Consider the following 1,153,433-nt stretch of genomic DNA (forward strand, 5'->3'; position numbering starts at 1 on the left):
AAGAATAAGCGAACACTAGTGGATAAAATCATGATCATCACAATAAAATTTGACTGGTGTCGGGTCCAAAAATCGAACTCACATCACAATGAATCCGATGGCAAATAACGAGACAGAGCCCGTTTTGGAATCCAAACAAAAAGAATTAAACACAACTCAAGGAGCATATTAAAAAAATATGTACACATATTTTAAAAACAAAGTATAAACAATATACGCATGCAACTGGCTGTATAACGTGTAAGAAATATTGTGTGACAAAGAAAATCCATGGTCTGCCTTGGAGTTCGAACCGATGATCACCAAGATGCCATCGACAAACAGGTCTCTAAAAACTCCCTATCTCAATTATTCATAAGGTCAACAAATCAATAATAATACTGGCGTTCCAGTTATTTAATTATAGAAATAAACATGAACGAGTCAAAAGAATCCTTTAAATGTAATTGGGTTTATGCGAAGCCCCCAGCATTCAGTCTTAGTGGACAGGCTTGAACAATAATATTGGCAGTGACCCTACTCACAAGGGATGTGCTAATTCACCCTTTCTAAAATCATAAACCATACAACGTCTAACCACACCTAAAATGGTCGGCAGCAGAATACTTCTTGTCAACAACTTAAGGCTAGTCCAATCGTCTCCCTGAAAATACATCATGGTGAATAATATCATTTCAACTGATATCCTCATATCATACTCCAAAGCTCCACTGACTTATTCACTGCCCCGTTACAATTCTTTAATTCAATATCAGGCCACTGTTCATTTTTTCAATTTCACATCCATGGACTTAGAATGTTTAGGTTCACATCCATCCGACTACATAGAATATCTCAGCCTAGGTTTTCCTACAGTTTGAACTCAGACAAAAATCAAATATGTATTTAAACGTATCCATAACTTCATTTTCATTTTCAATACAGAAAAGCAAATACTTTACATAAAAGGAAAACATTTATCTAAAATGGGAGGGCATTTGTTCGTAGTCCAGGCTTGTCACAAGTTGCGCATATAATTAATACAGCCATCTACATGTTCTATCATGCAAAATTACATTAAAACAAGAGTGCCTTCCTATCTTCATGATTATTATGCCGATAGTGGCATTTAGAAGACACTGTCACCATGCATTACCAAAATAGGCTTGAATATTCCATAAAATAAAATATACATATCACGGTTTGAAATCATCTATAATACAAATCCACATTATTCTCACCTAATCTAAAGCACTCTCAGACTTACTGATATTTTTCCACTAAATCACGAACATGCATTACATTAAAATTATATTTTTCAGGCCCGAAGTTTTAGCCCATATAATAGAATTCCATTTCCCATCTAGATGAATATATAAACAATATGAAAACCACTCACAAGTTCTCTCTCTCTAATTTAAGAATACATGAAATTTACATTACTAGCCTAATTTATGTGATCTACATATTGCATAACCGTGCATTTATTTAGATAAAAATTTATATTTTCTGTACTTATCATCATGTCGTGAAATCCATGGTCGGGCCCAGGAAAAGGCCCTTATCGTCGCTTAGCCTCTCATGGCGCTGACGTGGATCACAGGTTCGAATCCACTTCTACCCTTGCTGAGCACGTTCATAATCCCACGGTCCTCTTCTTCACTGTAACAACTCTAATGACGTTGAAATAAGTTGCGTCACTCAAAACACAATTTTTCAAAACTGTAACACAGTTCTCGTGGTCACGTTATTTAAATACATTCAGTACTATAACTTGGACAATGTTTCTCACACTGCGTATTTGCAAAATGTATATTATCACTCCCAAATACAGGTAAGGGCGGAACATCAGCGGACCGTGAGTCTGCCTTCAATCTTTCGCGTCAAGTGGATATTGTGTCATCATGGCTGCCCCTTTTATAACATTACCCCTACACACACAATAGACGGCGGTCAGTCCCCACCACATTTTTTAAATTAGTTCTTCTACGTGTTGTATGACATCGGTAATGTGCTCAAATGTGTGACTCAGACTCGTAAGTACACTTGTTATGGGCGGAACACGCATCGATCGGCGGTTTATTTAAAATTTATTATCAAAATGATGCCTTTACGGGGATTCCCCGTGCGGAGTCTGCGTACTTAGTTGGCGTGGGTACGCTACTAGTGGTTATATAATCAGATGGCAGCGTATTTTTCCACATGTTAACATTTTATAACCAACTCGAATTTTGGCAGAAGTCTATTATGAAAACATATGACATGCCGAAGTTTCCCTTGCTAACTGTTATGCATATCTCGAAATCTTACCATAGAAATCAAGCTTTCACGTTGGCATTGCCGTATTTCGGCCATTTTTAGTGGGCGGAGTTATTAGTGTTTATTTTCCTTCCTTGTCATTTTTCATAGCTCACTCTCTATCTGGGGATTCCTCCAGTTATGACGGATTCGTGTTTACCAAGTTAGAGGCGTTGTGCAAAAAGGTGCAACCTAATGTAATATGTACAAGGGAGATTAACAAAAGTTTTCACCGCCTAAAACCATTATTAAATAAATAAAAATAAATATGCCCCGTCACAATATGGATATTCCGTCCATCAGAACAATTCTCATTGTGATAATTTTCGTATGCTGACGTGCGAAGGAAAATTAACCTTAAGCACATTATACTGTAAGAGTGCGTAAATCAGCCGTGCAAACATACATTCCTACAGTACTGTAAGGTTCATTTTTCTTTACGCGTAAACATAGCAAAATGAACACACGAATATTGTTCTTATGGACCAGATATCCATATGTGGCTGGGAGGTGTGACCAGTCTTAAGGAAAAGAATGGATACGAAGAGCATTGGGAATTGTGCCCTTTTTCCCTAACAGCGTCGTATTATCTGAATCCCCACCACCCTCCTGTTGAGTCAACTGGCGGCAGCATGGCACTAAGTGTGAACTTCAACACAGCAATTTATATTATATGAGAAAGTGCTAAAATATATTGTTTTATGGAATCATTAAGAATATATAGACCGGGCGAGTTGGTCGTGCCGTTAGGGGCGCGCGGCTGTGAGGTTGCATCCGGGAGAGTGTGGGTTCGAATCCCACTGTCGAAAGCCCTGAAGATGGTTTTCCGTATTTTCCCATTTTCACACCAGGCAAATGCTGGGGCGGTACCTTAATTAAGGCTACGGCCGCTTCCTTCCAGCTCCTAGGTCTTTCCTATCTCATCGTCGCCATGAAACCTACCTATATCGGTGCGACGTAACGCCACTAGCAAAAAAGAATATGTAGAATCCCTACAATTATATAAAAAATATGTGAAAGGAACAGCACTTATAATAACCCTAACTAAGTGGCTTGTGAACATATGACTTTTGCGATTATTTAAATAGCAAGGAATAAAATATGTAATTACATAGAAACCCCACCTCTACTTATGATCATGTTCTTTTTGTTTCTAGTGGGTTTAACGACACAGTAACTTTGACAATTAACAGGGCCGGTAGGGTAGAAAAGGGGAAGAGCAGAGATGAAACAGAGCGTGGCATTATTTAAGGCACAGCTTCAGCATTTTTCTGGTGTGAAAATGGGAAACCATGCAAAACCATATTATGGGCTTCGAATGTTGGGGTTCGAAGCAGCCATCTCCCAAATACAAGATCATAGTTACAGAGCCTATAAAACACAACCAACTCGTTTGGAGCTCGTGATAAAAATAACAGTCACGTAAACACCAAAGGCTTCTTTACTTTAATTTCGCAAAGAAATTTGTTACTTTTATGTACTTTCACGCCTCAAATCGGTAGACTTTTGAAACGCTTATACGTCACATAACCTTGTGTTAATTTCTCATCAGTTGCTCGGCTATAGGATTTGATTCTCCTGGTTGTTAATGTCACATATAACATCGAAATGCTCTCTGTCTGTTATCTGGTGATTAATGGAGTGTGGCCGCCGGAGAGGTCTGGAGTAGGTCTTTGGAGTTGACGCCTATAGGTGACCTCCGCATCTGTGAGAATGTGGCCCTACCTATGATGAATTATAATTCTGAAGACAGCACACACACCAATTAAAGTCCAAGTTCCCGACCCGGCCTGGGACCTTGGAGCCATGGAGCTGGAATGCTATCTGATGAGTAACGGAGACATTGCGAAACTGTGATATTGTCTTTCAGTCTGTTGACGGGAAATCTAATGAAGACGCGAGTGATTACTTCTACACGAAATTTCGGAACTATTATAGACATATGCAAGTAAATTATTATACTGTCTAACTTTCTAGGGTTGAGGAGCTGGTCCTCTGACCCCAACTTGGCACATTCGATCGTGGCTCAGTCCGATGGTATTTGAAGGTGCTCGAATACGTCAGCGTCGTGTCGGTAGATTTACTGGAACGTAAAAGAACTCATAAGGGAATTAATTCCGGCACATGGGCGTATCCGAAAAACACTAAAGGTATTTCGTAGGACGTAAAAACAAATAGCATTATTATTGTCTAAATCACTGCTATATTTCACATATCATAACAAAGCTGTAAAATTTATACTGAATGCCCTTTCATGTGCTAACAGTTTTAAGAGATGCTACAGTACCCTTTTCACCCGGAAAGTGGGTAATTTAACGCTGTAGGTAATCTACTGGCACACGTTCTCTGCACCAAATTCCATTATACGTCAACCGACTGCACCAGGACTCGATATCACAGCCATGAACAACTATGGTACTCAGACTTTCTTATCATAGGGTAGATCTACAAATGGTGGTGCATTTAATTTTGCCAGACACTTTGACATGCGTTAGAAGGCTTTGTACGGCCACGATCTTGGTAAAAAAAAAAAAAAGAGATTGCCCTGCCCCTCATCAGAAAATTAATGTCCTTCATTTTCCAGGATACATCAGTCCGGTTCTTTGGATGAATGATCATTGTATTGGCCTTCGAATCAGAATTTCGTGAATTCAATTCCTAGCCGAGTAGGGATATTGCCTGCATTTTGTTTATTTTTCTAGCTCCGATAGGATTGGTTAGTGTTTGTATTAATGCAAATCCCCTTATTTACACACTAGCAAGATACCCGTGCTTCGCTACGGTATTATTCTGAAATTTATAATTGAATGCTTAACGTTTTATATGTAATCCGCCGAAATTCGCGATCTGACTCGTTTTCTGAGAGATTACGGCAAAGTTCCTCCCATTTCCATTTTTCAATCATTTTGTCCAGCAATCGACTTCGTACTTCCCGGGCTAAGTCCAGGTATTTCACCCGGTCATTTGGATCCCTAAATCTTTGCCACCTTTTCCTGTAAGCATTTTTAATATTGATAAAATCCTTGAGGAGTTCCGACATGGTGTCGTCTTCGGTGCCTTGGCGGTATTTAACCTGTGGCCGGACGGCATTCGTAGTCATTACCCGACCAGGACCCGTTTCCAGCGCGGTCCGCACATATTGATGACGGTCCAGAAAATCATTATTATTAATAGGGTGGGTGATATTAGTTGATTTTTAATTATTTATTATTATTATTATTATTATTATTATTATTATTATTATTATTGTTATTATTATTATTATTATTATTATTATTATTATTATTATTATTATTATTATTATTATTATTATTATTATTATTATTATTATTATTATTATTGATGTTCTGGACCCCCCAGCAAGATGCAAGACCGCTACATGGCGTTAAATTACATCTGCTGTCATTGTCATTGCTGATAATGTGACCAGCACCACTGTCGCGCATAGGCAAGTGAGCGGGATTTCTATCCATACGAATGATATACTTCTATGCATTACTGATCTTATTACAGAGGTGAACAATTGCACGGTCATTATTATTCCTATCGTTTATTTCAAATGTGTTTAAATTTTTATTTATATGCTAGGAGAATCGACTGTAATCTAACTTGAAGTTCCCCAAAGGAAAAGATGGCTCTTGAAAACGGACCCAGGAAAGATTAAAAATGATCGGTTTATGATCAGAATAAGTACATTATGAATAGTAAAATCAATTGGTCTCAACGTACTTTTTCAACCCACCGCCGTTAATTTGATTTAAACCCCCCCCCCGCTACCCAAGAATAAAGAAGGCGTGTTTCTTCATGTTTAAAGGAGATTCCAAATACCAATGTTAACGCCTGTTGTTACCTTCAGATTTGAGATATGAGTATCCCCATAAAAATAATTCACTTTCTTTCACACTCCCCCCCCCAAGTGAACTTTCCGGCAAAAAATACTTGTTTCTTTAATAGTAAAGGATCTTCTAAATACCAATTATCACGTCTGTAACTTCTACAGTTTTTGAGATATGTGTCCTCATAAGGGGAATTCAACTCTTTTTCACCCCCGCCTCCCAAGATGTTCCCCCCGGCCCGAAAACGCGTTTTTTTTGTTTTTAAAAGAGATACAAATAACAATTTTTACGTCTGTAACAACTTTAGTTACTATTAGATGTACGTATCCACATACAATTAATTCAATTAATTTTCAATTCTTTCACTTTTGCCCCCTTCATTGGATTTTCCGAGAATACTTTTAAAGCAGATTCCAAATACCAATGTTCACGTCTGCAAAATCTTTCGTTTTTAGATAATATTATCTTCATACAAATTTTTCAACTAATTTTTTAATTCCCCCCCCCCTTAAGTGGATTTCCGAAAACAAAAACTACGTATTTCTTTATTTTTAAAGGAGATTTCAAATGCCAAATTTTACGTTAGTAACAGCTAGAGTTTTTGAGATATACAGTAGAAATGCTCATTTTAAAATCGAACCCCTGTTTAGTTCCCCTTAAATGGAGTTTCCAAAATAAAATCGCGTATGTTTCTTTACTTTTGGAGAAGATTCCAGTACCAATTTTTACGTCTGTAACATTTTAAGTTTCTGAGATATACTGTAGATATAATCTTTCTAAAAATTCACCCCAATTTCTCACTCCTGTTTAATTCCCATTCATTGGATTTTCCCAAAACCAAGAAATACGTGTTTCTTTATTTTTAAAGGAGATCCCGAATACCAATTTTCAGGTCTGTGACTTTTTCAGTTTCTCAGATATAGGTATCACCATTAAAGGCATCCAACTCCTCTTTCACTCCTCCTATTGGGATTTTCTTTGCCACCTAGAAGGCCTAAGGTGAAACGAAACGTCCAAATTGACAAGCAGACAGTCTGACAACATTTAATTTGAATGCCTGCATGGTAACGGGGGCCATACGATTATTATTATTATTATTATTATTATTATTATTATTATTATTATTATTATTATTATTATTATTATTATTATTATTATTATTATTATTATTATTATTATTATCGGACTTGTGGTGTAGCGGTAGAGTGCCGGAGGCCCTGGGTTCAATTCTCGGCCAGGTCAGGGATTTTTACCTAGACCTGAGCGCTGGTTCGAGGTCCACTCAGCATACGTGATTAGAACTGAGGAGCTATTATCCGACGGTGAGATAGCGGCCCCGGGCTAGGAAGCCAAGAATAACGGCCTAGAGGATTCGTCGTGCTGACCACACGACACCTCGTAATCTGTAGGCCTTCGGGCTAAGCAGCGTTCGCTTGACAGTCCAAGGCCTGCCAAGGGCTGTAGTGCCATGGGGTTTTATTATTATTATTATTATTATTATTATTATTATTATTATTATTATTATTATTATTATTATTATTGTATACTCCGCCGTATAAGTTTAGCGTCAGAAAGGGAATACGGTCGTAAAAATTGGCCACATCCACATAATGAGAGGCAGATCACACGCACACTGTCCACACGACGATGTTGGAGAAGCGGCGAAGAAAGAAAGAAAGAAAGAAAGAAAGAAAGGAGGAAGGAAGGAATAATAATGGTATTGGTTTTACGGCCCATTAGCTACCTTGAAATTTATCGGAGACATTTGGAGATAGCTTTTTCTCCAGTAGGAGTTACTTTACGTGCCGATAAATCTATGGACAAGAAGCTGGCGTATTTGAGCATCTTCAAATGTTATCGGACTGGGTCGGAATCGAACCCACCAACTTGGCTGCAGTAAGCCCACGATTTTACCGTCTAAGGCACATTGTCCGGCAAAGAAGAAAGAAACGCACAATTGACTAGGATACATTAACGTAATATTCGTTTTAGATTCTCCTTGTTACATAATGAAAACCGCACAGTTCAAGCTCTTACAATTCCACAAGCAATAAAGAGTCTTTAATTTCTACTTTCCTGTTATATTCCAGATAATCGTAATGGATAGAGATAAAGTAGAGAAAAGATGTTAAACGTCTCATCTTGCTAACCCGTATGGCTTTAGCCAATTGTACTTGTCATTTCACTTCACTCAACCGCTACGCTTGTGAATCGTGGGGTGGGAAAGGGATCCGTTTACATATCAATGTGGAGAAGACAAGTTGGCTACGCATATCATCGTTGAAATGGAGTGGATTTTGACAATAGGCTTGTCAGAAGCATACGCGTCCAACACGAGGCGACGCGACGCGACGTGGGGGTGGCGGTAGTATTAGAGAGGGGCAGAGACGCCCGCACTAGAGCTGAATCGTCAACAGGACGGAACAGAAGAGAATAGAAATGCCACGTCCCGTGTGAGGTGCCACTATACCTGCTATTCTCACCTTTATTTATAGAAATAGCGACAAGAATTAAGTTTAGAATCCGCTCTCTCTCTCTCTCTCTCTCTCTAGCTTTCTTTCTTTCTTTCTACCCAATACATATTGCACTGTCGTGGAGTACTGAGTACGGTGAGTACACTGCACACACAGTACTCTGTACTCTACGGCAGTACAACGTAGGTGAGGCATTCTCTATAAAATGACAGAAAGTTGTTATTGTTTCATCTGCGTTGTCAGACGAGCGTGACAATATCAGTGCCGCGATGAGACTAAGAGTCAATGTTCAGCTTTTGAAAGCTGGGCAGCGATAACATTTGGAGAAATGACCTCTCTAAGTGTTTTCCTCACTTGCTAGTATACTTTGCCAGATATTCCACTAAGCAAGTCCTGTAACATGCAGTATGCAGGACCTATCAATCACGTGAAGTAAAAAGGAGACAGTATCTGTTATTTGTCTGTAAATCGGTAAATTAATAATTGAAATTCAGCCGTTTTAGAGCATTTTCCCGGTAATATAAGATGATTCAAGAAATGATTTCAATATTCAGCAAACGTCGTATAAATCTCTATGTAATGCTGCTGTATTCGCAATGTTAAGTTATTAGTAAGACATTGTAACGCCCAACGTACGGTACTCTAAATCGTAGTGGTGACGTACTGCAAATATTGTAAGTTATCTTTGAATTTGTTCGAGGTTGTGTTTGCAACACTACTTGTAGTAGCATATTTTGTAGATTTTCAGTGAGTATCCAACTGGCGTGGTACTTATTTTTGCTAGTGGCTTTACGTCGCACCGACACGGACAGGTCTTATAGCGACGATGGGATAGGAAAGGGCTACGAGTTGGAAGGAAGCGTCCATGGCCTTAATTAAGGTTAAGTCCCGGCATCTGCCTAGTGTGAAAATGGGAAACCATTGGAAACCATCTTCAGGGCTGCCGAGAGTGGGATTCGAACCCACTATCTCCCGGATGCAAGCTCACAGCCGCGCGCTCCTAACCGCACGGCCAACTCACTCGGTGCGTGATACTTACGTTGCACGTTGCACCCGCTCACCCTCTGAGTCCCAGGCTAGCATTAATCTCAGGGGTGTCCGGTTCATTTTAAACATCTAAATAAAAATCTAACTATAGATATAGGCGCAAAAATAAACACAGGGATGAACGGGGCATGAAAATTACGGCAGGGGAAGGCTCAATAATAAACACGAATAAAAGGACTCCACGATAGGACTGGGAAGTAACACTTTAAAGTTATCTTGGGCATCATAGTTAAGTACAATAAAAAGAGTATGAGAATGGTTTCCTTTGGAAACAAATGCCATAAGGAGCAGCTTAACATTTGGCGCAATTAAGTCATATACAGTTTAACGATACACTGATTTGACCGGAGAATAAAATACAAGATTCTTGCTCTACCGCAAATGATGTGGATAAATTTTACAGTACCAATCCTGTAATTAAAACAACAAAACACATGGGGTTCATTCCACCTTACTTGGTGTGAAATGCTGGAGCTGGCACCATCATCTGTCCCCTTTGGGATCGAACCAGCGTTTGTATGAGTGGGTGGTTCCAATGGACGACCCTTTCGGATTCGAGAGCCAGAGAATTAAATACATTTTACTGTCGGCTTCTCGGTCCGTTCGACGAAGTACCTTCGACAAATGTGTAGGCTATTTACATTTCCCAAGGCCGGCATCTTGGTTTGGATAATGTTACTATGATTAGGCGGGAATTAATATGCGGAAGTACCCTATGATTCGTCCAGCTCATGTTATGCCATAGTGAACTCGTCATTACACAGATTACCTCAATATATTTATTATTGTCGGGCTCGAACACCTGGTTTGGGAAGATCAAACTCCTCACTTATATAACGAGGGACTTAACGGAAAATACTTTACTGCCATGCGCTCCCTGCTCTCAGGCTAATACAAACAAACGGGTCTAATAATCATTATTATTATTATTATTATTATTATTATTATTATTATTATTATTATGGTTACTACTACTGGTGTAGAGTGTTAAAATGTTATTATTATTATTATTATTATTATTATTATTATTATTATTATTATTATTATTATTATTATTATTATTATTATTATTGGTCCCATTTAAATTCATTTAATCTGCCATGATTAATCGTTACCCCTTACGGTCATTTATGCGGACTATCAACTTTTCTATTCTCTGGGGCCGTAGTACTTGCAATAACTACGCTTGCAGCCCATCCTTCTCGTACGTACTATAACGGGGTGCGATCCCTGCTTTCTCAGTGACTCAGTCTTACTCTGCCCACACCTCGCGGGCTGCTAATTCCATTTTTCAGTACCCTGACACTAATATTCTCTGTGTTTATCGTATTATAAATATCCCCAATACGGAATTCCTTCTTTCCTCATAACTCAGAGTAATATTATTCAACTATTATTCACAGAGTTAACGACTGATTTATATCACATCGACGACATAGTATGATATATTTATTCATTAACTGCATGTTCTTCATAACTTCCCCCCTCCACACTTGATCTGTTTTCTGAGGTTAGTCTCCACAAATAATCGTAGGGGTGTAACTTTACATTGTCATAATTTTTGACAATCGTGTGTATGTAATTATTAGGCCTACGCGGTCCCAAACCAATAATTGCACAATAAACTTTTGACCATTATTTATAATTCATTAGACCGGCGATTTGAACAATAAGTTTATACCATTATTTAGCATTTATTATAACCGGCGGCAGGATTCTTACTCACAATTACACAAATTTAATTAACACAGATTTTGAACCCAATTAGAAATGTTAGTATGTCATTAGCGATTCCCATTTATCCTAGCATTTTGTCCATTTAAGTTTAACACTGTTTATATTTGAATATCGTATTTTCCGTCCCGACAATTCAATCCCTTTATAATCACCAGCAAAACTCGGCATCATGAATTATTATTATTATATCATGACCTTTCCAACAAGTACCTACTAATAAATAAACCCCCAAAAAATAAAACACTGGCATTTCATGTGAGAGGATTTCCTATAGAACACGATCAAATTTCACAATACTTGTCATCAAGTGACTGATAGAAAATAAGCAAACTATGGATCAGTACAAACAACTACACAATTGCTTGAATATCGAGAAAAGCTCGAATTAACTAACACTATAATATATGGATGAATTAAAATACTAAACCCACACCTAATGTAGACTATTTACAACAAACATACTACTGGAATCTGAACCCATTATTTACGTTACAAATTTTAACTCCATCCGTCCATCCTAAATTGATAATGGTCTCGGGAAGCGATCCATTTGTTACATGAAGTAACCACATCTGAATGACACTTTTTCCCTTCTAATCACGATAGTATTCCCAAATAATTCACAAGCCCATTTCGGCCCCCATTCTTCTACTCTTGCGTGTTGGCTGGTTTCAGGTCACATATACACCTTACACTGAGGCGTTCAGCCATTACAAACACTGGTCTAATATTTAAAACTTTTACATGGAAAATGTTCTTAACACATCGCTACATTGAGGCGTTCAGCCATTATAAACGCTAGTCTAATATTTAACCCTCATGTATGGAAAACTCTCTTAACATATGATTACACTCTGGTGCCCAAGACCCAAATTTGAATAACACTGGTTATTCCCGCACAAAAGACTGGGACACGTACGACTTAGTGTCGAAAATATCGCCCGGCGCGTTTCACAAATACCGATACGGTGCGTCCGAAATTTTATCAAGCCGCCTAGTTCATTCCGCTCTTGATGTGTTCGTTGTTCCGGCGCTCATTGTGCCTCATATCACAGTCCTACAATACAGGCTCAAATCACTGACTAATAACGTTTACTATAGCTTGTACTGAATATTTATCGCACTGCTTGCTATTTCATGCACTCAACGTTAGTTAAAGAAATACTGTTCAGCACTATATGATAGCTACCCATCTGCCTGAATTCGCGTTTTAAATAGCAGTCAGCTCAGATCGTAACAGGATCTGGCTGGATTTAAAGTTCACTCGAACTCGGGGTGACTGGGACACGACTACTTCCTTCCGAATAAGAATGGGACGTCACTTCGCCCAATGTCAGAATACGATTGAGAGTATGATTTGCTCCTTTCATTCGTATTTATGGATGGAAGGCCTCACCGCGGGGTCAACTGACGTCACGCCTTGGAAAGAGGGGGTAGTTTTCCTAAATTGGCAATTGCGATCCGAGTAGAAGGTTGTAATTGATACCAATTAATCCACTCGTATGGAACATACACGTGGTTTAATATGATCTAATAACGATCGTAGATCTCAGAGATATTAGCGGATCTCGCTCCTCCACATTTCGCGGGCTAAACCGCGTCCGTCATAGCGTGATCCCTTCGAGGCCAATAGCGTTCGAGATGACCCAGTTCCGAGAATGGTATTCTTCAATTTATTAAACTTATAACTCATTCCTTTATGCACATTTAAAAATTCCTTGATTTAATTTACGTAATTGCAATATTTAATTAATAATTAGTTACAGAATTGATGTTTCAATTCATTTCTGTCAAGCTGGTATCCCTGGGTGGCTATATGATTTTTGTGATTGGGCGAAGGCGAACGGTTAACTCGAATCTTCCCCCGTGACAACATAATGACATTTTCGCTCTGAGGCGCTGGGATCTCCGGCTTACAGCTTCCGAAAATTTCTGACGTATGAAAAAATTTGCCGGACCAGGAATATATATCGCTGCAACTTGCATGTTGTAACTATGCCTCTGTCTTTTTGCTGTCCTTTCTCTTCACGTACGAGGCCCACTGGGTTATCCAAATCTTCCTGTCGGCACGCTAATGGGCCCCCGGTGGTAGTCGAACCTGGCCATTGTGACAGAATAATTCTTCTGGCGCCATTTCGTCGCGCAGCCGATTTGTACACCTCTACACTTCCTTCAACCTGAATATTGTTCACTGACTTTTTCCATTTCAATATGTGTAACTGTTCTTCTGATATCAAATCATGATTAATTTATGGGTTATGCCACTCGTGTACAATATGTTAGGAAATATTTTAAGATTTTTTCCGTAAACTTCGTACACATTCCTATGCGATTGCTTCTAGTTATTATGTTACACTACTCGTAAGTTATTCTGCAGAAATATGCGCTGTATTTTCATTTGTTTCTTTAGTGTAACTTTTTTATTTTTAGTTTTGATCATGAAAGTTATGGTTTTGACATAATTTCATTCATGTTGCTTTCACATTGTATATGTATTCTCATAAAATGGGTCAGGTGGTTTACATACATATATACATACCTACATACAGACATACATACATTGTATGTTTTCTCTTGTTTTGTCATCATGTGATTTACACTTCAATTTAATTTTGTAGTGATGCAACTGTAAGCCGGTATTTCTATCCCGACATCATCCAATTGAAATGTGTAATGTTTTCATATAGAAATAATCATTCTACCCGTTCATATGGCTCATTCCGGACATGATACACACCTCTCCTGGGCGTGGCTTGATCGAATGGATATCGGATAGACCTCCAAGATCTCTCTCTTCTTACCGAAGACAAAATTTATCAGGCATATATATGGTCCCGTGCCTTAGTTACATGCTTAGTGCTTTTCCATAACCAAATATATGTTTCTCTTGCTGTATGGATGCATGCTTGTGTGGTTAAGTACCTGAAACCTCAGATAGATGTTGTTAGTAACGAGCCATATATCTTATACACAGATTCGCGATTATTTCACGTTTAAACACACCTTGGTCTTCGTAACGCAATTTTCCAACGAAAATCAACCCTATGTACAATTTAAAAATCACTTGTAACATATAGCTTGTGACAGAAATATGACTAAGGTTCCTCATATGATTCAAATGAGTAATTTAGCCACTTGTAACTCCAAGATTCTTGTTAACTAGCAATTCTCATCATTCTCAGGCGTGCTCTCCTCTTGAATGCCAGCAGCATGTGCGTACCTATGCAACGTCAAAACAAGATGTGTGTCGTAGAACTTGCCGCCAACACAATAATGTTACGATATTCGGGTTCGACACTGCTTGTATTCCCTTAACAGCTCTCCTGCTTGACAAATAATATAATTTTTCTATAATCTTTCTCCAGACTTCTAGTCTTTATGCGTTGTCTGATATTATTTAATAGTGCTCTAAACCATTAATTTTACGTTCTGATTTTAAATTTACAGAACAGCCAACAAATGTACGTCATCGAAGTTGGCACTATACAGCGTGAAGCGTAATTCGCGCACTCGGGCGTCGCAGCGCGACTCCTCACATGCCAGCAATAAAAAAATGTCTCTTACAAAATTTCGTCTTGCGAGTATATCCGGCAGGACAACGACGTTGAAGAGTAGCAATCTGGCAACACTGTAACCACATGTAGGGTAACTACCTCTGTCAGCAGACATTAGTCGTACTGTACAGTTGGTCAAGTGGGTAGAGTTTTTGGTTGGCATGCAGGAGGTCGATGGTTCGATCCTGGGTTGAGGCGCATTTTTTATTTGCTAATTTCCAACTGACATTACCTATTGTAATACAGTAAGACACCGTTTCTGAGGTCACATGTATCCTACATTTACAACATTTTGTAACGCTGAAACAACGTAGCGTAACGTAAGGCCCTAACGAAATGTAATGGACCTGAACGAGGCAAGAATAATATAGTTGGTACTAATCTATAGGACCATTGGAGGAGGGTACAAAGAAGGGTACAAAGAAAACAGGTTTCACATCTAGTAAATGAGTGGTGCGAATAAATTCACGCCCACGACGTGGAAAGGGCGCCATTCAAAGCTGACCAATGAAAACAATTGTTCGTCCATTTCTAGGGTCGTAGTATGTAAGAGCAAATGGTTTCTAGAGGACCCGCTGCAATCGCTGTTGACGATTAAGATGCCAGATAGCATACCACCTGGACTACATTCACGAAATAAAAAACATAAGCCTCAACCCAGGATCGACCACTCGACCATCTGCATGCTAACCCAAAACTCTATCCACTGCACCAACTGTACAGTACGACTAACTTCTGCTGACAGGGGCAGTTACCCTACATGTGCTTACAGTGTTGCCAGATTGCTACTCTTCTACGTCGTTTTTCTGCCGGATATACTCGCAAGACGAAATTTTGTAAGAGACATTTTTTTTATTGCTGGCATGTGAGAAGTCGCGCTGCGACGCCCGAGTGCGTGAATTACGCTTCACCCTGTATAGTTCAATCAGCGATTTATTTAACGAGATACCTTGCTCTAGCATAATATTAATAGATTCTTCTTTACTTAAATTTGCTTTCGAATAATATAATTCAGTTTCTATAATGAACGTGCTCGTTCTTCGAAATATACCATGGGTTAACTTAAATTTAGACTGTCAATTAATTACGTCCAGTCATACACGTCAGCTGTGGTGTATTATACTTGAGGCCCCTCCCACTCTGATCATGTGCTCTTTGGTTAGCATAACATTAGTGGTTCTCTGTTCACCTTTTCAATTATAAAAGTATGATGCTACAGTACTTCTGCTTTATGTTCCACCAATTTTAACATCCAATATCCTCACAGATAAATAGAAAGGTCACAATAATATTAATAACAATAGCAAATCTACAGCAATACTACGCGAGTACTAAACACCTTAATGGATACTCATGTACCAGAATTTTTCCCAGAAACTGTGTATACAAAACATTGACGGGTTGCATAGCTTTTAGTTGCATTCGGGAGAACGTGAGTTCAAACTTCACCATCATCATTTGTGAAGATCGCTCCCCGTTGTTGACTATTTTCACACCAGACAGATCCTCAAATTCTACCTTAATGAAAGCCGTGGACGCCCTTTCCCATCCCTAGCCCTCTCCTATCCTATCGTCGCATGAAGATGTACGCATAAACTGGATTCGGTGGTGGGGGTCACGTGAGGCGAATGGTGGAGTATAGGTTACCTAGGAGAGTAATGGACTCTGGTTTGGAGGGTATAGCAAGCAAAAAGGGACCAAGAATGCGATGGTTAGACTTAGTTTCTAACGATTTAATGATAAGAGGTATAGAACTAAACGAGGCCACAGTAGTAGTTACAAATAGAGGATTGTAGCGGTGTTTATTAAATTCAGATGCTTGCAGACCGAACACTGAAAGGCATAACGGTCTATATTGAAGATGTATGTGTGTATGTATGTTTTTTGCTCACGCTATACTTTTCATTTATTGAGCTCTGTGTTTAATAATAATAATAATAATAATAATAATAATAATAATAATAATAATAATAATAATAATAATAATAATAATAATAATATATAGTACACCTTTATTTCTTCTATAGCTTTACAGATTTCTCCTTCCAGCTTATAATAGAAGAAATGTATAACAAAAAAATTAAAAAGGTATATAAATGTGAAGCCTGGAGTGAATCAGCGTGTCTGGTCATCCAACTCTAGTCTCTTAAGCCACGACCTAGATCAATGCATGACCCCGTCCTTTAATTATGTTTCACTGATTCTCGACAAGGCTGAATGTTCTTTGCACTGACCTGCGTCACTGTCATGCGCAGATCTATGTCGTTATCTAAGACCGTCCACTCATTCAGCCCACCTCCCTCCCGTATGCTAGCTGAGCCTCAGTGCCCAATATATCTCACTGAATCATACCTTATTTAACCGGAACCCAGAACATCGAACAACAACACAGAACAGAACATGACAAGCACACTGCACTCACTCCCTCTTACTCTACGTTTACCTACTATCCAACACCCACACACACTACGTATAGACTATATTGACCCCGAACCCAAAAATATCTAACAACACAATACAAAAAAACCTACATACACTACCATTTAACATAATTTCATCATTGCACTAATACAACTACAGTACTCACAGACGATAACTTCTCTGTGAAACACTTCAGTATCCACTTTTTATTCATAATTTCATCACTGCATTTAGATAGAAATTTAGATTACCTACCCTTTTCCACTCTTCTACTACCTATCCAATAATTTTCTGTTCATTACCAGGTCGCTTTAACAATTTCCACTGTCTCTCACTCAGTATTTTCCCTCTCACACTTTACGTCTCTTTATATATTGATAACAAATGCAGATCTTCCCTCACTTCACCACACAGTATACATAGCGTAGTGTCATTTTTCCGAATCCAACCCTTGTTCTGGTATAAACCCAACATCTACCATAATAAACCTCTTCTCGCAGGTCTGTCTAAATTACTAATACTTAACCTCATCACTTGGCTTATCCTATTAAATATACTTAGGGTGGCTCTCCTCCCACATTCCTCCATCTGATTTTGCATTGGATATCCTGTACACTATTTATAATAATTCTCTGAAATCCTCTCCCTTTTTTATCCTGATCCTGCTACCATATGTACCCTAGCCCCGAACGTTCCACATTCGTTTTAACCTTCACCAACTAGCTCTCTCCATACATACATTAAAGCTGTTGCTGATAAGCAGATGGTACCTCTCTTTAATCTCATCCAGTAACTCTGTACTATCTTCACAATTTTCAGTTCCATACCCTCCCCACAATTTACTGTCGCACCAGCGTTAGCTGTGCACTCGGAAAGCCGCATCAACGTCTTACTAAATGTTCTAGTTATGTGATTTAGAGTATCGCTTTCCGTCTCCAAACCCCACAATTCATCCCCGTAGAGTACTCTACTTAGCACCAATGATTTGTACACAATCCTTTATATGCTATAATTTATTCCCGGACATTTTTTCTCCAAAATCTTGATTACTGAAAAGCAGCCAACCCTTCCATTTCGCCCTCTTGATATGATTATCCCATCCCCCTTTTATCCCCCTTTTTGTTCATAAGAACCCCCAGATATTCCAACTTTACTGCCTCTTCTAGCATCTCACCCTGAACCACTCATTTCCTCCTTTCCTTTCTCGATCTGTTCTTCGCCCTACCATCACCTTCGTCTTATTGCAGTTTATTTTCAGCTACCACTTACTCGCATACTCTGAGACCGCATTTAAACTTCTTTGTAAACGCCACACTCTTAGAGCCATTAATTAGACATCGTCAGTGAAAATCAGTCCTGGGATTTCTCAATCGCCCAAAACCGGGCAAGCTCATTCATTCCCCCTCAATGTCCTAGCAAAATATCATTTATAAATAATAAGAATCGAATCGGTGATAGTTTACAACTCTGCTTCAAGCCAATCTTATATTCAACCAGGTCGCTTACTATACCTTCCTCGAGTTTAATACAACAGTAAACTTTATCATATATGGCCCAAATAGCTCGGATTATATTTAATGAAACCCCCACCCTTCCTAATTATGAAACTAACGCACTTCTACTCACTGTGTGAAATGTTATTTCGAAATAAATGGCAGCTATATGTACTTTACCTCTTTCCATATTCAGACATTTCTCAAAGATCATATTAACTATCATTATATTATCTGAAGTCCTTCTGCCCTCTCCAAAACCATCCCGGAAAATTGACAATCTACCAGTGTTCATCCCAGTTCCTCAGACTGTTCGCTAATATACCCTTATAAATCTTGCTCAAAGTGTCCAATAAGGTTATACCTCTGTAATTACTCGGAAGATTTCTCTCTCCTTTCTTCTTGTAGACTGGACATACAATCTCAATTTGCCACTCCTTTGGAAACCAACCACTTTCGAAAATCTTGTAGTACAACTTTACTATGCCATCCATCATCTGTCTATATTTCCATATTTCTTTCCAAAATTAGTTATGAATTCCACTTTTTCCTCCTGCTGACCTGGTCATCAGTTTCCCTATCACTTCCATTACCTCCTCTTTTGATATCTCTTTATCCAACTCGTGAGTCCGTACATCTACCTCCCTCTTATTAACCTTCTCCCCTTCTTTCTATCCACCTATCCCTCCATCCTAATAATTTGCGAAAGTACTCCACCAATAAATCATAGTCAATTTTCGGTTTGTCACTCCTGTTCCCCCGCGCGTTAAAAATATTCACTCTCTCCCACACTATTTCAGGTTGCTTCATTCTACAGTTCCTATATATCGCTTCTGCTTGCTCCGTCCGTCATAATTTCTTTCTCTCTGCAATTTTATCCTTATATTATTTCCTTAATCTATAAAATTATTCCCTTTTCACCCCCTCCGTGCTTTCTATAATATTTTATAGCCCTCATGACAACTTTCCTCATTTCCTTGCACTCTTTATTATGCCACCCGTCTTCCCCTACCTTCTTTCTTTTCTTAAATTTAGTTGTCTCAGCTACCCTCTTTATTGTATATTCAATGAAGTCCACCGCCCTATTCACATTATCCTCACTTAAAGCTACCTCTCACTTTATAATTTGTAAGTCATATTCTATAAGAGTGACTAATTACAACATTACTTCCCCTGTCCGACTCGTTGTCTGAATGGTCAGCCGGATCGAGGATTTTAACCTTCATTGGTTAATTCCAATGACTCGGGGGCTGGGTGTTTGTGCTGCCCGCAACATCCCTGCAACTCACACACCACACATAACACTATCCTCCACCACAATTACACGCAGTTACCTACATATGGCAGATGCTGCCCACCCTCATCGGAGGGTCTGCCTTACAAGGGCTGCACCCGGCTAGAAATAACCACACGAAATTTTTCCCCCTGACCACTTATATTTAATATACCTTCTACCCTTATCTATGCCCCTTATTTTACCTCCTTCCTCTTCCTCTGTCTCTGTCTTTTTCCCAGCTTAACATGTACCGGGCATGATGGGATTAAATCCAGTCCCCCATTTCCAGCCTATTTATTCTACCCAACATGTCCTCCGAACCAACTATCAGGTCAATAACACTCCCCCCTGAGATGTAATGTAGGCCAGTTTCCCTCCGCTATGCCCATCCCACCAACCATTCAAAATATACAGTTTACCTGACGCATATAATTCTAGCAATTTTTTACCCATAACTATTCCTCTCTTTATCTTCACAGCGCCTCACTCCCCTCATCATCATCCCACAGTCTGCCCCACTCTCGGCAGCCCTGAAGATGGTTTTCCGTGGTTTCCCATTTTCACACCAGGCAAATGCCAAGGATGTACCTTAATTCAGGCCACGGCCGCTTCCTTCCAATTCCTAGGCCTTTCCTGTCCCATCGTCACCATAAGACAAATCTGTGTCGGTGCAACTTAAAGCAAATAGAAAAAAAATATATCATTCGCGTTCTGCGAACCCTTAGGATGATTAAACAGGAAAGCCAAGCATACCTCCTTCTCTCTCTTTCCGTCTCCCCATATTAAACTTGATCCAAACCACCACATCTTTCATCTCATTTTCAGTGTCATCAATTAATTCGCTAATTACTTCCTTTATTAAAACCACTATATCCCCTGGATTCCGACTCTTCATTCCCTCGTTCCTTTTTGTTATATTTGTTACTACAAATTTCTCCACGATAATATCTTCCCTATTTCTAATCACGTATCTAACAGGGCCACAATATCGAAACTCTCTACTAATTTTATCACTTACTCGTTCACCATCTTACTTAACAAGACTTCAGTATTTACAAAACCTATCTTCCAATATAGTAATATGATTTCCTCTCCTGTTTCATCCCTACCTACGTTATTTTATCACCTTCTGCCCTATCACTTGATTTACTTCTTGTTATTATCGTCCTCTCCCTCTCCACTTTCATTCCACCTTTTTAGGCATTTTAGGATACACTTTATCTGTCTTTTCCTCCTTACTTTTATTTTTCAGTCCCCACAGATCTTTTGAAATCAAACTTCTTCCTCTACCTAATACCTAGCTTCTTTCCCTTTCTTCTCGCTCTCCCTCTCCTCTTCCACGTACCTGCACGCTGCAGAGAACACTCGCCGATTCATAACTTTCTCCTACCGCTAGTGATTGCTGACCTCTTGTATTCACACTTGCACTCTCCTGGGCATTGTCCTCTCCCGTGCTGCCACCTCTTGCCTCGTCATGGCCATCCGTTCGCTCTGCGACCTTCCTTTCACCTTGTCGCATCACCAGACACCCTTCCTGTTTATGCTTTTCATCTATTACTTGTAACTTAGCCACTGACCACGTTCTAGTCCATCTTCCATTCCCCACCACCAGTTGTTGGCCATTGATGTATGCTCTCAGTCCTTTACTCGTGGCTATCTCCGGGTGCTTCTTTAAAATTATAACGTTTTTTACTTCCTTCACACCCCATCTCTTTTCACCCACACTTTCTCACCCTGTAAATTCCCTGTGTTTCTCACCACATGACAGGCCCTGAAGGTGGATAATAACTCGGCCTTTATTGACCTATGCTCTACCACTTTTCTTGCCCTTTCCACATCGTCAATGTCCACTTTACTGAAAATCATTTTATTTTGAATGAGATCCAACACCTTATATACTAAATCCACTTTATTTTCTATCGCTCCTTCTAGAACACCATAAATATTATACTTCCTCGTACGTTAATGACTACTAATTGCTTCATCTCTCTTCATTTTGGTCAACTCCTCCACCAAATGCTTCACCTACTTCCACAGCAGCACTATTTCTTCCGCATTACTTCCCATCTTAGACGTTGTCTCACCCATTTTTTCTTGTATCCACCTTTTCATGTCATATATCTCCTTCGACTGTTCCCTTATCATTTCCTTAACTTGGTCCATTTGACAAGCCTCGTTATCCACCTCCTTAATCGCTTCAATTCCAACCCAACCGATGGCACCACCTGAACCAGGATCTGGATTCATTTCCACGCCCCCAATGGTTAACAGAACTGCCACCACTGTTGCCACTAGTGCCTTTTCTATCATACTTTCCATATCACCCTTGCTCTCCGTTCTCCTTATCACTTCATACTAATCTGCCATCTTCCAATTACTGCTCGATATTTTTCAATGGAAATGCCAATGTCTCGACACTAACCGCTCAGCACATCCGTTGTCTCTGCTTGCTTAAGCTCGACTGGTGATAATAATAATCAAAATAATAATAATGATAATAATAACAATAATAATACTGGGCGAGTTGGCGGTGCGGTTATGGGCGCGCGGCTGTGAGCTTGCATCCGGGAGATAGTGGGTTCGAATCTCACTGTCGGCAGCCCTGAAGATGGTTTTCCGTGGTTTCCCATTTTCACACCAGGCAAATGCTCGGGCTGTACCTGAAATAAGGCCACGGCCACTTCCCTCCAACTCCTAGTCCTTTCCTATTCCAACGTCACCGTAAGACTTATCTATGTCAGTGCGTCGTAAAGCCACTAACAAAACAATCACAGATATATCACAGATACGTTACTGTTAAGCTATTTGAATTGTATGCTAAATACTATTGCATAACATCTAGGACACTGGCCATATTACAGTATAACTTTCACTCTGTCGTAGCCATGAACTACATCGTCTTCTCTTTTTCTTTCAGGTGAGTGATGCTTCCCTTTACCTCGCTGGTCTGCTGGTGTGAACAGAATAAGGTATGATATTTAACCAATTTTTGGATGTACGGAACGTGTTATGTGCCATACTTGCACCGTACAAAATTAAAGAAACTGCCACTGGCGAGGACGTAACAAACAACCGCATTAGTAACATGATATATCCAGAAGTGAACTTAAGTGTAATCGTATCATTAGCCGGAATAATCGTCGTTCCTATAATTACATTTATTGATACCAGGGGGAGTGCAGTGATTCTGAACACCAACTTGAAGGCTAACAGGACTTTACTCAAGCATAATTATATAAACCCTTGCTATTACGGATAGTCTAAACTGGTCTCTTTTTAATAAATAATATACAGTACTTAGGTATCTTCTGTACGGCTTATACAGTTAAACATCAAAAAAGAAAAAGAAAACTTTGGTAACATTAATCAATGTTCACTTGAATACTTTATATAGTAATATATTTTCTATAATTAATTCTCACAGCTCCACATAAAAATTAGATCCGAATATTGTTGTTGTAGTCTATATTCAGGAAGAACGTCTATTTAAATTCCTGAAGGTAATGCAAACGTGCTTACCACGACTTAGTTCGGTTTTCATACTTCTTCTAATGAATAACCTTTCAATAGTTGCCTTGGGAATGATATACTAGATGCATTCAAGTGCTTATTTATTAACTTGTCTGGGAATGATATACTAGATGCATTCAAGTGAATATTTATTAACTTGTCTAAATCGTAGTTTGATGAACTTGTGCAAATCAGCACCAATACATGACTAGCCTTAATTATATTTTGTTTCGCTTCATATAGTATGTATCTATATAGGAAATTACAGAATTAAACCTGACCTCTCTCTGGATATTTCAGCTATAACCTAGTGAACCAGGAAGGCCAAGGTACGAGAAGAAACAAGTTACCGTACTGGACCACGCAAAGAAATAACGTTGAACAAAATAATATCCTTCCTGACGAAAGATCAAAGAACGTGCTCAAAGCACGGTACTTTAACCCCGTATAAGTCGTTGAGAGTGAGCGCGCAGTCAACAGCTCCTTATGCAGTATGAATTAAAATACAACCCTCTCAAGTTTCTTTCAAAGTAACGAAGGGCAAAATTTAATATAAACGTATTTGCCCGAGACCACAGCGTTCAGCCATCAATCTGTCAGGTTACACTAAGATTTTGTGCAATGGATTAGTCCAGTTTCTAAGATTACATGATGTTGCAGATAAAACTAAAGCTGAATCGTGAATAGAATGCTACATCACAGGGGGAGCTTCCACTTGCATGAAAATTCTAAATAATAATAATAATAATAATAATAATAATAATAATGTTATTTTGCTTTACGTCCCACTAATTACGTTAACGGTTTTCGGAGACGCAGAGGTGTCAGACTTTAGTCCCGCAGGAGTTCTTTCACATGCCAGTAAATCTACCGACATGATGCTGACGTATTTGAGCACCTTCAAATACCACCGGATTGAGCCAGGATCGAACTGCCACGTTGGGGTCAGAAGGCAAGCGCCTCAACAGTCTGAGTCACTCATCTTGGCAATTCTAAATTTTCTAACTTACATAAAAACAAACAAAAGAAACATATCCATGGCATATACTGACCCTTCTACCACGACTGCTGCCCTCCCGTATGGCTTGCCTTCTCTACCTGTATCCACTGCCTATCTTATCAAACAGAATTTCCGATTGATCTGTGGAGACCAAGTGAACTCCGTTCCAACACTCAGTTGACACGCCAGGAATTCAACACCAGGTCTCCGGGTCAAAGCCAGATATATTATCCCATTACCATGGAGATGGCCGTACCCGCCTAGCTAACTATTATAAAGGACCAAGTAGTTTATACGCTCCTTGAGAACCTGGTTTAATAACATTCTTTTCAAAAATGGACAAATGCTAACAGGTACAGTTTCTGGAATATAGTTTCATTTCCTTGCTGGAATATTTTTCACTTTATAGGAGAAAAATGATGTTTGATTCAATACGTATTCTAAAATTCCATTCTATGACGCAAATAAAAGAAGATCGAAAATGTCCTTTTTAATTAACTGTATTTTATTGTTAAAACTTAGGATGTTTTGTAAAACTGTAAATTTTTGACAAATTATGGTAACCGTTTGCGGGGTATTTTTATTGAAAGTATCATTCTAATAGCACTTGCACATTTCATATCATCTGATCATATCTCCGACATATAACATTTCTTCCCTGATGTTGAACCGTCATAATGATTGCAAGCTTTATATCTAGTATAGTTTGAGTTCCTCGTAAATAGTCCATTTTCTGATTTTATTGTTGCTATATTTCTCCATTGTTTTCTTCCTCGAAGAACAGCACACACGATACTGGTGTACTGTAATATGGATTTTCATCCGTCATGATTATTCCTTCGCTGATCACGCTCATAACGCAAGAGTTCAGCAGCTCAACAGATAGATTACTGTAGCGTGTTTTGCACCCTCTGTTATGGGTTGTTTACATTCCCTAATAGCCGCCAAGAATGACTAGCTACACTTGATTCATGTTTCAATAAGATGGGCAGAAAACGACTGCATCATTGCACCAACGATTTCGCCTTCGTTACACTGAAGGTCGAAGTTGCACCAAAGAAACATTGAAGATTTACATAACAAATGCATGCATATGTTTCGTATTGCAGAATTCTTAAGAATTTGAAGTCGAATGACGACCACAGTTATCGATATTCTATAAAACGAATATCAGAAAAAGATTTCTGGACACTGAATTATATAGAATTCATTCTCGTCGATACGTGCAAATGTGGAACTTAAATAGAAAAAGAATAAAGGTCCTCCTATTTTTTCCTATAACATCAAAAAATCAAGTAAGTAGCTGTTAGAAGGTAAGCATTAATATAATTATGTACGGAAAAATATGCTAATTGTGCAGTAATTATTTCGATGAATTCTGGAGCATCGATTGTAAGAGGGCACGTGGAATGTATTAACACTACGACAGCCGTGATCACGTAAAACTACAAGTTTGTTGGCTTACTTTAGAAATATTTTATATATTCCAAGACGTTCAGACACTCGGCAATGACGTTCATGTTAATGTTCTGCAACACCAGTGAAAGGATGTTTATTTTACCTGACCGACTTAAGTGATCCAGTTATTGTTTGCTAATCCTCCCTCAGATCAGTGTCATTTCAGGGTGTTTAAATACGACAGTAAAATCCTGCCGGATAAAATTCTAACATTGCGGTGTTTCTTAAAATTGACTGAATAATAATAATAATAATAATAATAATAATAATAATAATAATAATAATAATAATAATAATAATAATAATAATAACTTCCCATCTCAAAAGCTACTTTTAGAGTTTCTGGAGGTGGTGAAATGCAGGAAACTTTCAAATATAGGTGTCCATGCCGTTAAATCTGCCAACACCATTTTGACGAAATTGAGTACCTTCAAGTACCATAGGACAAAATAATCGTAAATATGACCATAAAACCTCTAGTAACCCACAGCAGAGGTCTAAAAGGCAAAGAGAGAAGAACAGAGAGCGTTATGCCTACGAGGTAGCCCAATATCATTTCTATAATCAGAGGCGGAGAATTGATCGCAAAATTTTGAACAAAACTAATAAGGCCCATTCTTGTAAAATCCCAATAACTACGATTTCGGATCATTTTGAAAAGACTTTTGGTACCAAAAGTAACAATTATCCTCTATCTCTTATGGAAAAAGCACTGACTTACCTGCTGATATTAGTAATTCAGTAGATTATGTCCATAAGGCATTACACAGCATTAAAGTTGACACCTCACCAGGCCCAGATGATATTGCAGTTCGTGTATTACGGCACCTCAAGGCTGCTAAATTTCTGACGTTACTCATCAACACGATGCTTCATTTCTCCTACGTACCTTCAGAACTCAAAATGGCCAGAACAATTTTTAATACCTAAGGGTGGAGACATTAATGATAATAAAGAATGGAGACCTATAACCATATATTCGGTGATTAGGAGAATAACTGAACGAGTACTAGATATGAGACTGCGTTTATATGTCACACTAAGTCCTCACCAGCGTGGCTTCGTACCATTACCTGGTACTCATGTCAACGCTTCCCTGGTTAATTGTTGCCTCCAGGATGCGAAACGCAACAAAAAGGATTGTCATTTTTTAGATGTCACAAAAGCATTTGACTCTATTGGACATGAACATATCAAACGATCTCTTCGACAATCTGAAATTCCTCCTAACTTATGTAGGTTAATTGAAGCATTTCTTAAAAAGAACACAGTTCTAGTGGAAGCTGATCATATGAAATCAAAATCCATCGAAATTAAGTGTGGCGAGCTCAAGGGTCCCCTATCTCACCACTGCTGTTCAATTTAGCAATCAATACTATAATACAAAATCTCACTGACCATGACATATCCCAACGATATGGCTAAATTTTATCTGATGATCTACCGCCGTTATCCTCAGTTGCTTTCGCAGATGACCTAGTCATACTCAGCAAAACCGAAAATGATGCTACTACCTTGTTAAATTTACATATTCAACCTCTTAAAAGCAAATCTATAATCTTGAAGAAAGGAAAATTAACTGAAGGAAACGTCACTACAGTCGAAGGATCAATAATCCCATCGATACAAACAAACAATGAACGAATTAAGTATTTACGAATTGACTTCAACAAAGAAATCTTTCTTGACAGACATAAAATAATAAGCACAATAACTTGTGACTTAAATAACCTGGTAAAGACAAAACTTCTAAAACCAGAGCAAAAGATCAAGATTATTAACGAGTTTGTTTGGCCGGGTTTGATCTATCGTCTACAATGCGCCCCTCCGACAAAACTATCAAACACTTTTCTTAAAGATTTGGACAAAATTATAAGAAGTTCTGTAAAAGAAATAATGGTGCTGCCTTATGATACTCGAAATTCGATGCTGTATAGTACCAGAAAGGTCAGAGGGATGGGAATATTTTGCGCAGAATAAGAAGCTAATATACAGCATTACAATATTTGTAATCACTTACTCCATGTTCAGGACGTTCACCTACCATACGTAAGGAAGTTACCTGAAGAACAAGATATGGCATTCCACAGACTTGACATAAAAGGAAAGTCTCCCCCAAAGATTGACCGAAGAAAACTACGGGAAATTATGAGTAATCGATCCTTTTTAGTCGTGGTGTCAGCTACCACATAAAGGAAAAGGAGTAGTGTTATATTCAGACTGCCCGAAAGCAAACTCCTGGATGACTCATATATCACCTCTGTCCTCCTCTGAATACATGAATGCAGTGAAGATGACATGCAACCTCACCGCAGTCAGGTCGGTTCCCGGTAGGTCATTCAACACAACCCGTTGCCGCCAAAATGGCTGCAACGAGACAGAAACCCTCGGACATGTGCTGGGATTCTGCCGGAGCACTGAACTAATGCGCAACCACCGCCACCACCGTGTAAGATCGTCGATTGCTCAAGACTTGAGACAGCGTAGATGGGAGGTGCACGAGGAGGTTCACTGATGACTCTAATCGGAGGGCGGACATCGTAGCCATCAACAGGGAGGACATTAAAGCGATGGTCTTAGATCCCACCATTCGCTTTGAAAGGGACCTGGGTCAGGCTCGGGATGTGGACCTAGAAAAGCAAGCTATTTATGTTCCGTGCTTGCCTTATATTTCATCTAAGTATAAAATACCTATCGATCGGTGGATTGTCAGACATCGAACTTCCTACAAAACTTGAAAGTTCCATTCTGCGAGTTAGAAAAAATAGTAATACAAATACTGAGGGACTCTCTGCAAATAATTCACTTCCATCTGTATCTGAGAACGTGACTGACATTTCTCCCCCCTCTAACCCTGGGAAAATAGAAGATAAAAGCTTCAACTATTAAATTTTCATTTCTTGATATTTTTAAACTCCATTGAATTTGAAACTGTATTCCGGATCCAAATGGTCACCCTCGTTGGAGGACGGATGATTTATTTCTTTAATAAATCTCTCTCTCTCTCTCTCTCTCTCTCTCTCTCTCTCTCTCTCTCTCTCTCGGTATTGAACCCAGAAACTTGCATAATATTAATACAAGTAATTATACTGCTGGCTGATACTGCCTACCTGTAGATCTACTATATCAGGGAATTTGTTATATGAAATGCAATTTTTGCTACACTACATGCTGTACGAAAAACTTTATTGGTACCTGCATGCTCTTTACTGAGTTGTTGACCTATAAGATGTAATTCTTGCTTCTCTGCAAGATAAACTTTATCTGAGATGTTTACCTTGACTTTTTATGATTAAAATATTTTCTTCCCCTTTCTTGCTTCCATAATACGTAACCTCAGTGTTGTCCATTCTTTTAAAATATAAAATATAAAGCTTTGATTCTCTTTCACCATCCAGAACAGTTTCCAGTCCCTTTGAACAACCATACAACAAATTTTCTGAACTTCAATAACTAGCCAATGGTACACATTCCAGAAGTTTTCTGATTGTTGAGCAGTCCAGTATTTCGCTTACAGGTAGAACTACTACTGGGATATGAACTTAAATCACAATAACCACGTGGCCATCAATTCTAACTTCTTCTTTTGTGAGTAGATTCTCCAAATTCCTGGATAAAGTCGTCTTTATCTTCATGAAATAGACATTCGCTGTTTATTAACGTTAACTTTGTATATCTATATATAAAATAAGAGTTTTGTCTGTACATTGCTCAGAATTGGAAAAGTGTGGTATTTCTGTATCGGTCATGTCCACAGTAACGAGGGAATGCATTTTTTCTTTTCTGTAATTTCTGTCTGTCTGTCTGTCTGTCTGTCTGTCTGTCTGTCTGTCTGTCTGTCTGTCTGTCTGTCTGTCTGTCTGTCTGTCTGTCTGTCTGTCTGTCTGTCTGTCTGTCTGTCTGTCTGTCTGTACATGCATCGCGAGAAAACGGCTGAAGAGAATTTAATGAAAATCTGAATGTAAAGTCGGGAGAGGAACCACTAAAATTTAGGCTATACATTATTTTATTCACGCTTAAATTTCCGACCATTTATGTCGTATACATTTTTACCGTACCGGCTATGATAACACAGATATTCATGAATTTGATTCTTTGTTGCTAAGTCCATATCAACGCCGAGCCACGTGAAAATGTAATAACAGCATTTAATGAAAATCGGCATATAGAGTCAGAGAATAATAAACTACAGTCTAAGCTATAAACAATTTTATTCATCCTGGATGAAATTGTAGTTTTGGGGAGGCGCCTAAAATGAAATTTTTAAATACCTACGTCGATAGAAATCTTCCGTGCTGCCGTTTCGCGTGTAATCATAATTAATTGCATCGCCGACCCTCGGAGGGAGACGGTGTCATAAGAAGAAGAGTCTGTATGTCATTGGTCCTATCGAAAAGTATTACATAACAAAAGTTACAGATAATACAATTTCCAATCATTTATATTTTATTCAGTTTTACCGTACCGACTATGATAAGAGTGGTATTTCATAGTCGGAAGAAAACTAAATGTGAAGGCCTACAATATCGAGAGCGCATAACATTGATCAACAATAACATTACACTGACCATTGTTTGTTGTGATGTTCTTTGTCTCTTATGTTGCCTCTCAACTCCGATAGATGTGATTACTGTTGCGTACGGAGTATAACAGCCTGACTGAATATTGGCGAGAAATAGCCGGGGAGTTAGAAAACTTTCTTCTTCAGCAAGCCATTCCTCTGGTTCATACATTTTCTGAAGCAGCTGGTACGTAACACACTGGTTCATCATAGTATTCCAGCTATTCGATCCCTACTCTGACGCACTGTTTCGAATGAGCAGTGTGCATACTTAAGGAAGAGGCTCACGTAGTAGTAGTAGTAGTAGTAGTAGTAGTAGTAGTAGTAGTACATGGGTCGACGCCCTGAACAAATAGCATTTAAAAACAATAAACATGTAGCAGTATGGTCTGGCCTAGAATAACAATTTAGGCCTATTCCAAATTATAGCACCACGATTCACTAAATAACTCAAAATTCAACCCTGAAAAGAGCCGTCCTTAAGGAAAGCTTATTTCTCTTCACTTTTATTAAATTCTACATTCATTTTATTCCAAATTAGCAGTGAAGTGAGAGTTTCTCTTCTGGCTTGGAGGAAAAATTTGCCTCCGTCAGATAGATATTTTCGCCGCCAGTGTACTGAATTGATATTTTCCGACTCATTGGGTACTCCTAGGAAACTGATCAGTAAAGGGGCAAATTTTTTGCCCTGGGAGTCTTCACTATTCGACCCTCTCCCCGCCGAAAAAAGACGAAGAGTGTTCACGGGTCACGACTGTCTGCGGCTTGGTCATTCCAGCTCTGGAACGTTGGACTGTTAGATCGGCTGCGTAGTCCTCTTCGTTAAAAGTGAGAAAATGTGTGGTGGTTCATTTGAACGAGTATTTCATATGAAAGCATTGCTTTAAATCGCGCCATTCCTACTGATGTCATTGTAATCTATTTTCATTTCACTTGGGAAAACTACTAAGACAGTCTTTCTGAGGATGTAAAAAGGCAGGTGTAAAGTGACTGTCTACCATTATAATGATAACACCCCAACCTGATTGTGATTTATTATATGCAAACGGGTCTACCATTACAGTGACAATTCCCTAACTCAGTCTTCGTATGAGAAAAGATGTTTGGTGACTTCCCGGTCATGTTTCTGTGATAACGTTAAGAGCTATTCATTTTAATACAATTTTGCTCACAACGTGTACACTACCTAACCTAGAATTCTGTATACAATATAGAATTCCGTAGCGAAGCACGGGTACATCAGCTAGTACTTTATAAACTTGATCAAGACTCAAAACTTACAGAAACAAAAACCGACCCACCGAGCGAGTTGGCCGTGCGGTTAGGGGCACGCAGCTGTGTGCTTACATTCGGGAGACAGTGGATTTGAACCCAACTGTCGGCAGTCCTAAGATGGTTTTCCGTGGTTTCCCATTTTCCCACCATTCAAATTTTGTGGCTGTACCTTAACTAAGGCCACGGCCGCTTCCTTCCAACTCCTAGCTCTTTCCTCTCCCATCGTCGCCATACGACCTATCTGTGCCGGTGCGACGTAAAGCCAATTAAAAAACATCGACCCAAGCGCGATCAAGGAATAAAACAAGAAAGAAAGAAAGAAAGAAAGAAAGAAAGAAACGATACTCCTGAAAACGGCTAGTAATTTTTACTGTTAATTTAAAAATTAAATATTTTGTCACATTTAGAAATTTGAAGTGGGTAATATTCAATACCACACATTCCAGAGACTGATGAAGCAGTGTAAGTAGAAATACAGCTGGCAGTAGTAATTTGATACGGAGTTTCTTCACTGTTGACCTTGGAAATACTGTGGGAGATTTTAAACATTGAAATGTTATAAAACTAAGAAACTTCAGTCAATTTAAAGGGGAATAGCTTTCAGACTGCGTTCTGTCTTTCCAGATAGGTTTCAGGCTCCGTTCCGGTGCGTTCCGGCACCACTGCAATCCTGATTATAGACAACTAATTAATTCGTTAATTCATAATTATAAAACTTCCTGGTATTAGATAATACTGAGATCCGAATTCTTCAACCGATTTGACAACTAAATGAAAACACATCTGATGTGTTTAAAAAACTAATATATGCTTCGATGGTTTCCATTCCTGGATTATCATTTATTTTTAAAATAGTATTTAAATGCTATTGGACAATGATGTATACTTTGAAACAGGACTGAGTTGCAGAGATGGTAGATCTTTGGCTTCCTGAGCCCCAGTTGGTTGCCTCGATCCTGGTTTAGTCCAGGAGTATTTGAAATTGGCATCAGCCTCGTGTCTGTAGATTTACTGGCAAGTAAGAGGTAGATATCCTGCGGGACAGAATTCGGCAACTGTACCTCACCGAAATCCGTAAATGTAGTTAGTGTGTGTGTGTAAATTCAGTACATAATTATATATCGAGCAAGTTGGCTACGCAAATCGATTCACATAGCTGTGAGCTTAAATTCGGGAGACGTTACGGACCCCATTCTTTGCAGCCCTGAAGATGGATTTCCGAAGACACCCATTTTTACAGTGTGTAAAAGCTCGGGATGTTCCCTAATTCAGGTCACGGTCTTTTCTTTCCCAGCCCTAAACATGACCTGTCCCATCCCATGGTCGCCATAAGACTCTGTGTTTCGGTACGACGTAAAAAAATATAGTAACAAGAAAAAAGGAAATTAAATAAAATAATAATACTTTCGTGTGGCTATTTATAGCCGACTGCAGCCCTTGTAAGGCAGACCCTCCGATGAGTGTGGGCGGCATCTGTAATAGGTAGGTAACTGCGTGATATTGTCGTGGAGGATAGTGTTATGTGTGGTGTGTGAGTTTCAGGGATGTTGCCCCCGAGCCATTGGAATTAACCAATGAAGGTTAAAATCCCCGACCCGGCCGGGAATCGAACCCGAGACCCTCTGAACCGAAGGACAGTATGCTAACCATTAAGCCAACGATTTCGGACACTAAATGAAATTATAAATGATAACGGGTATGCTACACAGTGATTCCCTTTATAAGTGTAAATTCTGAATGTGTTATGGGTTGAAATACTTGTGGACTAAAATTCTCAATGTAGAAATGAGGCTTTTAGTGAATTAATGCTGTATGATACCGAAGTGAATCCACCTTCAGGGAATCGACGTCAGGAGCTCAGGGCTGGAGTGCAGCTGTCATTTTGTACTGTTTTCGTTTCTGTAAATGCTATTATGTAGAAGATTGTATCCTGCATCTGCATTCATTCCGTAATGAAATATAAAGACACAATATACATATAACTAGAAGTGCTGGCTGCACATTTTACGGGAAACTTTAGTATGCATAACGTTAAATGTCGAAGTTGCTGCAAAGGGTAAGGGAAAAATTTATTCATGATTCTCTTGTAGCATAAACCGCGAGCAATGTAAGCTGCCTGAGGTTCACTTTTATTGGAAATTGGCAGTGGCTACGGGAGCGATATTTGTAACGCTGATTCTGTCCCGAGGCTCGAGACTCGTGTGGCCTGGTCTCAGCCCAATTGACTTCTACCTTGAGGGCCGTATATCTCTGCGAGACGCTAGATGTTCATCACCATCTCCCCCTTCTTATGCTTCCCTCACGCACACGCTGACGCAGACTCGGGATAGCGAACACTACCTTGTAGCAATAAAAACATTTATAGCAGTGTCGTAAAGGTTTACCATCCACGTCGTATGCGCTCGTATGCTGTACATATTCTGACACTAAATCGAAAGCTATTCACCTTAGGAATCGCTTCTTTAGTGCTCTATTAGCAACGCATATGAAGAAATTCGTTCTAAGTTAAGATACGATCTTTGCTTTAACAATTTCGATGCAAATACTATCACTAGAGTATCTATAAAATGTTAGAATGTGATAGAATTGAAGCATACCAAGTTCCTTCCTTTTATTTACGATCTAACTGATGATAAAGTCATAGTGTGCATTTAATGCTCAATCAACATTTCAGTTCGTATACAGAATCTCACAATAAAGTACAACACAGTTATGGACCATATTAAATAACCATAAATTAAATAAGCTTACATAACGTCCGTTTCTCATTATTCTTATAAATGTAACTTCTCATTTCAGACGGATCCTTGTGAAGTATTACATCGTCTGACGTACAGTATGTATGAGGCTGTAAAATCGGGATTTGGACTCTAAAATATTTTTGTCATCATCACCGTACATCATAATAAGATCGACAGGGTAAGTGAGACGTACCAATATATCGCCGCATTATTCGGCTAACCCATAGATCTAAGCCAGGCACCTTCTGGCCATTTTGACCTGAGTTCGATCAACAGCTTAACTACTTTAGAGTCTAGAATGGATTGTACTCAGTCTCGGGACAGACTAAACTGAACAGAATATTGAAACCCTGTAGAAATGTAGAAATGTTTTCTATAGTCTCTCACTTTAATTTCGGATGAATGCCAGTATATCAACTATTATGTCTACATCTTATCCGTAACCTTCAAATTAAATTCTCAGCTCGTTCGAGGGTTTTTATCCTGAATCGAAGGCTGGACCTTTACTCATTCAATCTTGTGAAACTAACTGAGCTGGCATCGTTGAGGACATTTCTTCAAGAGTCAGTACAAGATTTCCCGCAAGCTTCTTCAAATGGGACTTAGTAGATTTTATGCCGTCCCCCCCAACCAGCCCACCAAAATGAGGGGCATGGGGTGGAATAAAATGCCACTGCATTCCACATTGAGATGCGAAGTCGTCCACTTTCCTCTGACGTACTTGAGATGTGATGAGGGTGTGGAAGCTCCCGTAGCTCGTTCCTTCCTCCCACGAATGTACATCCGTTGTCACTGTATACATTCCGGCAGATACCTCGACGCGATGAAAATCCACGCAGAGCAGCTAGGAACGCATCAGTAGACAGGTCAGAGACAAGTTCAAGATGGATCGCCTTGGTCGGCATACATACAAATAGAGCAATACAATATTTTACCTTTATTTTGCTCTTACGGGTCTCTTGCTTAATGTAGAGTTGACCCACATAGTCAACCCCACAGTTCAAACATTGTCTGTTGGGTTCTACCCTGTGGTGTGGGAGTTGGCGCATGAGTATAGTTGATGTACTTGCCTTCAACTTGTAGCAGGGGAGGCACATGTGCGTTATATTCCTGATGGCAGACTTACCATTAAGTGTCCAATAGAGTTGTCTAATGGTTGCAAGCAAAAACTGGGTCCAGCATGCGAAATTCGCATGTGCTCGCATTTTACTAACAAACTAGTCACATGATGTTTAGGTGGTAGGATGATGGAATGTTTCTGGCTGTACGGTGCTTGAGATTATTCCAATTTGCTGCCCACCCTAAGCATCTGGTTTGTATCTACAAAGGGATGAAGAGGCTTCAGCTTACTGTATTTTGCGATTGGTCTGCCATGTCGCAGATCTTGAAATTCCTGACCATATTCTCGTCCTTAGGCAGTACGGATGATCTTGTGCGATGCCTCTTAAAGTTCGACTACATTCAGACCTCCCACCTGTCTCCTGGAAGCAGGAAGTCTGAGGTTCATCTACGTCAGTATTGTGCCCTTTTCAAGGCATGTGTGGCGGTACACCTCCTGCTCGACTGTTGCTCCGGCTGCTCCTGTAAATAAAGACATTTAAATATACGTACCGCTCACGTAGACTCCATCTCCTGGTCGTGGTATCGTCCCTCAGCTTTCCTCGATTTGGTCGGGCCACACAAAATGAGGGGTGAGGAAGTAAAATGTCGGCGGGTCAACTAACTACAAATAACGGTACCCAAAAGACTGATTTGAAATTAAATGAACAAAGATTTATTAACAAAATTGGCAAAAAAGGAAAACAAGCAGAAATTAAAATGAATCGAAATAAAATGGAATGAAATTAATGAAAGTGACAAAGTAATAAAACTCAATTATATTAAAAATCAAAATCTATCTTTAATAAACCTGACTGAAGGTCACAAATTGAAATAACAATCATCACCATCGAACTAATGACTGCAATGTCCATTGACACTCAAATAAAACGAACCAATAGTCCGCCAAGACTTGCCATACACAGAAAATATCCCATGACTTACATTTGAACTGTAAATTCAACTAAATGTGAATTTCTAAATTATTAATTGATTGATTAAATAATCAAATACTCCCAAACAAAAAAATGGGTATCTTAAATTTATGGTTACAACTCCTAATTTACTTGCCAATTTCTCACTGTAATATCAATGTTTTGTGAACAAATTAAATGAAAAGACAAGAAAATCCATGAACACTTCCCGTTCTGCCGAATAATATCTCATTAAAATTCATAGACTTCGCCACACAAAAATAACTGGTGGCTATACCTAGGAAATTATCAAGAACACAATATTTATCTTGAAGACATCAATTCTATATCATTATCTACCTCCTGTGATAGTTCTGGACATTCTAAGCAAAAATGAATTAGGCCAAGTGCCTCAGTTATTACGCTTATCAAATGAAATCGCCTCTTCACAATATTAATTTACTTTACACTGCCGCTGTCTACACTTGTACTGAGAAATAACCCAACTGCGTTGTTCTACCGTTAATGGAGGAAGATTTCATCTTAGTTATATATTTGGCGGCGTTTATTACATAACCTTTTACCAGAGGTCGATTCATTTGCATAATTACTTAGTAGTGGTTGTGTCCAATTTCATTTGTTTGTTTGTTTGTTTGTTACGTTGCCTTCATGTCTGCGTAAAGAACTTGTTTCATTTTGATTCTGACGATGAATAACACGTGGTCCCATTAACTTAATACTTAAAATTAGTATTGACACAAATATACACAGTACTGGAGAAACAAATGCTCCAAACAAAGGAAGAAATCAAATGCAAAAATAACCTAACTACTCCCACATTTAAATCAAACAAATACAAATCAGATTCACGTACCTTCGGCCTCTACACTATAAAGGGAAAGAGTAGAAAAATAACAAAATTCTAAAAAATAACGTGATCACTGCCTATCAAATTAACCAAAAACAACTCGGAAGTTTAGTAATGCAAAACATCGCTATCAAAATAAACCTCAGCTACAACTGAGTTGAATTTGGCGGCAATCCCAAATCATAAGACGTAAATGTCTGAAACCGATATTCTCGAATTTGAATAAATGAGAAATATGCGTCATCAATATCACAAATTAGCTTTCAAAATGTATACATTGCAAGCTCGCTCCGTTTCATGGCTCCACTCGGCCTATTACTAGAATATCTCCGAGTGTTATGTCACCCCTGGAAAAATATTCGCGTATTTAAATCTTCCGCCTATAGTTATCACATATACTGTCGTATATTTAACTCTATCATTCAAATTGATTATCATTCAACTCTCATATTTATTTCATTACTCTCAACGTATTTATCTCATTACTCTCAACGTAGCATTTATCACATTTGTCAACAAAGCCCTGCTCATTTATCACGCAGGCTCAATAACTTCACCAATTCATCGTGTCGCCCTCATGTTCATAAATACGACATCATTATATGACATGGTCCACAAGACTCTATTTTCCATTTCACCATTATTATTATTATTATTATTATTATTATTATTATTATTATTATTATTATCAGGGACATTACTGTATTTTTATACTCGATTACTTCGATCTTTCATTTCATATTCACAAGCTGCCATGAATTTGAGAGCCGGCTGGCGACGATTCCTATTTATAAAATTGAACATCATAAACAAGATTGCCTGCCATACTCAACTGTCGAGAACTCGAAATCGCGTACCCACAAAAAATGAATATCGTGCATCTAACATCTTAAACCACCAAAACAAAGGAAAGAAAATCCAAATCTGGATATCAAACTGTGATCACATAATATAACAATAAATCAGATACGCGGTAAATTCGCATCAGCTGAAAATAAAAATAACTCGGCAACATCCACACAAATAAAAAATATATTATTATTATTATATTATTATTATCATCATTATTATTATGATAATGAGACGTGAAAATACCTTGTGCAAGAAACACCTACTGTAAAGTAAAATATATATTTTATACGTTAATCACACGAAACTCCTGTCCAAAATGACTCCAACAAGATTAACGAGAAACTCCAAAGAAATATGATTATTATTTAATGATTATTATGATTTTACTGACACCCTGACATTTACATCCCGAATCGTTGGATGTAATTGCCGTGGTCTCACTCCTAAAAAGAATTAAGCTCCCTTGGGTACGTGAATTTTTATATATACAAGGATACCTGGTATAACAGACCTAAAATTGACCAAGAATTATTCATGTCGTCCTCAATTACATATCACATAAATACAACATGCTCTTTACCTTTATGTGCCGGCAGGTGGGTTGCATCCTCGCCAGCCTCCCTTACATGGTCTTAATCCATCATGATCATCTTGCTGGGAATATATAACACTTCGCACACACGATTCGGACCCATATTACTTTACGTAGCACTCGTAAGATTTTCCGAAGCACACGCACAATCTTGACGTTAACACTTAAATATAATTTACACAGTATACACGGAATTAGCATCCATTGTGTTGGCGTTCATTGTCAGGAACAAGTCACCTGGCTCGTTGATGTCCTTCCCACTAGGTCTGCAAAGCTAGCCGCTTTCGTTGTTTGAACAAGGGATTAAAATGTTATTCAACTTTCTTGGAAATAGAAAGTGTACCTCTATCACTTCTCCCGTTACATTCCACTGGTAAACAAAGTCTCTTCCTCTACAATAGCACGAATAGTGCTTGGTTTGAATGTCACAAATGAAATAGTAATATTTTATCCAATGTGCAATTTAATTGCAAAGTTTTCCTGATCAGTCACAGAGTAAAATTATATGGAATGATATTGTCCTACATAATGTAATGCCTTCTTCGCTCAGTTACTAGTGTGTGAGTTATGTGAGCTAGAAACTGCTGCGAAATTAAATGTTCAGAACGGTCCCATAGTTCAGTCAGTGTTCTCCGTGCGGCTTACCACATTAAATGTTCATTATAAAACATTCTAGGAAATAAAATCCTCAACATTTTGACTGTATAAATTTCAGTCAACGTTTTCTACGACCTGATGTCCTAATATTATCAGAGTTCTCCTAAATGTTCGTCAGCTGATTTAACTCATGAATCTCACTATGCGATGATTAAAATATGAGTAGCCGGTTCACATACCATCACCCTGCGCTGCACTTGAAGACTTGACTGTAGACTCGGAAATTGCAACTAAGACTGAGAGATTGGCAAAGTGTAGCCACTAGTTTTGTAAATTTGAGAAGCTCCGCCTCCCACGTAGTTCCACTGGAGGGGTGTGGCGTAGTGATACGACACCTTGGATTAAGTTTTTAATTGCCCGTAGATTTAATATTCAGTAGCTTGATTCTGACGATTTCTAAATTTGGTGCGAATCATCTGCTGCACTCCGCTATCCGAAATGATCGTTCAATTATTTATAAATTAAAATGCGTCATAGGGCCTATTTACTTTGGCACCCTGGCATTTTCCCGCCATGACAGTCATCGTCATGGATGAAACCATTCTTCCACACACTACTGATAACTTATTATTTATAGAATAATTAATCACCTATTCGAATAAATAAATTTCCAAATATTATTTCCAGATTAGGACACGATATTTTGCTACCTCTCTCGTCACCAAATCACGAAATTCTGGATAAATATTCCCGCTGGAACAAGGCAGTTGAATTTAGGAATTTCTGATTGGCTAAAATCTTGCCGCTTGCCTTGGCTTGGGTGAAACCATCTTCTGTCAAGGGGTGACAGGTATTCGTTCTGTCCTTGTCGCACAATTTAGGTGCGCCGCATTCCTTTCTGCTGTTTCCCGTGAGAAAACTGTAGAAAGTTCCTTATTTTGCGGTATCATCAACATTTATTAGAGAAAGCTTTTAGCCACCCTGTTTCCTGTACGTGATTTTAAGGAGTTTCTGGGGATATTTTTCCCTCTTGTGAGGTCTCAGCCTCGAACTCTGTGAAACTGCTGACTCTTCCTTGCTATTTGCAGTATTCACATGTATGATTTTTAATAATTTAATTAATGCCTTCCTTTAGGCTAATCGGCTTATGGGTGCAGTATGAAGGTCATATTTTTGACCAGCCGTAGCCAAGAAGAGAAGCGGTGGGTAAGTCTTCAAGCAAATGACTGACAAGAAGTAAGCAAAGAGTTGGTTTCCGTTGCTGTGGTACATCAGTGAATTCGGGAGTTTTCGTCATTTCGCTGAGAGGCCAGGCTCACTGTGGCTGGTAGAGCCAGGATGGCCCCGTCCACCATAACTAGTTGTCTCGAAAAAAATGTGGTTCAGTCCCCCTCCAAATGGTGTCATATGGATTGTCATGTGACATCCGATGGTTCCATTGTTCCATAGATGACAGTTATTGAATTTCAGACACTTGGTTTCCACGATGCGGGCTCTCCTGCAATCCAAGCTAGTACTATAGTAGAATCTGCCCAATGGTAGTTTCGTTCAGTTTTTAGGTTATGTGCAGTTCCAATTTCATTCATTTATTTTGCAATGAGTAATGCACTGATTGTTTAAGTCTAGGGAGGAAAAACCTTCTTCTGTGGTGCTATTCTGGATTTGGAGCATAACAGCATTACTGTTACATTATCCTTAACATCTATACTCCGTAGGTATACAGTTGCTCCAAAGGCATTTTCTGAAAGGTCAGAGAATCCGTGTAACTCATATCGTTTAATTTCCCCGTCTCCCGTCACACTTCGGGTGATGTGAATGTCATTAAGTGATAGCAAATGTGCCTGAAGCTGTTTCCAAGTACTTAATAGCTCAGGCGGCAAGCTCTGATCCAAGTCCACTTTCGCTTGCCACAAGTGCTGCAAGAACATTTTACACCTTATTTTTACTGGATCTAAGAGCCCCCAAAGGATCGAAAATGGATGAATTGCAGGATAAAACAATGCGTTTTATCCAGGATGTGATCATGTGGTGTGACTGGTAGATACATACTGGAAGATGTCCTTTAGAGGATGCATAATAGTCCCTAGGACTTGATTGTACTCTCTCCTTGTCTTCCAGAATCCAGGGGAATTCTGATTCTTGGTATTCAAGAGTTATGTGCTCTAGAAGACTGGAATGGTTAGCACTTCATTTACAAAGAGGAAAGCCTGCGCTGCTGAGTAGTTCGAACAGCTCTTGTTCCAGACTGAGTGCATCTACAATGGTATCTGCTCCACGCAGAACATCATAAAAATAGAAGTCTCTTCGTAGTGTCTCCGACGCTCTTGGATATCGCAGTGCATCATGGCAAGATGTACCAGGCATCTAGTGGCTAAGATAGGTGCTGCTGTTGTACCACAAGTAATAGTGGAAAGTCAATAAATCTCGATAGATTCATTCGGAGATGAACGCTTTCCAGTGCGTTGCAGATCCTGGTCATCAGTATGAACTAGAATTTTGCCTGTACATTTTTATAACATCTGCAGTGAATGCATACTTGTGTGTTCTAAATCGCAAGATGATATAATACAAGTCTCCTTGCACCGAAGTTCCAACCATCAAGATACCGTTCAGTGAGTAGTTACTAGTAGTTTTAGCAGAAGCGTTGAAGATGATTCTGACATTAGTGATATTGCTGGACTGCTTGATTACAGCATGATGAGGCAGGTAATATGCTTGCTTGTTGGCTTGATTTGTCACAAGTTCCCTTTGATGAAGATCAGCATGTTCTCTCATGAACTTGACACAGTCCTTCTTCAAGTCTGATTGGCGATGTAACAGCTGTTAAGTTTGATTGAGACAACGAGTGGCGTATTTAAATGAATCCCCAAGTTCCTCATGATGTGGTTTAAAATCAGTCTTACAACATATCTTCCGATTCTATCCCTAGTAGTGTTGCTCACAAAGTGTTCTTCGCACTGACTTTCTTCCTTAGAACGCGTGGGAGACATCTTTACTTCCTCTTGTTGCCATAACCTTTTGACCTGTGTGTGCAGTTAGTTGCTGCGAACAATACAAGACTTTACTTTCCTGCTGGTAGACTTTAGAATGTGTGGTGGTATCTTGCCTGATAAGATTCCGCAACAGGGCTGAAGACCAAAGAGTTCTGAACGACTGGGATGCACTCTGGGTTTCACCGCTGGAACTACTGCTGCGGGTCTGGATTACTACTTGGAGCTTCTACCAATTGCTGTACTATTCCTTGGGACCTCCATGAACTGTGTTAACAAGACTGTTTTTGGCCGGCACTGTAGTTAAGACGGCTGCAACACACGCTTCAATCTCGAATTTTAAAATTTATGATAACTGTATTACAACTCAGTGTTTCAGTTAGAAAATGGTTGTAAATTATACAACGTAGAAACGGCACGTTAATTGAATCCACTCGTTTTTACTTTACTGCGCAGTAGTAACTCATGGGTGGTTGTAGGCTTCGCGGCAAAACGAACACATTCGTACTTTACACCAATATAAACAAATGTAAATAAAATGTAATCACTAATAAATGCGCAGATTATATGAGATATAATTTCGCCACTGAAACAAATCGGGCACTGGAGGACCAAAGTGTTCGGTCTCGTGTTCAGATTGATTATATTCATGTCACACGAGGCCCAACTCTTCCCACAGTTCGCAACATGTACGTCATTTATACAACTAAGTGCGAAGGGTGGGCCAAAGTAATGTACATTTCATAACTAATTTATGCACTAAACTGATTACACTGTACATAGAGCGTTGTGGTCCATGTTGTAGCACACTGTCACGAACAACCTCAACACTAGTCTACGAGACGCTAGTACAAGGCTCGTAACTCACTGACGCCAGTGAAACCCGTCACCTAGTCTCCCCTTCCACTGAAGATGTATCTGTTTGATAAGTGCTGCCCTCTGAGGGACGAACGTACGGCAACAGTCATCACATAAAATCATTGCATACGAAGGGAAATAAGCCCACAATCAAACATCGCCATAACTCGGAAAATGAGGGAATGTAAATACTAAAACCAAGAATTAATTAATTTAAGTTATTGGATATGATAAGAAATCAATTGCGCAATAAAGCAATAAAAGAGTTTGCAAACTCTTTAAAAAAAAAAAAACAGAAGCACCAGAGAAATCACCAGTTCCCATTCGGAAAAACAGAAGGCACTCCCTATCAAGAAAGGTGAGTGTGGCCGCAAACAATCAGAACAAAGGAGAAAAATAAAAAGGCTGAGGATTACTAAGCAAAAACGAAAGGAAGGAAGAAACATGACATTAAATATGACAAACGTGTGATAATAACCATTAACTTCGGGTTTCACGTACAATTGTTTTACATGTTGAGATATATTTAAATCATAATTATTACGTTGTAATTCTTTCATGTCTGTTGATGTTATGAACATTCTAATATCCGTATTAGAGTCTTAATTCTTAAGGCACACTCCTACATTTACCTCGAGAATATTTAGCGACCGAGCTCGATAGCTGCAGTCGCTTAAGTGCGACCAGTATCCAGTATTCGGGAGATCGTGGGTTCGAACCACACTGTCGGCAGCCCTGAAGATGGTTTTCCGTGGTTTCCCATTTTCACACCAGGCAAATGCTGGGGCTGTACCTTAATTAAGGCCACGGCCGCTTCCTTCCAACTCCTAGCCCCTTCCTGCCCCAACGTCGCCATAAGACCTATCTGTGTCGGTGCGACGTAAAGCAAATAACAAACAAACAATATTTAGCGAAAGGAGAAGGAATCCCAGAATCGTATGAAAGCAAATACAGAACAGAAATAATAGAAACCAATAAAACGTATTCTCAAATAACTGAATTCCATAACTCATAGAAATAATAAACCACCATGATCTCTCAGTTAAGAAAAGGTAAACATAACCTTCAGGAAAACCCACATACTGAAAACATTAATAATAAATCAACAAAGGAATAAAAGTAAGTAATCAGAAGTCAAGAAAGGGGTTAAAATTAGTGAAAACAATTTAGCGATAGTTCCTATGCCAAATATGAGATACGATACACGCAAAACAAACATTCCGTCGGCTGGGCTGAGTTGCTCAGAGGGTTGATGCGCTGGCCTTCCGACTGTAACTTGGCACGGTTGATCCAGGCTCAGTCAAGTGGTATTTGAATGTGTTCAAGTACGTCAGCCTCGTGTTGATAGATTTACTGGCACGTAAAAGGACTCCTGCGGGAAAAAATTCCTGCACCATGGCGTTTCCGAAAACCGTAAAAGTAGTTGGTGGGACGTAGTCAATAACATTAACATTCCGTCGGGATAATTGTATCACATGTTTCAAAAATACTATCAAAATAATTAATGCTATTTCATTACAATTTATATTTATACAACTTGAACTTATTTTATCTTCTTTAATTTTAAAAATATAATTTCCCGCAATTGGTAAATGTCGAAAGTATTCCCAATTATTTTCATATCAGACGAAAAACGTCCGTAAATAACACGTAATCATGCCAAAATTTCAAATTTTTCACGGACGCTTGATAACTACTATTACTTTAGAAGAATTTTGACCAGCCAGGAACTTCACAGTTTGTAGAGGCACATTCTCGGTAAAGCGTCGGTCTTCACAAGTCAGACAAAATGTATTGCAATAATTCTTTGCTTACAGAACTGTATGTTGAATCAATGTTAATAGCACGTGGGCAGGGACTGCTTAATCCTAACTTAACGAAGTCATCCTCGCTAAGTAAGGCCCAAGTATAATACACAGGAAACGGTGTGAAGAGGAAAATAAACTACGTCACGCCTTGCCTTATTCAAGGCGGTTTTATTCGGTAGATTGGACCTCTCCATGTCTTCTTAAATCCGGGCTCAAGAGAGCCTCCGCTATATTTGCGCATTTTCTTCGACAATCGCACAACGAATCTCAGCCGACGCTTTCAAAATCTGCTCAGAAATGCGTATATGCAAAACATTTGACGAACAGGTCTGCACTCGGCGAAGACGTTGCTCGGAAATTCTCAATTTTCAACTGTTTCTCACGGGCATTATTGCGTGACAATAAATGTTCTGATTCATAAATAATTAGTTTTATATGACACTAATATGAATGTTCGTCAGACCATGTCCACACAACGAACTTCATGATAGCGCTAGTGTATTAAATTACACGTTAACTTTCTTTCCCCTTCATTAGGGTAACATTCAAAATCCTTGACAGGTTATAAATCCTCCTTAAATAATGAAAGTTGACAACAATTTCTATGTCCATAAGGATTAGTTCCAAAATAATTATCATGTCAGAGGTGCAACAGGTACATTCACTAACAACGGACAAAGGATCACTGAGCGAGCTAGCCGTGCGGTTGTGGTAGTGTAGCTGTGAACTTGAATTAGGGAGATGGTGGGTTTGGATCCTATCGTTAGCAGGCCTGAAGATGGTTTCCCGTGCTTTCCCCTTTTCACACCAGGGAAACTCTGGGACTGTACCTTAATTAAGGCCACGGACGCTATCTTCTCAATCCTAGATCTTTCCTCTCCTTCTGTCGCCGAACCCTCCGATGTGTTAGTGCGCCTTTAAACCTCTGGCAAACAAAAAAGATGACGGATCAAATATTAAACTTGTGACGTTGCTGGAATAAGAACAATCGGATGACCACGAACGTGAAAATAATGATGACGGGAATGATGCCTTACATGTTACTTAGGATCAAAGTGAATATTCGGAACTACTATTTCAGAGTGAACATTGTAAGAGTAAAATTCAGGAAGGAACAGCAAAGGGAATTTCATACTCAGAACGTCCAAGACACATAGTTAGCTGTAAATTATGTACTGAATGAACCCGCAGTCACTTAAATCTACAACGTGGTCGAGGAACGTACGTGAAAAATTGCGTTTTCCGACAGTAAGATGTGTGCTGCAGGCAATGAAACTGCGGAAACGCATGCTTGACTATGCTACTAGATGGCATCCAACGGTTGACATACAGTGATTCAGCTTTTGGTAGTACTCAAGCCGTGTTGGACTGGCAATAATAATATATTTACTTCCATCAACGGATACTTCGATTGTAAACACGCTAACGCCAGCTCGTGTTAGCTACCAAACAATTGGAAGGGGAACAGGTAAGTATTCGCGATATGTATCGAATGTGACTACACTGTATTTTGGAGATATCGAAACTAAACACATCGTTATCTGTAAGCCTTGTGAATGCAAAGATGACTAGACAAGAACAGTTACGTGACAATGATATCTTCTTAGTACGAATGTTCCTCGACTTAGATATTACGCAATACTTTCTCAGGAGGAAGCTGAACGTGTTAAGCAACATTTGATCAAGACACTGACACATGTGGAAATGGAATCATCACACACTACCACTGCTAGTGACATTTATCCAACCGGCATTTACCATACACACTCTGATGTTGAGAGCATGCTGAAAGATTTAGAAAGAGAAAATAAAACCTCACCCTTCCACCAGTCTGGTCGACTATCAAGCCAAGCTCTGGAATTTCTGCGAAATTCCTTCTTTAACATTTCGGATTTTTTTTTAGTGTTTGTTTTCCGACTCTGCTCGGGATGGCTATTATCACTAGTGTGACTTATGCTCGTGAACTTGTTTTCTAGAATCTCTCTCTTAGGTAACGTATATTCTAATGCATGAATTCAATCGTCAGTAAAGTATTTATTTACTATTACATTTGCCCCCTGCCTTTACCGGTAATGTAAACTTTACATATCGGTACGGAAATACCGGTTTTAAACGTATTTTACTTGTAATAATAACGGTTTCCGCAATTACGGTCATATACGGATGCAGGTATGTTGCAAAATCGGTATTCCATCCAAACCTACATTATTCCGGTATTCAGTCCCTGTTATTAGCCTGACATATGCTTAACGGTCAAGGAGTACGCTATATGTTCTTGTTTATCTTCAAAAATATGTTTTAATATCAACGATAATTCGATGTATTAATACATACAGGTCTCAAACGATCAATAGCTGCAAAAGAGGTTTCACGTACACTAATGCTAGTTTAATGTTTCGAGGCAATATTCGGAATTCCTTATCCAAGTGAATGCAAAAACTATTCAATGTACAGAAGTTCCCATTCTTCGATCTGCTGTAAGTACCCTGTCCTTACTGAAAGGAATAGACTTAGTAAAAAATATGGTTAGAATCTCAAAGAAATCAACAGTGGTGGGCTGGATGAATTCACCTCATTCGCTTACAATATACGAACATAATAGTATTTAAGACAGTTCAAAATATAAGATACCTGTGATAATACATTCTTGAAGGATAACCCCCACGACAACCCTCCGGTAATCCAGCGCCTCCCAAAGTTATCTATTGTAATGATAAGTTAGTCGCATAGCATTACTACTATCGTGGAAATGAAGTTTCTTATTATTTTATCAGATTCTTAAGTATGTCCTTGAACGTAAGAGTGTCAATGCTCCAGTCTCGTATTGAAGAGCTGTCACGCAGAGGGCTTTGAAAATATCTCTTGTGCCTTCCAGCACCAAGACGTTGTTTGCATTCCTGACGAGCTGGCATTCCGTGGTCACAAGTATACAGCAGAACATGGCACAGATATTATTGGAGTTTTAATTATTGCACAGACCATGCCATCCTGTTACCTACTTGCTGGAAAAGTGAACATGTTTAATAATTTGTTAGATTAACAGACCTTTCGCAAGCCTTTGTGTGAATATTTAACGTATTAACCATAACCATGGTGCTATTCTCTCTGTTGATTATAGAAGTTTCTTACTTTCTGCACAACGGAAGCGTGGTGCTCCACCGGCTGCGTAATTTCCTGGAGTAACCTACACGTACTTGAGTACGAAGTATGTGACCAACCTATTTCAAATTCACTAAATTGAACATATTGCTACCTTGCGCACTCAAATTATTGCCTCAGCAATCAATTGTAAACAGTCACTGACTACTTGAGCTGAACGCAGTTACTCAGACAGTAAAAGCGTATTAGCCATAACGATGGTAACCTTCTCTATTTCACTTACTTAAAAACCCAACGGTTTTCCGGCCTCTCAATTGGAAGTGAAATTCCGTCTCAACTATAGATCCGAGGCTTGTTAAAAGCACGCAAAGTATGCTCGATAATCGTACTGTATGTGAAGCTGGTAGCTGGCCCTTTTTATATTTCAATCTAGTCTACTTTCAACTCTACCAGTTTAGGAACCGTTGTTGCCTTTGGGAGTCCTAGTCATCTGATCACAACGACACCGACTTGCAGCAAGTCCGAGATGCTTGCTCTTGTTACATAGTAACTGGTATTCCAGGTCTCAGAACCATCGGTTAAACATCATAGGGCGTCGCCTATGGTTCAAGAACTAGGGCGCAGAGTAGTTTTCTACAGAAGAGAAAGCAGAAGGAGGCTTCTCTGATCAGAAGTTAGCCAGACCCAGCACCATAGGGTTCAGGTCACGGCGTTGAACAGGCTAGCCCAGCACATCCACTTGATTTTTTACGAACAACAGTGCAGTTGTCCTTGCTTAGCGGACAGAAGAATTATCGTGCTGACACGGAATAAGTCAGATTCGAAATTGTTGCCACGGAGTGGTAAATATGCTATTGTTGAAGAATGTTTCCATAAACATCTTTGTTCATTGTGCCATAGACCAGAGCTAATGGTCCGAACCAAAGGCAGAAATATTAGTCCCAGACCATCACACCACCTCTACTGAATTTCACCGTCACCAAAACACACTCAGGTAAAAGGTAAAAATACCATTCGCTAGGCATCCGCTGGGTCCACATGCGCCCATGTTGTTTGTACCACTCTAAGCGATGTTGCACTTCCGTTCGTGTGATCAGCGGCTTCCGGGCAGCAGCACAACTCCGAAAGCCGAGTCCTATCGACGGATTATTCTGTCACTGACCTGTTCAAGCTGTAGTGGAATTAATCTCTGCATACAAACAGGACCATAAGATCGAACAGGCCGGATATTGTCCTTATTGACAATCATCTCGGGAAGACTGATCTGCTGGATATGACGGACCCTTCAGATCACAATGTCCACGTGGCCTATGTCCAGAAGATTGCAAAGCAAACTGACCTTGCAGCATAAGTTCGAAAATGTGGGAAATGGACCTGGCAACAGCGAGGTCTTTAGTCATCTCCACCGCAAGACTTCTGCACAATAAGCTGCAACAACATATGCAGGATCTGGATATTACAAATTCATTTCCACAAATTCAGAAGGCTGTAATTCTGATCAAGTGTCACCTGAGAAGAACCTTCCCATCCCACCAGTGGAGAGAGGGAAAACTTGACAACAGTCCATCCATTGATTAGTGAACAGCCACGGCAAATTAAATGTGAATAATAATAATAATAATAATAATAATAATAATAATAATAATAATAATAATAATAATAATAATAATAATAATAATAATAACCAACGCACCAAATTTAGCCCTTTCTGGCTACTTGACATGTTTCCCTCTTCAGTTGTGTGATTCTCCTCTTTGCCTTACTTTTTGTCTTCTTGTTTTGGTAAATTTGGTACGTTTAATAACATTCGAACAGCACCCAGCTTCAACCGGTTTCCTAGAACAATAGATACGTCATTCCTTCAAAATGAACACTACGTGTTATGCAGTTCTTATTTAAATATAATATCTTAGTTTTAAACAAATTCTCTCTTCTGCAGTATATGGTCCATTTCTTTGCACTGGAAAAAAGTATAATTTACGGTGTTATAATTAGGCCTAACGCTAATATGAACTGAACAGAAATGTTCGATTTAGAGTATTTTTAGTGATAAATTTTTAAACAATGAACTTACTTTATTTGCGATTGCTCGCCTTTCTTTAAGTTGAAAAAATACATTTATTTTAGAATTGTTTTGGTAATATGGTACTGAACACCATCAAGCGTTCTCTCTTGTTCCCTTAAAACACACATTGTCAAGCGTGAAAAAGTATAATTATATACAAATATAATATTCGAAATATATAAAACAAGTGTTCACTTGAAGGTACATAATACAGCTGTTTAACAATTTTCAAGTAAAAGCTCAAGAGGTATAACAGATGTGTTTACGCGAAGCCAGGTATTACAGCAATTTACTAATTGTCAGTATGGTGGTTATCAATCACGCATGCAGGAATTTGGTTAGAAAGAAGTTTATTTTATGTGTACGTTCTATTCTGCGTCTAGGATGCGTTGCAGGAACTCACACTAGGAACCGCAGGATATTCGCTAGGTATCCGCTGGGTCCACATGCGCCCATGTTGTTTGTACCACTCTAAGCGTTGTTGCACTTCCGTTCGTGTGATCAGCGGCTTCCGGGCAGCAGCACAACTCTGAAAGCCGAGTCCTATCGAAGGATTATTCTGTCACTGACCTGTTCAAGCTCTACTGGAATTAATCTCTGCATACAGACAGGGCCATAAGACCAAACAGGCCGGATATTGTCCTTATTGACAAACATCTCGGGAAGACTGATCTGCTGGATGTTTCTTTCTCTTATTTACAGAGCGGATAAGGTCACCGAAAGTACTCTCTCAACATTTGTGTGTAGTGTTTAAATGTTCGGGGTAAAACCGCTCTCATGGTATATTGACGAGTTTGAAACTTGCGAACTCTCAATTGTCTTATTGTTGAACATACTTAACCACTGGTTTATTAAAGTGAACCGAACTCTCTCCAGCCGGATGGCATACAGATATTTGAGTGCCATGTGGTCAGCAGCTTGGCGTTTTCGAGCGGGTCCGCTGCCTCTTTAGCCAGACAGTTTGATCTCACGCCTCTAAGTGAGAACCATTTCAATCCTCAGTCCAGGTTTAAAACCTTTGGTCGAGACAGAAATCGAACCCGAAGAAATCGAAACAAACGCCTTGAAAAATTATAACTATTTATAAATGTAACAAGCCTCCGTGGCTCAGGCGGCAACGCGTCGGCCTCTCACCACTGGGTTCCGTGGCTCAAATCCCAGTCACTCCATTTGAGATTTGTGCTGGACAATGCGGAGGCGGGAAGGGTTTTTCTCCGGGTACTCCGGTTTTCCCTGTCATCTTTCATTCCAGCAACACTCACCAATATAATTTCATTTCATCTGTCAGTTATTTATCATTGTCCCAGAGAAGTGCGACAGGCCTCGGCAGCCGGCACAATTCCTATCCTCGCTGCAAGATGGGAGCTTCATTCATTCCACCCCTGACCCGCTCACTGGCTGGAAAACATGTTGTAGGTTTTCATATAAATGTAATATTCGAAATGTATAAAAAAAGTGTTCATTTGAAGGTGCATAATACACATTACTGAATGTGGTTTCTTCATTTAAGTTGCTTGAGAACTGGTCAGCTGCCTTGTGGACTTAGTGCGAGTGAAATCTCTCTGATGACATTTTGTAATACTCGTAAGAGATTTTGGTAATTAACTTAGGCTATGATTTGTTAGGAAGTGCCTTAATCTGCAGGATTAGGTACCATTCCGGAGTTTATCGGTAGATGAGAGGAAAAGTCATGAAAAATGAATTCTAGAACGGCTAATAGTGACATTTTACCTACTTCTCCTTCTAACTGTGTTTTCACAGCTTATTTCACTCCACTTTAAGTCCTGTCACCAATTTGAGATTCCTGGCTAAGCGTGCAGGAAGCTTCTTTAGCAACATTTAGACAAAGGTTTATGTGAATACGGGTATACATTTCGTAATTAAAATGGAAAAAGTATATTCTAATAATAATAATAATAATAAAAATAATAATAATAATAATAATAATAATAATAATGCCGTCTGGCCTAGTGCAGGTTTTGTCAAGTTATACGTCTTATTAGGCGAACTGCATATCTGTGACAATGGGGCTTTACTTAAGATTATTTATAATGCTAAAGCAATAACAAACACCCAACACCAGAGCTAGAAGAATTAACCAGTTAAGGTTAAAATCCCTGTCCCGGCCGGTAATCGAACTCGCTGACCATTTAGCCATACAGCCGGATTCCAGAAATTTTTATCTACCCACATTTAATACAATATGGAAACTCTTACTTAATATTCACTAACGAGATTAAGATTCAGTTTGGTGATGAATTCAGATGCTTTTAGAAAATTGAAAAATGAAATAATTATGTAGGAGAAATGAATATACAAAGGAGACGACGGTATACTGTTGAAAGGATAGGGGAAATTCAGAAATAGAATGATTCGTAACGTCAAAATATCATTGTTTACGTTTAAAGAAATAACGTTGTTGAACTGAGTCTATGACACTGCACAAATAAAGATGATCTCCACACTGGCTATGAATGTGAAGGCCCTTCGGATGGAAGATAATTGCGTCCACGACCTCTAAATTCAGCACTTAGTTGGGGAGACTGGTAAGCTGTACGCCCGGCCGTTTTTGCTCCCAGTAATTTCTGGCGTAAACTGGGTTAACCAGGCCCACGTTGCTCTTTAGAAATGGAGGCCTCGTTTATAAATATTTCAAATTCCGGCCGAACAATCGAATCCACGTACCTTCGAGTGGACGGAGCACGGGTTTATTGTGTCCGCTATGCATTTCCGTACATGGCTCCTACAGTAAAAAAGGTTTAACAAGGCCAAGAAACTTGAATATTCTTAAAAAATGTTGTATTTATGGCTACATAAGCTTTATTTCCTCCAAATAATGATAATAATAATAATAATAATAATAATAATAATAATAATAATAATAATAAATGTTTTACCGTCTACTTTATTCCAGTGTGATCTATGAAACCCCGAGAGCAAATATCGTGTTCGAGAGGAGTTTTTTTAATTCACGTACAAATTAATATGATACAAAATGTTCACTGTTAATCAGGCACAAATAGCAACTTTCCATGCCGAGATTCCATCCTGCAACCTGCATCACGGAAAGCAACACACTAAGCGTCTAACTGCATTATCAAATCGGTTTTTGCAATCAAATAATTCATGTACTATGGATATTTTTCAGTGTGTGAAAGACACCCGCAAAACTTTGAGGACATGAGTCGAAGACACCCGGATATCTAGACAAATGACATTAGATAACACTCAGGGAAGTCCCTCATCCACCCGTCTCGTGGTCGAGGTCTCGGGATTGATTCTTGTGCTTGAATGCTTCACCGTGATTGAAATTCAGCACAGCCCGTTCCGGAAATATTGGGAGCTTCGGTGTAGCCTCCCCTACCAAACCGAGCCATATGCGTTTCTCTCACGCGCTATGGATAAAAGGCAGCTTATTTCAGCTCCAGCACCCTGCTCTGCCTGCTTCAATTTTTGTCCGTTTTATTCATTTCTTACCGCTCAATACTAGCTTGCCTGGAATAGTAAAGATTCCACTAGCATTGTTATTGTAAAGTTAGAATATTAATGAGTTGATGAAAAAGTCCATTAAGTGATATGTAAAAAGTTGTTATTTTGAGACAGCAGACGTTACAGAGCTTTTCCTTTGGAGGAAACATTTCTTCTTCGTTTTCGATATCACATGGTAAGAGCGCACTATTTACGGATTGAAAATTTCCACATATGTTCAAATTAAATAGTAGTACAAATTTTATTATCATGATAAACTTATTGTGCCAGTGGAAAAACTTAAAATAAATTTTAGTCTCCGGAAAATTAAATACATCACAATAAAAGTTTGGAAATCACAGGTTCCAACCAGTGATTCGGAAATCAAGTTCCTATCATAGTCCTGACGTTACTAACACCTGTAAAAATGCTCCTGGGCATAAGCGAGCTAGTATTGAGCAAGAACAAAGCGTTTACACAAAAGAAAACAAGAACGCTGTCTCCAGTCTGTTCATTGTCTTCATCCATTCATAGGTAGTGTAAATAAGGCTATATAATATGTATTGGGTACGCAACATATACTAACAGTATTGTAACATTTAAGGTGCCGGGCTGAATGGCTCAAACGGTTGAGGCGCTGGCCTTCTGACCCCAACTTAAAAGGTTCGATCCTGGCTCAGTCCGGTGGTATTTGAAGGTGCTAAAGTACGTCACCTCACCTAACTCGGGATCAACCAACACACCTGAAATTTTTCGGCTGGAGTGCCCTCACCTCTAACTGCAACTCAGTCAGCCCAAAAAAGCATAAATAGGCAGACGCCTAGTTGGCTGTCGCCTCCCCAGAACACCATGTATTCCTGTCTCATCACACGTGTGGTCACCACCGTCACGGAACACTTCATCTTGACCCAACTTCGCAAGTCCAGCTACCGAGTCGACGATGTGCGCAGACTCATGGATAGAAAAAACTTCCCGGCCTTCAACGCAGGTCCTCGCGTATCTACGCGACGGAGACGATACAGCAGTCCTGGAAGCCTGCGGAGCGAAGATCGACAACAGACAATATGCAGTGGTGCCAACTCCAGAATATATTCTGCATCAAATGTTCAATAACCCCAATACCCTTCCCACAGTTACTAAATATCAACCTAACACAATCCAGCAGCCCCCAACGCCCCCCACCGCCATTTCGCTCACACCAACTACTACTACTACTACTACTACTACTACTACTGCTGCTGCTGCTGCTGCTGCTGCTGCTGCTGCTACTACCATCACTACCTCGGCCTATACTTCTATCATCACTACCACGACCACCCATCTCTCCCCTATAATGTCAATACCCATTACCTCCCTAAACTCCTCACCACCTAGTCCTCAGCAACCCCGTGTCAACCAAACAGATGCAACCAGCGCAGCGCACCCAGCCTCACAAGGAGATGCAACCACCGCAACACCAGCACCCCAGCAGCCACCAGTGCCGAGTTCTGTCATTCGGGGTATCGACCCAGCCATAACACCAAGAGACATCCTGGAAGAACTCCAAACAGCAGGCGTCCCAGTCCTCCGAGCATATCGCATCTACAACAGGAACGGCCCGACATTCATGGAACGGATTCAACTCCCCTCCGAAGAAGAAGCACAACATCTCATAACCACCGGCGTCCGAATTCACAGCCAGCACTCTCGCTCCCCACCCCAAACTATGCGCTCCCCACCCAACAACCCTCACCGTCGCCCCCGGCTACCCCCACCACCCACCACACCACCGCAAGCCATGCACGTGCCCATTCCCCAAACTAGCTTCACCCTACCACCCCTCCCAATACTAGACCTTCTCCGTCTTCTAGTCACATCCATCACCAACATTACAACAACCCTCCACTTCCTTACATCCCAACTCTACCCCAGTATCCCTTACTAAACCAGCCCGTCTCACCGGCAAACTGTACCAACACTGTATGTATTTGTAAACTGTATTGTAAACCCTATATATGTAACTCAATATATGTAACTCATGTAAAATTCTCAATAAAAAGCACGAGATCAGAGCTACACCCCTTAGCCAAGAGGCCAAACCTTCACCACAACCCCGAAACACATCACCGTTTCCCCTTATCCAACTCCTACAAATCCTCCAAACCCGCCAAATCTCCTGGCCAGAGAGAAGGCGTTAACTTCTAGGTGGCCCGTTCCTCCCCTTCGGGGAGGGGAATGAAAACTTCCCCTTGGTCAAGTACGTTAGCCTAGTGTCGGTAGATTTACTAGCACGTAAAAGTTCTTCAGCGGGACAACATTCCGGCAACTCGGCGTACCCAAAAACCGCATAGTACACTTGCCTAACACATGCCACTTCCTCGTGCGACTGCACTGGAACAAATTCATTGTCTTCATCCATTCATATGTAGTGTAAATAGGATTGCATTCCATGTATTTCTGAAATGGAAGGTGCTATTGATTTGCTTTTTCCACAGAAATGAAGTGTAACTGAGGGTTCATAACTTTACCTGATACACAGATTATAATTATGAGGGTATGAAAGGATGAAAAACGTACACATAATTTAAAAAAACGAAGAGAACACTTTGCCTTCATGATTGCTAAAAGAAAGCTACACAACGGATCATTTTGGAATTGAACTTGAAATAGGAATTCGAAGCAAACGTCTAACTCTGTAAGAACGAATTAAAAGTTAAATATAATATAATTCAGCCACACAGCAGGAGGCATGCCCCGCTTATGTTATTCCAGTGGTCATCAACGTCAAGTTTTCTCAATGTGCCAAACACAGAATTGATATTTTTCTGCAGAATGGAACACGGTTTATTACTCATGCCGTTTCCATTTTTACCGTAACGTGTCCCTTGTATACTGAATTGCAACTTCAGCATTGTAATGACTCCATATTCTATACCTATCATGAATGTGTATCATATGTACACAAGGTGAATCACCTAAAACATGCAATCCAAGTATTTCTGAAATGGAAGGTAATATTGATGTGTTTTTTTTTTTTACAGGAATGAAGTGTAACTGAGGGCTCATAACGGTAGCCCATACACAGATTTTAAGCATTCTACTCATTATAAAACAACCTGTGGCTTTTTTTTTACAGCCGGTCTAGACACTTGAGCCACGTACGGTTAACTCTCATGACTCGCGAACTTGCTTCTTTTGTGTGTCCCAGTACATATCTCTTCATATACACCCAACACAACACAGCAAACGTTCATTATAGAAACATGCAATAGCGAACATATCCGTCTACATAGGGTTCACCTCAGGTATGGCATTTGACTGTAAATATGGGCTTAATTCACAATGGTGCCCACCACAGACTATTGGCGATTCTTTATTTATCCATGAATTGAACAGCTTTCGTTCTTTTAGAGGAAAAGTGAAATGGATATTTTAACATTCGGTGTAAATAAAATACTATATCCTATTCTAGGAGCTAAATGCGTAAACGTTTCAGAGGAATGCATGTTTAAAGTTGGATTTCAAATGAATGCAATCATGGAAGTACAATATTTGAAGGTGCGTGAGCTAACCTTAAATCAAGTCACGCCTTGACACGTAAGTCGTTATAAGTTTCATTGCACATCCCATAGGTACGCTGCTTGCTAAATCTCAGTATTCTGCTTATTAAACGGGTCTCGAAATAACTAACTTATCTCGATTCTGCTCATCCAGAAAGAACATTTATGAATACCAGACAAACTTTAAATGTTCATAATTGAATACAATTTTAACCTAGATGACTGCTAGCAGATTTAGTAGTTAACATATTGAAAACAAACCAAAAATGTTCACAATTGAATAAAATTAAAACCTAGACCACTGCTAGAGAATCGATTTATTTGTTAAAAATTTGAAAAATGAGGGTGTGAGAGGATGAAATATGTATTATATAATTATTTAAGAAACGAAGAGAACTTTTTACCTTCATGATTGCTTAAGGAAAGCTATACAACGGATCATTTTGGAATTGAACTTGGATTATGAACGAACAAAGCACATAATATGGCACGAAAAAATTGGAATTATTAAATGTTTCTTTGCTCATCGATTTTACTTAACATAAACACAATATACATTTTAATATGCGTATATTGCAGTTCTTTATAAACCATGACTCTGTTACCACCCATAACATAAGTTATATGAGGAGATCTATATAAGACAACTTTCCCTTTCTGACCACCACCTAAATATTTTCTCACAGTTATTTCTCTTACGGTGCTCTCTTCTTTGAATCATAACCCTCATTAGAATCTTGTCAGATGGACTTTCATCCAAAGTTAGCAACGTCGTACATTATATAAGAACACATTATGACCTCGTGACTAGTTTATTTCAAATTAAACTTAGCAAAGTGTATTCATGATAATTGATTTTCACATTAATTTGTACAAGAAACCCGTGCAAGTCCTTTCGAAATTCTTTCATTTTTATTATTATTTGTTTTATGAACATCACGCGTATATTATGTACAAATTTTCGTCATATGGATCATCATACCAAGACTGCAGAGATGTAATATTTAGCGTACTTGACTGTGAATCAGTCGTTTAGTTTTATTTTACTTCAATACATTTTACCCACGTTTGACATGAGATTTTGGCTATCGTGGCAAAGTATTGCAGAGCACGCGAATATAGTTTCACTGTGAGTGGGATGCGTTGAAATCATTGCACAGCTACAAACTACTTTTACCATAGCTGCAAGTTTTCGAAATATTTTCAGCTATAAATAATTCCTCATCGGTGAGAGATATAGTTCCCTATTTTCATCATTATATGTGGTAGCATATTTTACGGTATTGGGACTTCCTGAATAATGCACTTGGTTTTTCATAAGACTCCTGTAATTATGGTCTGGATATTCGAATCCTTGCACAGCTAACAGACTGTCCTTTCACTTTTCGACACATCAAGGTACTCCGCATCGGACCGAACTTTCCTATAGCCGGCGTTTCTTAAAAACAGTGCTCTTGAAGTAATAATGCAGTAGTCGTAAACTCTTAATCTAAAAGTTTTAACTCCTATAGAATGGGTAAACATTTTCTCCTCAGTTACTTTTATTACGAAGCTTCATATTTATGAACACACTCGTCTCCTATGCCCTATATTGTACGAATACTTACTTAGGGAACTTTCAAATCCAATTCTACCCGTTGCAGTAGCAATTTGGCTTGATCCAAATGGTTATAAAAGATACATTTCCAACAATTAGCGGCCGGCACTTATTTTATAAATAACTTTTGTCTCTGTGATCAACAACAATTATGCCATTTTTCCAAGTTATCATTATTCTCTACCCATTTTTGTAACCGTTCTTGAGTTGTTATTTAGGTAATAGATATATGGTGTAAAGAAAAGCTATACCTAAAACTTTTGGGATGTTAGAAAGAGTATTTGCCACAATATGACACAACTGTCATCGTCATGTTATTCTCCAGATGGACAAAAGTTAATGCTTTCCGTTTTGTTTAACGTCACGCGCGTGGCGAGTTTTTGAAAACACATTTGGCACACGGATGACTTAGAGATAAACAACCATAACACTGCTGCCTGTGTTAATGACGCACAGCGAGTGTTTTCAGACATCAGCTTACATATTTTGGACGTTGACTTTCACGCAGGCAAAGAATATACACAATGGTGTAAAAGAGTAGGTGTTCGATATGTCCACCATTTCCATGCAGACATGATTCACAGCTACGAATCGATTATATCTGAACACGTGCAAACGCATGCGGGTCCTCCCATACGGATTCCTTGTCAGCAAGAATTAAGTTGGCGGAGCTTATACTCCGTGTCGATTTCACTTGTATGCACTAGACCCTTGAAATGGCCCCGTAGTTAAAAGTACAGGGGATTTAAATCAGGATATTGAAGAACTGGTCACATAATTGGTCCAGTGTGGCCAATCAAATGGCGTGTCGGTCGAAATATTCTCTTACACTGCTGCTCACATGAGGTGGTACACCACCATTAAGAAACCACATGTTCATATGAATTTGCAACTGTACGTTCTCAAGACATGCCGGTGGCCCAGTGTGGCCTATCAAACGGCGTGTAAATATTCTGTCGAAATATTCCCTTCCACTGCCGCTCACATGAGGTGGTGCGCCACCATGAAGAAACCATGTTCATGCGAATTTGCAACTGTACATTCTCAAGACATGCCGGTGGTCCATTGTGGCCTATCAAACGGCGTGAAAATGTACGGTGGTAGTATTCCTTTACACTACTGCTCACAAGAGGTGGTGCACCACCATGAAGAAACCACATGTTCATGCGAATTTGCAACTGTACATTCCCAAGACATGCCGGTGGTTCATATCTGAGGAATGTTGGTAATTTGCATCTATCAGACGCCTGGGTAATGTGCGGGGACCAGTTAAAGAATCAACAACAATAACAGCCCACAAATTCACTGTAAATTGCCGCTGAAGGTGTCCCTGCCGAATCTTACGTGACTTAAGCACAGCCCGTGTATGGGTATTATAGAGATTTAACTCTTCATTCCTCGTGAAACGGGCTTCGTCTGTGGAAGGGGAACAGTGGCTTTTGTGCCAGTTCGTTTAGAATGCATGTACAGAATTCCCGACTTTGTGGAAAATTATCGTCTTACAGGCACTGTACACATCGTATATGATAAGGTGGCAGGCCCTCTTCACACAGGATTGAACGCACAATTCCGTGGGTGGCACAAACTTCGGGCGCAGAACTTCGCGTGCTTCTCGTCGGGTGCCGTTCAGTTATATCCAAAATGTCGATTTCTACTGTTAACACTTGCCGCGATCTTTGCCGACTACAGGACGGTAAAACACTACCAGTTCGTACACTCTCTGGTACACAGCAACACACGTTTGCCTACTGGGTGTGGAGTGGTCAAGATATCCTTCTCTGTACAAATGGACGGCAGCTTCTGAATTACGATGTGCTTCACTATAATTAAGAAGCACATCCCCTTACTCGTGAGTAGAAAACTTATTTGTCAGCTGCTGTCGTATTGCACATATATTCCACTGTCAGACCACGTTATCAGCCTATCAGTAAGTAGTCCATTTGCTTATTGTGATTCTCTTTACTACTCCGACCTTCAATCCAGGTGTATTGTGTTTTCGTAATAGGTCGCTTGACCATGCTACTGGAGTGGTTCACAACATACAGAAGTAAGCCACCGTAATTCTGCTCTTGTTCTTACCGATGTTATTGCCATCCATAAGTAGTATTGTTTTACAACGTCATGCCTGTACCAGCACAGTACCTACAGTATGCCCAAAAAGTAAAATTGGTTTTCACGTGTGCCTTGCACGTATGATCGCAGCACAACATAATCTTTCTCCTTGAACTGATTTATGTTTTAGAATGAATTTAAATGATTGACGTACTTTTCGGACTCCTCGTGATATATTTCATCATTTTCACTGGACTCAACAATTAGGTTACCCTGATTTTCTTTAGCCAGCATGGCCAGATTTGTGCTTATTTGAAATACACAGAAGCACGTAAATCCAAATTTGTATTTACTAAAACTTCCGTGTGATTCGTTAAAAGGAACAAGTTATCCTGTTTTCAAGTTTTGTTGAACGTATAATTTATCATCTTCAAGATAATTAAATCGTCAAGTGGAGGAACAACTAGCCTGTAAATCATGGTGCAGTTCTACTGGAACTCTTAATACCTACTTCGAGAATTCGGAAGAACACTTTTGTTAGTGTGAAAAAAATAGGCTACATTAATAGAACTCATTTCATTCGTAATCCACAATTTATCCTCGTGGTATGTTAGCTAACTTCATCCAGGTGAATGTTGTATATTTATTCAATATTTTATTGTGTAAATGGTAGTTTAGATTTTCCCACCGGGCGAGTTGGCCGTGCGGTTAGATGCGCACTGCTGTGAGCTTGCATCGGGGAGATAAAGGGTTCGAACCCCACTGTCGACAGTCCTGAAGATGTTTTTGTGGCTTCCCATGTTCACACAAGGCAAATGCTGGGGCTGTACCATAATTAAGCCCACGGTCGCTTCCTTCCCATTCCTGGGTCTTTCCTGTCCCATCGTCGCCATAATACCTAACTGTGTTGGTGAGACGTAAAGCAAATTGCCAAAAATATCCCATTGTCTTCACTCGCTCAATAAACAGTTAACTATCCTCAATAACACGTTTTCAGGTATGGGTGAGGTAAGGTGTTGTATACAAGGAACTTAGTATACGGTGACAAAACATAAACTTTATAGTTTCAATGATTTGATACAATATATATATATATGAAATAAAACTGAATTCTTCTTGAAACTTTTTTGAATGCACGCAGTTAATGTTGAAATTAAATCTTAAATTGAATATCTGTTGCATATGTACAATTATACAATACGAGAGTTCCATATACACTTAGTTCTATGTTGAGGAGATAGTCTGTTTCACTAATAAATTGTCCTGATATTCAAAAACTACCTTCTGTGAAATTACAAGCGTAACTTGTAGAGAGAGGAAGAATGCTGGTACTAGGTTTATACTTGCAAGGAACTTGCATTAATTTATTCAAATAGCAGAATGCTAAGGTGGACGTCGGAGCACTGGTGAGGACTAAAGGGAGTAGCAGAATGCTACACTCGGGGCTCGACGTGGCTACGGGGATCAGGATAATGAGGCAATGTTCAGAGGTGAAACCTCACGGCCAGCAATACCTGTTCAAAACACGTTTTTAAGAGGAATGCCTCCGTGTCTGACTTGCGGTGTGGTATGGTCGTCGAACATTGGGGTAGTCCTGGAGAGGCTCGGAACGAAGCTCCTTATATATCGCTGGCTGACGTCATCGGTGAGCGTGCCAGACGCAGTAAAGACACCTCGTAGCTGCTAGAAACTTCGGTGCTGCGGCGGGCTGCGGAGCTTGTAGGCGCAGAGCTTGCGATGCGGAGGACACACACAACACCCTCCCCTCCTAATTACGCCGGTACGGTGCGAAGCGGCGACGGCGCTGGCGGCGGCAGCGATGCGGGGCTGGAGAGTCGTCCGGGTCAGTTGTGTTGTCCGGAGCCTGGGCTGGGCGAAGGAGCGTAGAATTCTCCTGAAAAGAACCCATGGTGATTAAATGGTCCAGAGCTCTTTCTGCAATAGATATGTTAGGCAGGACAAGTGAATCAACAGAAGGAGATGGACGATAGCGGAGGCGGATCTGGTCTTGGTGGTGGATGATGCGTTTCTCTGCGGTCTGGATGTCGTAGAGACGATGGCCCAAAGTACGGCAGATGATACCAGGTGTCCAAGGAGGATTGGACTGGAAAGTCCGGACATAGACCTTGTCGTAAACGTAGAACTTAGGCTGTGAGCGCTGCGGCTAGGCAGGAAGAGGCTGCAACAAAGAAAGCAAAGTACGATGAGGGCGTCCATGAAGCTTGTGGGCTGGAGTGAGGTTGTCGGAACCAGGCATAGTCCTATATCGTCCTAGGAGTTGTAGTAATGCTTAATCTTTACTCAAACCTGAAGATACAGCTTTCTTCATGCTTTTCTTGAATGTTTGTACAAAACGTTCAGCTTCACCATTAGACTGTGGGTGAAAAGGCGATGCTATAATATGCCGAGTGCCATTATGTGTACAGAAGTTCTGGAAGTGAGTGGCAGTAAATTGGGGACCATTGTCGGAGATGAGCACTTGAGGTGAACCTTCAGTAGTTAAAATCTTCTGAAGTGCACGAATGGTAGCTTCTGTAGTAGTAGAATGCATTTCTACGACGTAAGGAAAGTTGGATAGAGAATCTATCACTATGAGCCACATAGAGTTGAGAAAAGGTCCAGCGAAGTCTATGTGTACTCGTTCCCATGGAGAAGTAGCAGGAGGCCATGGAGCTAGGTCAGATGACGGTGCGTTTTGATGTATCTGACATGGGTCACAGTGGCGGATGAGTCGCTCAACGTCGGCGTCAATACCGGGCCAATAGCAGTGTTGACGGGCGAGTTGCTTGGTGCGTGATATTCCCCAATGACCTTCACGTAATAAGTCGAGAACTTGTCTGCGTAGACTAAGTGGGATAACCACTCGGTAGTGGGTGCCAGTTTCCAATAGTATTACACTGGCTCGAGTCGTGAGACGATGCTGTAGACGATGATAAGGTGCAAGGCTGGTAGGAAGCTTGGTTTGAAGAGGCCAACCGTTGAGGATATAAGTACGTACTGTAGCTAGTGTATTATCCTTATCAGTCGCTTTGGCGATGCAAGTAGCATCAATGGGAAAACTGGAGACTCTGTCTTCAAGTTCTATGTCTAACTGAAGACATGTAGATTCTTGAGAATCGAAAGTAGTATCAGGACCTACAGGTAAGCGAGAGAGAGTATCAGCATTACAATGCTGGGATGTGCTACGATAGACTATCTGATAGGAGTAGTCAGACAGAAATATGGACCATCTTTGCAGTTTCCGTTGAGAATGTTCAGGGATCTTTTTACCAGGGTGGAATAAGTGAACAAGAGGCTTGTGATCAATAATGATGAGGAAATGGTTGCCGTAGAGGTACTCGTTGAAACGGCGAATACCAAATATAAAGCTTCTTTCTCGATTTGCGAGTAGTGACGTTGATGCTCGTTGAGTGTCTTCGAAGCGAAGGCTATAGGATGTTCTTATCCGTGACGATACTTCTGGGAGAGAACGGCGCCGAGTCCATAATCAGACGCGTCCGTGGCGAGAGTGAAGTGCTTACCGGGCTGAAAATGAGTCAGCTTGACAGCGTAGACTAGGGCCTTGTTGATAGTCTGCCAGGCTTGTTGACATTGCTGAGACCAATGAAATTTAGCACCTTTCTTGCGTAAGGCATTCAGAGGAGCGGCTACTGAAGCGAAGCATGGAATGAACTTGCTATAATAGTTCGCTTTGCCTGTGAATGATTGAAGCTGCTTAATGTTCTGCGGTGCGGGCATGTTGACAATGGCAGAGACGTTCCGTTCGCTAGGTCGAATACCATTCTTATCAAGGATATGACCTAGGTAGTGAACGTGAGGTTGAAAGAACGTACATTTAGCGAGATTCGCTCGGAGGCCATTTTCCTTCAATTTGATGAGGATTAGGTGCAGATTATGCAGGTGCTCTTGATGATCTTTGCCAGTTACAAGAATGTCATCAAGGTAGTTAGCACAACCGGGAATAGAGGCAGTAAGCTGTGCTAAATAGCGCTGGAAATTCGCAGCGGAGGAAGAGACACCGAAAGGTAGGCGCTGGAGCTGGAGAAGTCCAAGAGGGGTATTCAGCGTGAGACACTGCTTGGATTCTTCGTCTAAAAGTAGCTGCAGATAGGCTTCTTTGAGATCAACTTTGGAGAAGAACTGTCCACCGGCTAAACGGCGAAATAAGTCCTGAGGACGGGGAATTGGAGAAACGTCGGTTTCAACCTGAGCGTTGATAGTGGAGCGAAAATCACCACAAATGCGAATTTTGCCATTAGGTTTCTTAACTACGACGAGTGGAGTAGCCCATTTACTGGAATTGACGGGAACAACTATACCGTCTGCTATCCATCTCTGTAACTCTTGAGTAACTTGGTCCTGAAGTGCAAGTGGGACTGGACATGCTTTGAAAAAGCGAGGCTTGGCTCCTGATTTCAGCTGGATATGAGCTGTGTAGTCTTTGGCTGTGCCTTATGTAGAGTCGAAGACTTCTGGAAATTGTTCTAGGAGATCGGTGACATCAGAGGTAGGCTGTAAGGCTGAGACTACATTGACGTCATGAATTTGGAAACCGAATAAATTGAATAGATCCATGCCTAGAATATTAGAGGCAATGTAGTTATTGACTACGAGCAAGGTAACGACCTTATGAATATCCTTATAGCTGGCAGGAATAGTGATTTGGCCCTTAATGTCAATTTTCTTCTTGTTAAACGTAACAAGTTGGACTCCAGCAGGAGAGAAAGACGGTGATCCCAAGTTGTGGTACGTAGCAAGGTTGATGATTTAGACAGGTGATCCAGTATCTAATTGAAAATTAGTAGTCTGATCGGGGAAAGAGATCGGAATAATGATCTTGCTAGAATTTCTAGTAGGAAGAATAAGATTAATCTGATCCACTTCCATGTCTTGGCGTGTCTTCGTACTAGGTTTCTTTGCCGGGAGAGTACTGGCAGGGCGGGACGTACTTTTACAGACAGTCTTGATGTGTCCTACTTTGTGAAATCGATCACATGTGGCTTTGAAGTAACAGCAGTCACGACGTTCGTGATGCTTAAAACATCCTCTGCAGGAAGGCAGGAGCTGAGGAGTGTTGGGAGAATTGTACTTCTTCGTAGAAGAGCGAGAAGGAACCTGTCGGGCACGCTTGGAAGGTAGCGAGCTGACTTTGCGGATCGAAGGAACAAAAGGCGTCCTGGCCGTATGAGATACGTGAGCGACTTCATGTTTCGTAGCTATTTCAGCTGCAGTCTTGGTAGTCATCTCATACCGGGCGAGTTGGCCGTGCGCGTAGAGGCGCGCGGCTGTGAGCTTGCATCCGGGAGATAGTAGGTTCGAATCCCACTGTCGGCAGCCCTGAAAATGGTTTTCCGTGGTTTCCCATTTTCACACCAGGCAAATGCTGGGGCTGTACCTTAATTAAGGCCACGGCCGCTTCCTTCCAACTCCTAGGCCTATCCTATCCCATCGTCGCCATAAGACCTATCTGTGTCGGTGCGACGTAAAGCCCCTAGCAAAAAAAAGTCATCTCATAGACTGTGGCAATACGCTGTATTTCTTAAAAAGAAGGATTACTACTCTTTACAGCGTCGAAACGGACCTTGTCGTGGGGAGTATGGAGAATAACCATGTCCCTAATGAGTGAGTCTGTGTAAGGCGTGTTACAACCATCCTTGGAACAAGTAAATTTAAAACTCTTGGCGAGACCTCGTAATTCCGCAATCCATTCAGTGTGAGTCTGTTGCGGTTTCATCCTACATTGAAAAAACTTGTAGCGAGCTGCTTCGATATGAGGATCTTTAGCATAATTCTCAGTGATACGAGGGAGGAGCTGTGTAAAGGGAACATCTGATATCTGCTATTCTGGGCTTAATTTCTGGAGGGGTTCGCAGGTAGGATCTCCTACGGAACTGAGAAAAAAGCTTGTTGCCGCTTGTCGTCCGTGATGGAGTGACAGATGAAGTGCTGTTGAAGTCTGACTAAGTACACTGACCATTCTTCTTTTTCCGGGTCGAACGTAGAAAATTGAGGAACGGCGGTCGGCTGTGTAGATGCAGAGAGGGCTTGGATTGCTGTAAGCAGTGTTGTCTGCTGTTGCTGCATGAATTGTTGCTGCTGTTGTTGCAAAGCCTGCAGTATAGCCGCTAACTGTTCTGTAGTAGCCATGATGAGTTGATGACAGATGAGATAGGGAGCACAATTTGCGAGACAGCGTGTAAGTAGACCAGCTGGGAGCTTGACCTTCAATCGCTCGCCTGTGAGTGAGAGAGAAAGAGAGCTTGGCGCAGCGAGAATGCACTGTAGGGACAGGTGCTCGTGTATGAGGCGTGAAATGATAGTCTGCTGTCTGTAGTTCTAACGGGGCGAACACTGGGAAGAATTGCACTGCACAAATGCGAAATGCTGGCGTAGCGAACTTGTTTCCCGTAGCGAGACTGGTGATATGGCGAAACCACGAATAAAGTGTTCCTCGTTGTCAAGTTTGTTGAATTGGCGGGACCTACCATGAAGTATTCCTCGTCGCCAATTTTCTTAAATTGTCGGGACTGACACGTGACTTTACCTCGTCGCCAATTTTGTTGTGTTGTATACAAGGAACTTGATATACGGTGAGAAAACATAAAGTTTATTGTTTCAATGATTTGATACAATATATATAAGAAATAAAACTGAATTATTCTTGAAACTTGTTTGAATGCACGCAGTTAATGTTGAAATTAAATCTTAAATTAAAGGTCTGTTGCATATGTACAATTATACAATACGAGAGTTCTATATAAACTTAGTTCTATCTTGAGGAGTTAGTCTGTTTCACTAATAAATTGTCCTGCTAGTCAAAAACTTGCAAGGAACTTGCATTAATTTATTCAAATAGCAGAATGCTAAGGTGGACGTCGGAGCACTGATGAGGACTAAAGGGAGTAGCATAATGCTACACTCGGGGCTCGACGTGGCTACGAGGATCAGGATAATGAGGCAATGTTCAGAGGTGATACCTCACGGCCAGCAATTTGTCCACCTGTTCAAAACACGTTTTAAGAGGAATGCCTCCGTGTCTGACTTGCGGTGTGGTATGGTCGTCGAACATTGGGGTAGTCCTGGAGAGACTCGGAACGAAGCTCCTTATATATCGCTGGCTGACGTCATCGGTGAGCGTGCCAGGGGCAGTAAAGACACATCGTAGCTGCTAGTAACTTCGGTGCTGCTGCGAGTTTCGGAGCTTGTAGGCGCAGAGCTTGCGATGCGGAGGACACGCACAACATAAGGCATACCACCAGAGGTGGTTTCTTCAGTCATCGAACACGACAGAGAACTGTTAACTTTCGCCGAGCTGAGTGACTCAGCAGTTGAAGCGCTGGCCTTCTGCCCACAACTTGGCAGGTTCGATCCTGACTCAGTCCGGTGGTATATAGATGTGTTCAAATACGCCAGCCTCGTGACGGTAGATCTACTGGCATATAAAAATATATTCCGGCTCCCGGCGTCTCCGAAAACCGTAAAAATAGAGGCACGTAAAACAACAATATTATTATTACTATTACTGTTAACTCCACGAATTATTATTTTACTTTTGGATTTATGTTTAATTTAATATTTAATTGTTGGGACCGATGACTTACATGTTAGGCTCCTATAATCATCATCATCACCAAGCTTAATTGTTTAATTTCTTGGTGCTCAAAATTTAATTTATATTTTGGCTGATTACAGGACTAAATAAGACTAATGTATTTTACGTAATTGTGCAGTTCTCGTTATATGTAGTATGAAGCCTGGATACAGTTCATTGCCCGAATGTGTGAGTGTGGTAAACATTGGAGGAGAATCCTACTTGCAATTTTATTGTTGAATAATTTATCGTACGTTTTTGTCGGCTATTAAGAATTACCGTCCAGTGTAGCATAGCGCTTTTGAAATCTAAATGGTCTTATTTGATAAGTACAATTCTTCACAAATTGTTGAGGCACGCGATAGGAGTGCTGGCCAGGCTCCTTTCGAATACGTCGGAAATTTAAAAAATGGAGATTGCACCTAGAATGATCTGTAAGCGAAATATTTCTCTGGTCTGTAAAATGAGAGGAGCTAGGGAGTGACACTTAGTTTTGAGTCAATTCTAGGGGAGTCCGAGGCAGTCACAAGACAATAATAATAATAATGTTATTTGCTTTACGTCCCACTAACTACTTTTTAAGGTCTTCGGAGACGCCGAGGTGCCGGAATTTAGTCCCGCAGGAGTTCTTTAACGTGCCAGTAAATCTACCGACACGGGGCTGTCGTATTTGAGCACCTTCAAATACCACCGGACTGAGCCAGGATCGAACCTGCCAAGTTGGGGTTAGAAGGCCAGCGCCTTAACCGTCTGAGCCACTCAGCCCGGCAGTCACAAGACAGTCCGCCAGTCCTGAGCGAGACATTCGTGAGTGAGTCAGTTAGGCGGCTACGTGGAGTTCAGTGTGACGTGTTAGTTGTGAACTGCTTGCGGATTACGCTGTACTGTGAGAGGTCGTGTTGAGTTTCGATGCGTCGGAGGGCTTCGCGATCGACCAAGTTCGTGGGTACAAATTGCATAAAGTGTAATACGCAAACGCGAGTGTACTTGTAAAATAACTGTGAATAGTAATTTAATAAATGTGGTCGATATTAAAACAAACTATTTTTCTGAGTAGCCACATTAGTTTTAAGGACTCGGACAACCCGCAACACTACCGTAATTCAACTTCTACACTAACTCAGATCATTATTAAGTTGGATCAACTACAGGCTAGAGGCGAATGTGAACCTCAGTTACTCGATCTCTAGCAATGCATGCGATACTTTCGAAATGAGTGATCCTATCACTGTGGTGTTGATTCCATGAAGAACCGAAAGTCTCAAGGTTTGAAATCACAAACTTTTAAGCTTGTCTGAAAATCTTTCTCAAGTTCTTTCAGCCGGATCCTGCGACCTCAAATAAGAATATCCACTTTTACTTGGTTCACCTTCGGATTAACCAACAATTCAGAAGTGCAGGATGCTGGTCCGTCAGTCAGTAACAAGACATGCAAACGTGCGACTTGTCCATTACTTTCAAGGTAAAAGATATTGTCAGAAACCTTAGACTGTTCACTAATGAGTATATAATTAGAAATCCTTTTTATCTCAAGAAAATTTACCTCTTCCCTAATTGGTATCATTTCTTCCTTCACCTCATATTAATTATGTACTAAATTCTGGTGCCTTCCATTCAACCTCGAGAGCGACTCTCCTCTACATATATTTTTTGTCGTGTCATGAATAATGCGTCTCATTAATCAGAGGGAAATTCCCTCCCTTTTAGAGAAAAGCATCAATGGCAGTGTTAGAGTCGATATAATTCTCAAGCTTCGCTCAACTGTTCAGGCACAGTCTCGGTGCTCTATTGTAATGTAAGCGTCGCATCCTCATTGTTTGGTGCTATTTGGAATTTTAACAGCTTAATGGTAAACCAGATACACAGAATAATTAACATATACGGTATTCGAACATTATATGTAGAGTATGGTAATGGGGAGGGGTGTAAGTCCCGAGATAACCAACTTCGAACAACTAGAGCCATAATATGACAACACAAAAATTTTGTGTTTGGTACAGTTCATAATGCATACTTGAGCAACTGAAATATTGAGTATGAATTTTAATACTCTTGTTAATCTTTTTTGTCACGCGTATGTTTACATTCTATTGTAAATCAGTAAGTTTGGTTTCATATGAAAAAAACCATTAAAGCTACTACGTCAGGTTTCCAAAATTTCTGCATTTTTTCACACCAGCGTTCATTGCCGTGGACACTTGTGAGAAACAGGTAACTGTGACTTTTCTTTTCGTTCTTTGTCCTGTGTGCTAAGTTATTGCTCGAATCCTGGAACACTCCACTGGAATGTAAGGTAGCTTAAATGCGAGACATTCATGTTACACAAACGAATCGGCCTTCAGTTACCAGATAGTTTATTAGCAGTTAATAGAACACTAATCCCATAATGAATTGCGTATTATTATTATTATTATTATTATTATTATTATTATTATTATTATTATTATTATTATTATTATTATTATTATTATTATTATTACAGCCTTGGTCAGTACGAGAGATATATTGGATTAATGGCGACAGTTTTTTAACCAAAGTCTTATTGGCTTTCCAGATGATATTATTAAATTTTCTCTCTGGAATCAACAAAAAATGATATCGCTTTGTAGTGATACCTAAAAGCGCCAGGTAAATTTGTTCATGAGAAACACATTCTGAACTCAGGTCAACCTCAACCAGGTGCAGTGATGGTCCCTGTGGATCACTTACCGTCATGCCAAATCATTGATACAGCGAATTACACTTGTTTGAATTTAAGGGGAATTATTGTACTCTCGGTAGTAATAGTATTTCTCCAGAAATGTTGATGTATCGCGAGGTTTTGATGTATATTATCGTGAAGTGCTATGGTACGATTCCACTGGCTGCGGAAAAGGGTAACATGTAGCATGCGGCTGGCAATAGATGTTGCTATTTGTAGCATGCGGCTTGTTATCAGTGAAGCAGAATATATGTGGTGTGGTACATGTGTTGCCGGGTGTAGCATTCGTCACTTGTGGAGATGTGTCGCCAGCTATAAACGTTATTCCGTCAGCGCAACAGTTTCCCACCCGAATTTGACTGGATAGGATGTCGTTGCAGACTACTGCGACAGCTGCGTCGGCCCCGGTGGTGGAAACCAGAATTTTTCGTTCGATCGAATCAAGTACAGCATGAACTATTTGAGAAGTTGATGACTGACTACAAAGCGCATTTCAGAAATTTTGCATGGATGATGCGGGAAGATTTAGAATTTTTGTTAAAGAAGCTTGGACCGCTGAATGCGAAGTCCGATACCAATTTATGTGAAGTAATAACACCAAAAGTTAGACTGTTGCTTACCCTTTGATTTTTGGCTTCTGGTAACTGATGTACTTGTTTCGAGTTTCTGAACATAGCATCTCACGAATCATCCCGGTGGCGTGCATGGCTCTAATAAATGTCTTGAAAGACTTCGTATAGGTAAGTAAATGTAAGATAATTAAGAATTTTGCAGTTTTCAGTTTGTAATAATCAGCGCCCTAAATTTCGTTAACTCTGTCTCAAAATGTGTAAATTCGTGAAAAGTAGTGATGGACAAAAATATATACTTCCTAGCCCACTAGCAACTTGCAGCGTGAAATAATTCTTCAATTTACCACCCATCTTCGGTGACATTCTAAACCGAAATGTCAGAGATTTTACGATGATACAACGTAACCCTAGTTTACGTTAACACACCGATGAAATATATTTTGGAGAATCACAAAATATAGAAACCATTAACTGGATACGTGCGGAATTTGGAGCATACCTGGTGACTTGAGGTGTGCGAGACTCGTGACAAATAGAGCACACTAAGGAACATTTGCAATGTTGTAAAAACAATATAATTACGTTATCTGATTCAGAATTTAATATTCTTTCACATTTATAATATATGTAGGACCTAATAACGCAAAAATTAAATATATGTATACATGTCTTACAGTGTGTAGACATCCTCTTAAATTTCACGTTGGGGCGATGACATTCGATGTTAGGCCCCTTTAAACAACAAGCAAGCAGCAAACAAATTTCACGTTGCCCGTTGTCATCACTTAAATTATACAAATACACCGCAATCACCATAAATCACTTTTCGCTGATTCTCTAAAATCCAAATAAGAAGAAAATAATAAGCGTAAAAGGAAGTAGTCATATAAATGAGAAAATGCAACGCACTTTGGAACTTTTCATTCCGCCACTGAAGTTCACTGAAGGTCACATAAACAACAGCTCTCTCCAATTTAATTAAATAAGCCTAGATTATATTTATTTGGGAGTCTAGGAGGCCTCACGTCGCAAGTTAAAGATTGAAACAAATTATAAAAGGACCACAAAACAAAATGAGGAGAATCTGAACACCAAAAACAAATACATTTATAACAACCCATAATATTCTGGAGCAACTGAGTATTTTATTCAATATCTTAATTTATAAAACCATCATTTAACTTTAAAGCTGTGGAAGATGAAGTAAATCCGCGAAGTCGGTACTGTTATGGCCACACTGTGACTGAAAGCTTGTTCTCATCGGTGGGTGATCCTCTGATTAGCTATGATCCAAAGAACAAGAAAATAATAATCATAAAAGAAAGTAATCATATAAATGAGAACCTGCAACATGAGCGTACAGATGTAAAGGAAGACTGGAATATAGAATTAGATGTAGTTAAGGGTGACCCCTAACAACTATTATATGAGGTTTGGGTATCGCTAACATTTCTAGTGCAGCTTGGAGACTGAAAATCGTAATTGACAATTGAGGTTTCAAATAAGAATAAGTTGTTAAAGCTGTGTATTGCTAGAACCTGTGCCCTTGGCGAAACATTTTCAGCTCATTTGCCACATATTCTGCATAGACTGCGAGCTCAATTCTCGTTATGGAAGACGTCGAAATACTATAGGCTTCTGTAGGGTTCTTCGACACTTTCCTCTTGCAAATCACATTTTCCCTTCTTGCACTTTGCGCGATTCTAGTCTCAATGCCCAATTTCCTCAGCAGGACCCTGTTTATTCTCCATGTTTTCCAAAATCTGATTTGTTGGATTTTCCACTGTGATTTCTGCAGTCTGAAGTTGCAACCCTGAGTAAATCTTCATTTTCCAAAGTCTCCTCCTCCAATATAGAATAACAGATCATTTTACATTGATTATAAAGAGGTATTACGTAGAAATTTACTCTATGTAACATTTAAAAGATATCTTCACTAATAAAAAAATTATTGTCCTCGGGTTCCAAACAAACAAAATGACTGGAAAAGAGTGTCATACGATTTTGATACTTCAGGGAATTATCCTCACTGCATTGGCACATGTGATGGGTAACATATACTTGTGAAGTGCCCGGAAGGAAGTGGTAGAGATTTTTTTAATTATAAGGGAAGTTTCAGCATCGTGCTGATGGCAGTAGCAACATATTGCTTCCTGTACGCTGTATTGGATGTCATGGAGCGAGTTTGGACTGCGAAGTATTCCGGGAATCTGACCTTTACAAGCACGTATCTGAAAATACATTTTCTCTCTACACTTCACAACATTTTCCAGGAAGGGAAATACCATCGCCTTAAGTTCTTGTGGTGGATGATGTGTTTCCGTTACAAAAGGACATTATGGAACCATACGCTAGTTAATACGACAACGGCTCACCCTAATGAATCTACAATTACAGACGTTCACGTGCTTGCAGAGTAGTAGAAAACTGCTTCGAATTGCTGGCAAGCGTTGTCCGTGTATTTAAACAGACCATGGAGATTGGTGTGAAAAATGCAGTGACTGTAAGCACCACATGCATTTATTTGCGCAACTTTCTCAGAAAACGCCCTACTGCAAGATCCCTTCATTCGCATCCGGGGACATTTGACACTGACACCCAAAATGCTAATATCATTCCAGGATCGTGGCGTAAAGTGGCCCAGCCTTATGCAGGCATGGAGCCTCTGAGAAACAAACCACGTCGGAATTCTCAAGAGGTGAAACAATTACGGATGAGTTTATGGAACACTTTAAGTCAGATGAAGGCCGTGTACCATGGCGCGATCGGTACTCTTAGAGGTACTGGAAGTTTCCGAATCTTTTTGGACACTGGAATTTAATCATAAACATTGTTTCTATTAAAGTGTATTAGTTTAATAGAATATCCTAACCCTGTTCTGATTACTTTACAAAGTCGTAGTCACCTCGAACCAAGTTGAAGGGGAACTGGAGAGGGGAACGCGCTCTCTATCCCCGAATTACAGTTACAGATTTTATGAAATTTTTACAATAGCCAAACGGAAATTTATATTTTAGAAAAGGGTAGTTACCTAGTTAGAAATTCGGACCTTCCCCTCGGATAAGTTGCGGAGGCAGCTACAGAAAACTAAGTCTGGTGGTTATTACCTGGCTGATGTTCTGCCTGCCGAAGAAAGTGGCGTCCCGACTCCTGCCTTAACACACACACACACACACACACACACACACACACACACACACACACACACACACACACACACACACTCAGAAAAACGGCGATCAATGATACAAGGAAACTAGAAAAGCAGCAACTTATATACCCTCAGGGAAGGTTCGAGAGGATTCTGGACTAATCCGTACACACCCTCTCAATTTTTATTGGTTAATACAAAATGAACAAGAAATGCGGGATTGGTTGAAAATTAATTACAAAAAATCGTGATTGGCCAGATTCAAAACTGGCGGAATGAAAAAGAAATGTTGCCAACCCAAAAATAATTGGACATTGATTCAGTTAAGAAAATCTAGAAATACAAAACTTCTTTAAATTACAAGTTCTTCCACCTTGCACCAGGGTGCTTGACCTCCATTTTTGTAATGCCATATATGTAGAAAAGTTCAAACTTCTTGAAGTAAACAATCACAAAGCAAATAAGTACAGTCAGTTTAGGTAAATTCACAATAACACAATTACTTAATACTTCGGTAGTGACATCTTCTGATTAAAGTTCCAACTTTATGTAGTAGAAGTTTCACATTTCTTGGATAGATATAGTTCATTAAGGCGCTTGTTTTGAATGTGCGGTGTTGAGGTGTACCTACCGGTACAGCAACTATGAAAAACTTATCCCAGTGATTAAGAAAAAGAATGTGATGAAACAGTGATCGAAGACTTTGTGTACTTTGAGTAGCAGTGAATAGACTTCTAAACAAAAAGTGTGTTAACAGTTTGCAAACGAGTGCCGTTTTTTGTTATCCTGTTAAACGATATATTTACGAGAAATCCATAGGGATGGGAATGTCATACGATACTGATGCGTAGAATAACACAGTAATATTAGAAGTAGTTGTTGTTGTTCACTAAATTATATCTCATTGTTACCTTTAATTAATTTAATTTATAGTGCAACTGTTGCCAGGATTAATAGCCAGAAATCAGGCATTGAGTAAATTGCAATCATAAGCTGTTAACTTATTTTATTTATTAAAGGTAAACCGTGGCTTAATGTCAGCTCACACGACGCTCTTCATTGTTACCTGGCATTGAAGTAGTTTTACTGGGAGCATCGATGCGAAGGAGAAAGGTTAGTAGACTATACCCGAAGCACATTTTTCCATTCAATGGAGAACCACCACTAGTTTTCATTTTCTGAGTTCTTTAGTGCTCTCGGTGGAATGCTGAACGCAAATGTTTTATTATCTTCCTCAGTACCTGGACACAGCAGTCATATTTTCCTGAGAGCTGTTTCAACGTATCCATATTAATGCTATTGTTTGTATCGTCTCCCAAAGTTATATTCCACAATTCCGCAGCTGCGGTAAACCTCAGTTGAACTCATAGGTTTTTCAATAGCCCATTCCATCTCTTTGGACGGAAATTGTACCACCGATGTACACACTGTCGAATCCCGGGCGACACTGTTCAACAAGCATATTTTTTAGGCATGCGGCACCAGAGAGAGTTCGACAGGTCGCACACGACCGCACACTTCATGTCACGCCGTGATTCAGTTGAAAGTCGGCTGCAGCATGCGTCATTGTCGCATGTTTCATGTTGACTCAGTGGAATCCCACCTTTATGTGCAATAAGTAGTGTCGATGGATGGAGATCAAAGGTCTTGTCAAAGAACAGACAGCAGAATTTGAAACGTGGATAAATGACTGAATGTCGAAAATTCCACCGGTAGATCATGTAACTAACACAGGGATATTCCATCATGCCGAGAAATCATAAGAAGTCTTGAACTTAGCAAAACACGGAAAGTTAGACTATTTCAGTCGCATCTTTCGAATTGACATATAAAGCCTGTTGAAACCGACTCTATGGAACGTGAACCTGAGTGCAGAAGATTATCTTGGTCGCTGAACCTCCAATTGTAGTTAGACATCGACGATACGGGAAGCCCAAAATAGGAAAATGTACTCCACGTTGGTCGCCAACATTTTGTGAAAACATAAAACAGGTAGATTCTGAATATACTGTACGTCTATTTTTAGAATAGTTTCCCCTCCTTTCAAATAAGACACCCTGTTGTGATTCCTCCTATGTCTGACGTTGCAAAATTAGTCATTCTCTGAGTGTATTGTGCAATAAAAAGAATTAGGACAATATTGAGCTTGGGTGATGGGCTCTCTCCTTCCTAGCATGAGTAACACGAGTGTATCTATGTAAGAAGAACGATGCTACACATCCCATCTCCTGTGGAACCACCACGTCTTTGACTTGGCTTCCTAAGAAATTTTAGTTTTGAGTTACGACCTCTGAATGGATTTACTACGAAGTAGTAGTAGTAACATGGAGTATGTACAAATAATAATAGAAGGATTGAATGCGTCTTACAAACCTTTCTGCACAGTAACTTTTCTATGTGATGTTACAATCCATGCTAGTAATATGAAGTATGTAGATGTGCATTATGGTATATCACCGATGACGCCTCACATTTGTTATCACCGTAAATCTAACAAATACGCTTTACACAAAACTTAGCCTTTTCCCTGAACCATTTCTGGACTTCAGAACTAATGAGGTTTTCGATCCTTGGAAGTCGTTCATTAAAGACCATTTTCTTTTCCTGCAAGGATTTGACCGGAGCCTACCTGACAAGGAACTTTAATCCTGGTTTTTATTTCAGTCTTTGAAATGTGAGTACGTTTGTGAAAGGTGCTTTAATTGTATAATATAAATTACTATGCATTCTACATCCGTTTAAGGTTCTCACGTTTCTTCGCGCGATATTTAGTTTTATAGACTTTCTTGAGTTTCCCTTAATTCAAAGGAATGCAACACAATTAATTTCCGTCGGCATTCCATCTGTTTTTACGCTCAGAGTATGCGATACCGATTCTTCTTCAGAGAAAAAACTGCTCACTTTTTATTGCTGAACTTCTTTCAAGTCTTTATCCAACAATACCGAGTTACTTGGCTAAGCGGTACGAGTGGGGTTTCTACCGTCAGCTGAGTAGTTTGGAATCAGGAAAATCCCGAGGTTACGTCGTAATTAGTCACGGACGCTGTTTTCCATATCTTAACTGTTTGCAGAATAGCTATCAAGGTTAACGTGTCATGATTATTCTAACACTCACAGCAGTGGATCAGACGGTAAAGCTATAGCTTTCTGAGTCCATGTAGTTGGGTTGGATCCAGGCTTAGTCCGGCGGTATTTGAAGGTACTAAAATCCGTCAGTCTCATGTCGGTAGATTTAAGCCGGTAAAGGAACTCCTACGGTGCAAATTTGTGGCTGCATGACGTTTCTAAAAATCATGAACGTATGTAGTTAGGCATAAAAGGAGTAATATTATTGAATTACTAACGAGGAAGGTGTCTTTAGCATTAACATCCGTCTTACTGGTAATAGCTTTCTACTAGTATTGCAATTTTTATATCGTAGGCTCTGTACCTGATCATTCATGTTCATTGGCAAAACTTAGTAGAATCACGCGACTCTCCCTACACCTTCGTGTTGTATTATGAACTAACGCAAAATATAATTTAACACGTCTACGGGTATTAAACCAACTCGCAAAGTAATGTGTAAGTCATTATCCAATATGTCTGCATATACGCATGAATGTGACAAGTACGATATACCCTTACGGAAATGCCTGAAACATGCTTTCTATAGTACTGAATTGTTGCACCTCAATTGCCACCTTTAATGAGATGATTTTAATTTTTCATACTCTGCAAAATATCTGGAGAAATTTCTGTATATCATGAACACAGACTTGGAGAAATAATACGAGATGAAAATAAATAAATTGATAAATTGGAACAAAAGTAATGGAATGCAATCCAATGAAATCGGGCGATGAAGGAAATATTAGATTAGGAAATAATCTTAAAAGATTTAGGTCAATAACTTTACTTAGGAAGTTTAATATACACTGACTGACAGAGCAAATGCAACACCAAGGAGGAGTGGTTCGAAAGGGATGAAAGTTGGGGAAAAAACAGAGTCGGCACGGAAGAATAATTGAGGTTTATTTCTAACCGATATGCAGGTTACACAATGCGCACGGCATCGACTCAGTAGGATGTAGGACCACCGCGAGCGGCGATGCACGCAGAAACACGTCGAGCTACAGAGTCAATAAGAGTGCGGATGGTGTCCTGAGGGATGGTTCTCCATTCTCGGTCAACCATTTGCCACAGTTGGTCGTCCGTACGAGGCTGGGGCAGAGTTTGCAAACGGCGTCCAATGAGATCCCACACGTCTTCGATTGGTGAGAGATCCGGAGAGTACGCTGGCCACGGAAGCATCTGTACACCTCGTAGAGCCTGTTGGGAGATGCGAGCAGTGTGTGGGCGGGCATTATCCTGCTGAAACAGAGAATTGGGCAGCCCCTGAAGGTACGGGAGTGCCATCGGCCGCAGCACATGCTGCACGTAGCGGTGGGCATTTAACGTGCCTTGAATACGCACTAGAGGTGACGTGGAATCATACGCAATAGCGCCCCAAACCATGATGCCGCGTTGTCTAGCGGTAGGGCGCTCCACAGTTACTGCCGGATTTGACCTTTCTCCACGCCGACGCCACACTCGTCTGTGGTGACTATCACTGACAGAACAGAAGCGTGACTCATCGGAGAACACGACGTTCCGCCATTCCCTCATCCAAGTCGCTCTAGCCCGGCACCATGCCAGGCGTGCACGTCTATGCTGTGGAGTCAATGGTAGTCTTCTGAGCGGGCCTCCTTCAACCAATCGACGGGAAATTGTTCTGGTCGATATTGGAACAGCCAGGGTGTCTTGCACATGCTGAAGAATGGCGGTTGACGTGGCGTGCGGGGCTGCCACCGCTTGGCGGCGGATGCGCCGATCCACGCGTGCTGACGTCACTCGGGCTGCGCCTGGACCCCTCGCAGGTGCCACATGTCCCTGCGCCAACCATCTTCGCCACAGGCGCTGCACCGTGGACACATCCCTATGGGTATCGGCTGCGATTTGACGAAGCGACCAACCTGCCCTTCTCAGCCCGATCACCATACCCCTCGTAAAGTCGTCTGTCTGCTGGAAATGCCTCCGTTGACGGCGGCCTGGCATTCTTTGCTATACACGTGTCCTGTGGCACATGACAACACGTTCTACAATGACTGTCGGCTGAGAAATCACGGTACGAAGTGGGCCATTCGCCAACACCGTGTCCCATTTATCGTTCGCTACGTGCGCAGCACAGCGGCGCATTTCACATCATGAGCATACCTCAGTGACGTCAGTCTACCCTGCAATTGGCAAAAAGTTCTGACCACTCCTTCTTGGTGTTGCATTTGCTCTGTCAGTCAGTGTATACCGATGGAGGAAGTAAGTAGGTTATGAAGTACGGACTAGTATAAGCAAGGAAAGCCTTTCTTCAGGAAATAAATCTTCACTTCAAACCCAGGTAGCCTATGCGAGTAAATGGACAGTAATTATTTTAAACTGAATATAAGTTTTGAAATGTGGTGTTACGGATGAATGCTGAAGGTTTGATGGTTAGATTTGAGCACAAATAACTATATACTGCATCAAACACTATTGTAAGATCTAGACTGATGAAATTCAACTTGGGACAACCAGGAGTTGTTCAGATAATTTTCGATGGAAGTGTATCATTATAAGAACGATAGACGTAGATCAGTGCATTAATATGGTAGATTATAGGACACGTGAGTCGTAGGAACTGTGCAGAAATGAAAATAATAGCACTTAATTTTATAATAAAGTTATTGTTTTCACTTCCCACTAACTATTTTTGAAGGTTTTCGGATGCACAGAATGTAATATTCGATGGCATGTGGCCTCCGAATTAAAGTAGGTGAAATGTTGAAGTATGTAAGGCTTCGAAAACATGGACTATGCTGCGATAAGATCATTCATCTCGACACTAACAGCTCGCAGTTATTGGCTTTTAAAACACACGACACAATCTCTGCTTGTTGTTTAAAGGGGCCTAACATCTAAGGTCATCGGCCCCATATCTATAGCATTAAGGCTGTAGTGAATGGCCGGATCTATATCCATTATATGCCTGCTGCAAATGAGACTGTTAGACGTCGTCACACCTGGTGATGACCAATCTTCATTCCATTGACGAATCGATCTACAAATATATCTGATACGTCATTTAACACATTAAAAGTCCATAATTCTTGATGACTAACTTATCCGTTAAAAATAGCGTACCAAGCATAGCCGGAAGGCACGCGCTGTTCTCTCTCACTAATATATGACAAAAATCAGCTCATTTCGTAACCATGCTTTGATGGCCTGTGGATTCTGACAACATATTATTGACATCTTGTTGTAATATAAATATGTTACAAGTAAATTTTTTCTTGGTAAAGTACCGAGCACACTTATTATAAAACTCGCGTACACCAACTCGTGCTTTGTCCCGGATAAATGCGTCTAATCGTGTTATTAACGAAAAGTTTTCATCACAGTGGAAAATTCGGATGCACTCTTTGATGTTATATTCAATTATAACCTGTCGACAATGCCATTTTATTAAATGTTTAGAAATTAAAGCGATTAATTTGTTTATGGCACTGTCTTAAATTCCTCATAATAATATTGACATCCGAAGTGAAATATTTCGTTTCTGATAGCCACGTTTCCGTCTTCCATCAGACTTGACGAGAATTGAGATATTTTTCTGGAATGTTGTAGAGGGCGATGCACATTAGTGCGGTGCTCTGATGTCGGCGTTCTCCTTCGAAATATCTCGGTGATCGTGTGTTCCTTGATCTAGGCTGAGCGGCATTTTTGGGTTGTCACGGAGCCATCGTAAACTACCACCGGTTAATGCCAATGCCCTGGGCTGACAGGAAATGATCTATATCTGACAATTTGTGATACGCCTCGTCGAAGAAAATCTATAGTATTGTTTGAATCAATGTTGAGCATTGTGTCTAGACGGGAAGGGTACTGAGACTCGACTTCATCTGCCCAGTGAAGGAAAATGCCCGTCAGGCCCATTGCGAGTTGTATAAAGTTATCTAATTCTGTGTTCTTAAAGATGAAGTTCACCGTACCAACACCAATGGCAGCAGGAATTGCATTGATGATATTACGAGCCATAGCTGCTATCGGAGATGAAGCATCAGGTTGTGACTGCCTTTTTATGCAATGCACTGCATTAGTTCATTATACCAGTGCAGCTTCCTATGCATGACTCTGCGTTGTTCAGGGAGAAATCTTGTAACAGTTCTTCCTAGTTCACTGCACGTTATGGACCGGTCCGTTTCTATAGAACATTAAAGATCTAGCGCACTACCTAAAATCCCCCTCGCGAACTTCGACAGCCCAGACACGTCAGCAATGCCCCAGCAGCGAGTTGGCTTCCCGTCGTCAATGGTGTCGATTTAGTTAACTGGAGAGATTACGAGGTGACATATGGTCAGCGCGACGAATCCTCTTGGTCGTTATTCTTGTTTTTCCAGTCCAGGAACAACATCTTACCGCCAGATAGTCCCTTGACTGTTTTGACATGGGCTGAGTGGACCACATACCAGCCTTCAAATCCAGGGAAAAAGTAAATAAAAAAGGGAACTTCACCTATTTAAAATTTCCTGCTACGGCATTTACCTGTAGAGGACGGAGATAAATTGGTGGTGACCATTGCTGAAACATAAAAGTGACTATGGCATAAGGAGTGGGCAGGTGAGAGAGAGGTTGAAGAATGCGATATCTCCTAAAATGTGTGATATACTTGCGTGTGTTTACATCGTACGTTGCCGTTATTTATCAGTTTTGTATGCATATAGAACTCTTTTTTTAACGTAGTGCACTTGTGATAATAATATTAGTCCCTAGGGTGATATCTAACCACTCACCCTTCTTTACTAGTAATACGTGTACTCTTCAAGATAGTAATACAGTGAGTGGATCTTCTGTGCCAGAGGCAGTAAATAGTTGCTTGCCTACCTGTACGACTTGACGCATGCGATGTGTGCAGGTACAGTGGAGATAAGATTAAAGAAGATAGCTCCCTGCGTTTCTCACAGTTCGTAACAGAATGTTGTGGAGGTAGTTTAGGGCAGTATTAACCGTGAAATATAGTGCTCTAAATATGTGTCTCGTCACATAATGGGAGAGGCGGTTGCTAACAATTTTTATAAAGAGAGGAAGACAGACACATTGCGAATATTATCAAATTATGCCTGATTTGCGTCGACACCCAGAAACATTCGAAAAGTAATTAGGAATGTATATTGTAACTTTCAATTGCATACTTCAGGTGGAGGCGCCATTGACTGAGCATGAATGGAGTGATTTTTTCAATCAGCAATCAGCCTAGTCTGTGTCGGGCTTTTGTTGTGCCAAGACAAGTGCTGCACTGCTAGATGGCTTGCCCGTGATCAACATAATGGCATCCTCAGACTTACTGTTTGGGTTTCGAGATCGGGTTCGTTTCCTCTCATATTAGACAACTCCTCAGTTTGTCTCATAAGGCCAATAAACTGTATTTCAACTCTCAGTCCAAAACTGAATTTCTTGAACTGACCGCTAATTGAACCCGGTGCTTCTGGGTATGATGCGGCGTGCTACCCGCACACTACGGGACTGACGTCTTGAGAAAGAATCGAGTCGAGGCAGGCCGATGAGAGAGGGAAAGACCTGAAATCACAGGTACACTGCTAGTTTCGTTTGAACATTCCTTTACCACAGCTCAGTGCTCTGTGCGAAACTATTTGCACACCTATCCTTCACAGATCCACTACATCCACTGAGATTGCTTTACGTGGCTTTTTAATTCCCTACTCAACGTATAGCTGACACACCTCTAGTGTCGAAGATCCACTATATTCCTAATCTTAGCCGTCTCATCAAAAAAGTGGACTTTCTTGATTATTGCTATGGGCGTAAAGCACTTAACCAGTGAGTATATGAAATGAATAAATAAATAATGTTATTTGGTTTACGTCCCACTAACTTTTACTAACTTTTCGGGAGATAGTAGGTTCGAACCCCACTGTCGGCAGCCCTGAAAATGGTTTTCCGTGGTTTCCCATTTTCACACCAGGCAAATGTTGGGGCTGTACCTTAATTAAGGCCACGGCCGCTTCCTTCCCACTCCTAGCCCTTTCCTGTCCCATCGTCGCCATAAGACCTATCTGTGTCGGTGCGACGTAAAACAACTAGCAAAAAAAATACCAACTTTTACGGTTTTCGGAGGCGCCAATGTGCAGGAATTTAGTCGTGCAGGAGTTCTTTTACGCGCTACTAAATCTACCGACACGAGACTGAGGTATTTGAGCACCTTCAAATATCACCGGAGTGATCCAGGATCGAACCTAGAGTATATAAAACACGCTCAATTATTAACATAAAAAGTCACAGTTGTTAAAAACTGATCGAGTAGGAAATGTTTCTAGCTGGTGACTCGAAGTATAATCGCAGGAAAATCATAATTAGGGATTATGGAACCCTCTTTACGAGATAGCACTGCGTGAATTGCCTGGTACTGGTTTCATTGGCGTAGTTTTTACCACTCATTTCTTCTTCTTGGTCAGGAGGAACGTATTAATGTCAGACTTCTTGTGCATAGAGCACCTATGTGAACGGATTACTGTATGTCCTTCTCAATGGAAAAAAAAATGATGTTCGATTATTAATCTTATCTTGAAAATTCCTCCAAAATTGTTTATGGTACCTTGTTTCCTGAGTATCAGCACTCAAGGAAATCTATACTCCAATTCGTGATGAGAGCAGTAGCAATCATTAATTGCTGGTTCCAAGCTTGTATATGGGTATGTATATAGTATAATGGACACTATTGACACAGGGATGTATGTGAGCAAACATATCGTACCCTCGATCAATAACTCACACATTATAAATCTAATGGACGTCGCCAATTATTCCCATGAATAATCGCAATGGCTTCGGGCTTTCAGAGTGCTCCGCTTAAAGCCGGAACTCATATGAAAGATTACCTTACGGTTAGAAGCACCTAGCTGATAATTACTAAAGCCATTGGTGGTGGAGTGATCAAACATAGGGAATTTGAATATTTACGTTGAAATATAGGGGACTAGCAATTGCCCGCGGCTTCGCTCGCGTGGATTTCGTAATGTGATCAAAGTAATCGTTCCTCGGCATTGTACTAAGACATTATCTGAAAATTCTTAAAGTATAAAAACTCACCCAAAAATTGCGTTCCATTTACCCCAGAAATTATTTGTAGACAATGTTGTGGTATTACCTTTTGGGGCAAGGCGACCATGCGACATAGAACTGTACATGTGAGAAACAGTCTTTTCTCAAGTCGAAAAAATAAATACATGTTTCTTTATTTTTAAAGGTGATTACGAATACCCATTTTGACGTCTGTGACATCTTTAGTTTCTAAGATATAAGTATCCTCATAAAAAGAATTCACCTTTTTCACTTCCTTTCACACTCCCCCCACCCCTTGAGTGAATTTCCGGTTAAAATACTTGCCTTTTTAATTGTAAAGGATCTCCTAAATACCCGTTATCACGACTTTACATCCCCAGTTTTTTATATATGTGTCCATATAAAAGGAATTCAACTGCTTTTCACCCCCGCCCCAAAATGATTTCGCCCAAAAACGCTTTTTTCTTTGTTTTTAAAGGAGATCCAAATATCAATCTTTAGGTATGTAACAACTTAAGTTTTTATTAGATGTAAATTTCCTCATACAATTAATTCAATTAATTTTTCAATTTTTCATCTTCCCCCGCCCCCCTTAATTAGATTTTCCGAGAATACATATTTTGTTTAATTTTAGAACAGATTTCAAATACCAGTTTTCACGTCTGCAAAATCTTCGTTTTTGAGATAATAGTATCCGCATACAAATAATTCAACGAATTTCTCAATTTCCCTCCTCCCTTTAGGTGGAATTCAGAAAAAAATACGTATTCCTTTATTTTTAAAGGAAATTGCAAATACCAAATTTCACGTCGGTAACATCTTCAGCTTTTGAGATTATCCTAAATTAAATAATTCAATCTTCACTTTTAACCCCCCCCCCCCAAGTGGGTTTTCCAAAAACAAAAAGATACGTTTCTTTATTTTCAACAGAGATAAAAAGTACTATTTTTCACTTTGGTAACATGTTAAGTTTTTGAGATATACTGTAGAATTGCTCATTTTTAAATTTCACCCCCTTTTTAGTTCCCCTTAATTGGAGTTTCCAAAAACAAATCACCTATGTTTCTTTACATTTACACGAGATTCCAAATAGTAATTTTTAAGTCTGTAACATTTTACGTTTGAGATATACTGTAGACATAGTCTTTCTAAAAATTCACCCCAATTTGTCACTCCTGTTTACCCCATTAATTAGATTTTCCAAAATAAAATAAAAATATGTTTTTTATTTTCAAAGGAGATCCCAAATACCAATTTTCAGGTCTGTACGTATTATCTTCCGTTTTTGAGATATAAGTATCCTTATTTAAGGTATTCAACCCACTTTTCACCCTTTTTCACCCCTCCTACTGGGATTTCCCGAAAACAGACAATACGTGTCTCTTTATTTTTAAAGGATATTCTAAATACCAATTTTTACATCTATAAACTTCAAGAGTTTTGGGATATAGATACACTCATTTTAAAAATTCACCCCATTTTCACCCCCAATTACTTGGATTTTCCAGAAACAAAAAGTACGTGTTTATTTTTAAAGGAGATCCCAAACACTAATTTTCAGGTCTGTAATATCTTCAGTTTCTGAGATATAAGTATCCTCATTAAAGCCATTCAACCCCTTTTTTTAACCCCATTTCATCCCTCCTATTGGGATTTTCCGAAAATAAAACATACATTTTTCTTTATTTTTAATGAAGATTCTAAATACCAATTTTCACATCGTAAACTTTCGAAGTTTTGAAATATAGATGCACTCATTTTAAAAATTCATCCCCCTTTTCACTCTCCCATTACCTGGATTTTCCAAAAACAAAAAACTACGTGTTTCTTTTTTTAAGAGATAAAAAAGTACCAATTTTTATGTCTGTAATAACTTCAGTTTCTGAGATATAAGTACCGGTATCCTGATTAAAGGCATTCAACCCCTTTTTCACACTTTTAACCCCTCCTATTGGTATTTTCCGAAGACAAAAAATACAGTTTTCTTTATTTTTAATGAAGATTCTAAATACCAATTTTTACATGTGTAAACTTTTTAAAGTTTTGACATATAGATACGTCGATTTTAAAATTTCACCCCCATTTTCACCCCCTTAGCGACGGTATATCCAAAAATCCTCCCGTATGGAGCACCTACATGTTAATATGAATATATCCCCAAAGTTTCATTTCTCTGTGTCCAGTGGTTTTGGCTCTGCGATGATGAATCTGTCATTCAGTCAGGACAAGTTATTTTATATATAAGCTATAGATGATGGTTACAATTTTTAGCGTAGTTTTCCTTTTTTTATGCTCATCTCAGCAAAATATTGAGATGTGTTGCTGCACATAAGCCTAAGGGCTAATAGCAACATAATCAATTGACCTTTGTACTTTTTGTTTATTAAATTGTCGGAAAACCTGTTTAGTCTTCGTGTCCGTACAGGTGTAAACTTTAAGTAGCACAACGTACCCGTTACTCACAACCGATTGTTGGTGATGACGCTGACTTCTGTTTATACACTTTGTTGACATTTTCAAATGAATTACTGAAAGCTATCAAGAACCAGCCAACCACACAACAGATCGTCGCTTTGCTGGTGGGAGGGAATTATTAAGTAACTAAATGATTGGTTTCATGCTAGACCAACCACAGCATGTACATGTGTCTAGTGTGTGAAATGTCGGGACCTACCACGAACCAACCAAACACCCAGCCAAAAAGCGTTCGGCCGGCGTGTGCACTGGAACGCGATCTGGATGTAAAATCCTAAGTTCATGGTGAACCATTAGAGTTATTGAGATAACGCTTATGACCTTTCATCTAGAAATGTTTATTTTAAATAAACATATTTTGTGTTAGAACCAAATATTTGCACATCATATTTGCTTTTAGCTGATAAAGCATACTCTAGTTTAGTAAGTGTATATTAACGGCCACCATTTTGAAACGGTAAGTTGTTGAAAAATCAGAATAAGCCTGTGTTTGAGTAAAATATCTAAGATATATCCCTACCAAACTTCTTCTCCTTTTGATTTGTAGTTTTAGTGTGATTAAACTGTGACGCGATTTTTTTGTTAACTATTTCTCAGTTAGTATCTTTTCAGGTCAATATTTTAAACATAATTCTTTAATTACGTGACAGTTACCTCTGAGAATGTTTGCGTAATGTTTCATGAAATTCCGTTAATTGGTTTGGAAGTGATTTCGTTGAAGGCAGAAAGACGTCATTCTATTTTTATATAGAGAGATTATCAGGAATAACAGGCGTGGGACTGGGAATAATATGGCCATATTTTATATGATGAGTACCAATTCTGCGTTTACATGGAGCTGTAGTGGGGTTACCGTATATTAATATGCCTAGGACGGTTGAGAGCGGGTTCAAAAATTACTCCTCTTCCCGCATGTGTTACAGAGACTGAGTTCACACCGTTCAAAGTGCCCAAAGGAGTGTCAGAATGCCAAGTGGAAAGACACTCGCCTAACCCTTAGGCCACGATGGAGGATGGATGCGTATTTCAAGAGTAGTGGACCTGAAGGTGCTGGCCGGTAACTGCCCTGTTTGAGACAAGACTGAGTGTAATTCCGCTAGTTCATCGGATGTTACCACGGTTACCGTCGGTTTTACTAAGCAAGGGCCATTACCTTTTTGAAACAAATAATTTATGAATTGTCCTCATGAGCACGACAGCTCCCTACATCGAACCATTTCAGATAATAATAATAATAATAATAATAATAATAATAATAATAATAATAATAATAATAATAATAATAATAATAATAATTTCGTGTGGGTATTTCTAGCCGGGTGCAGTATCTGCCATGTGTAGGTAACTGCGTATTATTGTGGTGGAGGATAGTAATATGTTTGGTGTGTGAGTTGCAGGGATGTTGGGGACAGCACAAACACCCAGTCCCCGAGCCAAGGGAATTAACCATTTAAGGTTAAAATCTCGGACCCGGCCTGGTATCGAACCCGGGACCCATGTGACCAAAGGCCAGCACGCTAACCGTTTAGCCATGGAGCCGGACACCATTTCAGATACATAAACTAGTCATATATTAGAACCCACGTGATAAGACTTATGTAGCTGGAATTTCATTTGGGAGATGATACCTTCCACCACCACGGTCAATAGTTACAAAACTGATTGTCTATGCTTTTCCATTTTAACACCAGAAAAATTATCGGGTTATACCTTAATTATGGTTATGTACGGTACTTCCCTACTCCTAGGCCTTAAAATCACAGCATCGCAGGCATCCCTCATTTATTTGTGCGACATCAAACAGATAGCAAGTGAATACAATTTATACAGTTTTGTAGTTGATCTGAATGTAATACCAGCACCCTCGGGGATAGTAGCCTGTCCGTAAGTTAATAAGTGAAAATAATGAATCAGTTGGCAGCTGTGGATCACCATTTTGTTTCGAGAAAGAGTTATACTGTAGTACAGAAATGGTTTAGAATGTAGCTTGATCCTTCAAGTTTGGAAGCTGCAAAACCGTTTCGAGACGAAGTGAGTTTGTCAAGCTTACTGTAAATGTTGACATGAGCCATAGGAATCCGTAGCTCTTAACGCTTACAATTAATAATAATAATAATAATAATAATAATAATAATAATAATAATAATAATAATAATGTTAGTAATTTCACGTCCCACTAGCTACTTTTACGGTTTCCGGAGAAACTGCGGTGCAGAAATGTTGCCCCTCCCCAGGAGTTCCTTAAGTTCCAGTAAATCTACAGATAAGAAACGGCGGAATTGAGCATCTTCAAATAACTTTGGACTGAGCCAGGATCGACCCCGCCATATTGGGGTCAGAAAGCCAGTCCTCGATCCTTTGAGCCACTAAGCCTGGCTGCTTGGAATTGTTAATATTATCGAATGTCGGGTAATCTCTTGGAATGCAATATGAATGGTGCGTATAATACACAATCTCTAAGAGAGGGTTTGATATAAAATGACCATCAAAATAAAAGAGTAATAATTATTTACAATGACTGTCGAACATATGAGGGTCGAGAACAGGACATGAGCCCAAGCCGGTAACATAAGAGTCAATCATCACGCCTAGAGTGATACGTTCATTTATAACGTGATTAAAACACTTTACACTGTAACTAACATGCAAGTTATGGTGGGAAATTTATCTCGGTTATCCCGGGATTTAAGGCATATAGCGCGTAATTTTAATCAATTGAATGTCATACTAATGGAACAAACCTCTATAATATGTACAGTACAAAAATGATCAAAGTTTGCGATTCTCGATTGTGGTAGCCCCCTTGTTATATAGAGTGCTCATCAGTCGGTATGAATCTACTCATGCCATCGAGAAATGATCCAGGGACTCCAGGTTAGACATGTTATAAATTGTCTTATAAAAAATGTTTAAACTCCATTCACTATCACAGTACGAATGAGATGTTACATAACTGTTCACTTTGTCAATTGTATTAGACTGACTTGATAACTTTGACATTTTCACAGTTAACTAAACGGCATGGCTTCTAATAACCGGATAACTACTAGTGTGTTAGGATAAAGGGAAATACAGTTATGTTTTATGAAAAGAACTCTCGCCCACATTTCACATCTGCAGCATGACTCGAAAGAACAGGAAAACCTAGCGAATCGGCAGTGTGGTTATGGTCGCGTAGCTGTGACATCACAATTCGGGAGATAGTGGATTCTAATACCACCGTCTGCAGTCTTGAAGACGCATCATTTTGGCAACACTTGGTGGGTGAAAATAACATGGGAAACGCTGCTCACAACATCTTGTTATTTCGTAATCATGGGACATTCGAGTGGTGGCATCGTGCCCTTGAGGTCATGGCATATTACACATATAGTGGTGTGGAGGCCACGCGTAGAGAATTTCAGCGTTATATCTATATCCTACGGCATGATCGTGTTCAACCAGGAGACGCAATTAACACACGCCCTGTTTTCCACAGCATTTTGGCGGCACTGGTTTGCAAACAAGATGAAGGAACGGTACGCAGAGTACGAATATCGATGTCAGCTGTATAACAGTTGTTATTTCAAACATTGCACAGCCCTCAAGATCGCCTGAACTTTTCCTGTTGGATCACATTTACGGCGAGAATATCGTGCTCGACCCGCTTCGAAAGCAGAACTGAAAGCAATTTACGTGAGAAAATCAACAGGATTCTTGTTGAAATGCTACGTTGAATCATGCACATTGCATCTAAATGCTGCAGGAATGCCTGAGAAGAGAAGTAGTGATCAATCTGATGTTATTCTTCGAGAAAGAAATTATCGGTATTGTACCAGGAAGGCATAGGCCCTGGCACATATAACTTATAAATTTATATTTTTTAGCATACAATTCCGTTCCGATGCATGAACAGCTGTGTGAGAGGATGTTCTCGTACCTGCTGCACTCCACGAGGGAGAACGCAAGTCAAGCAAGGTCAAGTGATGTCACCGCCGCCTGCAGCTTACTTCCCCTACAGAAGTTTTACGGCTATTTTTATGAACTTTTTAATGCCTGAACCGATTAATACGAGACCAACACTGAATTGTAGCTAATGTTCTGGAAGTAAAATCCTGCAAATATGAAGTCAATCCGTCCAGTGGTTTCCGAAATATGACAATTTAAATTTGGGAGGAATACTCGTCCCTTCATCACCTGATTTCGAGCGCTGCTCGCCACACCTGTGTATATAGGCCACTGGGCCAAGGCCATAACCAGTCCCGTGTACAGAGTCCTGTGTGCACAGTGTGTGCGATAAGTATACTCCGTCGCGATTCGCGAGGACATAATCGTGGCCGTACCCGAACGTTGTTGAAATAGTAAAAGAACGTCGTACCGTACGTAAAGTTTCCGCCGCGCCACGACGACGGTAAGATTCTAGACATTTCTCAAGGTGAATTATCGTAATATAATACTTGTAAATTCATTAAAAGAGTAAAGCTCTGATTTGAAGTGAGAATTGAAGTGTCCAGTATTTTACGGACTAGTACACGACATCGTGGACTTTACTAATTTCACATATTTATAAAACTGTGACAATATCCTAAAATCATTACGTGTGGTAAACTGAAATCATAATTTAAGACCACTTCAATCAGTCTAAGACATATATTTTTTACAATAATATATCAGTGAACTGTGTATAACTTTATTTACTCCACATTCGTCCCATAACAGGGCAAGAATTAACTATTTTCCTTGTGCACTTTCTCGATCTTTCGATCACCACTGTGAGAAACCCAGTTCACATTAAAGACTTTTTACAATACTATTAAATAGTACAGACTAGTGTGGTGTAAATACAACCATAAAATCACCTTAATTTGTGAATGATCTTTGTTTATAGACTGTGATAGAGACTGTTACAAATCACATTTTCAAGTGCCCATGGACTGTGTTCACCACTTTACAATCATATTTTCGACATAATTAGTGACGATTATGAACTGTGTTACATCTCAAACCCATGAACTGTGTATATAAGAACTGTGTTTTCTGCAGCATGGACTGTGAATGTTAATTCAACACCTTAAAATCAGTGTAAGAATATAACTGTGCATTACGACGGTGTGTAGTATTAATATCCGTGATATTTGTGAACTCAATAGTGCCAATTGAACTTTCAGTGTTCCGACATTACCGCAAGAACAACGGAAATCTTGGCAAAAGTACTACGAGATCCTGCTACATCAAACGTCGCTTCCAACGAGGGGTTTACATGGTTACTTCAGTTATGGTACCCATCGGGGGATGTCGACGTGGGAGATAGATGTGGTATCTTCACTGAACATCGCCGGTGCTGAGTTAGAGCCTTCGCCCGCACTCCGCGGAATGTTCCAGACATCAAGTCATCAACTCCAACATTTGTAAGCAGATATTCTCGTATTCTCAGTGATTAATCGCAACTGACTGACTTTTACAAAGCGCTTAATTTAGTACAGTGCTCTTACAAGTGCTTTGTGGGGATATCAATTCATAATTTTATCGTCATTTAAAAGATATTCATATTTTGTTATAAATTCATTTTCAAAGTTATTAATTAATTTAATTCACATTACCTAGATGAACTTTAGGATTTTCAAGTGCTTTACTAATTGCATTTTTTTATTCAAACGAACTGAGAGACATTCAGCAAGAGACCAAAGATCTTATTAATTTATCAAACTTTCCATGACAAGTGTGTGTTCATTTTTGTGGTTTAAAAATTAGAAAGACTGTAGGTCAGCACCATAAATAATGAACCGATCCCAGGTGCAAAGTGATATTTTGTGTTTACATTTAAATTAGAAAGACTGTAGGTTGTTCATGTTCTATGGAAGAATAATTATTATTTTGATATTCTCAAGCAGACAGACGTCAAGAAGATCACAACATAAATCTTTTATTTCACATTTTTGGCAAATATTAACTACAAATTTGAATTTTCCATTCCGACCGCAAGGTGATATGTCTGTGGATATTCTTAATAAATTTTACAAAGAAAAAAAGAATTACCATCTATTATTCGCCCTGCGATACTATCCGTCTCTGTACCTGCTCCAAAATTCACCGAACACTACCTGAGACCTTTCCCATGCTCAAACCCCACAATCATTTCCCGGTACAGTATGACATTCAGCGTGACATATTGTGTACTATTTTCCGGCATAAATACATGTTTGTAAAGTACATATTCTCTTCCCCTGACCTTCGTTCGACAGTTTTTCTTTCTTTTGATACATCTTGTAACTTTTAATGTCGTATACTATACCTCAGCTGTTAATTCTCCTATCAATATCTCTCCTTAGTGCTGGACTTCACGGCTTAATACCAATACGGTTCATTATTTAATAAAAGTTACAAGAATGATGGACATGGGAAACAGATGGCCATGTTAGAAAGTAAAACAAAAATAATATTACTAGAACTTCGCAGAATTAGCAGGACGATAACTGTAAGTAAAAGAATACGAATAAATAAAGATGACGAGAAACATTGTTATGCCGAGAAACAATGAAAGAAGTATATCTCTTAAGAGTCTGTCTGGAGACAGAATATCTAGTATCTGCAGAACTAAGAGAAAATTAAAATAGAAAGAGAGAGATAATTTCACGCAGATGTCAAACTAGTAAAGAAAGAGTGAGTCGCACGGGTAAAGACACACCAAAATTAATTTTGTAATAAGAAACATACGCCAAAATATAAGTGGACAGAAAATAAGCATTAGGTATATTGTAAATGAGAAAGGGTAGAATGCATATTTATCATGGAATATATAGCAGTGTTTAATGTCGAAGGCCTTAAAAATTATTATGGATATATGAAGCACTACTGATATCATTTATAGTAAGTTAATAGGCATGAATAATTGTAATACGGATTATTATAGAAGTTATATTTCAAAAATAATTTTTGTTTCGGTTCCTGGTGATCTGAAGCTGAGGGTGAAGGTATTTATGAAAAGTGGCTTTTCTCCTTCATTGTTCTCTTATGTTCAGAGAGTTCCTGTAGACTGGCCTACTTGTTCACTCGAGTATTCGTAGCGTGAGTTGTAACCCGGCACGGTTTAGTAGAGAAGACTAACTGCGACATGTAGTGCTGCTCGGTACGACAGAGTTCGACGTGCTATGCGACACGTTGCAACATCTCTGGTACCGATCATTTTTTCTACAAATATTTTCCTTTCACAGCAGGGCACGATGCTAAGCTTGCAGTGTTACACTACTTAATGAGAACGATGAGGCTTCCGGCAAAATTTTACACAGTATAATGGTTTATGTGGAGACCCATCCTCCACCTACTACAGCAAGCCGTATTTTAACAACATTTCGTGCTAAACTTCTAGGGCCTCATAGGTTGAATGTGACGTGTTCGTCCGAGTTTGACTGTCGTACATTTTGTATTGGTAACTGTCCTCAACCTTACCATTCCGTTCTTACTCATATATTGAACAGATGATGAAGGAAATCGAAGACAAAATAATATGGAAGAAAGAAATCAAAACTCTGGAACTGGTCGATTATATAGTCATTTTATCGCAGTATATAAAAGATCTGGAGAAGTTGTCAAACGTATGGACACAGTCTTAATAAACGGTTGGCCTGGGTCGATGACCTCGATGTTAGACCCCTTTAAACAACAAGCATCATCATCATCAATAAACGGTTGATACATCTAAAGCAAAAGTAATTAAATGCAGTCAAATGAAGTCACGCGGTATGAGAAATGAAATACGTAGATGAATATTACTTGTTTGGACAGTAGAATAGCAAGTGCTTGATGAAGTGAGAAGGGCGTAAAATATAGGCAAACTTCAAAGCAACGAAGGCTTTTCGTGACAAAAACTTCCGTTCATCTCAATACATACATGCACTTTAGAAACATGAGCTATTACTTTAATATTTTTGCAGTACCTGACGTAGGATCTTATTATTAGTGACAATGCTACGATCTTTCGCCTGCTGAAGAATACTCTGCTGTATATATTCGAGTAAAAGCCACAGAGTCTGAATAGTTGTTCGTTGTCCTGGTATCTGAGTACGTCAGCAGTGACACTGGGCTTCATCAGCGCACTGGTCGCTAAAATTAATTAGCTAGCTTACATAAATAGAGGAAAGATATTATTGGCATGTTTTGGCCATTTCCAAATCGTGCAGGAATTTAATTACGCTGGGTACTGCAGCACAACGCTGTGGAAATTGATTTGGAAATGTGCACATTATAGTGGATTGGGGAATTATTATGTATTGTGTTATCGATTGTAATACCGTTCTTTCAAATTATTCAGCTTATGTGCACATTATATAGTGATCGCGTGATAACCGTGTGACATTACCATTTTCTTCTAAACCAAATGCCTGAGATTCGAATCCCGACCGATATATGTGCATTTCTGTGGTTCAGATTCCACGTAAAACTGGAGTACCTCTCGCTAAGTTCGTCATATCATGTCACTGTCAGCTTCTTTCGTTTAATTTATCTTCCCATTTTTCTTCCACTCTATTCCACTGTACGCTGCACCGTGTGCAATTTCCCCGATCTAGTTAGACAAAGCTCATTCTTCGACCTCTTGACTTGGACCTAAATTCGTACTGACTTATGTTCTTGACTATACATACACATACAATGATCAAGCATTTAATATCACTTGCAGGTCTGTTAACAAGGCTAACTTCGCTACGACTGAAGAACGACAGCAAGCGAGCGAATCAGTCGGTGTTTGTTTATGCTATCTAGCCACAACAAATAGCTGGTGGAGACTTAAAAATCTGGCTCCGTGGCTAAATGGTTAGCGTGCTAGCCTTTGGCCACAGGGGTCCCAGGTTCGATTCCCGGCAGTGTCGGGAAATTTAACCATAATTGGTTAATTGACACGGGGACTGGGTAAATGTGTCGTCTTCATCATCATTTTATCCTCATCACGTCGCGCAGGTCGCCTGCGGGAGTCAAATCAAAAGATCTGCACCTGGCGAGCCGAAGTCCTCGGACACATTCCGGCACTAAAAGCCATACGCCATTCCATTTCAAGACTTAAAAATCATGCCTCGCAACAATACTTCTACAGTTAAGAATATAATTCAGTACACATTTCGGCCCTGGTTAAGAAACAGAAAAATGATATTTGTCCAACTAGGTCGGGAAAACTGCACATCCTGCACGCGAGGTATCGTGTGTGTGTGATCTATGATGCATATGTAACTTGGCCTAATTTAACGGCTCGATACCATCTCTGACGCCAACCATTTGTGAAAAGATGTGTTCGCCGTTACGTTGAACGTGTAGTGTGTTTTGTTTATATGAAAGGACATGTATTGAGACAAACGCAAATGTCCATCCTCCGAACGAGAGGAATTAACCAAACGCGACGAAAATTTACGAACATGACGAGAGTAGAGCATAGGCCCTCTGAACTGAAGGCTAATGCTCTGACCGCGGGGCCACAGAGCTCCCTTCCTTTCCCATTACGCGGTATAAGGAATGTATCTTATTAAAACAGCTCTTTCTTGTATAGTATTACTGATGTGAAGATATTGAAGAATTTGTTTCTCTCACAAAATATATCACTTATAGATTAGATAAACTGATAAGATTGAAGAGTAGCAGATCCTGTAGAGAGACAGATTGTGCTAATGTCTCTTGAATTTGACAAACAATCCTTTCAATTGCTTCCTTCATTTGTGTTGATCTTTTGACAATATTACGCTTTTAGTTGTCATCAGACTACTAAAATGAGCAAATGTACCTTATTTTCTTCCATACTGATGTGTATGTACAGATAATAAGATCAAATAAAACGGAACAATATCCTCCGCAATATTTGCATCCGGAGAAAAAAGACGAGGTGTCTGCTATTGTTCAATGTAAAATGAATAACTTTATTTTTTTAAAAATTCCGTGTGGCTATTTGTAGTCTGGTTCAGCTCTTGTGCCGGCCACGTATTGTAGGGGTAGCGTTCCTGCCTCTTACCCGGAGGACCCGGGTTCGATTCGCGGCCAGGTGAGGGATTTTTACCTGGATCTGAGGGCTGGTTCGAGGTCCACTCTGCCAAGAATAACGGCCGAGAGGATTCGTCGTGCTGACCACTCGACACCTCGTAACCTGCAGGCCTTCGGGATGAGCAACGGTCGCTTCGTAGGTCAACGCCCTTCGAGGGCTGTAGTGCCATGGGTTCTTTCTGAGGGCTGGTTCGAGGTCCACTCAGCCTACGTGATTGGAATTGAGGAGATATGTGACGGTGAGGTAGCGGCCCCGGTCTAGAAAGCCAAGAATAACGGGAGAGAATTCGTCGTGCTGACCACACAGAACCTCGAAATCTGCAGGCCTTCGGACTGAACAGCGGTCTCATGTTAGGCAAAGGCCCTTCAGGGCTGTAGTGCCAAGGGGTTAGGTTTTATGCAGTTCTTACAAGGCAGACCCTCCGACGAGAGTGGATGGCATATGCCGTGTGTCGAGAAACTGAGTCGTATTGTAGCGGAGGATAATGTTGTGTGTCGTGAATTAGTTGCGGGGATGTTGGGGGCAGTACAAACACCCAGCCTCCGAGCCCGGGGAATTAACCATTTGCGGTTAAATTCACCGACCCGACCAGGAATCAAACAAGGGGCCCTCTGAACCGAAGGTGACTACGCTGTCTATTCAGCCAAGGTGCCGGACTAGTCACTTTATAACTCACCTAAAGACAGAAAAGGGATATAGGATGGGACGACATATCATACATATGTTACGCAAACGGCACAGTGTTATCTTAAAATTATTATTATTATTATTATTATTATTATTATTATTATTATTATTATTATTATTATTATTATTATTATTATTATTATTATTATTATTATTATTATTACCACACTAAGTGGCGGGTCCAAACCCGGCTCAGTCCAGTGATGTTTGAAGGTGCTAAAATACGCCAACCACGTGTCAGTAGACATACCACCGCATGACAGAAAACCTGCTGGACAAAATCCTGGTATCTCTGAATCTCCAAAACCGTAAAAGAAGTTAGGGGAATAGAAAGGGTATGACTGAAAATCAAAGGAAGGCTTCGAAATTGTATTTAACTGGCGGTGAAGCAGTAGACCTGATTTGAAATTAATGTCCTCGTCCCGACGTGCGGGAGCTCTATTCTGTCACATTCCAATTGGAGGTGAGCTACATATAATTGTTTAACTGCATATCAACACTCCTGCCAATCTTAAATTTCTGACACTACCGGGAATCAAACCCTTCCGCGATGATGACAACTAACAAGACTAACCACTACACTAAGGAGATAGGCAATTAATCAGACCACGTGAAAGACAAATTGATGCATTAAGAAGACTAGAGAAAGTTTGCGAGAGCGGACTAATTCCCAATCCTAGAGTAATGCATTCTTACGCACGTAGGTGTGTCAGATCACTGGGACTTTGAGAGGTTGTGCACACCGAGGGTGCCGAGGAATCTGGAACACTGATAAAAGTCATGTCTTTGTATTAAATTTCTCTGCTCATACAAGGAGATGAGTCCGTGAGTAATAGATGATGTGACATGGATGTTGCACATGATTCTTACAGTGAATCAACACTCCCTAGAGTAATAATTTCGTGTGGCTATTTCTAGCCGAGTGCAGCCCTTGTAAGGCAGACCCTCCGATGAGGGTGGGCGGCATCTGACATGCGTAGGGAACTGCGTGGTATTGTGGTGGAGGATAGTGTTATGTGTGGTGTGTGAGTTACAGAGATGTTGGGAACAGCACAAACATCCAGCCCCCGGGCCATTGGAATTAACCAATGAAGGTTAAAATCCCCGACCCGGCCAGGAATCGAACCCGGGACCCTCTGAACCGAAGGCCAGTACGCTGACCATTCAGCCAACGAGTCGGACACTCCTTAGAGTGAAGGAGAATGAATCATTTCATCTCGTACGATTATGTACAAAGACTCTTAAAGAAACTGAACGCATGACTTTAAATAAGAATCATTGCTTGTTTATTTTTAGTATTCTATTTCTTCATATCTTCCCTTAAGGAACAATACCACGTATGTGACAATGCTCTTCCTATCCATTTTCATTATGTTCCTTAACACCGGTCACGCCTCCCAGCCATATATGTATTTATGTATTCCATGACAACAATTTTCGTTATGTTCATTTTTCTATACTGTTGTCTAAAGGAAAATGAACCTTACCGTACCTTGGCATGCAGTATTTGCGCACTCCTACAATAGAATGTACTTAAGGTTAATTTTCTTTTACACATCGGTATAGGAAAATGAGCACAACGAATATTGTTCTGATCGACTGCATATCCATATGTGGCTGAGCGGCGTGACCAGTCTTAAGGAACATAATGCATACGAAGAGCATTGCCAGATACACGGTATTGTTGCTTAAGGGACGATATGAATGTCTGTTGGCACACAGACACTAAAGCGTACGGCCTCCTATTTAGCGGGGAACAAACTAATAATTTGCAATATGTATATTCCATGAAGTTATTTGCAGTTCCTATTTCTTGGTGACTAGCGTTTACAAGAGGATAACGATGAAACTGAATCCATGAACATGCTTTTCTCGTAAAAAAATAGTATTACTCTTCGAAAAGCAATAGAACTCATTACTGTTATCTATACGCGGCAAAATGATTGGAGTATCAGGGGTGCAATGCAATAATAAAGTTATAGAATGTTGTTTATAGTATCACACCAACACACCACCTGAAAATGGAAATTCAAGCGTTTTCTTTCAGTATATAACGCAAACACATACTAATAGTGAAAAGTTACCATTTTTGGGTTTATTAAAATGAAAGTCGTCCTTCCTTCACTCTACCTTTGTACTGTGTTTGGCGTCCTCTGGTATGGTTCAGGTCTCTCACAGGCTGAGGCATGATTGCCATCAGTAAAATGACGTCATATTGTGTAACAAGGTGCCATTCCACCTGGGCAACGCTATTGAGGTCTTAGAGAGTCTCTGGATGTTGTGGACGATCAAACCAGCCATTTTCAACCTGTTCCATGTATGTTCAATGCAGTTCATACCCGATGAATTAACACGTCTCTCCCATGAAGTTCCTTACCGATGCACCTCGATCATGGCAATCACTGTCGTCAAAGAAAATTAATTCAGCACCTTTTCATCCCTAATGGGTTGCACAAATGTTCGAACAATTTCACCTGTATACCGCTGGGCAGTTAACGTCCCACTAATTGGTATCAAAGTTGTACATAATCTCGGCCCAAAATATTACACCATCACCTCCAAATCCATCCAGCTCTTGAACATGCTGGTACTTTCCGCCGTGTCCTTTACGTTTCCGCACCCTTTGTAGTCGTCTACCTGGCGTAAGCGATATCCGTGTTTTACCTGTAAACATGAAATTACGCCATCCAACCGCACCCCAATTAAGATATTTGGTGGCCCATATTCTCCTCACGCCACGATGACAATTCTGTACTAGGTTACGTCGAATTGGTGGAAATGGCCTTAATTGGACAGCTTGAAACCGATTTCATACAGTTTGTTCAGATACATGGACTCCGATTAACCTCAAGAAGTATCTCGCAATTACAGAGCAATCGAATTTGGTCACCTCTGGAGTGTTACGTAAATATACCAACTTGGCGTGTAGTTGTCACTCTCGGTCGACCTTCCTTCGGCCTCTCGGTCACATCACTTTTCTCACGGGAGTTTTACGACTTTTTTGACACTGCCCGTTGGGTATACCCTATCAGTCGCGTTACTGCTGCTTGTGTATGTCAACCCTGTACCAATGTTACAATTCCAGCTCAACCAAAGTAGAAAATAAGTATTGCATATAAAACATAAACAGTAGCTGAAGCTCATACTAGACAGTATACGCCACTACCAAGCTCAACACGGACCGTAGGCAGGGACATCTGCTGTAACTGTAAACAAGCAATTGAATTACTTGTGTGTAACAGTGTTCTTTACCTCATAAGAACAGGACCTTACCCGCCATACCACATCACGTGCCTAATCCCACAATATTCCAAACATTTCTTGGGGTGTTTGTGTAAGGAAATGAATTACAGTAGCTCGTAGAATCCAATACACAAAAATTTACGTGTTTTCAAATTTTTCTTCAAACTATAAATCATAACTAATTGGCTTTTTCCCTCTGGACACGCTTTCTTCGCTCAGTGTTCCTAAAGGATCCTCTGGATAAATAATGAGTGTTATTCCACCCTTTTTGCATTAAAATTATACTTCTCTTGGTACTTCTGGTCATCCTATCAAGATATCTACCGCCTTTCTCATGACTGAGGATCATTGGAAGACAGGCGTTGGGCTCAAAGGCACCTTTAGTCGTTAACTTTGGCCTGGTAATTGATAATGAGCCTGTGCAAGCATCAGAGTTTGAACCACCGACTCATGAAATATAGAACTCTTCAGGTTTAACGTAATAAGTGTAGTAATCGTTGAATTCGACATATTCTGAATGGCAGCTTGAGTTGTCTTTTTTGAGAATTATTCGTTATTCTCTGGAAATAGAGATCACTTGTTCAGAAGTAGAGAGAGTTTCACGATTCACTTCAAGAGATTTGTTGGTGCGACAAAAACGGATTGCATTTCTCAGTTCTTTTTTATGTAATGTTTCCTTTCAGAGAACTAAATCAGAAAGAGTTATACAAATAGAAACTTCTCTGAAAGGAAAATTACGCGTGTGGTCCATTGACGAATATACTGATACCAGAGCGTCATAGAAACTGCTGTTAAGTTTACGAATGGTATGAATGATACAGTAATAGCACCGTCGGTGGATGTCGTTGTCTTACAGAACATGTAAGTAATGTAACCGCAGTCTTTCGCATATTACTTCTAAATGCACTAAAAGTCAATAGGGTAGACTACAATCCATTACAGTCCAGTAGGTGACTAATGATGGTTTATTTCGTCGTCCAGTTTCAAAATGAGAATTTCTGTGTAAATAATAAAATCAGGAAGTGAGAAATGCACTTTTTATTGTCTTGCGCGATGAAGATTAAACTTAAGAATTAAGGTCCAATTTAGGGTTAAATTCTGAGTTCTGTGAAACTTTGATCCATAATGTCATATGTAAAGTGAATAATTCTATTCGGATATACCGAGGTTTTTCAACTATATTTTGAATATACCTAGGTTTGCTTCAGTGTGAAGGGCAGGGATGGGCATTTGGTTTTGAAGTAAAGGTTTAAACTCAAATTAGGAGCCAAGGAGACCGAAATTTGTTTATAAATATTTATTTAGACTTTACAGTACATTGTGTTACCTGTATTACGGCTAGTAACCTTGAACTCTGACTGTTTTATGAACTCCAAATGACTCGTTCATTGTCCGGATTTTTCAAACAATCACATCACTTCACTTCAATTCACAGGTGCAGCTCTGTGTATTCATCCGGTATTTCAAAGTCTGCATTGCCACCATCATCTCCATTTACATTTTCCTGTTCTTCCACTCGGTGCTTGTCAAATGTAAGGAAATCGTTTTCCCTCCAGTTTTAACGAAATTATTTCTGCAACATTGAAACAATATGCTTCACCTTGGCAGCTTTTAGTGGTTTACCAATATCAAGCGTTTGATCATTTAAGTTGTTGTAATACTTTCCCTGGTAACATATACCATTTCCTTGTTCGGTATTGATGCTGAAGGTGTAGTGAACCTCTTCCTTTACCATGGCATTACTTAACTTGGCCTTTGAATAAGGATTCTTTTAGCAGGGGAAAATATATAGTGTCACTTTCTTGGTTATTTGACTGCCTGTCAAAATGTCCCTTTCCAATCTGCATTTCTGAAACGTAATTCTCTGCTATTCTGGCTGAAAATGTCAAAGTGCTTTTGAGGATCAGTGGTACTGTCATTCTTCCTTACAACCTTTTCTATTATCCCAAATGCACAGTCAGGAGGATTGTAAGAATGACCGACAAATGGGAAAGTTAGCTGCATTTTCTTTATATCAGCAGGAGATTTCTGAGTGGTTCAGTAAGACCACATCTCATACATTGCCTGATTCTTATTTTAGCCTCCCCAACCATCAGACATTAGACGCATGGGCGAAGACCATCCAAATTACTGTTCAGCAATGCATGATACACATATGACATCATTTTATTCGAGCTCTTTGGAAATTCTGCTTCTGTCCACGCATAGAGAGACACGTTTTCTACTGTCTGGTAATCTTTAGACGTTCCCCTACATAGAGTGAAGTTGTAAACGTACATCTGCCGGCTATATTATACAGCTTGTTCGATTACTTCGAGAAGAAACATATTTTTGTTTTACATCTTGCTTTACATCGTACCGATGCAGATAGGTCTTATGGCGACGATGGATTGGTAAGGGCTAGGAGTTGGAATGAAGTGACCGTGGTATTAATTAAGGTACAGCCCCAGCATTTTATTGGTATGAAAATGGGAAAAGACGCAAAACCCCATTCAGGGCTGTGGACAGTGGTGTTAGAACCACCTATCTCCCGAATGCAATCTGATAGCTACGTGACACAAATCACGCAGCCACTTGCTCGGCAAGCTTTCCTTTGGATAGTCAAATGATACCATTCGCACATTTTCTTCGCTTTCTTCAACAGGCTGTAAATTGTTTTTGCATTTGCCTGATGCACTTTTAACTGTGTGACTAAAAGTGACTTATTATCTAAGTCTTTATATAGCTTGATTTGCTCCCGCAGATGAACAGTAGTCAGTGGCGGGAATTCCGAAATTAATATTAAGGTTATTCACAAAAATGAATGTTAGGAACTCACATTTCACTTTGAAATCATCCGTGCACTTTCTATTGTACATCATTCAAAGCTTGTTGGGAAAGTGCTGTCTAGTGATAATTCCACACAACAGGAGTGTGATTTTAAAGCCTTCAGATCCTCGGTGAATGATTTGACATTCTCCCTTCTACTTCAAAATGTAATTGCCATGCGATTATCACGACAATTCTCTTTTACAGTTTCGATGTTTATTTTACATGCATACTCATTCAATTCTATCAGCTGATATTCCTCAAATTCCCTTCAAACACTTCGGACAGACTTTAAACTTTGCCAGATGTGGTGAGTAACACGTAAATGCATCACAGCTGCTTCTTCTCTGGGGAGTTTGCACCATTGTCTGGCGCAAAATGTGGCTGTCTTCTTAAACTTTGTCAGGTTGTTCATAGAAAACCTGATTAGTCCTACTTATATGTTGTGCTGTCAACTCCCTGCACTTGAATGTTTAGGATCATGTAGTGTGATTATGACAATCATGAGCTAAATACCTGAAATATAAACCGGAAATAAACCGTAAATTCAATCGTATCAGAGTCCTTGATGGTACGTGTAAGCTAGTGCATCAATTTAATCGCATTGATTTAACCGTTTCATTGTTGTGTAGAATGCAACACTCAAAACAACAGAAATTAATCTCATTCGTTTGACAACATTTCGCTTCCACTCGGCAGGCTTTGCACGTTTCTTTCTCCGTTTATCCTTCGTGACCTCAACGCCACCGCTTGTGACTGGATCCATTTCCATCATTATCGTTGAAGTATTGAATTAAAAAAAGCATATAAACTGATGTAGTTCTAAGTCATATAAATAGCTGGTGACCCCTTACACCATCCTTAAACAAATTAGAGGCTTGTTCAGCACCTATAAAGGTAAACAGGAGATACATTCACAACAAGGAATAAATAGTAAATAATAATTTTCTGTGAGTGCAGAGAAGATTACATTCACAACGAGAATAAAATATAGAAAAATTGGGGGAAAGGAATAACGTAGTTTTGAAACAATATTTTGATACCTTAACGTAACTTACTCATGGATATGCTCTGTTGTGATTCAAGACTGTGTGTTGTATATGCCAAGTTTTGCATCAATAATGAACGTGGATATGTGGACTTTTGCGGCAGTACGACATAATTCAATTTAAATTTAAATGGCAGAGACAAAGTTTATTCATCAGCTTTTCTCTGCCATTCGATGTAGGACTTATTTACCTACAAAATGACCTCATAAATAGAAATGTTGTTGTTGGTGGACTTTCTCAGTTTTGCAACTGGACGACTCAGAAAACTTATATCCTTCAATAATGCAAATACACTGACTGACAGTGACAATGCAACACCAAGGAGGAGTGGTTCGAAAGGGATGAAAGTTGGGGAAAAAACAGAGACGGCACGGATGAATAATTGATGTTTATTTCAAACCGATATGCAGGTTACACAATGCGCACGGCATCGACTCAGTAGGATGTAGGACCACCGCGAGCGGCGATGCACGCAGAAACACGTCGAGGTACAGAGTCAATAAGAGTGCGGATGGTGTCCTGAGGGATGGTTCTCCATTGTCTGTCAACCATTTGCCACAGTTGGTCGTCCGTACGAGGCTGGGGCAGAGTTTGCAAACGGCGTCCAATGAGATCCCACACGTGTTCGATTGGTGAGAGATCCGGAGAGTACGCTGGCCACGGAAGCATCTGTACACCTCGTAGAGCCTGTTGGGAGATGCGAGCAGTGTGTGGGCGGGCATTATCCTGCTGAAACAGAGCATTGGGCAGCCCCTGAAGGTACGGGAGTGCCACCGGCCGCAGCACATGCTGCACGTAGCGGTGGGCATTTAACGTGCCTTGAATACGCACTAGAGGTGACGTGGAATCATACGCAATAGCGCCCCAAACCAAGATGCCGCGTTGTCTAGCGGTAGGGCGCTCCACAGTTACTGCCGGATTTGACCTTTCTCCACACCGACGCCACACTCGTCTGCGGTGACTATCACTGACAGAACAGAAGCGTGACTCATCGGAGAACACGACGTTCCGCCATTCCCTCATCCAAGTCGCTCTAGCCCGGCACCATGCCAGGCGTGCACGTCTATGCTGTGGAGTCAATGGTAGTCTTCTGAGCGGACGCCGGGAGTGCAGGCCTCCTTCAACCAATCGACGGGAAATTGTTCTGGTCGATATTGGAACAGCCAGGGTGTCTTGCACATGCTGAAGAATGGCGGTTGACGTGGCGTGCGGGGCTGCCACCGCTTGGCGGCGGATGCGCCGATCCTCGCGTGCTGACGTCACTCGGGCTGCGCCTGGCCCACGCACGTGCCACATGTCCCTGCGCCAACCATCTTCGCCACAGGCACTGCACCGTGGACACATCCCTATGGGTATCGGCTGCGATTTGGCGAAGCGACCAACCTGCCCTTCTCAGCCCGGTCACCATACCCCTCGTAAAGTCGTCTGTCTGCTGGAAATGCCTCCGTTGACGGCGGCCTGGCATTCTTAGCTATACACGTGTCCTGTGGCACACGACAACACGTTCTACAATGACTGTCGGCTGAGAAATCACGGTACGAAGTGGGCCATTCGCCAACGCCGTGTCCCATTTATCGTTCGCTACGTGCGCAGCACAGCGGCGCATTTCACATCATGAGCATACCTCAGTGACGTCAGTCTACCCTGCAATTGGCATAAAGTTCTGACCACTCCTTCTTGGTGTTGCATTTGCTCTGTCAGTCAGTGTATGTAATGTACCGTACAAACTGAAGGTTCGCTTGAATTAAAACGTAGATTAGGCCGGTTGCTTTGCTTTGTTGAAGTTTCTGTAATGATAGTTTCACGGAGATGCGAGTTATTTATTCTCACAGTCCCCATGTAGCACAGTGAAGTGGCTGCGCCCACCTTCTGTTTGCTTCACGTTTTGATGTTTACCACTTCTCCCTGAGATGGATGGTGGTACGGTATTTGAGGTTCCATCAGGCATCAACACGAGTCCCCTCTCTTTTCACAACCGGGCTAGACACCGACTATGGTGGAGTTTTATCAGACCGGTTGGTGCTAAATCCCGTTCGTAGTTCATAATACAAAGTAGCTAGTAGTGCCCGATGTACACACCGTATTGTACTCGACAGGGACATGAAGCAAGGACTACGGATTGAGATAACACGCATTTAATTGTCTGGAAGCAAGTACGCGGGAACTCGAAGCGTGGAACGCCAAGCGTGAAGTTAGGTTGTGTCGCCTGCAAGCTGGGCGAGGGAACCCCAGTATGTAAAGAGGAAAGAGGTTATCCCGACCACAAGTCGTTTGTGAGGAGGAGAGGTACAACTTAACACAGTCGTAATCTCGAAATCATCTTTAACTTCATTCGTGATATCAAGGAAATTAATTATTTTAATATTATTGCATTGTACAGGGATCCAAAGTAGCTGTTCGACATCAGTAAATTTTATCAGGGTTTGTGACGTCTTTTATGGCGACAGTTTCCTACAAAAGAAGGAATATGTAGTTATATAAGAGTGGAAGATTACAAGGGCAATGTATTTAGTGTCTCGACAGCAACTCGACAACGGGGAAGTCCCTTGAGTAAGTTGAAAATGAGGGAAGATATTAAATTATTGTGCGATCCGATTTCGTCCGGGCGAGTCTTAACCGTGTTATAAGATCACCGGTCACCTAATTATCGCATTATTGCGCCTCTAATACCCCGTGAATAGAGCGTATGGAAATTTTGAGAGGGGGAATCTTCCTAGCTGATACAAGAAGCGGGAAGTGTTACTCTATAGCATTCTTCGCTTTTATCTCGTGAGAGACAGACGTGTGTCAGTCCCGGGCTACAGTTTCCTTTGTGTGCGCACTTTTAATGTAGAGAATAGTTGAAATGATTTCATTCAATTGGTGTATGCGAAGAACTGATACTGCTAAAATTATCGTGTTCGTTCGGGTTATTTGACATTCTTTTAGAGCACGCACTTGAACTTATTATTATTATTATTATTATTATTATTATTATTATTATTATTATTATTATTATTATTATTATTATTATTATTATTATTATTATTATTACCTTCATCATCCAAACTAAAGAAGGGACTATTGAAACCAGTATAATAATTCATATAGTGAGCAGCGATACAGGGGTTGACACCAAGACGTGTCGCTAGTAAGCCAACTGTGCGTGTTTACTTAATAACCCTGTACTGGTATTTCTGATCAGGGGACATTGGATCAAAAATCGGATCGTAAAGTGCATGTTTAAAGCAGACTTGCGTAACGGGCTTAACTGTGTTGTGTGCCGTAGTTACCGAAGTAGATTCTAGTGACAAGGTTTATGGAGTTTCATCCTAGAAGTTCCAGTTCGCACATAATCATTATGGTGGTCTACCTGGAGGCGACGGAGGAGTAAACTGAACAATGGATTTCCCGGAGTTACCCAAGGTGTCATGGAGAATGTGGCTGAGTACATCCATTTTATCAGCATGACACATATAATAAAGGAATTTCCATTTAAAGTTCATTAATTTGTAAATTATAATTGATAAGATCTCTTTCGTTTAAAATGTAAATGTGCTAAATTAAGGGCACAGTGTTCAGTTATTATTAAGTCTGAATGTATTAGATTTCTTAAATACGGGAGGACGTGTTTTTGGATTTATTCTTTTATTTTATTCTCTGGAATTTTCTCAGATTAGTTTTTCGTAGTTTGACATTGTGTGAAACGGTGAGTGTTTCCATGAGAATGTTCATTTAAGAGGATTGGTACTCAACCAGTTGAAACATCATGCATGCGAGTTATATTTAATGTAGTCTAATCATCCCGGATGGAGGGAGTGCTGTAGTCAATCTTCGGAAATCCGGACCCTCCCCCACCCCCATTGAATAATAGATAGATCCTTGTTTCTTTGGATTTTGCAGGTGACCACACATTTGTGTTTATCTGTGTAGTAATGATTAATTCCGTATTTGTCAAGAATTAGTTGTAAAGACGTATTTGGATTATCACGTAGGAGTGGTAACATACTGGCCGAAGACCGAGATTTTAGACCGCTTTTAAATTACAAACAACAAGGTGGTATTTTGTTACCGTATATTTTGTTCCCTTTTTGGTTAACATTTGCCGTGTTATGTGAGAGCTGAAGGGAAAAACCATGTCATCAGCTGAAAAGGAGTTAGTCAATGATGACAGAAGGTATTGAAACCGAAACTTCTGGTGTGAAACATAATCCATGTGGTGGATCGATGGATATAATCGTCAATCACGAACGAATGCTTTTTGGGGCTATTGAGAGTTACCTTGTGTTAGTATCAGTAATGCTTTCCTATTCGGGAAATACATAATTATATTAATTTGGTTGTACAGAAACAATAACGCTTGAACATTATTTGCGAGTTTGGCAGGTTCTGTGTCTGGACACGAAGGCATTCTTGGGTAAAACAAAGGGATGATCAACTTCCTGTAAGAATCCAAGTGAAATGGAGGTCTATGTAAATAGAAAGGAAAGGAAAAAGTATTCAGAGTAAAAGGATATTACAACTTATCCCAGAAAAAAAAAAACAAGTGGAAGGGGAAAGTAAGGTGGGAGGGAAGAGTGGTATGGAGACTGCTTCAAGAGAACTCGTTTGGCAATGGTCTGTTCGTATCAAGTTATATTAACTATAATGAGACTGTCAAGGTGAGGCGTTTAATGTGTACTTGGTTCACCGGGAACGATGTGGTTTCGATTCATCGGTAGGAAATCGAAAATTTAGCAGCGGGGCTTCCACCTGCGGAGAGGCACTTGGCCCTCAGATTCACTCAACCTACAAAAGCAATGAGTACTAGGTTAATTCCTGGGGACACGGGCGGTCGCGGATAGAACTAATTACTCTTTCTTTTGTTACTAGGGGATTTACGTCGCACCGACATAGATAGGTTTTATGGCGACGACGGGATAGGATAGGCCTAGGCGTTGGAAGGAATCGGCCGTGGTCTTAATTAAGGTACAGCCCCAGCATTTGCCTGGTGTGAAAATGGGAAACCATCTTCAGGGCTGCCGACAGTGGGGATGGAACCTACTATCTCCCGAATACTGGACTAATTACTCTATCCCACTTAGAACCCGGTTGTGGATTGTAGAATCCTTTACCTTCAACTCCTCCAACGGTCTTCATTGCCTGTACGGAGATGGCTCTGATTCTTCTTTTCCATTAAGTATTACGCCTTAAATGAAGATCACTTTCACTTCTACTGTTAAATTTGCAATCTATGACGAAATATGGCGAATGTTCTGGAATATTGACAATTTGACTTGACGGGCATAAGTATTGTAACTCAGAGGCATTTGCCGCCAGAATGTCAAATTGAACTCTCGGGAATTTTGTGTTTATATTTGCTCTGCTTTTCAAACGTTAATATATTGTAGGTGAAATATGTCATTACAGTACGCGAAAACTGATCAGCGTCGACTTACCTAGGAATGCATCTCTTTAGTCTGTTACAGAATAAATAATACTGTAAGTTATTGTTCGAAGTATGAACTTGAGACACCATGGATAATAGCTCATAAACTTACTGTTGTGTGTATGAAGAAACTGTTAAAAATGTGGAGCGTGGCAATCGACACATTTGAGCTCCCTGAAATTCCTCTACCTTCAGTCGAGAATGAATATGTGACCTTGGAAACAGAAGGACGATGACTGACCAGTTATGCTAGTAAGCTTGGTTTTTACTTTTAATTGTGGTATTTTACCAATTTGATCAGTACAGTGAATGTAAAACCTGCAATTGTTAGTAAAATTTGTAATGTGTCCATGGCAACCATGGCAGAAAGCTCAAATAGTAAGAGTACTGGCTTTATGAGCCAAAGTCTGAGGGTTCGAACCCATCTCAGTCCTGTAATTGATGGTGCTCATTTATGTCAGGAGATTAACTAGGACATGAATGATCTGCTTTAGCAGAAAATTCCGGCAACTCGGTATCTCCGAAATCCGACAAGTTAGTTATTCAGACATAAGAGAAAATTATTATTATTATTGTTATTATTATTAATAATAATAATAATAATAATAATAACAATAATAATATTCAAACATACTGAGAAGGTACTAGCGTAAGGGCCTTTGGAAAGGAAGTTGGCAGAGGAAAAGCGAAGGTGGATCGAAAGTGTTTAACATCAGTGTATCATCTGTAATTCATATTTAAAGAACTCAGCAAGAAAACTTTACAAAATTTACAAACTTGACAAAGTTTGCAAAGAGCAAGCATTGGTCTAAAGACAAGTAAGTTAAAATTCAATAAAGTTCCCAAACGAAAATTCTCCAACTGGAAAACTGATTACAAATAACAAAGTTAATTCTGAATATAATATTCAACATAGTTGATGTTCAGTCGAAAATATTTTCACCTCTCTTACTTAAATCATATAGAAAATGAAGAGAGAAAGTGCATAATGGCCAAACCAAGAACAAGGTTTAAGTAAAATGGCGATGCTGGTGTTGAGAGCAAGGGTGTGTACTGCGTTACGAGCCCGGCACCTATACACACAGAGATCATTACATGTCCATTCACTGCCAGAATCATCAACCTTTCACTCAACATACACTCAAGACTTACTCTCCGATGCTCGCCGCCCAGCAGCCTTGGGTTCGAGAAGAACCTCAGAACAAACACGTAACTTGCCTGAAAAATAAAGGAAAAATTAAAGAGAAACACTGAAGGCAGCCAGCCACCAAGACTAAATTTGTGAAGGGAAGGGGAAGGAACGGGGATGGGGGTGTACAACCAATACGAAAACAGAAAAAGTAGCAATCAATAATATTACAGAATATATCATTGTGCAGGTGTACTTCAAGTGTCTGTTTAATGTTTTTGAGATATAGAAAATATTCAAGAGGTTATATCTTGCGATGTGATGTTTTGAATTACCAACATTCAATGGCAATACCTACGTAGATATTTATTTCCATTTCCACCTCAAGGCCCTGTCGTCTCAAGCGTACCGTCTGTAAGCCCGTCTGAATTAATTAAAAGTCGCCACAATCCACTCGTCCAAGCTATGCATGAGGCCTCTTAAGTTGGCAACATTAACTACGGAGACTCGTCATTACTTCCAAGTTCTTTCACTTTCTTCTTCAGCCCTCCAAGTCTTTCGGTCTCTTTGAAGCACCTTTCTCTATCACATGACCTCATCGCGGAAGCCGATGGAAAGCATGAACTAACGTAATCATGACTGTTTTCTCGTCATTTCGAAGACCTTCCTTTTATTGCTCTCGTCTGTTTCTCAAAATCCTCATTTTCCATTAGGCTGAAGAAGGAGATGCCTCCTGTACAGCGGAGATAGTCTGCAAAGAGAGCGATGTAAATTAATTTGGTCGGCGAATTCAATTCCTTGTAATAATTTGCGTCGATCGGGACTGCAAACACTCTGAGCTAACGCCTTTGCGACTTGATATTTCTGACTATCTTTCATCCCTGCTAAAACACATTCTAAATGCTTGATGTAGTCAGCCCACTTCAGAGTTGTTATTCTTACCTGAAAGTCATACAAATGTTTACCGTCCCACTGACACGTAATAGTTTGCGTTGGCTTTAAGAATTAGGATACAGAACAGCACTTGCCAATAAGATAATGTAAAACCATTTAAAACTTTTTTCAGGCCTGTTGATGGTGGCTTCTAAACCACCACCTCCCCATTCCAAGCCTAAAAATTAGTATACCGTAGGCTTCTCCTATCTAGCGTCATCAAAAAACTACCTGAATTCGCGTGAAGTTAAGCAGGTATGATATAATTACGAAAAGAATAAAACCCTCGCCCTGTTTCCAGTCATTCGACCGAGTCAAGAATGGAATGAATGAAGCCCCACCTAGCGGCAAGGATAAGAATTGTGCCGGTTGCCGAAGCCTGTCGCACTCCTCTGGGGCAATAATTAATGACTGACAGCTTAAATGAAATGATGCTGCAATGAATGACGACAGAAAACCTGGAATACTCGGAGAAAAACCTGTCCCGCCTCCACTTTGTCCAGCACAAATTTCACATGGATTAACCAGGATTTGAAACACGGAACCCAGTGGCGAGAGGCTGGCGCGCCGCCGCCTTAGCGACGGAGGCTCTAATAATAATAATAATAATAATAATAATAATAATAATAATAATAATAATAATAATAATAATAATAATAATAATGTTGCAGAAATATCAACATAATTCATGTAGGGTACGATCGTTCTAAATGATTTAGGACTGTTAAATATCAGATTACATAATGAATATCAATGTTCCTCTGATTACTTACTGTACCCTTGAAGCCTACATATTGGGCACCAACTGCTTACCCCAGTGTCGTAAACGGGAATACCCTGGTGATATTTCGAAAATTAAAAATTAATGGGCAAAGAAGGATAAAGAGAAAAAAATATGAATGAGAGCCCTTTGCAAATTACGTTTAGTGAAGTATTTGGCAGCACGACATTAAATAAAGCACTATTATATATAAATAATTGCAAAAATCGCAGAGGCAATAGACATGAAAGTCAAAATAATACATCCACTCGGATATTGAATAATTGTGTTACATCTTCCAAGTCTAATTATTCATTTGGGCACAAATGCATCACTTATGTCAATATGTTAAAATCGGTTTTATTTTAATCTCATTTCCACTCATTAATTCTTTAACACAACAAAACAAAATCTTGACCTAAAAAGAAATTCATCGGGTGGCTTACGGTTTATTTACATTACTTTAAAAATACATTCTCACTGTTTGTTCACAAAAAATTTACCGGCATATATCATTACAAATCATTACAGTTCGTTTGCCCTCTTATTTGGTTTAATTATTGAAATTATTAACATTATTTTTCCGAAATATAATTGACCTGTGTTATCTTTTTAAAATTAAATCATCATTTAGCCAAATCATTCCTGGGATTTAGTAATGCGAACTGAACACGGACTGAAGGAGTATATCTGATTTAATTCACTGCCATGAGTAGATCTAACTAAAAATTCAATCATATAAACCAACAACAACTAGCTGTCTAATAACTCTATTCCACCAACAAGTAAATCTACGTTAAATAAACCCACCAATAATAAACTCTTAGCGAATGGCCTTACATGACATAAAATAAAATAAAATCCTTGAAAAATGTATAACTACACTGGCTTTACTGCAGTGGGAATGAAGCCCGTGCCTCCATGACATGGCAACCACATGGAACTGAGACCACATATCAAAAATAAGACAATCGCAAAACAGAATTTGTGTTGTCACATATACATACAAGAGATATAAACCACACATGTAAGCAAATACATCCCTGATGACAACCATCAGTGAAAACCAAATACAGTGACCCAGTCGAGGATCCAAGCAATGTCACTCAAGACATCAAATTACAGCATACCTTAAACGTCCTGAATTGTAACAAAAAAATTATGTTCACATGACGTTAATTAAATAAACTTGTGCTGTGCTCCTACTTAGTCAATTGAAAGTGTTTATGAAAATTACGTATATAATATCCTTTAATGACCCTATCTCAACATGTCATGGTCCTTCACAGTCAGACACGGTCGCGAGGGAGTAAACATTTATCTTTCAACACTCTCTTGACATTACACACATGGCTGTATTTTCTGGCCAGTTTCATAACAAGGCAAGTACACTGACAGAGCAAATGCAACACCAAGAAGGAGTGGTCAGAACTTTATGCCAATTGCAGGGTAGACTGACGTCACTGAGGTATGCTCATGATGTGAAATGCGCCGCTGTGCTGCGCACGTAGCGAACGATAAATGGGACACGGCGTTGGCGAATGGCCCACTTCGTACCGTGATTTCTCAGCCGACAGTCATTGTAGAACGTGTTGTCGTGTGCCACAGGGCACGTGTATAGCTAAGAATGCCAGGCCGCCGTCAACGGAGGCATTTCCAGCAGACAGACGACTTTACGAGGGGTATGGTGATCGGGCTGAGAAGGGCAGGTTGGTCGCTCCGTCAAATCGCAGCCGATACCCATAGGGATGTGTCCACGGTGCAGCGCCTGTGGCGAAGATGGTTGGCGCAGGGACATGTGGCACGTGCGAGGGGTCCAGGCGCAGCCCGAGTGACGTCAGCACGCGACGATCGGCGCATCCGCCGCCAAGCGGTGGCAGCCCCGCACGCCACGTCAACCGCCATTCTTCAGCATGTGCAATATCGACCAGAACAATTTCCCGTCGATTGGTTGAAGGAGGTCTGCACTCCCGGCGTCCGCTCAGAAGACTACCATTGACTCCACAGCATAGACGTGCACGCCTGGCATGGTGCCGGGCTAGAGCGACTTGGATGAGGGAATGGCGGAACGTCGTGTTCTCCGATGAGTCACGCTTCTGTTCTGTCAGTGATAGTCACCGCAGACGAGTGTGGCGTCGGCGTGGAGAAAGGTCAAATCCGGCAGTAACTGTGGAGCGCCCTACCGCTAGACAACGCGGCATCATGGTTTGGGGCGCTATTGCGTATGATTCCACGTCACCTCTAGCGCGTATTCAAGGCACGTTAAATGCCCACCGCTACGTGCAGCATGTGCTGCGGCCGGTGGCACTCCCGTACCTTCAGGGGCTGCCCAATGCTCTGTTTCAGCAGGATAATGCCCGCCCACACACTGCTCGCATCTCCCAACAGGTTCTACGAGGTGTACAGATGCTTCCGTGGCCAGCGTACTCTCCGGATCTCTCAGCAATCGAACACGTGTGGGATCTCATTGGACGCCGTTTGCAAACTCTGCCCCAGCCTCGTACGGACGACCAACTGTGGCAAATGGTTGACAGAGAATGGAGAACCATCCCTCAGGACACCATCCGCACTCTTATTGACTCTGTACCTCGACGTGTTTCTGCGTGCATCGCCGCTCGCGGTGGTCCTACATCCTACTGAGTCGATGCCGTGCGCATTGTGTAACCTGCATATCGGTTTGAAATAAACATCAATTATTCGTCCGTGCCGTCTCTGTTTTTTCCCCAACTTTCATCCCTTTCGGACCACTCTTTCTTGGTGTTGCATTTGCTCTGTCAGTCAGTGTACATAGGCTACTAATTCTATCTTCAGAATACCTTCTAACTTTAGGCCTATCTCTGGCTCTCTATCAACTTCTGGTTCAATATGTCACCAAGATTAACATAATATTCACCGGGCGAGTTGGCCGTGCGCGTAGAGGCGCTCGGCTGTGAACTTGCATCCGGGAGATAGTAGGTTTGAATCCCACTATCGGCAGCCCTGAAGATGGTTTTCCGTGGTTTCCCATTTTCACACCAGGCAAATGCTGGGGCTGTACCTTAATTAAGGCCACGGCCGCTTCCTTCCAACTCCTAGGCCTTACCTCTCCCATCGTCGCCATAAGACCTATCTGTGTCAAAAACCATACTATTCCTCATATCACCATAATCTGAAATACACAATTTCTTGCCTCTATTGTATATGTCTCATAGTATCGTGCTCCTCATTTATTTGTCTTCCTTTAATATTACTGTTTTGCTATTTGAAATAACACTCCTGTCTTACACGTCTCTAAATAAATTACATAAATAATCGTCGCAGCATGAATTACCTCACAGCACAGATATTTATCTCAACCAAAATCAAATCATCTGTTCACGTTACGAAGATTCTAAATATAAGCTGTAATAGTCGTTGATGGTTACTAGTACGAGTCCGCAGCACAACACTGAAGGGTTTTCTCGAAGAAGAAAGTCCACACGCAACATGCCAATACATTAACATGCCCATGCAAACTACTTTAATTGTATATAATGCCATTTAATCTTTATATACCATTACACTAACACACGCTGATATTTAATTAACAAAGACGATTGTTTCTAATAGACGCTCGGAGCATACTTTGAATATAAAACTAACATCATTACTCTGGATCCATTTACACAAAATCAAACATCCCCAAGGTATTAGTACCATAAAATAACTTATTCTAACCCAACTGACCCTTGCTACATAATTAATTCAAACAAAGTCAAACGTTACATGCAATAACCAACTACATACAAATTTACATGACAACCAGCTGTTACTGTTCATAGATTAAATTAAATCAAATGTACTCACCCTTGTCCACGTCGTTCCATGATTCAGCAATGCACCAATTTAGGCCATTAGGTGAGACCAATGATGCCACGCTTACACTATCATGACACTGGAACTGCTACAATCCTTAGTTCTTCTCCATGGTCAGATTCCGATGTACACTGTCCCGAAACGACACGATTCACGAAACGGTCTTGCAGTTCGCATCTCTCACAAGACGAAATACACTGAGCATAGGGGAAAAAGGCAATAACAATTATCACTCAGCACAGATAAATAAAAATGTAATGATCCCTTTCGCGATTCCGTCTGCGTACTAGTTGAGTCCTGTAGTCTATTTATCTCCAGAATCTGATAGTTAATGTTAGTTCAAACAATTAAGATATGCTTACAAGTTCTAAATTAATTAACGACTTTGTTGCTTATCAAATTTCACTTTGCTCACTAAACAAGTTGCTTACTATTTCACACAGCTATTTTCGTATCAGTTTATAAAATCATCAACCATTAATATTTCCTCTATGGGAAAATCCCTGTGGATAAATTTCATTTCCCCAATATTACAGTCATTATCTCTGCCTACAGAAAAGCTCAGTGCACTAACTCCATGTTTTCAGACGGCGCTCGTAAAACGCGACCGACCCGTTCAGTTCAAACCACCAGAGTGATATCCGGTTATCGCATAGCGTCACCCGCCACTTGCGTACTTCCTGATATATATATATCAGGGCTTCCCCTTTATATTTCACCAAATTCCTACCTCTAATTATTATATCTTTCAACTTCGCAAGTAGCCAGTATATCTTAATTTATATATGATTATAAGTGCCTTATTTGAATTTTATAATCCTTTCTTCCTTCATTTGCAGTGTTCTTGTTTTCATACTACTGCTGTATTTCCGACATGTCATTTTCACGCTGAACTGTTCTTCGTGGGTTCAAATTTTCCGCCGGTAGATATCTTTAGCTCCGTCTCATATCGTTCCCAAGCTTCTTTTCCTACTGAACGGAAAGTTCCAGCGACCTATATCAAGCCCAACTAGTCTATCTAGTGCGGCCTTGCCTGTATGTTGCAATATACGCCAATCCTTTATACGTGTGGCTCTGGAGTCATAATTCGTCTTGACGGATTTCTGTACACATCCTGTTCCAATACAAACTATTCTACACATATCTTATTTTCGTGACATCTTATTTATTTGTCAATGACATTGAAACCAATTCGGTTCATTACAGTGCATTTACACATAAAATTTTACTGTAAATAATTTTAAGATGGGAGCCCCCGTGGCTCAGACGGCACCGCGTCGGCCTCTCAACGCTGGATACCGTGGTTCAAATCCCGGTGAATGCTAGACAAAGCGGAGGCGGGACAGGTTTTTCTCCGGTTACTCCGGTTTTCCCTGAAATCTTTCATTCCAGCAACACTCTCCATTATCATTCCATATCATTTATCAGTCATTAATAAATCACCTTGGGAGTGGCGACCCCATTGTAATAACTGCCTATATATGTTTCATTCATTACATCCCTGACCCGGTCAATGACTGGAAAACAGGTTGTAGGTTTTCATTTCATTCTTCAATTTTAAGATGAATTCCTCACTTCTCGTGCACGAATATATCCTCCTGTACTTCTTGTCTGTCATGTCACGGTATAGTAGAATAACTTCAAATGTTAGTATCATGGCGATATTGCTCGTTGCAGAAGTTCTTAAACACTGTTATCTCCGCTAATATAAGCACGTGTTTCAGGTAAGCGTTTTAATATTAGATAGCATCGCTGCCTATGTCTGAATAATTATCGCGAACATCGGCTGAGTATTGGATATGTTTTGTTATTGGCTCGAGCAGGGAAAGGAAGTAAAGTGGAGTAACAAAGAGAAAGGAATTCAGAGTATAAAAGCAATTCAGTTAACTTACCTCACTCGATGTGGTTATTTTAGTGAAATCCATTGTAACCAATATCGATCGCAGAAACAGCGACAAAAATGAATAAGAAAATTGTTGGTTATTTTTCTGAACTCACTGAATTGCATACGTCAACTAAGAGTGTATGTTGAAGGATGGTATTACTACGTTGCTAATAATCAGTGAAATTATATGAGATGAACTTTATACCGTCAAATACTTTTGATTACCAACAATTATTACTACAATTTTTCGCATAATCAACCAACGTCTCTAATAAACTGTAGGGTATTAGAGACCGGTAATTTGTAAGAATGTTATACATACTGGGCTGTAACCAAACAAGTGAAAAACTTATAGGAAATTGATATGTATGTATGTTGGGTATTCAGCCCGAAGGCTGGTTTGATCTTCCACAACTCCGTCAAAAGCTGTCATAAATAGCCTAGGCGTCACTGAAGAGGCGTACTGGGGAAATTAGGAGTAAGGTAGTTTCCTGCTGCTTTACTCACCGAGCCAGAAGTTGCTATTACATATCAGTCTGCCAAGCCCACTGAAATGCACACACCAACCGACCCTATGAGCGATATTTTCACACCATTATTAACAGGGACTGGCTGCATAAGGAATGGTATTACTATCATCACCCATACCTCAGTCACTTTCATATTGTCAAAGCCAAGGTTGAGACTGAAACAGGTCAATGAAAGTAAAACATGTATTCTAGCCCATGCCAGACGACATAGTATACTGCAACTACTACATCTCGCCAGCAAAGGCATAGGAAATTGATAGTGACCGTAAAAATAATATACAAGGTACGTTTGAATTTAAGATCAATTTATCTTCGTTTCTGGCTACAGTCATTGTTTGTGGTATAATTTCCACATTATATGACTTTGCTTTTGTGAAATCTTCAACAAAGGTGTCCGAAACGGCCATCGTGAGCGATAATACAGTATTCTAATTCTAATCGTAGCATCATCGCCTGATTATACTCTGCCACATTTCAGGGGTCAGCCGTACCTTCTTACATCATTCTTCAAAACAGTCAAAATCGATCAAAATCAAGCAATCACCAATGTTCTACATTTAGGGCTATCACCCGTATGGCAAATTTCCTATCAGTTGTTTACCTAGTCATTTCTTAAATAATTTCAAAGAAGCTGGACATTTATCGAATAACTCCCTTGGTAAATTACTCCAATTCCTTACTCCTCTTCCTATAAACGAATGTTTGCCCCAATCTTTCCTCTTGAATTCCAACATTATCTTCATATTATGATCGTTTCTACTTTTAAAATCACACCTCAACCTTATTCGTGTACCGAAAAATTTCTACTTCATCAACAGATCTTGCATACGTAATGATCTTTAAATTATCCTATAAGTAGAATCCAATGGATTGAGATCAGTAGAACAAGATGGCCAGCATGTTATTACCCGGGTTGTGTTCATTTGTTTGGAAATCGTTTATTTAAAATCACACTGACAGCAAGATCAAAATGAGGTGGTGCCATATCATGCATGAACCACTTACGGTGAAGTATGTTTAGTGGAACATATTTAAATAAACCATTTAAATTGCTTTTAAAACTCAGACAACCTAAGTTCTTAGTGAAGCTATTTTTCCACCCAACAAAGAGTTTCATATCATGTTAAAAAGAACTTGTGTCCAGAATGAACATTTTCTCTCTAGTATACTCTTGACTGATTGAGCACAATTAATAAGGAACGAGGAACAGAACAGTAACAGTAATCCTTCATGGGCAGAAGAAACTCCCCACGCAGTTTTTTCAGGGAACTAACAGCCGCTCAGCATTGATGTTTGGTCTGGAGTAATTGGCGTCACATTGATCGATACTTTCATTTTACGACTAACGTTGGCAAACATTTTATTAACAACTAGCTGATGTACCCGTGCTTCGATACGGAATTCTACATTGTATACGAAATTATGAAACTCTGAAATACCACTCATCATAGTCGGTACGGTAAAACTGAATTAAACATAAATTATCGGAAATTGTATTCTCTGAGCTTTTGTTATGTAGTACTTTACGATAGGACCAAAAGCATAGATACAAGTATTTAAAAATTAAATTTTAGGCGCCTTCCCCTAAACAGGGTGAATAGCTTAGACTGTAGTTTCGTATTCCTCGACACCGATTTTCATTAAATTCTGTTAACCCATTTTCTCGTGGCTCGGTGTCGATATGGACTTAGCAACAAAAATATAAATTCATGAATATCTGTTATCATAGCCTGTACTGTAAAAATGTTTAAGACATAAATGGTCGGAAATTTAATTCTATATCAAATTCTATATAACTTTGGTTATGTATTGTGACCGTTCATCACATCGTCGGGACTATATTATGGAATTCTACCGCTCAAATATGCCGTTTTCCGCGCTCTCATACGTTAATTAGCGCCCAAGTTAGCGCACGTTCATCCCCCACGGGACACGAGTGGCGAGCGGTCAGCCCCACGCACCAAACTCTCTTTGCGCGTAATTACTACAACGAGTCAAATTTCCGCCTCCGGGCATAAGCTCTCTCAGTCTGGCGCGACAGAGAAAGAAAGACTCCAGTAGTAAAGTAGGTCATAGACACTGTGCCCAACCTTGGCAAATATCACTCTTTCCCTCCTTTTCCCGCGGAAACACCACTACCATTGACCTGTCTTCAATTGTTTTCAGGAGGGAAATTAACATAACTCGCATACTACAAGGCAGATTTTCTTGACTAAAGGTTCATTAAGAGCGGCGAATTTTACAGTAAATTTTGACACCAAGAAGTCCCCTACAAGATTCTAATGGGATAATTTACGCAGTTTACGTGTTTGTGTGTTGTGTCTCACTGATCCGTGACTGCGTACGATTCTTTCGGTGTGCCATGGCTCACTGTATGTCTCGCTGCAGGGGAGGCTCGGCTCTCCGCCAGTGCCCAGTGTGCCGATAAGGAGCTGTGTGTATCTTGTGTCTCACTGAGCCGTGCTTGCATACGATTCTTTCGGTGTGCCATGATTCACTGTCTCGTTGCAGCGGAAGCTCGGCTCCCCGCCAACGTCCAGTGTCCCGCTAGTGTGCCGTGAGTGCGCCACTCAGCACTGTCCGCTGGGAGTAAGTTGAATCGTGTGCCGTGAGCTCGCCGTCCTGTGAATCGATACACTGCTTCGAATTATGCATTCAGTAGCCAACACTATCCAGTAGGAGCTAAGGGAAGCTTGTCAAGTTAGTCAAATGATGACTCATTTTCTGAATTTGAATCATATACCCTACTCATAACTCGATCCACGGCTGTCTTAGTCACAGACTAATGACGAAATTACTGCACTACTACACTTATCCTATCATCATCATCATCATCATGATAGTTTTAGCGGTCTCAAATATATAATATTTACGTATTCTCCATTACCGGGCGAGTTGACCGTGCGGTTAGGGGGTGCAGCTGTGAGCTGTGAGCTTACATCCGGGAGGTAGTGGGTTCGAACCCAATTGTCGGCATCCCTCAAGATGGTTTTCCGTGGTTTCCCATTTTCATACCTGGCAAATGCTGGGACTGTATCTTAATTAAGGCCATGGTCGCTTTCTTCCCATTCCTAACCCATTCTTATCCCATCGTCGCCATAAGACCTATCTGTGTCGTGCGCGACGTAAACAACTAGCAAAAAGAAAATTCTCCATCGTTATATACCTTCATAAATTTCTTGCGATTTGTGAACCTCAGTTATTATTATTATTATTATTATTATTATTATTATTATTATTATTATTATTATTATTATTATTATTATTATTATTATTATTTTAATAATAATAGTAATTGCCATGTGGATAACATTGCACTGACTCTTGTAGGTTTTAGGAAAATGAGGATTGGAAAGAGCTAGGACGGGAAAAATAATGGACATGACACTATCGTAGTTAAGGTACAACCCCAGCAATTGAATGTAGTGGAATTTTTTTCTGGCTAGGGGCTTTACGTCGCACCGACACAGATAGGTCTTATGGCGAGTGGAAATAATAAAACACGGAATAACATTACGTGGGCTGCCGGCCGTAAGATTCTAACCACTACCTCCTAAATAACAGCGTACAACTGCGCAGCGCATCTTATTTCACGTACTGTAGTTGAATCATTCAGTCCTGAATTAATAAGAGTCAAATTTTAGAATTCTTCTGTTCCGGGTAACACTTCATGATTCATTCTGTAGTAATACAATATATATTTGTTCGTTTCTGTATCACATTATTCTGTTCAAAACATTGCATTTAAGAAATACCGATCTTCTGCGTAATACTCTATATTCATCAACGCTGACAACTTAGCCTTCCGAGTGACAAATTAACGGTGGCAAGTAATTTTGTCATGTACCCTTCCTTAAATATATTATCCGTTTGACTTGGGGAACTAAAAATAAAGCAAAGCAAAGTCATTTCCGTAGAGGCCATGAAGGCCCTTGGAGGGTTGGAAGGTAAAGGCTTCACTATCCGTAACCCCTGCACCTGATGGGGTAGAGAGGTTAATTCAACGCCCGGCCACCTTTGCCCCCTGAAATTAACCTGGTACTCATTTTTGGTGTAGGCTGAGTGAAACTCAGGGCCATGTACACCTCCGAAAGTGGAAATCTCGTTTCTTAAATTTTACGACTTCCTGACGGGGATTCGAATCCACGTCCTTGCGGGCGAACCGAGCACGCCTTTACCACCTCGGCCAGGCAGCCTCTGAACTATAGGCTGTCGGATTTTTGCCGCGTGGTGCTTCTTCTGCAGTCAAGGTGGTCAAGAAAATATAACAGATGAATGAGCTGTGCGTATTTTTTCTTGAATATATGCAACTTCCTACGAATGAAATGTGCATTAGTCGTATATTATGCAATATCGAAATTGATAGAAACGCTTTTTTCACAGTATTTTATAATCTATGGCATGCAAATGCTGTACAGCAGATGTGATAGCTTCCTCCTCTTAATCTGTTTACCCTCCAGGGTTGGTTTTTCCATCGGACTCTGCGAGGGATCCCACCTCTACCGCCTCAAGGGCAGTGTCCTGGAGCTTCAGACTGTGGATCGGGGGATACAACCGGGGAGGATGACCAGTACCATGCCCAGGCTGAAGAGGGGCCTTGTGGGGGGATGGGAAGAACGACTGCGCTACCAGGCATTTTGAGCACTTGCTTCATTAATCAGCTCATTACCGAGTGAGTGGCTGTGTGGTTTGAGTCAAGTAGCTGTCAGATTACATTCGGGAGAGAATGAGTTTGAACTCTACCGTTGGCATCACTGAAGATGGCTTTCGATAGTTTCCGATTTTCACGCCAAGCAACGTTAATGAAAGCCACGGCCGCTTCTTTCGCATTCCTAGCCTTTTCCTACCCCATCGTCGCCATAAGACTTATGTATGTCGGTGCAACTTAAAGCAAATTATAAAAACAAAATTAAAGAAGCAACGAAATGATTCAGAATCCCATCACGGCTACCGCTGTAAGAGCTTCTTACCGTAAACAGCCAATTTTTTGGCCTACCCATCATGCAAACTTTAGTGGAGTACGTCGAATGTGAAATGTGATCGTAACGTTTATTGGTCTCCGTTATTGTAGCCACATGGGATTGAAATAAATGCATAAACTATTCAGCCAGTACAGGGTTTGAACCTCCTAACACAGAACACGCCATGGTCACGGAGAAGTCTGCAACACTTCTCCCGGTATCGTAACATTTCAGTGTCAACCTAGTTCCCGGTCAACACTGTGCGCTTCTTTGCAATCATTTGTCAGCCACGAATACATGTATAGCAAACCTTGGACCTGCACAAGAATTTATCATCGGGCGACAGGGGAGATGTTTTCATGTTAGGTTACACACTGCTGGTTACACTGATGTATAGATAGCGGGGCGACTGGTTTAGAGCTGGTACGTCCTTAACATACACGTCACCCATTCGTCACTAATGCAAAAGAACAAATGACTTTTATTAATCAATGTTACAACTTATTTTGAACACATGCTAAATTGACAAATGCCCCTTTATGAGGGTTCGAGGTTCATATTCTCAGTTACGTTACTAATACTGGACATTTCAGATTGAAGATCATTTGGTAACAACGATCACGAGGGTGGCTCTTTGTAAATAATCTGTAGAAATAGTTCTATTTTCAAGTCGACTGACATAAAAATCCCACTCATTCAAATTTTGTCTGGAAAGTTCAACACTTTTTTCTTGCTTATTCTTACTTAATGCAAATTTCTTTAATTAAAATTAGTATTCATATACTCTGAGCGTCTTAGCGATGCAATGCCGTTACTTGATATTTTGAGGTACTTCAAATTTTGTACGAATCGGTGATGTGATAAATTATGACTATTTTATTAGAAACAACACACGAAAATGATCGTAGAATAGTCCTAAAGGTTTTCCTCGAACTTTACGGGAAGATGTTTTAAAATAACTGTTATGCTCTTCAGCCTTCCGAAACTAACTTTGAGTAAATATCATTTCTATATATTTGCCTGGGATATCGTTATTGTGATATTTTTGTCTGTTAGCTAATAACTCTCTATGTAGGTACCGCACATAATACTGAATTAATTTTTGTTGGTTTCTGTTATACTTCCTGTTCATGTTGTTCTCTACGAGGAAATAAAAAGCAATGGTAACGCTCTACTGACATTGTTATGCAGTTAGTTTTAATTACTTTACCCGAAAATTTCAAGTATATTTCAGGTGTTTCAATCTGCATGAATTTTAGGTTCAATCATGTTCATAGTCACCAATTTAATTATCACGTCACCATCTCTACCTCTTTGTTTTACCACCTTGTTGTTTATCACCGGTTGTTGTAGAGACATTTTCAATTAAATATATTTAGATTTATTCGTTTAGTGAATAATGCAGGGAAAATAGAAATTTAACATCGTTTTTGCCCACTGTATAAACAGATTCATTAAATGAGCTTGAAGAATAAATGAAATTGCTATTATAGTGGTCAATTCCCTGGGTGTTGAGTTGTACCAACTGTTTGCTCTATAATTAGGAGAATTAGTTGGAAGAGGTAGGTCCGTCGAGGGACCAATATTTGATCAAATCCCTCTCCAGTAGCCTCTCGGATCAATGACCAGGGAAGCCTCAGTCGGAGTCGGGCTATGTTCAAGGAAATTGCCTGCATCCGCTATTTGCTTCCACTTACCTTGGGGCCCTTTGATACTCACTGGTCCGTCCCTTTGTCTCAGATCACAAAGAGGAGCAATGATAATGGGAAACTGATATCCTTGCCATATATGGCCCAGAGAGACAGCCTAGCTGCTCGATTCGTAAAGTTCCATCTTTCAGAGGATACATTCCTGCCTGTCGTAGTTCTCGTAACATAATGACTGTTGCGAAATTGCTTACGGGAGATGAATCTTATTTTCCTACGTAAACGTCAATAGTACCTGATAAATAAGTGCATTTAAATATATGATTGAAGTGAAAGTCCCAAATTTATCACCGAGATGTAAGTAGAATTAATATAAACTGTATTATATTCGAAGGTGAAAATGTGTTTATTCAATTTGTATGTTTAAAAATGATTAGCGAGTTTTAACAGTCAGAATTCAATACAATATAAAATTCCCCCATCAGAGTGCCCTATCTCTTGAGATACTCTGGCTGATTCTACTAAAATCATCCCCCCTCTCTCTCTCTCTTTCACGGTTCATGGCGTCGAATATTGTAGTCACGTCCTAGTTCGTGGACCGTGGACAGCGGCTGAATGGGCTAGTAAGTGGTCCTGCGAGTCGGCATATCAGTTGCTACGGAATGGGAGTGGACATCTCGGACATATTCTGAGTCATGGCACTCCTTGTGCTCAGGCGGCTAGGACTACACAATCCATCGTGATCCCTAACTAGTTAGCGGAAAGATCATCAGTTGCACTATGTGTAAGTAGGGGGCATCCTGCTTCACGAATTTACCGAGCTCAGAACATTTTTAACAAGCCACGGACCTATGGGAGTAACGGAGTCCAACTTCCATTTGACAGGTGAGGGATTCCTAGGAAATAACTTGGCGAACGATATACAATTCGATGGGTATCTATAAATATTAATGGGGCTTATGCAAGGAAGAAAGTAGAACTGGTTGAGTCAGCAAAGAGGATGCATCTGGATGTGCTAGGAGTAAGTTATATGCGTGTAAGGGGAGATAATGAGGAAGAGATAGGAGATCATAAAGTGTACTTGACGTGTGTTAAAAAGAGAATGGAAGAGTGTGGAGTAGGGCTGTTCATAAGTAATACTATCGTACCCAACATAGTTTCTGTTAGGCACGTAAATTAGCGAATAATATAATTATAATTTCGTGTGGCTAGTGCAGCCATTGTAAGGCAGGCCCTTCGATGACGGTGGGTGGCATCTGCCATGTGGAGGTAACCGCGTGTTGCGGTATTGTGGTGGAGGATAGTGTTATCTGTGGTGTGTGAGTTGCAGGGATGTTGGGGACAGCACATATACCCAGCCCTCAGGCCATTGGAATTAGCCAATGAAGGTTAAAATGCCCGACACGGCCGGGAATTAAACCCGGGAACTTCTGAACCGAAGGCCAGTACGCTGACCATTCAGCCAACGAGTCGGAAAATTAATGAATGATGTGGGTGGATTTGGCAGTTGCAGGAATAAGGACGAGAATTGTTCCAGTTTATTCACCAGGTGAGGGTGCAGACGAGAATGAAGACGGCAAGTTTTATGGAGCATTGAGTGACATCTTAGTCAAGAACATATCAGATGTAAGGCTTTTCAGGCGTTTGCTCTATTAACCAGCGTTTCGTCTCAGGTCGGACACTAGACTCGTCAGAGTGGGATGTTTCAGACCCTACCCACTGACGCTGGGTGTATGCAGGTGAGCTTATCAGAAGTCTATATATGAGGTACAGTCTGATAACTGCATACGGGAGATAAATCTCCACAATGGAATTATTGCCCGCCTAGCAATTCCGAATGGAAAATTCTAAATTCCCATGGAGGGAATTAGATATTTTTCACCAATAGAGCATCTCAATAACATATCAGATATAAGGCTTTTCAGTCAAGGTCAACATCAAGAACAGGACAGTGCTAATGGGCGATTTCAATGCGAGAGTTGGAAAGAGTACTGAAAGTTACGATAATGTGATTGGAGAATGTGGGGAAGATATGGAAGATAATAGGAATGGGAAGCGTTTGCTGGACTTCAGTGCTAGTATGGGTTTAGCAGATACGAATACATTCTTCAAGCATAAGGCTATTCACCGCTACACATGCGAAGGTAGGGGTAACAGATCCATAATAGGCTATATCTTAACCAACTTCGGATTCAGGAAGTCTGTTAGGAATGTACGGGTTTTCCGGTGATGTTTCGATGATGCAGACCACTATGTGATCGGTAGTGAACTAAGTAACTCTAGGTCTAGGACGACAAAGCGAAATCTGTCTGCAAACGAATAAGGGTAGAAAATCATCCAGGACGAGGAAATTAGACAGAAGTTCATGAATATGTTTAGTGAGAAGTTCCGAACAGTGGACAGGCGTTTCAGTGTTTGGTAGAAAGAGAATATGTGGCATAGAAGGAGCTTGTAGTAGAAACGTCAAGTGAATGCCTAGGAACAACTGTATGTAAAGATAGGATAAAGCGAACATCTTGGTGGAATTATGAAGTGAGAGCAGCCGGTAAACGTAAAAAGGCTTATCACAAATGGCTCAAACAAGGGCAGACAAAAACAGGAAATTGTACGTAGATGAAGGAAGCCGAGGGAAACAAATAGTTGTTGAATCCAAAAATAAGATGTGGGAAGATTTCGGTAATAAACTGGGAAGGCTAGGTTAAGCAGCAGGGAAACTTTTCTGGACAGTAATAATGAATCATAAAATGGGAGAGAAAAAGGAAATGAAAAGTGTTTTGGGTAATTCAGGTGGACTCATAATAGATCCCAGGGAATGACTGGACAGCTGGAGGGAATATTTTGAAAATCTTCTCAACGCAAAAGTAATTCTTTCTGGTGGAGTCGCGAACAACCGAGCTCATGGGGAGGAGGAAAATGATGTTGGTAAAATTACGCTTGAGGAAGTGGAAAGGATGGTAAAGAAACTTCATTGTCATAAAGCAGCAGGAATAGATTAAATTAGACCTGAAATGGTGAAGTATAGTGGGAAGGCAGGGATAAAATGGCTTCATAGTTTAATAAGATTAGCATGGAGTGTTGGTGGGGCAATTTCAGATTGGACAAAAGCAGTAACTGCACCTGTCTATAAGCAAGGGAACAGGAAGAATTGCAACAACTATCAAGGTATCTCATTGTTTAGTATACCAGGCAAAGTATTCACTGGCATCTTGGAAGGGAGGGTGCGATCAGAGGTTGAGAGGAAGTAGTATGAAAACCAATGTGGTTTCAGACCACAAAGGGGCTGTCAAGATAAGATTTTCAGTATGCGTAGGTTAATTGAAGAATGCTACGATAGGAATGGACAGTTATGTTTATGTTTCGTAGAACTAGAGAAAGCATATGACAGGGTACCGAAGGAAAGGATATTCGCCATACTGGGGGGCTGTGAGATTATTAAAATCAATCAAGGGCACTTATGTTGGCAATTGGGATGTAGTGAGAATTCACGGCAGAATGAGTTCTTGGTTCAGGGTACTTACAGGGTTTAGACAAGGCTGTAATATTTCACTTTTGGTTGTTCGTAGTTTACATGGATCAACTACTAAAAGTGGCAGGGAGGGATTCAGTTAGGCGAAAATGTACTAAGCAGTCTGGACCATGCTGACGACTTTGTCTTAATGGAAGATTGTGCCAAAATCCTGCAGACTAATATCTTGGAACTTGAAAATAGGTGCAATGAGTATGGTATGAAAATTAGCCTTTGGAAGACGAAATTGATGTCAGTAGGTATGGAATCCAAGAGAACTGAATGTCAGATTGGTGGTACAAAGCTGGGACCGGTAGATAATTTCAAGCATTTAGGTTGTGTGTTCTCCCAGAATGTTAACATAGTAAGTGAGATTGAATCAATGTACAGTAAAACAGTGATTTCGCAGTTGAGATGAACAATATGCTGTAAGAAGGAAGTCAGCTCCCGGCCGAAATGATCTTTACATCGGTCTGTTTTCAGATTAACTTTTCCTTAGGGGAATGAAAGCTGGGCGGACTCAGGATACATTATTCATAAGTTATAAGTAACAGATATGAAAGTGGCTAGAATGATTGCTGGTACAAACATGTGTTAACAATGGAAGGAGGGTACTCGGAATGAGGAGATAAAGGCTAAGTTAGTAATGAACTCAATGGATGAAGCTGTACGCATGAACCAGCTTCGGTGATGGGGCCACGTGAAGCGAACTGGGAAGGATAGGTTAATTAAGGGAATAATGGGCTCTTATATGGAGGGTAAGAAAAGTAGATGGAGGCGGAGACCCAGTTTCTAGCGATTTAAAATAAGAGGTATAGAACTAAATGTGGAGCCTCCGTGGATTAGACGGCAGCGCGTCGGCCTCTCACTACCTCTCATTTAATACTCTCACTGTTGTTGATTTAAAGGAAACACAACGAAGTTAACTATCTCTATAACCCAATATTATATCGCCAAGGTTTAAATATATCGCTCTATTAGGCAAAGAAAATTTATGACCAGTTCAAATATGATCAGCAATCATTAACATAAATGCTAAAAGAACCACGTGGCAAACAAATGACAGAATAATTTGCAAGATTGATCATCCATCATAACATAGATACAAGATGTGAGAAAGATGGCAGAGTCATCTGATATGCACCAATGAAAACCCAGCGCTCCACAATATCGATAGGCTCAGTCACTATCTACTCAACAAGTTGCCGTAGTCAAATCCAAGTAAGATTTTCGAAACCGAAAGCCACGTCTCAGTGGCTAAAATTTCTTGTAAAACTGAAGCCCCATGCACTTGTAAACGAACATACTCGCAGGTAACCTACGTATAATGATTACATTTACCAAGCTTCATAGCTGCAGTCGCTTACATGCGGCCGGTATCGAGTAATCGGGAGATAGTGGGTTAGAACTCCACTGTCGGCAGCCTTGAATATGGTATTCCGTGGTTTCGCATTTTCGCACCATGCAAATGCTGGGCTGCGGTACTATGAGCTGGGTAGCTGTAAGTTTGCAGTCGGGAGATGGTAGTTTCCAAACCAACCGTCAAAACGCCTGAAGATGGTTTTCCGCGTTTTCCCACATCACTTAAGACCACGGCCACATCCTTCCCACTCCTAGTACTTTCCTGTCCCATTGCCGCCGCCATAAAACCTGCCTGTGTCGGTGGGACGTAAAGCAACTTGTACAATAAAATGTATCTACTGAACATGTATTATTTTGGCTTTCGATAGGGACGGGTGTCTTGGAACTTCAGACTTTCCCACGTAGACGTAGAGAAATAGGAAAATACGCTCACTGTGAATTGCTAGCAAAGTTAAACTCGGTCCAGAATATAATTACTGACCTAAATCTTTCCAGATATATTTTGTATTGTGTCTCAGTGTACTCGGTGCATTGTTTGAGTTTTCTTCTTTTATTGCTAGTAGTTCAACGTCGTACTAACTCACGATACGTTTCCGGCGACGATAGCATAGAGTGGGACAGGGTTGGGAATCGGTATGGAGCGGCTGTGGTCTTAGTTAAGGTACGATCCAAGGATTCGCCTGGTGTGAAAATAGGAAACAACGGAAAACCATATTAAGGGCTGTTGATATTTGAGTTTGAGCTCACATCCTTCTGAATGCAAGCTTCCAGCTACGTGGTCCATACTACGCAGCCGACTCGCTCAGTTTGTAGTTCCTAATCGACTGAATATTTTACTACAGTTAAAGTACGTACTATTAGACCTTAAAACACTGTACATATTTTGTAAAACAAGTATTAAATAGGACGGCAGTGCTTCATGTACTCCGATGATTGGGAACTATATTCTAAAAATGTGACTGTACACTTTAATCTTCTTTCCCATGGCACTTGCTTCACTTCAGGGAACATTTATAGAGTTTCTACAATGGAGTCGGATAGCAGAACTTCGTTACAATCTCTATGCCACTGCTGAAATATCTCTGTTAGAACCGAATGGCATCCATTTCGACACGACCGTAATGACGCAGTTACAATCGATAATGATCTCATCTAATTGCTTTCCCATTGTTCACACCTGTGACTCCGTTGTAGGTTGCACTTCCAGTGGTTCTAATTATAATGAAATGTTAATAAAGTGGAGTTCTCTTACGTTCTCTGGCTCGTGTTTTAATAACGAACGAACACTCCTTTATTCAATCATCAAAGAGAAGAACAAAGAATGCTGGGGTACAGCTTTGACAGAATATAGGAGTGGAAATATCAGTAGTGGATTATTGATCCTTTTAAACAGATATGGAATCCCTAACAAACCCCTGCTGATGTTTGTTAATTCATAGCTTTTAAACACTGCTTTCTGCGTTTCTAAAATTAATTTCCCAGTAACTCTAAATGCTAGAAGTGTTTAGCATGAGATTTGGCTGCGGTACAATGAGTGGGTAGCTGTAATTTTGAAGTCGGGAGATGGTAGTTTTCATCCAACCGTCAACATGCCTGAAAATGGTTTTCCGCGTTTTCCAATTTTCACACTATTATATACCTTCGTTTAGGACATGGCTGCTTTCTTCATAGTCCAAGATCTATCCTATCCTATCGCCGGTGAAAGCCTTTCTGAGTTAGAGCGACTTTAACTCGCCAGTATAAACGAAATAATTATTGTTTCTAAAGTAGGCATCTTGCTAAGTCAAAACCGGGTGACGCGCCGCATATATATATATATATATATATATATATATATTAAACGCGTGTATGTTTTTAATAATGGGTTGATATTGAAAACGTTTTGCAGAAAGGAAAGAACGACATGTGTGCTTGATCATTTAACAGTTAGTTTACTGTATAAAACATACTTAGGACCATTATGATCCAAGGAATGGAAGGATGGGTAACGGGAAAGTTGCCGCAAGAACAGGTGATACTCCAGTCACCCGGGAGGGAAGACGCAACGAGGTAGAAATGACAGACTGTTCATAGAAATAAACACTTTTATAACATCTAGTGTGGAGAATATGTACGAAACATTTGCTAAATATGTTACGTACTGTTATATTATTTAATATAAATTCAACAAATAATTCAATTAAAATTAAACTTAACGATCGTAAATTTCACCAATACTTTTTGTTAATTACCATTTTTGTGCACTTTGGACCTTCCACAATCACCATACGTATCTTCATAAATTGTACATGCCTCATGTAGCCAATGTTTTCAAACTGTATACTGGGAACCATATGCAATCCAGTAAAACGTTCTTCATGCGATCGGGTGTAAACTGGCTAAAAAGCTAAAAAGCGGAAGACAACCAAATACGTCTCAGGTAAAACGACATGTTCAATATTTTAACATTTTAATTGAAATATTGCATACAAAATATTGCCAATGCTACAAGTACTCAGTACCGTATTTCGTTTCACAACACTATAGTCACTGTCAAATGGGACCGTGTTTTTTTAGGAAGCTAAAATCCTTTGACCTAGTGCAAGTATATATATTTACCGAGCTCGATAGCTGCAGTCGCTTAAGTGCGGCCAGTATCCAGTATTCGGGAGATAGTAGGTTCGAACCCCACTGTCGGCAGCCCTGAAAATGGTTTTCCGTGGTTTCCCATTTTCACACCCGGCAAATGCTGGGACTGTACCTTAATTAAGGCCACGGCCGCTTCCTTCCCACTCCTAGCCCTTCCCTGTCCCATCGTCGCCATAAGACCTATCTGTGCCGGTGCGACGTAAAGCAACTAGCAGAAAATATATTTAACGCAGTGAAATTTTCCAAGGATTGCAATGCATTGGCAGTTTAAGATAACGCGACACAATACAGCAGCATGGGTGAACAATTCATAGCACCCTCTCGACACCAAAAACGCTTCCCATAGAACGCAAACCATAGACTTATTAATACCATAGCTCTTCTACGCTTAAATCTTACGAGAAAGGCAACTCATTAATCGTAATCTGTGCACGAACCCGAATATTAAATAATAACAATTTCTACACAACTTAAATGTGAATTTACACACATTAGACACAATCAGAGAACCAATATATCGCCATAACTGGCGTCGCTGCAATGATAACTTGTCGCATGAGAACTGTTTCGGCTAATCCGTTTTTTTCATCCCCTGTGGCACCGACACGATTTTCTATATCATACAAGGCAAGAATTTCTGAAGTAAGTCTAACACTGAGTTAGATCACACAGACACTTCAGTACACCAAGGATAACATACAACTGTCAAGCAAAATGTTCTCGAGCTAGGGAATAGGAAGGTGAGTATGAGAGAAGGGTAACAACAGCTTCCAGTATGCGGGATTCGGGTATAATATTCAGGTACATTTTATAGGTTTTACATTTGATAATACAGGGACCTGTTATATGCGGGATAGCGCGATATCAGCGATTAACTTTGATTTGGTACCATTTTCCCTCCTATCCTAGTATGTGCTAATCTATTCATCTGTACATATCGATGTGTTAGCCGCCATTATTATTGTTACAACCTGTTCCTTCCTTCAAAACCAACTGAACAGTTCCTTGGTTTCTTTAAAACTTGTCTATTTTATCGTACAGTTTTGCCTAATTGCTTTTATTTCTTCAACATAATAAGTACTGTACATGTGATTAAATTTGCCATCTCACGTGCAATATTCTTCTCTGTGACCTCGTTTCTTCCTTTCTGGGCCTGTTGCTACCAAAGTTTCACTTCCAAATACACACATCAATGGATGCGTTGAGTGTGTAACTGTTCGCTCTCCTCATCAAGACACTTGGAGAGACGAACGTTATTACCTTGGGACACATGAATATCAAATAAACTATATGTGGCTTGCCCGCAAATTGCCACGCTAATAGAAACAATTAACATTCCATGGTTTCCCATTTCTCTATGTGATGTATGGGCGCCAGCGTTACAGTTTTAAACAAAACTGTAAAGCAAAATTTATATTTACTAGCATAGAGACTTATACTTAAATCACAGGGGTAGGATTTTAAATAATTAACCATTAAGTATCGTTTGAGAAAGAAAATTAACGCAATATAAAATACAAATGAATTTATTATACAAAAAATGAGATGAATCAAAAAAGTTCCTTAAAGCGTGGAGGGATTTAGAATTTACGTCACTCAAATTACTATTGCTTGCTTTATCTAATTGAAGCTCACCAATTGCAGTTTCCGTTGAAGTCATCTAGTTTCCGTGGTTACTCGTTCTCTTCTTCTCGATGTAGAATTGACTCCATGGACATCCTTCCTTCTCTGATGTGGTACGGGCTATCTGGACTAGCACTCCCTAATTGCCTAGTCTTTAAATTAGACATTGGCCCTATACTTGTAAAATCTGATCAGCGTTGATCGTATGAGGAGAAAATTCAGAGATATGAATTTTTCCATGTTAGTAGAAATCTCAATCCAACTGAGCTATACTATTTATACGGTACAGACTTGTACCAAATTCCATGGACTTGAACTAAATATAGTTCTTCGTCCAGAATATTTACTGAATATAACACAAGCCGTAAGCTTGTTTCGTCTCACGCAGATCCGATAACATAACCGCAGCTGAGTAAAGTGTTGAAGCGACAACACACTGTACAAAAATAACTATGTCTCGGAGGGACCACACACTGTATCAAAATCAATAACGTCGTTCAAAGTAGATGTTCACAGTAGAAGTTCTAATAGTAGTTAGGTTCTCAGCAGAAGTATCGATGTGAGTGAGTATCCGTGACTCCGTGTTAGATAATATCACCGGGCTCTCCCCACTCTTGGTAGCAGCTCAATCTCAGATCTCTATATAACGAAGCATCTGATTCGTAGATCGCATTACCACCTCCCTCTTCTTTCTTCTTGACAAGACCAGAAGGCGTGGCGATAATGTAGTCTGCTGGTATGCAAGCCTCGCGCGCGGGTCGCTGTTTACTGCCTTGGCTCATGAGTTTAACCCAATGACTCATGTAATTTTCCCCCGCTATAAGAATAACCTTTTCCGTATACACAAGTATGAGATGAAATGACAACAACTATGTCTCAACATATTGACCATATTTACAGTACACAATGAATTCCTATTATACCTACTAAAATAATTTAAATAATAAATGATGTTATAACTATATAATATGATTCCTTGTTTACAAATGATTGACGTAGAATAAATATGTTATTACGAATAATTGCCGATGGCGGATAAACTTGATATCGAGTGATATCGCGTAAAATGATAGTATATTAAATTAGTCTGGCTGGAGAAGCCTGGACGGTTACAAGTGTATTTATTCTGTTAATAAAAGAGTTCCTTGCTTCGGCTGTTGTACATTTATTTTCCTCATTACTTCTGTCATCATTAGTTACTTTCTAGGTATGTAGCAATATTCATACATTTCCTTTATTCCTGCTTTTTGAAACCTGACAATTCCAGTATTACCATTACGGACCATTTTCCATAACATCCAATTGCCTTATTGTTTTTCTTTCATCTTGTCTTCCATCTCATAGGCTGTCCATATATTTTCGTAACTCCCTGGAGTGTGCACGAACTCAAATAAATGACAATACTTTCAAAACAATTCTTGGAGTACTTATTTATTCCTTCATTCTGTCCTTTCAATTTCTTCATGTACTAGGCTTGTAGATATATAATATTTCACCAACATCTCAGCCTCAGGAATGTGATGTCTTTCACTATCACACTGTCGGCTCTCGGAAGAATTGTTTTCTAGGAATTCCCCTTAAATTCAAGGCGAAAGTCGAGACGCTTCCTAAGTTACAACCACGCCCACTTACTTCCCAGTCTTATCTCCACTTTATTCACATGTTAATCACAAATTGTCTTACTGAAAATTGAACCGACTTCTCACACAGTAGGTAGACGGAATGTTGACCCCAGGATACAGATTAGCACCACAAGCATTATCAAGAATACTGCATATATGTAGATGCACAACACCCACACAGCCTGTGTGGATAAGGAACTAAGCTTGTTGGATACTAGGGACTCGACGCTCAGGGACCAGCCAGCACTGTACATTAGGTTACTCTCCCTTCTAATGCATCTTCACTTTAACTAATTACTAATTCGCCTCTTTGAGATTTTGTTATATAAATAGTAAAACAGAGCGTTCGACGTTCTTGCCTCGAACTGCCTGCGCTAAGTAAAATTGATTAAGACTGCAGCGTCTTTGTAGTCGTAGAGACACGATGATGACTTCCATGATATTAATGATGGTCCAGAAGAGCATAGGATAGGCGGACTTAATTCAGTATACTTTCAGACTGAAAGAAATTTATATATCCCTCTATAAATGTAATCTACATTTAAAATGTGTGGGCCTAAGACAGGTGAGCAGAACTGTGATGCGTTTGGTCGTGTCAGAAGTCAAACTCATAAATATTTCGTGGTCATCAATGTTTGTGCATTCCACTAGCGATATCTGAAAATAATTATTTCCATGGTATTACCAAAGATACTGTTGTTCGTAGAGAGATAACCTGCTCGTGTGAGTATGGAATTGTATAAGTACGTTCCAATTTCTTGAACAACTGTTTATTCTGACAGGAGAGTGAGGAAATAACTCCTGCTTCATGGGGTAAGGGTGGTTTTCATTACGACTTTGTAATTGACTTTCTCAGCTCTGCTTTATCATGTACTGCCTATTGCAAGTTTTTAATTGAATGGGGATTGTTTGGTTTAGATATGTAACTCAACGAAAGTAACTGATTACTTGTATTAGAAGTGAATATCCTATCATGAATATTTATCATTTCCATTTCTCTGCTGCCACCGAGCTCCAGAGCTCGCTCCTTATTCAAATAGAGAACATGAGAGCGTTGCGGCTGGCTTATGTTCTCGTACGTGGACCGTAATTGCAGAATCGGTTTAGACGCTCGTCCCGACAATCGAGAATGCCATTTGCTGTCCCGAGGGCACACAGCCTGTTAAATCTTCCACGTTATGTCAAACAAATCTGTTAAAATTTCATACAGATTATTTTCCGTAATATCCACAATACGTTTCTTAGGTGATTCCCCAGGGAATTAATCTTTTAAGTCCAATAATTCTGTATGAAGCCAGATCTGTCTTTTATACGACACATCCTCTTGTTAATGGAGTTTATTGGATAATTACCTACTTAGACCCGAATAATTTCCGGTATATAGAACAGTGAATTTCCTTAGGATGAAATTTGTCAACTAAAACACACTGGTATACAATTAGAACTAACTTTCGAAATAAATAATTCTTACGAGTTTCATCACATGCACAATTTGATGTACAAGTTTTTCCAACATCTCTGAAATTATTGTAGCAATTACTAGGTAAATAGCTGATAGGGAATCTGCCATCTGCGTGACTGCCGTGCAGCCCTATATACAGATCGGTGCTGATTGATTGATTGATTGATTGATTGATTGATTGATTGATTGATTGATTGATTGATTGATTGATTGATTGATTGACTGACTGATTGATTGATTGATTGATTGATTGATTGATTGATTGATTGATTGATTGATTGATTGATTGATTGATTGATTGATTGATTGATTGATTGATTGATTGATTGATTGATTGATTGATTGATTGAGTCTACGGGTGTTATTTCCCCTTTCTTCAACCCTTTACGACTGTCTGTTGTATACAATAAGTAAATTATATCCAAATTAGTGGTGTGAAGTGTCCAAGAAAATACCTGGCTAACTCAAGATCATTTAATTTGTGAGGAGACCAATTTTGTAGTTTGAAACGATATGATATCTTCAACTTTCATGGTTAATTACTGGATATTTTTCAGTTGATTATACAATACATATGAACAATATGTTAATCTATATATATAAAATAGCTTGTCCTGACTGACTGACTGATTCATCATCGCCGAGCCAAAACTACTGGACATAATGAAATGAAATTTTGGGGATACATTCATATTAAGATGTAGGTGCTCGCTAAGAGAGGATTTTTGGATATTCCTTCGCTAAGGGGGTGAAAAGGGGGTGAAATTTTAAAATGAGTGTATCTATATCTCAAAACTTTAAAAGTTTACAGATGTAAAAATTGGTATTTAGAATCTTCTTTTAAAATAAGGAAACACATGTATTTTTTTGTTTTCAGAAAATCCCAATAGAACGGGTGAAAAAGGGTGAAAAAGGGGTTGAATGCCTTTAATCAGGATACCGATACTTACATCTCATAAACTGAAGGTATTACATACCTGGAAATTGGTACTTTTGATCTCTTTTAAAAATAAAGAAACACGTATTTTTTTTTGGAAAATCCAATTAATGAGAGGGTGAGAAGGGGGGTGAATTTTAAAAATGAGTATCAATATCTCAAAACTTTTAAAGTTTACACATGTAAAAATTGGTATTTAGAATCTTCATTAAAAATAAAGAAACACGTATTTTTTGTTTTCGGAAAATCCCAATGGGAGGGGTGGAAAGGGGGTGAAAAAAGAGTTGAATGCATTTAATGAGGATACCTATATCTCAGAAATTGAAGATATTACAGACCTGAAAATTGGTGTTTTGGATCTCCTTTAAAAATAAAGTAACACGTATTTTTTTGTTTTTGGAAAATCCAGTTAATGGGGGGTGAAAAGGGGGGTGAATTTTTAAAATGAGTGTATATTGTAACGGTTCAAATCCCGTTACAAGATGATATCTGTATTTTTATTATTGTATGATTTTATCTGTATTTTATTATTATTATTATTATTATTATTATTATTATTATTATTATTATTATTATTATTATGTCCGTATTATTATGTTATCTGTGATATTGTTACTATTATTGTAATTATCCGTTTTATTCAATTCGATTTTGCAATTGCCTGTTGCTTGCAAGATTGTACTTAGATTTATGCATATATACGTATGTGTAGAATAACACTCAATACCTGTACAGTGAGAATTGTTGTATATATCAGAGATTGGAAGTGACGTTGTTATATTGCTATACCACTGGCGATTCTGCCAAGTCATCGCCACTTCATGGCTACGGCATAGTATTTATTTAGATATGCGCTCAGAGAGTCGGCCGCTCCGGGCTATGTCACCACAGTGTGTAATATTTGCCGCGTTGTGGGAGTATGTCATTGTTATTTCTGAAGATTACGTAGCTGTGTCATCCAACGTCTATATAAGGTGGGTGCATATTGTAGCGTCAGTCATTAGTTATACGGATGCAGTACAGTGAAGAAGTCTACTAGATCAAGAGGCCTTAGTTGGTCAGTGAACGAGTGTGAACGAGAGATGGTGAAGACTCAGTGAGCCATTAATTATTGGTCATTGAGAGAGTGAGACCAAAAGGTTGGTCGCTCACTCAGTTGAAGACACGGACGCAAGGGCTTACCATGAAGTCAGAGAGGGCAACCCTGGACCTGCCAAGAGGTAATACCATATTGACTTACAAAGAAGTCAGATGATATGGAGAAGAAGCAGTCACAAGGATGTATCACCAAGTTAGGCGTGACACATCTACAGTAAACACCAGATCAATGGATTACGTCGTAATTACACTCAAAGTGTTGAAGGTACAGTCAAGTGAATCAGCGAGGGAAATATTTCGTATAAATTGTTAAATGTCCGGTCAAGAAGAATTCAAATTCATGCGTAGTTTCTTTCAGTTGCAATGTCATAATTTCATATTCTCATCTGTTTTATCGCAACAAGACTCACTGTTTTTTTGATATATTATTTAAAGAATATATATTGTTCTATCAAACGAATTTATAGTTTCATTTCATTGACAGTAAAATATCTTAAACTCAAAATTAATGGGAAAACCGAACGCCAATCTCCTTTTCCCGGAACTTATATGGTATGTTGTCAAAAGTAAGCTTATTACCCCACACCCTAGAGATGGTCAAGAGTCTCATTATATTATTGCTGCACTGAGTGGCAGCTGGCGCCCTTCAAATAACGTATGTGTAGTAAGCAGGTAACAAGTAAGTGTGAGTACAAGGTCCGACGAGTGTGTATTTTATTTAATGAATATTAATTTTCATAATTTCCATTTTAAATGCAGATATTCATATTTTCAGGTTAAAATGCAGTTTTATAATATATGTGTTTCAAAAGTTAGTCAGACAGTTAAGAAAATTATCAAGTGTCGACGCAACGTGGGCCTCGAATAAATTCAGAATCTGTTCTGAATGACAGCATATCATAGGTTCATTTGGGAAGAGTATGCACATTTAAGCCAACGGAATTATTACCGGTAAATTTCAGGACTATAATTTTGTGATATATATTTGTATTTTGGGGATATGTCAAGGGATTTGAAGAGGGAAATTAATTTGAGATCGCGTACTATCACTAGTGAACCAAAGATGGACAAGGAAGACAATAACAAGTCATGTGAGGACGAGGTCATTGCTTCTGCGGACATCCAAGGTGAAATTCAGAGTAGGGAACAGGTGAATACGATGGAACCTTCTGAGGAAATTCAGGAAAGTGCAGAAATTGAGAAGCACACAGAAACTCAGAAGGAAGTCCCAGGGGGGATGAACCAAGATCAATTTTCCTTACTGATGGCCACAATAATTAGTAGTAATGAAAGTCAGAAAAGAATGGAGGAAAAGATTGATACTAATAATGAAAATTTTAATAAACATATTAACTCTGTGAGTAGAAAAATGGATCAATTAATTAGCAGCAATAACCAAAATTGTAATGTGATCATTAGTAATATAGATACTAAGATATTAGAGATAAATAATCAAACATCTAAGTTAGAAAGTAAGTCAAATGAAAAGTGTGTTGACCTTAGGGAAGAAATGGAGTCGAGTCGGAGCGAGCTTCATACTCAAATTGAGCATGTCAAAGGAACTTGTACAGAGAATATCAAGGAGTTAAGTAATAAGATTTATAGTAATCGGGAAGAAATTCATGAGGTAGTCGAGAAGAGATTGGACAAGATTTGCAATGCAGTTGGGGGAAGAGATGGGGGAACAGATTAGTAGAAATGAGCAAGTTGAAAGCAAACTTGTGAAGGTCACTGAACTACGGAACGAACAGGAAACGCTATCACAGCAGGTAAGAGAAAGAGAGGAAGAATTGAAGGAAGAAGTGATAATAGTGGAGGAGAATGCTGAGAGAGCAGCGGAAGAAGAAGAAGAAGAAGTTGTGAACTGCCAGGGAGTGATACGGCAGAAAGGTACAGGTGAGACGGCGAAAGAAGTGGTAATAGCGAGTGGTTTGTGCAGTAGGGATCGTGATTTAACCAGGTTTTCTGGAAAACAATTTAATTCTATAGAATTTGTAAAAGTAGTTGAGAAAAGATTTGCAAGTAAGTTGAGGAATAATGTTATTGAATGGGAATACGTGGTGGAAATCTTGTCGAATGTTTTTATCGGTGAAAGTAAAATATGGTTTCGAGTGTACTGGAATAATGTGTCTAATTTAGGAGAGATTAAAGGCAAATTCATTGATAGGCTTTGGAAAGAATGTGTGCAAGGGCGCGCGAGAGAGAGAGAGCGCATGATGTCTAGGGAAAGTAATATTGTAGAGAGAAGGGGGAACATGTTAGCCGTGTATCAGAGGAGAGGGGGTGATCATGATCAGCAGAGGATTAATAGTTGTGTTGATAGTGATAGTGGTCAGAAGAGTAACGAGAGAGAATCGGAAGATGGGAGGCGTATGGATTTCAGTTGTGAGAGAGAGGATCAGAAGAGCAATCAGAGAGAATCGGAAGATGGGAGGCGTATGGATTTGAGTTATGAGAGAGAAGGTCAGAAGAGTAATCAGAGAGAATCGGAGGATGGGAGGCGTACGGGTTTGAGTTATCAGAGAGACTATGATAGTCTTAATATGAATGTTATCCAGGTGTCGTTATCGAGTCAGAGTATTTCAGATTCACAGGGAATCGGGTAGGTTAAGTGGACAGGCTGAAGGTATAAGATGAACAGGTATGTATTATAAGTAGTTATGTAGTGAAAGTAAATTTATGAGTAGTGTGATTGTGACCTAAGTAATGTTAAGTGAGATATTTAAGTAATGACATAGTCATAGGTAATGAAGTAACTAATAGTAGTAGTAAGCTAGACGTAAGAAGTGTTCTGTTAAGTGATGTAAGTACTTATAATACTGAGAATATGATGTAAGTAGTGAGATAGTAACTCCGATGATGGAAATTGTGAGATGAAGAAGGTAAGTGAGTCAAAGTGAGTAAATAAAATGATAGCGGTACCGATCATAGGTAAAGATAATTGTAAGTTTCAGACATGCCTTGTTGTACCAGAACTTGTGTATTCAGTTCTTTTAGGAGCTGACTTGGTTGCAAATCATGTAAGTAGAGTAGACTTTAATTTAGGTAGTGTGTGTTTGTTCTGGGAGTAATCTAGCAAAGAAGTACGTGTTAATTATGATGGTCTGAGGTAAGTGTGTTGGTGACGTGTGTTCTTTGAATATATGAAAGGTAAGTGAAGTTGTTACTAGTGAGAGGAAATGTTTTGTTGGGTGTGTTACGTGCCTGTACGACCAGTATCCGAGGGATAGTCGGTATGAGGCAGTGACGTGAGGTAATTTGGGTGAATTACAGGAGGAGTAATTGTGTTCGATGTTAGATAAGCATCGAAATGTATTTATTGGGAAGTGAGGAAGAACACGTATATGAACATAGATTTGTAGTACAAGACCATTCATCATTTGTGGGAGGTAAGTACCCCATTCAACTTAAAAATGCTAGTGACGTTTAAGAACGGATAAACATTATGCTGGATTACGGAATAATTGAACCATCTTGTAGCCACAGCATTGATTCTTTAATTATTGTTGCCAAGAAGGATGTGATCTATTGAGATATGTAAGTTAATAAGGGCAAAATTGATTCAGTTTGAGTGACAGAGTGCTACTCAGAGTTCCATTTCATCATCTGCAGAGGAGGGAAATATGTCTAAATTCTTTCTTTTGTATCAGGGGTATTTCACTATTGTGAACCGTATCGGGAAGTGTGCATATTCCATAAAAGTTCAGGAAGGGAAGATTGTCGGTACTTACAACATTAAGAACTTAAAGAAGTATTTCACGTGAGATTTGTTGAGATAATAGTAAGATGATTAAATTTTGTGAGAAACTGGCAAAATAAAACTAACATCTGCGATATGCCTGTGAATCAAGTGTCGTATTGGTGTATTGGAAGAAAAAGTGCTACATTGTCATGTTCTGTGTGACAAAACGGAGAACAGGACATTGGACAGTTAACTGCGATAACAATATGCGAGAAAAGTTCTCATATAAGTGATATTTCACAAAAAGTTTTGATATGTTAAAAAAAAGAAGAATGTAGTGTAATCATTTATAATTATTTGTATGTGTAAAATTGAGTGCTGTACTCTTGGGATTTGTATGAGAGAAAAAGAGAATGGGACACTGAACAGTTATCTACGATGACAATGTGCGAGAAAAATTCTCATATATGTGATGTACACTGACTGACAGAGCAAATGCAACACCAAGAAGGAGTGGTTCGAAAGGGATGAAAGTTGGGGAAAAAACAGAGTCGGCACGGAAAAATAATTGATGTTTATTTCAAACCGATATGCAGGTTACACAATGCGCACGGCATCGACTCAGTAGGATGTAGGACCACCGCGAGTGGCGATGCACGCAGAAACACGTCGAGGTACAGAGTCAATAAGAGTGCGGATGGTGTCCTGAGGGATGGTTCTCCATTCTCTGTCAACCATTTGCCACAGTTGGTCGTCCGTACGAGGCTGGGGCAGAGTTTGCAAACGGCGTCCAATGAGATCCCCCACGTGTTCGATTGGTGATACATCCGGAGAGTACGCTGGCCACGGAAGCATCTGTACACCTCGTAGAGCCTGTTGGGAGATGCGAGCAGTGTGTGGGCGGGCATTATCCTGCTGAAACAGAGCATTGGGCAGCCCCTGAAGGTACGGGAGTGCCACCGGCCGCAGCACATGCTGCATGTAGCGGTGGGCATTTAACGTGCCTTGAATACACACTAGAGGTGACGTGGAATCATACGCAATAGCGCCCCAAACCATGATGCCGCGTTGTCTAGCGGTAGGGCGCTCCACAGTTACTGCCGGATTTGACCTTTCTCCACGCCGACGCCACACTCGTCTGCGGTGACTATCACTGACAGAACAGAAGCGTGACTCATCGGAGAACACGACGTTCCGCCATTCCCTCATCCAAGTCGCTCTAGCCCGGCACCATGCCAGGCGTGCATGTCTATGCTGTGGAGTCAATGGTAGTCTTCTGAGCGGACGCCGGGGGTGCAGGCCTCCTTCAACCAATCGACGGGAAATTGTTCTGGTCGATATTGGAACAGCCAGGGTGTCTTGCACATGCTGAAGAATGGCGGTTGACGTGGCGTGCGGGGCTGCCACCGCTTGGCGGCGGATGCGTCGATCCTCGCGTGCTGACGTCACTCGGGCTGCGCCTGGACCCCTCGCACGTGCCACATGTCCCTGCGCCAACCATCTTCGCCACAGGCGCTGCACCGTGGACACATCCCTATGGGTATCGGCTGCGATTTCACGAAGCGACCAACCTGCCCTTCTCAGCCCGATCACCATACCCCTCGTAAAGTCGTCTGTCTGCTGGAAATGCTTCCGTTGACGGCGGCCTGGCATTCTTAGCTATACACGTGTCCTGTGGCACACGACAACACGTTCTACAATGACTGTCGGCTGAGAAATCACGGTACGAAGTGGGCCATTTGCCAACGCCGTGTCCCATTTATCGTTGCTACGTGCGCAGCACAGCGGCGCATTTCACATCATGAGCATACCTCAATGACGTCAGTCTACCCTGCAATTGGCATAAAGTTCTGACCACTCCTTCTTGGTGTTGCATTTGCTCTGTCAGTCAGTGTATTATAAAATGTATGGATGCTGAAAAAGAAAATTATTGTTGTATACTCATTTCAAGTGTTTATATGTGTCATTGTTATATATATAATTTTGTTCATAAATCAATCGATTCTTTGTTCTTCGATTTATTTATGAGGGAGGCGAATTGTTACGGTTCAAATCCCGTTACAAGATGATATCTGTATTTTTATTATTGTATGATTTTATCTGTATTTTATTATTATTATTATTATTATTTATATTATTATTATTATTATTATGTCAGTATTATTATTATTTTATCTGTGATACTGTTACTATTATTGTAATTATTCGTTTTATTCAATTCGATTTTGCAATTGCCTGTTGCTTGCAAGATTGTACTTAGATTTATGCATATATACGTATGTGTAGAATAACACTCAATACCTGTACAGTGAGAATTGTTGTATATATCAGAGATTGGAAGTGACGTTGTTATATTGCTATACCACTGGCGATTCTGCCAAGTCATCGCCACTTCATGGCTACGGTATCGCATTTATTTAGATATGCGCTCAGAGAGTCGGCCGCTCCGGGCTATGTCACCACAGTGTGTAATATTTGCCGCGTTGTGGGAGTATGTCATTGTTATTTCTGGAGATTACGTAGCTGTGTCATCCAACGTCTATATAAGGTGGGTGCATATTGTAGCGTCAGTCATTAGTTATACGGATGCAGTACAGTGAAGAAGTCTACTAGATCAAGAGGCCTTAGTTGGTCAGTGAACGAGTGTGAACGAGAGATGGTGAAGACTCAGTGAGCCATTAATTATTGGTCATTGAGAGAGTGAGACCAAAATGTTGGTCGCTCACTCAGTTGAAGACACGGACGCAAGGGCTTACCATGAAGTCAGAGAGGGCAACCCTGGACCTGCCAAGAGGTAATACCATATTGACTTACAAAGAAGTCAGATGATATGGAGAAGAAGCAGTCACAAGGATGTATCACCAAGTTAGGCGTGACACATCTACAGTAAACACCAGATCAATGGATTACGTCGTAATTACACTCAAAGTGTTGAAGGTACAGTCAAGTGAATCAGTGAGGGAAATATTTCGTATAAATTGTTAAATGTCCGGTCAAGAAGAATTCAAATTCATGCCTAGTTTCTTTCAGTTGCAATGTCATAATTTCATATTCTCATCTGTTTTATCGCAACAAGACTCACTATTTTTTTGATATATTATTTAAAGAATATATATTGTTCTATCAAACGAATTTATAGTTTCATTTCATTGACAGTAAAACATCTTAAACTCAAAATTAATGGGGAAACCGAACGCCAATCTGCTTCTCCCAGAACTTATATGGTATGTTGTCAAAAGTAAGCTTATTACCCCACACCCTAGAGATGGTCAAGAGTCTCATTATATTATTGCTGCACTGAGTGGCAGCTGGCGCCCTTCAAATAACGTATGTATAAGTAAGCAGGTAACAAGTAAGTGTGAGTACAAGGTCCGACGAGTGTGTATTTTATTTAATGAATATTAATTTTCATAATTTCCATTTTAAATGCAGATATTCATATTTTCAGGTTAAAATGCAGTTTTATAATATATGTGTTTCAAAAGTTAGTCAGACAGTTAAGAAAAGTATCAAAATATACAAGTTAAAATTTTAAAAGTTTACAGATGTGAAAATTGGTATTGTGAAGCTCCTTTAAAAATAAAGAAACACGTATTTTTGTTTTCGGAAAATCCCAACAGGCGGGGTAAAAAGGGGTTTAATGTGTGTAATGAGGATATTTAAATCTCAGAAACTGAACATATTACAGATTTGAAAACTGGTCTTTGCAATCTCCTTTAAAAAGAAAGGAGCTCATGTTTTATTGTTTTTGGAAAATCCAATTAATGGGGGGGTGAAAAGGTGATGAACTTTTAAAATGAGTGTATCTATATCTCAAAACTTTTAAAGTTTATAGATGTAAAAATTGGTATTTAGAACCTCCTTCAAAAATAAAGAAACAGGTTATATTTGTTTTCGGAAAATCCCAATAGGAAGCGTGGAAAAGGGTGAAAAAGTGGTTGACTGCCTTTAATGAGGCTACTTATATTTCAGAACCTGAAGATATTACAGACCTGAAAATTGGTATTTGGGATCTACTTTAAAAATAAAGAAACAGGTATTTTTTGTTTTTTGGAAAATCCATATAATGGGGGGGGGTGCAAGAAAGTTTGAAATTTTGAAATGAGTGTGTTTATATCTTAAAACTTTAAAAGTTTACAGATGACAAAAATTGGTATTTAGAATCTCCTTTAAAAATAAAGGAACACGTATTTTTTTTTTCTGTAAATCCTAATCGGAGGGGTTTAAAAGGGTGAATAATGCGTTGAATGCCTTTAATGAGGATAAATATATCTCAGAAACTGAAGATATTACAGAACTGAAAATTTGTATATGGGATCTCCTTTAAAAATAAGAAACATTTTTTTTTGAAAAACCAATTAATGGCAGTAAAACAGGAGTGACAAATTGGGGTGAATTTTTTGAAGGACTATATCTACAGAATATCTGAGAAACGTAAAATGTTACAGACGTAAAAGTGGGTATTTGGAATCTCCTGTAAATGTAAAGAAATATAGGTGATTTGTTTTTGGAAACTCCAGTTAAGGGGAACTAAAAAGGGGTGAAATTTTAAAATGAGAATTTCTACAGCATATCTAAAAAAACATAACATGTTACAGAAGTGAAAAATGGTATTTTTATCTCTATTAAAAATAAAGAAAAGTGTATTTTTAGTTTTCGGAAATACCACTTGGGTGGAAGAGGGGGGGGGGGTAAAATTGACTGAAAATGTTTTTGAATTCTTTTAACTAGGCTACTTACATCTCAAACATGAAGATGTTACAGACGTGAAATTTCTTATTTGGAATCTGCTTTAAAAGTAAAGAAACACGTATTCTCGGAAAATCCAATGAAGGGGGGGGGGGAGAATTGAGAAATTAATTGACTTAATTGTAGGAAAGTACATACATCTAATAAAAACTAAAGTTGTTACGGACGTGAAAATTGGTATTTGGATCTCCTTTATAAACAAAGAAAAACGCGCTTTGGGGGGAACCATCTTGGGGGCGGGAGTGAGGAGGACACACAAATCAAAACCTGAAGAAGTTAGAGTCGTGATAATTGGTATTTATAAGATCCTTTACTCTTAAAGAAACACGAATTTTTTGCCGAAAAATTCATTTGGGGGGGGGGGAGTGAAAAGAAGTGAAGAAAGTGAATTATTTTTATGTGGATATTTACATCTCAAAACTGAAGGTAACAGACGTGCATATTGTTGTTTCGAATCTCCTTTAAACATAAAGAAACACGCCTTCTTTTAATTTTTTTTGGGGGGGTGGGGTAAATAAACTTAACGGCGGTGGGGTGTAAAAGGAGGTGAGACCAATTGATTTTACTGTTCATAATGTACTTATAAGGAGCCTCCGTTGCTCAGGCCACAGTGCGCCGGCCTCTCACAGCTGGGTTCCGTGGTTCAAATCCCGGTCAATCCATGTGACATTCGTGCTGGACAAAACGGAGGTGGGACAGGTTTTTCTTCGGATACTCCGGTTTTCCCTGTCATCATTCATTCCAGCAACACTGTCGAATATTTCATTTCATTTCTCATTCATCGATCATTGCCCCAGAGGATTGCGACAGGCTTCGGCAGGCGGCACAATTCCTATTGTCGCCGCTAGATGTTGGCTTTATTCATTCCATACCTGACCCTGTCGAATGACTGAAAACAGGCTGTATATTTTCGATGTACTTATTCTGATCATAAACCGATCATTTTTAATCTTTCCTGGGTTCGTTTACAAGGGCCATGTTTTCCTTCGGAGAACGTTCTTAGATTACAGTAGATTCGCCTGGCATATAAATAAAAAATTAAACACATTTGAAATAAACGATAGGAATGAGATTGACCTTCAAATTGTTCACCTCTATAATAAGGTCAATAATACACGGAAGTATGTCATTCGTATCGCCAGAAATCTCGCACACTTGCCTACGCGCGACAATGGTGCCGGTCACATTGTCGCCAATGACAATGGCAGCAAATTTAATTTACCGCCAAGTAGCGGTCTTCATCTTGCTGTGGGGTCCAGAACATCTATATTATTATTATTATTATTATTATTATTATTATTATTATTATTATTATTATTATTATTATTATTATTATTATTATTATTATTATTATTATTATTATTATTATTATTATTATTAATAATAATAATAATAATAATAATAATAATGTTCTGGACCGTCGTCAAATGTGCAGACCGCGCTGGAAACGGGTCCTGGACGGGTAATGACTGAGAATGCAGTCCAGCCGCGGGTTCAGTACCGCCAAGGCACCCAACAGGACACCACGCCGGATCATCTCAAGGTTTTGATCCATATTAAAAATCCATATTAAAAATTCTTATAGGAAAAGATGTCAAAGATATAGGGACCCAACTGACCGGGTGGAATACCTGGACCTAGCCCGGGAAGTACGAAATCGATTGCTGGAAAGAAAGATTGAAAAATGGGAGGAAACTTGCCGTAATCTATTAGAAAACGAGTCAGATCGCGAATTTTAGCGGATTCTCTCAGATAACCAGTCAGATCGCGAATTTCGGCGGATTATATATAAAACAATAAGAATTCAATTATAAATTTCAGTATAATACCGTAGCGAAGCACGGGTATCTTGCTAGTGGAATAATAATTTATTGACTTTGTCAGCAACTTTCAGAATGAACAGGTTGCTAGAGTGATATAGATCTATTGCACATATAGATATAGGCCTACCATTTAGGGGGAAAATTATATGATTACGTCATGACATCAATCAGGTCCGTATAAATGAGATCGGAGTATGCTCACAGATCGTCGAATCGCAGCGGTGACAATTTTATTGACCCTTTTCACAGGCAGCTGAAACTCTTTCCAGAATATAATCTAATAATGAAATCCATGACTTCATAAATACTTCATACTATCCAGAGAACACTAAGTGAACTAACATTACACTTAGATTGTTAACTTCATGGAGCTACAAGGTAGAAAAAATCATGAATATCCATAACAGCATACGCGCATACAGATTATTGCATCGTTAGATTGTCCGCCACAAAATTACTTCGGATGTTGAAGTACTAGAAATTGGAATTATATATACTATGAAAATTGAAAATGACTTGTCTGAGCTATAGGTCATGAAACATAAACAGTAAAATGATTTAAACGAGGGAACAATATTTATGTCAAAATATCGACATTGGAGGAAGTGATCTTACCCGTGTTACGTGCCAGCCCCGTGGTAGCTCATTTCGGTACTTGCAGGAACGGGCTAGCGACTCACACGACTTGGGATCTCCCAGCCGGCTTGTAGGGTGGGGCCGGCCTTTCCGTGTATTGTTATAAAAAGGGCGGCTAGCCGCGGACAGTCAGTCAGTGTTGGACTCCGTGTGAGAGTCAGTGTGCCGTGTTCGCTGGCTGGGCTGAGGGTGACAGAGGTGTTGGCTGTCACCGGTGTCCACCGAGGTCTGAATCAAGAGCTGTTGTTGTGGTGTCGGAGAGACCAGTGTGTAGGTGGAGACGACAGAATGGAAGACTGTACTGGGTGTTCGTGTATTTCTGCGTGAGTCAGCGAGGGAAGCCGCTATCGCGAGTGTGAAGGTAAATGGACCTGTGTTAATATTCGCTGTTGTGAGTATCCTCCTATTGTTGATCTGGTTAGTTGTTCACTGCATGTGACTCTGTGAATTACTGGACTGTCTGTGGAATCGAACCAACGAACAGTCATCGTGTGTTGTTTATCCAGTGGCACAGTGTTCAAATCCAGCCGTCTACACACAACTACTGTACGAGTTGACTGGACTTGGGGAAGTGAAACTAAGGATTATAGCCGTCCCCAGGTAATTCCAACCTGGCGGGACTCCCCGGTGTGTGTACAGAAGAGAGACTTGTAAATATACAGTAATTAGTAAGTATGGCCATTCAGAGCTGGTTAGAATTGTGTGTGTGTATGTATGTGTGTGTGTGTGTGTGTGTGTGTGTGTGTGTGTGTGCATTTATTAGGTCATACTGAAATAAATTAGAGTAATGAAACAGATGCTGTTTTATTCGTAACACTGGACATCTACTTGACGCATGGACCCATGAACATGGCTAGCTGGTTTCTCTTATGAACGTCGGGGTTTAGTTGATTTATCCATTGGACGTCAAATTTCAAACGACTGTGGATAAATGAATTCACTTGTTTTTAACACTTTTTTGTGTTGTTTTGCTGTTGTTAACGGTGAAAACTCCTTTGATTTTTGAGGGTTAACTGATCTTTCCTCAGGATTCTTCATGTGTAATAGATTATTTTCCTATTAATATTTACAAACTCATGACTAGAGACGAGAATTATAGGCACTGAAAACAGTTAAAATAGGCAGGCATAAAGGCTCTTACATTAGCAAAAATAGGCAGGGGGATGCCACTCTTTTCCAACTCGATGATTGCTCCCGGCAGCTTGCTGAAATTTGAAGATGCTCCTGTTTATCCAGGAGGATATTATCTCCCACCATTTCAGTGCATAGATCCGAAGTAAATTGTTGTTGGTCTCTGTTCATAGTGGACAGGTAGAAAGACTGCGTTGGTGCAGCTTTCTATACTCATGTCAGATGCATCGCAGAATTTCTATGTTGATGTATATGGTATTTTCTTTCAATTTGGTCGGAAAATTAATAAAATTTATTTAAGTTACAATGTTCCTATGTCTTAAATTTCTACAGTTGGGCTAATAGGCAATAATGCTTAGTATATATCATGCATTTGTTTAATAAAAAGACTATTAGAGATGATGTTTCCATAAGTAAAAAACTTTAAAGTAGGAACAAGGGAATTCATAATTTACATGGAAATAAATCATAAAAGATTTTTCATTTACAATTTGTCAGTATCGTGTTGAGTTCACCGGGTGAAAAAAAATATATATGACGTGAAACGATACCTGAGTAGCGTAGAGGAGAGATCCTTCCTTTATGCTTGCTAGGGACCCATCAAGCTGTCCCTAGTAGTATTCTTATATAGATGAATTAAAACGGAGGCACTATCAATCTCAGATTTGTCAACATTTTATTTGTTGCTATTCGCCGGATTTTTTCATCAGGGTCGGCTGTCATGAAGACTATTTTCTATTACCTGCAATAGATCCTGCTTCATGTGTGCCCACAAGACTGCCACAATCATTGAAAAAATAGAAATTCCCTTAATTTGAAATTGTCGTAGCATGCGCACATAACATATTTTGTCACAATTTAGCAAGACTCTAACGGAAGCTACAGGCTTGTTGGCAACTTACGGCCTTAACCCGGGAGCTTTCGCCCCTCAGACTCTCTTTGCTTGCCTACCAGCACAACGGTTACTAACCGGACCTCACGAATCCAGACCAGCGGTCTTTTCACTGGCCTGGTCTTGTAAAGATAGTCTTGGTAGCCTTGTAAAACACGCGATGACATCGTCCGAGCCGTGCCATGTTGTATGTCAAGCCTCTGTTAGATCATCCTAGCCGCGCCACATTGGATCTGCAACCTACTGTATGTTTCGCAAAGGCTTAGTGGAAGCGTAATAGAGTTCACTAGAGCCTACACATAACGCTGCTGAAAGTTACTCACAGATTTTAAGAAAATGTATTTCAGTGGTAAATCTCTATTTTCACAGGAAATGAATGACAGTTCAAAATAATTTAATTTTCATCCACTCTGTGACTAACTTCTCGTTCAGTAATTAAATAATTATTTACATTTTTGCTATATAAATTATTAAAAGTTGACGACTAACACATCATTCCAACAAAATAACTTGCCACAATACATAAGTTAATAGGCCTGTGAATGCTACAATGAAATGCGATCGTAGTTCTAATCACGGAAAAGCTAAAAGGAACAACTGAACTTACCTCCTTAGAGCAAGCTTGGCGGAATAATACCCTTCCATCCGTAGTGAAATTGGGATCTCCTGTGATCCATTGCTTCAGCCATTAGGACATCTCCGGGCATTACCGCAGACACATTCCTTCTTCTTCATAATAAATCACAACACGTTATGAAGATAAAATATACGCGTACAACAGTTCGCATCGAGGGGGAGGTATAGGTGATATGCATTGTGCAACATACTTTGATGTTGATTGGTTCTCGCATATGTCTTAGGCGGTTGGAGAGTCTGCACTCTTCCAGGTCACATTGTTTCTGTTTTTCCTGGTGGAAATTTCCCAAGAACTATTTCTGGTGACTTCCTAGAATTCCAATTTTTGATCGTGGGGTAAACAGATATTGAGAAATGAGAGGATAATTCTGTCGAGCACACTAGCTACAATACAATGCATTGGAAGAAAACCGGCTTCTTTAAAATACAGTCAAAAGGCATCAAATAGGCAATTATACTAAAAACTGGCACAGACCCCTGAAATAGGCTTTTATAGGCACAATAAAACCAACGAAATCTAGCTAAAATACCCTAAAATGGATTTATACCTCAAAAGCCTACGTTTGATACGCTTCTTCTCCTCTTTAACCAAGTCACAGTATAGGGGGTGAATCAAACGCCCCTAATCTTTCGGATTTAGGCAACGCGCAGTTTATAACCGAATGTGGAAACATCTTCCCCTCATCTGATAATAGGTTATTGTGTAGGTCAGAACACAATCTCCAGCCGGCGCGGCCCAACCTGGCTCAAATCTTCAAGTAAACGGCCTGATGCGTCGCTAGCACAGGCGCTTTCCGGGAACAAACCGGATGTGGCCGGATCTCACCGATTCGGGTTCAGGGAAATATTTACGGTTCGTCCGAACAGTGACGTAACTTACTAGAAAAAATGGACAAAAATAATTTCAGAGGCCTTCGTATCATTTATTGAAGGACAATTTTATAATGAACTAGCAGTTACCGGCGACTTCGCTCGCGTGAATTTCGTAATTTCAAAAAAGTAATCGTTTCTCGGCGTTGTACAAAGACATGATCTGAAAATTCCTCAAGTATAAAAACTCACCCAAAATTGAGTTTCATTCACCCCAGAAATTATTTGTAAACCACGTTTATGATATTACCTTCTGGGGCTAAGACGACCATGAGACATAGAACTGTACATGTGAGAAACAGTCTACTCGCAAGTCGAAAAAAATACATTTTTCTTTATTTTTAAAGGAGATTCCAAATACCTATTCCCACATTTGTGACACCTTCGATTTTTGAGATATACGTAAGTATCCCCATAAAAATTATCCAACCCCTTGATCAGTCCTTCCCCCACCCCAACCCCATCTAAGTGTATTTTCCCTAAACAAAAACACGTGTTTCTTTATTTTTAAAGGAGATTCCAAATACCAATGTTTACATCTGTAACATCTTCAGTTTTTAAGATATAAGTATCCTCATAAAAAACAATTCAACTACGTGAGTTGTACCATTTAATTTGCTTTATGATGTCAAAACTACACCAAATTTCAGTGCACACATATAAATTAAAGGAATTACCGCGATTCTGCCGGCTTAAAAGGGATAACTTGCTTAAAGCATCCCAGTGTCATCAGCAATCACAAACAGATATCCGAGCTGAAATTATGTTAACAACTTTCGGAAACGACCAGAATAGATTTGCAAATCAATCAGCGGCGTAAACTGGAGACAATAAAACATAACTGGTTGATAAAACAGAGTAGAAGAATGATCCAACGACTGAGTGACGTAATGTATCTTGCAAGACATAAACTTTCTTTCAGAGCGCATGCGGAAGATAAAATTTCCTTAAATCGTGGAAATTACATAGAAATCATAACACTGCTGAGCACATACGACGGCACAGTGGCAAATCATTCGCAGAAAGCAACAGTGCTCACAGATCTTTCACATCAAATACAAAATTATTTAATTTGCGGAGTAGTCAATGTGTTATTGACCGAAATAAAGAAAGAAATATCACAGTCTCCATTCGTGGCGATTATTATTGATGAAACTACTGATATTTCTGCCCATTACCAACTTGCAACTGTTATTAGGTACACGTCTGCTGATGGAGATATTCAGGAGCGACTTTTTGAATTTACCGACGTAATCGCAGTTCTCCTGCTCTTGTACAGTAGATCACGTGTTCCACATAATGGACGAGTTCAACATTGGTTTAAACTAGTCGAATAATGTTACGATGGAACCGTAGTGATGTCAGGAGACCTCAGTGGTTTACAGAAAAGAGTGAAAGACAAATATCCCTACGCTATATTCATACATTGTTTTGCTCACACACTGAACCTTGTCCTTACACAGATAAATTATAATATAAAGAAATGTAAAATATTCTTCATGACTCTAAATAGCTTGGCTTCTTTTTTTTCTAATTCGACGAAGAGAACTGCTGCATTAGATAAATAAGTCAAGAGACGATTTCTTAAATTGTGTCCAACACGATGGAATTACAATGGAAGACTTGTAGAAACAGTTCCTGAACAAAAAGAAGAATTGGTTCAGTTGTTCGAGAATGTCCTTGATAATTCAGATCAATGGTATAGTTAAACGTATCACGAAGCTCGAGGTTTTAACAGTGTTTTCTGTGAATTCGGGTTCAATTTCATTTTATTAGTTTTCAGCGAGATATTTTACTTAACAGATTCTCTCTTTGAAATTGTTCAAACGAAATCACTGGATGTAAATTTCTGTATTGCCAAAGTAGAGGAAACAAAGAGTACCATTCGAGAAAAAGGAATAAATTTCAAAGAGTATGGAACAAATGTCTAGGTAGCTACGAGCTGTCAAGGAAGAGGCAACGTCAGAATGAAACCTGCGACATAAATTGGCACTACTGTCGCATATATTGCGAGATATATGACTATATATATATATATATATATATATATATATATATATATATATATATATTGCACCCGTCATGCCGGGCTCAGCTCGGCCGGTGAGCGAGGATCTCCAGGGGGTAGATCGTTCGCTTATCGGCTGTGCGAAATTTTTAAAGTGCAGGGATAGATGATGAACTAGTGGCAAATGAGAGAAAGCTAAATAGGTTTTACACATTTATTACAACTACTGCTCTTCTTAAACTTTACAATAATTTACAAAATCTAGGGATTTTGTTTATATGATTTGTCTTCTTTTATGTCGTAATCACATAGACACTTCATCGATAAACGGAATAGCAAATGCCTGAATCTGTAAAGATAATATTTATATTTTTAGTTGGAAATTAATTAAATAATTAATAATAATTAATCTGAGATGATCTCTCCCATTGATAATTTAATAACTTGAAAATAAACTTCCTTCCTCCAAGGATTTAACTTTAACCAAGTTTGAAAATGATCATTTTCATTCCTCTTTGAAAATTAAATAAAAATTTTCTCCTATGAAATTATGGTTAAATCGTCTTTCTTGACCTTTAAATTAATTAATAAACTCTATTTTATAATTATTTAGTAGTTGATTTTCACATAATAGCTTAGAACTTGACATCATGTCAACCTACATTTATCCATTAATTGAAATAATTAATTAAGTAACTCTTACAATTTTGATTTTGTGAGTTCAATCCACTGACATGGCCTATACTTATTTATGTGTATTCGTTAGATAAGATCCTATTCTTTCTTAAAAACGAATAAAATTCACTAAAGGTTTAAATTCAATCAAATGGTGAACCACTAAAGTTGGCGTAAAATAGGCCAAAAATTCACGAAACAACGAAGAGCATCATCACAAATATGGATTGAAAAATTACATTAAGCAAAATACAGACAAATCACACACACTACACTCACACAAAGATACACGGAAATATTATATACATATTTACATGAACGCTAGCCCTTGATTATTAATTTTCATGTTTAGTCAAAGTTAGGAAAAATATTCTCATGATGACACTATCGTGGCGACCTCCTCTCATCAACTTGAAATGTGATAGAGCAACGGTTATCACTTTATTAAAGAACTCAGTTATACGACGATGTTCAGGCAAAAATTTACGAACAAAAATCATCCAAAAATCATCGACAAAATTGCTTAAACACAGGTCAGAATTAACATTCCGCGCACGCGGTTCATGAGCTGCGATATTTATTTTTACTTCTCCACCATTATTGTGACTCTCGATTAATCTGCACTCACAACGAAGAAATTACGTCAAGTAACATATTTTCTTCTTAAATTGACTCAATAATGGATGCACAGCTCGTCTGCTGAATTCAATAATATCCATCTACCAGTCAACTAATTATCACAGCACAGCAAATATATAAAAAATTGTATCGGTCAGATACTGCCATTTCCCAGGCCTAAATTAACAAAAATGAGCGCACATCAACCATATTCAATAATAAATAATATTATGCTCATGACCTTAGGTATTCTTTTACGCGATAATTGAGTTAATTTATTTTTATTATTATTATTATTATTATCATCCCTGGCCGCGCAAGATCATATATGCGGAAGCTACTGCACAATAATATTTCAGATGACCCTATTGCACTCAAAATTCAACCATACGTCGCATAATTGAGGAAAGAACTCTGACATAATAGAATCCACAAAATTACTGTCCCATTTGATCTCAATTTAAGTCTAAAAATATTCAAATAGTCCTAGTTTAACGTTGAGGTCATTTTACTTTTATTTCTCCTGCCACAATGAACTCGGGACAGTTGAAACACTTCTCGATGACATTCACTCAAACAAAGTAATAGGTTCAAAATACTCACACATCCTTAAACTACCTTCACCAAGAAAGAAGAGGTGGAAAAATTCTAACTAATAGAAAATTTTCTAAACAAATAAGTAGAGGCTATATCATTACAATTACATTTACAGATAGAAAGAAAGAATAACAATGTTTAAATATTACTTGGTGGTGACTGTCGGTTGTAGAATTCGGGCTGATGACCTAGTGCATTACCACATTACGCACCATCGATCCTGGTCACGCCCGTTTGGACTCCCTTACATTTTACTCGTACATTGAGGACATGCTGGCGCGCTGGAAATCACACCATTCACCTCGTAAGAAGACAGGCATCCTGACTTGAACTCGAACCAGTGATCTCTTCTGTGGAAGTTCTTGTGAAAGCTGAAACTGAAAAGTACGTCTGAGACAAGTCCAAAACACACACCGGTGTTTGATAAGATGGAAAAATAACTTATCTTTTAATATCTGGTGAATTGTAAGTGGAATCCGTAAACATCTGAACTGCTGTTGCAACAAGTTGTAGGCTCTGAATAAGACGATGTTCCCCAGTAAGCGAAGTGCGTCTTCTCCCGTCCGTAGTTGAAGCTAGAGTAATTCTCCACACGTCGCGTTCAGAGGTAGAAATTTCCAAGTAAAGTTTCCTTAGGAAAATCCATAATTCACCGTCTTAAGACAGGGGTGCGTCTTTTCCTTATAAGCGATTGGTTAATTTATTAACTTCGCACCAAATTAATCGCTTGATTGGCTGCCATAGTCAGACGTCATGCACCTTCACTAATATCGATCGAGCACTTGACACACATTCTGCCTGGTCACGTGGCATTCACGGCTGATTTGAAGGTTATTTGGCTAGCAGTATCTGCTCTCTCCCCTCGTTCGCCCTTGGTTGGAATTCCCGTACACCTGGTGTCTAGCTCAGCCGACTCGATGTGTTAAAACTCCCTTCCTGGTTCACGAAATAATGTTCCAACACACAGTAGAAATAAAATATTTTCCAATAAATGATTTTTACCACTTTTGAAGGGGACAATATATATATATATATATACCCAAGCAGTCGATAAATTAACATTTTTGCAGTTAGTTGATCAAAAGAACACGAAGAAAAGATTTCATGATGCAGCATTCTGTTCTTTGAAATAAAGTTACGGTCAGCATTTTGGCTTCGACCGTCTCAAAATCGAGCTCAGCGTAACTTATTCCTCCGATGAGTATCTTACGACGGGAGTTCTAAAACATTTGTTTTAATTAAAAAGTAGTGGATTTTCATCTTCTGAACTGTTTAATTTATATGCGTTGATTTCAACTATTCCAGTGTCCAGTGCTAGTGCCGAACGTTCATTTTCGGCACTTTGGAGAATCCACGTATATTTCAGAAACACACAGGGACAACAAGGACTCTCTAACTTGTCTGTACTGTCGATTGAGAGGACGTTACTAAAATTGAAGTCATCAAAGAATGAAGAAGAGTTCTACAGCCTTGTCATAGAAGAATTCGTCAAGAAGGAGAGGCTGATGGAATTAGCTTTCAAATAGCACAAGACAATGTGAGTTATTATATTTATTTTACTGTATATATCTTCTTAGCTTATGATATATGCTTCCCTTACTGTAAAAGTCACGCGCCGCCACAGCTATCTATAACACATATAACGCTATAATATTCCTGTGAAAATGCACACTCTTTGTACAGGTATATTTTAGTGTTATATGTGTTATAAGTAGTGACTTCGATTGAAAAGCTTTAAAGTTACAGTAACTGAGACGACACAAAAAATGATGGCTTTCTTCTTAACAAACATCAAACTCGGAAGCAAAGGTGTCTTTGAACCTATACAATCCATTTGAAAACTTTCCACCTGACAGGAGGTATTATGATTTGAGTACTAAAAATATGTACATTACGTTTGATTAGACTCTGACTGGAAAGATTACGGCCATTACGCTCCCTCTTCTATCTAACTGGATGGTACAAGTTTCCAAAATATAACGTTTCAAAGTACGAGTTTCATGTAATACAAATGAAACACCTCACAAGTACTACACAACACAATGTTAATAATAATAACAATAACAATAATAATAATAATAATAATAATAATAATAAACACAAAACACCATGGTACAACAGCACTGAAGGTCCTTGACCTATCAAGCGATCCTTCCTTAGCCCGTAGGCCTGCAGATCACGAGGTGCGCCTGGTCAGCGTAACGAATTATCGCAGTATACCTTATGAAGTAGTGCCACCTAGGCAGCCGATTACGATATTCCGATTGTGTTCCAATCGAGCAACGAAAACGGTATTCCACCAAACCAGAACTACGGCTGAGGGAATATTTTAATTTTGTCCAGTGATGCTGAGTACGACAGCGGAGATCTTTAACATGCCCATTACAATGACACGGGGTGCCGGGATGTTTTACTATTGTTCAAAACTCACCTAACCTCAGTGGGGATCGAGCCCGCAAAATTAGGATCATGGGTCGGGTATCACACCACTGCTCCACCAAGGCTGCTATTCTATGTTGTAAATGAAGGCACACCAACTTTGTACTGTAGGAGTAGCGTGGCTGGCGGTTTGAAGCAACCCAGTTTTGGACGGAAAGCTGGAACAGAATTTGCTCAGCCTCCTGAGTTCAACTAAGGTGTTGAGTGATATAGAAAACAGCAGATTCAATAACTAAACCCCAGAATTTCGACTATGAAAATTTTAGCGCTGAACATGTGACACCGCAATACCTTCAGACTATCGGGTTGGGTAGCAGGCATTTTGGCAGGCCAAGGTGAATGGACTGTATGTACCGCGGATTCTGAAGAGGACTGATGCGTGTGCTGCCTCAAATTTATATGTAACTGCATGGCGAGGGGAGTGCGTCAAGCCATATGAATACAAAATATCAAAAGTCAAACTTCGCATGGAATTGTTTTCTACTGTGGTGGAAATTAAGGAAGTGACTAAATTTGAACTGTATCTTCCAATAACTTGTGACCGTCACGTTGTTAGTTTTCTGCATTTCAATGTTCATTTGGAAATACTTCGAGGTATAAAATTATTCACAATTGCTCGCTGCCAATAAACGTGTCCCTTTCTGTGATCATAATAACATACTGTGCGCTAACAAAACTGCAAAACAAATTACTTTATGAGCCCATGAAATCGCTATTAATGCGACTATTTAATTTCATTATAATATACGCACGTTCATTTATTAACGAATTTATGAGATTACATTATCGGAAATTTGTTGCGCGCTGCTGCCCATATGTGGAGTAATCTAGCCACCCTCTCCATTGCAGACTGCTGCCCCAATATTGGGTGTTGGCAGCATATCTCCATGGCAGGCATGACAGTGATTAGATAATTTTTACAAACCACTGGTCTGTGCCTGAAAACAAACATAGAAAACAATTCAGCACGATTCAGAAAATGTCGACATCATTCCAGGAGGAAATTTCATTTTCTGAACAAAAGAAGAATGACTATTGTTCAGTTTTCCAGCCATCAGTATATCTTTTAAGAATAATACATCCTAGATTTCATTAATTGTTCATACCTCATTGAACAGTAATGTTATACGTATAACCTCTCTTCACTTACAGATTTTAATAGATGCCTTCAAGTTGCAAATTTTCACCGCAGGGTTTTCTTGATGATATGGAATTGTCGCATTACAACCTCCTTAAATCACACCATTCCCGACCAGGATCTAACCTGCTGTATCGGGAGCAAATGAACAGGAACTCTTCCTCGTGCACTTGAACGACGATGACAAGACTACAGTCAAGGTTATTGGATTTAGGAATTGATGACCATAAGCGATATATTTTACCTTCTGTTCCCCCAACAGTTTCTAGCTTAACCACCTACAACGATCATTATCTACTAATGCGAAGAAAGAGAGTGGAATAACTGCACGGCATTGACAATAAGACGCAACACTGTTGACTGTAGGCAACATTTAACAAGAGCCAAGTGACATGTTTCCATCTCCATCTGGTTCGTGGGACAAGAAGTGGATAACAGGTAGAGAGGCAATGCAGCACGTTATGACGTGTACATTTTAGGAGTGGGGCGAGATCTGAAGCTATGATAAGCAGGTACGTTCATTACTGGTATTCGCCTGATGCACGCATTAGGGATCTCCAACATGCTACTAAACATTGTTCCCACAGGGTAAAGAGGTAAGGTAAGGGTGTATTCTGCCCGAAGGCAGGTCCGAATCTCCGCAGAGGTGTGCCTGAGCCGGAGTTTACGTTCGGTAGGGTGGCCAGTTGCTTTTCGCTCCTCCATTCCCTTACCCCCCACCCAACAACAGCCCGTAGCAACCCATCCAAATCTTGACCACACCCAATGTTACTTAACTGCGGAGATCTCACGGGATGCGGTGTTTCAACACGGCTACGGCCGTTGCACAGGGTAAAGAAGTCGGGGTAAAATGGAGAAAGTTTAAGAATTAGACTACGGATCGGGGAAGCCGGGGAAGACTTTAAAAATAGCCCAAAAGTCAGAGAAATACAAAAAATAAACAGTATCCTTCTCCGAGGAGGCGTTGTCTAACCTTCACTAGACAGTGAACTACAATTCTGAAATACTACCCAATACGCCTGCTGACAGTGTTAAGTAAAGCTAACTAAATCATCCCCAGTGATACTCTGTATCGCGCACCTCTTTACTGACATCGTATATTTTAGTCTGAAACACTTGAAGTTAACAACATGCATGGGGGTACTGGAATACTGTCCAGGCAATCCCTATACCATATGACGCAGTTACCGTTGAGGTAACCATTTCCTGGGAGGGAGGAAAAATCGTATGAGAAATGATACTTCTCTCAAACAATCTGCGAAAGAGAAGATCAGTAGCAGAACTGCAACGAAAATACCTTGTCTTTTTTTTTTTTTTACAATTTGCTTTACGTCGCACCGATACAGATAGGCTTTACGGTGACGATGGGTTAAAAAAGCCCTAGGAGTGGGGAAACCACGGAAATCCACCTTCAGGGCTGCCGACAGTGGGGTTCGAACCCACTATCTCCCGGGTGAAAGCTCACAGCTGCGCGCCACTAATCATACGGCCAACTCACCCCATCCTTGTTAGAATTAAAAGCGTATGTACAACGCTCACAGTAACAGCAATGTTGGCCCTGCTAAAGATGATGGTAAACCACAAAGACAGATCTGTATGTGAAGAAGTGGGACACGATATACAGTACGTTTTGCATGTAGTAGTCATTTGTCCAAACCTTGTCCCGTTTCCCTACGGGGTCGAGTATGAGGTGAGATGAATTTGTCGTGGCGGTTTTTTATGACCGGATGCCCTTCCTGACGTCAACCTCATCAGAGGAGTTAATGAGAGATGAAATGAATGACGTGATATATGATAGTAGGGAGAGGGTGAAACCCGGTGCCGGCACATAGCCTACTCCTGTCGAATAGCACCAAGGGGTCTGCTCAAGGCTTAAGGTCCCCATCCGACGGACGAATCACCATCAACAGCGTCATATGCCCTCACTCCATATGAGCACTGCGGAGAGGTTTGGAATTTAATCCAGGCTTTTGGCACGCAATCTAGTGATTAGAAATTGTATACCACCACCTCCCCTACCCTGCCGGCCAACATTCTGATGGTGAAAATGTTTTCGACCAACGGGACTCGAACCGGCTAACCTCGGTGTTAGACCGTTTTTAGACTTCAGCGCCTGAACGATCATGGCCACCAGGCGGGCTGTTTTGCATGCAGTAGTGACGTGAGTTATTGAACTGTGTGCCACACTGGATGAGTCTCGAATAAAGTTTGTGATATACACTTCGAGCTCATGTGGTCCCTCTTCGCTGCAGCCTGCAAACGAAACAGCACATATCCCACTACCCTGTTTTCTTTTTTTTGCTAGGGGCTTTACGTCGCACCGACACAGATAGGTCTTATGGCGACGATGGGATAGGAAAGGCCTAGGAGTTGGAAGGAAGCGGCCATGGCCTTAATTTTCCTGGTGTGAAAATGGGAAACCACGGAAAACTATCTTCAGGGCTGCCGATAGTGGGATTCGAACCTACTATCTTCCGGATGCAAGCTCACAACTACGCGCCTCTACGCGCACGGCCAACTCGCCCGGTACTACCCTGTTTAGCATTGATAGTGTAAGTATAGAACCTCGTCCTAGCAAGTGGGATCTTTGAGTCAACAAGAAGGTTTCCTACTTTTTCCTCCGGTAATGACTCATGAAACCTTTGAAAGTACTGTTAAACTAATCTGAAAAGTCTCATCGAAGTCCCACCAACGAAGATACCGTGGCCGACCCAGCTAAGCTGGGGGTTACTGAGCAGGCACCTGGAGCCAGAGTTTACAGGCGGTAGGGTGGCTAGTTCCTTTCCGCTTCTCCTCTATCCAACAATATGTGAGCTACACGTATAACTACCGAGTTCGATAGCTGCAGTCGCTTTAGTGCGGCCAGTATCCAGTATTCGGGAGATAGTAGGTTCGAATCCCACTGTCGGCAGCCCTGAAAATGGTTTTCCGTGGTTTCCCCTTTTCACACGAGGCAAATGCTGGGGCTGTACCTTAATTAAGGCCACGGCCGCTTCCTTCCCACTACTAGCCCTTCCCTGTCCCATCGTCGCCATAAGACCTATCTGTGTCGGTGCGACGTAAAGCAACTAGCAAAAAAAAAAAAAACATATAACTTGTGAACACGCCCAATGTTGCTTAACTTCACGATCTCACGGAATCTGGTGTTTCAACATGGTACGCCGGTGGTATTGATTAACACTAAATAAGGCCTAGGCGCCATTAGAACAGTACGTGACCAACTTACCTCCCTTCAGACAGAGGAGTTCAAAAAAGAAGGTAGATAGTGTTACCTGGTAAGCAGCGTAGTGGTGTTTTGTAATGAAGAGAGCGAGGCGACAGTCAAAGGCCTTTTATGGATATTATCTAAGAGGCCGATGCCGTAAACTTTCAGTCTGCTAGCTTGATGCTTGAACCTAATTTGTAATTCTAATTATCCTCTGCAAAAATTGTGTACGATGTTTATTGTGCTGTAAACCGTATAAAGACTTCTTGGATATTCTGAAGAGCAACATTTTACCATGGTGACGTATTTCATTCTTCTCGATTGACCGGCGGGCGCAAAACTTCCAGACAAGTATCCATTGACCCGCGGGGACGAAAAGTCGATTTTTTCCTACAGTCGTTTCGCAATCAGCAGGTCTATTCTCATCCCGGCTGTTCGTGAGTCCCCAAAGGAAGTAGTTTAAGGTAGATACGTCACAATACGAGATGATGTTAGGAGAGTCAACGCTGGAAATTCAATTGGAATTTCAGAATGCCTCAGCATAGATGTCGGCTGGAAGAATAATATGTAGTAACGTTATTGTACTTCAGAAATCTAGTATTATTATTATTATTATTATTATTATTGTCTCCTCAACTGTGGTTGGCGTTAGGAAGGGTATCCGACCGTAAAAACATGGCATATAATTTCGTCCCACCTCATCCCCAACCATGTATCACGAAACGGTACTGAGAAATATAAACACATTGAATGAAAGTGAGTTAGGCAGTGGAGATCGTGCAGTTGTAAGCTTGCATTTGGGAGATGTTGGGTTCGAGCCCTATAATTATCAATACCGAAGATGATTTTCCATTTTCACACCGGGTTAATACTGTGACTCGGCCACTACCTTTCCTGTCCTGGACTTTTTCAATCACATCGTTGCTGTAAATTAATGTGTGACGTAAAACACGCACCGAAGAAATGTCGGATGTGAAAGCTTCACTAGTCTCACCATTCGTTATGAAGTCTGTTTTATGACATCGCTGATAAGGGCGGTTGGCATGGCAAATTTCTACGGGATTGACGACTCAAACTGTCAATTTATGTCTGTGATGGCGGATGGCCTCCGGAAAGGCCTGGTGCAGGTCTTTCTAGTTGACGCCAACGGGCGAACTGCACATCTGGATATGGTGATAATGATGATGATGATGATTATGATGATGATGCAAGAGGGTGAAACCCGAATTCGGCGCATCGGTTACTCCCATCGAAAAACGCCAAGCTGTCCGCACTAGGCTTAACGGCACCAGAATTAGCGTCTTAAGAATTGAATCCAGGCTTTCGGAACGCAATCTATTAATTAGAGATTATACACCACCACCTCTCCTGCCCTCTCAGCCAAGTGTGAAATAGTCATTGTTTTTATACTCGACCAGAGTCGAACCAGCCAATCATGATCTCAGATCATAAGGACTTGACGTCTCAACGTTCAGTCACCACATGGGCATAAAGGCTCCATGGGTATATGGTTAGCGTGCTGGTCTTTGGTCACAGGAGTCCCGGGTTCGATTATCGCCAGGGTCGGGAATTTTAACCATCATTGGTTAATTTCGCTGGCAAGGGGACTGGGAGTATGTGTTGTCTTCATGATCACTTCATCCTCATCACGACGCGCAGGTCGCGTACGGGCATCAGATCAAAAGACCTGCACCTGGCGAGCCGAACATGTCCTCGGATATTCCCGGCACTAAAAGCCATAAGCCATTTCATTTTTTTACCTCAGTTCATTCCAGTGACTCATTAATCCCAAGGTTTTATCATTGATGTCCTTACCACATACGAAGGCGAAACTTTTGATAGTCCGTGCTACCTTTGATATAACATTCAACACACTATATCTCGTTCACTACTTGAAATGAGATATAATGGGATAGGTTTAAATTTAAGAGAACATGTCTTTTGAATCTGATTTTGTGAAAAACATTGAACATACCGCGAATACAATCATGCCTCCTGTGAAGTGATTTTACTGTAACTGCATCGCACTATAGTTTCAATTTTAGCCCCATTACATTCATAGCATTACCAAACTGGGCTTGGTGCATTCAGATTGCTTTCTTGAGTCTTCACTTACAGTTACCTTTAGTCTTCTGGACACGTGCAGCAAAGCACCAAATATGAATAGATACTTTATGATCAAACTCTCACTTTTTGTGTCCAAGATTATTGAATCCGTAGTTAATTGGCTCTTGTCCTGAGTGATGAACAACGCGAACAGTACTACCTCCTTCTTCTTCTTAATCTCTTTACCCTGCAGGGTCGGCTTTTCCTTAGGACTCAGCGAGGGATCCCACTTCTACCGCCTCAAGGGCAGTGTCCTGGAGCTTCAGACTGTGGGTGGGTGACCAGTACCTCGCCCAGGCGGCCTCGCCTGCTATGCTGAACAGGGGCGGACTAACAATACTACCACGAAGAGAAATTACGTTATTCCACTGGTTGGTGTACTCACTTCTGAAAGGATACCCTATGTGAATTCCTTCAATTGTATTACGCCGTTGGGTAATTACCTAATTGCGTTCTGTCGCACTGAAATATTTTTTCAAAATTTTTACGTTTTTTGTACTTGAAAAGGCGGGTGTGTAAATATCGGCTATTATTAAATGTCAGATTTATTTATAATCCTTACATGTTCGTAATTTTTTGGATTAAAGGAACCCAACAACATTTTATTGTGAGTCCAACAATCATTTCTACTGTAAAGACGAACGACATTTCCTTATTGTAATCATGCGATCGTGTTTTTTATAATATGATTAAAATTTTGGTTAACATGTAAGTGAAACTGTGTCGATCGAGAAGTAAATTAAATTTAAGAAATAATTTTTCTCAGAGATACATTTTTAAGATTAGAGAAAGCTCTATTATTCTTTCAACATTGCTAATTTATGTTACTTCACTCAGATAATTATTTTGCTTACATAACGTTCAGCTGAACTGAATTATCTCAGATAATTTAATATGATTAAATAAATGTTTCAGTAAATTTGAGATCAGTGAGGTTTCATCGTCGATAAATTCGTCGAACATTGAACAAGATGATTTGAATTTATGGCTTATGATAATGAGTGAGTGTAAAATTAAAAATTAACATTTCAAGCAAGTTCAATGTTGATAACACACTATGAAGGTAGTGTTAAATACTGGAAATACCTAAGTTAGGTCTGAATCTGTATATAATGATGCTGGATTTAGAAAGTTAAGCTAGTAATATTTCTTGTCATATTTTCTTTCCAACGAATTGCTTGTTATACTCTTGTTGTTGTTGTTTTTGTTGTTTTTGTAGGGTAATTATGGTTTAACTTCACTTTATTATTACTTGTAATATTAAGCTAGTAGTAAGCTCAACCCATAGCATTGTAAGTCGTAGTATTAAGCACTGGAAATACCTAAGTTTTGTATGCAATTGTTTACGATGATGCTGGGTTTAGAATGTTAAACTAGTAGTATTTCTTGTAATATTTTCTTTTCATGGAACTGCTTGTTGTACTCTTGTTGTTGTTGTTGTTGTTGTTGTTGGGTAATTATGTTTACTTTATTATTATACTACTGTAAGTATACATTGCTACCTGCATATTTCCCATTTGCGATGTATTTGTTAATATTAATTAAAACTACTCTATATGGTTGCACCAGGTTAATGAAGGTAAACTCAATCACCAATCTATTTGAGAAAAGCAGTGTGAAACAAAAGCAATAACTGAACATAGAAGGTCGAAATACACGCACTGCTTCAGATACATCAATACTCACAGAGCGTACTGAAAGGGAGGAATATTTTACGGCTACACTGCGAACTGTAGAATCTTTGAAATCACATTCAAGACACTATGGTGACTGCACTGGTCTCAACTAGGTATATTCCCAGAATATGGATTGTTTCTTCAACCGAAGCGTATTTTTGTGGCAATATTCAACTAAATGTAATAGCATCTCTTCATAACCGCCTGTTTCTGAAGTTACACTGTATAAAATGAAAGGGCACTGACCTTCAATCATCTGAGAGCCTAGGACCATATCTTAAATCACTTTACGTTACATTGGCAAGCAATTTGAATATACCTACCTCTCTGTCTTGTCTGGAATTGTTAATGAAAATTAGTTTAGGCAGGGTGTGAAATAATACATCGTTGTGACGTAATACAGGCTTGCTGTCAAATAATGTGACACGGGTCTTTAGTAGTGTGACCTTGCTCGGTTCAAAATAACCCGTAATTTTGTCTTTTGATATTAGAGCTTAATGCAGTGGCACTTACACTAATTAAGCTGATGATGAGCTGTTAATTACCAGACTGACTCAGACACCAAAGGTAGAATAGAACACAGAGTTTATGGAGGAGAAATGAAGGGCGAGGTGGTCGTACACCTTCCTAGTGGATGGCGGAGTAAATATAAAAAGGTGTGACTCTTTCACAGCCTAGTTTGTATAAAGTAAAACTCTCTTGCTGTCTGTGGAAAGAAAAATATCAACTGATTTTATGTTCATCAATATCTTAAGCCAGCATTGTGGATGTGTGTTCAGATCCTGTACTTCAGTGGTACGAGTAAAATTTACGATCACATTTCAGAACTTAGCTACTTCAAACGTAAACCGCACTCCAACTCACGTTAAGTTAGTACCTATTGAAGACTCCAGTGACTGTTGACACTGCTTTCAGTGGCACCTTGTGGTCTATCCAAATGGGTGTCCAACATTTCTCAATCACGTTCTCTCTCCTCCTCTCTTTTCCACATACACAAGTGCTCACTTAAACAGAATAGCAGGCTTACACTTCCATCAGCCGTTGACACTCCCTATCTCTACATCTAACGGTTTAGATCGCATGACGATGAATTAAGTCCATCCTGCGGTCCTTTTTCATGGAAAATTTGTCTATTACCAGAAACGAAGGAGACAAGCAAGTGAGCAAGTAACGGGCGGCAAAGACTCGGCACCTTGACACACCTTTTACTGAACTAGCCTGGACTAGCAAGTGCGAGAAATTAGAATGTGCAGGAAGTGCTGCAGCCTGGTGGCGAAAATCCTTCGGACTGTGTGGAAGTTTCCTACACCACTCACTGCAACTCGCAAATGCACATGCGCAGAACCTATTCCAATTTGTAGTCTTGTTCCCAACTGCTCCTTTCCCAGCTCCCCGCTAGCAGTTTTGGTTCCACTAACACACAGGAACCCTCGCATGAACCTGATATTGCAATTCTGCCTGGAGGCAGCGTGTTCGTGAAAGGTGACATTAGCAGCAGGGGCAGACGAGCTAATTGAAAACCTTTTCTTGATCGGAAACTAGTATTTTACTTAATGCTTTTTACTTTAAAATAAATGTCATGCATATTAACCTATTTGGATGCGAACTTGCGAGTATGCGAATAGCCAGGAACCACAACGTTTTAATTACTGCCTGCATATCAGTACTTGATAAGCCGATCAAACTGATGTTGTTGACCCACGGGGAATTCCTCAAACTTAGAAAACAGGATTATTCTTAGCAAGGGAATAGGAAGGCAAGCTGAAACTGTTGATGAATCATTTATCCGACATTGCGAGAAATAGTATGCTGCGACATGACTCGATATGACATGCACAAGAACTATGGATTTCAGTACTACGAATAAAAATGTGAAGTATATTTTTAAAAACATGAATTAATTATTGCCAAGTTTCAGAAGGTCTACTACGATTTATCGAGTCTAGACTTGTAAAAGAGTGCAAGCTAACATTGAAAATATGGAATCCCTTGTTCTCAATACAAATTTTACGAGATAGCAAAAATTTATTGGACTGAGTGGCCCAGATGGGAGAGCGCGAACTCTCTAATCCAAGGTTGACGCGTTCAAACCCGGCCAATTCTAGTGTTATCTGAAGATTGTGGCTATTCCAACCACTACTCTTATACCTCCATCTCCTTCACACCATATACATAACATTTGTTTGAGCGCCAGTTGCTTTTTAAATAAAAACAACAAAATTTGGTAGAGCATACCTCTTATATCAATTATCTCAAGGCGTGAGGTGATAAACTCACATATTTGGCAATATACAGGGATATGGATCAGGACAATATTAAATTACTGTTGCATTTCCACAATTGAGGATTGTACATGGAACTGGAATCACTTATTATAATTAAAATAAAACTGAGTTTATGACTCTAATTTACGTCACAATGAACAAGCATTAACGTCTTTTAATTTAACAAAAAAATATATCTAGTGAGATTTGCGGTAATATGAAAAAGAAAATTTAATCTAAACAAAAAAAGCTATTGGCATGAACTTGAAGTGAGATGTGATATCGCGGATGATTACATTCTTCTTCATGTTATGAATGCATAACATGTCTGATGCTTTAATTACCTGATGTCTGCATACACCGCTGTTGAACTTGAAATTCCAGGGAAAACCTATGAGCTGAAGTCGGGAGCCGTCTGCTATTATCTTCTTATATAACAAGGAGTTGGCCTACATACCATGTACGCGTGTAGGGAGCTCCAATGTAATTACGTCCACTCAATATATTATAAGAAATTGGAAAATATTATTGAAACATCTTGTGAAGTCCTTCCTCACAAGAAGATGATGTTTCTTTATCAGCATAGTACCCGTCTCTGCTCGGATACAACCACCACTTGTAGACCACCTCGATTATTACTTCTTCAAACACAACTCTTAGCTCTGACCATCACTCTAAGACCACTTCTTCCATTAGATACATCTGACTGATAAATATGATCTGATAGATATGATACCTCTCACCACCGTTGCCTCGACTTTTATAACCTCGCGATGACGACTCATCTCCCTACTCTCTGTTCATCCCTTCCAGCTCAACATGCAGTAGCTGGCGAATACTGACACTTGATCGCAATCACGTGCCCACGCACTGATGTCATCAGTCATGTGTCGTATAAGCGTACCCAAGCGGATTACAGTGACTAGGCGGCATGAGTCCCCGGAAAACCTACTTGCACATAACATTCTCAGTTAAACATAGCCTCGATTGCAAAATACTCTGCCAACACATCTGCCTAGAGTTACAAGCCACAGAATGACTATATCAAACCAACAAATCTCACTTACTAATATACAGCATAATTACAAACATATTCATTTAACCTATGATTAAATACAATAATATGCGTGATACCTAATTTTTACAGTCTAAATGATGAGAAACAGAATATAAAATCTAATGAATCGGGTTAATAATGATAATAATGATAATAATAATAATAATAATAATAATAATAATAATAATAATAATAATAATAATAATAATAATAAATACTGAATGGAATCTGTAACCCTGTTGTACGGTTACAGAACGCCTCCCTCATTAAATAATCGATGAAATGAATCGATTGATTCATGAAATATATACATAATCACCTGAAAGCGAGTACACCATAGATACTTGTATAAAAATGCCCTTTACAAATTGGGTACATGTTATCATCCATCTGGATGTTCGTTGTTACACATATAAAACATTGATCAATTATCATTTTCACTTTGATTATACAGTATTATTTATATACAGATTACATTTCTTTCTCACTTCTGTCGTTTCAAACGTTCATTTAGTGTCCAAAAGTAATTCTCGAAGACACTTCATTATATACACTGTCTCCAAGCACTGGAGTTTATTGCACTGCCGTGCTTCACTTAATATCACAACACACGCTAATTTCACTGAAGTCCTGTTCGCAATGCCAGCTTCATAGAACATGGTGAATTAACATAATAATGAAAATTAGTCAACAAACTCGCATTATTTATTTCTTAAGATGTCTTATATTGTATGTGCCTACGATATTTCCTTCCTTGTCTTCTAATGAATAAGCACATTTCCCAATCCGTTTCACTACGGTGAAGTATCTCTGATATAACACAAAAACTTAGAAAATTGACCAGCTTCTGCTGATGACGGGAGTGGCACTCTGAGTAAAACCTTATCACCAAGTTCAAATTCATCCAATATAATCCTACAAAAGTTATCATGCACAATCTTACCGTGTTACCCTTCTTAGGTACAATAACAAGTGGATTCAAATTAGGACTACATGATGGCTCAATTATATTATAATCTAGCATAATGTCAATCTGTTCTTCAACTGCGCTTGCGTATTTCAACGGAATAGAATATTTCGGTCCTACAAAAGTTGAGTTATCAAGAACATTAAATTTGTGTTCGTAAAGATGTGTTCTACCAGGCCGATCACTAAAAACATCACAATGTGATATCAACAATTCACACAATTCATCCTTCTGACTCTCCGCTAAATTACATTTCTCCACTGTCTCATACAATTCATCTCTAGAATCTCTATGTATAGACACATGGCAGACATCAATATTTTTCCTAATATTAGGAATTTCACAAGGCCCTTCCGTACTAGAACACACTTTATTCGCACAAATTTCTAACAAAACATCATATGGTAACCTGACTTCCCTGCTACTCTTTCCCCAAATAAGATTGACACTACACAGATCAAAATTTAATTTAGCCTTGTGACACGTTAACCAGTCAGTACCTAAAATAATGGCATAAACTAAATTAGGCACAACTAGGCATGGTTGGAAAATACATTCTCCACTTATGCTGATGGGGACAGCTATGTGTTTATTCACCCTTTGAGACTTGTTTCCAACAGCTGTTACGATGAACGTATTCCTCACTGGAATTTCCGCTACATCATAATTCTCTCTCAAAACTTCCTCATACAGCTTGGAATTTACACATGACTTCTCACTACCAGAGTCCGACAAAATCTTAAATTTTCTGCCGCATATCAGCAGTTCAATCGTCGGTGTAACAGTCACACTACTTAAATTATCCTCATTACATAAAATAAGATCACTTAACAAATCTTGCCTTATATCTAAATTTAAATTACACTTATAAAATTTATTGTCTACGATTAAGTCGTCACTTAAAACATTTGAATTATTGCTACTTAGGTCACAATCATGTTCACTTACAACTATAGGCTGGTCGACATTAACATACTTATCTACCTTATACGTGAACTCACCATTTACGGACTGTCTCAGTGACCTGTTTATACAGTCCGTTGCGCGTTTAAATTACTTGGTTCGGTTACGACTTGTTGGTTACACACCTCAGTCGGCCTCCCTGTTGCCTATTTCCTCTAGCGTTATTATTATTATTATTATTATTATTATTATTATTATTATTATTATTATTATTATTATTATTATTATTATGGCCTGGATTCTCCCGCCTCCCAGCTTCTGGTTGATTTCCATAATCACGCCTCCCAGTCCTGAAATGTTCCGAACTATTTTGATAATTTCTCTCCCTGTGGAAATTATTATTAGGTCTCTCCTGATATTCTCTTCTGTAGTTACGATTATTCATAGGCCTGTCCTGATTATTAGATTGGTTACCCCTTCCTTCTACATTCCTATTTAGTGTCCTACTATTATTCAAGCTACTACCTAAAGCATCAAAACTTTCCAACAAAATCTCCATTTCCTTAATAGTCTCCACTTTTTGCATACAAACAGCTTCTCTTATTCTATCGGGGTAGTGCTTAGCCATAAGTCTAACTATATCAGCCTCAGGTCCAATACATTCTAAATTTCTCCACACCAAAACATGAGCCAAAAAATATTCTGTCATTATAACACCCCCGTTAGAATTACACCTGCCAAACATTACTCTCTCTCTCTCTCTCTCTCTCTCTCTACTCTGAACACCTTCACTCCAAAATTTAGCTATGAATTTTTCCTTAAATTCAGTTAGACTAGACATCGAGCTTCTATATACCTGAAACCAAGACTTAGTCTCTCCTACGAAAGCATTAGATAAGATCTCCAATACAGTTTCCCAGCTAATAATATTGTCTCTTAATTGAACAGCAAATTTCTTCTCTACTACTCTCATAAATTCCATCGGGTTAAATTCTTTCCCAGAAAACTTAGGTATATCATGATCTCTAGTGATTAAACCATTATTTACAATTATCTCACGTACATTCTTACTATCACGCACTTCTTGCTGGAGTACTCTCTGGCAACTCAGAAATTTTTATTCCACTGTTTCCTCAGACTTTTCTTGAAATTTTCTTAATTCTTCCAACTTTTTTTCCGATTCTCTCACCTTCTATGATAATGATTTTTGTTCACTCTCTAGATCACCTACTTCTCCAAGTTTTCTTTCCACATGTTCTACCCTACTAATACATTTCCTAGTTTCTTGCCCCACTGTATTGGTTATCTTTTCAAACCTTTCTTCTACTAACTCATTGATTTCTCCTTTATTAGACTCGATCTTGGCGCCTAATTCATCAATCTGTTTGATGCATGTCTCACTAATTTGCTCTATTTCCATATGGAGATTGCTCCGACCCAATTCCATCTCAGCTCTGATGTCACTACACTCCCTATTTTTTTTTTTTTTTGCTAAGGGCTTTACGTCGCACCGACACAGATAGGTCTTATGGCGACGATGGGATAGGAAAGGCCTAGGAGTTGGAAGGAAGCGGCCGTGGCCTTAATTAAGGTACAGCCCCAGCATTTGCCTGGTGTGAAAATGGGAAACCACGGAAAACCATCTTCAGGGCTGCCGATAGTGGGATACGAACCTACTATCTCCCGGATGCAAGCTCACAGCCGCGCGCCTCTACGCGCACGGCCAACTCGCCCGGTACACTCCCTATTTACCTTACTTTCTAAATTATTAATTTGCTTACTTATTTATAACACCTTATGATCTATCTTATTACTAACATCATCGATCTTCTTATTAATACTATTTATGACATTACTCTGAGCTTCAGTTTTCCCACTCATAATATTATTCTGAGATTCAATTTTCTCACTAATGACCGCTTCAATTTTTTCGCTCATAATATTATTCTGAGATTCAATTTTCTCACTAATGACCGTTTCAATTTTCTCACTCAAAATATTATTCTGAGATTCAATTTTCTCACTAATGACCGTTTCAATTTTCTCACTCATAATATTATTCTGAGATTAAATTTTCTCACTAATGGCATTATTCTGCTCAGTCATTTTGGACATCAGCAAATTAAATAAACCCAGGTCAATCACCCCTTTACTTTGATCTTGCGTGACAGCGTTTTCCTCACTTTCTACTATTTCTGACTTTCAGCAGGTCCCAACTTAGTCACCAACTTCCTATTTATGTTAGCACCTTGGTTTTCCTTGGACACAATAACCTCAGCCTCATCACCTGACTGCATATTGCTATCCTTGTCCATCTTCGGCTTCCTAGTAATTTTTCACGATCTCAAAGCTATTTCCCCTTGCAATTCCTTTGACATTCCTAACATTACTCGGTGAATTTAACATGTGCGTACTCATTAAAAGAACTGATCCATGTATATTGCCATTCAGAAACACTTTTTCTGAACCTTTCGAGTCCCACGTTGCTGGCGACACGTTGTGGCTACTCCAACCACTACTCTTATACCTCCATCTCCTTCACACCATATACATAACATTTGTTTGAGCGCCAGTTGCTTTTTAAATAAAAACAACAAAATTTGGTAGAGCATACCTCTTATATCAATTATCTCAAGGCGTGAGGTGATAAACTCACATATTTGGCAATATACAGGGATATGGATCAGGACAATATTAAATTACTGTTGCATTTCCACAATTGAGGATTGTACATGGAACTGGAATCACTTATTATAATTAAAATAAAACTGAGTTTATGACTCTAATTTACGTCACAATGAACAAGCATTAACGTCTTTTAATTTAACAAAAAAATATATCTAGTGAGATTTGCGGTAATATGAAAAAGAAAATTTAATCTAAACAAAAAAAGCTATTGGCATGAACTTGAAGTGAGATGTGATATCGCGGATGTTATGAATGCATAACATGTCTGATGCTTTAATTACCTGATGTCTGCATACACCGCTGTTGAACTTGAAATTCCAGGGAAAACCTATGAGCTGAAGTCGGGAGCCGTCTGCTGTTATCTTCTTATATAACAAGGAGTTGGCCTACATACAATGTACGCGTGTAGGGAGCTCCAATGTAATTACGTCCACTCAATATATTATAAGAAATTGGAAAATATTATTGAAACATCTTGTGAAGTCCTTCCTCACAAGAAGATGATGTTTCTTTATCAGCATAGTACCCGTCTCTGCTCGGATACAACCACCACTTGTAGACCACCTCGATTATTACTTCTTCAAACAAAACTCTTAGCTCTGACCATCACTCTAAGACCACTTCTTCCATTAGATACATCTGACTGATACATATGATCTGATAGATATGATACCTCTCACCAACGTTGCCTCGACTTTTATAACCTCGCGATGACGACTCATCTCCCTACTCTCTGTTCATCCCTTCCAGCTCAACATGCAGTAGCTGGCGAATACTGACACTTGATCGCAATCACGTGCCCACGCACTGATGTCATCAGTCATGTGTCGTATAAGCGTACCCAAGCGGATTACAGTGACTAGGCGGCATGAGTCCCCGGAAAACCTACTTGCACATAACATTCTCAGTTAAACATAGCCTCGATTGCAAAATACTCTGCCAACACATCTGCCTAGAGTTACAAGCCACAGAATGACTATATCAAACCAACAAATCTCACTTACTAATATACAGCATAATTACAAACATATTCATTTAACCTATGATTAAATACAATAATATGCGTGATACCTAATTATTACAGTCTAAATTATGAGAAACAGAATATAAAATCTAATGAATCGGGTTAGTAATGATAATAATAATAATAATAATAATAATAATAATAGTAATAATAATAATAATAATAATAATAATAATAATAATAAATACTGAATGGAATCTGTAACCCTGTTATACGGTTACAAGATATTCAGATACACTAGCCTTGTGTTGCCAGATCTACTGACCTCTGAAAGACCTTCTGCGGAATCACAGTGTGTCTGGAAACCGTTAAATGAGTTAGTGTGTCGTCAAGCCAATAACAAAAGAAACTTGAGTCATCCCTTCCTAAAGGGTTGTGCCTTGATTGCAAACAGTCCAGATTGCGAACAAAGCAAACACCGTCCAGATTCCGAACAAGAGATTAGTGTTAACGCGAGGTACATAAACCAGATACAATTTTCAAAACAGTCTCCTATGTCATTTTTGTTCTAGTAGTATTAACATTAACTGGTACATTGGGATGTTTTAGATAACCTAACCATATTTAAAAAATTCTTATTGAAAATGTTTAATAATTTAGTTTGAGGTAATCTTACCATTTAGAAGATTATCTTCTTTAATGTATAACATAACTAGAGGGGTAGTTCTTTATGGTGGATTAGTGAGAGTTGTATTATTATTATTATTATTATTATTATTATTATTATTATTATTATTATTATTATTATTATTATTATTATTATTATTATTATTTGTCAATGGCTTTACGTTGCACCGACACAGATATGTCTTATGGCGACGATGATATAGGAAAGGCCTAGGAGTTGGAAGGAAGCGGCAGTGGCCATAATTAAGGTACAGCCTCAGCATTTACCTGGTGTGAAAATTGGAAACCACGGAAAACTATCTTCACGGCTGCCGACAATGGGATTCCGGATGGAAGTTCAGAGTCGCGCGCCCCTAACCGCACGACCAACTCGCCCGGTATTATTATTATGGCAATGAAAGAAATGAGTGGTTGCATCGACAAGGCATTAGCCTTTAGAGTATTGATTATTATTATTATTATTATTATTATTATTATTATTATTATTATTATTATTATTATTATTATTATTATTATTATTATTATTATTATTATTATTATTCAAGTGAAATAGTCAGTTTATTTTGAAACAAGTGGGTTTTCTCTTACACGCTGTTAACTTTTTTTGTGTATTACCCAGTATTCCAGTTGTGTGTACCAGAACTTGGTGTACCAACTGAAGGTTAATTTTTCGGTGTCGTCCCGATTGCGAACAGTCTTGATTGCGGACAAAAAATAGCTCGTTCCAGGGTTTTCCCATTTCAGTTGCGTCTTTATTGTGGACAGTCTCGATTTCGGACTCACCATTAGTATCGATGTGCCTATTTCCTACAGATAAGCCTTCGTAAAAATAAAGTATCCATATTGTACTTTTGTTACTAATGCAATTGCGTAAAGGTTCATTGTTAGCGCTAACCGGGATTGCGTGCTTTTTTTAGCACCTCGCTTATTTTCGAGGTAGGCCTGACGGGTAGCTCCGCACATGAAGTTAATGACACGGTGTCGGAAGACCCACGGACTCCATGAACCCGCACGGTTAACCGTACTCGGCCTTTATATAATGAAGACCTAGTCCCATTATTAGCTGCTTGTTTCGCTTTGTCAGAATAAAAGTTTGCACCTTTTAAGAAGTTTGTCGTTCTTACTCCGAATTATTTACACATTCATTTAGGCTTATAATTATATCTCATCAGTAAGATGGTTCCTTGCTTGTATAAAGGGGCCACTCTATAATATTCGTCATAATTTTACATACATACTGTTATAATACACTCTTATTTCCAACGTACGTGTTTTTTGAACGAACGACACTTACACTTGCAAATGACATTACGTCCAAAAACCTTTCCAAGTTGCCATCCTCATTGCACAGTACTTCCTCGCGCTTCGATCAATTATTTCGTCCAGTTTACAGTACTTTATTTTTCTTTTAGTTCCTTACAAATGTAAGTCCATCCGCATAACTGAATGATCTGAATTCTCTGCTTCTAGCTTTAGACAGGTGATGAGATCTCTTATTCTTGGGTGAGGTCTTCTAATTTTATTATTGATTTTGTAGTTCCACCCTTCAGTGGCATTGTTTGTTCTGTGTTTAACGTTAAAACAGTTCCACATCGCCAGCGGGATAGGCTCATTCAGCAGCCATTGCTCAACAAAATAGTCGAAGAATTCTGTTAATTTCACATCCGGTGGAGCTTGACTGTAAATTAGAATCCATCCACACTACATCTTCAGGCTTCAGGAAAGCAAGTGCAGCGAATTTTCTTACACTTCGTCTGATTTCTTCGTTTTCCTTGTAACGAGTCGTCATTCCTATTTTCTGAACCTTCCTCCACAGACATTGCGTGAAATGAAAAAAAAAAAAAACGTCCGTGAACCTCAGATTGAAGAAATGTTTCTCTTAGAGCAAAAAATAGCACCAGTCTTAAAGACTACTGTGAATATCTCCAGTTTTCATTCTGGAACAACCTGCACAATGTTTTCGAGCATCCAAATATATGTTCTTTTTTTTCTATTTTTTGTCAGGAAGAAGTGCAAATACAATAGGAGTGATGTTAGTTTCACTTTCACTACTCCTCAGGTCCACATGTATCATGTAGGCCTACAGTTGGAAGAAATGGCTGCTTACAGTCTTAAATGTACTGTCAACTAAAAACAATGTTTTTTCTCGCAACAGCTCCTTAGCTAAAGGACTGGCGAAAATTAGAAAATTAACATTCTGTCATCTGTGACGTCATCTGAAAGAAGAAAGCACTTTCCGTCAAACATTTTCAACAATTCTTCACTGAGGAATATTTCTGACGCTAACTTCGGTTATTTCTGCCTTCCATGGTACACTGAATGTTTAATACAGTATTTGAAAACTGAGGAATGTGTGTTACAACTTCATATCTTTTATTATGCATATTTTGAAATTCTTCAGAATAAATCGGAAGTAGGCCTATAGAAGAACTGGGCTCTTCACTAGACCGTTTCTTTGCACGAAATATTGCTTGTTTTACATCCAGTTGAAACTCGTCAGGTATGCAATCATGATTTACAATTCTCACGAATTTATTACCTCAAATAAGTAAGCAAATAAATGAAATGGAAATGGCGTATGGCTTTTTTTTTGCTAGGGGCTGTACGTCGCACCGACACAGATAGGTCTTATGGCGACGATGGGATAGGAAAGGCCTAGGAGTTGGAAGGAAGCGGCCGTGACCTTAATGAAGGCCCCAGCATTTGCCTGGTGTGAAAATGGGAAACCACGGAAAACCATTTTCAGGGCTGCCGATAGTGGGATTCGAACCTACTATCTCCCGGATGCAAGCTCACAGCCGCGCGCCTCTACGCGCACGGCCAACTCGCCCGGTCGTATGGCTTTCAGTGCCGGGAGTGTCCGAGTACAAGTTTGGCTCGCCAGATGCAGCAAATAAATAATAATTGTAATTGAATATTAATAATTCGAATAAGAATAAGAAACATTGTTTTTTATTAATTACTTATTATTATTTATTGTTATTTATTATTTGTTACTTAAAAATTATTTTTTTCTAATAAATAAAACCAAATTAAACTAAAACCTTTTCTACACGCTTCATGACGCGTAAAGAGAGACTTTAAGTTTGTCAATATGGAAAAAATGAAATTGGATCACAAAGAGTTAATATACTGTACTTTAATATATTTGCAGCTAATGTTTAAATGAATTAGAGTTGAAACTTAATAGAGAGGTATACATATTAAAATTATTAAAAGCTGTTAAGAATAAGTTCCGTTACATACCTTCAGTAAATAATTTTCCTTTGCACTTCATTTTCTCCTTCAAACAAATTCATGTGGTAACACAATTCTTACTGCTTCTAAACTGTCTGTAACTATAACCATGCAATAAGTCACATGGCTTACCTTCCTCCGTCTCAATAAATTCCATAATAGCACAACGATTAATGAGCAGAAACAAGCAAAAGAACTAAAACCTCAACACAGTGGAAGAGCTAACGTTCTGTACGACAACTAGAGCAGAACTTGATTGGTAAGACGGGTGGAAGAGGGATGGAAAACCCTGGAACGAGCTGGTACTCTTTCCAAATATTTTGTGTCCGCAATCGAAACTGTTAATGAGGTGTCCGCAATCGACACTGTCCGTAATCAACACAGCACCAATTTTTCTGCAGCCCGCCAAATTAGAATTTTGTTCATATCCAAGTCAACATTTTTTGTCAAGCGGGTTGGGCAACTTGGTTTTTTCCACTTGTTCGCTATCTGGACTCATTAATGTGTGTCACACCCAAATCATCCCCTTCAGGTACCCACTTGTTCGCAAACTGGACTGTTCGCAATCAGGACGACACCTCCTAAAGCTGCTCTGTGCAGCTAGTTTGCAGGGAAATATCTTGAGAACGACGCTGTAGTGACAGTTCTAGTCATACATTTACCTAAACAAATTATTGGATTGTCTCCAGGAGTAAGTAACGATATGGGAAATCTTTCTGATGGATTGTTTAATATTCAATCAATCAATCAATCAATCAATCAATCAATCAATCAATCAATCAATCAATCAATCAATCAATCAATCAATCAATCAATCAATCAATCAATCAATCATATGCATTTAGGGCTGTCGCCCAGCTGGCAGATTCACTATCACTTGTTTACCTAGCTTTTTCTTAAACATTTGCAAAGAACTTGGAAATTTATCGAACATTATACTTGATAATTTACTCCAATCCCTCAATCCTCGTCCTATAAATGATTATTTGACCCAGTTTGTCCTCTTGAGTTCCAACACCATCCTCATATTATGATCTTTCCTACTTTTGAAATCTCCACTCAAGCTTATTCATCTACTTACGTCATTCCATGCCAAATCTCCACTGACAGCTCGAAACACATCACGTGGTCGAGCATCTCGTCTCCTTATTCTCAAGTCTTCCGAAGCCAAGGATTGCAGTATTTTCGTAACACTATTCCTTTGTCGGAAATCACCTAGAACAGATCGTGCTGCATTCCTTAGAATTGTTTCCAGCTCTCGATTCGGACAAGCTTTTGTGGTTATGTGGGGTGGCATCAGTATTGATGGCCGTGCGGATCTTGTCGGCGTCCGTGGTAATCTTATCGCTGCGGGGTGCATCGAGCAGATACTACTACAGCACGTGCTGGTTACTGCATACGGTGTTGGCCCTGAATTCGTACTCATGCACGACTATGCCAGGGCTCATGTAGCGCGCATCACCAGAGCTGTTTTGCTACCAGAGTTGTAATGGCTAGCAGTGAGTCCCGACATTAATCACATCGAGCATGTGTGGGATAAGATTGACAGAAGTGTTCGTGGGCGTCCTGTTCCAACACAAAGACTCTCCAAGACCTCCAACAGGCTCTCATTGAAGAATGGGACCTGATACCGCAACGTGACCTCCGTCGACTTGTACGGAGCTTGCTACGTAGGTGCCAAGCTGCGATAAATGCTCGTGGAGGACACACACCATACTGAAGATCTTCAACTGTGATAAAAATCCACCCTTGAGGACTGTTGTAACTTTGTTCCCCCCCCCCCCCTATGTGGACATTTCCTTTCGTATTCTGAAAATGAACGCGAGTCTATCGATGTTACTTTGTATACTTCAACAGTAAAGAATAAAGGCTTAGTTGGTAAAACACCTGGGTGTGTGGTATTGTTTTGTGGAGCATGGCATACGTTCAAAAACATATTCCCCTAAATTTTTTGAACTGTGTATGTTGAATAATGTTAGATATTTTCATCACCAGTTTGTGAATATCGTCAAAATTGAAGAGGGTATTGGCCGTGCAGAATATTTTAACCCCAACGAACTGAGAAGGTAGTGAAAGGATTCTTATTGTGACAGCTGGAAGATTCTCTATGAAAAAGAGTCAGTAGGTACGTCTTGTAGAATAATCAATGTGAATGCGTAACTCTGAGAATGTTTCAAGTAAAGTAAACTCGTGTCCTCATCCCGAGGTGGTGCAGCTCTTTTCAGGCTCACCCCCAATGAAGGTAAGCTGCATGTACCATTTCAACCATATACCAGCCCCTCTGCCATTCTTAAATAATTGGAAGTACCGGGAATCGAACCCGAGCCTCTGAGGACGGCAGCTAATACCACTTACCGTTACGCTACGGAGGCGCACATGTTTCAAGTATATCGGGAGGAATCGAATGCTATATGGAACTCAACTATGTTGGAATACCTAGCTCATCGGTTTAGTAGCCTAGTTCGTAAGGAGCTCACCCTTTACGCTCAAGGTTGTATGATCAAATCCAGGTGCAGTCAATTGGCACTCGAGTCCTCGTAATAACGATTAAATGGTATAACAACAGTGTGAAGAGATTTATTTCCTGCGCTTTATTTTATGTTATTTAAATTCACCTGAAAATGGTGCATGTCCCATGCAAACATAATTATTTAGAACGACTTCTATATTTCATTCCAAAGTTCAATATATGCCTAACTTGGAATAAAAGATAATGTTTAGATTTTTCCGAGTCAAGTGAATGTAACTCTGGCAGAAACATCCTACACGGACGGGATCGTCTTTTGAAAGTTAGGCAGTGGGGCCTGCCAAGTCCGAGTGCAATGCCTGCTGACGTGTGATGTTATTATTACTGGTATTTCTTCAGGTCTGGGCGAAATATACAGCATATAATTCCATATGAATCAAATGCGCCTTTTTAATTGAATACATACAACTTTTGAGGAATGGAATGTAATGTCGTTCGTTCGTAATCTCCAGGGTCGGTTTTTCCCTCGGACTCAGCGAGGGATCCCACCACTACCGCCTCAAGGGCAGTGTCCTGGAGCTTCAGACTCTGGGTCTTGGGATACAACTGGGGAGGATGACCAGTACCTCGCCCAGGCGCCCTCACCTGCTATGCTGAACAGGGGCCTTGTTGGGGATGGGAAGTGTGGAAGGGATAGACAAGGGTGAGGGAAGGAAGCGGCCGTGGTCTAAAGTGAGGTACCATCCCGGCATTTGCCTGGTAGAGAAGTGGGGAAACCATGGAAAACCACTTTCAGGATGGCTGAGGAGGGAATCGAACCTCCCTCTACTCAGTTGACCTCCCGACGCCTAGTGGGCCCCGTTCCAGCCCTCGTACCACTTTTCAAATTTCGTGGAAGAGCCGGGAATCGAACTCGGGCCTCGGGGGGTGGCAGCTAATCACACTAACCACTACACCACAGAGGCGGGAATGTAATATCACTCAGTGTTAACTTACAGCAGTCCGCCTCTTCACTGAATAGTCAGCTTAGTGCTCTTCGGTTCATAGTACCACGGGTTCGATTCCCAGCCGGGTAGGAGATTATAACCTTAAATGGTTACTTTCCTTGGCTCGGGTACTGGGTGCAGTGCTGTCCGCAACATCCGTGCAACTCATGCACCATACAGAATACTAGCCTCCACCACTACAGCCCGCAGTTTCCTATACACGGTAGATGTCGCCCACCCTCGCCGGGGGGTCTGTCGTTCAAAGGCTACACCCGGCTAGAAATAGCCGCACAAAATTATGTATATTATCTTACACGAAATGTATGTACACATAGCCTGATATAGGCTTGATACAGGCAGTAAGTGTGGCCCATCTTATATCTAGAGCGGAGTTCACTTCTCTAAACTTATTTATGAGATTGTAAGATGTTCCTGAGTCGCTGACTATCTTTACAAACATATAAAACTGCATTAATATTGATAATCTGAATATCTGCATTTAAAATGGAAATGATGAAAATTAGCATTCATTATATAAAATACACACTCGTCGAACCCTGTACTCACACTTACTTGTTACCTGCTTACTTACACATACGTTATTTGAAGGGCGCCAGCTGTCACTCAGTACAGCAATAATAGAATGAGACTCTTGACTATCTCTAGGGTGTGGGGTAATAAGCTTACTTTTGACAACATACCATATAAGTTCTGGGAAAAGGAGATTGGCGTTCGGTTTCCCCATTAATTTTGAGGTTAAGATATTTTACTTTCAATGAAATGAAACTATGAATTCGTTTGATAGAACAATATATATTCTTTAAATAATATATCAAAAAATAGTGAGTCTTGTTGCGATAAAACAGATGAGAATATGAAATTATGACATTGCAATTGAAAGAAACTAAGCATGAATTTGAATTCTTCTTGACCGGACATTTAACAATTTATACGAAATATTTCCCTCACTGATTCACTTAACTGTACCTTCAGCACTTTTAGTGTAATTACGACGTATTCCTTTGATCTGGTATTTACTGTAGATGTGTCACGCCTAACTTGGTGATACATCCTTGTGACTGCTTCTTCTCCATCTCATCTGACTTCTTTGTAAGTCAATATGGTATGACCTCTTGGCAGGTCCAGGGTTGCCCTCTCTGACTCCTTGGTAAGCCTTGCGTCCGCGTCTTCCACTAAGTGACGGACCAACCATTTGGTCTCACTCTCTCAATGACCAATAATGGCTCACTGAGTCTTCACCATCTCTCGTTCACTGGCCAACTAAGGCCTCTTGATCTAGTAGACTACTTCACTGTACTGCATCCGTATAAGTAATGACTGACGCTACAATGTGCATCCACCTTATATAGAAGTTGGTTGACACAACTACGTAATCTCCAGAAATAACAATGACATACTCCCACCTACGCGACAGATATTACATACAGTGGTGAAATAGCCCCGCGGCTATGACACCGTGCGCGCATATTCTAAATAAATACAATGACGTAGCCATGGCGCGGCGATGACTTGGCAGAATCGCCATATCTTGCACAAGGTACCAACGTCACATCCCATCTGATATATACAACAATTCTCACTGTACAGGTATTGAGTGTTATACTACACATACGTATATATGCATACATCTAAGTGCAATCTTGCAAGCAACAGGCAATTGCAAAATTGAATAAAACGGATAATTACAATAATAGTAACAATATCACAGATAAAATAATAATAATACTGACATAATAATAATAATAATAATAATAATAATAATAATAATAATAATAATAATAATAATAATAATAATAATAATACAGATAAAATCATACAATAATAAAAATACAGATATCACCTTGTAACGGGATTTGAACCGTTACAATTCGCCTCCCTCATAAATAAATCGAAGAACAAAGAATCGATTGATTTATGAACAACATAATATATATATATATATATATAACACTGACACATGTAAACACTTTAAATGAGTATACAACAATAATTTTCTTTTTCAGCATCCATACATTTTATAATACATCACATATGAGAATTTTTCTCGCACATTGCCATCGTAGATAACTGTTCAGTGTCCCATTCTCTTTTTCTCTCATACAAATCACAAGAGTACAGCACTCAATTTAACACATACAAATAATTTTAAATGATTACACTACATTCTTCTTTTTTTTAACATATCAAAATATTTTGTGAAAATTCACTTAAATGAGAACTTTTCTCGCATATTGTTATCGTAGATAACTGTCCAATGTCCTGTTCTCCGTTTTTTGTCACACAGTACATGACAATGTAGCACTTATTCTTCCAATACACCAATACGACACTTGGTTCACACGCCAATCGCAGATGTTAGTTTTATTTTGCCAGTTTCTTACAAAATTAATCATATTATTACCTCAACAAATCTCACGTGAAGTACTTCTTTACATTATACTATAAATACCGACAATATCCCCTTCCTGATCTTTTAAGGAATATGCACACTTCCCGATACGGTTCACAATAGTGAAATACCCCTGATACAAAAATATAACTTCAACATATTTCCCGCCTCTGCAGATGATGAAATGGAACTCTGAGTAGCACTCTGTCACTCAAACTGAATCAATTTTGCCCTTATTAACTTACATATCTCAATAAATCACATCCTTCTTGGCAACAATAATTAAAGGTTCAATACCATAGCTACAAGATGGTTCAATTATTCCGTAATCCAGCATAATGTTCATTTGTTCTAAGACTTCACTAGCATTTTTAAGTTGAATGGGGTACTTACCTCCCACAAACGATCAATGGTCATTTACTACAAATTTATGTTCATATACGTGTTCTTACTCACTTACCACTAAATACCTCTCGATGCTTACCTAACATCGAACAAAATTACTCCTCCTGTAATTTACTCAAATTACCTCACGTCACTGCCTCATACCGACTATCCCTCGGATACTGGTCGTACAGGCACGTAACACACCCAACAAAACATTTCCTCTCACTAGGAACAACTTCACTTACCTCTCATATATTTCAAAGAACACACGTCACCAACACACTTACCTCAGACCATCATAATTCACACGTACTTCTTTGCTAGTTTCCTCCCAGAACAAACACACACTACCTAAATTAAAGTCTACTCTACTTCCATGATTTGCAACCAAGTCAGCTCCTAAAACAACTGAATACACAAGTTTTGGTACAACAAGGCGTGGCTGAAACTTACAATTATCTTCAATTATGATTGGTACCGCTATCATTTTATTTACTCACTGTGACTTACCCAACGGCTGTTATAAGATCTGATAGTACCTTCACTTACCTTCTTCATATCACAATTTCCATCATCGGAGTTATTCCCTCACTACTTACATCACATTCTCGGCATTACAAGTACTTACATCACTTACCAGAACACTTCTTACGTCTAACTTACTGCTACCATTAATTACATCATTATCTACGACTACGTCATTACTTAAATATCTCATTTAACACTACGTAGGTCACAATCACACTGTACTCTTAAATCTATTTTTACTACATAACTACTTATACTAAATACCTGTTCATTTTCTACCTTCAGCCTGTCCACTTACCGGTAACTTACCCGATTCCCTGTGAATCTGAAATACTCTGGCTTGATAACGACACCTTGATAACCTTCATATTATGACTATTATAATCCCTCTGATAACTCAAATCCGTACGCCTCCCATCTTCCGATTCTCTCTGATTACTCCTCTGACCTTCTCTCTCATAACTCAAATACATACGCCTCCCATCTTCCGATTCTCTCAGATTACTCTTCTGACCTTCTCTCTCATAACTCAAATACATACGCCTCCCATCTTCCATTTCTCTCTGATTACTCTTCCGACCACTATCACCATCAACACAACTATTAATCCTCTGCGGATCATGATCACCCCCTCTCCTCTGATACACGGCTAACATTTTCCCCCTTCTCTCTACAATATTACTTTCTCCAGACATCATGCGCTCTCTCTCGCGCGCGCGCCCTTGCACACATTCCTTCCAAAGCGTATCAATGAACTCTTCAAACTCTCCTAAATTAGACATATTATTCCAGTATACTCGAAACCATATTCTACTTTCACCGATAAAAACATTAGACAAGGTCTCTAACACGTATTCCCATTCGATAATATTATCCCTCAACTTATTTGCAAATCTTTTCTCAACTACTTTTACAAATTCTACAGAACTGAACTGTTTTCCAGAAAACCCAGTTAAATCACGATCCCTACTGAACAAACCACTCACTACTATTACCTCACCCGCCGACTTACCTCTACCTTTCTGCCCTATCACTCCCTGGCAACTCGAAATTTCTTCTTCTTCTTCCGCTGCTCTCTCAGCATTCTCTTCACTATTAACACGTCATCCTGCAATTCTTCCTCTCTCTCTCTCACCTGCTGTGATAACGATTCCTGTTCGTTCCGTAGTTCAGCGACCTCCACAAGTTTGCTTTCAATTTGTTCAATTCTACTAATCTGTTCCCTCGTATCTTCCCTAACTGCATTGTAAATTTTGTCCAATCTTTTCTCGACTACCTCATGAATTTCTTCCCGATTACTAGAAATCTTATTACTTAACTCTTTGATATTCTCTGTACAAGTTCCTTTGACATGCTCAATTTGCGTATGAAAACCGCTCCGACTCAACTCCATTTCTTCTCTAAGGTCAACACACTCTTTGTTTAACTTATTTTCTAACTTGCATATTTGACTAGTTACCTCTACTATCTTAGTATCTATTTTATAATTTAGTGATTCACTTAGAGCATCTATTTTCTCATTGATCACATTAAAATTTTCGTTACAACTACCAATCATTTCCTCCATTTTACTACTTATGGAGTCAATCTGTTTATTACAATTTTCATTATTAGTACAAATTAATTCTTTCATCTCTTCCTTACTATTTTCGTTACTACTAATTACTTGTTCCATTTTATTACTTAGAGAGTTAATCTGTTTATTACAATTTTCATTACTACTATCAATTAATTCTTTCATCTCTTTCTTATTATTTTCACTCATCTTTTCCATTCGTTTATTACTATTTTCGTTACTATTACTAATTAATTCTTTCATCTCTTTCATCTCTTTCTTACTATTTTCGTTACTACAAATTACTTGTTCCTTGAGCCCGGTCATTTGGGCCAACAGCAAATTTAGAATATCTTGGTTCATCCCCCCCACGATCTCCTTTTGAGTTTCAGTGTGCTTCTCAATTTCTGCACTTTCCTGAATTTCCTCAGAATTTTCCATCGTATTCACCTGCTGCCTACTCTGAATTTCACTTTGGATGTCCGCAGAAGCAATGACCTCGTCCTCACATGACTTGTTATTGTCTTCCTTGTCCATCTTTGGTTCACTAGTGATAGTACGCGATCTCAAATTAATTTCCCTCTTCAAATCCCTTGACATATCCCCAAAATACAAATATATATCACAAAGTTACACTCCTAACATTTACCGATAATAATTCCGTTGGCTTAAATTGTGCATACTCCTCCCAGAATGAACCTATGATATGCTGTCATTCAGAACAAGTTCTGAATTTCTTCGTGCACCACGTTGCGGGGCCAAATTGTAAGATGTTCCTGAGTCGCTGACTATCTTTACAAACATATAAAACTGCATTAATATTGATAATCTGAATATCTGCATTTAAAATGGAAATGATGAAAATTAGCATTCATTATATAAAATACACACTCGTCGAACCCTGTACTCACACTTACTTGTTACCTGCTTACTTACACATACGTTATTTGAAGGGCGCCAGCTGTCACTCAGTACAGCAATAATAGAATGAGACTCTTGACTATCTCTAGTGTGTGGGGTAATAAGCTTACTTTTGACAACATACCATATAAGTTCTGGGAAAAGGAGATTGGCGTTCGGTTTCCCCATTAATTTTGAGGTTAAGATATTTTACTTTCAATGAAATGAAACTATGAATTCGTTTGATAGAACAATATATATTCTTTAAATAATATATCAAAAAATAGTGAGTCTTGTTGCGATAAAACAGATGAGAATATGAAATTATGACATTGCAATTGAAAGAAACTAAGCATGAATTTGAATTCTTCTTGACCGGACATTTAACAATTTATACGAAATATTTCCCTCACTGATTCACTTAACTGTACCTTCAACACTTTTAGTGTAATTACGACGTATTCCTTTGATCTGGTATTTACTGTAGATGTGTCACGCCTAACTTGGTGATACATCCTTGTGACTGCTTCTTCTCCATCTCATCTGACTTCTTTGTAAGTCAATATGGTATGACCTCTTGGCAGGTCCAGGGTTGCCCTCTCTGATTCCTTGGTAAGCCTTGCGTCCGCGTCTTCCACTAAGTGACGGACCAACCATTTGGTCTCACTCTCTCAATGACCAATAATGGCTCACTGAGTCTTCACCATCTCTCGTTCACTGGCCAACTAAGGCCTCTTGATCTAGTAGACTACTTCACTGTACTGCATCCGTATAAGTAATGACTGACGCTACAATGTGCATCCACCTTATATAGAAGTTGGTTGACACAACTACGTAATCTCCAGAAATAACAATGACATACTCCCACCTACGCGACAGATATTACATACAGTGGTGAAATAGCCCCGCGGCTATGACACCGTGCGCGCATATTCTAAATAAATACAATGACGTAGCCATGGCGCGGCGATGACTTGGCAGAATCGCCATATCTTGCACAAGGTACCAACGTCACATCCCATCTGATATATACAACAATTCTCACTGTACAGGTATTGAGTGTTATACTACACATACGTATATATGCATACATCTAAGTGCAATCTTGCAAGCAACAGGCAATTGCAAAATTGAATAAAACGGATAATTACAATAATAGTAACAATATCACAGATAAAATAATAATAATACTGACATAATAATAATAATAATAATAATAATAATAATAATAATAATAATAATAATAATAATAATAATAATAATAATAATAATAATAATACAGATAAAATCATACAATAATAAAAATACAGATATCACCTTGTAACGGGATTTGAACCCTTACAAGATATTGCTGTACAGTACAAATTATACTCATCCCAGTAGCTGTCGCTAGGGAATTGCCGTATCTGATCTGCCCAAGAGGCCATTTCATTTTGAGAGTAAAAGAGAGTCGCGTTATCACAGATGACGTGATATGTTGGGACCTATTACGTACATGTCAATTCACAACAATTTTGTACAGTCTCGTCGCATCAAAATTGATAAAAAGACTTTTTTCCTAATTATGGTTTAAACTGTGGCACGTAAAAGATACTCACCAGACGTGGTTGCGCAAGTCATGTAATTACTATTGTGAGAACATTCAATAAAAGCATAAAAGTGGGTCTTAAGGCTTTAACGTACTAGCAAATTTTCGAGGTGAGAACTTCCTTCTCCTAGTGATTACAGTTACAATGCGCAAAGCTGCATGCTTCTAATGGATGCGTGGAATCATGCAAGGTAGCTGAGACTTCCGACCCTCTTTCACTCGTGCTTTTCTTTTTTATTTCGTACTATAGAAAGCAGTCCGCCTCTGTGGTGTAGTGGTTAGTGTGATTGGCCGCCACCCCCGGAGGCCCGGGTTCCTTTCGTGGCTCTGCCACGAAATTTGAAAAGTGGTACGAGGGCTGGAACGGGGTCCACTCAGCTTCGGGAGGTCAACTGAGTAAAGGTGGGTTCGATTCCCTCCTCAGCCTCCTGGAAGTGGTTTTCCTTGGTTTCCCACTTCTCTTCCAGGAAAATGCCTGTATGGTACCTAACTAAAGGCTACGGTCACTTCCTTCCCTCTTCCTTGTCCATCCCTTCCAAACTTCCCATCCCCCCACAAGGCCCCTGTTCAGCATGGCAGGTGAGGCCGCCTGGGCAAGGTAGTGGTCATCCTCCCCAGTTGTACCGATCGACCCAAGGTCAGAAGCTCCAGGACACAGCCGTTGAGGCAATAGAAGTGGGATCCCTCGCTGAGTCCGAGGGAAAACCCGAACCTGGAGGGTAAACAGATAAACAAGAAGAAGTCTATAGAAGGCATCCTTTTTGAAGATTTGAATTTTGTCTCAAATATTTTTAACGAAGTATAAAAGATAAAGTATACATCTATATATATAAAATAAGAGTTTTGTCTGTACATTGCTCAGAATTTGAAAAAAAATGGTATTTCTGTATCGGTCATGTCCTCAGTAACAAGAAAATGCATTTTTTACCTTTCCGTAATTTCTGTCTGTCTGTCTATCTGTCTGCATGTATGTACACGCATCGCGAGAAAACGGCTGAAGAGAATTTAATGAAAATCGGAATGTAAAGTCGGGTGATGAACCGCTACAATCTGGCTATAAATTATTTTAATCACGCTGAGTGAAATGGTAGTTTAGGGGAAAGCCTGAAATTTAATTCTCAAATATTTGTTATTAGTGGTCATGTCTTAATGAAAATCGCTAGACAAAGATGGGAAATAAGTCGCTACAATATAGGCTATACACGCTGAGAAAAATGGTAGTTTAGGGGATGACCTAAAATGTAATTGTCAAATTTTATTTCATTATTGGTCGTATCTTCACGAAAATTGGTATCCGAAGTCGGAGAATAGGCCGCTATAATATAGGCTATCAATAATGTTATTCAGACTGAATGAAATGGTAGTTTAGGGGAAGGCCTGAAAAGTAATCTATATATATGAAATAAGAGTTTTGTCCGTACATTGCTCAGAATTTGAAGAGAATGGTATTTCTGTATCAGTCATGTCCACAGTAACAACGAAATGCATTTTTACTTTTCCGTAATTTCTGTCTGTCTGTATGTATGTATGATTGTACACGCATCAATAGAAAACGGCTGAAGAGATTTTAATGAAAATCGGTATGTAGTCGGGTGATGAACCACTACAAGCTCGGCTATAAATTATTTTATTCACCCTGAATGAAATGGTAGTTTATTGGAAGGCCTGAAATGTAATTCTCAAATAAGTTATTTATGGTATTAGTGGTCGTATCGATAAATTTATATATATAAAATAAGAGTTTTGTCTGTACATTACTCAGAATTGGAAAAGAATGGTATATCGGTATCGGTCATGTCCACAGTAACCACGAAATGCATTTTTTACTTTCCCGTAATTTCTGTCTGTCTGTATGTATGTATGTATGTATGTATGTATGTATGTATACGCATCACGATAAAACGGCTGAAGAGAATGTAATGAAAATCGGTATGTAATGTTGGGTGATGAACCACTGCAATCTAGGCTAGAAATTATGTTATTCACGCTGAGTGAAATGGTAGCTTAGGGGAAGGTCTGAAATGTAATTCTCAAATAAGTTATTTATGTTATTAGTGGTCTTATCGACACTACATAACTAACATAACTTTAGTTATGTCGTAAGTTAGTAGTAGTTATGTAAGAAGTTATTAAATTTCCGATCACTTATGTCTTATACATTGTTACGAACCGCATATAATCGGAGATATTCATGAATTTGGATTTTTGTTGCTAAGTCGAAATCAGCGCCGAGTCACGAGAAAATGGGTAAACAGAATTTAGTGAAAATCGGTATGTAAGGTCTGAGAATAAGGAACTACAGTCTACGATATAAATAATTTTGTAAGACACCCTAATATCACAGAGTCGAAAGAAAACAAATGTGAAGGCCTGCAATATAGAAAGCTCATAAACTTTATCAACAATAACATTACATTGACCATTGTTTGTTGTGATGTGCTTTTTGTCTTCTGTTTCCTCTCATCCCCGATAGATAGGATTACTGCAGCGTACTGAGGTTTTTTTTAAAATTTGCTTGAAGTCGCACCGACACAGGTAGGTCTTGTGGCGACGATGGGATAGGAAATGAATAGTGGTGTGAAGGAAGCGGCCTTGGCTTTAAGGTACAGCCTGGTGTAACTGGTGTGAAAAAGGGAAACCACGGAATACCATCTCTTTTTTTTTTTTTTTGCTTAACGTCGCACCGACACAGATATGTCTTATGGCGACGATGGGATAGGATAGGAAGGGTCTAGAAAGTTGAGGGAAGCGGCCTTGGCTTTAATTAAGGTACAGTCCCGGCATTTGCCTGGTGTGAAAATTGGATACCACGGAAAACCATCGTCAGGGTTGCCGACAGTGGGGCTCGAAGCCACTATCTCCCGAATACCGTCTTCAGGGTTGCCGGCAGTGGGGTTCGGATACACTATCTCCCGGATGCAAGCTCACAGCCCCGCGCCCCTAACTACACGGCCAACTCGCCTGGTCGGACCGACTGTAACAGCCTGCCTGTATATTGGTGGGAAGTAGCTGAGGTGTAAGATAACTTTCTTCTTTAGCATGCCATTCCTCTGGTTCATACATTTTCTGATATATCTGGTACGTAACACAATGGTTCATCATAGTATTCAAGCTCTACAATCCCTACTCTGAGCCACTGATTGGAATGAGTAGTGTGCATATTTAAAGGAATACTGACAGAGGAGTGTTCACGGCAGTCTGCGACCTGCTTATTCCAGCTCTGGAACTTAGGACTCTTAGATCGGCACCGTAGTACTGTTCGTTGAAAGTGAGAAAGTGTGCGGTTTTTCACTTGATCGAATATTTTATATGATAAAATTGCTTTCAATCGCTACATTCCTACTGACGTTTTTGTAAAGACCTATGTTGAATTCAGTTAGGAAAACCACCAAGTCAGTCTTTCTGAGAATCCCGTAGCGAAGCACGGGCACATCAGCTAGTAATAAATATATCTAAGTCATCGCCAACTATGGACAAACGCATTATGTACACCTTCGTCAATATTATGCTGGACTCATTAAACCAAGTAATTATGTGCGAATGGATGTGAGGGAGGGAGAGAGCAACGGAGGCATGATTTGTCAAAACACTGTGTTCCTTACAGGAAGACAAACCTGCACTTTGGAGCCCTGTTTTAGGCAACTACAATTTGGATGATGAGCTCGTGTCCATGATAATACTCTGTAGGAAAGCAAGATGGAATGCGTGGGAGGCACAACGCTTATACCAGGAACGATTTTCTGGATAAAGACTACCAACTGTGGATACGTACCGCAGGGTCGATAAATATCTGAGTGAAATGATAGCCGTCTAATAAGATCCATCTCTTCGTGGTGCTCCACTAACGTCTGATGATGATATTATGCTGTGCATTATGCGATTCAGAACAACGTGCATACGAGGCATTTTGAGTACTTGTTTCGTTAATCAGATGACTGTGGTCAAGGAATCGCTTGTTCATACACAAACCCATCGCACCTCGGGCTGTAAGATCTGGTTCCTTGTTTCCAGTGCACACAAGCCGTTCAAAGACTACCCAACGCACGAAAACAGTAGAGTATCGGATTTGAACCTCCCAACACAAAATTCAACACTGCCCTTTAACAAATACAGCCACGAAGAAATCTGTTGTGTTCGTTCTTATACGGCAACATTGCATTGTATAACCATGTTTCTGATTAGCGTTGCTTGTACACGCATAGCATGTTTCTACGTGAGCTGTAAATAACTTAGTGACAACGTAGTCCAGACACTGGCAGGAGATCGGACATGTGGAAACAGGATATGGGGGCGGTCAGGCGGTGCTGTTGACGATGTTTAGTGTAACTGTAGCGACACGTTTAAACACCTTATTGGTATGAAAATGAAAAGGTATTTCACCCTTCTATTCCCTGCCCTTTTCTCCCAACATAACCTTTTGCTGAATACAGTAATGTTTTTTCTGCTGGAGAAGCCCATTTGCTCATTTCATCCTTGTGACGCCACTTGATATGATCCCACAAATTTGATATGCCAACACACGTCACGTATATACAGCCGCAAAATTTGCAATTTGCTAATTTTTATCATCAGACGGTTTTCGTGGGATTTGTAATACAAATTTCTGTAAATATTTCTTTAAATTCCTTTAAATATTATAAAAATATAAATACCATCTAGAATTAGGATCGAATATCAAACTACCGAGCTCGATAGCTGCAGTCGCTTAAGTGTGGCCAGCATCCAGTATTCGGGGGAAGGTGGGTTCCATCTCCACTGTTGTGGGGATGGTTTTCCGTGGTTTCCCCATTTTCACACCAGGCAAATCCTGGGACTGCACCTTGATCAAGGCCACGGACGCTTCCTTCCTACTCCTAGCCCATTCCTCTCCCATCGTCGCCATAAGATCTATCTGTGTACGTGCGACGTAAAGCAACTTGTAAAAATATCATTTTTTTGCTATTGGCTCTACGTAGCACCGACACAGATAGGTCTTATGGCGACGATGGGACAGGAAAGGGCTAGGACTGTGAAGGAATCGGCTGTGGCCTTAATTAAGGTACAGCCCCAGCATTTGCCTGGTGTGAAAATGGGAAACCGGCTGCCGACAGTGGGGTTCGAACCACCTATCTCCCGAATACTGGATACTGGCTGCACTTAAGCGACTGCAGCTATCGAGCTCGGTTAAAAAATATAAAACTAACACCACAACCATTATTTAATATACTTTACATAACCAAAAATCAGGTCAAGCGGAGGACGTACAGACGCAAATTTGATAAGCAATGATTAAAAACAAGTACATTACTCTTAAACATGTGTCGTGCACTACACTGTGCTCTCATCCTTCGCAAGTACTTGCAGTTGTAAGCGCCGGGGTTCGGTGGTGCATTCTGCCGCTACATGCGGATTACTCATCGGTATTACTCGCTCCGCTCCCAGCTCTAAAGTGGTGTGCATTTGATGGGCATCCATTTGGGAGTGTTGTTGCTGTGCGGAGTTTTAGTGAATCGTGTCGATTTCACCGTTCTAAAGCAGATGATCAGTGTTCGTGGAAATCGAAGTTGCCCGTGGAAAGAATGCATCGGAATGTTATCGAGGATTACGTGAAGCCTTTGTCAAGAATGCATTACCGTATAGGACGGTTGCATGATGGATCAAGGCGTTTCGTGCCGGTCGGAATGAGACTGCGGATTTGCATCGCACAGGTCGGTCGTCCATTCCTCAAGATCAGATTGACATCGGGAGTGTTCTCGTTTCCGTAGACCATCGATGGACTGTCCGAGAGTTATCCGTAGAGTTTGGTCTCAATCATCAAACGGTGTAGCACATACTGACGAAATGTCTTAACGTGAGGAAAATTGCGTCTCGTTGGGTTCAACATCAACTAGCTGACGTACAGAAATGTCACCGCTATGCACTGGCTGGCATCCACCTGGACAGATACCGCAAGGAAGGGGACCCAATTTTGCACCGTATTGTCGCCATTGATGAGATGTGAGCATGAGCCTACGAGCAAAGCGTCAGTCGAATGAATCGCATCATCGACTTTCACCATGTCTACAGAAGTTTTGACAGGAACCCAGTACGGTAAATTTTATGCTGACTGTGGTATATGACTACGAGTGTCTTATTCTTACACATACTGTGCCTGAGATAAAAATCTTCAACAGTTGGCCGATTTCTGGAGTGAAAACTGCGCACGGCTATGCAGCGCAAACGCCTACGTTTATTGTGTGACGATTGCCCTATCGTGTTGCATAACCGCGCAAGTTGTCATGTCGCAAACAATGTCAATCTCTTACTGCAACGGTGGCATTGGGATGTCTTGGAACAACTGGCGTACTCACTAGACATGAGTCCTTCTGACTTCAACCTGTTTCCGATGTTGAAGGAGCCCCTTCCGAGGCTACCGATTTCCTGACGTGGTATCTGTACTCCGCTCAGTAGGGCGCTCCGTCGCTGTCATCAAAAGAGGACGCCTTGCCAACGGTCCCCAATGGACTCCTGACATTGGGTAAAAGGTAACAGAATTTGCGGGTGACTACATTGAAGGAATGTAGTGCAACTGTACTTGTTAGTTCATTAAATGCTGTATTATATCGGTATTGCCACTACTTTATTTACAGCCCTCGTATGTGGTCATTTATTATTACCTTGTTATTCCTAGTCGCCCAGCAAGGAATACACGCATTTCAAGCCACGTACGCACACACGAACTTGTTGTCAAACGACAGAAGAAATGTTTCCACTTTATTTTATGAACTGCGAGTTGAGTAAATCGGAAGATGTAGGGACAACTGATTCAGCCGGTATAATAAACAGGAAGCATGAAGGTTTATTGTATTTTAAAATTTAGTTTTCAAATTAAGGTGAGATAAGACAAGAATACAATAAATCAATAAAACCCTTGAAAACGAATTTCAAGCGATAAAACACAAATAAACACAATAAGTATGAAGTGCCAATAGAAGGAAGTAAACTAAAACTACAGCCTGAAAATTAGGTGATCAGAAGGCATCCTATACAGGAGAGAGAATCTTCAAAATTGCAATACAAGCAATTGAAGACAAATGATAACAAATTAATTAAACCTAAGAAATATTTCCAAGTCGAGAACTTAAGTTCCTAAACACAAAAAGAATTGTTTATATTTAGTATACACACGTAGAAAATATGTCACCTAGAGAAGAGGAAGAACGTAAACCTAATTTAGGGTTGGAGCATCCTCACTTAAACAGAGGCTATTCTTATACACTGGCGGAACATTAAATCTCAGCACCAAGAAGGAGTTGTGCTAGTTAAATGAAATTTGGGAGTCGTCTTTGCACCTCGGAAACTTGGCGCCTTTTCAAATTTACACGCTTGCCGACGAAGTGTCGTGCTAGGAGAACCACTATGACCTTGAAAAGCAAGTTTGTTTAAAATACGCGCAGTACACTTTGTGAGCGATAGTCATCGTCTGGAGTTGACGTTGAGGCATGAGTCGAATATGCCTTTAAGGAGACGAAGAAGGCAGTATCATCAGCTTATTGAATTTGAAAGTGGCCGTGTAATAGGGCTACGAGAGGGAGGGTGTTCCTTCCGCGATATTTCAGAAAGACTTGACAGGAATGAATCCACAGTGCATCGGTATTCGCAACAATGGTCACGGGTAGGCACTATCTCAAGAAGATCACATTCGGCCACACATGGAGCACTACGGGGATGGTAGACCGCCGTATTCGCCGCACGATTGTGATGGATCACACTGCGTCTGCAGCAGCCATTAGAGGTTCAGTTGGCTCCTGTCTGACACAGTGAACTGTAACAAATACCACTAATTCCGAATCACTGCCATCTGCGACTTTCGTGATGTCAAGGTAGAGCTCATTGAAGGGAGTAATGATGATCTGTTGTGTCCTTAGATGGCAGTCGTTTCTGTTTTGGTTCCAGTGATGGTCATAGTTTGGTAGGAAGGAGGGCAGTTGAGCACTTGGAACCAAGCTATCTGCGACGTCGGCACACAGGATCTACACCAGGAGTTTTGGTCTGGGGACCAATTCCTTCTGACAGCAGGAGCACTCTCATCTTATTCCAAGAACCTTGACAGCAGATGTGTACGTCAGATTGGTGATTGAACCGGTTGTGCTGCCATTCTTTCGCAGTATTCAACGGGGTGTTTTCCAACAGCATAACACTCGTTCTGTTGTTCTGCAGATTGCCGACCATTTGCCGCGGACTGCGAGATCATCAGAACTTTCGCCCTTTGAGCATGTATGGATCATTATGGGACGAAAAATTCAGCGTCATCCAATACCAGCATTAAGCGTTGCTGAATTTGACTAGCCAAGTAAAGCAAGTGTGGAACTCTATCCCACAAGTAAAGCAGGTGTGGAACTCTATCCTACAAAATGACATACGGCACCTGTATGACACAATGCGTGCAAGTTTGCATGCTTGCATTCAATATCGGGGTGACTACAGTGGTTATTATTGTACCACAAAATCACATGTCTTCTCGCGCATACTTGAACATGTGACCTGGAATCTTTAATCAAATAAATATGTTAACTAGACAATAACATGCTTAGCCTAAATTGCATTGCACTAAACTCAAGTATTCTTTCTTTTTTTTTGCTATTTGCTTTACGTCGCACCGACACAGATAGGTTTTTTATGGCGACGATGGGATAGGAAAAGCCTAGGAAGTGGAAGGAAGCGGCTGTGCCCTTAATGAAGGTACAGCCCCGGCATTTCCCTGGTGTGAAAATGGGAAACCACGGAAAACCATCTTCAGGGCCGCCGAGAGTGGGGCTTTACCCACTATCTCCCGATTACTGGATACTGGCCGCACTTAAGCGACTGCAGCTATCAAGCTCGGTCAAGTATTCTTTGTGTTGGGATTTCACTTTTCTCCAATGTATTATAGAACAACCAATCACAACATCCAATATAATTTTAATTAAATTTAGAACCCCGCTTAACCAAACTTCGCTTAACGGGAACCCGGCTTAACCAAAATGCTCTGGCAAAATTGTATTTTAATATTTTGTTTGTATCCTCTCGTCCTTAGCTATCGATATTAGTGATTCTCTTGCTATGTGTGCTGAGAGCTACTAGGCAAACCCTATTTTTATTTTATGACTTATGCCAGAATGCACGTGCAGTATAAAACAAAACAGTTTCTTACCCTCTAGTTTGTTGCATGATACATTTTTACTTGAACAAGCAGGAATTATTATTACAGCATTACTGTATTATTATCATTATCATCATTATTACTACTGTATTATCCGTCATGAAGATTATGCAGACGACTCCGACCTTGACAGCAGCAGTTCTGAGAACCGAGTTATATTAGATGATGGATTTAATGCATTGGAGGTAAGATTGATTTAGAATTTTTTCTAAAATACAGTACGACACGCTTTAATTACAGTAATGTCCGGCTCCATGGCTAAGTGGTTAGCGTGCTGGCCCTTGCTCACAGGGGACCCGGGTTCGATTCCCGGCACGGTCGGGAATTTTAACCTCAAGTGGTGAATTTCGCTGGCACGGGGGCTGGGTGTATGTGTCGTCTTCATCATCATTTCCTCTTCATCCCGACGCGCAGGTCACCTACGGGTTTCAAATCAAAAGACCTGCACATGGCGAGCCGAACTTGTCCTCGGACACTCCCGGCACTAAAAGCCATACGCCATTTCATTTCATTACAGTAATGTAATAAAATTACTGTATACAGTATTCAGTAGTGACAAAACAATTGTTTAATTATTTCAGATTGCTTGCGCTTTGTTGAACAAAGCGATTAATCTACACCAGCTGATGTAATGTTGAATAAACGGTGGCGCGACGAAGCTGCACGACAGCGCTGCACAAAGAAAATTCAGAAGAAACTCACTCATTTTTTACAATGAGTGACGTTATGTAAACATTTTTGTGTTAATATACAGTATGCACCTTCGCTTAACAGAGTTTATGCATTTTTATTCCGACATTTAACTTCCGAAAATATTTACCATGTGTCATCTGAAAAAGCGCGTCTTTCTAAGTGGCTCCGCCCCCTTTATTTCGGATAAGCGGGGTTCTACTGCATTTTCAAATTAAATACAAAGGTAAGGGCATTCAAGAAAAATACACTGATTATAACAGCACATATAACCTTCCGGTATGTAAATGCTTTTTGCGCTGGTCCAATACTACAGAGTAGCAGAAAAATCACAGTGCTGACAATGATTGCCTTAATAAATTCAGACGTAGGAGATTTCGAGGTTAAAACATCATCATCCAGCAAAAAGGAAACAGGGTATTCTCACGACATACATCACGAGAGTGAAACGAATGTGCGAACCATCAATATTATTCAGGAGGATGTGAACACACTCAGTGGCGTTTAAGGGAAATGGTTACAATGAAGTACAAGTTCATAGAGCGCAGCATCCCATACGGACGACTAAGCAAACTTCACAGAATGATGAAGTGAAGAGAAATACCTACCGTTTTTAGATCCATAACACCACAGACCGAGCTGCCAATATCTTCCTCAAGCACACTATTGTATTGTATTGTATTGTATTTATTAGTGAACAAAACAGGCGTTCAGCCCCGAATACATGTTCACAATAATAATAATAAATAACAAATAAAATTAATAAGAATAGTCCAACCTGAGCCACCCCTCTCCCCTATATACTAAATAACATCAAATGAAATAAACAATCCGTCCCGGTTTTATACCAGAACCAACTCCATCTACATCAATTCACAACAGCCTGGTCAATGTTTACATTCTACTGCTGGTGTTACAACTCCATGCTTGTTATCACTCTCACGTACGCAGCCTTCTTACTTCAGCATTTTCATCACCTCTATTGTTCCCTGACCTACTCCAGCATAAGCTGCAACCGCAGCATTACCAGGTTGCATTCCAAACCAGCCATTACATGATTGCATACCAACCCGGCCATCCTATTCCGTCATTGCGTTCCAATCAACCATGCCGCAACTTTTACCAATCTGCGTTAACATTGCTTCATTTCATTTCATTCCGTCATAACACCCATAATAAAATTACCTCTCATCTCCAGAAATTTCGACAATGAATAACAAATACCAATCACGCCTCCAAAAATTTTGGCCAGCAATACTCCAACACCCATTTTAGCAATACCACACCAACCCTACCTCATATACCACCTCTACTTCTTCTACAAATACACTCACCTTCTGCCATCCACCATCTTATACCACCACTTCTCCAACACCACATTTCAACCCTATAACATATCATAATTTAATACTTCATACCAGCTCTACTCCTTCCACAAATACACTCACCTTCTGCCATCCACCATCTTATACCACCACTTCTCCCACACCACATTTCCACCCTATAACATATCATAACTTGCATTTACCATACACTCATACTCATCCTACCCGTCATAATTACCTACTGAAGACTCCATCTTCTACCGAACCAAAATTTACAAATAGCCGAGTTACATTACTACATCTCCATACCTTTCCAACACCACATTTCAACATATACCACCTCTACTTCCAACACCACATTTCAGCCCTAACACGCACTCGTCTGCCATCACTTGTAACGTTCCAGACGTTACAGTGTGATTATGTTAATTTTATTATGTGTAATTAATTCAGGAAGTTAACGTCATGATATTTATTTTGGTATGTAATTGTATTATAATTCATGTTTAATCATTTGCTCACTATCATTTCATTATTTTGTAACTACGACTTGTAAACGAGGGCTGAATATCCTAATATTCACTTAGATTCTTGCGACAGTTGGTTAAAATTAACTTGCAGTAGATTTCAGTTATCTTGCCACATCACCGAGGAAGTTGGAAGGACAGATTTAGACACCAAGTTCTGAGAAATGCGAGCACGTGTTCACGCGTCCTAACGTAAGCTACCGTATTTCGACCAGAATTATTCGAACTGATCAACGCCTATATTTTCAAAGGAGCGTCATGTTGCCATGGATACTGAGTGAAAGGACGAATAGAAGAACAGTTGATATCATGATTTTGGCCCGTCAACTCTAATATCTGGAGTGGGGAGAGACGTGTCATCTGATTGGACCACGTGTAAGCGACCTGTAATTAGCGCGAGAGAAGGTTATAAAAGAGCGTGTTGGAGCTCGTGGCATCACTTATTCATTCTTATTCGCTCTCTACATTATTCTACGATCTTCTACGAGGCTTCTACTTGATTTTCTACTTGATTCTGCGTCTCGATACTTAGAAATTCTGAATGAGGGGTGTATAGCCACTCTCATGAGGAAGTACGTACAGCACGGCTACAAGACCGGTTTGAACCAGTCTAAGTCAATAGATAGTTTTAATCTAGATAGAAATGAAACTTCAGAGAACATTATCAGTAAAGTTGGAAGGATTCTTAATTGAGTATCCTCTCCATATAACCCAAGGTGGTTCTTCTAACTGTGACATAGGGCTTATCTCCAATCTATGGGATAAAGCATAATAGGGAGTGTTAGTTTTGAAGTCATCTTCCAATTAGTGGTGGGTGCAATTTGTAAGGCAGGAATGGTACTGAGCTGCAGATGAAGAGATACCCAAGACGACCGTTGATGTTCCCGCTACAAGGATGGAAGCTTTCCAAGGACCAGCAGAACAAGACGACATGGTGAGCAAGCGAGTTAAAGATATTGCAAGTTTTCGCGAAGTAGAGTCATTCAATTTTTTTTGTTAAATTCATTTTCGATGTTAAATTCAGTTCTCGTTAAACCGTCGTCATTTATATTAAATATAATAAATAGTATTTTTCTAGTTTACTTTAATCAATTTGCCTTAATTAGCCTTTTGATTTCTAATTCTCCTGCTTAATGATTAGTGTACTATCACCTCACCCCTGTGATAAGAGTCTGTCCAAGCTTGATTATAAATTTTATCTTTAAGTCCTCAACTTAAAGATTGGCGCCCTTTGCTTGCTTGGTTGCATTTCTCATTTGATGATTGTTCTCCGAGAGGGGAAGTCACATAAATGCCGCTCCAACGTGTGGCGAGAAAATCATTAAGTACGGAGCAGTTAATAACAGTAACAATATCAGAATTCGTATTGTGGGCAAAATTTGGATATCCACGTTTCATTAAGAGTGTTTGATTGTGGGAAGGGTCATGGCTGATCAGACGAAAGAAGAGAGGATGTTGCGCAGTGGACGGGCGATAAAAGGCAATAATGTATTGAGTTCAGAGGAAGAGTTGTGTAGTCTTGTAGAGGAAATTGAAGATAGAAGTGTAAGTAGTATGGAGAGTGAAGGCAAACAGAAAGAAGTCAGTATGGAGTCAGATGATAGTAGGATGGGGGGCGAAGCGGAAGTCAACACTAACAATGAAAGTAATAATAATGATCAGTTAATGGGAATGATGCAGTTAATGTTAAGTAAGATAGAGGACAGTAAAACTGAAATAAAAAATGAATTGGAACAAACTAAATCTGAGCTTAAAAATGAATTGGAACAAATTAAAACAGATGTAGAACAAACTAACACTAAAATTGAGAATATTAAATGTGAACTTAAAGAACAGTTAGAGCAAACTAAAGCTGAATTAAGTAGGGAGATGAGGGAAAATAAGGAGGAAGCGAATCGGAGAATGGACGAACACAGTAGGCAGTTACGCGATCTGGTGGTAAAAAATGAACATTTTAATAAGCGATTAGAGGACCAGGAAAGTGAATATGTACGGCAAGGGAAAAAGGTAGAAGAAAAGTTTGCGGAACAGAGAAGTGAATTCCTGGAATTAATGGGGAAGGAAAACAACTCTACTAGGGAGGAAGTAATGAGGCAGGTCACTAGTATTGATAAGAGAGTTGAGACTCAAAGAGGGGAAATACGGATATTTAAAGACCACGTCCAACAAGAGATTGACACGGTAAGGCTTAGAATAGAAGATGAGACCCGGGCAAGTGAAGAAAGGTTTGCGATAGCTGAAGAGAATAAGATTGAAATTAGGACATTAAAAGAGAAGCAGGTTCATTTGGAGAGCGAAATTGATAGGAGAGACAAAGAGGTAGAATGCCGGATGGAGAGAGCAGAAAATAAGTTAAAACAGGTGGCAAAGGATAAACAGGTTTTCACGGGAAGGCAATGTCTAGGAAATAGCTACATTAGGGAAATTGAACTACCTAAATTTAATGGGAAACAAACAAACCCGCTAGATTTCCTTAAGATGATAGAGAAACGGTTTGAAAAGCGTCTAGAGGAAGGGTCTATGGACTGGGAAGACGTTATGGAAAATATTGACCATGCTTTTGTAGGAGAAACTCGGTCTTGGTTCATGGTATATAGGCAGACGATGACGAACCTGAAAGAATTCAGAAATAAATTTAGAGAGAAATTCTGGAATGAAGCGATACAAGCTAGGGAGAGAGAAAGGGTGGTATTTGGGAGGTACAAACAGCATGAGGGAGTTACTATGACCGAGTACTTCCTGGCACATATCATGATTTGTCAGAACTTAGATGGTATAACCGAAGGGTCTGATGTAGTAAGACTACTTTTAAGACATTTTCCGGACAGGGTGAGAGAAGCGGCCTGTATGCAAAAAGTTGGAACTATTCAGGAGATGGAGAACCTACTAGGCAGTTTTGATGCTTTAGGTAACCTTAGGAGTAGAACGGAGAATATTCAGAACTTTAGTCATCACAACGGAATGAGACATAACGGTAGTACACAGAATCACGAAACTCGCAATCAGTTCAGACCTCAGCAGAACAGCAGGAGCGGAGCATCTGAATATAGGACAGGAAATTCCCAACGGAGGCCAGAGCAATGTACTAATGAGTCCAACGTCAATACACAAAGGGAACCTTTAAACTAACGAGAGGCTGTAATGTTAGGTCAGAATTCCAGCCTAGTAAGAAGGTAGCGAAGTGTCTTGCCATGAAAGTGTTACTATATGACCTCGATGTTAGAGACGATTTGTTGTATGAACCCGAGCAGAATAATGGAGATTCAAGTAATAAAGTAGTCGATCCCGTGGTTAAATTGAAAGTTTGGGGGGCGTGGGTTAAAGTTTTGATTGATTCTGGTAGCCAAATATCATGTATTAGTTCTCAGTGGTATGAGTCATTAGTGAAACAGGGTATTCAGTTGGAGGAAATGCCTGTTAAGTCTACTTTCATCATTACGGCTGTTGGAAAGAGGTCTAAGCAAATTTGTAAACAAGTAGCTGTCCCGATCAGTATTAATAATTTTATTAGCGTTCAGATATGTTTGGTAATTCCGCATTTGATATTTGATCTTATCTTGGGATCTGACTGGTTAACGTTAAAATTGGCTCAGTTAAATTACAATGATCTAGTGCTAAATTTGAGGTGGAATAATGAGGATATTAAGGTCAAGTTTGAGGAGGAAATTCAGAGGAAAACGGAAGTTAGTACAGTGTGGAGAATGAAAGAGGTTTCTAAAGTAAATGAAGAGGCTAGTGAGGGCCTGAAGTTGTGTCAGTTGTGGATTCATGAGGATAAAATATGTGGCTTGAAAGAAGCCGTAAGTAGAAATGAGTTGAATGAAGTCCAGAAGGACAAGTTATTTGAAGTGTTATGTGAACACGTGGAGATTTTCTCCGAGAAACCTGGTGTTACCCATCTGTATGAACATTCTTTTTCTGTGCTGGATAAGACTCCATTCAGCGGACCGCGATATCCGATACCACACAAATATGCAAAAGCCGTAGAGGATCAAATTCAAGCTATGTTAGCAGACGATGTGATTGAGTTATCAAACAGTCAATATGTTAATCCCTTAATTGTTGTGCCTAAGTCTGATGGATCAATACGTTTGTGTATTGATGGCAGGGAGATGAACCGACGTATTGGTGCTGATCAGTTGAGATCACAAACCATTGAAGAGTTGATACAGAATTTTCAGGGTAAGAGTTGGTTTTCTACGTTAGATCTTAGGAGTAGTTTTTGGCAGATACCTTTGAGATCAGAAGACAGGCCTCTTACTGCTTTCAGCTATAAGCATAGTTTGTACCAATTTAGGCGTGTTCCTTTTGGGACCCGTACGAGTTCGGCCGCTTTAATTCGCGCACTAAGTATTGCCTTGGGAGATGATACTGGAGATTATGCTACTATTTATATCGATGATTTGGTTATAGGATCTAGTACCTTTGAAGAGCACTTGGACCACTTGGAGAGGGTTTTTTCTAAATTAGAGTATGCTGAATTTTACGTCCGACTGGCACGGGAGAACCTGATTAAATCTGGAGATAAACGTAAAAGGCAACAGAAACGTAAGGTACTTGATAACTTTGAGGTAGGTGATATGGTTTTGGTGAGAGTTCCCATGTTGTCAAACAGTGAGGATAAGGTAACGAAGAAATTTTTTCTTTTATATCAAGGCCCGTATAAAGTACATAGAAAACTTGGACCCTGTGCTTACAAGTTAGCGGATGGCGAGAGCGTAATGAATGGTTCATATAACATTAGTAGTTTAAGGAGATACCTGTCGTATGAGGTGGCTGAACCGGATTGTGAGATATAGGTCAGTAACTCGGGGAAGTTGCTACTTGTTATGTCAGACTACGAGCGGTATGTGTTTACGTCTCAATTGTGGTGGTATTTCCTAGTTGTGTTTGTAAACAAGGGAGATGTTTGTGTGACGGTAGATTTACGGTCGTTCATTAACGATAGATCATTTGTTTTACGTATGTGAGGCCATGAAATTTTATATATATTTGTTTTCTGAGATGTTACATAAGGCTAATTAAAGCTGACGACGGCAAATAAGTAATTTTCCCGTAGGTGCATTTCTAACTTGCAATAATTTTACCGTGAGCTTAAATCACGTGTGTATTTGTGTGAAGTGTCTTACATCATGCTTCAAGATAAGGCTGAAACATTCGAAAGAGTGATAAAAGTGTAAATTATTTGTATCATATGTTTTCCATTTTTTAATGTAAAAGATTGGAAGAGAACGTGTTACTGCTATCTAGCAAAGCATGTCGGAAAGAGGGAGAGTAAAAAGACAAATAGACACTCGGCAGAGTTTGTAATCTGAATTGTATATATTATGTTATATTCTCTAGGATAATCTTGTTTTTTTTTTACAAAAGTGAAAAGTTGCTTATGATGGGCATAATTTAGCATCTAAACCTCAAGATGAACTGAAATAACAGACAGTCGCAATGGGAAGCAGTCTAAGAGAGATATGGAAAGAGTGAGATATAATTAATTGGATGAAAATAATGTCGCTCGTTATGGGCAGGTAATAGAGGTATTTCAAGTCAATGTGGGAGTAAGTGTGTGAGTTCTCAACTCATGTGATATTTGTTAAGAACTCATGGGGGCGTATGTAACGTTCCAGACGTTACAGTGTGATTATGTTAATTTTATTATGTGTAATTAATTCAGGAAGTTAACGTCATGATATTTATTTTGGTATGTAATTGTATTATAATTCATGTTTAATCATTTGCTCACTATCATTTCATTATTTTGTAACTACGACTTGTAAACGAGGGCTGAATATCCTAATATTCACTTAGATTCTTGCGACAGTTGGTTAAAATTAACTTGCAGTAGATTTCAGTTATCTTGCCACATCACCGAGGAAGTTGGAAGGACAGATTTAGACACCAAGTTCTGAGAAATGCGAGCACGTGTTCACGCGTCCTAACGTAAGCTACCGTATTTCGACCAGAATTATTCGAACTGATCAACGCCTATATTTTCAAAGGAGCGTCATGTTGCCATGGATACTGAGTGAAAGGACGAATAGAAGAACAGTTGATATCATGATTTTGGCCCGTCAACTCTAATATCTGGAGTGGGGAGAGACGTGTCATCTGATTGGACCACGTGTAAGCGACCTGTAATTAGCGCGAGAGAAGGTTATAAAAGAGCGTGTTGGAGCTCGTGGCATCACTTATTCATTCTTATTCGCTCTCTACATTATTCTACGATCTTCTACGAGGCTTCTACTTGATTTTCTACTTGATTCTGCGTCTCGATACTTAGAAATTCTGAATGAGGGGTGTATAGCCACTCTCATGAGGAAGTACGTACAGCACGGCTACAAGACCGGTTTGAACCAGTCTAAGTCAATAGATAGTTTTAATCTAGATAGAAATGAAACTTCAGAGAACATTATCAGTAAAGTTGGAAGGATTCTTAATTGAGTATCCTCTCCATATAACCCAAGGTGGTTCTTCTAACTGTGACATAGGGCTTATCTCCAATCTATGGGATAAAGCATAATAGGGAGTGTTAGTTTTGAAGTCATCTTCCAATTAGTGGTGGGTGCAATTTGTAAGGCAGGAATGGTACTGAGCTGCAGATGAAGAGATACCCAAGACGACCGTTGATGTTCCCGCTACAAGGATGGAAGCTTTCCAAGGACCAGCAGAACAAGACGACATGGTGAGCAAGCGAGTTAAAGATATTGCAAGTTTTCGCGAAGTAGAGTCATTCAATTTTTTTTGTTAAATTCATTTTCGATGTTAAATTCAGTTCTCGTTAAACCGTCGTCATTTATATTAAATATAATAAATAGTATTTTTCTAGTTTACTTTAATCAATTTGCCTTAATTAGCCTTTTGATTTCTAATTCTCCTGCTTAATGATTAGTGTACTATCACCTCACCCCTGTGATAAGAGTCTGTCCAAGCTTGATTATAAATTTTATCTTTAAGTCCTCAACTTAAAGATTGGCGCCCTTTGCTTGCTTGGTTGCATTTCTCATTTGATGATTGTTCTCCGAGAGGGGAAGTCACACACTCAGCATTTATACCAGTCACCAATACAATACAAAATGTTAATAAACTCACCTGTTTCCAGCTCCAAAAATTAAATAGCCATCAACACCACATTTCAACCCTATAACATATCATACTAAGCCTTCAATACTTCCAACACCACACTTCAGCATACCAGCTCTACTCCTTCCACAAATACACTTACCTTCTGCCTTCCACCATCTTATACCACCACTTCTCCAACACCACATTTCAACCCTATAACATATCATAACTACATCTCCATACCTTTCCAACACCACATTTCAACATATACCACTTCTACTTCCAACACCACAATCCAGCCCTAACACACACTCATCTGCCATCACTCAGCATTTATACCAGACACCAATACAATCTCAGTACCACCATCTCTACTTCTTCTACAAATACACTCACCTTCTGCCATCCACCATCTTATACCACCACTTCTCCAACACCACATTTCAACCCTATAACATATCATAATTTGCTCAATTTGCCATACACTCATACTCATCCTAATATCCATCATAATTACCTACCAAAAACTCCATCTTCCCCCAAACCAAAATTTACAAATAGCCAAATTACAACACTTATCCAACACCACATTTACCATCACTCCTCCAGCTCCAAATATCAACAAACTGTCATCCACCATCTTATACCACCACTTCTCCAACACCACATTTCAACCCTATAACATATCATAACTACATCTCCATACCTTTCCAACACCACATTTCAACATATACCACCTCTACTTCCAACACCTCAATTCAGCCCTAACACACACTCATCTGCCATCACTTAGCATTTATACCCTACACCAATGCAATCTCAGTACCACCATCTCTACTTCTTCTACAAATATATCTTCTATCTCTCCCTGCCCTCAAGCACACTATAAAAACCATTTTTGAAACCGTCAAAATATTGGTCACAGTTTAGTTAAAAGCAAGGATGAAATATCCCCACTGTTACAAACTGGGTTGTACGAAATTCCCTGTGCTTGCTTTCTTGCTTGCTTGCTTGATCTGGAGTACAGGGCATCGACGAACTTCCACTACGTGACTCTGCCATGCACCATAGCTGTGATCACAGGTCCGGTCGTCCCTCACTTCTCAATGCCTTCTACCTCCACACTAACTTCTCCTCCACCTGTTCTTCGGTCTGCCCATTTATCTTGTGCCTTGCGGGTTGCTTGTTTGGCAATGTTGTTCGTATCGCGTCACAGCATGCTCCAAATCTAACTCCACTTACTTTGACTCACCTTGATGTCGATGGGTGTCTTTTAAGTTCTGCTCAACAGCTCTTCGTTTGAGATGACTTGCGGCTATCATATCCTCAGGATGTTCCTCAGACTCCTGTTCACAAGCGTCTGAATGGTATTGGTCAGTTGTTTTTAGACTTCCAAGTTTCGCAAACATAGAGCAAGAGAGACTTGATATTCGTGTTGAAGATGCGCAGTTTGGTGTTGGTGTTTAGCTCTCTAGATCTCCATATCGGCCTCAGCATCGAAAAAGCACCTTTAGCAATGTTGATTATATTTCTAATATCCTCCAGAGTTTCCCCAACCTTCGGTGGCAAGGTATACATTGGCCATTCATGCCGGTCCATTGGTACTTGTATTATGGAATACCAAAGATATATTCCTCTCAACCAGCCAGACACGTCAACAACAGCTAAGCACGTGCTATCATCGGGTCTTGATGTTGTTTCCAAATATTTTTGAGTTTTTGTCCACACAAACCACTATAGGTCTAGGATCGTACGGGAAGCTGAGGAAATACGTAAACAAAACATCCTGATAATTTCAACATGGACACTGGCTCTCAGCAAAACACTACGTGGTTGCAAGCAATGGAAGATATACGTAGATAGTTCTCTTCCCTGTCCTTCACTGTCGGTATTTCATTCGCAAAGAGCGTACAATTAATTCAATAGGCATTTATATACAGGATCTACAAAAACGCTGTATAAAAATTTAACGAAACATGTAATAATTAGGTAAATTTCGGAATTCAGTAAATTTTTAAAAATAATAATATTTGATACTTAGCCCAAAACTTACAAATGACATAAATCATGTAATTTTAAAGCAATTATACTATGATAGTTACGCAAATTTTGACTCTTGACACTTAATAAGAGGTCGCCGGGTTTAGCTGGGACAATGGCCAGGTCACCACTTCCAGAACTATATATAACACTGTGAGCTCTCCAGCAACAATGCTTCATATCAAATTTCTATCTTGCATCACAACTCTGTAAATTTCCGCTTTGAGTTATGACATTTACACACACGCATTACAGATCTAGTTAGTAACGATGTGCTACTACTCTACTAACAATATTCCGTGCATGCTCTGAATTACAAATGTATTCCATTTGCACATAATTATAAATACATTGCGCAAGGTTTCAAATATCGAGTAATGGACCTGAACGTGTTGTAGTTTCCACGGTAGCAGGGAAATTAGAATATCACATCTCTTTCCCTCCAGGACAATTTTTAACGATCACAATTGTAATGGGGATTTGAAATGGCTTCTTATTGGTTCAGTGTACGACTGACTTGATGTAATGCTCACGACATCCTGAAAGTATAGAGGTTAGTGAGAGGATATTTACTCAGCAGCAGGATTAATTACAAGCTTATTTCAAAATCTGTGCTTCATTACGGATATGTAGAAAGATTTGCATAAATATTAGGAGTAAGGAATTTGAAATCTCCTATAATGCATGCTACTCTCGTTATAGAACCGAAGTTTAGAAAGAACCAGAGAAATTTCGTTAGACAGTAGTTCGGGGTCTAAGTGCATAGAAATTCACACTTCTAAGTCGGGCTGTGCAACACAGGTGAAGGAGATGATCTTCTAAGAAGATCATCACGACGAATGGGTGGTACTTAGCCGATATGTTTCGAAGATAATTCTTCTTTACTTTTATGCTTTGTTAAAATCTCGATTCAGTAGAAAATTTACGATTCGAAAACGTGTTGTGTTTTGTTGTATTGTATTGTATTGTATTGTGTTCTTTTCCGAACAGAAAGGTCGCCACATGAATGAATTATGGCCAGCGGATTCATTTAAAACATGAAAGCAAGTTTAATTTATGAGTATTGTACCGCATGTAGCATCCCACAGAAAACGGAAAACAAAAAAAGAGCGCTTGATTTTGTGTAACTTCTTCGCAGGTAAACATTTCTTTACCCGTATATAGATAACTTTTGTTGTTGGTATTACCAAGGTTTGTGTTTACGTGGGAGGAGAACCCAATTTTGAAAATAATTAAAATTATGTCCAATACAATATGAAATGCGAGGATTATACAATACTATGAGCTCAATTCTTTGAGTAACAACACGTACACGTTCATATCTTCACCGGAGTGACATATTATCAAGAAAGTGTTTCATGAATATTGAAACGAGGATAATAAATTGTAATTTACTTCTTCAACGACTTCGCGTTTAACAACATAGTACTGCACATTAATGCCGTTTTCTGATATGCAAATAAACAGCAAGGACTGTGACTACAATATCCTTAAACTAAACTATTGGAACTAATGTTTTAAGGGCATTTAAGTGAAATGGCACCCTATTCGTGGGTCCTGATGTTTGTCACCTGTATTTAATTACCAGGGAAATTATTTTAGTGTCGATTTTGCAACGTTGATAAGGATATACTGTTCTAAAATGGACAATTCCTCTTATTTCCTTTGTTCGAAACAGTATAATTGTTTAACGAACCATCCTCGAATTTTAAAGGCCACGGTACAACAAGAATGTTACCAGAAAAATGCCAAGGTCCCTGCGCTATTTATGAGGATGTGACGACATTTATGTTCAAAACAGAATGCAGCACAACATTATATTATACGACACAATAAAACAAAACTAAATTTACGAATAATCATATCAACTTAACTGTCCGGCTCCATGGCTAAATGGTTAGCGTGCTGGCCTTTGGTCCAGAGTGTCCCGGGTTCGATTCCCGGCCGGTACGAGGCTTTTACCTTCATTGTTTAATTCCGATAGCTCGGGGGCTGGGTGTGTGTGTGCCGTATTCATCATTAGGATTCATCATAGGTAGTAGGGCCCCATCCTCATGGACGTGCGGGTCGCATATACGGCGTCAACCCAAAAGACCTGCACCAGGCCTCATCGGAGGCCACACGGCATAAACATATTTAACTGGAAAAAATTATATTTATTCGTAACTGAAATATGATTATATTATAAACAAATATATATTCCGGTATTGGAATTACGTAAAACTAACTTTCAAAACTAATTAACAGTTATTATTTCTGAGAAAAAGCACTCTGTCTGCATATTCTGATCGCTTGCGAACACATTTTTAATTTTTTATTTGTGTGGGAAACCAAAACAGCGAGAAGCCGAATTAGAGAGTTCCGCAATGAAAAATATATTTACAGTGGAGTAGCACAATACAAACATAAAAAAATAAGTGGAAAACAATGAGAAAATAACATCTGATGATAAAAATAGAGGAAAAATTAAAAACTAACAAAATAACAGTAGAGACACAACAATTAACAACAAAACATAAAGACAAAAGGAACTATGAGGAAAATTAAAGATTGAATGTAAAACGAAGAGAAGAACTTATAGCTAGGCACAGTCAGATAAATACAGATATAACGCATAAGTACTGTATAGTACATTAAAAATACATTATGTACAAAATAGGGGACAGCAATGAGGATAGAAAAAAGGTATATGAACAAAATGAACTAGGTTAAGTTAAAGAAGAATCGATTTAAGGAGCCATAGGAAGAAAGAACATCCAAGTTCCTGTCAGAAGATAAAGAGTTGAGGAAGGTTGGTAAGCCGATAAATAACATTCCTTGAACGAGACGGAGGCGGGAATATGGAATATGAAGGGCGGAATAATCCTGCTTTTGCGAGTTGGAAAATTTAAGGGAAAGAAGGATGCAGGTTCAGGAGAACGAAATAAACCGTTAACAGCCTTATATAGGAATCTAAGGTCGGCTACTTTCCTGCGACTAGATAACTAGCGAATGCTTAACTTATCCCGTATCTGATTACTATTCAAGTTCCGACAATCAGAAATTCTGGTTCTAACAATGGCACAGAAGAATGAATGCACGCGGTCAATGTGATTCAGATTAGTGGGTGAAGAGGTAGACCAAATGGGAGAAGCGAATTCAATAATCGGTAGGATGCAAGATACATAGTTGGCTCGGGGGTCGTGGATATCGGTGATGTCAGAAAATCTATACTACAAACCGAGAAGTGACATTGCTCGTGAGGTTATCTTTACAATTTACTGTCAGACAACACTCCTAGGTCATTTTGTTCTGTTAGAATTGGGAACGGGTCAACTAGGAGGGAGTATTTACTAAGAATAAGAGATTTACGAAGCGTGATCGAAAAAGAGGAACACTCTGTAGGATCAAGCTTAAGACGCCATGTGGAGCACCATTCAGAGAGTGAGTTAAGCCCAATCTGTAAGGAGTTTACGTCTGATAAACAATCGATTTGTTTGAATATTTTACAGTCATCTGCAAATAGTAGAATTTCACAAGAAACTTAGAATATAGTATTAATGAGATGGTCAATAAACAAGACAAAAAGAAGAAGACCTAGGACACTGCCCTGTCGGACGCCAGAATGTACCATGAGAAGAGTCGAATTGAACCCATCAAGAACCACACGCTGAGTTCTGGTATTGATGAAGCTCTGCAGGAAAATTAGGAAGCGACCATGGATATTAAAAAGTTCTGAGAGTTTATAGGAAAGAAGTGCGTGGTCTAAGGTATCAAAAACATATGCAATATCAGTGTAGCACACGCCCAGCTGAGAAACGGCATTAAGAGCAGATGTTGCATGATGGAGAAGAACATCCAGATTAGTTAGACAGGAGCTATCAGGAAGAAAACCATGCTGTTGGGACGATATATGAGAATATAAGAAAGAATACGCTGGTGGATAATCTTTTCACAGATGAGTGACAGGGTGGGTAATATAGAAATCACGCGATAGTTTCTGACATCAGATCTCCTTCGACTTTCAAAAACCAGAGTGATGTTAGGGATTTTCCAGTCGTCAGGAAAGTAGCCTGGATGACATTGGATTACTAGAATCGCAAACGGAACAGCTAGCTTTGCTACAGCTGTGTTCATTTTCCTACGTCTCGGGACTCCGGCACTGCCATATTCGAACTGCATAGTATTTGGCTCAAAATGAGGGCAAATGTGTAAGTTGAAATAAGTAGGTAGTACGTTCCTTTGAAGTGAAACAATATCACTTTTCTGTCTGTGAAAGACGATCGAATTTTAGAATAATTGTCGTTTTAACCTTCTGCACTATAACACAACACAAAATCACAAACATTACTCTGCGATGTGAGGCCGTACATCCCGCCTCCTATGCGATGCTATCAACGTCAGCGATTCGGACATATGGTATCTCGCTGTTCGATTCAGTCTGTATGTGGTACATGTGAACGAGTAGCTCACGGCGCAGAGGAGTGCACAACCCACTACAAGTGCACTAACTGCTCCGGTTTTCATTCTCCTCGGGATTGGAACTGTCCGACATATCTGAGTGAGAAGAAGATCCAGGAGATCAAGACCCTGGATGGTCTTTCCTACCAGGAAGCGCGCCGAAAGTTTAATTCTACGAATACACCTGCCCATACACTCGATTATAGCATGATAGCTCAGAGTCCTCGAGGTTCGTCATTTACAACATCGTCACCTGTGTTGATCGCTGCGCGCAAGGCGACTGTTGCTGCTCCCAGCAACGTCGCAAAGAGTAAAAGCTCGAAGGGGGTCCACCCCACCTTCGACCAACCAGAAGTCTGTGCCGGCTGGTAATTCCCAGCCGGCACAGCAAGAGGGGAAGGCTAAGTCTCCCCTCCCTGAGAGGTCGGCGAAAGCCGTGCCCCAGCTGGGGGAGGCGGCATCGTCGACCAGGGCTGGGAAACCATCTCCCAGTCCATCTATACCAGAAAAGAAGAAGAAGGCGGCGAAGAAGAGCGCCCTGGCTGAGCGCTCTCGCACTTCCTCTGCGAAGGAGAGGTCATGCCCCCCATCTGGGGGGTATTAGTCTGCGCCAGGAGGTACTCCTGCTCTCGAACCTGCGCGCTCTCCTCGTAGGGGACTTGCTCGCCCCCGAAAGGCGTCGAAGTTCTGGGTGGCATCCCCACCGTCTGTTGATGACAGGATGGATGTCACGTTGTCCTCTACACCTACGGATGTAGATGTTGATAGTGAGTAGGCTTGTGAGCATTTTGTCGCTGATAATCCAACACTCCTTTTATAGTCCACACAATGGCACTGTTACAGTGGAATTGTAACGGTTATGGCAGGCATCTTGCTGAATTACGTTAGCTCATTAGTGAGTACGCAGCGAGTATAGTCTGTATTCAGGAGAACAACTTCAGACCTGGTCATCATGTGGTCTTGAGAAATTTCAGACTATACTCGACACCGGGCTTCCGGTGGCGTTGGCATTTTTGTACGTTTTGATACCTACAGCGAATAGGTTCTATTAAGAACCCCGCTGGAGGCTGTAGCTGCTCGCGTTCCGCTGCCTGTCATAGCAACAGTGTGTAATGTTTATTTTCCACCAGGCAGCATCTTAACATAAATGATGTCGTTGATCTTATAGATCAGCTTCCACCTCCCTTCCTCTTATTGGTAGATTTTAACGCCCATCACCCCATATGGGGCTCTGAGACGCCATGCGCCCAGTGAAGAGAGCTGGAAACATTAGTAACAGAGCTGGATTTATGTATTTTAAACACACGGGAACCAAATCACTTTAGTGTACGTTACGGCACATATTCTCGCATAGACGTAAGTCTATGCAGCCGAACGTTGGTTCCACTGTTTCGGTGGAATACACAGATCATATCTGTGACAGTGACTATTTTCGCATCATCCTTACTTTGTTGAAACATGAATCCGTCGAGGCTCGCCCTCGAAGGATTCTTAAACATGCTGATTGGCCAAAGTACTCATCACTAGCTGTCTTTAATGACGATATCAGGTGGACCGTCGGCGAGGAAATAACTTACGTCGCCCAAGTTATTCTTGCGGCTGCTGAGGAGTACATTCCGCTCTTCTCTGGGACTCCTCGCCGAAAACTCGTTCCTTGGTGGAACGATGAAATAGCAGCAGCCATCAAAGAACGCCGTCGCGCTCATAAGCGTTACCGTAGACAGCCTACTGTGGCCAACTTTGTAACTTTTAAGAAACTCCGCGCTAAGGCGCGAGTTCTTATTCGGCAAAGTAAGGAGGCTCCATGGGAGAGATATGTGTCGTCTACGACGTCACATACTCCATCATCTCAAGTGTGGACTAAGCTTCGACGGATTACGGGTATCCAAGGATCATCTCCTCTACCGGAAATTTCCATTGTAGGCTGTATCGCCACTGACCCTCTCGCGATTGCTAACCATCTAGCTAGTGATTTCGCAGATGTATCTGGTTCCGGGAATTGCCATCCTGAATTCCTCGTTCTGAAGCGGGAGGAAGAACGTCATCACCTTAGTTTTGCCACCCAGAGGACTACAATGTGCCCTTTACGGAGTGGGAACTCCGCAGCGCCTTATCGCTTTGCAAGGACACGTCTCCTGGACCGGACAACATCCATAACCAGATGTTGAAACACCTTAGTGATGATAGTCTACTATATCTCCTTCGTGTGTTCAACCGAATCTGGATAGAGGGTGATTTTCCGTCTCAGTGGCGAGAGGGCATAGTCATTCCTGTCCTCAAGCCTGACAAAGATCCTAAGTATGCAGAAAGTTACAGACCGATTTGTCTTACAAACTGCCTCTGTAAGCTATTTGAGAGGATGTTAAATCGCCGACTCGTGTGGTGTCTGGAGAAACAAGGACTCTTGTCCGAGTACCAATGTGGTTTTCGAGCCGCACGATCCACCACTGACCACTTGGTACGCCTGAAAAGCTCTATCCAGGATGCGTTTCTCCGCAAACGGCACTTGGTAGCTGTTTTCTTTGACTTAAGAGAAGACCTACGACACCACATGGTGATATGGTATCCTTTCAGTCCTGCATCAATGGAGATTCCGAGGTAACTTGCCTTTATTTATTGCGAATGTTTTGTCCCTCCGTCTATTCCGTGTCCGAGTAGGGAGGACATATTCGCAATACCACGTTCCGGAAAATGGAGTCGCACAGGGATCGGTCCTTAGAGTCACTCTGTTCGCTATTGCCGTAAACGGTGGTTTCGCCGCTGCTGGTCCAGCAGTAATACCGTCGCTAAATGTGGATTATTTTGCTCTGCACTATATCTCGTGCATTATGGCAGTCGCAGAGCGACAATTACAGAAAGCTATTAGGAGGGTGGAGCAGTGGATCTTAGAACATGGCTTTTAGTTTTCTGCCGCAAAGACCTGTGTTGTCCACTTTTGTCGTCAAAGTACTCTTCACCCCCATCCTGAGCTTTATTTAGGAAATGTCGTTCTTCCAGTGGTTGACACTTACCGATTTCTTGGGCTCCTTTTTGATAGTAAATTATCGTGGGAGCAGCTAAAAGTGCAATGCATCAAGAGGCTTAATCTGTTGAAATTTCTTAGCAGCACTAATTGGGGAGCGGATCGCACGGTGCTCCTACGATTCTATAGGGCACATATTTTATCCCGGTTAGACAACGGCAGTGCAGCATATGGCTCAGCAAGACCAAGTGTCCTTTCCAAGCTGAACAGCATCCACCACAGCGGGGTTCGGTTGGCGACGGGAGATTTTCGAACAAGCCCCATAGCTAGCCTGCTCGCTGAGTCTGGTGTGCCGCCTTTACATCTGAGGCGCCAGCAAGTGCTTCTTACCTATGCTGCTAATTTGCGACAGATGCCACTTCATCCAAGCTATCCTTGCGTGTTCAACAATGTCAACCGTTTGCTGTACGCTGCTTGTCCTCGAGCAACGCGGCCGGTTGAAATACGCTTGGATAGCAGTTACAGATTGTTTGATTTACCTTCGGTTCCTTGCCTTGTCAGACAACCAAGTAGGATACCTTCCTGGGTCGTTCGACGACCTGAAATTATCCTGGATCTGCACACCGGCCCGAAGGAAAATACGGACCCTTCGATTTATCGGAGGCTCTTCCTGTCCGTTGTTGGCCGCTATCCAGGTTCAGTCGTCGTCTACACAGATAGTTTAAGGACAGATACGAAGGTGGGTTGTGCGTTCGTTGTCGACAATGGTAGGTTTCTTTATCCTCTCCCGGAAACCTGTAGTATGTACACAGCAGAGCTCTATGCTATCTGTGGAGCTCTGCGGTACACACTGTACAATGAGCGCCGACACTTTCTTGTGTGTACTGACTCCTTGAGTTCGCTTCAGTCTATTGATACCTGTTTCCCTCGGCACCCTCTGGTGCAGCGGATCCAGGACCTGCTGGCCGGGTGTTTGGATGCCGGCACCAGAATCACGTTTCTGTGGCTCCCAAGCCACATGGGCATAGAGGGAAACGAGTTAGCAGATCAGGCTGCCAAGGAGGCAGTTACACTGCCCCCGTTGCCTTTCAAGGTTCCAGCATGTGATATTCGCTCTCAGCTGGAACATCTGGTTATGTCCCATTGGGAGATGGAGTGGCAGGCCATTCCACTTCCCAATAAGCTGAGAGCGATGAAAGGAACAACGAAGGTATGGAGGACTCCCCTTCGGGCTTCGCGGAGGGAGCCCGTGGTATTATGTCGTCTTCGGATCGGCCACGGTATCGTGACTCACTCGCATCTTTTGAAAGGAGAACCCCCTCCGGTATGTACCTGCGGCGACTATCTTACCGTGGTACACATCCTTACGGAGTGTATGGACCTGGTCGATATTCGCCGTAGTCTTAACCTCCCGAGTACCATCTCCCTTATCTTGCGAGATGACGAGCAGTCAGCAGACCACGTCATCCGCTTTATGAGGGATAGTGGTCTGTTTTATCCTGTCTAATGATGTCCTTTGTCCTCGTGTATTTGTGTCAATTGCGCTTTTATCCCATTGACTTCATTTTAGTTTGTGTTGCGTATTTTAATGAGTTATTTTAACGTCTAATATAAATTATGTATATATATCTGCACTACCAGGCAATGCCTTATTCCTTTTCTCCCTGTATTTTCTCTTATTTTATTAGAAAATAAGGCATTGCGGATTAGATCTACTGCTGTTTTAATCTCATACTCATTTTCTCATCACCATTTTTTTAACTCTTGTCAGTGGATAATTTTAAAATTTTAAATATAATGTATCATGTCCATCTCGTTCCATTAGGGGCCGATGACCTTCGATGTTAGGCCCCTTAAAACAACAAGCATCATCATCTTCATCATCATCATCATCATCATAATTAAGGTATGGCCGAGCATTTGCCTGGTGTGAAAACGTGAAACCGCTGAAAGCCATTTTTAGGTTTGCCGAATAACCGACTATACCGAGCGAGTTGGCCATGCGGTCAGGACCGCACAGCTGTGAGCATGAATTTGGGAGATAGTGGGTTCGAATCGAACCGTCCGCAATCCTGAAGGTATTTTTCCATGATTTCCCATGTTCACACCATGCAAATGCTGGGGCTGTACCTTAATTAAGGCCACGACCACTACATTCCAAATCCCAGCACTAGCCCTTTCCCATCCTAACGTCGTCGAAAACATTCCGGGTATTGGTGCGACGTTAAACAAGTAGCAAAAACAAAAACAAAAACAAACAAAAAATGCAAGAACCCACTAACTCCCGAATGAAAGGAGAAAGAATCATCTGAAGAAGGATGTTCTTCAGTGCCAGTGATATTTTCAAGAAGAAAAAGCTTTTGTTTTAGCTTCGGATAGAAAAAAATCATTCTGTAATTACTAGAATAATGCAAAATACAGGCCTGTTCCCATGAATTTTGTTTAACGTTGTTAATTTCTTTGTGCATTACGTGATCCCATTGTACGCTTACATACTTAAGAACTAATGGTATTGCTCTTCTTCTCCTTCCGATTATTATGATTATTATTATTATTATTATTATTATTATTATTATTATTATTATTATTATTATTATTATTATTATTATTAAATGTGTTGAAAATGTTAGCATGTAAATGTTCTTGTTTTTACAAGTAGTTTTACGTCGCACCGACACAGATAGGTCTTATGGCGGTTAGGGACACATTAATTAATTTACAGCCTGGGGGTGAAAACGGAAAACCACGGAAAACCATCTTCAGGGCTGCCAGCAGTGGGGTTCGAATCCACTATCTCCCGAATACTGGATACTGGCCTCACATAAGGGACTTTAGCTATCGAGCTCTGTAGTATGTAAATGATCTATGTCCATACATCGTGTATGAACCTACATAAGTACTATAAGAACGCGTTACCAATGTTTGTTGCTGTAATGGGACTCCTAGACGACAACAGTCATTACACATCATTACAGCAGTAATATCATATTACCTCACTTGATATACACTCCACACCGTTTCCCTACACCCAGCAGTCTCGTCATTCCGAGAAGATTATTCTCCCCTACGGGTACGGCTTGCGTGAGATTAAACGCGTTTTAGGTTGCCGGCTTTGCCGTGAGACGTTAGTGACATTTCACCAGTAACATGCAAGTTAAAATACCCCGAGGAGCCATCGGGTCTGCGTGGATTTCATTACTGATAGAATACAATTCTGAATACGGTCTCAAATCTGTTATTGCTGAGCCTTTGTAAACCACAAACTCTGATCCCTTTGTCCAGTATTACTAATTATAGCTAGTTCAGTTCCATGAAACTCTGCCAAAGGACTGATTGTTCTCCAGCTGTAAGGGTATTAGAGCACTCCTACGTGAATTAAAAGGAATCTAACTCGATTGTATAATCAAGGATTTGGTTGGCACCAACAGTCAAATTATATATATCAGCTCAGTAATAGGGCTCTTAACGAAGTTAATCTTTCCAACAAGTAGGAAATGGCAAATGTGTGTCAGAAAAATGTGGAGGGTGTAGAAAACATCATATAGTTTTGTTAACGGCAGTTTTAAACCAGGATTTTAAGTTCTAATGATTACATGAATGGATAATCCATCTATGTAGACTTTATTATTGAGAGCATTTATCCATTTATTGGTCACTGAGTGTTACTAAATAAACTAATTAATAGCTCGGTGGCACACGTGTATTCTTGAATTAAATAACGACGTACCTGCAAATTTGGAGTGCACGGCTATTTGACAAGTAATTTCCTTCCGATAAAAGCTGATAATGTTTTTTTTCGAATACAGCTATTTATGATGAAATAAAACCAACATATTCTCCTTCGTCACGACACCACCTAAATCCTCTACCCTTGACAGGGCATTGTGGAGTTCATGTTTTAACTTTCCTGATTTTTCCCCTTCAAGTCTGGCTGTCTGTCGCTAAAAGGGTAGCCTCATGGAAATATTTCCCTACCAGAGGCTGCAGCTGCTGCACTCATCCGATTGAATATTCTCGCAGTCTCTTGCCATTAAACTTTCCCTCCATCACAAGCTTCTCTACGGTGCCTATTCTGCAGGCAATGTGTCCGAAATACTGTAGGTAAGCCTGGTTTATCGACTCAAGATGTCCAGTTTGGATGCCTAGTTCTTCCAGCACGAGCATATTAGTTCAGTGTTTATTCCAAACAATTCGGATGACTCATCTCTAAGCTGTCCATTTTCCTCTTATCTGCTTGTTTGATTGCTCAGGTCTCAGCTACATAGTGGCAACAGTGGGGGATATGAGGGAATGAGCTAGTCGCAGTTTTGTGTTCTTTGTAACTGATCGGTCTTTCCATATCCTGCCAAGCTTTCTGGTGGCTGCCCTGGCCATATGCGTTCTTCTCTTGATTTTACCGGAGTACCTTCCTGTATTAGAAATCATGGATCCCAAGTAGACAGATTTCTGAAAGACTATCATCAGCCTTCAACGATAGGAAATGGCTGGTAAAATAGCCGTGCACCGCAAATTTGTGGGTACGTCTTTATCTCCCTTACACAGAGTTTTTATCTTTCTCTCTGTCGACATTCATCATGTTTGTCTTAATTCTATTCATTTCCTGGCCATATTATGTGCTTATAAACATAATATTTTACACGAGGACCTATATCGCCTGTGCAGTAGCTCCAAAAATCAACATGTCGTCAGCGTACCTAAGGTTGGTGATCCTCCTACAACACATCCCCCGACAGAAATACCTCTTTCCCAGTCCTCGAGCATTTTTCTTCTCTTATACTAGATATTGAAGAGGATGGGTGAGAGAATGCAGACCAAGCTTATACCTCCTTCAGCATTTGAAGTTTACGGATATTGCTTGGTTGACCCAGACAGCCGCTGTCTTGTAATAAAGACTCAGCACAAGTAGCACCAATGCTGTGAAACCCCTCATTTCTAGGAAAGCGGTCCAAAGAGGTGCCCATTTCATCGAATCAAATGCCTTGGTGTAGTCAACGAAGCACAGAAGTGTCGCAAACTTGCATTTTTTGGCATTTTCCACAATCTACCGGACATTCAGAACTCGCACCAGGGGTCCCTTTCCACTTGATGCAACCATATTGCTTTTCAGCTCTTTCAGGAAGTTGAAAGTTTTAAATCCGAATGTGAACGACATGGAGAAGATTTGTGCTCGCAGGAAGGCTTACTACAGCTATAACTTAAATGACGTCGGTAACTTTTGGAACAACGAGCATCGTAGTGTACTCTAGTACAACTCTACAAATATGTTTCTTTCCTTTGTAAGCGTCCGGCTGAGAACCCCAAACGGCAGAGAACTCAAGTTGGTGGATTCGATCTCAGCTTCGTCGGATAGTACTTGAATGTGAAAATGGGAAACAAAAAAAACATCTTCAGTGCTACCGACGGTGGAATTCTAACCCACAATCTCCCAAATACAAGCTCACAGCTACGTGACCCAAACCACATGGACAACTCGTTCTATCATTCTAAGAAATTCTGACTCGTCGTTCATAAGTAAAACGTCCGAATTCTTCTGTCGTAGCTTAGATTATACAACTTGGTTAGGAACTGCTGGAATAGAAATTTATGACATTTGTGGCATATTTGTGTAAAACAGAAAAACATTTCACAATTTACCACCCTAGATTTTTTAGTAGAAAATGATCTCGGCATTAATTTTTATTGTGCGATGACAGCCTATGTTCGCATCTTGAAACTCTGAAGTCACAACTTGAACATCATCTTCCTACTACTTACTTTTCATGGACTCCAGATGCTTTCCACTGTGATATTGAAAATATCATTTTTTTATTAAATGCAAATGAACAGTTAATTTCTTATCATCCAATCATGATATGGATTTTGAATACTGTTGTAACTTATACATATTAATGGACATAATGAAACAGAAACCTCGTGATCGTTCACTTGTGATACATGTTAGCTATAGATATGAAAGTGTGAGTGTGCTAGGCTTAGTAGATCAAGCGGTAGAGCACTGGCTTTCTTAGCTCAAGTTGACGGGTTCGACCCCGGATGGATCAGGTGGTATTTGCAGGTGCTCATATACATCAGCCTCGTTTCAATAAAGACACTGGCACATTAAAGCATGCTTGAGGGACACAATTCCGTCACCTCGGCGTGTCTGAAAATCGTAAAAGTAATTACTGGTATGTAAAATCAATAATATTATTATTGGACAGTGTGTGTTTGCAAATGAGAACAAGTGATTCCATCACAATATAGTAAAATGCTATAATTTGAAGTTGCATTTTTCTTAATCCTTTCTTTGTTTCAAGATACATTATACAGTATGTAGAAAGACGGCATGGTTAAAAGAGCATCATAGAAGGATGAACGAAGGGTACCAAATAATGCCGCTTGTACTAATCATAAATATTACATAGAATATTAAACGGTTTTTTTCCAGTTAACACTGGCAGTAGCAAATCCGTATTAAAACTCTCCCCCTGCTCACTTCATAAGGGAATCGATGGAAATATTTTCCATTCTCCTGACACATTTGTTAATCACAGCCCATTTGTGAATAAATGAATGCTACGCCATAAACACGCCTGATAAAGCATTATCTAGAGTCTGTTCCATTTATTATATCTTCGGTATAATTATTTATATACCCAACGGGAATGATTACTCACCATTAAAGACAAATTTACATAAACAGGTTACATGTTACATTTGACTGATTGTACTCGTAGAATTTATGTCGGGGTATTGTTGTTATATTAAAAATGACACTGTCTCCTACTGTCATCTATGGAAGATTCATGTACAGCTGAAGTCACAGGCATGGGACTCGAACATACTGCCGTATTGCACCCAAATTGCTTAGGCAAGTAGCACAGTATTTATAAGAAAGATATAGCCTTTATAAAATGAAAATAGAAATGGCATTTAGTTTAATAATAATAATAATGCTATTTGTTTTACGTCCCACTAACTACTTTTTAAGGTCTTCGGAGACGCCGAGGTGCCGGAATTTAGTCCCGCAGGAGTTCTATTACGTGCCAGTAAATCTACCGACACGGGGCTGTCGTATTTGAGCACCTTCAAATACCACCGGACTGAGCCAGGATCGAACCTGCCAAGTTGGGGTTAGAAGGCCAGCGCCTTAACCGTCTGAGCCACTCAGCCCGGCGCATTTAGTTTAATGATTACAGATATTTTCATTAAGTATCCTCTTGTTATAAAAATATTCAAGTTATTTAGGTTTTTTCAATCGTGAAAATACCATTGTTCCTCCTTAGTGTGGCACTGGGCTCATCAGTTGTGTAGCCATACCTCTCCAAAACGCTGCCTGCTAATGAGACACCACTGCAAGTGACAACGCACTAGGCGAAATATGTAACTTCCCTTATATAAATGCCTGCATTTTACTTTCATATCAAAAATTAAGTTTCCCCCTGATGGTCCGGCAATGGTGCCTTAACAGCGTCATATTGATCGCAGTGGCTGAAACTGATTCCCTTCTGGGAATTTAATTTTGATAACCTATTGTTGCAGATGTTAAATGGCCCCTTTCTTCCCCTTTCTCTAATAATAATAATAATAATAATAATACTAATACTACTACTACTAATAATAATATTAATAATAATAATAATAATAATAATAATAATAATAATAATAATAATAATACGTTATTAATATAACATTACATTTAGAGGGGTAAAGCTAATAATCTTCCTACTCTCATATGAGAGTGCCGGGCGAGTTTGCCGTGCGGTTAGGGGAGTGCAGCTGTCAGCTTGCATCCAGGAGATAGTGGGTTCGAACCCCACTGTTGGTAGCCCTGAAGATGATATTCCGTGGTTTCCCATTTTCACACCAGGCAAATACTGAGACTGTTCCTTAATTAAGGCCGCGGCCGCGACCATCCCACTCCTAGGCCTTCCCTATCCCATCGTCGCCGTAAGACCTATCTATATCGTTATGACATGGAGCAAATTGCAATAAAATAAAAAAATAAAGAAAAAGAGAGATGCGAGAGTAACAGCAAAGCCTGAAGTGAGCGGAGAGGACCTACGACATAATATCAGTGATTTAACTTACGGCATTTACGGAATGCAGAATTCTCTATTTTGTATGAACGTACTCCTCTACTTATTTTAGCCTAGTGGAAATACTTTAGGACCCTGTTGCAGATGTTGCCATCAAATATGTTTTGCTGAAGCTACCTATAAAATGTTTCGTTTTTATGCAGGATATTCAGCCCGAAGGCTCATTTGATCCTCAACATCTCCGCCATCAGCTGTCATGGACGTCCTAGGCGTCACTGAAGAAGCATTCTAGGAAAATGAAGAATGAGGTAGTTGCCCTTTGCTTTCCTCACCGAGTTAGACGTTGCTATTACGCATCAGTCTGTCAAGGCCACTGAGATATACTGACCAACAGACCCCATGAGTGACATTTTCACACCATTCATAACAGGGACTGACTGCAAAAAGAATAACATTGCTCATACCTCGGTTACATTCATATCACCAAAGCCAAGGATGCGACTGAGGCTGGTCAAAAATGATCTAGCTCATACCAGAAGACAATGTGCACTGTGCACACTAGGTTTCGCCAGCAGAAGCACCTTTACGAGTAACTACGAGCTACACCCATAGTTGGATAATCACTCTTCACCTTCATTTTTCAATTTCCAAATCTGGAGCAGAGGACGGTAGTAGTTATCGAGAACGAAAGCCCGTTTATCGCGCCCCGTGCAGTACTTTGACAATAAATATTCCATGTTTTGCAAAGTATATGAAGATAATTATTATCGATGAAATTAGTAATGTTAAGAATGTTTTTGGCTTTACGTCCTACGAACTACTTCTTCTGTTTCGGGAGACGCCGCAGTGACGGAATGTAGTCCCGCAGGATTTCTTTTACGTGCCAGTAAATGTATCGACACGAAGCTGAGTATTTGAGCACCTTCAAATACCACCGGACTGAGCCAGGATCGAACCTGCCATGTTGGGGTCAGAAGGCCAGCGCCTCAACCGTCTATGCTACTCAGCCCGGCCGAAGAAATTCGAAGATCTATATTACCTGAATAATCGTTTTATTAAGTCTACTGGCACTGAATATGCAGTTTTGAAAATCCTGGCGTCAATATATGCAAACTATTATTCTTACATTAAACTGCTTCGAAGCTCTTATGATCGCGGCCATTATAGCATGATCTCTGATACTGTGTGGGTTAGAATCATACTTTTTAAATTTAAAATACTTCCCCAATTCAAATATTGACGTTTTGTATTACTCTCCTCATAGGTTCGCACTTCCTAATTCTAAAAACTATCACTTAAATATTCTACATTCATCAATAAGGCTACCATAGCAAAACATATGTGTGTCTGTTAAATCTACAGCCTGGAGCAGGTTAAATCTCCCAATACCACCATCAAAGGTACAGATCATGACGAGAAGTGATGTAGTCTGTAATTGCTTTCCTAATTGTTTCAGAAATGGTTCTGCAGCACGACCAGCGTTATAGGTAGCGCCTTTTATAGCATCCAGACGTACTAGTTGTACTCCGAATGTCTTATTTACCACAACAGCTTCAATACTATCACAACCACAAATAAGACTGGTTCTGAGGGTGTTTAGGGGTTGTAGTAAGGATGTAAAGGAGAGGGCATATAAGTTTCTGGTAAGACTCCAACTAGAGTATGGTTCCAATGTATGGAACCTCACCAGGATTACTTGATTCAAGAACTGGAAAAATCCAAAGAAAAGCAGTTCTATTCGTTCTGGGTGATTTCCGACACAAGATTAGCGTTACAAAACTGCAGCAAAATTTTATCTGAGAAGACTTGGGAGAAAGAATACGAGCTGCTCGACAAAGTGGTATGATGCGAGCTATCAACGGACAGATGGCGTGGAAAGACATTAGTAGACGAATAAGCTTTTGTGGTAGAAAGTAGGAAAGTTCACAATATGAAGATAATGTTGGAATTCAAGGGGACAAATTGGGGCACATATTCCTTTATAGGAAGGGGAATTAGTGATTTGAGTAACTTACCAAGGGAGAAGTTTAATAAATTTCCATTTTCTTTGAAATCATTTAAGAAAAGGCTAGGAAGACAACAGATAGGGAATCTGCCACCTGGGCGACTGCCCCAATGCAGATCAGTATTGATTGATTCATTGATTGATTGATTGATTGATTGATTGATTGATTGATTGATAGATAGATATATATATTGATTGATTGATTGATTGATTGATTGATTGATTGATTGATTGATTGATTGATCAGAGGAATGAAAAATGACGTCATAGCTTGACTTCATGGTGACGTTTCTGTAGCATCACCTTTACAATTCACAAATCACAGTTCAATTTTAAGAGGTTTGGTAGCAAAGGAGTAATTATCTACGTATGTACGTACCAATTTTCTGTGCACGTTGTAATAGAAGAGATCGTAAATAAGCCAAATGGGAATCATTTTCGTTATTTCATAATTCGAATGAAGCGTTTCAGTGGTAAGAATTCCCTGACCTCAAGTGATAATACAGTATGTGCATGTAGTCTTTCAGCAATGTGACCGTAATCAATAACGTGAAGGACTAGAAGTCTTAACAACCCGTTCGTTTCCATAAAACAGAAATTTTGATTGAAATCATTATTTCGCGTTCAGTTATTGGTATGTAAGGTATTCATCTGCGTTGTGAATGTATTTGTAAAATTCATAAGACTGATAATCCAGGTGGGAATGAGCATATATTTTTAAATACCTGTCTTATGTTTTGCTGAAAACTCTCTATATATCACATAGTAAGTTCACATGTACATTAAAATTATAACATGAATCAGGATGTCTTTCTGAAATTTGATATTTTGACAAATCGTGATTGATCTCTCGAAGGAAGTCGGAAAAAATAAATTAACTGTCAGGTACAGATGATGTAACTCCATTCATCATCAGTTATACTCGTATGGACTTATGTCTGACTTTCTGATAAGAAACAGGTAATGATAAGGGGGAAGAAAGATGAAAGACAGGAAGTGTGCCAACTTTATTGGACGTCGAGGATGGAGCTTTGAGTAGACGCCATGCATTCGAGCGAACATGTGATAGTGGATTCATTTCACGTGATTGGAAAAGTTCCTTTGCCAGAAACTTTGAAAAGGACCTTGAAGTAACGTGTGGTTTCTAGTTAGAAAAGGGTGGGAATGATCCGGCAGCACAAGATTAAAAGTTAATACGTTCCGAATGGAGGTTCGTAAACTGGGCTGTATATTTGTAAGCGAGTGCGCAAATACATACATGGAAGCGTAGTGAGGCATATCCGGTTTTAGATGGTGTAGAGTTGCATACTATGCTTGTTCTTTTACTATGAGGAAATTAAAGTGTTCTATTGAAAGTGAAAACTTCGGCTCAAGAGGAATGAAGAAATACAAAATTTTGGACACACCTAAACCTATGATAAAGAACATATTCCCGAAAAACGATGATTCCAGTATAAATATTTCAATATTAATTGTACTAGTATGAACACCATTTTATGGCGTAACTGGTATATGTGTTTGATTGACTGTGCAGTTGGTGGTGTGCCGTAAATCTACCTCCATCGACAATCTCTATCCATTTAACAGGTGAAAAGTTATATGTTGCCTAACGGAAACACTGTGCAATAGAGGGTTATTATATAACAGGATGATTACCTGTAATCTTACTCGACCTGGCTACAAAATAATTCTTCAGATAAAATCCCTTGGCTGAATGGTCAGAGGTCCCTAAGTTCGATTTCCAGTTTTGCCGGTGATTTTAACTGTATATGGTTAAAACCCTTGGCTCAGGGATTGGGTTTTTATGTTCGTCTTAATAAAATTCTCTTTATCTGCATACAACACACCAAACTACCAACTACTATAGTAACTAGCAATAGTGAATGTATCCGTCCCACTGATCTCTATGCATGGATGGCTGGTAGCTTGGGTAGCAGTGAGCCGAAAAGAGGATGACTGACGTAGTAAGATGGCAGCGAGCGCACGGTGCAGTAGACCACGAGGAGCGCGCTTGCTTTTTTTAATGCTTAGTTCAGTGACGCCAGATCTCCTGATTGTAGTTCCACGGGTGTTCTGTGCTGTTTAATTGCAATACCCCACACGTTTACAAAGGAATTAAGATGAAATACATCAACGCAAAATCGCTAGTTTAGATATTTCACTCGCTAAATTGAAACCACATGTTACTTCTGCATGTTAGTAAAATATAAACAAGCAAGGGAGCCACGCTTTTACCATTACGATTAACAAAAATACGAATTCCTAAATGTAAACATTACAAATACATAATGTATTTAAACTATCAAAGTATACACGTGTAGCAGATATAATCTGAGTACTATATGGGAGAGGTACAGCATTCTCTCCGTCAGTTCAAATTACAATATTTCCTAACATAACGTAATTGTATTGATTACGTAGTAATCATGTGTCTGTCAGCATGCCGAAGTGTACTTCTACGGCAAATACGCCACGAAATACTTGAATATCCAGCGAAAAACACACAGTAAACTATCATTATGCCGTTACAGGAGAAGTGGGTGTGGTTCTGGGCTTTTAAGTGTCCCGCGGACTCATATTAAATGGCTTCTACAAGTTTTAAACAAGTCGGAATTACTAAAATAAAAACATTTTCTGAAAGAGGAAGAATAGGGCTATTTTTATATGAATAAAAAGGAAAACCGAGTATTTGGCTCCTTAAGAATGCATAATTTCGTGGCATACATGTATAAAATTTACAGCAATTTTTCCAGAAACTGTTTTTCACTCGTATTGTATTACCGATCGCTAGTTGCATGTATTTAGCACCTAAGTTAACATTTGTCGGCCGTTATTATACACTCATTTTTAATGCTATCCCGGAGATTTACTGACTTTGGATTTACGTGTCGGTGTTTCCAATGTCCTTATGCTTTGAATGAACATATCCCCATGTTTTAATAATTCCAATGCGCCATTAACTGCGATTTAAAATTGATTATATTATCATTGCTTCCCCATAAGGAGAGCTCTAGGATGGGTACACCAACATGACGGACCGCGCGCTCAACTTGGCGTACTTTCTCCTGCAGCGGAGAGCTGCCATCAGCGGTCCATGTATGGAGATCAGTGATCCGTCCACATGGAATTGTCGTCAGAGAAGACATCCGGATGTAAAAATCTACATACAGTGAATTGCCGACCCCTATAACGTAGGAAATAAGGCCAAGAAGTGGAAGAAGAAGAAGAACAATAAGTAGAAGAGGAGGGAGAGGAGAAAATATAGCAAATCTACCAATGTTATCTATACATGGACGAATGAGATCTTATCCTTTACAAGGTGAGTGAAACTAGTATTTGATTGTTCGGGTTACTTTCGTTTCATCCTGTCGCTTACATATTGGTCGCCTATAATCATCAAAGGAGTTGATAGCCGAACTTAATATTTATTTTAATTTTATTTTGCGAACTGTTGGCCAATTTACAGGCAACATGCTTGAAGAGAAATATTGTGTTATATGAGATGATGCAACGACTGATTCCTGACTCATCATGTCCGATTTTCCTTCAAAATATGAAAATAGGAGATAGGCCTATCCGCGACTCACCACATGAGCAAGAAACCGATGAGAAAATATGACCTTATTGAATTCAGAGACCGGGTGAGTTGGCCGTGCGGTTAGAGGCGCGCGGCTGTGAGCTTATATCCGGGAAATAGTGGGTTCGAATCCCACTGTCGGCAGCCCTTAAGATGGTTTTCCGTGGTTTCCCATTTTCACACCAGGAAATTAAGGCCACGGCTGCTTCCTTTCAACTCCAAGGCTTTTCCTGTCCCATTGTCGCCATAAGACCTATCTGTGTCGGTGCGACGTAAAGCCACGAGCAAAATTAAATTCAGAGAAAATGAACCAAATGAAGTTAATATTATCCTGTCAGAAATTTTCTGTAACACATTCTCATCAGATATATTTTTTATCTGGAGAATATATTGTGTTGCTCATTTACATATAAATACATTTTTACAATTGCAGTAGTAGTTTTCTTTTCAAAAACTTGCAAAAAATTGCTTTCATGAGGACGCTTGTCTTTGGACAATGGTGTCACTGAGATATATTAAGAGATTTTAATATAATAATAATAATAATAATAATAATAATAATAATAATAATAATAATAATAATAATAATAATAATAATAATAACAATAATAATAATAATCATAATAATAATCATAATAATAATAATCATAATCATAATTAAACATTACAGTACCGTAACTTCTTTCTTTCTTTATTCGAATCAGAAGTGCAATATAATAACACTACATTTAAAAGAAACAAACTATATACACAAGTAAAAGGTCTTCAACAATATATACATACAGTTGTCACACCTATTCGGCCCAAAATTTGGCCACTTCAAGGGTATTTGAATTGGCCAGCACCAAGTCTTCCATTGTGCAGTTTGATGGACACAGGGGGCAGCATAGCAGGTGTTCGGTTGTCTGAAGTTCACCACAGTCACAAAAGGCCGTATCGATGGGGAAGTTCCATTTTTGTAGATTCGCTCTGGTTCTACCCACTCCAGATCTAAGTCTGTTTAAGGACCTCGATGTCAACCAGTCCTGAGTATGTCTGAGAGGCAGCACTTCCCGTGATTCCATCCATTTCAAGAGGCCAGGGTTCTTTTGTTTCCATTTGGTAATCCTGACTTTGTCCGATGTGTTCTGAAGGTGTTAAAAACGCTGGTTGGTATCCAAAGAGTGGATGTGAAGGCACTAAATTTGTTTTAAGCCTTTCGTTATTAGTAGCAACCTCTCTCCTGACATCACAAGGAGCAATACCCGCAAGGTAATTGATTTTCTAGAGAGGAGTTGGCTTCAGGACAGCAGTAATTAATTATTCTACAACTTTCATTGAGTGCCACATCAATCTGTTTTGCGTGGGCAGATTTGTACCACGCTGGACAGGCATATTCACCGGCGGAGTAACATAAGGCTAGTGCAGTAGTTCTAACAGTTTGTGGGTGTGTGCCCTAAGTAGATCCAACAAGTTTTCTAAGTAGTGTGTTCCTGGAAGAGACCTTTCGATTTACATTCATACAGTGCACCTTGAAGGTGAGACTGCGATCGAGAGTGACGCCCAAGTATTTGGGATGGAAGCAGTGTTCTAGCATAGCTCCGTTCCATGTCACCGTAATCAAACCTGAGGCAGGGGAAACTCTAACGTTTCATAAAAAGGGCGAGTTGAAAAAAGAAGAGCGAAAAATTATGAGAAAAATTTAGGACCAAGACACACGGAAGAAGGGTACCGCCTCCAAACCCGGAAATCCAGAGAAAAATTATCTAATATTGCGGCAGACCTCAGGAAAAAAAGGCTAAAATTTTATGGACATGTTAAGAGGCTTCCAGAAATCATACTAACCCACCAAGTCCTTGAAAGAGTTGATAAACTGAAGAAATTTCTTTGGATACAACAAACAAAAGCGGACATGAAGAACGCATAAATTCAACCTGAAGAAATTCTGAATTGAAATATATAGAGAAAGAAAATAGACATGTGGTAAGTTGCTCCAGAAAATGAAGTACCAAAATGAGCAGATACCAATTGGACGGAAGAAAGGAAGAGGATCTTCATTCAACAGATGAAAGCATTCTTGATCCTCCGCAAACGAAATCATAAATAAAGCTTCGTGTGTTCTGAAAGGGACCATTCACGCATAATAATAATAATAATAATAATAATAATAATAATAATAATAATAATAATAATAATAATAATAACAGATTTACTGCCCACTAACCATTGTTAGGGTCGTGCAGCTCTGAGATTGCTTTCGGGAGATAGTTGGTTTAAATCCGACTATCGGCAGACCTGCAGATGGTTTTCCCATTTTCACCTTAATTAAGGCCACGGCCGGTACCTTCCCGATCCTAGCCGTTTCCCATCCCTCCGTGGCCGAATACGTTCGATGTGTTGGTGGGACGTTAAATGAGTTGCTAAAAGTCCCTTGTTATGGTTTTCAGAGACGCCAAGGTGCCGTAATTTTGTCCCGCAAGTTATCGTTTACGTTGTGGTAAATCTACTGACACGAGCCTGACATATTAAGCACCTTCAAATAACACCGCACTGAACCGAGATCTAACCCTCCATATTGAGCTCTGCCGTCTGAGCTTCTCAGCTCGGCCAACAGGTTCTACTTAAAATATTTCTAAGAACTCCACTCTTGTTCATAGGTGCCCGCACTGCGAAAAACTTCAGGATAAAAACTCTTTATATGTGACCTATAGTTCACTGTATTTACCATATAAATAGTCCACGTCCACAGTGCAGTGATTGGCGCTATTAGCTACCGTACTTCGATTGCCAGGCCTACCAGAGAATTGAAATTGAAAAAGGACAGATAAAGTACCCCGCGAAGTTCTGTAGGGACTTGTAAAGAGTGTGCAACTTCGTGTAATGTGAAGCCACTAATTTAACTTGCTTATAATGTACAGATACAATAGTAAATCTATGTGAGTAAATTATGAAACATAGGCCTAATACCATTCATTTCTATGTTGGTTTTCTGACACTTCCCCGTGACCAATTTTGTGATCGAGGGCAGAAGTTCCTTTCGAATATCCAGTGATCTATAGTCAACCTAAGTGTGATCCTCTCTCAAACCGTTTTTCGACATAATGAAATTAAAGATAAGTTGGTTAAAATGCTCGACCATATGTGAATATGTTAGAGAATCCCTATGAAATCAAAATTCTTTAACTCTGTAGTTTTTAGGGTGTTTCAATGCGATAACTCCAATGTATTGAATTCCAGCACGTCAGGGAACTCCTGCAGCGCAAGAAATAGCCTATAACAATTACAACTATTCATATGCTTCTTATTAAACTGCTCATTGTCTCCTTCTCTCGTTCTATTGTTTATCATTTTGCTGTGTGTGACTGTTCGATGCTCGGAGAATGATCGTGTGAGTTTACAGTTATAATATGTTTAATTTCATAGACTTTGTTATGTATGAATGAAAGCTTCTAATTTGTTAATGAGTTCACTACATAATTCGCAGTCCAATTATATCGTGTTTATCCCCTTTCCACTGCGAAGGTTCATCTACCGTAATTATTTTACGTTTCAAAACACAAAATGAGTGGTTTGATTTGTTTTTCTAGCTGTAATTTTCTTTATTTGTATTTTAATACCTCACTTAACTCGTCTAGAATAAGTCGAGACTGAACGTCCGTCGAAGAACGAGACGGTGTACTGTGCGCGCGAGTTTTGTTGTGAGCTGATTTACAGGGAATTCGGTCAGCGAAGGGAGATGAATGTCGTTTGTGCATTCATTTTCACGGTATTGCCAACGAAAGAGGGTGAAACAATTGGTGAAATGTGGGTCGGTCGAGGTCAATCTGAAAAATATTTACTTCATACGTACATGTGCGCTTAATAGATGTAGGTTAAATGAAGAGCAAAAATAAAGAAATGAAAAGAAACAGAAGTATGGCATTGCGCTTTGTCTCACGTAGCTGTCAGCTTGCATTCTGGTGATAGTAGGTTCTAACCCCACTGTCGGCAGCCCTGCAGATGGTTACCGCGGTTTCCCGTTTTCAAACCAGGAAAATGCTTGGACTGTACCTTAATTAAGGTCACAGCCGCTTCCTTCCCACTCAGAGCCTTTTCCTATTCCATCGTCACATGTCTGTGTCGGTGAGACGTAACGCCAATTGTAAATAATAAAAAATGAAGGCATATTTAAAGAAGAACTGTACTGTACATATTCGTGGTTCTCCCGAAAAACGTTTACAGTACCGTGTCAAAAATATGCGTAGGGAATTATAATTCTACGCTATATTATTTTGTCACGTACAAAGACAATAATATACTAGCAGACTTAAATGTTAGACATATACAGAGTCAATCAGTTTTGGGGAATCTTCTGCTATGATGTTATATTTTATGTTGTTGACGAAAATGAAGCATTTGTTCCAACAAAACAGTCTTGTAATTCATGAATCACTGATTTTTAATGGAACAAGCATGCTGCTTGCACGTCTCACTGAACATGTAAGATATTGAAAAGATTGTTACTAGTCAGTAATGGGAAATATTGTCAGTAATTATTGTAACACATGATAGTGCTGCTCAATCGCTATTACAGTATTTTCTAAGATTATGAGAATCATTTGTATGAAACGCAAAAACTGGTTTGATTCACCTGACAATGCTAATGCTTTTTAATCGTCCAAGTAGCAGCTCGTTCTATATACTTGCTGAGTGGTAGAGTCAATTGTCCGTTCTCCTTTTCAAGTCAAAGCATTCTGCCACTTTATCCATTATTTTTCTATTTTTGCTGTGCGTGATTTGCAAGTACCTTTCCAAGCAGGAGTTTGGAGCTACTGATGTATATATGATGCGGTTGGTGTTGTTTCAGCCATAGTGATTATCCAATTATCACATGAAATAACGTAGATAAAACAAGCTATTAACGCCAGAACACAACGCACTAACATAGAAAGCATGACAAGACTGAGAGCTTTGTAGTAAAACCGTGAGGTGTCGAGGTGGTCAAAGCGCACTTCACATTCAGTATTGCATACGATGTTGACCGAATATTACTGAGTGACCGCTAGGGAACCAAGAACTCAAGAAAATCTGTACGGAAAGTATCAGCACAGCGCGGTACCTTCCACCCTCGCAGGAGGGTTTTGTTTTACAATGGCTGATGCAGCTTTGATAGCCTGACTATTTTTTTTTTTGCTATTTGCTTTACGTCGCACCGACACAGATATGTCTTATGGCGACAACGGGATAGGAAAGGCCTAGGAATGGGAAGGAAGCGGCCGTGGCCTTAATTAAGGTACAGCCCCGGCATTTGCCTGGTGTGAAAATGGGAAACCGCGGAAAACCATCTTCATGGCTGCCGACAGTGGGGCTCGAACCCACTATCTCCCGATTACTGGATACTGGCCTGACTAAATTATTATTATTATTATTATTATTATTATTATTATTATTATTAATGTTTTCAATTAAATTGATCGTGAGGTCCTCCGATAAGTTGTCGATTCAGAGACAGAAAGTACTGTTAGAAAAAGTCATATTTTGAAAGTTACCTCCCCACACACTGGCAACATAATATTCAAGGTCGATGACCTAAATGTTAGGCCCTTTTAAACAACAAGCATCATCAACAAGTGTAATATTCACAATATATACAGTAGCTGACACGAGTTATTCTGCGATAGCATGGCCAATTTATATTTCCCTGTCCTCTATGCCAGCTTGTTGAATGCTAGCCAGACGTTGGTTGTTGTTTTTCATGTCTCCTTAAGAAGACAACGTTATTTTTTAACGTTTTGATAAAATCATAAAGATCCATGAAACATATTACGTCACATTGTCTATGATTCGTGTTTAACTTTCTTGTAAGAATATCTTAAGTGATTGGAACTTCGATGTACAATGTAAGCCTCACTAATTGATTATTTTTGTCAAAGTGACGGTAAAGGACTTTATCATCATACTGCATCATACTAACAGTTCAAGTATGTTTCTTAAAAGCAGGAGCGATAGGTAGACCTTCATATCCATTATCTCCATTCTCCACCATAGATAGTGGAAGAGCAGATCAAGACCAAAAGTATAACAATCATTACCAAGTTAGTTTGGAATGTTCGTGAACATCTGTAGAGTTTCCGTCGTCCAGGATTGGCGATCGCGTTCTTTCTTTGCTGCAGAGTTAAGTTGCCCTGCATATTCCCACATATATAGCCTATCAACAATTCCCGGCACTAGTGCATGAAGATATGATACATAATGAACAATTTTATTCATGATCACCAGGGTAGAATTTTATAACGTGCCATCTTTTAATTGGTTTACAACGGACATTGATATCTTTTACAGTAATCCAGATCATATTTTCTCTTATTATTTAGGCCATCTTTGTCATTTTTTGCTATTTTGTAGTTTTAGGTCTTTTTTCTAAAATTATACGTCATTATTTTGTCATTTTATGGAATTTATTAGATTGTTTTATACTTTTTGCATTATATTCTTAAATGTTTGAAGATTCTGAAATATCTACGCGTGTGGTATTTTACATTATCGCAACTTTGGGTGAGGATGAATACGAAGATTTGAGAATCTTCACAATTCTTTGTCAATCTGGGGACTTAAAAATGTTGTTCACCACTTATTTAATTGAAATGTCCACATTTTAGTAGAGGCACATCTAACTGGAGAAGTCTTCCTCGTGAACAGTCGAGATTTTCTTCTGAAGACTCGGAGCAATTTTCTCTGCGAAACGTAAAGAATTTCACCTTGTTTTCTTCATATTGCAAAAGCCCAAGAGATTATCATCGCTGCCGGGACAAAACCTCCTATGTGAAATATTTTAGTTTAGAACTTTGGCCGGTAAGGTTCTGTCGTCTAAGGTGCAATATTGTGTGAAAATCGTCAAGGCATTTTCGCTCTTCATAATGTATGTGCTGCGGGGTCAGTATATCTCCAAACATATTATCACATAGGAGGTTTTGCCCAGGCAACGACGTTATTTTAACGTCTATGAAATAAATACCGTATATTGTATGCTAACTAGATTAGTACACTGATTCTACAATTTAATTTAAATTGTGTCATGTTTTGAAGTTTTCGAATCATTTTACTGGATTTTGCCGTCATTTTATAGATCATGTTTTGAATATTTTTAGATCATGTAGACTTGCAGAATGCTTGACATTCATTCATAAATAGAAAAGAATCGTTACATTCGCTAGATATCCAGTTATTACCATGAATACGTAAAAGGAAATTAGTATCACTAATTTCTTTTTATTTGCTAGTGATTCAACGTCGCATTTACATACAGATTCCCTGCGATACAAGGATAAGAAAGGGCAAGGATTGGAAAGGTAGTGGCCGTGGGCTTGGTTAAGATGTGTCTGGTGTCAAAATATGAAACCATCTTCCGGGTGACCGAACAAGGTGGCCAGATGGTTAGGGTCGCTTAGCTGTGAGCTTGTATTCGGGAGATGGTGGGTTCAAATCCTACCGTCGGCTGCCCTGCAGATGATTTCCCATAGTTTCCATTTTCACAACAGACAAATGCTGGTGCTGTTCCTTAATTCAGGCCACGGCTGCTACCTCCCAATCTATCCCTCTCCCATCCCACCATGGCCGAAAACCTCCGATGTGTTAATGTGACTTTGAACCACTATCAAAAGAAAAAGGAAGAAAAACATCTTCAGTGCTGCAGATACAGGAATTGTAGCCTACTATCTCTCACATATAAGCAACAGCTAAATGACACAAACCGCGCAGCCAACTCCCTCGGATTCATTATTTCTTTTATTCTCACATTGAAAGAATTGTTCCAGTGCATCCTCAGTAGTAACACGCCAAAATAACTATACCCAGGCCTACAAACACTATCATAATACAAATGATTTGGTTTCACTCTCACTCTAAAAAGAGCAAGTGACTGATTATTAAATTCATCCCTAGACATAAAATGTACCGTCTAAAATATGTGTTTATATAAAATATTATTGTTTACATTAACATCCCCACACACAGGCTGCTGTAGACTGTTAGCAAGTGTGCTCCATGTTCATTCGATGATATTTCTAATGAAATTTCCGTCCAGTTAAATTAAGCACTTGCTTATATTTACTAGGTTAGCGGCTGTGTACGGTAAAATTACACTAATTAATCTTCCTCTACTTTACACCTCTCTTCGCAGTACGCTAATTACATCCTATGTGAGAGCGGTTACTCTTCGGCAGATACGTAGATTATTCACTTCAGAGGTACATTCCGGTTGGCTAAAAGAATCACGATGGTCAATGTACCTATTCCGAAGTGACTGATAGACATCTCATACGTTACTTATCTTTGAGAAAATTACTAATGACGTATGAGGAACCTACTCCAAACGGAGGTCAGAAAATGACAATATTACTGGCATCGTTCATAGCGCAACACAACGTACAGTAAACTCTTCTCCAAAGGAGAACGATGGAAATATTTACTTTTCGGTGCTGTGGAAAACATTTGCTTCAGAGTAGAAAGGTATGAGTTTTGTTTCACAAAATGGTCATTGTCAGAGGTCAAAATATTATCAAAGCACTTGCTTCGCGAACGGGGAATAAAGAACAAGTCACTACAATGATTACAGAAGCTCCCTCTATTTAATTCGAAGGCAAACCATATTGGCGTGTTAAACCATTCACGTGGTGATAACATGTGTGTATTTTAGTAGTTGCTGCACGCATGATTGTTCTGAACGAGTGCTCTTTTGATTTAGAATTGAGTGAACCTTCGTGTTTAGGTCCAGGGACTCGTTCTTCTTCGCTGATGTTTCGCTCCACTCGAAGGTTGAATTTCCAGCGTTCCTTTCTGGACAAAGTTTCCTACGAGCGGCTAATACTGCGCATGCAAACTTCATGTTCCATTTCGCTTTCAGCGATATCAACAACATTGTGGTTTCGCAAACTACGACTGGAATAGGCCTTTCGTCGGTAAATTAGAATGAAATATTCCTCGACTTCGCTCCATAAGAGGATATCTATCATGTAATATTTATAAATTGTTGATCTGATCATGGGATGATCGTTCCGAAGTAGGCCATAGAATCCCCCATTTGCTGCCTTGAGTGCTTAACCCTTTCCCGCCCGCATTTTTACTCCGCTTATCCCCAGGTTTCAACCTATTATTTAGCAAAAACTGAAACAGACCGTATTGTTTCAGAAAAAGTTAAAAACAGTAAAAACTATTATTCACAATGAATTCAAATTTCCAATAATATTAGAAAATATACCATCACATCCATTTCTCTGTTTATTGAGTCATAATGTGTCCCCCCCCCCTCCTCGTGATACTCGACACAGAGACAGTCTGCATTTGTCACAATTCCCATGTTGTCTGAATCCCTCAAAACCAATAATCACGTGATTTTGGAAGTGGAATGATGCCCATGTATATAAGATTTTATTTCATCTGGGCAAGGGTCTTCCCATTCTGTTTTTATCTTACCGGAATGCGACTGTTTGGAGGCTGCATTGTTATATGCGCAATAGGCTATGTCACTGAATAGTTTTTCTCCTCCTAACATACGTAAAAACAATCTCTTTCCCCTAATACTCTTTCCGAACTATGCGCAGGTTCAACATCATTTAATCATTCGGAGTAACGAAACGTAATATTTGTGTTACCTGAATTGCCGTGGCATTGCCATCGGGTCCGATTTATCGATATTAGTTTTCATTCATATCACTGTTATCACTAAAATAATCTTCGTTGATACATTATTCACTCATCAAAAATCACCTGCACCCCTACTCAAGGATTCTGTGTCACTGTTTCCTCCATATTCAGCTCAGTTTCAACATACGCGATATTCAATCCCGCCATGATTACGGACGAAATAGCTGATCCGCGCTCGCGGAAGTTCAAGACCGTTGCCTAGGCAACGTCAAGACAGATTATCTCTCTTCCTTTATTCCCTAAGACTTGTAGATTGCACTGCGTGTTCATAAATGCCTTATAAAAACTTCACTGATGAGAAAAATAAAACTATCGCACAGATCGCAGACGAATGCAGATAATGCAGCCGGGCGCTTTCGGGCGCTAAGGACCGGAAGGCTAAATGAACAGTCGGGCGCTTTCGGGCGCTAAGGGCCGGAAAGGGTTTCACTAGGTATCTAGTGAAGCATCGTATTTTCCCCCTTGATAGGGTTGTACAATGATCTGCATTGTGAAATCCTTCTTACGTTTCTCATTTTATTCTTTCGCGATGGATTTCTGTTCACCTCAAAGGAGATACTGCCATGAATTCAGTAGAGTTCAGCTCAGTGAGGGAGAAAATGAATCTAAATGGTAGAGTTGAAGGGTAAAACTTCAGTAGTATCTGATAGCCTCTAAAGTTCAACATAAAAACTTCGGTAATAACTAATTCATCACTTGCGAGTGGGCAAGTGCGTTTTTCAAGGACTGGTCTAACTTCATATACATATTATACAGCTCTGTGTGGAAGCCCTGCTTCCGTGACAGAGATTTGTAGTAATTTTGAAAGATGGTATACGAAACGAAACATGACTTACCAATCAGAAAAAAACTCGAAGGAAGTAATTCTACATTAAACTAGTGTGTTGACATAACAATCCATGACTTTTTGCTCCAGTTATTCGTAACATCTCGATCACCTACTTTGTGTTGTATAAAACATACTACGGTATATGATGGAGGGATTCTTTTCGGAAGCGATCCAAGTTCTCAATGATTCTTTCAAGATAAGTGGAAATGCGGAAAATGCCCTTGCCTGAATCGTCAGTGTATTTGCCTTTGTTTTATATGGCCCCGGGTTCGATCCCGGGCCGGCCCGGGGATTTTTAACATTTTTCTTTTCATGTGGCTGTTTCTAGCCGAGTGCAGCCCTTGTAAGGCAGACCCTCCAATGAGGGTGGGCGGCATCTGCCATGTGTAGGTAAGTGCGTATTATTGTGGTGGAGGACAGTGTTATGTGTGGTGTGTGAGTTGCAGGGTTGTTGCGGACAGCACAAACGCCCAGCCCTCGAGCCATTGGAATTAACCAATGAAGGTTAAAATCCGCAACTCGGCCGGGAATCGAAGCCGGGACCCTCTAAACCGAAGGCCAGTACGCTGACCATTCAGTCAACGAGTCGGACGGGGCTTTTAACTGCGCTTGGTTAATTCCTTTGGCTTGGGGACTGCATGCTATGTTCACCTTAATACACTCTTCTTCGTTTACATGCAACACACCACACTACAAACCGCCATAGAAACACACAATAGTGAATGCATTCCTCACATTGGAGTGGCCGAGATGATTCGTCGTGTTGACCACACGACACCTCATAATCTGAAGGCCTTCGGACTGGGCAGTGGCGGCTTGGTAGGCGAAGGTACTTCGGGGCCGTTGCGCCATGGGGTTTTACTGCTGTGAATGTACTTGACATTTTTACACAGAAAGTTCTTTTCCTATGTCCCTTTGTGATCATATGTCGGATATATTTCGACATCACGGACTATTTCGACCCAAATTTATCCTAAGAACACGATGTGTTAACGGCAGTATGTAAGTTATTATTTCTTTTAGTTAATCCTGAACATCACGTCCATAAGGAACAGTTTTTCCTGTCAGAACGAGAAGCCGCTGAATAAAACACTATACTTCAAATGGCCACAGGCCCAGAAGATGAATAGAATCTGCGTTGACTGTAGTAACAGAGTAAAGTAAGACGAGGAGCAAGCCGCCACTTCTGCAAAATATTTTCAATGGAACAAGTCTTCAATAGAGTGATTTGATTTAGGATGTGTAATGTATTGGTAATAAATGTGAATTGGAGTAGCATATCTATAAATTCTGCAATTCCATCATTCGCGTAGTCGTGTGAAGTAGCCATTCCCAAACTTTCCTGCAAATATCCCTCGCCCAAATGAGTCATTCTAAAATATTCTCAGAAGTACTTTCATTTCAGAAATATAGATTATAGGAATTCAAAATTCACATTAGTGTAGTAACTAATTTGAAAGGAAAGTAAGATGTTTGGCTATAACAAGTACGTACACAATCATACGTCTTCAAAATGTAAATGAGCTTCATGAAATTCAAAGTGCCGGCCTAAAGAACAGTTTAAATAAACATGTATCTGATCGATTGAATTAATTAATGCCACTCATATTAACTTGTCCGAAAATGTTTAAAATATTGCCTCTAAGAACTGAAACCTTTCTTTATACGCAGACAATCAGACACAAAACTAGAAGAGACATGTTGGGAGAATGGGCAGAAGAGTAGTGATACAAACCCACTTGTCCACCACCAGTACTGGGCGTCCGAGTAAAAGCTTGACTGAGACTGTCACATATCGCATTTTTTATACTTTGCTCGAGAATGATGGATTAAAGTATTAATTCGAATTCGTTTAACTCTCAACAACTAATTTTATTTTATTCTTCATCTCAAAAGAACACAGAACATCAGTAGGATTGATCACAAGCTTTAAAGTTCTACGCAGGTTACTATTATGTCAGTGTCTCTATTTATCAAGTCGTATATTCGTATATTCCAATTTTCTTCTGAGTACAGTATATTCACCGTCTTCCCCTTGTAAATCTCTCACGCCTCCATTCTAACCATAGTTTCGGAACCACTAATATATTTTCTTTCAGTTAGAGATTAGAATAAGAACTTTTGACCACATGGATGTTGTGATCCCACTGAGAGCAGAGCTGATGTATACGTAATAATATAGAGTAAATAATAATCTACACAATAATACATTACACTTTTGTAACACAGTCATTCACTCATCCAGTCATACAAATTAGTTACCTACATTCAGCAGGCAGCCTCGACAAGCAGTCTTACATTTAACTAATGAGGTGGTATTTCTGACGCTGACAGGCAGGGAATTCCGAAGTCTAGATCCCGTCACAACAAAAGAATTTTTAAGGTTCGATGAACAGGAATAGAAAAAGAGGAACCAGAGAGGGTATTACTGCTGTGAAAGGGAGACAAATACTTAAGCTGGGATGAAATGTATAGTGGTCTGCCTTCAAAAAACAGTCGGTATATCTGTATATGATACGTTCGTCGTTTAGCAGGATTCAGCCATGAAATAGTGTGATAGTATGGGGTGACATGTGTATCATAACCCAAACTCTAAATAAATCTAAGGCAAAACTTAAGTGCTCGTTGAAGTTTCAAAGTCTGCTCTTTTGTAGCGTCTACAAGAGTGACGACACTTTAGTCAAGGATGGGAAGCACAATTTATTGTATGACTTTGACTCTCACATTACAAGGCAAAATATTGCTGTTTCTAGTATCGAAAATATATTTGTACATGCACTATTAATATTTTCTGGCCAATTTAAAGTTTCGTTCATTGTCACTCCAAGATTTCTCACAGTTTGGCTGAATGGAATTGACTAATCGGATTGGGTCACGTAGCTATGAACTTTCATTCGGCAGATGGTGGGTTCAAACCCCATTTTCTACAGGTCTGAAGATTGTTTTCCATGATTTCCTACTTTCACACCAGCCAAATGCTGGGGCTGTATGTAGTTAAAGTCACGGTCAATACCTTCCTTATCCTAGCCCTGTCATATGCTATCGTCGATATAAGGCATCTCTGTGTCCGTAGGACGTGAAGCAAATAGCAATTATAATTATATTCAGGGTATTACCAAACATCCGGTAAGTAGACGGTGGATAGTACACCCCAAAGCAACAAAAAAGCCTCGATGATCTGCTCTGCCTGCGTGGGAAATGAACTGCCACTGCCGTCACCCGGTCTGATACTCTTCGAAAACGACCTCCTGTTGAAAGTATGTAACGCTGATTCACAACTGCAAGAACCAGACCGTTAAATACAATATCTCGTAGGCCTACTGCACGCAACAAATAATTTCATAAGTGGCCTGTCTAATACGATGAGTTGAGTTAAATGGTCCGACTTTAAAATGAAACAAGATCGAAGTCTTATGGTGAGTAAAGTTTGAAATTGGCTAGACAAAAATTAAAACTAAGTTTCGAAACTTATAATATTAATGTCTGGAATACTATCCCTATCTTTGATAGATCCGACGAGATGAAGAACCTACATCTTACTTCCGAATTTTAAGATCTGTTTTGATGTGTTCTGGGGCCACATTCCTACTGCCGACCTCGCTTAAAAAGTAAGTCCGCCACTTCAGATTCTGACTGAAAATCGGGCCTTTAACCTGGCGTAAAGCTTTGTGGATTTACGTCGGAAATATCTTGGAATAAAGATGAAAATCAACAGGGCTTCCCTATATTTATTCTGTAACGATTTTGAAAAACCGGGTAACTGACAATGCACATCCTAACCATTATTTTTCTTAAGACTGGTCACACCTCTCAGCCACGTACGGATATGCAGTCCATCAGAACATTTGTACTTGTGTTCATATTCCTAATGCGACGTGTACAGGAGAATGAACCGTACATACCTTGTAGCATAGGACTGCTGTAGAAATTTATGCACGATTCCCTCCTACAGTATGATGCATGAAATGTTCATTTTCTTGTACACATAGGCATAGGAATATGAACACAAGGAAAATTGTTCTGATGGACTGCATATCCGTGCGTGGCTGAGAGGCGTAACCAGTCGTAAGGAAAATAATGGTTAGGAGGTGCGTTGACAGATACCCGGTATTTCACAATCGTTACAGTATTAGTTCTGCCACCCCGTCCAGGATTTTTTATAATGCACCATTGACAAACTCGTCAATTTCCACACATGGAAATATTAACCTAAGAATCAGTGCCAACTGGCGTGGAAAGATCCGGCCATCATGAATATGGCACTTAAAATATTGTGATGGCATGATTGTAACAGGTAAACTCTATGGCTTCGTCGCACTATTTTCTGTCTATCTAAGACCCCGTCATCCTGTTGCTTGAATTGGCGCGTGTTCACAGGGATTCTCCTTCTGTTCAAGAAGTTAAACGTGAGAAAAATATACTCTTCATTCCTTGAACTTTCCTACTTCTAATATCCAGCAAGGGCCGAACTGTACGTGGGAATGGATCGGATCGTCACCTGGCTTCCCAGCTTCGCGACCACCAAAGTAATTAAAATCTCTCTATCTCTCCCTCGGCATTAAAGGTTATAGGTTCAGTACCAATTCTACTGTTTTAAAATTTCTTAAAACACTTTATGACAAAAACGAGATTTTGACAGCACGGAGAGAATCTGATTAATCTATAAACCTACTTTACTGTCAGGTAGGCTACAATATATTAATAGAGGCTGCGTGGTTGAGGCGCTAAAGGTAAGGCTTCCTCAGTTAACCCGCAAAGACCGATTCCCTGTAAGGAAATCGAAATATTTATGAAACGATATTTCCATTTCCGGGGTGTACATGGCCCCGATAATCACTCGGCTTACTCAAAAATAAATGTACAGGAGGTAAATCCTTTACCATCCACCCCCTGCAATGACCTTCATGACCTGCAAGGAGAAAATTTTGGTTTTACAGTAAATGAATGTATCGAAGTATTGATGTTTTAGTATTCCTTCATCTTTTATAATTTAAGCTAAAATATTATGTAGTATGAAATCATTGTCATTTATATGTAGACGTGCATGTTATGAATGTAATATTTTTTAACATCGTTACGGCTTCATAGGACCATGTTTATTTAGGTTTCCATCATATTTACGTATCCTTTCCCACATGTCCTTCAATTTCTTAATGTGAGCATTTCTTCCGTCCTCTGACCAGGGAAGTCGTTTTCCTGGTTTGATCTCATCTTCAGGTACCCTCCAATCCTGGATTTTTTATTTATAGGTGTTTCTATCTAGGACAGGGCCTCTCAGGGTGCATGCGCCAGTGCACTGCCGGCGCAAGGTGCAGGAGACGACTTCATGAAGTTGACCAAAGTGCAAACTCCTGCTCCTCTTTCCCTACACCCGTCTCACACGTTCGCCCTGTCTCCGCCTTCTTCACCTTCCCCACTGATTCTCCCCTCACTGCGAAATGTTTATATGCGGTGAGCGGACACACACTGTTGTATGGGACAATGTTACCGGTGTTAAAATACCCTTCTTTCAATTTGGTTTGAGCAGACAACTTATCTTCTCTAGTTCTTCTTTTCCTTTTCTTAGCAATTATACCAGTAGTGTCTGGCTGACAGCAATTCTGAGAGCGTACTTCAAATTACAATCCTAAATACTCGCACGCAATCTAGCTTTCGTACAAGTCAAAACAGAAAAGTAACCTTTCACATATGCATGTGGAACCAAACATTGAAATAAACTTAGCTGCTTCTCGATGCAGCGTAGGAAAATGTTCCTTCAACAAATTCTCGTAGAATACGAGCAAGGCCTTTGTATTGAAAAATAGATGTTTTTGGTGATCACGTAATTATTGTCCCACATGTTAAGTAATTGACATTATCGCCACGACTGAGAAAAAATACGAAAGTACCCCGTTCGACTGAAATGGATTTTCGGAAGTCGTTTGCTTTCTTCGAAACATGTTGCTCCATTATTATTGTGTTGATTTGCGCTTATCTATTTCACTGATAAACAAGCCGTCTATCACCGAACGCTTCGTCGCTCTCAGCACACTACACCATCCGAGTCAAGCCAAGTTGAGCCGAGTCGGACCGATGCACAGTGCACAGAGCTTCTGCGCCTCGGTTTGCACGCGTGAGATTTTGGGCGTTTGGGAGGCCCTTATCTAGGACATCTTGTTCCGTTTTTCCCGCTCAGCCTCAAATCATGAACCACTCCTTGGTGTCATCTGAGTTTACCTTTGAGATTCCAAACTTGTGTTAGGATCTATTTCGTCAGTCTGCTGTCAGGCATACGGAACACATGGCCGAAGAAAGTCAGCCTCCTTTTGCTGATAACGTCCGTTACTTTGCCTAACTTGTTACGGAATTCTTCATTCTTTATGGGCTTCCATGTTTCTTCCTTTTTAATGCGTCCTAAGACCTTTCTCCCTATCCTTCGTTCTAGTTTCTCCAGTTCTCGTTGTGAGATTTTATTTCTCAAGTCTAGTGTTTCTGATTCGTATAAAACTTCTGGTCTTACAACTGACTAGTAGTGTCGGATCTTAGCTCCCCACGAGAATATCTCAAGATTCTTTATATATGCTGCCTTCATTTTCATTAATATTTATTAGTGAAAACGAGTAAATTGCCGGATTTCCGTTCAGAATCACTCGTTTTGTAATGTTGTGGGCAGGCTATATGACAATTGGAGGCGCTCAAAGTTATTCGGATGACTCCATTGATCATCCTACTAAGTTTCATTGCAATCAGTGCGAACGGTTCTCTTGTTGGTAGTACGTGGCGGCAGTGTAACGTGACTTCGTACCGACCGCAACGAACACAGAGACGAAGTGAAGTGGAAGGAATGTGGAGCGCACTTGAGCGCGCGGTGCGTTTGTGTAAATCACTACGGACTCTGTAAACATATTATTCTAATGTACAGTGCGTAATATTGGCTAGTTGTGCAGCCCGGCTCTTTGGCTGATTAGTAAGCGTACATTCCTTCTATTTAGAGAGCGCCGGGTTCGATTTCCGGCCGCTTAGAGGTTTTAATTTTTCCGGGTTAGTTCTACTGGTTCGGAGACTAGGTGTCTGTGTTCGTATTAATAAAGATCTTCATTTACTAACAACACATCCCACAATAAACACGCAGTACTCTAACACTTCCCTCCACGTAGGGTCGGTGCCAGGAGAGGCATCCGGACATAAATCTGGGCTTATTCCATACAAAGTACCTACCCCAGGAAACTGGGAAAAGGTCAGGAAGAATAATATTGGGATTTTATGGCCATTGTCTGATTTGTATGACGAACGCGTAAATTTATTTAATGTAATTAACTTACATGTAATTGTCTAATCCTCGAAAGGGTAGGCGCGATAGTTGAGTGATAAAGTAACTGTCTTCTCATCGAGGCAGTCATCGTTAAAATGTCGGCCAACATATGAGAGATTTTTGAAATGAAATTTGACATCAGTTTGTTTCCAAAAATGGATATTTTTTGGCAATGATAGAGATGTCAAGAGACACGCAAACCTAAAAGCTTTCTTTAATCCTCAAAATATTGTAGAGCATAAGATACAAGTGACATTTGACAAGCAAAATCATCGCTGTGCAATTGATTATTCCTTGTTACTACACTCTGACATATTTTGAAGGAGACATGTCACAAGACTACTTCACCAAAGTCAGTTATAATATGATGGTTGTGTTGCGTGATCAATTGGGAGAACGGAAAATTTTATTTGCTGCGCACTCCTCCTGCCACTGTACATTGTTTGATATCATTGGGACCATTGACTCGTGACTCCTTTTTTATCTGGAGAATTTAGAGAAGAGGAACGGCGAATGTTGCTGACATAGAAGACCAGAGCGTGTGCAAATGACATAAAAACTGTTTCGGCGAAATCAGTGGTTCAGGCGTCAGAGCGCTGTCCTTAGCCCAAATATTTGGGTTCGATTATAAATTTGTTCGTTGGTATTTACTTCAGCCTCATGTCAGTATATTTATACGTGTAAGTAAATGAACCCTTGGAGGAAACTTTTTCATATCGGGGTAATCGAAAAACAGTGAAAGAAGTTAGTGGGACGCAAAACTTTTAACATTATTATTAATCAATCAATCAATCAATCAATCAATCAATCAATCAATCAATCAATCAATCAATCAATCAATCAATCAATCAATCAATCAATCAATCAATCAATCAATCAATCAATCAATCAATCAATCAATCAATCAATCAATCAATCAATCAATCAATCAATCAATCAATCAATCAATCCTGATCTGCATTTAGGGCAGTCACTCTGGTAGCAGATTCCCTATCCGTTGTTTTCCTAGCCCTTTCTTAAATGAATTCAAAGAAATTGGGAATATATTAAACATCTCCCTTGGTAAGTTATTCCAATCCCTAACTCCCCTTGCTATAAATGAATATTTGTCCCAGTTGTTCCTCTTGAATTCCAACTTTATCTCCATATAGTGATATTTCCTACTTTTAATGACACCACTTAAACTTATTCGTATACCGTCATTCCACACCATATCTCCGCCGACAGCTAGGAAAATACCACTTATTCGAGCAGCTCGCCTTCTTTCTCCCAGTTCTTCAGAGCCCAAATTCTGCAACATTCGCGTAACGCTATTCTTTTGTCGGAAATCACCCAGAACGAATCGAGCTGCTTTTCTTTGGATTTTTTCCAGTTCTTGAATCAAGTATACCTGGTGAGGTCCCATACACTGGAATCATACTCTAGTTGGGGTCTTACCAGAGACTTATATGCCCCCTCCTTTACATCCTTACTACAACCCCTAAACACCCTCATAACCATGTGCAAAATCCTGTATCTTTTATTTACAATGCCAATTATGTGATTAACCCTTACATTAAAACCTAGATACTTACAGTGATCCCCATTAGGAACTCTCACCGCATCAACGCAGTAATAAAAACTGAGAGGACTTTTCCTACTTGTGAAACTCACAACCTGACTTATAACCCCGTTTATCATCATACCACTGCCTGCTGCCCTTCTCACAACATTATCGAGGACATGTTGCAGTTGCTCACAATCTTGTAACTTATTTATTACTCGATATAGAATAACATCATCCGCAAACCTCTGATTCCACTTCTTTACTCATATCATTTATAGGTATAAGAAAATATTAAGGTCCAATAATACTGCTTTGAGGTATTCCCCTCTTAATTACTACAGGTCAGATAAAGCTTCGCCTAATCTAATTATCTGGGATCTATTTTCTAAAAATATAGCAACCCATTCAGGCACCCTTTTGTCTAGTCCATTTGCACTCATTTTTACCATTAGTCCCCATGATCGACCCTATCAAATGCTTTATACAGGTCAATCCCTATACAGTCCATTTGACCTCCTGAATCCAAGATATCTGCTATATCTTGCTGGAATCCTACAAGTTGAGCTTCAGTGGAATAACCTTTCCTAAAACCGAAATGCCTTATATCGAATATAATCAGAAAGAATGCCTTCCAAAAGCTTACATGCAACACATGTCAAACTTGCTGGCCTGACATAATCAGTTTTATGTCTATCACTCTTTCGTTTATATACACGGTCTACTATAGCAACTCTCCATTCATTTGGTATAGTTCCTTCAACCAAACAATAATCAAATAAGTACTACTTCTTTAGCACTGGACATTATTCTTGTAACCAACAATCTTTGCATACTGCTGACTGAATACTTCTGCCTTTTGAAGATCCTCACATACAAACTCTCCTTGTTCATTAATATTCTTGGAATGTTCTTCTTGGAACCTGTTTCTGCCTTAAAACCCCTATACATACACTTCCATTTTTCATTGAAATGTCGATGATTGCCAATTATACTTGCCATCACGTTATCCTTAGCTGCCTTATATACTAAATTCAATTTCCTAGTAAGTTCCTTCAATTTCTCTTTACTTCCACAGCCGCTTCTAACTCTATTTCTTTCCAATGTGCACATCGTTCTCAGTCTCCTTATTTCTCTATTATAATAAGGTGGGTCTTTACCATTCCTTACCACCTTTAAAGGTACAAACCTGTTTTCACATTCCTCAACAATTGCATTAAACCCATCCAAAGTCTGTTTACATTTTTATTTACCGTTTTCCACCGATCATAGTTACTTTCTAAAAACTGCCTAATGCCTGCTTTATCAGCCATATGGTACTGCCTAATAGTCCTAAATTTTAGACCTTCCTTTCTATCATATTTGTTTTTACTGCGACAAAAAGAGCTTCATGATCACTAAAACCATCTATTACTTCGGTTTCTCTATAGAGCTCATCTGCTTTTACCAGCACAACGTCCAGGATATTTTTCCCTCTTGTTGGTTCCATCACATTCTGAATCAGCTGTCCTTCCTATATTAGCTCATTTGCTGTTTGTTGGTCATGCTTCCTGTCGTTCGCATTTCCTTCCCAATTGACCTTTGGTAAATTCAGATCTATCCCTACAATCACATTCCTTTCCATGTCGTTTCCCACATAGCTCATTATCTTATCAAGTAATTCTGAATCCGTGTCAGCGCTACCCTTTCCCGGTCTGTACACTCCAAAGATATCAAGTTGTCTATTATCATTAGAAATGACCCTTACACCTAGAATTTCATGTTTGTCTAGGAAAATGGCTCAAATAAGACCTGTTTCTCTTCTCTGCTGATGAAATAGGGGAATGTAAAGGAGAAATATTGTTTTCCTGGATTCCGGTATTCGACCTTCCCCTAGTTTTTGCTTTCTTCTCCGGGTTAAAATTCCGTCAGCCGTCTGACTGCCTCTGCAGTGAGGAATTTCGACGCTGGCTCAACCCTATGCAGGCCTGAATTACAGCCTTTCACATACATGTCATGTGATTGTATACAACTCGAATTTCTTCCCCGTAACGTCGTAAGAGTGACTGCGCGGTATGCAAGTTTTACTGAATATGAAAATAAGAACTGCTGTGAATACGCTGGGTGCAGAATTAAATTCACAGTCCAATAGTGAGCATATTTCCAGTCATATATAGTCTATATATTATCTGACCGTTTTAATAACACAGGGGATATTAATGACAGGTTATTTTACATTTGTTGTCACAGATATAAATTAATTTTTTTCAACTTCATACGAGAGTAGAGACTACATTTATGTATTTGATTTTCACGTCCCATTTGAGAATTACAATGGAATACATAGATTGTATCTCCAGTCTACTGTGATTTACAAAAAATATATATCGGATTATTCTGATAAACAACCACCACGCCTGCACATGGCTCGTTGTCGGGCTTCATTGTGCATTATTCTTGTAATACTGATAAAAGTTATGTTAATCTGGTAATTATTTCTAATGTTAATTAAAATAAGGACCATATTTTTTTCCTTTTCTCTGTCTGGATGTTTAACGTCGCAGTAATACATCGAAGGCTTTCGACGATGCAAGTATGGGAAAGGCTAGGATTGGTAAGGTAGCGACCGTGGCCGTAACTAAGGTAAAGCCCCAGAATTCAATCCACACCTGTTACTAAGGATTCAGTTTCTGGTGGGGAAGATTCTTGGCTCAATCTCAAGCTATTTTCTGTTTTACCCGCAATGAGAAGCTCAGGCGGTCGAAGTGATTTGCGCAAATTGACGGTTTCTCTTGCGATTCAGTCGAATGCTCATATATGCCAGCCTACTGTCAGAATATTTAGAGAGTCGGCTCAGACGGTTGTGGCGCTGGCCTTCTGACCCCAACTTGCAGGATCGATGTTTGCTCAGTCCGGTGGTATTTGAAGGTGCTCAAATACGTCAACCTCGTGTCGGTAGATTTACTGGCACGTAAGTGAACTAATGCGAGACTGAATTCCGGCACCTCGGTGTCTACGAAAAGCGGAAAAAGTAGTTAGTGAGACGTAAAGCCAATAACATTAATAGAATATGTAGTAAAAAAAACTCCTGCGGAGCAAAATTCCTGCACCTCGGCACTCAGAAAACCGTTAAAGTAGTTAGTGTGATATTAAGCCAATTACGTTACATTATTATTATTATTATTATTATTATTATTAGTAGTAGTAGTAGTAGTAGTAGTAGTAGTAGTAGTAGTAGTAGTAGTAGTATTAACGTAATTAAATGACTACACAGGTTAGGATTGTCTTAAATATAATGTTATTGTCTTAACGTCCCACTAACCACTTTTACGGTTTTTGGAGACGTCGAGGTGCCGGAATTTAGTCCCGCAGGAGTTCTTTTACGTGCCAGTGAATCTACCGACACGAGGCTGGCGTATCTGAGCACCTTCAAATACCACCGGACTGAGCCGGGATCGAACCTGCCAAGTTGGATTCAGAAGGCCAACGCCTCAACCGTCTGAGCCACTCAGCGCGGCAGGATTATCTTGAAATCAATAGAGCAACGTATCCTCGCAACCTCCACCATGTTAAAAGTGTGTGTTGCAAGGAACGGATTTCGTCTTCAACTCAGTTTCGATTGTCATAAACCTTCCCCTTAATTTTTTTCCGAATTATATTAATTTACATGAATGGATATTAAATTCGTAGAAGTAGGTTCAGGAGAGTTTATATGTCCGAACGGAAAACATATTCATTTCGTTGTACACTCGCTTCGGAAATTATATGTTCACACACTTGCAGAAAACCGTGGCAAAAGCAATTTTTAATATGAGATCGTGTCGTTCATATTGAACATCAGCGGGCGTGTTGGCCGTGTGGTTAGGGGCGCTCAGTTGTGGGATTGCATCAGGGAGATAATGGGTTCGAACCTCACAGTCGGCAGCCATGAAGACGGTTTTCCGTATTTTCCCATTTTCACACCAGGAAAATGCTGGGGCTGTACCTTAATTAAGGCCACGGCCGCTTCCTTCCCATTCGTACGACCTATCTGTGTCGGTGCGATATAAAGCGAAGAGTAATACTGAACATCGGCCAGCAGCTAACGACAAAGCGACGTGTGTTCACAGGATTCGAACGGCGTGATCGCTAGGATCATTGGCATCATAGGGTTTCTGCCAATCTTGCAACTTACCATCAGTCGGAAGAACTTGTATCTTGGCTCATTGGAACCGATGATGCATTCTAAACAAATATAATTTACAGTATACCTTCTGGAGTTATGGAAGCATTGAGTATCAATCATATCACGGTATCACGTGTGCATCGCAAACACACTGTTGAAGGTACTGCGATGCACCATAGACATCGCAGTGGTATGATCGTATGATCTTGCCCGTCGAATCAGAGCAACAGTGTCTCAATCCATAAATATTTTCAATGACGAAACTACCAGCCGCATGTCTTGCAGAACGATCCAGTGCTTCTCAGCTTCTCTGTGTCATGAGGAAAGAAGACCCACTGAATTTCCATTTTAATAGTACGACACGGGGCACACAGCCTCATCCGAGCTTGTGAAGTCGCTAAAGGTACTCTGGACGATTGGAGACATGTACCCAGTAGTATGCTCCAATGAGCCAAGATACTAGTTTCTTCGGACTGATGGTAGGGTGCAAGATTGGCACAAACCGTATAAGGACAAAGATCCTAGGTGTCACCAAGTTCCTGTACTGACTGGTGGTGTTTCCGAACTGAAAATAAAATAAAATAAAGTAAAATAAAATAAAATAAAATAAAATAAAATAAAATAAAATAAAATAAAATAAAAATAATAATAATTATTATTATTAATAGCGTTACATTCTAACCTTTTCAATGGTGTTCAGAGTCACCGAGGTACTGGAATGTTGTCTCTGAGGAGTTACGTCCTGTAAGTCAAACCGACACGAGGCTAGCGTGTTTCAGCACCTCTGAATGCTGCGTGACTGAGCCGGTATTGAACTTGCCAACTTGAGCTGAGAAGGCCAGCTCTCTACCTCCCACACTGCTCAGCCCGTCCCGTACTGCTCTGTGGTGTGCCCTTATGGCGTAAGATTGGTCTACTATATATCAAACCACGTCTTTGAATGATGGCCGTTACATACTCTGTAGAGAGACCAGTTATGATCTTTCATGTATTTCATATTTCTTGACAATGATTCGATATTCTAACAGGATAATGTATATTCGAGGGCTGGCTCCAGGAACTTTTTAATAGTTCTAGCACTTACACCCGATATTAACCCAACAATTATTTATGGCACGGGGTGAGGAGTCCACCTCTGTGGTGTAGTGGTTAGCGTGATTAGCTGCCACTCCCGGAGGCCCGGGTTCGATTCCCGGCTCTGCCACGAAATTTGAAAAGTGGTATGAGGGCTGGAACGGGGTCCACTCAGCCTCGGGAGGTCAAGTGAGTGGAGAGGGGTTCGATTCCCACCTCAGCCATCCTGGAAGTGGTTTTCCGTGGTTTCCCACTTCTCCTCCAGGCGAATGCCGGGATGGTACTCAACATACGGCCACGGCCGCTTCCTTCCCTCTTCCTTGCCTATCCCTTCCAATTTTCCCATCCCTCCATTAGGCCCCTGTTCAGCATAGCAGGTGAGGCCGCCTGGGCGAGGTACTGGTCATTCTCCCCAGTTGTATCCCCCGACCAAGAGTCTGAAGCTCCGGGACACTGCCCTTGAGGTGGTAGAGGTGAGATCCCTCGCTGTGTCCGAGGGAAAAGCCGAACCTGGAGGGTAAACAGATGATGATGACGGGGTGAGGAAGTCGGTTCGCATTTGGAAATACCCGAGTGTTGAAATGGTGATTGCAAAAAAGAACATATTCCAAAAAATCGAAAATTTAACTGAGATAGCTATTTTCTTCCTGATGCCAAGGCCCATCAATTGCGTTGAAATGAGTACATATTCCAATGCAGTGGAGAGTGTTTTCAGTGACCGGTAATTTTCACTGAGTGGAACAAGGGGCTCATTCCTGAAATAAGTCCCCTTTTCAACTCAACGCTGTGCCAGCTGTCAGCGCAAGTCAGTCTTGTGGTACGAAGTAATAATGGGTGATTGTTGATAATAATAATAGTAATAAAAATAATCGTATGACCTCAGCTATCGTGTGCAGACATTTCAATTTGACGCCGTCTGGCTGTCTGCTCGTCAATTACGACGTTCCGTTTTACTCTAGGCACACTGGATGGCAGACCGTGTAAACCGAAACTCTCTTAGGCGTATATGGCTGAGATTTAATTAATTTTGTCGAATAAACACCAAATGCGTCACTAGAGATCTTTTACATGCCGACATCGTACCACATTGAGTGTCGAATGGACTTTTCTCCGCCCTTCAAATATCTGTCTACCTCGGCCGGGTTTGAACCCGCTATCTTGGGATCCGAACGCCAACACTCCACCACTGATCCACAGAGGCAGCTAGTGTTGATAAGAATGTTAACACACTGTTCCGAGTGTTATTATCCGTACACAGTATTTTGTATTTTCATACTTAATCTTGAGACCAGCAACATAATGCTTCCTTCAAGCAAGGGGTATGATGGAAATGTAATTATGTAGCACTTGTTTTCGTATTTTCTAGTAATATATTATTTCAGGTGCCTATTAAGGCCAGCAAGATTAGTGATCTTTAAAAGCTTGTCAAGTATATCTTTATTTATTTATTTATTTATTTATTTATTTATTTATTTATTTATTTATTTATTTATTTATTTATTTATTTATTTATTTCTTAATCTGTTTACCCTCCAGGGTTGATTTTCCCTCGGACACAGAGAGAGATCCAACCTCTACAGCCTCAAGGCCATTGTCCTGGAACGTGAGGCGTTTCAGTCGAGGGATGAAAATGGGGAGGAGGGCCAGTACCTCTCCCAGGCGGCCTCATCTACTGTGCTGAACAGGGGCCTTGCGGGGGGGGGGAGGGAAGATCCGAAGGGATGGGCAAGGAAGAATGAAGGAAGCGGCTGTGGCCTTAAGTTAGGTATATTCCCGGCTTTTACCTGGAGGAGAAGTGGGGAACCACGGAAAAACATTTCGAGGATGGCTGAGGTGGGAATCGTACCCCTCTCCACTCACTTGACTTCCCGAGGCTGAGTGGACCCCGTTCCAGCCCTCGTCCCACTTTTCAAATTTTTCGGCAGAGCCGGGAATCGAAGCCGGGCCTTCTGGTGTGGCAGCTAATAACACTAACCACTACACCACAGAGGCGGACTATCAAGTATATCCCAGACCATTACATACATCTCTATGAGGAGCTTCACACTTGGCCAACGGCAGGAACTGATGACCAGGACATTAAATAACTATGAAACAAATAATGGTGGGCGTATTGTTGTGTAATCATGTGTTACTGCTCAATAGACTTTTGATATTGCGAGTGTATTATACATTATCTTCCTCTACAACAATCTTTCTCAAATTTGAGTGTAAAAAGGGACATATTCCTTTACATAATAAATTGTATAACTTGATAACCGTACCGGTACGTAATATGATTTCCATACTTTGTTGTTGAATATGCACATACATATTGTACAAATGCCTAATAGTAACTTTTTTGATCAAACCTCTCCTTTAACTACAAAATCGTTTTTCCTTTCTCCTGAAAAGTAACGATTTTGGAATGTGTACCTTTTCAACTCACCGATGTAATTGTGAGACGAAATACAGAGGTCTTAAGTCTCCTTACGGTATCCGTGACATGTCGACATGTTGTATTTTTTTAAATTGAAGGGTCCTTATATATCGTGGGAGCAGTATCCCTTGTCAGAGGCATATCAGCGTACGTGATATTCCGGTACGAAGGTTAAGACGTTTAGAATTATATTTCAGTTATGGAATATAACAACGTTTGAACAAATGATATAAATACTTCCAGTGATTTTCTGTTAACATTTTAACATTTTTCGTTTTAACATCTCAAACCTAAACTGTGGTTCACCCGCTCCCTCGATGTCTGAAATGTTGTGTGCTTTGAACCCCGTTCAAAGACCAAAGGATGGCCGCTGAATGATAAGAGAGAAATAAAACGGGAAACCATCTATTTCTTTACATAGACACCTTACTTCCAGGAATGTATTCAAATAAAATAATGCATGAATACTATATGCATCAATTTTACTTTGTGTTAAACTTACGAAACTGTCTACGTTACGTTGCTCTCAGGTTCCTACCAAACGTTCAGTTATGTTATTACGTGGAAGAAAGGAATAGTTATTACAATATATACAGGGTGAATAAGCCGTCTTTGTTTCTTCAGATTTTTGCAACGCGTAGTTTCAAACCAAAATTGGTAACATCTCCTCCTGTTATCTGATAATAAGTTCATGTCAAGGTACATGTATTTTGTGTTGACAAACCAGCATTATGGAGGTAATACTAAATGACTGTCTAGAACGTGCTATGCATATAAAAGTACTACCGTGTGTTGATCAAAAACTGGGTTGACACTGAAATCTTATCGTGTAAGGGAGGGCCTCTCAGGGTGCTTGGGCCCGGTATATGCTCTGTGCATGGTGCAAAAGACGACTTCGCTTGGTTGACCAGAGTGCAGAAACCCACTCCTCGATTTGGAGCAATAGCGCCATCTCTCTCTTTCTCCACCCCTGTCTCCCTCTTCCTGACTTGATCCGTAGCATTCCAAGTCCGAGTCGAGTTGAGCCGAGTTGAACCGAGCTTAGCCGAGTAGCCCAGAGACGAAGCAATGGTCCGAGCCCAGCCGAGCGGGACCGATGCACTGTGCACAGGAACTCTGCACCGCTGTCTGCACGCGTGAGATTTTGGGCGTTTGAGAGGCCCTGGTGTAAGGATACCTACAGCAGACTTCTACCTGGCCGCGGTGCTTAACGGCCGACGGTGTAAAGTAATTTTTGTTTTAACCCCAATACTCAAAACTGTTCGTAACTTCCTTTCTTTTTCCTTTTTCACAATCTGCTTTACATCGCACCGGCACAGATAGGTTTTATGGCGATGTTCGGATAGAAAAGGACTAGGAGTGTGATTGACCGTTGCCTTAATTAAGGTACATCCCTAGCATTTGCTTGGAGTGAAAATGGGAAACCACGGAAAACCATATTCAATCAATCAATCAATCAATCAATCAATCAATCAATCAATCAATCAATACTGATCTGCATTTAGGGCAGTCGCCCAGGTGGCAGATTCCCTATCTGTTGCTTTCCTAGCCTTTTCCTAAATGATTTCAAAGAAATTGGAAATTTATTGAACGTCTCCCTTGGTAAGTTATTCCAATCCCTAACTCCCCTTCCTATAAATGAATATTTGCCCCAGTTTGTCCTCTTGAATTCCAACTTTATCTTCATATTGTGATCTTTCCTTCATTTATAAACGCCATTCAAACTTATTCGTCTACTAATGTCATTCCACGCCAACTTTCCGCTGACAGCTCGGAACATACCACTTAGTCGAGCAGCTCTTCTTCTTTCTCTCAATTCTTCCCAACCCAAACATTGCAACATTTTTGTAACGCTCCTGGGCTGCTGAAAGTGGGGTTCGCACCCAATGTCATCCGAATGCAAGCTGATAGTTACACAACCCAAGTCACACAGCCACTTGTTCTGTCCGTTAGTAATTATGATGTCATATCACATTCGACGTTCTCTACTATGCCTGTGAGATAGCCTTTACAAGGCCTGATTATAATGGAACCATCTATTGCAGCCGGAGGTGCGATAAGATTGAGGATGATTCCTTGACAGACAGTGGGCTAATTCTTTCTTTCTTAATCTGTTTACCCTCCAGGGTTGGTTTTCTCTCGGACTCAGTGAGGGATCCAACCTCTACCGCCACAAGGGCAGTGTCCTGGAGTGTGAGACATTGGGTCGGGGATACAAATGGGGAGGATGACAAGTACCTCGCGCAGGCGGCCTCACCTGCTATGCTGCACTGGGGCCTTGCGGGGGGATGGGAAGATTGGAAGGGATAGACAAGGAAGAGGGAAGGAAGCTACCGTGGCCTTAAGTCATCCCGGCATTTTCCTGGAGGAGAAGTGGGAAACCACGGAAAACCACTTCCGGGGTGGCTGAGTTGGGAATCGAACTCACCTCTACTCAGTTGACCTCCCGAGGCTGAGTGGACCCCATTCCAGCCCTCGTACCACTTTTCAAATTTCGTGGCAGAGCCGGGAATCGAACCCGGGTCTCTGGGGCTGGCAGCTAATCACACTAACCACTACACCACAGAGGCAGACTTTTATAGTAATATTACATTTTAAAAAAAAGGAAATTTGACTCTGCACTCATAAAATGTTACAATGATTTCAAGATGAATCTCACCACCATACGGTTTCTTCATTGTACGAGGAAATTTATTTGGAGCTATATGTACAACATTTCTCTTACTGTATTTCACTTTCTGACACGGAAATATTTACTTGCACTTAAACATCCTATTGAAGTATTTTTTAAAAGCTCGTACACCTCCTTGTCTCGGTGTGATCATTTGTTCAAACATTATTGGTAAAGTACCCCATTTATTGTAGTAATACGACGAAGTTAATCGGAATTAGATTAACGAGATGGCTGTAGTAAGCTAAGGAAAATTTAGCTGTTAATTTTAGGAGAATTATCTGTACTTCATTCAAAGGATCAGTTGCCTCGCTGAGTGCTGATGTTAAATGGCATTTGAAAAGGTATATACACCGTTCTTTTATCAGGTGTTTATCTACCACCTCCTGAATTCTATGGATGTTAAAAAGCTCAGTAGCTAATGAACTTGTTAGTCAAGCGAGGGAACTTGATTAAATTCAAAACAAAATTATATAAAGTTATAAAATTGTAAATGTAGGTTGGTTGATCAGAGGGAATCTCGAATAAAGCCGCAGTAATTACTGCAAATTGCTTCCATGAAGGCTGCTTTAACTGGTTGGTCTCCCATGCTGTTAAATGTGGAGTGGCATTACTGCCTCTCCTAATTATGTAAATGCGAATGCATATACGGAATAAATTCATCACCAGTGGTTAAGGTAAGCTTCACTTACAATAATACCACAGATATTATTGATCCTTTTGCTGGTTTGCTGCTTTTAAAAACAATTTCCAACGTGCACCAACCGTATGCATAAGTTTTTGCCGGTTTTTGTGGTAAAGAGAAAACGTAATTTTCAAGGAAAATTCATTTTTGTTTATTCAAAATATTGGCCATCGGCACCTAGACACATCTTTCACAAAAGTTATGAGTACCATGCTAGAAAAACTGCTTGTGTTTTGCGGCAAACCATTCGTCAAGCCATTTTCCAACTTCCTCGAAATTGCTGAAGTGCTGCTTTGCCACCACGGGCTCCATTGATACGAAGAGGTGATTGCCCGATAGCGCCATATCAGGGATATACGGCGGGTGAGGAAAGATGTCCCATCCAAGTGATTTCAAGATGTCTTTCACAGGTTTTGCTGTGTGAGACGGCCCATTGTCGTGTAATATACTCACTTTGCCATGTCTTCTGTCCCATTCTGGTCATCTTTCGATCAATGCTTGATTTAAATTAATCATTTTTTTGGTGATAGCATTTTGCATTAACTGTTTCGCCGGGATTCAAGTGTTCATAATACAGAATACCGCTCTGGTCCCACCAGACACAAAGCATGGCCTTCTTGGTTTTGAAGGACCAGCTTCGCCAGGTGACAACCACGATTTTGTACGCTTCGAGTTTTTAAAATAAATCCATTTTTCGTGACAATTCTGTACAGAAATGATGATCTTTCGTGGCGTTGAAGCAGCATGTCACAAGTGACTTTCCATTTGCCGTTCATTCAAATCGTGTGGGACCCATTGACGGAGTTTATTGATCTTCCCCATTGCTCGTAAACGTCTGCTGATTGTTCCTTGTGACACATTTAATGCTTGTACCAACTGCTACTGAGTTTGAGTTGGGTTATCATCCAGTAACGCCTGCAATTGCTCGTCGTCGCACTTCTGTGGTCACATTGAAATCACTACGTGTAAATCGTCGAAACCATGTCTCACATGATCTAATCGATGGAGAGTGTTCACCATATGTTTCCACCAGCAAGCATTTTTCGTTTGATTGAATAAGAAAAGCAATGCGTGCCGCAAATATTTTCACACACAAACGTCGACATGATCACTGAACGATACAACACGGACGCTAGTGTTTAGAGGACTCAACTTGTGTGTGTTGGTAGGTTAATGTCAGACGAACAATGTGACCTATGTGTCAAATTCATACACTGCGTACTGTTTGCTGTTCTCTTTGTGAAACCGGAAAAAAATACTCATACATCTGGTAAACGAACTTCGAATTGAGACCTTTCACTCACCGATTTGTTATTGAGGCTCAATAATCAAGTTGAATTTAGTATGTCCTTAAGATATTTTTCCCTCACTTCTAATGTAAGTAAGCCAACGATAATAAAGGAATGCTGTTTGTTATACAGAAAACGGGGTTGTTTGACAATTTGTAAAATGTAAATTGAGACTAGAATACTACCTGAATTCGACATGCTCCTGAAGTGACTATACTGTACACTGAATGGTCAAAAGTCACGGACAGACACTGAATGTGATGTTAAGAACGAGTTGCTCCTCCGCGAGCCCTCAAAATGTCAGCAGTGTGGCGAGGCATAGACTCTACAAGGTGTTGGAATCACTATGTAGGGATCTGGACCCACGCATCTTGCACTGCTACCCATAACTGATCTTGTTTATTTGGTGCGGGGATCATGAAGCATACACCAGCATCGACAGCATCCAATACATGCTGGATAGGATTAAAATTGCAGGATCCGGAGATCCAACCCATGGTCGTAACTTCACTGGAGTGCTCCTCCGACCATTTGCGTGCCACCGCAGGGCGCTGACATGGCGCATTGTCCTGTTGAAGTATGGCATCTCCATCAGGGCACTCTAGGGCCAAGACGGGATGCAGATGGTCTGAAGGAATGTCCACATAACAAGCACCTGTCAGCGTTTCCTGCTGTCAGACAATGGGATCCAATTGCGAACATTAGAACGTCGCCCACACCATAACTCAGCCACTTCCGGCATGGACACAACCTTGTTAACACGCAAGATCCATAGCTTCATGGGGCATACTCCAAAATCTCACGCGACTATCAGCTCGATACAATAAGAACCGGGATTCATTGACACATACCACATGCCGCCACTGTTCCAGTGTCCATTGCCGATGTTCGCGGGCTCATGCACGTCGTTAAGCTCTGTGGGAGGTGTCAGCAAAGGGACAGAAGTTGATCGTCGGCTGGTGAAGCTATGCGGTGAAGTTTCCTGCTTACAGTCCTGGTAGAAATTGGTTCGTGGCTCCCAACTTTCAACTGGGCAGTGATCGGACTCACTGTAGCCCGTCGAGCGCCCAGTACGGTTCTGCGGAGGCGACGTGATGTCCGTTCGTAAACACCTGTGGTCTTCGCGTGTGGCAGCTTAAGCGGAAGGTAACATTCTCTCTGTGATGTTGAAGATCAATTTTCGACACTGTTGACTTCGGACATCCGAATTCACGTGTAATCTCCGCAATACTATGACCCATGCGTCCTGTACCGATGATCATCCCACTTTCAAATTCAGTTAAGTCGCGACGTGTTTCCATCTTCACGACACTGGTGTCTGTGTCAGACTTCTCAGGTACGCCGCATTTAGCCGCAACGCTCAGGGGTCATGCACGGCACATTTTCTCATTGGAGAACCCTTCCAGTGAATCTTGGCCACTCACTGTATATCAGCTACATGCACAATGGCGTTCATCAGTAGCTGACTGTGATTCTTGAACCTCCAACTAGAGTTGCTTTCCAGTCTGACAAATCTCCCGTCAGAACTACGCTACGACATAAACGTTGTTAAAGGCGGCCACGGTTGTCTTTCACCCTCTTTTTGCTACGATCGTAGCTCTTTATGATGCGAGCCCGAAGGTATGCCCTCTCACCACGGCAGTCGTAAAACGACAGTGAGTGGAGGTTGATGCCAAGTTACGACTAGTCGTCCCAGAAAAATCTGTCCCTCATTGACTCAACTCAGTAATATCATCCTATGTCAATGTACTCACATGTTCATTTTAGTGGCAGTAAAAAGTCGTCAAATGAAAAATGTAGTCCCAATGGACATTCCTTCACAGATAATAATGGAGTTGAATGATATTTTTTTTTGGCTAGTTGTTTTACGTCGCACCGACACAGATAGGTCTTACGGCGACGATGGGACAGGAAAGGGATAGGAGTGGGAAGGAAGCGGCCGTGGCCTTAATTAAGGTACAGCCACAGCATTTGCCTGGTGTGAAAATGGGAAACCACGGAAAACCATTTTCAGGGCTGCCGACAGTGGGGTTTGAACCTACTATCTCCCGAATACTGGATACTGGCCGCACTTAAGCTACTGCAGCTATCGAGCTCGGTTGAATGAATTTATTTGCCTTCAATATATATTGAACCCATCAGCGGCATAATCCAAGGACCTTTGATCAAGACTAGTCATCTAAGTTGCAGACGTAACGCTATTTTGAGAAGGGAAATTTTTAAATCAATAACTATCAACATCACGACAAGAGATAAAAACAACCCTTTAAATTTTATTATAGAATCTTTCTGTAGCTATGATCTGTTGCGCAATTTTTTCTTTCTCGAGCAGCAAGTTCGCAGGAGATTGAAGATTGTGGCGTCACAGATGGGGCCGAGTCGGTAAACCACCGGAATGGAATGTAGGAGAAGTTACCCGCACCTCATGCTGTAACCGAGTGGGGCAGGTAAACTTTTTCGAATCGGAATATGGGAGCATCTTTAAAGCAGCATGACCCTCTTGATTATCTACGCCCTAGGAATTAATAAAATTCATATTCCAGCATTGCTTTTGGATCCAGAAGAGCTGGTTATATTGGAGCATTTATTTAGAGTGCGTGGTGTCTTTTCTGTTAATAATTTACTGATAGCGAAGTAATACTTGGTTATATAACCATGTAAGAGTACTGGCAGCCATCTAGCTTACCTCTTCACACCTCATCGACACGGGGATTCACCCAAGGCGGGGACAAATCGAGGAGAGATACTTATTAATGACGAGAGATCTCACGATCGGATTTCGCACGAATATATCTCTTTTACATCAGGTGAATACTGGTCACTTAATTATCGCACTATTTTACCTCTGTTAAGCCGTGAACAGATCATATGCGAGTATTGAGAGGGGGTAGCCTCTTAGTTGTTAAAAAGGATGCAGAAGCGTCCGCCCAGACGCTCTTATCTTTCTTTTCGTGAGGGGCGGACGTATGCCGGGTGAGCTCCTAGTGTCCTCTTTTTCAGTGAACTGTTGTTTGATAATAGCTAATAAACTGACTAATTCAAGTGAATTGTACACTGTATTAATGTACGCGACTTTAATACATGAGTGATAAAACCGTGTCGAGTTTTAGAACACTTTAAGGAACTCGTAACCTTTTTATTATTATTATTATTACTGTTCAACGCTTACCCGTGGTAACTGCGGGAACGCGTGGTAGTAAATGAACTGTTCCAGTAAAGATACAGGGTAATACAGTGTTGAGTCGTGGATTCCCTTGGGCTGAGCCGTGGATTCCCTTGTGCGAGCCGTATCGCAATACCTTGCATCAATATTCTTTGATTCGGGACTTGGTAATCAAAGAACGCGTCGGGTCGTGCGCGGTGAAGCTGACGTGCGTAACGTGTATTAAACTTGTGCGTATTATGTGCTTAGATCACTGAAGAGTCGTCACCAGCCAAGGACAATGGAGTTTCAACTCAGCAGTCAATAGGTGAAATCAGCGACCGTCACAGTGCTAATGGATTGGCACTAAACCTCGAGATGGACTACCTATGCTGATGAAAGTGTCTCGAGTAATTTCATTTTTGGATACGGGAATTATTCTGCGTAAAACTGTAGCTATTAATGTTAGAGATTCAATTTTATGTAAACGTAAATGTCCCGAAGCAGAGCACAGTGTCGTTCCTTTGTAGCAAGTCTGAGTGGCTTTAATTGTAAATATGGGAAAATTTATTTATGGGAAATGGAATTTTATTTCCCATATTATTTGGAGAGTTTACGGTTCATTATTGTTTTATAAGATCAATAAGATTCTAGGTTTGATAATGTAGGAAGTTGGTATTGGACCGGCGTATTTAGTTATGTGTGCGTAATGATATTATGCTAGGAAAAGTTATTTGAGAAGAGATAGAATAATTCGCGCCTGGAGCGGGAAAAGTAACATGTGCCATGTTGGTAGCATGATATACATAGAGCAGATCTAAAGGCTTGCTCTTAGTAGTGCCTCCAGGGCCAGAACTTAAAGGCGGCCCATCTCCACCCGTTGCATAGAGGAACAATTTGTACGGCGCGCCTTGTGAGCTGGTCTCGTGCGAATGTTGTGAGCACGTATCGGAAGTGGTACAGCGATTGACAAACAATGATATGTGGTTTAGCCGTGTGTCGACAACGGCTCGTTAATGTCAGAGGCTGGCGGAGGCTGTCGCACATTGTTCGGAAGGATCGCGGCGCTACAGTTCGAGAAATCGCCAACAAGTAAAACGTTTATGTTTAGGCCAAGTTTTTCCAGTACATGGTTCATCGAACACTGCTACGCATGGGTCCACGGAGTCGGCGGTCCAGTTATACCCCAATGCTGACTTCATTCCACCGAAGGCAGCACACGAGGTGGGCACAAACTCATCGCTACTGGATTGTGAATGATAGGAAAAAGTCACCTGGTCCGATGAATCCAAATTCCTGGGCCATCACGTCGACAGCTGAGCGCGTACGCCGTTTTCATCGACGTCTATGACGCGTGTTTGCACGGTCGTATGGATTCATGCTACCGGAGGAGTTGTGATGACCTGGATGATAATTTCATGGGACAAACTGGGCTTCATTATTCCGGTACACCAATCCCCAACACCTATCAAATATATGGAGGTCGTTGGGAACCAAGTCCATCCGTTCATGTCAACAGCGTCCTTTGTTGATGAACCTGATAGTGAATCTGCTCCAATGCTATGGCCCCCAAATACCCCTGGTATGAACCATATTGAACATTTTTGCTTCGACTTGGAGAAGCGTCTTTGTACTACATCACCAGCGCCCTGTCATTTATTTCATCTGGAAGATTTTCTGTTGTGCTTCTGGCCCCAGATACCCCAGGATATCCTCCGCCACCTCGTTGATTCTTTGACTCAACGAGTAATCACGATTCTGCGGGCAAAAGTGGTCCTACATCGTATTAGGTAGGTAGTCGTAATGTAATGGCCCATCGGCGTATATTCTTTCATTATTAGTTTGGGATTACCTCTTTGAGATGTAGTTAATCTACGACGGCCCATCACTAAGGGCAGAGTTCACCAAAATATTTTGCTTCTCAAATGTAACCATAGATACGTTACCCAATAATCGCCTGGCATTTGGCTAATCTGTCACGAATTGTCGTGGGACAACTTCGTAATGTGGGACGAGTTATCGCGGTTCAGATGTACTGGACGGAATGTCGCAACACTGTGTGAATAATAACTGCATGCTTCAGTTTCATGCCATAAAGAGATGATGATCTGTTTTTGATAATAATAATAATAATAATAATAATAATAATAATAATAATAATGCAGAATAGAAAATTATATTTACGTTTGTTATTATTGAAATTAATAAAATAATTTGTTATAATTAGACTCATCACATAGAAGAGTTCAGCATTTAATTTTGTGTTTTGTTTATCCATGCTAAAATGAATGAGTATTTTTTATTATAGTTATTCTTTAATACAACACATGCTCTCATACCAATATTCTTAAATATCTTGTAATTTATCTCCTTAGCCTATGATTGTTTTTATTGAATAAAAACATGGAAGAGTGTAAAGTTCTACATTCCGACGTAGTCATGCGGTCGGCCTGTTGTGTTCAGTCTCTATTGGTTGAACCTATTATTGTTGCGCAATCTGCCGTGGACTTTCACGCTTGCACTCCATGTACTCTAGTTGCATTGAGCTTGCCCAAACTGAATTTCATTGTGGAAGGTGAGCAGATTATGACTGAACGAAGTACATTTTTTTACAAAAATGATTGAAGGCTATGTACTGTATGTCTTACTCCTTGGTCTCGTTTCTTGATGCGGGGTTGGAGATGAGAGGAGGTGAAATTGTATGGCATATTTTTATGGCTGGCTACCTTTTCTGACGCCAACCTCACTTGAGTTTGTGAAGATGAAATGAATGATGGTGAATGAAACTGAGTAAGGAGGTAGAAGTAATCGGCTGTGACTTATGAATATGAACTATTCCGGCATCTGCCTAGATGAGAAAATGAGAAAATACAGAAAACCATTCTCAGGAAAGCTGGCGGAGGTGTTCGAACCCACTCGTCTCGCGTATGCTGATCTTGGCTCCATAACCGTTGCGCGTTAACACGCGTGGCCAATCCGCTCGGTTTTCTTGCAAATTATTTAAGAACTGTAATATTTATAGTAAAATGTTTTTGAAATATTAAGGGAAATAAGTAAAAAACGGATGGCGCAACAGCCCCGAAGGGCCATGGCTTACCAAGCTATCGCTGCACAGCCTGAAGGCCTGCAGATTACGAGGTGTCGTGTAGTCAGCATGACGGATCCTTTCGGCCGTTATTCTTAGCTTTCTAGACCGGGGCCGCCGCTGTGTGGACCTCGAACATGCCCTCAGATGCAGGTAAAAATCCCTGACCTGGACGGGAATCGAACCCGAAGCCTCCGTGTAAGAGACACGCACGCCATCCTTACACCGCGGGGCCGGCGAGGGAAATAAGTAGTACAAGTGATATAAAAGGAAGTCCTGGTTTGTATAAAATGGATGTTGAAGGAATGACCAATACAGGCAGTTTTGTGAATTTGTTAGCATGCGGGATCGGCTCTCATTACACAAGAGGATCTTACATATCCCAACGTCTTGAAAGAACTGTGAGGCATGAAATTCACAAGTAAGCGCAGGCGCAAGGGAGAGAAAAATTGACGAATCGGGTAGTACGAGAAAGAGAGAGAGAGACCTTTGGAAATCGTCATTAGCATGACGTAATGATCAAGATTTGGTGTGACCCCAGATATGATTTAGAAGTAGTAATTGTAACATCCCACCCACGTTGCCGGGGTTTCGCATTGCCACGATCTTTATTGCACTGCTGTTGGTAACACTATTGATTAATCATAATATGAACTATTAGAAAGGTGTATTTATCTAATGAACATTCCATATTCCGCTATTCCGACTGCAATTCGTTCGGGGTGGTAGACGAGCTTCCCTGTTAATTTTAACAAAGGAAACGATTCACTTTTGTTTTGTGGTTGAAGAAGTAAAGTTAGATCAAGATGACGAATACTGCATTATTTCGCCGTCATTCCTGTATTTTCGACATTATCACTGCAGTCATTAGCGCATTTATCATAGTGTAAAATAACTTTCTTATTCCCTTGACGGCACAAAGGAGCGTTCGGTTCGTTGAACTCAGCGTGTGTGCTTTCGTCCAGTTTTATCAATGGCATTCACAATTGCGTCTAATGTTATTGTTCGATCATTCCGCGCTTTGTATGTCACGGTTGTCCGAACATCTCTAAATTCACGGCACCATTTCTGCAATAGCTAGACGGACATCACTTACTCTCTGACACGGACAGATTCCTCCTGTGAATGTTGAAAGTTTCCGTGCTTTGTTCACAAAAAATTTGATCACAGTACTTATTAATTAATATTATTGCACTTCATCTTGCCGTGACCATTCATCCAGTAACTTCACCATTTTCTGACAGTCGCTGTGCCAAGGGTCTGGTATATGGACTTAAGTACCTATGCGCAATCTATCTGTATGTTTAAAAACTATTGTATACTTAAGTTGATGTGAGCTCCATCCGTTTGTTTCTGAGCAATAAAGCAGGAAATGTAGTTTCTTTTGACTTAGACTCAGTCTTAATAACCTTCACCGTGATGTAATAGGTTGTTCCTGCCTCCAGCACAGGTTCTGACGGAAGGGTTGAAGGCGTCAATATTGGTCGAGTTAAACGCGAGTAGATAAACTGGTCATTAACAATGTCAGTGTGATGCGAAAGTCAATAACAGACAATTAATAGCCACATTGAACCTCGCCTCACGCACGTCATTAATCTCGGATGGTGAAGCAGTCTTACCCAGCTGTTTGATTTGCTGAACATTCATTCATTAGTAACTTCGTTATATTACAGGGACCGTGAACGAGGGGAAATTGTTCGGGAAAGGAATCGTATTGGAGTTTTGTATTGGGAAAAACTACCAATTACTTAAGTCGTTCTTTCTTTCTAATATACTCGACTACCACATGTCATACAATCTCTAGCCTTTGAATATGCACTTAGTGCCTGTTACAACATCGTTCAGTAATTGAATAAATGACTAGATAAGTAGCGTGTGTTCCAATTTCAGAATGTACGAGAATCTTAAGTACATTGAATTTGTTCTTTGCAGCTATGAGCTTAGCGGCTAATGAAACATGCGTCCTTGTTCTAATTCCAGTAATTAACATTTTATGAATTAATTAATTAATTAAATACAAAATTACATGAATAATTTTCCTTTCTTATTAACTGTGTTATTCTTTCTACATTACACAAACAAATGTTATACGTTTGTTTCTCTGTTTTTTTTTTTTTTTTTGAGACACCGAGGTTCCGAAACTTTGTCCCGCAGGAATTTACTACGCGCCAGTATATCTACCGAAGTGAGGCTGGCTTATCCGAACACCATTAAATATCACTGGACTGAGATGGGGTTCGGGCTGATATTTATATTTTCTTAATTGGGCTTGTATGAATAGGTACATTTTTTTTTTTTTTTTGCTAGGGGCTTTACGTCGCACCGACACAGATAGGTCTTATGGCGACGATGGGATAGGAAAGGCCTAGGAGTTGGAAGGAAGCGGCCGTGGCCTTAATTAAGGTACAGCCCCAGCATTTGCCTGGTGTGAAAATGGGAAACCACGGAAAACCATCTTCAGGGCTGCCGATAGTGGGATTCGAACCTACTATCTCCCGGATGCAAGCTCACAGCCGCGCGCCTCTACGCGCACGGCCAACTCGCCCGGTGAATAGGTACAAAGGTATAAACTGACTTTATGCATACATTAACAATATGCATACATTTTAGAGTTATTTTGAGTCGTTATTAACTGGAAACGAACGTACATGATGTAATAATAATAATAATAATAATAATAATAATAATAATAATAATAATAATAATAATAATGTTATTAACGACTTTTACGGTGTTTTGGAGACGCCGAGATGCCGGAAGTTTGTCCCACAGGAATTCTTTTACGTGCCAGTAAATTTGTGACACGAGGCTGACGTATTTAGGCACCTTCAAATGCCACCGGAGTAAGTAATAATCGAACCTGCAAATTTTCGCTCAGAAGGCCAGCGCTCTACCGTCTGAGCTACTCAACACATCTTTTCAGTACTGGCAATATATTGAGTAGATGTCCGGCTCCACGGCTAAATGGTTAGCGTGCTGGCCTTTGGTCACAGGAGTCCCGGGTTCGATTCCCGGCAGGTCGGGAATTTTAACCTTAATTGGTTAATTTCGCTGGCACGGGGACTGGGTGTATGTGTCGTCTTCATCATCATTTCATCCTCATCACGACGCGCAGGTCACCTACGGGTGTCAAATCGAAAGACCTGCATCTGGCGAGCCGAACTTCTTCTCGGACACTCCCGGCACTAAAAGCCATACGCCATTTCCATTTCATTGAATAGATAAGAGCAAAATCATAACCATCTCCAACAAGGCCAATATGGTATATGGAGGACAAGAAGGCAAAGCTGCGGTCGCTTAATTGCGGCCAGTATCCAGTATTCGGGAGATAGTAGGTTCGAACCCCACTGTCGGCAGCCCTGAAAATGGTTTTCCGTGGTTTCCCATTTTCACACCAGGCAAATGCTGGGGCTGTGCCTTAATTAAGGCCACGGCCGCTTCCTTCCCACTCCTAGCCCTTTCCTGTCCCATCGTCGCCGTAAGACCTATCTGTGTCGGTGCGACGTAAAACAACTAGCAAAAAAAAAAAAAAAAAAGAAGGCAAAGACGTCCACTAGCCGTAACCTCTGTACGCAGTGGGATGGTGTGTTTAACTCACTGGTCGGCCGCCTTTGACTCTGTGAGTCAAGTTGGAACTATTTTTCGTGCAGGTTCAATGAAGTTCAGAGGCGAGTTCCTCCGCGGAAACGGAATTCCGGTTTCTACACCTTTCTACTTCCTGGCGAGGAAAAAACCCGCGTTCATTTGGGTGAACTATTTCACCTATGGGGCTTCCAAATGAATAGGTAGGAAGGTACAAACTAAATGTTTGCATTCACAAAATAACTGTTCGAATTTTATAATTTTCGATTGTTTTCTTAAATTGAAAACAAATTTACCTGATATTTCTCTTTTATTGGGATTTTATGAGTATTAAAGTACAAGCTATATTTGTGTATTGACTGGAAGCAGTGTTGTACAAAATAATCTTTACGTTCTTCAGTATGTCACTCACTGAACCATGAAATAAATGCTTCTCGTTGAGATTTTTTCTTCCTTCTACACGAGCTGCCTATATTAGTTATCCTGATATCTAGCGACATGTGTATATACAACAAATGACAATGACATCAACGAGTCAGGCCCTAGTTGCATCAAACACTTGTTTATGGCTTCTCGAGTTCTTGGTGTAAAATTAACGTAACTATAAACCATAAACCTTTCAGGAGAGAGAAATTCAAGGCTAGTAGAGATCAGACTGCCACGTTCCCGAAAGCCCTATTGAAAGAAAATTACAATACTGTGTGACGTCACTGCCAGCCAATCTCTGTGCGGCAGAGCAGGAACTTGCCGCGATTATAAAGGCGACGGAAACATTTAGTGACAGCCGATTATGTCACTGTGATAATTATTGTTATGAATGAATAAACCAGAATTGATAGATACAGGCTAAAGGAATGTAAAATAATTACATTTGAATGGTTACAGTTTTTTTATCCCAGAATTATTTAAAATTATAAATGTAATGGCAGCTCTAGAAGTCTTATATATAATAACAGTGTATTGTTGATTTATAGAGGTCGGGTCATAAGTAATTTAACAATTTATTTTTTAGAACAAGTGATAAACTGTGAAAAATTCATAATTACTTACCGCACAACAATAAAATAGGAAAAGAAGCTTCGAAAGTAAAAAGGAATAACGGACAGTTGCCTCACGAACAGCTAGGTATAGCACAGTTTTTTCTATAGATTAGAACACGCCTAGTTCTGTAGGAAAAAATTGAGAAATTACGAGCTCCTAATTAATACCGAGCGGAGTGGCTGAGCGTGTTAACGCGCTACGGCTTTGTAGCCAAACTCCGTATTCGGGACACGCGTGGGTTCGAACCCCACCGTTGGCTCTCCTGAGAATGGTTTCCTATGGTTTCCTATTTTCACTTCCAGATAAATGCCGGGAGAGTTCCTATTCATAGGATACAGATGATTCCTTTCACTTCCTTACTCAATTCCATTCATCATCATTCATTCCAACTTCATTAGCTGCTCAACTGCAATTAGCGTCAGGAAGGGCATCCGTCCGTAAACATGCCAAATACATTCATCTCAGACCATGTATCAAGAAAGGGAACTAAGGGTGCGGGAAAAACATGAGCTCTAAATGAATATGTTTATTGTTTGAGAATGGATATTTCTGTTAACCTGCTCAGGAACTTAATCTAAGAGCTCTTTTTCTCAATCTTTGGACAATTTATTATGAGTTTCTGAATATTCTTTTAATTAACGTTGCCACCATTTCTAGAATTATGAACGGCTACTTTTTGTGAGGTTCTTCAATTATACAATTCCCTGTAACCGATCATCCAACTTTTACAATTATAATTACATCATTTATTAAGTTCTGCATATTTTCGCATGAAAATCAACAAAAAAGGCCACCTATTACGCAAGAAGTCTCAGAGCCTTCATTGCTCACACACACGTATGTGGTTCGATGACTTAATTCCTTTGATGATCATATCCAGTTGCACTTCTTACTTTCATCTTGTTAAACAACTTCTTTTATATATTTAGCAATAAACTGGCAACAGTCAAAAACCTTAAAACACCTTTCGGAATTCCACGGTTCATTTCCAGTGAGAATGCCGGCTTTTGTAGCGTAGACAGTCCTGAAAAACGAATGTTCATTTTATTTTTGACAACAAAAATGAATGTTTGCTGATGTACGGCATTTCAGATAAACTGTTTTTGATACTTACATTTAATTTTCTTCTTCTCATTCAGAAGATGTTCTTCGAAGTTCGATGAAAACTGAGCTAAGTACTTCCAAAATTTCCTTGAACATTCTGGTTTAGTCAATTTTTCATGTTTTAGTTTAGGAATCTCCACGTTCTGTTGATTTCCCTTCTATCGCGAATTGATTGTTTTGCCGATCTCAGAGACACTTTACCCTAAGCTGTAATTGTTATGTACCCGCTCTTGCCCACATACGTGTGACGATATGTGACGTGATGGGTCACTTTAAGTTTAATATAAATAAATACTCGCTCATTTCTCCCTCCACAAAAAATATCACATGGGCGCCAGCCTTCAGGCCTACGCCTTGAAAAGGATAGTTGATAAGTAATAATCATACACTAGTGTCCAAAAGCATAAGTTACGAGTAAGCAGGGAAACAGGAAATAGGCCGCAAATCGCACGACATATGCACCTACCAACCTTACGTGTTCGCTCTGTATAGGAAAGGAGTGTTCCCTGCTTTCACTAGCGGCGTAACCACAAGTTAAACACATCCAGTGCCTGCGCCCCATATTCCCTCAGTCGTGTTTGCCCTGTTATACTGTGCGGAGTGTAGCCTCGTGGTGAACGTGACAACGTAATGGCACAACGGCACCATTTGGACTCCGTTTTACAGGGTAGAATACTCGGCCGCTTGGAAGCAGGGCAGACACCGACCGAAGTCGCCGTATCCTTGAATGTGCCACAAAGTGTCATTTCCAGGATTTGGAGACGATTTCGAGACACAGGAGGTATTAGTCGTAGGCCAGTACGAGGTCGACCAAGGTAAACCACCCCACAGCATGATCGATATCTGGCCTTAACCACCTGACAAAGTCGGTTTGCACCTGCAAGACAATTGTCGGTGGAGCTTGCAGCCGTCTCAGAGGTTGCCGTTTCCCGGCATACTGTGTACCGGAGGCTCAGAACAGCAGGGCTGTTTGCCCGACGTCCAGCGGTGTGCGTCCCGCTCACTCCAGCACAGAGACTGGCCCGTTTACTGTGGGGTCGTCAACATCGAAACTGGACCATGACTGAATGAAGGCATGTGCTCTTCACAGATGAATCCCGCTTCAGCTTGCAGAACGATTCCCGTCGCTCATTAATCTGTAGAAAACCGTGTAGCCGGGACCTGTACATCTTCATGGGTGGTCCGAGGAACACTTTTAACGCTCCGAGATACAAGGAAGAGGTACTGAGACCACATGTTCGACTATTCAGAGGTACGGTTGGTCCAGAATTCCTCTTAATGGACGCTAATGCCCGACCGCACTGTGCTGCTCTGGTGGCTGGGGAAGTCACTCATCGCATGGAGTGGCCAGCGAGGTCTTCGGATCTGAATCCTATAGAACATGCTTGGGATGCATTGGGGAGGCGAATTGCATCAGGTCAGCCTCCACAAAACATCCTCCAAGACCTTCGCATTGTCCTTTCTTAGGAATGAGATCGACTGCCACAAGAGCTCTTGGACCATCTCTGCGAAGCATGTGTGGCCGTTAGGGGTAACCATACACCCTATTAACCGCATATTTTGTTGTGGATGACATTGACATGTTTGGTTAGTTGTTGTCAAAGGTGTACCTTAGCTATGAGATCCTTTGTGACCCTGTTTTCTTGGACAGGTTATGTTACATATGGCGTGTGAGTCAGCTTCCGTTTGTTCAGCAATCCGTCTGGCGGTATGGCCTCGTTTAGTGATTATGCTTAACTATTGGACACTAGTGTGATAATAGGTAATTAGACTCAAAATACTCCCAGAGCTGGGGTGACAGATCACTAACCATTAAGTACACACTATGAAACTAATGATCATTAATAAGAACTTTTGAAAGTACCAATTAAAGTAACTATTTATTAGGATGATAAACGTAAGGGCGTATTTACGAAAACTGAATTTACGGAAACAAAAGAAATATTGAATGTAATAAAATTTAATAAAGATAACTGTTACGCGGGGGCTTGCAGTAATTTATGCCATTAGGTCACAATTTGCAGATTCAGGTGTCTGGACAGGTTCGATGATATAGAAGCAGTTTGATGATCCTCTCGTTCTGGAGTGGTCATCTGTAGTAGGTACTAGTCCTATTTCTGACTAGTGCATTGCCTACTAATTAGACAAGAGCTTTCCTCACTTTAACATTTCCTATAATACTAATTATATAATGTGGAATGAGTCCCGATTTAAATATCAAAACTACCTAAGGTTACGTTCATGGAGAGGACACAATTGTAATCTTCCGTATTACAGAATTCTAGCGTAACTTAATATATGACAAAGATATCTCCTGTTCTAGACAAGTCAAAACCGGTCTCTCGTTGACTTTGTCTCTCGTCATTGAGATAACTAGGTCTCTATGAGAGTAACATTGAGTAGTGCTCTACTCAGATGCGAAGTGAACTAAATTAAGACCTTCAGACGTTCAGACCTCCTCCGATGTAAAGACATTCCGATGTCAAGATGCTCTCGAAGCGAAGATGTTCAGCTGTTAAGAATTTTTCCCAAGTAAGGACGTTCTCTTGCAATTGTCATTGATGTATATAGACTCCAAAATCTCCCTCTATCTACCATATCACATGGCCCAGTAAGATCTGATGTTCTATCCCTTCTTCTGTCCATCGCTGTATATCCACCATCTGGTTTCGGAACGTTCATTCACATAGGTTGAAATTTCGCGGGCTATCTCAGCGTCATGTAGCGAACTTTGAAAAGTAGGAGTTAACAAGTTATAACCGTCTCTTCAGAATATGGCGAGGGCTAGGCAATCTTGCAATCTAGAAGAAATCCTTTTGCTAGTAAAGGGCTAAAATTTGCATGGCGCGACCGGTCGCCTGACCTCGGGCTACTGGAAATTTACTGCAAGCTATCAATATGGGTAATGTTGTAATATCTTACTCAAGAATCAGCTCGTTCAGAATTCGTTATTGCCGTGATACAAAGAAATGAGATGATAATGTGAAATGGATAAATAAAAATCCTATATATAAGCAGTTTGTCTTGAGCAACCGAACAGTGAAGTCGCGTAGTGCAGTGCGTGCCGTGAACATGGTCGGTATTGAGCAGTACCGGGCCGCGATTGGGAAATGGCAGGTGAAGCAGAGGAAGGAGACCAAGAATGGACGGGCGTTAAGAAAAGAAGGAGTAAAAATGGGTGAAGCGGTGCTGGTAGTGACAGTGATAGCGGTGCTGCTGGTTATTGTGGGGGAAGGGGGTGGAATTAAACCCAGGCCCAAACACCAGTGGAAAATTCAGCATGGAAGACTTAGCAGCACTTAAGGTGGTAGTGAGTGAAGTAATACAGGAAAAGTGTCAATGGGTTAAGGTACAGGAAATAAAGGACAGGATGGAGGAGCAGAGAAAGGAGATAGGGAACCTGAAGAAATGGCTAGAAAAGAAGACTGAGGAATCGAACAGGAGAGTGGGCAACAATGAGAAGGAATTAGAGTTATTAAGAGGGAAAGTGAAACATCTGGAAGAGGAGGTGATAATGATGAAGAGAGAAGCGTAGGGGTATAGGCGGTAGAGAATGAGGAAAGCCATATTTATATATGGTGTGGAAGAAGGCGAGAAGGAAGGCAAGATTGATCTGATATCCAAGGTGGTAGAGGTCATACGGGATGGGATGAAGATAAACTTCAGTGAAGTGGACATAAACGATGTGGAGAGAGTGGGAAAAATTAAACTACGGAGGCCAATTAGGGTAAAAAAATTATCAACCCTAATGGCAAAAATTGTGATAAGAAACGGTAACAATTTACAGGGCCAGAAAGTAGGGGTGAAAGGTGGCATGGGAAAGGAAGGAAGTGAGAATATGAAGATTCTGAACAGACACCTGTGGAGAGCGAGACATCAGGGGCTAAAGGCCCAAATAAGAGGTCAGAGGTTGGTGGTGACAAACGGAAGATGGGTTAGCGAGCACTCAGTGGCGAAGCTGAACGAGATGGACGAACGCGTTCCGAAGGAGAACAGATGACAAGGCAAGATGGAAGGAAGAAAGAAGTAATAACGAGGAGTCGAGCCGAGGAAGGAGAGGAGATCAACTCAGGTGAGAATGGACAGTGCAGTGTGGATACAGAGGATCAGAACAGTGAAGGGGTGAGTGAGGGTGAGCAGCAAGAAACGGCGAGAGCAGAGTGCAGTGGTTTAGTGAGCAAGAAAGGACATGAGAAGACTGATCGACAGGAAGGTAAAGCAGTTATGAGCAAAGGAAGTAGTAGGAGTTTAAAAGACCATTGGGGTAAAGTATGTAAAGGGATGGACGATACGGAGGGCATGGAATGGAATAGTTTGGCAAAAAAGGAGGAATGGAGATAGGGGATGAGGGGGCGAGAACTACAAGGAGTAAGATTAGAGGAGGAAACTTAGAAGGGAGGGAGTTAAAGTGATAAGTATATTTGAAAATAGGATGTCTGAATATTGAGGGACTAATAAGCAAATTAGGAAATAAGAAAGTTCGGGAAGTAATAGAAATTCTCAATGTTGTGGCACTCTTGGAGACATGGCTGGAAACAGGGAGGGAGATCTCATGGAAGGGGTTTGTGTTTAAATATAAATATAGAAGGAAGGAGAGTACTAAGGGACGCACACCAGGAGGGATGATAGTACTAATTAGGGAAGAAATTAGTGAACTGGTGGACCGAGCTCGATAGCTGCAGTCGCTTAAGTGCGGCCAGTATCCAGTAATCGGGAGATAGTGGGTTCGAGCCCCACTGTCGGCAGCCCTGAAGATGGTTTTCCGTGGTTTCCCATTTTCACACCAGGCAAATGCGGGGCTGTACCTTAATTAAGGCCACGGTCGCTTCCTTCCCATTCTAGGCCTTTCCTATCCCATCATCGACAAAAGGCATATCTGTGTCGGTGCGACGTAAAGCAAAATAGCAAAAAAATGTGAACTGGTGGAGGATGTAGAGACAAATATGAAAGAAACCATATGGTTGAGATTGAATGTGGGAGGGGTAGATGGAAGGGTGAAGAAAATAAATCTGGCGTTCGTATATTGCCATCCTACTAGTTCAGCATATGCAAATAAGCATCATTCTGAAGAGCTATTGGTGGATATTAGTATGATAAGAGAGAAGTTTGCAGGAGAAGAGGATATGTTGTTATTCGGAGATTGGAATGCGAGAATAGGGGAGCAGAGCTCAGTATATAGTAGGGAGGATGGAAGGTGTATGTTGAAAAGTGGAAGTAGTGAGGATAAAATTATAAAAAGTTATTGGGGGGAGCTCCTGGAGATGTTCGCTGCGGGAAATTTTGGATATTCTGAATGGATGGATGGAGGGTGACAGTACGGGGAAATTGACCTATGTTACCGAGAAGGGAGGTAGTGTGATAGATATGGCTTAAGCTCGGAAGGAGTGTTGGAGGATATTGTAAGGATGGAAGTAGGAGACTGGATTGCATCACACCATTTCCCAGTGTGGGTTATGTTGAAAAGAGGGGAAGAGAAGCATACAAGGAAGGAAGCTGAGAAGAAGGATAAACAAGGGAGTGGATATAACAAGTATAAATGGTCAGAGAAAGTGGGACGTGGTGGGATAGGGTAGCATTAGAGGAATTACAATTTCTGAAATATGGTTGGGAAGGTGCGTTAGTGGGAATAATATTGATAAAGCCTTGGAATTGCTGCTACATCCAACAAAGAAGAAAGCACAGAAAATAGAATGTAGAAGGAGGAAAAAGAAAAAGGGTCAAGAATGGTTTAATAGAGAGTGTGAAGTAATACGTAGGAGGGTGCTGGGTGCGTTAGGACAGTATAGAAAGAAAGGTGGGAGTGCGGAGGGGGAGGTTTTCTGTAAGTTGAGGACGGAGTATAAAAATAAAATTTGTGAGGTAAAGAAAGGCGTGGTTAGAGGAACAAACTGAAGCCATAAATAAAGATTGTAAGACTAACAGTATTGAAAAAGTATGGGAAAGGAGTAATAGAATAATTAAGGGTGGAAGGAGTAAAGAGAGAATGAGCATTGAGGAAGTTCAGTGCATGAGGTATTTTGGCGAATTACTCGGGGATAAGGGGAAAGAACGGTGTAGAGGGACGGGTGGCAGTCAATGGGAAAGTAGGGCCGTCACCGAAAACAGTTTACAACTTGGTAGAAGGTTGAAAAACATGCTGCACATCGGTGAACAACGGAACCAGTTCTAGAAGGAATGTGATAGTGTCAACACCAGCCAACATGACCCGGGACGAACAAGCCATCCAAGGAAACAAATGCATCACATTTATGGAAATGGAGGCAGCCACGGGAATTAGCCGAAACACCCTGCAGCGGATCGTGCACGGCCATTTACAGTTGGGGAAGTTGTCATCCACGTGGGTGCCTAGACTCTTGTCTGCAGACTAAAAGAAGAGGCGTGTGGAAGTGCGCAGAGAACTTTGCTACGCCATAATTAAGATCCAGTCGACTTTATGGCTAGCCTTGTGACTGATGATGAGACACGGTTCCATTACCATGAGCCACAAACGAAACAACAATTGATGCAATGGAAGCATAGGAGCAGTCCACCGCCAAAGAAATGTCGAACAGTGCCATCAGTTGGCAAGCGAATGGCGACAGTGTTCTGGGACACAAAGGACATCATACTCATTGACTGGCTGGAATTTCGGGCCACGATTAACAGTGCAGCATATGTGGCAACCCTTAAGCGCTTACGTCGTGCCATTCAAACTAAGAGGCCAAGAAAATGGGCTAATGGTGTGCTTCTGCAGCATGACAATGCCCGGTCGTACGCTAGCCGTGAGACCACCGCTGCCATTGATCAAATGGGATTCACGGTGCTGCCACACACACGATACACTCCCGACTTGGCACCAAGTGATTATCACCTGTTCGGGAACACGAAGAAACCTCTGCGTGGTCGCCGTTCGGCGGATTTTGCAGAACTGGACACAGCTGTCAAGGCATGGCTACGCAGAACTCCGAAGGAATGGTTTCAGGAAGGTCTCAAGAGACTGGAACATCGATGGCAAAAGTGCATACAGTTACAAGGAGATTATGTTGAGAAGGTGGACGTAAAAACTGATGTGTAATGTACTTCAGTTGGGTAGAAAAAATAAAGTGTAAAACAATATATTACGCCCTTCGTATTATACACTTCAATTATTATTATTATTATTATTATTATTATTATTATTATTATTATTATTATTATTATTATTATTATTATGATTATTATTGCCACACACATTTCCGTACTGATTTGTAACCTAATGTTAGTTTATCTGTCCTTAGTAGTATTTATTTGTAGAATTACTGTATATAACCTCTTTTTACATTTTTAAATGTTATTGTTTAAAGTATTAAGTGTAAGAGATGGTCGCGATCCCTATCTTCGCCACAAATGTAAGCCAGGAATAAATAAATAAATAAATAAATAAATAAATAAATAAATAAATAAATAAATAAATAAATAAATAAATAAATAAATAAATAAATAAATACTACTTATAATGATGTAGGCCTATCCATATGCTTAGTGTGAAAATGGAAAACCATGCAAAACCGTCAACAAGGCTAAGACTCGTCATCTAATCTGATATTAAAAACAGTATTCTTGATCTCCCCCTCAATTTCTTACCCTTTATTGCTGAGTTCATTATTTCCCCAGGACCCAAGGTAACCTAAGTAACTTCGTTCACCTCATGTGACTCCATAGCTTAAGCCGTTTCGTGGAAAGTCGCGTCATCTATATATATAAAATAACTTGTCCTGACTGACTGACTGACTGACTGACTGACTGACTGACTGACTGACTGACTGACTGACTGACTGACTGACTGATTCATCACCGCCGAGCCGAAACTGCTGGACATAGAGAAATGAAATTTTTTGGATGCATTCATATTAACATGTAGGTGCTCGCTAAGGCAGGATTTTGGATATTCCGTCGCTAAGGGGGTGAAAACGGGGTTAATTTTTAAAATGAGAATATCTATATCTCAAAAACTTAAAGGTTTAGAGTAATTAAAATTGACATTTGGAATCACCTTTAAAAATAAAGAAACACGTATTTTTTGTTTTCGGAAAATCCCATGAAGCGGGTGAAAGGGGGGGTGGAAGTGGTTGAACACCTTATATGAGGAGACTTATATCTCGAAAACTGAAGATGTTATAGTCATAACAAATTAAATTTGGAACCTCCTTTAAAAATAATGAAACGCGTATTTTTTTGTTTTTGGAAAATCCAAATAATGAGGTTGAAAAGGGGGGAAGGTGAATTTGTAAAATGAGTGTATCAATATCTCGAAACTGTAAAAGTTTTCAGAAGTAGAAATTGGTATTTAGAATCTTCTTTCAAGAAAAAGAAACACGTATTTTTTTGTTTTCGGAAAATCCCAATATTAGGGGTGAAAAGGAGTGAAAAATGGGTCGAATGCCTTTAATGAGGATACTTATATCTCAGAAACTGAAGATATTACAGACCTGAAAAAAGGTGTTTGGGATTTCCTTTAAAAGTAAAGAAACATTTAATTTTTTTTTTTTGAAAATCCAAATAGTGGAGAGTTGAATGGGTGGTGACTTTTTAAAATGAGTGTGTCTATATCTCAAAACTTTCAAAGTTTACAGATGTAATATTTGGTACTTAGAATCTACTTTCAAAATGAAGAAACACGTATTTTTTGTTTTCTTTAAATCCCAATAGGAAGTGTGAATAAATGGTTGAATGTGTTTAATGAGGATACTTAGATCTCAGAACTGAAGATATTACAGACCAGACAGTTAGTATAGGGAATCTCCTTAAAAAATACAGAAACATTATTTTTTTTTGTTTTTCGAAAATCAAGTGAATGGAGGTCAAACAGGAGTGACAAATTAGGGCGAATTTTTAGAAAGACTATATCTACAGTCGTCAAAATGTGCGGACCGTGCTGGAAACGGGTCCTGGACGGGTAATGACTACGATTGTAGTCCGGCCGCCGGTTCAGTACCGCCAAGGCACCTAAGACGACACCACGCCGGATCTCCTCAAGGATTTTATTCACATTAAAAATGCCTACAGGAAAACATGGCAAAGATTTAGGGACCCAACTGACCGGGTTGAATACCTGGACCTAGCCCGGGAAGTATGAAATCGATTGCTGGAACAAAGATTGAAAAATAGGAGGAATGTTGCCGTAATCTCTCAGAAAACGAGTCAGATCGCGAATATCGGCGGGTTATATATGAAACGATAAGCATTCAATTATAAATTTCAGTATAATACCGTAGCGCAGCACGGGTATCTTGCTAGTATTTAATATAAACCTCTACTATGGAACGCAAGTTGGTAGCAGCATCGCTCTAGAAACGAGAACGACCTTAGGTGTTAGTAAAAAGGCTTTCGATCCATCAGATGTTTTTGATTTTTTTAAAGTACTGACTTTCGGTCTTATTCGACCATACTGCCAGCCAATATTTTGTATTTTCCATTATATAATTTTACATGATGAAACAAACTTATACACCGTTCCAATGTTAAAGACGATACAAGCACCCACTTCTCGAGCCAGAGTAATTAAAAATTTAAGTTTAAAACCCCCGGATCCAGTCGGGTGTCGAACGCGTGGCCCCTTGAACTATAGGTCAGCTCGCTAACCATTTAGCCATGGAGCCGTACAATCAGATGTATTTTGCCTGCAGAGCTGAGGTAATATACAACCTCTGCCTTGGGTTTTCTGCACATACTTCTGTACAAAGACGCTATTGGGATATTTAAATTTGTGAATTTTGTGGGCGTATTTTTGAACCAAAATGTGAAGGCTTTGGAAACATTTTACAATATTGAACTTCTTGAAGACAATATTGTAAATGTACTGATGTCTGCGTTATTTAGTCATGATGACGACTGTTTGAAAAGTACCGGGTAGAGTAGGCTTCAGCAGAGCGGCTAGTTGTGATTAGACTTCGGGAGGCGGAGGGGCCGGTCCCAACCATCGGCTGTTCTGAGAATGATTTTGCATGGTTCTCCATTCTCCTGCACCAAGGCGAATGTCGTGACAGTTGCTTTATAGCCACGGCCACACCTTCTCCGTAAATCACGTCACCAGCATCAATCTCCTTGGCCTGAGAGACGGCGTAACCGTCTAGCAGGCCCGGGGTACACTGTCCGGGTACGGAATGAAAACTTTTATCTAACCCCCACTTGGAAATGAATGAACGTGACAACGTCGCTTTTCGTGTGGAGCGGGAGCTTGGTGCTCATAATACTCATACGAATAAAACAGCATAGGTTTCAATACTCTCATTTATTTCAGGCTGATCCAATACATGCACACACCCATATATATAATTTTATTCATCCATGAATGACTACACTCACTAATTTATGTCTGTTCACAAGTCTCTCTTCTTCTTACAAAGGAGGTAGTCCGGCCTGTTGGTATTACCTGGGATCGGCTATAATCCGTGTTTTCATTTCTCTAATTCCAGTTAGCCCGTACAGCAGCTGGGACCAGAGTGGTGGGTTTGAATACAGTGCTATTGGCTACACAACACGCGATGACTATTCCTTTATTCGACTCCAGGGATTTATACAGTCACATGCAGTGAACAACTAAGCAGCAACAGCTCAACATTGCTAAACAGTGGGACAGTAGGCTACTCACAAAACGACCATTAGCGCTGTTCCAATTTCACTCACGTTAGTTCCTTCCCTCGCTGACTCACGGTGATTCCCAGTCCACAGAAATACACACACACACACACACACACACACAGTACTCTCAGGCACATAGTCCTCCATTACGTACGACGCCTCCAGTCCAGCTACCCACTGTACACTTCGACACACCAACAACCACAACTCCTTCAGACCTTGGTGGGACACTGGTGACAGCCAGCGCCTCTCTAGCCCTCAGCCCAGCCACCAAACACCAACACACTGGCTCTCACACTGACTCTACCACGGAATCCAACACTGACTCCGAGTCCATCACCATCACTGACTCACTGTACGCGTCTAACCTCCTTTTCTATAGCCCGGGTGATGTGTACCAGAATATTCGCGATGTGGCTAGGGGCAGAACATTTTTGTTGCATCTCCAAGAAAGTCACTGGTAAACCAGACGACGTGAACAATACACGGAAAGACCGGCCCCGTCCTCCAGGCCGGCTGGGAGGTCCCTGGTTGTCTGACTCACTAGCCGCAGGAAGTACCGGAAGTGTCTACCACAGGGCTGGCACAAAGCGAGCGAGTGGATAATTCTTCGAACGTTCAGGCTATACATTATAGCCGTGCATTGAGTGAGTCTGAGCCTTTTCCGTCTCTACTTCGACTATCCAGTTCGCTTGATCAGAGAACGAGCAGACAGACTCAAAAATGAACGACTCTGAACAGAACAGACTCGAACCAGACTCATTGCTGGTCATTAAAAGTGGGCTTTATTTGAACAGTGAGCTGTGTGTGCCAACCTGAACACCAAACACGATAACAGGTTCGGTATACCAGTCCATTGAATTCTTCAGTCACTCGGTGGCTGAACAAACTGCAAGTTGTTGCCATTTTTCTGCTTCACGTGTGCGCATTATGAGTGTTACTGTATATGCAGTTGCTGTACAAGGATGATGTTTTGAGAAACAATGCATGTGGCAAGAGTGTACCAATGAGTGAGTCACGTGAACTTCCGTGCTTCCAAGCTGCTCGATCTGCCCAGAGTCGTTTCTACTCATGATGATGATCAGACAGTTCAATAGACTCATTTGTTTAGTGAAGTTGAGTGTCATTTAAAGTTTGGTTCTTCCAAACTCGTTGAAAAGAGTGTTCGAGCAGGAAGCTCTAGAGCGAGTTTAGATTGAGAGAGACCCGTTTCTTGAAAAATGAGTTTGAGCGAATCTATACGTTGTTTGGCATAGATCTACTACACACATGAAGGAAACAAGAACAGAAACGTAGGGTACCACTGAATTCTTTCGTGACCTATTATCGCATCATTCCGAATGCCCTTCTGCCTATACTCCTACTGGTTTGTACAAGCTGGTATTCCTCCTTTTGCTGGTTGCTTTACGTCACACCGACACAGATAGGTCTTATGGCGACGATGGGACAGGAAAAGCCTAGGAGTTGGAAGGAAGCGGCCGTGGCCTTCATTAAGGTATAGCCCAAGCATTTGCCTGGTGTAAAAATGGGAAACCACGGAAAGGCATTCCTCCTAAATTGATGCCTGTTACCTACAGGTTATAAATAATGTGTCCCGATTCCACCTAGATTTCGCTGCCGTCCAGCATAGTCGACCTGAAATCTGACATGATATAGGGGAGTTTCGTCTGCAAACTCACTTCCCTCTAACAAGATAGCGTTTATCACTACAGCAAGTTCATTACATAATCCTTCATAATGTTACTTACTATACTTCTGTCTTGAAAGAATACAGACATTTTTTAGATTCTTTTCGAGTTTCAAACTCCCTATTCGGAATTAGATCCTTAAGGCTTTTTTGCCGACCGACATCACTTAAAATGCTAAATACATGCTACATTTCCTTCCAGCTTCCCGATATTATATTTTAAGCTTTTAATATAGTCTCCCATTAAAACTCAAGTCATCAGTATAGGCGAAACTGTTCACTATATTTTCTTGTAACTGAATTCATGAAGGTGGATGATAACGCTTTGCCTAACCGCTGTAATTACCTAGGGTCAAGAACTCACAATTCGATTCAGAAAGTAAGACTCATTCACTGAACTACGCGAAACAGCACGTAGAGTAACTTAATCGAAATGCCATTTTCAGGTGACTGTCCTACTGCTACACAACAAATATTACACAATTTATCGTCGGTCTAGATCTTGCTGCGAGAAGTTAGAAATCTGATACTGGCAGGTGGCACTGAGTATATTGTCGTAAACAGTTTACCATGATAAAACGTGAAACATCCTTAAGTTTTCAAGTTATTTACGAATTACGTTTCATGAATTCACCAGCGTATCGCCCCACTGTGGTAGCGGGCTCGTCAGTTGGATTGGTACACCTTTTGAAGACAATGGTGGCTAGTATGTCGCTGATGTACCACAGCAAACCTTCGATGTAGGATAATGCAATCACAGTATATTAGGAGAGATATTTACAACCAATTGTGTAATTTCCCCTATTGAAATAACATTTTTGATTAATATAATTGCGCATCCTATTAGCGAACATTCCACAGACCTAATTACGTTTTCATTTAGCGAAACCTTATTTTAAAAGCGACGAATGTCTAGTATAATGTTTACTTTGCTCAGCGAATATCATTAATCATTTTGATATAGGTTGCGTGTTAACCTTGTCCACGTCTTCCAATGATCTGAGGTGCAATTATGTACCTAGGCGTCTTAATAGCGCTTATGAAGCAAGGAAAGGGGAGAAAATCAGGTGCAATTAGTGTTCTCTTTTACGATTTTTGGAAAGAGTTAAGTACCATACAAACAATCATATTTTGGGAAAAATAAAAAAAATACTTAACAAAGTTTGTAATGGTAGGAAAATCGCACAGATGTTGGCAAGAAGGAGTAATATGTCCCATATACAACAGGAAGGGAGAGAGATCCAATACAAATAATTATAGGGGCACATGCTTAGCAGGATTTACACTAAGATATAAAAAACAAAAACAGAGGGCGGGTGCTTACCTTGTACTCTCGGTGTACAAGCCCGGATTCAGGAAAGGAATGATTTAAGACAATATATTTGTCATTAAAACAATAATGTATAAGTATCTAAATAGAAAAGGTGGTACATTACATGTTACAAATATCGATCTGCACAAACCTTTCGATTCTGTCAGCAGACGGGCAGTCTCTGTGAGGCTGGCTAGGATAGGGTTATCAAATAAAATGGTTACTGCCGTATAACAGTATTCAAATGTTATATGCATGATTAAAGTAAAATAAGACTTAACGATACGTGAGATTAATTCAAATTCTGGTCTAAACTAAAGCATGTGCAAACCGTCACCAGCATTGTTCATAATGTTCATTAACAATATTTTGGATAATGAAGGGAAGGAGAATATGACAACCCATGGTCTTAACCACAAATTAATTCCTGGACTGGTTTCCGCTCTTTCTCTCCTTTATGTTCGCTCTAAAATAAACTGGAATGAAACGCAGCGTCACAAGGCTGCAGAATATTGCAGAAAATGGAGATTAAAAATTAAAATATTGTAAACAAAAATAACAGTATGTAAAAAGGGATGAGAATTAAATGAAAATTAAAGGTAGCGGTTAAAAAGCGTAAACTTAGTAGTAGCCAATAAAATGGAATGTTTATGAATAGCATCTAATGGTTAGTTTAATGAAAACATTAGAGGAGCAGAAATGAAGGGACTCTCAGCTGTATCTAATACGAGATGTTTGGGTAGGAAGGTGGCAAATGCTGAATATAAGCTACATAAGAATTTTCCACACTCACTTGTAAAATCCAGAGCATTGTTGAGGCAAAAGTATGGGCCATTGAAGAAGGTAATAAATAATTAGATGAAACAGGTAAATGCAAAATAATAATGGGTCTACCAGAATGTAGAGATAATATTGAAGTTAGAATTATATGTGAAGATGTCAGTATACAAACACATATAGCAGCAAAGGCAATAAAATATTGGTTGGGATTAAGAAGAGGAAGAAGAGGGGGTATTGAATTTAGATTTCCAACATCAGATAAAACAGTTAAAATATGTTTGCTGGCTAAGAAAAAGTAAAAAAAGGAATGCTAAACATAATAGGAATGTCAGACAGTTGGGATAAAGAGATTCAGAACGAAGATAAGAAGATGTATAAGGAAATAACTATTAGAGGGAAAAGATATTGAGAAGCAGATGATCATGTTAGAATTTTTATAATTCTGAGAAATCATCCAAAAGTTTTCACTTAAGAAAGAAAAGCTTACTAACACAGAGGTAAGGGGTATGGTCTGGTGGCTAATTGTATATGAAAGAATATGGTTCAAGGATGACTAAAATCGTTGTTTATTTTGTGGATAAAGAATAGAAGAGGCCCATGTAATGAGAGTATGTAGGGAGACCGATTCACTTAGGGTTAAATATCTGGGTAATGAATATAAAGCAAACATAGAAAGAGAGCAGGAATTCCACAAAAATTTAAAATTATCAAATAAAGCGTGTATTGCAGTGTAAAGAACTTGAACATCTTTCTGCACTTTTAAGAAAATGTGACAAAGGAAAATAGAAGAAAACAAAACAAGCACCAACTTAACCAACGATTGGTAAGATACAATATGGTTGTCCTAGAATGTATAACAGTTTATAACATCTTGTACGAAGAGTAAAACGAGGGTAATAATTTGTAAAAGGGGCAATAAATAGGCCTACAATTCGGTTTAAGTATACTTTAATGTAGAATTAAACAAAATATTTGTAACAACGAAAATAAATGCATGTAATTAAGTATAGAAGATTGTAATAATGGAATACTCACTTCCCAGATTCAGGTGACCTGGAACTAATACGTAGGGTATGGGAGTATTTTATTCTGTAACGTTTTATTCTATTCTACCTAGACTTCGTATGGCTAATTTTATTTTCGTTCACGTTCAATTCCATGCCTTACGAAAAAAAGTAAGATTAATACACTCTCGTAACATTAACTAAAGAGGAAAAAGGAAGAGGCTCTATCTCTCAAAGAATGAATTTATAGGCCAGATGGGGTAAATGATCATGCAACACTAAAGCTATGAATATCATGTTCATTGCACATCTTATGACTTACTGTATCTGGTGGAGCCATCATGGTCGGCAAGAAGCTGCTAGATGGCACGGCTTTAAAATGGTTCAGGTGGTTCTGAGAATTTGATGAATTTCACCTGCAATAGATAGGTCGTTCTCTGGTTATTCCGATTGTCTTAGTCATGGAAAAAACTGTTCAATGGGGGAGAGATCCGGTGTATGTGCGCATCATGTTGGTCATCTAAAATGTTCATGTACGGTATCACAACTTCATATTTTCCTCCTGGTAAATGATATTAGGCAAGACAGTAGACTCTGTCTCTTCAGAGAATTAATGTTTTCTGGTGAACGTACCAGGAATACGAACTAGAAATGAATAACTCTTCGAATTGTAACGCCATACATTGGACCATTATGGCGATGCATAAGATAGCGGTCACGCACTCCGTTACAACTACAGCGCTGTACATTGCACGCTGAATATTTACAGTATCTACGTACGTAAAATACACTGACTGACAGTGCAAATGCAACACCAAGAAGGAGTGGTCAGAACTTTATGCCAATTGCAGGGTAGACTGACGTCACTGAGGTATGCGCATGATGTGAAATGCGCCGCTGTGCTGCGCACGTAGCGAACGATAAATGGGACACGGCGTTGGCGAATGGCCCACTTCGTACCGTGATTTCTCAGCCGACAGTCATTGTAGAACGTGTTGTCGTGTGCCACAGGACACGTGTATAGCTAAGAATGCCAGGCCGCCGTCAACAGAGGCATTTCCAGCAGACAGACGACTTTACGAGGGGTATGGTGATCGGGCTGAGAAGGGCAGGTTGGTCGCTTCGTCATATCGCATCCGATACCCATAGGGATGTGTCCCCGGTGCAGCGCCTGTGGCGAAGATGGTTGGCGCAGGGACATGTGGCACGTGCGAGGGGTCCAGGCGCAGCCCGAGTGACGTCAGCACGCGAGGATCGGCGCATCCGCCGCCACGCGGTGGCAGCCCCGCACGCCACGTCAACCGCCATTCTTCAGCATGTGCAAGACACCCTGGCTGTTCCAATATCGACCAGAACAATTTCCCGTCGATTGGTTGAAGGAGGCCTGCACTCCCGGCGTCCGCTCAGAAGACTACCATTGACTCCACAGCATAGACGTGCACGCCTGGCATGGTGCCGGGCTAGAGCGACTTGGATGAGGGAATGGCGGAACGTCGTGTTCTCCGATGAGTCACGCTTCTGTTCTGTCAGTGATAGTCACCGCAGACGAGTGTGGCGTCGGCGTGGAGAGAGGTCAAATCCGGCAGTAACTGTGGAGCGCCCTACCGCTAGACAACGCGGCATCATGGTTTGGGGCGCTATTGCGTATGATTCCACGTCACCTCTAGTGCGTATTCAAGGCACGTTAAATGCCCATCGCTACGTGCAGCATGTGCTGCGGCCGGTGGCACTCCCGTACCTTCAGGAGCTGCCCAATGCTCTGTTTCAGCAGGATAATGCCCGCCCACACACTGCTCACATCTCCCAACAGGCTCTACGAGGTGTACAGATGCTTCCGTGGCCAGCATACTCTCCGGATCTCTCACCAATCGAACACGTGTGGGATCTCATTGGACGCCGTTTGCAAACTCTGCCCCAGCCTCGTACGGACGACCAACTGTGGCAAATGGTTGACAGAGAATGGAGAACCATCCCTCAGGACACCATCCGCACTCTTATTGACTCTGTACCTCGACGTGTTCCTGCGTGCATCGCCGCTCGCGGTGGTCCTACATCCTACTGAGTCGATGCCGTGCGCATTGTGTAACCTGCATATCGGTTTGAAATAAACATCAATTATTCGTCCGTGCCGTCTCTGTTTTTTCCCCAACTTTCATCCCTTTCGAACCACTCCTTCTTGGTGTTGCATTTGCTCTGTCAGTCAGTGTATATGTCCCCTCGTTCGGTGATATGTCGGAACGTTGTAATTATTCACTTAAGTGAGTTATTTCTCCCATTGTTCCAACAGTTCGAAATGTTTATCACTCTGGCCGCATTCCGTCTATACAGGCTGTCTCATTGTTTCATGGATATACAGCGTATACTGACAATACACACTGTGCATAGTTCGGAACTACAGCACTCCGGTGGATAATCCATTGACAGAAGTAAACGCGGGGCTCAAAATCCGTTGGTCCCAGTGTTTGCACACGTTCTTTATGATAGCGGTGTAATACCTGTTCCGCCAGTACTCTGCACATTTTATCCTTCGAAGTGTGCGTTTCACAGGAAAGTTGACGGTTGCTTATTGCTGGGTGTACACCTGCTTGCGCCGTTGCAGTACATACATTGAGACTGCCGCAACAGCCATATCGGTGGCCACCAATAACGATTATCTGTCAACGTATGGGCGGAGATTGTCCAAGATCACGTAATTGGACCTTATTTGCTGCATCCCCGTTCGACTGCTCCACGTTACCTGGTGTTCCTGCGTGATGGGCTGCCACAGATCATAGAGACTGTACCCCTTGTTGTCCGCGAAAGGACGTGATTTGAACATGACGGTACACCAGCCCACTTCGATGTTAATGCCCACGAGCACCTGAACCACACGTACCCTCATCGTTGGATTGGAAGGGGAAGTCCTGTCCCATGGCCAGCGCGATCACCGGATCTCACACCTTTGGGGTTACATCAGGTCGTTGGTGAATGAAAACCGTAGAAACGGATGAAGACCTGCATGCTAGGGTCCAAACTGCCTATCTCCTGGTACAAGCAGACACCAGGGATCTTTGAGAGAGAGAGTGTAAATACTTCATGCACCGTTGCCATGCAAGAATTGAGACTGGCGGTAGTCACTTTGAACAATTACTTTGAGATCCGTCGATGTTATGTGGTGTACGCTGTGTATGTCCATAACATAATAAATATACGTTTACCGGGCGAGCTGGCCGTGCGCGTAGAGGCGCGCGGCTGTGAGCTTGCATCCGGGAGATAGTGGGTGGGTTCGAACCCCACTGTCGGCAGCCCTGAAGATGGTTTTCCGTGGTTTAATTAATTTAATTAAGGCCACGGCCGCTTCCTTCCAACTCCTAGGCCTTTCCTATCCCATCGTCGCCATAAGACCTATCTGTGTCGGCGCGACGTAAAGCCCCTAGCAAAAAAATACGTTTCCGACCATTGGTTCGCTATCTCAAAATAATCGGTTTTGGATCACCTGTTTCAATTTGACCCAAAATGTTTGAGACACTCTGTATGTAGGCCACCAATGTCTTGGAACTCTTGGAATCGAAGTCGAAATCCTGCTGGTAATTCTTCGACGGGCCGTCTGTTACCTCGGACGCTGAAGGCACTTCCCTGGTATAAAATTTCTCTGGGTCAGAAGGCGAGATATAGCTCACATGATTTTTGTTGCTATTTTCTTTACGTCGCACCGACACAGATAGGTCTTATGGCGTCGATGGGACAGGAGAGTTCTAGGCATGGGAAGTAAGTGTCCGTGGCTTTAATTAAGGTACAGCCCCAGCATTTGCCTGGTGTGAAAATGGGAAACCACGGAAAGCCATCTTCAGGGCTGCCGACAGTGGGGTTCGAACCCACCCACAATCTCCCGGATGCGAGCTCACAGCTGCGCGCTCCTAACCGCACGGCCAACTCGCCCGGTGCTCGCATGATTCATAGCTGTGGTGCACCACTAGTCATGTCAATGTTCCATCACGATCTACGCATTCTGTACATGTTATTTCGATACTATATTTTGAAAGAATAGATATAAATTAAAATGTTTTCCTATCGTTCTGATCAGGAAAATAATTCGTCCGAAAAACTCATCATAGTGAGACGTTTTCAAATTATCGGAAATGTTATATCCTTCACAGTACCTTCAATACATTTATATTTACCGGCTTTCTTTAATGTAAATTTAGAACTAGTTTCCGTTATCGCTTCGCCTCATATAGGATAACCTGCGATGTGCAATTTTAAAAATCACGGGGGATCAATAGCGAAGTAGTAGGGAACAAGAAGGTGGCGGTGGCTAGCTGGCAAGGAGCCACCATGTCGAGCTCACACATTCACAAAGGAAATTATAGCTCTCCGCGTGCTTTCACACAGGAACAAAGATTTAGGGGACATAGGAGCTTGGGAGCACTAGAAATGGCTCACTGTTGTCCTGCCTATTATAGAGGTGAGCCGACGAGGGGAAAACTACGGGATTCTTCCAGTATCAAGTGTTTTCATCCTTTGTGTTGAGATACCAATTGTATTTTCCTTCGTGTTGGATTTTCACAAATCATCCCGCTATTGTGAATTGAATTGCTACTAAAGGAAGAGAATACAGTCTAAATTCCTCCTTGACAATTTGTGGTAACAGTAACAATCGGGCTGGACATATCTACACGATGGCCAGTCCCAACATTTCGCACAATACTGAGTAATGCTGCAATATAAACGGTAATCCGTGGTGATAGTGAAGAAATCGTTTTCGGTACGCTGTGGAAAGTTTACAAGACCATGAGTAAGTGTAATAATTTAGTAACCTACAAGCATTTTGCACGGAAGGTGTGAAGTTTCCTACCTTCTCCTTCTTTTGTACAGTCACGCAAAGAAAGGAATGAGTGCATGGTATTGAATGATCTCCTTGTAGGTACACATTTTTCAGAAACAATGGAACGTATTGATATAATGTTTCTTGTGGGCATCCGGACGGTTTGAATCTACATGAGAGGTGAATTATATTTTGATAATAATCAAAATTACATCTAATAATATATTGAATGCGAGGAACATGCATCACTATGCATTCATTCGGCTTGTGGGAAACCCACATATTCCCCTTCTTCAGCCGCTTTTCCCATACCCTGGTGGGGTCGGGCATGTAGGTTTGGCACAGCTTTGCGGCAGGATGCCATTCGTGATACTAGTACTATATGGGGGGATGTATTCACTACTAGGTATTTCTGCGGTGGTTGGTAATATGGTTTCCTGTGTGTATATGAGGAGGTATGTATTGACAAAAACGCAAACACTTAGTCCCTCAGGTAGACGAGTTAACGAGATGAGGACAAAATCACCGACCTGCCCGGGAATCGAATCCGGGAAAATCTGAAATGATGGCCTCAATCCTGCCCATTTAGGTAAGGAGTCAAACCTTCTGTATAATTGCATTGTTTAATGCCTGTGTTCTGAATGCTTTTAACGACTTCTGTCACGCGCATTTAACAGTATATGAACGTATTAAAATAACTGAGACTGATCCATAGGATTATCTCCATTTAGGGATAGATTTTAAGAGTTGAGACGGTGATATGCTTAGCTATACGATTCTTTATACGGCACGAAACGAATAGAAAAACAGGTTTTTCTGTGATATTGCCATAGACAATGCATGGGTACGGACGGTGGCAGGGTGCATTTTCCTTGAAATTTGAGCACTTGTAACGATGATCCCAGTTGACATGTGTCGAAGACAGCAGGAGATATGCTGTGAACAAAGCTGACGTACTAGAAGCACCACTACGTCGCCCTTTTCGAGTATCGTAACATACCACGATGTTGACTCTTTTCACTAAGAGTACGTTAATTATTATTGCTTGTATTTATCAACCAAAGTAACAATCTTTTTATCTTTGGAGGGATGGAATGCAATCGCTCTGCAGTAGAGGGGCAGAGTGGGTAGCTCTGCGCCAAGCTGCCCTTGTCATCCAGGAAGTAACCAGTGCTCATTTTTTGGTATAGGCTGATTTGACCTCAGGACAGTGAGCCACTCCAGGAGAGAAAACATCGTTTATAAATGTTTGACTTCTTTTTTGCTAGTGGCTTTACGTCGCACCGACACAGATAGGTCTTATGGCAACGATGCGATAGGAAAAGGCCTAGGAGTTTGAAGGAAGCGACCGTGGCCTTAATTAAGGTACAGTCCCAGCAATTTGCCTGGTTTGAAAATGGGAAACCACGGAAAACCATCTTCAGACCTGCCGACAGTGGGATTCAAACCCACTAGCTCCTGGATGCAAGCTCACAGCCGCGCACCCCTAACCGCACGGCCTACTCCCTCGGTAAGTTTGACTTCATGACAAGGAAACGATCCCATATCTTTCAGGGTGAATCAAGCACTCCTTTGCTTCTCGGCAAGGCATAAGTTACCCTTCTCCGATACCAAACCGGTAAAGTAATATGTCATATTTAATAATCACTGTTTATACTATTTCCACATAGCAGTCAAATATTGATCTCTGGTGTTGCTATGCTGCTTGAAACATTCTAAACTTCTCTCGGTGTTATGAAACAAGTATCTTCGTGCTTAAAAGGTACAATTCGACATATTCCTCATCCGCTAGGGAATATTTGTAGAAAATCCAGGAGTCAAAGTTTCATGAAAATATCTACCTCCTGTTATAAAATTATTTGTAAGAAGCCAGTTTGAAAAGAAGTATTTAAGCGCATTTATTCGCATATGGAATTTGAAGCCTGAATTATGCTGTTTGCTCAAGAAATGTGTATTGGCTTTTGAAAGAAAAGAACCACGGTTCAGGTTTAGAAACCTCTAAACAGTGGGGCGCCTTTTTATGTCCTCGTATTATGTTAGCTTGTGCATTAAATCCTCCTCGACATAAAGTCTGTTTGCTATACGCAAACTCTTGGCACATTTAAGGCCCTCAGATTAGTTGTTCGGAATAACCTTCTCAGAATCAATTAATTTAATGTTATAAGTGAGAGAGATACAATTCCCATTCACGTAACGCATGCATTGGTATGCCATCTTTGTATTCAGAACACGTTCCATGGTTAACAAACGGATTGCCACTTGCTGTTCATTGTTCATTAGTTGAACAATGACTGCACTCCACATTAGGATGGAGTACTAAACAAAAGTAGACAGTTAGTGTTCATATTTTTTCAACGTAGAAATGAACATTTTGTCTGCTATTGCCATGCTGCTTCAAACATTCGAAATTTCACTTAAAGACTCTAATAGGAGTATTATAAAAATACAAAGATTTTAATCTTTGTTATGCGGCATAATTGCAACGACAATATCAGAGACCTTACAATTTCGAAGTAAGAGTTTGGTTTCTTGGCTGAAGGAACCAATTGAGAAGTGGAAATGGAAAACGACCTAAGTGCCAAAAGGTACCTAGTGTAGAAATACAGACAAAACGATTGCTGTCAAGAATATGGCACTTACGTTGTCCTCCATTTCCCTCTGCTGGCACGTGACGTTTTTCAGGTCGTTACGAAACACATTAATGAATTACGTATCATTCTGTTTTAGAACGTACTCAGTACATTTAAGAACATTTTATTGAGTGGTATATGTATATATTCATCACATTTTATCTCTCATGCATTGTGATGTAAGCCTACATACGATGTAACGTGAAAAGGGTAAACAAATGACACATTTCTAGTTAAGTTTTACGATTGTGCACGTTTCGTAACTGAACGACACACCAAGTATCTTTCCTATACAGCATAGAACATGTTAAAAAACACTGTAATCATACAATACGTGCAGGACGTGTGCGTATGAATGTTATACTGTACATGGTTATGAACACACGTTTTCTTCTCGACACAGCTACGATATTAACCTCTATATTTTACAACTAAGTAGTCACAGAGCACCAGCAGATCCTTCTACTTTCCTGCACTGATATGATGATGCTTCTCCACACGGGGAAGCTGTGATGGTGGAGGAAGCCACCACATTTTCTTTGTTTTCTTAGATATCTTGTAAAACATCCAATCACTATCGATTGACATTCTGATATGTATTACTTTAGGGTGTCGGTTACTCGAGGCTTTACTGAGCTGCAGCTTGGTAGTAGTGATGTACTCGTTGGCCAGAGCTCCAAAGTCAAACCAATCATCATTACCCATTTTAACTATCTTGAATGTTTTTTTTTTTTCTTGCGGACTTAATAACGGCCTCTAGCTCATCTGGGATCATGGCTTTCATTACCCATTTCCTTTTATCAAAGAGACCGAAGTCCCTGTCACATGTAATGAAACTATGTCCGGACACTAACAATTTTAAATCAGTAGTATCAAAATGGTTTTAGCAACTAAATAAATGAATGTAATTATCATCATCCTGTTTTTGTTTAGTGATGCGCAATTGTCACACCATATAACAACGTTTCGCTTGTTTGTATACCCGGACGTCATCACTTTGAATAAACAAGATGATATTTCACTATCCCCTCGACCTCCCTTCCTTCATCCCACAAGCACATTAAACTTCCATTGGTGCCTGAATACTGTATATATACATTGATTATAGCAAGCTAGTTGTCGTGAGTAAAACATATTGGAATGCGTGAGGGTCGGAACAAACAGAACCTGTTGCCTATTCATACTCACTGTGCTGGTACTACTGGTGGGTAACTGAGAATCACAGATATCACATTTCATAAGTGTTTGTGTTTTCTCCGCTCACTCTACACGTGGCTGTCGATCACTGTTGGCTTTACGTCGTTCCGACTCTGGAGACGTGGCTTTCATAGCGGCCTACAGCTTGTCACAACGCTGGCAAGTGTGTTCTGGGTTTAGAAATGGAGAATGTCTTAAAATCGGTCTTTTAAGACTCCGCAATGGTATTTGTATGTCACCTTATTGTCTGGATGCTTTTCTTTGAACGCAGTAAACATCCGGTGGTAACTTAAATCCAGACTTAGATATTCTTTCTGCGGTTTCTTCCTACCGTCATGACTGAATTCTCGGGGTAAGGAATTTATATGGTTTTACAACATATCCATCATTTGTGGTGAACTTAAACTTATGCCTGTTTGAGCCTTTAATTTTCCCCCTTCCGTCTTCATAAACCGTATTACCTTCCTTTTCCTTTTCTTGAAGTGTACGAAGCCGCCGCAAATGTGTCCTCGAACGTCTTACTGCACACGTGCACATGCTCACCTCTTCCGTTAGGGACACTGTAGCACACTGTTACTTGCCTCTTACTTTCTGACGGATTGTTGTATATTCCGTGTCGTCTTCTGTTTAAGTTCACAAGTTCCAGTCTATTTAAAAGTTATGGACCTTGCTCATTTTCGCCCAAAGTGTAGAACTGGGTGAACAGACTCTCCCTGTATTCGCGTACTCTTACAAGCATATTTACACTTACATGTAAGTTGTTCTGATGGCGCTTTCTTGCCAGGAATCTCACGACCTGTAGATGTTGTATAAGGTTTACCAGTGGTACGTTTCTCCTTACGCTCTTTGTTTATCTTGATTTGTAAACATTCCGAGACGTATAAGGTTCCATGTCAGTTCATCTGCATTACCCACACACACAATGTAGTAACGTGTCACACAATCACTATAACAGAACTGGCTAATAGAATGTAATGCTGTGCGAGCTGCGCCACTACATACATTGACGACCGGACCTCCCTAGACACTTGCATCACTCTACAGGCCACGGTCACTGTCACTAGTGTCTGCTCGAAATGCTGAACTTATCTGTCTACCGTGCATGGAACGAATATAAATGTTCCTGATACATGAATCCTTTTCAGAGGGATCACCACAACACACAGACTCATGTCGTAACAAAAACCTCAAAATGACATTTGCGGCACTTACGTCGTTATCCATTTCCACTCTTCAATTAACGAATTCTCCGGAATATTTGCAGAAAATCCAATAAGCAACGTTACTGGCCTCCGGTTTAGATGGCCACACATTCGATTTCCGACCGGGCTGAGAATTTTAATGTTGTCTGGTTAATTCGAACGGATTTTCTATTAATACATTTGGTTTCATCTACATACAGCACACCACACCACCAACGAACACAGAAACATACCATAGTGAATACAACCCTCCAAATGGGCTGGCATCATGAAGGCATCCGTTCGTAAAACTGGGTCGAATACACATTAAACATCGACCGCAGTCAATTGGAAAAACGTTAGGAAGAGGATACTCTCAATTTAATGTACGTTGTACATCCAAACAGAGGGATCAGCTTCATAGAAAAATTCTAATACCCGATAATGCTGACAAGTTTTCCTGAAACTATAATTTGTAAGTGTATACTGTTACACCTTGAAAGACACATGGTCAGTGGTTCATAATATTTGTTTTTCTTTTGTGTTTTTATTATAATCTATTTAATGTCATAAAAATTTCCCAGTGTGTCAGACACAACAATTTCAAATGCAAATTAAAACACTATAAGCATACCTGTAAAAATCACATATTATATACTGTAACCGTTCAATACCATAATAATAGGCACGTCATGAAGCCCAACAAGTAACATATACCGTTTTTCGCAGAATTCTACGATATATTTACTCGTAATAAGCATTTTACGCCCGGTTTGGGATACGAGCGACGCTGTGCTAGCTAGAGGGGTGAAACTCTAATTACTTGTACCGAGGGAAAAAGCTCCTAGTACAGCAAAATCTTGAAATTACGCCCCCCTCTCTCTCTCTCTCTCTCCCTCTCTCTCTCTCTCTCCAGCTAGCGAGAAAGAAACAGCACGCCAAACTAAAAGACCGCCTAGGTCAGGAGGCGGACTTAAATTTACAGGATTTTAACTCGAGAACTGGATATTACCAGCGATTTCCCTGTATATTCATGGATGCCAACTCACAATTTCCGCACGACAAGTAATAATAATAATAATAATAATAATAATAATAATAATAATAATAATAATAATAATAATAATAATAATAATAATAATAATAATAATAAATGTTGGTTCAAGCCTTAGAAAATCACAAGTACTCATTGAAATCAGCATAATTTAAAATATTTAATAATGTAATATTATGTATTACTTAACTAGGTAACTTATTAGTAATGACGCACATTAGCTGGATGTGTGGTGATAGGAAACATCTGTCCTCGCGTTTATCTAGAGAGAGATAGTGGAGTCCCCACCTCGTACTATTCCGCGCGTTGAAATCCAAGAGAAAGCATATGAGATTGCCAGAGATTCAGCGATGCGATTTACATGAAAATATAGCAGTAAAAGGAAGTCAAGATCTACAAAATGAATATTCACATAACCCTGAGGGATCATTATCAACAGAGCGATTTTTGTCCTGTAGGCGGAGCTTACACATTCCATAGTCGATGAGCCGGATCTCCTATGAAAGAAGAGCAGGCCAGCCCTTAGTATTCATTCTTTACTCATTCATTACTCAGACTCAGTCATTCATTGTGAACCAGTGTTGCTCATTCGGCGTGATTCAGTGCTACTCAATAATACTCTGTGTTATTCAGTGTTCTAAATAACTGTGTTAGACAGAGGTATATTCCATGTTGACTGATACACGTTTATAATATAATCACGTTTTTTTGTGTAAAATAATAATTGTGGTGTGTGGACATATGCGATTCTAATCTCAATATATATTAAGGGGATGCAGACTAGTAAAGTCAGTATCGGCTCACATTTATAATTTCAAAGAACGGGTAAAATTCCAATAATCGTCAAGACGTAGTGTGTTATTGACTATATAATACCAATAATTATTATGCCGTGATTAAGACATGTGCAGTAATAGGAGATGTTTATGCTAACCAGTAAAAGTTGTTAGATTAACCAGGGAGTGCTATCTAAGTTAACAAGTGACGCTCACGTAGGAATAAATAAGGGTTAGAATTGTGCCGTTGTTTAACAAAGGGGAATTTCGTAGTGACCTTCGGAGACTGCAACCGCTACTCGGGTAGTCCATTTGAGCCTATGAGTGGGTCTAGCCACATTATGTTATTTCAAGGCATATAGACAGTGCTACAACAACCACCCATTTGTCCACATGTGTGTTAGTGCTCGTCGAATCCAGGACTCTACCAGAACGCGCCAGTGTGCCTGCATTATTGGATTACACTCTACGAGAACACGCCAGTGTGCCTGCATTATTTCAATCAGGGACCATCCAGATATTCCAACAGTAGGATATTGCTGATCAAGACACCATGGACGCAACACCCAAGAAGATGAATCTAGGACTATCTGCTAACGAGGGACCAGTGATGGAGGCTTAAATACCTACGGGTACCCTCTGCTGACAGCGCGGTTATACGCAGTAATGATAAGTACATCCCATGATACTTTCTAAGCATGAAAATCATAAGGGTCGCATTAAAACTTTGGAAATATAGACATTTCCAGCATGCAATTTGATAATATGTAGGTGACGCAATATGCGTGTTTCTCTGGGGTACAGTTTCTTTATTAGTTCGAATTTATTTATGTTCCTTCTGTGATTATGGGTTAATCACGAATTTATTCCGTGGATTTTTGCATGAATTAGTGTTTAAGGCCCCAAAATGTTTTATGTTTGGGTAAAGCATTCGTAAGGGTGAAAATGATAATTCAGCAGACTTCATAATTCATTCCAAATGTAATTAGTTGATTGGTCTTCGCAATTTTACAAAGATTTATTATTCAAATGCTTCACGACTTTAATGCATGGTTAAAGCTATTCCCCTTTTTGTCTTAAGGATGTGGACAACTGGAAGAAGGAGATGGTGGCTCGAGGTGTAAGCATAGATCTACATAGCTACGCGGGTGATCGTTATGCTAATTAAATTACCTGTCGAATTAGGATCTTCTTTGTAAATAACGTGGATATGTGATACATGTGTGTGAAGTGAAGAGGGAAACGGTAGATGTGGAAATGCTTAAGATGACATATTAAGAATGTGATAATAATAATAATAGTAATGATGGGGAATGGCCCCATTATGATATGTTTGAAGCACTGAGATAAAATTATATTGTAGGTATTCGTAAATGATTATTTTCCTGGAGAAAAGTGAGAGAATTGAAAATGAGAATTACGTCTGGGAACGAAGTTAAAGTTAGTATTCTCCCAGCTTACGAGGATAGGCTATTCTTAGAGAAAGATTTATGGCCTTCAAGAGGACGGGAACGCCGGGCCTAGGCAATTAGTCCCTTTTGCCTGTCAATGCTAACAAAGATTCACACAAGATTTTTCCCTCAATTTCGCGCTGTATTAAACATTCATGTGTCAATAACTTGTACTATCAACGTTATATTCTCCGATAGGTGAAGTAATCCTCCCAATTTTATATTCAAATGAGATCGGAATAGGGATTTCAGGGCACACCTCGAAGTCAATCTAACAAGGTTCGATACCCGCTTGGTATCGACGTCCTTGGATCAACATCATGAGATCTATAAAAGGGTCCCAGTTTCAGAAGGCATTAAAGTGTGTGAATTATATTTTTTGTTGATGTATTTACAGGTGATCGCCTCATTCCTCATGTGTTTATATTCATGTATTATATCATAGTATGGTGATTTATGGTATTTACAGGAAACCCACGTTGTATATGTCCGCTTATAAAATAATAGAATAAAATAGTGCCCCGGAGAAATACGTATATGCGATAATATGATGTGTAATTAATAATATGAAGTAGATGTTATTAGCGGCAAGTAACGACGTGATTTTCATGACTGGGTAAATCGAATACATTTGACGAAATATCTTAATACTACGATTTGCCAAATATTATTGGTTTTCACATGGGAATGCCGTCTTTTGATTTTTGTATAATTTATGTGTCGTTAGGTATTAATATAACGGATACCTGTGGGTACCGATATTAGGCAAATGGACAGATCCCTATTGATTGATAAGTGCAAGATATATGTGTACAGCGTTAATAAGCTGATTTGGGAATGCCAAAATGATATTCAGAAGTGTTAAAGACTGACAATGATATTTAACGGCATTTCCTATAAAATTATTTTTTATGTGTAATAATATGGCATTCTCTCGTGTGCATCGATTTCTCATGTGACTCTATCAGTTATTAGAATTATGTTTTGAATTGGGAACAAAACATTCTTCTTATTCAGATATAGTGTATTCCTCTTATATTATAGAGCACCCTACTTTCAATATACTTAGATTAAGTGCCCACTTTACTTTCGACAAGACCATTGACCCGTATGCTCTTGAGCCGTTGTGCCAGTTGAAAGTAAGGAGGATGGGACTTCGCTGCACGTGATTGATTTTCGTAGTTCCTCATCCAGAATATTTCCATCCAAACATTAATTTGTGAAACAAAAATTTTATATTCAGCACTCTGTCGACCCCGGGACAGTTGCAGTACAAAGAATGGCATGTTCCGTTCTACAAGAACATCTTCAGATTGTCCGACTCGTTGGATGAATTGTCAGCGTACTGGCCTTTGTTTTAGAGGGTCCCGGGTTCGACTCCCGGCAGCGTCGAGGCTTTTAACCTTCATTGGTTAATTCCAGTGGCCCGGGGCCTAGGTGTTTGTGCTGTCCCCAACATCCCTGAAACTCACACCACACCACACATAACACTATCCTCCACCACAATAACACGCAGTTACAAACACATGGCACATGCCGCCCACTCTCATCGGAGGGTCTGCCTTACAAGGGCTGCACTCGGCTAGAAATAGCCACACGAAAAAATTAATCTTCAGATTTTATCAAATCAATTAAGTTATGTACATATATATGTAGTATAGTTTACGTGATATGGAGTTAGGTGATAATATAAACCATATGTCAGCAAAAAATGATTGTATGGGAAACAACGAACACCGTACAATGAAATATGCTGTACTTATCTACATAGCGAAAACATCAAAAAGCAGCTAATCACTGGTGTTGAAGTAGCTTGCGAAAAAAATTCCCACTCCACAAAGGGAAGTGATTAAGAACGCAGCCCTAAACATAATCAAAATTGAAAATTCCACCAAACAACCGAATTGTTCCACTTAATACTCGGCATTAAAACAATAACGAACAAATGAAAAGAACGACAACATAATCGTCACAAAAGTGGATAAAGGGAACACGACAGCTGTAATGAAAAAAGACGAGTACACAGAAAAAGCAGTAGAATTCTTCAACAACAACGGGATTCAGGAACTATAACGTGACCCTACAAGAAAATTTCAAAACGCAATTAAAGAAGCTACTAAGAAAACAGATTTTATTTTCTCAAAACAATATAACATTACCGTCAAGAACCTCAAACTCCCCACACTTGGAGCCCTCCCCAAAATACACCAAAGCACGTGTCCCATTATACCTACAGTACATTTTTAAGATGCTCCAAGTTAAAAATTAAGCTAACATCTCGTCCGAATTCTAAAAGAGAAAATCACGCTTAAAGAAGATAGATCAATCAAAAACAGCCCAGAACTAACTACAGAACTAAATAAACTGAAACGAATAGAGAGCACACGAATGATGTCCTTTGACATCCCCAACATGTACACCAATATTATAATAGAAGAATCCAAAACCTACTTAGAGGAAACACGCCTCCACAAGAAACCAAGGAAATTAATAGCCTTCTTAGAACAATGATAAACCAAAATCGATTTGCATTCAATGACAAAATGTATCGTCAGAACGAAGGGTTAGCCATGGGCTCACCATTGTCAGGTATAATAGCAAACATCTTAAACAACTTCGAAAACACCTTCTAAAACGGCGAGAATTACAATGGAATTTTAAACTGGAGCATATTCGTAGACGATGTAATTTGCATATATGATAATGGCATCATTAATGCATACCAGTTACTAAACACACTAAATTATTTGCACACGTCTATCAGGTTCACGATGGAACCAGAAACTGACAAGAAAACAAACTATTTAAACATCACAATCGGTAGGAATGGTAACAATTTGTCTTACAAAGTATACAGGAAGCCCACTCAGACGTCACACATTATTGACAACGTGTAAAACCACCCCACACACGCATAAAATAGCAGATCTGAACACAGTGGTACACAGAGCTATTTCCTTAACTATGAGCACAACAGATTTCAATGATGAGATAAAAATGATTCAACAAATAGCGAAAGAAAACAACCACCCTCCGAGCACAGTAGATAAACTATTAAATAAATATAAGCAAAATGCCCGGAAAACCACCACGCCTGATAAGGAAAGATGCGTAGTTATCAACTACGTAAGCAAGAACATATAAAACGTAGGTAATATTTTCAAAATGAAAGGTCTAAAAGTTGCTTTTAGAACGAACAACACACTACAGAGACACATCAGCAAGTACAACCGAAACGAAAGACCCTCTCACCAAGTCAGATGTATATGAACTCAGATGCCAAGAACTGCAATGCCACATACATAGGACAAACAAAACGCAATTTCCAAACAACATACAAAGAACAAAAAAAAAGTGATCAGATATAATCTGCATTCAACCTTCGGAGACCTCATATACGACAGTTCACACCATTTCACAGACATCAACACGGGTCTAAACATCTTACACTTCGAAAATAACAATAAATCTTTGAATATTAAGGAAGCCATCGAAATTTACATCGCGAAAAAGGATAACGAAAACAACCTGAAAGAACATGTATATTAAAAAACTTCCCCCTATTCACCATACTTAATTAACATCTGGACAACATTTTCACTTATTCATTAGCGCTTAATGAAGCCCACACGTAGAAATATGTTGAGGAACAATTTATTTCCGTATTACAATTCATTGTCTGCAACTCTACATTTGCCTAGCACTTTAATCATTGGAGAAACACATATGAATAGAACAGTGTACCACACGAAGTGTTAGAAATGCTCCCTGTTAGCGTTGATACGTGCATCAATCCGCCATCGCAGTGAATACCCGATGCGCTGTTATGCCGATTCCGGTTGCGACTTCGTAATCGCTGATCGAATAACTGACATGCCCTAAGTTGAAAGCATGTTCTGCTTCAATGTCCCATACTTCGTGGGTAGGTACTGATCTCTCACGTACTGTTCTGCGTTCCCGTATGAAGGGATGCATTGTCTCAAACATAATGTCTGTGAGTTAGGCGTCTGTTCAGAAATGGACGCCGTTTTTCCCTTATGCCTTCCAGACCATGCCCACAACACAAACAGTGTCAGTGTGTCTCCCGTTTGTGAACCCCGTCATCGTTCTCTACGTTCCGAGTGACACTTGGAACTTGTGGTCTGGGCTGGTGTACAGCACAGCCAGGTTGTTAAAGTTTATGTTTCCTTTTTCTGGCGGTACTTTCGCGCTAGGGTGAGGAAAGTTCGAGCACTGTGAAGGTAGCTTGTACAGTATTCAACTTCGAATAAAGGAAAGCAAGCTTGTAGTTTTACGTGACTCTTGATATCGTGTTCATAGTCACTGACCTCTAGTTTTGCATGGAATCCGATCCAAATGAACATGAATTTTCCTTTTAAGTTTTGTACAAATTTGGCCGGGGTTTGAACCGCGGCTGCTTTGGTGAGAAGCCAGCGATGACGTCACTCGGCCATCACACTACTTCAATATTCAAAAATACTTACATCGCTTGCTCGAGGCAAGGCAACATGATGCGCATTCTCTTCAAAATTTCTTAAACTGTTATTAGCAGACAGTGGTATTGTCTCATAATTTTGGCTTACTGTCCTCGTAATCGTCACCCTGTCATCACCTAGACGAGGGACTCACCCTGATACGGTGTACAATAAATGCCGTCTAATCATCACTGGTCGTGTTAAAGGAGATTAACACAGTTAAAACTAAGATAAGAACCACCCATCTAAACTGCACATTTCATACAGACTCAAATGGGGTAAGCAACGTATTGTGTTAGAAAAGGTCTGAATCAGAAATAACCGTAGGAATGACCCCCATGACGTATTAAATCACTGATATGTTGTCAAACCCACAATTACAGAGCGTATTTTATGGATTTTGAACCATTATCAGGTCATAAAATATTCATCACGTAGTTTTTCATCAGAATCCATCGAGTGACCCTGGATTTCCCCCTAACAATCTCTGGAGTGGACGTCCTTGTTTGCTTATATTCGTATTCATATTCTAGTCTGTCATATTCGTCCTGGACGAATTTCAGGGAATATTCATTTTAATAAATGTGTGTGTTCAGGAAACGGGGCTCTAACCTCTTAGTTGATCTTGACACATTCTCTGGCTTGAAGCATGAGCATGATGTTAACCATTCAGTCTCAATACTGATTGTTACGAGCATGAACTTTTGTATTATTTTCCACAGCTTCATCTTAGTTCAAAATTTTTTAAGGGGCTTGCATATGCCCATGCTCAAATTCGCTTCTATTGCTTGTAATTTAGGACTTGGACTATCAGGACCTTGCAGTAAGACAATAAATGAACAGCTGCTTGCAAGAATGGTCGAAGATTTACTAAGTAATAAATTTTAAATTCCTTGGAATTTATGAGTAAATACTTGTTATTTAACGGTATAAAATACAATTATAATTAAAATGAATTTAATAATTATATTTTACATAGCATATTCATAAATGATAAAAAACTGGCAGTACCGCTTGTAATTGAATCTTGTACATAACTCTCAAAATATCAATGAAATTAATATTTCCTTCACTTTGTCACTAAATATGTGTCCTTTAAGAAGATTTAATTTCATTAAAGTAATTTAGACGGGAAAGAGTTACGGGAACCTGTCATACGATTACATCGTATATAGTATTCTATGGATGAAAGACAAGGTGAGAGAGTCACTCTGTGAATCCAAACCATGGGTACTTATCTGATGCGCTAAAATTTCTTACATGGGATTAAACTCCCATGGCTTCAGATATGATGTGCCGTATGGGCAACTGGCTTGTTTCTGCTATTCGTCATGCTTCTGCAGGTGCGCGTTCTGTGGCAAGAACACACTGACAGATGATAACTCACGAGAGCAATGGAGGCAGAATAACATGGGAAATCACTTGGACACTACGCTCTAACTTCGTATTGAACTGGATAAGAGAATTTTTTCCTCTCGAAGTACTAAAAAAGGAATAAAAGGACGACATTTTTTAATTTCGTTTGAAAGCTTGCACAGTGTTTTTGGAGAGCACAATACTCTATGATGGAAATAAATTCCACATATTACGGCGGTGTCTGCAGCATTTGAGCCTCCAACTAAACGAATTAGATGAACTAAAAGAAGGTTTAAAAATGTACATATTGTGAGCAAAATATACCAGAGAAATACAATGGGCTATGAAGATAAAGCTTTTCCTGAAATGGCAGATACTACCAACACTGGCGCATGCTAATATTTGCCAGCGGCAATTTTATAGAGGTGCACGTTCCCACGTGAAGCCTCGAAGCAATCATATGCGTGCAGGTGATCGTGTCTGTTTGCTCTTTGTTCACTTTTTTTAGCACTTGTAATTTCATTATTTATAAATTAATTTAAATGTAGTCATAAAAGTCTGCGTGTGAATGTGCTTCAAACATTTTTGTACACAACCGTGGGGCTATTGACTGGCAGTGAGAAAGGAGACTCGGAATAAATTACCTCTCATGTATACTTTACATGCTCCTTTACGGAAAGGTGAGAATTTTTTTAGCAAGTCAATCATAATTCTGAAAAGATATAATTAAGATGTCATGCGGGCCGATGACCTTCGATGTTAGGCCCCTTAAAACAACAAGCATCATCATCATCAAGATGTCATGAGTTATTCAGTGACTTTTGTTTCAAACCGAGGGACCAGCACTGTTCCTGTTTGAACGATATTATTTCCTTTAACTTCCATAAATGTGCAGGATTTTCAAATTAAAACACTGTCGGCCACTCAGACCTACTAGTGAGTTCCCGGTCAACACAGTGATTACCTGCCGCTAAGTGGGCTGAGTGCTTATTAATAAACTACAGTCTGTACCGGAGGCCACTCAAATTGTCGACCGGGAGGAGCTCACTCAATAAGAGATCTCTGTGACCGGCAGCGTTTTAATTTGAAAGCTCTGTATAGTGGGGTTTCAACTGTGGTCTAAACGAAGTAACTTTTCAAGCCGTTTAGCATAGTTCGATTCTCAAACCTGCTACGAATTTAACGCTATCTGAAGACCTTGAAATGAAGTTCAATCAGCTTCAAGAAATCAGCAGCTTGTAGAAGTGGGTTCCAGTCTACATTTTGGTCGTGCTAGAAATGTTTCTTCCATTCCAACTGAAAGCGAGTGCTGAGATATGAGTTACAATTTAAACTAACGCCACTCCTCTCCGAGGCCTAGCCTCAATTAAAATACACACCAGTACAAATACTACGTTTACGTAAGTCATACTGCATTTATATTTCCGGCGCTATCGACCTGTGGAACAACAACTTTAACAGCATTTTGAAGGCGGGAGACTTTGCAATCTCAGACCACAAGTGAAGATAAGGTCGGTGTATTGTCACTGTGTATTCCTCTTCTTCTTCATCGCATTCTCCAAAATTTACTGGGGCCGGTACTTGGTGTGGATTTTACCCAGTTTTACGGCTGTATGCCCTTCCTAACACCAGCCCTATGTGACGAAGTGTATTCTCTAAAATGTGTTTATATGGTATGTTGTATTTAGACGAAGGAATGTTTATGAATACGAACACAAACACCCACACCTCAAGTCAGATGAATTTGCAGTTAAAATCCTTAGTCCGGCCGTGAATCGAACCCAGGGCACCCTGTACCGAAGACTGGAACGCTGATCACTCAGCAAAGAGGTCAGACAATAGAAAACTAAAAGATATGAAAAGGGAATCAGCAGTAAGAATTGACAAAGGGACATCGATTATTGGCACAGCCTTCTTTGTCTACAAGCTGAATTGCTGTGAATATTTGTTTTTTTATAATCGCATTGTGCTTGAAACACATTTTCACCTAAGATCCTTTCGGAAAGAACAAAGCTGACCTAGGCCACACCTGAGCTCAATCGGTAGAGCATCTGAGATGAAACACATACAATGAAATATAACTAATAATGTCCTAAGTACAAACATATCTCATGTAGTAACATACCACATAGCGGTTTGCTTTCAACTAGTAGTGTATAACCATCATCATATATACAAATATAATATTACTGATTTTACTCCTAACTGTTTCTATGGGCTTGGGAAACGCCAGGTGTTCAGAAAATTTTCCGTCCAAGAGAGGTAGATAAGTGTAGTGACCCGAGACTGGTGTATTTCACAACCTTCAAATATCAATGAAATAAGCCGGGAACTTCCGTTAAGAAACCCAGCTTTCTACAATCTGAACCACTCAGCCTGGCCATCATTCTTTCTCCAGAGGCTACACTTAATATAAATGGCTGAGAAACATGGCTAAGTTGTCATTTAGAAATGTCGTTTCATTAGATGAAATGACTATGCATAATATTCATTCAGGGAGTGAATGGCCCCGGTATTACCTGCTGAGTCCAACGGTACCTCCTCTTGCTCTTTCTCGGAGAACCTTTCTCTTTCAAAGTATTCCATGTCCTACCGAGCAAGTGGCCCACGTAGTTTGAGTCACGTAGCTGTGAAGTTGCATTCGGGAGATATTGGGTTCGAACCCCATTGTTGGCGGTCCTGCAAATCTTTCTCGCGGGTTCCATTTACAAACCAAGCAAATGCTGGGGCTATTTCTTAATTAAAACCACAGCCGCTTCTTTCCCATTCCTGGCTCTGTCCTATCCCGTCGTGGGCATATGACCAGCCAGTATCGGTGTGACCTAAAACAAATATTAGGAGAAAAAAGAAAGGAAACCATCTCATGTCTGACAGATTGGGAATAGAGAGGGTCTCTAAAACGTGGCCGTGGTTCTTATCTTGTTCACAGTAAATGCATGTGGCCGCGTCTCAGTGGTTCTAATTCCTCATATCTTCTGTCTGTAGGTAGATCAGTTGCTGTTTAATTTAATTTAAATATTTAATTCATAATTCTAGGTTTGCGCGGTTATCAAGAAACATTTAGAATAAATAAAGTCTGCCCTGTGTATATTTAACTAGGTAATCAGAGCTGCACTAATAGAAAGTGTGGCTGGAAGTGAGCTGTAAAATATCCCGTCTTACGTCTACGTCAGACAACGGAAACATCACTTCTATGGTGGGCATTATTGGGATATTAAACTACGTTCCTACTCAGTAAGGTTACAGTCACAAGCAATCTTAATAATAATGGGAGCCCCACTAATTACTTTCACGATTTCGGAGACGCTATGTTTTGTGCAACAGGAGTTATTTTAGATGCTGGTAAATCTGCCTACACAGAGCTGGCGTATTTGAGCACATTCAAACACAGTCCTAAGGAAAGACATAGTCTAACTAAAGTTTTGAAATTTTAATGGTGAGATCGTACATTTATGAATTTTTGTGTCACATCTAGAAAGTCACTAGTGCATTCTTTACAAATCTACAGCTTTGTTATTATCGTCGACTTGGATTTATTGCAAAACGGATGCATTACATTACTTACTGATTAAATATCTTTAAGAAAGAATATGAAGAGTGTTATTCAGTCTGACCATATAATTATTCCCTTGCATGTAAATTGTGACACACCTATTTGGTACAGCCGGGCTGAGTACAGTAGCTCAGACAGTAGAACAATTGCCTTCTGACCTCAAGTTGACTGGTTCGACTACGGCTCAGTCCGGTGGTATTTCAAGGTGATCAAATACGCCAGCTTCGTGTTGGTAGATTTACTGGCGCAGAAAATGCCCCCTACGAGACAACATTTCGGCACCTCAGCGTCTCCGAAAACCGTAAAACGTAGTTAGCGGTTCGTAAAATCAATAGTATCATATTATTATTATTATTATTATTATTATTGTTGTTGTTGTTGTTATTGTTAGTAGGTAGTAGTAGTAGTAGTAGTAGTAGTAGTAGTATATACCCCTTCTTCCGGTAAAATTTCCCAAATTGCTCTCCTCTCTCGAAATTGTCTTAATTTATGATTTAGTCTACCCAACTTACCTTACACATTCTTCTGCAACACCACATTTCAGAATAGATTTATTCTCTTCTTCCACCAGTAAATTGTCCACATTCCATTTCCATACAAAGTCATGATCCAAACAATCACCTTTTATGAATAATTAAAAAAAAAATTTCTCTCGTCAAATTATGTAATTCAAACATAACTCCCTTAAACTCGTGGCAGATACAGGGGCGAAAAGGTAATTCTAAATGCTAGTGGAGGATGGGAGACATTCCTTTGGGTATGAGCTAAGCGAGAAAGAATACGTTAATCTTTCAACAATGATAAATATGTTATCACGATAAAATGTATCATGTGTTTTAGCTTACATATGATGTATTTTAACGAATTATGTACGGAACGTCGTCAGAATCAACACGTATATCTGGACCAACTCCAGCCGTTGTGTAATATTAAGTACGTGAATATATAATAGCTAAAAGGCTTCAACTGCCGTGTTTCTGTTATATTGCCCTTCCTGGTGCAAGTAATTTATTTTGGTAAGTCCATATCTTTCCCCATATGGCCTTGCAATATGACGTGCAGTAGCAAATGTAGAATAAATTGCCGCATCACAGCTTTGATATCCCGGGTGTAAAATTAACCACAAACACAAACAGATTGTTATTGACTGTGTACAGGTGCTTTTGATAGCAACAAAATTGGACACCACGAATATATGTAAGCTAGAGCCTTTAAATTCTGTGTATATGTGAGAGGGCTGTGCATGTCTGACGTGCACATCAATTACGGAGAAGTACGTTCGTATATAGGCCTACATGAAATGCTGATCAAAGGTGAAACGAATGAATTTCGTCTTTTTCTGGTGTGATTTTGAGTAGGTCTTTCTTCACTTCAGGCCACCTTGTGCGCTATCGAGTTCGATCACGGCCGAGGTCGACACACAATTTGAGAGATTTTAAATGGGAAAATTCTATGTCGTTGCCTTTCGGAAGATTAGATAACTCATGTGGAACAAAGCACCAGCACACACCATGGCAATTGAACGAAATAGCATTTTTGACGATGAGCTCAATAGCAACCACTACTGCTGCTGCTGCTGCTGCTGCTGTTAAACGTATCGGTCTGCATTTATACTTTTGAGAGCTTTAGCTTTCTGAGCTAACGTTGGCGGGTTGGAAGTCACTCTCAGACTGGTGGCATGCGAAGGTGCATAATAACGCCAACCTCATGTATGTACTGGCGCGTCAAAGAAGAACTGCCAGACAAACTTCTGGCACCTCGGCGTCTCCAGAAACCGTACGAGTAGTTTGTGGGCCGTAAGGTGAAACTGGTATTAATCTTGATTTCATTGTTGTTGTTGTTTTTGTTGTTATTGCCATCATCATGCTACATCTGACCAATGATCATTAACAAAGGACATCAGTGTAATATTCTCTGTTTTTAGTAAAGTAATATAGGAAATCAAGGATAGAAACTAATTGGTACTGGACCTTATATAATGTCTTATTCTCACTGTGAGGATAACGGATACGATCGATTCAGGCCTGTGAGAACCATTAAGGAGTATGTGGTTTGTTCACAAATGGTGACATTGATGGAGATGAGATCATACACGAGAACATGCTAAGGAAGCAGTTGTCTTCTTCCCAATAGTCAACTGTTACAGCACACGTTCGTTATGTTTTAATATACCTTATGTTCTTAGTTGACTAGCTAAATTGGTTTAAAGTGGAAAGGTGGACCATTCAAGAACCCAAGACTCGAATCCCAGGGGAATGATTTTCACCAATTATTCCGTGGCTCAGTCGGCAGCGTGCCGGCCTCTCACCGCTGAATTCCGTGGTTCAAATTCCGGTCATTCGATGTGAAATTTGTGCTGGACAAAACGGAGCTGGAACAGGTTTTTCTCCGGGTACTCTGGTTTTCCCTGCCATCTTTAATTCCCGGTACTGTCAGAAATTTGAGAATGGCAGGAGGGCTGGTATGTGGTTAAAATGGTACATGCAGCTCACCTCCAATGGGGGTGTGCCTGAAAAGAGCTGCACCTCGGGATGGGGATTCAATTTATCTGTCAGTCATTAATCATTGCCCCACAGGACTGTGACAGGCTTCAGCAGGCGGCACAATTCCTATCCTCGCCGCTATATGGGGGCTTCATTCATTCCATTCCAGGCCCGGTCGAATGACTGGAAACAGGCTGTGGATTATCATATAAAATACTGATTTTGTTCAAACATCAAGCACCAGCCCATAATCGTGTACCTCAATCTTATATCCATTGTCACCGAGTGCGCTAGCTACACGATACAAATTTTGAAGCTGTAAGTTTGCGTTACACAATGTCAGAAGCCTTGAAAGTATTGTCTTCGGATTCCCGTATTTACACGAGGCAAATATCGGAGCTATACCGTCCAGATCTTTGGCTGAATGGTCAGCGTACTGGTTTTCAGTTAAGAGGGCCCGGGGTTCGATTCCCGTCCTGTTAACAGATTTTAACATGGTATTGATAACTCCTCTGCCTCGGAGGGAGGGTGTTGTCGATCATCTTAAAACACTTCTGTGCATAAAATACCACAGTCTCGATCGCCACAGAAATATGCGGGACCCTCTGATCCGAAGGGCATTAAGCTGACCATTCAGCCAAGGAGTCAAACATAGTATCTGAAACAATGTCTTGAAGATTATAAAGAATGTTGTCGACATAAGTCTTTAAATAATTTCAGAAAATTAACCCTGAAAATTTTCAATGAATTTAGTATTTATTGTGCTAGCCGGTATAGCTGCGAAAGATCAATAACCACATTTGATATAATTTGTATAGGTAGTTATTAAGTCCGCCTCTGTGGTGTAGTGGTTAGTGTGATTAGCTGCCACCCCCGGAGGTTCGGGTTCGATTCCCGGCTCTGCCACGAAATTTGAAGAGTGGTACGAGGGCTGGAACGGGGTCCACTCAGCCTCGGGAGGTCAACTGAGTAGAGGTGGGTTCGATTCCCACCTCGGCCATTCTGGAAGTGGTTTTCCGTGGTTTCCAACTTCTTCTCCAGGCAAAATGCCGGGATGGTACCTAACTTAAGGCCACGGTCGCTTCCTTCCCTCTTCCTTGCCTGTCCCATCCAATCTTCCCATCCCTCCACACGGCCCCTGTTCAGCTTAGCAGGTGAGGCCGCCTGGGCGAGGTACTGGTCATCCTTCACTGTTGTATCCCCCGACCCAGAGTCTGAAGCTCCGGGACACTGACCTTGAGGCGGTAGAGGTGGGATCCCTCGCTGAGTCCGAGGGAAAAACCGACCCTGGAGTGTAAACAGATTGAGAAGAAGAACAAGAATTATTAAGATTTTTAAAATCACCTGCATTATTTCGTAAACAAACATATGCACATTCCTTGAGGATAAAACATTTGTACAAATCCTATAACTTCTAGTAAATATAAAATACATCATTTGGGTGAGTCTTCTGCACGTCACTTTGGTAAGTCATGAGAAACAAAAGAAAAAGTTTTTAAGGTAGATTGAATTGCATACGGGGAAGTTGGGAATGGATTCGTCAACCTAATGACCATTTGACCAGGAGAGGTGAATGAATTTTCAGATTATATTATGGAAGCTTACATAGCGTAAGACTGTAGTTTTCCCCCTCCCCCCTCCCCCCATGATTCGGCTGCACCATCCTCTGAAAGGTGATCTCGCGGCGGTTTTAAAGACAATTTCATTTTTCGCATCCTCATATATACAACGTGGAATGTTAGGATGAATATGACGTTGATGAATTGATCCCTATAGAACAGATCAAATTTCAGCGATATAATTATGAGACAAAATAAAATTTTCCACTCTTTAACACTGTTTTATGTGGACGCAGTCTTTCAATCGCAATTTTTTTAGCCATACCTGCATACTAGTTTCTATGGAATAGGAGTGGGCGTCTCGAACATATTTTGAGTTATGACCCTGCTTGTGCTCAGGCGGCTGGGACTATAAAATACATCGGTGGTCCCTCACCCGTTGGAGAGGAGATTCTCACTGGAACTCTATGTAAGTAGGTTAGCATCCTGATTCACAGAAATTACCGAAATCAGAATATTTTAAGCAAGCCTCAGACCTACGAGAGTATCGGAGTCCCATTCGAGAGGCGGGGGACTCCATGGAAACAGACTGGCGAACGAAATGGATTTCGATGTGGAGCTGTCAATACTCGTAGAGCGTATGGAAGAACGATAGAAAGAAGAAAGAAGGAAAGAAAGTAGAACTGGCAGAGCCAGCAGACAGGATGCGTCTGTATGTGTTGGGGATTGAAGTATCAGGATAAGGGGAAATAACGAGGAAGAGACAGGAGGTTAAAAAACTGCTCTCAACTGTTGTTAAAAACGGAAGGGCAGAGTTTAGTGTAGGACTGTTCATCAGAAAAATTACCGCACGCACCATAGTTAATAATAGTCATGTAAATGAGCGAATGATATGTGTGATGTGTGTAGATTTAGCAGTTTGAGGTATTAGGACGAGAATTGTTTCAGTATACTCAATATATGAGGGTGAAGATGAGGATTAAGTTGACAAATTTATGAAGCGCTGAGTTACATCGTAGTCAGAATCGGTAGCGAGGGTAGGATACGGCTCAAGGGCGATTTCAATGTGAGAGAATGTGAACAGAACTGAAGGACATGAGAAGGTGATGAGTGAATGTGGAGAAGATATGGAAACTAATGGGATTGGGAAGCGATTAATGGACTTATGCGATAGTATGGGGTTAGCAGTTACGAAACACAAGGCTATCGACCGCTGTACAGGGACTCTACCATAATCGACTTTGCTTTCAGGAAATCTGTTGGGAATGTATGGATAGTCCGAAGATTTTTGATGATACAGGCCACTATCTTATCTGTAGTGAACTTAGTACGATACCTCTTGTCCTAGGAAAGAGAAAGTGCAATCTATCTGCAGTCCAATAAGTGTAAAGAATTTTCAAGTCGAGAAAATTAAACAGAGATATATGGATATGATTGGTGAAAAGTTCGAAAGAGTATACTAAAAGCCGGTTCATCATCATCATCATAATCATCATTGGCTCGATAGTCCATTGAGGGCCTTGGCCTTCCTCAGAAGTTTCTGTCAGGCTGCCATTGTTTTTGGTTCCTCTTCAGTAATCGAGACTCCAGAGGTTTCCCAAGGCCTTACAAGCATTTGGACAGAAACATCCTTTTCTGGATTTCATCACTAACATTATTTTTACAATTGATCGTTGACCACAGTTCTGACGTACACTTTCCTCCCACCTCAGATGTATTCCTCCAAATTCTGTGGATCCTTCTGGCAAAGTATTAAATATCTTATTCATCACTCTTTTGGCATTCGCACGATTTTTATGTACAGCCCACACTAGCATCTTGATTCTGATGACCTGAACGTTGTCATATACATTAAATAGCCTGATAATCTCATGGTTCATCGTCTATTCCACACTCCAATTTATTCTACTGGCCTATAAAATGCATCTCAAAATTCTTCTCTCGAAGATAGAAAGATGTCTTTCATCAGATTTTGACAGAGGCTACGTTTCAGAAACATATGGTAGTGCAAATCTCACTAAGACCTTGAAGATCATTGTTTTTGTTTTCCTCTTCAATAATAGAGACTTCAGATATTTCATAAGGCCTTACAAGCATTTGGACAAAAATATCCTTTTCTGGATTCCATCACTAACATTATTTTAAAAATTGATATTTGACCCCAAGTGGCTGAAACCACGTACAAATTCAAACATGTATGAGCTTACCTTTATATATAAAATAACATGTCCTGACTGACTGACTGACTGACTGACTGACTGACTGGCTGACTGGCTGACTGACTGACTGACTGACTGACTGACTGACTGATCATCGCCGAGTCAAAACTACTGGAGATAAAGAAAGGAAATTTTGAGGATACATTTATATTAGAGTGTAGGTGGTCACTAAGGAAGGATTTTCGGGTATTCCGTCGCTAAAGCGGTGAAAAGGGAGGTGAAAATTTTAAATGAGGATATCTCAAAATCTTAAAATTTTAGATACGTAAAAATTGGTATTTGGAATCTCCTTCAAAAATAAACACGTGTTGTTTTGTTTTCGCAAAATCCCATTAAGGAGGGTGAAGAAGGGAGAAAATTGGTTGAATAACTTGAAGATAGACTACTCATATCTCAAAAACTGAAAATGTTACAGTCATGAAGATTGGTATTTGGAATCTCCTTTAATAATAAAGAAACACGCATTTTTTTAAAAAATAATCCAATGAATAGGGCGTGGACGGGAATGACAAACGGGGCGGAATTAAAAAAAATATATATCCAGGCCTACAATATATCTCAGACACTTGACAGTTGAAATATGGTACTTGGAATCTCCTCTAAAATAGAAGAAACATAGATAATTTGTTTTCGGAACACGCACTTAAGGGAAAGTGGAAAAGGGGGTGAATTTTTAAAATGGGTATATCTACAAAACATTTCAAAAACTTAACATGTTAAAGATGTCAATATTGGTATTTTAATTTTTTTTAAATAAAGACATGTATTTTTTGTTTTCGGAAGAACCCATGTAAGGGGGGGGGGGGTAAAATGACAGAAAAGTGGGTTGAATTTTTATTAGGATAGTGATATCACAATAACCGAAGATGTTACGGACGTGAAAATTTGGTATTTTATTTCTTAAAAAATAAAGAAATACGTACGTTTTTCTCGGAAAATCCACTTAAAGGGGGCGAAGGAATTGAAAAATTAGTTGAATTATTTTTATGAGGATGCTAATAACTCAAAAACTAAAGATGTTGCAGAAGTGAAAATTGGTATTTGGAATCTCGTTTACAAATAAAGAAACACGGATTGTTTTGTTTTCGGAAAATCCACTTAAATGGGTGAATGAATTGAAGAATTAATTTAATTATTTGTATGAGGGTACTTATATTTAAAAATCTAAAGATATCTAAAGAATCACGCATTTTGGGGGGAAAATCAACTTGGGCGGGGGGAGGAGATGTATTATCTTTATAAGGATAAATATATCTCAAAACTGAAGGTACCGGGCGAGTTGGCCGTGCGCGTAGAGGCGCGCGGCTGTGAGCTTGCATCCGGGAGATAGTAGGTTCGAATCCCACTATCGGCAGCCCTGAAAATGGTTTTCCGTGGTTTCCCATTTTCACACCAGGCAAATGCTGGGGCTGTACCTTAATTAAGGCCACGGCCGCTTCCTTCCAACTCCTAGGCCGTTCCTATCCCATCGTCGCCATAAGACCTATCTGTGTCGGCGCGACGTAAAGCCCCTAGCAAAAAAAAAAAAAAAAAAAATGAAGGTGTTAGAGTCCTGATAAATAGTATTTGGAAGATCCTTTATAAATAAATAAAGAAACGCGTATTATTTTGGTTTTCGGAAAATTTACTTAAGTGGGGAATGAGAAAGGAAGGAAAAAAAGTTGAATTCTTTTTATAGTGAAACTTATATCTCAAAAACTGAAGGTTACACACGTGAAAATTGGCATTTGGAATCTCCTTTAAAAATAAAGGAACACGTATTTGCGCGGGGGGTGGGGTGGGGTGGGGATATGAAGGCAACGGGCGGGGATGGGGTGAAAAAGGAATGGTATTTGTTTATGAGGATACTTATATCTCAAAAACTAAAGATGTTACAAACGTGAAAATTGGCATTTGAAATCTCCTTTAAAAATAAAGGAAACACGTTTAGTATGGTGATCACATTAACGGGCGAGTATGGGGGCAGCTGAGAAAGGAGTTGAATTCCTTTGATGAGCATACTTACATCTCAATAACGTAATATGTTACAGACATGAAAATTTGAATTTGGAATCTTCTTTCAAAGTAAAGAAATACCTGTCCTTTTGTCTTCGGAAAGACCACCTACGGGAGGAGGGCGTGAATGAATTGAAACATTAGTTGATTTCTTTGTATGAGGATACTTATAACTCAAAACTAACGATGCTACAGACGTGAAAATTGGTATTCAGAATCCCCGTTAAAAATAAAAAACCGAGGTTTTTTGTTTTTGTAAAATCGGGGTCTGAAAATAAGTAAAGAAGGAGTTGAATTCCGTGCATGAGGATACTCATTACTTAAAAACTGAAACTGTCACAGACGTGATAGTTGGTATTTTGAATTTCCTTTAAAAATAAAGTAACACGTAAGTCCACTTAAGACGGGAGGGGTGGTAAGAAGTGAAGAAGAATGTGAATTTTTTATGAGAATACTTATATCTCAAAAACTGGAGGTGTTAGAGACGTATAGACGTGTAAACTGGTATTTGGAATGTCCTTTAAAAATACTGAAACACGTATGTTTTTGCTTTGGGAAAATCCATTTAAGGAGTTGAAATGAATTGTAGAAGCTGGTGAATTTTTAAAATTGTTATGGGTGTATCTACAGTATATGTCAAGAACTTAACATGTTAGAGACAAGAAACTTGGTAGTTGGAAAGTCCTTTAAAATACAGTAACAGGTACCTTTTTATTTTCGGAAAAGGCACTTAATGGCGGTGAAAGGAAGTTGAAAGGCGAGTTGAATGTTTTTTATGAGAATACTTATATCTCAAAAAATGAAAATATTACAGACATGGTGATTGGTAACTGAAGTCTCCTTTAAAAATAAAGAAACGTGTATTTTTTCGACTTGATATAGGACTGTTTCTCACATGTAGGCTACATTTTTGTGTCGCATAGTCGCCTTAGCCCCAAAAAGCAATACCTCAAACGTGATTTACAAAGGGTTTCTGGGGTAAATGAAACTCTATTTCTCGGTGAGTTTTTATACTATGGGGACTTTCAGATAATGTCTTAGTACAGTGCCGAGGAATGATTACATTTATCAAATTCCGAAATCGACGCGAGCGAAACCGCGCGTAACTGCTAGTTTATACATATGTATCCTTCTTTACCATTTTTCTTCATAACAGGCACGTGCTTGGCCTTATCTTCATCGATATGCAGATTCATATTTTCTGCTACATTTTCCAGGTTAGTAGAGGACTCTTTCATAGCTCTTAGTGTTCTTGCTGCCGGGCTGAGTGGCTCAGACGGTTTAGGTGCTAGCCTTCTGACCCCGATTTGGCAGGTTCGATCCTGACTCAGACCGGTGGTACTTGAAGGTGCTCAAATATGTCAGCCTTGTGCTAGTACATTTACTGAAACGTAAAAGAACTCCTGCGAGAAAAAAATCTGGCATTCAGCAATTCTGAAAACTGTCCATAAGTAGTTAGTGGGAAGTAAAACAATTATTATTATCATTATTATTATTATTATTATTATTATTATTATTATTATTATTAGTAGTAGTAGTAGTTGTGTTATTGCGATAATATAAATGTCATCCGTTGCACTAAAATCTGGACTGATTTAAAGATAGTGCCGCTCATGCTAATGCCAGAATCTCGAGTCACCTTCTCTAACGCAGTATTCAACAAAAGACAGGCCATTGAATCTCCTTGTATAACTTAGTTCGTAGTTGTTACAGTGTTTGATGACATATATCGAATCTTCCATGGTAGCTTTTACTAATGAAATCAGTTTTTGAGTAATGTGCTCCTGTCTTGCTATATACAGACAACCTCTGTCAATACTGTCATTTGCCGATTGGAAATCAATGAGCAGGATAATGCATATCAATACCATATTCGATGCACTTCTCAAACATCTGGTGCATCGTAAAAATTTCATCGACAGTTCGTCTGCCTTGTCGAAATCCACATAGGTATTCCCCAATGCGACCTTCAGCAAAGCCTGTTAAACAGAATGGACGGGCGAGTTGGCCGTGCGTTTAGGAGCGCGCAGTTGTGAACTCGGATCCGGGAGATAGTGGGTTCAAAGCCCACTGTCGGCAGCCCTGAAAATGGTTTTCCATACTATCCCATTTTCACACCAGGCAAATGCTGGGGCTGTACCTTAATTAAGGCCACGGCCGATACTTTCCCATTCCTAGGCCTTTCCTGTCCCATCATCGCCATAAGACCTATCTGCGTCGGTGCGACGTAAAGCAACTAGCAGAGTGGTCGAGACTATTTTATGGGGAATGCACAGTAAACTAATTCCCCTGTAATTGCATCATATCCTGTCATCACTTCTTTGTGTGAATTCGACATATAATGCTCAAGTTCCATTTATCAGGTAATTCCTCAGCAATCCATATCTTTATCATTAGGTTTTGAAGGAGTTTAGTATACTCTGGTACTGCATGTTATAAAAGTTCTGACTTGATGATGTTCATTCCTGGAGCTTAGTTGATTTTCATGTTCGTAATAGCAAAACGTACTTCATAAATGGTTGGCACGCACACTTGGAATTAAGTTCCCAGTCTGTCTGATTTTCTGCGATGACCATCCTTCCTTGATTATCAGGTATTTTTCCATTCAGTAGTTCGTTAAAATGTTGAACCCACCTGCCAGGTATCGCTTAATCGCTTAATCACTGCTCAAGTTTATGCCATCTTTATCTCTACACAGAGTTGTTCGTGGCTGGAAATCTTTCTGACTAATTTCTGATAAAGAGCCTTTGTTTCATTGGAGCCTTTCAGATGTTCTGATTCCACGAGTTCTCTTCTCACATTCTCAGCTGTATACTGGACAGGAACCCTATCCCATCATCGCCATAAGACCTATCTGTGTCGGTAGGACGTAAAGCAACTAGTAAAAAAGGAAAATAATTCAGTTATTGGGATGAAATGTACTATGTTCATGAATACCGACTCTTGGTGGGAATAAAATAACGAATTACAAGTGACAGAATGTCAGTTCCGATATTACCAGCTGTGACACATAGTACAAGTAATGGTCAGAGATATCGGCCGTTAAGGAATAAACGAGCGTCATAAAAACCACGCCCATACGCTACTGCCTTGTAACAAAATTGAACGGACATGGTACAGTAAACTGCTGCATGAAAGCCATTTGGTCGGTGGAAAATGAAAGTATATGGGCATCACTGATGAAGCATACATGTCCAGTTCCTTGGCTTCTTGATTTAATAATATGCGTCACAGGCTTCGGTTCAGAGGGCTCTGGGTTTAATTCTTGGCTGGGTAGGGAGACAGCAAATTTTCCTAAATGAGTCTAGATTGCATGTGCAATAGAACGTGAAGTTGATATGTCAATAGAGTCAACTCTATCTGCTTCCATGTTATTAGGTAAAATCTACGGCAAGCTTGAGATAAATCTTAAGCGGCAATATCATTTGTTAATACTTGAAAGGCGAACACAGGGTTATTACATTGCATTAAACTGGATTTGAACCCGGATTTGAACTATGGCCACCCAGGCCAAAAGTGAATGACGAAGTTACACAGCCGTCATGCCTACGAAATGAAACCACTCCTTCCTCTCTTTGGTCTCGCTCTGATATGTTGAGGACGAACTACACTACTTCTAACATAAGACGAATGAAATATAATGTTAAACTGAAGCTACTGCCTTTGCCTTCACTGAAATCGTCATCTATAGATTTTCTGTGAAGGGGAAGAATGGAAAAATATTGGCTTATGTGAAATTATCTTAGACATTCTTAGTGAGAGTAGCGGTTCAGTGCTGTAACCAGAATAAAGGAGAATCATTATATCCAATATCTTCACCTAGTGGGATTAAACATATGCAGTTAAACTTGCCTAATCCGTCCGGGAATTGAACCCGAGACCCTCCGAACCCAAAGCCGTGAAAGTAACAATTCAGCCAAGAATACTGTCTCCAGGATCAGTAACTATAATCTATTTATAGAAATATTCTTTTAGAAGTGTTTAGAAGTAAACGTACCAAGCTCATATTAAATCAAATCCTCATAATGTGTTCGTAGAAAAACACATTATTCGCCGTGGGTTACATATTATCATCTCTGGGGCAAAAGTTGCCAGGCGTAGAATTTCTTGCTAGTGGCTTTACATCGCACCGACACAGATGGGTCTTATGGCGACGATGGGATAGGAAAAGCCTAGGAGTTGGAAGGAAGTGGCTGTGGCTTTAATTAATGTGCGGCCCCAGCATTTTCCTGGTGTGAAATTGGGAAACCACGAAAAACCATCTTCAGGGTTGATGGCACTGGGATTCAAACCCACTATCTCCCTGATGCAAGCTCACAGCCGCGAGCTCCTAACCGCACGGCGAACTCGCCCGGTAGGCGTAGAATTAAGCACTATATCTCACTTAGTGTTGAAAATACGAACACTCCTTCCACTCCTCCATGACCTATGGATATGTCTTTGCTTTTTTCTTATTGCATGTAGTTCAATTTGCATTCCCTTTAATATAATGGCTCACTGAGTATACACATATAGCGTGTGGGGAACGTCCGTTGTAGTTACAGAATTTCGAGTCACGTTTGAGAAACGAAAATAACCGTGAATTTCAGTGAATTGAGGCAAATTAACCTTCTCTCTGCTTACTTTCGTCTGACCTGAAGTTTTATATGTCATAAAAGACGGTAATTGATGAATCTCGTCCAAGTCCATGTCTCTTGAACAGAGACTGCTCTACTTTTGATAAGAGTGAATCATGTTCTCGTAAAATGGAAATGGCGTAAGGGAGATTATATTACTCTTAAATTAAATTGACCGAGCAGGTGGCCGTGTGGTTTTAGTCACGTAGCTATCAGCTTGCATTCGGAAGATAGGCTAGTAGGTTCGAACCCCACTGTCGGCAACCTTCAAGATGGTTTTTCATGGTTTCCAATTTTCACAACAGGAAAATGCTGGGCTCCTACCTTAATTAAGGCCGCGGTCGTTTCTTTTCGACTCCTAGCGCTTTCCTATCCCATCATCGCCATAAGACCTACCTGTGACGGCTTGACGTGAAGCAAATTCTAAAAAAGGTTAAGTTGAAAATACAAGATTTCCTAAGGAATGCAATGAAAGAGGGCAATCATACAATAACCAACACTTAGCTAATATGATGTGTGGCGACGGGAAGAATAATTCAGTATAGACTTGTGTCTTGTGATATATAAAAATGAAGTTAGTTGCTTTAAGTCCCGCTAACTACCTTTACGGTATTCGGAGACGCCGAGTTGCCGGAATTCAGTACCTCAGGAGGTCTCTTACGTGCCAGTAAATCTACCGACACGAGTCATGTATTTGAGCAGTTTCAAATACTGCAGGCTGAGCCAGGATCGAACCTGCCAATTTGCGGTCGGAAGGCCAGCGCCTCAACGTCTGAGCTATTCAGCCCGGCACTTGTGATAGACTAATGGTACGAGTTCGTTTACAGCTTGATAGTGACAACTTAGACCAGAGCGAGTTTCGTTCACGAGTACCTCGTCAGAATTGGGCAAGGGCTGGTTCACTGGTTCTTGTATTGAGCGGAGCGCACGGTGGTCAATCCTTCAGTCACTGCATGTAAGGTTCTGAATAACGACTTAGTGCTAGCTCATTAATCCCAATAGTAGAACTGGAAGAAATTGTGGTTCTCTTCACTGCGGTCTCAGTACATTGATTGTTGTAATTCTGTATCCACATTGTGTCGTGATGGCATTCTCACATCCATCCTGCGTGGGGAACATTTTCACAATGCTAGTGTCCTGCCAATATTCTACTCACAATCTGTCAGGATGCTGGAATGTTGTGGGTCCCTTGTATGGAGGGGCGGGGATTTATAGCTTGGGTGGTAAATATATGCTCGGTTTATCTGAAATAACGTGGGTTTGATTGTCAGGAGAAAATCGACAAATTTCGGGATGAGAATTCCACTTCCAGGGAGGTGTATGGGCCTGGGCCTCACTCAGTTTACATCAACGTGAGTACCGGTTAATTCCTCGGACCAAGGATGGCATCGGACTGACCACTATATACCACTTAGTACCGAGATTACGGATAGTGGAAGCTTTTACCTTTTGCTCCTCAAAGAAGAGGGATGACATATGAAGGGAAAAAGTAGATGATTACCTAGACATTGACGTACATCCTTTTAGTGGAGTCTCTTTCCTGAGAGTATTCGAAAGTATTTCTGGGCTCCCATCCCGATCAAGATTTTCATTTAATACGCTGATTTTGAACTCGTCCACTAACCAGCAGTACCTGAGTACAATAACTATGTCTAGTATTCCTCAACGTGGAAGATCCCAGGCAAGTGATCTACTCCAATAGGGTTACTATATTCTGTTTTACCTAGAAAGGTGGAAGTCATAATTCAATGCTTCACTACCAACATATCGCGAGCTCTCTCTCTAAGCTGATAAAGTTGTGCTCGGTTGACCCAAAAGAAGGAAGGTACTCGTCAGGATATTCATAAATTTAGAAAAGAGATTACAGTGTCGGAGGACCTGTACCACTAAATCGGTAGATCATCATCAGTGCATTCAAGATCTTGTTCAAACGCACATCGCCCTAATAGAAGAAACTCATAATATCCTACCGCTAATAACTGCACTAAACGACCACCGATCCGAAGATATTGCAGACCGCTTCTCGGCACTTGACATCATCCCCGCACCAGTAGCCTTCCATCCATCGGACACATACCCAGTTCACAAGCCAGGAGACTTCCTTGAAGTGGGAGAAGAAGACGACTTGGAATACACAGATATAGAAGAAGAAGAAACAACGGAGGAAGGGCCCACATACAGTGAATGCGGCTCCCGAACCACATCTCAAACAATTGAACAAGAAATCCAAACTGATCCTTGTTTCCGAACCATACCTCAAACTGCGGGAAAAGAAATCCAAACTGATCCACCAACTGAACCCACAGAACTTCCAGGTAATTCTCATACCCCTACTACATCTCCACCACCTCCACCAACCAAGACTCGAACCCGTACCGTACCAAAGAAGCCTCAACCTCAATCACTACTCATTATGTGCTTCAACTGTTTGCAGTTGAACCATTCAGCTGCAAGTTGCAAAAACCAAACCCGTTGTAACCGTAGTGGTGAACATCACCACCACTCAATCTGTCCAGTTCCCCGTGACCAGCCCAAATGTGCAAACTGCAGCGGCTAGCATGCCGCCTCTTACCCGGCCTTCTCTTTCTTTTAAAAAGCTATTAAAGCCCACCACATAGCCAGAAAACATCTCCGACAACAACAACCAACAAATCGCTCTACCGAAGTCTCACATCAAGGCCACCACCACATCTCAAATATACCCTCACTCCTGGATCTCAGTATAAACCCTTATCCTACAAACAACCAAAGCCACACATCACAACCCAACCTCAACACACAACTTCTCAGAAATCTCCTTCTCCTACTAACCAATATTACATAAACCAAGTATCCCCCCACCTAGCAATACTGCATGCCCTAACACCCCACGTCGCATCCCACACCACATCACGAGCACCTCCCTAAATACTGACAACCTCTTTACCGAAGTCTCAAATCAAAGCCACCACCACATCTCAATCGATCCATTTCTCCTGTCCTATCCTTCGAAATACTGGAATTTTACCAACAAAACAAAACGTCCACGCACTTAGGGCCTCACATCAAATTGAGGTAAAGGACCAAGTAGCTCGAGGATCTCAAACAAACCCACAGCAGTCGCAACGCGAGGTCAGGTTCAGGTGCATGTCTGTGCTTTCTGATTTCCACCTTGCAAAATGACGGGGTTGTACATTTATAAAGGCCACGCTGTTAACGCCCTGCCCCTAGCCTTCTCCTCTCCCAGCGTCGACGAAAACGTAGCTGGGTTACTTCGGCGTCGAACTGTTAGCAGAATGAAGGCAAGTACTTATGCACCATTTTCAAGATGGCCCATCCAGAGACGCTGTAGCAACAATGTATAAAGAAAATTATTTACATAATGACTTAGCATTTAAGAAATACGGAAGGATATTCAATGTGGAAAGATGATACTCACACAGGCACGGTACGCGTCGTTTGTCTACGAGGTTCGTACAATTTTTCATCAATTATTTTGCTATTCATTCCGTAATTTTTCAGAAATAAATGACTGAGCCTACATTGCCGTCATTTACAATATTTATTGCCATTTTACCCTTTAAAATGTCCGACTCGTTGGGTGGATGGTCAGCGTACTGGCCTTCGGTTCAGAGGGTCCCGGGTTCGATTCCCGGCCGGGTCTGGGATTTTAACCTTAATTGGTTAATTTCACATAACACTACCCTCCACCACAATAACACGCAGTTAGCTACATATGGCAGATGCCGCCCACCCTCATCGGAGGGTCTGCCTTACATGGGCTGCACTCGGCTAGAAATAGCCACACGAAATTATATATATATATACCCTTTAAATTAGTCCTCAAGTCTTAATGCCTTGACCATGAAGCCCATGGCTCTAGGTTTCATTTATACGTAGTTCCAGCCACCCGTTCACTTAAGGGCTGAATGAAACTCTGCAGCTTGTCGAATCCGAAGTGTGGCTTAGTCCTCAAGCTTGCTCAGTGCTAAAGTTTAGAAATTCCGCACCCCCACGCAAAGATTGTGAGTTAAATCCATCTATAAGAACGGATTGTTGTTATTTCCTTGCTCTGGCAGTAGTTACTTTCCATTTCTCCTTTATTGAACAATACATATGAAGGCTTCTATTGTTGTCATATACTTATTCTTTCTAGCTTGCAGTTTTCTTACATTATGCCGATGTGACGAAGGTCTATTACCTCGGCGTCGAATAACAACTCAACACTGCCGGCAAGGCGCATAGTGACAACATGTGTCGCTAGTCCGACTCGTTGGGTGAACGATCAGCGTATTGGCCTTCGGTTCAGAGGGTCCCGGGTTCGATTCCCGGCCGGGCCTGGGATTTTAACCTTAATTGGTTAATTTCAATGGCACGGGGGCTGGGTGTATGTGTTGTCTTCATCATCATTTCATCCTCATCAAGACGCGCAGGTCGCCTACGGGAGTCAAATAGAAAGACCTGCACCTGGCGAGCCGAACGCGTCCTGGGATATCCCGGCACTAAAAGCCATACGACATTTCATTTCATGTGTCGCTCTTCAGCCTCTCATAGCATACCCGTTAGAAACTCCAATTTCATCTCGGAAATAATATTACGATATACAAAATTTGAAGAACGATCAAAACTGTATACTGATCGTCGTCTTGTAATTTTTATGGATCAGAGAAAGACGGAATAAACTTGTCAGTTCCTTACAGCAGCGATTTTCTGCTTCCTGACACGGTGCAAGCTAACTTCGAATGAAAACGAGCAGAATGACTCAGAAATGTGTTCATTTTGCATAACATCATATTATTCTCGGGCATATACCTGCGACCACTGGAAAGGTCAATGGTCGAGAATTTGGCTACTCTTGCTTTGCTACGAAAATAAATTATCTGAGTTGATCATTTGCAAAACCGGTCATGTGTATGTAAACAGAAAGGGAACATAGAAGTGAAAGGCATTTTCCAGGTCTTACAATGCAGATAAATATGTGATTCTTCCTCCGCTGCATTTCCTACACTATGGTGATATGGAGTGTGCGAACTACGTTGCACATGTGGATTATCTTCTGTTTGCCCTTCCTGACACCAAACCTAGGAGGAGGTACTATTGCGGGTTTCTGTGGTGATTTGTACTGTGGTGCGTTCTGTAAATATGGATAATATTGGAGCAAACTCAGACATTCAGTCCCTGAATCAGGGGAATTGACCAGACGCGACTGAAATCAACAAACTGACCGGGAATCGAACCTGGGACCCTCTGAACCGAAGGCCTCAATAGTGGCCATTCATCCAATGAGCCGGACACAGATCAATGCACTATGTGCACAATGTGATTCCTCTTGAAAATCTTGAAAAATCTTCATAAAGTGTTTTTTGAAATAAAATGGTAATATGCACAAATCTATCTCAAAGGGAAATGTATCAAAATAATGGATTTGTTTAAACATTTGACACATTTTGCAGCTGTAGGAGGGTTATTGATACCTGAGACTGAGAACAATGACTTATTCAAATAGGTTGATGAGAAACTGTAACCAGACAGTGATATAATGCATGAAGTAAAAACTGAAAAGTATTGTATTCAATTTATTTATATTTTACTATCTTTATTAATATAAATTTATTACATTTCATATTTACATTCACACAACAATGAACACTAACAAATACATGAATACCATTTCTTTGTATGAGCTAAGTTTGTATGGCCTATGGTCCCCACTGTAAAATTAAGACAATGGTAATAACTGATTCTTGGAACACATTAAGCCAGGCTGAGTGGCTCAGATGGTTGAGGCGCTAGTGTTCTGGTCCAAACTTGGCAGGTTCGATCTGGCTCAGTCCGGTGGTATTTGGAGGTGCTCAAATATGTCAGCCTACTGTCGGTATATTTACTGACACGTTAAGAATTCCTGCATGACAACATTTCGGCACCTCGACGTCTCCGAAAATCGTCAGAAGTAGCTAGTGGAACTTAAAAACAGTACTATTATCATTTTTATTTATTTATTTATTTATTTATTTATTTATTTATTTATTTATTTATTTATTTATTTATTTATTTATTTATTTATTTATTTATTTATTTATTTAGTTACAAATTTACTTTATGTCGCACCGACACAGATAGGTCTTACGGCGACGACGGGATAGGAAAGGGCTAGGGGTGGGAAGGAAGCTACCTTGGCCTTAATTAAGGTACAGCCCCAGCATTTGCCGGATATAAAAGTGGGAAATCAAAGAAAACCATTTTCAGGGCTGCCAACAGTGTGGTTCGAACCTGCTATCTACCGGATGGAAGCTCATAGCTGCGCGCCACTAACATAATAATAATAATAATAATAATAATAATAATAATAATAATAATAATAATAATAATAATAACTGTACCGGGCGGTACACCTCCACTCCGCTAATTTAAAATGTGCGCCAGTTGAAACTCCTCTGCTGGAGGAAGTCTGAACTTTATCTACGCTATTAATTCTCTACTTTCTCAGAAGATGTCACCACGTGGAAAATTTTGAGTTTTTGAACTGTGTCATTTTTGATGTGGTTTTGTTTCGCTTGAAGTAAGAAGTGTGAACTTTCTCTTCTAGAGGACACTACTGAAGATCAACAATAGTGCAACCTAGTGCGGAGTCAAAGAACTATTTTGTTGGAGAAATTTTTATTTCAAATGTTTGTTCTTTGCTAAATTTTTTTCAGTCTTTGGTTAAGTTGGCAATATTAACCCCTTCTTTCCCCTTGTTTTAAATCTAGCCTATCCCGAATTTCTTAAATTAATTTTCCACCAATTATGTGTTTCTTCTTAGTATTGTGTAGGGGGTTTATTGATCTACCAATAAAATCATCGCGGGAGGGTGTTTTCATTCCCCTAACGCCTAGAACCTTCTGCGAGAGTATTTAAACTGCTGATTTTAGGGTCTCCGGGCCACTTCTGTTCCATCTTTCAGTGTATAAAGTACATAGCATGAGGCGGGAAGCGCCTCTTTCCTCGGCAGCGGTCATCAATAAGGTAATGGCCGATTAATAAATTCTTTCTTTGCTAGCTCAGCAGTTTAACTCTCGGGGCGGGTGCGAAGCGTTCCTCCATGTAACCTTTTCCTAAAATGTAACGATCTTTTCTTCTATTCTCTTTTAAGCGGCATATTGGGATAGAGAGTGCTAACCCTCTCGAGCTCCCACTCACATTGTCTTGAGGTGAACTTATTTTCTTAACCTATTCTTCGTTAATGTAAAACAAATTGCTCTTTTCTAAAGTCACCTCGGTAGTATGGGATTAGCCCTTGCATTAGTGGCCTAGAGCCAGATTAGGGTTTTAAAAACAAGTGTATTAGGAGTGCAAGATCGCCTCCTCTCAAATTGTTATTTTAGAGGTCATGTAATTGCCCATTTTTATTTAATAGACCTCAGTAGGTTGGGTATTTTACCCCTGTGTCTATGTCCAGTGAGGACAACTTGAAGGTGGAGTTTGGTGTGGCCTGGGAGAGGCTTAAATTTTGAGAGCGAGTGGCTCTTTTGAAAATTGAGTGTTGTATGCCTCGTGCAGGCTTTTCTGTGTAATTTGGAGCAAGGGCTCCTAGGTATGAATGGGGTTTTCTGCCCCTCTGTTAAAACTCGTGTTTGGGGTAAAACTGAGCTGATTGCCCAAGCAGTGTAAAATCAGGGCGCGAAGCCCAGTTCCTGTAAATATTGTAACTACCCTTTTTGATTTGCTACTTTGTACCTGCCATGCTTGTTATTTCTTTGTTTTTGAAAAGAAAATATAACCTTGTTAAATTTTAAATTAATTTTGCTTTCGTAGCTGGGGACCTATTCACACCCGCACCTTCTTTCACCTCTACCTACCACGGAAAACTTCGTAACAATAATAATAATAATAATAATAATAATAATAATAATGATAATAATAATAATAATAATAATAACGTGGTCCTTAGTTGGCCGAAACGAAACAAGAATAATAATAATAATAATAATATTTTATATTATATTATATTATATTTTGTATTATTATTATTATTATTATTATTATTATGTAACACAGTAATATGCATGTTAAGGATATCTGGAAGACATAATACTTTTTGCATCTGTACCTATCTTGGAAAGTGTTTCTACCGTGGACAGAGAACGTGCTGCTAAGTTATTCGTTGTATCGTTGATGGAGGAGATAATAAGGACCAACAAATCTTAAAAAGGAAATGTGGTAGATATTACACGTTTTGAAAAGTGGGCTACTCGTATGTTCTTCACAAGTGATAAGGAACACTATAAAGCATAAACCGAGTGACTTAGCTACACTGATCGAACCATGTAATTGTAGGGCTTCATTCGTGAGGCAGAGCTTTAGAGACATACTGTCAACATCCGTAAATACGGGTTCGTGCTTTCTCTTTTTCTCACCTGGAAAATTCTGTATGTACCTTTATGAAGGCAACGGCCGCTACTTTTCTGGTCCTAGTACTTTCCTATCCCCTCGTCACCGATAACCAATACAATTTAGTGTTACATTAACCAGCCAGAATACATGAAGAAAATGAGAAAACTGGTCACTGTCCGCTAAGACAAACAAGTGTTTCCTAACGAATACAATTCTTTGACGAGGGTTAGATCTCGTGCATATAGTAATACTTCTGGAGATCAAAAATCAGAATATTGCGGTAGTTTTGTTTATATTTAGAAGTATGTGATATTAGGCTCGTTCACTTAATCGACCGTAGTGGCACAGCTTGTTAGTCATTGACCTTCTGTTACGAAGATAGCTACTTCGGTTCCGGTTATGCTTAGTGTTACTGGATGGTGTTCAAATGCGATAAATTCCACTTGTTTGCTTCTACCATATTCAAGAACTTCGACACCCCGACGTTCGTTCAGATAATTAGTAGTTAAAAAAGGTATTCACATACACTTACTTCTTTCAAGTGGTGACGTTTGGGCACATAACTCTCTTTTAATCTCAAAAACTACATCAAAACATCTCTTTTTACAAGTATTATCTGCAGATGAATTAACTTACAATCTAACAGTGTTGCGTTACACTGTTCATTCATACAGTTCTGCTCACACTCTCACACTCTGCCATGCATAAAATAGTTTAAATAGTACACATCGACCAATATCAATATATATGTTAATATAAGTGATCAAGCGGTCTTCTTTACACACACGCGTCACTCACATGCTCCCAACCAAGAAAACGTTTCTTTTCGAAAATCGCATATACATGGATCGGAAATTGATCCTTGACATCATAAGGAAATTTTACCGTCATCGAGCCTCGAGGCCAGGTTTCCTTAATACATGTACAGTTGTAGTGTCTGCACTTCTGAAGGCAGACTGATAAATTAATCGTCGAATTGGACCTATAAAAGAGGCATAGTTTCAAAATTATCTGAGAAATAGAACGAAACGAAGAAATAATTCCAATTAAATGTTGACATTTGTTAAAGTACGGTAATGTGTTTACATTTACGCTTGTACTGAGTAGTACTTGGTCACAAACACCTGTATTAATTATGTATTGATTTCAAAAATACTATGAATAACATTTTCTTCTAAGGCACTGCAGAGGAATAACAGTTTCAAATCTGACTTTTACTTCAACCGAAAAATAAACTACATGGGTTGGAATATTAATTGTCGCAGACCTAAATGTCTAATTTTACACATGCAAGAAAAATTCTTGTTTCAACATGTTGCTACCATTCTATGAAGTCATCAGTGCTTTGTGATACCCGCTGTCAACGAAAAGGAAGTCTAGTATGTAGACAGCAGCATCTGTACGGTTGATCATTTCAATAAAATGGTCTACTGTTCAAGGAATGTTCTGTATCGAAGTGCGCAAAAGTGTATTCTTCATTATAGCAATCAAGTCAATTCCCAAGGCTTTAAAACGGTTGTGGTAAAGTATATAGTAGATCACTTCTTAGCTGCATAGTATGAACAAATTAACCATAGCTCCCCTGATATGTGCCAGAATACTGCCTCTCGAACTGATGGGGATTCTCCTTCACAGGTAGTCACAGACCGTGTTCCACAATGTAATCTTCACCGATCATATTCCATGACAACGCTAGAGTTCATGTCGCACAAACTATGGCTGACTTACTCAATCGGTGGAACTTAACAATGCCCTGACTCACCTGTTTTAAAACCATTTGACAGTGGTTTTATCTGTAAGGAGAAGCAACCACTTCGCAACATTTCATTCAGAATTATTCCGAGAATTATTCATGCGTAGACCACACAGATGAATGGTTTCTTAGACGAATTAACTTTCCTATGGCTTTAGCATTGTTAAGAAATGTTATGCTGCGTTGTATTTTACTGTTTGTTCAAGATATGCTATTGGTTTTACGTTCGACTAATACATTTTTTATGGTCCTTGGAGACGCCGAGGTGCCGGAAGTTTGTCCCACACGAGTTATTTTACTTGCCATCAAATCTACGGACACGTTTGCTCAAGAACTAATGTTAAGATTCTTGTCTCCAATGCTAATACGTGGCTGAAGGTGGACAGCACGAATGTTGTTACGAATCTTGTGGAAAATACAGGATGGTCATATCCTCTATGGAAAAAAGCAAGGAAGTGATTCGGGAAGTAGTAAGGAAGATAAAATAGCCAAGGTATATATTCACTATCGTTTTTGTATTACAGCTGAATGCTGCTAAGACAGAAATTGCGCATCCAGGCCAGCATCTGAAGATGCAAATACAACTGTCAGTAACACTCATAACAAACGCAATTAAAGGTAAGTGTGAATATTGGCTGTAAACAAGAACTTGACGTACTGAAAACTGCGGAAGACCATTGATGGATGCGCGTCCTGTAAAAGGGTCTATGCTGGCTCAGCTGAGAAACAATGTCACAGCAGTTGCTCGAAGTGACTTCGTGGGCACGGTATAAGCAACACAGGACGATACGCATTCGCTTTCAACTTTGATAAACTGTAATTAATTAATAGTAATATATTAGAACATACTTCTTTGTTTACTAACATCGCCCCATTCACCATCCTGCGTTTTGCCGCAGACGAGATACCCTAAATATTTGCTATCCTTCCTTCTCTAGTGACTATCTTAAGCTGATTTTGTGGTAAGTCTTCAAAGTTACTATATCTTCCCTGTCAGCACTACAACAAACTTGACGTAATAATGAATACTCTATCCCTGCATTCTCGGACACAGTAATTTGTCGTGTTCGATTGTCACCTGTTGATATATTGTGACATACAGTTGGTAGGCTACCACTCATGGGCACTTTATTACAGATAGGCATTAAATGTTGTGAAAATGAGCAAGCATTAAATCTGTCCTGTGTTACATTCAAATATTGCGTATTCGGTAGATTTACAACACGAGCATTATGGTATTAACGATCCTTTACCTGGCAATAGCTATGTAATGTATATGAGTGTATGAAGTGCCGCGGCATCTGTTTTACCTTAATAAAATACATCCTGTTCGCATGGTCGTCTTTCCATATTAATCGTGTAACTCCCCGTCTGCTTGCATGGAAGGACTTGATTTGGAATTTTGATGAGTGCCTAAATTAATCACCGAGAATTCCCAACACATTTCCTGTTTTTCCTCTATACAAATTGATTGCGAATTGTTGATATCTTTCAAGGCTGACCGGCCGAGTTGGCCGTGTGGTTAGGGGCGCACAGCTGTGAGCTTGCATTCCGGAGAAAGTGGGTTCGAACCCCACTGTCGGCAGCCCTGAAGATGGTTTTCCATGGTTTCACATTTTCACACCAAGGAAATGCTAGGTCTGTACCTTAATTCAGGCCACAGCAGCTTCCTTCCCGCTCCTAGTCCTTTCCTATCTCATCGTTGCCGTAAGACCTATCTGTGTTGGTGCGATGTAAAGCAACCTGTAAAATAAAATTCTTCATACCTGTAAATGAACGGCTGAGATTTCTCACATCAGGGACGTATCTTATTAGGTGACTAGTAATATATGACAGCAAGTCAGAAAGTAGTTTTATCTCATCCTGAACTGTTAGAAGATGACATACACTTGCTACAACATGAGGATCTGCAGGCGCATTTGTCCCCGCTGTTAAGTTTTGTACAGCTGTTTTGACAGTCCAGCACGACCTAGCCGCAGTGCGTATGTGTGTGTATGTTTAGTCCTCAGCCCTAAGGCTGGTTAGATCCTCAACAGCTCAGCCGTCAGCTGTCATAGATGGCCTAGGCATCACTGAACAGGCGTACAAGGGAAATGAGGAGTGAGGTAGTTCCCTGCTGCTTTCCTCATCGAGTCAGAAGTTGCTATTATTTATCAGTCTGCCAAGCCCACTGAAATGCATGCATCAACCGACCCTATGCAACATTTTCACACCATTCATAGCAGGGACTGGCTGCATAAGGACTGGCATAAGGACCTTAGTCACTTTCACTCTGTCAAGGCCAAGGGTAAGACTGAGACTGGTCACTGAAAGTAACAAAATTGCTCTAGCCTATACTAGAAGACATAGTGCACTGTAAACACTAGGTCCCATTAGCAAAGGCATCTAGCCGCAGTCACAGTAATAAAAAAGGTGAAATGAAATAGCCATGTCAGTGCCGAGAGTGTCCGAGGACAAGTTCGGGTCGCCAGATGCAGGTCTTTTGGTTTGACGCCTGTAGTCGACCTGCGTACCGTGATGAGGATGAAACGATGATGTAGACGACACATACTACCAGCCCCATGTCAGCGAAATTAACCAATTATGGTTAAAATGCCCGACCATGTCGGAAAACGAACCCGGGATCCCTGTAACCAAACGTCATGGAGCCGGACCGAAATACAAGGTGAGAAGGCGGTGTTGTATGGGTGGTCTATAAAGTTACTCCGAGATTGATTTTCAGACAGTGAACGTTTCTTAGTATATATCTGTGAAGTTCTTCCGTCTGTCGAAACTGTTTCAGTATAACATCAATTTGTACTGAATTAGTTTCGACAGTCTTAAGAACATCACAGTTTTAAATTTACTGAGTCGAAATTGAAGAAAAGTGGCTTCTATTTTAACAGACAGTACACAAAATGTACACATGACTGTTCCGTGATTATTTTTTCTCCGTTATTCGATCGTCTATGAATTCAAAAACTATTTTCACGTTACTGAAATGAATATGACATTCGCTCAATAAACACATGAGCCGTGGATATTAATTTTGGAGCAATACAGCAAAAAACTACGTCGCATTTAACTTACCTACGTACCACCTAAACGATCATCAGATTTCATTTTCATTATCTCTGAGCTTCTGAATTTTTATGGCGGGTTCCCTAGATGGTGACGCCCTAACTCACGTCAGGAGATGTGTAGCGGTGATTTGAAGTGTGGTGAAGGTGAGAGGGGAGCCGCCGTGGCCTATAAAAGGAACTGTAACGATACTTGCCTTTGTGAGGAGAATTGGAAGCCACGGAAAACCATCTTCAAGGCTGCCAACAGTGGGGTTCGAACCCACTATCCCCCCAATGCAAGCTCACAGCTGCGCGCCATAACCGCACGACCAACTCGCTCGGTGCTGCAACTGATCGGTGATTTTGTATTTTACTTGCAGTACTGTATATATGAAATGCATTTACACTGTATACAAGCATATTCACTTACAGAACACATGTATTTTTAAGGCGGCTCTCTCCATCGTGAAGGAATTGCATCTTAACTCAGACGGAAAGCGACCGATACTGTATTTACGCTCATGCTTTGCTCCTTCTTTCTCAACTCAGTTCATCCTTTCTTGATTTATGCAGTCTTCAGATTGTCGATATATGTGAACTGAAGAGAAATTACGATAATAGTATAAGTCCGGCTGCTTGGCTGATTGGTCAACGTACTGGCCTTTGGTTCAGAGAACCTCGGCTTCAATTCCCGGACAGGAAAGTGATTTCATGTGTCTATGTTTAATTCCTCTGGCTGGGGGTACTGAGTTAAGACACACAACACACCACACCAACAACCACCATACAAACACGCAATAGTGAAAACATCCCTCCGTGTAGTGTTAGTGTTAGGAATACAATACGATCGTAAAACCGGCCCAAATCCAGCTAAAATAAAAATAACTTGGCGAAAAGTCCAGTAAGTAGAAGAAGAAGAAGTAGAAGAAGAAGAAGTGTTGAACGACTTCAATTGAACCAAAGCCATGGCACGGAGCACATTTGTGGAAATAATTCAGCATATAATTCTGGTAATATTTAGCACTCACGATGTTGAACCATATTTGTCATCTTGGAATCACTTACGAAATATAACACGTAAAAACAAAAACCAATAATAAGACGAATCATTTTAAATGCGGCTGCTGACCAACAAGCGACTGGTTGTATTTAATACGTGGGAAAACTTCGAAAACATGGTCACCGTTACAATTGCAACAACCCTCCACGTTGGGTAATGATCGCTTGCTTTTGCGACTAGGGTATCAGCCATATGCTAGAGAATTCAGCGCGACAACTAAAATTGATTGACCTATCCAAAGCGATGAAGACGACATCTGTATATTGGTTGACTTTTTCCAAGTGGTGAAGGTGGCATCCGGAAATTCTCTAGTGTACTGGTGTGGCGTTGAAGTGAAGGGTGTCGATATCCCCATTCCGAAGCATGTCTTCAAAATTGATCTACGTTTATGGATTAGAAGGCCGGTCCCGTGGTGTAGGGGTAGCGTGCCTGCCTCTTACCCGGAGGCCCCGGATTCGATTCCCGGCCAGGTCAGGGATTTTTACCTAGACCCGAGGGCTGGCTCGAGGTCCACTCAGCCTACGTGATTAGAATTGAGGAGCTATCTGACTGTGGGGTAGCGGCCCCAGTCTCGAAAGTCAAGAATAACGGCCGAGGGGATTCTTCGTGCTGACCACACGGTACCTCGTAATCTGCAGGCCTTCGGGCTGATCAGCGGACCCTTGGTAGGCCAAGGCCCTTCAATGGTTATAGTGCCATGGAGAGCGTTATGGATTAGAATTGAGGTTGCCCGTGGCAAGAATGCATCAGTGTGTTGTCGAGGATTACGTGAAGCCTGAGGCATGAATTCATTGCCGTATAGCAGGTTGTCATGTCGCAAACACTGTCAAATTCTTATTGCAACGGTGGCATTGGCAGGTCTTGGAACATCCTCCGTACTCACCAGACATGAGTCCTCGTGACTTAGACTTGTTTCCGAAGATGAAGGAACCCCTCCGACGCCACCGATTTTCTGACGTTGCGTCTGTACTTGCGCAGTAGGGCGCTCCGTCGCAGTCATCAACAGAGAACAACTTGCCAACGTCCACAAGGGCTTCCCGAAATTTCGCACAAGGTAAAAGACGTTGCTAGCTACTACGCTAAACGAATGTAATGCAAAAAAAATTGTACTTGTTAGTTCATTAAATGTTGCGTTCCATCAATATTGCCACCTCTTTATTTGCAACCCTCGTAAAACCAGAATTCTACGATGCCTGATACAATAAAAGTCCCATTTAAATAGTTTTAGAACTTCTGGATGTGATGTAATTTTACCAAATATTTTCGATTTCCGTCACCGTCATCTGCACGGTGCACGACGAAGAATTTTAAATAATTTTCCACTTGCCTAGTAAAATGCCAGACAAAGGAGTGCTTTGAAATCTCAGGCATATGACGTGCTAAATAACTCGCAGAAGTCGAGTGGGAAAATGTTGAAGTAATTGCTTATTCGTAATAGGAGCTGTTAGCTCATGACAGAGTTATTAAAACAAGATCGTGTCTGAGGCATCACAAGCGCAAGGAGACGTGAACAAGTTGTAATGAGAGCGAGGAGACTGGGCATGATCCTGTAATTTAAGTACATAAATACTTTGCTGTCAGCAACTTGTGCGAATTCATAACAAACAAGAACAGTCCAGCTGGAATTACGCCACTATCATGGAATATAGGAATATATCCTATAATTTAGACCCGTTTTGTAGAGTTTAATCTGCCGTATGGAATCGGGGATTTGAATACCTGTTCTTAATTCTATCATGTGTTCCAACCAGGAGTTACCCGTATGTTGTTAAGAAAACAGTGTTGTAATTTATCGTTGTTTTATGTCATGAGGTATTCATCCCAATCCTACAACAAAATATCACTAAAATATCACTGATTTTCAGTGTATACATTCACAAGTACGGTAGGATGATGATCAAATGGATTCTAAACAACATCAATCATTTTGGTGTTTAATGTCCTTATATCTTTGAAATAATATAATAGCCGTGAAGATTTTTGGCTGAATGGGAAGCATCAAAGCCTTCAGTTGAGAGGGTACGCACTTTCATTCGTGGCTGGGACAAGATTCTTATTCGCGTCTGCCTAACTCCTTTAGCTGGGGTACTGGGTGTTCGTAGTAGCCTCAATGCCCTTCTCTATGCACACACACACATCACACTACATCACCAACCATTACAGAAAGACGCAACAGTAAAATACAGCCCTCCAAATAGGGTTGGCGTCCGGTAGGGAATCCTGCCGTAAAAGATCTAGTCTCCGAGCCAGAGGAATGAACGATATGCAGTCATAATCTACGTTCAGGCCGGAAATCAATCTCAGGTCCCCCTGAACCGAAGATCATTACTCTGACCATTCAACCAAGGAGCCAAATAATTAGTTTGAAAGTTTAATGAGATATAATTTAAATCCTTAATGCAGAAACGAGATTAACATTAATATTATTAAACAAAAATACAATTAGGCTGCCCCTAAAATGACTTCAGCATAACCTGAAAACTGATGATGAACAGCGATGCCAAAGACGGAAGGGGTGAAAGGAAAGTGCAAGGCCATATTGTGTAGAATGCCACGTGACAATTCATATTATTCACAAACCATTGGACGTACAGTTTTACGTGGTATTCTATCCACTGAAGCGTGACGTTCTGTGGGAACTTGATTTGGATTCAAAACACGACCGCCTTTGTGAGAAGCTAGTGGTAGAGTTAGTAGCTGTTAGACACGTGAAATAGTTGAATTAAAGGGAACACAAAATCAATGATGAGATATGTCGTGATATAGGCAGAAGAAGTGAGAGAGAGAGTTGAGTTTTTTCCAAGTGTTTTAACATCGAACTAACACATCGAAGGTTTTCGGCAACTCAAGGATGGGAAAGAGCTATGATTGTGAAGGTAGCGGCCGTGGCCTTAATTAAGGTGTGAAAATGGGAAACCACGGAAAACCATTTACGGGGCTATCTACGGTGGGATTTGAATCCACCCTCTCCCGAATGGAAACTCATAGCTACGCAACCCTAACTGCACGGCCAATTCGCTCGGTAATTGAATTGTTGCTGTTAAATCGAATATCCGAATAGATTGACCGATGCATTTACAATGATCTCAAAAACCCAGACGAAATCGTCATTTGCCTGAAAATATTTTAGCTGCTACCTTCCTCTTCACCGAGTTACATGGTAGAGCCACTTATGTCCTCCGTGAGTCTCATAAATCGACCATGAAGACTGGATATAAAACAATACCTTATTTGTGTTTTATAATTCGTACTTTACACGTGGTTGAAAGATTTATTTGCCTAGATAGTTGAAAATTATCGATATTTCTTAATATATGCGGAAGACGAATTCATACAGGGATGACTTTTGGGGCAACCTAGAACTTGTCACCCCTTTTTACAGAGAATTATTCGAACAATCGTAAAAGTGTTGTAGGCCAGGTCTGCACAACGTGATTGGCTTTGAGGGCCAAACCCAGCTCAGACCACTTCGGATTCTTAAAATTAGACAAGTCCGTTGTAGCTGAACTGAAGTAAGTTTGTTAGTACGTATACAGTAAATGCTAATTAATATGAATGTTTAATCTCTTTGTAAAAAACTTAATTTCTATTTTAAGGCTTCTTCACTACTGAGGACTCCCAATAACTTTGCTGCTTTTATTTGCATTCCACTTGTATCCAGCTTTCCAAAGTTAGGATGTTTGTTTTCAAAATAACTTCGCAGTTTGTATTCCTTCGGTACAATGATAGATTCCCGGCAAACAATGCACACTCTTTTGTCCTTTAACAATGTAAATGTTCTTTTTGTCCACTCAGGGTTAAATGCACGATATTCCGAATACATTTTACGCTTTTTACTGAAGTTCATTGTGTATAGAACCACGATATTAATTTCAATAGTGTAATCATGTAAAACTCGCAATTAATCAGATTAAGGTAACAGCTCCTGGTATTTAGTGTACTGTTCCAGAAACAACTAACCACAGAACAGCCAATGCAGGTCAACTTTGTGTAATACGATTCATTCTCATTCGCGGACATCAAGCCGGCCGTGATCACGGAGATATAACTTTGAATTTCCCGACAACGACACTGTCTTTAATAAAACCTCGACGCGATCGAAATCATTTATTATTAAATACGACAGTGGAATCATTTAAAATGCAATTTACTGTCGATTAGAAAGAAGTATAACTGTAACCTTAATCGAATGAACGTAAACAAACAGAGTCTTGGTAAAACTTTAAATACCAAGATCAGTAGCTGCAGTCGCTCAAGTCCAGCCAGTATCCAGTATTCGGGGGATAGTGGGTTCGAACCCCACTATCGGCAGCCCTGAAGATGGTTTTCCGTGGTTTTACATTTTCACACCAGGCAAATGCTGGAGCTGTACTTTAATTAAGGCCACGGCCGCTTCCTTCCCACTCCTAGCCCTTTCCTGTCCCATCGTCGCCATAAGACCTATGTGTGTCGGTGCGCAAAAAATAGTCAACGTTGGGAAATAGCTGTATAATTTAATTCCCACTTACAATTAAATAATTTCAATAAAGCAGAAGCACCACACAGTGGTGTATTTACAGCCGAAATCTGGCCAAAAATCACATTTCTGGAAGTGATCACTGCCATAATTGAAAGGGTCCTTCGGATACTTAATAATTTGAGAAAACTCATGCTGCTCTGTACTGCATCCTCCATGTAAACTTAAGGAGTTCCACTATGTGTAAATTTATCAGCCGTTGTTAATGCACATGTCTCTACTCGGCGCTCCCTGCTGTTGCATTCATTCGATAGTGAATTAGTGTTATTCTTTAGTTCAGATGAATGTTGTAAATTATGTATAATCATCAGCCAGTTATGTACACAAATTGAAGGCAATTCCTATAAAAATAAATCGTTCTGCTTAATGAGTAGTTCTATACATAATGCTCTCTTGTAAGATACTCTATAAACTCTGAATGGATTATTTTCACTTCAGGTTCCATCCTCTTGTTTTCGTTTGTAGCTGTAAACTAAGGAAGCTCTATGATGTAATAATGACAGAATTTATTCTCCAAATACCGCCTACGAATGTTATATGAATTATTTTTCCTGTCCGTTCATCACGTTGTAAAGGTGAACTTGTGCATATATTAGGTTTCTATGAAATAACTTTTATATTATAGGGTCATCTGGAGTCATATCAATGACAGGAAAAAATTCCCACGATTAAAAAAGAATGTAGTGAAAATTATATAATCAAAAAATAAGTTATTTGAAAATTGCCTAATGTGCAGTGAAAAACTTTCCGTAAGAGAAGCCTTAAGATATCAAACCCGATTTTTCCTACATAAAATCGCAAGTGAAAGCAGCTCACAAGCCAGACCTTGTCTTCTTAAAAATAAAAGCAGTTGGGGTCAATCTGCACTTGAGATAACTTTAGTTAGATCCCTTCGCGTGGGTCAGCCATCAAATATATTTACAGTATCAAGCAAACGAAGGAAAAAGCGAAGGACACAAATTTCCGGAAGAGGAGGGCATAGAAGTATTAGCCACCCATACGAAGTTGCGAGTGGATGGGAAAGATGATGCTGCCAAAGTGGTAAAAATCGATAATAAGCTTCAAAATGTAGATACGCTTCTTCCAGCAGTCTAAACGTTAAAGAGAGAACACAGATAACACCCATAAAGGTTTTGTCAATATTTTTATGCAGATCTTTCAAGAAGACAGTTCGATATCACTGAACCACTTAAAAACACTATACTCCTGCTAAAGCAATTTGCGAAAAAGCAAGAGAGAAAATAAAGGTATCCTCATCAACTTATCTATTAGTCATGAAATTAACTTGAAATATTTAGTAAATGATACTACTACATGATTAATGTAACATTTGAAATAATTAGTAAAAATTATGAGCCATGAAGACAGATATTCATTTAGCAGGCTCAGTGTTAGTGAAAGTGTGAAAACGTCGATTCCGAGGCAAACATATTTCAAAGTTCTTTTATACCACTACTATTAACTTGTGGTACAAATAACAGAAGGACTGTCCGTCAAACACGACGTGCCGTCTTCTCCTCGGTATTTCAGGCTAATTAGGATCAGATTTGTTCAAGCATCAGTGGGCATCACAAGTGAAGGGATTCATTATGTGCTAAGTAAGGTTGAGCCAACCCTCGGTCTCCGAGTGTATATTTCATGGACTTGAATTCTTAGAACGTATGTTAAATGCACATTCTATAATCTTTCTGCATGTTCTTTTCTTCAATTTCTCATTCTATACGCCAGAGGGTATCAAGAACCCCACCTCGCTATTCTTTATCTTTGACTTTGTATTCCTTGAGAGTAGTGCTCGTTTCCGAGACTGGTACATGGAGGCGTTCAATTGTCGAGTAGCCTTTTTGTGCTGCTTCATCACCTTTTGCCGTTTTAATTATTATACTTTGCGGCAAGCACCAAAACGTGTACGTTTGCTGCCTTCTTTTTTATATTTTGGGTTATATATGTAAAGTCACATAATTTTTTTCGGTCTCTTCCTAGCATTTTATAGATTTGTGCGTGAAGTTTCATGACTATCGTGGGTGTTTTGATGGACCGTTTATTAGTAATCTAATTTCACTTCCTTGTCTTTGTTTATTTAAGCCGTTGCACCGGGGAAGTAATTTCTGCCATTATCTTCTTGGTCTAGCTTTGAGTAATTATTTTATGATGTGTTCGGTTTAGCTCGGAACCTCTCCTGGTAGTAGGACTACCTATGGTTCATTATTGCTCTGTTCATTGTCCTTGTTGCACTAGAGATTAGTTATATGTAAAACTGCTCCCATACGTCATTTACACTGTAATGTTATATCAGTGGAGCCACTGTTGAAGGTAGTAATCGTTTCATGTGCTCTTTCATCATTTTCACTATTTTGGTTCCTGCACATTAAAATTTCGTGGTCAAGTTGTCTCAAGTTTCTTTGGAACATTTATGCCGAAAGTGCCTTGTGACACTTAAACAGACCTTGCTGGTTAAGCTGCGACGGATTGTTTAGCTGAGTATAGAGCTATGTACAGACTGTAACACAACAAGCTGTAGTTTTCTCCCGTCTACGATATATTGTTAACATTGCATAATGAAATTGGCTTTGGTCAGTTTTCCAAACATGTCATTTGTCTACACTCCACAATTTTATAAATCTGTTCACTTTCTCCATTCTTTTGTCTTCTGAAATATTTTATCTTTTTCTATGTCGTTACGTGTGTCGAATTTAGCAATATGCTTCGGTAAACGGCCGTATTCAGCCTTTACATTATAGATAAAAGTAATCGAAGTTTTGAAATTTTCCGAGCCAACCATTTAAAAATCTTCTAGTGTCAACATTCGTCGATCTCAATTGTGAACTGTAGATCTATATGCCCTTGATCAAACAAATTGGAAAAAATGACATGCTCTTTCAAAGTTTATAAGTGTGACGTGTTTCCTTTGAAGTGAGCACTTTCTCGTCATTTTATAAATCACGCATTTAAAATTAACTTGCAATTTGATTTGCTTATAATGGACTTAGGGCGTCTAATTAATTTTCAATAAGAGTTGAAGCCACGATTGTAATAATTTTCGCCGGGCTGAGTGGCTCAGACGGTGGAAGCGCTGGCCATCTGACCCCTACAATGCAGGTTCAATCCTGGCTCTGTCCGGTGGTATTTGAAGGTGCTCAAATGCGTGAGCTTCGTGTCAGTAGCTTTACTGGCATGTAAAAGAACTCCAGCGAGACAAAATTCCGGCATCTCGGCGTTTCAGAAAGACCGTACTAGCAGGTTGTGGGACATAAAACAAATAATATAATAATAATGTTCATAAATGTTCTCCAGTAAGCTGTCGTCAATACCATCTATCTTATACACTGCTTCTCGACATTTTAGGTGGAGATAGTCCGTACTCACTTTGACTTATCGGTTCCTGTTACTCTGGAGATGAAATCCTTGTACTGATCGAAGAGCCACACTCAGATGCAGGCTATATCTCTCCTTCAAACTCAGTACATCCATACCGCGTAACGTCGAGCATTTTTGCGTCATAGACATTTCATTTATGCATTATTATATTATACTAGCAGTTACCCGTGGCTTCGCTCGCGTGGATTTCGTCATCTGATAAACGTAATCGTTCCTCGGTACAGTACTAAGAAATTATCAGAAAATCCCTGAAGAATTGAGTTTCATTTACCCCAGAAAGTCCTTGTACACCACGTTTGTTCTATTGCCTTTTGGGGTTAAGATGCGACTCAGAACTGTAGATGTGAGAAATAGTCTTCTCTCAAGTCAAAAAATTGCTTAAAAAAAGATATTCAAAATACCTATTTCCACGAGAGTACATATTCAGTTTTTGAGATAAAAGTATCACAATAAAAAGAATTCAACCCCTTTATCAGTCCTACCCCACCCTCATTCCACCTAAGCAGATTTTACGAAAACAAAAAAATACAACTTTATTTTTAAATGAGATTCCAAATACCAATTTTCACGTCTGTAAAATCTTCAATTTTTGAGATATCAGCATCCTAATAAAACGAATTCCACTCGCTTTACAGTCCTTTTTGCCCCGTCTCTTAAGTGTTTTTTCGGAAACAGAAATATGTGGTTCTTTATTTTCAAAAGAGATTAAAAATACCAATTTTTGACATATTAAGTTTTTGAAAGGTGCTGTCGATACGCTCATTTTAAAAATTCATCCCCTTTTCCAGTTCCCCTTAAGCGAATTTTCCGAAAACAAATTACCTGTGTTTCTTTACTTTCACAGGACATTCCAAATACCAATTTTCACGTGTGTAAAAATGTTACCTATCTGAGAAATACTGTAGATATATATATAATATTTTTTAAAGAACTCACCCCCTTTGCAATACAGTTCACCCCTATAAAATTGATTTTCCAAAATTTTACAAAATGTGTTTATTTTCAAAGAAGATTCCAGATACCAATTTTCACGTCTGTAACATCTTCAGTTTTTAAGATATACGTATCCTTGTAAAGAGTATTCAACCTCTTTTTAAACTCTTTTTACTGCACCCCCTTAAAAGGAATTTCAGGAAGCAAAAATATTCGTGTTTACTTATTTTTAAAGGAGATTCCAATTACTATTGTTCACGTCCTTAAACTGTTAAGTTTTTGAGATACAGATACTCATTCTAAAAATTCGCTCCCCTGTTCACCCCATTAGCGACGGAATATCCAAAAATCCTCCCTTAGCATGCACCTACATCGTAATATAAATTTAACACCCAAAATTTTGTTACTTTATGTCCAGTTTTAAGTTTTAAGAAACACATCATAATCTTCACATACTGTTGGGTAGGTAACCCGCTGGTCAGACTTGTCTTGCGGTTTGCTTATCTTCGCCTATTTTCGTTTTCATACTTCTCATCCCCAGTGCTGAAATACCAATCAGGTGTCGTTCAAACCACTTCATAATCCCTCTCAGATGTTATAAGAACAAACTGTGAAAATTTCAGCGAAATCGATCCAGTAGTTTATGAGTCTATTAACGTCAAATATACCAACATCCAATCTATATATATATAAAGTAGCTTGTCCTTACTGACTGACTGATTCATCATCGCCGAGCTTAAACTACTGGACATAAAGAGAAGAAATTTTGGGGATATATTCATATTATGACGTAGGTGCTCGCTAAGAGAGGATTTTTGGATATTCCTTCGATAAGGGGGTGAAAACGGGAGTGAAATTTTAAAATGAGTTGCTCTATATCTCAAAACTTTAAAAGTTTACAGATGTAAAAATTGGTATTTAGAATCTTCTTTAAAAATAAGGAAACACGTATTTTTTTGTTTTCAGAAAATCCCAATAGGAGGGGTGAAAAAGGGTGAAAATGGGGAAAAATGGGTTGAATGCCTTTAATCAGGATACCGGTACCTATATCTCAGAAACTGAAGATATTACAGACCTGAAAATTGGTACTTTTGACCTCTTTTAAAATAAAGAAACACGTATTTTTTTGTTTTTGGAAAATCCAATTAATGGGAGGGTGAAAAGGGGGTGAATTTTTAAAATGAGTGAATCTATATCTCCAAACCTTTAAAGTTTGCAGAAGTAAAAATTGGTATTTAGAACCTTCATTAAAAATAAAGGAACACGTATTTTTTTGTTTTCGGAAAATCGCAATAGGAGGAGTGAAAAGGGGCTAAAAAGTGGTTGAATGCCTTTAATGAGGCTACTTATATATCAGAAACTGAAGATATTACAGACCTGAAAATTGGTGTTTGGGATCTCCGTTAAAAATAAAGAAACACGTATTTTTTTGTTTCTGGAAAATCCAATTTAGGGGGGGGGTGAAAAGGGAGTAATATTTTAAAATGAGTGTATCTATCTCAAAATGTTTAAAGGTTATATATGTGAAAATTGGTATTTAGAATCTCCTTTAAAAATAAATAAACACACGTATTTTTTCGTTTTTGGAAAATCCAAATATTGGGGGGTAAAAAGGGGGTGGGTAAATTTTTTAAAATGAGTGTGTATACATCTTAAAACTTTAAAATTTACAGATGTAAAAATTGGTAGTTAGAATGTCCTCTAAAAATAAAGGAAAACGTATTTTTTGTTTCCTGTAAATCCCAATAGGAGGGGTGTAAAAGGGTGAAAAATGGGTTGAATGCCTTTAATGAGGATACATATATCTCAGAAACGAAAGATATTACAGAACTGAAAATTTGTATATGGGATCTCCTCTAAAAATAAAGAAACACGTATTTTTTAGTTTTGGAAAATCCAATTAATGGCGGTTAAACAGGAGTGACAAATTGGGTGAATTTTTGAAAGACTATATCTACAGAATATCTTGGAAACGTTGAATGTTACAGACGTAAAAAGTGGGTGTATGTAATCTCCTGTAAATCTAAAGAAACATAGGTGATTTGTGTTTGGAAACTCCACTTAAGGGGAACTCAAAAGGGGTGAAATTTTAAAATGAGAATTTTTACAGTTTATCTCAAAAACTTAACATGTTACAGAAGTGAAAAATGGTTTTTTATCTCTATTAAACATAAAGAAACGTGTATTTTTAGCTTTCGGAAATACCACTTGGGTGGAGGGGGGGGGGTAAAAGTGACTGAAAATAGTGTTGAATTCTTTTAATTAGGCTACTGATATCTCAAAAATGAAGATGTTACAGACGTGAAATTTGATATTTGCAATCTGCTTTAAAAATAAAGAAACACGTATTCTCGGAAAATCCAATGAAGGGGGGGGGGGTGAAAGAATTCAAAAAATTAATTGAATTAATTGAATGAGAATACATACATCTAATAAAAACTAAAGTTGTTACAGACGTGAAAATTCGTATTTGGATCTCCTTTAAAAACAAAGAAAAACGCGTTTTGGGGGGAAACCATCTTGGAGGGCGGGAGTGTAAAGGAGTTGAATTCCTTTCATGAGGACACATAAATCAAAAACTGAAGAAGTTAGAGTCGTGAAAATTGGTATTTAGAAGATCCTTTACTATTAAAGAAACAAGAATATTTTGCGGGAAAATTCACTTAGGGGGGGGGGGGTAGTGTGAAATGAAGTGAAAAAAGTAAATTATTTTTATGGGGATACTTATATCTCAAAACTGAAGGTAATAGACGTGAACATTGGTGTTTGAAATCTTCTTTAAACATAAGAAACAAGCCTTCTTTTAATTTTTTTGCGGGGGGGGGGGTGCCGGTAAATAAACTTAACGGCGGTGGGGTGTAGAAGGAGGTGAGACCAATTTATTTTACTGTTCTTAATGTACTTATAAGGATCCTCGGCAGCGCGCCGGCCTCTCACAGCTGGGTTCCGTGGTTCAAATCCCGTTCACTCCATGTGACATTCGTGCTGGACAAAACGGTGGCGGGACAGGTTTTTCTCCGGATACTCCGGTTTTCCTGTCATCATCCATTCCAGCAACACATAATAATAATAATAATAATAATAATAATAATAATAACAATAATAATAATAATAATAATGTTCCGGACCGTCGTCAAATGTGCGGACCGCGCTGGAAACGGCTCCTGGACGGGTAATGACTAAGAATGCAGTCCGGCCGCGGGTTCAGTGCCTTCTCGGCACCCAATATGACACCACGCCGGATCTCCTGAAGGATTTTATCCATATTAAAAATGATTATAGGAAAAGATGGCAAAGATTTACGGACCCAACTGACCGGGAGGAATACCTGAGCCTAGCCCGGGAAGTACGAAATCGATTGCTGGAAAAGAAGATTGAAAAATGGGAGGAAACATGCCGTAATCTAATAGAAAACGAGTCAGATCGGAAATTTTGGTGGGTTCTCGCAGAAAACGAGTCAGACCGCGAATTTAGGCGGATTATATATCTAAAACAATAAGCATTCAATTATAAATTTCAGTATAATACCGTAGCGAAGCACGGGTATCTTGCTAGTTTTATATATAATATTACATTTTCGCGAGCTGCATATACTCGACTGCGATTGCATTTCCATATTCACCAGGTCGGAGCTTTGTCTTTACTATTATGACGACATCAATTGTATTTATTATCCTCATGACGCCGCTGTACACACTTTATACTGTAATCCGCAACCGAACACTCCAGGAGACGCACTCGTACTGCAGCAATACTTGCGAGTGCATGTACGTCTCGCCGTAGTCTAATGGTGCTAGCAGGCCACTGCTGAATTTTGCATGGAAAAGTCACAGATCACTAGTTTTGTAATGGACGACCTATATTCTAACCCTGTTTTTGTGAGGTTCAGAGCGTTCGACGTCGTGGATCCCTTATTAGAAAATACCTTCTCCTCTCTTCCCTGATGTCATGTCAGTTGTATGCCTAACCATTGCGATCATCCAAAGTGAATTTCTTTTCATCACTGAAGATCTCTCTATGTGTTACCGTCTTAAGGGGATGCTTCTCTTTTCTTGTATTTCAAAATGTTGTTCTTACGTACCTTCCTGTATGATGTAAAAGTGTGGACACGGATAGTGCGGTCTTGTGAGAGCGTTGTCCCAGCGTTGTTACACCAAGACTGATTTTCCAAATAACTTGTCTTTTTCTGCCTAACTCTTCTTTCCTTTTCCACAACGTTTTTAGTCTTCATGAAATTGTTTATCACAGTAGGAAATCTGCCAGTTCTCCTAACTAATTTTCCAGAAGAAACGCCCTCTTCTTTGTTGGCTGTAACCTATTCCTTCTCTAAGTAGGTAAATTGTAACTTTCAATCCTTTCTACTTTACCGTATAACTTACACACACACACACACACACACACACACACACACACACACACACACACACACACACACACACATAATGCATAAGGTAGTTCACGCTGTAGCTGATTGTGAGGAAGCACTGACAATTGAAAGAGCACCAATAGGCGGCAATGTAAGTACGTACATTCTGTTCATGAATTTCAGGAATAACAAGCAGTCGATCATGGATACTGCATGTCTTTTAAATTTAATGTGTTCCTCCTTTCATTGCATAACGTGTTTGATGGTAGGTTTCATTATTGCACCAGGACACCACATGACAATATGCTACTCACCTCAATAACTGAATTGCGTTATGATAAAAAACGGACTTGTTTGTCTATATGGAATTTATATGTATTTTGTTTTTAAAGAAATTACCCTGTAGGCAGAGCTGAAACAACATCGACTGAATAGCAACGAGAATAAATCCTACGCTAGTCTATATAGACAGCGAAAGTAAAAATTGATAATGAATAGAGTAAGTGTTATTGATTACATGTTTATAAAAATCTACATTTCTTCTAATCTCAACTTGTGAGGTGCGGTTATACAGACCGTGGGAAACTTTCAAGTTTTACTTCCTCTCCTTTGGCTCCCGCCTTTTATTCCATCTACCTTGCTAGCGTGTAAACTTAAGTCACTGAACAGCTCAATATGGCTCTAGCTTTTGATGCGCGTGGTTGGTTGGGTGGTGATATTTCCGAACGGTATCATAGACCGCACCTCAATGTTTACGTTCCATATTGACCGTACAGGCGGGAGGGGGACCTTCTCGACTAACTCGAGTAGGAGACTGGATTTGAAAGCACTGCAAAGTCATTGCTTGAACAGGATACAAGTGATATTGAAGCTGACCGTAATGCAGATTTCTTCATTACAAATAGTGACAATAGTTAAAAAAGTATTTTTAAGTGGTATCAGTGATGGCACGAAAGGGAAAGAAGAAGAAAATGAGGGTGCAGTTGGCGAGGATAGGATGCAAGAGACACTACGAAGAAGAAAACGAAAGAAAAATATAAATGGTCACGTGAAGAGAATCAAGACAGAAAAGCATATCATAGTGATTCACTTACCTGGGTTAAAATGTCGAGCATGTACAGTATATATTGGAAACCGAGCCGATCCTGATGAGGTATGGAAGCTCGGAAGCTCCTAGTTACTGATGATACGATACAGGATATACTGGTGTGAACGAATGTAAAACTGACAGAAGTTCAAAGACGCTACGTGCACCAATATGCGAGACAAGGACATAATCGGATTGAGAGCATTTAGAGTCTCTCCGCACTAGGGCACTGGTGACGCGGTGAATGTGGCGAACACTTCTGGGTCAATGGTGTCAAACACTCCCATTATTGCCAACTGATTAGTTTGTGAGATGGACTCGAGCGAGGAGGTTCTATTGTTGTTGGTGTCCTTAAGTAGGAGAAGGAGGAGGAGTACACGTATATTCTCTGTTATATGATCGTGTGGATAAAGCACTGTTTTACTATCTAGATGATGATCTGAGGCAAGAAGATTGGAAATTTTGTCAGTACTAATGTATTTCTGAAACTTCATTTGGTGAACTACTTGAAAATGTGAAAGGAAACATCACAGGAATTGACATGATAGAAAGGGGAGCTGTCCCAGCAGAACGGAAACTTGCCTTAAGGTAACAGAAGTGCTACGTGAACATTTGAGGTACTGCACCTAAATAGCAATGTTTCATTTAAAGTTATTTTCTGTGATTTTATCTGTGATGTCTATTATTCAGTGAATTACATTCTGGTAATGTTTACGAACCAAATATGTGCCTTAGACATTTTTATGGCAGTTAAAAATGTGAGTTCAACACTTTCTTTCTTTCTTAATCTGCTTACCCTCCATGGTCAGCTTTTCCCTCGGACTCAGCGAGGGATTCCAGCTCTACCGCCTCAAGGGCAGTGTAGTGGAGCTTCAGCCTCTTGGTCGGGGGATACAGCTGGGGAGGATGACCAGTACCTCGCCCAGGCAGCCTCACCAGGGGCCTTGCGGGGGGATGGAGAGATGGGAAGGGATAGCCAAGGAAGAGGGAAGGAGGCAGCCGTGGCCTTAAGTTAGGTACCATCCCGGCATTTGCCTGGAAGAGAAGTGGGAAACCACGGAAAACCACTTCCAGGATGGCTGAGGTAGGAATCGAACCCACATCTACTCAGTTGACCTCCAGAGGCTGAGTGGACCCCGTTCCAGCCCTCGTACCACTTTTCAAATTTCGTTGCAGAGCCGGGAATCGAATTCGGGCCTCCGGGGGTGGCAGCCAATCACACTAACCACTACACCACAGAGGCGGACGAATCTCAAGTCATTGCTAGAAGTAAGGGTGTGCCACTGTGCCCGGTTTTACGTCCCATGAAGAAATGACCGCACTGTTGGCAGCTTTGCAGTGACCAGAGTTCTGGTGTGAACACTCTAGTTCATACATACGTGCCTCTAGTGGTATCTGCAGTGACCCTGGCCGTCACATATAGCGAGGGTGAGACACTGTCTTATCATTGTGCCTAGACTACGCAATGCAGTGCCCCGATGTGTAAATTCCCAATAAACAAATGTATCTCTACCAGTGACGATGAAAACTGGTGACCGTCTTCGGTGTCATAGTATGAAAAAGCTCTTATAGAGCTCCTGTTCTTTCCTGCGGCAACGCGGCACTGTTCGCTGGAGATGAATCTGGGGACATATGTTTAATATCCTGCTTCGAATGGTACGATTTGACAATCCTGCTACTACGGAAGACCATAAACATTTTTTCGAGTGATTTAACGTCCCACTAACACATCGAAGGTTTTCGGCGATACAAGGATGGGAAAGGGCTGGGGTTGGGAACGTAGCAGCCGTGGCCGTAATTGAGGTACATTTGCCTTGCTTGACAATGGAAAACCACGAGAGAACATCGTCAGAACTTCCGAAGGTGGGATTTAAACCCGCCACTACCCGAATGCAAGCTCACAGCTATGTGACCCTAACCTCACGGCCAACTCGCTCGTTCGTAGAGGAAATGGTCCAGCAGCCGCCATCCCAGGACTGTTTGAGATGATCGTGGATAACTGTAGAGCTGTAGGCCTATACACTATAGGAACAATTTGCTTTACGTCGCACCGACACAGATATGTCTTACGGCGACGGTGGGATAGGAAAGGACTAGGAATTGGAAGGAAGCGGCCTTAATTAATGTACAGCCCGGCATATGTCTGGTGTGAAAATGGGAAACCACGGAAATACATTTTCAGGGCTGCAGACAGTGGGGCTCGAACCCACTATCTCCCGATTACTGGATACTGGCCGCACTTAAACGACTGCAGCTATCGAGCTCGGTACTAAAGGAACTGCTGCCTGTGTAGACGAGATATTGCTCCATTTTCACGTTCGATGTAACGAACCCATAATTCTACGATGAAAAATAATCCAGATATTTACTTCAGCTACAAATGACTTCTTTGAGAGTAGCCATGTTTTTATTTAAAGAGTCTTGCTTTCTCGTGGGAACAGAACCAGCCGTGACAAGCGAGCCTCCATATCGTGAAATGCCGGAACACTTTGGTCGACATCGAGTACTGACTAATTTATCAATTTTGGTAAATCCTTCATAACGAGAGATTTTGGCGATATGGTAAACCCAGGAATAAAGTATCTAAATTATAAGAAACATTACACGAAGATAGAACCCCCAGGGTGAATTTAGATGTAATTAACCCTGGAGGAAAGTTAGCGTCATACTCGCGGATTTGCGACACGTGTCGAGGTCATTTCTGAAGAAAGATCGCCAAATTACATATCAGAAATAAATTCATTACGCCCGTTGCAAGTATGGGAAAAATATAAAATTAACACCATAATGAATTTTAAGTTTGGCTGAATTTGTGGAATAAATTTCAAGAAAATTGTCCAGGGGATGTGGAATTAGCAGACTGCATCACCAAGCTTCATGGTGAGGGTGGCGTCCTCTCAGAGGGTATAACAGAAATCTCCTCCACCTACTTTCATTCATCCAATCTGAAGGTCTGGATGGTGAAACCCACGTCGCTCGTCTGCAAGAAAGTGCGGAGTTTAGTTCTCAAAATGACTTGTTATACATTCGTGTCAATGGTTCAAGTAGAGTATTAAATGTAAGGTGATAGAAATTTTCCTGAGCTTCCGCCGACGAAAACTGTAAAGGCCTAGATATCTGATTAAAATACGCAGTTGATTTCTCTCCGTATTACAATTGAGTGTGTTTGATATTGTTAAAGGGAATTCTGGAGTCTAGCCAGTGAGGTCTGATTTTGTTATCTATTGAAACACCTGGCCAGCATTAGGGTGGACTAAAGCAGGGTCTTGGGCTCGTTGCATGTTAAAAAGCGAAGAAAGTGTGTCATTTGCGGTGTTAATTGATAGCGAGTGTAAAATCTGTGTATTTTAAGTTATATATATATATAAGAAGATGATGTCTATTGTACCATGAACGGCTAAATACGAGGGCAGCTGGCTAAATGTGGCCGCAATCTCCAGGATGAGTACTATTACAGGTCTGTGTCTATATTTTGTATTAATGTTGTAGAATAGAGTTTGTTTGTCCCAATAAAATTTGCAGTGCGTGTGTCGAATTAATATTTAATAATGACCAAGCGAATGTGTTATATATCTGGTCGTGGTGTGAAACTCTTCAGGGCAGAAAAATTCACGTCGAGAAACTGTAAAAATGCGAAGTTTAAATAATATGTTAAAATTATTTGAGATATTGTTCAAACTGGAAAGTTAGGAAGGTGATAACGATAATGTATCGTGGTGAATGCCCTAATTTAGAATATCGTATGAGTTCAGAAAATGTTTGTCAAAAATAATAATTATTATTATTACCACAGGATACATTTTTTAATGTTATAAGTGTTTTTAACAGATATGTTGAGTAAGATTTGCGTTCGTCTCGAAATCCAGTGAAGTCTGAAAGTTAGATTTATTAGTGGGAAGGTAATTTTTGTGACACCGTGTATGTCGGTGATACAGGAAATCACAATGTGTTATTCTATTCTTGAGGTCCGAAAGTTGTAGTAAAAATAAATGAATAGATACTTACAAAATTGTTCGTCACTGGGGTATTGAGGTTTGAAAAGGTTTTGAAACAGGAAAAAATGGATTGTGACGAAATTATATGTTGAGAGAATAGTTGTGTAGATGTTGAAGGCATAGAAAGCCTGTATTTCATGAGTAATGCCGCCGTGATAGGCGATGGAGGTGAATATTTGAGACAGGCTCTATTTGTCGATGGCGAAGAATTTTTGAGACAGGGTGTATATTAAATGTGATATTTCTGAGGCAGGCTGTATTGAGATTCCGTTAGTAATCCGGAAAAGATGACCGGGTGAAGGTTGGTTCGAAATGAGTGCTTTGTGACGCACATTATGATTTCAAGTCAAGATCTCCCAGTGAAAAGCAATTTCTGTAGACGGTTGTAGCTTTTGGCAGTTAAGTCCAAATGACGGTATATGTGAATTCAGCATAGTGAATAATAGTATGCGATATCAAGGATAGAAGAGCATTCTGAATACACGGTTGGTGTTATTTGACTGTTATGGCAAATTTCCATTCAGTATATTTCATATATTACGAGACGATAAAATATCATTAATTCGGAAATCTCGTGGGACGAGATATTGGACGTTATTACAGCGATAGTTTGGCTGTGTATATTCATTGATTTCGCTTCACTGGATAGTTTATGGATATGAATGTTTGGAATAGTGAGATGGTAGGCGATTTTGGGCCTCACTCTAGAATTAGTGTGGATTTTTGCGATGGTAATGATTACTGTTTTGGCGATATTCACGGAATGTTAGACGTGTGTTGAAATTCATTATTATTTTCCAAACTTCATTGCGTATGTCGAGATCGTGTTTGAGTTGTGGGTTGTTTGCCACGCGTTATTTATTTTCAATTTCACGTTTTATTGACAAGATAGGGACATACTTGCATCTTCAAAGTTGTGTTCAGTCTGTGGAAAGATTCGTTTCATTGTGTGCTATAGTTTCGACAAGGTTTCCAACTTAATATCAAAGAGTGTGTTTGAAGTTACGATTTCGCCTGACATTCTAGAGGATGCATAGACTTCCCAGTTTCCGTTCGGTGATAGATTTAGGACGTTACACATTAACATAGGAGTATATGAATTTATTTACGGACTTAATTGTTTTGTCGTTCATAAGTCCGATTGCTTTGTTAATGTGCGTGTTGACACTTAGCTTATCAATGTGAGACATGAGTTACGAATGCGGGTTCCATTCTTCAGCTGGGAATAGATTTTATTTTCAATATTTCGTTCTTTCGTTTTTATAAGAGTTGATTGTGGTCGAACAATAACTTTGTGGTTAGTTTGTTGGGACAGACAATAAGTAGATGGATCTGTAATGGTAGTCGCAGTTGTAAAGGAAAGAATTCCCTAGATTGTTTTGGTATTTTGATTTTATGTTACCATGTGGACTTTTAATTTTATTAAACTTAACGTAATCGTTTATAACCTGAAAGTTGGTTTATAAGAATATTTTTCAAGTGATTTACACATTTTTTTCTTTAACTTCAGTGTTTGGCATTTCCTCTAAATGCATGATGAATGAGTTTTTCCTGCATTTCGCAGTTTTGTTCCTTCAGAACGCCGTAATGTAAGATCCTCTCGGATCGAGTTGTTGTTGGTTCCTTTTGAACAGCTGTTTGGGTGAAGCACGTTTCAGCATCGGGATTATTCTATAACTTAAGGGTGTCACGAGATGACAATACATGATATAATTTTATTTTTAATTATGACTGCTGCTGTTAACTTGCAGTGAACACCATGCTTTCCAGCAGTATTTCGCAACCTATCCAAAGCAACTGTTAGTCAATCTGGTTCAATTAAGGGTCCATTCGGCGGGTGTTCCCATATCCGACAGGGTATTTGACTGGGGGATAACCTTAATTAAATGTAAATCTGGAATTCTACCTGTTGAAGGTCAGATTTTCCACGGATCGTGTGGATCAATTCTCAGTTATCGTTTGGATCAATAGGTGCCAGATTTTCAGGTCTTCTTTTCATTTTTCTAGTTTTTGCTGTCCACTAATCTGTGATATTTCTACTTTTCTCCGAAGAATGTTCTTCGATAATTGTAGCAAATAAAACTCACGCAATGCAATGTGACTGCGTTTGAAACATTAAATAATGTTTTTTGATGCATGATTTTTATAACAAAAGGTTTTTCCTACATTTTGATAATTCAATAAAAGTTAGTAAGCACATATTTGCTCCTCATATCAAGTAGTTAGGCTCTCTTCTGAACCCCATCGTTTGGTCAAGATCGTGACCAAAATATTCCCGCTACGACCCCACGATTTAAGAGTTCGATATTGCTCTACTGCAGCAGCTGTGGCCGACCAACGATGGAATGGTAAGTTCAAGGGTTCAGTAAGTTGAAGGTGTATGTGCCGAATAAACTCGCCAAGTATGGAGAAGAACTCAAATGCCTCGTACGTGCTAGTGACAGGCATTTCATTGATGGCTATGTTTACGTTGGGAAGAATATTCAGATGGGGGTACGCTTTCAGCTCAAGATAAACATTTCTCCACGCCCTCCCAAGCTGTTTTACATCTGAAAAAGCACATTCAGCTAACTAACCGGAACGTCATCAAATATAACGTTTCACGTCCATGGAACTGAGAGGGAGAGGACTAGCCTATATGGCAACTGTGCGAGAGAATAGATAGAAGATAAATTCTGAAGGATTTCCTTACAAACAAGTCTAGAGAAATTGATTTTTCCCTACTGGGTTTCATTAAGAACTTGACTTTAGTCTCAAAATGCCATAAAAGAGCAAAGCAGTAGTGTTAGTTTCCAAAATGCATCACGAAAAATCCTTTGCGGAAGTGATATGAGGGGCGTAAGTTAATAAATACTTCAATCTCACTAAAGGAGGAGTCGACTCAGTAGATGGAAATTGCGCCGATTATCGCAGTAGTCACCGGTAGGATTGCCACGTGTCCCGTATTATACGGGATTTGAAGGTCTAAAGTACCGTCCCGTTTTAGCAACGTGCGACACAGCCTATTTTTCATATTTAAACAGCTCACTTCTGCCATGGTTAAAATTATCTATTTACAGTAGCATTTACCGATCCTGCACTTCAATTCATAGTTCTTTATCTGGCGATTCTGCACAATGATCGAAGCGTGAGCGAGCAAACGGCCCAAGCGCTGGACACAACAGCGAGACTCAGAGGCATCTGGTTTATGTCAACGCAACAATTAACGGAACCCCATATTCGTTCATTTTCAAATCCTTTTTAGCAAAGTTGTTAAAGCTGGCAATTTGTATTGTGCTGAGTTGGTTTGAGAGAAAGAAAGGTCATGCCAGTGTTGTTATAATGTGTGACTTCCCGATAGCAACGAAGAAAAGACTTTCCATTTATTTGAAAAATGGGAAGATCGGAATAACTCGATTGCACTCCGTTGACAATAATTATTTCAAGGCATGATGTTTATTTACTTGTAACCGTATTTTTTCAAATGAATATGGAGGTAGAAGTGACTTAAAGCAACACGTTTCGACTGCACTACATAAAAGATTCGTTAGGTAAATAAACACGGCCTCTAAAATAACAAAATTCATGTTTAAAAGGGAAATAATGACGATAGTGTCAATGCAACTGAATTAGCATTCCGCTACCACAATGTTGACATACTCTAAGGTATAATAGTGTGTCGTGACCTGTCCCTTATTGGCATTTCAAAAACCCGGCATCCCTAGTCACTGGACAAGAAGATATTCAGCCGTTGATTTTTACAGGACACTGGATGTAAGTGGTATAAATGCATATATCCTACAATGACAAGCCAGAAATAAGCAGGCTGGATTTTCTGAAGAATCATGCACGACGACTTGTAAAACCGCAGCTAGAAAGACAAGTCACAAATCTGCAGACAAACCTAGAAGTAAGAGCTTGCATAGGAAGATTGCTCGGAGTAAAAGAATAAATGCCCCGCACAGAAGACGAAATAACTGAGAAAGGTAAAATCTGTTCACTTTGTGATCCACGACAGAAGAGGAAAAGCGAATTACTTTTGCTATCTATGCAATATACCAGTCTGTCTAAAGTGTACTAAAAAGGTGTATAATACTTGCGCGCATGAACATGTCTAAAGAACAAACCAAGTATTTTACTTTAAAATATTGTAAAGGATGCAATTTACCTTGATTAACTGTTTCCTGAATATTAATTGTATATTGATATTTTGTGAAGGTTCCTTTTTCAAATTAATTAAAACTTATGATCAGTGAAAAGCTTCTGCCGTTGTCTATTATGAGCGAAAGTAAAGATAATAGACGTATTCTTTGATTTTATGAAATATTTGCATTTTATAACCCGTGTTAGATAAATGGAAGTACCAATGCGAGCAATTTTAAGTTAATCATTTTGATTACGTGTGTCTGTATGTAACAGATACATCTGCAGTCTCTGTCATCTCACCTCTCAGTTTACGTCTCAAGAAATACCACCTCACGAGTTAAGGGTTAAACATTCAAAACATAAATGATAGTGCAACTAATTTTAATCCAAAATATCCAATGAAATATGTTTTTTCAATATTTTTTTGCTACTACACCTTTGTTTGATGGGGTAAAATAGAAAATAAACAATATTAGGGGCTGAATGCGGCCCGTGGGCCGTAAGTTGCGCCAGTCTGTATTGTAGGCATTCAATAAAGAGAAAGTAGCATCAAAAAGGTTTGAGTGGTATGGACGACTGGAAAAGAATCAGTCCACCGACATTTTCATAAATATTCCGAGTTGATGAATAATATAAGCCAGTAACGTTCAAAAGCAAATCCTCTACCAAATATTTTCAGAAGCCGCAGTGTGTGTGGTGTGTTTGCGGATGGTGAATTGTAAAATTTGGAGAAAGAAAGATGATGTGGGAGTGCGAGTGACTAATTTAACATGGGCAGTGATTGAAGCAGTGTAATTTTCTCTGGTAATTACCGAGAACAGTCCGCATTACAGCTTGACAGGCTTGCACGGCGATCGAGTTCCTGTGTCACGTTGTAATAGACGTTTAGTTGCGTACGAATGAGCTGTTCATGTGAAATGTGTGACTCCTGCCATGTAAAATGCTATTCTTTGACTCCTGTTCTATACTCTGTGGTCACAGATAGTTCTGTGAATTTTGTGATTTGTGAATTGTAATTACTCAATACCGGAAATTCTTCTGCTTTATACTAGTGGGATACTACGAGTATATCACTCTTGTGAGTATTGATAAAGCCTTTGTGTCATTCACGGTTATCAGATGCTTTGTATCACATGTTAGCGGATTTTTCACGAAAGCTACGGTTTGCTAAGCAGGCCGCATTTGGATTCCCGTCTGACCGCGCGAGTTGATTGCGTGGATCCGTCCGTGCAGCTGTTAGTTTGCATTCGGGAGATGGTGAATTCAAATATCACTGTCGTCATCCCTGAAAATATTTTTGCGTGGTTTCCCATTTTGATAAGAAGCAAATGCTTGTGCTGTACCTTAACTAAGGTCACGGTTGCTTCCTTCCCCGTCTAGCACTGCCCCATCACATCGTCGCACAGGACCTGTCTATGTCGAAGTGACGTAAAGCTAATAAGAAAAATATATGGAATCCACTCCAGTGCATCTGAGCATTTTTAAAATGACTTATCACGTTGCTGTGATTCGAATTTCACGTTAAACTGAGGTCCCATGCCTAAGATCACGATACCAACAGAGAAACGTAAAGCTCTGAGCTAGCTTGCTTGAATGCTACGCTACATAAACAATAGTCATGGTGATGGATTGCCTTGTTCCATTCCTTATTGTATATGTTTCGAGTTATCCTAAATTCAGTTTCAGGTATCCATCGAGATCTATTATTCCACCCGGACGGCAGGGGTTCGTTTCTGGTTGCCACGAAGGATTTATATCCCGGTAAAGGCTTAGAATGGGTAAGAATCATTCATGGAAACAGCTAAGATGAGGAGGAAAAAGGCAGCATGTTGCCTGAGAGAGACAGATTCCCCAAGCCTAGGCCCCAATATGTTACAAATACACACATCTACAACCACACAGCCCTCGCATGCCCTGAGTGCATACTGGGGGCCGTTGGACAGGAAGCCCAATTTCGATAAAATGCCTCCTTATCGCAAGGGGCCTGGCATGAGGTTTGTTCAATTCCGTGAAGAATATCTAGGAGCGGATTGATTCAGGAGATAGGTTGCTCGGTCTCACATTCTTTCGTACCAGGCGAGTTGGCCGTGCGGTTAGGGGCGCGTAGCTGTTTAGCTTGCATCCGGGGGATAGTGGGTTTGAACCACACTGTCGGCAGCCCTGAAGATGGTTTTCCATGGTTTTCCAATTTCACAACAGGCAAATGCTGGGGCTGTTCGTCAATTGAGACCACGGTCGCTTCATTCCTACACCTCGACATTTCCTATCCCATCGTCGCCATAAGACCTATCTGTGTCGGTGCGACGTAAAGTCAATTGTAAAAGAAAATTCGTAATTTTTCATGGTGTATGCGATTTGGTCTGAACATATTTTATATTGTGCGGCTAGGAATGTAAAGGATTTCAGTCCGAATGTAGAAGAAACCATTATTCAAGGGATAGGGATTAATTTTAATGTTTCACTATGAGTGTCTGTGAAAAAATTGAATATTAGGGGGCATAATAGACGACTGGCATCGACGTTGGATTCTAATTAAGACGGACATGGATATAATCCCGACCAAGGCAAATGATATTTTTAAACATGAAATGTCACGTTTTTATGGTTTGGAATTCGCAAAACTGTAAGTCCCTGGCTTATGATCACGATATATAATAATACGTTAAAATTGTTTTGCATATTTTTGCAAAGAAACGATTGAAGGCCTCCTACATACCAGGACCTAATCGATGATGACTTCCACAGAAACAACCACGTTATATGTGAAACATCTGAAAATGTTGGACGTGTTTTATCTCTTTACTTGGAATGAAAGAGCAAAAATATAAGGTAATATTCACGGTGTTATGCATTATTAAGTATTGTTTCTGTGTTAATTTTGTAATATGTTGGTAGTTTCTGAACTGCAAGAAGGTATAATAAAGAATTTATGCTCGCAAAATTACTCTTGTCTTTTTTGCATTCTGCGAAGTGAATACATTGTTTGCTTGTTACGAAGCAGGAACATTAACTTCGTATTTTATTTTCGTAAATAAGCAGGCAATATTTTTAAATTAATTTTCAAGCAGACATTAATTATAATTAATAAAATTTAAAGCAGTTGGCTTCCTTTCTTTAGTATGGAAATAATTCGTTTTTATGGTAACGTGCTGCTCGAGAGTGGATCTCATCCTATATACTGTACAACGATGTGCTGTTCAGACGAATATTACATTAAAAATTGCTGTATTGTCCGCCTCCATGGCTAAATCACAGGGGTCCCGTGTTCGATTCCCGGCAGGTTCAAGAATTTTAACCATAATTGGTTAAATGCCCTGGCACGGGGAATGGGTGTACGTGTCGTCTTCATCATCATCAAAAGACCTTGCGAGCCCAAGTCCTGGGACACATCACGGCACTAAAAGCCATACGCCACTTCATTTTCACTGCTGTATTAATCATTATCTAAAAACAAATCTTGTGGCTATTGCTAGCCTGGTGCAGCCCTTACAAGGCAGACACTGCGGTGAGGGTGGGCGGCATTTGCCGTGTACGGGAAACTCCGTGTTATTGTAATGGAGGATAGTGTTGTGAGTGGTGTGTGAGTTGCAGGGACGTTGGGGGCATTACAAATAACTAGTCTCCGAGCCAGGGGAAATAACCATTTAAGGATAGAATCTCCTACCCAGCCGGGAATCGGAACCGGGGCTCTCTGAACCGAAGGTGACTACGCTGACTGTAGGTAAATATTAGTTTTCTTCCTAACATAATCAGAAAATTGGAAACATCGAGTTCAGCTTTCGCTCACGCTCATACCAAGGTGGGGAAATCATTCAAAAATAAGGAGGATACGGTATTTAATATGAATGTTCCTTTAGTATTCTTCAAAGACTTGTTTTAGAAGGGAAAGGTGATCCATTTCCAAAGGATGAAAATACTATAACCCTTTCCCTCTTGAACACTTTCTTTGTTGAATATTTCCTTTACGTTCTTTGAATGGTTACAAGGTATGGAAATTACTTGGTGTTTTGTTTTAACAAGTTGCTTTACGTCGCACTGACACAGATAGGTCTTATGCCGACGTTTTGATAGGAAGAGGCTAGGAGTTTAAAGGAAGCATTTTTTTCTGCTATTGGCTTTACGTCACACCTACACAAGTAGATCTTATGGCGACGATGGGATAGGTAAGGACCAGGAGTTGGAAGGAAGCAGCTATGACCTTAATTAGGATACAGCCCCAGCATTTGCCTGGTGTGAAAATGGGAAACCACGGAAATCCATCTTCAGGGCTGCAGACAGTGGGGCTAAAACCCACCATCTCCCGGATGCAAGCTTACAGCTGCGCGCCCCGAAACGCACGAACAACACACCCGGTAAAATAAATTTTAAAATTGTTTATGCCATGAGTGTTCTAGAAAGGTACTAGCACAAAATGGGAGGTTAGGTGTTTATTGAACTAGAGTTCTCATTATTTTACACAAAAGAACGATAAATGTAAACTAATTTAAGTAGTTCCTAACCAATTCGTTGGAAAGTGAATACCATATAATGACTTCAGATTATACAGCTGACAACTTTTAACATAATCGAAGCAATTATATGAAAAATATTCAGTCAGATAGTCCATTTGATCCGTTTCTAGAAGGCCAGTACTCAACATCACATACTTGTGTGAACGTTTCCTTGGAGAAACACAGGTGGATATTATACCTTACACGACTAGTTTTGATTGCACTTTTGCATCGACGAGCCCTATGTTTGACACATACTGGCCTGCTAAAGCAACATATTGATTAGAAACACACTCTGTTAGACTCACCTAATCTAATCATTACCGTCCGGGTTGACTAGGCAAAAAAATACACTTAAGGATGCCAAATTGTTTCAAACTTGTGGTGATTTGGTGAGAAAGTTATAAATATTGAAAGGTAAAATGCACCTAAGTACACTTGCAGACAAAGAAATTGAGCATTCGCTGGAAGGTAGAAAGGTATGGTTGCCCACAACACGTACAGGTGGGACGATAGGACATGAAACTTTCCATTTCGTTGTCTTTATACGGCCACAGCACATGGCTGTTACGTCTCTTCCACGAACCTACTACTGTACGTTGGCGTGGCAGGGGAAAAGGTGATTCTGCCACGTGGCGCCCCCCATATGGCAGAGAGGGGGGTCCTAACCGGCTTTCCGCGGGCTTGAGCGAAATGAAATAGCTCTCGCGGACCAGATACAAAAGCCCCTGTGGGTGCGGGACGCAGACGAAGAATACACCCACGTTATCCCCTGCCTGTCGTAAGAGGCGATTATGAAGGGCGACCAAAGGGTGATGGAATCAGAACCATGAGAATACTTGTAATTAGTACCATCACGCGGGAAACACCACGGGTAGCCTTTACTTGCGAGTAGTAGCACTATTGTCTTATTATTAATCATGTACAGTCGTATCAGCACACACTTTTTAAGACAACCTGTTTTCGGACACTAAGGTCCATCATCAGTGTTAGAATTGAAATTGAATTCCACATGAGTGTGTCGTAAAAATTAGTTAAAATGAGTTTAAAATGTACCCTTGTTGACATTAACTGTAAAATAAGAAAAGAAAAAGAAATGTAAAAGTATGCAAATAATACATATAAATTTAAAATAATGTTGTAAAAGGTATGAACATACCATAGGAAAGGCTGGCTTTTCCTCGTGCTCAAGCTGTTGGTCGAGTACTAACAAACGTTCAGCTTTAAGTACGGAAACGAGCTGCAAGCACATGATGCTACGTCACCTCAAGGTTACGGTAGAAGCACTTAATGTTACGTCAACTCAAGATTGTAAACAAAATGTTGCTTGCGACTGTTTCATTTAAAATTTTATCTGGATCCCTTGTCTGCGCCAAAAATATCTCAATGTTTTCACGCATATTTAACTCAAATCCATAATTACCCTTAAAAATTAATTTCATGTCCCTTTCGTCCCCAAAAACTGTGGTTATTTTTATAAATCTGTTCCGCAATAGCTGAATATCTGTTGTAATTTATTGCCTTGAAATGTTCTTGAAATCTTTGATTTACGTTTCGTCCAGTTCTTCCTATATAAAACATTTTACAGTCGTCACAAGTGAGCCTATATACTCCCGAATTTGTATATATATCTTTTTAATTGATACTGTGTGCATTATATATATATATATATATATGTTCTGATATTTTATATCTAGTTATAAATGCTGTTTTGAGATGAAATTTCTTAAATATATTCGCGATTTTAAAAACTGGATTTCCAAAATACGTAAATGTTACGAACTGACTACGTTCAGATATTGTCTTTCTTTTCTCATGGCTTTTCTTTTTCCGTTTTCTTTCTTACGTGTAATATTGTCCATCATTTCTGGGTTGTAGCCATTTGCTTTAGCAATTTGTTTTATTATTCTAATTTATTTAATTTTGTTTTCATTACTTAGGGGGAGTTTTAATAATCTATTGATATAGCTGTTGTAAGCTGCTTGTTTGTGAGTTCCTGGGTGGTTGGAGTTTTTGTTGATGGTGATCAATGGACTGTACGGTTTTCCTAAAAATATCGAAATCTATCCTATTGTTGGTTTTTGTTAATGTGAGGTCCAATAAATTTAACTCCTTATCGTTTACTTTCTCCATAGTGACTTTGATGTTGCTGTCAAGCAAACTTGAACAACCCAGATGCGTTTCGGGATTAATGAGGTCTCCATTTAGGAATACTACCGTATCTTCAACATAATGGACCAATAACTTTATTTCTTTCTTATATACGTCCCAGATGGTTTTCTCAAGGTTATTTAATTAAATATTGGCTAAGAAACCTGATAGTGAACCCCCCATGGGTAAACCTGTGATTTGCTGGTAGTACATACCATTGAAAGTAAAGTAATTATTTTCTAATATTAGAGTTAATAAATTTATCGTTTCATTAATTTCTATGTGACTTAATCTGTCCTGACTCTTTAAGTTTTCTTCTGTTAAGTCTCTTTGATAGGAATGTTAGAATACATGTTTGCCACATCATATGATACCATTGTAGTTTCCTCGTTTATTTTAGTTGATTGCATTTTCGAAATTGCTTCCAAAGAATTCGACACTGAATTGCTGTTTTCTAATTTGATGTGTTTTCGTACATGTTTAATTAAAAATTTAGATAGTTGAAATTTATGGCTGTTTCGAAAATTAATCATGGGTCTAACAGGGTAATTCTCTTTGTTAATTTTTGGGAGAGACTTTAAATTTGGGCATCTTGGGTTCATCGGGATTAATTTTTGTTTATCTTTTCGTTGATTATAAACTGTGTGTCCTTCAGGTTTTCTTTTATTTTTGTGTTTAAATTCCTGGTTGGATCCTTCTTTATTTGCTTTATGTTGTTTGTTTCTCTGAAATCAATTGTTTTTTGGATCTAGTCGTCTTTATTTATGATAACTGTGACGTTGCACTTATCTGCTTTAGTTACAATCAAGTTATTATATTTGATTTTAGATTTTAGTTATTCGTTTTTAGTGTGTACTACTTTCCTTGTTTCCTTTCATTGGTTTGTTTTTTATGTTTTCAATTTAATTTGCTACTAAGTGCCTTACAGTTTCCTCTTTATTGTCAGGGACTTTTTGGATATCTAATTCAGTCTCTGTTATTAGTTGTTTTAGTGTGGCATTATTAAGGTCTTGTTTAAGATTGTGTTTGTGACATAGTTTTAATAGGTTGGTTTCATTTTGGGTTAAAGGTGTGTCCGATATATTGACAACAGGTTCACAAAATTTATGTTTAAGTAAATCATTAAAATTATTACATATGTATTTATTCTTAAAAATACTTAATTTGTTTTGAGTTGTTTTCTTTTTTTCACAAGTCTAATTCTTATGTATTCTTGAATGTATGTTGTAAGACATGTCCATTCCAGTTTGTTTTGTGTGTGTTCATAAGTTGAAGCAGTGCTACACTCGGCTAGAAATAGCCACACGAAAAAAATGTTGAAGCTGAAGGTGAAACGCTTCTTCATTTAACTGATCCTTCTTTGCATGTAGGCTTATGATTTCACTTTTTAACCACGTTTTCCGTGCTATTTTAACGTCGCGTTGACAGGATACTGATGATTTGTTGATTTTCAGATTAAGAAAATTAGGTGTTAAGTTATGCTTTAAGCATTCGTGGTTGAACTTAATGTCCTCATTGATGGTTAATATTTTCAATTTTGTGTTCCTAAATTTATAGGCTTTCAATGTTTCTCGGCCAATGAATGACGAATTATAATCATTATAAAACATCAAAGCCATTTCTTATTAACAGTGGTGATTTAATTATTTTATTATAATCATATACAGTCGTATCAGCACACTCTAATAATAATAATAATAATAATAATAATAATAATAATAATAATAATAATAATAATAATAATAAAATAACTACATCAGTACTGTTAATAAGAAATGGCTTTGATATTTTATAATGATTATAGTACCACTATGTTAGGTATACCCCAGTCTAGGAAGCCAAGAATAACGGCCGCGAGGATTCGCCGTGCTGACCACACGACACCTCGTAATCTGCAGGCCTTCGGGCTGAGCAGCGGTCGCTTGGTAAGCCAAGGCCCTTCAAGGGCTGTAGTGCCATGGGGTTTGGGTTTTTGGTATGTTAGGTATACAAAACGTTTGTGATTAATAGCATCAGAGTGTGGATCTGGACGGGTTTTACAGTACCCTTGATTAGTACCACTACATGCGGAACACCACGGGCTTATGTTGCCTGTAATTAGTATCATTATGTGAGAAACACCACGGGTCTGGGCGTTGCCTGTGATTAGTACCACTGTATGGGCGACTCCGTCGGTCTGCGTTGCCTGTGATTAGTACCCACTATGTGAGGAACACTACGGGATAGTACGAGTCCCTGTGATTAGTACACCTATGTGAGGAGCACCATAGGTTGGCGTTGCCTGGAAGTGGCGCCGCAATGCGAGAAACAACATAGGTCAGCGTTACATGTGCGTATTACATTACCTGTGAGTAGTACCATAATGTGTGGAATACCGCGAGTCTAAGCTACTTTTGATTAGTACCGCAACTTAACAAATACCATGGTTCTACTTTACTAGCGATATGTACCATCATGAGGAGCCGATGAGCTGAAATTTGGATCCCTTCAGACAACAAGCATAATCGATTCAGTATTGTGCTTCAGGAGCAGTCCCTTGATCAGTAATACTATTGTTGTACGATAGTTTTTGAGAATATGGGGCATTGCGGGTCGGATCCACTGATTGTTTTAAATTCATATTCATCCATTCATTCTTCGTAATCACGTTTTGAATTCTGGTCATTGGATGATTTTAAACTTTTAAATTGTCATTACATTTCCTCTCTCACACCAGGCAAATGCTGGGGCTGTACCTTAATTCAGGCCACTGCCGCTTCCTTCCCACTCCCAGCCCTTCCCTGTCCCATCATCGCCATAAGACCTATCTGTGTCGGTGCGACGTAAAGCAATTAGCAAAAAAGAACCATTTCCTCTCATTTCGTGCCATTAGGGGCCGATGACCTAGATGTTAGGTCCCTTTAAACAACACGCATCTTCATCATCATCATGTTACGTCTCTTGGCATGGAACATAATATATCCATCAGTCGTCGCATTAGTTGTAATGTATGCACCTCATTTTGTCCAGTGTACGCTTTGTCAGCCAAGGCAATAGCAGTGCGTGCTAAATCGTGAGTTCTGCCTCTGCTGTCAATATTTTGAGTCTCACTATGGTAAAGTAATTTTATATTACATTTATTCTTACAGTTAACTTACAGCCTGTGACAATAAAGTTCGATGAATAGTCCTGTACTATCAACATAGGTGAACAATGCATGACTGTGACCTTACTGTGCTTCGAAATAATCCCCTCCCATAACTATGCACTGCTGAGATCGGCGATACATGTCCTGGAAACTTTGCAAGAAGGCTTGGTTTAGGATGGTTTTCAAAAGCCTCGTCACATTTCGTTGGATGTCAGGAATATCGTGAAATCTCTTTCCTTTCAAAGCGAGTTTGAAGCGTGATTTTTCGGCTCTGACCTTTTTCTGACGAGGGAATCCCGGAGAATGTCATTCCATGCTTTGCCATTTCGTTTCAGGGTCGTACCTGAGACACCACGCTTCATCCTCAGTGACAATACAGTTCAAGAAATTTGGTGTCGCATCCGCCGTTTCGACAAAATCCTGTGAAGCCTCTAAACGTGCCTCCTTCTGATCGTCAGTCAAGTGATGTGGCACAAGACGAGAACACGTTTTCCTCTTCCCTAACTCCTGGGTAACGACGTGTTGCTCGAATTCACGGTTAATCTGCAGTTCATCCTCTATCATGCGCACAGATAATCGCCAATCGTTTGTGATTAATGTCTTCACCTTCTCCATGTTTTCGTCTCTGACGGCGGTCGCCGGTCTTCCGCTACGGGGGTTGTCAGAAACACTTTCCTGGCCTCTTCGAAAACGGGCGAACCACTCGTGCACACACTTCAAGGACAGTGCTTGATCGTCATAAACATGTACCAGCATCGCATGCGTTTCTTTCGGTGTCTTGCCAAGCTTCAAACAAAACTGTACGTTGATCTCTTGGCCGTCCATGTTCTTGTTCGCAGTTCAGAACCAACGCACTAAATACGCATTGTGTCATACAGGTCTTACACGGCACACACACGATACTCAACTGAACAACGTTGAGAGCAGGTGGTAAAGACCTGCTGCTATGCAGGTGCAGCGTTGTGTGTCGCCAGTGTTTACGGATCGACCGTTCTGACTTCATTCACCGAACTTTATTGTCGCAGGTTGTGTATGGAGAGCCACGTACATTTCTTCGTTTTATCAAGCCATTTTTCATAGTGAGTGGGCTGATTTGTGGCCCTTAATGTGGTGGCACTGCCATTGTGCACTACCTTTTCCAGGTATGTGGCCGTGGCATACAATACCGCAGAAGCTTGCGTATTACCGTAACATTCCACGGCGTCACAGACCGCACTGACAACATTCCATAGAGCATCGTTCGTATTGGCGTGGGATTGAGCCAGGTCTCCAACATTACTCACTTTGTCTCGGTCCACACGTCCTCGATGGAATTCATGATGGCCCCACAAGGCGACCAGCTGGTAAGCTTGGCCTGACTTTGCCCTGTGATCCATTCTTAAACTAATCGAGCCGTGTAGAGCGGAGACAGGTCTTGCTGACACTGTATAAAACCGGCAGGATGAAGCACCCGCAAAGAAGGGCCATCATATTCTCTAAAACGTGTACATATTTCCCGGCGGGAGACATTATTCGATTCTGGTCAACATTCCTATCCCACGAGAGCTCATTCAATTACAGCACGCAACAGGAACGCAGCCAGAGCACCAATGCTCGGCTACGTATGCTGGATTGTGTCGGGTGCCGAAAGTGTGAAACGCGCGTACCGGCCCTCCGTTCGCCGAGGGAGACGTGCTCTCTTCGGGGAATATTGCATTCAACCAGTGACGTGACTCTTTGTGCTCGGCAAACGCGAGGTGATACATCCTCTGCTCAACAGTGAGTTTTAATTTATTAGACGCACGCCGGGATTTCAACCCCGGCTCCTTCAGGTGTCTCAAGGCCACGCTCGACCTGTGGGGAATGGGTTCAAATGGGCCTCAGCGGTTAAGTGATCTTGATTTTCCGGGTCCGAATCCTCTGAGTATCGAACTAGAAAACACATCATAATCGTTGCATGTGACAAAGTTCGTCACTGTTCAGTTGGACTAAGGATTTTTGGCGTACTCACATTCTATTGTACAGATACGAAAATAGAAGAACGTTTTTCCAAAATCAATATTATACTCTCCGACTTGCAGAGAAGATGTACAAAATACATTCTGTGTATATACAGTTATACGGTACTAGGTAAAATACACTGGCGGAAAAATATCTAAACACATGGGTTGTGCTAGATTAACGAAGTTGGTAGGCGTGTTTATAAATCTGAAAGATGAAGTTGATTCAAATTTCCCACAAATCGCATTAGCCTGGCAAGCGCTAGGACGTTGCGTAACAGGTTTGCTTTAAGTAAGGACTGTACTGTGTGAGAGCGTTATTTACCTATGAGATTGGACGGAATGACTGTGAGTGGGTCAAGAATGCCTTTAGGACGACGAAGAGGCCAGTATCAACAGCTCACTGAGGTTGAACGAGGCTGTACAATAGGTATACGTGAAAGTGGAATTTTCTTCAGCGCTATTGCGGAACGATTTGGTAGAAATGTCTCTACTGTGCACGCGTGCTCGCAGCAGTGGTCACCAGAAGGCACGCTCTCAAGAAGACCGGACTCCGGACGTCCCCGTGGCACCACCGAGGGGGACGACCGCCGTATTCGGCGTACTGCTGTGGCGCAGCGGACTGCGTCTGCAGCAGCAATTCGAGCGGCAGTTGGCACCATAGTAACGCAAGGAACTGTTCGAAATCGTTTACTTGAATGACAACCCCGAGCCAGACGCCCTGCGGCGTGCATTCCACTTAACCCAAACTACCGCCGTCTGCGAATTCAGTGGTGTGAAGCGAGAGCTCATTGAAGGATGGAGTGGAGGTCCGTTGTGTTTTCCGATGAAAGCCGGTTTGCCTTGGTGCAATTGAAGGTCGTGTGTTGGTTAGAAGGAAGCCAGGTGAGCGCCTGCATTCCACCTGTCTGCGGCGTCGACACACTGCTCTGCTCTGGGAGGCAATTTCCTATGACAGCAGGACCACTCTCCTAGTTATCCCACGCACCCTGACTGCAGATATGTTCGTCCGTCTGGTGATTCGACTTGTTATGCTGCCATTCGTGAACAGCATTCGTGAGGCTGTTTTCCAACAGGATAATGCACGCCTCCATGCCGCTGTTGTAACCCAACGTGCTCTACAGAGTGTCGACATGTGGCCTTTGCCTGCTCGATCCCCCGATATGGTCCTAATCGAGCACGTATGGGACATCATTGGATGACTACTCCAGCGTCATCCACAACCGGCTTTAACCATTCCTGTATTGAACGACCAAGTGCAACAGGCATGGAACTCCATCCCATAAGCTGACAACCGCACTTGTACGACACAATGCGTGCACGTTTTCATGCCTGCATTCAAGAGTCAGGCGATTACACCGGTTAATAATGGACCAGCATGGCACGTTTGCGATGGCTTTCCTCGCGCGTATATTAACCTGTAGTATAGTACCTTTAATCAATAAAATATATTTCCTCAAAAAATACATTGCAGAAATTTTTGTGTTCTACATTCCTTATTTCATGGTGTTTGGATATTTTTCGCCAATGTAACATTCACAAAAAATGTCAGATATTATTATTATTATTTTTGCTACTTGCTTTACGTCGCACCGACACAGATAGGTCTTATGGCGGCGATGCGACAGGGAATGGCTAGGAGTGGGAAGGAAGCGGCCGTGGCCTTAATTAAGGTACAGCCCCAGCATTTGCCTGGTGTGAAAATGGGAAACCACGGAAAACTATTTTCAGAGCTGCTGACAGTGGGGTTCGAACCTACTATCTCCCGAATACTGGATACTGGCCGCACTTAAGCGACTGCAGCTACAGATATTATTTAAAGTAAAAGTAAAATATTTGGAGTCTAATGGGGCACTTGCATTACTACTAAGCCAATAAATCAAACAATGACATTTTATGTTCTAGTTTATGTTGTAATTTGCTGGGTCTTGTCCAGAGTACAGAAACATTTTATATATACTTTTACAATCTGCTTTACGTCGCACCGACGCAGATAGGTCTGATGGGGACGATGGGATAGGAGATGACTAGGAGTGGGAAAGAAGTGACCATGGCCTTAATTAAGGTACAGCACCAGTAATTACATCGTGTAAAAATTGGAAACCACTGATAACCTCCTCCTGAGCAGCCAACAGTGGGATTCGAACCTACTATTTCTCGAATGCAAACAGATGGCTACCTAACCCAAACCATACAGTCACTTGCTCGGTGGTACATAATTAAATTAATTACATATTTTCGTAACAATAATGAAGGTTAGGATGAATTTCTTGGTTTCCTTTCATTCATGCTGCCTGAAGCATGGTATGGCTGGTGGTATAAGCCGAGGGGCAAATGAAGCTATTACATTATTTAGATGAAGTGTGGAAGCGGCCGATTTTACGCTACTTTAGAGAAGGTAGTCAGTTAGTTTCGTCAGTTTTGTTGAGAGTACAAGCTGACTGTACCTCCAGGGCACATGGGTACGGTCGGGTTCCGCAGAACTTTACATACTCCTTCAAACTGGCGTAGAGGTGGTATTGTTGGTAGCTGGTCAGGAAAGTAAGAAATTTACACAGAACATTTCCTTTCCAACATCGATACTAATTCCTTGAGTTTCTCTCGAATAAGTCAAGTTCTACATAAAATACGTGATACAATGCTATTTCTAAGTAAGTGTTTCCTGAAGGGTAATTGATGGGCGGAGCAGACGCTAACAAAAATTCCAATCACTTATACGTGTCAATTAAGCTGGGTATGATGTACTTACTTCTGTTGTTTATGGTGTATTATTACCAAGTATCAACTGAAGTATGTAAGGTGTATGCGAGATAGGTGCAAATAACCTCGCGGTAGGCAGGGATGAATGTCCACAGGTCGTGATTTATGTTTTTAATTTAGCGAATTATTTGTCCGAGGGAAGAATATGAATGAGAGTGCGATGTTTGTGAGGTACGGTACACAGTAGCTTCATTTTCCCCTCGGTTTATACCACCAGCCATACCATGCTTCAGGCAACATGCATGCGTCATGTGTAGGAAGCTGTTTTAATGGGAGTAGGTATTCCCTATACCACCAATGTTATGTATGTATGTTTAGTCCTCAGCCGAAAGGCTGGTTGGATCCTCAACAGCTCCGCCATCAGCTGTCACAGATGGCCTAGGCATCACTGAAGAGGCGTACTAGGGAAATGAGGAGTGAGGTAGTTTCCCGTTGCTTTCCTCACCGAGCCAGAAGCTGCTATTACATATCAGTCTGCCAAGCCCACTGAAATGCATGCAACAACCGGCCCTATGAGCAACATTTTCACACCATTCATAACAGGGACTGGCTGCATAAGGAATGGCATTACTAGCATCACTCATACCTCAGTCACTTTCATTTTGTCAAAGCCAAGGATGAGACAGAGACAGATCTATGAAAGTAACAATATTGCTCTAGCCCATACCAGAAGACATAGTGCACTGTAAACACTACGTCCTGCCAGCAAAGGCATCCACCAATGTTAAATTTGCATATTTTAGGTACGCTCATTAGCAAAACTACTAACGCAATCAACTAATTTTCGCCTCTTATTGTGCTGGACTTTAGGTGCATGTTAAATATATTTTCAGAACTGTATTGCAATAACATTTTTATTGATTTTTTCGTTTAGTCAATTTTACGACGGAATTTTTCCAAATCTTGATTTATTCTGTGGTCCAGCTTCGAAGTTAGAGATTATTTTTCTAAATATGCTGCACGTTATTAGGATGGTCCCTGGTCTAAATACAGTGCGTCCGCAAACTCACTTCGCAGTGAGCGCAGCGAGCTCGATCTACTAGCGGGAATATTTATGTTGGTACCGATACCGTGCGCAGCGAGGAGACGGCGTTGAATACGCTAGGGGCTAAAGTCATGTTGGGAGGTGGGACTCAACATTATTACAATTCATACAGTAAGCAAAAAGTACTGTACTCACGACTATCACAGTAGGTGCTGGAAGTGTTTTCCTCATTCTTGAAGCCATAGTTCAAACCGTCTACATTTATTTGCGACTTTTACCAATGTTTCACAATGCTTACACAAGAACTAGAAAAGAGCGGAACTTAAAACATCAACGCACCCTATTCTACCCCCCTCCCTCCCCAGTAACTCTACTCGAACGTCAACACTGAACACGTGTGGACGATAATGGTGCCAACCTAACTTTTCCCGCTAGTAGATCGAGCTCGCTGCGGAGTGAGTTTGCGGACGAGCCTTCTGTCTGCAATGGTTTTGAAGATGAGCGTACCTAAAATTTGAAAATATCGAACTGAGAAAACCAGCTCTAAAGTTTAAGTGCATCACTGCAGTGCAGTTGTACCCATCACTTCACTGCGGCAGGACGTATTATGCATGCGTAAGAAGCAATCCCGTGGACATCGCTGCACTACAGCCCTGCACACAACTTCACTGAGTCTTCAGGACGTATGCAAGAATAAGTTGTATGAACACGTTCTAAGTACAAGAATCGAACGCTTTCACACCGGAAAATATTGTAATGAATGTCAACAAAGCCTTAAGTTGTTCATCGTTAAATATTACCTGAGCTACAATTTTCAACTTAATTTGTTTTATTTTTGAAATAGTGCATTATTTTGACGTCATATGTATTCAGAGCCCTACCAATAACTCCCAAACATCCTCTACTTTACTACGAGTACATCATCATACTATTAGTCCTTCAATCCAACGAAGCGAACTAAATTCAAATTTAAACAGGTGGCGATTATGTACTAGTAAGGATGCAGAACATATCCAAATATGATCCAATATGTCAGCAGAATATGCTTGACATTATTTACATTTTAGCTGCGTTCACTATGGTCTTGTGGAAACGTATGTTGATGAATAAAATGATTCTACATTTATCTTGCAATCAGCTGAAGTTTGAAACCTGAGTCATTTCTTTGATATTACTCATCTGAAAAAAATAGACTATTTAGGGTCATGTGAACATAAATATATTGGTTTCTATAGCTGTTATTTTCATTTTAAAATGCCACTTGAGAGTCAAATCTTCAGCTAATCATTTCAACTTTGCGTCTTATTAACAAATTTAAAGGCTCAAAAACTTCCTTACTGAGGCTACTTTGTCGACTAGTTTGTGTGTAATTGGAACTCAGGTTTGTGGATTTTCATTATATAGGATGGCTCCTGGAAGCGTAGCCTCCTTGTTTAGTGGCGAGCACCGTGATTAATGTTCTATCACTACCCTTGCCTCTAATTACCCCTACAACTAGTGTTATAGTCCACACTGCAATTTCAAGAGCTCTGTACATCAGTAATAGGATAGTACGCTGACCTAACACATGTGCTCAAAGGAGATTTTGGCGTTCGTGCAGCATGTTGTAAAAATGACATACTCAGCGAAAGCGCGAAATAAGTTTGTATCATGCTATTACAAATTCAATGAAGTGTATTGAATCATTGAATTTATCCTCATTCTAATACGATATACTAATCGATAGAAAATAATAATAATAATAATAATAATAATAATAATAATAATAATAATAATAATAATAATAATAATAATAATAATAATAATAATAATAATACTCACTGGATTAATATTTCTTCCGTAATTTTTGAGAGACGCCAGGTTGACTAAATTTTGTTTTAAAGTGTCACTATTTATCAATCAACTGATTCATGTCTCACTCATACCTATTTAAATGTTAACTGACTCTGCTGGGACTGAACACTTCAACTCTGAATACAGCAGACGAGGACGCCTAATCAACAGTTACCCACCCAAAAAAGAACGCAGGAGAAATACAGATTATCAAGTGGTTGACTCCAAGGAAATATTAACATTACGGCTAGAATTTGCCTTTTGCTTTCAAAGTAAATTCCCTTCGATTAATGGTCGGTACTGATGGTCAAGCAATAGGCTGAGGATATCGTCGTGATGACTACGTGGCACTCCATTCTATGTAGGCATACTGGCTGGGCAGCAGTCTTCCTTGCCAGCTGAAGTTCTCAAAACCTGTATATGCTATGGGTTTTTATTAGTCAACCTGTCAATATCGTGATATTGATGTGTTCTAGATGGAAATTTTATGATGATAACGTACATTTTATGGGATTTTATACCTAGCTATTATACATTATGGACGTTTTATGGACAGGAACGTCTAAACAATATCTGTCTACTACGAGTATAAGTACATTCGAAGGGAATTCACGCTAAACAAAGGGAAGTAATCTACATAATTAGTATGATTAGTATAATTAGTATGATCCTCTAATTGCCATCCTACTAGTAATACTGATCGCATATAGCCAAACCAATCGCCTTTTACGTCAGACAGACTTCATACGCCATTAGTGCGTAGTTTCCACAGCCGTGGGCGGTGAGGATTCTTCATGTTTTTGGCATTCAAGTCGTACTTCCCTGGAGGTCTCGTCATTAGCTTGACTATAATGAAATGGAAGATAAAATAGCAATGAAGTGATTGTTCCAAATTCGAAAGGAAATTGAACATTTATTTCAATAAAGTAGTTCAATAATATTTTAAGCAGTGAGCTGACATTTAACAAATTGCGAATGCATCTTGGCGTTACAACCGGGAAAGTCCTGTCATGGTTTGTAAAGGATGATCACCACAGGTGCTGAACCAAAATTAAACTGATCCACTCAGCTTCCTTTTGGAAGGGAGAATTACGAATAAATATCGTCCTCCAGCATAATATTTGATCACACACACTGTCTAGAAGTTATACGGAATAATTTCCAGTGAAATTCTGGGGAGTATCTGTTCAAATGTTGCTATTTCCACTCCCAAAAGAATAAATAATTTTTTCGTCCACATGCTTTTTCAGTGGTTGGATATTATCGATTGCCGTGAGCAATCCAGACCAGGAAGATGTAATTCCTTAAATGTTGTACCAAACCCGATCATGGATATGTTAAATATGCCATTTATTTTACGTTCCATGCGCTTTTCCCAGAAATTCTTGAAGATGGAAATTGCACCTTTTGAACAGACATTCCTCTTATATATGAAGACTTAAAAAGGTGGACAAATAACATATTAACCGAGCAAGTTGGCTACGTATTTCGAGGCATATATCTTAGCTTTAATTCGGAAGGTAGGGGGTTTGAACTCCACTGTCAGCATCCTTGAAAACGGTTTGAATTGGCTTCCCATTTTCATACCAGGAAAATGCTGAGACTATACCCTTATTAAGTCCACGGATGTTTCATTTACAGTATTAGCCCTGTCCTATCTCGTCGTCACCATAAGGCCTGTCTGAGTCAATGCCACGTAAAGCAAGTAGAATAAAAATTTCCATTGTAATGTCCAATCCATATACATAATTACGGGGACTGATTGAATTATGTTTATGTATCACCTGAAATTAGTAAAGGATTTAATAAATTAGTTTGTTAAGTGAAGGACTTATAGCTCATAATCTCAAGAGTATTATTTACTTTCAGGGCTGTACATTTGCAGTCGAGGACAATGAAATTGTGAGATCAAACAATAAAAGGAAGATTTTCACATAAGTTAAATTTAGCTAAACTGTCTCTAGTGTTAGGCCCGTTCTATTCAGTCCCCATAAAACAATATGTTATGTAAAGGCAAGTGTTCAGCAAATATTTTGGTTCACAGTTGTTATTTCGTTTCGGTGTTTTCCAAATTCGTACGTTCCTCATCGCTAGATGTTACACTCTGGGCTTGTGTCAATGTCATACACCTGTCAATGTCACAAGTTCCGTACGCCTGTTATGCTTTGTGACCCTCTCGGACTGATTCCGATGGTTCCGTCAACTTCCGCTTCGAACGCCAGCGCTGTACCGCGATCGGGGGTCCATCTGGTGACGAATGAACGTACCTTTTCCACTTCTATTATAACGTGTAAATTCAAAGCTCATTGTTTGATAAGCCTTTCTCATGGACAGACGAGATTTTCTTCCGATGACGCAGAGCACAGTTCTCTGTGAAACGTAAAGAATGTCACCTTATTTTCTTGACACGGCATTGGCCCAAAATCCTATATCATGTCTATAAGTACGGGCCATGAAAGCATCAATGGCATAATAACAATTTATTTATTTATTTATTTATTTATTTATTTATTTATTTATTTATTTATTTATTTATTTATTTATTTATTTATTTATTTATTTATTTATTTATTTATTTATTTATTTATTTATTTATTTATTTATTTATTTACAATTGGTGAAGATAGGTCTCTCAGCCCTCAAATACACTTAAAAACACCCTTGAATACAGTCCTGATTAAATAAATATGGTGATAATTATGATTGTATTAACAGTAGTGGAGAAAGGCTTTTAACATTCAGCCTGTAGTTAAAAATCAGGATACGGCCGATGACCTTCGATGTTAGGCCCCTTAAAACAACAAGCATCAGAAGCAAGCAAAATCAGGATATGCGGTATCTCAACTTACAGACTAAAACATAGTTCTGTACGTATCTCGATTACTGAGGGTAATATTGGGGATACTACCGGTAATACAAACAAATAACTTAGAACAAAACATGCACATTTCGTAGCAGAGTGATTCTGTGCGTGACTTAGTGTATCGTATTAAAATTACGTTCTTAAGGAAATACTTAAACACTGCGTCATTCATTCTCATATTCACCCATGCATTCACACAACCTGGATACGCTATTACGAGTAAATCCCGGGAGGATCGTTTAAACGAACTTAACTCTCAGTGGAAAGGAATTTCATAGCCTATCAGCAGACACAAAATATGAACGATTGTACACTGATGTACGACTTACAGGTATAGCAGGCGAAGAGCTGGATCCGGTGTAATGATGTTGAGTGCAGGAAAGGTAGTTACGATCTGAGGAAAGATTCCGCGGCGTTGCTTCAATCAAAAGTTGGAAAATTTGTATAATAGTGTGTAAATATCTACTGTAATTTCCCAAATCTTTAACCAGCCGAGTGTTTCATACTAGGGAGTGATATGAGATATATACTTAAATTGAAAAAATAAAATGGATTCAAGATTTCCTTGCCCTTTTCAGATGTTCTATTTGTACCTAAGTAGTACCAAATAATTCTACGTGAGTATGAGCGTCTGAGCTAACATTGTGGAAGAAGCGACTGTTGAATTTGAGAGGGTGAAGCGAAGCGTATACTCTCCTGCAAGTATCAGTTATTTGTTCATTCCATTAGTTATAATGGCTCTAAGGATTTTCACATGAAGAGGTCTTTACTTCAGAACAGCTACAGTCTTTGACTGATTTAACCTTGTGTCATAAGAGGATTAATTAAAATTAAGTTTTTACTGGTACGGGAGTAGATTAGGTTTATACTGTTATTCATTTTTTGAACGGTGTTAAAAAATTTAATTTTGAAGCGGCTATAGATTTGTAGGTCCTGCATAGAGGTTGTGTACGCCATTAGCGAAACCATTAATAATAATTTTGTGTGGCTATTTGGATCCGGGTGCAGACCTTGAAAGGCAGACCCTCCGATGAAGGTGGGCGGTATCTGCCATGTATAAGTAACTGCGTGTTGTAGTGGTAGAGGAGAGTGTTATGTATGTTGTGTGAGTTGCAGGGATGTAGGGGGACAGCACAAACACCCAGCCCCCGAGCCAGTGGAATTAACCAATGAAGTTTAAAATCCTCGACCCGGCCGGGAATCGAACCCGGGACCCTCTGAACGGAAGGCCAGTACGCTGTCCATTCAACCAACAAGTCGGATAGCGATACCATAATGATAATGCATAAAGATGAGGGATCTAGGTACAGAAACCTTTCGGACGCCTGTAATTTTACCTTTTATCCTGATGATTTATCATTCTATAATAATAATAATAATAATAATAATAATAATATATGTTACTAGTTCTACGTCACAGTAACCACTTTTACGATCTTCAGAGACGTCGATGGGCCGGAAATGTCGTTCCACTGGATACATTTTACGTTCCGGTAAATATACGTATGCGAGGCTGAGCCTGACACAACCCGCCTTGAGCTCAGGAATAAAGCGCACTACCACCTGAGTCACTCATCCTGGATACGTATTTTTCGCGAAACTTTTCGAGATACTTCGGCTCCCTAGTGCTGAATCGGTGGACCTCGGTTACCTTCGAGATTCGTATTGGAAACCTCTGACACAAAAATATATGAATCGATTACACATCGCCGTGAGACATCTAGCGATATAAATTTAACAAGTTAAATACTGTGATGAATATCAAAGTACATCACAGGAATAACCTAGAACTCCTACACGGAAACGACGGTTTAGAAAATGCATGTCGATCCATCATACTATCGATTTAATTCAGATTTCATTTCCGTTCAGTTGGCAGTATTACCGGAATCGTTGTAGCTTCCTCGTTACTCCTCACGCCCATGAAATTAAGAGTCACTAAAAGTTTAGCGGATAGTATAATTGCTGACACGAAAAGTGAGCGCGCTGAAATATCATAAGTCCAACTATACATCGATGAGCATTGTCACATGTGACCATAATGTCGTTGCTTCTAATGCGATACTCAATGAAACATTACTCGTAATATAGAAGTCGACAGCATAACTGGAGAATGAACGAATGTGGGAAGCAATTACGTAGCGCCGTTTCCTGTAAACGAACTTAAATACGAGTGAGGTAGAAGGGAACCAGCAGATTAATAGATGTGTTATCCGTGCCTAATCGTGAACCGCCGAAGCCCAGTTGGTACAGATTCCCGTTCACAGAGGGAAAGCAGATAGTCTGAATCCGATTAGGAAGTTCTTTCATTCACTCCGCCGGCTTCAACAGCAGACAAAACAATCCGATTGCAATATGTACGCACCACGCTTATTACACACAGCTAGGTCATTCTACCAGCAACTATGGTACACCCAACGACCTCACATCCGTGAGTGGGTAGTTGTTCTCGTTGAACAAGGAAATTACAACCGCAGCAGAGGCTGGATGACAGAGTACAGCGACGCGTTGGATAAGACGTTTTCGAGAATCAAAAGACATAAATCAACATGCTGGCTGGGGTTCGTGGCGAGCCTCGAACCAGGAATAGGACGTTCGCTTTATCGCTGAGGCCCATTCGACCCGTTCATGAACGTCGTGCAGCTACACTACAGTAGGTCACGCGTTTCCCCAGCAGTTGGAGGGTGCCCTTGAGACGCCTGAATTAGGCAGGGTTACAATCATGGTGAGCGTCTAGGAAACAAAAGCTCAGTGTTGAGCAAGGGTTATACCTCCTTGCGTTTGTCGAGGACAACGTGTCACGTGACTTTTAGAATACAATATTCAGCGACAAGAGCATATATCCCTGGGTGGAAGATTGATCAGTACGCGTGTTTCGCCCTTTCGGTACCCGACACATACGTGGCCAAGCATCGGCGCTCTGGCCGTGTATCTCTTGCGTGTTGGGTTTCAATGAGCTCTCGTGGGATAAGGAATGTTGCACAGAATCGAGCAACGCATCATGACTGGACAACATGTACACATTCAGGAGAATATTACGGTCCCTTCCATGCAGGTGCTTCATTCCGACGGTGTTATACAATTTCAGCAGGACCTATCTCCGATCCACATAGTCCATTAGCTCAGAAATGGTTCACAAGGTAACGTTAGGTCGAGCTTATCGACTGGCCTCCGTATGGGACAAACATGAATCCCATTGAGAACGTGTGGGCTGAAGCAAAGAGAGTAATGTTGGAGACCTGGCCCAATCTCGCGCCTAATACGAACGCTCTATGGGATGTTATCAGTGCGGCCTGTGGTCAGGCGGCAGGTGACGACGCTACGGATACTTCTCTCCTAATCGATTCCAGCCTGAAAGAGGTCGTGTACAACGGCGGTGCGTGGTCAAATTACTGAAAGGAACACCCATTGACCTTTTCCAGGGCCACAAATAAATCCACTCATGGTCAATAATGACATGGAAGATGGAGAGTTCCGTTACCCGAAGTCTGTGTAGGAATAAAAATATTTTAGTCTATCGAGACTTCAGCTCTTGAAACCAGAGCTGAGCGACATCAATTCAGTTTTCGAAGTGTTAATTTTCATATTATACCGTTTTAAGCCAGTTCACTAGGGGATAATTTTCTGGAGTCAAGTACATGAACCTCTAAACTTGAAGCCAATACTTTAATAAGAGGTGGAGAGCGCACGCTATCTGTTTTTAAAAACACGCGTAAACTTCGGTAGTTTAATATTTCCATTCACTGGTATCTGTCTGTGAATTTGCATTCAGTTTATTGAAGTAGAGATACGAACTGCACAAATACAACCATGTGTATTATTGTTTGCATGAATAACAAAACTTACTGTTAGAAACATTATATAGTATTTTATACTAACAAATATACTAAAAATTTAGAGAAAAATGCACGTGCTCTGTTTTCAAACTGGTTTACCTACAAGTCGGGGTTCAGACTGGGGGACTGCTGGAGTCAAGTCAGTCATGTGACAGAATAGTTGACGCAAAAGTTGATGGCTCGGCAAAAAGTCACAACTTGACTGTTCTGACCTAATCATACGCGGAAAGTTAAAGGAAAGTCGATTTGCTTCAAGTGCTTGATCCTGTAAACTATCCTTGTGTGAATTAGGCTTTACCATCTATTACTCTGAACAGGTATGGGAGTTATATTCCCCTATGGTCGTAACCTCTCTGGCCTCTGAGGTAATACACTTAGCTACCGAGGAGACTAGGTATCAGTTCTAAGATGTTCACAAGGAAATCCCGTGACAAGCTATATTGATTTTTCTCAATACTCATGTGATCCTTTCTGAGTCGAGATCAATGTACATTAGGTGAAGACAATTATGACTGCTCGTCTTCAAACTAAATTTACCTCACCGGGCAAGTTGGCCGTGCGATTAGGGGCGCACAACTGTGAGCTTGCATCCTGGTGATAATGGGTTCGGACCCCATTGTCGGAAGCCCTGACGATGGTTTTCCGTGGTTTCCCATTTTCACACCAGGCAAATGCTTGGACTCTACCTTAATTAAAGCGACGGCCGCTTCCTTCCCATTCCTAAGCCTTTCCTATCCCATCGTCGCCACAAGAGCTATCTGTGTCGGTGCGACGTAAAGCAAATAGAAAAAAAAACTCAGAAGCTGTTCACACCATGTTAAAATCAATGTAACTGTTTACAAAGGACTGACCTAAGATACGTACAAGGGAACACTTCTGATCATGTTATCTTGCGAAGTGACTTCAAGTTAAAACTCATGTAAATGGAAGATTAATTTATTTGGAGAAGGCTTGACCACTCGCAAAACATACGCCATACCTGTTATCACGAGACCTAAGTTAACATACATCCCCTGATAACATGAATCCCTCTCTCGTAGACCTTGACCTTGGTCACGCTTTCTGATGGTAAAACAGAGCATTGAAATCTAGCTCGAGGCTCACAGCATAGATTCAAGTCCTACCTGTTAGACGGACTGTATATTGGAGGACCTGAAGGATAAATCACATTGTAAACTAAATTTTGTGGTTGGTTGCTTTTCTTGGTAAGATCCTGGGACTACAGCTGCGGTCGAAACCCGAGGGACAGTAGAAACAAGAAACATAACTTGGGCACATACCTAGTCATTTCCAAGGAATGATTTTTTATATCTTGTCGCCATAAAACCTAAAACGACTCTGAAGTGAATCTTTTGTAGTTGAATGTTAAGTAGCGTGATTCATCCAAAAGGACGGTTATTCATAAAAATGCTGCATCACTGGCATCTTTGTGTAATAACATTTGAAAAAAATTTCCCCTACCATCGAAGTCATATTACCAAGCCTGCAATGTAACTGCAGATGGTGCTGATGAAATTTATTTTTAAGTAATACTCGCATAACAGGTGATCGGCTGATGTTGGTTTGTTCTACATCGCTCAAGAAAAGAATCAGTGCGTGGTATTGTACATTCCCCACATTTAATATTTAATCAGACTTAATTTTAACTATTATCAAAATATAATTCACCTCCCATATAGATACAAACCCTGTGGATGTCCATAACAAACATTATATCTGTAGTTTGAAATGTTTCTGAGAAAAATGCACCGACGTGGAACTTACACAATACCATGCGCTAATTCTCATTTTTTCTAGCGACTTGACAAGCGTCTCTGTACCAGTAAATATGAGGGGTATTCTAGGTAGCGACTAAGAGAATATTCCCGTCAAGACCAGACGTTATAGGAGTATTCCTAATAAGAGATATCCTTGCAAACGCCCAATTTCAATACAAATGTCCTTGAAAGCTCCGAAAATTATTGGCTCTCGGTTTCCTTCTCTCATCAAATCGTTTGTAATATTGACGCTGCAACTGTAAAGACTTCTGTCGTATATCTCTGTGGATGAATAACATACTGGAAGTATTCGTCAATGGAATACGTCGCGAATGTAGAATAGAAAAGCAATGATGTTCACCTAACACCCGTCAAGTACAGTTTATAATCTCCTATCTCTTCCTCCTAACACTTCCAGATGCAACATTTGCTGATTCAACCAGTTCTACTTTCTTTCCTCAATAAGCCCCATTAATATTGATAGCTTCCTATCGAATTCTATTTCGTTCGCCAAGTTGTTTCCAAGGAGTCCCTGGCCTGCCAAATGGTAGTGGGACTTCGTTACCCCTATAGGTCCGAGGCTTGCTTAAAATGTTTTGATCGTTTTCGGTGAAAATTCTGTAAATCAGGATGCTGCCCTTACTTACAAATAGTCCAAGTGAGGATCTCTACTCTAAGGGGTTAGCGACCACCGGTGGATTGCATAGTTATAGCCGCCTAGGAGCAAGGAAGGCCATAACACAGAATATGTACGAGGTGCCTACTCCCATTGTATAGCAACGGGTGTCCAGACTCTCAGGACCGCTGACTAGGTTTCTCGGTCTTACTCATGGTTCACGAAGTAGGACGTGACTACAGCCATGATGCGACGTAAAACAGACATATATGAAAAGAAATCGAAACCTTACTAACAGTATTGTCCAATAGAATTCCTCTCCATTTCGACCTTGCCGCCTTCAATTCCACGGCGGGTAATACACCACGCAAGCAGATCAAACAAGTGGCACATTTTATTCATTAAATTTCATAGAATGCGAGAGTTGTTGCTCGTAGTAATTCCTAGTAAATTTAACTCTCTATAATTGCTTGAATCATTTATGTTCATTTTCTATATATCATTATAGTAAAGGGGGAATATGATTCAAACATTTTCCTCGCATACTTCAGAATTTGTGTAACTACTGATCGTATAATGCATTGAAGAACACTCTATATTCACGTATTACATGCGACATCTGTACGTAAGAAGAAGGTGATGGCATTGTGATGAATTTGTCTGTATGTGATTACAAGTGTCTTTAGGTGCCCCAGATGTAAACCACATATTCCCTAAAAGTGCAAAATATCGTCCATGTTAAAAGTGGAAGAGGTTATGTTCACAAAAGTCGTGAAATTATGATCATCATCATCATCATCATCATCATCATCATCACCATAATCGTCGTCATCATTATCAACAACAACAACAACAACAAAGATAATGCTTGTCTGATTCCATATTTGCAATCTTTGAATTATCTTCACACTGTAAGCGCCGAAATGTGAGAGATATAATCATATAAATTCCAAGTTGTAAAATTCCAAGAGGACGACGGCGAGATGAGTAGGTCAGAATCCCGTTTGCCTATACACTAATATTTCTTAAATTTTTCAACAAAATTATGCATCTCGATGGCTTACTTCTAAAAAGTCGTATGCCCCAGTGCTTTTCCTACCCATCATATTACTTAAGACTGATCACGCCTCCCAGCCACATATTTACATGCTGTTCATCAGAATAATTTTCTTTGTGTTCATTTTCCTGTGCTAATGCGTAAAGGAAAACAGACCTTACCATACCGTATTGTAGGGATGTTGTTTGCAAGCGAATTTACGCACTCTTACAGTATATTGTATTTAAGGTTAATTTTCCTTTACAAATAACCATAGGAAAATGAACACAACGAAAATTGTTCTGATGGGCTGCATTTACATATGTGGCTGAGAGGCGTGACCCGTCTTAAGGAATACAAAGGATAGGAAGTGCATTGAGACATACGTGGTTTTAGAAGCAAGCCATTGATATGCCATGTAATATATAAACTGCAATAAATGCTTTCCTGTTTTATGTAGACTGTGGACCATTTTGGATTCAATAGGGGAAAGGATTGCATCATGCCTCAGTCTCAAGATCATGAAGCCAAAAACATTTAAAATATAATTTTATTTTTTAGCTGATAAGCACGTTACTGTGGATGTGGTGGTACGGTCTCTGCTTAATGTACCGGTGTTACCGGCTTTTACTACGTATCTCAACAGCGATGTGTTATAGGCAATAAAGCATTGGGGCCAACGAACTTTGTGGGACGTGTGCCAACTATAAGATGATTTGAACCGTTATAACGATGAAGTTTAAAAACATTCCGGATTATTTATGTGAAATATGGCCACATTAACGATCAGGATATCAGGAAGTACAGCCATTATTTTTTGCTCTATACGTGCTACAATTAAGTAAATAGTGGTCATCAAACATTCAGCACTCGCTGCACCTTTGTTAGAAAACGACTTGATATCTCCATTTCATTACCTACCTTCCGTGGTAAGCACCCAGCCATTCTCAGCGATTACCTTATCTACGTGGCTGGGTGCGTGTGTTCTGAAAATGAAAGAAACTACATACGGTGGCTTCACCTGAAAATAAACCTTACGTGTTAATTGGGTAATGTTGTTAAAATTTTGTGTTGCGAACTATGCCCTCTGGTTCGGGCTAGAACAAATGTGTTATTTTCATTGACTATCTCAGTCTCATCCTTGGCTTAGAAAATATGAAAATGACTCAGGTATGATGAATACCACTAATTCCGTTCCTTAAGTAGCCGGTCCCTGTTATGGGTGGTGTGAAAATGTCGCTCACAGAGTTGGTTGGTGCGTGCGTATCCGTGGACTTGGCAGATTGACATGCAATAGCATCATGTCTCGCTCGGTGAAGAAAGCAATGGGAAAATACCTCACTCCTCATTTCCCTAGTATGCCTCTTCAGTAATGCCTAAGCCATGTATTGCAGTTGCTGATGGAGCTGTTGAGGATCCGACCAACCTATGGGCTGAGTACTCAATACGCACATAATATTGTCGGAGAAATACTGACATTCTGTATGGCATATACACGATGAGAATCCTCCGATACATCTTACCAAAAGGTGGAACCATCTCCTTACAGGCCAGGAAGGTCCCTGAAGGAGTGGACGGTAAATGTTTATGCTAATATTTTAGGTAAGGTATGGAAGCGGTGCCCACCGGAGCTGTCCTGAGGCTTAGCTGGGTGAAAGAAGCAAGCACGGCTTAATAAATTATTTTCTAAACAATTTAGGTTTTCCAAGAAATTCTTCATAGAATTACGAGAAAAATTAGTTTCCATACTAACTTATTATGAAGATGTATAAATAAAACAGAGCGCCACTTACTTTATAATCCAATGTAATCCAATAATTTTACCAGAATATATTAAATTTATCTCCAACGGTGGCCATATGTACACCGCACCTGTCTGAAAGAAATCATTGATGAAGGGGCCGGTGCTGAAAGAATTTCTCTTGCTATCAAATGCAAACTTTTATAACTCACCTTCAGTGATTTTTCACTTATTTTGACATTATGACCGTAAGAATAATGTTGTTAGTCACTAGCCTTAAAATTGTTATTCCAAATCATCACCATCATAATCATCATCATCATCACCATCATCAACAACAACAACATCATCGCCATCATTAAGCCTATCATTATAAGACAAAAAGCAATAAAATGATCCAAATTTAGAAGTAGACCTACAGTGAGATAGATCTTACCTCGCCTAACAATGAGATTCTGATTCTGGTTCCCAACCATATTTGCAACTTTCTCTCCTTCGATTGAATGATTCGCAGCGGAATGTTTGCATTTATAGTGGCACTCTAGATTATATTTATGACACTACCACATATCGAATATTTCGACCCTTCAAACATCTTTTAAATAAATGCTTTCTTCCCAATCTATATCCAGTGTTAAATTTCCTGAGTCTCTACTTTCGCACCAGTGGGCTGCGTCTGTGTTCTTTATTGCAGGGTTAAAGGAATTTGAACCTATCACTTACTTCACTTCAACCTCAAAACTCTAATGCGCAATCGCAACAGTATGCTCTACTCCCACGCCGTGTTAATACAGATCCTTTATACAATAGTGTTATTTACATAATCTGTGTACAGTTCTTACAAGCGAGGTCTCACCAAATCTTTGTCAGTTACACGGGAGATTACACTCAGAGAGAGGGTTTTATCTCGCAGCCGTCCTCGGAGTAAAATAGTGCTGCTCTGCCCGAATCATCTCGCGAAGCTAATGAGCTCTCAGCTTGTTATTAATGAATACAATGTAACACAAGGTCTAGTACCCTAAACGAATAAACTCTGCCAAACATAGTTTCACAATCAGCTAGCTAACCCCCTGTTTCCAAGATAGCGGCTTGGTATTTAAAAATTCAACTCATTATCGTTGGCTTTCGGCACCTTGGTGTCTCCAAAAATACCGTAAGACTAGTTATGGAGATAGAAAACATTACTATTATTATTATTATAAATGAGGTAGTCTTTATATGTTATTGGGAAACACAACTGGGTGACCATGCCTTTTTTACCATTGATAAGAAGAAAAATGAAAGAATATTGACCTCTAGCAGAATGAGGTCATCAGCAAAGGAAAGGGAAGTGCCCAAAGTGTGTGAAGATGATAATTTTTTTGGCCACGCAAACCTATCCCCTTCGGAGTTGGAAGAGAACAACCTTTCACAAAGGCTACTTGAATAGGAAATATATAATGTTAGGAGCCTTGCTCAAGTGAAAAATATGCCACACTCATCTTGGCTTGCTATGGTCGCCAATCCACGCTCTCAACAGAGCGCATTTAGTGTATCTGACTCCACAGATAGGGCTAAAGACATTGCCTGACTATTTGTGAGTTTGAGGGATAACTGCGTCTCACAGTTTATGTAATCCTGCCAGGACTGATATAGCATGGTAATTGCTGTGTTCCCTGGGGTAATACTGCAACATCATTGTGAATTAGTTCACTTCTAGTATGGAAACGCAGGCATGCATTTCTAAGTAGCTAGGGACTGATTTTCACAGCAGATCACGCCTGACATGACATCTCAATCAGTGTACACTGCATGAGAATAAGCAGTGATGATGTCGACCGAAGGAAATTGGAAATTAGTAGTTTTTAGGTGAGTAGGTCTGAGTGGTTCATATGGTAGAGAGCTGTATATCTGATCCTAAGTTTGCCTCTCAAATCGTAGATTAGACCGATGGTAATTAAAGATGCCTAAATAAGCCAGTCATAAATATGTCAATAGATAACAGACAGGTAAACAAACTTCTTCAGGACAATATTTCCTGAATCTAACTGTCTGTGGAAAGAATGAACATAATAACTACGACGTAAAACTATCATCTTATTATTATTATTATTATTATTACTATTATACAATTTTGCTTTACGTCGTACCGACACAGACAGGTCTCATGACGACGATGGGATAGGACATGGCTTGGAGTGGGAAAGAAGCGACCGTAGCCTTGCTTAAAGTACAGCCTCAGCATTTGCATGGTGTGAAAGCGGGAAACCATGGGAAACCGTCTTCAGGGCTGACGACAGTGGGTTTTGAATACACTATCTCCCGAATTCAAGCTGACAGCTACGTGATTATTATTATTATTATTATTATTATTATTATTATTATTATTATTATTATTATTATTATTATTATTATTATTTGTTCAGTGGGAATGTTCTGAAGGAAGTTATGTTTAAGAAGTTCTCGGTAACTAAGGTTTATATCACCATAGAGAAGGCTGTTGATTTCGGCGACCCAAACCCCACACATGGAACATCAGCAATACCAAAATACGCCAGAGTGCCGGAATTATGCCTCAGAAATTGATTCCCTAACGTGACATGAAATAAACTGTTACAGGTTTCCAACTTTTAGATACTCATCAATGCCAATCGAGGCAGCCCTGAAGCTGGTTTTCCGTAGTTTCCAATTTTCACAGCAGGCAAATACTGGGGCTGAACCTTAATTAAGGCCACGGTCCCTTCCTTCGCACTCCTAGCCCTCTTCTATCGCATCATCACCATAAGACTTACCTGTGTCCGTGCGACGTAAAGCAAATCGTAAAAGAAAGAAGCGAATCGAAGGAACCGTTGTTCTATCAGGCAATCTTGACCATGGAGCAAGTCTCTAATCAAATACACTGCTCAGTCAGTCCGTAGACAATAACAACAGTTCATATTTTTCATACATGCATCTACCCACACGTACACATTCACACACGCGCGCGCCCGCAAAATAATATAGCATAACACTTTTCAGCCCTTATTGCCGGCTTGATGTAATTACATCCCCATTTAATTAATTTGCAAGAACTAAGGTGTGAATAAGGGTTAGACGATGTTGTATGAAGGCTCATAGTGAAGTGTAACTGTCAGGAGTGAGGCAAGAAGGGGGAAGACAGGAATTGGCACTGTGTCCGCTTGAAACATTTCAAGTTAAGAACATTGAACGCTGTTCAGATAAACCCGGCACCACATGACGCAACCTATGTTAAGTAAGGAAATGGGCAGACAATTCAGACTACTTGAAGAAAAATACAAACACTCGAGAGTTCGCAGTTATTAGTGCATGTGAGTTTTAAAAGGGCCGTTGGTTGTGGCGAGCAGAGATGTTCAGTAGCCACAATCAAAATGGGGGGGAAGCACGACCATAAGAGAACTACTGGAAGTGCAGCATCTCAACATAATTAAAACAAGAACATGTGCGGAGGTCAGATCAACTGCAGTGTTTGTATTGCCTACAGGAGATGATAGTCCATATACTGTAGCATTTGTGAAAATGGGACACGATGAACGCATTAGTGACATGGATGTGTGAAACAACACTTACGCCTGGCTCGTATGACCCTTTTGTTTGCAGCCTATAAATGGGACAGCATCTCGTCGCTTAAGGAACAAAACCGACTATCCAAAAATGATCTTCCTAACCATTCTAAGATTGGTCACGCCTCTCAGACCATATGGACATGCAGTCCATCAGAACATATTTCGTACCGGGCGAGTTGGTCGTGCGCGTAGAGGCGCGCGGCTGTGAGCTTGCATCCGGGAGATAGTAGGTTCGAATCCCACTATCGGCAGCCCTGAAAATGGTTTTCCGTGGTTTCCCATTTTCACACCAGGCAAATGCTGGGGCTGTACCTTAATTAAGGCCACGGCCGCTTCCTTCCAACTCCTAGGCCTTTCCTATCCCATCGTCGCCATAAGACCTATCTGTGTCGGTGCGACGTAAAGCCCATAGCAAAAAAAAACATATTTCGTACCGAGCTCGATAGCTGCAGTCGCTTAAGTGCGGCCAGTATCTAGTTATCGGGAGATAGTGGGTTCGAGCCCCACTGTCGGCAGCCCTGAAGATGGTTTTCCGTGGTTTCCCATTTTCACATCAGGCAAATGCCGGGTCTGTACCTTAATGAAGGCCACGGCCGCTTCCTTCCACTTCCTAGGCCTTTCCTATCCCGTCGTCGCCATAAGACCTATCTGTGTCGGTGCGAAGTAAAGCAAATAGCAAAAAAAAAAAAAAAAAAAACTATTTCGTTGTGTTCGTTTTCGTATGCTTGTGTATAAAGAAAAATGAACCTTACATTCAGTATACTGTGGGAGTGCATAAGTACGTCATACATGTTCATGTGTTTTATGAATGTGTTCTACATAGTGTATGTTAAATTATTCTCGCGATTCACTGTAAACTCTGGAAACTTTGTAAGATCACCCTGTTTTATAGCATGGGAATTGCAGGTTAAAAGATCCACTGTTTACTGCAAAGTTCGTTTACTTGTAACGGTCCCCTTTGTTTTATATTCCGTTTTAATGTATGTAATTTAAGTCTAGGCAGATTCTTATTTCTGTTCCTTGTAATTGTTAATGGTGTGAGCCTTTTTTACGCAAGGTAAAACCTAAAATTGTCTCAGTTAATTGCAAGTCCATTTTGTTGTATTTTTTTTAAAATTACTGATGTTATATTCGTGCTGTCCGCTCTTGACGGTTCGTTATTCAGCTCTCTTCTCTTGATATTTTGAAATAATGTGTTTAGAATTAGTATTTCCCAGAGGATTTTGATCTGTTGTAGATGTTTATATTATTTCTCCGCATCTCTATCCACATAAGCACGATATACTTTCTTTTCAGCTCAAACTTTAGGAATGTTTAACTTCTCGATTATTTCGCATAGTTCTGCTATACTAATTATGTTGTCCTTGATTTGCCCAATTTATGTGTATTCTATCATGTATTTTTTAAATATATAAACTTCCTCATTTCATCCCATTTTCATTGCTCTATCTACTAGTTACAAATTTAAAAAGAGCACCAATGCTCCCTTCACTACATACACAAAGAGGGCGAGCGTCTTTGCTCTACGCACCTACTTCCTAAGACACTATCCTCCAAAATTACAAGTTCCAGGCCTATGAAGGCACCTACCTATATTTAACAGAACCAAACAGTAGACAGTCTCTTATATGCTCAACAGGCTGATTTGCTTTAAAACGAAATAAATAAAGTTGAAAGTGTTATGCACGTACAGAAAATTGAGAATTATTATTATTGGGAGAAAGATCATCTCTCAGAAAATACGTTAATGATCTTGAGGACTCGGATTCTGAAACTGACGATGATAATTTCCACTTTTGTGATGATATATCAGATGCAGATTTATAAATGACTTACGCAAACAGATGCTTACATTGTAAATAGTAACTATTATACAGTACTGTATATACATTGTACGTAAAATTCTAGATTTACAAAATACGAAAAAGAAACAATAAAAATAAAATAAAAAACATTTTTAAAACTGTCGTTGGAGGTTCAAATCCCTCGTGTGAAAATATCATAGGAAATGTAATTATGCGCCAAGTTAATTAGAAACATTCGCTAATGTAACACGTAAGCGCTAGAATATCAGTGAACACGTTCAGGCTTGCGCTAACTGGCCTTATCTGTTAGTTGTACTACCCCTAGTGAAAGCAAGACGATTTCACCCCGGAGAGCCTATCGCTCGCCTTCAAATAAAATATGTATATAAAATACAGAAATAACTGTACGTTTTTGGTATACAACAATTTCAAACAAAAATCTTCAGACCTTTCTGACGAACTCAAACTCGATTTCGGAAGACCACCCAGTATCAAACGGACAGCCTTCTGCATAAAGAATAACAACTTTGTTTTACTAAAGTGTGTAAAGTAATTAAACTTCAAAAATATATTTTAATAGACATTCCATCATCAACCTAAATTTCATGAAAATCAAACGGTGCGTTTTCATATAATGGTACTACAAATTTGTTGTTTTCAAAAAACGGGCAAGAAAATAGGTACTTCTTGCATTCCACCTAATATAACCTTCACACGAAACATCATTAAATGATGCAAATACCACCAAAGAACATTAAGTAAAATAATCTTTACGATGGTATGATTATATTTTAGATTGGTGGACTGATTCATATTTCATGAGCGTTTAAACTTGACCCCACATACTTTCTGCGCCAACAGTAGTCACCGAAGTATAGGGACTGATACAATTAATGCTATAGTATTACGATCTGCTGGAATATTATCACAGTATTTTTCACTTGATTTCTTCTTATCGCACAATACAGGAAACTTTTGGAATTCTTTGAACGATTTATTAATGGTTCTTCCATCTTTCTTTCCAGGTGAGTACTCGGAACGAGGAAACAGATTTTGAGAGAACTGGATGAATTAGCCGGATAGTCAACAGTCACACGACGCCACGCCGTAAGTCATCGCAACATTTATCTGAAGTGTCTCTTTAATATTTTTCGACTACTGAAATGAGTCTCCACAGTACGTGGTCAAGTTACATATTTAGTTTGTGATAACTGTGCTTCCATTTCCTCATAAACCCAACATACCATACTTTACCCCGTAATTTTGATATATTCTCATTTCCAACGATGATCGACTTTCATAACTCATGAATTGAATGTTTCCATACAAACTTCTGCAAATTTCGTACACTATGTGAACTTATTCTAGCGGATTAACTCACTCTGAGAATGACTGTGGGTCCGCCCCTGAGATCTGGATATTACGAAGATGGCTGGCTGCTTGTTTAGCCAGGTTAAATTCCCGACTCTGCCAGGGATTAGAACGTTCATGATGTTACATTTCTTTCTTTTTTCTAATACACCTTGTAACAGTTACTTACAAAATATCAGTCAATCATCATAGATCTGCATATTGGGCTATCGACCAGGTGGCAGATTCCCTACCAATTATGTACCTAATTTTTCTTGAATGACTTCAAGAAACTAGGAAATTTATCATATATGTCCCTTGATAAATTATTCCAATAACTAATTCCTATTCCTATAAAAGAATATTCTCACCAATTTGTCCTCTTGCATTCCAATATTATCTTCATATTATGTTCTTCTCTACCTTTAAAAGCTTATTCGTCTACTAATGTCATTTTACGCCATCTCTCCACAGACAGCTCGGAATATACCGCTTAGTCCAGCAGTAGTTCTGCTTACCGCCAAGTCTTCCCAGCTCAAAGAAGATAATATTTTCGTTCGTAACACTACTAGTTTGTCGGAAATTACCCAGAACAAACCGTGGTCCTTTCATTTGTATCTTTTCCGGTTCTTGTATCAGGTAATCCTGGGTTTTTTCCATACTATGGAACCTTAACCTAATATTGGGGTGTTACCTGAGACATTATACCCTCTTTCCTTTACATCCTCTATACAACCCCTAAATACCCTAAAACCATATGAAGAGAACTGCAACCTTTATTTACAGGTGATAGTGGTGGCGATTATTGTTTTAAGGCTACTAGGCACCCATCCTCTCTTTATTTACAGGCTTGTTTATGTGATTACACCACGTTAAATATTACCTTATATTAAGACCTAAGTACTTAGAGTGATCCCCGTGAGGCACTTCACCCCGTCAGCATAGTAATTAAGATGACTTTTCCTCGTGATGAGACGTAAAACCTGACTTTCCGTCTCGTTTACCATCATAGCATTGTCTGCTCTCCATTTTATAGCATAGCTGAGGTCCTTTTGAAGCTTGTAAGTTATTTATTACTTTATAGAGTATAACATCATCCGAAAAAAGCCTTATCTGTAATTCCAGTTATTTACTAATCCTATCATTTATATAAGGAAACGTAAAGTTTCAATGAAACTGCCTTTGTTGGACCTCCCTTTTTATAGTTACAGGATCAGATGCTTCACCTACACTAATACTGTATTTTCTATACATTTAGCCACTCGTTCAACCTCTATTTTATCTAGTCCAATAAAACTCATTTTTGTCAGCAGTCTCCCATTATCTACCATATCAAAATCCTTGGATAAGTCAATAGCAATACTCTCCATTTGACTTCCTGAATCTAAATGATCTGATATAACTTGCTAGAATCCTACAACTTGAGCCTCACTGGAATAACCTTTCCGACACTCGAAATACCTTCTAGCAAACCAGTTAGTTATTTCGCAAATGCGTCTAATATAATCAACCAGGAATAAACAGTAATAATAATAATAATAATAATAATAATAATAATAATAATAATAATAATAATAATAATAATAATAATAATAATAATAATAATAAACGAAAACACATTGTGCAACATTCCCGAAACGAATATCCTACCAAGCCACCACTGCCCAGCACGATGTCCTCCAGATTGCGGTGTGTCGTATGGTAGACATAACGAATCCTCTCTACCGTTATTCTTGGCTTTCTAGAACGTGGCCGATATCTCACCACCAGGTAGCTCCTCAGTCGTAATCACGTAGGCTGAGTGGACCTTGAGCCATCCCTCAGATCCAGGTAAAGATTCCTTACCTCGTCAGGAACATAACCCGGGTCCTCCACGTAAGAGACAGATACAGCAACCCTACACCGTGGTGCCAGGCATGCACACGAACGTCTCACTGTAAAATTGCAATATTCAATGAGTTTCTTAATTTCAGTGTTCTCGGAGAGATGTTCATTAATTCACTCCAGCTGCCACCGAAAAGTCTGTTTGACATACCTCTACACAGTGCGTCATGGTATGTTCTGCCATCCACTGACTCGTAATAGGAAGTCTAATATTCCTCATTTATACAACGGTGCCTTTGTTCGAACATGGCAGATCCTGGTTCAGAAGGCAGGTTGGTCATCTGACTTCCCTAAATAGCCATTTCCTCTTCTGGCTTAACAACAATATATACTCGTAGATTGAACACGAGAGAGGCTAATGTAGACAACATATTTTTGATTTGTCACATTCATGTGATTGGTATTTCACGTGAGAATGGAAATCATGATCACGATGAAAACAGCCCTGTAAAACTACATGGCATGCTTGTCTTGTTACCATAACGTCTCCAAAAATATAGATTCCGTATTATTCAGTATCTGATAGCAAAGTTGCTTGATTTGAACAAGGTGTAGTAGTATTAACCCGTCCGGAAAAAAATTGTATGAAACCTTATATGGCCTTGAGCAATTCCATTTTTAAAATTTTAACTATGTTTAAACACACCATTACAGATCTCACAGCCTTACACGGATATCACACTCATGGAGCTGTTGACCACTGCGAACCTAGCGTCTTACTTAAAGCAACAGTACTGTACGTAATTTCTTAATGCAAATGTTTAGATTATTCTCTTCCACTTCCTTAATTACTGTTTTTTCATAGGAATATTCTATAAAATACTTGGTATTTGTAGCTAGTGTGTTGTCCAAGCTGATTGGTGGGAAATTATAATATTGAAGGGGAAATTTAGTTAAAGGATGTTTTAAAGTAGTTGTATAAGTGCTCCGTACTTGGACATATATGTTGTAAAGGGGAATATATAATTCACCACATGAGTTTTGTACATCTTTCTATAAAAGTAATGATTTCGATGCTACTTCGCTTCTGATTTGTTAAAAAATTTCAAATGTACTCTCGGCTACAAACGACTTCTGACAAGAGTTGTTTGTATAGCATTAATTGTTGTTATTATTATGATCCACGTTATGCGTTTAAGGAAAATTGTTGCCCTGGAACATTTTCGTGGAGACAGTGTGGAGCAACATAGGAGCAGCACTCACTGAAATGGTCGCGTAACACTCCTCGGACACGGATTCGAATCAAATACCTTTCAAATCCGAACTCTTGCCATAATGCTGAAAATAATAATAATAATAATAATAATAATAATAATAATAATAATAATAATAATAATAATAATAATAATAATAATAGTACAGTAGTTGATAGCAAAGTTGCTAGATTTGAACAAGGCGTCATGTGCATAATGCTATTCGTCCATATACGACAAGAATGCTTTCTGTCTACTATCCGTCAGCGACTTCTACTAGGTCAATAATCATGTTGTTAGTTTTAAATTAAAGATACGTGTTTATGCATTCCACAACACCACGTTACATAAATCAATCAATCAATCCAATCAATCAATCAATCAATCAATCACCACTGATCTGCATTTAGGGCAGTCGCTGAGGTGGCAGATTCCCTATCTGTTGTTTGCCTGGCCTTTTCTTAAATAATTACAAAGAATTTGGATATTAAATGAACATATTCCGTGGTAAATTATTCCAATCCCTAACTCCTCCTGCTAAACGAATAATTGTCTCTTGAATTCCTATTTATCCTCATATTTTCCGGCTCCATTACTAAATGGTTAGCGTGCTGACCTTTGGTCACAGGGGTCCCGGGTTCGATTCCCGGCAGGGTCGGGAATTTTAACCATAATTGGTTAATTCCCCTGGCACGGGAACTTGGTGTATGTGCCATCTTCATCATCATTTCATCCTCATCACGAAGCGCAAGTCGCCTACGGGAGTCATATCAAAAGACTTGCACCTGACCTCTACGGAGGCTACACCCCATTAATATTATTAATCTTCATATTGTGATCTTTCCCACTTTTACAAACACCACTCAAGCTTACTCGTCTATTAATGTCATTCCACACCATCTGTCAGCTAATAGCACGGAACAAACCACTTAGTCGAGCAGCTCGTCTCCTTCTCCCAAGTTTTCCCAGTGCAAACATTCCGACATTTTTGTATGCCACTCTTTTGGTGGAAATCTCTCAGAACAAATCGAGCTGCTTTACATAGGATTTTTCCAGTTCTCGAATCAAATAAACCTAAGGAGGGTCCTATACCCTGAAAACATACTCTAGTTAGGGTATTACCAGAAGCTTATATGCCGTCTCCTTTACATCTTTTATTTACAATCCCGTTTATGTGATTGTCCCAATGAAGATCTTTCCTTATATTAACACCTACTGTAGGTACTAACAGTGATCCACATATGGAACGTTCAGCCCATCAGCACAGTAATATAATAACTAAGAGTACTTTTCTTATTAGCGAAGCAGACAACCTGACTTTTAACCACATTTATCATTACACCATTGCCTGCTCTCCATCTAACAACATGTTTTGCAGTTCCTCACGAACATGTAACATATATTTAATCCATACAGTAAACATCATCCGCAAAAAGACTCACCTATAATTCCATTTCATTACTCATATCATTCATATACAATGACTGACAGAGCAAATGCAACACCAAGAACGAGTGGTCAGAACTTTATGCCAATTGCAGGGTAGACTGACGTCACTGAGGTATGCTCATGATGAGAAATGCGCCGCTGTGCTGAGCACGTAGCGAACGATAAATGGGACACGGCGTTGGCGAATGGCCCACTTCGTACCGTGATTTCTCAGCCGACAGTCATTGTAGAACGTGTTGTCGTGTGCCACAGCACACGTGTATAGCTAAGAATGCCAGGCCGCCGTCAACGGAGGCATTTCCAGCAGACAGACGACTTTACGAGGGGTATGGTGATCGGGCTGAGAAGGGCAGGTTGGTCGCTTCGTCAAATCGCAGCCGATACCCATAGGGATGTGTCCACGGTGCAGCGCCTGTGGCGAAGATGGTTGGCGCAGGGACATGTGGCACGTGCGAGGGGTCCAGGCGCAGCCCGAGTGACGTCAGCACGCGAGGATCGGCGCATCCGCCGCCAAGCGGTGGCAGCCCCGCACGCCACGTCAACCGCCATTCTTCAGCATGTGCAAGACACCCTGGCTGTTCCAATATCGACCAGAACAATTTCCCGTCGATTGGTTGAAGGAGGCCTGCACTCCCGGCATCCGCTCAGAAGACTACCATTGACTCCACAGCATAGACGTGCACGCCTGGCATGGTGCCGGGCTAGAGCGACTTGGATGAGGGAATGGCGGAACGTCGTGTTCTCCGATGAGTCACGCTTCTGTTCTGTCAGTGATAGTCACCGCAGACGCGTGTGGCGTCGGCGTGGAGAAAGGTCAAATCCGGCCGTAACTGTGGAGCGCCCTACCGCTAGACAACGCGGCATCGTGGTTTGGGGTGCTATTGCGTATGATTCCACGTCACCTCTAGTGCGTATTCAAGGCACGTTAAATGCCCACCGCTACGTGCAGCATGTGCTGCGGCCCGTGGCACTCCCGTACCTTCAGGGGCTGCCCAATGCTTTGTTTCAGCAGGATAATGCCCGCCCACACACTGCTCGCATCTCCCAACAGGCTCTACGAGGTGTACAGATGCTTCCGTGGCCAGCGTACTCTCCGGATCTCTCACCAATCGAACACGTGTGGGATCTCATTGGGCGCCGTTTGCGAACTCTGCCCCAGCCTCGTACGGACGACCAACTGTGGCAAATGGTTGACAGAGAATGGAGAACCATCCCTCAGGAAACCATCCGCACTCTTATTGACTCTGTACCTCGACGTGTTTCTGCGTGCATCGCCGCTCGCGGTGGTCCTACATCCTACTGAGTCGATGCCGTGCGCATTGTGTAACCTGCATATCGGTTTGAAATAAACATCAATTATTCGTCCGTGCCGTCTCTGTTTTTTCCCCAACTTTCATCCCTTTCGAACCACTCCTCCTTGGTGTTGCATTTGCTCTGTCAGTCAATGTATATAAGAAGACATAAAGACTTGAAGACTTTCCCTCTTAATTATTACAGAATCACATAATTCTTCATCTTTTCTAACTCTCTGCGTTCTATTTCCTAGTAATAAAGCTACCCATTCACTCACTGTTTTGTCTAGTGCAACTGCATTCAATTTCGCAAGTAGTCTCACATGATCTATCCTATCAAGTCCCTTAGATAGGTTAATGGCGTTACAGTACATCTGTCCTTCTGAATCTAAGGTAGCTGCTATATCTTGCTGGTCTCCTACAAGTTCAGCATCAGTGAAGTCACCTTTCCTGAACCGCAACACCCTGCTATCAAACCAGTTATTAATTTCGCAAACATGTCTAATATAATCAGAGAGAATGCTTTCCCAAAGCTTACATGCAACACATGCCAAACTGACTGGTCTGTAATTTTCGACATTCTGTTTATCATCCTTTCCTTTATACACAGGGATTACAATAGCAACTCGTTCATTTGGTATAGCTTCATCATGCAAACAATAATCAAATAAGTACCTCAGATATGGTACTATATCCCAACGCATTGTCTTTAGTATATCCGTAGAAATCTTATCAATTCCAGCTACATTTCTAGTTTTCAACATTTGTATCTTATTGTAAATGTCTTTTTTATCGTAGGTGAATTTCAATACTTCGTTAGTATCAGTCACCTCCTCTACCTGGACATTATCCTCGTAACCAACAACCTTTGCATACTGCTGACTGCATACTTCTGCCTTCTGTAGGTCCTCACATACACACTACCACTTGTTCATTAATGATTTCTGGAGTGTCCTCCTTAGAACCTGTGCCTATAGATACCCTTATATTTTTCACTAAAATTTGTATGACTGCCAGTTATGCTTGTCATCACGTTATTCTTAATGACTTCTTTACTAGATTCAATTTCATAGCAAGTTCCTTTTCTCCTTAAGGGAGTTTTTCATTATTCGGCGAAGATTCCTCTGGGGTTCACAAAGCAGGTTTAGTAGCATTGAATCAGTTCCAATATCTGACAACAGATGGTACTATTACAGTTACATTCTAGTACGTGTTCAAAGATATTAGCGTTGATGTAAAACTCTAGACACTGGGAGACTTCAGATTTTAGACAGCAGTTGCATGTTCTTTTCATGGCCAGCTTCAGTGTTGCTGAGTAGAGATTTTTCTCCACTGTTACTCTCTGACTTGCCCTAGAATTGAGTTTGCAATTCTATCACCGTTTAATAGCCCACAGTTTACACTCTACAACGATTGATTGTTGGCAAATAATTCCTACATTGTTGTTATTATAAAATTTTCACTCCCCTTCGTTGTGGTTATTTCGGGATATTGCATTGTTCTGAATGGTGATAGAAAGATAGATAACTTGTTTTATTTTCACTTCTTCGTATTCGTGTTCATTACCATTTTGTAACCATGAAACGCCGGATTATCCCATTTGTCGCTGATGGCAGCTGTTTACTTCGGTCTGTATCACATTATTTATCCAGTACTCAGGAGCGTCATCGTGAAATGCGTTTCAGGTTGTTCAGACAGTAGAAACTGCATGGAAATATTAAGAAGATATTGTTGTAGGTGACCCATCCTGTATAATGGGCGTTAGTAATACAGCTGAATAGGAAAATTTGTTATCTCTAGGCGGTGATAATGCTGGCCATGTTAAATTACATTGTACTGGACTGTTATTCTCAGATTTTTTATTCAGTGTGTACAAAGTTGATGGTAACGTAAGTTTTTACTACGTTACTGGAAACAATATTTACAACCTACTTCCTTCCTGAAGATGTTTATACCAGGTATTGCAATGTTTTGGTGTGCCATTCCAATATTTTATTACGTTCACCACATATCGTAGTAAAATGTACTGTTCAAAAACCCTAAGAGGAAAAGTACACCATTTGGCTGCAGGAAAAGTGCAGCGCTACACCTAGCATTCAAAAGGCGGCAGAATTGTGTCAGTTTAACTGCCATATCCAACACTATGCATAATGCTGTGCAGGACATAGCGGCCACGGGACTGGAGGCTAATGATGAGATTTTACGTGCCACATCCAACACTATGCCGGGCTGAGTGCCTCAGACGATTGGGGCGCTGGCCTTCTCTCCCCAATTTGGCAAGTTCGATCCTGGCTCAGTCCGGTAGTACTTGAAGGTGCTCAAATACATTAGCCTCGTGTCAGCACATTTAGTGGCACTTAAAATAACCCCTGCGGAACAAATTCCTGGCACCTCGGTGCCTCCGAAAACCGTAAAGCAGCAGTTAGTGGGACGTAAAAATATTATTATTATTATTATTATTATTATTATTATTATTATTATTATTATTATTATTATTATTATTATTATTATTATTATTATTATTATGCTGTGCAAGATATAGCACCTAGGGGAGTGTAGGGTGATGCTGAAAAATGGAGAAAGTGTGGAGGAAAAGGAAACTTCGGCGGATAAATTACCAAAGTCAACAGCCATTTCAAATTCAATGTAAATGTTCTTTTTTCGAGTACAACACCTGAAATAAATTCCTTCACTATCAGGTATGTGAGTAATAGTAAATGAAGTTACTGCTCTGTGCTGCACTTCTCAGCTGAAAAATCTTTGTCTGGCTATTTTGGTCTATACTGTTCGAGAAGAAAATTGAAATTGTCTGAGAGTCGTTTGTCTTATGACTTAGGGAATAATGAACACTCCAAAAAAAATCAAGGATAACATTCGTCAGTATAATAACGTACTGTTATTTGTCTCATTTGGAGCAAATATAAAATTTACCTCATGCCATTGTCCTTACTGCTTTAAAATTCAAGGCCAATTACTGCACCTATATCATTATTTCGCAGCAAGGGTACAGTACATCATTACATTTCATGTTCGTACCGTCAAAATGCAAGAAAACATTCCTTGGGAAGTTATATGTTTTAGATCTTTCCGAAGCTAACCAACTCCGATTTGTAGGCCTAAATGCTTCTTAAGGGGATATATTCTTCAAAGAATACACCAGATCTTAAGTCACTGTAACCCTTGCATTCGGTCATACAAAGTTATGCATTGAAAGATACGTGAGAAACAAGGAATGGCTTCCAGACAAAATCGTGCGCCGGCACATTTAGTGATGATGCGCTTCTATCAAGAAACTTAAGGCAGATCCCCGGAGATATTATTTTCCTCCGTTTTCCGAGGTGGAGGCTGTTTTTGAGACATCCGATGGTGCTCCACCCTCTCATGGATACACTGTCGTTTATGCTAAACAGGTTGGTCTTAGGAATATGGATTTTGACAGTATGAATTGCGACCACATGTTATATGTACTTATTTGGCGACGTGGAGAGATAGGATGGGATATTGCAATGCCAGCTGGAGGAGAACGGAAAACTAAAATCCACCTGAATATCACTATGAGAGAATATATTTCATACAGACTTCAAGCCAGGGGTCATTCACCAACAGGTGATTTTAATCCTATTATTTATTGTTGCTGGGAAATTAACGCAACAATTGTTCGTTGATTACTAGTGTCACATTGAAGGCGACAGGCTGAAATTTGTCCGACTGGTTTAGTGGACGCACTGCATGTGAGAGTTTTAAACGAGACATAAGGGTCAGGCATATGGTTATATCACCTACTCCTTTCAAGGGAAGCCCTCGAAAAATGTTGCACAATTACCAGGATGCAATGGCAATGGTAAGAAAATTTGGGAAGACAGATACTTTCTTAACATTTACTTCCATTATGGCCTTAAAGTACTTACAGTATAAATTCACATGAAACTACCAACAAAAGGCTCGATTTCACCGCCCGTAAATTCCACAAAAACTGGATGAACTGTGACGTTTAAAAAGCCAAAAGCAAATATTTGTTGAAATACGAACGTTTTTGTGTTCTGTTGAATTTTAAGAGATTTTTGGCCCATACACTTTTGTTGCTGTGCTTTTTTTATTTATTTTGTTACATTTGGCTTTACGTCGCATGGACACAGATCTTACGGAGATAATGGGATAGGAAACGACTACGAGATGGAAAGCAGTGGCCATGACCTTACTTAAGGTACAGTCCCATCGTTTGCCTGGTGTGAAAATGGAAAACCACTAAAAGCCATCTTCAGGGCTGCCGACAGGGGCAATGCAATGCTGTCTCTTAAAGACAATTCTAACTTCAGCGACATCTTAGATATTGACAGACTCATTTCTGCGGAAATACCCGATCCAAGTGATACTACCTTATACAATGTTGTGAAGTCTCATACGGTACATGGTTCTTGCGGTTACCTCTGTCACAATTGTATTTGTATGCCAGACGGAAAGTGTATAAAAGATTTCCCAAAGGATTTCATTGCCGTAGCAAAGTTTAATGTAAACGGCTACCTTATTTATGGAATGCGGGACAATGGCAGAACTATTTAAAACGCGTTCATAGTAATAATATGAAACTTGACAATCGTTTCATAGTGCCTTATAATAATTTTGTTTTAATGTAATTTCAAACTCATATTAATATGGGCATTTGAGAAAGTGTTAAGAATATAAAATATAGCAACAAATATGTTTACAAAGGGTATGACCACGCCAATGTGCAAATAAAAACCGAAGAGGCTTACTTAATAATGATGAAATATCTACGCTTCCGAACACTCGATATGTAAGTCCGAGTTAAGCTGCTTTTAGAATATTTTTCTATCCTATGCACGAACAATTTCATATTGTAGTTCGCTTACCTGTTCATTTACAAGATGAATAACAGGTGTATTTTCGTAATGACAATGGCGCTGAAACTTTACTTCGTGCGGAGTTGAAAAGCATATAACTGATTGCATGGCTTAATTGAAATAAGAATCCAGCGACAAGAAGTCGCTACATTTATCCAGAAACGCCAGCACATTATGTTTGGGAAAGTAATAAATGCGACTGGAAAAATAATGGGTAGAATATTTAACGTTTCTCTAGAGGAATCAGATAAATATTTCCTTCGCTTGCTGTTACTTCACGTAGTAAGTGCCGTCTGTTCTGAAGATATAAGGACAGTCAAAAGCGTTCTACATTCAAGGAAGCAGCAATGGAAGGTTAGTTAATTCAGGACGATGCTGAATGGCATCTTTAACTACGCGAAGCGTCAATTTTTCAAATGACATGTCAATTGAGGCAATTATTTTCCTTCATTTTTGTATTACAACACCACCCAATTCATTTGAATTATGGGTTACTTTCCCTTAGTGAAGGTTACCTACGTCTTTACATCCAGCAAACGACTTATCTACTGACTCTTCGTGTACCAATGTCTCATACAAAAATGGATTTGGATTTGGAAGTGACACCAGTGGCATGAACTGGAATTGCTGCCATGCTGTTATCCAATAGCCGTACGGTACACAGTAGATATAAGTTGCCGCTGAAATTGCATGAAGCTTCTGTCTCAGATTAAAAAAAGGAACCCACACAGTAATGCAACATATGACATCAGGTAAACAAGACTGATTATATGGGATGAAGCACCATTGGCTAATGTGCATGCACCGACGTTCGTTAACAGACTTTTGAAAGACATCATGGGTAATTCCACCATTTGTAATGAAAATGAAAACCTACAACCTGTTTTCCAGTTATTGACCGGGTCAGGGATGGGATGAATGAAGCAGATATAGGCTGTTAGTACGATGGGGTCGCCACTCACAAAGTGATTATTAATGAATGATAGATGCTATGAAATGAGAATGGAGAGTGTTGCTGGAATGAAAGATGACAGGGAAAACCGGAGTACCCGGAGAAAAACCTGTCCCGCCTCCGCTTTGTCCAGCACAAATCTCACATGGAGTGAGATTTGAACCACGGTATCCAGCGGTGAGAGGCCGACGCGCTGCCGTCTGAGCCACGGAGGCTCTTTCCACCATTTGTAGATGGACAGTAATGGTTCAGGTGAAGATCTTAGATAGATTTTGCCTGTTGTTCCGTGTGCTTCCATACAGGCTATTTTTCAGAACTACGTTAAGTTTTCCACTCCTTGCTCAGAATTCAAAGTATTTAATCTGTTATATACATGCGAGAAAGACCAGAAGGATTAGACTTCGCTGGTATTTTTGGCGAAAATTATTCATGTAAATTATCCTTCAGTGACTCATGTATTCATCATCATCATCATCATCATCATCTCTTTACCCTCCAGGTTCGGCTTTTCCCTCGGACTCAGCGAGGGATCCCACCTCTACCGCCTCAAGGGCAGTGTCCTGGAGCTTCAGACTCTTGGTCGGTGGATACAACTTGGGAGTATGACCAGTACCTCGCCCAGGCGGCCTCACCTGCTATGGTGAACATGGGCATTGTAGGGGGATGGGAAGATTGGAAAGGATAGGCAAGGATGAGGAAAGGAAGCGGCCGTGGCCTTAAGTTAGGTACCATCCCGGCATTCGCCTGGAGGAGAAGTGGGAAACCACGGAAAACCACTTCCAGGATGGCTGAGGTGGGAATCGAACCCACCTCTACTCAGTTGACCTCCCGAGGCTGAGTGGACCCCGTTCCAGCCCTCGTACCACTTTTCAAATTTCGTGGCAGAGCCGGGAATCGAACCCGGGCCTCCGGGGGTGGCAGCTAATCACGCTAACCACTACACCACAGAGGCGGACGACTCATGTATTGCCAGAGCATTCTGTTATTGATTTACCGTCCTATATCATCCCGAAGGAAGACATCGTCTCTGAAATTTATGGAAGTAAATTTGAGTCATCAGAAGATGCTATACATTTTTCAAACTTACCATTCTTGCCCCTAAACGCGAACACTGTGATCATATCAATTCTAAAATTATAGACCTTCTACCCGGAACTGACTGAATGGACATCAGTGTAAGTACCTTAATTACTGAAGATGAAAATGCTTGACAGTTGTTTGCATCTCGAAGATATTACGGGATTAACATTTGGAGAGTGAATTTTGATTTCTAGAATTGATTTAACACCATGCGAAACAACACTTCAATTTTATTTTTAAAAGACGCCGGATTCTTATTTGTCTTACTTTCAGTATGACGATTAACAACGCTCAAGCTAATTAGACCGTGTTGTGTTTGTTCACCCAGCCTGTATTTAGTCACGACCAGCTGTATGTAGCAATGTCTTGAGTACGATCCTGACAGTTTAAAAATACAACTAGTGCCAGCCAGCCAGCCAGCCAGCCAAAGGAAAATAAATATATTTATGAAGGAGGTGGTCTAAGAGTATTATATTTCAGAGATATTGCAGCTAAATTTCTCTGCAAATTAGTACTGCACACTTCAGTCTATAAGTTAATTCCTAGATTCTGTGTTTTATTTAGCCACTGCAAACTACATGTAAGAAATACGGTCACTCAGCAGTTCGTAAGTGCTAGAATAATACACTTTACCGAACCAGTGACTTATGATTTCGTTGAATTTCAACGGGTATCATCTAATAATAATAACAACAACAACAACAACAACAACAACAATAATAATAATAATAATAATAATAATAATAATAATAATAATAATAATAATAATAATTGATCTATTGAGTTTACGTCCCATTAACTACTTTAACGAGTTCTGGAGGCGCCAAGTTGCCGGAATTTTGTCCCGCTAGATTTCTTTTAGGTTCCTATAAATTTACTGACACGAGGCTGGACTATTTGAGCACTTTCAAATACCAGCAGACTAAGGCAAGATCGAACCCGTCGACTTGGATTCAGGAGGTAAGCCCTTCCACGGTCCGAAACACTCGGCCCAGGTGAAGTTTTGTAGACCAGAGGTATATTTTAATGTAAGTTACCATTAAGTAGTGTGGAACCTCCGTGCACAATGCTGTTTGGTTACCTTTGGCTTGAACAAAATAATTTTGATTAACTTGTTTGATGTAAACTGTATTATGCTGAGTTTTCTGTCTTAGTACGTAGCTCTCTTTAAATAACTGATAAGCGATGAAAAGTTTGCCTTTCATGTTAAACTTAGAGAAGTTCACCTTACTTCCTGTGACATGCTGTCAAAGTTTGTCCCTGTCAAACTTGTCTGCATGAAAGGGAACTTGATTGTCAGACGCTAACTGCAGACTGCCTGTGTTGTTAAATATGTTCATAAATTCAAAGATTCTGTCACAACCAATTTTTAGTGAATACCTGACACAATATAACGTGCGAATGACGTTTGTCTAGTCTCGATATTTTATTTTTTTGGGTATCATAAGGATTTCTAAGCTATGTCGACTGGATCACGATTCGAACTGTTACGGGGTGTTCTAGGGTCTCCTGTATCTGTCCGTACCTAGACGTGAATAACGCCGTCCTGTTTCATGATTGTGAAGCTGGAGGATTCGTTGACCATTTGTGAAGATTACCAGCAACACCACCTCTGTCATGTCCGCATCCGTAGCGCAACTGTTAGCGCTATTAGCTGCCGTCCTTGGAGGCCCGGGTTCGAGGCTAGTATTTGGTTGAAATGGTACATGCAGCTCACCTCCATTGGGGGCGTGCTTAAAATCAGTTGCCCCATCTCGGGATTATTTAAGGTAATAAATAGTGTACACAGCTTTCCTGAAAGAACTATTTTGCTTTACGAAATGTAGTGTCTATCCACATGCTAAGCACGTTACCGAGCATTATGAAAGGGAATAGCTACTTTAAAAGGATGAGTAGGCCGATAAATATGCCCGAAGAAGCTCCAGGAATATAGTTTGACGCTTAATCTAGAACTTATATTGTACGGGGGAGTTATTTTTCGTCTTCGTCCGCAATTGAGGACAATCTGTGGTGGATAATGGCCACGCTTCTTGCCTCTCTTAATAGCAGACAATTATCGCCCCGATAACAGCACATGACAGAGACCTGTAAAATTAAAGTATTTTTGTTTTAACTTACATTTAGTGTTATTACAGTACATGGATGTGACAGTGTTATAATATATAGCGTGTTACTGAAATACATTTTAATCTTCTGCATTTAAATGTTAAGAGTCGACTATGGATTTTATATAAGAGACTATGAAAAGCTCATGCGAGGAACAGTGCAGGTGATATTTAGTCAAATTTCCTGTCGAACCTATTCTTCATTCCGGTACAGTGGTATGACTCAGGTAACTAGGAAATCTACGACATAATTCCTGAGCGAAAGCGTCATATTGTAACAGCTGGAAATCTCGATTAAACTAAATCATTTATAGAACTTTTCCTAGCCAGGAAACACGTGTTTCAAAATTCTCAGACTATAACTTATGTTTCAAAATCAAAGTCTTCCAATGTGTCCGTAGTTCGGGAATTATAATCACCTGACTGTTTACAATCGAGTGATTTATTTTAGAACCTGCCAATCGTATCATCGATCAGCAATTAATAATTTTCTCAGACAATGCAAGGCTCAATTAGTATGTCGCTGGGGCACTGATAATCCCAATTAATATACATAGTCCCACTGTATAATATAAATACTGGCTTGCAGTGAGCTCTGACTGCAAGAATAATAGCAGGGCCCATATTTTATAGATACTGTCAGTTCAATGATGAACTGTACCCAAGTACCTGTACCGTTTTTGAACAGCTGTCTGAGAGTAAAATAAAATATACATACAAAATTTCACCTTGCTGGGGAGTCTTTAGAATCAATATGGGAGGTTCTTAATGACAGATCGTTTACTGGATTATGACCCAAACATTCCCCTGAACTTGGTTGACTTTTACCTGTGGGACCCCTACAAATTAATCCTTCTGGAAAATTCAAAAATTGTTCTGGAATGCAGAAGAAATATTTAGGATGAAATTGGATTTAGTGAGGAAAAGGTGCTGTTGGGAATGAATGCAGATTCCATTAAAAATCTATCAATAATTTGCAACTGCAGAATTACAACTGTTCGAACAGCTCAGTAATCACGATGAAAGAAAATAATTTTGTATGAATGGTATCATATATCACAGTTGTGTGAATGGAAATACGAGGAGAACTTCTCCGTTGTTGGAGTTGTCGACTGACTTATTGTCCAGCGCGGGCAGCGGATGAAGGCCGAAAAGTTGCCCTATATTTTTATCACAGTTATTTATCCACCATAAATAACCAACCAGTCTCATTCGCAACATGTTTTAATTCCATGGTCAGTAAGATGTCAGTTATGCCACATGGCCCCCGAGGGCAGAGTTCAATATGTAGGCTTATCTAAGACCATTGGAATGGGAGTGAGCACTCTTTTACACCTATTCACACTCATATATTTGACATGTTGAATGTTGAACAGAAGTTCAGAAAAGAAATATTATTCTCAGAAAAATTATTTAAAATGAATTCATTTCTGCTAAGTATTTTACATACATTATTAGGAATTGCTCCTTTTCTTCGAATTTCGTCTTCTTTTCAGACATGTAAGGGAAAGAGAAGCAAAGATGTATTGAGAAATGTCCAGAAAGGAACAGGAATTATGCAATATTTGTAGTACATTATTCTGATTTTTTCAGGCCGAAGTATTCAGTTTGGGTGGGAAGAAAAAAACCAGTATGAATAATAGTTTGTTAGTTACTATCTATCAGTGGTGTGAAGTTCGCGCTTTTCACTCGCCCATGCTTATCTGTAGAGCAGGCAGGTAAGCTGCTCGCATGTAAACAACAGTACAGGTGTACAGTGGAATAACTCGTTCAAAACCTGGACATGATAGAAAAATGGATATACAGTAAAATCCTACAGATCTGGGTTCTTTTTAGGATTCTACGGTCGCTAAATACGAATCCGATGTCGGAATTACAAAATTCAAAATGGCGGATACGATATGGCAGATCAAAGATGATAAATTTAGTGGGTTCAAGTAAAACTTTGGGTATAAGGTATTTTGAGGTCGCTGATGACGAATTAGAAGTCAGAATTGCCATATTGAAATCTTTTATTCCCTAGTTTACATTTCTTATTCGAAATCGTAGTCACATTCTTCGCTTGCGTCATTATTGCTATCAGAAGTGTCGCTGTCGTGTTACACTCGCCGCTTGCGTCGTTATCGCTATCAGAAGTGTCGCTGTCGTGTTACACTCGCCGCTTGCGTCGTTATCGCTATCAGAAGTGTCGCTGTCGTGTTACACTCGCCGCTTGCGTCGTTATCGCTATCAGAAATATCGCTCTCGGGTTGTCCACTGGGAGATGGTTCGAAAAGCAGATCTTTTACCTCAGGTGCAATCTGTTTAACTTCTTCAATTGTCATTTTTTGGAAACTAGAGGTAATTGGATCCGAAGATGTCAGAGATCGATGAAATACATTATGCATCTTCTCCTCCCGGGAATATTTTCGCGTATTTATTATTAATTATTGTGCATTTTTGCACAATAATTTCCACAATGTTGTGCGGCAATGCCACACGGTAGAAAAAAGACCGTCCACACATTTTAACTCTTTACTATTAAGGTAGTAGGAGAGCCATTTACAAAAGTGGTGCCACGCAGAAGAAATGTTGTAGTCATAATTTCGGTTAATATCGGTTGTACGTGACACAGGTTAAAATGCACTTTAGTTCTAAGTCGACATACTTCATTACACCGGATAAAAATGTCATAAACACTCCTTCCGGTGTGCTACCCATCTTATTTTTTCCTGTCAACCGGTCAGGATCGCTGTCATATATTAAAAAGGACACACAAACAAAATCTGAAAAATGTATCGTTTTCCGATTCACTGCTCACCGGTAACTCTCACGGCACGTGTCATATCGGCTTGTGACTGGAATGCTACTGTAGCATTTGAAAAGTATGCTCCAGTGCCATCTACACAAGATTTTGCGGGACTGAAGTCGGAACGCGCAACGCTTTTTTTTTTCTCTTCTGTCCAAGTTTTGACGCAAGTTGATCGGCTGTGCGGCGGACTGCTGCACTCCTCAACTTGGACAGGTTACAGGAAACTTGGCTTGTTTGATTTCTTTCTTCTTCCTACTGTGCTACAAAATGATGCAATAAGATCGGCTCCTCTTCATCCTCAACGCTATAAGCTGGCCTGTAATGTCGAGGTCACAACCTAGCATTTTATCCGTGGGGCCCCTAGTTCTCTAAAACATTGAACCTTGAATCCATCGGGAACGTTTCCTTAGAAGTAGCGTTCGCTCACATCATGCTTCAAGACAGTATAAAAAATATGAGCCCTGTGTAGAAGACATTTGTACATGATGAGGGTCTTAACACTATTGCAGATAATATGTTCCTGGGAAACACATACAGAAACGATCTTCGAACTCACTGTGAATACCTGCACCTGTTTTAGGGCAGTCACCAACACCTATACAGCATACAGTACATTCATTCCAATGCAAGATATCCATGATACATGCACAGGTACCAGAGTGAATAGCATGCACAATGTCGCTAAGTATGGTATTTTACTGCTGACCTTGTGTGGGAATGTTTGTACTTTTCTGGCTTCTGTGATCGTGATGCACAATATTTTTAATATCTGACGAGCAACATTTTTAGCCCATTTCAGTCAGTGTTTAAGCATAATTAAAGGACATTCGCCCCCAGTAGTAGTAATGGTTCTCAAGTCCTTGGTGCACATTTCCAGAATTTGTCAGAAACCAGGTTTTAGCCATTTTTATCGACTGTGGTAAGTTTTGGTCAAAGTTGCAAACACATCGTAACATACTCGAGGTTCATGAATGTATCCTTAGTATCTTTAAACGAAAATTGCATTACGAAAATCCTGCTAATAAACACATGAACATTGTCACTCTGCTGGAGTTGAACCCTCTCCTTGCTTTTCGTTACAAATTCACCAAATATGTTATTGTATTTGTGTTGATTTTGCTGATTTGTTCATTTTCTCGCACCACTCACCTCAGCTGCACTGCGCTGAACGAAATACGTAGCTGCACTAACACATAGCAGCACACTAATGTACACTCTTGTTAAGTACGGTAGTGGAAACGGGTCCCGCGAAACTTAGCGAGTTTTTGGGAACCCCGGTTTGGTGGTTATGGCTTATGGCGCGCAAGCTAAGCTCCTCAGCTCGCTGCAATGTTGCTTGGGGCAAGCGAGCCTGAAGTAGAAATTGTACACCATTGCTATCTATGTATAGTCACTCAACAGAAACATTGAGCGCACTCTTGATAATCGGTTTGGCCAAGTCCCAACGACGGGTCTACGTGAGAATCTTTAGAGAAACATTCTACCGGGCGAGTTGGCCGTGCGGTTAGCGGCGCGTGGCTGTGAGCTTGCACACGGAAGACAGTGGGTTCGAATCCCACTGTCGGCAGCCCTGAAGATGATTTTTCGTGGTTTCCCATTTTCACACCACGCAAATGCTGGGACTGTACCTTAATTAAGGCCACGGCCCCTCCCTTCCAACTCCTACGCCTTTCCTATCCCATCGTCGCCGTAAGACCTATCTGTGTCGGTGCGACGTAAAGCCACTAGCAACAAAAAAGAAATACTATACTGTACTTAATTCATTCCTTTGATTTTTGGTTCTAAATTCGAGAACTAACAAGAAAGAAAAAAGTTCTGAGACTTAACTTCAGTCTCGACAAATAAACACAAATGGAATACGCCAGAACGCAATGAAGTGAGTCAGGGAGCCTCGTGCTAGCTGTCCAGGTAGAGTCGTTGGATTATACGGATAGTGTGGCAATTTAGAAATGGCTTACAGTAGGTTCAAATTCTCCTGGCGAGCATTTTTTTTTCATTTGATATTATATTGCATAGTAGCGCATTGTAGGATCACATAACAATAATGTAATACGTCCAAGTAGTATTGTAGAGTAGTTATTTTATTAGTTATTATATTACTTAATTTTCGTGCGAACCTTTTGTAATACAGGCCTACTAGAAAAACTTTTCCTTTGCTATTCTTTTTCCAGTATTCGGGAGATAGTAGGCTCGAACCCCACTGACGACAGCCCTGAAGATGGTTTTCCGTGGTTTCCCATTTTCACACCAGGCAAATGCTAGGGCTGTACCTTAATTAAGGCCACGGCCGCTTCCTTCCCACTCCTAGCCCTTCCCTGTCCCATCGTCGCCATAAGATCAATCTGTGTTGGTGCGACGTAAAGCAACTTGCAAAAAAAAAAAGATATTCTTTTATGTTACTTTATTTTTGCTGATTTTTATTTCTCCGTAGAGAAGAGTAACGAATTGCTAAGGAAAGCAGGTTTAAGCAATGTCGATGTGAGCAGTCATTAGGAAGTGTGAAAGAGGAATTGGAGAGTTTCAGGAAGTTAAAACCCAGATATGTACCGCCCTTTTAAAATGACAGCTGGCACTCTTTTATTATTTGCCTGTCATTGTTGCTGGCTATTATGAGTTCTGATTAAAAATGTTGCAGCATTGGAAGGAAGGGTATGAAATTGCACACTGGCCACTTTAGTTTAGCTGTGTGAGTTTGTGTGTGTGGTATGCATCTCTAAACAAAACTCATACTACAATCATGGAAGATAACGTGCGCCGATGAATTCATAGGTAATGAGATGATTCTTACAAGTACCTCACTGATTATTTTTTCACCGGGCGAGTTGGCCGTGCGGTTAGGGGCCCGCGGCTGTGAGTTTGCATCCGGGAGATAGTGGGTTCGAATCCCACTGTTGGCATCCCTGAAGATGGTTTTCCGTGGTTTCCCATTTTCGCACTTTGCAAATGCTGGGGCTGTACCTAAATTAACGCGACGGCCGCTTCCTTCCAACTCCTAGGCCTGTCCTGTCCCATCGTCGCCATAAGACCTATCTGTGTCGGTGCGACGTAAAGCACATAGCATAAAAAATATTTTCATACCTTATATTCTCTTGGCATGTATTATATTTCGGTATCACCGAATGGTTTACTTTCACGGTTGTCACACCCCTGACAGGAGAAAATAGGTGTTCTACAAAAAGGATAGTAGGCAAATATAGGTCTACTACAACCTTCGTCTTTGTTTTCCGGTTCATGACCCTTGATGATAGTGAGTGCATTGGAGGAAGACGACGATTTTAGTAAAACTGAGATTTCTGTTGCCATGCTACCGCCTGACAATGCGCATGAAGACATCACTGATGATGATTCCGGAGACGAAGATGTGGTGGATCTTCCAGGATCTCAGCTTCGTTTAGAAGTAGAAACACCGGACGGGTTGGCCGTGTGGTTAAGAGCGCGCAGCTGTGAGCTTGCATCCGGGAGATAGTGGGTTCGAACCCCACTGCCGGCAGCCTTGAAGATGGCTTTCCGAGGCTTCCCATTTTCACATCAGGCAAATGCTGGGGTTGTACCTTAATTAAGGCCACGGTCGCTTCCTTCGCATTACTAAGCCTTTCCTGTTCCATCGTCGCCATAAGACCTATCTGAGTCGGTGCCACGTAAAGCAACTAGCAAAAAAAAGTAGAAATAATTGGAAGTACTGAAGATGAAGAAGAACGGGAAAGCGAATATACAGGAAATTGATAAGAAGTATTATATAGTAACGTACTGATAAGTGATACGAAGAATCGTTATAATTCTTCAAAGAAACAATACACTTGGACGGATGGTGACCTGGTTGTGACTAGTGTTCAATGGACAGATATGGATTTTTTGTAGTCTTGAGAATGCAGATCCCAGGTATGATCAAACAAACTACACCATCATACCGCAATGCAAGCAGACGCGCTGCAGAATTTGTCACGAGAAGGCATCCATGAAATGTTAATTAATAATTTTAATGTTATTTGCTTACGTCCCACTAACAACTATTACGGTTTTTCTGGAGTCTCCGAGGTTCCGGAATTTAGTCCCGCAGGAGTTCTTTTAAGTGCCAGTAAATCTACCGACACGTATTTGAGCACCTTCAAATACCACCGCACTGAGCCAGGATCGAACCTGCCAAGTTGGGGTCAGAAATCCAGCGGCTCAACCGTCTTAGCCACTCAGCCCGGCTCCATGAAATGTGAGAAGTGCGATATGACATTGGATATCAAATGCTTTCAGTAATACAATGTGAAAATTACTAAGGCGTGTGATGTTGTCGTTCATCATTGAAATATCAGAAGTGTTTGGGACACTAGAAGTCAAATGTTTTCTGCAGTACCACATGAAAATGAAAACCTATAACCTGTTTTCCAGTCATTGACCGGGTCAGGGATGCAATGAATGAATCATATATAGGCTATCAGTACGATGGGGTCGCCACTCCCAAAGTGATTTAGTATTGACTGATAGATGCTATGAAATGAGAATGGAGAGTGTTGGTGGAATGAAAGATGACAGGGAAAACCGGAGTACCCGGAGAAAAAACTGTCCCGCCTCCGCTTTGTCCAGCACAAATGTCACATGGAGTGATCGGGATTTGAACCAGGGTATCCAGCGGTGAGAGGCCGACGCGCTGCCACCTGAGCCACGGAGGCTCCTTGCATTACCACAATGAACGATAACTTTCATGTGGGTGATTTTGAAAATCAGTTCAATTATACATGAGTATTCTTTCCTTTTTAAGAATATTTGTATGTGTGTGTGAAGACGATGATAGTCTTAGTGAATATTTCTCTCACTATTTTACACAATACAGTACAATAAACATCTGGCAACTACATAAATGTTGCCTTATTCGCCATAGGTACAATCGCGATCACAAGAATTCCGGGTGGAAAAGAAAACAGGTAACGTTTGTGCGAAGATTATGGCCAACCCTTGGTTACTTCTCCATCCTCAGGGTTGGCTATAATATTCGTAACATGTTTTCGTCTTCCAGGAGGTGTGGCTTGCGACGTTGCGCACTCAGAGGCAACTCCCACCTCCATTTTTTCGGGAACTGATTAAGATGTTTCTCTGGTTAAACATTCTGGCTATACTGGCTTTTCCCAATCAAGGAAAACAATTAATTAACTGTAATTTAATTGCGATGAAGTGTGCGCGGTGTAATCTCACCCCAATATATGGCATTTAATTGTTTGATCAGCGCTGGCAATAAATTCATAGGACCGGTTTTCCAAACGCCCCTGCGTCTCTGATAATCATAATTTTTTTCTTGCTATGGGCTTTACGTCGGACAGACACAGATAGGTTTTACGGCGACGATGGGATATGAAAGGCCTAGGAGTTGGAAGGAAGCGGCCGTGGCCTTAATTAAGGTACAGCCCCAGCATTTGCCTGGTGTGAAAATGGGAAACCACGGAAAACCATCTTCAGGGCTGCCGATAGTGGGAATCGAACCTACTATCTCCAGGATGCAAGCTCACAGCCGCGCGTCTCTACGCGCACGGTCAACTCGCCCGGTCATAATTATTCAATGCCAGGTTATTTTTACTTTGGTTTTTGAGGATAGTAGTAGTAGTAGTAGTAGTAGTAGTAGTAGTAGTAGTAGTACAAATGGTTACTTTCCAGTATCATGTTCCTGTGTGGCCGTTACTTTGGAGTATTAGGAAATAAAAGTAACATAACACAAGTTGCAGGTCAACGTTTGGAAGGAATATTCCTTATTCCTGTTGTCTCTTGTAGCCCCTAACCGCCCCTTAGTAAGTACTTTTAAATAGCAATACTGTATCTTCATCTCGCTTTCTTCTCTCCCACTGTTCCTTTCGCTAGCTCGTCACTCACATTCTTAAGTATTCCTAGAATAATATTTGCAATGACCCATTTACATTCCGAGAACCAATACTTCGAAACCTTCATATATAAAAAGCGCCGTGGCTGTCATATGCAATCGTAGATGTCCAAAGACCTGTAGTTTTTTTTTTTTTTTTGCTATTTGCTTTACGTCGCACCGACACAGGTAGGTCTTATGGCGACGATGGGATAGGAAAGGCCTAGGAATTGGAAGGAAGTGGCCGTGGCCTTAATTAAGGTACAGCCCCAGCATTTGCCTGGTGTGAAAATGGGAAACCACGGAAAACCATCTTCAGGACTGCCGACAGTGGGGATCGAACCCACTATCTCCCGATTACTGGATACTGGCCTCACTTAAGCGATTGCAGCTATCGAGCTCGGTGGACCTGTAGTTAAACAGATATTAGGACCAGACTTTATAAAATAAGTTAATGAACGAGTGTCATATACGCTTCAGATGTCTCCGGAATGGGTCATGGGAAAATAGCTCCACCAGGCAAGACGTAAGCAGAGTTTAATGCAGTAATTTTTTTTTTTTTTTTTTTTGCTATTTGTATTTTTACGTTGCACCGACACAGACTGATTTTACAGTGAAGATGGGATAGGCTAGGACTAGGTCGGAATCACCTGTGGCCTTAACTGAGGAACAGTCCCAGCATTTGCTTGATGTGAATATGGGAAACCACCGAAAACCATCTTGAGGACTGCCGGCAGTGGGGTTCGAATGGACCATCTTCCGAATATAAGCTAACAGCTACGTAACACAAACCGTATAGCCAACTCGCTGTGTAAATCCAGTATGAAAGGATCCAAAATCGTCTTTTGTAATTTACAGAAGGTTGTAAATATGTGGTAAACAATTACTGTGTAGGTTGCTTGTCCAGTATCTAGCTGGCTGAAATGTGTGGCACCTCGCTGTAGTGGTGACGCTATTTTGGTGAATGCTGGAGTGCAATGAACATTTGATTTTTAAAAAAATAGTATTTCTACCGCTGAAAGCTAACATGCTGTCCGTCGGGATAAATTATGCCCAAAGCTGGAATCAACAAGGGACTCGAAACATGTTTGTAAATCTCATCGTTGGGGTTTCCTGGAATATTCAACAGCAATAATAATGTTATTTGCTTTACGTCCCACTAACTACCCTTTTACGGTTTTCGGAGACGCCGAGGTGCCGGAATTTAGTCCCGCAGGATTTCTTTTACGTGCCAGTATATCTACCGACACGAGGCTGGCGTATTTGAGCACCTTCAAATACCAGCGGACTGAGCCAGGATCGAACCTGCCGCGTTGGCGTCAGAAGGCCAGCGCTTCAACCGTCTGAGCCACTCAGCCCGGCTATTCAACAGCATACCGCCACCGTGTGATATAAACCAACTCCAATAATGAGATCTAAATGACCAATTCTGTGAGATGTTACAACGTATTTAGCATCATAAGTGGCGCTGAATTTACGATACCGCATATCCATAGAAATCATCAATAAAGACTACATCTGCCCACACTAATTTCGGCATTCCCGTAGGATATGCGGGTTGAACGTTCCTAGGTCAAATTGACCTTCCTAGCAGCGACTTAATTTTTGAGCCTCACATCCATGATTTGGTTATGTACAGTCTACACCTCAACAGGACAGGTAGTTAAAGACCTCCGTGAAACAGCACTATGTTAAAATTGTTGGGTATAAGGATAATGTTCCAGTTGATCAGGTGACTAATACTGGCGAAGTAATGAAATTTACAAAAGGTATTTACAAAAGGATACAAAGGTTGAAAGCTAAGAAAGCACCTGCGACTGACAAGATTAATGGGGATAATCAAGGCGATGGGTTGGGATATATTTCCATATCTGAAATATTTGTACTGGCGGACACTGAAATCCCATCACAAAAAAGGGTTGTATTAGGTAAACGGAATTCGGGAGGGGTGTTTACGCACATCTGGATGATGGCGCCTATTCAGATCTGCACGCTAGTCAACTAAGAGTTATGAGAAGGTGAATGTTCTTTCCGCGATATTGCTGAAACACATGGCAGGGATGTATCCACAGTGCATCAGTGTTGGCAGCAATGCTCAAAGGACGACACTGTCTCAAGAAGTCTGGGGTCCGGTCGCACACGGGACACTATGGAGAGGGAAGACCGCCGTATTCGCCACATGACCGTGGTGCATTGTACTGCAACTGCATCAGCCATTAGAGCTTCAGTTAGCACAGACTGACGCAGCGAACTGTAAAAAATGACTCCAGGCAAAGGTCGAAACCAGATGTCCCCTAGCGTTCAAGCCATTAACTCCGAACCACTGCCATCTGCGACTTCAGTTGTGATACGCTAGAACTCACTGGAAGGCGGAATGAAGAACTGTTGAGTTCTGATATGAGAGCCATTTCTGTCGTAGTGCCAGTGATGGCCGTAGTTTGGCAATAAGGAGACCAGTTGAGCGTTTGGAACCAAGTTGTCTGCGGCGTCGATACACTGGACATATACTAGGAGTTATGGTCTGGGAAGCGATTTTCTTTGACAGCAGAAGCACTCTCCTCGTTAATCCAAGTAACTTGACAGCGTATTCGTACATCAGACAGGTGGCTGAGCAAGTTTTGCTGTCATTCATTCGCAGTATTTAAAGGGGTGATGTTCAATTGGATAACTCTCGTCCACATATCGCTGCTGTCATCCAATCTGCTCTACTGAGTGTCGACCAGTTGCCTTGACCTGCGGGATCACTAGCCCGTTCGCCCATTTAACATGTATGGGGTATTAAGGGGCAAGAAATCCAGCATCATCTAATACCGGCATTAACCGTTATTGATTTGACTAACCATGTGAACCAGGCGTGGGATTTCATCCCACAAAATGACATACGACACCTGTGTCACACAATGCGTGCACGTATGCATGCTTGCATTCAAAATCGTGCCGACTGCAGCGGTCATTAACGTACCACCATGTCACATGTCCTCCCGCGCATACTTGTACCTGTGACCTAGAAACTTTAATGATGTAAGTATATTGCCTAGAGAATTACTTCTCCTAAATTGTATTCCCCTAAACTAACGTCTTCTTGGTGTTAGGAATTCACTTTCCGCCAGTGTATTTGATTACTATTTGCATGAAAGAACTATATAAAATGAATGGAGAGTCGCAATTGCAACCTTACTGTACAAAGCAAAGGGTGATAAACAGAAAGCGGATAATTACAGGCCAGTCTGATTGACATGTATATTTTTAACTCTGTGAAAGCATTCCTTTTGATTATATGGGACACGTTTGTGTCTTTACTAACTGGTTATATAGAAGGTGTTCGGGTTTTGGAAAGGTTATTTCAGTGAGGCTCAACTTGTAGGATTCCAGGAAGATATAGCAGACATTTTTGATTAATGAAGTCACTTGGGTTATATAGCGATTGATCTTTCCAAAGCATTTAATAGGGTAGACCATGGAGACTAGTGATGGAAATTAGGGTTAGTAAATTAGATAAAAGAGTGGTTGGATGAGTGGCTAAATTAACTCAGAGAATTCGAATATGCGAAGTATTATCTGATCCTTCAATGATTAAGAGGGTTTCTCGCAAGGCACTATACTGGACCTTTATGTTTTCTTACATAAATAAATGATACGAGAAAAACTGGAATCATAGAGAAGCCTTTTTTGCAGATGATTTATACTATACTAGCAGTTACCTGTGGCATCGCTCGCGTGGATTTCGTCATCTGATGAAAGGAATCGTTCCTCGGTACGGTACTAAAACATTATCTGAAGATCCCTAAAGTATAAAAACTCACCGAAGAATTGAATTTCATTCACCCCAGAAAGTCTTTGTAAAACACGTTTGTTCTATTGCCTTGTGGGTTCTGAGATACGACTTAGAACTGTAGGTGTGAGAAATAGTCTTCTCTCAAGTCGAAAAATGTTAATTTTTTAAGAAGATTCCAAATACCTATTTCCAGGTCAGTAACGTCTTCAGTTTTTGTGATATAAGTATTCCCATAAAATAATTCAACCCTCTTATCAGTCCTATCCCCGCCCCCAATCCACCTAAGTAGATTTTACGAGAAAAAGTACATATTCCTTTATTTTTAAAGGAGATTCCAAATACCAATTTTCACTTTTATAACATCTTCAGTTTTTGAGATTCAAGTATCCTCGTAAAAAATAAATCAACTAATGTCTCAATTATTCCCCCCCCCCATGTGTATTTTCCGAAAACAAATGAATCGTGTTCTTTATTTTTAACGGAGATTCCAAATACCAATTTTCACGTCTGCAACGCCTTTAATTTTTGAAATATATGTGTCCTCATACAAAGAATTCAACTAATTTGTCAATTCCTTCACCCCCTTAAGTGGATTTTCCGAGAAAAACACGTATTTCTTTAGTTTTAAACGAGATTTAAAATATCAATTTTCACGTCTGTAAATGTTTCAATTTTTGAAAGAATTCCACTCCCTTTTCAGACCTTTTTAACCCCTCTCTTAAGTGTTTTTCGGGAAACAAAAAATATGTGGTTCTTTAATTTTAAAAGATAATAAAAATACCAATTTTCACGTCTGTAACATGTTAAGTGTTGAGATGTGCTATCGATACGCTCATTTCAAAAATTCATCCCCTTTTTCAGTTCCCTTAAGCGGATTTTCCGAAAACAAATCACCTGTCTTTCTTTACTTTCACAGGACATTCCAAATACCAATTTTCATGTGTGTAGAATGATACCTTTCTGAGAAATACTGTAGAAATATATAGTCTTAAAAACTCACCCCGTTTGTCAATACCGTTTACCCTATTAAACTGGATTTTCCAAAAATAAAAAATGTGTGTTTTTAAGATTCCAAATACCAATTTTTACGTTTGTAACATCGTCAGTTTTCAAGATATAAGTATTCTCGTAAAAAGTATTCAACCTCTTTTTAACCTCCTTTCACCCATAAAAGGAATTTCCGGTAACAATCCAAAATGTCATTTCTTTATGTCCAGTAGTTTTGGCTCGGCGATTAATGAATCAGTCATTCAGTCAGTCAGTCAGACAGTCATTTTATATCATGTACGGTCCCGCCCGTATGTGTGTCTTACCCTGCATTTTTCTTTCCCAAACAGTAAATCATAATATGTTTACCAAACCGATTGGGAACGAACTTTGGCTTAAACGGCAATCAGAGTGTCACAGTTCACCTCAGCTACCCCAAAAACTATGAATTCGTCACAAATATTGTCATTTTCGGATGTTTAAGTTTCACCCCATTCCTTTAGGGGTGCTAGGGGTTTCTTGCCCCTACAGTAATTTTTCCAGATAGTAAGTTATATGAGTATCAAATTTGGTTGATAGCTATGCTGGAACATACACACATTCACCCGTAATCTCTGTAATTTGCGACATTTTCTCACCTCCTCAACCCCTGTGCAATGGGGACAGAACTCGGACTTCGTTTTTATGTAATTATATAGAAGATAAAAGCAGAAATAACTTTTAAGAAACACATCATAATCTTCACAAACTGTTGGGTAGGCAACCCGCTGATCGGACTTGTCTTGCGGTTTGCCTATCTCCCCCTATTTTATTTTTCACCCCTTTGTGCCGAACTACCAATCAGATTTCGTTCAAACCACTTCATAATCCCTCACATCCAGTAGTTTTTGAGTCTATTAATTTCAATATACCAACATTCAATTTTATATATATAGATCGAGTAATGCGTAAATCACAGGATTGTGAGCGACTACAAAATAACCTCGGCAATGTTATGAGATGCATACCGAACAATGGTATGATGGAAACGGAATGGCAAGTCAGGTTGTAAGATTTACCAAGAGCGAAATTTCTTTCAGTTTTAATTACTGTACTGGTAGGGTGACATAACCTCACAGGTACGTAGGTGTTAATATAGGGAAAGGTCTTCATTGAGTTAATCATATTAACGAGATCTTTTCATACAGTTACGAGGGCATTTAGGGGTTGCAGTAAAAATGTGAGGGAGAAAGCGTATAAGTCTCTGGCAAGACCACAATTTTAGTATGGCTCCAGTGTATGGGACCCACACCACGAATACTTGATAATATGAACTGGAAAAAATCCAAAGGAAAACAGCACGATTTGTTCTGGGCGATTTCCGGAAAAAGTGTAGTGTTACGATAATGTTGCTGACTTTGGGCTGGGAAGATTTGGGAGAAAGGAGACAAGCTACTCGACAAAGTTTTATGTTCCGAGCTGTCAGTGGAGGGATGGCGTGGAAAAACACTTCTTCTTCTTCTTCTTCTTCTGCCACTTTTTCCACACTTGTCTGGTTGTGGGTTGAACTGTGTCGCACATGTGCACTTGGCCCTGTTTTACGGCCGGATGCCCTTCCTGACGCCAACCCTATATGGAGGGATGTAATCACTATTGTGTGTTTCAGTGGAGGTTGGTAGTATGGTATGTTGTCTGAATATGAAGAGGAAGGCGTGAAATAACATTAGTAGGCGCATAAACTGGAATGGAGCTTTGAAGTTAATATGAGGATAAATTGGATAAAATGAAAATTCGTCTCTGTGGTGTAGGGGTTAGTGTGATTATCTGCCACCACCGGAGGTCCGAGTTCGAATTCCGGCTCTGCCACAAAATTTGAAAAGTGATATGAGTGCAGGAACGGGATCCTCTCAGCCTCGGAAGGTCAAGTGAGTAGAGGGGTGTTCGACTCCCTCCTCAGCCACACTCGAAGGGTTTTTCACCGTTTCCCACTTCTTCTACCGGGATGGTACCTAACTTAAGGCTACGGCCACTTTCTTCCATCGTCCTTGTCTATCACTTCCAAACATCCTTCCCCCCCACATGGCCCCTGTTGAACATATCAGATGAGGCCGCCTGGGCTAGGTAATGGTCCTCCACCCCATTTTTACACCCCTGATCCGAAGTTTCACGCACCAAGCCACTGCATTTAAGGCGCTAGTGGTGGGCTCCCTCGCTGAGTCCGTTGGGAAAACGAACCCTGGAACGTAAACGGATTAAAAAAGAGAGAAAGAAAGATGAAATTGGAATTCAAGAGGACCAATTGAGGTAAATATTCACTTTGAAATCATATAGGTAAAGACCAGGTAAACAATTGTTAGGGAATCTGCAGCCTAGGGGTCAGCCCTATATCCCGATCAATGCTGACTTATTTCTTTATTTACTTATTTATTTGTGTATTTGTAGTCAAAGGAAAGGGTTCTTTTCTAGTTCTGCCAGGAATGCCTCACCTTGTTTCCTTGTATAGAAGCGTGGGCGGGCTATTAAATGCTTCTTTGCTCTTTCAGTATGTTTCCAATAAATCTAGCCCCATCGCCTTGAAGTAGAAGAGAAAACTCGTTCTCTACGACCGACTACTGTTGCCGAAAATACTAACCTCAACAGCACCATCACGAATGATGAGCAGTCCAGAAGGTCCACCATCAGAAGGTATGCCAGTTGTTAATACAACACACGGGCCATCTACATGCAAGAGTATCAGACTGTAAGTAGTAACATGTATCACGACATTCCCTTGGACATCGCAAGTGTGGAGAAGAAATCGTTTCATATTTTATAACCGACACAAAAGAATGGAATTACAAAGAATAATAAACCAGCAACATCAGTGAGGTGAATAACGAAACTGCACTAATACCTCGCGATGTTGGATCTGTTTAGTCGTTGTCTTCGTCTGCCTCAGCCGTCTACGCCACCTGGCACAAGTACGCAGCAGCCTGGTGTGCCTATACAGTACACAGTCGAACAACATTACTATGAACCCCTGTTAATATCCAGAGTAAACACGGAGAGCAGCTAGTCGTGTTGACAGTGACTCAGTCAGGTGCTTTTTGGTCTCCATGGGTATCTGGAACCATGCTTTCTGCAGTGCGTCCCACAACTATTGTAGGGTGAGTGGCGGAGGAGACAGAGACGAACACGATGGTCGAGGTGGTCACACAGATGTTCAATTACATTGAAATCGGAGCTGTTTGGAGAGCAGGGAAAATGTCTGAATTCTTGATGGTGCTCTTCCAAATCACATGCGGACTCCTGTAGCCGTGTGGAAAGATGAATTATCGCGCCGGAAGGTCCCCTCCTCAGGAAGAAAGATATCATGTACGGGTGGACGTGATCGCTGAGGATGGATTCATTACCAAATCGATGAAGCGTGCCTTCCACATAAATGATGGGACCTGTAGAATAGCACGAGAGCATTCCCCAGGACATAACACTGTCCACACTGCCTTATGTACGTCCAGTCGTCCATCCGTTCCATGCAGATGGAAAGGTGACTAGTCGGAGAAGGCTACCATTCGCCAACCAGTCGCGTATGGAACTCCGCAGTTCCAACAATGGTTGTTCCCTATGGTGCAATTCGTCCACCCATGATAAACCTTTACCACACAGGCACGTGAACAGTTTGAACATCGCTGTTTCCAAAATGATGCTCCCCTTGGTAAAAAGCCGATGATCATCCATTACTGTAATTCGGTTAATTCGCTTTCTTTGCGCATGACTTTGATTTTTGTTATTTACGAAAGTAAAAATATGTACCCGAGTTTTTCATCGCTAATATGTTTTAGGTTTTAAAAATCGTTTTAATTAGAAATTAAATGGTCGTTGGTGAGTTCTGCTGTGGGAAATATTGCATGTTCTGTTACAAATGGGTAGATACATCAGAGAAAGTTGCCAAGTTATTACAATACCCATGGAGATTATCTCCCTTCTGAGCTTTATCTGTATTACCTTCCCACGTACAGCCACTGTGAAAGTTAATTACGTGTTTTTCACAATGTATGTACATTGAGGAGGAAGCAGAGTAAAGAATTTTAATTAACTCAACCTCTAAATAACTCTGGACGATTTATAAATATGAATATGAATATGAGACTGTGTGAAACCATGGTTATGAGTTCCCAATAACAAAGGAAAGATTATAAACCAGTAAACTCTTTGCTCCAATGAATATGTATTTGTCTTTTGTGTATGTGTTGGTTGTTACTCTGAACGAACTGTCGCAATGCTGTATGTACCTGATTACAACGTGTCGTTCACTCTCACTTTACCAAAAATAGGGAAAGTTACCACAACGGTTGTCGATGCGGTAGGATATCTAGATGACTATTCGAAGGCGATAAAATATATATTATAAATATTCTACCCTATAGTTACGGGGTGGGATGGAGAATTATGATCACTAATATACATAGCAAATTAGGAAGAATATTGAATACTTTAATGGACATAAGCACGTATTCAAAATTTATTATTTATTTGAAAAATGTGGTACACAAATTTCCTAGAAGTTCTGTGTTCGCTTCTGGGTACACCAAAATGTTTATATCATGGATGATGGATTAAATTGATGTGGCCCCATGAGGATAACTGACTGGCTATCTAGTAAGATTAAATTTTCTTAGATTCTGGAGTTCACTTCCACGGTGGTGAGGTTCACGCTGCCAAACACCTGGTGTGAATTTCTGTCCTAGCAAAAGAAGTCTACAAATTGACAGTGGACAGTTGGTATATGGGCATGTCTGTAACAGATAGTATAAAATATTCGCGGTGGTTCACCAGCACCTTATAGTTTAGTTTTGTGCAACGCGTAGTTTATAGACAACCTACAATCGTCGGTACCTTTTCCCATACAGGTACAGGATTAGTACAACGATATTACGCTCGAGAATACAGACGGAATAGCTAACGCCAGCAATAATTCAATGACAGAAGCTATAAAAAATGCATGAAACGATCACAGCAGCGAATTACACTAATGCATTGAAAGGAAAAAGAAAAATGTGAAAAATACATATAGACTGCGAAATTCCCAATCACGCCTAGGTCTCACCCATGCTGAAGTAGCAATAGGCACATCACTCTATGGTTAGGAAACAGGTCGTGCAAAGACACGTTGAACTTCCGGGCAGTATTTCTTTTCTTTTAGTTATTGTTAATTACTGGAGGTATGATATGGGCACATACCTACTCATTTCCAAGGTACGGATTTTATTTGGCCGTGGAATGGTCGGATGTTACGTAGCCTCATTAGCGTGAAATTATGATTCATCTGAAGAAGGGGATTGCGATAAAAGGGCTATATTACTATATTACGCCGAAGACAGATCGTGAAACTCCCGATGGAATATGGCTGTTGGAATGATGACCTGAATGAGGTAGTACACACATGCACAGAAATGGTGTCCCTATATAAACAAAGCATGTATGAATTCTCTAAGAGGACCAAACCTTCTCTCCTCTGTTGATTGCAGTCAATCAAGGAAACATATAGTTACAGTCAAAATAGCACTGACATAAAACACGAAAATGACGTCAGAATACAAATACATCAAAAATGTTGCACTTAAATGAACATCAATCATTAATTAATTAACAGAGATAATGTGAAACAAAACTGTACACCGGTGTGCAGGTTGATGTATTCATTTTTGTTCACACTTGCACAATGAAAGTTTTTGAATTGTTCATATTGTTAAATGACTGTACAAAATAAATACAAATGCAACTTTATACACCAGTCATCTCACTGACACTGTAAGGAATCATACTGCATTAAAAAAAAAAACACCACTCGATGGGAAGGGGACACAATTTCACTATTGGTCTCTTGAAATTTCCATAAGCAGTTTTTATGGTGACTGCTCGCACTAGTCCTTCGGAACCTGGGAGAAGTTCGACTACACCTAGTCTCCACTGAAGCGGGGTAAATTGTCCTCCTTGACAACTACCACTGAAATGGCGTATGGCTTTTAGTGCCGGGAGTGTCCAAGGACAAGGTCGGCTCGCTAGATGCAGGTCTTTTCATTTGACTCACGTAGGCGACCTGCGCGTCGTGATGAGGATGGAATGATGATGAAGACGACACGTACACACAGCCCCCGTGCCAGCGAAATTAACCAATTGTCGTTAAAATTCCCGACCTTGCCGGGAATCGAACCCGGGAACCCTGTGTCCAAACGACAGCACGCTAACCATTTAGCCGTGGAGCCGGACACAACTACCACTACTCCAAGTTGTATACTGCGTTGCTGGGAGGCCCACTTTGGCCTGGTGTGTAGTTGGGTTAAGTAATCCTTATGCCATCGGGTTCAAAAGTGTTGCAACATTTGCTACAACGGTTTCCATGCTGAAAGTTTGTTGCTAGGTGCAAGAGACAGATTTGGTTAAGGAAAGGAATTTAAACTGTTTCCGGTAAGACGCTTATTTCCCCTTCCTTATTGACGGAACAAAGGTAGATGCAAGCTCCTTATGGTGTTTGAGAGGCGTCTGAGAAACCATGCACTTGAATGTTACAGTGCACACATGCTCCCAAAACATGCCTATCCACCTGAATGTTTACAATGTATGTCAAATGTTTCTGAAGCACCTTCCATTCTGCGGCTAAGTCTGCAGGTAATGTTTGATGCCAATCAAGTTTGTGAACCACAATTTATTACTAATGGGCTGATGAGTGCTAATGGATCAAAAATTGAAGCTACTGTTGATGTAGTAGTGCGTTCAGTGATGTTACTTCGGGAGATAGTGGGTTCGAATCCCACTGTCGGCAGCCCTGAGGATGGATTTCCGTGGTTTCCCATTTTCACACCAGGAAAATGCTGGGTCTGTACCTTAATTAATGCCACGGCCGCTTCCTTCCCACTCCTAGCCCTTTCCTATCTCATCGTCACAATAAGACCTGTCAGTGTCGGTGCGACGTAAAGCAACTTGCAAAAAAGAGTAATGTTACTATTCCCTGGAATGTGTTTGATTCTGCTTGCTACTAAGAATTTGCCTGACGTAGGATGCCATGATAATCCTAAAGCTTGTATGGTGTCATCATAATCGAACTGGAAATGTAAGTTAATTTCTCTGTCTTCAGGTGGAACAGCAGCAAGTATAGCTTGATTATTTGAGCACCATTTCCTGATGGGAAAATCACCTTTGTTGAGTAAATCTATGAGTTCACTTTGCAATTGTAATGCTTCGGCGATGTTGGACGCACCATAAAGGGCATCATCAACAAAAAATCAATTTGTAAAACCGATGATGCCAGTGGAAATGAAGTTACTTCATATTCTTCCAATTTTTCGATGCACTGCGTTACCAAATATGGAGATTAAGCTGTGTCATACGTGATAGTCAATAGTTCGTAAGACTTCATACTTGTTTGTGGCGATTGCCTCCAAAGAATTATTTGCAACCACGTGTCATTTTCATGAACCCGAACTTCTCTGTACATTTTTGTGATGTCTCCAGTAAATGCAATGTTGTGTGTCCTGAATATCAACACAGTACAATAAAGGTCTTGTTGTTTAGTAGGCCCTACTTACAATGTATCATTAAGTGACACCCCAGTAGCGGTTGTGGCTGATGCGTTACAAACTACTCTGACTGATGTAGTTTTGCTTTGTTTAAATACAGCATGGTGTGGTACGTAATAATGTTCATAATCATCTGTTACATGTAGGCCTACCTCCCTCATGTGAGATAACTGTTCATACTCGGACATGAAGTTCGCATACTGTTTATGAAATACTGGATTTTTCTTGAATTTTGCTTCCAGTTGGTGAAATTTTCGTGTTGCCACATCACGAAAATTGCCCAAGAATGAGTGAGTTCCTTTACGAGGTAAATCACGAAAAATGCCCAAGGATGAATGAGTAACTTTTCGAGGTAACCTGACAACGAATCTTCCTTCAGGAGTGCGTGTGGTGTTATCCTTGAAGTGATGTAAACACTGTTGTTCTTCCTGAGTTTTAGGTTTGGTGTGCAATTCTTCTATTTTCCAAAATTTACGAAGTTGCGTGTCGAGTTGATCTTCCTGTTTGACAAAGAGAGAAGTGACTGTGTTGCATGCGAGATGGCTGTTTGACTCAGGGCGTTTGCCAGAAATTATCCAACCCAGATGAGAGTCCTGCAATATCGAGTAATCACCTGAACGTTTTTTCCCATCCGCCTTAAAAATGTTAAAAACAGCTCTGCACTAATGATTAAATCTACCTTATCTGTACTGTAGAATTTAGGATCTGCTAGTGTAATGTCACTAGGTAGGTTCCATGATTTGCAATCTAACTCCATGAAATATATTTCTTCCGTGATGGCAGGAACCACTAAACAATTGTTGTTAGTGTTAAAATCTCATGCTGTGGACTAGAGGTGAATATCCCCACTGTGTTTCAGAGTTGATGAAGAATTGCTAATGCCTACAATAGAAGTGGTGCCTTCTTTACATTTTAAACTTAGTACGTTGACAGTGTCTTTAGTGATGAGATGAGTTTGACTCCCGCTGTCCAAGAGTCCTCGAGCCTTTCGAAATTTACCACTGTGATCCTTGTTTCTGACAATAACTGTGGATAACAGCACATATGGTTTGCTTCGAGTGCATGGATGTTCATTCTTGGTAGTTTGTGAGAACGCTAGCAAATACCACGTTGTTTTTAGAATTTGTTTCGTTTGTTGTACTAGACCTGTGATTTTCAAGATGTAGTAATGCGTTGTGGGCCTTGTTGCTTTCGTGACAGTGACAGGGTGTACGCTCTAACGTTTTATATGATGCTTTAAGATAATCAAAACAGAGTTCGTTGTCACGAGCATATTGAATGCGATTTGACACTGTTGACTTAAGAAATGCTTCACATGCAAAAAGTCTTGGTGCATGACCTTGTTTACAATAAGAGCACTGATTATTAATGCATGCAACATGTGTATAGGATGACAGTTTTTTGTTGTATGAGCTTTCTTTACTACCGCGCACCTTGACTTGGCTGACGGAGGTTTGCATGCTTTTAAAGACTTGGCAGCGATATTCAATATAATATGATAATTGTTTGAGGTTGGATGTTTTGCTAGAGTCTGCTTCTAGTTCCCAGCCCCTCCTGGTTTCATAATCAAGATGACCAACAACATGATGTGACTATATTATTTCTTAAAGAGAAGTATCTGATTTCAATGCGTTAAGTGCTTGTAAGTTGCTTGAGTTTGTGATGATAAATTGCCTGAGATCTTCAGCGGTTTCATTTTCCATTGCTGCAATGTTTAAGATTCCTCTAACATGCTTTGCCGCTATAAGTCTCTTGTCTTGAAACCGATCACATAAGAGGTCCCATGCTACCGTATAGTTTGTTTCAGTAGTTGGAAGGTTCTGAATTAATGCTTTAGCTGAAATCTGAACTGCTGCTAGTAAGTAGTGAAATTCTGAATGGTTGCTAGACTTCAATTTTCAAGCACCAATAGTTTGAAATTATCTTCAAACGACATGCAATATTCATAGTTAACACTAAACATGGATAGTTTAAAAGCGGGTAATTTGATGTTGATATTTTCGTGCGACGAACGTGAAGTGTTACTTGTGGTACTAACGGCATTTTCGTGTTGGTCTGGCGACAATAATACCTGCATTTTTGCCTTCACACTGTACACAATGTCATCTACTTCATCTCTATCTGCATCATGATCACGTTTACTATCTTCCACCTCAAGCTGCGATTGAACTAAATCGTATTTACTTTCTAAATCAATAAGTGCATCATATCTGACCCTAATTTCGGTTAGTTTATGAGTAGTGTCGTACGTTTCGACGAAAGTTTTTATTTGTGTATTTCTACCCTTCAGATAACCCTGTCGCTTCATTAGCTTTGCAATTTCGCTCTCATCCATCGTAAAGCACCGGCTCACACAAATATAGATAATGCAAGGAAAAGGTAATTAAAAGGAATCTGACCTTGTAAACTGAAGAGTCCCACGTTGCATTGTATGATATTTCAAACGCGTTTCACATTTACCGTGTAATATCGGGCCCGGAAATGGACCAAAATGTTGGAATGACGAGCTGTGATATTAAACAGCGATGATTATCCTGGTAGTGGACTGTAGTTCGGGTATGCTCGTGATTAGACCATAGGGCCGAGTCATTCACCAATATTACACTTAATAAAACGTTTATTTCAATTATTCATGATTAACAAAATGCACAAAAACTATTTACACCTTAAAGAATAAAATGAAATGCCCGGATGGCTATCGATTGATTAAGTTTGAGGCGATGTGACCGTGAATGCGTTTCTAAACGACATGTTGTCGCTTGATCAAGTCTGTCCTGTAGTAGCCGGAAACCCACTGCTGGCAGCCCTGAAGATGGGTTTCAGTGGATTCCCATTTTCACACTGGGAAAATGCTGGGGCTGAACCTTAATTAAGGCCACGGCCGCTTCCATTCAACTCCTAGGCCTTCCCTGTCACATCGTCGCCGTAAGACCTATCTGTATCGGTGCGACGTACAGCAACTATCAAGAAGAAAAGAAAGAAAAAGGAACCGGAAACCAGATGCATTCTGTTCACTCAAACGAGACGTGGACAAGAGCTCGCTCTGTATAAATTTTCTAAGAAGATGAAAATTTGACAAAGATAAAGATTTCTTTTTCCCGTTATGAAATACTCTCAAAATATTATGACTAGCTGATTTTGGTCCGTTGTACAAGTGCCTGTATTCCAGCATGAAGGATATTCCGAACAGCGTACAATCACTACAGGTTTATTATTTCTTTTCCAATTTGCTTTTCATAGCACCGTCAGAGATACGTCTTATGGCGACGATGGGATAGGTAAGGACTAGGAGTGGGAAGGAAGTGGCCACGGCCTTAATTACTGTTCAGCCCAGGCATTTGCCTGGTGCGAATATGGGAAACTAGAGAAAAATTGTATTCAGAGCTGCCGACAATGGGGTTCAAACCCACTATTTTCCGAATGCAAGCTCACAGCTGCTTGACCCTAACCGCACGGCCAAGTCACTCGGTAGGAGTATCCCTAATAAGAGGTTTCCTTTCAAGTACCCAGTTACGTACAAGCGCAGTGTTCACAATTGCAGTGACGTATATTCCCTTTATTCGAGAATTGTAGGGCATTAGGGACAGATTTCTTAAAATGGCAGGAGATCTGTGTTTCAAAATTTTTTACGGATGACAAATACATTAATGTAATTACTAGTTAATATTGTTAATATTCAACAACAAAATATTCTCTTTCTTAATCTGCTTACCCTCCAGGTTTGGTTCCTCCCTCGGACTAAGCGAGGGATCCCACCTCTACCGCCTCAAGGGCAGTGTCCTGGAGCGTGTGACATTGGGTCGGGGGATGAAACTGGGGAGTATGACCAGTACCTCGCCCAGGCGGCCTCACCTGCTATGCTGAATAGGGGCCTCGGTAGGGGATGGGAAGATTGGAAGCTATTGACAAGGAAGAGGGAAGGAATCGGCCGTGGCCTTAAGTTAGATACCATCCCGACATTTGCCAGGAGGAGAAGTGGGAAACCACGGAAAAACCACTTCTAGGTTGGCTAAGGTGGGAATCGAGCCCACCTCTACTCAGTTGTCCTCCCGAGGCTGAGTGGACCCAGTTCCAGCCGTCGCACCAGTTTTCAAATTTCGTGGCAGAGCCGGGAATCGAACCCGGGCTTCAGGGGCTGGCAGCTAATCACACTAACCACTACACCACAGAGGCGGACAACAACAAAATATACCGGGTGTATAATTTGCCAGTGTTTCTTCGGATTTACAGTATGTAAGCCGAGTTTATAATCTAACATGGACCTATGCATCTCCCCTATGATCTGATAATAAGTTGTTTTGTAGGTTCGTGGCTTGAAATACGTGTATTCTTTGCCGGTGAAACAACAATAAGGAGGTAATGAATGAATGAATGAATGAATGAATGAATGAATGAATGAATGAATGAATAAATGAATGAATGAACACATGCTAATGCTGCTTGTCGTTTAAAGGGGCCTAACATCTGAATGAACACATAGAACCGTGTTATGCATATAAAAGGAACGATGCGAGCTGATCATAAACTAGGTTGACACTGAATTATAACGATATAGGAACTGTCGCATCAGACTTCTACGTGGCCGCGAATTTTCGCTAGTGCTTTAACGACGCACTATCATATTGAAGGTTCTCGGTGAAGCAAGGATGGGAAAGGGCAGGAATTGGGAGGAGAGTAGCCGTGGTCTTAATTAAGGTACAGGCATTTGCCCATTGTGAAAACGAGAAGCCATCTTCAGAGATGCCGACGATGAGTTTAGAACCCACCATCTCCAGAATGCAAGCTCTCAACTAACGCCGTGGTTGTTAACGGCTTCCGGTGAGTTTTGAGTTCGGAAGTTCTAATCCAGGGAAGGCAGAAAAATGTTAAGCATTTATTTGAATCCCGTGGTAGCCGCGATAGGAATGATCGATTGTAATTTATATCATATGTCTCATTCGACATACTCTTCTTCTATGTTTGATTGTTCAAATTAAGTGCAATGGCTTGTAATGTGGTATGCGGGTTGCTCTCCCTCGTATCATCCACAGCTTGTTCGTTATCACTGCAGTACCCAGTATAGATGGTTCCTTTCACTCAGATGGCTTCAGACACGTATCCGCATTTGGTGCCTTCGTTCAGTAAATAACTATTGGTAAAAGTGCCTTGCATACAATGCATTAGGTCTTGTTTTTCCATATAGTAATATCATATCAGTGAATTCATCACTTGAATATATTGTGATTTCCTTTACAAGAACAATGACTCAAATGTGCAGACAGGTTTGCCTCGCTTCATACACCACAGTGTGCTGAAGAATCATGTCTCTCTTAAGCCGAACAGTTGCAACTGTTCCTACGCATGGAGTATGTACGTATTACTTGGTTGAATGAGCCCAGCGTAATGCTGGGACTGCTGCTCACAATGCATTTGTACATAGTCGGGGCTTATGTGGCGATATTTATTGTGCCTACAATTTTTATTATAACATCCTGATAAGGATATCGGAGACTTCAGGATAGTCAAGTCATGATGCCTACCGGAGTACGAAGTGAAAGAAAGGAGAGACAAAAAGCAAGATTGACGGAAGATTTGAACCCTCACTACTCCGAGTATATAAGTATACCAATCGTGCATAATTCCACGCAGCAACCTCAAGCTTGCAAGTTTAAGCGTTATAACTTCGTATTCACGAGTAGAGCGAATGTTCTAGCTTCAAAAAATTACTGCTGTGTTAAAGCCTTTTGGCCCAGGTTTATTTTTTACAATAGGCTTTACGTCGCACCGACGCAGATAGGTCTTGTGGCGACGATGGGATAGGAAAAACCTAGGATTTGGAAGGAAGCGGCCTTGGCCTTAATTCATGCACAGCCCCAGCATTTGCCTGGTGTGAAAACGGGAAACCACGGAAAACCATCTTCAGGGCTGTCGACAGTGGGGTTCGAACCCACTATCTCTCAGATGCAAGCTCACAGCTGCGCGGTCCTAACCGCATGGCCAACTCGCCCGGTGGCCCAGTTTTAGGCCATTGTTGAATGCTACAATGGTATTAAGTAGGCCTACATGGCGTTAGCTGTCGCATCTGCTGGGCTTTTCTATCAATTTCGATTATATGAGACCGTAGAAAATGGCGGATGATCGGTAATTCTGTGAATGGCCCTAACGGACTAGTCAGGTACGCAATTCTCTAGCTGTAGGAGTGGATATGATATACTGTGGTGGTCAAAATAATAGAGCCACCTGGCAAAGGTTTAGAATAAAGTGCAAATTTATTACTAGACATGTTTGTACTATGATGGAAACAAAATTTTACGTTGTACAGGAACCATTACAACAGAGTCACATTGTACCACAGTCAGTTATATAGATAACACAACTGGAATTAATCAATAATATTCAAAATAATACCAGGCCACAGGGTCAAAAAAATAGAGCTAATTGACACAAATATTTTGCACTTGATCTAAGTCTTATGAAATTTACAGGAACAGTCATTTTTGCATAGGAGTGCATTAGTACTTCGTGGTGTAACCCTTATTTTTGAGGATTTCCCTGCAGCTCTTACCCACAGAGTCGACTAAACGCCTGCATTCGTCGCTGCTGATCGCATACAAGGCTCTCTGGATTTCTTCCCAAAGTTTATCTAAAGACGTAGCTTTTGAGCGGTCAATTCTCTTGTCTACGATCTCCCATAAGTTCTCGATGGATGATGCGTCAGGGGATTGAGGTGGCCACTCTAATACTTCGATATGGTGATATTGAAAAAACTGCCTTATGATCCTTGCAGTATACTTTGGATCGTTATTGTGCCGAAATTTCCATTTCAGCGGCATTTCCTCTTCAGCATAAGGCAGCATCACATTTGCTAAGATGTCGTTGTACATTTCTGCGTTCATTATGCCGTTGATACGGTATATTGGACCAAGGCCATACCATGAAAAACATCCCCATAACGTAACACTTCAGCCACCGTATTTCACAGTTTTTCAAGTGTACTTGGGATTAAATTCCTGGTTTGGTGGGCGGCACACATAGACTTTTCCGTCTGAGGCAAACCTATTATACTTGGATTCATCGGACCAAAGGATGTTCCTCCATCAAATATTGGGTTTGTGTTCATTTCTCCGGGCGAAGGCCAACCTTTTCCGAACATTAGCTTTTAAAACATGTGGCTCCTGTCTCACAACGCGCCCATTCAATTTTGCGGATCTCAGCCGTCTTTGAATCGTTGAAGTTGATGGTTGAACATCATTTTTGTCGCTAAACAAAATGGCTTTCAGTCGTGGTGGTGACAAAAATGGGTTTCTTTACTTCCCTAGTGATGAGTCTGTCTACGCGAGGAGTAGTTACACGAGGTCGTCCCCTGTTCCCCACCTGCGGCTTTGTTTGTTTTGCTTGTCTAATGGCGTTCTGGACTCGTTTTCGCGAAACGTGTAAATCTTTGGCTATTTGAATCATGGATATCCCACTTTTGAACACCCGGAACATTACTATACGACCATCATCACTTGTATGCTCTGCTCTGCCCATCTAGAAGAATGTAAACAAAACCAAACGTCAGTTTACATACAAAATAATATTGAGTGGAGGTTTGTTGACAAATAATATCACTAGCCCCCAAAACAACTGCAAAAAATCAATTTGAACGGGACTTCTGTAAAACGGCTCTATTATTTTGACCCATAAGATTCTTACCTTTATGCCTCTTTTCGAACGTCTAGCTCAAACGCTTCCTTTCGCACGACTACAGACAGCAGCGACTCTAAAAGGGACTAACAACACGGCACTCGTGGAGATTTTGCGAACTAATAGATATCCTAGTTCTTAATCTCGTCAATAGAGGTGGCTCTATTATTTTGACCGCCACTGTATATACAGCACAGGAACATTTGGTACAATCCACTTCGTTGCGTCATGTCCAGCCACGCACTAAACAGTATCGTGCGCACCTGGAAGGTTCATTATGATTTATATGTGTAGTAGTTAAGTTATAAACAGGCCTCGAAGAATTTACGTGCTCCTGTTATGCATCTTGGGTCTCCGCGAGTCAGGTTGTTCATACCGGTGGATTACTGCATACGTTGGTCGTGATGAATCAGTGGAGTGGCGATGTTATTAACTGTGGTCTTTTGAACAGTCCCACACTCGCAGATCAGGTTTGAGTCTTCTACGCAGTACAGACCTGCGTAAAGATTGACCTTTTGTTAGGGCACTACTGGCAGATCGTATCGCATTCGAAACAGAGATTTGATCGGTTGTGGCACCAGGGGTGTGTCTATGTGGACTAAATTTGGAAACCATCTGACTGCAGCAGGACGACGAACACGTATGCCTTTCGGCACCGATTCCTCTTCTTTTTTTTGCTAGTTGCTTTACGACGCACCGACACAGATAGGTCTTATGGCGACGATGGGACGGGGAAGGGCTAGGAAAGGGAAGGAAGCGGCCGTGGCCTTAATTAAGGTACAGCCCCAGCATTTGCCTGGTGTGAAAATGGGAAACCACGGAAAACCATTTTCAGGGCTGCCGACAGTGGGGTTCGAACCTACTATCTCCCGAATACTGGATACTGGCCGCAATTAAGCGACTGCAGCTATCGAGTTCGGTGATTCCTCTTCTGTCACACCATAACGCCATCGTGCACGTCTCCTGTAGTGTCTGACAAGTTATCACCTGGAGACTGGAGAGATACTCTCTTATGTTTAGCGAGGAGAACAAGTTCCTCCACCATGCAAGTGATGACCTTTTACGTGTGCGACGCCGATCCGGTGAGCATCGTTTTCCGGAGTGTGTTCGCCTCCGACATACTGGCCCAACTTGGGCCATCATGATGTGGAACATAATAAATGACTTCAGTACTACTGTTCACTTTTTGTGTGTGTGGAGAGACCGTTAATCGGTGCCCTCTTTATATAGAGCATTTTTCAAGCTGTCCCGCTACCATTCCTGAAACACAAAGGTGGTCTACTCTTTCAATATAATATTAATCGTCCAGATACTGCTGCTAATAAGCGACGTGCTCTTTTTGGTGTTCGAAAACTACTCATGTCGTCACCTGTCTCCCTTTGAACATGTTTGGGACATGATAATTTTTTTTTTGCTAGTTGCTTTACGTCGCACCGACACAGATAGGTCTTATGGCGACGATGGGACAAGGAAGGGCTAGGAGTGGGAAAGAAGCGGCCGTGGTACAGGTACAGTCCCAGCATTTGCCTGGTGTGAAAATGGGGAAACCACGGAAAACCATTTTCAGGGCTGCCGATAGTGGGGCTCAAACCTACTATCTCCCGAATACTGGATACTGGCCGCACTTATGCGACTGCAGCTATCGAGCTCGGCTGGGACATGATAGGACGACGTCAATCTCAGTCTGCACGACCAGCTACTAACCTTGTAAAACTGCGGCAACAGGTGTGAGATGCTTGGGACACTATTCTGCAGGATGACATTCGTCCCCTGCTCTACATTCAACATGCGAGACTACATGTTTTTTGTGGCTGCCCGTGGGATATACACTGTAGAATGTCATTACGCTAAGCATATTCAGTACTGGTATTTGGCGATTATTCTTAGGTTTGGGCTGTTTTCTTCATCGTGTAATGTCATCAGGCTATATACATACCTCCAAATTGAATCGTGAATGGAGTGATGTATACAGTCACTGTGTTGTAATCTTTTCTTTTCAGCGAGTGTACGCTAAACATAATCCTTATTTTCTGGATAGTGATTCACTCAGCTCACTCTCGCCAGATGAATAATATAGTAATTATGAATTCAGCAGCATATTAGTGACTTGAACCACAAGAAATTAGTTTTATGTAATTCATTGTTATGCATCCTCGAAGTCACTTTAGGTCATTCACCGCGACTGAGCAGTTATTATAGTTGTTATCGTTGTATTATTATAACGGTTTATGCAATGAAACAAAGGAAAGATGAAAGTAAAACAATGTCCACCAGCAAACTTACCTCTACAGCAGTATGGGTAGCAGTAACAATTTATTAATGAGGGCAATATATCAACCATCGCAGATCTTACTGAAAGTGCTACACTAGGGAGATTCTTAAGTTGTTTTGGCCTAAATATAGCTCTACATATTACTATGTACATCTAAAAAACTAAAGTGTCTCCGCCTATACTTTTTCACAACTTGGTTGATATTGGTATTCGATGTGGATTTTGTCCAGGTTTACAGCTGGATGCCATTGCTATTTGGAGGAATGTATTCACTACTGCATGATTCTATGGGCGTTTGTAGTGCGGTGGTGTGTTGTATGTTTACGAGGATAAATGTTGTAAGTCGATCACGAATCCTCAGTTCCCGAGCCAGACGTCTTAACCATACGCACTTAAAATGCCCATCCCAGCTACTAATCGAACTCGAGACCCTGTGAACTACGCTGATCATTCGGGCAAGGAGCTGACCCTACAAAAATAAAGCATAAATGAGGGAAATCGATTGTCATGGTTTCCGAAATTACCTGACTGAAATTAATTCTTCCTTGTATTACAGTATAGGGTTACAGGTTGTAGGGAAGATGCCATCCAATATTCGCTTCTGGTAAAGATGGGAATTGGGCAATTAACACAGAGAAGCCTGAAATATTTTTTGTTAGCATCTACTTTAATTTTCCAACAAAATAATTAAAGCGTACAAAAATCACAATGAAATTTGTTTCAAATTTTTCTGTCCAAAGATTTTCCAAAACCTGCTTATCCTTCTGGAAGGACATCGACCGAACACATATACTCTGAACCTGGTTGTGGGAATGACAGCAAATAGTCATTTGTATCAAATTCATCATCAGTACTAACCTGTATATTCGACGTGATGAAGTAGAAGTAATCCCTAGAGAAAGCATTAGAAACAACGGTATTATGAACATTATATGACGTTTCCGAAAATATTATGTCTTTTCTTTGTGACACCACATAATTATTCAGATGTAATACGGCTAGGAAACACCTCATTTCATTGTCCGGACAATCTTCAAGCTGGTTTCTTTTCAGTTTGTGTATGTCACAATCATGTCTGAGGTGGGAAATGTGAGAGGTTGTGCTTTCCCTGTTGTACTGTGTAGAGTTTTAGGGATTTTTCCGCCGTTTTCGTTTGAGGGCACACGCAGATCTGCTTCAGTCTTAGTGCCAACACAAGAAGTTGAAGAAGTTGTGGGCTGAAGAGACAATTCAGCAGAAATACTTGCTGCTTTGATGCTTAAAAATTCTGAAATGGTACGTATGCCATTAGGCGCATTCAGTTGACTTACTGGAATATTGTCAATAGCCGGAGTTTTTTTTTGCTAGGGGCTTTACGTCGCACCGACACAGATTAAGTCTTATGGCGACGATGGGATAGGAAAGGCCTAGGAGTTGGAAGGAAGCGGCCGTGACCTAAATTAAGGTACAGCCTAAGCATTTGCCTGGTGTGAAAATGGGAAACCACGGAAAACCATCTTCAGGGCTGCCGATAGTTGGATTCGAACCTACTATCTTCCGGGTGCAAGCTCACAGCCGCGCGCCTCTACGCCCACGGCCAACTCGCCCGGTGAGATTTTTCTTAAGGAGGGACTTCATCTGTCATATCATCTGCAGTATTGGTGTGAGTCAGCTAAATAACTTGTAAACCGCGCTCACGAATTTCATTTTCGTTGCTTTCTAATATCTAGAAGCTCGTGTAATTTTATCGACCTTCTAGAAGAATGTGTTCTGGAGAAGTGAGACTGACTGTTGCTGCACATACTATTAACGGTAAAACTATGTATTTGTTCAAGATCACCAAGATATCTGACAATTACGATATAAACATGTAGCCTACGTGCACGAAACACAACACAGCAACGGGTTGTCATGCTGACGCTGCAAATATTTACAATTTGATACATTTTAATGTGATATATTTTAAAAATCAACAATGTATGAAATGGAACAGTCATTTTCAGAGTTCACGAAATCTAGAATTTAAAAGTAGAGTATCGATGTACTTGACTTACATTCGTATAAATGTGCTAGCGATGATATATTTCGCTCATGTAAGTAATAGAAGGAAGATATCTTTTCGCAAATTATGCATGCTAAGTACTGTCGTTAACGGGACGTGTTTTTGAAAGGATGCTTACAGAAATTCAATTTTTGACCATATTTTTTTTGTGTAATACTGTACAACAGAGACATTTAATGTTTCTTCAAACCATTCATTACAGCCTTCAATTAAAAGACTAATGATTATGCTACCTTTGCACGGTCAAAATACCGCGGCCCTTTGTATTACTAATTTTATTCAACCATGTTTATTTCAATCAAATTTTGAAAATCCTTAAATTTTCCAGTTTATTTGGTTTACATTTCATATACTTAATTTTTTTTTATTATGAACTTTATTTTATTATATTTTTTTAACATTATAGAAATAATTTCAATTATAATAGGATTTTATTTTATTATACATGAATTAGCAGTTTTCATTGAGTGGGAAGTATTTAATTTAAACCATTGTTAAAATATTTTTATTTGATTGAATATCCTGTTCAATGCAACTTCTGAGATAACATATAACAGTGATCATTTCTACAAATAATGCAAACATTAAGAAAATCTACTTACCTATCTATGACTAATTGTGTCTTGTCATCTATATTTAGCAACCCGCTCTTTTGAAGTTACTTCCCAGAATGCCGAGACAACAATGAACGATACTGTGCGGCTATTCTGTTAGAATGTATTGTGTAGGCAATGTGAAAATGCGCGAATCCAGTCGATACTTGAAAAGCACATACAATAAATTAATATTATCACGACTGTGCACAAATCGTTCTAGAAGGACGTCTGCCTTATCTCCGTCTTAAACGGAGGGTGAAAACGATCAATTTAACTAACAATTTCCATCCAGAATCAAATGAAGGAAAGAAATTCAGTTTTGCAACCGTAATTTATTAGGTGGAAAACTTTGCTGTCGTCCTGCTTGGTCTCGGGGATTATTGTATTCGTGAAAAAATTCGACATCCCACTTTTAACGGATATGGAAATTTCATGACCAATGGTGGCAGAATGTGTGGATTTCGCAACATAAATGTCATTTAAGACGTCGTAGAGGCTACTTCCGAGGCAATTTCTTCACATACCTTGTCTAAAACGGTATACCATTACACTACGTCTAACATTTCACTGTCTGATGATCATAAATATATATATAGTGTTTTGCTGGCTGATTAATTATATAGCTGATGTTACTGTGCAATTGCATCGCATTCTGATCTTGATTTGTGAGTTTATAAACCATATTTAAATTTGCAAATTTATTCATATTCTAATGGAAAAACGGGACTACACTATTTAAAGGTTCTAGCCGGGTAAATTGGTCAAGAGGTGCCCGGCATGTAATGTCTGAGTACATGACTATCGTTTGAAATACCAAAAGAGGATTTTCAAAATACATGATTGTTGCGAAAACTAGTTTTCTGCTATTATACAGTTTTATTGATATTAAAAAGGACTTCTTTGTCCTTAAATTAAAATAACATTTATTTTACCTAATATGTTTTCAATTTTTCCAGTACTTTTTCGAATGGTTTTTCGAAAAAAGGTTTAAAAGTTTCGCATGGTTACAACAACGTTGTGCTGTTGAAAACACTCAAGTTATATACATATAAGTTCTCTATGCTCCTGATGTTTTTATGAATATTTGGAATGATAACACAAGCGGAAAAATGTAAACTCATTAAAATATTTTATGGGCTTATTAATTATGTAACTCTGTGGAATTGTTATATATCTTAATGAATGATATAATGTACTAAAAATAAAACTGACGCTCAGATATGAAAAGTTATATTTAGTTGGAAATATGTAATATTTAAGGTAATTAAATTGCAAGACATACAACCTTTGTTTTGTATCGAAAAGTTTTAACGTAATGTCTTAAAAGGTATCCATAAAAATTATGTTATACACGTACTCTGTTTCCCTAAAATATTTGTGTTCCCTTTAACTGATATAAACACAGATTTAAAAACTCATATTTGTATTTATACCGGTCTAGAAAGCCACGAATAACGGCCGAGAGAATTCGTCGTGCTGACCACACGACACCTCGTAATCTGCAGGCCATAGGGATGAGCAGCGGTCGCTTGGTATGCCAAGGCCCTTCAAGGGCTGTAGTGCCATTGGAGGTTTGTATTTATATCTGCTGTATCTCTAATTTTAGTGGTGAAACAATGTTTTGTTATTGTTCTACATAGGCTAATACATTGCAATCTTATGTCTATAACTGCTTATTTTTCTCCTTAAAGGGAAATTTGGACTGAATCTGTGTCGAATAATGTTATTCACTGAACATAACTAAGCTAATTATAATACTTGTATATATAATTATTCAATAATAATAATAATAATAATAATAATAATAATAATAATAATAATAATAGAATCCAGGACAAGTAAGCAAGAATTATAAATGATATTGATACTTTGTTTTTAGATATAAAATTAAGTATTTTCATGGGATACTGGAGATAATAGAGTCGATTTTATTTTGTGACATTCCTTATAATGTAAATTGAGTTATATTTTTCTACTGTTTCTGTGGTGAGTTTACTTTATGATTAATCCATATTCCTAAAGCATATTATAAGTTTCATTAAATCACGTACCCGCGAGAAACACCTTATCGTGTGAGCGTTTAACACTGTTATTTTAACGGCGAATGCAGTAGGCGAAGCGCATATCTACATTACCGGCAGCCGTGTTATCGTTAACACGTATTTGAACATAGAACTAATGATCCCTACTATCCCTTTTAAAACGATTTTTAGAGGCTCATTTACTCATTAATCACGCAGTGTTAACTCTTATTAAAAATCTTGGGTTTATTGAGAAAATAATGCACATTTTGTTTCTCGAAAATGATCGTAAGTTTATGTATTAAAAAAACGTTATAACTATGTAATGTTTTTCCAAAGTCTTTAACACAGTTATTACTCGTAGCTTTCTGCGCGTACACTACATATTTCTTTGTACGAATGATGTCTCTCATCCCTTGGTATTGACATACTTCAGTTCAATTTAAAAAAACGCTTAATCGATGTATTAGAAACACCTCAGAATATGAAATGCCTCAAAATATCATTATTTTTATGGTGGTAGACATACGAAATATTTGTTTAACCGGAACGCTGAATTTATGCACCATTTCTATTCCTAAATTTCAGCAGTTTTGATTGCGACATTGTAAGTCCTGTGATATTTATGATGATTAATGTATGTACTTTTGTCGAACTCATTCATTCGATTGCCTTGCTTCAATATAAACGAATTCTTAGTGAATGTGTAGTTAAAGAAGGTTTATAGTTAATTTTTGATTCAACTTTTAATATTTACCAAATATACGCAAAAATAATTTAATTAATTATGTTTAGCCTAGAAAATAATTCGATGGAGATTCCGTGCGATTTTAACGTGAAAAATAGGACAAGAAGTATTTATAAATAGAGTTCTGCAATATATTAGCCTATGTAGAACACAATTAAAACCTTTTCTCAACACTACAATGACAGAAGTAGGAGAAATTTAAATAATCTTAGTTTATAATTATTTAAGTGCTTGTGCCAATAAAAACAAGTAGAATATTTTTAGTAAATAGAGTACGTGCATAAGTTGTATATACTACACCCATTGCACTTCTTCCTCTGCGGAGGTTTCTTCCTTCTGGATCCGCCACGGCTGCCCTATAATAAAATATGCTCACCGCAGACGTCAGTTCTCGTCAGGGTGCGGAATCTTCCTTTAGACTGTCATGTGCGGTGCGATAGGAGGATACGAAGCTATTAGGCTATAGGCTAATCTGTTCTACTGAAATAAATGAAATACTAGCACAGACGATGGTTTAAATGTGATTTATTATAAAATTATTTATAAAATGAATGAAAAATTATTGAGGAATTCAAGTAAAACCATACAAATCTGATTCAAGCATATGTGTAACCACTGGGAACGTCATCGACTCATTGCGATCATAAAAAAAGGGTCTTCATTCTCCAAATAAACCACTCTGATCTAATTATGGAGGTTTTAAATTAAGTGTCATAATTAATTAAACAAATTATACTCCAGTTAACTACATTGGTTCTAGACAATCATGACACTCTTCAATGTTCTCTGCTTGTGTAACTGAATAAACATTCACTAACATGAATCTTGAATGTAAATTAATGACTGAAACCGGATAACTAAAAGATTGCAATTATTCATTACCAATTACAAAATAGTGGTATTCAAACGTGCCTTGTCATAACTCAGAACATTCAGTAGTCTTTGGGATTCACTGTTCCCGTTTACATCTTCATGTAAATTAAATTACAGTGATTTTTGCACAGACTTAGTGGCTTCTCACGGCTGAATGTCTCCATCTGCCATTTCAAAATTTACATCATGAAGTTGACTGATTTCTTTCTTTACCACACGTTTACATCACTGTGGCATCACTGTGTAAAACCATGGAGACAGGAGGTCAATCACCTCAAGTTTACTTGATCATCTAGTAAACTAAACAGCCACTGTTTTCAGTTGCATGACATGCGTTGATCATATTTGGTCTCACAGGGATCCAAGCTACCTGAACAAATGAAGAAAATACCCAGAAACATTTATAATTTCTTGATCAATCTTGTCAGGATTTTCATACATGAGAAATTTATAATTGTTAGGTGCACTGTTCAGTGACGTTTCTAATTATGTTTGCTGCTACAGTGTAAACAAGAAGTGAATTTTTACTACTCGCCTTACATGGCACCGACACTGATAGGTCTTATGGCGACGATGGGATAGGAAAGCCTTAGGAGTGGGAAGGATTCGGACGTGGACTTAATTAAGGTACAGCCACCGCATTTGTATGGTGTGAAAATGGGAAACCGCGGAAAACCATATTCAGAGCTTCCGACAGTGGTCTCGAACCCAATACCTCCGTGCCCCTAACCGCACGGCAAACCCGCCCGGTGGAAGCGAACCTAAGATGCTGTCTAGTTGAATTGACGCGAGCTGTCATGAACCTGATATTATTCAAAATGCAGTGGAAACTCTCCCCTTTAATGAAAATAAAACCGAGCTCGATAGCTGCAGTCGCTTAGGTGCGGCCAGTATCCAGTAATTGGGAGATAGTGGGTTCGAGCCCCACTGTCAGCAGCCCTGAATATGGTTTTCCGTGGTTTCCCATTTTCACACCAGGCAAATGCCGGGGCTGTACCTTAATTAAGGCCACGGCCGCTTCCTTCCACTTCCTAGGCCTTTCCTATCCCATCGTCGCCATAAGACATATCTGTGTCGGTGCGACGTAAAGCAAATAGCAAAAAAAATATATGAAAATAAAATTAATCTCCATTTATAACCGCAATCAACCTCTGCTTATTTCAAATTTTCTTTCCTTTTCTTCTGCTCTGCCTTTGTCAAGCGACTGGGAGTGTCGTTATTGTTCTCATCATCCGGCTTTCGGTGAGAACATAATAACATAAATGGTAGCCGTGGGCATTTCAGTTTTATTTGAGGGATCTCTACAAGTGCTGTCCATTTGCGAGCTTCTTGTTACGTGCCCTAAATCTGCCTACTCGGATTAAGACTTCCGCCCTAAGATTCCTTTGAGTTACAAATGCCGAACTTGGAGTGAAATTCGCTACGCTGTCTACGTTTGCAACTGGGTATTAATTAAAATGAACACCCATTCTAGATAAATTCGGGATAAGGGTGCAATACATATGTTGTTGTGTTTGTTGTTTGTCTTCAGTCCATAAGCTGGATTGATGCAGCTCTCCATGCCACCATAGCCTGTGCTAAACTTTTCATTTCTACATAACTACTGCATCCTACATCTGCTCTAATCTGCTTGTCATATTCATACCTTGGTTTACCCCTACCGTTCTTACCCCTACACTTCCCTCAAGAACCAACTGAACAAGTCATGGGTGTCTTAATATGTGTCCGTCTTCTCGTCAAATTTAGCCACAACCATTTCATCTCACCAATTCGAAACAGTATCTCTTCAATCCTGATTCGGTATATCCATCTCACCTTCAGCATTCGTCTGTAACACCACATTTCAAAAGCTTCTATGCTCTCTCTTTCTGAGCGAGTTATCGTCCATATTTCATTCCGTACAATGCCACGCTCCAAACGAAAGTCTGCAAAAATATTTTTCTAATTCCTATATTAATGTTCGAAGTGAGCAAATGTCTTTTCTAAAGAAAGGCCTTCCTTGCTTGTGCTAGCCTGAATTTTATGTCTTCCATACTTCTGTCATCATTAGTTAATTTACTACCCAAGTAACAATATACATGCACTTCCTTTAGGACTTCACTTCCAAAACTAATATTTCCTGCATCACCTGACTTCGTACGACTGCACTCCATTACTTTTGTTTGGGACTATTTTTTTGATCTTAAACTCCTCACCCAAGTCTCCGCCAATACCATTCAGCAACTTCTCCAGATCTTCTGCAGTCTTAGATAAAATAACAAAATCATCGGCAAATATCAGGGTTCTGATTTCCTCTCCTTGGATTGTGATTCGCTTTCCAAATTATTCTTTGATTTCCGTTACTGCCTGTTCAATATGCCAACGGCCGTAGCCGTGTTGAAACACCGGATCCCGTGAGATCCCCGAAGTTAAGCAACATTGGGCGTGGTCAGGTGTTGGATGGGTTACCACGCGCTGTTGGTGGGGGGTAAGGGAATGGAGGAGCGGAAAGGAACTGGCCATCCTACCGCACGTAAACTCCGGCTCTGGAACACCTCTGCGGAGGTTCGGACCTGCCTTCGAGCAGTATAACCCTTACACACTGTTCTATATGAAAAGGAGGGGGACAAACTGCAGTCTCGCCTCACTCCTTTCTGGATTGCTGCTTATTTTTCATAGCCCTCGATTGTTATCACTGCAGACTGAATGTAGGTAATTCTTCTTTCCCGGTACCTGATCCCGCTCACCTTCAGAATCTCAAATAGCTTTGTCCAGTCAACATTATCAAATGCCTCTTCTAGATCGACGAACGCCATGCATGTTCGGTCCTCTAAGTTCAGACGTAAAGTCAGGATTACTTCGCGTGTTCCTACATTTCTTCTGAAACCAAACTGATCTCCTCCCAACTCATTTTCAATTTCTCTTGCCATTCTTTTGTAAATAATATATGTTCGAATTTTGCAGGCATGAGATGCTTTACTAATGGTGCGGTAGTTTTCACACTAGTCAGCACCGGCTTTCTTGGGAATAAGTATAACAACATTCTGCCGAAAATCTGATGGCATTTCTCTTGTCTCCTACATCTTGCACGCTAAATGGAATAACCCCTATATGCTGGTTTCTCCTACAGCAGTCAGTAATTCATAGAGAACGTCATCAATTCCAGGTGGTTTGTTCCTATTTAGGTCTCTCACACCTCTGTCGAATTCTGACCTGAAAATTGGGTCACCCATTTCATCAGCATCAACGGCCTCTTCTTGTTACAGAATCATATTATCTACGTCCTTACCTTGATACAACTGCTGGATATGTTCCTGCAATATTTCAGCCTTGTCTCCTTTCCGCATAAGTGTTTTTTTCATCTGAGCTCTTAATATTCATACACCTAGTTTTCCTTTCTCCAAAGGATCCTGGACTTCCTTGACGCAGCATCCACCTTTCCTAGGACCATACTACTTTCAACATCCTTGCACTTCTCTTTCAGCCATTCTTCCTTAGCTGCCCTGCACTCCTGTATTCTTTTCTGCCCTCTTCATTTGTTGCATTCTTGTATTTTCGTCGTTCATCGATCGGGTCTAATATCTCTTGAGTTATCCATTGATTCTTGGTTGATCTTTCCTTTCCTCCTAATATCTCATTAGCAAATCCTACTGACCTCATTCTTTACGACTGTCCATTCTTCTTCTACTGTGTTTCCTTCAGCCTTTCCATTTAGTCCTTGTGCAGCATGTTCCCTGAAACAATCTTTCACACTCGTTTCTTTCAAATTGTCTAGATCGAATCTCACTGGATTCCTTCCCTTCATCACTTTCTTCCACTTCATACGGCATCTCATGACTTACAAGTTGGGATCAGAGTCCACGTCTGCTCCCGGGAAAGTTTTGCTATCCAACACCTGGTTCTTGAATTTCTGCCTAATTATAATGAAGTCTATTTGATATATTCCAGAGTCTCCAGGTCTCGTCCACGTGTACAGCTGTCGTTTGATTTTGTGTTGATTATTATGTAATCGCCTGACCAGAAACCCTGCTCTTCCTGCCAACGTACTTTACTTACACCAACTATATCGAACTTTAATCTATCCATCTCCCTTTTCCGATTCTCTTACCTACCCCAAGGATTCAATGTTCTAACATTCCACGCTCCGACTCGCAAAATGTTAGTATCCATCTTCCTGATGATCGCCCCTTTTCGTGTAGTCCCCTCCCGGAGATCCTAATGGGGGACTATTTTACATCCAGAACATTTTACCCGGTAGGAAGCCATCATCAGTACATGATTCATACAGAGAGAGCTGCATGTCCTCGGGTGTTAGTTACGGCTGTAGTTTACCGCTGCTTTCAGCCGTGCAGCAGTATTAACACATCTATTTTTTTGCTATTGGCTTTACGTCGCACCGACACAGATATGTCTTATGGCGACGATTAGACAGGAAAGGGCTGAGAGTAGGAAGGAAGCGGCTGTGTGCTTAATTAAAGTACAGCCCCAGCATTTGTCTGGTGTAAAAATGGAAACCCACGGCAAACCATCTTCAGGGCTGCCAACAGTAGGGATCGAACCCACAAAGGCTGCTCCCCCTCCCCCCCATTCGACGAACCATTATTTAGTCAGGTCTCTTGACAGATACCCGTCCGTTATGGTTGCACCTGCGGCTCAGCTGTCTCCTTCATTGGGACGCGCAATCCTTCCCACCGCGGCAAGGCCACATGGTTCTCAGGAGAGGGCAATACACATACACATTTTTAAGTTAATAATTTGAAAATTTGTCAAAATGGACAGAGAAGTATTTTTTCGTACCATTCGTACAAGCTTCCTACTACTGTTTTGTTTTTCCATTGTATGTCGAAAGTAACATCAGTCAGTGACTTCGACACATTTTACAATCATGTAGGTTGGTCAGAGACTTGCCTACTTTTAAATATTCAATAGAGAAATGCACATCTTTGTTAGAGAGTTTCTGACAAAAGAGTTTTAAACATTGTTGTTTAAGCTAATTGAAGGTTAATGGTGGTTATAACCATTTCACTTCAGATTTGTTTTGCTTATTATTTAAAAAGTATGGGAATGGTATCATTTGATGATGTTGAAACCAACGGATCTTCGTCTGAAGGACCAAAGAGGAGAAAGAGAGAACCAGAAATGCATAGAAGGACATTCTTACATTCCCTAAGATTGAATTTTAAGCATCATAAAGCGGCCCGTCGTGAAGCATGACAGGATTTATACAACAAGGGAAGTTTGTGAACTTACTGCAAATGCTTCACAGAAGTCTCCTAGAACTGTTACTCCTGTATATACAGACATTATTATTGATTACTCGAGTTGGTAGCCTAGGGTCTACAAAAGGTAGTAATCTCCTTAGAGACAATGCAACGCACACGAAATGAAAGGGCATAGTTCACTACTGCCAAATATCATTATTTCGAGTACACTCAGGCTAAGAAGGGTACTGTCAGAGTGAGTGAGTTTACAGGCGCACCAGACACGAAAACCTTGCAAACTTTTATCCTCAAGAAAACTAATGACGTTATGTTACCTACAGACAAGGCATATCCTCAAGGGAAAGTCTCCATCAAGGCCAGTAATATTGAAGCTTTGATTTTTTTTACAAGTTGCTTCACGTCACACTGACACAGACAAATTTTATGACGACGATTGGACAGGAAAGGGATAGGAGTGGGAAGGAAGCGGTTGTGGCCTTAATTGAGGTATAGACCCAGCATTTACCTCTTGATAAAATGGGAAACCACGGAACACCATCTTCGGGGCTGCCGACAGTGGGATTCGAGTCCACTATCTTCCGAACACTGACCGCACGTAAACTACGGCACCGAGCTCGATAGCTGCAGCCGCTTAAGTGCGGCCATTATCCAGTATTCGGGAGATAGTAGGTTCGAACCCCACTGTCGGCAGCCCTGAAAATGGTTTTCCGTGGTTTCCCATTTTCACACCAGGCAAATGCTGGGGCTGTACCTTAATTGAGGCCACGGCCGCTTCCTTCCCATTCCTAGCCCTTTCCTATCCCATCGTCGCCATAAGACCTATCTGTGTCGGTGCGACGTAAAGCAACTAGCAAAAAAATAAATAAAAATAAACTACGGCATCTATCGATCTAGGGTTTGAAGGTTTTCACTTACATTTTAGATGAAGATGAATATGAATACATTTATGGTGAAATCTTACAGTAGCCTACCATCAGATGCTACTCCAGATGACGATTGAACAAGAGAAAGTCTACTTTACTATTGGCTTTAAACTTATTTTTTATTTTTTGTAAGTTTTTTGAATGCAGGAAAAATAGTGATAATTATAAAGTGCATTATTTGATCAATCCTTGTAATCCTTTACACAAAATATACATGAGTTAAGTTTTTGGTTATTAAAAGGGATCCAAGACAGAAATATTCAGTTTTAACTTGTGCTAGGATATTTCAAAAATACATAGAAACATGCCTAAATATTTACTTCGACCAAGGAGAGTGTACCATACTTTATTTGTTATCTAATGATAACAATTGAAAATGTGACAATGTTGTATTTTTAGCTTTATCAAACAGTAACAAACTTTACTTTGGTTCCTATTGCCAGTGACCCATTCAAATATTTTTAATTTACAGGTCAGCGAAGTCCTTTTTAATATCCACATATGAGCATGGAGAAATCTTTTTCGCCGCAATCACGGCTCTTAAAAATTGGGCCGTCGGGTGGAAGGGACTTTTTGAATTACCTCTTTTTTGTGTCAAACAGTATTCAAGTATTCAGGCAGCACTGCACGCGGGAGCCCTTTTGATCTCTTTACCCAGCAGGAGCCTTTAGTCATCAGTGGCGAATTAATGATACCTTCCACGAAGGTATTTTCTCCCTGCATACAAACTGTTATAACAGGAAATTTCCTGAAAATCATTATGCCCGTTCCTCAAGCATAAGATACACTAGCTTGTTAGCAGAATTCATTGATCTGAGAATACATGGAAATGCACTCGATTCCCAATATAGACAGTCGAGTCCATTATGTGTCATGGTTAATTTTGTATAATCACATTGTAACCCCAAACGTGCGATGTAATTAACGATGTGCTCATGGAAATGCCAGTTTATCGTACTCGCAATTTACGCTACATCTCTTCAGTGTGAACCTCAATTTGACTTCTATAATCTTAGAAAGTTGTTTTACCTGTTGGATATCATACTATCCCCACTGACTTATTTAGTCTCTTTGGCTTGGAAATGGGTAACTGGAGTAAATGAAGTATTGCCCTCAGTAACTGACAATTCAGCTGTTAAAATTTGAGCTGTCGCTCAGAAATAAGTCGTCATGCCCTAAGTATTGTGCTTTTTGCGTCCCACTAACTATATTTTTTGCGGCTTACAGAGACGGGATGAGTCAGAATTTTGTCCTACCTAGAACACCTTCAGTTCCCACTGAACTCACAAGGAACCTGCTCGATTTACAGAACGTGAAAGCATGATGCTATAGATAATACTTAAATGCGCCACACAACGTCCAGTACGTATGGAAGTATTAGGTGTAAATGTGAAACGACCACAGGATAACGATTGAAGGTTAATCGTTGAGCAGTTTGGGAATTATTTGGCTGTAAATAGAAATATTATTTGTAGGCGGTAGGGGCTACCGTTCATAAATTGATCAAAGCCGTCATTTTTTACATCATTAGCAACTTGAAAACTAATAATTATTGCACTTGTCATGAAAGTTCTCAGTTAAAAGCAAAATCCCTCGGTGTAGTAAACCATTTAGAACGATCAGATGTGTGACTGCTCCTGAAGAATCCGAATCCAATCAACACTCTATACTGATATGGTTAAACTCACCGAAGGCGTTCGCTTTTTACTTAGAGGAAGTGAACGTTTGTCTTAAATGAAGGGACTCGTTCCATAGTACATTTAAGGTACGATTTGGAACGTCACCGCCGTGGCCACGCACTGCCGCTGCCAGAGGCGGCCCGACACTGGCGGCGCCGCCTGAGCAGTTGTGGTGTATTCGTTCCTCTCTTCCTCGGCAGCGCAGTTGGTGTGATTCACCCGTTCAGTACACAAATCTTGTTCGAAATGCAAACAAAAAGAAGACTATTGCAGGAAGAAGAAGACGATGACAACTTGATGCTTCTAGCTTTATTGCTCCGCAAAAAGAAAAGTAAAGTGACGAACGATATCTACAAAAACCGAGAGGAAGAAGGGTGCTTTAAAATATTGATTGAAATACATCTACAAAGAGATGAAGATCTGTTTAGACAATACTGCAGACTCAACTACGACCAATTCGAGATGGTATTGACGTTGGTTGCTGAGGATTTGAAGCCTTCTACACAGCGGAAGTGCATCAATGCCCAACAAAAACGCAGTACTGCGTCTTTATAACCTGCCACCTTTGCATCGTACAGAACTGGATATCTTGATACAAGCTCCACGAGTTTTTCGTCATCTGACGGTGAAAAAGACATTATGAATGCTTGTTCGGCGGCGCGCGACCGAGCTGCCAGACTGCTACTGGCGCGGCTGGGCAGCCCCGCTCCAAACGCGGCGCTGCGAAGGTGGCGCTGCTTTGGCAGCGGCGGAGGAGTTCCAAATGCATCCCGGAGGGATACATGTGAAGCGGTAGTGAACTTCCGCCGCCATGGCAGCGTACAGCATTGGCAGCGGCAGCGCGCGGCCACGGCGGCGAGGTTCCAAATTGTACCTTTACTGCTCAGGGCGCAATTTAGTCTGCTCTTATAATATAGGAACTCTGACGATGACCACTCTAACTCATGGACCATCCACCTATTTCAGACACAGATGCTTCTCATGCCGTAAGAATATAAATTTCCCATCGTTCACACGTGACCAAGGTTTTCCATTAGCTGCTAGTATTGCCCATGCGCACTGGTCGTTGTGTGACGGTTTGAATGATATCGACAAATTCTCGATGTCGAAGTGAGATAGGTTTTTCGTGAGGCAGATTCAAACCCGCCAACTTTTGCTCAGAAGGCCACCACTTTAACTGTCTGAATCACATAGCCGGCAGTTACACTCATGTACTGGTTCCAGGACACTTGGATATAAATAAATGTCTTGCCCATTTTAAGGCGGAAAGTAATTTCAATTCACGATCAATGTAAGAAAATTCTCAAGTAATATCTCAGATAGCTATTTTGCTGCTACCAAATCGCGGGATTAAAAGGACAGCTTCCAATTTGTAGCTGCCTATTATAACAGAAAATAGATATTAATCAGCAGCTTCGAGTACAGGGGCATGGAGGTGACTGAAGATGACTGGAGAGATTTCAACATACCGCAATTATCTTCGAATTAGTTGCTCTAAAAATAGTTTCCCATGGTTTCTACCCTAAGTTTAACACGGGTCGTACGTCAGTAAAGGTCATGGCTGCTCCCTTCTCAGTCCTAGACCTTTCCTATCCGAAAATGTTCCTCTGTTAGTGTTATGTTTAAAATGTGACAAAACCAGAACGTACTGTGGGGTATTAATTCACATTGGCAAGGAAAGAAAAGAATTTTATCACCTTCGGGTTGTATTTGTTTACTATATATATGGAGAAAAGTGTTAGTGCTAATATAATCTGGAATAAACTAAGTATATATTAATTGAAACGAAGACAAAGTTAATTTTCAGCTGAGGATGGTCTGTTAGAGATGCAGTATTTGAAAATAGCGTCATCACAATACCATCTGAAGATGATTTTTACATTTTAAGAGCTTCTCTCCTTTTTAAATATGTAAAGGTGGTGATGAGTATTTAAGTGGAAATAACGATATTATGAACTCTCTGTAGGGCCTACCAAGCAAGTGACAAATAGACAATTTACAGGAGGCAAATCTCTGCTTGGCTTTTGCCTACATTCACTTGCTCATGGATCCTTTGAGTCTCAGCAATCTCCCTTGCAGTTCAACTTCTTATCAGGAGTATATTTCACAGTTATGACTATGAGTATCGAGAGGAGATCTAGGAATTGTCCCAGTCACATTGATACACCTATATTGAGAGGTAGTAAGTGAAATTTAAAGACGGAGTACTGTTTGAATTCCATATGCTCGAGTAAAATATGATTCGTTTGCCGACGTCCCAAATGTATCATTGTAAACCAGGTATTTATGGCTAGTCCATTTCCATGGGGCTGTATCTCATCAAAGAGATACTACCAAAAGCATATTGTTTGCTCTCTTGTTTGTATCTCTAGAGAGACTAATAGTACGAACGTTTACTTGTAGGTATTAAGTAGACATGTGAATCTGTCAATAGACAGAGGAATAGCAGGAGGTTGCTTCAGATGAGATGGCCCAAATATATCACCCTTGCAAATACGACAGACTCTTCATAATGTTGTGTTTTTTAAGAAACTCAACTGTTATGCCTCTAGTCACTTCGATCATTGTTAGACTTGAAAGCAAGGAAATGACCCCACCCCCAACTAGTTGCTGGCAAGAAGGAGGTAAGTTCATTGGCGGGTCTGTCACCTTTGAACTTCTGAGCAAGCTGCATGGTACTGTATTTCCTCAGTACTGAGACTGAATGGTTATACCGCCATGAGTCGGTCCCCAGAGCCCCGTCTGTAAAAGCAGGTTATGCACCACGGGCAGGTAAGGTTAAGATTTGGGTAGAGAGGTTATGGAATGCACATCATTACCAGCTACTACAGCTGAAATAAATACATGCGGCGAACAGTAGTAGTCACTAAGTGGGAACAAAAAAGAAATACAGAAGTGCTGAATGATCTTAAAAGCAGCCCTATATTGGAATACATCTATGAATACCAGAGAAATTGGCTAGAACACCTAAACAGGATGGACAGAAGCAGGATCCCCAAAGCAGTCATAAACTACTGCCCCCGTGGGAAGTGATTTTTGTGACGCCCCAGGAAGAGATGGCGTGAAAATGCAAATCTTTTGTATAGACCATAACAATTCTTCTATAGGACTAATAAATGAAATACCGAGCTCGATAGCTGCAGTCGCTTAAGTGCGGCCAGTATCTAGTAATCGGGAGATAGTGGGTTCGAGCCCCACTGTCGGCAGACCTGAAGATAGTTTTCCGTGGTTTCCCATTTTCACACCAGGAAAATGCCTGGGCTGTACCTTAATTAAGGCCACGGCCGCTTCCTTCCACTTCCTAGGCCTTTCCAATCCCATCGTCGCCAAAAGACCTATCTGTGTAGGTGCGACGTAAAACAAATAGAAAAAAAAAAGACTTGAAAGCAAGGAAATGACCCCCCCCCCCCAACTAGTTGCTGGCAAGAAGGAGGTAAGTTCATTGGTGGGTCTGTCATCTTTGAACTTCTGAGCAAGCTGCATGGTACTGTATTTCCTCAGTACTGAGACTGAATGGTTATACCGCCATGAGTCGGTCCCCAGAGCCCCGTCTGTAAAAGCAGGTTATGCACCACGGGCAGGTAAGGTTGAGATTTGGGTAGAGAGGTTATGGAATGCACATCATTACCAGCTACTACAGCTGAAATAAATACATGCGGCGAACAGTAGGAGTCACTAAGTGGGAACAAAAAAGAAATACAGAAGTGCTGAATGATCTTAAAAGCAGACCTATATTGGAATACATCTATGAATACCAGAGAAATTGGCTAGAACACCTAAACAGGATGGACAGAAGCAGGATCCCCAAAGCCGTCACAAACTACTGCCCCCGTGGGAAGTGATTTCTGTGACGCCCCAGGAAGAGATGGCGTGAAAATTGCAAATCATTTGTATAGACCATAACAATTCTTCTATAGGACTAATAAATGAAATACCGAGCTCGATAGCTGCAGTCGCTTAAGTGCGGCCAGTATCTAGTAATCGGGAGATAGTGGGTTCGAGCCCCACTGTCGGCAGACCTGAAGATAGTTTTCCGTGGTTTCCCATTTTCACACCAGGAAAATGCCAGGGCTGTACCTTAATTAAGGCCACGGCCGCTTCCTAAGCCTCTCCTATCCCATCGTTGCCGTAAGACATATCTGTGTCAGTGCGACGTAAAGCAAATAGAAAAAAATGGAATGATGATGATGATGATGATGTAACTTCGATTTATTAACAGTACGTGGAATCTTCTCGTATGTCTAATCAATGAAGTCGAAGAGTCCATCAGTTTTAAAAATTGCTTTCCCAAGAATTTTCTAGGAAAATTTACAAGTAACTGTATTGGACTTCATGAACCTCATACAAATGTGCTTAAATGTTGGGGCTACCGTCACCATCCAACTTCAAAATGACAAGGATCGCTTATGTCAATGCAACATATTAGCGACTTTATCACATGTAGTCCATGACCTATCTGAGATGATCTCTCAGTATATAAACTAGAATCTTGGCATTCCTTGAAACGCGTTGAGTTAAGAACAGACCTGCTGCCCGGGCTTTGATCCTGTCTCGTCCAATTAAGAGGTGGAGGTTTTGTAACGCGCAAGGGATGACTTTGACTTTCACCTTGCTTCTTTTTCCAATCCACATGTCTAACTCGAGGAGTATTGATTGGCCAGACATCAAACGTAACGATATGTATTCACTTAGTCAGAAGGAATCAGATGGCAATGAGACTTTATTTGAAAGAATGTTTTTCTGTGACATGCACAAGAAACAGAAGATAAGCTGTCATGACAATACATATACAGTTAATTGACTTAAATTCATTTCACTGGAAATATAGTGAAATTAAATTAAACCGAAAGCCAGTTTGCATCTACGAGTATAAAGAATGTTTTACTGTGCCAGTAATTATACTGAAACTGCCACAATAGGTGACAACCGTCTGCAGCGCTGTTCAATCCTACAACCTTGAGCTCAAGGGAAGTGAAGTTAATGAACTGCGCTACACAGCTGGCCGTAACATGTTGCGTATAATACGCTTCAGCGATTCGATATTTTGAACAGTGATTTTCAAAATATGGCTTTTCTTATCATATTTTCTCCACAAAGAATGGGGAGGGATTGAACAGCACATTCACCGATAATGTGCACAGGTTGATTCAAAATATTCCAGATAATTTTAAAATGATTTGAACGATAGGACTGCTCCCGTTTTTAAAGATGTTTTCTAACATTATAACCATTTTCCACTTCTCCAATTATTCACATTCAGATGTTTTACTTTTTCCAGCATCATAACTTCTTCATTTATGATGTGATTTACTCATGTTACCTTTAACATTCCTTGTAAAGCAGGAATTGTCTTCCTTTCCCTCCAATTATCGCACACTTCCATACATTGCTACCCTCCACACAAACACATTTACAAACAATTGTTTTGTATGAATACGTCTAGACTCGCTGTTTCTGCAATTACCGAAGATACCGGTAAAGGTTTATGCACTTACTGAATGCTTTTAAAGGGTTATCTAAATTCTAGTTCTTTTAATGTTCGACAGTACCATGACCAATTGTCGTGTTCAGTTAGTACAAATTATATGAGTCAGCTTATGTTTACCATAGTTAGAGATGTTGCAGCGTTCGGCATATTTTGTTGTAAATTTAATATCGACAATTAGTCATCGTGTTTTACTGTGTATCGACTGTGAGTATTTACTATCACTATCGTCTTCCGAACTCTCAGTGAGAAGATAAAGTAACTTTTGAAAGTTTTTCCCGTACCGTGCCTACCAGAAAAAATGAATACTGGCTTTCTCAGCCTTTGAAAATAATAGAATCTCAAATATCACCTTATGGAACAGATATCTTTTCACATTCCACCTGATGGTGCAGTTGGGGAAGAGATTTCCTTGGTGTCGAAGACCAGGCCCGACGCCGTCGTCCAATTCAGTACGACACATGTTCAATGGGAGACGGGTATGGTGATCATTCTGACCAGGAAATTAGGCGAAAATATTGGAGATCTTGTTGAGTTTCTTAAAGGAATTTCTCTATTGGAAATGCATCACCCTGATGTAACAACTGAATAGTTGAATTATGTTGTGGACATACATTCGCTCTTCAATGTTTCCTGTTCAAATACTGGAATGGACATGGTATAAATCTGATCTTCCATGCTATGAAGTCAGTTATTCGTCAAACGAATAGCTATCTATACACAGGAGAAGGTTTCGTTCATCTCGTTAATGCCGCAAATGAAAATGTTCGTGTTAAAAACTGGAGGCGGTTTACACGATGCTGAAGTGTGAGTGAAATTCTAACTGGCGGTACCAAAATCTTGGTCCACTTTCGTTCAAATAGTGGCGAATTATTTTAGTTGTCACCCCTCGTTTGTCACCAGATGTCACACGTTCTGATATCGTCTGTTGGATCCGCTGAGGCTGCTCGTAAGATGAGACGGTTTTGACGTGTATCTATGTAATGTCGCTGCTGTCAAGAACAAGGCGTACAAAGATTTGCACCTTGCTTTGACTAGCGGTGCCGATACCAATAAACTGCTGGCACTGAACGTCCAATGTGTTGTACAATTCTCCGCTATGATCACCCGACCTCTGGCAGAAACGCTATATGACCTTATTTATTACGCATCTTAAATCAAGTCGTACTGAGATATGTCCAGTTATATCAAGAGTAATAGTTGACTGACATTGCCGGGATTAGTGGCTTAGCCCGCATAGCCCAGTTTGTCGTGTTCGATACCAGCTGAGTCTAGTGGTATTTGGTCGGGTAGTGGTTGGTGCTTATGCTCTGAACTACGGTTTGACGAGTCCAAGTGCTAGTGCTCTGTAGTATAGTGTAGCGCGCGTATGTTGGATCAATGGACCTCGGATTACTCTGCAGATATTCATTTGACTGTGATATTACCTCGACAAAGGAGCCAGCCCACCATGATGCAACAGAAACCATATGACTTACAAGGAACGAAATATTATAGGTTTCTCTGGGAGTCGAGAAATGAGTATCCGTACTCAAAGATAATCGTCTGTTTCGGACTGTTCTTAAAGTTTCTTCTTCCTGCCATAGACACATTTTCGAGGACAAAGCTTTATGGGAAATTTGTTATTTGACTCAGAACTTTACTTCCAGTTGTGATTGCTGTATGTGACACGCTTGTTTACGGTACAATGAGGGTCCATGGATGAACTACCTAGAACTTATGAAGTGCCACGGTCCTCATTTCCGCTTACGGGACTACGAATGAATTACCATAAAAGTAGGCATGCGGTTAAGTTTGCGTAGCTCTGAGCCTGCATTCGGGAGATGGTGGACTCGAACCCCACTATCGACAGCCCTGAAGATGGTTTTCCTTGGTTTCCCATTTTCACACAAGGCAAATCCTGAGGCTGTACCTTAATTAAGGTCACGGCCGCTTCCTTCCCACTCTTAGCCGCTTTTCCATACCATCGTCGCCATAACACACATCTATGTTGGTGCGACATAAAGCAAATTGCTCCATCCATCGAGACCATGAATGGACTGATTGCTTGGCGTAAGCGTTATTTGTTCAAGGTTTTATAAACGAATTCTGACTCTTTCGGGTGACGTTTGAAAGTGCTTCAGTACGAGAGCACCGTGTCAATAAATTTATTGGCAAGCTAAATACCATCGTTAAACGACAAACATTTCTGCACTATAGCATCTCGTAACGTATGTAGTAACTGAAAGGATCACTGGATACTGGCCGTACTTAAGCGACTGCAGCTATCGAGCTCGGTCCTTTAGAATCAGCTAGCTTGCTGTTCTTTCCTTCCCACTCTTAGCCGCTTTTCTATACCATCGTCGCCATAACACACATCTACGTTGGTGCGACATAAAGCAAATTGCTCCATCCATCGAGACCATGAATGGACTGATTGCTTGGCGTAAGCGTTATTTGTTCATATTTGTTCTGGAAAGCCTTCCTTCATTTCCTTTTTAGAATATTTCTCCCATGAGCTGTCACGCGGAATGAATAACTCCTTTGGATTTACTCGCATTTCCCCTGTTCATTAATATAATAGTCAATGAATAGGAATTGACAGGTAGTGATACCCAGTATTGTAAAATAGATGTTATTCACTAGACGTCACGTGCTGAGGTGTTATCCCATCTCCATCCTCCAAGATTCATTAGTAAAAATCGGGTGAAATATATAATAATCCCGTATCTGCTACATCTACCGGATTATTGTTCTGTATTCAGCAGCTAGAAATCACAGAATTGAGTTATATTTGCCGCTTTTGTTCTTTGCGTACTTTGTTTGTCATTATTTTATACTTCGTTGCTGGCCATTAATATGTATTTTCAATTAAATACCCTCCCTCAGATATGGTTGAATTATGATCTGTCATTTTATATTACGATAAATGCACGAGATCTGTGAAATGACATATGGTCCTGGACTATGGCCTGATACAGGCCGCTTGAATAAAGTGTCAATACACTGCGTGAGATTTCGAAATTCAAATAACCCAATCCAGACACGACAATGATGATTTGTTCCCAATTTTCTCACGCTAGGTTACTTCATTTGCTGATGTTTCTTCAGCTACTGAATACAGAACAATAGTCCGGGTGATGTTTCTTCGCAACCAATGTAGCCCCTACGAAATTCTAATATTTGCTTCTGTGTGATTCCGATTGTAGAGGAGATGGTAGAGCGACAATCCGTTCTTGCCGATAGGTAAGATCTGACATAACGTGAGCATTTTGTCTTCATTACTCCTACACCAAGAGTAATAATCCACTTACCCGCTGGACAAGAGACGAACAGGAGTAAGGAAATTCTTTTACTACCGAGTTCGAAACTAACATCTTCCACGAGATCACCGGCTAGGGCTGGTGGAGTACAGTGGTAAAGTTAGGTACCGTTACTATCCTTGTCATACCGAGAGCATGTTCAGTTTACAGCGTACCATATACTGAGGATAAGGTAAATTCTCAGGTACCAAAACAAACTCTGGTTAAGTGCGGCCAGTATCCAGTAATCGGGAGATAATGGGTTCGAGTCCCACTGTCGGCAGCCTTGAAGATGGTTTTCCGTGGTTTCCCATTTTCACACCAGGCAAATGCCGGGGCTGTACCATAATTAAGGCCACGGCCGCTTCCTTCCAACTCCTAGGCCTTTCCTATCCCATCGTCGCCATAAGACCTATCTGTGTCAGAGCGACGTAAAGCAAATAGCAAAAAAACAAACAAACAAACAAACTCTGGAAAGCCTTCCTTCATTTCCTTTTTAGAATATGCAAATGGCGATCATTATAAAATTAACAACATTTATTACCTTACACGAAATGACGATATAAACTATTTCACCACCACAGAAGCCGTAAAGCTTTGTGATAACACGCTGATTGTCAAATTAATTCCATAAGAATTTTCATTTCTCTCCGGCTGGATTTTTGATTGAGCCCATGAAATTGGCATTTAAGACTGCTTAGCTAATTCACTTAATTACTGTCCTTCCACGGAAATTAAGTTAAGTGGTAAATACGAGAATATACTAACCAAAACTGCACCGATGCTCACAATTTGCATACCACCAGCTGGCTTTCTTTCTGGGGCTCTAAGGTTGGATTCATAGATTAATATTTCATTTAAGGGAAATAAACTTTACATTCATGATTATCTTAACTGGCTGAAGGGACAGTGCTATAGAGGGTATATTAACACTTCATTAAAAAGTGGAATAAGGGAGCCGACAACTCTAAGAATGAAAGTATCGGACAAAGGATGGATCGAGAAAACTTATCATCTTTGAGTAATAAAATTAAATATCAGCAGGAGCGTGAAAGGAAAAGCTTTGGTTATCGCAGATCGGCGGAGATTGTGTTGTTGTTAGTTATACGTCGCTTCGACACAGATAGGACTTATGGCGACGACAGGATGGGACAGGGATAGGATTAGTAAGGAAGCGATCGTGGCCTTAATTAAGGCACATTCATAAAACGTAAAAGCTTTGACACTTGTTCATAAATCTACTAAATTCATAAAGAAACTAAATATAATAATTAATAACAATAATGATAATAAAATATGTGATTTGTTAGAATCTGATAATCTTCTTTCAAGAACAAAGCATGTCATTCTGTGTTTAATTAAATGATATATATTTCTGGTATAATCTCTTAATAAATGTTTCCTTTCTCTGGTAATTTCTAATTTTATTTATCCTGAATTTATTTCGAAAGATGATAAACCTCGCAGTTATAGATCCACTCACCTCTCACACTTAAAACATTCAGGTCTCAAATAAAACATCAAAAATGGAAGCGATAGGAATGACAGCATGTAGTCGGTCTCCGCAATCCCTACACACTTATTCCTCGCGACCACCGCTCCTTGATTTACTTCTTTACATTTAATTTCGTATATGTATGTTGCAGAGAATTTCACGAATTTCATTGATTAATCTGACAGAATTAATGGAATGAAAATTTTATTTTCATATTAGACATGTCATAGAAAGCGCTGAATTGGTAACGAAATTTGGCCTAAATATGCCCGCAAAACAAAATCAATTTTCACAGCGTAGTGAATAACATCACAAATGTTACCGCAATAATGATTTAATCTAAATATTCACAATATATTCTATACCCTTGTAGTACAATATTGGTCTTTATTCATCCCATTAATTATAGGTACAGGCACAAAAAGATATTTATACCGGGTGAATCACCTACAATTTGTACCCAAAGTACTTCTGAAATGGAAGACGATAACTTAATGATGTACTGCTTTCGATGAAATGTAGTGTAACCAAGGGCTCATAATTGTTATCCTCACACATATTTTAAGATTTATTAGAATGTGTTTTATTTTAGAAAGTTGCGTTTCTCGAATGCAACAATGCCTTTATGCATCAAAAAATAGAACTATAGTAATTAGAATGTCAGTTATGTTTTGTTTTTAGAATTCTAGTAAGTTACAAGTAGTTAACGAACAATCGTAGTTTGATAATCGTAAATACAGGCAGTTGTCTTCAACGTTCCACTGCTTAGTCACAAGGCTATGGTGATCTTTTTTTTTTCATTTACAGTGCACTGATTGCATTGAGACTTGCTTGTCAGTTACTTTGCGATAGTTTTAGAAGTAGGACTTATTAAAAGATGGCATTTACCTATGCTGATATCCCGATATTGTCTATGTAGAAAGAATGATGTTCTTTCTTGTGCTCTGTACGCGGAATGATATCCCAATAGACGTCACCCATCTCAACTTATTCAATCAATTACATGAAACTGGAAGTGTAACACCCAAAAAACGTAACAGTAAGAGACGAGTGACTGGAGAAGAGGTTGAAATTAATATTCTAGCTGCTGTTTGCGTAGATTCGCACGCTAGTTCTTGTGCAATCGCACGAGGAAGTGGGATGAGTTAGGGACGTGTACTACGCGTTCTTCACCGTCGTAAATTCCATCCGACCGAGCTCGATAGCTGCAGCCGCTTAAATGCGGCCAGTATCCAGCATTCGGGAGATAGTAGGTTCGAACCCCACTGTCCACAACCCTGAAGTTGGTTTTCCGTGGGATTTCCCATTTTCACACCAGGCAAATGCCGGGGCTGTACCTTAATTAAGGCCATGGCCGATTCCTTCACACTCCTAGCCCTTTCCTGTCCCATTGTCGCCATAAGACCTATCTGTGTTGGTGCGACGTAAAGCAACTAGCAAAAATTTCCATCCGTATCATGCCACTCTCTCTCCCGAGCTGCATGGAAACGATTTTGAAAATCGTGTTAACTTTTGTACATGGGCATTAAGACAAGATCTACCAGATGTATCATATATCTTGTTTAGTGGTGAATTAACATTTACAATTCATGGCCAAGTAAACCTCCGAAACATGTATTATTGGTTCGTAAACAATCCCCATTGGCTTTGTCAAGTTGAACGTCAACATCCATGAAGTTTAAATGTATGTTGTGGAATAGTGAACTATCAGCACATATGTCGTTTTTTCATAGTAGGAACTCTAGGTTCTCAAAAATATCTCAACCTCCTAGCCGCCCAATTTCCACAGATGTTACAAGACGTTCCATTGCAGACTAGGGGAACAAGTTGTATCAGCACAATGGTTGTCCAGCGTATAGTGCACGACGTACAAGAGCTTGTCTTCACAGATTGTATCCATATCGTTGGATCGGATGAAGGGGACCTGTACCTGGCCGGCCCGCTCACCAGGTTTTGAACATGGATATGTTTTTGGGCTGGTGTTCGATCTAGAATTAGCGTGGACAGAATTGCGTCGACAATTCTCCGACACCACGGTAACTATGGCAACCGGTGTACGTCATATGTGCGTTGTAAGACAGGAAAAACATATATTCATGCTTATGAGTTTCTCCCCGTAGCGAAGGAATTCCGTTTATTCTTTTCTCTGGGAAAGCTAAAAGACACTGTTTACAAAGATATACCGAGCACACCAGATGATATGAAACGACGTACTAATGCCTGGGCTCAAATTTCTGATGAAATGCTAGAACGTGTGAATCAATCTGGAAGCTTGCATTGAAGCCGATGGCCGTCATTTTGATCACAACCTTTAATGGACAATTCTCCTTTTTCTTCAGAATCCAAATAATTTGTTTATTTTATTCAGTGTTTCTTGACTTAGTGCTGACACTTGGAGCAGACAACTGCCTGTATCTAAATTTTAAAACTACGATAGGTCTTAAAGTACGTAGCCTATACTAGAATTCTGAAAAAGAAAACCGCAATTTACGCTGCCAATTACTCTAGTTTTATTTTGTTAATGTCTATAGACATTGTTCCATTTGAAAAACTGTAACTTTCTGAAATAAATATATATTATAATTAATCAAATCTGTGTATGAGCTCCAATTATGCCCCCTTGGTTACACTTCATTTCTGTGAAAACAGCACATAACTAGCACCTTTAATTTCAGAAATATATGTTGTGCAATTTACAAGTAATTCACCCTGAATATATATGCAATGTACCTTGGATAAATCCAATCGGGAAATGCACCACAACTTCAGAATTATTATAACATTTCATTTATTACATGTACAAGATCGATTATGAGCAGAGATTGTTACGCATTATTTGATCGTTATAAACTGATTTCTTGCAATTTCTTATTTTCATATTTCTTTAACTTAGGATGAAAGTATCGGCAATTTATGCTCAAATAATAATAATAATAATGGTACTGGTGTTGCGTCCCACCAGCTAAATTTTAACGACATTTGGAGATGCCGAGGTGCCAGAATTCTGTCTCGATGGAGTTCTTTTACGTCCTAATAAGTCTATCGACACGAGGCTGACGTAGTCGAACTCTTTCAAATACCATCGGACTGAACCAGGATCGAATCCGTGAACATAATCTCAGACGTCCAGCGCTCTGCCGTTTTATCCACTCAGCCCGGCTTTGTTTATAAGTTTTATAGTATAGAACGATAACATTTCCGACACCGGACGAGTTGGCCGTGCGGTTAGGGACGTGCAGCTGTGAGCTTGCATCCGGGAGATAGTGGGTTCGAACGACACTGTCCGCATCCCTGAAGATGGTTTTCCGTGGTTTCCCATTTTCATAACAAGCCAATGCTGGGACTGTACCTTAATTAAGGCCACGGCCGCTTCCTTCCCATTCCCAGAGATTTTCTGTCCCATCGCCGACATAAGACCTATCTATATCGGTGCGACGTAAAGCAAATAGCAAGAGAACGTTTCCGACAAAAGGACACCGAAAACTTCCGAACCAAACGTAATCTGGTAACGTGGAATGTTAATTAAAGACGAAGCGCATAACGTTATATATTGAACACACTATACGACTAATAAACTTCCTTTATGTGTATGTCCAATCGATTTATAATTTCTCTTCATTTAAGAATTGCTATGGGCTTTACGTCGCACCGACACAGATAGGTCTTATGGCGACGATGGGATAGGAAAGGCCTAGGAGTTGGAAGGAAGCGGCCGTGGCCTTAATTAAGGTACAGCCCCAGCATTTGCCTGGTTTCAAAATGGGAAACCACGGAAAACCATTTTCAGGGCTGCCGATAGTGGGATTCGAACCTACTATCTCCCGGATGAAAGCTCACAGCCGCGCGCCTCTACGCGCACGGCCAACTCGCCCGGTATTTAAGAATTGAGGAAGGCGCATCGTTCCTGAGTAAGCGTTAATAGCTTACTTACTACCAGTGGCGTTCATTAATGGCAACTCCCCGTCCCTCTGCGGAGAATATTTAGCCCATTAAAGGACGTTGTCCTGCCGAATCGACTGCTGCACATCCAGACAGGCTGCAGATATTAGAGTTTCACGTATTTTGTGTGACGATATCGTGAGCCCATTTCGTTGCCACGTCTGCTGCCACTCGTATTAAGCGACTTTTCGATTGGTCGCACGAAGCTGGGTGAATTCCGTTTCAGCTGTTAGTCCAGAATTGATATCAGTCGACTGGTGTGGAATCGAACCTGGAACCTTCTGGTTGGAGGTAGACACATTCGGTTTTTGTTCTAAACTATCGTTCTCCAATACATTAATTAATTCCTTAACCTCGAATTTTTCACATGTAAGAATATTTGAATATCAATCAACTGTGCTGGTATTTGATTCCACCAGTCGGGGCAAAGGGACTGAGTTCCTAGCATACTGTGTTACTCAGTTAGTCACCGGAATTCAATTCCAGACGCCTCAGTACAGCAGATGACCGCTTAACACTGTACGCCACCCAGCCAGCATAATTTTGGAGGAGATCGAGACATTACTTGATGTACCCGATCAAATCTGTGATACAATGACTGGTTTCTATGTTGCAACTCCTTTCTTGTTGTTTTGTTGAAATTAGTAGATATGTTACAAATAATTGAATGAGAACTGAAACGCCGCCCACAGTAAAGCTATACCCATTTTCTGTTGTATGCTTACATTGCTTTACCTACTGAAAATAAAACTATTATCTATTTATTTTGAGTATGTTGCGGTTGGACATAATTCTTGCTTATAAGATTAAGCCAAGTCTCCGTTAATTTACTTTGTCTCTCGACTGCAATAGAAACTCCGTACAGAGGTCTCTAAAGCAATATTGCACGAGATTACTAATTATCAGTTAATGAAACTTGGTTTAATTCTCTTGTCTACCGAGGGACAATCAGAACTAGATATGCAGACTGCATCTATAAAGTTTGTTGTCGTTATGCCATTTTTATTTCCCTGTCTTCCATTGTCTGTTTTATTCGAAGTTAACGGAGGAATAGGACATTGAGGGGAGGTTCTGCTCAGCAATAGCACTTAATTTCTGCTCGTTATTGGCCGCTGGGGTGCCTTAACTGCTGCCTCCTTATCTCAGTATTACCCACGTTCTTGACCGCAGAATGAGTCAGACTAGAGAACGACATTTCACACATCAGATACCTATATTATTGTTTTATCATTTCACCGTAACATCTGTAGTCCCCACATCATCACCACCACCACCATTATCAGCATCATCATTATTATGTAATCTTCATTATGATCACTTCTCTTACACGTAAGTAATATCTTCCTTTACTGTTACGTTTCATTCAGAGGATTGCATTGGAGGAATAATTTTCGTAAATGTTAAATATAATTTTACCGATCCCGCCGTATATGGGTAGCGTGCCTGCCTCCTATCCGGAGGCCCTGCATTCGATTCCTTGCCAGGTCAAGGACTTTTACCTGAATCTGAGGGCTGGTTTGAGGTCAGCTCAGCCTAAGTAATTACAACTAAGCAGCTATCTAACGTTGAGATTGGATCCTCGGTCTAGAAATCTAAGAATAACGGCTGGGAGGATTCGTCGTGCCGACCACACGACACCTCGTAATCTGCACGCCATGAGGGGATGAGCGGCGGTCGCTTTGTAATAGAACGTGTTACTTGTCGGGTACAAGAAACCACGATACGGCAATCATTTCGCATTCCATTCCCTAGTTCCCACAACCTAAGGGCAGCACACACACAAAGTAAACCAATTTGTTAATGAAAATTAAAGCAAGGTGGAAGTAAAGATAGTCACCAATGTGTCAATAGTATTAACGTACAATGCTAGTCTAAATAAATTGGCGGAAAACGAAATCCGAACACCAAGAAGACTTTAGTTTAGAAGAATGCAATTTAGGTTAAGCAGTTGTCTACGTAACATATTTATTTGATTAAAGTTTCCAGGTCACAGGTTCAAGTACGCAAGAGAAGACGTGTGTCATGATGGTATATTAATAACTTCTGTAGTCACCACGAATTTCAGTACAAGCATAGAAACGTGCATGCATTGTGTCGTACGTGTGCCGTATGCCATTTCGTGCGGTGGAATTCCACGCCCGTTGCACTTGGTCAATCAAACAACGGTTAATGCTGCAATTGGATGGCGCTATATTTCTTGTCCCATAAAGTGCCATACGCGCTCAATGGGCGGAAGGTGTCGTAATCTCGCAGGTGAAAGCAACTTGTCAACAATCTGTAGAGTACGTTGGGAGACAGCGGAGGTGTGAGGACGAGCGTTATCCTTTTTCCAAAATTCCTGCTTGGATACTGCGAATGAATGGCAGAACAAGCTGTTCAATCACCAGTCTGACGGAAAAATCCGCTGTCAAGGTTCTTGGGATAATGGCGAGTGTGCTCCTCCTGTCAAAGTAAATAGCCCTGCAGACCATAACTTCTGGCGTAGGTCCGGATTGTCGACCGAGCGAATTGGCCGTGCAGTTATGGCTGCGTAGCTATGAGTTTCCATTCGGGAGAGGGTGGGTTCAAATCCCACCGTAGATAGCCCTGTAAATGGTTTTCCATGGTTTCCCATTTTCACACCTTAATTAAGACCACGGCCGCTACCTTCCCAATCATAGCTCTTTCCCATCCTTGAGTTGCCGAAAACCTTCGATGTGTTAGTTCGATGTTAAAACACTGGGAAGAAACTCAACTCTCTCTCTCACTTCTTCTGCCTATATCACGACATATCTAATCATTGATTTTGTGTTCCCTTTAATTCAACACTTTCACGTGTCTAACAGCTACTAACTCTACCACTAGCTTCTCACAAAGGCGGTCGTGTTTTGAATCCAAATCAAGTTCACACAGAATGCCACGCTTCAGTGGATAGAATACCACGTAAAACTGTACGTCCAATGGTTTGTAAATAATATGAATTGTCACGTGGCATTCTACACAATATGGCCTTGCATTTTCCTTTCACCCCTTCCGTCTTTGCCATCTCTGTTCATCATCAGTTTTCAGGTTTTGCTGAAGTCATTTTAGGGGCAGCCTATTTGTATTTTTGTTTAATAATATTAATGTTAATCTCGTCTTATCGCAAGAATCCACGCAGCGACTGAATTGCTGAGTGCACAACCAATCTAACGTTTTGATGAAGTTCAAAAACCATTGGAAAAAAGCCGGGTTTGAACCTGCCAATTTGGCCATTCGAGCCATTCAGCTCAGCCCATAAACTCTTGTTTCAGACTTCAGTATCGTAGGTCAATTACTTTACGTCGCACCGACACAGATAGGTCTTGTGGCGACGATGGGATATTAAAGGCCTAGGAGTTTGAAGTAAGCGGCCGTGGCCTTAATTAAGGTACAGCCCCAGCACTTGCGTGGTGTGGAAATGGGAAACCACGGAAAACCATCCTCAGGGCTGCCAACATTGGGTTTCGTACCCGCTATCTCCCGGATGCAAGCTCACAGCCGCGTGCCCCTAACCGCACGGCTAACTCGCCCGGTCACGATTTTTTGAAGAAAGGTAACACATACATACCGAATGTTTTCACTGTTGAAAACTTTCCTTCTTTTTCTCCTTCTTTTCCCACATCCTGATGAGGTGACGGATGCGATCACGTCTCTCACGTGTGGACTTGGCCCAGTTCTATGGCCGAATATCCTTTCTTTTTTTTTTTTTTGCTAGAGGCTTTACGTCGCACCGACACAGATAGGTCTTATGGCGACGATGGGATAGGAAAGGCCTAGGAGTTGGAAGGAAGCGGCCGTGGCCTTAATTAAGGTACAGCCCCAGCACTTGCCTGGTGTGAATATGGGAAACCACGGAAAACCATCTTCAGGGCTGCCGATAGTGGGATTCGAACCTACTATCTCCCGGATGCAAGCTCACAGAATATCCTTTCTTGTCACTAACGTTATATGAAGGGAAGTGGTACTGTTGTGTCATTCACATAAATGAAGAGAGACAAGCACCAAGTCCCTGGTTCGGGGAAAGTAATTAAACAGTTTATATAAACTTCCCAGCCCGGTCAGGAATCACACGCGGGACCCACTGAAATGGAAACTACCACACGGATTATTCGGAGAAGTAGCTGAATTAAAACACTCCTCCCTCGAGTACAATAAATATATATTTTTCGTGGGGTGGGAAATCGTTCAAAGCAGCGACGTTCATATTACTCACTCTGTCTACGATACCGGATCACCTTCTGAAATTCGCTATCCTATGATTCTGAACATCCACTCACCCTCTCATAATTGCAGACCTACCAGAGCTCAGTATGGTGAAATAGATTCCATATCTTAAGTTAGGTGCATTCCAACGCCCCCCCCCCCCCTCTCTCTGTCCCTTTCACACACACACACACACACACACACACACACACACACACACACACACACACACACACACACACACTTTTCTATCTAGTGTATTAACGAGACAGTTACCACCAAATTGGCTCCATGTTCCAAGAATGAATCTGGAATAATAACTAAAAAACGTTTATCTCGAGTGTCTGTGTTCTTGAATATTAGACAGCTGTTCCATGTTAATTCGCGTTTCAATCGACGGAAGGCTTGTTTCCTCTTAGTAATCATACGGGAGCATTCCTGTTTCCACCATGTATTAGGCTGGTTCTTTGTATGATCTCTACTTCTCCTCTGTCAGTCTGAAAGACTTAAAGTATTTCAACAAAAGCACGAACTTTTGATATTTACACTACCATATTCTTCTTACCTTGCTTCATTATTAACAGCGTTTCCATCACTGAGAGTTTATCAGATTTTCTCAATTCCACATGGCCCAGTTTTGTTCATATCTATACTGACGATCCAAGACTTCAACAGGCATAGGTTATACATTTTCTGTCCTGCATCTCAGGTTTTAAGAAAGTACTCCTTTACTGAAGAGACGTCTATCGTTTCTGCAGGAATTTTAACTATCCATTCAACGATTAGCTTTGGAAGTCTCACTTCCGTAAGTTTCTAATACTTTCTGACTCACAATAAGCCCTTCCAAACCTACAACATTCACGCTGGGATCTGGCAACACATCGGTATATATTAGACATTTTGAACTGCCCAGAAAGTATATCTCCTATGGATTAAAGGCCACGCTGGTATAACGATGAACGATATAGTACACCAGCTAGCGAAAGAAGCCACAACATGTGAACACCACCCCTACACACAGCTGCCATATTTTGATTTCCTGCGCACAATCAATATTCAGACGTGAAGGGAATGATCTGAGTATTGGAAAACGTCACAGATTGAAAGAGAAAAGCACTATGCTAGATTTCAGCCCACTATTCAAATGCAAGTCTATTCAAGAATTTGAAGTTAACACGAAGACATCTTTAATCAGAGTGCGCCTTGGTCATGGATGCTATCCGAGTCGCCTCCACAGGATCAAGGTACTGGACACCCCTTACTCCGCAGAAGACCCTGGAGTTGAACCACATCATATTGTCGTGTGCGAATAGTCCCAACAGCAGAACCATCTGTACTCTTCTCTGGCCTCTGCACACCTCAGTTGTCATCCGCGTATGAAGCCTAAGTCCACAATTATGCGCTGTCAATTCTCAATATTTATCAGACTATAATATTAAATTATGATCTATTTCAATCACAAAGATCTATAATGTGCTCTGTTACTGTGTAAATACTGGCCGCTTGGTCTTTCGATACCGAATGCCATTAGTAGCAATAATTTAGAAAAAAACTTTGATTAACCGTTATAGGATTTTAAATTGTTCTAGTGATACTAAAAAGAATTAAATTCTTTGTAAATAGTTGCAGCTCATATGCCACTTCTAGTTCAGAGAATGCGAAGAGTTCCTTCAATAAAAGAAGTAGACAGTAGGTAGGAAACTCCGAGTTGATACTTAACAGAAGAGCGGGTGTGATTCCGTCTTCGTTCGTCAGCTGCTCGGTCTGTCAGCTGTGGCTTATGGCGGACAGATTAAAGCCGCCTGCTTCCTCGCTCTTTCATGGGATTCAGCCAAAAAATAAGCAGATGTGTGGTTCTAGTTCGACTTATTCTGCGAAGAACAGTGGAGTGGATCCTCTTAAAGTTATCAATGATATTGGACCAGCTATCTCGCTCGTCATTCTCCAACTGGTAGAGTCTCATGTAAAAGAGTGTTCCATATGCGTGTGTTACTACAACATTATCCTTCTAGATAGTGAAATATACTTCAATTCTTAAGGATTATGGAGTATTCTCTCTGTCTGCTAGTTTCATTTTGCAACTCCTAGAAATAGACTGAGCTCTTCTGGAAGGAACTAGGTGGCAAATATTAACAGGTTACTTCCTGGGCTTGGAGGAAAAAAGAGAAAGAGTAGAATATAAGGTAGAGTTCGTGCAATGGTTGAGTTCGACCGGTCCCTTGGCTGAATGGTCAGCGTACTGTATTTCGGTTCAGAGGGTCTCAGGTTCGAATCCTGGCTGGGTGGGGCATTATAATGACATATGGTTAATTCCTCCAATTTGGGGACTAGATGTTCGTGTTCATCGTAAAATATACCATCATATATACATAAAACACATTAAAAACCACCCAAGAAGCATGCAATAGGGAATATATACCTTCTAGAGTGATAGGAATGGCATCTTACCGTAAACCTGGACATACTTCACATTAGTGCCGACCACAGATAATCAGGATAAAGGGCAGGAAAGGAGTAGAACAAACATTTCAATCCTTGAGTTCGTAAACATTTTCATATTAGTTTCTGTGTCTTATTATTTAATACAGCAATGAGACTCGCATAGGCATCTGTGGATCAAGTATAGTTTCTTGACAAATAAGAACGAAAGAATGTTGGGAAGTAAGAAAGAAACACATTACAGATGTGCTAACGTTTTGGGTTTATATAATGTAAAAAGACGGAAACTCTTAAGGGTTTCGCGAAACGTCAAGTTTTCTGTAAGTTTTCTCCCTCGTTACGTAAAATGAATCCTAAGGCATGCCGTGCATTGTATTCCGTAATATGGATCAATAAATGAGAATAGATATTTACATTTGGCAATGGCGTAGTTATCCTGAAACATTAAATTATACTTGAGTGATAAGCGCAATTACTCTCGCTAGAGAAGTGTGGAGAGGAACAAGCCACCCTATCGCCTATTAAATTCTTCTCAGGATGCCTCATGAGTGGCGTATAGCTTAGCTACGCGCAATGGTAAGTTCACCACTGTTCATGTATGGATACGGTACTTGCATCATTATTATTATTATTATTATTATTATTATTATTATTATTATTATTATTATTATTATTATTATTCATTCATTCATTCATTCATTCATTCAACTTCGCTAATCGGCCAACTAGGGACCACGATAAGCCTCACTTGACATTCTGGCATTTGTTCACCTTTCGCTTGATCCACATCGTCTTCATTAGCTCACTGTGTTTAGCACGACGTTCTTCTGTCCATTTAGCACCAGTTGCCCCACAGGGTTATTATTATTGTGGTTCGTGGAGTGGGTTACTGTAGTCACGTCCTAGTTCATGAATCATGTATGAGCAACGGCTGAGTGACCTAGTAAGTGGTCCTGAGATTCGGGATATCAGTCGCTATGGAAATGAGTTGGGCATCTCGGTCTGAGTCATGGTCCTCCTTGCGCTCAGGAGGCTAGGACTCCACAATCCAGTAGTGGTCCTTAAACCGTTAGCGGAGAGATTCTCATAAGAACTATACGTGAGGAGTGTAACATCCTCCTTCACAGAACTTACCGAGCTTTAAAATCTCTTAAGCAACCCTTGGACCTATGCGAGTAACGGAGATCACTTCCATTTGATATACAAGGGACTTATTATTATTATTGTTCCGGGGTATCTGTGGAACAGCAGAGGTGAAAGAAGGTGCTGGGATGAACAGGTCTCAACTTACGAAATTAAAGTTAATTTAAAATTTAACAAAGGTTATATTTTCTTTTCGAGATCAAGAAATAACAAGTATAACAGGAACTCAGTTGTATATCAACAAATTAAGAATGTACAATTACAATTTGTTAATGGTTTTGGGCTTCGAGCCCCCAGACACACAATCCTTGAGCAATTGTACTTATGTATAAGGTTCAACAAAGGGGCAGAAAACCCCAATCATACCAAGGAGCACTAGCTCCCAATTACCCAGTGAAGCCTCCTCGAGGCACACAGAAAATCTACTTTTAAGAAAGAGCAAAACCGCTCTCAAAGTTCAAGCCCATCAAAGGCCACACCAAACTCCACCTTCAAGCTGCCCTCCAGGCACGCAAGAACAAGGGTAATAATACCCAATCTACTGAGGCCTATTAAGTAAAGAAACAGGTCAATTACATGGCCCAAAATTCTGAGTTGAACGGAGGCGTAACTTGCACTCCTAATACACCTTTTTAAAACCTATATGGCACTAGGCCGCTTATGCAAGGGCTAATCCCATACTACGGAGGAGACACGATAGGAAAACTTTATTACATTACAAAAGAAGGGAAATAGTTATGAAAACGTAGTCACCTCAAAACACCATGAGTGGGAGCTCGAGAGGGTTATGCACTCTCTATCCCAATTTGTAGTTAAAGAGATAGAACTTTATACCAAGTGTCTTTCACATTTTAAATGAAGGTTACATGATAAAAGTTTCGAACCTGCCCCGAGGGTTAAACTGCTGAGCTAGCAAACAAAGATGTTATTAAAAGGCCATTACCTGATGGATGAACTGCCGCCTGAAGAAAGGGGCGCTTCCCGCCCCCTGCTATATAATCACACTAGGAAAGATGTTACTGAAGTGGCGAGGAGACCAGAAAATCAGCAGTTTATATACCCTCGCGGAAAATTCGAGACGTTTCATGAATGATTACAACCCGCCCACAAAATTTTATTGGATAACAGCAAAAACTAATACACCAGACGAAGAAGAAACACCTTATTGGTGGAAAATTAATTACAGAAATTCCTGATTGGCTACATTCAAAACAGGCGGAAAGAAAGTATTATATTGCCAACTCTCAAACCACAGACCAAAATTTAGCAAAAACAAAACTTATGGATGTTAAATTTCTTCCGGACAGTTCATTCCTTTACACCAGAGAGCGTTATCAGTTTTGGTAGAGACATCTGTTAGAGAATGTTCAAAGTTCTTGCTATGGAGCAGACAAACACGAATCGAAATTGACATAGTTCAGAACACTTCAAAATTTACAGTAGAGACATCTTCTGAGAATCTTTAGAATTAACATGGTTGTTAAAGTTCAGGCTTCCTCCAGTAGAGGAGTTTCAGCTGGCGCAATGTTTGAATTAGCGGCGCGGAGGTGTACCGCCCGGTACAATTATTATTATTAATATTATTATTATTATTATTATTATTATTATTATTATTATTATTATTACATGGATAGCAAGGAGCATAGTTATTTAAGAAAGTGCGGGCATGAATGGGTGGATAGAGAGACGGTCAATTTTAATCTAAAAATCTAAAATTTAGAATTTTAATTCTTTCCTAGATTTTATTGTTTCTTTTCAGATTTGAAACTTTGTTAAACAATAGCAACTCACAATAGGACAAAGGTTAGCTCGTGAGCTTGAGAAACAATTTTAGAATTATCTAGAACAACATCGATTTACAAAATGAGCTTAAAGCTCCCAAGTTACAAATTTTACGACAGCACCAGTGCTCCCTTCAATAAATCCTCAAGGAGACTGAGCTCCACAATTTAGTACATTTACACAGAGCGTCCTTGCTTCACATACTTAAGTAGGATACTATTCTCCAAAATTTACAAGTTTCAAGCCCCCCCAAGGCACAAACTAACTTTTAAAAAACAAACAGCATTCACAGTCTTATCCAATCAACAGTCGAATTTACATAGGAAATAGAATAATAGTAGTTTACTTTAACAGGGGTAATAAGTACCCATTCTACATGGCCTCAGTGAAAAAAAGAAAAGGTTAACGTTATTGGCCGAAAATCAATATGTTAGGAGGCGAACACTTGTACTCCTTGGAAATTCACCAGAACATAATTAAAAACACTATGTGGGCTTATGGCCCGACGTTACAGGGGCTAAGCCCATACTACGGAGGTGACTAGATGGAGAGAAAATTTAAATTACAAAAGGAAGAGATAAATTTTAAAGTTTAGGAAATCATAGTCGCCTCAGTACCAAGTTGAAGGGGAGTAAAGGAGGGTTTCCACACTTTATTCCCTGTCAGACTAAGATCTTTACACTATGTTTAAAGTTTTACATGGACAGGGTTACATTAACAACGAATTTTGAAACCTTCCCCTCAAACTAGCTTTCTGAGACTATTACATGATTAAAATATGTCTGCCATTACCTTGATCTGTTGGACCTTCCGGAGCTGGACGAGGCAAGCCCTCCCCTGCATCCTCTACGAACACACTCTACTGCCGGAGCGGAGTGATCGAAAGACAATATGGCCCGAAAGGTCCCAGCTTTTATAGCGGAGAGGAAGGTTCCTGAAATCTCTGGGCCGAAGCCCTGGACACAGCCACAATTCTTATTGGTAAATTAAATACATTTCAAAAATTCCTTATTGGTTAATTTTCAAAGACGGCGGGAAGAGATAGAAGTGCTAGAAACCTTAGAACACCAAAACGAATCCATAAAAAATTCAACTTACAAAGCCTTTAGACAAAAAAATTACTTTGAAAAACTGATTGTTCATCTTCGCACCAGAGGGCGCACATAAGTCGACAGTAGAGACATCTGACGGTAAATTTTCAAACATTTTCCGAAATGAGTTTTACTGTCCATATTATAGTTGGCCTTCTCTAAGGCGCTTAGTTTGAATGTACGGCGTTGGTGTACCTCCGGTACAATAATAATAATAATAATAATAATAATAATAATAATAATGATAATTATTATTATTATCATTATTATTATTATTATTACCAGGCGAGTTGGCCGTGCGATTAGAAGTGCGCAACATTGAACTTTCTTCTGGGAGATAGTGGGTTCGAACCCCACTGTCGGCAGCCTAAAAGCTGGTTTTCTATGGTTTCCCATTTTCACAGCAGCAAGCTCACGGCCGCTTCCTTTCCACTCCTAGGCCTATCGTATCACATCGTCGCCATAAGACCTATCTGTGTCAGTGCGACGTTACGCAAATTGTAAACAATTATATTATTAATTACCGGTAATTTAGCTATTTATTTGTTTATGTATTATTAAGGAGGCTTATGGAAGGAAGAAATAAAGAAAGAACTGACTGAGTGAAAAAAAAGGATGAATCTGGATGAGTTAGGAGTTAATGATATTTGGGTAATGAGAGATACCGGGAAGGGATAGAAGATTACAAATTGATCTTATCAGGCGTTAAAAAGGGAAGGGCAGAGTCTACGGTAGGGCTGATCATCAGAATACTATTGACGCAATATAGTTTCTGCTAGGCTCGTAAATGAGCGAATGATATGTGTTATGTGTATACATTTAGCAGTTAGAGGAATTAGAGGGAGGATTATCTCAGTTTAGCCTTTATGTGAGGCTGCAGATAAGAATCAAGTTGACAAGTTTTATGAACCATTCAGTGACCTCGTAGTCAGAGAGAACAGCAAAAATAGCGTAGTGCTAATGTGCGATTTCAATACGAGGGTAGGAAATATAACTTTATTTTGCTAGTGGTTTCAAAATCGCACTAACACAATAAAGGTTTTCGGCAACGCAAAGGTGGAAAATTGCCAGGACTTGGAGGGTAGCGTCCCTGACCTTAATTAATGTACATCTCTAGCATTTGCCTGGTGTGAAACTGAGAAACCACCGAAAAATTCTACAGAACTGCCGACAATGTGATTCGAACCCACCATCTCCCAAATGCACGCTCACAGACATGGGAAGCTTATTGGTAAATGTGAGGAAGACAAGGACTCTAATAATTACGGGAAGCATTTAGGCTACTAGACTTCTGTGCTGCTATGGAATTAGCAGTTAAGAGTACATCTTCAAGCATGATCTTAACTATTACGCATAGGAGTGTAGGGGCACCAGGTCCATAACAGACTATATTATAACCGATTTTAAATTCAGAAATTGTGTTAGGAATGTGCGGGTATTCGGGGGATATTTTGATGATACATAGGAGTTACCTGATCTGTAGTGAACTAAGTATCTCTAGACTTAAGACACAGAAAGTGGAAAATCTCCAGGACTAGGAAAGTAGACAGAGGTACACTGTTATGATTAGTTAAAATTTCCAAGTAATAACCAGTAAGCATGTTCAGGATATAGAAAAAGAATAGGTAGCGTACAGGTATGCTGTCGCAGAAACAGCAAGGGAATGCCTAGGAACAATTGTGTGTTAAGATGTGGAAACGTGAACATCTTATTGGAATGATGAAGTGAGGGCAGCTTGTAAAAAAAAAAAAAGGCGTATCAGGAATGGCTCCAAACAAGGACTGATGCTGATAGAGAATTATACGTAGACGAAAGGAACAGAGCGACAGAAACAAGCACCGAATCCAAGAAGACGTCGCGGGAAGATTTCTGTAAATATCTGTAAAGGCTTTTTCAAGCGGCAGGGAAACCTTTCTGGATAACAATAAAGAACCTTAGAAGAGGAGAGAAAAAGGAAATGAATAGTGTTTCAGGTAAATCAGGTGAACTCGTAGGAAGTCCCAGGGAATCACTGGGTGGATTGAAGGACTATTAAAAAATCTTCTCAACGTAAAATGAAATCATCAGATTGACGTCGCGAGCGTGCGAGCTCATGGAAAGAGGACAATGATTAAGGTAAAAAATACGCTTGAGGAAGTGGAAATGATCGCAAATTGACTCTGTGATCATAAAGCAGCAGCCGGGCTGAGTGGCTCAGGTATTTGAGGCTCTGGCCTCCTGACCCCAACTTGGCAGGTTCGATCCTGGATCAGTCCGGTGGTATTTGAAGGTGTTAAAGTATGTCAGCCTCGTGTCGGTAGATTTACTGGCACTTGTAATAATTCATACGGGACAAAATTCCGGCACCTCAGCGTCTTTGAAACTCATAAAAATAGTTAGTGGGACGTAAAAGAAAATGTACTATTATTATTATTATTATTATTATTATTATTATTATTATTATTATTATCATAAATCAACAGAGATAGGTGAAGTTAGACCTGAACTTTTGAAATATAGTTTGGAGATAGGGTTTCAGTGGTTTCGAAGAGTAATAAGATTAGCATGGTATATTAGTAAGGCACCATCCTTTTTTACAAGTTGCTTTACGTCACACCGACAGAGATACGTCTTACGGCAACAATGGGACGGGAATGGGTTAGGAGTGGGAAGGAAGCGGCCGTGGCCTTAATGAAGCTGCAATTGAATGGTGTGGAAATAGGAAAATGTGGAAAACCATATTCAGCCTGCCGACAGTGGGGTTCGAACCCACTATCTCCCAAATACAGGATACTAGCCGCACTTCAACGACTGCAGCTATCGAGCTCGATAAGGTACCTTCTGATTGGACGAAAGCTTTAATTGCATCTATCAGTAAGCAAGAGGACAGGCAGGATTGCAACAAATATCGAGGTATTTTATTGATCAGTGTACCAAGCAATGTGTCCACTGACTTTCTAAAAAGGAGGGTGCGATTACTGATTCGGAGTAGGCTGGACGAAAACCAGTGTTATTTCATACAACAGAGGGGCTGTCAAGGTCAGAATTTCGGTACGCGCCAGGTAATTGAAAAATGCTACGGGTGGAAGAGACAGTTTTATTTATGTTTCGTAGATCTAGAGACGGCGTATGCCATTTACGGAGGGAAAAGGTGTGAGCCGTACTGAGGGATTATGGTATTAAGGTTAGTTTATTATTGTTTTACAAGTTGTTTTACGTCGCACGGGCACAGATAGGTCTTATGGTGACGATGGGACAGGAAAGGGCTAGGATTGGGAAGGAAGCAGCCATGGCCTTAATTAAGGTACAGGCCCAGCTTTGTCTGGTGTAAAATGGAAAACCAAGGAAAAATTTTCCTTCAGGACCGCCGACAGTGGGGTTCGAACCAACTATCTCCCGAATACTGGATACTGCCCGCACGTAGGCCTAAGTGATTGCAGCCATCGAGCTCGGAATATGATTAAATGCAATAAAATGCATTTATGTTGACATTGGGGTTGCGTTGGGAAATGATGGTATAATTGAGTCCGTGGTTGAAAGTAAGTACGGGGTTTAGACAAGGCTGTAATTTCTGAGCTTTGTTGTTCATACTATACATGGATCGTCTACTGATATGTGTAAAGTGTCATGTGAGGATTTACTTTAATGGAAATGTAGTAACAAATGTTGCCTATGCCGACGACTTGATCTTAATGGCAGGCTGTTGTGAAAGCCAAAAAACTAATATGTTGGAACATGGAAGTTGTTGCAGTGAGTATGATATGAAGATTAGCAGAAACCGAAGAGAATTGAATGTCAGACCGAGAACACGAATCAGTCAATAAATCGATACTGGTCTGCATTTAGGGCAGTCGCCCAGGTGGCAGATTCCCTATCTTTTGTTTTCCTAGACTTTTCTCAAATGATTTCAAACAAATATTGGAAATTTATGGCACATTTCCCTAGGTAAGTTATTCCAACTTTTTCTTCATATTGTGATCTTTCCTACTTTCAAGGACACCACACAAACTTCTTGGTATACTAATAAAATTCTAGGCCATCTCTCCGCTGACAGCTCTGTGCATACCACATAGTCGAGTAGCTCGTCTCCTTTCTCCCAAGTCTTCCCAGCCCAAACTTTGCCATATTTTTGTAACACTACTCTATTGTCGGAAGTCACCCAGAACAAAACGAGCGTCTATTCTTTGGATTTTTTCCAGTTCTTGAAACAAGTAATCCTGGTGAGGGTCCCACTGGAACCATACCCAATTGAATGCTGTGGAAATAGGAAAATGTGGAAAACCATATTCAGCCTGCCGACAGTGGGGTTCGAACCAACTATCTCCCGGATGCAACCTCACAGCTGCGCAGTCCTAACTGCACGGCCAACTCGCCCGTTCATTCATTTTTCTCGAGTGGGCTACGTAAACTCGGTAAAGGTCAGATGTATCACCAGTGCCACGACGTGGTATTATTCATTGGAGAGATTTTCACTTACAAAATTGATAGTAAACATTGTAGACTTCCATAAATATTAAAATATATATTTATCTATAAATCACATGCATGAAGAATACGCGGTGTGTATGAGTTGACTTATTCTTGATGTTGAAGGCCAACCCACTGACTTTTTACCTTAGTGTAAGAAGACACGCTCAGGTATAGATATATGAATCAAGATTTGGTTTAATCATTCATATATTGTGATGTATATAGAATATGCTTTTGTTTTGTGTATGTGTGTTCTAATTAACTTCACATAAATGCTCGAAATACGTACTTTGAATCTTGATGAACCTATCTCAAACCTAGGTCCAAGCAATCATCGCTATGCACCCTTCAATATACATTGTATTAACTGGGCTGAGTAGTCATACAGTTCAGCGCTGGCCTTCTGAACTCTCATTGATGGGATCGATCTCACCTCAGATCGATGGTACTTCAAGGTACTGAAATACGTCAGCCTTGTGCCAGTAGGTTTACCGGCAGATAAAGGAACTCTTGCAGGACATTTAGTTGTCTCCGAAAGCTGAAGAGGTAGTTAGTGGGACGCAATTGACAATAACAGCAGCCAGTCAGAAGAAGTCTACTGTAAACAAAAGTACAGAGGGATGACGGCTGAAGATTCTCATATTGCAAAGAAATGAACATGAATAAAAGAGATCAAGTTTACCGTAGCAGTATTTTTCCCCTCTAACTGTGGTGACAAACGGCTTTGCCTTCATTTGCAAGTGTCGTGAAAGTGTTTGTTTTCTGTTATTCATATCAACACATGTAGTGCATAATATTTCCTACCACCTACCACTGCACGTGCAATCATTTTAAATGCAAAACACAAGTCTAGGGTGTGACACGATTACTAATATTGCAGGGGGAGGGATGGGAGAGAATTGCGTGAAACATTGGGTGCAGCCCAACACGCTGATAGTTGTGTACAACAGCTGGTGTCGAGAACGCTCCAATGATGTGTTCATTGGACGGTTTCCTAATTCATTTTGTTGGTATAGCGCGGCTTATACGTTGATCGTTTTAGACTTCATACCCATTTGGCGGGATATCTGTATTCTGTCGGCTAGTACGATACACTAAACTTAGGCTCTACGTGGGATGTGATAATATCCCACCGTGATTCATAAAAAAAAAAACAGTCGTGTTATTCAAATTTTTAAGTAGTTAAATCGCCTTGTGTTCCCTTCAAGTGCCACCTTTGTTTTTCCTATTAAAATAACAACAATCATAATCATCATCATCATCATCATTATCGTCATAATCATCATCATGTTCGGCTCCGTGGCTAACTGGTTAGCATGCTGATCTTTCGTCCAAGGGTTCCTGGGTTCAATTCTCGGATGGGTAGGGGATATTAACCTCCATCGATTAATTCATCTGGCTCGGTGACTGTGTGCGCGTAACGTCTTCAACATCAGATTTCGTCTTAGGTAGGCACCGCCGAGCTGAGTGGTTCAGACGGTTAAGGCGCTGGCCTTCTAACCCCAACTTGGCAGGTTCGATCTTGGCTCAGTCCGATGGTAATTGAAGGTGCTCAAATACGACAGCCTCGTGTCGGTAGATTTACTGGCACGTAAAAGACCTCCTGCGGGACTCAATTCCGGCACCTCGGCGTCTCCGAAGACCGTAAAATAGTTAGTGGGTCGTAAAGCAAATAACATTATTATTATGTAGGCACCATCCTCAGTGAGAAGCAGGTTCCCCATGGGTGTCAGCTCTAGAAACCTGCACCAGGCCACTCCCGAGGCCATACACCATTATTATTATTATTATTATTATTATTATTATTATTATTATTATTATTATTATTATTATTATTATTATTATTATTATTATTCAGGCGATCAACGACGACGACACGTCCGAAGCAAACAATGGTGCTATAGGTCATATCCTAGATCTTCCGACCAGCAGACTGGTTATTATGTCGTTAGCTCATACTGTCTGCTTGCTACTATATTCATGTATCACTGAACTCCCGTCTGACACGTTGGCTGAATGTTCAGCGTGCTGGCCTTGGTTCATAGGATCCCAGGTTCGATTCCCGGCCGCGTCTGGGATTTTAACCTTAATTGGTTCATTCCAGTGGCTCGGGGGCTGGGTGCGTGTGGCGTATTCAGCTTTAGAAATCATCCCAGGTAGGGCCCTCATCTTCACAGACATGCAGGTCGCCTAATAGGCCGTCTACGAGAAAAAGACTGTCTGCTTGCTACTATATTCATGTATCACTGAACTCCCGTCTGACTCGTTGGCTGAATGGTCAGCGTGCTGGCCTTGGTTCATAGGATCCAGGTTCGATACCCGGCCGGGTCTGGGATTTTAACCTTAATTGGTTCATTCCAGTGGCTCGGGGGCTGGGTGCGTGTGGCGTATTCAGCTTTAGAAATCATCCTAGGTAGGGCCCTCATCTTCACAGACATGCAGGTCGCCTAATAGGCCGTCTACGAGAAAAAGACTCGCACCAGGCCCCTCCGGAGGCCATATGCAATTATTATTATTACTGAGCTCCTCATTTGTCCTCACGTAGTTGAGTCAGCCGCATTCTAGATCCTCAAGCCAGTCTCAGTTCTCGGTGGAGCCCGATATCTAATCTTGGATATCATCCTCATCTTTATATATGTGGACTGGGGACTCGATCACACTCATCGTATCCTTGATTGTTGTCGGTTGTGACTTTTATGGTATGGTTCTGTAACCCACCTAGTAGTGGTACATGTTATGTACGATAGGGCAATTACATCCATGGGGACTAAGGGCATCGCGAGTGTCCTCAACCAGGTCAGTTCTCCATTGACCGTGGGTTAGTTTCTTTATGTGTCTCCCTTTGTCCAAAAGCTTTCCTCCTGGTTTTTTATTGTTAAATTTGTTTCCATCTTTCCTTATTTCCTTGCGTATACAGGGCGTAACACACATACTGGGCAACGTTTGAACGTATCCAGAAATTCTTATGTTCTGAATGATGTCAAGTATGATCCTCGTGTATTTCTCTGATATTCTTTGGTGGAATTAAAGTGCATTACAGTCACATTACCTTGCGTTAATCCCCTGCCTAACACAGGCCTCAGATCATTACCTGACTGAGCCCTGAACACACCTCAGCATGTTTGGCGTGGAAAACACAGAAGAAATTTTCTGAGCTTCTGGACCGTTGTCCACTGTTTCACTGGATACAACTTCCTGCATTTTGAAGGGTCCCGTCTCTCCGGAGGTTGGCAGTAAACTAAATCTCGGCCTGTGTTTCCCATCGTGTTTAGCGCTGGCAAGGTGTTCTCTATTCAGTCCGGAATCAATTTAAACCATGGTCTACAAGCCCGGGTAGCTATTGCATAGTAAGGATTACTGGCATTATGTGCAGTTTGCTGACACAGAATTGTTGCAACATCGTTTATCTCAAACAATGCAGTTTACATTTTAATGTTCCAGTCTCCTGCAAGTGAAGGTATTAGCGCAGTTCACAGATCGTGTTCGACAGTCGAATAGCTCATAAAGAAACCATTTCTGGACCTAAATTGATACACTCCACTCCACTCCCACCCCCACCCCCAACCACCATCCCCCACCACTCCATAAATGAGTAATCCACTCTTGAAGTTATGAAGTTCTAACACGTACAATTATTATACTGTGTATAGTTCCTCTTTACACAGGGGGATGACGATATTTCATGTACCTAAAAAAACAACAATTGTTAGTATCGATATGCTTTTGAAGTTTCTTCCCTTTACTGAACTATATTTATCAGATCCTCCAGTTTAAAAAGCATCCATAAAGGCAATACCTCCCTAAGATGTATGTCGGTACCTTGGAGTAATGGGGTTATCATGCGATTCCATGCGTGAGGTAGTAGCACACAAAGTTATTCACTTTCGTCATGAGCTCAATGTCGCTAGACTGAAGCCCACTGCAACCAGTTGACATTTAATAGTGTGTAAATGTGTGAGGTCCATCTCAGTAGAGTGGCTGAATTTTATAGGAGCCCCACTTAGGTAAATGTTCATTCACCTCGGAGTCTTTTAAAAACGATTGTACTTGAAGAGACGTTAAATATCTTGTTGTTATTACTATCATCATACAGCATGCAGATAAACATTACTAGCTGAATTCATGCCTGGAGGCACCACTATGCACATTTATGTTCTCTATTTAAAATTTCCGCCTGTGACTGTTTTTGGTGGATGCAGTATCTTTAAATCTGTATCTTGGCGTAGACCGGAGCAGAATGTAGATTCCAATTAAGTCTCAATCCTATTTGTGCCTGGGACAGTATGGAAGCGGCTGAAAAACGGTGCTGAATAATGGAATTCGGAGCATGTCTTGTTCATCTGGGTGCTATGAAAGATGCTACTCATGGGGTCAGTGGAGCTACAATAGCACTTTCTGGCTAAGTGAAGAAAGCAACAGCGAACTACCGCGTTCATCATATTGCCTAATACGCCTCATTATAGCAACTCCATTGGTATTGTAGTTTTCCACAAAACTGCATTTCGTTTGGTAATACTATTTGAAGATATAGGTCTAATCTGTCTCCGGTTGAGACCTGAAATAGAGGTATATATTCGAGTTCATCACAAAGCAAATATACGTGTTTCTGGCCCTTTTATCATTTACGTATTAATGAAATATAAATTATCTTAATTATCCAGTATGGAAGGTACTGTTTAACGCTCAACCAAATCTGCGCCCATGTAGGAAATATTTCTGAAATACTTAACAGGACTATGTAGGACTTGTCTATGATTAGCCTTATAGATATCTACTTGTTGCTATCTAGGGGTATTCGTTTAAAATTCTGGTCACGTATTAATTTCAAATGTGAGTTAATTTAATGTAGCTATTCAAACCTGAGTACTTAGATGCTAGAGTGCTGGTTTTCTGACCCCAAGTGTGTGTGTTCAGTCCCCATTCAGTCAGGTGTTACTTCACACTTTCATGTGTGTAGATTAACCGACACGTAAATGTACTCATGCGGGACAAAATGTCAGTACTTCGGCGTCTCCAAAGTAGGTAGTGGTAAAAAATAAAATAAACAAGAGAACAAACCCTAAGAAATTACTACATACTGCAGAACGTTTTTGTATTTGCATTTCTGTTCGCTGATGTGAGCAAATGACCATTTTTTTCTATTTGGTTGAGATCTTAGCGATACACACAGTTCTTATGTTTCCATCGTTGGATATTTTCTTTGGACAGGTGATTTAAATCGTTTCCATAAGGACAATTGACTCGTAAAATAATTTCATTCTCCTCATTCTGAGTTTGAAGAGAGTTGGGTGGGTTTATCCGTAAAGTAGCGTCTTCGTGATGTCGCAGTACGATGCAGTATCCTAACACACAAACCATTTCTTCAGAGTTCCACCAGGAAAGTAAAGGAACTACAAAAAATATTAAGAGAGTCCAGGGTGCTGGATAGGTGCCATGGAAAGGAATTCATTAACATTTAACAGGTCAGAAGGCATGTATTTCAGTTATGACGTCTTCTTATCAGAGAGAATATGAAATGCTTTCAGTCGATCCTGCGTGATTTAAATACAATTTAAGCTAAAACTGAAGATATGAGACCGGACGAGTTGGCCGTGCGGTTAGGGGCGCGCAGCTGTGAGCTTACGCCTGGGGGATAGTGGGTTAGAATCCCACTGTCGGCAGCCCTGAAGATGGTTTTCTGTGGTTTACCATTTACACACCGGGGCTGTACCTTACTTAAGGCCACGCAGCTTCCTTCCAACTCCTAGCTCTATCTTATCCCATCGTCGCCATAAGACTTTATCTGTGTCTGTCAGACGTAAAGCCACTAACAAAAAAAAAAGATATGAGATAAAGTACAAGTGTAGTTAAGCACGGAATTGCAGTACCTGTTTGTAAAATGAAGTTAATTTATTATTCCTCAAATCACAACAAGAATAAAAGTCAGATTAAAGTGAATACAAGTACAGTACACAGGTGTGTTTACTGTAAACTTGTTGCCATGTTGGAAATAAATCATCGTCTTAATTTTCCAACTTTAGGTTTGCCTATTTCATCAACCACTGGAAATTGTAATTAGGCAGGTTAGGTTAAGTTGGTGTAGAACTCAACAAGGTATAGATCCTTGGAATGATTCATATTAAGTTACTACAACTCTGCGTATCCTAGTGGGGAGCGTAGATTGTCGAAAATCTTATATTACACTAATGTGAAGCTCGTATTGCATATCCTGCCTCTGTGCCCCAGCTAACAAAACTGACGGTAGTTACCAACAACTTTACGCAGCAGGTCTATTTCTGCTCTCAACAGTGCTTTCATAAATCAAGATTCTCTTTGCGCGCCAACCGCTTTATTAGAGCACTTCCGTTCAAAGGCAGGGGTTTCGGACTTCAGTACTGAATACAGTCACATTTTCAGTTCTTCGGTTAAGATAGCGACAATTTTAATATACCCTCAGAGCCTCTTCTATATTTCTCCAAATTAATTATTTTTCTGTTCATCTGGATTTATTTCAGATATGAAGTTCATTATGCAATGGAAACCGTGTAAATTTCAAGGCGAATACTTACATACCAGGCAATTACAGCATTAAGGAGAACGGAGATGAGATGCTCGAGTGTGTGGTATGTTTCGAGCCGTCAGTGGAGAAATGGCATGGAATCGCATTATTAGTCGAGCTTTTAAAAGTAGGGAATATCTAATATGAAGATAAAATTGGAATTCAAGAGGATAAACTGGGGCAAATACTTATTTATAGGATGAGGAGTAAGAGATTGGAATACGTTATCAAAGGAAAAGTTCGATACATTTCCAAGTTCTTTGAAAACGTTGAAGAAAATGCTAGGTAAACAATTGACGGGGAATCAGCAACCAGGGTGATAGCCCTAAATGCAGATTATTTATAACTGATGATTAATTACTGCCTAATTAAGAATCTATTGTCTATTAATATCATCCGACTTATTGACTATCTAATGACACGTTAATGTAGCTAAATGTGGGAGGCTAAAATTACATTTACGTCTACTCATTAATTCCTCGCCTTCTGAGCTCAACTTGGTGGATTCGATCCCGTCTCAGCTCGTGGTAATTTCAAGGTGCTCAAAAACGCCATTCTCTTTTTAGTAGATTTACCGGCATCTAAAATGAATTCGCCTGTACAAAATTCCATAAAACTGCAAAAGTAGTCGCTAGGACTTAAAACAATGGCATCATTACATCACTGTTCCAACTCTTGTAGAAATTGACACAGATTGCACAAATATTTTTCCTCGCGTTCACTACATAACATTTGCAACACAAGAAGGAAAGGAGAATAAATAAAAATAGGAAGGAAAGGAATTAATGAATTAACTTTCAGGAAAAGGAGGTACATTACGACAATATTATTTGCCATTTTTATAAGTCATTATCTGAATCTACACACAAACCTGTTACTCGCCGTCTGGTGGAAATTGGATTTAAACAATTGAAAACACGGAAGGTGTTAGTCATGTATGCCAAAGTGACGTTTGTTATGTGATAACCGTCGAAAATAAACATTCTTAATTATGTATTTGAGCGCTAGAGTCATTATTTGGACCGTGTGGTTGTATTCTTAAATTCGAGTGATGGTGGATATAAATCCCACCATTAGAAACTCTAAATCTAGTTTTCATGTTCATTTACACCTGGTAAATAATGAGGCTGTGCCTCACTTATAGACATGGTACACAATTTTAGCCGTTTCCCATCCCAGCATCATCGGAAATCTTTGTTTTAGAGTGGCGTTTAAGTTTTAGAAACAAGGCAGTGACGTTCCGGAATTAGAAGAGGGGGGATACATTTGATTAAAGATTTACAACATATGCTTTCATTAATTGGTATGTGTATTGTATTGCTTAAAGCAATGGATAACTCGGAGAGATGCCAAGTCAGGCCATTTTCCTCCGAATCTGTCCCTTTAAGGAACACTGCGTCGCTCAATGAATTTTAATCGATGAGAAAGGAGGGGGTTAGTTAGTGGTCAGCTGGTGCTTTCTGCATGTCAGATCACAGACGAGTCAAGATATCCAGTTCTTCATTGCATTATTTTTCATACAGGACATGACCATTCTGAAAGAGGACCTGTAATCTTGACTGTAAAAGTAATTTCCTGTAACTATTACAGCTGGATGCAGCTCTTGTTAGGCAGACCAGCCGTTGAACGTCTGCCGTGTATGGGAAGATATGTTACTGTGGTGGAGGACAGTGTTGTGTCTGGTATGTGAGTCGTAGGAATTTTGAGGACGGGACAAATACACAGTCCTCAGTTCATTTTACGATTAAAATACCATAACCCAGCTGGTAATCGAACCTCGGCCTCCGACACCAGACACTTAATAACTCAGTTATGTCTTCGGACAGTAGTGTTGACTGATACACTGCACGTGTCCATAATATTGAGCTAGCACTATGAGCACTGGAGCGTGTATTCGATCCTCTCCTTGCTTGTTGACTCTTTTAATTTGCCAAAAGTATGATAAATGCGGGTCGATATATTGATCCCATGTTCTTGATTTTGGTTGGGACATCTTGCAACCAGCCTTATCCACGGATATATGTAATGTCTTTCAGGTAACATTTAAGGTCCTACGTCATGTATGGAACTGTAAATAACTTAAATGCGAAAGGGAATCGCCTATCTTCACAATGATAAATGATTCATAATATAGAAAATATTTTCTCATAAAATACTATAGCCACAGAGCTATCCTTTACAGTGTATGTAAAGATGTATTTTCTGTTCTGAAACAATAGGTTGTGATATATACACTGACTGACAGAGCAAATGCAACACGAAGAAGGAGTGGTTCGAAAGGGATGAAAGTTGGGGAAAAATCAGAGACGGCACGGACGAATAATTGATGTTTATTTCAAACCGATATGCAGGTTACACAATGCGCACGGCATCGACTCAGTAGGATGTAGGACCACCGCGAGCGGCGATGTACGCAGAAACACGTCGAGGTACAGAGTCAATAAGAGTGCGGATGGTGTCCTGAGGGATGGTTCTCCATTCTCTGTCAACCATTTGCCACAGTTGGTCGTCCGTACGAGGCTGGGGCAGAGTTTGCAAACGGCGTCCAATGAGATCCCACACGTGTTCGATTGGTGAGAGATCCGGAGAGTACGCTGGCCACGGAAGCATCTGTACACCTCGTAGAGCCTGTTGGGAGATGCGAGCAGTGTGTGGGCGGGCATTATCCTGCTGAAATTATCCTGCTGAAACAGAGCATTGGGAAGCCCCTGAAGGTACGTGAGTGCCACCGGCCGCAGCACATGCTGCACGTAGCGGTGGACATTTAACGTGCCTTGAATACGCACTAGAGGTGACGTGGAATCATACGCAATAGCGCCCCAAACCATGATGCCGCGTTGTCTAGCGGTAGGGCGCTCCACAGTTACTGCCGGATTTGACTTTTCTCCACGCCGACGCCACACTCGTCTGCGGTGACTATCACTGACAGAACAGAAGCGTGACTTATCGGAGAACACGACGTTCCGCCATTCCCTCATCCAAGTCGCTCTAGCCCGGCACCATGCCAGGCGTGCACGTCTATGCTGTGGAGTCAGTGGTAGTCTTCTGAGCGGACGCCGGGAGTGCAGGCCTCCTTCAACCAATCGACGGGAAATTGATCTGGTCGATATTGGAACAGCCAGGGTGTCTTGCACATGCTGAAGAATGGCGGTTGACGTGGCGTGCGGGGCTGCCACCGCTTGGCGGCGGATGCGCCGATCCTCGCGTGCTGACGTCACTCGGGCTGCGCCTGGACCCCTCGCACGTGCCACATGTCCCTGCGCCAACCATCTTCGCCACAGGCGCTGCACCGTGGACACATCCCTATGGGTATCGGCTGCGATTTGACGAAGCGACCAACCTGCCCTTCTCAGCCCGATCACCATACCTCTCGTAAAGTCGACTGTCTGCTGGAAATGCCTCCGTTGACGGCGGCCTGGCATTCTTAGCTATAAAAGAGCTTAAAAGACATATGGGGAAAAGTACGTAAAGGGATGGAGGATACAGAGGGAGAGAGGTCGATAAATACTAGAAGTAAGAATAGAGGGGGAGACCTAGAAGGGAGGGAGGGAAAGTTATAACAATATTGGAAGATAGGATGTGTGAATATTGAAGGAGTAAGGAGCAAATTAGGAAACAAGAAAGTTAGGGAAGTAATTGAAAGTTTCGATGTTGTGGCACTCTTGGAGACGTGGTTGGAAACAGGGAGGGAGATTGCATGGAAGGGGTTTGAGATAAAATATAAATATAGAAGAAAAGAGTGGAATAAGGGACGAGCACCAGGAGGGATGATAGTTCTAATTAGGGAAGAAATTAGTGAAAGAGTAGAGGATATAGAGACCGATATGATGGAAACCATATGGCTGAGATTGAATTTGGGAGGGAGAGAGGGATGGAGGAAGAAAATAAATCTAGCTTTTGTTTACTGCCACCCTAGTAATTCAGAATATGCAAATAAATATTTTTTTGAAGAGTTATTGGTGGATATTGGTAGGATAAGGGGAATGTATCCAGGGGAGGAGGATATGTTGTTATTTGGGGATTGGAACGCGAGAATAGGAGAACAGAGACCAGTTTATAGTAGGGAGGATGGAATGTGTTTGTTAGAAAGCAGAAGGAGTGAGGACAAAATTACAAATAGTTATGGAGAGAAGCTCCTAGAGATGTGTGCTGTGGGAAACTTGTATATTCTGAATGGGTGGATAGAGGGTGACAGGACGGGGAAATTGACATATGTTACGGAGAAAGGGGGTAGTGTGATAGATATGGTTTTGAGCTCGGAAGGGATGATTGAGGAAGTTGTAAGTATGGAAATAGGAGATTGGATTGAGTCACACCATTTCCCGGTGAGGGTTATGCTGAAAAGAGAGGAAGAGAAGTGTACAATGAAGGAAAATGAGACAAAGGATAAACGAGGGAGGGGTTATAATAAGTATAAATGGACAGAGAAGGTGGGCCGGGATTGGAATAGGGTAGTAAAGGAGGAGCTACATCTTCTGAAATATGGGTGGGAAGGGGCGTTAGAAGAGAATGACACTGATAAAGCCTTGGAATTGTTGCTACATCCAATAAAGATGATAGCGCAGAAGGTGAAAGCTAGAAAAGGAAATAAGAAAGAGGGAGAAGAATGGTTTAATAGGGAGTGTGAAGGATTGCGGAGGAAGGTGACGGACGCGTTAGGAGATTATAGAAGGAAAGGTGGGAGCCAAGAAAGGGAGTTTTTCTGTAGATTGAGGAAGGAGTATAAAAAGAAAATCTCTGAGACAAAAAAGACGTGGTTAGAGGAACAAATGGAAGCCATAAATAATGACTGCAAGACTAACAATTTTGAGAGAGTCTGGGATAAGATTAATAGAATTATTAAGGGTGGAAGGAATATGGAGAGAACGAGTATTGAGGAAGTGCAATGGGTCAGGCACTTCGATGAATTATTAGGAAAAAAGGGGGGTGATAGATGGAGAGGTTCGGGAGAAGAAGTAATTTGGAGGAATAGGGGAGTGGCAATTTATGACTTGGATAAAGAAATCACAAGAGAGGAAATCCGGGGAGTGATAAGCAGAGCCAGAGCGAAGTCGGCCGGGGGGTGTAATGGTATAAATAATAAGTTTTGGAAGGAAAGTAGTAAAAATGAGATAATGATAGAGGGCATGGTGAAACTATTCAATAGGATATTCGAGGGAGGAAATTACCCTAAGGAATGGGAAACAGGAATTATATGCCCTATATACAAGGGAAAGGGTAGTAGGAACAATGTGAACAGTTATAGGGGTATATCTCTGTTGGATTCTTTGAGTAAAATATATACTGGGGTGCTAGCGAACAGAATAAGCGGGTGGGCGGAAGAAAATGAAATTTTGACAGATTACCAAGGGGGATTTAGGAAAAAGAAAAGAACAGTGGATAATATAATGATAGTAAAGACTATTTTAGAAAAGTATAAGAATATGGCTAGAAGTACGCTTTATGTAGCAGCAATAGATTTTGAGAAAGCTTTTGATAAGGTAAATAGAGAGGCCCTACTAGAGAAATTAGGTAGGTTAGGGATTTCGGAGAAGATGTTGAGGGCAGTGGAAGGAATATATAGGGACGTCAGGTTTTGTGTAAAATTGGGAGAAGGGAGAATGAGTGGACCATTAGAGTCCAAGGTGGGTTTAAAACAAGGATGCAAGTTATCGCCCATACTGTTTATTTTATTTATCAACGATATTTTAGAGGGGTTTGGGGCAGAAAATTGGGCTGTACCAGTAATTAATGGTTTGGAAGTGCCAGGACTGATATTTGCGGATGATGTGTTATTGATGACGTTAACTTCAGGGGCGATGAATAGGGCCTTAGAGTCAGTGATGCTATTTGCGAGGAAATGGGGATTGAAAATTAATGGTAATAAGTCTAAAATATTGGTAGTACAGGTGAACAAAAGAAGAAAGATAGAAGGGAATTGGGTAATTCAGGGAGAAAGATTGGAACAGGTAAGGAAGCTGGAATATCTACGAGTTATTTTTAATGATAAAGGAACTTGGAGTGACCAGATCAAAAGAATGAAATATAGAGGATTGGCAGCCTTAGCCTCAGTCAGAAATTTGCTACTCAAGTACCCGGGGATCAGTTACAAAACACTGAGACTCGTGTTCAGGTCGGTAATCGTGGGGAGGGTATTATACGGAGCAGAAGTTTGGGGGCTGGATGAGAAAAGAGAGGAACTAAGAAGGATTGTTAGTAGTTTTGCCAAGTTAGTGATGGGCTTACCGAGGTGTACAGCAAATGTAGGGGCGGAATTAATGTGTGGGGAGGATTTGGAATCAGAGGGTGTGAAAAGAATAGTTAGATATTGGATGAATTTAAAAAGACAGGAAGGTGGGAGAGTTTTACAGGCAGCATATGTACATCAATTTAAGAGTATGTATAAGGGTGGATGGTTAGAAAAAATAAAGGGATATTTGGAGAGGATAGGATTAGGACACCTGTGGGGGGAGGTTTGGTCAAAGACAGAAGTGAGAGGGATGAATATACTGGAAAGGAGAATTAGAGATATCCATAGGCAGAAATTATTGGGGGAAAGCAGACTAAGAAATTCGCTGACTGTTTTGACGAAAATAGAGGAGATAGCAGGGTTGAATATTAGATACGTCGATAGGTCAAAACGATATGGGATGATGTGGTGGCTTTTAGGTCTGCCAAGGAATAAAGGCTGGTTACAGGGCAGGGATAAGACAAGGTGTGTACTTTGTGGAGATGTGAATGATGAGTTTCACTTGCTAAGAGACTGTGAGGTAACGAGGGGGTTAAGACATGGATTATTGAGTGCCGAGTATCGGGAAATACTGGGGAGAGGGGATGAGAACGCAATACTGAGATGGATTATTAAACAATGGGAAAAAGGGGGTGAATTGAACAGGTATTTTTGTGCGACAAAAAAGGCCTGCGAGAGTAAAATGAAGGAGAGTGAGTTAGAGGGTGGGCAGGGGAATAGGGGGGTGGAATAGTTATCTGTATAAGGGAAGGGGATAGTATGTTAAAATTCTAATGGATTAGGGAATATAGGGACTGAGTACTTAGTTAGGTGGAGTTGGGTAAGAGGACAGGATTGCATGGTCTGTTTGTTTTATGATATGTTAGTAATTGTTATTCATTGTAATTTTATTAGGTTATGATGGTAATTATTTGTGAAGGCTGAAATGTGGCAATGGTGAAGTGGTATATTTATTGTTGATATGTGGAGTTGGAGGAGTGGTGGTATAAATATGGTAATGGAGAAGTGGTATAGGATGAAGAAATATGTTGGAAAGGTGTTGGTATATGCGTGACTGGTATTGGTTATTCATTGTAATTTCATTAGGTTATGATGGTAAATAATTTGTGAAGGCTGAGATGTGGTAATGGTGAAGTGATATATTTATTGTGATATTTGGAGTTGGAGGAGTGGTGGTAAATGTGGTGTTGGAAAAGTGTTATATCGTTGGAATGTAGTGTGGGAGAAGTGGTGATATAAGTAGAGGTGGTATATAATGTGGAGTTGGTGCTGTATTGCTGAAATGTGGTGTGGGAAGTATTGAAGGTTTAGTATTTAGGTGATGTATGGTTTGGTACTGAGATGGTTTATTTATGGTTGACTTCGTGGGAGTTGGGAGGTGGTATTATTGTATTGGTGTCTGGTATAAGTATTTAAATTTCTGGAGCTGGATAGAGGTGAGTTTATTGTCATTTTGTAAAGTTTGGTTTGTTTGTATGGAGAGGAGGAAGAAATATGATGTTGGAGAGGTGTTGGTATGTGTTGTATTGCTGAGATATGGTGTCGGAAGCATTGGAGGCTTAGTATGTATGATTAGGTGATGTATGGTATGGTATTGAGATGGTTTATTTACGGCAGAATTCGTGGAAGTTGGGAGGGGGTATTATTGTATTGGTGTCTGGTATGAGTATTGAATTTTTGGAGCTGGAGAGAGGTGATTTTATTACAATTTGGTAAATTGTGGTTTGTTTGTATGGAGAGGAGGAAGGAGTATGATGTTGGAGAGGTGTTGGTATAGGCGTGATTGGTATTTGTTATGCATGGTCGAAATTTTTGGGAGATGGAGAGGTAATTTTATTATGGAGTGTTATGGCGGATTGAAATGATATGAAGCAATGTTAACGCTGATTGGTAAAAGCTGTGGTATGATGGATTGGAATGTTATGACGGAATATGGTTGTTATTATTTAGACTTGTACTATAGGAGGTGGAATCTGAAAGATTGAATGTAATGTTAGTGTCATGGCTGGTTTGGTATGCAATAGTGTAATGTTGCTGGTGTAGCTTATTTTGGAGTAGGTCAGGGAACAATAGAGGTGATGGAAATGCTGAAGCAAGAAGGTCGCGTGATGAGTGGGTACGTGTGAGTGATAACAAGCAGCAAGTTGCAACACCAGCAGCAGATTGTAAACATAGAACAGGCTGATGAGGTGTTCATTTCATTTTATTTTGTATGTGGTGGAGAGTGGTGGCTTGGGTTGGACTGCGTTTATTATTAGTTATTTATTTATTTATTTATTATTATTGTGAACATGTATTCGGGGCTGAACGCCTGTTTTGTTCATTAATAAATACAATACAATATACACGTGTCCTGTGGCACACGACAACACGTTCTACAATGACTGTCGGCTGAGAAATCACGGTACGAAGTGGGCCATTCGCCAACGCCGTGTCCCATTTTATCATTCGCCACGTGCGCAGCACAGCGGCGCATTTCACATCATGAGCATACCTCAGTGACGTCAGTCTACCCTGCAATTGGCATAAAGTTCTGACCACTCCCTCTTGGTGTTGCATTTGCTCTGTCAGTCAGTGTATTATTCCTAAGGGATATATTAGATTTTTCCTTTTTTTATTTTTCGAACATTTTTGCCACTAAAACTGTCGCTAAGTTTTATTTCGAATTAAAACTTCTTCAGTACATGTAGAGCATAGCGAAAAACATAACATCAACATTTCAGACGGTTAAAGCCACTAGAAGCTGAGAAAAGTTTCCCTGAATAGCAACATTTATAACTTACGGGAAACTGAGCTCATAGTTAAAACATCCCTGTTGCACAGTCTCCACTGCCTTCGACATCTCCAGAGGCATCATCCAGTCTTTCTTGATGATGATGATGATGATGATGATGTTTGTTGTTTAAAGGGGCCTAAAATCTAAGGTTATTGGACAAATCTTTTCGTGACACCTTTTCTAATTTGTTTTGCTTTTATGGCTATTGCATTATTGCATTGTCTGCAATACTGAGTCTGAAGTTATCCAAAGCAGGAATAACCTTAAATATCTGAGAAGCAGCATGCAAACCTAGCTTTTCAGGAGCGTGACAGTTGGTAATATTATACTGGTTGTATGATGCTACTGCATTATAGACCCAAAATGAAGTGTATTCATTCCTAAAAATGCTCTTTTAGGGAGTTTGTTCATAATACTTTTTTTAATGGCGTGTGGTCTCCAGAGAGGCCTGGTGCAGGTCTTTCGAGCTGAAGCCGTATAGGCGACCTGCGCGTTTATGAAGATGGGGCCCTACATGTAATGAAGAGCCATCGGAATTAACCAATGAAAGTTAAAATGCCCGACCCGGCGGGGAATCGAACCCGGGACCCTCTTGACCAAAGACCAGCTCGCTAACTATTTAGCCATGGAGCCGGACAGTTCCAAATGACACTGTTCACAGACTCTTAGGGGTTCTGTGTTCTTCCATGGATACATTTCGTCCGGAGATATTTGTCTCCTAGGTCCCTGAAGACTGGCTTTATTCCTTCAAAACGCGCTCCTCTGCTTTAATATTTGAATTATATTTCTCTACAATACCTTTCAGTTTTTCACGGGAGTCACTGTCAGATATACCAGGAGAAAAATAATTTTCACTAGGAGAAAGCTTACCATTGAGTTTAGACAAAACTGGTCCCACATGGAATGAACCAGATGATAGTGAACAATTGTTAACAGTGCCTATTGGCTTTCTTTTCCCTCTGCCAAACTACTCGCTTCTAAAACACTTTAACAGACAGAAAGAGCACTAAACAACTAATAACTCCCCGATATAAATTCGAATGAGTTACGATGTTTAAAAACGCACCAAGTAGAACAGTAGTCAAGGAATAAAATTATAGTTTATATTTAAAAAAAGGGAACATCGAGTGCAGGCTGCAAACTAATTAAATCCACCTTCAATCCGTTCACAACATATTATTATCTCGTGCGAGTTGGCCGTGCAGTTAGGGGCGCGCATCTGTGAGCTCGCATCCGGGAAGATAGTGGATTCGAGCCCCACTGTCGGCAGTCCTGAAGATCGTTTTCCGTGGTTTCCCATTTTCACACCAGACAAATGCTGGGGCTGTACCCTATTTAAGGCCACGACCGCTTCCTTCCCATTCCTAGTCCTTTACTGTCCCATCGTCGACATAAGACCTATCTCTGGCGGTGCGACGTAAAGCAAATAGCAAAAAAATAGTATCTCGTTGAATATCCCTTTGAATTGAGAAACGAAGTTTCACGGGTTTTGTGCCAGACGTGACAGAGGGAAGTAAGAAAGGTGCTACGCCCTTTCTTCTGTAAATGGAATAATAAAATGGTTACAATTATGCTACAGTCGTGGTCAATGGTTCGTTTTATAGAGGAATGTTCAGAGTACAAATTAAGACAAAATATTTTACTTTAAACCGAAAATAAGATTATATTTCCCCTTGAAAATTTAACTCGATATGTGCAGCAGGGCTGTCTGACGGAGGCAGTAGTGGTGGGCTCAGTTCGCCGTCAGCAAGTTGATAAATTTAGAAGCGAGACTTCTTCGTTTGAAGGGATACATAACGATGAGGTTCACTCAGCCTACGGTAAAATGATTACGGTAGCAGGTTAATGTCAGGGTACAATTTAAGCCAGTCTAGCCCTCTAAGTGCCAAGGTTACGAACGGTGGAACCATTTACCTTCGGTGTTCAACCAGGGATCTTCATTGCTGTAACTGAGATGATTTTTTTCCTTCTTTCGCCCCAAGACAGCATAACTCTTAACTGAATAGAGAAGAGACATTTTAAATGTAATACTGACATACATACAATCACAGTCGTGATACGATGCAGCTTATCGTTTAATGACTAGGATGGTCGATAGGTATTTACGCGGGATGAAATAACTATATTCTGGAATCTTAAATGCCGTCGAAACCACTGAGTTGCTGTACACTTCTTATCAGATTGTCCCTAAAATATTATCGCGTTGATCTGTAAACATTTTATTCTCTGTTCCACTGTAGGTTAGAAGATTGACTCAAGGAATTAGACACCGTCTTTTAGCGTTCACTTTGTTCGTCAGTTGTTATGAGTGAAATTATTATATTTGTAATTTTGTTGTTAGAAGCATTTAATTTTTCTACCCTATATTGAATGTTACTCTGAAATGTATAGTATTGTGTAGGGTGGGGAGGAACATGTCTCTAATGAGTGTAGTAGCTTGTATTGAAGGAACTTATCATTCGAATTACTACATCAGTTCACAAAATCATGTATATTTCCTGTAAGAGCAGGGAAGCGGACTGGCCGTTAACGGGCATCTGGTAGGGAATGTACACTGGCATTAAAAATTAGGTTTGATTTCTATCGATAAGAGGAATTTACTTTAAAATATTTTGAACACTCGTAATTTTATCTTTGACTTTGAAAAGTGAAAGTGATACGGGTGGCAAGATATGTAGTTATCTACTGTATACCACTAAAGGGCTTGATAATATACCGTAATAATTTCATACTTGAAGAGCGTCCGTGGCTCAGACGGCAGCGCGATGGCCTCTCACCGCTGGATACCGTGGTTCAAATCCCGGTCACTCCATGTAAGATTTGTGCTCGACAAAGCGGAAGCGGGACAGGTTTTTCTCCGGGTACTCCGGTTTTTCCTGTCACCTTTCATTCCAGCAACACTCTCCGTTCTCATTTCATAGCACCTATCACTCATTAATATAAATCACTTTGGGAGTGGCGACCCCATCGTAATAACAGCCTATATCTGTTTCATTCATTACATCCCTGACCCGGTCAAAGACTGGAAAACAGGTTGTAGGTTTTCATTTTTTCATTTTCAATTTCATACTTGAAGGGAAAGCCTGATAATATACCGTAATAATTTCATACTTGAGGGAAATTGTCCATGCAGAGAACAAAACAATTGTTAGCCTCCTGTGAGAAATATTACTCTGCTAGTGCCCAGATTATTTCATCAAAGCCAGCGATTCAGATTTAACGATTCGGTGACTCAACATACGACAACCATGTGAGATCGTCAGTAGCGTCTTACAAAGGGGCCTGCGTTTCAAATCCTGGCCGGCACCTATGGGAATTTTAAATTAAGGTGTCATGTGTCTGAGATTTGGATTCTACGTAAGGCGGGAGGTCCCGTGGCTTTGTTCACGATACGAAAAATTACAGATAGTGCCGTGTTTAGTGAACATTTGTAGACAAGAGGTATTAATTATCCACTGGTTATGTCCCCCATCCTGCGGGCAGGTTATGCATCCTAAAAGAGCGGATTAGCACTTTACAATGCTTAAATGCGAAGTATTAGTATCTTTGCATTCATTATGATTTGAAATAATCCCTTTAGTACGAAATTTCAGAACTCCGGCGTCTATTAATGCCATATGCAGTTAATGGAATTGTAAACAGGTAATACTTTTGTTACTATATTAAACTGAATTTAGTTGAAAATTCCAGCTCTTTGGCAACATCGTTAGTGTAGGGGCTTCAGTTTCAAGAGTTCTGGGTTTCTATTACCGTCCAGACTGGTGATTTTAGTTTTGTTTCATTAATTAAACAAACAGTATAACACGAGGCGGATTGGGTGTTTGTGTTTATCTTAATACACACCTGTCAAATAAAACTGAGCGCACTTTACTGATCTGGCCGCACACCTGAGCCAAGTTCATTTGTGCACACTGACAGCATCCATGATCCTACTGGAGTGTGGAAGAACGACTGTGTTATAATAGGATTGGGCTGAATAGAAAATGTTGATATCCTCGAGATTCTAACAAGATTTTTCGTGGTTCTTCAGGCGCATATGACGCCATTACTTCAAAGTCATGCTTGTTTACACAAGAGCACTTTGATAGATACTATCCACTTGCTCATAGCCTAATACCGACACATAATGGTCGAACACGCCGACGTAGACAAACCAATCGCATGGGTCCATTTCTTGTTTGATAGTGTGTTCCAAAATCATTTGTCCTGAGTGCTTTAATTTTTTATGAAATTGCATTTTGCTTTGGGGATCTGAGAGGATTCGGGCACTATTTAGAAGTGATTACTTCAGGGAAAGTTACACATTGTCACATTTGATCATTACTCCGTGCACTTTGTGTGTCGAAACAGTTTTGAAAATTCTTTAATTGGGGGTGCTTTAATGTGATTATTTATTTGTAGGGTTGGGATATATTCCACAGATTTTGAAATAGATTCTATTTTTTTTTTTGCTATTGCCTTTACATCGCACCGACACCGATATATCTTATGGCGAGGATGGTAAGAGCTAGGACTGGGAAGGAAGCGGCCGTGGCCTTAATTAATGATTCTGTTGAAGTATATTTCTGAAGTGTGTGTAGGGGACTATGGAGATTAGAAGTAGGTTCTGCGATAAATCAAACCTAGTCATTGGGTTATGAATTTATGCAGTACCGATGCTCTGTTCATACACTACAATATGGGAGGAAAGAAGCCGGATTTATTCTTAATTTTGAAGTTGAAATATTGCGGTCAACAGTCTGTTTCCTGTGCGGTATACACTTGTTCGCAACATACCTGTGTTGAGGTCCTTGACCTGCCAAGGCGACTGCTGCTCTGCCGAATGGCCTGCAGATATGGGAGTGCCACGTGGTCAGAGTGACTCTATCCTCAGCCATATTGCTTGGCTTCTGCGATCGGCCACGCTGTTTCTCGTATAATACAGCTCCTCATTTCTTCCCACGAGGCTGAGAAAACTCCATTACAGAGATTGAACTTCCTTGGACCGGCCGAGAAGAGAAACCGTGGCGTCTGCATATGAGGCAAGAACGCTACCTCTACAGCACAGGGTTGGCTACATATCTCTCATAATATGTATTATGTTAATGCCATAAGTCAGGGCCTCTCAGGGTGCATGCACCGGTGCATTGCGCGGTGCAAGGTACAAAAGACGACTTGGCTAGGTTGACCGGAGTGCAGACCTCCACTCCTCTATTTTGACCAATAGCGCTTTCGCTCTCTTTCCCTATGCCTGTCTCGCGCACTCCACGTGTCTCCTACTTCTTCACTTGCTCTGTAGCGCTCCAACACCCGAGTAGAGCTTACCCGAGTCGCTCAGAAACAAAAAGCTGGTTCGAACAGAGCCGATTGGGACCGACGCACTGTGCACAGAACCTCTGCACCCCGTTTTGCACGCGTGAGGTTTTGGGCGTTTCAGAGGCCCTGCCATAAGTTATACTGGACAAGGACTGAGACTAATGCCGTAATACTTACCACAGGGAACTAATTCATCCAGTTAGTAGGGTGAACTTACTGTATAAAGACAACACTCAGGCTGACCAATTAATGTCATCATGACTTCAAATCGAACTGTTAAGGTTTGCTTGTTATTCACCTCTTACAACATGATTCAACACGCCTGGGAATGGGAAATGTTACTGAGTTAGCTGACCGTAAAAAGCGATGGACGATCACCAGGGAAATTATAGAGGAGATAAGTAAAACGGTAACAGTTTCGAAAGGATCTAGACGATAATCTAGATGTCAGACATGTATCGAGTAATTTAGATCTAGGTTTGTTGTTAATATCCTATTCGTGTTCTAAATTATAGTACATATGATACGCCAGAAATGTTAGCGAACATAGAGGTTCGGTTTTCTTCGTATATTCACGTGTATCACACAGTGAAAACTAATGTCATGGAAACCCATAAGGTTAAGGACAGAACGAATAATGTCAAAATCAAAATAATCATTGTGCATTGAGAAAAGAGACGTAGAAGAAGTTAAATATGGTAATAAATTAATAAATTGAATCCTGTTAGGCAACGATAATCACACATGAGCACGGTTTTACTGATAATTTCCAGGATAATTTCTATTTCCAAAGGTAAATAATAATAAAACTTATCGCCGTCTACTATGCATGATAGACGGGGATGAAAAACCACACCCGTCGCGTAACAGTTCATCAGGGTGTTCGCGAGCCAAGACGATTGATGCCCACGGATCCAATGCCCTTTGTATCAGACAGTTCCTCATTTGTCGTCACGAAACTGAGGGAATCCTATTCCAGCATTCAGTAGAAAATTAAAATCCCTCGACTGGCTGGGAATCAAATCTAGGTCCATCGAGTAATAGGCGGGGATGCTAACCCTACACCACGGGTCTGGCAAGTAAGTAAAATAAGTAAATAATAATAATAATAATAATAATAATAATAATAATAATAATAATAATAATAATAATAATAATAATAATAATAATGCTGTTTAACATATGTCAAACTCTCTGGATGGGTTTAACGAAGTTGTTGCCCTTAAATACCCCCAAATGTTACCGCTCTCATTTGGGATCGAACCTACCATCTTGAGAACGGAAGGACAATGTATATTCAACTGTACCACAGAGGTCACCTGATCCTTCGAACAATATGGGAAAACAAAAGGAGACATGCATTTAAAAACTATTAAGTGGCATTTCAGAATTCTGATAAAGTAATGTTAGTACAATACATTTCTCCCAACTATTTCAAATAACAAAATTCATCTCCAGTATACGAATGAAAGGTCATCTCACATACCCTCCACTCTTAACTAATTTTCAAAATGGACGTATCTGAAATACGAAAAAGTTAACTTGGAAGACTTGATTCTCTCAATTTTATTTAAATTTGCTTTACGTCGCACCGACACAGATAGGTCTTATGGCAATGATGGGATAGGAGAGGGTTAGGGGTGGGAAGGAAATGAACGTGGCCGTAATTAAGGTAGAGCCACACCATTTGCCTGGTGTGAAAATAGGAAACCATAGACCACCATCCTCAGGGCTGCCGACAGTGGGTTCAAATCCACTATCTTTCGAATTCAAACTTGTTTCCCTAAAGTAAGACGAAATGAGGTGACAAGATTACATGTTGATATGCTTACATTCATACATACATTATCATTATAGACCGTTATGCCTTTCAGCGTTCAGTCTGCAAGCCTCTGTGAATTTACCAAACGTTACCACAACCCTCTATTTGCAACTAGTGCTGTGTCCTAATTTACGTAGCTCTATACCTCTTATCTTTAAATCGTTAGAAACTTAGTCTAACCATCGTCGACATGGTATCCTTCTACTTCTCTTGCCCTCCGTAACAGAGCCCATTATACTCCTAGGTAACCTATCCGTCTCCATTCGCCTCACATGACCCCTCCACCGAGGCCTGATAATGCGCACAGCTTCACCCATCGAGTTCATTCCTAACTTAGCCTTCATTTCCTCACTCTGAGTACCCTCCTGCCATTGATACCACCTGTTGTTACCAGCAATCCTTCTCGCTGCATTCATGTCTGTTACTTCTAAATTATGAATAAGCTATCCTGAGTCCACCCAACTTTCGCTTCGCTCCCGTAAAGCAATGTTGGTCTGAAAACAGACCGATGTAAAGATAGTTTCTTCCGGGAGCTGTCTTCTTTCTTGCAGAACACTGTTGATCGCAACTACGAGTAAATAAAGAGATGGATGATCCGCCTAGTGAATACAGTACTTAAAATTATCTACCTGTTCCAGGCTTGTTTCATCAATCTGGCATGCAATTATTTTGAATTTATCACCTACTGACACCAATTTAGTCTTCAAAAGGCAGATTTTCATACCATACACATTACACCTATTTTCAGGTTCTAAAATATTAGACTACAGCATTTCGGCACAATCTGCCATTAAGACCAAGTCGTCAGCGTAGGCCATATTCCTTACTATATTTCCACCTAACTGAATCCCTGCCTGCCACTTTATATCTTTCAGCAGAAGATCCATGTAAACAACGACCAGCAAATGTGAAAGATATATATTTTTTTTTTGCTAGTTGCTTTACGTCGCACCGACACAGATAGGTCTTATGGCGACGATGGGACAGGAGAGGGCTAGGAGTGGGAAGGAAGCGTCCGTGGCCTTAATTAAGGTACAGCCCCAGCATTTGCCTTGTGTGAAAATGGGAAACCACGGAAAACCATCTTCAGGGCTGCCGACAGTGGGGATGTGAAAGATTACAACCTTGTCTAAACCCTGTAATTACCATGAACCAGGAACTCATTCTACCATCAATTCTCACTGCAGACCAATTGTCAACATAAATGCCCTTGACTGATTTTAATGATCTGCACTTAATTCCATAGTCCCACAGTATGGGGAACACCTTTTCCCTCAGTACTCTCTTATATTCTTTCTCTAGATCTGTGGAAGATAAACACAACTGTCTATTCCTCTCGTAACATTTTTCAGTTACCTAGCGCATACTGAAATTCTGATCCTGACAGCCCCTCTGTGGTCTCAAACAACACTGGTTTTCATCCAACTTCCCCTCAACCACTGATCGCACCCGCCCTTCCAAGATGCCAGTAAATACTTTGACTGTTATACTAATCAATGAGATGCCTCGATAGTTGTTGCAAACCTTCCTGTTCCTTTGCTTGGGCTATATATAAGTGAGATTAACAGCTTTTGTCCAATCTGAAGGTACCTCACCAACCCTCCATGCTAATCTTACTACTCTATAAAGTCATTTCATCTCTGTATTCCCACTCCAACATTTTACGTCTAATTTCATCTGTTCCTGCTGCCTTATGACAATGGAGTTTATTTACCATCCTTCCCACTTCCTCCAGAGTAAATTCACCAACATCATTTTCCTCCTCCCCTTTCTTGTTCGCGACGCCACCAGGAAGATTTCCTTTAACGTTGAGAAAATTTTCAAAATATTCCCTCCAACTGTCCAGTGATTCCCTGGGATCTATTACGAGTTCAACTAAATTACCCAAAACACTGTTCTTTTCCTTTTTCCATCCCTTCCTAAGATTGCTTATTACTGTCCAGTAAGGTTTCCCTGCTGCTTGACCTAGCTTTTCCAGGTTATTAGCAAAATAATCCATCGACTTCTTTTTGGAATCAGCAACTATTTGTTTCGCTCTGTTTCTTTCATCTACGTATAATTCCCTGTCTGCATCGGCACTTGTTTGGAGCTATTTCTGACAAGCCTTCTTTTTATGTTTACATGCTGCTCTCACTTCATCATTCCACCAAGGTGTTCAGTTTCTCCTATATTTGCACACGGTTGTTTCTAGGCATTCTCTTGCTTTTTCTACTGCAGCATCTATGTGTGCCACCACTTCTCTTTCTGTATGCTGAACCTGCTTATTGTCCACTGTTCGAAACTTCTCACTAATCATATCCATGTACTTCCGTCTAATTTGTTCGTCCTGGAGATATTCTACCCTATTCGTTTGCAGACAAATTTCACTTTCTCTATCTTAGGCCTAGAAGTACTTAGTTCACTACAGATCATATAGTGGTCTGTTTCACCGAAAAATCCACGAAAACCCGTACATTCCAAACAGACTTCCTGAATTTGATGTCGGTTAAGATATAATCTATTATGCTTACTAAAGTAACCCTAAGGATATTCTTTCCACTATCGATGAACAAATACAGTACTGTACACGCTCAGACAAACACATTGCTACAGGCTAGTGATCAAAGTCTCCCAAATCCAATTGTCAAGGAGATGAGAATATCACGCTATATTCCTATTGAAACGTCCCTGGAAGTCGGAGTGCAAGAAGAAAATGTCAGAGACTCGTATGTCTAACGAGTATTGTTAAGACGAGAGAGGGCTACCTGAGAGAAGTCAGACAATTTCTTATTCCAATGTTCTGGCTAATATGAATCAACTCATGGACTCGGATTACATTTGCTTAGTAAATGCAGATCGTAGAATATAATATTATTTTGACTTTGGTGCGCTTCCTCTGACATACTATTTTAAACAATTAGAAACCTCATTTTTTGAGAGCCTATAATGTAACACATCCCTGGAATCTCACAGAACTAAGGCTCGTTTCCTGATACGGGGTCCGGGATGAGATGAGATGAAATGTGAGATGTTTTTACAACCGGATGCCCTTCCTGTCGCCAACCTCAAGTGCAGAATTAATGGGGATTAAATGAATGATTGTGAATGAAATTAAGTATGGAAGTTGAAGGAATCGGCATTGTCGTTGTCCCTTACCTGGAAGTGAAAGCGGGAAGCCACAGAAGACCATTCACAGGACAGCCAACGGTGGAGTTCGAACCTACGCGGATCGTAGTAAATTGAGGACTGACGTTCCTTACACGTACTACAGCAGGAAACTGTTCTTTTGCACTAGTGGTTGACGGTACTTCGAAATACCACAAAAATGTTGACACTTCAGACTGATAGAATGAAGTAAATTTATTTCATGTATATTATTTAAATTTTTGAAAACATTCAATAATATTTTTATTTCATTTCCTTTACTTCTGGACTCCAAAGGGTCAAATGGGTTTACCCACTCCCAATAAAGAAACGGACAATTTAGTTTGAATATCGTGTTGCGTTATCGTCTTGTAATTTCCAAAAAAATAATGTTGTAGCAGGTGGAGTAGCCTATTGAAACGCATTGTTTGGAGTTGCGCACCTTCTAATTCGATTACTATAAGAGTCGTTTCGATTTTTAAAATTAGCATATTTACATTTCATAGCATGTTTACACGTTCCCTAACAGGTAACACAGATACTTCTCTCTCTCTCTCTCTCTCTCTCTCTCTCTCTCTCTCTCGCAATGATCATGACGTAAATGAAATTAGACGATCAACACAGTTTGTAGAAATGAAGGATGTGATTGAGTATGCACACCGCCTTTCGTGTGCTTACATATGATGTGAATAACTGTGCACCGTGAAGTAAGTTGGGAATGAAATAGAAAATATCACGTAACTGCCCCAGATATTACATAACGCCTTTGAGCGTGCAAAAACCCCCATGTGAAATATTTGATCTTAGAGCTCCGATTGGTAATTTACTGGCGCTGATAGATCAGCGTACTGCCCTTCAGTTCAAAAGGTCCCGAGTTCGATTCCCGGCCATGTTGTGAATTTGGGAATTTCAATCGCTTCTGATAAATTCTTCTGACTCGAGGACTGGGTACTTGTATCTGCCCCAACACCCTCCTCTTCACATTTTCAGACAACACACCGTACTACCACCACAGATACACGCAATAATGATTACATCCCTCCATATAGGGTAGGCCTCAAGTAGGGCACGCGGTCGTAATACAGCGCCAGATCCACATGTGCCCGTGACCACATAGGTGAGGGAATAGCGGCAGAGGAAGAAGAAGTAACGAAGAATTCTCGGGCTTAATGGTATATATACTGCGGGTCAAAATCTCTCCGCCCACATCTTCACATAGCCGCTTTAAAAGCCGCAACGATGGTATTATTTTATATCTGCTGCCATTGCAAATATTCCTTCAACAATCATAGGCTCGAATCTTGGAGCTAAATTAACGACAATTTATGAAATAAATTTATTCTAAATAACAGTGATTTGTTCACGAAACGTAACTTTGAGTTAATAGAATAACTTAGTATTTTAAGTCGAACAAAACATGATACATTCTCAAATACAATTCAGGAAGTGTTCAACTGAAATGAAAAATTAAGACTGTAAGGGATTAAATTAAGATATATCACATGGGAGAGGGCGTAACAAGCGGAGATTCAGGGATGACATTGCATTGTTTGATAATTAATTTGTAGAACAATTGATAGTTACAGACCTTGCCTCTTAATGTCAGTCAGTGGGCCTGAGCTTAACCTTTGCAAAATCAGTTATTTTCTACAAATGGGTTCCGGTAGGTAATGCACAGATCAATGACACACCACTGGAGAAAGTCAGTGAATACATCTACCTTGACAAACTTGCTGTAAATATGAAGGAAAATTGCAGAAGCAGAAAAGTTTTGATGTAAGTTGAAAGGCATTTGGGAGGTACTCAGCGATCATCATCATAAACATGCCTATAAATATGAAGAAAATACTTTTTGTTCGGTGCAATCTCCCCATTGATGAATACCGCTATAAAACATGGGCCGTGAACGAATTTTCAAAAAGAAGGAACTTACAACAACCGTCTGGATCGTTGGCAGGATAGTCAGCAGTGTGACCTGTTCTGAGGGCCTTGGGTTCGATTCTCGGCTGGTCCGGGGTTTTCAGCCGCATTTGGTTAATTCCTCTACTTGAAGGCTGGGTGTTTGTGATTGTCTTAATATGCGTCCTCGACTACGTACAGCATAACGCACTACCAACCACCACAGAAACACGTAATAATGAATATATTCCTCCATATAAGGCTGGGGTTACGAAGGGCATCCGTCCGTAAATTTAGGCAAATTTCACATATTGCTGGCTCTTGATAATTGGGAAAAGTCCAGAAAAGAAAGAAAAACTAAGAACAGCCAAAAGAGTTATATAAATGCCAATGATGGGTTTTGCATGGGAGATAAAAAGAGGGCAGGAGACATCAAGTTGATCACACCGTCGTAGAGAGAACGGCTGCCTCACCTTACTTGCATGAAAGATGAGAGAAGGACGAAATTGGTGTTCGAGTTGACATTTAGGGACCAACTGAGACCGCGGGAAAGATATACAGAAGATCACTGGAGTTAACTGCCAGACAACGTTCGAAAACAATTCTACCTGGGAGAACTGTCCTTTGTATAATTATATTTTACGTCGCACCGGCACAGATAGATCGTATGGCAACAATGGGATATAAAAGATCTAGTGGTGGAAAGGAATCGGCCGTGGCCTTAATTAAGCTACAGCCCCAGAATTTACCTGGTGTGAAAGTGGGAAACCTTGGAAAATCTTCTTCAGGGCTACTGACAGCGTGGTTCGAACCCACTATCTCCTGAATGCAAGATGACAGCTACGTGACTCAAACCGCACAGCCACTGGCTCGGTGAAAGAACTACTTAGACTTAAGACTTTAGGAGGCCATATCATTTCGATATAATTGGTTGTTGACATAAGATGCATAAGGTTAGGGCGTAGATAATTTCATGTATGTCTTTGTCTTCCAGGTGCTTAACACTTTTGTGTTATTTATTTAATCTCTGTCATCCTTCGTGTCTTTCATTTTACTTTCCAAATTCTAAAATATTACACCTAATTCTTTCTTTATAAGTTTTAAAAACCACTCACCCAAGTAATTTGAAAATTCGTCACGGATCGAGCCCCTGAAAAGGCCAAACTATAACAGAATAGAAGATTGACAGCGTTACGAGTAGGAATGCTTTAAAAAAAACACAAACAACTTGTAACACTTAAAATGGTCACACTGTATCACTCTCTTATAATTGTTCTTTTCACTTTTACCTGTTGTCTACTGTTCCAAGAACTTCTTTTTGAAATTTTCCAGTTCTTGTACAAATTGATTCTTAGAAACGTGATTTCTCTTCTGGCTACAATAAAGTTGTAGTTTCCGATTTGATTGCGTCGTTATGGCACACGATCAACGAAAAGTTTTTTTAAATGAACAGTGCGAACCTGTTAACATTTCACTTCCTCTCGAATTCATTCCTGTTAGATGTCGACCAACTAAAGTGAGAAACTCATATTCTTGGCATAAAGGCGCTAATTATCGACACTGTGTGAAATATTCAGCAATGACTAAGTCGTTGATATGAAAATAATAGTATGATCAAATATTATCTAAACGATTGATATATGAATATTGAAATGACAGGAAGCATTTGTTTAAATATATGTAACAATCTCGTTGGACTATATCCCCTTCAATATTTTCCTCGTATGGACGGACAGAGAATTTAGACCCCTTAAACGGCCACTCATAGTGCAAAACTCGCATGGTAATACGAAAGATTCTCTTTGTAAGCATCAGGACATCACTTCGAAATATTTATTTATTTATTTATTTATTTATTTATTTATTTATTTATTTATTTATTTATTTATTTATTTATTTATTTATTTATTTATTTATTTATTTATTTATTTATTTATTCATTTATTTATTTATTTATTTATTTATTTATTTATTTATTTATTTATTTATTTATTTATTTATTTATTTAATAATACGAAGGTACACAGGCTAAGCCCAATTACGTTCCTTCGTGACATATAGACTTTAAAGTGTAAATACATCAAACAAAGATAATAACAATAGTAAAAATAATAGAAAGAAGTACAGCAGAAAACTAATAAGCAGAACACATTTTAAAATTATTACTACAATTGAAAAACATAATAATATGGGCTATACATCAGCCATAGAAAATTATTAAACAAGTTGAAAAAGAACACAAACAAAAACTTGTGAGTACCTAGCATTCCAGCAAAAAGGAATTTAATAATGATTTATTAAAAAATGGCCTTTATTTGCTTATTGAACAACCTAGCGCCAGCAAATAAATCAACTTGTGCACTAATTGAATTATAAACTGACAATGTTTTGACTAGTAGTGAATTAGAGTGATGAGCGCTTCTAGATCTTGGGATGTGAAATAATACTTGCTGTCGTGATGTTACTTGTGGTACATGAAATGGAATGAAGGTAAGTAATTCTTGACAGTCAATATTTCCATTCAAAATTTTCCTCAATATATGTAAAGAAATTAATGTTCTCCTGTTTTTCAAAGACGTGAAATTGAATAAACTTCTTAAATAGTGGGTTGAAATGTCAAATGAACAAAATACATCTTTCTAACTAATATCATCCCCATGGATAGTGCTAATATAATCAGGGGTCAAATCATGGTGAAAATGTAATCATACCGTCAAACTTATGCTTTGTATTGAACACATACTCTAACTCATGAAACTCATGATGTTCAACCACTAGGAAATTCCCACGTTTAATACAGAATTCTGTAGATTTTACCTTTCAGAAACGTAATTCTTTAAAATCTGACTGGCTGTGTAAGGCAGTTACTTTAGACCATCATCTCTAATATGCAAGGATAGAAAATCAAATTGCGACATCGTTTGCGTTTAAATATCAGTAGATTTAGGAAAAGATTAGGAACCGCTTTTTAGGCAACATTGCATCAACTTAGTGCTCCATAAATCTATTATTACTTAAAGATATGTCAAGTTATTATTATTATTATTATTATTATTATTATTATTATTATTATTATTATTATTATTGCTATTGCATATCTGGTTGCTTTATTCTAATATCCAACAAATATTTCGTGCTGCAACGTCTTTATACAATCCTATCATCATTTGAGAAATTTATGGCCGAAAGTGGAACATATTGCTTACACAACTGCAGAGTGTTCTCTCTGAAAGGACAGTGTAGTTGTTGTTGAGCGTCCTAGAATTTTTTTATGTTTCACTATCTATTTAGTAGTTATTACGTCTCTCTAAATGGCTTGTTCTCTTTCAGAACGCGCGAATGAATGGTGAAAGGAGGAAAGTAGAGAAAGGAGATCGAACATCTTTCAGTGAAAACGTAGCAATGTAGCTGAAAGGAAACCATGAATGACTTCGTGTCAATTTTAGGGTGTTCCCAAAACTTTCCATTACAAGTAGAGAATTTTTAAACAAACAACCTATCTCATTCTCAGTGGCGAGTGGCGACAAAATATTTTATTGGGGCACAACAGTTTATTTTTATTATAATTTTACCGTAATTATAGAATTTCATTACTGTTATTGTTACAATTATTCTGATTAAAGTATCATTCTCTTAAATGCTTAATAGTAACGAGACGTAATTTTTTATAGAATACATAAGTTAGTTTTCACTTTCTCAATATAAATCATATTAATACATACAATAATAATAATAATAAAAATAATAATAATAATATGCGGGTAGCGCTGAGGAACATGGCAGCGAGCGGCCATCCAGTTGTTATCCATTCATATTATGACGTAACTTTACTGCAGACTGTAGAACCCCTTGAAAATCAGCTATTAAATATCCCGTTCATCATTAGTGCATGCGGGGCACATACATAGAAAATACGGCGCTGGCAGGCTACCTGTCGTAATAAGATAGTGTTCTATTTAGTATTTTATTACAAAATTCACACACAGATTTGTGCAACAAATCCATCCTTCTCTTTCGCTTCTGCAAATTTCTCTATTACTTTCACATTAAGGTCTGGGAGCTCAGAAATAAATTTCCTCTGTATGGAAAGTATTGAAAAGGCACCCAGTCATTCTTGGAGGCGAGATTTAAAAAAATATTTTTACTCATTAGACGTAGAAAAACTCGTTCCGCCTTTGATGTAATCACTGGAATGTGACGATAATTTCCACAAACCGTACACATTCTCTGAATTTTTCAACCAAGTTCTTGTCATGTATGAACGAGTACAATGCTATCGAGGTGCATCTTAATTGATTCTTACAATAAATCACCCCCAGTTCAGTTCGTAGCTTTTTTGAATACAGGAACAAACAGTATTTTATGATGTTTCTAGCTTCGCTTACATAAGCGTCTCCAAATCCCGCCTACCTCGCTACACATACAAGTCACTGGAACACTGCTGCTGCTGGGTATTATTCACAGGAACAGTGCTCTGCGTGAGTTTTATTCGTCTTATCCAGCGTGATAACGTTATTTACAGTAATGCACAGTGACGATCTTACAAAAATAATTAAAATTCATTCATTCCATTTACAAAATTTTATTCGTATTTTGAAAAGTTGATATTATTTTGATGAAGTGGTGTACACTTTCTGCGCACGTTAAGACAAAACGCCACTTACCATTCTAAATATTGAAAAATGTCCGCTCCCCAGTGTTGGATTTGGGATGAATACTAATTATAATTCAATACATTAAAGACATTTGTACACATAACGTTAAAAAACATATTACTGAAATATTTTTGTCGGATAATATAACAATTAATTTTATATTTTAAAAATGAAACATACTCGTATATGTAGAAATTTAGTATTCCGAATTTCGGACTGTACAGTATATAACAGATACTGAGAAGGAAACAGACAGTGGTTTGATCCCAGCGACTGTGTTTTGAATGCGCGTATCTCCTTTCCATATCTCCTTAAGGTTGAAAAGGATGTTCAAAATCCTTCGTCCAGGATGATGAAGGCTACCAAGTAATCATTCTTGCTTTTCTCCTTGTTTTCTCTTCTGGTCTCTTCTTAGCTTTTTAAGTTATATAACTTCATTTTGTTCGTTATTTCAGGTCTTGAGGCAAATTCCTCAATTCTAATGAAATATGGCTACAGATGTCGACAGATAAAATAATGATATATGTTAGTAAGGTTTAAGGCGCTATTGGAATATAATGATCATAAAGAAGTTGGAAAGATTCAGCGGTAAATTATTAAAATATGCCATTCGCTTTTGTGAGTACATTCCGGTTCGGTGTTTTGAAATAATTTCACTGAAAACTCCAAATGCGCGATTCCTAGAACTAGCTCATGGCGTTTTTCAAACAATTTACAATTTAAAATGCCCGATACATCCCTGAAGGGCAGGGCCTCCTATCATCCGGTAGAGGTAGCTCAGCTGAACTCACTAGGTGAACTTGTCTCTTGAGTTTGTTTCTTCTATTTTGGCAGGTTCCAAGCTATTAACGTATATTAATATACAATAATTATCCTGTATCCTTATTCCAATAATCTCAACCCTAAGAAGGTTCTGACTACTTACTTTATGTTCGCAAATTTTCATTCGTCCCTATTTAAATTACGCTAAAATTAATAAATATTACTTCCACTTCACTATATCTCCTGCTGCACTTGAACACTAAACAGCAACCACTTCCCTGAATTCTTGAGACCATATTTGTAAAGAACGTCCTGTGTTTCTTTTTCATATCCTTCGATTCCATATTGTTGCAGTGCAAGCTCACTTATCCTGATGCATTGTGGCCACATGTCCACCCGAAGTCCATTTAAGAGACCTCGTTTTGACGTATCCATGAATCCACAGCTTCTTCTTTGCAAATATTTCATTCCGCACTTTGTCCGTGAGGTGAATTCTCAAAGTTCATTTCTCCATTTTCCGTTGACACACTTGTATCATCTTAATCTGTATCTTTGTAGAATTAATGTCTTTATGCCATATAGGAGAACTGGAATGACGTGGCTTTCCAGGATTTCAAACCTTCTCTGAGTGTTGTTATATTTGTCCAAGTGAATTAATTTTAGACCACAGAATTTTCCCAAGGCAAGTCGTATTTTTCATTGAACTTCCTTGTCCATTTTTCTTTCAGGCTAACTATACGGTCCAGATAAATATATTTTCTGTAGTGCTCTATTGGAGTGCCATCCACTAGAACAAGTGTCTGATTGGTGTCCGTCATAACTCTAGTCTTCGAAGGGTTCAGTTGTAAACCAGCTTCCTTACTTCTTTCGGACATCTAAACTATCATTCGATTAAATTATCTTGCTGATTTAGAAAATAACACGATATCATCTACGAATCGGATATTGGACAACTTTCTACCCATCCTTTCTTGTTACAATTTAATTTTCTGAATACCATCTCTAAAGGAGATGTAAAGTGTTTCGGGGAAATTGGTTCTCCTTGTCGGATTCCTTTCTTCATTCTGAAGATTTCTCATTCGATATCTGTCTTCACTCTCGTACTGCAGTTCGTATAAATTTTTCCAATCAGTCTTATGTACCTTGGATGTATTGCAGTAGCTTTCGGTGAATCCAAGACACTAATGTGTTCTACAGAGTCAAACGCTTTCATGAAATGATTATGCTACGTACCATTTCAAGTTCAATTCCTGAGATTTTTCAGTTACCTGGTTAATTACTTGTAAGTGGTTGTTCTGATGGTTAGTTTTCATCCATTACAACTCAAACAATAGAAATATTAAATAATAGTTATGAATGGGAAAATTAATTTTAGCACATTCCACAGGAATATTCGAACACTTTCACTCGAAATACAAGTATAAAACTAATTTATGTAATCGTGTCTCATGTAAGGGCCTGAGGATGTGCAAATAAACAATACTAATACTAATGATGTGAAATGTGCAATCGTTGTAAGCACCACCTACGCAGGTTTCGGCCGTTTTCGTGAAGACATGTTGAGAGACCACGCAATGCACTTAGTATAACTACCTGTAGGAACGACAATCGACTCACTCGTCACTTCGATTGTGTTACCCGCAGCCTAGTGCAATACATCATCATCATCATCATCATCATCATCATCATCATCATCATCATCATCATTATCATCATCATCATCAACATCATCATCATCATATTCTAAAGGCTAAGCCTTGTCGCTACACATACCGGATAAAAAACCAGTCTGAGTTTTGTCCTAGGGAAAGGTACCCAACCTCAAAAAATCGAGAAGGAAGCAATCATGTTAAGCCCCCTTGTCAACGATGGGTATACTTTGAAGATAGCTCGCATTCCTGGGGTAGTGGGTTTGAACCACACCGTCAGCAAATCTGGCGAGTTTAGGTTGCTCCCCATTTTAACGCTGATCAATATCCGGGGTTCTACCATAATTTGTCAGTTGTAGTGCTTTCCTATTAAAACATATGTGCTTTAATGTCACTTTAAACAACTTTCCAAAAAATTGAAATTATGAAAGGCGTCAAAGCTTGATTTGTTATTAGATTTTGTGGTTCATGTTTGAAATGATTATATTTACAGGTCGATTTGATGCGTGGAATGTTCAGAAATTAGTGTCAAGGAGCCGTCACAGGCAGGAAGAACTGTTGCCTCTCAGTTAAGCGTAGAGTAGGACAGAGGCTGGAGGTGTCTCTGTGGTGTACCAGTCAATATCGATATGACACGTTGCCGGACTTCATCTACTATAGACTGAGATTTCTTGAAGTATCCTCATCGTTATGCTAACATGAATTAGATGGGTTAAGTAGAAGTAATGGGATAGCTTAATATTCAGGAATTTACGGTCGTTGCGTGCCACATGTTTCCACGCACTTAAGTGTTGGTTAAAAGCGTAGACAGGTCCTGAAGATTAATGACAGCAATAAGCTCCCAACAGCAAAGATATAACAATGGCTGGGCATTGCACTTGAAATACATACAAGGCTCGAATAAGGCAGTGACAGATAATTATGGTGGTGATTATCGTCTTAAGGGAGAAACATTGTTAAATCCATTCACATAACCTCAGGCGTTGGACCAGTATTGCTATGTATAACACAAGTTTCGGTCAGTCTGTTGGCACACTGCGGCCAGACATGTATGTGACCATAGAGGTGCTGGATTCAGAATCGAATTGTCATCAAAGGCAACATCAAGCATTTCATCCATGCATCATTGTAGTCGTGGACGCTTTGGGTGTGCATTAAAAGCCATCGAAGTAAGAGGCATCTTGGAATAATTTCCGGAAGGTTTAGATTATATTTAATCGAGCACGTGAAAGCTATTAGCTGTGTACCATAACCGAGATATCTAAATTAGTGTTCACTTCAATATCCTGAGAAATATTACCCCAGCGGGATTGATGTGTAGATTATATTGTTAAAATATTTAAGATTATGAATAAAATACAAAATAATGTGCGTGGAAACGTCTACTGTCCAGTCACATTCTTATGATCACCTCCTAGACTTAACGTCAGCAACGCGAACCCCATTAAGTACGTCACGTGTCATTGGCCTGGTGTTTGTATATGATGTACGATAGCCGTCTGCATGCATATCACTCGTCATGTCTACAGTAAAAGGTGGCATTTATTTGAATTACAAACAGGGATGATTATCGGCTTTCGAGCGAGAATGGTATTTTTGAAACAGCGCAGTTCTTGAACTAACCGCATGCTGCAGTAGTGAAAGTGTATCATGAGTGCGATAGTGACACCATAACACATGTAGAAACTGCGCAGCACAACGTCCAATTTATTTCAGAGGTGAGCATCGACTACGAAAATGCGCCATGTCCAATTGACACGCTACATCTGAGCAACTGAAAATTTTAATTGTACAGTGGACAGCTGAGGCAGAAGAAACAAAGGACAGTACCGTAGGGATGGACAAATAAACGACCGCGTTAAAATGAACTATTAAATGTATTTTATAAATTTCAACTTTTTCTCTCCTTTGTGTTTCTTTTTATTTCAGGAATTTAACAACTGCAAACATCAGGTTCAACCATTTAACAATTGCAACGACTGTGACTGATTATATTAAACAAGAACTTTTAAAGAATACAGTAACAACAGTTAGAATCTTCAGTTAAAAACATAAGCGCTCAGAGCTTCGTCATTGGTTAGGAAGAGAAATTTCGAAATTTACCAGGCCTATGGGCCTCTACCTTGGCAGGATAAATACTATCAAAACATTAACAAGAGGAGAGAATGCACTCGCAGTTTGACATATCATTAACAACCAAGGAAAATGTGCTCCAAATTTCAGTGCCAATTTTGACACCCGCTAGCCATTTTTCATTTGGGAAGCCAACAAGAGAGGATCGGAAGGATCCAAGAAGACACAGGAGCTTAGGCCCATGCTACAAAATTAGCCAAAATTAAGTTAAATGCAAAGGCAATATAAAAGTAGGTGAAGCTCGGGAAGAAATGGAAGCGTATCAAACTGTAGCAATCCCATAACATTAGCATAATAAAACCTAATGGGGTAGAAGGCCCAGTTACATAAAGGCTAATACATACTACGCTCTTACTAAGGTAAGAAGGAAAATTAACGACTGAGACTAGAACTAACATAAAAATGTTTAGAAAACTTTGTCACAACAGTCGAGTGAATGAAAAGGGAACCAAGGGTCCACACGTGTGCTTCCTTTAGTACATTTCACCCATTTAGGGTGGCTACATTCGCAGCTTAGAAACCTGGAATATCTACAATAGAAATTAGTCAGAAACTCCCTGCATTAAAACACTGTAGGTACTGTACGACCCTAAAGTGCACATGCTAAAGAGAACGCTGTTATCTTCTCGCCGCCACTTCATCCTAGAATTCACATGATTAGGGTGGAGAAGCCGCGCACCTTACGTCTTGCCCCAGCACGCTAGCTGTTTTGGGTGAGAAGTGACTGTCACTTGTTGATGCACCAGTCAAGATAGTTCCTAGAAGGCAGAAAACTGCCTTATTTGTAATGGCGAGCTGGGCTATGATTGGCTGATTTAAATTTAAACGTTCAGTAGGGGAAACTCATAAGGTTAGAAAGAAATGAGAACATATCAACACCTGATCTTAATAATTCTCTTTAAAGGTGGCATAAAGTAGAAAGTTTATTGAGCAGCCCCTTCGTTGCAACCCTGACCAAAAGTGACATCATCACCTGTGGGTGGTGGACGCAGACGAAGAACACACCCACGGTATCTTCTGCCTGTCGTAAGAGGCGACTAAATGGGGCAACCAAGGGATGATGAAATTAGAACAATGAGACTTCTTGTGATTAATACCAGTACGTGAGGAACACCATGGGTCGTCGTTACCTGTGATTGGTACCACCATGTGGGGAACACAATGGATGTTCTTTACCTAAGAGTAAGTACCCTTATGTGAGGAACACCACGTGCCTTGGCGTTGTCTGTGGTTACTACCATCGTGTGTATCCCAGCACTGCGGGTGGGTTAGTGGGGGTGGGGGGACTCGGCTGCGCGGACGTCCATGCCAAAAAGGGTGCCGTACGCTGCGCTGGGTCTGCGTTACCTATGAGTAGTACTACTATACGAAGAACTACATGGGTCTACGTTGCCTCTGATTAGTACCACTTTGTGAGGAACACCGTGTCTCCGCGTTGCCTGAAAGTACTACCATTATATGAGAAACACCATGGGTGTTTGTTGCCTGTGGGTGGTGCCGTAATGTGTGATACGCTATGGGTTTGCATTGCCTATGATTAGTACCACTAGATGAGCGGCACAAATAATATACGTGGACTGTGATTAGTTCCACTATGTGAGGAACAATATGGGTCTGTGTTGCCTGCCAGTAGTGCCATTATGTGTGCCATACCATTGGTCTGCATTACCTGTGATTAGTACCACCATGCGAGGAATACCATGAGACTACGTTACCTGTGATTAGTACCACTATAGGAGGAACAGCATGGTTGTGCTTTACCAGTGATTAGTGGAACGGATTTCGGACCGCTTTATATAATAAGTATCATCCCCGTAATTAAGACGTTGTGATTTGGATCCACTTATTGTTTTTATTTCAGGATCATTGTTTCATCATCATTCGTCTTAGATTCTAGTCAGTATATACATCTCGAAGTTTTAATTTTCATTTTGTTCACCTCGTGCCACTAGCGGCCGATGACCCAGCTCTTAGAGCCCTTCAAGCAACAAACATTATCATCAAACGTGATATCTATTTCAGGCTTCCAAACTACATCGCAACATAAAGTTCAGCTTGTCTCCACAAGACTTCACAGTATTTCGATGTTTAATGCGCTGGCTTGATATAGGTACATTAGAGGTAAAGTCTTCAATATGCACAGAATAATTAAGAGTTGGACCTTGGTTGATTGGTGAATGAGTGATTTCTCGGATTCGCGACACTATCTGATTCATCGAACGGATGAAAGTTGGCATGTCCGGAGAGAAAGAGCGAGGGACCATCACTCTACAATCATTTCCAAGAAAAGAAGTGGGGCTGGATTGTTTTCGTGGTCATTCCAGAGACCAATTATCCGTGTGGATGGAAGTTTCGAACTATAATAATAATAATTTCGTGTGGCTATTTCTAGCCGAGTGCAGCCCTTGCAAGGCAGACCCTCCGATGAGGGTGGGCGGCATCTGCCATTTGTAGGTAACTGCGTGTTATTGTTGTGGAGGATAGTGTTATGTGTGGTGTGTGAGTTGCAGGGATGTTGGGGACAGCACAAACACCCAGCCGCCGGGCCATTGGAATTAACCAATTAAGGTTAAAATCCCCGACCCGGCCGGGAATCGAACCCGGGACCCTCTGAACCGAAGGCCAGAACGCTGACCATTCAGCCAACAGTCGGACAGTTTCGAACTATTAGTTTATGAATCCGTCCTTGCATATATCTTATACCTATACATGCTGATTTTCTACCATAGTTCGGATGGAATCTCTCAGCAAGACGATGCGACGGTGGTTGATAGAACACCTCCAAAATGTTCACGTACCTCTCTGGTCATATGATTCAGAGGACTTAAATCCAACTGAACGTCTGTGGAATCACCTCGATCATCATGCACCCTCTACAGATACACCATCACTCATCCCCCTGCAGTTGGGGGATGCACTGCGGATAACAATACTCCAGATATTTGTGACAATATATATCAACCACATATTAGAGTGCTGCCTGCCCGTCTAGCCACTTCCTCTGCAGCATATGGCGCTTACTCTCTATAGTAATAGGTGGTCATAATAGTGTTATCCAACTGCATGTTTTCTATTGTTGGTTTTCCATGAAGGATACCGCTTGCCGATCACCAGGAAGCTGATATTATATGTTCATATGAATAACATAATACACTTCTGGCCATTAAAAATGCAACTCCAAGAAGAACGGGAGCCATTACTTCCAGATGTACACTGACTGACAGAGCAAATGCAACACCAAGAAGGAGTGGTCAGAACTTTATGCCAATTGCAGGGTAGACTGACGTCACTGAGGTATGCTCATGATGTGAAATGAGCCGCTGTGCTGCGCACGTAGCGAACGATAAATGGGACACGGCGTTGGCGAATGGCCCACTTCGTACCGTGATTTCTCAGCCGACAGTCATTGTAAAACGTGTTGTCGTGTGCCACAGGACACGTGTATAGCTAAGAACGCCAGGCCGCCGTCAACGGAGGCATTTCCAGCAGACAGACGACTTTACGAGGGGTATGGTGATCGGGCTGAGAAGGGCAGGTTGGTCGCTTCGTCAAATCGCAGCCGATACCCATAGGGATGTGTCCACGGTGCAGCGCCTGAGGCGAAGATGGTTGGCGCAGGGACATGTGGCACGTGCGAGGGGTCGAGGCGCAGCCCGAGTGACGTCAGGACGCGAGGATCGGCGCATCCGCCGCCAAGCCGTGGCAGCCCCGCACGCCACGTCAACCGCCATTCTTCAGCATGTGCAAGACACCCTGGCTGTTCCAATATCGACCAGAACAATTTCCCGTCGATTGGTTGAAGGAGGCCTGCACTCCCGGCGTCCGCTCAGAAGACTACCATTGACTCCACAGCATAGACGTGCACGCCTGGCATGGTGCCGGGCTAGAGCGACTTGGATGAGGGAATGGCGGAACGTCGTGTTCTCCGATGAGTCACGCTTCTGTTCTGTCAGTGATAGTCACCGCAGACGAGTGTGGCGTCGGCGTGGAGAAAAGTCAAATCCGGCAGTAACTGTGGAGCGCCCTACCGCTAGACAACGCGGCATCATGGTTTGGGGCGCTATTGCGTATGATTCCACGTCATCTCTAGTGCGTATTCAAGGCACGTTAAATGCCCACCGCTACGTGCAACATGTGCTGCGGCCGGTGGCACTCCCGTACCTTCAGGGGCTGCCCAATGCTCTGTTTCAGCAGGATACTGCCCGCCCACACACTCCTCGCATCTCCCAACAGGCTCTACGAGGTGTACAGATGCTTCCGTGGCCAGCGTACTCTCCGGATCTCTCACCAATCGAACACGTGTGGGATCTCATTGGACGCCGTTTGCAAACTCTGCCCCAGCCTCGTACGGACGACCAACTGTGGCAAATGGTTGACAAAGAATGGAGAACCATCCCTCAGGACACCATCCGCACTCTTATTGACTCTGTACCTCGACGTGTTTCTGCGTGCATCGCCGCTCGCGGTGGTCCTACATCCTACTGAGTCGATGCCGTGCGCATTGTGTAACCTGCATATCGGTTTGAAATAAACATCAATTATTCGTCCGTGCCGTCTCTGTTTTTTCCCCAACTTTCATCCCTTTCGAACCACTCCTTCTTGGTGTTGCATTTGCTCTGTCAGTCAGTGTATTAGACAGAATACCCGTCATAAACACGTGTCATAATTGCTCCCGCAACTCGGTATGACGTGCAGAACATGGGGAAAACAGTACTCGGTGTCCACACCACGGTCGGCAATAGTCGCTGCTACACTAGGAGGCATGGAGAGGAGGGAAGTTTTAGTTGTCTCTCCGGGTATTTACGTCCATGTGTCTCGATGCGTGTATTAAGTTTATCCATTGTGGCCAAGGGTGTTGTGTGGCAGACCAGTCGTCATCCGTCCATGGATCACACGTTTCCGACGGTCGTGTGATACGGTAAACGCACGGGTGTAGAAAGCACTGCGACATGCAGATCATCCAGGAGCCCCCGGATATTTATTCCAACATGCCATTGTACTCTTTAGGTTAGGACCCCCCGACTGGCCCTGAAAACAAAGGACATAATCAAAGGTTCCAGCACTTCCACGATGCTACATTTGCTAGTCAATAACGTTCCACGCACAATCGCACGCGCAGGCGCCAATGGCAGCCGTAGTAATGGGCACTTGGATAAGATGCCCAATTGCTATATAACCGTGGGTTCGGACACATATTGATGAGCCGCATGCCCGAAATGCTGCACGAAAGAGTTTGATATGGCTGTACGGTCCGTAATCACCAGGCGCACCAGATGTCTGTCCTCGCACTTGTAGATGGGATGGGGCCGTTTGCTTCTTGCACGTTGCTCATCCCACCCCTCCCCGACCCACTGATCCCATATCCGCTTCACCGTGGTTACCTTTATCCCAGTGCGAGAACCAATTTCGCGGTACGGTAATCCGCAATTCCTATAGGCCACATTTCTCGCGCGGTCAAGGACGGAAAAACTGTTCAAATAGTTGTCATGTTCTTCGACGCTAACTTCCTTTGTGCACACGAACGGCGCGGAAACACAATGCCACTACCTCTGAGCTACTCTTCGAACTGCATTTATACAGCGTGGTACAGCCGCCCCTTCCAATGTAGTTTTATGCAACCCACAATATTCATTCCGTCCTGAACACATCTGCCCTGCCGGTATGCTCAGACAACACAACCGGATATCTTGGTATTTACCGCCTCACCATGATAGGACGCCGTAATGTTATACTCGAATTAAACACTGTGTGTGTCTTCTAGGTCATATGAACCTGACACGCCGGCGAAACACTAAATTGATATTGTGACCCCAGTAAAACTAATACTTGCTATAAGCTGCCCAGTGTGCCGAACGGAACCGTAGTGTAGTTGGTAAAGACGCGGTGGAGCGGGCTTACGTGTCAGGTGGGAGGTCCGAGTCTGGGATGATGATTACAAATTCTTGAAATATTTGTTTAACAAGTACCGCACGCAATGAAAATTCAATACCCGCGTTCGTGCAAATTGTTTATGAAAGAATGTGTGTGTGGCCCTAAGAAGGGCCGATTATTTAGCAGGCACATACAGACCATAAATAATAGGAACACAACTGCCCTGACAATGTTTTAACGCAGCAAATGCTCGATGTAATTACGGTTTTGGTTTTTGCACATTCGGGCCAGGTGTCCAATAAATCGTCTTACGCGCTGAAACATTCCAGGTGTAATTGCTTGGCAGGCGTCCGTGATGAGTTTCCTGAGATGGTCGGGGATTTTCCGGCGCTTGAGTGTAAACGACGTTCTTCAAATAACCCCACAAAAAGAAATCTGACGGCGCTAAATACGGTTATCTGGCGGCCCAAGGAACAGGGTCTCCTCGTACTACCCCTTTCCCTGGCAGTTCCTCGTTCAGATGGTTACGAACGAGCAAAGTAGTATGTGGTGCAGCTCCATCCTGTTGCAACCACTTCGTCAAACGATCGCGCAAGGGCACATCCTCTAGCAGCTGTGAGAGTTCCTGACGCAGAAAGTGCAGGTAGCATAGGCCGGTCCAATGACCCTCAAAGTTATATGGTGCAATCAAGCGATCCCCATGATTCCACAACAAACATTCACTCCCCATCGTACTTGATGGGCCGCCTGTCGTACCCAGTGGGGATTGTCCGGACTCCAATAGTTCATGTTGTGGCGGTGGACGTTCCCATTATTGTGGAAGTGGGATTCGTTCGAGAACAAGGTATGCGATACGAATGCTGCATCATTGTTCAGCCTGCCTAATAGCCACCGACAGAACTCCATTCGAGCTTCGAAATTCCGACCATGTATCTCTTGACGTAGTTCAAGATGATGTGGGTGAAAATTATTTTCATGCAGTATGCGCCAGACGTCATTACGAGTTGCCAACAGAACGACCTCTTCTGTTTCACCCGATGTAACGGGCCTATTGCCGACTGGTGGCTGGTTGGAAGTCATGCCTGTTGTTCATAGGCGTCTTTCAACACGGCGGAATGTCGTAGCAGCCGGGTGTCGCCTGTCGGTGTACCTATCCTGGTACAGACGTAGTGCCTCGTACGCGTTTTGTCTTGCTTCCCTGTAAATGAGGAGCATGTCAACGTATTCCTCTGTGGAAAACATGCTGAACGACAGCATAGATTACAGTACATTCAGGCCCTAATCAGCGGAGTATGCGCAGGGCACAAGATGAATAACAGCGAAATTCTACTGTTTGAATGTGGCAAACGTGGGCCTGTGTTTACGTATTCAAACTTCAGGCGAGTTGGCCAGTAGCCTGTATTCAAACCTAGCTGTCTGCACGCACCTGCATATTTGGGTGACTGGACTGGTGGGAGCAAGAGTGGAAGGTCCATAAATCAGGCTTATTACATCCTTCTAGTATAGACCGTCCAGCTGGAGTTATGCTGTGAGAGACTTGTAAATAGGCTGCCATTTGTGAGTGTAGTCATTGTTGATTAACTAGAATTGTATGTGCGTATACTGATTCATCTTGAAACAAATTACAGTTAAAACAGGCGGTGTTTTATACGTTAAAGTATTATTTTTATTAATAATAATAATAATAATAATAATGAAAAGACACGAAGATGCCGCAATTTCGACCCCACAGTTTTTATTCATTATGCTAGAGGTAAACGACACTGAGTTGTCGCATAAAACGCCCTGAAACAACGTTGATTAGAGCTGGGATCGAGCCCACTACATTGGGAATGATAGAGGTCGTCTAGCATTTAAATCTTCGGTTAAATCACTTTATAATATTTTGAACGTGATAAAATATATGGTCAGATTACTTTGCTGTTCGCTATGTGAAAGTTATTTCATGAACACGGTGATATCTATTATAACCCCGAACACCGAGGAAAATTTCGGAGAATAACGAGAAGTTATTGGTACTTTTTTAATGTACGCATTAATACTAGTGTACCACCAGTGTAAAACAATTGCGAAGCTAGTGGCTATATCAATACATTAAAACGAGGTATTTAGAACAAGTATATAACCATAACATTTAAACTTCCATAGCAATATATTGAAATGTTACACATTATAATGAAGTATTCTCATACTGTACTGTACGTTGTAACTGGTACTTGGAATTGTCAACATGTCTAACTTTGTCAGAATTGGCCAATTAAAATTATATCCTATAGGGATATATCCTCCAATAACCATATAACGTTGTTTCAGCAAACGAGCGACCAACAATGTATTGACTGGCATGTTAATAATTCATCTGCAAAGCAGTGGAGTGACGAGGCTTACAGTAACCAACTAGCAGTTCTCACTCCAACAGATTACATGTTTTGAAATGTATACTTAAATTTCTCGGCTAGTTGACAAGAGAAGAAGTCTTAGTGGAGCGGGGATTTGTATATGCATACTTTTAAGGGCGTATTTCTTGATATCTCTGTATCGATTTCACCCAAATATATGTGCCACCGTAAAAATTCTTTTCGTTTTTGAGACAGAAAAACCTAATGCTTGGTCTTCAGAGGACGATTTCTGTAATATGAAATGTTAGAGGTGAGTAATAATGAACCGAGTGAGTCAGCTGCGTGGTTCGAGTCGCGTAGCTCTGACCTTGTATTCGGTAGGTGGTCACTTTGAAACTCACCTTTGGCAGCCCTGGAGACTGTTTTCCATGGTTTCCCCTTTTCAATCGACGAAAATACTTGACTAGTACATTAAATTAAGTCCACGGCCAGTACCTGTCCAATCCTAGCCCTTTCCCATCCTTGCGGCACTGAAATATTTCGATGTGTTAGGGCGACGTTAAACCGATATATTAGAGCAACAATAATCTCGAAACACATGGCAATTATCTGTAGTTTGTTAGAAAATTGAGAATGGTCATTAAATATAAAAAATGATGAGATACGAATGACAACAAGAAATCGAGTAGGTGTGCTATAAACCGTTGCATCATCAGTAGGACTCTACAAATTTTCAAGTAGCCCTTTTGCAGACTGCTTTAATGTCAGAAAATATAGATAATTGTCATTTATTCTGTTATTATGTTTTCATATTCTGACATTTCCGATGACAAAAAACGTTATCTTAATTGTCCGAATTCATTCTTCGCGTGATTATATTGGCATGCTCTAGTATTCTTATCACGGAAATCGTAGTCAAGAAATCCTGAGTTTAGGCTCGCTGTGATTATTATTGTCATGCTCTAACATATCCTGCCGCAGAAGTCGTCATCTAAAGTTCCCAAAATTTGGCTTCTTGTGATTAATCCTGTCATATTCTAACATTTCATGTTACAGAAATTGTTATCTAAACTTCCCAAATTTAGGCCTGCTAGTTGCTTTTACGTCGCACCGACACAGATAGGTTTTATGGCGACGATGGGAAGGAAAGGCCTAGGAATGGGAAGGAAGCGGCCGTGGCCTTATTTAAGGTACAGCCCCAGCATTTGCCTGGTGTGAAAATGGGAAACCACGGAAAAATCTGCAGGGCTGTGGACAGTGGGGTTCGAACCCACTATCTCCCGGATGTGAGCTCGCAACTGCGCGCTCCTAACCGCACGGCCAACTCGCCCGGTAATTTAGGCTTGTCCATCCCGTAAACTATTATAACTTGTACTATTGTATGTTTGGTTAAATGAATGTAGAATTCAAACGGAATATATGTTTAAACTACAGATATTAATTTACTACCACCCTGTATGAATAAACATTTTTAAAACTCTTAGTTTCGTGGCTTATTAATTCTCGCTTTCCCGAGAAATTTATTTATCCTTACATATCTTGTTATTTTCAGTCGATGATCATTTAAATGCTTTAGCACATCCAACAGTACTCTACGCATTACAGGCAAGTCATCCCAGGATCATTCTGTGCCTAATATTATGCCTTCCTTGGTAATTGAACATCGTTACAGGATGCTTAAATTGTAATGAAGAAGTTTGCAGTGCAAATTTTGATGGATATCCTGTTTGAGATAATCTACACTATTCCCAGACAAATTACACGATATCATCCCGCTGCAAGTCAAGAGACTTTCTGTTGGTATCCGTCTCCTAGAGGATTATAGGTACTTACTCATTACTTCAGGCTTCACAGTAATAAAGACTACTCGACAGATATCGAACGAACATATATACAGTTGATACCATTCTTCAAATTGCCTTGTTTAAGTTGATAAAGGAATCAAGGCCATCCCCCTTTGGGTCACGTAGCGGTCAGCGTCAGCCCTAGGTCGAGTCATAAGTCATGGCAACTATTTTTTTTTCTCGCGAACAGGAGACAACATGGAAGATCTAAGATACGCATTTTGAAGCGTACGGTATGTACTTGCATATGATGACACTGGATGGTGTATGTAAAAAAAAAAATGTTGGTCTAAGCATGCCCCCATATTCAGTGTGTGAATGAGAACGTTACAAAATAGAAGTCAACAAGCAGGAGCAACTATCGTTTATTACAATAGCAGTTCTCCGTGGTAGAAATGCATGCCAATGCCATGCAGAGAGATAAGGCTGTTTGCAGATTATGTTATTCTGTACAGAGTAATAAATAAGTTACAAGTTTGTGAGCGGCTGCAGGTTGACCTCGATAGTGTTGTGAGATGGACGGTGGACAATGGTATGATGATAAACGGGGTTGAAAGTCAGGTTGTGAGTTTCACAAAGAGGAAAAGTCCTTTCAGTTTTAATTACTGCGTTGATGGGGTGAAAGTTTCTTTTGGGGATCATTGTATCTAGATGTTAATATAAGGAAAGATCTTCATTGGGGTAATCACATAAATATGATTGTCAACAAAGGCTACAGATCTCTGCACATGGTTATGAGGGTATTTAGGGGTTGTAGTAAGGATGTAAAGGAGAGGGCATATAAGTCTCTGGTAAGACCCCAACTAGAATATGGTTCCAGTGTGTGGGACACTCACCAGGATTACTTGATTCAAGTACTGGAAAAAATCCAAAGAAAAGCAGCTCGTTTTGTTCTGGGTGATTTCCGACAAAGGAGTAGCGTTACAAAAATTTTGCAAAGTTTGGGCTGGGAAGACTTGGGAGAAAAGAGACGAGCTGCTCCACTAAGTGGTATGTTCCGAGCTGTCAGTGAAGCGATGGCGTGGGAGGACATCAGTAGACGAAATGTTTGAGTGGTGTCTTTAAAAGTAGGAAAGATCACAATATGAAGATAAAGTTGGAATTCAAGAGGACAAATTGGGGCAAATATTCGTTTATTGGAAGGGGAGTTAGGGATTGGAATAACTTACCAAGTGAAATGTTCAATAATTTTCCAATTTCTTTGCGATCATTTAAGAAAAGGCTAGGAAAACAACAGATAGGGAATCTGCCATCTGGGCGACTGCCCGAAACGATGATCAGTAGTGATTGATTGATTGATTGATTGATTGATTGATTGATTGATTGATTGATTGATTGATTGATTGATTGATTGATTGATTGATTGATTGATTGATTGATTGATTGATTGATTGATTGATTGATTGATTGATTGATTGATTGATTGATTGATTGATTGATTGATTGATTGATTGATTGATTGATTGATTGATTGATTGATTGATTGATTGATTGATTGATTGATTGATTGATTGATTGATTGATTGATTGATTGATTGATTGATTGATTGATTGATTGATTGATTGATTGATTGATTGATTGATTGATTGATTGATTGATTGATTGATTGATTGATTGATTGATTGATTGATTGATTGATTGATTGATTGATTGATTGATTGATTGATTGATTGATTGATTGATTGGGAAGCATTAGGTGTGCATGCCCTGCCCTATAGAACAGTGGCGAGGAGGGTGGAGACGTTCAAACGGGGTAGAGTATCAACTGCCGAATTGCCTCGCCCAGGCCGTTCAGTGTCCATGGACAAAGATTTACCGCTGGCAACGCACAGTGGAAACCTTGAGTGATTATTTCGTAGGTCTGTAACCAGTGGAGACCTATCCTTTGTGCGTAGTCTTGTGTATTTGCTGTCTATACCATAATAAAACAATGTTTACCAATGGCCTCTGTTCTGTCACTTTCCTACGAGAAACTCCAGAAGTCAGAATTTGTCTTCAGGCACTATGCATAAGTACATGCCCTCTATTTCCAAATGCATATCATAGATTTTCCGTGTTGCCTCTTGTTCGCGAGAAAAGAAATAGTTGCCATGACTTGATTTCCCATTTTACACCTGGAAAATGCTGGGGCTGTACATAAGTTAAGGCCACGTTCGATTCCTTACCATTTCTGGTTATTTCCTACCATCATCACCACAAGTTCTGCCTCTATCGGAGTCACGTAAAATAAATAGAAAAATGACAAATAATCAAGATAAACAAGAAGAAAATGAACACCAACCGTTATATCGATGACACGTGGATACTTGATGACTATTTAGAAGACCTTCAATTCCTCGAACAGGACCAACGAAGTAAGCAATTAGTGTAACCTTAAAATGAATGTTCAGAAAGCAAATCATAATCATCACAAATGAAGAAAATCACCAACGTTGTTATCACGCTGGACGTAAGCAATTTTAGAGGTTGCCACATAGCTCAAGAAAGCAGAATAGACAAAGCTGATGTGCGTATGTGAAATTAAATATTTTGTGCGCAACCGTGACCTTCGATTTGAAACTCTTTGGCGCATCGTGAAGTGTTACTGATGTTCCTTCACGGTGTCGAAGAAAGGGGACTGAAAGCTTCACCAATAAACCGACTGTAGGCCTTCGGAACGTGGATGTATCGTACAATCTTGAAGATCCCCATGGTTTGACCCTGTCACCGGCGAGGAGCTACTCCGTCGTGCCACTTTACACTCGCTAAACGTAGGAATGCAGCCGATTTAGGCCATATCTCACTAAAGGATAAATTCAGCGCCATACAAATGATCATGAAAAGCATGAGGAAGGAAAATTGGAGACTTGGGCGCAGTGGGTTATCCTGGACGTGGTACCATTGACAGTGGTACTAAACGACAACGCTGGTATTCATTGAATAGACTCCACCGTACGAAGAATAATAAGTACACTTGGCTATTGACTATGACTTTCATCTCGCTTATGCTGCGTTAACGTTTTCTTTCTCCAGTTCATAGTTTTCAGAAAGTCGATAACAACACTCTGTTTTTCGTCAATCTGAATACTATACTGAGTATGAATATTACATGACCTCTAATCCAATCTACTCTAATCTAATGTAATCTTATATTATCTTTAATGGACAACAAACGTAAGAGTCAAGCGTTTTGATAATCGGTGGGGTGATTTAATTATATTTTAAAGCAGTAACAAACATTTCTTTTTCCACGAATATATTTAATATAAGGAGTACTATAATCCACAAATATTGTATAGTATAGAGTGCTCTAAGTATTCTGAAACAAGGAATACATATTAATGTTCATCTTGTCACGCCGAACGGTGCTATGTTTGTGACGTATGTTGTGACTGGTTAAAATTATCTTCAAATTCGCCGAAATAGGACTGTTCTCTACTGTAAACAATGCTAATAACGTATTTCGTGAACGCAAACAACATCAGTACTTCAGAAAAGGCTTCTAAATAAGAATACTGGATAATAATAATAATAATAATAATAATAATAATAATAATAATAATAATAATAATAATAACAATAATAATAAGAAAATTGTGGTGTCCTTTTATAGACTTCAAAAACGCCTTTGATTCGGTGGACAGAGAGACTTTGGATAAGATCATTATGGAATTTGGAGTCAAAACCAAACTGGCAAATATAATCAAAGAGACCCTAACAGGCACAACATCCAAGGTAAAATTCTTCGGGCATCTCTCACAATCATTTGAAATCAAGGCAGGCGTGAGGCAAGGGGATGAACTATCTCCACTCCTATTCAACTGTATGCTAGAAACGCTAGTGAGAATATTGAAATCAGAACTTGAACATCAAGGGGTAATCCCGATCTGTCTAGGGAGAAAATCACGTGGGATTTAAATCAACTGCTTGGTTTTTGCCAACGACTTTGCTATACTATCAAAAAGTCCAGAGGTCGCAACCATTCAGATTAATCTCTTGGGAAGAATCGCCAGCCAAACAGGACTGAGGATCTCAGCAGAAAAGACCAAATTCATGACGAACATCAAAGATGGACCAAAATTCCTAGAAACAGAGATAGGACGGATAGAAAGGGTCAAGAAGTTCAAGTACCTCGGTGAGACGATACAGGAGAATGGACTAGAAAAAGCTGCAGTGGAATATCGGATCTCAAAAATGGAGAGAGCATATGGCTTGACAAAAAAAAATCTACAATAAGAAGTGCTTATCTTGGAATTCCAAATTAAAACATTACAACACCGTGGTCAAAACAGAATGCCTGTATGCCAGTGAATGCCTCTCCATGAATTACAAGCTGGAGAAGCTAGAGGTCCTGGAAAGAAGAATTCTCAGAAAAATTATGGGAGCTCTCCAATCTGAAAGCGGATGGAAACTTAGAAGTAACAAAGACGTTTACCAGAAGGTGGAAAGAATCTTAGAGACCATGAAGAAAAGGAGGCTGGCGTTTCTTGGACATCTATAGGGCCTACAGAATGAACGCACAGAGACTTACCAAACAGATATTTGATTACTTCTGGAGAAAAAAGACCACTACAGCATGGATTAAGGAAACGAAGAAGGATATGGAAAGGTTAAGCATCTTGGAAGACCAAGAAGGTGTTCAAGCCGCAGGAAGAACTAGGAAGACCGGAAGGGCCTGGACAGATGAACAACGGAAGCAGGCCAGCGAACGCATGACGGAGTATTGGACACAGAGAAAACTCCTCACGAAGAGAAAGAAATGAAGTTTTAGCGTGATCCTTAGTGGTCCATTCGCTTGTAAAAGTAATGAAGGAGATAACATTTAAATGACTGTGAATACAAGCATGAATTCGGTGAATGTCCTTGGCTTATCCTTGCAAGTTAGTGAAATTAAAATGAGTGAACTGAGAAATGCATTCGCCCGAATGACAAATTCAGCACCATGAAGGTGTGTGCTTACAACGCCTTAAGTGTACATGGTGTGGACGGGTGTGAGGCAGTGAAGTGATGATAACATATTCAGGTGCTTCTACGGCCCCTTCCCAGAACGCAGGCGGACTTATCTACTACTTGCAAGACTGCAACTACTAATCGTGCAGTCTAGGTAGTCTAATGATAGGAAATAATCGAATGGGGTGGCGAAGAGTTATAAGATGAATTACGTCATCCTCTGTGCTATCTGATATGGAAAATACAGCCAGATGTGTGTTATTATTAATCTACTCCGCACGGTGATGAATATTTTTACCATTATACGATGCAGAATGCAGGAGAAATGACAGAATGTATTGCCATTATCCTCCATAAAGAGCATAATTGCCTTTATACTCGAGCATTTCAACGCATCACACCGAGTGATTTACCTACGCCGTTTGGGTCACGTAGCTATGAACTTGCATTCGGGAGATAGTGGGTCCGAACCGCAGTGTCGGCAGCCTTCAAGATGGTTTTCCGATTTTCCGGTTCTTTTTTGTGTTATTTGCTTTACGTCGCACCGACCCAGATGACTCTTATGGCGACGATGGGAGAGGAAAGGCCTATGAATTGGAAGGAAGCGGCCGTGGCCTTAATTAAGGTACAGCCCCAGCATTTGCCTTGTGTGAAAATGGGAAACCACGGAAATCCATCTTCAGGGCTGCCGACAGTGGAGCTCGAACCCACTATCTCCCGATTACTGGATACTGGCCGCACTTAAGCGACTGCAGCTATCGAGCTCGGTATTTTCCGTTGTTCCCATCAGGCAAATACTGGGGTGTACCCTAATCGAGGCCATGGACGCCTCCTTCCCATTCCTAGACCTAAAGTAGCTTATCGTCGCCATAAAACCCGTCTATGTCAGTGCGACGTAAAACCAATAATGACAATTGAAATCATGAGAATGAATTATACAATGTTTACTCATGTATCACTGTCTAAAAGTATAGCCTCCCGATAAGCATAATAGAATCTTTTGTTGGAAACATTTCTACTTACTTACAGAACGCCCTGTGCAAAGGTACAATGGTGAACCTACAGAATTACGAAACATTTATATTAAATACATATGAGGCTGTTATTGGTTGTAAGCTACACTCTTAACTTTTATCTGCCTTGATATTTCTTTTCCTGAACATTCAGAATAAAAATAAAAAACTAAAACGTAAAATACCGTGCAGAATAAGCTCAAAATATGTTCTTGTGGCTTTACCTCGTTACACACTACGTGGTATGGAATTTATTCTTCCGGTTTACAGCATAGCTTTGACAAGGCATTCCAGCAGTGCAGTCTATAGTACTCGAGCAGTTGGAAGACTAGGACAAGCTGCATTATGCTGTTTATTTCTTTGTTTCACACAATCTTAATACTGTCTCTAATGCTTCTGTAAATATGATCCTTTGGTTTCACTATTAAGAAATAGGTGTAATCAAAACATTATTCCTCAGTCAAAATAGAGTACGTTCAGAGGATTATACTGATGAAAAAGTCCACTAGTTTCTTTTTTCTGAAGCTAACCAGGAATCAAGATTATATTTAAGTTTAACCACAGGGCCTACCTGTGTCGGTCGACGTAAAGCAAATTGTTATATTTCAATTCAATTAAAGATAATAAGTTCAGTGGTGACAGTTTCCTATGATAAATGCAGGAGGAAGGAATGTAATTATAGCATCTTACATGGCGGAAATAATACAGTTGCTTTCGTTCCAACTATGATTTCTCATTAGGAACTCGTAAGAGTCTATGATCTGGTTTATGTGATTAACATTTATATGGCTTATATAATAGCCCAACCCCGCACAAGTAATGTCTGTTGATTGTGAAGGAGAATAAACATATCATGCAATGGATACACACAGATACCGAGAGGACTAAAATCAATCATAATAATTAGTCGTTAGTACGCCACAAGGTTATATTTGTATTGCATCATATAGGAACTTCAAGATAGGTCTATATGAACATTTGTTGATAGTGGTGGCTTGTAATTTAGCATTTGTAGAACATTTAATATAGCAAAGTAAAATTAATTCTAGAAGAAGCAGAGTTTCCATCTGCGATTATGGGTTACTGTATATAGACAGCCAGCGGGTCGTATAATTTTCATAGACCAGAATACAAGTAGAGTAATTATGATTTTCTTTTTGTTGCTCCTATAATATTTATACTACCCCAGATTGCCAATGACATTTAGAACTGTAGTTCTACTTCGTTCTACTTTGCCTTACTCTGGTCATTATCAGCCTATTGTAATCACACTGATGCTATGCACAGTCTTCCATCAATCACTTGACGCTACACCAGCTGTAAATCACACAGTGCAGTGAGGCTATTAAGACTTTCTCGGGCTCTGTCTACGCACATATTCTTGCTCCATTCTACACACAGCTGTCAGAATTTTTAAAAAGGTATGAAACATTCAGGATTTTTATGAAGTTCCTAGGCAGTATTTATATTTAATCCGAATTTCTCTCCTAAGTTGAGAATCCAAACGAATATCGCCTTTTCATACTTTTGACGGAGTAAAGTTTATTTTTATGACTCCATCATTGAATATTCCTGAAAAATAATCTTCTGAATTGCTAAAATGCTTCTTTGAATAATACACATAAGGAGACTGATTGCCTTGGATAGGTCTGCAGGTCTTCGGGCTGAGCAGCGGTCGCTTGGTAGGCCAAGGACCTTCAGGGCTGTAGTGCCATAGGGTTAGGTTAGTTTAGGTTAGAATAGAAGTACATCAGTCGACTTGACAAAGAATACTCCAGTGCATTCGAAATGTTGACAAGCTGTGCACGAGCTACATACACCAACACAGTTCAACCTGGAAAAAACTTAAAAATAATATTATTGTTTCATTATCATAAAAATATTGTCGTCATTAATGCGTTCGCGATGGTGTTTAGCAGTTCTTGTGATACAGCTCCATGGGAATTCATGGTACGTGTGACTATCGTCATGCCTGACGGCAATAATATGGGAATTGCAACGATGAGAAACTATCAATAATGTCCGGAGAACTTGGTGAGAGTACAAATGTCTGGAGTCTTACCAAATGTATTAATGATTACTAAAGGAATTAACAATCCTAAAATAAGTGACCTTGACATTAAGAAACGAGTCAGATTGCATGTGTACTACCGGTCGGCAGCCGTGTTCCACCACTGGTGCAAAAAAATAGACGAATAAGCACCGAACATACACTGTCGGCGCTGTTAAGAGGACGTACCTTTCTTATATCTACCACAAAAATACGTAAGATAAAAAATCCACTTTTAGCAAGTTGAGGACCGGGCGAGTTGGCCGTGCGCGTAGAGGCGCGCGGCTGTGAGCTTGCATCCGGGAGATAGTAGGTTCGAATCCCACTATCGGCAGCCCTGAAGATGGTTTTCCGTGGTTTCCCATTTTCACACCAGGCAAATGCTGGGGCTGTACCTTAATTAAGGCCACGGCCGCTTCCTTCCAACTCCTAGGCCTTTCCCATCCCATCGTCGCCATAAGACCTATCTGTGTCGGAGCGACGTAAAGCCCCTAGCAAAAAAAAAAAAAAGCAAGTTGAGGGAACGTAATGATGCACTTCTTCGCAAACGTGTTAATATTCACATGCGACTATAATAATTTGGGACAGTGGCACTCAGTATCCACATTCTGTCCTCATTATCGAAGAATGAGAAGTTAGCTAATTACCTCTTGTATTCAAGAGTGTCAGACCGAAACTCAGTTCAGCCATTTGATATTCAGGATTTCTTAAGGGAGTTTTCCTTCACTAGATGTACTGATTATACACACATCAATCTGAATTCCAAATTCTCGCACTCCGAATTATCTCCGTAGTTGAAAGGACGTTAAAGGTGGAAAGGAAGGAACGTGAACAGTTACCTTTATAATGACCTGTGTGAGACCTAGGTGTTATACCTCTTCTGCCGTTAAACTCACCACCCAAGTATCATTAAAACTCGAGTCTAACTTCTGAGTTTATACAATGTAACATCCGCTGCTAATCCACGAAAGCAGATTACAGTGTTTTTCAGTGAACGTGGATTTCATTTAGTTGCTTCAGAGTTTCCATACATATCACAAAACTGTTCTTTGAAATATTCAGCCGTATGAATCAGAAATTCCGGTACAATTACGAATCCGTCTATTGTGTTTTAAGTGAAGCTGGGACGTCAACATTAATCATTTTAATTAGGAAAGTGGTTTGGCTTTCATAGGAAGCAGAAGCTGTACAGTAAAGAGATACACGAAGTTTGCGTTGCTCAGTGTTGGTATTATATATGCTTTCAATTTTATTATACGACAGAGCTAAATTTGCAGCATTGAGCGTTTATGTACAAATAGTGTTTTTTCACCAAATAGTAATATAGCGGAGAGAAACCATAGTTCGCTAAGTTAAAATGTCCCTCTGCGCCACGTTAGCACCTAGAGACTGATGGTTTCTAATCAGTGAAAGAAGCTGGAGAGAATTTATGATGATAAACAACAGTGAGGTAATATATTCTCTTAAATTTCTGCACCTTCTTGAAGATTGCATTCTAACATTGATTGTGATTAAAAATGCTGAATACATTAGCTGCTACCACAATCCGAAGGGAAGTATGGAAATGCTTCTTGCTCACAGAAGTTTTTCTGGAAGACAAAATACCTTGCAGACATTATATAGGCTTTTGAGCTTATGTAATGTCAAAAAAATAAGGTGAAATTCTTTACGTTTCGCAGAGAAATTTGCTCTGCGTCTTCAGAAGAAAATCTCGACTGTTCACGAGGAAGCCTTTTCTCAGAATGAGGTTTGAATTAAGATGTTATAATAGAATTGGAAGTGGTACAGTCATTAGTCACCAGATGGCTCACTGGACTCTTTACAGCGCTAGCATTCGAAGTGGAAGCTGACGGAACCATCCGAATCAGTTACACGGATGTGCAGACTCATAGAGTTCTGCATACCGGAGAAACGAACAGGCAAAGCTCACGGGTGTAAGAAGTGAAGGGAAATGCCTATCTGCCTTACATTCACAACACCACAGATCGAACTGCCAAGGTCCTCCGCAAACATAATACAACAAACGTGTTTGGCACCGTCACTGAAATTGCTCACAGTCGAGGTAAAACCATGGACAAATTTTCCCCACTTTTACATCCTAGGGTACGAGAAATTCCCTGTATTCGCGGTAAGGTATACATTGGCGGTCCATAGGTACTCGTATCAAGGAACATGAACGAAATATTCATCTCAACTAGTCAGACATATCAGCAATAGCGGAACACGCTCTATCGTCGGGTCATGATGTGTTCCAAGATGCTCGAACTCTTACCCACAGTAGACATACAGGTCCAGGAAGCTGTGGAAATATGTAAAAAACCAAAAAAAATATCAACAGGGACACTGGCTATCAATCAAGTAATACATGGTTGCCAGCCATTAAGGATTCGCGTCGGTACTTTCCTTCCCTGTCTTTTCACTATTGTTATTTCATTTCGGTGTTTTCCAAATTCTTGCGATCCTCATCACCAGTTCAATTATTTCATCCCAGGCTTGTGTCAAAGTAATACTTTCATATGTGTTATACCTGTTATGTCATGCAACTCCCTCTCAGAATGATTCTGATGGTTCCGTCAGCTTCCGCTTCGAATGCTAGCGTTGTACCGCGTCCGGTGAGCCATCTGGTGACTAATGAACGTACCACTTCCACTTTTATTATCACGTCTAAATTCAAACCTCATTCTGGGAGAATTCTTCTGGTGAACAGTCGATATTTCCTTCTGAAGCCACAGAGCAAAGTTCTCTGCGAAACGTAAAGAATTTCACCTTACTTTCTTGACACGGCAAAAGCCCCAAAAGTCTATATAATGTCTGCAAGGTATTTTGTCTTCTAGAAAGACTTCTGTGAGCAAGAAGCATTTCCATACTTCCCTTCGGATTGTGGTAGCAGCTAATGTATGCAAATGCATCATCGGCGACACAATACCTTCTTGTTTCTCTTGAAAACTACCTCGTTAAAATCTATAGCTATACATTGAATCACTTTCTGTTTCATTAGTAGCCTTGTTTGTGTTCTGTACTTCTGTGAAAACGTTAATGTGAACCTGTAGGTTGTTTAGTGATGATGTACCACGTAGGATTGAATATGATAGTGGATGATGGTGCAATTTTGAATTATGAATTTTTGAAGACATATCTTTCACATTCACTTCAGTGTTTAGAATGAATACATTTTCTACGATGGAGATACCGTTTCCTCTCTCATATACCTCTCGGTTGATAGGTAATCTCTATCATGATCCGATTAGCGATGAACTGGTATGTCATCCTTTTTTCACTACTTTGGTACAAGCTTCATTCAGGTACGTATGCACGGGTAAGCACGTATATGAAACGTGTAGTCTCAGTAATTGTACTTTTAAATACAGAATATTTTGTCTTTATATTCGTTACATGAAAGTTACATGACTTTTACATGCATATGTTACTTGCTTATGAAGTACGTTCTTCAACTGCACGGAAGTATGGACCTTCTACTTATAAGTAACCAGTTAGTAGCGTGTGCTTGACGTGAGTGGAAATCTCGATAATGTGACTTAAGCATCTTATACACTTTTATTTATACTGTTCATAATACCCCTGTGGGGTGGGGACGCAGATAAATAATACACCCACGGTATCCCCTGCCTGTCGCGAGAGTCGTCTACAAGGGGCGACTAAGGGATGATTATATTGGAACCATGAAACTACTTGTGATTAGTACCATCACGCGGGCAACAGCATGGGTCGCTTTTACTTGCGAGTAGTACCACTATGTTAGATACACAATAGATCTGTGATTAGTAACAGCAGGGAGTGGTTCATTGTGGGTTTCCAGTACACGTGATTCGTATCATTGTGAGAAATACCACGGGTCTGGGCGTTGCCTGTGATTAGTACCACTATATGAGCGATACTGTGGGTCTGCGTTGCTTATGATTAGTGCCCACTATATGATGAACACCACGGGAATATCGGCGCCCGTGATTAGTACACCTAGGCGAGGAACACCGTGTGTTTGCGTTGCCTTTGAGAGGCCCTATTATGTGAAAAACACCATAGGCCTACGTTACCTGTGCGACGTACAGTACTAGTGAGTAGTATCATCATGTGTGGAACACCGTGAGTCTCCGCTACTTTTGATTAGTACCGCAAAATGACACATACCATGGTTCTACTTTACTAGCGATAAGAACCATTATGAGGGGCCGTTGACCTGGATTTTGGACCCCTTTAGAAAATAAGCATCCTCGATTCAGGATTGTGCTCTAGAAGCAGTCCCTTGGTCAGTAATACTATTGTTTATGATAGTTTTTGGGTCGGATCCACTGATTGTTTTAAATTCATAACCATTCTTTCTCCTTCATCACATATTTTATTCTGGTCAGTGGATAATTTTGAACTTTTAAATTGTCATTTCATTCCTTACCATTAGGGGCCGATGATCTAGATGTTAGTCCCCTTTAAACAAAAAGCATCATCACCATTATCATCATCACTGTTAGTAATAGTAGCATTGTGCGTTGAGTATGACAAATGTCTGAAAATTTTTCCTATTCTTTTGACATAAATTCTACATGTACTTATTTTAATTTGGAAGTTCGTACATGGGAGAATTTGTTTTCTTCAAAATTATGTATTATACAGTAGTGTGATTTTAACTGGGTAATGAACTGTCAGGAAGATTACGAATTCTTATCGTGTGTATTCAACTATCTGTAACATGTTTTCCAGAACTGAGGGATTTTTGATTTATTAATTAATTGAATTTCGTGTAAAAGTACAATTTTGTGTAGAGTGTATGTGAACAGGGTATTACAGAGTATTACCGCAGATAACTCTTTCTGAACTAGTTATATTCCTTACGTACAACAAGCACGTTTTATGAGAATATTTTGCCTTTAAGTTTGTAACCACAGAACTCATGCTTCAGACGATATAGCAATACGTACCCGGATAAGTCCAAAAAGCTATTTAGATCTTGTAGGTGTGATTGCTGATTGTTGTTTAAAGGGACCTAACATCTATATCACCGCCCTTGCATGTCTGATAATGTGCCTTAGACTTCCAAAAGAACCGGGCAGATTGTCTCGGACGGTAGAGCACTGGCGTTCTGAGCTCAACTTGGCAGGGTCGATCCTGTCTTAGTCCGATAGTATTTTAAGGCGCTCAAATACGTCAACCTCGTGTTGTTAGATTTCATAGCACAAAAAAGTACTCCTATGGGACAAAATTCCATCACCTCGACGTCTCCGAAAATCACAAGAATATAGTTAGTGGGACGTAAAAGCAAATTACATTATTTCTATTCCCGAAAGCTCCTGAAGGAGTTCATAAATTCGTGCAAATTATAAGATTAAGCCCCTCGAAACGTACTGCAGAGTTTTTTTTTTTTTGCTAGGGGCTTTACGTCGCACCGACACAGATAGGTCTTATGGCGACGATGGGATGGGAAAGGCCTAGGAGTTGGAAGGAAGCGGCCGTGGCCTTAATTCAGGTACAGCCCCAGCATTTGCCTGGTGTGAAAATGGGAAACCACGGAAAACCATCTTCAGGGCTGCCGACAGTGGGATTCGAACCTACTATACTGCAGAGTTTAGATTAACTTATTATCGCAGCCTCTAAAACATGACCTACAACTATAATAATTGGAAGACAGTTAAAAAAGGGGATTTGTCATTCAGGCACTATAAGAAGTATTATTGCATTTCATAATTTTTAATTATGCTGCAAATGCTGACAAATAATGTGACATGCTGATTGACGATTTTATCACCCAACCTAATTCTGGAATTTAACGTCATAGTGGCATTTGGACAACATTATTAGTAGGGTAGCTATCGATGCACTGTAACGATATCCATACTGAACCCATGACCTTTGGCACAAGGGTTCAGTACCAAGGAATGAGAGTTTCCAAAATGAAGTCTGCAGTAGATACATATGGTGAAACATGAGCTGATTTAAATGAATTAAAATAAGTGATGAATTTAACTTAAAAGATAAAAACTACCACTCTATGAATTTTGGAACAGACATACAGGATTTTTTAAACGGATGGAGGTCGTAGGCGAAGAACATACCAAAGGGAAATACGGATTCTAAAAGGCTTACAAGTACCTTTTGCATCGGTACTTACGGTATATTCTCCGTGTTTTACGAAACACGAAAATCTGCAAGATGTCTGGCGTTATCTGCTGCAATTTCGCCAGTAATTTCACGCTTTATAACAAGAAATCTGCCATTTATGATGCAGCTTGAGAGGACAAGAACGATGTAAACCTTGGGACAGTGATTAGGAATTAGAGATGGCTTTCAGTACAACTCTGAACATGATAGTCCATCAATTTAAAACATTTTCAGACATAAGGAGTGTATAATGGCATGTAATTACAATAATATGTTATAATCTAGGATAGTTTTGTATTAATCTACCATTACCTTTCTTTGAATGTTTCAAAAGTTTGAAATTGCTGTTTAAAGAGATATAATCTGTTTAATCGGATATGTGCGCAGTGGTATTTACCATGATCATAAAGCCATATTTTCTAATGAAATTTGTTAATGAATTTCTGCTTAATTCGTGAATAAGTAAACCTTTCTTTTAATTAAATGGAACGTGAAGGTTTTTTAGAAGCCAATCTTCAGGCATGCTTAAAATGCTGACATGAGATTTTCTTTCGTTCAACACCGGATGGAGTTCCAAATTGCTTCGTCTGATCAAATTGATTAATTGTTTATGGAATTAAATCACGTGTTGTCCGGAAGGAGAATTATTATATTTTCTTGGAATGACTTATGGTTGTGCTGAAAATAAACATTTTCCCTGTGAGTTTGTATAATGATTCAGTGTTCAGAAATAAGACAGTTTCCTCAATAAAGTGAGTGGCAAGCTTTCCGTGATCAGTTACAGTTCTTAGTACTAATTTTCAAAGCAAATAATTCTGGAAGAAAGGAACTCTGCTGTTTAGGCACTACTGTTCTGTGGTTAAGGTTGCTGGATCAAATGTTTGTAGAGTCAGTCAGAATTTGAAAGTAATTAAAGACGGGTTTCCAATTGTTTTATCTTTGCTTTTGCCAGCGGTTTAACGTCACACGGGCATGTTAATGCATACACTGCATGTTAAATATTTGAAACAGTCACATCAACGTGGTTCTAATTCTATTTAAGCTAGAAGTCCCATGTGTACGAATATAATAAAGATACTTTTCGGGATTCGAACCGTGGGCATTTTGTTGAGAAGCGAGTGATGATGTCAGTTGTTAATCATACCCTGAGTCATAATCTCAAAAACATAATAATAATAATAATAATAATAATAATAATAATAATAATAATAATAATAATAATAATAATAATAATAATAATAATGTAGGTCTTATGAGACCATAGGTTACCGAACGTTTACTCCTAAACGAGTTCGTTGTCGTTCCTGAAAATTATCAGCACTTGAATCTCGAATGTCTGCACCATTAAATACCGGCCGACTGTTCAGATGGTTGATAATCGAAACCTTAGTAGTATGGCTAGGACGTTTGCATATAAATTGCGTCACACAGCCGACTATGATGATGATAAATGAAATGTCGCATGGCTTTCAGTGCCGGGATATCTCAGGACGGGTTCGGCTCGCCAGGTGCAGGTCTTTCTATTTGACTCCCGTAGGCGACCTGCGCGTCGTGATGAGGATGAAATGATGATGAAGGCAACACATACACCCAGCCCCCTGCCACTGGAATTAACCAATTAAAGTTAAAATCCCCGACCCGGCCGGGAATCGAACCCGGGACCCTCGGAACCGAAGGCCAATACGCTGACCGTTCAGCCAAGGAGTCGGACAATGCTGATGATGATGATGATGATGATGATGATGATGATGATGATGATGATGATGATGATGATGATATAAATCACACAACATTGTTCAGATGCACTGTAGTAGTGGTAACCACATTAGCCTCTTTGTTGGATAATGGAGACCTTAAAACATATTCGAGTGCTCCACTTCAACGTTCCAGCGCTTGTATTCCCAAAAGTTTCTCAACGGACTACATTACTTTCTCAAGTAGTATATATCGCCGAGTTAATCTGGAGCCTACAACTTTGCCAAGGTGCTAGGGAGGCGTCTTTCTCTTCGAAGTACAGATTTTACGAGCTAAAATATGCATGAAGTTCACCTAGTTGACAGTTGTTCTCCAGTATTCTGACGTTCTGCGGTAATATAAATGATGTATAAGGAGCACATGATATTGTAAACATAACCAGAATATTGTAACTAAACGTTCGGCCCGGCTGTTGCTACACCACTTTATAGTGTTCCCAGATGTTACGTTCAACCGCAAGAATTCTGCTTCTACAGGTTGTGCCGAAAGGAATAAACTTATAATTGTGAACATAATATTAGAATATTTGAATGTATAGAACAATCTGCAGTTTTCTGGGAAATATGTTTCATTTCACAGCTGTATAGCATGGAGTTAGCCGGCCCCGTGATGTAGGGGTAGCGTGCCTGCCTCTTACACGGAGGCCCGGGTTCGATTCCCGGCCAGGTCAGGGAATTTTAACTGGATCTGAGGGATGGTTCTAGGTTCGGTCACCCTACGTGATTAGAATTGAGGAGCTATCTGACGGTGAGATGGCGGCCCCGGTCTAGAAAGCAAAGAATTACGGCCAAGTGGGTTCGTCGTGCTGACTACACGACACCTTGTAATCTGCAGGTCTTCGGGCTGAGCAGCGGTCTTTTGTTAGGCTAAGGCCCATCAGGGCTCTAGTGCCACGGGGTTAGGTTTATAGTATGAGTTAAAATTAAGTGGAGTTCCAGTTTTTTTTGGATTTGATTGTATATAAGTCGTTTTTCAGTAGGTGGGCTTGCTGAAGAAGTAAGCTGCCTCACTGTTTAGTTTGCACCTTTAAATATGTCATATACCGAGTAAGCTGGCCCTGCAGTTCACGAAGCTTTGAGCTTGCTTTCAGTGGATGGCAAGTTCGAATCCCACCGTCCGCAGCTTTGAAGGTCGTTTTCCGTTTTCATGGCAGTTTTTATAGCAACGGCCACCTCCTCCCCAATCTTGTCCCTTTTACATTCTTCCGTCACCGAAAACTATCGATATGTTAATTTGACGCTCGGTCTCCTCATTTCCGTGTGAGCGTGCATGTCGCTGTACTAACGTCCCAATAAATAAGCTATTTTGTCAAGAGAATCATCTAAGCTTATAATAATATCAGAAAACAAAATATATACTTAAACTTGGGGATGTGAGTAACCATTTATTTGACTACGAACGTCAGCGTAGCTCACTTTATCAGGAATAATACTTCCTAATCTACGTTATGCCAGTTTCTAAGGTAGAAACTTAAGTATACGTTTTCTGCTGAGTGTTAACTTTTAAACTGTTTTCTGAAGTCCAGAAGTTTCCTCTTATTAGCATGAGTATTTGAAGATCTTGTTAGATGTGTTCTATTCTAAGCAGGATATGCTGCCAACACAAAGTGAATCCTGGGGAAATCACTTCATTTGATATAAACGGGAGGCGAATGGATATTCTTACAAATTTATAAAGAGGATAGCATTGGGGCTCCGGTTAAAGTTAATGTTTGTATCTACTGAAAGGAGTAGCGCAAGCAACCAGTGTATCCTGCAACTCTTTTGTTTGTATCATACGAGACAAAGTCCACTCAATTGTGAATTATTTAGGAGACGTTCTTATTTTATATGATGTTGGGATGCAGTATTTATTTGTATTGTATTTATTGTATTTCTTGAAGAAGATGAACAATACAGGCTTTTCGCTGAAATTCATGTTCCCATTACCAAAAAAATTAAACTAAGTCTGCTATGTGGTCACTCACATGGGCGGAAAACCGGATCACATGTAAGCGCAACCTCTACAACTACCTCAACCCTAAAATCCTAACTTAATTTTGTAACCCCTCACACAGGTGGAAACCAGACCACATGTGAGAAGCCACCCCTATTTACTATGTGGTTACTCACATGGGCGGAAACCGGACCACATATAAGCGCCACCCCTATAACTGGTATTAGTATTTTTGAACATAAAAGCAATAAATAGTATTTATAACAATCAAAGAAGGATAAGCTAACAACGTACTACTACTGTCCGGCCGTGTCATCACCCCTGGTGAGAAGAAAGCCGCTCTCCCAGTGATGACACGACCGGCCCTATCCATGGGGCATAAAAGAAGACCACAACAACCCTACCAGATGACAGTGCAGTTTTCTCACCATTCCATCGCGGTCGGCCACGTGTGGCTGAAACCGCTCTCCTCCCGAACCCCGCCTCTCTCATATCTACATTATTGTACAAATTTGGGGTAGGCCCGTCCTACCCCGTCCTCTTACGGGTATGTCCTGCTCTCCCTTGCCCATCACTCCTTACCATCTCCTAAAACCAAAACCAAACCAAAACCAAACCCCATGGAACTATAGACCTTGAAGGGCCTTGGCCTACCAAGCGACCGCTGCTCAGCCCGAAGGCCTGCAGATTACGAGGTGTCGTGTGGTCAGTACAACTGATCCTCTCGGCCGTTATTCTTGGCTTTCTGGACCGGGGCCGCTATCTTACCGTCAGATAGCTCCTCAATTCTAATCACGTAGGCTGAGTGGACCTCGAACCAGCCCTCAGGTCCAGGTAAAAATCCCTGACCTGGCCGGCAATTGAACCCGGGTCCTCCGGATGAGAGGCAAGCATGCTACCCCTACACCGCGGGGCCGGCCTTACCATCTCCTACTATGCGTAAATAGTGAGAAAACAGCACATGTTTGTTGGGATGTAGTAGAGATGGATACATCTGCACCTCGTAAGGCACTTTATGACTTCCATTGGCCATGGAATAATAATAATAATAATAATAATAATAATAATAATAATAATAATAATAATAATGATATTTTGCTTTGTCCCACTAACTACTTTTACGGTCTTCGGAGACGTTAAGGTACCGAATTTAGTCTTGCAGGAGTTCTTTTACGTGTCAGTAAATCTGCTGACACAAGGCCGACGTATTTGAGCACCTTCAAAAACCACCGGACTGAGCCAGGACCGATCTTGCCAAGTTAGGGTCAGAAGGCCAGAGCCTCAACCATCTGGGACATTCATCCCGGCAAGACAGACACTTGTTTTGCTAGTAGCGTGTAGTCAATATGAGGGTAGTTAGCTTGGATAACATGTTGAGTGTTGAACAGGTTCCACATTGGACAAATTTGAGAATTTGATTTCCCACTAGATACTGCCATCTGCCTTCGTAGATACAGAAGAGGTTCAAGAGTTTCAACTAACAGAGCATTTGTAGGTGTTGACTGCATTACTCCGATGCATAGCTTGAAGACCTTATACCTACTTTGTTTAGTTTAGCCAACAATGTTTTGAAGGTCGTGGAAAAACATTCGCTTCCATATTCTAGGAGTGGTCGAATCAATGATCGATACGAAAGCAGCGCAATTTTCGGGTCACAAACACAACTCGAGCCGCTTATGGCTCGTAAGATACTGACTGCAGTATCACATTTACAAAGAGTGTGATGAGTGTACGTAGACCATGTCAATTTTAGGTCGATGAGAAGTCCTAAATATGTCACTACCACTTTGTAGGGAGAGAGGTAGGTAACCAAGCGAAACGTGTTCAGTAGGGTCCTCGAACGACGAGTGTATATAGACCGCTGATTTTCCTGCTGAGATCGTTAGACCACGGTTAATTTTTACGTAATTTCTTACAAGTTGCTTTTCGTCGCACCGATACAGATAGGTCATACGACGAAATAACCTGATAGATTGTGGAGATACATAGGAACATATGTTGGAGTTTTAAGTTTGAGATTACAAGAATTACATAATGGAGAAATAAATTTTCCATTCAGATGATCATGATGACAAACTTTTTATTTTCCTTTGTATATTCTGATTTGCATAATGGACTCTTTTTTTACTTTTTAAAAGCAAGTTTTTCATCTTTACTTAAAGGTTTCTTAACATATACTTCAGAATAAACATTACCTAATTTCTTCTATTTCTCTTTCAATCATCTCAATGAATTTACTTTTAGCGTCTGGTCCTCTATATTGAAACAGGAACGCCCGTACTTCAGTTTATCGGAGAGCATGAGGAACGACAAGGCGTGTACGGCCCATGCTAAGAGAGTGAGAGAGAGAAGGGTAGTGAGGGAAAAAAAAATTTCATGATTAAGTGGATCCTTCAGTTTATTCAATAGATACGCAAAGAATTGTCACCTTTTACAGCTGAATTGTGGAGTTGTCCCTGAAGGCGTGGAGAGGACGTCGTCCTGCGGCGGCTGCGTCGTCTTGCGGTCGGCGTCGGCGTTGTCTTCCGTCGTTGGTGTTTTCTCTGTCTTAGTGTTGATGACTCGAACCTGAGGCAGGAACGGGGAAATGTGGAGCTTCCACATTGGACGTCATGGGACACTGGTGTGACACCTCTCTAAGGCGAAGCACGCCGAAATAGTTCCCACAGTCAATGAAGTTGAACGCACTTTAGCAGCAAGGATAAAGTTAGAGTCACAGTTCCACGAGGATAAGATGGAAGGAATTATCGTATTTGGAATAATAAACAAACGAAAACAATCTAGGACCTTCCGAGGTGCAGTGATTAAGCACTTCATAAAGAAAATTAAATTCACCGGGTACAGTCTCTGCACTGTACTCCATGAGCATAATATTCACACACTTGTTGAAATAAACGACAGTCCAAGTTCTGTTACGTCGTAATTTTCAGAAGATTATCACTGGCACTTAAGATCATACGTGATTCTGAACAGGTTATGATGGGAATTGGCATGGTTCCTCGGAAAGAAATCACGATACTGCATTCCACTGTTTTTAAGAGGGAATGTTGGCACAGTTTATTACGAACACAGTTCAACGGATAGACACAGTCTTTAAATGAAATGAAGGTCGGCACAGTTTTATTACGAACACAGTTCCGAGAACGGATAAACACAGTCTTTAAATGAAATGCAGGCTGGCACAGTCTGTGCTAGAAACACTATCGCTGCTTTCACACAGTCTTTAAATGAAATCAAGGTTGGCTAGAAACACTATCGCTGTTTTCACACAGTCTTTAAATGAAATCGAGGTTGGCACAGTTTATGCTAGAAACACAGTCTTTAAATGAAATCAAGGCTGGCACAGTTTATGTTAGAAACACAGTCTTTAAATGAAGTCAAAGCTGGCACAGTTCATGCTAGAAACACAGTCTTTAACTGAAATCAAGGCTGGCACAGTTTATGCAAGAAACACAGTCTTTAAATGCAATCAAGGCTACGGAGAAAGCTTTTAACACTAACATTTCTGAACTCCAGTATACAGCCGGACCGAGTGACGAATTATGTCGCGACGTGCTTACTTGCACACACACACTGAACTCACGGCTTATTGCCGACTCCCCTCACTCTCTGCCTACGGCACACTGCAGCTGCATACCGCACACTCTCTGCTTTACCCCAGGCTGGCGACTCGCTTATATTGCCGAAGGCCGGTGGGCGTGGCTACACATGTGGGCCCCAAGAAAATTTTATATCTTGGCCATCTTTACACCGATTGACACGAAATTTCGGCTAGCAGCGTTTATTATTCCTGCCTGCAAGGTGACGTTATTGAAATATTGATATTACATTTCGTTCATGCAGCAATGCTATGGAACACGAAAGAACCTTCTGCGTGACGTCGCTTGTCCTTGGCCGGCGTTCTAGTACGTCGCGAGCTTGCTTGCAGTTCCCACTATGCCTGTGCGCTCGGCGCAAGTTTTAAATGCTTACGGCTGAGTGTTAGCGAACTCCTCTTAATAAGAGAATGAAACGTGAATGCTCGTAGGGCGTTCCCGTTTCAATATACAACTGGATCTTTATAATAACGCTGAACGTACGTTATATAGTGGCAAATCCGGAAGGTACATAATTCTGATACTTCATTGCATATGATTCATCCGGAATTTTCATTGTATTCTGATAATTTTAAAGTGATTTTTACTCCTTTTTTTGGAAGTACTATTTAACTGGTTTATTTACTAAGCACTCTGGAATACGTCTTTATAATTTTTCTTCTGAATTGAAATGGAGTAAACACAAATCACAAATAAAGTACTGGCCATTATGTTTCGTAATTTGCAATGATGCTAATCTAGATAAATATTTAATCCAACAATAATATGAATTCTCTACATTTTTGAGGTATAACAAATTGATACGTGTACCATTCATATTATTGGTTATTTTCTGACGATAAACATTATATTTTATATCAAATGAGTATGTATTAAGTGATATATCTAATTTTCTCTCACCGGGCGAGTTGGCCGTGCGCGTAGAGGCGCGGGGCTGTGAGCTTGCATCCTGGAGATCGTGGGTTCGAGCCCCACTGTCGGCAGCCCTGAAAATGGTTTTCCGTGGTTTCCCATTTTCACACCAGGCACATGCTGGGGCTGTACCTTAATTAAGGCCACGGCCGCTTCCTTCCAACTCCTAGGCCTTTCCCATCCCATCGTCGCCATAAGACCTATCTGTGTCGGTGCGACGTAAAGCAAGTAGCAAAAATAATTTTCTCTCAATGTTTTAAATATCATTAATTTTAATTGGATATTCAAATTCCTTCAATTTTTCTTCAATTCCAAGTACAACATTTTTATATTCTGATAGTCGTTGAGGATCTTTATCTGCTGGATATAATGCTGATTTCATTGAATATAGAAAACATTTTTGAACATAAATTTTCACATTAATACAAGCTTGTTTTGCTTTAATTTTTTGTGGTAATTCAATATAAGAAGATCCTCTTAGAGGATTATGTCTATTAATTGCTGATTGTAATCCAACAAGTGCTTCTAATGTCCATCCTGATCCTCTTGTCTCAAAATCACCTAGTCTTGGTAATATTCCTCTTTTAGCACTCTTAAAATATTTTAATACCTTTTCATAATTAATGGTATGATTATATGACTGAAACTGAAATGTCTTACCTTGATTGTTATCGGATAATTTAAAGTCGCAGAATAATGACATATTCACTTTTAAACCATTGTGAATATTTATATTGTTTTTAGTTAACTGAAACATATAATGTTCAATAGACGTAAGGAAATATTGTGGATCTATCAAGTTTTCAGTATTGTTAATATTGAAGGTCTGAAATCTGTTTTCAAAAGCTTTCTGAACTAAGTACGTGATTTTGGTATTTATTGTTCTAGGCTTTTCAATTACATCTGTTGGAATTGGAAATATTTTCTTCAGAACTTCTGATATAGGTTCATAAATTTCTTTTATATCTGTATTAGGAAATGGAAGAGCATCAAAATTTTCTTTCTTCACTTCATTAATATAATAATAATTACTAGCAATAGTCCTGATTAAAGAATCTTATTCATTTTATGATATTCTCTTATACCCAGGCTACTAGCTAGAGGTTTAAGTTGAACAACTCTCATTGCGTTGAGATTCTGATTTCTCAGATTTATTTCCACTTATTTAGGAAAGAAATGTTATCAGTATTTATTCAATAATGTTTGTGTTGTCTACATTCATGATTTTCTCCAAAAGGGCAACTTTGTTGATGTTTTTGAGATATATTTTACACACATATTTACCACAGTCACAAAGAACTTTCCGAAGGACTTGTTTTTTATTTTCATAGTACCATTTAAGCCTCTAATTATCCTGGAATGCATATTTTCTGGATATGCTTTTACACAGTTATGAAAATATTCTCGAATTTTATATCTATAATTCTTACAGTATTCTTTGTCCGACTCGTTGTCTGAATGGTCAGCGTTAAGGCCTTCAGTTCAGAGGGTCCTGGGTTCGATTCCCGGCTTGGTCGGGGATTTCAATTGCCTCTGATTAATACCTCTGGCCCCGAGACTGGGTATTTGTGCTTGTCCCAACACTTCCCTCTTCATATTTAAACAACACACTACACTATTAACGACCACAGAAACATGCAATAGTGATTACATCCCTCCATATAGAGTTGGCGTCAGGAAGGGCATCCGCCTGTAAAATAGGGCTAATTCCACATGTGCGACACAGTTCGCACCCACGACCCCACAGGTGCGGGAAAAGCGGTAGAAGTAGAAGAAGAAGAATATTCTTTCAGTATTCTCCATGTATTCCTTTGAACATGGCTTACATGTGATAGAATGTTTTTCTCTTGTATTCTTATTTTTATGAAAATAATATAAGCTCTTAGTCTCACAGCATATATTACACATTGAAGTTGTCATGCATTCTTTGGTTACATTTACTTAGGAAAAAATATCAATATTTATTCAATAATTATTCCCTATATAAATAAGAACTAAAATGTCGCTAAGTTAAACAAATATGAGTTTATGGAATTGACTGATCTCGAAATTAATGAAAGACGTAAATCATCTAACTTTCAAATTGTAGATACAAATATCGGTAAGAAAGTCAAGTGTATTTTAGAAGGCCAATTAAAAATTGCATGACCAGATAGATATGTTGCTTGATGATGATGCTTGTTGTTTAAAGGGGCCTAAAATCTAAGGTCATCGGCCCCGTTAGGTATGTTAAGATTTCTGATAAAAAAATTCTCTGAAAGCAGTGATTGATGAAAAAAATATTTTCATCACACATAAAAATGTAAAAGAAACAAGGACTGGAAGACCAGTTCATGAAATACTTCTATCTAATGAATGAATCCGTGATGATAGAAATAGAAATAATCTAATCTCTTGGTCTCACCGCATATATTACATATCTTAGTTGTCATAAATTTTTTATCTAAGTCAATCACGTGAGATGATTTATGTTTTGACATTGTTTATTTGCTCCTTCAGGCTAGTTCAGGCTCGTTCAGGGTGATTTTTCAGATTTTCGTGAAATGATTGATTTTTTGGGCGTTTTTAACGTTATTTTCCGTAAACTTCGGTGATTTTTAAATGTTTTCACTTTTTTCAATTTTTCGTGCAGGCTCGACGAGCGCAAAAAACGGTGATTTTGAGATATTGGGAAATTTGTGGTAAAGATGTGTTTTTAATTTATTTTTCTTTAATTTTCACTAAATGTTACAGTTATTCGTGTTTTGCTAATTTGGGCTAAATTGCGCTGGTGATTTCAATACCTATATAATTACGTATTTCTGAAAGTAATTCTTCCTCCGAGAATGTCGTGTGCACCACACAAACTAGACCTGACTTCACCGTTAGGAAGGTACACTGAAGAAAATGGAAATTGCAACATACAGAAGGAGTGGTAGTACATTGCTGTAATTAAACATGCAAGACGAGTGTCGATTGTGATTCGATTATTACACCTTCAGGCCCCTCTGACCGCAAGTTTGGACAACAATCAATACAGGATTTGCCCACCACGAGCTGCAATACATTGATGAATTCGTCGAGGCATGGAGTCACTAAGGCCCTGGATCACTTCCTGAGGAATTGTGGCCCATGCTTGCTGCATTGCACGGGTCAGTTGTTCCAGAGTTGTAGGTGGCTGAGGACGGTTGGCCATATATCGACCATCATGTCCCACACTTGCTCAATAGGACCGAGGTCCGAGGACCTGGCGGGCCATTCTAAGGTTGTGATGTCGTGGATAGCTTTTCTGGAGATGCGTGCAGTGTGAACCCGGGCATTGTCCTGCTGAAACATCCCATTATCAATGTTCGCCATCATAGGGACAACCACTGGATTGAGTACCCTATCAATGTACTGCCGAGCAGTCATCGTGCCCTCAACAAGCACTAATTGTGAATTCACATTAAAGCCAATAGCTCCCCAGACCATAATGCTTGGCGTTGGCCTTGTGTGCCTTCCGACAATAAGATCTGGGCGGTCCCTCTCCCCGGTACGTCGGCGCACACGATTTCGGCGATCACTGCGGGCAAGACGGAAGCGCGATTCATCACTAAAGACGACCCTATGCCATTCGTCGACCCACGTCGATCTTTCTCGACACCAAGCTAGCCTTACACGTCGCTGTTGTGGGGTCAATGGAACACCTTCTGCAGGGACACGACCTCGTAAGCCAGTTGCGCGCAGGCGATTACCAACTGTTTGTTGTGTAACGTGGGGTGCCACAGCTGCTCGAATTTGCGCTGCTGTTGCATAGGATTCCATCCGGGCCATCCGAATGATGCGGCGATCCTCTCTCACAGTTGTCCGTCGTGCTGGGCCTGTGCCAGGTCTACGAGTGTGGGTACCTTTTTTGACCACTGCTGCCAAACACGTTGTACCGTAGATGTCCGTCGGCCAACACGTGCAGCGACAGTCTTTAGCGATAATCCAGCCTCACACAGCCCAATTATCCGAGCTCTCTCAAACAGCGATATTTGTTGATAGCGTGCTCTTCTCTGTCGTCGAGGCATGTTTGAAGGGGAATACTTTACTGCACAGACTGCAAGTCAACTACGCTACACCAGAGTCCGTATACTGGAGTTGATTCCTCCGCGACCAATCACGTGGTGAGACCTGTAGCAACAATCCAATGGGTCTGAAACTTTGAATTTTTACATACCTATATGGCATCGTTCCATATCTTGAAAATGAACACAAACGACCAATGCCTTCATGGTGTTGCAATTTCCATTTTCTTAGGTGTATATAAAGACTGAGCGAATGGATACAAACTTAGCAAGTCTATTCGAGCAGATCGAGGAAGAGAGTTCTATTAGCACTCTACTACGTTCCACCGGGCGAGTTAGCCGTGCGGTTAGGGGCACGCAGCTGTGAGCTTGCAATTGGGAGATAGTGGATTCGAACCTCACTGTCGGCGGTCCTGAAGATAGTTTTCCGTATTTTCCCATTTTCACACCAGCCAAATGCTTGGGCTGTACCTCAATTAAGGCCACGTCCGCTTCCTTTCCACTCCTATCCCTTTCATATCCGATCGTCGCCATAAGACCTTTCTGTGTCGGTGCGACATAAAACAAATAGTAAAAAAAATCTACTACGTCCCTTCATAGTAATGTTCAGTATTTCAGTTTGTGTGTCTGTTCGGCCAATGTGTTTAGTTACCTCAGCTGTCTAATCTCATTTTTATACTGCACACACAATGAACTGTCCTTTGTCGTGTAGCTTATAGATAAGTGTTGCTCAGGTTGTGAGCTGATAAGCTGTTGACACTGGAGAGAACTGGCATGCTGTCGGCTGTGGTGGAATCATTTCCATTGGCTTTTACAGCATCCGTAGTTGAGGCTGGCAGAATACAGCAGCGAGTCGGATATTGCTGGGTATTTTCGCTAGTACCTACTGTCACCACTAATCACGTATTCCCTCCTCATTACAGTAATCAGGATGTACATCCGGAGGTTCACGTTTACGCAGTCTAGATACATGAGAATGTATTTGTTCTGCATCACTTACCATCTGCTAAATAACACAAATTTAATGCAGTTTATACAGGTGATCTTGCTAATTAATGGTAGATATAGTTCCTGGGACACCGTGTGACGATTTCTCCATCCTACATGAGTGCCGGCGATCCTCGTCCCTACACTCAATTAATACTATATACAGTACCATTATTTGTACTTGACTATTGTTGCTCAATATACTCTCAATGAAAGAGTTCTCTAAACACGGTTCGACGAGGCACTGGACGATAGCGAGCTCCAGAAAACGTGGCAACGCACCGAGCACAGCGAACACAGCAAAACCTTCCTAGTGCAAATGAGTTCGTAGAATCGAAGATTAGCTGGCATTTGTTCAGTTGAACGAGTGTGTGTCACTGAATATTCCTCATAGACTTGTGCCTGCGGGCTAAAACAAACGCCCTTCAGATAAATGAAAACGATTTTGTAAACAGTTTTCATATAAATGTAAAACGGAGGCCAGCATTAAAATATTATCTGTTTTGGCTTCGACATCAGCACTAAATATCTCTATGCCAGCCCTCCTGCACAATGCTAAATTTCTAGGAGTACCCGGGAATCGAAGCTGGACCTCCGAGGATGGCAGCTAATTGCACTAACCATTACATAACGGAAGTAGATAATCTTAACTCTTGAATTTTGACCGAAGGGGTAAATATTCAAGATATCTATTTCAGGGAATCAACACAGTCTCAGAACACAAAGCAGATCCTGTCAAAAAATACATAAGATGAAATATCAAAATTATTTTTCTCCATTGTAAAGATAGAAGAAACTCTATCGCTATATCCCGTACAGGGTTACACGGCTGGAATGACGACTCAGTTCACGAACTACTCTGATCTGTTTCCAAGGAGAATAACTCATTAACTTCATGCTGGTATGAAATGTCGTATGGCTTTTAGCACCGGGATATCCCAGGACGGGTTCGGCTCGCCAGGTGCAGGTCTTTCTATTTGACACCCGTAGGCGACCTGCGCGTTGTGATGAGGATGAAATGATGAAGAAGTCAACACATACACCCAGCCCCCGTGCCATTGGAATGAACCAATCAAGGTTAAAATCCCCGACGCGGCCGGGAATCGAACCCTGGACCATCTGAACCGAAGGCCAGTACGCTGACCGTTCAGCTAACGAGTCGGACTTCATGCTGGTGATGATGCGAGATGTTCAGGAAATATGCACGTACAGTATGTGATATATCTGACCTAAAGTAAAATCGTATCCTCTCCAGAGGTGATGCTGCTCTTCTTAGGATATCAGCAGGTGAGCTGCATGTACCACATGCCAGCCCTCCTGCACAATTCTAAATTTCTAGCAGTACCCGGGAATCGAACCTGGGCCTCCGAGGAAAGAAGAAGAAAGTTTGGTTAGCGGCAAAGAGCATTCTATACAGTGATGACATATTAATGCCTCGTTGTATGTCTTCCTGAAATAGAAGAAGACATCACATCTGCAATATTGACAGCATGTATACCGACCACAACCTCCCTACTATGCACTTACTGTCTTCAATGAGGATTGCAGAGAGTATCGTATGCTTCATTACAGAAATGATCAATTTCCAGTAACTAAAGCAGAATTTCCATCTGTTTATCTGAGTGACTAGAAACATGTATACCTTAATGATACACTAAGAAATTTTAAGACGGGTACACTAAATCTGGGTGCGTCTCCCACGACTGGAAGAAAATTGTGATCTTATTTGTTAACGACAGAGATGCGAGTGATAATAGTAGTAGTACAGATACCGGTGAGTACGGAGGAGATAAGAGGGAACTAAATGTTATCTTCGCAGTTAGGTTGTTTCTTCACTAGATCAAGAAGCAGCAGATGCGTCAGTAATAGCAGGTGTGGTTCCAGTGATTGTAGTGACAGTAACTATACTGATGGCAAAAGATGAGAACTGCGAAGTTGTTTCTTATTTCGAGGGGAGAATATGGTCCTCGTCTCCTCTTTTCACTTGTGCGATTGCTCCTGCCAGCTGGAAGATTCCTGCGCGTTAGCACTAGCATATAGATGATTACCTGATCCATGATGTGACAAGCTGATAATAATAATAATTTTGTGTGGATATTCGTAGCCTGGTGCAGCCCTTGTAATGCAGATCCTCAAGAAAGGTGGGTGGGATCTGCCGTGTATGGGAATTGTGTGCTTTTGTAGTGGAGGATAGTACTGTGTGTGTGTTGCAGGAATGTTGGGAACAGTACAAATGACCAGTCTTTCAGCAATGGGAAATAACCATTTAAGGTTTAAAACTCCGACCCAGCCGGCAATCGAACCCGGGGCCCTCTGAACCGAAGCGGACTACTGTGACCATTCAGCCAAAGAGGCGGAAAATTAATTTGATTATAATGTGACGAGGAACGTCCGGCTCGGGAGATGAATGGTCATCATCGTGGCTTACGGTTTAGAGGGGATAGCCAGTTTTGTTAATTCCCCTCACTTCGGGCTTGGATGTTGATTCCAATAAATACACCTTCATACACATATAATTCCTCACACTACCAACAAAACAATGAATATATCTCTCCACATAGAATTGGTGTCAGGAAAAGCATTCGGCCGTAAAACAGGGTCAAGTTCACATGTGTGACATAGTTCGCACCCATGAGCCTACGAGGGTGTGAAAAAGGCGGTAGAAGAAGAAGAAGTGACTACCACTGTAAATCCAGTCTAACATAAATATTGTTGAAAAGGGGGCGAACTCTCCCTAGTTACAAGTTAATAACTTGATTTCGACTGAATGATCCCCTATCCATTTAAATAAAAGCCAGCATGCATGCTGGCAACTAAGAGGACAACGTATGTATTGAAGTTCAATTTTATCACTTCTCATTTCGTCTTACTTCTGTACTCAGATCCCTTCGGGACGTGTGTATGCCCTCGCTGATATAGAATCATGCGTTTCTTACTTCATTGGTCCCCTGCGTTTCTACACGCTCCATAGACCAGATCCCAAAATGGTGCCCACAAGTCACCAATCTGTCATATACAATGTGCAGAGAATCGCTGGCTTCCTTCCAGCGTAGTGTGTAGGAGAAGTAGAGCCGCAGTGTGCTTTGCGAGATTACCGCACTGTGTACTGGTGTCTAATGTGATGTGTGATGTGGGAGAGCGTTATTTCAACAGTACAAGGATCGAATACTCTAAGACGCATCTATATTCATAGATATTCTTTTTAAACTTATAATGTATTCAAGATCTGGTACTGCAGCCATGCGTACCTTCACACATAGCATGAAATAATTTGTAAGGTGAAATAGTAGCATGCCACAACATCGGCATATCAAAAACAATGCTCGAGCAATACATTATTTTAAATCGTATGCATCGTTCTCCAATCCTCTTTGTGGTTATACCCACAGATATAATTAGAATCTAAGGTATTTAATGATCTGTACTTTTTAATGGCCAGTGGAGGAGTAGCGTGCTTGCACTTAACCGGAAATCTCGGATCCATTCCCGGCCAGTCCAGAGATTGAATATCAGAACTGAGGGATGGTCCCTCAACCTCGTGGGACCACCTGAGACAACTGTCTGATACAACAAGCTGTGAACCGGGCGAAAGAATCCAAACATTGCGGTGGAGGTATTCACAACGGGTGCAACGTAATGCAAAACGGAAAAAAACATTGATTTTTGTCCTTATGGACAATAACAGGACGTTGACAGCTGTACCATTTTCTAGGAAATACACTTCCTATACACCCATCACTTTTTTGGCATAACTTTACCTTACGTACTGTATGCAGGGTTTTTGCACTGAAATTAACTTGATGGAAGCCTAAGCGTGGCATTTTTGGACCTGTTCAGCCATTACAAGTACCTAATAACTTAGGATATCATTGCAATGCTGTAAAAAAACACATTTTCCTTAACTCTCGTGGTTTTGTAATATTTCACAAATTCTATATATGGAAGGATATTCCGTTTAAAGAAACTTCATTTTATATACTATTTTTATGTTTCCACAGATTGTCATAATATAAATTCATGCTGAAAGTTGAACTGCACTGATTCCACTGGCATTCCATCATTCTTCCAGAGGGATTTAACTCGCGTCAATATTTGTTAGATTTGTCCAATAGATGGAATCAGAATTCTCGTCAGACAGACAGGCCTTTAATTGGATCTCCGACTAAAATATAATTAAAGTGGAGGAAGTTTGCATTGGGATGTAATTTTACTCGTACGTTCGCTATTAATCGACAAGCGGGTCTCTTTTTGTCCCAAAACACAAAGAGATGTGTGTAGTTCACTCCGGGGAATATAGAAATGGCAGCATCAATTCATTCAGGAGTTTCATCTCATAAAAATATCGAATACACTACGTATTTTCAGGTCATGTCAAAGGTTTCCTGGAAATTATAAAATTATTTTTATTCGAATGAACATCGTCGAGATTAAATTTAATTTCCAGTATCCCTATTCTAATAATGCCTGACTTAGACACCAAGAGACGCGCAATATTTTCAGTGTATTGCCTTTGTGATAGCTAAATGAATACCTCGCTTTCACCGAAGTGGCTGGCGTTTCTATGTAAGACTGCAAATCCTCAGTCTTATGACTTACGAATAATAGTTACTTAGAACAGGTTTCTCGGAAACGGCCACTCATGGCTTTCGTTGTCGTTTTGTCGCAAGAATTTGCCCATAGCTTTTTGTGTCCAGAGCCCGAAGGTCAGTCCTCCCACTTCGCCGGTTGTAAGATGGAAACTGCGTGAATAATGACTTAAATGTATTAAAAGGAACATGGTTTGCTTTTATTATTGCTGAAAATGATTACACAACTGAGTTGATAACCTTTGTAGTTGAGTTTCAATTTTACACACAACAAAGGATGTATGTTTGTTGTTATTATTAAAATTATTATCATTTTACTGTTATTATTATTATTTTATTATTAATAATAATAATAATAATAATAATAATAATAATAATAATAATAATAATAATAATAATAATAATAATTTAAATATATCATGTGATTAAATACATGATTTTGATTTTTATTCCCTTACCCTCCGATCACATTTATTGAACAAAGGCATTTCAAAGAGAGTGAAGTCCTGTGTTCGGACATAGCTATACACCGCACCTGCTGCGCTGCGTTCCTTTGTCTCTACTCGCTGAATCGGTTATGGTTAGTTTCACGCTTGCACTCTGTGCATTCTGGTGGCATTTGAACTTGTCATTACTGAAATTGTCCGGCTCCATGGCTAAATGGTTAGCGTGCTGGCCTTTGGTCCAGAGGGCTCCGGGTTCGATTCCCGGCCGGGTCGGGGATTTTAACCTTCATTGGTTAATTCCAATGGCTCGGGGGCTGGGCGTGTGTGCCGTCTTCAGCATTAGAATTCATCACAGGTAGGGCCACATTCTCATAGACGCGCAGGTCGCCTATGCGGCGTCATCTCGAAAGACCTGCACTCGGCCTCTTCGGAGGCCACACGCCATTAAATTGATCACCAGTGCAGCTTGTTTGCTTGTGTTATTTCGACTTCATCCATTGAGGGACAGTTTTTCTAGATGGACGTGATGCAAGGGGAATCGAAAAATTGGATAAGGGAAACATCCTCACAGTCGTCGAGCAGATTGTTGCTAATTACACTAGACTACGATACGTAGGCCTATAATTAAGTATCGTAAAGAAAGTATGTCAGCTAATTAACAGAACGCCATATGAGGGCATACTTGACGAGGAGATTGTCTACGTAGGTCAGTCAGAAGGGAACTCACTAGAAAGAATAAACCTAAATTATATACATATTATTCCTCTACATCATTAATGTGTATATATCTAGTCCTTAGAGTTAAGCATCATGATTTGGTTTAAAAATTTATATTTCAGAATGCATTATTATATCAAAATTAAATACGCACTTTAACACTGTACAGCTGTCAGGAAAGATGGGTCGCTCTCCTAAACTTAAATCCCCTTCTGGTCCCTACTAGTACTACTATTCGGAGACGGGCAATGTTACATGTTGTTGGGCCAAGCTCTAACGAGGCCGCATACCTATAGTTATAGCGAACCAGTTCTGCATGCTATTGTTGTGTCGTAGTTTAACGATTTGGACTGGCATTTTTGAGGTCGTGTATTCGAGGACAACCTACTGCTTGTTATTGTTTTCGGAGAGAGAAACCGAGCTAGACGGCTGAAGTCGCTTAAATGTTGCCAGTATCTAGAATTCGGCAGATAGTGTGTTCGAACCCCAATGTCGGCAGCCCTGAAGATGGTCTTCCGTGGTTTCCCATTTTCACACCAGGCAAATGCTGGGGTCTGCACCTTAATTGAGGCCACGGTCGCCACCTATCTGTGTCGGTGGGACGTAAAAGCAACTTGTAAACAAAACTCAGAGAGAGAAAATATGAATGTTCCGTCCCTTTTATGACTGTTGTAGCAGTTAACATCAAGTTCCCGAATTCTTTATGACATGGCTTTTCATTACTTATCATGAAAAAATGGCATGAGAAAGAACGAAGATTTTATTATCAACAAACGTATATTTTGTTGCATAAAATAAAGTACTTAGTGACGCCTGCCTTAAAATAACTCAAACAATTAAAGGTAAAAGAAAATCAAGGCCATGATTCCATATTTAGTCCATTTTTCTCCCAACTTGATCACATCTTGCAGTCAAGTGGGCACGGAGTTGACTAGTCTTTCCAAATAACGACTGTTCTCAGCCACAACATTCTAGGCATCTTGGATGAGCATCCATGAATCATCAGGACGCCTTGTAGGGAGATTGGGTAAAAATGTACGCATGTGCTTATTAAATTGTGCCAACACATTATTAATTGGGCTCAAGTTCGGCAAGTGACGAGGCCAGTCTATCAATTGCATATCCTGTCTGCTCGCAAACTAGTCTCGATTCAAATAAGGTGTGTGGATAGTATGGTTTTCCTGCTAAATTTGTAGAAGTCATTCAGGACCTAACGACCTACTATGAATATCCATATAATGTTCCAGCAACCGTTTATATTTATGTTGGTTCAATTCTCTGCGAATGCGATGGATTGAGCCCTCTCCACGACGATGAATCCACCTACAGTACAACACGACACACACTCTGCACTAAAGCGGGCACGAATGGTAGCGTATCAGTTGTTGGATCTGGTGCCAGGAGGACGAAACACCAAAGTGTGTCCTTCCTTTGTAGTAGAAAATGGGGGCTTCATTCATTCCATTCCTGACCCGGGCGAATGACTGGAAAGAGGCTGTGGATTTCCATTTTCATACAGCTATTGAATTATAACGCAATAAAATTACAACTTTTTTGCTATTGGCTTTACGTCGCACAGACACAAAACAGTCTTTTGGCGATTATGGGATAGAGGAAGGCTTTGGAGTTGGAAGGAAGCGGCAATGGCCTTAATTAAAGTACAGTCCCAACATTTGCCTGGTGAGAAAATGGGAAACCATGGAAAACCATCTTTACGGCTGCCGACAGTGGGATTCGAACCCACTATCTCCAGGATGCAAACTCAAAGCAGCGCGCCCCTAACCGCACGGCCAACTCCTCCGGTAGAATGATAACTTGGTAAGGTTCCAACTTTACCACTGTTCTACGAGAAGCAGAAATCGAATGACTCCTTCCTAAACACCATAGTTCAGCACAGTTCAAAGTGCTTTTACTGCGAACCTACAAGTGCATGCATCGTGTAACAGCACAGGGATCCGAATTGGAAATTAGGATATATTCACTGTTCGAGTGTGACCACATTTCTTCTGACAGCTGTACATTGTTCATAAGTATATACTGTATAGTAGTACAGCATTTTAAAAATTTATATTATTCATAGTATTCAAATAAATATGACAATTAACATAACAACTTTGGCTTTCACGGGTCACAATGTTTCACCGAAAACTGTATCCGGCATTCTCAAGACATCCGGTCTCTCCTGAAACACCCACACAATCACCACCAGTAAAAACACATAACAATACCAAACCGATAAACGCGGAGTCGTCGATCCTCTACAACTGTAGGCAGTACAGGGCATAGACCGTTTGCAAAGACCAGACTGGTGGTTTGTCCGAATTTAGGCTCAGCTATCCTGATTTATGTGAGACGAAATTACTACCTGCATGAGCACAAACCTAGTAAATAAAAGAGGATGTAACTCAAATCACAGAATATAACACGAGAGCAAAAGAACTGAAAGGAAAAATGACAAGAAAAATACTAAGAACTTAGTTATAGGGAATGAGGGAAATGATATAGTGTTCCGTTACTTTAAAGGCTCACTGCTGGATAGGTTGTGGGCAAGTGACAAGGGATACACCATTTATTTATCTGGCGTTCAGCCCACCATAACTCCACTGGACGCTGTGTATTACACATACAGATCACAAAATTGTACGTAATATGAAAATTGCAGCAACGCTTGGTTCATTAAATCAAATTTCTGGACAGTAGATCACAACGTGATCGTTCAAATATGCCACAAATACATAATCCAAAGTACAGAAAGGATGGTCCCAACGCCTATTCTTCTCCGTAACAAGCATAAATCAAAGAAGATGCATAAAATAAAAAATACTCCAAGGAGGGTTGACGTAAGAAAAAGCTGGAACAGATATCGAGGTCCCCGGGGAATAAAAACAAATATGGAGGTGTAATAATATAAAGGAGAAAAAATAGAAATGCTTTTTGGTATCCGGTGTAATACCAGTCTATGAATGAACAGATAGGTCAGGTAAAGTAAACCATATGAACATGAAGGAACATTAATTAAGACAAACTTTAATAATCAAAAGGAAATCTCGACGGACTACTAAGTGTACGTTTCTCCCGAAACCCACTGTCGGCAGCCCTGAAGATGGTTTTCGGTGGTTTCCCATTTTCACCAGGCAAATGCTGGGGATGTACCTTAATTAAGGCCACGGCCGCTTCCTTCCCACTCCTATCCCTTTCCTCTCCCATCGTCGCCATAAGACCTATCTGTGTCGATGCGACGTAAACCAACTAGCAGATGCCTTTCCAAAGACACCACCTACAAGAGCAATAACCTCTTAGACCAAGGCAACTAAACATATATCACACAAGGCCCCTTGCTGTCCGTCCCAGAAGCTATCGAATATAAGATCAGCAAGTTAAACGCATTGGTGAGATGTAAGCCACGCGGTCGACGGATCTAGACGTAGTGAAAAGAATATGGATGGACCTGGCTCTTTCATATAAAAATACACCCAACAAAAGGTAACAAAAACGAAATCCTACTATAATGTCAGAGAAGTCGAACAAAAAAGTATTTAAAAACATATCAGAAAACCAACACGCATAAGACTCGGTTCAGATAAAAGTTGAAATACAAGAAAAAGGAATGAACCAAAGTCATCCAGACGCCAAGGAAGCGTATAGCTCAACAACGGAAAAAGAAATTACACAAATAAATATGACATAACTCACGTCCCTGCAGCAAATACATAGAGGGAAATAACAGCATGTCTGTCGTGATCAGACGCGATCGAATCATTTACAGCGAGGGTAGACTCAGTTATGAGTATGCAATAAATTTGGTGATCCATGTTCCCTCTCGACGAAAACCCACACGCAACACGAGAAGGCCGAAAGCACCCGGAGATAAACAGAAAGATAAAACATTTCAAATGCAATGCGCTCTGCTGCAACCTGCTGACGAAACAGCGAAGTACTTGAGATATCAGATTACTATTTGCAGAGAAAAACTGTCGTAATTAGGGGGAATAAAAGAAATAGTAACACTAATGAGCCACTCCTAGGCTCACTCCTAAGATCAGTAGTAAACTACTAAACCAATTGGCCCACGGCCTACAAGCCCGGAAATGTAATGTTTTATATTCATCTTATGAATATGAAGTTAAGTAAATAAATAAACAAATAAATAAATAAATAAATAAATAAATAAATAAATAAATAAATAAATACAATTCCTCTTGTATGGTATGTATTCTCCTAAATTAAAGAGTGTACTAGGTGTGTAGAACGTTGATCAACATGATATTTTATTAATTATTAATTTCATCGAAATCGTTCGGAGTTACTACGATTTAAATTTATTTAATTCAACGTGTGTAATTTCACAGTGAGCGTGGCAGATTTACGGAATATTGTTACTCAACCACTTAAGCAGTAATATTAAGTGCTTGCTGGATGACAAATATGACCGTAGATGTCCCACTTTAAACATATGAACCAAATATTACTTCAGAAGATATCTAATTGGTATTTTAATTTGCTGATATTAAGCTATAATTAACTGTTTAAGTACAATTTACCTGAAGAATTGGTAATTTGCTGAACATACAGCATGCAAAAATCCACATTTGAGCAGAATCACCTGTATAGATTATTGTTGTGGTACGATGTACTTTCATCGCCTGAAAGGAAGATTATCTGTTAAATTAGATAATTGCACTGGAGTTATATCCACTATCAGACAACGAACACAGTATGGTGGAAACGAATGGGAATAGAATTATATTCTGAATATTGATCAGGTACAAGTAAAAGAACGTCCATTATGGTGTAATGGTCAATGTTCTTCCCTACGGTCTATGGGAGCTTCAATCCACGCACCATTATTCTAAAATTTAATTGAACTGGGGACACACAAAGAAGAGGGAGCTAACAATTTTTACTTCCTGAATTGCGATTAAGGTTGTATTATCACGAGAATGAAAACGACTTCCTAGTTGATATGATAGAAATGGAAGGTAAATACCCAAGGAAGACTTTTACGGTACGTGTGTTCACATTCAGTTAGTTAAACCATGTTTGCATTACTTACTTGTTATACAGGCTGAGTCTGTACTATGTGGAAAATCTCAGGGAGGTGGCTGGAGCGATTATAGTAGTAACCCAAGAACTATCTTCCAGCGCACTATTAATGACATTTTTTCGAAATCCGAGGTGAACGCAAATCGTGTTGCGTTGCCTTTGGCGAGCGAAACAGCTCAACTCAGCGTTAACTGCTACGTAAGATACCGCTACGCCACTTGACGATTGATCACCAGGTCACGCGCTGGTTCATGACGTAAACATAAAAATGAAAACTTTGCTGTTCCGTGCACTAACCCGTTCCAAATCTCAGGACGCAGCGTAAGAGTTCCGTCTCTCCTTCTTTTCGCTGTCATATGAGCCAGAAAATTCCAAGTGTCTCACATGAATGGCAGGGGACGAAGACGAGGTTTACAAAAGCATAATACGATGGTGTTCATTTCGTGTACGGCTTGTGTGGTCGTAATGCCGTAGCAGCCGTATGGTGGCGTCTATTTCCGAACAAACATATTTTTGAAATAGTGCACCACAACATAAGAGAAAGCGGTACAGCATTTTAGAGGTCAGTGGCAAGGTACGAAAATTGGCGCGTTGAAACACAAGGTCAGCACTAGTTAAGCAGCAGCTCGAATCGGTACTGCATTAAATATTTTGCTGCTGCATGGACTTCATGATGAGCACGACTTTATTAGCCACGTATTATGTTGAATGAGTCACAATTCACGAGAGAAACAATAGCCAATGTCCATAATGCACATGTATGAGATCTGGAGGACCCTCATTCCATGCGATGTTCCTCTTACCAGAAATGAATTTCTGTTCATATCTCGGCGGTAATAGTACGGAGTCCTTTTGTTAAACCCTGCGCACAGGAAGGACGTCTTGATGATAATCACATTCTGCACTTCCTTGAAGAGATACGGCGGGGTTTGTTGGAAGAGTTTTCCCTCAATATACGCCGCCACGTGTGGTTTCAACATGGCGGCGAACCTCCCGAATACTTTGTTTGTTTATCTGAGCAACATAAAGGATACCATGGTAGAAACGATGTTGTAATTTCAAATCCAGGATATTACAAGTACGTGTTATACTAAATATAGATCCTATGTACATATCTATACATCCAATTATATAGTTAACATTGTACTTTTAAATGTGCTTTTATATTTTGAAGGCATGCTTTCAAATACAAAGGTATTCATCTACTGTGTAAAAACAGTGTTCCCTCAGATACTTCTCCATGGCTGTCGTATAATGAGCGTATCTTTGAATCAATTTTATTTCATTTGGTACTTTCTTGAATACTCTAATGACAGAGTTGAAGGGTCCTTGTCTGTAGATACTAGTGCTCATTGATTTCATATGGAAATTTGATTTATTCCTTGCGTTATAGCTGTGCATATCAAAATTTATTTTTAATATCTGAGAACCTAGAACTATGTACTTCCTTAAAATAATAATGTTTATAGTATAGATAGAGAAAGGAAGTAGAAGTAAGTCCACACTTTGAAGTAGTAGTTTACAAGACTGTAACATCTGAGCTCCTTTTATGCTTCTTATTACTGCTTTCTGAATCTTGATAGTACTGGTACAATCACGAGAATTACCCCAGAATATTATTCCATATTTTAGAAGAGAATTGAAGTAGGCATAGTATGCACTATAGAGGGTTCGTTTTTAATATTCTCATTTCGTAACAAATTTTCAGTTGATATGACACATACTGTATATGTGGTCCATTTCAAATCAATTTGTAGCCACTTAGTTTCTGATACTTACTTAATTTTGTTACTGTTTAATTGCACTAAAGGGTGATTCAGATGTTTTGTTTGTTTTATATTAAAGTTAATGACTACTATTGTCCCAGTTTCTATTATTAGTTTCTTATTGCTAAAACATATTTTGTTTTGTAATTTATGTTTATGTCTTGTTGAACTATTGTATTGCTTTCTGATATATTAATTACGCTCGAATAATCCGCATACAGCACAAGTTTAGTTGAGCAAACATGCTACTGTAAATCATTAATAAATGACAGAAAGAGCACTGGTCCTAGAACAGAGCCCTCCAGAACTCCCCAAGGCTCTGACCAGTAGTGGCGCATGGAATTCTTCTGTAGATCTAAATGTTTTATATCAAAAATTCGTTCCGGTCACATAAATGTGAATTAATACAAGAATTCCGCAGACCAAAATTCCATATTAGTGTAAGTTTATTGGAAGTATTTGGTTAGCCAGGACATCAAAAGCTTTCGATAGATCCATGAAGATTGCTACTACTATATATTTTTATACATTGACTGCTGAATCTCATTTAATAAATCATAAATTACAGTTTCAGTTTATGTGTTTTACCTAAAGCCATGCTGAACTGATGACAACAGTTTATGTTAGATAATAAAATTGTTTAATCCACTGCTCATTAATTTATCTAAAATTTGTAAGTAATATGAGGGAAATGAAACTTGTCTCTAATTTCCTAACATTATGTTTCTCCTTTTCTATGTATGTGTAATACCTTATTGGTTTTGAGTATTTATGGGAAATAAACATTACACAAGTGAGTAAGAGGACGAAGGATGTACCGTGCAGATTCCTTTATTATAATGTCCGGAACATAACCTAGCCCCGCAATATATTTGTCTTGTAGTATAGAATTATCATCAGCAAAATGTTATCCTCGGACATCTTTCCTAAACATAATGATTCCGAATGTTTCATGTTTACATCCTCTGCAAAGACAGTTTATGTTTGGCTGCAGTTCGCTTTTCGTAATTTATCAGGATCATTGTAAAAATATGTTTAAAATATTTATTACAGTTACAGGATCCGTAGCATTTTCAGCATTAATTATGACTTCAACCTTTTGAACATTTTTCTTCCGTTCACAATTTTTTTCTTAATGATATCCCATGCATATTTTAGGTTTACTATTCTACATTTGCCAAGAAGCTGTCGTTTCATTTACTTTATCGCTCCTTTTATGACATTCCTTAAAATGACTTTATACGTTTTGTAATAATTTATGAATATAGAACTTGTGTTTCCTCATTTTAATTATGCATAAAGCAGACGTCTGATCTTACTTATAATGTTAATACCTTTTTAAATCCAGTTGTTGGTTCGTTGAACGTTATTAATACAAGTGGTCTTCTCTGGGAAATATTTCTCAAAGGAACCTATAATGTAATGTCCAGACAGTTTTCAAATTTTGAGTTTAAATCCCCACATTCAAATTCCTTGTTTGTTTTTCAAGGAATGCTTGAAAACCTGTGAATTTTCGTCATTGAAATATCTACGTTTAATTAATATATTGCTGAAATCTGCGTAAATTGTATTATTTGCTGGCATGTTGAATATTTATGCTTTATGGCCTCTGAATTCAGTTTCAAATATCTTGTTTTCATGATTTGTATGTGTTGTTCATTAAAATTTTATCTGGAAGTGTTTAACTGTGTTCTATTATTCGTGTAGGCTTTTGTAACATACGATGTCAATAGATTAATAAAATCGTTCCTTTGGTTATAGTCTTTAAGGAAATCAATTTTCAGGTCACCATATAGTATTACGTTCTTACCCGTAAAAGTAAATTTTGATAGAAGTTCTTCAAACTGCTTGAATAACATTTGAACATTGGTATCTGGTGTGTGATAAAAAAATACAGTAATTAAATCTTATAATCCAACCCGGGCAGTTTTAAATACTTTTTCTTCGTTTAAGTCTACTTTCGTGAAAAATAAATTACTTTTTTATGAAAATGTATGCTCAACTAAAGATGCTGTGTTGCCTTGAAAAGTGACTGGCTAACTGTAAACATGGCAATGCCACTTGATTAATGTCATGTTTGGCAAACAAGTGCTCAGTGAAGCATAAACTAGAAATATCCCTTAACTCATGGTTTTAAAAAATATCTCGATTTCGTCAGTTTTGTTGCTGAGTGACTGTACATATTGGTGTAAAATTTTAAATCCCGGAAGATATTCTTTGTCATATTCAAGACTACTAATTTTATACAATGATCTACTTCTGTCGTATCTGATCAAACACCAACCTTTGAATTATTAGTGGTATTGTTCACTGTGATAAAGTTATGTCTTAAGTCCTAGTCTCGTGTAATCACCTTTCAAATAACCTAAACTTTGTTTCATTAAAATGCTGTCCGCCGCTTCTGTTCTTTATAAGTTTCCCGCTAAAAGCGTTCCAGTAACTCTATTCAGTAACTTCCAAACTGTACAATTCCCCTTTCTGTCAAAACGAAGAACATCTCTGCCATTATTAACGTCTATTAGACCATGTCTTTTCGTCAATAAGTACCATACCCATATCCTTACAAATCCATAGTGTGCATGAATTCACTGCACGTGAATATCTATAGTCTATATCACGGCTGTGAATAATTACCAAATTTACTTTTTAATTTCTCTGCCCACTCATTTACATCTTCCGTTATATGTGAAGGTGTGGGAGAGTTATGGAGATCATTTGTTACTACGTACATCTCCCAGCTCGTCATGTATGCCATTCACGTTTTGTGTAAATTGACGAGCACGTATTCCTGATTAGCAGTATAATATCGATACGTTCATACACTACCTGATCAATAGTATCCGGACACGTATCTGAAACTTCACTTAGACTTTACCCGTGTCACTTTCAATATTGAAAATGAAAACCTACAACCTGTTTTCCAGTCATTGACCGGGTCAGGGATGTAATGAATGAAACATATATAGGCTGTTATTACAATGGGGTCGCCACTCCCAAGGTGATTTTTATTAATGAGTGATAAATGCGATGAAATGATAATGGAGAGTGTTGCTGGAATGAAATATGACAGGGAAAACCGGAGTACCCGGAGAAAAACCTGTCCCACCTCCGCTTTGTCCAGCACAAATCTCACATGGTGTCACCGGGATTTGAACCACGGTATCCAGCGGTGAGAGGCCGACGCGCTGCCGTCTGAGCCACGGAGGCTCTTCACTTTCAATATTATTGGACATTAATATGAGCTAGGTCCACTTTTCGCCTTTAGGATGGCATTAACTCTGCTGGGGAATGAGATGTGTGGATGTCTGTGGAGGAACGGCAGCCCTGTATTCCTCAAGAGCTAAAAGCAGCGAAGGTAGTGATGTTGCACGCTGGGGTCTGGAGCAAATTGGACGTTCTAACTCATCCCAAATGCTCTCGATTGGGGTCTGCTCGAAACTCTGCGCAGGCCAGTCCATTTCATGAATAGTATTGTCCATAAACCATTGCCTCACAGATTCAGCCTTATGACAGGTTTTATTGCCATGCTGATATAGACAATCATCGTCTCCAAAATGGTCCTCTACTGTACGGAGTACAAATTTGTTTTAAATATGTGCATATTCTTTTGATTTTATGGTTTTCTTAAGCTCAATATGAGACCATGCCTTAACCACGAAAAACCCCTGTACCATAACACCACCTCTTCCATACTTCACTGTTGGCAATACGCATGATTCCAGGTAACATTCTACAGAAATACAAACCCTTCCATCGCAGGGTATAGCGTGATTCATCACTCTAAATCACTCTTTTTCAGTCATCCAATGTTCAGTGGCGTCACTCTTTACACCACCTCAAGCGTCGCTTAGAATTGGCCACACAAATGTTTGGCTTATAGGCAGGAGCTCAACCATTGTACTCAATTATGTTTAACTCCCGATAAAGTCATTGTGCTGGCTGGACTACTGGTAGCATTTTAGAGTTCTCGAATGATTCCTTCTGTTGATTCCTTGCGAATTTAACAAAAACCAACAGTAGACACTGTCTTATTTACACAACAGTGGAAATTACATAGGAAAATAGAATGAAAATAGTGAACTTTAACAGGGGCAAAAAAATGCCCATTCTACCTGGCCTTAGTGGAAAAAGAAAAGATTAAAGTTATTGGCCGAAAATCTAAATGTTAGGAGGCGAACTCTTACACTCCTTTGGAATTCACCAGAACATCATTAAAACTCTATGCGGGCTTATGGCCCGAAGTTACAGAGGCTAAGCCTATAATACGGAGGTGACTAGACGGGAGGGAAAGTTTTAGTTTACAAAATTAGGAGGTACTGGGTGTTTGTATTTGTCCCAACACTTTCCTCTTCATATTCGGACAACACACCACACTATCAACCACCATAGAAACACGCAATAGTGATTACATCCCCCCCAATACACGGTTGGCATCAGGAAGGTCATCCGGTCGTAAATTAGGGCCAAATCTACATTTGTTACTATACAGTTCGCATCCGCGACCTCACAGGTCTGGGAAAAATCGATGGAAGAAGAAGAAGAATGCCGAAATATCACAGTAATCATCACGTTTCCTTAGGTATACAGGGTCTGTCATATATACCCAGATCGTAGACACATTGTTTGTACACTGCGCTACGGCAGCTGCAGTATGGAAGATGCGCACATAGACCTGTCACCAGTCTGAATCGCCGCTGTCAACACGGTGAGACTGTTAATATTGCAACACCGTATTTTCGCATGTAGAATTTGTTTTAAGTACGAGTCGGCTCGACGGGTACTCAGCAATCTCCTTGTGAAGTGCCACCTTCACGAACAGATTCAGTTAATTGTAATTAAATTGAAACTACTGGCTCAGTGCTCAATAAAAAACATACGCGCACACGAACAGTTTTAACGGAGGAAAAGCTAGATGACACTGGTGCGAATTTTGAACGGTAACCGAATAAATCACTCGCAAAATTAGCACAAGTAGGGGTTTCGGTTTTTTCTGCACACAGAGCAAAAAAGCTATTACACATCAAACCGTACAGGTTTACGGGGCCCATTGATTATAACCTGCTGATCCAGCCACAAGTGTGAAATATTATATCTTGCATCATTGAATGATCGTTTTTACCAAACCACAGCTTGTGCCGGATGAGGCCTGCTTCCATCATAATGGATGCTTGCCCATTATCGGCAGCCCTGAATATGGTTTTACTTGGTTCCCTACTTTCACACCAGGCAAATGCTGGGGTTGTACCCTGATTTACCTTAATTAAAGCTATGGTCGCTTCCTTCCTACTCCTAGCTCTTTTCTATCCCATCGTCGCCATAAGACTTATGTGTGTCGGTGCGATGTAAAGAAAATTTAAAATAAAATGGTCGTGTGAACAGTCACAACTCTCGCTATTAGTGTGCAAAAAAATCCTAATTGTGTTAATGAAATCTCTCATTATGATAGGAAGAATGGTTGTTCGTGCGCTCTTAGTGCAAGATGAGAAAATGGACCTATTTCCTTTGAGACGGCAGTAAATGCAGAGAGGTACCAAGATTACATTTTGACGCCGATCTTCAAGAAATTAACGGAAGAAGAAAAATAATGTGGATGGTTTCAACAAGATTCAGCTTCTGCTCATACATCAGAAGATACCCTTCTTACAATCTCGGAATTGTTTGCAGACAGAGTGATCAGTGCTGGTCTATTTCTCCCTCGTTCTTCAGATCTAGCAGTGTGTACTTTTTCCCTTGTGGGATAAACTGAAAGTAAATGTGTATCGAACAAATCCTCATACATTGGAGGAACTGAAAGGAAACATTACGAATAAAATCGGAAACATTACAGTGGCCGAAGTCGCTCGAGTCAGTCAGAATGTGGTTACCATATACAGTGCCTGTATAAACCAGGAACCACGACACTTCCAGCATCTTTTATATCTTATGATTTCATATAAGATTGTATAGACGCTTAAAGCAGGGTGGCCGCGCGCGAGGTTATTTCGGCTGAGGCAGCTGCCGTAGCGCAGAGTGCAAATACCGTGCGTTCGGTCTGGGTTTACATGAGAGACCCTGTATTTACTACCACAGTTCCAATCTTTAAGTGTCTAAGATGGATTCAGGTGAATGATCTACGGATACCTCAATCAACAATGTAGAAATCGATAAGCTATATCGTACAATTTTGTGAACATAATTTCCAGTTCCAAAATAAATACAGGATAACGGAGAAAACTCAAACTCTAACTATAGATGAACAGCTAGGAGTTCAGGAAGGACCATCACCCATGCAATCGTGTAATTATTGGTGAGGTAGACGCGGATTTTACTGGAACTATGAATGTATTTTCTAAACCCTTATCTAGCACTAGTGAAGGTGATCACTATCAAGAATTGTGAGAAACTAGTAGGTAGAAAATGTGAACGAATTTCCGGTGAAAACAAGAGCGTTATGTTACACTCCATAAATTTTGATCTATTGTGGCATGGAAACAAAAACACGTTTACGTCGTGAATAATATGAGAAGTATCATACCATATGGACGCTGAGCAGACAGCAAGTAAAGATGATATGATATTCATTTATATCCTTTAACTCTTTAATTATGGATATTAATCAGTCTGAAAAATGAAATTGCTATCTACATTAGGGCATCGCAAATTTTCTGTCTTTGGTAGGGTGAGAAATGATCAGCACCGAAGGTATGATACTGCGAAAAGTCAGAACAAAGCAAGGAAATTACTTTTGTCCCAGTTTGGAACGAAAAGTCAGATATTAAGTCGTTTCTTTTACTCATTGACAGAAATACCGTCTTATTATGCCAGAGTAGACTTCTCCAAGTTGCATGTATAACAAAACATCACTCATCCATCTCTTTGGATGTTTTGTTAAAATGTGGATTATAAGGGAAGATAACAATCAACAGAAATATATCTGTGATATTGTTTAATTATAAGACCCTCTCCCTTCGGAATATAAAAAAGGACAATTGTAACTAATGTCTACAGGATGGAGTCTGTAATATGACTGAAAAAATAGGAAAGGATCTATTACCAGGAACGACAGAGCACAACAGGTAAAGGTGATACACAAGAGAATGGCGGAAGGTGAGGAAATTTTACATATTGTACCTATTGCACAAGTCTGCACAGCGTTATCTTGCAATTACAACAGATATACGTTACATATGCTTAACATTCCTTTTGTTATAACTGTACATTTTACGTATATTTCGCATGGGCTACTTGTATTTTATCCGATTTACGGCTAACATACTATGTGACATGGGAAGCAGAAACTAACTCGGATCATGTCTCTTATGTATAGTGCCAAGGGTTAGATATTCTTCCAACCCAGTTTCGATGATCTCTTCCCTATAGAAATAAATCAAAGGCTAATTGTGGATATTCTGCACTTCACAAGGAAAGAAGGAAGATACCAACGAAGAAGCTAAATTGAAAAGTGCCTTGCCAGCGGACAGCCATTACTTCTCTGACAAGCTTCCCCACGATGATGAATAGAGTTTTATGTTGAGCTTTGTGTAAGTTTAGTGTAACTAATTCCTTATATACAGTATGACCACTGCGGTATTAAAAATGTGACTCGATGAGAGGAAGACGTTTATGTTCTACACTGCTCTGTCATCAACATTATCATACAAAATGCTCGGGACTGTAGTCTTTATATCTTGATATAGCACAGTTTAAATATTGCCTTTGTATTAAATGTTTAGGGAGCATTTAATATCATTCAGAATGACTCAATTGAATTTTTTATGCTTTTAAGGGAGGAAGTTATAAGAAAGGATAGTGAAAACACTCTGTTTACTTCAGTCCAAGTGGCTGACACAACCGATGTTACATACAGGTTTTAGTTCAATATGCAATCATGATCGAATTGAAGAAATATTTTTCGGTACATTTGGATGTTTCCAAAAAGAAAATTACGGCAAATATAATTCACAAATTATACCAGAAAACTTGAAAGATCGAGAAGTTGGGAACAACCTAAATCTGGCAGTCGTACAACGGTGCTTCGGCGCTTACATGTTACCGTGATGGCGTGCACGCTATCGTAAAATTGATCCATTCTCATGCTCTGTTTATTCATTGCTACGTACGCAGAATGAACGCAGTGCTTCTGTATAGTTCGGAGCACATGAAGCAAGTTAACCGTTTTACTAGTGGCCTCACTATAATTTTAGAAGGTTTACTAAAGGAAGTGAGCTGTCCTCAGTATCTTCGGTGGCCAATGAGAAGACGCTGCATTCAGAGTTAGCGAGAGATTCAAGTTTTTTATAAATATCAACTGTGGATTCGTGCAGATCAGTCACAGGGCCAAGTCTTGTGTATTACACACATATAATGCTAACTGGAAACTGTTTCAAATATTAATTAAGCCTTTTCAGTCGGCCAACACGTGATAAATTGATATTGTGCGTGTGACCAATTTAAAAATATAAAAACAGCCGTTAAATGGCAATGAAACATTTATTTTGATAGCTGACAAGGAACAGAGAACGAAATAATAAGATAACGTGATAGAGAAAATTAAGTGCATAAAAGTGACAAGCACCTGGAGAAGAGAAACCAACTTCAGAAATAGGGAAATTAATTCTACTGTTAGTTGCGAATAAGTCATAGAGTTATTATTTTGCAACTACATTTGAATGGCATTATTGCTTATATAGATTTCAAACTATGTTAAATGACAAAATATCTTCAAGGCTTAGAGTAAATAAATCGATATTGTAAATGGTAAGTAGGCTACTAATATTCACAACTTGTACTTTTGCTGAATTTTGTTGCTCTTTTATAGATTGTTCTGTTTGATTACCAGACCAAATTCATGTACAGTGTATCACGTACACATCTGGGAAAATAAACCTCATAGCACAAAGTTTCCTATGTGTTCCGATTTTACGTTATGTAATCCATTAGCTTACCTCATAAGAGACGCTGAAAGGATCAACCCTCTTCCATTATGACATCCTTCAAGCATATTTCGCTACCCACCAAATTTCAGGTCTTATAATAGAGATAAATACTTGGTTGATTTTGTTTCCTACCTCTTCTACTATTTATGAGGATTTCCTTAATTCGCTACTCCCTTCAGATTTTCATAAAGGTGGGTTTAAGTCAAGCGACCCCTTTGAATCCTTGTGGCCAGCAGGTCAGTCATTGTTGATTATCTGCCTGTCGATATTTTGCTCCTTTAGCACCACGCAGAGGATAATGAGTAGGTAAATCCTGCGTACGTGAGCAGCGTACGTTTTAAATGATGTACTTATGATGTGTAAGTTCCTGTGTGATCCATGTGATACAGACCATACGCTTAATAACAGTCAAGAGATCTACCAAGCTATAAATTGTAGACCCGTGATGAAAATATAGACAAGAGGTTTTGTATTCCACTCATTCGGAATATTACATTTGCAGATTTGTTGCGCTTTGAACCGAGCTCGAAAAAGGAGGACTGTTATAAACTTTCGCCAGCCATTCTTGGCAGGAACTGCCTCAGGCTTATCACAAATAATGCTGACAATTAGAGAGTAGGCGGGTTGGTTTCCCCGGTGATACAATGATACATACGCTATCTGTTACATTTCCATCCTCGTAATTGCTGTATCTTATATGTCCTTCCATTTCTTTTGTTGTTTAATTTTTGTGAAATTCTGACGTCGTTGTCAAAAGATCCATGTACGTAGAGAGAGCGAATTGCTTTTGGTGACTTGTGGCACTACGGTACCTGTATAAGGTTCCTTGTAAAATTGTCCGTACGTCTGATTTGGGAAGGAAGAGGTCATGGTCTCTACGTTAAGTACAATACAACATGAACATTGCCTATGAAACGAAATGGGAGTTGAACTTATAGACTCAAACATATTTCAATTTACATGTAATGAATATTTCCTTCTTTAGTGTTTTCATTTTCATTTACACTTGCATGACCCATTATTATGACGCTCAGTTATTGGTAATTCCTATTGCAATTCTTACTCGAAATTTGTATGACGCTGGGCCCTTGTTTGCCACGAAAATATCTTTGCTGTTGTTACCCACAAAAGGCTGCGTTCTATATTTCGTCTTTAGGGTTGAATATGTAGGCCTAATCTTACGAGTAATACAGAACGTATATATAATGCTACTGCTACACTGATCTAAGTATGTGTTTTACAAGCATAATTTGGTCCCTCATTATACATGGCTGGATCAAAACTGGAGTTTATTTAAGTTCTTGCTCCCTGCAGAAAATATAAATTTGAGACAGAGGTGACTATTTACTCGTGAGTGCTCAGCCCATGGATTCTTATTCCAAGCTATGACTCACATAACAAATCCAGCTGGATGAAGGGAACATCTTTCCTCGTTTCCTGGAAACCTTCTAGAAAATGGAGATATGTAGGAACTCGTATACATTCATGTGTGCAGTTAAACCATAATGACGGTTTGCCACGTTTAATGTCCTCAGGTTCTTCCGTAAGAACATCAGACAGGGAAGCAAATAAATAGGAGGATAGAAAGTCTTCCCTTCTTACAGCAGTGCACAGTCGTAAATATAAACTCGCGCGCGCGCGTGTGTGTGTGTGTGTGTGTGTGTGTGTGTGTGTGTGTGTGTGTGTGTGTGTGTGTGTGTGTGTGTGGCTAAACATAACACTGAGTACGTGGGAGAATTCCCACTGTGTTACACTATAAACTGAGAACCAGTTGTGGACTGAAGGTTGTCTGTGTTCGTGTCACAAACATGTTATTGTTACCTCAGGTGCCCATCCAGTTAATTCAGTAAAGTCTGTATGCTAAGTGTACAAGTGACCGAGCAAGTAGCTCTTCGGTTTGAGTCACATAGCTATCAGTTTGCATTCGAGATATAATGGGTTCTAACTCCAATGTCGACAGCCTTGAAGATGGTTTTCCGTGGTTTCCCATTTTCAAACGGGCAAATCCTGGGGCTGACCCTTAATTAAGGTCACGGTCGCTTCCTTCCCACCACTTCCCTATACCATCATAGTCTTATGAAATATCTGTGTGGATGCGACGTAAAGCAGATTGTAAATAATAATAATAATAATAATAATAATAATAATAATAATAATAATAATAATAATAATAATAATAATAATAATAATAATGTACACGTTTATATGTATGTCCAAATGGACGATCATGGCAGAGGAAGTGATCGTGATCTGTGCGTTGTGTACATTCCTATCATTAGTTTTATGCTGAAGCGGGAAACAACGCAGATCCTCTCTTGAAGCGACTGAAAGATTTTAACCTTCTTCTCAGTTGTATTCTTAAAGATGGATTAACTCCTCTCCAGACTCTGAAACCTGTGTCAGAGTGGAGAATAGAATGCAATCCAATCTCTCAAAAGCTCCTGTGACATCTACAGTTGAATACGATGGCAAAATTAATTTCCTCTTTTTCTTCCTAATACGTAAAAATCTCGCAAAGAAACTTATTTTTTACGTCTTTTCAACAGAGATATTATGGCGACGATGGGGATAGGAGAGAGCTAAGCGACCGTAGCCTTTATTATGCGACATACCCATTATTTACCTTGTGTGAAAATGGGATACTACGGAAAACCATATTCAGTGCTGCTGGGAGTGGGGTGCGAAGCCACTATCTTCCGAATGCAAGATCACAGATGCACGACGCTAAATGCGCGGCAAACCCGCTGGATTCCTAAATGAAACAACATTGTTATCATCCTACCATTCACTAATTGCGATTTGTCATTTTCTTCCTTTCCATTGTAACTGACGCAGAACCGTAATGAAACTGTAACATTCATACATTTCACTCGTCTTCGTAGAGATTTTTGTGCTAATTAATAGTTTTTATTTCATTTGGTTTCCTTCTATCAAGAGATTTCTTCTATATCAGGTCCTTCAACTTCCTCATCTATTGGACTTTTGTCTCTCCTTCTTCCTATATCAATTCTGTTACCTAAAGGTCTTCTTTCGTAAGTATTCAGTGATATATAGTAATGAAATTCTACTTCACTACTGTAGCCCTTGAAAGTATTATTAAATAATGTAGTTCTTATATCTTCATTATAAGTCTAGTCACATTTTCTTTACAGATCTACGTGTTCCCCATGACAAATTATTCGATAACCCGTACTGCTGAGGTGCCTGAACCGTGTACTCCTGTACTTAATGTGTGGAGTCTGATAACCTGTGTCGATGGAGTGTCGACACTCATGTGTTTGGGAAAGATGTATCATGGCCTAGGTATTAGGTACTATCCCGCCACCATCTGAAGTCGAAATGAGGGACCGCAGGAAAGACCACTTCTAGGAGAGTGGTGGATTCTTACCCCAGTTCTTTCCTCACATTTGTTACCTAAGGCTGAGTGTTGTCTTTTTTGTCTCGTACATCTATCTACATTCCTTGATACTGCATTATCAGTTAGAACAAAATATTTCACTATTCCACTATCTAGAGGATATGAAAATGCAGAAAATATCACAAATTGAGTACGGACTTTCAGCGTAAGGTTTTGAAACTGTTTTACTTTCTAATTAGTTGTTTCATTACCTGCCTCTGTGGATCAGTGGTAGAGTGTCGGTCACTGGATCCCAAGATAGCGGGTTCAAACCCGGCAGAGGTAGACGGATTTTTGAAGGGCGGACAAAAGTCCATTCGACACTCCATTTGGTACGATGTCGGCATGTAAAAGATCTCTGATGACACATTTGGTGTTTACCCGAGAAAATTCATTAAGATCTCAGCCGTAGATGCCCAATAGAGTTTCGGTTTACACTGTCTTTCATCTAGTGGGCCTAGAGTAAAACGGAACGTCGAAATTGACGAGCAAACAGCCACATGGCGTCAAATTGAAATGTCTGCACACGGTAGCTGAGACAATACGATTATTATTATTATTATTATTATTATTATTATTATTATTATTACTTGTTGTTGTTGTTGTTGTTTCATTAAAAAACGAACATGCGTAGTAGATTTATAAGAAGTCCAGCATGGTACTCAGCTCAAGGTAGTACTTATTAATTAATATTATTTTCCTAAGTAAACGGGAAGTACGAATTTTTGAAAAGAAAATAATTCCTTTCGCATTTTGAGTAATTTTTCAATAATGATACATGAGCTAGGTTTCTAACTATGAATGTCAAAAGCAAGGACAACTACTGTATTCTTGCTAGAAAGTAGCCATCTCTCTCTTAGACTGTCAGCCATCCGCTCTTCTTTTTCACTCCCTCCTGTTTTAGGCAATGTGTAACTGGCCCCTCTTGAGCCACTTAGAGTAGTTTCATTCCTACCTCTTATCACCACTATTATTGTTTAGAACCAACTTCATAAAGGCCATAAAGACACCTGGAAAAGTGGAAGGTAAAAGCCCTCACTGTCCATCATCGTGGCACTAACTGAGAGAGTGGCTCCCTCTGCATGGTGTAACATATTCCCCCATAAATTAACTTCTTGTACATGGCGACAAAAATAGAGAATGCAAACAACAAATATCAGAATAGCTAACTTCACTGGTGTCTATCTTATGCGTTTTTGAACAGCGTCATTAAATTATTTTAGTGCATAACCGTATAGGATGCAGCGGATATGCCTTACAAATCTCTATATATAAAAGAACATGTCCTGACTGACTGACTGAACCGATTCATCATAACTACTAGACATAAAGAAATGAAAGTTTGAGGATAAATTTATATTACAATGTAGGTGCTCGCTAAGGGAGGATTTTTGGATATTCCGTTGCTAAGGGGCTGAAAAGGGGGTGAATTTTTAAAATGACTTTATCTACATCTCAAAACTTTAAAAGTTTACACATATAAAAATTAGTATTTAGAATCTCCTTTAAAAATAAAGAAACATGTATTTTTTTATTCCCGGAAAATTCCAATAGGGGGTGGAAAAGGGTGAAAAAGGGGTTGAATGTCTTTAATGAGGCTACTTATATTTCAGAAACTGAAGATATTACAGACCTGAAAATTGGTGTTTGGGATCTCCTTTAAAAATAAAGAAACACGTATTTTTTGGTTTTGGAAAATCAAAATAATGAGGGGGTGGAAAGGGGGTGAATCTTTTAAATGAGTGTATTTATATATCAAAACTTTAAAAGTGTACAGATGTAAAATTTGGAATTTAGAATCCCCTTTAAAAACAAACACGTATTTTTTCCGTTTTCCGAAAATCCCAATAGGAGGGGTGAAAAGGAGTGAAAATGTGGTTGAATGCCTTTAATGACGATACTTATATCTCAGAATCTGAAGACATTATAGACGTGAAAATTGGTATTTTGGATCTCCTTCAAAAATAAAGAAAATGTAATTTTCTTGGAAAATCTAAGTAGTGGGGGGAAGGGGTTGCTTTTTAAAATGAGTGTATCTACATTCTCATAACTTTGAAATGTACAGATGGAAAAATTGATATTTAGAATCTCCTTTAAAAATAAAGAAACAAGTATTTTTTGTTTTCTGAAAATTCCAATAGGAGGAGTGCAAAAGGGTTAAAAATGGGTTGAATGCCTTTAATAAGGATACTTATATCTCAGAAACTGAAGATATTACAGACCTGAAAATTGGTATATGGGATATCCTTTAAATATAATGAAACACGTACTTTTTTGTTTTTGGAAAATCCAATTAATGGGGTTTAACAGGAGGGACAAATTGGGGTGAATTTTTAGAAGGACATTATGTACAGTATATCTCAGAAACGTAAAATATTATACACGTAAAAACTGGTATTTGGAATGTCCTGTAAATGTAAAGAAACGTAGCTGATTTGTTTCTGAAAAATCCACTTAGGGGGAACTAAATAGTGGGTGAAATTTTAAAATGAGATTTTCTACGGTATATCTCATAAACGTAACATGTTACAGAAGTGAAGAAATGGTATTTTTTTATCTGTATTAAAATAAAGAAACTTGTATTTTTTGTTTTCGCTAAAACCACTTGGGTGGGTGGGGGTGGGGGTAAAAGTGACTGAAAATGGGGTTGAATTATTTTAATTTGGATACTGATATTTCGAAAACTGAAGTTGTTACAGACGTGAAATTTGGTATTTGGAATCTGCTTTAAAAGTAAAGAAACCGTATTCTCAAAAAATCCAATGAAGGGGGGGAGGGGGACGTAATTGAATTAATTGTATGACGGTACTTACATGTAATAAAGACTAAAGTTGTTACATGCGTGAAAATTGGTAATTGGATCTTCTTTAAAAACAAAGAAAAACGCGTTGGTTGGGGGGGGGGGGCAGCTTAGGGCCGGGAGTGAAAAAGGAGTTGAATTCCTTTTATGAGGACACATATCTCAAAAACTGAAGATGCAGGAGTCGTGATAATTGGTATTTAGAAAATCCTTCACTATTAAAGAAACAAGTACTTTTTGCCGGAAAATTCACTTAAGGGTGGAGATTGTGAAAAAAAGTGAAAAATGTGAATTATTTGGGGGGGATTCTTACATCTCAAAACTGAAGGTAGAAGACGTGAACATTGGTATTTGGAATCTCCTTTAAACATAAAGAAACACGCCTTATTTTTCTGGGGATGGGGGGTAAATCGACTTAACTGCGGTGGGGTGAAAAAGGAGTTGAGACCAATTGATTTTACTTTTCCTAATGCACTTATTAGGAACCTCCGTGGTTTAGGTGGCAGCTCGCAGGCCTCTCACGGCTGGGTTCCCTGGTTCAAATCCCGGTCTCTCAATGTGAGGGTTGTGCTGGACAAAGCGGAGGTGGGACAAGTTTTTCTCCTGTTACTCCGGTTTTCCCTGTCATCATTAATTCCAGCAACACTCTCGAATATAATTTCATTTCATTTGTCATTCATTAATCATTGCCCCAGAGGAGTGCAACAGGCTTCGGCAGCCAGCATGATTCCCATCCTCGCCGCTAGATGGGGGCTTTATTCATTCCATTCTTGACCCGATCGAATGACTGGAAACAGGCTGTGGATTCTTAGATTAGACTACAGTAGATTCTCCTGGCATATAAATAAAAATTTAAACACATTTGAAATAAACTGTAGGAATGAAATTGACGGTGCAATTGTTCACCTCTATAACTAGGTCAATAATGCACAGAAGTATATCATTCGAATCGCCAGAAATCCCGCGCAATGGCCTACGCACGAGAATGGTGCTGGTCACATAGTCAGCAATGACAATGGCAGCAGATAATTTACCGCCAAAAAGCGGTTTGCATCTGGCTGTGGGATCCTGAACTTCAATAATAATAATAATAATAATAATAATAATAATAATAATAATAATAATAATAATAATAATAATAATAATAATAATAATAATAATAATAATAATGTTCTGGGCCGTCCTCAAAATCTGGCCGGGTAATGACTACGAATGCAGTCCGCCCGCGGGTTCATTATCGCCAAGACACCCAAGACGACACCACGCCTGATCTCCTCAAGGATTTGATCCATATCAAAAATGCTTATAGGAGGAGATGGCACAGATTTAGGGACCCAACTGGCCGTGCGGAATACCTGGTCCAAGCCCAGGAAGTACGAAATCGATTGCTGGAAGGAAAGATTGAAAATGGGAGGAAAATTGCCGTAATCTCTCAGCAAACAAGTCAGATCGCGAATTTTGGCGGATTCTCTCAGAAAACGAGTCAGATCGCGAATTTCGGTGGATTATGCAATTATGACTTTCAGTATAATACCGTAGTGAAGCACGGGTATCTTGCTAGTCTATATATATATATAAAATAACTTGTCCTGACTGACTGACTGACTGACTGACTGGCTGACTCATCATCGCCGAACCAAAACTACAGGACATACAGATATTAAATATAGGGGATACATTCATATTAACATGTAGGTGCTCACTAAGGGAGGATTTTTGGATATTCCGTCGCTAAGGGGGTGAAAAGGGGGTTGAATATTTAATATGAGGATATCTATATCTCAAAAACTGAAAAGTTTACAGATGTAAAAATTGGTATTTGGTATCTTCTTTAAAAATAAAGGAACAAGTATATTTTGTTTTCGGAAAATCCCATTAACAGGGGCGAAAAATGGGGGAAAACAGTATGAACATCTTTTATGAGGAGACTTATATCTCAAAAACTGAAGATGTTACAGACGTAAAAATTGAAATTTAGAATATCCTTTGCAAATAAAGAAACGCGTATTTTTGTGTTTTTGGATAATCCTATTAATGGGGGTGAGCAGGAGTGAAAATGGGGTGAATTTTTAAAAAGACTATATCCCCAAATTACCTAAGACAGGTAACATATTGCAGATTTGAAAACTGGTACTTGGAATTTCCTGTAAAAGTAAAGAAACATAAATATTACTTTCGGAAATTCCACTTAAGGGGAACTGAAAAAGAGGGTGAATTTTTAACATACATTTATCTCAAAAACTGAAGAAGTTACAGAAGTGATAACTGGTATTTGGAAGCTCTTTCAAAGAAACGAGTACTGTATGTTTTTGGAAAATTCACTTGATTGGGGAGAGTGAAAGGAAGTAAAAAAAAAATGAATACCTTTACTGGGGAAACTTATATCTCAAAACTGAAGGTTACATACGTGAAAGAGGTATTTTGAATCTCCTTTAAAAATAAAGAAACACTCACTTTTTTGGTGGGGGAAACCAACTTAACGGGCGGGGTTGGATTTATAAAGGAGTTGAATTCTTTTCATGAGGATACGTTTATCTCAAAAATTGAAGATGTTACAGACATGAAAATTTGCATTTGAAATTTTCTTTCAAACTAAAGAAACATGTAATATTTTGTCTTTGGAAAATCCACTTAAGGGTTATGAATTAATTGAAAAATTAGTTGAATATTTTGTATAAGGATATTTATATCTAAAAAACTAAAGATGTTACAGACGTGATAATTAGTATTCGTAATCTCCTTAAAAAAACACGCATTTAGGGTTGGGGAAATCAACTTGGGGCGGGGGCTGTGAAAAAGGAGTTTAATTCTTTTTTATGAGGATACATATATCTGAAAACTGAAGATGTTACAGTCGTGATAATTGGCATTTGGAAGCTCCTTTATAAACAAAGAAGCAAGTTTTTTGGTTTTCGTAAAATTCACTTAAGGAGGGAGGGTGAAAGGAGGTGAAAATATTTAATTCTTTTCATGGAGAAACTTATATCTCAAAAATTTCAGTTGCACACGTGAAAACTTTTCTTGGAATCACCTTAAAAATAAGTTTACACGCATTTTTGAAGTGGGGGGGGGGGAATCAACTTAACGGGCTGGGGTGAAAAAGGAGTTGAATTCCTTCTATGAGGATACCTATATCTCAAAACTGAGATGTTAGAGGCATGAATATTTATATTTGGAATCTTCTTTCAAAGTTAAGAAACACGTGTTCTTTTGTCTATGGAAAATCCTCCTAAGGGGGTGAATGATATGAAAAATTAGAAAAATTAGTTGAATTCTTTGTGTTAGGATACTTATATTACAAAAAATTTAAAATGTTTTCCGGCTCCATGGCTAAACGGTTAGCGTGCTGGCCTTTGGTGAGAGGGCAGGATTGGAAATTTTAACCATCATTAGTTAACTTCCCTGACACGGGGGCTAGGTGTATGTGTTGTCTTCATCAATATTTCATCCTCATCACGACCCGCATGTCGCCTACGGCAGTCAAATCAAAAGACCTGCACCTGGCGAGCCGAACCCGTCCTCGGATCTCCCGGCACTAAAAGCCATACGCCATTTCATTTCCACTAAAAATGTTAAAGACGTGAACATTGGTACTTGGAATCTCATTTAAAAATAAAGAAACACGCATTTTTGGGGAGGGGGAATCAACTTAACGGGTAGGAAATGTGGTGAAAAAGGAACTGAATTACTTTCATGAGTATAATTATATCCCAAAAACTGAAGATGTTACAGACGTGAAAAATAGTATTTGGAATTTCCTTTAAAAATAAAGAAACACACATTTGTTTTTTTTTCGGAAAATCGACGAAAGGGGTGTGGGATTGAAAATAAGTAAATAAGGAGCTGAAATACGTTTATGAGGATAATTTATCTTAGAAACCGAAGCTGTTACAGACGTGAAAGTTGGTATTTTGAATTTCCTTTCAAAATAAAGAAATACGTACTTTTTATTTTCGGAAAGTCCACTTAAGGCGGGGGAGGGGTGGAAAGAAGTGATGAAGAAGTTGAATAATTCTTATGAGTATACGTTTATCTCAAAATCCGGAGGTGTTACAGACATACAGACATGAAAACTGGTATTTGAATATCCTTTAAAAATACTGAAACACGTATTTACTTTTGCTTTCGGAAAATCCAATTGAGGGGCTGATATGAATTGGAAAAGCGGGTGATTTTTTAAAAATGGGTTCCGGTATATATACAGTATATGTCTTCCGGCTACATGGCTAAACAGGGGTGCCAGGTTCGATTCCCGGCAGGGTCGGGAATTTTAACCATCATTGGCTAATTTCCCTGGCACGGGGACTGGGTGTATGTGTTGTCTTCATCATCATTTCAGCCTCATCACGACACGCAGGTCGCCTACGAACGCCAAATCAAAAGACCTGCAGCTGGCGAGCCGAACCCGTCCTGGGATCTCCCGGCGCTTAAAGACAAACGGCATTTCGTTTTACATTATATGTCTAGAGACAAGAAACTTGGTATTCGGGAATTCCTTCAAAAATAAAAGAACCTATACATTTTTGTTTTCGGAGAGGGCACTTAACATGGGGTGAAAAGTCGTGAAAATTTGTTGAATTACTTTTTATGAGGATACTCATACCTTTAAGACTGAAAATCTTACAGACGTGAAAAGTGATATTTGGAATCCCTTTTAAAAATAAGGAAGCAAGTACTTTTTGTTTTCGGAAAATACACTTTGATCGGGGCATCGGAAGGACTGATTAAGGTGTTGAATTCTTTTATGGGGATACTTATGCATATCTCAAAACCTGAATATGTTACAGATGTGGGAATAGGTATTTTGAATCCACTTTAAAAATATAGAGACATGTATTTATTTTTTGACTTGAGAGAAGACTGTTTCTCGCATGTACAGTTCTATATCTCATGGTCGTCTTAGCCGCAAAAGGTAATACAACAAACATGGTTTACAAATAATTTTTGGGGTAAATGAAACTCAATTTTTGGGCGACTTTTTATACTTTAGGAATTTTCAGATAGCCTCTTAGTAAAATGCCAAGGAACGATTACTCTGATCAAATTACGAAATCCACGCGAGCGAAGCCGCGGGTAATTGCAAGTCTATATATATAAAAGAACATGTCCTGACTGACAGATTCATCATCGCCCAGCAAAACTACTGGACATAAAGGAATGAAATTTTGAGGATACATTTATATCACAAGACCCTCCATGGCTCAGACGGCAGCGCGTCGGCCTCTCACCGCTGGATACCGTGGTTCAAATCCCGGTCACTCCATGTGAGATTTGTGCTGGACAAAGCGGAGGCGGGACAGGTTTCTCTCCGGGTACTCCGGTTTTCCCTGTCATCTTTCATTCCAGCAACACTCTCCATTCTCATTTCGTAGCATCTATCATTCATTAATATATCACTTTGGGAGTGGAGACCCCATCGTAATAATAGCCTATATATGATTCATTCAATACATCCCTGACCCGGTCAATGACTGGAAAACAGGTTGTAGGTTTTCATACTCATTTATATCACAATGTAGGTGTTCGTTAAGGGAGGATTTTTGGATATTCCATCGCTAAGGGGATGAAATTTGGGGTGAATTTTTAAAATGACTGTATATATATATATCTCAAAACTTTGATGGTTTACAGGTGTAAAAATTGGTATTTAGAATCTCCTTTAAAAATAAAGAAACACGTATTTTTCTTTTCGGAAAATCCCAATAGAAGGGGTGAAAAGGTGTGAAATAATAATAATGCTATTTGCTATACGTCCCACTAACTACTCTTTTACGGGTTTCGGAGACGCCGAGGTGCCGGAATTTAGTTCCGCAGGAGTTCTTTTACGTGCCAGTAAATCTACCGACACGAGGCTGACGTATTTGAGCACCTTCAAATACCACCGGACTGAGCCAGGATCGAACCTGCCAAGATGGGGCCCGAAGGCCAGCGCCTTAACCAACTGAGCCACTCAGCCCGGCAAAGGTGTGAAAAACAGGTTGAATGCCTTTAAGTAGGATATTTATATCTAAGGAACTGAAGATATTACAGACCTGAAAATTGGTGTTTGGTATCTCCTTTAAATGTATAGTAAAAGGAATGTTTTTGTTTTTAGATAATCCAATTAACGGGGGTTTAACAGAAGTGACAAATTGGGGTGATTTTTTAGGAAGACTATATCCACAGTATACCTCAGAAACATAAAATGTTACAGACATAAAAATTGGTATTTGGAATCTCCTGTAAATGTAAAGAAATATAGGTAGTTTGTTTTTGGAAACTGCACTTAAGGGGAACTTAAAGGGGGTGAAATTTTATAATGAGCATTTCTACAGTATATCTCAAAAGCTTAACATGTTACAGAAGTGAATAAATCTTATTTTCATCTCTATTAAAAATCAAGAAACATGTATTTTTTGTTTTCGGGAAAACCACTTAGGTGAGTAGGGGAAAATGACTGAAAATGCAGTTGAATTATTTTTATTAGGATAGTGATATCTCAAACACTGAAGATATTACAGCCATGAAATTTGGTATTTGGAATCTACTTTAAAAATAAAAAATACGTACTTTTTGTTTTCGTTAATTCACATAAGAGGGGGGGAATTGAAAAAATTAGTTATTTGTATGAAATACTATTATCTCAAAAACGAAAGATTTTGCAGACGTGAAAATTGGTATTTGGAATATGCTTTAAAAGCAAAGAAACACGTATTCTAGGAAAATCCAATGATGGGGGTGATAGAATTAAAACATTAATTGTATTAATTGTATGAGGATACTTACATCTAATCTATATAAATAAAATTGTACGGGGTCCGCTGTCTGTAATTTCTTTTGTTTAGCCAATTTTTCAGATATTTATCCGTTTTAGGTCAACTCAAGACCGAATCGGTGGTTTTTACGTTTCGTGTCTGTTTGTTTGTCTGTTTGTCTGTTTGTCTGTCTGTTTGTTTGTCTGTTCCACCATCACGTCGAAACGGCTGGATAGATCTCAACCAAACTTCATATTTAGAGTATACTCATCCCGGGGAAGGTTTCGATATGCATATTGTTTTAAAATCTTTGAATACACGGGGGGTTTATAGGAAAACCAGAATGGTTTTTCCACCATCACGTCGAAACGGCTGGATAGATCTCAACCAAACTACATATTTAGAGTATACTCAACCCGGGCAAGGTTTCGATATGCATATCATTTCAAAATCTTTGAATACACGGGGGGTTTATAGGAAAACCAGAATGGTTTCTCCACCATCACGTCGAAACGGCTGGATAGATCACAACCAAACTTCATATTTAGAGTACACTCATCCCGCGAAAGGATTCGATATGCATATCATTTTAAAATGTTTGAATAGACGGGGGGTTTATAGGAAAACCTGAGTGGTTTTTAACCATCACTTCGAAACGGCTGGATAGATCTCAACTAAACTTCATATTTAGAGTATACTCCTCCCGGGGAAGGTTTCTGTATGCATATTATTTTAAAATATTTGAATAGACGGGGTTTTACAGGAAAAACAGAATGGTTTTCCTCCATTTTCTCTTATACTATTGATTTTCTGTAATCTTAGTTTACCGTACGTGAAACGTCTCTTCATTATAAACAACTTTCGTTATGTTCATAATTTACCTTACTCTTCACATGACGGAGAAATTTACAATTTTCCGCTGGTATCATGCTCTGCATTGAGTGACCGACAGAACGACAACGAACCTACAGGTTACCATGGCAACGTCTCTGACTGCATGCCAGCAGGGAAGTAACGTATTGCCATTTTCCTCATCATGCTTTTAAATTCGTGGTTGTTCCTCGGGTAGAAGGCAAGAGAGGCGTCAATCGGCCTATCTGCGGGATATTGGCGGAATATCGTTGGATGTTATAACCGCCCTCGAATAGATTAGGTAATAACACCATTAGTCATCTTCTTATTATTTGTTTACCTAGGAATCACTGGATCTAAATTTCTCCTCTGTTACCGCTTTATTATATCCATAACACACACTAGCATAATTTATTGAGGGGATTTGATTTTCCAATACGTTAACTTGGCATTTACATATTTGTCGTTATCCGGCTGTCCTCAGTTATAATCCATTTTCTATTACTTTCAACTTTCTTAACTGTATTATTTTCTTCCTTAATTACGCCGTATGTACGCGAATGCTACAAACTACTGGATGTATTTCCACCAAGATTCATATTTAGAATACACCTGTCCTTGATAGGTTTTAGGGAAAATATTGTTTCTAAATCCCTGAACTGACTGGGGGTTTATACGAAACCGAAACAGTGATTTTGCACTTCCACAAAATATACACAACCAAAGTTAATTTAAATCTACCTGTCTTGGTAGAAATTAATTTATAAACTTTTTTTCTCATGTGCATCATTTCGATACCAGGATTAATAAGGGAGATATCATTAACGGACCGTTTTTCTGTACAAGTCCCATCGGACTTAACTCACGAGCGGGTGCGTGTAAAGCGTATTCCTTACAACTTGAAAACTACTGAAGACATTCGAACCAAAATTTATATTTAGCATCCACCTGTCCAAAGGTAGGTTTTAAACGTAAATAACATTTCATGTTCCGGAATGGACTGGCGGTTTATAGGGACCCGAAATGGTGATTTTACTCTTCCACAATATATACAGAACAAGACCAACCTAACTGGAAATCGACCAAACGTGATGGAATTCCACCTTTAAACCTTTTTCTTCATGTGCATTTTTCATAAATGGTCACTTTTGCAGGTTAAGTCCAGCGGACATAGCCCAAAAGGTGTTTTACATGGAGCAGATTCCTTATCTATATAAATCAAATCGTAACGACTGTGTGCCTCTACACTGACTATTTTGGCGAAATTTTCGTACAGCATTCCGTTATAAGGGGTAATAATGATCATCTCCATAATTTTTGGTTTAGTTTCCTGAAAGTCCTAATTTTTATCCGCCTCGCCCAAAATCCAGATTGCGGCATAATCTGCCAGAAGAAAAAGAAGATAATTGAAATTTGACAAAATTATACCTTTTCGCCTGTAACGAACGGAATACATCCCAGATCATTACATTTTTCACTTTTTATCCCCGAAGAATATCGAAATATGCAGGCAATTTTAATGATGGTGCAGACCTTCGGAAATTCCTATCACATAACGGATTGCACAATCTCCGTTCAATTTGGAATGATCTACAACCTTGGTCTTTTGACTTTTGCCGTATCTGTATCCCATTTACGTTTGATTTTTCTCTATTAATCGATGTTAAGTCAATTTGGAATTTTCACATGCATAATTCATACTTTCAGTTACATATATGAAATACAGAATCATCATACTCTTCACGAAAATCGGCCCACCCAGTAGGCATATGTGAGCCAAATGCTATGTATGTAGCTGTCACATATTTATCCGAAAGGTAATGTAATGTGAGATAATCTTACCAAACCTTTACCCTGTTCCACGTTTCTAACTCAATCTGACCCAAGAATAGATGACATATCATAGGACCAGCCATTTAGGCCACTAAATCCGGCGTGTCTTATGGTATAATCCTTTGTCGATATGACGTACGTTTAGTAGCAGTTAATCTGTAAATGAAGGTCTTCAATATTGTAAACACGCATATACTTTCGTATGTCGATCTATATATATTCACTGACGTCGATTTTTAGCTATCGAGAAAGGGTGGGTCTGATATTGTAATCAGTACTCCCCACACCGACTTTGACTGGCTGTAGGAAAGGGTTCCTTCTCCAACTCCTGTGTAAGGAAGGCCTACAATTGTAATGAATAGTTCCCTTCTCGATTTGACTTGCAGAAGGCAAGTGAGCATGCAGTTTTGTTTATAACTCCCCTACCCGATTGTGTTTGGCAGTAGGCAAGGGTGCCCGCCATTATAAAGAAATGTCCTCATCTAAAATGTGACTTTCATTAGGCATAGTGGCCCGCTATTTTGATGGAAACTCACCAACTTGGTGTGACTAGCAGTAAGGTAGCTGGAAGTAGGAAAATGGACCTGGCATTATAATGATAACTGCACAACTCAACTTCGAGTGATAGTAGGGTAATTGCCTGCCATTATAATAAAAACTCCTCAACTGTAATCTGTCTGGAAGTAGGAAAGGGGGCTGCCATTTTAACGATACTCCCCAAATCGATTCTGTCCGCGTAGTAGGCAATGGTGCCTGCAATTATAATGTAAACTTCCCAACTCGATTGTGAATGGCAGTAGACAAGTGAGCCTGCCGTTATATCACAAATACATAACAAACTTTTTACATTGGAAACAACGTACGGGGACCTCCCCATGCTCTTTCTCGGATAACGCTAAGAGACATGCAATTTTAAAACAATCTTATTTACTGCATGTACACTATTTACGTCGATATTCAAATACAATGTAGAATACCGTAGCGAAGCACGGGTACATTCGCTAGTAAAAACTAAAGTTGTTACAGACGTGAAAACTGGTATTTGGATCTCCTTTTAAAACAAAGAAAAACGCGTTTTTGGTGGGAAACCATCTTGGGGGCTGGGGTGAATAGGAGTTGAATTCCTTTTATGAGGACACATCTTTACTATTAAAGAAACAAATATTTTGTTGCCGGAAAATTCACTTAAGTGGGGTGTGGAGTGTGTAAGGAAGTGAAAAAAGTGAATTATTTTATGGGGATACTTCACGACGGGAACATTCGTATTAGGAATCTCCTTTAAACAAAAAGAAACGCGCCTTCTTTTTTTGGTGGGGGGCGGGGGTAAATAAACTTATCGGAGGTGGGATGAAAAGGAGTTGAAACCAATTGGATTTACTATTCATAATGTACTTATTATGATCATAAACCGATCATTTTTAATCTTTGCTGGGTTCGTTCTCAAGAAACATTTATTTTCCTTTGGAGAACTTAAAGTTAGATTACAGTAGATTCTGCTGGCATATAAATAGAAATTTAAACCCATTTGAAATAAACGATGGGAATGACCGTGCAATTGTTCACCTCTATAATAAGGTCAATAATGCACGGAAGTATATCATTCGTATCGCCAGAAATCCCGCGCACTTGCCTGCGCGCGACAATGGTGCTGGTCACATTGTCAGCAATGACAATCGCAGCAGATGTAATTTTCTGCAATGTAGCTGTCTTGCATATTACTGTGGCGTCTAGAACATCAATAATAATAATAATGATAATAATAATAATAATAATAATAATAATGATGATGATGATGTCCCGGACCGTCGTCAAAATTTTCAGGCCGCGCTGGAAACTGGTCCTGGCCAGGTAATGACTATGAATGCAGTCCGGCTGCGGGTTCAGTACCGCCAAGGCACCCAAAACGACACCACGCCGGATCTCCTCAAGGATTTGATCCATATTTAAAATGCTTATAGAAAAAGAGGTAGGGACGCAACTGACCGGGTGGACTACCTGGACCTAGTCCGGGAAGTACGAAATCGATTGCTGGAAAGAAAGATCGAAAAATGGGAGGAACATTGTCGTAATCTCTCAGAAAACGCGTCAGATCGCAAATTTTGGCGGATTCTCTCAGAAAACGAGTCAGATCGCGAATTCGGCGGATTATATATAAAAAGTTAAGCATTCAATTATAAATTTCAGTATAATACCGTAACGAAACACGGGTATCTTGCTAGTGTATTTATATGTGTGTGGCCTTGCAGTCGAACGTAAAGCCTTTTGTATATTTCACTCTCGCGGCAACTAAAATTGTGAACAAGTGTTCATGCGCATGCATATATTGGCAAGCACGTGTTACTCTCAGTATCGTTCTTATTCAGAGCTGACAGTATGGTCTTACGGACCAAATGCCAAAATGTCAACAACAAGAAATCGTTCTTATTTTTTGATTTGAATGTGTCGTTGGAAGTTATGGAACAAATACTTTTGTTGAGCAGGTTCTACATATCGATGGCTTTATGTTAAAACCTTGCATGTCCCAGTGCTCTTCCCACCCTATATTCCTTAAGATTGGTCACGCGTTCCAGCCACATATTTAAATGCAATCCATCAGAATAATTTTCGTTTTATAAATGTTCCTATGCTAATGTGTAAAGAAAAATGAACCTTAATTACCGTACATTATACTGGAGGAGTGCAAACGGCATTCCTACAATATGATATAATTTAATGTATTTAAGGTTCATTTTTCTTTACACATTACTACAGGAAAATAAGCACAACGAAAATTATTCTCATGGACTGCGTATAAAGATGTAACTGGGAGGCGTGACCTGTATTAAGGAATGCAGTGAGTAGGAAGAGAATTGGTACACACGAGTTTTTAAAAGAAAGCCATCGATAGCCAGCTATATGTTTCCTTCATAATATTTTTCTATTCTATTCTATTCTATTCTATTCTGAGTGGCTGTTAATTTTTTCAATAATTTTCGTAAAACTGGAATTTTAAGAAACTGCATATGCATTAAAGTAGATATTTATATTACTTTCTCGGTTTATAAATTCGTTTCAAATGATGCTTATTAAAAGAACGGTCTTGTACAGAAGGTATGTTAAGTGATGTCATTTAATGTAACTTGTATTGCATGTAAATATTCACTGTCTGTACTTGTAGCTTCGAAAGATGTATTTACAAATTTTGAATTTGCTAACACCACGAATAGAGTAATTAGCAGGCGCCACTGCTGTACGTTAACGCTCATAACCTTACCTAATCTCGTCCGCTGTTGTCAGATTGCTGTAAAGAACTTTGGCCTCCATGGTAAATCATTCTTCTCTAATCTTAGAATCTTCTTAATCCCTTCTCCCTAAAGTCGTCCTCCATTTCCTACAACCATCCATTCCTGGGACATCCTCCCATTCAGTAACCGATATTTCCTTTTCTACTCTTTCCTCTTCGATTATTTCACCATAACCCAAACAACTTTTTCTCCATTTCTTGATTTTTGTCAGAATATCTGCGTTATTATACATGGTATATCAGTGATGATGTCACAAACATTCATGAATGATGGAGGATGGAAAATGGATCAATTTGAGATAAGGAACCATAGTCCGGAAACGATCGAGTCAAAAGTTAAGCAAACTTCTACTCATTTAAGTCCGTTTACTTGCACAAGTTTTATAAGCTGCTCCATTTACAATAAATGATCGAAATGGCGCCCACCCCCCACTCCGTCATTGCAGGCATGGCATCGTCGCACAAAGTTTTGTCGTACCCGTTTGAATACCCCCGGTGTTGTTTAAACAGCGTCGCAGGCAGTGAGAATTCCTGCTAAGAGATCCTCTTCAGTCTCGACAGGTGTCTCATACACAAGGATTTTCACATGGCCCCATAAGAAAAAATCCTCTGGGGTGAGATCAGTGGACGAGCGGGCTACGGAACAGGACCTCACCTTCCTATCCACTTTGCAGGGAATGTCTGATCCAGGTGTTCACGAACCCTCAGTCCAAATTGAGGTGGGGCTCCATCATGTTGTAATCACGTTTGTTGACGGAGGGCAAATGGGATTTGTTCCACGAGAGTGGTTAGTACACCTCTGAGCACCACTGTATACACCGCTGCATCTAGGAGGGCAGTAAGAAGAAACGGGCCTACTACGTATCACTGACTATGCCTGCCCACGCGTTGACTGAAAGTTTGTGCTGATTGCTCTTCACAACTGTAGCGTGGGGATTCTCATCGGCCTAAACATTACTATTGTGACTATTTAGCATCCCGTTTCTGCTGAAACAGGCTTCATCTGTGAAAAGCACATGCGCAAGAAAGTGAGTATCGACTGCAATGCCCTGCAAGAACAATTGGCTGAACACGACTCGAGGTGCGAAATCAGTAGGACTAAAATCCTGCACTTTCTGTGGATGGAAGGGTTGTGATTGCATTTCACGAAATACTCGCCACACAGTCATATGCTAAACATTCATTTCAGGTGCAACTGCTCGAGTGCTGATTGCAGGCGCCTCATCCACGCAAGCAAGCACTGCATCTTCTAAGGCGGCAGTCCCTGTGATTCGTCGTCCTGCTCGGTCATTATACTGTGGACCAATTGCCCTGTTTCACTTAATCGTTGGAACAGTCGTGAAAACATGGTCTGAGCCGGATGTCTCCTACGTGGATATTTGGTCCTGTACAACCGTTCGGATTCTCTGCTGCTTCCATTTGCTTGCACATACATGTACGCCATATCTGTAACTTTCGTAACCGGGAACATCTCCATTTGGATTGGGCTGATCAACATACAACTTCAACCCGTAAACACGGACTGAAGCCTACACTACAGACATCAATCGCACACCGATCACGTCAGTACACAGTACGCCATCTGCATTGGAGTCTTTGAGTAATTATCGCAGCCTCTTCTGCTCGTCAGGATTGTCTTCCTATTGTACTCTTAGCAGATGTAGTGTACAGTACAGTCGGAGGTATCAGACCGAGCTTTTATCTTTTATCCGCCGGCTGAAATGGTGTAGTGGATAAGGCGTTGTTCTACTAATCCCAAATTAACGGGTTCAAACCTGACTGAGTTCGGTGACTTTCAGGGTGTTTAAAGGTGATAACCCCATGTCGTTTGTTTCCTGCACATTAACGAACTGCTGTGGTACGAAATTTCGACACCTCGGCGACTGTTAAGAACGGAAGACGTTGAACAACTTCAATTATTATTACATTTTCTCTCGAACGTTTCCGGACTACGGTTCCTTATCTCAAATTGATCATTTTTCCGTCCTACATCATCCGTAAACGTTTGTAATATCTGCACTTTTACACTCTGTATAGCGCCTATTACTAGGCAAAACTTACACTCCCAAAATGTGTCAATTCGCTGCGAGGCCTGTGCCAGCACACTGAGCGAGTGTCCTCGAACAGAATGGCAGTGTTGATGACCATGTTGACGTTGCTTCGTGTGTAAGATAGGAACATTACGATCATCAGCAACATATTTTTAATCTGTTTTTGAATCCATGTTGTAACCTATGTACTACCGGTACACATACTTGTGATTAGCAGAGGGCGGTTGCATTAACTAACAATGCCTGCTTGTCAGAGTGGTCTACAAAATTTAGTGAAGTATGGGATCAAACGACTGAATTTCATATTCAAGGGGACAGTGAGTTGCGGAATCGGCTTTCCTAAACTACATTACAGCCACTTTTATCTTGGTATTAACTGCGCCCAACATCATTTAACTAGTGATATCTCAATTAGAGCATTTCTCCAGCATTTCAGACGATTTTAGTTTAATCATGTGTTTGTATATAGCTTTGAAAAATCCATGGTAAAGACATTGGCTTTCTATTTGTTTCAGTCTTTAACAGTGGCAGGCATTTTAGACTTCTAGTCACCAAGTGGTGGACCCAGACAACTGTATAAAGCAATTTTTGAGGGGTTACATAATACTTTAAAAACAATTATGGATAGCACGTTTATTTAAAAATTCAATTCAAGGACTTAACACTTCAATTATGCGCAACGGACATTATCTGGAAATTTACGGATGTTATCCGCTCACCATCCCTTTTTCTGTGCTTTTTCACGGAGTAATACTTAGAACCTATACAATAAAACTCTACCCTCAATAAACTGGTAAGTAATATATCTCTGAACGATGTAGGGCCTACTGTAACGGATTTTCTAAGACAATTCTTGTGAAGGATATTTAACACATCATGGTAATGTATCTCTAGAAACCAGGGCAACAAAAACTGCAGAAACTGAAAGGAAGTTGGAAACAGGTGCTCGATAAGTTAGGTTGTGAATGCGAGCTCTAACATTGAAGAATAAGTCAAGAAGTTGTATCTTGCAGTCATTCTTGCCTGAAAATCTCCGATAGTTCCAAAAAAGGAATCCACAGCTGGCTACTTTCTCCCATATAAAATTTGAAATATCATAATGAGCCTCAAAATCTGTGTATGTCTCGATGCAAACAGAACAGAAGGTTTTCCGTGGTTTTTCGTTTTCACACCTGGCATATGCTGGAGCTGTACCTTTATCAGAGCACGCTAGATTTCTTCCCACTCCTAGCCCTTTAAATTTCCATCGTCGCCTTTAGACCTTTCTGGATCGGTGCGACGTAAAGCAAATTGTAAAAGGAAAAAAAGGAAAAGAAAGCGACCTAGGAGATCCCTGCTCAGTGGGTGATTCATTTGAAGAAACTGACAAAGCCACTCAGGCTCCTAAAATTTTGAATGTCACGTGGATAGTAATTTACACTCTAATAGCTATTTATATTATTGTGTTCTTAATTAATAATTAGTACTCTGGTCTCGTAAAATTAATCCGTATTCTGAAGTGATTGTATCCCCTGATGAAAACATCGACAGAGGCACAAGGAAACTGTGCTGACCACATTCCTTTCATCTTCTGAAACGGACGTCAGAAAATCGTGAGGCTTCACTCTCCACATCGCCATCGACTGCTAGACGGGGATTCTTAACTGTTTATTGTGCATTCGTCTTCGGCATGAACGGGAAGTGGTATATCTAATCATATTCATTTCTAGTGCGTGATCAGCGCCACGGTCATCAGGCCTCTTGTCCTTGGTTTTGATTTCCAACTGGGTCGTAGGATTTTAATCGTAAATGTATAATTCCCTTCGCTCATGGACTGTGTGCCAGTGCTGCCTCGAACATTTCTGTAACTCATTCACCACATACAACACTATCCTACACCACAATAACGCACATTTGGGCATATATGGCAGACGCCACCCGTTTTCGTGGAAAGTTCTGCCTTCCAAAGGCTGCATAAATATGTAACAATCACATGATATTATTACCTTTCATTGCTATATTGTACTTCAACGTCAAACGATTTCTTGTGGAGTTTACTGTCTCACTGTAATGTAGGATGACATGTTTTCTATTCAACAAGGTGCTTAACTATTTTAGTCAGATGAAATGGTAACAACGGCGAAGGTAAAAGAAAGTAAGTGAATTTCGGATAATGTGCCTTTGTTTAATAATTGCTTTAATATGCTTCTGAATGATACCAGTTGTACGTCCTGAATTCACAGTGTATCAACAAAAGCAGGAAGTGCATTGATGACCTTACAAGACACACTTCAGTAATCCGTAAGCTGTGAAATGAACATGAAAGCTGTATTAATTGAGATTTGAAAGGAAGGGAGAGTAGCAGCTTCTGTTGTGACCAGTAGGATGTGCTTTCACGAGCCATATCATTAGAGTACAACGGCTGTTGTAATATACAATTTGCCTGACATAATATGTTCGGCGGACTGAAACATGACACTTCCATGTCCAGTATATATGCAAATGATGAAATTAGACTTTGAAATCAACAAACGTAATATGTGAACAGGTATAAAATCCTGAACAATTATATTACACTGTGCGGTTATATGGAATATTAGTAAAGTCTCTACAGCAATAACGACGTGTTTTAAGAATATTATGTTCATTTAGTGGCAAACAAGAAAGCAAATGTTTTGAGTCATCACTTGCTATATTGAGCTCCAGTGTTTTCTGGTTCGTTTCTGAACATTTTACTTGTTGAAGTGTGAAGATAAATAGAGGCACGTCGTGGAAAAATGAAGATCGTTTACATTCAGTTGAACGGAAGGGTTTCTCTGAGTGAATAATTTTGTTCGAACTACACCATAATAGGCAATCATTTTGTTACTTCTAATTCTTGTCCTATTTTGTTAGTAGCTACCTAGGCTGCCTGCGTGTCTATTTCAGTGGTCCATTTTACTTTACCAGGGGGCATAGAAACCAAAACTCTATTGCGTGACCGATTGTTGAACATATTTTGAAATGTGCCGGGAAAGGACCAAACTTGTCCCGACGTCGTAAAACAGAGTGACGAATAAACATTTTTCTGGATTTCAAACATCTGACTACCTCTGCTTGATCTGAACGCAGGGTCTAGTGATCAATCAATCATACAAAAAGACGAAGGTACTCTTTTTATGAATTGTGGTTGAGCCTGATATGCATGCAATCTGGCAATCTAGTAGGGAAAATACTTACACGGCATATGTACACTACCGCTCATTAATTTCAATACACCCAATCATTTACAACTACTTCTCTATAGATAAGGTCTAATACCGTGGGTAAGGTTGAGGAAGCAAAGTAATAGTACAACAGTTGTACACAGGTCATAATTTTTGTTTGTGGTCATCAAGATACAATAGTATCAAACAAACAATGTTGTGTATGTAGACGTTATGTACCTATCGGATATGTTTGTTTACCTACTTGCCGACGGACGCCACATTTGGTGCACCTGTGTTGTTCCTGTAGTGATGTGATATCTGCAGCGAACGGCAAGCATTGCCACGATACAGAACATGTGGTTCCTGCATGTCAGTTCCTTCGTGACAGTTGAAGTGTGTACATCGTTAGTATGGCTCCACGAGTAGAAATATCCATAGAAAAACGTGCTGCAATATTGTAGCACTTAGCCAAGCAGGCTTATCTGTTCGCCAAATTGCGAAACAGTGTAGTGTGTCTTTAGGGGGAGTGCAATACACCCTTCACCGCCAGAAGACAACAGACAGCAATAAGGATATTGCACGACCAGGACGACCTTGTAAAACAACTAAAAGCGATGACAAATATATCAGAATTACCAGTAAGAGTAATAGATTCAAAACAGCGCCCCCAAATTCGTGCAGAATTGGTAGAAATGAACACGACGACAATATCTGTTGCAACAGTAAAAAGGAGACTGTTAGAAGCCGGCTTGAAATGATGTGTCACAGCAAGGAAACCCCTTTTAAGGCCCATGAATAAACAGAAGAGATTTGAATGGGCTAGAAAACATCGTAATTGGACATCGGAAGAGTGGACGAAAGTGTTGTTCACCGATGAATCGAAGTTCGAGATTTTTGGAACCAAAAGGAGAATATTTGTTCGCCGATTTGTAGGGGAAAGGGTAGCCTAGCAGTGTGTTCTACCTACAGTTAAACACGGTGGAGGTTCTATTATGAATTGCGGATGTTTTGGCGGAGATAGAGTTGGCGACATTTTGAAAAGAGCAGGATGTATGGATCAGAAGCAGTACCACCGCATACTTCAGTATCATGCAATACCAAATGGATTGCGCTTAATATGGAAAGGGTTCACCTTACAACAGGGTAATTACCCAAAACATCGGTCGGCATATTGTACGAACTACATTGCATCAAAGGAAAACAGAAAGTACTGAAATATATGGTATGGTCGTCCCAACGACCCGATTGTAATCCCATTGAAATTGTCTGGGTTGAAGTGGACAAACGTATCAGGGAAGTTAATATATCCAGCACGGAACATCTCTGGTATATTTTTAAGGATGTGTGGAATCATATAGATTCACGATACCTACAAAAACTGATTGACAGCATGCCTCGAGTTTGTGAGGCAGTCATTAAATCCAAAGGAGGATACTTTGATGAAAGTAAAATATAATATTCGTGATTGTATTATGTATGTGTAAGTTAATATAATTATCTTTTGTGAAAAATAACGTTTGATTTGTGTTGTAAATCTTAAATACCAGGTTGTATTGAAATTAATCAGCGGTAGTGTACCTCTTCTTCTTCCTCGCTTTGTCATCGATGTACTTCATCATGGTTGTGGAGATGCTGCTGCAAATCCTCTAGGATTAACGGAACGCAGTTGTACTTCGTTGTCGGAAGCTGCTTGTGTTTCTACATCTCTGAAGCGATAAAGTTGTTGTTGCCACCTCATCTATTAGATGCAGCTTTTCTTAGCTGAATTCAAGGGATCTTTTAGTTACAAAGCGTTCATCCAGTTCGTTCAATTTCTGAAACATGTCAACCGCTCACGCTGAACCTTCTCCACAACTGTCTCCTTCACGTGTCACGTGCTTGACATGCGCTTATTTTAGATGTGATCATTCTTCTAATCTCCTCCTGACATTCTCAGCATCAAATGTATCATATTAACCATTATGGTTCATTTTGGTCCGTTTTGATTTTTATCTAATAACTATCACTTGTACCCGTTCTTCGCACGGGAAGTTGCAGTGGATTACCTGTTTCTTTCAGGAATTTATACGATGTAACGTGGCTGTATTCACACGTTTAATGCGATATGATAAAATGATATATTCTAGGACCGTGCGGGGCAGTAAAGAAATATGATGAAGCTTAACAAATTCGAGAGAGGATTAAAACAACTTCCGAATTTATTGTACGGTACAGTTCCAGGTCGGAAGTTATGCGAAATCTCCGCGGTTCTCAGGTATCAATTTGTATCTCGCGCGGCGCTCTGTCGTTGATGATATTTCGCTTAATACCTGTTCTACCAAAACGAGTAAAATTGTTCTTTAGTTTTTCCCGTTACCCAACTTGAAGTGACATGCACGACATGCCCCACGGGACTTACGCGAAAAATCAAATTTTTCGTAATCATCTGCGTTATTATCCGTAGTACGACAAATACGTACTTGGCATAAAGGAACGGAAATAACATATCCTTCCACGTTTGTTATATACAGTCTTTTGATAGACTTAATGTCAACGAAAATATTTTAAAATAATCTTCCTATAAATACAAATTCTGTGTAATTACCATGACATCGCATGCACCTCATAACACAATCCGGAGTGAGTTGATTTGGTTGAAATAAATCCACCAGTTTTCCACTTTTTGGAATACACAAACGGTTAGACAGACTGAAACAAAAAGGAAACGTTGTACCATATGTGTCCTCGGTGTTCAGTTACGTTAGGCGGGGTTAATTTGTAAGCCGAGGGACATATTATGCATCCTCTGATTTTCTCCCGTTATGGATCCTTCAAAAAACTGTAGGTGTGCAAGGGCGTCCGTCACTCTCTGCAGAGCATGAAGCCCATATGAAGTATTTTTCTCCGTCATTTGAAGAGTAAGCGAAATTATGTATATTAAAAATATTAAAAATGTACGGACGTTTCACATGCAGTCGACAGATTTTACATATAATAAATAGTGTACGAGGAAATTAAAATAATCAGCCTCTTCTGGTCTTCGCATAAACCCCACTCTGTTCAGTGATTTTTAAATTATGTGCATATCAAAACTTGCTCCTGTACGATTTGACTTTAAACATGAAGTTTGGTCGAGATATAACCAACATTGTGAAAACAATTGAAAAACTGTACTTTTATTCCTACAAACCCCAGTCTATTCAGTAATTTTAAATGATATTCATACCGAAACCTGCTCCTGGATGATTAGACTCTAAATATGAATTTCGGTAGAGATATAGTCGATAGTGCAAGAGAAATTTGAAAAATCTCTTATTCTCTTCTTATAAAACCCCAGTCTATTCAGTGATTCCTAAACGATATGCATAATGGAACCTGTTCCTGGATGAGTAGACTCTACACATGAAGTTTGGTCTAGATATAATCAATAGTGTAAGGGAAAATTGTTAAAAACTCTTCTGGTCTTCCTATAAACCCCCAGTCTGTTCAATACTTCTTAAATCATATGCGAATCGAAACCTGATCCTGGATGTGTAGGCTATAGGCTCTAAATAGGCTCTAAATACCAAGTTTGATCGAATTGTAATCAATAGTGTAAGAGAAAATTGTAAAGTAATCTTTTCGTCTTCTTAGAAACCCTTAGTCTGTTAGGTGTTTTTTATAAAGATATGCATATTGAAACATGCTCCAGAACGAGTAGATTAAATATGAAGTTTGGATGAGATATATTCAGCCGTGATGTTGAAACAAACTGGCATATAGACAAACACACAAACTAACAGGCACGAAAGCTAAAATCTACTGATATGATCTCGGTTTGGCCTAAAATTGACAAATATATAAAAATTTGGCGTAATAAATGACATCACAGATATCAGGTCCGCTAGAATTTTATTTATAAGATCACAACACTGAAAAATCACTGGTAATGTCCACCTTCTCAATACTAATATAAACTAGTTAATCCATATTAATTAATCTGTCGTACATGTTTCGAGAACCGCATTCTTTCTCTTCATCAGCGACCAAATGTTCACCGTATAATGTGCGGAATTGGTTCAATTACAGAGTAACAATATACTATCAAATGAGTTGTCCGTTTGCAAAGTGGGCCATATCCATTTTTGCAGAATGTTGGTAAATGAGGAAAAACTGATTTCTACTATCAAACTAATCAACAATCGTAATTTTATTTTACGCAATAGTTAATAAGTAAGCGAGTTAATTTGCTGAAGCTGTGAAATCTGTGGTCAAATGTCAGCTTAATATTTTTATTCGAAATTTGCATTTAGCCCGTTTTGCAGCCGAAGAATAGAGTTACCGCGTTTTGCAATTCCTAGGTGGATATAATACGTGAGAAATCCGCTGCAACACCGGCTATGTCGGGAAGCATATGTGGAAAATGTAATAACCAAATAGTTTTGTTTAAAATGAAATGTTATTAACTTAAACTGTCTACTTATATTTTGACACAGTCAGTCGCAAGCACATAGTATATTAAGTCACCATGTTGAAATAAGAGTCTCTTTAGGATTGCACAATCATTTGAATAAATCAGGAATGAACAATCCTCGCGGGAAAAAATCTTAATTAAACTTTTGAAGAAACCTCCGCGAAGAGTAATGTCTGAGAATCAATCTTTGAAAAAGGATGAAAGTGTTTACAAAAAGAAATAGTCTCAAGCAACATTGTCTGTATCGTTCTCATCTATACGTTAAAACTCAAGACCTTCGGCGCCGTTTTCCTCATTTGGTGGTGCGTCTAAATGCAATCTTTCTTGCTGCAGAAACACTTCATTGAGGAAATCTAACTTTTCCAATTGAGGCTATGATTCCCCAAAGTGCAATTCTAGGAGCTTCTTGATGTCCTTTATTTTAAATGGCATCAGTTTGAACACCTTTGAAATCAGATCAGGTATGGCGTCTTTATGATAAGAGTTTAGGGCTCTCCACATTCAAAATTTTACAATGCATCCTCGTGCACAAGGCATAACTTCTTGTTTGCTATTTTGGTGATGACGAATTTCTTAGCTCTTTGACTCATGGTGACAACTTTGGCGAGTTGCTTGGAATTTATTACTTCACAATCTTCCGCCCCCAACGAAAGTGCCTAAGAGGATTTTTTCTTGATGTTGATGTAGAGCTTCGGGTGTTCAGCCACGCTTATATTCTTAAACATACTCCGCAAGTTTCCAAAGGCTTTGTAGTGGGGGATGAATGAATGGCCGGTGATCGAGAACCACATTTCTATCCTTTGGATGTGTATTGCAGCCTCCCGTAAGAACCAATGCATTAGTGTTCCAAGCAGAGTGTTATATTTGTTTCTAATCGCCACATCCATCCGAAAACTATCGTATATTGGTAATATTTTCCAAATCCACACGCACTAGTTGGTAGTGTACAAGAGACGCGATTTCGTTGGACCTTTCGGCGAACTCATTCTCTAACCAAACGTAGGACGTGACGTTTCCTGGGGTCTGAGTGCTTGTGGATGAGCCCTGGTGAACAGTTAAGTTCTACAAGTAATAAATATTAAGCGGCTTGGTCAGGAAATTTTGGAAGCACTAAATTATTTTGGCAGCCGTAGCTGAGCGTAAGTTCTCCATAATTTTCTTCCTCATGTTTTACTGCGCTAGCGTGGAGAAAGAAACAAGTGCAGATCTATGGTACCGCCAAATTGAACTTCTACAGTCACAACATTCACAATCGCATTTTACTTTCTGAACAGAGGACTTCGACTGCATGATGAAAAGATAGCCCGTTTTGTTCCCGCACACCTTTCCTGTGGCCGTGTTTTTATGAGAATATAGCCCGTTTTGAACCCTGAGCCAGCAGACTCTTGTCCCACATTGCAGCCTCATGGGTTTTCTAAACGCATTTTAAAGGGCTTTTAGCAGAATTTGTTGCCGGACAAATATTCCCCTTGGCAGCCAATAACAAACTCTGCCTAGTAGTGCCAACATCATTTTTAAACATTTTTGTCAGTAGGCCAGCTTTGCAAACGGGCGACTCAAATAAGTTATAATGTAAAAATACAAGAATTGTCAGTCTTATATAAAATTTTCGAAATTATGTTAAAAATAACACATCTGCTTAAAATATTTTGAATACTCTATATAATGTCTCTAAAACCACATTGCGTGGAAAACGTAAGACTTAAAATTTATATTACAGCCCTTTCTGTACTCCTTGTCTGTTGAAATACCTCTAAAAATGGATAACAACTTTCGAGCTGGGTTATTATGAAGCATTCCATTGTACTGTAAAACTAAATGAAAATCAATTCTTATTTGCAAGTTACATGAATATGCAATCAAACTGTTAAAGTTAAAAAAATAAACTTATCTGTTTTTGGCTGCTTGTGTACAAATCGAAACTCAAATACATACAGGCGACCTTGACTCTTGAGTCGATGTGATTTTGCTTTCCTTTCTCACAGAACATGTGAGCCAGTTTGGTTGTAACTCACTCCTTTATCACCCTGTAAATCCGAAAACCAAATCAGATCATGAACTATTAGAATATAATAGAATTTATTGCAGCCAATGGCCATATGTTACAATAAATAAGGAATCAATAACTAGTCGCATAATTCTTTCAAAGATTTCCTCTTCGGGCACTTATCGAGATGGTGACGATCACAAGTATTATCGCAGAGAGAGCATAAACAGTTCACGGTAGGTGCATGAAACATGGTTGTGCGGCAAAATTTATGGTACTGCGAATCTAGTAACAAGATGACGTAACTCGTAGTTGGAAACTGACCATTCTCTGCTGATCATGGCGTCAGTAGAGTAAAAGTCACTCCAAATCTCTGCATTTTTTCGATAACGCTCTTGCAGTAGTTCCTGATAAAGTGTCGTCGAAGGCAGTGTCAGGCTGAATCTCAGGTCTTCCAAGAACATTGGTTCTCGACATAATTCATAGACCTGTCTGGATGGTGTCCACTTAGAAACACAAAGCACCCTTTTCAGAAAAGTAGCCTTACGCTTCTCGATATTTTTCAAATTTGATTTAGTGAGATGTTCCCATATTAAATTAAGTCCATATGAGATTATTGGTTTTACCTTCATCTGAAATAACGCTAGTGCAGTTTTCAGAGATCATTTTTGCAGGTGCTGAATATCATGAATAGCAAGAATCGCTGCCGACAACCTCTCCTTAACATGGATAGTGAAAGTTGTTCCGTGAGTTTGAAACGTTATACCTACAGTAGATATTTAAATTTTTTTTACTGTTTCCAGCTCTTCACCATCGTACGTAATGGTCCCGAACTCACTGCGTCTCCCACCTCGTTTGAATGTCATCATTACTGTTTTCTTTTTGTTTATATTCAATTCGTTGATTCGAGGCCAAACTATTAGCTTGTCGAAGGGTTCCTGAAGTGCATCTCTAGAAGCTGAAGCGAGAACCATATCATCAGCATAGATGTAGGTTTGTACTCCATTCGTCTTAATTGCTTTCTTCACATTATGGGTCGGAATGTTGAATAATATAGGACTCAAGGGATACCCTTGTAATACCCCAATTTTCTGATCAATTCCTGTAGATATGGATACAGAATCGTTAATTTGAAGTCTGTTTTCTGCCAAAATGTTATTAATTATACGAACTAAAGGGTTGTTCTCACCAAATAAATTTGTGAATTTATCCATCAGTTTTACTCGGTTAATTGAGTCGAAAGCCTTAGTGTAGTCCACAAAAACCGTAATCAACTTCCATAATTTTAACCGGAGAGCCTCGTGAATATCATTTTGTAAACACTGAATTGCATGAATAGTCGATCGACCTTTTCTGAAGTTAAATCGCTCCTCAGGAAGAAAACTTTCTACTGGAGATTTTAGCCTTCCTGTTATAAGTTTGGTTAACAGTTTCAAAAGAGTACATTCCAAGGCGATACCCTTGTGAGCATCAGGATCACAAGGATCCCCTTACCCTTTGTACAAGAGCTTGAGAGTAGAGGTTCTCCAACGATCCGGAATGCAACCCTGTCGTAGGCATTCATTGAACGGGATTGTCCACGATTCCAGAAGAACAGGAGCCGCACTCGTTATGTGTTCATTGTAAATGTTATCTGGCCCGCAAGCTTTCTTCATATTCAGCTTGTGGATTATATCTTTTACTTCGTCTTTTGTGAACAGGAGTGAGTTATCAAATTCCAATATCTTGTCAAATCTCTCAACAGGTCTTGTATCGTTAGGTCGGAGGACCTTGGAGAAGTGTTCAACCCAGATTTTCTTCGGAATGTCTCGAGGGAATTTCGGTATTCTTGGTCTGAGTACACTGTATGGTTGACTTTTAGCGTTTTCAATTTGTTCCTTACCTATTTTCTCATAGTACTCTGCCTTTTTGAGTTTAATGAGATTCTTATATTCCTTTCGTCTCTCAGCATAATCATGAAGAGTAACATCTGTTGGGGAATATCTAACAACATGAAGATAGTGTAAAACCTCCTGTCGAGTTCTATAGCAGGTAGTATCGAACCATGGCTTTGCCTTCCTGTCAGCTTTAACTATCGTCGTTGCATTGTGAATAATAGTCTCCATTTCTTCTGTCGCTATATTAATGAGACCATCTCGTAATAGATTGTTAATGGAAATGAAGCGTTCTTTATCTGAAATCATGAGATCCGTGTCCAATACCCTGGATCTGGAGGTTGTATTACGAGGGGTACTATGTTTCTGATTAAGTATTAAGGTCGTTGCTACTGGTAGATGTTACCTCTCAATTCTGTTGAGGATCGTCTGGTTGACGGACTGTACAAAGTGTAGGTTAGACAACACCATTTATATTGTGCTTCTTCCGTTGGGACAGATATAAGTTTTCTCTTGGCGTTTGTTTATTAATATCAAACATTCTGCTTGTAAGAAGTCAAGCACCATTTCCGATTTGTGGGACATAACATCCATGCGACAGTTAAGATCTCCTGCAACAATTACCAATTCATCCTGGGTAGTCTTACTGAGACCTTCATTAATGAGATATAATATATCGCATTCTTCGAATTCAGGTTGAATATAGATGCCTAAAATAGTACACAATTTGGTTCTTACGACAACAATGATTGACGATTTCATTTCAACTGTGAAAGGAGAAAATTTCGATTTAAACACAGATGACACACCTCGGATAGGTCTTCCTTTTGGCTGAGTTAAAACAAAGTCGTGAACCGAGTAAAAGCCATGCCTACACCAGTTCTTAGTGAGAAAAGTTTCTGTTAGGATTGCTATGTCGAAGTTTTCAAATATATCATATGGTAACATATTAGAGACACCTTACAGACCTTCTATATTCCATGTTAGCAATATTATTGTATCGTTAGTGCTTGGCTTGTTAACTACTACTTTTTCCTCCTTACCATATTCAGGCGGTTGTAAAAGTGTTGTTCTGATTTCCGTTTGGAGGTCATGCATCGTCATTTCTTGACCTCCGAAAAAGATAGCGCCTCACTGTAATGTTTTTCGGCCAGTTGTCAGGTGTGTTTACACGCTCTAGAAATTCCTATTGTATGCCTACTTTAAAGGATTTGTTCTCCCCTTTCGTATGCAGATGTTCACAAACTATTCTTGCGGTAATTCCAAAGTTTTGAAGATGCGAGATGAGGTTTTTACTGTCGGTCGTTGCATGGAGGTGACCTACATGCAACCATCCCATTTTTTCTCCCGCCTTAATGGAGTCTTCTTTGGTGTCGTTTGTGCCTGTGATAGTGGTGATGCTCCTTGTGCGGCGACGTCTGACAACTTTTGTCCATGTCTCATTATGTTGTCCAGAGTCCATATCCATCACATCACTGTCATTGGTTACAACTTGCATGGTAGTTGTGTTTCCATTGATTAATGTTTGAATAGGCTCTACTGGTGACAGCCCTTGATCAATTCCTTTTGTTTGCATCGGTAAGTGATCCTCTCCCTTACTACTGCATATGTTGGTTAAGTTGCTTTTCTTTTCATAATCAACGATGCGGATGGAAAATTTCCAGGATCACTAAGGGGAATATTAGAATTCCCTGTGATATTTTGATTCCGCTGCTCCTTACGAAGGCAATTAGAATTATTCCCTGGAGGATAATACGAAATATTTGTTTGCCGTCCGGGATGACGGAATAATGTCTCATCATTTAGTCTGATTATCGCTGTTGATAGTTCATGTAGCTTCCGATTCATTTCTTCGCGAATGTTCTCTATTTCCTTATGAATGCTCTTTCCAGCTTTGTATTGAAGAAAATCCTGATTACAATGATAGCAAAGCCATAGTAATTTCGACTTCTTTTTGCTATAATCCTTGAGTGCCTTAAATTGCCCTTGTTGTAATTCCGCGCAAGATTGATGATGCCATCTCCGACATAAACCATAACACTCAACTGCTGTCTCAGACCCTTCCACTTTCCGCTCACAGATGGGGCATACATCAGTCTCATCAACATATTCATCCTCCTTGAAGTGCAACTGCGTAGCAAGTTGGGTACTTACGTCCGGCATGGTATCTGGTGTGCGGTGATAAGATGGCTGACGCTCACCTTCTGTCTGAATGTGATATGTTAATTGTCAGAATCCAAAATGGCGAACTTGATCTTAATTCTTCACAAAATATTAGATTTTAATTAATATCTTATTTTCATACCTGTATATAGCTAACTCTTCAACGTATTTACTAAGATATGTATAAGTAAACTCTTTCAAGATTAAAATTATTGTGTCCACCTTTTCAATAAAAATATATATTTTAGAGGTTAAATTCTACATGAATCAAACACACCAGTTAAGGACATGTTTCGCCCTAGTTATGGGCATCTTCAGCCTATATTAATCTTAAGGTCAAGAATTAAAACTATAAACATTGGAACTTGTAGTAAATTAACTTAATACTAAATACAATTGTCTTATGCTATTTACATAGTTTACAATATGTACTGTATGTACAATATGTGCATTAACTTTTCCAGAATTTATGAACAATTCATTAACTTATTTTATAATGACTAGACTCCCAATTGTGGATTGAATTGATCACAGCGTGAAGTGGGGTTTCTCAAATTGTATTGACTAGAATTTATCACTGCTGAGTTAGGGTTTCTCCAACAGTTATGGTCGCCTGAGTCGTAAGAATTTTTACAAAAACGGAATCTTGGTTAAAGTCATTAGTATTCAATTTATAGTCCACATGTAGCATTCATCGGAAACAACATTTGGGCCAAACATATATATATTTGTATTGAAAAGTTGGACACAATAATTTTAATTTTGAAAGAGTTTACTTATTGTATCTTCAATACCGAACAAAATGAGATTAGTTACTTGTTACTTGTAAGATATGTATGTCAAGTCTGCAATATTGTTTAAGAAATATTATTCTTATTTCCACTTATTACTTCACAAAATCTTTGATCACAATTCGCGTCAACTGCGTGTCAAAGATTAGCACACGGCCATACCATGTTGAATACACCGGTTCTCGTCCGATCACCGCAGTTAAGCAACTATTAGAATATGTGAATATGATTAAGCTAAAAATAGTGACAGACTTACTGTTCGGATTCTTGTGTATTTGGCAAACCCGAACCGGTTTAACAGTAGCTGACCCGTAATTGAAGACAAATATGACTTTGCCGACCTGCAGTGGTGGGGAAGAGGAGGGAGGGGGGTAAAAGTGCTGACGTAACCGTTACTGGTTGCGAAGGACATGACGATGGGAAGGGAAAGAGGTGGGGTAGGGCTAGAAAAAGAGGGCCTAGACTAAAACGTTTCTTCATCACTTAATTTTCTTTCTTTCCTTTCCTGTATATGAACTCGTAAAATTAAATAATACATTCTCTTCATTCAATGATTAATTTAAATTCAATTGATTATTTTGTTCTGCGCCAAATATCCGTGAATTTACTATTTTGACCCGTGTGCATTAACCTCATGTCATTTCCTATATGCGTAAATTTATGATGACTCTCATGCATGTTTTCGCACATTGCCGAGTATCTCATATGTTTTAACGCGATCATGTGTTCTTTGTAACGGATTTCAGAACTTCTTCCTGACTGTCCAATATACTATTTTTTGCATTCCTGACATGTTAGCCTAAAAAACTCGATTTATGATATTTACTGGCACTATTCACTTTATGCGAATTAAACAAAAAATGTTATTATTTTTATTATCCGTTCTGTAGGAAATTTCAGTCCCTTGTTTCTTAAAAATCTTGGATAATTTATATGAATGTCTATTGTTACAAGTGAGCTCTGCAAAACTCATTTTCTCTTTCTGCTCCTTAATTAGGTTTGCTCTGGGTTTAGTAATTATTTTATTCTTTATCCTATCGAAACCATGTTTCGTAATTTATTCTCATTTCCCTATTAAATTCTCCTTTTTACGGAATTGTAAGCACTCGATTTATCAGACTGGAATGGGTTTGGTTTCTTGCTGTCCTGGATGTTTGGAGTCATATCGAATAATTATGTTAGTTCGTGTTTTCTAAATATTTGGTGTCCAAGTTTTCTGTTATTCGTAATATCTAAATAGTTTTTTTCTCTGTTTCCGTTGTGAACTTAATATCTGCATCTAACTCATTCATTAACTTTAAAAGTTTATCCGGCCCTATATTTCCTTCATCATCAATCACTACAATATCATCTGCATGTATTAACCATAACATTAAACCTTTTATTACTTGAATGATTTTATTCGATTCTGAGTAGACAATACATAAGTTAGCTAACATGCCTGATGCTGGAGATCCCATAGCTAAACATTCATCTTGTTTAGAGTTGTTATTGAAAACAAAATAATTATTGTCCTAAGTAAAAGCTAATATTGCAATAAATTCCCCTATTTCTACTTTGCTTAGTTCACTGTACTTTGTCAATTTTTATTATAATTTCTATTGTTTAGGAAATGGCTATATTAGAAAAAGTGTCCTTAATATCAAGACAGTGAATTGTCTTATTGCCAGTTATTACAATGTTCTTAGTTATTGAAAAAATTAATTGCATTTTTATATATCGTTTTTGAAGTCAATTTAAAACGTTTCTTTGAACATTTTTAAGAATTGAGTAGTCTTAAATGTTGGGCTCTTTCTAAAATTTACTGTTGGTCTTATGGGCATGTTTTGTTAATGCATTTTTGGTAATGCTATTATTGTGGATACACCTGGGTTCGCATTAATCAAACTGTTCGTATCTTTGGAATCTAGTAAAATGGCTATGTTATTAAATATTTTTCAGTTTTTTTGCATGACAATTGTGAGATGGTTCTCGGCTATTTTAAACTTCTCGTTCTTTAGGAAACCCTCTTTCTTCTCTACATATTCCCGATTGTCCTTGTTATCTTTTTCTGCTTTAGTCACTGTTCTATTATTGACGTATTTTAATTCAGTTTTTAGGTTATGATTCGTGTTTTGTACTTCTTTAACATCGTACTCTATTTTGAAAATTTTTAGCAACCTCATGTCGTACAATATCCTACTCGTCTACCTCTATTCTAGGTATAACATATCCTGTTTCTGCTACCAATTTCAGTATTTCATTATTGTTATTATTAATCTTATTCCCCTCGAAGAAGGATCAGTTTACCTTCCCTCTCAACTTAGCATTGTCGGTGTTGTTTTTAATTACCCGGCGTATGTGTAACATGTTCGTTCAACGTAAATTACCCCTAAAGGATTACTCCTTGCCACTTTCTTGACTAATTATGGCAATATGAATGTAACTTTTTTCAGCTTATTCCAATTATATCTGGGGTAAGTGAAGCCTCCTAGGCCGAGTTTTGTTTTGGCCGATTGTTCAACGCTGGATGACCTTCCTGTCGCCAAGTGAATTTTGAGATGAAAATCTAAACCCATGATCGACCGGAAATGCAGCCTCAGCCTCCTGGAATGGAAGTCAGCAACTACGCCATTGAGCTAATCACTCCCCCTTATTTAGAATGAATATAGCTGTTCAAAAATACAGTCGTAATTAAGGAAGTACATAACTTAAAAAGACTTCTTAAATTACCCAACAGAGTTCGTATGATACCTGAGGGGTTGATTAAATGTTCGAAATGAGCCATTTAAAGAACTTTTGAGATAAATTATGACGCGACTATCTCATCTGTGCAGACAAACGTTGCAGAAATTCGAGCATACTTCGCAACGTAAGTTCACCTATTGTTTTATTGGTGGAAAGGCAAAGACAAATTAGTATAGAAACACTGATATATTTTGGCATCATATTTTGTCATAATCACCGATGTTATACAAGTATTTAACATAATGTAAAATTAAAATCCATTGCTGAACTTCAACTTATTCAGCGTTACATTTATGGTATCAGTGAATGCGTCTGATATTGATGTCGGCCACGCTGTTCCTCGTCTTCCACGTCTTTAGAACCTGTGCATTTTCACGGCAAGACTTTCGCACTGGTAGGATACTGTCACTTTATATCCGTATACAGACACAATCCTCCTGTGAAGTTGACAGGTTCCATGCTTTGGTCCTCAGAAAATGGATCACTATGTGGCTCTCTTTCAGTAGTCACTAATTCAGTAACTTCGCTTTTTGCAACTGTCGCAGTGCCAAGGTTCTGATTTACCGACTTCTCCAACCGTATGCAATCCATGTTGTGACTACAATCTGTCGGATACTTAAGTTAGAATGGTCTGTGATCCTTTGTTCTTCAGCAACAAATTAGGAAACTTACTTTCTTGACTAACCCTTGTAGCCTTGTATTTAAAGGCCTGTCCCACTGTTTAGCGATAAGGACCATACCTCTTACCCGTAGACCTCAATTTTAATTCCTTTCCAGACTGGGGATTTTTATCTGGATTTAAGGGGTGGTTTGAGTTTCTATCAGCCTACGTGATTGCATTTAAAGAAGGATCTAACAGTGAGATGGCGGCTCCGGTCAAGAAAGCCTAAAATAATGGCCGAGAAAATTAATCGCACTTTCCACACGTCACATCCAAATTTACAGACCTTCGGGCTGAGCAGCGGCCTCTTGGTCGGTCAAGTTTCCTGAGGGCTGTAGCGCTATGGTGTTTGGATCGTAACTAAAATATGTGTCATTTCGCTATTGGAAAAATTAGAAATTATTTACCATGATCTATTGAGGTAGTGTAATCTGTAAAGGTGAAATGACCATGAAGAATATATTTTTCCTAATAATGAAAATTGTCCGTCCTTATATCCTCAATTAATGTCCTTACCAGAAATATTTGCTTCGCCATCACTCTCCAGTGTATTTTACGGATTATTATAAAAAACTCATAGAATCGGCTACTTTTGCACTCTGAGAACAGCTTCAGAAGATAAACCAGATTTCACACATTGACCGGATTGACACGGTTTTGTCAGGAATAGAATCAGAAATGAGGGTGTTGTATTGTTTTAATCTTACACGTTTGGAGCCTATCAATAAGCATGGAAGTTTTACCCATAGTGTACATACAAATGCTGGAATTGTTTTGAGATTAGGAAGAAAAAATAAAACGTACAATACGTACAGCATTACGAAAGTGCATAAGATAAGATTTGCATTGCTAACCATAACCCGTCCAATCCACGATAGTAAGTAAACTATACGTTGTTGTGTTGCCACGTTTGTACATACATCCATTCTTCTCTTTCTATACACTTCACCGTGCTCCTGCTGGTCCTGTAGTGGAGGTTGATAACGCAAATCATTTAAACAATAGACTTGTGTGTAATATGATGGGGCTAGATGATTATTTAAATCATGTACTGCATTTCTTAAATGTTCCATATAGGGGTCTTCCAATTTTGCTTCAGAAAATTCAGCAGTAGGTTTTACAATTGCACTAAATTCAGTTATGAGGCTTTACAGTGCTTTACTGCAATGGTTGATAGAGTGTGACACGTAATTTTCAATGACAGCAAGTAAATTCTTTAGCAAGCAGATATTTGGTCTAATTCATTGATAATATGCAGCAGCAATGGTGGAGTCGTATTCACTTGATCGTCATTACTAATTCACGGTTGGATACGGTAACATAAATATCACACTTTAGTTCATTATAAAAGGTAACTTCTCGCAGAAGGAAGTTTCAACCACTAACGTCCATACCGTCCAACGCTCTATATTGGTGAATGTGCAATGTAGTGTAGTGACGTCGATGACAGCAATTTCAAGTTTCATAAATTCAATTTTCTCAGTCAAACGATCGCTCGCAAGAGGATCCACAAGTCTTCCCGTCGTCTATAGTATCGTAGCCAAATTATTTCTAAAACTCTTGACATATTTTTAAGGAAACCGTCACTCTAGTACTATCACATAATAGGCAAATGTCTTGCAATTTTTACACCATAATTTTCCAGCTACTTGCAATTTCTGAAGAACGACGCTATTCTATTACTATTGTTTACAGAGATGCTACCCAGATGGCACAACAAATTTCGTCCTTGAGGATGGCTATCGACTCTTTCAGTATGAAAGGATGAACAGTTGTATTCAGTTTTCACGCTCATCTTAACTGCTTACTTATTAGATAATCACGCCATATATTCACTATTTTAGGCATCAGTAAGTCAATAACCAAGATGTTTTGCCGTTTAAAACCACCATCAGTGCCGTTAACTGTAAATGCAAAGTTATCCGTGTACATGCCAAAATGTCCTTTGAGGAATGGAAGGTAAAGGCTTTCACTACTCATTACCTCGGCACTAAATTCGATAGAATGGTTACGCCATCTGCGTGGACGCCTTTGCCCTGACAAACTAACTTCATATTCATTTCTGAAACAGGCTGAGTAAATGAATATTATAAGTCTCTCCAGAAGTGGGAATCGTGTTTCTAAATATTTCGACTCCCTGACGGGTAACTGAACCTACGTCCTTTCAGACAAACCAATCACACCTTTAACACTGTTTACTGTAGGTGGTGAAACTTACACTGTTTCATAATCGATAAACACAAACAATTCGTGATTCGTACGCACATTGAGGGCTTCACTTTCCAACACACTGCTGCACAGCCAGATGACTTGCAGAATTTCTAGTATCAAGCTTTCAGCCTCACAACATCCTGCGCCCTGATGCTTGGCTTTCCGGACTGGGATTTCTGCCTCTCACATTAGACAACACTTATGTTGTTCTGACGATACTTAGTAAATCCACTACTGTACCCCATTCCGTAATTAAAATCTTTGGACTGGCTGAGAATCGAACTCGTGGCCTCTAGGTAAGAGGCAGGCAAGCTACTCCTCCACCATGTGGCTGGTAATCAATGAACATTGAAACATTCCACTGATAAAAGCAATGTTGACCTTACAGAATAAAACATAAGAAACTAAAGCAGGAAACGTTATACGAAAATCTTTACTTCCCTATTCATCTCTGTTATTTATGCAAAGTGATGAGTAACAACTCTAGACTACACTATGCCAAACAGTAAGTGTGTTTGTTTGTATATTAGGCCACAAAGGTTTCCTTTCAAGAGCTAGCATTTTCCAGTACGATCGCTGACAAGAAATCTATCAATGCAAGTGCGATGTTAACCCATTAGCAGGAAAAGAGATATTTGCAGTTTTCGCTGTATGGTAACACACTGAGTGAAATGGAATCAAGATGTAACGAGGCTAATGCAGAGAGCTCGCTATTGAGATTAACGGTATTTTCTCCTTGAAATTCTGCAACACTTTCCTCAGAATAGACTTCAACTACCTCTCCCATTGAGGTAGAGCACCTTCAAGGTCATCAGCACGATCCTCATGATCCATCCCAACACACCAGAGCAGTTCTTACAAAATAGCATTTGTATTGGGAACCTCACGTATCTGCAATTCTATCCCGGGTGAAATTAGATATATCTGTAACCTAAAGCTATTCAAGAGAATCCTGCATTGTGCTTAAAGTAGCTACGACACGTCCTCAGTAGCTGGATTGTTGGATAAGTATTATGCAAATATAAAATTCACTAACGTTACAGTTTGAAACCGTCTGGATTGTGACGGCTAGTCTCTCCTGTCGTCCCCCAACTGGGCGATGCTTCAGGAACTTTCAGGAAGCCTTTTCATATCCTCTGCGCATTACCAGCCCAAGGATAGTTTACGTCGCCATCCACGCATAGAAATGGCATTTTGCAGCTCACTACTTGGTCTTGTTTCAGTAGTGGTCAGAGTTACGGATGTATGGAGCGATCACGGTGAGCGAATTTCCTTTCCAACCGGGATGTTTCGTAAATTAAAGTCAGCCTAGGCTACATGAGAATTATGCGTGGGATATTGTCACTTAAATGTCTATCTTAGCATTCCATTCATGGAAAACTGACCATTCGTCGACTCAATCTGTTAAACTCTGTGAGACTATCAAACATTTTTATTATGAAGTATGTGGGTAGCAAAGAATACTTTTAATATGTGATATAAATTCTACACCAAATGGAGTTATCCCATTGTGAGAATTTCTATAGGATTGCATCTGAAGCTGCGGACACATCGTTACTTAATCTACGGACTTTTCAAAATGGATTGTGCTGCACTGAAAGTCTCCCAAGGTACTTCTTGTCGAACTCTACCTATATATGTGAAAAAATTTAATTTCAATTCTTAACCTAGTTACTTAATATTCTTCTCAATACGTTAAATATTTTTTTACTATTAGTAACTATCAAACTTGTCCCACTCATTTTTTTCCTTTTCATAGATTATCTTGTCTGAATTCATTGCTAACTTTGCTTGCAAATAAAAATAGAAAGTCCTCCTGATGATTTAGTGTTATCCTCCCTTCGAAGACTTTGTCATTTTCACTCCAACTGAATTTCCATTGACATTTCAATCTTGTCAAAAATCATCAGCAAAACGGTACATTTTGGAAACCATTAATTCAATCCGTGTCCAGCCTTCAATATAATAGACCATTCCGTCTCTCCAAACGACATTCAGAACATAAATATACACAGAATTCTTTCGCTAAACTGGTTCTTTCACAGATTCTTCGACCGGTGAATCCTGACTATTATCATAGTTCTCCTGCTGCAGGGTACTTTGGTGTCTCTAAGACCCATTGCTGCATCGGATACTAACACTTCTGGCCCAAAATGATAAAGTAGATTCACGCTTTTGTAAAATCTTGTCAGTCGTGCCAAAATCAAGCCTAAAAATACTATTTCATTTGGTGTATACTTTTCTGCCCCTGCCATTTACTCTGCTGCAGTGTTTTACATTAGGGTTGTGGGACCAATAAAAGGATCTTATTAAGGAAACCTTTCCTTATTTACGTCATTACATGGCTTCTCTGAATATCTTATTCTTCATCCTCTACGTAAGATTTATTCAATCTTTCTGGTAAATTTTCTTAGAGATCAATTTTCTCCCATCACTGGACATCCAAATCAGGTGAGGTCTTTGAACTCACATAGAATATTTTGCAATATGTGCTTTCAAATGGGAATCAGAGTCTTCACTTCACCCTTTAATCCTCAGAGTAACATGGTTCAGCGCTACCACTGATACTTGAAAGTTGACCTCTCCATATTTCACTTTGAAAAATAAATATCCTGGGGCAAAGAACTCCCATCCCTGGATTTAGCCTTAACTCTAGCATCAATGGAACCACGCTCTGCTACCATGCGACGTCTTTGTTATAGCGTGTTATCCGCTACCAAATCTATCCTGTCATAAGGTACCTAACAGATAGACAGAGTAACGACTCCATCGCAAGATTTAGTTTGGTAATCATAACAAATATATTCATTTTAAGAATTACAACTTTAATGTTAGATTAATTTCAAGTTAACTTGAATGGAACATGGTTAGTAGCCTGACCCTCACTGTGGACAGAGGGACGTTAATTAATAAATTAAAATTTTGTGAGTTCTCAGACGAAACTAGTATCTTTGCATCAGTCAGTTTTCAGATCAGTTTTGCTGTTCAGGAATCGAAGCTCTATGAACTCATCATATCTTATTTGTAAGTTGGAGTTAACATATATGAAGGTAGCGAGAATAAGAGATGTTACAAATACGGGGAGAATTGAAAAGATGGCAGTGGGAATGAGAGGACGACGGCTAAATTATAAATGAACTAAATGACTGAAGCTCTGCCTATAAAACGGAATCGGCAGTGGAATCATATAAAGAGAATGATGAGGCAAGGTTACTTAGGGGATCAGTGGACTGTGCCTTGGAGAGTAAGGAAAGCGGAGGTAGATCAATGAGACGATAGTCATAGTGAATCTCTGATGGTTTCAACATAAGAAATTATATCAGATTGCCCCCCAGCACCATACTTTCTACCGAGGACGCACTAATGATGAATGGGACTTTTAAAAACTGATTTTCACTGGGCTATAACTGCTTTCAGGGGATTTACGTCAGAATATGAAGAGATAACACCCAGACGGTCTTTCACTGAATGTTTCTAAGTACTACCCATCTAATGCGCCCCCTAGCCTTAGTAAGCTTCCTTATCGTACGCCTAGCAGTAGGCTGATATTTGGCAGAGTGGCAATACAGTTTATTTCAATATATTGGTAATGACTGGTGTATTCAGCAACGGCGAATGCTCATACATCATTTTAAACTATGGAGAATCTTGTCAGAATGCAACCGAAGCTTGCAGACGGTATACGCAAGATTTTCCAAATACCCGCCTGCCGTTTATACATGTATATCGCCGAACAGTGTTTCAGTTGAGAGCTAATGGATCGTTCAGGGCACATACCATATACAAGGAACGTTTCGGTAGAGTGGAATGTCTTTACGGGTATAATTTAATGAGTTAGTAAACTTTTTTATTCGGGAGATAGTAGGTTCGAACTCCACTATCGGCAGCCCTGAAAATGGTTTTCCGTGGTTTCTCATTTTCACACCAGGCAAATGCTGGGGCTGTACCTTAATTAAGTCCACGGGCGCTTCCTTCCCACTCATAGCCCTTCCCTGTCCCATCGTCGCCATAAGACCTATCTGTGTCGGTGCGACGTAAAGCAACTAGCAAAAGAGGATATTTTCTGCATCTTTGGCGTGTTTACAAACGAACACTGTTACAGAACGTGTGTAGTAAAATGACTGCTACTTGTTTCACATCCGAAATACAGCACGTTGGCTCCCTCCTTTTTAAATCAGTGATTAGGCATCCCATTCATCATTATTGCATTGGGACACTTATAAGTAGAAATTAAGAAGCTGAAGGGCCACTTGTATAACTGAACGAGGCCGTAAAGTTACTTGCAAATAGAGGATTATTAAATCACGTAGTCAGTACACAGAGGCAAGCAGACTGAATGCATGAAGATATACTGCGTGTATGTATAGGTCAGTAGGTGAGAGATGACTTTAACACGCCCAAGATGGGGAAGGAGTTTCTACCCCACCACAGCTTTTCTCAATACGCTAACCATCAGAGAGAGGGGAAAGTGAAAACGAGAAAATTATTTAGCCAACAGGCTGGACGCACGTGGCTCTTTCACCTTTCCCTCTCTCTCTCTCTACTACTCTACTCGACAGTGGCTGTGCGCATCGCTTTATGTCATGAACTGTCTGCTGTCTAGTAAGTATCTATTATGTAATGTGTGTATAGTTACAGGAGTAGAAATATGTTCTTTTCATTTGATATATTAAGACCCCGTGGTGTGAGAATTTGTATAGAGAAATCCCTTGCCGGAGATGAGGCCATCAACACGGAGTTGTTTCATTACAACGCCTTTAAACACTACCAATGTTATCCAGGATCAAACTCGATGCACTGCCTCGTCTATTCAGCATTGAATATATTATAAATTGTATGCAATGAGAAGCATAAATTATTGGAATTCCTCCAAGTTTATCCGAGACCATTAAGATTGAGGTAATCTGCTAATTTTCTGGTACAACTCTGCTGTCCAATGTCACATCTTTACATAGATTTTTTATATTCAAATCCTCTTTCAATGCCAAATTAGGATACTCCTGAGACACACTCTCTCATCAAAGAGATCGTTTTAACACGGGAATATTACACAATGGAATGTACTAATTGTGCTTAGAGTTTAATTATAAAAGACGAAGTTTGCCCATTGTCTTCGAGACTCATATAATTTTCGTATGAGTCCTTGTACGCACCAAGAATTTTTAGCCGTGAAGAGAGAGAAACCTTCTTTTAAATAGAAATGTGTGTTTGTAATGCCCCATAGAGCTGTCACGAATTCCAAGAAGCCACGTGGATGTGAGACTAAGAATTTAATTCGTTCGTTCGTAATCTGTTTACCCTCCAGGGTCGGTTTTTCCCTCGGACTCAGCGAGGGATCCCACCTCTACCAGTGTCCTGGAGATTCAGACTTTGGGTCGGGGATACAACTGGGCAGAATGACCATTACCCCGCCCAGGCGGCCTCACCTGCTATGCTGAACAGGGGCCTTGTGGAGGGATGGGAAGATTGGATGGGACAGGCAAGGAAGAGGGAAGGAAGCGGCCGTGGCCTTAAGTTAGGTACCATCCCGGCATTTGCCTGGAGGAGAAGTGGGAAACCAAGGAAAACCACTTCCATGATGGCTGAGGTGGGAATCGAAACCACCTCTACTCAGTTGACCTCCCGATGCTGAGTGGACCCCGTTTCAGCCCTCGTACCACTTTTCAAATTCCGTGGCAGAGCCGGGAATCGAACCCGGACCTCCGGGGGGTGGCAGCTAATCACGCTAACCACTGCACCACAGAGGCGGGCCTAAGAAATTAATAACAGCAGTAAATCCTGGTCCGGTCATGCAGTGCTCGTGACACGACGTGTCATTCGGAGAACATTTCTTTATCGCGACATGTAAGTAGCATCAGAGCTGCTGGCTTGTTTTATAATACAAAACCTACGTCATCGGCCTCCCAATATCACCATGGACGGGATAATTTTCTTCAGTAAATTCCATTGACGAAGTGTGAAGTCATTCCCATTCAGCAACAGATTTTCTTATATTTTGCGGTGTAGTCAGCTACTGGGAAACTACACCCAAATAGTTCTGTAAACCTTTTTTTAGTGCAGGCCACTCATACACGAAATTCACTCCCGGCATGCGAAAATAATTTTCACTCTGCCAAGGTATGTTGGAGATACACTACCTCGTGCCTGTGATGTGTAATGTTATCAATTATTACAGAAAATGATTTAAATGTTACCATTTTGTACATCAGTATACTAATAGAGTGTTCTTCAATTATTAGTCACCTCGAGCAGACAAAGGAGAGTCTTTCATGATACGGTAAAACTTCACTTACTTTTTTTACCTTCCAGAAGAATCCATGACCCACGCTAGGGGGCGTAACCACAACAAAAAGGAAATAAGAAGTTCATGTCAGAAGGCAATCCATGCAGAACGGAGATGTCATACCATATTGACTCCGCGGGCGAATTTTATGGCTGACAGCTGCTTTTACGGGACTCGTCGACTGTCATCGGATAATTCCTCTCCAGTTGTAGAGAATCTGCAGCAGCTACCATAAGATGGAACCGGAAGGCACAAAAGACTCTAACGTGGGAGAACAATGATCTTAAATTTCACAGTGATATCTCAGGTAGATAATATTTACCATAAATAACGCAAGCACGCACGTTTGCGCGGGCGGAGGGACATATCCACTCTGCTCTCCAGAATCACAGGAATTCGTAATATAGGTCCTTGCAAGAAATTCTGGTCTTCATAAAAGCAAACTGTGTTTATTAGCATTTGTTTATAATCGGTAATGATAATAATAATAACTGTACGGTCTCAACTACGTGTGCTGGCAGTTTGATATGATGCCACCTTGGATGTCTGTATGTCAATTTAGACATTCCGTATTAATCTACGTGATGGTAGAGGAAATGATCTCTGTTGCGTGACCTAAGACTGAGTTTTAATTCATTATGCCGATTTCAAACCAAATATGTCACCAAACGTATCCCATCTTTTACATCCTAGATATGATACGACATTGAATGGTCAATGGACTTTCCCCTCTTAAAAAAATTACATCTGCTTCTTTGAACCAGCGATCGTGGTATCCGGGGGACCAAGATTCTGCCACTGATCCATAGATGAAGCTGCTGTCTGAATATCCCTTTCAACAGTGGACTGAATCCTCTCATGTGATACCGAATTTTCCAATCGTACATATCTAGAACTTGATTATGGAAGAGATTGATTTTCTCGAATCCAATAGGAGTATATCAGTCACCTTGACAAAGAATGCTGCAACATATTCGAAACGTTGGCAAACTGTACGTAATGTATGCTACATAATTTAACAACAAGGTTTAACCGGGAAAAAGAAATAATTATATCATTATAGCACAAATAATGTAGGGAGTTAGTTTGAAAGAAATAGTTTCTAAAACCCCTTCTTGCCCCTAGGGACTTTTCTAAGAGACATCGATCCGGTAAATTATTCATTCTTCACAACGGAACATCGACGACCAATTACCATCTACACAATTCTGTAGAAATATGCCACATAACTTGTTTGTTGACCTAGTTCCCCCTAAATTAATTATTGACTTCAAGTAAATTTCTTCTTTACCGTGTCTTTCCCTTGTCTCTATAATACGCTCTGCTTATAAAACGACGTAAAACAATTTTTTTCGTAGAATCGTCCCCTCCATATACTCACAAAATGATACTTAGCTGATTTCATTGAAATACGATCCCCAAAGTGAATTGCAAATTTACTTAACAAGGCAAACAGAGTTCGTATTAAATTAATAGTCAACTGAGCAAAACCACGTGTACGAATCAGTACGTGACAAACCACGGATCTAACCGTCCATCATTTGCTACAACGTGTACTGTCCATTGTAAAGTATAATCGATAAAATTTATTTTCACTGGGCGAGCAGGTCATGCGGTTGGGGGCGCACGACTGTGAGCTTGCATCCGGGAGATAGTGGGTTCGAATCCCACTGTCGGCAGTCCTGAAGATGGTTTTCCGTTGTTTCCTATTTTCACACCAGGCAAATGCTGGGGCTGTACCTTAATTAAGGCCGCGGCCGCTTCCTTCCAACTCCTAGCCCTTTCATATACCATCGTCACCATAAGACGTAGCTGTGCCTGTGTGACGTAAAACAACTAGCAAAAAATTTATTTATTTATTTATTTTTATTTTTTTGGAAATTTGGACCATTTCCAATAAACACAGGAGCTCTTTCCTCCTATTCCATGACGCTCCCCTTCTTGCTTTCGTTCACACCTAATTGACTCACTCGCTCACTCGCTCACTCGCTATGGTTTAAATATTCTCTCTTGCCTTGCATTAATTTATTAATTCTGCTGTTAAATGTTATTGTTCTTTGATTGTATAAATTTGAAACATACACACATTATCATCGTCCATAAAATTATGTACTTATAAACGTAATCGGATACTTACAAAATTGTTCGTCAGTTCGTGCTAAAGGTATACAATTTTCCCACATTTCCGTTAGCAAGGAACAGTCCACCTACTGCTGCAAATGTCAGTTGTAATAATTCGCATATCAGAGAAGCATTGCTGCCGGTGTGTAAATTTACACGGGTGGGAAATGAAATCCCAACAACATGAAGACATTAATTTCGATGAATGAAATTTAGCCTGAACAGTTGTCTACGTAACATATTTACGTGTTTAAAATTTCCAGGTCCCAGGTTCAAATATGCGCAAGAAGAAATGTGACATGTTTGTACACTAATAACCGCTGGAGTTGCCACGATTTTGAATGCAAACGGTTAATGCTGGTTTTGGATTACGCTGGATATTTTCGCCCATAGTATCCCATACGTGCTCAATGGGCGAATGGTCTGGTGATCTCGCAGGCCAAGGTAACTGCTGGAAACCCTGTGCAGCACGTTGTGGTGTATGAGTATGAGCGTTATCCAGTTGGAAAACAACCCCTTGAGTATAGCGAATGAATGGCAGCTTAACCGCTTCAGTCACCAGTATGACGTACAAATCCGCTGTCAGAATTTTTTGGAAACGACGAGAGGTTTCCTGCCGTCATAGGAAATCGGTTCCCAGACCATAACTCCCGGTGTAGGTCCAGTGTGTCGTCGCCGCAGATTGCTTGGTTCCAAGCGCTCATATCGACTCGTTCTCACCAAACTACGGCCGTCTCTGCCTCCAAGAGAGAAACGGCTCTCATCTGAGAACACGATAGATTTCTACTCTGCCCTCCATTGAGCCCTAGCTTGACACTACTGAAGTCGCAGATGGCGGCATGAATGCTAAAGACGTCTGTTCGGAGCTGTCCCTCAAGTACCTAATCGATTTTTTACAGATCGCTGTGTGGCTCTGGTGCCATCTGAAGCTCTAATGACTGCTTCAGATGCAGTACGATTCGCCATAGCCAAGCGGTCTTCCCTTTTCATAGTGGCCAGTGTGAGGCTGGACCCCAGCCTTTTGGAGACAGTACCTTACCGTGACCATTACTGCCAACAGCGATGCACCGTGGATACATCCCTGAGAAGTCTTTCTGCTAGGAAAGAACATCCATATTTTCGTAGCCCTATTACACGAACTCGTACAAATTCGGTAAGCTACTGATACTGCCTTCTTCTTCTTCTCCTTAACTGTTACATGCGCAATTTATTATTTCTTTCCAATATGATGTTTTTATTTCCAAAAATAATACATTGCTATCAGAAAAATATTTTAAAATGATTTGTCAAAATAAATACATTTTTATTTATTTGCTTGTCAGACTGCTAAAGATTCTTGAACGTTTTATGAACTGATATATGGAACGCTGTACGTTTACTGTAGCTACTGCCACACTTCAGTCTTTGGGATGCCCTTGGTCACAAATTTTCTGACGTAAACAACGTTTGATTTGTTTTGCCGTAACAACTTCACTCCACCTGATAAGCACGAAATATCCTAATACCCTAGAGACACCTAGCAAGTTCGTCTGCAATGTGTACACTTGTAAAATCGTAAAGCAGATATAACAACCAGCTGAGTTCTCCTTTGCACATATTCAATGCTGTGCATTCAAGGATTAAAGGAATATTTGACTCACACCTGCCTCACAAGGTCAGCTCCGGACGATAACTAACGCTCACGAGTAAAGAGTGCGTATTTATAGCAAACTTGCTTTTCTAAGTCTTCTAAGGGAAGGTCACGCTGTCCGCATTACCGATTTTGCTCAAAATTTGTATGTTGGTAGTACTACATCACTAAATTACACCGGCAAAGTAGTATCGCGCAATTCTCAAACATTTTCGAAAAAAGTTATTTTGAAAATGTCGAAAAAAATTTAAGAGAGGTTTAGCATAACAGGTACCATCAAGAGAGACACTGTGGCGCGGTGGTAGAGTGGTGGAGGTTCTCCACTTCAGTTATGATGATGGCAAGTTCGAGTCACGCTGCTACCAGCAGTTTGCCTCCCCTTTCCCCCTATTCTCATCTATAAAAATATATTTTCTCATATTACTGCCAAAATAGATTTAAACATTTTCTTTCCCAGTAATTCGGCCACTTCTTTAATCTCTACAGAGTCGCCGGGATCCAGTAAGCGATTTGTATAAAGAAGGTGCTCGACGTAAGCCATGGCCCTTTCCAACTGTTTATTTATTGCTTGCTCTCCCACGAACTCGTTTGCACTTTGCATAGCTTCACATTCAAAAACACTTTCATTCCATCATAATTCAACCTGTGAGATCTCCATGCCGATCGCACTTATGATGAGCACGTCTGGTTACATCACACACAACCGTTACACGACACAACGCGGTCAGACAGTGACTAACTGTCCGGCTCCATGCCTAAATGGTTAGCGTGCTTGCCTTTGGTCACAGGAGTTCCGGATTCGATTCCTGGCTGGGTCGGGAATTTTAACCATCATTGCTTAATTTCGCTGGCTCGGTGGCTGGGTGTATGTGTTGTCTTCATCATCATTTCATCCTCATCACGACGGGAGTCAAATTGAAAGACCTGACCCTGGCGGGACGAACATGTCCTCGGACACTCCCGGCACTAAAAGCCATTGCCATTTCATTTCAGTGACTAACTGCTGCTCGCGTCCGACTCGTTGGCTGAATGGCAGTGTACTGGCCTTCGGTTCAGAGGGTCCCGGGTTCAATTCCCGGCCGGGTCGGGGATTTTAACCTTTCGTTAGTTAATTCCAGTAGCTCGAGGGCTGGGTGTTTGTGCTGTCCTCAACATCCCTGGAACTCACACACCACACATAACACTATCTTCCACCACAATAACACGCAGTTACCTACACATGGCAGATGCCGCCCGCCCTCATCGGACGGTCTGCCTTACAACAGCTGCACACGGCTAGAAATAGCCACACGAAATTATTATTATTACTGCTGCTCGCATTCGCCACACGAGGAAAAGGGGAATCAGGAAATGTCAGAAAACAAGTTGAGACGAACATGACTCGAACTCGCCATCTTCACAACGGCAGTAGAGAACTTTAACCACTCGACCACCGCGCCACAGTCACTCGCTTCATGGTACCTGGCATGCTAAAGCTCTCCTAACTTTTCTCATATTTTCAAATCGCTTTTTTTCGGAATATTTTGAGAGTTGCGCACTACTACTCTGCCGGAGTGCTTTTGCGATGTAGTACTACCAATCTACTAAGTTTCAACAAAATCGATGATGCGGACATCGTGACCTTCCCTTGTTAGTGGCGCTACTAGTAAGGCGACTAGCGCGCAAAGACGAATAGGCGTCGTCTTGCAGATGTGCAAACACTCCTCCCGAATTTCGTTTATCTGGCGCAACTATTTCTTGCTGTTGAGAATTCACTCCCCGCCAGTGTAGCTTCATCCTCGGCAAGTCACTACAGTATTGAGTTGCTTCATATCACCTTTTGAAGAGCAGATATTTTCTTAAGTTAGGTGTCTTTCTGTTTTTGCTACTGGTTTAACGTAGCACTAACACATCGAAGGTTTTCTGCGACACAAGGATGAGCCAGTGTTAGGATTGAGCGGGCGGCTGTTGTTGCCTTATTTTTAAGCTACAGCACCAACATTTGCATGGTGTGAAAATAGGAAACTACAGAAAACCATATTCAAGGCTGCCGACGATGCAATTCGAGCCCACCATCTCCCGAATGCAAACTCTCAGCTTCATGACCGAAGCGTGTGGCCATCTCGGTTGGTAAGTACGTTTCTATAAGACTATATTCATAAGAAATTTAGTAACCCACCAATATTTAAAATGACGTAATCTCATTTAAAATGTGTGATTCTATATCAAACATACTGTACCACAAGGCGAGACCAACGTTTGTATTTAGGGAACATATATAGGAAATTACTGTACTATAATAGAAATAGCTTTTACAAAGTAGAAGTGCTTTATATAAAAAAGATATATTTGGTTCTGTTGACAGTTTTCACAGCGGCACGCCGCAGGGTTCAAATACAGTCATGCGCAGAAAAAGTCCAATATACTTGGCAGTAATGATAAATGGTAAATTAATTTTGAATAATCTATCTTTTGTGAACTAACTGCCACTAATTAGCGTCCCAGGCGGAATGTAATGGGGGGGAATGCCGCACTGGCTCAGAAAATCCTTAGCGTCTGGCAAATCCGATCATTACAATAACACTTCCAAGCTGGACGACACAGCGAGGGCTCAGGGTACTGGCAGAAACAAACACAGCACCATTCCTACAGCTGCTCCACCAGTACTTCAAAATGAGGCTTGGGAGTTGTAAATTCCCCAGCCTGCTCGTCATACTCTGTATTTTAAAACGTGATCCGCCATATAAGGGCGTATGGTAATCCAAAGCCAAACTGTGGAATTAAAGGAAACTGCCTACGTGGGACGACGCTCTGCTTGCCATTTAAGCCTACAGTCCTCTAACTTCTACATTGTTAATTGAGTTGTTAAGTGTATTCAGCATTCAAGGATAGAGGATATGCACGACATAGTTCTAATTTGTAAAGCAGAAGGCCTTAAACTGGACGAAACACGTCATGCGTTTATGAAAGCTATTGTTCTACCTGCTTCGTACGTAAATTACCTTGTAAATCTTGTTATTACGATGTATGTCTTGGTGTTTGTTCCAGAAACTATTTGGGCTAATAATCTGAAGAGTAGCAGTAGAATTGGAAAACCATAGAAAATTACAACAATGGCCAACGGTGACATTCGAATCCATCTCTCATTCCAGCTCATGTGAACACTCCATATTGACGTGTGATTGGTCTGGCCCGTGAAGGAGGAGGTACTCATCCGGGTAGTAATGGGATGCTTGGTTCATCCGAAAGGATATGGGTTCAATTTTCCGTCTGAACTTCAAGAAATTTAGAAACAAAACTTCCACTTCCAGAAAGGTGCATGATATTGGCATTCACACCGATCATCATCATCATCATCATCATCTGTTTACCCTCCAGGTTCGGCTTTTCCCTCGGACTGAGCGAGGGATCCCACCTCTACCGCCTCAAGGGCAGTGTCCTGGAGCTTCAGACTCTTGGTCGGGGAATACAACTGGGGAGTATGACCAGTACCTCGCCCAGGCGGCCTCACCTGCTATAGTGAACAGGGGCCTAGTAGGGGGATGGGAAGATTGGAAGGGATAGGCAAGGATGAGGGAAGGAAGCGGCCGTGGCCTTAAGATAGGTACCATCCCGGCATTTGCCTGGAGGTGAAGTGGGAAACCACGGAAAACCACTTCGAGGATGGCTGAGGTGGGAATCGAACCCGCCTCTACTCAGTTGACCTCCCGAGGCTGAGTGGACCCCGTTCCAGCCCTCGTACCACTTGTCAAATTTCGTGGCAGAGCCGGGAATCGAACCCGGACCTCCGGGGGTGGCAGCTAATCACGCTAACCACTACACCACAGAGGCATTCACACCGATACACATGAAATTAGTACATTGTAACTCCTAAGAGCAAATATAGGGCCTGTGTAGCCGAGATGGTAAAGGCATTCTCGGTTTAAACGGAAAGACTTCAGAAACGAGATCACAATTTCGGAGAGGCACACGGGGCCCTGAAGCTTACTCTGCCTACACCAATAATGAGAAACAGGTTTATTCTTGTAGGCAAGGTGGACACGCCTAGAGTTAACAACTCTCTTCCATTGAGTGCCGAAGTTACGTATGGTGGAAGCCTTTACTTTTCACTGCTCCCTGGGACTTCATAACCTTACGGAAGTACGCTTTGCTTTGCTACGTGCAAAGTTAGTCGTGCGCAGGGCTAACCGCTCAGTTCAACTTAGGGCAGAAGTTAAAATTATATTCAATTTCTAGTGTTTTTCATGTCCTGCAGGGATATGGCTATTACTATATGAACCGCATTTAGAATGGTGCAAACTTTCGCTAGCAAAGATTAAAAATAAACACTCGCATGTCTCCGAAATAATGTCGTAAACAAATGTACATTAATGAATACCGACTTTTCAGTCCAAAAGTCTAGAGTTAACATAACAAGCCCCTACTTCAGGTACTGCGAATTAGGTGTTCGCCTGATAAACAATTGTCGCCACTCTAGTAATTTGAAGTATAATGTTAAGTTTCTTCTTCGATCAATTTGTGAGAAAGGATTGTTGCTTCCTCAAGGGAACATTGATTTGTGAATCCAGTGTATGTTTCATATGCACTCCGATATTCCTGTAGAATATATTTAACATTGATGGCTCAGAGTTAGTCTAAGTAGGGGACTTATGGTACCTTGTCTTAAATTTCGGGAAAAGTACACACTATTTTAGATTGAACTGTTGTCATAAATGTAATTTACATTTCTAAAAGTTAACTTCTGGAGACGTCGTAAGACTTGTACAACACATAAGGTACGTATTTAAAGAGATTACGTAAATTGTTGTTCAGTAGCATATATATATATATATATATAGGGTGTATCGGTGATGGTGTTACATACCCTCAGGGATGATGGAGGACGTCAAATGGATCGATTTGAGATAAGGAACGATATCCCGGAAAATATCAAGTCAAAGGTAAGCGAAATTCTATTCTCTTAAGTTCGTTTAACTGAACAAGTTTCACAAGCATTTCCATTCACAACAAATGTTCGAAATGGCGTCCCCTACGCCAATGCAGGCATGGCATCGTCGCACAATGTTCTGTTGTAACCGATCGAACATCCCAGGTGTTGTTTGAACAGCGTCGTAGGCTGCAAGAATTCTTGCCAGGAGATCCTCTACAGTCTCGACAGGTGTCTCATACACAAGACTTTTCACATGGCCCCACAAGAAGAAATAAATTGGGATGAGATCAGGCGAACGAGTGGGCCACGAAACAGGACCTCCTTTTCCTATCCACTTTGTAGGGAATGTCTGATCCAAGTGTTTAAGAACCCTCAGTCCAAATAGAGGTAGGGCTCCATCATTTTGGAACTACATCCGTTGACGAAGGGCAAATGTCATGTGTTCCAGGAACGTGGGTAGTACATCTCTGACCACCACTGCGTACACTGCTGCATTTAGGCGGGGCGGAAGATTAAACGGGCCTACTACGTAATAGATTACTATGCCTGCTGACACGTTGACTGAAAGTTTGTGCTGGTGGCCCTTCAGAACTGTAGCGTGGAGATTTTCAACGGTCCGAACTTGACTATTGTGACTATTTAGCATTCCGTCTCTGGAGAAACAGGCTTCGTCTGTGAAAAGCACATACGCAGGAAAGCGAGGATCAACTAGAAAGCGCTGCAAGACCATTTGGTTGAACACGACTCGAGGTGCGAAATCTGCAGGACCCAAAGCCTGCACTTTCTGTGGATTGTAGAGGTGTAGCTGCATTTCACGTAATGCTCTCGACACAGTCATATGCGAAACATTCATTTCACGTGCAACTGCTCGAGTGCCGATTGCAGGCGCCTCATCCATGCAAGCAAGCGCTGCACCTTCTAAGCCGGGAGTCCGTGTAATTCATCGTCCTCCTCGGCCCATTTACTGTGGTGCTAATTGCCCTGTTTCATTTGATCGTTGGAACAATCGTGGAAGCATGGTTTCAGCCGGATGTCTCGTACTTGGATATTTGGTCCTGTACAACCGTTCGGCGTCTCTGCTGCTTCCATTTGCTCATTCATACACGGACGCAATATCTGCAAGTTTCGTAACTGGCATAGCCATTTGGACAGGGCTGACCAACGTACAACTTTAACGCGTAAACACAAACTGAAGCCAAGAGTACAGATATCGTAAAACGATCACGTCAGTACATAGTACGCCATTTGCATTGGAGTCGTTCAAATATTACCCTAGCCTCTCCTGCTCGTCGGGATTGTCTCCCCTATTGCACTCTTAGTACACGTAGTGTACAATACAGTCGGAGGTATCAGACCGAACTTTGCTTTAACTTTTGTCTTCCGGCCGCAGTGGTGTAGTGGATACGGCGTAGGTCTACTAATCCTAAATTAACGGGTTCAAATCCATCTTAGGTCAGTGGATTTTAAGGGTGTTTAAAGATTACAACCCCATCTTGTTGGTTTCTGGCACGTTAAAGAAATACTGCGGGGTGCAATTTCGACACCCCGACGTCTGTTCAGAACTGATGGACGTTAAACAACGTGGATTACTAATAACTTTTGACTCGAACGTTTCCGGACTCCGGTTCCTTATCTCAGATTGACCCATTTGCCGACCTCCATCATCCCTGAAAGTTTGTTACATCATCACGGGTACACCATGTATACCGTAACAGATACGAACCCTCGCCTTAGAACCCTCAAGAAGCACAAAACTAATATTCAAGTGTTAAAGAAATAAATGAATAATAATATTATTATTGGTTTTACGTTCCACTACCTAATCTTTCGGTTTTCTGAGACGCCGAGGTGCCAGAATTTTGTCCCACATGAGTACTTGCCAGTAAATCTACGGACATGAGGTTGTCGTATTTGGGAAGTTTCAAATACCTCCGGACTGAACCAAGTCCAAACCTGCTAATTTGGAGTCAGCAGGTCAGCGCCTCAACCATTTGAGCCACTCAGCCCGGCCGATTATTAAAATAAACAATAATGCCCTGGAGGGTAAACTGATGAACTCGCTTTGGTCCCTATTTCGTTGTGATGTGATTTAGTCCCAACATTCCGCCCTGATACTTTAGAAATTCTTGCATTTATAATTAACTGCGTAACCTTGTTGAAACACCGGATCCCATGAGATCTCCGAAGTTAATCAACGTTTGGTTTTGTCAGCTCTGCGATGGGTAGCCACGTTCTGTTGGCTAGAAGAGGAGCGGAAGGGAACTGCCCACCCTTCCGTAAGTAAACTCCACATGTGGATGCCTGATTCTTGGCCCATAGCCTAGCTGAGAGCATTGACGAGGCCGGCAACATCCAGGTTTGTTTGTTTTATAGTCAGTGACCACGAGGGGTGCGTATAGTGCCGTACCGTGATGGGCGCGCGGCTGTGAGCTTGCATCTGGGAGGTAGTGGTTTCGAACCCCACGGTCGGAAGTCCTGAAAATGGTTTTCTTTGGTTTCCATTTTCACACCAGGCAAATGCTGGGGCTGTACCTTCATTAAGGCCAAGGCCGCTTCCTTCCCACTCCTAGGCCTTTCCTATCCCTTCGTCGCCATATGACCTATCGGTGTCGGTACGACGTAAAACAAATAGGAAAAACCCTTCCGCATAATTTGCTGAGATACAGTTTAATTCCCACCACCTACTCATCTTTTGCCTGATACCATGGACGAACGGTCAGAGACCAGAGATTCCGGTTTCGATTTTCGACAGAATTTTACGATTCTAGCTGCGAATGGTTAATTCCTTGTACCTCGGGGACTGTCTGTTCGTTCTCTGCTTAACATTTCTCCAGTTCTCACACTATACGCTACACTTCCGCATACCGGGCGAGTTGGTCGTGTCGTGAGGGGCGCGCGGCTGTGAGCTTGCATCTGGGAGGTAGTGGGTTTGAACCCCACGGTCGGAAGCCCTGAAAATGGTTTTCTGTGGTTTCCATTTTTACACCCGGCAAATGCTGGGGCTGTACCATAATTAAGGTCAAGGCCGCTTCCTTCCCACTCCTAGGCCTTACCTATCCCTTCGTCGCCATATGACCTATCGGTGTCGGTGCGACGTAAAACAAATAGTAAAAAACCTTCCGCATAATTTGCTGAGATACAGTTTAATTCCCACCACCTAGGTCAGTCGGAGGAGTTGACTCACAAGGATGCAACAGTCACAGGAAAATTATTTGTTTGAAGCCGTATTTTGTACCGATGACAAGCAGTTTTATAAACGTAACGCTACACACATAATTAGTTATAACCTACTTCTCCCTCAGCAATATTTTAAGACCGTCGAGCATTATCCCTTACTTCATATTAATAAAAAACGAAGTTATCAACAACGTGGTCAGTTTGAATGTCCAATCCTGCAGTGCCGACCATTCTTCTGTTCCTACCTAAAAGTCTTTCGAATAGATTTCAAGAGCAATTGGAGTACCGATTTTTTTTTCAGAAAAAAATGTTTCCTTGGTGTACTAGTAACACAGAGTTAACAATCCAACCCGTGGCGCAGCAGCCTATCAGGGTCTTGGTCTGCCTAGATGACTGCTGTCCAGCGTTTTGACCTGCAGATACTTGACTGTTACATGGTTAGCGTAATGACATCCTCAGGTATTACTGCTTGGATTTCTTGAACAAATTCGCTGCCTCCCATATCAGCAGCTCCTCTGTTGGTCCTGCGAGACTGAGTGAACCTCGTTTGAGCCCTCAGTCCGGAATTAAAATCCCTTGATGTCTGGGAATCGTACCCGGCGCCTCCGCGTAAGTGGTTGCCTCGCTACATCAAAACAACGGAGCTCACAATACTGCTGACAAAATCTTCCTAATTTAAGCGCTGTTAAACTAATAACCTGATTTGAACTTGTGACTTCAAGAATGGAAATCAAGCATCTCATCAATAAAGTGACTTAATCTCATCGCTTAAGTTTGGATTAGGTATCGGCAATCGGAGGAGTCACTGCGTTATTATTATTATTATTATTATTATTATTATTATTATTATTATTATTATTATTATTGCACCGGGAGGTACACCTCAACTCCGCTCATTCAAAAGAAGCGCCAATGAAGAACTCTCTCCATCGAACAAACCGTGAAATTGCTACCACATGAAGTTGGGACATAAATCAGAAGATGTCACAATTGAAGTATTGACTAATTGCGTTATTGTGAAGTAGAGGAAACTGACTGGATTTATTCGCTTTGTGTTTGTTTACTTCAAGAAGTTTGAACATTTCTCCATACATGTCATTACAAAAACGGAGGTCATGCACTCTGGTGCAAGGTAAAATAATTTGTTATTGAAAGAAATTTTGTGTTTATGGGTTTTCTCAAGTAAATTAACTTTCACTTATTTTTTTATATTTCAAAGTTTTCAAGACTTCCTTCTCCTTCCGCCAGTTTTGAATCTGGCCAATAGGAATTTTTTGTAATTATTTTTCAGCCTATCACAGGCTTCTTGTTTGTTCTTTGGGTGTAACTTTTGATTCTGCCAATAAAATTGAGAGGATGTGTCCGAATTAGTCCAGAACCACCCTCTAGAACCGTCCCCTAGCGTATAAAAAACCGCGGCTTTTCTGGCTACCTTGTCTATTGATTACCGAATTTTAAGATAGGAGGCGGGGCGCCCCATTCTTCGCCAGGCAGTCTAGCAGCCAAGATAATGTCCACCTTGCTTATTTTTCTGCAGCTACCTCCACAGACATACATGAGGGGAAGGTTCATATTTCTAATTATGTAACCTCCTGTTTTGCAAAATGTAAATATTCTTTCGGCTAATGTAAAATTTCAGAAACTCTTAAAACTGTAAATCGGGGATAGAGAGTGCGTTACCCTCTTGAGTTCCCCTTCAACTTAATTTTGAGATGACTATGATTTTGTAACCGGTTCTCTTTTCTGTAAAGTGTTAAATTAATATCCATTCTAGCCTCCACAGTAGCTTGGGATTTGCCTCTGCATCATCGGGCCGAGAGCCCAGTTAGGGTTGTAAACGTTTTAGGAGTGAAAGTATAAGCCTCCATTCATTTTGTGTTTCCACGAAGGCCCCGTAGTTTGGGTAATAGATACCCCTGTGTAAAAGTAACTTCAATTGTAAATTGTGCCTAGAGAGGCCAGAGAGGGTAAGATTTTTGATGTAATGTTGCCTTGAGTAGGCTGTAAGGAATTTGTTAAAGTGGGAGAGGATGTAAGCTCTTTTCTGGGTTTGCTAAATTCAACCGCAATATCGATGTGCGCCTCTGGAAGGCTGTAAAGTTGTTGGAGCAAAGCGCTCTTTAAGTTGGAATATTCCCGTTCTTGCCTAAACATTGAGATTTTGCAAATTTTTGTAAACTGGATCTGGTATCTCAGAATTTGTAAACTAAGGGCTTGAAACCCAACATTGTTAAATCCCCTTTTCTGGATATCTCTATTTGACTATCCAAATTTGTTATTGTTATTGTTATTGTTATTAAGTGAAAGGTTGTTAAGTTTTTTTTTTTTTAAGAAATATAACCTATGTTAAAGTTTTAAATTAAATTTTGATCTCGTAATTAGACCCATTCCACCCAGCACCTTCTTTCACCTCTTTCTGCGATCCACTAAAACTCGGTACGGTAACAATTATTATTATTAATGTTATTTTGCTAGTGGCTTTACGTCGCACCGACACAGATAGGTCTTATGGCGACGATGGGATAGGAAAGGCCTAAGAGTTGGAAGGAAGCGGCCGTGGCCTTAATTAAGGTACACCCCAGCATTCGCCTGGTGTGAAAATGGGAAACCACGGAAAACAATCTTCAGAGCTGCCGACAGTGGGATTCGAACCCACTATCTCCCGTATGCAAGCTCATAGCCGCCCGCCCCTAACCGTGCGGACAAATCGCCCATTATTGTTATTATTATTATTATTATTATTATTATTATTATTATTATTATTATTATTAGCCAATTTATGTTTAACGTCCTTCCTATTAATAATCTCACGATATGCCAGAGTATTAGAAGTTAGTCCTGGAAAGTATTATGTATAGCTTGCCAGTAAGCTTTCCTGCAGTACTGTCTGGCATTTTAGTACGTTAAGGTGGCAACCAACAACGCCCCTATTCGATCTTGCTACCTTGTAAGTAGGAGGTGACCGCGTAACCATCAACGCTACGCAATGAGGGGTAGGATATAATTGTTGGCTTCCTGTAAATTTATTAATGTACACAAACCAGATTAGACCACAATTTCAAAGTGAGAGTTCTAATGGGGTGCATAGTAGGCGTCGACTAAACGGCAGGTCCAAACGCCATCATCCTTCAGAAGATTATTTCAGCACGAAATGTAAGTTGGGATGATGTGTAACAAATAAACGGAACACTTTCCTCCTTCTCCAGTATGTTATAAAGTAGTTGTAAATACACGTTCTTGTACAATCAACAGAAGTATGAATGTCTTTCCCTTAGATCCGTTTCCTGTTGAGAAGCTAATGAAGATGAAATGAATGGTGGTGAATGAAACTGGGTGAGGAGGTTGAACGAATCCGCTGTGGCCTATAAATAGGAGCTGTTCCAGCAACTGCCTGGAAGTGAAACTGGGAAACCGCATGAAACCATTCTCAGAACAGCTGGCTGTGGGATTCGAACCCACGCGTCTCCCAAACGTAGAGCTTGGCTTCCATAGCCGTACCGCGATAACACGCGCGGCTACTCAACTCGTTTACAAATAACAGCAATATTAGTAAAATCTAAATAAATAAATAGCAATTGCTACTACTACTGCCCAGTCATGGAATGGAAGAAGAAAAGTGGCACCCTTACAAACACCAACCAACACTTGAACTGGCAACTGCATTAAGTAGACTATTCGTTCCTTAACTGAAGTTTTGTTACTTCCCTTGGATCTGTGACTGACTGAACACTAAAGACGAGCGGATATTGCCACTTAGGGGAACGCACTTCTTGAATCCAGGGCTTGTGCATTAACCACACCATTAACGACAATCCAAACGCCCATTCGTATTCTAGCCAGTACACGAAAATTTCTAGGTGAACTATGTTGGCCAACAGAATAGTCACCTACTACATATGCAGTATGAACATGTTCGTTATAATTTATAACTGAGTTTCCAGTAAGTTTGTGACATTTTCTCAAATGTTGAGAAAGATTTAGAAGGAAGCGTCCATGACCTGTCTGACGTTTACCATTCCGGAAATCACCTGGAGGTGAAGTTACTGAGAGAGATGGCCGTGTGGTTAGGGTCGCGCAACTGTGGGCTGTTGGAACTCCACTGTCGGCAGCCCTGAAGACGGTTTTCGTTGTTTCCCATTTTCACACCACGCGAGTTTTGAGCCTGTACCTTAATGAAGGCAATGGCTGCTACCTTCCCACTACTTACCCTTTCCTATCATATCACCACCGTAATACCTATGTGTGTCGGTGCAACTTAAATAAAACAAATGAAAGGAAAACAAAACAAAAAGAGAGAAGAAGTTGTAATTTTAACTCACTGTTTTGTTCAATATTATTACCTGATACGTCGTACGCAAGTCAGTATTACATGCATGGTAGAGCCAGGAATCGAACCTGTGGCAATGGAATCGTAAACAACCGTGCTAACCTCCAGGCCATGCGTCTTCTCGTAATATACAGGCATTCGGGCTGAGCAGTGGTCGATTGGTATGCCAAGGCCCATCAGGGCTATAGCACCATGGGGATTTTGCATTATATTTTAGCTGTTTTTTTCTTAAGGTACTTACCTTATAGTAAACATTTAAATAAAATTATTACCTTACTTATATTATGGAGGTAAAATTATATTCAAGAGAAAGGCACCTTATTATAAATGCCAATACCAGTATTTGAATATTATTATTATTGCTAGTTGCTTTACGTCGCACGACACAGATAGGTCCTATGGCGACGATGGGAGAGGAAAGGGCTAGGAGTGGGAAGGAAGCGTCCGTGGCCTTAATTAAGGTACAGCCCCAGCATTTGCCTGGTGTGAAAATGGGAAACCACGGAAAAACCATCTTCAGGGCTGCCGACAGTGTGGTTCGAACCCACTATCTCCCGGATGCGAGCTCACAGCTGGGCGCTCCTAACCGCCCGGTGTTATATTTAGTAAGTGAATTCCCTACAATATTCGTGGTGAGAGAAGGGCCACATATGGGGCATTGCACCACAGTTCAAGTTGCGAAACTGATGAGAACGTCTGCATGTTCTACTCAACTGGGCATACCGCACGCAATTTAAAACACAGTGACGTTAATGAGTTTCCAAGCTGTATTCACAATTTGAATGCACCTGACTGGCATTTGCTTATTTATCTTAGCTCCCGACACCATTACACAGGGTTCCACTACGAGAAGCACAAAAAGGATGTAAACACTACATGAAGTTCAAATTACGTTTTACTTAAACTGGACAAAATTAGATCTTTAATGTGATCCATGTAGCTATATTTCAAAACCATACGCTTGAAATTTCTTTGGTAATTATGTGAATCCTACTCCGTTCACTCCTTGCGTGTACCAATTCTACCCGATTATCTCCTTTACTGCAATATCTGACGAAATGAGCTCATCTCTAGTGATTAACTGATCCACTATTGTACCGTTAGCATCCCATAGTATCTCATTTCACCTCTACGAAAATTTGAAGACCGGGCGAGTTGGCCGTGCGCGAAGAGGCGCGCGGCTGTGAGCTTGCATCCGGGAGATAGTAGGTTCGAATCCCACTATCGGCAGCCCTGAAGATGGTTTTCCGTGGTTTCCCATTTTCACACCAGGCAAATGCTGGGGCTGTACCTTAATTAAGGCCACGGCCGCTTCCTTCCAACTCCTAGGCCTTTCCTATCCCATCGTCGCCATAAGACCTATCTGTGTCGGTGCGACGTAAAGCCCCTAGCAAAAAAAAAATATTTGAAGACGGTACGTTTCTATGTCTGCATTCCTCTCGTTTTTTGTTTGAAAATCATTTATCTCATTCTCTTTATTTTCAAGGATCCCTCTGTTGAGGTTGGCATCGGGAATAACATTCGACTACAAAACACTCTCACCTTAAGATTTCGCTGTGCTGGCGCTGTGTTTTGGTGCAATATGTGCGATGCGAAAAAATCTCGCAGTCACCTACCGTCTTCGAGCACACATTCTGCCATCATTTTCGCTTGAACAAGACAGCACTTCATCCGTAAAGGCAATATGTTACCATTTATCAGGTCACTCGTGTCGTTCGTTTCACAATTGCCTCCACGTAACGATGTATGTAACGATGTACTATGTTGTTAATGATTAGGGGTCGATAAGAATTCAGAATCACAGATGTACTGTAACTACTGAAGTGAGGGTTTGTGTAACTGTTGTTCTAATGTTGTTTATGGTGCTGCCCGATAAGCCGAAGTTATTCTCTTGGAATGACGGTCCTGTGAGTGTGAGCACGACTTTGGAAATCATCAACTTCACTGTGCCTCTCTGTTTCTGAAGACTAGATCATTCTCTTCATGCATTATGCCTTTCTTTGGACCATTCATTCTGAGGTGCGTTGCAGCCCATCATGCCATTAATGTGACATACGTTTGAGTCGCTTATGTTTCTGTATAGCTTTCTTATACGAGGTCGTGATGCATGATATCTTATATCAGGAGCACTATAAAATGCGATTTTCTAATCACCTCCACACAAACTGCACATAAATGTACGAAACGATTAGCTGCTGAAACTGCATAATTTTACCATTACATTCTTTGTTATACCCGTCACCGGCATCACCCCGGTGAACTTTAGAAAGCAAATAAAATGTATTACGGAAAAAGACCCGTAACAGGGACTGAAGATATTTACCCTGAATTCCAACCACGTTATCCCGTGATGACGCTTCTTTGATTACTAGATGGAATTTACTACCGTTAAGTCCTTTAGAAGCGACGAACCTGCTACGCAGGCGTAGCAGGGCGAGGGGTGATACTCCCACGTGGCGCGTCCCAGGTGGCGGATAGGAGGGTCCTAACCGGCTTGCCGGCGGACTTGAGGGAAATAAAATACCTCTCGCGGACCAAACACACTACCCCCTGCGGGTGGGGGACGCACATGTAGAATACACCCGCGGTATCCCCTGCCTGTCGTAAGAGGCGACTACAAGGGGCGACCAAGGGATGATTGAATTAGAACCATGAAACTACTCTTGATTCGTACCATCATGCGGGAAACACCATGGGTTGCATGTACTTGCGAGTAGTATCACTAAATTGGTACGAAATAGGTTTGTGATTAGTTGCAGTAAAAAGCCTGGCCTGGTGGATTCCAGTACCCGTGCGTTGTACCCATGTGAGCAACAACGCGGGTCTGGTCGTAGCCTGTGAGTTGTACCGCTATATGAGCGGCAACGTGGGTCAGCGTTGCCTGTGATTGGTACCCACTGTGTGAGGAACACCACGGGAATACCGGCGCCCGTGACTAGTACACCTAGGTGAGGAAACTTACCGGTTTGCGTTGGCTATGAGTGGCGCCATTGTGTGAGAAACACCATAGGTCTGCGTTCCCTGTGCGAATTGCAATACTTGTGAGCAGTACCATCTTGTGTGGACCACCGTGAGTCTTCGCTACTTTTGATCAGTACCCCAAAATGACAAATACCATGGTTCCACTTTACTCGCGATATGTACCATTCTGTGGGGCCTTAGACGTGAATTTAGCAACCCTTCAGACAGCAAGCATCATTGTGCTTTATAAATGGTCCCTTGATCAGTAATACTCTAATTAACTACCTTCTTTTTGAGTCTGATCCACTGTTTTTGTTTGTTTGCTTGTTTGTATTTGTTTTTTTGTAGGATTCATGTCCATCCATCCATTCTTCATGACAATTTTTATTTTATTTTATTTTGGTCAGAGGATGAATTTGAATTATTTGTTATTTCATTTCGTACCATTAGGGGCCGATGACCTCGATGTTAGGCCCCTTTAAACAACAAGCATCATCATCATCATCAGTCCTTAAGAAGTTAATTTCGTGAAGTGAAAATTCGATTAGCAAAGTAATGACCTAATAATAATTATTATTATTATACCGGGCGGTACACCTCCACGCCGCTAGTTCAAATATTGCGCCAATTGAAACTCTTCTACAGGAGAAAGCCTGAACTTTAAAAAACTGTATTAACTCAACAGTTTCTCCGAAGATGGCTCTGTGTGAATTTTGATGTGTTTTTGTTTGTAATTGATCAAGAAGTGTGGACGTTCTCTACCAGATGTCTCTACTAAAATCTATGATTACGCACTCTGGTGCGAAGGAATGAAGTTTCTTGAAGAAATTTTGTATTCAAAAGTTGTTGTCTTTACTAAATTTTGTTCTTTTATTTTTTGGGTTGGCAATATTAATCCTTCCTTCCGCCAGTTTTGAACTTAGCCAATCCCAAATTTCTTTAATTAATTTTCAGCCAATCATGTATGTCTTCTCTGATATGGATATGTAGCTCTAAGCTATCCAATAAAGTTGAGGGGGTGTGTCTATTCATTCTTAAAAGGTCTCGAACTTTCAACGAGGGTATAAAAACTGCTGATTTTCCTGTCTCCTGGCCACTTCAGTAACATCTAACTTAGAGTGTGGATATGTAGCAGGGGGCGGGAAGCGCCTCTTTCTTCAAGCAGCTGCTCTTCAACAATGTAATGGCCTGTTAACATCTTCATTTCTTGCTAGCTCAGCAGTTTAACTCTCGGGGAGGGTTCGAAACCTTTAATATGTAACCTACCACCTTTAAATGTAAAGTCCTCTTCTGTCTATGTAACAACTACAAATCTATTTCACTGTAAAGCGGGGATAGAGAGTGCTTTACCCTCTCGAACTCCCCTTCATTTTGAAATTGAGGTGACCACGTTTTTATGACCGTTTCTTCTCTTCCTTAATGTATTAAAGTTTTCTCATACGGGTCACCTCCCTAGCTTGGGACTAGCCCCTGTGTATCGGCCTAGAGCCAATTAGGTTTTAAAAAGTGTATTTGGAGTGCAAGTTCACGCCTCCAGTCCTCTCTGTACTTTGGGCTAGTAACTTAACCTGTTGTTTTATTTTCATTGCGAAGGCCCTGTAGGTTGGGTATTAAATACCCCTGTTTCTTTGTGTGCCTTGAGGGCAGATAGAAGTGAAATTCGTTGTGGCCTTTGATAGGCTTGAACTTTGAGAGCGGGTCTGCTCTTTCCTAAATTTGATTTCTGTGTGCCTCTAGGAGGCTTAACATTGTAATTTGGAGCAAGTGCTCCTTGGCATGATGGAGTTTTCTGCCCCTTTGTCCGAATTTGGTACCTTGGTAAATTTGGGCTAATAGCTCGAGGATTGTGATTGTGGGGCTCGAAGCCGAGACCTTGTAATAATCCCCTAACACTTGTAATTTCTTTGTATCTGATTTTGGCTTGTTGTTGACTTGTTACGTTTTCAAATTCTATGTTACCATTGCTAAGTTTAGAAAATATAACCTTTGTTGAAATTTTAATTCATCTTTCGAACTTGTAGTTAGACCCATTCCAGCCCGCACCTTCTTTCACCTCTGCTGTTCCACAGATACCTCGGAACAAGTGGTAGCAGAGCGGGGTTAAATGGGTCTCAATTTAGCCCGTTTTGACGACTAAATATTGCTTTTGGTTCGAACTCTAACAATTTTCTCCGTCGCTTTAGTTTTTCGATTTTTCTAAATTTGCAATGTTCTGTCATCATGCCCGGCCCTCGCGATGTCCTCCATCCCGGCTATTTGCGCAAGGAGGAATTAATCTATGAATTAACAATTAGAAATGTGCAATCTGGAGGCACGGTTGCAGTAGATACCAACAAGCTTAAAGAGTCCCTTGATTTGCCCATTTCCATCCCCACCATGGGAGAGGAAGAGATTGACGATGCTCTCTCCACGATCACTGATAATACTACTGAGCTAGCATCTGTAGTTAGTTTTTTTTGGTGCATTTGGAGTGCTATTTTGTACCTTCTGTTTAGCTAGTGTACCCATACAGTTGTATTCTCACGTGAAAATATGGATAAAGAAGCCTTCAGTGTGACTGAAAGAGCAAAACTAAGTGAATCCCCTGTGAAAGGAAAGTCGTACATAACGGATAAAAGAGGACAACAGAAGCGTGCAAAAATACAGCCATTAATTGAGGTTAGTATTTTTCATCAAATAATATATGTTTGGCTTTTTTTGTACTATTTTTGTTTCATTTCATGTCAGTTCATGCTGTTTCTATTTTACGTACCGTTATGTACATATCGTACAGTGTTTATATTGTTCCTTACTTTATTCTTGCTAATCAGTGGCTGTCCTTTCTTGTTTCAGGTGAAATGCAAATGTACAAACGACTGTAAATATGCGGCAGACAGGAAGATGAAATTGTTTCAATCATTTTAGAAACTGGGACACAATGAGGAAGGAAGTTACCTCATAGGACTGATACATATTTTACTAGTACAGAGATGCCGCCATGGTACCTATGATGAGTCCTAGGACAGCCGAAGGCAATGCTCCTTAACTTACACGGTTCCAGATATAGAAGGAAATTTGAAGAAGGTGTGTAAAAATATATACTTGGAAACCTTTGTCATCAGTCCTCAGAGGATTACGACGCTTATCAAGAGAAAGAATGTGGAAATACAACCTTCAAGGACAGCGATGTGGTGTGAGTAAATATAGGTACACTTGCAGTGATAGAATATTTGTACGAGAACATATTTACAGCTTTCCCCGTGAGCAAAGCCACTATAACCGCCATAAGTCAGAGAAGCAATACCTAAGCCCAAACCTTAAACAGGCTCTATGGAGGATTCAAAGAAAAGTACCCTTTAAAACAGCAACATATATGTTTTACCGCGCTATGTTCTGAAATACTTTCCAAACTTATGTTTTCAAAGACCACGAGTTGATATATATGCAAACCGTGTGATTCCCTGCACATCAAATCAAATAGTCAAGACGTTAGTATCGCAAGATCGGCAACGTGTGCTCTTGAGTTACATCATCGCCAAGTGGAGGTTGTATTCAAGTCTATAAAAGATGATGCCACATGTAGCACTCTGCCAGACAGTGATACGTGTACTATAACAATAAACTTACAGCAAGCGTTTTCTCTGCCAAGACTTACCCACAGCAACATGTACTATTCCCGTCAACTTTCCTGTTACAATTTCGGAATCCATGTGGCCGATACTGCAGATGGTATTATGTGTGTGTGGGGCTTGAAGGTAAGTCAGGAAGAGGAGGGAACCATATTACATCCTGCATACTACAGGCGCTAAATATGGGACTTCTCAGTACTTACAAACAGAATCTGTGTGTATGGAGTGATAACTGCCCTGGTCAATTAAAGAACCGAATTATTTTGTTTCTCTACATGTACCTTGCGTCAAACGGTTTCATCCATACCATTGGTCACAAAATTTTAGTTCCTGGACACTCACTTTTTTCATCAGATCGTGACTTTGCTCTTATAGAGAAACGCGCAAGATGTCGTAAGTTGCAAACTGTGGATGATGTGAAGATTGCTATTTCAACTGCAAGACCCTCGCAACCCTTCAAAGTGCTGGACATGGGTAATAAAAACCTTTTTTGATTTCGACCATGTCTCATCGAAGTACATTGACACATCCAAACCAGGGATCACCAAAGCTACATGGCTCAGAATCACCCAAGGCCATACATGAGTGGTTTTGTACAAAAGAAACTACAGTAAAATTCCAAGTTGGGAGACATGCCGTGTGATTAAGGCAGGCAACACTGAGAATCAGATAAAAACTGCTGTACTTCCAAGCCTGAATTATGAAATACCTCTCAGTGAATTATAAAAGGGACATTAGGGAAAATGATTGATTTTATGACTGAGGAAACTAAACAATAATTTTCAAGAATTCTGTCAGTCTAGGCGCCTGCTGCTGATGGCGATGATGGTAAACAAGGACTTAGATCTGTTTCATAATATTTCTACTGGACTTAAATCTTTTCCAAGTTTCTCCTTTTTCTCCAAACAATGTTAATACTTTTTCAGAAAGTCTCCTGAGTAGCATGTGTTATTAATGTTTTCCTAGTTAATTCTGTGTTTTTAAATTAAAATTTGTATCAACAGTGTTCCACATATGTATTTTTCACTCCTCCCTAAAAGTTTTTTGTCACTTAGATCACATTGCTCCGCCACTCTGCATTTTTCCTCCTACATTTCTGATGTTACACGTAATTGTACGAGCGTTTAGGTGATTGTGACACCCGTTCTCAGGTGTCGATTCCGGACTCGAGTAGAAACGAATTTCGGCTACGGGACTCGTCAATGTTACCAGCTCTGTTATTGGATTATCTAGAAACAAGAAAGCTGATCTACTGACGAAAGCAGCGGCTACATCTAATTTGGAAATTTCTCATGACAATACGTCACTTAGCTACGCTAAGAAATCATAAAGAAGCACGTAATCCATAAATGGAACAGCATTTGGACTTCTTCCACTAGAGACCAAGTTACCAGAGAAATATCCTTCCCTGAGGTTTTCAACCGCCTAGAAAGTAACGTGTTGGTGCCAAGCTTTGAAATTACTCAATTTTTGACTGGTCATGGCAAATTTGGTTACTATTTTCATCGATTCAGAATTAATCGTGCTGATGGCTACATGTGTGTTTGCGGATCCTCACAAACGGTGGATCACCTACTGTTTGAATGTGCTACATTTGAAAGAAGAAGGCATGACTTGAACTCTCATTTTAATTATTGCAACATTGCATTATCAAAACCCTTGTATCATTTGTTTTAGAAACCGTGCTGTTACGAATATTTTATTAACTTCATCCACTTCATTTTCCGTCGATTAGATACATGAATTATTTTTCATTGTAAAACTGAAAATGTATTTTAACTACAACCCTAGTATACTATGTAAAATAGGGTTCCAAACTGCTTTGGATATTCAATAATAATAATAATAATAATAATAATAATAATAATAATAATAATAATAATAATAATAATAATAATAATAATAATAATAATAATACCAGCTCTGTTACTACTATCAGGTTACTTTTACTGAGCAGTGTGCACCTTATCACAGAATTAGGAGCATTGATAGGTCTCTATCGTTACTCTGTCTAATTGGCCTAGTCTCACTATGAAATGCCTACAGTTTATTCAGTACCGTTCTGTGGATATCCCCTGAGAAAATGAGCCTCATATCACAACTTTCGTTACGTGTTCTGAGCTGTAGTATAGTATCTAATGAACGGTTTACGTTTCAAGTAACACTTCATTCAATGTAGTACTTCTTTATGTCTGCGGAAGAATTGCTGTCGTCAATCGTATTTTCGGAATTGTTTGTATGTATTCATTAAAAGCAATTTCCTTCCATTAAAACAAACCGCCTCTAAGTTCTTGGACATTTTACGGCACTAAAGAGATTGCGTCCATTACGTGTTTTCGTAAATTTACAGCTGCCGTATGCCCTGTGATGTGCTGTCATAAAGTTCTCTTTATTACTGTCCAACCGGTGCTATTACGTTTAATAATGCTGCCTGTTTAACGTTCGTACAATAGCTTTATTTAGATTTAACGCAACGCGAGATCGTCGCAATATTTTCCAGCAGGGTTTCTGGAAGCTGACAAGGTGTAGGGGCTTTGAACCATCCACAAATGGCACACATTTCAACCGGAGTCAAACCCAAATTTCTTTGGGAAGAGAACAATGACAAGATTACTACGTCCTCGTAGTCAGTCTACTAGTGTATAAAATCGGTCTGTGTAAGTATGTGTTCCTTCGTTTGTGTCAGCCATTTCAATAAAAACATTAAAGATCTGTGTGTGTTGGCTATTACTAACTGATATACTGTACTATACATACATCTTCGTTATAGAGTGTTATGCTTTTAAGCGTTCAGTCCAAAAGCCTGTGCAAATTTACTGAACGCAATGTGACATCGTTTAGTTCCATACCTCTTACCTGAGTCTATAGTCATTTTAGTCTCGCTCTATTTCTCTCACACTCCATGACCGAGTCCATTATTCTCCTACGTAACCTATCCTCCTACATTCGTTGTATATGATCCCACTACCGGAGACGATTTATGAGTACCGTTTCGTCCATCGAGTTCATTCTTAACATGGCCTTAAATCCTCGTTCGGATTACCCTCCTTCCGTTGTTCCAACTGTTGATACCAGCGATCGTCTCACTACTTTCATGTTTGTTACTTGTGAATAAGATATCCTGAGTACATCTATCTTTCACTGCCGTACAGCACAGTTGGTCCGAAAAACAACGGGTGAAAATATATTTTCGACCCCGAGCTGACTTATTTCTGAAAATAACTGTCGATCGCAACTGCAAACACTCTGCAATAGCTTTGCTGCATTTTGATTCGGTCTCATTACCATACTATCATCCTGGGAGAATGCACATCCGAAATACATGAAATGATCCACCTATTTCAGTTTCGTATTCCCACCATAACATTCAATTCTCTTGGGTGTTTTCCCTATTGACGTTACTTTTGGCTAGGTTTACACTAGCAAGAAACTTGCGCAAGTTATTGCTGCAAATTATTGCAAGGCACTTGCTGATGGGTTTACATGTCATGCAAGAAAACTAAGGAAGTCACTTGCACAAGTTTTTCACAAGTAACTTGCATCAATAATTTGCAGATACTGTTTACATTTACTCGAAGTGCCAGTCTAATAAAATGGTGACATACAGGCAGATCATATGTGCTGCAGCTCTCTCCTTATGAGTAAAGGGAAGAAGAGGAGAGAGGGAGAAAGTTTTGGGTTAGGCATTGGATATTGAGGAGACCACAGTATTGAGCCTACAATAATCTGCTACAAGAATTGAGAGTAGAGAATGCGGATAGCTTTCAAAATTTCAAAACTCTCTTTGCTCCGTGCTCCTCGATCAATTTCTCATACAAGCAATTACGAGATATTAGCCGTGTTTCTGGACTTAATGAAATGTGAAATGGGCTCAATACATACATACATACATACATGCATGCATGCATGCATGCATACATACATACATACATACATACATACATACATACATACATACATACATACATACATACATACATACATACATACATACATACATACATGCATACATACATACATACATACATACATACATACATACATACATACATACATACATACATACATACATACATACATACATACATACATACATACATACATACATACATACATACATACATACATACATACATACATACATACATACATACATACATACATACATACATACATACATACATACATACATACATACATACATACATACATACATACATACATACATACATACATACATACATACATACATACATACATACATACATACATACATACAATTCTTCATATTCCATGGAGGATTAAAGTCTTACAGTCCCAGAATTAAGGGTGTGTTGTGGAGTGACGATAAACACTCAAGTGTATGCAAGTTATTATCAATTTACATTATGTTTATGTTATAAATAAACAACCATCGTCCCTGACTTTTGAAAAAGGCACATAAGTTTTCCAGGTGGTTAATTATTTGGTGATTTGTTAACTTAAATTCTCACTGAACAGAAATAATAGAATAGAATTTAAAACTTAAACTGTACATTATATTTTCAGAACTTTAAATTTGACAATTTTTTCATGCCAATATTACAGGTACAAGTAGCAATCATTAAACCAGACTGGGAAAAATCCAAGATTCAGAACCTTAATACTTTGGGTTTTAAGCCCCTAGCTTTACATTTCCTGAGCTACAAGCTCAAATATATAAAGAGCACAAATTTATTCAAGGGCAGAAATCCCCTAATTCATGGAGCACTTGCTCCCAAAATACAATATCTAGCCTTCCAGAGGCACTTGTTAAAATCACAAAATTTGAAAAAGAGCTAACAGGCTCACAGTTTCTTACTGCCTACTCAAGGCAACATTACGTCACTCTCCGGTCTCTCAAACCCCCATTTACAAAATTGAACTAACTTTTACAGGGGTATTAAATACCCAACCTACTGGGCCTTCGTGGAATAAGAATGACAGGTTAAATTAATGGCCCGAACACAAAATGAATGGAGGCGTATATTTGCCCTCCTAGATATGAAAACAAAAATCTTAGGGGCTCTAATACGATGAAACAGGGGCTATTCCCAAACTACTGAGGTGACTCGTATAGAAATTACATTAACACATTACAGTAGGAAAAACAGAGAAAAACGTAGTCACCCTAAACCAAGATGAAGGGGAACTCGAAAGGGTAATTCACTCTCAATCCCCGATTTACAGTTAAAGATTTTATGAAGTTTTTTTATTAGCCGGCATAAAGTTACATGTTCAGAAAGTAGGTTACATAGTTAACGATTCGGACCCTTCCCTCGGGTTAAACTGCGGAGTTAGCAAGAAAGAAAGATGTTATGTGGCCATTACCTTCTAGATGTACTGCTGACCGATGAAAGAGGCTGCTTTGACACACACACTTAGTAAGATGACGATCAATTGGCCAAGAGACGAGAAAAGCCGCAGTTTATAAACCCTCAGGGAAGGTTCGAGATCATTCAAGGTGAATCAGGACACGCCCTCTTGATGTTATTGGTTAAACACAAGGTGAAGAAGAAATACGGGATTGGTTGGAAATTAATTACAGGAATTAGGGATTGGCTAGTTTCAAAACTGGCGGAAATAAAAGGAAGAATTGCCAACCCAAAAATAAATGAACATCATTCAGTTACACAAACCTAGAAATACAAAACTTCTTTAAATCGTAAGTTCTTTCACTTCGCACCAGCGTGAATGATTATATTTTTAGTGGTGTCATCTGTGGAAGAATGTCCAAACTTCTTGATGAATGTCAAACAAAACAAGTTGAAATTCACTCAGGTTAGGAAACTCCACATTAAAGAAATTACTCAATATTTAGGAGGTGACATCTTCAGAGTAAAGTTCTAAGTTGGTGTAGTTTCAGTTTCACCTTTTTGCCACTACAGGAGTTCGTTTAGGCGCTGAATTTAAATGCGCGGCTTTGGGGTGTACCTGCTTGTACAATTATTACTGTAACGGGAGGTACACCTCAACTCCGCTCATTCAAAATAAGCGCCTTAATGAACTCCTCTATCGATCAAAAGGTGAAATTGGTACCACATGAATTTGGAACTTTAAACGGAAGATGTCACTACTGAAATATTATGTAAGTGTGTTACGCTATTGTGAAGTTTCCTAAACTGATTAAATTTCTCCTTGATTTATTTTGCTATACATCAAGAAGTTTGGACATTTTTTCACAGATGACACTACAAAAACTATGATCATGCACTCTGGTGCAAGGTGGAAGAACTTATAACTTTAAAAAGTTTCGTATTTCTAGATTTTCATAACTGAATTTATGTTCATTTATTTTTAGGTTGGCAACACTTCTTTTTCTTTCCGCCAGTTTTGAATCTGGCCAATCATGAATTTTTGTAATTAATTTTCAACCAATTCCGCATTTCTTGTTCACTTTGAATTAACCAATAAAAAATTAGAGCGTGTGTCCGGATTAGTCCTGAATTCTCTCGAACCTTCCGTGAGGGTATATTAGTTGCGGCTTTTCGAGTTTCCTTTCCAATTGATCATCGTTTTTCAGTGTGTGTGCGTTAAGGCAGGAAGCGGGACGCCTCATTCTTCGGCAGGCAGTACATCAGACAGGTATGGCCACCTAAATCCTATTTTCTGTAGCTACATCCGCAGGCTTATCCGAGGGGAAGGACCGAATTTTTAACTATGTAAAAAACTTTTTCTAAAATGTAAATCTTCTTTCGCCTAATGTAAAATTTCATAAAGTCTTCAACTGTAAATCGGGGAAAGAGAGTGAGTCACCGTCTCGAGCACCCCTTCATCTTGGTTTGAGGTGACTACGACCTCGTAAACGTTTTGTAATGTATTAAAGTTATTTCGATGCCAGTCACCTCAGTAGTTTGGGGCTAGCTCCAGTTTCATCGGCCGAGAGCCCTGTAGGTTTTAATTTTTCATTATCTGGGAGCGCAGTGTACGCCCCCATTCAGTTTGTGTTCGGGCCATTTAGTTAACCTGTTCTTTTTTCGCAAAGGCCCTGTAGGTTGGATACTAGATACCCCTGTGTAAAACTATTTCAATTTGTAAGTCGTGCCTTGAGAGACCAGAGATTGTAAGATGTTGATGTAATGTTGTCTTGAGTAGGCTGGAAGAAACTGAGAGCCTGTTAGCTCTTTTCAAAGTTTTGTAATAGTGGAGAATGTCTCTGGAAGGCTAGATATTGTAATTTATGGAGCAAGTGCTCTAGAATTAGGGGATTTCCGCCCTTGACTAAATTGTTCCTCATTTTGAATTGAAAATTTGGTAAAATTGAACTCGTAGCTCAGAAACTGTAAATCGAGGGCTTGAACCCCAAACTAGTTAAATTCCCCATTTTTGGGCTGTTCCACGCTTATTTGCTTTTGTATCTGACAAGTTGTTATGTTCACTAAGTGAAAATTTTTTAAGTTGTTGTTTTCGAAGAAATACAAATTTCAGTTCAAGTTTTAAATTAATTTTGATATTGTAGATAGACCCATTCACCCCGGCATCTTCTTTCACCTCTCCGCGTTCCAGAGATACCCAGGAACAATTATTATTATTATTATTATTATTATTATTATTATTATTATTATTATTATTATTACAGAAAGAATGAGAAGAATTTTAAGTTCACTTTTGTGCTTGGTCTTGAATTTTCTTTCAAAGAAACAGTTGCCTCTAATATAGAGCCAGAAAGTTAAAACTTCGTGCTGTAGCCACTTTTGAAACGTTGGTGACCGAAATCTGGCGATGTGTCTTCTGATGAGGCCCGAGCTGAAATTTGGAGATGAGTGCATATCTCGCCATGTTCTTGATATTGCCAGATAAATAAGTTCGAATGCACGAATTTGATTAGTGAAGCGGGAAGTTCAATTACTCATCCATGTTTTATATCTATTTAAAGCAACGGAGTTCAATCCTTCGTACACTGACCTCGGAGTGAGCCTTGGACTTCTAAAGCAAAAGTTGCTCACGAAATCCTAAATTGAATTACTTGCAATTAGTAGCAGCGATCATGTGCTACTCTTGTTACTGAAACTCTATCTTATGTCGGTGATGATTGCACTAATACCTGCCAGCAACAAATATCGATTTCTATAAAATAACAAAGCCCATTCTTTTATAACCCGTAGCGACAAGGTGCGGCATTTGAAACGGCGCATATTCAGATTTATTCGAAAAATCCCTTTCATTAGTCAATATGGACTTGTAATCTGCCAGTTGGAACGCAACAATTATTCAGATAGTTGCGAGATATAACTTGTTGAACATTTGCGGACGACTTAAAGACCGGACCCGCATGACACAAGGTGCTTATAGTTTTCAAGAAAGAATCGTGTAATTGTGTTTTGTTTGTAGCAATAGGCATACACTGACATTTCAGTTAACCACAAAGGACGTTCCAAACGTAGAGCAAATCCTTAGTTGTGCACACAAATGCATACATTTATAGATTCTGTGTCCGGCTCCATGGCTAAATGGTAAGCGTTCTGGCCTTTGGTCACAGGGGTCCCGGGCTCGATTCCCGGCAGGGTAGGGAAATTTAAACAACATTGGTTAATTTCGCTGGCACGGGGGCTAGGTGTATGTGTCGTCTTCATCATCATTTCATCCTCATCATGGCACGCATATCGCCTATGGGTGTCAAATCAAAAAGACCTGTATCTGGCGAGCCGAAAATGTCCACGGACACTCCCGGCACTAAAAGCCATACGCCATTTCATTTATAGATTCTGTAATGGCTTCTACGTGATGTTATATACTAAACATTTCTCCTTAATCCCTGTAATCATTCGCAATGGCCTTGTGGCAGTACATTAAAATAGATTCTACTGGCCAATAATTCATTAAAATAAAAAGAATATAAATTACCTTTTTTCAAATGTATCGATGAATTTGATTACAGATCACCCAGATCGGACCTGGTAATTAATATCGCTATTATAGTAGCCGGGCAGTTAAGCTTTAACCATGGAAAGGTTTATAAAAGTTGAACTGAGCAAAACCGGAATATAAATGTCATTAAGTCCTTTTAGGCTATACCTGTGAAGCAAAGTTCCTCAATACGCTCTTTCCACCTGATGATACAAGACTACTTTGGTAAAGAATTGTACACGTAAATACATTAATCAACTCAATTTTAACTGTTATGTTGATAAAACGTACTTAAATACGGTAGCAAAATGGAGGTATGAATTCTTAAAAACTACTATCTGACAGGCTTCTGATCACTGTAGGCTACGGAAACGATCAAAAGTTAACAATTCATACGGAATTGAACTCTGTCCACTACCAAACCAATGCTTTATGCTCAATCTCCCGACCTGAAATCACTACTTCCTGTGGCATAAAACCGATTTCTGGCTTCAACTTGATAGGGAAATACCGCGTAAAACCGTTTCCCTTCGTCTTTTTTATGACGGAAATGTAACGATATGGTAGAATCCATCGGACCCTTCACTACAGATATTGCCATATTGTCTTAGAATGATTCACTCATAGACACATCTTTCTTTAGCCCGTTGAAAAGCGTACACTTTGAAGAAAGTCCAACACATGTCATGAGTTATGCTCACGGTTGGCGATGAGAGGGATTTGGACACATACAAACAAGAATATAGGAACTTCGGTCAGGCTTTATCTAGTGTATAAGACCTATCTGTGTCGGCGCGACGTAAAGCAACTAGCAAGATTATCTAGGGTAAGATGATACTCCAGCTTGTATAAGTTGACCTCTGCATCTGCGAATAAACTGATTTTCAAGAGACAAACAACCTTCAATCACCCTTAGAATTTCTGAAAGTGTGCAATCTCTTGTACAATACCTACTTGATATGTTAATTGGTAAACCGAAGGAATGGAGATTTTGAACTCGGCCAGCACACCTGTTCATCTTCGATGTTTTTTTTTTTTTTTTGCTAAGGGCTTTACGTCGCACCGACACAGATAGGTCTTATGGCGACGATGGGATAGGAAAGGCCTAGGAGTTGGAAGGAAGCGGCCGTGGCGTTAATTAAGGTACAGCTCCAGCATTTGCCTGGTGTGAAAATCGGAAACCACGGAAAACCATTTTCAGGGCTGCCGATAGTGGGCATCTTCGATGTTGAACACACATGTGAATGGCCTCGCGAAAAGCAACACGAAGGGTTTGGAAACAGTTTCTTTTGTGATACCTTTGAACTTTACTTTAATCCAAATAAAACATTATAATGAACATTTTTACATTCATTTTTTTTTTTTTTTTTATATACAACGTACACGTTTAATTAACATTTTTGTTTGCATGAAAGTATGGTGTGCCCTGGTTGCCTGCATTGCCCGTAGGTGTTCATACTTTAAACTAGTTAGTACACGTATTCAAACTTTAAGTGCGTTGGTATAAATTTTCAAACTTTAAATGCGTGTTTCTCGCAATCTATTACTTTCTTTTCAGGTCCTTTTTCGCGCGACCACTCACACATGATTGTGTGTCACTTAAAGTGTGCCGAAAAACCAAACCAAATCAGACCCCATGGCACTATAGCCCTTGAAAGGCCTTGGCCTACAAAGCGACCGCTGTTGAGCCCGAAGGCCTGCAGATTACGAGGTGTCATGTGGTCAGCACGACGAATCCTCTCGGCCGTTATTCTTGGCTTTCTAGACCGCGGCCGCTATCTCATCGTCAGATATCTCCTCAATTCTAATCTCGCAGACTTAGAGGACCTCGAACCAGCCCTCAGGTCTAGGTAAAAATCCCTGACCTGGACGGGAATCGACCCAGGGCCTCCGGGTAAGAGGCAGGCACGCTACTCCTACACCACGGGGCCGTGAAGTGTGCCAAGCTGAAAATTTTGGTTTTTGGATAAGATCGATGATGGTGCTTGTTGTTTAAAGAGGTCTAACATCGTGGATAAGAACAACATACCAGGATTTTAAAGGATGTTACATACAAACATTACACTGAAACGAGGTCAGTAATATTCTAAAGATGACAATCAGAGTGACTGTGGAAAGTCAACGTGGATGTTAAACGAACCAGGCGTATATGACCTCCTAGTTCTGTATCTTTGTACTCTGGCTGTAATGTCAATGTACAACGCTGAACATGAAAAATTCACGAACTTGCATTCCATCCCTAACTTCTCGCCAGAAACTTCAAAATTACGGAGTCATATTCTGGTACACGATTTTTCTCTCCACTGTACATGTATCAAAGGACTGATAAATCATCATTGGAGCCCAAATGCGAAATTATTCATGATATTGTGCGTGGATTCTTGGCAGCGATAAATATGGAAAGCGTGTTGACATGATTTATGTTTCTCAGCTACGCACAACACATCCAGATACAACAACCTAGCAGATAATGTGTTTTAAAAAATGATACGTAGAAAAATAAATAGTGCGGGCGTGTATGGTGAGCAATGGCGTTCGTGAACAAGCTCCTCTCCGAGTTCTACAGAAACTAATTCAATAACACACATTTTCCTGTTCTCCCATTTATTATTATTATTATTATTATTATTATTATTATTATTATTATTATTATTATTATTATTATTATTGTTGTTGTCTGTACTAATGTTATAAAGAGGAAATATATGTATATTTGTTTGTAACGGATAGACTCAAAAACTACAGAACGGATTTTAAATATTACTTCACCTATAGAAAGCTAAATTGCCAGTGAGTAATATGGATTGTAATTTAATTTCAGAACAATTCGAGGGAGGGGCGACGACGATGGGGATATAAAAATAATACGCTAATACATGCGAAATCGAATTTGTCATACAAGGACGAGAGAAAGCTCATTTTAAGCCCCTTGACGTACAGAACAAAACTCGGTAAGCCCTACGGGCCCGAGAACTATATTTTAAGGCTCTAAAACCAATCGTTATGGAGATATTGGCACCACACTACCCCTGATCTAGGAATCGGATAAAGAAAAGAACGGCCGCAACCATGGCAACGTCAGCTATAGGATTCTACAGCAGCGAGATTATGCATGTACATTTTGGGCATAGCTGCCAACCAAAATTGATACATATATGGCATACTACCTGGGAAAAATAAGCTGTTGTGTAAGACGCTCATAGCACTCCTTTGGGCGTGGATGTAAAGGGGGTGAAGTATAAAAATAATTGCCCCCGGACATCTCCGTAGTACTGCGACCAGCGGTTGTCGACGGGCCTCCGTTTTTACGTACTGGCTTAGGTTTCAGCATTTTGCGGAGTCTCTTACCTATAGATTGAACTATATGATATCAAGGAGAGGGCTAGGAGTGGGAAGGAAGCAACCATGGCATTAATAATTAGGGTAGAGCCCCAGGATTTGCCTGGTGTGAAAATGGGAAATCACGGAAATCCAACTTGAGGGCTGCCGACAATGGGGTTCGAAGCCACTATCTCACGAATGGAAGTTGACAGCTACGTGACATAAACCGCATAGCCCCTCTCTCCGTTCGTGTATTATTATTATTATTGTTGTTGTTGTTGTTGTTGTTGTTGTTTCGGGGGTTCTGTGGAACAGCAGAGGTGAAAGAAGGTGCCGGGATGAATGGGTCTAACTACAAAGCCGAGATACGAATTAAAATTTCATTAAAGGTTATATTTTCGAAAATAGCAAAACTTAACAATTTTCACATAGAATTCCAAAATTTAACACATAACAACAAGTCAACAAATAACCGACACTGAGGTAAAAGACCAGGAAACGCCAAGATTTAGAGACAATTTAACAATCTGGGCTTCAATCCCCAAGTTTTACAATTTCTGAGTTCTCAGCTCACAAACACATATTTACCAAAGGGCAGAAATCCCCTAATAACATGGAGCACTTGCTCCCACCTAGCGATGTCAAGCCTCGTAGAGGCACATTTCCAATACTTAAAAGAGCTGACCCGCTCTCAGTTTTCCAAGCCTATTAAAGGCAACACCAGGCTTTACACTAAATTGCCATCGAGGCACAACTTACACAAAATGAAACGGGGTTATCTTGTACCCAGCCTATTGGGCCTTAGTAGAAAAATAATAGGTTAAGTAAATGGCCCAAAATGCAAAAATAAATGGAGGCGTGAATTTGCACTCCTACATGAAACTTCTTAAAACCTAAGAGGCACTAGGGCGATAAAACAGGGGCTATTCCCAAACTATGGATGTGACTCGTATAATGAATAAATTAAACACATTAAGGAAGAGTAGAAAATCAGTTACCAGACCGTAGGACCTCAAGACAAAATGAAGGGGAGCTCGGGAGGGTAAAGCACTCTCTATTCCCGATTTAGAGTTACAGATATATGCAGTTTTTACATAAACTGGGAGAAATTTACTTGTTTATAGAGATGGGTTACATGGTAAATGTTTCGGACCTTCCCCGCTGATTAAACTGCTGAGCTAGCAAGAAATAAAGATGTTAAGCGGCCATTACCTTACTGAAGAACTGCTGCCTGAAGAAAGAGGCGCTTCCCGCCTCCTGCTACACGTCCATACACTAAGTTAGATGTTGATGAAGTGGCCCAGAGACAAGAAAATCAGCAGTTTTTATACCCTCGGGGAAGATTCGAGACCTTTCATGAATAATTAAGACACACACACACAGGCTTTTATTGGCTACAGTACACAGTTACACACAAAATCGAAGAAGGCATACGGGATTGGCTGAAAATTCATTACAGAAATAATTGATTGGCTAACTTCAAAACTGGCGGAAAGAAAAGTTTAATATGACCAACCCACAAATGAAAGAACGATATTTAGTAATAAGAAAACTTATGAGTACAAAATATCTTCAAGAAAGTTCCCTCACTTCACACCAGGGTGCATGATCATTATTTTTTAGTAGAGACATCTATGAGAGAATGTCCAAACTTATTGATAAATAGAAAACAATAACAAGTCGAAATTCACAGTGACATCTTCAAAGCAAAAGTTTAAGTAGGTCCAGTTTTAAGTTCAGTGTTTCTCCCGTAGAGGAGTACTTTAAGGCGGAAAATTCAAATGTGCGGCGTAGAGTTGTACCAGCCGGTACAATTATTATTATTATTATTACCGAGAGATAAGCTTCCGTGGCTCAGACGGCAGCGCGTCGGCCTCTCACTGCTGGATACCGTGGTTCAAATCCCGGTCACTCCATGTGAGATTTGTGCTGAACAAAGCCGAGGCGGGACAGGTTTTTCTCCGGGTACTCCGGTTTTCCCTGTCATCTTTCATTCCAGGAACACTCTCCATTCTCATTTCATAGCATCTATCAGTCAGTAATATATCACTTTGGGAGTGGCGACCCCATTGTACTAACAGCCTATACAGGGTGAAGGGTAATTCGCGCACTCGGGCGTCGCAGCGCGACTCCTCACATGCCAGCAATAAAAAAATGTCTCTTACAAAATTTCGTCTTGCGAGTATATCCGGTAGAAAACGGACGTTGAAGATTAGCAATCTGGCAACACTGTAACCATATGTAGGGTAACTACCGCTGTCAACACGTCCATCCCATGCTGTACAGTTGGTGCAGTAGGTAGAGTTTTTGGTTGGCATGCAGGAGGTCGAGTGGTCGATCCTGGGTTGAGGCGTATGTTTTTTATTTCGTAAATGTAGTCCATGTGGTATGATATCTGGCATCTTAATCGTCAACAGCGATTACAGTGGGTCCTCTAGAAACCATTTGCACTTACATACTACGATCCTAGAAATGGACGAACAATCGTTTTCATTGGTCAGCTTTGAAAGGCGCCCTTTCCACGTCGTGGGCGTGAATTTATTCGCACCACTTCATCTACTACATGTGAAACCTGTTTTCTTTGTACCCTCCTCCAATGGTCCCATAGATTAGTCATCATCATCATCATCTGTTTACCCTCCAGGGTCGGTTTTTCCCTCGGACTTTGCGAGGGATCCCACCTCTACCGCATCAAGGGCAGTGTCCTGGAGCTTCCCCATAGATTAGTACCAACTATTATTCTTGCCTCGTTCAGGTCCATTACATTTCGTTAGGGCCTGACGTTACCAGTAGGCCTAGCAACGTGCTCTGCGAATAATGTCCAAACTCGGTTAAAATTTGTATGTGTTATCACCATAGTCCCAATAATTCTGCCTTTCAACATTGCGTGTTGCGTCTGGTAACCGCATGCTGTTTAGTACGTATCTCAATGTATTATCATCATCATCATCATCATCATCATCATCATCATCATCATCTGTTTACCCTCCAGGTTCGGTTTTTCCCTCGGACATAGCGAGGGATCCCACCTCTACCGCCTCAAGGGCAGTGTCCTGGAGCTTCAGACTCTTGGTCGGGGGATACAACTGGGGAGTATGACCAGTACCTCGCCCAGGCGGCCTCACCTGCTATGCTGAACAGGGGCCTTCTGGAGGGATGGGAAGATTGGAAGGGATAGGCAAGGAAGAGGGAAGGAAGCGGCCGTGGCCTTAAGTTAGGTACCATCCCGGCATTCGCCTGGAGGAGAAGTGGGAAACCACGGAAAACCACTTCGAAGATGGCTGAGGTGGGAATCGAACCCACCTCTACTCAGTTGACCTCCCGAGGCTGAGTGGACCCCGTTCCAGCCCTCGTACCACTTTTCAAATTTTCGTGGCAGAGCCGGGAATCGAACCCGGACCTCCGGGGGTGGCAGCTAATCACGCTAACCACTACACCACAGAGGCGGCTCAATGTATTATTATTATTATTATTATTATTATTATTATTATTATTATTATTATTATTATTATTATTATTATTATTATGTTGTAAATGTAGGATACATGTGACCTCAGAAACGGTGTCTTACTGTATCACAGTAGGTAATGTCAGATGGAAATTAGCAAATTAAAAATGCGCCTCAACCCAGGATCGAACCATCGACCTCCTTCATGCCAACCAAAAACTCTACCTACTGCACCAACTGCACAGCACGGGGTGAACGTGCTGACAGTGGTAGTTACCCTACATATGGTTACAGTGTTGCCAGATTGCTACTCTTTAACGTCCGTTTTCTACCGGATATACTCGCAAGACGAAATTTTGTAAGAGACATTTTTTTATTGCTGGCATGTGAGGAGTCGCGCTGCGACGCCCGAGTGCGCGAATTACGCTTCACCCTGTATATGCTTCATTCATTACATCCCTGTCACAGTCAATGACTGGAAAACAGGTTGTAGATTTTCATTACCGAGAGATAAACATGGTTAGAGATACTCTGAGTATTCTAGTACTGTTTTTACCTTCACTGTTTAAAGTTTACGACACACTCCACTCCAGTTAATTAATTAGCATGGAGGTTTTGAATCAAAACATTGTTCATTACTGCTACACTAACAGCACCCAGCGAGTTGAGCTGCAAGGTAGAAAAAAGTGCACACTTTTATAAACTTGTAATCCAGAAAACGCAGAAATCAACTGTTTAATGGAATGCGTACCAAGCAATATATTCTCCTTCGCACAGATGCAATGCTGCTCTTTCTTTCCAGGAGTTAAATGTGCGTCAATCCGTGCCAAACTGATGCAACATTAAAATGTTGTGTATGTAAAAATTAAATTGTACAGATTCTTGGCATAAGAATGATTAGTTGCAGGGTCTCTGGTCTCTGCAGCTGTAAATCACTGCTCTTAATCTTCAACCACCACCTCCAGAAATTCCATAATGTAAGCTATATATTATGAAAATGAAAACCTACAACCTGTTTTCCAGTCATTGACCGGGTCAGGGATGTAATGAATGAAACATATATAGGCTGTTATTACAATGGGGTCGCCACTCCCAAAGTGATTTATTAATGAGTGATAAATGCTATGAAATGATAATGGAGAGTGTTGCTGGAATGAAAGATGACAGGGAAAACCGGAGTACCCGGAGAAAAACCTGTCCTGCCTCCGCTTTGTCCAGCGCAAATCTCACATGGAGTCACCGGGATTTGAACCACGGTATCCAGCAGTGAGAGGCCGACGCGCTGCCGTCTGAGCCACGGAGGTTCTTAGCTGTATATTATAGTAGTTCAAATTCTTCGAATCGTCTTCTGGTGAGATCTCAGAAGTCTCGCTCCTGAATATACCAGTCGAAATGGATCAGGAACGCCAATCGACTATGCAAAGGTGTTCAAAAGATGTCATTGCAGAGAACGTTGTAGTGATATACTCTGTATATATTTGAAGCTTGGCCGATCTGGAAAGCGAGTGTGTCCCGCGCTAAGGTAACATATATCGTTGCCACCTGCTAATTAGTCACTAACTGACTGGAGTCAGCTGTCCATGCCTGACTGACAATTACTGTAGTGATCCCATTGTTCGAGGACCAAGTATCTCATTAACACATAATATCATGTTAGTGTTCCGTGATGATAATGGTAATGATGATAGTTATCAAAAGAGATTATAACCCAGGGAATTAACATGAAAGCGGAATGGAATTACTCCTGCTCTTCGAAACTTCAATGTCAGGATACTTGAATTGCGAACTCTATGTTTGACTAACTCACAAAGACTTCCACTAATTTCCGAGAGAGTTAGTAGCTTTCAGTTAATACGATGGGTCGCTTATAGGATAATTTACACCAATAATCTATCCGTCTGTTAACGGTTTAGCCATGTTGAAATACCGAATGCCGTGAGATCTTCGGAGTTTAATAATATTAGACGTTATAACCTCTTGATGGGTTAGCTGTGCTTTTGTTTAACGTTTAAGCAGAAATAAACTGGCCACCACACCCCAAGTAAACTCCACCAGAGAACGTATGATCAAAAATGGCCCCTTGGTCTCTCTAAGACACTGTATTGTTTACTATTCTATTATGATTGCAAACATTCCATTAGTTACAGAACAGGATTATGTCAACATCATTTCCTATTACATTTAAAATACCCTGGTCACTGTCATATATATTTTGGACCTGGCATGACCTCTAATGAGCATTTTAATCCTTTCTTACGAATCAAATTTCTCCTGGAAAACATTTCTTCCTCTCATGTATGAATGAAATTGATTAAAACATTTATAAACCACCTACAGGCAATCTAATAAAAGATTCCCTTGACATTATTAATATTTTTATCCTGGCCGTGGTACAAACTATAGTACACAATTTGATTACGTCTTACGTAATGTTTGTTATTGTAATAATGCTTCCTGACAGAATAAGTTTCACAATCGCATGTGAAAATTAATCCTAAATACACTCAGATGCCTGCGTCCAAATTCGTGTTTAGGATGTATTTTTCCATCCATCCATCCAATCCAATCCAATCCAATCCAGTCCAGTCCAGTCCAGTCCAATCCAATCCAATCCAATCCAATCCAATCCAATCCAATCCAATCCAATCCAATCCAATCCAATCCAATCCAATCCAATCCATCGTAATTTAAAATGTCAATGGTGTTTCCCTGAGAATTCTAATATAAGTAATTTACTAGCTATCGTAGTTTGAAAAGTGTTAATACCGACAGTTGTCTGCTCCAATCAACTGCTTAGTTAAGAAGCTGTGATGTTCTTATTTTGTTTTCCTTACAATACAGTGATTGCAATGCAAAATCCTTGTCAGTTACTTTGTGATAGTTCAAAAAGTAGGATGTAGTGGAAGGAGGTATTTACCAATGCAGAAAAAGCCGACATGTTAATGCTGTACGTAGTTATAATGCCGTTCGTTATTTTGCTCTGAAAGAAGAATGAATTCCCAGTAGACGTCAATCACCTCGACAATTATTTGTGAACCGTTTCAACCAGTTACGTGAAACTGGAAGTGTAACACCTAGAAAACGTAACTGTTACAGACGATTGACTGGAGAAGAGGGTGAAATGAATGTTCCAGCTGCTGTTGCTCTAGACCCGAACGTTAGTTCCGATGCAATCGTACGAGGAAGGGGCACGAGTCAGGCAGGTGTACTACGCGTTCTCTACCGTCGTTAAGTTCCATCCGTATCATGTCTCCTTCCCTTTAAGTGCTGCCTGGAAACGATTTTGATAATGGTGTTTACTTTGTGTACATGGGTATTTATTTCAGGATTCATAGATGGTATGGAGGAGCTGAGGATGACTACTGTGATGATCTCTTTGGGGGATCATGTATCAGGGGTATATGATGGACCTCCATAGAATGTCCGAGAAGTTTCTTCTTACCATAATGTTTTTAAAACACTTTTCAGGCCATTCTTGGTCTGTTCAATTTCTGAACCACTTTGAAATGTTAAATTTAGGTTAATGACGTTTCCTGGACACCTTACTCTTTATTTATGCTGTTACTGCATATTTTTCTGTTACACTACAGGATATCAACTTTTAAAAACTGCATGTATTGAAATGTAAGATTAAAATAAACTATACCCTCTCTCGGATCCGTGGTTTTCGAGATTATGCGAGATGGATATTAGTTTATCCTATCTAGACTGTTATACTATATTTAGGTTTAAGCTACCACTTGGGAGGTTCTGAGCTTTAGTCCCACTGTTTGCAGCCCTGTAGCTGGTGTTCCTTTGTTTCACACTTTCACATCAGATAAATGCGAAGACTGCACGCTCGCCACCTTCCTGCCCGCAACGCTTTCCTCTCGTACCATCGTGTCGCCGAATCCTATCTGGGTTACTATGACGTTTAACACACATCAGAATGAAATTCTGTGTAACGGTTTTGAAATTGCAGTCACATCGAGAAATAATTTCACTGAACCGCTGACTGGAAAAGGCTGCTGCAGACTAACCAATTGTGCTTGAAACTGATTTAAACGCAGTTTGTAGGCTGACCTCACTCACATACATGGAGTTCAGCTCGCCAGAAATGAGAATGATAATAGTTTAAACAACTGACATAAGGGCACAATATAAACAGAATATGATGCCATATATTGAACCATTTGTAAATGCAATCAATATTACTCGTTAACTGATTGAAATTAAAAAAACAAGCAAATGGGTAGTTTTCATTTAAAAGTAAAATACTAAGCTTCTAAACATGTGTAAAGGTATATCTCATTTCAACGATTTCGAGCATATTAACCGGCTTGACTTTACAAATAACGACAACTGATAAATTAGTCATTTTCCAAATAATCTTCAAACAATCCACTTTGTTAGTTCGGAACATGTTCGCATTGGCAAATTTATTTTGACACTTTATTATTATTATTATTATTATTATTATTATTATTATTATTATTATTATTATTATTATTATTATTATTATTATTATTATTATTATTATTATTATTATTATTATTATTATTGACAACATATGAGAGTTCCGTTAATGCATTGCCACATTACGTTCCTACCCCAGCTAAATTTTAGTAGAATTGTACGTCACGGAGTGTGCTTGTGAACACCTCACCTGGAAAGACAAGTAAAAGCTAGCTCGTTAGTGTGGAACTTGACTCTTGCTGCAGTAAACGTCAGAAGTCAGTACATTCACCTTTGTTCATGACCAGAAAGCAAGTGATTAAGTTGAACTTGGTTGTTCTCCCGTTGTTCTATAGTAAGGTTTATATATTTTACAGTAGCAGTCGATTTTGACAGCGGTGGAAAGGGAATTTTGATGCGTTAAGGACCTGTTTTGTATAAGAAAAGATTTGAACTGCAGTTTGATATCTCAAACCATGCAGAATTCAAATATAGAGAAAGAGGCCTTGTACTTATTTGCAAAGATTTACTGTATGTGGCAGATTAGTTCCATAAAGGACGTACGACTCTTGATTGATGTCCTCTATGGACTATTTTGTCTTTGTAGTATCTTCTGTTTGTAAGACTACTTACACGAGTTCTTCATGTAACATGTACAGAAGCACTAAACATTATTTTGTAACTAGGTATTGTCTGTTGCCAGTACCGTTTACGTGTAGGCATAGCAAGCGAGAGCCTTCACCTGAGTAATGCATAGTACAGTGGCATAAACATGTGCCTAAGATACAGAGAAGCACATATTAAGTTTACTCATAAGTATTTTGTAAAATATTCCAAATAACATATCGTACGATTAATCGAGAATAAGTTACATTTGTAATTTAGTTTTAAATGTTATTGGGGACATGGCAATGAAGAGGGAATGTTGTGTAGACTTTTCTCCGGGGGGGGGGGCGCTAGATAAAGACCTGGTCCACGTCCTGGATCACACCGCCCGTCACTCGGAGTGCCGTGAGGATGGAGTTTACCTCCCGCCTTCGGTTCATGCCTTTTCCGTAGATAACTAACAGGGCCGGCAGGGCTGGGATGGCGCGTTTCGTCCTCGCTGAGTCTGCCTTCACCCATTTTACTACGTACGCCAGTTCCTCCTCTTTGCCCGCGCTGTTGTCTGCAATTCTGTTCGTACCTGAAACAATAATGCCTGAAACGAGAGAAATAGCACTGAAAAGTGCTTCCTGACAATGCTCTTGTGTGCTCTTAAAAGTGCACACACTGAGACAATGTTGCTCTTTCCTGTTTGTACTAAGAAGTACAGTTATCAGACTAGTACTTGGGAAGTGCAATTAGCCTGGCGAAGAGAGTGACTCAGTGGGAAGCACGTAAGTCCTCTCGCTGTGACTGCCAAACTCGTCCTCAGTTGTATAGATCAGGGCCTCTCAGGGTGCATGCGCGTGGTGCATGCACTGTGCACGGTGCAAGAGACGACTTGGCTTGGTTGAACAGAGTGCAGACCCCCCACTCCTCGATTTGAAGCAATAGCGCTTACTCTCTCTTTCCTCACGCCTGTCTCGCTCGCTCCGCCTCTCTCCCTCTGCCCCACTTGCGCCGTAGCGCTCCAAATCCAGGCTGACTTGAGCCGAGAATAGGCGAATTGAGCCGAGCTTAGCCGAGTAGCCCAGAGACGAAGCGTTGATCCGAGCCATGCCGAGCGGCAGCGATGCACAGTGCACGGAGCTCTTGCGCCTCTATCTGCACGCGTGAGATTTTGGGCGTTTGAGAGGCCCCGGTATAGACTTAAGACAGTCTGATTTATATTCCATAAAAAAAGGAAAATTCTAATCTAGTGTTGCTAGGAAGTTTGGGAAATCCCAACTGCTTGTAGGTGTGTGTAATCGTCATCAATAACAATAAGGAAGTTCACACAATAGGTTCGATCCAACACGAGTTCGTCACCATCGGAGGCATGTACAGTTGAGACAAACCGTTCCAGCACACAGCAAGCCGATCTCGGACTGATGCACGTACTTAAATTGGGCGTCTACAACACACCTCAAACTGCAGTTACAGACAGTCATAACTCGTCCGCGGCCTGTGGCATGAACCGGTAGTACGGACATGCGCAATGGAATACATACGCGAGAGAGGAAATAAACTGTACAGACCACGTGCATTTCCACTCCTCTTCCGTTCTTTGTTCTTGTCACATGTGATTTTTGTTTACATTCCCGTAACCTCCAAAGAGTAATAATTATTTCTAAATTTCTTATTGAATTCTGTTAAGGAACTTGTGAATTGAGGAGTAGTAATAATTACTAAATAACTAATTAATAAATACGTAACAAAATGGAAAAAGATGGGGATTTTGTTGAATGTTTATCCAGTGAATATGAATTGGATATGCAGTTAGCAGCACCAAGGAAGCGAAATGAAAATGATTAAGGTAAGTTTTATTGTTGCTAAGGGAATTGGTTTTAATCGTGTCCTTCTGATTTTACTGTCCAAATTCAGTAATCATTATTCTAGTATTTTAATAGTAAAAAAAGACATGTTCGCGGCCACATAAAAATTAATTAGTAATTTAAAACTTGTAGGTAATACTGGTAGATCAAAACGGAACATTACGTATCACTTGTCCCACTGCTTTCCCCTCACCCTAGTGGGGTCCTGGATTGGAACTGTGTTTCACATGTTGTGGAGGGATGTATTTGCTATTCCGCGTTTATCGGTTGGTTGGTTGGTTGGTTGGTTGGTTGGTTGGTTGGTTGGTTGGTTGGTTGGTTGGTTGGTTGGTTGGTTGGTTGGTTGGTTGGTTGGTTGGTTGGTTGGTTGGTTGGTTGGTTGGTTGGTTGGTTGGTTGGTTGGTTGGTTGGTTGGTTGGTTGGTTGGTTGGTTGGTTGGTTGGTTGGTTGGTTGGTTGGTTGGTTGGTTGGTTGGTTGGTTGGTTGGTTGGTTGGTTGGTTGGTTGGTTGGTTGGTTGGTTGGTTGGTTGGTTGGTTGGTTGGTTGGTTGGTTGGTTGGTTGGTTGGTTGGTTGGTTGGTTGGTTGGTTGGTTGGTTGGTTGGTTGGTTGGTTGGTTGGTTGGTTGGTTGGTTGGTTGGTTGGTTGGTTGGTTGGTTGGTTGGTTGGTTGGTTGGTTGGTTGGTTGGTTGGTTGGTTGGTTGGTTGGTTGGTTGGTTGGTTGGTTGGTTGGTTGGTTGGTTGGTTGGTTGGTTGGTTGGTTGGTTGGTTGGTTGGTTGGTTGGTTGGTTGGTTGGTTGGTTGGTTGGTTGGTTGGTTGGTTGGTTGGTTGGTTGGTTGGTTGGTTGGTTGGTTGGTTGGTTGGTTGGTTGGTTGGTTGGTTGGTTGGTTGGTTGGTTGGTTGGTTGGTTGGTTGGTTGGTTGGTTGGTTGGTTGGTTGGTTGGTTGGTTGGTTGGTTGGTTGGTTGGTTGGTTGGTTGGTTGGTTGGTTGGTTGGTTGGTTGGTTGGTTGGTTGGTTGGTTGGTTGGTTGGTTGGTTGGTTGGTTGGTTGGTTGGTTGGTTGGTTGGTTGGTTGGTTGGTTGGTTGGTTGGTTGGTTGGTTGGTTGGTTGGTTGGTTGGTTGGTTGGTTGGTTGGTTGGTTGGTTGGTTGGTTGGTTGGTTGGTTGGTTGGTTGGTTGGTTGGTTGGTTGGTTGGTTGGTTGGTTGGTTGGTTGGTTGGTTGGTTGGTTGGTTGGTTGGTTGGTTGGTTGGTTGGTTGGTTGGTTGGTTGGTTGGTTGGTTGGTTGGTTGGTTGGTTGGTTGGTTGGTTGGTTGGTTGGTTGGTTGGTTGGTTGGTTGGTTGGTTGGTTGGTTGGTTGGTTGGTTGGTTGGTTGGTTGGTTGGTTGGTTGGTTGGTTGGTTGGTTGGTTGGTTGGTTGGTTGGTTGGTTGGTTGGTTGGTTGGTTGGTTGGTTGGTTGGTTGGTTGGTTGGTTGGTTGGTTGGTTGGTTGGTTGGTTGGTTGGTTGGTTGGTTGGTTGGTTGGTTGGTTGGTTGGTTGGTTGGTTGGTTGGTTGGTTGGTTGGTTGGTTGGTTGGTTGGTTGGTTGGTTGGTTGGTTGGTTGGTTGGTTGGTTGGTTGGTTGGTTGGTTGGTTGGTTGGTTGGTTGGTTGGTTGGTTGGTTGGTTGGTTGGTTGGTTGGTTGGTTGGTTGGTTGGTTGGTTGGTTGGTTGGTTGGTTGGTTGGTTGGTTGGTTGGTTGGTTGGTTGGTTGGTTGGTTGGTTGGTTGGTTGGTTGGTTGGTTGGTTGGTTGGTTGGTTGGTTGGTTGGTTGGTTGGTTGGTTGGTTGGTTGGTTGGTTGGTTGGTTGGTTGGTTGGTTGGTTGGTTGGTTGGTTGGTTGGTTGGTTGGTTCTATGAAGAGAAGTGTGTTGAGACGAACAAAAACACCCAGTTCCCACGTCCGTGGAATTAATCTGACCGGCCGTGAATTGGACCCGGGACTCTATGAACCGAAAGTTTCGACACTGACCTTTGAAAATAGTGAATTATGATCATGAATAATAACGAACGTGCGAGTGTATTTATTTTTATACCGAGCGAGTTGGGCGCGCATACGGGAGACAGTGGTTTCAAACCCTAGTGTTGGCAGAACTGAACATGGTTTTCCGTGGTTTCCCCATATTTACACCAGGCAAATGCTTACCTTAATTAAGGCCACGGTCGCTTCCTTCCCACTCCTAGCCCTTTCATATCCCATTGTCGCCATAAGACCTATTCATGTCGGTGCAACGTAAAGCAGATTGTAAATTTATTTTTACGTTCGTAGTTTGAGATTTACTATGCGTCTATGCCTAAAAAAGTAACAACATCAGCAGTTCCCTTACACAGTATTTTCTGCCACGTATTCGGAGCTGAAGACGTTTATTTTCTTCCTTACATCCTCAAGCGTAATCTCCTGTAATATCGATAGTTATCTCGCTGTATTTCCATAATCGCAAATATATATATAATTGTGATTATGCTTCATCCACTTCTTTTATATAAGATTATAAAATTTGTTTTATCCAAGTTCATATTTAAATTGTAGTTCCTTAACAGCGTAATACAGACCTAAGACTTGGAGGCAGATAACAACTATGTGTGTGTTTTTCATACTTATTAATTTTTAAAATTCTTGATATAGCCTACTGTGTCCCACATACAAGGTGAAGCGAAATTCGCACACTCGGGCGTCGCAGCGCGACTCCTCACACACCAGCAATAAAAAAAATGTCTCTCACAAAACTTCGTCCTGGGAGTATATCCGTCAGAAAAAGGACGTTGAAGAGTGGCAATCTGGCAACACTATAACCACATGTACGGTAACTATCTCTGTCAGTACAAATTAGTCGTGCTGTACAGTTGGTGCATTGGATAGTGTTTTGGGTTAGCATACAGGAGGTCGAGGGGTCGATCCTGGGTTGAGGCGTGTGTTTTTGTATTTCTTTTTCTTTTTTTTTTGCTAGTTGCTTTACGTCGCACCGACTCCGATAGGTCTTATGGCGACGATGGGACAGGAAAGGGCTAGGAGTGGGAAGGAAGCGGCCGTGGCTTTAATTTGGGAAGGAAGCGGCCGTGGCCTTAATTAAGGTACAGCCCCAGCATTTGCCTGGTGTGAAAATGGGAAACCACGGAAAACCATTTTCAGGGCTGCCGATAGTGGGATTCGAACCTACTATCTCCCGGATGCAAGCTCACAGCCGCGCGCCTCTACGCGCACGGCCAACTCGCCCGGTTTTTTTTTTTTTTGTATTTCGTAAACGTAGTCCAGGTGGTATGGTATCCGGCATCTTAATCATCAACAGAGAATAAATTCACGCCCATGACGTGGAAAGGGCGTCTTTCAGAGCTGATCAATGAAAACGATTGTTCGTCTATTTCTAGGATCGTAGTATGTAAGTGCAAATGGTTTCTAGAGGAAACGCTGCAGTCGCTGTTGACGAGAGACCTACACGTCCCTTGAAGTTTATTTACCGTGATACAAAATTCCAAACTTAACTTATCAATAGCAATCATTCTCACTGCCTCAGTATAAACTCCTCCCAGTTTATGAACCAAATGTCCTGAATCTAACAGTCAGTTTTCCATATAGTCATGAGTTGTGGTTATCACGTCACCAAATGTCACCTTCGAAACCTTCAAGTGATATCTAATGTCTTTGTCGTCGTAGTCTAAAGTTTTGAATCATAACGCCTCATTCGTTTGATCTAGGTTCTATTCCTGACAATGCCACGAATTAACGACAATAGCGGAATACACTTAGCCTCAAGTAGCACAATTTAGTATGATATGAATTAAAATCCTAGTTACTCCGAAACTGGAAGTGGTTTTCTGAAGTCCTTTTTTTAACCCCAAGTGAACGAGTAAATGTTACCTTTCCTACCGCACTCTAACACTAATTAATAATAATGACAATGTCAGTGGTTATCACATGAAAGTAGGTGATTAGATTGACTTTACGAACATTAAATACACAGGACTCCAGACTGTTATAACCTTAATGTACAATAGGAGTAGGAACTCCTTATTGTTGTTGTTATTGTTCTTTAAACTAATCGTCGTTTTCTACGTAACTATCCTATCAATATATCAGTTCAGTCTTTAAAGTTATAATTTCCTGTACCACTGTCCATACATTCGGGGTCCTTACCTGATGTAACAAACTACTAAATTCTGACAAACGTTGTGTGTATCAAGAGTCAGTGTATGGAAGAAAGCAAGATGTATAAATACCACTTAGCGGTGGTACCAACTCGTTTCTCTGGTAGAAGATGTGGCAGTGAAATAATTCATTCTCACCTTTGTAACTACTCTGATATAAAGTATAATTCTTATACATATATTCTCTGCAGCCAGAGAATGCTTGGATTTTTCTTAACTGTCTTAATATAGATCGATAAAAAATGTATGATTTAGTTTATTGTACCAGTTGGTCTGTCGTCTTCACACGTGAACGAAAATGAAAAAAACAAACTTTCACTGAGTGATCGTGCTACATAGATCGAGGCGTGTAGCTTTCCGCTTGTATTCGAGAGATTGTGGATTCGAACCAAGCTGTGGCCAAGCCTGAAGATGGTTTTCTGTGGTTCCCAATGTTTATGCAAAGAATATCTGTGGATGCTTCTTTCCCAGTCCCATCCCTCTACTATACCGTCGTCACCGTAAGACCTCTCTGAGGTGACGCGACGTAAAACGAATAGGAAACAAATGTCCCTTTCATCGCTTTGGGTAATATATGCCAAACTTTCCATGGGTATGATAATGATTTCAACAGTCACTGAAAGTATAATATTGGTTACTTACTTTAAAAGAACGTACTTCGATGAACTTGCCTTTGAATTAGTGTTATGAGGTCAGTAAACCGAAGTGATTACCAATGCTCAATGAACATTTGAAGCGTGAAAATAGAATCCTAAACTTGAATTTTTGAATGCATGAAACACGTATTGATATTACGAGCGATTAACCTCTATCATTTAACATTAGATGACTGTAAACCGTCAGAGATAAGGATGTTATAATTTTGCATCAGAATTTGTATATGAATCACTAAGAGAAAACGTGAAGTATTGAATATTTGGATATTACAGAACCTGCGATTAACTGAGGCTGCAGCGTTTAGACGTTCACATATTTCAAAATGATTATACTGGGGTTAAGGAATTAGTGTCCTAAGCCAGGTCCTTAACATAGTATATCCTATTGTTCCTACCGGCGAACACGTCTTGGGAAAATTGGTCTAGCTCCATGGTAAGGAATATTTCGCTGTACTATGGACACGTTAATTATTCAGCCACTACGCGAGCACTGCCGTTGTGGATTGGGGAGAGACCTGGTTAAAGGGAAAGGGATGAAGAATCTCGATCTGTCGGACGTGGCAGGAAATGTAGGGAGCGCCTGAACAAACACCCAGCAAACAAACAATAAATTTTTAGTCCGGAAATTTGATAAAGGGTATGCGGAGGAAGAATAATTATTGAAGAGAATGGAAAGACTTTAGAAATGAACTTGGAGAAGGGAAGTGTATTCAACCGAACAATAAGGCAAAGAGGTTCAGAGTTTAGATGCAGTTCATTTCAAATTCAGCACAGAATTATTGAAAACCAAGAAGGGTCTGTTTGAAATTCTGTACATAACTTCGACCTTCTTCCAACGAACAGGGAAGGTGAACTGCAGAGGAAGTGCGTATTGATACATAAAATGTTTGAAGTCCTAGCCGTGATGAACCGTCAGATTTCTTGAAATTTTGTAATTTAAATGATAATTGTTGTTCATCTGTCACTTTTAGGCGTGTGCGAAATGTGTTATTAGGTGTGAATTTGTTCCTGTTTTACGGCTAGGTCTTCTTCCATTGTCGCAGGATGTATTCGCAATTGTATTTTTATCTGTGGTGTGTGGGTACGGAAAAATGTCATCATCATCATCATCATCTGTTTACCCTCCAGGGTCGGCTTTTCCCTCGGACACAGCGAGGGATCCCACCTCTACCGCCTAAGGGCAGTGTCCCGGAGCTTCAGACTCTTGGTCGAGGATACAACCGGGGAGAATGACCAGTACCTCGCCCAGGCGGCCTCACCTGCTATGCTGAACAGGGGCCTTGTGAAGGGATGGGGAAGATTGGAAGGGATAGGCAAGGAAGAGGGAAGGAAGCGGCCGTCCGGCATTCGCCTGGAGGAGAAGTGGGAAACCACGGAAAACCACTTCCAGGATGGCTGAGGTGGGAATCGAACCCACCTCTACTCAGTTGACCTCCCGAGGCTGAGTGGACCCCGTTCCAGCCCTCATGCCACTTTTCAAATTTCGTGGCAGAGCCGGGAATCGAACCCGGGCCTCCGGGGGTGGCAGCTAATCACACTAACCACTACACCACAGAGGCGGACACGGAAAAATGTACTAAGATAAACCCGGACCAGAGGAATTAACCATAAACGGCTAAAATTATCGCCCCCGACACAATTCGAACACGGGATCCTTTGCACCGAAGGCCGCGACGCTAACCATTCATGCAGGGAGTCAAACGGAAATAATACTGATTATGGTGAGTAATTGGAAACTGATCAAGTGCCACTTGGAGCAGGAAGTACAAACGGCACTGGTTGCCTTTCCATTACTACTCTAAACGACGGCTCACAATAGCTGGTCGTTGATTACTTTGTATTGCTGAAAAGTGGTTACAGTATTGAAGTTCACCTTCACCGGAAATGACTACCAGATTAATTACTGGGGCAGAGATGACCACCCGTCGATAAACGCTCCACCCCACGTAGTGTCATAGTTACGTTAGTAGAAGGCATTACCTGGCATTCCTTCAAGGCGAGACGTAGATGTTACATTTCCATATCAAATTACAATTCAAGATCCACACATAACACATGCAACAAAAGCCATAAAATTACTAGATATTCACCATAGTTTCACAGAAATCTCTTCACCTCTTCTTCTATAAGATCATTCAACTTCAGTTGGAACTACTGCCCTCCAATTCGGACAACAGCCTTCCCCTCTAATATCAACCAGTTGGACAGAACAGTGTCTTTCTATGCTGCCATTGTAAGGAACAGAAACTCCTAGCTTAAAAAACAGTCTTCGCAGTTTGTATTAAGGGCGATAAATGTGCCACCACTGCGCGTTATGCGAGAGGCAGCTGACTGAGTTTTCTTCCACGGAGTCATAAACAGGTATTTCCGCTCGGAATATCTTGTGTCACTCTTTTCTCTCCATGCTCCCTCTGCACCATAGTGAAAGTCCGACTTGTTGGCTGAACGGTCAGCGTACTGTCCTTCGGTTCAGAGGGTCCCGGGTTCAATTCCTGGCCGGGTCGGGGATTTTAACCTTAATTGGTTAATTCCAATGGCACGGGGGTTGGGTGTATCTGTTGTCTTCATCATCATTTTCATTCTCATCACGACGCGCAGGTCGCCTATGGGAGTCAACTCGAAAGACCTGCACCTGGCGAGCCGAACATGTCTTCGGACACTCCCGGCACTAAAAGCCATACGCCATTTCATTTTTTACCATAGTGAAATACCTTCTCCACATTTCCCACACTCAGCATACAACACTCCAACCATCCTTCCCCATCCGTCTCCCTAACCAATTTATCATTCTGAATAAGAGACCAGAGTTTGATAATGCAGCATTACGTGAAGTTATATTCCAGAGAAGTGTATATAAGCTCTTAAAATAAGTTAGTGTGAAGTGTATATGCCATCTTGATATACAGCGCCTTGGCTATGAAGATGGACATTTTCATGGTTTCCAATTTGGACTGTTGCTATTAGTACGTATCTGATCTTGTTACGCATCTGTTATCTTTCTCTTTGGGTAGACTGACTGACTTTTTCTACCGATATCCCAGTCCCTCTTTCCACACCCTGACGTTATCAGAGAAAGCTACACTGACTAACATTTACTCCAAAAGGCTACACACAATTTAGAACATCTGTACTAACAACACGTAAGCAACTTACAGCTCACTTCCAGACACAAGGAACCATAAGAACCAAATAAAATCTCGAGCCAGCATTGCCGCGCAAGGATTACGCTACTGGGAATATAGTGCAGCCAACATTCCTTGTGTGATTTACATTTTGAGCCGCCGCACAAAAGCCACTGTGAATAAAATGTCACCAATAGTCAACAACATCCCTAGCCCAATTAAATTTAGAGTTAACATTCAAGGATTACTGGGAATTCAATTTCGCCAAAATTCCTTGCACCAGTTAAATTTTGTCCTGATTCGTGTGTAGGATAGGGAAATGAATGCAGAAAGCTCAATTTTTACGCTCCCCACCTATTAGATAATAATAATTGATGCAGTATTTAAACAAAATCTCGGTCTAAAAAGCATTGAATAACGGCCGAGAGGATTCGTCGTGATGACCACACGAACACCTCGTAATCTACAGGCCTTCGGGATGAACAGAGGTCGCTTGATAGACCAGTGCCCTTCAGGGCTGTAGTGCGATGGGTTTTTTATTTAAACATAATATATGAAATTTGCGAGGCCGTTGGTAGCGCAGTTTTCGCCTTAACGCTGGGCCGATAGCCAACCTGGTTAACTCGCTCGGTTGTCTGACGTTTGACTTCATAATGTAAACATATACGATTTTCAGGTCAAAGGAATGCCTGTGTGGTATGCTTGGTAGAAACCCTACTTCACCTCAAAGGGTGTTGAAATTAAACACATGATTGCTGTACTTTCCGTTCTGCTCCTTGACTGAATGGTCAGCGTAGTGGCCTTCAGTTCAGAGGGACGTGGGTTCGACTCCCGACCGGATCGGGGAGTTTTAATGCGTCCGGTTAATTCTTCTAACTCAAGGCCTGGATGTTTTGTTCAGCTTAATACTCTTACTCCTTTACATGCAACACGCCATACTCCAAACCAGCACAGAAATACGCAATAATAAACACATCCTTCCATATAGTACCAGTGTCAAGAACGCCGTACGGCTGTTAAACTGAGCTAGGTAATTAGGAAAATAGCTGTTCAATTCGAAATGTTAGTGGGATGCATAAGAGCACTTGTAGCACTTGGGTACTTTTTTGAATATAGGATTTGATGGGTCTTTAAACACAGGTTGCCATCTTGCGTTGTTATCAGGTCAAATGTAGGAGACGTTCATTATTTAGGAAAATATCGAGAAGAATAAGAGGACTGGCCACTGTTTATTCCCCTCTCCTTTTAACAATGTCATCAGTGCTACTTATTCTTTGTACATCCCTTTTTTTGCTAGTGGCTTTACGTCGCCTCTACACAGATAGGTCTTATGGCGACGATGTACATCCCTTAATGTTTATCCAAATCATTTACTCTCAGCATCATATGACCACTAAACAATCTTTTAAGAGTCTTCTTTCTGGTCAATGTAAGAAATGTCTTTTATTATTTTGCAGCCACGAATAACATTAATTTCCGCTTAAATATACGTGGAGCAGATGAAGTAATAGATCACCTCCCTTTAATATTTAACATGAGCAACAAATCCGTTTTATTAAAATATACACGAATAATGCACGATAACGCTTTTAATTTCAATAATTGCTGTTAACATGCATAGGCTACAACTGAATGTACCTAACCACGTTCGTTTGTTGTTTTAATGCGTGTCCTGCTGTTTCTGCTTCACTCATACGTAAAATATTGACGGAAAGCTATCCCGTTAATATTGTAAATTTCCAGCAGATGCACAAATTGCAGTATATTGATTATAGTAATTATACTATACAGCTTACTTTCAGGAAAGTATTCCAGAAATTTCATGCCTGAAAATATAAAATACGCATTATTGAAACTATCAGCATTAAAACAGCATAGTCAAGGAACATTTCCGGATTCCATTTTGATTAATGAAATGGAACGCTCAACAAAATTATTCCCTTTTTATTGCGCAACGTCCATTTGTTCCTTCATGACCAAATATATATATATCTGTTCAATTCAAAATGTTAGTGGGATGCATAACAAATTTCTAGGGACACTTGTATTACATGTAATTTTTTGAATATAGGATTTGACAGGTCATTAAACACAGGCTGCCATTTTGCGGTGTTATCACGTGATATGTAGGAGACATTCATTATCAGTTCAGTAACTGTAAGGAATTTCAACATTGGGAAACAAATCAATATAATGTGCTAATTAGGCAGTTCACTTGATCCTCATCCTCCCCAGGCCCAGTGAGGGACGAAGTGAAAAGAAATTCGTCTTCTCTCTTTTTACACGTAACTTTCTAAATAACTCAGTTGGGCTATTAAATTAACAGGACCGTTGCGATAGATATGCACATATTTGCACCGCAACGTTTACGTTAAATACTAAATTCTGGGGGAAATATTCAAGAAATTGAGTAATTAATGCAGCCATCGATCCGGAAGGTGTGAGAAATTTGAAAGTTACAAAACGTAAAAGGCTTTAAAACATAAACACCGCCCCTGTGATATCGCTGAATATTTCCCTTCAGCATGGTTTTGCTCTAGGTATAAATTTCATGAGCTCAGATATTCACACGTGTTACTACAGTCACGAAACGTGGACAGCCACTGACCAGATAATTAAAAAGTGAGGTTTTACTTATGGCCTGATGAGGTTAAACTGTGTCAAACATGTACACACATGCTGAAAGTTTCTTCTTCCTGCCGGGCTGAGTGGCTCAGACGCTGGCCATCTGACCCCAACTTTACAGGTTCGAAACTGCCTCAGTCCGGTGGTATCTGAAGGTGCTCAATGGGACGTCGCTTTGTTTGCCTTCAAGTAGACGGAGGCTAGACGTTCGATATTTACTACATTCTCGAGTAATGACATAAATACATTAGACCAGTGTAGTGGTGCAGGGTACAAATCGTGTTATATTATTGTTGTTGGTGAACGTTTGAACACGTATAGATTAATCGGCAGACGGCATTATAGACATGTGAATGTAGTGAACTTAATTAAGGTACAGACACAAAATTTGCTGGTGTGAAAATGGGAAACTACGGAAAACTAACCTTAGTGTTTCCGACAATGAAATTCGAACCTACTATCTCCCGAATGCAATCTACAAGACCCTGACCGTCCGACTAACTCTCAAAGCTAACTTATTTTAGTTAAAAAGACAAAACTCATCTCAAAAAAGGAAGAAACAAGTGTTCAAGAGGTACTGATTATTATTCTAAGGGGAAGCACAGTACGAGATACAAGATAACCATGTTGTCACGTGTTATCTAGTGACTCCACGCTTTGATGTGGATCTTACAGTTCCAAAACAAGAGAAGACTTAGTAAAGCCAGTAGTTGTTTATAGGCCACGGGAATTGGTGCGAGGTATGGTCTATATGACAGAAGAAGCCTACGTTGAGCAAATCTTTGTGTTTTGCAATTGCTGGGTTCGTCGAGCGGGGCATGAGTAGCTTACGTAATCATATTGACAATAAACACACTGCAGCCAAATAAATGCAGACATTGCGGTTTATAGCGTGAGAATTCGCCATCGCGCGTGGTTCAGAAAGAAAAGAAAATGCTCAATATGGTGACATTTGAAAGTGCTCATATACGCCAGCGTCGTGCCGATAAGAACTCTGGGCCTTTTCTGATCCTTCAAAAAGGAGTACCTAATGGGACATGAAACTCATATAATAATAATAATAATAATAATAATAATAATAATAATAATAATAATAATAATAATAATAATAATAATAATAATAATAATAATAATAATAATAATAATAATTTTACGGAGATGTCCGCGGGGCAGAGAAGGAAAGAAGCGTGAGGGATGAATGGCTGGACGAAGCATGAACAAGGTTTTAAATTTTGATAACTCTATGTACTGAAAAAAAATCTCTCCTTTCTTATTTTTCCAAACAGCAATAACAAAGATTAAACCAGAGGAAAACATTGACAATAAATACAGGGAAGCTTATAAGCTTAACTAATTTACAATAAGGGGAGAAATGACTCCTGTTTTGTTAAAGTTTGTCCGTGAGACACAGATCTAAAGGTCTTAAGAATTCACGAAGTTTCGGAGAGGGGCTAGCCTTTACAATCAAAGTCACATAGCAGAGGGAAAATAGAAGTCTGCACAGTTCAAAAGGGAGCCGAAGCTCCTAGAATAAGGTTACTTCGAGTCTCAAAAACTGGACCACAATTTACACATAACAAACGCCGTTTATAGGCAAGAAAATTACATGAATACTTCGTGCCAAACATCACTAATACTTGAAGCAGAATATACTTTCTTCTCATAAAAGCTTAAGCAGCTATTACACTCGCTCCCCTTATATAACAGGGGAGACACATTTGAAGGAAATATCGAAAGATCCAGAAAGTATTACTGGAGCCGAAGCCCATACTACACGCCCATGAAAAGAGAAAAAGGTAGACAAGAAAGACCGAGAACAACATGAAAAAGGAGGCTGAATATAGTCAAACGCTCCGAGTGCAATGCCCCTACAGGGCATAAGACCCGGTGACGCATAGGATAAGGCATACTACAAAGGGACTAAGAAAAAGTTAAAAGTCCGAAAGGAAGATAAATAAAAGAAACATCCAATTCTTCGTCACCAGAAAACAAAGTCAAGAAGGAAGCGAGGGTACACACTCGTTCGTCCTTACATTTTACAACATCCCCATTAGGGGTGATTACATTAAGTCCGTAGACGAACTAGAATACGTACATCTTAAGTTAAACTAAAAGGAAACCCTACATTAAAGTCCAAGTAAACGGAGGACGATCCAACCGTTACATGCTAAGGAGGAACGGTTGAATTTCCCCTTCATTACACGCAGATGAATTTCGTATGGTTAGATGAATGTATTGCTTTTACCTTACGCTGCTGAAACACTACCCCAGCCCCAGTCTCTGCATCTCCTGAGGGAGACCTCCTAAGTTAGTGGCATTCTTTTAAATTCCGATGAAGGTTGACAATATTAGGTCCAGAATTCGCAGTGAGCTTTTTTCTAGTGAGGCTGCCTAAAAGTTCTAAAACAATGATGTGACGTGTTCTCCCATTAGTGGAATCTAATGTCATAAGGCAGTAAACTGATTTGTAGATAAATTTTAAGACAGCGGTGAAAACTCCAACACAACAAATTAACAACTGAAGGGTCATCAGATAACCAAGCATCCAAACATAAATATTCTCCATAAACTTAATTATAGTACATAACACCAAGTAGCACTAGAAAGTCACCACTAGATGTAGTCAGAATACATAAAACTTCTTGAATATATTATAGTTCCAAGAGTTTAAGTAGTTAGCACAACAGTCGGCAGATGCGGTTAAAATTCAAACTTAGTGAGAAGCCTAACTAATGTCACAGTAATAATAATAATAATAATAATATTAATAATTGTACTGGGAGGTACACCCCAATGCCGCGCATTTAAATCTAGCGCCTAAAAGAACTCCTCTACTGGTGAAACAGTGAAATTGAAACTACACCTACTTAAAACTTTACTCAGAAGGTGTCACCACTAAAATATGATCTAATTTTGGTATTGTGAAGTTTCCTGAACTTACTGTATTTCTACTTGATTTTTTTTTTTTTCTATTCATCAAGAAGTTTGGGCGTTCTTCCATAGAAGTCACTGCAAAAAAACTATGATCATGCACCCTGGTGGGAAATGAAAGAACTTTCGATATAAAGAAATTTTGTATTCATAAGTATTTTTTACTAATTGAGGTTCATTTATTTTTGGGTTGACAATATTTATCTCTTCTTTCCACCTGTTTTGAATCTAGCCAATCCCTAAATTCTGTAATTAATTTTCTACCAATCACAGTCTTCTTCTTCTTCTTCTTCTTCGATTTTGAGTGTGACTTTTAAGTTAATCAATAAAATTGTGAGGGTGTGGCTAGTTTTATCTGGAATGGTCTCGAACGTTCCCCGAGGGTTTATAAACTGCGGATTTTCACGTTTCTTGGCCAATTGATCGTCATCTGACCTAGTGTGTGTGTCAAAGCAGGAGGCGGGCGGCCTCCTTCATCAGGCAGCTGTACTTCAACAAGGTAATGGCCACATAACATATTTCTTTCTTGCTAACTCTGCAGTTTAACCAGAGGGAAAGGTCCGAGACTTTACCTATGTAATCAATCTTTCTAAAATGTAAATCTTCTTTCAGCTAATGTAAAATCGTCGTAAAAACTTTAAATGTTTGCTAGTTGCTTTACGTCGCGCCGACACAGATAGGTCTTATGGCGACGATGGGATAGGAAAGGCCTAGGAGTTGTAAGGAAGCGGCTGTGGCCTTAATTAAGGTACAGCCCCAGCATTTGCCTGGTGTGAAAATGGGAAACCACGGAGAACCATCTTCAGGGCTGCCGACAGTGGGGCTCGAACCCACGATCTCCCGGATGCAAGCTCACAGCCGCGCGCCTCTACGCGCATGGCCAACTCGCCCGGTAACTTTAACTGTAAATCGGGGATAGAGAGTGATGTACCCTCTCGAGCTCCCCTTCATCTTGGTTTGAGGTGCCACGTTTTTGTAACCTTACGTTTCTGCAATGTATTAAAGTTATTTCTATTCGTGCTACCTCAGTAGGTTGGGAATAGCCCCTGTTTCATCGGTCCAGCGCCCTATAGGTTTTAAATTTCTTTTTGGAGCGCAGACTTCGACTCCATTCAAATTGTATTCGGGCCGTTTATTTAACCTGTTCTTTTTCACTAAAGCCTTGTAGGTTAGGTACTAGATACCTCTGTGTAATTAGATTTCTATGTGTAAATAGTGCCCTGTAAGGCCAGAGAGTATTAGTGTTTCATACTATGTCGCCTTGAGTAGGCGTGGTAAACTGAGAGCCTGTTTGCTCTTTTTGAAAGTTTTTGTAAGATAAATAAATGCCTCCTGAAGGCTAGATGTTGTACTTTTGGGAGCAAGTGCTCTTTGAATTAGGGGATTTCTGCCCCTCACAAAATAATACCTCTTCCTTTGTAAAATTGTAAAACTAGGGGCTTGAAGCCCAGAATTTGTAAAACCCACTAATGTTGGAAATGTTGGAATGTTGTTTGTTTTGGAAAAGAAATATAACCTTCTAAAATTTTAAGTTCAATTCTTGACATTGTATTTAGACCCATTCACCCCAGCACCTTCTTTCACCTCTGCGTCCACGGGAAACCCCGGAATAATAATAAAAATAATAATAATAATAATAATAATAATAATAATAATAATAATAATACTGTCATTTTCCCAATGTATTAGTTTCTGCACTCGTCCTGGATATGGCCCAGCTTTACGGTCAAATGACCTTCTTTATTCCAACCCAATCTGGAGGGATGCGTTCCGTGTTTCTATGATGCTTGTTGGTGTGATGTGTTGTCTGCATATGAAGCAATGGGTATTAGGATGAACACAAGCACACACAGTTTCCCAGAGCCAGAAAAATTATGATGGTGATGATAATGCTTGTTGTTTACAGGGGCATAACATCTAGGTCATTGGCACCTAATGGTACGAGGTGGAACGAAATGAAATGATTATTAAAATTGTAAAATCTATCCACTGACGAGAATTTAAAAGACTTGAAGACGAAAATGATCACGAATTGAAAATAGTCAGTGGATCTCATTCGCAGTGCCTTATTTTCTTATAAAATGATAGAGATAAAAGATCAAGGTAGAATAAGGCATTACCTTGAAGTGCAACAATATGTATAATTCAAGTTAAAAACACATTAAAATACCCAAAGAATCTAAAACAGACTTAACAGAACAAAAGATAATGAACAATAAAATAAAATAATATACGATAAAACAGGCCACAATCGCTCACAAAATGGAGTGCGAAGTCTACTGACCGCTCGTCATGTGGTAAGATAAGGGAGAAGGTATTCATCAGAAGAATAACCGAATAATAACCATATAAGGCTAAAATCCCCGACTTGATCGGGAAACGAATCCCAGGGATGTTTGGATGAATGGACACTGAAATGAAATGGCGTATGGCTTTTAGTACTGGGAGTGTCCTAGGACATGTTCGGTTCGCCAGGTGCAGGTCTTTTGATTTGACGACCATAGGCAACCTGCGTGTCATGATGAGGATGAAATGATGATTAAGACGACACAAACCCACAGCCCCGTGCCAGCGATATTAACCAATGATGGGTAAAATTCACGACCCTTCCGGGAATCGAACCAGGGACCCCTGTGACCAAAAACCAGGACGCTAACCATTTAGCCATGTAGCCCAACGGAAGGACACTCTTTTGACCATTCAGCCAACGAGCCGGATTGTTGTTATTGTTATTATTATTGTTTGTAAATCATTCTCCGATGGGCCGTGTATATACGTTGCCTTTATTACTGTGAGTAGTCAACTGAAGCTCGAACAGGAAAAATCAACAATGACCTAAAAATCTTCCCGGCAACTCCTTAAATTGAACTGAAAATTTCCGGAAGTTTCTTCTAGGGTGCTATAAATTGGGTATTTTACCAACTTTTTTGCCCAAATGTGTTCCCTGAAACTGAGAACATCCTGTCCCATTCCCCTTAGTCGCTAAAATTTACAGTTGAACCGGACTGGAAACAGTTACATAACCCCTAGACCATGTCAAAAACTACAAGCAGGAAATATCATCGGTTTTCGGATCTCTTCGGCAATGTTCACTTACCTTCATATTGTGTTATACTATGCGATTTAAACTGTTCTATTATTAAGGTGCTTTTAAAGGATTTTTGTCTGCACTCCTTGGGGCTTCTGTAAGCGAAGTGATGACAAATTATGAAAAGAATTCTCTTTAACTCTCTCTCTCGTGGAGGAAAAAGGAACATCTCTGCCTGAGGGGGAAAGACAATCGATAATCCAAGAAAGTTGAGGAAATCACTGCGAAGGCAGGTTAGATGATGTTCAGTTCTTCAATATATCGCATTCCTAGGTGAAGAAGTAATTTTGGGAAGCCGGTAAATATAATTAAATTATTCATGGATGCATAGGCCCTGCTTTGAATACAGCTTTAAACTGGAGCAAATTGAGAATTTCTGAGCGGAGGTTTGATTTTATCCCACTTTCATACTAGACCTGATTGGCGAATGGCGAAATTACAACAATGCAAACTATGAAGTGGGCAGAAAAGTATACACGCGATTAAAGAATGAAGTATATAGAAGCTGCATGACAGCTAAGGAAGAATGGCTGAAAGAGAAGTGCAAGGAACTTAAAGTTGTATTTTTGTAGGAAAGGTAAATGCTGCATACAGATAAATGAAGGAAACCTTTGGAGAAAGGCCTTTCCTGTCCCATCGTAGCCGTAAGACCTATCTTTGTCGGTGCGACGTAAAGTAAATTTTAATAATAATAATAATAATAATAATAATAATAATAATAATAATAATAATAATAATAATAATAATAATAAACATTTACTCAAATATGTTTGTCATATTTAAGCTCTGGTGTAACCCTACATTTCTTACCGCCTACACTTTACTCAAAACAGAATAAACGAGCCCTGGGTGGATATTAAACAAATCTTGGCAGGAGTGTTTGTACGGATTCTACCTTCAGTTTTATACGTACGTATGAATCGTTGAGTAGAGCGTTTCTCTTGCTTATGGTAGGCATGGCAATGCCAATGTGAATCGAGAACTGACGATTTTTTACACTCTTCCGTTATTCTGTCAAAGTAGCACTCTTTCTGTACAGATTCGGTGGTTCAACGTTAAAGTCTGGAAACAAAAAGAGACTTCGTATATAAAGTATTTTGCCATCGTCCTGAACGTGGCGTTTCAGCAATCATGTCAGGCGATTTGCTTGAGATGTACGTGCACTATGATGATTCTATTCCAGTAACTCTATTGGTAGCCGTTCCGTAACTTCACGCGGAAATGTTATAAGCACGTTAAAAAAGTGTTTCTGAGGATCAATCAAGAAGTAATCTTGATGGTAACTATTTTTTATGATTTTGATGATATTCTTATGCGGTCATGAATGTTTGAGAGTGATAATAGTTTTCAGTTGTTTATAGTCATCCTGAATATTTCACTATCCACTTCAGTATCGCATGATACCAAGACTTTTTGTTATAATTACGTTGTTAATGGCATGCTTTCGTACTGTGAAAGACAGAAACATTGAACTAATTCTTAATAAGGATGTTTCGTGCTCTCCATCTATGGAGTGTAATATTCACGGAACTCGATGGCTGGTATCTGTCCAAAGTAATTAGACTGGGCTTAGACCATGTTTCTAGGAACTGCTGGGTCAATAGTGCCCAGTACAGATAAGGCTTTGGGGCCGATGACCTTCGATGTTGGGCCCCTTTAAACAACAAGCATCATCATCATCATCATCATCATCATCATCATCATCATCATCACAGATAAGACTGGCACGGATCTCGAGATAGTTAAACGGAGTAAAAATCTCGTAGGCTATATAAGAGTGTATGCCCAAATGTTGGAGTAAGATGGAAATAGTCCCGCACCTTGAATGACTGACAACAGAATTTTCAGAGTCTTTCAATATATTATTTTGTTTTCTCTCCTTTCTTTGAAAACTAGCTGTGTTGTGCGGTTGTATAGGAGTTCATTTTCTAAGACCAAGGGTATGGAATTGAATCCCACCGCAGTCAGTTGCCATTTATGAATATTAAAAAACCCGTGTCTGTATATTTACCGGCATAATGAAGAACGCTTTTATATGGTAAGTTCTCGGCAAGCCGGTGTCAATGAAAATGTAGGAGATGAACATAAAATGGACAAAATTATTTATTTATTTACTGGAACTGCTTAAATATTTACGTCCAGGACAAGGACTATCATGTGAATTGCCGACGACTATTTCAGCGTGTTCATCGTTTTAAAAACTGAAATTAAGCTAACCATGTTATTTTAAATCCATATCAACTAAGGTTGCTTCTAATTCGAAAATCATAGATTAATATAATCATGTCTCTGAAGCCTATTACTTGATGCGGACTGTTGTATTTGATTCATTGCTTTAGAAATTTTGCACGATAAGATATTCCAGTAGGATAATGCACCGTGTCATCGGGTCAAAGTTGTCCAGAATTTATTCGAGGAGCGTTGCGGAGAGTTTCAACGATTGCTGTAGCAACATCGTTAATCTAATACGAACCTGGTCGAGAATTTATAGGACGTGGTGGTGAGGTCCATTCGCATCAAAGACACTGCACATACAAATGTCAGGAAGCTTAGTATAGCTATCCAAACGGAATGCGTCCAAATTTTTCCTAAGGTGCTTCTGCCACTTGTGCAATCGATGCGTCGATGAGTTGCTGCTCTTGGCCGACCTAGAGGAGGACCTTCACGATATTAGATCCCTATCCCATGACATTTGACAAGTCAGTGTACCTAAAATTTTTACTTATTCATAGGAATATTATAAAAGAGTGTGTAGTCAGTGATGGGCAGTAAGTTGGATGAAAGCAAGTGCGGCTTCGTACCAGATGTTTAGAATGCGCCAAGTTACTGTGAAATACCGCAAGAGGAACAGACAGCAACGCTAATATATCTTAGGCCTATGGAATTTCTTGTGATTTAATATCAAAGGAAAAGATATCGATCATACTGAAATAGTATGGGATCAACGGTAGGTTTTAAGGCATTTAAGTTGATACTACGCTACATCGATAATAATGAACTGTAGAATTAGACTTTCTTTTCGAAATAGTGATTGCGTTAGATAATATTGTTATTATTTTCACTTTTATTGTCAACTGTTTACATGGATCATTTACTGTAAGACATGAAATGGTAGGAAGGAAACTTGGTTAAATTGTTATGAAAGCTGTTTTTTCTAAGATGAGGACTTGGTCTTAATGTCAGACTGTAGTGGAAATCTCCAATGCAATATCTGGAGCATGATAATACATGCAGCACTTTTCACATGAAAACTATCAGTTCCAAAACTAAAGTGATGTCTGTTGTGGACAAAACGTAAAAGTATTGAATACCAAGTAAGAAACATCAAACCAGAACTCGTTGGTTATCGTAAGTACTAACGATGTGTATTAACCCAGGATGGTAAATGAGTTAGCAAAATCGAAGCAGGATTCAGAAAAGCTAACGTAAGGAGCTTCTGGTTGCTGATCAATGACATTCTGTAAGAAAGACGTGGGTTCTAAGTTGAAATTATGCTTATATAACGGGAAGGAAGTATGTGTTGAGTCAGGATATTACATTTCGTGGTTGGGTAACACACATGACTATAGCGAGACTAATTGTTGTTACAAAAGGGTGGGAACAATGGCAGGTAAGTACATGCATCGAGGATGTACAGGTGAAGTTAACAACGAATTCAGTGGATGCAGCTGTGGATATGAACCATCTTCGGCGGTGAAGTGACGTGAGACGAATGGAGCAGAATAGTTAACCTAGGAGGATAATGGACACGGCCTTTGAGGGAAGAGAAATAATGAAAGGCCTAGATGACGGCAGTTAGATGATAATAATAATAATAATAATCATAATAATAATAATAATAATAATAATAATAATTTCAGTGATTTCCGGTCACATTCCGCGTATTGCAAAGCTCATATCCCTAATTGTAGTATTTATTTTTCAAGCCACTACTTCTACAGGAATAAGGTTGTCATATTTGGATGGTTATATTTGTAAAAAAAAAAATGGAATAGAATCTGTAGTCGTGGACTTTGAGCACAATACAGTGTTGTGTAATGGCCTTTGTAAAAGACTGCGGAGTAATTTGCAGCGGAACATTTAATTTTCCCATTCACTTCACGGCTTCTTTTAATCTCCACCCGAAGTATTTCTCTTTGGAGCTGAAACTCTGGTGAACTGCTTTTTACTGCTTCACAAATTTCAAGCTTTGTTTTATATATGTTTTCTGTTGTGGGGTAGTTTAAACTGCGAGCGTTCAACTGCATTGGCCCTGACAAGCTTTTGTCTTTCCTTGCAGTCTATAATACACAATTCGTGGAATATCTACGCGAGTAAATAAAGGACCGCGCCCAAATAGAAAGCTTGGTTCTAGCAGTAAAATGTTGGTTAGAGAGCAATAATATAAACGTTTTAAGAAGGTGATGGGCGTTTGTTATATTTTTATATTTGTATTATTTATTGAATTTTTATTTATTTATTCACGAAGCAAATTTCACTTGCACTCTCAACAGACTAATTAACAAATGTAAGCTTTCATGATAAAATGTAACAAACATAAAAAAAGAATGCAACACGATCAGGTACACAGCTTACTAATAACAACTGTGCGAATCGAAAACCATGAGAATGTTCATGTTCATAACCAAGTCGTTGTGGCGGTATAACCTCTTCATGTTCAACTTATCTTCAGGAGATTGTTTGCACCACTGCCGAATATACTTTTACTTGATGCTATATCAAGCTCATGTCTCCTATTAATATTGTTAAGGAAAGTTGGGAGGCGGAAGATCGTTGAAGCATTGAATGCTGAGCGTGGGGAATGTGAAGAAGGTCTTTGGTTCTGATGGAGCGAGAAGGAACACGGAGGGAGAAGAGTGTTCCGAGCGTTGATGCCCATTTAAGATCGCGTGGAGGAAACTCAGATCAGCTACCTGTCGCCTGATGTGCACCGGTGTTACATTTATTGTCCTAAATACCTGCTGCGTAGAGAGATTTCTGAGCTTGTGGTTTCTGTTGCAGAAAAGAAGGATGCTGCTCTGTCTAACTGGTTAATATTGGAGGGGGAGGCTGTTGTCCAAATCGGAGAGCAGTAGTTCAAGAGAGGTTGAATGGTCGTGAAGTAGAAGTGACGAAGAGCAGTGGGATCAGAAATTTCTGTGAAGCGGTAGAAAATGCCTAGTAATTTCATAGCCTTGGTTGTATATATTTCTATTTGGTTCTTGTAATTCTGTATCGAATATTACACCTGAGTCACGCTATTGCGTAACTACAATGGTGGGCTTGTCGAGTATTTAATATGATGTCGGTAGAGGAGATTTACGTAGTGTTATGGTCATGTGGCTGCATTTCTGTGGATTGGGGATAAGTCTCCAAGTACCGCACCAGTTCGAGAGGGCGTTAAGTGAGGACTGTAGCAGAGCTGCATCTGCATGATCCCCGATCTCCCTAAATATCTTTCAGTCGTCAGCAAAAAGTAGGGTATTTGATGTTTCGTTGAGATCGGACGGCATGTCGTCGATAAACAAGGAAAACAGCAAGGGGCCAAGAGCACTACCTTGTGGGACACCGGAGGTAACTGGTAACCATGAGGATGAAGTGCGTGATATTACCACTCTCTGCCAACGGCTATGTAGGAAGCCAGCAAGAAGGGTCAGAAGACTGCCATGTATAATACATCGTTCGGAGAGTTTATGGAGCAGCAGAGTATGGTCTACAGAATCGAAAGCTTTCGAAGTGTCTATGTAGCATATATCCAGCTGTGATTTAGCTTGAATGGCATGTGATGCAAAGCCATGCAGAGTGGCCAGGTTTGTTACACAAGAGCCACCTGGTAGAAAACCGTACTACTACTACTACAACTGGGCTGAGCGGCTCAGACGGTTGAGGCGCTGACCTTGTGACCCCATCTTGGTCCCTTAAAACAACAAGCATCATCATCATCATCATCGATTCAGACCCGTCCGGTAGTATTTGAAGGTGCTCAGATACGTCAGCTTCGTGTCGGTAAATTTATTCGCACGTAAAAGAACTCTTACGGGACAAACTTCCGTCACCTCGCGTCTCCTAAAACCGTCAAGGTAGTTAGTGGGACGTAGGCTCCTTTAAAGCTGATATTACCAAGGAGAAGCGTCGACATTACTTACTGCATGATCACGGCGATTGTTGATATTTCAGGTTAGTAGTGGCACGAAACCATCAAAAGTGTGGGCGGTTATTGTCTGGCTATGAGGTGAAGTAATAATAATTGCCGATATTGATTCTTGTGATTATATAATACGGGTGAAAATTTACCCAACTGTTATGACTTCAGCAAAAGTCCAAATCACTACTGCCCAACTGGAACTGTTCCTATAAACTGAGGAAAAATGGAAACATTCAGGACTTTATTTTTTCTACCTGTACGCTCCGGTACGCGTACCGGTAAACTTTAGATTGTAAAAATTGTGGCGAAGATTTGTATTCATTGTAAGAAGTGTCTCAACTTATGTACTGCCATCATCGCTTGATGTCGAATTGTGGCGTTAGGAAGCGCGATTACCTCTCACCCATAGTTGAGTTTCTGTTCAAAAGGCGCTATTTCCACCCTAAGAAAGTTGTGGAAAAACGCAAGGAAACGTATGGAACGTACCCATGATTATGGATGGTACTAATTTTTAGGAACTGCATCTTTCTGCTCTGAATTGCTAATGGCATTCGATAGTATTCAACCTACAGCAATGCCTGTGGACGAAACACTATTAAAAAACTGAAGTGAAAGTAGCACTTTTTAAACAGACACCCCTCAGTTACCGACTGTATCATAAAGTATATGATATCAATCCGGTCTGAGTGCATTACTCTTTCGACTGAACATGTTTGCCTCTTAAAATAAATAAAAATGGTGTATGGCTTTTAGTGCCGGGAGTGTCCGAGGACATGTTCGGCTCGCCAGGTGCAGGTCTTGTGACTTGACGCCCGTACGCGAACTGCGCGTCTTGACGAGGACGAAATGATGATGAAGACGACACATACACCCAGCCCCCGTGTCAGCGAAATTAACTAACGATGGTTAAAATTTCTGACCCTGCCGAGAATGGAACCCGGGACTCCTGTAACCAAAGGCCAGCACGTAAATCATGGAGACGGACGCCGCTGTTCGTGTGTCTGTGATCAGCTTCACTTCACTTCCTGTTCACTTAACTTTATTTCTGTGTGTGCTATGGCTGCGTCTGCTGTGAATTCTGTACGTGAATTGATTTGTTTGCTGTGGCCTTTATCAAACGCAATGAACTCTAAAATCACTCAGTTTTCTCTTCCGCTCCGGCAGGTAAAAAAATTGGAACTTTCCGGCAATGAATCGGGTGAATATAGTACGCTTGAAAACCAAGTTTGGTGGAAAATGCTGCGATCGAATCTGTAAAAGCTGAACACGTTGTTGTGGTGACGATCTTCCCGTCTTTTGGACTCCACAGCAAAAAGCTGGTTTCTGCGAAAAATTGATCGGCTAATCGTGGAAAATGAAAAGTTTGGCTGTAAACTATGTCAAGGACTAATCAATTTGGACCCATATAGAAACAAACAAGGTACGAATATTTCTAAGCCACGGGAAAGCGTTCGGAATACTTCTTTTGGTGAAAATAAAACATCAATTACTTCACAACGAAAAGTATTCATTATTATAAAATTAGTTCCGTTCATAAGGCAGCCACTAAAGTATTAGATTCTTCTTCTTCTTAATCTGCTTAACCTCCAGGTTTGGTTGTGTACTCGGTCTCAGCAAGGGATCCCATCTCTACGGCCTCAAGGGCAGTATCCTGCAGAGTGAGACATTGGGTCGGGGGTATACAACTGGGGAGGATGACCAGTGCCTCGCCCAGGCGACCTCACCTGCTATGCTGAAGAGGGGCCTTGTGAGGGGATGGGAAGATTGAAAAGGATAGACAAGGAAGAGGGAAGGAAGCGGCCATGGCCTTAAGCTAGACACCATCCCGGCATTTCCCTGGAGGAGAAGTCAGAAACCACGGAAAAACAACTTCCAGGATGGCTGAGGTGGGAATCGAACCCACCTCTACTTAGTTGACCTCCCGAGGCTGAGTGAACCCCGTTCCAGCCCTCGTACCACTTTTCAAATTTCATGACAGAGCCGGGAATCGAACCCGGTCCTCCGGGGGGTGGCAGCTAATCATATAAAACAGTACACCACCGAGGCGGACAACGTATTAGCTGTTGCAAAATAAAAATGTAGGCCTATTTTTCTCAATATTTATAACATGACAAAGAGATAACCTCCAAAATCTTCAGAACTGTTTATAAAATAGCCAAGAAGAATCAGGCATTCAATGATTTTGAATCTGAAATTGATCTCAAAGAAGTGAACAGTAGTGACATGGGTTGAAGGTTTCATTCGACCTATGCTTGTTTCAACGGAGTTTGGAGCTGAAATAAAGAAATCCATAATGAAGAAAATAATAGAATCTAATTTTCAAGATTTCTTTGCTAATTGACGAGAGTGTATGTGTATCGGGCGAGTTGGCCACGCGGTTAGGGGCACGCAGCTGTGAGCTTCATCCAGGAGATAGTGGGTTCGAAGCCTACTGTCGGCAGCCCTGGAGATGGTTTTCCGTGGTTTCCCATTTTCACACCAGGCAAATGCTGGGGCTGTACCTAAATTAATAATAATATAATAACAGCGCACGAATGTGCATGAAGTTTTATGGAGTCAGATCTCGTTACTGTACTCGTTCAGTGATCTAGTTCGATTTTCGCAGTAGGTGAAGTGATATCTTTCACACGGTTTGTCACATAAGCTGCATATGCACTGACTGTTAGGATCATGGAAGTGTTTTGTTTTACACAGTTTGTGGTTGAATCCGTGAATAGCGAGTCTTGTGATGGTGCTTCGCATGCTCTGGTTGGGTTTGGTCCAGCCTCTGTCAATCATTGCATCTCTACTATAGAATTCGATCCAGATTTCTTCTCTTTTGCGAGGTCTTTAGGTTTCTTCACGTTATGTACTGACAGTACCTTAATTAAGGCCACGGCTGATTCCTTCCCAGTCCTAGCCCTTCCCCATCCCATCGTCGCCATAAGACCTATCTGTGTCGGTGCGACGTAAAGCAACTAGCAAGGAAAGAAGCGAACGAGAACATAGATTCTCCTATTTCTTCCTATGTTGTGCTGATTAGCAGTTTTGTTATACTGCTGACTATGCATTCATAGATCGGTCAGTGAATCAGAGGTAGATTATCGGCCTCCAGACCCCAAGATAGCTGGTTCATACCCAGGAGTGGTAGTCGAATTTCTTAAGGGTGGAAAAAAAGTCGGCATGTAAAAGATTTCTGGTAACTCAAGAGAGATCCGGTTGACTCTGCCGTCTAGTAGGCGTAAAGTCAAATGGAACGTCGACCCTGACGAACAAGCAGCCGGATGGCGACTAATTAGAATGATTTTACACGTTAGCTTAGGCCATATTATTATTATTATTATTATTATTATTATTATTATTATTATTATTATTATTATTATTATTATTAAATTGGAGGTATTTGTCAACACTAAAAGTTGCGGAAAATCGTCGTTTAAAGCAGCCGTTTCCAAAGAGTAGGAAGTTAAAAGTGATGGAAAACATCACAGGTAAGCTAAGTCATCCCGGTGTCTAGACGGGTACGAATTGTCTCCTAAAGGAGCACGTTCGGGATTCGGTGTGCTCTGATGCTGTGAAGTAAATCAAATACTTCCGTCCAGATATCGCTCTTGCAACACTATCAGGTACAGTACATAGATTCATTTCTATTACAGTGTGTTGTATCTTTTAACTTGTTACATCCTGTTACTTGAAGTAGGCGCCTTCATAATATTTATACTCTGGTAGCAAAAAGACCTCGAGAGAGTTGTGAGATGGAAAACGGGATGAAATGTCAGGTTTTAAGTGTCACCAAGAGGAAAATTATTCTCAATTTTTATTACTCTGTTAATGGTGTTGAGAGGTTGTAGTACGAATGTGAAGGACAGGGCGTATATGTCGCTTGTAAGGCCTCAGTTAAAGTATAGTTAAAGTGTGTGCGACCCAAACCAGGATTACTTGATACGAGAAGTGCTAAGGTATCCGAAGGAAACAGCACGATTTGTTCTGGGTGATTTCCGACAAAGGAGTAGTGTTACGAACATTTTGCAGAGATTAGGTTGGGAAGACTTGGGAGTAAGGAGACGAGATGCCCGATTAAGTGGTATATTCCGAGCTGACAGAGGAGAGGTGGCGTGGAATGGTATTAGTAGACGAATAAGCTTGTATGGAATTTGTAAATATAAGGAGGATCATAATATGAATAATAATTTGGAAGCCAAGAGGAAAAATGGGAGCATATGTTTTACAGGATGAGGAATTACGGACTGGAGTAATTTACTAAGGAAGATCTACCAAAAATTTCCACCTTCTTCGTGATTTAAAATAAACTTTAATCAAAGGATTTAGGGGGAATCTACCACGCAGCGACAGCCCTAAAAGCAGATCAGCGGGCACTAGTTGACATTTACTTCTACCACATTTTGGCACTTACAGAGTTCAACTAATGAATTTCTTGCCTAGGTTTACTCTTTCCGTGGAATGTTTCTCTTTGGTCTACCAATATAATCAACCTCAATACTACAGACACCACAATAGCAAACGTTATTGGAGAGGTTGTGTAAAGAGTGAATAGACTAAAATTGCATCCCAAATATTTCTGGAGTGGAAGGTACTATTGATGTGCTGCTTTTACAGAAATGAAGTGCAGGCAAGACCCCATAATTGTAGCTCAGCACAGATTATAATAATTATTAGAAAGTGTGTCTATTTAGATAGTTACATTTTCAAATGAAACTATGCCTATTGACATCATCAATATAAAACCAGAGTAAATTAGAAGGTCAATGGTGTGTTTTCTTTAATCTAGTACAAGTAGTTTACGAGCTATCGTAGTTTGTAAACGGTGAATACAAAAGCTGTCTGCTCGATTCAACTGCTTAGTTACGAGGTTATGATGTTCATATGCTTGTTCTCTTTACAATACACTAACTTCATTGCGACTTCCTTGACGGTTACTCTGTGATAGTTCAAGAAGTAGGGCGTGATGGAAAATAGATAGTAGTTGCCAGTGCTGATAAAGCCGGCATGTTAATGGAATATGGAGAATGTAGGAAGAATGCTGCTCGTTCTTGTACTCTGTACGCGGAATGATATCCCATAGACATCACGCATCTCGACAATTATTTATTAACCTCTTCAACCTGTTAGGTGAAACTGGAAGTGTAACACATAGGAAAAGTAACAGAAACGAACTTGTGACCGGTGCAGAGGGTGAAATTAATGTTCTTGCGGTTGTTGCTGCAGATTCCCACGTTAGTTCCCGTGTATTCGCACGAGAAAGTGGCATGAGTCAGGCAAGTGTACTACACTTTCTTCACCGTCATAAGTTCCTTCCGTATCATGTCCCTCTCCATCGCGAGCTGCACGGAAACGATTATGAGAATCGTGTTAACTTTCACATGTGCATCAAGACAAGATACAACTGATACATAAGTCCGACCCCTAGCTCAATGGTCAGCGTTGTTCAGAGGGTCCCGGAATCGATTCCTGGAAGGGTCGGGGATGGTAATTGCGTCTATTTCATCCTTCTGGCTCCGGGACTGGATGTTTCTGGTTGCCCCAACACTTTCCTATTCATATTCAGACAACATATTGCACTACTACCCACCACGAAAACACGCAACAGTTATTAAATCCCTGCATATAGGAAGGGCTTCCCGCCGTAAAACAGGGACAGACCCACATGGGTGGCACAGTTCGCACCTGCGACCCCACAGGTGCTAGGAGAAGCGGTAGAGTAAAATTAAGGAGAATACACCAAATTTATCATATAACTTGTTTAGTGATGAAGCAACATTTGCAAATCATGGCCATGTAAGCCGACAAAAGATGTACTATTGGCTTCGTCGGGTTAACCGTCAGCGTCCATGGCATTCAAATGTGCGGCGTGGAATAGTGAACCATCACCTCATAAGCTTTCTTTATGGAAGGAAACCTCGATTTTCAACCTCCTGACAGATCAACTTCCACTTAGAAGACGTTCTGCTGCAGACTAGAAGGAATTTAAGGTAGACCTATCGGCATTATAGCTGTCCAGCTCATTGTCCACGATATACCGCAGCAGATCGTTGGAATGGACGAAGTGGATCTGTACCTTGGCTGGCCCGTTCACCATATTTGACCACTTCAGATTATTTTTATGAAGAGTAAAAGACACTGTTTACAAGGACATGCCGACTACATCAGATGATATGTAACGCCGTAATACTGTTGCCTGTGCTGAAATTTCTTATGAAAGGCTAGACCGTTTCCACAAATGTTTTCATGGCAGACTGGAAGCTTGTATTGAATCTGATGGTCGCCATTTTGATCACTTCCTTTGAAGACCAATTCTCTTTATTCTAAAGAACCAAAAAGGTTTATTTATTCCCTGCTGTTTTAATTTAGTGCTGTCGCATGTAGCAGATATCTACTGGTATTTTCAAATTTCAAACTACGACAGCTCGTAAACAATATTTTCTAGAATCCTCAAAATATACCGTTGATATTCTAATTTACTTTATTTTTATTTCGCAAATGTCAACAGACATTGTTCGATTTGAAAAATGTAACACATTCAACATTATTGTTGAAATCTGTGTATGGACTGTAATTATGAGATCTTGGTTACACATTTCTGTGAAAACAAGCACATCAGTAGCACATTCCATTTCAGAAGTATTTTGGGTGCACGTTTTTAATGATTCAACCCGCATAGAGTACTGTACAAGGATGATGGCAGGAATTTCATTTGTTCATTGAAAACCACTTACTCTCAGAAACAGCTGGATACCGAGCGAGTTTTGAGCGTAGATCAGGATGTGTAGCTGTTGGCTTGCACTCCGAAGATTGTGGGTTCAAATCTGCTATTGGCAGCTCTTAAGATGTTTCACTGTGACTTATCTCTTTTACACCATGTAAATAGCAAGACTGTACTTAAATTAAAGCCACGGTGACTTTCTTCTCACTCGAAGGGATTTTCTGTCGCATCGTCGCCGAAAGATCTGAGTTGATGCGGTGTTAAACCACTAGGAAATAAAGGAACATCTGGTACCTTTCTTCATTTCATAAGATGCCAGTTTCCACTTATGTAAGATCCCAAACGATCAATTAAGCTTCAGAACAAGTAGGAATTAATATCGATGAATTTTTTTATTTATTTAATAACTTTGTTTAATTTTCTAATTTTGTGGGCCAAAATAATTATTTCTTGTTATTCGCACGCTTTCGAGAGGAATACGAGGAATTCCCGAAGTAAATGTGTAGCAGAAAATAACCTTCCGTTTCAGACATCAAGGCTAAGCATATCATTGTTAGTGACTTCCAAATATTCTCTAAACTTTACCTTGATTTTCTCCACCACTCCGTTTTCATTCATATACTCTAGCTATAATGACACACCTTCGTGATATTACCTATTATCTTCCTCACTGCCACTTTCCTGTTCATTTTAACTCTACGTGGGGTGTAACCTCTTAACGTTCACTATATACATTCCGTGAGTAATGCCTGGTCATCCTCTGAAATTTGCTGCCACGATATTACCATTAGTTGCCATAGATTATTCATTAACGGGGACTGTAAGGCGTTTCTTCTGTTTGGATCATATATTTTTCTAGCTACTCCACTGAATAATAAGAGTGTTGTTATTGTTCAAGGAACAGTGGTGGCCGGTGTTTTGGAAAATGTGGTGGTGCATAATAGGTATCCAAAGATGAAGGGCATTCTGAATATACTTCAAAATTAATAACTTTGTACCTGAAAACTCAAGCGATTTAGTAATTAAACTGGCTAACTTTTTTTTGTTATTTGCGTTACGTCGCACAGATACAGATAGGTCTTATCGCGACGATAGGACAAAAAAGGCCTAGGAATGGTAAGGAAGCAGCCGTGGCTTTAATTAAGGTACATCTCCAGCATTTGCTTTGTGTGAAAATGGAAAACCACAGAAAACCATCTACACGGCTGCTGACAGTGGGATTTGAACCCACTATCACCCGGATGGGAGCTCAAAGCTGCGCGCCCCTAACCGCACGGCCAACTCGTCCGGTAACAGGCTAACTACAAGAATAACTTTTCATATAGGAAGTTCGTCCGTCTTTCAAATGAGGAATAAGTCATGCACATTCACTTTACAGCAGCAAAATATTTGGGGCCGATTTCTTTCAACAGCTCCCGTTACACCTCTTACCTTCAGAACGACAACGCCTTAGTGCTTTAGTGCTTTATTATCGAAAATAAGACCTTCCCTGCTGTGCCGTGTGTTTACTTGTTGCTTTTATACATAATACGTCACAGTATATTGCCGAATACGAATAAATAAAATGTTCGCACCACTTCAAACAGAAGCTGTTTGTAACAGAAACGTTCCTGATGCGCAAAGTATGTTGGTACCCATGTCAGGGTGCATGATAAACATTTTTCGATAGAAAGACAGGCCGCGACGATGAACCCCGTGCCTCCACCCAAGCAGAAAACCCCAATGAACTAATATTCCGTAGGTTTACACCTTGCTGTAAACGTGCCGAAATCTTTAAGGCTCTTGGTGGTTCTTGGCCTCCTTTAAAACAAAACGCTAGTGGCAGACAGTAATGAATAAAGACTGTAAAATGATGATCTAGTGAGGAAACCTGGAATCCTGGAAAATAAAAAAGCAGTTGTACTAACCTCCAACCCTTTTGATAAACCGCCCCTCCTAAGGAGGTTACACAACTGCCGTTTTCCATCAGATACATCTTTTATTCTAATTCGCCTTCAAGAATTACCGGGACATAAATTAAATCTTAGAAACGAGGTGGCAAAGACTGCTGGAGTGGATAGCGAATGATCAGCGGCCTAAAGGGGTGAAATGTAGCTCAATTTACTGTAAGTAGATTTTATGGGATTGCGCGAACAAAATGTGTGATTTATGCTCCTGTGTGCATGTATCCAATTTTACTCTTCCGTGTTCCCCATTCACAATAAATTATAATAAGGTAGAAACACACGTGATTTCTGAAAACTGAACTGCTTCTATTCATCCTGTTTGTGTAGTTACTTATCACGTGCATACTGATACAAAAATAGGTTAGCGACGTAAAATTAAAATGGTCTAAATTAACACGAAATCCAGTTCAGTAAGGCAGCCAGTGAATACTGCCAGAAGCACAACTGTGCTGACATATAGAGGAAAGAATAGATCCAATATTAGTACGGGCCGTGAAAGCACCAATATAGAGATCACACATCCTTTCAAATAAAGAAGATTGAAAGTTTTTAAAATAGGGGAAGGTGAGGTGTTTGACCAGTGTTGGTTGGATGCATCTTTCAAGCTAATGGAAGGAATTCAGGTTTCACCCTAAATTTATCAACTTCAAGAGTATCTGTCACATGACGTTTCGGTAAATCGTAAAAGTAGTTAGTGGGACGTAAAGCCAATAACATTATTATTTATTAGAATCTATCACAAACACAATTTTAAATTCTATGGCCTAATTATTTCTGAGAAAATGATCTAGGTAGTCCAGTTTCACAGCCAATAACGGAAGTGATTATTTATGCTGAATCCTTTAAGGTCCTTTGCAGGATAACTACAGTATCTTCCTTACCCATTAGCAAATCGGCATGAGATCTTTCTCTTGCGTCGTCTAGGTTTCTTCGCCACTTGCTTAGGTAAGAGGCGGGTTTCAGTAACTTAATCTATCTACTAAATGAGAGGAATCGAGTCAAAGAAATTGGCGCTTATTTAAGTAATTTAAAACGAGGTCAAAGTGACACCTGACATTTTAACAACGAACTCAGTCTTGTCCCTAAAAACACTAATAACAATCATAACGTTGATGAGATATACTAGCTTTGGAGACGTTAAATGCCTGAGGGACATCCTTACTAGAAACCACTGTATTAATTTAAGAGTGAAATAAAGAAAGTCTGGAGATCCCTAAAATGAGCTTCCATGTGAGACTGCATGTACCATCATAATGGTTCGTGATGATACAGCCACCGTAGCACGAGCTCTGGACTCTTGATGTAATTAGGACAGTCCAATTTGTATGTGCCACACACTGGTTGTACGGCATGGACCCTTAATTGAATCGATGTGACCCGCTACTATGTGATGGAACGAAATCTCACTTTTTAATTTACGTTACAGTCATTGTGGATGATGACCACAAGGAAAACGCTGCTATAATGGCAGATGGCCCTAATCTAAGTCACTGAGGTTGATAACCCCATGACCATCCAAATTTCTAAGCTGAAGGCTGAATAGAATTAAGTTACAGTAGTTGTTCACCAAAGTTTCCATATTAATAAATCCACAGCACATCTGATGATCAACAAATCAAAATCAAAATTATTCACAACAACAACAAACGCTCACAACACTTGCGGCAGTACCCTTACTATCGGACATGTCCCCTTAATAGTTACGTTAATACGTTGAGATTTCCCAGCAAATAAAACTGAGGTTTCCAGAATACGTTTTCAAGTTACTCACTTGGTTTTAAGTTAACTCTCAAATACGATTTCACTGAATTTAATAATTTAATAATCGTTGCCATAAGACTCATCTGTGTCGGTGCGACGTAAAGCAACTAGCAAAAAAAAATATATAAATTGAAATAATCTCATAATCTTAATTAACAACAAATGTATCTACCCCGGACGAATGGTTTCTTTAAAAATCCCCAAGTACTTAATTCATTGTCTTGTTTTATTCCTCACTTTATTTATTGCTGCTGAAAATATAATACATTTTATGATTCCGAATAATATTTATTTATTTCATGACGTCACTCAACAAGCTTACATTAACACTTATTATTAAAAAACTAGCTTGGATAATCCTAACATTAAATCCTACAATCTGCATAAAGTAACGCCCAACGTAAGATGAGCAAATCCCTGTCACATCGCTTCGTGACATTTAAAATAAGACTTTGTACAACCCTCGAATAATGTCAGTCAACATTACTACAATTCCCAAATTTTGACATCCCTGAAAATTGGTAACTCCAACATTATCGTCTCACTTCCGTCGCTTCAATTATGAATTCAAATCTCCATTAAAACGAGTCTGTACTAAAGAATTAAATCGGACTCCAAACATTTTACTACACATGACCAATTCCAGTTACAGTTCGTTCCTAGTAGCGAGCTCTGTCGATTTACAGCTGGTTTGAGTAACGGGACACTAGTCTCCCTTCGTTATCTTGACACGAAACACATGCGTGCTAGTCGTGTTTTTAACTGGCATTAAATGAAACGATATAATTCGGTTTCGCTGGCAATTTACATAAAATATACTTCTTGACCCACGTATGCAAAGAGATTTAATTTAAGACGTCACTCAATATTCTTGTCCATCACGGATCTACGTTTTCACGCGAAATCCTAATTATGGACTGACCCCCATTCCCATCTCAATAATTTACACAAAATAACTCCTCGGGTTTCCTACACTGAACATCCCGGCATCAACACTACATGAGTTCAACAACCTTATTCATAAATAGTTTATTACCTCCAATTTCGCAAGACTTGAAACACTCGCTTAACACAAAATCTCGACACGACACTAATATATAAATATCTCTCTTGGGTGACCAACAAATGCTGTTACACAAACACTATGTGACAGCTAACCATCTCTCCCCGCATATCTGAGCTAAATTTTTCCACTGCCGAAATTCACAACTTGACTTACAAAATTGTTACTGTTATTTTCCTCTTATCAACTCTACACAGATTTCAACAGGCTTTGGAATAGCAATCCCTGTAACAAAATGTTATTGATCTTGCCTCGTAATTTCCCTTCAATAAAATTTACATCGCTTAACACAGCGGTGTGCCTTCACGTCAGCTCTGATTGAATAACCACGGATTACACTTACATGAACTTCTGTCTTTACATCAAAACATAATTTTATGACAAACTAATATTTTAACTATGACAAACCACAAATATAGAAAATAAACTTGCGGAAATATTACTTTACTTTATACTATAAATTCGTTTCTCAACCATCACATCTACTACTTTACAACACTTAACACGCTAGTTTCGCGACTTTCCCGATTATCAACGGAAAACAAACAAGTGAACTTTGTCATACTTCTCTGAAATTTTCACGAAATAAAAGGGTGACCAAAATGCGTGTCAGATACATACACGAGACAAACAATGACATTATGAAGCAAATAAAAGTATTTTAACAAGGTGGTAATTCACATACCTTTTAGTCGTACGTCTTCTCACATCTTGACAGATTCACCAGCGTCTCAATCGTTTTATTTAGCCATCTCGACAGATAGAGGATTTACAAATGTATTTTCCTTTTATTTTATTCACCTGAAAATAATCACATAAAAATATACCCTCACATGTTCTCTTTCATGCACGGACCGAACACGTCTGTCGAATACCGACCCGCACACGCGATGTTTTTAACACACAACAATTATTATTTATAACTTAAATTGCGAAAATTGCAGGATCGCGGCATTAGAATGGCCGTCTATTACCTTTCCCTGAAAAATGGTGTGATGTTAAAAATCGATATCCACTTCGAGATGATATTACATCCACCTACGGCCAAAACCTACCTTCCCTTTGGACTTACTCTTTCAAATGCTGGTTTATAAAGTTAATCTGGGAGACGTGGACTCGCCTCGACTTCAGTTGACACAATGCGTGTTTTCAAGATGGCGCATCAATAAGAATAATAATAATAATAATAATAATAATAATAATAACAATAATAATGATGACGTATGCCTTTTAGTGCCGGGAGTGTCCGAGGAGAAGTTCGGGTCGCCAGATGCAGGTCTTCTGATTTGACTCCCGTAGGCGGCCTGCGCGTCGTGATCAGGATGAAATGATGATGAAGACGACACATACACCCAGCCCCCGTGCCAGCGAAATTAATCAATGATGGTTAAAATTCCCAACCCTACCGGGGATAGAACCTGGGGCCCCTGTGACCAAAGGGCAGCATGCTAACCATTTATCCATGGAGCCGGACAAGGCGTATCACTCTTTTATACATTTTACTCCCACTCTCATGCCATTTTCATTTACCACCAAAAATTTTACGAACACTTTTCCTACCCCATAAAATGTAACACAAAGTTATTTAATTTAGTAGCAATGTTATTGATGAGCATTTAAGAATATCTCTCGACGGATTGAATTGTTAAATTATCTCATAAGATGGGCCCTACGTTTGGTCGATGTAACCGAGTTTAAATGAACAGGTGCTTCTTTTGACAAATTTCCTTCTGAAGATATTTAGCGGTTTAATATCTGTATCATTAATGACTAAATTGTTTCACGTACAATTAGAACAAGTATTCCATATCCATGCTCCCTTTCCACGTGCGTGAGAATGAGAACTAACACCTATTCTTCCACGTGCCGTCTCTGGTTAGAGATAAGAAAAATGCAAGTAGAGCTTCTGACTTGTAATTTATATGGAACATTAGGACTCTGGTTCCTTATGACTGAAGGAGCCATGTTTTATGTGATACATTTTCGTTAGTAGAGAGCACTGTTTTCTATATATCGGGAAGTAAACGAGCGAAGCATTTTCTTCCGAACGTTTTCGTACAGATACAGCACCTCTCGAAATGACTTTGACAGATAAATACAGTAAAGTACATATACTTATTCAGTACCTCACATTTGCAATTGTACATGGTACATGGTACATGGAACATAAAAGTCACCATTCTAGAATATATTATGATTGCTAATTCACGCATACATGACTAACATATTCGCCGCTAGAATGGGTGTCAGAGGAAGTTTTTTAGGCCGACATTGTAGACAGCTGAATGAGTTGATTATTTATCTTATTGGAAGGGAAACGTACTGCACGGGAGTTAGTTCATTCTTGGTAGATACTAGGATTAAAAAAAGAGAACCCACCACCACCACCACCACCAACACACACACACTCTCTCTCTCTCTCTCTTAAAATGGAACATTCTATTGCTCCTCCCCTTGTCATCCATAAGTGTTGTCCTTCAGTAACTCATTTTCTGAGTCATTATTTCCTAAAATCGCTATGTTTCCTTGTTCTGTTCACGAAGGAGCCATGTTTTATGTGATACATTTTCGTTAGTAGAGAGCACTGTTTTCTATATATCGGGAAGTAAACGAGCGAAGCATTTTCTTCCGAACGTTTTCGTACAGATACAGCACCTCTCGAAATTACTTTGACAGATAAATACAGTAAAGTACATATACTTACCTCAGACTGGCTCCATATTATACCACTTACTGGGCGAAAATATTCCAATGCCGGCAACTTACACACTGAGAAATTGTAGTTTCCTCACTCTGTTATCATATGAAACCATGTTTCCAGTTTAGCTAACTTACAATTCCCATGCTGTATAGTCTTAAAGCTAACGAACACGATTTTTATGAGCATTAAGTTCGCCTTGAGTAAAACATGACAGTAAAGAATAACACTCCTTACCCTAAAAAACAAACATTATAAATGGAATGTCACGTATTACATCGGACACTCTAAAGGCACCTTCGAATTCCGGAGATGAGGGGTAACACAATATTACAATGTCATGTGAATGTCATGAATATTACGTAGGAAATGAATTCACTGGGACTGAAGTACACACGAAGCATCTACGGAAATTTTTCAGCTGCTCATATTGTTCTATGTTCTTACAGATGAGAAAACTTCCCTTTTTTCCGGAAGTTATATAAAGGGCAAACTCATCAAACCTCATGCTTCATGGCCATTGTTCAACTGACTATTAGCAGCATTCCTTAGAGCAGTGCAAGGGCATCGTGTGAGGCTGTGGTGCTGCTTACCTGAATAATAATAATAATAATAATAATAATAATAATAATAATAATAATAATAATAATAATAATAATAATACGTCCCGCTTTTTTACGGCCTTCGGAGACGCCGAAGTGCTGTAATTTCTTCTCGCAGAGATCTTCTACGTGCCAGTAAATCTACCGACATGAGGCTGACGTATGTAATCACTTTCAGATACCAACGGGCTGAGGCAGATTGAACTTGCCAACTTGGGCTCAAAACAGTTGAAGCATCAGCACCGGCAACAACTTTTGCGTACTCGCCGACGATCAGATGAATTCACCCTCATAGTTAACAGCTATTTATTTATTTTCCAGGAGTGAAGTGAAATAAATAGTACGTGTTTAGGACGGATAGTTGCGAACAACGGCATGCATTGAGTGGTGAAACCGTTCTTATTAGTCTAAATAGTGGAAAATCGCGTTTGTTCTAACTCTTGTTAATGATCAACACATCTCCAGTTCCATGCTGACAACTTTCTATGAACCATATTCATTTCATGGTAAGTAGGTACTCCGATTATTCTTAGGACGATGTAATGGTTGCAGTACTTGGCAAATAGGGAATAATGGTGTATCATAATTTTACACTGTCATGTGAATGTCATGAATATTACGTAGATATAATTAAAATGCTCAAGTATAATATTATTCTGCAAGAAATGGCATGATTATGGCGTCATTCTGAAGAGTGGGTAAAATGCTGTGGCGTGTGGTAAAAAAATACCTCAGTGGTGCAGTCAATTGTATTCGCCGGCCTCTCACCGCTGAATTCCATGGTTCAAATCCCGGTCACTCCATGTGATATTTGTGCTGGACAAAGCGTAGGCGGGACGGGTTTTTCTCCGGGTACTCCGGTTTTCCCTGTCATCTTTCCAGCTACACTCTCCAATATTATTTCATTTCATCTGTCAGTCATTAATCATTGCCCCAGAGGAGTGCGACAGGCTTCGGCAGCCGGCACAATACCTATCCTCGTCGCTAGATGTGGCTTCATTCATTCCATTCCTGACCCGTCGAATGGCTGGAAACAGGCTGTGGATTTTCATTATTATTATTTTCATGATTGTTATGATTATTAATATTATTATCAAATATAGAGCACGATTCTCCTAAATTCATAGTCATAAATAAATGTACATCATTTTCACACAAAGCCTGAATTAAATTGCGGTTTCCCCCCTATTAAGAATCATCTTCTGTTCCTTCTTCTTTCTAGCGTTTTCCCGCTGGTGCGAGGTACGCTGTCTTAATCTTGGCTCGCCATTTGGCACGAACATGGGCATCATACATATGGTCTTCAAAGCCTTTATGTCAGCATTTACTGTGACTGGCCAGCGCTGTTCCGAAGCCATGTGGACGTTGCCCATTTATGTCAAAGGAATGGGTGGAATTGGCGACTGCTCCAGGTGCAGCACGCAGAACTAGACCATAACATTGGATATATTTTTTCCGTGCCTTCTCAGTGATGGGTTCAATGTCCATCTGCTCGCGAACGGTGTCGTTCTTGACATGACGCAGGAGTGTGATGCCCATCGATCAGCGGAGTAGACGCTTTTCCATGGAGTGCAATTGGGGCTCTATAACTTTGTCAGCTGCTCGACATTCAACACCTTGAGGTCTCTCCATCAACTTGAATGGACCCGTTGCTTGGGATGGTTTCCAGATATTCGGTCTTCTGTAAATAATACATGCCGTATGATGAGAGGATGTGTTATGGTTCAACTTTCAGCACATTATAGTTATATTGTTCTTGCATTGCCGTTGTAAACGAATTTCACACACATATTTGTGCAAGAAATCCACCCTTCCCTTTAGCTTTAGACAATTTGTCTTTTATTTTGATACATAAGTCTGCGAGATTATAAATACATTTCCTTTCTATACATAACATTAAAGGGACACTGAATCCTACTTGTAGCATTTCATTTATCAAGCACTGAAAAACCCGTCCTGCCTCTAATGTGGTCACTAAGATTGTAACCATAATTTTCAGAAGTCGTACAGGCTCCCCAAATGTTTCAATCAAGTTATTGCCATTTCAAAGTCGTAGCTCCCGACGTAAGTCGGAATTCATTCCTACAATGAATCACTTCCAGTTCTCTGCGTAGCTTTTTGGAATCAATCCGCCAATCCGCCATCCAATGATAAATTGTATTCTGTGAAACGTTGATAATGCGCATGCTCTGTTCGAACGTTGTGTAAAAATATTTGCGGACAGCCAAGTACAGATTAATCATGTCCAACATCTAAGTTAACTTAAATGTCACGCTTCCTGCGTAATTTGTCAACTCTCTGTTTGTTTCTGTATCGTATTTGAAACTATTTGGTAATTGATTCCACACTACGTTTCTTAACTATATCTTCCAACTTTGCATCCAAATTTATGCTTGAGGCGATATATTCAGCTCTCTTTCTATTTACATTGTTTCTCATTATTGTAAAATGGTGATTACTATATTTCGTTTTAACAATAATAATAATAATAATAATAATAATAATAATAATAATAATAATAATAATAATACCGAGTGAGTTGGCCACCTGGTTAGGGTCGTGTAGTTGTGAACTTATACGTACATTCGGGTGACGCTGGATTCGAATATCACGTAGGCGGCCATGAAGAAGGTTTTCCGCAGTTTCTCGTTTTCCACCGGGTACCTTAATTAAGGCCCCAGCCGGTCTGTTTCCAATGTTATCCCCTTTCCCATCCTTGCGTCGCCGAATGCCTTCGATGAGTTAATGCGACGTTAAACCAATAGCATATTAATAGCAACAATAATAAAAATAACGCATTTTCCAGACATTCCGACCTTTATTTATCTCAAGATACACCGAAGTGGAAGAATTCTGCCTTATGGATTCCCTAATTTGCCATCAAAGCAGAATAAATTCCCTCACACTTAAGCATTCTTGAATACCAAAAAGCTGATCAATATTTGGTCCCGGTATTTTGACCACAGGAGACGAGAGACTAACCAATCCTGGAACTTAGCTGAATGTATAAGTACAGAACGAGGTAGATCAATCGACATTTAATAACTGAGATTTCATAATTGGTCCCAGTTGTAAGGAATAGGCCTATATATTTAAACGAAGGTGATGTATCATCTAATTTTCCGTAGAAATGGTCAGGGAGTTCAGTTCTTGTACCGGGAATTGGACCGAAAATATAACAACTCATTTATGGTTGATGATGGACAGACGATGAGATATTTCACCTAATAAAGGACTGAGTATAATATAGATTCTGCAGAAGAATCTGCTATTCACCAAGGAATGAAGCCATCACAAATATATCAATAAGAACTGCCGATACGTATCCATACTTAAAGCAAAGTAGTTCCCCAAGACGCGTCATAAAACTGGGCCAGAGTTGCGGGTCTACCTGCGTTGAATTCAACTCCAGATGCCTCCTGAATATGCAAAACTACTTCAGCGGAGTGGTGTTTCGCTCAACGCGCTTACGTGGCTCAAGTAAGCCATGTATTACGACAAATCACCTTCTATACTTTCAGTTGAAAATTCACTAAAAATGATCGCATAGTATGAAGAAATGTATGCTGTGTCAGGCAGCGCTGGTTTTTGTGTTTGTCGTAGAAAAAGGCATGACGCAGACAATACGTGAACAACCTACCGTAATGAAAGAGTTAGAAGAGGTAGAAGATGTTACCCACCAAAAAGTCTCAAAAATGTTATGAAAAAAGTTGGTGCCATTTTAGTTGATGTTAAACGTGATTAATATGAATATATATTGGGTCGATGCATACGTTCGTGCGGTTCTTGTATGTTATATTTTATTTACTGTCACTGTACTATTAGAAACCTTATTGCACATACGACGCACAACCATAATCTCGTTCTAGTGAATCGCATTTGATGATAATAGTATCCATACAATGCTCTGATGCATACCACGCACAGTAATGACCCTATTTTAGATGTGCAGCAAAAATGAGTGTCGTATCACCTTAAAATAAGTTCATCGTCGCCAATATACCAGTTCACTGAAACGAGGCCTTGTTGATCATCATGTGGGCGTCACTGATGAATCTGCCACTAAAAGACTGTCAAAAAGATCCGGTATCTTTTCCATTAAAAGGCTCAAACTTTTTAATGGTGAAGGAAATAAAATATTTATTTTGTAACATAAATGTATTACGTAGTGAACATTCGATTTTGGGTAAATCTATGCAAACATATTTTTCTGCATTATGGTACAGTACTTTTCATTTTGATTTACACATGCGCATAAGAAGATGAACCCAACGAAAATTGTTCTGATGGACTGCGTATCCATATGTGGCTGGGAAGCGTGACTAGTCTTAAGGGAAATAATGGATAGGAAGGGCATTATCACATTCGCGGCTGTGGCACGGCAACGACGATAATTATTTCGAACAAAGTGGGCGCAGGTTACAACAAAATTTTCTCGGTTATTCTATTGTTCAGATTATTATATGTGAAAGACTTCAATGGTAAAATGAGTCATTGCCGGATGCAAGAATATCAGAAAGAAATAATTTTTAATAAGCATGGCTTCAGAAAATTGAAATATTATTGAAGATTGTCAACAGTTATCAGCCTACTGAAGGAGTCAGTTTTTCTGATGCTGTAGCTATTTGTATTCTTAACGTTTGTTTCCCATCCGTGCGTTTGTACTTCGAATAATGAAATTTGACATCGATTCATGTAAAGTATGTACATTATATTGTGGGGAAGGACGAAGTACTTCTTCAAAAACTCATTTGCTTACTCAGTTACCCGCGGTCAACAAGCGGATGTTTGTTCACCGACTGTGAGTATACTGTAGAAATAATATCGATCAGAACATAAGCATAATCCATCGTTTCACATCACTGTGGGAAGAGGTAAAGGGAGGTATTTCGAGTTGCAGTATTTCATTTTAGAATAACAGGTAAGAGTAGCCATAAATCCTTCGTACGTAATACATACATGCTCTCCGGTGAACGATTATCAGACCTTGCGGCTTGGCAACTGAGTAAGAAGTCGGTGTTGAAGAGATGAGGTGGTAATACTGTATGCGGAGAAACAATCGACACTGAAATGTTATTTCACTGCGTTGCTACGTTTTATGTTCAGGACATGTATCATCACGCGCTGCGCATTGCTCATAACGTTTCTGAACATCATTGTTCATGAACAAATGTTTCTGTAAGGACACAAGAATGACGTGACCTTGTCGCGTAATAAGGAATATTTCCAGGTGAGTCATCTAACTGAAAACTGATTCTTTCACCATGCCCCATTTGTAGCCAACTGGGGCCATGAGATCCGCAGAGCAGAACGGGTACGAGAATGGAGTTTCACGAGAAATTAGACTATCTCCAAAGTGTCTTTGCAGAAAGGTAAGCGACTACTCCACTTGGGAGACGGTAACACCTATTGGAGAATTTGTCCGTGATTCTTGTTTGTGATGACGGTTCTTGGGCGCCCTGCTGACCTATTTATTTGACATAAGGCTGATCCCGTATAGTAGAAATTTATAACAACAGCTAAAATTATGTTATTGTTTAATGCCTCTTTATGCATAACGCAACCAATTCTGACGCTCCACTCCGAATGACCAGAAAGAATTATCCACGATACACACCTTGTCCCCTGCTGTGGGAAATATTCTTGCAGAAATAAACGTAACAGTGAATTAGCAATAAGTCAAACTGTTACATACAGTAAATAAATACTTCGTTGCTCTGGTAAGGTGGACAACAGATGAGCAATAATCAGTGCCGTTTATTTTGCCGCATACCCTATATGACCTTCACCGCCAGTGAGATGTTTGATGAAATATGGACGGCATGGAAAGGAAAACTTTTGATTATGGATATGACATGCCTCTCTCCGACGAAACAAATCAGGGTCGTTATGTTCAACTACTTACTTTGATATGCTTTCAAAAATATCTGTATACTAGTGGACATTTAATATCGCTGATGAATTAAGTGCAATATGAGACCACAGAAGCTATATACGTGTTTCAGGACTGTAAAGCAATTATTATTGTTTACCTGAAGTGAGCAATAAAACATTGCAAAACAATGGCCTCAGTGGACCAATGTAAGCGGAGGTACGTTCCCCTCTATAAATCAAGAGCGCTCCCCTCACTCTTCAGGCTCTACCTCGTTGAATTCTACGAGAGCAGATAGCATTTGTGAGCCATGTTGTAGATATCGTATATTGAACGCTTAGAGACGAGCGTAGACAATGGCCACGTCCCGTCTGGAGATTCTTCATATGTATCCTTCCTTGGAAATTTCTGTTTAAGTATGCGCATATTGAGGTACTAATAAGCTTTTTCAGTGAACTATTATGACTTTCTTTCGCGAAAACGCCATAAGGCCCTCGTAACAGAACTATAGTGGAGAGAAGATGGCTACTCCATGAAGACTAGAAACATTATAAATATAAATAATTCATGTTTACATTTTAGTAATAACAATAATAATTATCATCATAATTACCACGCAACATGGGGTTTTCCAATCCCTGTTACGCTTCACATTTCGTACATTTTTTTTGGGCTTCAAATACAAAGCAATTTCGGGTAGCCTTTAAGGCTCCAACCAAAGATGATTCTCCCTACTTTTGTCAAGAGCTGCCGATGTACACTGACTGATAGAGCAAATGCAACACCAAGAAGGAGTGGTCAGAACTTTATGCCAATTGCAGGGTAGACTGACGTCACTGAGGTATGCTCATGATGTGAAATGCGCCGCTGTGCTGCGCACGTAGCGAACGATAAATGGGACACGGCGTTGGCGAATGGCCCACTTCGTACCGTGATTTCTCAGCCGACAGTCATTGTAGAACGTGTTGTCGTGTGCCACAGGACACGTGTATAGCTAAGAATGCCAGGCCGCCGTCAACGGAGGCATTTCCAGCAGACAGACGACTTTACGAGGGGTATGGTGATCGGGCTGAGAAGGGCAGGTTGGTCGCTTCGTCAAATCGCAGCCGATACCCATAGGGATGTGTCCACGGTGCAGCGCCTGTGGCGAAGATGGTTGGCGCAGGGACATGTGGCACGTGCGAGAGGTCCAGGCGCAGCCCGAGTGACGTCAGCACGCGAGGATCGGCACATCCGCCGCCAAGCGGTGGCAGCCCCGCACGCCACGTCAACCGCCATTCTTCAGCATGTGCAAGACACCCTGGCTGTTCCAATATCGACCAGAACAATTTCCCGTCGATTGGTTGAAGGAGGCCTGCACTCCCGGCGTCCGCTCAGAAGACTACCATTGACTCCACAGCATAGACGTGCACGATTGGCATGGTGCCGGGCTAGAGCGACTTGGATGAGGGAAAGGCGGAACGTCGTGTTCTCCGATGAGTCACGCTTCTGTTCTGTCAGTGATAGTCACCGCAGACGAGTGTGGCGTCGGCGTGGAGAAAGGTCAAATCCGGCAGTAACTGTGGAGCGCCCTACCGCTAGACAACGCGGCATCATGGTTTGGGGCGCTATTGCGTATGATTCCACGTCACCTCTAGTGCGTATTCAAGGCACGTTAAATGCCCACCGCTACGTGCAGCATGTGCTGCGGCCGGTGGCACTCCCGTACCTTCAGGGGCTGCCCAATGCTCTGTTTCAGCAGGATAATGCCCGCCCACACACTGCTCGCATCTCCCAACAGGCTCTACGAGGTGTACAGATGCTTCCGTGGCCAGCGTACTCTCCGGATCTCTCACCAATCGAACACGTGTGGGATCTCATTGGACGCCGTTTGCAAACTCTGCCCCAGCCTCGTACGGACGACCAACTGTGGCAAATGGTTGACAGAGAATGGAGAACCATCCCTCAGGACACCATCCGCACTCTTATTGACTCTGTACCTCGACGTGTTTCTGCGTGCATCGCCGCTCGCGGTGGTCCTACATCCTACTGAGTCGATGCCGTGCGCGTTGTGTAACCTGCATATCGGTTTGAAATAAACATCAATTATTCGTCCGTGCCGTCTCTGTTTTTTCCCCAACTTTCATCCCTTTCGAACCACTCCTTCTTGGTGTTGCATTTGCTCTGTCTGTCAGTCAGTGTATTCAGAGAGTGAGTTCAATCAATCAATCAATCAATCAATCAATCAATCAATCAATCAATCAATCAATCAATCAATCAATCAATCAATCAATCAATCAATCAATCAATCAATCAATGATCTGGATTTAGATCTGTCACCCAGCTGGCAGATAACTTTCAAATGTTTATCTAGACCTTTCTTAAACATTTTCAAAGAACTTGGAAAATTTATCAAACATCTCCCTTGATAAATTATTCCAATCGCTTACACTCCGTCCTATAAATGAATATTCGCCTCAATTTGTCCTCTTGATTTCCAACTTTATCTTCATACTGTGAACTTTTCTACTTTTAAAAGCTTCATTCAAGCTTGTCTGTCTGCTGTGATTCCACGTTATCTCTCCACTGACAGCTTGGAACCTACCACTTAGTCGAGCATCTCGTCACCATATTCCCAGGTCTTCCCAGCCCAAAGTATGCAGCATTTTCGTAACTCTACTCCTTCATCGGAAATCACCTAAGAAAAATTGAGGTGCTTTCCTTTGGATCTTTTCCAATTCTCGTATCAAGTAGTCCTGGTGCGGGTCCCATACATTGGGACCCTACTTTAAATGAGGTTCTACCAGAGACTTACACGCCGTCTACTCTACATCCTAAATATAGCCCCTAAGTACTCTCATAACCATGTGAAGAGATCTGTAACACTTCTTTACCGCAAAGAAGATCCTTCCTTATATTAACACTTACGTACTTATAGTGATCCCCATGAGGTACCATCACCCCATCAACACAGTAATTAAAGCTGATAGGACTTTTTCCCTTGGAAACTTACAACCTGATTTTCCATCCCGTTTACCATCATGCCGTTGCCTGCTGTCCATCACAACATTGTCTAGGTCTTCTTTTGTAGACGCTCATAATCCTGTAACTTATTTACTATTCTATACAGTATAACATCATCCACGAATACACAACAGTGGAACAGTGTAACACATCAGGAGTGACAGTCCGTCACCGTTTACTAAGTCAGCGTTACCGGCGCGTCGACCACTACTCCGCCTACCTTTGTGCATATAAATGCTACACTGCAATGGTGTATGGAACGACGTTACTGGGGACAGAAACGACAGCAGATAGCGTTTTCGGACGAATCCAGGTTCTGTTTGTTTGATAATGGTGGCCGCATTTTGGTTCGCTGCAGACAGGGGGAGAGGCATCATATTGACTGCATTCGCACAAGACATACAGCGCCAACTCAAGGCCTTGTGGTGTTGGGCGCTATTGGGTACAAATACAAATCACAGTTGGTGCGTGTCCAGGGCACTGTAACCAGTTTGACCTACGTGAATGACATCCTGCGACCTGTAGCCATACCCTTTCTGCACAACACCCCAGACGCCATATTTCAGCAGGGAAATGCACGACCACATGTTGTTGCACGAACACGTGCCTTCTTGTTGTCACAGGATGTCAGACTGTTTCTGTGGCCAGTCCGATCACGAGACTTGTCCCCAATCGAAAGTGTGGGATATGGTGGAACGACGGGTGCGGCGCTGTGACCCAATGCCAACCACAAAATATGAGCTGTGGAACCAGGTGAATGCAGCATGGATGGCGACATCCCGGGACGCCATTGTCATCTTATAGGCTTCGATGCCATCACGCATGGAACAAGTTATTAGTGCCCATGGAGGACCCAGTGCCCACTAGGCTATGGGGCACATGCTTAACTTTAGTGATTGAAATGCTAATCGTTTCTGCAGAACATACTAATGAACATGTCCTGTGAATATAAACTTCCTATCTCTAGTCTTTCAACGTGTTCTGTTTTCTAAGAACATGAGTGTATATGTATCATAAAACATTAAGGTCCAAAAATACTGCCCTATAGGAGCCCTCTCTTAATCATCACATGATCAGATGGCACTTCGGGTAATCTAATTCTCGTGGTTCTACTTTCTATAAATGTAGTCACCCATTCAACCACTCTCTTGTCTAACACTCCTTTTCGTCAATAATATCCCATGCTCTACCCTATCAGAGTTGATTCCTAGGGACTGTTGGTGGGTTTCATGTGAGAGACACACGTATCAATATACGAGGTATATATAAATATTTCAAGAAACTTGCTTTAGGAGGAAAAGCAGAACTCCTACATGTTAAGACTCTCAACATTTTTTTGCTATGTGCTACACGTCGCAACGTCACAGAGAGGTCTAATGGCGAGTATGGGATAGGAAAGGGCTGGGAGTGGGAAGGAAGCGGCTGTGGCCTCAATTAAGGTACAGGCGCATTTGCCTCGTGTGAAAATGGGTAACCACGGAAAACCATCTCCAGGCCTGCCGACAGTGGGGTTCGAACCCACTATCTCCCGAATGCAAGCTCACAGCTGCGCACCCCTAACTGCACGGCCAACTCGCTCGGTAAATGTATGTTTGCATGACATATTTAGCCGCTTCTAGAGTGTGATATATTCAAGGTTCATTTTCCTTTAAACATCCACACAGGAAAATGAACTCAATGAAAACTGTTCTGATGGACTGTATTTCAATATGTGTGGCTCGGAGGCGTGACCAGTCTTAAGGGAACTAATGGATAGGAAGATAATTGTCACATTTGTGGTTTCGCTATAGGAGCGATGATATTGTATAAATTATGAGAAGAATATAACATGTTTGTACATATGAACAATACTAACTTTATTTAGTAATTCTTATTTATATAATTTTGAGGGCATGAGGGCAACTGTAAGTTAGCTGCAACAATAAACTTTGTAGAATACTTCGCGTATTGCAGTGCACCCCGCCTGGTGGCCATGATCAGTTAGGTGTGAAGTCTGTGTGGTTCTGACACCTTGGTTAGCCGCGTGGAGTACCGTTGATCCAAAAAAATGTTCACCATCAGAATGTGGGAGAGGTGCAGGCATACAATTTCCAATCACTAGATTGCATCATAAGCCTGAAAACCTCTCTCCAGTGCTCATATGAAGTGAGGGCACATGGCTCTGTTGATGGTGATTCGTCCATCGGATGGGGATTTTAAGCCTTAAGCAGGCCCCTTCGTGCTGCTATTCGAAAGGAGGAGGCCATGTGCCTGCACAAGGTTTTACTATCTTGCTTCCTACTATCATACATCACGTCATTCATTTCACCTCATTAACTCCTCTGATGAGTTGTCGTAAGGAAGGGCATCCCATCGTAAAATCTCGCTAGACTATTCATCTCACTTCATACTCCACCCGGTATGGGAACGGAACAAGTGTTGAATATGCTCCCCGCCATTTACAGTACATGGCATTTAAAAATGGATTAAATATGCCTTTAAATCGAATGTTTAGTAAGTCACTCTACCTGCTGGCAATATTAGAGGACACTAGACTAAGTACATTATCTAAAGCAACAATGATAACTTTGTCGTAAAATATGTAGGTATTGAAAACGATGTTATTGTCTCAAATCTTTAGTGAATTCCATAATTAAAGGAACGCACGAACATTTTTGTAAATTTAATGAACTGATATTACATGCTTCATTTCATATTTATGTATTCAGTAACACGTTTCACGCATATATACTGCATTGTTATGTACATATTCCTCAGTTTGACATTACACAATATTCCGAGCCTTAGTAATAAGTGAGTTTCAGGAAAGCTTGAAACTTCGCAAACCTTAGTCTCCAAGTCAAGCGAATTAACCATTTGCGATGACCGGTCCCGTGGTGTAGGGGGCAACGTGTCCGCCTGTCACCCGTTGGCCCCGGGTTCGATTCTCGCTCGGGTCAGGGGTTTTGAATTGTAAATTATTAATATCCCTGGCTGGGGACTGAGTGTTTGTGTTGTCCTTAACGTTCCTTTGCCCACATTTAACACTTTACACTTTCAGTGAATACAATTACAAATACACCCAGGTTCATAACATATGGCGCGAGTAGGGACAAGAGATCTTTCGAGGTCGACGCCCCGAACAAGAAAATTCATTAAATAACTGGGAACCAAACCCAGGACCATAAGCCCGAAGTCACTGAACACTCAGCTGTGAAGCTGGATATCCGGACTTAACCCTCATCCAAAATCTGAAATGAGCCAAGATGGTTGCTGCGATCCCAGAAATGACTTGAAACTCCAATATTAAAAACCATTTTATTGCACATGCCGTATTATGTGGGTTATCTGGTGCCTGTTAATTCACCTAGCATGTGATGGACTGGAAACTAATTTCAATGTTATTCGCATACTATTTCCTTTCGCATGAAGTCGTAAGTCGTATAAAAAGTTCGAAAATCATATAGTCATACCGGGAATGGAACCCTGATTCTCCCAGTCAGTATTCTGTTACTGACTTTATAATCGTAGAAATGGTGTATTATCTTCTATCTCCCACAAGGGATGCAATTCTTCTGCTACGGAAACGAGTGTCTACTTTGTTAAAACCGACATTCTTTGTAAAATAGTGTACATCCAGCAAATATCTGTAACAATACATTTCCATCAAAAATTAAGTTCCCAGAAGGAAACCGTAATTTCATTTCATCGATTGCAAATGTTAGAATAGCTTAAATGTTTTTAATATACATTTACAGTATGTACATTTTCATTTTAATCAGCCTCCGAGATTTAATTAAATGAGGTAATCCACAGTCTGGGAGATTTGCACAGCACCAGACGCTGTAGTTCCGGTGAAACATGAAGCTGATATCTGACGAGTTTATTTTCTAACCACTTGTTTACCAGCAATGTGAATGTTATTTTGCGTTCCACACGACGATATTGAAGCGAGGAAAATCGATCTTGTTAGTGATTGCTAGTTGAGTACACTTGAGTAATCCACCTACATCGTGCTGTGGAGAAGATGTCTTAAAGGGATGAGATGGTTACCAGCCAATCCTGGTCTCATATATTAGCTTCAAGTGTTCTCCAGTTAAGATAAGACATGCAATACTTTTATATTGCTTATTAAACGTAGGCTACAGGGTGACCCACCTAAGATTCCCTCTTCAAATATCCTGCAACTAGTTACAGGTAGCGGTAAGCGGTTTACACGTACACGAATAACAACAAGGGGTCCTTAAAAGAACGCGGACTGTGTGTTCAGTAGAACCCCGCTTAAACGAACTTCCCTTAACCGAAACTCGGCTTAACCGAAATGCTCTGGTAAAGTTTTATTTTACTATTTTGTTTTTACCCTCTCGTTCTTAGCCATCGATATTAGTAATTCTCTTGCTATACGTGCTGAAAGCTACTAGGCAAACCCTATTTTTATATATTGACTTATACCAGAATGCACGTGTAGCATAAAACAAAACAGTTTCTTACCCTCTAGTTCGTTCCATGATATATTTTTCTTGAACATGTAGGAATTATTACTTATTATAACTGTATTATTATTAAGATTATTATTATTATTATTATTATTATTATTATTATTATTATTATTATTATTATTATTATTATTATTTTAGTGTACCCATACTGGGCATTTAGGGGCAATATTACTTAATTTGGTTTCACGAACATATGTATAGATGGAATTGTTTGATGAGAACCTTCAAAAGTCACTTACCAGGTTTGAAGTCTCGTCCTCCCTACTTTCATTGCGTCTCCGACTGAACTCATGAAGCATACGGGCAATGGAATGTTCAAAATAGAAAAATAGGCACTACCTAAAATATAATGAAAGTATGATTCTATAATATGGGAGGAATACACTATTATTATTAAATGAGAAGAATCTTCGTTTAAATATTATTTTTTCTAAACATTTTATTATACTGATAGAAACCACACGAGATGATGCCGTATTTCAACACATGAGCAAAAAGAACAATTAAGACTGATACAAAAATTATATACATGGTATGCCTTCATGTCCTTGTAGTTTGTCCTCGGCATAGTTGATCCTTGGCGTACCTCAAGTCATTTGAATAACACACACTAGTACGTGATTTTATTTATTTATAACAATGATATTATATGGCATCTAATGTTTTAATAAGCTGATCAAAAATGGATATTAAATGGTATCCATTCTGGTGATTAATTAATTATTAATCCTCAGTAGTTAATCACATCCTTAATTAATTATTAATCATCATGATTTGGAATGAAAATCAAGTAAATCTACTCTACACACGAGATTGCATCGCCGTATATCAAACACGTGGTCCATTTGACCATGACAATTATATATTTACACTGAACACATACGCATATCCTGGGTTTACCTAACAAAATATTCAAAGAAAAATCAGCCAAAGCTGGAATCGAACCCATCACCATAGAACACTTTGGGAAATAATAAAACACGTAAACACACTACATAGAAAAATATCAACATATTTTACACAATACATCTTGAAGATATGGCTTAACCAAGCCATAGTATCTGGTTAAATTCTTCGCTCCAACAACATTCGAACACACGGACTCCAGCTTCCAAGGTAAAAAAATAATTAACTCCAATCAAAGGCTAATTTAATGCCTAAGCATCAGAAGGGATCTATCCTTCGCAAAATCAGAAAATTATCCGCATTACACATAACGTATCATTAGAATGGAATTGAGACTGCTTTGGCGAATGAAAGGGAACTCGCCAGAAACATTGAGCTTTGCTGGAAACTACAAAATCTCTCTCTCTCGACCCTCAGTCGGCTAGTAATATACCTGTCAATCATGACAACAGCTGTGTGACCAGCCTTGTGGCTACGGACACTTTGAAATCGTCGTTTTTTCTTTCTCTCTCTTTCTTTCCTTCACGTATCATCGCGGCATATTCTGAAGAACGCATTCATTTGAGAGCCGTCACTTATTATTCATTATCTGGCTATATACTCAGCCTAATTCAACATATCACAACAGCCATAATTATTTATTATTCTTTATCATTTCAACAACATAACATGTTACAGCTTCGTCCTTAAATATCATACCACCGCATCTCAATCCGTTCATTTAATTTACAGAGAAGACTCCATTCTTCCAGGTCATTTAATTCTTCTCACATATTCATATAATTCATATTAATACCTCGGTTTTGAACATCATCCTTTCATCTAATTTACAGAGAAGACTCCATTCTTACAGGTTATTTAATTCTTCTCACATATTTATATAATTCATATAAACTAAGAATTTCTGGGATCTATATAAAAATTTAAAAATTTATGCAACAAATAAATATCAATGATTATCTTGAAATCATTTGATAATCCTAACTAAATAATAAATCTTTTCCCAGTCATACGCGCATACTGTTCCCTACATTTTTAATTATTAATTATAACATTATGATATTTTTACAAAATAAAAATTGCTACTGGCATGCAAATCTCGTGGTAACATATATTTAAATCATGTGTACTTATCAAATGATGGGTATGGTTTGCTGTCATCTCGGGGTACATCTTAGATTTTTACACGACCATGATAAATGTTCTTCTCTCTGGCAGTCCTCGGTTCCTCTTCATACTACCACGATCGATGTCTCGAAATGTGGTCTTCTCAGTTGAGTCTCTGGACGCTCCCTGTAGAAATTGATCGCAGGCACTTAGGCGCGATTCTTGTAGACTCTAGATCTCGGGTTCGACGACCACTCACGAACATACAGGAAAATGGGAAATAAATTATTAAACACTGTTTATGTACTTTCAAAGGGAATCTACTTGTGACTAGATCCACTCTTAACTCCAAGCAGATTAGTGTAAATAGTGGCAAGTTTGTAGAAATCACTGTTCATTTCCCCAGTAATTACATAGTCTATCACCACGAGTGTCCATGGAGTATGCAAACGCTAATTTTATCAGGAACAGTTATTTAATTTTTCCTTAACGTCACTCGCTCTTAAATGCTTTGGATCGGTTATTATTAATAATTGCTGAACATAATTAGCTGTCTCACCATTTCTAAATAACCTGACGCGTTTGCCCTTTCGTTGGTGATTACACCATGAGCCGCAACTGACTGTCTTTAACAATGAAAATGTAAAATGCTAAAATAAGGCTTCTATTCGGCAATTGTGTACATTAACTTGTACCACACGGCTTATTCCGTGATATATTTACATCGCACTGATGTGTTGTTTTTCCATGGCACAACACTTCCTACACTGATATCCAAGTTCACTCCTAAGGTGTTAGTACTGCAGCTACACAGATGACAATGAGACACTGTATCTAGGTCCTGGCTCTACTTATAGCCTCCGGACAAAATGGTCAGGGGGGAGGTGAATTATGCCCCTGCTGAAAATGAAGGTCCGGTTATCGGAGTCTCAGCGACGTGATAACAATCAAATTATAGCTTGTGACCTCTACTTTTTACTGAAGACATATAAAACTAAAGCGATCAGTGGGTCATTCACAATCTCAAAAGCGTCCTTTTAGAAGATCACGCGTCATGGTTCATCACGCAAGATCTCCAACTTTTTTCCACACGTTGTCAGATTTCAGTAGTCGTCTTTACTCTGCGTACTACTGTACGACAAGCGTCATTACCGATCCACTATTCAAGTATTGCATTTATATGCATCAACAATTAGCATTAAATACATCGGTTCGAATGAGTCCTGATCCATAAATTTCTAAAAATCATTTCAGATGAAGGTGTTCTTATTCTTCCTCTTTTTAGTAAATTATAGTGAAGTGGCACCAGTGAATGCGGTGTTGAATTAGTAGAGGGCATTAATTTCTCAGGGGTTAACACACCTTAACTCAGCCCACTCTCCGACAACCTACATCTCCATGCGTGGCGTCATCTCTTCTTCTCGCTCGCTCGGAAAGAGAGCGCGATTTCAAGTTTTAGCAATACTGCGCTATCCTTCTCTTGTTACAGCGCAGAAAACTGGTTCCTTCGGGCTGGCGTATCACGAATCACATTCCGGTTCTGCATGTAGACTCCTAATTACTACATTATATGTCACAGAATGTTGCGAGAAACGGCATATATAATTGACTAGACCTCCCAATATGCCTATGGCATGGTGATGAATGGTTACAGTATTATTCTTCATGAAGATTATGCAGACGACTCCGACTTTGACAATAGCAGTTCTGGGAATCGAGTTGCACCAGATGATGGATTTAATGCATTGGAGGTAAGATTGATTTCAAATTTTAAAAAAATACAGTACCACACGCTTTAATTACACTACTGTAATAGAATTATGTATACAGTATTCAGTTCAGAAGTAACAAAATAATTGTTTCATTAGTTCAGGTTGCTTTGCGCTTTGTTGAACTAAGCAATGAATCTACACCAGCTGATGTACTGTTAATTAAACGGTGGCGCGATGTAGCTGCACGACAGCGCTGCACCAAGAAAATTCAGAAGATAATCACTGATTTTATACAATGAGAGATATTATGTAAACGTTTAAATGTTAATGTTGATTAACAGAGTTTATGCATTTTAATTTTGACATTTAACTTTCGAAAATATACGCTATGTGTCATCCGACAAAACGTGTCCACGGAAATGGGTCCGCCCCCTTTATTTCGGATAAACAGGGTTATACTGTACCTTGCTCTAATAAACACAGGGGCAGTGAACCCAAAATTTCCGTTGCATCGTTGACATCCACACTCAGCGATGCAATCATTTCTGCAGTCAGGCGAACGGGAGTATTGAAGTGTGTACATTCTTAAATCTGGCGCCACCAGGTGTTATAGCCTCAAGATTAAGATGACAAGACTTATGCCTGGTGTAGATGTCACCAAGGAGAGTGAACACACAAACAGTCTCTGATAAATTACCCTTACCATGTCTTCAACGTTCATCATATCTGCAAATGTCCATTCTTCAAAACCCTTTTTTAGCCAGTACAGCATGTCTCACTACAAAAATGATTCCTTCACTGAATGGCAACGACTGTGTATGCGATAGTAACAGGCACGACTCCATTAATAAGAAAAACTGGTGCCGCTGATTCGATGCTAGTTAAAGCACGGTGCACATACTGCATGGTTTTTGGTACCTCAACATCATTCATGTAGGTGAGAACCTCTTGTGGTAAGATCTTCGAGGTGAAAAACGTAAGTAGGACCTTCAGTATTTCTGACAAGTGCAGCATATAATGGGCAATGCGGATAATCCTGAAATTCCATTTACGATGTAAATAACGCAGTTTATATACCTCTTGTTGCATATTTTTGTACCTTTTGCAACGTTGTTACCATTACAAAACAAAAGACGTATGAAAGTTAAATAATAGGTGCAAATACAGTACATTCAGTGTAAATTTGACTTCAATTCCAGTGCCATGCATCCTTTCAATTAATAAGACAGTGGCGAAGTAGAGCTCTTGCCTTCACCAATTCGATATTCCCACTGTAAAATGGTAGTGGCTTTACGTCGCACCGATACAGGGAGGTCTTATGGTGACGATGGGATAGGAAAGACCTAGTAGTTGGAAGTAAGCGGCCGTGGCCTTTGTTAAGGTACAGTCCCAGCATTTTCCTTGTGTGAAAATGGGGAAACCACGGAAAACCATCTTCAGGGCTGCCGACAGTGGGATTCGAACCCACTATCTCCCTGTTGCCTGCTCACAGCCGCGTGCCCCTGACAGCGCGGGCAACTCACCCGGTAAAAAAATGGTATTAATCGAAAGGGTATTTCCCAAAAATCAATTATTCCTTTGCTTCAAAGTATATTCGGTTTCACGTGCCCACACATATTTTAAACAGAGTTGTACGTTGAAATTGGCGTTTTATATCACGAGGGATTCACCGACTGAACCAAAATTTTGAACTCTTAAACATTATTATATTTTTAATTATATTTTAAAATCAGTTCAAAATATTTCAGAATTGTCGTATTAAAAGAATATCCGTTTTATCAGTGAAATCTTCTTAAATGTTAGGTTTAAAGTGATTTATTTAAGAGTGAGTTTAACGTAGAAATATGTTCATAACATACCCGTACAAATGTCCCTGATCTGGTGACTAGCTCCATACACATCCCTATGAATTTCGACCCGCTGAATTCAAATCCGTCATCAAAATCGACCCAACAACAGTGTTTCCTGTTAAATTAAAAATACGTTTGAATCCACGGGCAACCTTCCTTCCTCTCCGAAAATTGGGTTTATCTCGAATTACCCATATTCAATCCACATATGAAACATACCAAGGTAACGTATGTTTACGTTTTTCACTTCGCTGAAGTCCGACTCGTTGGCTGAATGGTCAGCGTACTGGCCTTCGGTTCAGAGGGTCCCGGGTTCGATTCCCGGCCGGGTCGGGGATTTTAACCTTAATTGGTTAATTCCAATGGCCCGGGGGCTGGGTGTTTGTGCTGTCCCCAACATTCCTGCAACTCACACACCACACATAACACTATCCTCCACCACAATAACACGCAGTTACCTACACATGGCAGATGCCGCCCACCCTCATCGGAGGGTCTGCCTTACAAGGGCTGCACTCGGCTAGAAATAGCCACACGAAATTATTATTATTACTTCGCTGAAGCCGAACATGACACTAAGAATGTAACCCGTTGCGCGGGAATGGACCTAAATTCGAAATTAATTATTTGAAATTTTTGTGGTTCTAAAATTGGCATGAGATACTGATTATTTTTAAAACGTTCATACCCTTGGTGCAATACTTCGGAAGATATGAATTATTCACTGTTGCTATTAAGAAAACTGTATTATGATGAAGAACGCAATTACAGCTTTCACTAATTTTCTCAACAATTGTACATGTTTTTCATGACGTGGAATGATGAAGACTCGAACTGCTGTGCAACTTAGTTTGTTAAGAAGACCCGTGAGTAGCGCAAGAAGTAAAATAAAAAGATGCAATGTTTACACTCCAAACACTTTTGCTCAGCTCTGCTGTAAAATTTTCACTGGCGACAAAAACAAACCACCTTGCAGAAAACTCGCAAATTTTCTCTATTCCAATTTTTTGCTACTGTAACGTGTTTTTCTACAAAACATTTACGCATAGGTTTTCGCTTACGTTTCTCTCCTCCTTGTTTCCCTCTTCAACATTCAACAGGAATCAGCCATCATGTTTTCATCCCATCTACCCTAATATCGTTGTTCTATCAATTTGAAATCTTGATGAAACCGTTGATCTTGTTCTTCGCTGTAATTTCCAAGATCTCCGGAGAACCTATCCAGATGTAAATCATGGAAATGAATTTTTAAATTCATTAAACGCCCCAGCTTTTCAATATATCCTCCATATTTGCTACGATTTCTTTGTATTTGGGACCCTTATTGCTGTCTAAGAAATTTTTCGCCATGCTTTGGAAATTGTCCAGGACCCTTTTTCATCGGCGATCACTTTACTGAGGAATGTTTTATCCTTGAACAACGCCCAAACTTGTGGTCCATCGAACGCATCTTTTAATTTATCATCAGAAACCGTTGAGACGTTTTGCCTTTTATACTTAAAGCACTGACGTTCCTTTCCTAAGGCTTTAACAAATTACTTCTTGAGACCAAGTTTGATGTGAAGGGGTGGGATAGGATTTTTTTTAGGTTGAACCAAAATTTATTGAATGATGCTTTTTGTACCGAGCTCAAAGAATTCTGTAATTTCATTCGTGCAAAATTAATAGACTTTAAAATGTTGCGTTATTTCTGTATTGTTGGTACATAATATTTAAGGTACATTTTTACAACGATAAACAGTTTTATCGCTCTGCATTCGTGAGTAATTTGATTCATGTAGAGTACAGTGCTACAAGAATACTGCGGGTATCGAATGTAATGAGTATAATGTGAGTACTTTGTGAAAAAATGAAGAAATGAAAGTGCTTTGTGAGAGTTGCTTTGGTTGTAAATTAGTGCATCAAGAAACAAAATTAGTTCCTCACATCATCTGCAATCCCCAGTATGTGAGAATGTCACTGTGTTTAAATTCGTGTAGAACGACATTGCTCTGAACTTTTTATTTTTTTTTTCTAGGGGCTTTACGTCGCACCGACACAGATAGGTCTCATGGCGACGATGGGATAGGAAAGACCTAGGAGTTGGAAGGAAGCGGCCGTGGCCCTAATTAAGGTACAGCCCCAGCATTTGCCTGGTGTGAAAATGGGAAACCACGGAAAAAATCTTTAGGGCTGCCGATAGTGGGATTCGAACCTACTATCTCCCGGATGCAAGCTCACAGCCGCGCGCCTCTACGCGCACGGCCAACTCGCCCGGTGTGAATTAAATTTAAAAGATGTCTTGTACACAAACAAGTCCTTAAAAACACAGAATCCAGAGAGAGCCAATAAATAAAGAGCCAATACAATTTGTTACATTCTCGTAATATTACCAGTTCAAATTTGGATTAAGAGCAAAGCCTTCCTTATGTACAAAACAAAACATCAGCATGATCATTTCGTGATAATATAAATAATAGAATGAGAGCCAGACCCACGGTATTAGACCTGTGCCACTACAAAGACCAAAAATTCAACACCTGAAAGTCTGAACTTGCCAATGATCAACAAGCAATTAGACAGATATTACTGTTTTACATACATTATATCAAGGGGAAAAGTGAAGAGATAGCGAATCTTATTTTTCGAGACGTTTCATTTGAGAAAGCTGTGAAAATGATAAGATGGTTATGAACTTATTCAACTACTACCACGTAAATCCAATAACATTTTTTTCAACTGCAACCAAATCGAATAGACTCTGGGGGCACGGGAAATATTAAAATGACTTACAGTTTTAAATATTATTATTAAATGTTACTAAATTTTATTAGATTAGTGCCATGCCTGACTATAAACGTGGGTCTAACGGTAGGATAGTCAAACTGGAGTATCTGTCGGCTGAAGAGCTCGTAGGAGAGGAGTATTCAAAAACCATGTATGTGACTGACCAATGGTATTCAACTTAAATCATATTTAAGTTAGACAAACTGTATTCATTCATTTGATCCATTTAGGCTACATAGCGATGTCCAGTTTATCCTTTTAAAGCTCAGTTGACGAACGTGGCTTGAACGCAAAATACTCGAGAATTAATTCCATGTCAGCGTTGAAAACGTCATTGGAATTAAAGATATGTATGTTATAATGAGAAGTAGACTTCAGAGGAGTACACTAGTTGAAATATGAAGTAAAATAGTTAAAGAAGTGACATTAGTTGAGATTTGAAGACTGATACAGTTTTGGCAGTTCAGTATTTCAGCATTAGTCCTCGTATGTCTCCATCTGGAACTATTTCATGAATTATTCACAGAATGACCAGTTCTATGCAAGGGGTTTTCTTCCTGTCACAACAAAAAGCAAAAATTACGGCTGGAGGAAGGAACCCTTCCAAGCGGCATAAAATTATCTATTATTGTAACCCGCGACCTATCAGCACTACCAAGTAGCGTTACTATTTCCTTTCATAGCAGCCTGCAAACTATCGCTCCAATACATCATTCCATTTTTGTGTTTTTGCCCCCATACTTGTACATTTTAGGGCCAAAATATTTCTTGAAGGTCTCTAAATATTTAGCTGTCACCTAGGGGAAGCCTGTTAACCAACGGTTATTTACCTGGCGTCCACAAAACCCTTCGGGGGTCCATTAACTGTCTTCAAGGGATTCTCGAAAGTTAAATAAAATTTTGACGTTTGTTTTCACTGTAATTTTAAGACGAGTAGCCGAAGGGTATGTGATATATTCTACTTTTCTCAATGCATAGTATGATGTGAAACATCACAGTCAAATGGCTATGGGAGTTATGATTTCGTTTGCCAACATAGCATTGTGAGAAGGAATTTTCAGCACTTGTTTCTATCAAAACAAAAATTTGAAATCGATTGCACGTCAAAGGTTACAAGCGTTTTACTTTGTCAAAGACCATTCCATAATTTATATCCTTATTAATGTCAAACAACAAGAATTTTATCTTTGAAGTTAATTTGAAATCTTAATTATACATTTGTTTTATCTAATTTACACTTGATTGGATTTCTTTTTTATACGGAGTGGCCATTAATTTTTGCATCATAAGGACTGATAAACATAACGTTTAGTTAAGAATTTTCTTTTATTTATACCATGTGTATGTTATACATTGCATGATACAATCCGATTTCCAAACAAGTATGTATGCCTGTTTAATGACCATACATACAGAGAGAGAGTTCATATGTGTCAGCACATTTTCAGAGAGTTTCGTAACACAATAACGGTTAAGAAACCCCGTTCTAGATCAGGTGGGTGATCCCTGAGATTTCGCGACGAATGATTGAGGGAGTAATATCGCACATTACATTACGTAGATAAGTGCAATATGTTGTTGTTTGAGTCATCAGTCCAAAGACTGGTTTGATGCAGCTTCCATGCCACCCTATCCTGTGCTAAGCTTTTCATTTCTACGTATCTATTGCATCCTACATCTGCTCTAATCTGCTTGTCATATTCATATCTTGGTCTGCCCCAACCGATCTTACCACCTACACTTCCTTCAAAAACCAACTGAACAAATCCTGGGTGTCTTAAGATGTGTCCTATCATTCTATCTCTTCTTCTCGTCAAATTTAGCCAAATCGATCTCCTCTCACAAATTCGATTCAGTATCTCTTCATTTGTGATTCGATATATCCATCTCACCTTCAGCATTCTTCTATAACACCACATTTCAAAAGCTTATATTATCTTTCTTTCTGAGCTAGTTATCGTCCATGTTTCACATCCATACAATGCCAGGCTCCGCACGAAAGTCTGCAAAAACATCTTTCTAATTCCTATATCAAAGTTTGAAGTGAGCAAATTTCTTTTCTTAAGAAAGCTCTTCCTTGCTTGTGCTAGTCTGCATCTTATGTCCTCCTTACTTCTGCCATCGTTAGTTATTTTACTACCCAAGTAGCAGTATCCATCCATTTCCTTTAAGACCGCACTTCCTAATCTAATATTTCCTACATCACCTGCCTTCGTTCGACTGCACCCCATTACTTTTGTTTTGGACTTATTTATTTTCATCTTGTACTCCTTACCCAAGACTTCATCCATACCATTCAGCAGCTTCTCGAGATCTTCTGCAGTCTCAGATAAAATAACAATATCATCGGCAAATCTCAAGGTTTTCATTTCCTCTCCTTGGATTGTGATTCCCTTTCCAAATTCCTCTTTGATTTCCTTTACTGCCTGTTCTGTGTAAACATTGAAAAGGAGGGGGAAAACTGCAGCCTTGCCTCACTCCTTTCTGGATTGCTGCTTCTTTTTCAAAGCCCTCGATTCTTATCACAGCAGTCAACATTATTATCGAATGCCTTTTATAGATCTACGAACGCCATGTACGTGGGCTTGTCCTTCTTGATTCGATCCTCTAAGGTCAGACGTAAAGTCATGATTGATTCACGTGTTCCTACATTTCTTCTGAAGCCAAATTGATCTTCTCCCAACTCAGCTTCAACTTGTTTTTCCATTCTTCTGTAAATAATACGTGTTAAAATTTTGCAGGCATGAGATACTAAACTAATGATGCGGTAGTTTTCACACCTGTCAGCACCGGCTTTCTAGGGAATAGGTATAACAACATTCTGCTGAAAATCGGTTGGGACTTCTCCTGTCTCGTACATCTTACACACTAAGTGAAATAACCTTGCCATGCTGGTTTCTCCTAAGGCAGTCAGTAATTCAGAGGGAATGGCATCAATTTCATGTGCTTTGTTTCTATTTAGGTCACTCACAGCTCTGTCAAACTCTGACCTCAAAATTGGGTCTCCCATTTTATCAGCATCAACAGCGTCTTCTTGTTCCAGAACCAAATTATCTACATCTTTACCTTGATACAACTGTTGAATATGTTCCTGCCATCTTTCTGCTTTGTCTTCTTTCCCTAGAAATGGCTTTCCATCTGAGCTCTTAATATTCACACACCTAGATTTCCTTTCTCCAAAGGTTTCCTTGATTTTTCTGTATGCAGCATCTACCTTTCCTAGTACCATACAACCTTCGACATCCTTACACTTCTCCTTCAGCCATTCTTCCTTAGCTACCTTGCACTTTCTATCGACTTTATTCTTTCTGCCCTCTCCATTTCTAGCATTCTTGAATTTTCGTCGTTCATCAATCAGGTCTAGTATCTCTTGAGTTATCCACTGATTCTTAGTTGAATTTTCGTCCTTCGTAACATTTCTTCGGCAGCCCTACTGACTTCATTTTTCATTACCATCCACTCTTCCTCCATTGTGTATACTGATCTGAATTGTGAAATGCTCGTAATGTACACAACAGTGTATCTTTATGCAGGGACACTTCGGGACCTCGCATTTTATCTCTCACGGACGTGTGTGATTATCTGGATATGCTCACTCTACTGTAGAACTGATCTGAATAAAATCGAAAGAACGCTTTTAAATTAGATTATTTCATCGGCACGATGCAATAGTCCGGTAACATTATAGACATGACACCTACGTCACCTGGCAGGAGATGAATTTAATTTCTCCTCTTGACCTGTGTGCTTCACATATTGAGGTTCATCACAGTGAAATAGAAGGACGGAATGAATTGAGTATTCTATCCAGTGCGAAATTCTCATTTTAGGTACGTTTACAATGTAGCTGTCTACAGATCGGTCCAACACCATATATCTTGAGGCTTATCAGTAGACCTACCTCGAAGTTCGTCAGTAATTGAGGAAGTTTACGTCAATTTTTATCACCTCAGTGAAATAAACTCTACAGGGTATTAATATCGGTCACTAATGATCTTTATGTTAAAGCCCTTAGTGTGAATCAATCAATCAATCAATCAATCAATCAATCAATCAATCAATCAATCAATCAATCAATCAATCAATCAATCAATAGTGGAACGAGGGTATTGGGGTGTGAATATCGGTTGTAATTTTCATTATTTTTTATTACAAATTCATTAGATATTGACATCCGTTATGCAATAAACCGATTTTCAGTAATTTTTGTAACGGCACTCTCAACCATCTGCTGCGCAGCCGTCGTAGGCACCTGCTGACAAATTCATTTACCGTTATCAAAGAAGTCAAAATTGGTTTAATTCCCTTCATCTGGTGGTATTCGTGCATTTAACAACATGTTCTTAAAATTGCTTATAAAGCGTTGTAGCCTAATAGTGGAAATGAATCTAGTTATCAGTGCTAACCACTACACGCTGTGCTTGCTCTGAAATTCTACTTATGCTGAACAATTAAAGTATTAACTGTCTTCATACTATCGTCTCTCGACTAGCGCAACACAAGTACAGAAGCCCCTTTGTATTTACAAAATCGTTTATATTCATTCATGTTTAAGTACACTTGCATGCAAGAAATATGTCCCCCAGAGAAACGATCATTTAGGTTGGTAACGACATGTCTTACAACCCCACCTTCTCTAGTATCAATCTCCTTACCTCTCTTGTGTGCTTCTAGCAACATGACTGACAAGTTACTTATCTCTCCTATTCCTACCTCCTCGAAATATGAAAACTTCACACATGTTTCTCCACGAAATCGTATTACATTAGGCAAACCAACCAGTCCTTATCCTCCAATCATAGCAAATGAAGCTTTTTACAATTTACCTTACGTCGCACTGACACAAATACGTCTTATGGCGACGATGGAATAGGGAAGTTCTAGGAATGAGAAGGAAGCAGCTGTTTCCCATAATTGAAATATTTAGAGTTGTACAAAATGGAAATAATGCGTTTCTTGATCCATGTCCATAGTGCAGATCTTCTTCTACGTGTTAAAATTGTGTACTGAAAGTTTAGCCCCATCTTATTTTCACACTTTGTTCTACTCCTGTCATTTTGTATATTTCTTTTGTTAAGATATGGGAACAGAATATGGTGATGAAGAATGGCGGAACGTTAATCTAGAGGGTGCTGATTTTATAATCTTAACATTTACCTCTGGGGATGATAATACTACAAGTAGTAACATCTCTTGGCCTCAAAACATTTTCCTACACTTTTAATTTTAGGTATGCAATTGTACCCTATAGGGCACATTAATACTGCAGGATGATACCTACCTGCTCTTCTATTCTTGCATACGGGCACCAGCTCAGCTACAATCGGCAGAAAAGGGTCGATAATATTGGGTTCTTATGACGAGAGGATCATGGGGAGCTCAATACTACATTAAACTACCAAATGAGGAACACTTTCGCTATGATCAGAGTTTTAAGCATACGTTTGTATTCATAATATAAGTTAATTACAAGGATTGCACCTGTAGTGCCAAAATACGTGCGCCGAAGGCTCACCTCTACAAATTAAAAAGACAACAAGCAAATACAGTCTGGATGATGACGTTATGCTGAGATTTGTCGATCTGTGAACCAAAGAAAGAAAACTGGATGTGTTCTTGGAAACTACATCCCTATGTCTGTGACATAAAATGATATAATGGTAGAACTAAGGATACCTGCAGAGATTTCCGCTATTATGAAAGTTCCTCCCATACCGGGATATTTATATACACAAAGAATTAGCAGCACAATAGGTGAATAAAAATAAACTAAGATAACCTACTCTAGCGCCCTCAATTTTATATGTACACGGATATTAACCCACGTCCACCAGGCAGAAACATGTGCCAACAGAGCAATCATACAGTGGCATAGTGCCAAGATCACATTAGTAGACTACACCACCCTACTAACACGAATCGAACAAGAAAGGAATACAAGGTAAAATGTATAAAATTAAATGACGCATAGTCTTGCAAAATACTCCCTGCCAAAGGAGAATGACCGACCTCCAGAGCACATAAAAAATGGCCGAGCTCACCCCAATACAGAGCAGGCGAACGTTGACCTGAAGTCGGTCTGGAGCCCCCTTCCACACACAAAAAAATGTAAACGAACTCCCGCTAGACGTCTTACCCTACATTCTTTCACAAAGGGACTTTCAAGCTTCTACACATACCATCCAATGGCATCAAATAAGTGAGGAAAAACACATCTCACATCACGCTCCTGACTTCAATTAACCACCCACTCGGGTCGCAGTCGAATCACATGAAGTGTTCTACAATTCAATCGTATCAAACCATCACCGCCAATATGCGGCGTGACAACAGTAACCTCGGGAGTCAGAGGTTCAAATCCCACATTTGGCAGAGTAGCACAGAGTCGAATAGCGTTAAAACCTGCACCTCCGCTATAGTTTACGCCCGTCTAACATACGTAAGTAGAGCCCCTTAACTAAATAAATGTCAACAGCCTGCATACCTTACACAACGCAGGTATATCTGCCCTTCCCTTAGAATATAATGGGAATTATATATATTGCCAAATCCTACAAGTAAAATGTATTTCACGATCGACCCCAAAGGAAAATTATCCAGTCTATAGTGCGCAAACAATATGTATCACAAGGCACACTACGTCTTGCCGCGATAACAAATATTACCTCATTGTCCGCTTTATATAAAGATACAAGAAAACAAATCTAACTACTCTTACCCGTAGATATCAAACAATCTTAATATGCAGCCTGATGGGCCACCATCAAATCCTATATGAATATTTACACGTTTAATTCTACTATCTCTGCGTGATACCTTAACTCTACCATGCATCTAATAATTCATTGGTCCACTTATCTTAAATAATCTCCTCGTCTCTCCCTCCGGGTACGGCTAGCATGATTTAGCACATCATGATAGGTGTCTCATCCAGGTTCGATTCTTGTAGTCCATTCTTCATGCCCCTCTGGTCCATAGTGCCGCCTTCTTCTTGAGGGATGCCTCGTTCAAGGTGACGTCTTCGAAGCCACGTTCTGAAGTTCTAGCCTCTCACTCCCCTCAGAATATCTCGACTTCTTACTATAATGAGAGATTCACTTTACCCACTACACCACATTCTGGACATTTACTTATGTTGAGCTAGCACACAGCGCTAACACTTTGCAATGCACACTCCTCGTCCTCCCTTCACATATAGCTGCACACTCGCTAGTTTGTGTACTGTACCACAAGCTATTTTCTGCTCTAGGAACTATCCACTCAGTTATTGTTTTACGCCCGTTTAATTTGGATTCAACATTCTATCAGAGAATAAATATAGACCTCCTCAGTCTATTGTCTACACTTCCTCGGCACCTCGGGAGCTTCGCCCCTACCGCTATTTAGTCGAGTCTGCAAGTACAGCTTTCTATGGTTACTGTTAGCATTAAGCACACGCGATCTCATTGATATGTATCTGAATATCGCGCCACTTACAGATCCACACCTGTCTCCGTAAGTCTCCTATCCACTGGATCAAAGTTATCGCACTGTAACAATTAATCGCACTGTACTAATTACACACTGTCTTTGTTCTGAACAAAGGGTTTCTGGAGCAATCTAGGCAGACGCGCGACACGTGCCGGCAGCAATATGATAGTCAACTGGATGATCTCCCCCCATATCACTCAGCTTTTATATGAGGCCGCACACCAAAGGACGCCTGGGGAAGTCCCGAGAAACAACTTGAGTCTGGAATGTGGCCACTACAGAGTTTCCCACGGTGGTTCTGCTTGGAACATATTTATTGATCTAATCCTATGTTAATAACCTTAGATGTATCTATCGTTTCGTAAAATTCTAGTAACCATTTCCATCTTTTTATTTTCTTGGAAAACCTTTAATTACGGGAATTACGGCACAATTTCCGTAATGTGGTGGGCCTGTCTGCTCCCGCTAAAATCTCTGTTAAGATGGCAGGTCTCTCCCTCCGACAAAATCCCATATTCTTTCTTCGTCACACCTGACGCCGCCTTGCCTCGGGAAATCACCTTCTCGATTCCCGCGCTCTGTATAGCATCACGCCCTCACAAACTGCGCCCTACTGCAAAATTATTACTGCGTTAAATATCCATGCTTGCGGTCAGATATAATGGTACATTTGCCTCCCTACACACCAAAGAAAAATATGAAAAAATTCTTATTTTTTTGTATTTTTCTTTGCGTCTGATATTTAACGCTCGCGTGGCCTTTTCTTTCATTCCAATCCAACCTGTAGTTCTTCCGGCACTTGCTCCAGTAGTTCCTCACGTTCCTTCCTCACTCCGTAGTAGGCATCCAACAAAGCCAAGAATTTTCTATGATTCCCCGAACATTCATTGCATTCCACAGCAGCCCTTCCTATTATTACGCTGCTCTGCGGTGAAACATTTTCTACTTTTCCTACATTTAGGGATACTTCATTCGGATTGTAGTCAAGTGTTTCACTTTCATCGTCGTGCGTCTCCGGTACTTCGTCTGCGCCTATCACGTCTTCTTCTTCTTCTTCTTCTTCATCTTCATCTTCTTCTTCATCCCTACTAGCAATCTCGTGTTGACATAATTTCTAAGCTTCTTGCATTCAATTTTAGAGTATTTACAGGTAGTTATAACTATGGTAAAATTTCATTTACATATAATACAACATAGTCTCGACGCCAGCCCTCTTGGTCTAATCTGTCTCCGATTCACCCTGCAGCAATGCGGGTCCATTAGGTGAGATACACTTAGCTATCTCCAGCTCCGTTTTCTTGAGCTTAGAGTTCAAGGTTCCCCTTTTCTTCTTCCGCTTTCTACCGGAATTCCCATAATAATATCGGTCTTTCTTGCTCCGTAATTTGGTCCTACGTCTCGCGCGCGGTACCAGTATCCACCTCCTTCTTCTTCTATACAGCCGGTTTCCTCTTCTTTGTCGTCTCATCTTCTTACTTGACCATCGGTACAATTCAGAATAGCACCCTTTCATCGTAAATTGCAAACCCTTCTTCCTTTTCTTCCGTCGGCTAGCATTTTTGTTTAGGGTGGGTTGTTTTGGATTCTCTTTAAAGTCTGCCGTCATTTGTTGGGTACACTGTTCAGCTGGACTTCCTTCACGCCTTAAACCAACTCCGCCGGCCTTCAACTTCCCTTCCAATTCTGCTCCTTGGAGGCTGTCACCTTCATCTGTCATCGTTCCAGCATTAGTCGCCTCAGACATACTGGCGCTGTTCTCCCCCTCGTTGGTTATCTGAGAAGCTAGGGTCGCTTCGCCTTGCCTTTCTACCTCAACAGTGTTCTCTACGTTCTCCAAACTAGCCATGTAGCTGGGGTGTGTATTTTCAACTTTCTGACCTGCTGGTAGTTCCGATCCTGATGTCCTGGCAGTTATCTTCATCTCATTTTGTTCTACCCTAGCTTTCAAACTAGCCACCTCTGCCTTAGCCCCTTCAATTGCAATTTCATTAGTCATCGTCCTTTCTTCTAACACTTCAACTGCCTTCTTTAGTGCAACGACTTGCTCTCCTGTTTCCTCTTTCAAGTTTGACACTTGCCTCTTCAACTCTTCTGTATTTTTCCGACAGCAATTGCGTACATTCTCTAATTTCTCACTCAATTTTCCGAGCCGCGTCTGCGTCTGCTGATTGTCCGCCATTAACCGGTCTAATTTAGCATTAGTGTGTTCTTCTAAAGCCGTTAATTGTTCTTTCGTACGGGCCTCTAGTCCTATTAACTGCTCCTCAGTTTTATTTATCTGTTTTTCACTTACGTCAATAACCTGTGATTTTATCGCAGCTACCTGAGTCTCTAGCTCGACTTTCTGCTCCTCAATTTTACTCATCTGTTTTTCACTTACATCATTAACCTGTGATTTTATCGCAGCTATCTGAGTTGTTAACTCCACCTTCTGCTCTTCCCTGACTTCAGCGATCTGCGCTTTGATTTGTCCTAACTCCTCCATCAATAACTCCCGAAAACTTTCAAATGTCAGCGACATTTCTATTACAATGAGAATACGCCAACCCGCCAAGAGAGACTTAGAGGTCTTACCCGCACACCGTCATCACCCTAGGTTTCGTTAAATTTCTACCTATACGCTTATGCTCTGTCTGATCATATATGACCACAAATGTCAGAAATTTTGACAAAAAAAAATGACATAACACATTATAGTTTAACATCTAAATAACAGTGTGTTGCATAGCAATGGTTAGTTACCAGATCACAGTCCTGAAAAAAATCATCCTCACCATGATTACGAAATATAAGACAGAATATCGACACCAAGACATGTACAATATTCATTGTTAAAATACCACACCAAACTTTGAACAGATTCCATGCCAAACTACTGGCTTCTCTGTTTCAGTTCCTCATTTACCAAAGAAAACTCCTAACTAGTAATCCACCTTCATTCAGGCACGTTTTTGTCTCCTAACTTGGATATTCATAGCGTCTGCATCTATACTCACGTCATACACAATTAAAGGCAGATTACTACATTATGGTGGATATTATTATCCTTCCCCATGGACACTCTCGCCACACGCCTTTGGGGGCCATTTTTATGTACCCTATAGGGCACATTAATACTGCAGGATGATACCTACCTGCTCTTCTATTCTTGCATACGGGCACCAGCTCAGCTACAATCGGCAGAAAAGGGTCGATAATATTGGGTTCTTATGACGAGAGGATCATGGGGAGCTCAATACTACATTAAACTACCAAATGAGGAACACTTTCGCTATGATCAGAGTTTTGAGCATACGTTTGTATTCATAATATAAGTTAATTACAAGGATTGCACCTGTAGTGCCAAAATACGTGCGCCGAAGGCTCACCTCTACAAATTAAAAAGACAACAAGCAAATACAGTCTGGATGATGACGTTATGCTGAGATTTGTCGATCTGTGAACCAAAGAAAGAAAACTGGATGTGTTCTTGGAAACTACATCCCTATGTCTGTGACATAAAATGATATAATGGTAGAACTAAGGATACCTGCAGAGATTTCCGCTATTATGAAAGTTCCTCCCATACCGGGATATTTATATACACAAAGAATTAGCAGCACAATAGGTGAATAAAAATAAACTAAGATAACCTACTCTAGCGCCCTCAATTTTATATGTACACGGATATTAACCCACGTCCACCAGGCAGAAACATGTGCCAACAGAGCAATCATACAGTGGCATAGTGCCAAGATCACATTAGTAGACTACACCACCCTACTAACACGAATCGAACAAGAAAGGAATACAAGGTAAAATGTATAAAACTAAATGACGCATAGTCTTGCAAAATACTCCCTGCCAAAGGAGAATGACCGACCTCCAGAGCACATTAAAAATGGCCGAGCTCACCCCAATACAGAGCAGGCGAACGTTGACCTGAAGTCGGTCTGGAGCCCCCTTCCACACACAAAAAAATGTAAACGAACTCCCGCTAGACGTCTTACCCTACATTCTTTCACAAAGGGACTTTCAAGCTTCTACACATACCATCCAATGGCATCAAATAAGTGAGGAAAAACACATCTCACATCACGCTCCTGACTTCAATTAACCACCCACTCGGGTCGCAGTCGAATCACATGAAGTGTTCTACAATTCAATCGTATCAAACCATCACCGCCAATATGCGGCGTGACAACAGTAACCTCGGGAGTCAGAGGTTCAAATCCCACATTTGGCAGAGTAGCACAGAGTCGAATAGCGTTAAAACCTGCACCTCCGCTATAGTTTACGCCCGTCTAACATACGTAAGTAGAGCCCCTTAACTAAATAAATGTCAACAGCCTGCATACCTTACACAACGCAGGTATATCTGCCCTTCCCTTAGAATATAATGGGAATTATATATATTGCCAAATCCTACAAGTAAAATGTATTTCACGATCGACCCCAAAGGAAAATTATCCAGTCTATAGTGCGCAAACAATATGTATCACAAGGCACACTACGTCTTGCCGCGATAACAAATATTACCTCATTGTCCGCTTTATATAAAGATACAAGAAAACAAATCTAACTACTCTTACCCGTAGATATCAAACAATCTTAATATGCAGCCTGATGGGCCACCATCAAATCCTATATGAATATTTACACGTTTAATTCTACTATCTCTGCGTGATACCTTAACTCTACCATGCATCTAATAATTCATTGGTCCACTTATCTTAAATAATCTCCTCGTCTCTCCCTCCGGGTACGGCTAGCATGATTTAGCACATCATGATAGGTGTCTCATCCAGGTTCGATTCTTGTAGTCCATTCTTCATGCCCCTCTGGTCCATAGTGCCGCCTTCTTCTTGAGGGATGCCTCGTTCAAGGTGACGTCTTCGAAGCCACGTTCTGAAGTTCTAGCCTCTCACTCCCCTCAGAATATCTCGACTTCTTACTATAATGAGAGATTCACTTTACCCACTACACCACATTCTGGACATTTACTTATGTTGAGCTAGCACACAGCGCTAACACTTTGCAATGCACACTCCTCGTCCTCCCTTCACATATAGCTGCACACTCGCTAGTTTGTGTACTGTACCACAAGCTATTTTCTGCTCTAGGAACTATCCACTCAGTTATTGTTTTACGCCCGTTTAATTTGGATTCAACATTCTATCAGAGAATAAATATAGACCTCCTCAGTCTATTGTCTACACTTCCTCGGCACCTCGGGAGCTTCGCCCCTACCGCTATTTAGTCGAGTCTGCAAGTACAGCTTTCTATGGTTACTGTTAGCATTAAGCACACGCGATCTCATTGATATGTATCTGAATATCGCGCCACTTACAGATCCACACCTGTCTCCGTAAGTCTCCTATCCACTGGATCAAAGTTATCGCACTGTAACAATTAATCGCACTGTACTAATTACACACTGTCTTTGTTCTGAACAAAGGGTTTCTGGAGCAATCTAGGCAGACGCGCGACACGTGCCGGCAGCAATATGATAGTCAACTGGATGATCTCCCCCCATATCACTCAGCTTTTATATGAGGCCGCACACCAAAGGACGCCTGGGGAAGTCCCGAGAAACAACTTGAGTCTGGAATGTGGCCACTACAGAGTTTCCCACGGTGGTTCTGCTTGGAACATATTTATTGATCTAATCCTATGTTAATAACCTTAGATGTATCTATCGTTTCGTAAAATTCTAGTAACCATTTCCATCTTTTTATTTTCTTGGAAAACCTTTAATTACGGGAATTACGGCACAATTTCCGTAATGTGGTGGGCCTGTCTGCTCCCGCTAAAATCTCTGTTAAGATGGCAGGTCTCTCCCTCCGACAAAATCCCATATTCTTTCTTCGTCACACCTGACGCCGCCTTGCCTCGGGAAATCACCTTCTCGATTCCCGCGCTCTGTATAGCATCACGCCCTCACAAACTGCGTCCTACTGCAAAATTATTACTGCGTTAAATATCCATGCTTGCGGTCAGATATAATGGTACATTTGCCTCCCTACACACCAAAGAAAAATATGAAAAAATTCTTATTTTTTTGTATTTTTCTTTGCGTCTGATATTTAACGCTCGCGTGGCCTTTTCTTTCATTCCAATCCAACCTGTAGTTCTTCCGGCACTTGCTCCAGTAGTTCCTCACGTTCCTTCCTCACTCCGTAGTAGGCATCCAACAAAGCCAAGAATTTTCTATGATTCCTCGAACATTCATTGCATTCCACAGCAGCCCTTCCTATTATTACGCTGCTCTGCGGTGAAACATTTTCTACTTTTCCTACATTTAGGGATACTTCATTCGGATTGTAGTCAAGTGTTTCACTTTCATCGTCGTGCGTCTCCGGTACTTCGTCTGCGCCTATCACGTCTTCTTCTTCTTCTTCTTCTTCATCTTCATCTTCTTCTTCATCCCTACTAGCAATCTCGTGTTGACATAATTTCTAAGCTTCTTGCATTCAATTTTAGAGTATTTACAGGTAGTTATAACTATGGTAAAATTTCATTTACATATAATACAACATAGTCTCGACGCCAGCCCTCTTGGTCTAATCTGTCTCCGATTCACCCTGCAGCAATGCGGGTCCATTAGGTGAGATACACTTAGCTATCTCCAGCTCCGTTTTCTTGAGCTTAGAGTTCAAGGTTCCCCTTTTCTTCTTCCGCTTTCTACCGGAATTCCCATAATAATATCGGTCTTTCTTGCTCCGTAATTTGGTCCTACGTCTCGCGCGCGGTACCAGTATCCACCTCCTTCTTCTTCTATACAGCCGGTTTCCTCTTCTTTGTCGTCTCATCTTCTTACTTGACCATCGGTACAATTCAGAATAGCACCCTTTCATCGTAAATTGCAAACCCTTCTTCCTTTTCTTCCGTCGGCTAGCATTTTTGTTTAGGGTGGGTTGTTTTGGATTCTCTTTAAAGTCTGCCGTCATTTGTTGGGTACACTGTTCAGCTGGACTTCCTTCACGCCTTAAACCAACTCCGTCGGCCTTCAACTTCCCTTCCAATTCTGCTCCTTGGAGGCTGTCACCTTCATCTGTCATCGTTCCAGCATTAGTCGCCTCAGACATACTGGCGCTGTTCTCCCCCTCGTTGGTTATCTGAGAAGCTAGGGTCGCTTCGCCTTGCCTTTCTACCTCAACAGTGTTCTCTACGTTCTCCAAACTAGCCATGTAGCTGGGGTGTGTATTTTCAACTTTCTGACCTGCTGGTAGTTCCGATCCTGATGTCCTGGCAGTTATCTTCATCTCATTTTGTTCTACCCTAGCTTTCAAACTAGCCACCTCTGCCTTAGCCCCTTCAATTGCAATTTCATTAGTCATCGTCCTTTCTTCTAACACTTCAACTGCCTTCTTTAGTGCAACGACTTGCTCTCCTGTTTCCTCTTTCAAGTTTGACACTTGCCTCTTCAACTCTTCTGTATTTTTCCGACAGCAATTGCGTACATTCTCTAATTTCTCACTCAATTTTCCGAGCCGCGTCTGCGTCTGCTGATTGTCCGCCATTAACCGGTCTAATTTAGCATTAGTGTGTTCTTCTAAAGCCGTTAATTGTTCTTTCGTACGGGCCTCTAGTCCTATTAACTGCTCCTCAGTTTTATTTATCTGTTTTTCACTTACGTCAATAACCTGTGATTTTATCGCAGCTACCTGAGTCTCTAGCTCGACTTTCTGCTCCTCAATTTTACTCATCTGTTTTTCACTTACATCATTAACCTGTGATTTTATCGCAGCTATCTGAGTTGTTAACTCCACCTTCTGCTCTTCCCTGACTTCAGCGATCTGCGCTTTGATTTGTCCTAACTCCTCCATCAATAACTCCCGAAAACTTTCAAATGTCAGCGACATTTCTATTACAATGAGAATACGCCAACCCGCCAAGAGAGACTTAGAGGTCTTACCCGCACACCGTCATCACCCTAGGTTTCGTTAAATTTCTACCTATACGCTTATGCTCTGTCTGATCATATATGACCACAAATGTCAGAAATTTTGACAAAAAAAAATGACATAACACATTATAGTTTAACATCTAAATAACAGTGTGTTGCATAGCAATGGTTAGTTACCAGATCACAGTCCTGAAAAAAATCATCCTCACCATGATTACGAAATATAAGACAGAATATCGACACCAAGACATGTACAATATTCATTGTTAAAATACCACACCAAACTTTGAACAGATTCCATGCCAAACTACTGGCTTCTCTGTTTCAGTTCCTCATTTACCAAAGAAAACTCCTAACTAGTAATCCACCTTCATTCAGGCACGTTTTTGTCTCCTAACTTGGATATTCATAGCGTCTGCATCTATACTCACGTCATACACAATTAAAGGCAGATTACTACATTATGGTGGATATTATTATCCTTCCCCATGGACACTCTCGCCACACGCCTTTGGGGGCCATTTTTATGTACCCTATAGGGCACATTAATACTGCAGGATGATACCTACCTGCTCTTCTATTCTTGCATACGGGCACCAGCTCAGCTACAATCGGCAGAAAAGGGTCGATAATATTGGGTTCTTATGACGAGAGGATCATGGGGAGCTCAATACTACATTAAACTACCAAATGAGGAACACTTTCGCTATGATCAGAGTTTTGAGCATACGTTTGTATTCATAATATAAGTTAATTACAAGGATTGCACCTGTAGTGCCAAAATACGTGCGCCGAAGGCTCACCTCTACAAATTAAAAAGACAACAAGCAAATACAGTCTGGATGATGACGTTATGCTGAGATTTGTCGATCTGTGAACCAAAGAAAGAAAACTGGATGTGTTCTTGGAAACTACATCCCTATGTCTGTGACATAAAATGATATAATGGTAGAACTAAGGATACCTGCAGAGATTTCCGCTATTATGAAAGTTCCTCCCATACCGGGATATTTATATACACAAAGAATTAGCAGCACAATAGGTGAATAAAAATAAACTAAGATAACCTACTCTAGCGCCCTCAATTTTATATGTACACGGATATTAACCCACGTCCACCAGGCAGAAACATGTGCCAACAGAGCAATCATACAGTGGCATAGTGCCAAGATCACATTAGTAGACTACACCACCCTACTAACACGAATCGAACAAGAAAGGAATACAAGGTAAAATGTATAAAACTAAATGACGCATAGTCTTGCAAAATACTCCCTGCCAAAGGAGAATGACCGACCTCCAGAGCACATTAAAAATGGCCGAGCTCACCCCAATACAGAGCAGGCGAACGTTGACCTGAAGTCGGTCTGGAGCCCCCTTCCACACACAAAAAAATGTAAACGAACTCCCGCTAGACGTCTTACCCTACATTCTTTCACAAAGGGACTTTCAAGCTTCTACACATACCATCCAATGGCATCAAATAAGTGAGGAAAAACACATCTCACATCACGCTCCTGACTTCAATTAACCACCCACTCGGGTCGCAGTCGAATCACATGAAGTGTTCTACAATTCAATCGTATCAAACCATCACCGCCAATATGCGGCGTGACAACAGTAACCTCGGGAGTCAGAGGTTCAAATCCCACATTTGGCAGAGTAGCACAGAGTTGAATAGCGTTAAAACCTGCACCTCCGCTATAGTTTACGCCCGTCTAACATACGTAAGTAGAGCCCCTTAACTAAATAAATGTCAACAGCCTGCATACCTTACACAACGCAGGTATATCTGCCCTTCCCTTAGAATATAATGGGAATTATATATATTGCCAAATCCTACAAGTAAAATGTATTTCACGATCGACCCCAAAGGAAAATTATCCAGTCTATAGTGCGCAAACAATATGTATCACAAGGCACACTACGTCTTGCCGCGATAACAAATATTACCTCATTGTCCGCTTTATATAAAGATACAAGAAAACAAATCTAACTACTCTTACCCGTAGATATCAAACAATCTTAATATGCAGCCTGATGGGCCACCATCAAATCCTATATGAATATTTACACGTTTAATTCTACTATCTCTGCGTGATACCTTAACTCTACCATGCATCTAATAATTCATTGGTCCACTTATCTTAAATAATCTCCTCGTCTCTCCCTCCGGGTACGGCTAGCATGATTTAGCACATCATGATAGGTGTCTCATCCAGGTTCGATTCTTGTAGTCCATTCTTCATGCCCCTCTGGTCCATAGTGCCGCCTTCTTCTTGAGGGATGCCTCGTTCAAGGTGACGTCTTCGAAGCCACGTTCTGAAGTTCTAGCCTCTCACTCCCCTCAGAATATCTCGACTTCTTACTATAATGAGAGATTCACTTTACCCACTACACCACATTCTGGACATTTACTTATGTTGAGCTAGCACACAGCGCTAACACTTTGCAATGCACACTCCTCGTCCTCCCTTCACATATAGCTGCACACTCGCTAGTTTGTGTACTGTACCACAAGCTATTTTCTGCTCTAGGAACTATCCACTCAGTTATTGTTTTACGCCCGTTTAATTTGGATTCAACATTCTATCAGAGAATAAATATAGACCTCCTCAGTCTATTGTCTACACTTCCTCGGCACCTCGGGAGCTTCGCCCCTACCGCTATTTAGTCGAGTCTGCAAGTACAGCTTTCTATGGTTACTGTTAGCATTAAGCACACGCGATCTCATTGATATGTATCTGAATATCGCGCCACTTACAGATCCACACCTGTCTCCGTAAGTCTCCTATCCACTGGATCAAAGTTATCGCACTGTAACAATTAATCGCACTGTACTAATTACACACTGTCTTTGTTCTGAACAAAGGGTTTCTGGAGCAATCTAGGCAGACGCGCGACACGTGCCGGCAGCAATATGATAGTCAACTGGATGATCTCCCCCCATATCACTCAGCTTTTATATGAGGCCGCACACCAAAGGACGCCTGGGGAAGTCCCGAGAAACAACTTGAGTCTGGAATGTGGCCACTACAGAGTTTCCCACGGTGGTTCTGCTTGGAACATATTTATTGATCTAATCCTATGTTAATAACCTTAGATGTATCTATCGTTTCGTAAAATTCTAGTAACCATTTCCATCTTTTTATTTTCTTGGAAAACCTTTAATTACGGGAATTACGGCACAATTTCCGTAATGTGGTGGGCCTGTCTGCTCCCGCTAAAATCTCTGTTAAGATGGCATGTCTCTCCCTCCGACAAAATCCCATCTCTCTTTCTCTCTTCCTCACATATTCTTTCTTCGTCACACCTGACGCCGCCTTGCCTCGGGAAATCACCTTCTCGATTCCCGCGCTCTGTATAGCATCACGCCCTCACAAACTGCGCCCTACTGCAAAATTATTACTGCGTTAAATATCCATGCTTGCGGTCAGATATAATGGTACAAGATAAAAAGATTAAAATTCAAATAGAAGGATAAGGAAAGCAAGAATCATACTCATGTTATTGGCAACATTCAGAAAATATACTTTATATGCTAAATAAACCAGATTATTTTCTTGAAAATAAGATAGACCGCTTAGAGTAGGCAATAAAGGTATACTCACTTTAACCGGAAGGACGTGAGTTTAATTCCCTGTCAAGAAGTCGAAAAACTTAGAAACGAGGTCTCCACTTCTGGAGAGGCATATGGCCCTGAGCTTCACAGTCTGCACCAGAAATGAGTACTGGGTTAATTCGGGCAAAGAGCTAATCACACTATCCCACTTTGTGCCGAGGTTACGGATAGTGAATTTATTTACATTCCACTCCTCCATGGGACTTCATGGCCTACCCGGAGATGGCTTGCTCTTGAAAATAATGAACAGTTCATTTGAATGCCTGCATACAGTCTCTATAATCTCTCCCGGAATAATGTATACAATTACAGTTAAAAGATGCAGGAATTCGTCACATCTGCTTATGAAGAACGTTAATGAATAAATACCCAAACCCCATAGTGCAACAGCATCGAAAGGCCATGGCCTACCAAGCGGCCGCTGCTCAGCCCGAAGAAGGCCTGTATATTGTGAGGTATCGTGTTGTCAGCACGACGAATCCCCTCGGCTGTTATTCTTGGCTTTCCAGATCGCGTAAGGAATAAATACATGAGTTTAATTTAATATAAAGAAAATGAAAACTGGAGAAATTTCATTGTGTAAACGTATTTATCGTGAAATAAATTATTGTATATTTCATACCTTACTTTGGCAATGACCTCTAGAACCCAATAAATCTGTGTAAAGCTTAATGAAATTGTTCGCGGATGCGGTTCACCTTTCAGTACAAGGCTGGATGTCGAAAATAATCTGATACTGGGTGATTTATTGTCATAGAACAAAATTCCTTTTGGCTTTGACATTTACCTAGAGCTAAACAGTTCCAGTCTCCACCCTCATGATGGCGTGGTGACTGTATGCTAGCTCTGTACTGATCGCATTACCAGGTATATCCGATTTTAGGGAAATAAATGTAATTACGTGGAAGACAAATGTTACCAACCGACATTTACATTAAACATACGTGATAAATTTAATTACGTAACTCACAGTGGCTAACTGCCTCTACGGGTGATTAATAGCATTTGTGCTTTTGATTTCGTGCCATTGAAACATCCATTTAATTGGGATGCATAAGCGAGTGCATATACGTAGTGAAGTAATTGCACCTGTAACGAAGAAATATTCATCATCTGATTACTTCGTAAGGCATTTTATAAAACGTATTTTTCACCAACAAGTGGGTTGTGGTAGAAGGGAAGAGTTGATATACGTTTTTTCCAGACATGAGGACATGCACTTTAAGTCCCGAGAACATCAGGAAACTGCAACCGGTCGAGTTAGCCGTGCGGTTAGGGGCGCGCAGCTGTGACGTTGCATCTGAGAGTTATTGGGTTCGAACCCTACGGTCGGCAGCCCTGAATATTGTTTTCTGTGGTTTCCCATTTTCCCACCGGGCAAATGCTGGTGGTGCTGTGCCTTTAGTATGGCCATAGCGACTTCATTCCCACTCGTAGCCATTTCCTATCCCATCATCGCTATAATACCTAATTGTGTTGGTGCGACGTAAATCAAATTGTAAAACAAAAGTACTGTCGTTCTCCCACGCTCTACCCTCCTCACTGACGATTAAAAAAATATAGGACGGCCATTTGCCACCCGCGCTGGTGGATGAAGTTTAACGTTAGTCAGGGCTCTAATTATGGTTAATGATTTTTGTTTCAGGACCAGGTAAGCACTGCTCCTCGAGGCTGCAACAGAGAAGAATAATCAGCTCATGGTCATGCAGGTAGAGTTCCAACACTATTCATACCAGAATTTTCTAATTCTTAGTTTATTGGATCCGTTCACCAACTTTGGTTGACGGTATATTTATGTATCTGAAATATAAACTGTGCAACAGGAGTGCGTAAAGTACACGTTTCGAAGAAACCTGACTGCGTTATTCACAATCACAAATAATTAAAGTCATGGAAGCATACAATGTCATAAAGAATTATTCAAACATTTGATAAATATTATATTTGGATTGTTTTGAACGCCTACGGACGTCCTAAATTGAGTAGCTCATACAAAGAGAACTGCTGCGTTCACTATTTTCAAACAACACTTTGATTACGTTTCGCAAATATTTTGTCACGTAACGTTCTACTACACCTGACTGAAGAAAACGAATCCACCCAGCTTAAATATTTTTCGTCGCTTTTCCTAGGTAATTGTGACTTTTAAAATATTTATGATCGTATAATTAGACTCCTTGCTTCCAAAGTCCAAGCATTACCTAGATATACTCATCATTTATTTTCTGATTTACGTTGTGCAAAATACCGTTTAACATTTGCAAAAATTCACTTCTCTCTTCAAAATGACTTTCCTGCTAATTGCTACTGCCTCAAAGAGAACATTTAGACTTCAGTTGAACTGTATATAAGGCATTGAAATATGTCAGTTATATAATAAGATTATGTGAGTAACTCGTATACAGTATATACGGATTGTATTACCGTTACCCCTATAGAAATGTACAAATTGCCATGTACTTTCTTATGATACCATGCATTTGTTCAATACATTCCAATACTGAAAGGGATCCACGACAGGCTCCATGCGAAAATGACACGCTCACTTGTAATGTGAAATTTTTCTAGCCCTTAATGAATCCCTTACCAGTTTCACGCGAGGACTAGTACAAAGTACCTAATGATGGGCATATTTACTACAATTAATCGGTGGAATTTGATCTTACTTTTAACACGCCGTAACTGCTTTGACAAATTTCCAACAGTCCAGTTGTGGTGTTCATCTACAAATACAACTTCTGCCTTCCTGTCTATGTGCTGATGAACAGTTCATTCAGTCTTTTCAGTTCTGAATTTTCAGTAGAAACATGAACGTTTTTAGATAATTATCTCTAAACCAAACCCCATGGCGTAACAGCCCCGAAGGGCCATGGCCTACCAAGCGACCGCTGCTCAGCCCGAAGGCTTGCAGATTACGAAGTGTCGTGTCGTCAGAATGACGGATCCTCTCGGCCGTTATCCTTGGCTTTCTAGAACGGGGCCGCAATCTCACCTTCAGATAGTTCGTCAATTGTAATCACGTAAGCTGAGTGGACCTCGAACCAGCCCTCAGATGCTGGTAAAAGTCCCTGACCGGGCCGGGAATCGAATCCGGGACCTCCGGGTAAGCGGCAGGCACTCTATCCCAACACCGCGGGGCCGGCTATAAGTATCTCTAGTCAGGAATAATTTTTTAAGCATATTCTGATAATCAACTATAGGTAATGGAGTCGTTCCGTGTCGAATCAAACTAATCTAAGCATACTTCCCACAATACCCTCTCCTATTTGGAAAATATTTCTCTGGGGATAAAATATCAGTAAAGTATGAGCTCTGACAACATGTTTGTTCGATAATGTAAATAGATCCTTCAGCATTACGATGCAAGATGGTTTATTCAATTTCTAATTTTATTATCAACTTCGTATAATTTGCCCTAATTCTTTTACTTTTTGCACAATATCATGCAACGTGACAGAATTTATCAAGATATCAAAATGTAGAAGTATGAAAAGTGGAGCTATATTTATGCAGATATACCCTTTTGGCAATTGCCCTACAAACAAATTATCATGTGGTACTGTTCGTATGAAGAAGAAAATGTGACATATTGTAGTTAATAAGCCAAGGATGAATATAAAAATTCCCGAGAGAGTTGGCCACGTGTTTACAGTCCCGTAGTTTTGAGCATGCAGTGGGCTCGAATCCCATCATCGGCAGCACTGAACATAGTTTTCCGTGATATCCCTTTTTCACATCAGGCAAATGTTGGGGCTGTGCATTAATTAAAGTCACGGCTTCCACCTTCCCAATCCTAGCCCTTTTCCATCCTTGCGTCACAGAAAACATTCGATGTGTTAGATATTTAAATACCGGTGTCAGAAAAGTGAATTCTCGCCCAACTCTTGGCTGAATGGTCGGCATTCCGACATTCGGTTCGCATGGTACCTGGTTTGATTCCAGGCTGGGTCGGCATTATGATAACGTATGATTCATTTAACTGTAATTAGTTGATTTTTAATTATAGTACACCGGTAATTAAGTAAAAAGCCTCCATAATATATACAGGATGAATCACCTAAAATTGGCACCCCAAAAATTTCTGAAATGGAAGGTGCTATTGATGTGCTATTTTCACAGAAATTAAGAGTAGCAAACGTTTCATATTTGTAGCCCTCACACAGATTTTAATAATTATTATAATGTGTTTTTCATAATTCTAGTATGCATAGTTCACGAACATTTGTCGTTTTAGAATGGTAAATAATGAGAATTGTCTGCTTAATTCAGCTGCTTAGTTCTTAAGTTTGTTTCCTATAGAGTGCACTGATTGCATTGCGACTTCCTTGGGAGTTACGTTGTGAGAGTTCAAGAAGTGGGGAGTGGTGGACGATGGTATTTAGGCCTACCAGTGCTGAAAAAACCGACATGTTAATGGTGCATGGAGAATAGAGTAAGATTGCTGTTCATTCCTGTACTCTGGACGCGGAACATTATCGCAATAGACGTAACACATCTCGACAATTATTTGAGAACCTCTTCACCCAAATACATGAAACTAGAAGTGTAACACCTAGAAAACCTAACAGGGTATCCGTGGAAAGCAGAGGTGAAAGAAGGTGCTGGGGTAAATGGGTCTAACTACGATGTCAAGAATAGATTTAAAACTTTAACAAAGGTTATATTTCTTTTAGAACTTCGAACTTAACAATTTTTCATAACAATGAAACATCTTAAAACAGGTCTAGGAACAGACAAGATAAGTGATCTTAACAGATCCTGGGCTTCAAGCCCTCGCTTTACATTTCCTGAGCTCCTAGCTCAAATTTACAAAAGAGCACAAATTATTCAGGGGCAGAAATCCCCTAATTCAAGAGCACTCGCTCTCCAAAATCTAAATACCGAGCCTTCCAGAGGCACTCTTTACGATTACAAAACCAGCAAAAGAGTTAACAGGTTCTCAGTTTCTCAAGCATACTCAAGGCAACGTTGCATAATAATCTGACAATCTCTGGCCTAACAAGGCACTATTTACAAATAGAAATATTATTACACAGAGGTATCTAGTACCCAACCTACAGGGCTTTAGTGAAATAAGTGGCTCGAGTACAATTTGAATGAAGGCGACGACTGTGCTCCAAAAAAATATATAAAACCTATAGTACGCTATGCCGATGAAACAGGGGCTCAATATTTAGGTGGTAATGAAATGTCGTATGGCTTTTAGTGCCGGGATATCCCATAACGGGTTCGGCTCGCCAGGTGCAGGTCTTTCTACTTGACACCCGTAGGCGACCTGCGCGTCGTGATGAGGATGAAATGATGATGAAGACAACACATACACCCAGCCCCCGTGCCACTGGAATTAACCAGTTAAGGTTAAAATCCCCGACCCGGCCGGGACTCGAACCCGGGACCCTCTGAACCGAAGGCCAGTACGCTGACCGTTCAGCCAACGAGTCGGACATTTAGGTGGTGACATCTTCTGATTAGAGTTCCAAGTTGGTGTAGTTTCAGTTTCACTGTTTCACCAATAGAGGAGTTCATTTAGGCGCTAGCTTTGAATGCGCGGTGTTGAGGTGTAACTCCCGGTACAAAAAGCAAGCGACTGACTGGAGAAGAGGGTAAAATGTATGCTCTAGCAGTTGTCTTTCAAATACGCACGGCAGTCACCATGCAAACGCAAGAGGAAATGTCATGAGTCAGGCAAATGTACTACACGTTCTCCACCGTCGTAAGTTCCTTCCGTATCATGTTTCCCACCATCAAAAGCTGCATGGAAGCACTTTTTGAGTAGTGTTAAGTTTTCTACATTGGTACTAAGATACAGCAGATTTATCATACCTTGTTTAGTAATGAAGCAGTATTTACAAATCATGGCCAAGTAAATTTCTGAAACATGCACTCTTGGTCCTTAAACTATCCCCATTGGCTTTGTCGCGCGGAACGTCAGCCTCATGGAGTTTAAGTGTTTGATGTGGAAGAGTGAAATTTCGGCTCATATGCCCTTCTTGTCATAGAGGGAACACTAGATTCTCAAAAGTATCTCAACCTTCTAACAGACCAATCTCCACAGATGTTAGAAGACGATTCACTGCAGATGAAGAGGAACATATAGTACGTGTCAGTAAATCTAGCGACACAAGGCTGACGTATTTGAGCATTTACAAATCCAACAGGACTGAGCCAGGATCGAACCTGCCAAGTTGGGGTCAGAAGGCCAGCGTCTTAATCGTCTGAGCCACTCAGCCCGGCTGACGATTTTAATTCAAGTGAGAAATATGTCAATCTATATATGAGAATACTGAATTTATATTAAACAGATATATTTGTACATGTCTTTAACGATTATTAAAACGACCGATGATAAAATAGAGTAAAGCAACCTGAAATGATTAACGTGAAGCTGAACGACGCCGACATTTACCCAAAGGAAAAAAGTCAAGCGAATGGTCTTCAATTCTTGGCACCGGCTGAGTAACATAGTAGATTCAGTGAATTCTTACTACAATTATACACACTGGTATAGTGATTTTTCAGATAGCGCTTAGTTAGAAAGAATAAATACTAAGGTCTATTTCAGGCACCAGATTAGATGTGTATGTATTATTTATTCAATACAAGATAATTTTGTAAATTTTACAGGGTGTCGGAGGTGTACGAGGGGAATTGTAATGCATGGATAGTGAATTGTGTATTTCAAGATATATCTGTAATGATATTCTTAAACATAGAGCGATACCGAGCAAGAGGCCAAGAGGTTTGGGTCACCTAGCTATCAGGTTGCATTTTGGAGCAGGTGGGTTTGAACCATACTGTCGGCAGCACTGAAGATATTTTTCCGTAGTTTCCCATTTTTCACACCAGGCAAATGCTGGGGTACACTTTAATTAAGGCCACGGTCAATTATTCCCTACCGCTCCTATCACTTTCCTCTCGCATCGTCACCATAAGATCTATCTGGGTCGGTGCGACGGAAAACAAATTGTTAAAAAATAATCATAGAATGCAGTTTACTTTCGATTTCGGTTGTTCTTCAAGTAATAAAATATGCCAGTTTATTTTAAAACCACCCCTTCATCAATTTTTAAAGAACAATAATCAGAATTCCTATTCACAAATGTAGTTTGCAGTGTAAGATGACTTGGAATGGAAATATTTTTTGAATTCTGACCACAAAAACCTTCTCCGCTCAGTCATCTAAAATATGGAGAAGTGATGTATAAGACACTTTATTCTCGCTTTGAGGAAGCTAGAAGAGCACTACGAAGTGTAAATGATGAAGACACGACAACTATTGGCCATGGCCTTGGAAATTTCACAAGGACTCAAAACTGAAGTTACGGATTGTTCAGCATCACATGCTTGGATCAATACATTCATGAAACATGTGAGATCAGGAGAAAAATGTATGTAATTCATATCCCGCTTCCGTACCCACGATCAGGCAGAACGGGTACAGAAAGTGCAAGCCTTAACATTCATTCTATAAGGGGCCTTCATTTCATGTACCGGACGAGTTGGCCGTGCGGTTAGGAGCGCGCAGCTGTGAGCTCGCATCCGGGAGATAGTGGGTTCAAACCCCACTGCCGCCAGCCCTGATGATGGTTTTCCGTGGTTTCCCAATTTCACACCAGGGGATGTACCTTAATTATGGCCACGGCCGCTTCCTGTCCATTCCCAGGCCTTTCCTGTCCCATCGTTGCCATAAAACCTATCTGTGTCGGTGCGACGTAAAGCAACTAGCTAAAATAAATCATTTCATCTAGGGATATAGCGTTTCTTGTTTTGAACATTACTATAAGTGTTGTATACTAGTATACTGAACATATAACGTTCCAAATTTAATGGTGCTATAATATCTGATTTTATTCATAATAATAACAACAATAATAATAGTAATAATAATAATAATAATAATAATAAATAGCAAACCATAAATTGCCATTCGAGAGATAAGTGCTGCACTACTACAAGAATTTGTTAGTAGTTACTTGAAATGCCTTACATCGTTAGGTACGCTTTATTATATACTTTATCCAATTCCAGATCTGCATGGTGGTGTCATGTCCGTTAACGTATATTGAAATCGCCTTGACAAAGAAGGGTAATAGATCACATACTATGCTAGGGTTAGAAAATCCAAACTGATTGTCTGAACTCTTGCGTAAACGTGAGTTTTGGCCGTTATCCTCAGTCTTGAGCTTCTCCATATTTACTTCAGTAATATGACGCAATTACGGTATTATCATTCTGATACTAACATTCTAATGCAGATTTCCTAGATAAACAATCAAATATAATGTCCAGGAATATTCCCAGCTTTCCTACCCTATAATGTTTCTGGATTTCTTTGATGCGACTCAAGAAGCTCTACGACTTATAAATAATTTAGGCATTAATTTGTTACCTTCCGCTTTTGTCGTTTATCAGTTATGTTTCCAATTGAAAGCGTTAAATAATATTTTAATTACTAAAGTGGAATTTAGGCATCAACAAAAGCAATCTCTCCCATATCTAAAAACAGGCAATTACTTTTACCTACTCCTACTGACAGGAATATAATACAATTTTGCAGTGTACACTGATGCATGGTGATACTGATTAAAAATTGACTAATAGTCTAAAACTCGCGCACATCTTCGTAAAACTCAGGGTGTTAGGTGTAGTTTGTAAATCACAAGGGCTAAATGTATCCTATAACGTCTTTTCTGAATCACCTTCATGTTGGCATTAAACTAACCAAGAGGCATCTGTGGAAATTTATAAAGTCCTCTCTCTGTCTGTCTGTTTTATCACGGTTAGAGACTGGAGCTGTTGCGCTCGATAAGAATTATTGGGACGTGATTCACCAGGTCCCGGCACACTTTTAATAAAACTGGTGCTGTCTTTACGAGAGACCGAATGTTATTTAATATTTCCACCTCCCGCTCCAAAGGAAGAAGGGAATGGCCATGGCATATTATCAAATACTGAAGGTAGATAATAATTTCCAGAAACTGTGCTCCCGTGATATGAAATCAGTAAGGACAAAAGAAATGCTATGACCCTGTGCGCGGAAAATATTCTTGTGTTCGTCATTCGTATATCGTGTATTTTTCATTAAAGATTCTCGCATTGTCTTAGCTGGGACTCTTCCTAAGACATCGTGAATAGTAGCTGTGTCACTTACAGAATAACGTGAGCCGGGTATATTATCGTTAGAAATTTGATGATACTGATAAAAAAATTAAATGGTTTCTTACACTGTTGGTATTTTATCAGCTATTGAACTAGTCAATCAAGTCGCTTCGCGGGGGGATTCAAATCGGCTTTGCGGGGAGGTCTTAAGCCACGTGAAGATTTAGCAACACCGGCGGCTCATAAGTTGTTGAATTCAATACTTCGCATGACAACACATTTAATAATTGCAAGATAATCCTATGAAAAATTTCAGAAGTGACCATAATGATTTAGGAATAGCAATTCAGCTCAATGAATAACAGACTGAACTAAACGAAACATGAGTGTATTTCTAACCACTTACGACCAAGGCACCAAAAAACAAAATTAAACACCCTTATGGGTTATTTACTACTCCTACAACAACAACAACAACAACGAAAGCTACTACTACTACTACTACTACTACTACTACTACTACTACTACTACTACTACTACTACTACTACAGGGACTACTACTACTACTACTACTACTACTACTACTACTACTACTACTACTACTACTACTACTACTGGAGGCTTTCTAGGCAAGTTGGGAAAGGAAAATTCGGCTCTGTAGGAAACGCGGGCACAGTTTCGATATCCTGGCAGGGGAGAGACTTTAATTTCTAGTGAGGCACTTAAATTCACTCAGGTTATACCAGAAATGAGGACCATGTTAATTACTTAGGGTAAATGGCCGGGCACAGGTATGATCACCGTATTCTGCTTAATATCAAGTTCTCGGATAGAGGAAAACTTTACCTTCCATCTCTCCAGGGCTATCATGCCTTGTGTGGAAGCGGAAGCTGCAAAGAACATTCTTAAATTGTAGAGAATTACGCTAATTTTCGCGTTTGTCTTTCTTGATTATTAAACATATGTAGTCAAGCCGGAATACAAGATCTATTGTGAAAGTTATTAATTTTCCACACTGAAAACATTTCAAAAACGGATAGTTCGTTTTTGTAACAAATGTAAATACTTCTATTTTTGAAATTTTCGATTATTTCTTAATATGTGTGTCATAGTTACACTGAAGCTGTACTGTTGTCAAAAGAGTCAGTGGTGTACTCAATAAACCCGAATTTCATCAAATGGTAAGTCTCAACATAAAAAGATATAATTTACCGATGCGTCTGTTATAATATTGCCGACAGTCAAAGTCCATGGTTTATAACAAATCACCACCGATCAGAATGTGCGAAACATTTACCAATCAGTGTCTGTCAAGGAATGCAGTTAACTGCAAACTATCATTTACTAAAGAAAAGTATGCATAAGTAGCACAGTCCGCCTGTTACCATTTCTTGATGGCTACAGTATTTTTGTATCCGTCTCTTGGCACAGGCCAGAGCGAAGTGTAGCTTCCACCGAAGTCCCAGTCTCATCCATGGCTGTGACAATATGGAAACTGCTGGGGTATGGGTGGTGCTGAGTAATGACATTTAGAACACGACTAATGTCTGAGTGTTATGAAAGGTGTTGCTCATAGGATCAGTCGTGCTGTAGTAGCACCTTCTGGTCCTGTGAGGAAAGCTATGGCAAACTACCACACAACTCCTCTTGCCTAGTACCTCGTACACCTCATTTGGGCTCTGCCATTGGTTTTTGTAGTTTTTCTATAACTGCATAGCCTTTTGTGGTGCTATTTGAGAATCCAACCAGCCTCTGGACTGATGACCTGACAGACAGACAAATAACACAGTTTCAGAAAGTATACCATTTGCCGAGTTATAATATTAATATTAGTACAATGTTTATTTAGTTATAATTGTGAATAGTAACAATGTAAGCATTATACATATTGAAGTGATTCCTGCTTAATGACTTGCCGGTAGGTATATAGAAGTATGTTAAACTGTTGAATGTGTTATTATTGTTTCATTTAATCATTTAGTGTAATGTTTGTATGACATTGCCTTTGCACATGGTATGATTTATTGTTAAATTTATTTTCAACTCTTTAATTCTTTATTTCCTCTTTTCGCTTGTTTTGTTAATTTTGTTTCAACTTTTGTTTCAGTTGTAAACTGTGTGTAATGTAATATTATTACAATGACGAAAATGCATGGCTTAAAGGATCCTGAGAGAAAAATATATGGATAATGTTCACAAATGGGATATTGCTGTTAAGTCCTGAAGTGACAAAACTTTAAAGTGTTAATAAAGCCAAACACTGTGTATAACAGGAAAGTAGCCTGTTGAAGATAAGGTAGCACCGTATTCTTCTAGACGGACACAACTACTCACTCAATGTTGCATAATAATAATAATTATCATAATAATAATAATAATAATAATAATAATAATAATAATAATAATAATAATAATGTTATTTGCTTTACGTCCCACTAACTGCTTTTACGGTCTTCAGGGATGCCGAGGTGCCGGAGTTTAGTTCTGCAGGAATTCTTTTACGTGCCAGTAAATCTACCGACACGAGGTTGTCGTATTTGAGCACCTTCAAATACCACCGGATTGAGCCAGGATCGAACCTGCCAAGTTGGGTTTAGAAGGCCAGCGCCTTAACCGTCTGAGCCACTCAGTTCGGCATGTTGCATTCGGGATTCATAGGAAGTTAATATAATTACTCATTTTTTACAACACATATGTTCCCATTTTCTCTTGCGTAAATCTAGGCATAGCCGGACTATATACCGGGTGGTACAGCTGCCCCTATTCACGCAGTTTTATGCAACCCGCAGATTATAGTCGAACCTAAAAATATTGACCTTGAATACTCACTACAATGCCTGCTCTTACAACGCTTTCCATAATTCGTTTATTCGTGTCAAGCAAATCAGCATTAATGATAAAATACCGATTGATGGTAAAGAATCGTGAAAATTATGTGTCGCAGAAACGTCCTGTAAAGTGAATATTATTGGTGAATGACTAGAAGTAGCAGCAACACAACAGCGCTAAACAGCAACACGTGATAGCCGAGCTTGCTGAAAGTTAGAGGAGAGTACCGGTGTTCGTTAGTAGGCGGTTCGAGTCCTGTGTACGAGCAATATTTTTATTGCGTTGTTGATGTTCGTGAGAGTCGTGTTGTTGACGACAAATCTAAATCATGATCAGTTCTCATATTACAGGTACTCAGCTATGTTTGTTTTTAAGGAGCTCTTAAAAGAGCTATTTGCAATAAAGTGAGATTGTACCGACAGCGGTGCGATGGGCTTATGCATGGCCATTCGATTAATGAAGCAAATGTTCAAAATGACCACCTGCTTCGTTAATGCACATCTGAGCACGGTAGAGGAGAGACATTCTTGCTTGCTGCAACATATGTGGTGGAATCTGCCTGCAGGCTTCCGTGATGAGCCGCCGTAAATGATTCGGGCTCTCAGGCTCCTGCTGATAGACTCTTTCCTTTAAATAACCCAAGAGGAAAAAGTCGAGTGGAGTAAGGTCAGGTGATCTAGCCGGCCATGTGACCGGACCCCCTCGTCCAATCCATCGTCCAGGATATGTCCTATGCAAGTGGTTCCGTACTGCCAACGACCAGTGTGGGGGAGCTCCATCCTGCTGGAACCACATCCGTAACCGTGTCATAAGGGGCACATCCTCCAATAAGAGTGGGAGGTACTCACGAAGAAACTCTTGATAGCGTCGTTCCGTGAGGTTTCCTTCGAAGAAATATGATCCAATTATCTTGTCACCTAGTATCCCGCACCACACGTTGACGCCCCATTGTACCTGAAATCGAGCTCCCCTGATCCAGTGAGGATTTTCAACGCTCCAGTAATGGAAGTTGTGACGATTAACAGTTCCGTTGTTGTGAAATCTGGATTCATCACTAAAGAGAATGTCCATTAAGAAATTCGCATCAGCTTCAACTCTTTGTAATATCCATTGCGAAAATTCTATCCGTTTTGGAAAGTCATCTCCGTGAAGTTCCTGGTGCAGCTGTTGATGGAAAGGGTGGAATTTATGGCGGTGCAATATTCGCAGTACAGATACATGACTGATGTTCAGTTCATTTCCTATGGCCCGTGAGCTTGTGTGCGGGTTGTATGCAATTGCATTTTGAACAGCTTCGTCGTTATTTCCAGACGTCACTGGAGCATCCCGAACGGAGGGTAATGTATGAAATGACCCCGTTGCACGCAACACGTCGAAATGTATCTGCAGTTGGCAGCCTTCGTCCAGGAAATCGTTCTTGATACAAGCGTCTGGCTTCCCGTGCATTTTGCCTTGCTTCTCCATAAAGTAGTACCATATTCACATAATCATCCGGTGAATACATAATGTTTGCTTTCGTGCTAACCGTACAGTACGTGCTCACACGTTGCTGCTAGGATTACGATATGCTGTTTCATGTGCCCTACGTATGAAGTGTAGACCGCTGTTAGTTGGTCTTCGAGTCGAACCTGCGCAGTTGCTTGGTTGAATGGGTGGGTCAGGATGTTGACAGCACGTGCACTGCGCTTCATTCCCTGTAGTCGTTTGCCATATGGAAGTCGCATGTTATTATTCCTTTCGTATGTATGCTTTCTTTGTAAAGGTGGCAAATTACTTTTGAGTCTTAAGAACGTTAAATATTTATTACGAATGGCCTTACAAGTATAATATAAAAATGAAATTGAAAAGCTCGTAACTAGATTCGAACTCTAAATGCCTGCTAACATATCGTATGCTCGCTGCGATTGGTGCCAAGTAGCCACTGCAGGCGACAAAGAATTGGTCTCGTAGCTCTGTACTAATGGAATTACCTAGGCTATCGATTCGATACTGATCGTTGATGTTAAAAGTTCTGAACTCGAATGTGCAAACACCACAGTGAACTAAAGAATCGCGTCTCTCTTACGCCCAGATAGTTGCAACCATTTTCTACGCATTACTTGGTTGAATGAGTCCAGGGTTATATTTCAGGTGGTATTCACAATCGGTGCATATGTGGCGATATTTATGATACCTCTTTATTATAACGTCCGTAGAAGAATATCGAAGACTTCAGAAAGGTATTCGTAAACGATGCCTAGGCGAATACGAAATGACATTAAAAAATGAATGACTCAAGAATGGTTGGAACCCTTCCTGCTTCAAGTAACCTATCGAGGTACGTCTTCCATACGTAATTGCGCGCAGCTATTTGCAACGTACAAGCGCCATCCTTGTAACTCTGTATTCACGAGGAGAGCGGAAGTTCCCGCTTCGACAAGTTAGTGATGAGTTACAGCCTTATGGTCCCGTTTTATGCCTTTTTTGATCGCTCTAACGGTAGTAATTACATGGCGTAAGCTATCACATCTGCTGTACAGCATTTGCGTGCCACAGATTATAAACTACAGTGCAAAACACGATTCTATCAATTTCGATGTGACCGGGCGAGTTGGCCGTGCGCGTAGAGGCGCGCGGCTGTGAGCTTGCATCCGGGAGATAGTAGGTTCGAATCCCACTATCGGCAGCCCTGAAAATGGTTTTCCGTGGTTTCCCATTTTCACACCAGGCAAATGCTGGGGCTGTACCTTAATTAAGGCCACGGCCGCTTCCTTCCAACTCCTAAGCCTTTCCTATCCCATCGTCGCCATAAGACCTATCTGTGTCGGTGCGACGTAAAGCCCCTAGCAAAAAAAAAAAAAAATTCGATGTGATGAGACTGTACAAAATGGTGGTGCATTGACATGTCTGTAATTGGTCTTACCCTATCACGTTTTCTATGATACCACGACCGCCCTTTCTATCAAAAGAAAATGGCCTCTTGGACCAATCAGGTGCGCAATTCTCTACCGACAGCTATAGGCGTGTTTATGGTTTGTACAGTATAGTAACATTTCGTAAAAATTAGTAGAGTATTGGACACCGTTCTACATACAATGGTACAGTGTTTTTGAGATGGACCTCACTTACTGCCTCTTGTACCATTTTTTCCATTGTGCGGAGAAGTCTACATCGGGTTAACTGCACATAACATTGCTGTAAGGTGTTGCGCAAGATGGGACTAAGAGGCTCTTATGTCCTAGCTGGTTGCATATATTCGGGGAAAAATAGGGGCAGCTGTACCACCCGGTATATACATGCAATCGTACAAAACTTGCCCGCTAATTAAAATTGAAAAATCCGCTACATTGAAGACCAACCAGTCAGGGTAAATCTGTAGAACATTCACCATGAAATAGAAGCATATATAGTATCTAGCTTGTGGATATCACTGAGATCCGATTTATAGACCGACGCATAACATGCAAACAAAAACAACGGCAGGGTATTGTTTCTAGAAGGTAAATGAGCAGCAGTCATCGTGATAAACTCACCTGTTCGCAAAGTGGAGGTTATGAGACTTGTACTGGTAATGGAATGTAGTAGCTTAGATGGCAGAGGCGCTGTATGAGTGATAGAGTATAAACTGCATTGGTTCGAATCCACCCAGTGCTCACTACCGGTGACTAGAACAACTTTTAAGCATATTCACTTTATGGAATACACTAACAATCTTAACGAGGCAAACTGGGGCAAATATTCATTTATAGGAATGGGAGTTAGGGATTGGAATAACTTACCAAGGGAGATGTTCAATAAATTTCCAATTTCTTTGAAATCATTTCGGAAAAGGCTAGGAAAGCAACAGATAGGGAATCTGCCACCTGGGCGACTGCCCTAAATGCAGATCAGTATTGATTGATTGATTGATTGATTGATTGATTGAACAGCGTAATTCCTTTATTCCGTTTCATTTTTCTGTTCAGCAGTAGGTACGCTAGTATTTGGTTCATTAATAGCTTAAGTAAGAAGCCTCCGTGGCTCAGGCGGCAGCGCGTCGGCCTCTCACCGCTGGGTTGCGTGGTTAAATTCCCGGTCACTCCATGTGAGATTTGTGCTGGACAGAGCGGAGGCGGGAAGGTTTTTCTCCGGGAACTCCGGTTTTTCCTGTCATCTTTCATTCCAGCAACACACTCCATTATCATTTCGTTTCATCTGTCAGTCATTAATCATTGCCCCAGAGGAGTGCGACAAGCCTCGGCAGCCGGCACAATTCCTATCCTCGCCGCAAAATGGGGGCTTCTGTCATTCCATCCCTGACCGGGTCATTGACTGGAAAACAAGTTGTAGGTTTTTAATAGCTTAGTTAAGATGGTAAGCATAGAGGGGACGCATATTATGTATTATTTTGTTATTGCTTACTTGCATTTAATTACACTTAATATCATTTTTAAAGAACTAAAAATGTTACTTAATCGCTACATTAAGCATAAAGTAAACGGCCTCGTCTTTGATTCCAACAACTGGAGGGAATATATAACGAGGATTTCTGTATTTTAAGGGAAGTATCTCTATTAATCTGTGGGATGGGCAGTGATTTCATAGTTCAGCCTATAAAACGGTTGTATAGTGCCAGATATCGAAGTTGATAGTTGAGTTTTTACAGTTCTGCTTTACGTTTCACCGACTCAAATAGGTCTTATAGCTATGCTGGATAGGAAAATTCTAGGAGTAGGAAGGAAAATACTGTGACCTTAATTAGCGTACAGCACCAGTACTTGCCTGGTGTAAAAATGGGAAGTAACAGGAAACTATCTTGAGTGCCACCGACAATGGGGTTAAAATCCACTACCTACCGAATGCAAGCCGACGGCTACGTTGAAATTGAATTTCGAGTTCAAGTCTCTACCTTTTTTGAGCGTTCATCGTTATTATTATGATGTTCGACATTACTAGCCGTGGCATGATTGGCATTACTAGCCATCGCTCAGCCCAAGCGAAAATGTGTGCGCTGGTACAAAGCGCGTCATGAGGGAGAGCAGGCCTGATCCCACTCCAAGACCCCAGTATGACCTGTGGGATCTGGCTCTTGATGTTTGGGAGGAGGTTGTCGAGATCGAGCAAAGTATGGCTTCGTTCCTCGCAGACTTCAAGCGGTAAACGAAACAGAATGCTTATGTACAGGTTACTAGACGAGCTCGCGGGGTGGTTCGGATTCCACATGAAATGTTCCGGTGGCTGTAAAAATATCGTCAGCAGTCGTTATCTCACTACGGTGAGATATTCTTATTCTTTCTCTGGTGAGTTAGCCAACTCATCGACGGTATCGTTACGGCGGCTAGTAATGCAAAACTTAATAACGTTGAACACCCAAATTAGTTACAGACTGGGATTCGAACATCAACTTACAACAACAGTATCTGACACAATCCATCCGTTTTTACAGGGTGAGATATTATTGGACTAGTCATCACATGGATTAATCGAGAAACTTCTTAAGAATAAATGTCACCAAACACATGCAAGATTTTCCTGGATTAGATTTACATTAAATCTAATAATTTATTATTTAGTTAGATTTCGCAAATTACGTCAAAATATCACGGGATCATTATAATCAGAAGAATACATAGTGTAACCACACGCGAGTATTTAATCTTACATCAAATTTTAGTTGGTAGTGACTGAATGAAAACGTGGTTGCTTGATTGAGCTATCACAGGACTCACATTGCCGTACCAAATTTGGAATAAATCCTCTTCGATATCAACATATCAAGAAATATCAGAAACACACGCTGATAAATCTAATGATGAAGCTTACATGAAGTACTTTACCTGTATATGCATTATGCTCGATAAAATAAAATCACTACTAGATGTCAATAATATCCTGTCATAAGAGTGCCTGATAATGTCCATAATCTTTCCTAAAGCGCTCAGAAATGTATCACGGAGAATTTCAACAACATGCTGCCTCACTACGCATAAAAGCTTCAAATACCTGACTTAACGGACAACATTAACTGTATCACAAGCAGCATAAACATGGTATTTGTTCATAAAGTGCTCGGAAATATATCACGAGGGAATTAAATAACATTTTCACTACCTTTGAACGATAAGCATTAACTGTATCACAAAGAGCATAAGCAACTAAATATTCGAGTCAATGGTCGGCAATGTAATTGTTTTACAAACAGTACAAGTCCAATCTTTACACACACAGTATATGCGATCTTACCCAAAATTGTCGCCCATCATCTAAAGCACTGCAAAAACACAAAGTAACACAAGCATAACACTTAAATTAAGCATTATTTTTATCATCATCATCATCATTATTTTAGTGGTGTCGCGATGTTTCTAGACGTACCGGTATATAGCTTTCGGACGGTTTTGGAACCACTGGCCTACCGATTTAAGGCGGACCAGACGAGTCCGCTAGGTGTGCAGTCAGTTCAGTCTGAGAGTGAGCACTGTCGAGGAGTGCCACTGTGGACAGTGAGAGTTCGAGTTGAATTTCAGCCTGAGTTGAGGAGTCAGTCCGTGCGTCATTCTCTGTGAGTGTTCTGTCCATGGAACAGGGTGTTCGTTCTGTTTTCCACTTGTCGAGGAGTTGAGTCGCTCGGTGTAGCTGCTGTGAAGTGAACGTTGTGTCTGGTTCAATGCGGGAGAGTTCGACATGGTATCGGCAAAGGACACTGACCGAAGACTGTTTGGAGTAGTGAACTGAGAGCATATACCATACACGATTGTGAGACTGTTCTATGCGGGTTGTTAACTTATTAGCTGCGAAATCTTCATCGAGAATAACTGTAGAACTGGTTTAGGCTATGAGTGTTAGTTGCAAAAGAGTGTGTAGTGTGATCTTATTTAGCTTGTAAGTGACAAAGGGAATAACTTCTATGTTTGAAGAGTGAAAACAGAGAGAGAACACCAGCTTGGGTGATTGTGTGCCTAGGTTATTTTACAGCAATTAGTGGTAGTTAATAAAATTTCGAGTAAAGGCTGCCAGTGTTGTGGTATTTTATTATTTATTAATACAACTTATCCGCATGAGGAGGTTGCAACAAGGACTAAGTATATACGTATCTACCCGCCAACACGTTACATTATTATTATTATTATTATTATTATTATTATCATCATCATCATAAACTTTGTCTTCCAACATCAGCTATAAGCGAGGTTTTATTTAAGATGAGCTTCTAACCACTTGTACCACGAGGCATCGGGATTTCCGGTATATTTGATAACAGTTCAAACACCACAAGCAAATTATCAGCGTGGTCCTACTCTTTGGCGCCTCATGGTGGATGTATTGTAGTCCATATCGAAATCCATTCATGATCCAGAAAATCTGGCATCAAAATGGAACATAAGTCTCCGTTCGCATCCGCAATAGAATTAGCTTCTAAGTTGAAGTCTAATTTACAAATAGTACCTGAAACTTATACAGTGAAATTAGCACCATTCACACATTTATTCAGCACTTGTGTTTATTTAAAATACGTCCTTTCTGATCAACGCCGTCTGTCTCAAACACACACATGAAATTAAATAGGTGTCTTTTATATGATCTCGTAGTGAACGTGAGAAGTAGTTGTGCAAATCACACTCTAGAAATTGATTCACGTTATTACTTGTGTTACCCGTACCTCACTGATGATCTGAAATGTGGTTTTCTTCCCATAAAAACGTCACTCAATTTTAGTGTTAAATTATTCCAAAAAATTTCACTTCATATTAAATATTATTTTAAACACACGTGCAAGTATAATTTGGCTCTGTGAGCTTGCATCCGGGAGATAGTAGGTTCGAGTCCCACTATCGGCAGCCCTGGTTTTCCGTGGTTTCCCATTTTCACACCAGGCAAATGCTGGGGCTGTACCTTAATTAAGTCCACGGCCGCTTCCTTACAACTCCTAGGCCTTTCCTATTCCATCGTCGCCATAAGACTTCTCTGTGTCGGTGCGACGTAAAGCCCCTAGCAAAAAAACAAAAAAACCACTGATCCACTTCTAACATGGCCTACATTAATCTATCTAAATATATTTCCAGGCGACAGCTATTAAAAGATAAGATTTAAAATTGATTAATACTTACGCCAAGGTTATGGCCTTCAATAAAAAATACAATAAAAGAAATGTTGCTTGACAGGTCGTCACATCTGGCGTTGGTGAGGAAATCAGCTGCAAGTTACACATGAACTTAAACATTTATTCTCTAATGAGTCATACTGGCTTAATACATACCATTTTGTTATGGACTCTTAAATTTTCAATCGAATTTTTAAGTTAAACGGAAGACCTGAGCACTTGTATTATTACCTGCATAGAGCCTTCATTCTAACATTGTCTGATGTTGAGCACCTGAAGGAATAAGTACATAAATACAGAATATAAGCAAATCAATTACTTTTCTCTTACTTGCTGGGTTGTCTGACTGATCGCATAAGCTAGGCATATAAGGTGAATTATGCGAAATTATTATTCCAAACATGACTTTAAATGCCTCGTTAGAAATACATATATCTCACTCTATTTTTGCAAGCAATTGCGTTTTTTCACACATACAATATACAATATATTCGTAAATGAGCTTACGTTGTAGCAAAATTCACAGTATTACATTAACTTCTTTATTCAGTTCCATTTACCATATTATCATCTTTGAAAATCAACAATACACAGTATGTGCACGTACTCGGTCTATTACATACTACATTACATTTTAAACAATTTGAACCATGATTTTGACTATGATTAACTTCGTATTTTAAATGCTGAGCGCCGGGCTGTGTGGCTCAGACGGTTGAGGCTCTGGACTTCTGACCCCAACTTGGCAGGTTCGATCCTGGCTCAGTCCGGTGGTATTTGAAGGTGCTCAAATACGACAGCCTCGTGTCGGTAGATTTACTGGCACGTAAAAGAACTCCTGCGGGACTAAATTCCGGCACCTCGGCGTCTCCGAAAACCGTGAAAGTAGTTAGTGGGACGTAAAGCAAATAACATTATTATTATTATTATTATTAAATGCTGAGCATTTGTTCCCTACGTATCTATTTGCAGTTTAACCATGTGACAACACAGATTTTCTGCGGAGTCTCTTGTCGTTCCGTTTGTGATAATATCATTATTTCACCCCTTGAATTAACTACATCTACCTCCATTCTGCCATTACAATGAAGTTATAGGGTATGAACAATACTTCGAACATAATTTTCTCTTAACATATCATAGGATATAAATGTATAAATGTATGTGTGAAGTGGAATATTATACCTTTCGGCGAATTATTAAAACTACTGGTATTTACAGTGATGATGAAGAGTAAATTCTACAGCTGATATCGGAAAAAAGTGTCTCTAACCTTGAGCGAAGTGGTCATCTTTAATGGAAAATGAAAATAACGTGACAATACGACACGGAACATATATTTCTTATCATTAATTATATAAGTTATATTTCGCAGTGAACTAGCACGTAATGGCATTGCAAATATAAAAAGCGATAATCTGATCTTTTTGAAATGGAATGGAATATGTCGGATTAGTTCTTCATATAATGTGGGATTGCTTTCTTTCATTTGCTCATTTCTTACCTATTAATATAGATTTGTGTATTTATTGAATTTATCTTTAGCATTATTTTAATTTGTTCAAGTAATTGAACTGTATTAACGCAACTCATGCTTTTAATCAGAAATCACACTTTTCTAAACTTATCATGCGACCTAACCCACGCTTCAAGTGTGATACCATTCAGACATGGTAAATTTGGCTAACACGGATCATGAATAACTTATCTTTTTACCAATATTACTGTATGTATGTTTGCCAAACGATATAATATGATTTTTCTTCATGACTTGTTATATGTATTTATTTATAAAATTTTGATAAAAAATTCGATTCACTTTGAAGAGCATCGAGCTTGTAGGTATATAAGTATTATTAGACACTCTATAATTAACATGAAGTCAATGAGCTACTCGTGTCATTACTGTATTACCAACACGAGGACGACCCACGCCTTGAAACAAGTTCAATAAGGATGTTGTGTTCGCAGTCAGGCAGTAAGAATTTATCAAAGCCTGATCAGTGTTGCGAGAAATGAGTTCTTTGAGTGGAGCTTCAAATGGAACTGCCCTTTACTCATTTCATATATTCGCAGGTCCTCATCGAATCATCCTTCACAAGTTACACGTGGACAAACGATTTAGCGTAATGAAATGAAACAGAAATTGTCGCTCAAGATTCATACATGTGTTATGAAGTAACATTTGTAATCACTCACAACCGTCCTGTTTGGTGGTGAACATGTACATAGTTGTCACATTGAATTTCATGACGTACCGTCTTAAGTTAGCTACACACGGTGTTGTAAATGATGAAGGTTTCCATTCCCAATGATTGTGGAAACTAAAGTAATTGTTCCTGGCTCCTTCTGTCTACAACAATCCTAGTGGTCCATTCTACTTCCGAATCACTTATATTAACATCATTGAAAAGAAGATTGTAACGATAGCCTCCTACCGGGTGAGTGAACAAAATATTTTCTGGTTTAACTATGAGATGGCGCCAGCGATTAGTACGCAGCATATGAATTTGACACATACGTAAGTTTGTTCGTCTGACATTAAACTATCAACACAAACGAGCTGAGTCCTCCAAACTCTGGCGTCTGTATTGTATCGTTCAGTGATCATGTCGACGTTCGTGCTTGAAAAATAACATTTGCGGCACTCATTGCTTTGTTTTTATTTAATCAAAAGAAAAAGGCTGTGGAAGGTCATCGATTGCTGGTAGAAACATATGGTGAACATGCTCCATCGATTAGATCATGTAAGACATAATTTTGACAAGTTAAACCTGGCGATTGGCACAAGCATTAAATGTGTCACAAGAATCAATCACCAGACGTTTACGAGCAACGGGGGAGATCAATAAACTCGGTAAGTGGGCCCCACACGATTCGGATGAACGGCAAATGGAAAATCGCAAAGTCACTTGTGAATTGCTGCTTCAACGCCACGAAAGAAAATCATGCATACACCGAACTGTGACGGGTGACGAAAAATGGATTTATTTTGAAAACCCGAAGTGGAGAAAGTCGTGGCTGTCCCCTGGCGAAGCCGGTCTTTCAACACCAAGGCCAAAACGCTTCTGCAAGAAGACCATGCTTTGTGTCTGGTGGGACCAGAGCGGTATTCGTGTATTATGAACACTTGAAGCCCGACGAAACCGTTAATGCACAACGCTATCGCCAAAAAATGATCAATTTCAATCACGCATTGATCGAAAGACGACCGGAATGGGCCAAAAGACTTGGCAAAGTCATTTTGTTACGTAACAAAACGCCGTCTCACACAGCAAAACCAGTGAACGACTCCTTGAAATCGCTTGAATGGGACATCCTTCCGCACCCGCCGTACTACCCCGACCTGGCTCCATCTCATTATCACCTCTTCGCAACAATGGGGCACGCGCTCGGAGAGCAGCACTTCAGCAATTTCTAGGATGTTGGAAAATGGCTCGACGAATGGTTTGCCGCAAAAGAGAAGCAGTTCTTCTGGCATGGTACTCATAACTTTCCTGAAAGACGGCGAAGTGTATAGAAACCGACGGCCAATATTTTGAATAAACAAAAAATAAATTTCCCTTGAAAATTACGCTTTTCCTTTACCACAAACACCGGAAAAAACTTACGCATACACCTCGTAGTTCCCTCTGTTTCCAACAAGGTAGTTAGAGAAAGAGGTAGGTGTCACGCGCAGGTCTCCATATCACGCTTGGCCGTCGGTGCCGTCATTGGAACCCTGAAATCTCAGCACCTTGACCTCTGTATGAAGTAATACACAGCTGTGAGCGATTCTGTTTCTGCTGCAAGTTAGAGATAAGAGATAAGAGCCTTACATCAGAAAAGGCACTTCACTATTACATTAAAGATCAAATACAATGTTAATCAGGCAACGTTTCTGAAATATTTAGCAGCTCCGTATAACATTTTGTAACAATGCTAAGACTGTGATCGCAGTGTAATTGCTATTCCATATGTTCATTTTCCTAACAAACAACAATGACAACAATAACAAGGGATTCTATTTGTTACAGACTCGAAAATTAAAGCTTGATGACTGTAAGAGGGATGTACATTGTTCCATACAATATATTAGGAAACTATAACTGTCCACAACACAAACAGCAATCGTCGGCTTACTTTTAAAACAACGTAAGTCATTTTTAGTAAACTTTTCACGAGAAGGAAAAATGTTATAAATTTCACATAAGTTGTTCAACCGTTGTAATTTTTAAGTTTTTACATTGTTTAGCGTTACTATCTCTCTTGAATAGCATAAATAAACATTTCAAGTGAGTCTTCATATATCAGGTAGACTTACGTGGTTTTAAGAAATAAAATTCTAACCTTCTCTCGACATACGAGGTTTTAAGGTTTGATTCTAGTAACATGAATAATGTTATTATACTAGTTTGAATGTGGATCAGCTTATAGAAATCACATGCATAAATACAAAAAAAAAATTTCGAGTGACTTGAAAAATCTATGAACTTTTTTTCCACAGTTCTTATATGTGGTAACAAGTAGCAGAACAATTCTTACAATGACAAACTTAGAACTGTCGTCTGAGAACAACTTTGAATGTTAAATAATGTTAAGTATCTTAGAATTGTTATGAACGTAAAAGTTTGTACATATAATTTAAATATTTCAGGTGTAATCTAAACATTTTTGTTTTCACTCAATTATTTTTATCTTTTTAACCAAAACTTTTAGCCTCTTTTATTCAAGAATTTTGGCTGTCTCTAATCATGATGTAGGTTATCATAAAAAGTATGGTAATCTTGAGGTATAAGATGTTTCAGTAGCTGGAGATCCAGATATTTGTCTTTCTTTATTTTTAAAGGTGTACCGTAACGATTGTTCACTCTCTCCAATGAGTAACTTCCACTGCTCTTTCGTTGTCTTTGAGGAATTTCTTCCCAGACACTTGAAAATAATAGCAGGAATCTACAATGGATAAAAACTGAAACACACGTAAAATAATAATATTTAGCCATGAATGAAACGCACTTTGAAACCCGTCTTGATCTTTATTTTCAAGTCTGTTTGGTAGCGGATGCAGCATAGGTCAGTAACATTAGGGTCCCCTTTCTTGTGGCCTGGTTGGATGGAAGAATCTATTTTCACGCAACTGTAGTCCTTAAAGGCCGGCCCCGTGGTGTAGGGGTAGCGTGCCTGCCTCTTACTCTGAGGCCCCGGGTTCGATTCCCGGCCAGGTCAGGGAATTTTACCTGGACCTGAGGGCTGGTTCGAGGTCTACTCAGCCTACGTGATTAGAATTGAGGAGCTATCTGACAGTGAGATGGCGGCCCCGGTCTAGAAAGCCAAGAATAACGGCCGAGAGGATTCGTCGTGCTGACCACACGACACCTCGTAATCTGCAGGACTTCGGACTGAGCAGCGGTCGCTTGGTAGGCTAAGGCCCTTCAAGGGCTGTAGTGCCATGGGTTTGGGTTTGTAGTACTTAAAGAAGGAATGTTTCAAATACGTAACGTTGTATGGTTTGGGTTTCAATCTTGCAGACCTACATGCTGACAGATATTCCGCAGGAACGTAGACTTCTTTATGCCTCAGATTTCTTTCTATTGTAGAGTGCACTGAATCACACTCCGTTTGTTTGTGTCTTTTAGCGAGAAAATTCTGAGTAATGGTGATGTTCTTTCCTTTAGCAAATAACAGAAATGCATTTGCCAGTATACTGTTTCTGATTTGGCAGCAACAGCCATAGCTGTAAAATATGATCTCATCTCCTGATTCATAAGCAACATTTTCAGCATGAAATCGTATATGATGCTCGCAAAGTCATTTGCATTTGCAGTTAGTCCTTCACACTCATGTCAAAAGTAGCAGTATCCTTCTAGAGTCTTGAGATCGTACAGCGTTAAGTTATGTACTCTGAGCTTCATTTTGTAATAGATGGCAGATGCTTGTAGATACGGACAGAGTAAAACAGACTGCAAATTTACAGTGAACACATGCTTGGCATTATCTTTATCGAAGTCCCTTTTCTCTCTGGATGATTCCTTTTTGAGCCTGTGTGTTACATAGCCCTCTTCTGCCACATTTCCTGCTTCTACAGGACGTATAACATCTGTCTTTCTTAGGACAAAAGAGACCTATATTTCTTACATCAAATACCTCATGAAATGTCTTTATACACAAAGCCCGAACTTTCAGCGTCTCACATTATAGCTGATATTCTCCATGCAGGGCAGCTTTTGTGGTCCATACTGTTTCAAGATTTTTGTATGTAGTTGCTCGGCATTAGTGTGATTCTGACTTCGGACTCTCGTTCAAGAACGCAACCAGATGAGATTTGTGTTCTGAGCTCTCCTTTTTGTTCTGTGGATGACGTTCTGGTCCTATTCTTCTCGGACGTACCAGGGATTACTTAACCAAAGCATCTCACCACCTTCTTCATTTCGGTGTTCTTTCACCCAGTTATGCACTGACCATTCGCCAATACACAGGGTATTCATAAACAGTTTTTTACATACCCTCTTCCTGACCCCATTTGTGTTTTAAATTGAAGTAGAAGCTGTTTGATCTTCGCGGCTCCTCATTCTTCTGATGTTTCTTGTCCTTCTGAGCCTGTAAATCTACGAGGCATTTTACCATCCGCTTCTTTTCTTTCCCCGGGCAATCCTTCCAGAACTCGTCGAAGATATGCCTTCTGTCACCTTCCATGAAACTCCTGCAATGCACATTGGCTGACTTTGTACTCAATATACAATTGCAGTGTGGTTTCATTTCCCTCGGCGGTCTATCCACGCCGTATTCGCAGCTCCCGTCCGTGGATTTCCGTGCTGCCTGGTATGAATTCCCATGCATTCTATTAGTTTTACTTGCCACAGGTGTCCACTCTGGGACCTTTTATGATCTTTTCCTTTTTCTTCCCCGGCGTGCGTTGTTCCCATTACTATTTACACTGACATTTTCATGGGTTTCATTAGGGGTCTCTGAGGAATTCGTAGAGTTAAACGAATAGTCCAATATCTTTAAAGTGGTCTGTACTCTATTTTCTTCCCTTCTTCGAGCCTCAATTAGATCTTCAGGGCGTCATCTTCCTTCATCTCTATTTCCTGTAACAGGAGAACCAGAAATTGGAAGGGTTTGGTCTGATGTTTCTTTACCGGAATTTGCAGTGCTGTTGGTTTCTTCTGCAGACTCGTTTATGGCTTGAAGATAACCAGTGTTATCAACCACAAACTCTCCCAAAACATCTCGCTGTTTTGAATAACATTGAAATCCGTATACAATTTTCTTGCCTGAGTTTTTGAATACCATTCATTTTCACCAGTGTTATTAGAAACCGTCCTTTCTTCATAGCCGGGGTCAGTTTCTTCGTAGTCTTTCCTGTCATCTGCTCCTTTTACGTAATTCGCATGTGCAGTTCTTGCACGTTCCACATCAATCCCCATCATACCCAGCATTCTCATACTTCTCCAACTCAAATGTAAAGACAACGAAGGAATGTTTACCACCGACTCGAAGGTCATACGGCAATGGGAAAAGTATATGTACGAGAGAGCCTAGGGAACACGTCTGATTTATGAAATACATATTAAATTATTTCTTTGACCATCTTCCTTCCTTACAATTTCCCCTTTGGCACCTTAATTATAGATAAGTACTTACCGTATTTGTATAAATGCAGGCGGCGAACGACAGCTCACATTCACAGAATAACCACCAATATTACACAGCTCTGCTAGCAATAGGCACTAATTACGACTCAACAATTAATACTTAGCGTATATTGTAACACCACATTAACCTTAGTACAGTACTATTTGAGTCGATTCAACAGGTGTTTACCTACCATTCCCGCGAGTACAACACAGGTCGAAGGTTGTTTAATTTATTGTTATAAGCGGCGAACGAACGGGCAACTATATTATGAGCAGAGTTACGTGGTCTTACGTAAACTTCATGCAATCGCCTGAGATATAAAAACACGTATGTCACACCAGGAGACTTTGCGAGGTTTTATAGTAACATTCTAAGGTCCAGAATGATACGAGGTTTAATTAATTTTAAATAACTATCAAAAAATTCGAGAAAGACATACGAGATTGTATCTAGCAGAAAAAGCGAACATAAGTCCATATAACGCGCTCCAAACGTAAAAATCGTGCAAAATTGGACTTACGACGTTTTAAAAGTAAGCCAGTGAAATGTTAGAAAGCTATAACCTTCCATAACATAAACAGCAAATGTTCTTCTCCAAGTGATAAAGAACTGAGAAATTCCACGTGTATATTAGCTCTTAGCACTGGTTTAATATACATCATAATGAACTCCTTCATAAAAAATAAACAGGAGTGTTATACATGAAGACTAACCCTGATATTTACAAAAATAATGTTATTAAACACATTTGTCTATAGCAGCAGTGAAATTTCTTTGCTCTTCTTTTTAACTAATTTTTATCGGTACTGTTTTCACTGAAACTCGGCCTCTTGAATGCCTTACTTTTGTTTAAAGCGTTCATTCCAATAAAAGGACGACTTCTCACGTAGTAACTCACTGCAAATTCGTAAATTTTGGGGATATTTTTTCAAGATATTCGTACAGTTTGCGATGTCGTTAGAAGTGGAATCAGAGATAAGGCTGTTTGCAGATAATGTTATTCTGTACAGAGTAATAAATAAGTTACAATATTGTGAGCGGCTGCAGGGTGACCTTGATAGTGTTGTGAGATGGACGGTGGGCAATGGTATGATGATAAACGGGGTTAAAAGTCAGGTTGTGAGTTTCACAAATAGGAAAAGTCATCTCAGTTTTATTTACTGGGTTGATGGGGTGAAAGTACCTTTTGGGGATCATTGTAAGTACCCAGGTGTTAATATAATAAAAGACCTTCATTGGGCTAATAACATAAATATGATTGTTAATAAAGGATACAGATCTGTGCACATGGTTATGAGGGTATTTAGGGGTTGTAGTAAGGATGATAAGGAGAGGGCATATCAGTCTCTTTAAAGACCCCAACTGGAGTATGGTTCCTGTTGTAAACAAGGTTGGGTTTACCAAAAACACAACTTCTTTATTTACTTCACATGTAAAATTACAATATTTATACTAACAAAACTGAAAGTTATCTCGAAGCAAAATGAACTATGAATTTGGAGAAAGAGTCTGTCTTTGTACACTATATACATGTTGGAGTATTCACGTTCACTACTATTTCGGAAAGATAGTCCTTGTGATATGAAAAGTTCTTGATAGTCGAAAACTATCAGAAGCACTGACGTAAATATCTCAGAGAGTCCTTCCTTGTTGAAGTGTCTGAGTTCATTAACGTAAGTTCAATGATTGAAGAGTTCCTACTTAGCAAAACTAAGTTGATAATGGGAGCTCGCATTAGCTAGGGAATGATATTGGCATATAATGGTAAGACTGGGCATGGACAGCGGAATAGACAAGAGGAGCGGTGACCCGAGGTGAGACCTCTTACTGCCAGAAATTCAGTCCACCTGGCCGAAGCACATTTTCAAGAGGAGTAGCCTCCGTGCTCGACGTAGGGTGTATTCTGGAGCTGGACACCGGGGTCAGTGGGCGTCTGGACAGACTAGGAGCTCCTTTTTATAGCACACACGACGTTCCAGGCACGCGCACTGAGAGCTGCGCGTCGAGGCTCGAAGAATAACACACTGGCACGCGTGTAGCTGGCTGGCGGATCGAGAAGGGAGCGACGGACATACAACAGTTCCAGTGTATGGGACCCTCACCAGGATTACTTGATTCAAGAACTGGACAAAATCCAAAGAAAAGCAGCTCGTTTTTTCTGGGTGATTTCCGACAAAAGAGTAGCGTTACAAAAATGTTGCAAAATTTGGGCTGGGAAGTCTTGGGAGAAAGGAGACGAGCTGCTCGATTAAGTGATATGCTCCGAGGTGTCAGTGGAGAGATGGCGTGGGAGGACATCAGTAGACTAATAATTTTGAGTGGTGTCTTTGAAAGTAGGAATGATCACAATATGAAGATAAAGTCGAAATTCAAGAGGACAAATTGGGGCAAATATTCATTTATAGAAAGGGGGGTTAGGTATTGGAATAACTTAATAACTTACCAAGGGAACTGTTCAATAATTTTACAATTTCTTTGCGATCATTTAAGAAAAGGCCAGGGAATCTGCCACCTGGGTGACTGCCCTAAATGCAGATCAGTAATGATTGTGATTGTGATCACATCACGTGTCTCGTCTTTCAGTTCTTTTCCATGGCAAAAGTTAAACTCTTTTTCCATTTGCACTACCGTGTTGTTCCATCTCTCTGTAGTCTGCATCAAACTGTCTCTGGACCTCTTTGAAATCCATTTTCCACCCCTTGTTTTAGGTTGACATGTTTTCTCTCCGTAATCGCTTTCTATGCCGAGGATTTCATTTTTTTCATTAACAGCTATGTAGCCAGCCAGGTTCTCAAGCATATCATCACGGTCCTTGGTTTCACGTCTGTCCTCGAACTGTTACACTAGCTCTTAGAGAGCTTTAACGAACCCTCGCTCATCCACCGGTGAATAATAGGATGCTGTGGGCTCATCCATGACCTTACATTGGCAAATAAGTAGAAATTTCGTAGTTCGTGCATTCTCACTAATTTACATACGGTAGATCCTAACACACTGCTGAAACATTACAGTATTCATTTCTATGTGATATATTATCAAGGTAACACCTGAATAAGTTGAGTGATAGACATTCATATCTGTCAAATATTTTAACGTTTCCTATTTGCTCCTGAAAAATCGCACTGTAAACTTAACACAAAACCATACAAAGTTTCTGTTAGATATTTTAGTCGTTCAAAGAGCAACTTTAAAGCATTCTTTCATGAATGGCGATTAAACTATATACGGCAAAAACGTATAATCGAGTGCTATGGTTGCCATCAATATAACAGTGCTGTTACTGCTTCCCCATCTCCGCCCCACCTTCATGACTTTACGACCGAGAGCTTTCTTTTTAAAATGAACTTCAGCCTCTCGTCTAGCTAAGTTATCACCAAAGCCCTGGAAGTGAAATGATATGGTTCAACATAATAATGACTGCACAGTTGAGAGTTTTAAAATATATTACATGTATTAATGCAATATAATAGATCTTATCAATGGCTTAGAGTGAAACCAACGTAACTCTAAAAATGGCAATCATTAGTTATTTTCACCAACGGATAATATATACGTTCTTCTATTTGGTAGTAAATGATCGTAATTGTGTTCTGAACAGTCCTGTTTATAATAAAATTCGTAACAGCAAAACATGGTGGCATATGCAATGTGAAATAAACGTAGTATCAGTTAAGAATGTTGTGAATATAACTTAATCATTTTAAAGTGAAAAAGACATTTTTACCCTATAGCACAACTCATACATGGCAATTATAAACAGAATTTAACAGATGTGTGCGAGAGAGAGAGAGAGAGAGAGAGAGAGAGGATATTTGTAGTGACAGCAGGGAAGGAGATAGGAAAATATATTTTTATAAGGACAAATGAAGCATAATGAAACGACATTTCATCTTCAGCTTGTTCGGTGATATAAAGACTTGCATTAACGGCTAGTGACGTAATTAATGACTGCTTAGGTTTAAAGAACATTATGTATCATAAAAGTAATATTTATTTTTGTGTATGTTTTTTTCTAACGTTAAAGAAATAATGAATTTGCTTTCATTCGTTTGTGAAAAAAGAAGACATTCTTTGATTTAATGCATAAAATGTTATTTTTCCCCTCTGAATTGTTTTAGATTTGTAATACGTTAATTTCGCTGTAAGCCGTCTATATACACTGTAGTATTGGTCCTCAACGTAATTTTTCAGTGGATATTATTCGATATGTCTTTCTTCTCCAGATGCTTGTTATGTTTGTGTTATTTATTTCACCACTCAAACTTTTCACTTTCATATCAGTTACCTAAGAAATCAACATTAAATTATGTTCTATATATAGAGAGATAATGTATTTAACATCGGATTCGTTTCAATTGATCGCCCATCCCAAACGAATTTGGAAAGTGTGTTATGTGTTGACCAACTGAAAACAATTATCACAGTAGCTTTATCTATTGATTTTACTTATCAAGCCGGGTTGATAGGCACAGACAGGAAAGCGCGGGCTCTTGATCTCAAGTTGTCGGTTTTGATCCCGACTCATTTTCGTAGTACATTATGTGAAGATGCGCATATATGTTAGCCTCATGACAGTAGATTTACCGGCACATCAGAGGACCCTAACTATTTTGGTCCGATGACCTTAGATGTTACGCTCGTTTAAACAAAAAAATCATCATCACCATCATCATCATCATCATCATAATAGGACCCTTGAGAGACAAAATTTCGGCACCTCAGTATCTTCGAAAAGCGTTCACGTACCTAGCTGGTTGGACGTACTGCCACTGGCATTGTCAACCATGGGGCGTGAGAACAGAGTGATATCCTCACTGGCTTCTCACCAACGCGGCCGTAGTTCGATTTCCAACCAACGCATGTGATTGTGGTTCGTATTACACGTAAATCTGAAGGTCCTGTAGCTGGTCAGAATGTCAACAATCATGAAAAACTACAAGGTATATTTTGGCTTAGCTTTTAAAAGAAGCACATGCTTAGGATTTTGTCTGTAGATTTGGAAAGCTGTTAGGGACGTTTGTTTTTCCAACTCACATTCTATTACCAAGATAATTTGATATCCAAACCTCTTCATTTTTAAATGCGTATCATATAACTTAGTTCATGTACCGCCCGAAGGCACAAGAAACACACGTCACATACTTGATAACAGGTAAATGCGTAGAATTTCATGCAGACACACACGCATTGCTTTACTAATGTATAGAGGAAATAAACAAGTTTCCTTATGTTATTTTAACTTTAAATAACTCTTGAAATAAATATAATTGAATTCCAAACATGCGTAAGGTTGACATTTCCATAGCCGCCGGCTTAGCAAGTTCCCTCTCTGTATCGAAGAATTTCTGGCGGTAGTTATCGCACTCGCTCGTCTCAGCCGATAAGGAGCACATGTCAAGGGAGGAGACAAATACTGTACTGCATATATCTGTGTAAGTAGAATACCGGTAAATTTAGTCATTAATTCAATATTCATTCAATGTTAAATCAGCCGAAATACGTATACCAACTACAGCAAACATATCTCTGCATGTGATTAGTTCATTTCAGGGCATTTCATGCACAGTACAGTAGCAGTTGCCTTGCAGCCATCTCTAATGTATCCATCTGGCATCTGAAAGACTAAATATTGCAAAACAAGGCCGTGGAAATGACTTATCTGGATTCTCTACTCTAATTCATGTAATAGAAGGAAAGTTGGCTTGGGTGCATCCATTCTGATCGCAGGAAGAGAGGGGTTAGTTGATTCTAAAGTCTAGATTTGTTAACTACTGGAGCGTGTGTCATCAGAAAGGAGGAAGCACAAACATATTTATTTCAGTTCATATTTAATATTTCAACGAAAATTTTCATTTTTCCTCACTCTAAAATATTTCCCCACAATACTGGCGTCATATGTTCTCACACTCTGTATGACCGATGGAGTGCTCTGCTGATCATGCTAGCGTCAGTAACGAACTACAGTATTTCCGGGGACTGGCCAGAACCGTAAGGGATACCGTCAAGCTTGAATAGGATTGAAGCCTCAACGCTTGCTTCCGATACCTGATTACACCTCGGGAAGGTCTACCTCGACGATTAGATCGAACAGTGACCGTGGAATGGCCTCACTATCACTCACTTAAGACAAATCCATAGATGTAGAATAACTACGTAATAATTGCCATTTACTGATAATTAAAATATTACGAATAGGAAGCACACCTTTTATTTCTTCTTCAAGGAAAATTTACTTTTAACCACATCGGTACATTTTTGCAATCCCGGTAAATGCCGAACGTGGACAAATGCTCCAATTTGATACTTAATAGGCAATCAAGTGCATCACAATTGTTCTTAATTCACTGTAAAATGCGAAATTTAGTACAAAATGTGAAATGTATGTGAATCCATTTAATAAATGTGAAATTACCTGTTTATAAGACATGCTGGCGTACAAAAAGAAAATAGCCATGGTGAGTGTGTGCGCTGTCTGTTTCAGACTTTTCTCTAATTTTAAAATTAAGTACAGACAGAACAAACTAAATGAAAAGAATACTGGGGGTCTGTTGTTTGTTAAATTTTCAGTGAGTGCTTCAAATGACGCAAGTTCACGTACGAAGGCAAGTCAATTAATATCTGCAATCAATTTTTATTATTTACTACTAAAAGAGTACACGCTTTTTATTGATACCATTTTTCTACATAGTCACCCGTTCCACAAGCTTGCTGGTACTCTCTGCAAAAAAAAAAAAAAAAATGGATGCGCAGAAAGCCACGTATGCACCGCTTCCTTCGCCTGTTAATCGGAGATAATGTGCATATGGTTTGTCATGCCATCAACAGTCACTCGTCTGTTATTCAGAATCATATCACACACTTGTTCAATATTGGCACCAGTTACGGCTGCAGACGGACGCACGGATCGTTCCTCATCCTTCGCGTTCGTGCGACGGCTTTTGAAATTTTCAATTTACTGGTAAACACTTCGCTGTGGCAAAACGTTTTCCCCGCATTGTGCTGAAATTCTTCTATAAATTTCCGCTCCTGGTACACCCTCAGACCATAAAAATAAACGGACTACGGAATACTGTTCTTCCTGGTGTTAAGGGGACAGGGAATTAGAAATCAAGTAGGGATGACATGAAAATGTGAGTGCTCAACTGTAGAAGTATTGTAAAGAAAGGAATAGATTTAAGTAATTTAATAGATATATACTTAGCAGATATTCTAATAGGAGTTGAATCATGACTGAGAAATGATATAATAGATGCACAAATTTTCTCACGGAAATGGAGGGTGTTCCGTAGAGACAGAATAGGAAATGTAGGAGGGGGAGTATTCATTCTGGTGAAAGAAGGATTTGTAAGCTATGAAAAAGATGACAAACAGAAAATACTAAGGGTAAGGCTCATCTCTAAAGATAATAGGCAACTTGATGTCTTTGGAGTGTACAGACCAGGAAAGGGTAGCGCAAACGCTGATCCAGAATTATTTGATAAGATAATCGGCTATGTGGGAAACGATAAGGAAAGGAAAGTGATTGTAGCGGTTGATCTCAATTTACCAAATGTCAATTGGGATGGTAATGCGAACGACAGGAAGCATGAAAAACAAATGGCAAATAAGTTAATATGGGAAGGGCATCTGATTCAGAAAGTGATGGAACCAACTAGAGGGAAGAATATTCTGGATGTGATGCTGGTAAAACCAGGTGAGCTCTATAGAGAAACTGAAGTAATAGATGGTATTAGTGATCACGAAGCTGTTTTTGTGGTGGTTAAAAATAAATGTCAAAGAAAGGAAGATATTAAATTTAGGAGTATTAGGCAGTACGATATGGCTGATAAGACAGGCATGAGGGAGTTTTTAATAAGTAACTATGATCCGTGGAAAACGGTAATAAAAAATGTAAACGGACTCTGGGATGGGTTTAAAGCGATTGTTGAGGAATGTGAAGATAGGTTAGTACCTTTAAAGGTGGAAGGATTTGTAAAGATCCACTATATTACAACAGAGAAGTAAAGAGACTAAGGAGATGCAGGTTGGAATGAAACAGAGTTAGAAATGGCTGTGTAAGTAAGAAGAAATTGAAGGAACTTACTAAAAAATTGAATCTAGCAAAGAAGTCAGCTAAGGATAAAATGATGGCAGGCATAATTGGCGGCCGTACAGATTTTAGTGAAAAATGGAAGAGTATGTATAGGTACTTTAAGGCAGAAACAGGTTCCAAGAAGGATATTCCAGGAATCATTAAAGAACAAGGGGAGTGTGTATGTGAGGATGTTCCAAAGGAAGAATTATTCAGTCAGTAGTATGTAGAGATTGTTGGTTACAAGGATAATGTCCATATAGAGGAGGTGACTAATACTAAAGAAGTATTAAAATTTACCTATGACAGCAATAACATTTATAGTATGATACAAAGGTTGAGAACTTGAAAAGCAGCTGGAATTGATAAAGTTTTGGGCGATATACTAAGGCAAGGGGTTGGGATATAGTGCCATATCTGAAGTACTTATTTGATTATTGTTTGTATGAAGGAACTATACCAAATGAATGGAGAGTTGCTGTAGTATCCCCTTTGTATAAAGGAAAGGGTAATAGACATAAAGCTGAAAAGTACAGGCCAGTCAGTTTGACATGCATTGCATGTAAGCTTTGGGGAAGCATTGTTTCTGATTATATAAGACATTTTTGCGAAATTAATAACTGGTTTGACAGAAGGCAGTTTGGGTTTAGGAAACGTTATTCCACTGAAGCTCAACTGGTAGGATTCCACCAAGGTATAGCAGATATCGTATATTCAGGAGGTCAGTTGGACTGTATCCCGATTGACCTGTCAAAGGCATTTGATAAGGTACATCATGGGAGACTAGTGGAAAAAATGAGTGCAATTAGACTTGACAAAAGAGTGACTGAATGGGTGGCTCTGTTTCTAGAAAATAGTACTCAGAGAATTAGAGCAGGCGAAGCTTTACCTGTCCCTATAATAATTAAGAGAGGAATTCCTCACGGCAGTATTATTGGACCTTTATGATTGGTTATATATATATCAATGATATGCATAAAGAAGTGGTATCAGAGACAAGGCTTTTTGCAGATGATGTTATTATGTACAGAGTAATGAATAAGTTACAAGACTGTAAGCAACTGCAAAATGACCTCGATAATGTTGTGAGATGTACAGTAGGCAATGACATGATTATAAACGGGGATAAAAGTCAGGTTGTGAGTTTCACAATTAGGAAAAGCCCTCTCAGTTTTAATTACTGCGTTAATGGGGTGAAAGTTCCCTTTGGGGATCATTGTAAATACCTAGGTATTAATATAAGGAAAGACCTTCATTGGGGTAATCACATAAATACGATTGTAAATAAAGGGTACAGATCTCAGCACATGGTTATGAGGGTGTTTACGAGTTGTAGTAAGGATGTAAAGGAGAGGGCATATAAGTCTCTGGGAAGACCCCAACTAGAGTATGGTTCCAGTGTATGGGACCCTCACCAGGATTACTTAATTCAAGAACTGGAAAAAATCCAAAGAAAAGCAGCTCGATTTGTTCTGGGTGATTTCAGACCAAAGAGTAGCGTTACAAAAATGTTGCAAAGTTTGGGCTGGGAAGACTTGGGAGAAAGAAGACGAGCTACTCGACTAAGTGGTATGTTCCGAGCTGTCAGCGGAGAGATGGCGTGGAATGACATTAGTAGACGCATAAATTTGAGTGGCGTCTTTAAAAGTAGGAAACATCATAATGTGAAGATAAAGTTGAAATTCAGGAGGACAAATTGGGGCAAATACTCATTTATAGGAAGGGGACTTAGGGCCTGGAATAATTTACCAAGGGAGATGTTCAATAAATTTCCAATTTCTTTGCAATCATTTAAGAAAAGGCTAGAAAAACAACAGATAGGGAATCTGCCCTAAATGAAGATCAGTATTGATTGATTGATTGATTGATTGATTGATTGATCGATTTGATTGATTGATCGATTTGATTGATTGATTGATTGATTGATTGATTGATTGATTGATTGATTGATTGATTGATTGATTGATTGATTGATTGATTGATTGATTGATTGATTGATTGATTGATTGATTGATTGATTGATTGAAACAGAGAGGCGCGGCCATATTTACGCCGCAACAGCGCAAGCTGTTCTGACCTGATAACGCTGAAACCTCCGCAGACGTAGACAACTGTGCCGTCTAGCGGCTGGTGAGCACACAACGCCATACAGCCAACCTACAGACAATTAGAGCAAAATTGAAGATACTTATTGATATGTCTGCGTATTACCTTGAACAGTGAGCTTTTACTGAATATGAGGAAAATTAGAGTAAAGTAAAAGCGAAATAATTTTTGGTAAACATGTAGGGGGTGTTTTCAAATGACAAAATAAACATATTTCTTGCCGTTCGAAACACATGTAGATATATGTTACGGTTAAGCAGGACACAGTTTCAGCTCAATTTTATATGATCCTTTAGTTATTTTCTTGAACTTTAACTAGAAAAATGTAGAAAATCAAGTAGTTGTATTTTATAACCAATTCTACGTTCGAAAATAGCATTTCTGTCGTAAAATATTAGAGAAGATGTTAATAATGATGGGAGAAACTATCTTTTTTTTAAACTGATATCTCCAACGATAATTTCCCTTGAAAAGGCGCTAGGAAATGCTAATATTAATTTAATGGTAAATGATGAATTTGGAAAATAAATATATTTGTCATATTTCATATTCCTAACGTTTAGCTAATGTATTCCAGTCTTTTAAAAGATTGTCGTCCATTAATGATCCTCGAGGGAAGAGACGTCATGTTATCTCTCCCACAGGTAATCTATGTTCTATGACGTACCTCAAATGCTAAGTAATTAAAGATACGTCCAAGTACTATTTAGGGGAAATGCTGTTTATTTACATAATTTTATAGTATTTCTCTTAGGTGGATTATCTTTAACATTGTATCTTGTAAAAGAACACACTGCATGTATGAATTATTATTGAAATAAGTGAATACTCTCTTCCCAGCTGGTGGTCATCTTTGACTGGAAGAGAAGAGTATTCATTCATCAACTCTCCCGCTTAGTAAGATAGAGGATCGTGAACTTGCACAATACATTATTAGACGTTGTGGAGCCACCGTACATTCTGTTAACAAAAAGAAAGCCAAATGTGCTGAATGCGCGTTCGGGTTACGTAGCTGTGAGGTTGCATCCGTGAGAAAGTGGCTTCTAACCACACCGTCGGTAATCCTGAAGACGGTTTTCCGTGATTTCCCATTTTCACACTTGGCTGTGCCTTATTTAAGGCCAAAGCCACTTACTTCCCGGTTCTAACCTTTCTTCACCTTTACGGTGCCGTCAAAATTCTTGCACGTGTTAGTGCGACGTTTAACCACTAGGAAACGAAAATAACGTAAGGGAATATTCTTGCTCCTTTATCGTGATAAGACATCCCACGAGTACTATTTATTTATTTATTTATTTATTTATTTATTTATTTATTTATTTATTTATTTATTTATTTATTTATTTATTTATTTATTTATTTATTTATTTATTTATTTATTTATTTATTTATTTATTTATTTATTTATTTATTTATTTATTTCCCAAATTCTTCATAGAATTTAGGGATCCATTCTAAGATAAAACTGGCCGATTTGTAAATGCAGCGTATACATTGGAGAATTAGCCTCCGTATAACAAGATCTCTTAACACACTACTGCTACCTGCAAAAGAAAAAAAAATTACAAAATCACAATTGAATTGAATCAAATAAATAGTTCCAAAGATGTGTTCAAGATGTAAATACACGATAAAGGTGTTACCCGTCATTGAAAGATTATTAGATTGAAAGACTGTTTCAATGCTTAGGTGTTCCAAACAGTGCTATTGTTGTATATTGAATAGTTGTTGGTAAAAGTCTTCGAGGAATTTTAGTACTTATCGAATTACCGTAATCAAAACCACTTTGCCGTAAGGATGAAAATTTAAGAGGAGTAACATGCGTTTTCGTCAACGATTTTGATTATATAGTAGTCATTCGGAAAGGTTTTATCTGCTGTAGCATATGGATAAATGAGGCCGTAGTTTTAATTCTGTCTAGGTTAATTAAGGAGCCAATATCTCCTTATAAAGCTTTCCACACTAACTGATAATTACACATTTAAAATATGTACGGTATACAACCTGTGACCATAAAGTTCGGTGAATGAAGTCAGAACGGTCGATCCGGCAACACTGGTGACACACAACGCTGCACCTGCGTAGCAGCAGGTTTTGACCACCTGCTCCCAACGTTGTTCAGTTGAGCTTCGTGTGTGTGTCGTGTGAGACCTGCTTGACAAGGTGCGTGCTTAGTGCGTCGGTTCTGAACTGCGAACAGGAACATGAACGACCAAAGATCAATGTACAGATTTGTTTTAAGCTTGGCAAGACACCGAAAGAAACGCATGCGATGCTGATTCGTGTTTATGAATATCAAGCACTGCCCTTGAAGTGTGTGTACGAGTGGTTCGCCCGTTTTCTAAGAGGCCCAGAAAGTGTTTCTGACAACCCCTATAGCGGAAGATCGGCGACCGCCGTCAGTGAGGAAAACATTGAGAAGGTGAGGGCATTAATCACGAACGATCGGCGATTAACTGTGCGCATGATAGCGGATGAACTGCAGATTAACCGTGAATCCGTGCGACAAATCGTTACCCAGAAGTTAGGGAAGATGAAAACTTGTTCTCGTCTTGTGCCACATCACTTGACTGACGATCAGAAGGAGGCACGTTTAGAGGCTTCACAGGATTTTGTAGAAACGTCGGATGCGACACCAAATTTCTTGAACTGTATTGTCACTGAAGATGAAACCTGGTGTCTCAGGTACGACCCTGAAAGGAAACGGCACAGCATAGAATGGCGTTCTCCGAATACCCTCGTCGGAAAAAGGTCAGAGCATAAAAGTCAGGCATCAAACTCGCTTTGAAATGAAAGAGATTTGACGATATTCATGACATCCTACGGAACGTTACGTTTTGAACACCATCTCAAAGGAAGCCTTCCTGCGAAGTTTCCAGGACATGTATCGCCGATCTCAGCAGTGCATAGTTATGGGAGGGGACTATTTCGAAGGACAGTAAGGTCACTGTCGTGCATTGTTCATCTATGTTGATAGCACGGGACTATTCAACGAACTTTATTGTCACAGGTTATTTGTTCCAAAACATTGAAATATATATTGCATTAGAAATGACTCTCCGCAGCAAGAAGAGCAGCTGCAGCCTATAGGAGCGCACAGCAGTAGCAGCAGTGCCTGCTCAGGGTACGACTCGAGCGGAGAGCTGAAGGTAGTGGGCAACACGGTGAATTGAGAAGTTAAAAACACAGTGGTTCCGTGATAAAGTTGTCCACATATATAGACTGTTAACAAAACCAACAATAAAACAATTAGTAAAGGAGTGAATCGTACACTTACCAGGTTCACAGCAGATCTTGAAAATGGTTTACCAAGAAGTTCCAACCATAGAGCAACGTGTCTAAAATTGAAAATCCACAGCCTGTTTCCAGTCATTCGACCAGGTCAGGAATGAAATGAATGAAGCCCCATCTAGCGGCGAGGATAGGAATTGTGCCGGCTGCGGAAGCCTGTCGCACTCCTCTGGGGCAATGATTAATGAATGACAAATGAAATGATATCGGAGAGAAATCCAGAGTACCCGGAGGAAAACCTGTCCCGCCTCCGCTTTGTCCAGCACAAATCTCACATGGATTGACCGGGATTTGAACCACGGAACCCAGAGGTGAGAGGCCGGCGCGCTGCAGCCTGAGCCACAGAGGCTCTAGCAACGTGTCTACAACTATTATCATCAAAAACTTTCACCATGCTTCACTACACACGGAATTAACGTAATTTATTTTGGCTACTGTTAATTTATCATTTTTTCTGGGAGTAGTCCGGTGAACTGAGGAATTGGCAGCACCCCAGAAGAAAGTCAAGAGGTGACATATCGGGACTACGTGGTGGCCAAAGTCTTGCGAATTTATTCGCTTCCGAGATATATCACTTAAAAATTGCGTGGAGCGATTGGAGTTATGAGATGCGGCTCCGTATTGTTCGAAGAATGAGCTCATAATTTCTGTTTCATTCAATTCCGCAATGAACGGATGCTAGATTTCTTTACAATAAACTTCTGAATCTACCGTGCTGTTAAAAACATCGACCCAATAATTCGCAAACGTGACATTGCAATCCACATTCCAGTCTTTTTGGAATGAAGTTGTTTTTCACGAATTGCATGTGGATTTTCAGATGTCCAGAGTGGGTACTTTGTTTATGTAACCAGTAAATAAAACCAAGATTCATCCGTAAAAATGTTCTCTCGCACATTATTATTAACATGATTATTAACAAACCATTGAAATCACTTGCAACAAAATTCATCTTCTCTGTGTCCGCTAACGTCAACTCCTGAATGACAGAATATATATACGGATTACGATTTAGCAATTTTCTTGCTGCTCTATGCGCCATGAAGGCGGATACCCTAGTCTGCTGTACCAATTTCCGCATGGATTTATACGAACTTTCAAGGAGCCTGTGGTAAATAATCAAAAGTTTATCTCCCGTTAAAATTGGTGGTCTACCGCTCTTTGGAGCATCGAAATATTCTTTTCATTGCATCCGTGTAAATGTCACCTTCCTGGATAATCCACTTCACTAAAACGTTCGTTGCTCTGTAATAATCATCTTAAGTCTCTCAAGCTGCTGACCACTTTCCACGATCTTCACTTTCATGGCACTGAATTCCACTCGGGTCGGCTAACGGGTTGCTATCATATACAGATCACCACCAACTGAGGTTCCTGAGGAGTCTCTTTTCTAACACACTGCATTTTTCCTATAGAATGGATTGGCGTTGTCATCAGGCCATCTGTGAGTAAGTTGTAGAATACACATTGTGGGAATGGCGCATCTCGATCTTCCTTTGCTCTCTTCTCACTAAAATGGCTTAATTCCTCTGGAAAACCTCGAGGCTTTATTGAACGAGGAGCCTGTGTGAGTTACTTCTGTGATCGTCTATTCAACCACAAAATCTTACGCGCATGCAGCTTGGTAATCGGAGAATTTTCAAGGTAATGTGGCTGAGAAAGAGCGAGATTATTGAGCAATGTTTTGTATCCTCATCTTGTGAAGTCCGTTGCTTGCGACGTTTGTCTTCGATATGCGGAGTCTGCATTTGAGTGCTGGCTGATAGGACTGGAACACGCATTTCTTGCTTAGTCCGGAAGTTTCACTAAAGACTCCTTGTAAAGGAATATTTCAAATACGGTATCTTGAGATAACTGTTGTCAGCCCTATTAGAGGAACTCGAAATAATTTTGAAAAAGTCTAACTTAGCACGAAACATTCTGCAGCAATATGAGTGTTTAACGATTCTTCGAAAACCATTGATCTCGAGAGTTTTACAAACCGTTGATGAAAAACGAGGTCAGAAGGTTTCATACGAATAGAAATACTTGTTCTTTCTTCACCAAGTCGTCCAGAAATACTCTCCTGTGTGAGTGTTTTTCGGTAATTCGAAAACATGACAAGTAATACATTCTGTAAACTGTAATTCGAAGTATAACTGGGGCTTTAAAGAATATAACTTTTTTCTGCTAGTAGTTTAACGTCGCATTAACACAGGCTTTCGGTTACGCAAGGGTCGGGAAGTTATAAGATTTGGTATGTAGCGGCTGTGACTCTTATTACGGTACAGCCCAGCATTTTCCTGGACTTGAAATGGGAAACCACAGAAAACCTCTTCAGGGATGCCGATTGTGTGATTCGATCCCACCGTCTCCCAAATGCAACCTCACAGATACGCGATCCTAAACGCACGGCCAATTCCATCGGTAAAAGTAGAATTAATCAGCTGGACAGTGAACAGGAATAATGTGACTGCAATCAGAGGAAAAGGTCAAATTCGTATTAATGAACATCATGACCTACTTATTTCCTGCCGACAGCTATGGTATGTTTCGATCCAAAACATACTGAATTTACTACGCGCAATATTTTGAAGGTTAGTAATCAGCTAGCTCAGGTGATCATCATTGAAGGTGAGATTTTGCATTTACATGTACAGTTACTGAAGTGTTCAGGAGCCCTGTCTTACAAGGAAATGAATTCAACCGCACTATATTATGGTAAGCCTTCTTCATTTCTAACGATTTGACAGATATAGGTGAAATATAGTGGTAAAGAATTCACTCCCGTAGCCATATTGCCTGCTTTACCAAATGAGGTGCGTTATTTAAGGAACGTTTATTTATAATGATTTGAAAGAAAGCATTTCTTTAAAAATTGTAACAGTAATGGATTTTTAAAACGAGTCAATGACTCGGTAAAAGTTTATTTGAGATCCGATCTAAATATATATTTGCGAGTGGAAATTTCACTGAGAATACCGTGAGGATGACATCTTGATTACAATATCATTGATTATTTAGACTATGAAGGTGTAGCCATATTACTAACCCCAAGATTATTTTAGGGATAGTTCGGTTCGGCTGTCGAGACAGTAAGTGAATGCAGCCCATCTTCGAAAATTACATGTTTGCTATATTGAGCTATATTGTTCGTCCTTTCCGTGTCCAGATCAAGTAAGCTCCCAAGAAAAGGTACAGTATACAGCGGTACACAGCAAAAAAAAAACATCTCTGGCTTAGATAACTGACTTAAACTTGTGTGGAATGAAACAGCAATATGCAGTCACTCGAATATCAGAAGATCCCCATGTTAGGTCAGAGTATGCGGATGGCACACCATGCGTTTCACCTACTTTTACAAATAAACCCACATGTTTTCTGTTGGATCCTCTTGCATCAAATTGGAAAACTAAAGGGTCCAACAGAGATAAAGAGAGTGTTGTAGAATAACGCACGAGGTGGACGCCACAATCGTCGCCCAGCAAGTCAGGAATGTACATCGTGCTGGTGTAGACTTAATGAAAACACTCGGTCAGCCTAGGCTAGTGTACCTGTGCTAGTTTCATGTCTCAGTCAACGGTACGAATCCACAGTATGAAGAGCACCTCCAGACAGCACATTATCTCCCTCAGCTTAAACAACATCTTCATCACAGCCCTGTTGAAAGACTTCTTTGCATCTAAGGTGCACTCATCGACTACTATCGACACCTAAGAATTAAATTCTCGTGTCAAATTTTGTATGAAATTTATATATTTGGACAACGGACTGAAAACCAAATGCGCCAATCTGCTCATTGACGACAAATAGAAGAACTGAATCACACCAGACTCCAGTGACCAACTACTAAACCACGTACTGTATATCAGAGTAGGCAGAATTTAGTATGAAGTACTCGTTGGCAATTGATAATGTTTAAATATTTTTAGATCTAGTTGTCTATAAGAGTGCTTATTTGATACAACAAAACGACTAATGACAGGTCAAGTTGTCAAATTAGTCATTGCAGTCAAATAAATTAAGTCATATTTCCAGATAAACATTCAATTCCTTCCACCTCTAATGTAATCTGAGTTACACAATATTCTCTGAAAATATATGGAAATACAGTATAATGAAAACATCGTAACTTCTAACCGTGTCAGTATGCAAAACTCGTATGTCCAATAACAGCAGTATGAAGTAAATATTTTTTTAACTTGGGAATGCTTAAAATTTCAAATACTTTATGGAACATAATCATCAATAAGCATATTTTGAGAGATTTTGAAATCTATTTCTTATTTTTTATTTGCGTCTCCTTAAAATTAAGTAAATAAGCATACGAGGCATTCATTCTTAGGTACCGATACAGCACAAACAATAAAAATAGGATGATATTACACGTTTCCAATCCTTCAGAATGAAGTGTTGGTGTTGACGAGCTCGCTTCAGGGTACCTCTGACGACAGAGCACACAATCGTGGGTTCAATCGCGTCTTAGTCCAATTGTATTTTAAAATGTCCAAATACTTTTGCCTCGTGTCGTTAGATTTATCAGCACGTAAAAAAACTCCTAAGGGAAAAAATGTTTACACCTCGTCTTCTCCAAAAATCGTAAAAGTAGTTAATGGAACTTAAAGACAGAATAAATATACGGATTACGATTTAGCTATTTTCTTGCTGCTCTATGCGCCAGGACGGCAGATACGCTAGTCTTCTGTGCCTATTTCCGCGTGGATTTAGATGAACTTTCAAGCAGCCTGTCTGAAATATTCAAAAGTTTTTCTTCCGGTCTTAAGAAGAGTATTGATGTTTAAGGTGTTAATGAAATGTTGGGCGAAGAGATTTGGGAAGCTCCGATCCATGCCCGCATGATGTTCTCGGTCCCCCAGATCCGATAACCGAGAAATAATAATATGAATACTAAGGACTGGGGTAGTAGTGTCCTGAACTGACATTTCCGTCATACCTTACCGGTTGCCTCAAGATGTTTTCTGGCTGTGCCTGTTTTTTGGCCCGCGAGAGGTATTTCATTTCCTTCAGACCCTCCGGACAGGTCCGGCGAACCACCGATCCGTCACCTGGGACGCGCCCGATTGAGGAACTGGAACCCCCCCCCGGGATTATGATTGTTATTCTTAATATTATCATTATTATTATTATTATTATTATTATTATATTATTCTTAATATTATTATTATTATTATTATTATTATTATTATTATTATTATTATTATTATTATTGGGCTGATGGATGACCTTAGATGTTAGGCCCCTTTAAACTACAAGCATCATCATTATTATTATTATTATTATTATTATTATTATTATTATTAATATTATTATTATTATTATTATTATTATGTTGGAAATTCACGATTCTGCAATAGAAAGGCATTCTTTAAATCTCCGTTATTTTATCACAGTAATATTTTCTTGCTTTCCTGATTCCAATGGAGCGATATACAGTAGTGTTATAATATCAAATGTTGCGTATTATATACGTTACATTCATGAGGAGTCAAAAGCTGTAAAAAGAGACTCCCTTGGTATTGTAAAGGCTGACCTCCAATGAAGCTGACATCATTCCAAACCAGAAGCTCGGCGTGAGCTAAATAAAGGTCTATTTCTCCATTTTGCCTCGTTAAATATGCAAGTCGTAAAGAACGTATTATTCCAATGCTTTACATGCATGAACTCTTAGTATAACGATTCTTTTATCTCATTTCCAGCCAACAGTCTGCTCACACTATATTTCAAATTATTCTCTCAAGCGATAAGAGGAAGTCAAGCTACGTACTCAAGCTATTCGTTCAGAGTAAGAGTCACTTCAAATCCCCCAGTTTGTCCCGTACAGTCAATGCCATTCATTTTACATCCAATTACGCTAGAGAAAGGTTCATTGTGCTGTCTGGTAATACATTTTTAAGTTGGCATGCAGATACTCTTGGTTTTAGAACCTGGCGCCGTGTTTGTGTCCCCATCCATCGTATTTTCTTCCCTCACATTTCTTTTTTCTCCCTCTTGATCACCTAATAGGCAATCACGTGACCATGCAGTGGTAAATTTAGGCTAAATGAAGGAGCGCTAGGCTCCCTCGGAATGACCTGGTTTTAAACCCCAGTCAAAAAGTCAAGAAAATTCGAAACGATATTTCAATTTCTGCAAAAGAACATGGCCTCTGTTTAAGCACGCGCACGATTTCGTCCACCAAATTCCATTCATTTAGCCTCGAAATCAAAAGTTCTGCTTTCGACTTCGGTAGATCTAGATCTCGTACCAAATCATTTATATCCTGTTGACTGGAGAAAAATGGGGTTGTTTGCTATTTCCATCGGCTGAAAATATCCTGTGAGCTTACGAGTGTTTCTTAGCTGTTAGAAATTTCGCTTGTTGATGAACGAGGAAACCGACGTACTGGCAAAGGCAAAACATCGGAATGAGGCACAGAGGCAGACAGAAGTATAAATCATCGTCACTTCGAATCCTCGGAATTACAAATCTCATAGCTCTCTCCCCTTTTCTGTACCACACGAAAACATGCCGAAAGAAATGAAACTTAGACAAAATCCTCACTTGAACGACTTCGTTCAAAATGCATTTTTTAAATTTTTTACTCATTCATTCATTCATTAGAAGAAAACAATCGTACTTAATGTCCAAAGTTGCTTTGCACGCTTGCACACTTCACATATACAGTATGTTAGGGGTATACGTGCAGATATTAAGCTAGCCGGCAAGGAAAAATACATCTCACTATATAGGCTATGTACTTTTTACATTGTCCTATTCGTTTTGCCATAACTGAGCCAAATATTTCAGGACCTAATGTGTTTTGAACGGCCGTAGCAGGATACGCCGGTTATGTCATTCTGTCCATGCGTAGTCGAAGTACAGTAGCAGAGTATAGGGCTTGTTGAACCTGTTTGTTATCGCAGGCCTACACATGTTGTTGTGCACTTCCCCTAAAGGCTTGGAATGTAGGAGAGGTTGACTCACGTGCCAGGCCACTTGCTTTACTCAAAAACCGGTATAGAGTACTCTGTGTGAAAACTACATAGAATCCTTATAGTGACGTAGGAGATCCGTACCAGCACATGCATGCGAATCAAGTATTGTGTAGTTGTGTGTGATTTACATGACGTGAATGGCATTACTCGATGATCCAATCTGACAAAATGAAAGGAAATAAATAATAAGTAAATGAAAAAATGGGCACAACATTTCTGTGCTGTTATTGCGACAGTCTACGATGAATTTCTGACAATAGACAATGCGAGTTTTCTATGCTTATTCATAAACATTTCAGGTCAATGAGAGGACGGTGGACACTGAAAGAAAAGGCTACAAGTATTCAGTGAAATTGTTATTAATGAGAAAAATTTTCAAAAACCGTATTTGCATCCATGCATGAACATTGATCGAAGGATAATGAGCTACTGTGGAATTGCCGCCGGGCATTTATAATAGAAGGCGTATTCTCCTTTTTCCTAATTTGTTTACTTTCCGGGGTTGGTTTTCCCTCGGACTCAGCGGGGGATCCCACCTCTACTGCCTCATGGGCAGTGTTCTTGAGCGTGAGACATTGGGTCGGGGATACAACTGGGGAGAATGACCAGTACCTCGCCCAGTCGGCCTCACCTGCTATGCCGAACAGGGGCCTTGCGGGGGATGGGAAGATTGGAAGGGATAGACAAGGAAGAGGGAAGGAAGCGGCTGTGGCCGTATGTTAGGTACCATTCCAGCATTTGCCTGGAGAAGTGGTGAACTGCAGGAAACCAATTTCAGGATGGCTGAGATGGGAATCTAACCACCTCTACTTATTTGACCTCCCGAGGCTGAGTGGACCCCGTTTCAGCCCTCGTACCACTTTTCAAATTTCGTGGCAGAGCTGGGAATCGAAACAAGACCTCCGCGGGGTGGCAGCTAATCACACTAACCACCACACCACAGAGGCGGACAGAAGGCTTATTACTGGACAGTAAGTGCCGATAGATTGATGACAGTAATGGACCCGTTTAATTAGAACTTCCGTAATAATAATAATGTTACTACTACTACTACTACTACTACTAATAATAATAATAATAATAATAATGTCTTTACGTTCCACTAACTAATTTTCACGGTTTTCGGAGACACTGAAATGCCGGAATTTTTTACCGCAGTTATTTTTTAATACAAGTAAATCTGAAGATACCAGACTGGCGTATTTGAGCACCTTCAAATACCACCGAACTGAGCCGCTATCGAACCTGCCGAGGTGGGATCAGACCGGCATTAGAGCTTAGAGTAAGTTGGTCGTGCGGTTAGGGGCGCGCAGGTGTGAGCTTGCATTCTGGTGATAGTGGTTCGAACTCCACTGTCGGCAGGCGGTACGATGATTTTCCGTAGTTTCCCATTTTCACTTCAGCGAAATGCTGGGACTGTACCTTTATTAAGGCCCCGAACGCTTCCTTCCTTCCTTCCTTCCTTCCCACTTGTTTCCCTTTTCTCTCCCATCGTCAACGTAAGACTTATTTGTGTCGGTGCGACGTAAAACATTTTGTATGTATATGTTTTGGTAGTTTCGGTTACATGTCTGCAATTATAAGATTAATAATAATTCGGAATTGTTAAAAGTTCACTATTTTCTCTAGTGTTTTCTGACAGATTACGAGCTACGAAGTTTGAGTGGGGCGATTAACTTTTATTTTCATAATAGTGAGTAATAATAGACTAACACAGGTATTATAATAATATTGCCAGTGGCTTTATGGCGGATGCAAGCTGATAGCCGCTCGCTCCTAATTGCAAACCCAATTCGCCCAATAATAATAATAATAATAATAATAATAATAATAATAATAATAATAATAAATGTTTACGTGCCAATGGAGACGCGCGGTGTCGGAATTTTGCCCACAGGTATTCCTTAACGCGCCTGTAAATCTACCGATCAGAAGCGGACGTATTCGAGCAAAATCAAATACCAGCGTACTGAGCCAGGATCGAGCCTGCTAATTTCATGAAACCAGAGGTTGCCTAGAGTGTTTTGCCACTCAGCCGGGCAACGTTTATTTTGATAAGTTTAATAGGCACTGCAAAAGCAGCAGTAAGCTACAATGCTTTAATTTATCATTTTACATGTTCTTTTCGTTTGGAAGCACGGAAGGAACGTACGTTTAATTAATTTATTTTTATAACATGTCCCTTACTGGTATGAAGTAAAACGTTCGATGTGCTTTGACAATTCAATTCCGATTCTACTCACTTGGAAATCCTATCCCATGCATTCTTTCGTTGACGTAAGAAACTTTATTTACGTAAACGTCAAAACGGGATGTTTCTGCATACGGCGAGTTGGTCTCCCAAAAATCCATGATACTGAAATCACACTGTGGGAGAATATTCCACGTAAGCAGTTCGACAAAAGCACTAGACCTGTCACGTGCCGGTTCGGTTGCCTGCTGTTCCTAGCGACGATGGTGTGGTGGGGCGGGTTCCTGCCCCCTACATGAAACCGGACTAGAGGTATGAGCTGTTTGTCTGACCTTGAACTTAAAAACAGCTGTCAGAGAGGCGAATCATCGTCCGTACTAGTACCCGAGTTACTTCGTAGTAGTAGTAGCATCAGTAGTAGTAGTAGTAGTAGTAGTAGTACCACGAATACCATGATATGCTGCTAGTGTGTTGTGGGACAGAACAGAACACGGGTCGCCCTCCATGAATCTATCGGGATTGCCTTCCCAGCAGACGGGTGCCGAATCCAGCAATGATACTTGCTGTACTGCAGCGTATTCGCGATACAGGTTGTGTTACATCAAGCTTTGAGAAGTGATGGCCTGAACGGCCACGTGTGTTCCTAGACGCCGAAGAAGACATCCTGACAATAATAAACGATGATCCCTGATGCCGTACGCGTAGTATAGCACGTGCCGTTGGTGTACCAACTTGGACCATACGTAGGAAACTGCATGAAGAGCGAGAGCATCCTGACCACATTCAACGGGAGCAGTGTCCTTCACAGCTGATTACTCTTTTTTACGAGTTGATGTACGTCGCCACGACATAGACAGACCTTACGGCGACGACGGGACCAGAAAGGGTTAGGATCGTGAAGAAGCAACCGTGGCCTTAATTAAGGAACAGCCCCAGCATTTGCCTGATGGAACATGGTAAACCACGGAGAAATGTCTTTAGGGCTGCCGATAGAGGGGTTCGAACCCACTATATCCCACTCATGAGCTGTGGAACATCCCCATTCAGTAGGACAAGGCATTTTTCAGTACCGGTTCTGAATTAATACCTGGATGGGTGTAGTAGGAAGTCGGTTACGTGGACTAATCATCTTTTTATTAATGTAACATTGCTCCTGTAGGAACAGTAAGTTACTGGAGCTTTCAGAGGACGTGTCGTTTCGACTACGCAGAACCACGTGGATTTTACACGATGGTACAGACATTTTCCCAACGGTGGGCAGGACGATGTGGAAGTATCAATTGGCCAGCCAGATCTGCAGACCTTATTCCAATGGATTTTTATATCTGGAGGGACATGAAACACAAAGTATATCGAACTGAGGTAACAACTTCGGATGACTTCCGTGAACGTATTGTTTAAGCAGCAGGGGATATTCTGAACAACCCTGGTGTCTTGTCTCGAACGTGTCGCAACTGGAATCGGAGAAGTGAAGCCTGCAGAGAAGTCTAGGGTGATCACTTTGAACAATTGCTACGAGTTTTACTTTGGTATGTCCGATGTTACGCCATTTCCGCAACGTAATGGCTTGGGAGTACAGTACAGAAACGATATAGTATTTTGAGTCTCGATAGTTCGATATTCTCATAAATCTGAGCAGAGAAATTGATATACCGGTAACAACAATTATAAATCAAGAGTTTCTGTGCGCGAGTGCCTTGAACGTGGCAAAAGCTGAACACAACACACGGAAGCCGTGCTTGTTAAAACGCTGGACATTGACCTTGAACGCAGTTCGGCAAGTCCTCAATTCTCCCTTGCACGTGGTTTGGTTCATTACGTGTGTTCGAGCAATTCATATTTTGTTTCTTATTCACTACGAGTTAAAACAGAAGACACTATGCGTTTTTAAGGGCCGATGACCTTAAAACAGCAATCATCATCATTATCACGTATAAAAAATTCAATAAAATGCTTGTTTTATATTCATAACTACTGAAATAGGAACTATAAGTTAACATTCAACTTAAGAAGGTTGCCTAGAGTGTTTTTTAATTTACAAAAGAAAGTTTAAAATTTCTTTTAGTGTAAGGCAACCTGTATGTTTTTGTTTTCCAAACTTTTGTACTGTAATGTTTAACATAGGTACATTTTTTGTACACAGGCGTTTTCGTGTACATTCGTAAATCCGTGCTTTTCTTCTATTCGAGATAGTCTTGTAACCGTCCACCTGGAATTACGGAGCCCCTACTGTATGTTAGTTCATTATTTTCTACAACAGAGTATTACTTTTGCGATTGTAGTTCCTAAGACCACACCACTCTTATGTCTGTGTCACTAATATGGGCCTTGTTCAGCTCTGTCCTGCTTAACTATGTGGCTCTCGTTACCTTCTTCTTCCTCTTCTGCTGCAGCCTTATGTCTTTACAGGTATACTGTATTCTACCGACGTCATCTTAACACGCAGTAGCGTATTCTGCTGCGATTCGTTATTAGCACCATCATAGTAAAATGTAGGATATAGTTGTGGCGGAATCTTCTTGCATACGTTCTACATCTGTGAATTCTGTATAATTTGATAACTCATCTTCTACTCACGAAAGCGACCGTCGGCCTGGCGTTCAGGTTAACAGCTACATGTCTCTAACGTGTAACCTTGTTTATGTTTCTCAGATTTGTTGATGTGTATGCTTGATGTTTATACACAATACGAGATTACAGCTGACTCATCCCCATGAGCTTGACCTGGTTCTCGTCTTACGCATTGTAATCTGTACTTAACTACTGCGACTGATGTTGCCTCATGTGACGTACATTTCGTCTTGTTTCCTCTTAAACCACGCATACTTCACTATTTTCTTCCATGTAGTTCAGATTTTAATGACCTGATAATAATAATATTTTTTTCGTGTCGCTATTTCTAGCCGAGTGCAGCCCTTGTAAGACAGACCGTCCGATGAGGGTGGGTGACATCTGCCATGTGTAGGTAACTGCGTGTTATTGTGGTGGAAGATAGTGTTATGTGTGGTGTGTGAGTTTCAGAGATGCTGCCCCCGAGCCATCGGAATTAACCAATGAAGGTTAAAATCCCCGATCCGGCCGGGAATCGAACCCGGGATCCTCTGAACCGAAGGCCAGGACGCTGAACATTCAGCCAACGAGTCGGACATAATAATAATAATAACGTTAACTGCTTTACGTCCCACTAACTACGTATACGGTTTTCTGAGACGCTGAGGTGCCCGAATTTAGTCCCGCAGAACTCCTTTTATGTACCAGTAAATCTACCGACACGAGACTCACCTACAATATTCGAGGAGCTTCAAATACCACCGGACTGGGCAGGGTTCGAACTTGCGAAGTTGGAGTCAAAAGAACGCCACATCTACCGTCTGAGTCACTCAGCCCCGAAGGAGGCACGAAATGTAGGTACGTTTAATTTATTTAGTTGTGTAACATGTTCATTATTCCTTTGATACTAAACGTTCGATGTGTTTCGATAATTCAATTCCGATGCTTCTCATTTGGACATCCCATCCCATGAATGCTTTCCTTGGAGTAAGGAACTGCCTTCTTTCTTCTACCTTTACGCAATGCACAACGGGGATCCACGTCCCGGCGCGCCTATCCCAACAAATAATTATATCACTCGCTCATACAGGTCCCGCACCGACACAGGTTTTTAGGTCATTTCCATACTCACTAGACCACGGGGCTGATGACCATAGATATCCCAATCCCCTAAAGGACATAACAGCAAATGAACCAGTATTAACGCTGAGAATTCGATACATCTCCAGGGTCCGAAACTGATGACCAGGCCTGTCTGAAGCCCCTAAGACGGAAACTAAATACTAACAACAACAAAACCAGTCTGGCGAGAATGTAAAGTAACATGGCGTACACTACTGTAGTAGCTGACTTCAGCTGTAATCGTAGTTCAGTTGCTCTTAAACATAAAACCAGTTTGACAAGTATGTTACGTAACATCTCGTGCATGGCATTGGTAGCGTTCAGCTGTTACGGTAGTACATTTGCTCGTAAACAGAAACAGAAACCAGTTTGGCACGGATGGCGCGTCACTTGCCTGTTATCAAAGGGAAGCTATTCATTCGCAAGAACAAGGCATACTACCTATTCTAAAAATGTCGTATCTCTTTGCTCTCGAAAATAACTTCCGAGGATTATTAAAAGTTTGATATATAGTGGTTCGTCACATCGTTCTCTGTTGCTAGAAGTAATATCTGCGGGTATACCCCTAACAACCCGTATATATTTATATCAATGTTTTTTCTACGACATGTTTCTTCGTCCTAGCCTTAATGAATTCAAGAAGGACAAAACAAAAAGAACCGAGCGCGGTAGCTGCAGTCGCTTAAGTGCGGCCAGTATCCAGTATTCGGGAGATAGTGAGTTCGAATCCCACTGTCGGCAGCCCTGAAAATGGTTTTCCGTTGTTTCCGACTTTCACACCAGGAAATTGCGGGGCATTTAACATAATTAATGCCACGGCCACTGCATTCACACTCCTAGCCCTTTCCTATCCCACCGTCGCGATAAGACCTATCTGTGTTCATGTGACGTAAAAAGACAACTTGTAAAATAAAAGTGAGTCCGGTGAATAGATGCATGATGATATGCGGTACATCACAAGAATTCAATGTTCACTGCACGCCAGAAAAGTTCACACTGACAACGAACATCGTGATATGTAGCATCTTCCTCCACCACTCAAACTCACGTGTTTTGTTTTTCTCAGTGTCCCTCATCCATTCCGCCCTCCGACTCATTGGCTGAATGCTCAGCGTACTGGCTTCGGTTCAGAGGGTCCCGGGTTCGATTCCCGGCCGGGTCGGTGATTTTAACCTTCATTGGTTAATTACATTGGCCCGTGGGCTGGGTGTGTGTGCTGTCCCTAACATCCCTGCAACTCCCACACAACAAATAACACTATCCTCCACCACAATAACACGCAGATACCTACACATAGCAGATGCTGCCCACATTCGACGGAGGGTCTGCCTTACAACGGCTGCACTCGGGTAGAAATAGCCCAACAAAATTAGTATCCATTCCACCACAATCGGCCGACTAGTCAAATTACCAAATCCCCTTCCCTGTCGTTCATGCTGAAACAAAGCTCATGTAATCCAAGTGACTAAAGAATTCAATGCTCTGACCACAAGAGACAAATCAGGACGATTGCCGTTCATTTCAAGGAACAAGTAACCAGTAACACCGAGGGAGAAAAGAATCGCAAATATAATGTTGATTGATTGATTGATTGATTGATTGATTGATTGATTGATTGATTGATTGATTGATTGATTGATTGATTGATTGATTGATTGATTGATTGATTGATTGATTGATTGATTGATTGATTGATTGATTGATTGATTCTATATACGAAAGATCACGGTTCATAATATGAACGCATGTAGCACGCCTACTTATTTCGCCAATTGCCCGAGAGGTTACACTACGTTGAGTCGTTAATTTGACGAATAGCCCGTTCGCTAAATTCTAGTTCGTACCTATCATGTCTAAACCGTAGCGAAGAGACTGAGTTGTATTTCTTCCGTAATATTTCTCCACATTATTTATTTCTATTTAAACTACCGTGTACATTCCTTCCTGAGTGACGCTGCACATAAATCGAAGGTCTTGGTTTTGTTTTTCACTTCTTCTAGATTTCCCATGCAGTCACAACTTTAGTCTACAGTTTGCTTCATGCTGTGAATCAAAACAATCAGTAACAAGCACCAGGAATTGTCTCTCCTGTGGCAGGTTAGAATGCTGCATATACAATGTACATATAGGTTAGGTGTTCGGCCCCATAGCTAACTGGTTAGCGTGCTGGCCTTTGGTCACAGGGGTCCCGGGTTTTCGACTCTCGGCAGGGTCGGGAATTTTAACCACCATTGGTTAATTTCGCTGGCACCGGGACTTGTATTCATCGTCATTTCATCCTCATCATGACGTGCATTTCGCCTACGGGCGTCAAATCTAAAGACCTGCACCTGGCCAGCCGAACTTGTCCTCGGACACTCCCGGCACTAAGAGCCATACTCCATTCCGCTTTCATTTCATAGGTTAGGTTTGCTGCGTTTCATTTCCGGAACCTGTCATGTGATTTCAGCGTTTTAGATTACGGTAATATTTCACTTCGTGCTGTACACTGAAATAGTCACTACGCGCCAATAGTTTAATCTCCTGCGTGAGGTTAATGTAGCCTAGGAATGACATATTGTCACCATTTTATCTGAATGTAATTGTTTCTTTCCTACTGTTTCCCATTCGTTTTTAATAACGACGACCTGCATCGTGGAATTCGGATGTACGTAGCCGAAAAGTTTATGAATGAATGAGAACGTCTTGCGGCCCTTTCTGTCTCTACTTAAATGCGAATTTACCAACTTTAGACAGTGTGTACAACAGTCAAGTAGAATCGCATTGGATTAGTCAATTATTACCTGATCATTTATTTAGTGTAAAGAGAAATAACACAAGCTTCATCTACGGTAATAGTAATATAATTTGTAATTTACTTTCCCCTGGCCATAGAGATGCACGTCATTAAAACGTTGTAGAATTTTGGCCCACATTAATTCTCTCTTTTAGAAACCTGCTTCTAATTTACAGCAAAATCCAGTGCCAGATTTATACCAATGTCTGATACAAAATTATTTTAATTTAGGGTTGAAAGTTTTACCTGTCATGGACGAGCGTTGGCACTGTGCTGTTACCATACGACCGTAAGTTATATTATTTTGGAAATTTCCTGAAGAGGAATTAAATCGTCCAGTGATGTACTGAATAAATGTCTAAATTTGCTATTTCCCTCCACTTCCCCCCCCCCCCCCGCCACTCCACCCTAATGAAAACCGTAATGAAATCAATGATAACGTTACAAACCTTATACCTGGAACCTGATCGTAAACCGTTTATTAACCAGCCGTTGACATAGACGTTAGGCTCTTTTAACAATCAAACAACGTTTAATACTGGAAGGAGAAAATTATTTCCTTGAGCTTCCAATATAATTTAAAATAGTTTGGAATTAAGTGGTTTGCTGCCACGAACCCTCACATTAAGAACCCATGTTAATGATATTTTATTAAGGATTGGAAATAATGACGTTTTAAACACAGACACAATTTGTTGTATGAAATATGTACAACTGCCGAGGCATGGAATTACTATTGCCGAAAGTAAATGGTAATGAACTCTCAATCCAGGTGTCCATCAAATATCACCAGACACAAAGCTTCCTGTTTTGTTCATAACACGACAATTTCCTGTTCGTCATACTTTTTGTATGACGGTTGACAAACTTAAAAGCAAACTTTACATCGTGTTGGTATCTCTACCTCAGCCAGCATTCACTCATGGTCAGTAATAGGTTGCAATGTCTCGAGTCAGTGTCAATAATTTGGAACTGCAAACGGTACCTGAACGTCGTACTACTCTTAATGTAGTATGTAAATAAGTAGTATAATAGGGTATTTAATGTAATGAATAGGAAATCCACTACTTATTATTAATAGAATTGTGTTATAAATTGATTCTTTTATTACAAATACGATGTTTATTTGTACAATGTTCTCTAAAAGATATCCGGTGAATTTCAACGAGGCCAATATAATGAGTATTACGAGGCTAAATAGATCAGTACTTGAACAAAACAGAATCACATACTTGAGACATATTTGTTTCTAAGAAGAAATCCATTCGAATACTACCTCCAAGGGGTCAGATTTTGTTATGATTCTTTTCCAAAATCATTACCATGATAATGTATGTGGTAGAGAAAATTCATTTTATGTACTGGTGAGGAATAGGTAAAGAGTGCATCGGGGTGCTCATTAAATCCTAACATAACTCGGGCCTTCTTCTCCTACTGTCAGCAGCGCGAGAGTAAAAATGTTAATAATCTTTACTTTCAAGGTCATGCTGCATGCTGAAGTGGCTAAAGCCACTGCCGTCATTAACATTAGGAGCTATACAGTATATTAAACCTGTGTGGAAAGCCAACAATGATGGTAGGAGGGCTTGTTGCGTTGACAACGCGTCACATATTTTTTAGGCAGATCTTCAACCTAAGCTATGGTTGATTATTAGACCAATTGATTATTAGACCAAGGCCTAACAGGACAGTAGCACTGTGGGGTGTATTTTGGTTTGTATATCAAAACTGTATTCACAACTCTCCGACGATATTTAACGAAATGCTGCTTCAGGGTATGCTCACTATGATAATAAAGTCAATTAGTACCATAACTTCTGGAAATAAATTCTCTTCGCCATAAGACCGATCTGTGTCTGCGCGACGTGAAGCCAGTTGTAAAAAATTATTTAAAATAATAATAAAGAAAACTAAAATTCTAGATAGTTCCGGTATAGAATTGCTGACATTTTTTGATTTCCGGAAAAACAAATCACGCAACATTAATCTTTAAATGAGACGAAGATATATTTTTATAAATTCAGTTATACTGTACATGACTCGGTAAGTTATGCGGTAGGACTAATCGAATCTCCAGATTTATCTGTCCACTATATAGGCCATTCAACTCATTTGACCAATGTTCTAGATCTAACACACTATGGGACTGGAGGACTGCATTATCTCATGATCATAAGACTGAGTCCAATTCTAACAAGGTAAAATGGACAGGATTTTACTACTTTATTTCCACACACACTCTAGAACGACACGGAGATATTCCCTTATATTAAGACACGGAACGCATGTTAAAATTCCAGGCAAAAATGATTGGCTTCATAGGATATTATATTTGTCCTTTAAAGTAGGTTATCAAGCAAATAATGGAATGTTGGTAGCCCTTAGCGGAATAAGAGAAGAATTTGCTTTACGACACACTGACACAATCAGGTGTTACGGCGACGATGGGATAGGAAGGGTCTAGGAGTGGGAAGGAAGCGGCCCTGGCCTTAATTAAGGTACAGCCCTAGCATGTGCCTGGTGTGAAAATGGGAAACCACGGGAAACCATCTTCAGGGCTGCCGACAGTGGGATTCCAACCCACTATCTCCCGGATGCAAACTCACAGCTGCGCGCCCCTAACCGCACGGCCAACTCGCCCGGCTCTGGAGTAAGAGAAACATTAAAAGTCCACCAATGTATAAGAATATAAAACATGTCGGTCACAATCCGTTTACACATTGTAGAAAAGAAGTAGGAAAGAAGGCTGGTCACTTTAATGACCGTTTAGGAGAGTTAACTACGCATTTAGTTATCCAGGGTAGGTCTTGCAATGCATCTTAGACACGTTTCACACATTAGCGTGCTAATTGATCAATAAAATTGTAAAAGAGCTTCGTGGATAAAACTGAAATTGCCCGACACTCCTTACACTCGAGCTAAGGTGTATCCACTTCAAGACGATGTTATTCACTGCACTACAGTGATGATCATTAGGAAATGATATTTTCCGTTATTGGTCCTTCAATTATATTAATAGCTCGTTAGTAATTTTCTAACATCAACACAAAGTACTGTACCAGGAAAAGTTGTGGGCAAAGGGCATGAGTAGGACCTCAGGGAGTGGAACTGGGTTTTTGGAGCCGATACAGAGAAGGATAGTCTCGCAGAGCGAATAATAGATGGTAAATAATTTTTTTTAAAACAATTTATTAATTTCTCACCCTGCGGTATGATTGTTGACTCAAAATTTATATTGAAATTAAATGTTGAAAATAATCTTCTTGAAAAAAAAATGGCATAAATATCATTGGTTTCAAAGTCTTTCATATGTGTGAATTTCCACCTAAAGTCTTTTTAAACCTAAGCACACTTTTATAATGGTAAATGGATATGAGAAATTATTAAAAGTTTTCAGTTCTCAGTTCGTCAATCTCGTTATACAACACACTTGAAATCCTACAGTCTTTCTACGAGAAATGAAATTGAAATTAAATTTATCACTTTTGAGAAATTATGGAAATTGTTCACACGCGACACTGAAGTTTCACTGTTCAAAATAAATGAAAAAGTTTAGTCAGTTTGTTACTCACTTATGACAAGAACTGTTGTTACCAAATGTCGAAAGATGGACATCTGGAATGTTCCATGTAGAATCAGGATCGGCGATGTTGACGTTCCTGATGAGGTGATGACAGCTGGAACTGTTGAGTTTCGCACACGAAAATTCATTTAGTGCGACTGGTTATCACTTACACTGTTGAACACTACTTATGGCGTATGAAGAATCACAGTCCTTTCTGTACTAAATACTATTTACAGTCGTTATTGAAACGTTCTTAATCACACAGTTCACACTTGAAGAAAGAGAAAAAAAAAAGAAAGCAAGTCGATAAGCACAGTCTGTGAACACAGTCATTAAGTTAGATTTTCTGCTAATCCTGTTATATTAACTCAGAAAAGTTCTTACTTTTTCATTCAAAATATTGATGTGACGTGAATAAAGAAATATAATGCAATACTCGAGAGAAAAAAATAAGTTCTGGTGATTCTTAAGTATTAGGCTCTGTAGAAGTTTAATGTTACTTGACGTTGCCTAAGTCCACACGTAATGAAATAGTTAATATTTGTACTCCAGTAAGTTCACTCGTGTTACAGTCTTAAATGTCTTTTTAGGATGATATTGTAATCGCGACGCGACATACTAACTGCAGTGCGACGTCCTTTATCGGCGATAGAATTTCGCGTTCTGGAGATACGACGACAGTACTTCTACCGTGACTGCGCGAACATACTGTACTGTACTGCACTGTACTGCACTGGTTTGCGGGCTATCTGGCCTTGACATATATAGATGCCAGCGCAGGGAGGGGTGGCAGCTCTCCCTCGGCCATGTGACCGTAATTACGTAATTTCGTTGAGACTTTAAATTGTTATAACTCAACAACCGTTTGATGAATTAATTTGAAATTTACAGGGATTAACTTTTATGATGTTTGCTATAATTCAGCGTTTGTCCCGTTGAAATTGATTAAGGTGTTAAAAAGCTGTTAAAAGAAAAATTCTTTCGAGAAATATCTCTAGGGGAGGTGAGCTTCGAGCGACAGGTGACGTCACTTGACTCCGCCTAGCGTACTCGTAGGGTCCGGCACATACTGGAACATTCTTTACATGGATGTTCGTACGTCGGTCGGATCTTAAATGCTGGAAATAACATTTCTTTCAATTAATATGGACCAGGACCTAGGCCTTCCTGGTACATCTTCCCCTTGGTTGGACGAAAAGAAAATACGCAGGATTTTCTTTTCCAGGCTTTACTCTTCCTGTGGTACATATTGTCATTTGATGGATTAGCTGAGTTATAAATACAGGCTTACGCACTATGGCTAATGGATTCAAGTACTTAGTTACGCAAGGCGAAATTATCCCATCATCTGTCATTTTATGAATTAAGTTACGAACTCCTTTTCGATACTTCTCGGGTACGGGATATGGTTTCTTCTGATAAGGAGACAAGTCATTTACATCAAGATGATATTCATAGTCAGCTATCTCTCCAGGCTTATCATCGAATACACATGCAAATTTCTGTAGAACGTCATTTTTAGCCTCCTCCAATTTTAATTTAATTTCCGGGTCTTCAACCACACTGGCTATTGACATTATATAATCCGGACCTATAATGGAGTTCTCATTGAATATGGACTCTGCATCGTCCTCACTTTGGTCACCCTTTCTACTTTCTGCTACGGCTGGCGCAACCTCGCTCACAGCGGGCTTAATAATGTCACCACCGGCTGCTTCAAAACGGGCTCCCTTCTCTTGAACTTCCAGGTCACCTCGTCCTACCAGCTGTAGTTCTACGGAATTATTCTGTAATCTTACGAGGTTGGCATCATAGTCAATGGTTCCTTTGTATTTGATCATAAAATCTGATCCAAGTATTAAGTTGAAGTTAAGACGTGATACTACCAAGAATATGTGTTCGAACTTCTGACTGTTAATTTCAAACTCTAAAAATGCCTGGGATTTACATTTAACAATCTTATCAGGAACTATCCCTCTTACTTTAATTTGAGCTGCAGGTAATAACAAAACATTGTTCTGATCTTTAAGCGAGTCTACAAGCTTATCAGAAATTAAAGAAGCTTGCGCTCCAGAATCGATGAGCGTAATCACCTGTAGGTTGCCTGTGCGTACTGTTATGACAGGTAAGGAACGTGTAATAATTGGCCTTAGTGTTTGTGCGTCTTCGAATAGTAATTCGGAATCGTCAATATGCCAGTAATTGATAACAGCAGTACAATAATTTGACGTTTCGACCTCATCGTGTTCTGTAGTCAATCTCCCTATTGCGAGATCGGCGTTTTTTTTTATAGCGCCTGTTGGGTCAGGATCAGGTGATTTTTGTTCTCTTGGTCCGAATTGACGTTGATATTCCAGGGATGTAGCTCCAGGCTCATCAGGATTACGGTTTCTCTCCCTGATGTATTCCCGTGTGTCCTTCCATCTACTTTCGAGTTCTCGTCGTCTGGCCTCACGGTTTCCTTCAGGAGTGCTTTCGCGCTGTCTCCATGTATTCCTAGGTTGGTAAGGGTGTCTATCCTGATTCCTCTGACGTCTAAAATTCTGGAATCTGGTTGGGTTAGTAGGGCTTAATCTGCCTTCTTCACGTGTCCTGGGTTCCTCTCTCTCCGGCGGTTTTATTTCCGCAGAATTCGTATTTACTTCTCGACTCCTGTTAGTTTTCGGACTAGATTGGGTATTAGCCGTATCTAACCTACGCAAAGTAGCGTCAAAATGCTCCAATGTTTTAATGTTGGCAGCGACTAGTATTTCTTGCACATGAGGTGGATATTGAAGTGTCAGGATCTGAATAAGTTCAATATCTGGCAAAGGTGGATCTAAAAACTGGAGCTTCTTTAATTGCATTAGGCAGTAGTCTGAATATCGGGAAGTATTGACTGAAGTATTGTATTTGCTAGAGTAGAGTTGCATTTTTACAAGGTGCTGTCTTTCTGAATCCCAAAAGCGTTTAAGAAGTGCCTGTTTAAAGTCGTCATAGTTTTTAAAGTTGCTCTTAAAAGCTATGAACCATGATAAGGCTCGTCCTTCTAGAAGTTTGGATACTACTCGAAGTTTCCTATCGTCCTCTACCCTATTTTCCTCCAGGTAATCGTCGACATTTAACAAAAATTCTCGAGCAGTGTATTCATCACGTCCTGAAAATTTGACTGGTTTGTCATCTGGTACTTTAATAAGGGTTATTGTATTGTGTATTTCCCTCGACGAACCAGGAATTGTGACGTCAGTTGTATGTTCTTTAAGTTTAATTTGATTCATTTCTTCGGACAAATTTTTAATTTTAGAATTAATTGAGGTGTCTAAACTTTTTATTTCATTTCTCAAGTCAGTTTTAATGACTTGTACGTCTTTACAGAAAGCAGCTATCTGGGTATGTGTGCTATCTAGCTGTCCTGTAATACGCTTGTCGAGTTCTCCTTGCGTGCTCTTAATTAATCCTATCTCGCTTCGTAATTTACCCACGTCGCTCTTTAATGCATCTCGCAAGGTTTCCTGCACCTGAGCTAACTTTGCTTGAGTTTGTGAGATGTTACCATGGGATTCTTGAAATTCAGTTCGTAAATCTTTGAGTTCAGTAGAAAATGCTTGAACGGAAGGAAGAACATTTCTAAGATCTTTGTCTAAAGACTTGACGACCTCTGTCTTTATTTCTTCCTTAATAGACTCTAAGTTTTCAACAAACTGATCCCGCATGTTTTTCAATGTAGCTTCGACTTGTGCACTAGAATCAGTAAGTTTCTTTTCGAGGCGAGTTCCAGCTTCACGGAATCGTTGCTCGATAAGGGCACTAGATTCAGTGAGTCTTTTGTTAATGACTTTATCCGCTTCAGCAAACTTAGTATCCAAGGTCTTGTCAACCTTACTATTTGACTCAGTTAACTGCGCCTGTAGTTGAGAATTAGACTCTACCATTTGAGCCTGTAGTTGAGAATTAGAGTCAACTATCTGTGACTGTAGTGCGGTTATTTGTGCCTGCATTTGGTTATTAGACCTATCAATCTTAGCATTCTGATCATTAATGCTAAGCCTGAGAGCTTCGATTGCTGCAAGTAAGTTATCCATGTTTCCGGAATCTTCGAATAAGTCAAATACAACAAATTCTTTGCAGTCAAATTATGTGCTCAAAATATAATGACTTGAATCGAACCCTGAATGTTGCGATTATTACAAGTGCATCATTTATTATTATAGCACGGCTTCAAAATTGAGTCCTTGAAATTGCGATGTCATCTATTATTATAGTATGGCTCCAAAATCGTGCCCCACGCTGGGCGCCATCTATTATTATACTATCCTCTCTGTACCAGGAAAAGTTGTGGGCAAAGGGCATGAGTAGGACCTCAGGGAGTGGAACTGGGTTTTTGGAGCCGATACAGAGAAGGATAGTCTCGCAGAGCGAATAATAGATGGTAAATAATTTTTTTTAAAACAATTTATTAATTTCTCACCCTGCGGTATGATTGTTGACTCAAAATTTATATTGAAATTAAATGTTGAAAATAATCTTCTTGAAAAAAAAATGGCATAAATATCATTGGTTTCAAAGTCTTTCATATGTGTGAATTTCCACCTAAAGTCTTTTTAAACCTAAGCACACTTTTATAATGGTAAATGGATATGAGAAATTATTAAAAGTTTTCAGTTCTCAGTTCGTCAATCTCGTTATACAACACACTTGAAATCCTACAGTCTTTCTACGAGAAATGAAATTGAAATTAAATTTATCACTTTTGAGAAATTATGGAAATTGTTCACACGCGACACTGAAGTTTCACTGTTCAAAATAAATGAAAAAGTTTAGTCAGTTTGTTACTCACTTATGACAAGAACTGTTGTTACCAAATGTCGAAAGATGGACATCTGGAATGTTCCATGTAGAATCAGGATCGGCGATGTTGACGTTCCCGATGAGGTGATGACAGCTGGAACTGTTGAGTTTCGCACACGAAAATTCATTTAGTGCGACTGGTTATCACTTACACTGTTGAACACTACTTATGGCGTATGAAGAATCACAGTCCTTTCTGTACTAAATACTATTTACAGTCGTTATTGAAACGTTCTTAATCACACAGTTCACACTTGAAGAAAGAGAAAAAAAAAGAAAGCAAGTCGATAAGCACAGTCTGTGAACACAGTCATTAAGTTAGATTTTCTGCTAATCCTGTTATATTAACTCAGAAAAGTTCTTACTTTTTCATTCAAAATATTGATGTGACGTGAATAAAGAAATATAATGCAATACTCGAGAGAAAAAAATAAGTTCTGGTGATTCTTAAGTATTAGGCTCTGTAGAAGTTTAATGTTACTTGACGTTGCCTAAGTCCACACGTAATGAAATAGTTAATATTTGTACTCCAGTAAGTTCACTCGTGTTACAGTCTTAAATGTCTTTTTAGGATGATATTGTAATCGCGACGCGACATACTAACTGCAGTGCGACGTCCTTTATCGGCGATAGAATTTCGCGTTCTGGAGATACGACGACAGTACTTCTACCGTGACTGCGCGAACATACTGTACTGTACTGCACTGTACTGCACTGGTTTGCGGGCTATCTGGCCTTGACATATATAGATGCCAGCGCAGGGAGGGGTGGCAGCTCTCCCTCGGCCATGTGACCGTAATTACGTAATTTCGTTGAGACTTTAAATTGTTATAACTCAACAACCGTTTGATGAATTAATTTGAAATTTACAGGGATTAACTTTTATGATGTTTGCTATAATTCAGCGTTTGTCCCGTTGAAATTGATTAAGGTGTTAAAAAGCTGTTAAAAGAAAAATTCTTTCGAGAAATATCTCTAGGGGAGGTGAGCTTCGAGCGACAGGTGACGTCACTTGACTCCGCCTAGCGTACTCGTAGGGTCCGGCACATACTGGAACATTCTTTACATGGATGTTCGTACGTCGGTCGGATCTTAAATGCTGGAAATAACATTTCTTTCAATTAATATGGACCAGGACCTAGGCCTTCCTGGTACAGTACCGTTCTTAGAATCTAGGCATTTCAAGATGGGCTCCATGGAATGCCCATACGCCCTAGTCTATGGTTCGGATATGTGAAAATAGAAACCTGAGGAAGATTTTACCCAGGTATTTCCGTTCTATTTCCATATAAATTCTATTGTAGTAGCTTATTTTCAATTATACCGCACGTAATCGATTTCCAGGAGCATCTACTAAAACACTGTAGGTCTAATCTTGATTCCACTACAGGACAGTGTCTACAAAGTTTTAACTCAGCGGGGATTATAATCAGGGAAGATCCAAGCTCGAAAAAGAACACATTTCTCAAGTCAAAACTCTTGGCAATAGATTTTGAGGGAAAATTCCTGTGGTTCTTCGAAATGAGTGACTGAGGGGATACTGAAGTCATAGCTTTATATATCATAAGACTGCGAGTAATTCATCGGGTCTACATGGATAAACGACAGTCCTGCTCAAAGATATTGACGAGATGTTCCTCTATTATTCATCAGAATAGTAAATAGTATACGAATGTACGTATACGTATACAGTTGGCAATTAAAACCTGCCCAAATGTAGTATACTAGTTCCATTTGATTTATTGGCACGTCACTGATCTCCTTAATGCATAATTTCTACATGTTGAAAGTTCACAAGTAAACCTTACCACAGAGTACAACCAGATAACGTAAATAAGACCGGTTTAAACACTCTTCAGGGCTTTAGATTGTAGATTTCGTTCTTAAAAGTCGAAATACAAATGATACATTATACAGTGGATGTCACTAACCTAACTGAGTGGTGACCCAGGCAGCACGGGTTCTACTCCACTGTTTGGCGGCCAAGTTGGTGGCGGAGGAACGCTAACGTGACGCAACTGAAATTTCCTCACTACCAATCTCACGGAAATAAATTCCCTTGCAATGGAACAAAATTCCCCTGCGATGATACACGTTGGGGCATTATTGCAGAGTAGGTTGTAATCCACAGTATGGCGACGGATTCACACCTCTCCCACTCCTCAATGTGAATTGCCATTTGTACGGCCGTTTCGATTGATGAAAGAGGGGGAGTTTTACAGCGAGGTTCCCTTCGCTGTGTGAGTTCATAGAAATGTTCAGGAGTGGGTTGCCCATCCCTGTTTGGGTTCATGGATGGTGTCAAGTTGTACAGCGGGATGCCCTTCCATTTTGAGATTTCGGATGATATCGAGATTTTTTGTTACAATTATGCTTTACGTCGCACCGACGTCAATTTTATTGACCAATGCATTGCAAAACCTACCCTGGATAACTAAATGCGCAGTTTACTCTCTTGACTGGTGTGAAAATGGGCAACCACGGATAACCATAATTATACAGGGCTGCAGCAAATGGGGTTTGAACCCACTATCTCTCGAATACAAGCTCACAACTACGGGACCCTAATAGGAAGGCCAACTCTCTCGGTGATGCCTAGTTTTAAGGTTGACTGCCCTTCATTGTTTGAGTTCATGGATTATGCTTAGTTGTACAGCGGTCTGTCCTTCCCCGTTTGGGTTCATCAGTGAGGCCTAGTTTTACGACAAACTGTCCTTTCCTGTCTGAACTTAGTTTTAAAGTATGCTGCCTTTCCGTGTTTGAGTTCGTGAAGTGAGTGTAGTTTTACAACGAACTGCCCTTCCCTCTTTGGATTCATGGGTGAAGCCTCGTTTCACTACAGGCTTCCCTTCCTGTTTTCGATGTATGGAGACTGCTTATTTTGACGGATGGACTTCTTTGATTGAGCTCATGAAAAATAATTCTATATGTGATATAGAGTGGTGAAAATATGTCTAGGACGCACCGTTTTCGAGATATGCACCCTTCTTCTACCCATAACACTAAATATTCGTAGCCATAAACTGTTTAACACACGAACGTGACTCTTATGCTCAAAATTAAGTCTAGAGGACGTCTTTCAGATGATGGAGTGAGAAGGGGTGTGAGAGAGTGAACACAGACCATTTCAAAAATGTACGCAAGAACTAGTATGGTTAGACATCGGAATTGTATTTAATATCGAAAATACTTACGTGATATACTTACGACATTCATGAGAGAAGTAGCTGCAACGGCAATACGGAGAATCGGAATACTCGCCGGATATGAAAATGGTAAGGTATAAAAGAGGTTTTTCAGAGCTGTTGAGTTCAAACATATCGCCTAACGTCTAAACAGTATCCCAGACTGAATTAACAGCTATCTGGCTTGCTAAAGTAGAATGAGTTTATCCATCATTTTCTGTACTAATAATATATATTAGGATAATTTGTTCACTTCGGATACTTTAGAAAACTATACGAAGTAAAAAGTCAAAAGAATGCAAAATTAACTAGAGAGACACGTTTAAATATGTAGTGACTTATACAAATATTTCTTATTAGGATTTTCCGACACGGCATGTTCCAACACTAGGAATCGTACATTCCAGATTACGTGCCAGTAATCTTTGCACCAGAAGCCAGGTTAAGAGACACTTAATGAAAAATGAAACATTAGTCTATACACTGATTGCTATCAAGGAATGAACGTTATTCCTATATGCTCCCACCGCTCATGACGTGGGGCAAGCGAATAAATCTAGTTGAACCACGCAGTATTTATGAGTTATTTACGTGAATTTCCCACAGATTTAGTGCACAATAGAATTAATTCTTATTTTCTCGTCTCGGAATCATATGTGATGTTTACTATGTATTTAGAGAGCCTTCAGTGCGTTGGTGATGTTTATTGACTGTGTGAATGTTACACTTTAAACATTTTACAACACTTATGAATAATACATGCAATTCAGTTTCATCGCCTGCGTCCATATTAGCCATTTAGTTAAACCGAAACAAAAATCATCTGGCTGTTTTGTGCCCTAGCTTAAGGCCCCTGGAATATCGGATGTGGTACTCCAGCATATATCAATGCGGGAGTGTTCATCAACTAACTAAGTATAATCAGTTTGCCCATCGCTACACAAGCAAAGGGAATTGTTGTTATGCTTCCCTCTGTCTATTGGTAATGCTGTATGCTCACAGACCATATTGAGCAACTAGATATAATGCAATTTCAGTAGAATGAAATCAGATTGTGCATGCTAATTTGTGAATAGCAATATATCCACTTGCACATGAGTAGTAGTTAACAATAAGTATATATTGTACAGCAATCAAAAGGTGTGCTGTTTAACGCCATAGGGTCCATGGTATTAGTATTATAACAGAATATTACAGTAGAAAAATGCTACAGGAATTGAGAACTGGTAGTTTCATACATGAGAGGCTGCCTGGCCGAGGCGATAATGGCGTGCTCGGTTCGCCCGGAAGGACGTGGGTTCGAACCCCGTCAGGAAGTCGTAAAATTTAAGAAAATATATTTCCACTTCCGGAGGTGCACATGGCCCTGAGGTCCACTCAGTCTACACCAAAAATGAGTACCAGGTTAGTTCCTGGGGGCAAAGGCGTCCGGGAGTAGAGCTAACCACACTACCCCATTACGTGCCGAGGTTAACAATGGTGGAAGCCTTTACCTTGCACTCCTCCAAGGGCCTTCATGGCCTGTACGGAGGTGACTTTGCTTTGCTTTAGTTTCATATAGGAATAATTTGCTAACTTTCATATGATTCTGTAATTAATCTGAATTCAAAAAGAAGTGAATATTTATAGTTTCTGCATAGGAATATACGAGTAATTTACAGTGGTATTGACCATCAAGTAGCTTCAACGTAAAAATACCCTGTAACACAATCATTATTATTGTCACGGCCCATACCAACCCGAAGAAATGTCCTTTTTTTCTCGTTATACTTCAGTAAAATACGGTATTTATCAGCGGCAAGTCTACAAAGTACGGGGCATGATGGCTGACTGGCATAGAGTCTAATACATTACCAAGGTGGCCGTAGTTCGAATCCTGGAAAATATAGCGGGATTTTGAAAAGAAAAATCACACCCTGTTGTTCGTATTCCACGTAAAACTGGAGTTCCCGTGGCTGTGATCCCGATATAAGCTACTGTACAAGCTTCCATATCACTACTGCACATAGGAATGTAACTTACAGGGGTGATGTAAAATAATGTCTGAATATTTTTTCTTTTTAATTTGCCTTACTTCGCACCAACACAGATAGGTGTTATGGTGACTATAGGATAGAAACGGGTTAGGAGCGCGAAGAAAGCCGCCGTGGCCTTAATTAAGACACAACTCCAGCATTTGCAAGGTGTGAAAACGGGAACCACGGTAAACCATCTTCAGGGCTGCTGGCAGTGGGATTCGAACCGTCTATCTCCCGAATGCAAGCTGACAGCTACATGCACCAAACTACGTGGCCATTCGTTCGGTCTCAATGTCTTATTGCCTGGTGTTGATACACTGACTTAAGTAAATCTAAGAAAGGTACTCACCAGTCTTCTAAACATTGTCTAAACTATATGTATCAAGTATACCGACTTAGGATTCCCTTCATTGTATTCCTTGTTCTACACGCTATTTATTACGGAAAGTGGTGTTAATATTTAGAGGACGAATATAGGTGTTTATGTGCAATTCATTGGTGTTCAGGAATGAAGGATCGAATTCCCGTGCAGTCCGTTTGATGTTTAAGAGTGTTTGAACTCTAGAAATCCTATTTACTGGATTACTTACATCTCTAAACACTTCTATAGCAATTGAAGAGATGCTAAAACAGTTTTGTTGTTGTTGTTGTTGTTGTTGTTCTTCTTCTTCTTCTCTTTCTTCTTCTTCTTATTATTATATCCGCCTCCGTAGCGTAACGGTTAGTGTTCTTAGCTGCGTCCTCGGGGACCCGGGTTCGATTCCCGCTACTGCCAGAAATTTTAGAATGGCACAAGGGCTGGTATGTGGTTGAAATTGTGCATGCAGCTCACCTCCATTGGGGGTATGCCAGAAAAGAGTTGCACCACCTCGGTATGAGGACACGAATCTGTATGTTTGCATTATTATTATTATTATTATTATTATTATTATTATTATTATTATTATTATTACGGAGTATAGTGGTTGTGCAGAGGTGAAAGAAGGTGCGGGGGTGAACAGGACTCAAAATACGAAATTAAAGTTAAGATAAAATTTAACAAGGTTATATTTTCTTTTCAAAATCAAGAAATAACAAATAGAACAGGTACTCAGTAGCCGAAACACAAATCGATAATGTACAATTACAGAGTTACAGATTTTGGGCTCCGAGAGCCAGACACACAATTCTTGAGCTATAAGCCCAACCTTACGATATACAGAATTCAACAAAGGGGCCGAAGACCCCTATCATGCCCAGGAGCACTTGCTCCCAATTACACAGTAAAACCTCCTCGAGGCGCGCAGAAAACAAAATTTTAGAAAGAGCAACCTGCTCTTAAGTTCGAGCCTATTAAAGGCCACACCAAACTCCACTTTCAAGTTGTCCTCCAAGGACATGAAAACAGGGGTAAAAATACCCAACCTACTGAGGCCCATTAAGTAAAGAAACAGGTCAATTATATGGCCTCTAAAATACCAACTTGAGAGGAGGCGTTCTTGCACTCCTAATACACTTTACATAAAACCTACTTGGCACTCGGCCGTTACTGCAAGGGCTAATCCCATACTAGAGAGGTGACTTATAGAAGGAGACAATTTACATTACATTAAGGAAGAAACGTTTGAGAAACTAAGTTCACCTCGACGCAACATGAGTGGGAGCTCGAGAGGGTTAAGCACTCTCTATCCCAATATGTAGTTTAAAAGATAGAATTGATACTAAGTCTCTTTACATTTTAGGGGAAAAGTTACACGGTAGAAAGGCTTCGGACCTGCCCCGAGAGTTAAACTGCTGAGCTAGCCAGAAAAGAAGTTATTAAACGGCCATTACCTGGTGGCTGAACTGCTGCCCGAAGAAAGAGGCGCTTCCCGCCCCCTGTTACGTACTTTACACACTGATAGATGTTACTGAAGTGGCCCGGAGACCCGAAAATCAGCAGTTTATATACCCTCGTGGAAAGTTCGAGGCGTTTCAGGAATGAGAACACCCTCCCACAAAAATTTTATTGGCTAACAACGAAAACCCCTACACTAGATGAAGAAGAAACACATTATTGGTGGAAAATTAATTACAGAAATTTCTTATTGGTCAAATTCAAAACTGGCGGAAAGAAAGGGTTAATATTGCCAACTTAAACAATAACTGAAAGAAATTTAACAAAGAACAAACTTATGAATTCAAAATTTCTCCAAAAACACAGTTCTTTCACTTCGCACTAGGGTGCATAATTGTAGTCCTTCAGTAGTGCCATCTGGAAGAGAATGTCCACACTTCTTACTACAGGCAAAACAAAAATACATCGAAAACGACCCAGTTCAGAAACTTCAAAATTTACAAGTAGTGACACCTTCTGAGAAACTTGAAAATTAACACAGCAGATAAAGTTCAGACTTCCTCCAGTAGAGGAGTTTCAACTGGCGCAAAGTTTGAATTAGCGGCGTGGAGGTGTACCACCCGGTACAGACCTCCCCCCCCCCCAAAGGTTCCTCCAAAGGGTAACAAAGAAGAACATAACCTTTTGTTTCAAAACAAGGTCCAAGTTATGATGTTGATATAGAAGTTAATTGCGGAAGTATTTGCCAACAAGTTTTCTTAAAATGATTGGATCCAGTTTCAAAATTCTTTATAGTTACTTTAGATGTAAAGTCTTTATGCTTGTAGAAGTTGAATTCAGAAGGAAACTTTTAGTTTTTAAAGTTGAGGAAAAATTTTCTAAGTCCACCAGATATTGCAGTTGGATTCAAAACTGTAGTAATTGTTGATATTAAATGTCCATGTAGCTGATTGAGTACATTCAAGGTTGATTAAGTTAGATGGCCAGACCGGCCGCTGCTGCTTGTGTCCAGAGGAGGCCGCTCGGACCCCTCAAGTACCCTCAGATACCGCTCGCCCGCACTATGAGAGGAGTAGTGGAGTTGAAGCACGCCGCGCCCGCGGCGAACATACAGGTCGCGGGCGAGTTGCAGGTTGTGCGCCGCACATCAGCCTTGGCCGGGAGGACGACTCCGGCTCGCCGTACCCTGGTTGGCCTCACTGGAGAGGGGCGGGCCCCTACCCCACCTCAGTGGCGGTACGGCGCCGCGCTGCTGCGGGGGCACTGAAACATTAAAGCTCGGCGGCAGAATTTTGTTGGACCATAATTATTTTAGGGTACAGTCTTTGTGGCGAGGTTGAGGGGCCAGCGGCGTGGAGATATTTATTTAATTCCCATAAGCCACAGTTTGTAGTTGAGCAGGAGACGGGAGCGTGGTAATGGCCGTAGTAAGGACAGGATGGCAGTTTAAGTGGTCGGGGAAGGTTTACAATAAATGGTTACACACAAAGGAAACAGATTCCAAGGGCAGAAGGCCTTAAAAGTGAAACTCCTCAAACAAAAATATAACCTTCATATTTCTTTAAAAATTATATGAAGCAAGTTAACACAGAAATTACACCGGTTTCACCTGTGACAGGTGAACCCTAAATATCCTCTCGGTGGCTGGATTGCTTAGCAATAAGGTAACGAGTGTAAGGAAATAGAGAATAGTACACGGCCCATGAAATCTGGGGGCAAGCTTGCCCGCGGGAACAAAATTCTTGACCATCACCTGGTCGCCTACCTTCAAATTGGTGGGTCTCCGTCCACGACCATATCTTTCCCTAACCTATTCATGAGACACTTTAAGATTGGCCTTAGCCTTCTTCCAAAGATCTTTAATATTATCTGGATCTATTGTCTCGGGTAGAATGTCACTCAGAGACCAGAGGTTAGAGAGCGGCGTGTTGGGAACAAACTTGAACATTAAAGAAGCTGGAGTAAACTTATGAGATTCATAAACAGCCGAGTTCAAAGCAAAAGCTAACCAATGCAGGGACGTGTCCCACCTAGAATGATCTTCATGATGATAGGCAATCAGGGCCGACCTGAGATTACGATTAACCCGTTCAGGCAGAGATGGTTGAGGGTAATAAGCAGAAGTTGTCACATGAGAGATGGACAGGTCAAAACAGAATTTACGAAATAGATTAGATGTGAAAGCCTTAGCATTATCGGACACAATATATTGACACGGAACAAAAGAAGCAAAGATTGAATTTAGACAAGTAATAGTGGACTGAGCGGTAGCCAGCTTAGTCGGAAATAACCAGGAAAATCTCGTAAAACCATCTACACATACAAAGATGAACTTGTTGGCATTTCCCTTTGACTGGGGGAAGGGTCCTACATAATCAATATACAGGCGTTCCATAGGGCGCGACGCTTGATGAGAAGACAAAAGGCCTACTTTGGTGGACATGGTGGGTTTACTAAGCAAGCAGGATTTACAAGCCTTTACTAGTTCACGAATTTCACCGTCCATGCCCTTCCAGATGAACCTTTCACGAATCTTTTCACGAGTCTTAAAGATGCCTAGATGCCCACCTAATGGGGTCTCATGATAGTACTTAAAGATCATAGGTACAAGAACAGCTGGAAATACAACCTTCATCATCTTATCATGCCTCGAAGGGCAACATAAAACACCATTCCTCAGTACATAAGGGACGACGTGTTCCCCAGAAGGAAGGGTTTCCATTATCGGAGCCAGCGTCGGATCTTCACGTTGGTATTTCTCAATGTCCCTAAAGAGCATGGGAGCATCTGTTAAGATGTCATTAACCTCAAATAGTATGGACTCGGGAGGGGATGAACTATCGACCGGTTCATGGGTCTCGACGTCGTTGGAAAACATACGGCTGAGTCCGTCTGCAACAACATTTTTAGTACCTCTGATATGTCTAACGTCAAATTGGAATGCCGAAATTCGGATAGCCCAACGGGCTATACGACCAGTACGACGCGGCCTACAAAAGACCCAGCTTAGGGCTTGATTATCCGTCTCCAAGTCGAATTTGACATGTTCCAGATAGAGACGGAACTTTTCTAAGGCAAATAAGAGTGCTAAACCTTCGAGCTCATAGATGGAATACTTGGCTTCTTGAGCCGATAGAGTCCTAGAGGCATAGGCGATGGGTCGCCTCCCTAATTCATTCTCTTGAAGAAGGACTGCAGCTACCGCCGACGACGACGCGTCGGTTTGGACGATGAATTTTTTGAGAAATCGGGCATAGCAAGGACAGGGGCATTACAGAGAGCTAATTTAAGATCTTCAAAAGCGGCTTGTTGAGAAGGTCCCCACTCAAATTTGATGCCTTTCCTACGAAGAAGGTTCAAGGGCGCCGCTCTATTAGCAAAGTTAGGAATAAACTTCCTGAAGAAATTCACCATACCAATGAACCTGGCGATACCTTTGATGTCCTTGGGAGGTTTAAAATCACGGATGGCCTGTGTTCTAGAATGATCGACTGCAACACCATCAGGTGACACAATATGCCCTAGGAATGACATGGAGGGCTTAGCAAAGGCAACCTTGGACAACTTAACAGTTAACCCAGCCTTATGAAGGCGATTGAGAACTTCTCGCAGATGATCTAGATGTTCTTCAAAAGTCTCCGAAAATACGACGACATCATCAAGATAGTGATACAAGTACTCGAATTTGATGTCGGAGAAGACCCTATCTAGCAGTCTAGTGAGTACAGCTGCTCCCGTGGGAGCCCGAAAGGCACGCGGTTGTATTCATACAGATTCCAATCCGTGGCAAACGCTGTAAGATGTTTAGACTCTTCAGCTAGGGGAATTTGATTATAGGCCTGATTCAAATCCAAGATGGTGAAGAATTTAGCTTTTCGAAACCATGAAAAACAAGAATGAAGGTCAGGAAGGGGCACAGATTGCAACACCACCTTCCGATTGAGAGCCCTATAATCAATGACAGGTTTGAAGCCACCTTGGGGTTTCGGAACTAGAAAATTAGGCGAAGAATACGCCGACTTAGAGGGCCTAATAATATCATCCTTTAACATTTGATCGATGATTTCTTTCAGAGCCTTCATTTTAGGTGGAGATAGCCTATAACGTGGAAAACGGACAGGAATCGAATCCGTGACCTCAATTTTGTATTCGATTAAGTCAGTAACACCAAGAGTATCAGAGAACACCTCTGGAAACGACTGACACAATTTACGAATACTATCAGCCTGCTCCTCAGGTAGATGTCTAAGGTCTAACAACATCTCATCCTGGGTAGGCGAAATAGATGAACATGATGCAGAATTACATTTTACCAAGGGGATTTTACAGTTGGAAGCAAATTTGAATGTGCAAGACTTACTCTGAAGGTCGAGCACTAGACCGGTGTGAGAAAAGAAGTTAGCTCCCAATATTATGGGGCAAGACAAGTGCTTGGCCACAAACAATTTAACTTTCCAAGTAAATTTAAAAATACGAATTTTGACATATAAGGAGCCTAAAATTTCTAATGGAGAAGAATTAGCCGAAACATGTTGAACAGAAGATGAACAATAGTCAGGGAGTTTACAGATAGATTTGAATTTCGAATACCATTGAGCCGAAATGATTGAACAAACACTGCCTGAATCTAAAAGAGCTGTTACAGGTTCATTATTTAACTCAATTTTGAGAAAAGACACAGGTGCGGGGGTATCCGCCGCAATCCTAAGACATTCTTTGGGGCATTCAAAAGATAAATTTGAAGACTGAATTTTCCCTGATCCTTCAACATGTTTACTTGGGGCTGAGCCTCGGGAAGGTGGGTTAGTCGACTCAGCCGAACCCACTAGTCACTTATTATTATTGGCATTGGTGGAAGTTGCACCAGAAGTTGAGCAGGAGGGGGTGCTATTCGAATTTGGGCAATTCTTGGCGATATGTGAGAAAGCCCCACATTTAAAACAGCCTTGTGATGAACCAACTCCATTCTTTGCCCTACTAGATTTGACCAAGGGACATTTATTGCGAAGATGGTCAGGCGACCCGCAAGCATAACATTTACGGGGTGTGACTGGTCGGCGAGGTGGAGGCCGGGGATTACTAAAAGAAGGAGGGGATTATTTAGCTACACGCAAGGTTGTGATAGTACATATATCACACCCCCGAATTATATGTAGAAGTTAGAGATATTGTCAGTATTCGATTTATTATTATTATTATTATTATTATCAGTATTATTATTATTATTATCAGTATTTCATTTGTATGTTTTGTCATTTATATTGGTAAGCTGGAAGATATCCACATATGTAGGTATGAGTAATTTGTTTTGCACGAGTGGGAAAACCTTGCTTTAATAACTCTGGTAATTTGAATGAGTCATCTGGCTACCCCAGTGTCTGTTGTGATGTACTTGTGTCAGGAAATTCCATTTACTCATGTATATATCCCAGCCTGATGAGATAAGCTTGTTGTTGTACCAGGAAAGTTTGGTGATTCATGAAAACTCCCCAGAGTTTGTTATTGTCTTGGGAGGAAGAAGTAGTTCAGGGCTTGGGCTTGAGAAGAGGACCACCCATGATTGGTGGGCAAGCACCAATCCAGACGTCTCATCTGAGAGGAGGGGGATGTTGATGTCTATAAAGGTTGGTCATACGGCAGCGACCAGGACATTGTAAGAGAGATTGTATGAGACATTGTAAGGGTGATTGTAGAGGTGATTGTAAAGGAACGAGAAGGAAGATAACTACAACTACAACTGACGCACTGTACGGGAAGGAAGTGGTGCTGATACACGGTACTGGATTGACATGGCTGCAATGGACTGGACTTCAAACGTTCGTGGAGCGTAGTCGTGTTATGTTCGTGGAAAGCGGCTGATTGTGGAGAGTGCTTGCGCATTAAGTATTGTAGCACTTGTGACGGCCTAGCATTATATGTTGGTGAAAGCTATCTCAGACTTTCCATAAATTTATATGTTGAGGATCGACAGACGTGTGTATATATCTTTACAAGTGTTAAAATATGTGAACACAGTAGTACAAGGTACAGTATCTGTGTGAAGTGATAACTGCCGATTATGAGAATCGGTAAGTCGAATTGATATAGAGACAGTGAAGGGTATTTATCTTCATATATGTACATTGTTCATCGGACTATCTGCAAATGGTAGCTTAGTTCTCGCTTTCGTTTTCCCACGATTTTCATTATTGTTGTTGTTGTAAATATGGAGTCTTCCAGCAATATTTTATGTCTGTATTATATGTATAATGTTGTATGTTGATGAGGTGCTCATGCACGGAATTTGTTCAGAATATAGTTAGCTATTTTAGAATCAGTGTTATTGATGAACCTAGGTGCAGTTCCTACCTAATTAGTCGTTTTCAGGAGGTTAGGTAACGCCTGCAGCAGATGTACCAGTACGCAGCATTATGTACACGCCCTGGGATATAAAGTTTATCATGCTCTTATCTAAATTCGAGGGATCCATTCTGGTGAACTCTGGCGCCCATACTACGGACATTTCGGTTAATTATGCTTATTAATTTTATTAAGTTTTTGAGTAATTTATATTTATATTTTATTTATTTATTATATTTATTTATTCAGTAGTCATCAACAAGTTACAATTGGCTTCCCAACGTGGGGCTGAATGATTGGTACATCTGTTAGGCTTATAAGCGTAGGTGCACTTGTCAGATGTGGTTGGAATTCTGCGAACTATGTCAGTGAAGTGTTTTATATGTACGTGATATGTATGTTGGAGTATGAAGAAATGTTGTAGCGAGTCGAGTATTATAAGACTGAGAAGTAGAGAGGTTGTTAAAGTTGTTGGTACTATGAATCAGGATAAGAGAAATCAAAAGAATTCCACCACATTGAGTTTATCTAATTTAAGTGAGAATAGCGAAATGGCTGATAGTAGGAAAGATCAATCGGCAACGATAGGTGAGGAACCGAGTAACCCGTCTCAAACTCAGAATGTAGGGGATCAAGGGGCGACCTTAACTCTTAGTATGCTTCAATCACTATTTAATCAGTTCAGTAAAGAGTTGAAGGGTGAATTTAACAGTAAGAGTGACGTATTGTCCAGTAAAATCGATAATAATAATGTTGAATTGTCCAGTAAAATCGATAATAATAATGTTGAACTGTCCAGTAAAATCGATAATAATAATATTGAATTGTCCAGTAAGATTGATAGTCAGAGTAAAGAGTTGAAGAGTGAACTGAGTTTTTTAAGTAATGAAATATACAGTATTAATAGTGAATTAAATTCAGTTAGTACGGAATTGTCCAGTAAGATTGAGAATCAAAGTAAGGAGTTAAATTTAGTGAGTGTTGAATTGTCTAGTAAAATTGATAGTTTAAGTAGTGCTGTGAATGGTAGAATAGATGAATTGAACCAGAAGTTTGACCATCAAAGCAGAGAAATTCAGGAAGTCAATAATAAGGTTGAATCTCAATGCTTGGAATTGACTGAGAAAATTGAATGCCGATTTAATGTAGTTAGGAAAGAATTTGTTGAAAACAGCAAGGAATGTGATAAAAGAATAAAAATAGTGGAAGATAAAGTCGAAGAAATAGACAGAATGAAAACCAGTCAGAATGTTTTAGTGAAGCGAATAGATGAGAAGAATGAGAAATTGGAGAAAGACCTTAAGTCAGTAAAAGATGACCTCAAGTCAGTAGAAGGAAATGCCAGAATGGTAGTGGAAGAAGGAATTAAATCATGTCATGTGAAATTAAGGCAGGAGATCAGTCAAATCCAATTAGGTAGCAGCATATGTAATAGGTACGTATCTTGTACGAAGGACTCTGAATTGCCCAAGTTTAATGGTCGGCAGTTTAATCCGATGGAATTCTTGAAAACGGTGGAGAAACGGTTTTCTAAGAATCTTGACGATGGTTTGATTGATTGGAGTATGGTTGATGAGATGTTGGATATTGCATTTGTTGGAGAAGCGAGATCCTGGTTTCAAGTTTATAGACAGGGTATTTCGAGTTTAGAGGAATTTAGGGAGAAATTTAGTTCTAAATTTTGGAGTGAAGCTATTCAGGGAAGGGAAAGAGATCGCGTGCTATTTGGCAAGTATAAACCTCAGGAAGGTGTATCTATGACGGAATATTTCTTGGCGCATGTTCTGATCAGCCAGAATATTGAAGGTCTAGCATCGGAGAGAGATACAGTCCGCCAGATGTTGAGGCATTTTCCTGAGAAGGTCGGATTAGCTGCATGTATGCAGAATATTGTTACGATTAAAGAATTAGAGCAGCTGTTAGAGAGGTTTGATGCTTTGGAAGGGCAGGGGAGGACTAGGCAAAGTGAAGGTAGAAATTACGGGGATAATGGGAGACAAGGTAATCAGCTAGGGGGAGATAGGAATAATCAGAATTTCAGTCATTCTAGGCAAGGGAATCAGGGTGGTAATTCCGGAAGGGGAAACAGACAGTATAATCAGGGAGGTAATCACCAGGAATATTTTGGCAGAAGACCTAATCAAGGGGAATCAGAAAGTAGGGGGCGTACGGATCAAAGACCGCCAGATCAAGTGCCGAGACATGATAATAGTGAACAGTCCACGTCAAGTAATTTAAACCGGAATCGGACTTCTTAGTTGGGTCAGATAGGCAGTCCGATACCGAAATTCCTATTCACGTGATGAAACAGGTAAGTTACGAGGTAGACGTGAAAGAGGAATTATTGTATGACCATGTGTTTTGTGTTCAGGGAGATTTTCAGAATAGGGGGCGTGATGAAAGTAAGTATGATGTGTCGGATGTCTTACTTTGTGCTAGTGGTGATGGTAATAGCGGTGTTGCGATCGATAATCTTGTGGAAGTTTCTGAAATTGAAAGTGAAGTTTTTTGTGAAGTTGATGAAGGTTGTTTTGTGAGTGAAGAGTGTTCACGGAGTATACATCATGAGGATGTTTTTGTTGATTTAAGTGTAAGTGAGGAGAGTAAAGTTAGGACCATTATGTGTGAAAATGGTGACTTGGAGATTAATGAAACTTCTGATAAGAGAGTCGAGAGTAGCAGTGTTGTTGGCATGAAAGTGGTGCAAGTAGTAGCTGATATGAAAGGTGGTGAAGATGGATTAATTGTTGAGTCATTAAGTGGTAATGATAGCAACATTATAGTGTATTACGGTAAGAATTTCAGTAATAGAGTGAGCGTGTGTGAGAATGGAAGTGTGCGTGAGATGAAAGAAAGTCTTTTCAAGCGAGTGTGTAATGTTTTATGTAATGCTGAGAGTTGTGTGAATGATTTGAATGACGTGCTGAGTGATAGCGATGTGGAATGTATGAAAAAGTATGTGATCTGTTTGCTTGCATTAATTATGGTTTTGTGGAAGAGTAAACGTAGTGAGATTCCCGCGCATTTCAGAAATAGGGATTTCCTTTTTATGAATGTTCCGAATGAAAGTTTGTATAATTCTTGTGTGACTCGATGGGATGAATGTTTGTGTGTAAGATAGTGTGGATTCTAGACGTAGTTAGGTTTTATTGCGGTACGCATTCCTCGCTTATCGATGCTGATGTTAAGTTTATGTATAGTTTTTTCATTTATATTAGGGTCCGTATACTGTGGACAGTAGAATAGGCAAGTGTGCTTATAGGCTCCTAACCACTGACAACAAGGTTCTTGGAACATTTAATATCTATAGCCTTCGCAGATATAAGAAATAGGATCTGCACCTTGGATGTGTATATTATCAATTATGAGTTATGTGTACAGTAGCAAGTAGGGATTGTATTCAATGGTATATGAAACAATCGGAGTTGTGTGTATATAGCCATATTATTATTATTATTATTGTTTGGACAAATTGTATTTCGTGTGTGCGAATACAATGCAGTAGACGCAATGTATATATCATTATTACAGTAAATTAAGAGTTCAGTTACATAATTTATGAAGTTCTGTTTTATGGTGAATCATAATATATGATATCATCGATTCACCAAGGGGGCGTTATGTGATAGTACATATATCACACCCCCGAATTATATGTAGAAGTTAGAGATATTGTCAGTATTCGATTTATTATTATTATTATTATTATCAGTATTATTATTATTATTATTATCAGTATTTCATTTGTATGTTTTGTCATTTATATTGGTAAGCTGGAAGATATCCACATATGTAGGTATGAGTAATTTGTTTTGCACGAGTGGGAAAACCTTGCTTTAATAACTCTGGTAATTTGAATGAGTCATCTGGCTACCCCAGTGTCTGTTGTGATGTACTTGTGTCAGGAAATTCCATTTACTCATGTATATATCCCAGCCTGATGAGATAAGCTTGTTGTTGTACCAGGAAAGTTTGGTGATTCATGAAAACTCCCCAGAGTTTGTTATTGTCTTGGGAGGAAGAAGTAGTTCAGGGCTTGGGCTTGAGAAGAGGACCACCCATGATTGGTGGGCAAGCACCAATCCAGACGTCTCATCTGAGAGGAGGGGGATGTTGATGTCTATAAAGGTTGGTCATACGGCAGCGACCAGGACATTGTAAGAGAGATTGTATGAGACATTGTAAGGGTGATTGTAGAGGTGATTGTAAAGGAACGAGAAGGAAGATAACTACAACTACAACTGACGCACTGTACGGGAAGGAAGTGGTGCTGATACACGGTACTGGATTGACATGGCTGCAATGGACTGGACTTCAAACGTTCGTGGAGCGTAGTCGTGTTATGTTCGTGGAAAGCGGCTGATTGTGGAGAGTGCTTGCGCATTAAGTATTGTAGCACTTGTGACGGCCTAGCATTATATGTTGGTGAAAGCTATCTCAGACTTTCCATAAATTTATATGTTGAGGATCGACAGACGTGTGTATATATCTTTACAAGTGTTAAAATATGTGAACACAGTAGTACAAGGTACAGTATCTGTGTGAAGTGATAACTGCCGATTATGAGAATCGGTAAGTCGAATTGATATAGAGACAGTGAAGGGTATTTATCTTCATATATGTACATTGTTCATCGGACTATCTGCAAATGGTAGCTTAGTTCTCGCTTTCGTTTTCCCACGATTTTCATTATTGTTGTTGTTGTAAATATGGAGTCTTCCAGCAATATTTTATGTCTGTATTATATGTATAATGTTGTATGTTGATGAGGTGCTCATGCACGGAATTTGTTCAGAATATAGTTAGCTATTTTAGAATCAGTGTTATTGATGAACCTAGGTGCAGTTCCTACCTAATTAGTCGTTTTCAGGAGGTTAGGTAACGCCTGCAGCAGATGTACCAGTACGCAGCATTATGTACACGCCCTGGGATATAAAGTTTATCATGCTCTTATCTAAATTCGAGGGATCCATTCTGGTGAACTCTGGCGCCCATACTACGGACATTTCGGTTAATTATGCTTATTAATTTTATTACGTTTTTGAGTAATTTTATTTATATATTTTTATTTATCAGTAGTCTTCAACTTATTACAAGGTATCGGCGTATCTAACTCCTTCCGCTGAGACGGCCAATGCATCAAGTTCAGAGAAGGTTTGCGGGCACGCCGCGAAACACAAATATGACCTATAGGATGGTGAAATACCTTCCACAATAGCTTGTACAATCTGATCTTCAGGGAAGTGAAGAGCAAACACCCTAGTATAGAACTTAATATCTTGGATGAAATCTGCCAAGTTTTCATCCAACCGCTGTACACGATAATAGTACTTCTGAATCCGGGATGACCTCGCACGAGCAGGAATGAAATTTGCAAGAAGGTGTGCATGAAAATCTTCAATAGATGACTGTTCAGCAATGGCTCTAACTATTTTGTCCGAGAGAACACCAATTGCATAGGGATAAATTATCTGTAAATTTTGACACGGAGAAAGAGAGAAAACGAGGGCATGATCCTGAAATTCAACTAAAAACATTAAGAATGAAATTACTTCACTGGTAGTGTTAACAGAAAACTTAGAAATACCTCTGAGCAACATTGCTAATGGATGAGGCAAGCTGCTGAACCCGGGTGATATAGTAGGTAAAGGTTTAAGTGGCAAAGAAGCTAGTTCAGAACGTACATTATTCAACGAGGTACGGCGCTCAGGCTCGTTGTCCAATGGGGCAGAGATTTGTTGAGCTCCAACGGTTATCCTATTGACTTCTCCCTTAGGAGGCTCTTCCTCGCTACCTACGTTCACCGTAGTAGGTTGATCAGTTTTGGGAGGAACTTCCCCAGTTAACAATTGGGTAACCTTACTGGACAATTCAGAAAGATTTTCAAGAACCACACTAGCTTCCTTCCTCTGAACGTCATTCAACTTCAGAGACAACAGATCGTTAACTCTATTAGAAAAACGAAATAACCTGGCTTGCACACGTTTAATTCGATTAGGAGAAGGGTCATTTTCTTCAAAAAAGGTAATTACAGATGCCAGCTCAGTAGTATTGTCCGTGATCGTGGAGAGAGAGTCGTCAATTTCTTTCTCTCCCAAAGTGGGGATGGAAATAGTCAAATCAAGGGACTCTCTAAGCTTATTTGTGTCTACTGCAACCGTGCCTCCAGATTGCACATTTCTAATTGTTAATTCATAGATTAACTCCTCCTTGCGCAAATAGTTGAGATGGAGGACATCGCGAGGGCCGGGCATGATAACAAAACAATTTTGAAAAAAAGGAAAATCAAAAAAATTCCAGCAACTGAGAAAATTGTTAGAGTTCGAAAGCAAAGCAATGTTTAGCCGTCAAAAGGGGCTAAATTGAGACCCATTCAACCACGCTCTGCTACCACGTGTTACGGAGTATAGAGGTTGTGCAGAGGTGAAAGAAGGTGCGGAGGTGAACAGGTCTCAAAATACGAAATTAAAGTTAAGATAAAAATTTTACAAGGTTATATTTTCTTTTCAAAATCAACAAATAACAAATAGAACAGGTACTCAGTAGCCGAAACACAAATCGATAATGTACAATTACAGAGTTACAGAATTTGGGCTCCGAGAGCCAGACACACAATTCTTGAGCTATAAGCCCAACCTTACGATATACAGAATTCAACAAAGGGGCCGAAGACCCCTATCATGCCCAGGAGCACTTGCTCCCAATTACACAGTAAAACCTCCTCGAGGCGCGCAGAAAACAAAATTTTAGAAAGAGCAACCTGCTCTTAAGTTCGAGCCTATCAAAGGCCACACCAAACTCCACTTTCAAGTTGTGCTCCAAGGACATGAAAACAGGTGTAAAAATACCCAACCTACTGAGGCCCATTAAGTAAAGAAACAGGTCAATTATTTGGCCTCTAAAATACCAACTTGAGAGGAGGCGTTCTTGCACTCCTAATACACTTTACATAAAACCTACTTGGCACTCGGCCGTTACTGCAAGGGCTAATCCCATACTAGAGGGGTGACTAGTAGAAGGAGACAATTTACATTACATTAAGGAAGAAACGGTTGAGAAACTTTCACCTCGACGCAACATGAGTGGGAGCTCGAGAGGGTTAAGCACTCTCTATCCCAATATGTAGTTTAAAAGATAGAATTGATACTAAGTCTCTTTACATTTTAGGGGAAAAGTTACACGGTAGAAAGGCTTCGGACCTGCCCCGAGAGTTAAACTGCTGAGCTAGCCAGAAAAGAAGTTATTAAACGGCCATTACCTGGTGGCTGAACTGCTGCCCGAAGAAAGAGGCGCTTCCCGCCCCCTGCTACGTACTTTACACACTGATAGATGTTACTGAAGTGGCCCGGAGACCCGAAAATCAGCAGTTTATATACCCTCGTGGAATGTTCGAGGCGTTTCAGGAATGAGAACACCCTCCCACAAGAATGTTATTGGCTAACAACGAAAACCCGTACACTAGATGAAGAAGAAACACATTATTGGTGGAAAATTAATTACAGAAATTTCTTATTGGTCAAATTCAAAACTGGCGGAAAGAAAGGGTTAATATTGCCAACTTAAACAATAACTGAAAGAAATTTAACAAAGAACAAACTTATGAATTCAAAATTTCTCCAAAAACACAGTTCTTTCACTTCGCACTCGGGTGCATAATTGTAGTCCTTCAGTAGTGCCATCTGGAAGAGAATGTCCACACTTCTTACTACAGGCAAAACAAAAATACATCGAAAACGACCCAGTTCAGAAACTTCAAAATTTACAAGTAGTGACACCTTCTGAGAAACTTGAAAATTAACACAGCAGATAAAGTTCAGACTTCCTCCAGTAGAGGAGTTTCAACTGGCGCAAAGATTGAATTAGCGGCGTGGAGGTGTACCGCCCGGTACAATTATTATTATTATTATTATTATTATTATTATTATTATTATTATTATTATTATTATTATTATTATCATTATTATTATTATTATTATTATTATTATGATAGCCCTCCCCTGCGAACCATGTGAGCTTACCACTGTGGGGAGGCTTCCTTGTCCCAATGAAGCAGATATCGGAGCCGCAGGTGCAACCGTATCGGATGGGAATCTGTTGAGAGACCAGACTAAGCAATGGTTAATCGAAAGGGGGTTAGCTGCCTTTCGGAAGCCGCAAGTCCGGCAGTATGGCCTTGAATTAATACTCAACATGGCTTAGCTGTGTTGATCCCGCTACACGGCTGAAAGCAACGGGGAAACTACAGCCGTAACTAACTCCCGAGGACATGCAACTCTCTCTGTATGAATGGTGTACGGATGATGGTTTCCTCCCGGGTAAAATATTCCGGAGGTAAACTAGCCCCCATTCGGATCTGCGGGTGGGGACTACACGAGAGTGGCGAATCATCAGGAAGATGGATACTGACATTCTGCGAGTCGTAGCGAGGAATGTTAGAAGTTTGAATCGTTGTGGTAGGCTAGAGAAACAGAAAAGGAAAATAAATAGACTAACGTTAGATGTAGCTGGTATAAGTGAAGTACGTTGGCAGGAAGAACAGGATTTTTGGTCAGACGACTACCGAATTATCAACACAAAATCAAACAGAGGAAATGCCGGAGTTGGTTTAATGATGAATAAGAAAATAGGGTAGCGGGTAACCTACTACGACCAGCATAGTGGAATAATTATTGTCGTCCAGATAGACACCAAACCAATGCCCACCACAATAGTACAGGTCTATATGCCGACTAGCTCAGCGGATGATGAGGAATTCGAAAGAACATATGAAGAGATAGAATATGTAATACAATATGTAAAAGGTGACGCGAATCTAATTGTGATGGGAGACTGGAATGCAGTGGTAGGCCAAGGAACGACGGGACAAAGGAACGAAGGAGGAAGTCGTCTGGTTGAATTCTGCACTGATCATAATTTAGTCCTTGCCAATACTTGGTTCAAACACCACAAAAGACGGCTTTATACGTGGACGAGATCTGGAGACACTGGAAGGTATCACATAGACTTCATTATGATTAGGCGGAGATTCAGAAACCAGGTGTTGGATTGCAAAACTTTCCCAGGAGCAGACGTGGACTCTGACCACAACTTGTTGCTCATGAAATGCCAGCTGAAGCTGAAGAAATTGAAGAAAGGAAAGAATGTAAAAAGATGGAATCTAGACAAGTTGAAAGAAAAAAGCGTGAGGGATTATTTCAGGGAACATGTTGCAAAAGGACTCAATGAAGAGGCTGAAGGAAACACAATAGAGGAAGAGTGGATAGTCATGAAAAATGAAGTCAGCAGGGCTGCTGAAAAAATGTTAGGAAGGAAGAAAAGATCAACTAAGAGTCAGTGGATAACTAAGGAGATACTAGACCTGATTGATGAACGAAGAAAATACAAAAATGTTAGAAATTAAGAAGGCAGAAAAGAATGCAGGCGATTAAAGAAGCAAGTGGATAGAAAGTGCAAGGTAGCTAAGGAAGACTGGCTGAAGGAGAAGTGCAAGGATGTCGAAGGTTGTGTGGTCCTAGGAAAGGTAGATGCTGCATACAGGAAAATGAAGGAAACATTTGGAGAAAGGAAATATAGGTGTATGAATATTAAGAGCTCAGGTGAGAAGCCACTTCTAGGGAAATAATACAAAGCAGAAAGACGGCAGGAGCATATCACAGTTGTATCAAGGTTAAGATGTAGATAATTTGGTTCTGGAACAAGAAGAGGCTGTTGATGCTGATGAAATGTGAGACCTAATTTTGAGGTCAGAGTTTGACAGAGCTGTGAGTGACCTAAATAGGAACAAGGCACCTGGAATTGATGACATTCCCTCTGAATTACTGACTCCCTTAGGAGAAACCAGCATGGCAAGGTTATTCCATTTAGTGTGTAAGATATATGAGACAGGAGAAGTCCCATCCGATTTTCGGCAGAATGTTGTTACACCTATTCCCAAGAAAGAAGGTGCTGACAGGTGTGAAAACTATCGCACCATCAGTTTAGTATCTCATGCCTGCAAAATTTTAACACGTATTATTTACAGAAGCCGGCCCCGTGGTGTAGGGGTAGCGTGCCTGCCTCTCACCCGGAGGCCCCGGGTTCGATTCCCTGCCAGGTCAGGGATTTTTACCTAGACCTGAGGGCTGGTTCGAGGTCCACTCAGCCTACGTGATTAGAATTGAGGAGCTAACAGACGGTGATATAGCGGCCCCGGTCTCGAAAGCAAAGAATAACGGCCGAGAGGATTCGTCGGGCGGACCACACGACACCTCGTAATCTGAAGGGCTTCGGGCTGAGCAGCGGTCGCATGGTAGGCCAAGACCCTTCAAGGGCTGTGGTGCCACGTGGTTTGGTTTGGTTTTGGTTCGATTATTTAGAGAAGAATGGGAAAACAAGTTGAAGCTGAGTTGGGAGAAGATCAATTTGGCTTCAGAGGAAATGCAGGAACACGTGAAGCTATCCTGACTTTACGTCTGATCTTAGAGGATCGAATCAAGAAGGACAAGCCCACGTACATGGCATTCTTAGATCTAGAAAAGGCATTCGATAATGTTGATTGGACCAAGCTATTTAAGATTCTGTAGGTGATTGGGATCAGACACCGAGAACGAAGAATTATCTACTGTACAACCTGTGTAAACATCAGTGCAGTGATAAGAATCTAGGGCTTTGAAAAAGAAGCAGCAATCCAGAAAGGAATGAGACAAGGCTGCAGTTTGTCCCTCCTCCTTTTCAATGTTTACATAGAACAGGCAGTAAAGGAAATCAAAGAGGAATTTGGAAAGGGAATCACAATCTCCAAGGAGAGGAAATGAAAACCTTGAGATTTTCCGATGATATTGTTGTTTTATATGTGACTGCAGAAGATCTCGAGAAGCTGCTGAATGGTATTGACGAAGTCTTGGGTAAGGAGTACAAGATGAAAATAAATAAGTCCAAAACAAAAGTAATGGAGTGCAGTCGAACGAAGGCAGCTGATGCAGGAAATATTAAATTAGGAAATGAAGTCTTTAAGGAAGTTGATGAATATTGTTACTTGGGTAGTAAAATAACTAACGATAGCAGAAGTAAAGAGGATATAAAATGCAGATTAGCACAAGCAAGGAAGAGCTTCCTTAAGAAAAGAAATTTGCTCACTTCAAACATTGATATAGGAATTAGAAAAATGTGTTTGAAGACTTTCGCGTGGAGCGTGGCATTTTATGGAAGTGAAACATGGGCGATAACTAGCTCAGAAAGAAAGAGACTAGAATCTTTTGAAATGTGGTATTACAGAAGAAAGCTGAAGGTGAAATGGATAGATCGAATAACAAATGAAGGGATACTGAATAGAATTGGCGAGAGGTGATCGATTTGGCTGAATTTGACGAGAAGAAGAGGTAGAATGATATGACATAACTTAAGACACCCAGGACTTGTTCAGTTGGTGTTTGAAGGAAGTGTAGGTGGTAAAAACGTTAGGGGTAGACCAAGGTATGAATATGGCAAGCAGATTAGAGCAGATGTAGGATGCAGTAGTTACGTAGAAATGAAAAGGTTAGCACATGATAGGGTGGCATGGAGGGCTGCATCAAACCAGTCTATGGACTGATGACTCAAACAAAAACAACATTATTATAGCGGGGGTACACCTTCTCCGGCCAGTTAAGCTGTGCGCCTTCTATATGGCCATCTATATTATCTAACTTGAACTGATTTAGTACTAACGGTTAGATGTCTCCACCAAAGGTTTGCTTGCTCCATCTTGCGGGGTAAACTCTAATTATTCTACAAAGAAATTTGTAATTTTGGGTTTTGTCAACCTGGTCCTTAGAATTGTTTTTTTATGTGGCAAATTTATCTGCAGTTTTACGGGTTCCTTCTCCAATATCAATCAACCTATCAGAATTTTGTAAGTATTTTCTCTAGCCAATTATAATTGGGGGTGTGTTCAGGAATCCAGCCGATCAGTAGAGAGTTTTGGAACATTCCCCTCAAAAATATAATAAAACCTGGGCGCTTTAGGGCAGTATTGTCTTCATCTTGTCCAGTTACATATGTGCGGCGTATTTTAACGGAGGCGGGGGACGCGGGCATCGTTACGAAGGACCCAGCAACGCAAGGTAATGGCAGAAATTTCATAAACATGTGATTGCTCCAGTAGAGAGTTTTAGGGGAAGGGTTCAACCTATTTTATTTCATGTACATTTCTAAGTTTGTGGTTTAAATGTAGAATTCTCGGCCATTCTAAACGCTCTGTTTTATTCCCTACTGGGAAATATCTAATGTAAGGGAACAAAGAGTGATTTCTATTCACTTGGTATCGGGCGACTAAATGTTGGTATCCTCTAAAATTCGTAACACTCTTTTGGTATTCAGTGTTTCTCATTTAGTTCCCCTGTGTAGAATATATTTAGCCTCGGTATAATTGGTCCATTAGACCACTTAGGGTTAAAATCTTCTAGAAGATTCGTTGATGGCCAATCATGTTCAACCTTTTCTTTTTACCTTAAGGCCATTTGGTATGGGCACTCATTGCCCCCGTTTATGTTTCTGGAACAGAAAGTGAAAAACTGTTAAGCAGAAGATTAGCCCAAACCAGGTCTACGTGACTGTAAATATCTTATTTGAATGTTGTCAGGTATAACCTTGTGCGCTGTAAGAAATGTATGCCTCTGAGAGGCTGGACTATATTAACCTTGGAGCTCATAATCCTAGGGTATATAAGTTAGTGGAGCAAACATGCTCTTATAAAATAGTGTACCTTTTCAGTGCTATAATGCTCATCCCTTCACACATTACTGTATTATGCTGATTATTCTCTCTTGGTTTTGTACCTGATTTTCGGACTTATGGTCCGCATTTTTAACGGAGCTGACGAGCTCATTTTTATTCTATTTAATTGTTCCAAATATTCTGTCTATCCAATTTTAAACTGAAAAATAGAAAAGAAATAAAATTTCGAATTTCGTAGTGTTAAATTCTGCTTTTGTTAATTTCTTTTCCACCCATTCACCCCAACCGCTTCTTACACTCTTGTGAGCCACAGAAACCCCGGGACAATTATTATTAAAATAGTGATTTTGAGTGGATTCCTGTAGCGACCTCATTTATTGCTAAGAAAAAGCCAATATACCATAACATATACCCGTAACATTTATATCCGCATTATTTGTTTTAAATATTTCCTTCGTTCACGTATGATATGCTTCCAATGCTTTGAGTGATTTATTCACAAACGACTGAATATTGCAATAATCATTGTTAAAATGTGATATTACGTATATTCTTATGTTTTGATCGGAAATGTAAGCATAGTGTTGATCAGTTAACCGGTTTCATAGTTGTACTTTGTCAGTCGTAGAAAATTCTAGATAAGCATAGTTGCAAGCTGAATCCACTGATATCTTCACGGTGTCACATGAAATCTTATACTTATGAAAGACATAATTGCGTTCCCTTTTTTTTCTTTTTTTTTTTTTTCTTTCAAGTTAGAACGAAGTAGCCATGGAAGATATTGCCGTTGGTGGTAACATTGGTATAATTTTAAAGCCAAAAGGCACGACTAGATTTCACACACAGGGATTATCGACATCTAATTATATTTCTACATCGTTACATAACTGTGAGAGGGCCGCCCCAGGCTGGGCATAAGGTCGTGTTCGTTTCGCTTTGAAGGACGGGCGTTCGATCTCCCTCCAGTAAGTCGAAAATTTAGGCTAGTGATTTCCACTTTTGAAGAAGCATATGGCCCTAGGATTCTATCAGCGTATACCAAACTGGAGTACCAAGTTAATTGCTGGGGGCAAATGTGGCTGGGCATAGAGCCGACCACTCTACTCTACTGAGCGCCGAGGTTACAGGTAATTGAATCCTTAGCCCTCTACTCCTCCAAGAGCATTCATGCCCCAAACTGAGATGGATTTGCTTTTCTCTACTCTATATAGACGTAATAGAAAATAGACAAGATATGTTATTTTCAGTTTTAAGTTCGCATTATTGTTATCGAGCATTTTTAATGTAATAACGTTAGAGCAAAGTGAAAAATAATATTTGACCTGAAATCAGTTAATAGGTAATTAAGAATAGAACTTGTGGAAACACGTATTTCAAGCTGCGAATGCTACAAATGAAACTGGATTAAAATAATTCTACTTCCTGAGATCGTACTTTTCTCGGGTGTGTCACTCACGTGCGAAATTGAATAGACTCGTAGAGCGTTAACCAGTATAGGTACATACCCTTACATTTAAGAGAATGACAGGTTCGAGTCGCAACATCGACTCGACATAAAATGGCTTTCCATGGTTCACCTTTCCGTTTCGCCCCCAAGTCCTGGGATGCTGTCTTTCTGAAAGCCACGTGAACTGCTTTCAAATTCGATATGAACAACACGCAAACCCTACCTCAACACAGGTTATCAGACTGAATAATAAAAGTCCTTAAGTCAACGAAACAGATGACAACGAGGCCTGTAACTCCTAAATAAAGCATAAAATCGGGGCCGCAGGCAGCCTAACAGTAACTGCTCACGAAATTGTGCTGTAAATTCACAATATCGTTCGGATGGGGTGAGATTACTGTGAACCAGCAGCGGACTAAATTGACTTCATTCTTATCTTAACACTGCATGCATATGAAAGTCAGTATATTGGCTGAAGTTTCGTAGCAATGTGTAATGGTAATTCAAGTACATTTTACTTCGCGAGGGAAGTGGCGTTGGAAATAAATGTCCTTTGCACTACATACCACGGCAACCAATTTTAATTCGACCGGCCACCGGTGCTGTCATCTGATGCTTTTTATCCTTAGCATGTTCTGTAAAGTTTGAAATTTAGGAGAATTTATCGTCGCGGGTGTTTCCATCCATTAAGTGTACCGATCGCTGCACAAGTAGCGAGAACTATATCAAATTCTACCCGTCATAAATGACTGAACAAGCATGATAGACGATGTTTACGCCTATACATAATTCAGGAGGCCCATATTTGGCAGTGACAGCATAAAATCAATTCTGTTTCAAGATAAGATTAGGGCCTCACTTACGTATTTAGGTACACTCGAATTGCTGCTTAGAGATGTTTAATTGCTGATCCACTGTATCACGCAGTATGTTCCTGATTGTCAATGGAAGACAGTGAGATGTTCCTAGTGTGATACTACTGTTGACTACTGGAGTACCGGTACTCTGATTATCAAGATATCTTTCATCAAATCATCCTCGTGTATGGGAGTGCTAATGAATGACAATACATACCATCATCGGTTCCTGAGACTCGTTGGGTGTCAGGATATCCATGTTGATTTATACGAGTGTTGAGGCATAAGGCATTTCAATTATTATCTTTTTCGCACGAATATGGAATCTACCAGAAAAATGGAATTATACAATGCGAGTGGACGACGTATGTTCTGTGTAATGTATGAGTAATGACGAGCAGATTTACCAGGTGTAGGATATAAAGCGAGGAAACTGTAAGACATAATGTTTATTCTCAGAGTGCAGTAACCATTACGGTAAACTCTCATAGTAGTCCACAATACGTTGCTAATGATGCGGATTTTGCAGTCTCATGTTTCATAGCGTTGTCAAAGTCCCCTCGAGTCACAAACCGTCTTGCGAGCAATAGTTCTTTCATTTTGGGATAAGGTGAAATTTTCATGGGGACAGATCCAGTGAGTGTGGTGGGTGTTCGAGTATTTCCCACCTCCAGCGCAGAAATTGCCTCCGTACTGCCTCTACTTCATGCGTTCGGCATTGTCATCGAGAGAGGTGCCTATTTCGGCTTGTAACTCAAGTAGCGTATGTTCTTCTGTCCACGTCCATGCCCTGGGTTATTACTCCACGTGACACACCAATCCGAACACTAACAGGTATTTCGCACGGTTGCTTGTCGCTGCTTGTTTCACGTCCATTCTGAAATGATGCTGCCCACCTCGCAACGGCTCGGTATAGCAGGGCATTATACCCCACAGCTTCCAAAAGCTCTTCGTGATATTCTGTGTCATTGCAACAATGGTGAACGTCTGTTCTTGTCTCGTCACATCCATTCTTCATGGAGCCTAACTTACTACTGCACTCCCATCAACCTGTGCGTGCCACCTGTCCAATTCGTGCTGTGTCCATGCACTAAGATTGTCATGCTTCTCAGGACATATGGCATTGTGTGGTCGCACCATTCGAATGTGACGACAAATAGAGATTTATGCCCCATGACTCGTATTTATGTACTGTAGTCCGCATTCAGTTTTATCACTGCTTTATTTGCATGCAACGACACGTCTTGCTGACAGAGTCCAGAAATTACCGAGGAAAACGTTACTGGTACTCAGAAATGCACCCGGCAACTGCCACGCCCACATTGAACTACTGGAAAATGGTTTCCATGTTACAACGTGGCGTACAAGCACAGTAATGAAATTTCTCACGACCGTAATCGGCGTTGACATACCTCTCTCTCCGACCTTCAGTGATCGTCATCCCTGGTTATCCGTATGTTCCACCTATCTCCCCTTCCACCTATCTCCGGGGAGATAGGTGGTTTGTGACTAGCTGATACCGGTGCGCTGTTCCGCGCTCCTCCATCGGCCTATGCGGTGTCTGTTACTGGTGTGTGTTTTCTATATTTTTTAAGACAGTCATTGGTTTGTGTTCAGTTTGTGTTTTAATGAACTGTATATGTACGAAACATTTGGTCACCCATCTAGTAGGTGACCACGCCCAATGTTGTTTTTCTGTGTGAATTGTGCTTTTCGGTATGTGTATGTGTTGAGTGTAAGTGCGTTATGTATTGTTGTGTGTAAGTGACCAGGGGGTCGAGATTTAATTTAGAGATGACTGACAGCGGTAACGTGTGTTGCCATCCAGGAACTGACCACGCCCGGTTGCGTTAGGAAGTTTGCATGGGTTTTACCGACTTCGTGATGCAGTGACTAACACTTAGTGAACTGAATGTGGACTTTTAGTGTACTGTAAGTGTGCGATGTTTATACTGTATGTATGTAGCATCGTTAATGATCAGTATTTAACATGTGCATCGCCTCGTCTCCGAAAACCAGTGTTTCATCTTATAGTTGTTTAGCTATTTTAAGAAGGCAGTATGCAGTTAAAGGAAGTGGGAACTTGGTACTTGGTAGATCTTATGTCTTGAGGGGGAGATTGATGGTGGGGGGAGGGTTCTGGTTAGGTTCTCAGGGTCTCGGCTACTCGGTCCATCGAGGGGGCCCTGAGTTTAACTGGATTTAGTGTTGCAGTAGACTAAGAGAATGTAGAAGGAGGTTATTTCTGGGTGTGTTGATGAGAGGGGTGGGGGTGGTGAGAAAAGGCAGGGATGGGTTTGGCTGCATATGTGTTAGTGGTGATGGTTTTGGATAGATGTTTTTATGTAATTTTTTTTTAATAGCCTTCTTAAAGTATGGGCAACCAGGGAATGATACGGCTTGATTTCCGTGGCAATTTGCGAAGGTTTCCTGGCCCTGTGGTAACTTCCATTCGGAGTGGTGGTGAGGGCCACAACACCGTTTGCAGCGGGTCTTTTTTTTTTGCACCTGGCGGCATGGTGGTTTACTTTTAGGCAGTTGTAGCAGAGTATAGTCAGTGAGGGGTGAGGTGGACGAGATTGAGATGTAGTTTTTTTGTTTTGTTTTGCTAGTTGCTTTACGTCGCACCTTTAATACATTAAGGAAGAGAAGAAACGGTTATGAAAACGTAGTCACCTCAATTTCAAAATGAAGGGGAGCTCGAGAGGGTAAAGCACTCTCTATCCAGATGGGTCTTATGGCGACGATGGGACAGGGAAGGGCTAGGAGTGTGAAGGAAGCGGTCGTGGCCTTAATTAATGTACAGCCCCAGCATTTTCCTGGTGTGAAAATGGGAAACCATGGAAAACCATCTTCAGGGCTGCCGACAGAGGGGTTCGAACCCACTATCTCCCGAATACTGGATACTGGCCGCACTTAATGTAGTTTTGAAATGCGGTGTGGGATGAAGGGTTGTTTTGGAGATTTCGGTCTGTTTGGATTGATTTTGCTTTTTGGGCGGGTTGGTTTTGGTTGTGGTTTGAGAGGTTTGTGACTGGGTGGTGGTGTGGGTTGATTTGGTTGACTTAGTGCTAGACAGAGGGGGCGTGAGGGTTGTTTGGATAAGGTATTGTTTGGGGCGATAATTAAGTCATAATAATAATAATAATAATAATAATAATAATAATAATAATAATAATAATAATCATAATAATAATAGTAATAATAATAATAATAATAATAATAACAATAATAATAATTGTTACGGAGTTATCCGTGGAAGGCAGAGGTGAAAGAAGGTGCGAGCTGGAATGGGTCTAACTACAAGTTCGAAAGATGAATTAAAATTTCAACAAAGGTTATATTTTCTAAACTCAACAATGGTGACATAGAATTAACCAATGAAGGTTAAAATCCCCGACCCCGCCGGGAATCGAACCCGAACCCTCTGAACCGAAGGCCAGTACGCTGACCATTCAGCTAACGAGTCGGACATATTCAACAGATAACTAGCTGGAATTTATGACGTAGCCCATAGTTACAGTAAAATTCCGGCTTAACGTATTAAACCTTGGGTCACCCGTGGATCGTCAGTCATCCGCCACAGCTGTTCCAGTTGTACATCTAACTCTTGATAACCGTAACCGGTGTAAGTGACTATGAAGAAAGTGAACTTTAATACTCATAGTATCACCCAAATTGTTCAAGTTGAAAAGCAAGTTTTTTGCCATTTTCTAATAATTTTCAGTTTTATGGTTACCGAGAAAGTTCTTAACAACCAGGAGAAATCTGTTCCAGGCAGATGCTTCAGTATTTGTCATGGAATGTATGACATTTTGATCCTTGATGAGTTGGCGAATTTGAGGGCCATTAAAGATCCCAGCTTTAAGTTTTCCATACTTAATCCAGGGAAAAATCTACAAATGTATTTGAAACAATCACCACCGTTGTCTAGGGCCCTAACTGATTCCTTCATAAGCCCCAGATTTATGTGAAGAATTGGGGGAGAATGATTACTTTTCCCTGTCATCCAGTGGTCCTTTAATAATGTTTGATGCACCTACAGTCATATTTTTCTTTGAAGACTCTACTACTTTTCTCCAGTGGTTTTATTTTTATTTTATTTTGCTCTGATATCCCATAAGCAGATGAAACAAGAGTATTTAGTGCATCCACATTGTTGTCCTAGTAAGAAGTTCACCACCACAGCGGATGCACCGCAGTTGGAGCCCACACTTAACCTGACGGTGGCCCCACCACATACAGCAGAAACACTGCAAGAGCTACAGAGGGGGGCATTTCGATCTCACCTGACAGCCGCTTGCCGTTCAGTTCCTCTCCTGATTGGCTCCTCCTTCGACTGCATCCTGGGAGAAATCCTTGGATGCGGCTGTGTGGCCTCTTTTGGTGGAACGGCTTCTTCTTCTTCCTGGTTCTGGGGCGGCGTCTGCTACCTACCGGCGATCTCTTCTCGGCAGGGGAAGAGGCCTTGTCCTGCTGTTAGTCCTCATCTTGGCCTGGGGACCGTGGGGTATCGGTTGGCCTCGCTGCAGAGCCCGCTATTCCCTCCTCCTCGTTGGCGGCGGCTTCGGACTTTGCTGGCATCATAGTGTATTCGCTGTCCTGTGGTGTGCACATTGATGTCTGCATCGTGAAGGAGGCGCAGTCAGACGGCGAGGCCTGGTTAGGAGCCTCTGTACGTCCTGAGGCGTCCGTCTCCGCGCTACGATCCTCCGTTCGGGGCGCTTTCCTGGTTTGCGCCCGGGGGGTGTGCTGTCCATGGGTGGCATGCGCATGTGGTGGACGTTGGTGGTTGGCGGCCTTAGTCGTCTGTGTTCACTTCGGGAACCCGAAGCAGTCGACCTTGGTCGCGTCGTTGCGGCACTCAGGAGCGTCACCCTCCTCCTCAGTCCTCATCTATCTGGACTTCGTGGGGCCAGGAAGCGTGGGTCCGTGCCCACCTGGTTGTGCTTCTGCCTTTCGGAGTCTGCGTGGCGTGGTAGACGTCTCCTGATACGTCTGGGTGGCCGCCTCCTCGCTGCCTGTGTCTGCTGGGCCTTCTCTGGTACTAGGTATTCTTGTAACCTGAAAGAAAGCAGAAAGGGAACTCTCGAGTTAGGCGAAGTGATCCCGGTATCTGGGGTGAATGATCGTTCCACAGGTCAAGATTTCGTCGACGGATGCGGTGATGTATTTCACGGCCTTTCCTTCCCATGCCGCCTGCAGGTGACGCTGACAGACTCCTTGCCTGTGTCGAGGCCTCCCCTGAGACGCACCATCAGCGCCGGAAGTGCCGTGTTTGGGTGCTCGGTCTTGGTGACAACCTACCGTACAAGGGCATCTACTATGCCCGTCTACTCGAAGTCCTCTGGGAGGTCCATGCGGTATTCCGCCATCCCTGTTGATTATGAAATAAATACCTGAATGAATGTTACCACTGAGAAGTGCTAAAAGATAATGCTCTTTTAGAGTGTACTTAAAACTACAACTACAGACATAGCTGTCCTGGGAAAATACTAACAAGTGGAGGTTGCCCAACTAGTACTTAGAAGTAATTATAAGCCTGACGAGGAGAGTGACTTAGCGGGAAGCACGTACATCCTTCCGCCCCGACTGCCAACTTGCTGATACCTACCACATTCTTTTAGAATTCCTCGTGTATTGTCAGCCTATAAAAATTGAAGAATAACGCGCATCGTATTACACAAAATTATTAGTAAACATCACACCACCGTCACAGAGGATATCGTATTCATTAAAATTCTGCTTGGTCACTGACCATTTCCAGTAGTAAAAAGTACTCATCCCTACACACTGTGCCTTTATTGGCTTTATGTGGAACCTAGTCACTAACGTCTCTATCTACTTATATAGGTGTTATTTACCTGCCATATACAGCACTATTTCTCAGTTTCCGTTCATCGGTGAATGGGGAAAAGATGAGAAGATTAATCTCTCGTTACGGTAGTCATTGGCAACATGATTTAGGTTTGCAATCCGCGCAAGCAAGACTCCAGAGGTCGATCAAAGCCATTAGGTGGAGTGGTAGCTTATCACGTTGAGAATGTGGATGCATTCCAAACAATAGTCAGAGCGGCTGTTATTGGCGAGTTTGACGCAGACAGCTGAACAAGGGCCGTATTGAATTCAAAGGATGGGGCACTTTGAGTGGTATTGTTCTCGTAGCGGCATCTGGGAGCGCCCTACGCTGAGAAGATGGATAGCTCTTGTTTTAGCCTTTGAACGACCGTACATGTGGGCAGCCGAGCAATTCTGTGCGCTGTTTTCCACCACATTAAGTAACAAAGCTTGTCTGGGTATGTAAGGACCCCTCAGTGACAAATTCGCCGGGCTGAGTGGCTCAAACAGTTGAGGCGCTGGCTTTCTGACCCCAACTTAGCAGGTTCGATCCTGGCTCAGTCCGGTGGTATTTGAAGGTCCTTAAATACCCCGGCCTCGTATCGGTAGATTTACTGGCATGTAAAAGAACTCCTGAAGGACAACATTCCGGTGCCTCAGCGTCTCCGAAAACGTAAAAGAGTAGTTAGTAGGACGTAAAGCCAATAGCATTATTATTCTCAGTGACAAACGTTTCAGTGCCGAGAGTCCTACGTCGAGTAGACCACCCCATCCTTTCAACACACTGTAGGGGTTTCATCATCTCTCATAACTTCGTTGTATTGTATGTATGAATGGTATTTCATACTAGAATAATCTGACTATTTTGCCAAATATTTTTCATTTCGTTCTAATGAAACTGAAATTTCTCTACTTATTTCATGAACGAATTTTATACACTAGCAAGATACCCGTGCTTCGCTACGGTATTATACTGAAATTTATAATTGAATGCTTATTGTTTTAGATATATAATCCGCCGAAATTCGCGATCTGACTCGTTTTCTGCGAGAATCCTCCAAAATTCCCGATCTGACTCGTTTTCTATTATTTTACAGCACGTTTACTCCCATTTTTTCAATATTCCTTTCCAACAATCGATTTCGTACTTCCCGGGCTAGGCTCAGGTATTCCTCCTGGTCAGTTGGGTCCGTAAATCTTTGCCATCTTTTCCGTTAATCATTTTTAATATGGATAAAATCCTTCAGGAGATCCGGCGTGGTGTCATATTGGGTGATTTGGCGGCACTGAACCCGCGGCCGGACTGCATTCTTAGTCATTACCCGTCCAGGAGCCGTTGCAAGCGCGGTCCGCACATTTGACGACGGTCCGGAACATTATTATTATTACTATTATTATTATTATTATTATTATTATTATTATTATGTGTTGCTGGAATGGCTGATGACAGGGAAAACCGGAGTATCCGGAGAAAAACCTATCCCGCCTCCGTTTTGTCCAGCACGAATGTCACATGGAGTGACCGGGATTTGAACCACGGAACCCAGCTTTGAGAGGCCGGAGCGGTGCCGCCTGAGCAACGGAGGATCCTTATAAGTACATTAATAACAGTAAAATCAATTGGTCTCACCTCCTTCTACACCCCACCGCCGTTAAGTTTATTTACCGCCACCCCCCCCCCCCCCCGCAAAAAATTAATGAAGGCTTGTTTCTTTATGTTTAAGGGAGATTCCAAACACCAATGTTCACGTCTATTACCTTCAGTTTTGAGATATAAGTATCCCCATAAAATTAACTTAGTTTTTTAACTTCATTTCACACTACTCCCCCTCCCCCTAAGTGAACTTTCCCGAAAAAAATACTTGTTTCTTTAATAGTAAAGGATCTTCTAAATACCAATTATCACGACTCTAACTTCTTCAGTTTTTGATTTATGTGTCCTCATGAAAGGAATTCAACTCCTTTACACTCCCGCCCTCCAAGATGGTTTCCCGCCCAAAACGCGTTTTTCTTTGTTTTTAAAGGAGATCCAAATACGAATTTTCACATCTGTAATAACTTTAGTTTTTATTAGATGTATGTATTCTCATACGATTAAGCCAATTAATTTTTTCTCCCCCCCCCCCGCTTCATTGGATTTTAAGAGAATACGTGTATTTTTACTTTTAAAGCAGATTGAAAATATCAAATTTCACGTCTGTAAAATCTGCATTTTTGATATATCAGTAGCCCAATTAAACGAATTCAACACCATTTTCAGTCACTTTTATCCCCCCTCCACCCAGGTGATATTTCCGAAAACTAAAAATACACGTTTCTTTATGTTTAATAGAGATAAAAAAATACCATTTTTCACTTCTGTAACATGTTAAGTTTTTTAGATATACTGTAAAAATTCTCATTTCAAAATTTCACCCCTTTTGAGTTCCCCTTAAGCGGAGTTTCCAAAAACAAATCACCTATGTTTCTTTACATTTACAGGAGATTCCAAACACCCACTTTTTACGTCTGTAACATTTTACGATTCCAAGATATTCTGTAGATATAGTCTTTCAAAAAATTCACCCCAATTTGTCACTCCTGTTTAACCGCCATTAATTGGATTTTCCAAAAACTAAAAAATACGTGTTTCTTTATTTTTAAAGGAGATCCCATATACAAATTTTCAGTTCTGTAATATCTTTCGTTTCTGAGTTATATGTATCCTCATTAAAGGCATTCAACCCACTTTTCCCCCTTTTACACCCCTCCTATTGGGATTTACAGGAAACAAAAAAAAAATATGTGTTCCTTTATTTTTAGAGTAGATTCTAACTACCCATTTTTACATCTGTAAATTTTAAAGTTTTAAGATGTAGACACACTCATTTTAAAAATTTCACCCCCCCTTTTCACCCCTAATATTTGGATTTTCGAAAAACGAAAAAATACGTGTTTCCTTACTTTTAAAGTAGATCCCAAATACCAATTTTCAAGTCTGTAATATCTTCAGGTTCTGAAATATAAGTAGACTCATGAAAAGCATTCGACCCCTTCTTCAACCTTTTCTTCCCTTCTTATTAGGATTTTCCGAAAACAAAATATACGTGTTTCTTTATTTTTAAAGGAGATTCTAAATACCAATTTTCACATCTATAACCTTTAAAAGTTTTGAGATATAGATACACTCATTTTAAAATATTACCCCCATTTCACCCCCTCCCTTAATTGGATTTTCGAGAAACAAAAAGTACGTGTTTCTTTATTTTTAAAGGAGATCCCAAACACCGATTTTCAGGTCTGTAATATTTTCAGTTTCTGAGATATAAGTAGCCTCATTAAAGGCATTCAACCCGTTTTTCCACCCCTTTCCACTCCTCCTATTGCGATTTTCCGAAAACAAAAAAATACTTGTTTCTTTATTTTTAATGAAGATTCTAAATACCAATTTTTACATCTGCAAACTTTAAAAGTTTGGAGATATAGATTCACTCATTTTAAAAATTCACCCCCTTTTCACCCTCCCATTAATTGGATTTTCCAAAAACAAAAAAATACGTGTTTCTTTATTTTTAAAAGAGATCAAAAGTACCAATTTTCAGGTCTGTAATACCTTCAGTTTCTGAGATATAAGTACCGGTATCCTGATTCAAGGCATTCAACCCCGTTTTCACCCTTTTTCATCCCTCCTATTGGGATTTTCTGAAAACAAAAAAATACGTATTTCCTTATTTTTAAAGAAGATTCTAAATACCAATTTTTACATTTGTAAACTTTTAAAGTTTTGAGATATAGATTCACTCATTTTAAAATTCCACCCCCCTTTTCACCCCCTTAGCGACGGAATATCAAAAAATCCTCTCTTAGCGAGCACCTACATCTTAATATGAATGTATCCCCAAAATTTCATTTCATTATGTCCAGTAGTTTTTGCTCGGCGATGATGAATCAGTCAGTCAGTCAGTCAGTCAGTCAGGACAAGCTATTTTATATATATAGATTATACTACACTTTCATTTCCTCATCTGGTACTCATGTGTCGGATTTAAAATATTCTCACAGTTGTGGCTACAGTTGTATATTTCCAACATCATGTCTTCCACATATATTATTTTTCCTTATTGTTCTCGCCACTCATATTTACTAAGCGACATTCTTTACAATAGAGGAAGAGGCTGACTTTTGTGGTGCATTGTTCATTATATTAACGTACTAATGACAGCTATACGTTTATATTCCTAATCAAGATGATAATAATAATAATAATAAAAATAATAATAATAATAATAATAGTTTACGTTCCATTTAATAGTTGTACGGTTTGGCGGAATCGAGTCGCTGGAATATAGCCTTGTAAGTGCTCTTTTGGTGCCGGCATAGTTGCCGACGCGAGGTTGACGTCTTTAAGCACCTTCTAACACAACCGGCCTTAGTTGGGATCGAACCTGCCGACTGGGGCGCAGAATGCCACCACTTGTTCCGTGTGTCACCACTCACCCCGACATACCAATATTGTAATAATATACTTCCCTGTGCGCGATTAGCTAATTTACTCAGCAAATGAACTGTTATTTAATTAAAACATTTAAAAACTTTTATCCACCCTGATAGTTAATTTGACCACCGAGCTCGATAGCTGCAGTCGCTTAAGTGCGGCCAGTATCCAGTATTCGGGAGATAGTAGGTTCGAACCCCACTGTCGGCAGCCCTGAAGATGGTTTTCCGCGGTTTCCCATTTTCACACCAGGCAAATGCTGGGGCTGTACCTTAATAAAGGCCACGGCCGCTTCCTTCCCACTCCTAGCCCTTTCATGTCCCATCGTCGCCATAAGGCCTATCTGTGTCGGTGCGACGTAAAAGCAACTAGCAAAAAAAAAAGTTAATTTGACCTGTGAGGTGGGACAGAAAAATTTCTCAGTCTCGCTATGATTGTTCTATTAGGCGTCACGATAAGAAGTTAATGAGACTTGGACACCAGGATTGTTCCAGCCCAAGCGGAAAATTTATTTTAAGCAATGTTTATTCTGTTGCTTTATGTCTTCAACGACAAAATCAGAAAAACAAAATTTCCTACGCATTGGGTGAACTTGTGTTCAACTTTTGGACTGGAAACCTGCTCCGTTTTGTCATTCAAGGTGTGAAAGTCGAATTCGTCAACACGAAGTCTTTTCTCTGGTCGTTGGATATTATCTGAATGCTCGATTCACGTTCATGATTACATACATCCCAATTCTAGGTTCAGGTGAATGAATATGTACGCACAACGGCATTCCCCACAATAATAGAAGTTAGCAGAAAATGTTTAAAAATATTGTGGGGAAATATTAAATTGAAGATGGAGGCTTAACGTAATTCAATGGGCATAGAACCATCACTTGAAGGTATATAAACGGAATGATTGCATGAAATGAAAATTGATATAAATCCATAAACGTTGTTGAAGTTCAAATAAAACTTCGAATGGTACTTATAGAGGAGCTGAAGTAGGCCTAACCCTATAGTTGAGATATAACTTTAGAAATAGAGAAGCAAATCGAAGCTATCTCTTTACAGGCCACGAAGCCCTTGGAGGAGTGAAACGTAAAGGTCTCTGTTATCTCAAACTTCGGTACGAAGTGAGGTAGAGTAGGTTGTTCTATGCCCGAATTAATCTGCTAACCACTTTTGATGTAGGCTGAATAAACCTGAAGACCTATGTGGAAATCTTGTTTCTCATAATAATAATAATAATAATAATAATAATAATAATAATAATAATAATAATAATAATAATAATAATGATAATAATATAACTTTTACGTCCTGTTATATGCTATAGATTCTAAGAGACCCGATGCTGTCGATGTTTTGTCCAGCAGTATTTCTTTAACACACTCGAAGCTAACGACACGAGCGGACACGTTTAAACTTCCTTAAATGCCAGAATCCTCAGCCAGGATCGAACCTGATTTCTTGGGAACAGGAGGATAATGACTAACCCTGTCCTTGAAGGCGCTCAAATTCAGCAGTCTTGTGTCCGTGAATTTCCTGACACTTAAAAAGCTATTGTGGGACTCTATCACCACCTTTGCGTCTCCCAAAATTATAAAATTAGCTAGTGGGACGTAAAACCAATAACATTCTTATACTTGTAACTTTGTTCACAATCAATTACGCGAAGCACTGAATTCTATTTTACTACTAGATGAAAGTCGCACTCTAAAAATAAGTTTCTGAGAGCTATTTAAATAGTGGGCATGATGAGGTGCTCATAATTTTCATCAATGCAGGCAGTGTGTTCCCGTTGTTTATCGGTCTATGTGGTTGACGCCAGGTGCATTTCAGCACTTTGAGCAGGTGGTTTGAGGTCCGAGTATTGATGTTCTTTCGATGACTGTTACCTCTCATGTGGTTTCATTACATGGAGGAACACCACACGCTACGTTCTGCAATGTATCAAACTAAGCATTCTGGCTTCTCGGATAGGGATATCCTGAAACCAATCTCATCATAATGTCACCCAAAACTAAATTCAAGAAGTTTTCCCACTCCAATTGAAGTCTCGTTATTTCCACTGGCAAGCAGTGTATCTCTTTGGACACAGTGTTAATGTTAAAAAGTAATCAGATAGGTACTTCTCATTTAGAGTCGTATATCAAATTCAAACTCCATGGCACTACAAAACATGAACGAGCTTGGCCTACCCAGCGACCGCTGCTCAGCCCGAAGATCTGCAGATTACGAGGTGTCGTGTGGTAGACAGTAAGCAGGTTGAGGATATGGAAAGTGAATGGGTGGCGTACAGGGATGGTGTAGTAGAAACAGCAAGGGAATGCCTAGGAACGACTGTGTGTAAAGATGGGAAAAGGCGAACGTCTTGGTGGAATGATGAAGTGAGAGCAGCCTGTAAACGTAAACAGAAGGCTTATCAGAAATGGCTCCAAAGAAGGGCCGAGGCAGACAGAAGATGAAAGAAACAGAGCGAAACAAATAGTGGTTGAATCCAAAAAGAAGTCATGGGAAGATTTTGGTAATAACCTGGAAAGGCTAGGTCAAGCAGCAGGGAAACCTTTCTGGACAGTAATAAAGAATCCTAGGAAGGGAAAGAAATAGGAAATGAACAGTGTTTTGAGTAATTCAGGTGAACTCATAACAGATCCCAGGGAATCACTGGAGAGGTGGAGGGAATATTTTGAACATCTTCTCAATGTAAAAGGAAATCATCCTGGTGGTGTTGCAAACAGCCAAGCTCATGGGGAGGAGGAAAATGATGTTGGTGAAATTATGTTTGAGGAAGTGGAAAGGATGGTAAGAAAACTCCATTGTCATAAGGCAGCAGGAATAGATGAAATTAGACCTGAAATGGTGAAGTATAGTGGGAAAGCAGGGATGAAATGGCTTCATAGAGTAGTAAAATTAGCGTGGAGTGTTAGTATGGTACCTTCAGATTGGAAAAAAGCAGTAAATGCACCTATCTATAAGCAAGGGAACAGGAAAGATTGCAACAATTATCGAGGTATCTCACTGATTAGTATACCAGGCAAAGTGTTCACTGGCATCTTGGAAGAGAGGGTGCGATTAGTCGTTGAGAGGAAGTTGGATGAAATCCAGTGTGGTTTCAGACCACAGAGATGCTGTCAGGATCAGATTTTCAGTATGCGCCAGGTAATTAAAAATGCTACGAGAGGAATAGGCAGTTGTGTTATTGTTTCTTAGATCTAGAGAAAGCATATGACAGGGTACCAAAGGAAAAGATGTTCACTTTACTGGGTGACTTTGGAATTAAAGGTAGATTATTAAAATCAATCAAAGGCATTTATGTTGACAATTGGGCTTCGGTGAGAATTGATGGTAGAATGAGTTCTTGGTTCAGAGTACGTACAGGGGTTAGACAAGGCTGTAATCTTTCACCTTTGCTGTTCGTAGTTTACATGGATCATCTGCTGAAAGGTATAAAATGGCAGGGAGGGATTCATTTGGGTGGAAATGTAGTAAGCAGTTTGGCCTATGCTGACGACTTGGTCTTAATGGCAGATTGTGCCGAAAGCCTGCAGTCTAATATCTTGGAACTTGAAAATAGGTGCAGTGAGTATGGTATGAATATTAGCCTCTCGAATGTCAGATTGGTGATACAAAGCTAGAACAGGTCGATAATTTCAAGTATGTAGGTTGTGTGTTCTCGCAGGATGGTAATATAGTAGGTGAGATTGAATCAAGGTGTAGTAAAGCTAATTCAGTGAGCTCGCAGTTGCGATCAGCAGTATTCTGTAAGAAGGAAGTCAGCTCCCAGACGAAACTATCTTTACATCGGTCTGTTTTCAGACCAACTGTGCTTTACGGGAGCGAAAGCTGGGTGGACTAAGGATATCTTATTCGTAAGTTAGAAGTAACAGACATGAAAGTAGCAAGAATTTTTGCTGGTACAAACAGGAGTGAACAATGGCAGGAGGGTACTCGGAATGAGGAGATAAAGGCTAATTTAGAAATGAACTCGATGGATGAAGCTGTACGCATAAACCGGCTTCGGTGGTGGGGTCATGTTTGGCGAATGGACGAGGATTGGTTACCTAGGAGAATAATGGACTCTGCTATGGAGGGTAAGAGAAGTAGAGGGAGACCAAGACGACGACGGTTAGACTCGGTTTCTAACTATTTAAAGATAAGAGGTACAGAACTAAATGAGGCCACAACACAATAATAATAATAATAATAATAATAATAATAATAATAATAATAATAATAATAATAATAATAATAATAATAATAATAATAATAATAATAATAATAATAATAATAATAATAATAATAATAATAATAATAATAATTGTTATGGGAAAATGGGCAGGAGAGGATAAGAAGCGGCAGAGCCCAGACTGCTGTACAAGGAGACGCTTCTTTTATGAAGACATTTCGTAAATTATCTTTTTTCTTTCTTTTATATTTCTATTTAGAAAAGAACACCAATTTAATAAGTTAATAACGGGCAAAAAATAACACTTTTGAGAGAGATGTGAACAATACTTTAAGCTTTATAATTTAATCAACAATCGTTAACCGAGCGAGTTGGCCGTGCAGTTAAGAGGGCGCAACTGTAAGCCTCCTTTCGGGAGATATTGGGTTCGAACCCCACTGTCGGCAGACCTGAAGTTGGTTTTCCGTGGTTTCTAATTTTCACGCCAGGCAAATGCCGGGACTCTTCCTTAATTAACGCCATGGCTGCTTTGTTAATACTCCTAGCCCTTCTGTTCCCTATAGTCGTCATAACAAGTAGCTGTGTCGGTGCGATGTAAAGAAACCTGTTAACAATAGTTAACAGGGGAGAAGTAGCTCCATTTACACAAAACAAGGCTTGCTAGTCTTAGACTATCCATGGCTTGATACAGAGACTCCACAGCAGGATACCTCTTATTACACTTAGAACGTTGGAAGTTTTTGTACCACGTGACACTTTTTGCTCTTTATTCAAAGAGCAGCAACACACAACCCATGAATAGGAAGGATCCAGAAAAAAATAGGATCCGAAGCTCATACTAGACGGCCAAGGAAGAGATAAAGGATTAATATAAAGATCGAGAAAAAATGGAATGGGATGCTGAACCCAATCGCGCAATTCCGTGATATGACTCGTCATAAAACCCAATGGAGCAGAAGGTTTAATGACACAGAGGATACTACTTTGGTGACTAAGACAAGAAGGAAAAGTTTAAGACGGAAATGCGAGATAGAAATATTAAAACTTTACAGAAACTTAGTCATCAAATGTTAAGCGAACAGGGTAAACGAGGGTCGACACTCGAACTTCCTAGGAAATTACACGATAACCACTAGGGGGATTACGCTCCTTCCATAGAGAGCCTAGAAGCATACATACTACAGGCTGACATAATATTAGGAAGCCCTACATTAAAACTAAGGTAGACGAGGCGCAACCTGTTATATGCTACAGGGGAAGGCTGTTACATTCCCGTCGCCACACGCAAAGAACTTCTCCCCGTTGATCAAAATATAGCCGCTTTCCTTTGCTTGCTTCCCAGGCCCCTCCGTATTCTCGTGGGAGGAGAACCACACTTATCCCCACACAGTAAAAGATCCAGGTAAGTACATAAGGTAAAAGATTACCAGTATTTATAAAAACGAGCTGGGCGCTCATTGGTTTTTATGAATAGAACTGACAATAGTGGCAACTTAGAAACAGGTGACTTCAATGTCACGGGTGTCAGCCCTCAAATAAGTACAATACTCCACTTATGCTCATACGTTCCACGCTCCTAGGCGGCACTCAAAATCAAAGGTAGTGACATCTATTAGCAAAGTGGAAAATTAAGTACATTTCATAAATTTCTACCTGTCTCCGATAGACTACACTGCCCTCAGGCGTTAAAAGTGTTGACTAGCACTAGGGTGAGTTCATACTGATGTTACAATAATAATAATAGTAATAATAATAATAATAATAATAATAATAATAATAATAATAATAATAATAATGGCGTGTGGCCTCCGGAGAGGCCTGGTGCAGGTCTTTCGCGTTGACGCTTGTGGTCAACCGTGCGCCTGTGAGGATGGAGCCCTACCGAGTATGAAATCTAATGTTGAATGCGCCACGAATACCCAGTTCACAAGCCAGAGGAAATAAGCAATGAGGGTCAAAATCCGCGACCCCGTCAGAAGTCGAACCCAGCACCCATTGGCCCAAAGAACAGCGAGCTAAAGAATTAGGCTTTGAGCCATATTACTCAAACGTTAAGCAGCATTACGTAGAATTTACGGAAAATGAACTCGTTACCCTAAATATCTCGGTTCAGTGCACATATTTAGAACTGCCTCATAGTTTTGGAGTTTCTTTGACAACACACATTCTGCACTAGAAACGAAGAAACGCGACATTCTCTATTTAAAAAGTACAAATGCTATGCCTTTCCCATTCAGAAATTCGAGGAGATAAAGACTACTTAATAATGCATATGACATTGTATTATTTTTACGGTAGGTTTACTAAAGATTTTGCTGTTCAAACCCGGCCAAGCGCGCGTGATGTTTTTGAAAATAACGTCTGATCCGTTTGGCTTCAATTCCCGTAAAACTACAAGCCTGCTTCGTTCCTTGCTTTAGCAAGTTTTGGAGGAAGTATTGCGAGAATTTCACTAGAATCGAATTCAATGTATGGCTAGAAGATGCGAATCTGTGCTCATATGGCTTTCACTTAAAACGCAGTGGTACGTATAAGTTAGAAAATTTGTTTCGAATGGTTATAAGGAGGTACATTCAGCGAAACGGGGTGGACTAGGGAGCGATGTTAAGGGTGCATGGATCTGGAAGTCAAGTAGGGATGACATAAAAATGTTAGTGTTGAAATGTACAACCATTGAAAGAAAGGAACATATTTAATTAATTTCATAGACACCCGTATATACTTACCAGGTATTGTAATAGGTGTTGAATTATGGCTGAGATATTATATAATGGAAGCAGAAATTTTCTCATGGACCTGGATTGTTTATCGCAGAGATAGGATAAAAATGGTAAGAATGGGAGTATTCATTCTGGTGAAAGAAGAATTTGTAAGCTACGAAATACTTAAAGACGACAAACATGATATTCTAGGTTTAAGGCTCATCTCTGAAGAAAATAAGCCACTTGATGTCTTTGTAGTGTACAGACCGGAAGAGGGTAGCGCTGACGATGATCCCGAATTATTTGATACGATAATCAGCTATGTGGGGAAACGATATGGAAAGAAACGTGATTGGAGCGGGTGATCTCAGTTTACCAAATGTCAATTTGGAAGGTTATGCGAACGACAGGAAGCATGACCAACAAATTGAAAAATGAGTTAATGTGGGAAGGATAGTTGATTCAGAAAGTGATGTGAACCAACTTGAAGGAAGAATATACTGGACGTGGTGCTGGTAAAACCGGATGAGCTCTATAGAGAAACCGATGTAATAGATGGTATTAGTGATCACGAATCGGTTGTTATCGTCTTTAAAAATAAATATGGGAGAAATGAAGATCTTGAATGTAGGACTATTAGGCAGTACCATATGACTGATAAAACTGGCATGAGAGAGTTAAAAAAATTAATTATTATCGGTGGAAAACGGTAAATAAAAGTGTAAACTTACTGTGGGATGGGTATAAAGCAATTGTTGAGCTGTGTGAAAACAAGTATATTTACATATTTATTCACCGTTCTCAACCGATCACAGTTATATTTCAAAAACACCATCATGCCTGTTTCATTCGCCATGTGGTACAGCATAATTAGCCTACTTTTAGGACCTTCCTTTCTATCACCTTTAAGGGTGGTAAGGATTGGTATACACCCACTGTATTATAACAGACAAGTAAAGATACTAGAAAGGGGTGCAGGTTGTGTAACGGTTCAAATCCCGTTACAAGATGATATATGTATTATTATTATTATTATTATTATTATTATTATTATTATTATTATTATTATTATTATTATTATTATTATTATTATAGTAATTTAGGGATATCTCGACACGCTAAGCAAAACCCTGTAATTTTGATCATGCTTTATTTGTAAAGTATTTCAATTATTTCCCTGATGATTTTGTACACAGTTAGTTTATGTTTTCTATTATTTATGGCAAAAAATAGCATTTCATAACATGTTAAATTATCAAATAGATAAAGGATGCAATAATGCCCACTTCTCCTGCACTTAGGGAGAACCTGACACTAGGTAGGACCTCTGAATAGTTACTCAACTATTGTACACAATGGGTACATATAAACTGTTCATCGTTCCCGTTTTCCACACACATCTCGAGGAACCATTTCCTGCATTCTCCACTACATTGGACCCATGTCTCATTACGGTTGTCGTCACATACAGCGCAGCAATTCTCAGAGCAAAGAAGACTGCTTGAGAAACTAGCTTCCCCGTTGCGCACGCCGAGTTCTCGTTGTTGTCCTTCGATATGACGGATTCTTTTCATTTTCGCGTTTCCTATTCTTTAAATATTCCGGATAAGCCTGTGAAGTCACCGTGGCGGATGGGGGGGGGGGGAAGCAACATATCTCTATTCGTAAAGCTGTTGCCTTATCAAGCACATCCGGATCTTTGCAGTGCGTTGAGTGTCCGTCGATTATCAACCGAATCCTGCCCCGAGGTTTGTTACGGTGTAGGTGATCAAGGAATAATGAAAATACCTCAGTGGTCATATACACTGATTCGGACATTTTAACAACTGATCCACTGGGCATTCCTTTTGAGTGTGTCTTTGCCTTACCCCTTTCATTATAATAAAGGGTGGGATAGCATATCCAATAGCAATACCACACACCATTACTGTTACCGTAGATCCCTTTTCTGCCGTGGTGCTGTAAAACACGTTCTTCTTTCCTTTTTCACTGATAATCTTCCCTGACCTAAATATGAACTGAACACCAGTTTCATTGGCATTGAAAATATTACCAGGCTCTTGAAAAACCCTGTCACATCAAACCATTGAATTTTGTTTTTTAAATACGCTTCTTAACACCATTCCCCTGAATGAACCTAAAAGCCAATTCTCGTAAGTCCGTCACTGTTCGCCCAAACCCCTTAGAATCGAGATGAAAAATATGGTTGATTAAATGGTCCTACATAGCTTTGTCAAATGTTGCTCCTTTTCCCAGTTTTCTATTGATAGATATATCAGATAGTATTCTTGATCTGAGTGTATTCTTTGGAATACTGAAATACTTCGCAGCTGTTGCTAAAGTAGTTCCATTTTCTTTCACGTCCTTAATAGCAGCAGCCATATCTTCTGCATTCCATCGTCCAAGCAGATCTTTGTACACATGTTTCCGTGGCATCCTGCCCCTATAACCATTTGGATGCAAAACTATTAATGCGAAACTTTATCATCAGTCTCCAACCTTCGTAATTCGAGTTTAGCTAAACAATACAAACATTGTTATAAAAATATCGCATTACAAAAATATTATAAATATGTTAGTACACTACGTTGTTATAATTTATTACTCCTACTAAATTGTAGTATTAACGCACCATTAAACCCTGTCCCCAAAAATGTATCCCAGTTTAGAGATTCAGGGAGATCTCGACACTGTCGAGTTCTCCCAGCTTGTCGTGTCTAGATCTCCTCGAGTTTCATTGGCAGGCAAGAGGTCGCAACACTTACCAAGCTGAAGGTTTGACGATTTGAAAATGGCATGACCGCTTCTCCGAAACTTGCTTTGTGCGCCTAACCTAAAACAGTATATTAAAAGTATCGCATATCTACCTATTTCGTTACAGAACCTACTCATCATATTAGAGCAAGTTACTTTAAAATCATATATCACTTATTTACTCACCTTCATATATTCATATTCCGTGTATTTATGGTGATACTCTTCAGCTAACAGGATGACCATGAGCACAGAACCATACGGCTCCAGTAAATGTAGTTGAAAGTTTGACCTGTGCAGTACTGTGGTTACCAGAGGCGCTAAGCTTAAAAGTGTCGAGTTCTCCCTCATGTCGGGATCTCCCTAAGTTACCTTGTTATTATTGTATTATTATTATTATTATTATTATTATTATTATTATTATTATTAACATGTCTGTATTATTATTATTTTATCTGTGAGATTACTATCATTGTATTATTATTGTTGTTCTATTCAATTCTGCAATGCTTGTCGCTAGCGTGATTGTAGTAAAATTGTTACGTATATATGTGTGTGTAGATTAACGCTAAAACATGTACAGTAAGAGTTGCTGTATATCAGATGTGGATGTAGTGTGTGTAATAACTTGTGACATTGTAATATTGCGAAATACTGCTGGAGTAACTGCAGAGTCATTGCTACGTCATTGTGAGCATTTAGCGGTGAGCTCACTTTCTGGGAGTTACCTAGGTTGCCGCCGGCGGTTTCACCACTGTATGTAACATTTGTCGCGAGGTGGGAGTAGATCATAGTTATTTCTGGAGATTGCGTAGGTGTGTCAACCAAAGTCTATAAAAGGTGGCTGAATATTGTAGCGTCAGTCATTAATAAAACGGAAGGTGAAGGGAGAAGAAGTAAAGTGGAAGGTGAACAGTGATGGAGTCAAGTGGAAGGTGAGACCTCAGTCGGTCAGTTCAGTTAGAGGGATGATTATTATTATTATTATTATTAAAGCGTCTTTATTGTGGCGAAGTTAGGGCTCCCGGCCCTTTCTTACACTTAACCACTTCATGTATATACAATGTATATTTTACATAAAATTTAAACATATGAAATCTTTACAACCTAGAGTATAACTAAAGCAACTAAAGTATCACTAACTAAACTAAGGTGAGTAAAGTTTAACTAAATTATATACAGGAACACATTGCAATAAACAACCATATTCACTCTCATTCATGCATCCCATTCACATTCAAGAAAGACTGGAAGTGCTTAAAAGATGACGCTGGCAAAGGATTTTAGTCTTAGATTTAGCTTCCCTGATGTCATTGGGGAGTTCATTCCACCAGCTCGTGGCAGTGATAGTGAACGATCTGTTGTAGGTTGCGGTTCGATGCACAGGAATTTCTAGCGTACAGCCTGACCGGGTATTGAACAGGTGCAGGGAACTAAGGTAGCGAAATCTGGTGGATAGGTAAGGAGGAGAGTTTTCAGAAAGCACTTGATACACCAAAGTAGTTGCGTGGAGTCTACGTCTGTCATTCAGTCGTAACCAAGATAATTGTGTATAGAATGGGGATACATGGTCGTATGGTTGTATGTCAAATGCATACCTGATGCATGCATTTTGGGTACGTTGCAGTCTCATGCTTTGCTCGTTATTGATATCAATAAAAACTGTATCACAGTATTCGAGAATTGGAAACAAGAGTGATTGAATGAGCTTTATTTTCAAGGACCGAGGAAATATATTTTTAAACCGCTTCAGAGGATGCAGGCTTTGATATACCTTTTGGCACACTTTCATCACACGTTGCGGCCAGTTCAATGTTTCGCTTATAGCCACACCAAGATTCATAACTGTTTCACAAAATGGAATAATGGTATTGTTTAGTGCTACAGGAGGAATTTCGTATTGTTTTAAGATGTGTAAGTTTCTTGAAGTACCAATGATTATTGCTTGCGTTTTAAGAGGATTAATTTTGAGATTGTTACTCAATGCAAAGTTACTTATGAGACTTAAATCAGCATTAACTTTTTCTACAGCACTCTCAATTTTTTCAGTTCTTGAGTGGTAGTAGATCTGCAGATCATCAGCATAAAGATGATACTTGCAATGTGTAATCGATTTGGCAACATCGTGTAAGTAAATTGCAAACAGCAATGGTCCAAGTACAGACCCTTGGGGGACACCGAGGGGTTTGTTAAGCCACTCAGATCTGCTATTATTTACTTTGACACACTGACGGCGATTTTTGAGGTACGAACTGAAAAAGTTTATTGCCGTCTTGCTGAAATTTAATGAATCCAATTTTGAAAGTAGCAGTTGAGGAACAACAGTATCAAAAGCACTAGAAAAATCAAGTAGAACCAGTACAGTCACTTGTCGAGTGTCCATTGCCTGTCGGATATCATCAGTTACTTTCAGTAGGGCAGTCGTTGTGCTGTGTCCTTTCTTGAAACCAGATTGGTAAGGGTCAAGCAGTGAGAAGTTAGTCAAGTAAGTGAGGACTTGTTCGTGTACCAAGCGTTCTAGTACTTTGGAAAGGGGTGGGAGAATGGATATAGGGCGATAATCTGATGGTAAACTAGGAGAATTCTTCTTAGGAATAGGAATGACGATTCCGTGCTTCCACACAGTTGGGAATACTCCCTGTACAAGGCAATGATTAAATATATGCGTCAGAATAGGTAATATGGCACCAATAATATTTTTTATGAAAGATAATGGTATGTCGTCATTACCCGGAGCTTCAGACTTGAGGGAGTAAATTACACGCTTCACATCGTTCGCCCCAAATTTTTTGAAAGGGATACACTTACCATGAAGGCATACGGGACAGATTTACAAAGAAGTCCTCTCGATGGTGAAGAAGCAGTCACATGGATTCTTAGTTGTCAGTGAAACAAAAAGGATACATCACCAAATTAGGCTTGATACGTCTACAGTAAACACCCTATCAAAGGAATACGTCGTAATTACACTCAAAATGTTGAAGATACAGTCAAGTGACCTAGTGAGGGATAAATATCGTGTATAATTGTTAAATGTCCGGTCAAGACGAATTCAAACTCCATGCCTAGTTTCTTTCAGTTGCAATGTCATAATTTTATATTCTCATCAGTTTAATCGCAGCAGTTCTCACTATTTTTATTGAAATTATTTCAAGAATATATTTTGCTCTATCAAATTAATTCATCGTTTTATTTAAAGAGTAAAATTTCTTAACTTCAAATTTAATGGGGAAATCGAACGCCAATCTCCTTTTCCCAGAACGTATATGGTATGTTGTCAAAAGTAAGCTTATTACCCCACACCCTAGAGATATTCAAGAAACTAATTCATTCTCTTATTGCTGCACTGAGTTGTAGCTGGTGTCCTTCAAATAACGTATGTGTAAGTAAGCAGGTAAGAACTAAGTGTGAGTACAAAGTCCGACGATTTTGTATTTTATTTAATGAATATTAATTTTCATAATTGTCAATTTAAATGTAGTTTTATATTTTTAAAATAAATAAACGAGTCACGAACATCTTACAGTTGGAAAGAAATAGAGTTTGAAATGGCTGTGGAAGTAAGGAGAAATTGAAGGAACTTACTAGAAAATCGAATCTAGCAAAGAAATCAGCTAAGGATAAAATGGTGGCAAGCATAATAGGCTGTCACATAAATTACAATTATTTTTTTATGATGACATTTATATTAAGATACAAAAGTGATAACTTGAAAAGCAGCTGTAATTGATAAGATTTCTGGGGATATACTAAAGGCAATGGGTAGGGATATAGTACCATATCTGAAGTAATTATTTGATTATTGTTTGCACGATGGAGTTATGCGAAATGAATGGAGAGCCCCTGTGTATAAAGGAAATGGTGATAGACATAAAGCTAAAAATTACAGGCCAGTCAGATTGTCATGCATTGCATGTACGGTTTGGGAAAGCATTATTTCTGATATATCAGGAATGTTTGCGAAATTAATAACCGGTTCGATAGAAGGCAGTTCGGGTTTAGGAAAAGTTAATCCACTGAAGCTCAGCTTGTAGGATTCCAGCAATAAATAGTAAGTATCTTGGATTCAGGAGGTCAACTGGACTGTATCGCGATTGACCTATCTAAGGCATTTCATACGGCAGATCATAGGAGACTACTATTATAAATGAGTGCAAATGGATTAGACAAAAGAGTGACTGAATGTGTGGCATATTTCTAGAAAATAGGACTCAGAGAATTCGAGTAGGCGAAGCTTTATCTGTTCCTCCAATAATTAAGAGTGAAATTCCTCTACACAGTACTAATGGACCTTTATGCTTTCTTATATATATCTAGAAATGATATGAGAAAAGAAGTGGAATCAGATATAAGGATTTTTGTGGATGATGTCATTCTGTATAGAGTAATAAATACGTTCCAAGATAGTAAGCAACTGCAAAATGACTTCGATAATATTGTGAGATGGACAGTAGGAAATGACATGACGATATACGGGTTTAAAATTCAGGTTGTGAGTTTCACACATAGGAAAAGTCCTCTCTGTTTTAATTATTGCGTTATGAGTTGAACGTTCCTTATGGGAACCATTGTAAGTACCTAGGTGTTATTATAAGGAAAGATTTTCATTGGGGTAATCACATAAGTGGGATTGTAAATGAAGGGTACAGATCTCTGCACATGGTTATGTGGGTATTTAGGGGTTGTAGTAAGGATGTAAAGAAGATGGCATATATGTCTCTGGTAAGACCCCAACTAGAGTATGGTGGTTCCAGTGTGTGGGACACTCACCATGTTTCTTGATTCAAGAACTGGAAGAAATCCAATGAAAAGCAGCTCGATTTGTTCTGGGTGTTTTCCGACAAAAGAGTAGCGTTACAAAAATGTTGCAAAGTTTGGGCTGGGGAGAATTGGGATAAAGGAGACGAGCTGCTCGACTAAATGGTATGGTCCGAGCTGTCAGTAGAAAGATGGCGTGGAATGACATTACTAGACGAATAAGTTTGAATGGTGTCTTTAAAAGTAGGTAAGATCACAATATGAATATAAATTTGGAATTCAAAAAGACAAGTTTTATAGGAAGGTGAGTTTGGGATTGGAATAACTCACCAAGGGAGATGTTCAATCAATTTTCAATTTATTTGCAATAATTTAATAAAAGGCTAGGAAGACAACACATAGGGCATCTGCACCTTCACGGCTGCTCTAAATGTAGATCAGTAGTGATTGATTGATTGATTGATTGATTGATTGATTGATTGATTGATTGATTGATTGATTGATTGATTGATTGATAACCCCTGTAAATCATTAATTGTAGTTTTGTTTGGAGTTATGGCAGTATCTTAACAGAAATACATGCATAAATAACAACAAAAATTGTACCTATTTGTTGAATCAAACCAGAAGTCTACCCGAAAACTGAAATTCATCCCGATGGTTTTATTCATTTTCCAGGTCAAAATTTACGCACATAAAATAAAGTTGATTGTTTACTGCCTTCTTGACAATCAACAAAGCAACCTTTCCACAGCGTAAAGATAAAAACGACTCAAAAATAAAAGGTGGTGCGCTGCTAAAATCCCAGCACTTAACACTGTTGTTTCGTCACTTGTTCTAACCTCAGAATTATGTAGACATAAGTGAGCGCCTTTCCTGGTTAAATATTGTCACTTGTTCTTCTCTTAAAACCGATGACAGTTGGAGGGTCGGTATGTGCTTAATAGCTATTTATTTTTATGGAGCTGATAATTACTGTTGGCTTCAGTCATGCCAAGACTGGAACGAAAATCAGTGTTTCCTCTAGAAGCTCAGAGATATCATAAAAGTGAAGTCAGTGTTTTAATCACTATCATGTATAGGGATGTTAATCAGTTCTAGGAAAATCACACTCTGTTTTCATATTACAGTAATTCTTACATAATATCCTTTGGTTATTTTATAGACATTACATTAAATAAGAATATAAATGTATGTAAAATATTTCAGAAGGGGACAAACTGTATCTTGTTCCCCATTCGCCTCCGTATCTAAAGGGATACATTTTTCGAAAGTGTACAAGACGATGTACTGCAATTCCTAAGATGTAACCATTTATTTATAATGAGGTCATGTTAGCAACAATGAAACCCTAAACAGTTACAACTTCATTCCAAGAAGAAAATTAGAATGAAGGTATGTATGATCAATCAGTGCTATTACCGTTCACCAAGGTTTTCGAGGTTTCAGTCCTGGACAATGCGTGTGAAAACTCTGAGGGGAAATTATCATCCAAATGTATTAGATCACTCATCAAAATGTTAGCCACTTAGCTTATTGTTATATAATTTAAGACGCACAAACTTTCAAACTTGTTTTCCTGCCTGCTACTAAAACGAGCAAATCAAAGCGAACTGTGTACAAGATATGAAGGTTCCTGGAGGAGTAAATGGCGAAGTCTTTAACCATGGCCCCAAGTGAAATAGAGTGGTTAGCCTTGTGTCCTGTCTCTTTACCTGGTACTAATATATGGTGTAGGCTAAGTGAACCCCACGACCTGTTGGTACCCATAAGGGTTGGGCTTGTTCCTAATTTCCTCCACTCGCTAACGGGGAACTGAAATCCTAGCATTCTGGATGAAGCAAACGTGCCTTTACAGTCTCGTCAAGACTACCTTTACCAAAAATGGAGAAAAATGTAATGAATGAACTGATTATTGAATTATTATGCTAGGTAGTACACTTAGTGTAGTAAGGGTACGGTTAAAATAACTGTATTTACTACGTTCATACCTTTTTCCTCATGGCTTATTTCATAGTGACGTTCATCACTGCAGTTCTTGAGAATCAATTGATGTTGCTGTCTGTTTATCATCAGACTAATGCAAGTAGGTTCTTACCAAGGAATAAATTGCTTTCTCATACTAACTGCAATAGACACCCCATTCTTTTTTGGAAATTAAATGTTTGTCGGAATGAAGCTTATTTCACACCACAATCATTAATACCCCAGCTGGGCTCTGTCTTTCCATACCTGCTAACCTCACGTGCACAGGGAATACCATTCAGCTAAGGAACTGAAAGTTGGAAAGAGGGAGATATGAGAGGAAAGGGAGGAGGAGATGGATTATTCACCTTAATTGTGCTTGTGTGTGTGCGAGGGAGATGGTGGTGTTCAAAGGATAGAGTTCAGGAAATTCCTTAGCTTATATCGTACAGTTATTCTGATTGCATCTCCCAAACACCAGGAAAGATATGAACGGATCGAATTGTAAACAATAGTCATGTAATGGTTGCTCTTCCTAACTTTGTCATACGAATGATATGTGAAAAGTGTATTTTATTTTAAACGGTGAATTCTTGTATGATGATTTGCAAAATTGCTCGGAATATACGGACACTTTTGGCATTCTTCTGCATTTATATTACGCGATTGCTGTTAATTATTATAGCTACTCTACTTGTAAGACTTCCCTCTTTCTAGTTTTATCCCAATAACTTGGAGTCAGCTCTACAGTATGTGTAGGTGGAACACAGTTTTACACCCAAATGCCTTTGGTAATGCCGATCCTATGTAGGGGGATTTATTCACAATTAATATTGTTTCTACGGTGGCTGATAGTATGATGTATTGTGTGTAATTGAAGCCGCGTATTCTACTAAGACAGATCCAAGGTTAGTGCTGATAACCAGACGTGGCTAGTATCCACGAACAACCGGGAATTGAAACTGGGGACCTCTGAAACGACGACCACTACGCTGAACATTCAGCAAATGAAACTGACTCTACGCTACTTAATTATTTGCATTTCTTAAATTTTAATGTAATTTTAGTTCTTCTTTCATTATCTCGTGATTTCTTGTAGCCTGTTTTATACCATGTGATTCAAGCGCCCCTTCCAATGCAGTTTAATGCAACCAAACTAATGTGCGACATGGTTATAAGGTGGCTATTCACCTGCAGGCGTATTGTATTGTACTAATATCCGATGAGCACATTTTGCACACGATTCTGTACCCTACCGACAGGATATATCTTCCACTCGCAAAACATAACACCTTGAAATCATGGAGCGAATTTCTTTGTCCCTGTAACTATGTTAATTTGTCGTGCCTCGTAACCGGGTGTAACGAAGAGGGGAATCAATGCCTTAAACACCGAACTGGTTGGTGTATGTACTCTACTATCCTCGTACTACCAATATCGTCCCCTCAGTGCCGCGTAGCGGATGTAATTAGGCCTAGCAATCTACGGAATATGCCATTGGCAGTTCGAATATTGCATCGTTCAAATATGTTTACATCGGTATGATATTTGAAGTCCGCCTCTGTGGTGTAGTGGTTAGCGTGATTAGCTGCCACCCCCGGAGGCCCGGGTTCGATTCGCGGCTCTGCCACGAAATTTGAAAAGTGGTACGAGGGCTGGAAATGGGTCCACTCAACCTCGGGAGGTCAACTGAGTAGAGGTGCGTTCGATTCCCACCTCAGCCATCCTGGAAGTGGTTTTCCGTGGTTTCCCACTTCTCCTCCAGGCGAATGCCGGGATGGTACCTAACTTAAGGCCACGGCCGCTTCCTTCCCTCTTCCTTGCCTATCCCTTCCAATCTTCCCATCCCTCCACAAGGCCCCTGTTCAGCACAGCAGGTGAGGCCGCCTGGGCGAAGTACTGGTCATACTCCCCAGCTGTATCCCCCGACCAAGAGTCTGAAGCTCCTGGACACTGCCCTTGAGGCGGTAGAGGTGGGATCCCTCGCTAAGTCCGAAGGAAAAACCGAACTTGGAGGGTAAACAAATGATGATGAGGATGATGATGATGATGATGATGATGATGATGATATTTGAATACGTAAACACAAGCCCCCGTTTGCCACATTCAGACACTGAAACGACGCTGTTATTCACATGATGCCCTGCGCATACTCCGCTGATTATGGTCTAAATGTAATCTCTGCTGTTATTCGGCATATTTCCCACAGAGTAATACGTTGACATGCTCCTCATTTGTGGAGAAGTAAGACAAAACAGTGCGAGGCACTACTTCTGTAAACCACTACCAGGAAAGGTATCCCGATAGGCGAAACCCGGCTGCTGAGATATTTCGCCGAGTTGAAAGACGCCGAAGGACAACAGACTTGATTTGCAAGCAGCCTCCAGTCCAGACTGGCCCGTTATATCGGGTAAAACAGAAGTGGTCGCTCTGCAGGAAGCTCTTAATATTCCACACATTACTACAAAAGCGATTGCACAACAGGTTAACACCAGACAGGCGTACGTCTGGCGAATACTGCATGCACTCATACCATCTTGAGCTACACAAAGAGCTCCATGGGCGGGATTTCGAAGCTCAAATGGAGTTATCTAAGTGGCTATTAGGTAGGCTACACAATGATGCAGCATTCGTATCGCACATCATGTTCTCGGAAGAATTGCGCTTCTACAGTAATGGGAACGTCAATCACCACATCATGCACTATTGGAATCAGGACAATCCTTACTGGGTGCGACAAGTACGATGGAGAGTGAATGTTTGGTGCGGAATTTTGGCGGATCACCTGATTGGTCCTTATATCTTTGAGGGCCATTGGACGGGCTCACGCTACCTGCTCTTTCTGCGTCAGGATCTCCCACTGCTGCTGGCGGATATGCCCTAGCGCGATCAGTTGACGACGTGGTTGCAACAGGATGGAGCTCCGTCACATTCGACTTTACCCGTTCGTAACACCAGACAGGCGTACGTCTGGCGAGGAGGCCCTGTTTTTTTGGCCCGCCAGATTACCGGATTTAACGCCGTTAGACTTCTTCTTGTGGGGGCATTTGAGAAACTTCTTTTACACTCAAGTGCCAAAAACCCGAACCAGCTCCGGCAACTCATTAAGGACGCCTGCCGAGGAATTACAAATGGAATGCTTCAGCGCGCAAGACGAATATGAATCAACCAAAACGATCTTCACATCGAAAACTTGCCGCGATAAAAAAATTGTCAAGGGAGTTCTGTTCCTAATATTTCCGGTACGTATGCGTCCTGTCTGCTAAATATTCAGCCCCTTTTAGGGCAACAAACACAACACAATTTACATGATGCGGGTATTGAACTTGCGGTACGTTTCTAACAAACATTTCAAAATGGAATCTTCGCCCCGGACTTGAACCTCCCATCTCACACATAAGCCCCCTCTGCCGCACCTTAACCAACTATGCTACAGTTTCATACGGCGCACTGTGCACATCTTTTTGCAACCGTTTGTGGCTTTAAGTCGTACTGACACAGATAGGTTTTATGGCGACGATGGGATAGGAAAGGCCTAGAAGTTGGAACGAAATGACCATTGCCTTAATTAAAGTACAGCCCCAGCATTTGCATGATGTGAAAATGGGAAACCACGGAAAACCATCTTCAGGGCTGCAGACAGTGGGATTCGAGCCCACTATCCCCACTGTACAACTTATAGCTCGTATTAGGTATTCTGCGGTCACAATATGAATTTAGTGTTTCGCCGGCGAGTCAGGTTCATATGATCTAGAAGGCACACGCATGCCTTTCAGTGTTTAATACGAATAAGTTTACAATAATATTACGGCGTCCTATCATGGTGAGGTGGTGAATGCCAAGATATCCGGTTGTGTTGTCTGAACATACCGGAACGGTAGATGTTTTCAGGACGGAATTATGAATATTGCGGGTTGCATGAAACTACATTGGTATAATTTTTATATACTGTAATGTATAGTATGTTTTCATTTAAATTCCTTCCTATAACATTGTGAGCAAACGTTGCTACAAGTTAATGTACTTTAATAATAATAATAATAATAATAATAATAATAATAATAATAATAATAATAATAATAATAATAATAATAATAATAATAATAATAATAATGTCTGCCTCTGTGTGTAGTGGTTAGTGTGATTAGTTTCCACCCCCGGAGGCCCGGGTTCGATTCCAGGCTCTGCCACGAAATTTGAAAAGTGGTACGAGGGCTAGAACGGGGTCCACTCAGCCTCTGGAGGTCAACTGAGTAGAGATGGGTTCGATTCCCATCTCAGCCATCCTGGAAGTGGTTTACCGTGGTTTCCCACTTCTCCTCCAGACAAATGCCGGAATGGTACCTAACTTAAGGCCACGGCCGCTTCCTTCTCTCTTCCTTGTCTATCCCTTCCAATCTTCCCATACCCCGCCAAGGCTCTTGTTCAGCATAGCAGGTGAGACCACCTGGGCGAGGTACTGGTCATCCTCCCCAGTTGTACCCCCGACCCAATGTCTCATGCTCCAGGATAGTGCCGTTGCGGAAGAAGAAGAAGAAGAAGAAAATAATAATAATAATAATAATAATAATAATAATAATAATAATAATAATAATAATAATAATAATAATAATAATAATAATAATAATGCTTACTTACTTACTTACTTACTTACTAACTTACTTAATCTGTTTACCCTCCAGGGCCGGTTTTTCCCTCGGACTCAGCGAGGGATCCCACCTTTACCACCTCAAAGGCAGTGTCCTAGAGCTTCAGACTCTGGGTTGGGGTATACAACTGGGCAGGATGACCAGTACCTCGCCCAGGAGGCCTCACCTGCTGTGCTGAACAGGGGCCTGGCGGGGGGATGAGAAGATTGGAAGGGATAGACAAGGAAGAGGGAAGGAAGCGGCCGTGGCCATCCCGGCATTTGCCTGGAGGAGAAGTGGGAAACCACAGAAAACCACTTCCAGGATGGCTGAGGAGGGAATCGAACCCACCTCTACTCAGTTGACCTCCAGTGGCTGAGTGGACCCCGTTCCAGCCCTCGTTCCACTTTTCAAATTTCGTGGCAGAGCCGGGAATCGAACCCGGGCCTCCAGGGGTAATAATAATAATAATAATAATAATAATAATAATAATAATAATAATAATATGTCAAAAGAAGAATCTCATGGCGTGGCCACTGTTATTTGCTGAAGACGATGTTGTGGTCCTCTTTCGTGTTAACCAACCGAGAGTTTTGATTGCGATCTCTCTGCCGGAACCCATGATATCTATATATATAAAATAAGAGTTTTGTCTGTACATTGCTCAGAATTTTAAAAGAATGGTATTTTTGTATCGGTCATGTTCACAATAACAAGAAAATGCATTTTTTACATTTCCGTAATTTCTGTCTGTCTGTCTGTCTGTCTGTCTGTCTGTCTGTCTGTCTGTCTGTCTGTCTGTCTGTCTGTCTGTATGTATGTATGTATGTATGTACACGCATCACGAGAAAACGGTTGAAGAGAATCTAATGAAAATCGGAATGTAAAGTCGGGTGATGAACCGCTACAATCTAGGCTATAAATTATTTTAATCACGCTGAGTGAAATGGTAGTTTAGGGGAAGCCTGAAATTTAATTCTCAAATATTTATGTTATTAGTGGTCGTGCCTTAATGAAAATCAGTAGACAAACATTGGAAATAAGTCGCTACAATATAGGCTATACACGCTGAGAAAAATGGTAGTTTAGGGGAAGGCCTAAAATTTAATTGTCAAACATTTATTGTATTAGTGGTCGTATCTTCTCGAAAATTGGTATGCAAAGTCTGGGAATATGTCACTATAATCTAGGCTATCAATAATGTAATTCACACTGAGTGAAATGGTAGTTTAGGGGAAGGCCTGAAATGTAATCTATATATAAAATAAGTGTTTTGCCTGTACATTGCTCAGAATTTGAAATGAATGGTATTTCTGTATCTGTCATGTCTACAGTAACAAGGAAATGCATTTTTTTACTTTCCCGTAATTTCTGTCTGTCCGTCTATATGTATGTATGTACACGCATCAAGAGGAAACGGCTGAAGAGAATTTAATGAAAATCGTCATGTAATGTCGGGTGATGATACACTACAATCTAGGCTATAAATTATTTTATTCACGCTGAGTGAAATGGTAGTTTAGGGGAAGGCCTGAAATGTAATTCACAAATAAGTTATTTATGTCATTAGTGGTCGTATTGATAAATCTATATATATCAATCTCACAGCTGCGCGCCCCTAACCACACGGCCAACTCGCCTGGTCGTACCGACTGAAACAGCCTGCCTGTATATTGGCGGGAAGTAGCATGCCATTCCTCTGGTTCATACATTTTCTGATATATCTGGTTCGTAACACATTGGTTCATCATAGTATTCGAGCTATTCAATCCCTACTCGGAGGCACTGATTGGAATGAGTAGTGTGCATGTTTAACGGAATAATGACAGAGGAGTGTTCACGGCAGTCTGCGACCTGGTTATTCCAGCTCTGGAACTTCGGACTCTTAGATTGGCACCGTAGTACTGTTCGTTGAAAGTGAGAAAGTTTGCGGTGTTTCATTTGATCGAGTATTTTATATGATAACATTGCTTTCAATCGCTACATTCCTACTGACGTTTTTGTAATGACCTATGTTGGATTAAGTTAGGAAAACCACCAAGTCAGTCTTTCTGAGAATCCCGTAGCGAAGCACGGGTACATCAGCTAGTATATATATAAAGGAAAAGAAAGCAGGAATGACAACTTTAAAGTTGCATTTAGCCTAGTTTATTATTGTCCTTCTGTTTCCAGGATAATGCGTACCATCTCACCCGAGGTCAAAGACATTTAAAGGTGAGAAAATGCGATAAATCTTGTTTGTTGGCTTAAGGCACGTTAAAATAATTCTACGGGACAAAATTCTGATACTCTGGCTTACGATCAAGATTTGGAGTAATAAAACAAGCGTTGAACATACAAAGTTATTGCATTATTAAACACCCCTTGAAAGTAACCCTACAAGGAGAAGTGAGCCTATCAGTAGAAAAAGTTACTTTGCGATACCGTAACTAGAAAGATGAAGAAACAGATATGAGTTCATAGGAAATTAAGAATTTTATTTACGGCGAACTTTTGTGCCGTAATGCCATCTTGCGGACATGACAAACCTCATCGGGCCCAGAGAAGTGAAGTATACGGTTTCTAGGAACATCAGTAGGGTTCTTGGATGTGGATTACGAGACAGGGCAACTCACACTCGTGAGGAAGGCCGTCATAAAGCGACCCTAGCATGTAAAACACTGGGAGGCGCATAGCGAACAGAAGAATGACTGTCGAAGCTCGCTTTGTCTGCTACGTAAGCGTATTGGATCTGTGATGTGTGTGAATATGTAAAGGCGGACAAGAGAAGCGAACGTATCGTTTGCACAACACAGAGCTTAGGGGGAGGGGGTGGGTGGGAGAATGGAGATAAACATCGATACGGCGCGGTCTATAGACCACTTCATGTCAACTGGTTCTCGCCCTCTATTCTCGTTTTACGGTAAAAGGCCCTGCGGCGAACAAAGGATGTATTTTGACATGGAAAATATTAGGTGACAGTTCTTCAATTCTTTCTTTTATCTTCGAAGTTGAGAGTGATGAAAATGTGGAAACCAAGGCAGAAAAAGTAAATGCAAATTAACTATAAAGCAATAGAGCGGTTGTGTAGCTCTTGGCTATTATGCCAAGGGTCCCATTATTGGATACCAGCGTAATCGGTCGCTCTTAAACTGAGAAAATCCTTCCTACCTGTCTTCAATGGCTGTTAGAATGTTCGTCGAGCTTCGGCGGATAGTACTATAGTAACACTGCCTAGTTCTATGTATTTATTGCTTATTCTGCGACATACAAGACGTTGGAGTGCCAGCGTTTTTGGTCTGAAAGTGAGTCCATCAGAGTGTCAGTAAGTCTAGTGTCATTGGATCGCTCATAAAGCTAGCTGCGCTACTCAACCTAGGCCTACCTACTACTCAAGTGCAACTCTTGAAAATGGCTGTTTTTAAAGAATAATGAGTTCATAATGTGGTCTCTCGAGACACGAACCGCTCCTAGGTTGTGAACCAGAGACTCTTAAGTAGTTGTTGTCTACAGGAAATGACGACGTGCCTGTCTATAGAATAAGGGGAATGCCGCTTCAAGTCCAGAGATTGACCACATTTTCTAATCATTCTAATTCTGAAGTAGACTACATGAGACAGCCGAACACGGCTTTTTCCACGACTTTCTTAGTCCTACTGCTTTGATCTCCTGACCACATGCGTTACCATGTAACCTATTTTATGTATCCTCATCAACCTTCGAATCATTATATTAGCGAATGTACATATAAAGAGAGATAGAGCAAACTATGATGAACTTATGTAACAAATTGTGAAATTAAATTATATTTATAGAATATCTCCGCTGTGAATTATTTTCACGTTTGTACGAAATTCAAATAAAATCCTTGGAAGCAGCAATTCATTCCTATAGGAAATAGTTTAAGATGAATTTTCTTCAGTATTTGCCAATTTCATTTCATTTGATCGTGTAACGTACTATTCGGTTGATTTTCTCTGTAATAGAATAATTCTGGTTTTGGAATGAGGAATAAGAAATCAATTTGTACGAGAATAATATTTTCTTCAATGTCGGCCTATCCCCTCGGATTCAGTTCGGGATATCATCTGAATACCGCTGTGAAGTAGTGTCCCGAATCGTGACATGCACTGACTGAGGAAAGGAAGGGAGGGAGAGGAAAGGAGATATGCCTACGTCCAGACGGCGGCGTCCGTTATATCGAACAGAGACTTATTTGTAGAATGAGAAATTGGAAGCGATAGCTGGGATTTGGCAGAAGGTGGCAGGTGGCGGTAAGTTGTTAAAAGCCTTGCAAGATTTTTGAATGTTGAGAGTATGCTCTTGAATGTGTCCTTTATGTGCAATGAAACGAACTGTTACAAATTTAATTTTCCTTAAAGGCTAAGTGATAGTGTTAGAATTTCAAAACTGAACACCGGTCACGTGAGGCATGGGCCTGTCTGTTTCTGGCACGTTTTATTATTATCAACTCAGAACCACAAAAAGTTACTTAGTATGGTGAGTCGAAGTTCCTTTCTCACCATTTCGACGGAGAACTAATCTTGTCTGGCGGCAACTGTGAGAACCATTTGGATGATATGAAGTGTACTTTATTTCGTTTGTTAACGTTCTTCAAAATAATATACAAAGTTGAATTTTAGGATACTGTAGTTACTTACGGCACTGAACCTTTACCAACTTGAAAAAACACCAGAAGACTTTCACCATGCGTGTAAAACAATTGCTCAGATCTTTAACATATAGCTACACTCCGTCATATGAGTGAGTCAGTACATCTGTTGACTGATGATTCATAGATGGTGAGCCCTTAACTGACCATAGTGTGTTCATCTGAATGCTATTTAAATACAAATCAATAAATTCAATCTAGTATAAAATAAAATGTTGTGTGATACAATGGCAACTCATTCGTAATACCCTACTTTCAGTTCTTATACATACAGTACATTAACAGTCCTGTCTCTTGTTGAAGTACTTAAATCTCATATATTCATACTTATAACCGCATCGAACACTATTTGTGCTTTCTATTACTTAGCATTTTGCTGGATACTTGCCCGAAAGTTTCTGGGGTTTTTGATTAAGGAAACTAATTGAGTGCCGGGAGGAGTCATTCACACGCGCTGGCACTGATGGTATCATTAAATAAGACATGGCTCTTAGCATTATCCGCGAAACACAACGAGGAGGTCTACATACGTCGTTTCTCATGCGAGTCAGGGTTAGGGAATTTTCGTTGCAATGTCAGGCCCCTTGCCTCACACTAGAGTTGAGTTTTCATTGTAATGGCAGTCCCCCATGTCCACTGCCAGTCACAATAGAGTTTGAGTTTGTTTATTATTATAGCAGGCCCCCCTTACCTACTGTCTACCATAGTCAACTTTGGAAACTCTCATTTGAAGGGCAGTGTTTCTTGACTACAGCCAGTCACAATTGAGTTGCGTACTTTCCATTATAAACGCAAACCCCCTTGCCTTCTGCCCTTCAAATTATGTTGTCCAGGGTTGTTGTTGAAATCACGATCTATTTTGGGAGTTCTCATTAAATACTTATTCACGAGACTGTGATAGAGTAAAATATAGTTCCTTTTCCGTGATTCAGTAAGAGTAAAAATACGAATCAGAAACCATTTTCCTAAAGGGGCTTTAGAATTCGGATCGAGCTGGGGATGCTAATGCAGTATCCACCTTCTCCACGACAGAATATAAGAGGGTACCGAAGAGCTTCATAAGCACGGTGAGTTTCATTGATCCGCACCAACTTCGTGCCTCTGCTGTGAAGAACGAAGTCCTACTTTTCAAAATGGTGACCCACAGTAACCAAAGCCACCTCACTCGTTGTACGTGCATTATATCAACCCCCATGTTCAGCTGTTGGTTGTCGCTCCGTATGAAAATATTGACCTTCTTGGCATTTCCCAACGTTGTTTTAATAGATCGTATATGAGGATGTTGATTATGAATAAATTGTTGAAGTTGTAAAATTAACGAGGGTTTCACAATAAGAAAGATATTGGACCGAATTTCCGAATCTTTTTCATCATTGCTAACAGAATATATTAGCGTTTTTCTTGCAATTAATGTCACAAACTTTCTATTGTGTGTTAAACCTGACCTTCAACTTTAATAGTTCGTATCAAAATGTCCTCATGTACCTTCATAGCTCCAAAAGACGTTAATTGAAAAAATCGATTATACTTCCTAATATTCCTCAAAAAATGCTCAGACTAAGGATTATCAAGAGTACGGAGGTTGTGTAGAGGGTCAGGGGCTCTTCAGTTGAATGAAGAGGGAGATGTACATTTCCATTCCAATAACACAGACCGGGGCTTTCTTTTTTTCCATTTTTTTGCGTGACACAACTTGCAATTGACTTTCTAGCCAATAACAGAAACCACGTCATTACTTTAATCTGTGTAGCAGTCATACTTGAATCCCAATAAATATATTTCCACGGGATGAATAATTTATTTTCACAATATCTCCTAACAGCTCTTTTTGTTTAACAGTCAACCTATTTGCTTTTGCTTTTTTTTTCAGCACATGATTTTGCATACTCCTAGTGTCTCTTATCCCAATGTTACCGGTGAAAGCTCGGAGCTTGTTTCCTCTTTGGTTTTCATTGGACGATAGAACATTCGAACTGCTTTTATAGTGAGAGGGGGAATTTAGGTCATCATCAGGCACTACAGAGAGATATTTGTTTTTATGAAGAGGATGATATAACCAGTGAAAGGAAATTCATTGTCGATTTTGTCCTTGGCAGAGTACTAAAGAAAATCCAGGGCTGATAACATTAAGTGATGTAAGGACAGGGCTAGCAATAGCGGGTGGTTATTAATGAGGAGGGACATATTGAGGTATGCGCGGTTCAAAATGCGATTATATCATGGGACCAGAACACTTAAAACGTTATATATTCCTTCCCTCAATAAGCTCTTCAGGCTGTATTATCAATCCCATTCCCTTCCCGAAACACCATCAGTTCATCAGCAGCCACAATTTGGCAGTGTATGGCGTATGAGGTGGGAAGCGTCATCTAAGCATAATACTTAACCATGTTTTCTTTTCATTATTTCCACATGGCAACATAGTAAGCACTTGAAACCGTTCCCAGCTGTTACAAATGTGCTTTACGACACTAACCCGCACCTGGTACGCCAGCGGGTCACTGCCGTACATTAAGTAAGATAGGGATTAAGAAAATAGGACCCGTCTCCCTTCGTAGATACAAAGTGGTGAGGTACCATTACGCCGTCAACAGCAATGATCTTCATGCCCAACGAATCCTGCTATGGAAAAGGAAATAAAATGAAGTTAACTATGAGAAACAGGAACTATAGTATACAGGAATTGTAGGTAAACGGAAAGAAGGTGTGTTTGACGAATAAAATTTACTTAAATGAACTGTATGAAGTACCGAGCTCGATAGCTGCAGTCGCTTAAGTGTGGCCAGTATCCAGTATTCGGGAGATAGTAGGTTCGAACCCCACTGTCGGCAGCCCTGAAAATGGTTTTCCGTGGTTTCCCATTTTCACACCAGGCAAATGCTGGGACTGTACCTTAATTAAGGCCACGGCCGCTTCCTTCCAACTCCTAGCCCTTTCCCGTCCCATCGTCGCCATAAGACCTATCTGTGTCGGTGCGACGTAAAGCAACTAGCAAAAAAAAAAAGAACTGTATGAAGCAGTATGAACTATATGATAGAAAGCATAAGCTCATCTGATCGCATGGCTGTAATTGAGAGAGCTGCAAGCAGAAGCTCGTCCGTGCATTTCTAGATATACAAGATAGATACGGAAATAAGGGTAAATAAAGCCCGCTATGAGTAGCAGGAACTACAGTACACAGGAGTTCGACAAAAGCCTTGAAGAACAACTAACACGTTGTGACAAAAATGAGCCAAAAAGGGTGGAAAGTATTAAGAATAAAAGATAGATATAGGATAAGATATCTACGACGACCAAAATTTAGTTCGGTGAAGAGTATAAAGCTGTCTAATATAACGCAGGAGCACGTCTGATCGCATTTCGTTAAATGAGAACACGTCTGTCACAGAATAATACTTTCTTCCTGCAATATTTCTGCATGTTTTACGCTATCTGCCCAGAGCGCAAATTGTAACGCTCGCCTTGTTCGTGAATCTGTCAACATGTGCTCTCCAGCACTTAATACTGAAGTGCGGTGGTAGTTTGGTGCTGCTATCTCCAAAACGGTTGGTTTTAGACCCGTAGGGACTTGCCGACATTTGTTCCTCCAGTCGTAGGACTTAATATGAGCTTTGTCTCGTCCTTGAACTACAAATTCGATTTTCGCCTATATTAGCCTATGCTGTTTGACAAAGGGCCTAAATCTAGTACACAAGTTAAATTTTTATAAAATCCTCTCTTAATTAAATTAATTTCCTGTGGCTATTTCTAGCTGGGTGCAGCTCTTGTAAGGCAGACCTCCGAAGAGGGTGGGCGGAATTTGCCATGTGTAGGTAACTGCGTGTTATTGTGGTGGAGGATAGTGTTATGTGTGCTGTGTGAGTTGCAGGGATGTTGGGGACAGCACAAACACCCAGCCCCCGACCCATTGGAATTAACCAATTAAGGTTAAAATCCCCGACCTTTCCGGGAATCGAAACCGGGACCCTCTGAACCGAAGGCCTTTACGCTGACCATTCAGCCAACTAGTCTGACATCCTTTCATAATGCACCTCCAGAAGAGATGAGCCCATGTTCATAATTCCAGCATTCTATGTCTTTTTGATCAGGAGATCTCATGATCAGTGACTGGCATTTGGCTTTTATTTATACAGATTATTATTATTATTATTATTATTATTATTATTATTATTATTATTATTATTATTATTATTATTATTATTATCATCACCTGTGTGCAACATCCATTTAATTAGAAACATTATTACTAGCTGACTACGAAATGTAAAATATTAGCCTAAAAATGAATTCTTCATTCGAAGATCTTTCCAACCTCTGGGCTGATGGCCTAACAGATTAACTACAGGATGACACGCAGGTTGCCTACGGGAGTCAAATCAAATGACCTGCACCTGGTGAGCCCAACATGTCCTCGGACACTTCCGGCATCAAAAGCCATACGCCATTTCAACGACAGGATATATTTAAAAGGATTTTACCCTGTTGTACTCTTTAATGCAGATAGTGAGTACCATGATTCGGTCCCTCAGCTTTGAGCAATGTACGCAAACCTCTAACCAGAAACGCCCATCAGGTGGAGTAGAAATACCGATTTAACGTTTTTCATTTACACGTAGCGATATAAATTTTCCTTTGGCTCTTACATTTCTACAAATTATTTGGTTTACGTGCGGTACGTATCATTTAGAGAATGGGTGTTCCGCCGTCACATTAGGAAGCATATTAGCAGCAGCCGTAAAACTAGTATTATTTCACGACTATGTACTACTAACTGAACATCATTCCTATTCAGTACACATTTGTAGGCAATGGAGCAGAAACCGTCTCCCTTTATTGCACGTCATGGACTCAGGAAGGACGTAGTTAACGCGAGACCACTTTAGCTGTGCGGCTTTTTAAATTCCAGGCAGCGACAGCGTCAACGAGCGTTAATCGTTATTGTTTCGCTTCGTAAAATTGGTAGCCAAACACAATCCTGTCTACGAGCACTAAATGAGATCAATTTTGAAGGCTCTCAGTCCTGTTCCTTTAACACCAAAAAGGTGGCCGTCAACCTATGATCATTGCAATTAATAGTTACATTAAACTTTTACCGTCGTAGCTAAGGTCATAGAGTATGCCATATGATACGAATCTGGCCGTACGTTTAGAAGCGCAAAGCTGTGAGCTTGCATTCGTGAGATAGTGGGTTCGAAACTCACTGTCGGCAGCCCTGAAGTTGGTTTCTCGCGGTTTCCCTTTTACACACCAGGCAAATGCTAGGGCTGTTCCTTAATTAAGACCATGGACGCTTCCTTCTCACTCCTAGCACTTTCCCATCCCATCGTTGCCATAAGACCTATCTGTGTCGGTGCGACGTAAAGCAAATTGTAAAAAAAAAAAAAAGATAGGAATCGAAGTTTGATTCCGTTCCAAGCTACAATGATTTTCGGAAACTACCCTGGCTGTTGTAGTATTCTGGTTTTGTTTGTCACTTCTTTCAAATAAACGATGACAAATATAATGCTATTCGTTTTACGTTCTACTAATTATATTAACGGTTCTCGGTTACGACGAAGTGCATGAGTTCTTCTACGTACCGGCGTAAATCTACGGACAAGGTGCTGGCGTATGTAAACACCTTCAAATACCATTAGACTGAGGTGTGATGAAACCCGCCAACTTGGGCTCATAATTTCAGCGTTCTACCGTCCGAGCTACTGTTGGGGTTGTTGCTGCATGCAACGTAGTTGAGGCCTCATGGGCAACAACCATGTTTACTGAGTATGAGTGAAATATATCTGGTAATCTGCGTGTGTTTGATGTCTGCCTTAGACAATGCATTTCTATTTAATTTCGGCTAGGTGTGGAGAGGAAGTCCCATAGTCTTTATCTTGGTACTCACCTGAAAATGATGTGCTTAATCAGAGAACTATTCTACGATGGTTGAGAGTGAGATTTTAACCCAATTCTCCTTTAACTTGTATTACATGAGATTGAGCTAAGCATTTTCCAGTCATTCAGTCCAGTTAAAATCTCGCGTATCACCAAGTTGCACAAAAATGTTCCCCTATATGCAGCCCTGTCGCTGTCTAAAGCAGACAAACTTTGGAATTTTGAGACATTCCATGCCTCAAATCACAATCAAATGAAAACCTATAACCTGTTGTCAAGTCATTGACCGGATCAGGGATGGAATGAATAAAGCCCCCATCTTGCGGCGAGAATAGGAATTGTGCCGGCTGCCAAGGCCTGTCGCACTCTTCTGGGGCAATGATTAGTGACTGACAGATGAAATGAAATGATAATGGAGAGTGTTGCTGGAATGAAAGATGACAGGGAAAACTGGAGTACCCGGATGAAAACCTGTCCCGTCTCCACTTTGTCCAGCACAAATCTCACGTGGAGTGACCGAGATTTGAACCAGTGGTGAAATTCTGACGCGCTGCTGCCTGAGCCACGGAGGCTCCCCTCAAATCACAATGTCCTTACCAAACATACAGTTCAATGGAATGTGTTTGACTATTTGTATTACACAATTTCTAGTTTCAGTTTTGAAAGTGTTATGCTAGTCATCCTATAATTGCAAGCTCACAGGATAAGCATTTCAAAACGAAACCATTGTAAAGAGCTCGAGACACCGTCCATAGCTAAATCCTTAATAATATTTAATTAATTAGTAGAAAATGATTTTATGTGTACTGAACTGTAAATCAGTAAATGATTTGTTGAGGTATTTAGTATCGAAAAATAGTCATTCAAACTTTTATCGTGAAAACTGGGACACATTTCTTAGCCAATTCAATGGCGCCATGCATCGAGTCCAATTCCATACAGCTATGTCCACTCTCCAAAAATGTATATGATATAACCTCCAAATGAGTGGTTTGCACTAGATGCATAAAGAGAGCGGCAATGTGTTCATTGCGGCACTGACATCCCCATGTGTCAGAATATAAGAAGACGTCAATCACCTGCTGTGGGAGGTTAGTCTGGTAGTGCATGTGGCAGGTTTAAATTCCAGAGCTGACTCTCCATTCCTGTCCGTCCAAGAAAAGCAAAAAGCAGCATTAGGTAGGGCTGCTTCGTAAGCGGTGAAATTGTAAACAAAATCTGACTGACGTCCGACAAGGGTATTTACAAAACCTGCCGTACTGTATGTCAAATGCGACTGATAAATGGTTCTCTATCCCTAACTTTAGCAGCATTGCAATCGTACTTTTTTTCTCATATGTGTACCATAATTTTATTCAATTTCTGCCGTTTTCTCAGCGTTCCTCATTTCATAGGCAATAACTGGCACTGATCCTTCTTGGGTTAGTAAAACGACAAATTAAAATTACTGCAGAAAATATGTCTGTATGTTACAAGTGACACAGGAACGGATTTTCTTTCTTTCATGCACATAATCTTGTACATGTCATACAATTTACTTATACTCGGCTTTGGATACAATATTGCCTTTGAATTGATGCCCTAAAACAGTGAGAACTTACGGCTGGAAAGCTTTCAATATGATGTTTTACTTCACGAAAAATATTGGGATTGTTTTCTTTGCCAAAACTCTATTAAAAGCAAGAATGATGTCGGCATAGCTTTCCGATATAAACGAGAATGTGTATTGTTTGTTGGTTAAGAACGGAAAGGAAAATGCAAAAAGTGATTGACAAATTTTCCTTTTGATTCCTTCAATTTCGAAGGAGTATTTTCGTGAAGTTCTTCTTTGGTGCTCGTCCTGTTTCACGCGGTCTCCCCTTTTCAGGCAATGAATCAGTTACGTGCTTTGGGGTTAAGTCCTTCTGTCGTTCATAACATTCTGCATTCCAGAAAAGCCTATAGATGTCCCTCCTTTTCTCCCCTGAGAAAGAATCTGTGCTTTTAAAGGAGAATTTTTAAAGCCAATTTCTTTTGGCTTCTTAGCAGGACGATACTTCCCGTTTATTATATAAGGTAACACTTTACTCCACTTCTTCTCCTCCACATTTACCTTCCATGAACCAGGACCGTTCCTTCTCCATCCGAGCTTCATCTTCGTCTCACAATTATCTGTATCACTTTAGTAGGCGATAATACTTCACTTCTATGTTCTTTTCTTTTCTGTGTGACTTCCTTGGTGATAACTTGCTATAATCATCTTCTGAAGACAATTCCTGACGTTTGGGAACATACGATGATGGTGATATTTGTTGTTTAAAGGGGCTTAACAACTAGGTCATCGGCCCCTAATGGTACGAGTTGCAACGCAATGAAACGATAAATAAAACCTCAAAATGTACCCACTGACTAAAATCCAAAACGAATAATGATGAAGAATGATCGTGAATCCAAAACAATCGTGCGTATAATTCACAATGCCTTATTTTCTGAGATGTTGTCCAAAGGGTTCCAAAGTCCAGGTCACCGGTCCCTCATAATGGTACTAATCACTGGTAAAGCAGAACCATTGCATTTATTCTATTGTGGTACCAATCAATGGTAACGTAGACTCATTGTGTTCCTCGCATGGTGGTACTAATTATAGATAATACAGACTCATGGTATGTCACATACAATCGCACCACTCAGTGGTAACACGGGCCCATGGTGTTCCTCACATAAGGGTACTACTCACAAGCAAGGTAGACCCATGGTGTTCCTTACATTTGGGACTAATCACGGGCGCCGACTAGATCTGTTGTGATCTCCACATAGTGATACTAATCACATGCCACGTATACTCATGGTGTTCCTCACATAGTGGTACTAATCATAAGCAATGTAAACCCACTGTGTATCACACATTACGGTATCACCCACAGGCAACACAGACCCATGGCGCTCCTTACATAATGGTTCTACTCTCAGGCAACGCAGACCCATAGTGTTCCTAACATAGTGGTGCCAATCACGGGCGATGCACAAACCCATGGTGTTCTTCACGTAGTGGTTCTAATCACAGGCAACGTGGACCCAGGGTTTTCCTCATATTATGGTGCTACTCATAGGTACGCAGACCCATTCGGAACACGGTGGAACCAACCCATTCGAGCGCAGCGCTCGGCACCCATTCCCGCCAGACTCTAGTCTGTGCAGCCGAGTGCCCACTCCCCCGTCACAGTGGGATGCACACGATGGTAATAATCACAGGCAACGCCCAGTCCCGTAGTGATCCGCACGTAATGGTACTAATCACAAGCAATGCCCAGACCCTTAGTGTTCCGCATATAATGGCACTGCTCGTAGGTAACGTAGACCAGTGGTGGTCCTCTCATGGTGGTACTAATCGAAAGTAATGTCGACCCCTGGTATTAATGTAATGATACTTATCACAAGTAGTCTCATGTTTCCAAGTCCATCTTCCCTTGGTCGCTGCTTTATGTCGCCTTTTACGAATGCCGTAGTTGTATTCTTCATTTGCGTCCCCCAACCACAGGGGTAATTGAGGCATAATCAGATTATACATCCGAGAAATCTGATCCTGTATCATATCGATTTTCACTTGAAATGCCTTCTCCATTTGGACTTTGCACTCCCATTTTCACCTACAAATAAGATTTAAAATATCTCCTTGATATCTGTAAGTTTATAATCACAGCTAAGGTAACTATTAGCAAATGAAATTCACTCTGAAATGAATCTTACCTGAATTTTCACGTAATTCCCCCAGGGCCTATGAAACTAACTTCTTCCCTCTTGAACCCTTTATTCAGAGACACAACACTTTTAATAATAATGATTGTGTTATTTGGTTTACGTTCCACTAACTACTGTTACGGTTTTTCGTAGACGCCGAGGTGCCGGAATATTTTCTCGCAGGAGATTTTTACGTACCAGTAAATCTGCCAACACGAGGCTGACGTATTTGAGTACCTTCAAATACCACCGGACTGAACCAGGATTGAACCTGCCAAGTTGGGATCAGAAGGCCAGCGCCCCAACCGTCTGTGCCACTCAGCCTGGCCACAACACCTTTAAAGTATAGTAACGTTGAAGTAAACTACAGTTATTACACTATTATTTTTCAGCTGCATGTTCCCACCAGTGATGATGTAAACTGCCATTAATGAATACTCGGTTATAGAGATAGCTGTAGCGAGCTCGATAGCTTCAGTCGCTTAAATGCGGCCAGTGTCCAGTATTCGGGTGATAGTAGGTTCGAACCCCACTGTCGGCAGCCCTGAAAATGGTTTTCCGTGGTTTCCCATTTTCACACCAGGCAAATGCTGGGGCTGTACCTTAATTAAGGCCACGGCCGCTTCCTTCCCATTCCTAGCCCTTCCCTGTCCCATCGTCGCCATAAGACCTATCTGTGTCGGCGCGACGTAAAGCAACTAGCAGACAGAGATAGCTGTTTTCATTGAACTTCTCAGTACTGAAGTAAGAGGAATGCAGACTGGGCAGTTAAGAGATTTTCCCTTTCAAGAACTTGCCAGTCATGGAATTGGGATTTTGTGCTTGTTTTATTGTAAGCTCATAATTTAGCGGGATTTTCCTGTTGATAGACTGATACATTCTCTACTTACTGTGGCAGGAACTCAATTTCCTAAAATATATATATATATATATATATATATATATATATATATATATATATATATATATATATGGACTTACAGCAGGTTTTCACAGTAAGTCAACGATATGCAAGATTCAGTTAATTATTCTTTGTCTCGGGTAACCATTTGTTACCTGAAGGCATTGTAGTAGAACAGTCCAAACTTCAGAGAATAGTGATATACTGTAGTACAACAAATGAATTGCTGCTTTGGGGCAACGCAGTAGCCATTATCATATCGGAGACGATGACCTACTCACTGTCCGGCTCCACGTGGTGGCCGTTGGTCCATAGTGTCCCGGGCTCTATTCCCGGACAGTTCGTAGATGTTAACCTTCGTTGGTTAATTCCGACGGTGCGGGGATCTGGGTGTGTGTTCCGTCTTCAGTATTTAGAAGTCATCATAGGTAGGGCGCAATTCTCATAGCCACCAGGTAGCTTATCAGGTGTCACCTCAAATGACCTGCACTCAAATGACCTGCACTAGGCCTGTATGGATGCCACACGTCATTATTAGTCTATTACTACTATTATTACTATTATTATCTGCTCCCTTTCGCTATATTTTTGCTAGTTGCTTCACGTCGCACCGACACAGATAGGTCTTATGGCGACGATGGAATAGGAAAAGCCTAGGAGTTGGAAAGAAGTGGCCGTGGCATTAATTAAGGCACAGCCCCAACATTTGCCTGGTGTGAAAATGGGAAACCACGGAAAACCATCTTCAGGGCTGCCGACAGTGGGCTTCGAACCCACTATCTCCCGGATGCAAGCTCACAGCAGCGCACTCCGAACCGCACTGCCATCTCGCCCGGTTTTCGCTATTTTAGACCAATACAATTAACACGGAATAGAAACAATCCAAAAACATCGATAGTGTCACTCGTCTACCACGTTCCGAATATTCACGCACGGTTTTGTTAGAATTCATTTGGATTCATGTTACTTAGTGCCGTTTAATTTCGGTGACGATGGACCTTAAACATATGTTACACCACTGGAAATGAGAATCGCAACACCAGGAAGAGCTGGAATGACTGAGCGTACGCTCGGTATTCATGAAGGGGATTGCTCACTGGGCAATAATAACAAATTCAGGTTTCTCTATGTTCACATCACAGATCAATACGGAGCAGGACCACCGTGACCCCCACTACAGTATGTTCATTCTGTATGTTTCGATCTCAGTAGAACAGTAGGTACGTCGCTGACCTTCTCTTCCGAAGATAACATGTTTGATTCCGACTCCAGCTGGTGATATTCGAAGGGGTTTAAATGCGAGAACTACGTGTCGTAGACTTCTAGTATGTCAACTCCAGCGGAACAAATTTGCGGCAGTTTGGAGTCTCCTAAATAACAAATGAAGAAATATGTTATAATAATTCCTTCTTTCTTTCTTAATCTGTTTACCCTCCAGGGTAGTGTCCAGGAGCATGAGACTTTCGGTCAGGGATTACAACTGGGGAGGAGGACCAGTACCTCGCCCAGGCGGCCTCGACTGCTATGCTGAACAGGGGCCTTGTGCGGGGATGGGAGGATTGAAAATGATAGACTAGGAAGAGGGAAGGAAGCGGCCGTGGCCTTAAGTTAGGTACCATCCCGGCATTTGCCTGGAGTAGAAGTGGGAAACTACGGAAAACCACTTCGAGGAAGGCTGAGTTGGAAATCGAACCCTCCTCTACTCAGTTGACCTCCCAAGGCTGAGTGCACTCCGTTCCAGCCCTCTTACCACTTTACAAATTTCGTGGCAGAGCAGGGAATCGAACCCGGGCCTCTAGGAACGGCAGCTAATCACGCTAACCATTACACCACAGAGGCGGACTATAATAATAATAATAATAATAATAATAATAATAATAATAATAATAATAATAATAATAATAATAATAATAATAATAATAATTCAGACATGAATGTAGCGAGAATGATAACTGGTAAAAACAGGCGGGAACAATGACAGGAGGGTACTCGGAGTGAGGAGAAAATGGTGAGTTAGGAAGGAACTCGATTGATGAAGCTGTACGCATAAACCGTCTTCGGTGGTGGGATCATGTGTGGCGAATGGAGGAGGGTAGGTTACTTAGAAGAATAATTGACTCTGTTATGGAGGGTGAGAGAAGTAAAGGGAGAACAAGACGCCGATAGTTAGACTCAGTTTCTAACAATTCAAAGAGGTGTAGAACTAAATGAGTCCACAGCACTAGTTGCAAATAGAGGATTGCGGTGTGGTGTGTTAAATTAACAGAGGCTTGCTGACTGAACGCTGAAAGGCATATTTTTCTATAAAGATAATGTATGTACAATAATAATAGTAATAATAATAATAATGATGATGATAATAATAATAATAATAATAATAATAATAATAATAATAATAATAATAATAATAATCAATAGACAGCTGACTTATAAGCAAAATCGTTTGGTTCAAATACGAATCGTTTACCTTTCTACGTGTAACCATTCAGCTTAGTATTCAAGGGAAGAAGTGAACCTTCACAGCGTTGCAATTTCGAATACCAGTAGAGCTACTTTTCGAGGAATTCCAGTATACACACGTCCACTGTGCTACTGTACACATCTTTAGAACTGTGGTCGTTATATCTGCACAGCATTCCGGATTATGACCCAGTCTCTACGCCCATTAAACATTCCGAAATGTATCTGCATGTCTGGAAGTAGCCTGGAGAATACTGGTCACACTTCTTGGGTGAAAAGAAAAGAGCTTCGAGATTTATTTCTGCCGAGAATCGACTACAAAGGTTGAAAGCGTGAAATATTACTGCCATTTCTCTTTCTATACATCGGTTTGACACGGATTTCTGCTCTGTTCTACTTTCTCCTAGCGATCTTAGTATCTGCATATGACCATCGAGGAATTGCTCATGCGAATATGATATGTCGATAATTCTCATCATCCTCATAACTACTTATATTTGTTCCTTTCCTTCTTCTTCTTAGTCATCTCTTTCATCAACCATTTCCCTATAATAGCGCATTCTCCTCGAAAGTTGCTTTATTCCAGACTTAGGCCTACTAAGTTGCGCTGTTCATTAGAAGCTCTCTTTGCGTGTTCACAGTTGTGGAACAGAGACATAACGAAGTCGGCTGGCATTGCAAGGGACTCGTAACAGTAGATTTATAGAACAGAAAAGAAACTTTAGCGTGGCGAAATTCTAATACCCTTGGGTCTCTTGTAATGCCCCAAAATATATTATTATTATTATTATTATTATTATTATTATTATTATTATTATTATTATTATTATTATTATTATTATTATTATTATTATGCCTTTGCTGGCGAGATGTAGTGTTTACAGTGCACTATGTCTTCTGGTATGGGCTATATCAAATTTTTTACTTTCATTGACCTGTCACAGTCTCATCCTTGGCTTTGACAATATGAAAGTGACTGAGGTATGAGTGATGCTAGTAATACCATTCCTTATGCAGCCAGTCCCTGTTATGAATGGTGTGAAAATATCACTCATAGGGTCAGTTGGTACATACATTTCAGTGGGCTTGGCAGACTGATATGTAAGAGCAACTGCTGGCTCGGTGAGGAAAGCAACGGGAAACTACATCACTCCTCGTTTCCCTAGTACGGCTCTTCAGTGACGCCTAGGCTATTTATGACAGCTGTTGGCGAAGCTGCAGAGGATCAAACCAGCCTTCGGGCTGATTACCCAACATACATTATTATTATTATTATTATTATTATTATTATTATTATTATTATTATTATTATTATTATTATTATTATTATTATTATTATTATTATTATTATTGCAGTTTCCGGTAGATCTAGACACAATTATATTAATAGTTTTCTTCGTTGGGCTTTACTATTCGCCTAGTATTCCCGTACTCATTATGGTGCTCTTAATTTATTCGGTCCGCTTGTCTTTCCTTATCCTCTGTTCTTAGATATTCTGATATATTTCAAGTTTATTCTATGGAAAGTCACTCTCTTGGATGTCTTCACTTGTTATTTCCGTTTATTGCAGTTCCCTTCCCACATCAATGAATCCTCAGTAATTTTCTTTTCTTTTTTTTTTCTTTCTGGAAAGCAGGCAAAATTGCAACTGGTCAATGTTAATGGACACATTCGCGTCATGTTATCTTTGAAAACAATCTCTATTTTTCAAATCGTGCCCGTTGTCTTTTCCACGTGTCATTATAGCTCATGCTTATACCATCTTCTGTGCAAAATGTTTCCTCTTACTGGACCCAAAATCAATCTGAGTATTTTTTCTATTTTTTTTCTTTGGCGTCCAGTTATTCAGTTAGACTTGTCATATTATTCGCGTGGCATTCCGACTTCTTTTTCTTCTTCTTCTACTACTTTATTTATTGATATCTTAATCGACAACTTATTAATTTAACATGTAGGTGACATGATAGCTGAGTGACATCGTCACTGAATTCTGACCAAGGCGTCAAAGATCTATATCCTGTAGCAATGTGAGGATTTTGAAAAAGTCACTTACGTCCCTGAAGTTCGAACAACCGGGCAAGTATGCCGTGCGGTTAGGGGCACGCAGCTCTGAGCTCGCATCCGGGAGATGGTGGGTTCGATCCCCACAGTCAGCTGCCCTGAAGATGGTTTTCCGTGGTTTCCTAATTCCACACTAGGCAAATATACCTTAATTAAGGCCACGGCCACTTCCTTCTCATTGCTAGGCCTTTCCTGTTCCGTCGTCGTCATAAGACCTATCTGTGTAGGTGCGACGTAAATAAAATAAGTTAACATGAAAAAAGTTCGAACTTCATGCATAAACTGGAAGTATCGTGACTATGATCACGATATCAACAGAACAGTAAGGTTAAGGCGCAATTTTACTTGCCTGCATTGTTAATATTGTTTGCTAGTTGTTTAACTTCACACTAACACATCGAAGGCTTTGGGCGATGTAAGGACGAGAAAGTGATAGAACAGGAAGGGTAGCGGCCATGACCTTAATTAAGGTACAGCCCCAGAATTTCTCTGCTCTGAAAATGGGAAACCACGGAAAGCCAACTTCAGGGCTGCCGACGGTGGAATACGAACCCATCATCTCCAAATGCAAGCTCGCATATTCCCGACTGTAACTACGCGGCTAACTCACTCGATCGTTTGCAGACATAAAACTTGAATTTTTAGGAGCAACTTTATAATAATGAATTCTGTTGATTCATTCAATTGATGAATTTTGTGACGTTTATTTTAAATTAATGTCCTTTATTTGCTTCGTATTTTCTGCATATAGGTGTCTGAGCATAACGGTGTTTCTGTTTTTACAAACCTATCATTACTTACTGGGAATTTTAAAAAAGTAGGAGGCCCGTACTTGCCCTTTTTACTTCTTCAGATATGAGAGGGTGACGAGTCAAACTATATTCAAATATAACATGGAAATTAGTCATGTGTTCGCGCCTAGCCTTCTGCAATCCAAAGTGTTTCAATTATAATAATAATAATAATAATAATAATAATAATAATAATAATAATAAGAAGAAGAAGAAGAAGAAGAAGAAGAAGAAGAAGAAGAATCGTATGGCCTCAGCTACCGTGTGTAGACATTTCAATTTGACGCCATCTGGCTGTCTGCTCTTCAATTTCGACGTTCGTTTTTACTCTAGGCGTACTAGATGGCAGACCGAGTGAACCGAAACACTCTTGGACGTCTATGGCTGAGATTTAATCAATTCTTTCGGATAAACACCAAATGTGTCACCAGAGATATTTTACATGCTGACATCGTACGACATGGAGTGCCGAATGCCTTTTTTCCGCCCTTCAAATATCCCACTACCTCTGCCGGGTTTGAACCCGCTATCTTGGGATCCGGAGGCCGACACTCTACCACTCATTCACAGAGGTAGCTAAAGTATTTCAACTGGAAATGTACATTCTTTAGCTGCATTATCCTAATAAAGATTGTTACATTCGTGGGGAACACGTTATGTCTGACGAAAGGCGTGCATACTCCAATCAATTTTTATCTGTGTAGTTACCTGGAGAAGGTTCGAGTACAGTTAACAACATACCCGTGTGCAGTGTAAACTATCTAGCCTACTGGGGTGATATGAATTTACACGGAACATATCTACGGCCAGTGGATGGAACCGATCCATAATTCCGTGCCATTTCCACCTAGAGGTCGGTAGACGCAGAGTGGGTCTCGGCCCATAAGTGGCCACGGCTGGTCCGTGGTCCAGCAGCTCTGCACTCTGGCCAGCCCAGCAGAGGAGGTGTGCCCACGGCTCTACCGTTGCTCTACGCCTCTGCATTCGGGGGACGGGACAGGGCTGGACCTCACGGCTGGCCCCAATCGTCGGCTGCCCTGAGAATGTTTTATCGTGGTTTTCCATTCTCCTGCACTGAGGCGAATGTCGGGACAGTTCCTATATTAGGCCACGGCCGCCAACCACCTCACCTTCTCCCAGCATCTCCTTCACCGTAACAAATCTCCCGGTCTGAGGGACGGCGTCACCGTCTAAGAGGCCCTCCTCCCCCTTCTGGAAAGCAATGAAAATATTTTAGTAGTAGTAGTGCGCCTGCTGGGGCTGTACCTTAAATGAGGCCACGGCCGATTCCTTCCAACTCCTAGGCCTTTCCTATCCCATCGTCGCCATAAGACCTGTCTGTGTCGGTGCGGCGTAAAGCCCCTAGCAAAAAAAAAGTAGTGCGCCTAGATATATTACGCATACTGAATACCAACTTCAACCTAAACAAGCTATTTCAATATCTTGCAGAATAAGGATCAGCTACTTTGCGCTCGGCAAATCGTGCCAGACCGCATTCAGTTCAGCCGACCTCATTGGTGCAATAGGTTTATCATTGTCCTTCCTTTCCCACGGTAACAGTTTCGATATCAACTGAGGTTGGAGGCAACTCTGTGTCGTTAGCAGCCGTCTCGTTAAAAGCTCCTGTGGGCAAAAATTCTGACACCCCGGCGAATATTAAAAGGTACATAGTGATTGAAGGAACGTTAAATAAATAATAATTTAATATTAATTGGACTCAATGCATTCACCTGCTGTGGAGAAGTGGGTATCAGGAAGAGTGGATTATCAGTCCCGAAGAGGTGATAAAGAAACAGCTTTCACTAGCTTTGTTCAATTCTTCACGAGTTGGCAGTGTAGCCCTGTCTTATCCAACGAGTGAATACTCTTGGAGCAGCACCGGATCTACAGCCATGTCAGCCTGATAAATAGGGATGTGCTTTACTCAAGCCTGAAATCAAGAATGCCGACTCCATCCACTCCGAACACCGGGGTTGGTTCGCATGAAGCCACGTCAAACCTAACTAACCTGACACACATTGCGGAGCCGTGCGCATGGGGAAGCGCTGAAAGATAACACAAACAAAACGATGCAGTTTTATGCTCATTTTCCCTGGAGATTTTAAGAGTGTTCTAGAATGAAATAACATTCACGAAGACAACTAGCGTAATGATATACAGTAGTTAAAATAAAACGAATCGAATCAGATAGTGTCGGCATAATAGACCACGGGCATTTATTTCACGTCTTTATTTGTCGAGATCAGGAAAATGATACACGGAAATCGACTGTAAATCATTATGAATTTAACATGGCTGAAACAATGAAGAATGAAAACAAATCTAACATACAGTAGGTGAAGCCATGAAAAGAAAAGAAATCTAAAATGGATGAAAGCATTAAAACAAACACAGCGAATGAAGCCTTAACCAAATCAGATTGTGAACTCCCACACATGTTGGTGGCTATACAGTGTTCAATATATTAATCCGCGACATTGACCCTCATGAATTTCGTCCCATAAGTGAAGTTACGTGAATGAGCCACACGCACAATGAACGATACCAGCTTCTTCATCCACCACATTTCCACATTCTGGTGAGGTCGCGGGTTCAGAATGTGTATTATTTGTAACGGATTAATTTCCACAGTGAGTGATGATGTCACCTGGTGGGATTTTACAATCAACTGGCTTTATGTTTGTGATGAAAGTTTCCAGTCATTTGACCGGGTCAGGAATGGAAAGATTGAAGCCCCATCTAGAGGCGAGGATAGGAAATGTGCCGGCTGCCGAGGCCCGTCGCACTCGCCTGGGGCAATGATAAATGACTGACAGGTGAAATGAAGTGTCAATGGAGAGTGTCGCTGGAATGAAAGATGTCAGGGAAAACCGGAGTACCCGGAGAAATATGTTGTCCCGCCTCCGCTTTGTTCAGCATAAATCTCATATGGAGTGATCGGGATTCGAACCACGGTATCCAGCGGTGAGAGGCGGGCGCTCTGCCGCCTGAGACACGGAGCTCTTTGTTTGTGATAAATATGTAATTTTTCTCGAGATTGGCGACTGTTTAAGATTATTATGTAAGAATACATTATTAATGTTATTATTTCTACTGTGCAAAAAAGCATTGGCGCTACAGCTCTGACGGCGTTGGCACACCGAGCGCCCAATGCTCAGCCCGCAGATTGCGAGGTGAAGCGACGAAACCTCCTGGTTTTCTGGACTGGGACCGCTACCCCACCGTCAGGTAGCATCACACTTGTGGTCATGTAGGCTGAGTGAGGGTCGAACGAGCGCACAGATTGAGGTAAAAAAAATTGCTGACATCCCCGGGGTCTCCGAGTAAGAGGCAGGTACGCTACCCTTAGACTGCAACGCTTGCAATGGTGATACACAGTACCTGGTCAAATATTTACTGTAAAATCATGCTCTAAGCCCTCGGCAGTTTTTCTGCGTTATGTTATGGAAGTTCATATTGGCAATTATTTAAAAGTAAACTGCCAGATTACATTATCATCATTATCATCACCATCATCATTCTAAATACGCTACATGAACAACAATGATAACGCGAAGCAATATTTAATGTTTGCTGGCTAATAATGTTCTCTTTGCTCTTGTATTTACCGTACCGGGCGAGTTGGCCGAGCGGTTAGGGGCACGCAGCTGTGAGCTTTCATACGGGAGATAGTGGGTTCGAACCCCACTGTCCGAACCCCCTGGTTCTCCGTGGTTCCCCATTTCCGAGCAGGCAAATTCAGGGGCTGCACCTTCATTAACGTCACGGTCACTTCCTTCCCACACCTAGCCCTTTCCTATCCTACCGTGGCAGAAAGACCTATCTGTGTCGGTGCGACGTAAAGCAAAATTTGAAAAAGGAAAGGAATATATTTATCGTACCACAAGTTATCAGGAGATTATAAAGCGAGTGACGTGAAACTATAAATCCAAGCAGTTCGAAAACAGTTGATAGATGACTCCGTCGATACTGGAGTTACCGAGCGAGTTGGCCTTGCGGTTAGGGGCGCGCAGCTGTGAGGTCGCATTCGGGTGACAATGGATTAGAACCTCACTGTCGGCAGGCCTGAATGTGGTTTTCCGTGGTCTCCCATTTTCACACCAGTCAATTGCTGGGGCGGCACCTTAATTAAGATCATGATCACTTCCTTCCCACTCCTAGACCTTTCCTGTCCCATCGTCGCCATGCCGGTGCGACGTAAGGCAACTTGTAGAAAAAGTACTGGAGTCGATGGTGTCAGTTCCAGTGACAGCAGCGACTCCTTTCGCAACTCATCCCTAGTGATAAACAACTGCACCTCATAAACTACACCAAAGATGGAACAGTCAGTTGCAGTAATACACGCCTGTTGGGTAACGCATATCTTCATGTGAGAGTGAGAGTCCCTTTGTCGATGTCTGAACCGGATTTGGCAGACTGACAGGGCCTTGCCTCACAGCCACGGTGTTGCTCAACACCACGATCACTATTACTTGCTATACTGAAGAATATAAAAAGTTCATGTACGAGGCTGCACTCTATCATTTACTCACCTCCTGGCAGCAACTTCTTCTTAGCAAGACAAATACATCGTCCATTGAATGTCCCTATTTAATGCCGCTCTAACGCTGATAGCATTTCACCGATGATAGAAGGTAAATGACTTAAACTGGGAAGATAAATGTAATCATAATTACGATACAGCCCTGGACACTTTCTGGTGTGAAAACAGGAACCCACGGAAGTAATCATCACCAGGACTGCCGGCTGTCTAATTCGAACCCATTTTATCTCGAATGCAATCTTACCAATACCTATCCATACATTGAAACCAACTCACTTGTTGGGTGACAGATTAGTTCGGGAGATTCAGTGTAAATGTTTGAGTGTTATCCAGGCCGTGAGGTATACTGTATATGTACATAAGGACACACGTATGTTTTGACGTTTTTCACTGCTGTCGACGAAGTACAAACACTCGAGCAGTGTGTGTTCAATATGTTTTATGAAATCAGAGAGCAGACTGGTTTGTGATTCTTTGTGACGTGCGTCGACGTACTGTTTGCTATTGAACTGAGACCTATAGTAAGGTTCACGACTGGCCTATCTCATAACTGATAATAGTTCCAGATAATATATTCGCAGCACATCGTTTGACTTGTTATGAACACTATTAATTGCTATGAAAATATAATAGTACATTATGCAACAAGCCTATAATGGCAACAATTAAGACAGGAGTATGTTTATAAAACGAGCGAAGCGACGACAATTATAACTCTCTTTTTTTAGTTATATGCATACATTTCTGTCGCGATGTCGCTTGACAGTTGAGTTTACTGAACAGGCGCAGAGCGCATGCGCTGGCTTATTCATTTTCCGTGAGTGGATCAGAGACCTTCACAATGTCATATTTTTTCACAGCTTTTATAGCCGGTTATCATAACCTAGCTGTCCGACTCGTTGGCTGAAGGGTCAGCGTACTGGCCTTCGGTTCAGAGGGTCCCAGGTTCGAATCCCGGCCGGGTCGGGGATTTTAACCTTAATTGGTTAATTCCAATGGCACGGCGTCTGCATGTATGTGTTGTCTTCATCATCATTTCATCCTCATCACGATGCGCAGGTCGCCTACGGGAGTCAACTCGAAAGACCTGCAGCTGGCGAGCCGAACATGTCTTCGGACACTCCCGGCACTAAAAGCCATACGCCATTTCATTTCATAACCTAGCTTTATTTCAAATACAAATTGTTTATTGTACAGTTGGTGAAGTGTGTTTGCGGGAATGTGCCGTGTGGTTGTGGAATAATGGAAGTAGAAAGTGCATTGATGTTAATATGCAGTTTTGATTTTGCTATCCTTACGTAAGGCCTTTGCTGGCAAGATGTAGTGTTTACAGTGCACTATGTCTTCTGGTATGGGCTAGAATAAAGTTGTTACTTTCATTGACCTGTCTCAGTCTTCTACTTGGCTTTGACAATATGAAAGTGGCTGAGGTATGAGTGACGCTAGTAATGCCATTCCTTATGCAGCCAGTCTCTGCTATGAATGGTGTGAAAATGTCACTCATATGGTCGGTTGGTGCACGCATTTCGGTGGGCTTGGCAGATTGATGTGCAATAGCAACTTCTGGCTCAGTGAGAAAAGCAACGGGAAACTACTTCACTCCTCATTTCCCTGGTACGCCTCTTCAGTGACACCTAGGCCATCTATGACAGGTAATAGTGAACCTGTTGATGATCCAACCAGCCTTTGGGCTGAATACCTAACAAACATACATACATCCTTACGTTATTGGTCAAACAGTTGTATCAAAATGAAAATCTGAACTCTGATTGGTGGAGAACCCGTAACATAATGAAAATAAGTATTAATACTTACATGCCAGAAAACTGAATCATAATGAGGCTCATTGTAGTTCATGTTTCATTATGATACAGCTTCTCTACCAGAGTTCAGATTTTTCCCATTTCATAAATGTTACCAACACCGTATCTTCTCAGTTAACCTCACGAAAAATGAAGAATTCCCTATAAAAAGAGGCGTTTCTTAACATTACTCTTACCCTCAGGGCGGCAATCTCACCAACAAACTTTACTCATTTTAAAATGATTTTGTCCGTCAGTTATCTAATTTCGTATCATTATGAGTACATTTGTAGCGTCTCAAGTGACGTGAAACATTGTAGTAGTCATTATTTTACTTACCTTGCACTCATTATTTTTATTTGCCGAATAAGCAGTTAAGCTGCAAATAACTGTCCATTTCTGGATGCGAAGGCTGCTGCATGCTGCTAATTTTACATAATTATGTACAAGACGAAACGTAACATTTCACATACAGTTGAAGGCTGTGGGAACAGTTGTCAGAATTATTGAACTTATCAGCCGACATACACCAAGTATATAAGACAGTCCCGTGTGGAATACACATCATCTCATTACTCATTAGCACTAATTAGCAGGGAATTATAAGTGTAATATTGCGTTAACGAGGTTGTTTCAATTGCTGTCTCCACTTCATAATTATAAAATTATCATTCCATTCATTTTTATTTTATATGTTGAATGTGTGACACGCAATGGTAGTTTTTTCTTTTTTTGCTATGGGCTTTACGTCGCACCGACACAGATAGGTCTTATGGCGACGATGGGATAGGGAAGGCCTAGGAGTTGGAAGGAAGCGGCCGTGGCCTTAATTAAGGTACAGCCCCAGCATTTGCCTGGTGTGAAAATGGGAAACCACGGAAAACCATTTTCAGGGCTGCCGATAGTGGGATTCGAACCTACTATCTCCCGGATGCACGCTCACAGCCGCGCGCCTCTACGCGCACGGCCAACTCGCCCGGTCGCAATGGTAGTTGGCCTGATTATAACGTGTTCTGCTTTGCCAACCCAACTCTGTGTAAGAGGGGACACTATCAAGAAGTCAACATGGGCTCGATTTCTCGATGGGCAGTCGAGAAATTTAGAAATATAATTATCGTTTCTGCTTTTCATTGCTATTAGGACGTTCGATGTTGGCTTTCTATTCATTAAATGACAGAAATTGTCTGTTTTGGAAGGCATGATAAAGGTCTGCCTCGCTGAGGTTGTGCAGGTTTGCTCGGTTCACTCTCAAGGACGTGGGTTTACTTTCCCGTCAGGATGGTAAGACAATGAGACATGAGTTTTACACACCTGGACAGGTACATGGACGTCAAAACTCACTCAGCTTACATCAAAAATGAGTAGACCTACCAGGTTAATTCCTGGGGGCAGAGGCGGCCGGGTGTAGAGCTAACCACTCTACTCCACTTACTGCCGGGGTTACGGGTAGTGGAAGCCTTTATCTTCCACGCCTTCACGGTCTAGATTGCATGTAAGCAATTACTCTGTTTTGCTAAATGCCATAATGATTTTACAGTCGTAAACGAGGGCTTCACTTTTTAATAACCATTCGTTCCATATGTAAACCATGATTTCACAAGTACATGGATATGATTAATAAATGATCTTGTCCATTAAATAATCAAGCAAAGGAAGCAACTTTGACATTTCGCTGTTGTACTTGGTGTTCCAACATCAATCTTTGTGAAATATTTTCGGAATATTATGGATGCGGAGAAAATGTTCCTGGTCATTACGGTTAGGGGACAGTTCTAAAACAATTGTTTTATTGTTAGTTTGACCTATCAGCTGTGATGGAATAGCAATTCACCGTTGAAAAGCAGCACTACAAAGTGATGATTCATGCTATTTCTTCTCTGGAAATCGACTTACGGGATATTTTTTTAAAATCAAATATTTGCTCTAGAGAAACGTTATATATTTTATAAATACAGAACACTGATTATAAACATGCAATTTAAGATAACTCCTGCTCGGTAGGTTTTAGCCCATTGTTGCGTTTACAAAATTCCCGGATGACCTCATTGTGTCACCGATATGTTAAACAATAAACAAACAAATAAATATAATTTGTGATAAGTTAACTCTTCGGGGAAGACTTACATTTGACAATGAATGCAGCTTGTTCTCCGAACATAATAGACAAATTAACGTTAGAAAACGAGAGTATTAACATTTTCCTTATTATCTTAAGGAGTTCATTTGACTGGAAAAATGTTTCAATATCTTATTTCGATTCCTTCTCCACATTATCTAAGGCATCACAGTACCAGGTTGGGACTCATTCTTTTCGTGTGAGATAAGGATACATGTTAGTTCCAATCCCTACTCATTTCTAACTCTCGAAGGCTTAGGATTTGAATACTTGATATTGCTTTCTTTTACCTTAGTACACTGAACACCAATCGCAAAATTATCAGATTTGGAAATAGGAAGTGTTTGCCTGAATACTGGTCTAAGGCAGCCGAAGCAATCTATGAAAACAGAATACAGCAGAATAATTGTATAATTAGACAATGTAACATTCCAGTTGATAATTCCGATTACAATGTTAAATGAGTGAAACATTTATAGATATATTAATTAATTAATTTCACACTCTGCACCAATACCAGAATATTTGATCTACAAATTATTGAATCTGTCTTGAATTAAAAATCTACAGCCTGTTTCGAGTCATACGACGGTCTCAGGAATGGAATGAGTGAAGCAACAGTAAAGGCCACGGCTGCTTCACTCCCTGTTCTGCCGTGTACTTTTCCATCGTCGCCGTAAGACCTGTCCAAATCAGTGCGATGTAAAACAAATTGTGCCGTGTTAGGTGCGCCGAGTGTACGTGTGCCGTCTTAGAATCAGTAATTCTTGGACCGAGGCTAAGCATTATTATATGGCCTGATTACCGAGACAGAACAGCGAATTTTACTTGCGCTGAGTTTACACACACACACACACACACACACACACACACACACACACACACACACACACACACACACACACACACACACACAAGTTGCTGGTGAGCTACTCAGTATGTACAATATATTCCAATGTACTTTACTGAAACGTTGAACATACAGTTCCACCGTTGGTCGTCTGCCTCAGCTGCTTCAGTAGAGGAATATCGTACTCTTGGATCTTGGGGTCGTTGCGAGTTTTTTTCTGACACTTCATCAAACAAAGGATAGGGTTCGGGGGAGAGCATAACTACTTCATATGAGGAGCAAAAATGTGCTTAATAAAATATTTATTCAATGTAAATCGGGATAATTTATATATTCAATAGGCAAGAAAAGTCAATTAAAATCCGACCTTCAACAAGTACAATTCCATATTTACATTTAATTAAGGTTATCCACCAGTCGACTGTCATGTCGGATATTAGAACATCCCCAGAAAGGATCCTTAATCGAACCAAATCGACTATCAATTGCTTAGAATATGTTGCGAAATATTACTTGAAAGGATGGTGTTCATTACAAGTTAGCAGTAATTGTCAGTATCAAAAATAAATTTCCACCATGCATTTTCATTTCATGACACCCTTAAGTTACAGAGGAATCCCGATGCTGAAACAAATATTCAGAAGGAACCAACAGCACTTGATAAGATGGAATCTTATGTTACATAGCTTTGAGGTAACAAAACTGCGAAATGCAGGGAAACATGAATTTGTTATACATCTGGAAGAAATGCCAAACACTGAAGTTCAAGCAAAGTGATAAATCACTTGAAAATGTTCTTACTAAACCAACTTTCAGGTTATGAAACAATTATGTCGCAAATTTTGTTAAATAAAATTTCACAATATGACATAAACAAAAGGAAATCTTTCCAATTTTCTATAACTACGACTACAATTACAAATCTGTCTGCCTACACTTCTTCCATTAAACCAAACTACAAGTGATCGGTAGATCGATGTCTCACGTAAATAATGCGAATTAAAAGATGAAAATTAAATATATTAACAACTGACGAATCGAAACCGCATTCGTTGTGCAAATCCTACATAAATGAACTGTCAACTCACTATCATAATATGCCGGACACCCGAGTAATAAATCTTAAAGTAAACACAAGCAAATAGAAAACGAAAATTCAGCGAACTTGAACACGCGCGGCTAAGCGGTAATCATCAGTCTCCATTAGCCAGGTTTCCACGTGGGATAGCAATTACATTCTTGCCGCTACGGTTGCAATCTATTATGGGAGCACCTTGTGGATGGTAAGAATTATGCTGAAACATGACCTGTATAGTACCTGCTAATAACTTTCCATTCATATCCACTACAGCAAACACTAACATCGTTCAAGTCGATTCGCAGAAATGTCTAACCTATGACTTGACTATGTACAGACGACTCAACTCTCATTTGATATTACTTAATATCACTGAAAACAATGGTCACTACCATCACGATTTTCACGGTATCACTGGAGTGTGAGGGTCCAACCGACCTACCATGTCAACACTACACATATGAATCACCGTGAACTGTCCAGGGAAGTAATTTCTCCTCAACGTAAGCAAGTTAAACTATCATTCTAATAAAATTCATTTTTCTCACCCGCAATGTTTCCAGTCAGCGATATTTTCGTTTTGTAAAAATACAGAATATAATTCAATTTACAGTAATTAAGTATTTCCTTGACCATGTGTCAGAATGTATTTTGTTCGTGCGGTCGGCTATCACGAAATGCACTTTGCTGGTATCAAATAGACCCGTCACCTAGACTTATCTGCCGGTACCTACGGTCTTACATAAAATAGTAATCATGAGAGATCATCAACTTGTACTTAAAATAGGCGTTACAACGCGCTCACTTGGATTTGACAACCCTTACATCCTTCAGTCGTTCTGGATTGCTACAAGACATCGTTCCTCTTATACATCCTGTCTGACAAATATTACACCTCAACCTATACACCATGTCACAAAAATCCTATCCATCGAACCACAGGGCCTCTTATCTTCGCTTTCCTGCATATTCTACATTACTCGTGAAATACAGGCTTACACTGCCTTTAACATCTTCCTAATTATTCTCATATTATTTAATGTCCATTACAATCCATTTCCTTCTTACTTGAATCTTTCTTAAGTGCAAGCGATACCATGACAAAACAACTTTATAATGATAACACAATTAACTTCTAGAAATTTTTCCGGACCTAAGGAGCAAAATAACATACCGTGATTTTCTGTATCACAAATACACGGTGTCACAAAATTTTAATTTCCCAAAAATGCCAACTTTGTCATTCTTACTGGATTTCGATATAAACCGCAAATCTCGTTTGACATTACTGCTGAACACATAATAATCATCATCTGAAATTTTATCCTTACGTGATTATTATTATTATTATTATTATTATTATTATTATTATTATTATTATCGGATACGTTGATATATGCCTTTATCACACTCGTAACGGTTATTTTATCGTTATCGTTATTGCAACTTTTACCGACCCGAGCTTTATCTAATTGGTTTTCGTTGCAATATTTAACTTCACATTTATTATTATTTTGCAGAAATTTAAATACATTTAAAGTCTCGCGCGCTGACATAAATAACAGGTAATTCGCCTCCACACTGGAATAATGACAAGACGCATCATCGTCGTCGCAACACTTAAATTTACACACACCACATTAACAATGTGACGTTATGATTTATTAATTAATGAGTTTAAAGGGGCAAGCATTTACATTTCTAACTACAAAACATGATTTTTAAATTAGACAGTCCTGTAATTGCGCCGTTGTCGTGGCATTATCTCGGCTTCATTTTACGCCAGTCACTTCGGGACTTATCCCCTCATATATGCAGCCACATTCTTCGCTTAAATACTACCGTATAAATAAACAGATTCTGCACTAGTCTTGATGCAACACACATTGATGTTATTAAACTTAATAAATTTTATTCTGTACAGATATACAACAGTTAAACCGCCCCGCTTCGTGTTGAGAATTCAACTAATGCAGTTTGCGGAAATCTCTAACTCATTCCTCTCCAGGTGTTTCACAGGCGTGACTGACCGTGAGACACAAGTTTATCACCGCCAGACTACAAAAGTCCTCCCTTACCGATTACCAAATGTAACATCGTCCGCAATAATTCACAAGAGCTATCTATCAATCTGCTGTCTGCCCACGCAGAAGTTCAGGAATCCTACAATTATTTAACTTATTATTTTTCCCCGACCGCGATGAATATCGTGAAGACAATGTTTCAAGATTTAAATTGTCTTCGCTCACCATTAACAACTTGGTAAAATATTCATCCCTCAAGGCAAATGGCTTTAGTGATTCCACAAGAATATTTAGCACTCTTTCAGTCCTGTTCTTAATGTTGAGCGACAGGGGTTCATCCACTCGGACAATTGAATGATGACTGACGCTCTTGGTTGAGGAGGGGATATTTATGCCTTCTCTATGGACGCTCTGTTTGTCGTTATGTACTGTTTTGCAATCATTGATTTGATGACCACTTGACCGATTTCTTCGAGACGCACCTCAGAGATTCCACCTATTTTTCTAGTTACGATGGTGCTGTTTGCTGATATTTCCTGTTTCTTTAACGGGCGTAATTAATTAATTAATTTCGTGCACGAGGATTACCGCGCATTTGGACAGTATGTCCTGGACATGTGTACCCCAGTCTGCCAGCATGGCTGCCAACTTCTCTCCGAGCTCAATTAAATACATTTCCATCCTGTAGAATTTAGCTTCATCAGATATTTCCCAAATAATTAAATACTTATTTCTTTGTTAATGACAGAGCCGAAATCTCTCGCAATGAGGGTTATTAGCCAGAATATTATTATTAATTACCCGAGGTCTTCTGAAATGTCCTGACCTCTTTCGATGTTTGGTGGGCCACTTCCCGCTCTGAGTTTTCAAGCAACGGAACGCGAGATGAGCTTGCTATAAAAATATGGATGCACACCATATTGTACTTGAAATTTCAGCAAGGTAGAATTATGGTTTCAGTATAATCAGACTGTAATCTAAAACTTATAGGGGTTTATATCCCCATATCTTTCCTTAGATACGCCCATGGATTTCGTGGTATTTTCACTTGTTTTATTAATTCGAGAACGTTTATTCATTGATAGCCGTACAGTGGGCGTTTTTTCTGGTCTTTGTTAATAAAAATTAAACCAAAACCAAACCATACCCCTTCGTGCAACAAGCCGGAAGGGCCATGGCCTCCGAAGCGACCGCTGCTCAGCTTGAAGGCCTGCAGGTTAAGGGGTGTCGTGTGGTCAGCATGACGCATCCTCTCGGCCGTTATACTTGGCTTTCTAGACCGAGGTCGCTATTTCAATGTCAATTTTAATTACGCAGGCTGAGGGGATCTCGAGCCATCTCCCAGATCCATGTAAATATCCCTGACCTGACCAGAAATCTAACCCATTGCCTCCGGGTAAGACGCAGGCATGTTATCCCTACATTGTGGGACTGAAAAAAATACTCGAAACATCTATGCATTTTGCTTTTTTATATAATACTCATCTACCTACTTCATATACTTTTACATTTGAATATTTCACACTTGGGTGATCACATTGACGATTGATTTTATTGGTATTAAATAATAATGTATTCGCAATTGATTGAGATTATACGCATTTTCAAATTATACATTAAAAGTGCTTTTAACTTGCTGTCTACCTACTGCTATTTCATTTTATTTATAAAACCAGCCTTCTTTTTTTAAACTTGAAATGAACTTTGGGTTAGTTTAGAGTCGACAATTTTTCCATTATTTTTTGTCAAGTTGTCCAATAATGGAATATTAGTAATCTTATTAGAAAAATAATTAAATTTTCACCAGTATATTGTACAAAACAACTTAAACTCTGGGCATTGATGAGACATGGGACGGCTACCATGCATAGAACTTTGGAACAAGGGTTTTTCATGCCACGCTCTTGTCTCTCTGCCTTAACCGTTTTATCTTCCACGCGACGCACGCACAAAACTATCAGCTTTTTCGTGTCTGGATCTTGACAGTGATGGTTGTGTGTCGTCTGCTTACTGCGAGTGATGGATTTCATTGAGACAACAAAGGGTGAAGTCAGTTTAGTTGACGAGGGCTTTTGCTGTCGAAAACGAAGGGCAAATAAAGATAACTTCGTTGTATGACATTGTACTCACGACAAAAATAAAGGCGTAAAAGGAAAGTGGTGCATTTAAATGATCTTATGACTAGTGTGCGCGTGTGCCGAATATTGCAACAGTTGTTTCCAGAAGCCATACCCAAGGATGTTTCATTTTCCTCCTATGCCTTTAGATAAATTTACAGGAAATCGTACTGACGACAATGTACAATATCAGGAAGTGAGGCTGACCACTAGGACGTGCCGACCTCTTGGCTTCCTGAACGAGGGATGGCTCTACATCCATGAAGAGGCTCCAGAGAACCCAGAAGTTGTCGAGTTCTAGGATTATTTTGTACAACAATGGCTGGAAAATCCTGCTGTGCCAAAAGAAATGTAGAACTGCTTTGCAAAACGCCAGCGAATTGCAAAAGCAACAGAAGTGTGGCACTGCAAAGTGAACAATAACTTTTTAAGACCCCAGCAAAGACTGAAAGCCCTAATTCTCTTCTTGGAGTTGGAATCGGAAAGTTCAAATTCTAAGTAAGTCAGGCATGAATTCAACCTTGAGGAGAAAGACGGGGGTTGGGGGTATATTGCATGAAAATTGAAGGAATCCTGAGAGCAATATAGATTTATTTAGAAAGTGATGATATAAAGAAATTTGTAAGGAATAAGTCTTGCATCTTCAAACTGGACTAAAAATGCAGCCTGAACACCCCATCAATGAAATACGGGTTTGATAACGGTAAATATTTTTTAAATAGAAAATGCAAATAATAACTTCAAGATCTTGACAATTTTATAACAATATTCGGAATATTTATATGCTTGTAAATAGTACTTACTGTATTATTAGACAAGGCCGAAAGACCACTTTATATTTGCCAGACTTAAATATTAATAATAATAATAATAATAATAATAATAATAATAATAATAATGTTACTGATTTCACGTATCCACATTTACGGTTTCCGAAGACACCGAGGTGACGAGAGTTTGCCCCACTGGGATTCCTTAACTTGCCTGTAAATCTACCGACACGAGGAAGACGTATTTGAGCAGATTCAAATACCACCGGACTGAGCCGGAATCGAACCTGGGCTCAGAAGACCAGCGCTCTACTGTCCAAGCTATTTGATTTGCTAAGTAAAGCCAAATCATTGTGGAAATATATAAGTGGCTGTTATACATTCAACGGAGGCCTCAAAAAGATATAATTAATCAACACTGACCAGGTGAATAAAATTTTGTGCGACAAATGTTATGTTGTCCGCCTCTATGGTGTAGTGGTTGGTGTTATTAGCAGCCACCCCCGGGGGCCCGGGTTCGATTCTAGGCCCTGCCACGAAATTTAAAAAGTGGTACGAGGGCTGGAACGGAATTCACTGAGCCTCGGGATGTTAACTGAGTAGAGGGGTTCAATTCCCATCTCAGCCATCCGCAAACTGGTTTTCCGTGGTTTCCCACTTCTGCTCCAGGCAAATGCCTTGATGGTACCTAACTTAAGGCCACGGCCGGTTTCTTGCTCTTCCTTGTCTATATCTTCCGATGTTCCCTATCCCCCCAAGGCCCTTGTTCTGCACAGCAGGTGAGGTCGTCTGGGCAAGGTACTGGTCCTTCTACACGGTTATATACCTCAACCCAAAGTCTCACGCTCAGGAACACTCTCCTTGAGGCAGTGGAGGTGGTATTCCTCGCTGAGTCCGCCCCTGGACGGTAAAAAGATTAAGAAAGGAAGAAATAAAGAAAGGAAGAAAGAAAGAAAGAAAGAAAGAAAGAAAGAAAGAAAGAAAGAAAGAAAGAATGAAAGAAAGAAAGAAAGAAAGAAACTATATTCTTCAGTGCAAGAGATGTATAATCATAGAGTTAATTGTTCACTTTTTCAGTGATGCTAGTTAGTGTTGGTCCATTGCGGCACAAGTACCTCTGAGTCTGTAAGGAGGCTCAGCTGACAAACGTATCGTGCCCGCTGCAGATAGTCTTTTCTGCGGAAATATCAATCGGTGCATCTACCACTCAACCAAAACAAATAGCAATAAACTTTTGATAGTTCATATAAAATAGAAGTGATAACGTTTCTGAGAGCGAAGTTTATCCTTAAGAGGCACAACATGAAAGAACTGGTGATTCGTAGGAATATTTCACGAACAAAGGAAAGTTTTATCGGTGAACCAGTGGTAGAGTGTCGGCCACTTGATCCCAAAGACACTCGTTCAGACCCGACAGAGGTAATCGAATTTTTGAAGGACAGAAAAACTTCCATTCGGACTCCAAGCTTATTAGCTGAAGTCGTAGGGTTATTATCAATGAAAGAAATTAGCAAATTAATTTCAAATATTTTTCTTGTCTAGTCCTTGTCATTCATGCTTATTATATTATTAACGATCACAAGTGGTAAGAATGGATGAAAACATGAAGCAGCACCAGACTATTAACGCCTCGCGGATTGTGCTGTATGTACTGTTTACTGAGGATTGTAATCAGATTCGTTATCAACGCTCCCACAATGAGAGCATCCACCATCGCGTGAATAATGTTACCTCGTTATAGTGAACGAGTTTTGGCCATGACTACAGCTAATAATTTCAACTATGTTCCTCCGGAGAGGCCTGGTAAATTTATTTCTAGTTGACTCTCATAGGCGACTTGCGTGTGTCTGAGAATGGAGCTCTAAGTAGGATGAACTCTAACGCTTACGATAGCACACGCGAGGCTCACCTTTCTGATGCTTTCTGTACAGCTTACCTGCATAATGCAAATACATATACACTGACTGGGCAAATGTCATGGGATAGCGGAGCGTTGATGCGCAAGTGTGTTTTCTGCGCACCACAAGCCCCTGTGCCAGTGGCAGTTGTATAGGAGACGTTGTGAGCAATGGCTGTGCATGTCACAAGTGTGACATGGAACGTCGTCGTGAGCTGACACCGTTCGAACGGAGTATGGTGGTCGGTGCCTGACGGATGCGAAGTGCGATTTCGGAAGTGGTGCGGGAATTCGGCTTCACACGATCAACCGTGCCCAGGGTGTATCGTGAATGGTTGAATGAGGGTATCACCGTCCACAACAGACGAACGCCGGGCCGTCCAGCCACCCTCGATGACCGTGACCGGCGACATCTGAGACCGATTGTCAATAGTGACAGACGGGCAACCGTGCAACAAATCACGGCTCAATTCAACACAGGCCCTTTAGACAATCCGTAGGGACATGGATTCTATGGGTTATGGGAGCCGCCGCCGCACACGAGTGCCACTGTTAACCCAACGTCATCGGGCACAACGCATTTGTCGCCAGTCACCAGGGATGGACACTGGAACGATGGCGTAACGTGATATGGTCGGAGGAATCACGATTTCAACTGCACCATGCCGATGGGAGGCACCGTGTATGGCGCAGACCACATGAAGCCATGGATCCCGCCTGCCTCGAAGGTGTGGTCCAGGGCACTGGTGTCTCTGTTATGGTCTGGGGTGCATTTTTCTGGTATGAATGGGCCCCCTATTTTTTCTGGAAGAGACTTTTAATGGTACGCGGTATGTTGAGCTGCTCGGAGACCATATCTACCCATTTTTGGCCTTCCAGCGCCCGGACGGTTCTGCGGTGTTGAAGATGATAACGCGCCGCCACATCGCTCCCACGTCGCCCGGGAATGGTTCCAGGAACATGCAGCGGAGGTCCAACGACTGCCATGGCCACACAGGAGCCCCGATATGAACCCTATCGAGCATATCTGGGATGTCCTGGAACGCAGGCTCCGTGCCATGGATGCTACAACAACGGACAGACCAGCTCTCCAAACGATTTGGTGTCAGCTGCGTCCAGAGGACTACCAGGGACTTGTCGGCTCACTTCCACGGCGTCTCACTGTAGTTCGCAGGGACAGAGGAGGCCCCACACGCTATTAGGTGACTATCCCAAGACCTTTTCTAAGTCAGTGTATATTTTCAAGACTATAATTGTTAGAGATTACAAACAGCAACTATGAGATGTGAAAAATCCGTCTTTGAGACGACCGAAAGCAGGTATGCGAAAATGGAATAAAAAGATAAATATATGTCAAAAACGAAAATTCACGGGAAATATGACATAATATGAAAAATGACCGGTAAAAGAATAAAAGCTTTAAGATAGCCAAGATATGACTTTATATGACCCGTGAAAATTGCATGATTTTAGTAACCGGAGATAAAATCGTGCTTAACTTGTATTTTCAATGGAAATAATATAAAGAAGGAAATAGATATGACATAAACATCCGGGCCCTACGGATGACTCTTTACTGGACGGTTTAATGAAGATATGGAAATAAGAAAGAAATTTACATGTCCTATAACATCGGCCCGTGATGAGGAGGGTCAGGACAGTTATAGTGCTGGTAGGCACCAACCTTAAACTCGCAGATTTTTATTCAAATGGGGAAAGTAATATAATGTCGTTTTGGTGTAGGTCTGTTGTCCATGTACCTCAAAAGGAGCCCCGAAACAACGTCTCAAATAAGTTACCTAACTAAACGCACGTTGTCGAAATCTAGGGTTCGTGGAAACCACATGATCTGTCAAAATACGGATGTCCAATGTTTATATGAATGCAATACTGCTTTCACTCAGACCGTCATTCAACAGAACTGAGACCAAGTAGAGCGAACGCGGAGACTCCCACATGATAAATTATGGTTGCGAAACGACATTACCTTACTTTCTCCAGTTAGAGGGTTCATTCCAGTCCTCAATTTAATATTGCCCTTATCTATATCATCACCACCAGTGATTTCTGGATGGAACTTTTCCTACACTCTGTATAGTTGCACTAGATTTCGTGATCAAACGTACCAACATACGGCGGTTGTTCATTAAACAAGATATAAAATTATTTTAAGGTATCAGACAAATTTTAAAATGATGGACAGATCATTCACCACACATAAAAAATCTCGGGCACTAATGGGTTGTTAAGTACATGTGAGAGTAGAAACATATTCATTAACTATTAGTTACTGGAATTCTATTTCCTCAAATTACAATAGATAGATCGATATATTTGTTATTATCGAAGTGAGTTCATTGAGTGACTGTGCGAAAATCGATCGAAGAACCACAGAGGGATAGCCGCTGTATGCGAAGAGATACGAAATTCTTATCCCAGAAGCGAGCAATCTATTTGAGAGGAGTGGGAAAAGGGAAAATCGTCATTCATGTACTGTTTTGATTTCTCACTGTCCGACTCGTTGGCTGAACGCTCAGCGTACTGACCTTCGGTACAGAAGGTCCCAGGTTTGATTTCCGGCCGGGTCGGGGATTTTAACCTTAATTGGTTAATTCCAACTGCCCGTGGGCTGGCTGTTTATGTTGTCCCCTACATCTCTGCAACTCACGCACCTCACATAAAACTACCCTCCACCACAATAACACGCATGGCAGATGCCGCCCACCCTCATCGGAGGGTCTGCCTCACAAGGGCTGCATCCGCCTAGCAATAGCCACACGAAATTATTATTATTTCTCACTATGCAGTCATTCTTAATAACTCATCGACGACCCTGAAAACGGTTACCCGTCATTTCCTATTTTCATTGTTGCCAAATGCCTTTATTAGGATCACGGCTGTTACCTTCCATTTCTTAGCCCTCTCCTTCCCCAAAATCAGTGAAAACGTTCGGGTGTTATTGCCATAATATAACAGGTAACAAAAATACATTAATTTCAATACTGAATTTGTACCAGAGAGAATACTCTTTAAAACTTGACAGCGTATTATCGTGTGATAGATTTATGAAATGTCATATGCGTCAAATTTCTGGGAGGGTACCTCATCTACGTGATACTGAACCCATAATTCTACCTGACCGACCGACCGACCGACCGACCGACCGACTGACTGACTGACTGACTGCCTGACTGCCTGACTGCCTGACTGACTGACTGACTGACTGACTGACTGCCTGACTGACTGACTGACTGACTGACTGACTGACTGATCATCGCCGAGCCAAAACTACTAGATATAAAGTAATGGTACTTCGGGTATACATTTATATTAGAGTGTTGGTGCTCATTAAGGGAGAATTTTTGGATAATCCCTCCCTAAAGAGGTGACACGGGGAGTGAATTGTTTTACCCTGCTGTGGTGTGCTCAGAAATTCATACGCCAGTGGTGTTTGGGGGTGTGGTACACCCCATGTTTTTTGATATATTAAAAATACTTGACGTTTGAAATTTGTTTCTTAACGGATTCCATGTTATTAATACAACACAAGCTGATTATATATTGATATAAAATGGCAACAATGCAGTTATGTACTCTCCAACAATGCAGTTCAACATTTATTTATTCACTACTAATCATTGTCTGACTTTTCCTTATTGGTACAATCATCACTCATTACCACCACGTGCTCCATACACAAATAAATGTCACATGACTACACGTGTATTTTTTGCTGTCATTCTTCCTTTGACATTTCCTACAGCGTCCCTGCTTCCGCTGAACTTTTTTTGAGGTTATTGAGGCAGCCAGATTTCTATGGAAATTCACGTCCGACGTATATCTTGAGTTTTGAGATTGGAATCGTAAATTATCTGTGCATTAGTTCCCGCCACATTCATCAGAGCGAATAATAATGTTAGTGGCCATGGCCTACTGTTCATTGATACGTCATATGATGCAGAAAGTTCATCTACAACATCAAAACCGCCTTTGGTAGCGTTATAGAATGTACTGATTTCGGGTTTAGCAGCATTCCTTGTAAAAGCATCAATGGTATCATCATAATGCATTGTGGACATCAGTAAGACAACCTTGTTCCTTTTCGGGACATAGGAGACTAAAGTTTTGCCTCGTAAAATCCAAAGATGCTTGAGTGAACAGGACGACCTTGTGTGTTTACAAACGATGGTGACATTTTCCTCTTGTTCTTTCGTATCGTTCCAGCCTATGTCAGTTTTTGTTCACGTAGAAGTTTGGAGGCAAGGTGGCAACTTGTGGTCACATTCCTACCAGAACCTGATATGGGATGAATCGTTCATTCCACTAAGTTTTCTGTTTTGTTACTTACTTTGAAAGGACCGTTTGGCTGCGTTCCTACATATACTTCTAAATTTAAAGTATAATATATTCTGGCATCAACTAAGGCAAAGGTTTTTAATCCGTATTTTTCTGGTTTGGTAGGAATGTACATTATGAAGGGACTTTTTCCCTCGAAATGCTTCCAATTTTCATCTAATGTAACGTATTCACCTACAGAGCAATGTATTTTACAGTTACTGACAAACTGATCAAATAGGTCTCTAATTGGAGCCATTTTAACTACCTCCTTCCTGGCTGCTCATATGTTGGTCATCAAACCGAAGACACAGCAAGATAATTCTAAATCTCTGTAGAGACATTGTAGATAGAAAAATGTCTATCCCAGTTCCATGAGATACCCAAAGTTCTTCTAAATTCAACCTACTTGCTTTGTGAATCCCTGCTAAGTATAGGAGCCCTAGTACAGCCAGAATTTCTGTCTCTGTTGTTGGTTTTAGTATGTATTGTTGTGAATACCGATCAATCTGACACTCAATGCGCTTATTTGTGAACAAAACTAATGCTTCAATAATATCTGAAGACATAAAAAGTTTAAAACATTCTAAAGGTGTAACACAATTTTTGGCATTACCAACAGCACCTGGAAGATGAGAAATGATGTTATGCGCCCTTGTTCGATCATTAGGCCATGAACTTTCCTTCCTCCAGCTTGTGGTTCCGTCCTTACCCAGATAATAATTTACACTGTCACTATCTTCTTCTTCTTCTTCTTCTTCTTCTTCTTCTCTTCGTTGACATCTTCCTCCTGCTTTGATGATGTGTCGTGATCACTTGAAATAACAACATCTTCTTTATATCCATCAGAATCAACTGGCTCATCCAGTACAGCATCAATTAATGCTCGCACATCGTTTCCTTGAGGCCCATAGGGATCCATATATGACAATATTTATTGTTAAGAACTAAATATTACATATTAGGAAGCATAGAAACAAAAACATAATTTTAATAAGTATATTTACCTCTTCCTTTTATGAAACGGGAGTGGTGTGCGGGGTTTCCTAAACCCCAGCAAGCTCCCACTTGTTTCAACTGCAGCTCACGAACTCAAATGCCCAACTAAGGTTACGAAACCACACTCACCGCCCTCCATTGACACCAGCTGGCAGCTACCTGGAAATGCAAAGCAGTGCGAGGCGCATTCAAGTGAATATTTATATAATTACGTGCTAAGGGGTGTGCAGCACCCCAACACACCATTGCCGGGTTAATTGACTATATCTATATCTCAAAAACTTAAAAGTTTTCGGACGTAAAAATTGGTACTTGGAATCTCCTTCAAAATTAAAGAAATGGATCAGAAATCTCTTCCTTGAAACTGAACTTCACCTGCCTTCCCTTGAGAAAGATCAACTAGCCGAAGTATCTTGGCAGAGAGAAAGTGAAAAATAAATTTAAATATGATATGGGTGCAGAATCAGATGGAGTGGCATGTTTAGCTCAAGGAAGTTCCATGAATGTATCACAACTCCAGGTCTCTCATTTATTTTTGGGTCCACGACATACCTTGTACACTACACTTTCTAGAACGGAAAAAATGCGTTTAATGGCAACATACCTGTGTGAGTGTACTTTTCCTGCTCTCGCACAAATGAAAGCGAAGTACAGAAACAGAGCTAATATAGAGGCTATTATTCGGCTTCGAGTGACTACGCTTTTAAAACGTTTGGTCTTTGGGAAACATCACCATCCATCCCATTGATCCAATAACCGCAACTAGTGAAATTTTCAAGTACGTTTTCATATCCATACTGTTGTAATTATTAACCAAGTGTCACATTGTTTTGTCATTTCTGTGCATTTATAAGGTATCTTTATGTAAATGAAGTTGAATTAAACTTTCTAAGAAAGTACATATTAGACATCGTCGCCATAATACCTATCTGTGTCGGTGCTATGTAAAGCAAATGGCAAAAAAGTCCTAAATTATACGAATAAAATCAAACGTGGTATCATTACAAAATTCTGTGGTTTTTTTTTTACTGAATGCAGTATTATGCTCTGTGGCTATGGGTCCTTGGGCATGTATACGATATGCTCAGGGGGGCCCAGAGACATCAAGTTTCTGAAACCCTGTCCTAGACTATACAACACTGTTAATGTCTACTATCTGTCACCGGATTCGGATCAGTATCATAGTCAAGATTGATTGTCTCAGTTACTTCGCCACTAGTCTCCGTATTTTCTGTTTATCACGTGATGGTGTCCGTAGGGGATATTTTCGGCTCTCGTGTGGCGTTTTGGGAGTTAAGTCGCCCTTGGCAAGTTGTTCTTCTTGGTGTAGTGGTAGCGTGTCGCAGGAATTAGTATCGTAGGCAGGGGTTGGTATTACTTCAGGTGCTGTCTGTATGTCTTGTCTTGTCAATATTTATCTGTGATTTTCATGTCCTTTCTTTAGTCTCAGGATCTGGTTTCCGAAGTTTAGTAATTGTTTCCTCAATTGTGGGAAATTCTAAATTGTCAGCCCCACGTTTCACAAAACTTCATGTCATCTTTGTTGTGCCATCTACTTGGTCTCATGTCCAAGCCGGTATTTGTGTTGTAAGTATTGGTGTGTCATCGCTAGCCGGTTGACTTACCGGCTGGTTGGTACTAACTTCGGGGCTGCTAGCCGCATGTACAGTAGGAAGCTTCTCCATTACACGCATTCGACGGAGCGGATATTCAGGCCTCAGATGATAGGCGAATTACACGACAACAAAAAAGCGTATTCATCTCCGTACAGGCCATTAAGGTCCTGGGAAGGGTGGAAGGTATAAGCTTCCATTATCCTTAACCTCGGCACTTGATGGAATTAACCTGGTACTCATTTTTGGTGTAGGCTGAGTGAACCTCAGAGCCATATGCACCGCCGCAAATGGAAATCTCGTTTCTTAAACTTTCGACTTCCTGACGCGGAATCGAGCCCACGTCCTTCGAGGTGAACCGAGCACGTCTTTGCCACCTCCGTCAGACAGCCCCTTATCTAAATTGGTGCGACGTTGAACTACTAAAAGCAGGAATGACGTAAATGAAAAGGAGACAGGTTATATAATTTAAATTAGTTATGTACTATGAAATTCAGTCCTATGTTCAATCATGATAATATAGCTTATATGCAGCTAACACACATTATATTTTAACGGTATTGGAATTTAATTACGTTTTCCTTTTTCACGAACTTTATTAGAAATAGAAATATAAAATTACTTAAATCTAAAAGTTAAATTTCATTCTCTTAAGTGTCAACATATTCGGATAGTTCTATGTTCTCCAGCGGTGCCCAATGGTAGAGAGGCATGTAACGACGTCTTTGAATGGTGTTGTAGTCCAGTGACGGAAGGACATTGATGACACATTGCAAATGATCAATATGTAAACAATGTTCACACTATTGACAGATGGTTACGCCTTTCAAAAAAACAACTACTTGGCTTGCATAAGTTTTCTAGTAATGTAATTTAACTTATTACAGACTATTAAATCACGACATATATTTACATGTGTTCAGAATATCTACATTAGAGTTTTTGTGGGAAGAACATATTTGTTTTTATAAATAGGTTACTTAATGAATATTTGATTGTTGTTTAGATCTTTAGCAGATGGTCAATATTTGGAATCACATCCAGTGCTTATTTTAACCTCAAAACAACGTTCATGTTGTCATAGGATAAATGGCGTTTTTAACTAGAGTTATCCCCCTCTCTGGGGTACTTAACTCCGGTAAATATCCATTATATTAAAACCCAACCGCGTGGTGCCGTCCACACGTTCAAATTAGCTATAGGCTCGTCCATAGCCACCCTGCTGTTAACTGGTGTAGTCGATTGAAGTCTTATTTCGGTCTATCTAGAACGAGCAGGTACTAAGTGATGACGTCATTTCGTTGTGCAAGGAAATAGAAAAGGACCTTGCCGGTCTCTACAGCATTTTAATGAAGTGAATTATACTGGATGTAACATGACCACACTTGAATATGTTGATTAAGGAGGAAGTGAGAGTGATTTGGGACATCCTATTCCACCGACGAACGGCCTCATTTCCCCTTTCTGTTCTTGAACAGTTTGTGTTCTGGTGTCCTTTTACACCCGAACCACCTCCATGAGGGCGGGCCGACACCAACCACGTATGTTTTAAGAACCTGCGTAGTAACTCAAGAAACAGTTCCATTCCCAGTTCCATCACTCCTCGAAGATTTTCCGACCAGCCATTCTGCAAATCGTTAATGATTCTTTTGTGATGCGCGAAGATAGCTCACCTCCCCCCCTTAACATCTGTTTGTGTTTCGTTCCCCCGTTTCTTACTATTATCGGATATAGTAGACTCGGATACCCGTATTACAGATTACTTTGTTAATATATAATTTACTTCCGATGGTATTGTAAACTGAGAAGTATATATGAACCAATAAGGTAAATATCAAATCATATTCAGTCCCTCCAAACATTTCAGGTAAGATTTGTGACAAATTAAGCTAATATCGAGAATTGGAGCAAGAACGTATTGGAAAGAGTTGTGTATATGTAATGTGACATATTGAATATCCCCGGGTCATTCGACGTCACATAGTAAAACAGGTCCATACCTTGTCTAATATGAGAATCCCGGTATCAGTCATAGCTCAAAGGTAAGTCGTTCTACTTTAATTCTTTTCGCATAAACGTATGGTTCATGCCCTGAAACTTATGCCTCATTCAGTACCTTGTTTTGTACGAATTTGTTTGATTTGGTACGATTAAATGTGGTTGCCTTGAATCAATCCTTACCGGATTAAGGAATGTATTCCTTCAGACTTCATCTTCGGCCATTCTTGAAATGATTTTCCATTTTCAATTTTAGATGAATGCAGGGACGATAATTTTCTGAAGATCTACATCCATTTCTCTCCCTGTTCATTTTGTAGACCATTGTCATTCCAGTAATATAACAAAAGATCAGAGTTGAGGTCGCCAATTCTGTGACCCAGATACATCCTGAATCAAAGTGGTCACAAACTCCAGTACAACTTCCGTTGAATGACCCCTCGTGGTATCCGAGTTGAAGCCACGTTAGTACACGATCTGGCGAAAAACATAGGCAATATATTTTATTCTTTTTCTCTTGAGTTCATTTTATTTACGTCTGTAGTCTCATGGACCTTGCACATTATCAAGAATAGAAAATAATTTCAATAGTTCAATTTACAGAAATTAAAACTTCTTGTATGGGTCAGATAATGGTGATGATTGGAAAGCGCATAAACAGTTCTGCCTGTTAGGTCATTAGCTCAGAGGCGGGTTGGATCCTCAAAAAAGCACCAATGAAGGCTATGGGGAAACGGAGAAAGCCGATGGCGGCGCCATCATGAGATGTACTAAGGAGTGAGGTAGCTTGCCATTGCTTTCCTCACTGCAGCAGAAAGTGGAGTGACCTTATATCCTTTCATAACACAACGACGAACTAGCTGCACTACGAATGTCATTGATGAGCACCACCAAACCTCAGCAGCTTCTATACTGACACAGCCATATATTTCACTGACACTTCTATAGAATCTGCATATTCTGGTCTGTGGCAACTGAGATGACAAAATATTGCACCCATGAATAAATAGCAACAAACGCGAATGAAAAATTATTTGTAAATAATCTGCGGGAATTTGAACTACAAACCGCTTCTGTTGGCTGTAAAGAAAGAAAATCACAAGATTTTAAAACAGTGCTGTGTCAGACACTGTACCTAAGAGAAGAGTGTTCATCTTCCTTAGCAATAATTGAATTCATACGCGAATTCTGAGACATCGAAAAATTTGTGAACATTCTAACTAAGGTCAGTGGAGTAATGTTACTCCATGGTTTTATCGGATACTGCTTTTATTCGGCAGTTTCTGGACCTCCATTGTAGAGTCAATTGCCAAGTTTGTTCTCTTGCATATATGTTACATTCAGTTTTACAGATTACACTTAGAGGAATTCCTTTACTAAATCAGTGTAAAATTTTGTAGAACCTATACCATGCCTTCACTTTCATCTTATCACCACTATAGGTATAACCATTTAGGATCACCAAAATTTGATCAAATGCCGGTTTTCCTATGATCAGTGTAAGGTACTTCCTGTGTTCATTTTACTTTGCAATCATCTTTTTACCCCTCGCATGTAACATGTCCCTTGAATTTCCTATGAATATTATTAACAAAAGCTGAAAAAGTATTTTTGTTATAATTACATACCTTCTTCTATTAACCCAATCCATTCTCTCTCTGACCAAGTTTGTCTTTCATTAGAGACAGAAATATTTTTACGGTCAGAATGTGTAAAATATGTCAGACTGACATAGCATTTCAAAGTCCCTCCCAAGGCTGCTTTTAGAAAAGATAACGGAACGTTCTTATTTTTCTAACCGTATTCATCTTCATGACAAGATTTTATTTCGTAGCCATTGAGGAAACACGTTTAGTGAACTTCAGAGGATGAATCATAAAATAATTAATACTACAGAAAGCTCGGATGATGGTATGGCGAACAATGTAAGTTGCCAAAACTTCCTGAATGTTGATGAAATCGTTACATTGTGTGCATGTCAAGACGAGTTACAGGCTTTCCAACTTTGTTCGCGAAGCATTGGTAATAGTCTTACCTGGCACATCCCACGTCGAGTAGCTGTCGTCCTGCTAGTATACCACAGGGATAATGCTTTCTAACACAAGAATTCCTCAAAATACCTACCATGCACCAGAATACATGCCTGAACACATCACATCTTTCATTGTAGACAATCATGTTCGAACACTCCAGGGATTGACGGCAACCTTGGTCCACTCGCTGACGAAGTACCGCTATATCCATATCAGCATGCCTGACTCCTAAGTGAATCCTAATGCGAACTACAGTATACCCACGTTCCAGCTAATAACTAAAGAAGTCGTAGGTCGTGGTCCGGTAGTAGAAACGTAGGTGTATACAGATTAATGAAGATACCCTGTAGAAATACAGTAAAACAAACAGGGAACTAACATTTTTCTTGCTTGGACAGTGATTTAATCATTTTGTATCGGTTGTTTCAACTCCACATTTACTTCAGTGTTTGGTTTTACATCGATTCAAACGCAGCCAGTACAACATGCGACCTTCTTGTCCTTCCCTTGACCGTGTTGTTAGAGTTATCGGAGAGCTGTACATCAACACAGCCAAAGCTGTAGCCATTACACATATCGCTCATTTGCCATGATTTAACTAGATCTTCAGAAGCATAGAAATTGCTAAAAGTGCGTTCCAGGGGCCTGGTGCCGGAATCCACGTGGACTGGCATGTAATCATGGAGTTGATTATATTTAAGTAGGAACATATTCGAAACTAGCATTTATACCCTTTCCTCGTGCAGGAGCTTGCAGTGGATCAAATGTTACCTTCAGGAATTTATGCAAAGTAATATGGCTTTAATGCGACACGTTAAAATGATATTTTCGTACCAAATCGCGTGACAGTAACGTGAAATATGATGAAGCTGAAAGAAGTCGAAAGAGAATGATGACGATTTCCGATTTTATAGTACGGCGAAGTTCCTGGTCCGAATTCACCATGGTTCTGACCGCTGGCGTGGTGCTCTGACGATGCTACCTCCCTTAACATCTGTCCTACTGAAAAGAGTAAAATGGCCCTTTAGTTTTCCGGTTACCCATCTTGAAGTGACATGCACTACATGTCCCACGAGACTTGGGATTAAAAATCCAAATTTTCGTAACCATCTGCACCATTATCCGTCGAACGATAAATACGTCCATGTCATCATGGAAAGGAAATAACATATTCTTAAACGATTGTCTTGTGATAGACATAATGTTAAAGAAAAAGTTTGAGAATAATATTCCTAAAAATACAACTCCATGTGCTTACCACGACATCAAACGCACCTGATAAGAAAAACCTGAGCAACTAGTATCAAAATACATAGTTTGGTTGAAATAAGTCCAGCAGTTTTCCGTTTCTAGGAATATACAAACATACAGAAAGACAGACAGACACACTGATACCAAAGGGGCTCCTAGTTGGGTTACTTTTATGTGTAGCGGATTTGAATATAACGGTGAGTATCTTTTGTTCTTGGGATTGCTTGTGTAAGAGGGGCTGGTACTCAACCGGCTAACCTATCATGAATGCCAAGTAATATTTGCGTATACTGTATTCTCTTGTGTGAAAGAAAAACATATTGCTGTGAAATCACCCAGAGAGCCAAAGCGACGACCTCCAATGAAATATACAGCTAGGTCCCATTTTAAAAAATTGTGAACGACTATAATGTGTGTTTTCGATAACAGTATGACCCTAATTACACTTTAAATTGAATGAAGTTAAAATAGTGCTTGTTTATGATGAACGTGTGAGTTTCTATCGTCGTGAAGTGTAAAGTAACGAATTAGTGGCCATGTAAGTCACGTAGGCCCATCAGATAGAGATTAGGCCCATTTTAAAAGATTCATAATGATAATAATAATAATAAAGATAATAATATAGAAGCCGGTGTTTTGTTATTTAGATATCTGCGTCTGCTGAATTACTATAGGACCACCTGTGGGAAGGAGTGTGTGTGGAGGAAATAGTCTGCTGAAAAATGCGTTAGGCGACGATGTTAGAATTGATTTGAAGTCAGGACTTACGGTGTGAATTTTCGAAGTCAGATTGCGGTTGGACACATGTGAAGGCTTTAGAATTGAGAAATAAGAAATGAATTAATTCATAATTATGAATTATAATTATGAATCACCTCGTTGTAGTAAGGGTGTTTATTTTATGAATCGAATTGATGTGTTTATGTGATATTTAAAGGGACGATATTGTTGACAGCGATAAGTTATGTCTCGTTGCCACTCCTATGGCCGAGAGGGTGAGCAGACTGGAGACATGCATTTAAGAGTGAGCCTCTTGTATTTCTTGTGCCTTCGACTCCACCCTGTGAAATCGGGGTCCGTATTCGTGATATGCAAAAGGTTTCTCGTATTTGTTCCTGCGTGGAGTGCTAATTGATTCATTTCCTCGGTCGAGTTAGATAAATGTCAGAAATCAATGACCCTGTTTCTTTTTCTTAATTGTTTTCATGCATACAAAATCATCAGTAGGGATTTCAGGTCCTCTGAAAACATCGTTGATCTCGGGTTTGGCTCTGGGTGTGCGACTGGCAGTCTCATAATGTGGGGACTGGTGATTAGCGCTCATCTGTGTTGTGTATATATTTCTCTTTGGTGTTTGTGTTTAATTGTTTTGTGATATTTAACGTCGGCATTGGTGTCCACCATTGGTGCGACGGGTTCTTGTATATAGGAGTGGGGGTTCGATTCGAACCCAAGGCATGTGAAGTTTGTGTTTGTTTATCTTATATTATTTAAAAAATTCTAGTGGGAAATCGATTTATGATGTATCACTCAGATTTGTTTTATTTGAGTATTTTGACTGTTTGCCCAGTAAAGGTGGGAGTAACTTCAATGATTAATACTTAATATTTCGCACACATGAAGTCATGGAATAGACTCTTTCTGAATGGTTATACTCGGTCTTATCTTTAAAATTTGAACAATGCTCAACAATCCAAATTCTAACGATGCGAAGTTCGATTATGTATTCCCCTTGTATATTTGCGTCATTTTTCATCATTATCAGGGTTATAATAAACTAATTTGATTTTTAAAATTTAAAATATTGTCCTCGTTCGATCGTAGGTATATAACACCCATATTCTCCTACCCTTTATACCGCTAAGTTATTTACACATCTGATGCCCATTTGAATTTAAACCGAATAACGACCCTGTAGTTTTATCGCCGGGGACTGTATGGGTAGGGGCGAGTGCAATTTGGTGGGGATAATTTTAAAATGGAAAGAAATGATTCATCATTTGATTACCTCCTGTTATGGATCCTTCAAATAACTATGTCTGCGAGGATGTCCCTCACTGGCTGCAGAGCATGAATCCCGTAGAAAACAGTAATTTTCTCCGCCATTTGAAGAGTAAGCGAAATGATGTACAAAATTATTTAAATTGAAGAGACGTTTGATATATTGTCTACCGATTTTACAGATAATCAATAGTGTAAGAAAGGATTGATAAAAATCTTCTGTTCTTCCTATAATTTTAAATGATAAGCATACGAAAACCTGCTCCTGGATGAGTAGACTACAGATATGAAATTTGGCCGAGATATAACCAATATTGTAAGAGAAAACTTTAAAAAAATATTCCCGTCTTCTTGTAAACCAGTTTATTTAGTGATTTTAAAATTATATGTACATTGAAATCTTCTCCTGGATGAGTAAGCTATCAATATTAAATTTGGTGGAGATATAATCAAAAGTGTAAGAGAAAATGAAAAGGAGCTACTGGTCTTCGTATAAACCCCTAGTCTATTCAGTGATTTCTAAATGATATGCATATCGAAACCCATGCTTGGATGAGTAGACTCTAAGTATGAAGTTTGGTGGAGATATAATCAATAGTGTAAAAGCAAAATTGAAAAATCTCTTTTGGTCTTCGTATAAACCCCCAGTCTGTTAAGTGATTTTTATGATATGCGTATCAGAACTCGCTCCTGGATGACTAGACTCTAATTATGAAGTTTTGTGGTGATATAATCAATAGTGTGAGAGAAAATTTAAGAACTCTTCTAATCATCCTACAAACCCCCAGTCTGTTCAGTGACTTTTAAATGATATGTATATCATAACCTGTTTCAAGATGAGTAGACTCTAAATATTATTATTATGAAAATCCAATATAAATGAACCCTAGTTTACAAAGTATTTTAGGGCTATAGTTGAAACATACAATTATAAATTAAACATAATGACGGTTATTTACAGAACTAGTTTACGAAAGATGCTATGAATGAAAATTAGGAAAAGTTTGTAACAGCTTTTCTGTATGAAAATATGGTGCAGTGGTTGTGAAAGCTGAATATTACAGCAGTTCAAATGAGAGTCCAAATCAAATCTTGCTCTTGTAAACACAGGACAATCAAATATCAAATGATCAACCTGTCAAAATAATTTTAAATTGTTCGAAATATGATTTGAAATTTCCATGTTCTGACATAAACTGTCTTAACTCAAAATTTGGCACCTAAATTTTGCACTGAAGTTGGTTTTAAACTTTGGGAAAATATATTTTTCTAATAACGGATCCATTTGAAGCAGAAGTCCAAAGGAGGTTCCATTGATTCAAGATAAGTTCTTTGATTAGTCTTCTTGCATAGCATAAGGGAGAACTGTCATACATGACTTCCCGATTTGATTGAACAGCAGTTTTTGCTAGTTGATCAGCTCTCTCATTTCCAATGGACCCAGTATGTCCGCGAATCCAAGAAATCCAGATATGATGGTTTTGGTGAGCTATAGTTCTTATAACAACTGCTAACGGGTTCATATTATATGTGTTATCTATAGAGTTCAACGCAGCTTGCGAGTCAATGAGTATTTGTACCCTTTTGTTGTTGTTCTGATGGCACCACTGTATTGCACATTTAATGGCTAGTAGTAGAAAGATAGTTTATACTGCACTGTAAAAACCTAACTTTCGTTTTTATATACTACAAAAGCACATCCAAAAAGGTCCTTACCGTCGTTGCTTGATGTACGAAAGACATCAGTATAAATGATACAGTCATGAGTCACTATGAATTTGTTGCGGAGAATCTTCTTGAACAATCTTGGATGACCAGATTGTAAAATGTGGCATTGTTGTTCTATACCAGTACTGATGACAGGCTGAGGTGAGGGCATATTTTTCTTAAGCAATGCCATTTCGCCTAGTCCAATTGCAGTCAAAAAGAGCGGCTCAATTCGAGAAATAATAAGTGCTGCATCGGTAGAAGTTTTCCGGTAAGCTCGTGAGATTCGGAGCGCAAAGCCTCTTTGAATTTGCAATAATTTATTCCGGGCCCATTTCTTTTCCAGTGTATTTCGAAAAGAAGAGGCACAATATAGAATCAGTGGCACAAGTGCCGTATAATAAATTATTTTAAGTACTTCTGAATTCAGTTCCCATACGGTCTGCATGCAACAGTTAGTCCCCGTAATAATTTTCTGGATTTAAATTTTATGTTGTTGAAGTGAGTTCTGAATGTGAGTTTTTTTGTCCAGGGTAATGCCCAAAAAACGATAATTGATCCTCAATTTTTATCTGATGTCCATTCATAATTATTGTTGGTTTCTTCTGTTTCCTTCTCCTCATGAGATACATTGCTATGAAGTTTGGTCGAGGTATACTTGAAAATTGAAAAAAATCTTCTGGTAGCTCTATAAAACCCCAGCATATTCAGTAATTTTTCAATGATATGCATATCTAAACCTGTTCCTGGATGAGTAGACTAGAAATATGATGTTTGGTCAAGATCTATACGGCCGTTTACCTGTGATGGTGGATCAAACAAACAAACAAACAAACAAACAAACAAACACACAAACACGAAAGCTAAGAACTACTGATACGATCTTGAATTGACCTGAAACGGACAATTATTTCAAAATTTGGTGAAATAAATGACATTACAGACAACGTCCCCCTGGAATTTTACTTAAAAGACTAGCATTTGTACCCGTTCTTCGCACGGGAATTTGCAGTGGATTATATATTACCTTCATGAATTTATGCGAAGTAACATGGCTCTATTCGCACGTATAACACGACATTTAAAATGATATTTTCCTATGAAAGCGTGTGGCAGTAGCGTGAAATATAATGAAGCTGACGAAAGTTGATAGAGAATGATGACGATTTCCAAATTTATTGAACGGTACAGTTCCTGGTTCGAAGTTGTGCGAAATTATCCGTGGTTCTCAGGTTATATATTGTATCTCTACCTTAATATCTGTCCTATCGAAAGAAGTGAAAAGGCTCTTTCGTTTTTCCCGTTGCCCACCTTGAAGTGACATGCACAACATATCCTACGGGACTTGGACTAAAAATCAATGTTTTTATAATCATCTGCGTTATTGTACGTCGTACGATAAATACGTACGTGGCATCGCAGAGCGGAAATAACAAATTCTTAAATGTTTGTTGTATACAGCCTTTGATCGACCTAATGTTAACGAAAACATTTGAGAATAAACTTCCTATAATTCCAACTCCATGTGATTACCATGACATCATATGCGACTGATAACAACAATCCTGACTGAGTATAATCCAAATACGTAGTTTGGTTGAAATATATCCAGCACATTTCCACATTTAGGAATATACAAGCAGATAGATAACCAGGCAGACAGACAAACAGAGAGACAGACACCAAATAGAATTGTTCTACCTTATGTAATTTTAAATCCGAGAGAAATATGATGCATCCTCTGATTTTCTCCCATTATGGATCCATCATATAACTGCAGGTCTGCGAGGGTGTCCGTCAGTGGCTGCAGAGCGCGAATCCTTTAGAAAATAGTAAATTTCTCCGTCATGTGAAGAACAAGCGAAATTACACACATAATAACAATTATTTAAAATGAAGGGGCGTTTCACATATAGTCTACAGATTTTACATATAATCAGTAGTGTAAGAGGAAATTGAATTTTTAAAAAGTTCTTCTTCTTCTTCTTCTTCTTCCTCTTCTTGTTCTTATGATGATGATGACGATACTTGGTTTTTAAAGGGGCCTAACATCTAGGTCATCGGCTCAAAAGCTTTTCTGATCTACGTGTAAACGCCCCGTCTACTTAGTGATTTTTTAATGATATGCATATTGAAGCCTGTTCCTCGATTAGTGGAGTCTAAATGTGAAGTTTGGTCAAGATATAATCAATAGCGTAAGAGAAAATGAAAAAGAACTGTTCTGATCTTCGTATAAACCCACAGTCTATTGAGTGATTCTTAATGATATGCATATCAGAGGCTTAGCCGGGATGTAGTCAATACTGTAAAAGAAAATAGAAAAAGCTCCTTTGGTCTTCCTATGAACCTTCAGTGTGTTAAGTGATTTTAATGATATGCATATCTGGACTCGCTCCTGGATGAGTAAACTCTAAATATGAAACTTGGTAGGTAAGGTTGTATTCTGCCCGAAGGCAGGTCCGAACCTCCGCAGAGGTGTGCCCGAGCCGGAGTTTACGTACGGTAGCGTGGCCAATTCCTTTCCGCTCCTCCATTCCGTTACCCCCCCCCCCCCCCCAAACAGCGCGTGGCAACCCATCCAAATCTTGACCACGCCCAATGTTGCTTAACTTCGGAGATCTCACGGGATCCGGTGTTTCAATACGGCTACGGCCGTTGGCATATGAAGCTTAGCCTAGATATAGTTAATGGTGTAAAATAAAATAAAAAAGCTCTTTTGGTCTTCCTATAAACCTCCAGTATGTTAACTGATTTTTAAGTGATATGCATATCGAAACCTGCTGCTGGATGAGTAGACTAAATATTGAGTTTGGTCGGGACCTATTTAGCTGTTTACCCGTGATGGTGGAACAAACAAACAGACAAACAAACAAACACGAAAGCTATAATCTGCTGATACGATCTTGAATTGCCTGGAAACGGATATATATATATATATATATATATATATATATATATATATATATCTATATATCAAAATTTAGGCGAAGTAAATGACATTACAGATAACGCACCCGCTAGAATTTTATTTATAAGATTATGTTATATTCTATATCATAATGTGTTTTCATGTTCACCCTATTAGGTCGATAAATGTCCATCAACGTAGGGAAAGAAGGGAGCGTTTCTACGATTATGGTTTGAGTAAGAAAGAGGGAAATAGATGAAGTATACTCTATTCCATGTTAACCCTACTTTGATGGGATCAGAAATGAAGAAAGATAATGATCCAAGTAAGTTAGGAGAAGGAAATATAAATAATTTATGGCTTTCACAAGAATAAAGGCATACGAACAGTTTAGACAATTGTAACTAAAGATATCAGCCGGTTTTCTAAGCGAATATTATGAGTTACAGCTGAATAAAACGAACATAATTAATATGAAGAGATATCAAAGGCTGACCTATAACGTGAGTATAATTCCTACGGTTTACCTCCTGAATAATTTTCAAAAAAGAAATGCAATTCTTGTCCATTATTTTGATGTAATGACTTAGCCAAGAATTCGAAGTCAAAATGTAAATTTAAAATGAAAACAGTACTTAAAAAGTATACTTTTGCTCGGAAAATACTGGAAATTAGGGACTAAAATCTCGTAGAACTATCAACACGACAGGGAATCGCACAAGCAGGGAGACAAATGAAGAGTGGCAAAGCACCCGGTATAGAAGCCCTAAAAGTAGATCCATATTTAAGAGCAGAAATCACGGAGCCACTTCTAACACTAATATTGAACACAGAACACCCTCCTCAGGAATGGAGCAAGGGCGTCCCCATCAATATACCGAAAAAGGGTGACCCCTCAGATTGTAATACCTGAAGGGGAGTAACGTTGATCTCATATGAAAAAGGGTGATGTCAAGAGTCATACTGAACAGAATGAGCAGTGCCATTGATGGGAGACTCCACCGACAACAAGTTGGTTACAGAGAGGTCGGTCTACTGTGGATCACATTAACAAAGTAAGGCTAATCCTCGAACAATTTGCTGAGTATCAGACATCTTTAGATATAAATATTTTTCGTTGATTTCTGAAAGGACTTTTATTCCGGAAACAGGAGGAAAATGGGGACGACAATGGAAAAGTTCTCTATTCCACAAATTATAGTCCGTCTTACACAGGCAATATTCGATGGACGTACTTGTCAAGTAGAACATAAAGAGAAGCTGTCTGAATCTTTTGTTGTGAAATCTCGAGTAAGAAATGCATGTCGCCTTTCGCCAGTCTTGTTTACCATGACAATGGATTGTGTTTTGACGGAGGCAACGAAAAGAAGGTGGGGTATTCAATGGGGATTAAGTAACCGATTTTAAGAACTAGATTATGAGGATAATATCTGTCATCTTACAGAATGATTTTGAGACATTCAAATCAAACGGAATGAATTAAACGTGGAAGACAAAGAAGTAGGCTGAAATAGAAGTAAATAAAGACTAAATAAATGCGCATAAAACATCGTAAAAATTCTAGCTTGACTCTAAGTGGAATGGATATAGAAGAGGTGGAGGAATTTTGCTACTTAGGAAGCATGGTCAGCCAGGATGGAGGAGCTTTGAGAGATTTTGTGAGTCATATAAATAAAGCCAAAGGGGCTTTTGCACAGTTAAGACCAATATGGATATCCCTTCACTGGGGGATACATGCAAACCAAACTAAGAATATTCAACTCAAATGTTAATTTTTTTTACTATATGGAAGTGAGACTTGGAAAGTGACCAAATATATTACTACTAGGTTACAGGCATTTATAAATCGTTTCTTGAGATACATTATGAGAGTATGGTGTCCAAAGACCATCAGAAAAAAAGACCTTTGGGAGGCCACAAGTCAAAGACTCGTACAGGAACAGACAATATAATGGAGAAGAATCGGCCACGCCTTGAGAAGACCACAAGAAAGTATTATAAGGCATGCATTGGCCTGGAACCCGCATGTTAGTTGCAGGCAAGGAAGGCTGAGAACTATCGGGAAAAGATCCATAGACCGAGAGGTAGCTAGAGTCAATAAGGCATGGAGATTAGTGACAGCATTGGCGGAAGATAGGACAAGCTGCAGAAATTTCGATGAGACGCTATGTTCCACCTAGTAATTAAAGGAAATCAGTAAGTCAAGTGTAATAATTGTATATATTTTCTCTGACTATTTGTAATACAATTAAAATAATAATAATAAGAAGAATATCAAGGAGAATTAATATTATATAATACATTATTAAAGGAAGTAGGGATGTCCTACAAATATGAAACAAACTCACTGTGTAGATCTTAAGAAAAGAATATTTTCTCCAACAGAGGTATGATTTTGAGAATCAAACTATTAAGTTTGAGATTACTTTTCAGTACATTCAAGCTGCATATGGTGGGTTTTTCAATTTCGGTGAATTTTATCACTAGTTTTCTGATTGTGAAGTTTTCCTCTGCCTTGCCAACAGTTCCATTTTCCTAATTGCCCTATAGCATCGCTAACATATTCCGAGTCCATCGTTATCTGTAACTGAACTATGTTGAATCCAGCATTTAGTCTCCATATTCTTAAAAACTTCATATATTGCTTTTATACCATTTTTGAAGATTACAGTGGCCTCATATGTCCCAAAATGTAATGTTTCTCTGCCAACAAAATTTGTTTTTGAAATCCTAAAGCAGATGACACTATTTTGACTTTCGTTTTTATTTTCAGTTTGCCCTCGAGGCATATCTCCAATAATTCACGGAAAAAGTACACACAATACGACAAAATGTTTTCGGGAGTCAATGCCACTTTGACAGTTTACCATGGGGCCACGCTTCTATGAGTTCTGCTTAAGACTGTTCTGAAAATCACCAACAGAGTATATCATGGATTGTATTGTGTATTACTAGAAGGGAAGCTTTCATATACTTATGATATGCAGAAGAGGGACCAGTTCCTTCCCCCGTTACGGAACCCCTTAATCGTATATAAGAGAGCAAATTGTAACATTTCTGACATGAGCACACCAAGTAACGTGTCTCTGGAGTTAAGTTATAAAAACTTTACTTTGTAGCAACAAACAATGGTTTTTCTTGCTAGTTGCTTTACGTCGCACCGACACAGATAGGTCTTATGGCGACGATGGGACAGGGAAGGGCTAGAGTGGGAAGGAAGTGGCCGTGGACTTAACTAAGGTACAGCCCCAGCATTTGCCTGGTGTGAAAATGGGAAACCTCGGAAAACCATCTTCAGGGCTGCCGACAGTGGGGTTCGAACCTACTATCTCCCGAATACTGTATACTGGCCGCACTTAAGCGACTGCAGCTATCGAGCTCGGTAAACAAACAATGGAACGTTGCTTATATTGTAAATCACATGGTCATGGAGACATGTAAGTCGAGATTATCCATGGGTTACAGGAATCCAAATAAGCGGAATAATATAAAATAAATCCCGAGGTTCTATCACCACCAACGGTGCCTTGCCCGTATTTAACGTTTCCCTTCAGAAGTCTTTAAATATAGCCTAGTTATTACTTCCATGAGTAGTATTTTTGCGTGGTCCTACTTTAAACTGTTCTTTATTCCAAAGTAAGTACATGGCACTGCTCCATTCTCCTCGTTCTCTTAATTCTCTTCCAGTGTCTCATTTACTCTTCTTCCTCTCTCCTCATCTGCTAGAGAGGATTAAGTCTGGTACTGTGGCTTAAGGGATTAGGATAAAGCTCGCTTTAGCATGGCCTTGCTAACACCACTTCAACCACTAGCACACATACTCGTTACCGCTTAATGGTCATTACAGGACAGTTAGATCTTAACATTTAACTCGACCAATGACACCATGAATCTTTATACTAAGAGTCATACTCATTCCACAATTACATTTGTAGTAAGCGACATTTCTTCTTCATTGTAATGCACCCAGTGAAGGTCCTCGTGCACCCTGCTCTAGCATATGATGAACCAAGGTATCATCATCGACTTAGGACTAATGAAACATTTTTCAAAACTGGTAACGTAGTGATTAGACAGTTAACTAGCAAACAATAAATCCATTTGACACTTGTATCAAACAGAATAAGGTTTATTCCCATGTTAAATGAGATTTAATCTTAGTCTCTGAGAAAAGAGGACCATTTTAATTGATACCGAATGGGGCTGTGTCTAAATTGGATTGATGGGACTGATTAAGTATTATTTAAATTTTTCTTACAATTCTAACTCATATCCAAACGGAATATCTGATAGATTATATTCACTCGAAGTACAGGGGACTATTGATTGACACGTCTTTTACCCCGTATATGAAGAAAAAATCATTCATTACATCATTTCTTTCACTGTATCGAAGATCGAGTGGTCATCACAGTAAAATATCTACCAGATACGATTGAAATAGTTCTGTTCTAATCCCTGAATGCAATGGGCTGTACTAGTCCACAGGGGATCTCCTCTTGACCTCTTTATTTAAAAAACATCGTCAATACCTGTTGTTCCCGTGCACTTGGAAATATTTTCGTTTACACAACGTTTAACAGGTTTGTAATCCAGTCATTACGAACACATCTGCAACATTCTCTGCCAACGGACTGATCGTATACTGTATGTCAGACAGTGATCCGCGTCAGGGAACAGGAAATCGATGATCCGGTAATTCAATTTTTACAGATATAGTGGTAATGTTGTCATAATTCTGTTATAATATGTTCGAGATTTATTGTTCTTGAGAAAAACTCAGGATACTCAATAATATGCCATCTAAATGAAGGTTTTGAAGGAAATGAACAATATCGGTTACAGAATTTGGAGGGTAGAAAGTTATTTAGAAGTGATTTCAGATATTTCAAGTGTCTTCCCACTACCTCGTCCGGCGTAAAGGGAACATATTTCCAATTCAAGTCGTGTTTCACCCAAAATCGCGGAGGTATTGTTTCTGATATACTGAAAATGTATAGGCCTATAATCATACATTTCTACAGGTTAAGGAAAGAATTATTTGCATGTAGCTTATTGTAAAGTTATTGTTATTTTTCTCTAATATCTCATATTAGAAAGTATTTTTCTCTCCTTTACGTTCTTCATCGCACGGCTTAACCAAACGTACAATGTATTGCTTGATACATGAAATATTAAATCTCTTTCCCTCTCTCTCTCCCTGTTTATTGAACAGCACAGAGCCAGAAGGAAATTTATTAAAACGAAACTTCCAGTTAAGTACGAGCAATTCAAGATCTTACGTAACGATACAAAACATGCTATTAGGAACTCTAAAGTGAAGTATACGTACATCATCTGCCGTAACTGTAGGAGCACATCAGCTTCTTGGCGTGCTGAAAAAGCACTTGGTATTGGATTCAGTCTCTCTCCAGATAGCCAGGTGCTCATTTATCCATCTGAGTTAAGGGAATATTATGTGACATCAGTCTCTAACTCCAACTCTCTGAAAGTATCAGAAACTTCCATACATTTCTCCCTCCAAGTAACAGAGATAAATTATATATTTCATGTACGTACACCCTTCACAGGTAGAAAAAGCAGGAAGATCAATTCGAACTAAATCTAAAAGTCCATATAATATTTCAATATCAATGGTTTTTATCTGCATTGACATATAATGGTTTCTATCTACATTGACATATTTCGTCCTGCTTTTGTGAATTTATTTAACTTCTACCTTCAGAATGGAGTTTATCCCTCGGAACGGAAGCGTGCCAATGTACGCCCTGTGACCAAAAGAAAATATCAGCAAGCTGTAGTGATTTTAGGTGTAGCAACATCCCCTGCGCACTTAGTAAGGCACTAGAAAAAATGTTTATGAGCGGGTTTGTGAATATCTGTCTGAATACTGCATTCTAAATCACTACCAATTTGGCTTCAAGGAGGGCCATAGAGCTACTACTGCTCTGCTGAAAATTACAGATGACATACGAGTGCCCACGGTTAAGAGGCAGCTTACTGCTCTTCTATTTCTCTAAGTCATTTGACTCTGTTAACCATGCGTTACTTTTTGCTAAGCTGAAGTAAACTGGCTTCTCGCAGAGTGCTTTGTCGTGGTTGGAATCATATCTCTTACATATATCACAAAGAGTGGCGTTTGTAGATGGACGATCCTCCAGCTGGGAATCAGTAAAATGTGGCGTACCACAAGGATCAGTCCTTGGTCTATTATGTTATTCTCATTATATTAATAGCATCTATGAAGTCTCTAAAAGCAGTGCCTTTCACATGTGTTCTGGTTACTTAAAACCTTACTTCTGTTTTAGTTCCACTAACGCACCTTCTTGTATGAGCACTTGATTCATGACATCTCTCGATTGATCGAATGGAGCGTAAATCACAACCTCCAATTAAATGTGGCTAAGGCCCAACGTATTTGCATAGGTTACACAAAAATTCTTAAAACTGTTCATCTCAAGCCCCTCGCAACAATATTCTAGATATAGATAGATATCCATTACAATTATACCGTTAACAATTTAGATCTAATTTTCGACAGAACCTTATCCTGGTCTGAACATACGTCAAATATGATCCGAAAAGCTGTGTCATCCATGTATATTCCAGAGTGGGGTATTTTGACTGTTTATATAATCAGTTAAATTAAAAGTTTCATCTGTAAACAAATTCTCTGTTAACACATACTTTCCATGATTAACAAACCTCCGAAACCACTCTCAGTAAAAAATCCCCTTCTCTGTGTCTATCAACTTCAGCTTCTGAACTAAAAATATGTATGGACAACGATTTAGCTACTTTTTGTAGTTCTATACGCTGTGAAGGCAGATACGTCAGTCTGTTCTGCCAATTTCTGCAAGGATGTAGACGAACTTTTAAGGAGCTTGTCGGATATATCCGAAGTTTCTCTTCCATTAAAATGGTGGTCTACGGCTATTCGAATCGTTGAATACAGTACTGCAGCTACGAAACTTACTTATGAAAGCTCACACAGTATCACAATGCAGTAGAAATGAGTTAGTAAACCTTTCGCCAAATCTTTTAAATTTACAATTTTTATTACATCGCACCGACACTGATAGGTCTTATGGCTTCTACGGCATAAGGAAGGGGAAGGAATGATAAGGAGGCGACCGTGGATTTAATTAAGATACATGCCCAGCATTTTCCTGGTTTTAAAATGGCAAACCACTGCAAACCATTTCAACGCTGCCGACAGTGTGGTTCGAACCCACTCTCTCAAAAATGCAAGTTGGGGACATGTGATTCAAACCGCGCTGCCACTCGCTCGGGAATCTTCTTTTCAATGCTCCCGTTTATTTCTCACCTCCCTGGAAAATCCACTCAAATAAAAATGTTCCCTCCTCAGTAATGAACATTTTAAGTCTCTCGAGAAAATGACCACGTCCCCCGACCTTCTCTTTAAGTGCCCAGGACATCATTCTAGCCCGGGGTCAAGTAGACTGAACATAAACGCAGTGCATTCGAATGATTGCCGTAGCATGCGGTCCAGCTACTTCCTGTCCGAGTGCACAGTTCGGGTGGCAGCAATGTCCGTTCAAGGCCAGATGCTAGCAGACAATTCGAGAGAAATTGCAACACAGTGAGTCGGGAGATCAAAATTACAACAGTTCTGTAATAACGCATTACATGGAGATAGACTGTTAACAAAACCATCAATAAAACAATTTGAAAAAGAGTAAATTGTGAGCCTAATGATTCTTGTACACTTACCAGGTTCACAGTAGATGTTGGAAATGTTTACAACGAAGTTCCAAGCATAGGGTAACACGGTTTCACTTACTATCAACAAATTTCACCAATGTTTCACTACGCACGGAGTTTAAAAAATCTGTAATGGCTACTGTTAATTCCTCAATTGTGCTGGGAGTAGACTGTAAACTGAGGACTTGGCATCACCCACCAAGAAGGTCAGGATTTGACATATCGGGACTACGTGGTAGCCAGAACCCTGGGGAAATTATTCGTTCCCCGAATATATCACTTAAAAATTGCACGGAGTGATTGAAGGCATGAGCTGTGACTCCGACTTGTTCGAAGAATGAGCCATTAATTTCAGTTGCATTCAGTTCCGCAATGAACGGCCGCCAGATTTCAGTACAGTAAACTTCTGAATCTACCGAGCTGTTAAAAAATATAGGCCCAATACTTCGTGAGAGTGAGATTGCCATCCACACGTCAATCTTATGAGAATGAAGTGTTTTAAGAATTTAATTTGGATTTCGAGATTCAAATCACTGTATTGTCGTGTACTGAGCGGAGTACTCGCTGGGCACTGCCTTGGAGTACTGTGTGTGTACTACGGCGGACTAAGGACCCTCGTGGAGTATTAGTATCATTGAGCTGTTGCTTTTTAGTTGTCGGTGTTAAGTAGTTCACTGTGTTTGACTGTGTGAATTACTGGAATTTCCCTGCAGTCGAACCAAGAAACAGACATCGTGTGTTGTGTGATTCAGCAGCCCTGGTTCGGATCTGTCCAGTGTGGGGGTGAATGGACTTGGAGGTGAAGTGAAAGTAACGCGAGACTGTCAATGATGATTATAGCCGTCTCAGGTAATATCAACGAGCCGGACTACCTGCTGTGTGAAAAGGACAGAGACTTGTGAATAGGGAGCAGTCTAGCTTAAGCCAGTGAGAAGGACGGACGTGTCGTGTGGCGTGCGCCTGCTGAGTGGAGTGGATTAAGAGTGAGGAAGCGGTAAGGTCAAGCGGTCGGCAAGGAGATAGATACGATGAATTGGGTAGACGTAGAGGTTATGAGGAAAGTAGTAAGAGAAGTAATACAGGAGGTATGTCCGTTTGAACAATTAAAGAAAATGCTTCAAGAACAAGGCCAGGAGCAAGAAAAGACGAGACAGTGGATCCAGGATTATATGAAGAATACGAAGGCGATGATAGAAGGCAGCGAGAAAGAACTGGTGTCACTAAGAGAGAAAATAAAAAATATGGATGAAGAGATGGTAAACCTGAAGAAAGAAATCGAATTCTGCAGACAGGAGCGCAAGAAGAAATCCATATTTATTTATGGGGTGGAGGAAGACAAGGCAGAATCTAAAGTGGACATTATTTACAAAGTGGTAGATGTTATACAAAAAAAAAATGAAAATAAATTTCAGTGAGGTAGATATAGACAATGTGGAGAGAGTTGGCAAGGTGGGAGGGCACAGGCCCATAAAAGTGTCGCTGCTATCTTCATTGATGGCAGACATAGTGATAAGGAACGCTGGTAATCTACAGTGTGAGAACATTAGAATTAAGAGAGATTTCGGAAGAGAGGAGAGTAGAAATTTTAAAATTCTTAAGAAACATCTTGTGAAAGCAAAAATTCAGGGATTGAAAGCGTATATTAGTGGTCAGATACTCGTGGTGAGCGACAGGAATTGGACCCGTAAGTGGACAATATCGAAACTGAAATTAATGGATGAGAGTTTGAGGCAAGAAGAAACTAGCAGGGCTGACAGTTCGAGGCAAGAAGAAACTACCAGGGCTGATGTACATACTGTAAATGAAGGAACACTGAGTAGATGGGGTTCCTGGGAAGAGATCATGAAAAGAGCTGAAGAAAAAGTAAATGCAAGAAGGATGGAAGTAGTCAGGAATTTAATGGACGAATTAGTGTCGGAAGTCTGCCCGAGGGAAGAAAAAGAACCACAGGGGAAGACAAGCGGACAGAATCGGAGCGAGAATAATGGTTTGAGGGAGGAAGCAGAAGTAAGAAGTGCCGTGATCAAAGGGAGAAGCTTGAGTTTGAAGGACCTATGGGACAAAAAAGGAAAAATGGAAGGAATAATTACGAGAAGTAAAAAGTCAAGTAACAGTAGTAAGTAACATAGTTTGCCTATGATGGAGGACAGAAGCGTAGTTATGGTGGTGTTTGTAGGTGTGTATTTACTCAAGTAATGGTGCCTGTATGTGTAGTATAATTGTAATTGAAGTGATGGTGTCTTTAGGTAGAAGATGGATAGACCAAGTGTATGGTATTTATTCAAGTGATGGCATGACGGAGATCGTATTGGTGAGTGATTTATTAGTTAATGATAAGAGGTATATATGTAAGGATATGTGGTATGGAATTGAAGAGAATGATTGTGGAGTGCGATGGATGGATGATAAGAGAGGTAGTGAAGCTTAGAGGGTATTTATTCAAGTGAAGAATGATAAGAGGTAGATATGTATTGATGTTTAGAAGTTGGATCAGAGTTTAGATGGATGGATGAGAAGAGAGGTAGCGAAGTTTAGATGGTACTTACTCAAGTAATGATGTCTATATGTGTAGTGTAATTGTTACGAGTTTGGAGATATAAAGGAGGTTGGATGGTATCTACTGGAATTGAAGTGTTAAATATGAAAGGTGATGATAATAGATATATGATGGATGAATGATAAGAGAGGTAGCGAGGTGATAAGGTGTTTTTAAGTGTACTGTAATTGTATGGCACTTATTCATATAATGGTGTCTTGAGATATAAGATGGATGGATTGTTGAGTTCTAAGGGCATTGTAATGGTTAAAGTAAAGAAGTGATGGTATCTGCATGTGTATGGTATGATGGATGAATGATAAGAGAGGTAGCGAGGTGATAAGGTGTTTTTAAGTGTACTGTAATTGTATGGTACTTATTCAAGTAATGAGACTTGAGATATAAGATGGATAGATTGTTGAATTCGATGGATGGATGAGAAGAGGGGTAGCGAAGTATAGATGGTATTTATTCAAGTAAAGATGTCTTAATGTGTATTATAATTGTAAAGTGAATGAGGACTGGAATTGAAGTGTTAAGTATGACGATGATGGATGAATGTTAAGAGAGGTAGCGAAGTTTAAATGGTATTGGTAAGTGATTTATTAGTTAATGGTAAATCGGCAAGCAAAGTTGGTTTTAGATGATTATTTAATTAGATTAAGCATGGTTGAATAAGATGAGCAGGAATAGATAGGTAGTGCAGTGATAAAGTTGTAACATGAGTAGAATACGTATTAGCAGAATGTGAGTGCAACGGAAGTATGGAATCAGCAACCACGAGGGAGTCAAGTAGAGGAAATGTAGTAGGAATGGAATGTGCTAAGGTTAGCGTGTATGGGGTCTGTGACATTCATAATACCGCTGAAGCATGGAATCAGCAACCCTGAGAGAGACAAGTAGAGGAAATGTAGGAGGAATGGAATGTGCAAAGGTTTGTGTGTATGTTCAGCAGGGGCATGGTGGCGAATGGATGATAAGAAAGATAGCGAAGTTTAGTGGGTATTTATTCTAGTAAAGGTGTCTTTATGATAAGAGGTAGATATGTAATGATATGTGGCATGGAAATGAAGTGAATGATTGTTGAGTTCGATGGATGGATATTAAAAGAGATAGCGAAGTTTAGAGGGTATTTTTTCAAGTGAAGGTGTATTTATGGATATTAGGAAAGATAGCGAAGTTTAGAGGGTATTTATTCAAGTGAAGGTGTATTTATGTTTATTGAGACAGTATTGGTTTTGATTCATTAGTTAATGATAAGAGGTACTAGGATAGAATTAGTATAGATTTAATGTTGTAATTAGTTATAGGCTTAATTCAGATGTAGGGGGTGCCCTAGCATGCGAGCTGGTCATCCGTCCATGTTAGAGGCAGCTTAGGATAGATTAGTATAGATTTAGAACTAGTATAGATTTAATGTTGTAATTAGTTATAGGCTTAATTTAGACGTAGGGGGTGCCATAGCATGTGAGCTGGTCATCCGTCCATGTTAGAGGCAGCTTAAGATAGATTAGTATAGATTTAATGTTGTAATTAGTTATAGGCTTAATTTAGAGATAGGGGGTGCCCTAGCATGTGAGCCGGTCATCCGTCCATGTTAGAGGCAGCTTAACAGATTTAGCTAGGGGTGGAACCTTGCATGGTTGTCCGGTATTCCGCCTGTGTAGGGTCCACCAAGTTAGTAGTATGTAATTTGGCTTAGGCTGGACATTGTTATTTTTCTTTATAACGGATCAAATGGGTATTATTACTGTAGATCTAAAGAAAAATAATAAATTAAAAAAAAAAAAAAAAAAAAAAGAATAGGGAGCAACTAGTATGTGTGGTTATCAATGGTTGAACAGAATTGTGTGTGTGTGTGTATGTGTGTGTGTGCGTGCGTGTGTGTGTGTGTGTGGGTGATCCTGAAATAAATCAGAGCGATAAAACAAAACAATGTTTCTTAGGTTTAAGATTTTTGTGTAAGTATCAAATGTGTCATCAGATATCTTATAGAAGCTGAGATCGTTTGACATTGTATGACCAATAGACTTCGTTACACTCTTCAGAGATCCGACTACCTCTATCAGATTTGAACCCATAGTGATGAGATCTGGGGGCGACACCACCACTCATTCAGAGAGGTGACTACCACGCAGATCATTGGGGAAATATCTGCACACTTGAAAGTATTTATAGAGGAGGTGAAGGGAAATATTCAGCACAAGGTTCCAAGTGTTCATTAGCAATACACGAAAATAGAAACGCTTCCAAAATACTGTATAAGACCGGCTCTTTTGGCGATCCCCGCAGCGCAGAGTAGCATATTAGAATGGAAATTGGAAGAAATGAGAGGCGTGTATAGTAGAAGTTGAAAGGCACTAAATATGCATGGGATGCAGCACCGCAGGGGAGATGCTCATGGCAAAGTGTTACATTTGGGACGGAACGCGCATATAAGATGACAGTCAATCTTTAAGTAAGAAAAAGTAATATCTTGATTATAACGTACAACTCGTCGTATTGTTCCTAACTTCTTCACTTGTTTGTTTGCACATCTGCTCACCCACACATCAAAGCTGTCGTGCGTCAAGCGACTTCATATTCTCCCCGTAATGATAAAACCGTAAAAGACAGAAGGAATTTGTGAGAAGGCATGTAACTGTGCCAAGATGATATACACTACTGTCGTAAAGCTGGGGACTTCCATCTGCAGCTGTGAAACTTGTTTTACACTTCTCACCTCCTCTTGTCTTCTCTTGTAATGTACTTCGTTCCAATTTACTTCTTCATTTAAAACTCCACTTTCTCTGACTGCCATCACGTGAAATGACAAGTGTTGTGATTGAAGTCAGATAGGATATAGGAATAATATAATGCAGAGCAAATGCTTAGGCAAGACCACATCAGTAGACCAAATGATTTATAGTTCAGTAATTCAGATACATCTTGCATTTTCACGTAAAATCTATATTTATATCAATGTTCAATTGCCTAACTAAACAGCGTAGTATTTTGGAATACCAGTCTAAGTTGTGCTGTTTGTTTAAAGGAATGATGTCTTAGAATAAGAGAAAAATTATATTATGCACATAACCAATAGAAAGCTGGGATTGGATGATTTGGGCCGGCTTATGAATCAAGATTATCAGTCTATGTAACGTAGCCATCGTAGTAAAGGTAGGTGATACTTGAACTATCTTATATAGTGATGGTTCATTAATAAAGTAATAGTGTAGTAGCAGAAATGAAGAATTAATAAATTTGTCTTCCTTAAAATTGTTCACAATAATAATAATAATAATAATAATAATAATAATAATAATAATAATAATAATATGGTATGTCATACTAACTACATCTGTGGTTTTTGGAGTCATCGAGGTGCCATAATTTTGTCCCAAAGGAGTTGTTTCACTTATTATGAAATCTACCGACACGAAGATAGCATATTTGATGACCTTAAAAATTGACACACATTTTAGATAGACATCGCTAAAGACGTATTTTATAAAGAATTGCTCGTTAGGAAGTGACGTCAAAAATAAGAGGAATATCATCATCATCTTCAACATCACAGCCTCAACAAAAATCTGCCTTTTAAGTTCGCCACGGAAGACAACCGCCTGATGCTATTTCTTCCTGGATCCAGTAATATGCATCTGTCGCTTGGCACAGGCGAGAGTCTCACTTATGGCTGCAATAGTATTGGAGCTGCTGAGGTATGGAGGATAATAATCGTAAATAATGCATAGGGTCCGGATTTTAAGTCATATCAAAGTGCCAAATATAGGCTTATACATAAAAATTTAGTAACTGTTAGTGAAATGTGCAATTAAAGATTCAAAACATGTAATAGTATAAATGCACTAAATTTACAAAAATGTTCGTATATTCCTTTCATTATGACACGAATAAGATATGAGATAATAAAATTGTTTTAAATGCCTGCTTATTTTATGATAAAAATATCGTTGTTGCTATATTGTAGATAATTTATAGAGTCTACTGTTTTCTAATTTTTCAAATTAAATGCATAATCAAAATATTTATAATATTTAGAAATAATGTTACGCGCTGTAAATCTGGTAGTACATTACAAAGTGTATTGTTGTAGCTAATTTCCTGTTGCCCTCACGCTTGAAAATGAAACAAATAAGTGTTAATGAATAAATGAAACTTAATCTCTCCTTAAACCCCTATTAAGTAACACAAATAGCACTATAACTTTGTATCGTGTTGTGCAATATGTCAGCAAGTACTTCTCAATATTTGGGCGCTGATCCAATAAAATCCTCTTGTAGGCTGAGAAGGACCATTGAACATCGTAGGAAGTCACCGGTGCATACTAACTGGGCGAAATATTTTCCATGGGCTCTTCTTGCTCGCCACCAATGACCTTGCAAACCTAGATTTTGTTTCAGGACTGCATGATGTTTATTAGAAACTCTGATCAATGAAATGCACCTAGCCCTCCTAGATTCTGAGAAAGGATTAGTGCTCTTGTACAGCTGAGGCACTCGGACTTACAGTATTTCACAAACAAAGGGTTATAAACCGAAATTTAAAGGGATTTCAAATCCAACTTTGGCAATTAAAATATATGCTAAATGAGATGAATTCGACAATGAATTTACTATTGTCTGAAAAGTAATCGAGCTAACACAATTTTTAATTTTTTTTTAATTATTTAATATGTGGAATTATGTAATATTACTAAGAATATGTAAAATTATATAAAATGGAACAGGTATAACCTTATCAGGACCACAACTTGCCGACATTTTTCATTTTCAGTTTTCATCAAGTAAAAGAATGAAATATGTAATTTCATACGAATCCTGGCCCTACTAACGACATTCGGAGCATGAATAGTGCATCGCCGTGCTGAGTGGCTCAGACAGTTGAGGCGCTGGCCTTCTGACATCAAGTTGACGGGTTCAATCGTGGCTCAGTGCAGCGTCGTGTCGGTAGATTTATTGGCACGTTAAGGAACTCGTGCGGGACTAAATTTTGGCACTTCGGCGTCTCCGAAAACCATAAAAAGTAGTTAGTTGCACGTTAATCCAAGAACATTATTATTGACTAGTGCATCTGGATGTAATGTAATGCTGCAATAGGACTTTCTGGTCCACTGAGGAAAGCAATGGATAACTACATCACGGCTCATCTTCCCTAGTACAGCTCAGTTTGGCTCCGCCATCATTTTTGCGGTATTCCTGTAACTGCATACAGTAATCTTTGTTGGTGCTACTGAAGAATCCAACTAGCCTACGAGCTGTGAACCTAACAGGCAGACGGAAGATGAAAAGTTACTACTTTGTAATGTCACATTGGTTTGGGAAGATATTCAAACTATGGATATGCTCATAGAGTTCGTTGAAGTCTCAATGCCCATTATAGTTTACTGATTTACCGTTAGAGTTGTTAGCTTGTTGCAGATATTAGAAAATAGTTTCTCCAAGAGGACAGTGTGCAAATAGATCCACTTAGCTCCCATTAAATGATACCTCCAGAATTAATGCTTTGGGAGATCAAATTCGATCGAGACGTGGTGTTAACTGCACCACTCTCATCTTCACTTCCATTAGTAAGTGATTTCCTGCGAAAATGTGAGGTGTCTGAACTTGTTTTACTTATTCCCCGACTGTCGCCTTTGTTTCTTTTTAAGGATTCATCTGCTTAATGCTGATGTTGCGCTACTCATCTTCTGCTGGGGTTGCCATACGTCCCAAACATCAGGATTGCCCTGCGATTTTGCTTCCCTAAAAGAGTGTCTGGGCAGAAAATTCCAAAAACAATGAGAACCCCGACCTTGGGGTTTATTGTTAACTACCTGTAGTACCAGTCATTGACGAGACCAGCATATAGCAGGTACAAAGTTACAGCTCGCACGTTCCTGGTGAGGTATAAAGAACATGAGAGAAACCGTTTCACCAGACGATTTACGACATTATACTAAAAAAACGCCTGCATGATACTTTCTGCCAATATTCAGGCATGTTGTTTTACTCGGGACGCAGCAGTAATCCCATCTATCGGAGGTGAGTGGCAGCAGAAGGGATAAATCACATTACAAGAATTGTAAATTTAATGTTATTTTTGATCAGTTTTATGAGCTTTCGATGACGTAGGCCTTCATATTTAGTTTTCCTCCGACTCTGTGATATTATGGCATCTAGTGTAAAAGGAGTCCTTCTTTCCTTCCTTCCTTCCTTCCTTCCTTCCTTCCTTCCTTCCTTCCTTCGTGACTCCCTCTTGTCTTATTCTTCAAGCGATCGTGTCTTTACGATTTTGTTTCTAATTTTTATAATAATCTTCACAATTTTTCTTGGTGATATGGACCGATGACCAAGCGAGTTCGCACCTTAAGATAATCATGACGAAGAACTTCGCCGGTTAACGCTATTAAACAGTATTTCCATGTTAGCAATGCTCGGCGTTGATATGGACTAAGCAACAAAGGTCTAAATTCATTAATTATATTACCATAAACGGTTCAGTATGATGAAGCGTACGAGGAAGGCACTTGATAAAATTTATGTTAACGGCGCAGAATTAAACACAAAATTCCGAGCCCAGGCATTCTGCTCCAATTAATCATGCTTATACATATAATAAAATTCTCACTCTAATTTAAATGTGCTGTCTGTCAGAATTCATTGGGCTAAAATGACGTCCAGTCGGCCGTCTATCATATCACATCTCGGGTACTGTAAAAGCGACTTGTTTTGCAAGCCTCCTGAGTCTCAAGCGATGTTTCATTTGCAAAGGCACACTAATCGGTCAAACATTCTTCAACCTATTGTTGGAGACAATTTTACTGTACGTCGAGGTGTAATAACGTAACTGTAGGGGGCAATTACCAGAAGAGTCGACTTGTGGTTCTTCATCTTTCCTGTACTCGCAGTTAACATCGTTCAGTGCCTGGAGTCTCAGTGTTTTTGTGCGCTCCTACAATTCCATCACGGCATACCAGCTGACTGTCTCATATTATACGTTGTTCAGGGGCCTGTTGGATCATTGGCGTTCACATCCAGATCCCAGTGTTATAACACGCTGTATAAGAAGAAATCACGTTGTACGCTGTACGGAAGTTTATCGAAGACTAGCTGAGACCATGAAATCACTGGTCAAGCTATATGGGTCAGGCGTTTATTGCATCATCAACTCACCTAGACAACGAACAGGGAATAACGGGAAAATCAGCTAAGGCTCACACAGTAGGCGACTTCATGATTGTTCTAAGCGGCGATTGATATAAAATACGTCTTTGGGATGGATAGACCTCTGCTGAGTTAATGTAACCAAGGTATTCTATAGTCTGGCACCCTTTCTATACTTTCTTAAACAGCGACAATCGTATGTCAACACATCAATGATGGACAGCATCACTGCACTCTATGAAACGGAAACGAAAACAATCACGCTCTAGGGCTACACGTTCCTGGTGAGCTCTAAAGAACATGAGAGAAACCGTTTCACCAGACGATTCGCGACATTATACTAAAAGAACGCCTGCAGGATACTTTTCAAATGAAGATTTCTTTAAGAGCTATAAATGTTATCTAAGGTAATTTAGTGATATCTCGACACCCTAAGCTAAAACCTGTAATTTTGATCATGTTTTATTTGCAAAATATTTTAATTATTTCCCTGGTGATTTTGTACACAGTTAGTTTATGTTTTCTTTTATTTATGGCAAAAAATAACATTTCATAACATTTTAAATTATTAAACAAATAAAATGTGCAATACTGTCCACTTCTCCCGCACTTAGGGAGAACCTGACACTATGTAAGACCTCGGAATAGTTACACAACTATTGTGCACAGTGGTTACATAAAATTGTTCATCGTTTCCATTTTCCATACACAGCCCGTGGAACCATTTCCTGCATTCCCCACTACATTGAATCCATGCCTCATTACGGTTGTCGTCACATACTACGCAGTAATTCTCAAACAAAAGAAGACTGTCTCAGAAACTAGCTTCCCCGTTGCACACGCCGAATTCTCATTGTTGTCCTTCGATTTGAAGGATTCTTTTCATTTTCGCGTTTCCTCTTTTTAAAATTTTCCCGGTATTCCTGTGAAGTCACCGTTGCGGATTCTTGCGCTCTTCTTCCTCCTCCTTTTCCAGATGGGAGTGTTAATATCGTAACAGGGGACAATTCCTGGACTGAGCAACTGAGAGGGGTTAATGCTGGTGAAGCTTCATGTTCCTGTGATAATGTAGGACTATTGGTATTTATTTAGCATTTACATAATTTGAACCATTTTCGTCCAACACAAGGTCATATTAGAAACTGTCGTCTTGGAGGATACTGGGATTGTATGGACAAATGCCGCATTTCCGAAATCCGCCGGTAAAATATTCTGACGTTGCCGATTTATCCCAAGCCAGCTTTAGAAGGTATCCAAAATTATCTTTAGTGATCCCTTTTCCCGGGTGAGCGCGAACAAAGTTCTTGGTCCTCTCATTGTAAAACTGTTTGAAGCCCTTCAAGTAAGACACATTTAGCGGGTGGCAGCCTTGAGCACTGTGCCGGGGATGGGGAGAGTACCACATCCCTATTCTTAAACTGACGCCTTACCAAGCACATCCGGATTTTCGCAGTACGTTGAGTGTCCGTCGATTATCAACCGAATCCTGCCCCGTGGTTTGTAATGATTTACGTGATCAAGGAATAATGAAAATACCTCAGTGGTCATATACACTGATTCGGACATTTTAACAACTAATCCACTGGGCATTCCTTTTGAGTATCTCTTTGCCTTACCCCTTTCATTATTACGAAGAGTGGCATAGCATATCCAACATCATTAGCACACACCATTACTCTTAACGTATATCTCTTTTCTGCCGTTGTGCTGTGAAACACGTTTTTCTTTCCTTTTTCACTGCTAATCTTCCCTGCCTTAAATATGAGCTGATCACCTGTTTCATCGGCATTGAAAATAGTAGCAGGCTCTTGCAAAACCCAGTCATATCCAACCATTGCCTTTTGTTTATTAATATGCTTCTTAACACCATTCCTCTGAGTGAACCTAAAAGCCATTCCTCGTAAGTCGGTCACGGTTAGTCCAAACCCTTTAGAATCAAGATGAACAGGATAGTCGACTAACTGGTTCTCCATAGCTTTGTCCATTTTTGCCCCTTTCTCCACTTGTCTATTGGTAGATATACCAGATAGCAATCCGGATCTAAAAGTATTCCTTGGAACACTGAAATACTGCGCAGTTGTTGCCAAAGGAGTTCCGTTTTCTTTCACGTCCTTAATAGCAGCAGTCATATCTTCTGCATTCCACCGTCCAAGCAGACCTTTGTACACATATTTCCGCGGCATCCTCCGGCTATAACCAGTTGGATGCAAAACTATTAACGCGAAACTTCTACTTTATCATCAGTCTCCAACATTCGTAATTTGCGTTTAACTTAACAAAACAATACAAATATTATTATAAAAATCGCATTACAAAAGTATTATAAATATCCTATGCTATCATCATTGATTAACCCTACAAAACTGTAGTATTAATGCACCATTAAACCCTGTCACCAAAAATGTATCCCTGTTTAGAGATTCGGGGAGATCTCCCAGCTTGTCGTGTCTAGATCTCCCCGAGTTTGATTGGCAGGCAAGAGGTGGCAGCACTTACCAAGCTGAAGGTTTGGCGATTTTAGAAATGACATGACCGCATCCCCAAAGCTTGCTTTGTACGCCTAACCTCAAATATTATCTTAAAATTATCGCATATCTACCTATTTCGTTACACATCCTACTCATTATACTGTATCGAGTCACGTTTAAATCATACATCACTTACTTACTCACCTTCTACTGTTCCTATACCTTGTATTTATGGTGATAATTTTCAGCTAACAGGATGACCATGAGCACAAAACCATATGGCTCCAATAAATGTAGTTACAAGTTTGACTTGTAGAGTACTGTAGTTACCAGTGGCGCTAAGCTTAAAAGTGTCGAACTCTCCCTCATGTCGGGATCTCCCTAAGTTACCTTATATAATTTTGACATTAGTGTAATAGTTTGTGCGACATATTAAAAATCTATAGCTCGAAATATGAAGACCGATTACTTCCGGTAGACAAAAGTCTGGTCATGCACATCCTAAGCAATTGTTCCTTTAATGACGAATAAAACAACCAGTAGAATATGAAATTGAATGAATGAATGGAAAAACGCTCTTCGTTCCCAGTCGCGGATAACCACCGTCTGGGGTGAATGTATTTGTTTGTTGTAATCATAACTACAATACCACATGGACTTAGTTTTTACACTGACTGACAGTGACAATGCAACACCAAGGAGGAGTGGTTCGAAAGGGATGAAAGTTGGGGAAAAACAGAGACGGCACGGACGAATAATTGATGTTTATTTCAAACCGATATGCAGGTTACACAATGCGCACGGCATCGACTCAGTAGGATGTAGGACCACCGCGAGCGGCGATGCACGCAGAAACACGTCGAGGTACAGAGTCAATAAGAGTGCGGATGGTGTCCTGAGGGATGGTTCTCCATTCTCTGTCAACCATTTGCCACAGTTGGTCGTCCGTACGAGGCTGGGGCAGAGTTTGCAAACGGCGTCCAATGAGATCCCACACGTGTTCGATTGGTGAGAGATCCGGAGAGTACACTGGCCACGGAAGCATCTGTACACCTCGTAGAGCCTGTTGGGAGATGCGAGCAGTGTGTGGGCGGGCATTATCCTGCTGAAACAGAGCATTGGGCAGCCCCTGAAGGTACGGGAGTGCCACCGGCCGCAGCACATGCTGCACGTAGCGGTGGGCATTTAACGTGCCTTGAATACGCACTAGAGGTGACGTGGAATCATACGCAATAGCGCCCCAAACCATGATGCCGCGTTGTCTAGCGGTAGGGCGCTCCACAGTTACTGCCGGATTTGACCATTCTCCACGCCGACGCCACACTCGTCTGTGGTGACTATCACTGACAGAACAGAAGCGTGACTCATCGGAGAACACGACGTTCCGCCATTCCCTCATCCAAGTCGCTCTAGCCCGGCACCATGCCAGGCGTGCACGTCTATGCTGTGGAGTCAATGGTAGTCTTCTGAGCGGCCGCCGGAAGTGCAGGCCTCCTTCAACCAATCGACGGGAAATTGTTCTGGTCGATATTGGAACAGCCAGGATGTCTTGCACATGCTGAAGAATGGCGGTTGACGTGGCGTGCGGGGCTGCCACCGCTTGGCGGCGGATGCGCCGATCCTCGCGTGCTGACCCCTCGCACGTGCCACATGTCCCTGCGCCAACCATCTTCGCCACAGGCGCTGCACCGTGGACACATCCCTATGGGTATCTTCTGCGATTTGACGAAGCGACCAACCTGCCCTTCTCAGCCCGATCACCATACCCCTCGTAAAGTCGTCTGTCTGCTGGAAATGCCTCCGTTGACGGCGGACTGGCATTCTTAGCTATACACGTGTCCTGTGGCACACGACAACACGTTCTACAATGACTGTCGGCTAAGAAATCACGGTACGAAGTGGGCCATTCGCCAACGCCGTGTCCCATTTATAGTTCGCTACGTGCGCAGCACAGCGGCGCATTTCACATCATGAGCATACCTCAGTGACGTCAGTCTACCCTGCAATTGGCATAAAGTTCTGACCACTCCTTCTTGGTGTTGCATTTGCTCTGTCAGTCAGTGTATATACTACAAAGTAACAAAGATATTCCAAATATCGAAATGTTAAAGGAAATATTTAAAATATTTGACGCGTATCCATTAAATAATAATTATAAATTATCTTAAAAGTTAGACACCCTTAGCCTTATGATGTATTTCCTGAACTTCAAGAAAGTGATATAGTTCAGAGTACTCCTCATGAATATTCTTATTACAGTATATATGAGTAGACGAAGGCAATGAGCAGAGCCCTCTCCACCCCGCCCTCGCAGTCATAGATGGCACCAAACTAGTGGAGAAAGCATCCGCCCATTACTACCATGGCAACTACAGTACATGCTGCTAGTTTTCTTATTATTTGAAAATACCGAACATATTCCAATTCCCAAAATGTCATAAAAACATAATTAAACTGTACTTTATTGATACAGTTCCTATTACATGAACGTTACTTGGAAGTTAGACAATTGTAACATTCTGAGGTATTTCTTGGCCTTTAAATAAGTTATATAGTCCAGGATACCCCCTCATTAACTGCGTGAAATTTTATTCTGTTTTCATATTCCTTAGATATCTTTTCCCATATTCCTCTGGTAATGTTACATAATATTGCTCCTCTTCCCGGTTTCTTTCATTTTTTATGTAATATATCACCAAGTGTATAAAGTTCAGGTTCGTTTTCAGTTTTACCTGTCTCTTTCCCATTTATACATGATCTCTGATATTTCCCATTCCTTTACTGCTTTTCAGCAGGTGTGCTAATTCTGTGTCTGTATTTCACGAAATGCAATAATTTCCTTTGCTTTCTCCTATGCCTTTTTTGTATAATCCCATCAACCACCTAATTATTCCTCTCATGTTCTATTAACATTTGCGTTCTAACTGCCATATTTTTATTTTATTTTCAAAATTCCACTAGTGTTATTTTGCTATTATATTCTGTCCTTATTATTTGTCTTTCCATGTCTTTCACTCTTTGGACTATATTCCAACAAAACCTTCTGTCATCCCTTGCTGAATTTCTTTCACAGTAGAACCCTAATTCTCTCTCTCTAGTGGCTTCTTCACCCCATCCATCCAGTAGCCCTCAGTTCGTTCTTTAATTTGGTGCCGATATGCTCTACCTTGAATTTCACCTCCTGCCCCTATTTTGTAATCTCAGCTAATACTTAACTATTCGTTTCGCAATATCTGCCCGTATACTCACCCATTCGCACATGATTTCCACTCCCCTCTTTGCAGTACAGCTTGGCAACCCTAAAATTATTTTGGCAAATTTCCTTACGACTGTATTTTATGCCACAATTCCAAGATCTCTTCCCCATATTTCAGCTCTATACAACAAAATTGCTGCAACTACTGGATTAAATATGTTTTATGAAATTTATATTGGATGTTTGGCATCTACTCCATTTATTTTTGCTCTCTTTATCTGTCCGGAGCATTTTCCACTGCTACTTATAATCGTCCCTATGTATTCAATGATTTTAAAACATTTTCTAGCTTTGTTTTGCCCAACCACCACTATTCACACTTTGAAATCTTGTTACCCCTTTTACAGACCACTACTCTGGTTTTCTGTCCATTAACCTTTAGATTCCAATCTTGACACCAGTTTTCTGTCTCATTAATGGTACTTTGCATCTTGACATGTCAGGGCTGAGTAGCCCAGGCGGTTGATACGCTGGCCTTCTGACTCGAACTTGGCAGTTTCGATCCTGGCTCAGTCCGGTGGTAGTTGAAGGTGCTCAAATACGTTAGCTTCGTGCCGGTAGATTTACTGGCAGGTAAAAGAACTCCTGTGTGAGAAAATTTCGACACCTTGGCGTCTCCGAAAGCCGTCGAAAAGTAGTTACTGGGACGCAAAAACAATAGTATTATTATTATCTTGACAGGTGTTAATGCGAGTAGGATGATGTCAGCGAAAGTTCGGCGTGGAATATCTTGGCTCTCGAGACACGGATAACCTTATTTCTCAAAGTCTGTGACAGTTTACATCCTGGTTTAAGCAAAAATTTTGAAAAATATGCCACCTCACTACTTCACTATCTTGCACAGTGATATAACATTTAATTTTTACAGTAGAATAGAATAGAATAGAATAGAATAGAATAGAATAGAACACTCCCATTCCCTAGTTCCGGATCGCCTGGAACTGGGTAAAGAATAATCATTTATTGCAATTCATATAATTCTGATACATGCAGAATATTCTTATTACATTTACATTTATCTACTACTTACCCCCAATTAATATTTCCACTTAATTTCTAAATTGTAGTTAAGAAAATGAAAACTATTTATTTTTGTCCTAGGCATTAACAGTGTTTTATTGTCTAGGACAACATGCATCTTACCTTTACTATTAATTGGCGCGAGTATTTGATATGAGTCCGAACAGATTTCTCCTCAGCTTACAATATACACTGTGAATTCTTGACCTACAGCTACGGATATCAGCAGCTGACTAAGACACAGTTCATCTATTGCAAGCTAAGCAGATTCACATACAATTTAACACATTAACAGTGACAATAACACTACAACCATGATTGTAAACGTTGACTTTTCCTTGGTTTCTGTTCATAGTTTTAATTAGTGCTAATCTCTTTTCATTTCCTTCTGCCATATACTCCTTAAAATACAAAAGAAAAAGAAATTTTAATATTCGTCCTGGCGTGACCCATTCTTTGTTTAACAATTTAGCTATTGTATACAATTCCTTCCCTCTTTCAACTTTTCATTTATATTCACCAACAAAATATTAAATTATAAGTGCATCAGTTCCCCTATATACTCTCTATAGATGAGCCTCTTCAATTGTTTCTCCACAGAGTAAACAATGATTATCATTATGCTTCCCTCTCAGCCCCTTATTTTTATACAACCCGATTAGCCACCACACCACATCTCTTAGTTCTCTATTTTGGAGTCTTTCCTTCCTTTTGACATATTTTTAATAATTTCAGAAAATGTCCTTCGCTCTGATCGTTACTCTTTTATGAAACTCTTATTTTTACCGTGCATCTCTTTAGCCCAGTATTCTAACATTCCTATTCTGTCTAGCATACTTTTCACTTTCGTCAGCCAATAATCATCATCTAGGTGTTTCATCTGCTATCCTCCTACCCCTGGCAGTCCATTACATCATTAATAAAAATTACAAAACAATATAGGTGATCATTTACATCCCTGCTTAAATCCAATATTCGATTACATCTTCCTTTGCTTAAATCGAGCATATCACTTATGCACATAGTTCTTCTATATCTTTAATAATTTTATTCGACATCCCTATCCTAGCCAGCTTCGCAACGACATCCCGTCTGCTAACCGAATCAAAATATTTTTGAAGGTCTATTGCAGCAATATATAATCTAAATCCTCTCCTCCTTAAATATTTATGTATTATAGTTTTAATTATATTATCTGTGGTTCTCTTTCTTTTCCGAAATCCTGATTTGTACCCTGAGAGTATAGAGAAATATTCTTCCCATTTCATAAATCTTTTTGCCAAAATACCGGTGTAAATATCACTGAGTATATCCAACAAGGTGATACCCCTATAGTTATTCGTGTTTGATCTTTTTCCTTTCTTTTATCGGGCATATTTTTCCTTCTTGTCAACAAACCGGGCCAGTTGGCCGTGCGGTTAGGGGCGCGCAGCTGTGAGCTCGCATTCGGGAGATAGTGGGTTCGATCCCCACTGTCGACACCCTGAAGATGGTTTTCCGTGGTTTCCAATTTTCACACCAGGGAAATGCGTGGCTGTACCTTAATTAAGGCCACGGCCGCTTCCTTCCCATTCCTAGGCCTTTCCTGCCCCATCGTCGCCATAAGACCTGTCTGTGTCTGTGCGACGTAAAGCAAAAAGCAATAAAAATATTCTTGTCAACAACTTGGAATTTTTTTCTGCCATCAAATATGTTGTTAAATATTTTTAGTTTTTATTTGTAGTACCTGGCTGTTATTCCCTAGCTCTTTTCAGAATTCATACCTAATTCCACTGACAGCACCGGATTTTTCACCCTTCCATTTTTCCAGTTTGTCTAATACCTCATCTGTGGTTATTATATCATCTAGTACAGGCAGAGTGAACCCACATGTCTCAGTATGCCGGTCTCAATTTTATTTCTTTCCCATGTATCTTTACCCCCTAGTAACCCCTTGAAATGCATTAACCACTCCTCATCACTTATGCTTACTTGATTACTGCTTTTATATTCTTTACTTATTGTACTAATGATTTTCCGTACATTCTTAGATTCATTTTCTTTACAATACTTATATAATCACTTTTGGCTCGCCAGTTCCGTTTATTTTCGCTCATTATATCTTTGGATTCCTTCCACTTTTTACAAAAATTGCTCGTAAATCCTGAAATCCCTCATTTCAGAACATTCTTAAAGCCTTCATCACTTCATTTTTCTTTACACTCATCATTGTACCACACGTTTTGGTTATTTTCCCTTCTCTTTTTACAACCATGTTCTTACCAGCTACTTCTATTGTTCAACTATTCTTATTGCTTGAACTGTGTCATTATCCTCTATCATACTCTCAATACCTAGCATCAAAATTTTAAAAGTTTTCCCCCTATAATGGTCCCTAAATCCGTCTATATGTGCCTTTACTTCTCTTTCCTTCTATTAATATTTCATCAATTTATATATCGTATAAGACACTTTTCGCCAACTCTTGGGTTGAAATCACCCATTATAATTATTCCCACTACTTCATTTTAAATTTAATCTAGTTTACAACTTAAAAGAAGTGTTTTTCTCAAACGAGGACTCCAGTGGGTGGCTGAAACCAAACCCTAAGAAAAATCTCTCTCCCATTCTGATTGTCTTTCTTTATTTTTAACCAAATCATTTCCCCATGTCCCGAAGGTGGTAAGAAATGGTAAAGACCCACCTTATTATAATAGAAAAGTAAAGAGATTGAGGAGGAGGTGCAGATTCGAAAGAAATAGAGTTAGAAATGGCTGTGGAAGTAAGGAAAAATTGAAGGAACTTACAAGGAAATTTAATCTAGCAAAGATGGCAGCTAAGGATAACATGATGGCAAGCACAATTGGCAGTCATACAAATTTTAGTGATAAATGGAAGGGTATGTATAGGTATTTTAAGGCAGAAACAGGTTCCAAGAAGGACATTCCAGGATTAATTAATGAACAAGGGGAGTGTGTATGGGAGGATCTTCAAAAGGCAGAAGTATTCAGTCAGCAGTATGTAAAGATTGTTGGTTACCAAGATAATGCCCAGATAGAGAAGGAGGCTAATGCTAAAGGAGTATAAAAATTGATACATGATAACAATGACATTTACAATAAGATACAAAAGTTGAAACCTAGAAAAGCGACTGGAATTGATAAGGTTACTGGGGAAATACTAAAGACAATGGGCTGGGTTATAGTACCATATCTGAAGTACTTATTTGATTATTGTTTGCTTGAAGGAGCTATACCAAATGAATGGCGAGGTGCTATAGTAGCCCCTGTGTATAAAGGAAATGGTGATAGACATAAAGCTGAAAATTACAGGCCAGTAAGTTTGACATGCGTTGCATGTAAGCTTTGGGAAGGCATTCTTTCTGATTATATTAGACATGTTTGTGAAATTAATAACTGGTTCGATAGAAGGCAGTTCGGTTTTAGGAAAGGTTATTCCACTGAAGCTCAACTTGTAGGATTCCAGCAAGATGTAGCAGATATCTTGGATTCTGGAGGTCAAATGGACTGTACTGCGATTGACCTGTCTAAAGCATTTGATAGGGTGGATCATGAGAGACTACTGGCAAAAATGAGTGCAATTGGGCTAGGCAAGAGAGTGACTGAACGGGTTGCTGTATTTCTAGAAAAAAGACCTCAGAGAATTAGAGTAGGCGAAGCTTTATCTGACCCTGTAATAATTAAGGGAGGAATTCCTCAGGGCAGTATTATTGAACCTTTACGTTTTCTTATGTATATAAATGATATGAGTAAAGATGTGGAATCAGAGGTAAGGCTTTGTGCAGATGATGCTATTCTGTACAGAGTAATAAATAACTTACAATATTGTGAACAACTGCAACGTGACCTCGATAAGGTTGTGAGACGGACAGCAGGCAATGGTATGTTGATAAACGGGGTTAAAAGTCAGGTTGTGAGTTTCACAAATAGGAAAAATCCTCCCAGTTTTAATTACTGCGTTGATGGGATGAAAATTCCTTTTGGGGATCATTGTAAGTACCTAGGTGTTAATATAAGGAAAGATCTTCATTGGGGTAATCACATAAGTGGAATTGTAAATAAAGGGTACAGATCTATGCACATGGTTATGAGGGTGTTTAGGGGTCGTAGTAAAGATATAAAGGAGAGGGCATATAAGTCTCTGGGAAGACCCCAACTAGAGAATGGTTCCAGTGTATGGGACCCTCACCAGGATTACTTGATTCAAGAACTGGAAATAAGCCAAAGAAAAGCAGCTCGATTTGTTCTCGGTGATTTCCGACAAAAGAGTAGCGTTACAAAAATTTTGCAAAGTTTTTACTGGGAAGAATTGGGAGAAAGAAAACGAGCTGCTCGTCTAAGTGGTATGTTCCGAGCTGTCAGCGGAGGGATGGCGTGGAATGACATTAGTAGAAGCATACGTTTGTGTGGCGTCTTTAAAAGTAGGATAGATCACAATATGAAGGTAAAGTTGGATTTCAAGAGGACAAATTTGGGCAAATATTCATTTATGGGAAGGGGAGTTAGGGATTGGTATAACTTACCAAGGGAGATTGTCAATAAATTTCCAATTTCTTTGCGATCATTTAAGAAAAGGCTAGGAAAGCAACAGATAGGATATCTGCCACCTGGGCGATTGCCCTAAATGCAAATCAGTATTTATTGATTGATTGATTGATTGATTGATTGATTGATTGATTGATTGATTGATTGATTGATTGATTGATTGATTGATTGATTGATTGATTGCTTGATTGATTGATTGATTGATTGATTGATTGATTGATTGATTGATTGATTGATTGATTGATTGATTGATTGATTGATTGATTGATTGATTGATTGATTGATTGATTGATTGATTGATTCCAACAGCACTACCTGATTGCATATTTCATCTTTTTGCGATCACTGATATCCCTCCCTGGTAACGCCCTTTCAGGCTCCTTTTAGGTTTCGTTCTACTCCAGACCTTAAAACCTGGTATTTGTAGATTGTACTCCCCTCCCACCCAGCAATCAACCATCCCAGTAATATTATCTCGCATTAGATCTCTAACTTCATCATTTCCCAGTTTACTGAATATACCATCGATATTTATTAATCCCACGACCCAGTCTAGTTATTTATTCGGGGATATATCTGCTGAAGCCAAGAACTTACTTCTCATCATTCACTACTTCCTCTTCCAATCCCCTGGCTTCCCCAGACCTCGTCAACCGCTTCTTAGCCCAAAAGTCTTCCAAATTCAGCGCTGGCGAAAGTTTTCTTCTTCTTTCCTCGCCTCCTACCGACCCTCCTATTCTTCCTGAGTTGATTTCATGGATTTAGGATGTCTCGTTTCGAACGCCGGGTCAGCCTGTTCACTGTCCCTGCTTTGTTGATTAACACACACTTCCGCTGACTCAGACCTGCTTTTGTCACTGACTAGGCCGCTGGCCTTCTGTATAGCTGACACATCAGGCCAATGTTCCAGCTCGCGTAGCTGACTACCACTCTATTTCCTACTCCAAGAATCTCCGACTATCATAAGTCTGTCTCCACGGATAAATGTTTTCGGACCCGAATGCTTCACCTTCCCTTGATGAAAACGTAACATTGTCATATTTTCCTTTTTGTTATAATTATTTTTAATCCATATGTTTCTTCCCTTCAAGCTCTTCGCACTGTCCAAAAATTTTCTGGCCTTGAAACTTGGTACCATACACACTTTCACTGGTCTTCACATATTTCTCCCTTATCTGAAGGCATTATCAATATCTTTCTCATTACACTCCACCTTCAATTTCTCCATGATTAAGGAAAGTACTCTGTATAACATATCATTAAATTTTTCTTTGTCTGTCTCTACAAGTCCGTATATTATTATGTTTTTCTTCCTATCTTCCTTCACTCATGTCCGTTCCTTTCCTTCGTGTAGTCTTAACCTCTCTCCTAGATCCAGGACTTTATTGCTAATTTCATCTATCTCCTTCTTGTTCTGCAGTAGGCTCTCCTCGACATCCTTAAGTTCTCTTTGTATGAAGGTCTTTAAATCCCATTAACATTTCCTTGGTATTCTCCACTTGACATTTTTGCATGTCCTCCTTAAGCTTCTCTATATCTTCCCAGGCCAGCCCAGGACCTGTGTTTAGCTCCTCCCCACTGATCACTAGTAGCACCATCACCACAACTGATGATAATACCATATGCTTGTTGTTGAAGCTATTGTTCACCATTTGAGTAGATTTCACATTCCACCTGCCCTGCCACCTGCCTATAGCACATATACATTGCTCGATTGAAAGTGCTATGTTAGCGCACTCCTACACTTATTACACGCTCCGCACACTGCGTCTTTTCACCTCACAAGCTGAATTGCAACTGAAAACTTAATTTCCGTATATATGTCTTCAGTTACTCTTTTCATGTTCCCTAATACTCCGACCTGTCCCAACTTGTAGACGACAGCCCATCTATTTAGCAAATAAAAATCTTTCTCTAAATCGATTGGTGCAATCTACATCTTGCCTCGTTTTTCTTCATGTATTTATCCATTATTGTTTTACTGCTATTATATTATCATTTTTCCTCATTTCCTTTCTGAATCCTGAATGGAATCTGGACAGGATCGTTACCGAACACGCCTCAGACCAATTCGTGTCCGACTCGTTGGCTGAACGGTCAGCGTACTGGCCTTCGATTCGGACGGTCCCGGGTTCGATTCCCGGCCGGGTCGGGGATTTTAACCTTAATTGGTTAATTCCAATGGCACGGGGGCTGGGTGTATGTGTTGTCTTCATCATCATTTCATCCCCATCACGTCGCGCAGGTCACCTACGGGTGTCAAATAGAAAGACCTGCACCTGGCGAGCCGAACCCGTCCTGGTATATCCCGGCACTAAAAGCCATACGACATTTCATTTTTCAGCCCAATTCGTTATTCGTTTCGCCAGTATTTCTGAATATATCTTGCTTTGTGAATCTAAAACCCTTATCCCTGTATAGTTACATGGATTTGATCTTTCACCACGTTTCTTTTGCATAGGCCAGATTATTCCTTCTTGCCATTTTATTGCGAATCTCGCCCCGCTGGACGTCACCGGGATATGAAGTATACTGTATATTGAAGGTTATAAAATGTTTAGCAAGAAAAGGGTACGAGCATTAAAGTCCCCCATCAGGACAACACACATGTATGTCTTTCAAACAACATACTGCACTTTATATAGAACAACATTTGTGAATAAACAACCAGAAAGTAGTATTTTAAACAAGTTGAGGAAATAAGAGAAAGAAAAACAAACACTAAATTATACAACAAATTTAGTACACTTGCTTTTTCTACCAGCATATTTAACGTGAATATTAATGTTTTTATAAAGTGATGCATTTTCTAAAATAATGTTCTTAACAAAAACCGGTTATATCCATTTCTTCTTTACACTAACTGCACAATAATAATATAATATTTGATTTTAAATCGGAGGAAATTACCTGTGTAAACTAAATTTTCCACATGATACACGAAGTCTCGAAGAGTCACAGTAAAGTGAATTCTCTGATTACAAGCAGCAATTTTGTTGAAAATATTACACATTCTAACTACTGGAGAACTTTTGTGACTCACTATTTCGGTGTGTTCGCAATAAAACGTTTGTCTTGTCCGTAAATTTGTAATGTTCACCTGAAAGTTCACCCTAGCAAGTAGCTCTCTCTCATCATTCACATTAGTTACGAGATTTTACAAAAATATTTTTGAAGAATTTCTCTTCTCTTACATAATGACGGAAGTTTTGATTCCTTAATCAAGATGTTGCATGAAACCTTTTATTACAGGGCTAAAGCATGATGCGTTTTGTAATTCAGAATGCAAAGAAACAATTTCTGAACGTTTTCGATCTTATTTATATGGGACTGATAATGAGGTGTCCTCACAACACATGCATATTCAAGTTTATTACGCACAAATGTATTATAGAGAGTAATTAACTTGCCGATATTTTTTAGTTTCCTCGAATTCCAAACCACAAATAATAAGGATTTGTAAGCTCCATTTTTAAGATTTTCATAGTGCCGTTTGAAGGACAATGTACTACCTATTACAATTCCCGAATCTTTTTTCTAATTTAGACGTTCCTAAAACAGTGTTATCCATTTTATATTCAAATAGTACTGTAGATTTACTCACTGAAAAGGCTACTGTGAGACACTCTTTGATATTAAAGGCATTTTGTTGTTCCTTCTCTTCATATACATATAAATGATATCAATCTGTAATTTTAAAGCATTCTCATGAGTGGTGGCAGTTCAGTAGAATTTACCATCATCAGCAAACATCAGATGGTGCCCTTTGGTAAGTCATTAATCAATATTATAAGGAAAAGAGGCACAAAATAGGACCGTTCAGGCACAACAGATGCAACTTTGAGTATAAATGATTTTGTTCGGAGATAGCTTGCAAATTGTTTTCTACCAGAATGTGAAGATTATATTAATTTCAAAAACTCACGGGACAGGCCATGATTAGAAAGTTTCTGCAATAGTATATATTTAACCATTTTATCAAAGGCTTTTGAAAAATCAGTGTAAATCACATCTGCTTGTTTCCTATTGTCCATTCCATTAAAAAAAATCTCGAGTGAAATTTGCAAGATTTGTAACTATGGACCTATCTGGAAAAAAATATTTTGAAAGGGAGTTACAAAATTTTACAAGAGCATAAATTCAGCAGTAAATTATTTGTTCCAAAAAAAGATAGTTGTTCAAGCTAAGTGTTGTTTATGACAGTGAAAATGAATATGAAGTGTTTTAATGCAATGTTTTTAATCTGAATTGTCGTTTTGTGCCCTACGAATGAGTATTACAAAATCTGACAATCTCTTACCAGAATGTGTCTACAATTATTCACATCATTTAATTACCATTGTGTTGTGGCTTCTTCGCAAAACTTTATACAGTCTTCAGTAATAGACTATTCATGATAATGAATGATGATGCAAAAAAGGATTTGAAAATATCCTTCTGAATGTTCATATAATGGAGTGTTAGTTTCAAAGTGACTTGTTACATCTAACCCTAAATAAGAAATTAATAATGTTATTGTTTTTCACGTCCTATTAACAAAGTGTACGGTTTTCGGAGATAACGAGGTGCCGGAATTTAGTCCCGAAGACGTTCATTTACATGCCAGTAAACATACCGACACGAGGCTGATGTATCTGAAACTCTTCAGAAACCACCGGATCGACCCTGCCAAGTTGGGGTCAGAAGGCCAGTGCCTCAACCATATGAGCCAGTCAGTCCAGATAAATATGAAACACATCCACATTTAGAACAGAAGGTAATGTTTTCTCGTCTTCACTACAAAATCACTTATACTCGATATAAGAAATTTTGGAAATTGAGGTTTCATATATCTTCAGTAGCACACCGATGGAAACCAAGTGAGTTAGCCGCGAGGTTAGGTGCGGGCAGCTGTGAGCTTGCATTCGGGAGAAAGTGGGTTCGAACCCCATATCGTCATCTCTGAGGATGGTTTTCCGTGGTTTCCCATTTTCACACAAGGCAAGTGCCGTGTCTGCTCCTTAATTAAAGCCACGGCTGCTTCCTGCCTACTCCTAGAACTTTCCTCTCCCATCGTCGCCATAAGACCTATGTTTGTCGGTGCGATTTAAATAAACTTGCAAAAAAAGGACAAAAGAATGAATTAAGTTCAGAAGTCTATTGATGAATATTCCGTGGTCCTTGAATATCAGATTAAATACCATTTCATATGAACGTTTGTGATAAATACACCAGGAGTAATAACACTGATAGAAGTGTATTTATATTTATAGAGGCTTCTGGGATGTGGAACACAGCTGTTAGGAAAAAAAGAATACAATGAAATACATTCGCGCCACAGATGACAAGACTGGGGCTGTGGAGTGGCCTCAAGGGAGCGAGGTGAGAGAAAGGATTTCTCGCTATAATTACTTTGTCTCTCTCAAGATGGCAGCCTGAACTCTTAACGATTGTTAGAAGTTAAAATCCTCTGTCGGTGAGAATCCCCCAGGCAAAACATATGGGACATTATGATCAATATATATTTAGTCCTCTTCGAGCATTTCTCTCAAGGATGGAGGTAAGGAACCGTGAATAAGCAGAAGGCATATTGTTCAGCGACGTTGAGGGTGGTCTGTCATTTTTTCAACATGATCAGTCCAAAGTCAGTTTTGTCTTGTTAACATCGGAATGATGCGAGAGAAGATTCTGATATCGAGAAACGACTACGTGGGTTTAATAATAATGTTATTTGCTTTATGTCACACTAACTACTTTTACGGTTTTCAGAGACGCCGAGGGGCCAGAATTTAGTCACTCAGGAGTTCTTTTACTTGCCAGTAAAACTACCGACAAGAGGCTATTATATTTGAGCACCTTCAAATACCACCGGAGTAATCCAGGATTGAACTTGCTACTACTACGTGGGTTTGACCGAGGAGATAAATATAATCCCTTCTCAAACTTTACCTACTGTCCCTTGCGAAGAATTGCTAACCACATATGAGGAGCGTGTGTGTAATATATGCGTTAGTGGAAAGCAGTGGAACATTTGATCACAGTCCTTAGAGCCTTCAGCTCATTATCATGGGATACCTTTCTATAATTAGCATTTGTATGCGTTGTACATAAATTCTGGTTAACGAAGTCTTAAGGATCACGATAACTTAACTGTGAAGTTACGCTTTTACCGTACCCTACGTTCCTTTCAACGCAGTGCGTAAACAAACTTTCGAACTACGTTAGTACAGCCTAGCTCAGTAGCACAAAGGTTAGTGTGCTGGCTATCTGAACTGAAGTAGGCGGAATCCATCAGGAATCTTTCCGATGACATTTGAAGTTGCAGGAATACATCAGCCTCAAGTCGATATGTTTACCGGCACGTAAAGCAAAATTCTGAGAGACGAAATTCCATCACCTCAGTGTCTCCGAAACTGTAAAATTAGTTAGTAAGATGTAGAACCAGTAACATAATGCATTAGTACAATGCGGTTACAATGGAAAATGAGATGAATGCATATGAAGAGTCCAGGGAAAGAGGGATGAATGACGAGTTTTATTCTTACTGAGCAAAATGGGATTGAAAATTTAAAACGTCATAACTTACCTCAGGTAGTTGTACCTTGGAGTGTTATATAATTAAGTATGTCAATTGACAAGAGTTTACACACATCAATGAAACTGTTGTATTATTACATATATGTAGAATTTACCAAAATATTTTCTGAAGTCTCAAACTACAAGTGAAAATTGATGATTGTCAACAAAATATTATAAAGTCGTGAAACGAAACAACACTAATTTTGTTAGACATCTTCAGCAACTAATAAATTGATAATTATAATATAAACCTGCAACCAATGCGTACATATATCTCCATTATAGACCGTTATGCCTTTCAGCGTTCAGCCATCATCATCAGTCATTACTGATCTGCAATTAGGACAGTCGCCCAGGTGGCAGATTCCCTATCTGTTGTTTTCCTGGAGATTTTTAAATGATTTCAAATAAATTGGAAATTTATTGAACATTACCCTTGGTAAGTTATTCCAATCTCTAACTCCCCTTTCTATAAAGGAATATTTGCCCTAATTTGTCCTCTTGGTTTCCAACTTTATCTTCATATTGTGGTCTTTCCAACTTTTCTTCGCACCAATCAAACGTATCGTCTATTAATGCCATTCCACGCCATCTCTCCACTGACAGCTCGGAAAATACCGCTTAGTTGAGCAGCTTGTCTCCTTTCTACCAAGTTTTCCTAGCCCAGACCTTTCAATATTTCTGTAACGCTACTATTTTGTCAGAAATCACCTAGAACAAATCGAACTGTTTTCCTTTCGTTTTTTCCATTTCTTGAATCAGGTAATCTTGGTGAGGGTCCCATACACTGGAAACATACTCTAGTTGGGGCATTACCAGAGACTTATATGCTCTCTCCGTTACATCCCTACTACAACGCCTAAACACCCTCAAAACCATGTGCAGAGATCTGTACCCTTTATTTACAATCCCATTTATATGACTACTTAGATTAACACCTAGGTACGTACTGTACAATGATTCCCATAAGGAACATTCACCCTATCAATGCAGTAATGAAATATGAGGGGACTTTTCCTATTTGTGAAACTCATAGCCTGACTTTTAACCCCGTTTTTCATCATACCATTGCCTACTGTCCATTGTTGGACGCGCTTCTGCTTCGTCGGCTGTCTTGCTTTATCGTAGTGATAAAGTAGTTAAAACCTATTGAAATTGTTTGTCTGTCTGTGTGTGTGTGTGTATGTGTGTGCGCGTGTGTGTGTGTGTGATCCATTTAGTGTTATTTATATATCGGTATTTAGTGCTTGTTGGTAGAAATCGGGAGTAGTGATATCTATTTGAATTTTATATCAAGTGGATCATTTGGTGTTCGGTGGATTGCGTTATCTACTGTAGCTTAAGTAGGCTAGCTAGGTGTACATTGTTTTGAATGTATTTTTAGGAAATAATTTAGGCATTAGTAATATTTAATTTGTTTATATGTCTGTAGTTTCGTTGGTATAATACTTACAAAGGCAGATTATCATAGGGATTCGTAACTTCCACAGCTTTTTTACATTCGAGCAGACAACAGACAGGTTTTTCGTATAGATATCCGTTCAAACTATCACGAAGGTAATAACTTATTCAATTAAGTAACACGATACGCCTGAATGTTTCGATTTAAAAAAGAAGATAAAGGAAACAAACGTTATTTGATCGGAGAATTACTCAACAGTCTTTGGATTGTTGACGATTCTTTGCTGCATTCCGACGTGATCAAAGAGTATATGGTAGATGAGTAAACGAATACAAGAATTAGCTGACTACTGCTTTCCGATAACTTGAATTTCTAAGTCCCCGTTACTCTTTGTACTTTACACCTTTGGTTACTCATCGAGTAAATGTTAATAATCAAATTCCTATATCATAATAATATTGTAATTCAATTCCCAGGCATAGTTTTGACAGAAGATTTTTTTGAGAAATTATTGTAGACCACATATTTTTCAGCATTTCTGGACAGGTTTGTTCTTGTCCCGCGTAGTAGGAAAAATAATAGTAATCCACGAGCTGTAAAAATGACATAACCCCATTTGTTGAGAAATGTAGTGTAGATACGGTATATTAGATAGTATCTTGCCTGCTATATTCGTGTGTATCCTTGTGTGTCTACCTTTCGTGTGTATCTATTAAAGCATATTAGGATAAAATAGTACTAATAATAATCCGTCTACGCACTTATCTTTGTTTCTAATCTTTGAATAGTTCTGCGAATTTCAAATTTTAATTGCAATTTCATTTGTATTTGTGCTTAGTAATAACCGTTTGTAAATAGGATACGACTGAATGTAGTTTAAAATTACTGTAGCGTATCGTAGTATCTTATCAGAAATCAGCGTGCTTATTCTATTATTGTAAAATATTTGTGTATTATAGTAGAAGTATCTGCAGAAACACTTTTACTAGAATTATGTGGTTGTAAATAGGGTAGGTTTAACTGCAGTTTATTAGTGTGTATTCCTTTCGGTAGTCAGTAATTAACGGCAGTTTTCAACCTATTAGGGTGTGTTAGGAACAAACTATAGTAATACTAAGTAGTATTGTAGTAGTTTAGTAGTATATTAATTACCTTCCTAACATGTGATCTATGTGTAATATACTAGACAATATTTTTTTCATTTTTTAACAGAATAAGTTATTTTCTTTTTCATTTTCTTTTCATTTTCCGTAAAGAATGGCAAAGGCGTGCATGTGTAGGAAGTGTGGATGTAGCCAGGCATTAATTAGTATGAGGACGGAGTTGGAGAGTTTGAGGGAAATAATTAGGATTATCTTAGAAGACAGGAGGAAGGTAGGCCTCCCTCAAACAATGAACAGGATACAGTAGGAGTAAAAGAGGAATGGGAAAGAAAGCGGGGAACTGCAGAAGACAGATGGTCTAATGTTTTAATGGGAAGGAGATTCCAGGCTGAGGACTCTATTCAGGATCAGAATGCAGGAGAGGTGTCTGTGAGAATTCTGTTCGAGTCACTGCAGACAGAACAACGTGGAGAAGATGAGGAACAAGGAACTCTTGATGAGAAGTGTAGAAGTAGGAGGAATGGAAAAGGTAGGAAAGGGAAATGTAGAGTAGGGGATAGGAAAAGACAGGTGAAATAGGGACATGGGAGGGAGAAAATGGAGGAGGATGTAGCTTCTACAGCCGTTAGGAAAAGTAGGGGTGACCTAGAGGGCAAGGGATCAAATGAAGTGGGTAGGTTTGAGGCTCTGATCATGGAGGATTCCATTGTTAGACACGTGGGGAAAGTATGTGCAGGAATGGGAACCAGTGTAGAGTGTTATCCAGAGGAGAGTAGAAGAGAATGAGGAGGGAAAGTTGGTGGTAGTGTTTCACGCTGGTACCAACAACGTAAGGGAAGCAGGTATTAGTACCAACGTAGTTGGGGATGTGTGGGATCTGGTAAATGCAGCGCGGATGACGTTGAAGGAAGTGAACATTGTTATCAGTGGAATACTGTGTAGGAGGGATACTGACTGGGAGGTGAATAGGGATTTTGGGACTATGGAGTAGGTGTGTGGGAAACTGGGAGTGAGATGTCTAGATCCTAATGGGTGGTAGGGATCTGCGCTCAAATGGTCTTCACTTAAATCGAAGTTGTACGTAGAAGCTACGAAATTTGATTAGAAGGCTTATAGGGAGGTACATTCAGGGAAACGGCGTGGTCTAGGAAGCGGTGATAAGGGTACAGGGATCTAGAAGTCAAGTAGAGATGTCATAAAAATGTAAGTGTTGAACAGTAGAAGAATTGTAATGTAAGGAATTTAATTAAGTAATTTATTCGATACATACTTAGGAGGGGGAGTATTCATTCTGGGGAAAGGAGAATTTGTGACCTACGAAAAAGTTAAAGATGACAAACATGAAGTTCTATGTGTAAGGCTCATTTCTAAAGATAATAGGCAACTTGATGTCTTTGTAGTGTACAGAACGGGAAAGAGTAGCGCTGACGCTAATCCAGAAATTATTTGATAAGTAATCATCTGTGTGGGAAACGATATGGTACTATCTAATAGTCCTACTTCTAACACCTTCCTTTCTCTCACATGCCTCTGTAAATTTACTAATAGCCGTCACAATCCTCAATTTGTAACTAATCCAGTGGCCTCGTTTACTTCCATATCTCATATCATTAAATCGGAAGCTGAGTCTAACCATGGTCGTCTTGGTCTCCTTCTACCCTCTTAACCTCCATAGCAGAGTCCATTATTTTCCTAGGTAACATATCCTCCTCCATACGCCTCACATGACCCCACCACTGAAGCCGGTTTATGCGTAAAGCGTCATCTGTCCAGTTCATTCCTAACTTACCCTTATTTTTGTATTCCGAATACGCTCCTGCCATCGTTCCCACGTATTTTTACCAGCAATCATTCTAGCTACTATCATGTCTGTTACTTCTGATTTATGAATAAGATATCCTGAGTCCACCCAGCTTTCACTCCCATAAAGCAAAGTTGGTCTGAAAACAGACCAATATAAAGATAGTTCAGTCAGGGAGCTGACTTACTTCTTACAGAATACTATTAATCGCAACTGCGAGCTTACTGTATTTGCTTTACTGCACCTTTAATCAATCCGACTTACAATACTGGTCATCTGGGTCTCCCTCTATCCCCCTTAACCTCCATAACAGAGTCCATTATTCTCCTAGGTAACCTATTCTCCCCCATTCGCCTCACATGACCCCACAACCGAAGCCGGTTTATGCGTACAGCTTCATCCACCGAGTTCATTCCTAACTAAGCCTTTATTTCCTTATTCCGAGTACCCTCCTGCCATCGTTCCCACCCATTTGTACCAGAAAACATTCTCGCTACTATCATATCTGTTACTTAAGCTTTATGAATAAGATATCCTGATTCCATCCAGCTTTCACTCCCATAAAGCAAAGTGGCTTGAAAACAGACCAATAAAAAGGTAGTTTTGTCCGCGAGATGACTTAATTCTTACTCCTGGGAGAACACACAACCTCAATAATTGAAACTGTCTACCTGTTCCAGCTCTGTATTCCAAATTTGGCATTCATTTCTCTTGGATTTCTTACCTACGGACATCGATTTAGCCTTAGAAATGCTAACTTTCATACCATACCCATTACACCTATTTTCAAGTTCCAGGATATTAGACTGCAGGCTTTCGGCACAATCTGCCATTAAGACCAAGTCGTCAGCATAGGCCAGACTGCTTACTATATTTCACGTAACTGAATCCTTCCCTGCCACTTATTGCCTTTCAGCAGATGATCTATGTAAACTACGTTATGAACAATAAAGGTGTAGTATTACTGTCTAGTCTAACCCCTGTAAATACCTTGAACCAAGAACTCATTCTACTGTCAATACTCGCTGCAGCCCAAATGTCAACATAAATACCTTTGATTGATTTTAATAATCTACCCTTAATTCCATAGTCCCCCAGTATTGCGAACAACTTTTCCCTCGGTTCTCTGTCATATGCGTTCTCAGATCTACGAAACATAAACATAATAGCCTATTCCTCTCGTAGAATTTTTCAGTTACCTGCGGCATACTGAAAATCCGATCCTGACAGTCCCTCTGTGGTCTGAAACCACACTGGTTTTCATCCAATTTACTCTCAACCAGTGATCGCACCCTGCCTTCCAAGATGTCAGTGAACACTTTGTCTGATATACTGATTAATGAGATACCTCAATAGTTGTTGCAATCCTTCCTGTTCCCTTGCTTATAGATAGGTGCAATTACTGGTTTTGTATAATCCGAGGGAACCATACTAACACTTCATGCTAATCTTATTACTCTATGAAGCCATTCATCCCTGCCTTCCCAATATACTTCGCCATTTCAGGTCTAATTTCATCAATTCCTGCTGCTTTATGACCAGGGAGTTAATTTACCATCCTTTCCATTTCATCAAGTGTAATTTCACCAACATCATTGTCCTCCTCCCCATGAGCTCAGTTGTTTGCGACTTGACAAGGAAGATACCCTTTCACGCTGAGAAGATTTTCAAAATTTTCCTTCCACCTCTACAGTGATTTCCTGGGTACTATTATGAGTTCACGTGATTTACCCGAAATACTATTCATTTCCTTTTTCCTTCCATTCCTAAGCATCTTTATTACAGCCCGGAAAATTTTCTCTGCTGCTTAACCTAGCCTTTCCAAGCTATTACCAAAATCTTCACACGAATTCTTCTTGGTTTCAACAACTGTTTGCTTCGTTCTGTTTCTTTCCTTTGCGTACAATTCCCTGTCTGCATTAGCCCTTGTTTGGAGCCATTTCTGATAAGCCTTCTGTTTACGTTCATAAGCTGCTCTCACTTTATTATTTCACATAAAGGTTCGCTTTTTCATATTCTTACACACAGTTATTCCTAGATATTCCCTTTCTGTTTGTATTGCAGCATCCCTGTATGCCACCCATTCTCTTTCTATATCTTGAACCTGCTCACTGCTCGGAATGTTGCACTAATCTTTTTATGTACGGTACTTGTGTCTAATTTCCTCGTTCTGGAGATTTTCTACCCTTATCCGTCTATAGACAGATTTGACATTCTCTATCCCACGCCTAGAGATACTTAGTTTACTACATGCGGTATAGTGGTCTGCATTTTGAATAAATCCCCGGAATACTCTCACATTCCTGACAGATTTCCTGAATTCACAGTCGGTTATGATATATTCTCTTATGGACCTGGTTCCCCTATTCTCTGATGTGTAGTGGTGAATAGTCTTATGCTTGAAGAATGTATTTGTAACTGCTAATCGCATACTAGCACGGAAGTCTAGCAAACGCTTCCCATTCTTATTAGATTCCATTATCTTCCCCACGTTTACCAATCACCCTTTCGTTTTCTCCAGTTCGCTTTCCAGCTCTTGCATTAAATTGCCTATTGGCACTATTGACCCTGACTACGACGTCACTCAATGCTTCATAAAACTTGTCAACTTCATCCTCATCTGCATCCTCACATGGTGAATACACCGAGACAATTTTCGTTCTAATTCCTCCAACTGCCAAATCAACCAACATTATTCCTCATTTACGTGCCTTACAGAAACGATGTTGCGTGCATTAGTATTCCTGATGAACAGTCCTACTTCACAATCTGACCTCCCCGCTTTAATACCCGTCAAGTACACTTTATAAACTCTTCCTCTTTATATCCCCTTACCCGAATATTAATAACTTCTGACACATCCAGACGCATCCTCTTTGCTTACTCAGCCAGTTCTGCTCTTTTCTTCCATAAGCCCTATTGATATTGATAGCTCCCCATAAAATTCCATTTCGTTCGCTATACTGATTCTAAGGAGTCCCTCGCCTGTCAAATGAGAGTGGGTCTCCGTCACTCCCATAGGTTTGAGACTTGCTTAAAAGGTTCTGAACGTGCTAGATTAAACATTCTGTGATGTAGGATTCTAACCTTACTTACAGATAGTCCAAGTGAGGATCTCTCCTCTAACGAGTTAGGCACCACGGTGCATTGCATAGCACTAGCAGCCTGAGCACAAGGTGGCCTGTGATTCAGAATATGTCCGAGATGCCCACTCCCAATCCATAGCAACTGGTATCCCGACTTTCAGGACCACTTACTAGGCCACTCAGCCGTTGTCCATTGTTCACGAACTCGGACGTGACTGCAGTAACCCACACTATGAACCACGAAAGCAATGAATGTATATTAATATTGATAGCTCCCCATCAAATTCCATTTCGTTTGCTATATTGATTCTAAAGAGTCCCTCGCCTGTCAAATGAGAGTGGGACTCCGTCACTCCCATAGGTATGAGGCTTGCTTAAAACGTTCTGAACGTCGTGCTAGATTAAACATTCTGTGAAGTAGGATGCTTAACATTGGATGTATGAGTGTGTTTAAAATGTACATAAATACAGGCATTGCCGGTAACTATAGTGTAATTGTGATAACCATGATAGTAAAGCACAAACCAGTGCTTTTTATGAGATCCAGAACTGATGTACACATTGTTACTTTACGGCTTTGTACGAAACGTTTACTGATTTTTGAGACCTCCGTTTGCTGATTTTGATGGCCTTCATTAGTGGTTTCGAAATTCCCTGTAGTTCGTCGTCGGTGTTTACGAGCAGGTGTGAATGGAAAACCACCGTAGAAGTCATGATGCTCTAGCCTGCAAAATCTCTTGAGACGTTGGAGATCCAGGTACTTAGCTTCAGACATAAGTACTGATGCACTGTACTTCAACCTGGAAAGCCTGAATATTCTCCAGGTGGTAAAATAAATCGTTTGCTTCTTCGAAGTGTTTGGATTGATTGTTCCCAAGAACCATTTTATGTGTCTCGATAATAAAGCAGTTGAGGATGTTTCCTGATTATTAACAGTTCTTTTATCGGTCTGAACTTGAACGGGGGTTTCTTCCACATATTCTTCACTGAGAAAATCAAGCCAAGAATGAAACATCATCTGATCCTCATACGAAATTAATCAAAATGGGGTTGGTTTCCTCCTTGAAATTTCAATGACACCATTCCTCCCTTCAGGTAACTTTACATGCGACCGCTGATTCACTAACCCCGTATTTTGGTCACATTCTAAATGTGAACGGCCACGAATGGGATAGATCATTCTAACTGAGTACTAGTGATACACTTCGTGTACAGTTTAATGAAGAGTGTAAGGAGAAGTTAAATTCTTATTTTGGCCTGTTGCTGAGTCGCAAAACATGTGGAGATCTTGCACCTCGGTGTCCATGTAATTGAAAATAAAATGAAAAAGAAGTGACGATGCTTCAGTTGCACCTTTATGAACAGATATTTCTGTGTATGTGTAAAACGATGATATCTGTTACAATAACATATGTACATTAAACCAAAAAGGAAGAAGTTGGCGACGGTAATATACGCCATTAGGAGTTATGTTGGGAGTGCTCTAATTTTTCTGAAAACGAAAACCAATGACCTCTTTTCGAATATATATTTTGTGTTTCTTACCTTGCTTTTTCCGTACGTCTGTAAAATGTCTGTGCTTTCTTGATATACAAAACATGTTGTAGCTCTTTCAGTTTATTTCTGATATCATGGAAGGTCAGTATCTGAATTTTCTTGTAATTTCGTCATTCTCGAGTTTCTGACAGTTTGTTGTGTGCTCATTGCAAAAGCTGCAAGTATCACAGCGAGGGTAGCCGAACTCGATTTTAAATTTGGAATTGAATATGGTACTGTATGGCTCATAGGAGAGTCGTGATAGTTTTGAAGGTACCTTTTGATAATGTTACGTTCAGCGGGAAGAAACATTCTTCATGACTTGGCTAGGCTTTAGTGCGAGTTCCTGCCCTTAAAGGGGCCAATATGTTCAAACACACGGTTATTTCGGTCATATTTTTCTGAAAAGTTTGCACCGTTCAGCCGAAATACCATGAATTGACTAAAAAGCTTTGAAGCAGGTAGAAATATCATGGAGTACTCCCTCTCTTATTATCCTCAATTCATACCTGTAGGTGTAGCTATGTAACGTAGCCTCATCTTCTGGCCCCGAGGAAAGGGAATTATGTCGTGGTATCGTCACCCGATGCAAGTTTCTGTTCGTGTGAATTAACTCAGTAAAATGTTCTTCACAACTGGCCGACCATAATGAAAGGGACGAATTGAATTTTAGTGTCCAAGAGTCACGTGAATGAATGAATAAATAAATAAATAAATAAATACATAAATATATAAAATTAATTAAATTCATAAAACTAATTAAGTGATTATGTCTAACGACTCGGATGTATAATTATCTAGCCAGAATATATATCACGAAATAATGAGTATTTGCAAATTTTGTGACACATATAACTGCTACCCTAGTTGTCCTAAGTCTACTACAATGGTTGCACTATATCGGGAGTAAGATTTTCTATTCAGTGGTATGTGACTCAGCACAGAATAATTTCTGTCTCTTTTAAAGAGAAGACAGATTCGCATACCAATGTGAGCTCATAAATAACAGTTCTATCAAAAATACACAGTGCCAAGGTCATCTGTAGTCACCCTGTCCCAGTACGTTTTACACTTGCTGCACGTCCATTTCTAATTGAGTTTTGCGAGGAATATCACCTAGGAAAGGTTCTACAACAGCCCAGTGGAAGTTCGCCATAAAGCGTTAAGCAATCTATCTTTGTTTTACGCACCAGCGAGTTTCTTCTTTCTGAAGAACTCCTGGTTTATACACAGCGTAACTCGTGCCCACGTCATAAGTCACACAAGATACTGTCTTACAACATTGACTTTAAGCTCTCGAGTAAAACTTTCTGAGGATTCTAAAGATGATATGAGTAAAAGTGTGATGATCAGGCTGTATATTAAGTGACTTGATGATGTGAAAATACATCGCTCTAAAAAGAAGAAAACAGGTACTCTTTATCTTCGAATTTTACCCGAGGCCGACTACGAGCATGTAGGCTTGTCTCAATTTCAAGCAATAAATGGAAAAGAAAATGAATGAGGAATGTAAACGTTTTATGTTGTTTAAAATGGTCATCGTTAATGTTAAGAAATATTTAAATGGTCCATTTCTCGAAGTATTATTACTACATTAAAGTGCGAATTAATACAGGTATGGCGTACTTTGTTTAACCTGTTAAAATGTGCTATATTCGCATTGCAACGGTAAAAGAACACTTTGTCTCGCATAGCATCAGCTTATAATTCTATGTTTTCGAGAATCCATGGCTTATGTTATTTTTTGGTGTATACTATAGCACATCCTTCACATTAAAGCTCGTGAATATTTTGGGTTAGAATAAAACTAGCAACAATGGATCGACATATCGCTCAGTGGACTACGAATTGGGCTAGGCTAGGAGTTGGCGAGAAGTGGCAATTTCTTTCCAGAATAGTAATCGCCTGGAGTTGAAAATTGAATTCCATGGACAGACAACGGTATGTTTCGAACCCATGCATCTCAGGAGCCCAAAAATAGACTGCTTTCATTGGTCATCGTATTTTAATCCGTTGAGCAATCTCTAACATGATTTCACTGGCCTCATTTGGAACCACCTTATTTATTTTTACGGATTACCACCTATTTTTAATTTATGCTAGCAGTTAACCACGGGCTTCACCCACGATATATCATAGTGTTCATCTTGCAAAGTTTCGAGGTAATGGAATGACACGCATTAACTGTTGTGGTATTAGAATGTAACATTATATCAACAAACATGTGAAATAATTACGATTATATCACAAATGGAAATGAACTAGCATTTATTTCTATTCAGTCTGGTAAATTTTTGAACTTATTTCAAATTGTTGATATCGCTTCTTTAGTTTATACATCTTTTCTAACTGTGAAAGCGTTAATCTATTGCCGTATGATAAACAACAATACGTGTCACACTATTGGAAGCGTAAATATATAAATTTCCCGGAGTTCCAACCCTGGAACAATCTACACGTATCATTGACCATTAGAAAAACATGTAGTTATAACTTCCCCTAATGATGGAGTTGAAGTGAAATATTCAGAGCAGTTGTTTCCTATTGCTGCAATGTACGGCTCCGGTAACGACATTATCAAGAAAAAATAATTGTAGGATTCCTTTTAAAGTTAATTACATTCGTTTAGAGTTTAATTTTGAAGGTAATCAGCTTGCACTTGGTTTATTCATTCACTTACAAAATTTGTGGCATAAATTACGAAAACACGATGTGCCTTAAAATGTTTTTCTTCCATTCCGATTAGTTAGGAATTAACGCCATATGCCCTGTATCAACACACAACTTAGCCTGGTACCACTCTAATCTCTAAGAATTTTGGTCATGGCGCCTGCGTCAAGGGCAATATATTGCTACGTTGTATTATAGATAATATATACCACCTTAAAGCAATCATTTGATACTCTTCTATACAGGTGTTTGAAAATAAGTTACAGAAATTGTAGGACGCCATAGTACTCTAAAACAAAGATAGATTTCTGGCGTTTTTAATTTCCCCGTAGTGAAAGCTTACTGGAAAGTCGACAACGAAGTCCAAGTTCTGTCGTGAGCAACTTCTGTGTCAGCCTATGCAGCGTGTAGCCAGCCACGCTCTCTTGCTTGATAATCTTGGGCAATGCGCTAAGCTGACGTGTCGCTCGCTCACATGCAACCTTGCTAGTAATGGCGGCGTATCATAGAGCATCATATGATCATCATGCCCGGATAACGTAGCGTCCTTATTCTGATTATCCTGAGGTATCCTGAGCCGACTGGCGTACAAAATTGAAGTCATCTACTACTTATACCGCTTTTAACATACCTGTGGGGTACCGGTATACAAAACTGAAATCGTAGTAGTAAAACACCTCCCGGTTACGGGTGAGCACAGTGCATTTGTTTTACGAAGCTTATCGAAGCTTATCTGTAAACACAGTACATTTCGTGCATGTCAATGTGCGCCACACTACAAAATAATTACTGGAATGATATACCCGTGTAACGTACCTTATGTAAAAGAGTAAACATTGCAAGTACGTCCTGTGGTATTGACAGGTATTAAATGCTAACTTTAGAATAAGGTACGTATCCTAGGACATAGGCTGATAAAATTAAGTCCAAAGTAGATCCGTACGTTACAATTCCCTTTTTAGGTGTTCATCAGAAATGTACACCACACATTTTTTATGTTATTTATATTTCGTGACGTTAAGAGTGGGCATTTCCAGCTCACCTTGAGAGTCGTTAGGCCACTGAGGAGATATGTTTAGTGATAATTAGTTGCTGTTATTTGTTTTAGTATCGTACATATTGTGAACATTATTTTTTTATTTCGTTTATGTAGTGTGTTTCACGCGGGCTACGGCACAAACGCGAAAACTTACAGGAATTGATGCTTTAAATTTCTCCTTCCCGGTGCCTCGCTTGTGTACTATCCTCCTCTACATGTGTTGAGTCACGTTATGCACACTATTGCATTGCTTGCCAACTGCGTAACACATGTGAACAATTAAGAGATGAAAGTATATGATTTTCCACCTGTTCAGTACAAATTCAAATGTGATATACACTGAAATGTCACATTTTATTAATTTCAGTGTATATCACATTTGAATTTGTATTGAACAGGTGGAAAATCATATTCTTTCATCTCTTAATTGTAAATCTTTTTTCAATACGGACCAATTATGAAGTTTTTAACATTAAATACATGTGAACAACTCTGTAACGATTGTGAAAACCCGGGGAACTGACGATGCACTTCCTAACCATTATTTTCCTTAAGACTGGTCCCGCCTTTCATCCACGTACGGATATGCAGTCCATTAGAACAATTGTCGTTGTGTTCATTTTCATATGCTTGTGTGTACAGGAAAATGAACCTTACATACCTTGTAGCATAGGCCTGCTGCAGAAATATATGCATGATTCCCTCCTATAGTATAACGCATGCAAGGTTCATTTTCCTGTTCACATTGGCATAGGAATATGAACACAAGGGAAATTGTTCTGATGGACTGGATATCCGTACGTGGCTGAGAGGCGTAACCAGTCTTAAGGAAAATAATGGTTAGGATGTGCATTGTCAGTTACCCGGTTTTACATAATCGTTACAGAACTGTTACCGTGCGTTCCTTAGTCATGGGCTTATGTTATACTCTGGTTGCTAGGAGGGATTTTGTTCATTTCTGCTTATCCCATGCAGTTTCGTTGGTAATTATTAATGCTAATATTAACACACTTCATCGTTAACGTTCTGTTCCGAATTCAGTGCATTACGCCACAGGACATAAGAGATATGAACCACTTATTCCCGGCAATTAACCAAACAGTTTAGGAAAAAGTTGATGTCGGATCCTCTGTTATATTTTTGGGTTTTTCATGCCCATAAATTTTCCGTAAATAATTTTCAGACACCCTGTAGAGTTGAGATTATGAAACGTAGTGGAATGCAAATCTATGGTACATAGGATTGAATCAAGTGCAGTAATCCAATCTATGTTGTATGATAGAGCAAAATCCGCCACTTCTAAAAATCATTTCATATTCATTTATGGAATTGAGGTTAATTTTCCAGAGAATACATCTCTAGGTTATATCATAGATATTCCTTGCTATTTTATGTTCCATGTTGTATCATAGAGCAAAATACGTCACCTTTAAGCAATCATTTGGTACTCATTTATGGTACTGAGTTTGTTTTTCCAGAAAAAAGATGTCTATAATGTCTCGTAGATTTTCTTATTATTATTCTACTGCTTTACCCACATATGTGCGTTCGCGGGTGAGAACTGTGCCACATATGTGGATTTGGCCCTGTTTTACGACCGGATGCCCTTTCTGACGCCAACCCTATGTGAAGAGATGTAATAATTATTGCGTGTTTCTGTGGTGGTTGGTTGTGTAATGTGTTGTCTGAACATGAATAGGAAATTGTTGGGACGAACACAAACACCCATTCACCGGGACCGAAGAATTAATCAGACATGATTAAAATTCCCGATTCGACCGCAAATGGAACCCGGGACTCTCTGAACCGAAGGCCTCAACGCTGACCATTCAGTCAATGATATTCTTTGCTATTTTAAGTTTCATGTTATTCCTTTGTCCTGTCTATTCGTTGTGAGTTTTGGTATCAAAAATGGCGTCAACACATTAAACTTCACACCCGAATATAACATGTTATGTCCAGTTACATGTAATCTTTGACGATATAACTACCTCTACTATCCATCCGATTCACTTATGGGACTGAGAGTCTATAATAGAGCGAAATACAGGTAACTACCATCTAATGTCCTTTTCTTGCTAAAAGTTTTATAACCGTCAATATATATTTCATATCCCGGTGGAGTTCAGCTCTCAATAAAGGGAATACTGTACATTTATGCCCTTAATAATTCCACCTGCCCGTTCCCGATCTTGTTTAAAAATTCGTCTATGTTGACAGAACCAATTTTAATTCTAGTTTGTCCTTACTTTTACCTTATGTAAACTTACTAGTCTTATTTAGTGTCTCTCTCTTTTTCTCTCGTTCTAAAATACTGCCTTCTGATGAGTTATACATTTTCCTTGTCCATATTGCCTTCCTGTGCATTGCTGTTCTTAGACCAGAAGTCCTTCGAACACAAACTACTACTACTACCTCTAGCCACCAGTCCTCTGCTCCTCCTCTAGGTCCTGTGGGTCTGGTGTATGGTCCACTTCTACTGCCAGTTCAGAATTCTGCCCTCTTCGGTTCGCCGGCCGTGTAGTACGTACAAAGTTCCCCGTTGTCAGCTGACTCTCAGTTAGCAGAATCCTTATTCACTGCTAACTTGCATATTCCTTGCTCGGTCGGGTGCGGACAGAGACGATGAACTCTCTTTGTAATCCAATTCCTTCCACTGAGTTGGAGTCCAAATTCACGACCACTGCCCCATCACCTACTAAAATGCGTTCATCACTTATGTAAGCTTTTAGCCCAGAATTCCTAGCTTTTTCTGAATGGAATAATGGGATTCTCTGTTTCGTGATGGTCTCTCCGTATCTCTTCTCACCCAAAACCTGTCCCCGTTTAAATTCCTGGCATTGAGATGACATTGCTTTCCATCAGAGCAGAGATCAACTTAACTGAATTCAGTCTCCCCAGCCTGTGGACATCATCAGTGTCCGCTTCTTTGCAGTTGAACTTCATATGGTTATTCATAACGTCCAAAATGTCTTGGTTCAACTCTGTACCTCTGTATGGGGTTTTACCAAATTCCTTGGTATTCTCTGTTCCACGCTTTTCGTGTGTACAGTCTATTATTCCTTGCTATTCAACTTTCCATACATTTCGTGTGTCCCGCCTATTCTTTAAACCGGGCTGAGTAGCTGAGACAGTTGAGACGCTGGCCTTCTGACCCCAACTCGGCAGGTTCGATCTTGGCTCAGACCGGTGGTATTTGAAGGTGCTCAAATACGTCAGCCTCGTGTCGGTGGATTTACTGGCACGTAAAAGAACTCCTGTGAGGCAAAATTCCGGCATCTTGACGTCTCCGAAAACCGGAAAAGTAGTTAGTGGGACGTAAAGCCAATAACATTATATGTTACTTATGTGCATTGATATCAAAAATGGCGTCAACACGTATATTACATATTATGAAAAATTTTCATTAAATACATGACAATATAACTACCTCTACGACCCGTCTGAGTGCCTCATGAAACTTGGTGAAAATGTTGGTACTGCTCAGTGGAGACCTGTAGATTTTTACAATGAATAACAAATTTACTTTTGATTTTATAAATATAGATTAACCCATATCGGGAAAATCAACTGCAGTTATCAGTTCACTTATACAGGATGATTCCAAACTCCTTTTAACAATTTCAGGTGCTTCAGAGGGAACCTCGTAGATCACGTTTTCAATAGGGAAGCGTGACCTTGAAACGCACCGCCTCCATGTTATAATGAAAATTAAATTGATTTTTCTCAATTTACCCATTCACTTCTATTGGAAGAAACCGAAGTTGATATGCGGAGTGAATACATCACACTACGATCACTTGATATCATGTGCCTTCTGTTTACAGTCCGAACGTCCCTTGTTATTCATTTGCTGAGAAATGCAGTAGTGTAGTATGGAGGAGGTCTCCCATTCAAAACTTAATCTGCTAGGTTCCCTCTACAACCCCTAAAATTGTGAAGTAATATTATGGAATGACCCTGTATACTCCTCGTAGGAGAGAAAATATCTACGGGTGTCTGATTGTAGTTATTCATTTACGCCACGTTTCCCATACCTCAATGGCGTCGTGGGTGTGATTGGTGTAGCACATGCAGGAATGGCCCTGTTTTACTGTCGGTAACCCTTCCTGGTGCCAACATAATGTGGAAGGATGTATACACTGTTACGCGTTTCTGTGGTGGTTGATATTGTGGTGTGTTGTGAGTTATGACGACCACAAACACCCTGTATCCGAGCAAGAGGAATCAACCAGACACGGCTAAATTCCCTGGCCCGGACGGGTATCGTACTCGGAACTCTCTGATCCGAAGGCTACTGGCTGTTCAGCCATGGATCCGGAAATTTCGGGTGACAGTTATTCTACAGGTATAATTTCCTTTAAAACAACACTAGTGCTGGAATGTTCAAAGAATACACAGAACCGAGTCAAATTAGCGTGTTAGTTTCTCAGTACGGGTCGCGTAGCAGACATAATATGTAGTGTCAACCTCACCTTCAAAAGCTCTGAAAAGGGTTTTTCGTGATTTTCTAAGTTTGTACCAGGAAAACTCTGAAGTTTGACCTTATTTAAAGCCACGCCCTCACCCATCCTTGTATCACCGAAAAATTTCTTTGGTTGTAGGCGATAAATAGCTAACAAAAAAGTTCCAAGGAATATGCAACGAACGTTGCGTATAGATCTGAAAGTATAATGACACATAAATGAAGAATAATTAAGGAGTTAATTTCGGTAAGATAGAATAGCAGCCAGTGAAATAATCATGCAGATTATCTGATGGTTTAAATCCGATGTGTTGGTATTTCTAGTCGTATACTATATTTGAAGAACTCTATGAAGTTCTCATTCTAGGTAGCCATAAGGAACGGATACCAGGTGTATGCATAAGCTTTCGTCGGGTTTTGTGGTGAAGAAAACACGTAATTTTCAAGAGAAATTAACTGTTTGTTTATTCAAACTATAGGCCATCAGCTTCTACACACTTCGCCCATCTTTCACGTAAGTTGTTAATACTATGCCAGCAAATCTGCTAGTATTTTGCGGAAAACCATTCGTCGAACCATTTTCCAACTTTCTCGAAATTGCTGAAATGTTGCTCTGCGAGCTCATGCCCCATTGATGCGAAGAGGTAACAGTCAGATGGCGCCAGGTCGGGAAAGTACGGCGGGTGCGGTAGGATGTCCCATCCAAGTGATTTAAATGTTTCTTTTGCTCGTTTTGCTGTGCAAGACGGTGCATTGTAATGTAACAAATTGACTTTTCCATGTCTTCTGGCTCATTCCGGTCGTCTTTCGATCATTGCATGATTTCAGTTAATCATTTGTTGGCGATAGCGCGCACTGTACTTCACATTGAAATCACCGCGTTTGAATTTTCGACATCATGCCTCTCATGTTCCAATCGATGGAGCGTGTTCACCACATGTTTCTACCAGCAAACGATGACTCTCTACGGGCTTTTTCTTTTGATTAAATAACAAAAGCAATGCGTGCCGCAAATGTACTTTTTCAAGCACAAACGTCGACATGATCACTGAACGATACAACACAGACGCTAGTGTTTGGCGGACTCACACTCTGTGTGTTGGTAGGTTAATGTCAGACGAACAAACTGACGTATATGTCAAATTCATACGCGGCGTACTGTTCGCTGGTATATCCAATGGAATTAATTATCACAGAATCATACAAGATGGAAAAGTAAATGGGAATATGCCTTATTGAATACACGAGAGAAAATTTTGGAGTAAGTACTCAGAATGGTTTCCTATAGAGTTAATAAGAATTTTAGCACGTTGACGGTGTTCTATTGTCAATAGTCTTCTGTGATGAGTAGTCGTTTATACCTCTAAACTGATAGTTTTAATAATAGGGCTTTTGAATCTAATAGGTTTCGTGAATTCGGTCACAGCAGTTTGGTTAATTCTTTTGCGAAAACATTTTCCAATAGACACGATCCTAATTTCGCTGGTTTTCATAAAATCGAAAATAGTTCTCAATACCTATAACTTCCATCTTAACTAATAACAAAACTCCGGGGTAGACTTTAAATCTGGACAAGGCGATTTGTTTCCACAACTTCCATTGTTTGCTTGCTTTCGGGATAAGGTGGGTTCGGACCCCATTATCGACAGCCCTGAAATGCTTTACCGTGGTTTCCAGTTTTCACATCGGGCATATTCTGTGGCTGTACTTAATTAAAGTCACTATCACCTTCTTCTCAAACCTAGCCCTTTCGTGTCATATCGGTACCAAAATTCTGCCTGAGTTGGTGCGACGTTAAACCATCAATGAAAATAACTATACAACTCAAGATTTTCTAGATTATCCCAACTGGGTATAGCATGCTACTGGTGTGTAAATATCAAGAAACGTAGTGGACGGCCAAGATATGAACATGACAAATAACTCAGAGTAAGTGAACTACAAAAAACAAAAAACCATGGCACTTATGCCCTTGAAAGGGCCCTGGCCTGCCCAGCGATCGCTGCTCAGCCCGAAGGCCTGCAGACTACGAGGGGCCGTGTGGTCAGCACGACGCATCCTCTCGGCCGTTATTCTGGGCTTTCGAGACCAGGGCCGCAATCTCACCGTCATATATATTTCCTCAATTCTAATCACGTAGGCTGAGTGGGCCTCGAACCAGCCCTCAGGTCAAGAGAAAAATTCCCTGACCTGGCCAGGAATCGAACCCGGGGCCTCCGGGCGAGAGGCAGACACGCTACCCCTACACCACAGGGGCCGGCAAGTGAACCACAGGTATCAAAAAGTACGTAGAAATGAAGAAGTTAACACCGAATAGGTTGTCATGAATGGTGGTGGTGGTGGTGATGATCACTGATTTAAGAGAAACCTCAATGGGGCGATCATCCTCTTTCGTGTCGTGGATGTATGCATAATATCAGTCTGTGGAATAATGGATCTAACCATAACATTTGTCTTAAACATCCAAAATTACTAAACAAATAGTATACAACAATTAATTGCCGTAGGAGACACTCAGAAATATATAATTAATCGTCCATCGCGCCTTCCTGTAGGTGAAGCAATTACTATCGTACTAAATGCACCATTGGCATCCATGGACTGAAGTTGTTTTGTAGTAAGTGACAGGAGAGTCATAAATTGTGTGAATAACAATACATGACATCACAGAACATGATTGATTTTAGTTTAATTACCTTATAACACCACAAAGCCATAATCTATAATTTTGATGTATGATATTGGTGCCACACATACATAAACGTTCGTTCTGAGTAATTCCTCGCTTTATTCAAGCAACTGCTGTAGATTCCTGTAAGTTATTTGCAGCAATCAATATAGAACGGTGCTTACTGGAGCATACACCCTGTAGCTTTATTAAATTCAGCCTCTCCCTGTCAGGATGAATGTGGTTCACTTTGAATTTCACAAGCGCTAAAGGGGTCGGTGTGTATTTACGTGACGAAAGTCCATTAATTTAAGAGGAAAGGTAACCAGGTTTTTCAGGTCATCGCTTAAATGTAATTAAAATCACGACGGAATGAGGTCAGCGTGTAATATCGTGTAACTCCCAAAGATGTGTAGGACTTCTTATACAAATATAATGAAATGTCTTTCCCTAAATGACTTAACACGCACGAAGATGAATAGAGTTAGCTCCACAATGTGTTACACCCGTGTTTCGCCTTGTTATCAAACTGGGTGTGGTAACTGTGGTGTCATCTCTGCTGTTGTCAACTCTCCGAGCCTTTGACACCTATTTTCTTTTAGAATATCATCGGTGATGGGCCTCGCAAAGAGATGACCAGTTAGATGCGGTCAGAGGAGCCTAACAATGTCAGGAGAATCGCACCCGTCCGCGCTCTATCGTTCACTTTAGGAGAAGTCCCTAATTGATAGTCCACCATATCACATGCATAAACACCTCACCTTTCAGTAAGAGCATTATGTTCTTGAAAAGTGGTATTTATGATAAATAGGATGGTATACCATCACTACGAATATAAAAAGAAAAGGAAATCTCACGTAATGTGAGAAGTAGTCACGTAGTATTCTCTGTATTTTATCACCATATTTTCACGGTAACCTTTTCTTCATTTATGAAATACTGAAATGTTGTAAATGGTGTGTGCCGATTATTGGACAAGTAATATTCACAATATGAATGCAGTGTGTGTCCGGAGAAACCTACATAGTAATCGTACTTATTATAAATACCTGTTTTATTAGGGAAAAGTTATAAAATAAAAATGGATTAAATGCAATTATGAAAAGCTTTTCTTTAGTACACGATGAAGTTATTGAAATTTTTTAAATCTCTCTGGGACGACAAAGATGTAAAACTCCAAATTCTAGCTCGGTGAATTAGATTGTGCTTTTCAAGACATAAAATAATCCGGAATTGGCTGATGTTTAATTATTAGTGTCTGGTTCTCATGCGAATTATCCCTTCCCTCGCTACCCTGGCAACGTAATACTAATTATAAGTAAGAATATTGTATATCAAGAGGAACCGAGTTCATTTCAAGCGATACAATGGAACGAATGATTGTTTTTTCGAAATGCGAGTGAATGAGTAATACTGTGAACAACCGCTCGGTCAACGACCACTACGTTCTGCTAGTTTGCTCGTGAAACCGGAACGAATCGGATCGCATTACTTTCAATAGTGTGTTGTTCATTTCTGTTGAACATTCACCAAATCCTGATAGACGGCTCCATGTGAACATTAACAGAAGTGAGGGTGTGATAGTGGTCGGCTTTGTACCAGGGCAGCGTAAAGTCGAATCCCGGCCAATGCATTTGGAATATAACATGAAATATCTCAATGCATTAAACAACTACAAATACAGACTGTGCTTCTTTATTGTAATTTGAATCATGTGCACTGTTTTAAACCTGATGTTTCCATTTTTGATGGCAGTGTATGATGACATTCCTCGTCCATGTGGTTCATATTCCTCTAAAAACTGCAGGCTGTGATCTCCATATAGACGGTCATTGGAAAAATACAGGCTTGCTTGATTTTAATGGCAGACACAGAGAAGTCCATGATTATGCAGAAGCCGTTTAAAAAATTTTCAACAAAGAAGAAGTATGAGGAAGGATATAAAACGATGGGTACAAATTAATATGTTCACTAGTTCTAAGTGGATTAACGTTGTGGACACATATCTTAATCCTCCACCCTTGTAAATACATCTTTCCACACTACTGCACTCTTCACATAGTTCCAAGCTATCAACAGACTCTTTCGAAACTGACTTGTACACGTGTTCGATGACTGAAGATATCCTGCGTCTCTGCTCTGAGCCATCTGAATCAACATCAATCAGTATAGTAGATATTGACCTCACCTTAGCAAGCAGCCGAGACGGCACTGTTTCTGAATCTTTTCATTACTAATATGAGTTTGGAAGTAGGGGCTGTGTAAACAGAAGATACGTTCATTCCTTCTAAGAACACTTATTCATCCAACAACCAGGCGAACATCCCTCACACACTTTATGTTGAAGAAATGTATTTCCCGCATTCATCGGCAATTTTCATACTTATCTTGTATAGGTATTCTAGCATTCACCTTCAGACAGACTTTTAGACCATGTTTTTTTATTTATTATTTATCGCTTTCCTTGTATAATAAATAAGCGTGCAAAACCAAGCCATTTCTGTACAGGTCAAGAAGTCCCCTGGAGGAGCAGAAGAAGGTGAAGGCTTTTGACAAATAAAACTAGGGAATCCCACTCATACGGAATTATCAAGAGACAAACTTCAACTGTTTCATCATGTACTATAATAATTTATAATTAAGTACGTCCACAACGCATAGCGTCGACCCTGAGTGAAATCGAGTGGTATATTTCTGATATAGGGTGAGGGGACCTCAGAGCAAACCGCCTCTCCACGTGTGAAAGTCTCGTTTCTAAACTTTTAAAATTCATGCTGGGCAATCGAACCTAAACCTTCCAGGTGAACCCAGAAGCCCTTTACCATCCAGGCTAGGCAACCCTCATTTCTTAAGATAGAACTTTCCGAATACACAGTTCTATCTATTAACAAAATTCTGCATTGCCCGCTACACAATTAAACGTTGTAATTTATTCTTCATTTGCAATTTGCTTGCAAATCTCAGTCTAATGGGGAAAAAGTTTGGGAACTGAGATGTAGAGAAAGGAAGGAATTCATGAAACATTGATGAAGCGTTAAATGACTCAGCTGCTGTGCTGGGCCATGGAGGGGAACAGGCCTTCTTGATCAATTTCGCATTACTCTAAATCCTCAGCCTCGCATCCTGGCAACCCAGCTACGCAAGTATACACTTCCATTCCGGAATAAATTCAATGCATTCCTGCCATAATATATATTGATAGAGGTCACAGAAATTTCAGTTGCTCAGTGATTACTAAAGGATGGTCAATTTCTGGGTAAGAACCAAGAATTTCTCGCACTATATTTGATGAATAACTTCGTTCTTGTATGCATAGAGCTTGCTTTTTTAACTCCAAAATTGAGATAGCATTCAATCAATGTTAAGGGAAACGTGTAAGGAGTATATTCTCATCGTAGTGAAAAATCAAAAGCTGAATGCATCTCGACTTTCGGTTCGTTCATTGATTTCTATGACGTCTTAATACAGGATAGTTTTTTAATTTCATTTAGTTTTGGTACTGTATACAGTTGTTCAGAAGACATATGAACAAATTTCATGTAAAATTCATGCCTAAAAACTCTTTAAATGAAGTCAGTGCCATCTTAATGAGTGTTCAAACTTACACTCTCCTCTTCAGTTTTTACATTTCATTGGAACTCAGACATGCCATTAACATACAATATTTTCTCGTTCCTTTTTAAAACATCCTTAAAAATATGTTTTCCATTAAGTATAATAAATAATTATTTTTGTGTATTTGCATTGAATTTTATTTTTTTGCAATTTGCATTACTTCACACCGACACAGATAGGCCTTGGCGACGATAGGATAGTAAGGGGCTAGAAGTGAGAAGGAAGCTGCCGTGGTATCAATTGAGGTACAGCCAAATATTTTTGTGGTGTCAAAATGGAAAACCATAGAAAACCATCAACAGGGCTGCCGAGAATAGAGTTTGGACCCACAATCTCCCGAATGCAAGGTAATAGCTACATGACCCAAAACCGCGCAGCCACTTACTCAGTGAATTGGATTTTAATAGGAAATATTACTTGTGTATACATAATATGTTGTAAAGGAAGGAAATACGTGTTAACACAGTAGGAGGCGTAGTTACTCGAAGTAGGATATCCTGCAAATAGCTCCCTCAACGGAGTGTCTTTATCTCTAAGATCATGTTTATTTGATGTAATATGTAAAATTAGAATTGCCTTTCAGAGGTTACTAGGCACGTGCTGCAAGGTACCTGCGTGTAATTTACTACCAAAAGCTGGAGGTTCATTACTATTCATATATTCATTTAACTATACAGCATGCTACATTTTTCTTGTATTTATTCCTTATACAAAGAATTTCACCATATAATTTGTTTCTTTAGTTATTTGGGTTTCAAAATCTAACCACGTAATGCAGCATTTGCTGTTTGGAATACAAATAATCTAAAAACCGTGAAGAATGGTACCTGTAGGCCTTCCTGTCTCTAACGTATAAATAAAATCACAACTGTTTTACAGGTTATAAGACAAGATGAAGAACATTGCCAAGTACCACATCATTATAATCCGCATATGAAATGATTTTATAGGAAAATTATATCACAGTTTATCAGTAAAAAAGTCGATATTTGATTTGATCATCACTTTAAAAGGTTTATAACGAACAAAATTTAAGCAAATTAATAAAATAAAGTGCTTCTGTGTTATTGAATGTCTCATTTTATTTGATACTTATTTTATGGTCCTTGAGTAAGTCTTAATTTCTCTTTCGCACATTATGTATACGTATACATGTTTTATGTGGAATTGTAACCCATAAACACTGCTTAAATACATTAAGTAATAATAATGTTTTTGTATCCACATCCCACTAATTACTTTTGACAGCTTTGGAGACGCGAGGTGCCAGAATTTTATCCCGCAAGAGTCCTTATAAGTGCCAGTAAATCTACTGACATGAGGTTGACGTATTTGAGGACCTTCAAATCACCTCAACAGATTTCCTTGGCTTGACAGAGGGCGCTTCGCTCTAAGAGGCCGCTAAGTTGGACTGTACCTTAATTAAGGCCACGGCCCTTTCCTTCCCACTCCTAGCCCTTTCCTATCCCTTTGTCGCCATAAGACCTATCTGTGTCGGTGACGTAAAACCAATTGTAAAAAAAAAAAACAGCCGCTATACACTTTCAGGGTAAGGATTGAAAGCTTGCTTTAAAAAAGTATCCACTTCTGAGATGGTTATGTTAACTCACTTCAATCACACATTCTAATTAGACTTAAATTTGTACCAGACGTGGAAATCCAACCAGACATATCCACTCCGGATTCTACAAGACCACGCCGGCAGTGGTAGATATTGTATTATCTGTGGAAGGAATCTAGTTCACTTTTAAGTTTAATAGATCTGGTAAGATCTGGAATTGAAAATCTAGGTTTTCAACACCAGGTATTCTATAGTAAAATATCATATTTGGTAGAATCTTGGCATTCAATTCGAATAGTATAATGGGGAAAGGTTATAATATTGCAGTAAATAATTGCAATTTTTTCTTCCGTAGTATCATGAAGCTAAAGAGACTGAATACCGTAGGTTAACAACAAGCCTGTAGTTTTACGATATTGATTATATTGTGATCATAGTCACGGATTCTCCAGTTTTACGTGGAATCCGTACCAAACAGACGTGACTTTACATTTTAAAAATTCCGTTAGCATTGGCCGGAATTTTAACCACGGTCAACATGCTGTGAAGTCAGTGAAAATTACACTCTGCTCTCATGCTCCCAGTGGATTTAGGCCGAAATTTCTTTAACCTTTACGTATTACTCAGTGTGAATATTAAAAAGATTACAAAGCTTGAAAAACTTTGCCAACTCCGAAAAATATCGAAACTTTAGTTTGTATGCACACATTCCGTCTACCATTTAGAAATAGTTCGCGAGGGACTACGGATTTCGGCAGGTAAAAATTGCACATTCATCACTGAACAGGTAATGGTGGCAAAAATTGAGCGTATATCCGAAGATCATTCGTTACAGTACGTTCGGTAGATATTAGTACAATATTTGTTCAAATGTACTCTCTTCTTGCCTTTCTATTGTTAGTAGCACAGAATCCTGAATAGAGTCGACCTCAAACGAGTACAAACAGTTTTTCTGTAATTAATTGAAGTTTGAAAGCCTATTAAAATAGGTATTCACTAAAGAACATTTTGGTGATTATAAAGGTCCTGAAGCTGATGCATGTTCGTAGAAGGGACCTTTTGTGACATAATGTAATCGTCTTCACTTTCATGCCTACTGCCTTGAAACTTTAGAGGAAGTGTGAGTGTGTCTTGTTCGAGGTTGTGAGATATTAGCGCAGCTGCGACGTTACCTTCCGTGACACATGCTCCATTCCAGTCTTCATTTCACTGAAGGGTTAATTACGATGAAAGCTGCGTTGCTTGCACGTGACGCGTTTAAGCAGTTTAGCACTGGATATTCAGTAGTTTCTAATGCTATCTCGTGCAAATCTTTTTTTGTATATGTGCGAATCTCGTTACATTGTAGGAGGAATACTCATTCGTAGAGAAAATGTCGTCTATACATTGATTCCAGGTCGAGATCCTTTATATCGCCTGAGTTGGTTAATGGTTGAATTCTGGAGTGTCCTCTCTTTACACACGCATTCTTTAAACTGTTGGTTTTAAAAGTGTTAACACTCGCAGTTAAATCAGTAACTATATAATTTCTTTGTACAAATTATAGAACGTCAGAAAGTGTTCTTAGATTGATTTAGTCGAGTATAGAAGTGGTATCTGTTTCTTACATATTCGGTTAGGGAAGAGTTCTGTTATTTGTCAAGAATGGAACGCTATCGTTTTACAATAATGGCACTGTATTCGATATAATTTTTCTCAGTCATTTCGTTTACATTTGAAAAGTTTTAAGACCTGAATAAACCGAGAAAGTGGCTCCGTTATTTGGATCATGTAGCTATCAAGCTTGCATTCAGGAGGTGGTGGGTTCGACCCGCACAGTCAGTAGCCCTGTAGATTGTTTCCCGTGCTTCCCATTTTCACACCTGGCAACGCTGGGGCTGTACCTTAATTAAAGTCATGGATGCACGGCTGCTTTGTTCTCACTCCTAGCCTTTTCCTATCCCATCGTCGTCATAAATCCTATTTGTCTCGGTGCCACGTAAAGCACATTGTAGAAATAAAAACAGTCCGGAATAATAATTCCTTACTCAATTTTTGTTAGGTATCTATATCGTGCTTACGTTTTCGAAGATACATGTAATGTCTACTCGTGCATGTCTCACTTAACTTTAAATGAACATAGATCTAGAGAATTTCAGATATTTTCCTCCATACTCTACTGTACTCTACTTGAATAAACTACATATGAGCATCTAACGAACTTTCATCCTACAGTATAATGTGTAATATCATACATATATCATGTGGGTTTAATGTGTCAAGAAGACAATCGTAGTAACAGATAAAGTAGGACAGGGATCATAAACACATGTATGGAACAAATGCCTATGTTGCAGAATGCATACCTTCTAAGTAATAATTATCAACTTGATAGATGAAACGAAAAGACAGATTTCAATTGTGTACTATGGCATAGGAGTTAGAAGCATAATCTTGTGTAAGGAAGCTTTGAGAGAATAGTTGACAAAGGAAGTTTGTTCTGCAGATTCAGCGAAAAATATTGGATATGTACATGTCTTTATTCAAAAATGTTAAATATTGGAACACGAGGTTTTCCTTCTACACAATCGATCTTTGCCTGATGAAAACAGCATCGAATTGATCGGGAACCGCACGTAAGTTACCTTCGTTCCTTCGTTCAGGATCGGCTAGAAAATGGATTTCCATTTCTGGGCGTTTAACGATAAGACTTGCAATGCCAACTAACAGAAGGAGGATACTAGTACGTAATGGGAATGGAATATCATGAAAGATTCGAATGTTAAGAACTATAGGTTCATAGAATCGGTGGCGTTGAATGATGACGTTCAGTTCCTTAGCACGAATTAACACGTGTACTCACTTCAAAGTGTACAGAGAGAGAGAGAGAGAGAGAGAAAGAGAGATAGAGAGAATGTAACTAAGATTGTTTTCCTCAGGAATTTCTCCATAGCTCAAGTTCGAATAATGAAATATGTTCAGTGTCTCAGTTTTTCCTCATCGAGTGGCCACTGTAATTAATCCACTGGAACATTTCAGATAGATGTTCGGTCTCGAGTAAAGATGCACGATATCCCATTTCCGATCTACTACACGAGAATGTATTGGATGTGAACGTTTCTAAGAAGCTAAGAAACCATAACCGTAGAGTATCATTTGTTATCCTTGTATGCATGCGTTGCACGCACCTGGTCGTGATTTCTCGACAGTTCTGAAGGCAATGAATAAGGGACGGATTGTCTGCACTCGCTAATGAGCTGAGAAGGAGGGTACAGGTCGTCTTGGGATGAAGATGAAGCCATTGGTTACCTTTCCTGAGAGCAGGTTAGGTTTTCTCTTCAGTGTCGAGTGTGGTTGTGTGACTTTCCATGAATTGTTATAATCAGGAAATATGTTGTCCGTGGGAAGCGTGCGTAATTGCGAGTTACAGGCAACTATAAATTAATGCTTATCTTGAACAGTAAGAATACAAGGGGCTCGTAATTTTCATTCTCTTCCACGTGGGTTGGGGAGAGCTGATAAAAGAATTTAGACCAGTATTTCAATGTTCTGTCCATGAATATTATCTCTCTGTCTCACATACACAAAAATATAGAGTTTCGTAAGTGTGAGCCAGAACAGTGTGATCAAAAATTGGAAATACAAAAATAAGATGTGTCCGGCGGGTTTATTAACAAGATTTGATAATAACTATATTATATGGGTATCATAACCTCATGAAGCACCATAAACTACAGATAGTTTTTTTTCTAGCGATGTAAAGAGAAAAGCGTTCGTTGAAATCGGTGAGCTTTCTTCGAAGGCGGTAAGAAAGGAAATACTGCAATTTTCTAAACAGATTAAGGATAGTTTGCTAAGTAATGATCTACGTAGGATTAAACGAAACATTACAGCCAACAAGCGAAGAAACTCGCCATCTCTATGTAAAAATAAAAAATACAGAGGAAGGTCACGACGCTATGGCCAATATAGACATAAGTTCCAAACAAGAGGAAAATATGCATCTTGTAAACGACGGAGAGGACCATATCATTATTTAGCGAATCAAATGACGTAATTACAGTTTTAATACGATAATCGCTGAAAGACTCATCTAGGCGCGGGGACAGGAAAAGTACCTACCCCGGGCTGCTGCTTCTCGTCGGAATTACCCATCGTATAGAACTCATAAACGCAAATCGTGAATACATTGTTTGTATCCTGAACATTAACCTCGCTAACAACATAAACATTTGAAATATGCAATGCGTGGATAGAATATAATATTGAAATATAAGAACTTTCAGAGCAGCTTGCTATGTACTGCAACACAGACCTATCTTCTGTAAAACTGTAAATAATCCAAAGTCCCAAGTTAAGAACTGACTTATTTTATTAATGACATTTTACTTCAATGAACTAAAGGCCAAGTTAGGAACGTAACATAAGTATGTATATCACACTTGCACCTATGATAACGTATAATCCTGGAAAATAAGTAACACTGGAGCTATCTTGTGTCTTCTGTAAGGCAAGGGGCTTGTTCCTATTTTTCATATTGTAAGCGGAGAGATTTCGTTTCAAAAGAGAAATATTTTATGTCATGTCAAACATTTCTGCCGATAAAAATATTTGTCGTATCTCACAGGCGCAAAGAACTATGGCTTTCCTATGCAGGAACCCATCTATGTCGAGTCGCTTCGTTGTTAGCAAGTAATAAATCGTCAGATGATATTGTGTCGTTTGAACTATGTTTAACGGGGTATGCGAGACCGTTTACTTGTATGGAATTTACCTCCGACAGATTTACTACCGTTTTGCAATGTTCTCCATGAATCATGACCTGTGCGCATCGTAAAATTTATTTGTTGGTACGTGTTATATTCAAAGGAGTTCCTGCATTCTATTCCACTTTGTCTACTTTTTCATTACATGTAATTGGATCGTGCACTTGTAACCCGTAGGAAGTGCTATTGATCTTAATCTCTCGCGTATCTGAGGGGGATTTCATGAATCATTTAATGGATGTGCGAGATTCACTGTCTCTGCTGTGAAATGCCAAGATGCTTTCACATATACTTTCTTACAACAAGATTGACGCTAATGTTGCTGGGTTGCTATCATTACGAGACAATGATCTGATCATGTTGTGACCAGTCAATGTGTATCTAGTCATAAAGTTGTCATAATTCTTACACTTATAGACGGCAAATTTACTCGACATTTCCTGTAGAATTCCGTGACTCCTTCTGTAGTAAAATTCCCATCGTCGGTGTTGCATTGTTCATGCTCATTATACATTCAGGTTATACGATATTTACATGACATGGCCCTGTCTCCATTCATTTCTTTGTCCCAAATCAGGTCCTACCTACCGCTTTTTGATCTACTTGATCCATAGTATCTTCCTTATGTTTGTAATATTGGCACTCGCGCAAAGTGCAAAAGACGCTATGGTAAAGGGCTTGTAGGAATTTAGTTTTAATGTTCCAAGGCAAATTCTATCATAAGAATTTTCTGCGATGATAGAAGGATTGATCATGCTTGTGCCACTTAATCATCCTCCGAAAGAAATGTATAGTTTCGTGTGCCTATCACTTTGGTGTAGAATCTCCAGTTCATTTCCTAGTGTGTGTAGGTCAATCGTTGTTAACAGTCATGTATAAGTAGGAATACGAATCGGGGAAGTGTCTTTGTACTAAGCTTTACCTGTGCCTAGAGTGAATGAAGCAACCTCCACGACTCACTTCTACTATAGATATTCTGTCTTTCGGAGAGAGAAACAAGTATCCAACTTTCAACGTTCTAGTTCCACTAAAAATAATAGCCCACCTTGTGGCTATGATCGCTAACGCGTCAAATCTTTAATGGTCACAAACCGAGGTTAGCCGGTTTGAGTCCCATTGGTGGAGAAAGATTTCACCATCCGAATGTTGGCCGGCAGGGTAGGAGAGGTGGTTATTATTTAGCGTATGGCTTATACAGACATAATCAGTAATATATATACATATTTACAGCTGAGAAACAAAGTAATTTGTGCTTCACAATTGAATATCAAGTTTTTCAATCCAACGTACAGCATCTGGAGATACCAGCAGGAAGTCATCTTCATCACCGTGATAGGCTCCAATCTTACATTCCCTGACGATATGACGAATAGTCTGGTGTGGAGCTTCGCATTCACAGTCGGGATTAGATAGTTTTTTTCCACTTACGGAGAGCGGCTCTGCACCGGCCATGTCCTGTTCTGATTCTATTCAGGGCAGTCCAGGTCTTGCGTGGTAGGTGGGATCCACTTGGAATTCTGGGACCTGAGAAGAAGGTATGAAGGCGCACATCCGTTGCTGCTTCCCATCTACTTTCCCACTCATCAAGAGATTTAAAATCCTTAGCATCCATGTTAGCATCATCACGCAGAGTTGGATGGCGTGATTTAGTCTATTAAGATTCAGAAGTTGCAGGTCACTATTCACGGGTAGACTAGGATTTCTTGATATCTTGTGGAATTCCTTCATAAGGGCATTAGATCGGCGTTGATCAGGTGGCATTATGCCACTTGGCAGTGGAAGCCAATGAACTGGAGTAGATATGATTGCTCCAGATATGATGCGCATTGTGGTATTAAGCTGGGTGTCAACACGCCTTGTATGATGACTGTTCATCCAAACAGGTGCACAGTACTCAGCACTTGAATACACCAAACCCAGGGCTGAAGATCGCAGAGTGGTTGCTGAAGATCCCCAGGTAGTTCCACATAGTTTATGAAGGATGTTATTTCGAGATTTCAACTTTTGTGCTAAGTTCAGGAGGTGTTGTATGAAGGATAGTGTACGGTCCAAGATGACACCAAGGTATTTTGGGTTCCAGTTATGACGAAGAATTCTCCCTCTGAAACTAACATTCAGTTTCACGTTCGCCAAACGATTATTTAAATGAAAGCAAGACACTTCTGTTTTACTTACATTGGGTGGGGAGGTGGTGGTATGCAATTTATAATCATAAGATTGCTTTCCAAAAGCCACGAGTAAATTATAAACCTCTCCACAGTCTTCATACGTAGTGAGGGCATATGATGCTGTTGATGGTGATTCGTCCGTTGAATGGGGACGTTAATCCTTGAGCAGACCCCTTGGTGTTATTCAACATGAGAAGGCTATGTACCGACACCAAGTCTCACACACTCCTTACCTCATTATCATCTACCCACACCGAGGCATGTGGGTCATCCATGGGCGTCAAATAGAATGACTTGCACCAGCCAAGCTGAACATGACATCGGACACTCCTGGAACTAAGGGCCTTACGCCAAGTAAAATAAACTACACCGAATCAAAATTGTTACATGCCATTTGTAGTTCCGGGATATGACTTTACAATAAGTTGAGACAAATTATTTGATTACCGGTCAAGGAAAAACAGACGTAAACCGAAATGCAGAAAGTGATATAATATATTAAATATATTACCTTCTAGTTACAAGACATTTAAGACCACATTGCCGTTATGGAATTAAATGTGTCTTAAATAGATTATTGATTACAGAAGTATGATTGATATCAGTGAACAGTAAAATATTATATTAGATAACGGTACACATCTATTGAATTTCTCCTTCATCGAACTGCTACACACCATAGAGGAAGTATTTTTCTTTAGACAAAATTTCATTAGAAATCTAGGCATAAAGTGTGAGAAGGCTCGATAAACGTGTCAGAACGTTCAAATTTGCTGATTCCCCTGTAAAATATAACTTGCAGCCATTCCCAAAGTTACACGTATATTATTCTCAAACTTGTCTAATTTTTAAAGGTATCCAGAAAAAGAGTTTATGAATTTTTCATTTATTTTTTAAATTTCTAGTTGTGAATCACTGGTAGCTTCAAAATGATGTACAAATTATGTAAATATCTCAACTGTAAGCAGTTTAAATTAATAGATGTGCTCCATCCACTGAATCTGTGATTTTAATAGTCATTTTCCGTAAGTTCTTTTATTCATAAGATACATTAGGGACATGAAACTTGTCATGAATATGCTGAAGTAATATTGTGGCGATTATCACTTTTATCAGACAAAAACCTGTGAAAATCTCGACGGAAAATTAGATACGTATTCAGAAAAATAACAAGTGAAAATGAATGATTTTCATTGAAATCATTCATTTCAGTATCAAGACATGATATGCCTTAATAATATGTGAAGATATTAAATTTCTATTATTATTAAGTTTCGAGAGAATATTACTTATGTACTTTATAGCATGATTTAACACAGGGAGTTTAGGGCATTCTATATCTCCTTAAATACTCGTATTATACTTACCCACTTCCATATCAGACAAAGTCAGTTCAAGTCCCAGAGTAGGATTAGGAACCCATTCCAATGGGATAATATATGTAAATCTTGCGCTAACAGTGGCTATTCTGTGTGTCGTTCTTCTGTATACCTTTCCGCTGATGATGTGATTGTAACTTGATTCAGATTCTAAGCTAAATAATTACAGCAACACATGGTGCAATGAACCCACTGTCAGAGAGGAAATCAAAATTATCCTAACTCCGTGAGTACCAACATCTGATACCAAATATATTTTTCAAGGCTCTTTCATGAATTAACAATAAAGTGCATTTTCTTGCACTAAGAAAGGAATGCACAAAATAGAGTAGGTCTACGATTGTTCATGGAGAGAGATGTAAATTTGAAGAAGTAAAGAAGTAAAGAAGTAAAGGAGCAAATAAATCTCCGCCAGCATAGCAATCTCATAGCAGTAGCCATATTAAATAACATGAGCATCACAGATGTTCCCACACTATTACCGTCATAAACAGGTGGAACGTTTATTACTTCCTATTGTAAATACTTCTACTTGCATTCATAATTCCCTTACATGATCAAATTCCACTCACTGGAACATGTTGAAAAAAGTACAGATGTTTAATTAATCCCATTTCCCTCAAACGACGGTCTGAATACACTGCTTATGTAACTGATAAGAATATTTTCCGGGACGAAACCAGTACATAATTTCTTGTCACATGAATTGCCATGAGGAGTCACTTTACAATATTTTAAAACTCTATATCTTGTTTGAAACTTGCATAACACGCAAGTTGGCCATGCGGTTTGGGTCAGGTAGATGTTGTGGGTTCGTAACCCACTACCGGCAGACCTGAAGACGATTTTCCGTGGTTTCCTATTTTCGCAACAGGATGTACCTTAATTGAGACCATGACCGCCTCTTTCCCGGTCTTATTCCTTTACTATCCCATCTTCGTTTCGAGTTCTGTCTGGTTCGGTGCGACGTAAAATAATTAGCAAACGAGGAAAAAGATTTTCCATTGCAACTTATTCTGAATTGATACAAATGCATTGAAACTTTTCGAGGTTGGAATCTTCACCAGCCTGTCGTTCTATTTCCTTTAGGGCACATTAAATAAGTCTGTTGGATAATGGTAGTTTAATACTTCAGAATAGATTATACAATAAACATACCTAGACCTAATGAATTATTTATCCTGTCTCATTCTTAAATAACAAAGATCGGAAGACTAGCAGCAATCCTCGCCTACTCCATTCTCAGGATCATGAATTTGGAGGTTTCATTGAAAGAATACATAAAAGCAACGCCATCTCAATACAGGCAATAAATGACCTTGGAAGAGTTGAAAGTAAAGGTTTCCACTATCTGTGGAATGGGGAATAAGTAGGAGAGAGTGGTTAACGTTATGGCCGGCCACTTTTGTCCCCAGGAATTAAAACGGTACTCGTCCAAATCCTTGCCTGAATGTTCAGCTCACTGGCCTTCGGTTCAGAGGGCTCCGGGTTCGATTACAGGTTTGGCCGGGGATTTTAACTGCGTATAAATTCGTCTGACAGTCGGGAACTGGGTGGTTATATTCATCAGAAGACACTCATTTGCATTTGGATACAACACACTGCACTATCTGCCACTATAGAAACGCGCCATAGTGAATGAATCCCTCCGCATAGCATTGGCATCAGGAAAATCATCCGGCTGTAGAACTGCGCCCAATACATATGAAGTGCTGATCCTAAAAAGTGAGGAAAATGGCAGCAAGAATAAGAAGAAATATGAACATGGTACTTATCTTTGGTGTAGGCTGAATGAGCCTCAGGGCCATTTGTCTCCCCAGATGTGAATTTTGTTTCCAAATTATTTGGCTTCCTGTCGGGGAATCGAACCCACGTCCATCCGGGTGAACCGAGCACCCTGTATCCCATGACATAGGCAGCTCCCCATTACAACTTCTACAAAATAAAAAATTAAATCCATTGCTTTACATAAGTCACTATTTAGTACACCTCTCGAAGTTGCACTAGAGTCGATGACATCCGTACTGTAATTATACTTACACTGCTTTTACTCTAACTGTTCTAGAATATGTCTCACTTACATATCTTATTAAAATGAATTCAGGAATAATGCGAAAGAACAAACAAACCCGTGGCACGCCCATTAGGACTATTTCCTGCCAAGTCCTGCCAGGTGGCTCTTAGATATACTGGAGTGCCTCATGGTTAGATTCATTATATCCTCAGTCGTATTGCTGGGTTTCTGCGATCGGGTCCGCTGTTTCTAGTATCACAGTTTTTTCTGTTTAGTCTCACAAGGCTGAGTGAATCTTGTTTTATCACTTAGATCTGAATGAAAATCCTTGAACTGGACGGGAATCAAAACCGGGACCTCTGCATAAGAGGCAGGCAAAGTGCACTTACACCACGGGAATGACTATAAATAATACTAATGGTATACTATTTACTATTCCTTAATTAATCTCCGAAGTGAACCTTTCGTTCATCCCACATATGTGTAGACTGATAGAAACGAATTAAACGTGCTTGAAGACTAGGTTCTCACACTAAGAAGGAAGAAGTAAGGAAGTCAAAATAATATGTCTTCAGTACCCTCAAAATAAAGGAATTGATATAAAAAGGAGCGCAGCACCGAGCGAATCGGGTCTTAAATATGGCAGGACCAAACATTTTCTTCGTGTGAAAATGCGAAATCACGGGAAGCCATCTTCAGCGCTGTCGATAGTGGGATTGAAGCCCACCATCTGCACAATTCTGGTATACAGATTTACGGACCGAATGCACAGCCATTTCGCTCATTTTTCTGGAATTTCTGGCACCGACACTCGCCAGACCCTCATTAGTCATTTTATTACGGTAGTACTAATAATAATCTGTCTTCGCATTTAGGTTGATTGGTAATATTTGAGTAGTTCTTGCGAATTTAAAACTTGCAATTTTTATTTCTGTTTATGCTTACTAGTAACATATTTTAATAAGGATACGTCTCAATGTAATTTAAAATCATTGTAGTGTATTGTAGTATCTTACAAGAAATGAGCGTGCTTATTCTATTATTGTGAAATATTTGTTTAGTATAATAGAAGTATCTCTAGAAATGTCTTATTAAAATTCGGTTATTGTAATTAGGATATGCTTAACTGCAGCTTAGAACTGTGTAATTATTGTGTGTCCTTTTTCGGTTTTCAGTAATTAACGGCAGTTTTTATCCTGTTAGATTATTATAGGATAAAACGATAGTACGACTAAGTAGTATTTAGTGTAGTAGTATATTAATTACCTTATTCTCGTGTGATCTTTGTGTACTATCTCAGACAATATTTCTTTCCTTTCATTTTTTGTTCTTCGCGGAATAGGTTATTTTATGTTTTCTTTCATATACATTTTTCCGTAAAGAATGCCTGAGGAGTGCAAGTGTAGGAACTGTAGGTGTGGTCACTCATTAAGGTATGAGGGAGAAGTTGGAGAGTTTGAGGGAGATAATTAGGGTTTTCTCAGAAGACAGGATTGAAGGTAGGCCTCATTCAAACAATGTTCAGGATACAGTAGGTATAGAAGAAGAATGGGAAAGAAAGGAGGGAATTTTAGAAGACAGGTGGTCGAATTTTCTATGGGGAAGGAGATGGAAGGCTACGGGCTCTATTCAGGAACAGAATTCGGGACAGGTGACTGTGAGAAATCGGTACGATTCACTGCAGATAGAACTACAGATGACCGGGCGAGTTGGCCGTGCGCGTAGAGGCGCGCGGCTGTGAGCTTGCATCCGGGAGATAGTAGGTTCGAATCCCACTATCGGCAGCCCTGAAGATGGTTTTCCGTGGTTTCCCATTTTCACACCAGGCAAATGCTGGGGCTGTACCTCAATTAAGGCCACGGCCGCTTCCTTTCAACTCCTAGGCCTTTCCTATCCCATCGTCGCCATAAGACCTATCTGTGTCGGTGCGACGTAAAGCCCCTAGCAAAAAAAAAAGAACTACAGATGAAAGATAAGGAATAGGGAAATATTGCTGAGAATTGTGCAAGTGGGAGGAAGGGAAAAGGTAGGAAAGGGAAATGTAGAGTAGGGGTTAGGAAGACAGAGGTGGGAAAGGGTCATGGGGGGGAAAGGGAGGATAAATTAGATTTTGCAGCTGTCAGGAAAGATAGTACTGACCAAGATGGGAGGGGATCAAAAGACGTAGGTAGGGTTGAGGCTCTGGTCAAGGGGGATTCCTTTGTTAGACATGTGTGGAAAGTGTATGGAAGAAAGGGAACAAGCGTAGAGTGTTATCGATGATTTAGGTTGAGGCAGATGTTGAAGAAAGTAGAAGAGAAGGAGGAAGGAAAGAGAAGGTGATAGTGTTTCACGTTGGTACCAACAACGTAAGGCAAGAAGGTATAAGAACCAACTTAGATGGGGATGTGTGGGATCTAGTAAATGCAGTAAGGGTGAAGTTTGAGGAAGCGGAGATTGTCATCAGTGGAATGCTGTGTAGGAGGCATACTGACTGGAAGGTGATTGGTGATTTAAATGAGACTATGGAGTGGGTATGTGGGAAACTGGGAGTGGGATTTCTAGTTTCCAATGGGTGCGCAGGAGATAGGGATCTGCGCTCATATGGCCTTCACTTAAACAGGAGTGGTACATATATGTTAGGAAATTTGTGTAGAAGGCGTATAGGGGGATACATTCAGGGAAACAGGGTGGTCTAGGGGACTGTGATAAGGGCACAGGTATCTGGAAGTCAAGTAGGGATGACATAAAATGCTAGTGCTGAACTGTAGAAGTATTGAAAGGATAGGGACAGTATTAAGTAATTTAAAAGATACAGAGTGTGACTCAGCACCCACTTCAAATATCGTTTGATGCAGCCCAACTAACGTGCACACGGTTATAGGGGTGCTATTCCCCTGCAGATGCACTGTGTTGTACTAATGTTCAGTGAGCACATTTTGCACACGATTCTGAACCCTATCGAAATATTATATCATCCGTTCGCAAAACATGACGCCTTGAAATCATTTATCAACGTCTTTTACTATGTGTAACGAAGAGGGGAGTCAATGCATAAAACTAGTGAACAGTGCAGTAATTAATGTCTTAAACACCGAACTGGATGGCGTATGTACTCTACTCTCGTCGTACTACCAGCGCGTATCCTGCAGTGTAGAGTAACGTATGTGGTTAGGCGTTCGCCTAGCAATCGACGGAATGTGCCAGTGGCGCTCGAATCCTGCATCGTTCAAATATTTTTGCATTGGTGTGATGTTTGAATATGTAAACACAGGTCCACGTTTGCCATGTTCAATCTGTAAATTGACGCTGTTGTTCATCTTGTGCCCTGTTCATACTCCGCTGGTTAAGACCTGAATGTACTATAATCTCTGCTGTCATTCGGCAGATTTTCCACAGAGGAATACTTTGACATGTTCCCCATTTATGGAGAAGCAATAAAAAACGCGTGCAAAGCACTACGTCTCTACCAGAAACTGTATCCTGACAGGCGACGCGCGGCTGCTACGACATTCGGCCGTGTTGAAATTCGCCTAACGACAAAAGGAGTGATTTCCAACCAGGCACCAGTCCGCGATAGGCCTGTTGCATCGGGTGAAACAGAAGAGGCCGTTCTGGAGTCAGCTTGCAATAATCCACACATCAGTACAAGAGCGATTGCACGACAGGCGACCACCAGCCAACCGTCCGCTGACGAATACTGTATAATCTTAATTTTCACCCATGCCATCTTGAGCTACACCAAGAGTTCCATGGGTGGGATTTCGAAGCTCGAATGGAGCTCTGTCGGTGGCTATTAGCCATGCTGAACAAGGATTCAGCATTCGTATCGCATACCTTGTTCTCGGGCGAATCGCGCTTCCACAATAATGGGAACATCGGTCGCCACAACATGCACTATTGGAGTCCGGACAATCCTCACTAGGTGTGACACGCGGCCCATCAAGTACGATGGGGAATGAATGTTTGGTGTGGAATCTTGAGGGATCGCCTGATTGGACCTTATTTCTTTGAGGGCCATTGAACGGGCCCACGCTACCTGTAATTTCTGCGTCTGGAACTCCCACTGCTGCTGGAGGATATGCCGATCATTTGACGATGTGTTTCCAGCAGAATGGAGCTGCATCATATTCGACGTTAGCCGTCCGTAACCATCTGAACGAGGATCTGCCATTAAAATTGATAGGACGAGGAGGGCCTGCTCTTGGAGCACCAGATCACCGGATTTAACAAACTTTAGACTTCTTTTGTGGGGACATTTGAAGAACGTCGTTTACATGCAAGCACCGGAAAACCCCGACCGTCTCCGTTAACTCGAAACGAACGCCAGCTGAGCAATTACACCCGGAACGCTTCAGCGTGCAAGACGGTCTATTGGACACCGGTCCGAATGTGCATAAACGAAGATGGTCATCACTTCGAGCTTTTGCTGAGATAAAACATTGTCATGGCAGTTGTGTTCCTATTATTTCCGGTCTGTATGCTTCCGGCCTGCTAACTAATCGGCCTTTCTTAGGGCCGCAAGCACATTCATGCACACGCAATTTGCATAAAAGAGGATTCTGAACTTACACGGCGTGAGGTACGTATTGAACAAATATCTCAAAAATATTTAATATTCGACCCAGACTCGAACCTCCCACCTGACATGCAAGCCCGCTCCGCCACGCCTTTACCAACTACGCTAAGGTTCCGAACGGCACACTCGGCAGCTTATAGCATGTATTTGGTTTACTGAGGTCACAATATCAATTTAGTGTTTCGCCGGCGTGTCAGGTTCATATGATCTAGAAGGCACACGCATGCATTCCAGTGTTTAATACGAGTAAAACGTTACGGCATCCTATCATCGTGAGGCGATAAATACCAAGATATCGGGTAGTGTTTTCTGAGCATACCGGCAGGGTTGATGTTTTCAGGACGGAATGAATGTTGTGGGTTGCATATCACTACATTGGAATGGGGCGGATGAATCACGCTGTATACTTACAAGATATTGTAATAGGAGTTGAATCGTAGCTGAGAAATGATATCATGGATGCAGACATTTTCTTACGGAACTGGAGTGTGTATCGTATAAATAAGATAGGAATGGTAGGATGGGGGAGTATTCATTCTGGTGAAAGATGAATTTGTAAGCTACGAAATAGTTAAAAATGACAAACTTGAAATTCTAGGTGTAAGGCTCATATTCTAAAGATAATAGGCAACTTGATGCCTCTGGAGTGTACAGGCCAGTAAGGGATAGCGCTGACACAGATTCAGAATTATTTGATAAGGTAATCAACTATGGGAGAAACGACATGGAAAGGAATGTAATTGAAGCGGGAGATCTCACTTTACCAAATGTCAATTGGGAAGATAATACGAACGACAGGCAGCATGAGCAAGAACTGGCAAACTAGTTAACATGGGAAGGACAGCTGATACAGAAAGTAATGGAACCAACTGGAGAGAAGAATAGTCTGGACGTGGTGCTGGTAAAACCAAATGAGCTCTATAGGGAAACCGAAGTAATAGATGGTATTAGTTATCACGAAGCTGTTTTTGTCGTAGTTAAAAATAACTATGATAGAAAGGAAGGTCTTAAAATTAGGACTATTATGCAGTACAATATGGATGATAAAGCAGGCTCGAGGGAATTTTTAAAAGTAAATATGTTCGGTGGAGAACGGTAAATAAAAATGTAAAGATACTCTGGGATGTGTTTAAAGTGGTTGTTGAGGAATGCGAAAACTGGTTTGTACCTTTAAAGTTGGTAAGGAATGGTAAAGATCCACTAACTTTTAACAGAGAATGAAAGACACTAAGAAAGAGATGCAGATTGGACAGAAATAGAGTTAGAAATGGCTGTGGAAGTAAGGAAAAATTGAAGCAACTTACTAGGAAATTGAATGTAGCAAAGAAGTCAGCTAAGGGTAACATGATGTATGTATGTTATGTATTCATCCCGAAGGCTGGTTTCATCCCCCACAGCTCCGCCAAAAGCTGTCATAGACAGCCTGGGGGTCACTGAAGAGGCGTACTATGCAGTCATAATAATTTTAGTGAAAAATGGCAGGGTACGTATAGCTACAGAAACAGGTTCCAAGAAGGACATTCCAGGAATCATTGATGTACAAGTAGAGTGTGCATATGAGGATCTTCAAAAGGCAGAAGTATTCAGTCAGCAGTATGTAATGATTGTTGGTTACAAGGAAAAAGTCCAGATAGAGGAGCTGACTAAATCTAAAGAACTATTAAAATTACCTATATTTACAACAACGACATTTACAATAGGATGCAAAATTTGAAAACTGGAATATAGCACCATTTCTGAAGTACTTATTTGATTATTTTTTGCATGAAGGAGCCGACATGCAATGACTGTAAGCTTTGGGAAAGCATTCTTTCTTATTATATTAGACACGTTTGCGAAATTAGTACCTTTTTCGATGGATGGCAGCTCGGATTTAGGAAAGGTTATTCCACTGAAGCTCAACTTGTAGGATTCCAGCAAGATATGGCAGATATTTTGGATTCAGGAGGTCAAATCTTCTGTATCGCGATTGACCTGTCTAAAACAATCGATAGACAAAAGAGTGACTGAATGGGTGGCTTTATTTCTAGAAAATAGAACTCAGAGAATTAGAGTAGGCAAAGCTTTATCTGACCCTGTAATATATAAAAGGGCAATTCCTCAAGGCAGTATTATTGGACCTTAATATTTTCTTTTATATATATATATATATATATATGATATGTATATAGAAGTGGAATCAGAGAGAAGGCTTTTTGCGGATGATGTCATTCTGTATAGAGCAATAAGTAAGTTACAAGATTATGAACAACTGCAAAATGACCTCGACAATGTTGTGGGATAGACAGCTCGCACTTGTATGATGATAAAAGGGGTTAAAAGTCAGGTTGTGAATTTCACAAATAGGAAAAGTCCTCTCAGTTTTAATTACTGCCTTGGTGTGGTGAAAGTTCCTAAAAGGTATCATTGTAAGTACCTAGGAGTTAATACGTAGTACAGTCATTAAGTTCTGAGACTTGACGCCTGGAGGATAGGCAATCGCACGACTCTATTTGTAGCACACGATGCCGCATTACACGGCGTACACCTACACAGAACCACATCCACCCTCAAAATAGTCGCCCTTGGCCGTTATGCACGTTTTCCAATGTTGGTATATCTGCTGGAATAACACCGCTGAATGGAAACACCATGTTTCGTCTCCAGTTATTATCCGGTTGAGAAACATCGGATCATCGTCAGCACTACATGATGAGGTCACCACAAATCGTTATGCGATCATCACGTTGGTTTTGCGACAGTATTTGTGGCACACTGTGCTGGGTAACACCAGACATGTTGGGGTCATTCGTCAGAATTTTGTGGCAACTACCATGGCTGACCCCTATAGCTGCTGCGAGATCGTCTACCGATTGGGCGCGGTTAGCACGCACCAACGTTGCAACTTCTTGGATCATGCGTTCCGTTCGAACTGTTTGTGGCCGACCAGTAACCACATCATCTTCCAAACTGTCCCGTCCTTGCACAAAATGTCGGTGCCACCTAAACACAACACTGCGACTCAATGCTCCCTCACCGCAAACCTGCTGCATCATTTCAAACGTTTCGGCAGAGGTTTTGCCTAATTTCTGGCAGAACTTGATGTTTGCCCGTTGCTGAAACTGTGACATGTCAAAGTCCGACTGGCGCATTAAATTCACCGTCACAACAACGACCGTACGTCTGCTTCCAGTCCATGCACTCAACTGTCTCTAACAGGGACGAGAGACTAACTGGCATGGTACAACACCACGGCGCCACCTGTGCGCTATAGTGCACCACAGCGCCATCATGCGGTCAGTCTCAGAACTTAATGACTGTACTACGTATAAGGAATGATCCTCATTGGGGTAATCACATAAATGGGATTTTAAATAAAGTGTACAGATCTCTGCACATGGTTATGAGGGTGTTTAGGGGTTGTAGTAAGGATGTAAATGAGAGGGCATACAAGTCTATGTTACGAACTCAAATAGTGTATGGTTCCAGTGTATGGGACCCTCACCAGGATTACTTTGTTCAGGAACTGAAAAAAATCGAAGGAAAGCAGCTCGATTTGTCCTGGGTAATTTTCGACAAAAGAGTAGCGTTACAAACATGTTCCAAAGTTAAGGCTGGGAAGACTTGGGAGATAGAAGACGAGCTGCTCGACTAAGTGGTATGTTCCGAGCTGTAAGCGGAGAAATGGCGTGGAACGGCATTAGTAGACAAATAAGTTTGAGTGGTGTCTTCAAATATAGGAAAGATCACAATATGAAGGTAAAGTTCGAATTCATAAGGACAAATTAGGGAAAATATTCGTTTATAGGAAGTGGAGTTAGGGATTGGGATAACATACCAAGGCAGGTGTTCAATAAATTTCCCATTTCTTTTAATTTATTTAAGGAAAGGCTAGGGAAACAACAGATACGTAATCTGCCATCTGGGCGACTGCCCTAAATGCAGATCAGTAGTGATTGATTGATTAAAATTAATGTTTTATCAGACATTCACTTGATCACCGATATCATCCAGTCTTATTCAACGGTCTTATTCAACTCACACTATACTGAAGTACGGATAAATCTTCGTAAAAGAATGACGTCCTCATACCAACCACTCTGGATGCAAATCCCAACAGTCATTCTCAATACAAGGTTATATCGAATGCCAATATTTCTTGTAATTTGCAACGCTATGAAGCGTATTTTCTACAAATAAGGAATATGTATCACCCCCGTCAATTATTTTCACCAAATTATTCAAGCAGTAATTGTGCTGCCGTTAGTAACTGTAGTATTTGTGTACGACATATTCTGTACGAAGAGCCCGAAAGGGATTTCCTGGAATTTTCAAATTGAAACGAGGCAGGTCCATCATCCAAATATTATTCCAACGAAAAGTAATTGCATTTCGATTAACACTCAACACTATAATCCACTCCTACTTGATCCCTAGATTTCAGAATCACAACTATTGTGCGACAATCTATTGCTGATGTATTCTTATCACAACGCATTTCAACACACTTCTATTTTTTATCCTTTTCCCGATTTGCTTTACGTCATACCGACACAGATAGGTCTTATAGTGACGATGTGATAGGAAAGAGCTAGGAGTTGGAAGTATTCAACCATGGCCTTGATTAAAGCACAGTCGCAGCATTTGTCTCGTGGGAAAATGGGAAACCACGGGCTACCGATTGTGGGGTTCAAACCGCACTCTGTTAAAGAGCAATTGTATTTAAAATATTATTTCTACAATGAATATTATGTTAATGAGCAATTTTATTTAAAATATTTATTTCTACAATGAATATTATTATAAAACATGATGAGTCGACCCCTCCTGCCCAATTATCAACGCATATTGTTCATTCATTACTTCTTGCTTTTTATTACAGCTGACGAGGATGCTCAGGTCATTAATAGGTCTCGACCAATTACCCCATGTTTTCCAATAAAGGAATTCCCTCCGATGCTCAAGTTCACAGCGGGATGCCTAGATTAATAGAAGCAATAAATATAGGGAACTTTCCAAAATCTCTTATTACATGTACCGTCTTGTAAAGACTAGACCAAAATGGCCTGTTGAAATTATATTCAAATGAGGCATTTACTTACAGTTCGTATTGGTCTAACGAACTGGTGTGTCCATAACGAATTCACATCTCTATGGCTTCTGAAGCTCCAATATCCACAGCAGCTGACATGGTGGTGCAATGTGTGATGGACATAATAGAGGAATACATAATTATAGACGACCATCCTGCCTTTTCTCATCAACATGAGCGCATCATGATCACCGTACAGAATAGTGTGAATTGATCGAGGAAATTTGCCAGGCTGTAAAATATGACATAATAGCAACTGGACACTATTCATTTCAGCCATTTAACATAATGTAAGATTCCAGTGTGTACCGTATGAACAACTAACACCTGTATTCTTCATTAGTGTGTCATTTCCCCCTCCGTAAATGAACCTCATAGCTATTCCTCATCTTGTCTCAGAAGGGTGAAAATGAAAATAATGAAAATCCACAGCCTGTTTCCAGTTATTCGTCCGGGTCAGGAAAGGAATGAACGTTGGCCCCATCTAGCGGCGAGGATAGGAATTGTGCCTGCTGCCGAAGCCTGTCGCACTCTTCTGGGGCAATGAGTAATGGTATACAGATGAAATGAAATAATATTGGTGAGTTTTACTGGAAATGATGATGACGGGGAAAACCGGAGTACCCATAAAAACCTGTCCTGCCTCCGCTTTGTCCAGCACAAATGCCACATGGAGTTACCACGTTTCGAACCACGGAACTGAGGGGTGAGAGTTCGGCGCGCTGCCGCCCTGAACCCCGGAGGCTCGTTTCCAATTGGTAATTAAAGCAATTTCGGGTGGACTGTGACCCAATGTTCCATTTGATCGAAGTGAAAATTATTGGCATAGGATGTATGTTCCTCTACTAATTTTGTGTTCATTTTGATGCAGACCATTAAATTCCGGTAAGGTTGCTTGCCCGGTTCTAAACACGCTGCATATATATTCACTCAGTAACTCTCTTCTATCAAGTTGCCCTCCCTAATCACAGCACTAACGAATACGTAGGCGAAAGTTCCATTAATCTAAGGATGTACATAATTTAGCTCCGAATGCCAAATGACTGAGTTTCTTTGGCATATAGGTTTCACATCTTGAAGTAAGACCCTTTGGATAACATGAATATAAATATCGGCATTAATTATCTGACAGTGAATAAAGTATTGAAAAAGTTTCTGCATATTCTGTCTTAGTGTACGTTTAATTTTCTCTGTGTGTGTGTGTGTGTGTTTGTATATGAGTTTGTCTACGTACACCATACGTTATGAAGGGTATACGCAAAGAAAAATCATGCAGTTAGCTATGCAAAAGGAACAGGGACGTAACGAAAACACAACATTTGTAATGTGGGATTTTTAACGCTGTTGGTCAGTAAGATGCATAGTCCCCTCGGGCTTTAACAACGAGTCCAACTTTCTTGGATTGCAGCTTGAGTCAGTTGCTGAGTGTTAGCAGTTGGATTAGGGATTTGGGCGATTGCCCTGTTCAATTCACGCCACGGGTTTTCAACACATTTCATGTCCGGAGAACATCCCGTCTACACCATTCGTGGTATACCATGCTTCCTAAAGAACTGATTGACCACTGTGGCCCGATGGGAATTAGCATTACCATCCACTAGTGTAAAGCTCTCGTTCACAGTGGTGGCAATTTTGGGGATGTTGTCTGTCATGTTATTCTGCTTAGGAATTAGAGACGATCGTCGACGGATCATGATCCCCTCCAAAACGTGAAGCAACCACTTTGCTGCTGATGGCGCCCCAGGATGAAAGGCTCACTCTCTCACCACATCGCCTCCAGACTCTAATGCTCCTGTAGTAAGGGTGCAAGCTTACGGTGACCTCATCAGAAAAGAGCGTCTGCTTCAACTGTTCCTGATGCTATGGCTATGAGTGGTTTTCCACCACACATGAGCTGCCCTTTGGTGTGTTTTAAGAGGGGCTTCTGGCACGTCCTCCTTGACACCAGTTCTCAGTCGTGCCGAATATTTCAAACTGTCTGATCTGATATATTCACTCCGGTGGCTATCTGATGATCCTGGCGTGCTGAAAGCAACGAATACCTCTCCTCCCTTAGTTTTGTTTTCTGCGCGCGTCCAATTCCTTGTTAGTCAACAACCCATTTTTATCGTCACGAACTTCTGTTAAACTGTGGATATATCAGTCTAACTCCAGCACGTGTAGCGGCTTGTTGCCATCCTTCTTGTAACAATGTCACAATTGCAATGCGCTCAGTAGCAGAAAGGGTTACTCTTACTATGTTTACTGCAGTCTTACAAATGTTGTCCATACACTACCAAACTTACAGGTGATGTTTGTTGAACTGACTGAGATGATAAATAGTGTCACTATGCATCTCAGACATTGGCCTACAGTGCATACTGTAAATATGATTGAGGCACCTTGACATATTTTTTAAAAATCGTAATATGAAAAAACCAGTGATCACTTTGTGTGTGTGGAGAGTGATGTAAACAAAGGTTTATGAGGAATAATATGTCAGTATTCCTAACTTCAACAGGGATGCAGGAGACATACCGGTGTTTTTGAAGGTTTCAGGGAGTGATTAAGAGTTTTCGACTGAAATTATGTGGAAAAAGAAATAAACGTTCACCCAGAGAAGGTCGTGAAAGTATTGCACACTAATGAACATGGCGCAACCATGAAGGAAAGCGTCCGATGAAACCTGACGTTAAGGGTCCTTACAGGATGAATGTAATTGTGAAATATTACTGCGTCAATATATTGCGTGGAAACACTCTGTCTCCTCACCGCTCGGTATTATTGCCCAATACATTCTTTCCCTCAGTTGCTTGAAAAGTTCATGTAGTTGTGTTTTCGCCTCTGTACAGTATCTGCCATGTCGCAAAAATCTGTGATGCTGAAAGGGCTTGTATTGCCATTGCAAAAGGAATGTGTTTAAAAAGGATAAACAAGAGAAACCAGAGATGGATTAAAGACTGTTTGAGAAGGCGCTTGGCACATGGACATCCAGATATGTTGATATAACTTTCTGTGGAGCCAAGTGAGGGTGGTCTAGGGAGTACCAAGTGAATTGGCCGTGCGGTTAGGGTCGTGCATCTGTGAGCTTGCATTCAGGAGATAGTGGGTTCGAACCCCACTGTCGGCAGCCCTGGAGATTGTTTTCCGTGGTTTCTCGTTGTCACACAAGACCTTAATTAGGGTCACAACCGCTTCTTTCACACTCCTAGACCTTTCCTATCCCATCGTCGCCGTAAGACCTACTTGTGTCGCCCGGCTGAGTGGTTCAGATGGTTCAAGCGCTGGCCTTCTGACCCCAACTTGGCAGGTTCGATCCTGGCTCAGTCCAGTGGTATTTGAAGGGGCGCAAATACATCATCCTCTTGTCGGTAGATTTACTGGCACATAAATTAACTCCTGAGGGACAAAATCCCGGAACCTCGGCGTCTCCGAAAACCGTCAAAAGTAGTTAGTGGGACGTAAAAGCATTAAATTATTGTTATTATTATTATTATTATTATGATTATTATTATTATTATTAATACGGGGATACCGTGGTTTACTGAGGTGAAAGAAGGTGCGGGCATCAATGGGTGGATATATAAAAGACGGAAGATAAATTTAAAACTTTTAAAATTTATATTCCTTCCTTATATCTTTTGATTCTTTTCAGATTGTAAACAGGGTTAGAAAATAACAATTAATCAGGTACAATACTTACCTTTTAAGCTTGAATAACAATTTTAGAGATGTCTAGAATAATCAGATAACAATAATTTAGCAATATGAGCTTGAAGCTCCCTAATTATATATTTTACATGAGCACTGCTGCTCCTTTCAACCAAGTCAATGAGACGGATCTCCCAATCCCCCTTACACTAATAGCAAGAGCATCTTTGCTCTACGAATTTACACTTTGCAGGCCTATCAAAGGCACAACCTACATTTAAAAAATTAAACAATATTTACTGTCTTAACTGCTCAACACTTTGATATGCCTTAAAATGAAGTGAATAAGGTAAACTGTAAGCGGGATAACAAGTACCCATTCTACATGGCCTTTGGTAAAAAGGCCGAAAATTAAAATGTTACGAGGCGAACACTTGCACTCCTTGAAATATTGCATGAAATGCTTAAAACCCTATTTGGGGTTATGGCCCGACGGTACAGAGGCTAAGTCTATACTACGGAGGTGACTAGATGGAGAAAAAGTTTAAAAAATTAAGAAATAATTCTTAGAGGTTACAAAATCATTGTCACCTCAATATGAAGTTGAGAGGGAGTACAATAGGGTACCACACTCTTTATTCACTATGTTCGAGCAAGTTCTTCAGACTTGTGTGAGAATGTACATTAAGAAAAATGTTACAAGGCGTAAGAAAATTGAAACCTTCCCCTCGAGCTAGCTTTCAAAGACTATCACATAATTAAGCAGAATCTGCCATCACCTTGAGCTCGTGGACCTCCCGAAATGGACGGGGGAGCCCTTCCCCGCAGCCTCCGTTACGAATACACACTAGACTGGAGCGACCACAAAGACAACATGGTCCAAAATGTACCATCATTTATAGCGGATAGGAAGGTTCCAGATTTCTCTGGGTCAAAACCTGACACACCCACAATTTTCATTGGACGATTAAATAATTATCAAAAACCGTCATTAGTTACTTAATTAAAGCAATCTGAATGAATTAAAAAGCAAGGGAAACTAGTTAAACATGAAATGCTGGTAATATACCAAGAACTGAAAGATTACTGATCGAAAATAACTCATTAACTTTAATCGACTCCGGGAATGCTTGCTGGAATTTAATCAAACGTTCACCGATTGTAGACCCGTTCGTTTGGACATTCTTCTGATATTTTTTGCTAGTTGCTTTAGGTCGCACCGACACAGATAGGTCTTATGGCGACGATGGGACAGGAAAAGCCTAGGAATGGGGGAGGAAGCGGAGGTGGCCTTAATTAATGTACAGCCCCAGCATTTGCCTGGTGTGAAAATGGGAAAAAAACGGAAAACCATTTTCAGGGCTGCCGACAGTGGGGTTCGAACCCACTATCTCCCGGATGCGAGCTCACATCTGCGCGCTCCTAACCGTACGGAAAACTCACCGGGTCATTCTTCTTATATGAGCTGGTTCCGTGTCATTGCCTTCCTTCATGTGGGCTGCTCATCTCGTCATCTTAGTATTAATCTACCTGTTGCGTGCGTCTATCAAGAGTTGAAAGACGTCTTGTCTAAACATTACCACTCCCTATTACACCAATATCTATAAAGCAGATATTATCCCTACTGAAACAGACCACCATGAGTACTTTAGAGTGGAGAAAATTCCAAGATCGGCATTTTTCCCAATTAATATGATGCTTCCACTAGATATTAAAATTTATCTACGCCTGGTTGAGACGCAATAAGTCGCTTGTCCGTTTCACACTGGAAAATATGACTACAAGTAGTCGAATGAAGTAACTCGTCAAGAGTGCAAGAAATAAAAGTATAACAGCTCTGCCGCTGTACTGCAACAAGTCATTGCTACCGAAATTCAGAAGTAAGTCTCCCCACTGCTCCTATATCATGTAGCTGTACCTAAGTTATAATACCAAGGGAGACTCTCGAAATACTAATGCCGACTGAGAACGAGGGGACTTAGTCTCTCGTGTATATCAACTTCCTGGACTCCTCATTTGATATACCTCATGTTCCAATCATATTGAAGATTTCTCTCCCTCTACTACATCAATCAATCCCTCCAAATCCATTCTAGTAACTTCTTCCTAATAGGTCGAGCTTCGTACATAGCGTCCCACGTTGACAGGCTCAAGGGGTGTTGCCGTATTCAAATTGAAGCGAAAAAGGAAAGACTTAAACTTTGGCCTAGGCTGGCTATTGTCTTGAAATTCCAGGAAAAAGCTAGCCACCGTTTCGGATAAGTATATACATCTTGCTGCTGTCGTGAGCACTCAAGTAAATCGTTAAGTTAATTTTAGTATGTATGTTGCAATATACTATTTGTATGAAATATTTCTTTTCAGCTCTCGTTAACATTTACCGTACAATATATTGGAATGAAATGACAATATGAAACAATCAAATAATCCGTTAAATAACTCTCTATATATGTGGATATATATACATATGACATGATATTAAGTGATATCAAACACCAATTTCAATTGTACACACTATAACATCTTTCAGATATCTGTAACTACCTGGATATTACAGGTGTGGTGATTATTTTTAAGTGGAAATGCAACTGGTCAACTATCTTGTCTTAACACAAATTAGAGGTAAAAAGGGAAGAAGTACAACCCTTTTAAGCCTTGCAAACCCAGTACCATCGGAGTCGGCAAAGAACAAGAGGTGACCAAAGAGGTAAGATAGGAAAGATGAAATCGAGAAGAAACAAGAGGAAGTAATCCCAGTCTCAGCACGGCGTCCTTTGTTCGCCAAACTTCGCCCCCCCCCCCAGTTGAGAATTACTGGAAGGTCGTTTTATTCGCCTCTTACGATAGGCAGTTGGTACCGTAGATGTATTCTACAGCCCGCTAGGACAGGCTGAAAGGTTACATCCTCCGTTGTCACCCATCTAATGAAGAGATCCTGGTTGCCTTCTTGCATGTTGGCAGCATTTATCATCATTTGTGGGGAATTAATATTGCCAGCGTGGACTGGGTGGGTTCGTGAACATCACTACCGGTACGTATCGGAGCATCATCGATTAATATTTTATTTTATTTTTCGAAGAAAAACGTCTGTAGGTTTCCATTTTTACACCACGCTACACCTAAATTATAGTTACAGCCGATATCATACCTTTACATTACTGCGTCGCGAAAAACCTTCTATGTATTACCGTGACTTTTAACCACTATTTAAAAAAGGAAATATTCAAGTTGACATCAGTGATAGTAGATCTCTCCTAGATCCACAGTATTTGATTTTTATGGACCAGTTGTATACAAATTCAACTACACCGGTTTGAATATATGCATGTACGTAAATTATACTTAATTAATGAACCAAACTTAGTCATTACCCTAAGGTCAGAAAGGGTGGTCCTTCTGCCTACCGGATACAGCAGGGCACTTAACGACTTAACGGGCGTGAGGCAAGAGAGAGAGTTTTATTTACTTGAGTGAGTCTAGATTACCTAATCAGGCGGTGACGACTTGGGTGGGGTTGACTCAGACCACTGCTACATGAAGTTAACAGAAAAGAAATGTAATTCAAAGTAAGAAAAGGGACTAACGAGTGAATAATTGATGAACTACCTACTGTGGTGTCTATTAAGCAGTTCAGTTCCTGGTCTGTGTTACTTAGGAATTATCCTTCTTAATTCGATATGAATAAAATATAGTTAAGAAGGCAGGAGTGAACAATTTCTCTAAAACGTAGATGTGATGATAACTCCTTAAAGAGAATTGAAATGTGTTACAAGGTATTTTCTACACCATATTTATCCATTATAGAAGGATAAATCGTCCCAATAATAATAATAATAATAATAATAATAATAATAATAATAATAATAATAATAATAATAATAATAATAATAATAATAATAATAATAATAATAATAATAATCTTTCTCTAGGTTACCCAGTTATCTCTAGGGTCACTGGAGCCAAATTCACACTCATTATGTTTGGGGCTTCAGGCTGGATACCCTTCCTGATGCAACGTGATAAATTTCAGATTTAAAATCGTACCCGGGATCCAGCAGTATTTGAATCCCACCCACCCTGGTCTTTTAGTATCATATGATGGTATAATAACAGTTATTTGACAAACTCAATTCACCGTTATGAAATTGACACTCACATCCCTTTAAAATGAAAATTTTCGACAACCCAAAGAGAAAACAAAGACTGGAATTCATCTGGGCAAGATTTTTAAACACGCCATTAAGTTAACTTCAACGAATGTATCACACTTAAAAAGGACCTAAAAATGCGGCTCGTAACTTGTTTTCTCAGTGCACTTTATATCTGTGATGGTAAGTACTGCCCAACAGAAAATAATCGAGAAAAACTTCTGGGCATTTGGAGCTGGGTTCGCTTCTTCCCACATACACTAGCTCCGAAGGTATAATGACGGAGTTGAGCGGACACTATTCCATTTTTCAAAATGAAATTAATATCCTGTTACTTGATTCTCGGTAAAGAGGGTACACCACGGGGAGGTTCCGCTTGCATTCGAGATCTGTTATATACAAACCGATAATGCCAAGATACAACCATAAACAAGTATCTGCACTGCCTATCCTGTTATCTGTTACTGAGATGATGTTAGTAGAAATGTAGCCAGAAGCTGGGCTCGTGAAATTTGCGATAAGTATTGTGTGTAACCGATCTGAAATTGTCTAGCAAAAAATGAAGGGAATTCCTAGAAATTTCAATTAACACCTTGAAATTATACGAACGCTGAAAAGTACAAATGGTAAATGCATCTGAAGTCTGGAGGCAGCTTATCTCAGGTACAGACACAGAAGTCATCACATGATTTTCTGAGGGTAGCGTTTCTAATGACGTATTTCCAACTCTTCAAAATTAACAGTTAGGCTTAACTTTGCTTGAATACTGACCTCACAGTGGTAAGGGGTTCCATACGCTAGTGAACGTGAACTTCTTAAATTTTTCAGTATCTCTGCAACTATAGGGGAGGGGGAGTGTTATTGAAATTTGGTCTTCATGTCCATTACAATCTAAAGGAATGAATTAATGTGGTTCAGCTTTTTATTAATGACATTTCGGAATTTTGTTCACTGACATTTTAAAGATCATCTTCACAAATAAAGCAAAAAGGAATAATGTATTATTTATCTTGAGCGCAGAGGTTTCCTTCTGTGGGGTGAACCACTATAACATTAACATTACATTAACTATGACATTATATGGATCTTAGAAAAATTCAAATATTAATTTTTGGAATACATAAATACATACATACATACTGCACCCGTCCACCTCCCGAGTCCCAGACTAGCATTTATCTCAGGGGTGTCGGTTCATTATTTAAGTCATCAAATATAAATATAACGGCATAATAGAACACGGGGATGAACGGAGCAATTTAAAATTAAAATGGGGAAGGCTCGATTGTAACATGAATTTAAGGACTCCATGATAGGACTAGGAAGTGACTGTTAACTTTAAAAAGGGCATCATCTAACTACAATAAAAAGATTATGAGAGTGGTTTCCTTTGAAATAATTGCCAGAAGGAGCGGTTTATTACGCCATCTGACGTATGAAACTTTGATACATTTGGCAACGACATTTAAATTTCCACACATGTTACATACACAAATCACTTGCCATACCGCAAGTGGTATCAATATCTTGATGGGTTGCTTCTGAAATAAAATGACATTTTGGAGGTATAATTTACGGATCGATTCCATTTGAATCGAACCGTTGTTCAAAGATATAGCTTCCTTCTATCGGGAGCCCGAGCATAACCCATGTTACAGTCGGCTTCCCGATTTAACTAAGATGACGTACTCCGGCTATATACATTTTTCCGAGACCGGTGCTCGGACTGGGTAATGTTTCTCGTGAAATGCGAAAACTGGATTCCACGGACAGTTCCTATCTTACGATATCCAGCTGATGCCATACCACTGAATCAGCATTTATATTTTATTTACATGTGAGTTGAAATGTTGCAAAGTAGCGTCAACAGACTACTGACACAGATGAGATAACGAGAAGCGGTTGGGAAATACCGTGGCAATGGCCCCCCTCGCATCGTGAGCGAAGTAAACAAACACGCCAAGTATTACTGTAACATCGTCCCATGCGGAAACCGTACAAAAACGAGGTACCAAATGACTCTAATATTATCATTCTCATTATTCAAACATACGAATAGAGGGATGTTGTCACCAAATAATTAACTCCACCGTCGTCACAATATTCATGAAATTATCATCCTCGAAATTATTATTATTATTATTATTATTATTATTATTATTATTATTATTATTATTATTATTATTTAACGGTACCTGGCACTGTCACGTTTGATTAATATCGTCATTATTATGCGGGATGCAAACACAAATGGTTATTACTGTTATTATTATTATATCCCTCTCGTTTGCCATATTGTTATTATTAATGAATAGGTGACTCACGATATTATTATTATTATTCACGTCACTTAAGAGGTTATTATTATTAATGGACCGGTCACTTCCGCCAAAATATATACAGATATCGGTCGCAATTACAAATATTTCACTGATCAACCAACGACCTCATTACTGTTATTATTATGACAATTATTATTATTAATCTGACCGCGATGATTTAACATCGTCCTTACATTATTATTATTATTATTATTATCGGTTGCATATTATCATTTAGATTCCCGTTTAACATCTTTATGAACGCTCAATTAATTAAGGCGGTCCAATCCTTTATCTGCAATATTTATTATTATTATTATCACGACATCATGATTGTCATCGCTCGTCATTACAATGAATACAATATACGACCATTTATGTGGGATCTGAACTCTCATTATCCTTAGATCCGTTGTATCTCAACGAATAGCTGTGCAGTCTATTTATTTCGTACATGCTGTCACGGGTTCGAATTCTACCCGCTATGTAACTCAGTCTTTCTCTGTGACACTGGCCGTACATTTTACACTCATTTCAATATCCTAAGTGTCTCTCGTACGGAATTTATTTTCCTTTCTATCTCAATATTCCTTTATTCATTTATTTCTCACAGAATTATCAACTGACGTATTTATTCACTTCTGACATCGTACGACCTTTTATTATCTGACTGCAGATTCTCTCACATTTTCTATCTCATTTTGATCTACGCCTTAGTTCATTCTCCACAAATAATCGTAACATCTTGAAATTATATTTACCAAAATTTGACAATCATGGTTTCGTAATATTAGTCCTACGTGTTCCGGCTAATGAATCGCAACTTTAAGACACGACATTTATACGTAAAAAAAATATTGGACCGTAATTTAAACCACACGTTCATAACATGTACGGATTATTATCACCGATCTACATTTCAATATTATTAATTGATCAAATTAAATTACCACGCACTTTAATTCCGAATTAAAAAAACGACATCCCGTCATTAAATGATTCCCGATAAACTCAACACCTGATCACATAAATTTATTATTACGCACTGCTCACTAAATATTCCAATATCACATGAATTATTATTATATCCAAATTATATTTAAAAAAATATCTTCACAAAAAAAGTAGTTATATTATTTATTTATTTTTATTATTAATAAAAAAATAATTTTCGCCTGTAATACGGTAGTCCACTCGTAATATGTTTAACGCATAACCCCTTTTACAAACTCGATTTATTCTGGCACTAATCACTCCAGAGATGATTTACTTTGAATATTATATTAATCGCTTCTCCCAAATTTAACAACTTCACTTAGAAAATATGACCATATTAATTACAACAAAACACAACTGGTATGGCGAAGCTGGATTTTCCTTCCATGTCATTACATAGCTCGTTAAAATGACAAAACAGAAAACACATATCGGGTCTTATTTAACTATCATAACCAAAATCAAATGTAAAGAAACTTATTGACTACAAAGAAATATGAATGCATGCATGACTTAACGTACTACCCTATATATACAAATTTACATCTCCAACAAACTGAATACATAAAAGACCCGATTATTTACATTATTATGATTTACTACTGTCCGTGCTACAAATTTAGGATGGGGTCGTTAAGCGACCCATCTTGTTACAGAAGGTAACCAAGTATAATCAAATTATTCCCATTTTTCCCATCACGATAACATTTCCCAAATATTATTTACAGTTTAGTACTCATCTTAGTTATCGGTATTCCATTACAGCTTTGCAGATGAGAGGCTCCATCCGGCCCCTCTCTGCGTTTTACTCCTCCATTCTTGATGGCGTAGTTCCACAAAGGATTTCCTGGCACATTACCATTTTATACTCGTATCTTAATTTCCACAAACCTTCACCATTTACAACGTTAACACTGAATACTTTAACTTTTATACAACAAATTACTATCCTAGACCCAAGAATTTAATATTTACACTATTTAATCTTCGTCCAACTACCGCACAATGGACCTGGACACGTACGACGAGGTGTCAACTTTTACACCCGTCGCGATACGCTTGTTTCGTACGGCACTCTTGACATGTTCATGACATCGGTTCGATATAGCAAAGTACAGGCTACTACTTCCTTAAAGTACTGTTCGTCACACAGTCTATTATGTACGTACTTATTTGATATAATTTATACTACTCCCTTGCAGTGCAATTACTTTACATCATTGATATTTATAAATGACAAACACTGTCCTACGTTAACTATTTCTAGTTCATGTTGCTTAAGCGCGATCACATTTTACAAACACTGGCGGATGCTCGCGCCATTAAATGACTGTACGCCCGTAGAATTCGAAGATAGCTGCGACCAACAGTTCAGCTCCCGAGATTCAGTTCAAGTGTGCTGCGACCGTCAATTCAGCTCCCGAGATTCACTTCAAGTGTGTTGGCGAGGATCCCTTGCCCCGTATATAAGGATGAAGCCTTCTTCCCGCGGATTCATTGACGTCATACCCCTGAGGGAGGGGGTGGATTTTTAATATCGGTACTTGCACTCCGAATTGGAGTTAAAATTTACATCAAATTAATCCACTCCGCTAGCATATCTGCTGGATTAAATATGAACTCCTGGTGATCACAGATTTAGGAGATACGGGTGGATTTAGCTCCTCACATTTCGCGCCTTCGGTAGCGTCCCTTACAACGTGGTCTCCTTTCAACCAATGACATCCAAGCTGTCTGGATTCCAAGAAATCCAGCCTCCAATTTATTTAATTTGCCAATAATTATTGATTATTTTTCCATGCGTGACATCTAATAAATTCATTACATCCATCCGTGTACTCACAATAATTTATTACTGATTACTTTTGTAGTTACGAAAATATCTCGTCCATCATTCCTTAAGATGGTATCCCTGAGCTTCCATTAAATTTTTACGATTGGCCGGCAAGCGGTCACGTGATTTAACTCTCCACCTGCTCGAACTTAGGCCAGCGAACGTACACGCAGCCGCTGTAATTTTCCACGAGCTCCCGGAATTTCCGTCCTGCCAAAAATATCCCAAGGTATTACTCATGTGGTGAGTTTCCTTTGTATGACTCTCCCCCTTCCTCTTTCTGACCAAGACTTATTTGTGGACTCTGTATTTTCTTGTTCGCCAACTAATGAGATTCCCTGCTGTGAAGTAGCTAAAAGTTGTCGTGTTGAGCTAATCCGTCAGGCTCCAGTCTGTCGTCCTTCCTTCGCTCTGATTTCGACATTACATAAACGAAATATTTTCAACTACACTTCTGTATTTCAATAAATGTACCATATATTATTTTATCAATCAAATCATGACTGACTATGGGCCTAAGTCACTCGGGTTCAATACATACATACATACATACATACATACATACATACATACATGCATGCATACGTACATACATACGTACATACATACATACATACATACATACATACATACATACATACATACATACATACATACATACATACATACATACATACATACATACATACATACATACATACATACATACATACATACACCTTCATTCTAGCCGTTTATGCCGTTCAGCATTCAGTCCGCAAGCCTCTTTGAATTCACTAAATGCCATCAATATCCTATATTTAAACTAGCTCTGTGCCATCACCTGAATATTCATCTTTAAATACTTGTAATTACAAAATGAGACTTAAGCCACAACCCCTCCCATCGCGAACACAATCCAGTACAAATAAATACCGTGAAAAAGATTTGAGGCGTAGATCGCGACTACGAGAGGCCAAAGAACACAGCCTTGAACTGGAAAGGAGCCTGATTACCAATTAAAAATAGTAAGAGGCTAATTCTATAAGTAATAAAATTCAGGTACACGTAATGAGGGTTTATTAATATCGTAAAATAAATGCAGAGGGAAAATAAAGGGATTCAATTAAAAGGATAAGAATGGGTACATACATGACAGGCTTGGTCCAGTTGGTGGCATAACATTGGTGCGTGAGCATGACGTTATCAAACTCCAAGGTAAAATTAAACTTTTAGCGAGCTCACTCATTTAAATCGAAAATCATTATTGAATATGTCAGTATAAATATTTGTGTCACAGATCAAGCAGATGGTTCTTTCAACGAGTTTAATATCGTATAATCTTTCTCACATACGTTTCAACTCCACCCTGGTACCAACAATCACAATAGATCGTCCAACTCCCACGCATAAAGGAGAAAAACCCCGAACAGGAAAAATAAAATATGTTAGATATCAGCATGGCACAGGTAGAAACATCTCTGGACCAAGGAAACTATATAAATAACCAAAAGGAGAATCCCAGGCATGCGAATAGCCTAAATATAAGAAACATAAACATGGCGGCCCAATGGGTAAGCGAGCGGCCAAGACGGGTGCGAAGGCAAAAGAAACAGCACTGTACGAAAAGCAAAAATAAGATTTAGAATCAAGATTAAAATGTAAATTTAGCTGACCGATACGTCATTCTTTCAGTCTCCTCTCACACCAACATACGTGCACACATTCAGACACAGCCGGAATCGCCAACCAATACGAGCACAGCGCTGGTTAAATGGCAAACTCAATTTCATATAGAATGACTCCAAGGTCACAAACGAGATATCATTAATATCAGAAGTTGCGTGCACATCACAAAGGAATTAGCTGTGGGATCAGAGAAATCCCGTAGTCATGCACGAACCCATCAGGGTTCGCACTTCGTACGACACGAGTGGAAGCTTGCGCCGACACGAAGGGCAAACAGTCATTAGATGGCGGATTACAGTGGAACGCAGTGCACATGAAGAGAAGTAATATGAGACCCAAGTATCAACATATCATAATCACAATAACCACAAGAAAACATGCAGCCCATTTAAACTGCGGAGCGAAAATACGCATATCAATCAGCTGAATAATAGAACAAATATTACGAAAGAACAGTCCAACAAATAATAACATGAAAGAATTACCATACCTGGAGCATATTAACCAGCAAAGTAAGAAGGAGGATTGTAGTATAGGCAAAGTTTGAATCTTTTAAGAACCCTTCTGTAACTCAAAAACGCCACTCCGATCTGCGTGGGGTCCATTTTTATTCTTCACTCTAAACCAAAACAAAGATTCGAGTCAAGTAGTTAAAATTAGTATCTCGTGTGAAAGATCGACCATCCGTGTTCACCATCGATGGATCTGCCCCCCCTAGTACAATCATGGAAATAGTTAAGGCATTCATGGTGAGGCCGGAAGAGGCCATTAGCAATAACAGAATAGTTACATTAATGAAGTTGCCATGCAGACATGGCTCATCATCACACTGCCCCCTTTTTAAAATGCGTCTTTTCTTGTTGATCAGGCAAGGAGACACATTTTGAAGTGCGGTTTAAAACCTTAAACCTAAAGAGCGCGCACTGAAAAATACTACGGATCTAAATCTAACACTACTTATATACAGCTTTACATATAATTACAATAGTGAGTTAAGACAATGCACAATAAAATGCAGTCCACCTCGACCTGAGGTTTGTACGCTCTTGAACACTATCTCGCTGAATCAATCAGTCCGTTTTATGTAATTCGTTCAATGCGTTCATGACTTAGCAGTCAGATAACCAAAGGAAAGATCGTGATCAAGGATAACATCGTCACGTACACAAAGGATTCGGAATTTATTTAGTCCCATCTTCAGTGAGCAACAGCGATATTCCCTTCCTTCCCCCAGTTTTATATTACCTGAAAAGGAAAAACTTTAGAATACTAGTAATTACACAACAAGCAAGATAAACATATGTTAGCATCTAGATACAAAGGAATAGACATAAGGTTTTACGTGCGTCGCTGATGGTAAGGCTTCAATAAAGACACATGAACCTTTGATATCCTCTTACTCATAAGATCCTCCAGTTCAACAGTAACAGGTCCCAGGAATTTCACAATTCTCTTAGAATTGGACCATTTTTGGCAAAGTTTTGCCGCGATGTGGTTCGCTGCCGAGCTGACGGGAAACATTTTACTACGACCAGATCTCCAACTTCCACGGTGGCCTATTCCCTCCCTTGGTTGAATCTTTCAGCCACACGGTCACGGGCTCCGATCAGATGTGCGACTGCTTCCTTCCATTTTGCCTCGATATTCATGTTCCTTGACGACTCGGACAAATACCCAACGTCACACTTCAACTGGAACAGGTCAGCAAGACTTCTGCCTAGAAACAAATCAGCTGGCGTGTGGTGGTGATATTCATGCACAGCGTTGTTGAAGGCTAAAACAAAAAATGCCAAATTATCATCCCATCTGCGCTGATCAGCGCTGTGGAATGCACTCAGACAGGATTTAGATTACGGTGGAATATTTCTACGTGAGAGGTTTTGGGGTAGTGAGGGCTCAGAAAATCATGCTTCACTCCCCACCCGAAATAGAGGTGACGAAATTTATTGCAGCTGAAGGTAGGCGCATTGTCTGAGACTAAGACTTTTGGGGGCCCATAAACTCCAAAAGTGTGCCTGGTTAGAGTGTAGACGGCGCTGCTCGAGTTTATTTTGCGGACCGGGAACAACCATACGAATTTAGAAAAAGCATCGACAATGGATAGGATTCCAACATTATTGTTTTTGGATTTCATGAGAAGACCAACGTATTGAACAAATAACTTTTACCCAGGGTACGACGCGACGTCAGCGGAATGGAGCCCAATTCGAGAGTTTTGCGCAGGTTTACACCGATTGGTAAACGTCGCAGCTCTTCATATACTCTAATAAATCCTTTTTGAGATTCGGCCAAAAATATCACGAGAGACTCGATGTAAGGTTTTGTACTGACCTAGATGAGCACCCAGGTAAGAATCGTGATAATAGTGCAACATCATGGATCTTAATTTGACAGGAATAAAATTTTGTCTTTACCATTTTTACGGTTGCGATGAACCAACAACCCTCGTTTGATTCCAAACGACTTGTCTCGAAAAGACCCATCAGTAACTCCTTTCATCAGATCCAGGCACTCGATGTCTTCCTTTTGGTGTACGGAAATGTCCGTGAAGGACCAAGGATAATTTTGTAGGATATTGACACTTTCAGTCTTATGGGAGTTTTCCTCGGACTCGACCTCACAATCTTTGACCCCGTCGAACAATCGGGACAAACAGTCGGCCACAACATTCTCTTTTCCACGAACGTGCACAAATGTGAATTTATAGGCTGATAGCCGGAGGATTCATCTAGCTGTCCTGCTTGACGTTGGCGATCATCCACGATAGGGCTTGATTATCCGTATGGACGAAGAAATGACGGTGCTCCAAATAAGAACGGAAATTCTCAACACCTAAAACCACGGCAATTCAGCCCCATGCAACAACTTGCTGAAATACGCAATTGGGACCAGTTTCCCGTCCTCATCGGATTGGTATAGTACAGCCGAAACAGCTAGCTCGCTAGAGTCACAATGCAGAACAAAGTCACGGGTAAAATCAGGACTGTGGAGGACAGCGGCTTGGCAATGTGCATTTTTCAGTTGATCGGACGCACGGGTTTGGGCTTCTCCCGAGGTGAAACGGCAGTTTTTCCTTTTCAGAAGGTTTAAGGGGGCTTAAATTTGGGAAACGTTTTTCATGAAACGGCTATAGAAACCGACCATACCCAGGAAACTTCTCACACCGCGCACATTCTTTGGCCGAGGAAACTCCTTAATGCATTTGACCCTGTCGGGGTTTACAGCGATTGCGGAATCGGATATGATATGACCAAGGAAATTTAAGTGCTTGGAGCAAAGAGACACCTTTGGGATTTACTGTGAAACCGTGCTTGCGCAAACGGCTAAGAACCTCTCGAAGATGAGCAAGGTGCTCGTCAAAGCTTGGAGAAAAATGAGACGATCATCAGGGAAGTTGAAAACATGAGAAAATGCCAGACCTCCAAGGATCGAATCCATTATGCGGCTGAGCGCTTGTCCACCAATAGAGATTCCCATCGGTAATTTATTGAATTCAAATAGGCCAAAAGGAGTGGCGAAGGCAGTGCAAGGGTGACTTTTGGGATCCGAAGGGATTTGGTAGTATGCTGAATCAAAGTAAAATCGGTGAAGAATTCAGCACCATGAAAATAGTGAAAGGCACTTTGAATGGTGGGCAGGGGAAAGCTGTCTAAAACTATATTCTTCTTTACCTTCCTATAGTCAACGATAAACCTGAATCTACCGCCCTTTTTGGGAACAAGTAAGGCGCGACTACTGAAAGGGGACTTGGAGGGACTATTTACCTTCTTTTCCAAAAGGTCGTTGACACATTCTCTCGTAGCGGACAGTTTGGGGGCGAGCAACCGAGTGGAGGGGACCTAACAGGGGTATCATCTTTCAGTTCGATGGAATAGGAGAAACTCTTAGCACAACCTAAATCAGCAGTTAAGACATCAGAAAATTCTTCCAATAAACTGTTCAACATTAAGTTTTGGTTATCAGTTAAATCACATGAGGCGTTGGGAAGCTGGGATTTCGAAAGGGCTCATGGAGTAGCACGTTGTAATGGGGCTTCAAAAGGGTTATTTACGCCAGATTTGATGCGAAAGGCAAAGGTACGGGTGATAAAATCAATGGATAGGCCAGTAGCCAGCATAAAATCGGTTCCTAAAATGAAGGGGACAGATAGATCGGGAACAACATTGAATGTCCAATCCCGTGAAAGGTTATGAATTTTAATATGATATTTGATTCGACCCACGGGACATGCCTGACGGCCATCTGCAGACATGAAATGTCCAGACCTGTCACAGGCTTGGAGATATTTTAAATTCATGGAAGACACAAGGCATTGGTTGACGAAGGAACCGGAGGAACCGGTATCTAATAAGGCATATAGTATGCGCGATCCACAATAAACCTTCGCCCAGGGTATAGACGAGGGAAGGACCCAAATCCTTTTAATAACACCAAAATCTGGCGCCAACGACGGGCCATCACGTCGGCGCGGATTTAGTTTCCCTGCCGAGAGTTGCACCTAGGACACACGTGCTGAGTGGCACCATTAAGACCACACTTCGAGCATTTCAGAGGAGACTTAGACCAACAGTTCTTTGAAATATGTTCCTGTTTCCCGCAATTTCGGCACTTCCTTGCTGCAGTGTCGCTTACCATGGCCGAGTTAGAAAATTGGACGGCATAAATGCAGCCTCGAGGCGTAGATACAACGCTGGACCTGCGATTGGGTCTACCAAAGGGGCGAGATGGAGAAGGGGTTGCACCAAAACAGACCGATTTCACGGGCGCACGATAGGCAACGTCTGGAAATGAACAATCGGATGGAGTAGGAAGCGGACGGTACAATTTATTCTGACAGACCGTCGACTCGAATTCTCGACCTAAATTTATGATATCCTCAACGCATTCAACCCGAGATCTTTTTATATACAGTTTATAATCAGGGGCTAGATTACTATAAAACTGGTCGAAAATTTCAGATTCCGGAACCTTGACACACGAACGGTTGAACAAGGTCAAAATACCGGTGGCGTAGTCATCAATTCCTTTCCCTACTCCCTGGGTTCTTCTGAAAATTTCTTGTTTTAGACAGTAGTCCATGTCGGACAACCAAAAACGCTGTTTGATACGAATAGCAAAGTCTTCCCAGGATTGGATATTAGCTTGGATTAGCCTGAACCATTTCAACGCTGGTCTTTCTATCATCCCATGGATGACAGGAATAAATAGTTCAAGGGACAAGGAGCTGCATTCGGCGATATCTTCAACTCTTTCAAGAAATTCAGTGACACTGGAGCTATTTTCTTCTCAAGAAAATATTAATTTCCATTTCCTGACGATATCAAAAACAGGGTTGATATTCGTGGTACGGTCACCAACGGGTCTAGATTGGGGAAACGGGGTCCACACGGTTATCGGCGAGGGGTCAATTTCTACAGGCAATAGCATTCCTACCATCACGGCATCTACCACTATCGCTACCAGGTACGAGCGATGCATTAACATCATCAAGACTTTGCCTCTTTTCTTTTTTAAGGATGGAGATTTCCCCGGTATAAAATTCGCTTTCGTTGCTCATGTCTAAAGCTTTCTGACTTTCCATATTCAGGGCGAAATTTCAACGACAGCAAACACAACACACATGCAAATGATAATAAGAATACATAAACTACCAATAACACTCAGGATTAAAATCAGAACGTAATGGCTTCACAAGACTAAATCGAGGGACAATTAGGACTGATTTAATATACCCAACATAAATCATCATTTCCCGTTCTACCTCGCCCGACCCTTCTTCGGAGGAGATATCCTAGTCGAACCTCTCATATGCTACCATTTAAGCCACACCCCCTCCCATCGCGAACACAATCCAGCACAAATAAATACCGTGAAAAAGATTTGAGGCGTAGATCGCGACTAGGAAAGACCAAAGAACACAGCCTTGAACTGGAAAGGAGCCTGATTACCAATTAAAAATAGTAAGAGATTAATTCTACAAGTAATAAAATTCAAGTACACGTAATGAGGGTTTATTAATATCGTAAAATAAATGCACAGGGAAAAATAAAGGGAATCAATTAAAAGGATAAGAATTGGTACATACATGACAGGCTTGGTCCAGTTGGTGGCATGACATTGGTGCGTGAGCATGACGTTATCAAACTCGAAGGTACAATTAAACTTTTAGCGAGCTCACTCAGTTAAATCGAAAATCATTATTGAATATGTCAGTATAAATATTGTGTCACAGATCAAGCAGATGGTTCTTTCCACGAGTTTAATATCGTATAATCTTTCTCACATACGTTTCAACGCCACCCTGGAACCAACAATCACAATAGATCGTCCAACTCCCACGCATAAAGGAGGAAAACCCCGAACAGGAAAAATAAAATATGTTAGATATCAGCATGGCACAGGTAGAAACATCTCTGGACCAAGGAAACTACATAAATAACCAAAAGGAGAATACCAGCCATGCGGCTAGCCTAAATATAAGACATAAACATGGCGCCCACATGGGTAAGCGAGCAGCCAAGACAGGTGCGAAGGCAAAAGAAATAGCACCGTACGGAAAGCAAAAATAAGATACAGAAACAAGATTAAAATGTAAATTTAGCTGACCGATACGTCATTCTTTCACTCCCCTCTCACACCAACATACGTGCACACATTCAGACACAACCGGGATCGCCAACCAATACGAGCACAGCGCCGGTTAAATGACAAACTCGATTTCATATAGCATGACTCCAAGGTCACAAACGAGGTCTCATTTATATCAGAAGTTGCGTGCACATCACAAAGGAATTAGCTGTGGGATCAGAGAAATCCCGTAGTCAGGCACAAATCCATCAGGGTTCGCACTTCGTATGACACGAGTGGAAGCTTTCGCCGATACGAAGGGCAAACAGTCATTAGATGGCGGATTACAGTGGAACGCAGTCGATGGCGATTGATGAACGGGTAGGCATAAACTCGCTTCGGGGTGGGGTCATGTGATGTGAATGGAGGAGGATAGGATACTTAGGAGAATGATGAACTAGGCCATGGATGGTAAGACAGGCAGAGGATGATGATCAGACTGAGCCAAGTCCGCATGGCAAATTCATAAATGTAATTATTCTGTTATTGCTAATGGCCTCTTCCGGCCTCACCATGAATGACTTAACTATTTTCATGATTGTACTGGAGAGGTCAGCTCCATCGATGGTGAACACGGATCTTTGTTTTGGTTTAGAGAGGAGGATAAAAATGGACCCCACGCAGATCGGAGTGGCGTTTTTGAGTTAGGAGGGTTTTTAAAAGATTCAGACTTAAGCCTATACTACAATCCTCCTTCTTACTTTGCGGGTTAATATATTCCAACTATGGTAATTCTTTCATGTTATTATTTGTTGGACTGTTCTTTCGTAATATTTGTTCTATTATTCAGCTGATTGATATGCGTATTTTCGCTCCGCAGTATAAATGGGCGGCATATTTTCTAGTGGTTATTGTGATTATGATATGTTGATACTTGGGTCTCATATTACTTCTTTTCATGTGCACTGCGTTCCACTGTAATCCGCCAATGTGTAGCTGCACCTGAACGCAAAAGGTCTGGTGACATGCCGTGTCTTGCGTTATTCCCAACTAGGAAAACCTGAAAATTAAATCATAAAATATAAAATTCCCGAAAAGAGCATTTAAATGCATAAAAATGGGGATTCCGAATAAAATCCAGGAACAATTACGAATCCAATATCCAGAGTCCATCCAGCTCGCACTCACGTAAAGCAATATTTGTCTAAAAGACAATTGAACACAGACAACAAGTGGCGTGCGTGCTACAGAATAGTGTTGTGCTCATTTTTTAATTATTATTATTTGCTTTACGTCGCACTGTCATAGATAGCTCTTAAAAAGGGGGCAGTGTGATGATGAGCCATGTCTGCATGGCAAATTCATTAATGTAACTATTCTGTTATTCGAGTCAAGTAGATAAAATTAGTATCTCGTGGGAAAGATCGACAGATCTATTTCAATCCTAACTAAACCTTTATCTCTTCATTCAGGTTATGCTCCTGCCATTGTTCCCACGTAATTGCACCAGCGATTATTCTCGCTATTTTCATGTCTGTTTCTTCTAACTTACGAATTAATCGGGTAAAAGATCCATAGCTGAAGAACGCAACCCAAAACGTCGTGCTTGTGAAGTCGGAAAGCCACCACATCAGCCACCAGACGGGATGTAAGCGAAAAACTCGTTTTAAAATGCAAACTGCTGTGAATAATTTGAAGCGTTTTATGCCAAGACTGGCCGGCAAAAGCGCCCTAATATTTTAACATATTAACACCTTGAGGGTATACTACCACTACATGAAGCTTGCTCCCCAAGTTAGTTTCCCAGGTAGAGCCTACCCCTTGTCAGTCAGTCGGTCAAATGGGTTAGGATTCCACCGTCTACCAGCCTCGTAAGTGTCGTATTTCCCAATTTCAGTTTCAAGAAAATATTTTTAAGTGCCATTGTCAAGGAAATGAAAAATGTATTTGAAAATTTACCTAGCAGAAGAGAGTAAGAGACTTCAGCATCCTGGTTTCTCACATAATGAAGGTGCGTAAAGCCGGTGACAAATGTAATGCTCTCACCCTCGAAAATTGTAATCTCATGCTCTGTAAGATTTTACGTAACGTTATAGGTTCTGGTGAATAGGATTACTTGATCTCTAATCTCGCAAAGCCGAAGACAAAGTTATTCTTTTAAAACTCGAGGCTATTACTATGATGTCCTAAGCTTTTAAAATGAAGCTACAATATATACTGTAGTCTCCGTTGTGAGGACAGCACCATCATACTGAATTGATAGTATAGTAGAAGACATTATTTCTCTTTGCGTGACAAATAAACAAGGTGGCTTAACTAGACAGTAGCATTAGTGGATGGGAGAAAATCGCATGCTGAGCTGACTTTACAGGCGCGCCACAATAGATATTGACACATGTTTCTTGGGATGCATTGGTAGTAGACTGGGAAAACTGAGTAATTCTCAGTGACTTCTCTAAATTGGTGCTCATTTTGGAAAGTTTATTATACAACACTTCCCGGTGTAGAATTGTTTTTATTGCTATAAGAAATTATCTTCACTGCCCCTTTTTAATTTCTGGCTCATGAAATTGCGCTGCACTCATTGGTTATTAGCAATCTTAAGAAGTTCCACACTAAAAATACTTTAACTATTTGCCTATTTTATGTTCATCTGATAGGTCAAATCTTCCTTCATTCTTGTAAAAATTCCCAGAAATACTTTTGGATGTTTGTGACTATTGAAGAGTTGCATGTTCCAGTTAGAATAGTGGACACAGCATACCAGCCCAACACACCGGGCGAGTTAGCAGTGCTGTGAGCTTGCATCCGGGAGATGGTGGGTAGAACCCCACTGTCGGCACCCCTGAAGACGGTTTTCCGTGGTTTCCCATTTTCATACGAGGCAAATGCTGGGGCTGTATCCTAATTAAGGCCACGGCCATTTCTTTCCCTCTTCTAGGCCTTTCCCATACTATCGTCGTAATACCTGTATAAAATGGCATGTGAATAATTCAATTTGAATAATTATGTGCAATATAATGTTTGATATTAGAAAGGTGTCGAGAAAGGAGCGTTTAAAAAGGGTGCGTTACACGTAACCGCCTCCCACGGTCTATTTCCCAGGTTGTGCCTTTCCATTGTGAGTGGTACGGGTGGTAAGGTAGATATTCGTTCGCCTCCTATGCCAAGTGTTATGGATTCAAATCTCGACACTCCTAAAACTAATGTAGATTTACTGGCGTGTAAAGTAACCTCCCTTCACGATTAAATTTCATCACTGTAGCATCTCCTAAAGACGACAGAAGGATTCTATTTATAAGTAAAACTGTGGCCCGTACAATTTATCAATGAGTCTGTCCTGGAATACGACTATTTGATAACCACAGGGCCTGTATTTATCGGAGTGTCCACGGTCACGGTAGCCAGTCTTTAACAGTGTAACTTGATTTCCACACAGGGGTTCACTGCCTCACGTGTCAGTAGCTCTTTAGTTGAACTCATGAAGCTCAGTGAGCCAGTTTACAATCTTCAGTTAAGGATTAAAATCCTCGAACTAACTGGGAATAAAAAACAGGGCGTCTGAGAGGGAGGCAGAAGCACTAGCTGTTTACCATAGGGCTGGAGGGTAGAATTCTCATATATGAGATGGTGTGATATTACGACGCGTGGTCTATGGAGAGGCCCGCTGCAGATCTTTCCAGATGACGACCATTGGTGACCTGCGAGGTTGGGTGTGATGCTGATGATGATGCTGCAGCTGCTGATGTTGATGATGATGATGAGGAGGAGGAGGAGGAAGGGTGAGAATGAAACCCCTTGTCGGCAAATAGCCAACTCGTGTCGAATACGGGATTTGCCCATCACTCAGTGTTGCCATTGGACAGCGTACATATGAACACATCGGAGAGGTTTGTAATTTATCCCAGGCTTTTGGCACGCAATTTCGTGTTTGGAAATTGTAGACCTACTGCATATCACAAAAGGAATAGGAAACAGCTAAACACAGTGTCAGCCGTTAAAGATTTGACGTGTTAACAATCATGAACACTAGGATGGCTAATAGTTAAGGTGAATGGATGATATTCAACGTACACCACATGAAACGACAGCAGCGTCTTTTATCACTACGTCCACTCTATTCATACGTGATGTCGTTGACGATCGTCAAAATTACAAAGTTAGAAACATTTTATCATTATTTTAATTGTGAGTATATACTGTAGATACCGTATCTAAACCAGTACTGTGTTCTAGCAGTAGTGGGTGAAACTATGAATTGCGAGGCCTAGGATTGGGACTGGTGCCCTCGAATTTGAAATATATTACTACGAAGGTGTTTCCATGGAGAGATTGAGAGGAAAATGCCTCACTCAGGATAGCTTTTGTTAAGGCTGACATTTCAGACGCTTCAACGAACGATGCAGTTCTCCGAACCTATTATCAAACTTCAAAGATATTCTACGAAGGTGTGCGAAACAGAAATCGTAACGCTTTTAGAGATATGAACGTCAGTAACTGTACGCTAGCGATTTCTTGTTGTACTCAGACAGTTCTTATGGCGAAGGTTGCACAGAACAGTTTTAAGACTGGGAAGGGAGCACTCATGGCCATAATTAATGTGCAGCCCCAGTATTGTCCTGGTGTAAAATTTTGAAACCACCGACGGTGGGATTCGAATCCTCCATCTTCCGAATGCTAGCTCACAGCTACGTGAATTGAACCGCGTAGCCAGGTTTCGAGGTAGCAACATTTCTCTGACATGAATGAGAGGAAATCATTCTCCAAATAACTTCTTAATGATAAAGTCGATTAATCATTGGCTTTCTGTTCCCAAGATTACAGGCTCGATTCATATTGAGCTTGGTGGCATTGAAGATTATTTAAATGGGTCAATGCCACATCTTTGGCTTCCGAAACGTTCAAAAATCCTTTTGGGAGAAAATTCCGAAAACTTGACGCAGTTTGAAGTGACCAACATGAAATTATGATTTATTGATGACTGGAACGTGATGTATGAGCGTTTTATTTTTGCTGGATATCTAGGGCTGAAGATAATCCACTGACTACTGAGTACGTTATTTACCTTATTTTATCAACACATGGGCTCCATGTTCAACTGAAATACATAATATTACATTTTATTCAATGACTTCTCTACTGCCAGTATGTTCTACGTTGAACCGTGTTATTGTTCGACTTACATCAGTATCAGGCAGAGGCAGCAGTTTCGACGTAAGAGGCAGTCAGGTCGAAGGCGCGTGGTAGAACGAGCGGTGTAGTCATATTACAGCAAACACGTGTAGGCGCAGTTGTGAACGGTTTAATTTGTAGACTTTAATTGATTGTGAACAAGAACACAGATGAAAGAAATAGCCTTGCCTGCTTTCAAATTCTAGAGAGAAACAAGTCTGGAAGGACGACATAAAGTACCTTTTGTAGCAATTCTCAGCTTTATTTACATATGAGAAAGCTTCTGCAGTGTTTAGTATTTCGTGTTAGTATAAGTAAGGTATCTGTACCAGATAAGGCTCGGCCCCATATAAGGCCCACCCCACCAACCTGGCGTCATAAATGGAACTACAACGAAATTTCCCCGCGATTCCGTTACCTCCTGACACCTTGTGTGAAGGGCAGCAACTAGTTCCAAGGCACCTCGTGCGCCGGTCACTTCCTCGGCCGTTTTGTAACAAGCCTCAACAAAGGCGAGCGCTGTTCTTATTTGCAAGGTGTGTTTATATATTTCATAACACACGCTTTCATTAAATGGTGCCCTTGTAAATATGTCTAGCAGTAGGGTAAGTTATGCCCTTTAATACTGTAGGTTTAGTTATTGGTATAAATTTTTATTTAAAATTTACCAACAGTATAATTGCCGCTACGACATTCAAATTTGGTGTCGCCCAATAAGGCCCACACCTAGTACTCCAAATAAGGCCCTGGTTGGCCTTATTAGGCATATACAGTCTTTTCACGCATTAAACAATATGCTTGTGTCTTTAACCCACGATATTACAGAAAAAGGGCATTTCAACTAATTTTAGTTCAGGTAGGGGAGGGCGTAAAAGAGATTAAACAACATTTTTAAAAATGTTAATTTAGCATTATTCGTTGACGTAACATTTATTATATAACCTTTGCCGTGTTTTAATTTGCACGTTCCTTCGTGTTTTAGATTAATTCACTCAAGAAAATACGTGCATGTTTCAGTAAAGATGATCTGAAGAGGGCTATGATGGCTGTTGCAGAAGGAATGTCTGTCACGACAGCATCAAAGAATTTTGATATCCCCAGGCTAACATTACGCAATCATGTTGATTCTGGAGATGCTGTTAAGAAACTAGGACAGAAGGCTTGTTTGAATGACGCACAGGAAAATTTATTTTGCAAGAGGATTTTTCGTCTTGCGGAAGTAGGTTATCCAGTTACAGTCAAAGTCTGTCCGTCGTCAACCTCCAACGCCGTAAACCAGAATGAGAAGACTATGCCCCTCCCGGAACTCGGGTAGAAATACCGGATAAGGATTAGATGAACACTGCAACCGTTATAAAATTGTTGCATTATTTTGGAAAGTTAAAATCATGCAGGTAAATTGTTATTGATTTTCGATGGAACGTCATCGCATTTATATCCAGATATTTGAGCTGCTGGTCATGAATATGACTTCATGACATCATCTATTGCTTGCCCAGAAACACTAATCACCTATCGACAAATCAGTGTTCACACCACTTGAATCATACTTTCCATGGAAACTGAGAATTTCGAGGTGTGATTATTTTGAAAGTCTGACATGTACCTTGCGAGAGAAGGAAATGTCTTCAAACGTGTTTCGTTCGCCAGCTGTGGGCCATCCCATTCGAACGAATCGCAAACAAGGTGCCCAAGGCACGCGGTACATTTGAATCCTGGATTGTTGCGATTCAGAGATCCTTTAACTCTTTTTGACAGCTCGGTATTCGCTCTAATGAGCACGTAAAAACAATATGATATCACTGCAATATTATATGAGTTAGAACCTATAATATTATCCTTGGTAACTAATAAAAGAAACACGGATATGTGACGGCGTTTAAGAGATGAAAATATTATTATCTCGACGTGTAATTTTATCCATTATCAATTTTATTATGTATCTGTAACCTTTTAATGTTTGTCACGTTTTGAATCATAAAATATTATATTCCATTTACGTTCACATTGTAGCGGATGGCTAGTTGTCAGAAGAGATTAAAGGGTCATTGCATGAAAACAGGTTCAGAAATCATGCGAAGCGCATGCCTTGGCCACCTGATTAACGATTCGTTCTAATCGGCGAAAATAGCACATTCGAATTCATTCAGCGTCCTTGAAGTCCTTGTCGGATTTTGAAAATAATTACACCCATTAATTTGCAATGTCCCTGGTTCTAATGTTAGATATAGAAAACAGTGCAGTTCCATTTAAGGGACCAAAGAACAAAGCACGAATATCACAAGAACTTACTGACTAGTCCAGAAAATATTTGATTATCTTATCCCAAGGTAGAGAAATACTTCAAACGTGTATTCATTAATATAACTTTTGTACTGGGTCCATTAATTATACAAATATTTCCTTTTTTAAAATTTATGTGAATTTTATACTTGATTATTGATCTTTTGAAAATCTTAAATGGTGTTGAAAGTAGGCCTACCTTTCTTTAAATGTAGATCATAATTCGAGGAGAAATCATGTTGGTAATTCCGAAAAAGATTTACGATTCATTGGCAATCGTGGTGATATTCAGAGTAGATAAGACTGCAAGCCTTTTCATTTCAAATACTCAGTAAAGATACACAAATCATTAAATATAATATTTCAGCTTTATGCTGCCGTTACGCTTGCGGCAGAATAACCGGTTATTATTGTGAAATATAACGCCTAAGATGTCTGGAGAACATAGCCCTCCCCGTGCGTGACACTGGTTACTTGGAGCGAGTTGAATGTCTTAGGTCGCACATTTATTCCACATGTCACATCTCTGCCGTGGCCTAGCATTTTATGGCTTACTGTTTCTCTGTAAGTTGGACTCTTGCCGGAAGTATACGAACACAGCGTACTTGCCCGTCTATTTCAGCTGCGAAAGTCCATACGGTGGAAAATACGAAACTGTTACTTGGTTCCCTTCCACACATTCATGAAGACTCAGAAACATTTGTCACTCTGACCAAAAATTGTTCCTCTCATTTTAAGAATTGGCGATGTGAACGTGATTATGATGAATATAATTGTTATTATAATAGCTGTTTATAGTCTACGCGAGAATAACTTATTTCTGATTGAAACTATATTAAACCACTTTCCAAGCTGTTAAGGAGAACCGATGCTGTTGCCACTTCTGGAATAATGCAGTATCTTTGAACAGACCAGTACAAAATGTAGCTTCCATAGAAGTCTCAGCCTCATTTTTGATTGTATGGTATGAGAGCTACTGAGTGAAGGGTGATGTTTATTAATGAGAATCAGAGCACGGATAGTGCGTCAGGATGCTCTGAAAGATACAACTTATTGGGTCAACCATGTTACAATTGCACTTTCTGACTTAGTGAGGAGGACAGTGGCAGGTTGTCACTCGTCATCATGTCTACTAAAGCTCCTTACTGCACCACACGCGGTGTTTGTGGTTTCCTCACAACCACATACCGTTCAATGATGCTATTTGAGGATGCAACCAGCCTCGGGGCTGACATTTGTCTATAAGAAATTAGCAATTGTCATAAGGTATTTTATGGCCTCGAATAGATTCTGAGTACATATCGATTACAATCGATTACAAATTTGGTTTTCGTAGTTAACGAATATGAATGTTACTTGGATAGGTTATGATTTGTCTAGAGTCACTGAAAAATCAGACATAAAATATTGGGTTCTGCATCATTGGTTTTGTTATTGCTTGTGTGTCTACTACGGTAGCATTAAGGGAAGAATACTACTAGAACGGCTACATTTGAACTTCCAACGTCCGTTCCCATATCAAGCCAGCCGGTAGAAGTCGGATCCTTTAATCATCGTCTCTCAAGCATCACGTCGCGTCGGGACGGAAACAGATCCTTAGCTCAGCCTTCGCCGTACGACCGGAGAGTCAGCTCGTGCTTGCTTCTATATTGTCGTCCTTCATTTGCGTTATGTATGTGCATTTACATGAAGTTCCGCTATTTCGTAAATATAGTGTATTCTTGGGGTTCAATCTTTCTGTAAATTAATTCTAATTGGTTTATTATTATTATTATTATTATTATTATTATTATTATTATTATTATTATTATTATTATTATTATTATTATTATTATTATTATTATTATTATTATTTAAAATGACTGAACTTCCATATGTGCATTTATTCCCTTCAGTGCCCAACCACAGTGAGCGAAGGATTTAAAGGATATTTGATTTTCTTATCTCAAGGTAGAGAAAGCCTTCAAACGTGTATTCATTAATATAACCTACGTACTGGGCCCAATAATGGTACAAATATTTCCTTTTTAAACTTTATTTGAAGTTCATACTTGATTACTGAGCTTGATAAAATCTCAAATGGTGATGAAAACAGGCCTGGGGATTAGGGAAATGATGCTAAATAGTAACCGTGGGAAACACCAACTCTGACTACGTAAACACTTCCTCGAGATATATCAATTTACAGGTAGAAGTAGAATCCTTCTTTGAGAATTGTGTAAAATGCTTCTTTTTCTTCTTCTTTACATGTTTACCCTCCAGGGTCGGGTTTCCCTCGGACTCAGCGAGGGATCCCACCTCTACCGCCTCGAGGACCGTACCCTGGAGCTCCAGACCCTGGGTCGGGGGATACAACTGGGGAGAATTACCGGTAACTCGCTCAGGCAGCCTCACCTGCTATGCTGAGCAGGGGCCTTGTCGGGTGATGGGAATATTGGATGGGATAGACAAGGAATAGGGAAGGAAGCAGCCGTGGCTTTAAGTTAGGTACGATCCCGGCATTTTCCTGGAGGAGAAGTGGGAAACCACAGAAAACCACTTCGAGGATGGCTGAGGAGGGAATCAAACACCCCTCTACTCAGTTGACCTTCCGAGGCTGAGTGGACCACGTTCCAGCCCTCGTACCACTTTTCAAATTTCGTGGCAGAGCCGTAAATCGAACCCGGGCCTCCGGGATGTGGAAGCTAATCACGCTAACCACTACACCACAGAGGCGGACATGATACCCATTCAAATTATATATACGGTGTGATGCAGCCGCCCCTTCTAATGCATCTGTTTGCAACCCGTAATATTGATTCCGCCCTGAAAACGTCTGCTCTTTGCATTTACCGCCTCACCATGATAACACGCCTTAATACTGTATTATACTCGTATTAAGTACTGGAAGTCATTTGTGTGCCTTCTAGATCATATGAATCTGACACGCCGGCGAAACGCTAAATTGTTATTGTGACCGCTGTAAACCTAATACTTGCTATAAGCCCCGCACTGTGCCGCAAAGTACCGTAGCCTAGATGGTAAAAAACGCGGCGGAGAGGGCTCACGTGTGCGGTGGGAGGTTCGAGTCCGGGACGAAGTGACCTTATTTTTGAAATATTTTTTTCAATACGTACCGCACGTAATGCAATTTCAATACCCGCTTTTATGAAAATTGTGTGTGAACGAATGGGTTTGTTGCCCTAAGAAGGGCCGATTAGTAGGCCGGACACATACGGACTGGAAATAATAGGAACACAAGTGCCCTGACAATTTTTTTATTACAGCAAATGCTCGATGAGATTACCGTTTCGCATTATGACCATTCGGGCCCGGCGTCCAACAGATATTCTTATGTGGTGAAGCATTCCAGGTGTAATTGCTCGGCAGGCGTCCGTGATGAGTTACCGGAGCTGGTCGGGGTTTACGGGCGTTGAGTGTCAACGACGTTCTTCAAATATCCCCAAAAGAAGTCTAACGCTGTTAAATCCGGTGATCTGGCAGTTCCTCGTTCAGATTATTACGAACTGGCAAAGTCGAATGTGGCAAAGCTCCATCCTCTTGCAACCACATCGTCAAACTTTCTCGCAAGGACATATCCTCTAGCAGCAGTGGGAGTTCCTGACTGAGAAAGTGGAGTTAGCGTGGGCCCGTCCTATGGCCCTCAAAGAAATGAGGTCCAATCAGGCGATCCCCCAAGATTCCACACCATTCATTCACTCCCCATCGTACTTGATGGGCCGCCTCTCGCACCCAGTGAGGATTGTTCGGACTCCAGTAGTGCATATTGTGACGAATGACGCTTCCGTTATTGTGGAAGTGCGATTCGTCCGAGAACAAGATATGCGATACGAATACTATATCATTGTCCAGCCTGCCTAATAGCTACCGGCAGAACTCCATTCGAGCTTCGAAATCTCGCCCGTGGAGTTCTTGGTGTAGCTCAATATGGCATGGGTGAAATTTATGTTCATGCAGTATTCGCCAGACGGACGGCTGGTTGGCGTTCACCTGTTGTGCAATCGCGCTTGTACTGATGTGTGGATTATTACGAGCTGCCTCCAGAACGGCCTCTTCTGTTTCACCCGAAGTAACGGCCCTAAAGCGGACTGGTGGATGCTTGTAAGCCACGCCTGTTGTCCTGAGGCATATTTCAACACGGTGGAATGTCGTAGCAGCCGGATGTCGCCTGTCGGGATACCGTTCTTGGTACAGACGTATTCCTCTGTGGAAAACATGCCGAATGACAGCAAAGATTATATTCATGTCCTAACCAGCGGAGAATGCGCAGGGCACAAGATGAATACCAGCGTCATTCTACTGTTTGAATGAGGAAAACGTGGGCCTGTGTTTACGCATTCAAACATAATAGGCCTACCGATACAAGAATATTTCAGTGATGCAAGACTCGAACTGCTGATGGCACTTCCCGTTGATTGCTACGCTAACGCCTAACCAAATCATCTACACTACACTGCTGGCAACGTGTCGGTATTTCGACGAGAGTACAGTACATACGCCATCCGGTTCAGTGTTTACGACATTAATTACTGCACTGTTACCTATTTTTATACATTGATTCCCCTCTTCATTTCACCCGGTCACGAGGCACGACACATTAACATAGTTACATGGCCAAAGGACGTGTGGCTACATGATTTCGAGGTGTCTTGTTTAATATAATAATGTCATTTGCTTTACGTCCCACTAACTACTCTTTTACGGTTTTCGGAGACGCCGAAGTGCCGGTATTATGTCCCGCAGGAGTTCTTTTACGTTCCAGTAAATCTATCGACACGAGACTGACGTATTTGAGCACCTTCAAATACCACCGGACTGAGCCAGGATCGAACCAGCCAAGTTGGGGTCAGAAGGCCAGCGCCTCAACCGTCTGAGGCACTCAGCCCGGCGGTTTCTTGTTTTGCGAGCGGATGATATAACCTGTTGGTATTGTTCAGAATCGTTTGCAAAAATGTGCTCACTGGACATAAGTAACACAGTATGCCTGCAGGGGAATAGCCACCTTATAACCATGTCGCACGTTACCTGGGTTGCATAAAACTAAATTGGAAGGGGTGGCTGAATTTTAACTGTTAGGTTCTTCAGTCTTCCGAAACTAAGTTTGAGAAACAAATTTATATGCTACTTGAAAAATAAATACATATGATAACCGTATTATACTTCAAAGAGAAACAACTTGGTACCTAATGATATACTGATCTTGCTGTCCGCAAATCAAGAGGGAAGCAATCCACTGATATTCATTCCTACAGCTGCCTCTAACCTGAGAGAAAAAAGTACGTCGTAATTGTGACATACTCTTTCATATAACGTGGAGAAATGTAGAACTTACGTCCATAAAGTTAATGAGCTAACAACGTCTCTAGCAAGATAATATTTGCCTGGTAGCGGTTTCTTCAACTCTATAAGAATTACTCCAGTAAGACATTTTCTGCACATACAGACTACTTAAGTCAGATAACTTACAGAGGAGTCTTTACCTGATTTTCCTTTCATTATGAATCTTCAATCAAGGTCGTGTTTGTGACTGAATGTTAGAGCTTTCTGAATAAATTATGTTCATTCATCTTGGGCATCCTATTGAATAGGAGAGGAATAGGTGCTTTTGTGGATCGCAACTGTGGCTGAAACCATTTTAATAAATAATGGCACAATCATATTGGATTACCTTTTGTACAGGTAGTACTCTCTGCGAATAACTGGGGGATTAGTCCATATGCAGAGCTCTTTACAGAACAGAACTTGTTCAAGGAAACAGTAATTACGTTATATTTAACGTCCATGCAGGGCTACTGATTGCCGTCAAATTTGGTATATGCATTGCTTTCTTCAAGAAACATTCACCATACATTTATATTTTTATGTCATTGTCATCATTATAATACTATTCACCTGTATCATATTTATCCAGTTCCTTGATTGCTTGATTGATTGATTGCTTGATTGCTTGCTTGCTTGCTTGATTGATTGATTGATTGATTGATTGATTGATTGATTGATTGATTGATTGATTGATTGATTGATTGATTGATTGATTGATTGATTGATTGATTGATTGATTGATTGATTGATTGATTGATTGATTGATTTATTGATCAGCGTCGCGGTTTGCAAACAAAGAATTTGTGGTTCGATTCCCGTCCGAGTTATGGATTTTAGCCTTCTCTGGTTAATTCCTTTATCTCGGCGGATGGTTGTTTGTGGCTGTCTTGATACAAAAGTTCTTTTATGTTACGTATGATCTCCCTATCACGTTCAGGAAGACAAAATAATATTGACAAGAATACCCCACCATCTGGTGTTTGTCTCCGAACTAAATATGAAGTAGGCCTACTGTCATTATGGGTTCTAAGATGGCAACAGGAAAGAAATTCCGGTTGGTACCTACAACAAGCCAAGAGGAGAAAAGTCTGTGTAACTTGACTTGAAGCGCACGAGCGAGGGGATCGTGTCAAATGTGGCGCTGGCGGGTAGTGCTAAGTAGGAGAGCACAACGTAAACGTTAAGTTACGCACTCTCGTCTGATCCCTCTTAGTGAGGGAGATATTCATTTTAAAATTGCATTTTAATAGGTAAGTTTTAAGATTATTTTATTTCAATTATTCCAGATTTCGCCTAAGTTTTTGTGTAACATAACGTTTTCTTGTTTACTCGAGCTAGTAGCCGTTAGTATAATCGAGTGGAACCTTCATAAGGGGATCGTCATGTGGTCCGACCTCAGGTTCACCACACCTGTGCTTTTAATAATATGTTTTTCATGGAAATGTTTCGGGAGTATCTCACTCTTAATCTCATTCCTTTTGTTTTCCTGTGAATCGGTATCCAAAATTTCTGGTTGCTGTTTTCTGATTCGGTCGTTTACTTGTATCCTTGTCGCAAAGTAGTATGGGCTTAGCCGCTGTAACAAGGGACAATTGTGCTACTGTAGGATGTTTCTATACTTTGTGGAATTTGCTACACCTTCTATAGAAATACTTTATTTTTTTTATGTTGTCGACCACTTTCCTAACTTATAAAACTATCAGCAATTCAATCTCCTTTTTGGTTGGTCGTGTTGAGCATGGGGTATTGGATAGAAATGCTCACTTTGCGTTTGTTGTGCTGTGGATCTAAACTTTGGTTTAAGAGTATTTTACCCTCTAAAACCATTTCATTTATATTTTTTGTAAATTCATTCCGACTTTCTTGTTACTCAGTAGCTTATTATAAGAATAGCCCACGTGAAATTGGGCAGTTACTATCCAGTAGGTTATTCGAATTCTCTATTTACTCTATATGTCTCTTGAGTGACCTCACCTTTGATTTGCATAGTGAACTTATCTAAATTCTATATCAAACTAGATTGTTTTTGGTTCGCCAGTATAGTATTAGCCTTTGTTCTAATTGGGATATTCCGTTCCTAAAGTAGGTTTCCTTCCTTCTGCATTCCATTTTCTAATTTTATACTAAAGTGGGAAAGGAAAAATGTTTAGTGTGTAGAAACTTACGCCTGCCACTTCATGACAGTTTACTTTTTCGGTATTTCTGGCTATGGTCAGGTATAATTTGTATTTATTTTATACATTTAAGACCGATCTTGATTCATCTTAGAGTTTTTAATATGTGTACTTGAAGTTCATCCTTATCTTATACATTTGTAGTCTACGAGTTGTGATATTGCTGTTTCCTAAGTGCAGAATTTATTTACTTGTCATATTTTCTGCTCTATTAATTATTATCTTCATCCAGTCCCTGGGCCCACGTCTTCTTACTTTCATCTGCTACAACTGAATGCAATATTTTAATAACACTAATATCGCAATAGCGAATTGTGAATGTGCGTTGACCTCAGGAAGAGCCTACACTCGTCAAAGGGTCTTTATCATAAAGGCTGTACCGGGCTAAAATGAGCCACACATAATAATAATAATAATAATAATAATAATAATAATAATAAAAATAATAATAATAATAATAATAATAATAAATAATTAATGTTGTTTCGTTCTTTCTTTCTTTCTTTCTTCCTTTCTTTCTTTCTTAATCCGTTTACCCTCTAGGGTTGGTTTTTCCCTCGGACTCAGCGACGGATCCAAACTCTACCGCCTCAGTGGCAGTGTCTTGGTACGGGAGACTTTGGGTCGGGGATACAACTGGTGAGAAGGACCAGTACCTCGCCCAGGCTGCCTTACCTGTTATGCTAAACAGGGATCTTGTGGGGGATGTGGAGATCAGAAGGAATAGTGGAGGAAGAAGGAAGGAATTGGCCGTGGCCTTAAGTTAAGTATCATGCCGGCATTTGCCTGGAGGAGGACTGGGAAGCCACATAAAACCACTTCGAGGATGGCTGAGGTGGGAATCGAATCCCTCTCTAATCAGTTGTCTTCCCTAGGCTGATTGGACGCTGTTACAGCGCTCGTGCCACTTTTTAAAGTTCGTGGCAGAGCCGGGAATAGACCCCGGACCTCCAGGTGTGGCACCCAATCACTCTAACCCCTACACCACAGAGGCGTATATTATTATTATTATTATTACAGTGTCAAAATTAAATTCTACTAGGAATTTTTCGTCAAAAAATTTAAAAAAATTATTGCATAATTAATTGTCGGATGGCAATGAGTTTGGTGAGATATCGTAGAAGTTATGAATTTTTAGATATTAGGAAATCACTCCAACAATATCACTACTTGTAGACGAATAATGTATTTTTTACGGTACTTCGTTGAAATTACAGTGGAACCTCGACATCTCGAATCAGCTCGGGAGCTATATTATATTTCGATTTATCGAAATTTCGAGATATAGGGAATACCGTTTTTGAGTATGTATAGCTCATAATTGAGCTCATATGTATCTACGGGCTTATACTGAATACATTATTTTTAACGGTATTTAAAAATATACAAACAAACTCTATTTTACAGCATTACTTTAATTATAACCCTTAATATACAACATATACAAACAAACTCTATTTTACAGCATTATTTTAATTATAACCCTTAATATACAACATATACAAACAAACTCTATTTTACAGCATTACTTTAATTATAACCCTTAATATACAACATATACAAACAAACTCTATTTTACAGCATTAATTTCATTATAACCCTTAATATACAACATACACAAACAAACTCTATTTTATAGCATTACTTTAATTATAACCCTTAATATACAACATATATAAACAAACTCTATTTTACAGCATTACATTAATTATAACCCTTAATATACAACATATACAAACAAACTCTATTTTACAGCTTTACTTTAATTATAACCCTTAATATACAAGATATACAAGCAAACTCTATTTTACAGCATTACATTAATTATAACCCTTAATATACAACATATTGATGGCTTTCTTTTAAAACCTCGTATGTCCAAATGTTCTTCCTACCTATTATATCCCTTAAGACTGGCCACGCCTCCCGGTCATATATTTGTATGCAGTCCATCAGAATAATTTTCGCTGTGTTCATTTTCCTTTGTTAATGTCCAAAGGAAAATGGACCTTAACGTACCGTATTGTAGGGATGTTGGTTGCATGGCAAATTTACACACTCCTACAGTATAATGTATTTAAGGTTCATTTTCCTTTACACATTGGCAGAGGAAAATGACCATAACGAAAATTATTCTTTTGGACTGCATATAAATATGGGACTGGGAGGCGTGACCAGTCTTAAGGAATATAATGGATATGAAGAGTATTCGGACTTACGAGGTTTTTAAAGAAAGCCAACGTTATACAAACAAACTCTATTTTACAGCATTACTTTAATTATAACCCTTAATATACAACATATACAAAAAACTCTATTTTACAGCATTACTTTAATTATAACCCTTAATATACAACATATACAAACAAACTCTATTTTACAGCATTACTTTAATTATAACCCTTAATATACAACATAGACGAACAAACTCTATTTTACAGCATTATTTTAATTATAAACCTTAATATAGTAAATTTTTAGAAGACAGGTGTAGTACATACAATAGTGAAGCAAGAAACATACCACGGTTAATACCTTTGGAAACAAATCCGTTAGCCTCTTCTGTTTGTTATTGTTAACTTTCCGACCTTCACGTTGAAACTTCTTGTCAGTACCAAGCAGCCGAGATTTGTAAATGGAGCTTGTCATCTGCAACTTCGGAGGTTACTTTCGTACGTGACTGGTAATTAAGTCCCACCGGAGAAACAACGAGGCTTCACCGATTTTCCGATGATTAGAAGTTTCAGTTTCTCGGTTCCCGCCATATTAGCCCCCAGCACCACTGTAAACCTTTCTTTACTTGTTAACGGTTCCTCACAAACCACAAATACGGTATTGCGCAGACAAAATTAGAGTTGCAAAGTATTTTTGCTTCAAGAGTGGAAGTATTTCCTTCTAGAAATTGAGAAATTCGTGTAACCGAATTTAGAGTAATAGAGAAATAAGTACACATGAAGAATAGGACATAGGAAATTTAAGTTACTTCGAGATACTGAAACTTCGAGTGATGGAGGTTTGAGATATGGTGGTTCGACTGTATTACACCAACAATGTTTTATTCAGGTTTGGAATTACATGACCCTTGTTCTGGGGTTTGAAAAAGCCTGTAGGCCTACCGGTTTTTCCTCGTGTTTTAATATATTTTAAAGCTCAGTGGAACTGGACTGATTTCCGTCGTCCTTCTCGTTAACCTCGATGTCACTGAGTAAGCTGCCGCATTCAGCTTCTTACCAGTGGATGGTTCTAATTTTGCCCTGAAGTTAGTGTAAAATAGCTCATCTCTGTAGCACTGGAACTTACGTCGATTGTCCACAGTTCATGATAATTTGAAAGTCATTAGTACTCATTATGTACTGCGGGGGGAAGGCAATGTGCCAAAGTCAAGTGTCAATCAATCACTTCAATCACTACAGATCTGCATTTAGGGCAGTCGCCCAGGTGGCATATTCCATATTTGTTGTTTTCCTACCCTTTTCTTAAACGATTGCAGAGGAATTGAAAATTTATTGAACACTACCCTTGGTAAGTTATTACAGTCCCTAACTCCCGTTCCTATAAACGAATATTTGCCCCAATTTGTCCTCTTGAATTGCAACTTGACCTTCATATTGTGATATTTCCTACTTTTAAAGACACTACTCAAACTTATTCGTCTACTGATGTCCTCCCACGCCATCTCTCCACTGACAACTCGGAACATACCACTTAGTCGAGCAGCTCGTCTCCTTTCTCCCAAGTCTTCCCAGCCCTAACTTTGCAACGTTTTTGTAACGCTACTCTTTTGTCGGAAATCACCCAGAACAAACGAACATCAAACTGAGGTCGAGTCTATAATCGCATGTACATGTACTTCGGAACACCTAGAGGAAGCATCTAGGATATATTACATCAGACAACAGTTACACCTGGCACTAGTCCCCTAAGTTCATTGCTATCTGTTGTGATATTCTAAGCTTCTCAATTTATTAATGAAATATCTCAGAAGAGCCTACAATAGTGTTTAATTGTTAATGGGCTACATAGTGTAGTTGATGAGACGCTTATCTTTTAAGCACAGTGTTCCGGTGAAATCGCTTAGCTTTTGCAAGAGCTTGAAGACGAGGGCCTTGTCTCCGTAAATTTACTGGCCCGTTTAGGAACCTTCTTTAAGGTTTTGATACTCCCAAGTCTCTTAAAATACACACAGACTGAGGTGACGCAAAATAAATTAAATAACTATTATAGTGTTTGTACAAAAATACCGTCCTAAAATCACAGGCCTTGAGAAAGGGAATGAGGACTATTTATTAAGTTGAGGATAAAGAAGCATCCTCTATCTTGTATCAGAAGGTCGTTTTTTGAGGGTGTCGTGCTAGGTTGTAGCCACATTATTTAATTTCGAACAGTGATAGGGTAATAAATTTTATCACCGAGCTCGATAGCTGCAGTCGCTTAAGTGTGCCCAGTATCCGGTATTCGGGAGATAATAGGTTCGAACCACACTGTCGTCAGCCCTGAAGATGGTTTTCCGTGGTTCCCCATTTTCACACCAGGCAAATGCTGTGGCTGTGCCTTAATTTAGGCCACGGCCGCTTCCTTCCCATTCCTAGCCCTTCCCTCTCCCATCGTCGCCATAAGACGCGGTGCGACGTAAAGCAACTAGCAAAAAAAATAAAATAAAATTATCATCCGTGTAATAGTTCACCTCCGGTTTCTGCGGGATCTTCAATATTATATTACCCCCAGGCATCGAGAAATACGGTGTCGTAACGCAAATGTGATTTAAGATGTAAAGGTCGTAAAGATTCGTTTCTAGGTATATGGAAGGATATTTGGCCACAGACTCCGTTTAAAATAGTTTTACGTTAATTATTCCGGTTGACTCTAGATGAAAATTGTGAGTTAGAGAAATTCGGTCCGTACCTTCATTTTAAGTGCCTTGATTTCTTTTACTACGATCTGTGATCAGTTGACGGAATTTTTCGTACACCATATATGTTAATTTTGAACAAGAGAACTCATGGGTAAAATAACTACATAGATAAGAACGACTATAGGCCGGTCCACACACAAACCATCTGCTGTTTTTCGAACTGAAGAAAATGTCCGGCCCATGACTAAATGTTTAGCGTGCTGGCCTTTGGTCACAGTGGTCCCGGGTTCGATTCCCGGCAGGGTCGGGAATTTTGATCGTAACTGGTTAATTCCCTGGCATGGGGGCTGGGTGTATGTGTCGTCTTCATCATCAGTTCATCCTCATCACGATGCGCAGGTTTGCCATGTTACCTAAACACTAGGGTAACCCTTTCATGGGAATGGTCAAACTTGTCATGGCCAAACTCCATCCTACCACTTTTTAACTTGCAGTATTTATGAACAGAGTGTCACATAAAAATGAAGTTCGCCGGTCTGACTAGCTTAGATGGGAGTGTGCTGAACTGAGCTCAAGCTGACGTGTTCGGTCCCCGCTCAGTATGATGGTATTTCAAGGCACTCAAGTATGGCAGCCTCGTGTCGGTGGATTTAACAACATATAAAACAACACCTACGGGACAAATTTCCGTCATTTAGACGTCTCCGCTATTGTAGTTAGTGTGATCTTTCCTATTATTATTATTATTATTATTATTATTATTATTATTATTATTATTATTATTATTATTATTATTATTATTATTATAAAATTGGAGCTGCCAGTACTTGGAAGTTTCTTAATAATAGTGAAAACTTCTTTGTTCAGAATAATGTCTGTGCAGCGGGGGTGAGCAATAGACGGGTCGTGTTCTAGGTGAGAGAAGGAAGCCTCTTTTATGTACTGCTTCGAATTTTGACCGTCCAGAAACTAATGGCTAGTAAGAATTTTGTTTTCTAATTTGAATTTCGGTAAATTAATTTCAATTTGTACACCTCATGAATAATATATGATTTTTTAAGAAACTTTGAAAGGTAGTATTGTTCCTAAACGTTTAATAGGATTGCTTCTGATACTGAATCCCACAAATTGTTACGATCATGAAGATAAAAATACAAGATTTCTCTGATTTAAGGGGACATGATAGCATCTATTATTTTAAATTTCGATAGTACATTATGATTATAGTGAGAAACTATGTATTATTAAATTTAGCGATAAATACCACGCGCATTCTTTAAGTAAGAACCGACACTTTGTTTCACAGAAATACAGCATTATTTTGAAAGCATTTTATTTTATTTGGATTCTACACATCTTAAACTACTTCTTTACAAAGTCACCACCATTATTAAGGCACTTGCCATAACTGGGCATCAATGTTTCCATGCTTTCCTAATATAACGACGCAACATTTGAGAAAAGACACCCAAAGCACAAAAAGCGACGAAATGTGGAACGTCTGCCCTCACAAATTTTTGCTACGACCACACATACCAAATCATCTGTAACGACAGAAGGTCGACCACTCCGCGGGGTCTTATGCACATGTTGACGTTTTTCTTTCCTTTTCAGTTTGTTTTACGTCGCACCAAACAGATTGCGACGGTGTGATAGGAAAAGCCTAGGAGTGGGAAAGAAGCGGCCGTGTTCTTCATTAAGGTACAGCCCCAGCATTCGCCTGGTGTGAAAATGGTAAACCACGGAAAGCCAGCTTCAGGGCTGCCGACAGTGGGGTTCGAGCCCACTGTACTCCGGATGCAAGCTCACAGTTGCGCGCCCCAAACCGCACGGCCAAGTCACCCGGTACGACTTTCATTGAACATTCCAATTAATTTAATCACCATTCATTGCACTTTCACCACACACCTCACGCACTATGTGATGCATATCAGCTGGTTTAATGGTTTGTGCATTCAAAAAACGATTCACGGACCGTATCTCACAGTCGGCTGGTTGATCTATCATTAACACTCACTGCGTTATGTGAATGTCTTGAACGTTGCATGTGGCATGTCAACAGATGAACGAATCCACTGCACATGTTTAACTTAGCACTGCTCCGGAAATACACGTTAATGCTTCAAGGGGTCAATTTAAGAGGTATCGTAATAACATGATCAATTTATAAATTGGTTTCAGGATCCACCATTCAGTCATCAGAGCTGAAAAAACTAAAACTTTTGCTGTTGTTACTTATCAACAACCTTTAATGGAATTCATAATAAAACTATATATTTTCTGTCGTTGATGCTTATCAAACTACAATATAATATTCAAATGATATATTTCTCACCTGGTAATACTATATCCATAGGGAACTAATATGCTAACAGATGATTTGCTGTTCAATAAATTTAGGGATTTTTGACCCACACGACTTTTCATTTCATACATTGTTTTGCCCCTACCTATCGCCTTACCAAAGTCCAGTGTAGAACCGTACACCCACTTTGTATAAGAGGTAAGTATTTTGCTCTCCGATTTCATTTCTTTTTTTTTGCTCCTAGCCGGAAGAGTACAATATGTTAAAACGGTATACCCAAAAGTTTGAAGAAAACAACCCTTTGATGATGAAAATATTAACAATTTAATTTTTACTCTGCCCTTTTCTCAGTATTATATTTACATGTGGATGGAGCGTATCCGTGCATCCAGACTGGATTCTCGAATCATCAAACGCACCTTGTGGTTTTAAATGTAACTGAAGCATCACGATAAATATGACTATTTTTCCACTAGTCTTCAGTTAATTTTCATGCCGTTTACTCATAAGTCTGCCACCTCCTGGCGCGGAAGTTTGTTTAAACATTTATCATCAGTGAGATATTATTTTAAAGGTAAATGTTTGAAACTGATACACACGTTAATAAGCGTTTTTAAAATAACAGCAGTGGAATCCAAGTAAGATCCTGTTGTAGTATCATTTCTTAGGTGCCGGGCTGGTTTCAGTTCCGGTTCAGTGCGGTAATATTTGAAGAAGTGGAAATACTCCAGCCTCGTGACGGTATATTTATGAGTATGTAAAGGAATTCCAACGGGAAACATTCAGTACGTTGGTGTATCCAGAAAACGTAAATTCAGGTAGTAGGACGTAAAAGCATGAACATTAATAAAGATAACATCGTTACCTTACTGGTTTAGGATAGGACTGCTCTTTTAAATTGAAGGGATTAGCGAAGAATATGCAGGCTGTTCGGAAATTTTTATTTTAAAATTCTAGGGGCTGTTTAGGGGACTGAATAGGAAACGTATTAGATAGGAACGCATCCCTGAAAACGTAAAGTTTCTGTGCTACAGGTACGACAGCTTCAAATCAAGTGTTTAACATCTTCAGACTACTGATACCCAGATGTGCAGTTATGTTTCATAATTGTTTGTTCAATAGCAGATTATATCACGTGAATTTTGAACATAAAATCATATGTGAACCAGTGAGTTCATGAGATTTTCACCAGTTGCAGTTTATACCCGAAGAAGACCGTGATGGAGTAAAATATTCCGTAATACAAGATGACGGACAGACACACATTACCTTTGTGTGAGTTTATATATTTGAATGCCTTTTGGTTTCGTGCCTTTCAAGTATTCTTTTCTCACACCTTCCTGCTTGATAGCTACAATCTTTACACAATAGTTCCAATGATATTGTACTTTAATGTGGGGTACTTATACATGTTATTCAACATCTAACTCAAAGGCCCTGCGAAATTAATTCCCTTTCTAATACTGTATCTGAGCTTTTTATACCACCGTGTGTTAAGAAAGACAGTGAAAGAATTTGTATCTTATGTACCTCCTCTGCTCTTGGGTCAAAAGAGGATACATTTCCCGTGTTTACTGAGTCAAGGAGTGATTCAACAGACACTCGAGCGAGTGAACAAGAACATAATTCGTAGATGCAGTGTTTGCATTAAAGTTGGTGGTCACAACATCGAAATGCTGCAGTAGTGAACCAGGATGCTGACCATCATTTGAAGAAGAGAAAAGGGGACTGTTAAGTTCACGTAGAAATACTTGTGCATTTGAAAACATATTTTCCTTTACTTTCTCCACGACACTGGATATTGTTACCAAATTAGTTATGTTGGTTTGTTTACGAAGGAAAAATTGCTTATGTGACAAAACATAGAAATGGTACGTTTGGGGGAATGGGTTCCTGTTCAATACTTCATCTACTCGGGCATCTCTGCAAATACAAGGAGTTTGTAAAGAGATTTTTTGAACTTCCTGTAGATAATGTCACTGAGGTAAACGTTACTTAACTTATTGAGCTTGGATCTTTACGTAGATCGTCCTTGTCCTTGTATGGGAGCAAATTCCTTTGACGACCAAAGGTCTGTAACATTGAATTTCTTTAAGAGATGAGGAGATGGCTTGCCAGCGGGATTGCCATTTAGGTTCATGCTGACAATGTATTAACGTTGTAGACAGCCCTGGCAGATCATTTACAAAGAGCTAGTCACTACCACTTGTCTGGCGGTCCATCTCCTATTGACGGCTGCATTTTAACTGTTGGCTTTTATACCTTACCTTAGCGCAAATTTGTCCCGTTCTATCTACCCAGAAGATGACGGACAGGCACACATTACCTTCGTGTGAGTTTATATATTTGAATGCCTTTTGGTTGTCGTGTCTTCCAAGTATTCTTTTCTCAGACCTTCCTGCCTGATGGCTAAAATCTTTACACAATAGTTCCAATAATATTGTAATTTAATTATTAAAGGAGATAGCCTTATGGTTTTTTTGCAAGTTGCTTTACGTCGCACCGACACAGATAGGTCTTATGGCGACAATGGGACAGGAGATGGCTAGGAATGGGAAGGAAGAGACCGTGGCCTTAATTAAGGTACAGCCCCAGCATTTGCCTGGTGTGAAAATGGGAAACCACTGAAAACCATCTTCAGGGCTGCCGACAGTGTGGTTGGAACCCACTATCTCCCGAATACTGGATATTGGCCGCACTTAAGCGACTGCAGCTATCGAGATCGGTAGTCTTATGTTTCACCTAGGCTTACGCGTATTGTTTAATCAACGATAGTCTTCTGGTGAGTTAGTCATTCTGTTAACTTTTAAAAGCTTTCTTACAGATGAATAAATTGTCCAATAATTGTCCAATAGTTGGTTGTATCTCGCAGTTGGTTGCTCGTTATATTTATTTTCCTAAGATAGCGGATTCAATACCGATATTTCTTAGTGTCTGTTGAGGGTATTTAAATGCAGTTCATTCGGGACAATATTGTAATATATTATTTTAATTTTATTATATAATTCTTATTATTTAATATATGTACTGCAAATAGAATGTTCTAATGCCACTCCTTAAGTTATCACAAAAAGGAATTCCTCTTGACTTTTCACAGCAAAGGTACATGAGGCGGTCGAAAATAATGCCATTTAACTACAATAATATAATTTCATAGGAAAAGATATCTTTAATCATACTAATGTTGTTCGGGAGGAAGAGTGGTCTCTGAACTGGGAAGCTGGATTTCTGAATATTTTTATCAGCAACCATTTATGCCAATTCGAAAAACGAATCCTTACCGTTTTACCTTCACTCGATTAAAGAAAAAAATTAGATGGTATCAGATTCAAAGACGTGATGTACCATCCACATTTCTTGTTCCACAAATTTCCAGTAGCACGCAATCACGCAAGTTAAAGCACTGTGCATGTAATTCATGAATGTCCTATCCTCGTTGAAGGAATCCTCCTCTTCTTCTCTTTTTCTTCTCTTCCTTTTTCTTCCTGAATTTATACCAGTTACTTAGAGTCTACACAACGTACGCTAACCCTATATGAAGGGACGCATTGTCTATTGAGTATTTATCTGCTGGTTTGTAGAGTAGCGTGTTTTGTGTGTTCGAATAGGTGTGGATTGGGACTAACAAATACTCACTCTCTGATCCTTCGGAATTAACGCAACGCAATCAATTGCCCCATTCCAGCCAGGAGTCCAACCCGCTACTTCCTGAACAGAAGACTTTTACACTGACCACTCAGCCAAGGAGCCAGATGTCGTTGAAGGAATTCACTTTGAAATAAGTCTCATGATATCGCATGGAAATGAACACAATAGGGCAAAGAGAAGAAATCTAGATGTTACAGAGTAATTCAATAATTGGTTAGCATCCACTTTATACGTTTATTCTCTTTCTAAAAGTTGCTTCGTTGAACTTAGACGGAGTTAGTATTACGAGCAGACATCTTGATCTCTAAACTTACGGAAAGTTTAAAAAGTTACCCAAGTAGAGTGGGAAGTAAGAGGTGTGTAACGGAGAACCTCCTAGCTAAATCTTACGGCAAGTTGAAAGGTGAATGGAAGAGCACACACGAAGTGTAACTGTCTATATAATATAATGTTAGGGGTGACCCATCAAGGGAGAAGAAAGACATACTCATTTTCTGTCTGTGGGTGGAAAAGATGGTAGCTGAAGACTTACACAAATAAATTTTTTTGTGCATAGAGTGGATGAATAATGACAAACTGCATGGAATTTCTGGCGATCGAACGACTGTTGAAGGTAAGGAGTTGAGTTGTTTTCCTCTACAGATAAATATAATATGATATGTCGGTGAATGTGTACAGGTTCTATTTATTATTGTACATAAAAGTCGAGTAACTGCCCTCCATCTCTCCATTGAGCACTTATTCCTTACCGTTGGCATGCCTCTATAGCTGCTGCGTCTGGGTTCCGTTGTACTAGCAAGTGTAACTTTACGATGCCTAGAAGTGGAACTCAATTCTTCTGCGTAATGAGTAGAAGTTATCGATGTGGGAGTTTATTTCTTACTGTTGTTGTTGGTAAAATGCCTGTTTCATTCGATAAAGAGTGCCACATTCACTCGTACAGTGGAACCTTGGATTGCGGGCATAATTCGTTCCGGCAACATGGTTGTAATCCAAAGCGCTCGTATATCAAAGCAAGTTTTCCCATAAGAAACAATTGAAACGCGGATGATTCGTACACAACACAAAAATATGTATTCCCATACCATTTCTAAAACAAAATATAACGTAAAACAAATTAAAGTACACTTTTCCTTACTGTAGAATCATTGTTGGTGTGAGGGAGACGAGAAATGACATAAGAAGAGTTCCTGTGTAGCACGATTTTCACTAACGGAATCACTGCCATCTGTTGGCTCATTGGAATTGTTCTCCTTTCGTGCAACTTTAACGAGGAAACTGTCCAATGACTGTTGCTTTTGCCTCTTTTTGAGAATTTCACAAAAATGTAACATTGCATTGTCACTGAACTGATTCATCGCTCACACTGCTACAGCCTTATTCAGGTGGTGTTTTTCTACAAAATTTTGCACCGTTTCCCACATTTTGCACTTCTCCCGAATCTCAGTTGAAGTGAGAGGTTCCAGTGACTTTTCCTCCTCCTTTTCCCCGGACGAGATCTCCATAACCTCCTCCTATTGTTCGCGATGCAGATCAATGTGTTCGTTGGTGGTCAGTTCCTGGCTATACCAGCTCGTGAATGTCCACGCCATTCACCTCCAGCCCCATAGTCTTCCCTAAGGACACAATTTTATCTATAATCGGCGGCTCATTGTCACCAACAATCCCCTCAAAGTCGCGTCCAATAACACAGTCCGGCCACAGCTTTCTCCAAGCGGAAGTGGGAGTTCTCTTGGTTACTCCATCCCAGGCTTCATCGATGATCTTCAGGCAGTTCACGATGGGGAAATGATTTCTTCCAAACTCCCGGAGGGTAAGGTTTGTTTCTTCGGTCACTTCGAAGCATCGCTGAAATAGTGCTTTGTGTATAGCCTCTTGAATTTCGAAATGACTTGCTAATTCATAGGCTGCAGTAGTGTTGGGAAGAAGGAAGTTTACCTTAACGAACTTGAATTCCTCCAGTAAGTCGTCCTCAAAGCCCCAAGGCCTGGAGGATGAGCAGGAGCATTGTCCATAACCAGCAAGACTTCGAGCGACAGATTATTTTTGAAAGGTATTTCTTCACTACAGGACCAAAGACCTCGTTCATCCATTCAACAAAGGAACAGGGAAGATGAAAAAGTAGACACACGTGACGCTCGTACTGCGAAACCGCACTTGCTTATCAAGTTACAATTTATTTGAGATGTTTGCTCGTCTTGCAAAACACTCGTAGACAAAGTTATTCGCATTCCGAAGTTTCACTCTATATTGAGACAGAATGATGTTTAGAAACTTAAGTTGACCTGTAATGTCCTGTAAAACTCCCTAGCACACACTGATTTATCCTGTTCGTTGAATGATTAATAACATTTCAATGTTACTTGCATACATTGTTGTCTTCCTCTCTATATTGTTAAACACACGTTTGCAATTTGAATAGAGGTACGAAGGTTATCCAAATGAACATCAGGCTCCAACACCTCACAGATGTAACTGAGAGTGATCTACGTATCGGGAATGTGAATTGGATGCGAATGGCACTAACACCTTGTACCATAACGCGATATACAGGAGAAGTATGTTGGTGCCGAGTCTGTCACTGACAAACTAGGTTCCACTAGACACGCATAAGACCACCGTAGTGTTACATACAGAAGCGAATTTCTTTGTAAAAGGGAATGCCACATCATTCGTTCCTGTACTCGAGAGGTCCTTGGCATTAATGTAGCTGCAGTCGTTGGTAGTGCGCAGTCAAAGGTACCCAAAGCAATGGATGCCTCGAGAAAGTACCTGCTATCAAAGGGGCGGTAGTATCACTCTATACAGTAACACAAAGATACGCGATAGACGTTGCAATATCAATGGATGATCACTTAGTAAGCAAACTGTATATATGCTTCTAAATAACAGAATGAAACATTTGGATCCCCTATGCCACGAGAAATTGAAGAAGATATTCCTGCAAATGATGTGGATGCCAGAGTGTGCGTAAAGACAACACTACAACACATGCAGAACATATTTTTGTCCGTTTTGAATAGATCTGATAAAGAAAAGTCACTTCCACCTTGCGGTTCCTGGGATGGACACAAGGATGAACGCATCCTTCAGGAGGCCTTCCGCGGAAAGCAAGTTCTTTTACGACTCATCCCAAAAAAGTCGGAAATACATTCAACACTTAGATATGCTTTCTTTTTATCATCATCATCATCATCATCATCATCATCGTCATCATCACCAATGTCCCACTCCGGTCGCTCGGGTGTGGTTAACAAGCCTCCGCCATTCCTTTCTGTCCGCTTCCACTTTTCCTGCTCCATTACTTCCGCCACATCCAATCCAGTTTATGTCCTTCCAAATCTGATCGATCCACCTTCTTCTCGGTCATCCAACTGGTTTCTTTCTATTAACTTCCCTTTCCATTTCCCTTCTTGCTACCTGTTCCTTCCCAATTCTTTTTGCGTGTCCAAACCATCTCAGTCTTGCTTTGTGTATGTTCTGTACTAACGGTTCTATATTTAGCTCTCCTCTGATGTTAATATTTTGAATTCTATCTTTTCTCGTTTTTTTAATCGATGTTCTTAAAAATTTCATTTCTACTGCTTGGGTATTACTATCCTGTCTCTTATTAGTTACAAGCGTTTCTTGTCCGTAATTTTTAATTGGTATGAAATACTGTTTATATAATGTTAATTTCGTTCTTTTGAGTACGTCTTCATCCCATAAAAGCTCTCTGACTTGATGATAAAATGTTGTACCTTTAGTTAGTTTGGATAATTTCAGGATTGATTTCATTAATTCCATAAATAATGCTACCCAAATATGTAAACTTTTCTACATTCTCTAACCGTGCTCCGTCTATGTTCACTTGGCTTCTCTTTTACACTTTTCCACAGTGCATGACTACAGTTTTCTTTTTACTAATAACCATTCCAAACTATAGATTTTCATTCTAAATATCCAGTCTCCTTTGTACTTCCTTTTCTCCCTTTCTCCAAATCACCACATCATCTGCAAATATCACTACTGATACTCTGTTTTACACCTTTCATGATTTCATCCATCAATATAATAAACAATAATGGTGATAGTGCACTTCCTTGCTTGAGACCTTTTCTTGTATAAAATGTTTCAGAGTTACCAAACCCCACTTGTACACTGCTTTTACTCTCATGATACAACATTTTTATCTTGTTAATTAATTATTTTGTTACATTCCTTTTCAGTAGGCATTCCCATACATGTTTTTTCTTAACTGTATGATATGATTTTTCCAAATCCAAAAATACGAAGTTCATTTCCTTGTTCCTTTCGAGATGTTTTTTTTTTATTATCGTTCGCACTGTTAGTATCAAGTCTATTGTTGATCTATTCGGTCTAAAGCGATGTTGTTCTTCCTCTAACTGTGTTTCTATTATATCCCTCAGTTTTCTTTTTAGACAGTGCAAAATATTAGTCGAAAAGGTCACGGAATACATAAATCTACGTTTCAACCTGCCACAGCCCAAATTCATTCTCAAAATACATTTGGTATTTTTCAAGCAGCTTTACGTCGCCTCGACACAGATAGGACTTACGGCCACGATGGGACAGAAGAGGTCTAGGAGTTGGAAGGAAGCGGCCGTGGCCTTGATTAAGGTGCCTGGTGTGATAATGGGGAACAACGGAAAAACTTCTTCAGGGCTACCGACAGTGGGTTTCGAACCCACTATTTGCCGTATACTGCATACTGGCCGCACATAAGCGACTGCAGCAATCGAACTCGGTTTTGGTAGTATACAATCAAATGTAACCGACATGGTTTTTAAACTAACGTTCTTCGCGAGTGTGCATTCGATGTCTGTTCCGATGTTGCATTTACCATCTGCGAATTTTGAGGTAATGGTGAATGTGTTCTACGCAATGAATTACAGTTTCCACTATTACATTGTAAGAGAGCTATGCTTTGATGATGATGATGTTTGTTGTTTAAAAGGGCCTAACGTCTAGGTCATCGGCCCCTTAGCTATGCTTTAGGAACATTCTTAACACAATAACTAATAAAGTGGACAAGCTGTGGCTTGTAGTCGCTTGAGTTTAAACGATCCGATGAACTCAGCAACAATCCAATCATGTTTACCTGGAATAATATTAGGCAGATTAATTGTTTGAGAGCAAACAGTTCATCTATTTGTTAATACGTTTACAGTGTTGTACTTAGGAAGTAAATATCTGCGTCTTCATTAGTGATGAACGTCGCTATTTATTTAATGGTGAGATATTATCAACAAACGTCTGATGATAACTTTTAAATGCTATTTTCAAAACACTCAGTGAATGAGGTAAGTCACATAGCATTACAACGCTGTATAAAATCAAGCATTAAAGTTGCTGAAGGATGTAAAAGTTTTGCTTTTTACTGAATGAATAACAGGAATTTTACTTTCCTTTGTAGAAATTGTCCCATTTCCAACCAAGAAATTGTAAACGGTAGCTTACTTGCTTCAACCCCGTATATTTGTAAGTAACATGAAACTTGTCACGTGTCAGTATTCTTTTAATGTGTGAGTACAGGAAAATAAAACAATGTCCATGAATATGTATTTGTAAACGGTCTTTTTCCTTACAATTATAGTGTCTTTTATTTCTTATTCTCTATTCCAACCAACACTTCGTTGAATGGCGCGACGAGAGCTTCGTAGTCAAAGTCGTACGTCACTGCTCCTGTCCCGTGCCAAATAGGTTCAGTTGTCTTTGACGTACGCTTGGTACATAAGCTTCCCGAATTTCGGACAAACAAGACCGTCCACACTGGGCTAGCTTCAACGGGAGCGCAGCTGAGAAACTATGCTTTAGAATAAGATGGTGGCATAATGAGACAACGGTTTACTCGTCCTTTTTCATTTTTTTAAAATTTCGGTCAATATTCCAGAGCAAAACTACGGTTTAAAGGGAATATGTATGCAAATGTTGAACTTCCTAGCTTGTCGAGAAGTCATTAAAAATCTTCCGACATACCCTCAGCTGGACAGAATGCGTCATGGATTTTATATATACGAGGGTTATAAATAAATTAGTGGTAATATAGATAGAATGCAATATTTAATTAACTAACTAGAAAATTGCGTTACATTCCATCACTTAAGTCATCCGCAAAGTATATCACATTTGCCAAATGTCGGAAAGACGTAGGTGATCGCTGGCAAGTCGTTCTCTGTTGACGATGACAGTGACGAAGCGTCCTACTGCGCGGAGTACAGATGAAACGTCAGGAAATCTGTGACCTCGGAGGGGTTAATTCAAATTCGGAAGAAGGTCGAAGTCACAAGGACTCATGTCTGGTGAGTATGGAGGGTGATCCAAGAACTCCCAATGCCATCGATGCAATAAAAGTTTGACATTGTTTGCGACATAACAACGTGCGTTGTCATGCAACGCGGTAGGGAAATCGTCACGTAATAAACATGGACGTTTGCGCTGCATAGCCGGACGTAGATGTCGGTCCAGAAGTCAGCAACAGTACTTGTAGTCACTGTTGATGGTTTGTCCCTCAAGCACAGCATGCGTAGGAATAACATCCCCGTAGTCATGTGCCACAATCAGCGTAAACTTCAGCCGACTGAGTTCCTGTCGAAATTTCTGTAGACGAGCCGAAGCTGGGTGATGCCACTCATTCGATTGACGTTTTAATTCAGGCTCGCAAGCTCGTGGCTACGTCTCACAAATGGCGACAATGCGCTGCAGAATTATTGGGTCGATGAATAAGTTCTTGCGGTATTCTTTTGGGTTGGCAACAATGCGGCATGAAGGGATTGCTTATCGTTATACAGTTATTTTAACTGAGTTTGTCATTTGTGTGTTGTGAAACACAAGTTTTCTTGATTGCGAACTTATTATTTGTGTATATTCCAAACGGATATGGAATGTCAAGTTGAGAAAAGTGGGCATTTCCGGCACAGTTTACTCTTTGAATTTAACCGAGGATTCATGTAAAGCAGGAGCTGCGAGAACAATTTGTGAAGTATACGGAAATGAAGCAATTGCTGAAAGAAAATCGCTAAAATGGTTTTCCCGCTTTTGATCAGGACGGTTTGACTTGTCTGATGATCCACATTCTGGAAGACCTTCAGATTTTGACGAAAGTCGCTTGAATGAGTTGCTTCATGAGAATCCTCGTCAAACAACGCGGGAAATAGCGCCAGTTTTTGAATTTGATCAGTCAACTATTTTACGGCATTTGTAATTTATGGGTAAGGTACAGAAATTGGCTACATGGGTACCACATGTGCTAAGTGACGGTAACAAAACTGAACGAGTAAACATCCGTTCGTCATTGCTTGCCCGGCACCGGTTGGCTTGTGATGGACACGCAGCATTCCTTTCGAACATTGTCACCGGTGACGAGAAATCGTGCATGTATGTCAACATGAAGAAGAGGAAAGAGTGGCTCAGCCAGTCAAAGAATAAAGCAACTTCCCGTGGCAAGGATAGTGCCCATACACAGAAAATCATGTTGTGCGTTTGGTGGTAAAGAGATGACATTCACCATGAACTTCTTCCGAAAAACGTAACGATTACCTCTGCTGTGTATAGTGACCAGCTAAGACAGCTTGCCGTTGCTATTGACAACAAAATACAAAGACAACAGCCAGCCTTATTGCTCCGTGATAACGCTCCTCCGCATACAGCGCAATTGACCAAATGTCTGATTGCATAACTTGGCAGAGAACCTCTTCCTCATCCTCCGTATAACCCTCACCTTGCCCCCTCAGTGTTCTATCTTTTCCGCTCTCTTTCTAATCATATTCAGGGGCAAGTGTTTCCTGACAAAGCTTCTCTTGACTAGTGGCTTACAGATTTCTCCCAGTCAAAACGAAAACAGTTCTACAGGCGAGGCATTCAGCTGCTAAATGAACGTTGGCAGAATGTCATAGAGAGGGGAGGTGAATACATCACTGAGTGATTGTGATTGTGAGCTACAGTGCGGGACAGTGACAGTAATATAAAATAAAATCAAATATAATAAAGAACCGCATGAACTCATGCATCGGATCTATACGTCTTCTTCGTTGCGGTATCTGTCCAGGTGGATGCCGGCCATAGCATACCTGTGCCATTTCAGTACATCGATGAGTTGATGTGTAACCCAGCGGGATGCAATTTTTCTCGTGTTAAGAGATTTCGTCAGTATGTGCCACATTGATGACTGAGACCAACATCTACGGATAAATCCTGGACAGTTCAATCAGCAGTCAACGGAAACGAGACCACTCGTGAGGAATGAAATGGCCGACCTGTGCGCTGCAAATCCGCAGTCTCATTCCGACCCGCACGAAACGCCTTGGCTAATCGTGCAGCCGCCCTATACGGTAATGAATTCTCACCACAGGCTGCACGTAATCCTCGATAAAATTCTGATGCATTTTTGCCATGGGCAACCACGATTTTAATCCACGAACGTTGATCACCTTCTGGAAACATGCTTTAGAGCGGTGAAATCGACACTCTTCACTTCAACGCCACACATGAACACAAAAACTCCCTAATTGATGCCCATCAAATGCTCACTACACATCGACAACAGCACCATCTGCCCGCTCCCATATCCTGCTTGCGCATGCCCGATCTTCAGCCAGTGCCTGGACTACGTTGCCACTACCTTATTCACAACAAATTTTGAACTTCCTAGCTTCTCGGGAAGTCAGTAAGAATCTTCGGACATACCCTCAATTCTGTGATGGATTTGCTATATACTACTACTACTACTACTACTACTACTACTACTACTACTACTACTACTACTACTAATAATAATAATAATAATAATAATAATAATATCTTCACTATAAGCACGTATGCCTTAAGCTCAGCCTGTAAGTTTCTGTGAATTGCCGGGCGGCTGAGTGGCTCAGACGGTTGAGGCGCTGGCCTTATGACCCCAACTTGGCAGGTTCGATCCTGGCTCAGTCCGGTGGTATTTGAAGGTGCTCAAATACGTCAACCTCGTGTCGGTAGATTTACTGGCACGTAAAAGAACACCTGCGGGACTAAATTCCGGCACCTCGGCGTCTCCGAAAACCGTAAAAGAGTAGTTAGTGGGACGTAAAGCAAATAACATTATTATTATTAGTTCCTATGAATTACCTGCGCGCCTGCACAATCCTCAGTCTTCTACTTGTAACTAGCTCTGTTGCCTTGTTTGGCTTCAAACCTTAAAATCATTAAAAGCCGAATTTAACCACAGTCGCCATTGTCGCCCTCTGCTTCCTCCTAATCCAAGTCCATTCCTCTCCTAGGTAAAATATCTTCCTCCTCCAGTCGTCTCACATGACCCACTACCGAGGCTAGTTTATATGCACAACTGAATCCAGTGAGTGTATTCCTCACTTAGTCTTTATCTCCACATTTAAAGGACTCTTTTGCCATTGTTTCAAAATATTTGTACCAGAAATCATTCTTGCCACTTTTATGACTATTACCTCTAATATATGAAGAAGATATCCAGAGTTCACTCAACGTTGATTTCCGTGTAAGAGAGCCGGTTAGAAAACAGATCGATGCAAGTATAGTTATCGAACGAGTGCTAACATATCTCTTGCAGAATCCCATCGATCGCATCTACGAGCTGACTGTTGCAGCTTTCCTACATCTTGATTCAATTTCACTCTGAATGCTACCATCTTGGGAGAATGCATATTCTAAATAGTTGAAATTATCGTCCGTGTTCCAGGTCTGCATTCCCTACCTGACATCTAATCGTCTTACGTTCGTCCCAACCGACATCACTTCAGTCTTCGATATTCTTCCGGAGCTTCTTCTTCTTGTTACTGTTGACAGTTATGGTATTTATAATTTATAAGAGCCTTCAGAAGGCTCCACATGGTCACTTGATCGCTAATTAACTTACGGTATGTGTTGAATTAACAAGAACCACGATGAGAGTTTGCGGTCGTCTTCTATATTTAATCATTGTTGATAGAATTACCATTGAATTTACGAACAATTACCCGCACCGTAGTTGTATCATCTGGGCCGTCTCGTAGGGTACTTATCAGAGCTCGTTGTCTGCCGGCACGCTCCCTACTTAATTAGTGCATTTCTCTAGTGGTGAAGGTCCCATGTGGATTCAGCTTACTGTTTGTTTAATTAGGAAATATCTCTGCACACTATTTAAATGATTAGCCTGTGTCGTTAAACGTGACAAGTTACGGAGCCCATTACTGTAAAAGTACATGGTTATGGCTAAGTTTCATGATCACATATTACAACAATCCTTGAAAGAAAATTGATAATAATAATAATAATAATAATAATAATAATAATAATAATAATAAATATTACTATTGCTACGGAGATACCGTGGAACGCAGAGGTGTAAGAAGGTGCTGGGGCGAATGGTTGGACAGATAAAAGATCGGAGCATAATTTAAAACACTAAAATTTTTAAAAACATTTTTTCCCTTTTTTTGTTTTCTTTCTTTAAACTTTGATAAACAACAATCCAGGAGCTCATCGAATCAAATGATAGGAATGATCAAAGTTCAGGTACACAATACGTTACAGAATGATCTTGAAGCTCCAAAGTTACATTATTCAAAAGTGCACCTTTGATCCATTCAAATAATACTTTAGCAGACTTCACTCCAAAACTTATTACAATCTAGCCTCTCTAAGGCATAATTTTCTAATCCAAATGTTATAGTTTTTACTGTCTTACCCGCTCGACAGTCTGATTTACGCCTTACAATGAATAGTTAGAAATTAACCAGGGACAATAAGTGTCCATACTAAATGGCTTTCTTGGTTAACAGAAAAGGTTTAAGATATCGGCCATAAACAAAATAATAGGAGACGAAACACTTGCACTCCTTTCGAAATATACCATAAAACTATACCATAAAACACTTAAGATCCTATGTGGGCTCATGGCATTAAGTCACAGAGGCTAAGCCTATACTACAAGGGGTGACTGGATGGAGAAATGTTAAGTTCCGCAAGAAGAGATAAAGTTTAAAGTTAAAAAAAACGTAATCATCCCAAATACCAAGTTGAATGCGAATGAAAAGAGGCAGACCACTCTCTATTCCCTAATTTACATTTTGCCCATCAGGGATTCGAATAAATTTCCTAAGACTTGCTTGAAAATGTACATTTAAAAGATGATGTTAAACTTTAGAAATTTACATTAAGAAATAATTTTGAAACCTTCCTTTCAAGTCAGCTGTCAGAAACTGCTACATATTTGAAAGATGTCTGTCATTACCTTTAGCTGGTTGGCCTCCGACGGTGGGCAAGGTTTCGCCCTGCCTCCACTACGTACGCACTCTAAGCTTCCTGACTGGAGCGATGGAAAAGACAACATGGCCCCAAAGCTCCCAGATTTTATTGTAGAGGGAAAGGTTCCAGAACTCTCTAGGCCTAAGTCCTGCACACATCCCCAATTTTGATTGGCTAATTGAATTAACATCCAAAATTTTTGATTGGCTACAATTTCATGAAGAAAGAAGAGATAGAAGTGCTTGTAACCTTAAAATGATGTTTACAATTAACTTGCACTATTGATCATCTTAATCCCTATTCTACCACTGTTCAACGAGCATCGCGGGCCAGTTCAGTGCACTATTGACAACATTGTTTTAATGCGACAACAAAAAATCACAATCATTAAGTACGACTAAATATATGCAAATAATAAAGAAGAACTTTTGAATAAATCTTGCAACAACCCGCGAATATTTGGAATAAAAGTACACATAAGTACACTAACTCGACTACTGAACAAGCATTGAGTTTCAAGTTTTGATTTACAGTCTGATGAACCCTCATTGAGGAATACTATCCTGATTATCATAACTTGTATTTTATCACATTGGAATAGCCTGCAAATTGGATTCTGTAACCTCATAAATGTATTTAGCAGTATGGCTCGGTGAGTGCATAATTATCTCGCTGAAGGCGGCAATTGACCTTGGCACAATATTCTCTTATCATGGCCAGTTCAGCATCATATCTGTTTACTATCAACGTGTGACTTTAGTCTAAGCTCTCGAATTTCTTTACCTTTCTCAAAACATAACAGAATTCTCCATGCATTAATTAAATTATCCTGAAAGAAAACATAAAATCTTAAACAAAAATAATAGGGTGCGTCCTTTTCTTTATTAATTCATTAAATCTCTAGAATACTTTAAATTAACTCTTGACTGAAAAATAACTAAGAGAGCAAAAATCATTCTATAAGTCGTCGCTTAAATTTCTCTGTTACTAAAATTGGACCTCAAACTATCATATTATTCCTCATATTATCCTTTTTGCTATTTGCTTTACGTCGCACCGACACAGATAGGTCTTATGGCGGCGATGAGACAGGAAAGACCTAGCAGTGGGAAGGAAGCGGCTGTGGTCTTAATTAAGGTACAGCCCCAGCATTTGCCTGGTGTGAAAATGGGAGAACACTGAAAAACATCTTCAGGGCTGCCGACATTGGGGTTCTAACCCACTATTTCCCAGATGCAAGCTCACAGCTGCGCGACCCTAACCGCACGGCCAACTCGCCCGGTACTCCTATTATGTAAACCCTCTGTTTACTGAAGCCGGCCCCGTGGTGTAGGGGTAGCGTGCTTGCCTCATACCCGGAGGCCCCGGGTTCGATTCCCGGCCAGGTCAGGGATTTTTACCTGGACCTGAGGGCTGGTTCGAGGTCCACTCAGCCTACGTGATTAGAATTGAGGAGCTATCTGACGGTGAGATAGCGGCCCCGGTCTAGAAAGCCAAGAAAACGGCCGAGAGGATTCGTCGTGCTGACCACACGACACCTCGTAATCTGCAGGCCTTCGGGCTGAGCAGCGGTCGCTTGGTAGGCCAAGGCCCTTCAAGGGCTGTAGTGCCATGGGGTTTGGTTTGGTTCTGTTTACTGAATTACTAATTTTTAATTTTTCTGGACAAAAAGTTTTAACATGGTTTACTGATACGTAGATTTGTATGTATGAAACCACAAATTTGCGAAATGGTAGTAATTTGGGCCTACATTTAACTTGGAACTTAAAAGTTTCGACAGGAATGACAGGAATATTTTCAAGGTGCATATGAACAACAAACTACTTCACTATCACGGTAGCCAAAAAGCATTTGTAAGCCTAAAAATTAGTAAATTTCAACTGACGTGGTGTCCGGCTACATGGCTAAATGGTTAGCATTCTAGCCGTTCGTCGAAAGTGTTCCAGGTTCACATCCTGGCCAGGTCGGAGATGTTAACTTCCACTTTCTCTGGCCTGGGGGCTGTTTATTTGTGCCGTCTTCATCATTGGAAACTCACGGACGAGCAGGTCGCCTATAGGGCGTCAACTTGAAAGACTTGCAACAGGCCTCTGCTGAAAACACGCGCCATTATTATTATTATCATTTATATTATTGTTATTATTATTATTATTAGGGGAGAGTGTTGCACCTAGGAACAGTTCTGCATTTCATTTTTTAAATTTGTGTTTGAATTCCAGGAATCCTAGATATTGAAAAAAAAATGAAAACCTACTACCTGTTTTCCAGTCATTAACCGGGTCAGGGATGTAATGAATTAAGTATATACAGTATAGGCTGTTAGTACGATGGGGTCGCCATTCCCAAAGTGATATATTAATGACTGATAGATGCTATGAAATGAGAATGGAGAGTTTTGCTGGAATGAAAGATGACAGGGAAAACCGGAGTACCCGGAGAAAAAACTGTCCCGCCTCCGCTTTGTCCAGCACAAATCTTACATGGAGTGACCGGGATTTGAACCACGGTATCCAGCGCTACCGTCTGAGCCACGAAGGCTCAATTCTAGATATTATTTCTCATTACTATGAGTCTTTCCACTTATTTTAATGCAGTTTGCATTGTGTTCATTGTCAGAGTTTATTTCTTTTTAACATCTTGTTGAAATCTGCAACATGTTCCAAAATACATGACAAGGTACAAGTTTAACAATTTTGAGATAATTGCTGAATATTAAAAAAAATATTTTTCGCAAGAAATGACATGCCTATTCATCTGTACATGTATACATAATATTAAACCTGTTGTGTCACTGGACACAGTATTATTCCTTCATTACAGTCTCAAAAAAGACTCTCAACAACTTGATAAGAATGAGTAATAATAAGAAAATAAAAATAATCAGATTAAACTAGTTTCGTTATTAGTTTCCCTTCATGATACAGCAACAACACAAAAAACACAGATTTGTTTCCGTGGACGTTGTACCTGGAAGTTATAAAGTCTATTTCAAAGTGCATCAGTTTCTTTTGTCGCTGGGTGCCACCAGAGACATTTGGCTGAGGCAATTTCTTTATGACGTCTTCCTCGGGAACATCATATATTGTATCCTTGTCAAAGATGAAATTTTTGTGTTACCCTGTCTCCTTAAAAACTGAACGTTATACTCAGAACAACTTTTCTCATAAATTCATGTATTTTACCAACATAATGAACGAGAGTCTTTATTGTTTGAAATTGAATCAGAACAAATTCTCCTGGAAGATATGGGTGATCAAAGTCAGATAATAAAAATAATAAGAATAAGAATAATAATAATAATAATAATAATAATAAAGTAATAATAATATCTGACTGTGGTAGTAACATTATTAGTAACTGTAGTAGTAATTATTTGGTCTTATTCCAACAGCTGATTGGTTAGATGTAGGCCTATATTGCCATTCTTACGAAGTCTGCAGTAAAAATACTTCTTGCTTTTCAGCATTATGGATCTCTACGGGAAACGCCTCTTACTATCATTACAAAATTCACTAGGAGTACCTATGTCCACAGGTATATTTTCCAGCTCATATGCTATATCAGTTACTTTGAGGCATTTTATGAAATGTAGGAAAGGATTTTACTGTTGACTCACACTGGTAGTAAATATATATAAACACTCTACCGCTGCAATAAAGCCAAAACGTAATTTGTATTTGCCGCTGATACTATTTACCATGAATAGGATATCTAAAAACCTGGGAATGCTAATGTAGTTAGCAAATTTCAAACATAACCTCAACCGCTAACTGTTGCCTCTGGTACCTGACAGGACTTTGAAGTCCCCAGTATTTCATAACACCAGAACTACACAATGCTACATAAAGACTAAGTTCATAGAGAATAATTGTTATGTTTAGGTATTCCTTTAGTGGGGAAAAACGTTAGCTTGCCATTTGAGCATTAGAAATGCTATTCAAAATCAAATATTCCCTGCACTCCAGCTTTCACCAAAATGGCTTCACGACTACTGCGTAGTGCCATACATTTCAGTCAGAGAGCTGCTGTATATCGTGCTTGATTGATGCTGCAATCTCTTACTACTTTCCCAAACTATTTCTTAAGACGACCGAGAAGTCTCGTTGGGTTACCACTTAACGTGCAGTTCCTGCAGCGATTTTTAAAAGGAGGGACTTTAAAGCCCCGTCAGTAAACGAAGCATTTGACAGAGGAATACAAACAACATTGACTTGAATTTACACACTTTTTATGGCGGTCTTCATACATCACTAATTCTGTCTTACGGAGAGCATTTATCTTACAACATCGATATTTCCTTTGTTATATTCTCCACTTATTTGTCCTATCAACGATATACTGAGGTCTCCTCGCCTCTTTCTCTAATTATTCCAGGTAGGATATCGCACTCGAACTAGAGGCAAATACATATAATCCACCACACACACACACACACACACACACACACACACACACACACACACACACACACACACACACACGGGGATGCATCGCATCGCTAAGAGCCTATCGTACGACTCTGGGTGATGTAGAAATTCACATGATTAGAAGAAATTATTGAGAACTCGAAGTTACTATTAACTATTGCCTGTAGTTGAAACTATACTAAATAGTCCAGGCCTGTGTCTTCATACAATTGAATATCGAAATGTTTCGTTTTGTTAATACTCGAATTTTCTGGAACAGTTCATTCTTCCTTACGAAAGTCAGTATGTCTTTCTTCCTCACGCAATTTCGTTTCTCTGTCGTCCTTACTTCGCGTGATTTTGTGCAAACTCCGCCTGCTTGATTTTAGCTTATCAGCCTCACAGCTGCAGAAACCATTATTATAAACAGCAGCAAACCAATCCGTGTCCTCAAGTAGATTTGCTAAATTACTTGGAGTCTTGTAGCCTACTTTGTTCTGTGTTAAAAGACATACAGAATACCGTCCATGAAATATATGGAAACGTATTAATTCAATTATAATTCACGTATTTAGCATATGGGTGCAATACATACATACATACATACATACATACATACATACATACATACATACATACATCTTCAGTAAACATTGTTTAACCCTTCAGGATTCTGTGGATTAACGAGACGCCTCTACAATCCCCTATTTGTAACTAGCCCTGTGGCCTCATTTACTTCCACACTTCTTACAGTATCATTAAATTATTAAAAACTGAGCTTAACCATCATCGTCTTGGTATCCATCTATTTCCCTTCTTCTTTTAGTGCCGTCTCCTTAACGAACGAAGACACATTTTTTCTGAGCTGTTCTAATTACATATCGTAAATTCATACCTGTCCACTGCAGTATATTATAAAGCCGGCAAGTCCTTTCCGTGCCTTTTCCTCTCCTTTCATCGATCTTCCCTTCCATTATATGGCTGAGGGAATTAACATCCTCCAAGATAAGCAGTTTACTTAGTTTAGAACTGGGAAGCAAGTATTACCTTGATCTTACTTTGTACATGACTCCTTGAATGATCATTCATGTTCTCCAAAATCCGCTTACTTGCAAGAAAAATTGCGCACCTTGAACGAATCTCGCGAGTACAGCGAAGGTTGCCTCACAGTATCTTCCTGCTTGACGCTCCTTTCCCAGTAGACTACTGTTCACACTCTCTTCCCAAATGAGCTGCTCAAGTACGTGTTGCTAATGACGTCACTCAGAAAGGTAATAATTGACAGGAAAAGGTAACTGTGTCAATCAAGTCACTAGTTTATGTAATCACTGGAAACACAAAAGACAATACATTTTCAGTAAAAAAAGGATTGCAACATTTGTTTGGAGTCAGGCCCTACTTTTACTACATTTTTAAAGCGTTATCTTTCTCTTCTAAACATGCAAACTTTATATTTATTATTTAATAATATTACTTGATTTGCGTCCCTCTAACTACTTTTTACGGTTTTCAGAGGCGCCGAGGTGCCGGAATTTTGTCCCATAGAAGATCTTTTAAGTGCCAGTTAATTTGTCGACACTAGGCTGACGTACATGAGTACCTTAAAATACCACCGGACTGAGCCAGGATTGAACCTGTCAAGTTGGGGTCAGAAGACCAGCGCCTCAACCGTCTGAGTCACTCATCCCGGCTATATTTTTAAATAACGCCCTGTAATAAGAACATTTATTTCAGTAGTGGTTATTATCATTTGCTAATTAAAAGTAGAGCGTTGTATATTGTTTGTTATGTTTGGACAGAATTTCATATAAGCTAAAACATTTCCGGCTCTTGTCACTATCATGTGTTCATTCATCAAGCAATAAACCTAAACTCTAACTGTTGGTAAAAAATACACTTTTCAACGTGTTTGTATGAGTATACATTATTGTTATCTAGGCATTAATAAGAAATAAATATTCGTATCTATTTGTTTTCTCGTTATTGAACAAGAAGAAATCTGTGAAAAGTACTCATATGGAAAATATGAACAGTAGTTCTGCAACCTCATTATCTTCACTCCGTAATCTATGAGTAACAGGGTGAGTGCCTAACTTACTAAAACGAGATCCTGTCTGTGCAGTTTGTGTCTGACACTTTTACACCACGTGGGAAAAATCTGACATTCTCTTTATTCTCGAGGGTACAAATGCTTATAATATCCCTTCCTGATGATTATATGTTGAAGTACTGGCAATACAAAAGTAAGCGGCTCGACGAACGAACATCGTGTTGCATTCCGCAGTGGCGCAGCTTAATGTCGCTGTCAGACTACCTCCACTAGACGGATCACCTCGTTTGGGTTATGTATGGCATTCTCCGCCAGGCCTTTGATGATCACAAATGTCAAAATATATCACGTGTTTTGCATTAATGTGGCTGACATGTGTTTAGAGACCCACACACATACATAACGCGGTAAACACTCCGTATAATTTCCACTTACATTACCCTCAAACGTGAGAGGAGCTGTAATTAAGCTCAACAGAAAGCCATGCTTAAAATATTTAAGGAATTTAACACTGAAGTCGAAATGGGATTGATCACAATGAACGGTCACACGTAGTTATTTTTGCCCGGCACGGCCTTGTTTCTCATTTATGCTACTAAATGTTATCGCAGTAATCGCTTTGTGTAAATAGCGCAGGCAGTGGTTCCAATTAGTCATACAGATGTAAAAATGAGCTAGATTGGAGCAGTGAGCCTCTAAAAGCTTGCAACTATGAAACAGTAGTTGTTGGAAGATAAATCCCTAATGACCGAGCTCGATAGCTGCAGTCACTTAAGTGCGGCCAGTATCCAGTATTCGGGAGATAGTAGGTTCGAACCCCACTGTTGACAGCCCTGAAGATGGTTTTCCGTGGTTTTCCATTTTCACACCAGGCAAATTCTGGGGCTGTACCTTAATTAAGGCGACGGCCGCTTCCTTCCCACCCCTAGCCCTTTCCTGTCCCATCGTCGCCGTAAGACCTATCTGTGTCGGTGCGACGTAAAACAACCAGCAAAAAGAAATCCCTAATGGAACAACTCTCAGATCATGACTGTAAATAAAAATTATTCTATCATAAGTGTTCCTTTCCTACGTGTAATTTTCATATTAAGTTCACAATAAATAGCAAGGAACCCAATATTCATCTGGTTAGAAATGAAATGACGTGTGGCTTTTAGTGCCGCTAGTGTCCGAGGACAAGTTCGGCTCGCCAGGTGCAGGTCTTTTGATTTGACGTCCGTGGGCGACCTACGCATCATGATGAGGATGAAATGATGATGAAGACGACACATACACCCAGCCCTCGTGCCAGCGAAATTAACCAATTAAGGTTAAAATTCCCTATCCTGCCTGGAATCGAACCCGGGATCCCTGTGACCAAAGGCCAGCACGCTAACCATTTAGCCATGGAGCCGGACATCTGGTTAGATATAACGTTTAATGTTATAATTCTGTTTTAGACTGGAGCAAGTTCGTACCTTTCGTCCACCTGTCTCACAGGGAACACAGTTCAGTGCGAGGTTGGAAGTGCAATGTCAATTTAGAACAATTCGAAAGCGTCAATGCTAACAATGGTGATAGAAAAGTAGTAGCTGCTTTAGACTCAACATGTTCATAAGAAAATTACAGAGAATTAATGAATGGGAGGTGTATAAGGCAGATGTGGAACGTATTAGTTACCGTTCACAAGAAGGATAACATAGAAGTTCAAAAACTGTTCAAACAACTCCTTAATTAGCACCGTTAATAGTGAATGAAAAATGACGCGCCAAAGTGATCAAAAATGTTCGTGCCAGCAAGATCGAAGACGAACTCTTTGGGAGATGTAAAGCATTCAGGACGAATAACTAGGTACCTCTTCATAGAGAAAAAGTACATAATCATATTGGTAAATGAAATGAAATGTCGTATGGCTTTTAGTGCCGGCATATCCCAGGACGGGTTCGGCTCGCCAGGTGCAGGTCTTTCTATTTGACACCCTTAGGCAACCTGCGCGTCGTGATGATGATGATGAAATGCTGATGATGACAACACATACCCCCAGCCCCCGTGCCATTGGAATTAACCAATTAAGGTTAAAATCCCCAACCTGGCCGGGAATCGAACCCGGGACCCTCTGAACCGAAGGCCAGTACGCTGACTGTTCAGCCAACGAGTCGGACATCATATTGGTATAACGTGGTGACTACAATCGATGTTGTTGCTTCACTCATGGCCTGTAGATAAACAAATATACCCATTTAGAGCAAACTCTTCCTCCTAGAAAGTAAGTGGAGTTAAAATTCATACCACTTATAGAGACTGGATGAATTCAGCCCCTTAATGTCTATTTCCGCCGTACCTATAAATCATATTATAGGACCATAGGAAGATGTGTCATAAATGAGACCCAGTTTCACAAAAATATGCGCGACGAACGGGTTCACATTTGATTCTATACCAACATTTCAAATCAGTTCTCGTCACCACATTATATTAATGAGAGTAGCCAGGAATTCTTATTCTTAGCTCGTCGTTATGAATTTCCGAGGATTTTTCCATTGTACTTGCTAGTGTGAACTTTTTTGATCACTGTGGCGTGCATTTCGACAAATACTGAAGGTACAAGTTGAAGGTGTGTGCTGAACACTGTGAACGTCTATGATGCAGGTGCGGTTCCACCCTTACGTCACATGGTCACGTTCCCTACTAGCAATGAAACACTTAAGATAAGGCGTATTCATGACGGTATTTTTCTTTAAAGGATGCTTTTCATAGAGTTTATGATTTACGCTCGTTTTCTTATACTGGAAGGAACTTGGCGCCATACCAATGGTCGTATTCTAGTTGTAGACTTCCTCGCTCATTTGCCAGAACCATACTCACACTTACAGACGCGAGACGACGCAGAGGTGTTACGGTAAAGTACACTGACGAAGGTTACAAAGATTTAAAGACCGGGCACTTCGGTACTGTAATACAAATCTTCCACATAGTTTATATTCTGCCCACTACATGGTGACAGGAACAGTTTTCTTAACTTTCTTTGGAGCAACCTGGTAGGTCTAAGAATATTTCCTATATGTTTTCTTTCTAGAGAGCTTCAATTCCCTTTCTTCAACGAAGGAAAAATGTTCTTATGATAGAATATGCATGTAACAAGAAATACAAATAATTGTTTGTTGTTTTTTGTTTGACTCATCAGTCCATAGACTGGTTTCATGCAGCTTCCATGCCAGCCTATCCTGTGCTAACCTTTTCATTTCTACCTAACTACTGCATTCTACATCTGCTCTAATCTGATTATCATATTCATACCTTGGTATACCCCTACCGTTCTTAGCGCCTACACTTCCCTCGAAAACCAACTCAATAAGTCCTGGGTGTCTTAAGATGTGTCCTATCATTCTGTCTCTTCCTCTTGTCAAATTTAGCCAAATCGATCCCCTCTCACCAATTCCATTCAGTACCTCTTCATTCGTGATTCGATCTATCCATCTCACCTTCAGAATTCTTCTGTAACACCAGATATTAAAAGCTTCTATTATATTTCACCAGAGCTAGTTATCGCCAATGTTTCACTTTCGTATAATGTCACACTCCAGACAAAAGTCTTCAAAAACTTCTTTCTAATTCCTATGTCAGTGTTCGAAGTGAGCAAATAATATGAAGAAAAATATAAACCGAAAAGAGAAATCTTCCTATGGTATTAGCCTTCACTGTTTTAGAGTGAACAAAACCAGTGGTGCCAATAGCATTTTTTTTTGCGCTGAACCTAGCGAATTCGAGATATTCTTAGCAGGGTGAATTTAAAAACAATCCGTGATCATGTAGGTATTTAGTGTTTATTTCAACATCTTCTAGCGGCATAGAAACATTTATTGTAATTTATTAAAAAAAGGAATTTATCAGATTTGCGTTTCGTGCTTGTCGGTTTTCCATGCTATTATGTAGGCCAGGCTGAACGAAACACACGTGATAACCCGGAAGTTGGACGGCTCAATGGCTAAATGGTTAGCGTGCTGGACTTCCGTTAAAGGTGTCCCGGCAGGGTCGGGAATTTCAACCACCATTGGTTAATTTCGCTGGCACGAAGGCTGGGTGTGTGTGTGTCGTCTTCATCATAATTTCATCCTCATCACGACGCGCAGGTTGCCTACGGGAGTCAAATCGAAAGACCTGCATGTGACGAGCCGAACTTGTCCTCGGACACTCCCGGCACTAAAAGCCATACGCCATTTCATTTTACCGGGAAGTAAATTTACGGTTACTGTTTATCCTAATGTGCGGTTATGATGCATGTCTCTATTCGATGCGTTTTGGAAAAGGTTTCTGTGTATATTCACGTGTTCTTTGTGTTTAATTTGTCAGTTATAGTAAGTGAAATGAATCACTTGAGATATTTAAAAACTAGAACTCTAAATTTCTAGGTGTGCGGAAAAGTGCGAACGCAGAAATTTGCGAACAGATCATTAACGCGGAAATTCGCTCACACTAGGGATTAACAGGTTTTACAGGTCTTGGTAAATATTTCGTTGTCTTCTTTTTTTTTTTGCTAGTTGTTTTACGTCGCACCGACACAGATAGGTCTTATGGTGACGATGTGGCAGGAAAGGGTTAGGAGTTGTAAGGAAGCGGCCGGGGCCTTAATTAAGGTACAGCCCCAGCATTTGTCTGGTATGAAAATGGGTAACCACGGAAAACCATCTTCAGGGCTGTCGGCAGTGGGATTCGAACCCACTAACTCCAGGATACCACCTCACAGCTGCGCGCTCCTCACCGCACGGCCAACTCGCCCGGTGTAGGTTCTTTCTTCTTGTTAGGGATTAGGACAAATTCCACGTGGTACACAGTGGGTTCGTTAGGCCGGCCTCCCAGTTCTGCTTGAACAGTGTAGACTTGTGCAAACTGTTTGCTGCATCACCTAAATGTGTCATCCATTACAAAATGTGTAGATTTTTTAAACTTTCTTTTCCTTTGTCTCCACTGAAAACTACAATTATTTCTCCTAGTCCGTCATCTTCAAGGAGAAAACTGCTACAATCGTCCATTTTCAAGATTTATTCATTGAGAATAATGTCCTCACGTTCTTTTGGCTCTTGTTGACTTCCACACTCGTCACTCCGCTGATTTCGCAAGGTCCTCTTCAGCGATTCTGCGTGGGGCATTTTTGCCACAAAGTCATAACCTGAAACGACCATATTGATTAATTAAAAAAATATTAAGTGTATTATTAAAGTATATATTAAAAAGTCTAAGTATATTTTCTCATTCTTATTTTTCACATTTCTGACCTTACGATGTATTTTTCAAAAAAAATCATAATAACCAATTTTGTAGAGCTTAACACGCTCTAAAATTTGTGTTGAGTTAAAATTGCATTGAAGTACCATCTAAAGCTAAAAATCACAAAATTAACTCTTTTCGACAAGAGAGTAGAAGAGCTCCAACAATTTTTCCGGATGTACAGGCTATGCCAAGTAATAGTACACTATATTAGTAGTAAATATATGTATTTTCGTAAATATACATTACATATTGTTGTTTATTGACCTATAATATAATTTGTGACACACAGTTCATTCTTGCTTTACTTTATCATATGACACGTGTACTTTATATTAATAAAATACGAAAGTTACAGTGATATAAACAAGGACGTTTCTTTACTAATCTTTATTGCGTAGGTTTCCTATTTCATCGGTGTATATTTGACATAATTGTATAGTTTCTTCTCGAGCCCTCCTCCTGGCATTAGAGACTTGCTTCTTCACTTCTAGAGCGGCGTCATCAGGTGGTCAAAAAATGCTCGGATACAAAAAGTACTTGTTCGTTCTTCGACCGCATCAGTGACGCGACGTTTGGCGTAAACATAACCACGTAACATCTGCTTTTGTTTCTCTATACTTACGATATGCGTAACCAATATAATGAGCGGCGGGTAACAATTTCCGATTTCAATATTGCTAACGCTTGGTTAAAAACTAAAGTGAACAAAAGTATGGGTATGCGCCCCGAACCGGCGTTGGAACCAGCCGCAGCGAAAATCCCCACTATTGTTTGCATTAGTTACAAAACTACCTGGTGGATGTTTGTGACATGGTATGGTAGGAAATACAATGTCAATGTTAAAATTGGAAACCTAATTCAGGGTAGATGGGATTCTGAGGATAGTGTTCGAATATTACCGCCAACGAAATATTTACCAAGACCTTGGAAAACCAAGTCAGGTAGCATTAATCCCTAGTGCGCGCGAATTTACGCTTTAATGATGTGTTCGCAAATTTACGTATTCGCACTTTTCCGTCATCCAAATTTCTAGGACCTATAACTTGCAAATGAAATAGGTTCACCGCGACCCGAACTTTGTATAACTCAGTGTTGGGGAGTGCCTAGTGTTTTTTCCTAAATGCCAGACCATTTACTTATGCACTGCACAACATTTATTCTTTTTTTAAGTTAAGCCCGCTTTGTTAGAGAAATGTTATGCATGCAACACACCATATTACTCAGAAAACTTTATTTAACTTGCTCATATACCTCAAACCCCATGGTGCAACAGCCCCGAAGGGCCATGTCATACCATTCGACCACTGCTCAGCCCGAAGGCCTGAGGAATACGAGGTGTCATGTGGTCAACACGATGAATCCTCTCGGTCGTTATTCTTGGATTTCTAGACCGGTGCCACCATCTTAACATCAGAGAGCTCCACAATTGTAATCACGTAGGCTGAGTGGATCCCGAACCAGCCCTCAGATCCGGGTAAAAATCCTTGACCTGGCCGTATTCGAACACGGGGCCTCCGGGTAAAAGGCAGGCACGCTATCCCTGCACCGTGGAGCCGGCAACATGCTTATATACCGTATGTATTAGATAATTTTCTTAATTATCTGGTGATTATCAGGCGATCAACATTTTGTAAATCCAAGATAAGAATTGTTTTTCATATTTTCAAGTTCACCATTAATGATAAAAATCACTAATATTTAAAAATTACCATATACGAAAGACGCAATAAATATAAATGTATATATAAATATAAATATAAATATAAATATAAATATAAATATAAATATAAATATAAATATAAAGTTGTCAAAGGTAAACACAGATACAAAAACAAAAATGAATTGAAAGTTCCGAGCTACACCAGTTACGTCAGCCGCCGAGCACTACTCAGAGTCATTCTCGAAGAATGATCTTTCCTGCCAGGCCTCACAGGTCTCCAGAAGTGCTGCATCCCACAATTACACTTCAAACGAAACAATATAAAAATAAACTCAATAATCGGTCGATAGATAACGAAACGTATTCACAGAAACTAAGAGCAACGGCGAGCAAGCGCGAAGTTGCATAGCAACTGAGACCACAGGGGGATGAAAAAATTGCAGCTGACTCTATACCTACCCTGACCTTGACTGAGTCATTTGCGGCTAGTGAAGAATTTATGATGAAAGACTAGAAGCTTTGTCTTCAATATCTTACTAGTTATAATAGCATAAGTGAAAGATAATTGATGTTACAGCTGATAAAGTGAATACATGTACAATGCATCGGGCATACGACGTTGTCATTCTAGTGATATATTGAGTCGCAAGTGCGACGCTTGGCAAATCTAGGTTGAAGGATAAAAATAGAACATTTAATCAGAACTTTAAAAAATATGTATGAAAATGGGATTTGATGCCTGATGAAATATGTGTAATAACAATAATAAAAATAATTAATAACCGTTGACCCACGCTGGACGCTATTTGTAACCTGTCTAAATAATAATAATAATAATAATAATAATAATAATAATAATAATAATAATAATAACATAATTGAAATAAAATAAATTAATACAAATAATTAATTCGAAATGTCCGTGCTATGAGCGCCAGAGTACACCAGAAAGGATCCCTCTCTTCTATGGCGTGTACATAAAGCTGCGTGCTGGTACGTCTGCTTCAGGCCTTACCTAAGCTTCTGAAAACGACCAAATAGGTAGGAACTGCACCTAGGTTCATCAAGAACTAACTATATTCTGAATAATATCCGTGCATGAGTACCTCATCAACACACCAAAATATACATAAAATACACTCACTAAATACTGGTGGAAGACTATATTTACAACAACAACAACAACAACAACAAAGTGGAAAACCAAAAGCATAGTGCAAGCTGCCATTTGCAGTCAGCCCGATGAAAGTTCGTTACCAAGCATTTATATATGGATGAATACCCTTCACTGTCTCTGTGTATCAACACAACTTGCATATTTTCATTATTGGCACTTGTTATATCACACAGATACTGTAGCTTTATAATACTGTGTTCACTGACTCGAATACTTGGTTTAAAGTTACATTCACCCCAGCAAAACGCGCTTTCTATTTCAGATTCTGGAAAGTCTGAGACACAGTACCCCATAGCATTTACCAACATATAAGACACCAAGCCATCACAAGTGATAAAATACCCAATGCCTAAGCACTCCACAGTTTGTAGGTCAGTATCACTCATCACATTCCACAAACATAATAAGACCACGTTCCACAAAAGTTACATCTCCTCTTCTTCCACTGTTTTCTGACCAGTCAGGTTTCACCAAAATTTGAAGTCCATTTCACAAACCTTACCTCTCCTCTTACAACCAAAGTTTCCAGTCCAGTCTCTTCCGCCGTTTTCTCAAAAGACTAAATAGACCTCAGCCTCCCCCTACTCTCACATGATACGTCTAGACTGATCCCGGCCATCCAATCACGAGTAGAAGATCATCTTGCCGTACCATGACCACGCCCTGAACCACTTCCGGATCCCATGACAATAACAACCAGGTCGTATCATCGGACTCTGGGCAGTTCCATGACTCACGCAAAGTTACCGAGTTGTAAATATCACTGTTTTCCCATCCGTTTGTACGAAACAAATTACTCATATCACATTTGGACCCCTTCCAGCTTAAAATATTAGGAATAAATATACAAATGAAATAATAAAAATAATACGAATAATGACAATAACATCTCCTACTTCTGAATACAGTGCGAGGGTGTGATATATATACCATAACAGTGATTGTCAATTAACTAATTCACTATTTTTAAAATACCTGAAGCATTGGGCTCCCACCTCTTTTGAAACCCAAGAACCGCCACTGTTATGACGTCCGATTTTTTGAAATGTGTCAAATACATTTCATAGAAGGTTGCTCTCTGCACCTCCCGCACACCAATTTTCTGTCGTTCTCCTGTGCATATGGTCAGTCAGTAGCATGTAACACTTTGTTCTTATCATTGTTAGTGTTGGTGCTTTTGGAAGGTCCTAACTGGACAGTACACTTCCCATCTTACACTCAGTCAGTCTAATCTTAGGTTTTGATTATGTGAAAGTGGCAGTAGTAAGAGCCATGCTAGTAACACCATTCCTTACGCAGCCAGCCGTTCTGACTAATGATGTGAATGTGTTGTAACACTGAGTGAGTGAGTGAGTGAGTGAGTGAGTGAGTGAGTGAGTGAGTGAGTGAGTGAGTGAGTGAGTGAGTGAGTTTGTAAATTATACGTGTATGGAAAAGTTGTGTAAAGCCACTATTAGTACCACCATCGTTAATCTTCTATTCCCAAACCAGTCAGTTAGATCTGTCTGTGGTCGATGAAATTTCAAGGCGATTAAATGAGACTATTCCGAGTCACTGGCCTCCGGTTTATTAACGGTTTCCATAGGAACAAATTTTCAACAGCCTAGAGTCTCTAAATGTGTATAGCAATTGAGGAGGCACTAAATAAATCACAATAATAAACAATATTAACTATTCCTTTCTTTAATGCAGTAGGCTGCTATGAAGTGTGTGTTTTCATTGTAAACCGCAGAGTTTTAAATTCTCTTGTTACTTTTAATGTCATGATTGACCTGATTATAATATTTAGATTGTTCTTATTTGGTGTATAAACTACATTTATTGGCCTTATTGGTAACTGCTGACATCAATCATCATTATGACAGTTTTTCACAACCATCATCTTAATGTGTACATTTAGTGTTTAGTATACCTAGCTATGCATTTATGTTATTAGACGTGATATCTTTCGGGATGTTACCGTATGAAAGAGACACCCGCAAATGTTTCACGAAGATATCATCCCTCGTCTCAGAAGAGGAACTGACTTACCAAGTATCCGTCTATTTTAGAACAGGCTATTAATCTGTGCCTTGAGCACATCACTTTAAACATCCATGTTATTGTTTTACATTGGAGTTTGTAAAACCAATGAAGGGGAATACTGTGCTATTATTTTATATAAGGTTTCTAGTTTTTATCACAAATCACACTAAACACTAAATGTTAGAGTTATTACAGTTTTTAAGTTACCATTATGTGCACATGTGTTTCTCATCTCTGGGTTTATACGTGACAGAAGCACAATACATGAATACACAACGCAGAGCAGGTTGCGTGAAATCGCACCACTCTACAGTAATATCAGTTAAGTCATGGAAGGGAAGCTAAATAAATATTACAGCATTGTGTATCATTTGATATTATACCTTCTCGTGTCTAAAACCTTCTACTGGGTTAGAAATATGGAAACATAATTTCCGCAATTTATATTTTTAACTTTACGTGTGTTCCGTAAAAAATATGGCGTGGAGGTAGTGTATCTGAGCAAAACAAGTCAATTAGTAAGTAAGTCAGAAGTGTTCAGTTATTTTTCTCCTACTTATCAACCCAGGTGGCCTCCAAGAGAGAACTGGGATTTGTTTGGGGAGTATTGCTGCTAAGATACATGCTTTATATATCCGTCTTCCTGGGATCTAAATGAAAGTACTGCGCTGGTACATTTAAACATCATGTACAGCCTAATAATTTCGGCACTTATAATTCACTCATTTCTGAAATTCCCACTGGATTTGTTTGTTCAGCTCATATTCTGTAAACCTAATGGTATCTTTCACTTATCTTCGTGATATGCGTATTAAACAGTTATCTATCTGTATGGCGACTGTTGGCCATACCAGATTATCGTTATAGCATTTAAACCCTATAGCTATTGAAGAATCATTTTTATTATTATTGTACTATTTTGTTAATATTAGGTACTCATTTCGGTAAGCTATGGGCTATAATTACACAACTACCTTCACTTTCTTGAGTTCTTGCCCTTTTCCTTCCTATATTGTAAGTACTACTTCATCCTCTGGCTCGCACCAGCTCGTTCTTCTTCTGATGATATACCTGTTGTTCTCCTCGGAGAGATCCATCACTTCCGCACTTTTATTTCACAACAATTTCCCGTTGTCTGCTTCTTCTGATACACCCCACGTTTTCGTAAGTCGTGATGAACTTCTTTCACCCATAGGAATTGGGATTTCCTGTTCCTCTGGCATGTGAGATCATATTTACTGGTCTTTCTGGATCCATTCTTTCCATGTGCCCGTAAACAGCCAGTGTCCTTTCCTTTATTGCTGTTGGGATATTCTCAAACTTTTCGTGCCGGGCCGAGTGGCCCAGACGGTTGAAGCGCTGGCCTTCTGATCCCAACTTGGCAGCTTCGATCCTGGCTTAGTCCGTTGGTATTTGAAGGTGCTCAAATACGTCAGCCTCGTGTCAATAGATTTACTGACATGTAAAAAATACTGTGGAACTAAGACAGCTCGGCGTCTCCGAAAACCGTGGAAAGAGTAGTTAGTGGGGTGAAAAGTCAATAATATTATTATTAAACTTTTCGTACCACTCTCTGTTTGGTCTTCGGCGGAATGCGAACTCATCTATTGTTGCTTCCCTGGATCCCAAAACTTACTCTCTTTCTTTTTTATATCCGGCCGTACTTTTTAGGTAATGTCTCTGATGCATTTAAACATTACTCTATTGACTAACAAGATTAATGCCCGAATTTGACTGATATAAGTATTTTCAGTTTTAAGTCTTCTGGACAGTCTGCCCGCCGGTCTTTTCTCCTCCATTTCTCATTACCCCTATCTCTTCATTGATGTTTGGCATCAGAATCTTTCCAACGTACATCTCTTAATACTACAACAGTCGTGTGGTTGATTGGTTTGCTACTACTAGCGCCGGCAACGTACGTCACCCAAATCAATTAGGTAATGTTTTGTCAGTATACTTGGATTAAATGTTGTGAAAATATTACAGAATGTTATTATAGGTATTATATAGGCCACGACCACCTATCTCTCACTTCCTTCATACCAAAATCATCGCTTCAATCTCCCTGAACAGAGACAGGACGTAATCCTCTAAGAGGCCCACCATACCCTATCAAGGAACGGTATGAGAAAGTTTAGTAGCAGTTGTGTGGAAATAAACACACTCATCACTTACCATGAAACTCAGTATTAATAGTATATTTGAATTCTCTCTATTACAGCGCAATAATGCTCAACTGTAAATAATATTAGGCATTATATATATGTGTAAGTTTAGCTGAAATTAGGGGTCATTTACCCACCTTCGATAACAGCTACACTAAAATATGTAACTGTGGTTCACTCTTGTCACATGCGCGAGTGTCGCAATGTTAAACGTGTCAGAGTCTTTAATGCCACATAAAGACACTAGCCAAAAGAAACCGTTAATATCAACATACAATGAACTTGGGATTGTTCGTGTGCACGTTATCCAGTTTACAAATTATTCGTACATCCTAAAAACCAAATAAATAAATAAATAAATAAATAAATAAATAAATAAATAAATAAATAAATAAATAAATAAATAAATAAATAAATAAATGTTTTTCTAGTGTACCGGTTGCTTGACGCATTCATTACACCGTAGAAAGAATGGTCTGCCTGTCCGTTGTAGGAGCTTCATTGTGACGCACGAAGGGGCAACGCGCAACAACAAAATATCGGGAGAGTTACTGAATATTTCACGGGCTGTAGTCTACCCGGAGCGAGGGAAAAGAAGTACCTTGTGTATCTCATTGGAGAAGTCCTTTAGCGGCGTGAGGAATATGTATCTGAATCATCTGGTAAAATATCTTTCCTGCTTTTGAACTAGGCTCTCTCTAGATTGAGATGTTAGGAAATGTAGCTTTTATGACAGCTATAAAACCGGTGCCCCGTGGTGATAGAGTATCAGTCTGTATGGGTGTGGTCTTCAGTTTTATCTCGTCAAGCCAGAAAAACGCAAACAAACTCTTCTCACAAAGGCAACAATTGGAAGTTTTAGAAAAAGAGAAGCATTCGAGAATCGAGAGTCGGCTGCTAAATTTGGTGGCAGGTTATGGAATAGAAGTACAAAGTGTCTGGAATTAAAAAAGTAGAAGCCAGAGGATTTTGAGAGGAACACTGATAAAGGTTGATCATTTAATTCGTAAAAGTATAAAGTCAACTTAAAGAGTTAGATGCCGCATTTCTATAGTGGTTCAAACTTAAAAGGACGGAAGCAGATGATACCTTCTCCGTTAGAAATCGAAATATTCTCTAGATTTTTATTAAATTGTACCATCCGTGATTTTTGATTTTTCGTGCATGGTGTCTCCTTCATTAGCCCACATAAGCGAGAATTTACGGTATGTAGTTCTCATTGTCCAAGACTTATACGTTCAAGCATTCTATATTTTCGGAAGATATTCATAACCCTACCCTGGTGTGGTTTCCTTCAGGACACACACACACACACGCGCGCGCACGCGCGCACGCACACGCACACATAGTGCAACATCTTAACGTCTGCGTGCTGAACTACATAGCTGGAAGAAGGTGAAACATTACTGTGAGAATACATCTGTTTAATTCCAATCTCCAGATCCTTATATTTCCTCTTGTTATTCTTATTTGTGGAAATGGTAATTTATTTAGGAGACAAGCCTACCTCATATTCAGTCATGGAAGTCAGAACGTTAGACATCGAGCTTCCGTTACCTCAGCACATCAAAGGCTGTGAAGCTGTCACGTGGGAATGTGATGAGCTCTACACGATGTAACACACAAGAGACTGCTTACAGCGCATTTTCAATAAATGAACATTTTCATAGCGGCGTTAGTCCTCGCACACACACACACATACACACACACACACACGCTCACGAACACACTGCGCAACACCTCAAGGTCCGCATGCTGGAACTACATGTCAGGAATAAGACGAAAAATTATTTTGACTATTCATTCACGTCTGGTCGTTGAAATCTGCTATGGTAACGGAGTAAACCATACAGGCAGTATCACCACGTGGAGTGTTGGACGGCGGTAAATAGTCTGACCCACTGTAAGGACCAACGGCTAAGGGCGAGGGAGTCCTTATAGAAGAGAAATGGGCCCTCAGTGGAGGAAATGCCACTGGATCCGCATATCAAGTGTAGCGTCTGTACTCCAGAGGAGCGGCTACAAAAGACGTCTGTTCTCCATGTTAGGAGCGGCCTACAGGTTTAGGCTGGCAGTAGCTCTAAAATACCTTTCGAAATGGTGAACCCATCATAATAAAAGCCTATATGATGACAAGTGCACTGAAGCCTCGGAAAATACGCGTATTACCTGGAATGTTTGAATGTCATTCTCCTGCTAGTCTCTGGTGCCTCAACAGTGTCCTTGTTAAGAAAAGTGCGCGTTTGTTTCGCGTTCTACTTGTGTGAATTCGTTTAATTGTTTTCAGTGAAACAGTGAACACATAAGTAATATCATGGCAACAAACTTTGCAAGGAGGAATACTCTGAAATGCACATTTGAACGTGAGAATAAGCCTTCGGCGTGGAATGTACATAATTGGATCCAATCACTGCTGAAACTCTCATCAGATCAAATAAACATGATCCAGCTGGACAATCTGGAAACCGCAGCATATATTAAGGTAATTTTAACAGTGATTTATGAACGTTTTGTATGTCACTATTCAGGGATTAAGAAAGTAATGTTAAGTGATGGTCGTATAGGAAAATTTACTGTAATGCCAGCTGACAGGGTACAGAAGAATGTTCGAATATTTAATGTTCCACCGGAAGTGCCTATAGAGACCATTTCATTACCGTTAAGTAAATACGGGAAAGTGGTAGAACACAGGGAAGAGGAGTGGTCACAGCAATACCCCTCCAAAGTACGTAACGGTATACGTGCTATTAGAATGGAGTTAAAAGACCCAATATCTTCCTTCTTATATATTGAAGGCTTTCGTGCACAGGTTATTTATGACGGCCAAACTAGAATATGCCTGGCTTGGAATTCGCCCAGTCACTTGAAACCAGACTGTCCGCTACGACAGAATCGCCTGGCAGAGAGAACGAATATAACTACTGCCACACACACACCTGTTAACTCCTCCGTCAGTGAGCTAGAACCCGCTACACCAGTTTCACCCTCGCTAAGCGAGCCGCACAACAACGCCAGTAAAGAAGCCCCATCGGCAGATATACACAATGAGGAGAACACAGCACACAACCCGGCTATTGACAGGAATGAATTTCCTTAGGTCACGGAGAGTCAGCATAAACGTATGACGACTGAGTTGGAAAATAGCATTTCTAAATCCCTACCTCCTGAACTACATGAACAAATTAATGCAACTAAAGACTTTCCTTCCATATCCTTGGCCACAGTAAGCTCCCCGCCTGCCCCGGAGTCCGTGAATTACCTGATAGATACTCCAAGGACCCCCTTAATCCTGGATCTTAACCAGACCACGAACAACGCATCCCTCCACTCTAGGACGGAAACCGAAATTATGGACAGTGCAGATACGCCCGATCATGACTTATTAGATACCGAAATGGCAGAGAAAGGTGTGGAAACCAAAGAGTGTTTTAGGAAATAGAAACAGAGTATGATGACTTCACCTCGAATGAGAAACATAAATAAAACACACAGTACGTCATCCACGGCGGACAAACGCTTGACGGATAGTCTACCGTCACATTCTTTCTTAAGCTATAGGGACTCACGTATACATACAAGAAAGAAGAGTGCCGAGCGGAAAGGGTCTAACTCTAAATCGTCTGTACCTAACTGACTCTGCACCAACCACTACCTGTCGTATCTATAAATAACCCTCTACGCAAACATGAATACAGCCTCTTGGCATTTTTCTTTTCCTTTCTGTCTTGTTGTGCTGAGACTTCTTACAACTTACGCCACCCTTAATATTAATGGAGCAAGGAGTGTTACAACTCAAGCGCTGCTAAGTCGGTTCGTGAAGGAATATGATATTGATATCTTATTCCTCCAGGAAGTTAATGAGACAAACTTCCACTTCTTATATAACTATGACTATATAACGGACGTAGGTGATAACTTCCGAGGAATTGCAATAGTATACAGGAAAGGAATTCAGCTCACTGATGTCATCATGGACACTACGGGAAGGTTTCTCTCTGCCACCTATAATAACACAAGATTGATAAACGTATATAGCCCATCCGGGTCACAGTACAAACAGGAACGAAACCTATTATTTACAAATGAAATAGTGCCCATTTAGTGACACCTAGACCAATACTTCTGGTAGGTGATATCAAGTGCACTCTTCACCCACGAGACAAAACAAGGTACTTTAACTTTTGTCCAGGCCTTCAGACACTCATACAGTCTATGCAACTGAAGGATGTGTGGCAGCAGCCACACGACTCACATGTCGAATTTACATATTGCCGTGAGGAGTCGAAATCCAGGTTAGATAGGATGTACGTATCCACGGCGCAAGTACAGCTCCTCGATAGCTGTAAGGTGATTCCCGTCGCCTTTAACGATCACCATAGCGATCTAGTAATGATGAAGACAACAAGGAGTGACAGATGCATCATGGGGAAAGGAATATAGAAGATGAATAGGTCTGTTTTCAATCATACTGCGGATGTCCAACGTTTCACGGAGTGTTATCACCAATGCAAATTAGCGCAAAATCGCTACAGTAGCGTGATGGAATGGTGGACGTATAAACTTAAACCTGCCATGAGATCTCTTGGACGTACGATAGCGTATGAGCACAATCAGGATACAAGTAGGAGAATTGAATTCTATGACAGAGTTATGTTTGATCTGCATCACAAGGAACAGCAAGGCAAAAATGTCTCTTCTGCATTAAATTATATGAAGATAATTATTTTAGGTATTAAGCAAGCAGCCTAGAACAACTACATAAGCACGTTAAAGGCACTTCCTTCATAGAAAGAGAGATCTCTCTCTTCCACATTGCCAAGATTAGACGATCAGCCAATAAGCAACTTATTTATCGATGGGATAATGGTAAAGGGACAATGTTCACTACGAAGGAACAACTCCTTGGAGAAAGTGAGAGATATTTCCGTGAAATGTTTGCAGAAGACACCATCTCAGAGTTCGATATTGACAGACACCTTCATCATCTCCAGAGACATCTAGAAGGGGATGATATCGCACATCTTACTAATAATATTTCTGAAGAAGAAGTGAAGCGCGCGTTAGACTATACTGCACCAAATAAGACGCCAGGCTATGATCCCGTATGAATGGTATAAGACATTTTGGAACATTGTCGGTAAAGACTTGACACAAGTTATTAATTATGCTTTCAGTCACACGATAAGTGATGTATTTGCAGAGGGAATTACCATCCTAATTCCCAAACTCTCCAGTTGCACGTATATCAGTGACTATAAACCGATTACAATACTAAATACCGACTATAAATTTATTGGCCAAGATTTTAGCGAACAGAATCAGAACTATCCTCCCTTCGTTAATTACTAATGGACAGGTTTGCACTAGACCTGGGAAAACATATTACATAATCTACTGGCAATTAGCGATGTAATCATATATCATCCAGTGTGTGACAATGCTTCAGGAGCACTGGCTAGCATTAACCTCAGCAAAGCATTCGATAGGATACCACACTCTTATCTCTGGACATTTTTGAAAAAATTTCGATTTCCAAAGAGCATCATAGAAACAATACAGCGCATATACCACAAGGCATCGTCACGTGTTATGATTAATGGATTTCTGTCAGCAAAATTTTCAATAAACAAATCGATTAGACAAGGATGTCCATTATCAATGGCACTTTTTGTTTTAGCAATAGAACACCTGATTCAAAGTCTGAAAAATTCTTTAACCGGACTAACTATTAACAACGAATGCTTCACACTACGCGCATACACTGATGACATTACCCTACTGTTGACCAGTGACGAAGATGCTAATAATGCTCAAGAGACTCTCGAGGTCTTCTGTAAGGTGTCAGGGGCACAAGTGAATTATAGCAAATCCTCATTATTGATATTAGGTTCAAGAGAAAATTGACAAACATTTGCCAGCTCCCGGATTCCAATTGTTAACCACTGCAAGATATTGGGCATTACCTTCAGTAACGATATGATGATGCTTGTTGCTTAAAGGGGCCTAACATCGAGGTCATCGGCCCCCAACGATATTTCAAAGAGACTATCGAGACTACTTGGACTTCTGCTCTAATCACCCTACGGTTTCAGCTAAAGGAGAAACTTTCAAGGTGACTGAACTTTTTCCAAAAAAGTTTGGCATATAAATATCTTTGCGCTGTCGAAACTCTGGTACCTTGCACAAATTCTTCCAGCCTCACATGTCATTTGCCAACGTGTTGAAATGGCAATTGGATTTTATCTATGGAAAGGGTACAGATACAGAATAAGGAGAGAGACCAACTTCATCTGACTGAACAGGATGGTGGCTTGCGCCTAATTGCAATAGAAAAGAAATGTACAGCACTCTTTCTGTCACATATCATCAAAGCATTGTACTCAAGAGGAGATGTATTTGACAGTGCAGTGCTAACATTGTGTGTAACAACAAACCTGAAACAAAAAGATCCATTTCGAAGCTGCTTCTGGAACGCTCTCTCCATTCTACAACTACTTTCAGAAACAGAAATTACAGCTGGAAAGTTGGATAAAGCTAAGAATATATACAACTTCAGATTGAAGCAATGTAAATGTATTCCACTAGTACAACAGAAATACCCACATCGTGACTGGAAGCAGATCTGGAAAATATTTGGAATAAATGGAGCCCGATTGAATGGAGGGTATCGCTCTACATATACACAAATGAAATCATCCCGACGGGTGAGAAATTGAAAAGGCATGGGCAAGTATCTGATGACAAATGCCTGGTATGTCATCAGACGGACAGTCTCGCGCATCGAGTTAGCACATGCGGCAATGCGGCACTAGTTTGGAGCTGGACACTAAAAGCTATCTACAGGATATCAGGGACAACAACAACCAGTGACAGAGTGCGGGAGATACTAAATCTGGAACTACATCACGCACAGAACGAGAGTGGAAACGCTTGCATATGGATAACAGCCGGAGCCATTCACTACAATATTAAGGCGTACCCTTAGCATACAAGTGTGACTTTACCAGGATTTCTGAATCATCTCAGGAAAGAACGCTGGAAGATGGTCAGACAGAAGTGTCTTCAAGAAGCTTTTGGAACACATCTTTCTAAATTCTGAGTGCCTTCCTGTTATGTGTTTTGTGTAACATCTGTCAATTTTATGTTAATATGCGGAGTGTTTTGTGTTAATATAACTGTGTACTGTTAAATGATTTGGAATATGAACGACAGGAATAATTTCGTTTGGGCCTAGTGCAAAAGGAAAAGTGATTTTTTATAATTTTTCATTTTTTAAAATTTTTCTGCTGTGAACAACTTGATGTTCTTCTGTGTTACATTTTAACTTGTTTAGATGCAAACTTATCAACGTTCTGTGTGCGGAATTATCCTAAACTTGTTTTAATATTTTGTTTCAAAAAGAAAACAATAAGAAATTTGTGTAACTTGTTAAGTATAAGTGTACGTAGAGTTTAGTTATTTTGAAATATTTGAATGACATTGTCAATAAATTAGCTTAAAAAATGTGTCCGACGGTCAATCGTGTGGCGGGCTCTGGCGTACATTCAGGCGCATGATGGGCATTTTGAGCACTTCTGGTATTAGAATGCAGCATCCCTGGTGGTATGCACACATAGCGACAGCTAAACGACAGCTAAGCGACAAAGGATGTGCCAGGTAAAGCTATTACTAAAACTTCCCGTACAAAGATGGAAAGTCTGTGTTTCTTATACGATTGATTGTGGGACATATGTTCATAAGAACTCTTTGTTTTGTTTTTGGAGTACTACCCATACCCAATTACTTTTTATATGTCTGGGAACGCCCTGTATAAAACATTAATTACTATATGCAGATATGTTTACGAATTATAAACGTATTACTGTGCTGGAAAGAAAATCAAATCAATACTAATACTTGAGTGTGTTGTAGGTTGCTGTAATACTCATATTGGACTAACACTATATGTCGTATACCATCTTGTAGTCCCCCAGCTAGCACAACTCGACAGGCCAACATCTAACCGAGCGACACGGTGATTTTTTCTGGCACAATCTTCGATCAGCAGTTGTAATTATTTAGAGCTGGGATCGGAGAAGGGGATTCCAGGACAAGAAACAGTGTAGGCCTATGTCAAAAAGTCATTCACTGTACCTAGCCAGAGCTCTTGAAGCCATAATGGCAGCTTTCCTGAACGTTGTTATAGTTGTGAGAAGACAGCCGTTATATCAATATAATGTACAAATAATGCGTTGCAAGAGGGGTGGATATTAGATGGTCCTTGTACGGCGCTAGAATGTGATGTGAGGACCCTAATTAACTCCCAGTCGATTGACTGACCCCACTCAGCCCCAACACAGCTAGTGATGACGTCATGCTACCCTCCCTGCATTAATTGTGTTCGCTATCGTCAAAGTGGAGCATTAGCGCAGCGTGACCCTAGTGGAGATACTCCTCTTAAGTACGACCACAGAATTATTACCCCCATCTGCCTTCTTTGAAACATATCGCACCGGGCGTGTTGGCCGTGCGGTCAGGGGAACGCGGCTGTGAACTTGCATCTGGGAGATAGTGGGTGCGAATCCCACTGTCATCAGCCCTGAGGATGGTTTTCCGTGGTTTCCCAGTTTCACACCAGACAAATGCTGGGGCTGTACCTTCATTAAGGCCACGGCCGCTTCCTTCCAGCTCCTAGGCCTTTCCTGTCCCATCGTCGCCACAAGACCTATCTGTGCTGGTGCGACGTAAAGCAACTAGCAAGAAACATATCGTATCTTTCGTAATCAAAATATGAGATGGCAAAGTTAAACTCATGCACTCTTTGTTCAGTATGAGATCAATCCCGTCTGCTTTATGGGGAACAAAAAAACCCCTAGGTATTGCCAAAAAATGTTGACAACTTACATCCTCATTCAAATCTGCAGAATTATTAAACGAACATTTCTTCAAAGTTCAACCAGTGAACAATTCTCACAGAATATCCGAAATTATTCATTATTACATGAACACAAACCTATGAAAAACTTAATGTTACCGTACGAAAGTATTTATTTTCCCACAAATTTATATCCTTATTAAGGTAAATGATCAGTTTCCAAAAAGAGAGGAAATTTAGAACCAGAGATATGACATGATCCCAAGTGGGAACTACGGAGCAATGCCCGAATATGTTCTTACAAGTCACTCGTGATACTCTGGTGAACAATAAATATGTAGCAAGACTTTACACTGGTTGCATTGCATTGTAGTGTTCTTATTGCATAGTTTTCATCGTCCCTGACGTCCAGTTGATATGTTGTCCAGGCCCTTCCTTGGGCGTGAAGGAAAAGGAACCACCGGGGACGGATCATGGGCCAATTTGACTGTAAATGAACGTGCCACTAAAAACGTGCCTTGTGAATTGAAGCTGGTCCATTTCATGTTATATTCGAGAGTCGTACAGATTCTCCACGCTGATACTCTCAAAATACTGAGCGTGTTCATGAGAATATGTCAGTACCACTTTTTGGAAGTAATTACTGGCTTGTATCGGGACACAAACCTATCAACAAATTCCAACGCCACCCATGTGCATATTGTACTTGTCTATTAGGCGAGACTGTTCAAACCGAATGTGCTTCTTCTTACCGTGGCTGTATCTCTTGCCTTGATTGGTTGGGTACACTGCATCACAGTTTGTCACCAGAGAAACCACCTGGTATTAGTACAACAGTATCGAAAACGGTGACAATGATTTACTCACTAGTAATTAGTGTCCTCACATTAGACATAGCACATATGGAAGAAAATGAAAATATACAGCCCGCTTTCAGTCATTCGACCGCGTCAGGAATTAAATGAGTGAAGTCCTCATCTAGCGGCGAGATTAGGAATTGTGCCCGCTGCCGAAACCTGTCACACTCTTCTGTGGCAATGATTAATGACTGACGGATGAAATGATACCTCGAGATTGTTGTTGGAATGAAAGATGGCAGGGAAAACCGGAGTACCCGGATAAATACCTCTCCCGCCTCCGTTTTGTCCAGCAAAAATCTCAAACGGAGTGACCGAGATTTGAACCACGGAACCTAGTGGTGAGAACCGGACGCACTACCGCCTGTGCCACGGAGGATCCGAGCTCATACGAAGGAACGTCGTCAAAATAATGACTGTTGTCCTTATTTCTTTGTTCTAACTAACTACATAATGGCACTCACAATATTGGTAGGTTTGATATTCTTTGTTCCCATTGTTCCCAATAGGCCTAGCTATTTCTATTGAACCATGAACACCTTTATGGCAGTAAAGTTTAACCACATTTACAAAGAAGAATACGTAGGACTAAAATGCCACAATATCAGTCTGGGTCCATGGCTAAGTGGTTAGCGTACTGGCCTTTGGTCACAGGGGTCCCGGGTTCGATTTCCGGCAGGGTCTGGAATTTTAACCACAATTGGTTAAATTCGCTGGCACGGGGGCTGGGGGTATATTGTCTTCCTCATTATTTCATCCTCATCACGACGCGCAGATCACCTACGGGGGTCAAATCAAAAGACCTGCATCTGGCGAATTTAACTTGTCCTCGGACACTCCCGGCACTAAAAGCCATACGTCATTTCATTTACCACAATATCAACCATATAAATGTAATTATTTTGCCTTTAAGTTGAAAATACGGCAAAACGATGTAGCAGAGAAAGATTATCAATATTTGAGGTTACGTTTACTACTTCTGGTTGTCAGGAAAGCGAAAATAATCATACAACCAGTTGACCACATCCTTTCTCTCCATTTGAGAATCGTAGTTGCTCACAATTTTTGTGTAAAAAAATATAAAATTGACGTTCCGAAATGGGAACAATGGGAATTAATGGGTTATGAATGTGAATACCAACGCTGTTGCACCATATGGTAAATCAGATTCTCCCCTTTGTGAACTGTTTGGCAATAATCACTCCAGTCATAGCTCACCTGTATACTTCCTGTTTACAGGCAGGGGTTTTTCCATCTGTCTGGAAAATTGTCAACGCACGACCTGTTCCCGAAGTTCCTTCTTCACAAAAATGTTATGATATCAGACAAATCAGTATTTTGTCTATCTTAGGTAAAGGATTAGAAAAGATTGTTGACCAACAACTATTTTCGAATTTATGTAAATATTCATTCTATCCTTAAAATGTTTCAATATGCTTTTCGAACAGGCCATAGCACATCACTGTGACGCCACTTCTCAAAGTCACTGATGATATCAAGTTCATAATGGAACTAACATTCCTGGTAATATTCGATTTAAGCAAGGCATTTGATAGAGTTCATCACAACCTTCTTCTGACTAAATTACACAGAATTGGAATAGGCCTATCTCTATCAGCGATTTCTTGGTTTGAAGTTAATGAAATGGAGGTCTCAGCACGTAGTGCTTGACAATCAAACTTTCTCCAAATGATCTAGTGTGCATTCTGGCTTCAGGGTTCTGGGCCCCCTGTTGTTTTTCCTGTGTATAAACGATCTGCCTGTAGCTTTACGCAGATGATTCACAGACCTATTACCATTATCCTGTGAATCGTGTTAAGGTATGTATTAGTAAAATAGATCTAGATGTAGAAGGATTACATCAGTCTACACAAGTCAAATTTGCTATTAAATGAAAACAAAACCTTAGGTATTTTTCTAGGATATTGAAACATGTATCAGTATTTGCAATGGGGATATTCCTCCTGTAATTGTAAACGGTGCTGTAGTCAAGTATCAGGAATGGGTTAAGAATGTAGGTAACCATACGGATAATACTCTCTCCTGGTCCTTCCATGCCAAACATTTGGTCAAGTAAGTGTCTGGTATATTGCATCAGTTTAGTCGAAACTTGCTGTAACTTACTTTTTTGGTGAATAAACGTTGATCCACACTGTGGTATTTCCTATTTTAGATTACGGCGCTGTAATGTACAGCGATATCTCAGGGAAATGATAATACCAAACTCTAGAGAGTTCAAAATGCCTGTGTGTGTTTCGTCTTCAATATTCGTAAACTCTGTCATGTAACTTCTTACTACAAGGCCGCAGTGTGGATGAAACTCAGATACAGAGGGTCATACTCCGCTACTTGCTTACTGTTGAGAATTTATAAATTAATGCTTGGCCAAGTCCAAGGCCTATCTATGTCGGTGCAACGTAACGCCAATTGTTAAAAATGGATATAAAGCAGAATATTAAAAACTTGACTGGATAACATATGTTCTGTAACTGTGAGGAATTTACTACCATGCACGCTTTGAATTCTGCATCAAACGAGATCATTATTAGCGAAAGGTGATTCGTTGTTCGTTAAAAGTATATGGCCTATTGCTGAAAGTGCGTAAATGGAAGCCAAGTTAGGCTCATCCCATACGATTAACTTAACCTGTCACATTTATTCCGCGTCTGCTGACATTCTTATGTTAGACACAGAGGTCTGCGAATTTAGGGTCCTTACTCCATTTTTCCTGTGACAACTTTACTCATTGTTCAAGAAGGTTCTTTATATTGTTGTGTTGGTACTGTTATTTTTGTATGTATAGGTTTTACTTCTCTGTTATAATGCGATTCATTAAATTCAAGATGTCAGCCACATGTTGGTCCTCACAGAGAAATCTGCACCCATCGGTTTTATACAGTTCGCCAGAGTAATGAATCACAACGAAAAGATTACATTATGAACGTGAGCAGTATGAACAATGTATGTTCTAAAACAATGGGTGCTGAGTCATCATTTTCTCACGAGGTTATTGACCTCTAGTTGAGTAGTGAGGCTATGTAGGTACCAGACCATTGAACGTGGAATAACGTCATTATCTTGCGTACGAGAGCAAGCCTAACCTCACAGACTCCATTGAAAGGGCCTAATTGGTCAGGGAATAATCTGGGGGTTATTTTGACCCCCCTAGGTGAGATTATGACATCTTACGCATACGTACGAGGGCAATGCTAATATCACTGACCAACCTAGAGTGATGTTGACCGCTAGGTGAGGTTATGACGTCATACCCTCATGTACGAGTGCAATGCAACCTCACAGGCCACTTTGGAGGAGCCGAATCGGACGGGCCCCACTTGGAGGAGCCGAGTCGGAAAGGCCACTGACCTCTTTGGAGGAGCCGAGTCGATCGGGTGCCCGTGGAGGAGCCACAAATCGGTTAGATGACCGGCAGATGAGGTTAAGGCGTCATTATGACCTGTTAACCTAACCTTGCGCACAAACGCTAACCTAACCACACACACAGGCTCCGCTTGGAGGAGTCCAATCGGTTAGGTGACTGGTAGCTGAGGTTGTGACGTGTTAACCTAACCTCGCTACGAGGAAGGCCAGCCTAACCTCAGACGGGTTTCCCTTGGAGGAGCCGAACTATTGAGGTGACTTGTAGGTGCGGTTAACACGTGTGTTAACACCTTGGCCACGAACGGTTACCTAACCTCACACACACAGGCTCTTTGCCCGTCTCCCCTTGGAGAAGTGACGGAGCTGTGACGTAATAAGCGCAAGTGATTAAATAATGCATGCTTGTCTTTACATAACCGAACGCGCAGGCCTTCTCCTGACAGAACTATGACGTCACAGCGTGGGATTGAAATGCGTACTGCTGGCCAAGGGTGCATAACGTTATAATCTAAAGTGTGTCCATTCCTTGTCCCTTGTCGCTACGGCGTCGGGTTTGAGATGAATTTTTCACGATGGAGTTTTTTTATGATCGGATGCTCTTTCTGACGTCAACCTCATCAGGGAAGTTAATAAGATGAAATGAATGACATGATATATGATAGTAGGAAGGGAGAGGGTAAAAGCTGGCAGTGCACTTAGCCTTCTCCTGTCGAATAGCATCGAGATGGTCTGCTCAGTGATTTAAGTCTCCATCCGACGGACAAGTAACCATCAACAGCGTTATATGCCCTCACTCCTTATGAGAACTGCGGAGAGGATTGGAATTTAATCAAGGCTTTTTTGGGGACTTTTGTAAGTTACTGAATGCAAATGACGAACGGATCACGCGTGAGATATGCGGCGTCTTCGCGGGTTAATCTAATCAAATGGCTAACAGGACCCGCTTGTGCCATATCAGACTAGTGTTGCAGAGGATGCGCCGCCTAGCAGCTAGTTGGTAAATGAAATGAAATGGCGTATGGCATTTAGTGCCGGGAGTGTCCGAGGACATGTTCGGCTCCCCAGGTGCAGGTCATTCGATTTGACCTGCGAGTCGTGATGAGGATGAAATGATGATTAAGACAGCACATACACCCAGTCCTCATGCAAGAGAAATTAACCAATGTCGGTTAAAATTCCCGACCCTGCCGGGAATCGAACCCGGGATCCCTGTGTCCAAAGGCAAGCACGCTAACCATTTAGCCATGGAGCCGGACAGCTAGTTGGTAAAAATAGTCAACATATTACGCACTAGCACAATATTTGGTGAAGAGTAATTTTCAAATCAGCTGGTGATTCTGCTTTTTAAATAACCTTATAGGTGCTGGAAAAGTAGAAAAATTATTATTATTTTTACTAATAGTAATCATCTCCAATGCTGACCATTCAGATGAGGAAACGGGTAATAATAGCCGGGCTGTGTGGTTCTGGCAGTTCCCTAACGTCTCCTTTTTATTATTAATAATCAAACGGAATCATAATTTAATAATAATAATTAACATATACTAGCTGCCTTATTTTGGCTCAGGCGGCAGTGCGTCAAGACCACATCGCTAACCATTTGGCGTAGGTGATAAGCATTAATAATACTTCTTTCTACACCTGAGGGTGTCGTGTGGATTTGACACTGTTTTACGGACGGGTGCCCTTTCTGACTGCAATCCTACACTGAATGAACATTACCAGTTTATCACTTCTAACAGGAGACGGTAATTGAAGACATATTTAATAGGATAGGGTGTGATTAGGTTATTGTTTATAGAGAAGGTTATCACACGTGTTACCCACATCTATAAGTTATCTCATGTCTTCGTCCCTTTTAAGGGGAGAAATTAAAGTTCGTGAAGGGTAATAGGTTTACGTTTCTAGCAAAAAAGTTAGGTTATAATGTTATTACAACATTCTATCCTTATGTACATCTCATCAATCTGATTATGATTTTCTAAGAGCAGACGGTAAGGACCCTATATGTGACAGTTAGGTAAACACACATGTTAACCTTACTTCCATGTCAACTATCGTCCCGTTTAGCAGCAGAGTTAGGTGAAGGCTACAAGAATTAAATCATTAAACTCGTGGATACGAAGCACATACAATTTTGTTTCTTTTATCATTTACAAGTCTGTTATACTTACGTTTTTGTTGAGTAATCGAACTGGAACATAAGCTTCAAACGTACATATGAAATAATAATTTCCATGTGGGAGAAGAAAGGAAAGACTATGAGGAGAAAGAGGTTGTAATACGCTACAAGGTTTATTAGGAGGAGAAGGATGTCTTTCTTCCTTCTTTTAGATGTAAGTCTATAAGGGAAAGAGGATAAAAAAGTTGTCATACGCTACTAGGTTTATTAGGTGGATGAGGAGAAAAAATAATATCGTTTGAAATATGTTACAATTACATTTACCTTTTATTCATTTCAGTCTTGCATATCAGGAACACAATATTTCGTATCCTATTTGTATGCATGTTTAGATGCATTTTTCGACATATAATATTAATAAAATATAAACAGGAGGATAAAGGAAGAGGAATAGACGTGTGATGATTGATAGTAAAAATTTTGAAATGTTATAGTAAAATAAAAGCAATATAGCCTTTTCTTTTTACGTATTATTCATTTTCATCGATATCATTATCGTCAACATCATTAGGGATTTTCGTATAATGCAATCAAATATAGAAGTGATATAATTTGTGATTATGTTTTACGTACATACTCAATATGTGAACGAAAATAGAAATTAAGAAATAATTGATGTAATATCATCATCATCAGAGATTTAGTATAATGGATTCATGTATATTCAATATAGAAATGATAAAAAATTATTTTGTATTTACATACATATTTTTTTTAAAATAAAGCAGTTAAATGATAAAAATGTCGAGAATATCAAATTTCACATGATACTATATCTTCAATATAGAAATTAAAATAGAATTTTAAAATGATTCACGATGTAATAATCTTTTATGAATTTTTGTATTGACATCCATTTTCATAGAAGTGTAGAAAATGTATTAATTAAAAATGTAGAAGACATTGTATTTCAGATAATGAAAATTAAAATCCACAGCCTGGTTCCAGTCATTCGACCGGGTCAGGAATGGAATGAATGAAGCCCCATCTAGCGGCGAGGATAGGAATTGTGCCGGCTGCCGAAGCCTGTCGCACTCCTCTGGGGCAATGATTAATGAATGACAGATGAAATGCAATGATATTGGAGAGTGTCGCTAGAATGAAAGATGACAGGGAAAACCGGAGTGCCCGGAGAAAAATCTGTCCCGCCCCCGCGTTATCCAGCACAAATCTCACATGGAGTGACCGGGATTTGAACCACGGAACCCAGCGGTGGGAGGCCGGCGCGCTGCCGCCTGAACCACGGATGATCTATTGCAGATTATATTATCCCTTTTACACTTATACATCATATTTTGAAAAATATCAGTTCATTCATAAAAAATTTATTATAACTTCATAAACTAAATAACTTATTGTATTCTGTTTATTCTTTGCATTTATAAAAAATCAAACATAGCATAACAAACAGCTATATATTTTTATATCCCCATGGCACACTTGTAAGTATCACTTTTCCACTGTCGTTTGTTATCAAATGCCATTAATGAACATTCATTCTGTTCAAAAGTAAAATCTTGATGTCTTCGTGAAAGTATTCTCATCTGTCTACAATAAGCAACATTTTTAGAAGCCGGAATATTACAATAGTGTTGTACTTGTAAATGTCTAACTACACTAGAACGCAGCCCTTTTGCTTTTCGCACAGATTGTGAATTTTCTGTCCCATTTGCAAAGATTTTTGGTGCTAAACCAATAAACTCAGTCATAATATTTATACTATATTCAACTTTCATGAGACCTATTACTTTCTTATTAAGTGGCTTAATGCCGAACTGATAACATGATGAAAAAGAAGATGTTTCTAAGTATTCAGAATGGTTACACATTACTTCGTAGACGTTGGTATTTCGAATATGGTAAATAAAACTATCTGTATTCATATACAATAGTGAAAGATCCATAAACTGCTGCTTTGCAACACCATAATGAAAATCACATATTTCTAGTGTTGAGTCATACGCCATTTCATTACATTTTAATTTACATATTAAAATGTATTTATAATTTTCACAGCCTATTTTTTCTTTTCAATTGAAATGAAATGTCGTATTGGTTTTAGCGCCGGGAGTGTCCGAGGTCATGTTCAACTCGCCAAGTGCAGGTGTATTGATTTTACTCCCTTAGGCGACCTGCGCGTCGCGATGAGAATGAAATGGTGATGAAGACGACGCATACACCCAGCCCCCGTGCCAGCGAAATTAACCAATGATGGTTAAAATTCCCGACCTAGCCGGGAATCGATCCCGGGACCCCTGTGACAGAAGTCCAGCTTGGTAACCATTTAGCCATGGAGCCAGACTGCTTTTAATACAGCTGTTGGTGTATTAACACTGATGTTAGTTGTTTAACGCCCGTTCTAAGCGCTAACGATCTTAACAGACGCCGGAGTGACGGAGTTCTTTATAATAGTGTGTTATTACGTCACACTAACTACTTTTACATATTATGAAGATGCTGACTTGCCGAAATTTTGTCACGTAAGAGTTATTTTACTTGTATTCAAATCTGTCGACACAAGTATGGTGTATTTGAGCACCTTCAAATAACATCAGATTGGGCCTGAATCGTACCCAAGAACTCGGCCGGGTCGAGTTCTTTAAGTGCTGCAAACCAGTGACACATGGACACGCAATATAGACACACTGAATGTCTTCGACCTCAAATGTGATAGATATGGAACCTTGGGAACAAACGAAGAATGACTAGCCGATCGCAATATGGAGGTTTCTCTAACAGCACCATTTTACTCCTGCAATTTTTTAAGTCTTTCGTTGAAAACCTCGTTCAAGTGTGACACATCAGGATCTGGGACGAACCATTGTCCACCAAATTTTCATTCAGTAGGTATGGCTCTCTCTACAGGCTTCGTCTTCATGCACACAATAGCTCTTCGCTTTAGGGTACGCACAATTGACCGACAAAATGTCACGTCCTCACCTGGACTGATGAGTGTGTTCCTTCTGCTGCCGTACCAGAGCAATATTGTAGCACGATTTACAAAGCTCCGCGAACCATTCGCATAAAATAAAGGCAGAACGGACCCGATTCACGCTTCCACTACACCATACCGCCCGGAGCTGATCGTGTCGCTCTGAGAGCTAGCGTTGAATGGGCCCGTTACTCATTACGCAATGAGACTTCCACAGCATGCTCATTATATTGTCCACGTTTCAATCCTTCTCTCTCCCACTTAATAACACTTAACTTCCTTCTTTATTAGTGAGAAACAAGATCATTTTTTCCACACTGAAAAGTGTTTTTTGTCCTATTTAATAAGAGCGTGGGCCTTCGTGATCAGTCGTTCCGCGTATTGTTACATGAATGTATTCTGTGTGATATACATTGTGTCGGTTGTGCCTTATTATTATTATTATTATTATTATTATTATTATTATTATTATTATTATTATTATTAATTTTAATGTCATCGATCCATTGAAGGGCCTTGATACATATTGATCATCCCCTTCATATATTGAGGGCATGTGGCGTTTTATGTGTGATTATGTGATTTTTGACTGGTGTGTGAATATGTAATAAATTAAGCCTAGGGTTTTAAATGATTTTTGTCGGGTATGTTCCACTTACCATTGGAAGTACAAAGCGGTTTCATTTATCACTTAATCCGAAGAACGAGTTAAATATTACTTACTATCTGTATCATACCAGAGCTATCTTTTGGTACTTGCTTTACGTCGCACCGACACAGATAGGTCTAATGACGACAATGGGATAGGAGAGGCCTAGGAGTTGGAAGGAGGCGGCCGTGGCGTTAATTAAGGTACAGCCCCAGCATTTGCCTGGTGTGAAAATGCGAAACCACGGAAAACCATCTTCAGGGCTGCCGACAGTGGTATTCGAACCCAGTATCTCCTGGATGCAAGCTCACAGCCACGTGCCCCTGACCCCACGGCCAACTCGCCCGGTCCAGAGCTATCTTCCGCCCCAGCAGTCGTTACAGGACTTCCCAAGAGCCCCATCACGTACAGTCTTTCAGGGTTCCTATAGAGCCTTCAATACTACCGCAGTCATCTCGACATACCAATATTCCAACTGTACGCCATCCATACGGGCTACTTTCTACTTCATGACCCAGAGCGCGGACGTGGATAAGTGGCAGGACGTACAGAAGTCTGGACATGCGGCAGTCAGATATATTGCCCAATGAAGACCCGTGGAATGTTCCAAATTGTGAGCTAATTTTACTTCAAATTAAAAAACTGTGATTAACGCTAGATTGGCCATTTTTGAGAAAATAAGTGGGACGTATTGATAAGGTAGCACCAGACTGGAATTCACAGAAAGGACGAAACATATTAGAGCATGATCAGCATAAACGAGATTTTCCGAAGGTGAAAATAGCGGAAGGAAGTGTGCGTTGGAGAGAAGAAGCTGACAAATAACAGACTGAAATGATCGAACTTCACATCAGTGATATGCTCCAAGAAAAGCAACAGAAGTGAGTGAGCAAGTATCAAGCGATATATTTCGTACCGTCCGTGTCGAGAATTAAAATCAGCTCTCTTCTATACTCTTACCAGAGACTGGGGTTACGGTACTCCTTTACAGATCCTAGAAGCAGTTGTAAATTCGACCCCTAGTTTGCCATATGGTATTACCGTAGCGACTGGGTGACACCTTAAACGTAGTGGCGGTCAGTGTCTGTTCTTATAGGTATACGTCACTCAGTGGTCTATAATAACGAAAATATTTTTCAGATACCAACTTTATATCTGAATTTAATTAAAAACGCACTGAACTTCCAACTGAATCACTGCTTTCTTTACGGGCTAAGAACATCTTGATCTTTCCCGTATACTTGCTACAGAGAATACCACCGAGCTCGATAGCTGCAGTCCCTTAAGTGCGGCCAGTATCCAGTATTCGGGAGATAGTGGGTTCGAACCCCACTGTCGGCAGCCCTGAAGATGGTTTTCCGTGGTTTCCTATTTTCACACCAGGCAAATGCTGGGGCTGTGCCTTAATTAGGGCCACGGCCGCTTCCTTCCGAGTCCTAGCCCTTTCCTGTCCATCGTCGCCATAAGACATATCTGTGTCGGTGCGACGTAAAGCCAATAGCAAAAAAACAGAGAATACCACACTGACAAACCATGAACGTCGAATTGTGAAACAATATTTATGAAATGTGACATCTTAAAACATTTCGGAATGTGGAAATTGAACGGAACTTCCTTTTAATCAGAAGTTCTTTGAAGAGAATCCTCTGCTTAGCAAAATGATACAGTAAAATTTAAAGAGATTGATTCAGTCGTAGTTTGAATACCTACTAATAGGTTTGCTCGGGTTCTGTAGCTGCGAGTTGGCATTTGGGTAGTGGTGGGTTCGAATTCGACCATCAGTAGCTCTGAAGATCGTTTTCCGTTGTTTCCCATTTTCACACTAGGCAAATTCTTGGGCTGTGCCGTAATTATGACCACGGCCGATACATTCTCAATACTAGCTCTTTCTCATCCCTGCGTTACCGAAAACCTTCTGTGTATTAGTGGACGTTAAACCACTAGCAAGAAACAAACTCTAAAATTGATGCAGCAATAGGCATCTCTGATCATTCCAGAGCGTCACTCTTAGCCCATTCGTGTCCATAATAGAAACTTGTGCTTTCAAATGTGATACAAAGCTTCTAAGTTACAGTTTTTTACACTTCGTTCTTGCAAGTTTTTCTAACCAAACATCGTCTTGAACTGGCAACATACCGAGCTCGATAGCTGCAGTCGTTTAAGTGCGGCCAGTATCCAGTAATCGGGAGATAGTGGGTTCGATCCCCACTGTCGGCAGCCCTGAAGATGATTTTCCGTGGTTTCCCATTTTCACACCAGGCAAATGCCGGGGCTGTACCTTAATTAAGGCCACGGCTGTTTCCTTCCACTTCCTAGGCCTTTCCTATCCCATCGTCGCCATTAGACATATCTGTGTTGGTGCGACGTAAAACAAATAGAAAAAAAATAAAGAACCGGCAACAACTACTGTAGGTAGTCCATCCTGATAACTCTCACATCCAGAAATGTATTTACATCCGGACTAGACGGTACAGTTGAGCACTAACGGATTTAAGAGTCTACTGTTCCTCTTAGGATATAGCTAGGTTATTCCTAGATATCTTGGAGGTTATTATTAAAGTAACCTTGGTGGAGTTCGCACATGTTTAATCGTTTTCAGAGGGTTAGATAAGGCCGGACCGAGAAAGTGGCTGCACGGCTTGGGTCATGTAGCTATCAGTTCGCATTCGGGAGATAGCGGGTTCGAGCCCCAGTCTTGGCAGCCCTGAAGAACGTTTTACGTGATTTCCTTTTTTCACCCCAGGCAAATGTTGGGTCTGTACCTTGATTAAGACCATGGTCGCTTTCTTTTTATTCCTAGCTCTTTCCTATTCCATCATCGCCCAATTACCTATGCGTGTCGGTGCGACGTAAAGCAAATTGTAAAAATCAAATAAAACGATAAGGCACGCAGCGGATGCACCAGTGCACAGCTTCATGTACACGCCCTGGGTGAGAAAATTCGGCGGATCCATTTTGGTGAACACTGGTGCCCAAATTACAGATAATTCAGATTATTATAATTTTTATAGTTATTGGTCAGTTGTTTAAATTACATATGACCGCGAAATGTCACAAGCAAGTACAATCAATGAAGTTATAAAATGAGACCTACGTGGTTGCAGTTTTGTTACAAACTAAACAAGGGAGAAACTAGCTCACTCATTTCTCTAACGGACCTCTTCAGTGACGCCCGGCCGATGGTGAAACTGTTGGGGATCCAAGCAGCTTTCGGGCTGAGGAGTTGTGTCCGTCTGTTCATCGAGTACAGTAGTTCAACTCTCTCACTTTTATAAGGTGTTAATGATCGTCTTAGCAGTCGAAATAAAACGTAGGGAATTCTGCACTTAAGATGGCTGGTGAAAGGCTCCTTGTATACCAAAAACTTTGAGACATGGACTTATACAATACTGACATTCCTATAAAATTTTACTGGAGTGTATTTGAATATGCTGTTTGAATTTCATTGCATATCGCTCAGCAAGAAGAAGAGCTCCCCAGTTAGTTGGACATAAAATTGTCTTGCTAGCAATTTAGCAATTTCTGTCCTGTCCCCTGGTTTATAGTGTCATATTACTAGTTTGCTCTACTCTACGTGCTCTCATTATCCGGGTAAACTTTTCCAGTAGTCCAGTTATATGGGAAGGGATGTGTGTCCACCGCAAAAGCAGAAAAGCCTTCTATATACCTGCAGTTAAATTTTCAGCACTGAAGTCTGGTTCTTATATCAAACTCATATTATTATTGTTATTATTATTATTATTAGTTGTAGTTGTAGTATTATTATCTGTTTTATTACACGGGCCGAAAATGAAATCCCAACACCAAGACGGAGTTGTGCTAGTTGAATGAAATTCGCGAGGCGTGTTTGCACATCTGAAGTATGACGCCCAATCTAATTAGAGTGCTAGTCGACAAAGAATGGTGCTAGTAGCACCAGTATGACCTTGCAAAACAAGTTTGTTTTAAATACGCGCTGTGCACTTCGCGAGCGTTAGTCTTTGTCCGCTGTTGACGTTGTGAGGTACTTTTGATGAAAGCATAATCACCAGCTCACAGAGTTCGAACGGGGCCCTGTAATAGGGCTAGGAGGAGGTGGATGCTATCCCCAAGATATCGCAGAATGAGTTGGCAAGGATCCCTCTACAGTGCATCGGTGTTGGCAAAAGTGGTCACGGGAAGGCACTGTCTCAAGAAGACCGGGTTCCGGCTGCATATGAGCCACTACGGAGAGGGAAGACCGCTGTATTCGCGGCATGGCTGTGCTGGATCATACTGCATTTTCAGTTTCAGTTGCCACCAGAGAGACACAGCGGACTGTAACAACTCGATTACTTGAGGGACAGTTCCGAGCCAGATGTCCTATAGCATTCATGCCACTAACTCCGAATCACTCCCATCTCCGACTTAAGCGGTGTCATGCTAGAGCTCATTCGAGAGTGGAGTTGAGATACATTATGTTCTCAGATAAAAACAGTTTCTGTCCTGATGCCAATGATGGCTGTATGTTGGTAAGGAGGTGGCCAGCTCAGCGGTTGGAACCAAGCCATTTGCGACGTCGACGCTCAGGTTCTACGCCAGGAGTTATGGTTTGGGGAGCGATTTCCTTTGACAGCAGGATCACTCTCGTTCTTATCCGAAAAATCATGACAGCATATTTGTACGGCAGACTGGTGACTGAACCGGTTGTGCTGCAAATCATTCGCAGTATTGAAGAGGTGTTTTCCATCAGCAAAACGCTCGTTCTCATACCGCTGCTGTCAGAAAATGTGCTCGACATATTGTCGGCTAGTTGTCTTCGCCAGTATGGGATAATAATAATTTCGTTTGGCTATTTCTAGCCGAGTGCAGCCCTTGTAAGGCAGACCCTCCGATGAGGGTGGGCGGCATCTGCCATTTGTAGGTAACGGCGTGTTATTGGGGTGGAGGATAGTGTTATGTGTGGTGTGTGAGTTGCAGGGATGTTGAGGACAGCACAAACACCCAGCCCCCGGACCATTGGAATTAACCAATTAAGGTTAAAATCCCCGACCCGGCCGGGAATCGAACCCGGTACCCTCTGAACCGAAGGCCAGTACGCTGACCGTTCAGCCAACGAGTCGGACAAGTAAACTCGTGTCCTCATCCTGAGGTGGTGCAGCTCTTTACGGGCACACCCCCATTGGAGGTGAGCTGCATGTACCATTTCAACCAAGTACCAGCCCTCCTGCCATTCTTAAATTTCTGGCAGTACCGGGAATCGAACCCGGGCCCCCGAGGACGGCAGCTAATAACACTAACCGTTACGCTACGGAGGCGGACATGATGGGATGACAAAAACAGAGTCATTCAAAACCAGTATTAACCGGCGCTGATTTGACTGACCAAATGCAACAGGCGTGGGTGTCCATCCCACAAAATTACATACGACACCCGTACGACAAAATGCATGTACGTTTGCATTGTTGCATTCAAAATCGTGGCAACTACAGCGGATATTAATGTACCACCATGTCACATGTCTTCTTACGCGTACTTGTACTTATGACCTGGACACTTTAATAAAATAAAAAGTTACCTAGACAATTGCTTAGTCCAAATTGCATTCCTCTAAACCGGAGTTTCTTCACCTTTCCAAGTCGGGGAGCACCTTTACAACTATGGTTTAGTTAGTGATCACCACGATAAAACTTCGACACTACCCCGCTCCGTTATGAGTATTATTTTCGTTACCCCGTAGTCCTATATCGATTTACTCGGTCAGGGATGATATGAGGCAATTGTCATGGGACATTTTACGACAGGATGCCCTTTCTGATGCCAACCTCATAGGAGAATGGATGAAATTTGAAATGAAATATGAAGAGTATTTCTTCAATGAAATTAACAGGAGACAACCTGTCCCATCTCCTCATTAACGTAGGCCTAGATCAAATCTCACATGGATTGACCGGGTTTCGAACTTCGGTCGCACATACAAGAGGCCAGCGACTAACCACTTTCACAGTTGAGGGACCTTCTTATTATCAAATTAATATTGAAAATAGCAAATATGACTACTACACAATATTCTAAGATTAATGTGTGCTATTGGAATTTTCTCGATTACAACTGTATTGTAGCTCCTACACCCACATCACTCGTGTATTCTTATTTTCAACATCAACTTATCCTCCACCACTTTTCACCACCTTGCTGTACATTAATTCCATATGCATGATGATGGTGGTCATTTAAGAAGTTACTCGATCCCATGCCTCAGTTTTTGAAGCAATGCCGGTATCTCACAGCAGGCACGCTTGGCAACGTCGGTGACAAATGTCAGTCATTCTGTCGTCTCAGTATTCCTGCTAAATGACTGCAGCTACGATACTTTAGAGACAATATTACATAATGCATTAATAATCTATTGTGGAAGTGTTACATGAACAGAGCAGTGTGATCGTGCTTTGTTCTTAAAAAATGCCATCACTGAAAACGACTTTCAACTCAGAAATGTCGTTCCGAACACATTTATGCGAAACACTCCGAAAAACTGGAATTCGTTTTGAGTCACGTGTTGCCAAAAATAATGTGAAGTGTTCACATTCAAACATATGTTTTGTGAGTTTCCTAACTGCTTGACTTATTTTTACAAACATATATAAAACTGCATTTAGCTTGAAAATCTTAATATCTGCATTTAAAATGGAAAATCTGAAATTTAATATTCATTATATAAAATACACACTCGTCGAACCTTGTACTCACACTTAATTGTTACCTGCTTACTTACACATACGTTATTTGAAGGGCGCCAGCTGTCACTCAGTACAGCAATAATAGAATGAGACTCTTGACTATCTCTAGGGTGTGGGGTAATAAGCTTACTTTTGACAACATACCATATAAGTTCTGGGAAAAGGAGATTGGCGTTCGGTTTCCCCATTAATTTTGAGGTTAAGATATTTTACTTTCAATGAAATAAAACTATGAATTCGTTTGATAGAACAATATATATTCTTTAAATAATATATAAAAAATAGTGAGTCTTGTTGCGATAAAACAGATGAAAATATGAAATTATGACATTGCAACTGAAAGAAACTAGGCATGAATTTAAATTCTTCTTGACCGGACATTTAACAATTTATACGAAATATTTCCCTCACTGATTCACTTGACTGTACCTTCAACACTTTGAGTGTAATTACGACGTAATCCATTGATCTGGTGTTTACTGTAGATGTGTCACGCCTAACTTGGTGATACATCCTTGTGACTGCTTCTTCTCCATATCACCTGACTTCTTTGTAAGTCAATATGGTATTACCTCTTGGCAGGTCCAGGGTTGCCCTCTCTGACTCCATGGTAAGCCCTTGCGTCCGTGTCTTCCACTAAGTGACGGACCAACCATTTGGTCTCACTCTCTCAATGACCAATAATGGCTCACTGAGTCTTCACCATCTCTCGTTCACACTGGTTGACTGACCAACTAAGGCCTCTTGATCTAGTAGACTTCTTCACTGTACTGCATCCGTATAACTAATGACTGACGCTACAATATGCATCCACCTTATATAGACGTTGGTTGACACCGCTACGTAATCTCCAGAAATAACCATGACATACTCCCACAACGCGGCAAATATTACATACAGTGGTGAAATAGCCCGCAGGCGGCTAACTCCGTGAGCGCATATCTAAATAAATACAATGCCGTAGCCATGGCGCGGCGATGACTTGGCAGAATCGCCACTAATCTTGCACAATGTCCCAACGTCACACCCAATCTCTGATATATACAACAATTCTCACTGTACAGGTATTGAGTGTTACTCTACACATACGTATATATGCATACATCTAAGTACAATCTTGCAAGCAACAGGCAATTGCAAAATCGAATTAAATAAGACTGATAATTACAATAATAGTAACAATATCACAGATAACATAATAATAATACTGACATAATAATAATAATGATAATAATAATAATAATAATAATAATAATAATAATAATAATAATAACACAGATAAAATCATACAATAATAAAATACAGATATCATCTTGTAACGGGATTTGAACCGTTACAGTTTGAAAGCTAGCGGGGACTGCAGATCGATCAGTTGCATCTCGAGATGAGCTATACTACACTGTTGTATTCATTTAATGTTTCTGTGCGAGTTTACTGGGAACTGAAATGGACTTAACACCATGTTGAATAATGGTTCACTTTCCCCCAGAATGCAAAAAAACCGGGCGAGTTGGCCGTGCGCGTAGAGGCGCGCGGCTGTGAGCTTGCATCCGGGAGATAGTAGGTTCGAATCCCAATATCGGCAGCCCTGAAAATGGTTTTCCGTGGTTTCCCATTTTCATACCAGGCAAATGCTGGGGCTGTACCTTAATTAAGGCCACGGCCGCTTCCTTCCAACTCGTAGGCCTTTCCTGTCCCATCGTCGCCATAAGACCTATCTGTGTCGGCGCGACGTAAAGCCCCAAGAAAAAATGAATGCAAAAACGTCCATCGAAATATTTCAATAGTTGCTGTAAATTTCAGAACGACAATTTTATACTCGGATTGGGGATGGTTGAGACCGAGTAGCATACGAGCAACTTCCGGAAAATGAAACAAATAATTTTTATTCGTCGTTGAGAGGATTCTTTCTAGTCTTGCGTGAAAAGAAAATTTTGTTTCGTGTTGAGTTCAATTCATTTAGATACTGAAAGAGCTCTTAAATAAGTTTTGAAATAATCCACAAACAACACTGGAAACATTGAGATATGATTCTTTGAAGCAATAAATGATTATATTTCTTCACAGTGTTTCCAGACTCTAGAAATTGCCTGCCTGTGTCTTTACCAACGAACATCTGCATGAATGAAGAGTTCTGAATGAGGCGTGCGAATGAAGTGCTGATAAGGCATTCAAGAATACTTTTAGTTTTAGGTTTTTATACAGCTGTCTAGAAAGTAGGAAGTTTATCAACCTAATAATCATAGTGACCTGCTCTGAAATTTCCTGAAAGGAGTTAAAAGACAAGCGACATTTTCAGTGTGTATGAAACAGCGGTAATGAATGAACGAAGGAAAACGCGCATCATTTTTCAAAACAGCGATAAATCCGTTGTTTCTGTCCACCATCGAAGGTGCGCCACCAGTAACCATAGAGACGGGTTTCTGTACGTCAATGTTATTAGATGTTACGAATTTTTTGAAGGAGCAATAGACGTCTTTTCCCGAAGTTGTGCATGACCAAGGTAGCACTGTCAAAATTAATCTATGCAATTCACTGTGCTGCAGTCCGACTCGTTGGCTGAACGGTCAGCGTACTGGCCTTCCGTTCAGAGGGTCCCTGGTTCGATTCCCGGCCGGGTCGGGGATTTCAACCTTAATTGGTTAATTCCAATGGCACGGGGGCTGGGTGTACTTGTTGTCTTCATCATCATTTCATCCTCATCACGACGCGCAGGTCACCCACGGGTGTCAAATAGAAAGACCTGCACCTGGCGAGCCGAACCCGTCCTGGGATATCCCGGCACTAAAAGCCTTACGACATTTCATTTCATTTCACTGTGCTGCAGATGAAATGTCACTTCATTCATCAAATGCGAAAGTGAAGGAACTACATTCGGACAATTTTTATAGGGGTTTATGTTTTATTTTAGCCAGGCTGGGGTCAACGCGTCTGGAAACCGTATCGCTGCTTAAGGGCACTTGATTTGCTGCATTTATTAACAGAGCTTGTTATTTTTCTGGTACGCATTCAACGGGAGTCGTCACAGCTGAAATGTTACCTTAAAATATTCACTTTTCCAGGTGTAAATGGAAGTCTATCTTGGACAAATCTATGAGAGGCGTCCATATAAACTTCAGTTGAAAGTTGTTAATGTTATTAGATGAAAAGTATATCTGTTTTCCCTTTAGCTGTAATGTTAATTCGTGAATCTTTTGTGCCCTCGCTTCTGTCCCTATCAAATATTCATCGGCAACCATTTTTTGATGAGTAAAGCAGGGTCTTTCAAAATTTGCTTTCCTAAAACCCGTAAGAACACGTGACACAAAATAGAAGGTACTTCCTTTTAGCTCCCAGCTTTTACTGGAACCTTCCAACGACGAAGAAAATGGTTCTATACTACGTTTGCGTATCCCAAATTTATCCATTTACTGTTAAACACGCTTAAGTGCGGTCAATATCCAGTATTCGGGAAATAGTAGGTTCGAACCCCAATGTCGGCAGCCCTGAAAATGGTTTTCCTAGGTTTCCCATTTTCGCACCAGGCAAATGCTGGGGCTGTACCTTAATTAAGGCCACGGCCGCTTGCTTCCCAGTCCTAGCCCTTTCCTGTCCCATCGTCGCCATAAGACCTATCTGTGTCGGTGCGACGTAAAGCCAATAGCATTTTATAGATAGTAATTTCGACAGTCGAACACGGGCTTACGTACTAGTCTATACATACACATGTGGAATAAGCCTGTTTCCTATCGCGGGGTCAGTTCTGACCTCTGTGATTTAATCCACTTTAACTATACTACTTTGTGCATTAGAAATCACTGTCTTAACGAATGAGATAATATTCTTATTGAAGAAGTACATATTATGAACGGATGTTCACTGACCGTAAGTGATACGGAATTAATGTGTTGTATAATATATTTCACACAGATTACCTTTCTTAACTCTGTGTTTCATTCAAAATTTCTTTCATTGATTGATTAAATACGTGTCAGGTTACATAGGATGCTAATTTTTCAACTAAAATCACACCCTAGAAAATTAACATGTTCGTAAAGAAGTGATTATGTGTGAGACTACCCACTTTTTGTTTTACACCCAGCAAATGAGACAAGATACTGTGGGCCCGTGTTCGTAGATTTAAGGAGGCTTTATTGTTACCCGTTTGGTAATACCATCCTTTCCATAGGCTTCTTGATAAATCATCAGCGTAGTGGCCTTCAGTTCAGAGGGGCTCAGGTTCGATACCTGCCGGGTAGGGCACGCAATGTATTCTTGTTCTCCGTAAATTGAAAGACTCGCGGTAACGGATCATTGAAATAGTGGTTTCATTTTAATACCTATTCAGTCCTTATCCCTTCTTCTAAGCGACTGCTACCCTGAGATAATTCGAAAGATATGTCAGCAAAGGTATATCGATGGTGCGCGAGCAATACCTCGTATCCCACAATGCTCTTCTTATCCATTATTTTTAAGACTAGTTACGCCTCCCAGCAGTCAGTCAGTCAGTCAGTCAGTCAGTCAGTCAGTCAGTCAGTCAGTCAGTCAGTCAGTCAGTCAGTCAGTCAGTCAGTCAGTCAGTCAGTCAGTCAGTCAGTCAGTCAGTCAGTCAGTCAGTCAGTCAGTCAGTCAGTCAGTCAGTCAGTCAGTCAGTCAGTCAGTCAGTCAGTCAGTCAGTCAGTCAGTCAGTCAGTCAGTCAGTCAGTCAGTCAGTCAGTCAGTCAGTCAGTCAGTCAGTCAGTCAGTCAGTCAGTCAGTCAGTCAGTCAGTCAGTCAGTCAGTCAGTCAGTCAGTCAGTCAGTCAGTCAGTCAGTCAGTCAGTCAGTCAGTCAGTCAGTCAGTCAGTCAGTCAGTCAGTCAGTCAGTCAGTCAGTCAGTCAGTCAGTCAGTCAGTCAGTCAGTCAGTCAGTCAGTCAGTCAGTCAGTCAGTCAGTCAGTCAGTCAGTCAGTCAGTCAGTCAGTCAGTCAGTCAGTCAGTCAGTCAGTCAGTCAGTCAGTCAGTCAGTCAGTCAGTCAGTCAGTCAGTCAGTCAGTCAGTCAGTCAGTCAGTCAGTCAGTCAGTCAGTCAGTCAGTCAGTCAGTCAGTCAGTCAGTCAGTCAGTCAGTCAGTCAGTCAGTCAGTCAGTCAGTCAGTCAGTCAGTCAGTCAGTCAGTCAGTCAGTCAGTCAGTCAGTCAGTCAGTCAGTCAGTCAGTCAGTCAGTCAGTCAGTCAGTCTCTTACGCCAATATATAAAGAAAAATGAACCTTATTGTACCGTACTGTAGGAATGTATATTTCGTGAATTATTTGTGTAATCCTATAATAAATAATGCATTTAAGGTTTATTAACCTTTACACATCAGCACAGGAAATGGAACACAGCGAACGTTGTACTCATGGACTGCATATCCATGTTTGTCTGAGAGGCGTGACCAGTCTTAAAATGGGGATAATAGATCGGATGGGCATTTTGGGACACGAGGTATTGCTCGAGCACCATCGATGTGGTGAATGCAGTCCGTATTTCGGAAATTATGGAATATACAACTAAATACAACTCTGACGGATCGCAAAATACCTCACGTCACCTCTTGCGGGTTAAGGGGACGTACAACTAATAACTCTTGTGTGCTTAATGTATGTGAAATATTTTCTGATAACATAATATGTTATTGAGGTTTTGATATTTAGTCCAAATGACTGAAATTAACTGGACTAGGATCGGAATAGAAGTGGCTGGCTGTGGTGTATCAGGGGCCTCGAGCTGAATTAGAAAACAATGGCAAAGCATGGGAAGATGTTTTCAAAGCTGGGTACTAGTGGAATTTGAAATCATTTGTGCCTCTGTATGCTCATCTCAGGTGATCGGTTCTTCCATTCGTTATGTGTGTGCTCGGAATCTTTAAACATCTCAGTTTGTCATCACATTGGAATAATATTCCAAAGTGTGCTTGTTATTCAGCTTGTATTTGTCAACACAATTTCCTAAATTAGAAAATATGGTCCTATAGAGAGATATTTTTGAAACTATTTCCAGCGCACTGTCATAGTTTGGTGTACAATACGTCTCTAAGAATATATCCCTGAAGAATTTCATATTGAGATGATTTTAGCAATGTATTTGTGTTTATCATCTGTTCTGTGTAATATACGTGAATCATCTTGAGAGTTCCCATCCTTTGTAAAGCGCTCTAGCAACTTAGTTGCGCTTCGTGAAACTTTCCTCAGCACTCAAACACGAGCTTGTGTTAGGTGAATGGTGGGATATAAACGAACGCAAGGATTCAAATCAAATAACAGCAGGGTACCTTGTCTACTTCTAGCTTTGCTAGAGAATACGGATAAAACCCGTAGCTTGATTTATTAAACAGAAAGAGTCTCTAAGAAAGGAAATAAGAAACGATTATGGATTGCCATACTTCTGTACGAGAATAACGCGTTATAAAAACCTGACAGACATACAGTTTCACTAACTTCATGTGTCAGTTGATGCTAATTTTGTGATGAATATATTTGATTACCCGAGAAATTGCCTCTAATTCGCGAATTGTTACACAACGAGCGATGATAAATAGTACGAATATTCAGATGTGAAGAGCCTCCGTGGCTCGGACGGCAGCGCGTCGGCCTCTCACCGCCGGGTACCGTGGTTCAAATCCCGGTCACTCCACGTTAGATTTGTGCTGGACAAGGCGGAGACGGGACATGATTTTATCCGGGTACTCCGGGTTTCCCCGTCATCTTTCATTCCAGCAACACTCTCCATTCTTATTTCATGGCATCTATCAGTCATTAATAAATCACTTTGGGAGTGGCGACCCCATCGTACTAATAGCCTATGACTGGAAAGCAGGTTGTAGGATTTCATTTTTCATTCACGTGTGATAGCTAAGTATCAATACTCCTATGGTTCAAATCCTATCAATGCATGATAACCTTCTGAAATGCAAGAACAAAGTCTCATATCAGTGGTTTCAATTCCACAGAAAGCTGCAGATCTTGCCAGCACGGAATTTATGGTCAGGTAATATTGCAAACTTCCCAGTTCTTGCTTTGTAAACATTTCTCTTAATCCATTGATAAGCAATTATTTTACTTGAAAAGGCGCCGTTCATGCGATTCCTTCTTTGCATTCAAGATTATGCTTTTTACAACCAATAACACTGGATTTACATTTCAGATTCCTGCTTTGAACTGAAGTCCTCGTATTATGATGCACTTCAATCGGTTTAAGATTCTGAGCGTTTCGTGTCTGACTTCCGTGGACGACCGCGTCGTATAAATAGGATCGCCAAAACTGCCCAAGGAGAAATTCGGAAATGATGTACTCTTCCTCGCGATGATAGATGCATCTCGCATTATTACATTATTATTATTATTATTATTATTATTATTATTATTATTATTATTATTATTATTATTATTATTTAGGCCTATAGCTAAAGCACATTGTAGGTGTATGTAGATAACTTGAATGCCAACCTCAATATTGCCGTGATATTGGTTATACGAACTTGTCTTTACAATGTTCAGCTTGCACTCTACAATCTAAGATACCCAGCCCACATGCCTCTAGATTCTAGGACATGGATTTATTAGAAACAAATGCAGGTGACAGAAGAACACTACATTCTGTTGCTGAATTATTACAGCTTTATTAATAATATCATCATCATCTTCATAAACTCGTATTACAAGATGAAAACCGGCATCGTGTGCCCGATTTTATAGAGCAAATTATATCACAGAAACATGGCTTTCTGTCAATAATACACTAGTGATACCAGTGAACATAATATTACTCTGAAAAAAATAATAGGGTACAAATGAATGGATGAAAACCATAACGGTATAAGTAGCATTTTGGTCATTCAGAGAAAAAGGCATTAAACATCAAAAGGACAGAAGGCAGGTTTTATCGGTCAAAAAGTGCATTTTTTTGTTTTATGTCTTGAATGATTCGTCATGCTTTTCTCTACAAGCCTATATATTGTTTTGGTTGTATTTATCCGTTTAAATGGCACACATTGGGTTTTTAAAAATGGCCGCCACGCCCATTTCCTCATTCCAGTGTCTTGTTCTCTCGGTATATTTTCTCCTTGAACATTTCACTTCTTATATAATACATGTATGGTAAATGAACATTTTCTATGTTGGTACTGGCCTTATGTACAGATGATAGTGAAGGCTGCATTTGTTTAGTTACATGTGGTTATTGTTTCTTTTGATTCCATAGAAACGTGTGCTGTAGGCTGATAGTTCTTTTATGCAAAACGTATACGTTTATCCTTACTCTGTGTTACTATTCTATTGTTTTTGTGATGGGTAGAACAAAGAGGTTTGGTAAACGAAAGTTTTACGGAAATGTATGCATTAAAAAATCAGGCAGTAGTACTGATAGAGATGTAAACAATAGCTCTATCCTCACTCCAGTAAGTTGTTCATCTGAAACCGTGGATAGGCCTAGTTCATCCAAGAGGAAACTTTCATATATGCAGGCTGAGAGTAAGGATTATACATCTGAAGGTGAAGCTAGTGAAGGATATGTTGTAGTTGATATTGGTTTGTTATCTGAACTTATGAAACAGTTTGTAAAGTGTAAATATTGTGAAGGTGTTGAATGTATTAATTTGTTTGAAGACACTACAAGTAGAAAGGGACTAGCCACTAAGTTAACTATAATCTGTAGTTCATGTAGGACTTCAGCTTCATCTATGACATCAAAGAAAGTGGATAGAGGTTATGATGTGAATATTAGACTTTTCTACAGTATGAGGTGCATAGGAAAATGTGGTAAGTCAGCTCAGGCTCTTTGTGCTATGATAGATTTGCCACCTCCACCAAGATTCTCTCTGTTTTACTGACATACTTCACAATGCACTAAAGGAGGTAGCAGAGGACTCTATGCTTAGAGCAGTGAATGAAGCAGTAGTCCTGAATGATGACTGTAAAGATATGGCTGTTGCCTTGGATGGTGCTTGGCAAAAGCGTGGTCATACATCACTGAATGGTGTGGTCACTGCAACTGCTTTAGAGACTGGGAAAGTGATTGATGTTGAATGCTTGACCAAATATTGTCATAACTGCACAAGGAATAAGGAACATAATCACAACTGTGTCAAAAACTATGATGGGTACAGTGGGGGCATGGAGAGTGATGCTGCAATGAGAATATTTCAGAGATCAGAGACCACACGTGGTGTCAGGTACATACACTATCTGGGGGATGGTGTCTCCAAGGGCTTTGTAAGGGTGAGTGAGGCAAATATATATTGCCCAGAGGTGACAATTACCAAACCTGAATGCTGTGGCCATGTTCAGAAACGAATGGGAGCAAGACTGCGAAAGCTGCGCAAAGACATGCAAGGGAAAAAATTATCGGATGGGAAATCACAGTCTGGACGAGGTCGACTCACTGCTGCGCAGATTGATCTGCTGCAACAGTATTATGGAATGGCAATAAGGAGGCACACAGGGTGTACAGATGAACGTGAAACGAGGGAGGCAGTGTGGGCTACTTATTTTCATAAGTCATCGACTGATAGTAACCCACAGCATTATCTTTGCCCAAAAGGTGCTGACTCTTGGTGTGGCTACCAAAAGTCAAAAGTGACAGGAATGGAATACCATCATGAACGTTCTCTGCCATTAACTGTAATGGAAGCAATCAAGCCAGTGTACAGGAATCTAAATGATAGGGACCTTCTTCGAAAGTGCTTGCATGGGAGTACCCAAAACCCAAATGAAAGTTTTAATCATTGTATCTGGGAAAGGGTACCCAAAACAGTATTTGTTGGACTGAATACTCTAAAACTAGGTGTAACGGATGCAGTTATTTGCTTTAATGATGGAACTGCAGCCAGGAAAACTGTGTTGAGGAAGTTAGGCATAAATCCTGGAGAAAACTTGACAACAGCTCTTCACGCCATTGATAAATAACGACTCATGAAGGCGGAAAAAGATGCTCAGGCCCTGACTAAGGAATCAAGGACCAGGAAGAGGATGGATAGAAAGAAGAAAGAAGAAGAAGAAAGCCAAACACAAGCTGAATACATGGCAGGAATGTTCTAGATACTTGTCAGTGATCATTTTTTTATTTCTTCATTTACTCAAACATTGAGTTTTCAGACATTCAGGTGCACATTTCTCAGTAACTATTCAAGGTAAAGATATGATTTATTCTATGTTGTACCTTGGAACCACCCTTAGAGAGGTGAACATAAAATTATGCTACTGCAATCAAAAACATTTGAAATATAAAAATAAAATGAGTAATTTTTTTACGGTAAATTAATTTATGTACTTAAATTTTTTTTGATAAACAGTTGGTCACTTTAAAAATAATTTTGTGTTTAGTATATCAAATTTCTTGTATTATATTCTATCAAAAAATAGGTACCTGTAAGAGTTTTACTTTTAGAGAAAAGTGCACCTAAAGACAAGCATGCGTGAAACAAAATTAATTTCATATGTTTGCAAAATAAATCGATTATGAGTGATCAAATTAATTCACGATTTTGAAATTGTACAATAACAGTCGGAAAGACCCTACAAATATGTGGTATAAATGTAATTAGTATGTTATGACTGGGATCCTGGCTGTATTAGTTTAAATTTTGCCCAGAATGGACTGCCAAATGGTGGTTATTTGTAGTTATACCAACCATCACTAGAGCGCAGAATATTACCGCTATCACTTGTATCCCTTTGCTGGTGAAAAGATACATCCTCCCGGAGTTACATTCTGCACTTAACTCATTTTCTTAAATGTCACTTATACCGTTATGTTTTTCATTCATTCAAATAAATAAATAAATAAATAAATAAATAAATAAATAAATAAATAATCATAGTACTATATTTACGATTGAAGTACGCGTATCGGTTGTTTCCGTCATTGATAGGCAATAGGTTTATGTCGTGTGATTATTTCTATAGCAGTAGGCCTACTCTGAAAGCATTAAAAGTACTTAGTGGGACGTAAAACCGATGACGGTGTAAATTATTGTAGTAGTGGACCAAGTGAATCAAGTATATATCGTTAAATCTCTACCACAGCTTACCATTCCTGAACGAAGTCATTGCTTGAAGGCCTGTAAATAAAGCACATTGTAATCCTATGTATAGAACATGAATGACAGGCTGAAGAGTGCCATGTTATTGCCTATACGAACCTGCCTTTAACGATCTTTCGCGATCAGAAATATGTACATTTAGTAAGCTCGAGGTAGGTACCTTCCACTTCATCGTTATTGGCAGTCCATGCAGACAGACCCTATATGTGAAAAATAGAATATTAGTTTGTCTCTATCACGAAAGACGACATTTCTATTTTAAAGTTCTAAGCTTTATGTTTTGATGGCTGTAAACAACAATAGTAAAAAGTTTTCATTTATTGAATATTACTCGTAATCCTATTATAATGTGTTCATTCGAAATTGTCATCACGCTTCCAGCAACTGAGATTGCTACAGGAGTATAGTTACCTCACGTATATGTAATGCGTAGTTGTAAGTCATTCAGGTTGACTGCTGGTAAGCAGTCACAGTACTTGGTTGTGTACAGTAAGAGTACACACATTTTGCTAGAAATTCGCAAGGCCGATAAGTGAACCAGTTATAAAATACTGTAATATAAAGTAAAATAAACATGTGTTTGGCAGCAGATACGATCCGGAGTGAGTGAGACTGTATGTGGTATGTGAACCGACCTAGCTGAAGTATAGGTGGGGATTCGGGTGCATGTGTGTGTGCGTCGAATTATTTGAATGTTGAACAGGACTTGTGAATATTATTTAAATATATGTCGAAGTTATGTAAATACGGTAACTCTATATAAGCACATTATGTAGACTATAATTGTATAGGCCTATTTTAATATTGTAATTTTAAGTGGGGATGGAGGCACATTCGTGTATGTGGGGCTATGCTCTTTCTCCATTCACCATCCCGGAATTTTACCTACAATTTGTGGAAAATAATTAATAATAATTGTGAAGAGAAAACTAAATCACCTTAAACGACTCTTATATGGAATATTCCTCGGGTACGAATTATTCAAAAGAGGGATTATGTATTTTCAGTACAGTATTTCGTTGTATTTTAGACTCCAACGAGCAGAGTACACACTAAGGAGCAATGCAGTAACAAATACACCTTGCACTGGCTATTAAATAATATGAAATCATTGAACATAACATTTGCATATTCTAATATGGTCTTGTCACTGACAACATTATGTGTATATACTTAACCAGGGGGCTGCCTGCCCAAGTCGGTAAAGGTGTACTCGCTTCACCTAGAACAGGGCCTCTCAGGGTGCATGCGCGTGGTGCATGCACTGTGCACGGTGCAAAAGACGACTTAGCTTGGTTGACCAGAGTGCAGACACCCCACTCCTCGATTTGGAGCAATAGCGCTTACTCTCTCTTTCCTCACATCTCTCTCGCTCGCTCCGCCTGTCTCCCTCTGCCCCACTTGCGCCGTAGCTCTCCAAATCCGGGCTGAGTTGAGCCGAGTATAGCCGAGTAGAGCCGAGCTTAGCCGAGTAGCCCAGAGACGAAGCGTTGATCCGAGCCATACCGAGCGGCACCGATGCACAGTGCACGGAGCTCTTGCGGCTCGCTCTGCACGCGTGAGATTTTGGGCGTTTGAGAGGCCCTGACCTAGAAGGACGAGGTTTGGATTCCCCGTCAGGAAATCGGAAATTTAAGAAACGAGGTTTCTGCTCCCGGAGGTGCACAGGGCTCTGAGGTTCACTCGCCTACACCAACAATGGGTACCAGGTTAATTCCTGTGGGAAGGGGGGAGGGGAAGGGCGGTCGGGCGTAGAATTAGCCAAGTGCCGAAGTTACGGATAGTTGAAGCTTCCACCTTCCAGTCCTGCAAGAGCCTTCTTGGCTTGTACGGAGAGGATGTTGCTTTCTCTTCCTTTGGCTGTTATCTACTTCACGAGGCGTGTTCCTCCTACTATTTATGATCAGAAAGGAGGACTATGGATTGCGTTATGCTCATCGATGAGATGAACAGACACTTATTACTGAAAATGCAGAAACATACGAAATATTTCCTCAGCATTCAAACTAAAATCAAGTTCTACTAGAAAATCCACCTCACCACAGCTGTCTGCAATATTTGTTAACGTGAGAACAACTTCGGAAGGTTCTGCGCTACGGAGAAATAGAGGAGACTCACTTGGATAACAGTACAATAGATCTAGCTTATAATATTTATGTATATCTTCATTTCAGACTGCAATAGGCCGATGACCTAGATGATAGGCCCCTTTAAACAACAAGCATCCTCAAGACTGAGATAAACTAGTACTCCAAATGTTATAACATTCTTCTAACGTTTGTATTAATTTGAAAATGTTTTGTAGTATTCTTGTAGGGCCTGTCTGGCCGAGGCGGTAAAGGCGTGCTCGGTTCGCCCGGAAAGACGTGGGTTCAAATCCCCGTCAGGAAGTCGTAAAATTTAAGAAACCGGATTTCCACGTACGGAGGTGCATATGGCCCTGAGGTTCACTGAACCTAAACTAAAAATGAGTGCCAGGTTAATTCCTGGGGGCAAAAGCGGCCGGGCGTAGAGCTAACCACTCTACCCCATCACGTGCCGCGGTTAACAACGGTGGAAGCCTTTACCTTCCACTCCTTTAAGGGCCTTCATGGCGTGTACGGAGGTGACTTTGTCTTTTAGTAATGTTGTGGTGAATGCAGACTTGTGCCTTTGTGTTGTTAGTCATTTGAAGCAATTGAAGTTTACGACAAAGGTTTTTGTAGGTTTTGCACTCCGGTTTGTGCTTTGGGTATTACCGTTTGCACCCTATTATTATTCTCAATGAATGCCCCATGTATTAAACGTTATTTATGAGCTCCCTGATATAGCCTCCTATTGTCAGAACATATGGACCAAATGAAAGGAAACTTCATTACTGAAATACCGTAATATAATACCTTAAGATTTTCATTCGATGTGATAAATACTCAATTTAAAAATCCATAAAAGCACGCGTTATGCACATGTAAAACAAAATATTTATGAAACTGGAAATGCATTTTAAAAAATTTAAAGATTAAATAAATAACATAAAATGATGAGTACCTGAAAGAGAAACGTATTTATTAGTCGTTTTTCATTCTGATCTTACGTTAGGAGGAAGATGCTACTACTTCTAAAAAGAGCATGACAATTGAAATATGATTATTGCCATAATTCAGCTTTTTCATAGTACAAAACATTGTATTTCGAATGGTACTGTAACGTGACGGTGAGTATGTAAATAAACACACAAATGGCAGCGTAAAATCCCACGACAAAGATTTATTTACAACTAGTACTTGCACAGTAGACAAACGCACCAGGGCTACAACTTACACTGACACAGTACGCACAATTTCACCAGTTCGCGCTCTTTCTGTAGTCTAACTATACAGTCACACCAAAAGTTCACACTATCGCTTACAAACTAAACTATCAAACTATACACTCTTCCACAATTGTCGCTTATAGTCGACGTCAGTTTCACTGTGATTTTCGCTGTACTCTATCACAGCCACACTGTTCACATCCTCCACACCCTGATCGATCGCCGGAGGGAAGACCAGCTGTACAGTCCGCCAAATCTTCGTCCCGTTGGCCATCTGAAGGATGAGGGCTCGTACCTTATTCTCTCTGCCTAGTCTCCTTTCACCGGGCGAGCTGGCCGTGCGGTTAGGGGCGCGCAGCTGTGAGCTCGCATCCGGGAGGTAGTGGGTTCGAATCCCACTGTGGGCAGCTCTAAACATGGTTTTCCGTGATCTCCCATTTTCACACCAGGCAAATGCTGGGACTGTACCTTAATTAAGGTCAAGACCGCTTCCTTCCCATTCCTAGGCCTTTCCTGTCCCATCGTCGCGTAAGACCTATCTGTGTCGGTGCGACGTAAAGCAAATAGCAAAAAAAAATGTCGCATTTCTGTGATTCGCGCCTTCTGCCACAGATGTCCAGGTCGCAGGTCATCCTGAAGCAGCACGATGTGTCCTACTCGGCACTTCCTCTTTTGTCCGTTTGGAAGTCTAACTTCGTGGTAGTTCCTGAGGTCAAGCAGATACACATTCCTCCATCTCTTTAGAAAGTCCTCCTGCATTTATTTCCTGAGTGTGACCTCCTTCCTGAGGTCTGCTTGGGTCATGGGTTCGGAGCAGGTGGGCAGGACAGTTAGCCGTGTACCATTCAAGAAAAGGCCGGAGTTAATGTCACAGATCCGTCTTGAATTATTGGCCTTGAGTTAATAGCAGCTTCTACTTCCACCCACAGTTTTCTGAGTGCCTCTTCACTCATTCGAGTCTTCCCCAGAACACTTCTTAGGCATCTTTTAACTGTCCCCACCGTTATTTCCCACCAGGCTCCCCACCAAGCCGCGCGTGGTTCTGTAAATTTCCACTTTATTCCGTTATGTGCGAAATACTCGCTCGTTCGTGGGTCAGTGAGGAGCTGGCTGAGCTGTTGCTTTAGCGTTCCTAAATTTTGGTGTGTTTTAGCGGGCTTATGCGTTGACTTAGGTACGGACTTGGCGGATATTAGCTTATAATTCGAGATTTGCTCTTCCGGTTGCTTTTCTTCTTCTGCTTCTTCAGCATTGATGAAAGCCCTGACGAGGTCCTCCATGTGCTTTAACAATTGATGGCCTCGTAATAGTTGGCCTGGAACGTACTTGTTTTCAATGTCTTCCTTTCCATCACCACCCTCCTCTTCTTCAGGCCCTTCAAAGGCCACCCCTTTAGTTTCATCAGATTCACTTTCCTTGCCTTCACTGTCACCTTCAGTCTCCCCAACATCGGTGACGTACTCTTCAGTTTTATCATCTTCGCTGTCTTCAGTTTCACTGATTTCTTCATTGACGTCGTGAGAAGTTTTCTCATCTTCACCCGTATCTGAACTCTTCTCTGCTTCAGTACTTCCATCGTCATCTGCCTCTGCCAGATATTGATCAATCTGCACTTCGCGCAGTGCAGATTTTTTCAGAGGTAAAGATTTAAAGCCTTTCTCAGCCCGACCACATAACTATAATTTTACTCTCATTACTCCTTTTTCTGTATATTTGTTCGAAAGTGGGTCACTTCCATAAACAAGTTTAAAGGAGCAGTTCCTTGCTATGGATGTCATGTTGAATCTTTTTTCTTTACTAGTTTCTCAAACGTGGCGCGTACAGCTCGTCAGCTCTTCAAGATGACTGTTGGTTTACGTATGTCCTGCAGGTATTGCATTTCCACGTGGTCAGCGTAACGATATCCTCAGCCTATTGCTTGGCTCTTGGGTCTGAGCCCGCTATGTCTCATTCGGACACCTCTGCAGTTTGTCTCACGACACTGAGAAATCCCGTTCAAGCCCTCAGCCCAGAACTGAAATCTTTGCGTTGGCTGGATATCAAAACGCGGGTCTCCTAGCAAGAAGCAGGCAAGAGTTACCCCTGCAACACAGCACTGATTATTTGCTAGTGGTTTATAATAATAATAATAATAATAATAATAATAATAATAATAATAATAATAATAATAATAATAATACTAATAATAATAATAATAATAATAATATGTCTACCGAGTGAGTCGGATGTGCGGTTGGGGGCACGCAGTTGGGAGCTTGCATTCTGGAGATAGTGTGTTCGAACCTCACAGTCGGTAGCACTGAAAATGAATTTCCGTGTTTTCTCATTTTCACACCTGGCAAATGTTGGGGCTGTACCTTAATTTAGCTCACGGAAGCTTACTTCCACTCCTGTCCGGCTACATGACTAAATGGTTAGCGTGCTGGTCTTTGGTCACAGGGTTCCCGGGTTCGATTCCCGGCAGGGTCGGAAATTTTAACCATCATTGGTTAGCTTCGCCGGCACGGGGCTGTGTGTATGTGTCGTCTTCATCATCATTGCATCCTCATCACGACGCGCAGGTCGCCTACGTGAGTCAAATTAAAAGACTTGCACATGGCGAGCCGAACATGTCCTCGGACACTCCCGGCACTAAAAGCCATACGCCATTTCATCCCATTTTTACTTCCCACTCCTATACCTTTCCTATCCCATCGCCGCTATAAGACGGTACGTAAAGCCAATTATAAATATATGTCTACCCCATAGTCCCGATTCATGATACGGGATCGAGGATGAGGTGATCTGATATTTTCTGGCATGTTTTTACGGCCGGATGCCCTCTTTGACGCCAACCTCAGTTGAGGAGCTAATGAAGTTGAAATGAATGATGGCGATGACATCGGAGGTGGTGGTGGTGATTACCGTTTTAAGAGGAAGTAAAACTAGGCAATCATCCTCTATATACCACTAATAAAGAGAGATAAAATGGAAAGGATCTGGCACTTCGAAAATTTAAGATATCGGCCAAAGAATGACAAGGGCCTGAAAGGGCGTGATAATGAGAGACTCCCTAGCCCTCGAATGATCAAGTAGCATCCGTGTCGGAAGAGAACAAGAGTTGACCAAGGGAAGTTAGACATGATAGATGAAAGTATGTGAAATCAATGCCAGGAGTGAGCTAAGAGCCCCGTGGTGCCAACTCACGTTCCCAATTTGAGAGCCCCTGAAATCCCGTTTAGTCGCCTCTTATGACAGGCAGGGGATATTGTGGGTGTTATCCTACTACCCCCACCCACATGTGTCGCGATGACGTTGGGTAAAGAAGTGGAAGAAATCGACTCTAGCCTATGAATATAAACTGTCCCAGCTTTTGCCTGGAAGTAAAAATTGGAAACCATTCTCAAGATAGCTGACGATGGGGCTCGAACCCACTCGTATTCCGAATACTGAGTTTGGCTTCATAGCCGTAGCCAGTTAACACGTGCAGCCCATTCGCTCGGTAAATTGGCAACAAGAACAACAACAGCAATAATAACATACATACATTTTCGTTATAGAATGTCACGCCTTTCAGGGTTCAGTCTGCAAGCCTCTGTGAATCGACTATTCGCCGCTATAATCCTGTATTCGTACAGTAACTAGCACTGTGGCCAAGTTTATCTCTACACTCTTATCTTTAAATCTTTATAAAGTGAGACTAACCATCAACGTCTTGATCTCCTACGACTTCTCTTACCCTACATGACCGAGCCTAGGCTATTATTCTGCTATTTACTCTATCCTCCTATATTCACCTCACATGATACCATCACAGAAGTCGGTTTATGTGTAGAGTTCATCAATTGAGTTCATCCCTAACTTTAAATTCATCTGCTCGTTCCGAGTACCCTCCTGCCATTGTTCCCCCTGTTTGTTCCACCAATCATTCTCGCTACTTCCATATCTGTCACTACTAACTTATGAATAAGGTATCCTATGTCCACCCAACGTTTACACCTGTAAAGCAAAGTTTGTGTAAAGTTAGTTTCGTCCGGGTCCTGACTTCTTTTATAACATACTGTTGATCGCAGCTGCATACTCACTGCATTAGCTTTGCAGCACCGTGATTCAATCTCACTATACTACCATCCTGGAAGAAAACACATCCTAAATACTTGAAATTATCTACCTGTTCAAGCTTGGAATTCCAAAACTCTTAGGTTTCTTACCTACTGGCATCACATTGTCTTGGAAGGGCTAATTTTCATATCGAACTCAAACTGGTTGCACCTAATTTTAAGTTCCAAAGTATTAGACTGCAGACTTTCAGCACAATCTGTTATTAAGACCAAGCCGTTGGCATAGGGCAAACTGCTTGCTACATTTTACCTAACTTGATTTCTATCTGCCACTTTATACGTTTAGGTAGTTGATTCATATAAATTTTGAACAACAAAGCTGAAAGATTACAGTCTTGTCCAAATCCTGTAAAAATACATTGAGCTATGAACTCATTCTCTCATCAAATCCTCATCGTTCCCCAATTGTCAACATAAATGCCTTTAATTTCCTTCATTAATACCCCATTAATCTATATTCTCCCAGTACCGCGAAACATTTCCTTCGATACTCTGTCATTTACCTTCTCTAGACCTACGCAACATAAATATAACTGTCTATTCCTCTAGCAGCAATGTTTAATTACCTGGTGCATTCTGAAAATCTGATCCTGAGAGCTCCTCTGTGGTCTGAAACTACACTGATTTTCATCCAACATACTCTCAGCCATCGATTGTACCTCCCTTCCAAAATGCTCTGTACCGAGCTCGATAGCTGCAGTCACTTAAGTGTGGCCAGTATCCAGTATTCGGGAGATAGTGGGTTCGAACCCCACCTTCGGCAGTCCTGAAGATGGCTTTCCGTGTTTTCCCATTTTCACACCAGGCAAATGCACCTTAATTAAGTCCACGGCCGCTTCCTTCCAAATCCTAGCCCTTTCCTATCCCATCATCGCCTTAAGACCTATCTGTGTCGGCGGGACGTAAAGAAAATTGTAAAAAAATGAAATACCTCAAGAGCTGTTGCAATATTCCTGTTCCCTTGCATAAAGATAGGTGCAATTACTGCTTTCTTCTAATCAGTAGGTACCATACTGAATTTCATGCCAATACTATTAGTCAAAGAAGCCATTTCATCCCTGTCTCCCCACTATATGTCAGCATTTCAGGTCTAATTTAGTCTGTTGCTACTACATTATAACAATGAAGTTTATTTACCATTCATTCCACTTCCTAAAGTGTAATTTCATCAACATTATTGCCTTACTTTCCATGAGTTCGGTTGTTCGTAACATCATCAGAAAGATTTTCTTTTCGTTGCGAAAATTTTCAAAATACTACTTCAACCCCTCGATTGATTCCCTGGGATCTATTATGAGTTCACCAGCTTAACGCAAAATACTATCCATTTCCTGCTTCCCTCTCTTTCTAAAATGCTTTTTTATTACCACTTGACCTAGCATTCCAAGGATATTACCAAATTTTTCCCACGACTCCTTTGATTCAACAATATTTATTTCGCTCTGTTCCTTTCATCTACTTTGTACGTACAATTCCATGTCTGTATCAGTCCTTGCTTGAAACCATTTCTGACACGCCTTCTTTTCAGGTTTACCAGCTGCTCTTACTCCATCATTTACCAAGATGTTCTCTTTGTCCCATTTTTACACAAAGTTGTTCCTAGGCATTCCCTTGCTCTTCCTACTACAGCATCGCTGTATGCCACCCATTGTCTGTCTATCCTGAAAATACTTACTGTCTATTATTCGGAACGTTTTACTAATGAAATCCATGTAGCCTACTTCTGTCTAATTTCCTCGTCCGGGAGGTTTTCTACCCTTTTTCGTATGCGGGCAGATTTCACTTTCTCTGTCCTAGACCTAGATATAATTAGTTCACTGCAGATAAGTTGGTGGTCTGTATGATCAAAAATCCACGGAGTACGTGCACATTCCGGACAGATTTTCTGAATTATGGATCTCACGCTCTTACCAACCATGTGTAGCGCTGATGAGCCTTATGTACATACATACATACACTACTTAACTACTTAACTAAATTATCTACCTCTACATCTACTCAGTGTCCTCCCACACTTACGAAGATAGCCAGCATACGTGCAGGAAGCCACCGCACTACAAATTAACCTTATCCCCTACTTCTACCTACCACCTAAAAAATTAGTATACTGGTCGCTGAGTCAGCCCTGGTATGGAATACATGCCCATCAACCCGTTGACAGCAGCCACCAGCCTCGCCACATGAGAACTGATCTCATATCTCACCTACACTTGCTGACACTGTATTCCTTCCCTACCATGTGTGACAAGCCAACTTGGCGGAAACCAGCCCCAACACGTGGCCTGCCGCACACTTCCGCTATGTACGTCACACCTACTCTGTTCCATTGTCAGCTCACTACCTTCCCTCTCATTTTACTTCCCGTGCAGACATGATCAAGCCTAACTTCTTTGGGATGGGTCAAGTCCCCATCCCTCCCTCTTCCCGTGATACGTCATCCTTTCCTCTCTCGCACTACTCCCACTCACTACATCTCACGTTATTAAACTTAAGACTTAAACATCAACTAACAACCATTTAACATCCTTCAACAGCGCACCTAAAACAATTTAACACATTTTTCCCCACACCTCACTTACACACAGGGAGTTTCCATTCCAAGTCCGATAGTTCACTCAGTCTTCTCAATCTACAGCACCATACTTACACACATCAAACCGTTGACTTATTCCATTTCTTCCATCTTATTGAACTTAGGACATAAACATCAAGAATCCATCATTTTACAACCCTCATCAAGGCATCTACAACAATTTAACATTTTCTTTTTTTTAATATGACCTACTTTCATAATTTCCATACTGCCAACATTTTATCCTTAGTCCCACTTAATCTATCTAAATTACTATTACATACACCTTCTTTATCCTTCCTCCTCACACAAATACACTTGAACAATCATTTTTTTCACACCTCATTTACACACAAACAGACAGCTCTCCATTCCAAGTCCATTAGTTCACTCAGTCTTCTCACCACTTTTTTTAGCGTCCACCTAAGCGTCATTTCAACCATCCACGATAAACTTAAACAATATACCAGCTTCTTAAATTTACACTATCCTTAGAGCCTATTCGACCTCCCCTTTTTTCAACTCCAACCTAATTTATTTTGGGATATGCCTTATTACCAACTCTTCTTATCAACACATCTACTCTCGTATTCCTCAAGTCATAAATCTACCACATCCTCCCGTCCTACTACACCTTGATCTACTTCCCAACAACTTGTCCCCGGCGGACCACCTGTACACAAGGCAAGGTGTCCCCCCTTCCCCTAACGCTACAGCCCCCCTCTTCTGATATCATGGTCAACCTGATACCCTTCCCGCATCTGCTCAGGGCGGATATCCATTCCTCTGAGCAAAATGCCTTCCTCTCTTGGCATGAACCACATTTTCTGCACAACCCCTGTTATTCCCTCAGTTTCTTTATAAATCTAGCTCTGGTCACATTTAAGAATTTCGCTATATTCGTTCCTTTCTCCCACTCTCTACATAAGCAAGATGTCATCTTATAGCTTTCCCCTACCAAAACCAGCTCCTTCTTAGTAGTTTAATCTTTATCTCCTCCAAAGCTCGGCACTGATTGAAAATATGTAGGTCCTCCCACCTCTCTCCACATAGCACACACCTCTCACTTTTCCCACTACCTACCCATCCCCTGTTCCTTGTAACTCCCAATATCCACCAATACAAATCTCTCTTATCCCTTCTACCCTCAAACTCCGTTTTCGGGTTTATTACTTCCACCAATATATTTAATACTGATAAAGAGACTCTCTCTCTACATTCCCCTATTAAGCTCTGTCTTTCAATATCTAGTAGTCTTCCCTTTATCCTTCCCATACCCATTTATCCCCCCCGCCCCCAGACATCTCCATAAACCCCAATCCAATCTGTTGTAACCATTTTTTGCACTAATTCACCCAGTAACCTTCATTCGTCATACCCTTCTGAAAACTAAACGTTTCTTGTACTAATGCCCCACCCTTCCCTTCCTCCAATGTATTCCAATACTTGAACACCCTCTTAGCTATTTCAACCTCCATCGATTCTTTACAGACTAATCTGGCACCGGCATTGGCTGTACAGTTTGGGAGGCCCATCATGATCTTACTAAATTTCGCCACCACCTGATTTAGTTCAGCCCTTCCCTCCTCCATTACCCATACTTCCACCCCAAATAGCATTTTGCCCATTATCAGTGATGTAAACACCATTTTCTGGATTTTATATTTAACATCTGGACATTTCTTTTCTAATACCCCAACTGCCGCAAGCGCTCCTCTTCCTTTAAATTTTGCCCTCTTACACTGATTTTTCCAAGAACCATTCTTACTAATTATTACCCCTAGATACTCAATTTTCCCCCTGGTTTAATTTCTTCCTGATCTAGCCTCCAAACTTCCTTATTCTTTCTCCCACCCTTTTCCTACACACCATTATCTGAGTCTTTCTTACATTTACTCTGAGAGACCACTTCCCAGCATACTCAACTACCTTGTCCAACCCTTTTTGCAACCCACTTGCCGTCAAAATCCAAAATCAATAGGTCATCCGCGAATAGCAACCCCGCAGCCTACATTTTCCCTATCCAAGGGTATTGCCATGCCTCTCCTCCATGGCCCTCTAAAATATTATTTATAAATAATATAAATAATATCCGGGATAGCTTACACCCCTGTCTCACCCCGCTCTTCGATTCAAAACACTTACTCATCCTTCCATCCTGCAATTTAATCATCACAAACACTTCCTCATAAACTGTTTCTATTGCCACCCTCATTTTCTTCGACATTCCAACCTCCCTTAATCTCACAAATAGCGCATCTCTACTGACCGTATCGAAGGCTTTTTCTAAGTCGATCGCTGCTACATATAATTTACGCCCTGCTATCCTCACATACTTTGTAATCCGCCCAATTTGTTATCCTATTATCCAAAACCCCTGTGTACACCTTCGACAACGCGTCTAGGAGTGTAATTCCTCTATAGTAGTTAGGATCGCTACTAGCTGATGAGACTTATGTGGGATTAATGTACCTGTAACTGCCAGTCCCATACCAGTACAGAAGTCCAGCGAACTATTCCAATTCCTGTTTGCTTCGATCTCTTCCCAACATTTATCCATCACCTCTTCGTATCCTTGAGTTCTATTTACAACGCTCGCATTCAAATCGCCCATGATAATAATGAGGAGATGAAGAAGGAGAAAAAGGAGAAGAAGAATAAAACTAATTATATTCGTTTTCTGTACAACCTGACACCCTTTTTACGGTTCTAGGTGACTCCTACTTCCATGAAATTTGGTCCCGCGCTGTTCCCTCACGTGGCGATTAATACACCGAGCTCCTTCACAAACCACAGAAATAAGCCAGGGCGAACCCCTTTGTCTTAGAAAGTCAGCGCTTTAAAATCTCGGCTTATCAGCCCAAATGCTATTTTTTTTCTCACGAAGAAGCTCGTATCCACGATCTGCCACATAAAAGGTTACAGCAACACGATCCTTACTGCGTAGCCAACGGCATCGATATCATCCATTTACTTACTTAATTATCTCAGTATGGTGAACTAATCTGAACATTAATAGTGTAGGTCTCCCCAAACCCAACCACGGCACCTAAAAGCGCTCACATAAAACTTGTTCTGTATGTCCACTTTGCACTGAACAGGTCACTCCATGTCGATAACAGCCAGCTTTATCGCTGATGATGTATGTGTTTCCATGAGCTGAGCGTGTTATCTTATGAACTGTTCATTTCATCAAACATTTGTTTACAGTCCATGAGTAAATTAATGTAACATAAAATTTATGACTTATGTAACATGACTGTACCCCCTGTTATCCAGCCAGGGACTCATAACTACTACCTAATATTTCAAATATCGTATGCGGTGAAGTCTGCCTGTGTGGAATAGTGGTTAGTGTGATTAGCTGCCAGACCCCGGAGGGTGGTACGAAAGCTGCAACGGGGTCCACTCAGACTCCGGAGGTCAGCTGAGTAGAGGGGAGTTGGATTCCCACCTCAGGCATCCTCGAAGATGTTTTCCGTGGTTTCCTACTTCTCCTCCAAGCTAATGCCTGGGTGGTACCTTAACTTAAGGCCACGGCTGCTTCCGCTTCCTTCCCTCTTCCTTGCATGAATCCCTTAGAATTTTCTCATCTCCCACAAGGCCCCAGTTCATCATACCATGTTAGGCCGCCTGGGAGGGGTACTGTTCCTCCTGCCCAGTTGTATCCCTAAAAATGTCTCACGCTCCAGGACATTGCCCTTGAGGTGGTAGAGGTGGGATCCCTCGCTGAATCCGTGGGGAGAGGGGAGAAACGAAACCTGGACGGTAAACTGACTAAAAAATTCAAGTATCCATTGATATATAAATTAATAAATTTGTAATCGTCTACGGCATTACACCTTAATTCCATATAAGACGCACTATGTACGCTACAAAACCCGTGAGATTTGACACCCATGTACTTTCATTACCATTGATTCCTTTCTTTGCTTCACGATCCAGTTCTGGAGGTTGGATGACTTCTCCCAGGTATATGCATTTAGACACTTGGGATATTTTACAGTATTGGGTTTTCATTGATTTTCCTACTAGATATCGACAGATCCTTCCATGTAGTGGGTTTTGTGGTACGAGATCTGAAGTCGCGTTCTGAATTCAATTTCGTGGAGTTCTTGAATGGATGAAATTGCTTCCTGTCTATATGTATTATTATTATTATTATTATTATTATTATTATTATTATTATTATTGAACACTTTCCTGTAGCTATAATTTCACAGATATCGGCACGAAAACAGACAGTCCACACCGAGTACTGCAAAACCTTTCCTTCGTTTTTTGTGGGTGATATTTTAGGTCAGACGTTTAGCATGGTGAATGTTTCAATGTTATTTGCTTTTTTAAGTCCCACTAACTACTTTTTCGGTTTTTGGAGACGCCGAGGTGCCGGAATTTTGTTCCACAGGAGTCCTTTTACGTTCCAGTAAATTTACAAACACGAGGCTGACGTACGTGAGCACCTTCAAATACCACCGGACTGGGCCAGGATCGAACCGGCCAGGTAGGGGTCAGAAGGTCAGCGCCTCAACCGTCTGAGCCACTCAGCCTTGCCATGGTGGATGTAATACGCGTTCTCGACATAGTGCTCGTGAGTACCATGGTGGTTTTTAGGTATCATTGGTGCTCCCATCACACGAGTAAGTAAACGCTCTTTAAATTCAAACTTCTTTGTATGAACCGAAATTATAGAGCTGCTCTCCATTCATTACAATATTTTAGCATTTCCGGACCTTAAACTTGATAGCGCTGCCAATAGTCGAATCTTTTCTACCACTTCATGTTTTGAAATGTTTGAAATCTGGAATAAAATAACTCCTAGTATCCGGAACATGAATCGAAAAATCTCCAGTCCTCCTTATCGCTGAGATTATTTTTTAACCGAAAAGAAAAAAATCGTACTTCTTAGGTTAGCAGAAGATACTAAAAGATTCCAAATTCTGCAGATTATTTCTCTCAAACGTGTTGTAAGGTTCGGGACGACCTACATACGCGGGAAATCCGAAGAAATGCTCAAGTACGAATCACGATCACGATTAACTGATTCACAAGTGCAAGACTATTTACTTGTAACTAAGCCAGGCTGAGTATCTCAGACGGTACAGCAGTGGCTTCCTGTGTTCAAACTGGTGGGTTCGATCATGGCTCAGTCCTGTGGAATTTGCAGGTGCTCATATACGTCAGCCTTAAGTCGGTAGATTTACTGGCACGTAAAAGAACTCCTGCGCAGAACAATATTTCGGCAAACCGGGGTCTCCGAAAACCGTAAATGTAGTTGGTGGGGCGTAAAACGAATAGTGTTATTATTATAGTTATTATTTTTGTTTGTAACCACATGTGACTTCTCACTATACATATATGAAATTCTGAGTAATATGTAAGCTCAAGGATCACATTAAACTAATGAATGTCCAAAATTTATTTATTTATTTATTTATTTATTTATTTATTTATTTATTTATTTATTTATTTATTTATTTATTTATTTACAAAAGATATTCAATTTGTTTATGCTGGTTTGCTTAACATTGCATCTGGATTGTGCTGAGAAGGCTGAGAACCCCTTGTTTTAGTGGTTATTCGCGTGAGATTGAATGTAAATTCAGCCTTCTCTAGTGAAGATCACCACCATATTTCTTAATTACCATAGGAATTTTTTAATTTTTAAAGTATGAATTAATGTCATTAGTAGCCTACTCTAAAATTTTATCTCCCTATTTCAACTGCATTAGACACGGGGACAGATTCACCTCTGGTTTTATATCGTGTTTAACCCGGGAAAGGGGACAGAATTGTTATTTTTCTCATATTTTGAATATATTTAATATATGAATACATTAGTAGAAGGAAAATCAGGAAATGATTATTTCCGTAAAGTCTGTTGCATAGGTAGCCTGGACAAGCCTGGTACCATGCAGGACTGCACGACCCCAGTGAGAACAAACCTTTCACTACGTGCAAATACTAAAATAAAGTCTCGTTGTATCATTTGACAGTATTTGGGGATTGTATTGTCGTAAGTCATAGCACCAAAACATAATTTTACGATATATCTCTTTATTACAGACTATTATTGAGAATAGTTAGACCTGAGACTGTGAAAAATTCGCAGGAAAATATGTTTCTGACATAAGTGATTTCTGTTTTTGAAGTTTCTTCTTTAAGTATTAATCTATGATTCAGTGCGACATTTTGCAAAAGAGGGAACACACCCAAACTTGCACTTTACGCATTCTATTCTTGCAAGTTATTCACAATTTTCAACTTGCACATCATCCAGCTCCGTGGCTGAATAGTCAGCGTAGTCGTCTTCGGTTCAGAGGGCTGTGGGTTCGATTCCCAGCCGGGTGGGAGATTTTAACCTTAAATAGTTATTTCCCCCGGCTAGGGGATTGTGTGCTCGTACTATCTCCAATATTCCTCCAACTCTTACACCACACACCGTACTATCCTCCACTACAAATACGCGCAGTTCCCATACGTGGCAGGTTCCGCCCACCCTCCTTGAAGAGTCTGCCTTATAAGGTCTGCACCAGGCTAGCAATAGCCACACGAGATTATTGTTACCTGCACATCAACGGCGCTGACTTGTTGGAACAATAACATTATGAATCGCACTGCATATTCCAATTCGCATCTATTTGATTGCATAAAACTTTGGCTGGAGCGCGTAAGTGACGTCCCGGAATATTGTCAAGTAAACCACATTCATCCCCCTCCCACAGAATATTCATCGGAATATACAGCCGGATCTGGTGGTTCAATGTATATATGCCTTATATCTGTGTACTCCTCTTCCAGTATTTGTAATGCGTCTTCCAAAGTAAGGCCACTAAGGAGAAAGAATACATTGTGAATGAACAGAAACTTCTGAACACACTGAAGTGTTTTAAAATACGTAATTACACCTTATACCTCTATACAGATTGTACTGGTTTATGGACGAAACTTTACTTCCCACTATTTCAATTTCTGATATCATGTTGGATGTGTGATAGCAAAACCTAAAATGCTACCGTAAAGGACGTGTGGTACCATACGGTACCAATAAACATATTGTCGAAGTACATCGAACAAATGGAAAGTAATGGTGCTCATACTTACTGAAACCCGTCTCTTAATAATTACGAACATATTTAATTAGTTGAAATGAAAATGAAATGTCGTATGGCTTTTAGTGCCGGGATATCCCAGAACGGGTTCGGCTCGCCAGATGCAGGTCTTTCTATTTGACCCCCGTAGGTAACCTGCGCGTCGTGATGAGGATTAAGTGATGATGAAGACAACACATACACCCAGCCCCCGTGCCATTGGAATTAACCAATTAAGGTTAAAATCCCCGACATGGCCGGGAATCAAACCCGGGACCCTCTGAACCGAAGGCCAGTACGCTGACCGTTCAGCCAACGAGTCGGACATTTAATTAGTTGAAAATACACTGACTGACAGAGCAAATTCAACACCTAGAAGGAGTGGTCAGAACTTTATGCCAATTGCAGGGTAGACTAACGTCACTGCTCATGATGTGAAATGCGCCGCTGTGCTGCGCACGTAGCGAACGATAAATGGGACACGGCGTTGGCGAATGGCCCACTTCGTACCGTGATTTCTCAGCCTACAGTCATTGTAGAACGTGTTGTCGTGTGCCACAGGACACGTGTATAGCTAAGAATGCCAGGCCGCCGTCAACGGAGGCATTTCCAGCAGACAGATGACTTTACGAGGGGTATGGTGATCGGGCTGAGAAGGGCAGGTTGGTCGCTTCGTCAAATCGCAGCCGATACCCATAGGGATGTGTCCACGGTGCAGCGCCTGTGGCGAAGATGGTTGGCGCAGGGACATGTGGCACGTGCGAGGGGTCCAGGCGCAGCCCGAGTGACGTCAGCACGCGAGGTTCGGCGCATCCGCCGCCAAGCGGTGGCAGCCCCGCACGCCACGTCAACCGCCATTCTTCAGCATGTGCAAGACACCCTGGCTGTTCCAATATCGACCAGAACAATTTCCCGTCGATTGGTTGAAGGAGGCCTGCATTCCCGGCGTCCGCTCAGAAGACTACCATTGACTCCACAGCATAGACGTGCACGCCTGGCATGGTGCCGGGCTAGAGCGACTTGGATGAGGGAATGGCGGAACGTCGTGTTCTCCGATGAGTCACGCTTCTGTTCTGTCAGTGATAGTCACCGCAGACGAGTGTGGCGTCGGCGTGGAGAAAGGTCAAATCCGGCAGTAACTGTGGAGCGCCCTACCGCTAGACAACGCGCCATCATGGTTTGGGGCGCTATTGCGTATGATTCCACGTCACCTCTAGTGCGTATTCAAGGCACGTTAAATGCCCACCGCTACGTGCAGCATGTGCTGCGGCCGGTGACACTCCCGTACCTTCAGGGGCTGCCCAATGCTCTGTTTCAGCAGGATAATGCCCGCCCACACACTGCTCGCATCTCCCAACAGGCTCTACGAGGTGTACAGATGCTTCCGTGGCCAGCGTACTCTCCGGATCTCTCACCAATCGAACACGTGTGGGATCTCATTGGACGCCGTTTGCAAACTCTGCCCCAGCCTCGTACGGACGACCAACTGTGGCAAATTGTTGACAGAGAATGGAGAACCATCCCTCAGGACACCATCCGCACTCTTATTGACTCTGTACCTCGACGTGTTTCTGCGTGCATCGCCGCTCGCGGTGGTCCTACATCCTACTGAGTCGATGCCGTGCGCATTGTGTAACCTCCATATCGGTTTGAAATAAACATCAATTATTCATCCGTGCCGTCTCTGTTTTTTCCCCAACTTTCATCCCTTTCGAACCACTCCTCCTTGGTGTTGCATTGTCACTGTCAGTCAGTGTATAATATAATTACGTTTCTTCCATCTACACAGACTGACAGTGCAAATGCAACACCAAGAAGGAGTGGTACCGGGCGAGTTGGCCGTGCGCGTAGAGGCGCGCGGCTGTGAGCTTGCATCCGGGAGATAGTAGGTTCGAATCCCACTATCGGCAGCCCTGAAAATAGTTTTCCGTGGTTTCCCATTTCCACACCAGGCAAATGCTGGGGCTGTACCTTAATTAAGGCCACGGCCGCTTCCTTCCAACTCCTAGGCCTTTCCTATCCCTTCGTCGCCATAAGACCTTTCTGTGCCGGTGCGACGTAAAGCCCATAGCAAAAAAGAAGGAGTGGTTCGAAAGGGATGAAAGTTGGGGAAAAAACAGAGACGGCACGAACGAATAATTGATGTTTATTTCAAACCGATATGCAGGTTACACAATGCGCACGGCATCGACTCAGTAGGATGTAGGACCACCGCGAGCGGCGATGCACGCAGAAACACGTCGAGGTACAGAGTCAATAAGAGTGCGGATGGTGTCCTGAGGGATGGTTCTCCATTCTCTGTCAACAATTTGCCACAGTTGGTCGTCCGTACGAGGCTGGGGCAGAGTTTGCAAACGGCGTCCAATGAGATCCCACACGTGTTCGATTGGTGAGAGATCCGGAGAGTACGCTGGCCACGGAAGCATCTGTACACCTCGTAGAGCCTGTTGGGAGATGCGAGCAGTGTGTGGGCGGGCATTATCCTGCAGAAACAGAGCATTGGGCAGCCCCTGAAGGTACGGGAGTGTCACCGGCCGCAGCACATGCTGCACGTAGCGGTGGGCATTTAACGTGCCTTGAATACGCACTAGAGGTGACGTGGAATCATACGCAATAACGCCCCAAACCATGATGCCGCGTTGTCTAGCGGTAGGGCGCTCCACAGTTACTGCCGGATTTGACCTTTCTCCACGCCGACGCCACACTCGTCTGTGGTGACTATCACTGACAGAACAGAAGCGTGACTCATCGGAGAACACGACGTTCCGCCATTCCCTCATCCAAGTCGCTCTAGCCCGGCACCATGCCAGGCGTGCACGTCTATGCTGTGGAGTCAATGGTAGTCTTCTGAGCGGACGCCGGGAGTGCAGGCCTCCTTCAACCAATCAACGGGAACTTGTTCTGGTCGATATTGGAACAGCCAGGGTGTCTTGCACATGCTGAAGAATGGCGGTTGACGTGGCGTGCGGGGCTGCCACCGCTTGGCGGCGGATGCGCCGATCCTCGCGTGCTGACGTCACTCGGGCTGCGCCTGGACCCCTCGCACGTGCCACATGTCCCTGCGCCAACCATCTTCGCCACAGGCGCTGCACCGTGGACACATCCCTATGGGTATCGGCTGCGATTTGACGAAGCGACCAACCTGCCCTTCTCAGCCCGATCACCATACCCCTCGTAAAGTCGTCTGTCTGCTGGAAATGCCTCCGTTGACGGCGGCCTGACATTCTTAGCTATACACGTGTCCTGTGGCACACGACAACACGTTCTACAATGACTGTCGGCTGAGAAATCACGGTACGAAGTGGGCCATTCGCCAACGCCGTGTCCCATTGATCGTTCGCTACGTGCGCAGCACAGCGGCGCATTTCACATCATGAGCATACCTCAGTGACGTCAGTCTACCCTGCAATTGGCATAAAGTTCTGACCACTCCTTCTTGGTGTTGCATTTGCTCTGTCAGTCAGTGTATGTTAATTTTAGGACGTCCAATGAGTGATCACAGTCCTTCTTGCAAAAAAAAAACAACACTATTTTAAACTGTCACTGAGAACGTCCAACACAGTGCAAACACGCAATATTTCTCATGACCGTCTCTAACCACAGTCTTTAAATCGTTGTCCTGACAGATAACACTGATTTTCTAATGTTGATAGAACTATCTTATTTTAGAAAAAGTTCTTAACTTTCACTAAGTTTATCACTGTAACACGTCAAGTCCTAATATGGCACATAAATAAAAAGACATAGTCCAAGGATGTGCTACGTGAGAAAATAAGTTCTAGAGTAGTTAAAGTCACTGTACACGACAGTTTCTGTTGGTAATTTAATATTGTGTGCAATTAATTAAGTCCACACGTCCTGTTGTGAATGTCCAATATATAACTTCGAACTTCACTGATTTCCTACGTGTTATACTTTGAAATGTCTGTAAGTTATATCGTAGTCGCGGCACAATAGACTACTTAAGGTGCGACGTCTTTTTTTTTTTCAAGTACGATGGCGATTTACTAGCCCGTAATTTCGTCTCCGCGAAACACGACGAAAAGTACTGTCTTCGAGACTGCACGAACATACTATGTGTGGGCCAGTCTCCCCTCTCTCTTACTCATACACATACTGCACTGCTAGACTGGACTGCTTGCAATGAACAGAACTCAACTCAACACACAACTACTTGTTAGCCTTGACCCAATGGCATATATAGCTGGCGCTGGGAGGGGTAGTTTCTCTCGGTCATGTG

Source organism: Anabrus simplex, chromosome 2, assembly GCF_040414725.1.
Source record: "Anabrus simplex isolate iqAnaSimp1 chromosome 2, ASM4041472v1, whole genome shotgun sequence".
NCBI lineage: Eukaryota > Metazoa > Arthropoda > Insecta > Orthoptera > Tettigoniidae > Anabrus > Anabrus simplex.